General features: G+C 46.5%; 7 protein-coding genes and 1 long non-coding RNA gene across 22 annotated transcripts; 4 read left to right on the top strand and 4 right to left on the bottom strand.

Moving 5' to 3' along the window:
- Positions 1-52,124: 52,124 nt before the first annotated feature.
- SCARB2 (scavenger receptor class B member 2) lies at positions 52,125-141,496 on the top strand. Its single transcript, XM_077276119.1, has 12 exons — positions 52,125-52,469; positions 64,348-64,505; positions 75,288-75,435; positions 75,829-76,029; positions 76,825-76,916; positions 78,327-78,446; positions 80,720-80,898; positions 82,467-82,585; positions 120,693-120,766; positions 129,755-129,806; positions 134,501-134,659; positions 139,592-141,496. The coding sequence occupies exons 1-12, from the start codon at positions 52,353-52,355 to the stop codon at positions 139,631-139,633; spliced, it is 1,461 nt and encodes a 486-aa protein (XP_077132234.1). The 5' UTR covers positions 52,125-52,352; the 3' UTR covers positions 139,634-141,496.
- Positions 141,497-153,670: 12,174 nt separating this feature from the next.
- On the top strand, positions 153,671-203,254 carry COPS4 (COP9 signalosome subunit 4). Of its 2 annotated transcripts, none has more exons than XM_077276103.1 (10): positions 153,671-153,744; positions 193,951-194,030; positions 194,165-194,316; positions 194,412-194,515; positions 194,635-194,788; positions 195,202-195,352; positions 195,613-195,783; positions 196,252-196,367; positions 196,463-196,547; positions 202,909-203,254. In XM_077276103.1, coding segments are annotated over exons 1-10 (1,149 nt in total). In that variant the 5' UTR covers positions 153,671-153,742; the 3' UTR covers positions 203,043-203,254. The 2 variants fall into 2 exon arrangements, with proteins under 2 accessions (XP_077132218.1, XP_077132208.1); XM_077276093.1 differs by lacking the exon at positions 153,671-153,744 and adding an exon at positions 188,006-188,174.
- Positions 203,255-215,252: 11,998 nt separating this feature from the next.
- On the bottom strand, positions 215,253-240,764 carry COQ2 (coenzyme Q2, polyprenyltransferase). Of its 2 annotated transcripts, none has more exons than XM_077276039.1 (8): positions 240,626-240,764; positions 235,801-236,142; positions 219,290-219,456; positions 218,233-218,354; positions 217,847-217,932; positions 217,394-217,527; positions 217,085-217,273; positions 215,253-216,307 (listed from the first exon to the last, which is right to left on the bottom strand). In XM_077276039.1, exons 1-8 carry the CDS (start codon positions 240,747-240,749, stop codon positions 216,149-216,151), a joined length of 1,323 nt encoding a protein of 440 aa, XP_077132154.1. In that variant the 5' UTR covers positions 240,750-240,764; the 3' UTR covers positions 215,253-216,148. The 2 variants fall into 2 exon arrangements, with proteins under 2 accessions (XP_077132154.1, XP_077132163.1); XM_077276048.1 differs by lacking the exon at positions 240,626-240,764 and adding an exon at positions 239,899-240,159.
- A 120-nt stretch (positions 240,765-240,884) lies between these two features.
- LOC143787387 (uncharacterized) lies at positions 240,885-524,119 on the top strand. Its single transcript, XM_077276072.1, has 4 exons — positions 240,885-240,950; positions 520,598-520,704; positions 520,841-521,205; positions 522,242-524,119. Exons 2-4 carry the CDS (start codon positions 520,629-520,631, stop codon positions 522,305-522,307), a joined length of 507 nt encoding a protein of 168 aa, XP_077132187.1. The 5' UTR covers positions 240,885-240,950; positions 520,598-520,628; the 3' UTR covers positions 522,308-524,119.
- On the bottom strand, positions 246,892-548,305 carry LOC143787396 (uncharacterized). Of its 2 annotated transcripts, none has more exons than XR_013218349.1 (3): positions 548,090-548,305; positions 514,105-514,211; positions 246,892-247,897 (listed from the first exon to the last, which is right to left on the bottom strand). It is a non-coding gene; the product is annotated as an uncharacterized LOC143787396 (long non-coding RNA). The 2 variants fall into 2 exon arrangements; XR_013218351.1 differs by lacking the exon at positions 548,090-548,305 and adding an exon at positions 514,746-514,900.
- Positions 548,306-562,965: 14,660 nt separating this feature from the next.
- Positions 562,966-630,369, bottom strand: LOC143787380 (17-beta-hydroxysteroid dehydrogenase 13-like). Its single transcript, XM_077276062.1, has 7 exons — positions 630,101-630,369; positions 619,272-619,379; positions 606,196-606,327; positions 603,200-603,306; positions 596,741-596,878; positions 566,452-566,568; positions 562,966-565,307 (listed from the first exon to the last, which is right to left on the bottom strand). The coding sequence occupies exons 1-7, from the start codon at positions 630,308-630,310 to the stop codon at positions 565,217-565,219; spliced, it is 903 nt and encodes a 300-aa protein (XP_077132177.1). The 5' UTR covers positions 630,311-630,369; the 3' UTR covers positions 562,966-565,216.
- LOC143787332 (UDP-glucuronosyltransferase 2A2-like) lies at positions 566,531-878,931 on the top strand. 7 transcript variants are annotated; one of them, XM_077275991.1, is made up of 8 exons: positions 566,558-566,659; positions 768,136-768,221; positions 768,501-769,308; positions 860,667-860,815; positions 864,190-864,321; positions 867,890-867,977; positions 873,320-873,539; positions 878,232-878,931. In XM_077275991.1, the coding sequence occupies exons 3-8, from the start codon at positions 768,594-768,596 to the stop codon at positions 878,509-878,511; spliced, it is 1,584 nt and encodes a 527-aa protein (XP_077132106.1). In that variant the 5' UTR covers positions 566,558-566,659; positions 768,136-768,221; positions 768,501-768,593; the 3' UTR covers positions 878,512-878,931. The 7 variants fall into 7 exon arrangements, with proteins under 7 accessions (XP_077132113.1, XP_077132106.1, XP_077132096.1 ...); XM_077275998.1 differs by lacking the exons at positions 768,136-768,221; positions 768,501-769,308 and having other exon boundaries at positions 566,531-566,659; positions 878,232-878,926; XM_077275981.1 differs by lacking the exons at positions 566,558-566,659; positions 768,136-768,221; positions 768,501-769,308 and adding an exon at positions 845,238-845,982 and having other exon boundaries at positions 878,232-878,930.
- Positions 878,932-907,716: 28,785 nt separating this feature from the next.
- On the bottom strand, positions 907,717-1,027,379 carry YTHDC1 (YTH N6-methyladenosine RNA binding protein C1). Of its 6 annotated transcripts, none has more exons than XM_077275937.1 (17): positions 1,027,009-1,027,368; positions 1,008,497-1,008,598; positions 995,385-995,707; positions 992,606-992,945; positions 981,541-981,630; positions 981,045-981,098; positions 966,853-966,947; positions 951,124-951,232; positions 946,197-946,314; positions 939,486-939,570; positions 938,572-938,738; positions 932,699-932,781; positions 930,070-930,106; positions 929,954-929,993; positions 929,355-929,417; positions 925,180-925,314; positions 907,717-908,792 (listed from the first exon to the last, which is right to left on the bottom strand). In XM_077275937.1, the coding sequence occupies exons 1-17, from the start codon at positions 1,027,037-1,027,039 to the stop codon at positions 908,580-908,582; spliced, it is 2,085 nt and encodes a 694-aa protein (XP_077132052.1). In that variant the 5' UTR covers positions 1,027,040-1,027,368; the 3' UTR covers positions 907,717-908,579. The 6 variants fall into 6 exon arrangements, with proteins under 6 accessions (XP_077132052.1, XP_077132042.1, XP_077132059.1 ...); XM_077275927.1 differs by having other exon boundaries at positions 929,355-929,429; positions 1,027,009-1,027,365; XM_077275944.1 differs by lacking the exon at positions 981,541-981,630 and having other exon boundaries at positions 929,355-929,429; positions 1,027,009-1,027,379.
- Positions 1,027,380-1,117,517: the final 90,138 nt, after the last annotated feature.

The raw sequence follows: 1,117,517 nt of genomic DNA, 5'->3' as shown, positions 1-1,117,517 counted from the left end.
CATCTGAAGGAGGTGAGTGCTAAGCAGCTACTGATTGGCTGTAATAATCATGTAATAATGTCCTGTGTCCTGGCCCCATCCTGCAATAATATCCCCCATCTTGGACCCTTCCGGTAATAATGTCCTACATAATGTAATAGTGTCCCCCATCCTGTAATGATGTCACCTATCCTATAATAATGTCCTCCATCCTGTAATAATGTCCTTAATCCTGCAATAATATCCCCTGTCCTGACCCCAGCCTGTAATATTGTCCCTAATCCTGTAATAATATCCCATATTGTGGCCATATCCCATAATATCCTGCATCTTGTAATCTTGTAAGCCCCATCCTGTAATGATGTCCCCCCATCATGTAATAATGTTCTTGCTCTATTCTGTAATAATGCCCCCCATCTTGGACCCTTCCGGTAATAATGTCCTACATAATGTATTAATGTCCCCCATCCTGTAATGATGTCCCCTAACCTGTATTACATAGTAACATAGTTTTTAGGGTTGAAGGAAGACTTTAAGTCCATCTAGTTCAACCCATAATAATAATAATCTTTATTTTTATATAGCGCTAACATATTACGCAGCGCTTTACAGTTTGTACACATACAAAACAGAACATACAGAACCCAGGACTCCAACGCTGCAAGGCTGCTGTGCTAACCACTGCGCCACCGTGCTGCCCATAGCCTAACCTAACATTCCCTAACATGTTGATCCAGAGGAAGGCAAAAAAAAAACGTGGCAAACAGCTCCGCATTGTCCTTTGTCCTGGCCCCATCCTGTGATAATGTCACCAATCCTGTAATAATGTCACCTGTCCTAGCCACATCCCATAACATTATCCTCCATCCTGTAATAATGTCCTGGCCCCATCCTGTAATAATGTCCCCCATCTTGGACCCTTCTGGTAATGCTGTCCTACATAATGTATTAATGCCCCCCATACTGTAATGATGTCCGTTGTCCTGGCCCCATTCTGTAATAATATCCCCCATCTTAGACCCTTCTGGTAATGCTGTCCTACATAATGTATTAATGCCCCCCATACTGTAATGATGTCCTTTGTCCTGGCCCCATTCTGTAATAATGTCCCCCATCTTGGACCCTTCTGGTAATACTGTCCTACATAATGTATTAATGCCCCCCATACTGTAATGATGTCCTTTGTCCTGGCCCCATTCTGTAATAATGTCCCCCATCTTGGACCCTTCTGGTAATGCTGTCCTAAATAATGTATTAATGCCCCCCATACTGTAATGATGTCCTTTGTCCTGGCCCCATCCTGTAATAATGTCCTTAATCCTGTAATAATGTCCCCTGTCCTGGCCACATCCTATAACATTATCCTCCATCCTGTAATAATGTCCACTGTCCTGGCCACATCCCATTACATTATCCTCCATCCTGTAATAATGTCCTTTTTCTCTCAGAAGAACATTAAGAGAGTAGCAGATGAGCATCTAGTTGGCATTTGATGCAAATCACGTATAACCTAAAGAGATGAACTGGAATATAAGTTGGTGTGCGTGTAGATCGCCCCCATGGGGCCATGGGTTACTCGGTACCGGGTCCTGCGGTTCACAGGGGATGTGTTGTGGATTCTGTTTGCGGGCTCCCTCTGGTGGTTACTGCTGGTACTGGGTGACTTTGGTGGGTTGCGGCCTTTGGTTTCCATCTGTCCATCAGAGGCTGGGTGTTTCCTATTTTACCTGGCCTTTCTGTCATTTCCCTTGCCGGCTATCAATGTGTTCAGATGTGCTCTGTTTGGTTCCTGCCTACCTGCTCCCAGATCTTTCAGGATAAGCTAAGTGCTGATTTTCAGTTGTTTGGTTTTTGGTCCAGCTTGCTTAGAATGTCTCTATGCTAGCTGGTTGCTCTAGTGGACTGAGGTTCTCCCCATGTGCCATGAGTTGGCACATGGGTTCTTGTAATCTCAGGATGGTTTTTTTGATTAGGGTTTTTTGCTGACCGCTCAGTCCCCTTTTGTATCATTCTGCTTTCTAGTTTTCAGCGGGCCTCTATTTGCTAAAGCTATATACATCATCTCTATGTGTGTGCCTTCCTCTCATTTCACCGTCAATACATGTGGGGGGCAACTATACCTTTGGGGTTAATTCCTCTGGAGGCAAGTGAGGTCTTTGTTTTCTCTGCAGTACTAGTTAGCTCTTAGGCTGGTGCGTGGCGTCTAGAACCAACGTAGGCACGCTCCCTGGCTATCTCTAGTTGCGTTTGTCAGGCGTAGGGCAGCGGTCAGCCCAGGTTCCATCACCCTAGAGCTCGTCCGATATTTGTTTTACTTTGCTTTTCCTGTGCTATCCCTGGCCATTGGGGATTCATGACAGTATAGCCGGCCCACAAAGTGTTAATTGTTTGGGCTGAAGAAGGAGAAAAAGAAGTGTTCAAGGGAAATTTTTTTTTTTTTTTTTTTCCTTCAGAGTTTTGCTGCCTAGCCCTTAATTGCTTCTAGCTGCTTCTTACCTCCTCTTAACCCTTGAATGGCTCTGATCTTAGCTGTTTACCATGGATGTCCAGAGTTTGGCTTCCAGCCTGAGTAATCTCGCGGCAAAGGTTCAAAACATACAGGATTTCGTTGTTCACACTCCCATGTCTGAACCTAGAATTCCTATTCCAGAGTTTTTTTCTGGAGATAGATCTACCTTCCTGAATTTCAGGAACAATTGTAAATTGTTTCTCTCTTTGAAATCTCGCTCCTCTGGAGACCCTGCTCAATAGGTCAAGATTGTTATATCGTTCCTACGGGGCGACCCACAGAATTGGGCATTTGCATTGGCACCAGGGGATCCTGCGTTGCTCAGTGTGGATGCGTTTTTTCTGGCATTGGGATTGCTCTATGAGGAACCTAACCTAGAGATTCAGGCTGAAAAGGCTTTATTAGCCCTCTCTCAGGGGCATGATGAAGCGGAAATATATTGTCAGAAATTTCGGAAATGGTCGGTGCTTGTGCAGCGCCCCAGAGTCCTGGTCGTTGCAGTACTGTGGCTCCGCCACTATGGGGAGCCATGGTGCGTTCGATGGCACTGAAGGAGTTCATCTGATCAGGTATCACAGACACCAATACATTTCACAGCAGGGCCTCCGGGGGGAGCTAAGGGTGCTATTCATTAGGCCACTCCCCACCATAGTGGGTAAACCGGGGGTCAGGCAGGAAGTTAGATCAGAAAGCTGACTGGATTGGACGAAGCAACACTCAGTGGCAGAGGGTGTTGTGGAGGAAGAGACAGTAGGGTCTCTGCCAGGGGTGGGATCCTGGCAGAGGCTTGGCATTGGAAAGAACGTAACGGGACCGTGCCTGCTCAGAATAGCGGCGGTGCCCTAAGAAAGGACTAGAAGCGAGATAGATTGTGCTGAGTGAGAAACGAGATCAAGCAATAGGAGAATTCCAGTAGGGGTCGTGCTGTAAGACCGAAGCAACACCCTACTGAGGCGCACTACCGGTGGCCGGAACGCCGAGGGAGTAGAATAACATTCAGCTTCAAGCAATACTCCAAACAGCGGCAGGACAGTCAGTTTAAGGCGGGCTGTCTAACACATATCACCTATGAAGTCTTGGGAGGCAATTGCGGGAGAGGGGCGTCTCTAGGGTCCCGGAAGAACTCCAGGCCTACCCGACAAACGGGTGCCGTTCTAACCGTAACATCAGGGAGGGACGGACGATTAGAAGAACATCATTTAATCGAGTTGTGAGGGAACTTAAGAAACAGACACAACAGTTGTGGGGTACTTTCCGTAAGCACAGCAGGGGAGGACTACAACACATAGCGCTAAGAAGGAAGGCACCGATTTCCACCTGTGAAGAGAACTCTGGAAGTGCCATTGGACCGGCCGGACTTGCGCAGCCTGGTGAACCGTATTCTGGACTGAGGACTCAGAGATCTCCAGTAAAGAGGTAAAGAGACTGCAACCTGGTGTCCTCGTTATTTACCGCGACCTGCACCCCACAACTGCACCGTTACAACACCACTCATTGCACCGGACGTCCCCCACTGACAGACAGGGCCACGGACCGGGTCTAGCCACCGTGACAACCCCAGGACTGAGACCTAGAGGCCCGGCTCCGGGTACCCCTCGGCCCTGCGGCGGTGTGGGGGCGCTCCAAACTTGGCGTCACGAACAGGATCTACTTAAGCCTGAAGAATCAGGTCATGTGTGCCTAGAGACTGTGATTTGTTGTGCTTGGACTGTACTTTATTGAGAGGACTGTGTGTTGTGCCATTTGCCGCCAAACTCCGCCGCCATTGTAGCGCTGAGGAGAGCGCAGGAAGAGAAGAGGGGCGTGAAGGGGGCGTAGGCAAGCTGGAGAGCGCGAACAGCAATGGCCGCCCAGTCTAAGTATTTCTGTGTCCTGAGGACGTGCCCGTCAACAGCCGAGGTCCGCCTCCTGATCCTGGTCGGAGGGTGGAGACCATGGGGACGGGGCCGCCCACGAAAGAGACCGCGGGAAGAAGACACCGCAGAAGGAGCAAAGATGGCGACACCAAGAATCCCGCGGGGGACTGATCCGATTCAGCCTGAGGCTGCACCGTCTGACACAGCCTCAGATGCACCAGCGTTGTGGGGACTGACCCTCACGGAGCTACCAATGGGCCGACCCCCCTTGCCACCATCGGAGGAGTGTGTAGCCGCAGCCGAGGCCCGCCAGATAGCGCGCCGCATGGAGGTCGATGCCCACGTGCTTGCTCGGCTGGGTTGGCCCACGGAAGTCCACCTATCTCCGGTGTCCCCTGCTCCCTCCCACCCGGCCGCGGCTGAAGGTACGCTGCAGGCACCGGGCATGAAGATCCTGCCAGAGGCTGAGCACCTGCGGCGCTTGATGGCTGCATGGCGGAACCGACCACAACCGGCAGCCCAGATCGATTTAACCGCCGTTGCGGAGCCCCCCTTGTCTCATTGGGGTGTGGTGGTCTCTTTCAACCCTCAACATGGACGCGGGGTCATCCAGGAGATTGGGGAGCCGCTGCAAATCCACGTGGAACGGGAAGAAGTGGAGCCCTGCAGCGGAAGATTTCCCCGCGACCTGGAGCCAGGTGATGCGGTGACGTACACCCGATGGAGGAGGGCTACGGGAGAAGCTGGCTGGGTGGCGCGAGGTGTTCAGCGGTGCATCGCCCTTCAGGCTGCTGCTGAAGCACCGGAAGAAGGTGATCCCAAGGGAAAAGCAGCGGAGCCCGGCCCCGCGGAACCACAAGAAACCCGACCCCGCCGTGCCCCGGAGGAACGTGTGCGCCTGCCAGTAAGAAGGGCCTCCCGGCGAGGGATTTTATCACTGCTGGGACCGGAACGGCGTCCTGGCTCACCAGTGCGATCTGTTGGCCTGGTGAGGCCGGATAGGAGACCACCTTCCGCTTCACCACAGTAAGGTTTTACTGTTTCTTTTGAAAATGTAAATAGTTACTGTTCCTGATTGTTGTTGCTAAACCCGTCCAGGGTTAACTCTTTATGGATCCCTTAGTTGACCCGGGATCCTTATTGTTTGTTTTTCTACAAGTTTTGCACGAGTTTTACAAACTGAGAAATCATGAACAGTGCATGATCCAAACTTTCTTGTAAATAGTTTGCACCTTATTAAAGGCGCTTCCTACTGGTTTTATTTAAAGACTCTTTGCGAAGATACCGTTCTGGAACCTTTGCTGAACAAAGACTGGTAGGCTGAGAAGACGAGCTACCTCAGAAAGACTTGATCCTCTTTTAAAGGGGATGTCCAACAGCGTACTTACGAGAGATACTGTTTTAAGAACAGTAATGCCATGGTAATGTTGGAATGAGAAAAGTTGTATGTGTTTTAACTAGTTAAATGTGAAGAAATGCTGATGATGATGCTCTGGAAGAAATGTAACTGCTTTGCATATAGGAAAGTTATGTGTGTTCAATTTGTTTAAGATGTGAAACCTAGATAATGTTCTTTGAAAAAGAAAGATGCAGAAAGCCCGTAGGGGTAGATTTAGAGTTCTGCTTAAGTGAAAGTAAGAAAGTAATAATGAAGGTGAGGATAGAAGGTAAACCCTGAGTCCCCATAGAAAGTTAGAAATGTGTTACTAAGGACAGAAAGTGGACCCGTAGGGGTTAGTGAGTGAGTCCTAATAGGAGCCAAGTAGAGCCGGCTCCATGTTCTCTAATTGAAAGGAATGTTATGTCTATACCATGTATAGTAGAGAAAGGCAGTAGGCCCTGGCTGAACGGGGCGGTCCTGTAAAAGAAAGGAGAGGCAGTAGGTCTGGTGCCATAGGGACAGGCGGTCCTGCAGGTTCGAAGTAGGAGAATGAAAAGTTAAAATACCTTATAATGTGATTATAGGAAGGTCTTTAGCGGATTAAGAGTGTATATCCTTAAAGGCAAAGTTAAATTATTGGTTAATAATGTTTGCACTTAGTAGAATACCCGGTTGGGTAAGAAAAGCTAATTATAGCATGTTGCTATGATATTTAATTATGTTTGTAACGTTAAAGTGTCCTCACCTCCCATAAAGGGAAGCCTGTTCAAGTATACTTATTGTTTTGCACTCAACAAAATTGTATGTCTTTTTGCTAACTTGTATTGTTGTTTTCTTCCCAGTCCCGGAGTACTGTGTTTAACCAGGGGGGAGTGCAGCGCCCCAGAGTCCTGGTCGTTGCAGTACTGTGGCTCCGCCACTATGGGGAGCCATGGTGCGTTCGATGGCACTGAAGGAGTTCATCTGATCAGGTATCACAGACACCAATACATTTCACAGCAGGGCCTCCGGGGGGAGCTAAGGGTGCTATTCATTAGGCCACTCCCCACCATAGTGGGTAAACCGGGGGTCAGGCAGGAAGTTAGATCAGAAAGCTGACTGGATTGGACGAAGCAACACTCAGTGGCAGAGGGTGTTGTGGAGGAAGAGACAGTAGGGTCTCTGCCAGGGGTGGGATCCTGGCAGAGGCTTGGCATTGGAAAGAACGTAACGGGACCGTGCCTGCTCAGAATAGCGGCGGTGCCCTAAGAAAGGACTAGAAGCGAGATAGATTGTGCTGAGTGAGAAACGAGATCAAGCAATAGGAGAATTCCAGTAGGGGTCGTGCTGTAAGACCGAAGCAACACCCTACTGAGGCGCACTACCGGTGGCCGGAACGCCGAGGGAGTAGAATAACATTCAGCTTCAAGCAATACTCCAAACAGCGGCAGGACAGTCAGTTTAAGGCGGGCTGTCTAACACATATCACCTATGAAGTCTTGGGAGGCAATTGCGGGAGAGGGGCGTCTCTAGGGTCCCGGAAGAACTCCAGGCCTACCCGACAAACGGGTGCCGTTCTAACCGTAACATCAGGGAGGGACGGACGATTAGAAGAACATCATTTAATCGAGTTGTGAGGGAACTTAAGAAACAGACACAACAGTTGTGGGGTACTTTCCGTAAGCACAGCAGGGGAGGACTACAACACATAGCGCTAAGAAGGAAGGCACCGATTTCCACCTGTGAAGAGAACTCTGGAAGTGCCATTGGACCGGCCGGACTTGCGCAGCCTGGTGAACCGTATTCTGGACTGAGGACTCAGAGATCTCCAGTAAAGAGGTAAAGAGACTGCAACCTGGTGTCCTCGTTATTTACCGCGACCTGCACCCCACAACTGCACCGTTACAACACCACTCATTGCACCGGACGTCCCCCACTGACAGACAGGGCCACGGACCGGGTCTAGCCACCGTGACAACCCCAGGACTGAGACCTAGAGGCCCGGCTCCGGGTACCCCTCGGCCCTGCGGCGGTGTGGGGGCGCTCCACTTACTCAGTGGAATGAGTGCGCCCTGGCTGCAAACTTCAGAAATGGTCTTTCTGAGGCCATTAAGGATATTATGGTGGGGTTCCCTGCGCCTACAGGTCTGAATGAGTCTATGACTATGGCCATTCAGATTGATCGGCGTTTACGGGAGCGCAAACCCGTGCACCAGTTGGCGGTGTCTTCTGAACAGGCACCTGAGACTATGCAATGTGATAGAATTCAGTCCAGAAGTGAACGGCAAAATTATAGGCGGAAAAATGGTTTGTGTTTTTATTGTGGTGATTCAGCTCATGTTATATCAGCATGCTCTAAACGCACAAAAAGGGTTGATAAATCTTTTGCCATTGATACTCTGCAGTCTAAGTTCATTTTGTCTGTGACTCTGATTTTTTCACTGTCTTCCATTTCCGTCGATGCCTATGTGGATTCAGGCGCTGCCCTGAGTCTTATGGATTGGTCATTTGCTAAACGCTGCGGTTTTAGTCTAGAGCCTCTGGAAGTTCCTATTCCTCTGAAGGGAATTGATTCTACACCATTGGCTATGAATAAACCGCAGTATTGGACACAAGTGACCATGCGCATGACTCCCGTTCATCAGGAGGTGATTCGCTTCCTTGTACTGTATAATTTACATGATGTACTAGTGCTTGGTCTGCCATGGTTACAAACTCATAATCCTGTCCTGGACTGGAAAACAATGTCTGTGCTAAGCTGGGGATGTCAGGGGGTTCATTATGATGCACCTCCGATTTCTATCGCTTCATCCACTCCTTCGGAGATCCCTGCGTTTTTGTCGGATTATAGAGATGTTTTTGAGGAGCCTAAGCTCAATTCGCTCCCTCCTCATAGAGAGTGTGACTGTGCTATAGAATTGATTCCTGGCAGTAAGTTCCCTAAGGGTCGTTTATTTAATCTGTCACTGCCAGAGCATACTGCTATGCGGAATTATATTAAGGAGTCCTTGGAAAAGGGACATATTCGTCCATCTTCGTCCCCTCTGGGAGTAGGTTTTTTTTTCGTGGCAAAAAAAGATGGTTCCCTGAGGCCTTGTATAGATTATCGCCTTCTGAATAAGATTACAGTCAAATACCAGTATCCATTGCCATTATTTACTGATTTGTTTGCTCGCATTAAGGGGGCTAGGTGGTTCACTAAAATAGATCTTCGTGGTGCGTATAATCTGGTGCGGATAAAACAGGGTGATGAGTGGAAAACCGCATTTAATACACCTGAGGGCCATTTTGAGTATTTGGTAATGCCTTTTGGACTCTCCAATGCTCCGTCAGTCTTTCAGTCCTTTATGCACAATATTTTCCGTGAATATCTGGATAAGTTTATGATTGTGTATTTGGATGATATTTTGGTGTTTTCTGATGACTGGGAGTCTCATGTTCTACAGGTCAGGAAGGTGTTTCAGGTTTTGCGGGCCAATTCTCTGTTTGTGAAGGGCTCAAAGTGTCTCTTCGGAGTCCAGAAGATTTCTTCTTTGGGGTACATTTTTTCTCCTTCTACTATTGAGATGGATCCCGTTAAGGTTCAGGCTATTTGTGACTGGACACAACCTACATCTGTTAAGAGCCTTCAGAAGTTCTTGGGGTTTGCTAATTTTTATCGTCGGTTCATTGCTAATTTTTACAGTATTGTTAAACCTTTGACTGATTTGACTAAAAAGGGTGCTGATGTTGCTGATTGGTCTCCTGCGGCCGTGGAGGCCTTTCAGGAACTTAAGCGCCGGTTTTCTTCTGCTCCTGTGTTGTGTCAACCAGATGTTTCACTTCCTTTTCAGGTGGAGGTTGATGCTTCCGAGATTGGAGCGGGGGCGGTTTTGTCACAGAGAAGTTCTAATGGCTCGGTGATGAAGCCATGTGCTTTCTTCTCTAGAAAATTCTCGCCCGCCGAGCGCAATTATGATGTGGGTAATCGGGAGCTTTTGGCCATGAAGTGGGCATTTGAGGAGTGGCGTCATTGGCTTGAGGGTGCTAAACATCGCGTGGTGGTCTTGACTGATCACAAGAATCTCATTTACCTTGAGTCTGCCAGGCGTTTGAATCCTAGACAGGCTCGTTGGTCGTTATTTTTTTCTCGTTTCAATTTCGTGGTTTCATACCTGCCAGGTTCAAAGAATGTGAAGGCAGATGCTCTTTCCAGGAGTTTTGTGCCTGACTCTCCTGGAGACACTGGGCCTGCTGGTATCCTTAGGGATGGGGTAATATTGTCCGCCGTATCCCCAGGCTTGCGACGCGCATTGCAGGAGTTTCAGGTGGATAAACCGGATCGATGTCCACCAGAAAGACTGTTTGTTCCGGATGATTGGACCAGTAGAGTCATCTCCGAGGTCCATTCTTCTGTGTTGGCTGATCATCCTGGAATATTTGGTACAAGAGACTTGGTGGCCAGGTCTTTTTGGTGGCCTTCCTTATCTAGGGATGTGCGCACCTTTGTGCAGTCTTGTGAAGTGTGTGCTCGAGCTAAGCCTTGCTGTTCACGGGCTAGTGGGTTGTTGTTATCCTTGCCCATCCCGAAGAGGCCTTGGACGCACATTTCCATGGATTTTATTTCTGATCTCCCGGTTTCACAGAAAATGTCCGTTATCTGGGTTGTGTGTGACCGCTTTTCTAAGATGGTTCATTTGGTGCCCTTGCCTAAGTTGCCCTCCTCCTCTGAGTTGGTTCCTTTGTTTTTTCAGAACGTGGTTCGTTTGCATGGGATTCCGGAGAATATAGTTTCTGACAGGGGATCCCAGTTTGTGTCTAGATTTTGGCGGACGTTTTGTGCCAAGATGGGCATTGATTTGTCTTTCTCGTCTGCATTCCATCCTCAGATGAATGGCCAGACGGAGCGAACTAATCAGACCTTGGAAACTTATTTGAGGTGTTTTGTTTCTGCTGATCAGGATGACTGGGTTGCTTTTTTGCCACTGGCCGAATTTGCTCTTAATAATCGGGCTAGTTCGGCCACGTTGGTCTCTCCTTTTTTTTGTAATTCGGGGTTTCATCCTCGTTTTTCCTCTGGTCAGGTGGAGTCTTCGGATTGTCCTGGAGTGGACGTGGTGGTGGACAGGCTACATCACATTTGGAATCAGGTGGTGGACAATTTGAAGTTATCTCAGGAGAAGACTCAGCAGTTTGCTAATCGCCGTCGCCGCGTGGGTCCCCGACTTCTTGTTGGGGACTTGGTGTGGTTGTCTTCTCGTTTTGTCCCTATGAAGGTCTCTTCTCCTAAGTTCAAGCCTCGGTTCATCGGTCCTTATAGGATCTCGGAGATTCTTAACCCTGTATCTTTCCGTTTGGATCTCCCAGCATCGTTCGCTATTCATAATGTGTTCCATCGGTCGTTGTTGCGGAGGTATGAGGTGCCTGTTGTTCCTTCGGTCGAGCCTCCTGCTCCGGTGCTGGTGGAGGGAGAATTGGAGTATGTTGTTGAAAAGATCTTGGATTCTCGTGTTTCCAGACGCAAACTCCAGTATTTGGTTAAGTGGAAGGGTTATGGTCAGGAGGACAATTCCTGGGTGGTCGCCTCCGATGTTCATGCGACTGATTTGGTCTTGGATTTGCGCCTTCCATAGAGCTCACCCTGATCGCCCTGGGGGTTCTCGTGAGGGTTCGGTGACCCCTCCTCAAGGGGGGGGTACTGTTGTGGATTCTGTTTGCGGGCTCCCTCTGGTGGTTACTGCTGGTACTGGGTGACTTTGGTGGGTTGCGGCCTTTGGTTTCCATCTGTCCATCAGAGGCTGGGTGTTTCCTATTTTACCTGGCCTTTCTGTCATTTCCCTTGCCGGCTATCAATGTGTTCAGATGTGCTCTGTTTGGTTCCTGCCTACCTGCTCCCAGATCTTTCAGGATAAGCTAAGTGCTGATTTTCAGTTGTTTGGTTTTTGGTCCAGCTTGCTTAGAATGTCTCTATGCTAGCTGGTTGCTCTAGTGGACTGAGGTTCTCCCCATGTGCCATGAGTTGGCACATGGGTTCTTGTAATCTCAGGATGGTTTTTTTGATTAGGGTTTTTTGCTGACCGCTCAGTCCCCTTTTGTATCATTCTGCTTTCTAGTTTTCAGTGGGCCTCTATTTGCTAAAGCTATATACATCATCTCTATGTGTGTGCCTTCCTCTCATTTCACCGTCAATACATGTGGGGGGCAACTATACCTTTGGAGTTAATTCCTCTGGAGGCAAGTGAGGTCTTTGTTTTCTCTGCAGTACTAGTTAGCTCTTAGGCTGGTGCGTGGCGTCTAGAACCAACGTAGGCACGCTCCCTGGCTATCTCTAGTTGCGTTTGTCAGGCGTAGGGCAGCGGTCAGCCCAGGTTCCATCACCCTAGAGCTCGTCCAATATTTGTTTTACTTTGCTTTTCCTGTGCTATCCCTGGCCATTGGGGATTCATGACAGGGATGTCACGGTGGCTGACCCGGTCCGTGGCCCTGGGACGTCTGTGTAAAAGGGAAAGGTCTTTAAAGGGATAAAGTTTGTGTTCGTGACGCCACCTGTGGTATTCGGTCAGGGTGAGCGACGCTGCTTTAAGGGGTCCGCTGGGGGTGATGGCAGCTAGATGGTATACCTTCCCACAGGTGAAGTATATCCCCAGGGCTTCCCGGTGTGCAGATGGTGGATGGTGAGAGGCGCAGAGAAGAACGAGGACACAAGGTTGCAGTCTCTTTACCTTTACTGAAGACTTCAGCATCCACAGTCCAGAGCACCAGATCACAGGGCAGGCAGAGTCAGGCCGGTTTGGAGGCAAGTCCGGAGTCCCCTTTGTCCTGGTAGAAATCAGTAGCCTTCCCTTGTGCTGCAGTGTTGTAGTTCCTTACTGCCTAAGGCTTCACATAAGGTCCTCACAGATGTAATGTCTTTCTCTCTGTCCCCCATATAGGATAGGACAAACCCGTATGACTGATGGCTTGAGGCGGTTTATAGGGACTCTATCATGCCCCAGCCTCCAAGGGGTGCCACCGTGCCTCCTGGGTGTAGGGTGGACAGGTAATGTGAAATTAGCTGTCCTGCCGGTCTCTGGAGCAAAGCATAAAGGTCGTTACTCCATCGGTGTTCCAGCTACCGGGATTCTGTGCCTCAGAAGGAGGCAGCCTGTGTAGGGCTGGTCCCCTTCTAATATCCTAACCTTTGCTACGACTTCCTTCACGCTCGCTGCAATACAGTTCTAACTTCTGTGTGTCTCTTTCTAGGAGCTGCAGCTCTGAGGGCATGCACAGCTCCGTGTCCATCTCCTTCGTTCTCTGACAGGATTCCACTCCTGTCAGGGACCAACTCAATGAACTGAGCTCAGCCAGCAACTAACTAACTTTCCCTACAGGCGACCAGTTTTACCAATGTGGGGAGTGACCTAATAAATAGGAACAGGAGCTCCCCCTGGTGGCCTGGAGTGTGAAATGTGTTGCATGTTTGTGATACATGGATGCAGTTATCCTTCTTTGCCTCCAAACGTAGCATCACTCACCCCGAGAGGGAAGCAATACCACTGCGACGACCAGGACCGTGGGGCGCCGCACTCCCCCCCCCCCCCCCCCCCGTTAAATTTAGTACTCCCGGACTGGGAAAAGAAAACAACAGTTTACAGGTTAGCAAAAGACATACACATTTTTTAAATGCTAGAAAACAAATTGGTATCATACTAAAGCTTCCCTTTATGGGAGGTGAGGACACTTGAACGTTGCATAACAAAAACATATTTACATTGTGAATTCACTTTTAAACATAAAACAACTTAATGGAACACTGTACCAATTTACTAATTATAAAATACGATTACCCGAACGGGTATACCATCTTAAAACTTCAGAGTGTAAAACTTCCATTATATTCGCTATCTGTACCCAACACTGTCTAAAACAATCACGTTCTTTATTCAAATGCAGGACTTTATATCAACCCCCACAGGCTCACTATATTTTCTCTTCATTTTATTCAAGGTGCATTACCATATCAGACTATCTAACTAAAGGCTATATAAAACATTACCACTTTAAGAAAGTGCAACAAATAGACTTCCCCTTTAAGGGCGCAAACTATATCCAAGTCCTTTTCCTTTTGAGGTAGTGCAAAGTATCAATTCTCAAGTCAGTTAATAACGTTGTAACAGCCGAAACGATGCGAGGGACCCGTTATTAACCCTCGACGTTGGGCTTGGGCGGGCCACAAGGCGTGTGTCCCGACCCGGAATTCTGCCACACCAACGGGTTTTTCTTCAGGTCTCTGTAAAACAAAGCAGTTCTCACAACAAGATTAGAAACAGTCTCTTTTAGAAGCAATCTCTGTAAAAGCTTCCTTTGTAAAACCAGTAGGAAGCCCCTTTAAGAAGATGTAAATTATTTACAAGCAAGTACGGCCCTACCCACGCCGGCAAGTGGGCAGAACCAAGGTGCACCTTGTGGGTGCCAACTATGTGCAATGGAAAGTGTGTGGACCATTCACTGTCCATGATCCAAATGTCCTTTAAATAGAAGATAACTATGCAAAACACAGGATCCCTTTAACATGGGACCCCTTTGAAGAATAACCCAGGTTGGGTTTAAGTAGTAAAAAGAGTTGAATAACTATATACAGTTGTTTTCAGATTTGTGTTGTTCTCTTATAGTAGTTTGCAAGGCATCAACCGGTAACGAACACTTCCTGGCCTGGGAAGGTTTGTATCCGAGTCCTCATCTGATGCTATATCAACGTCATGGGTTTGCCTCTCATGTGTGGTTTAGTCATTAGCCGCCTGAGTACGGATGTCAGCTATAGCATTCGCCACAGCGGCAGTTTCAGTGGTGGTGATTATGCACATGGTTGTAGTAGTGTTGGTTTGAGGAGTAGCTGTTTCAGAGACTGGAGGGATAGTGCTGGTGGTCTTAGTTTTGGCACCAGGTGGCGCTACTGCAGGTGTACATCGTTTAACATTCCTGGCATACCAGCCTTTCTCGCTCCAGTGGCGGGTGTAGGTCACTTGATCCCCTCGGCACAAATCTCGGTCAGGATGTCCTTCCCGGAGATGGGATTCCACATCACGGCTGGTGACATAGACTCCTGTCTGCAGTCCCGGTTCCTGAATGAAGCCCCAACCCCTTTTCGGGTGAAAGGCTACTACTATCCCCCGCTTCGCTGGACTCCTGTTACATCGTTTGGTTTTATGGTTCTGCGCTTTACATCGGGCTTCCTGTTCCTTTCTTTCCACTGTAAGAGCAGGCATTGTCTATACTCCTCCCAGGTGAGGGCTCCGATATAGGATTCTCCCTTTTGGGACTCTCCCAGGGACCCATTGAACCTGACTCCCGTAGCATCCCAGCGGAAGATCACCCCCTCAGGGCTCATGTCCAGCGGTATGCCCACTGACGCTAGGAGCGGGAGTAGGGTCTCGTCAGTGGTGTGGGGAGTCCCTGGAGCAGGAGCAAAGATGGGGGTCCGGTCATAGTCTGGGAGAGGAACTGTCACTGGAGCAGGATCGGTCACCGGGGCAGGGTCGTATTTTGTACCTGCGTCTGATGTGGTTCCACCGATGCCGGTCCGCTCCGCTGATGAGGATGCTGGAGTCCGCTGCTGCCCGGACCACGATTCTTCCAGTGCGATCTTCCTGCACAGGGCTGACTTCCATTTCTTCACCGCGGTCAGTTCTGCGTCCAGGAGTTGGTGGCTCAGCTCCTCCACCTGTGGTTCCAAGAAGTCCGGATCCACCTGTAGCGACAAGTTCGGGTTCGCCTCCGGTCGCCTGGGATAGTCCTGGGTCACTTCGTCGTCGTTCAGGTACCCGCTGGTCGCCATCCCGGCTCCAGGATCTGCGGGCGCACATGCACGCTGCTCCTCCATTTTCTGGGGGCGGGACTCCTTCTCCTTGTTCCCGCCATTGCACATCAGGAGGCGGACCTCCCTGGCTGATGGGCACGTCCTCATCACGTAGCAGCAGTCGGAGGGGGCGTTCATTGCTTTTGGCGCCGCTTTGGTAGTCTCCTCCCATGTTGGCACGCCCTTCTTCTCCAGCGCTCCTCATGGCGCGGTAATGGCGGCGGTTTTGGCGGGAATTTTTGGCGGCAAATCACAGTTCATTAGTCACACAGTCTTTTAACACAAATCACGTTTAGGCACAGTTCTAGCACAGTCTCAGGGCGCACATGACCCGATTTTTCAGGCTTTAGTAGATCCTGTTAATGACGCCAAAGTTGGATCGCCCCCATGGGGCCGTGGGGTATTCGGTACCGGGTCCTGCGGTCCACAGGGGGATGTCACGGTGCCTGACCTGATCCGTGGCCCTGGGACGTTCGTGTAAAAGGGAAAGGTCTTTAAAGGGATAAAGTTTGTATTTGTGACACCACCTGTGGTATTAGGTCAGGGTGACAGACGCTGCTTTAAGGGGTCCGCTGGGGTGATGTTATGGCAGCTAGATGGTATACCTTCCCACAGGTGAAGTATATCCCCAGGGCTTCCCGGTTTGTAGATGGTGGATGGTGAGAGGCGCAGAGAAAAACAAGGACACAAGGTTGCAGTCTCTTTACCTTTACTGAAGACTTCAGCATCCACAGTCCAGAGCACCAGATCACAGGGCAGGCAGAGTCCGGCCGGTTTGAAGGCAAGTCCGGAGTCCCCTTTGTCCTGGTGGAAATCAGTAGCCTTCCCTTGTGCTGCAGTGTTGTAGTTCCTTACTGCCTAAGGCTTCATATAAGGTCCTCACAGATGTAATGTCTTTCTCTCTGTCCCCCATATAGGATAGGACAAACCCGTACGACTGGTGGCTTGAGGTGGTTTATAGGGACTATATCATGCCCCAGCCTCCAAGGGGTGCCACCGTGCCTCCTGGGTGTAGGGTGGACAAGTAACGTGAAATTAGCAGTCCTGCGCCGGTCTCTGGAGCAAAGCATAAAGGTCGTTACTCCATCGGTGTTCCAGCTACCGGGATTCTGTGCCTCAGAAGGAGGCAGCCTGTGTAGGGCTGGTCCCCTTCTAATATCCTAACCTTTGCTACGACTTCCTTCACGCTCACTGCAATACAGTTCTGCCTTCTGTGTGTCTCTTTCTAGGAGCTGCAGCTCTGAGGGCATGCACAGCTCCGTGTCCATCTCCTTCGTTCTCTGACAGGATCCCACTCCTGTCAGGGACCAACTCACTGAGCTGAGCTCAGCCAGCAACTAACTATCTTTCCCTACAGGCGACCAGTTTTACCAATGTGGGGAGTGACCTAATAAATAGGAGCAAGAGCTCCCCATGGTGGCCTGGAGTGTGAAATGTGTTGCATGTTTGTGATACCTGGATGCAGCTATCCTTCTTTGCCTCCAAACGTAGCATCACTCTCCCTGAGAGGAAAGCAATACCACGTGCAGCATGTAAGCGCATGTTCACGCTGGCCACTAAATAGACAAAACCCAAGAGAAAAACATAAGCAAATACCCTGCAGTAAATAGATAATTAAACAGCAACAGTGCATGAAAATAATATAGGATACTTGGTTGACATAATTTTGATCAAAAAAATATAAAAGCCACATGCTTGAGATCACTTTACCACCTGCTCACCCAAGGAATAGAGCAGAATCGTGGCAGTGTATGAATCCTTGTGAGAGTGCAAAAACCCCCTTGAGGGTATGTGCACAACACACAATGTCTATTCAGCCAAGTTCTTCTAGGCGAAGCTGCTTTAGGAAAACATAGTATTTGCCCTGAGGCAGCTTCACTGGTGGCTTTGCTGTACTCTTCATTTTATACAAGTGTGGAGAGCTGCTTTACCAAAGAATGAGTGTGTCACTTCTTCTAACCTCTTCACGTTTTCGGAACCATCAAGCAATTAAAAGAAGTAACAAAGAAAAATGTTTAGAATTGAGAGTCCTCAGTGGTTGATACCTTTTAATGGCTAACTGAAAAGATGGTAACAAATTGCAAGCTTTTGAGACTACACAGGTCTCTTTATCGGGCATAGACTAATGCAAATTCTGAAGAATCACATATTTATGCACAACATAGCACAGAAAAAAAAGAGAAAAAAAAAACGTGGATAAGACAGGTGGCATGAAGCAGAATTACCATGAGTGATAAACAGTTATGTCTAGAAATGTTGGGCCAGTTCTTAGATAAGGAATGTTTTATTGTCCTCTGATTGGGGTCTCTGTTGTGATGACCCCCTCATAGTCTGAGGGGCAAGTTCCTTAGTTGATGTAAAAAGACATAAATCCATGCGACACATTCATTCCACCACTAAGACAGTCAAAGGTCGTCATCAGTTTATATTCCCAGACTCTTCTGTCTCTCTGAGTTTTGAGTTACCTTTTAACACAAGTAATTTCATGTCCATAATGTTATGATTTGGGAGACAAAAATGTATTGCCACAGGTAGATCCATTCTTTTTTCTCTTATTGTGTGGCGGTGAGAATTCATTCTTGTTCTAAGCTTTTGCCCTGTCTCCCCCACATACAGACCCCCAGTTGGACATTTAGTACAAATAATTAGGTACACCACATTAGATGTGATGCAGCTGAAAGTACCTGGTATCTTGTAGTCCTGATGTGAATTGGGGATCTTTATCTCGTCCTTGGTCATTATAAATGGACAGGTTTTACATTTTTCCTGATTGCAGGGAAAGGTTCCTGCAGCTGTTGGAGAGGACAGGGATCTCTTGACAATGATGCTTCTTAGATTTGGGGGCTGTCTAAAACACAGTAGTGGGGGGTCTGGAAAAATGGATTGTAAGCGGGCATCCTTTTGTAGTAAAGGTTGTAATTTCCGTGCAGCTCCCCTTAGCACCTCCAGATTTGGATTGTAGGTAACTACTAGAGGTACCCGGTTATTTTCTTCTTTAGCTTTGTGTTGTGAATTTGCTTTTTGCTCCCTCTAGTGGTTACTAGTTTTTTGACTCTGGTTTTTCTGTCATTCTTTTTATCCGCACCTGGGTCGTTACTTAGGGGTGTTGCTATATAAGCTCCCTGGACCTTCAGTTCAATGCCTGGCAACGTAGTTATCAGAGCTAGTCTGCTGTGCTCTTGTCTACTGATCCTGGTTCCAGTTATATCAGCTAAGTCTGCCTTTTGCTTTTTGCTATTTGTTTTGGTTTTGTATTTTTGTCCAGCTTGTTCCAAATCTATATCCTGACCTTTGCTGGAAGCTCTAGGGGGGCTGGTGTTCTCCCCCCGGACCGTTAGACGGTTCGGGGGTTCTTGAATTTCCAGTGTGGATTTTAATAGGGTTTTTGTTGACCATATAAGTTACCTTTCTTTATTCTGCTATCAGTAAGCGGGCCTCTCTGTGCTAAACCTGGTTCATTTCTGTGTTTGTCATTTCCTCTTACCTCACCGTCATTATTTGTGGGGGGCTTCTATCCAGCTTTGGGGTCCCCTTCTCTGGAGGCAAGAAAGGTCTTTGTTTTCCTCTACTAGGGGTAGCTAGATTCTCCGGCTGGCGCGTGTCATCTAGAATCAACGTAGGAATGATCCCCGGCTACTTCTAGTGTTGGCGTTAGGAGTAGATATATGGTCAACCCAGTTACCACTGCCCTATGAGCTGGATTTTTGTATTCTGCAGATTTCCACGTTCCTCTGAGACCCTCGCCATTGGGGTCATAACAGCTTTGTAATGTAGCACGTGATTCCTTGATAATATTATTATATTAGTATCTTGTCTGCCCGACGAATCTATAAGAGCCAATGACCTGATACCAGAAAGTCCAAGAACAGGGATATTCTACATGCTTTCCAAAATCCACAAATCTGGAAATCCAGGAAGACCAATTATTTCATGTGTGGGCACCCTTACAGAGCAGGTATCTGGATGGGTAGAGGGTGTTCTTAAACCCCTGGTAAAAGATACACCCAGCTTCATTCAGGACACAACTGACCTATTGAATAAACTATCAGCAATAGGTCCTCTACCAGAAGGAACCATCCTGGCCACCATGGATGTGGAATCTTTGTACTCCAATATCCCACACCAGGATGGATTAAATGCCTGCAAATTCTTCCTGGAAAACACAGGGACTGATGCAAATTCTGTGGTGAAACTTATAAAATTCATCCTCACCCACAATTACTTTGAATTTGACAAGAAGATCTATCTACAGGAGACTGGCACAGCAATGGGAAGTAAAATGGCCCCACAGTATGCAAATCTTTTCATGGCCAAGCTTGAAAGCGACTTTTTGTCCTCATGTCCCATCAGGCCTCCGGCCTACTACCGCTACATTGATGACATTTTAATCATCTGGACGGAGTATGAGCCACAGCTAAAGACGTTCCATGAACAGTTTAATCAATTTCACCCTACCATCCAGGGACGTCGCTACCATGAGGCGACTTGATCTCTTTGCTTCAGGCGGCAGAAGAGAGGGGGCGGCAGATTCTATTGGATTTGCGCTGCCAGGTTTTTTTTGTTTTTTTTTTAATCTCCGGGTTCAAGTGCCCGCCCCCCCTCCTCCCTCCTGCCCCCTGCCCCCCTCCCTGAAGACGTAATACTCACCTTCCTCCAGCGGTGGCTGCAACTGTGTCTCTGTCTTGTCTCAGCGCCGGCAGTGCGTCCTGTCTTCAGCGGTCACATGGTACCGTCATTAAGGTCACGAATATGCGCATATTCATCACCTTAATGAGCTCTACCATGTGACCGCTGAAGACAGGAAGGAAGACGCTGCAGAGATGCCGGGAAGTTCTGCGCCGCCCGGTGAGAGGTGAGTATGACAGGGAAAAAGTATGGGGGAGCCACGCACGCAGGGGAGAAGGATGGGGAGCCATGAACGCAGGGGAGAAGGATGGGGAGCCATGAACGCAGGGGAGAAGAATGGGGGAGCCATGAACGCAGGGGAGAAGGATGGGGAGCCATAAACGCAGGGGAGAAGAATGGGGGAGCCATGAACGCAGGGGAGAAGAATGGGGGAGCCATGAACGCAGGGGAGAAGGATGGGGAGCCATGAACGCAGGGGAGAAGAATGGGGGAGCCATGAACGCAGGGGAGAAGGATGGGGGAGCCATGAATGCAGGGGAGAAGGATGGGGGAGCCATGAATGCAGGGGAGAAGGATGGGGAGCCATGAACGCAGGGGAGAAGGATTGGGAGCCATGAACGCAGGGGAGAAGAATGGGGGAGCCATGAACGCAGGGGAGAAGAATGGGGGAGCCATGAACGCAGGGGAGAAGAATGGGGGAGCCATGAATGCAGGGGAGAAGGATGGGGAGCCATGAACGCAGGGGAGAAGAATGGGGAGCCATGAACGCAGGGGAGGAGGATGGGGAGCCAAGAACGCAGGGGAGAAGGATGGGGGAGCCATGAACGCAGGGGAGAAGGATGGGGGAGCCACGCACGCAGGGAGGGAGGATGGGTGAGCCACGCACGCAGGGTGGTAGGATGGGGGAGCCACGCACACAGGGTGGGAGGATGGAGTATAAATATGGAGTATAAATACTAGGCCTTATAGGGGGGACACAGTGTGTATAGAAAGGAGAGGTCAGTGTAAAGAGCATGTACCATAAGAGGGACAGTGTGGGGGTCATATTTTGTGCAGACAATATAGTGAGGGGCAATTTTTCATTCAGGAGCATTATAATGACACTTGTATCTTTAAGGGCATCATGTGGAGACTTTCTGCAAGAGAGCGGAGAAGATGGAAGTCTGCAGAGACGGCTGTGGATGAGAAAACGCATCATGGGGTCTGGATAAGATGAAGAAAAGGAGAACGACTCCAGAGACAACGTCATCTATAAGGTACCTGGATGTAAATGTTATTTGTGATATTGACTAATTCTCATGTTTTTATTTATGTTCGGAGCATTAAAGGGAATGTCCAGGTTTGTGATGAGTCTGCAGTCATTCTTTGTGACTGCAGACTTCTGAGTTCTCACAGTGCGCCCTGCACACTGTCAGGATTCTCTCGTGCCGGCGATTTACATACATGCGGTCATGTGCTGACTAGACATGTGTGGCCTCACTCTATGAAAATGAACTGAGTGAGGCCGGCACGTCTAGTCGGAATGTGGTCAGAAGTATACAAATCACATGCTTGTGCTGACATGACCGTCCACCGGCCAGGGAGAATCCTAAAAGTGTGCAGTGCATGAGTTGTGAGAATTCAGAAGCTGCGATGTCAGGATTCAGCTCTGCAGGTTCCAGTAGTCGTCACATGGACACTTCACTCATATGTGATTTTCATACTCATGGTCCTGTGACAACGAGCTTCTCTTCTGCTTCTCTCAGTTTTTCACTGAACATTGAGAGCATTAGGGAGAGGAGCTCGTGGGTACATGACTAAGTGTGCAAATCACATATGTCCTTGGTGGGGGGGGGGAGGGGGGGCCAAAATGAATTCTTGCCCCTGGTGCGAGAAACCCTAGATACACCTCTGCTGGTATGCTACTGTGAGCGGCGATTACTGGGTTCGGTGGAGGGATGTATGTGCACAGGCAGTGAGGCAGGGACTGTGTGTGTGTGTGGGGGGGGGGGAGCGCCATTTTTCCTTTCGCCTCAGGCAGCAGAGAGGCTAGGTTCACCCCTGCTACCATCAACTTGACACTCAACTACTCCTGTACTGAAATTAACTTTTTGGACACCATCATTAAGCTGCAGAACAATAAAATAGAGACATCCCTGTATCAGAAGCCAATCGACCGTCCAACATACCTTAAATGGGAGTTTCCATCCAAAACACATAAACTCCATTGTCTACAGCCAAGCCATCAGATACAATCGTATATGTTCCAACCCAATGGATAGGGATGAACACCTTGATTGCCTCAGAAAGACCTTTTTGAATCAGGTCTACAGTCCAAGAACAATTGAAAACCAGATTACAAGAGCCACCAGAATATCAAGGAATCACCTGCTACATTACAAAACAAAATAAGAAAATAACCGGGTGCCTCTAGTGGTCACCTACAATCCAAATCTGGAGGTGCTAAGGGGAGCTGCACGGAAATTACAACCTTTACTACAAAAGGATGCCCGCTTACAATCCATTTTTCCAGACCCCCCACTACTGTGTTTTAGGCAGCCCCCAAATCTAAGAAGCATCATTGTCAAGAGCTCCCTGTCCTCTCCAACAGCTGCAGGTACCTTTCCCTGCAATCAGAAAAAATGTAAAACCTGTCCATTTATAATGACCACGGACAAGATAAAGATCCCCAATTCACATCAGGACTACAAGATACCAGGTACTTTCAGCTGCATCACATCTAATGTGGTGTACCTAATTATTTGTACTAAATGTCCAACTGGGGGTCTGTATGTGTGGGAGACAGGGCAAAAGCTTAGAACAAGAATGAATTCTCACCGCCACACAATAAGAGAAAAAAGAATGGATCTACCTGTGGCAATACATTTTTGTCTCCCAAATCATAACATTATGGACATGAAATTACTTGTGTTAAAAGGTAACTTCAAAACTCAGAGAGACAGAAGAGTCTGGGAATATAAACTGATGACGACCTCTGACTGTCTTAGTGGTGGAATGAATGTGTCGGATGGATTTATGTCTTTTTATATCAACTAAGGAACTTGCCCCTCAGACTATGAGGGGTCATCACAACAGAGACCCCAATCAGAGGACAATAAAACATTCCTTATCTAAGAACTGGCCCAACATTTCTGGACATAACTGTTTATCACTCATGGTAATTTTGCTTCATGCCACCTGTCTTATCCATGTGTGGTGCAGTGACCAATGTTGCAGCCAGGGGGCGCTGCATGTGCACCTCGGGGCGCACTTGGAGACATAATTGTGTTGAAACAACGACTGGTCATGTGATTGATGGACGGCATGTATCGCAGAGGTGGGTGGCCCTGTGATGGAAGCCTGGGTATGTTTTGCTCAAGCAGATCTACTACTGAGGGATTTGTTTACATTGGGAAGGCTTCCAGGTGATTGGAGAGATGGGTGGGTTCAGTCACCTACAAACCTGTTGTGAAATTGGATTTTGGGCTCCCCCGGTGGCCACTGGTGGAATTGAACTGGTGTGCATCATTCCCTCTGTTCACCTGTTTCCATCAGGATGTGGGAGTCGCTATTTAACCTTGCTCCTCTGTCACTTCCATGCCGGTCAACATTGTAATCAGAAGCCTTTCTGTGCATGTTCCTGCTGCTAGACAACTCCCAGCTAAGTTGGACTTTAGTCCTCGTTTGTTTTTGCATTTTGTTCCAGTTCACTGCTGTAGTTTCGTTTCTGTGTCTGGAAAGCTCTTGTGATCTGAAATTGCCACTCTGATGTTATGAGTTAATACTAGAGTCTTAAAGTAATTTCAGGATGGTATTTTGATAGGGTTTTCAGCTGACCATGAAAGTGCCCTTTCTGTCTTCCTGCTATCTAGTAAGCGGACCTCAATTTTGCTAAACCTATTTTCATACTACGTTTGTCATTTCATCTAAAATCACCGCCAATATATGTGGGGGCCTCTGTCTGCCTATCGGGGAAACTTCTCTAGAGGTGAGCCAGGACTATATTTTCCTCTGCCAGGATTAGTTAGTCCTCCGGCCGGCGCTGGGCGTCTAGGGATAAAAAACGTAGGCAACGCTACCCGGCTACTGTTAGTTGTGCGGCAGGTTTAGTTCATGGTCAGTTTAGTTTCCATCCTTCCAAGAGCTAGTACTTATGTTTGCTGGGCTATGTTCTCTTGCCATTGAGAACCATAACAGTTTGACCGGCCAAAAAAAAAAGGGTTAAATTAATTGACAGAGAAAGGAGAGAAAAGAGAAGTCTGCTGAAGATTTTTTTTTTTTTTTTTTTTTCCCCTTCCCTTCAGTTCTGAGTGTGCTTGTAATTGAATCTCTTGCAAGTCTGCCTATATTGCAGCCTTTCTCTCTCTCTCTCTCCTTCTAATCCTGGAATGGCTCTGTGTTCAGCTGTTTAAGATGGATATTCAGAGTTTAGCTGCAGGTTTGAATAATCTCACCACGAAAGTTCAAAATTTACAAGATTTTGTTGTTCATGTTCCTATATCTGAACCTAGAATTCCTTTGCCTGAATTTTTCTCGGGGAATAGATCTTGCTTTCAAAATTTCAAAAATAATTGCAAGTTGTTTTTGTCCCTGAAATCTCGCTCTGCTGCAGGATTGTGATTTCCTTGCTCCGGGGCGACCCTCAGGATTGGGCTTTTGCATTGGCTCCAGGGGATCCTGCGTTGCTCAATGTGGATGCGTTTTTTCTGGCCTTGGGGTTGCTTTATGAGGAACCTCAGTTAGAGCTTCAGGCGGAAAAGGCCTTGATGTCCCTATCTCAGGGGCAAGACGAAGCTGAAATATACTGCCAGAAATTCCGTAAATGGGCTGTGCTTACTCAGTGGAATGAGTGCGCCCTGGCGGCGAATTTCAGAGAGGGTCTCTCTGATGCCATTAAGGATGTTATGGTGGGGTTCCCTGTGCCTGCGGGTCTGAATGAGTCCATGACAATGGCTATCCAGATCGATAGGCGTCTGCGGGAGCGCAAACCTGTGCACCATTTGGCGGTGTCTACTGAGAAGACGCCAGAGAATATGCAATGTGATAGAATTCTGTCCAGAAGTGAACGGCAGAATTTAAGACGAAAAAATGGGTTGTGCTTCTATTGCGGTGATTCAACTCATGTTATATCAGCATGCTCTAAGCGTACTAAGAAGCTTGATAAGTCTGTTTCAATTGGCACTTTACAGTCTAAGTTTATTCTATCTGTGACCCTGATTTGTTCTTTATCATCTATTACCGCGGATGCCTATGTCGACTCTGGCGCCGCTTTGAGTCTTATGGATTGGTCCTTTGCCAAACGCTGTGGGTATGATTTGGAGCCTCTTGAAACTCCTATACCCCTGAAGGGGATTGACTCCACCCCATTGGCTAGTAATAAACCACAATACTGGACACAAGTAACTATGCGGATTAATCCGGATCATCAGGAGATTATTCGCTTTCTTGTGCTGTATAACCTACATGATGTGTTGGTGCTTGGATTGCCATGGCTGCAATCTCATAACCCAGTCCTTGACTGGAAAGCTATGTCTGTGTTAAGCTGGGGATGTAAGGGGAAGCATGGGGATGTACCTGTGGTTTCCATTTCATCATCTATTCCCTCTGAGATTCCTGAATTCTTGACTGAATATCGTGACGTTTTTGAAGAACCTAAGCTTGGTTCATTACCTCCGCACCGGGAGTGCGATTGTGCCATAGATTTGATTCCGGGTAGTAAATACCCTAAGGGTCGTTTATTTAATCTGTCTGTGCCTGAACATGCTGCTATGCGAGAATATATAAAGGAGTCCTTGGAAAAGGGACATATTCGTCATTCGTCATCTCCCTTAGGAGCCGGTTTTTTCTTTGTGGCTAAGAAAGATGGCTCTTTGAGACCGTGTATTGATTATCGGCTTTTGAATAAAATCACGGTTAAATATCAATATCCGTTGCCACTGCTGACTGATTTGTTTGCTCGCATAAAGGGGGCCAAGTGGTTCTCTAAGATAGATCTCCGTGGGGCGTATAATTTGGTGCGAATTAAGCAGGGGGATGAGTGGAAGACCGCATTTAATACGCCCGAGGGCCACTTTGAGTATTTGGTGATGCCTTTTGGTCTTTCAAATGCCCCTTCAGTCTTTCAGTCCTTTATGCATGACATTTTCCGTGATTATTTGGATAAATTTATGATTGTGTATCTGGATGATATTTTGATTTTTTCGGATGACTGGGACTCTCATGTCCAGCAGGTCAGGAGGGTTTTTCAGGTTTTGCGGTCTAATTCCTTGTGTGTGAAGGGTTCTAAGTGCGTTTTTGGGGTTCAAAAGATTTCCTTTTTGGGATATATTTTTTCCCCCTCTTCCATCGAGATGGATCCTGTCAAGGTTCAGGCTATTTGTGATTGGACGCAACCCTCTTCTCTTAAGAGTCTTCAGAAATTTTTGGGCTTTGCTAACTTTTATCGTCGATTTATTGCTGGTTTTTCTGATGTTGTTAAACCATTGACTGATTTGACTAAGAAGGGTGCTGATGTTGCTGATTGGTCCCCTGCTGCTGTGGAGGCCTTTCGGGAGCTTAAGCGCCGCTTTTCTTCCGCCCCTGTGTTGCGTCAGCCTGATGTTGCTCTTCCTTTTCAGGTTGAGGTCGACGCTTCTGAAATCGGAGCTGGGGCAGTTTTGTCGCAGAGAAGTTCCGATTGTTCCGTGATGAGACCTTGTGCCTTTTTCTCGCGTAAATTTTCGCCCGCCGAGCGGAATTATGATGTTGGGAATCGGGAGCTTTTGGCCATGAAGTGGGCTTTTGAGGAGTGGCGTCATTGGCTTGAGGGGGCTAGACATCAGGTGGTGGTATTGACTGACCACAAAAACCTAATTTATCTTGAGTCCGCCAGACGCCTGAATCCTAGACAGGCGCGCTGGTCGTTGTTTTTCTCTCGGTTTAATTTTGTGGTGTCCTACCTGCCGGGTTCTAAGAATGTTAAGGCGGATGCCCTTTCTAGGAGTTTTGAGCCTGACTCCCCTGGTAACTCTGAACCTACAGGTATCCTTAAGGATGGAGTGATATTGTCTGCCGTTTCTCCAGACCTGCGGCGGGCCTTGCAGGAGTTTCAGGCGGATAGACCTGATCGTTGCCCACCTGGTAGACTGTTTGTTCCTGATGATTGGACCAGTAAAGTCATTTCTGAGGTTCATTCTTCTGCGTTGACAGGTCATCCTGGAATCTTTGGTACCAGGGATTTGGTGGCAAGGTCCTTCTGGTGGCCTTCCCTGTCTCGAGATGTGCGAGGCTTTGTGCAGTCTTGTGACGTTTGTGCTCGGGCCAAGCCTTGTTGTTCTCGGGCTAGTGGATTGTTGTTGCCCTTGCCTATCCCGAAGAGGCCCTGGACGCACATCTCGATGGATTTTATTTCGGATCTTCCTGTTTCTCAGAAGATGTCTGTCATCTGGGTGGTGTGTGACCGTTTCTCTAAGATGGTCCATTTGGTTCCCCTGCCTAAGTTGCCTTCTTCTTCCGAGTTGGTTCCTCTGTTTTTTCAAAATGTGGTCCGTTTGCATGGTATTCCGGAGAATATCGTTTCTGACAGAGGAACCCAATTCGTGTCTAGATTTTGGCGAGCATTCTGTGCTAGGATGGGCATAGATTTGTCTTTCTCGTCTGCTTTCCATCCTCAGACTAATGGCCAGACCGAGCGGACTAATCAGACCTTGGAGACATATTTGAGGTGTTTTGTGTCTGCAGATCAGGATGATTGGGTTGCTTTTTTGCCTTTAGCGGAGTTTGCCCTCAATAATCGGGCCAGCTCTGCCACCTTGGTGTCTCCTTCTTTCTGTAATTCGGGGTTTCATCCTCGATTTTCTTCTGGTCAGGTGGAATCTTCGGATTGTCCTGGAGTGGATGCTGTGGTGGAGAGGTTGCATCAGATTTGGGGGCAGGTAGTGGACAATTTGAAGTTGTCCCAGGAGAAGACTCAGCTTTTTGCCAACCGCCGGCGTCGGGTTGGTCCTCGGCTTTGTGTTGGGGACTTGGTGTGGTTGTCTTCTCGTTTTGTCCCTATGAGGGTTTCTTCTCCTAAGTTTAAGCCTCGGTTCATCGGCCCGTACAAGATATTGGAGATTCTTAACCCTGTGTCCTTCCGTTTGGACCTCCCTGCATCTTTTTCTATTCATAATGTTTTTCATCGGTCATTGTTGCGCAGGTATGAGGTACCGGTTGTGCCTTCCGTTGAGCCTCCTGCTCCGGTGTTGGTTGAGGGCGAGTTGGAGTACGTTGTGGAAAAAATCTTGGACTCCCGTGTTTCCAGACGGAAACTCCAGTATCTGGTCAAATGGAAGGAGGATAATTCTTGGGTGACTGCCTCTGATGTTCATGCCTCCGATCTGGTCCGTGCCTTTCATAGGGCTCATCCTGATCGCCCTGGTGGTTCTGGTGAGGGTTCGGTGCCCCCTCCTTGAGGGGGGGGTACTGTTGTGAAATTGGATTTTGGGCTCCCCCGGTGGCCACTGGTGGAATTGAACTGGTGTGCATCATTCCCTCTGTTCACCTGTTTCCATCAGGATGTGGGAGTCGCTATTTAACCTTGCTCCTCTGTCACTTCCATGCCGGTCAACATTGTAATCAGAAGCCTTTCTGTGCATGTTCCTGCTGCTAGACAACTCCCAGCTAAGTTGGACTTTAGTCCTCGTTTGTTTTTGCATTTTGTTCCAGTTCACTGCTGTAGTTTCGTTTCTGTGTCTGGAAAGCTCTTGTGATCTGAAATTGCCACTCTGATGTTATGAGTTAATACTAGAGTCTTAAAGTAATTTCAGGATGGTATTTTGATAGGGTTTTCAGCTGACCATGAAAGTGCCCTTTCTGTCTTCCTGCTATCTAGTAAGCGGACCTCAATTTTGCTAAACCTATTTTCATACTACGTTTGTCATTTCATCTAAAATCACCGCCAATATATGTGGGGGCCTCTGTCTGCCTATCGGGGAAACTTCTCTAGAGGTGAGCCAGGACTATATTTTCCTCTGCCAGGATTAGTTAGTCCTCCGGCCGGCGCTGGGCGTCTAGGGATAAAAAACGTAGGCAACGCTACCCGGCTACTGTTAGTTGTGCGGCAGGTTTAGTTCATGGTCAGTTTAGTTTCCATCCTTCCAAGAGCTAGTACTTATGTTTGCTGGGCTATGTTCTCTTGCCATTGAGAACCATAACACAAACCCACCCAAAGAGGCATGTCTGAACACGTAAGGTGGTTTTGTGTGAAAGGACCTGTGGTGATGTCACGCTCACCTGACTGGCCATGTGACAGGTACCTGGGTGTGGTTGCACCTATGTAAAGGAGGTGTGTGTAGCACATGGAGTGAGTGCTTTTGGGAGTCTGTCAGGGTAGATACTTCCATGTGTCCCGGCTGGACACTGCAGAGTGGCCTGTGTGCTGTAGGTCCTGGATGGTCAGTGTTGGAGGCTCCTGGGAGTGGAGTCGTCCTGGAAGCACCTAGAGACCGTATACCTGGACGGTCAGTGTTGGAGGCTCCTGGGAGTGGAGTCGTCCTGGAAGCACCTGGAGACCGTAGAACTGGACGGTCAGTGTTGGAGGCTCCTGGGAGTGGAGTCGTCCTGGAAGCACCTGGAGACCGTAGACCTGGACGGTCAATGTGGTGAGGAGCATGGGACTGACGGGTAATCAGCATGAGGAGTGGAACTCCTGAAAGGTAACCCGGACAAGGAGATTATATTATACAGCAGAGAAGCCTAACGGCTGCATGAACGGACTGAGGGTCGTGATAAGTTCATGAAACATAACGCAATGGACTGTACGTCATTTGGTTTATGATGTGTAATAAACCAAAATAGACTGTTATGTGTGAGATATCGTACCTGAAGTGTTTATCCTGCTGCCTAGCGAGTATTCCCCAACACACTCTGGTAGCGTATCACCACACATGTTTTTTTTCTTTTTTTTTCTGTGCTTTGTTGTGCATAAATATGTGATTCTTGAGAATTTGTATTAGTCTATGCCTGATGAAGAGACCTGTGTAGTCTCAAAAGCTTGCAATTTGTTACCATCTTTTCAGTCAGCCATTAAAAGGTATCAACCACTGAGGACTCTCAATTCTGATCTCCTTCTCTACTCCCCTCTTATCTCCTCTTCCCACAATCGTATACAAGATTTCTCTCGCGTATCACCCCTACTCTGGAACCCTCTACCACAACACATCAGACTCTCGCCCACCATCGAAACCTTCAAAAAGAATCTGAAGACCCACCTCTTCCAACAAGCCTACAACCTGCAGTAACCACCGATCAACCAACCGCTGCACGATCAGCTCTATCCTCACCTACTGTATTCTCACCCATCCCTGGTAGATTGTGAGCCCTCGCGGGCAGGGTCCTCACTCCTCCTGTACCAGTTATGACTTGTATTGTTCAAGATTATTGTACTTGTTTTTATTATGTATACCCCTCCTCACTTGTAAAGCGCCATGGAATAAATGGCGCTATAACAATAAATAATAATAATAATTCTAAACATTTTTCTGTCTACTGGCTAACACGGTACCAAGCTATATATCTTTCCTGTATCAAGAAGTAACAAAACACTGAATATGGGCACAACAATGTAATTTCATACTGCTGTGTGTTATGTTCATTTTTGCGACGCTTTTCAGGTAGATTCCATGCAGAATCTACCTGAAAATATGTTGTGTGCTCAAAGCCTAACTTTGGTTTTGGTACCATATCTGTGTAGTTAGCTTGGTTCTGAGGGCTCCTTCTCACTTGCGTGAAATACGTCCGAATCTCGCAGGTTAAAACCTGGCACTCCAGAGCAGTGCGTGCGGCCGCACAGCAATACATGGATGCACGCTCCGCTCCCAAGTGCCGGCGGCAGAGTCGGGTGTTACCATGCAAGACTCGGACGTATTTCACGCAAGTGAGAAGGAGCCCTAATAGAATTTCTGCGTAGTTAGTATCAGATCTGTGACGATGTTTCTGTATGTGGTCTGATGTACTGAGCCCACTCAATGTGAATTTCATACTGTAAAAGCAATAGGGTTAGGCCAGCGTCACACTAAGGGAAATACGGTCCGTTTTTTACAGGCGTAATACCAGAAAAGTTCCTGAACAGTGATCCGTATTCAATGTGAGGATGCAATTTTTTTCCCAAAAATTATCCGTGTGTCATCCGTATGGCATCCGTACGGCGAGATTTTCTCGCCGGCTTGCAAAATGGACATAGAATGGATCCATGGGCTCAAATATTCATGAAAACCTATATACAGCCTATATGTCAGGGAGAAACATATATATATATATATATATATATATATATATATTTAATACAAAGCTAGATAGCAGAAAAGCCCGTAATTCAATTGCCGGCTTTTGCTATCTCCTTATCAAACCCGACAGGATATGAGACATGGTTTACATACAGTAAACCATTTTATATCCCTTATATTTTTACATATTCCTCACTACTAATGTTAGAAGTGTCTGTGTGCAAAATTTGGAAGCTCTAGGTGTTAAATTAAAAGGTTAAATCACGGAAAAATCTGGCGTGGGCTCCCGCGCAATTTTTTCCTCCAGAGTGGGAAAGCCAGTGACTGAGGGCAGATCTTAATTTCCTAGAGAGGGACCATGGTTATTGGTCCCCTCTGGCTAAAAACATCTGCCCCCAGCCACCCCAGAAAAGGCACATCTGTAAGATGCGCCTATTCCGGCACTTAGCCACTCTCTTTCCACTCCCCTGTAGCGGTGGGATATGGGGTAATAAGGGGTTAATGTGACCTTGCTAATGTAAGGTGACATTAAGCCTGGTTAATAATGGATAGGTGTCAATAAGACACCTATCCATTATTAATCCAATATTAATAAAGGGTTAAAAAAACACACATTAGGAAAAAAGTATTTTAATGAAATAAATACACATGGTGTTGTAATAGCTTTATTTGTTATGATCTGGTGGCCTAGGAGCGGCATGAGACGTACTCTGGAGAATGTGGTAACTGTACTGACCGCAGACCCTGGACTTAACACCGCAACTAGAAGTAGCCGTGGGATGTACCTACCAATCCTACACACCTTGACACAGCCGGAGGACTAATTAACCCTATAGATAGAAAAGGGAAAACTATCTTGCCTCAGAGAAAATTCCCAAAGGATAGGCAGCCCCCCACAAATATTGACTGTGAGAGGAGAGGAAAAAACATACACAGGCTGAAAACAGAATTTAGCAAAGGAGGCCAATCTAGCTAAAATAGGAAAGATAGGACAGAGAACTATGCGGTCAGTATTAAAATACTATGAAATGTCCACCACAGATAATACAAAAACTCCACATCTAACTAAAGACATGGAGGGTAAATCTGCCTCTCCAGAGATTCCAGCTTGGCTGCATAAATCCTTACACAGATAAAGCTGGACAAGAAAAAACATGCAATGCACTGAACAATGAGGCCCACAACATGTGGGCAGAGAAACAAGCAGAACTTATCTTGTAGAAATGAACTGCAAGCAGGAGCGACCAGGAAGGGATGTGAATCCTCCAGAAACAATGAACAACTGGCACTCACTAAAGGGTGAAGCCAGACTAAATAGCCCCGTCCGAAGTGGACGCACCTGATGACTGCTGTGAAGGACAAACAGCAGCACTACCACTTATAACCACCGGAGGGAGCCCAAGAGCAGAACCCACAACAGAATTCACAACATTTATTATACACTCAATCCAAATGAAGACCCTTGTCTTCTGAAAAAGTTAAAATAAAAAAACAACAATATCCCATACCTGTCCGCCGTGCAGTCATGTTAAAATCCGTCTGAAGGGGTTAAATAATTTTACAACCAGGAGCCTGCTAATGCAGCTGCCCCTGGCTGTAGAAACTGGGGAATGAATGGAATGCAGGGGAACGTAGCTACCTAGACTTGCGGTGCTGCGCCCCCTGGTGGCATAAACTCATATGAACTCTAGTGTGAGAAAATATTCTGAAAAATTCCCACGCTAGAGTTCATACGAGTTTATGCCACCAGGGGGAGCAGCACCGCAAGTCACCGAAGCTGCATGTCATTCATTCCCCAGTTTTTACAGCCAGGGGCAGCTGCATTAGCAGGCTCCTGGTTGTAAAATTATTTAACCCCTTCAGATGGATTTACGTCATGGGACATGACTGTACGGCAGACAGGTATGTTATATTGTTGTTTTTTTATTTTAACTTTTTTTCAGACGACAAGGATCGTCATTTGGATTATAATAATGCTATTACAACACCATGTGTATTTATTTCATTAAAATACTTTCCATTATTAACCAAGCTTAATGTCACCTTACAATAGGTGACATTAACCCTTTATTGCCCCATATCCCACCGCTACTCAGGAGTGGGAAGAGAGAGGCTAAGTGCCAGAATAGGCGCATCTTACAGATGTGCCTTTTCTGGGGTGGCTGGGGGCAGATGTTTTTAGCCAGGGGGAACCAATATCCATGGTCCCTCTTTAGGCTATTAATATCTGCTGTTGTGGATTCTGTTTTTGGGCTCCCTCTGGTGGTTACAACTGGTACTGGGTGACTTTGGTGGGTTGCGGTCTCTGGTTTCCACCTGTCCATCAGAGGCTGGGTGTTTCCTATTTAACCTGGCTTTCCTGTCATTCCCTTGCCGGCTATCAATGTATCAGTGTGTCTCTGTTACCTTTGCTACCTGCTCCTAGGCCTTCAAGACAAGCTAAGTCTGGATTTCCCTGTTTCATGTTTGCTTTCATGTTTTTAGTCCAGCTTGCAGATATGTAATTCTCTGCTGCTGGTTGCTCTAGTGGGCTGAAATTACCACTCATGTACCATGAGTTGGCACATGAGTTCAAGTAATTTCAGGATGGTATTTTGAAGGGTTTTAAGCTGACCGCGCAGTTCACCTTTTGTATCCTCTGCTATCTAGCTTAAGCGGGCCTCATTTTGCTGATTCTGTTTTCATAACTACGTTTGTGCCTTCCTCTCATTTCACCGTCATTATATGTGGGGGGCTGCTATTTCTGTGGGAATATTTCTCTGGAGGCAAGATAGGTCTGTGATTCTTCTGATAGGGGTAGCTAGATCTCCGGCTGGCGCGAGACGTCTAGAGTCCCCCCAGGAACGTTCCCCGGCTGCTGTTAGTTGAGTGTTGAGGTTCAGGATCGCGGTCAGCTCAGGTTCCATCACCCTAGAGCTCGTCCTGTTTTTGCCCGTGTTATGTGTTTAATTCCCTGCCATTGGGAACATGACAATCTGCCCTCAGTCACTGGCTTTCCCACTCTGGTGGAGAAAATTGCACGGGAGCCCACGCCCATTTTTCCGTAATTTAACCCTTTAATTTAACACCTAGAGCTCCCAAACTTTGCACACACAAACTACTAACATTAGTAGTGAGCAATATGTAAAAAATAAGGGATATGAAATGGTTTACTGTATGTAAACCATGTCTCATATCCTGTCGGGTTTGATAAGGAGATAGCAAAAGCCGGCAATTGAATTACCGGCTTTTCTGTTATCTATCTCTGCATTAAATATAAATATATACAGGTCCTTCTCAAAAAATTAGCATATAGTGTTAAATTTCATTATTTACCATAATGTAATGATTAACAATTAAACTTTCATATATTATAGATTCATTATCCACCAACTGAAATTTGTCAGGTCTTTTATTGTTTTAATACTGATGATTTTGGCATACAACTCCTGATAACCCAAAAAACCTGTCTCAATAAATTAGCATATTTCACCCGTCCAATCAAATAAAAGTGTTTTTTAATAACAAACAAAAAAAACATCAAATAATAATGTTCAGTTATGCACTCAATACTTGGTCGGGAATCCTTTGGCAGAAATTACTGCTTCAATGCGGCGTGGCATGGAGGCAATCAGCCTGTGACACTGCTGAGATGTTATGGAGGCCCAGGATGCTTCAATAGCGGCCTTAAGCTCATCCAGAGTGTTGGGTCTTGCGTCTCTCAACTTTCTCTTCACAATATCCCACAGATTCTCTATGGGGTTCAGGTCAGGAGAGTTGGCAGGCCAATTGAGCACAGTAATACCATGGTCAGTAAACCATTTACCAGTGGTTTTGGCACTGTGAGCAGGTGCCAGGTCGTGCTGAAAAATGAAATCTTCATCTCCATAAAGCATTTCAGCCGATGGAAGCATGAAGTGCTCCAAAATCTCCTGATAGCTAGCTGCATTGACCCTGCCCTTGATGAAACACAGTGGACCAACACCAGCAGCTGACATGGCACCCCACACCATCACTGACTGTGGGTACTTGACACTGGACTTCAGGCATTTTGGCATTTCCTTCTCCCCAGTCTTCCTCCAGACTCTGGCACCTTGATTTCCGAATGACATGCAAAATTTGCTTTCATCAGAAAAAAGTACTTGGGACCACTTAGCAACAGTCCAGTGCTGCTTCTCTGTAGCCCAGGTCAGGCGCTTCTGCCGCTGTTTATGGTTCAAAAGTGGCTTTACCTGGGGAATGCGGCACCTGTAGCCCATTTCCTCCACACCAGACTCAGTCCACTGCTTCCTCAGGTTCCCCAAGGTCTGGAATCGGTCCTTCTCCACAATCTTCCTCAGGGTCCGGTCACCTCTTCTCGTTGTACAGCGTTTTCTGCCACATTGTTTCCTTCCAACAGACTTACCATTGAGGTGCCTTGATACAGCACTCTGGGAACAGCCTATTTGTTGAGAAATTTCTTTCTGGGTCTTACCCTCTTGCTTGAGGGTGTCAATGATGGCCTTCTTGACATCTGTCAGGTCGCTAGTCTTACCCATGATGGGGGTTTTGAGTAATGAACCAGGCAGGGAGTTTTTAAAAGCCTCAGGTATCTTTTGCATGTGTTTAGAGTTAATTAGTTGATTCAGAAGATTAGGGTAATAGGTCGTTTAGAGAACCTTTTCTTGATATGCTAATTTATTGAGACAGGTTTTTTGGGTTATCAGGAGTTGTATGCCAAAATCATCAGTATTAAAACAATAAAAGACCTGACAAATTTCAGTTGGTGGATAATGAATCTATAATATATGAAAGTTTAATTGTAATCATTACATTATGGTAAATAATGAAATTTAACACTATATGCTAATTTTTTGAGAAGGACCTGTATATATATATACACTCACCGGCCACTTTATTAGGTACACCATGCTAGTAACGGGTTGGACCCCCTTTTGCCTTCCGAACTGCCTCAATTCTTCGTGGCATAGATTCAACAAGGTGCTGGAAGCATTCCTCAGAGATTTTGGTCCATATTGACATGATGGCATCACACAGTTGCCGCAGATTTGTCGGCTGCACATCCCAAAGATGCTCCATACAAGGCAGGATGGATCCATGCTTTCATGTTGTTTACGCCAAATTCTGACCCTACCATCCGAATGTCGCAGCAGAAATCGAGACTCATCAGACCAAGCAACGTTTTTCCAATCTTCTACTGTCCAATTTCGATGAGCTTGTACAAATTGTAGCCTCAGTTTCCTGTTCTTAGCTGAAAGGAGTGGTACCCGGTGTGGTCTTCTGCTGCTGTAGCCCTTCTGCCTCAAAGTTCGACGCACTGTGCGTTCAGAGATGCTCTTAGGCCTACCTTGGTTGTAACGGGTGGCGATTTGAGTCACTGTTGCCTTTCTATCAGCTCGAACCAGTCTGCCCATTCTCCTCTGACCTCAACAAGGCATTTCCGCCCACAGAACTGCCGCTCACTGGATTTTTTTTCTTTTTCGGACCATTCTCTGTAAACCCTAGAGATGGTTGTGCGTGAAAATCCCAGTAGATCAGCAGTTTCTGAAATACTCAGACCAGCCTTTCTGGCACCAACAACCATGCCACGTTCAAAGGCGCTCAAATCACCTTTCTTCCCCATACTGATGCTCGGTTTGAACTGCAGGAGATTGTCTTGACCATGTCTACATGCCTAAATGCACTGAGTTGCCGCCATGTGATTGGCTGATTAGAAATTAAGTGTTAACAAGAAGTTGGACAGGTGTACCTAATAAAGTGGCCGGTGAGTATATATATATATATATATATATATATATATATATATATATACAGTGGGGCAAAAAAGTATTTAGTCAGTCAGCAATAGTGCAGGTTCCACCACTTAAAAAGATGAGAGGCGTCTGTAATTTACATCATAGGTAGACCTCAACTATGGGAGACAAACTGAGAAAAAAAAATCCAGAAAATCACATTGTCTGTTTTTTTATCATTTTATTTGCATATTATGGTGGAAAATAAGTATTTGGTCAGAAACAAACAATCAAGATTTCTGGCTCTCACAGACCTGTAACTTCTTCTTTAAGAGTCTCCTCTTTCCTCCACTCATTACCTGTAGTAATGGCACCTGTTTAAACTTGTTATCAGTATAAAAAGACACCTGTGCACACCCTCAAACAGTCTGACTCCAAACTCCACTATGGTGAAGACCAAACAGCTGTCAAAGGACACCAGAAACAAAATTGTAGCCCTGCACCAGGCTGGGAAGACTGAATCTGCAATAGCCAACCAGCTTGGAGTGAAGAAATCAACAGTGGGAGCAATAATTAGAAAATGGAAGACATACAAGACCACTGATAATCTCCCTCGATCTGGGGCTCCACGCAAAATCCCACCCTGTGGGGTCAGAATGATCACAAGAACGGTGAGCAAAAATCCCAGAACCACGCGGGGGGACCTAGTGAATGAACTGCAGAGAGCTGGGACCAATGTAACAAGGCCTACCATAAGTAACACACTACGCCACCATGGACTCAGATCCTGCAGTGCCAGACGTGTCCCACTGCTTAAGCCAGTACATGTCCGGGCCCGTCTGAAGTTTGCTAGAGAGCATTTGGATGATCCAGAGGAGTTTTGGGAGAATGTCCTATGGTCTGATGAAACCAAACTGGAACTGTTTGGTAGAAACACAACTTGTCGTGTTTGGAGGAAAAAGAATACTGAGTTGCATCCATCAAACACCATACCTACTGTAAAGCATGGTGGTGGAAACATCATGCTTTGGGGCTGTTTCTCTGCAAAGGGGCCAGGACGACTGATCCGGGTACATGAAAGAATGAATGGGGCCATGTATCGTGAGATTTTGAGTGCAAACCTCCTTCCATCAGCAAGGGCATTGAAGATGAAACGTGGCTGGGTCTTTCAACATGACAATGATCCAAAGCACACCACCAGGACAACAAAGGAGTGGCTTCGTAAGAAGCATTTCAAGGTCCTGGAGTGGCCTAGCCAGTCTCCAGATCTCAACCTTATAGAAAACCTTTGGAGGGAGTTGAAAGTCCGTGTTGCCAAGCGAAAAGCCAAAAACATCACTGCTCTAGAGGAGAGCTGCATGGAGGAATGGGCCAACATACCAACAACAGTGTGTGGCAACCTTGTGAAGACTTACAGAAACTGTTTGACCTCTGTCATTGCCAACAAAGGATAGATTACAAAGTATTGAGATGAAATTTTGTTTCTGACCAAATACTTATTTTCCACCATAATATGAAAATAAAATTATAAAAAAACAGACAATGTGATTTTCTGGATTTTTTTTCTCAGTTTGTCTCCCATAGTTGAGGTCTACCTATGATGTAAATTACAGACGCCTCTCATCTTTTTAAGTGGTGGAACTTGCACTATTGCTGACTGACTAAATACTTTTTTGCCCCACTGTATATATATATACACACACACACACACTATGTGTAGACATTTATTTTATCTATTCTATTCTAACCTGTCAGTGTGATTTTACTGTACACCGCACTGAATTACCGGCTTTTCTATAGAACACGGGTGCGTATTTCTTGCAAGTCACACGCATGGTCTGTGTGTAATCCGTATTTTTCTCACCCCAATAGATTTTCATTGGCGGATTTTTTGCACAATACGCTGACAAACGCAGCATGCTGCGATTTTCTCAGCCTATAATATACAAAATCCCAAAATCATATCGACAGTCTGGGTGAGAGCACATAAAAATAATGAGCCCCCAGACAAATTATATCTGCTCCATAGAATATATATAGAACAAGGAGAACAAGGAGCATACAATATAGATATATATAAACAAAATCTTTATTAATACAAATATTAAAATTACTATCAGTAGTACGTTGTAGTATCTCTATTCCAATACAAAACAGAAGGAGAAGCTACCACCCTAATACACCCCAACAGTACTGAATAATTGCCCCAAGGGGGAAAAAGGCACAGCACAGTCCCCACATAAGGTATAGGATGAGTAAGCCCATGTAACGGAAATATATCCAGGAATCAAATACACGTGTACCCGCATAAAGGGAAGTCCTTTAGCGGTCTATGACATCCTAACAGTAAAAAAAGGGGCTTACCAAAGAGAGGGGTGAAGAGGAGAGGTGCAGCCGGAGAAAAATCTGCTACAAATACTCAGCGTATGCACATATTTTCAAGGCACTGTTGTAGGATATCCCAGGGCTATGGGCTTCTTCCCTATCCCTAAGGCAAGGGGCACCCTAGCTATCCTTGTTCCCTGGATTACTTCTGATGGTGAAGACACCACAGCCATGTGCCTTGCTGAGTTCCTAAATCAGGCCTTATCTGTCCCCCACCCAGGGAAGTGGGGGGTTGTAGTGTATAAGAATACACAAACCAGATTAGCAAGTGAAGATGTACAGGGCTAAATGAAAATGTCAACCATACAAATATGCATTTACAAACAACAGAGTGTAACACCAGGAAGCAAAGGAAGGAAAAAAGCAAACAGGAGAAGATGAAAATATGCACACAGACAAATAACCAGGCAACAGTCTTCCGAGTACCGCTCCAATCGCCTCCTCAAGCAACCAATACCTTCAACTCCAGAACCAGGCAGTATGAAACTAAGTCTGTCAATCCCTGATTGCGAGAGGTAAGTATATATAGTAGAGGGGAGTGGCCAACACTGATCAGCTGAGACCATCAAAGCAGGAGAGCTCCAGCAGTTCTCAACTGAACAGATTAACCCATGCACTGCTAGCAGAAACCTGTACTTTTTAACATGATGGTGATGTGCTTCTAATCAGCACAGGAGTATGTGAAATAATACACCGTGGTCTTCTGGCCCCTCTCTGTCACGGTAAATCTGTGACACATACCCTAAAAGGGGCATACCTGTGCACATTGGGGGCATCCAAGTCGAAACTTACACTGTTATTCTCCCAACACTAATGTTGGCAATGATTAGATCTGTAAGGCAGTGGCATTCACGACAGTGCTGTAATGAGGCAGTGATGCAGGTTAGTTCAACTTCAACTTTATATTTGGCAACTTATATAAATATCTCAAATGCTATCCTCTGGTTCGCAGCCGGATCGTCTGTAACAGTCCATATCAAACTGTTGCTGTGGGCGAATGTACCACTGTATTACTTGTAGGTGCGTCCGTGGCTTTGCGTTCTCTGTCTCTGGCCCATATTCAGTTTCACACATTCCTGTCCTGCACAGAGCTCCTGCTCTGATGCTTGCAAACCAACACTTACACCCCCAAAACTTAACTGAAAGTTTAAATGAGAATCGTGGACATGGGCCCCTCCCAAGACCCGGAGTGGAGAAAGATCTATCCCACTACCTTTCTACAGATCGCTACAAAAATAAAAGCCCATGTCAGGTTTTCCTAAATGTGACTTGGTCAAACAGCTTTACTAAGTCCAGACTCTCTTTTATTTTGAATAAGTAAAAACAGCTATGGCTGTAATTACAATGCTCTCCAGCGGGGTTAGTATGTTTCTATGCAAATCCTGGGGGGCACATAATGACCCTTGTATATGATTCCCCTCGCTGCTCACATACCCCCTACCCCCCTGTTCAAACTTGGGGGACTGAACACCTGTTACTATACAGGGTGCCCATGACAGGGCATCCGCATTTACTTGCGCCTTCCCATCTCGATGTTCCACGGAGAAACTTAAGTTTTTCAATTACAGAAACCAAGCAAAACTGTCACCCGAGTACAGCGCATGTACCTCTTTCCATCTAGCAACACAATAAGAAGGATAAATTCATACAGCTTCTAGTAATGTTGAAGCAGTGCTCTGTGCACACAGGCCACTTCAATACCATTGGTGGTGCATGCGCATACATGTCTTCAACCGTAGCAATGCTAGAAGATTGACTCACATGCACTAAGCATCTATTACTTTAGACCAGCGCATGCGCAATATGAGTCTCTAATCTTGAAGACCTCTGACTTCTGGTCTGCACGGTGATGGCGCATGCGCACTCTGCTTGCCGAGTTACTGTATATGCGCCATATCTCTGGCATCTATTAGTAGCCTTCTGACTTCCGACAGACGAGAGCCATACTCCGAACGCTGACCACGCACACCTCCTGCCAAATGGTAAATATTCGCCGACATTACCTACGATATATAAACATATGTGGAACAACCCTTTGTGACACTTACCCCTGAGGGAGACACTTTATGTCGATACGCGCGGAGTTCCACTCCCTCCATTGATTGTACTTGCGTGCAGAGGGGCATCTACTTGCCGAGTGCTAAGTATTTTGCATCTATTCTTTGACTTGTTACTTTATCAGCTATTATTCATGTTGTTTTTTGACTTATGCATAGACTGTTGCTTCAATAATTCTTTGCATTGATGTATGTCTGGAAGACATTGTGCATTTAACACAATGCACATATGGAATATTTCCCCCCATCCCTTTTCTTTCTTTACATCTGATTCTGCTAAGAATCCTACTTAGATGATATACCACTCAGCACTATTACCCTTTTGTGTCATTGTTTACATATTTTGCCCCTACCTCATATGCCCCACAATCCTGTTTGGGACCATGGTAACTATATCATAGGTTGTCTTGACTTGTTCTTGATAGCCATGTTTGGCTTTTTTAAATATTTTTAATTTGTTTGTTTTTTTTATATGTTATTCATCATGCTTTAATAAAACGTATAATATTTTGGTGATCCCTGTTTCTGCATGCCTCTTGTCCTTGTTTTTCCACCTAATGATGCCAAGGAACACTCGTAACTGTTTTGTAACAAGAGGCCAGGGCCAGTTTTGAATGGCCTTGATTTTGTTTATCTGGGGCTTGAGAACTCCCTTGGCCAATGACGTACCCCAAGTACCGGGCTTCCTCGAGATATATTGTACATGTTTTTTAGTTCGCGATCAAGTCAGCTGCTCGGAGCAAATCCACTACCGTTGGCACATGGGATAAGTGGGTAAGCTAAGCTAAGGTAACATGGCGTTTGCCTCATGTAACCCAAAAGGCAAGACGACCCTTCAGTGTTATGAAGGCGGTCTTTTCTTTTGCAGGATCAGATCAAGCACCATGAAGTACTGGGCCTGCCCCAGTCTCTCAATCAGCTCATCCACCCAGGACATTGGATAAAGGTCAAATTTTGACACTTCATTCAATTTCTGGAAATCGTTACAAAATCATCCAGCTTTGGAATCAGTACAATGGGACTAGCCTACTCACTCCTGGACTCCTCAATAATTCCTAGCTGGAGCATTTGTTTAACCTCAGCCATGATGACTTGCCTCTGATACACAATATGGTTTAATTTGCGCCCTTACCCGAGGATCGGTGACAATATCATGGTGGATCACGGATGTACAGCCCGGCAATTCTGAGAATACGTCCGTATTCTGCTGCAATCATTTCCGAGCCTCCTGCCGCTGCTGTTCAGAGAGAGTGTCGCTTATCTTTACCTCGATCACGGCCTCCTTTCAGGCAGGTGGCGAAGGGTCCACAGTCGATACAACTGGAGTCGCGCGTGTAACCATACATTCCTGGTCCTACACCTTTAACAGATTGACATGATATAGTTGCTCAGGTTTCCTCTTCCCAGGCTGATATATCCTGTAATTAACTTCCCCAACCTTTTCCCGGATTTCATATAGCCATTGCCACTGGCCATGGAGCTTACTTTCTGTGGTGGGCATTAAACCTAATACCCTATACCCTTTTTTAAAGGACCTGTCTGTGGCCTTTCTATTGTACACTCGGCTCTGTGCTTCCTGGTCATCCACTAGATGTTCATTTACAATCGGCATCACAGCCATGATCCGGTCCTACATACTCACCACGTGCTCTATTGCGCTTTTATGAGTAGCAGGCTCCCGTTTTCACTTCTCTTTGGCTATGTCCAGCAGGCCCCTGGGATGTCTACCGTATAATAGTTTGAATGGAGAGAAATGAGTTGAGAACTGTGGTACCTCTAGGACAGCAAATATTAAATAGGGCGGTAACATATACCAATCGTTCCCATCTTTGGAGACCACTTTTCTTTGGCATAGATTTAACGGTCTTGTTAAAGGGGTTGTCCACTACTTTCAATTAACCCCCCTATGTATCCCCCCGGGGCCCCTGATGATTTGTGTAAATACCTTCTTTAGCCGTTTTCGCCTGTGAGCGGCGCTATGCTGGTGCCTGAGTCCGGGTCACGTGACCCCCAGGCTTCAGCCGCCGCTCATTTCCGCCGACGTCACGTCAATTTCCAGACTCTGGAAATTGATGTGACGTCAGTAGCAGGCGTGTCCCCAGGCTCCACAGACAACAGTCACTCAAAGAGTGACTGGGCTGTGGGCGGGGCTGAGGCTGCCTGCGGGGCCGTGCTGGGGGCGGGCGGGGCTAGGCAGGGATGTGCGGGCGGGCGCCGGTGCTGTGCGGTCCCGAGCGCCGGTGCTGTGCGGTCCCGGTCCCCGGCGCTGTGCGGTCCCGGTCCCCGGCGCTGTGCGGTCCCGGGCGCCGGTGCTGTGCGGTCCCGGTCCCCGGCGATGTGCGGACCGGTATGTGCTGGGGGGTGGTGTGTGTGTGTGTGTGTGTCTGTCTCTGTGTGCAGGCATCGTCCGATGGGACAACAAGTCCCATCGGGCTCTGCCTGCTACAGTGGCAGTGAGTGACACATTAGCCAATGATGGGACAGTAGTAGTCCCATCATCCGGCTAATGTGTTGAATGTAAAAAAAAAAAAAAAAAAATACACATATACAATACATACATACATACATACAACACACGACATGCGACGACACTCACCATGCGACGCCATGGGGCGACATGCACCATGCGGCGACATGCACCATGCAACGACACGCAACATGCGCCGGCATGCGACATGTACCATGCAATGACATGCGCCATGCGACGACATGGGACGACATGCGCCATGCGATGACATGCGCCATGCGACAACATGCGACATGCGACGACATGCGCCATGCAACGACACTCACCATGCGGCAACATGCGCCATACGACGGCATGCGACATGTACCATGCGACGACATGGGACGACATGCAGCATGCGATGACATGCGCCATGCAACAACATGTGACATGCAGCATGCGACGACATGCACCATGCGACGACATGCGCCATGCGACGACATGCGCCATGCGACGACATGCGGCATGCGACGACATGCGCATACAGTACATACATACAGAACATACATACATACATACATACATATAGACATACAGTACATTAAACATAGATTACATACTCACCATCACTTGTCACTTTGATCCCCGAAGCCATTGTCATCTGTAAAAAATATTAAAATAATAAACAAACACTATACTCCCTGATCTGCAGAAATCCAATTAAAACGAGTGTCCCTCGACGATCTCCCGTGGAGAACAGGAGCATCAGCTGATGCAACCACTCTCCAGGGGCTCCAGGAAGACAATGAGGGGAGGAAGGTATCCTTCCACAATGTATTCCCCACAATGTATTCCTACGCCCCTGTGAGAAAATAGTCCCTAGTCTCACTTTATGGCATTGCTGTATGAGAAAGTTCCCACGCAGCTTTTTGCCATAAAGTGAGACCAGTGAACTTTAGTAACCTCAGTGATACACTGCAGGAGCCATTGCCTCCTGTCAGAGTGTCACTGAGGGTCCTATAGAGCGGTGACATCAACCCTAACCCTAACCGTAAACGTGACAGAAATACGTTGCACTTACATCCGTGGCACTGAAATACGTGGCACTGAAATATGTGGCACTTACATAGGTGGCACTTATATACGTGGTACTTAAATACGTGGCACTTACATACGTGGCACTTACATACGTGGCACGTTGCACTTACATACATGGCACTTACATACGTGGCACTTACATACGTGGCACTTATATACGTGGCACTGAAATACGTGGCACTGAAATACGTGGCACTGAAATATCGTGGCACTATGTCAGAAAATGTTCATTAAACGGTTAGGGGTGAGGTTAGGGGTAGGGTTAGGGTTTGGATCCCTTTATCACCCTGATGGTGGTGGGTGGTGTTTCAGTGTTTTTTTCTGTTTTTTTCTATAAAAACGCATGCGTTTTTAACGCAAACAAACGCATGTGCTTAAAAACGCATGCGTTTACATAGTCAGCAATGCATTTTTTTGCCGCAAATAAACGCATGCGTTTTTTTGCGGCAACAAAACTATGAAACTGAGCTGTGAAATGATGAATCCGGCCTTGGAATCCCTTTTTTTCATGCATGTTTCCATTCAAATCATGCACATTTTCCGTTTATTTACTTATTTCCAAAAACGGCATTAAAACCGCGCATAAACCGCACCAAAAACTGCATCAAAACTGCACCAAAAACTGCATCAAAACGTGGTGCAGTTTTGGTGCAGTTTGCAGTTTTGGTGCGGTATTGATGCAGTTTTTGGTGCGGTTTTGATGCAGTTCTTGGTGCGGTTTTGATGCAGTTCTTAGTGTGGTTTTGGTGTGCTTTTGATGGAGTTTTTGGTGCGATTTTGGTGCGGTTTTTGCGCAGTTTTGATGCAGTTTTTGGTGCAGTGTTGATGCAATTATGGTGCGGTTTTGATGCGATTTTTTTCAGTTTTGATGCATTTTTTATGCAGTTTTTTGCATGGTTTTGATGCATTTTTTAATTCGCTTTTGTTGCGGTTTTTGCGCGGTTTTTAGGCGTTTTGGTGCGTTTTTGAAAGGTAAATAAAGATGTATTATTGAACAAAAAAAAAGATTTGTGATGTCATTATTGTCCAACCTCCTCTTTTACATTTGTCCAACCCACACTCCTTTAAACACACAGATAGATGATAGATGAAATGGATAGACAGATCTACATATAGATAGATCTATAGATGCATACATCTATCTATTCATATATCTATCTGTAGATGTGTCTGGATAGATATCTATTGATAGATGTATGGATAGCGTAGGGTGTGTGTGTCCACTGTCCGGATTACATCCGAATGAGCTGCAGATTGTATGCTGCGTACTTGTAGTTCCATCGGATGATGCCTGCACACACACCCCAAAAGACCCCGCAGCACACATCCGAACAGCCCGCAGACCCCGCCCGCCCACACATAGACGCACACCGTCACCGCCCACACACTTCCATCCTCCCGAGCTGCTGTGTTTCTCGGACCCACATCCGCAGCAAAACTGCAGATCTTTTTTACATCTGCGGTTTTGCGGCGGATGTGCCCGACTCAATGAAAGTCTAAGGCCATGTTCACACTTTGCGTTTTTTACCGCAGATCCGCGGCGATTTTGATGCTGCGGGTCTGCAGCAGTTTCCATTGCGTTTACATTAACATATAAACCCTATGGAAACCGCAAACCACTGTGCACATGCTGCGGGAAAAACCGCGCAGAAACGCAGCGGTTTAAAACCCGCAGCATGTCACTTCTTTGTGCAGAATCGCAGCGATTCTGCACCCATAGGAATGCATTGAACCGCTTACTTCCCGCATGGGGCTATGCCCATGATGCGGGAAGTAAGCGGATAATGTGCGGTTGCTACCCGGGGTGGAGGAGAGGAGACTCTCCTACAGGCCCTGGAAGCATAAATAGTGTAAAAAAAAAGAATTAAAATAAAAAATGATGCTATACTCACCTCTCAGCGCTCCACGCGGCCGTCCGGTATCAGGGTTGGTGTGCGAGCAGGACCTGTGGTGACGTCGCGGTCACATGACCGTGATGACGCCTGGGTCACATGACCGTGACGTCACGAAGGTCCTTCTCGGCACAGCATCTTTGGAACTGGACCGCCGGGTGCAGCGCCGAGGAGATCGCGACGTCAGAGGGTGAGTATAGCCAATTTTTATTATTTTTTACATTACTATTGATGCTGCATATTGCTGCATATGCAGCATCAATAGTATAGGCGGAAACCCGCAGCGGAAATAGCGGAACAAACCGCGATAAATCTGCAGGGATAACCGCAGCGGTTTTGCCCTGCAGATTTATCAATTCCGCTGCGGGAGAACCTGCAGAGCACGCCGCAGAGTGTGCACATAGCCTAAAGGTGCAGAAACGGTGCAGTTCCGCACAAAAGAAGTGACATGCTGCGAGAAAAAAAAGCTGCGTTTCGGTGCGGCTTTTTCCGCAGCATGTGCACAACAAGTCTGCGGCTCCCATTGACTTACATTGGTTGTGCACTACACTGCGGATTTGATGCAATTCAGTGCGGAAAAAAACGCTGCGGATCTGCAATCAAATCCGCAATGTGTGCACACAGCCTTAGCATTTAGGGAACCGAGCAAAAAAGCCAAGCAAAAAACAAGTGTGGGATTGCACTTTTTTTGCCATTTCATTGCACTTTGAATTTTTTTCACATTTTCTGCTACACGACAAGGTAAAACCAATGGTGTCGTTCAAAAGTAGAACTTGTCCCGCAAAAGATAAGCCCTCACATGGCCGTATTGACGGAAAAATTATGGCTCTGGATAGAAGGGGAGCGATAAACGAAAACAAAAAAGCTCCAGGGGTGAAGGGGTTTAGAAACATGGATATGGACATAGCTATGGAAATAGACATATATCTGTATGTATCTATCTATCCCATATCTATCTATCTATCTATCTATCTATTATCTATCTATCTATCTTTCCCTCTATCTATCTGTGTGTAATGGAGTGTGGGTTGGACAAATGTAAAAGAGGAGGTTGGACAGAAATGACATCACAAATCTTTCTGAAGCTAGAGGGGGGAGAGGAGGGAGGGGTTGGGTGTGTTTTGGAGAGGGTGTGCTAGGTTCAGGCTTAGTAGCAGTGCAATGCATCATGGAACTTGTAGTATTAGAGCACAATGACTCAGGAGAAAGGAAGTTGTCGATTAACCCCATGAGAGCTGAATCCAGCACTAAAGTGGGCTGCTACAGCATGATAAAAGGTAATATTGCTAAAATAAACACAGTAGATGTTTTCAGTGGCACATAATAGCAAGATTTATGAAAAAAAAAAAAAAAGGTTATAGTAGTGGACAACTTCTTTAAATCTTTCCACTAGACAATCTGTGTGTGGGTGGTACACCGACAAGCGCAATTGTTTTATTTGGAGCAGTTTACACAATTCCTTTGCAAACTTGGACATGAAAGGAGTTCCCTGATCCATAAGGGTCTCCTTAGGTAGCCCAAGACGACAGAACATGGAAAACAGCTCCCAGGCAATAAGATTAGCTGAGGTGTGACGAAACAGAATTGCCTCGGGGTAATGAGTAGCATAGCCTACTACACTAATACATGTTGGTGGCCATGGGCTGACTTTACTATGGGCACTACTAAATCCATAGCAATCCACTCGAAAAGTACCTCTATAATAGGCAGAGGAACCAATAGACTACGGAAACTTGCGGTGGGTGTGGCCCTTACAATTGATATTGATTTTTTTTTTCTTTTTCTATATATTACCTTAGGTCACTAATATATTTTGAATGGTGCACTTATAGTTATTTCTAGCCTATATGTGAGGCTCACTTTTTGCTTATATTTTTAAATAATTTTTTTGTGGTGCCTCTTGGATAAAAATGATTTTGGGGGTATTATTTTGAGTTATACCTTAAAATCGCCATTTGTAAAATTGTTCTTTTATATATACGTAAAATTTTTCATATGTATCTTGGTACATGCACACTCATATTGTGTTTTTGCCATGTTTTAGATTTTTTAGTTTCCTCCTTTTAAGTGGTTTCCATAATTTTTAACAGTACACCATGGGGATTTTATGATAGTTGATTATACGTATAGTTTTAAACGGTTTATAGATATATAATTCCGTAGGGTGTTACTGTTGTGTTTATCCAAAGTCCTGCAACTGTCCCAATTGTCTAAAACGCCCCCATTTAGGTCAATAGAGCAGTTTATCAGACGTATAAAAACACCTTCAGCCTGGGAATTCACTCTATGGCCCCTGTCACATATGTGATTTTCTCCTGGGTCCTATCTGTGTTTTCCATGGCTAGACCACATGCCTTTTATAGTCTATAAGCACATTGACACATCTTAATTGTTGCTAACCGAGCATCTTCCCCCCCCCCAAAAAAAAAAATGGAGACACGTGGATCTGATTTGTGGGTCAAAGTCACCCATTAAGTCAATAGTTCTGTGACAAATTGGACGGCAAGTTCCTTACATTAATTGAACGGCACAAACTAGGATAACTTTATTCCTTATTGTTTGCATAAGCGGAAAACAGATGGAGCACTGAAGGTAAGAAGGTGGTCTCATGGAGAAAAAATTGGGTAAAAACACTGATTTGTTTTTATCATATGCAAAAAACAAACAAACAAAAACAAAACAAAGGTGGGACTTGGAGTAAGAGGAACAGAAACTGGTCTGGGAATGCCCCTTGCTGCTGAATGAGGGCACAGCTGTGCATGACATAGTGCTGCCATTCTGACCCACCATGGGGGAAAGTGGGGGGCTTGCACTTGGGTACAGTTTAGCTTGGTGGGTTTGTGCTGGGACCCAGTGGAGGTATTCTGGCTGGTAATAGGGGGCACAGCTGTGCATGGCATAGTGCTGCCATTGTGACCCACCATGGGGGAAGGTGGGGGGCTTGCACTTGGGTACAGTTTAGCTTGGTGGGTTTGTGCTGGGACCCAGTGGAGGTATTCTGGCTGGTAATAGGGGGCACGGCTGTGCAATGACATAGTACTGCCATTCTGACCCACCACGGGGGAAGGTGGGGGGCTTGCACTTGGGTACAGTTTAGCTTGGTGGGTTTGTGCTGGGACCCAGTGGAGGTATTCTGGCTGGTAATAGGGGGCTACAGCTGTGCATGTCATAGTGCTGCCATTCTGACCCACCTTGGGGGAAGGTGGGGGGCTTGCACCTGGGTACAGTTTAGCTTGGTGGGTGGGTTTCTGCAGGGACCCTGTGGAGGTATTATGGCTGGTATTAGGGGGCACAGCTGTGAATGACATAGTGCTACCATTCTGACGGACCATGGGGGAAGGTGGGGGGCTTGCACTTGGGTACAGTTTAGCTTGGTGGGTGGGTTTGTGCTGGGACCCAGTGGAGGTATTCTGGCAGGTAATAGGAGGCACAGCTGTGCATGGCATAGTTCTGACATGCTGACCCACCATGGGGGAAGGTGGGGGGCTTGCACTTGGGTACAGTTTAGCTTGGTGGGTGGGTTTATGCTGTGACCCAGTGGAGGTATTCTGGCAGGTAATAGGAGGCACAGCTGTGCATGGCATAGTTCTGACATGCTGACCCACCATGGGGGAAGGTGGGGGGCTTGCACTTGGGTACAGTTTAGCTTGGTGGGTTTGTGCTGGGACCCAGTGGAGGTATTCTGGCTGGTAATAGGAGGCACAGCTGTGAATGACATAGTGCTGCCATTCTGACCCACCATGGGGGAAGATTAGGGGGCTTGCACTTGGGTACAGTTTAGCTTGGTGGGTTTGTGCTGGGACCCAGTGGAGGTATTCTGGCTGGTAATAGGAGGCACAGCTGTGAATGACATAGTGCTGCCATTCTGACCCACCATGGGGGAAGATTAGGGGGCTTGCACTTGGGTACAGTTTAACTTGGTGGGTTTTTGCTGGGTTCCAGTGGAGGTATTCTGACTGGTAATAGGGGGCACAGCTGTGCATGACTGTCAGGACTCTGAACATTTTTTATTACCTTTTTGTGCATTACTGCCCTTTTCCAAGATGGCGTCTTTGGTCTCATGTGCACTGTGCCTTCCTGCTATAAAACTCCACCCCAGCCTTCAGACTGTGCTAGAGTATTCTGCCTTGCATCCAGCTCCTGACCTCTGTTGACTCCCTGGCTATATACCTGCTCATGTAAACCTGTGGGGTTATCCTGCTACACTGCTCTGAGTTCCTGCTGCATACACCAGTTCCAGTAATCCTCCTTCATCTGCTGCTCATGTTTACTTCCATCTGCATTTGCTGGACATGTAAGCTGTTGCTGCTTTGCAAGAACTTGAGACTATTACCCAGGCCTCCCTGGTTGAGCTAAGATATTATTTGAACTGCCTTATAAGCATATCTATGTGTGTTGTGGACTAAGCAATGACTTATTCGTGTCAAGTATCCTCAAGAATAATTGTGCTTCATAGTCTTTCTGCGTGATTGCATTTTCCTCTGAAGTTTCCTATAGACTGCTGAGCTGCATTTGATATTTGCACCAAGTGTTGTGGACTTGAGTTTCTCTCTGCACCTGTTTGAATCACCGTGTGATAATATAGACTTTACCACTTATAAAACTGTGTCCTGTAGTTGTCTTTTTCCACGCAACGAGTCTCCTGAGTTATCCCCTATAATTATTACAATGACATAGTGCTGCCATTCTGACCCACCATGGGGAAGATGGGGGCTTGCACTTGGGTACAGTTTAGCTTGGTGGGTTTGTGCTGGGACCCAGTGGAGGTTTTCTGCAGGTAATAGGGGGCACAGCTGTGTATGACACAGTACTGCCTTTCTGACCCACCATGGGGGAAGGTGGGGGGCTTGCACTTGGGTATAGTTTAGCTTGGTGGGTGGGTTTGTGCTGGGACCTTGTGGAGGTATTCTGGCTGGTAATAGGGGGCTACAGCTGACGGGTGTGGGCATGCACCTTAGTGAGGGCACAAAGATTGGCAGTGATGGTGGGGCTGTTATTGACGCTAGAGCAAACATTGGGGGCACTGGCTGACACCAGGGTGACACTGGCTGCTTGTGGGGAGATTTCTAGTACTTCACTAGTGATCCATATCTGTCTATAGCACGAGAAAGCCCGCCAGCCCAGCTTTGTGTCGGTTGTCTAGGCTGAGTCGTCATTGTCTCGCGACATGGGGATGGGAGACACTGAGCCCTCAGGGTGGGAGACGACACTCCATGGAGCTGGAGAATGAAAACGAAGCGCCTGGCTGACCCCACGTTACACCGAGCTGGGCGGTCGCTGCTGTGTGAGGCGTCGCCAGGAGCCTGTAAACAGCAGACAGCAGCTTTCTGAGTCAGTGTTCGCGGCTCCTCTGCCATTACTGGGTATCTGTCGTGGCCGGTCCTGTGCTCTCTCGCTATGGGGCGCAGGGTCATGTACTCCTGCGGGGCCCTGTCTCTGCTGCTGCTCATCATTAGTATCGTGCTGCTGGTGGCGCACACCTTCATGGACATGGTGGAGACTGAGGTGAAGAAGGTCAGTGTCTGCGTCGTCCATGGCTCAGTGCTTTGGCCACCTATAGAATAATGGCTTTATTTCAGTTATTCTTAGTGTGCACTACAAGGTCCAGCGCTGTGTAAGCTGCTTCCCATACACATGTGCCAGTGGTAGTTGTAGAGTTGCCAGTGTCCGTCCTGGGCATTTATGCACCAAACCCCATACCATCTGCGCCCCTACTAACCTGTCCCATAAGGGCGATCAAAGAACCCAGAAGAATCCAGGTAAAATAATGAATTGGGGCCTAATATTGATGAAGTGTTCAGTGCTAGAAAAGGGAAATTAAAGGGGTGTTCCAGTTTTAGTAAGTAAGCGTAAACGAATGTAGTTTTATTTTATAGTTTCTGTAATAGTTTTTTTTTTAAACTTTCAAGATCCCTGCTTGCTGTCATTTCGGCCTCAGTCAGGCATCCAGGGGTCACATACGGTTCTATCCGTGTCCTTCACTGATAGAACACGTACCCATTATAGTCTATGGGCCTGTTCACATGTCTAAAGTTTTTTACGGATCGAGTGGTCATCAATAAAATCACTGAGATCCGTTTTTTTTTTTTTATCAGATCAAAATTATTTATAAAAATCCACGGGTTTGTGAAAATGCCATCAGTGCACTGCGCTATCTGTGATTAGCATTGTAATGAATAGGAGAAGCTTTGGCATTTTTTTTTTCAGCAGTGACGATCACTGACGAAACACTGATGGTAAAAATTTACATACTGACTGAACGGGAACCTGTCAGCAAGATTGTGCACAGTATCAGGTCGGCACCATTATACTGATTACAATGATACCTTGGGTGATGAAATCCGTCTTGTGGTTGTTGTTTAATCTTTATTTTCAGTAAAGGCCCGTCACACACAGCGACGCTGCAGCGATACAGACAACTATGCTGATCGCTGCAGCGTCGCTGTGTGGTCGCTGGGGAGCTGTCACACAGACAGCTCTCTCCAGCGACCAACGATCAGGGGAACGACTTCGGCATCGTTGAAACTGTCTTCAACGATGCCGAAGTCCCCCTGCAGCACCCGGGTAACCAGGGTAAACATCGGGTTACTAAGCGCAGGGCCGCGCTTAGTAACCCGATGTTTACCCTGGTTACCAGCGTAAATGTAAAAAAACCAAACAGTACATACTCACCATCTGATGTCCGTCAGGTCCCTTGCCGTCAGCTTCCTGCTCTGACTGAGTGCCGCCGTACAGTGAGAGCAGAACACAGCGGTGACGTCACCGCTGTGCTGTACTTTCACTTTCACTTTGCGGCGCTCAGTCAGAGCAGGAAGCAGACGGCAAGGGACCTGACAGACATCAGATGGTGAGTATGTACTGTTTGTTTTTTTTTTACATTTACGATGGTAACCAGGGTAAACATCGGGTTACTAAGCGCGGCCCTGCGCTTAGTAACCCGATGTTTACCCTGGTTACCAGTGAAGACATCACTGGATCGGTGTCACACACACCGATTCAGCGATGTCAGCGGGACCTCAACGATCAAAAAACGGCCCAGGCCATTCCGACACGACCAGCGATCTCGCAGCAGGGGCCTGGTCGCTGCTACGTGTCACACATAGCGCGATCGCTACTGAGGTCGCTGTTGCGTCACAAAACTTGTGACTCAGCAGCGATCTCGCTAGCGATCTCGCTAAGTGAGACGGGGCCTTTAATGATATGCTCGTACCCCGGGGCGGCCTATGGGGGGGGTCTTCATGCGGTGCTCGGATTAGATATTCATCTGTATGGCTTCTGACCTGACCTTCTGATCCCTCACTGACCTGCCCCCTATTTTACATACTGAATATAATATGGTTTGAAAAAAAAAAATCACATTCATCAGGCAGGCGGCACCTGTGGTGTAGCATGGTACGGGGACTAATATGCATATTTTCAGTTTATTTAGACATATACACTCACCGGCCACTTTATTAGGTACACCATGCTAGTAACGGGTTGGACCCCCTTTTGCCTTCAGAACTGCCTCAATTCTTCGTGGCATAGATTCAACAAGGTGCTGGAAGCATTCCTCAGAGATTTTGGTCCATATTGACATGATGGCATTACACAGTTGCCGCAGATTTGTCGGCTGCACATCCCAAAGATGCTCCATACAAGGCAGGATGGATCCATGCTTTCATGTTGTTTACGCCAAATTCTGACCCTACCATCCGAATGTCGCAGCAGAAATCGAGACTCATCAGACCAAGCAACGTTTTTCCAATCTTCTACTGTCCAATTTCGATGAGCTTGTACAAATTGTAGCCTCAGTTTCCTGTTCTTAGCTGAAAGGAGTGGTACCCGGTGTGGTCTTCTGCTGCTGTAGCCCATCTGCCTCAAAGTTCGACGCACTGTGCGTTCAGAGATGCTCTTAGGCCTACCTTGGTTGTAACGGGTGGCGATTTGAGTCACTGTTGCCTTTCTATCAGCTCGAACCAGTCTGCCCATTCTCCTCTGACCTCTGGCATCAACAAGGCATTTCCGCCCACAGAACTGCCGCTCACTGGATTTTTTTTCTTTTTCGGACCATTCTCTGTAAACCCTAGAGATGGTTGTGCGTGAAAATCCCAGTAGATCAGCAGTTTCTGAAATACTCAGACCAGCCCTTCTGGCACCAACAACCATGCCACGTTCAAAGGCACTCAAATCCCCTTTCTTCCCCATACTGATGCTCGGTTTGAACTGCAGGAGATTGTCTTGACCATGTCTACATGCCTAAATGCACTGAGTTGCCGCCATGTGATTGGCTGATTAGAAATTAAGTGTTAACAAGAAGTTGGACAGGTGTACCTAATAAAGTGGCCAGTGAGTGTAGTTTTGTTTGAAAAAAAAAAAAAAAACCGTAAACAAAATGCACTATATTATCTGTCGCACTCCTATAGATGCTACTGCGCAGGCTCCATCTTAATAAAGCATAATTTTTTTTGCTGACATAATGGCGTGGCCGCCGGCGCCATTTTGTTTGAAGTTTTTTTTTTTTTGTTTGTTAAACAAAACTATATGTCTAAATAAAATTAAAATAAGCATATTATCCCCCGCATTATGCTACAGCGCAGGCTGAATGTGAATTTTTTTTTTTTCAAACCACAGGCCGCCCCGGAGCACGAGAATCTCATTATCTGAAAACTCAAAATAAAGATTAAACAACAACCACAAAACGGATTTCATCAACCAAAGGATCATTGTATTCAGTATAACGGCGCCGACCAGACTCTGTAGATTACTGTGCGCAATCCTGCTGACAGGTTCCCTTTAAAGAAGTTGTCCACTACTTGAAGAACTTCTTCTCATACCTCTCGCTTTGCCCCCCAAAAATAAAGCTTCTACTCACCTCCTGGGCTAGCACCATTCCCGTGGTGTCCGTACTCCGTGTCCCGAGGCTCCCATGCTGTTATTATGACACGTGACGCCAGCGCCTAATCAGCACTCGGGTCACTGTCTCTGCCTCCTCTTGAATTGAGCAGGAAGAGGAAGCTTCCCGAACTTCCTTTTCATGTTCGATTGGGATGCCAGCGTTGATTGGGTGCAGTCATCAAGTGTCACAACAGCCGCACGCAAGCCCCGGGACCGCGAGTGCATTCACGGGAGGTGAGTATAGGATTTATTTTTAAGTAATGCACTCTACCCCATGGCCTGTTTGCATGCTCACCACGCAAGACTCCATTGCTGAACAAAAAGCATCTTCAAACTCGTTTAAAGTTTGCTCAACAACATTTAGATAAGCCTATGAAATACTGGGAGAAAATAGTCTGGTCACATGAGAACAACATTGAACTTTTTGGATGCCATAATACACATCATGTTTGGAAGCTAAACGACATTGCATATCACCCCAAAAACACTACACTAACAGTGAAGTTTGGTGGTGGGATCATGGTGTGGGGCTGTTTTTCAGCAATCGACACTGGCAGCCTTCATATGATTGAAGGAAGGATGAATGAACAATAGTGATGAGCGAATATACTCAATGCTCGGGCTTTCCCGAGCACGCTCGGGGGTCTCCCGAGTATTTGTAAGGCTATGTTCACACGCTGCGGGTTTTGCTGCGGACCCGCAGCTGTTTTGCAGCTGCGGGTCCACATCCTTTTTCCATGTAGATTACAGTACAATGTAACCTAATGGAAAACAAAACCCGCTGTGCCGACGATCCTTTTTTTCTGTGGAAAATCCGCGCGGATTTTCTGCAGAAAAAAAGAAGGACCATGTCACTTCTTGGTGCAGAATCGCAGCGATTCTGCACCCATAGGAATGCATTGAACCGCTAACTTCCCGCATGGGGCTGTGCCCACGTTGCGGGAAGTTAAGCAGATAATGTGCCGATGGTACCCGGGGTGGAGGAGAGGAGACTCTCCTCCAGGTCCTGGGAACCATATTTGGGTGTAAAAAAAAGAATAAAAATAAAAAATGATGCTATACTCACCTCTCAGCGCTGCCCGCGGCGTCCGGTCTCAGTTGCTGTGCCGAACAGGACCTGTGGTGACGTCGCGGTCACATGACCGTGATGACGCCGCGGTCACATGACCGTGACGTCACGAAGGTCCTTGTCAGCACAGCCGCGTGCAGCGCCGGGGAGATCGCGACGTCAGAGGGTGAGTATAGCCAATTTTTATTATTTTTTACATTACTATTGATGCTGCATATTGCTGCATATGCAGCATCAATAGTACAGCAGTAATCCCGCAGCGGAAACCGCGGAACAAACCGCGATAAATCTGCAGGGATAACCGCAGCGGTTTTGCCCTGCAGATTTTCAATTCCGCTGCGGGATTAACCCGCAGAGGAACCCGCAGCGTGTGAACGTGGCCTAAGTGCTCAGAGATTTAGTTTTTGTTGACGCAGCTGCATGATTTACGGCTGGTAGCCAGCTTGATTACATGTGGGGGTTGCCTGGTTGCTAGGGAATCCCCACATGTAATCAAGCTGGTTTGCAGCCGTAAATCATGCAGCTGAAGCGAAGAAAACTAAATCTCCGAGCAGTCACAAATACTTGGGAGACCACCCCGAGCGTGCTCGGGAAAACCTGAGCAGCGAGTATATTCGCGCATTACTAATGGACAAATGTATTGAAACCTCCTTGATAAAAATCTGCTTTATTATGATGACGATGAAACGAGGGTGCACATTTCAGAAAGACATTGATCACAAACACACAGCCCAGGAAACTCTCAATTGATATCAGAGAAAGAAAATAAAGCTGCTAGAGTGGCCCAGCCAATCACCTAACCTGAATCCATAAGAAAATTTATGGAAGGAACTAAAGCTCAGTTCCTAGAAGGAGCCCACGGAACCATTAGGCTGTGTGCACACGTTCTGGATTTTTCATGTTTTTTTGCGTTTTTTTTCGCTATAAAAACGTGATAAAAAACGCATACATATGCATCCCATCATTTAGAATGGATTCTGCAATTTTTGTGCATATGTTGCGTTTTTTTTGGCGAAAAACACGCATCCGTGGTAAAAAACGCAGCATGTTCATTATTTTGCAGATTTTTGGCGGATTTCCCACTATATTATTGTATTTCGAACCTCCGGAAAAATCCCCAAAAAAAACCGCATGAAAAACGCGAAAAAAACGCATGCGGATTTCTTGCAGAAAATGTCCGGTTTTGTTCAGGAAATTTCTGCAAGAAATCCTGACGTGTGCACATAGCCTTAGGATTTTAAGAGGGTTGTGTGGAAGAATGGACCAAAATTACACCTGACAATGCATGCGACTAGTTTCTCCATACAGGAGGCTTATTGTTGTGTGAAAAAGTGTTTGCGCTTTCTTTTCATGTTTGTCACACTTAATTATTTCAGATCACTAAACACATTTAAACGTTAGACAAAGATAACACAAGTAAACACAAAATCTAGTTTTTAAATGAAGTTCTTTATTATTAAGGGAAAAAGAAATCCAAACCTACAGTGCCCTGTGTGAAAAAGTGCTAGCACCATGGACTGTTTTCTATTATAAAAATGTCTTCAAGGGAACCTGGCATAATTGCAGCCAGGTATATTTTTGACTGGAATGCTTTGGCCCTTCAGAGAAAACGTGGTTTGAAGATCCACTTGGGGACCATGGGTATACATGACACTTGTCAGGTGCCGCACCCGGATAGCTACTTCCCACACTGCTCTAGTTGATTGAAAATTCTCTTTCATCTGTATATTTAATGAGAGACCTGGAACAGCATGGGGAGAAACCAAGAGGTTAGTCTCGTCTCTGCTCATGGTCCCTGGCTCACTCTTCAAACTACATCTTCGCTGAAACACCAAAGCGTTTCATAAAAAAAATATACCTGGCTACAATCGCTTAGCCAGCCTCTGATTCATGTACCTGTGGTTTGGCAGCATAAATTGAGTGAAAGGTTCCCTTTAAAGGGTTACTACTATTGCAGTTATTACTAATTGAGTCTTTCAGATTCTTTCGTCAGTATTTCACGATATGTTGGCTATGCAGTGGCTGAATGTTTGGGAATGTTTGTAGGTTAGTCCAAATAAATGCCTGCCATGTTGGGCTGTCTGGTCTGTTATAGTGCCAGGCCATATGATGGAAATCCAACATATCCCAATATAGTCAATGACATGGATCTGACACTCTTATTTTCTTTGTTCTTCTTCTATCACATATTATGACAATTAATTAAAAACAGAATCTTAGATATCGAGAGATCTAAGCAGGGTCGGACTGGCCCACCGGAGAACTGGAGGATTCTCCGGTGGGCCCAGACACTGACACCTGCTGGCATATTGGCCAGCAGCTGCCTAGGGCCCCCACTGCTCCAGGGGCCCCCCAGCCAGTGGAGTGTCGCTAATAGCAGCACGCCCAGCTGTTATGGGGCCCCTGAATCAAGAGGGGCCCTCCTGGTGCCAGAGAGCAGCAGCTGGACAGGAGCCTGTCCCTGCTGCTAAAGAAAAATGAATATTCATGCTTCCCCACGCCCCCATGGGAGTGGAGAGGCGTGAATACCATTTCACTTTAATGGCGGGCAGCGTTAGCCGCAGGCTGAGGCTACCACTGCCCGCCGCTGCTGCTGAATGGGGGGCCCCGAAGGTGGGCTCCTAATGGGCGGCGATCCTTGATTGCAATCCCTGCAGCTTGGGACCAGAGCAGAGCTGCAGGGATCCACGTCGTCCTTCCTGCCCAGCACTTCCTGTATGACTCAGCACGGCTGGATGACGTCATCATTCAGCGCGGCTGTGTCAGAGAGAAAGTTACCCGGGATGTGCTGCGGCTGCTGGGAACGTACAGAGAGGTGAGTGGGTGCTGTGTGTGTGTGCATGTGTGTACCTGCCTGTGTGTGTGCCTGCGTGTGTGCGGCTGTGTGTCTCTGCCTGCGTGTGTGTGTGCCTGCGTGTGTGCGGCTGTTTGTGTGTCTGTGTGCGTCTCTGCCTGCCTGCGTGTGTCCCTGCCTGCAGCTGTGTGTATGGGGGGAGGGAATGATGATGGTGCTGGAGGCAATGATGATGGTGGTGGGGCAATGATGATGATGGTGGGGGCAATGATGAAGATGATGCTGGAGGCAATGATTATGGTGGTGGGGGCAATGATGATGATGGTGGTGGGGGCAATGATGATGATCGTGGTGGGGGAGGCAATGATGATGGTGGTGAGGGCAATGATGGTGGTGGGGGAAGCAATGATGATGGTGGTGGGGGAGGCAATGATGATGATGGTGGTGGGGAAGCAATGATGGTAGTGGAGGCAATGATTATGGTGGTGGTGGGGGAGGCAGTGATGATGGTGGTGGGGGAAGCAATGATGGTGGGGAAGAAAGCAATGATGGCTGTGGTGTAAAGGACAAAGATGCTAGTGGTGGAAAGGACAATGGTGGTGGGGAGGAGGCAGTGATGGAGGTGGTAATGAGTACAATGGTGGAGGGGGAGAACAATGCTGATGGTGGAGGGGGCTGCATTATACCCTTTCAGGGGGGCTGCATTATACCCTATGAGGGGGCTACATTATAATTCTGTGGGGGGCTGCATTATATTCTATGAGGGGGTTACCCCAACCTCTGCTACATAATTAAGACGTGTACTACCTTATATTATACCCTGATATTAGCGTCTTTTACAACACAATTGGTGGTCTTGTATTTATTTCTATGTAGCTACATAGTGGGCCCCAAGAATGATTTTCTCTGGTGGGCCCAAGGTGCTCCAGCCCGACACTGGATTTAAGAATCAAGTGAACTGGGTACAGTTTTTTTTTTTTTTGCACGTGATTATGCGGGAGCTGTAAGCTGGTTTTCAGTTACAGCCAGACTCCCCACTGAGAAGATAGAGGTAAGGTACCTTCACACGAAACGACATCGCTAGCGATCCGTGACGTTGCAGCGTCCTGGCTAGCGATATCGTTTCGTTTGACACGCAGCAGCGATCAGGATCCTGCTGTGATGTCGCTGGTCGCTGAATAAAGTCCAGAACTTTATTTGGTCGTCCGATCGCTGTGTATCTTTGTGTTTGAAAGCAAAAGCAACGATACCAGCGATGTTTTACATTGGTAACCAGGGTAAACATCGGGTTACCAAGCGCAGGGCCGCGCTTAGTAACCCGATGTTTACCCTGGTTACCAGCGTAAAAGTAAAAAAAACAAACAGCACATACTTACATGCGTCCCCCAGCGTCTGCTTCCTGACACTTACTGAGCGCCGGCCCTAAAGTGAAAGTGAAAGCAGAGCGGTGACGTCACCGCTGTGCTGTTAGGGCCGGAGCTCAGTCAGTGTCAGGAAGCAGACGCTGGGGGACGCATGTAAGTATGTGCTGTTTGTTTTTTTTACTTTTACGCTGGTAACCAGGGTAAACATCGGGTTACTAAGCGCGGCCCTTCGCTTAGCAACCCGATGTTTACCCTGGTTACCCGGGGACCTCGGCATCGTTGGTCGCTGGAGAGCTGTCTGTGTGACAGCTCTCCAGCGATCAAACAGCGACGCTGCAGCGATCGGCATCGTTGTCGCTATTGCTGCAGCGTCGCTTCGTGTGAAGGTACCCGTAGTGTAAGGTACCTTCACACGAAACGACATCGCTAGCGATCTGTGACGTTGCAGCGTCCTGGCTAGCGATATCATTTCGTTTGACACGCAGCAGCGATCAGGATCCTGCTGTGATGTCGCTGGTCGCTGAATAAAGTCCAGAACTTTATTTGGTCGTCCGATCGCTGTGTATCGTTGTGTTTGAAAGCAAAAGCAACGATACCAGCGATGTTTTACACTGGTAACCAGGGTAAACATCGGGTTACCAAGCGCAGGGCCGCGCTTAGTAACCCGATGTTTACCCTGGTTACCAGCGTAAAAGTAAAAAAAACAAACAGCACATACTTACATGCGTCCCCCAGCGTCTGCTTCCTGACACTTACTGAGCGCCGGCCCTAAAAGTGAAAGTGAAAGCACAGCGGTGACGTCACCGCTCTGCTGTTAGGGCCAGAGCTCAGTCAGTGTCAGGAAGCAGACGCTGGGGGACGCATGTAAGTATGTGCTGTTTGTTTTTTTTACTTTTACGCTGGTAACCAGGATAAACATCGGGTTACTAAGCGCGGCCCTGCGCTTAGCAACCCGATGTTTACCCTGGTTACCCGGGGACCTCGGCATCGTTGGTCGCTGGAGAGCGGTCTGTGTGACAGCTCTCCAGCGATCAAACAGCGACGCTGCAGCGATCGGCATCGTTGTCGCTATCGCTGCAGCGTCGCTTCGTGTGAAGGTACCTTATTACCGACCATATCTTCATTCCTGGTCACTGCACAAGAGCTGTGTATACAGAAATAGGAAGAGGACTTCCTTCTACAGACCTAGCAATCATGTGATCACCGGGTGAAGGAGAGGGCAGGGGATGCTGGGTCCTAACAAATCCTGATCAGCTGTCCCTTTAACTGGGGCTATCATTAGTGCCCAGTTTACAGGAGAAATCAGATGTATAAAAAAAAAATGCCCGGATGCCCTCCAAATGTATTTGTATGTGACAAAATGCGCTATATAAATAAAAAGCAGGATAAATAAAACAAAAAGCCACTGCCAGTGCGAAGTAGCTGAAACCCTTCAAATCTTTCTCAAATTCCTCAAAAACTTGGTAGTTTCTGCTCAATTGCAGCTAAAAAAAAGCTCAGCAAAAAGACTCAGTGTTAGACTCAGTGTGCACATACCCTTAGCGACTTGAAAAGACCTTTCTAAACTTGGAGCTATTAGTCAGTTGTATCGTTGTATAACCTCTCATGCTATATACCAGGGGTGGGGAATCTTTATTCTGCCAAGGGACATTTTTATGATTTATACCATTCTTCGGGGCCTCAACAAATTGTGCTCTAACTCCACCCACAAAGTGCGTCCTGACTCTGGCACTGGCATCAAGACGTAATTTTTCATTGCACGCGCCTCAGCACTCTGTAGTTATTATTATTTATTATTATTATTCATTTTTATAGCGCCATTTATTCCATGGCGCTTTACATGTGAAATACAGGGCAAGTATAAACAAATACAATAAACATGAGCAAAAACAAGGCACATGGGTACATAAGGAGGGAGGACCCTGCCCGCGAGGGCTCACAGTCTGCAGGGGATGGATGATGATACACTAGGAGAGGGCAGAGCTGGTTGTGCAACTCACTGCATGCTTGTGCTCACAGAGCAAGAAAAAAATCAATGGGCCGGCGGCTGTCAAAATACATCCATCAGCTCACACACTGTGGTCCCCGGGAATCTGTCCAGGGGCCTGGATGAAGGGTTAGCGAGGGCAGTGAATGGCCTGCGGTCCTGGGGTTCCCAAACCCCTGCTATACATAAATGAAGACTCTAGTATCCACAAGATGTACAGGATAATGGCCCTCATAGTAAGCCCCAAAATGTATAATGGCCCCCACATTAGCCCTCAAACTGTATAATGGTTTAATGGACCCCACATTAGACCCAAAACTATATAGTGGCCCCACATTAGCTCCCAAACGGTATAACGGTCCCACACTTTATAAGGGCTCCCACAGTAATCCCTATAATGTATGAGGGCCTCCACTTTTTCAGGGTCCCCATTGTTTATGATGCCCCCTACAAGTTGAAATTAAAATACGACTCCCAACGACATGGCCCCGGCAGATCAACGAGCTGGCGCACGCACAGGATGTCAGCGTCTCAGCTTGGCTCAATGATGTCACATCGGGACTCTGACATTCTGCACATACACCACCACCTTGGCCTGTTCCGAAGACCCCAAGTTTAAAACAACCTGTGATCTAGAGAACAGAGAGTGGTAATGCAGGGAGATTGTGCCTCTCTGCTCTACCGTGGGCCTTATGGGTAGCGTAGCTTTGAGTGGTTCATCTGAGCGTGGGGTCCGGTGCAACTGCACCCTCTGCCCCCTGGTAGCGTTGGGAGTACTTTTGATAAGATATGTCACTTCTCTTCAAAGACCTGCTCCTGCAAAACTTGCTTCTGTCAACAGGCGCCATCTTATTCATTCTACGTGGGGGGGCATTGGTGATGTAGGAGATGTGAGGACCTGTTCATGGTTGCCATCTAAGAGCTTCCAGGCGACCACTGACAGACACACATAACAGTATAAAGATATAACCATAGCTAACTGTAGTCGAACCATTCCAATTTTTCTAAAGTGTTTTACCACCTTTAGTCTTATAAGATGTTGATTCTTCAGTCTTGTTTGTTCTGCCTTGTTACAGTCAATACCTAATAGCATTAAAGGGGTCATTGACCCAGCGAGGGGCTAATATTTCATAGAATATACCTGAAAGCCATAGGTCAAGGAATAACCTCAATGTACCCATAGAATAAGATCTGACACTTTGTCTCATGGTTTCACAAGTTTCAATTGCTGTACTGGTACTGCATCTAAGACTTTAGTTACATTTATGACATGTCTAGTAATTCTATAAATTTTTTTCCAGGCTACAGTTTTAAAGAATGGGACAGAGGTCTTCAATGATTGGGTCAACCCCCCACCCCCAATCTACATGCAGTTCTATTTTTTTAATGTAACTAACCCACTGGAAGTCCTAGGTGGAGAGAAGCCAGTAGTAGATGAAATTGGACCATATACTTACCGGTAAGTTAATTGAAGGGAACCTGTGGTTATTTTGGGTTACCAAAACACCTGGTCATGTAAGACAGGATCCTGCTTACCTTCCTGGCCACAAAAGGGTTTTCCATCACTTAAAATATCAAATTTTAATTTTTATGTAAATGAGGCTGCAAGGGCACTAGCTCCTAGCTAGTTCTTCCAACCTGCCCTTAGTGCGCTTGCAGTCTCATTTACCTATGGATTCAGTGTTGATGAAAGTGAGAAGATAAAGTATTTTGGTTGTACAGAATGCATACAAATAAAAAAAAAAATGAAATAAATAAATATATGTAACTAGATGGTAGCCCGATTCTAACGCATCGGGTATTCTAGAATATGTATGTAGTTTATTTATGAAGATTTTAGAATAATACATTGAATACACAGGATTCGTCCGGCAGCGACCAATTAGCAAAGCGTGGTTCAAATCCCGAGCCAATTCGCGGCCGGACTGCACCTGTCGCTGATTGTTCGCGGCCATGTAGTATATAACAGCCCACGTAGTAAATAGCACAGCCACGTAGTATATTGCACAGCCACATAGTATTTTGCACAGCAACGTAGTATTTAGCACAGCCACCTAGTATATAGCACAGCCACGTAGTATATAGCACAGCCCACGGAATATATAGCACAGCCTCGTAGTATATAGCACAGCCACGTAGTATATAGCACAGCCCACGGAGTATATAGCACAGCCCACGGAGTATATTGCACAGCCCACGCAGTATATTGCACAGCCCACGTAGTACATTGCACAGCCCACGTAGTATATTGCACAGGCCACATAGTATATTGCACAGGCCACGTAGTATATTGCACAGCCCACGTAGTACATTGCTCAGCCCACGTAGTACATTGCTCAGCCCACGTAGTACATTGCACAGCCCACGTAGTATATTGCACAGCCCACGTAGTATATTGCGCAGCCCACGTAGTATATTGCGCAGCCCACGTAGTATATTGCACAGTCCACGTATTATATTGCACAGCCCACGTAGTATATTGCACAACCCACGCAGTATATAGCAATGTGGGCATCATATCCCTGTTAAAAAAAAGAATTAAAATAAAAAATAGTTAAATACTCATCTTCCGTTGGCCCCGGACCCAGGCGAAGCGGTTACCGATGCTCCTCGCACGCTCCGGTCCCAAGAGTGCATTGCGGTCTCGCGAGATGATGACGTAGCGGTCTCGCGAGACCGCAATGCATAGAGCAGTCACCGGAGCGTCGCAAGGAGCGGGAAAGGCCGGTTCTGGATCCGAGGGGACGGTGAGTATATAACTATTTTTTATTTTTTTAATTATTTTTAACATTAGATCTTTTAACTATTGATGCAGCATAGGCAGCATCAATGGAAAAAAGTTGGTCACACAGGGTTAATAGCAGCGGTAACGGAGTGGGTTATCCGCGGCATAACGCGGTCCGTTACCGCTGCCATTAACCCTGTGTGAGCATTGACTGTAAGGGAGTATGGAGCGGGCGCCGGGCACTGACTGCGGGGAGTAAGGAGCGGCCATTTTGCCGCCGGACTGTGCCCATCGCTGATTGGTCGTGGCCGTTTTGCCACGACCAATCAGCGACTTGGATTTCCATGACAGACAGAGGCCGCGACCAATGAATATCCGTGACAGACAGACAGAAGGACAGACAGACGGAAGTGACCCTTAGACAATTATATAGCAGATAATGGACCCTTTGCTTTTTGACCCTCGAGTCTAACCTTGATGATGCTCCATTAAAGAGGTTGTCTGTGAGCGCACCAAAATAGGTCAGCATTTTTCCCAAAACAGCAATGCACAGTATATAATAACTGCATAGTTATATTACAGGATAACCATTTATCCCCACACCACATTAATACTTTTGAGTATGTACAAGTAAAGGAAGTAGTTATTCAGCGACCACTGTTGTTTGCAATGTTGGTATCATCAAAAGTGATTCAGTGTTATTACATCTGAAGTCTACATCTCTGTATATCTATGAAACCTGATTTATGCAGGTTCCTGTAAAGGGATCTACCAGCCTGTGGGTTTTATTGCACCTTTCAATATATTTATAACATTTCTGGTATTTATAATGAATATATTGCATTATGGTGACTTTGGTAAATATTGTAATGTTATTTATTGCTGTCTACTTCTCTATCCCATATCATTGTCTATAAACCTAGACCCAAAAGTCCCATGAGTATTTGGCAAGTAGGAACTTGCAGCGTATTCATTCTTTGTACACTTGCACTGCAGAACATGTGGTAACAGGCCCATGTGTCTATGACACTGATTTATTCTAATTGGCTTGATTTGTAAGAAGCCTGCTCACCTCTAATTATCTCTACAACCTGGAATTAATGTCTGTACCCATCCTTTTCTTCCGTCTTATACCTTGCCATTCTGGCTTATAGAGGACATATAGAGAATTTGCTCTGAAGAGCAAGTTCAGATGACTTTGTAGAAATTGTATGTGTATATGTATATATATATATATATATATATATATATATATATATATATAGCAATTAAATACAAAGTATCTGGTTATTAATCTATAGCGACATTCTCAGTAGTTTCCACCAGATATCATAGTAATTACATCGTAAAGAAAAAATCTGTGTAATTGGAGGCTGTATAATAATAGTACATTGATAAGAAAATAAAAAGTTTCATGCCAAGGTTATGATGCAGAAATCTCAAAGGATCCCTGTGCCACCTTTGGGCATAATAAGAATTAATTATATGTTCCTCTGTCTATATTCTCATTTTCATTACCATATATTGAGACGAGATACTCACCTACCAGAGGAAATATAAAAAAGGCCATCTGCTCTACATTCATGCCAGGGATATTGCAATTGATCCTTTAACTACCTAAAGTTGTCATTAGAATAATTGGATAATAAGTCTTTGACCCTACAGACCCCCATACCAATTAGACTGTTGCTGGCTGAACCTGCCGATATCGACTAGTTTGGGCGACACTCAAATACATACCGTACATGGGTCGCAAAAGGATTTGCTGTGACCTGCAGGAAACGGGAGACAATGGTTCCTTTCTTGCTATATCCAAATATATTTGTGACTTTCAGATACAAATACATTTTGAACACTTGAGCACTGGGACTGGGACAAAGCAGAACCCCGCCAGCTCCAGCCCCAACGTGCAGTGTCATGATGACGTCGGTTATCTGGCTAGGTAGCAACTGTCAGTGTGCCTAATGGCATAGAATACTCTGAGGCCTCAATCAGACATCTGTTTTTCACACACGTTCTATCCATGTTTTTCACAATGTGCACCCATTATAATCTATGGGGCTAGGCCATTCTCGTCTTTGTTTTGTTCATGTGTCTGCAAAAAAATGATGGAGACATGTCATTTTCGATCCGAGTCAGAAATCAAAATCACCCATATGGGTCTGAGCAGCTACATTGAATTACTGACCAAACACTGATGAAAATTGATCTGTTTTTTTTCACATACGAGAAAATAACGGAGGTCTAAGGGTACCGTCACACAGTGCCATTTTCATCGCTACGACGACACGATTCGTGACGTTGCAGCGTCGTATGATTATCGCTCCAGCGTCGTAGACTGCGGTCACACGTTGCAATACACGGCGCTGGAGCGATAATTTCATGACGTATTTGCGATGTAGAAGCCGTTGGTTACTGTGCGCACATCGTATACAACCTGTGTCACACGATGCAATCATGCCGCCACAGCGGGACACTAGACGACGAAAGAAAGTTTCAAACGATCTGCTACGACGTACGATTCTCAGCGGGGATCCGGATCGCAGTAGCGTGTCAGACACAACGATATCGTAACTATATCGCTAGAACGTCACGAATCGTGCCGTCGTAGCGATGAAAATGGCACTGTGTGACGGTACCCTAAGGCTAAGGTCCCATTTGCGATCATTGTATGTCCCACTGCATTACAGATGGTTCATAAAAGATCGTCCGTGGTAGAATTAGAAATTAATTGCAAATGTTTGCTTATCATCAATGACTACAGAGTTTTACAGTTTCATGCAACAATTGATAATAACTAAGCAATTTTAATGGGTTTCTATTAGTGATGAGCGAGTATACTCGTTGCTCGGGTTTTCCTGAGCACGCTCGGGTAGTCTCCGAGTATTTGTTAGTGCTCGGAGATTTAGTTTTCGTTGCCTCAGCTGCATGATTTACGGCTGCTGGACAGCCTGAACACGTGGGAATTCCCTAATAAACAGGCAACCCCCACATGTACTCAGCCTGTCCAGCAGCCGTAAATCATGCAGCTGCGGCAAGGAAACAAAATCTCCGAGCACTAACAAATACTCGGAGATCACCCGAGCATTCTCGGGGAAAACCCAAGCAACGAGTATATTCGCTCATCAGTAGTTTCTATAATAAAACAGAAAGTCATTAACAGCTTCTAGTCAGGTATAGATGTTCATAAAAAATGTTTAAAGTTGATAACTTGAATAGAAAATACCTTTTTATATGTTTTCCTTTGTACTCCCTTCATGTCCTAATAAAAATCATAGAATCATTAAGGGTATGTGCACACGTTCAGGAATTTTCGTGGTTTTTTTTGCTTTTTTTTTTTCGCGATAAAAACGCTATAAAAACGCATTATAAATGCATACATATGCATCCTATCATTTAGAATGCATTTCGCAATTTTTGTGCACATGATGCGTTTTTTCCGCGAAAAAACGCATCGCGGTAAAAAAATGAACATATTCATTAATTTTGCGGATTTTTCGCGTTTTTCCCCGCTATTCTATGCATTGCGAAAAAAACACGCAAAAAAACCGCGAAAAAAACGCATGCAGATTTCTGGCAGAAATGTCCGTTTTTTGTCAGGAAATTTCTGCAAGAAATCCTGACATGTGCACATACCCTAAATGTTATCGTTGGAAGGGACCTCCAGAGTCATCGTTTCCAACCCCCTGCTCAATGCAGGATTCAATAAATCATCCCAGACAGATGTCTATCCAGCCTCTGTTTGAAAACTTCCATTAAATGAAAACTCACCACCTCTCGTGGCAGCCTGTTCCATCATTGATCACCCTCACTGTCAAAAAGTTTTTTCTAATATCTAATCTGTGTCTTGTCCCTTTTAGTTTAATTTTATTGCTTCTTGTGTTTCCATGTGCAAATGAGGATAAGGATGATACCTCTACACTGACATCCCTTCAGATATTGGAAGACCGTTATTAATTCTCCTCTTAGGCTTCTTTTTTGCAACCTAAACATTCCCGGATCGTTTAACCGTTTCTTGTAGGACATACTTTGCAGTCCGCTTACATCCTGGTTGCTCTTCTCTGAACATGTTCCAGTTTTTCAATCTCTTTTAAAATGTGGTGCCCAGAAATGGGCACAGTATTCCAGATGTGACCTGACCAAGGAAGAGTAGAGGGGGGTAATTCATGTGATTCTAGACTCTATGCTTCCCTTAATACATTCTAGAACTGTGTTTGCCTTTTTTTCTGGTGCATCATACTGTTGACTCGTATGCAGGCTATGATTTATTAGAATACCTTTTTCACACATGCTGTTGCGTAGTTTTATTCCTCCCATTCTGTAAATGTAATTTATGTTTTTCCTGCCCAGATGTAAAGGGGCCAATATTGCACGCCCCACTTTTCAGTTTTTGAATTTCCACAAAAATGTAAAATAACCAATAAATTTCGTTCAACTTCACAATTGTGTTCCGCTTGTTGTTGATTCTTCACCAAAAATTTACTTTTAGTATCTTTATGTTTGAAGCATGATATGTGGGAAAAGGTTGAAAAGTTCCAGGGGGCCGAATACTTACCTAAAGCACTGTATAGTTAGGTCCAGAAGTATTTGGACAATGACTGAATCTTCGTGATTTGCGATCTACACACCACTATTTCTTATTTAAAATGAAACAGCTGTGGTGCAACTGAAGTGTAGACTTTAAAGGGAACTTGTCACCAGGTTTGGCTGACATAAGATACAGCCACTGCCTTTCAGGGCTGATATACAGCATTCTGTGATGCTGTAGACAAGATCCCGATCCGACCTGAAAGATAAGAGAAATAAGTTTTATCATACTCAACCTGGGGGGGGGGGGTTGGTGGCAGTCCGGTCCGAAGGGTGTCGCAGGTTCTGGTCTGGCGCCTCCCATCTTCTTGCAATGCTGCCCTCCTGCTTGCTTCATAGCTCCTCGACATCGTGTTCCTGCGCAGGTGTACTTATCTGCCCTATTGAGGGCAGAGGAAAGTACTGCAGTGCGCAGGTGCGGGCCTCTCTAACCCTTTCCGGCGCCTGCACACTGCAGTACTTTCCTCTGCCCTCAACAGGGCAGATAAGAACACCTGTGCAGGAGCGTGATGCTGGGGGGCCACAAAGCAACAGGAGGGTGGTGATCAGAATAAGATGGGATGTACCGGACCTGGACCTGCGTCACCCATCGGACCGGACTGCCCGCCCGGGTGAGTATAATAAAACGTATTTTTCTTATCTTTCAGGTTGGATCGGGGGCTTATCTACAGCATTATATAATACTTTTTATCAGCCCTGAAAGGCAGTGGCCGTATCTTATATTGGCCAAAACTGCTGACAGGTTCCCTTTAAAGTTAATAGAACAAAAATATCCTGTAAAACATTTATGAATTGCAACTATATTTCTTAAAAGCCTCCTCATTTCAGGGGCTCAAACAAATTAACTTTACCATGAATAAAATGTTCATTTTTAATACTTTGTAGAGAATCATTTGCAGGCAATGACTGACTGAAGTGTGGGTCTTTCTGCCTAAAGTTTTGTCTTAAGCATGTGAATGCATGCTTGATGGGGTTAAGGTTTGGTGATTGACTTAGGCTACTTTCACACACGTTTTTATAAAAACGTTGCAATGCGTCGTTCTGTGCAAAAAACACATAGACTTGTATTACCGACGCATCGCGACGTATGGACACACGCTCCATACGTCGTGCACTGGATGCGTCGGTAATTGGCGGACCGTCATCACAAAAAAAGTTCAATGTAACTTTTTTGTGCGACGGGTCCGACATTTCCGACCGCGCATTAGCGGCCGGAACTCCGCCCCCTCCTCCCCGGAAGTCATAATGGGCAGCGGATGCGTCTGAAAACTGCATCCGCTGCCCACGTTGTACAATATTTAAACAACGTCCGTCGGTACGTCGGGCCGACGGTTTGCGGAAGTGTGAAAGTAGCCTTAGCCAGCAAAAATATTCCACTTCTTTGCCTTAAAGGGAATCTGTCACCCCAAAATTGGCCTATAAGCTAAGGCCACCGGCATCAGGGGCTTATCTACAGCATTCTGGAATGCTGTAGATAAGCCCCCGATGTAACCTGCAAGATAAGAAAAAGAAGTTAGATTATACTTACCCAGGGGTGGTCCCGGTGCAGTCCGGTCCGATGGGCGTCGCGGTCCAGGTCCAGCGCCTCCCATCTTCATACGATCACTTCCTCTTCTTTTCTTCCTGCCGCTGCTCCTGCTCAGGCATATATTGTCTGCACTGTTGAGGGCAGAGCAAAGTACTGCAGTGCACAGACGCCAGGAAAGGTCAGAGAGGCCCAGCACCTGCGCACTGCAGTACTTTGCTCTGCCCTCAACAGTGCAGACAATGTATGCCTGAGCAGGAGCAGCGGCAGGAAGAAAAGAAGAGGAAGTGATCGTATGAAGATGGGAGGCGCCGGACCACGACGCCCATCAGACCGGACCGTACCGGGACCGCCTCTGGGTGAGTATAATATAACCTGTTTTTCTTATCTTTCAGGTGACATCGGGGGCTTATCTACAGAATTACAGAATGCTGTATATAAGCCCCTGATGGCGGTGGCCTTAGCTTATAGGCCAATTTTGGGGTGACAGATTCCCTTTAGGAAAAACATTTGCGTTACTTTCTCAGTATGTTTTGGGTCATTGTATTGTGAAGCACCGTCCAATCAACCTTGCTGTGTTTGGTTGACTCTTAGCAGAAAGTGTACACTATTTGTCTGTGAAGGCCTGATATTTCTCACGCTATGAGGATGACGCAGAAGGTGTCATCCACCTCCAGGACGGTGAGCACCAGTCGGGGGGAAGGGTGGGCCCAAAGCCACGCCCATCAGACCAGTTGGACCCGATTAGAATGCAGCATGGGAGAAATCAAAAAGGTTTTTCAGGGCTATACAGGAGGACTCGGGGGCTTGCCTAAGTATTTAGAGACTGCATAACAGACACTGAGTAAGATGATATTTTTAGCTGGTATGACACAAAAATGGTGACAGGTTTCCTTTAATGACCGCCTTTACCATATGTGCACCTACAGGCTAGACACCCCACATTACCCAGCCACCACTGGAAAGACCCGGCCTGCACCCTGCAAAAAAAATGATCAAAAAAGATGTAAATAATAAATGAGGTATTTGTTACTATTTTGGCCGAAATACCCTAGCTGCGTCGAGGGACGTCAGTAATAGGCTGCTATACGGACAGAGGTGCATCTCACGTAATGGTGTGAACGACACCCTATGCAGACATGTGTGCAATTGAAATAGTATTTTGCACCTGTGCTCCCCCTGATTTTATCTTGGGGGATCCGCTGCATCCTGCTTGTGCATTTGTGTCAGGACATGATATTGCAAGTATGGCTGTTTTTTCTCTCTGTAATATTGTTAATATTATTTTCCTTTTTCAGAGAATATTTTGAATTTAGAGAAGGGATTATTGTAGGACTCGCAAGGTAATGAGGGCCCTTGACGTGGGTTGTGAGCTTGGGTATTTTGGCCAAATAGTGACAAATACCTCATTATTTACATCTTTTTTGCACATTTTTTTGCAGGCTGCAGGCCGGGTCTTTCCAGTGGTGGCTGGGTAATGTGGGGAGTCTAGCCTGTGGGTGCACATTTAATATGTTTTCAGTATTTTGCACCTGTGCTGTCCTTGCTTTTTTCTTGGGGGACCTTTTTGTGCATGGACATGATATTATAAGTTTGGCTGTCTTTTCTCTCTCAGTGATATTGTTAATTTTCTTTTCCTCTTTCAGTGAATTCTTTTTAGAAAATGCAATGGAATTACAAAGAAACGTTTTGTCATTTGATTAGTGAGCAGTTTTACACTGGTTAGTAATCGGGAGCAAACAATCGTAAATGCTGTCAACGCCTCTTGTAAAAGGCCTTTAACCCAAGCTAAAAGCACTGTTCATCTAAATATCTATTTTATGTCTGCCACTTCAGTAGCCTATTATATCATTCACACATATTAACCTGCTGAGGAAGTTGTGATGAATGTACTTCCATAGTATCAAATGCCCCTTTTATGAGCAAAGCAAGAGCATACTGTACGTACCAATGCAAGTCGATGTGTTAGTTCACAACAATGCTTTTACACATGGACCTATTGTTTATTGGTTTCCTTTTACACAAGGACCAGCCTTCTGCTTTATAGTCAGACTGAAGTTTGTGATGAGGTTAGGAATCGCTCACCTCCTTGCATACATATACAATTCTTTATATATTCCTGATAATATATGTGCAAGTGAGCCTGACAAGTAAAAGATGGCGCCAGGCCACAACATGACTTATGCAATCGATTTCAGGGGATTCATCTATCAATCTACTTTTCTCTGAGGACTGCCATTGTAGGAGCAAACAACATAACAATCCAACTTGCACTTACAGCCAGAGCTGTACATAGAAACATAGAAAATAGATATTTCACTATTGTGCTAAAAAACCATTTGACCACCAGTAATCTGATTATGGTTTTCTGCACTGTACCATTGGGATCTGCCACATGAGAAACCTGTTACTGTTGTGGAGGTTCAAACCAATAGGCTGAAATTAATTCTGCCTGATATTAATATTAATATTTTAACCGTAAGAGCCCCCACACTCTCCCCATACACAGCATATGACCCCTCCATAGTCTCTGATGTCCAGCAAGAGCCCCCCCCATAGCCTCCCCATGTTCAGCAGGAGCCCCCCATATGCTCCCTATGCTCATCAGCAAATCCCCATAGCCTCTCCATGTCCAGATTGCACAGATGCCTGTCCCTTGTGTTTTTTTCCCATTTCACCCCATGGATCTCATTGAGACAAATGAATGAAACCTGTTATGCTAGTCACAACCCACGGACAGACAGTAAGTCAGCGAAGTCAGACGTTCCCAGGTCAATACCAAAAGAGCACGTAGTAAACCAAAGGAAAATACAGAGTCATAAATCAGGTCTCATTCCAGGGTCAGAATAGCAAAGAAATAGCGGATAAGCAAAGGGGCAATAACAAATGGGCAGTCACAACATGCTCCAAAGGGCAGCAGCAGAAGATCAGAAGCAAAGGGACAATAACAAACGTGTAGTCAGAACACGGTCCAAAGGTCAGCAGCAGAAAATCAGAACTTACAGCACAGGGATCAGGCGAACAGGGCTAGACAGCTCCCCAAAACAACAGGGCAATAACCAAGAATAGGGAGCACCTGTGGAAATCTCTGCACCTACCAGTCTCAGATAGGTCAACTGAGCTGTCAAAGCACTGACAGCTCAGCATTCCCCAGCACAGGTTAGGATGACAGAGCTGATAAAACCATTGGGATTAAATGCAATAACACAATCTTGGTGGCTCATTCATGCATTTGTAGAACATTCTGACGTGATGCCTGAATATCAAATATTAAACTGTAGAAATACATGTGACCCTTTTTTTTTAAAATGCAGAAGTTTTTTTATACAATGTTATGTAACACACATGTGCTCATACTAAAGTACTTATTTTAGGATTAATTAATTTTCTTTCTTTAATTATAGGGAATATCGACCTAAAGAGAATGTAGAATTTCTTAGGAATGGTACTGAAGTTTTTGCTGTTAATCCCAAGACTTACATTTTTGAACCTAACAAGTCTGTTGGGGACCCTAAAGTGGACTTAGTACGAACAATCAATATTCCTATTGTGGTAAGTCTTATTATATCACTGTTTAAGCAGAATTTTATTTTTGGTCTAAAGTAACTGTATTACAGAGGTTGTTCAGCCAACAAGTATAAATAACTTACTAATATAGTTCAACTCTACCAGGTGCCCAAATGGCAATCCCCCCAAAATGAAAGTTTTTACAGGGGTGAGGCATTTGCTCCCTTTACTTTTACCGTGTCTCCCTCAAGGTTTACTGGAGTCGTTAGTTGGACCGCCACTTCTCAAATATAGTACGGCTTTTTGTGGCTCTTAAAATGGGGATTTTTGTTGCTATTTCAACCTAATGAAGAGTTGTTTGCTTGTAGTTATTATCTTATCTCAGTTGCTTGCCAGATTAGAGCAGACTCATCGTAATTGCTTTGTTCTTTATTTCAGACCCTGTTGGAAATGACCCGAAATAATAAGTATTTTAAATATATAAAAGCAATAGTTGCTGCAGTTTTGAAGACTTACAATGAAGATATATTTCTTACTCGATCGGTGGATGACTTGCTGTGGGGTTACAAGGATCCTGTACTTTCTTTGGTGCACACTGTAGTACCGGAAATTAGTGAAATGTTTGGCCTCTTCTACAATGTAAGTTTCATAGGTGGGTGGGAAGTGTGTTCAGATGCTTTGTAAAGTAAAAAAAATCTATGAACCACATTTTTAAGAAAAGTTCTAAAGAGGTTCTACATTAATACCAACTTGTGACATGAAGCCCATGCTACACACCCACCAAGATTCTATATAGGGGGCCTATGTCTAATTAATGTGCAGTTATATGTTATCTATTGGTGCTTTGGAACAGTCATTTAAAAGCAGAGCAGATGAGAAGCTGCTGCTCCGTCGACGTGACATCTGCAGGAGTTGCCTGTGACTGACTTGTGCTTGGAGAGGTTGGCACTGGGCACAACAGGCATACCACCTGCCGGTTAGTTCTTAGGCCCATAGTAAAAAAAAAAAAAAAAGTCCTGGATTACCCCCAAATTTTGCACGTTTTGACATTTTCATCCCAGTTTCAGGCAGCTCCGCCCCCCCCCCCCCCCTGTTGAGCAGGCGTAGCATTGCCCACCCATCGTATTCTTCAAAAGCCCCAAATCAGCACTTCTGAAGCTCATAATAATAATGCGAATACAAAGATATATAATATGCAACCTTCATGAATTCAGTCCTACTTCTCCTTAAGGTCTTCTCAGTCCCCAATCATAGGCTTCCAATCATGGCATATTATGACTGAATTCATATTGCAATGGTTTTTTGTTTGTTGTTAAGGGATCCACTATTTTTAATTTTTTATACTTATGTTATACATCTAAGAAGACACTATTTCTGTGGTCTTGACTTTATAGACCTCACTTATGTCTCCGCATCACACTTCACTTTTTGCAGATGAATGCAACAAATGATGGGACATACGTGTTTCTTAGTGGATCCGAAGGATACATGGATTTTACAAAGATTGTGGAATGGAATGAAAACAGGTAGGAACAGCATGTTTTCTAAGCTCCTATAACATAATATATGTACCCGTGTAAGCGGTCATGAGGTTCATGGTTTTCATGAAGCACCCTCAGACAGTGCCCCCACTGCAAGGTAACAAGGTTGCTACATAATCATAGAGTTATACAGTCTGTACAGTTAGAGCTGTGAGTCTATGCTGCTCACTGCAGGGAAGCTTGTCATAGCTCATATATGAAAAGAGATTAAAATGATCCTGGATACCTTTCGTGAGTGTAATATGGGGAATCTGTAGGCAGGTTTGCTATGTAATCTGAGAGCAGTATAAAGTTGTGTTAGCAAGCCTGATTCCAGCAGTGTATCAGTTACTGGACTGCTTGGTGTAGTTTTGATTGAATCCATGTTTTCTCTGCTATAGATGTAGCATTGCACAGAATGCTGTATAACCCCACACACCTTTGTTTGGCAGCTTCCTGTGTACATTGTACATAATCAGCAAGCTGCCAAGTAGTGATATAGGCGGAATTATACAGATAAGCCTGACTACCTTGGACATGACACCTAGTCCTGCAGTGATAATCTCCTGCTGATAAAACACCGATTGTATTGAAAGTACATCAAGCTATTGAGCAAGTGACATATCCATGGAATCAGGCTCTCTGCTCCTTCATTGTGCTGCTCTAAGATTAAATAGCAAAAAGCTGCTGACAGATTCCCTTAAATGTTACGAGTATTGGTTACTGGGCGACTAGGCATTTATTCTGCTTACTTTAATTGTTCTTGGGATAACATTTTTCCCTAAGATGAGGAAAATTGGGTTTAGCTTCTTTTGGGATTATTTTCCCTTCATTTGAATGTACATTGCTCAATAGTAGCTTGAAGTTGGACTACATGGATTATTTTCCACCTTACTAGTTAGACTTGTGACTTTGTTGGACTGACTTGGATGGATGTTAAGGGAAATAAAATATGAGCATACTCAGAAGATCGAAGACTGTAGACTGGTACGTGAAGAACAGCACTTTATTCGGTCAGCGCATGAAGATCACAGAAATGGAAGAAAACCATCAACAGTTGTTTTACGTGACCTCACGCTTCTGGCTTGTGAAATCCTAAGATCACGCTGGTTTTCCTCCAGGTCTGTGATCCTCATGCACTGATCGATTAAAGTGCTGCTTTTCATGTAGCAGTGGTGAGTGCCGCTATCTACAATCGTCGATCTTCTGATTATGCTCCTGTATTGACTTTAAATAACTGAGCATCACAGGTTCTGATTTTCTGGATTATTTTTGCAACATTTGAAATAATTGCATGGTGGAATTACGAGTGGATGTTTTAGCAGTTCTAGCGTGGTTTGTCTCATTTCCATTATCAACAAGAAATATGATTTGTTCTCCTGTTTATATATATTTTCTCTTTTGTTTCTTAATTAGAAGTCTTTCGTGGTGGACAACAGACACGTGCAACATGATTAATGGAACAGATGGAACATCCTTTCACCCATTAATAAATAAGGATGATATAATTTACTTATTTTCATCAGATCTATGTAGGTAAGGAAAATCTTTAATATACCTGCATATTCGGAATGACTGTAAATCAATACCAACAGTCATCTGCCACCACTTGATTCCTAAACGTATGGTAAAAAGTTTTAGCTGTTGTCCGGAGAAATGCAAAAATGCTCTGCCATGTGAGTTTGCTTGTTCCCTAGAAAATTCAATTTCCAGGAAATGTCTTTTGGAGCTAAAAGGTTACTTGCAGCGTTATTTCATAGTGCAGCATACAAGTGTCATCATGGAGCCAAAGTCACAAGTATCAGAATATGAAAGAAATGTGATTGAGGAAAAAAAAAAAAAACAATCTCTTGACCATGACTTTGAATTGATTTTGAGTTTCCAAGAAGCTACAGATCTTAGATTGTCGTGCTCATGAAAGTCAGGAAATTCTAGAGTACGGTTCAACTCCCTAATCTGTGGGCAAATAGCTATTTTAATGAATGAGGCCAAAGGAGAATATTCGTACGGGTTTCAGGAAGGCACCAGCAATGAAATAACCAAGTGTTTTAAAATTCAGAAAGACATTTCTGAATACAGCATGCTAAACATATGAAGGCTGCGCCGTGTCGCCTAAGTGGTGTATTATCTTCAGTTAGTAAAGTGTGCCTCAGTGGCCTGTGCGGTCACCAGTTACTAATCCAGTATGCCATAATTGGATAGCGGTAGAACATGAGATTCCCAGTATGGATGTCCAGAAACTGTGAAATGCGAAGTGTAGGTAACTATCTAGAAAATGTAGTGGTGATCCCATAAGATTTTCAGACTTCTCTGTTTTGTCAACATGAAAAACATTTCCTTTACAAATGGTAATTTATTACACATATTATTAACTCCTTTTTTTCAGTCATTCTGAATCTAGTGTCTAGAAGGGTTGGGCAGTACCATTATGGCTTCTATTTTACTATGGATGCTGGACCTAGTTTTTTTTGTTTTCTGCTACACATTTAAAGGGAATCTGTCACCTTGAAAAATGCCATTTACCTGCAGATATGGGGTTGATCTGCAGGTAAATAGCATTACAATGCTGCTAAATCGCCATGCTGAATGCGTGGATATTGGGAAAAAATCTATTTATTGACTTCCCACAAAAGCTCACAGCTCCGCTCACTGAACTATCAGCGGCGGCTATAAGGACGCACCCACACTTTGCTTGACAGCTTGTTTTGCATAGATGCGCTGTAGAGCTGGCTGTCAATTAAAGTGCCATTGTCTGACTAGAGCCACCGCTCATAGTTAGTAGCCACCCCATACACGCCCCCATCTCTGAAAGACGGTGGCTGTCGGAAGGAAAGAAGTTAATTTTCTCCTGGCCAGATAGCATTATTTACCTGCAGATCAAACTTATATTTTCAGGCAAATAACATTTTCCAAATTGATACGTTCCCTTTAAAACAACAAGACCTTTCAGAAAAACTTTTAGATCATTGAGTGAGGTAGTAATAAGGCAAAAAATGTGACGCTAATGCATCTAGAAATACACTGAACCAATTGTGTCTTTTTACAGGAGGGAGAATGCAGAACGTCCATCCGGTAAGTATGAAAAAACCTATTTACTTAAATCCAATAAAACTATCATTGTCCAGGAAAAATGTTAAAACTGACACATTTCTTGTGAAAAAATCTTAGTATATGTTTAAGGGCATTTTTCAACAGAAACATTTCAGTTTTAACATTGTTTCAGGACATTCTTCATTTTAATGGATTCAAATAAATAGTTATTTTTATACTTACCGGATAGACGTGCCTCACTCATTCTCCCTCCGGTTACAAAGTTCTCGGCTAGCTTGGCTAGCTCCTTTTTTGCCTCTATTCCTTACATGTGTTGCCTGGAGCTCCGCTTTGCTTAATAATATAATTTATGAGTTGAACGTTTTCATGCTTTAATATACTTGTAATATATGCCGTTAACATTATTAAATGCGGGAATTTTCATTACAAGCCAAACGGGAACTATCCACATAAGTCACACACAGGATTTACCACCTTGCCCATTGCCTATACTGAATGCCTTGTATTTTGGGACTGTACAGTGTAAATAAGCCTTCTGTATCACACACCCTATGGTTACAAGGTTCTCGGCTATCTGCACGATCAGTAGCAGCTCTTTTTTTCTTGATTCCTTACAAGTGGTTTATTGTCTTTTCTACAGTCACTTTTTAGAAGAAGATCTTAAAATATAATGTGAGATTTTATCTTTGAACACATTATCATAATCTGGCATCTTCCACACAGTGCCCAATGAATTCACACAGCTCTTCTTTCACCAGGTCTATCTTTGCAGTTTATGAAGCATCTAACAGTGTAAAGGGCATTTCCGTTTTTCGTTTTACCCCACCAGCAAAGGTTTTTGCTAATGTCACTGTTAATCCAGACAATGCAGGATACTGTGTGCCAAAGGGTAATTGCCTTCCATCGGGCCTACTCAATGTCAGTGTATGCAAACAAGGTATGTAAAGTTGTTTGGTGAGCTGTCAATAGGGTTAAATTGGAACATTTTAACCATAGTCAAGTGCATGAGCAATGTTATACATCATGAAAAAGGGATGATCGGTATAATTGTCTCATTTATCTTCACCACCTTCAGTTTAAGGGCTCTTACTTATTTGCCTGAAAATCGGACTAGTGCAGTCCGATAAAAAAATTGGATTGTACTCTGACTAATGGTATTCTATCATTTCCTGCTCATCTGCAATTTTTTGTCAGCTCAGATCGGACTGAGATAAAAATCACTGCATGCCGAGAGTGGCCACGTATATTAGACGAGAATCACCAATGCGTCAATGGGTGTGAGAAAAAAAATTGCACGGTACACCGGCCATGCATGTGCCGTCTGATTTTTACGCACCTATCTCCTAGACAACCCGACATTTCATCCGCCAAGTACAGTAAATTCAATGTATGACCCGTCAAAATAGAATAGATGTATAGATAAAAAGATTCCACTAGCGTTGTGAGAAAGTTCTTATGAATGTGCCATTTCTGGGGTGGCTGAGAGCTGATATTTTTAGTCTGGGAGGGGGGCCAATATCCATAGCCCCTTCCTAGCCTATTAATATCAGCCCGCTCCTGTCTGCCTAGCCTTTGCTGGTTATTTATTTTAAGGGGGACCCTACATCATTTTTTGGTGGATCCCCCATTCTAATAACCAGTAAAGGCTAAGTATACAACAGTGAGCTGACATTAATAGCCTGGGAAGCTCCATGTTTATTGTCCCCTTCTGTCGGCTTTCCCTCAGCTGGTTATTAAAATTTCGGGGGATCCCACACCATTATTTTCTGTATTTATGAATTAAATACATGTATAGTAAGCTGCAGACACAAAGCAATAATTATATATCTCACTCACATATTTCTATCTATGTATTGAATATTTTATTAGAATAGAAAACTACTTTATCTTTAAATGACAGAAAATTCCTGTATGTAAACGTAAATGTTAAAATCGCATTGCATATGAATTGCATATGCATGTCATACCGATGCTAGGTGAGAAAAATTGCATTGTACTCTGATGACACACGTTCAATTTTTCTGGAACATCATTAGACCAATTTTATTAATGCTGATAGGTATGAGCCCATAGGCATTTCATCAGTTTAGGTATTACATTTGTATTAATATTTTAGGAGCTCCCCACTACTTTATATTTTGGAGTATAGTTATCAGTATAAGATCTTGGGAATCTGATACCCAGCACCCTTAATGATGAACTATGTCCTCCACCGGTGACCTGATGGAAACAATGTAGAGAGCAGCACCATACACTATTTGGAGACTGCTGCTGGGTACTGCAGATTTACCCCTATTTGCTCTGAAATGCCTCTCAGTGACCACTAAAAAGCGTATGAAGCTATGGTGTCCTGCTCTGTATACATTCTCTGATTTTGTTGAAAACATATTAAAAATGTCCATGTGCGAATCCAACTGTAGATGAGAAGTAAATAGCAATTGAATACCCTTAGTGGTCTGTCTTTTTGCAAACTTTTATCTGTTTTTATTCTTTTCACTTTGACAGATGCTCCTATTATATTATCCTCTCCCCATTTTTACCAAGCTGAAGAATTTGTCATTAACAGTGTAATTGGAATGAAGCCCAAGAAAGAAGATCACGAGACATTCATGGACATCAATCCGGTATGATAACAATACAAGTAATTCAGTACTAAAATGTACAGTTATTCTTGTGCAATATTTAATGATGGTCTTGCTACTAAATCATCAAACTGAAATGCAAAACATGAATAAAGTAAAATGTCAGCACTTTCTGTATTTTATGCTTTTACATGTATGCGTGTAAAGAAAACCTAGTCTTGTCATCCAAGGCAACTCATTTTTTAGCTGAGCTTTCCTTTCCGTATATTACTTTGGAAATTTTTGTGCAAAGCTACACTGTACACTCCCTGACAGAAGTTATGTCGCTTATCCATGTTATGTAAATAAAAGCTTATAACCTGACGTTAAATTCATCCATTGGTTGTATAAATTATTCTTTTGAAAGCTGAAACCCTCCAAAATGTGGTTTAGGTTAAGAAAATAAATTGGGATCAATGCAGAAATATTGATCAGAATGGTCAGATTTTGGCAAGACAAAGGTTTTGTCGCCTGGTCACATAATGCACCCAATCCTAGTTTACATCTTCACCTGTGCTCAGTAAATGAGCGGGTAATTAGTGTGTGTGTATGAAAAGAAACCCAGAACCCCAGACCTTCACTTGAACTGCAACTTGAGCTCTGACAACATGCCAAAAATCCACCCTGCGACCAAAGCCTGGATTATCAAGAGGCTGAAGACCAGATCCTCTGCAGAGGTGGCTGGCACCTTTAATGTGTCTCAGCGTCAAGTACAAAGAATTAAAAAAAGATTTGAAGAGATTGGAGATGTGTTTGACAAGCCCAGGTCCGGCAGACCCCACAAGACAACTGCTCAGGAGGAACGTTTGTTGGTTAGAAAATCCAAAGCAAGCCCCTCTTCCACTGCAGCAGAGCTCCAACAGGCCTGGTCACCTCAAGTCCCTTTGTCAACTAGAACAGTTTGTACGATTCTGTCTCGAAATCGCCTCCATGGTCGATTCAGTGGCCAGAAACCAGCACTAAACAAAAGGCAAATAAAAAACCGTGTGGCATTTGCAAAGTCCCACATCCTGCTAAACAGATGGACGCTGGAGAAGTGGCAGAAGGTGGATTGAATCTTCAGTAGAATTACACCACAGTCACCACAAATACTGCAGGAGACCTATTGGAGCCAGTATGGATCCAAAATGCACCCAGAAAACAGTTAAATTTGGAGGTGGAAAGATTATGGTCTGGGGTTAAATTCAGTATGGGGGTGTGCGAAACATTTGCAAGGTGGAAGGCAATATCAATAGCCTAAAATATCAAGAAGTATTAGCTACCTCTTATATTCCAAATCATAAAAGGGGTCAAATTCTGCAGCAGGATGGTGCCACACCTCATACATCCATCTCTACAACAAAGTTCCTCCAGGCAAAAAAGATCAAGGTGCTCAAGGATTGGCCAGCCCAGTCACCAGACATGAACATCATTGAGCATGTTTGGGTAGGATGAAAGAGGAAGCTTGGAAGACAAAATCAAAGAATCTAGATGAACTCTGGGAGGCATGTAAGATTACATTATTTGCCATTCCTGATGACTTCATTAATAAATTTGTATGAATCATTGTTGAACCGCATGGATGCAGTCCTTCAAGCTCATGGAACTCACACAAAATACTGTATTAAATATGACTCTTAGAGCACCACAACTTCATTCACCAATGTTATGCAACATATATTCGTATTTTAAGTTAATTATTTGTTTGAATATCACATTACTTTCTGTGGGCGACAAAACTTTTGTCTTGCCAAAATCTGACCATTCTGGGTCCATTAACTGATCAATATTTCTGCATTGATGCCAATTTATTTTCTTAACATAAACCACATTTCGGAGGGTTTCAGCTTTCAAAAGAATAATTTATACAACCAATGGATCAATTTAACGTCAGTTTATATGCTTTTATTTATATAACATGGATAAGCGACATAACTTCTCTCAGGGAGTGTAATTAGCTATTGTGGAAATTTTTTTTGTTAGCCAGTTTTGATAAATGAGACCTTTAGCCCTCAGTCCCTATTTCGGTCTAATAATTATTGAGCATAAATTTAGACCAATAAATAATAAAATAAAAATAATAAGGCGGTCTGTAGATGCAGTGCAACATGCTAAATGATAGGTTTGATTCACCTTGATAGACGATAGATACTTGAGGCCCGATATGTTATTTCATTTGTTCCTATTTTTTTGACTAGCTTTTCCTGTTTTAACCCCTTCCCGACATTTGACGTACTATCCCGTCGAGGTGGGGTGGGCCCGTATGACCGCCGACGGGATAGTACGTCATAGCCGATCGGCCGCGCTCACGGGGGGAGCGCGGCCGATCGCGGCCGGGTGTCGGCTGCATATCGCAGCTGACATCCGGCACTATGTGCCAGGAGCGGTCACGGACCGCCCCCGGCACATTAACCCCCGGCACACCGCGATCAAACATGATCGCGATGTGCCGGCGATGCAGGGAAGCATCGCGCAGGGAGAGGGCTCCCTGCGGGCTTCCCTGAGCCCCCCGCAGCAACGCGATGTGATCGCGTTGCTGCGAGGGTCTTACCTCCCTCCCTGCCTGCTCCAGACCCGGATCCAAGATGGCCGCGGATCCGGGTCCTGCAGGGAGGGAGGTGGCTTCACAGACGCCTGCTCAGAGCAGGCACTGTGAAGCAGCCTGTACTTCTCGCAGATCGGTGATCTGTCAGAGTGCTATGCAAACTGGCAGATCACCGATCTGTATTGTCCCCCCCTGGGGCAAAGTAAAAAAGTAAAAAAAAAAATTTCCAAATGTGTAAAAAAAAATAAAATAAAATATTCCAAAATAATGAAAAAAAATATATATATATTATTCCCATAAATACATTTCTTTATCTAAATTAAAAAAAAAAAACAATAAAAGTACACATATTTAGTATCGCCACGTCCGTAACGACCCAACCTATAAAACTGCCACACTAGTTAACCCCTTCAGTAAACACCGTAAGAAAAAAAAAAAAAAAACGAGGCAAAAAACAACGCTTTATTACCATACCGCCGAACAAAAAGTGGAATAACACGCGATCAAAAAGACTGATATAAATATCCATGGTACCGCTGAAAACGTCATCTTGTCCCGCAAAAAACAAGCCGCCATACAGCATCATCAGCAAAAAAATAAAAATGTTATAGTCCTGAGAATAAAGCGATACCAAAATAATTATTTTTTCTATAAAATAGTTTTTATCGTATAAAAGCGCCAAAACATAAAAAAAATGATATAAATGAGATATCGCTGTAATCATACTGACCCGACGAATAAAACTGCTTTATCAATTTTACCAAACCCGGAACGGTATAAACGCCTCTCCCAAAAGAAATTCATGAATAGCAGGTTTTTGGTCATTCTGCCTCACAAAAATCGGAATAAAAAGCGATCAAAAATGGTCACGTGTCCGAAAATGTTACCAATAAAAACGTCAACTCGTCCCGCAAAAAACAAGACCTCACATGACTCTGTGGAGCAAATGTGGAAAAATTATAGGTCTCAAAATGTGGAGACGCAAAAACTTTTTTGCTATAAAAAGCGTCGCTGGTTTCACACTTCCGTTTTTGTCTGCAGCGTTTTTTGCACAAAAAAACGCATGCGTTTTTTCCCTATATTTAACATTGAAAACGCATGCGGTTTTTTTGTACGCGTTTGGTCGCGTTTTCAAACGCATGCGGTTTTTTTCTGCATGCGTTCATTTTCAGAAATACAACCTGCAGTATTTTCTTGCGTTTTTAAGCACATGCGTTTGTTTGCGTTAAAAACGCATGCATTTTTATCGAAAAAAACAGAAAACACACTGAAAAGCCACCCACCACCATCAAGGTGATAAAGGGATCCAAACCCTAACCCTAACTCTACCCCTAACCTCACCCCTAACCGTTTAATGAACATTTTCTGACAGTCATAGTGCCACGTATTTCAGTGCCACGTATTTCAGTGCCACGTATTTCAGTGCCATGTATTTCAGTGCCACGTATCACGTATTTCAGTGCCACGTGTTTCAGTGCCACGTATTTCAGTGCCACGTATCACGTATTTCAGTGCCACATATTTTAGTACCACGTATTTCAGTTGCACGTATTTCAGTTGCACGTATTTCAGTGCCACGTATTTCAGTGCCACGTATCACGTGTTTCAGTGCCACGTGTTTCAGTGCCACGTATTTAAGTGCCACGTATCACATATTTCAGTGCCACGTATTTCAGTGCCACGTATTTCAGTGCCACGTATTTCAGTGCCACGTATTTCAGTGCCACGTATTTAAGTGCCACATATCACATATTTCAGTGCCACTTATTTAAGTGCCACGTATTTCAGTGCCACGTATTTCAGTGCCACGTATTTCAGTGCCACGTATTTCAGTGCCACGTATTTCAGTGCCACGTGTTTCAGTGCCACGTATTTAAGTGCCACGTATCACGTATTTCAGTGCCACGTATTTCAGTGCCACGTATTTCAGTGCCACGTATTTCAGTGCCACGTATTTCAGTGCCACGTATTTCAGTGCCACGTGTTTCAGTGCCACGTATTTAAGTGCCACGTATCACGTATTTCAGTGCCACGTATTTCAGTGCCACGTATTTCAGTGCCACGTATTTCAGTGCCACGTATTTCAGTCACGTTTAGGGTTAGGGTTAGGGGTAGGGTTAGGGTTAGGGCTAGGGTTGGAGGTAAAGTTAGGGTTGGGGCTAAAGTTAGGGTTGGGGCTAAAGTTAGGGTTAGGGTTTGGATTACATTTACGTTTGGATTAGGGTTGGGATTAGAATTATGGGTGTGTCAGGGCTAGGGGTGTGGTTAGGGTTACCGTTGGGATTAGGGTTAGGGGTGTGTTTGGGTTAGGGTTTCAGGTAGAATTGGGGGGTTTCCACTGTCCAGGCACATCAGGGGCTCTCCAAGCGCGACATGGCGTCCAATCTCAATTCCAGCCAATTCTGCGTTGAAAAAGTAAAACAGTGCTCCTTCCCTTCCGAGCTCTCCCGTGCGCCCAAAAAGGGGTTTACCCCAACATATGTGTTATCAGCGTACTCGGGACAAATTGAACAACAACTTCTGGGGTCCAAGTTCTCTTGTTATCCTTAGGAAAATAAAAATTTGGGGGGCTAAAAATCATTTTTGTGGGAAAAAAAAGATGTTTTATTTTCACGGCTCTGCATTATAAACTGTAGTGAAACACTTGGGGGTTCAAAGTTCTCACAACACATCTAGATAAGTTCCTTGGGAGGTCTAGTTTCCAATATGGGGTCACTTGTGGGGGGTTTGTACTGTTTGGGTACATCAGGGGCTCTGCAAATGCAACGTGACGCCTGCAGACCAATCCATTTAAGGCTGCATTCCAAATGGCGCTCCTTCCCTTCCGAGCTCTGTCATGCGCCCAAACAGTGGTTCCCCCCGACATATGGGGTATCAGCGTACTCAGGACAAATTGGACAACAACTTTTGGGGTCTAATTTATCCTGTTACCCTTGTGAAAATACAAAACTGGGGGCTAAAAAATCATTTTTGTGAAAAAAAAAAATAATTTTTATTTTCACGGCTTTGCGCCATAAACTTTAGTGAAACACTTGGGGGTTCAAAGTTCTCAAAACACATCTAGATAAGTTCCTTGGGAGGTCTAGTTTCCAATATGGGGTCACTTGTGGGGGGTTTGTACTGTTTGGGTACATCAGGGGCTCTGCAAATGCAACGTGACGGCTGCTGACCAATCCATTTAAGTCTGCATTCCAAATGGCGCTCCTTCCCTTCCGAGCTCTGTCATGCGCCCAAACAGTGGTTCCCCCCCACATATGGGGTATCAGCGTACTCAGGACAAATTGGAAAACAAATTTTGGGGTCCAATTTATTCTGTTACCCTTGTAAAAATACAAAGCTGGGGGCTAAAAAATCATTTTTGAGAAAAAAATAAAATTATTTTCACGGCTCTGCGTTATAATCTGTAGTGAAACACTTGGGGGTTCAAAGCTCTCAAAACACATCTAGATAAGTTCCTTAGGGGGTCTACTTTCCAAAATGGTGTCACTTGTAGGGAGTTTCAATGTTTAGGCACATCAGGGGCTCTCCAAACGCAACATGGCGTCCCATCTCAATTCCAGTCAATTTTGCATTGAAAAGTCAAATGGCGCTCCTTCCCTTCCAAGCTCTGCCATGCGCCCAAACAATGGTTTACACCCACATATGGGGTATCAGCGTACTCAGAACAAATTGCACAACATTTTTTGGGGTCCAATTTCTTCTCTTACCCTTGGGAAAATAAAAAATTGGGGGCGAAAAGATCATTTTTGTGAAAAAATATGATTTTTTATTTTTACGGCTCTGCATTATAAACTTCTGTGAAGCACTTGGTGGGTCAAAGTGCTCACCACACATCTAGATAAGTTCCTTAGGGGGTCTACTTTCCAAAATGGTGTCACTTGTAGGGAGTTTCAATGTTTAGGCACATCAGGGGCTCTCCAAACGCAACATGGCGTCCCATCTCAATTCCAGTCAATTTTGCATTGAAAAGTCAAATGGCGCTCCTTCCCTTCCAAGCTCTGCCATGCGCCCAAACAATGGTTTACACCCACATATGGGGTATCAGCGTACTCAGGACAAATTGCACAACATTTTTTGGGGTCCAATTTCTTCTCTTACCCTTGGGAAAATAAAAAATTGGGGGCGAAAAGATCATTTTTGTGAAAAAATATGATTTTTTATTTTTACGGCTCTGCATTATAAACTTCTGTGAAGCACTTGGTGGGTCAAAGTGCTCACCACACATCTAGATAAGTTCCTTAGGGGGTCTACTTTCCAAAATGGTGTCACTTGTAGGGAGTTTCAATGTTTAGGCACATCAGGGGCTCTCCAAACGCAACATGGCGTCCCATCTCAATTCCAGTCAATTTTGCATTGAAAAGTCAAATGGCGCTCCTTCCCTTCCAAGCTCTGCCATGCGCCCAAACAATGGTTTACACCCACATATGGGGTATCAGCGTACTCAGGACAAATTGCACAACATTTTTTGGGGTCCAATTTCTTCTCTTACCCTTGGGAAAATAAAAAATTGGGGGCGAAAAGATCATTTTTGTGAAAAAATATGATTTTTTATTTTTACGGCTCTGCATTATAAACTTCTGTGAAGCACTTGGTGGGTCAAAGTGCTCACCACACATCTAGATAAGTTCCTTAGGGGGTCTACTTTCCAAAATGGTGTCACTTGTAGGGAGTTTCAATGTTTAGGCACATCAGGGGCTCTCCAAACGCAACATGGCGTCCCATCTCAATTCCAGTCAATTTTGCATTGAAAAGTCAAATGGCGCTCCTTCCCTTCCAAGCTCTGCCATGCGCCCAAACAATGGTTTACACCCACATATGGGGTATCAGCGTACTCAGGACAAATTGCACAACATTTTTTGGGGTCCAATTTCTTCTCTTACCCTTGGGAAAATAAAAAATTGGGGGCGAAAAGATCATTTTTGTGAAAAAATATGATTTTTTATTTTTACGGCTCTGCATTATAAACTTCTGTGAAGCACTTGGTGGGTCAAAGTGCTCACCACACATCTAGATAAGTTCCTTAGGGGGTCTACTTTCCAAAATGGTGTCACTTGTAGGGAGTTTCAATGTTTAGGCACATCAGGGGCTCTCCAAACGCAACATGGCGTCCCATCTCAATTCCAGTCAATTTTGCATTGAAAAGTCAAATGGCGCTCCTTCCCTTCCAAGCTCTGCCATGCGCCTAAACAATGGTTTACACCCACATATGGGGTATCATCGTACTCAGGACAAATTGTACAACAACTTTGGGGGTCCATTTTCTCCTGTTACCCTTGGTAAAATAAAACAAATTGGAGCTGAAATAAATTTTGTGTGAAAAAAAGTTAAATGTTCATTTTTATTTAAACATTCCAAAAATTCCTGTGAAACACCTGAAGGGTTAATAAACTTCTTGAATGTGGTTTTGAGCACCTTGAGGGGTGCAGTTTTTAGAATGGTGTCACACTTGAGTATTTTCTATCATATAGACCCCTCAAAATGACTTCAAATGAGATGTGGTCCCTAAAAAAAAATGGTGTTGTAAAAATGAGAAATTGCTGGTCAACTTTTAACCCTTATAACTCCGTCACAAAAAAAAATTTTGGTTCCAAAATTGTACTGATGTAAAGTAGACATGTGGGAAATGTTACTTATTAAGTATTTTGCGTGACATATGTCTGTGATTTAAGGGCACAAAAATTCAAAGTTGGAAAATTGCAAAATTTTCAAAATTTTCGCCAAATTTCCATTTTTTTCACAAATAAACGCAAGTTATATCGAATAAATTTTACCTTTAACATGAAGTACAATATGTCACGAGAAAACAGTGTCAGAATCGCCAAGATCCGTCAAAGCGTTCCAGAGTTATAGCCTCATAAAGGGACAGTGGTCAGAATTGTAAAAATTGGCCCGGTCATTAACGTGCAAACCACCCTTGGGGGTGAAGGGGTTAAGGCAGTTTTTTGTTTTTCACCAACATTTTAATGTAAAGGGAGTCTGTCAGCAGGTTTGTGCTATGTAATCTGAGGACAACATGAGGTAGGGGTTAAAACTCAACGATTTATCACATGTCTGGGTATGTGGTGTTTACTTAGACTAAAGGATTAATCACCTGGTGATTAACATTGCTGTGACTATCAGGTATGCGGGCAATTGCCTGACTCTGCCCCCTTCTGTGATTAGCAGCTCACTGTCTATAGCGATGTTCACTTAGAGCCTGTTGTGGGCGGGGTTAGCTTTCTCAGCTCTGCTGCATTGCTCATTGCTAAATCTATAATCTCTGATTGTGTCAGAACAGCTGCACCCAGTAAACTAAGTGCTACATTGTTAGATTCAGGGTCTCTTTGCCTACATTCTGCTGCTCTCAGATGGGGTAGCAAAAATCTCTACAGACAGATTCCCTTTAAGAAGTCTATTTTCTAGTTGTTTGTCTGTGTTTTTTTTCTCTGTTCGTCATTTTTTGTGTAGTTTTTGTAATCTAGAAATGTACTGCCTATTCATTATTTACAACTCTTGCAAAAATGATAGAGTTACATGCAACATTTTAACCGATCATATGACTTTGTTATAAAAACGGGCAAAAAGGGTAAAAGACAAAAATGAAGAACATGTTGTTATTTTGCACAAAATTCATGAACCTGTATGCTCTATTTTGAAGAATTTGGATCCAGTTGGATGAACACATAGGTTGAGCCGCACTGCTGGAGTAAATGAATTCTTTAGAAATGATGATGAGACAAAGGTTTTTAGTCACAACGCGTTTCAATGCCGTACAGGTATTTTTTCTAGTGAGAAAAGAACATTTTAATCAAAAAACATTTTGATGGTAAATAAACCAAAAACAGGCACAATCACCTTAGCGAATGATTGCAACTGTCTTGACCCCAGAGAACATGATTCGGGTCGGTTTTTACTGACCCCGGTGTTGTGATCGCCGTTATTGACAGTATAACGGCGACTGCAAAAAAAAAAAAAAAGGCAGATTTTCCATTTAATTTTTAAATAGGGTCCCCCGATCAACCGATTGCCCCCCCGGTAACTCTGGAGTCTCTGCATTCCCCCGTGATGTCCTCTGGGCTGCCGGCAACTTCTTCCGGGAGAAAATGGCGGGTGCCCCCACCAAGATCTGCCGGGCCGGCACCCAGCAACAATAGGAAATTTTTCCTATTGTTTTGTTTTTATCACTGTGATAGACTCTAAAAAAATAGTAAATAAAAACCCCCTTTATCCCCCCTTAGGGAAAAATAGTAAAATTAAAAAAAATTATTTATTTCCATTTTTCCATTAAGGTTAGAGATGGGCTAAAGTTAGGGCTAGGGTTGGGATTACGATTACGGTTGGGATTAGGGTTAGGGGTGTGCTAGGTTAGGTTTGTGGTTAGGGTTAGGGTTGGGATTAGGGTTAGGAGTGTGTTGGGGTTAGGGTTGGAGTTAGAATTGGGGCATTTCCACTATTTAGGTACATCAGGGGGTCTCCAAACCCTACCATTGATTCCAGCCAATTTTTTTTTTTTAATTCGTTTATTAACCACAAAGTAAAAGTATACAACATACACATTTGTATTCATTGGTAATACAGTCAGTATAGAGTATGTACATTGTATGCATAACTAAATATCATAACTATGTTTAGCATATCATCAACTCCATTCAAACCGAACAAACACAACATGGAGTCAATAATTTACAGTCATTGAACCGTAACTGCAACTATATCCTATTAACTACCTTCCTGCCGCTTAATACCAACTCGCATCTATCTCTGTGTAACATCTGTAGAGAGAATGTAATACCCTGCCTCAGAGTGTTTAACTATGAATTTAAATTTATATTTATAAAGTAAGGTGAGAGGAGTTCCATCCGCTCCAGATCTTTTCAAATTTACCTGGACATCCTCTGTTTTGATATAAGGTGCGTTCATATGGAACGACTGAGTTTACCAACTCCACCCATGCCCTCAAAGAGGGGCAGGAACCCCCCCATCCATCGCATTGCTATTACCTTCCTTGCCATAAAAAGTGATTCCCGTAAAAAGATCCCAGTGTGATGTCCCCAAGTCTCCTCCTCCCACACCCCAAATAAACAAATTAATGGCTCAAGAGGAACAGAAGGAACTACTATGGACGAAAGTAATGATGTCACCTCTCTCCAATATTGAAGGATAATAGGACAATTCCATATCATGTGAATAAAATCTGCGTCTGGTGAATGACAATGCAGACATTCCGAGGAGTGGAGTCGACCCATTTTGAAAAGCCGTGTGGGGGTTAAATATGACTGGTATATTATATATAGTTGAGTCATTCTGTTGTTAATTGACGGGGATACCCCAAGTGGGGACTCTAAAATTTCCTCCCATTCTTCTTCCTGTACCTCAGGAATAAGTCTCTTCCATTTCCCCCTGATGAGGCTAATAGCGGGTCCCGTCCCCACCGATAGCATGTAGGTATATAAGGAAGAAATAAGGCCCTGGGGTCCCTGGGACTTGAGGATTCCTATTAGTGGCAAAGACGAAATTATATGGCCCACATCCACCCCCCTCATAAATGACTGGAGAGCTGACCTTAGTTGTAAAAAACGAAAAAATTGAGATCTTGGTATATCGTATTTAGTTTGTAGCTGTTCAAAGGACACAAGTCCCCTGGTCATATAAATCCCCTAACGAGGTAACACCATATAGTACCCAGAAATCAGTAGATGGGTGATCCAGCAGCGCCGGAAAATAATTATTTTTCCATAGGGGCATTTCAGCTATAATATCCGTAAAACCAACAATTTTTTTTATTTGTCTCCAAACCAGTCTTGCTAGTCGAAGCATGGGCATTGAATGAGGTGTGTTAGTCCTGTCTGATTCCAAAAAACTCAATGGGCACTCCACCCGAACAGAGTGAAGCAGATGGTGTTCAGAGTTGGGGAGACAGCCACCAGGCATCCATGTGCTTAATGTTTTAACCTGTCCGGCCAGGTAGTAGAGAAAAAAATCCGGCAACGCCGCTCCACCCCCCTGTTTAGGCCTCTGCAGAATAGACAGTCTAAGTTTGGGCCTAGATTTCCCCCATATAAAGGAAGTAATTTGAGAATTTAAATTGGCAAAGAGGGACTTAGGTATTGGCACTGCGCTATGTTGGAGGTGATAGTTAAGTTTAGGAAGTAAAATCATTTTTATTAGGTTAATACGGCCTGCAACCGATAGTGGGAGTTTGCTCCAAGACGCGAATTTGGATCTAATTAATTCTAACAGTGGGTAAATATTAAGCTGCAGATCAGAATTGCTGCTTCGGGACATATAAATACCCAAGTAATTGAAATTTGATACGACAGATAACAAGGATAGGGTTTCAAGATCTGGCATTGGGGCACAAGAGAGAGGCAACAGAGCAGATTTGTCCCAATTTATACATAAGCCGGAAAATTTACTAAAGACATCTATAGTGGCTATAACTCGTGGTAATGTTTCCTCTGTTTTATCCATAAATATCACCATGTCGTCGGCATATAGGTCGATGGTGTCCACCCGACCCGCTATATCTATGCCCTTAATATCAGGGGAGGATCTCATACATATTGCCAATGCCTCTATCGCAAGAGCAAAAAGAGCCGGCGAGAGGGGGCACGCCTGACGAGTCCCCCTGAATAACAAGAGAGGCTTAGAGATAGAATTATTTATAATTATACGTGCCTTAGGTTTCATATATAATATATTGATCCACCTTACATCCACCTTAGGAACTTATCCCCGAAGCCATATCTCTGTAAGCATGCAGACAAAAAGGGCCATTCCAGAGAATCGAACGCCTTAGCCGCATCCAGAGATGCTAATGCCCAGTTGTTATCTGGCACCAGAGAGCTATATTGAATTATAGATTGAACTCGCCTGATGTTAATAGAGGTATTTTTACCTCTAGGATTTTAGTGAAAATCTTATAATCTACATTGACCAACGATATGGGTCGATAGGAGCCACATTCCTTTCCTTCCTTTTTAAGTATGACAATATTTGCTTCATAGAAAGTTTCGGGCATACATCCTCCCTCCCATATACCCTGGAATACTTTCAATAGGAGCGACGCTAGTATATCCTTGTATCTCTTATATAACTCGACGGGGAACCCATCCGGCCCAGGAGCTTTCCCAGAGGACATATCCATTATAGCATGCTCTACCTCCTCCAACGTGAACTTAGCATCCATAAAGTCTCGTTGAGTGGAACTCAATGTGGGAAATGTGATATCTGACAAGTAATCCATACATTGCGAAACGCCAAGACCACTTTTGGAGTTATATAACGACTCATAATAATTATAAAAACATTGAAGTATTTCTTCCGTCGTGGACATTAACAAGTCATTTGGCGCGCAAATCTGCAGAATTGTATTGGACGTATTATGCTGACGCACCAAATAGGCCAGGAATTTACCGGTTTGATTTCCCAACTCAAAATATGACTGGCGTGCAAAAAACAGCTTACGCTTGGACTTGGTGTCCATATGCTGAGTATACAATCTCTGTGAGGTCAACCACTCCATTCTATTACCATTAGTTTGGTCAGACATGTACGCAGCCTCCGCATCTTTCAGTCTCTGCTCCACCCCATCATCCTCTCTCGATGTCACCCTTTTTATATATGAGATTGAGGAAGACAAACATCCTCTCAAGTATGCCTTGAGAGTGTCCCAGAATAGATTGACATTCTGGGGCTCTGGATGAGATGAAATGAAGCAGTTCAACTGATCCCCGGTTCTGTCACTATGATCCATGAGTTTCAACCAGAAGGGATTCAGTTTCCAGACCACGCCACTCCTCGGTTGCCCAAACCTGAGTTTAAGGATAATCGGGCTATGGTCCGATATCCCTCTATTGCCATGTTCCACACTATCCACCCAGGTCGCCAACCCACCAGAACTGAATATATAATCTATGCGGGACAAAGACCATTTAGTAGATGAGTGGCAGGTATATCCCTTCACCCCTGGGTGGCGTATCCGCCACAAATCCAACCACCCACTACCCTCCATAAATGACGCCAACTGAGTCGGGGCCGAGGAGGGGGGTTCCCCAGATCCCCCATCATCCAATCTCAATCTATCAAGGTTGTTATCCATAACCAAATTGAGGTCTCCCATACATATAACTTGCGCATCTGGGTAATTTAGAGCAAAGCTCATTGCCATCCGGAGAATTGAGAGATTAGCTGGGGGAGGATTGTAGATACATAGAATCACGTATTCCCTAGAATCAATTAGCGCATGCACAAAAACAAATCGACCCTCAGAATCCCTTCGGGATTCTTTAGCCTCCCATCTAACATCTTTGTGTATTAATAACGAAACTCCCCTCGAGTAGCTAGTGTGGAAAGCGTGGACATGCCATTGTACCCATGATTTCTGCACACATCGGGCTGTATCTCTGGTCAGGTGCGTCTCCGTCAAGGCTACTATATGGGGATGATAGCGCTTGATCTGCGAGAAAACCTTAATTCTCTTTCGAGGGGATTTTATACCTCGTACATTCCACGTCAAACACACCATCTCAGACCCCATACCTACTTATCCAAATATGATATGCATTATCACTCAGGCAAGAGTTAAGGATAGAACACAGAGAACGAGAATGTTGTTGGCGGCAGTTACTACATAAATAACAGATAAAACCATTAGGAAAGAAAAGATAAAACAAAAACCAAACAATATAGGAGCAACGTCCTGTGCTCCCATTATCAAAAAGACAAGGGGATACCCTCGCTGGAATCAGCGTCCGGTATTGTTGGTAATCTGGACATCTCCAGAGAGAGCTCTTTATTAAGATTCTTTTGCACAAGACGCCCCATGAGAACGCAGCCATTCAGCCACCTCCGCTGGATCCGTGAAGAACACAGAAGAGCCTTTGTGAACAACTCGGAGTCGGGCCGGGTAGATCATCGAGTAGATAATGTTTCTATCCCTGAGTTGCTTCTTGATCTCCATAAATCTGGCTCTTTGCTTTTGAAGTTCCATGGAAAAATCCGGAAAGATAGATATTACAGCATTATTAAATTTTATGGGGCTTTTTTGCCGTGCCAGTCGCAGAATAGTGTCTCTGTCCTTGCAATTAAGGATCCGTGCCAGAAAAGGTCTAGGTGGGGCCCCGGGAGGGGGGGATTTTGTGGGTACTCGGTGGGCTCTTTCCACAGCAAATGTTGAAGAAAATTCGTCTCCCAGAGCGGATTTGAGCCACCCCTCCAGAAAAGCCTCAGGTTGTTGACCCTCTGACCGTTCTGGTAGGCCAATAATTCGGATATTGTTCCGGCGCAGTCTGTTCTCCAAATCATCAGCCTTTTGTTTCCAGGCGTTGATAGAGCCAGCTACTTTTGTCAGCTTGGCCTCCATAGGTGTAATGATATCTTCAGCACGGGATACTCTCGTCTCCACCTCTGTAATGCGTCCCTTCATAGCTTGCAAATCCTGACGGAGGCGTCCCACCTCAGTGTGTACATCCTCTATTTTTTCAGTGAGAGATGCTCTAGTTAGAGAAATAGCTTGCATTAATTGGTCAGACGCTTGTTTAAGTGTCAGTTCCTCTTGGTCATTTCCCTCAGCGCCATCAGAGGGACGGTTTTTACGTTGTACTTGAGAGGGGTTATTCCTAAGGGTCCGCACATTGTCAGAGGGATCAATTGTGGCAAACTCTTTTAATTTTTCAGCTGCCCCGGATCCTTTTGTGCGTTGCATGGTTAATAAGGTCAGAGTTACAAATTATGTAGACACAGTAGGGCTGTAGGAGGATATTGTCTGTATTAAACCAAAAAGTTATAGGTAGATGTGTGGTAACTGTAGAGGCTCCACTGAGGTGCCGTGCACCAGGAAGGGCTCACTATGCCTGCAGCGGTGACAGCCAGAAGGGGGGGGTCTGAGGGCCCTCCAAAGTAATGGCGCTGGAAGGCAGAGCGTCTTATTGAAGGTGTGGGGGAGCGCAGGGCCCAATTCTTCCAGGGCACACTCCGCACGTCCCCCTAATGTGTCCAGGGTATGTGTTCACGCACTCAACCACACAGCGCTGCAGGGATGAAAAGATGGCGCCGCGTCTCCAACTGCTGGAGCGCGCGCTCAGAAGCTGGCAGCCGCTCCACACTGGCACCGTGTCCACTCGAGCCTCCCTCGTTCCCGGTGCACCGCAGGCACCCAGCACTCACCGCAAGCGTCGGCGAACACCCGAGGGTCGGGGTAAGGTTTCATCCTCAGCAGGGAGCAGCACCGCGTCTCCTCTCAATAGAGCGCGTGCTGCTGAAAATAGCCGCCTCCCCGCCGTGCTCTCATCCAAAGCTCCCTGATCTCCAGAGTCTCCCGGTCACGGCAGCTTCCCCACAGGGTCCAGCAGAGTCACCCGAGGCTAAAGGGGTCCAGCAGTGGCGAATATATCGCCGAATTTAGGCGTCTTAGGTGCAGGATATTATAAGGATTTAGAAGCTCTCCCACGATGCGTCCTCACTCCTTCACTACATAGCCACGCCCCGATTCCAGCCAATTTTGCATTCAAAAAGTCAAACGGTTCTTCCTTCCCTTCTGAGCCCTATCATGCACCCAAACAGTGGCTTTTCCCCCCATATAGGGTATCGGCGTATTCAGGAGAAATTGCACAACAAACTTTGTAGTCCTTTTTCTCTGATAACCTTGTGAAAATAAAAAAAATGGTTCCAAAGAAAATTTTTTGTGAAAAAAGTAAAATGTTCATTTTTTCCTTACACATTGCTTGATTTCTCGTGAAGCACCTGAAAGGCTAATAAACTTCTTGAATGTGGTTTTGCGCACCTTGAGGGGTGCAGTTTTTAGAATGGTGTCACTTTTGGGTATTTTCTGTTATATTGACTCCCCAAAGTCATTTCAAATGTGAGGTGGTCCCTAAAAAAAATTAGTTTTGTACATTTTGTTGGAAAAATGAGAAATTGCTGGTTAAATTTTAACCCTTATAACTTGTAAGAAAAAGAAATGTTGTTTCCAAAATTATGCTGATGTAAAGTAGACATGTGGGAAATGTTAATTATTAAGTATTTTGTGTGACAACACTCTCTGATTTAAGGGCAAAAAAATTCAAAATTTGAAAATTTCTAAATTTTCTAAATTTTCGCCATATTTCTGTTTTTTTTTTTTCATAAATAAACGCAGCTCATATCGAAGAAATTTTACCACTAACATGAAGTACAATATGTCATGAAAACACATTCTCAGAATCAGTGGGATCCGTTGAAGCACTCGAGAGTTATAACCACATAAAGTGACACTGGTCAGAATGGTAAAAATTGGCTTGGTCATTAAGTACCAAATTGTCTCTGTCACTAAGAGGTTAAATTACCCTCGATATTATATTTTCATATGTTAGTAAAAATCTTCTTAGGGATTCATCATTCATTTATTGCTCATACCTTGACAGACATAGCTACTATCTGGATGTACTTTGTTCGATTTATTTAGCAATAACGTATACTAAGTAATCACAAGACTAATGTGTCATACCTTGTGTTAGCACTTCCTTATGCTTGAACGTTCACTGTGTTTTTAGGCAACTGAAACTAATAGAGGAAATATAAAATTCTAAACTCATATCATCTATTTTAGCGTAATATGTCAGTGTGTGCTTGACATTGGCCTCATGAAAAAAAATGAGAAAGAGCGGGCATGATAAAAATAACTGTTAAGGGAGATTGTGAGCCAAAATAACAATATAAAGTCAGCACATTGCTATGTATGGGGTGCCATATTCCCCCTATAAAAAATTGCTGTCTCCAATCTGCAAAAACTGGTGTCAAATTATTTGGAATAATTAGTGTGTTTGGTGCACCCTTTGTGTGGCCAAGATGCTCAGTGCACTAATTCCACCAACTAGTTTTCCATGCCTTTCCTTCCTTACTGATGCTTGACAGCACTTGCTTGTATGAGCTTTGCAGACATTGTTTGTTTGTTCCTGAAAAGCTAGCACTGTCAATCACTAGTGAGGGAGGCGAACCATACAAAACCAATGGGCGGAATGGTACACTGAAGGCTCAAACACTGCTGAGTGCGTGAACCGAGTGTCATTATACTATGATCCGATTCTCTCGCATTTGAGAATAGGATCACACGTACGGAGAAGATGGAGAACTTAATTTCTCCATCTTCTCCATTCTGTGAGTCGGCGTATATCTAACTGCACGTGGATGACATCAGTCCAATGTTTTCTACACACCAATAGACTTGTATGGGCGTGCACCAAGTTATACGTTGGCTATTCGCTAGTGTCAGCGAGCCCTAAAGGTGTGATTTTTATATTTGCTATATTCCTGTCAGTTTTGCTTGACAGATTACTTTTCAAGAGGACCTTTCACCAAATTTTTTATGTTGAACTGGACATAAAATGCAATAGCAGCTGCAGAGAGGAATAAAACTTGTTTTTTTATTTCGCCTCTCCATTGCAGAGATATTAGCAATCAAAGCATTAGGTCCCTAACAAACTAATTTTCATTATGTCCAAGTGGGTGTTATCAGAGAATTTTCACTGAGGACGTGTACTTTTCTCACTGTATGATGTTGACCAATCATGGGCAGGCAGCAACATACAGCAGAGAAAGAACACACCCCACTATAGCTGAGAGCAGATTTATCAGTGTGTGAGATGTACTAACAGAAAGCCCTGATCTCCTGGTCTAATCTCCTGCATGATTAGAAAGTCAACTGTGCTCTACTCCCAGCTGTAACACCTTTCAAATAAGTTCCAGTGTGGGAGGGGCAGCACAACTGAGTTTAGCTGGGTCACTTTAAAAGCCCTTCGATCAGTTCTCCTACTATCAGAACACTGTCAACTCTGCTGTAGTGCCTCTACCCTCACAATGCCTGTCAGGGGGTGTGTTGTGTTCGCATCCGCCTGGCTTGTTGCAGTGAGATAAAAGCTGTCATTATGTCTCACACACAGTAGCCTGTCTGCTCTGGACAACTCTTACATGAGATGAAATGATAGCCTGCTCTGGTCTCATTGCAGAGCGGTTACAAGTTGCTGTGAGAATAACAGACATAAGTGGGATACTGATATCTTTCAGTTCTCACGGAGTGTGGAGCTACTGATGCAGGAGAAATGTATCTGTGGGTTTAGATACCTATTAAAAAGACTGGTTATATCTGATTAACAAATCAGTTGTAACATTAACTGGAGCTTTACACGTGTAGCATTGCTGTTTAGATGTAACTGGCATTCAAATTACTATGTAGCATACAGTACAGTTGAATCGAGAAGTTTACATACACTGTATATAAAAAGACACATGTGCATGTTTTTCTCAATATCCGACATGAAATCAGAATAAACCTTTTCCGATTTAGGTCAATTAGAATTCATGGGCGGACATACCGCTTTTGAACCATTGCGGATGCATCAGGGCCCAGAGGCTCCGGGGGGGCCCATGCAGGGTGGCTAATAATGAGGGCAATCTGGCCAGTTTATCCGCCCCCAAGGCTTCGGGGGTCCCCTGGCCAGATTGCTCTCATGTGGCTACCGCAATCCCTGCAGCTCCGCTGCCTGCAGCAGAAAAGGGGAGCAGAACTGCAGGGAATGGATCCGTCTCGTTCTCAATTCCTGCCTTTTCTTGCTGACTGAACGATCCTCCTCACATTGTGGGGGGCGAGGCCACAAGATCCCAGGAAATTCAGAGGCCCGTTTGTGCGGTTGCTCCCGACATATGAAGCAACGAGGATGAGACGTCTGTATAACTGGGGGGACAGAGCACAAGCTGGTGCCATATACCCGAGGGAGCAAAAGTCCCAGCATGCATGCAAGCCTGAATCTGGAGCTGTTTTGACTTACACAGCAGCTGCTGAATTACATCATCATTCTGCGCCGCGGCTGTGCGAGACAGGAAGCTGCCGGCGATGGTGAGGTGTGTCCGTGTGTGTATGCTGAGAGGTGAATGGTGCTGTGTGTGTGTGTATGCAGAAAGGTGAATGGTGCTGTGTGTGTGTGTATACAGGGAGGTGAATGGTGCTGTGTGCGTTCGTGTGTGTATGCAGAAAGGTGAATGGTGCTGTGTGTGTATACAGGGAGGTGAATGGTGCTGTGTGCGTTCGTGTGTGTATGCTGAGAGGTGAATGGTGCTGTGTGCGTGTATGCAGAGAGGTGAATGGTGCTGTGTGTGTATGCAAAGAGGTGAATGGTGGTGTGTGTGTAGAGAGGTGAATGGTGCTGTGTGTGTATGTAGAGAAGTGAATGGTGCTGTGTGTGTCTGTGTGTGTAGGTGGAGGAGAAGGCAACGATGGGGGTGATGGGACGGAAGGCAATGATTGGGTTGACAGAGGGGGCAATGATGGGGCAGAAAGCATTGATTGGGTATGTATAACACAGTCCCTGTGTGTGTGTGTGTTTATACAGTTATATGAAAAAGTTTGGGCGCCCCTATTAATCCTAAGCTTAATGTTTTATAAAAATTGCTTTTTTTGCAACAGCTATTTCAGTTTCATATATCTAATAACTGTTGGACACAGTAATGTTTCTGCCTTGAAATGAGGTTTATTGTACTAACAGAAAATGTGCAATCTGCATTCAAACAAAATTTGACAGGTGCATAAGTATGGGCACCTCACCAGAAAAGTGACATTAATATTTAGTAGATCCTCCTTTTGCAAAAATAACAGCCTCTAGTTGCTTCCTGTAGCTTTTAATGAGTTCCTGGATCCTGGATGAAGGTATTTTTGACCATTCCTCTTTACAAAACAATTCCAGTTCAGTTAAGTTTGATGGTCGCCGAGCATGGACAGCCCTCTTCAAATGATCCCACAGATGTTCAATAATATTCAGGTCTGGGGACTGGGATGGCCATTCCAGGACAATGTAATTGTTCCTCTACATGAATGCCTGAGTAGATTTGGAGCGGTGTTTTGGATCATTGTCTTGCTGAAAGATCCATCCCCTGCGTAACTTCAACTTTGTCACTGATTCGTGAACATTATTGTCAAGAATCAACTTTAACAAGATTCCCGGTGTCGGCATTGGCCACACAGCCCCAAAGCATGATGAAACCTCCACCAAATTTTACTGTGGATAGCAAGTATTTTTCTTGAAATGCTGTTTTTTTTTGCCGCTAAGCATAATGCCTTTTTGTATGACCAAACAACTCAATCTTGGTTTCATCAGTCCACAGGACCTTCTTCCAAAAAGAAATTGGCTTCTCCAAATGTGCTTTTGCATATCTCAGCCGACTCTGTTTGTGGCGTGCTTGCAGAAACGGCTTATTTCGCATCACTCTCCCATACAGCTTCTCCTTGTGCAAAGTGCGCTGTATAGTTGACCGATGCACAGTGACACCATCTGCAGCAAGTTGATGCTGCAGCTCTCTGGAGGTGGTCTGAGGATTGTCCTTGACTGATCTCACCATTCTTCTTCTCTGCCTTTCTGATGTTTTTCTTGGCCTGCCACTTCTGGCCTTAACAAGAACTGTACCTGTGTTCTTCCATTTCCTTACTATGTTCCTCACAGTGGAAATTGGCAGGTTAAATCTCTGAGACAGCTTTTTGTATCCTTCCCCTGAACAACTATGTTGAATAATCTTTGCTTTCAGATCATTTGACAGTTGTTTTGAGGAGCCCATGATGCCACTCTTCAGAGGAGATTCAAACAGGAGAACAACTTGCAAGTGGCCACTTTAAGTAGCTTTTCTCATGATTGCATACACCTGGCAATGAAGTTCAAAGCTCAATGAGGTTAAAAAAAACAAAAAAGGGCTTTAGTAAGTCAGTAAAAAGTAGTTAGGAGTATTTAAAACAAGAAAATTATAAGGGTGCCCTTACTTATGCACCTGTCAAATTTTGTTTGAATGCAGATTGCACATTTTCTGTTAGTACAATAAACCTCATTTCAAGGCAGAAACATTACTGTGTCCAACAGATATTAGATATATGAAACTGAAATAGCTGTTGCAAAAAAAACAATTTTTATAATACATTAAGCTTAAGATTAATAGGGGTGCCAAAACTTTTTCATATAACTGTATATATAGATATAGATCTTTGTCGCCTTAAAAGGAGGGGGGCCCAGACACATTTCCTCCACAGGGGCCTCAAGCTGTCTGTGTCCGCCCCTGCCACAATTATTAATATTTTCCAAATGCCAGAATAATGAGAGAGAGAAAATGTTTTAAGGCATTTTTATCACTTACTGCAAAGTCGAAAGTTTGCAAACATTTCATTAGTATTTGGTACCATTGCCCTTAAGCTGAATGACTTGGGTCAAACGTTTGGGATATCCTTCCATGAGCTTCTCACAATAGTTGGTCGGAATTTGGGCCCATTCTTGCTGACAAAACTGGTGTAACTGATCTAGGTTTGTAGGTCGCCTTGCTTGCACCTGCCTTTTCAGTTTTGCCCATAACTTTTCAGTAGGATTGAGATCAGGGCTTTGTGATGGTCAGTCCAAAACATTGACTTTGTTATCCTTAAGCCACTTTGTTACCATTTTGGCAGTATGCTTCGGGTCATTGTCCATTTGGAAGACCCATTTCCACCCAAGCTTTAACTTCCTGGCTGATATCTTGAGATGTTGCTTCAGTATTGCCACATAATCTTATTTTCTTATTATGCCATTTATTTTGTGAAGTGCACCAGTCCCTCCTGCTGCAAAAGTGCCCCATAACATGTTGCTGCCACCTCCGTGTTTCACAGTTGGGATGGTGTTCTTAGGCTTCCAAGCTTCTCCCTTTTTCCCCCAAATGTAACGATGGTCATTATGCCCAAAAAGTTAAATTTTAGTTTCATCAGACCACACGAAATGTGCCAAAAATTAAGGTCTTTGTTCCTGTGTGCATTTGCAAACATTAATATGACTTTTTATGTTTCTTTTGGAGCAATGGCTCTTTCCTGGCAGAGTGGCCTTTCAGCCCAGGTTGATGCAGTACTTGTTTCACTGTGGATATTGACACAATCTTACCAGCTTCTGCCATCATCTTCACAAGGTATTTTGCTTTTGTTCTTGGGTTGATACGCACATGTCGGACCAAAGCACGTTCATCTCTAGGACACAGAACCAATCTCCTTCCCGAGCGGTATGATGGCTGGACATTCCCATCTTGTTAGCACTTGCATATAATTGTTTGTACAATTGAACGAGGCGAGGCGCCTTCAGGTACAGTATCTTGAAATTGTACCCAAAGATGAGCCAGACTTGTGCAAGTCCACAATTCTCTTCCTGATATCTTGGCTGATTTCTTGAAAGTTTACCATGATGCTACACAAAGAAGCAGTGTGTTTCAGGTGTTCTTTAAAATACATCCACAGGTGTGTCTCTAATTAACTCAAATGTTGCCAAAAAAAATCCATCAGATGCTTCCAAACACAGGACATTATCATATGGGCAGTCCAGAATTGTTTAAAAAGCATAGTGATCTTAATTTATGTAAACTTTTGACTTTGCAGTAAGTAATAAAAATGCCTTAAAACATTCTCTCTTTCTCTCTCTCACTCTATTCTGGCATTTGGCAAATATTAATAATTATGGTAATCCTAATTGACCTCAAATGGGAAAGGTTTATTCAGATTTCATGTCAGATATTGAGAAAAACATGCATATGTGTCTTTTTATATAGTGTATGCAAACTTCTGGTTTCAACTGTATACTGGAATGAGATTCTTCTGATATCGTCCTATTGCTTAACATTCCCAGACCTTTTATTATTTCCTGTGTATAACCAGAGGTCAAGCTGCATTTACACGGCAAGATAATTGTGAACGAGTATTATGAAAAACGCTTGTTTATTATCTTGCAGTGTAAACAGGTTGCTAATTACTCAATGAACAAGCAAAATGCTTTTTGACCGGGCAAAATAATCGTTTCCGCAGCATAAAAGATCATCATTCTCTGCGGGGAATCATCCTGTGTAAACAGGACTCTCACTGACAAGAACAATGGCAGCCTATGTGCACTGAACGATCTAATATAGATAGCTCACTGTGCATTCTTCACTTTGGTCTGTCTGTGTAAACAGGCATTCAAATGGCCACTTCTGAGTAAAAGCTTGCTAATCGCTGGTCCTATTGTCCGACTGTTCAGTATGCGTAAACTGACCCTTAAGGTACCGTCGCACTCAGCAACTTTGCAAAGAGAACGACAACAATCTGTGATGTTGCAGCGTCCTGGATAGCGATCTCGTTGTGTTTGACACGCAGCAGCGATCTGGATCCCCCTGTACCATCGCTGGTCGGAGCTAGAAGTCCAGAACTTTATTTCGTCGCCAGGTCGGCGTGTATCGTCATGTTTGACATCAAAAGCAACGACGCCAGCAACGAGCATAGGGGGCATCGCAGCGTCTCCTTCTAGCCAGTCGGTACACTCCGGCTGTTTGACATGGAGCTAACAACCAGCGAGAACGAGAAGTGAGTCGCCGTTACGTCACTGGATCGCTCCTGCATCGTTCTGGAGTTGCTGTGTTTGACGTCTCTACAGCGACCTAAACAGCGACCTAAACGTCGCTGAGTGTGACGGTACCTTTACTGTCTTATCATTATTATCTAACGACCAAGCCAATTTTTACAATTCTGACCACTGTCACTTTATGAGGTTATAGCTCTGGAATACTTCAACGGATCCTACTGATTCTGAGGTAATAAATAACATTTCCCACAGGTCCACTTTACATCAGCAGAATTTTGGAAACATATTTTTTTTTTGTTAGGACGTTATAAGGGTTAAAAGTTGACTAGCGATTTCTCATTTTTCCAGCAAAATTTACAAATCCATATTTTTAGGGACCACCTCACATTTGACGTGAGTTTGGGGGTCAATATAACAGAAAATACTCAAAAGTGACACCATTCTGAAAACTGCACCCCCTGAAGGTGCGCAAAACCACATTCAAAACGTTTATTAACCCTTCAGGTGCTTTACGAGAACTAAAGCAATGTGGAAAGAAAAAATGAACACAAGTCAAAACACGAGACCCGGGCAGTTTCCGGGAGCCAGTGCTGGACCAGGGAAGGGTGAAGACCTGCTTTATTTGTTATTTTAGAGCGATTGGGGACCAATTTCCTGAAAGTAAAATATCCCTTTGCTTTTGCCTACTGCTTGCCTTAATACATAAAGCTTTTGTATCTAGAAACACTCATTTATATACAAATGCTAGACATTCATATTCATGACCTCTTTGTTAGGACCTGCTGATGTCACAATGCTTCCTTGTAGTTTGTAATTAAATGCTCTCTGTCATCTACAACATTTGCACTTTAACCAGCATTGACATTGCAACAGTGTGAGCAAGAAATGAACTTTTACCAGTCATCAGGTTATCAGGATGTGAACTGTCTCACATGGCCTCTTTCAGTTCCTTAAAAGCGGATCTAATCCTGACAACGTAGTTTCATAACTCTTAAGAATATTCAATCAAGCTTAACATTGTTTATGAGCAATATACAGTACATCAATGCTGGTCAATAGTACTGTATCTATACTGTGACTACTTAATTTTATGACTCAATGATTTGTAGTGGTCTTCTATAAATATAAACATAATATCATATATAGAAAAATATCATATGAATTGTATCATAGAAAAGAAAAAATATATTAAAATGACAACACAGAGACTTATATACTAACCCTGAAAGCAGCTGTGACATGATCTGGAAGTTATGTATGATTGAGTGCTGGATTGCCTGGTCATAACTAAATTATTATAACAGTGTGAAGAATATGGGGGGATTTAAGTCATGCCCATCATCTGCATCATATCAAACTACAGTCCTCCTTCAGCATGTGTAGCTGTAATAGGACACCTGGCTCAGCAGGTGGTCCAGCCTTTTCAGCTGCAAATTGAAAACTCACACCGCCACCAGCTTAGCTAGTATCCACAGGGTGTCATCCTGTGTAACTGCTTCATTCAGTCAGATATAAATTTCATAAAAGAGACCACTGTATGGGGTAACGATCTAGCAGGGTTTACCGGAGGCGTGGGCCATCTCACTTGTAGGGGGTTGTGGAGACATCATATAGTGTGGGGGGTCATCTTACTTTCTGGGGAGCATGATACTGTATGGGAGGTTGTGGAAACATGGTTTGTTTGGGGAGCTATGAAGGCCAACATATTGTGTATTTGGCATAGCACTATTAATCTCTATTTTTTTATTGCAAAAAAAATGAATAATTAAAATAATATAGCATATGGTTTAAAAAGATGACCAAAAGATGTCCTAGTAATGTGCAAAAAACATGTTAGAGCATTAGGTTATAATTATCCAGGATAAGTATTCTACCCTGTGATCTACCATTTACAGTAAGTCAAAAAATTGTATATAGTCCATACGGTAAATGTATATGTATAGGAACACCTTCAGCATGGCAAGCAAGTCACCTACACATACACATATATTTGGGGCTGTGTGGGTCATCATACTGTGTAGTGGGACTGGCATCATACTGGGGTGTGTGAGCGTCATACTGTTTTGGGGGGCACTGAGGACCTCAATGTGTGTGTGGAGGAACTGAGGGGGCATAATACTGTGGTCTGTGTGTCACTGTGGGCCTCAATGTGTATTTGTGAACTGTGGATACATCATACTGTTTGGTGGGCACTATAGGTCCATCATACCGTGCTGAGGGTGTTTTAGCAACATCACACTGTGTTAGGACGGGTTCACATTAGCGTTTCTGTGCGCAGCATATGATCCGCATCGATCCGCATGCATCCTGCGTACATATCTTTAACATGGTGTACGTAGGGACGTGCGTTAGCATGCATCGTTTCGCGGTGTGCGGCGATGTCTGGCGAACGCAACATATTGCATTTTTTGAGGCGTCAAATATTGCACAATCATGCGCATGCGGATGAGTGTGTCAAAAAATGCATTACTGTCTGTGGGAACGCATCGGTACACAAGGACATGTGTACGCATGCGTACTTTAGACTGTGCATGTCCAGGAAATTATGTCACCACCTCCACCATGCACATAAAAAACGCAAACGCATGCCAAAACACATTTAAACACATGCACACGCAGCGGGGTTTTTTTTGCGTCATGCGTAAAATGATGCGGAGGCGTAAGCATGCGTGTGCACATGCAGATGATACACTGCGCACAGAAACGCTAATGTGAACCTAGCCTTATGGTGTCATCACATTGTGTGTGTGTGTGTGTGTGTGTGTGTGGATTCCCTGTGAGTCACCATACTGTTTGTTGGATGCTTTTTTGTTGGCATCATGTTCTCAGGTCTATAAAAAGGGTTTTGTGATTGGTGAGAACACTTTGGGGCTTCAATAGAAGTAAAATGACTGGTTAAGTGTTGCAATACTTGTCCCTCTATCTGTCTTTAAAAGTTTGGAGGAATGCCTTTCTATGACTTTGCCTATACATCGTGACTGCTAAAAATTTTTTAGGGGGAGCAAGGAGGCCTAATTAGGACTATGACTATCGCTTTAGGACCCCATATTATTTTATGTATGCTCCTGTTTGACAAGGCAGAATTGGCCCTCTCCTGGATTAGCTCATGCCTCACCAACAAAATATTTAGTGTCTCCCATTTACACACTAGCTCCTCATCTGTTGGTGTCTCTCAATGCCCTGTCTATGGACTGCTGTTATGATCCTAGTGGCTGAGGATCACAAATCTAACCAGCTAAGTAGAAGAAAATAGGACGAGCTCTGGGGATGTGGTAACTGGACTGACCGCAAACCTGATCCTAACCGCAAACACTATAGGCAGCCGTGGAACGTTTCCTGAAATCCTAGACGTCTCTTCACGGTCTGAGAAACTGACTACCCCTAAAGAGAAAGTAAAGACCTCACTTGCCTCAGAGAAATAACCCCAGAGATATAGAAGCCCCCCACAAATAATAACGGTGAGTTAAGAGGAAAAGACAAACGCAGAGATGAAACAGGTTAAGCAAATGAGGCCCGCTAACACTAGATAGCAGAAAATAGCAAAAGATCTGTGCGGTCAGTAAAAAACCCTATGCAAATATATCCACGCAGAGAATGCGAGAACCCCCACACCAACTAACGATGTGGGGGGAGCAACTCAGCACCCCAGAGCACCAGCAAGCTGGGAAATCACATATTAGCAAGCTGGACAAAACTCATCATATACTAGGAAACATCTTGAACACAGATGAGCAAAAATAAGCAAACAAAACTTAGCTTCTCTTGGAGAGACTGATAACGGATGTAGACAGGAGCAATCAGAATAGCACTGAATACAACGACAACAGGCAAGGAATGAAGGACCAGCTGGATTAAATAGGAAACCTAACTAGCAGATGACGAGACAGCTGATCCCAGCCAGAAACCTGCAAAATAACAAAAAGAGCCACCAGGGGGAGCCCAAAGAGAGAACTCACACAGTACCACTCACGACCACAGGAGGGAGCCCGGAAACAGAGTTCACAACAGTACCCCCCCCTTGAGGAGGGGTCACCGAACCCTCACCAGAACCCCCAGGGCGATCAGGGTGAGCCACATGGAAGGCACGAACCAAATCGGCCGCATGAACATCAGAGGCGACAACCCAGGAATTATCCTCCTGACCATAGCCCTTCCACTTAACCAAATACTGAAGCCTCCGTCTTGAAATACGAGAATCCAAGATCTTCTCCACCACGTATTCCAATTCTCCCTCAACCAGCACCGGAGCAGGAGGCTCAACAGAAGGAACCACAGGCACCACATACCTCCGCAACAAAGACCTATGGAACACATTATGGATGGTAAACGATGCCGGGAGGGCCAAACTAAATGACACGGGGTTGAGGATTTCCAAAATTTTATAAGGACCGATAAAACGAGGTTTAAACTTAGGAGAAGAAACCTTCATAGGAACATAACGAGAAGACAACCACACCAAATCCCCCACACGAAGTCGGGGACCCACACAGCGACGACGGTTAGCAAAGCGCTGAGCCTTCTCTTGTGACAACGTCAAATTGTCCACCACATGGTTCCAAATCTGCTGCAACCTATCCACCACAGAATCCACCCCAGGACAGTCAGAAGACTCAACCTGACCCGAGGAAAAACGAAGATGAAAACCAGAATTACAAAAAAAAGGCGAAACCAAAGTAGCCGAACTAGCCCGATTATTAAGGGCAAACTCGGCCAATGGCAAAAAAGTCACCCAATCATCCTGGTCAGCAGAAACAAAACATCTCAAATAAGTTTCCAAGGTCTGGTTAGTTCGCTCGGTTTGGCCATTCGTCTGAGGATGGAAGGCCGACGAAAAAGACAAATCAATGCCCATCTTAGCACAAAAGGACTGCCAAAATCTGGACACAAACTGGGATCCTCTGTCAGACACAATGTTTTCAGGGATGCCGTGCAGACGAACCACATTCTGAAAAAATAACGGAACCAAATCGGAGGAAGAAGGCAACTTAGGCAAGGGCACCAAATGGACCATTTTAGAAAAACGATCACAAACCACCCAGATGACAGACATTCTCTGAGAGACCGGAAGATCCGAAATAAAATCCATGGAAATATGCGTCCAAGGCCTCTTAGGAACCGGCAAAGGCAAAAGCAAACCACTGGCACGAGAACAGCAAGGCTTAGCCCGAGCACAAATCCCACAGGACTGCACAAAGGAACGCACATCCCGCGACAAGGAAGGCCACCAGAAGGATCTAGCCACCAAATCTCTGGTACCAAAAATCCCAGGATGACCCGCCAACACTGAAGAATGGACCTCGGAAATAACTCTGCTGGTCCATCTATCTGGGACAAACAGTCTCTCTGATGGACAACGGTCAGGTCTATCCGCCTGAAATTCCTGTAACACCCGTCGCAAATCTGGGGAAATGGCAGACAAAATTACCCCCTCTTTGAGGATACCAGCCGGCTCAGAAACTCCAGGGGAGTCAGGCACAAAACTCCTAGAAAGAGCATCAGCCTTCACGTTCTTCGAACCAGGAAGGTACGAGACCACGAAATCGAAACGTGAGAAAAACAACGACCAACGAGCCTGTCTAGGAATCAACCGCTTGGCCGACTCAAGATAAATCAAATTTTTATGATCAGTCAAGACCACCACACGATGCTTAGCTCCCTCTAGCCAGTGTCGCCACTCCTCAAATGCCCACTTCATTGCCAACAACTCCCGATTACCAACATCATAATTTCGCTCAGCCGGCGAAAATTTTCTTGAAAAGAAGGCACATGGCTTCATCACAGAGCAATCAGAGCTTCTCTGTGACAAAACAGCCCCTGCTCCAATTTCAGAAGCATCAACCTCGACCTGGAAGGGAAGAGAGACATCTGGCTGACATAAAACTGGAGCCGAAGAAAACCGGCGCTTCAGCTCCTGAAAGGCCTCAACCGCCGCAGGAGACCAGTTAGTCACATCAGAACCCTTCTTGGTCAAATCCGTCAAAGGTTTAACCACACCAGAAAAATTTGCAATGAAGCGACGGTAAAAATTAGCAAAACCCAAGAACTTCTGAAGACTCTTAACCGATGTAGGTTGAGTCCAATCATGAATAGCCTGGACCTTGACTGGGTCCATCTCAATAGAAGAAGGAGAAAAAATAAAGCCCAAAAAGGACACTTTCTGGACTCCGAAGAGACATTTGGAACCCTTCACAAACAAGGCATTGGCACGCAGGACCTGAAATACCATCCTGACCTTCTTCACATGGGATTCCCAATCATCTGAAAAGACCAAAATATCATCCAGATACACAATCATAAATTTATCCAGATATTCTCGGAAGATATCGTGCATGAAGGACTGAAACACAGAAGGGGCATTAGAAAGTCCAAAAGGCATCACCAAGTACTCAAAATGGCCTTCGGGCGTATTAAATGCTGTTTTCCATTCATCGCCCTGTTTTATACGCACAAGATTATACGCACCGCGAAGATCTATCTTGGTGAACCAACTAGACCCCCTAATCCGAGCAAACAGATCAGACAACAATGGCAAGGGATACTGGAATTTGACCGTGATTTTATTTAGAAGGCGATAATCTATACAGGGTCTCAACAAACCATCCTTCTTGGCCACAAAAAAGAATCCCGCACCAAGAGGGGACGAGGAGGGGCGAATATGTCCCTTCTCCAAAGACTCTTTTACATAGCTCCGCATAGCGGCATGCTCTGGTACAGACAAATTAAACAGTCGTCCCTTAGGGAACTTACTACCAGGAATCAAATTTATAGCACAATCACAATCCCTATGAGGAGGTAGGGCACTGGATTTGGGCTCATCAAATACATCCTGGTAGTCCGACAAAAACTCAGGGACTTCAGAAGGAGTAGAGGAAGCAATTGATACCAAGGGAGCATCGCCATGAATTCCCTGGCAACCCCAACTCAACACAGACATAGCTTTCCAATCCAGGACTGGATTATGAGCCTGCAACCATGGCAGACCCAACACGACAACGTCATGCAAATTATATAACACAAGAAAGCGAATCACCTCCTGATGTACAGGAGTCATGCACATGGTCACTTGGGTCCAGTACTGAGGTTTATTCTTGGCCAATGGCGTAGCATCAATTCCCTTCAATGGAATAGGGAACTGTAATGGCTCAAGGATAAAACCACAGCTTGGCAAATGACAAATCCATCAGATTCAGGGCGGCACCTGAATCTACAAAAGCCATAACTGAGTAGGATGACAGAGAGCAAATCAAAGTAACAGACAAAATGAATTTAGGCTGTACAGTACCAATGGTGACAGATCTAGCGAAGTTTTTTGTGCGTTTAGAGCATGCTGAGATAACATGAGCTGAATCACCACAGTAAAAGCACAACCCATTCTGACGTCTATGATTTTGCCGTTCAATTCTGGTCAGAATCCTATCACATTGCATAGACTCAGGTTTCTGTTCAGAAAACACCGCCAGATGGTGCGCAGGTTTGCGCTCCCGCAAACGCCGATCAATCTGAATAGCCAAAGCCATTGACTCATTCGGACTCGCAGGCGTGGGGAACCCCACCATAACATTCTTAATGGCTTCAGAAAGACCTTCTCTGAAATTTGCAGCCAGGGCACACTCATTCCATTGAGTAAGCACCGACCATTTCTGAAATTTTTGACAATACACCTCAGCTTCATCCTGGCCCTGAGAGAGAGCCAGCAAGGCCTTTTCTGCCTGGTTCTCAAGATTAGGTTCCTCATAAAGCAATCCAAGCGCCAGAAAAAACGCATCCACATTCAGCAATGCAGGATCTCCTGGCGCCAGGGAGAAAGCCCAATCTTGAGGGTCGCCACGTAACAGGGAGATAACAATTCTAACTTGCTGAGCGGAATCACCAGAGGAACGAGGTCTCAAAGAAAGAAATAATTTACAATTATTCTTAAAATTCAGAAACCTAGATCTATCTCCAGAAAAAAACTCAGGAATAGGTACTTTTGGCTCAGACATAGGACTGTGAACAACAAAATCCTGAATGCTTTGCACCCTTGCAGCAAGATGATCCACACTAGAAGTCAGACTCTGAATATCCATGTCTGCAGCTGAACTCAAAGCCACCCAGAGATTAAGGGGAGGAGAGAAGCAGGACACACTGCAGAGCAGAAAAAAAAAATTGAACTCAGGATTTCTCTTATCCCACTTTTGCGATGCATTTAACACTTTTGGCCTGTTGTACTGTTATGATCCTAGTGGCTGAGGATCACAAATCTAACCAGCTAAGTAGAAGAAAATAGGACGAGCTCTCGGTTGATGTGGTAACTGGACTGACCGCAAACCTGATCCTAACCGCAAACACTATAGGCAGCCGTGGAACGTTTCCTGAAATCCTAGACGTCTCTTCACGGCCTGAGAAACTGACTACCCCTAAAGAGAAAGTAAAGACCTCACTTGCCTCAGAGAAATAACCCCAGAGATATAGAAGCCCCCCACAAATAATAACGGTGAGTTAAGAGGAAAAGACAAACGCAGAGATGAAACAGGTTAAGCAACTGAGGCCCGCTAACGCTAGATAGCAGAAAATAGCAAGGGATCTGTGCGGTCAGTAAAAAACCCTATGCAAAAATATCCACGCAGAGAATGCGAGAACCCCCACACCAACTAACGATGTGGGGGGAGCAACTCAGCACCCCAGAGCACCAGCAAGCTGGGAAATCACATATTAGCAAGCTGGACAAAACTCATCATATACTAGGAAACATCTTGAACACAGATGAGCAAAAATAAGCAAACAAAACTTAGCTTCTCTTGGAGAGACTGATAACGGATGTAGACAGGAGCAATCAGAATAGCACTGAATACAACGACAACAGGCAAGGAATGAAGGACCAGCTGGATTAAATAGGAAACCTAACTAGCAGATGACGAGACAGCTGATCCCAGCCAGAAACCTGCAAAATAACAAAAAGAGCCACCAGGGGGAGCCCAAAGAGAGAACTCACACAGTACCACTCACGACCACAGGAGGGAGCCCGGAAACAGAGTTCACAACAGACTGCTACTTTTGTATTTCTATAACTGTCCTGGAATGTGGCACAAAGAATCCTAGGGCTTTCAGTATTATCTTTACACTAATGGCACTTAAAGGGAATCTGTCACCCTCAAAATCAACGGTGAGCTAAGCCCACCGGCATCAGGGGCTTATCTACAGCATTCTGGAATGCCCCCGATGTATCCTGAAAGATGAGAAAAAGAGGTTAGATTATACTCACCCAGGGGCGTTCCTGCTGCTGGTTCGGTTCCGGCACCTCCTATCTTCATCAGATGACGTCCTCTTCTTGTCTTCAGGCTGCGGCTCCGGTGCTGGGCCTCTCTGACCTTTCCCGGCGCCTGCGCACTGCAGTACTTTGCTCTGCCCTCAACAGGGCAGACAAAGTACGCCTGCGCTGGAGCCACAGCGTGAAGACAAGAAGATGACGTCATCTGATGAAGATAGGAGGCGCTGGACCCGAACCAGCAGCAGGACCGCCCCTGGGTGAGTATAATCTAACCTCTTTTTCTCATCTTTCAGGTTACATCGGGGGCTTCACTACAGCATTACAGAATGCTGTAGATAAGCCCCTGATGCCGGTGGGCTTACCACACCCTCGATTTTGGGCCTTCTTTGGCCCATATGGCACTTCTCCCATTACATTAACATTTGTTGAAATCATTAAAACTCATATTTGTCACCTGCACAGATTTTGTGTCAATAAATTCTTTTAGCAAGTTGTTTTGGATAGAGATCGTTTCATTTTTAACTCACTTTCTAGTGGGTCAGAAATCTACATATACCAGGTTGACTGTGCCTTAACCTGATAATGAGTCCAAAAAAGAGCACCTATTTCCGCACACCTGTTTCAGGTATCCAAACCGCTATTAGGCATCCCTGCCGGGGCTCATGGGTGCCAACCCAGTGAAAAAACATCACAAGTGTACATGCATGAGGAAGAAAATGAGGGTGGCACTCACCGTCCCATAAAATCCACTTTATTACAGGGACCTCTATGGTTGTCAGTGCCGGATTGCTGTGAGCGCCACCCAGTGGTCGGCGCTCATAGCAAGTCAGCAGTTCTACTAGATAGAGGCGATCTGACCATCGCTTCCATGTAGCATAGCCGATCGGGCTATGGGAGCTTCTAGTCTCCTATGGAGACTATTGAAGCATGCCAAAAGTTAAAAAAATATATGTTTTTAAAAATATTAAAAAAAAAATAAAAAATATAAAAGTTCAAATCATCTTCCTTTCGCCAAATTGAAAAAAAAAGAATAAAAATTAAATCAAACATACACATATTTGGTATTGCCACGTTCAGAATCGCCCAATCTATCAACAAAAAAAAGGATTAACCTGATCGCTAAACGGCGTAGCGAGAAAAAAAAGAAAAACGCCAACATTACTTTTTTTGGTCACCATGACATTGCATTAAAATGCAATAACGGCCGGTCAAAAGATCGTATCTGCACTAAAATGGTATCATTAAAAACGTCAGCGCAGCGCGCAAAAAATAAGCCCTCATCCGACCCCAGATCATGAAAAATGGATACTCTACAGGTATCGGAAAATTGCGCAATTTTAATAGCAAAGTTTGGAATTTTTTTTACCACTTAGATAAAAAATAACCTAGACATGTTTGGTGTCTATGAACTTGTAAGGACGTGGAGAATCACAATGGCTGTTTTAGTATTTAGTGAACCTAGTAAAAAAAAAAAATAAAAATGTGGGATTTCACTTTTTTTGCAATTTCACCGCACTTGGAATTTTTTTCCCGTTTTCTAGTACACGACATGGTAAACCCAATGGTGTAGTTCAAAAGTCAAAAAAGAAGAGAATGTCCAGCTTCACCGAATCCGTAAAAAAGAGTTTTCTTTATTCACAAACTTTAAAGGGCCACTGTCACCCCCCTCCAGCCGTTATAAACTAAAAGAGCCACCTTGTGCAGCAGTAATGCTGCATTCTAACAAGGTGGCTCTTTTAGTTTTAGGTTCAAGTATACCCCAAATAAAGCGTTTTTATACTTAGCCACAATTCCTGTCTCTAGCCAGGGAGGCGGGTCCTCACTCCCCAGCTTGGCCAGCTCCTCTGCCGTCACTCCAATCTTCCTGCGCTTTCGGCGCCGCCCCCTCAGCGCTGTTATCGTTTCAAAACCAGCGCCTGTGCTGTGTACTGGTGTCCTGCGCAGACACAGTAAGCTCTGGCCGTCTGATGTCCCAGCCAGGCTTGCACACTGCGCATAATGCATAACACACTTCTTTTTTGGATTCTATACGCCTGGATACAGCGGGTCCGTGCTCCCGAAGATTGGTTTAAGCATCACGGGTGAGCTGGTTTATATTCCTTCTTTCAAAGTTCAAAAGTACAACTCGTCCCACAAAAAACAAGCCCTCACATGGCCAGATTGATGGAAAAAAAAAATTATGGCTCTGGGAGGAAGGGGAGCGAAAAACGAAAACGCAAAACCGAATAAAGCTCTGGGGGTGAAGAAGTTACATTTATTTTATTAGGGTTTTATGTGATACACCAACACAAACTAACAAGTATTTATGAATTGTATAAGAAATGACACATGATTTTCTAATCATTTTAAAAATATAAATCTGAAAATTGTGACATGCATTTGTATTCAGCCCCCTGTAGTTTGATACCATTAAATAAAATCCTTCGTGACCAATTGCCTCTAGAAGTCACATAAATACTAAATTGAGTCCATCTGTGTGTAATTTATTCTCAGTATAACTACAGCTGTTCTGTGAAGGCCTCAGAGGTTCGTTTGAGAACATTAAGGATCAAGCAGTATGATGAAAACCAAGGAACACACCAGACAGGTCAGGGATAAAGTTGTGGGGAAGAGTGAATAGCGTTCAGTTATATAAAAAAAAAAGTAGACCATTAAAAGCGTTCAAGGAAACAGCGTAGGATATCAGCACATTACTTACAAATTTATATGTACCCCAAAACAGTGCTAAGGAATAACACAATTCGTTCCTTGTAAGAGAAAGCTGACTGCTGAAAATGTGAAGTCCAAAAATGGCTGGTTTTTAACCCCTACCCGACCGGGTGATTTTCCGTTTTTGCACTTTCATTCTTTCTTTATCTTTTCCAAGATCCATAACTTTTATTTTTCCATTGACATATTCGTGTCATGCTTGTTTTTTAATGGGATAGGTTGCACTTTTGAACATTACCATCCATTTTATCACGTGATATACTGGAAAGAGTGAAAAAAAATCCAAGTTCTAGTGCAATTAGAGAAATACCAAACATGCAGAGTTTTTTTTTGGAGTGGTGAAAACAACTTCAGAAATTTATAAAGAAAAAAAGATTTGTTCATGTCTCTTTTCCAGGAGCCGTAACGTTTTTAGTTTTTGGGTAATGGAGCTGTGTGAGAGCTTTCTTTTTGCACCCTCAGCTGAAGTTTTTGTTGATACTATTTTGGAGTAGATACAATATTTTGATCGCCTCTTATTGCATTTTTTTACGTTGTTGTGGCGGCTTAAAAGTCTCAGTTTTGGCGTTTTGATTTTTTTTCTTCTAACACTATTTAACAATTGGTTAATTGATTTTATATTTTGATAGATTGGACTTTAAGGAATGTAACAATAACACACGTATTTTTAAAAAATGTTATAGTTCTTCATTTTTAATGGGGTAAACGAGGGTGATTTCAACTTTTATATTTTTTAAACTTTTTTTATATTTTTTTTTATTGTATTGGAGTTCCCTTAGGGGTCCTGAACCTGCGATCATCCGATCTCTTGTACTATATACAGCAATACCATAGTATTACTGTATATAGTAAAAATCACTGTCTCTTATGAACGCCAGCCACAAGCTGGCTTTATCATGAGTTAGTCATGAGAGACTTGGGTCTTTAGCACACCATTTCTGTCACGGCAACCCTTTGTTGGAAAGGTGCCAACAATTTTGTCCTGCTCATTTTTTTTTGGGGGGGGGGTTGTTTGAAATTTTGTTCAATTTGCCTTTCTTCTCTGTTTTTTTGTGTTGTTCCAACACACATAAACAAAATAAAATGTGTAGAACAAAACATTTAATTGCAATAATTTTCTGTAAGAAATACTATTTTCTGGAACAATTTCAAGGATGCCAAAGCTTTTGGCCATAACTGTAAGGCTGCCGTCCCACTAGCAGTATTTGGTCAGTATTTTACATCAGTATTTGTAAGCCAAAACCAGGAGTGGGTGATAAATACAGAAGTGGTGCATATGTTTCTATTATACTTTTCCTCTAATCGTTCCACTCCTGGTTTTGGCTTACAAATACTGATGTAAAATACTGACCAAATACTGCTAGTGTGACAGCAGCCTAAGGGTACGTTTTCTATTGAAACAAACAAATGCAAACCAACAGCTTTTCCTCCTGAGCACCATACACATGCATGGTTAGACTGGAATAGGTCACTGCCAGATGCGCCTGGTAATGGTCCCAACAGGGTGGCGTCAGCCAAATCTAGCTCAATGTAAATGGGAACTTTTGGTACTGGCCCCAAGATCTGCTATTGGCAGGTTGCATCAGAACACACAATGTACTATAATGTTTATTGTCAGGATTCTATGGTAGGATTTGCGCAGGAGCCTCGGGGATTAATGCTGGTGGCCTCCCTTTGGATAGGGGAGGGCTTTTTAAAGCCGCTGGAGGCTTGCATCCTTGTCAGTTATACTTCTGCCCTCGGCTGAGTTAAGTGACCCCTGTACGCTTGTGACTTGTGAGATTGCATCCCGTTTTGACCCGGCCTGTCCCCCACGTCGCACTTGCCTGTTGGTTAGGTTCTGTCTGTGGATTATCTAGTTCTCTGACCCCGGCTTGGTTTCTGACTTCTCTTTCATTTGTTCCCTCGGCTCTGGTTATACCTGCTCGGTTTCCTGACACCCACTTGTACCGGGTTATTGTTCTGTTTACACGTTTGTCGGCGCCCCAGCCGGTCCCCTCCGGTAGTACCCTCGGTGCTCCACTGATCGTCCCGGCCCCTCCTCTAGTGATCATATGACACAGGTTCTGTGCGCCTGCGACCGTGCTGTTCTGTGTCTACAGGTGCTGTCTACCCGTCTCGTTCTGCGCGGGACGCGTGTCCAGACCTTGACAGGTCGGTCACGGGGTCCCTGACATTTATATTCTTTGGTGTACTCACTGCAACAAAGTCTGATAGGTCAAGCAAACTCTATAACATCCTAAAATACACATAATATTTAACATTTTTGTCAGTAACCGTATTCCACCTTCTTTTCAGCTCACAGGGATGTTAATTCAAGCTGCCAAGCGCATGCAGGTCAACGTCTATGTAAGGAAGATTCCTGAGTATGCGTAAGTATCACTGTAGATTTATGTTTGACATGTACAAATATAAGAAATATAAATGTGTCAATCAGTGGCAACTGAAATCTTTATGTCTGGGCAACTCTGATCTACAAGGTCACCATCAGTAGTGTAGGCCTCAGCACGTAGATTGGATACATGCACTGTTTGTTGCATTGAGTTAGGCTACTTTCACACTTGTGTTTGTAGCAGCTGCGGACTTCCTCCGTGAAGCCCCGCCCTCCGCCACTAGCTCCGCCTATTTCTGCATGTGGCCGGCATGCGGCCTGTGTACCTATATTTAACATTAGGTACGCAGGTCGTGCCGCAGTATGCGGATGCTGCCGCATGCGTCGTTTTGACGATGTGGAAAAAAAAAAATTGCTACAAGCTGCGTCCTACGCTGGTCTCCGCATCGTCAAAACGACGCATGCGGAAGCATCCGCATACTGCGGCATGACCTACCTAATGTTAAATATAGGTACAAAGGCCGCATGCAGAAGTAGGCGGAGATAGCGGCCGAGGGCGGGGCTTCACGGAGGAAGTCCGCAGCTGCTACAAGCGCAAGTGTGAAAGTAGCCTTAGAGTAAGGAGGCTTATATAGAATTGCTGCCCAAGAGGACCGGTCTCAGAAGACTGCCAACTAATGTCTATAATACATTAGTTGTGTGAACTCAAACTAAATATTGAACATGTTTTTGTTATACCATATCTGGAACCACCAAAATGAAGGAACTTTACAAAAAGGCCAAGGTACGGTATATATTTTTATAAAAGATATATAAAGTTTATTGAAAACATTTAAACAACATATGAAAAAGAGAGCACTACAGGTTTCAGAAACAAAGTGGGTACACCCAGGTGGTAAAGAAACATGAGCATGTACTTAAAATATATTTTAATCACATATTTACATAATGTCCTTAAAATATAGGTAATATTCTCAGAGAGAGGGGTTATGGTAATGAATGAATGGGTAGAAAAAAGTGCAAAAAATGCAATTGATATTACCAATCTAAGTATAGCAATAAAATAGCCACATAATGTGAAAAGTGCTAGACAATAAATCTAGGTGTGCTCATAGAAGGCTGACAGGGTTTATAAAATTGAAAGAGGCAAATTTTGCATAGGTATGCAAACATGCAATAAAAGAGTATATAGTAAGAGGTACTGTACCTCAGAGATGGAGACTGGGGACCCACCACACCCTGGTGATTGGGTGTGGTGGGTCCCCAGTCTCCATCTCTGAGGCACAGTACCTATTACTATGTCCTCTTCTATTGCATGTTTGCATACCTATGTGTGTGTTAAGCTGACATCATCTCTTGGTATTATTCCATCACAAACACGGCAACTTTGCCTCTTACAATTTTACAAGCAAGGACCAGTAGAAGTGAATATGCTGGACAGCGCATGGATTGGCAGAGATGGAGATCCTTGAAGACATGTTGAACAGCGGGACTGAAGATCTGGACTGGTCACTGGTGCATTAAAATTACAAAGCTGAGTGTGTGGACAGCACTCAGGAGAGCCAAAACACAGGACATAGGCAGGTACCTTTGTACAGCAGAACCGAAGGTGTGATCAGCACCATGGAGCAGCGGGGCAATGTACGTAATTAGGCACCTTGGTACAGCAGAGCCTAGTATGCGGATAGCACCTTAGAGCAGTTGAGCTGTGTAGGCAGGCAGCTCAATGCCGGAGAGACGAGTGTGCGGACACTATCTTGGAACAGCCAAGCCAAGTGGACAGGCAGGTCTGCTGATGCGTTTGCAGTGCGATGATGCGATTTTCTCGCACCATATGACATCTGTATGACATGCGTATGGCTTTACATTTCTCACTGCTTTTCCCCATTGAATTTAATGGCTCAATGGGCTGAAATGAGGAAAATGTGTGCTTATTTCTCACAAGTCACACTGATGGTCCGTGTGGTGTTTTTCTCGCACCCATAGACTTGCATTGGCGATATAAGGGTACAATCACATGATGCTGTGATTTCACTCACACGCTGAATACGCCTGAGAAAAAAAAACGGTGATGTGAGTTGTCCCATAGATTAACACTGATCCGAGTGCTATTCAATGTTTTCTCACATAGCACTCGTCCGTATTCTACGGTAGTTTGACCCTGGCCATAGTCCAGCAATAGGAGTGCTGGGTTAGTAAAATGATGTGGTACTGATTATATGCACTTGTAGCAGCAGTTGTCTGAGCGAGCTTAAGAGGTCTACAGAGATTAAATCAGAAAGGTGTGTAATGTTACCAAGATAACCTGACATAAATAGGAGCAGAAAGCGGAGAAAATCTGTGGACCTGCTCTGGAGCCAAGAAAGATGAGAAACGGCTTTATTATGGATATTTCAGGTTATTTTTCCTTAAAAAAAAATTGTTTTTTTTTCTAATCTCATACACTTGCTGCATAGGAGGTAAAATAGCATAGATTCTCGTCTGTGAATTTGCCTTAACCAATCGTATCCATCTCTTATTTTTAGCACATTGTTAATCCATTTTAACCAGAGCAGGCATATTTAACAGTATTGGTTGTAACGGATACATTGCATTGCATAACAGATTAAATAGAGTGTATTTCTCCACAAATCAGTAATGTAGATAGAGAACTCAACCTAATGGGGGCCCATGTACAGTACTTAGCTGTGGACGATTGTATAGTTTGGCAGCAAGCCATCTCTCCCAACTCGTCCATACTCAGAAGCATGTGATAAAGGGAAGGGTGCACTCAAGCCGTATGTAGAAAATAGTTTACGGCGTGCAGAGCCAAGTCCAATATTGTATGACCTGAATTAAACTAAGAAAAAGAATGGACTACAACACGGCTCGCACAACCATATGTAATGTGAAAATACGAAAAATGTTTATTCAAAACACCACAACACAGCATAAAAACATTAAAAACACAGTATCCTGTATAAATCACCCACATATATAAATATATAAATCAGTAAGATGAAACCTGATACCTGTACCATAAATATGATGCAACGGACTTAATCAGAAATAACGTAATACCTCAAAAAACATGACAGCTGAGTCAAGAAACCCCTTAAACATACTCATTCAGAACTTCCCTGCAATAGAGTCTGGATGAATAAATAAACGTCAATGAGGTAAAGGCCTACATAGACCTAAAGGATGACATGACATGACATAGTCAGTCAGTGTAGCTGAATAGCAAGGGAGCTGGGCCGTCGCCCAAATCTAAACCAACCGTCAAGTCCTATAAGAAAATCAGATGTCCGACATGTGGATACAGGGAAACCGGGTGATAAAAAGACACCCCACGCGTATCGCCGCCGCAGCGGCTTCGTCAGGGGAAGTGAGTGTAGTAGCGATGAGAATAAGCATATATATTTACCAATCATCATCCGGAGTGCATTCAGCTGGACAGTCGCCAAGCAGGAAACGGAAGTAAGGAGGCACGCATCGGTCGCAAGGAGGGAAGGAGAGAACCGGAAGTATACAAGGTCTCCATGGAGATAAGCGGCGTCTGCGCAAAGCCGACTCAATGCTGAGTCGCATTGCGCAAGCGTCCAAGAATGAATACCCGGACAAAGGGGAATAGATCGGCCGGAACACATACGGGGGAGGAGAGAAAGAAGAAAAACCAAGGCAGATAGAGGAAGGGCCGTAACAGCTATCTAGCTGAAACGAAAGTAATCTGGCGACACAGCCAGTGGGATACCTGAGGAATAAAATCAGTTTAAACAGGAGGAACATCATACCTATAACATGTACATCTATATAAGTGGCAGCCTGTGGGAATAGTTAAACAGTATATATAACAAATAAAGCAAATGGAAATGTCCAGGTATATTGTAGACACAGATCCACGGCAATATGAAATTGCCATAAAAAATGTGTGTAAGTGTGAAAAAACCAGCTTGACACATTTCACATGTATATATGTCTATCATCACACCCACAAAATAACTTGACATAAATGATATATAATAATCCCCTGTTACCCCCACTGAAAATAGTCCAAAATCTCAAAAGATATTACACGGATAGTCCATCAATGCTATCCCAAAAAGGAACTCTACATCAACTCATTCATGCTCCAGAATGATATCAGAGAAAGCCCAAGGCATGTAGTCCATGTCAACCAGGTACCGGTCCGATTTCACATATGTGACGTCACGATATAGAGGGTTCATTCCGGTCCAAAGATGAGGAGGTAGTTTGCTGCATATTCCATAGTATTACCCCCCGTTCCAGGATACAAACATATAGTCCGATGGTAGTCTATCAAGTCCCCAGATGATGCAGAAGTAACTGGAAAAGACAGTCTGGGCAAGTTGCATCAGCCTAAAGATAGAATGTAAAAAGTTGTCACAGATAGAACATATATTGGCAAAGTACTATGAATCAACAACCGAGGAATCCTGTAAAAAGAAGCTCCTCGTTGAGTCCAAAAGGGGCCACGGTTTGTAATAAAAAAATCCACCTGGATTCTACTTGCAAGAGATTCCTGTGTTTATCTCCTCCCCTCTCGTTACGGGTGATCTTCTGTAAACCAACCACCCGCAAATTCGCAGAGGAACCACCATGATGTTCCAAAAAATGTTCAGACACTGGAGTAAGGGCCTTTCCTTTCCTTAAGTCCGAAGCCGCTAAATGTATTGTGGACAGATGTTTCTGAACCCGTTTCCTGAGTTCTTGCGACGTCTGTCCAACGTATATCATCTTGCATGGACAAATAAGGGCATAGATGACATCCCTGGACTTACAATTGATATAGGCCCTCAGGGGGTGCCTACTCAACCGAGTAGGATGGATGAAAAAGTCCCGTGTTACTGCCATGTGAGGACAGACATTGCAGTCCCCACATGGAAACGAACCCCTGAGGACAATACCTCTATTGAGTCTCATCGTGGGTCTATTGAAATGACTCCTAGTGAGTAGGTCCCTTAAGTTTGGAGCACGCCTTGCTTACATAAGGGGTCGTTCACTGGTAATCTCTGCTGTTTGTGAATCTACTCGTAGAATCTGCCAATGTTTGGCTAGGATGTCACTAACCTGTGTCCAACTGCTGTTGAAGTCAGTAATGAATCTGGTTCGTGTCTCCTGACACCGTTGTCTGGGGGTCAAGAGAGATTCCTGATCCTGACCTCTTGCTCTTTGATAGGCCATGGATATAACACGTTTTGGATATCCCCTCTGCTGGAAGCGGTCCGTTAGGTCCCGAGCCTGAATCGAAAAATCGGAATTGCGAGTGCAGTTACGCCTAACACGTAGGAACTGTCCTGTGGGGACACCCACCTTGGTATGCCAGGGATGAAAGCTTGTAAATGCCAATAACGAGTTTGTTGCAGTTGGCTTGCGATATAGGCTTGTTGCCAAGCCATTCCCCTGGGAAAAGATCTTCAAGTCCAAGAAGGTGATCTCACTAGTGGAAAAGGAATGTGTAAGGTAGATGTTATAAGGATTAGAATTAAGATGGTTAAAGAAGTCCACGCAATCTTCTACAGTGCCCTTCCACAGGATAAAAACATCATCTATGAAGCGAAACCAGGCGTGTACGTGGGTCGCGAATGCAGGTAACGGGTAAACATGAATCTCTTCCCACCAGCCTAAAAAAATATTCGCATAAGCTGGTGCGCATTTCGCGCCCATCGCCATGCCTGATCGCTGCAGATAGTAAACCCTGTCAAAAAGAAAGAAGTTGTGATGGAGAATAAAAGACAACAAATCGAGTAGAAAGGAGTCATGGCCTCTATCCATAGAGCTGTTTTTATTCAGGAAATATGCAACCGCCTCCGTCCCCTCTTTATGGCCAATGTTGGAATAAAGCGACTCAACATCACATGTCACTAGCAGATATTTTTCTGGGAGATCGATCTGTCTACAGATGTCAATGAAATGTGAGGAGTCGCGAACAAAAGAAGGAAGGGACGAGGCAATAGGTTGAAGGAAAAAGTCCAAATACTCACACGCCTTTTCACACATGCTGCCTATACTGGAGACAATGGGTCTACCAGGAGGTCTATTCCTATCCTTGTGGATTTTCGGCAACATGTAGAAAGTAGCCGTGATCGGATTAGCTACCCACAGATACTGTTTCTCCTGTTGAGTGATGATAGAAAATTGTAGAGCCCTGCAAAGAAGTTGTTCATATTTGGAGAGAAAAAGAGATGTGGGGTCAGACGGGAGTCTTTGGTAATATTGGGTGTTATTAAGCTGTCTTTTGGCCTCGGCTTCATATAATTGCACCGACCATAGCACCACATTACCCCCTTTGTCTGCCTCCTTGATAATAAAATCTCCGTTCTCCCGTAGAGCTGTTAAAGCTCGTTGTTCTTCCATATTCAGGTTAGGCGGGCCACTTACCCTGGTAGGCATAGAGAGGATATCTCGCTTGACCACTTCAAAGAATATCTTTATGGCCGGTACCAGGGAAAAGGACGGTGTTTTGGACGATTTATTCCTATACGGAAACCTTCTTCTGCTTGAACCAGATTCATTCTCCTCCAACAATTCTAATAGATCCTGGAAAACACGACGTTCATCCATCGGTATAGTTAGTAGGACATCGGGCCTCCTGTACATGACCTGAAAGGTAAGTTTTCTGCAAAATAAATACAGGTCTTTAATAAGAGTAAATTTGTCCACTGAATGTGTGGGGACAAAAGAAAGACCTCTCTGAAGGACCGATAATTCGGTCGGTGTAAGGTTATAGTCAGAAAGATTGATTACCTGTAATGCCATGGAACTGGTGTCCTGAGTCGAGGTTCCTTGATAGGAAGCCCCCAATTCCTCTATTTCCGCCTGGTTGGATAATTGTGTCGGAAGGGAGATGTATGGCCCCTGTGCCGTGTCAGTTTTCTCCTTACGTTGTTTACGCTTCCTCCCTCGTCGGGTCCGTGGTCCACCTCGCTTCCGGTGGACGACAAAAAATCACTAGAATAGCCATCTCCATGCGAGGAGGCAGTGGCCAAAGGTGGAACATAATCCCTGGAAGCCCTAGGACGACGGGCATTGCCCGTATGTCTCCATTTATAAGCCATTTTTTGCTCAAAGTCAGACTTATCACGTTGAAATTTCTTGCATGTACGTTGAGTAACCTCAGTCTCATAATACTCAGAAGCACTCACTTTGCAGAGTTTTCTTGTGTTCTATATGAGAGAGCAGCTGCCACACTACTCTGGCTTATATGCCAAAGAACAAAAGGATCAGCAGTCCAAAATCATATCACCTGTTGAGGGACAGTTGGGAGGCCCCATAGACATTAGACTGTGTGTTGAGCACCCAGATTTCAGTGGGTTCAGCCAACCTTAGTCTAATTGGTATGTGGGCCTTTAATAGAACCTGTTAACAGTATTACTCCTCTCCCTCATATTTATATATATCTCTTGCAATGACAAGCCCAGCCCTACTTTTAAAGGGAATCTGTCACCTCATTTTTCACATATAAGATGCGGCCACCGCCATTTGGGGCTTATCTACAGTATTCTGTAATGCTGTAGATAAGCCCCCGATGTAACCTGAAAGATAAGAAAAACAGGTTAGATTATACTCACTCAGGGGCGGTCCGGTGCGGTTCGGGTCCGATGGGCATCACAGGTCCGGGTCCAGCACCTCCCGTCTTCATGCGTTGACGTCATCCTCTTTGCTTCTGTTGCGGCTCCTGCGCAGGTGTACTGATTTGCCCTGTTCAGGGCAGCGTAAAGTACTGCAGTGCGCAGGCGCTGGGCCTCTCTGACCTTTCCCGGCACCTGCGCACGGCAGTACTTAGCCCTCAACAGGGCAGAGAATTACGCCTGCGCAGGAGCCGCGACCGAAGAAAGGAAGAGGACGTCATCGCATGAAGATGGGAGGCGCCGGACCCAGACCTGCGAAGCCCATCAGACCGTACTGCACCGGACCGCCCCGCAGGTGAGTATAATCTAACTTGTTTTTCTTACCTTTCAGGTTACATGAGGGGCTTATCTACAGCATTACAGAATGCTATAAATAAGCCCCAAACGGCAGTGGCCGCAACTTATATGTGAAAAATTAGGTGACAGATTCCCTTTAAATTAACCAGTCTTCTCCTAATTTTCATTTAATTCTTTATGCAAATGAGGCTGAAGTGCTCTTGGCGTGTGGAAGTTCCTGCTCTCCAGACCTTTATTCCCCACCCAGCGCAGCCTTCTCCTACTTGACAGAGCAGAGCACTGAATAAAGTCAGAGTGACAGAGGAGTGGGAAGAGCTACACCGTTCCAAAAGCACTTCAGTCTCATTTGCCTATATTTTAAACACAGAATTCTTGGTAAAGATTTCTTGGCTGGGTAAAGGCATTGATGGAATTGTCTTTGAAAGAGCTACATGTACTTATAAATAATTTGGAGGGTGAAATTCTGCTGACAGATTCCCTTTAAGGCCACATGCACACAGTCAGTATTTGGTCAGTATTTTCCCTCAGTATCTGAAAGCCAAAACCAGGAGTGGAACAATCAGAGGAAAAGTATAATAGAAACATGTCACCACTTCTGTATTTATCACCCACTCCTGGTTTTAGCTTACAAATCCGGAAGTAAAAAACTCACAAAATACTCAACGTGTGAACGTGGTCTAAGAGCAGTAGGCATAGGATTGTTGTAGTGGTTGTTCTGGAGATAAAACATTTTAGGGCTTGTTTCCACTTGCGAGAATCACATCCGTGTCTCGCATGTGGAAACCAAGCTCTGGCGCCGGCAGTTTGGAGCGGAGTGTGCAGCTCCATGTGTTCCTATGCGGCCGCACGCTCCGCTCTGGACTACCGGCGCCACAACTTGGTTTCCACATGCGAGACATGGATGTGTTTCTCGCAAGTGGAAACAAGCCCTTAGAGGGGTTTCTCAATGGTAAAAGTGATGGGAAATATTGACGTAAGCATTCTATTCTACTAACGCCATTACCATAATCACAGCCAATCATTCATGTTCCTTCACGTCTACATTTATAAGACAATTTTTTTTGTTCTTGAAGATACTAATTTTTTTCTTTTTTTTTCAGAATTACTCAGCAAATACAAACTCTCTATTTTCCAGTAATGTATCTTAATGAGGTAAGAACGTTTGATCACTCAAAAGGCTCATAGACTATTAGGAGCCATATGTACAGTGGTTGCACTAAATTTATTATGCTATGTTGATCAATTTGATCCAATTTTGCACCATTTTCCACAACCGTAATTGATGCATCCTGTGGCACTATTAATGTTTTTCCACCAATTTCATTACACAGTGAAGCTTCTTTTTTTATCACACAATGCATTATTCATAATTAATTTTAAGTGACATTCAGGTACTTAAAAATTGCTGCGTCCTGGGCTGGACGGACTAGAAAATCAGGATCAGCAAGCCTAAACCAGCTCTGTTGTCTTATCAAGCAGATAAAGCAGCTTGCAAAATAAGTCCTACACGTCTAGCCACTAAGTAAACACAATTATTCCCTGGATATCAGGTGAACCTCAAACATAAAATGGCCTGTAATATCACGTGTCTTCCCAAAGCTGGGAGACATACATGAAAATTCTACATCTGTGTTAGGCCGGGATCACACATGCGAGAAATACGTCCGAGTCTCGCATGTTAATACCCGGCATTGCCACCTTCACTCAGGAGCGGAGTGTGTGGCTCCATGTATTGCTCCATGCATTTACGTGCTCTAAGCTGAGTGCGTATGTCATCCGTAGGCAGGGTGTGGCTGCGTATTTTGCGGATGTAAACCTCCGTGTGTAATCCGTATGGCATCGGTACAGTGAGAATTTCTCGCCGGCTTGCAAAATTCGACATAAAATGGATCCATGGGCTCAAATATTCGTGAAATCATATATACAGTCTATATATATATATATATATGTATGTATATGTATGTATATATAGCGTGAGAATTTTTCTGAATATTTTCACACATTAGAGTTCATATGAGTTTATGCCAGCAGGGGGCGTATCACCCAAAGTCTACGATGCTACGTTCCCCTGCATTCCATTTCACAGCTTCATTAGCAAGCTCCTGGTTGTACATTTATTTAACCCCTTCAGATGGATTTACAGCGTGGGACATGACTGGTTGCCGGAAAGGTATGGCATATTGTTGCTATTTTTTTTACAGATCGAGGGTCTTCAGGTGGATTATGCGTACAATAAAGATTTTAAAACCCCATGTGTGTATTTAATTAAAATACTTTATTAATAATGTGTGTGTATTATTAACCCTTTACTACGATTGGATAATAACAAGGTGACATTAACCCTTCATTCCCCATATCCCACCGCTACTCAGGAGTGGGAAGAGAGTGGCCAAGTGCCAGAATAGGCGCATCTTCCAGATGTGTCTTGGCTGGGGGCAGATGTTTTTAGCCAGGGGGGGGCCAATAACCATGGACCCTCTCTAGGCTATTAATACAGTCATATGAAAAAGTTTGGGCACCCCTATTAATCTTAAGCTTAATGTTTTATAAAAATTGTTTTTCTTGCAACAGTTATTTCAGTTTCATATATCTAATAACTGTTGGACACAGTAATGTTTCTGCCTTGAAATGAGGTTTATTGTACTAACAGAAAATGTGCAATCTGCATTCAAACAAAATTTGACAGGTGCATAAGTATGGGCACCCTTATCATTTTCTTGTTTTAAATACTCCTACCTACTTTTTACTGACTTACTAAAGCACTTTTTTTGGTTTTGTAACCTCATTGAGCTTTGAACTTCATAGCCAGGTGTATGCAATCATGAGAAAAGCTACTTAAAGTGGCCACTTGCAAGTTGTTCTCCTGTTTGAATCTCCTCCGAAGAGTGGCATCATGGGCTCCTCAAAACAACTGTCAAATGATCTGAAAACAAAGATTATTCAACATAGTTGTTCAGGGGAAGGATACAAAAAGCTGTCTCAGAGATTTAACCTGTCAATTTCCACTGTGAGGAACATAGTAAGGAAATGGAAGAACACAGGTACAGTTCTTGTTAAGGCCAGAAGTGGCAGGCCAAGAAAAACATCAGAAAGTTGATGCTGCAGATCTCTGGAGGTGGCCTGAGGATTGTCCTTGACTGATCTCACCATTCTTCTTCTCTGCCTTTCTGATGTTTTTCTTGGCCTGCCACTTCTGGCCTTAACAAGAACTGTACCTGTGTTCTTCCATTTCCTTACTATGTTCCTCACAGTGGAAATTGACAGGTTAAACCTCTGAGACAGCTTTTTGTATCCTTCCCCTGAACAACTATGTTGAATAATCTTTGCTTTCAGATCATTTGACAGTTGTTTTGAGGAGCCCATGATGCCACTCTTTGGAGGAGATTCAAACAGGAGAACAACTTGCAAGTGGCCACTTTAAGTAGCTTTTCTCATGATTGCATACACCTAGCTTTGAAGTTCAAAGCTCAATGAGGTTACAAAACCAAAAAAAGTGCTTTAGTAAGTCAGTAAAAAGTAGGTAGGAGTATTTAAAGCAAGAAAATGATAAGGGTGCCCATACTTATGCACCTGTCAAATTTTGTTTGAATGCAGATTGCACATTTTCTGTTAGTACAATAAACCTCATTTCAAGGCAGAAACATTACTGTGTCCAACAGTTATTAGATATATGAAACTGAAATAGCTGTTGCAAAAAAAACAATTTTTATAAAACATTAAGCTTAAGATTAATAGGGGTGCCCAAACTTTTTCATATGACTGTATCTGCCCTCAGTCACTGGCTTTCCCACTCTGACGGAGAAAATTGCACGGGAGCCCACGTCAGTTTTTTCCGTGATTTAACCCTTTATTTTAACACCTAGAGCCCCCAAATTTTGCACGCAGACACTTGTAACATTAATAGTGAGGAATATGTAAAAAAATAAGGGATATGAAATGGTTTACTGTATGTAAACCATGTCTCATATCCTGTCGGGTTTGATAAGGAGATAGCAAAAGCCGACAATTAAATTACCAGCTTTAAGGGTATGTGCACACGTCAGGATTTTATGCGGAAATTTCCTGAACAAAACTGGAGATTTTCTGCATAAAATCCGCACGCAGTTTTGTTGCGTTTTTTGCGCTGATTTTTCGCGTTTTTTTCCGGAGCTTCCCAATTCAATGACATAGTGGGAAATCCGCAAAATTAATGAACATGCTGCGTATTTTTCCGCATGCGTTTTTTTTGCGGAAAAATCTGCAACATGTGCTCAAAAATTGCGGAATGCATTGGAAATGATGGGATGCAAAATGTATGCCTTTTTGCCGCGGAATACCGCCGAAAAAACGCGCAAAAAATAATCCGGAATGTGTGCACATACCCTTAAGCTATCTAGCGCTTTATATATATATATATATATATATATATATATATATATATATATATATATATATATATATATATATATATATATATATATATATATATATATATATATATATACTATATACCGTATGTTCTCACAAATATTTGAGCCCATAGATCCATGCTATGTCCATTTTGCAAGCCGGCGAGAAAATCTCGCCATACGGATAACACACGGATAATTTTTAGAAAAAAAATCGCATCATCGCGTTGAACGGATCACTGTTCGGGAACTTTTCTGCGTATTACGCCTGTAAAAAACGGACCGTATTTTCCTACGCTAAGTGTGACGCCGGCCTTAGACGAAGCACAAATATATTCTGCACCCAAAAATGCTGCAAAAATGCAGTAAAAATACTGAATGCAGTAAGTTTTTACTGCCAAGAGAGTAGGTTATGGCTCAAGATAAAAATAAGGCAAAAACACTGCATGTGAACATAGCCTTTACACTGACACTGCAAGATAATCGTTAAAGGAATGTTCTTAAAAATGATCGTTTCACTATAATTTTGCCCTGTTGAAAGGCTGACAATCACCTGATAAATGAGCAAAATAGTCTTTCATTAAGTGAAATAATAGTTTATGCAGCAAAAAAAAAAAAATTGTTCTTGGCGGTGCATCGTCCTGTGTAAACAGTGCTCCCCTTTTTTTATAGTAAAGTTTAGAGCTTTAGGGTATGTTCCTACAATGAGTTTGTGGTGAGTTTTTGATGTTGAAGCATTTCTGTACCTACTAAGTAACTTACATTTTTTTAATGTGTTTTTCAGTGCGTTTTCATAACATGCATTTATATCGTGTTTTTGACGTCAATTTTTTTGTTTCTTATTGCTAGATGATATTTTAAACAAAGCTACTTTGATTTTGATAATGCCTGGTACTTAGCTTTGACAAAACTATATTGGTACAGTCATGTGTGTATTTCTTGTGTGTCTGCTTCAAAAACACACTAAAAAACATGTGTTTTTTACTGGCGGATTTTCTGCATCTGATGCGAGTCTGTGGGAAAAACCCGCATATAAAATTCTGCACACTTGCAAGAAAAATTGACGTGTTGTGGATTTGAAACACGCAACGCAGCTCAGTTTACACAGTGTGAAAAAAAGCACAGTGGGCATGAGATTTCTATAAATCCCATCCAATTTGCTGGAACTATAAAACGCTGCATTTCAAACACAATGAAAATACCCATCGTCAAAAACTTCCAAAAAAGTGGAACTGTGTGCCCACACAGCATAAAAAAAGCAATTAAAAAGCACGTAAAAGCACACACACACACTAAAAAATGCAATGGAAAAGCACAATCTAATTTACCTAATAGGTGCAGAAATGCTGCAGAAATTCTCCCAACATCAGAAAACCACCAAATACTCATCGTGGGAACATAGCCATAACTAAAGAAATTTGTTTTTCTCATTATAATCCACATAAATTTTCTCCCCAGAGTGTCCTCATTGATGACCAGTCTGCTGGAAAAATAAGGTCCGCTCTTCTGGAAGCCAGAGTGGTAGCTAATGTTCCTTTCATCGTCATGGCGTTTGGGATTATATTTGGCATTATATTTGTTGTACTTTCTTGTCGTCAATCAAGAACAAGGGAAGAGGTATGTAACATTCTAAGTCTACATGGAATGCAAGGAGTTGTCCAGAACATAAATACATTTTGTGAGGGGTTGTAACATGCTGAACCATAACAGTATGCAATATACCGTATATACTCGAGTATAAGCCGACCCGGGTATAAGCCGAGGCACCTAATTTTATTACAAAAAACTGGGAAAACTTATTGACTCGAGTACAAGCCTGGTATGCATTGTTCCCTCATCCCCATCCTGGTATGCACGGCCTCATCCCTATCGTTGTATGCATTTCACCTAATCCCTATCCTTGTATGCATGGCTTCTCATCCTTATCCTTGTATGCATGGCTCCACATCCCTATCCTGGTATGCATGGCTCCTCATCCCTATTTTTGTATGATTGGCCCCCATCCCTATCCTTGTATGCATGGCCCCATTCCTATCCTTGTATGCATGGCCCCATTCCTATCCTTGTATGCATGGCTCCTCATCCCTATCCTGGTATGCATGGCTCCTCATCCCTATTTTTGTATGATTGGCCCCCATCCCTATCCTTGTATGCATGGCCCCATTCCTATCCTTGTATGCATGGCCCCATTCCTATCCTTGTATGCATGGCTCCTCATCCCTATCCTGGTATGCATGGCTCCTCATCCCTATTTTGGTATGATTGGCCCCCATCCCTATCCTTGTATGCATAGCCCCATCCCTATCCTTGTATGCATGCCCCCATCAAAAAACATAAAAGAAATAAACCATTATACTTACCTTCCTGCGCTCCCTCGCAGCGTCTTGTTCTGGTGCCAGCAGCTGCTTTATTCCTGTAAGCAGTGCATGGCAGGGACGTTATGTGCTGCTCACAAACAGAGCACAGCTGCCAGAATACTCACCGCTTCCTACGCCGGTACTATGTGCATGGAGGGCAGTGAGTATTCATTGCTATTAAATAGCGCACACAGTGTCAGTCGCTGGGTGGTCACGTGTGCCCGCTACTTAAGAGAAATGAATATTCACCTCTCTCCATGCCCATGGGATTGGAGAGAGTTGAACATTCATTTCTCTTAAGTAGCGGGGACACGTGACCGCCCGGCAGCTGCAGGAGCCAGCTGCTGCGGCTGACACTGTGCGCGATTTCTCTTTAGCAGCGGGCACAGGCTTTAGCCGCAGCAGCCGGCTCCTGCCTCCTGTGACCTGCTGCTGCTCCCCCTCCATCTTGTGGACACCTCACTAGAGTATAAGCTGAGGGGGGCGTTTTCAACACCAAAAAATGTGCTGAAAAACTCGGCTTATACTTGAGTATATACGGTACTTACTGATAGAATTCTACTTTTTCACATTCTTGGCTTGAGACCATTGAGAGAAGCGAGAAAGCGGTTGTTAAGTGATTGCAAGTCTGCAGCTCACATATGAGCAGTCATGTGTCTTATGCTTTGTGTATGAAACAGTGGCATCCTAGCAGTGAGTATATTACACTCTGTTAACATTTAGCTTGTTACAGTCCCTTAGAAGTGTTCTACACATCTCAGACAACTCCTAACGGAAGCAGTCATAAGAAAGTGACCTATTGTTTAAATTCATGTTTTATGTTACATGTATATTTTAAAAAATGATTCTTTTTCATATCATGATCTTCGTTCAGTTCCATATAAACTCTTTATGTTTGCAGATGATCCTGTTCTTTTATTCACCTCAACCCAAACTTCCCTCCTTGCCTTGTTACAGACCCTGTGTAATTTTGAATTATTTTGTGGTCTAGAGGTCAAGGAATCAAAATCTAAGGCTCTCAACATTTCTCTTTCCACCTCTATAATAGCACAATTAGAAAATGACTTTTCTGTCCAGTGGACCACTAACCAACTCGATTACCTCGGTGTGAAGCTGACCAGCAAGCTCAAATCCTCTCTTTACTGCTAACTACCCCTAAGTGCTGTGTAAACTTCGCTCTTTACAAATGTGGAGCAAATCACAACTCTACTTTCTGTACACACTCTTAAAATGACTCTACTCCTCAAATTACTTTACCTATTCCATGTTATAACAGCTTCTGTTCCATCTCACTACCTTATCAACCGCCGATACGCCTTTTAATTCCTCAGCACCAGAAAATCTCCGGGGTCTCGGAGGGTAGCCGTGAACCCTGAAAACATGACTTGGGGAGGTTTTTACTATCCCCAGTTTTGTGATTGCCGTTATTCACCGAATGACGGCGATCACAAAAAAAAGTCAGATTTCCCATTAATTTCTCTCTCCTCTGATATGATCTAGCATACCAGAGGAGAGAGAAATGGGTTCCACCGAGCCCCCTCCCCTAGTACTTCCGCCATCCCCGGACCCTACTGCTCCCTACCCCGGCCCTCCACGTCTTCTTCCTGGAAGAAAATGGGCCCATGCGCAGTTCGCCTGCCTAGATGTGCCAGCAGGTACCCGGCAACAATAGGAGATTTTTCGTATTGGTTCATTTTGATCACTGTGATAGACCCTATGCACAAGCTTCAATAAAAATGATAGGGTTGGGATCCGACCATTGTTGCTAATGTACATGTGTTATTTCCTGAAATAAAGGCAATATAAAAAGCCCCAGTGGCCAGGGTGAAAATTGCAAGTTTTCTAGTTTTTTATTTTTAATACAGATTGTGGTATGTAAGAAACAAAATTGTTACCAAAAATTTAAAAAATACTGTATATATTTGATGCAAAAACCTTATTTAATCAATAGGTCATTATCTGATGATAGCCTCACTTTAACTGATCAACATTTTTACATTTGTTAAAGAGTATCTCTTGTTTATGAGGAAATCACATTGCGTAATTCAAAGTAGAAATATAACGGGTTTTGATGTTTTATTAAATGCACATCTACTGGTTCAAGCATCCTATTTACCTTTTACCAGTGTTGATTGCTTGGCTTTTTTCTACATGTATTGCTTTAGGGCATAGCTATAAGCATTAGTTACAATGTCAGCTTGGTTGACACAAGTAAGGTGCTCAAATGAATAGGAAGCGGATCTGCAGTACCCTTCTACAACCACTATAGTTTTGACAAAGCTGCTTTGTTCTGGAATCATCCGAGAACAGCTGATTGGCGGGGATGCCAAGTCTCGCACCCCCACTGATCAGCTATTAAAGGCCTATCATAGGTATAGGCCATCAATGAAAAAAGAAGTGGTCTTCCTCTTTAATTTATCTGGCTTTTTAGAAGAAACAGTTTGAAGATCTGGGGACCATAGACAGAACCTGACTAGTCCGATGATTTTCCTGGCTTGCTTCTCCCCTCTCAGCTCTGGTTATTATTATTATTATTATTATTTATTGTTATAGCGCCATTTATTCCATGGCGCTTTACAAGTGAGGAGGGGTATACATAATAAGAACAAGTACAATAATTTTAAACAATACAAGTCATAACTGGTACAGGAGGAGTGAGGACCCTGCCCGCGAAGGCTCACAATCTACAAGGGATGGGTGAGAATACAGTAGGTGAGGATAGAGCTGGTCATGCAGCGGTTTGGTTGATCGGTGGTTACTGTAGGTTGTAGGCTTGTCGGAAGAGGTGGGTCTTCAGGTTCTTTTTGAAGGTTTCGATGGTAGGCGAGAGTCTGATGTGTTGTGGTAGAGGGTTCCAGAGTAGGGGTGATACGCGAGAGAAATCTTGTATACGATTGTGGGAAGAGGAGATAAGAGGGGAGTAGAGAAGGAGATCTTGTGAGGATCGGAGGTTGCGTGTAGGTAAGTACCGGGAGACGAGGTCACAGATGTATGGAGGAGACAGGTTGTGGATGGCTTTGTATGTCATGGTTAGGGTTTTGTACTGGAGTCTCTGGGCAATGAGGAGCCAGTGAAGGGATTGACAGAGGGGAGAGGCCGGAGAATAGCGGGGGGACAGGTGGATTAGTCAGGCAGCAGAGTTTAGAATAGATTGGAGGGGTGCGAGAGTGTTCGAGGGGAGGCCACAGAGCAGGAGGTTGCAGTAGTCAAGGCGAGAGATGATGAGGGCATGGACTAGGGTTTTTGCAGATTCTTGGTTGAGGAATGAACGGATTCGTGAAATATTTTTGAGTTGAATTCGGCAAGAAGTGGAAAGGGCTTGGATATGTGGTTTGAAGGAGAGATCAGCGTCAAGGATTACCCCGAGGCAGCGAGCTTGTGGGACTGGGGAGAGTGGGCAGCCATTTACTGTAATGGTTAGGTTCGTTGGGGGGGTCGCGTGAGATGGTGGAAAGATGATGAATTCTGTTTTGTCCATGTTAAGTTTGAGAAATCTAGCGGAGAAGAAGGATGAAATAGTGGACAGACATTGAGGGATTCTGGTTAGTAGGGAGGTGATATCTGGTCCAGAGATGTAGATCTGTGTGTCATCAGCATAGAGGTGATACTGAAAGCCATGAGATTCTATGAGCTGTCCCAGGCCAAAGGTGTAAATGGAGAAGAGCAGGGGCCCAAGGACTGAACCTTGTGGGACTCTGACAGATAGGGGGCGAGGTGAGGAGGTGGTGTGTGAGTGGGAGACGCTGAATGTCCGGTCTGTTAGGTATGAGGAGATCCAGGATAGGGCCAAGTCTGTGATGCCAAGGGGTGAGAGGGTCTGTAATAATAGGGAATGGTCCACTGTGTCAAAGGCAGCCGACAGGTTGAGGAGGAGGAGAACAGAGTAGTGTCGCTTGCTCTTGGCGGTTAAGAGGTCATTGGTGACCTTAGTTAGGGCAGTTTCAGTGGAATGGTGTGACCAGAAGCCAGATTGATTGATTGATTGATAAATGTATCCCGCTGTATGTACATGGGAGAGACCTGACAATCACCTGGAGGGTTGTGGGAAGAAGCCAGTCTGGTACGGCGTTTAGTAGTAGGTAGCAGATTTATTCCGATATTTATTAAATTATTAGTTTCATCTTAGCATTTACTTATTCTATTAACCTTATGAATATAACTATATAACTGTAATCATGTCTCTTTTATTTAGGGCACGGAAGATGAGAGAGGACCACTTATAAGAACATCCTAATTAGTCCAAAAGTACTATATAATTAACTATGCAAACTTATTGATGTCCATCCGGACTAGAAGATGAAGATTTAGCAAGGGGCTTAGACACGGCTCCCCCACGTTCCTGAGCAATGTTTGTTGGAGCATTTGGCCACATTAACCCTTACAGTTAATTATCAGCGAACTGTCCCTCTATGACACTGCTATGGAATACTAAGCACAAATTAACATACGTGTTTATTAAGCACTGATCTGATTAATTTACATAGTGCAATTCTTTTTGTTTAGTGTGATGTAATTAACAATTCACCATCATGAAAAACTGATGAAATCATGGTGTAATTCATGACATTTGCTTTTGTTCTATTTCACTGTATACCGTTTGTCACAAAGTATGGCTACAGATTTGGCGCACTGCATGCAGGATTTGACTACAATATTCACTTAATAGGTAACATGAGAAACTGATAATCTGCAAATCACTGACATTTATGTTCTCTTACCCTCACAAAAAACTCTCTAAGTGCCAGCCATTGGGTGTCTCCTTTATGTCAAACTTGCTGTCAAAGGTAATCTGTCTCTTTTATCAGAGAGAGACAAAGACGATTTAAAGGAAGTTATGGCGGATTTTTGTCTCTCCTGCTCATCAAACTTCATGACATAATGAAAGACAGGCTTTCAGTTGAAGACAGTCAATCCACTGGACAGTGGCAGGAGCAGGACAGGCTGGAGAAAAAAGGGAAGGACAGTTCAGTTCCTATAGTGCTGGCAGAATGTACGCTTAAAATACTGTAAGTATGAAAATTGGGACAGTTCTTGTACATATTAGACTGGTTTGTGCACCAAAATAAGTTTTAACTTGTTGAGAAATGCCAGATCATGCTTTAATTTCAGCTTTAGGTGAAAGAGTAGGTACCCTGTAAGTCATCAATAGCCTAATATTTTGACACTGTGGTAAGAGGATCAACTGGCAGAATATTAACATAGCAAATCTCATTGTACTAAAAACTAGTTGATCAGACACTATCCCGTTTTGTTTTGATGTTCTGGATTACATAGTCGGTACATTTCTTTCCTTCAGCATAATACTGGTACTTACAGAACTTTTTTGAGGATGCAAAAGCCACTAGAAACCTATGTACTCTGGATACCCGAGCCTGTGAGATTCGTTGTACTAATAGTTTTACCAAACACTTCGTTCTTCCACCGTCAAATCCAAGTGTTATGTTATATTGGAATGTGTCTCACAGGATCTAGCCAGTCATGAGTGCGTTGGCCATTAATGGACAAGCAGTACGTGAAAATTTTTTATCAAATTACTATTGGAAATCCTCCCCTGTATGGACTGGACAGGAATTTTATTTCTTGCTTATAACAGAAATATGCCAAAAGTGAGGCAAGCATATAATAAACAGTCTTCTCTGGGCCAGAAACAGTTAATGAAGCACTCCAAGTTTTTTTTTTTTTTACTTTTCCGTATTTTCCACTAAATTCCTATACTTTTGTATCGCAGTATATAGTTAAGTATATTGACCTTTTGTGAAGCTCAGCTAGTTCTGATTGTGGTTAGCAACAGGTGCTGGCTGCTTAACACAGCTCATAGCCACCATGTATGGGGTGAGTTCAGATCCCGCGGCAGCTCCATACTCCCTCAACTGACATGCGTCAACATGAGGGGTGGATATCGGGAAGGGGTTAAACAGGAAAATATGTTTTTAACAGGTTTTACTTTTTTAATTTGAAGTTTAGTAACAAAAAGGAAAAATGAAAAGCAAGATCAATAAAGCCAAAAGGAATACAAGTTTGACAATATTCCACATTTGAAGTTGTACAAACATTGACAATAAAGGCATATTATAATAAAGATTTATGTTAAATCAGATCTCAAAGTCCATGTGGAATTTGTGCTCAGCACTGCCTTAACTCAAATATATATTCATTTAGAAATATTTCCTATAGATTTCATACATGCAGTGTTGGAAATATATATTTGATCCGTTGCTGATTTTGTAACTTTGCTCACTGACAAAGATATGAACAGTCGATAATTTTAAGGGTAGGTTAATTTTAACATTGAGAGATAGAATATCAAAAATAAAATCCAGAAAATCACATTGTATAAATTATATAAATGTATTTGCATTTTACAGTGAGAAATACGCATTTGATCCCTCTGGCAAACAAGACTTCATACTTGGTGGCAAAACCCTTGATGGCAAGCACATCAGTCAGACGGTTTTTGTAGTTGATGATGAGGTTTGCGCACATGTCAGGAGGAATTTTGGTCCACTCCTCTTTGCAGATCATCTCTAAATCATTAAGATTTTGAGGCTGTTGCTTGGCAACTCTGATCTTCTACTCCCTCAATAAGTTTTCTCTGGGATTGAGACTGGCTAGGCTACTCCATGACCTTAATGTGCTTCTTCTTGAGCCACTCCTTTGTTGCCTTGGCTGTATGTTTTGGGCCTTGTCTTGCTGGAAGACCCAGCCACAATCCATTTTTAATGTCCTGGTAGAGGGAAGAAGGTTGTCACTCAGGATTTTATGGAACATGGCTCCATCCATTCTCCCATTGATGCAGTGAAGTTGTCCTGTGCCCTTAGCAGAGAACCACCCCCAACACATAATATTTCCACCTCCATGCTTGACAGTGGAGATGCTGCCCATGACCCAAAGAACACCATTTCTCTTCCTCCAAGCACGGCGAGTTGAGTTAATGCCAAAGACCTAACTTTTTGTCTCATCTGACCACAGCACCTTCTCCCAATCAGTCACAGAATCATGAATCTTCTTAAGCAGGGAGACCTTGTGGGCACTGCAGGATTTTAAACCTTTACGGCATAATGTGTTAGCAATGGTTTTCCTGGCGACTGTGGTCCAGCTGACTTGAGATCATTAACAAGTTCCCCCGTGTAGTTTAGGCTGATCTCTCACCTTCCTCATGATCAAGGATACCCCACGAGGTGAGATTTTGCATGATGCCCCAGATCGATGTCGATTGACAGTCATTTTGTATTTCTTCCATTTTCTTACTATTGCACCAACAGTTGTATCCTTCTCAACCAACGTCTTACTTATGGTTTTGTAGCCCATTCCAGCTTTGTGCAGGTCTATGATCTTGTCCCTGACATCCTTATAAAGCTCTTTGGTCTTGGCCATGTTGTAGAGGTTAGAGTGTGACTGATTAATTGAATCTGTGGACAGGATTCTTTTATAAAGGTGACTGTGTAAGACAGCTGTCCTTAATGCAGGTAACGGTTTGATTAGGAGCGTCTAACGTCTGTAGGAGCCAGAACTCTTAATGGTTGGTAGGGGATCAAATACTTATTTATCACTGCAAAATGCAAATAAATGTATATAATTTATACAATGTGATTTTCTGGATTTTACTTTTGATATTCTATCTCTCAATGTTAAAATTAACCTAACATTAAAATTATAGACTGTTTATCTTTGTCAGTGGGCAAACTTACAAAATCAGCAAGGAATCAAATAATTATTTCCCCCACTGTATAGCCATCCACACTGCTAAAAATATAAGTGATGTATTCTACTGTCACTGTACCCATAGCCGTGGTTCTGTTTGAGAGCCAATCTGACCAAATCTTGTTGAAGTTTTGAGAGGATTTGCAGTTGATATACAGGGTTTTGTAGTTGGAGACATTGGAGTACACTAATTGAAACTACTGTTCCAGGGAGGGAAAACCGGTGGATTTCCATCCCATTGTCATAATCGTAAGGGTACAAAAACGAGAAATCTAAAAAAAGGCTTTTATAGGCTAATTCTTTTAAAAGCACCCAATAGGCCCACCTGAGGAAATAAGACCTATGGAAATTCAAAGTGCAAAATAAAAAGGCAAGAACTGAAGACCTAATGTTCAGTGTGACAGCTAAAGTATAGGTCGTGTTAAGACATGATCAAAGACTTTAATTTGGCAGGAGTGCAGCAACTTATGTTGGACTTCTCTGGCACCAACTACTGAGCTTAAACCGTAAGATACTCCCTATCATCAGAGAGTTTGGGGATATCATCTTCCCACTTGCAATAGGCCTTCTCTTAAGGTACCGTCACACTAAGCGACGCTGCAGCGATAGCGACAGCGATGCCGATCGCTGCAGCGTCGCTGTTTGGTCGCTGGAGAGCTGTCACACAGACCGCTCTCCAGCGACCAACGATGCCGAGGCCCCCGGGTAACCAGGGTAAACATCGGGTTGCTAAGCGCAGGGCCGCGCTTAGTAACCCGATGTTTACCCTGGTTACCAGCGTAAAAGTTAAAAAAACAAACAGTACATACTCACCAGCGCGTCCCCCAGCCTCTGCTTCCTGACGCTGACTGAGCTCCGGCCCTAACAGCACAGCGGTGACGTCACCGCTGTGCTTTCACTTTCAGTTTAGGGCCGGCGATCAGTAAGAGTCAGGAAGCAGAGGCTGGGGGACGTGCAGGTGAGCATGTACTGTTTGTTTTTTTACATTTTACGCTGGTAACCAGGGTAAACATCGGGTTACTAAGCGCGGCCCTGCGCTTAGTAACCCGATGTTTACCCTGGTTACCAGTGTAAAATATCGCTGGTATGGTTGCTTTTGCTGTCAAACACGGCGATACACGGCGACCTAGCGACCAAATAATGTGCAGACCTTCTAGCAGCGACCAGCAATTTCACAGCGGGATTCTGATCGCTGCTGCGTGTCAAATACAGCGATATCGCTCCCTAGGACGCTGCAACGTCACGGATCGCTGGCGACGTTGCTTAGTGTGACGGTACCTTTACAGTCTTGGGCCACTAGACTGAATGAAAGCACTGACCAAGAATGTGGCTGCGCAAACAATCCACTCACTAGTCTCTACTTCTCACATTTCATGGATCAATTCTACTGAATGACAGCAAGTTTTTTTTGTTGATCCCAAAAGGAGACTGGTCCGCCAACCCTCTATATAGTGGTCAGTTAATAGGTTTTGATATCCTAAGTAGGAGCAATAGAAAACACAGATGGGTATGGGATTTAGTTTTGTTTTTTACCTAGCTGAACATGTGTATCAAAACTGCCTCAGAAAGAAGGTTCTAGGGCTACCATCCTCATATATTCTTCATAATATGATCACCATTATTTTTCCACAGTGCATATATCATATCTATATCATTATTAGTGCTAAAATGAAGAAATAAGGCAAACTACTCTAAACATTCAGTATTGCACAGTGTTATGTTTACAAACTCACCTATTCATTCTCAGTGTCTTAACACAATTGTAGTTGATATGTAAAAATATGAATTTTCCAACAAAGATCTGGTCTTCAAATGTGATTTGAATAAAAGGGAAATTGTTTAGAATAAAGGTTACAGTCAAAAAGGGATAATGATAAGATATAATGGATATGAGAGACAGATCTGACCTGCTGCAAAATGGTGCAGTATTTAAAGGGAACCTGTCAGCAGGACTGGGCAGAGTAACCTACAGACAGTGTCAGGTCGGCGACGTTATACTGATTACAATGATAGCTTGGTTGATTAAATCCGTCTGGTGGTTGTTTAATCTTCATTTTCAGTTTTGAGTTAATGATATGCTCACGCTCCGGGGCGGCCTGTGGGGAGGATCTTCATGTGGTGCTCTGATTAGGTGTTCATCAGTATGGCTTCTGACGGTCACTGAACCCTCACTGACCTGCCCCCTAGTTTACATACTGAATACATATACATATTGAAGAAAAAAAAAAATCTGCTTGAAAGTGCCAGCTGTGGGCCCTGCGCTGCAGCATCATCGCATGTTTAGTGTGTAGTTACTACTTGTGGTTGAGCGTTTCCTGAGGAGTATAACAAAAAACAATTTTAAAAATGCCCGCCACGCCTGCTCAGTAGCAGCTATTGGTGTACATAGCTGCGATCCGATAGCTGCTATTGCGCATGCACCGGCGGCACCATCTTGCTAGAGAAGGAAAAAAAAAATGTGCTCCAAGATGGCGCCGCCTGTGCAGTAGCAGCTCTCGGCGATCGCCGAAAACTGCTACTGCGAAGGCGCGGACGACGCCATCTTGGAGAAGGACATTAATTTTTTCTTCTCTAGCAACATGGTGCTGTATGCGCAATAGCAGCTATTGGATCTCTATACACACCGATAGCTGCTACTGTGCAGGCGCCGCGTGCTCCAGTTTCAAATTGACTTTTTTTTCCTCACTCAAATAAGCAAATGGGATTAAGTGCACAGTACACATGCGATTATGCAGCAGTGCAGGGGCCACTGTTGGCACCTGCCTGCAGAAGCGTTTTTTTTTATTCAGTATGTGCTGGTATTCATTATGTAAACTAGGGGGCAGATCAGTGAGGGATTAGTGACCTGTCAGAAGCCACACAGATGAATATCTAATCAGAGCACCACATGAAGACACCCCTCCCCCCAACAGGCCGCCCCGGAGTATGGGAATCTCATTAACTCAAAACTGAAAATGAAGATTAAACAACAGCCACAAGACTTATTTTATCAACCAAGGTATCATTGTAATCAGTATAACGGCGCCGACCTGACACTGTGTGTAGGTTACTGTGCACAATCCTACTGACAGGTTCCCTTTAAGTCATGGAGTTTCTACTTATGCCCAGATCAAAGAATGCAAAACATCAGTAATGATTAAAGAGCGCATAAGCAAAACATGAACAATTAATTTTCAAGGATAATTATGTTGCAAAAGCCTTTGCTGCATCCTGTTTTTATGAAAATATCTTATATACAGAACAGCATCTTGCAGAACATTGTAACAATAATTGCAGGCCTAGCCTTGTTTTCCTATACCTGAAAGAAAACCTGATTTTGTGTAGCTGATATATTGCAAGTAAAATAACAAATTGGCAAATTATGGATTATAATAGCTGTATTGAATATTTTCTTTATTTTAATGCAACTTCTCAATGTAAAGCACCTGAAATAATCACAATAATACAAAAACACTGTCTGATGTAGACTTGGTTTATACAACAAATCTCATTGAAATCGTAACATTTCTAATGCAAATAAAGAGGATTTTTACTGTTTGTGGTTAAAATTATTTTTCTAAACCTCGCTAAAGAGTAGGTTATAGTGGCTCTATATAACCTCCATCCCCTGATAACACCTGTATGGTGAAACATGTTGGGGAGGCTAATGGTTCTCTTTTAATTACATAGCCAATGGCAGGATCTAATTAATACATATAGATAGGAATTAGAATATACTGTGGTGGTCCAATGCCCCACAGCTTACGGACATAGGCAATGATCAATTACCTTCCTATACTTGGGGTTTAATACTTTGGGGAAATCCCTATAAAAGATAAGCTATTCCCTTTACCTATCCATCGCACTCTGTTTTTATTATTAATAATTATCTGAATTATTAATTGATAGAATAAAAGTAAATTTTTAATTTAAGTCTTTAGTTAGAGGTTCTTTTTTACTTTGGCAATTTGTAATTGAATAATGTATTACCTCTTTGCTGACTGAGACAGTACCTAGTTTTTGTCTGAATTAGTAGGTTAGGATCACATGTTGTAACGAATGGAAGCGGAGGCACAGGTGTTGCAGTGCACATTCGTTAATTTCAATTTCTGTGGAACCGCAGGGCCAAAACCGAGATAACTGCAGGGGGCGTAACTATGCAAACCTCAGACACCCGTAGTAAAACCCCTTGTACGGGGTCAAAAAGGAATGCCCAGGGACGCAGGTGCTACCTACAGACAAAGCCCGGTTAATGTGGAAGCTGGCCCAACGGTGCAGATATTCAGGCAGGGATAACAGATTGAGTAGTAGTCGGATTACTGAAGGAGTAAGCGAGGGACGGAGCTGGCTCAGGCTATACTGTCATGGACCTGGGTCCAGATACGTAGAACGGCTGGACCGGGAACCAGTAGTAGAGGCAGCACAGGTATAGTCCCAGGTTCCGAGTATGGAATCACCAGAAGTCTGAGGAGACAAACAGTATTAGCTGGATACAAGGAGAACACAGGCAAGGCACAGCAGAGCTCAGAGCAAACTGAACACTAAACTGGAAATTAGCAACCGGAAACACTTGTTGCTCCGGCACCCTCCTAATGGCAGAGGAGCCAGAAGTAACACACAGCATAACATGATTGGTTAATAGCATATTTTTAAAAAATGCGCGCTGTCTCTTTAAGAGACCGAGAGCGCGCGCCCTCAGCACCATATCCGGGGAAGTGCTGACTGCGCCAGGAAGCCGGAGGAAGACCAGAGACCGTCGCAGAGCGGCGGGGAGCAGAGAGAGAGCAGGGGCCTTACGAGGACCCCGTGGAGGTACGGGTGCAGGCACGGGCGTAACACATGTACAGTAGTTCTTGTAGCTCCATAGTCTAGGGTTACATAAACGTATGTTCTCTCGTAAGAGAGAATCAGGCTGATTATGCTAATGACACTCAACTCAAACTCTGTCAGAGTCTGACCCGAGTGTCAGCTTTCTGTGATCTGATTCTCTCGAAAGAATCGCTGCACAGTTACAGAGAAGATGGAGAACTTCTCCATTGTCTCTATGCACATACAGTGGGGAAAAAAGTATTTAGTCAGCCACCAATTGTGCAAGTTCTCCCACTTAAAAAGATGAGAGAGGCCTATAATTGACATAATAGGTAGACCACAACTATAAGAGTCAAAATGAGAAAAATCCAGAAAATAACTTTGTCTGATTTGGCAAAATTTATTTTGCAAATTATGGTGGAAAATAATGTACTAGTTACTACAATGGCAGTTTGCAATTTTCACTCCGCAACATCCACAGATGCTCGCTTCTGGAAAACACCCATGAAGTCAAAATCGTCAATATACCTGTAAGTTAATTCTCAAAGGGGTATAATTTCCAAAATGGGGTCACTTGAGGGTGAATTCTACTTTTCTAGCACTTAGGGGCTCTGTATATGGAGTCCGCAAACTATTCTAGAAAAACCTGCGCTCCACGAGGCAAATAGTGCTCCGTCCCTCCAGAGTCTCCCCGTCTGGCTAAGCAGTACTTATACAGCCACATATAGGGTATTTCTACATTCACAGGAATTGTGGGACAAATTTTGGTGCCATTTTTACCCATTTCCCAGTATGAAAATTTAAAATTTGGGGCTAACACACAATCTTGGTGGTAAAAATGTAAATTATTTTTTCTTCACTTCCCAACGGTAAAAATTCTGTGACACACATGTATCAATATAATCACTGCACCCCTAAATTAATTGAGAGGTGTAGTTTGCAAAATGGGGTCACTTCAGGGGGGAAGTCTGCTGTTCTGGCACCCCAGAACCTCTGCCAATGTGACATGGCACCCTCAAACTACTGCACTGTAATATGGTGCTCCTTCCTTTCTGAGCTTTGCACTGTACCTCAAAAGTAGTTTTCAAGCACATATGGGGTATCGGTGAGTTCAGGAGAAATTGCACAACAAATTTTGGGATCCATTTTCTTCTTTTACTCTTTAAAATGTAAAATTTGGAGCTAAAAATACATTTTTGTGGAAAAAAATGTTTTTCTTTTATTTTCACAGATTAACGTTATAAAATTCTGTGAAGCACCTAGGCTTTGAAGGTGCTCACCACACTTCTAGATAAGTTCCCTGAGGGATCTAGTTTCCAAAATGATGTCACTTGGTGAGGGGGGTTCCACTGTTTAGGCACATCAGGGGTTCTCCAAATGCGACATGGCGTCCGCTAATTATTCCAGCAAGTTTTTAATTCAAAAAGTCAAATGGCGCTCCTTCCCTTCCAAGCTCTGTCGTAGTAGTTTTTCTCCATATATTGGGTATTGGCATACTCCGAAGAAATTGCACAACAAATTGTATGGTGCAATTTCTTCTGTTACCCTTACACTGTGTGCACAATTATTAGGCAAGTTGTATTTTAGAGGATTATTTTTACTATGTTCTCAATCAACCCAAAAGACTCATAAGTATCAAAGCTTAATATTTTTAGAAGTTGGAGTGGGTTTTTTTAGATTTGGCTATCTTAGGAGGATATCCGTTTGTGCAGGTAACTATTACTGTGCAGAATTATTAGGCAACTTAATAAAAATCAAATATATTCCCATCTCACTTGTTTATTTTCACCAGGTAAACCAATGTAACTGCACAAAATTTAGAAATAAACATTTCTGACATGCAAAAACAAAACCCCCCAAAATTAGTGACCAATATAGCCATCTTTCTTTATGATGACACTCAACAGCCTTCCATCCATAGATTGTCAGTTGCTTGATCTGATGGCCCGAGATTCCCCCTGTGCAGAGGCGGGAACTCGACCCCTAACAAGGTGTGTCAAAACTTTTGGTCTGTACTGTATGTAAGGCAAAATAATTAACCTCAGACCAAAATGTTCCTCCACCACGTGGGCTATGTTCACACGCAGCATTTTTGATGCATTTTTCAACTTTAACATTGCTTTCAACCAATACAAATGCATTCACTGGGAAATGTCATTGTAACATTTAACAACCCTAGCTGGCCATGTGGTGTGTGACACATAAGGAGACACATCTTTTTTCATTTCTGAAGGCGGGACTCTTAAAGTGACAAAGCCTATTTTTAGAGGGGCATCAGGCTGCATTAATATTCTTAAAGGGCCATTATTAAACAGTGGGTCTCCTATCCTGTTATTGCCTATGCAGTACCCCTTTCACGAGAGATACAGGAGGGCCTCCTGAAAAAAGTTGCATTGAATGCAAGGCCTGCCCTGCTATCAAGTCATATGCACCCCAATATGCTTTTGAACCCAGGTACTGGATGGGCACAGGAAAACCCACTTCACATTCAGTTGGTCCTGCCATACTGTTTCCTTATTCATTGAATGTAAGGGCCGCCTTGAACCAAATTTGCACGCAACAGAATCCATCCTTGGAAGAATCATGGAGGAGGGCCTCATATAAAAAAATTTCCCATTACAAAGGAGTGGGTCTTCTACGCTCGTAATGCCCATACATTAAGTTCATGGGCTGACAAACATTTCCCCATTTGGGGTACATTTAAAAAAAATATTTTATGGGGATCATAGACACCTTTTCCCAAAAATTGACTGGCTGTAGCAGAAAGCAACACGTAAAACCTGATGATCTAGTGTTGGAGAATGATGAGACGTTGCGGAAGGCCTCATTAAAAACTAGGCCCAATTTAAAGGAGCAGGTCTCGTAGACTTGTAATGCCCATACACGAAGTGCATGGGCTGACCAACATTCCCCCATGGGGGTATATTTTTTAAAACTATTTTATGGGCATCATAGACACCCTTGCCAAAAATTGGACTGGCTGTAGCATCACAGACCCCGATAACCCTGGTGATCTAGTGGCGGAGAAGGAGGAGACATAATGATAAATCATACTGAAATTAAACAAAGATAAAGGATATGAATCCACCTATGAAAGAAAATACCAAAAGGGAGGGGTGAACACAGGTTCATAGATATGAAACCGGAATGTGTCCAACAAGATATGTTGGTCCCTAGCAACAGCTCAGAGACAGGTATATAAATAAAAATAGATCGTGAGCCTTCGCGGGCAGGGTCCACTCTCCTCCTGTACCAGTTATGACTTGTATTGTTTAAGATTATTGTACTTGTTTTTATTATGTATACCCCTCCTCACATGTAAAGCGCCATGGAATAAATAGCGCTATAACAATAAATAATAATAATTAAAAATAATAATAATAATAATATAATAGTATTTAAAGAAAAAGTTATATTGGAGAGGTGTACACTAGGTCATAAGATGATGGTCCAGAGATAGGAAAAATGGAAAATATAAGAATATATGGGAAGAATATATGTACATCTAATTTTTATGACATTTCCCCCTGGAGGAGTAACAATTTTTTTTATTTCAAATTATTAACGGGCATTTTAAAAACACCCTTGTATAAAAATTGAATGGCTGTAGCGGCATACAACACGTTCACCATGGTGTTCTAGTGGCGGCGAATGATGATATGTGGAGGAAGGCATTATTAAAAACTAGGCCCAATGTTAAGTAGCGGGTCTCCTAGACTTGTAATGTCCATACACTTAGTGCATGGGCTGACAAATATTTCCCCATGGGGGGTGCAATTTTAAAAAAATATTTATGGGTATCATAGACACCCTTGCCCAAAAATTGAATGGCTGTAGAAGCATACAACAAGTTAACCTTGGTGATTTAGTGGCGGAGAATGAGGAGACATAAGATAAATCATACTGAAATCAAACATAAATAAAAAATGTGAATCCACCTATGAAAGAAAATAACAAAAGGGAGGGGCAAACACAGGTTCAAAAATATGAAGCCAGAATGTGTCCAACGAGATATGTTTGTCCCTATCAGAGACAGGGATATAAATTAAAATATAATATAATAGTATTTCAATATTTTTCTATTGTAGAGGTATACACTAGCTCATTAGAGGATGGTCCAAAGCTCTGAAAAATGGAAAATATAAGAATGAATGAGAAGAATACAGTACAGTACAGACCAAAACTTTGGACACACCTTCTCATTTAAAGATTTTTCTGTATTTTCATGACTATGAAAAATTGTACATTCACACTGAAGGTATCAAAACTATGAATTAACACATGTGGAATTATATACTTAACAAAAAAGTGTGAAACAACTGAAATTATGTCTTATATTCTAGGTTCTTCACCTTTTGCTTTGATGACTGCTTTGCACACTCTTGGCATTCTCTTGATGAGCTTCAAGAGGTAGTCACCGGAAATGGTTTTCAATTCACAGGTGTGCCCTGTCAGGTTTGATAAGCGGGATTTCTTGCCTTATAAATGGGGTTGGGACCATCAGTTGTGTTGTGCAGAAGTCTGGTGGATACACAGCTGATAGTCCTACTGAATAGACTGTAGATAGGAAAAATGGAAAATATAGGAATAAATGGAAAGAATATACGTACATCTCAATTTTATGACATTTTCCCCTGGGGGAGTAACAATTTTTTTGGTTTCAAATTATTAACGGGCATCTTAAAAACACCCTGTTAGGGTTGGCGGAACGCACCGAATGTATATATTAGAAGTAGTAGGTACGTTCGCAACCTGGGGTCCACCATGCAGGAGAGAACCTGCTGCTAGCAAAAGGCCGCACTATATGGCGGTATAAACGAACTCTGTTACTTCACAGATTCCAAAGAAAAGAGAACGCTGTGCCCTGTTAACCTCACAGGGGAACACAGCTACCTAATAGAGCCGATAGTGGTCAATACTGAGTAGACGACAAAGCTCTCTCCAGAATCGAGACCCAAACTGAGGACCTTGGTCACTGACAATTTTGTCCGGCATACCGTTTAGGCGAAAGATATGTTTGATAAACAACGCTGCCAGAGCCCGTGCAGAAGGTAGCCGTGGAAGAGGCACCAAGTGTACCATTTTGGAAAAATGGTCGGTGATCACCCAAATAATGGTGCAGCTACGAGACTTGAGTAAGCCCACCACAAAATCCTTCCCGACCATCTCCCAGGGCCTATCCGCCACCGGCAGGGGGTAAAGCAACCCAGCTGGCTGTTGACGAGGAGACTTGTTCTTGGTGCAGGAGACACACGCCCGAACATAGTCTGCGACGTCACGGGCCATATGCGGCCACCTGTATGTCCTCGCCAGTAGCTCAGACGTCCTTTTGGACCTAAAATGTTCACCCACCTGTGTAGTATGATATATATATATCTTAAATGATTTCAACACTCCAATTAATTAATACGTATGATAGAGATATTGATTGCCTTTATAATATACAGTATATATATATATATATATATATATATATATATATATATATATATATATTTTTATTATTTTTTTTTTCCCCAATGGAGTCCACAGAAGGTTACATGTCAATTGTCCAGAATGTAAATGACCAGTGATTTACACTTATCTTCAAAGATGAGAACCTAAGGAATATCATGTAAATGCTAATTAGACAGAAACTTGTTAAGCCCTGAGGGATGACAGGTGGTATTCTTATCTATTTGGCCTGAAGGCTTCAGTACACATACCATGATATGAATCAAAAGCCTTCATATAAGATTCAATGGTCAGTTTTAACATATAAATGAAAGTATTGCCTGAGACTGGGGACACAGAGAGACACAGATGGAAGAGAAAGGACACTGAGAGAGAGGGCTGATTGACTCCTACCATTTCAATGTAATGTATTGATTATGTGCTATTTTGAGTGACTGTTTATATTTATTATCTTTTATTAAGTAAATTAATTTTAGTTTATTCAATTTTCATGTGAGCATTTATTCATCACAATTCTTTGAACCTTAACAAAACAAGTGGTGTCAGAAAGTGGGAATTGTGTCTTGAATAAAAATGTTTGCAAATTTGAATAAGTTTGTTAAGAATAGGAAAGCAATTGACAGTAGTGTCAGATCCTTACCGGAATGGGTGTTGTCAGGAACGTGGACCCCAATGGCACAGGAATGTAATACCGTATATACTTGAGTATAAGACGACCCGTGTATAAGCTGACCCCCCTAATTTTGCCACAGAAAACTGGGAAAACTTAATGACTCGAGTATAAGCTTAGGGTGGGAAATGCAGCAGCTACCGGTAAATGTCAAAAGTAAAAATAGATACCAATAAAAGTAAAATTAATTGAGACATCAGTAGGTTAAGTGTTTTTGAATATCCATATTGAATCAGGAGCCCCATATAATGCTCCATACAGTTCATGATGGCCCCATAAGATGCTCCATATTAAAATATGCCCCATATAATCCTGCATAAAGGTTAATAATGGCCACATAAGATGCTCCATAGACACATTTGCCCAATATAATGCTGCACAAATATTGATTATGGCCCCATAAGATGCTCCATAAAGATATTTGCCCCATATAGTGCTGCACAAACGTTGATTATGGCCCCATACAGACACTTGCCCCATATAAACACCTGCCCCATATAGTGCACAAACGTTATGGCCCCATATAGTGCTGCACAAACGTTATGGCCCCATATAGTGCTGTACAAACGTTATGGCCCCATATAGTGCTGCACAAACATTATGGCCCCATATAGTGCTGTATAAACGTTATGGCCCCATATAGTGCTGCACAAACATTATGGCCCCATATAGTGCTGCACAAACGTTATGGCTCCATATAGTGCTGCACAAACATGGCCCCCATATAGTGCTGCACAAACGTTATGTGTTGTGAATTCGGCTTTTTGGCTCCCTCCGGTGGTTGTGGATGGTAGTGCAGTGGTCCCTGGCCTGCAGCTCTGGTCAGGTGAATCTACTGATTGCAGTTCTGAGTGGGCTATTTAGGCTTGCAGGATTCATTAGTCCTTGCCAGTTGTCCATTGTTTTTGGAGGTTTAGTCCTTGCCTGGTTCCTTCTGCCTTACTGCCAAATCTGCAAGATAAGTGTCTGGTTTCTTTGTGCACCCATGCTGGGTGCTTAATTATACAGTACTATTCATTGTTTTTTTGTCCAGCTTTGATTGTGTCAGTGTATTCACAGTCTTGTTGGATTCTCAGGAGAGGCAGATGTACATTCCATGACTTTAGTTAGTTTGTGGAACTTCTTGTACTTTCTGCTGTGGGTATTTTTTGAAGTGTGTTAATACTGACCGCTTAGTATTCTGTCCTATCTTTCCCTGTTTAGTTAAGAGTGGCCTCTTTTGCTGAAATCTGTTTTCTACCTGTGTGTGTCGTTCCTCTCCTATTCACAGTCAATATTTGTGGGGGGCTGCCTATCCTTTGGGGTTCTGCTCTGAGGCAAGCTAGCGTTCCCATTTCCATCTATAGGGGTATGTAGTCCTCCGGCTGTGTCGAGGTGTCTAGGTTGTGATAGGTACACCCAACGGCTACTTCTAGTTGCGGTGTTAAGCTCAGGGTTTGCGGTCAGTACAGATTCCACGTCTCCTGAGAAGGTTTCATGCAGCTCCAAGGTCACCAGATCATAACAGTTATGGCTCCATATAGTGCTGCACAAATATTATGGCCCCCATATAGTGCTGCACAGACGTTATGGCCCCATGTAGTGCTGCACAAACATTATGGCCCCAATATAGTGCTGCACAAACGTTATGGCCCCCATATAGTGCTGCACAAACGTTATGGCCCCATAGATGCTCCATACAGACAATTGCCCCATTTGCTGTTGCTGCGATAAAAAAATAAAAAATCACATACTCACTTCTACGTCGCTCAGGCCCCCGGCACTTTCAATATTCACCTGCTCCATGTTCCGGCGCCGCTCCATCTTCAGTGTCTCCTGCACTGACGGTCAGGCAGAGGGGGCGCATTAACCACGTCACCGCACCCTCTGACCTGAGCGTCACTGCTGAAGATCGAGCGGCGGCGGAACGAGGAGCAGGTGAATATCGTGCAGCGCTCCCCCTCCCCGTTATACTCACCTGCTCCTGGCACTGTGAAGTCCCTGGCTTCCCTGCAGCTTCTTCCTGTAGTGAGCGGTCACCGTTACCGCTCATTACAGTAATGAATATGCGGCTCCACCTCTATGGGAGGTGGAGCTGCATATTCATTACTGTAATGAGTGGTACCATGTGACCGCTCACTACAGGAAGAAGCTGCCGGCGCCCAGAGAACCAGGGACGTGCAGGGACCGCACCAGGAGCAGGTGAGTATAATTAGACAGCCCCCGTGCCCCCTCCCCTGCCGACCCCTCGAGTATATGACTCGAGTATAAGCCAAGGGTGGGACTTTCAGCCCAAAAAAATGGGCTGACAATCTTGGCTTATACTCAAGTATATACTGTAAGTATATGGAGGGACAGCGTTTAGCAAATCCCCAGGATGAGGCTGCCAAATTTGATATCTCAAGGTATGATGCAAAGGAGCAAAAAACAGCAGCGACCATTGGATGGGTCTGTGTCCAGGCACTGCAAAGTTTGCAGGAGGAGATTGATAACCTGCGTTTAGAACTGCATACAGCTGTAGAGCAAAGGATCAGCTTGCAATCAGCTTTGAGAGATCAAGTGAAACAGCATGATAAAATCCAAAAGAGTTTTGAAGAATATGTGATACAAAATAAGAATAAGCGCAGGAGGAGACAGCAGCCAGTGTCAGATAGTCATACTGCACATGTTAGAACCATGATTGCACATGAGAAATGGTCAGATTTGTTAGAATGTGGTGACTTGGAAAATGAGGTAGAATTGCATGCCAGACCTATTGTAGTAACAAAGACCAAGCGAGAAGTCACTCAGCGTAGGGGATTTAGGATGGATCCAGGAGATGCCATGACAGAGGAAACTAGAAATTATGCAGTAGGGGAACTAACAGAATTAGCAACCAGGTACAGACAGCAAGCAGGAGAGAATTTATTAACATGGATTCTCAGGTTATGGGATTTTGGAGCCGATATGATAATCTTGAACCGTCTTGAGGGCATAGGAATTGCTAGTATTTGTATTGATCCCATGGTGCGTTTAAAAATGAGACGTGCAAGGGACACTGCAGAGAATTTTTCCCTATTGCATTTGGTGAGGGATTCTGTGGCACAAGTATATGATTCTCCTATTGAATTAATACCACAAATACGATGGGAGTCTCTTGCAGATGCAGTTCAGGGACTGAGAGAAATCGCATGTATAGGTGGTATAACTCGCAATCCTTTGCCAGATATGAATGATCACTTTGCTGTTGTTGAGGATTGGAAGGGGCCAGATGCTGCAGTGATGACAGTAATGATGAAAAATAAATTCATAGAAGGTGCTCCAGCTGCTTACAAATCCCCATTATTCACCATGTTCAGTGCGCTCATGGGAAACTCCACTAATGTATATACAGCATGCAGTTTGATCTCTGTTATCTGCTCTAGAGAAAGCAAAAGTGTCAAGAAATTACACAGTAGACAGAGTAGATCAAGAGAGAAGAAAAGGCGATAATTCCCAAGTTAGAAAAAGCAGATAGGAGCTGTTTTGTGACCTGATAGCTAATGGAGTTCCATTTCAGGACATAGATGGCATTTCTACATGTAACCTGTTCAGAAGATGGCAAGATTTGAGCAGAAAAGGCACATTGAAAAACGGCAGGCCCAGGAGGGTGGCGACAAATTAAATAGGAGGTTGGAAGGATACAGGTGGGACACCTGATAACAAAGTCCCTACTGCACCCGCCCCTTTGACTCCTCCAATACCATGCCTGTATTCCCACATGGACTAACTAGATAAAAGTTGTGGAACATTCCATGAGAATTGTGATTGAACAGTTTTGCCATATTTTTTGTGATGTCTAATGATTTGTTTTTGTTTTAATAGTTTATGCTGATAATAGTTAATAGTTTATTATGGTAAAAATTCCCTCTGCTTGCTGTCTCCTGCAATATATTTAAATGGTTCAACTTCCCACCTCTGATTGCTGTCTCATCTGCTGCAATAGACTCTTATGGTAAAAATTCCCTCTGCTTGCTGTCTCCTGCAATATATTCAAATGGTTCAACTTCCCACCTCTGATTGCTGTCTCATCTGCTGCAATAGACTCTTATGGTAAAAATTCCTTCTGCTTGCTGTCTGCTGTCTGTCATCTGCCACTCTACCATCTAGCAACATATTTTAATGTGCCTGCTTAATGATTGGTATAATTCATTTGTTGCATTGTACATTTTACTCACTGTTTGCTGTATACCCATGACTGTGGTCACTCTAGATATTATCTTGTTGAAGGTGTTATAGCATGTAGATGTTGCCAGCCACAATGTGTTTGATCATTTAATCACCCCCTGGTGTGCTGGCCCCAGCTGCCAAATTATCCCCAACCAGTTGCCCACAATCCATCTCTTCTGACCCAGCATTCTGGACTATAAATTCAGAAACATCCTTAGGGGTGCACGCATGTGGGGGTGCACGCAAGCATCCCGAAGCAAAGCGTCACGAAGATAAGCGTTGTGATACAGCAGTTATTCCATGGCAGTTACGAAGATAAGCATCGTGATACAGCAGTTATTCCATGGCAGTTACGAAGATAAGCGTCATGATACAGCAGTTATTCCATGGCAGTTACGAAGATAAGCGTCGTGATACAGCAGTTATTCCATGGCAGTTACGAAGATAAGCGTCATGATACAGCAGTTATTCCATGGCAGTTAGTCAGGGCAGGAGTCAGGTAACCCACACTCTGCTCTCCCTTCTATCCATGTGCTTTATTCCTATCCTCCTATGTTCCCTTGCAATCCACATTCACCGCCCAATCCCCCCTCCATCACGAATCATACACATCAGCTCCTCTCTCCTTCCCTCTCCCATGTACAACTCCCATGCACTTCTCACCTTCCTGAAAAACCTCAGGCCATCTTGCCCAAACACACTGCACAAAATACTTCATACAATTCCAAAAACTACTTGCTCTTTATCTTCCTACTCCTACTGACTTCAGGAGACATCTCTCCCAATCCTGGTCCACCATCCCCCAACCTCAACCCCTACCCAACCTCACATCGAAACCTTAATAATCTTACTAATATTATTCGCACTCCTTAATCTCCTTTTAATTGTGCCCTTTGGAATCCATGGTCTGTATGTAACAAGCTTACTTTCCTACACAATTACTTTCTGAAGTCTCTTAATCTGTTGGCCCTCACGGAAACCTGGAATCAGGATTCCGACACTGTCTCTCCTGCTGCCATTTCCCATGGTGGCTTACAATTCTCACATTTCCCGAGACCCACAAACAGACATGGTGGTGGAGTCGGCATACTCTTGTCCCCACAATGCACTTTCCAGGTCATCCCCCCAGCTCCATCACTCTCATTCCCTTCTTTTGAGGTCCACACAATCAGGCTCTTTCGTCCCCTTTCCCTCAGAGTAGCGGTCATATACCGGCCCCCAGGCTCACCCACCCACTTCCTGGACCATTTCTCTGCCTGGCTGCCGCACTTCATGTCCTCAGAACTCCCAACCCTTATCCTGGGAGACTTCAACATCCCCATAAACAGCCCAACTTCTACATCTGCATCCCAGCTTCTATCACTAACCACTTCCCTAGGCTTCTCACAGCTCTCAACCTCTGAAACACACAAAGACGGTAACACGCTTGACCTGGTCTTCGTCCGCCTCTGTTCAATCTCCTACCTAGATAACTCACCGCTTCCCCTCTCTGACCACAACATTCTTTCCTTCACACTCACAATTCCTCACCCACCCCAGCACCCTCCTACCTACCACACATTCAGAAATCTACATGCTATCAACCCTCACACACTTTCAGACTCCCTACACTCATCATTGTCCCCAATCTCCTCTTTTTCCTGTCCTGATCTGGCTGTACATCACTACAATGACACTCTTAGAAGCACCCTGGACCAAGTAGCGCCCTGTTGTGAACTCCGTTTTCAGTGGTCACAGATGGTATTGTGTGACTTTGGTTTTTTGGCTCCCCCTGGTGGTTTGGTTTATTATCCTGCGGGTCTGGCTGGATCAGCTGCCTCGTTATTCACCAGGGAGGTTCCTATTTAGCTCTGCTTCACTTTCACTTGTTGCCGGCTGTCAATGTATTCAGTGCTATTCTGATTACTCCTGATTATCTCGTTTTCTGCCTCTTCAGGATAAGCTAAGTTCTGTTTGAATATTTTTTGCTCATCTGCCTGCAATATGATTTCTGTGTAAGATGAGTCTAGTCCAGCTTGCTAATATGTGATTTCTTGTTGCTGGTAAGCTCTGGGGTACGGAGTTGCTTCCCCCGCACCGTTAGTTGGTGCGGGGGCTCGAGCAATCTCTGCGTGGATATTTTGAATAGGGTTTTTTTATTGACCGCACAGTTTCCTTCCTATTTTTCTGCTATCTAGTATTAGCGGGCCTCATTTGCTAAATCTGATTTCATCTCTGTGTTTGTGCTTTCCCCTTAACTCACCGTTAATATTTGTGGGGGGCTATTCTATATCTTTGGGGTCATTCCACTGAGGCAAGAGAGGACTTTCTTTCCCTCCAGGAATAGTCAGTTTCTCAGGCCGTGAAGAGACGTCTAGGATTTTCAGGTAACGTTCCACGGCTACTTATAGTTGTTTGCGCATAGGATCAGGTTGCGGTCAATCTAGTTACCACCTCCCCAGAGCTAGTCGTCTGTTCAGTTACTTAGCTAGTTCGTCCTGCGATCCTTGCCACTAGGATCATAACAGCGCCCCTCACCCTCAGAACCTCCAAGCACAGAGTAAAACAGCCCTGGCTCACATCACAAACCCGATTTCTCCAGCGATGCTCTAGGAGTACTGAACGCTTATGGAGGAAAACTCGCACACCAGAAGACTTCCTACACTTCAAATTTATGTTAAAAACCTATAACTTTGCCCTTCACCTCGCCAAACAGACCTACTTCACCACTCTGATTTCCTCACTATCCAACAACCCCAAGAAACTTTTTGACACCTTTCACTCTCTCATCAGGCCAAAAGCACAAGCCCCTATCACAGACATTTGTGCTGATGACTTGGGCTCCCACTTTATAGAGAAAATAGATAACATCCGTCAGGAAATCCACTCCCAGACACCAAGTGCAGCAACTCCCATCCCTCGCTGCATTTCCCCTGGCTCACTCTCCACATTCGATCCCATCACAGAACAAAAAGTCTCCAAGCTCCTCTCTTCTTCTCGTCCGACTACATGAACTACCGACTCCATTCCCTCACATCTCCTCCAGTCTCTCTCTCCAGCCGTCACAACTCACCTAACTACAATCTTTAATCTCTCCCTCACCTCTGGCATTTTCCCCTCCTCCTTCAAACACTCTATTATTACTCCATTACTAAAGAAACCCTCCCTCGACCCATCCTGCACAAACAACTACAGACCAGTCTCCAATCTCCCCTTCATCTCTAAACTCTTGGAGTGCCTGATCTACTCCCGCCTTACCCGTTACCTCTCCACTCATTCCCTCCTAGACCCTTCACAGTCTGGTTTCCGCCCCCTACATTCGACAGAAACGGCACTCATCAAAGTGACCAACGATATTCTGACAGCAAAACAGAACGGTGACCACTCTCTGCTCATTCTTCTCGACCTTTCTGCAGCTTTCGACACTGTTGACCACCCTCTCCTACTCTCTAGGCTCCAGTCACTAGGCATTAAGGACACTGCTCTCTCCTGGTTCTCCTCCTATCTTTCTGACCGCTCCTTCAGTGTTCTGTTCTCTGGCTCCACTTCATCTCCTCTTACACCTAAAGAACAACTCTAGAATCCGTCCTTTTCTCACCATGGAAACAAAAACCCTCACTGTCGCCTTGATCCACTCCCACCTGGACTACTGCAATGCTCTACTAATTGGCCTCTTCCTTACTCGACTTTCCCCTCTCCAGTCTATCCTTAATGCAGCAGCCAGGGTTGTCCATCTAGCTAATCGTTACTTGGATGCGTCCGCTCTTCGCCAGTCGTTACACTGGCTGCCAATTCATTAAATAATCCAACTCAAAGTACTTGTTCTCACCCACAAAGCTCTCCACAGTGCGGCACCCCCTTACATCTCCTCCCTCATTTCTGTCTATTGGCCTAACCGACCTCTGCGCTCTGCAAATGACTTTCGACTAACCTCTGCACTAATCTATACCTCCCACTCCCGACTCCAAGACTTCTCCCGTGCTGCGCCAATCCTCTGGAATGCTCTACCCCAAGATATTAGGACTATCCACAATTTACATAGTTTTAGGCGCTCCCTCAAAACACATTTGTTCAGAGCAGCCTTTCACGTTCCCTAATCAAAGTCATTTTATCATACCTCCCAACTTTTGACGATGGGAATGAGGGATAAAGTCAGCGGCGTGCAACACGGCAAATTTTAGGCCACACCTCTGACCACACCCAATCGTATCTAATCACACCCATATCCATGTCCCAATCACACCCATTTAGCACTGCTGATCACACTGTTTCATAAAGAATAATTATAAACAAAAAAATATGGCCACACAGTGCCCCATACTGTATAATGGCCACACATGATGCTCAATACTGTATAAAGGCCACACAGTGCTCCATACTGTATAATGGCCACACATGATGCTCCATACTGTATAATGGCCCCACATGATGCTCCATACTGTATAATGACCGCACATGATGCTCCATACTGTATAATGGCCACACATGATGCTCCATATTGTATAATGACCACACATGATGCTCCATACTGTATAATGACTGCACATGATGCTCCATACTGTATATTGGCTGCACATGATGCTCCATACTGTATAATGATCACACATGATGCTCCATACTGTATAATTACCGCACATGATGCTCCATACTGTATAGTGACCACACATGATGCTCCATACTGTATAATGACCGCACATGATGCTCCATACTGTATAGTGACCACACATGATGCTCCATACTGTATAATGACCGCACATGATGCTCCATACTGTATATTGGCTGCACATGATGCTCCATACTGTATAATGGCCACACATGATGCTCCATACTGTATATTGGCTGCACATGATGCTCCATACTGTATATTGGCTGCACATGCTGCTCCATACTGTATATTGGCTGCACATGATGCTCCATACTGTATAATGACCACACATGATGCTCCATACTGTATATTGGCTGCACATGATGCTCCATACTGTATATTGGCTGCACATGATGCTCCATACTGTATATTGGCTGCACATGATGCTCCATACTGTATAATGACCGCACATGCTGCTCCATACTGTATATTGGCTGCACATGATGCTCCATACTGTATAATGACCACACATGATGCTCCATACTGTATATTGGCTGCACATGATGCTCCATACTGTATATTGGCTGCACATGATGCTCCATACTGTATAATGACCGCACATGCTGCTCCATACTGTATATTGGCTGCACATGATGCTCCATACTGTATAATGACCACACATGATGCTCCATACTGTATATTGGCCGCACATGATACTTTGTACCGTATAATGGCCACACATAGCTACTCCTACACATGCGGCTGTGCTCCGTACACTTTGCACACACGGCTCCGCTCCATGCACCTCATACACACACGGCTTCGCTCCGTACACCTCGTACACACACGGCTCCACTCCGTACACCTCGTACACATTTAGCTCCGCTCCATACACCTCGTACACATTCAGCTCCGCTCCATACACCTCGTACACATTTAGCTCCGCTCCATACACCTTGTACACGTTTAGCTCTGCTCCATACACCTTATACACACACGGCTCCACTTCAAACACCTCATACACACACGGCTCCGCTCCATACACCTCATACACACACACGGCTCCGCTCTGTACACCTCGTACACATTCAGCTCCGCTCCATACACCTCGTACACATTCAGCTCCGCTCCATACACCTTATACACACACGGCTCCGCTTCAAACACCTCATACACACACGGCTCTGCTCCATACACCTCGTACACATTTAGCTTCGCTCCATACACCTCATACACACGGCTCCGCTCCATACACCTCATACACACACGGTTCTGCTCCGTACACCTCGTACACATTTAGCTCCGCTCTATACACGTCATACACACGGCTCCGCTCCATACAGCTCGTACACATTTAGCTCCGCTCCATACACCTCGTACACATTCAGCTTCGCTCCATACACCTCGTACACACACGGCTCCGCTCCATACACCTCATACACACACGGCACCGCTCTGTACACCTTGTACACATTCAGCTCCGCTCTGTTGTGAATTCCGTTCTTGGACTCCCTCCGGTGGTTGTAAATGGCACTTTTGTGAATTCTGCCCTTGGGCTCCCTCCTGTGGTTTTAAGTGGAACTGCTGCTCCTTGGGTTTTGCATTAGCAGCTGCTTCCACTGATCGTCTCTCCTGGTTCTGCTATTTAGCCTGGCTCTGGTCTTCAGTCAGTGCCAGCTGTCAATGTTTCTTGGTTGGATTCAGATCTCTCCTTGGATTTCTCTTATGGCCTGTCCATTTCAGCAAAAGATAAGTCCTTGCTTGTTCTTTTGGTTGTCCATTTGCTGTGGACTTAATCGCTCAGCTCATGTTATGTTTTTTCTTGTCCAGCTTGTCAGTATGATATGTTCAGCCTAGCTGGAAGCTCTGGGGAAGCAGATTTGCCCTCCACACTGTGGGTCGGTGTGGAGATTATTTTTGTAAACTCTGTGTGGACTTTTAGTTTTTAATACTGACCGCACAGTATCCTTTCCTGTTCTGTCTATCTAGATTAGTAGTGGCCTCCTTTGCTAAAATCTGTTTTCATTTCAGTGTATGTAATTTCCCTCTCCACTCACATCTGTTTTCATTTCTGTGTATGTCATTTCCCTCTCCACTCACAGTCTATATTTGTGGGGGGGCTATCTTTCCTTTTGGGGATTTTCTCTGAGGCAAGATAGCTTTCTGTTTCCATCTTTAGGGGTAGTTAGTTCTCAGGCTGTGACGAGGTGTCTAGGGAGTGACAGGAACATCCCACGGCTACTTCTAGTGTTGGTGTTAGGATCAGGAACTGCGGTCAGTACAGATACCACCTCCTCAGAGCTCGTCCCATGTTGCTCCTTAACCACCAGGTCATAACAGTACAGCTGGCCAACAATGTGTTGAATGCATCTCAAAAGAGGGGAAAAAAAAGTTCTGAGCCATTTTTGTATTTTTTTTTTCTGCAGCCTGTTTTGTCTTTTTTTTCCCCTTAATCTTTGGGTGGTTCAGGATTTTGGCGCTGATGTGGAGGTTCAGGGTTTGTTCTCTCGTGTAGATCAACTAGCTGCAAGGGTACAGAGTATCCAAGATTATGTTGTTCAGACTTCGGCTTTAGAGCCTAGAATTCCTACTCCTGATTTGTTTTTTGGGGATAGATCTAAATTTTTGAACTTTAAAAATAACTGCAGATTGTTTTTTGCTTTGAGACCCCGTTCCTCTGGTGACCCCATTCAGCAGGTGAAGATTGTCATTTCTCTGCTGCGTGGAGACCCTCAGGACTGGGCATTCTCCCTTGAGTCAGGGAATCCTGCATTGCTTGATGTAGACGCATTTTTTCAAGCGCTCGGATTGCTGTATGACGAACCAAATTCTGTGGATCAGGCAGAAAAAACCTTGCTGGCACTGTGTCAGGGTCAGGAAGCGGCAGAAGTATACTGCCAGAAATGTAGAAAGTGGTCTGTACTCACTAAATGGAATGAGTATGCCCTGGCAGCAATTTTCAGAAAGGGTCTTTCTGAAACCCTTAAAGATGTTATGGTGGGGTTTCCCACGCCTGCTGGTTTGAATGAGTCAATGTCTCTAGCCATTCAGATTGATCGGCGCCTGCGCGAGCGCAAGGTTGTGCACCATATGGCAGTGTCCTCTGAGCAGAGTCCTGAGCCTATGCAATGTGATAGGATTTTGACTAGAGCAGAAAGGCAGGAATTCAGACGTCAGAATGGGCTGTGTTTTTACTGTGGTGATTCTGCTCATGTTATTTCTGATTGCCCTAAGCGTACTAAGAGGGTCGCTAGGTTTGTCACCATTAGTACTGTACAGCCTAAATTTCTTTTGTCTGTTACCCTGATTTGCTCATTATCGTCCTTTTCTGTTATGGCATTTGTGGATTCAGGCGCTGCCCTGAACTTAATGGACTTAGAGTTCGCCAGATGCTGTGGTTTTTCCTTGCAGCCTTTGCAGAGCCCTATTCCCTTAAGGGGGATTGATGCCACACCATTGGCCAAGAATAAACCTCAGTACTGGACACAGTTGACCATGTACATGGCTCCAGCACATCAGGAAGATTGTCGTTTTCTGGTGTTGCATAATTTGCATGATGTTGTGCTGGGTTTTCCATGGTTACAGGTACATAATCCGGTGCTGGATTGGAAATCTATGTCTGTGACTAGTTGGGGTTGTCAAGGGATACATAGTGATGTTCCTTTAATGTCAATTTCCTCTTCCCCCTCTTCTGAAGTTCCTGAGTTTTTGTCGGATTTCAAGGATGTATTTGATGAGCCCAAACCCAGTTCCCTTCCTCCTCATAGGGACTGCTGTTGTGAATTAGACCTTTTGGCTCCCTCTTGTGGTTACTAGTGATATGACTCTGGGATTGTTTTTCCTCAGTTTGGCACCCACCTGGGTCGTTAGCCCAGGGGTGTTGCTATATAAACTTCCTGGATCCTTAGTCCAGTGCCTGGCATCGTTGTAATCAGATCCTTTCTGTTTGCTCCTGTCTGCTGTCCTGGTTCGTGCAAAATTAAGCTAAGTCCTGCTTCTTTGTTTTTTGGTTATTGCTTTGCTCTTATTTTTGTCCAGCTTGTACTAAATGTGATTCCTGACTTTGCTGGAAGCTCTAGGGGGGCTGGTGTTCTCCCCCCGGGCCGTTAGATGGTTCGGGGGTTCTTGAATATCCAGCGTGGATATTTTGATAGGGTTTTTGCTGACCATATAAGTCATCTTACTATATTCTGCTATTAGCTAGTGGGCCTCTCTTTGCTAAATACCTAGCTCATTCTTACGTTTGTCTTTTCCTCTTACCTCACCGTTATTATTTGTTGGGGGCTTGTATCCAACTTTTGGGGTCTTTTCTCTGGAGGCAAGAAAGGTCTTTCTTTTCCCTTCTAGGGTTAGTTAGTTCTCCGGCTGGCGCGAGACGTCTAGAACCAACGTAGGCATGTTCCCCGGCTGCTGCTATTTGTGGTGCTAGGATTAGATATATGGTCAGCTCAGTTACCACTGCCCTATGAGCTGTTTTTTTGTGTTTGCAGACTTAGTAATTATTTCTGAGACCCTCTGCCATTGGGGTCATAACAGTATGCCAGGCCAACATTGAATGTTTAATGCATTGCAGAAGTGGGATTATAAGAAAGGAAATTCTGAGTTTTTTTTTTTTTTTTTCCTCTCTTCCTCCCCTTTACCTCTGAGTGGCTTGTGCTTGCTGCAGACATGAATGTCCAGACCTTGATTACAAGTGTAGACCAGCTTGCTGCTCGTGTGCAGGGCATACAAGATTTTGTTACCAGTAGTCCAATGTCTGAACCTAAAATACCTATTCCTGAACTGTTTTCTGGAGACCGATTTAAGTTTAGGAATTTCAGGAATAATTGTAAATTGTTTCTATCTCTGAGACCCCGTTCATCTGGAGATTCAGCTCAGCAAGTTAAAATTGTTATCTCTTTTTTACGGGGCGACCCTCGGGATTGGGCTTTCTCGCTAGCGCCAGGAGATCCGGCATTGGCAAATATTGATGCGTTTTTTCTGGCGCTCGGATTGCTTTACGAGGAACCCAATCTTGAAGTTCAGGCAGAAAAAGCCTTGCTGGCTATTTCTCAGGGCCAGGATGAAGCTGAAGTGTTTTGCCAAAAATTTCGGAAATGGTCCGTGCTTACTCAGTGGAATGAGTGTGCTCTGGCCGCAAATTTCAGAAATGGCCTTTCTGAAGCCATTAAGAATGTGATGGTGGGTTTCCCCATTCCTACAAGTCTGAATGATTCCATGGCGCTGGCTATTCAAATTGACCGGCGTTTGCGGGAGCGCAAAACCGCTAATCCTCTGGTGGTGTTGTCTGAACAAACACCTGATTTAATGCAATGTGATAGAATTCAGACTAGAAATGAGCGGAAAAATCATAGACGTCAGAATGGGTTGTGTTTTTACTGTGGTGATTCTACACATGTTATATCAGCATGCTCTAAACGCCTAACAAGGGTTGTTAGTCCTGTCGCCATTGGTAATTTGCAACCTAAATTTATTTTGTCTGTGACTTTAATTTGCTCATTGTCTTCGTACCCTGTTATGGCGTTTGTGGATTCAGGTGCTACCCTGAGTCTTATGGATCTGTCATTTGCCAAGCGCTGTGGTTTTGTTCTTGAACCGTTGGTAAATCCTATTCCTCTTAGAGGTATTGATGCTACGCCATTGGCGGAAAATAAACCGCAGTTTTGGACGCAGGTAACCATGTGCATGACTCCTGAACATCGGGAGGTGATCCGTTTTCTTGTTCTGCATAAAATGCATGATTTGGTCGTTTTGGGTCTGCCATGGTTACAGACTCACAATCCAGTCTTGGATTGGAAGGCAATGTCTGTGTCAAGTTGGGGCTGTCAGGGAATTCATGGTGATTCCCCCCCGGTGTCTATTGCTTCCTCTACTCCTTCGGAAGTTCCTGAGTATTTGTCTGATTATCAGGATGTATTCAGCGAGTCCAGGTCCAGTGCTCTGCCTCCTCATAGGGACTGTGACTGCGCCATAGATTTGATTCCAGGTAGTAAATTTCCTAAGGGAAGACTATTTAATCTGTCTGTACCTGAGCATGCCGCAATGCATTCGTATATCAAGGAGTCTCTGGAGAAGGGGCATATCCGTCCATCCTCTTCCCCTCTTGGTGCGGGATTCTTTTTTGTGGCCAAGAAGGACGGATCTTTGAGACCTTGTATTGACTATCGGCTTCTGAATAAAATCACTGTTAAATTTCAGTATCCTTTGCCTCTATTGTCAGACTTGTTTGCCCGGATTAAAGGTGCCAAGTGGTTCACCAAGATAGATCTTCGTGGTGCGTACAACCTTGTGCGCATTAAGCAAGGAGATGAATGGAAGACAGCATTTAATACGCCCGAAGGTCATTTTGAGTACTTGGTGATGCCTTTTGGGCTCTCTAATGCTCCCTCAGTGTTTCAGTCCTTTATGCATGATATTTTCCGGAAGTATCTGGATAAATTTATGATTGTTTATCTGGATGATATTCTGGTTTTCTCTGAAGATTGGGACTCACATGTGGAGCAGGTCAGGATGGTGTTTCAGGTTTTGCGTGAGAATGCTTTGTTTGCTAAGGGCTCAAAGTGTCTCTTGGGAGTACAGAAGGTTCCCTTTTTGGGGTTTATTTTTTCCCCTTCTGCTGTGGAGATGGACCCAGTCAAGGTCCGAGCTATTCATGATTGGACTCAACCCACGTCAGTTAAGAGTCTTCAGAAGTTCTTGGGTTTTGCTAACTTCTACCGTCGTTTTATCGCTAATTTTTCTAGCGTTGTTAAACCTTTGACGGATATGACCAAGAAAGGTTCTGATGTTGCTAACTGGGCTCCTGCAGCCGTGGAGGCGTTCCAAGAGTTGAAGCGCCGGTTTACTTCGGCGCCTGTTTTGTGCCAGCCTGATGTCTCACTTCCCTTTCAGGTCGAAGTGGATGCTTCTGAGATTGGGGCAGGGGCCGTTTTGTCGCAGAGAGGCCCTGGTTGCTCGGTAATGAGACCATGTGCTTTCTTCTCTAGGAAGTTTTCGCCTGCTGAGCGGAATTATGATGTTGGCAATCGGGAGTTGCTGGCCATGAAGTGGGCATTTGAGGAGTGGCGTCATTGGCTCGAGGGTGCTAAGCATCGTGTGGTGGTCTTGACTGATCACAAAAATTTGATGTATCTCGAGTCTGCTAAACGCCTGAATCCTAGACAGGCCCGCTGGTCATTGTTTTTCTCCCGTTTTGACTTTGTGGTCTCGTATTTGCCAGGTTCAAAGAATGTGAAGGCTGATGCTCTTTCAAGGAGCTTTGTGCCTGACTCTCCTGGAGTCGCAGAACCAGTTGGTATTCTTAAAGAGGGAGTTATCTTGTCGGCCATTTCTCCTGATTTGCGACGTGTGTTGCAGAGATTTCAGGCTGGTAGACCTGACTCTTGTCCACCTGACAGACTGTTTGTTCCTGATAAGTGGACCAGCAGAGTCATTTCCGAGGTTCATTCCTCGGTGTTGGCAGGGCATCCGGGAATTTTTGGCACCAGAGATCTGGTGGCTAGGTCCTTTTGGTGGCCTTCCTTGTCACGGGATGTGCGGTCATTTGTGCAGTCCTGTGGGACTTGTGCTCGAGCTAAGCCTTGCTGTTCTCGTGCCAGCGGGTTGCTCTTGCCCTTGCCTGTCCCGAAGAGGCCTTGGACACACATTTCCATGGATTTCATTTCAGATCTCCCGGTGTCTCAGGGCATGTCTGTCATCTGGGTGGTATGTGATCGCTTTTCTAAAATGGTCCATTTGGTGCCTTTGCCTAAGCTGCCTTCCTCTTCCGATTTGGTTCCTGTGTTCTTTCAGAATGTGGTTCGTTTACACGGCATTCCTGAGAATATTGTGTCTGACAGAGGATCCCAGTTTGTTTCCAGGTTCTGGCGATCCTTTTGTGCTAGGATGGGCATTGATTTGTCGTTTTCGTCTGCCTTTCATCCTCAGACTAATGGACAAACGGAGCGAACTAATCAGACTCTGGAGGCTTATTTGAGGTGTTTTGTTTCGGCAGATCAGGATGATTGGGTGACCTTCTTGCCGTTGGCTGAGTTTGCCCTTAATAATCGGGCTAGTTCCGCTACTTTGGTTTCGCCATTTTTCTGCAACTCTGGTTTCCATTCTCGTTTTTCCTCGGGACATGTGGAGCCTTCTGACTGTCCTGGGGTAGATTCTGTGGTGGATAGGTTGCAGCAGATCTGGAATCATGTGGTGGACAACTTAAAGTTGTCACAGGAGAAGGCTCAGCGTTTTGCCAACTGCCGCCGCGGTGTGGGTCCCCGACTTCGTGTTGGGGATTTGGTATGGCTGTCTTCTCGATTTGTTCCTATGAAGGTCTCCTCTCCTAAATTTAAGCCTCGCTTCATCGGTCCTTACAAGATATTGGAAATCCTTAATCCTGTGTCCTTTCGCTTGGATCTTCCGGTGTCGTTTGCCATTCACAACGTGTTCCATAGGTCTTTGTTGCGGCGGTACGTTGTACCTGTGGTTCCTTCTGTTGAGCCTCCTGCTCCGGTGTTGGTTGAGGGCGAGTTGGAGTACGTGGTGGAGAAGATCTTGGATTCTCGTCTCTCCAGACGGAGGCTTCAGTATCTGGTCAAGTGGAAGGGCTATGGTCAGGAGGATAATTCCTGGGTGGTTGCTTCTGATGTGCATGCGGCCGATTTAGTTCGTGCCTTTCACGCTGCTCATCCTGATCGCCCTGGTGGTCTTGGTGAGGGTTCGGTGACCCCTCCTTAAGGGGGGGTACTGTTGTGAATTAGACCTTTTGGCACCCTCTTGTGGTTACTAGTGATATGACTCTGGGATTGTCTTTCCTCAGTTTGGCACCCACCTGGGTCGTTAGCCCAGGGGTGTTGCTATATAAACTTCCTGGATCCTTAGTCCAGTGCCTGGCATCGTTGTAATCAGATCCTTTCTGTTTGCTCCTGTCTGCTGTCCTGGTTCGTGCAAAATTAAGCTAAGTCCTGCTTCTTTGTTTTTTGGTTATTGCTTTGCTCTTATTTTTGTCCAGCTTGTACTAAATGTGATTCCTGACTTTGCTGGAAGCTCTAGGGGGGCTGGTGTTCTCCCCCCGGGCCGTTAGACGGTTCGGGGGTTCTTGAATATCCAGCGTGGATATTTTGATAGGGTTTTTGCTGACCATATAAGTCATCTTACTATATTCTGCTATTAGCTAGTGGGCCTCTCTTTGCTAAATACCTAGCTCATTCTTACGTTTGTCTTTTCCTCTTACCTCACCGTTATTATTTGTTGGGGGCTTGTATCCAACTTTTGGGGTCTTTTCTCTGGAGGCAAGAAAGGTCTTTCTTTTCCCTTCTAGGGTTAGTTAGTTCTCCGGCTGGCGCGAGACGTCTAGAACCAACGTAGGCACGTTCCCCGGCTGCTGCTATTTGTGGTGCTAGGATTAGATATATGGTCAGCTCAGTTACCACTGCCCTATGAGCTGGTTTTTTGTGTTTGCAGACTTAGTAATTATTTCTGAGACCCTCTGCCATTGGGGTCATAACAGACTGCGATTGTGCTATTAACTTGATTCCTGGCTGTAAGTTCCCTAAGGGCCGACTTTTCAATCTGTCTGTGCCAGAGCATGCCGCCATGCGGAGTTATGTTAAGGAGTCTTTGGAGAAAGGGCATATTCGCCCGTCTTCGTCACCGTTGGGAGCGGGATTCTTTTTTGTTGCCAAGAAGGATGGCTCCTTGAGACGCTGTATTGATTATCGCCTTCTCAATAAGATCACGGTCAAATTCCAATACCCTTTGCCTTTGCTTTCTGATTTGTTTGCTCGGATTAAGGGGGCTAGTTGGTTTACTAAGATTGACCTTCGAGGGGCGTATAATCTTGTTCGTATTAAACAGGGTGACAAATGGAAAACAGCATTTAATACGCCCGAAGGCCATTTTGAATACCTTGTGATGCCATTCGGGCTCTCTAATGCTCCATCTGTGTTTCAGTCCTTTATGCATGATATCTTCCAGAATTATCTCGATAAATTCATGATTGTATATTTGGATGATATTTTGATTTTTTCTGATGATTGGGAGTCTCATGTGAAACAGGTCAGGATGGTATTTCAGATCCTTCGTGCAAATGCTTTGTTTGTGAAGGGGTCTAAGTGCCTTTTTGGAGTTCAGAAGGTTTCTTTTTTGGGTTTCATTTTTTCTCCCTCGGCTATAGAAATGGATCCTGTTAAGGTCCAGGCCATTCATGATTGGATTCAACCCACATCTGTGAAGAGTCTTCAGAAATTTTTGGGCTTTGCTAATTTTTATCGCCGTTTCATTGCTAACTTTTCCGGTGTGGTTAAGCCCCTGACCGATTGGACGAAGAAAGGCGCTGATGTGATGAATTGGTCCTCTGCGGCTGTTGAAGCCTTTCAGGAGCTTAAACGTCGATTTACTTCTGCCCCTGTGTTTCGTCAGCCGGATGTTTCTCTTCCTTTTCAGGTTGAGGTTGACGCTTCTGAGATTGGGGCAGGGGCCGTTTTGTCTCAGAGAAGTTCTGATGGTTCTTTGATGAAACCGTGTGCCTTCTTCTCCAGAAAGTTTTCGCCTGCGGAGCGTAATTATGATGTCGGCAATCGGGAGTTGTTGGCTATGAAGTGGGCATTCGAGGAGTGGCGACATTGGCTTGAGGGAGCCAAGCATCGCGTTGTGGTCTTGACCGATCATAAGAATCTGATTTACCTCGAGTCTGCCAAGCGGTTGAATCCTAGACAAGCTCGATGGTCCCTGTTTTTCTCCCGTTTTGATTTTGTGGTGTCGTATCTTCCGGGATCTAGGAATGTGAAGGCTGATGCCCTCTCTAGGAGTTTTTTGCCTGATTCTCCGGGAGTCCTTGAGCCGGTTGATATTCTTAAGGAGGGAGTGGTTCTTTCTGCCATCTCTCCTGATTTACGGCGGGTGCTTCGGGAGTTTCAGGCTGATAAACCTGACCGCTGTCCAGTGGGGAAACTGTTTGTTCCTGATAGATGGACTAGTAAGGTAATTTCTGAGGTTCATTGTTCGGTGTTGGCCGGTCATCCTGGGATTTTTGGTACCAGAGATTTGGTTGCCAGGTCCTTTTGGTGGCCTTCCTTGTCGAGGGATGTGCGTTCTTTTGTGCAGTCCTGTGGGACTTGTGCCCGGGCCAAGCCTTGCTGTTCCCGTGCTAGTGGGTTGCTTTTGCCTTTGCCGGTCCCTGAGAGGCCCTGGACGCATATTTCCATGGATTTTATTTTGGATCTTCCTGTTTCCCAGAAGATGTCTGTTATTTGGGTGGTTTGTGACCGGTTTTCTAAGATGGTCCATTTGGTACCTTTGCCTAAGTTGCCTTCCTCCTCTGATTTGGTTCCATTGTTCTTTCAGAATGTGGTTCATTTGCATGGCATTCCGGAGAATATTGTGTCTGACAGAGGTTCCCAGTTTGTTTCTAGGTTTTGGCGGTCCTTTTGTGCTAGAATGGGCATTGATTTGTCTTTTTCTTCAGCATTTCATCCTCAGACAAATGGCCAAACTGAGCGAACCAATCAGACCTTGGAAACCTATTTGAGATGCTTTGTGTCTGCTGATCAGGATGATTGGGTGACCTTTTTGCCGTTGGCCGAGTTTGCCCTTAATAATCGGGCTAGTTCGGCTACTTTGGTTTCGCCTTTTTTTTGTAATTTTGGTTTTCATCCTCGTTTTTCTTCAGGGCAGGTTGAGCCTTCTGACTGTCCTGGTGTGGATTCTATGGTGGACAGGTTACAGCAGATTTGGACTCATGTGGTGGACAATTTGACATTGTCTCAGGAAAAAGCTCAACGTTTTGCTAACCGTCGTCGGTGTGTTGGTCCCCGGCTTCGTGTTGGGGATTTAGTCTGGTTATCTTCTCTTCATGTTCCTATGAAGGTTTCCTCCCCTAAGTTCAAGCCTCGCTTTATTGGTCCTTATAAGATTTCTGAGATTATCAATCCGGTGTCTTTTCGTTTGGCCCTTCCAGCTTCTTTTTCCATCCATAATGTTTTCCATAGATCTTTGTTGCGGAGGTGTATGTGGTGCCCGTGGTTCCCTCTGTTGATCCTCCTGCTCCGGTGTTGGTTGAGGGGGAGTTGGAATATGTGGTGGAGAAGATTTTGGATTCTCGTTTTTCGAGGCGGAAGCTTCAGTATCTGGCCAAGTGGAAGGGTTATGGCCAGGAGGATAATTCTTGGGTTGTTGCCTCCGATGTCCATGCTGCCGATTTGGTTCGTGCTTTTCACTTGGCTCACCCTGATCGGCCTGGGGGCTCTGGTGAGGGTTCGGTGACCCCTCCTCAAGGGGGGGTACTGTTGTGAATTCCGTTTTTGGACTCCCTCCGGTGGTTGTAAATGGCACTTTTGTGAATTCTGCCCTTGGGCTCCCTCCTGTGGTTTTAAGTGGAACTGCTGCTCCTTGGGTTTTGCATTAGCAGCTGCTTCCACTGATCGTCTCTCCTGGTTCTGCTATTTAGCCTGGCTCTGGTCTTCAGTCAGTGCCAGCTGTCAATGTTTCTTGGTTGGATTCAGATCTCTCCTTGGATTTCTCTTATGGCCTGTCCATTTCAGCAAAAGATAAGTCCTTGCTTGTTCTTTTGGTTGTCCATTTGCTGTGGACTTAATCGCTCAGCTCATGTTATGTTTTTTCTTGTCCAGCTTGTCAGTATGATATGTTCAGCCTAGCTGGAAGCTCTGGGGAAGCAGATTTGCCCTCCACACCGTGAGTCGGTGTGGAGATTATTTTTGTAAACTCTGTGTGAACTTTTAGTTTTTAATACTGACCGCACAGTATCCTTTCCTGTTCTGTCTATCTAGATTAGTAGTGGCCTCCTTTGCTAAAATCTGTTTTCATTTCTGTGTATGTCATTTCCCTCTCCACTCACAGTCTATATTTGTGGGGGGCTATCTTTCCTTTTGGGGATTTTCTCTGAGGCAAGATAGCTTTCTGTTTCCATCTTTAGGGGTAGTTAGTTCTCAGGCTGTGACGAGGTGTCTAGGGAGTGACAGGAACATCCCACGGCTACTTCTAGTGTTGGTGTTAGGATCAGGAACTGCGGTCAGTACAGATACCACCTCCTCAGAGCTCGTCCCATGTTGCTCCTTAACCACCAGGTCATAACACCGCTCCATACACCTTGTACACATTCAGCTCCGCTCCATACACCTCGTACACATTCAGCTCCACTCCGTACACCTCATACACACATTGCTCCGCTCCATACACCTCACACACACGGCTCTGCTCCATACACCTCATACACACACGGCTCCGCTCCATACACCTCGTACACATTTAGCTCCGCTCCATACACCTCATACACACACGGCTCAGCTCCATACACCTCATATACACACGGCTCCGCTCTATACACCTCATACACACAAGGCTCCGCTCCATACACTTCATACACATTTATGTTGTGATTCGGTTATTTGGCTCCCCCAGTGGTCGCTTGTGGTACTGGTGTCTTGTGAGCTTTTCACCTGTTTCTATCAGGATGTGGGAGTTTCCTATTTAGCCTTGTTCCTCAGTCATTCCAATGCCGGCCATCAATGTAACCAGAGTCTTTCTGTTGCATGTACCTGCTCCCAGTCTGCTGACCAGCTAAGTTGGACATTTCTGTCCTTAGTCTATTTTTGTATGTTTTGTCCAATTTGCAGTTATGTGATTCTCTGCAGCTGGAAGCTCTTGTGGGCTGAAATTGCCACTCCGGTGCCATGAGTTGGCACATGAGTTTAAGGTAATTTCAGGATGGTTTTTGATAGGGTTTTGTAGCTGACTGCGAAGTCCACTATTGTATCCTTCTGCTATCTAGTTAGTGGGCCTTGCTGTGCTAAATCTGTTTTCATACTACGTTTGTCTTTTCACCTTAACTCACCGTTATTATATGTGGGGGGCTACTATCTCCTGTGGGGAATTTTCCTCTGGAGGCAAGCCAGGACTGTGTTTCATCTATTAGGGGTAGTTAGTCCTCCGGCTGGTGCGAGACGTCTAGCGAAAACGTAGGCACGTTCCCTGGCTACTATTAGTTGTGTGTATAGGTTTAGCATCGCGGTCAGCTCTAGTTTCCATCACCCGAGAGCTTGTCCGTTTTTCTATGTTTCTGATGTTCCCCTGCCATTGGGAATCATAACAGTATGGCCGGCCCACATGTTTAATCTATGGGCTGAAGCAGGAGAGAAAAAGGAACTGTGTGTTTTGTTTTGTTTTTTTTCTCTGAAGTTGCACTCCAGCTCTAATTGCAGTCTCCTGCTTTCCTCTCCTCTTAACCCCTGAATGGCTCAGATTTTATCTGTTGAAATATGGATCTCCAGAGTCTGGCTACAAATTTGAATAATCTTGCTGCTAAAGTTCAGAATATACAAGATTTTGTTATACATGCTCCTCGGTCTGAACCTAAAATTCCTTTACCAGAGTTTTTCTCCGGAGATCGATCTTGTTTTCTGAATTTTAAATACAATTGTAAATTGTTTCTTTCTCTGAGATCTCACTCTGCTGGAGATCCTGCACAGCAGGTTAAAATAGTGATTTCATTATTGCGGGGTGACCCTCAAAATTGGGCATTTTCATTGGCGCCAGGGGATCCTGCGTTGCTCAATGTGGATGCGTTTTTTCTGGCCTTAGGGTTGCTTTATGAGGAACCTAATTTAGAGATACAGGCTGAAAAGGCCTTGATAGCCCTCTCTCAGGGGCAAGATGAAGCCGAAATATATTGCCAAAAATTTTGAAAATGGTCTGTGCTTACTCAGTGGAATGAGTGTGCTCTGGCGGCAAATTTCAGAGAAGGTCTCTCTGATGCCGTAAAAGACGTCATGGTGGGGTTTCCTACGCCTACGGGTCTGAATGAGTCCATGACAATGGCTATTCAGATTGATCGGCGTTTACGGGAACGCAAACCTGTGCACCATTTGGCGGTGTCTTCTGAGAGGGTACCAGAGAGTATGCAATGTGATAGTTTTCTGTCCAGAAGCGAACGACAGAATTATAGGCGCAAAAATAAGTTGTGCTTCTATTGTGGGAATTCAACTCATGTTATATCAGCTCAAAACGAACAAACAAAGTTGCTAAATCCTCTGCTATTGGCACTTTGCAGTCCAAGTTTATTTTGTCTGTGACTTTAATTTGTTCGTTATCTTCTATTGTCGCGGATGCTTATGTGGATTCTGGTGCCGCTTTGAGTCTTATGGATTGGTCCTTTGCCAGGCGCTGTGGGTTTGATCTAGAGCCTCTGGAAGTCCCTATACCTTTAAAGGGTATTGATTCTACACCATTGGCTAGTAATAAACCACAATACTGGACACAAGTGACTATGCGTATGACTCCAGACCATCAGGAGGTGATTCGCTTCCTTGTGTTGTTTAATCTACATGATGTATTAGTGCTGGGATTGCCATGGTTGCAAACCCATAACCCAGTCCTTGACTGGAAAACAATGTCTGTACTAAGCTGGGAATGTCAGGGAAATCATGGGGGCGCACCTTTGGTTTCCATTGCTTCATCTATTCCCTCTGAGATCCCGGCTTTTTTGTCTGATTATTGTGATGTTTTTGAGGAGTCTACTCTTAATTCTCTTCTGCCCCTGTGTTGCGCCAGCCTGATGTTTCACTTCCTTTTCAGGTGGAAGTTGATGCTTCCGAGATTGGAGCGGGGGCGGTTTTGTCACAGAAAAGTTCAGATGGTTCAGTGATGAGACCTTGTGCGTTCTTTTCTCGAAAATTTTCGCCCGCCGAGCGAAACTATGATGTTGGTAATCGGGAGCTTTTGGCGATGAAATGGGCATTCGAGGAGTGGCGTCATTGGCTTGAGGGTGCTAGACATCGGGTGGTGGTCTTGACTGATCACAAGAATTTGATTTATCTTGAGTCGGCCAGACGTCTGAATCATAGACAGGCGCGCTGGTCGTTGTTTTTCTCTCAGTTTAATTTTGTGGTCTCGTATCTGCCAGGTTCTAAAAATGTGAAGGCTGATGCCCTTTCTAGGAGTTTTGAACCTGATTTCCCTGGTGATTCCAAACCTATGGGTATCCTTAAGGATGGGGTGATATTGTCTGCTGTCTCCCCTGACCTGCGACGTGCTTTACAAGAGTTTCAGGCGGATCGGCCTGATCGTTGTCCGCCTGGTAGATTGTTTGTGCCGGATGAGTGGACCAGTAGAGTCATCTCGGAGGTTCATTCTTCTGCGTTGGCAGGTCATCCGGGAATTTTTGGTACCAGGGATTTGGTGGCTAGGTCCTTCTGGTGGCCTTCCCTGTCTCGGGACGTGCGTACTTTTGTGCAGTCTTGTGATGTTTGTGCTCGGGCCAAGCCTTGTTGTTCTCGGGCTAGTGGATTGTTGTTGTCCTTGCCTATTCCTAAGAGGCCTTGGACACACATCTCTATGGATTTTATTTCTGATCTCCCTGTTTCTCAGAAAATGTCTGTCATCTGGGTGGTGTGTGACCGTTTTTCTAAGATGGTTCATTTGGTACCTTTGCCCAAGTTGCCTTCCTCATCTGAGTTGGTGCCTCTGTTTTTTCAGAATGTGGTTCGGCTGCATGGTATCCCGGAGAATATAGTTTCTGACAGGGGATCTCAGTTTGTGTCCAGATTTTGGCGGGCGTTTTGTGCCAGGATGGGCATTGATTTGTCTTTTTCGTCTGCATTTCATCCTCAGACGAATGGCCAGACGGAGCGTACTAATCAGACCTTGGAGACTTATTTGAGGTGTTTTGTGTCTGCTGATCAGGATGACTGGGTCACCTTTTTGCCGTTGGCAGAGTTTGCCCTTAATAATCGGGCCAGTTCTGCCACTTTGGTTTCCCCTTTCTTTTGCAATTCGGGGTTCCATCCTCGTTTTTCATCTGGTCAGGTGGAATCTTCGGATTGTCCTGGAGTGGATACTATGGTGGACAGGTTGCATCGTATTTGGGGTCAGGTGGTGGACAATTTAAAGTTGTCCCAGGAGAGGACTCAGCATTTTGCTAATCGCCATCGTCGTGTTGGTCCTCGTCTTCGTGTTGGGGACTTGGTGTGGTTGTCTTCCCGTTTTGTCCCTATGAGGGTCTCTTCTCCTAAGTTTAAGCCTCGGTTCATCGGTCCTTATAGGATTTTGGAAATTCTTAACCCTGTGTCTTTTCATTTGGACCTCCCAGCATCCTTTGCTATCCATAATGTTTTCCATCGGTCGTTATTGCGGAGGTATGAGGTGCCAGTTGTGCCTTCTGTTGAGCCTCCTGCTCCTGTGCTGGTTGAGGGTGAATTGGAGTACGTGGTGGAGAAAATCTTGGACTCCCGTGTTTCCAGACGGAGACTTCAATATCTGGTTAAGTGGAAGGGCTATGGTCAGGAGGATAATTCTTGGGTTTCAGCTTCAGATGTTCATGCCTCTGATTTGGTCCGTGCCTTTCATAGGGCTCATCCAGATCGCCCTGGTGGTTCTTGTGAGGGTTCGGTGCCCCCTCCTTAAGGGGGGGGTACTGTTGTGATTCGGTTATTTGGCTCCCCCAGTGGTCGCTTGTGGTACTGGTGTCTTGTGAGCTTTTCACCTGTTTCTATCAGGATGTGGGAGTTTCCTATTTAGCCTTGTTCCTCAGTCATTCCAATGCCGGCCATCAATGTAACCAGAGTCTTTCTGTTGCATGTACCTGCTCCCAGTCTGCTGACCAGCTAAGTTGGACATTTCTGTCCTTAGTCTATTTTTGTATGTTTTGTCCAGTTTGCAGTTATGTGATTCTCTGCAGCTGGAAGCTGTTGGCTGAAATTGCCACTCTGGTGCCATGAGTTGGCACATGAGTTTAAGGTAATTTCAGGATGGTTTTTGATAGGGTTTTGTAGCTGACTGCGAAGTCCACTATTGTATCCTTCTGCTATCTAGTTAGTGGGCCTCGCTGTGCTAAATCTGTTTTCATACTACGTTTGTCTTTTCACCTTAACTCACCGTTATTATATGTGGGGGGCTACTATCTCCTGTGGGGAATTGTCCTCTGGAGGCAAGCCAGGACTGTGTTTCATCTATTAGGGGTAGTTAGTCCTCCGGCTGGTGCGAGACGTCTAGCGAAAACGTAGGCACGTTCCCTGGCTACTATTAGTTGTGTGTATAGGTTTAGCATCGCGGTCAGCTCTAGTTTCCATCACCCGAGAGCTTGTCCGTTTTTCTATGTTTCTGATGTTCCCCTGCCATTGGGAATCATAACACATTTAGCTCCACTCCATACACCTCGTACACATTCAGCTCCGCTCCATACACCTCATACACACACGGCTCCGCTCCATACACCTCATACACAGACATGGCTCTGCTACATCCACACTGTACACCTCCTGACCCCACACAAGGCAGCTTACTTACCTCATCCAGCAGCACCATGTGGCAAGGTAGCAACCAGCACAGCCGAGTCCTGCAATCCACGGCGGTCCCGATCATGTGACCCCTGACTCCTCCTCTCCTGTGACCTCATCACAGGTCCTGTGCGCACAGAGCAGCCAATATGTGGTGTAAGGCTCTGCGGGTGGAGGGATGACCTGCTGAAAGGGATGACTGGCTGATACGTACTGCACTGCATAGGAAGGGGAAGGGGCATGGCTTAACACAAGGGGGCGTGTCGGCTGCTTCTCCTGCTGTCTGCGGGAAGCAGAGTGTCCTGTGCCGGAGTGCGGGGCAAAGGCTCAAAACCGGGACAGTCCCGCAGAATGAGGGACAGTTGGGAGCTATGATTTTATGTTTATATTTGTGTGTAGCCCATTCACTATCTCCATCTATCCCCCACCCCCTGAAGATGGCTGGACCATTGTAAATCATTGTAAATACACACCTGTACTTTGTATCTCCCCCACCTCATTGTAGATTGTAAGCTCTCACGAGCATCTTATTTTGCTTTAATTATTGCATTGCTAACGTTATTACTTATGACTGTTGTGTTTGAAACTGTTAAGCTGTAAAGCGCTGCGGAATATGTTGGCGCTATATAAATAAAGATTATTATTATTATGCGAAGAGAAATATCCTGTGAGCATATTATGACATATGCGCTGGCTGATATGATGAATTGGGTTTGGAGTAAATTTCAGACAATGAATTTAGTGATATGACTTATAATATTATGGGGGGTCGACTGAAGTAATAGATGACTTGAAGACTTATTTGTTACATGTTTGTCACTGTATGTTGTTTGTACAAACCCCTGTATTTGTCATGGATATCCTATGTTTAAATTGGTTCATAGCCAAAGAGAAAATCCGGTTCCCTGAAAAATGCCCACAGGAAAATTGCCCACATGAAAAATGCCCACAGAAAAAAGATGAGAGCAGACTAGATCTATCTATTGCTGAGAATGACAGACTGCTACAAACCACAGATCTTCATCATGTTTGCAGTTTTGCACTAGGTCAGCTGTAAATCACAAGTTGTTCACATATCATGTGAACATCCTCACCTTTCCCCTCAAATATCATAGATCTGAAACTTTGTGATGCTGCATTTGGCAATTTTCCATGTGGGCAATTTTCCATGTGGGCAATTTTTCGTGTGGGCAATTGTCCATGTGGGCAATTTTCCGTGTGGAGAATTTTCCGTTTGGGCAATTTACCATGTGGGTAATTTTTCATGTGGGCAATTTTCCGTGTGGAGAATTTTCCATGTGGGCAATTTTCCGTGAGGGCAATTTTCCCGTGTGGGCAAATTTCCGTGTGGGCTATTATCCTTGTGGGCAAATTTCCAGTGGGCAATTTTCCTGTGGGTATTTTCCCTGTGGGCATTTTTCTGGTCACCATCCATATGACATGCATATTGCTTTACCTTTCGCTATGCTTTTCCCCATTGAATTTAATGTCTCAATGGGCTGAAATGAGGAAAATGTGTGCGTATTTGTTGCAAGCTAGACTAATGGTCCATGTGGTGTCAGAATTTTTTTTTAGGCTTGCATTAGCGAGTCTCGGGCGATATGCGCTTACAATCGCAGCATGTTGCAATTTTACACACACGTCGAATACGGCTGAGAAAAAATACGATGATGGGAGCTGCCCCATAGATTAACACTGGTCCGAGTGCTATGTGATGTTTTCTCGCATAGCACTCGTCCGTATTCTGTGGTAGTGTGTCTCTGGCCTATAGCTGGATCTCACAGGCCACCGTACCCTGGGGTCATTACATGACCTCTGGGTACCATGGTAACCATCGGCACCTGCAATTCTCATTGTGGTGGTCCTATGCTTACCAAGGGGATCTTGTAACCCCCTTGTAACCAATTAAATACCTCTGTTGTGATTGACAGCGGTACTTACAGGGTTAATCGGCCCCAAAACTGGCCAGGGCTGATACCGCAGGGTGTCAGCTGTCATGTCATGTCATGTGGGAATTTCAGCTGTGGGGCAGCTCTATACTCTTATTCCTCAGCACTGTTAAAAAGCAGCACTGAGGAATAAGGCCACTTGACAGCCACCGTTAAAAGGCGTATTGGCGGTCGTATTTTTGTGTGTGTGTATTGTGCTTTGGTGGGGATGGGGGTGTTGCCCCCTGCAGGCTGTGCACCATTATCTCCAAACCTGTCCCAGCTGGGCTTTAATTAGCGCTATGCCTGGTTCCCTTCTCTTTCCCAGTGCATTAGAGGCCTTTCTGGGCACATGGATAGGTGAGTCACTAGTGTAAGGCTCCATCTATATGAGCCCACCTTTGCGTGGCTGAATGGTTTTTTACGCTTTTTGATCTCAAAGATTTTATCCAAGTACATTTATGTTTTATACATGTATAAAAATACTGGAAATCATGTTTGCGTTAATCGCAGTGTGGTGGTGCACAGTGTGTGTATATGTTTCATTCAGTCAATTATACTATATACTGTAATATATTGTAAAAATCACCTATGGAGTACAGCCTATGAGTGAGCGTTACAGGAGACCAAGATGGTGGCAATGGGAGCCTTTAGCAGATCTCCAGCTGCCATGGTAACCTATCGGCACCCTGTGATCATGTTGCGGAGGACTGATGGAAACCAGAGGGTGTGCAGCACTGACGTTATTTAAATGACACTGTCTAGTATCTAAATGGTTAATGAACCGCTCCAGCGTTTTTTTATTTCAGTGCTGGAGTGGTCCCACTAATGTAAGTTTCCTGACCCCAATATTATACTTACCAGCCGCTGTTCTTGGTAACAGTCCTGATCCGCCAGCTTGTGACAGTAACCTCTCACTGATCAGAAGTCAGCGGTAACGGTCACAAGCTCTGTGTAGTCTATGGGAGCCTCGTTCAGGCCTCATAGACTTACATTGAGTAGTGACTTGAGGATTGCCCAGGAAACACTGTAGCAGGTAACAACCTGCAGAAAAGACCGGAGCAATGCTGAAAATCGATAAAGATGGCAGCTGTAAGGTATAATACTAGGGGCAGGAAACTGACATTTCCAGTGGTGAAATAAAAAAAAAAAAAAAAGACAGCGGTGCTACAACAGCCACGGCTGGAGCTCAGCTGTTAGACAAAGAAGCCGGCTGTGTAATCAAGCTGTATCAGCAGTGTGTGGAAGGAGCGCCGTACCGTACCATACCGTACCGCAGCCCCTACACCCACACTCCAGTGCACGACATACCGCTCTGTCACCAATATGAGGTTAGTGGGACCTCACACCCAGCACCCCACTGGTCAGCTGTTATCTGCTCCAGCAGCGGCCGGATGTAGACAGAGGGGAATAGAGTAGCCCCCCTATGTTAGTGGCCATTACTGCTACATATCTCACTTTATTGTGAATACATATATTTCACCTTTCCGAAATGTTAACAAATCTAGGGATAGTGCAACAACTGGTGACATCCATGTCTTGGGGACCAGTGCAAGGAGGAGAGGTGTAAGGCCTGACATGGGGGTCTGTGACGTCACGTGTGCTGCTAAGGGGCATCAAAGGTGAATGGTTATTATATTAGTATGTGCATTCTGAGTAGGCATTGTATGGTGATATGATTTCTTGAGCACTTATGTATTACAGTATGATGCTAGTGACCCTGTCACCTCTCCTGACATAATTGTGTACTCCGTAATACATTGTGGCAACATTACTTAGGACTTTCCATTGTGTACCGTTCCTCTTAGGCTACTTTCACACTAGCGTCGTGCACTGCACGTCGCTATGTGTCATTTTGTAGAAAAAAACGTATCCTGCAAACGTGCTTGCAGGATGCGTTTTTTCTCCATTGACTTGCATTAGCGACGCATTGCCACACATCGCAACCGTCGTGCGACGGTTGCGTCGTGTTGCGTCGGACCGTCGCCACCAAAAAACGTTGCTTGTAACATTTTTCGGTGCGTCGTTCCCATCTTTTCCGACCGCGCATGTGCGGCCAGAACTCTGCCCCCGCCTCCCCGCACCTCACAATGGGGCAGTGGATGCGTTTAAAAACAGCATCTGCTGCCCCCGTTGTGCGGTGCATTCACTGCTTGCGTCGGTACGTCGCAATGACGCAATTCGTCGTGCGTCGTCCGACGCTAGTGTGAAAGTAGCCTTATTACTCCTACTTGATATGTCACCAGGATGCAGGGGTGGGAGGTAGGAAGGTTCTAGTCAATGCTGACTCTGTGGAGACACAACCCCTTTGACAGCGATAATAGCAAAAATTGAGACGAGCGGATTTTCAGTCTGAGTGTAATCTGATAAAACATCAGCTCGCACTCGGACCAATATTATTCTAAGGGGCCCTGCACATGTCAGATTTTTTTTTTCCTTGGACTGAGGACAAAAAAAATCACTGATGTTCGAGTTTGATCTGATATTCGGATCACACTCGGCCATAAAAGTCAATGACTCCATGCAACCATCGGATGGCATCTGAGTGCAGTCCGATTTCCACACAATGGCGAAATTTTGTCCTCGATCTTCTAATCAGAGAGAATCCGATCAGAATGTGATTAAAATAATTGACCTGATTCTCTCGGATGGGCGAATACACGGTCGTCTGCCTAACAGTTTGTTCACACATTGCTAGGAGGGATGAGAGGGAGGGTACAAGACACGAAGAAAGAGGACACAGACTTGTTGTTCCATTCAACTACTTATTGGAACGGACCTGTCATGAGCGGCAACAAGCCCTCTTTAAATGTAGGTCAAAATCCAGCTTCCAATCTCTTTAGATGGGGAAACAGACAAAGTTTTCTTTGTGCCATCACCCCCAGCAAACATATGTGTCCTCTGATTGATGTATTATCGAAAAGGAGGGAATATTTTTTATTTTTTTTCTAAAGAAAGCAGCTTCACATCTAATGTAAAATGCCGGTTGACAAAGGAAGAGGAAGGTGAGCTGGCAGTTATGTGCCCTGGGTGTCCACTGCCCCGTACACCTGTTGCCCGCTCCGCCGTACTCCTGTTGCCCGCCCCCCCCCCCCCCCGTACTCCTGTTGAACGCCCCCCCCCCCCCCCCGCCGTACTCCTGTTGCCCGCCCCCCCCCCGCCGTACTCCTGTTGCCCGCCCCCCCCCTGCCGTACTCCTGTTGCCCGCCCCCCCCCCCGTACTCCTGTTGCCCGCCCCCCCCCCCCGTCGTACTCCTGTTGCCCGCCCCCCCGCCGTACACCTGTTGCCCGCCCCCCGCCGTACACCTGTTGCCCCCCCCCCGCCGTACACCTGTTGCCCGCCCCCCGCCGTACTCCTGTTGCCCCCCCCCCCCCGCCGTACACCTGTTGCCCCCCCCCGCCGTACACCTGTTGCCTGCTCCGCCGTACACATTTTGCCGGCTTCGCCGTACTCCTGTTGCCCGCCCCCCCCTCCGTACTCCTGTTGCCCGCCCCCCCCTCCGTACTCCTGTTGCCCGCCCCCCCCTCCGTACTCCTGTTGCCCGCCCCCCGCCGTACTCCTGTTGCCCGCCCCCCGCCGTACTCCTGTTGCCCGCCCCCCCCTCCGTACTCCTGTTGCCCGCCCCCCCCTCCGTACTCCTGTTGCCCGCCCCCCCCCGCCGTACTCCTGTTGCCCGCCCCCCCCTCCGTACTCCTGTTGCCCGCCCCCCCTCCGTACTCCTGTTGCCCGCCCCCCGCCGTACTCCTGTTGCCCGCCCCCCGCCGTACACCTGTTGCCCGCCCCCCCCTCCGTACTCCTGTTGCCCGCCCCCCGCCGTACTCCTGTTGCCCGCCCCCCGCCGTACACCTGTTGCCCGCCCCCCCCTCCGTACTCCTGTTGCCCGCCCCCCCCTCCGTACTCCTGTTGCCCGCCCCCCGCCGTACACCTGTTGCCCGCCCCCCCTCCGTACTCCTGTTGCCCGCCCCCCCCTCCGTACTCCTGTTGCCCGCCCCCCCCTCCGTACTCCTGTTGCCCGCCCCCCCCCGCCGTACTCCTGTTGCCCGCCCCCCCCTCCGTACTCCTGTTGCCCGCCCCCCCCTCCGTACTCCTGTTGCCCGCCCCCCGCCGTACTCCTGTTGCCCGCCCCCCGCCGTACACCTGTTGCCCGCCCCCCCCTCCGTACTCCTGTTGCCCCCCCCCCCGCCGTACACCTGTTGCCCGCCCCCCGCCGTACACCTGTTGCCCGCCCCCCCCGCCGTACACCTGTTGCCCGCCCCCCGCCGTACACCTGTTGCCCGCCCCCCCCTCCGTACTCCTGTTGCCCGCCCCCCCCTCCGTACTCCTGTTGCCCGCCCCCCCCGCCGTACTCCTGTTGCCCGCCCCCGCCGTACTCCTGTTGCCCGCCCCCCCCTCCGTACTCCTGTTGCCCGCCCCCCCCGCCGTACTCCTGTTGCCCGCCCCCCGCCGTACACCTGTTGCCCGCCCCCCCCTCCGTACTCCTGTTGCCCGCCTCCCCGCCGTACACCTGTTGCCCGCCCCCCGCCGTACACCTGTTGCCCGCCCCCCGCCGTACTCCTGTTGCCCGCCCCCCGCCGTACTCCTGTTGCCCGCCTCCCCGCCGTACTCCTGTTGCCCGCTGCACCGTTATGATTCCCATTATACAGGGTTTCTGGCTCATCTGCAGGATGTCCTGGAAACGTGGCGTATCCCACCATAAGGACTCGCATCTCCCGGGGCTCAGTTGTGCCGCTGTCAGCGGAGAGTTGTTCGGTGGAGACCATTTTCCAAGAAACTCTCCAGTGCCAGCGGCACAAGAAGCAGCGTTGTTTCTTGAGATGGCGGCACATTTAAGTGATGGGGATAAATAACCTTTTAATGGGGAGAGCATGTCACCATTTTGTTTGTCTGATGGGAGCTGACATTACTCCGCGTTGCACGTCTGGCGAGATTTTGTCCCGAGTTTTGCCGTGCGGTTCTCTATTTACTGCCCAGCGTTTTCTACTGTAAGTGTAATTCCATAAGCGTCCAGCAGAGGCAGACTGTCGCACGGCTATTCCTGACTGAACTCGGAGGCGTCCGTAGCTCTGACAGACGGCATCTCCGAGCGGCCGGAAAGCAGTAGGCGGTGTGTCGCTGGCTCATGACGTCATGGGCAGATCAAGCGGCTAAGAAGCATCAAGATGGCGGCTTCTGTCCGACAGGATCTCACTCAGCTTATGAGCTCCAGCGGTTCTCACAAGGACCTGGCTGGGAAGTGAGTGCATAATGTGTGTTCCTGTGTGCAGGGAAGGGGTCGTGAGGCATCGGTGGGCTTGTGTCTCCAGGGAAGAGGGATGTGAGGAATCAGTGGGCTCATGTCTGCCAGGCAGGGGGATGTGAGGCATCGGTGGTGTTGTGTCTCCAGGGAGGGGGATGTGAGGAATCGGTGGGCTTGTGTCTCCAGGGAGGGGGATGTGAGGCATCGGTGGGCTTGTGTCTCCAGGGAGGGGGATGTGAGGCATCGGTGGGCTCGTGTCTCCAGGGAGGGGGATGTAAGGCATTAGTGGGCTCGTGTCTGCCAGGGAAGAGGGATGTGAGGCATCGGTGGGCTCGTGTCTGCCAGGGAAGAGGGATGTGAGGCATCGGTGGGCTCATGTCTGCCAGGCAGGGGGATGTGAGGCATCGGTGGGCTTGTGTCTCCAGGGAGGGGGATGTGAGGAATCGGTGGGCTTGTGTCTCCAGGGAGGAGGATGTGAGGCATCGGTGGGCTTGTGTCTCCAGGGAGGGGGATGTGAGGCATCGGTGGGCTTGTGTCTCCAGGGAGGGGGATGTGAGGCATCGGTGGGCTCGTGTCTCCAGGGAGGGGGATGTAAGGCATTAGTGGGCTCGTGTCTGCCAGGGAAGAGGGATGTGAGGCATCGGTGGGCTCATGTCTGCCAGGGAGGGGGATGTGAGGCATCGGTGGGCTCGTGTCTCCAGGGAGGGGGCGTGAGGCATCGGTGGGCTCGTTTCTGCCACGGAGGGGGGCGTGAGGCATCGGTGGGCTCGTGTCTCCAGGGAGGGGGCGTGAGGCATCGGTGGGCTCGTTTCTGCCAGGGAGGGGGGCGTGAGGCATCGGTGGGCTCGTGTCTCCAGGGAGGGGGCGTGAGGCATCGGTGGGCTCGTTTCTGCCAGGGAGGAGGGCGTGAGGCATTGGTGGGCTCGTGTCTCCAGGGAGGGGGCGTGAGGCATCGGTGGGCTCGTTTCTGCCAGGGAGGAGGGCGTGAGGCATCGGTGGGCTCGTGTCTCCAGGAAGGGGGATGTGAGGCATTGGTGGGCTCGTGTCTCCAGGGAGGGGGCTTGAGGCATCGGTGAGCTCATGTGTGCAGGGAAGGGGACGTGAGGCATCGGCGGGCTTGTTTTTGCCAGGGAGGGGGACGTGAGGCATCGGAGGGCTCGTGTCTCCAGTTTCGCTTAGTAGGCTGTGTTATTGTTTATTTACAATGAAGGTTTTATCACCTGGAGATTCACTGCTGGACTACAGGGCACACGCCTTTTAGTCCGACCACCTCCCTTCTGTGATAAGCAGCTCACTGTCAATAGACAATATACACAGAAAGCCTGGTGTGGGTGAGGGGGAAGCTTTCTGAGCTCTGCTACATCTAAGGGCTTGTTTCCATTTGCGAGAAACACGTCCGTATCTCGCATGTGGAAACCAAGCTCTGGTGCCGGCACTTAGGAGCGGAGCGTGCAGCTCCATGTGTTCCTATGCAGCCGCACGCTCCGCTCCGGAGTGCCGGCACCAGAGCTTGGTTTCTACATGCGAGACACGGACGTGTTTCTCGCAAGTGAAAACAAGCCCTTACAACTGAAATTGTATCACAAGTGCTGATACATCGCTGGAATCAGGGCAACATAATGTAGGGGCAGAGGCCCTAAGATAAGGTAGCAAAACCTGGGGACAGATTCCCTTTAAAACAGAAATGGTCGCTTATATTTCTTTGTTTTATGGCATTCGTTTTTTTTGGTTTTTTTTACAAACCTAATACTCTAAAATGGCACACGCGGTAATGAATATGAAATAAAATCTGAAATGATTTCTATTTCTGTTTTAATCTGTTTTGAGACTCTGTAGTACAAAGAGATACCCCTTATGCTAAAATGGAGCAGAATTTGTGCAAAAATAACTGGCTTAGGCTACGTTCACATTTGCGTTGTTGTGTGCTGCGTCGGCGACGCAACGCACACCGCATGCGTTCATTTTTTTAGCGCAAAAAAAAAGCAACATGCAGCGTCCTCTGCGCCCTGACGCTTGCGCCAAAAAAACGCATGCGTCACAAAACGCAACACAACGCATGTCCATGCGCCCCCCATGTTAAATATAGGGACGCATGCGTCGCCACGGCTGCACCCGACGCAACGCAAATGTGAACGTAGCCTTACATAAACTCACTTTAGGGTGTGACTGGACTATATTTATGCAAAAATTTATGTCAGCCTGTAACATCTGAAACCCACCCCCACACTATACACACTGACACACAGGCAACAAATAAAAAGTGGTTTATAAATGACCCAAACTAACAAAAAAAATATTACCTTTTATATACTCGAGTATAAGCCGACCTGAATATAATCCGAGAACACTAATTTTGCCACACAAAAACTGGGAAAACTTAATGACTCGAGTATAAGCCTAGGGTGGAAAATGCAGCAGCTACCGGTAAATTTCAAAAATAAAAATAGATACCAATAAAAGTAAAATTAATTGAGACATCAGTAGGTTAAAGGGAATCTATCACGCCACAAATCGTATATGAGCTAAGGCCACCGGCATCAGGGGCTTATCTACAGCATTCTGTAATGCATTCTGTAATGCTGTAGATAAGCCCCCGATGTAACCTGAAAGATGAGAAAAAGAGGTTATATTATACTGACCCAGGGCGGTCCCGCTGCGGTCCGGGTCCAGTTCCTCCTATCTTCATACGATGATATCCTCTTTTCTTCCTGCCACGGCTCCTGCGCAGGCGTACTTTGCTCTGTTGAGGGCAGAGCAAAGTATTGCAGTGCGCAGGCACCAGGCCTCTCTGACCTTTCCTGGCGACTGCGCAATGCAGTACTTTGCTCTGCCCTCAACAGAGCAAAGTACGCCTGCGCAGGAGCCGCGGCAGAAAGACAAGACGAGGACGTCATCGTATGAAGATAAGGAGGCCCCGGACCGCCCCTGGGTGAGTATAATCTAACCTATTTTTCTTACCGTTCAGGTTACATCAGGGACTTATCTACAGCATTACAGAATGTTGTAGATAAGCCCCTGATGCCGGTTGCCTTATCTCATATACGATTTTTGGGGTGATAGATTCCCTTTAAGTGTTTTTGAATATTCATATTGAATCAGGAGCCCCATATAATGCTCCATACAGTTCATGATGGACCCCATAAGATGCTCCATAATAAAATATGCCCAATATAATGCTGCACAAAGGTTGATTGACCCCATAAGATGCGTCATAGAAACATTTGCCCCATACAATGCTGCATAATGGTTGATTATGGCCCCATAAGATGCTCTATAGAAAATGTGCCCCATGTAATGCTGCACAAAGGTTGATTATGGCCCCATAAGATGCTCCATAGAAACATTTGCCCCATGTGCTGTTGCTGCAATTAAAAAAAAAAAAAAAAAAAAGACATACTCGCCTCTCGTCGCTCAGGCCCCCGGCACTTGCGATAGTCACAGTCTCTCTGCAGTGACTGTTCAGGCAGAGGGCGCACACTTAACACGTCATCACGCCCTCTGACCTGAATGTCACAGCCAGAGGACGCGGAAGACGGAGCGGCGCGCGGCGGTGGAACGGGACAGGTGAATATCGCATGGCTCACCCTCCCAGCGCAGTCCCTGCTTCTCCGATGTAAAATGACGCCGGCAGCCTGTTCCTGTGTTCAGCGGACACATGGTACCGCTCATTAAAGTAATGAATATGCGGTTCCACCCCTATGGGAGCGGAGTAGCGTCCTTATTCGTTACTTTAATGAGCGGTACCATGTGACCGCTGAACACAGGAAGAGCTGCGGGCGCCGGAGACCATAGGACATGCAGAGACGCACCGGGAGGAGATGAGTATGTCACTCCCCCTCCCCCGCTGATCCCCTGGGACAATGACTCGAGTATAAGCGGAGAGGGGCACTTTCAGCCTAAAACAATGGGCTGAAAGTCTCTGCTTATACTCGAGTATATACGGTAAGGCATAAATAAACAACAAAAACTAGACAAAAAAAGCTGTAAATGTAACAATGAAAAGTGCCCAACATGTAGTCAGTGTTAAAAGGGTTGTCTGGAACCAACATATTGGTGATCAGTCATTATTGTCACAGTCCTAAACCCATCAGCTGGTTTGTGCGCTGGCTGTGACCGGATATATGCAATGTACATAGCAGGACACCACAACCGCTGCAATAAATGAAGTAATACAGCCCTGAAGGAAGGGTCTCTGCCACTACCTGCCATGGTGATAAATCCCCTCGTAAAGAAGGCGGCATATGGGCAGGAAGTGTAATGGTGAAACAAACCCTGATCTGTCCTGTAGTCCCAGCGCTGCTTGTGTGTTCTTGACCTATTAGTTTTTGTAAGTAATTCCTACATTACAAGAAAGGGAGGTCCAGCACTCTTCTGAAGATAAGAGATATACGGCTTTATTGTCCACAAATGAAAATCCAACTCACACCAGCAAGCGATTCATCTGATGCGCTTATATTCTTAATCACAGGTGCTATGATTAAAACCACTTGTTCGAAACGCGTTGGTGAATCACTTGCTGGTGTGGGCTGGATTGTAATTTGTGGGCATGTGCTGGATCTCCCTTTCTTGTGCCACATGTTCTATAGAATGCTGCATCTTATCCGTACACTTGCTGCTTTTTCTCCTGATTAATTTCTTCATCAGTTTGGTCTTCCCTTTATTATATAAGGCATATCATTTACATGAAAGGGTGGTGTAGAACAGAGGGACAGCCGGACCACCACAAACGTAGTTCATTACAAACATAGTATAGCAGTGGAGGATATAGTACATAACCGTGTGAGGAGCGGAGGGACAAGCACTTTACAATAGAGACTAATATCTAACCAGCTCACCCTTAGAGATGTATCCAGGTATATTCCGGCGGTGTGGAAGCAAGGAATCCTGCCACTGCTGGCCATCTGAATGTGCAAAGAGAAAACAATCCAGCTTCCAGTCCAAAATTTATAGAAAAAAAAAATGAATGTCCTTTATTGCAAAACTCGTTTTGAACACAAGCTACTTTTCCAGACCAAGTGTAAGAATGCAGCTTCCCTTCAAAACGTGTTTGGTGTTCCAACTGGTGCTGATAAAAAGTGCTCGTTACTCAAGTTTGCCTAGGGTGAGCGAGTGACATGGAGGGATCGCCTGATACATGGGCAATCCCCGCATCAAACAGCCACAAAACGGGAACTCGAGCACCCTAAGCAAAATCTAGTAACGAGCACTTGCACTCATCGCTAGTTCTAACATGTTTTCCCCCATACTTTTTAACTGTTTCAATAAAGGACATGTAATTCATATGAATTTTGGACTGAAAGGTGGATTGTTTTCTCTTTGCACAACACTTTACAATGCTGAATCCAAGGGTCGCCAAAATGGTGACGTCGTACACTCATCACATTGGGTTGTACATAGACCGGTATACATGATATAGGGCCACAAAATTAATAAAGGATGTTTATAGGCCTCAGAACTGAATTAAATGTAATGTTATCTGCAAAGAAAAGTCTGCTACATATTGAGGACTGCCCTGTTTCCCATTGAATACAGTGGACTCTTTCTACTCCACCCTACAGCTCCAGACCCCAAATGCCCGAGTACTGTACAGTGGTGACACTGCACATGACATGGCTCTTTCTAGTCTGCTGCGCTGCTAATATAGAAATTCGGAAAGTTACCAGGAGCCCAGGAATGTGTTTGTCCTCATGTTCGCTGGTGTTTCTCAGAGATGATCCAATAACTTCTGGATGTGTGGGAGTATTAAATACAGTTATTCTTTCTCATTTTTCAGGTACCGTCAGATTTTGGAGAAAGCCCTTCAGCTGCTTGGTGCAGAGCAGCTTGAAGCTCTCAAAGCCTTTGTTGAAGCAAGTAAGTTATGGTGTAAAATTACACATTGTAATTTTACAATGAAAAGTGACTGTGCATAAGCCCACCATAAGCAGATGAAACAAATTACTCCCAATGTTTTGATTCCTGATAATGAGCTCTTATCCTGTTTCCAGTGGTGAACGAGAATGTCAGTCTAGTGATTTCTCGCCAACTGCTCACAGACTTCTGCTCACATCTTCCAAGTCTGCCGGATGGTATTGCCAAGGAAATATATCATTTCACACTCGAGAAGATTCAGCCGCGAGTCATTTCTTTCGAAGAACAGGTAAGAAGCCGGACCACATATTCTGAATTGTAAAATTGCCTACATGGTGGGCATCTGATGTGGAAGGTAAGACTCGCCACAATTCTTACCTTCAGGTCGCATCCATTAGACAGCATCTGGCGTCTATTTATGAAAAAGAAGAAGACTGGAGAAACGCAGCACAAGTGCTTGTTGGGATCCCATTGGAAACAGGACAGAAGTGAGATTATCGGCTTATATATGTACCCTGTCTAAATGTCTTGTTTTTCTCGGTTGATCTTGGACAGTCTCCCCATCCCTTCCCTTGTAATAACTGTATAACTGTGTCTCCTCCTCAAGACAGTACAATGTTGACTACAAACTGGAAACCTACCTGAAGATTGCCCGGCTGTACCTGGAGGATGATGACCCAGTACAGGCTGAGGCATACATAAACCGGGCGTCCTTGCTGCAGAACGAGTCCACTAATGAGCAGCTACAAATCCATTACAAGGTAATGTAGCACAATGTGCTGTATGAAGTTCTGGTGCAACCACATTGCACTTGGGAAACATTTCTCTTTAGGCACAAGCCACGTTCACATTATGCTAGGATAGAGTATTTGATATTTACCTGCACTACTTGGTCATAAATATATATAAGATCTTGGAAAATCGTTACTCTGTATTCACTTGTGTCTGACTGTAATGCTTTAAATATGGAATATTCAGCATGTGTGAATGGCTTTCTAGAAAACACATTTCATTTGCATCGTTCCGTGGTTTATTTTTGAGTTTTGGACAAACTCAATTTAATTTTTGCAACAAATGCGCAACATTTAAGCAGCTCCTTCCCGATTTGTGGAAAGATATGAACATTTTCTTTTTGCCTACAGAACTGTGTAGTCAATACGTTTCTCTTGCCTAGGTATGCTATGCCCGGGTCCTAGACTACAGGAGGAAGTTCATAGAAGCTGCACAGAGGTACAACGAACTGTCCTACAAAACCATCGTGCACGAAACGGAGCGGATGGAAGCACTTAAGCATGCCCTGCACTGCACTATCCTCGCTTCTGCAGGTAAGGCATACAAAAATGAAAAAAGTCTCCTGTTTTTACATGGTTGCCTATCTATTTAAATAGCGTAGGTGACACTGGACTGCAGTGATGTGGATTTGCCATCTGCCCCCATTCCCTGCTCATGATACCAATGAACTTTAGACAACCCCTTTTAACTTTGAAATATTTATTAGACCAGCATTTTGATGTATTTATTTTCTAGTCACCTGGATAATGGCGACTGTTTTGTACAGAAGTTTATGGTGTCATATTATTCATAGGACAGCAACGTTCACGCATGTTGGCAACACTGTTTAAAGATGAGCGGTGCCAACAGCTTTCTGCCTATGGCATTCTGGAGAAGATGTACCTTGACCGGATCATCCGGGGAAACCAGCTGCAAGAATTTGCCGCTATGCTCATGCCACATCAGAAAGCAACTACTGGTGATGGTAAGATACGCAGCGAGGATCAGAGAGTACTGCGCCCGAGCATTCACAGTGATATTGTGCTGATTCTGGGTAATGTCGGCACTTACTAAATCAGGAATAAATGTGATAAGGGCACTGTTCTAAGCTATGGGGTAAAATACAGCCACAATGTGGAAATAGAGAGCTAGGCCCTGATTCATCATAGCAATTTAGCCAGAATTCTGGTTGCTTTGGAAAGTTGGAAAATATTTGCGCAAAAAAAGTTGCGACTTTTGTTTTTTCACGCCAGTCTCTCCCAGCTCTGCCAAAATAGGCAGAACTGGTGAAGGACCAATGTTATTGAAGTTGGCAACGGAGTGTTGTTTTCTTGTGTGATTGTGTCTTATGAATGGTAAATTGTGTCAACATGATGCAGTTATGTACAATCCATATGTATAAAACAAAACATGCTTAACTCCCATATATCATTTGCTTTTGTTTCCTACTAAGGCTCAAGTATCCTGGATAGAGCGGTCATAGAACATAATTTGCTGTCCGCAAGCAAACTGTACAACAATATCACATTTGAGGAGCTTGGAGCATTGCTAGAAATTCCTGCTGCCAAGGTGAGTGTCCACTTTCTGGCTTATGAGTTTCTGTTCCGATATCCTGTAAGTGTAAGCGCCAACCTGCGTGCCATGCAATGTGATCTGTGTTACAGGCGGAGAAGATCGCATCTCAGATGATCACAGAAGGCAGAATGAACGGATTCATTGATCAGATTGATGGCATTGTTCACTTTGAGAGTAAGTTACTTGGCTTATGTACTGACTAATGAAGCCTATAGCCTAGAGAAAAGCTATACAAACATTGCCACGCCATTATGTTATTTTTAAAATCTCACATTTACCCAAAAGCTAGATTGTGGCTCAGTCCGTCTTGAACTCCATTTGTTTGTGACTTTTCCTGCACACTGACCTAATGGCATACTATTAATCCTTGTGCCGCTTCACAATCAGTATTATCAGGACAGCTGCTACTTGGCTACATTCCTGCAGTAAGTGCTGGTATCTGATAAACGCCACGTTCACACATTCAGTATTTAGTCAGTATTTTACCTCATTGTTAAGGTACCTTCACACGAAGCGACGCTGCAGCGATAGCGACAACGATGCCGATCGCTGCAGCGTCGCTGTTTGATCGCTGGAGAGCTGTCACACATACCGCTCTTCAGCGACCAACGATGCCGAGGCCCCCGGGTAACCAGGGTAAACATCGGGTTGCTAAGCGCAGGGCCGCGCTTAGTAACCCGATGTTTACCCTGGTTACCAGCGTAAAAGTAAAAAAAACAAACAGTACATACTCACCTGCGCGTCCCCCAGCGTCTGCTTCCTGACACTGACTGAGCTCCGGCCCTAACAGCAGAGCGGTGACGTCACCGCTGTGCTTTCACTTTCACTTTAGGGCCGGCGCTCAGTCAGTGTCAGGAAGCAGAGGCTGGGGGACGCGCAGGTGAGCATGTACTGTTTTTTTTTTTTACTTTTACGCTGGTAACCAGGGTAAACATCGGGTTACTAAGCGCGGCCCTGCGCTTGGTAACCCGATGTTTACCCTGGTTACCAGTGTAAAACATCGCTGGTATCGTTGCTTTTGCTTTCAAACACAACGATACACAGCGATCGGACGACCAAATAAAGTTCTGGACTTTATTCAGCGACCAGCGACATCACAGCAGGATCCTGATCGCTGCTGCGTGTCAAACGAAACGATATCGCTAGCGAGGACGCTGCAACGTCACGGATCGCTAGCGATGTCGTTTCGTGTGAAGGTACCTTTAGCCAAAACGAGGAGTGGAACAATCAGAGGAAAAGTCTTAAGAGAAGCAAATCACCACTTTTGCATCTTTCGCAATCTCCTGGTTTTGGCTAACAAATACTTTTGTTAGATACTGGCCAAAAAAAGAACAAGGCCAAACTCCGATTCCAGCATTTAACGGGTATATCCAGGACTTGGTGCTTAGGTACAGTTTGTTTGTTTGTTTTTTTTTCCACAAACCGACAGGTAGTTGCTACTTACCTGCCTGTTGTGCTCGGCGCTGTTTTTCGCTGGCACAGAGCGGTCACAGACTACGCCTGCCAACAATTCAGGTAAAAGTGCAAATCACTCACTTGTCCAGCTCATGCAAATATTGAATGGAGTAGATGAAAATGGAATAAAAATCTTGTCCACTATTAGGGTATGTTTCCACGTTCGGGAAACGCTGCGTTTTTGACGCTGCGTTTTTCTGCAGCGTCAAAAACGCAGCGTCCAGATGTTACAGCATAGTGGATGGGATTTTATGAAATCCAGACTCCACTATGCGTTAAACGCATGCGTTTTTGCCGCGAAAACGCATGCGTGGTGCGTTTTTTCGAAACGCAGCATGTTGCTACTATGAGCAAAACACGCAGGCACACCGCAGGTGACCTGCCAGTGACCTCAGGTGCAGTTTTGGTCAGGATCTTACCTGCATAAAATCCTGACCAAAGCCTGAAGCAAAACTGAACGTGGAAACATACCCTTAGTGCATCATAAAAACAAGCTGACGCGTTTCAGGCAGTACTGCCCTTAGTCATAGCATAATAAAAACACATTACAACACAATATATGAAAACACATAACAAAAGGCTATAACCAATTACAATACATGCTAATTAACCATATATCAAACACCTGAGTACCCATTGGACAAAGACACACACCCCGCCCAACCTGAGTGTTATACAAATGGTATAGCCACTAAGTCTATATACAATATTGCAAATACAAATTATAAGAATACAATACCCTTCGCGAATATACGTAAATACATGTAAATACATAAAATACCCCCACATATATACATAAACCACAGATCTTTATTATATTTATACATGAGAACATCACTTAATAAAAATACATCAGATCTGTTTTATAATTCATTCCTTTGGGGAAACCAGTATCTAATTTTAAGATCCAAGCTGCCTCTCTGGCTCGTAGAGTAGATCCTGTATCCCCTCCTCTGACTGCCCCCTTTACTTGTTCAGTGGCAGTTACTCTCATGGAAGTCATGTCACCAGCTTGAGCCTCATTGAAGTGTCTGAAAAAGAGCGTTTATCATTGCTATTACCTGTAGCGGCTCCTGATACATGTTCTTTCATTCTCTGCTTTAATTTACGTGTGGTCGATCCCACATATTGCACATTACATGCCTGACAAGAAACCAAATATATTACAGATCTGGAATTACAACTAGCAACAAATGTGATAGTATAATCAGGCTGTGCATCTTTTGCTCTAAATTTGGTGTTTTTTTTTTGCATATATTGACACAATCCACATCTACTCAGTCCGCATTTGTAGTTACCTGTACTTTCTAACCACTTTTTTCTGAAGTATTTGATCCTACATATAAACTGGGTGACAACATGTTGGCTAAAGTCTTGGATTTTTTGGCTACAAATCGCACTCCATTATCTAAAACGGTGTTAGTTTTTTTTTTATCCTGCCTCAAAACTGGAAGATGCCATTTTATTATATTGACTTTTTGTGGATATTCAATGGAAAATGGTGTAGAAAAACTACTTGTGATTGAGAATCACATGTACTGCGATCCATTAAACATTGTTCTCTGTTTCTACTGCATGCTATATTTCTGGCCCCTTCACACATGCCTGGGAACAACCTGGCTGCTTGAAACTCCTTGTAGTTACTTTGCACTCCTGATTTCAACATCATTAGAACAAGCACACCTCGCCCTAAAAAATTCTCCTATGGGCAAATTCTTTATAGTGTACAGGGTGTGCACTGGATGCATGCAAAACTCCATTACCCATAGTTGGCGTACGGTATAATCTGCTACAGATTTTACCACTGTCCACTTGTCCTTCAACAAATACATCCAGAAAACGAGAACTTTGGTCCTTGTATTCTAAAACAAACTGCAAATTCCCATCATTACAATTCAAAAATTGAAAAAAACACTTGGTCATCTCCTGCCATTTCTTTTTCGATAATAAAAATCAAATCATCAATGTAGCGTCCTGTCCATACAATCCTGCCATAATATGGATTTGATTTTGAAAACAAATAACATATCATGTAAATATTTGCCAAAGAAGGGGAGCATTTGCCCCCCATCGGGCAAATGCTCCCCTTCTTTGGGGGGGGAGCATTTGCCCCTCATCGGGCAACCTTTAACCTGTTTATAGTATTTTTTATTGAATAAAAAATAACTATGGGATAGTAAAAAGGACATCACATTCACAATCTTGACTCATCTGGCACCATAGCGTACATTTTCATCACCCTGAATACAGCCGATAATGTTTCCTGATGAAGGACAAGATTTTTATTCCATTTTCATCTCCTCCATTAAATATTTGCATGAGCTGGACAAGTGAACATTTTTACCTGGGAGTTGGCCATCAGGAACTTGGTGGTGATCCGTGCTCTGCACATGTCTATTGAGAATTGGACTCTAATATGTCTGGTTGGGTGAGCTGATGAAACTTTAGTATCAACAATTCTGGTGCCTCTGCTGACATTACGTTGACAGAGCAGCAGCTTCTTTTCCACCCTAGTCTGTTGACGGGGCGTGACAACCGATGTCATTCTCATTGACAGTGGGCTCCTCCAGTTAGGCAGTGGGAACCTGGCTGTCACTCAGAATGACGTTGAAAATCCTGCCCTGTCAAGAGTTGAGTTTAAGAGAATGTGGCGCTCTGTTGACGTGACGTCAGCAGAGGCAGCTGAATCGCTGGCAGGAGCAGTCTGTGACGACTCTGTGCTGGTGAAGACTGGCGCTGGGTGCAACAGGTAAGTAAGTAGCCACTACCTGCCTGTTGGTGCTAAGGCACATTTATTTTTCACAAAGTCTCGGACATCCCCTTTAATGCTCTTGGTGTCGCAAGAAAGCTAGATTGTTACACTGTACTATAGGGCGATCCCTGTATTGTGTTGTTGTGGCAGACTTCACTATAAAAACAGGCTGGGACCAAATAAAGGTTTCCAGGGCTGTCTCCAGTAGAGGCATAAATACACACGTGGTCAAAGTTGTTGGTACCTCTTGTTTAATGACAGAAAAACCCATAATGGTCTCAGAAATAACTTGAATCTGACAAAAGTAATAATAAATAAAAGATCTATGAAAATGAATGTCAGACATTGCTTTTCCACCATGCTACCACACATGAGAAAAATATTAACCCAATAAAATTCCTATTTATATTGTTAAAAAAACCTTTATATAAAAATAACACTATCGCAACATATTTCCAATCCCTATATTTACCTATAGATATATACATTTTAGCCCCTTCCAGACACGGGCTCATGTACGATTTGGCCTCTGGAGCATAGTCCACACCATACACTGCGGGTGACTGCTGTTATACAGCCAGTGTCAACCTTTACTAGCGTGATTAGCGGTATCCCCGATTTAATGCCTTTGTCAATCTCTGGCAACAGCATTTACATGTTGCAATCCAGGGAGGGGCAGGTGTCCATAGCGTCAACAGGTTGTCATGAGGCTTCCATAAAAGCTTATATTGAAATTTAGAATACACATACGGCAGAAATTAAAAAAAAATATATATATATATATATAAGCTGTTTTTCAGTCACTGCAATTCTCTAAAAATACAATAAAAAGCAATTGACAACTGCACAATATAAGCACTTACAAAACTACATCAAAGGAAAAATAAAGTTGCATCTTGGAAATTGACAAACTTATTATTTTTTTTAAAGTTCAGAATTCTTTACTCTGTCGCCTCATTGGGGGACACAGGACCATGGGTGTTATGCTGCTGTCCACTAGGAGGCGACACTATGCATAATCTGAAAAAGATTAACCGTGGCTCCTCTGCAGTATACACCCCTGGACGGCGTCAGCCTTCTCCAGTTTTTGCTTAGTGTCGCATAGGAGGCACACCTAAAACATTTTTTTTTACTCCGTTTTTTTCCGACGGGATTACAGATGAAGAAAAGTGGGTCTCCTGTGAGACTCCCGGCATGGCTCCTTCCTCGGCCCCCTATTACGGGGTCCCCAGTTGAAGTGGAGATGGCTATTCCCCATGTCGCTCCTTCCCCAGTCCCTTGGGTGCTGGTTCGAACTCGAGACCCCCCTCCTTCCCCAATTCCTTTTGGTTTCTGGGTTGAGGTCGAGGTGAGGATAAAGGCCCCTGAAGGTGACAACAGCACCCTCCCTATCCCCCTCTGGGAGTATTAGGTTGAGACACCTCAGGTAGGGCCTGTACAGGCAGCATTCTACAGCTCCCAGCAATGGGCCAGCACACTGCGCCTGCATCCAGGGACCCCAGCCCAGCTGCGGGCTCCTGTTGGGGCCGGGGGGAGTGCAGGCAGGCATGGCACAATACAGACACAGGGCTCCTTGCACCCCTGTCTCTGCGGCAGCACCAGCTCTCTACTGCATCAGGGGGACCCCTCACAGGGCCCCCCTTCTGCTTATAGCCCCACCGCTATCCTGCCTTTAAATCCGGGGGGGTCCGGTTCAGATCCGACCCCTTCCCGATTGTTCGCGCAGGCCTGGAGCCCTTCTGGGCATCAGGCATCTAATTTAGGCCCCGGCTTTGGCCTAGCTGAAGCTGCCGCCTCCTCTCCGTCCCCCGGCCCGCCCCCCGGATGACAAATATGACACTCTACAGTGTCATAGAGGGGGCGGATCGAGACAGAAAGGGCGCGTTTTTACACAGCTTTGCCGCCTTTTTCCACTTTTCACTTGGAATTTTTCTTTGCCTTTTTTCAGTGTATAATATAGTAAAATGAATCATTCATCCAAAACTTCATTTCCTCCTTCCTTTCCCCCTCCCCCCCCCCCCCCCAAACGAAAAACAAAAAAAAACCACATCAACGAAAAAAAAGCTGTAGGGAATAAAATAATGGGCCCCAAATTTTGGAACTTCTCATCCTTAGGGGGGCTTTGCTTATTTCTGTGTAGCATCATACTGTAGGGAGAGGCAGAGTGGGAAGCTGTAAATTAGTTTACGGCTCACAGCCACCGAATGGCTGGTTTTCTTCAACTTTCTGCTAGAGTATAAAATCTATAATTGTAATCTTCAACTACTGATCTTTACATAGCACTTTGTTGAAATGTACTTTTGACCTATTTTTTCACTGTGTCCCCAGCTCGGGAAGCTTTACCTACGTGGGACAAACAGATCCAGTCATTATGTTTCCAAGTCAATAACCTTCTAGAAAAGATCAGTCAGACGGCACCGGAGTGGACCGCACAGGCCATGGAGGCTCAGATGGCGCAGTGAACCCCATGTTTCTCCTCCCCCCTTAGGATTATACAGTAAACCTTGTCAGGCTATGTGAGAACAATGCACTTGGAGGACTTTTGTTAGAATTTTCATTTTTCTTCAACTATTGAATGTCACTGAAGGTTAGACCACAATTCTCGGACGCATGTGTGATAAAAGGCAGCCGTGCTTGTGGCATGCACATGAAATAAAGGTCATTTGTTTGTCTACCCTTCCTTCTGCTTTTATTTTATTTAAGATACTGCTTCTGAAACATACATCTTAAAGGGATTCTGTCAGCAAGTTTTTGCTAAATAATCAGAGCAGGATGGGATAAGGTAGGAGCAGAGAGCCTGATTCCAGGGACAACACTTATTAGGTTGTGTTGTATTTAAACTACAATCATTGTTTTATCAGCAGGAGATTCACTACAGGACTAGGTTTCAGGTGCACCTCAGTCCAGCAAATCTGTGTAACCCGCCTCCACCACTGATCAGCAGCTTGCACAATGTACACAGAAGGCAATCGGGGGGTAAGAAACTGAGAAAACAGTAATTCTATCAAAACTACACCAAGCAGTCCAGTAATTGATCCATCACTGTAATCAGATTCCCTGCCCCTACATCATCCTGTTTTCAGATTACATAGGAAAAAAACTGCTGAAAGATTCACTTTAACCCATTCTCGACATATGATGTACATTTGTTATATTGTGTACCTGACTTTGTGGGCTCAACCTGCGGCTGTTAACCTGTTAAATGCTGTCAATTTCTGACAGGCATTTAACATACGCTGACAGGGCTGAAGACCTCTCTCCTCTCACTCAATTGCCCCATTAAAAATAATACAAAAGCATAACTGATATCAGTAAACAGCATGAAAAAACAAAACACCAGAATTACAGGGGGGTTCTGCAGTCGCAGCATTGCAATGAGAGGCAATCAAAAGGTCTCATCTGAATCCCCAAAATTTAAACCGTTATGGGTCACAGGGAAATGGCGACACAAGCAAATTTTTTTCACAATTTTAAAATTGTGGAATTGCAGGGTTTTTTTTTTTTTTTTGCAATTTCAAAGCACTTTGATCTTTTTCCTCACTTTTCAGTGCATCACATGATAAAATGAATGTCATTCAAACGTACAACTTTTCGTCTAAAACACAAACCCTCACAAGGCCATGTGGACAGAAAAATAAATAAGTTATGGCTCTTATAAGGGGGGGGGGGGGAATGGAATATTGCCCTGCCATGAAGGATTATTGGGTATGGGGCCATAATGTGGAGCATGTTAGTCCTTTGATGCTCCACTCTGCAACCTGAGGCATACTTTGAGAAGGGTTTCAGAAGTGATGGTGGTCCCCTATTCTTTGCTGTCTCGAACACCTGTAGACTTCAGTGAAGGGAGAATAACCCCTTGATTTTTGTTTGCAATATCTTGGTGCGCAGAACTGGGGACAGGAGACCCCAGCTTTTTAGCTGAACAGGTATCATGTACACTTTATAGGCTTGTGTGTTAAAGTCCAAGCTATTTATCTGGGTCCAGCTGTTCCAAGTGTATGTGTCATGCAAATCAAGATGGGAGAATGCATTGACTGCAGGATCAGGTAAAGCAGCGGTTGTATACTGTAACCATGGAGACAAATACGTCTGCATAGGATCTGTAAACACTAAATGAGAAGTCATATTTAAGCAAATTAATTAGAAAATTTGTTGTATTTTTCATTTTGGTTCATTGGAACAATCATTCATAAAGTGGTTGTGAAGGTGATCCTTTCAGACATTTCCAGTAATTTTAATCTGTGAATGGCACTTTTATTCTTATTGATGGAACTATGTTTTTTGTGAGCACAAAATAATAATTAGACATTTATTCCATGGCGCTTTACATGTGAAAAGGGGCAAATATAGACAAATACAATAAACATGAGCAAAAAACAAGGCACTAACAGGTACAGAAGGAGGGATGACCCTGCCCGCAGAGGATGGGTGAAGATACACTAGGAGATGGTAGAGCTGGTTGTACGGTGGTTCTGTAAGTTGAGGATCACTGCAGGCTTGTCGAAAGTGGTGAGTCTTCAGGTTCTTTTGAAGCTTTCTATGGTAGGCGAGAGTCTGATGTGTTGGGGTAGAGAGTTCCAGAGTATGGGGGAAACACGGGAGAAGTCTTGGATGCGGTTGTGAGGAGAGATGAGAGGGGAGTAGAGAAGGAGATCTTGAGAGGATCGAAGGTTGCGTGTGGGTAAGTACCGGGAGACCATGTCGCAGATGTATGGAGGAGACAGGTTGTAGATGGCTTTGCATGTCAAAGTAAGGGTTTTGAACTAGTCTCTGGACGATAGGAAGCCAGTGAAGGGCTTGGCATAGGGGAGAGGCTGGGGAATAGCGGGGAGACAGGTAGATTAGTCGGGCAGCAGAGTGTAGGATGGATTGTAGTGGTGCCGGACTGCTAGAGGGGAGGCCAGAGAGTAGGCGGTTGCAGTAGTCAAGGCGGGAGATAAGGGCGTGCACTAAAGTTTCGTGGTCAAGGAATGCGCGGATCCGGGAAATATTTTTGAGTTTGAGACTGCAGGAGGAGGCAAGGGCTTGGATATGTGGTTTGAAAGAGAGGGCAGAGTCGAGGATCACCATCCCCCCCCCCCCCCCCCAAGGCACCGAGAATGCAGGACTGGGGAAAGTGAGCAGCCATTGACACTGATGGATAGGTCTGGTGGAGTGGTAGAGTGAGATGAAGGTAAGAAGATGAATTCTGTTTTGTCCATGTTCAGTTTTAGAAAGCGAGCAGAAAAGAAGGCTAAGATAGCAGACATAGTGTGGGATTTTGGTGAGTAAAGAGGTGAGGTCAGGTAGATCTGCGTGTCATCGGCGTAGAGATGATACTGCATACCGTGGGATTCTACGAGCTGTCCCAGGCCCAAGATGGAGAAGAGTAGGGGTCCTAGAACAGAGCCTTGAGGAACACTGACAGACAAGGGGTGAAGTGAGGAGGTGGTGGAGAGGGAGACACTGAATGTTTGGTCTGTTAAATATGACGAGATCCAGGATAGGGCCAAGTCTGTGATGCCAAGAGATGAGCGGATCTGTAGCAGAAGGGAGTGGTCCACAGTGTCAAAGGCAGAAAACCGGTCCAGGAGAAGGAGGACAGAGTAGTGTTGCTTGCTCTTGGCAGTTAGTAGGTCATTGGTGACTTTAGTTAGGGCAGTTTCAGTTGAGTAATGGGGTCGGAAGCCAGATTATAACCGGTCAAAGAGGGAGCAGGAGGAGAGGTGGGAGGACAGTTCAAGATGGACATGCTGTTCCAGTAGTTTTTGAGGCATAAGGGAGAAGAGATATCGGACGATAGGTAGACACAGAGGATGGGTCGAGGGAGGGCTTTGTGAGGATGGGTGTGATCTTGGAATGTTTGAAGGATGAGGGGAAGATGCCTGTTGTGAGTGAGAGGTTCAAGAGGTGTGTTAGGGTAGGGATGAAGACCGTGGCAAGGTTAGGGACGGGAGTGGGTCAAGAGTGCAAGTGGTGAGGTGTGATCTTGACGGGAGGGTGGAGAGCTGATCTGTCATGGTGGAGAAGCTGGTTTTGGAGGAACAGGGTTGAGCAGCTAAGAGGGGCGCTGTGGGCCAAAGCTTCGTCTGATCGTATTGATCTTGTTTAAAGAAAGAGGCAAAGTTTTCAGCAGAAATGAGAGGGGAGGGATGAGGTGCAGGGGGATGGAGTAGCGCATTGAAAGTGTTGAAAAGCTGTTTAGGGTTGTAAGACAGGGAGGATATGAGAAGTTTGTTTTGCAGCAGTGAGCGTGGACTTGAAGCTGGCGAGGGACTGCTTGTATGCAGTGAAGTGGTCTGCAGAGCGGGATCGCTTCCGTCTCCGCTCAGCGACCCTGGAAGCCCGTCTCAGTTCTTTGGTCAGGCTGGTCAGCCAGGGCCGCCTGTTGGATGAGTGAGTTTGTGGAGTGGGAGTTGCACACTAGGAGAGGAGAGGGAATAGAATGTCAGTAGGTTGTGGTCATATTTGAAAAAACTGACCGTCACATCCATACATAGACTAAGTGTGAACAGGTGCTGAACCTAGAGTAACCAACTCATATACAGTCAAGTAAAAAAGGCAGCACACTGCAGCGCTAAGACATGCAAACATGAAACATGAAAACTGAACTGCAATACTGCACTAGAAATATGAAAAATGAGAGCGTTTAGCGCATAAAAATGGCCAATTTTATGTGTACCTGATAGCCCCTTTACGGCATCTCTCTTATATCAGGTCCTACGCTTGCCTACCTCGCTGAGAATAAACGTCTCCATGTGAATGGGTACCTGTGAAAAACCTCTTCCTAGACTCATATTCTCTCTCTCTGTGGAGGGGTACTGGACCTGCTGTAATTAAAACACCTGAGGCTAGGAGGCGGAGTGCTCAGTCAGAAGGCTAAATAATATATTTGAAAAAACTGACCGTCACATCCATACATAGACTAAGTGTGAACAGGTGCTGAACCTAGAGTAACCAACTCATATACAGTCAAGTAAAAAAGGCAGCACACTGCAGCGCTAAGACATGCAAACATGAAACATGAAAACTGAACTGCAATACTGCACTAGAAATATGAAAAATGAGAGCGTTTAGCGCATAAAAATGGCCAATTTTATGTGTACCTGATAGCCCCTTTACGGCATCTCTCTTATATCAGGTCCTACGCTTGCCTACCTCGCTGAGAATAAACGTCTCCATGTGAATGGGTACCTGTGAAAAACCTCTTCCTAGACTCATATTCTCTCTCTCTGTGGAGGGGTACTGGACCTGCTGTAATTAAAACACCTGAGGCTAGGAGGCGGAGTGCTCAGTCAGAAGGCTAAATAATATATTTGAAAAAACTGACCGTCACATCCATACATAGACTAAGTGTGAACAGGTGCTGAACCTAGAGTAACCAACTCATATACAGTCAAGTAAAAAAGGCAGCACACTGCAGCGCTAAGACATGCAAACATGAAACATGAAAACTGAACTGCAATACTGCACTAGAAATATGAAAAATGAGAGCGTTTAGCGCATAAAAATGGCCAATTTTATGTGTACCTGATAGCCCCTTTACGGCATCTCTCTTATATCAGGTCCTACGCTTGCCTACCTCGCTGAGAATAAACGTCTCCATGTGAATGGGTACCTGTGAAAAACCTCTTCCTAGACTCATATTCTCTCTCTCTGTGGAGGGGTACTGGACCTGCTGTAATTAAAACACCTGAGGCTAGGAGGCGGAGTGCTCAGTCAGAAGGCTAAATAATATATTTGAAAAAACTGACCGTCACATCCATACATAGACTAAGTGTGAACAGGTGCTGAACCTAGAGTAACCAACTCATATACAGTCAAGTAAAAAAGGCAGCACACTGCAGCGCTAAGACATGCAAACATGAAACATGAAAACTGAACTGCAATACTGCACTAGAAATATGAAAAATGAGAGCGTTTAGCGCATAAAAATGGCCAATTTTATGTGTACCTGATAGCCCCTTTACGGCATCTCTCTTATATCAGGTCCTACGCTTGCCTACCTCGCTGAGAATAAACGTCTCCATGTGAATGGGTACCTGTGAAAAACCTCTTCCTAGACTCATATTCTCTCTCTCTGTGGAGGGGTACTGGACCTGCTGTAATTAAAACACCTGAGGCTAGGAGGCGGAGTGCTCAGTCAGAAGGCTAAATAATATATTTGAAAAAACTGACCGTCACATCCATACATAGACTAAGTGTGAACAGGTGCTGAACCTAGAGTAACCAACTCATATACAGTCAAGTAAAAAAGGCAGCACACTGCAGCGCTAAGACATGCAAACATGAAACATGAAAACTGAACTGCAATACTGCACTAGAAATATGAAAAATGAGAGCGTTTAGCGCATAAAAATGGCCAATTTTATGTGTACCTGATAGCCCCTTTACGGCATCTCTCTTATATCAGGTCCTACGCTTGCCTACCTCGCTGAGAATAAACGTCTCCATGTGAATGGGTACCTGTGAAAAACCTCTTCCTAGACTCATATTCTCTCTCTCTGTGGAGGGGTACTGGACCTGCTGTAATTAAAACACCTGAGGCTAGGAGGCGGAGTGCTCAGTCAGAAGGCTAAATAATATATTTGAAAAAACTGACCGTCACATCCATACATAGACTAAGTGTGAACAGGTGCTGAACCTAGAGTAACCAACTCATATACAGTCAAGTAAAAAAGGCAGCACACTGCAGCGCTAAGACATGCAAACATGAAACATGAAAACTGAACTGCAATACTGCACTAGAAATATGAAAAATGAGAGCGTTTAGCGCATAAAAATGGCCAATTTTATGTGTACCTGATAGCCCCTTTACGGCATCTCTCTTATATCAGGTCCTACGCTTGCCTACCTCGCTGAGAATAAACGTCTCCATGTGAATGGGTACCTGTGAAAAACCTCTTCCTAGACTCATATTCTCTCTCTCTGTGGAGGGGTACTGGACCTGCTGTAATTAAAACACCTGAGGCTAGGAGGCGGAGTGCTCAGTCAGAAGGCTAAATAATATATTTGAAAAAACTGACCGTCACATCCATACATAGACTAAGTGTGAACAGGTGCTGAACCTAGAGTAACCAACTCATATACAGTCAAGTAAAAAAGGCAGCACACTGCAGCGCTAAGACATGCAAACATGAAACATGAAAACTGAACTGCAATACTGCACTAGAAATATGAAAAATGAGAGCGTTTAGCGCATAAAAATGGCCAATTTTATGTGTACCTGATAGCCCCTTTACGGCATCTCTCTTATATCAGGTCCTACGCTTGCCTACCTCGCTGAGAATAAACGTCTCCATGTGAATGGGTACCTGTGAAAAACCTCTTCCTAGACTCATATTCTCTCTCTCTGTGGAGGGGTACTGGACCTGCTGTAATTAAAACACCTGAGGCTAGGAGGCGGAGTGCTCAGTCAGAAGGCTAAATAATATATTTGAAAAAACTGACCGTCACATCCATACATAGACTAAGTGTGAACAGGTGCTGAACCTAGAGTAACCAACTCATATACAGTCAAGTAAAAAAGGCAGCACACTGCAGCGCTAAGACATGCAAACATGAAACATGAAAACTGAACTGCAATACTGCACTAGAAATATGAAAAATGAGAGCGTTTAGCGCATAAAAATGGCCAATTTTATGTGTACCTGATAGCCCCTTTACGGCATCTCTCTTATATCAGGTCCTACGCTTGCCTACCTCGCTGAGAATAAACGTCTCCATGTGAATGGGTACCTGTGAAAAACCTCTTCCTAGACTCATATTCTCTCTCTCTGTGGAGGGGTACTGGACCTGCTGTAATTAAAACACCTGAGGCTAGGAGGCGGAGTGCTCAGTCAGAAGGCTAAATAATATATTTGAAAAAACTGACCGTCACATCCATACATAGACTAAGTGTGAACAGGTGCTGAACCTAGAGTAACCAACTCATATACAGTCAAGTAAAAAAGGCAGCACACTGCAGCGCTAAGACATGCAAACATGAAACATGAAAACTGAACTGCAATACTGCACTAGAAATATGAAAAATGAGAGCGTTTAGCGCATAAAAATGGCCAATTTTATGTGTACCTGATAGCCCCTTTACGGCATCTCTCTTATATCAGGTCCTACGCTTGCCTACCTCGCTGAGAATAAACGTCTCCATGTGAATGGGTACCTGTGAAAAACCTCTTCCTAGACTCATATTCTCTCTCTCTGTGGAGGGGTACTGGACCTGCTGTAATTAAAACACCTGAGGCTAGGAGGCGGAGTGCTCAGTCAGAAGGCTAAATAATATATTTGAAAAAACTGACCGTCACATCCATACATAGACTAAGTGTGAACAGGTGCTGAACCTAGAGTAACCAACTCATATACAGTCAAGTAAAAAAGGCAGCACACTGCAGCGCTAAGACATGCAAACATGAAACATGAAAACTGAACTGCAATACTGCACTAGAAATATGAAAAATGAGAGCGTTTAGCGCATAAAAATGGCCAATTTTATGTGTACCTGATAGCCCCTTTACGGCATCTCTCTTATATCAGGTCCTACGCTTGCCTACCTCGCTGAGAATAAACGTCTCCATGTGAATGGGTACCTGTGAAAAACCTCTTCCTAGACTCATATTCTCTCTCTCTGTGGAGGGGTACTGGACCTGCTGTAATTAAAACACCTGAGGCTAGGAGGCGGAGTGCTCAGTCAGAAGGCTAAATAATATATTTGAAAAAACTGACCGTCACATCCATACATAGACTAAGTGTGAACAGGTGCTGAACCTAGAGTAACCAACTCATATACAGTCAAGTAAAAAAGGCAGCACACTGCAGCGCTAAGACATGCAAACATGAAACATGAAAACTGAACTGCAATACTGCACTAGAAATATGAAAAATGAGAGCGTTTAGCGCATAAAAATGGCCAATTTTATGTGTACCTGATAGCCCCTTTACGGCATCTCTCTTATATCAGGTCCTACGCTTGCCTACCTCGCTGAGAATAAACGTCTCCATGTGAATGGGTACCTGTGAAAAACCTCTTCCTAGACTCATATTCTCTCTCTCTGTGGAGGGGTACTGGACCTGCTGTAATTAAAACACCTGAGGCTAGGAGGCGGAGTGCTCAGTCAGAAGGCTAAATAATATATTTGAAAAAACTGACCGTCACATCCATACATAGACTAAGTGTGAACAGGTGCTGAACCTAGAGTAACCAACTCATATACAGTCAAGTAAAAAAGGCAGCACACTGCAGCGCTAAGACATGCAAACATGAAACATGAAAACTGAACTGCAATACTGCACTAGAAATATGAAAAATGAGAGCGTTTAGCGCATAAAAATGGCCAATTTTATGTGTACCTGATAGCCCCTTTACGGCATCTCTCTTATATCAGGTCCTACGCTTGCCTACCTCGCTGAGAATAAACGTCTCCATGTGAATGGGTACCTGTGAAAAACCTCTTCCTAGACTCATATTCTCTCTCTCTGTGGAGGGGTACTGGACCTGCTGTAATTAAAACACCTGAGGCTAGGAGGCGGAGTGCTCAGTCAGAAGGCTAAATAATATATTTGAAAAAACTGACCGTCACATCCATACATAGACTAAGTGTGAACAGGTGCTGAACCTAGAGTAACCAACTCATATACAGTCAAGTAAAAAAGGCAGCACACTGCAGCGCTAAGACATGCAAACATGAAACATGAAAACTGAACTGCAATACTGCACTAGAAATATGAAAAATGAGAGCGTTTAGCGCATAAAAATGGCCAATTTTATGTGTACCTGATAGCCCCTTTACGGCATCTCTCTTATATCAGGTCCTACGCTTGCCTACCTCGCTGAGAATAAACGTCTCCATGTGAATGGGTACCTGTGAAAAACCTCTTCCTAGACTCATATTCTCTCTCTCTGTGGAGGGGTACTGGACCTGCTGTAATTAAAACACCTGAGGCTAGGAGGCGGAGTGCTCAGTCAGAAGGCTAAATAATATATTTGAAAAAACTGACCGTCACATCCATACATAGACTAAGTGTGAACAGGTGCTGAACCTAGAGTAACCAACTCATATACAGTCAAGTAAAAGTAGGTTGTGGTCAGACGGGGGAGAGGTGAGATTAGTAAGGGAGTAGAGGCGGGTGAAGAATGAGGTCCAGTGAGTGGCCTCAGAGGACCATTGAGTGAGGCTGGAGGAGGCAGTGAGCAATAAAAGTTGAGGCAGCTGAGGTGGAAGTATCAATGGGGATATTGAAGTCACCCATGACGATAGTGGGGATGTCAGCAGAGAGGAAATGAAGTAGCCAGGTGGTTGAAGTGGTCAAGAAAGGTGGAGATGGCTAGTTCTGGGGGGCGGTAGAGGACAGCTAGCTGGAGGTTGGAGGGGGAATAGATGCGGACGGAGTGCACCTTAAATGAGGGAAGAGTAGAGGAGGGTGGTAGCGGGATTGGAGTAAAGGAGCAGGTGTCTGACAAAAGCAAGCCAACTCCTCCACCACGTTTGTTGCTGGGGCGAGGGGTGTGAGAGAGGTGGAATCCACCATAGGAAAGCGCAGCTGGAGAGGCTGAGTCAGAGGGGGTGAGCCAGGTTTCAGTGATGCCAAGGAAGGAGAGTTTGTTGGTGATGAAGAGGTCATGGATAAATGGCAGTTTGTTGCAGACAGAGCGTGCGTTCCATAGTGCTCCAGGTATGGGGAGTGGGGGCTGGATGAATGGGTATGAGGTTATCATGGTTGGGAAAACGTGTAGAGGATCGTGGCAGTGGGTTAGAAAGGAGTGTGAGGAGGGCCAGGATTTGGGGATACGTCACCAGTGATGAGGAGTAGCAGACAGAGCGTTAGAAGGTGGGAGCAGGATAGGGCATGATGCGGCCGTGTGTGTCTGGAGAAAAAGAATTGTATGTGGAGGAACAGTTCTGAGGAGAAGGTGAGATGGCTGGGGAGGATGGAGGGTGAAGTTACTAGTTCCTTACTAGGTGGGGGGTTTACAGGAGATTGTAAGAAGGAAAGTAGTATGTGGGTGAAAGAAAAAAAGAAACCGAAACATTGTAGTGGTTTGATATTCTGTTATCTACCAGTCCAATTCAGTCTAATTCAAAGAAATTAGAAATATGTAATTTGAAAGATACATGGATCAGACTCCTGGATCTGAATATATCTGCTACTAAGAGGACTCCGCTGTGAGTGGATGTGGGGAGGTTTGGCCAGAACACATGTTCAGAGTTAAACAAAAGGTCATAAAAGGGGGGGAAGGGGTTAGACTGACCGAGGTATGCATGGAAAACACCAGAGAAGTGAAATAATCAAAGGCAACTTAATATTTGTTTTATTTAAAAATAACTTGTGCATCATATAATACTTCCATTTGTCACACACTGTCATTCATTGGTTCCAAGATTTAATTCTGTATTGTTGAACTGCATTCAGCTTACGACTGATAACATGGCGTGTGGTGGTCACTATGAAGATAAGGATCTAGAGCAGAGGTGCACATCCTGCGGCCAAGGACCCACATGCAGCCAGCAATGCCCTTCTGTGTGGCCCTGAACCATCTGCATAGTGTATGGTCACATGCATTTTCCATGTCATGGAGAGGACCAGTGGTGCGTAGCACTGTAGGGACGGGTAACTGAATGGTTTGCTATTTGCCATTTCTGGGCAGCCATATTTTGGCAGAGGGTAAGTCCTGACTCCCATAGAACAAGGAGTAGAGGTGATGTGACCATGCATGATAGGCTACGGGAGAAGGGAAACTCGTTGTTTCAGGATATGTCATATACTACAATGTGGAAAACGGAACACATGGCCTCTTCCTTTGTGGAGTGCAAACCCCATGAGAAGGGTATGGCTATCTTCCTGATGGATAGGAGACCCATTGTAGAACCAATTTAGATATTTAGGGCACATACTTTCAATATGCAGTAAATGTTTCAGAATGTAATGATTTGGTAACATTGTGACAGATGGGGTTGGTTTGATCTAACAATGTGGCCCTCAGACCTAAGAAAGTTGTGATTTAGATAGATATGATAATGATCCAGAAAATGACTGACGTCTTATGAAAAGACTTGAGACCAAGTAATGATCTTTTCATGAATGGAACTATCTGCACAAACATCTGGTGATTAGAATATGAAGCATATCTTTACGTCGCGGTCTTTCATATAGCACATTTTATTAAATCTCCCACTGTATCACTGGTCCACAGACTGGTAATGCTTTAAAATAAACATTAGAACATTAGTCAGCAATAGAGTGGAACAAAAAGATTTACAGAACACTAGTGTGACTGTCACAGAGTACCAACATGGATGCCGGACTAGGGTGCTGTGAATTTGTTTTTTTGCGCAACTCTAGTCGGTGGTCTCATATCTACATTAGCATCACCTCTGAGACCAGTGATTGGCTGCAGTAGTCAAGTGCTGTAGATCCTGTAAACTCCACTTCTGCTTTTGATCCAACATAAATAAAAAGCTTCCTACCATCTGTCAATGATGCGTTTGCAGCGACCCATATGTCTGGCTCAATTTATACTCAGCCAGCTGCTTTTTTTACCTGGCTGATGCAGATACTGTGAAGGGGTCTGGCTTAGTTGACAAATTGAGCCAGACTGCCAGCTACCTACAAAGCATGTCACTTATGGAGGGTGGGGGAGCTCGCAGCATGGTGGGAACTGGAGCTGATTGGATGACAAGTCCGAAATCAAGACCGTATTCAGGATTAAAGTACACTAGAAAATTTTAATAAGTTACATTTGGACAATAAATTTAAAGAAAAGTGATGCACAGTATTTAGGACGTTCGTCATGGTTTAGCTGCAGGTCCCAAGTGTACAGTTGAGCACTGAATTACTTGTACCACATTCATGGCTGGAGCATTAGAATATTTTTTTCTGCTGTGGTAGTTTGATTCCAAAATATCAAAATGCCAACCGTACGTCTAGGTGATAACATTTCTATTTTTTTCCTTAATATTCTTGAAAATTTTTGGTTTGTCTCGCCATATTCAGATAACCATAACTTTTCCAACAACTGTGCTGGCTAAGAGTTTGTTTGTGATGGAGTAGGTATTATTGATTACATAATTACAGAATGGGAAACTGGTGGTCTAAACTTTTTAAGTTTTTACATTTTTATCTCCCTGCTAGGGAATAGTAACTAGTGATCACTTGTACAATACACTGAAATACTTCTGTATTGTATTTTGTTATTTTACCAATCTTGTATGAATCCTTATCATATCGAACACATGGCCTTGAGTTAGCCCCAGGGCCGTAGAGTTGGTAAGCCAAACCTCCGACTCCTCGATTTTCATGATACCGACTCCACCAAAATGGGCTCCGACTTCAACTCCACCGCCCTGGTTAGCCCCCCAGCTGGTATGATAACCCTTTGGTACCTTGCAATTACCCTACTTGATGATGGGGGTTAGAAGAATGCCTACCCACCTCTTAGATGCTGCGATCGCTATTGACCATGCCATCTAAATAGTTATACTGCTGCGATCGGAGATGGCTGTAACCATCCCAGTTAGGAGCGGGAGTCAGCTGTATAATTCGGCTGGCGCCCACTATTTATGGAGTGAACTTGGCTCCTGTGCTCACATTTTGCTTATGAGCTCTGGGTCAATAAATCTTTTACTTCATTTGTTTCTTTTGATTTCCACAAATTGCCCAACACAATGCCTAGGAACAGTAAAAACCCTACTGTCCGATTAGCTGTAAACTTCTTCCAGCAGTCAGCTGCATTATTGATATCCAAGGTATAAATCTAGAAAAGAGAGCAGACGAGAGAGTTACTCCGGATGGATTGCAATAATAGTGTTGGCCATAAGCGTTCGATTTTTGTATTATTTCATTAGAATTTACAAAAAATGTTATATGTATAAGAGCAGACAAATCTTCACCTGAAAGCTAAAATGAACGATCCCACACCATGAGATTCACTTACATAAAAAAAAAAAACTATACAAGTTTGGTTTTGCGATTTTCATACTGAATTGGAAAAATCCTATTTCTAGGTGATTTTTAGTGCACAATAAAATCTATAAAAACAAAACCCCCAAAACAATGGCAGAATTGCATTTTCTTCACAACGCTTGGGATTATTTTTTAATTTTTAAGTACATTAAATATTGTCATTCAAAACTACAGCTTTTCTCACAAAAAACAAGCCCTCGTGCCATTATGTCGATTAAAAAAAAAATGATGGCTTTTCTGAAAAGAGAAGGAGGAAAAACGCAAAAGTGAAATTTGCCCACAGCGGGAAGGGGTTAAGCGACTTTCTAAATAGTCATACAGCATCTTTCCACTAACTCTCTGACATGGAAAATCTGTCAGTGCTCTGTCTCAGGCTCTGTCGACTGGTGCTTTTGGCTTTTCTGTGCAAGATAGAAGTTGGGAGGATAAGGAGGTAGGGGGGAAAGCATTCAAGGTATTAGGGAGGGCGACTCACTCAGGCTGTAGCTTGTGCGGCCATTGGCTAGCTATCTTGACAGCATACATTTAAATGATCTATTCAGACTTTTTTTTTACTGTCAATAGGTACCTGGTGGACGAGGTGCCCCCCGATGAGTGCAAGAGCTGCATAATAGGGCAGAGTCTGGTCACAGCTGAGTCCGGTTAGTGTCAGTCCGGAAAGCATGGCCACACTGAAGCCACTGAGCCAAGGCTTTGTCTGCTCATTAAAGCGTAGCGCTGTCGACTTCACCCCCACCAACAGATCATCTGCTTTGTCCTAAGTATAGAAAAAGAGAATTTGTGATGCATTATCAGCCAGAAAAAAAAAATGGCCTCAAGATTCGGTAGTATTTATTACAACTATATGCGGTATGAATCTTTACTATACTATATATACCTGATGAGCGTAGATGGTATCATATATTAGCGTCCACATAACTCCCGAAGCATACAAGGGGAGGCAAACCGACCAATCACAGGATCCTTTAACAGCAGCCCAGCCTAATAGGGCTCCCCAGTTAAATGTCAGTCCTGTGTATTAGACATTGTAACTAGAGATGAATACATTCACATATTGGTAGGCGTAGAATTATCAATGACGATCATTATATCAGGACATTACTAGACCGGGAGTACAAGTTTGCTCATTAAACCTCTTCTCTGTAATGTATGCAAGCAGGAAAAACTGATGTTTGCCAAGGGGGTTACAGGGAAAAAATGTTTTTTTGGTTCTTTTCTTTCCCGCCAATGTTAATTATAGGCTGTATCTGGTATTGCAGATAAGGTCTTTTCACCTAATCAATGAAATATGGATGATTTTAAGTCAAAATAACAATTATTTGTAAATTACCTAATACAAGCTGGGGCCAGTAAGTAATCCGCTTCATTAATGGATAGGTGAGTACCAGCAACAAAGAGGCAGCTCCTAAAGCAATACTAAAGAAAATGTTACATAGTAAATAACGTGTATCCCCGGTAGTGCTCGCCATTTCTTATTCATGGCCATGTACTGATACCATATATCAGTGTGTTACTTTAGTCCTACATTTAATCTTACTAATATTACATAAGAAGAAACTGCTTTTTTCCAGCATTCTCTATGGGATATGCTTGTATTACAATTGTTGAGTAGCACTGGATGTTTAGGTGGGGATCAGCAGGCGTGCAAAACACTCTATGAAAGTTACCTTACAAGCCCCTATAAGTAAAAATCCAAAAAATAAATGAAATAATTACCTGTAATTATTAAGACATAGGAGCACACCCAATGCCAGACTAAGCTGTCCTCCTAGGAAAACCAAAGACTGAAAACGGGTGATGTCACCTGCAGCGATAGGGCGATTAGCTGTTCTTGCCACCTTGGAAAAGAAAAATGGCGATATATAAGAAGTCAAAAGAAAAGTATGCTATGAGGATAGGCCAAAGATATAATCTGTATGGAGGTCTGAGGACTCTGGGTCAAGTAAAGGCCCCCCACACACATTAATTTAAGCCAAAACTGCTGATTCGACAGGTTTGGGCGACGCTAATCTGTATGGGAGCACCGGAAAACTGATTATCGGGGCACATGTTAATCAGACATGTTTGATTTAAGACTTCTGATCGCTGTTCTCCCAGAGATAAGCCATTGCCAGACATGTCTTGCGACTGTTTTCTCAGAGCACGGGAGCTCTCGGCTGAATCAGCAGTCCTGAGAATGGGAGAGCAAACTGACAGCCATCTTATATGTATGGCCGGCTTCAGCAGGTCTTGGTGGTATTGGAATTCTACATGGAGTATAACAATGAGGGTTTTTTCCCACTGTCTACACTTGCATATTTATGGTGGTCAGCAGAAATGGTTATACTGTCTATGGCTGTAGCCACATTTATGGCCAATTTGTCAAATGGAAATGGAGCACCTTTATCCATACGTGTCCTCATGGCCACCATGAGAATGACGTGTCTGACATCTCTCCAGCGCCATAGCAGACCGGGAAGTGGTGGAGTGATTTCGATATTCTACTATATATCAACGCCTGACATATAGTGCTCATCTTTGATGAGTTTAGGGTTCAGATAATTGCCATCTATTGAAGTTTAAAGGTAACCTGTCTTAAGCAAAAACACTTTATTTGCAGATATAGGGTTAATCTGCAGTAAATAGCGTTAAACTGCTGCCTGTTCGCCTTACTGAAAGAACAGCTACCAGAAGGAAGTGAACATATAACCTCGCTTACAGTCTTAGGGATTACAGTCGCTGTGTATTGACCGTTTGCCTTGCAGCGTGCATGAATACATTTTTTCTATTATACCTTTTTATCAAAGTCTTTATCCCACATATCGTTAATCGTACATCCAGCACCACGCATTAGTACTGCACCAGTGCCAAATAGAGCAAGCATATAGAAATCTGGGAGGCAGCCAGGCTGGGCTGCAAGGGCTATACTCCAAGTGCACGGCAGGTATAACAACCAGGTTCCTACAAAGCAGAAAAAATAATAATGAAGGAACGTTATAAAGAGTGCATACCAAACTATACAACAGTACAATATTATACAGTGGCCTGCGAAAGTACTCACCCCTTCCCACCCTGGGCATTTTTAATGCTTTTCTTCCTCATAACCTGGAATTTTTTTTGAGGGTTGACATCAGTTCATGTAAAGAACAGGCTTACAACTGTGAGCACTGGGATTTTTTCTATTGATCAGTGTCAAGATATCGCAGCCCGGTAAGGTCACACAGAACCACCCACTGTGATCTTTGTGTCAACAGCTCTCTGCTGCCCCCGGACAATTACTCGATTGATGATTAAAGGAGGAGTCTGCAGGATGTTTCCACTAATAGGCAGGTTACTGGGGAACTAACAGTGAGCGTATGGTATATACACCTCCAATTCCAACGCATGGAATATATAGTTGTGCTCAAAAGTTTACTACATACCCTGGCAGAATTTTTGCTTTCTTGGCCTTTTTTCAGAGAATGATAACACCAAAACTTTTTCTCCACTCATGTTTAGTGGTTGGGTGAAGCCATTTATTGTCATACTACTGTGTTTTCTATTTTTAAATCATAATGACAACCCAAAACATTCAAATGACCCTGATCAAAAGTTCACACACCCTGGTGATTTTGGCCTGATAAAATGCACAGAAGTTGACACAAATGGGTTTGAATGGCTACTAAAGGTAACATACTCACATGTGATCTGTTTGCTTGTAATCAGTGTGAGCATAAAAGCTGACTGAGTTTCTGGGTTCCAGACAGACTCTTGCATCTTTCATCCAGCCACTGATGTTTCTGGATTGTGAGTCATGGGGAAAGCAAAAGAATTGTCAATGGATCTACTGTATAAAACAGGAAAGGGATACAAAAAGATATCAAAGGAATTGATAATGCCAGTCAGCAGCATTCAAATTGTGATTAACAAATAGAAAATCGGGGACTCTGTAAAAACAAAACCACGGTCACGTAGACCAACAAGAATGTCCTCCACAACTGCCAGGAAAATTATTCTGGATGCAAAGAAAACCCTCTAAATAACATCAGGTGAAATACAGGACTTTCTGAAAACTAATGGCGTTGTTGTTTCAAGATGCACAATAAGGAGGCACTTGAAGAAAAATGGGCTGCATGGTATGGTCGAGTCGCACGACGAAAGACATTACTGCGCAAATGCCACAAAGTATCTCACCTACAATACACAAAACAGCACAGATACAAGCCTCAAAACTTCTGGAACAAGGTAATCTGGAGTTATGAGACCAAAATTGAACTTTTTGGCCATAACCATAAACGTTACACTTGGAGAGAGGTCAACAAGGCCTATGATGAAAAAAACACCATTCCTATTGTAAAGCATGGAGGTGGATAGCTGATGTTTTGGGGATATGTGAGCTACAAAGGCACAGGAAACTTGGTCAAAGTTGAAAGAAAGATGAATGCAGCATGTTGTCAGCAAATACTGGAGGCAAATTTGCACTCATCAGCCTGGAAGCTGCGCATGGGACGTACTTGGACATTCCAACATGATTATCCAAAACACAAGGCCAAGTCAAGTTGTCATTGGCTACTGTTGTGATCCGCTTTTTGGGCTCCCCTAGTGGTGGCTGGTGGTACTGGAGACTTGTGTGTTCTTTTCTGCCTCAGCTCACCTGCTTCCATCAGTTTTGGGAGTTCCCTATTTAGCCTTGCTCTCCAGTCACTTCCTTGCCGGTCATCATTGTAACCTGAGTCTTTCAGTTGCATGTTCCTGCTACCAGTTTGCTGATCAGCTAAGTGGACTCTTGTCCTTTTTGTTTTGTATTTTTTGTCCAGTTTACAGTTTGTCATTTCCTGTTACTGGAAGCTCTTGTGGACTGAAATTGCCACTCCTGTGTCATGAGTTGACACAGGAGTCTTAAAGTAATTTCAGGATGGGTTTTTGAAAGGGTTTTTCAGCTGACCGTGAAGTCCTCTTTTGTATCCTTCCTCTATCTAGTAAGTGGACCTCGCTTTGCTAAATCTACCTTCATACTGTGTATGTCTTTTCCTCTGAACTCACCGTTAATATATGTGGGGGCTACTATCATCTTTGGGGAATTTCACTAGAGGTAAGCCAGGTCTGTTCCTTCCTCTTCCAGGCGTAGTTAGTTCTCCGGCTGGCGCATGGCATCTAGGCAGCCGTAGGAATGCTTCCTGGCTACTGTTAGTTGTGTGGTAGATTTAGGTCACGGTCAGCTTGAGTTTCCATCACCCGAGGGCTAGTCTGTTATTTTGTGTTTCTGATGTTCCCATGCCATTGGGGAATCATGACAGTATGACCGGCCACTGTTAAAGTAATTGGCAGAAGAAAGGAGAGTAAAAGAAGTCTGTAGATTTTTTTTTTTTTTTTCCTCACATGTTTGCTACTTAGTTGGCTCAGTTGTATTTCTGCTCTATTTACAGCCTTGCCTTTCTCTCCTTCTAATCCTTGAATGGCTCTGATCTCTCCGGTTTAAGGATGGACTCTCAGAGTTTGGCTGCAGGTTTAAATAATCTTGCTACGAAGGTTCAGAATTTACAAGATTATGTTATACGTACCCCTATTTCTGAACCTAAGATTCCTACACCAGAGGTATTTTCAGGAGATAGATCTCGGTTTCAGAATTTCAAATGTAATTGTAAATTATTCCTTTCTCTCAGACCTCACTCCTCTGGAGATCCTGTTCAGCAGGTTAAGATTGTGATTTCTTTCCTGCGAGGTGACCCTCAAAATTGGGCATTTTCATTGACACCAGGGGATCCTGCGTTGCTCAATGTGGATGCGTTTTTTCTGGCTTTAGGGTTGCTGTATGAGGAACCTAATTTGGAGATTCAAGCTGAAAAAGCTTTAATAGCCCTGTCTCAAGGGCAAGATGAAGCTGAGATATACCGCCAAAAATTTCATAAATGGTCTGTGCTTACTCAGTGGAATGAGTGTGCCCTAGCGGCAATTTTCAGAGAAGGCCTTTCTGATGCCGTTAAGGATGTCATGGTGGGGTTTCCTACGCCCACAGGTCTGAATGAGTCCATCACAATGGCGATTCAGATTGATCGGCGTTTGCGGGAGCGCAAACCCGTGCACCATTTGGCGGTATCTTCTGAAGGGACGCCAGAGAAAATGCAATGTGACAGAATTCTGTCAAGAAGCGAGCGGCAGAATTATAGGCGCAAAAATGGCTTGTGCTTCTACTGTGGTGATTCCGCGCATGTTATATCAGCATGCTCTAAACGTACTAGGAAGGTTGACAAGTCTGTTTCTATTGGCACTTTACAGTCTAAATTTCTTCTGTCTGTAACTCTGATTTGTTCATTATCAGCTATTACCGTGGATGCCTATGTGGACTCTGGCGCCGCTCTGAGTCTCATGGATTGGTCCTTCGCCAGGCGCTGTGGGTTTGATTTGGAGCCTCTGGAAGTTCCTATACCTCTGAAGGGTATTGATTCTACACCTCTGGCTTGTAATAGACCACAGTTCTGGACGCAAGTGACTATGCGTATGACTCCAGACCATCAGGAGATGATTCGCTTCCTCGTGTTGCATAATTTACATGATGTGTTAGTGCTTGGATTACCATGGTTGCAATCTCATAACCCAGTACTGGACTGGAAAACTATGTCTGTGTTAAGCTGGGGATGTCGGGGGGCTCATGGGGACATACCTTTGGTTTCTATCTCGTCATCTATTCCCTCTGAGGTTCCGGCATTTTTGTCGGATTTTGGGGATATTTTTGAAGAGCCTAAAATTGGTTCTCTCCCTCCCCACAGAGAGTGTGATTGCGCCATAGATCTGATTCCAGGCAGTAAATTTCCAAAGGGTCGTTTGTTTAACCTATCTGTACCTGAGCATGCTGCCATGCGAGAGTATGTTAAGGAGTCCCTGGAAAAGGGACATATTCGTCCTTCTTCATCACCTTTAGGAGCTGGGTTTTTCTTTGTCTCTAAAAAGGATGGCTCGCTGAGGCCTTGTATTGATTATCGACTCCTGAATAAAATTACTGTCAAATATCAGTATCCGTTGCTTACTGATTTGTTTGCTCGCATAAGGGGGGCTAAGTGGTTCTCCAAGATTGATCTCCGTGGGGCGTATAATTTGGTGCGAATTAAGCAAGGGGATGAGTGGAAAACCGCATTTAATACGCCTGAGGGCCACTTTGAGTATTTAGTAATGCCTTTCGGCCTTTCTAATGCACCTTCAGTTTTTCAGTCCTTTATGCATGATATTTTCCGTGAATATCTGGATAAATTTATGATTGTGTATTTGGACGATATTTTGATTTTTTCTGAGGACTGGGAGTCTCATGTTCAGCAGGTCAGGAGGGTTTTTCAGGTCTTGCGGGAGAATTCTCTGTGTGTAAAGGGTTCTAAGTGTGTTTTTGGGGTTCAAAAGATTTCCTTTTTAGGGTACATTTTTTCCCCTTCTTCTGTTGAGATGGACCCTGTCAAGGTTCGGGCTATTTGTGACTGGACGCAGCCTACTTCTCTAAAGGGTCTTCAGAAGTTCTTGGGCTTTGCTAATTTTTATCGTCGATTTATAACTGGTTTTTCTGGTGTTGCTAAGCCTCTTACTGATTTGACTAAGAAGGGTGCTGATGTTGCCAATTGGTCCTCTGCCGCTGTGGAGGCCTTTCGGGAACTTAAGCGCCGCTTTTCGTCTGCCCCTGTGTTGCGCCAGCCTGATGTCTCTCTCCCCTTTCAGGTTGAGGTCGATGCTTCCGAGATCGGAGCGGGGGCGGTTTTGTCGCAGAAAAGTTCCGATTGCTCAGTGATGAGACCTTGTGCGTTCTTTTCTCGAAAATTTTCTGCCGCCGAAAGAAATTATAATGTCGGTAATCGGGAGCTTTTGGCCATGAAGTGGGCATTTGAGGAGTGGCGTCATTGGCTTGAGGGTGCTAGACATCAGGTGGTGGTTTTGACTGATCACAAGAATCTGATTTATCTTGAGTCTGCCAGGCGCCTGAATCCTAGACAGGCGCGCTGGTCGTTGTTTTTCTCTCGGTTTAATTTTGTGGTCTCATATCTACCAGGTTCTAAGAATGTGAAGGCAGATGCCCTTTCTAGGAGTTTTGAGCCTGATTCCCCTGGTGATTCGGAACCTACAGGTATCCTTAAGGATGGGGTGATATTATCCGCTATTTCCCCAGATCTGCGACGTGCTTTGCAAGAGTTTCAGGCGGATAGACCTGATCGCTGCCCACCTGGTAGATTGTTTGTTCCTGATGATTGGACCAGTAGAGTCATCTCGGAGGTTCATTCTTCTACGCTGGCGGGTCATCCTGGAATTTTTGGTACCAGGGATTTGGTGGCTAGATCCTTCTGGTGGCCATCTCTGTCTCGAGATGTGCGTGTTTTTGTGCAGTCTTGTGATGTGTGTGCTCGGGCCAAGCCTTGTTGTTCTAGGGCTAGCGGGTTGTTGTTGCCCTTGCCTATTCCGAAGAGGCCTTGAACGCACATCTCGATGGACTTTATTTCTGATCTTCCTGTCTCTCAGAGGATGTCTGTTATCTGGGTGGTGTGTGACCGTTTTTCTAAGATGGTTCATTTGGTGCCATTGCCGAAGTTGCCTTCCTCGTCTGAGTTGGTTCCTTTGTTTTTTCAAAATGTGGTTCGCTTGCATGGTATTCCTGAAAATATCGTTTCTGATAGGGGTACCCAGTTCGTTTCTAGATTTTGGCGGGCATTCTGTGCCAGGTTGGGCATTGATTTGTCTTTTTCGTCTGCCTTCCATCCTCAGACTAATGGCCAGACGGAGCGAACTAATCAGACTTTGGAGACGTATTTGAGGTGTTTTGTGTCTGCGGATCAGGATGATTGGGTTGCCTTTTTGCCGTTGGCGGAGTTTGCTCTTAATAATCGGGCTAGTTCGGCCACTTTGGTTTGCCCTTTCTTTTGCAATTCGGGGTTTCATCCCCGTTTTTCTTCTGGTCAGGCGGAGTCTTCGGATTGTCCTGGAGTAGATGCTGTGGTGGATCGGTTGTATCGGATTTGGGAACAAGTGGTGGACAATTTGAATTTGTCCCAGGAGAGGACTCAGCGGTTTGCTAACCGCCAGCGTCGGGTTGGTCCTCGCCTTCGTGTTGGGGACTTGGTGTGGTTGTCTTCCCGTTTTGTCCCAATGAGAGTTTCTTCTCCTAAATTTAAGCCTCGGTTCATCGGTCCCTATAGGATTTTGGAGATTATTAACCCTGTTTCCTTTCGTTTGGACCTCCCGGCATCTTTCGCTATCCATAATGTGTTCCATCGGTCGTTGTTGCGGAGATACGAGGTGCCGGTGGTTCCTTCTGCTGAGCCTCCTGCTCCTGTGCTGGTTGAGGGTGAATTGGAGTACGTTATAGAGAAGATCTTGGACTCCCGTATTTCCAGGCGGAGACTCCAGTATCTGGTTAAATGGAAGGGCTATGGTCAGGAAGATAATTCTTGGGTAACTGCCTCTGATGTTCATGCCTCGGATTTGGTTTGTGCCTTTCATAGGGCTCATCCAGGTCGCCCTGGCGGTTCTTGTGAGGGTTCGGTGCCCCCTCCTTAAGGGGGGGTACTGTTGTGATCCGCTTTTTGGGCTCCCCTAGTGGTGGCTGGTGGTACTGGAGACTTGTGTGTTCTTTTCTGCCTCAGCTCACCTGCTTCCATCAGTTTTGGGAGTTCCCATATTTAGCCTTGCTCTCCAGTCACTTCCTTGCCGGTCATCATTGTAACCTGAGTCTTTCAGTTGCATGTTCCTGCTACCAGTTTGCTGATCAGCTAAGTGGACTCTTGTCCTTTTTGTTTTGTATTTTTTGTCCAGTTTACAGTTTGTCATTTCCTGTTACTGGAAGCTCTTGTGGACTGAAATTGCCACTCCTGTGGCATGAGTTGACACAGGAGTCTTAAAGTAAATTCAGGATGGGTTTTTGAAAGGGTTTTTCAGCTGACCGTGAAGTCCTCTTTTGTATCCTTCCTCTATCTAGTAAGTGGACCTCGCTTTGCTAAATCTACCTTCATACTGTGTATGTCTTTTCCTCTGAACTCACCGTTAATATATGTGGGGGCTACTATCATCTTTGGGGAATTTCACTAGAGGTAAGCCAGGTCTGTTCCTTCCTCTTCCAGGCGTAGTTAGTTCTCCGGCTGGCGCATGGCATCTAGGCAGCCGTAGGAATGCTTCCTGGCTACTGTTAGTTGTGTGGTAGATTTAGGTCACGGTCAGCTTGAGTTTCCATCACCCGAGGGCTAGTCTGTTATTTTGTGTTTCTGATGTTCCCATGCCATTGGGGAATCATGACAGGCTACAGAACCAAGTGAAGGTTCTGGAGTGGCCATCTCAGTCTCCTGACTTCAATATCATTGAGCCACTCTGGGGAGATCTCAAGCGCGCAGTTCATGCTAGACAACCCCCGAATTTATAGGAACTGGAGGCTTTTTGCCAAGAAGAGTGGGCACCTTTACTATTTGAGAAAATAAAGAACCTCATCCACAACTACCACAAAAGACTTCAAGCTGTCATTGATGTTAAAGGGGGCAATACACTGTATTAAGAAATGGGGTATGTGAACTTTTGATCAGGGTCATTTGGATGTTTTGGGTTGTCATTATGATTTAAAAAAAGAAAACACAGTAGTTTGACAATAAATGGCTTCATCCAACCAGTAACCATGAGTGGAGAAAAAGTTTTGGTGTTATCATTCATATTCTCCGAAAAAAGGCCAAGAAAGCAAAAATTCTGTGGGGGCATGTAAACTTTTGAGCTGTATATATATATGCCTCCGATACTGTCACTGCGAACTCCACAGTACCCCAAAAAAGAATATTAGCTGCCACCAGTCGGGTAAATGTTATATTGACTGGATGCCTGGTAGGTAGTGTATGGCTTCAAGGCACAGTTTACAGAACAAAAGTAGCAGAACTATTACATTTTATATTTAATCCAAACAATAGGCAGTGTTTCTAAAAAATACGTACAAAAGATTTTACAATCGGAACAAACAATACAGCATATACAATTACAGAAAATAAAAAGGATTAACAAAATACTTACTAAACTGATCACAGAGATGATTCAGCTAGCGAACAGAAACCAATTGAAAACGTCTGGTTAATGGGATCAGGCCTACACTAACGTATTTTTCTCAGCATTGAACAAAGATAAGAATTTGTCTTGTCCTTGTATCAGTATCTGAGTTACACCCACACACCTCCCCGTGATTACCTCATGTTGGCCGGGTTGTTCTGAGTACCTCAGGATTTTATGAAATTCTTAACTTATGGCATAACTTCACTCCTGATGTTCGCAGAAGTTCGAGATCGCCGCCATATTTTTCATCCGGATATTACCTTTACCCAGCGATTAAACATGACATGGCTGTTATCAGTTATCTGGCCACTATAGATTTGGGGCTTAGAGGCAGGGGTTACAGTTATGAAAAAACATGCATCTTCTTCCCTGATTAGCTGTGAAGCTGAAAGTGTATGGCTATCATAATCGGATTTATACCAGACACAATATTCATAATTTTCTGCTGATGCCCAGACGTCTGGCAAAGAAGTTTGGATGCAAGGAATGTGCACCTGTGAAGATCAATAGCTATCTCAAAATGGTGTCAGATATTTGCTTCAATCCTCTCAAAACTTAAACGGCACCTGTCACCAGGTTTGGCCAATAACTGATATGGCCATCACCTTTCAGGGCTGATATACAGCATTCTATAATGCTGTATATCTGCCCCCAACCAAACCTGTAAGAGAAGAAAAATAACTTATACTCACCTGCGGGGCGGTTCAGTCCGATGGGCGTCACTGGTCTTAGTCCGATGCCTCCCTTCTTCTTGCGATACCGTCCTCCTGCTTGCTTTGTGTGGATGACGTGTCTTCTTGGCACTGCGCTCCTGGGCAGGCGTATTTCTCTACCCTGTTGAGTGCACTGCGTAGGTGCTAGGAAAGGTCAAAGAACCCCGGCGCATGTGCACTGCAGTACTTTGCTCTGCCCTTGACAGGGCAGAGAAATACGCCAGCGCAAGAGCGCTGTGCCGAGGAGACTGTGTGGATGACGAAGGGTCGTATCACTCACACGAAGCAAGCAGGAGGATAGGGATCATAAGAAGATGGGAGGCGCCGGACCAAGACCAGCGACACCCATCAGACCGAACCGCCCTGCAGTTGAGTATAATAAAAGTTATTTTTCTTCTTTTTCCCGTCTTAAGGGGGACCTGTCATGTCATTTTTAGAATCTAAACTGTCCCCAAAGCGTTTTTAGTGATGCAATGTGCGTCACTAACACGTTTTTTCCATTAAAAATGGCTTTGCAATTGTGTGCAAAAAGCCCTTCATATACACTGCTCAAAAAAATAAAGGGAACACTTAACCCCTTAAGCCCCAAGGGTGGTTTGCACGTTAATGACCGGGCCAATTTTTACAATTCTGACCACTGTCCCTTTATGAGGTTATAACTCTGGAACGCTTCAACGGATCTTGGCGAATCTGACATTGTTTTCTCGTGACATATTGTACTTCATGATAGTGGTAAAATTTCTTTGATATAACTTGCGTTTATTTGTGAAAAAAAACGGAAATTTGGCAAAAATTTTGCAATTTTCCAACTTTGAATTTTTATGCCCTTAAATCACAGAGATATGTCACACAAAATAATTAATAAGTAACATTTCCCACATGTCTACTTTTCATCAGCACAATTTTGGAACCAAATTTTTTTTTTGTTAGGGAGTTATAAGAGAAAACAGTTGACCAGCAATTTCTCATTTTTACAACACCAATATTTTTTAGGGACCACATCACATTTGAAGTCATTTTGAGGGGTCTATATGATAGAAAATAACCAAGTGTGATACCATTCTAAAAACTGCACCCCTCAAAGTGCTCAAAACCACATTCAAGAAGTTTATTAACCCTTCAGGTGTTTTACAGGAATTTTTGGAATGTTTAAAAAAAAAAAAATGAACATTTAACTTTTTTTCACAAAAAATTTCCTTCAGCTCCAATTTGTTTTATTTTACCAAGGGTAACAGGAGAAAATGGACCCCAAAAGTTGTTGTACAACTTGTCCTGAGTACGCTGATACCTTATATGTGGGGGTAAACCACTGTTTGGGTGCATGGCAGAGCTCGGAAGGGAAGGAGCGCCGTTTGACTTTTCAATGCAAAATTGACTGGAATTGAGATGGGACGCCATGTTGCGTTTGGAGAGCCCCTGATGTGCCTAAACATTGAAACCCCCCACAAGTGACACCATTTTTGAAAGTAGACCCCTAAGGAACTTATCTAGATGTGTGGTGAGCACTTTGACCCACCAAGTGCTTCACAAAAGTTTATAATGCAGAGCCGTCAAAATAAAAAATCATATTTTTTCACAAATATGATCTTTTCGCCCCCAATTTTTTATTTTCCCAAGGGTAAGAGAAGAAACTGGACACCAAAAGTTGTTGTGCCATTTGTCCTGAGTATGCCGATACCCTATATGTGGGGGTAAACCACTGTTTGGGCGCATGGCAGAGCTCGGAAGGGAAGGAGCGCCATTTGACTTTTCAATGCAAAATTGACTGGTATTGAGATGGGGACACCATGTCACGTTTCGAGAGCCCCTGATGTGCCTAAACATTGAAACCCCCCACAAGTGACACCATTTTGGAAAGTAGACCCCCTAAGGAACTTATCTAGATGTGTTTTGACAGCTTTGAACCCCCAAGTGTTTCACTACAGTTTATAACGCAGAGCCGTGAAAATAAAAATTCTTTTTTTTTTTTTTTCACAAAAATTCTTTTTTTAGACCCCAGTTTTGTATTTTCCCAAGGGTAACAGGAGAAATTCGACCCCAAAAGTTATTATTCAATTTGTCCTGAGTACGCTAATACCCCATATGCGGGGGGAACCACCGTTTGGGCGCATGGCAGAGCTCGGAAGGGAAGGAGCGCCATTTGGAATGCAGACTTAGATGGATTGGTCTGCAGGCGTCACGTTGCATTTGCAGAGCCGCTGATGCACCTAAACAGTTGAAACCCCCCACAAGTGACACAATTTTGGAAACTAGACCCCCCAAGGAACTTATCTAGATGTGTTGTGAAAACTTTGAACCCCCAAGTGTTTCACTACAGTTTATAACACAGAGCCGTGAAAATAAAAATTAATTTTCTACCCACAAAAATGTTTTTTAGCCCCCGAAATTTTTATTTTCCCAAGGGTAACAAGAGAAATTGGACCCCAATAGTTGTTGTCCAATTTGTCCTGAGTAAGCTGATACCCCATATGTTGGGGTAAACTCCTGTTTCGTCGCACGGGAGAGCTCGGAAGGGAAGGAGCATGTTTTACTTTTTCAACGCAGAATTGGCTGGAATTGAGATTGGACACCATGTCGCGTTTGGAGAGCCCTGATGTGCCTAAACAGTGGAAACCCCCAATTCTAACTGAAACCCTATCCCAAACACACCCCTAAACCTAATCCCAACCATAACCCTAACCACACCCCTAACCCTGACACACCCCTAACCCTAATCCCAACCGTAAATGTAATCCAAACCCTAACCCTAACTTTAGCCCCAACCCTAACTTTAGTCACAACCCTAACCCTGACTTTAGCCCCAATCCTAACTGTAGCCCTAACCCTAACTTTAGCCCCAGCCCTAACTGTAGCCCTAACCCTAGCCCTAATGGAAAATGGAAATAAATACATTTTTTTATTTTTCCCTAACTAAGGGGGTGATGAAGGGGGGTTTGATTTACTTTAATAGCGGTTTTTTTAGCGGATTTTTATGATTGACAGCTGTCACACACTAAAAGACGCTTTTTATTGCAAAAAATATTTTTTGCGTTACCACATTTTGAGAGCTTTAATTTTTCCATATTTTGGTCCACAGAGTCATGTGAGGTCTTGTTTTTTGCGGGACGAGTTGACGTTTTTATTGGTATCATTTTTGGGCACGTGACATTTTTTAATCACTTTTTATTCCGATTTTTGTGAGGCAGAATGACCAAAAACCAGCTATTAATGAATTTCTTTTGGGGGGGCGTTTATACAGTTCCACGTTTGGTAAAATGGATAAAGCAGTTTTATTCTTCGGGTCAGTACGATTACAGCGATACCTCATTTACACAATTTTTTTATGTTTTTGCGCTTTTATACGATAAAAACTATTTTATAGAAAAAATAACTAGTTTTGCATCTCTTTATTCTGAGGACTATAACTTTTTTATTTTTTTGCTGATGATGCTGCGTGGCGGCTCGTTTTTTGCGGGACAAGATGACATTTTCAGCGGTACCATGGTTATTTATATCCGTCTTTTTGATCACGTGTTATTCCACTTTTTGTTCGGCGGTATGATAATAAAGCATTGTTTTTTGCCTCGTTTTTTTTTTTTTTACGGTGTTCACTGAAGGGGTTAACTAGTGGGACAGTTTTATAGGTCGGGTCGTTACGGACGCGGCGATACTAAATATGTGTACCTTTACTGTTTTTTTTATTATTTAGATAAAGAAATGTATTTATGGGAACAATATATATATATATTTTTTCTTTATTTAGGAATTTTTTTTTATTTTTATTTTTTACACATTTAAAATTTTTTTTTTTTTTTTTACTTTGTCCCAGGGGGAACATCACTGTATAGTGACAGATCGCTGATCTGACACTTTGCAGAGCACTGTGTCAGATCAGCGATCTGACGTGTCCTGCTCCTGGCTTACCAGCGCCTGCTCTGAGCAGGCACTTGGTAAGCCTCCTCCCTGCAGGACCTGGAAGTAGCCCTGCGGCCATTTTGGATCCGGGGCTTGCAGGGAGGAGACGCTCAGTACAAGGTGAGCACATCGCCTTGTACCGATCGTCTCAGGGAAGCACGCAGGGAGCCCCCTCCCTGCGTGATGCTTCCCTGTACTGCCGGAACACTGCGATCACGTTTGATCGCAGTGTGCCGGGGGTTAATGTGCCGGGAGCGGTCCGTGACCGCTCCTGGCACATAGTGCCGGATGTCAGCTGAGATAGTCAGCCGACACCCGGCCGCGCTCCCCTCGTGAGAGCAGCCGATCGCATATGACGTACTATCCCGTCACTGGGAATTAAGTCCCAGGTCACCTTGACGGGATAGTACGTCATATGGGATTAAGGGGTTAAACACAATGTAATTCCAAGTCAATCACACTTCTGTGAAATCAATCTGTCCAGTTATGAAGCAACACCGATTGTGAATCAATTTCTCCTGCCCTGCTGTGATGTAAATGGGACCGACAACATGTAGAAATGACTTTCAATTAGCAAGACAATCCCTATAAAGAAGTGGTTCTGAAGGTGGTGACCACAGACCATTTCTCTGTTCTCATCCTTTTTGGCTGTTGTTTTGGTCATTTTTGCATTTTGTTATTGCCCTCTCCCCTACAGTAGCATGAGGCGGTGTCTACAAACCTCAGAAGTTACTCAGGTAGTGCAGCTCATCCAGGATGGCACATCAATGCAAGCTGTAGCAAGAAGGGTAGCTGTGTCTGTCAGCTTCACACTGAGGATGTGACAGAGTCTGGAGATGCCGTGGAGAACGTTCTGCTGCCTGCAACATCCTCCAGCATGACCGATTTGGCATTGGGTCTGAAATAGTGTGGGGAGGCATTTCTTTGGAGGGCCACACGGCCTTCCATGTGCTAGCCAGAGCTACCCTGACTGCCATTAGACACTGGAATGAGATCATCAGAACCATTGTGAGACCATATGCATGTGCAGTGGCTCCTGGATTCCTTCTGATGCAAGACAATGCTAAGCCTCAAGTGACTGAAGTGTGTCAGCAGTTCCTACATGAAGAAGGCATTGATATTATGGACTGGCCCGTCCGTTCCCCAGACCTGAACCTGAATCGAGCACATCTGGGACATCATTTCTCGTTCCATCCACCAACGCCATGTTACACCACAAAGTGTCCAGGAGTAGTTGACTGATACTTTAATCTAGGTCTGTGAGGAGATCCCTCAGAACATCCACGCCTCATCAGGAGCATGCATAGGCGTTGAAGGGAGTTCATACAGGCACGTGGAGGCCACACAAACTATTGAGCATCATTTTCTTGTCTTGGGGCATTTCCAATTAAGTTGGATCAGCCTGTTATTTGATTTTCCACTTTAATTTTGAGGATCATTCCAATTCAAGACCTCCATGGGATATTCATTTTGATTCACATAGATCATTTTTAGGTTTTATTGTTCTCTATGCATTCCACTTTGTAATGAATAAAGATTTGCAACTGAAATATTTAATTCAATAATATCTAGGATGTGGTATTTTTGTGTTCCCTTTATTTTTTTCAGCAGTGTAGTTAGATCGTAGATGCGTATTTAGTCATAGGTGTGTGCTTCATTTTGTTCAGTCATGGTTGTTGCCGCCCACGTAATTTGAATGATGTTCCCAGGGTTGCACTGATGTCACTGGAATACGTGCCAATGTTTAGTTATTTGATCCCATAAATGCAATTTATGCCTATATTTTTCTCACTTTACTTCCTCAACTTAGACTATTTAGTGCTGATGCATCACACACAAATCGGATTCCAAAAATATTTACAAACAGGTTGTAATGTAACAAAATAGGTTACAAGCCAAGGGGCTGTATGTCCATAAGAAAATTCAGTCTTTCAGTTCCTTTTTCTCCAATATTTGAAAATCGAAAAGAGCTATAGCAGCCACTGACAGCGAGACTGTAAGCAAAACCAGAAAACCTTATCAAAGAATATGGTTTGTGTGTCTTCCCTCTTTGACTCCTTCGACATTGTGAACCCGATAGTACCTAGGAGGATTTCTGTCCAAGTGCTGACCACCAGTGCCATCTACAGTGCCGATTACAGGCTCCCACAATTTGCTTACACTGACCGAACATGTGAAGCTTATGGACACGTCAGATAAAATTTCTACAAATCACTGCAATCAAATCATAAACTATACTGGGATTTTGAGCAACGGAGAACCCTCATACTCATTAATGAGGCCAAACCTGCCTATGCATTTAGAGGCTTCCTCAGTCACCCCAGATAAATAATTTCCAGGGAGAGAAGGGCTGGATTTGATGAATCTGAATGTCTGCTCTATTTGTTCCCTTCAATACACGCAAGGCGATCAGTGCTTGTTCATGTGTATGAGGGGTTGGTTACCGTATAAGACGCACTTTTTCTTCCCAAAATGTGGTGGAAAATGGGGGTGCGTCTTATAGGCCGGATGTATGGGCTCTGGCTGTGGTGGGGAGGTGTGGTAGCGGTTTCGGCAGAGCATCGGGTCACAGGAAGCTGGAGCAAGCGGCTCCAGCTAACTCCTGTGCCTGCTGCTAAAGAGCAATGAATATGCACTGCATTCCATGCCCATGGGCGTGGAGGGCAATGCATATTCATTTTTCTGGCATCCTGGTATAAATGGCCCCCATCCCGTTCCTGGTATGCATGGCCCAATCAGGAAAGATTAAAAACAAAACCAATACACTCACCTACATGGCGCTCCCTCGCAGCGTCCTGCTCTGGTGCCAGCAGCTGCTTAATGCTTGTAAGCAGGCATGTCAGGGGCATCATACGTGCTCACAAGCAGAGCACAGCTGCCAGAATACTCAGAGCACAGCTGCCAGGGACCATTCATTGCAGAGAGCAGTGAGTATCCATTTCTCTTCAGTAGTGCGCAGTGTCAGCCAGCGGCTTCCTGCTGCGGCCGGTGGTCACGTGTGCTGATACTTAAGAGAAATGAATATTCTGAATATTCATTTCTCTTAAGTATCAGCACACGTGACTGCCGGCCGCAGCAAGAAGGCTCCGTCTGACACTGCGTGCTACTGAAGAGAAATGGATACTCACCGCTCTCTGTGATGAATGGTCCCCGTGAGTATTCTGGCAGCTATTGGCACCGGAACAGGACACTGTGAGGGAGCGCCGTGTAGGTGAGTGTAATGGTATGGTTTTTTTAAAAATCTTTCCTGATGGGGCCATGCATTCCAGGTACGGGATGGGGCCAATTATAAAAGAAAAAGGATGGGGCCATTTATACCAGGAACAGGATGGGGCCATTTATACCAGAAAGAAGATGGGGCTAATCATACCAGGACAGTGATGGGGCCAATCATACCAGGATAAGGATGGGGCCATGCATACCAGGATAGGGATGAGGGGCCATGTGTATCAGAATGGGGATGAGGGGACCATATATACCAGGATAGGGGATATTACAGTACAGAATCGACCATTGTTTTTGCTTCATTTTTTTTCCTAATTTCCTCCTCTAAAACCTAGGTGCGTCTTATGGTCCAAAAAATACGGTAAGTTGTAAACCTCTAAAAACTATACCCTGTGAGGAAAGGTTTGAGATATGTGTGATATTGATGTGCTGTAAGAGGTCTTCTTACCAATAGGTTTATCCAGTCTCATAAGTCGTAGGTAAGGCTGGACTTTACTTGGCATACCTTCAACCATTCCAGCGGCAGAAAACCTCGGCCTTGTCCAAATATTAAGTGTGGTTTTCAGACGAGTACTCTGACTAACCATGGGGCACAAACATTTTGGATAAATGCTGGATGCATTGTTTGTGTGCTGCCATTTGGATTTCAGAAATGTCTTCTTGTTGTAGTCATCTTTCCAGTAGCGAGACGCCATAGTAGTAGACAAGTTACGGGTACATGCGCTGTACACAGCTCTGTGGATAGGCACACATATCCGAGTCATCTTAAGTGACAAGGCCATCAGTTCTCCTAGGAAGTCAAAGGATAAGGTTATTACTATGGTCACCTCTTCTTTGTATGCAGTGCATCACACTATGTGTGATTGATCCATTCACAACACAAGCCCACATACAACCACAGATCTGCCCTAAACATCCCCTCCACCACTCTTCCTACCTCTCACACTCTTAGAGGACAGGAATATGGCTGAATTATAACAAGTATATTATGGCCATGAAAGCCAGATCAAAATGAATAAAACCCAGGGATTTAGCCAGATCATTTTTTATTTCAACACTTACCATATGAGATAAATATGATTTTTTATTAGTTTGGACGGTTATGCTAGCAGCAATACCACTTAGATTACAATTATATCTTGAGAAAAGGGGATGATATGAATTTGTATTTTGATTTTTTTAACATTTTTTTTTTATTGAACCTCTCTTGGAGACTTCACCACTTGTACAATACACTGCAATGCTGTAATGCTGCAGCGTATTGTGAAATCGGAGGCCGAGTTCACATTAATGTATGAGTCCACAGCGTGGTGCTGCGGACTTCTTTCCTTAAGCTCTGCCTACTTCTGCATGCACCCTGCGTACCTATCTTTAACATTGTGTACGCAGGGACATGCGTTGTATGCAGATGCGTCTGCGTGCGTCGTTTTAAAGTGTCCTCCGAACGCAACTTGTTGCATTTTCTTGCGTTCGGCGGGCACGTCAAATCAACGCACGCGGACGCATCTGCATACAGCGCATGTCCCTGCGTACCCAATGTTAAAGATAGACACGCAGGACGCATGCAGAAGTAGGCGGAGCTTAAGAAAAGAAGTCCCCAGCACCACGCTGCGGACTGATACGCTAATGTGAACCTAGCCTTAGCCTTCACAGGTATGAAAACATGGCAGACACAGGGGCCTTCAGTAGCTACCCGGCTGCCACAACAACACTAATAGTACCCCGTAATCTTGTTTTGTGAGGGCTTGAGGGGTGTCAGAAAGGTCACCTTCCCCCCATTTCCAAACTCTTATCTGCTGCTTTCAAAAGGTTAAACTGCAGAATTTAGACTCGGGTGCTAGTTGTATAAAACGCACAGTATCCCCACTGCATGGAGCCGGCTACATGTATTGTGCATGTCACAAGTCACAGTGAGCCCCGACACTTGCCAGGTGCTGGCGGCAGCCCTGCCACTTGTTCTATTGACACCATGATTAAGGCACTTTGCTGAAACGCGTCGGTTTCTATACATGCCATCCTCCGAGGTGGCCAGTTTTTATATTTCTTATGTTGAGATAATAAAAGGCAATTTTTTTTATTCCAGCCAGATCGTCAATTTATACTGTGGGTATTTGCAGCTGGAGGACCTGGACTGGGACGACTCCGTGTGGCTTCACCTGATACAGCAAGGTGCTTCTGGATGTGGTGAGCGGACTTCCATTCCCTTTCCCTTCTTTGGGTTATTGAACTGAACTTAGATCACCTTAGGTCCTAAGGGGGAATAATGTGGTGAGGGTAAATGAATGCAAGCCGGATGTGACAACATAGTCATTTTTCCACAGCAAATCTGTAGGAAAATCTCCAGAGGAAAACTCAAATTTCCAACAGTTTCCGAACAGAAAAAGAATGAACAGAAAAAAGCAATGGATTTTTGCTTAGGATCAGGTAATCTGCAGCAAAATCCACAAGAATACATATTGTCAGAGAAAATCTGCGACTCATCTGACAATATGGTGCCGTAAGGAATCATCAAAGACACAGTCATGATAAGTGTGCTCCCTCCCTGCAGTCCAGGGTTAATGATGGGACATTATAGATGTGCTCACCACCTGCAGTACAGGGTTAATGATAGGAAATCACAGATGAGCTCCCTCCCTGCAGTACAGGGTTAATGATAGGAAATCACAGATGAGCTCCCTCCCTGCAGTACTGGGTTAATGATAGGAAATCACAGATGAGCTCCCTCCCTGCAGTACTGGGTTAATGATGGGACATTATAGATGTGCTCCCTCCCTGCAGTAGAGGGTTAATGATGGGACATTATAGATGTGCTCCCTCCCTGCAGTACAGGGTTAATGATGGGACGTTATAGATGTGCTCCCTCCCTGCAGTACAGGGTTAATGATGGGACGTTATAGATGTGCTCCCTCCCTGCAGTACAGGGTTAATGATGGGACATTATAGATGTGCTCCCTCCCTGCAGTACAGGGTTAATGATGGGACATTATAGATGTGCTCCCTCCCTGCAGTACAGGGTTAATGATAGGACATTATAGATGTGCTCCCTCCCTGCAGTACAGGGTTAATGATGGGACATTATAGATGAGCTCCCTCCCTGCAGTACAGGGTTAATGATGGGACATTATAGATGTACTCCCTCCCTGCAGTACAGGGTTAATGATGGGACATTATAGATGTACTCCCTCCCTGCAGTACAGGGTTAATGATGGGACATTATAGATGTGCTCCCTCCCTGCAGTACAGGGTTAATGATAGGACATTATAGCTGTGCACCCTCCCTGCAGTACAGGGTTAATGATAGGACATTATAGCTGTGCTCCCTCCCTGCAGTACAGGGTTAATGATAGGACATTATAGCTGTGCTCCCTCCCTGCAGTACAGGGTTAATGATAGGACATTATAGCTGTGCTCCCTCCCTGCAGTACAGGGTTAATGATAGGACATTATAGCTGTGCTCCCTCCCTGCAGTACAGGGTTAATGATAGGACATTATAGCTGTGCTCCCTCCCTGCAGTACAGGGTTAATGATGGGACATTATAGCTGTGCTCCCTCCCTGCAGTACAGGGTTAATGATGGGACATTATAGATGTGCTCCCTCCCTGCAGTACAGGGTTAATGCTCCCTCTCATTTGTTGCGCTTTAAAGGGAACCTGTCACCACGTTTTTGGAAGATGGGATAAAAATAGCGTTAAATAGGGGCAGAGGTGGGCGTTACATTAGTGTGTTTGTTATGCGTTTATTACCCACCTAAGTTGCCGAAATACCTTTGCAAAGTCTCCGTTTTCGCCTGTCAATCAGGCTGGTCTGGTCAAAAGGGCGGTGTCTTCCCCCAGATTTTGCGTAGTTTTCCGTTGGTGGCGTAGTGGTGTGCGCATGCCCAAGGTCCCGAATCCTCTGCCAGGGGATTTAAAAGAGCGCGCTGTTCGTTTTCCTTGGTGATCGGTGGGCGCGGCCATCTTCCTTTGGCCGCGCGTGCGCAGAAGCGGCGCTCTGCTGGCCGCGGCTTCAGGAAAATGGCCGCCGCGATATCCATCTGCGCACGCGCGGCATCCCGCGGCCATTTTCCTGAAGCCGCGGCCAGCAGAGCGCCGCTTCTGCGCACGCGCGGCCAAAGGAAGATGGCCGCGCCCACCGATCACCAATGAAAACGAACAGCGCGCTCTTTTAAATCCCCTGGCAGAGGATTCGGGACCTTGGGCATGCGCACACCACTACGCCACCAACGGAAAACTACGCCAAATCTAAGGGAAGACAACACGCCCTTTTGACCAGACCAGCCTGATTGACAGGCGAAAACGGAGACTTTGCAAAGGTATTTCGGCAACTTAGGTGGGTAATAAACGCATAACAAACACACTAATGTAACGCCCACCTCTGCCCCTATTTAACGCTATTTTTATCCCATCTTCCAAAAACGTGGTGACAGGTTCCCTTTAAGCTTCTGCTGCAGTCTAAACTACAAGAACCAAACGTCAGACAGGCGCAGGCTCTCATGGCATGCTGGGAGTTATAGTCCCTAGACCGAGTAGTATATAGAAAACTCACAGCAGCGCGTCCGCGATCTACACGTCATCATAGAGGAAGGCGGCAATGCCCGGACTGCGGAACGTGGGCGATTCTGCAATTACCGAGAGTGCCGGACGACTCCGGGCCCGTGATGATGACGTCACGGCCCTCAGAGAGCGAAGCATGCCGGGACTTGTAGTTTGCGTACTATGGCAGCTACCGTCCTGTGCTCACCGGAGCTGCCAGCCAGGGGCGCTAACTACAAAGAGAAGCGCAGTTCGGCGTCTGTATCCCGCGTTCCCCACACGTGGGCGCCCCATTCCGGGCCTTACATAGGCGCCTACTACCGGTAATATTACATTTGCTGGGAATGGTCGTGGGTTTTGATAACTATCTTGCTACATCTACTATATAATTGTCTAAGGGTACTTCCGTCTGTCCTTCTGTCTGTCACCGTTATTCGTTCGCTGATTGGTCTCGGCAGCTGCCTGTCATGGCTGCCGCGACCAATCAGCGACGCGCACAGTCCAGAAAAAAATGGCCGCTTACTTCCGCACTCACTGCCGGCGCCCGCATACACCGCTCACACAGGGTTAATGCCGGCGGTAACGGACCGCGTTATGCCGCGGGTAACGCACTCCGTTACCGCTGCTATTAACCCTGTGTGTCCCCAACTTTGTACTATTGACGCTTCCTATGCGGCATCAATAGTACAAAATGTAATGTTAAAAATAATAAATAAAAAAAAAAAACCTGCTATACTCACCCTCCGCCGCCTTTCTCGCTCCTCGCCACGCTCCCCGGACCGCTCCATTACAAGCGTCAGCTTGCGGTGAGTTCCCGTCCCAGGGCTGGTGTGCGGCAAGGACCTGCCGTGACGTCACGATCATGTGACCGCGACGTCTTCATAGGTCCTGCTCCCACCAGCCCTGGCACTTGCAATGGAACTCGGCTTCAGGAAAATGGCCGCCGCGATCTCGATCTGCGCACGCGCAGCATCCAGCGGCCATTTTTCTGAAGCCGACCACTACCATCTGCACAGGATCCCAGGAAGAGAAGAGGCAGGACGCAGAGGAGCAGCGACAAGAATGGTGAGTATGATACACTACAAGGGGTCCTCGGATCGTTAGGTGAGTATGTTTATTTTTTTTTTTTTGGCCCTATACGTGCCTCGGTAATATACTACGTCACTGGGCAATATCCTACGTGGCTCTGCTGTATACTACGTGGCTGGGCAATATACTACGTGGCTGGGCAATATAATACGTGGCTGGGCAATATACTACAAAGCTGTGCAATATATACTATGTGGCTCTGTGCAATATACTACGTAGCTGCGCAATATCCTACGTCGCTGTGCTGTATACTGTGTAGCTGGGCAATATACTACGTCGCTGGGCAATATACTACGTAACTGGGGAATATACTACGTCGCTGGGCAATATACTACGTGACTGGGCAATATACTACGGCACTGAGCAATATACTACGTAAATGGGCAATATACTACGTGGACATGCATACTCTAGAATACCCGATGCGTTAGAATCGGGCCACCATCTAGTTCAGATATATTCAGGGATGGAGGGGGCGGCGGTTTATGTCCTCTGTCCTTAATTCCTTCTCAGGTCCTGCGAGGGCCCTTATCAGATATTTAATATTACAGTCATGAAGCACCAATATACTCTGTATAACTGAGTGGTAAGTACCAACTCTCTCTAGGCACTCCTCGGGTGCCCTTCTGGGACTACTCCAAACCAATACATAGACAAAAACACGGAGGAAAAAAGTCCACTTCAACATATTTAGAAAACAATATACAAAAGATTTATTAAGTAATCAATACAAATACAAATATGTAAAATACAAAACATGGGTGTATTGTTAATACCGCCATATAGCAGAAGACACATAGGAGGAAATGTGGCAATGACCAAGTCAGGGGGGGAGTTCACATATACACCTTTTGGGTGGCAGCGTCAGCTCAGAAAGTAAAGAGAATGTACGACCAAATACAATCACTACGTCTAACTCACATGGCACAAGTAGCCCAAAGTGCAAAGGTCATATCTTCATAAGCACATATAATTGCTGCTTACCCATTATGGATCAGGTGTGTTCTCCCCACCTCACTCGGTCCCCCCGGACGCGCGTTTCGCGTGGCTTTTTCAACAGGGTGTATCCATAGTGTGTCTCATTGTGTTTAAATATCATAGACCCGGAAGTAGAATCGGTGACGCCGGCGCATGCGCAGTAGCGTCCAGAGTGCATCGTTCAATAGGGCCATCACAGTGGGGAGTGTATGAGGTATGAGGTGGAGCTCCGCCTCTCATACACTCCCCACTGTGATGGCCCTATTGAACGATGCACTCTGGACGCTACTGCGCATGCGCCGGCGTCACCGATTCTACTTCCGGGTCTATGATATTTAAACACAATGAGACACACTATGGATACACCCTGTTGAAAAAGCCACGCGAAACGCGCGTCCGGGGGGACCGAGTGAGGTGGGGAGAACACACCTGATCCATAATGGGTAAGCAGCAATTATATGTGCTTATGAAGATATGACCTTTGCACTTTGGGCTACTTGTGCCATGTGAGTTAGACGTAGTGATTGTATTTGGTCGTACATTCTCTTTACTTTCTGAGCTGACGCTGCCACCCAAAAGGTGTATATGTGAACTCCCCCCCTGACTTGGTCATTGCCACATTTCCTCCTATGTGTCTTCTGCTATATGGCGGTATTAACAATACACCCATGTTTTGTATTTTACATATTTGTATTTGTATTGATTACTTAATAAATCTTTTGTATATTGTTTTCTAAATATGTTGAAGTGGACTTTTTTCATGAGGGCCCTTATCAGACCTGGTTCAGCAGAGGTGATGTTGGTCAGTAGGGTGTTGGTGCTGCTGCCTGTGTGCGAATGCTAAAATACCAAGGGGAGGTTTAAAGGGAACCTGTCAGCAGTTATTTGCCTTATAAACCTTGCCCATCACCTTTAAGATAATGGAGGAACCTCATTTACATCCCCTTCATATCTTCTGCCCTGCACACCTCCCAAAAAGTGTGTTGTACATGCCCCGTGCTGCATGGAAATTGTGTGATGAGCGGCGCCCCGGTCCCTAAAGACGCCGCCTCTTCTCCCTGGACATAAGCGGATGACATCGCTACGTCACCGGTACAATGCTCAGAGCCTCTGCCTGCGTCAGCCCCATTTGCAAGTCTCCAGCTCCCTGGGGTTCAGTAGGGCATAGTGAGGCTGTGCAGGGCTCTGAATCCACTCCGCAGGGGCGGGACGCTGAGCACTGTGTGGATGACAGAGACGTCCTTCACTTCCATCCAGATACAAGAGGCGGCATTAAACCATACAATTAACATATTATACCACACTGATATGTAATGAACAGCAGAACAGCAGGAAGTGACCAGAGACAAAGGAAAGTGAATAAAATGTATATCTTTTATTTATTACAATATAAAAACCATGACAGAATATAATGTAAAAAGGCAGGGGAATAAAGGATAATCTCCAAGAAAAAAATGAGGGAGGTGACAACACGTGGAAAAGGAACCTGCACCAAAATGAAGAAAATTGGGAGGAAAATAATAAGTGTCATAAAATATATGACAGGCAAATGGCTATGGAATGACAAATGTCCCAAAAAGGATATGAAGAAAGAATGATAAGCCTTATGCATCCAGAATAATAACACCTTATTGGTAGAATGTGTAAGATCCAATTATATCAACAGCCAGAGGAGATATGGGGACTAGTAAAAATCCATATGTAGCCTAATTGACATTCTCCTGGATCAAAAAGTGTCCATGCAGCAAACATGTATACACAAAGACCCTCTGTCACTATAGAATGCTATGGTACCAAAATGTTACCTGCTCGGGGTGTGAAGTTGCTGCCTGGTGGTGCTTCAGTTCATACTCGAGCACAACATATTTACATTTAACAAGGAAGTATATTTGCAAACACAAGGTACAGCCATGGGGGCTTCATGCGCCCCTATGCTAACCTTTTCCTTGGGGCCTGGGAAAGGGATATTTTCCAGGATGACACTTTTAGTGAAATCAAGTGGGTACCGGGGTGGATGCGGTACATTGACGACTTGTGGTTCATATGGGAGGGCTCTGAGGATAATCCACACATCTTGATGGATAAATTGAACAATAATACCCTCAACATCAAATTGACGTATAAATTTGGTAGAAATTTGGATTTCCTGGATCTCAGAATTGATGTGTCTCATGAAGGGGAGGTTCATACGGATTTATATAGAAAACTAACAGCTACTAATTCCATGCTGCATACTACATCCTCACACTTGCCATCAACTATAAAAGGCATTCCTACGGGCCAATTTTTGAGGGCAAAAAGGATCTGCTCAAACAATAGTTCTTTTGAAAATCAGGCAGCAGATCTGGCACAAAGATTCATGAGTAGAGGCTACAGCAAGCGCTGTATCAAACGTGGGTACAAGCGAGCAAAAAAAGTTTCAAGGGAGCAACTGGTACCATATATCCGTCTCCGAAAATCCCTGCACAATCCGATGGACAGGTAAGATTCATCTTCACCTTTAACAGCCAATGGGAGGATTTAAAAGGACTCCTAAAGAAACATTGGCACATTTTATTGACAGATCCATCCCTCCACAAAATTTTGCCGGCTTATCCTCCAATGGTAGCCAAAAGAAGCCGAAATTTGGGAGATATGCTTGTACACAGTCACTATGACCCCATACCCAATTTACAGAGTAAACCATTACGTCATGGCTTCTTCCACTGCGGCCTTTGTAAGGCCTGTGGGAATTTGAGAAAATCATACGCCTTTACCGATAGTAATGGATCCAAATCCTATACCATTAGGAAATACCTTACTTGTTCATCTAAGGGAGTGATTTACCACACAACATGCCCTTGTACTTTGACTTACATTGGTCTGACTACACGCGAGTTGAAAATTCGGGTAAGGGAACATATTAGGGATATTGAAAAGTCTAAAACAGTTGATGATCCCTCTCTTCTCAAAACCCTACCGTGACATTTTAAAATACATCATAATTCAAATCCAAGTAGTCTTGTTTTCATGGCCATTGATCAAATTTCTTTGGGCATTCGTGGCAGTGATTTGGGTAAAATCTTGGCCCAGTTAGAGAGCAGGTGGATCTATAGGCTAAATACAATGACTCCTAATGGTCTTAACGAGAGTCTGGGCTTTATTTCTTTTTTGTAGGCTGTGTCCACCGGGTCTTGGTTTTACGGTTTTTATAATTGTTTTTAATTGTTTTTATCCTCCCTTCTTTCCCCACTTACTTACCTGTGTGCTATGCAATAACTTATGATCTACTTTATTGCTTCATCTCTTGGACATCTTATGTGAGTATGGCGTTTTTCCTGTTCTGATGACGTTTGCCTTATGGCGGTCCCCCATTGTGGCTTTCCCTTGGACTTTTTGGACTCGTTTGAAATTTACTGTGATGTCATGAAGGTTTTGGCTGCAGCAGTCTTCATACTGTGGTGCTTATCTGGAACCCGGTGATTCCTGAGAAGACAAAAGAGCTTAAAGACTTTCTTCTTTATATTAATTAAGACTTCTTTTAAGATTCCTATGGGACCTGTTGTTATTATTATGATTTTTTTCCCCTTCCCTTCGCCCCCACCCCCCTTATACACAATGTTTTGCACTTAATGTATATCATATTTATTGTGTTCTAGTTGTATTTCATAACGTGATATTTTGACAACTTTTCGCATTTTTAGCATTTCACGTATGTAACATGCTTTTATCATGCTTATTAATCATTCTATTATGATTAATCTTTTACACCTCTAACCTTATGGGGCTATTCCCAAATATTATATATTTACATTGTCACCGTCAACAAGTCCAAATACAAGGGGTGCAGAGGAGTAGTAATGCAACATGAAAAACAAAAAGAAGAAAAAAAGAGACCACTCCAAACAGTACCACACACCTTCTAATGATATAAACATGAAAAGGCAAACTTTTATTGATGCAACAGTTTAAAAACATCTAAAAAAATCCCCACCAAAACCCAGAAGATCCCGCCAAATGTAACAGAGGTCATAACATGCACGTCAATAATAAACATATAATAATGTAATAGAGTATAGTGCAAGATACAAATATATCACATGACCTCTTTAATAACCTGAATGGCTAGTCCCTACCCCAAGGGTAAGAAAAATGACACAAGTATATATAAGAAATAGTAAATGCCCGTCTGGTTAATAGAAAACATACCACAACAACCAGTGCCATAAAGTGAACTATTGTACCTGTGTATCAGAAAAAACGTCAGGGTGCATAAAAAAAAGCAGAGGCGATGGCACAATTGAGTATAAGTATAGACAAAACAACCACACTACAACGGCAACATCCGTGGACCTAAGCCCAATGATATGCAGAGGAGCGTAGTGTCATAGTTTTTGAGCACAGGCAGAGCCTAAGTAGGGCATAGATGGAAACCTGAGTCCAACAAGTGTGGAGCCCAAACCAGAGACAGGCGGCCACCAGGGACGAGAGGAGGCAAGGATCAGCGTGGGGACGAACCCTACGCGTGTCGCCGTTACCAGGACGGTTTCATCAGGGGAAGGTAATGAGGGAGCAATCAATAACGGTTTAAATACCTTGCGGTATGGTCAGATCAGCGCGTGGGGTGCATGAGAGGCCGGAACCGGAAGTGACACATGAAGGGCAAAAGAGAACAGGCAGGCGTCCCTGCCAGTAGTACATAATGCGCACGCGCCAGAAATGTTCAGCGCGGCGCATGATGAACATGGGAGGAAAAAAGGAAAGGAGGGCCAAACAGGAATGGCAGAGTAATAAGAACATAAAACAAGGCAAAATATAGATGAGATGGATAATTAAGGACAAATAACATGTATAGAACAGGACATCCGACGTACATATAAAGACACACATATAGACAAAAATAATAAAGAATAATGAACCGTAAATAAATGATGAAATAAATGAAAACGGAATGGGAACAGTATATAACAAAAAACCGTAAAGATAATAATTGTAATTATTTTTGGTGTTGTTTATTGATATCTTTTTAATGCACTTGCATAAAGACAGACCTGAAAGAGGAAAACCAATTAAAGAGGAACCATGTACAGCAGCATATTCTTTTAAAGTCACACACTATATTTATTAAGAGTGTGAGACAGATAAAAGACAAGACAATTCCGCATTTGTATGATGCATAACTAAGAAAAGGGGATCAAAAAGTGCAGGAGAAATGCCAGATGGAAACTTGGCCCACAAAAGGGGATGGCGAGGACCCATGTGATCAGGCTCCCCGAGGTGAATAGACGGGACCCCAAAGGGTATTTGTAGCAAAAGGACTGATCAGTCGGCTTAGATGACCACGCACAAAAAAGCGGGGCATAAAAAAGGGGGGCAACAGGCATATGAGATATGTAAGGCCCCAAGGTACAGGACAGATATGAAGTAATCTTGAGGATGCCTTAACGGTTTTAACACATGGACCACTCAAAAATTGAACTGAGTTGGCAAGTGATACAAAAACCCCATAGCATGTACGTATGAAAGAGAAATTGCGTTACCGATAAAGGTACATTAACAAGGGGGGGAAAAAAAAAAGGGACATATACGAGAGCTACAGACTGTAAAGCCTATTAAAGAACCACTGTATCTAGGGAGCATACGAATGTAAAATGATTGAAAGCATACATATAATGCCCAGTTGGAGTAATAAGTCCTTATAAGTGTAGACATATCCCATGTTCTGCTTCCCAAGGAGCGTAAAAAAATACTGCGAAAAACGTATAGATCTATGAGTCACAGTTTCTTCCCCACAACAAAAAAGGGGGTGTTCACGCTTTTCTCCATTCCTTGGACGTCTTCGCTCCATTAAGAAGCTATATTCAGAGGTCACGATTTCTCAAAAGTGTCCATATATTTATTCATTTCTCAATGTCTTCACTCCATTTGAGGGCCAAAGATAGATCAGAGTGAGTCTTAAGAACAACCTGAAAGAACACGTAAGAGGTGTTATCAACCAATAATTTAACCAAGAAAACCTGTGAAAAGAAGATCTTCATTTATGCCACATGGAGCTGTGGAGTGCACCAAATAAATCCATCGGGCTTCTATTTGTAAAAGCTTGTTCTCCAATGATCCACCTCTACCCGAACCCTTCACCTGTTCAAGGCCCACTATCCTGGTGTCTGAACAGTGTCGGACTGGAGCACCTTGGGCCCACCAGAGAAAATAATCACCATCATTGCTTCCCCCACCACCACCATAATCATTGCCTCCACTACCACCATCATTGCTTCCCCCACCACCATCATTATCATCATTGCCCCACCACCATCATCATTGCCTCCACCACCATCATCATCATCGCCCCCACCACCATCATCATTGCCTACAGCACCATCATCATCATTGCCCCCACCATCATCATCATTGTCCCCACCACCATCATCATTGCCTCCAGCACCATCATCATTGCCTCCCCCCACACGCACAGCTGCAGGCAGGGACACACACGCAGGCAGGCAGAGTCGCACACACAGACACACAAACAGCCGCACACACGCAGGCACACACACACACGCAGGCAGAGACACACACACACACAGCCACACACATGCAGGCACACACACATGCAGATACACACACACACACAGCACCCACTCACCTCTCCGCACGTTCCCAGCAGCCGCAGCACATCCCGGCAACTTTCTCTCTGACACAGCCGCGCTGAATGATGATATCATCCAGCCGTGCTGAGTCATACAGGAAGTGCCGGGCAGGAAGGAGGACGGCGTGGATCCCTGCAGCTCCGCTCTGGTCCCAAGCTGCAGGGATCACAATCAAGGATCGCCGCCCGTTAGAGGCCCACCTTCGGGGCCCCCCATTCAGCAGCAGCAGCGGGCAGTGTTAGCCTCAGCCTGCGGCTAACGCTGCCCGCCATTAAAGTGAAATGGTATTCACGCCACTACACGCCCATGGGGGCGTGTGGAAGCGTGAATATTCATTTCTCTTTAGCAGCGGGGACAGGCTCCTGTCCAGCTGCTGCTCTCTGGCACCAGGAGGGCCCCCCTTGATTCAGGGGCCCCATAACAGCTGGGCGTGCTGCTATTAGCGACACTCCACTGGCTGGGGGGCCCCTGGAGCAGTGGGGGCCCTAGGCAGCTGCTGGCCAATATGCCAGCAGGTGTCAGTGCCTGGGCCCACCGGAGAATCCTCCGGTTCTCCGGTGGGCCAGTCCGACCCTGCTCCCACAGCATTTTAAAAGCCAGCACTACTATCCGTTCACATCTACGGCCCCCCAGGAAGAAGAGATAGCGAAACACGCGTCAGGGTTTTTCCCTCCTAAGCGCCTTCATTTTCACAGCTACTGGCAGCACTTCTTTTGGTAACCCCTTTGCTGTGACCCTGTTGTTACAATGGTCTCTATGCGCTTTCAAGCACTTGCACCTTAATATATTTACTTTGTTGGGCATATCTGTCTCTTATCTTTCCATGTGCAATATAATATTTTAAAACTTACTACCCGGGTTGTGTATGAGTTCACACTCAACACGTATTCACATAGACTTTGCAATAGTGTGCTGCCAACACACTCATATATCTATATGCTTCTGTATATACACTGTATCTGTGTTGAAAGTAATCTTTCCACTGGGTTGACATTATAAAATCATTCACAGTATTTGGTTACAATTTTTTTTCCTTCTAAAATGTGCGTATTTATCTGCTTCACTTGATTTTTAATTGGCTGCTTGGAGGTCACTCTGCTTAGGGTTCTTCACCCTTCCTGCTGTATTATGTACATATTTTTTCTCTAGAATCTGTTTTTGACTTATATTAGAAAAAGTTTCATTTTATCTTGGGTTGTGCACTTCCCTTCTTTTCGGTATAACATCGTCAAAAGTGCGCACGCGCCGGGCATAGACACGGCATGCGCTGACTGATGCGCCATTTTATTCAACTGTCAAATAAATTGCACCATTGAATTAACTTTATTCACCCCGTCAGCATTCGGTTTGAGTCATGGAGGCGGGGGCGCCGCAGCTTCTGTCACTGCTCTGAATATACAGAGCGGCCCCCGGCCCTGACTGACACTGGCTCTACATTGAGGCCTGCTGTCAGTACAGGTGCCGGGCAGCATAATAACGCTATTACCTGCAGACTAACTGCATGTCTGCAGGTTTAGGACGTTATTTCTGGTGACAGGTTCCCTTTAGTTTTGTAGTACTTTACTGCCATATAATGGGGCCAGAGTCAGTGTGTGCGCATACCGCGATCTCCGGAGCCATTTATTGAAGACACTATAGGAATTCGCACACCACATACACTCTCCTCCTTGGTGCTTGTCCTGTCTGGTCTGAAAGGTGACTGGCGGCTGGGAGGTGCAGTACCCACAGTCCTGGTGTCTCACCAGCAGCGCAGCAGACCCCGGTGTCCTCATCCCCACCGGTGAAGCCGCTGCCGCAGTCAATATAATGGAGATGGCCCCGATCACATCAGACAGCGCCGCCCCTCCTCTCCAATAAAATAGCGTCAAAGTGCGGTATGCGCATGCTCTGACTGTGGCGCCGGAGGCTTCTGAGAGAAGGACACGTCTCCAGCTATATTATAGATATGTGCATATACACACAGGCATGACCGAACGTGTTGGCGCACTTTAAATTGTTCCAGGAAATGAAATATTTCTCCCATAAAATGGTTGCAGTTACACTTGTTTTGTTCTACATATATTTCTTACCATTGTGTGGCACTTTCCAAAATTGTGGATAAACAAGTTTGTTTCAAGCACGTGATGCTCGTTCAGGTGACAGGTGTGGGCATTGAACCCACAACCCCATGTCTGTGCCCATCACTAAGTGGCGTTCCCTTCTCTGAGATGGCTGGAGATGCAGCATTCTACAGCCAGCCAATCACAGCGCTTGTTCATGAATATATGCAAATGAGCTCATGGGAAAAACAACCGACTTCTCAACGAATTTCTCCTAAATATTCAGCAGGGGCGGTCATTTTCTCAGCAGGGGCGGTCATTTTCTCAGCAGGTCACTGTTGATTTTTTTTTTTTTTTTAAAGTCTCCATAAGGTAAAAGTCTGTGCCATGACTGGCATATAAATAGAGAGGAAGTATGTATATATAACTGTGTGCGGTGGGACCAGGGATCATGGAGTGTCATGGCATCTATGAAGTGGAGTTAGGTGGAGATGGAGGTGTCATGTCATATATGAACTACACGATGAGGTAGTGTCATATATAGGCTACATGATGTTAGGTGGACACTGGACATGCTGAGATCATGGTAGTTACGTGAAGTGGTCTCCCCACCGCGCATACCTTTTTCCTACAAGTTTGGAGCTTAGTGATGGTCGCAGTGCTGGGTTCAATGCCCACACCTGCCACCTGAACGTGCTTCAATCAAATTTGTTTATCCACAATTTTGAAAAGTGCCACACAATGGTAAAAAATATATGTAGAAGAAAGCAAGTGTAATTGCAATAATTTTATGGGAGAAATATTTCATTTCCTGGAAAAATGTAAAGTGTGCCACCACGTTCTGTCATGACTACAGTATATATATATATTGTGAGGCTGTGGCCTCTGATACAGCTAGGGGGCGCTGTTTGTTCTCCCCAGAATGTGCATGCAGACGGATGAAGTCCATAGGTGTGCATGAGAGTCACGGATTTCCAGGTCAGGTGTCTGGCCAGGTCAGGTCAGGTGTGCGAGGTGCACGTCAGTGTCAGACTGGTGTGTGCTGGTCTGCAGAGTGCATGGAGGCCAGCAGAGCCAGCACCCAGGGCCAGTGTCGAACTGGAGCACCTTGGGCCCACCAGAGAAAATAATTGTGTTGTAAAAGACGCTAATATCAGGGTATAATATAAGGTAGTACACGTCTTAATTATGTAGCAGGGGTTGGGGTAACCCCCTCATAAAATATAATGTAGCCCCCTCATAGAATATAATGTAGCCTCCCACAGAATATAATGCAGCCCCCCACAGAATTATAATGTAGCCCCCTCATAGGGTATAATGCAGCCCCCCTGAAAGGGTATAATGCAGCCCCCTCCACCATCACCATTGTTCTCTCCCTCCACCATTGTACTCATTACCACCTCCATCATTGCCTCCTCCCCACCACCATTGTCCTTTCCACCACTACCATCTTTGTCCTTTACACCACAACCATCATTGCTTTATTCCCCACCACCATCATTGCTTCCCCCACCACCATCATCACTGCCTCCCCCACCACCACCATAATCATTGCCTCCACTACCACCATCATTGCTTCCCCCACCACCATCATTATCATCATTGCCCCACCACCATCATCATTGCCTCCACCACCATCATCATCATTGTCCCCACCACCATCATCATTGCCTCCAGCACCATCATCATTGCCTCCCCCCACACACACAGCTGCAGGCAGGGACACACACGCAGGCAGGCAGAGACGCACACACAGACACACAAACAGCCGCACACACGCAGGCACACACACACGCAGGCAGAGACACACACACACACAGCCACACACATGCAGGCACACACACATGCAGATACACACACACACACAGCACCCACTCACCTCTCCGCACGTTCCCAGCAGCCGCAGCACATCCCGGCAACTTTCTCTCTGACACAGCCGCGCTGAATGATGATATCATCCAGCCGTGCTGAGTCATACAGGAAGTGCCGGGCAGGAAGGAGGACGGCGTGGATCCCTGCAGCTCCGCTCTGGTCCCAAGCTGCAGGGATCACAATCAAGGATCGCCGCCCGTTAGAGGCCCACCTTCGGGGCCCCCCATTCAGCAGCAGCGGGCAGTGTTAGCCTCAGCCTGCGGCTAACGCTGCCCGCCATTAAAGTGAAATGGTATTCACGCCACTACACGCCCATGGGGGCGTGTGGAAGCGTGAATATTCATTTCTCTTTAGCAGCGGGGACAGGCTCCTGTCCAGCTGCTGCTCTCTGGCACCAGGAGGGCCCCCCTTGATTCAGGGGCCCCATAACAGCTGGGCGTGCTGCTATTAGCGACACTCCACTGGCTGGGGGGCCCCTGGAGCAGTGGGGGCCCTAGGCAGCTGCTGGCCAATATGCCAGCAGGTGTCAGTGCCTGGGCCCACCGGAGAATCCTCCGGTTCTCCGGTGGGCCAGTCCGACCCTGCTCCCACAGCATTTTAAAAGCCAGCACTACTATCCGTTCACATCTACGGCCCCCCAGGAAGAAGAGATAGCGAAACACGCGTCAGGGTTTTTCCCTCCTAAGCGCCTTCATTTTCACAGCTACTGGCAGCACTTCTTTTGGTAACCCCTTTGCTGTGACCCTGTTGTTACAATGGTCTCTATGCGCTTTCAAGCACTTGCACCTTAATATATTTACTTTGTTGGGCATATCTGTCTCTTATCTTTCCATGTGCAATATAATATTTTAAAACTTACTGCCCGGGTTGTGTATGAGTTCACACTCAACACGTATTCACATAGACTTTGCAATAGTGTGCTGCCAACACACTCATATATCTATATGCTTCTGTATACACTGTATCTGTGTTGAAAGTAATCTTTCCACTGGGTTGACATTATAAAATCATTCACAGTATTTGGTTACAATTTTTTTTCCTTCTAAAATGTGCGTATTTATCTGCTTCACTTGATTTTTAATTGGCTGCTTGGAGGTCACTCTGCTTAGGGTTCTTCACCCTTCCTGCTGTATTATGTACATATTTTTTCTCTAGAATCTGTTTTTGACTTATATTAGAAAAAGTTTCATTTTATCTTGGGTTGTGCACTTCCCTTCTTTTCGGTATAACATCGTCAAAAGTGCGCACGCGCCGGGCATAGACACGGCATGCGCTGACTGATGCGCCATTTTATTCAACTGTCAAATAAATTGCACCATTGAATTAACTTTATTCACCCCGTCAGCATTCGGTTTGAGTCATGGAGGCGGGGGCGCCGCAGCTTCTGTCACTGCTCTGAATATACAGAGCGGCCCCCGGCCCTGACTGACACTGGCTCTACATTGAGGCCTGCTGTCAGTACAGGTGCCGGGCAGCATAATAACGCTATTACCTGCAGACTAACTGCATGTCTGCAGGTTTAGGACGTTATTTCTGGTGACAGGTTCCCTTTAGTTTTGTAGTACTTTACTGCCATATAATGGGGCCAGAGTCAGTGTGTGCGCATACCGCGATCTCCGGAGCCATTTATTGAAGACACTATAGGAATTCGCACACCACATACACTCTCCTCCTTGGTGCTTGTCCTGTCTGGTCTGAAAGGTGACTGGCGGCTGGGAGGTGCAGTACCCGCAGTCCTGGTGTCTCACCAGCAGCGCAGCAGACCCCGGTGTCCTCATCCCCACCGGTGAAGCCGCTGCCGCAGTCAATATAATGGAGATGGCCCCGATCACATCAGACAGCGCCGCCCCTCCTCTCCAATAAAATAGCGTCAAAGTGCGGTATGCGCATGCTCTGACTGTGGCGCCGGAGGCTTCTGAGAGAAGGACACGTCTCCAGCTATATTATAGATATGTGCATATACACACAGGCATGACCGAACGTGTTGGCGCACTTTAAATTGTTCCAGGAAATGAAATATTTCTCCCATAAAATGGTTGCAGTTACACTTGTTTTGTTCTACATATATTTCTTACCATTGTGTGGCACTTTCCAAAATTGTGGATAAACAAGTTTGTTTCAAGCACGTGATGCTCGTTCAGGTGACAGGTGTGGGCATTGAACCCACAACCCCATGTCTGTGCCCATCACTAAGTGGCGTTCCCTTCTCTGAGATGGCTGGAGATGCAGCATTCTACAGCCAGCCAATCACAGCGCTTGTTCATGAATATATGCAAATGAGCTCATGGGAAAAACAACCGACTTCTCAACGAATTTCTCCTAAATATTCAGCAGGGGCGGTCATTTTCTCAGCAGGGGCGGTCATTTTCTCAGCAGGTCACTGTTGATTTTTTTTTTTTTTTTTAAAGTCTCCATAAGGTAAAAGTCTGTGCCATGACTGGCATATAAATAGAGAGGAAGTATGTATATATAACTGTGTGCGGTGGGACCAGGGATCATGGAGTGTCATGGCATCTATGAAGTGGAGTTAGGTGGAGATGGAGGTGTCATGTCATATATGAACTACACGATGAGGTAGTGTCATATATAGGCTACATGATGTTAGGTGGACACTGGACATGCTGAGATCATGGTAGTTACGTGAAGTGGTCTCCCCACCGCGCATACCTTTTTCCTACAAGTTTGGAGCTTAGTGATGGTCGCAGTGCTGGGTTCAATGCCCACACCTGCCACCTGAACGTGCTTCAATCAAATTTGTTTATCCACAATTTTGAAAAGTGCCACACAATGGTAAAAAATATATGTAGAAGAAAGCAAGTGTAATTGCAATAATTTTATGGGAGAAATATTTCATTTCCTGGAAAAATGTAAAGTGTGCCACCACGTTCTGTCATGACTACAGTATATATATATATTGTGAGGCTGTGGCCTCTGATACAGCTAGGGGGCGCTGTTTGTTCTCCCCAGAATGTGCATGCAGACGGATGAAGTCCATAGGTGTGCATGAGAGTCACGGATTTCCAGGTCAGGTGTCTGGCCAGGTCAGGTCAGGTGTGCGAGGTGCACGTCAGTGTCAGACTGGTGTGTGCTGGTCTGCAGAGTGCATGGAGGCCAGCAGAGCCAGCACCCAGGGCCAGTGTCGAACTGGAGCACCTTGGGCCCACCAGAGAAAATAATTGTGTTGTAAAAGACGCTAATATCAGGGTATAATATAAGGTAGTACACGTCTTAATTATGTAGCAGGGGTTGGGGTAACCCCCTCATAAAATATAATGTAGCCCCCTCATAGAATATAATGTAGCCTCCCACAGAATATAATGCAGCCCCCCACAGAATTATAATGTAGCCCCCTCATAGGGTATAATGCAGCCCCCCTGAAAGGGTATAATGCAGCCCCCTCCACCATCACCATTGTTCTCTCCCTCCACCATTGTACTCATTACCACCTCCATCATTGCCTCCTCCCCACCACCATTGTCCTTTCCACCACTACCATCTTTGTCCTTTACACCACAACCATCATTGCTTTATTCCCCACCACCATCATTGCTTCCCCCACCACCATCATCACTGCCTCCCCCACCACCACCATAATCATTGCCTCCACTACCACCATCATTGCTTCCCCCACCACCATCATTATCATCATTGCCCCACCACCATCATCATTGCCTCCACCACCATCATCATCATTGTCCCCACCACCATCATCATTGCCTCCAGCACCATCATCATTGCCTCCCCCCACACACACAGCTGCAGGCAGGGACACACACGCAGGCAGGCAGAGACGCACACACAGACACACAAACAGCCGCACACACGCAGGCACACACACACGCAGGCAGAGACACACACACACACAGCCACACACATGCAGGCACACACACATGCAGATACACACACACACACAGCACCCACTCACCTCTCCGCACGTTCCCAGCAGCCGCAGCACATCCCGGCAACTTTCTCTCTGACACAGCCGCGCTGAATGATGATATCATCCAGCCGTGCTGAGTCATACAGGAAGTGCCGGGCAGGAAGGAGGACGGCGTGGATCCCTGCAGCTCCGCTCTGGTCCCAAGCTGCAGGGATCACAATCAAGGATCGCCGCCCGTTAGAGGCCCACCTTCGGGGCCCCCCATTCAGCAGCAGCAGCGGGCAGTGTTAGCCTCAGCCTGCGGCTAACGCTGCCCGCCATTAAAGTGAAATGGTATTCACGCCACTACACGCCCATGGGGGCGTGTGGAAGCGTGAATATTCATTTCTCTTTAGCAGCGGGGACAGGCTCCTGTCCAGCTGCTGCTCTCTGGCACCAGGAGGGCCCCCCTTGATTCAGGGGCCCCATAACAGCTGGGCGTGCTGCTATTAGCGACACTCCACTGGCTGGGGGGCCCCTGGAGCAGTGGGGGCCCTAGGCAGCTGCTGGCCAATATGCCAGCAGGTGTCAGTGCCTGGGCCCACCGGAGAATCCTCCGGTTCTCCGGTGGGCCAGTCCGACCCTGCTCCCACAGCATTTTAAAAGCCAGCACTACTATCCGTTCACATCTACGGCCCCCCAGGAAGAAGAGATAGCGAAACACGCGTCAGGGTTTTTCCCTCCTAAGCGCCTTCATTTTCACAGCTACTGGCAGCACTTCTTTTGGTAACCCCTTTGCTGTGACCCTGTTGTTACAATGGTCTCTATGCGCTTTCAAGCACTTGCACCTTAATATATTTACTTTGTTGGGCATATCTGTCTCTTATCTTTCCATGTGCAATATAATATTTTAAAACTTACTGCCCGGGTTGTGTATGAGTTCACACTCAACACGTATTCACATAGACTTTGCAATAGTGTGCTGCCAACACACTCATATATCTATATGCTTCTGTATACACTGTATCTGTGTTGAAAGTAATCTTTCCACTGGGTTGACATTATAAAATCATTCACAGTATTTGGTTACAATTTTTTTTCCTTCTAAAATGTGCGTATTTATCTGCTTCACTTGATTTTTAATTGGCTGCTTGGAGGTCACTCTGCTTAGGGTTCTTCACCCTTCCTGCTGTATTATGTACATATTTTTTCTCTAGAATCTGTTTTTGACTTATATTAGAAAAAGTTTCATTTTATCTTGGGTTGTGCACTTCCCTTCTTTTCGGTATAACATCGTCAAAAGTGCGCACGCGCCGGGCATAGACACGGCATGCGCTGACTGATGCGCCATTTTATTCAACTGTCAAATAAATTGCACCATTGAATTAACTTTATTCACCCCGTCAGCATTCGGTTTGAGTCATGGAGGCGGGGGCGCCGCAGCTTCTGTCACTGCTCTGAATATACAGAGCGGCCCCCGGCCCTGACTGACACTGGCTCTACATTGAGGCCTGCTGTCAGTACAGGTGCCGGGCAGCATAATAACGCTATTACCTGCAGACTAACTGCATGTCTGCAGGTTTAGGACGTTATTTCTGGTGACAGGTTCCCTTTAGTTTTGTAGTACTTTACTGCCATATAATGGGGCCAGAGTCAGTGTGTGCGCATACCGCGATCTCCGGAGCCATTTATTGAAGACACTATAGGAATTCGCACACCACATACACTCTCCTCCTTGGTGCTTGTCCTGTCTGGTCTGAAAGGTGACTGGCGGCTGGGAGGTGCAGTACCCGCAGTCCTGGTGTCTCACCAGCAGCGCAGCAGACCCCGGTGTCCTCATCCCCACCGGTGAAGCCGCTGCCGCAGTCAATATAATGGAGATGGCCCCGATCACATCAGACAGCGCCGCCCCTCCTCTCCAATAAAATAGCGTCAAAGTGCGGTATGTGCATGCTCTGACTGTGGCGCCGGAGGCTTCTGAGAGAAGGACACGTCTCCAGCTATATTATAGATATGTGCATATACACACAGGCATGACCGAACGTGTTGGCGCACTTTAAATTGTTCCAGGAAATGAAATATTTCTCCCATAAAATGGTTGCAGTTACACTTGTTTTGTTCTACATATATTTCTTACCATTGTGTGGCACTTTCCAAAATTGTGGATAAACAAGTTTGTTTCAAGCACGTGATGCTCGTTCAGGTGACAGGTGTGGGCATTGAACCCACAACCCCATGTCTGTGCCCATCACTAAGTGGCGTTCCCTTCTCTGAGATGGCTGGAGATGCAGCATTCTACAGCCAGCCAATCACAGCGCTTGTTCATGAATATATGCAAATGAGCTCATGGGAAAAACAACCGACTTCTCAACGAATTTCTCCTAAATATTCAGCAGGGGCGGTCATTTTCTCAGCAGGGGCGGTCATTTTCTCAGCAGGTCACTGTTGATTTTTTTTTTTTTTTAAAGTCTCCATAAGGTAAAAGTCTGTGCCATGACTGGCATATAAATAGAGAGGAAGTATGTATATATAACTGTGTGCGGTGGGACCAGGGATCATGGAGTGTCATGGCATCTATGAAGTGGAGTTAGGTGGAGATGGAGGTGTCATGTCATATATGAACTACACGATGAGGTAGTGTCATATATAGGCTACATGATGTTAGGTGGACACTGGACATGCTGAGATCATGGTAGTTACGTGAAGTGGTCTCCCCACCGCGCATACCTTTTTCCTACAAGTTTGGAGCTTAGTGATGGTCGCAGTGCTGGGTTCAATGCCCACACCTGCCACCTGAACGTGCTTCAATCAAATTTGTTTATCCACAATTTTGAAAAGTGCCACACAATGGTAAAAAATATATGTAGAAGAAAGCAAGTGTAATTGCAATAATTTTATGGGAGAAATATTTCATTTCCTGGAAAAATGTAAAGTGTGCCACCACGTTCTGTCATGACTACAGTATATATATATATTGTGAGGCTGTGGCCTCTGATACAGCTAGGGGGCGCTGTTTGTTCTCCCCAGAATGTGCATGCAGACGGATGAAGTCCATAGGTGTGCATGAGAGTCACGGATTTCCAGGTCAGGTGTCTGGCCAGGTCAGGTCAGGTGTGCGAGGTGCACGTCAGTGTCAGACTGGTGTGTGCTGGTCTGCAGAGTGCATGGAGGCCAGCAGAGCCAGCACCCAGGGCCAGTGTCGAACTGGAGCACCTTGGGCCCACCAGAGAAAATAATTGTGTTGTAAAAGACGCTAATATCAGGGTATAATATAAGGTAGTACACGTCTTAATTATGTAGCAGGGGTTGGGGTAACCCCCTCATAAAATATAATGTAGCCCCCTCATAGAATATAATGTAGCCTCCCACAGAATATAATGCAGCCCCCCACAGAATTATAATGTAGCCCCCTCATAGGGTATAATGCAGCCCCCCTGAAAGGGTATAATGCAGCCCCCTCCACCATCACCATTGTTCTCTCCCTCCACCATTGTACTCATTACCACCTCCATCATTGCCTCCTCCCCACCACCATTGTCCTTTCCACCACTACCATCTTTGTCCTTTACACCACAACCATCATTGCTTTATTCCCCACCACCATCATTGCTTCCCCCACCACCATCATCACTGCCTCCCCCACCACCACCATAATCATTGCCTCCACTACCACCATCATTGCTTCCCCCACCACCATCATTATCATCATTGCCCCACCACCATCATCATTGCCTCCACCACCATCATCATCATTGTCCCCACCACCATCATCATTGCCTCCAGCACCATCATCATTGCCTCCCCCCACACACACAGCTGCAGGCAGGGACACACACGCAGGCAGGCAGAGACGCACACACAGACACACAAACAGCCGCACACACGCAGGCACACACACACGCAGGCAGAGACACACACACACACAGCCACACACATGCAGGCACACACACATGCAGATACACACACACACACAGCACCCACTCACCTCTCCGCACGTTCCCAGCAGCCGCAGCACATCCCGGCAACTTTCTCTCTGACACAGCCGCGCTGAATGATGATATCATCCAGCCGTGCTGAGTCATACAGGAAGTGCCGGGCAGGAAGGAGGACGGCGTGGATCCCTGCAGCTCCGCTCTGGTCCCAAGCTGCAGGGATCACAATCAAGGATCGCCGCCCGTTAGAGGCCCACCTTCAGGGCCCCCCATTCAGCAGCAGCAGCGGGCAGTGTTAGCCTCAGCCTGCGGCTAACGCTGCCCGCCATTAAAGTGAAATGGTATTCACGCCACTACACGCCCATGGGGGCGTGTGGAAGCGTGAATATTCATTTCTCTTTAGCAGCGGGGACAGGCTCCTGTCCAGCTGCTGCTCTCTGGCACCAGGAGGGCCCCCCTTGATTCAGGGGCCCCATAACAGCTGGGCGTGCTGCTATTAGCGACACTCCACTGGCTGGGGGGCCCCTGGAGCAGTGGGGGCCCTAGGCAGCTGCTGGCCAATATGCCAGCAGGTGTCAGTGCCTGGGCCCACCGGAGAATCCTCCGGTTCTCCGGTGGGCCAGTCCGACCCTGCTCCCACAGCATTTTAAAAGCCAGCACTACTATCCGTTCACATCTACGGCCCCCCAGGAAGAAGAGATAGCGAAACACGCGTCAGGGTTTTTCCCTCCTAAGCGCCTTCATTTTCACAGCTACTGGCAGCACTTCTTTTGGTAACCCCTTTGCTGTGACCCTGTTGTTACAATGGTCTCTATGCGCTTTCAAGCACTTGCACCTTAATATATTTACTTTGTTGGGCATATCTGTCTCTTATCTTTCCATGTGCAATATAATATTTTAAAACTTACTGCCCGGGTTGTGTATGAGTTCACACTCAACACGTATTCACATAGACTTTGCAATAGTGTGCTGCCAACACACTCATATATCTATATGCTTCTGTATACACTGTATCTGTGTTGAAAGTAATCTTTCCACTGGGTTGACATTATAAAATCATTCACAGTATTTGGTTACAATTTTTTTTCCTTCTAAAATGTGCGTATTTATCTGCTTCACTTGATTTTTAATTGGCTGCTTGGAGGTCACTCTGCTTAGGGTTCTTCACCCTTCCTGCTGTATTATGTACATATTTTTTCTCTAGAATCTGTTTTTGACTTATATTAGAAAAAGTTTCATTTTATCTTGGGTTGTGCACTTCCCTTCTTTTCGGTATAACATCGTCAAAAGTGCGCACGCGCCGGGCATAGACACGGCATGCGCTGACTGATGCGCCATTTTATTCAACTGTCAAATAAATTGCACCATTGAATTAACTTTATTCACCCCGTCAGCATTCGGTTTGAGTCATGGAGGCGGGGGCGCCGCAGCTTCTGTCACTGCTCTGAATATACAGAGCGGCCCCCGGCCCTGACTGACACTGGCTCTACATTGAGGCCTGCTGTCAGTACAGGTGCCGGGCAGCATAATAACGCTATTACCTGCAGACTAACTGCATGTCTGCAGGTTTAGGACGTTATTTCTGGTGACAGGTTCCCTTTAGTTTTGTAGTACTTTACTGCCATATAATGGGGCCAGAGTCAGTGTGTGCGCATACCGCGATCTCCGGAGCCATTTATTGAAGACACTATAGGAATTCGCACACCACATACACTCTCCTCCTTGGTGCTTGTCCTGTCTGGTCTGAAAGGTGACTGGCGGCTGGGAGGTGCAGTACCCGCAGTCCTGGTGTCTCACCAGCAGCGCAGCAGACCCCGGTGTCCTCATCCCCACCGGTGAAGCCGCTGCCGCAGTCAATATAATGGAGATGGCCCCGATCACATCAGACAGCGCCGCCCCTCCTCTCCAATAAAATAGCGTCAAAGTGCGGTATGCGCATGCTCTGACTGTGGCGCCGGAGGCTTCTGAGAGAAGGACACGTCTCCAGCTATATTATAGATATGTGCATATACACACAGGCATGACCGAACGTGTTGGCGCACTTTAAATTGTTCCAGGAAATGAAATATTTCTCCCATAAAATGGTTGCAGTTACACTTGTTTTGTTCTACATATATTTCTTACCATTGTGTGGCACTTTCCAAAATTGTGGATAAACAAGTTTGTTTCAAGCACGTGATGCTCGTTCAGGTGACAGGTGTGGGCATTGAACCCACAACCCCATGTCTGTGCCCATCACTAAGTGGCGTTCCCTTCTCTGAGATGGCTGGAGATGCAGCATTCTACAGCCAGCCAATCACAGCGCTTGTTCATGAATATATGCAAATGAGCTCATGGGAAAAACAACCGACTTCTCAACGAATTTCTCCTAAATATTCAGCAGGGGCGGTCATTTTCTCAGCAGGGGCGGTCATTTTCTCAGCAGGTCACTGTTGATTTTTTTTTTTTTTTTTAAAGTCTCCATAAGGTAAAAGTCTGTGCCATGACTGGCATATAAATAGAGAGGAAGTATGTATATATAACTGTGTGCGGTGGGACCAGGGATCATGGAGTGTCATGGCATCTATGAAGTGGAGTTAGGTGGAGATGGAGGTGTCATGTCATATATGAACTACACGATGAGGTAGTGTCATATATAGGCTACATGATGTTAGGTGGACACTGGACATGCTGAGATCATGGTAGTTACGTGAAGTGGTCTCCCCACCGCGCATACCTTTTTCCTACAAGTTTGGAGCTTAGTGATGGTCGCAGTGCTGGGTTCAATGCCCACACCTGCCACCTGAACGTGCTTCAATCAAATTTGTTTATCCACAATTTTGAAAAGTGCCACACAATGGTAAAAAATATATGTAGAAGAAAGCAAGTGTAATTGCAATAATTTTATGGGAGAAATATTTCATTTCCTGGAAAAATGTAAAGTGTGCCACCACGTTCTGTCATGACTACAGTATATATATATATTGTGAGGCTGTGGCCTCTGATACAGCTAGGGGGCGCTGTTTGTTCTCCCCAGAATGTGCATGCAGACGGATGAAGTCCATAGGTGTGCATGAGAGTCACGGATTTCCAGGTCAGGTGTCTGGCCAGGTCAGGTCAGGTGTGCGAGGTGCACGTCAGTGTCAGACTGGTGTGTGCTGGTCTGCAGAGTGCATGGAGGCCAGCAGAGCCAGCACCCAGGGCCAGTGTCGAACTGGAGCACCTTGGGCCCACCAGAGAAAATAATTGTGTTGTAAAAGACGCTAATATCAGGGTATAATATAAGGTAGTACACGTCTTAATTATGTAGCAGGGGTTGGGGTAACCCCCTCATAAAATATAATGTAGCCCCCTCATAGAATATAATGTAGCCTCCCACAGAATATAATGCAGCCCCCCACAGAATTATAATGTAGCCCCCTCATAGGGTATAATGCAGCCCCCCTGAAAGGGTATAATGCAGCCCCCTCCACCATCACCATTGTTCTCTCCCTCCACCATTGTACTCATTACCACCTCCATCATTGCCTCCTCCCCACCACCATTGTCCTTTCCACCACTACCATCTTTGTCCTTTACACCACAACCATCATTGCTTTATTCCCCACCACCATCATTGCTTCCCCCACCACCATCATCACTGCCTCCCCCACCACCACCATAATCATTGCCTCCACTACCACCATCATTGCTTCCCCCACCACCATCATTATCATCATTGCCCCACCACCATCATCATTGCCTCCACCACCATCATCATCATTGTCCCCACCACCATCATCATTGCCTCCAGCACCATCATCATTGCCTCCCCCCACACACACAGCTGCAGGCAGGGACACACACGCAGGCAGGCAGAGACGCACACACAGACACACAAACAGCCGCACACACGCAGGCACACACACACGCAGGCAGAGACACACACACACACAGCCACACACATGCAGGCACACACACATGCAGATACACACACACACACAGCACCCACTCACCTCTCCGCACGTTCCCAGCAGCCGCAGCACATCCCGGCAACTTTCTCTCTGACACAGCCGCGCTGAATGATGATATCATCCAGCCGTGCTGAGTCATACAGGAAGTGCCGGGCAGGAAGGAGGACGGCGTGGATCCCTGCAGCTCCGCTCTGGTCCCAAGCTGCAGGGATCACAATCAAGGATCGCCGCCCGTTAGAGGCCCACCTTCGGGGCCCCCCATTCAGCAGCAGCAGCGGGCAGTGTTAGCCTCAGCCTGCGGCTAACGCTGCCCGCCATTAAAGTGAAATGGTATTCACGCCACTACACGCCCATGGGGGCGTGTGGAAGCGTGAATATTCATTTCTCTTTAGCAGCGGGGACAGGCTCCTGTCCAGCTGCTGCTCTCTGGCACCAGGAGGGCCCCCCTTGATTCAGGGGCCCCATAACAGCTGGGCGTGCTGCTATTAGCGACACTCCACTGGCTGGGGGGCCCCTGGAGCAGTGGGGGCCCTAGGCAGCTGCTGGCCAATATGCCAGCAGGTGTCAGTGCCTGGGCCCACCGGAGAATCCTCCGGTTCTCCGGTGGGCCAGTCCGACCCTGCTCCCACAGCATTTTAAAAGCCAGCACTACTATCCGTTCACATCTACGGCCCCCCAGGAAGAAGAGATAGCGAAACACGCGTCAGGGTTTTTCCCTCCTAAGCGCCTTCATTTTCACAGCTACTGGCAGCACTTCTTTTGGTAACCCCTTTGCTGTGACCCTGTTGTTACAATGGTCTCTATGCGCTTTCAAGCACTTGCACCTTAATATATTTACTTTGTTGGGCATATCTGTCTCTTATCTTTCCATGTGCAATATAATATTTTAAAACTTACTGCCCGGGTTGTGTATGAGTTCACACTCAACACGTATTCACATAGACTTTGCAATAGTGTGCTGCCAACACACTCATATATCTATATGCTTCTGTATACACTGTATCTGTGTTGAAAGTAATCTTTCCACTGGGTTGACATTATAAAATCATTCACAGTATTTGGTTACAATTTTTTTTCCTTCTAAAATGTGCGTATTTATCTGCTTCACTTGATTTTTAATTGGCTGCTTGGAGGTCACTCTGCTTAGGGTTCTTCACCCTTCCTGCTGTATTATGTACATATTTTTTCTCTAGAATCTGTTTTTGACTTATATTAGAAAAAGTTTCATTTTATCTTGGGTTGTGCACTTCCCTTCTTTTCGGTATAACATCGTCAAAAGTGCGCACGCGCCGGGCATAGACACGGCATGCGCTGACTGATGCGCCATTTTATTCAACTGTCAAATAAATTGCACCATTGAATTAACTTTATTCACCCCGTCAGCATTCGGTTTGAGTCATGGAGGCGGGGGCGCCGCAGCTTCTGTCACTGCTCTGAATATACAGAGCGGCCCCCGGCCCTGACTGACACTGGCTCTACATTGAGGCCTGCTGTCAGTACAGGTGCCGGGCAGCATAATAACGCTATTACCTGCAGACTAACTGCATGTCTGCAGGTTTAGGACGTTATTTCTGGTGACAGGTTCCCTTTAGTTTTGTAGTACTTTACTGCCATATAATGGGGCCAGAGTCAGTGTGTGCGCATACCGCGATCTCCGGAGCCATTTATTGAAGACACTATAGGAATTCGCACACCACATACACTCTCCTCCTTGGTGCTTGTCCTGTCTGGTCTGAAAGGTGACTGGCGGCTGGGAGGTGCAGTACCCGCAGTCCTGGTGTCTCACCAGCAGCGCAGCAGACCCCGGTGTCCTCATCCCCACCGGTGAAGCCGCTGCCGCAGTCAATATAATGGAGATGGCCCCGATCACATCAGACAGCGCCGCCCCTCCTCTCCAATAAAATAGCGTCAAAGTGCGGTATGCGCATGCTCTGACTGTGGCGCCGGAGGCTTCTGAGAGAAGGACACGTCTCCAGCTATATTATAGATATGTGCATATACACACAGGCATGACCGAACGTGTTGGCGCACTTTAAATTGTTCCAGGAAATGAAATATTTCTCCCATAAAATGGTTGCAGTTACACTTGTTTTGTTCTACATATATTTCTTACCATTGTGTGGCACTTTCCAAAATTGTGGATAAACAAGTTTGTTTCAAGCACGTGATGCTCGTTCAGGTGACAGGTGTGGGCATTGAACCCACAACCCCATGTCTGTGCCCATCACTAAGTGGCGTTCCCTTCTCTGAGATGGCTGGAGATGCAGCATTCTACAGCCAGCCAATCACAGCGCTTGTTCATGAATATATGCAAATGAGCTCATGGGAAAAACAACCGACTTCTCAACGAATTTCTCCTAAATATTCAGCAGGGGCGGTCATTTTCTCAGCAGGGGCGGTCATTTTCTCAGCAGGTCACTGTTGATTTTTTTTTTTTTTTTTAAAGTCTCCATAAGGTAAAAGTCTGTGCCATGACTGGCATATAAATAGAGAGGAAGTATGTATATATAACTGTGTGCGGTGGGACCAGGGATCATGGAGTGTCATGGCATCTATGAAGTGGAGTTAGGTGGAGATGGAGGTGTCATGTCATATATGAACTACACGATGAGGTAGTGTCATATATAGGCTACATGATGTTAGGTGGACACTGGACATGCTGAGATCATGGTAGTTACGTGAAGTGGTCTCCCCACCGCGCATACCTTTTTCCTACAAGTTTGGAGCTTAGTGATGGTCGCAGTGCTGGGTTCAATGCCCACACCTGCCACCTGAACGTGCTTCAATCAAATTTGTTTATCCACAATTTTGAAAAGTGCCACACAATGGTAAAAAATATATGTAGAAGAAAGCAAGTGTAATTGCAATAATTTTATGGGAGAAATATTTCATTTCCTGGAAAAATGTAAAGTGTGCCACCACGTTCTGTCATGACTACAGTATATATATATATTGTGAGGCTGTGGCCTCTGATACAGCTAGGGGGCGCTGTTTGTTCTCCCCAGAATGTGCATGCAGACGGATGAAGTCCATAGGTGTGCATGAGAGTCACGGATTTCCAGGTCAGGTGTCTGGCCAGGTCAGGTCAGGTGTGCGAGGTGCACGTCAGTGTCAGACTGGTGTGTGCTGGTCTGCAGAGTGCATGGAGGCCAGCAGAGCCAGCACCCAGGGCCAGTGTCGAACTGGAGCACCTTGGGCCCACCAGAGAAAATAATTGTGTTGTAAAAGACGCTAATATCAGGGTATAATATAAGGTAGTACACGTCTTAATTATGTAGCAGGGGTTGGGGTAACCCCCTCATAAAATATAATGTAGCCCCCTCATAGAATATAATGTAGCCTCCCACAGAATATAATGCAGCCCCCCACAGAATTATAATGTAGCCCCCTCATAGGGTATAATGCAGCCCCCCTGAAAGGGTATAATGCAGCCCCCTCCACCATCACCATTGTTCTCTCCCTCCACCATTGTACTCATTACCACCTCCATCATTGCCTCCTCCCCACCACCATTGTCCTTTCCACCACTACCATCTTTGTCCTTTACACCACAACCATCATTGCTTTATTCCCCACCACCATCATTGCTTCCCCCACCACCATCATCACTGCCTCCCCCACCACCACCATAATCATTGCCTCCACTACCACCATCATTGCTTCCCCCACCACCATCATTATCATCATTGCCCCACCACCATCATCATTGCCTCCACCACCATCATCATCATTGTCCCCACCACCATCATCATTGCCTCCAGCACCATCATCATTGCCTCCCCCCACACACACAGCTGCAGGCAGGGACACACACGCAGGCAGGCAGAGACGCACACACAGACACACAAACAGCCGCACACACGCAGGCACACACACACGCAGGCAGAGACACACACACACACAGCCACACACATGCAGGCACACACACATGCAGATACACACACACACACAGCACCCACTCACCTCTCCGCACGTTCCCAGCAGCCGCAGCACATCCCGGCAACTTTCTCTCTGACACAGCCGCGCTGAATGATGATATCATCCAGCCGTGCTGAGTCATACAGGAAGTGCCGGGCAGGAAGGAGGACGGCGTGGATCCCTGCAGCTCCGCTCTGGTCCCAAGCTGCAGGGATCACAATCAAGGATCGCCGCCCGTTAGAGGCCCACCTTCGGGGCCCCCCATTCAGCAGCAGCAGCGGGCAGTGTTAGCCTCAGCCTGCGGCTAACGCTGCCCGCCATTAAAGTGAAATGGTATTCACGCCACTACACGCCCATGGGGGCGTGTGGAAGCGTGAATATTCATTTCTCTTTAGCAGCGGGGACAGGCTCCTGTCCAGCTGCTGCTCTCTGGCACCAGGAGGGCCCCCCTTGATTCAGGGGCCCCATAACAGCTGGGCGTGCTGCTATTAGCGACACTCCACTGGCTGGGGGGCCCCTGGAGCAGTGGGGGCCCTAGGCAGCTGCTGGCCAATATGCCAGCAGGTGTCAGTGCCTGGGCCCACCGGAGAATCCTCCGGTTCTCCGGTGGGCCAGTCCGACCCTGCTCCCACAGCATTTTAAAAGCCAGCACTACTATCCGTTCACATCTACGGCCCCCCAGGAAGAAGAGATAGCGAAACACGCGTCAGGGTTTTTCCCTCCTAAGCGCCTTCATTTTCACAGCTACTGGCAGCACTTCTTTTGGTAACCCCTTTGCTGTGACCCTGTTGTTACAATGGTCTCTATGCGCTTTCAAGCACTTGCACCTTAATATATTTACTTTGTTGGGCATATCTGTCTCTTATCTTTCCATGTGCAATATAATATTTTAAAACTTACTGCCCGGGTTGTGTATGAGTTCACACTCAACACGTATTCACATAGACTTTGCAATAGTGTGCTGCCAACACACTCATATATCTATATGCTTCTGTATACACTGTATCTGTGTTGAAAGTAATCTTTCCACTGGGTTGACATTATAAAATCATTCACAGTATTTGGTTACAATTTTTTTTCCTTCTAAAATGTGCGTATTTATCTGCTTCACTTGATTTTTAATTGGCTGCTTGGAGGTCACTCTGCTTAGGGTTCTTCACCCTTCCTGCTGTATTATGTACATATTTTTTCTCTAGAATCTGTTTTTGACTTATATTAGAAAAAGTTTCATTTTATCTTGGGTTGTGCACTTCCCTTCTTTTCGGTATAACATCGTCAAAAGTGCGCACGCGCCGGGCATAGACACGGCATGCGCTGACTGATGCGCCATTTTATTCAACTGTCAAATAAATTGCACCATTGAATTAACTTTATTCACCCCGTCAGCATTCGGTTTGAGTCATGGAGGCGGGGGCGCCGCAGCTTCTGTCACTGCTCTGAATATACAGAGCGGCCCCCGGCCCTGACTGACACTGGCTCTACATTGAGGCCTGCTGTCAGTACAGGTGCCGGGCAGCATAATAACGCTATTACCTGCAGACTAACTGCATGTCTGCAGGTTTAGGACGTTATTTCTGGTGACAGGTTCCCTTTAGTTTTGTAGTACTTTACTGCCATATAATGGGGCCAGAGTCAGTGTGTGCGCATACCGCGATCTCCGGAGCCATTTATTGAAGACACTATAGGAATTCGCACACCACATACACTCTCCTCCTTGGTGCTTGTCCTGTCTGGTCTGAAAGGTGACTGGCGGCTGGGAGGTGCAGTACCCGCAGTCCTGGTGTCTCACCAGCAGCGCAGCAGACCCCGGTGTCCTCATCCCCACCGGTGAAGCCGCTGCCGCAGTCAATATAATGGAGATGGCCCCGATCACATCAGACAGCGCCGCCCCTCCTCTCCAATAAAATAGCGTCAAAGTGCGGTATGCGCATGCTCTGACTGTGGCGCCGGAGGCTTCTGAGAGAAGGACACGTCTCCAGCTATATTATAGATATGTGCATATACACACAGGCATGACCGAACGTGTTGGCGCACTTTAAATTGTTCCAGGAAATGAAATATTTCTCCCATAAAATGGTTGCAGTTACACTTGTTTTGTTCTACATATATTTCTTACCATTGTGTGGCACTTTCCAAAATTGTGGATAAACAAGTTTGTTTCAAGCACGTGATGCTCGTTCAGGTGACAGGTGTGGGCATTGAACCCACAACCCCATGTCTGTGCCCATCACTAAGTGGCGTTCCCTTCTCTGAGATGGCTGGAGATGCAGCATTCTACAGCCAGCCAATCACAGCGCTTGTTCATGAATATATGCAAATGAGCTCATGGGAAAAACAACCGACTTCTCAACGAATTTCTCCTAAATATTCAGCAGGGGCGGTCATTTTCTCAGCAGGGGCGGTCATTTTCTCAGCAGGTCACTGTTGATTTTTTTTTTTTTTTTTAAAGTCTCCATAAGGTAAAAGTCTGTGCCATGACTGGCATATAAATAGAGAGGAAGTATGTATATATAACTGTGTGCGGTGGGACCAGGGATCATGGAGTGTCATGGCATCTATGAAGTGGAGTTAGGTGGAGATGGAGGTGTCATGTCATATATGAACTACACGATGAGGTAGTGTCATATATAGGCTACATGATGTTAGGTGGACACTGGACATGCTGAGATCATGGTAGTTACGTGAAGTGGTCTCCCCACCGCGCATACCTTTTTCCTACAAGTTTGGAGCTTAGTGATGGTCGCAGTGCTGGGTTCAATGCCCACACCTGCCACCTGAACGTGCTTCAATCAAATTTGTTTATCCACAATTTTGAAAAGTGCCACACAATGGTAAAAAATATATGTAGAAGAAAGCAAGTGTAATTGCAATAATTTTATGGGAGAAATATTTCATTTCCTGGAAAAATGTAAAGTGTGCCACCACGTTCTGTCATGACTACAGTATATATATATATTGTGAGGCTGTGGCCTCTGATACAGCTAGGGGGCGCTGTTTGTTCTCCCCAGAATGTGCATGCAGACGGATGAAGTCCATAGGTGTGCATGAGAGTCACGGATTTCCAGGTCAGGTGTCTGGCCAGGTCAGGTCAGGTGTGCGAGGTGCACGTCAGTGTCAGACTGGTGTGTGCTGGTCTGCAGAGTGCATGGAGGCCAGCAGAGCCAGCACCCAGGGCCAGTGTCGAACTGGAGCACCTTGGGCCCACCAGAGAAAATAATTGTGTTGTAAAAGACGCTAATATCAGGGTATAATATAAGGTAGTACACGTCTTAATTATGTAGCAGGGGTTGGGGTAACCCCCTCATAAAATATAATGTAGCCCCCTCATAGAATATAATGTAGCCTCCCACAGAATATAATGCAGCCCCCCACAGAATTATAATGTAGCCCCCTCATAGGGTATAATGCAGCCCCCCTGAAAGGGTATAATGCAGCCCCCTCCACCATCACCATTGTTCTCTCCCTCCACCATTGTACTCATTACCACCTCCATCATTGCCTCCTCCCCACCACCATTGTCCTTTCCACCACTACCATCTTTGTCCTTTACACCACAACCATCATTGCTTTATTCCCCACCACCATCATTGCTTCCCCCACCACCATCATCACTGCCTCCCCCACCACCACCATAATCATTGCCTCCACTACCACCATCATTGCTTCCCCCACCACCATCATTATCATCATTGCCCCACCACCATCATCATTGCCTCCACCACCATCATCATCATTGTCCCCACCACCATCATCATTGCCTCCAGCACCATCATCATTGCCTCCCCCCACACACACAGCTGCAGGCAGGGACACACACGCAGGCAGGCAGAGACGCACACACAGACACACAAACAGCCGCACACACGCAGGCACACACACACGCAGGCAGAGACACACACACACACAGCCACACACATGCAGGCACACACACATGCAGATACACACACACACACAGCACCCACTCACCTCTCCGCACGTTCCCAGCAGCCGCAGCACATCCCGGCAACTTTCTCTCTGACACAGCCGCGCTGAATGATGATATCATCCAGCCGTGCTGAGTCATACAGGAAGTGCCGGGCAGGAAGGAGGACGGCGTGGATCCCTGCAGCTCCGCTCTGGTCCCAAGCTGCAGGGATCACAATCAAGGATCGCCGCCCGTTAGAGGCCCACCTTCGGGGCCCCCCATTCAGCAGCAGCAGCGGGCAGTGTTAGCCTCAGCCTGCGGCTAACGCTGCCCGCCATTAAAGTGAAATGGTATTCACGCCACTACACGCCCATGGGGGCGTGTGGAAGCGTGAATATTCATTTCTCTTTAGCAGCGGGGACAGGCTCCTGTCCAGCTGCTGCTCTCTGGCACCAGGAGGGCCCCCCTTGATTCAGGGGCCCCATAACAGCTGGGCGTGCTGCTATTAGCGACACTCCACTGGCTGGGGGGCCCCTGGAGCAGTGGGGGCCCTAGGCAGCTGCTGGCCAATATGCCAGCAGGTGTCAGTGCCTGGGCCCACCGGAGAATCCTCCGGTTCTCCGGTGGGCCAGTCCGACCCTGCTCCCACAGCATTTTAAAAGCCAGCACTACTATCCGTTCACATCTACGGCCCCCCAGGAAGAAGAGATAGCGAAACACGCGTCAGGGTTTTTCCCTCCTAAGCGCCTTCATTTTCACAGCTACTGGCAGCACTTCTTTTGGTAACCCCTTTGCTGTGACCCTGTTGTTACAATGGTCTCTATGCGCTTTCAAGCACTTGCACCTTAATATATTTACTTTGTTGGGCATATCTGTCTCTTATCTTTCCATGTGCAATATAATATTTTAAAACTTACTGCCCGGGTTGTGTATGAGTTCACACTCAACACGTATTCACATAGACTTTGCAATAGTGTGCTGCCAACACACTCATATATCTATATGCTTCTGTATACACTGTATCTGTGTTGAAAGTAATCTTTCCACTGGGTTGACATTATAAAATCATTCACAGTATTTGGTTACAATTTTTTTTCCTTCTAAAATGTGCGTATTTATCTGCTTCACTTGATTTTTAATTGGCTGCTTGGAGGTCACTCTGCTTAGGGTTCTTCACCCTTCCTGCTGTATTATGTACATATTTTTTCTCTAGAATCTGTTTTTGACTTATATTAGAAAAAGTTTCATTTTATCTTGGGTTGTGCACTTCCCTTCTTTTCGGTATAACATCGTCAAAAGTGCGCACGCGCCGGGCATAGACACGGCATGCGCTGACTGATGCGCCATTTTATTCAACTGTCAAATAAATTGCACCATTGAATTAACTTTATTCACCCCGTCAGCATTCGGTTTGAGTCATGGAGGCGGGGGCGCCGCAGCTTCTGTCACTGCTCTGAATATACAGAGCGGCCCCCGGCCCTGACTGACACTGGCTCTACATTGAGGCCTGCTGTCAGTACAGGTGCCGGGCAGCATAATAACGCTATTACCTGCAGACTAACTGCATGTCTGCAGGTTTAGGACGTTATTTCTGGTGACAGGTTCCCTTTAGTTTTGTAGTACTTTACTGCCATATAATGGGGCCAGAGTCAGTGTGTGCGCATACCGCGATCTCCGGAGCCATTTATTGAAGACACTATAGGAATTCGCACACCACATACACTCTCCTCCTTGGTGCTTGTCCTGTCTGGTCTGAAAGGTGACTGGCGGCTGGGAGGTGCAGTACCCGCAGTCCTGGTGTCTCACCAGCAGCGCAGCAGACCCCGGTGTCCTCATCCCCACCGGTGAAGCCGCTGCCGCAGTCAATATAATGGAGATGGCCCCGATCACATCAGACAGCGCCGCCCCTCCTCTCCAATAAAATAGCGTCAAAGTGCGGTATGCGCATGCTCTGACTGTGGCGCCGGAGGCTTCTGAGAGAAGGACACGTCTCCAGCTATATTATAGATATGTGCATATACACACAGGCATGACCGAACGTGTTGGCGCACTTTAAATTGTTCCAGGAAATGAAATATTTCTCCCATAAAATGGTTGCAGTTACACTTGTTTTGTTCTACATATATTTCTTACCATTGTGTGGCACTTTCCAAAATTGTGGATAAACAAGTTTGTTTCAAGCACGTGATGCTCGTTCAGGTGACAGGTGTGGGCATTGAACCCACAACCCCATGTCTGTGCCCATCACTAAGTGGCGTTCCCTTCTCTGAGATGGCTGGAGATGCAGCATTCTACAGCCAGCCAATCACAGCGCTTGTTCATGAATATATGCAAATGAGCTCATGGGAAAAACAACCGACTTCTCAACGAATTTCTCCTAAATATTCAGCAGGGGCGGTCATTTTCTCAGCAGGGGCGGTCATTTTCTCAGCAGGTCACTGTTGATTTTTTTTTTTTTTTTAAAGTCTCCATAAGGTAAAAGTCTGTGCCATGACTGGCATATAAATAGAGAGGAAGTATGTATATATAACTGTGTGCGGTGGGACCAGGGATCATGGAGTGTCATGGCATCTATGAAGTGGAGTTAGGTGGAGATGGAGGTGTCATGTCATATATGAACTACACGATGAGGTAGTGTCATATATAGGCTACATGATGTTAGGTGGACACTGGACATGCTGAGATCATGGTAGTTACGTGAAGTGGTCTCCCCACCGCGCATACCTTTTTCCTACAAGTTTGGAGCTTAGTGATGGTCGCAGTGCTGGGTTCAATGCCCACACCTGCCACCTGAACGTGCTTCAATCAAATTTGTTTATCCACAATTTTGAAAAGTGCCACACAATGGTAAAAAATATATGTAGAAGAAAGCAAGTGTAATTGCAATAATTTTATGGGAGAAATATTTCATTTCCTGGAAAAATGTAAAGTGTGCCACCACGTTCTGTCATGACTACAGTATATATATATATTGTGAGGCTGTGGCCTCTGATACAGCTAGGGGGCGCTGTTTGTTCTCCCCAGAATGTGCATGCAGACGGATGAAGTCCATAGGTGTGCATGAGAGTCACGGATTTCCAGGTCAGGTGTCTGGCCAGGTCAGGTCAGGTGTGCGAGGTGCACGTCAGTGTCAGACTGGTGTGTGCTGGTCTGCAGAGTGCATGGAGGCCAGCAGAGCCAGCACCCAGGGCCAGTGTCGAACTGGAGCACCTTGGGCCCACCAGAGAAAATAATTGTGTTGTAAAAGACGCTAATATCAGGGTATAATATAAGGTAGTACACGTCTTAATTATGTAGCAGGGGTTGGGGTAACCCCCTCATAAAATATAATGTAGCCCCCTCATAGAATATAATGTAGCCTCCCACAGAATATAATGCAGCCCCCCACAGAATTATAATGTAGCCCCCTCATAGGGTATAATGCAGCCCCCCTGAAAGGGTATAATGCAGCCCCCTCCACCATCACCATTGTTCTCTCCCTCCACCATTGTACTCATTACCACCTCCATCATTGCCTCCTCCCCACCACCATTGTCCTTTCCACCACTACCATCTTTGTCCTTTACACCACAACCATCATTGCTTTATTCCCCACCACCATCATTGCTTCCCCCACCACCATCATCACTGCCTCCCCCACCACCACCATAATCATTGCCTCCACTACCACCATCATTGCTTCCCCCACCACCATCATTATCATCATTGCCCCACCACCATCATCATTGCCTCCACCACCATCATCATCATTGTCCCCACCACCATCATCATTGCCTCCAGCACCATCATCATTGCCTCCCCCCACACACACAGCTGCAGGCAGGGACACACACGCAGGCAGGCAGAGACGCACACACAGACACACAAACAGCCGCACACACGCAGGCACACACACACGCAGGCAGAGACACACACACACACAGCCACACACATGCAGGCACACACACATGCAGATACACACACACACACAGCACCCACTCACCTCTCCGCACGTTCCCAGCAGCCGCAGCACATCCCGGCAACTTTCTCTCTGACACAGCCGCGCTGAATGATGATATCATCCAGCCGTGCTGAGTCATACAGGAAGTGCCGGGCAGGAAGGAGGACGGCGTGGATCCCTGCAGCTCCGCTCTGGTCCCAAGCTGCAGGGATCACAATCAAGGATCGCCGCCCGTTAGAGGCCCACCTTCGGGGCCCCCCATTCAGCAGCAGCAGCGGGCAGTGTTAGCCTCAGCCTGCGGCTAACGCTGCCCGCCATTAAAGTGAAATGGTATTCACGCCACTACACGCCCATGGGGGCGTGTGGAAGCGTGAATATTCATTTCTCTTTAGCAGCGGGGACAGGCTCCTGTCCAGCTGCTGCTCTCTGGCACCAGGAGGGCCCCCCTTGATTCAGGGGCCCCATAACAGCTGGGCGTGCTGCTATTAGCGACACTCCACTGGCTGGGGGGCCCCTGGAGCAGTGGGGGCCCTAGGCAGCTGCTGGCCAATATGCCAGCAGGTGTCAGTGCCTGGGCCCACCGGAGAATCCTCCGGTTCTCCGGTGGGCCAGTCCGACCCTGCTCCCACAGCATTTTAAAAGCCAGCACTACTATCCGTTCACATCTACGGCCCCCCAGGAAGAAGAGATAGCGAAACACGCGTCAGGGTTTTTCCCTCCTAAGCGCCTTCATTTTCACAGCTACTGGCAGCACTTCTTTTGGTAACCCCTTTGCTGTGACCCTGTTGTTACAATGGTCTCTATGCGCTTTCAAGCACTTGCACCTTAATATATTTACTTTGTTGGGCATATCTGTCTCTTATCTTTCCATGTGCAATATAATATTTTAAAACTTACTGCCCGGGTTGTGTATGAGTTCACACTCAACACGTATTCACATAGACTTTGCAATAGTGTGCTGCCAACACACTCATATATCTATATGCTTCTGTATACACTGTATCTGTGTTGAAAGTAATCTTTCCACTGGGTTGACATTATAAAATCATTCACAGTATTTGGTTACAATTTTTTTTCCTTCTAAAATGTGCGTATTTATCTGCTTCACTTGATTTTTAATTGGCTGCTTGGAGGTCACTCTGCTTAGGGTTCTTCACCCTTCCTGCTGTATTATGTACATATTTTTTCTCTAGAATCTGTTTTTGACTTATATTAGAAAAAGTTTCATTTTATCTTGGGTTGTGCACTTCCCTTCTTTTCGGTATAACATCGTCAAAAGTGCGCACGCGCCGGGCATAGACACGGCATGCGCTGACTGATGCGCCATTTTATTCAACTGTCAAATAAATTGCACCATTGAATTAACTTTATTCACCCCGTCAGCATTCGGTTTGAGTCATGGAGGCGGGGGCGCCGCAGCTTCTGTCACTGCTCTGAATATACAGAGCGGCCCCCGGCCCTGACTGACACTGGCTCTACATTGAGGCCTGCTGTCAGTACAGGTGCCGGGCAGCATAATAACGCTATTACCTGCAGACTAACTGCATGTCTGCAGGTTTAGGACGTTATTTCTGGTGACAGGTTCCCTTTAGTTTTGTAGTACTTTACTGCCATATAATGGGGCCAGAGTCAGTGTGTGCGCATACCGCGATCTCCGGAGCCATTTATTGAAGACACTATAGGAATTCGCACACCACATACACTCTCCTCCTTGGTGCTTGTCCTGTCTGGTCTGAAAGGTGACTGGCGGCTGGGAGGTGCAGTACCCACAGTCCTGGTGTCTCACCAGCAGCGCAGCAGACCCCGGTGTCCTCATCCCCACCGGTGAAGCCGCTGCCGCAGTCAATATAATGGAGATGGCCCCGATCACATCAGACAGCGCCGCCCCTCCTCTCCAATAAAATAGCGTCAAAGTGCGGTATGCGCATGCTCTGACTGTGGCGCCGGAGGCTTCTGAGAGAAGGACACGTCTCCAGCTATATTATAGATATGTGCATATACACACAGGCATGACCGAACGTGTTGGCGCACTTTAAATTGTTCCAGGAAATGAAATATTTCTCCCATAAAATGGTTGCAGTTACACTTGTTTTGTTCTACATATATTTCTTACCATTGTGTGGCACTTTCCAAAATTGTGGATAAACAAGTTTGTTTCAAGCACGTGATGCTCGTTCAGGTGACAGGTGTGGGCATTGAACCCACAACCCCATGTCTGTGCCCATCACTAAGTGGCGTTCCCTTCTCTGAGATGGCTGGAGATGCAGCATTCTACAGCCAGCCAATCACAGCGCTTGTTCATGAATATATGTGTTGGAGACAACATGGACAATGCACGTATCATAGAAATCACTGAGATATATTCAATTTATGAGTGCTGAATATTTCCAGGACTGAGATAAACCAGCTACAAGGCTGTAAACCTATTCAGGCCTGTGTTCTTTTGTGTGATGTCCTTTGTTGTAGTGATAAGACAGAGGTGCATCTACATACTAAATGAATATTGGCCCTCCAACCTAATGGAGGATATAGGTGCACACTGTGGAAGTCTTGATTGAATGGCCTCTCCTGTTTGAGACCTATCATTATCTACATATGTACACAACTCCTGTGGGTTTCCATTGTAAGCCAGTGGTCCTGAGATAGACATCCTGTCTTCGGCCTATGGATATGTATATTGATACACAATGCCTGTGGCGTTTGGGTGACAAACCATTGTTCTTTGAATAGACATCTTGGAGCCATCCCAAATGGGGTTGAACTGTCCTAAACAAGAACTTTCTTCCCAAGTACGAGGATGCCATCTGCAGGAAGGTGATGACTACTGCAACCAATGACAGTGTTCACATTGCCAGAAGATGATTGGACATTTGCCACAGAAGATACCGGAAGCAAGGGTGGAGTCATGGCTTGTATGTGGGTGTGGATGTGTATTGGTTTAATATATATGTAAGGATCAGTTATGCATCCTCACTTTCCCACATCCCAATTTCCTCTACCCTCTCCCATTACCTTTTCCCTTTAATTTACCCTTGTCCCTTAGTTAGACTTCCCTTATGTATGTCATTGTAAATACCTTGTTTGTAATAAACCCCCTTTTAAAGATCCAGTAGTTCTTGTTAATTAGTATTAACTGGCACCCCAAAGCTCAGCAGATTCTACAATATGCAAATGAGCTCATGGGAAAAACAACCGACTTCTCAACGAATTTCTCCTAAATATTCAGCAGGGGCGGTCATTTTCTCAGCAGGGGCGGTCATTTTCTCAGCAGGTCACTGTTGATTTTTTTTTTTTTTTAAAGTCTCCATAAGGTAAAAGTCTGTGCCATGACTGGCATATAAATAGAGAGGAAGTATGTATATATAACTGTGTGCGGTGGGACCAGGGATCATGGAGTGTCATGGCATCTATGAAGTGGAGTTAGGTGGAGATGGAGGTGTCATGTCATATATGAACTACACGATGAGGTAGTGTCATATATAGGCTACATGATGTTAGGTGGACACTGGACATGCTGAGATCATGGTAGTTACGTGAAGTGGTCTCCCCACCGCGCATACCTTTTTCCTACAAGTTTGGAGCTTAGTGATGGTCGCAGTGCTGGGTTCAATGCCCACACCTGCCACCTGAACGTGCTTCAATCAAATTTGTTTATCCACAATTTTGAAAAGTGCCACACAATGGTAAAAAATATATGTAGAAGAAAGCAAGTGTAATTGCAATAATTTTATGGGAGAAATATTTCATTTCCTGGAAAAATGTAAAGTGTGCCACCACGTTCTGTCATGACTACAGTATATATATATATTGTGAGGCTGTGGCCTCTGATACAGCTAGGGGGCGCTGTTTGTTCTCCCCAGAATGTGCATGCAGACGGATGAAGTCCATAGGTGTGCATGAGAGTCACGGATTTCCAGGTCAGGTGTCTGGCCAGGTCAGGTCAGGTGTGCGAGGTGCACGTCAGTGTCAGACTGGTGTGTGCTGGTCTGCAGAGTGCATGGAGGCCAGCAGAGCCAGCACCCAGGGCCAGTGTCGAACTGGAGCACCTTGGGCCCACCAGAGAAAATAATTGTGTTGTAAAAGACGCTAATATCAGGGTATAATATAAGGTAGTACACGTCTTAATTATGTAGCAGGGGTTGGGGTAACCCCCTCATAAAATATAATGTAGCCCCCTCATAGAATATAATGTAGCCTCCCACAGAATATAATGCAGCCCCCCACAGAATTATAATGTAGCCCCCTCATAGGGTATAATGCAGCCCCCCTGAAAGGGTATAATGCAGCCCCCTCCACCATCACCATTGTTCTCTCCCTCCACCATTGTACTCATTACCACCTCCATCATTGCCTCCTCCCCACCACCATTGTCCTTTCCACCACTACCATCTTTGTCCTTTACACCACAACCATCATTGCTTTATTCCCCACCACCATCATTGCTTCCCCCACCACCATCATCACTGCCTCCCCCACCACCACCATAATCATTGCCTCCACTACCACCATCATTGCTTCCCCCACCACCATCATTATCATCATTGCCCCACCACCATCATCATTGCCTCCACCACCATCATCATCATTGTCCCCACCACCATCATCATTGCCTCCAGCACCATCATCATTGCCTCCCCCCACACACACAGCTGCAGGCAGGGACACACACGCAGGCAGGCAGAGACGCACACACAGACACACAAACAGCCGCACACACGCAGGCACACACACACGCAGGCAGAGACACACACACACACAGCCACACACATGCAGGCACACACACATGCAGATACACACACACACACAGCACCCACTCACCTCTCCGCACGTTCCCAGCAGCCGCAGCACATCCCGGCAACTTTCTCTCTGACACAGCCGCGCTGAATGATGATATCATCCAGCCGTGCTGAGTCATACAGGAAGTGCCGGGCAGGAAGGAGGACGGCGTGGATCCCTGCAGCTCCGCTCTGGTCCCAAGCTGCAGGGATCACAATCAAGGATCGCCGCCCGTTAGAGGCCCACCTTCGGGGCCCCCCATTCAGCAGCAGCAGCGGGCAGTGTTAGCCTCAGCCTGCGGCTAACGCTGCCCGCCATTAAAGTGAAATGGTATTCACGCCACTACACGCCCATGGGGGCGTGTGGAAGCGTGAATATTCATTTCTCTTTAGCAGCGGGGACAGGCTCCTGTCCAGCTGCTGCTCTCTGGCACCAGGAGGGCCCCCCTTGATTCAGGGGCCCCATAACAGCTGGGCGTGCTGCTATTAGCGACACTCCACTGGCTGGGGGGCCCCTGGAGCAGTGGGGGCCCTAGGCAGCTGCTGGCCAATATGCCAGCAGGTGTCAGTGCCTGGGCCCACCGGAGAATCCTCCGGTTCTCCGGTGGGCCAGTCTGACCCTGCTCCCACAGCATTTTAAAAGCCAGCACTACTATCCGTTCACATCTACGGCCCCCCAGGAAGAAGAGATAGCGAAACACGCGTCAGGGTTTTTCCCTCCTAAGCGCCTTCATTTTCACAGCTACTGGCAGCACTTCTTTTGGTAACCCCTTTGCTGTGACCCTGTTGTTACAATGGTCTCTATGCGCTTTCAAGCACTTGCACCTTAATATATTTACTTTGTTGGGCATATCTGTCTCTTATCTTTCCATGTGCAATATAATATTTTAAAACTTACTGCCCGGGTTGTGTATGAGTTCACACTCAACACGTATTCACATAGACTTTGCAATAGTGTGCTGCCAACACACTCATATATCTATATGCTTCTGTATACACTGTATCTGTGTTGAAAGTAATCTTTCCACTGGGTTGACATTATAAAATCATTCACAGTATTTGGTTACAATTTTTTTTCCTTCTAAAATGTGCGTATTTATCTGCTTCACTTGATTTTTAATTGGCTGCTTGGAGGTCACTCTGCTTAGGGTTCTTCACCCTTCCTGCTGTATTATGTACATATTTTTTCTCTAGAATCTGTTTTTGACTTATATTAGAAAAAGTTTCATTTTATCTTGGGTTGTGCACTTCCCTTCTTTTCGGTATAACATCGTCAAAAGTGCGCACGCGCCGGGCATAGACACGGCATGCGCTGACTGATGCGCCATTTTATTCAACTGTCAAATAAATTGCACCATTGAATTAACTTTATTCACCCCGTCAGCATTCGGTTTGAGTCATGGAGGCGGGGGCGCCGCAGCTTCTGTCACTGCTCTGAATATACAGAGCGGCCCCCGGCCCTGACTGACACTGGCTCTACATTGAGGCCTGCTGTCAGTACAGGTGCCGGGCAGCATAATAACGCTATTACCTGCAGACTAACTGCATGTCTGCAGGTTTAGGACGTTATTTCTGGTGACAGGTTCCCTTTAGTTTTGTAGTACTTTACTGCCATATAATGGGGCCAGAGTCAGTGTGTGCGCATACCGCGATCTCCGGAGCCATTTATTGAAGACACTATAGGAATTCGCACACCACATACACTCTCCTCCTTGGTGCTTGTCCTGTCTGGTCTGAAAGGTGACTGGCGGCTGGGAGGTGCAGTACCCACAGTCCTGGTGTCTCACCAGCAGCGCAGCAGACCCCGGTGTCCTCATCCCCACCGGTGAAGCCGCTGCCGCAGTCAATATAATGGAGATGGCCCCGATCACATCAGACAGCGCCGCCCCTCCTCTCCAATAAAATAGCGTCAAAGTGCGGTATGCGCATGCTCTGACTGTGGCGCCGGAGGCTTCTGAGAGAAGGACACGTCTCCAGCTATATTATAGATATGTGCATATACACACAGGCATGACCGAACGTGTTGGCGCACTTTAAATTGTTCCAGGAAATGAAATATTTCTCCCATAAAATGGTTGCAGTTACACTTGTTTTGTTCTACATATATTTCTTACCATTGTGTGGCACTTTCCAAAATTGTGGATAAACAAGTTTGTTTCAAGCACGTGATGCTCGTTCAGGTGACAGGTGTGGGCATTGAACCCACAACCCCATGTCTGTGCCCATCACTAAGTGGCGTTCCCTTCTCTGAGATGGCTGGAGATGCAGCATTCTACAGCCAGCCAATCACAGCGCTTGTTCATGAATATATGCAAATGAGCTCATGGGAAAAACAACCGACTTCTCAACGAATTTCTCCTAAATATTCAGCAGGGGCGGTCATTTTCTCAGCAGGGGCGGTCATTTTCTCAGCAGGTCACTGTTGATTTTTTTTTTTTTTTTAAAGTCTCCATAAGGTAAAAGTCTGTGCCATGACTGGCATATAAATAGAGAGGAAGTATGTATATATAACTGTGTGCGGTGGGACCAGGGATCATGGAGTGTCATGGCATCTATGAAGTGGAGTTAGGTGGAGATGGAGGTGTCATGTCATATATGAACTACACGATGAGGTAGTGTCATATATAGGCTACATGATGTTAGGTGGACACTGGACATGCTGAGATCATGGTAGTTACGTGAAGTGGTCTCCCCACCGCGCATACCTTTTTCCTACAAGTTTGGAGCTTAGTGATGGTCGCAGTGCTGGGTTCAATGCCCACACCTGCCACCTGAACGTGCTTCAATCAAATTTGTTTATCCACAATTTTGAAAAGTGCCACACAATGGTAAAAAATATATGTAGAAGAAAGCAAGTGTAATTGCAATAATTTTATGGGAGAAATATTTCATTTCCTGGAAAAATGTAAAGTGTGCCACCACGTTCTGTCATGACTACAGTATATATATATATTGTGAGGCTGTGGCCTCTGATACAGCTAGGGGGTGCTGTTTGTTCTCCCCAGAATGTGCATGCAGACGGATGAAGTCCATAGGTGTGCATGAGAGTCACGGATTTCCAGGTCAGGTGTCTGGCCAGGTCAGGTCAGGTGTGCGAGGTGCACGTCAGTGTCAGACTGGTGTGTGCTGGTCTGCAGAGTGCATGGAGGCCAGCAGAGCCAGCACCCAGGGCCAGTGTCGAACTGGAGCACCTTGGGCCCACCAGAGAAAATAATTGTGTTGTAAAAGACGCTAATATCAGGGTATAATATAAGGTAGTACACGTCTTAATTATGTAGCAGGGGTTGGGGTAACCCCCTCATAAAATATAATGTAGCCCCCTCATAGAATATAATGTAGCCTCCCACAGAATATAATGCAGCCCCCCACAGAATTATAATGTAGCCCCCTCATAGGGTATAATGCAGCCCCCCTGAAAGGGTATAATGCAGCCCCCTCCACCATCACCATTGTTCTCTCCCTCCACCATTGTACTCATTACCACCTCCATCATTGCCTCCTCCCCACCACCATTGTCCTTTCCACCACTACCATCTTTGTCCTTTACACCACAACCATCATTGCTTTATTCCCCACCACCATCATTGCTTCCCCCACCACCATCATCACTGCCTCCCCCACCACCACCATAATCATTGCCTCCACTACCACCATCATTGCTTCCCCCACCACCATCATTATCATCATTGCCCCACCACCATCATCATTGCCTCCACCACCATCATCATCATTGTCCCCACCACCATCATCATTGCCTCCAGCACCATCATCATTGCCTCCCCCCACACACACAGCTGCAGGCAGGGACACACACGCAGGCAGGCAGAGACGCACACACAGACACACAAACAGCCGCACACACGCAGGCACACACACACGCAGGCAGAGACACACACACACACAGCCACACACATGCAGGCACACACACATGCAGATACACACACACACACAGCACCCACTCACCTCTCCGCACGTTCCCAGCAGCCGCAGCACATCCCGGCAACTTTCTCTCTGACACAGCCGCGCTGAATGATGATATCATCCAGCCGTGCTGAGTCATACAGGAAGTGCCGGGCAGGAAGGAGGACGGCGTGGATCCCTGCAGCTCCGCTCTGGTCCCAAGCTGCAGGGATCACAATCAAGGATCGCCGCCCGTTAGAGGCCCACCTTCGGGGCCCCCCATTCAGCAGCAGCAGCGGGCAGTGTTAGCCTCAGCCTGCGGCTAACGCTGCCCGCCATTAAAGTGAAATGGTATTCACGCCACTACACGCCCATGGGGGCGTGTGGAAGCGTGAATATTCATTTCTCTTTAGCAGCGGGGACAGGCTCCTGTCCAGCTGCTGCTCTCTGGCACCAGGAGGGCCCCCCTTGATTCAGGGGCCCCATAACAGCTGGGCGTGCTGCTATTAGCGACACTCCACTGGCTGGGGGGCCCCTGGAGCAGTGGGGGCCCTAGGCAGCTGCTGGCCAATATGCCAGCAGGTGTCAGTGCCTGGGCCCACCGGAGAATCCTCCGGTTCTCCGGTGGGCCAGTCCGACCCTGCTCCCACAGCATTTTAAAAGCCAGCACTACTATCCGTTCACATCTACGGCCCCCCAGGAAGAAGAGATAGCGAAACACGCGTCAGGGTTTTTCCCTCCTAAGCGCCTTCATTTTCACAGCTACTGGCAGCACTTCTTTTGGTAACCCCTTTGCTGTGACCCTGTTGTTACAATGGTCTCTATGCGCTTTCAAGCACTTGCACCTTAATATATTTACTTTGTTGGGCATATCTGTCTCTTATCTTTCCATGTGCAATATAATATTTTAAAACTTACTGCCCGGGTTGTGTATGAGTTCACACTCAACACGTATTCACATAGACTTTGCAATAGTGTGCTGCCAACACACTCATATATCTATATGCTTCTGTATACACTGTATCTGTGTTGAAAGTAATCTTTCCACTGGGTTGACATTATAAAATCATTCACAGTATTTGGTTACAATTTTTTTTCCTTCTAAAATGTGCGTATTTATCTGCTTCACTTGATTTTTAATTGGCTGCTTGGAGGTCACTCTGCTTAGGGTTCTTCACCCTTCCTGCTGTATTATGTACATATTTTTTCTCTAGAATCTGTTTTTGACTTATATTAGAAAAAGTTTCATTTTATCTTGGGTTGTGCACTTCCCTTCTTTTCGGTATAACATCGTCAAAAGTGCGCACGCGCCGGGCATAGACACGGCATGCGCTGACTGATGCGCCATTTTATTCAACTGTCAAATAAATTGCACCATTGAATTAACTTTATTCACCCCGTCAGCATTCGGTTTGAGTCATGGAGGCGGGGGCGCCGCAGCTTCTGTCACTGCTCTGAATATACAGAGCGGCCCCCGGCCCTGACTGACACTGGCTCTACATTGAGGCCTGCTGTCAGTACAGGTGCCGGGCAGCATAATAACGCTATTACCTGCAGACTAACTGCATGTCTGCAGGTTTAGGACGTTATTTCTGGTGACAGGTTCCCTTTAGTTTTGTAGTACTTTACTGCCATATAATGGGGCCAGAGTCAGTGTGTGCGCATACCGCGATCTCCGGAGCCATTTATTGAAGACACTATAGGAATTCGCACACCACATACACTCTCCTCCTTGGTGCTTGTCCTGTCTGGTCTGAAAGGTGACTGGCGGCTGGGAGGTGCAGTACCCGCAGTCCTGGTGTCTCACCAGCAGCGCAGCAGACCCCGGTGTCCTCATCCCCACCGGTGAAGCCGCTGCCGCAGTCAATATAATGGAGATGGCCCCGATCACATCAGACAGCGCCGCCCCTCCTCTCCAATAAAATAGCGTCAAAGTGCGGTATGCGCATGCTCTGACTGTGGCGCCGGAGGCTTCTGAGAGAAGGACACGTCTCCAGCTATATTATAGATATGTGCATATACACACAGGCATGACCGAACGTGTTGGCGCACTTTAAATTGTTCCAGGAAATGAAATATTTCTCCCATAAAATGGTTGCAGTTACACTTGTTTTGTTCTACATATATTTCTTACCATTGTGTGGCACTTTCCAAAATTGTGGATAAACAAGTTTGTTTCAAGCACGTGATGCTCGTTCAGGTGACAGGTGTGGGCATTGAACCCACAACCCCATGTCTGTGCCCATCACTAAGTGGCGTTCCCTTCTCTGAGATGGCTGGAGATGCAGCATTCTACAGCCAGCCAATCACAGCGCTTGTTCATGAATATATGCAAATGAGCTCATGGGAAAAACAACCGACTTCTCAACGAATTTCTCCTAAATATTCAGCAGGGGCGGTCATTTTCTCAGCAGGGGCGGTCATTTTCTCAGCAGGTCACTGTTGATTTTTTTTTTTTTTTTAAAGTCTCCATAAGGTAAAAGTCTGTGCCATGACTGGCATATAAATAGAGAGGAAGTATGTATATATAACTGTGTGCGGTGGGACCAGGGATCATGGAGTGTCATGGCATCTATGAAGTGGAGTTAGGTGGAGATGGAGGTGTCATGTCATATATGAACTACACGATGAGGTAGTGTCATATATAGGCTACATGATGTTAGGTGGACACTGGACATGCTGAGATCATGGTAGTTACGTGAAGTGGTCTCCCCACCGCGCATACCTTTTTCCTACAAGTTTGGAGCTTAGTGATGGTCGCAGTGCTGGGTTCAATGCCCACACCTGCCACCTGAACGTGCTTCAATCAAATTTGTTTATCCACAATTTTGAAAAGTGCCACACAATGGTAAAAAATATATGTAGAAGAAAGCAAGTGTAATTGCAATAATTTTATGGGAGAAATATTTCATTTCCTGGAAAAATGTAAAGTGTGCCACCACGTTCTGTCATGACTACAGTATATATATATATTGTGAGGCTGTGGCCTCTGATACAGCTAGGGGGCGCTGTTTGTTCTCCCCAGAATGTGCATGCAGACGGATGAAGTCCATAGGTGTGCATGAGAGTCACGGATTTCCAGGTCAGGTGTCTGGCCAGGTCAGGTCAGGTGTGCGAGGTGCACGTCAGTGTCAGACTGGTGTGTGCTGGTCTGCAGAGTGCATGGAGGCCAGCAGAGCCAGCACCCAGGGCCAGTGTCGAACTGGAGCACCTTGGGCCCACCAGAGAAAATAATTGTGTTGTAAAAGACGCTAATATCAGGGTATAATATAAGGTAGTACACGTCTTAATTATGTAGCAGGGGTTGGGGTAACCCCCTCATAAAATATAATGTAGCCCCCTCATAGAATATAATGTAGCCTCCCACAGAATATAATGCAGCCCCCCACAGAATTATAATGTAGCCCCCTCATAGGGTATAATGCAGCCCCCCTGAAAGGGTATAATGCAGCCCCCTCCACCATCACCATTGTTCTCTCCCTCCACCATTGTACTCATTACCACCTCCATCATTGCCTCCTCCCCACCACCATTGTCCTTTCCACCACTACCATCTTTGTCCTTTACACCACAACCATCATTGCTTTATTCCCCACCACCATCATTGCTTCCCCCACCACCATCATCACTGCCTCCCCCACCACCACCATAATCATTGCCTCCACTACCACCATCATTGCTTCCCCCACCACCATCATTATCATCATTGCCCCACCACCATCATCATTGCCTCCACCACCATCATCATCATTGTCCCCACCACCATCATCATTGCCTCCAGCACCATCATCATTGCCTCCCCCCACACACACAGCTGCAGGCAGGGACACACACGCAGGCAGGCAGAGACGCACACACAGACACACAAACAGCCGCACACACGCAGGCACACACACACGCAGGCAGAGACACACACACAGCCACACACATGCAGGCACACACACATGCAGATACACACACACACACAGCACCCACTCACCTCTCCGCACGTTCCCAGCAGCCGCAGCACATCCCGGCAACTTTCTCTCTGACACAGCCGCGCTGAATGATGATATCATCCAGCCGTGCTGAGTCATACAGGAAGTGCCGGGCAGGAAGGAGGACGGCGTGGATCCCTGCAGCTCCGCTCTGGTCCCAAGCTGCAGGGATCACAATCAAGGATCGCCGCCCGTTAGAGGCCCACCTTCGGGGCCCCCCATTCAGCAGCAGCAGCGGGCAGTGTTAGCCTCAGCCTGCGGCTAACGCTGCCCGCCATTAAAGTGAAATGGTATTCACGCCACTACACGCCCATGGGGGCGTGTGGAAGCGTGAATATTCATTTCTCTTTAGCAGCGGGGACAGGCTCCTGTCCAGCTGCTGCTCTCTGGCACCAGGAGGGCCCCCCTTGATTCAGGGGCCCCATAACAGCTGGGCGTGCTGCTATTAGCGACACTCCACTGGCTGGGGGGCCCCTGGAGCAGTGGGGGCCCTAGGCAGCTGCTGGCCAATATGCCAGCAGGTGTCAGTGCCTGGGCCCACCGGAGAATCCTCCGGTTCTCCGGTGGGCCAGTCCGACCCTGCTCCCACAGCATTTTAAAAGCCAGCACTACTATCCGTTCACATCTACGGCCCCCCAGGAAGAAGAGATAGCGAAACACGCGTCAGGGTTTTTCCCTCCTAAGCGCCTTCATTTTCACAGCTACTGGCAGCACTTCTTTTGGTAACCCCTTTGCTGTGACCCTGTTGTTACAATGGTCTCTATGCGCTTTCAAGCACTTGCACCTTAATATATTTACTTTGTTGGGCATATCTGTCTCTTATCTTTCCATGTGCAATATAATATTTTAAAACTTACTGCCCGGGTTGTGTATGAGTTCACACTCAACACGTATTCACATAGACTTTGCAATAGTGTGCTGCCAACACACTCATATATCTATATGCTTCTGTATACACTGTATCTGTGTTGAAAGTAATCTTTCCACTGGGTTGACATTATAAAATCATTCACAGTATTTGGTTACAATTTTTTTTCCTTCTAAAATGTGCGTATTTATCTGCTTCACTTGATTTTTAATTGGCTGCTTGGAGGTCACTCTGCTTAGGGTTCTTCACCCTTCCTGCTGTATTATGTACATATTTTTTCTCTAGAATCTGTTTTTGACTTATATTAGAAAAAGTTTCATTTTATCTTGGGTTGTGCACTTCCCTTCTTTTCGGTATAACATCGTCAAAAGTGCGCACGCGCCGGGCATAGACACGGCATGCGCTGACTGATGCGCCATTTTATTCAACTGTCAAATAAATTGCACCATTGAATTAACTTTATTCACCCCGTCAGCATTCGGTTTGAGTCATGGAGGCGGGGGCGCCGCAGCTTCTGTCACTGCTCTGAATATACAGAGCGGCCCCCGGCCCTGACTGACACTGGCTCTACATTGAGGCCTGCTGTCAGTACAGGTGCCGGGCAGCATAATAACGCTATTACCTGCAGACTAACTGCATGTCTGCAGGTTTAGGACGTTATTTCTGGTGACAGGTTCCCTTTAGTTTTGTAGTACTTTACTGCCATATAATGGGGCCAGAGTCAGTGTGTGCGCATACCGCGATCTCCGGAGCCATTTATTGAAGACACTATAGGAATTCGCACACCACATACACTCTCCTCCTTGGTGCTTGTCCTGTCTGGTCTGAAAGGTGACTGGCGGCTGGGAGGTGCAGTACCCACAGTCCTGGTGTCTCACCAGCAGCGCAGCAGACCCCGGTGTCCTCATCCCCACCGGTGAAGCCGCTGCCGCAGTCAATATAATGGAGATGGCCCCGATCACATCAGACAGCGCCGCCCCTCCTCTCCAATAAAATAGCGTCAAAGTGCGGTATGCGCATGCTCTGACTGTGGCGCCGGAGGCTTCTGAGAGAAGGACACGTCTCCAGCTATATTATAGATATGTGCATATACACACAGGCATGACCGAACGTGTTGGCGCACTTTAAATTGTTCCAGGAAATGAAATATTTCTCCCATAAAATGGTTGCAGTTACACTTGTTTTGTTCTACATATATTTCTTACCATTGTGTGGCACTTTCCAAAATTGTGGATAAACAAGTTTGTTTCAAGCACGTGATGCTCGTTCAGGTGACAGGTGTGGGCATTGAACCCACAACCCCATGTCTGTGCCCATCACTAAGTGGCGTTCCCTTCTCTGAGATGGCTGGAGATGCAGCATTCTACAGCCAGCCAATCACAGCGCTTGTTCATGAATATATGTGTTGGAGACAACATGGACAATGCACGTATCATAGAAATCACTGAGATATATTCAATTTATGAGTGCTGAATATTTCCAGGACTGAGATAAACCAGCTACAAGGCTGTAAACCTATTCAGGCCTGTGTTCTTTTGTGTGATGTCCTTTGTTGTAGTGATAAGACAGAGGTGCATCTACATACTAAATGAATATTGGCCCTCCAACCTAATGGAGGATATAGGTGCACACTGTGGAAGTCTTGATTGAATGGCCTCTCCTGTTTGAGACCTATCATTATCTACATATGTACACAACTCCTGTGGGTTTCCATTGTAAGCCAGTGGTCCTGAGATAGACATCCTGTCTTCGGCCTATGGATATGTATATTGATACACAATGCCTGTGGCGTTTGGGTGACAAACCATTGTTCTTTGAATAGACATCTTGGAGCCATCCCAAATGGGGTTGAACTGTCCTAAACAAGAACTTTCTTCCCAAGTACGAGGATGCCATCTGCAGGAAGGTGATGACTACTGCAACCAATGACAGTGTTCACATTGCCAGAAGATGATTGGACATTTGCCACAGAAGATACCGGAAGCAAGGGTGGAGTCATGGCTTGTATGTGGGTGTGGATGTGTATTGGTTTAATATATATGTAAGGATCAGTTATGCATCCTCACTTTCCCACATCCCAATTTCCTCTACCCTCTCCCATTACCTTTTCCCTTTAATTTACCCTTGTCCCTTAGTTAGACTTCCCTTATGTATGTCATTGTAAATACCTTGTTTGTAATAAACCCCCTTTTAAAGATCCAGTAGTTCTTGTTAATTAGTATTAACTGGCACCCCAAAGCTCAGCAGATTCTACAATATGCAAATGAGCTCATGGGAAAAACAACCGACTTCTCAACGAATTTCTCCTAAATATTCAGCAGGGGCGGTCATTTTCTCAGCAGGGGCGGTCATTTTCTCAGCAGGTCACTGTTGATTTTTTTTTTTTTTTAAAGTCTCCATAAGGTAAAAGTCTGTGCCATGACTGGCATATAAATAGAGAGGAAGTATGTATATATAACTGTGTGCGGTGGGACCAGGGATCATGGAGTGTCATGGCATCTATGAAGTGGAGTTAGGTGGAGATGGAGGTGTCATGTCATATATGAACTACACGATGAGGTAGTGTCATATATAGGCTACATGATGTTAGGTGGACACTGGACATGCTGAGATCATGGTAGTTACGTGAAGTGGTCTCCCCACCGCGCATACCTTTTTCCTACAAGTTTGGAGCTTAGTGATGGTCGCAGTGCTGGGTTCAATGCCCACACCTGCCACCTGAACGTGCTTCAATCAAATTTGTTTATCCACAATTTTGAAAAGTGCCACACAATGGTAAAAAATATATGTAGAAGAAAGCAAGTGTAATTGCAATAATTTTATGGGAGAAATATTTCATTTCCTGGAAAAATGTAAAGTGTGCCACCACGTTCTGTCATGACTACAGTATATATATATATTGTGAGGCTGTGGCCTCTGATACAGCTAGGGGGCGCTGTTTGTTCTCCCCAGAATGTGCATGCAGACGGATGAAGTCCATAGGTGTGCATGAGAGTCACGGATTTCCAGGTCAGGTGTCTGGCCAGGTCAGGTCAGGTGTGCGAGGTGCACGTCAGTGTCAGACTGGTGTGTGCTGGTCTGCAGAGTGCATGGAGGCCAGCAGAGCCAGCACCCAGGGCCAGTGTCGAACTGGAGCACCTTGGGCCCACCAGAGAAAATAATTGTGTTGTAAAAGACGCTAATATCAGGGTATAATATAAGGTAGTACACGTCTTAATTATGTAGCAGGGGTTGGGGTAACCCCCTCATAAAATATAATGTAGCCCCCTCATAGAATATAATGTAGCCTCCCACAGAATATAATGCAGCCCCCCACAGAATTATAATGTAGCCCCCTCATAGGGTATAATGCAGCCCCCCTGAAAGGGTATAATGCAGCCCCCTCCACCATCACCATTGTTCTCTCCCTCCACCATTGTACTCATTACCACCTCCATCATTGCCTCCTCCCCACCACCATTGTCCTTTCCACCACTACCATCTTTGTCCTTTACACCACAACCATCATTGCTTTATTCCCCACCACCATCATTGCTTCCCCCACCACCATCATCACTGCCTCCCCCACCACCACCATAATCATTGCCTCCACTACCACCATCATTGCTTCCCCCACCACCATCATTATCATCATTGCCCCACCACCATCATCATTGCCTCCACCACCATCATCATCATTGTCCCCACCACCATCATCATTGCCTCCAGCACCATCATCATTGCCTCCCCCCACACACACAGCTGCAGGCAGGGACACACACGCAGGCAGGCAGAGACGCACACACAGACACACAAACAGCCGCACACACGCAGGCACACACACACGCAGGCAGAGACACACACACACACAGCCACACACATGCAGGCACACACACATGCAGATACACACACACACACAGCACCCACTCACCTCTCCGCACGTTCCCAGCAGCCGCAGCACATCCCGGCAACTTTCTCTCTGACACAGCCGCGCTGAATGATGATATCATCCAGCCGTGCTGAGTCATACAGGAAGTGCCGGGCAGGAAGGAGGACGGCGTGGATCCCTGCAGCTCCGCTCTGGTCCCAAGCTGCAGGGATCACAATCAAGGATCGCCGCCCGTTAGAGGCCCACCTTCGGGGCCCCCCATTCAGCAGCAGCAGCGGGCAGTGTTAGCCTCAGCCTGCGGCTAACGCTGCCCGCCATTAAAGTGAAATGGTATTCACGCCACTACACGCCCATGGGGGCGTGTGGAAGCGTGAATATTCATTTCTCTTTAGCAGCGGGGACAGGCTCCTGTCCAGCTGCTGCTCTCTGGCACCAGGAGGGCCCCCCTTGATTCAGGGGCCCCATAACAGCTGGGCGTGCTGCTATTAGCGACACTCCACTGGCTGGGGGGCCCCTGGAGCAGTGGGGGCCCTAGGCAGCTGCTGGCCAATATGCCAGCAGGTGTCAGTGCCTGGGCCCACCGGAGAATCCTCCGGTTCTCCGGTGGGCCAGTCTGACCCTGCTCCCACAGCATTTTAAAAGCCAGCACTACTATCCGTTCACATCTACGGCCCCCCAGGAAGAAGAGATAGCGAAACACGCGTCAGGGTTTTTCCCTCCTAAGCGCCTTCATTTTCACAGCTACTGGCAGCACTTCTTTTGGTAACCCCTTTGCTGTGACCCTGTTGTTACAATGGTCTCTATGCGCTTTCAAGCACTTGCACCTTAATATATTTACTTTGTTGGGCATATCTGTCTCTTATCTTTCCATGTGCAATATAATATTTTAAAACTTACTGCCCGGGTTGTGTATGAGTTCACACTCAACACGTATTCACATAGACTTTGCAATAGTGTGCTGCCAACACACTCATATATCTATATGCTTCTGTATACACTGTATCTGTGTTGAAAGTAATCTTTCCACTGGGTTGACATTATAAAATCATTCACAGTATTTGGTTACAATTTTTTTTCCTTCTAAAATGTGCGTATTTATCTGCTTCACTTGATTTTTAATTGGCTGCTTGGAGGTCACTCTGCTTAGGGTTCTTCACCCTTCCTGCTGTATTATGTACATATTTTTTCTCTAGAATCTGTTTTTGACTTATATTAGAAAAAGTTTCATTTTATCTTGGGTTGTGCACTTCCCTTCTTTTCGGTATAACATCGTCAAAAGTGCGCACGCGCCGGGCATAGACACGGCATGCGCTGACTGATGCGCCATTTTATTCAACTGTCAAATAAATTGCACCATTGAATTAACTTTATTCACCCCGTCAGCATTCGGTTTGAGTCATGGAGGCGGGGGCGCCGCAGCTTCTGTCACTGCTCTGAATATACAGAGCGGCCCCCGGCCCTGACTGACACTGGCTCTACATTGAGGCCTGCTGTCAGTACAGGTGCCGGGCAGCATAATAACGCTATTACCTGCAGACTAACTGCATGTCTGCAGGTTTAGGACGTTATTTCTGGTGACAGGTTCCCTTTAGTTTTGTAGTACTTTACTGCCATATAATGGGGCCAGAGTCAGTGTGTGCGCATACCGCGATCTCCGGAGCCATTTATTGAAGACACTATAGGAATTCGCACACCACATACACTCTCCTCCTTGGTGCTTGTCCTGTCTGGTCTGAAAGGTGACTGGCGGCTGGGAGGTGCAGTACCCACAGTCCTGGTGTCTCACCAGCAGCGCAGCAGACCCCGGTGTCCTCATCCCCACCGGTGAAGCCGCTGCCGCAGTCAATATAATGGAGATGGCCCCGATCACATCAGACAGCGCCGCCCCTCCTCTCCAATAAAATAGCGTCAAAGTGCGGTATGCGCATGCTCTGACTGTGGCGCCGGAGGCTTCTGAGAGAAGGACACGTCTCCAGCTATATTATAGATATGTGCATATACACACAGGCATGACCGAACGTGTTGGCGCACTTTAAATTGTTCCAGGAAATGAAATATTTCTCCCATAAAATGGTTGCAGTTACACTTGTTTTGTTCTACATATATTTCTTACCATTGTGTGGCACTTTCCAAAATTGTGGATAAACAAGTTTGTTTCAAGCACGTGATGCTCGTTCAGGTGACAGGTGTGGGCATTGAACCCACAACCCCATGTCTGTGCCCATCACTAAGTGGCGTTCCCTTCTCTGAGATGGCTGGAGATGCAGCATTCTACAGCCAGCCAATCACAGCGCTTGTTCATGAATATATGTGTTGGAGACAACATGGACAATGCACGTATCATAGAAATCACTGAGATATATTCAATTTATGAGTGCTGAATATTTCCAGGACTGAGATAAACCAGCTACAAGGCTGTAAACCTATTCAGGCCTGTGTTCTTTTGTGTGATGTCCTTTGTTGTAGTGATAAGACAGAGGTGCATCTACATACTAAATGAATATTGGCCCTCCAACCTAATGGAGGATATAGGTGCACACTGTGGAAGTCTTGATTGAATGGCCTCTCCTGTTTGAGACCTATCATTATCTACATATGTACACAACTCCTGTGGGTTTCCATTGTAAGCCAGTGGTCCTGAGATAGACATCCTGTCTTCGGCCTATGGATATGTATATTGATACACAATGCCTGTGGCGTTTGGGTGACAAACCATTGTTCTTTGAATAGACATCTTGGAGCCATCCCAAATGGGGTTGAACTGTCCTAAACAAGAACTTTCTTCCCAAGTACGAGGATGCCATCTGCAGGAAGGTGATGACTACTGCAACCAATGACAGTGTTCACATTGCCAGAAGATGATTGGACATTTGCCACAGAAGATACCGGAAGCAAGGGTGGAGTCATGGCTTGTATGTGGGTGTGGATGTGTATTGGTTTAATATATATGTAAGGATCAGTTATGCATCCTCACTTTCCCACATCCCAATTTCCTCTACCCTCTCCCATTACCTTTTCCCTTTAATTTACCCTTGTCCCTTAGTTAGACTTCCCTTATGTATGTCATTGTAAATACCTTGTTTGTAATAAACCCCCTTTTAAAGATCCAGTAGTTCTTGTTAATTAGTATTAACTGGCACCCCAAAGCTCAGCAGATTCTACAATATGCAAATGAGCTCATGGGAAAAACAACCGACTTCTCAACGAATTTCTCCTAAATATTCAGCAGGGGCGGTCATTTTCTCAGCAGGGGCGGTCATTTTCTCAGCAGGTCACTGTTGATTTTTTTTTTTTTTTAAAGTCTCCATAAGGTAAAAGTCTGTGCCATGACTGGCATATAAATAGAGAGGAAGTATGTATATATAACTGTGTGCGGTGGGACCAGGGATCATGGAGTGTCATGGCATCTATGAAGTGGAGTTAGGTGGAGATGGAGGTGTCATGTCATATATGAACTACACGATGAGGTAGTGTCATATATAGGCTACATGATGTTAGGTGGACACTGGACATGCTGAGATCATGGTAGTTACGTGAAGTGGTCTCCCCACCGCGCATACCTTTTTCCTACAAGTTTGGAGCTTAGTGATGGTCGCAGTGCTGGGTTCAATGCCCACACCTGCCACCTGAACGTGCTTCAATCAAATTTGTTTATCCACAATTTTGAAAAGTGCCACACAATGGTAAAAAATATATGTAGAAGAAAGCAAGTGTAATTGCAATAATTTTATGGGAGAAATATTTCATTTCCTGGAAAAATGTAAAGTGTGCCACCACGTTCTGTCATGACTACAGTATATATATATATTGTGAGGCTGTGGCCTCTGATACAGCTAGGGGGCGCTGTTTGTTCTCCCCAGAATGTGCATGCAGACGGATGAAGTCCATAGGTGTGCATGAGAGTCACGGATTTCCAGGTCAGGTGTCTGGCCAGGTCAGGTCAGGTGTGCGAGGTGCACGTCAGTGTCAGACTGGTGTGTGCTGGTCTGCAGAGTGCATGGAGGCCAGCAGAGCCAGCACCCAGGGCCAGTGTCGAACTGGAGCACCTTGGGCCCACCAGAGAAAATAATTGTGTTGTAAAAGACGCTAATATCAGGGTATAATATAAGGTAGTACACGTCTTAATTATGTAGCAGGGGTTGGGGTAACCCCCTCATAAAATATAATGTAGCCCCCTCATAGAATATAATGTAGCCTCCCACAGAATATAATGCAGCCCCCCACAGAATTATAATGTAGCCCCCTCATAGGGTATAATGCAGCCCCCCTGAAAGGGTATAATGCAGCCCCCTCCACCATCACCATTGTTCTCTCCCTCCACCATTGTACTCATTACCACCTCCATCATTGCCTCCTCCCCACCACCATTGTCCTTTCCACCACTACCATCTTTGTCCTTTACACCACAACCATCATTGCTTTATTCCCCACCACCATCATTGCTTCCCCCACCACCATCATCACTGCCTCCCCCACCACCACCATAATCATTGCCTCCACTACCACCATCATTGCTTCCCCCACCACCATCATTATCATCATTGCCCCACCACCATCATCATTGCCTCCACCACCATCATCATCATTGTCCCCACCACCATCATCATTGCCTCCAGCACCATCATCATTGCCTCCCCCCACACACACAGCTGCAGGCAGGGACACACACGCAGGCAGGCAGAGACGCACACACAGACACACAAACAGCCGCACACACGCAGGCACACACACACGCAGGCAGAGACACACACACAGCCACACACATGCAGGCACACACACATGCAGATACACACACACACACAGCACCCACTCACCTCTCCGCACGTTCCCAGCAGCCGCAGCACATCCCGGCAACTTTCTCTCTGACACAGCCGCGCTGAATGATGATATCATCCAGCCGTGCTGAGTCATACAGGAAGTGCCGGGCAGGAAGGAGGACGGCGTGGATCCCTGCAGCTCCGCTCTGGTCCCAAGCTGCAGGGATCACAATCAAGGATCGCCGCCCGTTAGAGGCCCACCTTCGGGGCCCCCCATTCAGCAGCAGCAGCGGGCAGTGTTAGCCTCAGCCTGCGGCTAACGCTGCCCGCCATTAAAGTGAAATGGTATTCACGCCACTACACGCCCATGGGGGCGTGTGGAAGCGTGAATATTCATTTCTCTTTAGCAGCGGGGACAGGCTCCTGTCCAGCTGCTGCTCTCTGGCACCAGGAGGGCCCCCCTTGATTCAGGGGCCCCATAACAGCTGGGCGTGCTGCTATTAGCGACACTCCACTGGCTGGGGGGCCCCTGGAGCAGTGGGGGCCCTAGGCAGCTGCTGGCCAATATGCCAGCAGGTGTCAGTGCCTGGGCCCACCGGAGAATCCTCCGGTTCTCCGGTGGGCCAGTCCGACCCTGCTCCCACAGCATTTTAAAAGCCAGCACTACTATCCGTTCACATCTACGGCCCCCCAGGAAGAAGAGATAGCGAAACACGCGTCAGGGTTTTTCCCTCCTAAGCGCCTTCATTTTCACAGCTACTGGCAGCACTTCTTTTGGTAACCCCTTTGCTGTGACCCTGTTGTTACAATGGTCTCTATGCGCTTTCAAGCACTTGCACCTTAATATATTTACTTTGTTGGGCATATCTGTCTCTTATCTTTCCATGTGCAATATAATATTTTAAAACTTACTGCCCGGGTTGTGTATGAGTTCACACTCAACACGTATTCACATAGACTTTGCAATAGTGTGCTGCCAACACACTCATATATCTATATGCTTCTGTATACACTGTATCTGTGTTGAAAGTAATCTTTCCACTGGGTTGACATTATAAAATCATTCACAGTATTTGGTTACAATTTTTTTTCCTTCTAAAATGTGCGTATTTATCTGCTTCACTTGATTTTTAATTGGCTGCTTGGAGGTCACTCTGCTTAGGGTTCTTCACCCTTCCTGCTGTATTATGTACATATTTTTTCTCTAGAATCTGTTTTTGACTTATATTAGAAAAAGTTTCATTTTATCTTGGGTTGTGCACTTCCCTTCTTTTCGGTATAACATCGTCAAAAGTGCGCACGCGCCGGGCATAGACACGGCATGCGCTGACTGATGCGCCATTTTATTCAACTGTCAAATAAATTGCACCATTGAATTAACTTTATTCACCCCGTCAGCATTCGGTTTGAGTCATGGAGGCGGGGGCGCCGCAGCTTCTGTCACTGCTCTGAATATACAGAGCGGCCCCCGGCCCTGACTGACACTGGCTCTACATTGAGGCCTGCTGTCAGTACAGGTGCCGGGCAGCATAATAACGCTATTACCTGCAGACTAACTGCATGTCTGCAGGTTTAGGACGTTATTTCTGGTGACAGGTTCCCTTTAGTTTTGTAGTACTTTACTGCCATATAATGGGGCCAGAGTCAGTGTGTGCGCATACCGCGATCTCCGGAGCCATTTATTGAAGACACTATAGGAATTCGCACACCACATACACTCTCCTCCTTGGTGCTTGTCCTGTCTGGTCTGAAAGGTGACTGGCGGCTGGGAGGTGCAGTACCCACAGTCCTGGTGTCTCACCAGCAGCGCAGCAGACCCCGGTGTCCTCATCCCCACCGGTGAAGCCGCTGCCGCAGTCAATATAATGGAGATGGCCCCGATCACATCAGACAGCGCCGCCCCTCCTCTCCAATAAAATAGCGTCAAAGTGCGGTATGCGCATGCTCTGACTGTGGCGCCGGAGGCTTCTGAGAGAAGGACACGTCTCCAGCTATATTATAGATATGTGCATATACACACAGGCATGACCGAACGTGTTGGCGCACTTTAAATTGTTCCAGGAAATGAAATATTTCTCCCATAAAATGGTTGCAGTTACACTTGTTTTGTTCTACATATATTTCTTACCATTGTGTGGCACTTTCCAAAATTGTGGATAAACAAGTTTGTTTCAAGCACGTGATGCTCGTTCAGGTGACAGGTGTGGGCATTGAACCCACAACCCCATGTCTGTGCCCATCACTAAGTGGCGTTCCCTTCTCTGAGATGGCTGGAGATGCAGCATTCTACAGCCAGCCAATCACAGCGCTTGTTCATGAATATATGTGTTGGAGACAACATGGACAATGCACGTATCATAGAAATCACTGAGATATATTCAATTTATGAGTGCTGAATATTTCCAGGACTGAGATAAACCAGCTACAAGGCTGTAAACCTATTCAGGCCTGTGTTCTTTTGTGTGATGTCCTTTGTTGTAGTGATAAGACAGAGGTGCATCTACATACTAAATGAATATTGGCCCTCCAACCTAATGGAGGATATAGGTGCACACTGTGGAAGTCTTGATTGAATGGCCTCTCCTGTTTGAGACCTATCATTATCTACATATGTACACAACTCCTGTGGGTTTCCATTGTAAGCCAGTGGTCCTGAGATAGACATCCTGTCTTCGGCCTATGGATATGTATATTGATACACAATGCCTGTGGCGTTTGGGTGACAAACCATTGTTCTTTGAATAGACATCTTGGAGCCATCCCAAATGGGGTTGAACTGTCCTAAACAAGAACTTTCTTCCCAAGTACGAGGATGCCATCTGCAGGAAGGTGATGACTACTGCAACCAATGACAGTGTTCACATTGCCAGAAGATGATTGGACATTTGCCACAGAAGATACCGGAAGCAAGGGTGGAGTCATGGCTTGTATGTGGGTGTGGATGTGTATTGGTTTAATATATATGTAAGGATCAGTTATGCATCCTCACTTTCCCACATCCCAATTTCCTCTACCCTCTCCCATTACCTTTTCCCTTTAATTTACCCTTGTCCCTTAGTTAGACTTCCCTTATGTATGTCATTGTAAATACCTTGTTTGTAATAAACCCCCTTTTAAAGATCCAGTAGTTCTTGTTAATTAGTATTAACTGGCACCCCAAAGCTCAGCAGATTCTACAATATGCAAATGAGCTCATGGGAAAAACAACCGACTTCTCAACGAATTTCTCCTAAATATTCAGCAGGGGCGGTCATTTTCTCAGCAGGGGCGGTCATTTTCTCAGCAGGTCACTGTTGATTTTTTTTTTTTTTTAAAGTCTCCATAAGGTAAAAGTCTGTGCCATGACTGGCATATAAATAGAGAGGAAGTATGTATATATAACTGTGTGCGGTGGGACCAGGGATCATGGAGTGTCATGGCATCTATGAAGTGGAGTTAGGTGGAGATGGAGGTGTCATGTCATATATGAACTACACGATGAGGTAGTGTCATATATAGGCTACATGATGTTAGGTGGACACTGGACATGCTGAGATCATGGTAGTTACGTGAAGTGGTCTCCCCACCGCGCATACCTTTTTCCTACAAGTTTGGAGCTTAGTGATGGTCGCAGTGCTGGGTTCAATGCCCACACCTGCCACCTGAACGTGCTTCAATCAAATTTGTTTATCCACAATTTTGAAAAGTGCCACACAATGGTAAAAAATATATGTAGAAGAAAGCAAGTGTAATTGCAATAATTTTATGGGAGAAATATTTCATTTCCTGGAAAAATGTAAAGTGTGCCACCACGTTCTGTCATGACTACAGTATATATATATATTGTGAGGCTGTGGCCTCTGATACAGCTAGGGGGCGCTGTTTGTTCTCCCCAGAATGTGCATGCAGACGGATGAAGTCCATAGGTGTGCATGAGAGTCACGGATTTCCAGGTCAGGTGTCTGGCCAGGTCAGGTCAGGTGTGCGAGGTGCACGTCAGTGTCAGACTGGTGTGTGCTGGTCTGCAGAGTGCATGGAGGCCAGCAGAGCCAGCACCCAGGGCCAGTGTCGAACTGGAGCACCTTGGGCCCACCAGAGAAAATAATTGTGTTGTAAAAGACGCTAATATCAGGGTATAATATAAGGTAGTACACGTCTTAATTATGTAGCAGGGGTTGGGGTAACCCCCTCATAAAATATAATGTAGCCCCCTCATAGAATATAATGTAGCCTCCCACAGAATATAATGCAGCCCCCCACAGAATTATAATGTAGCCCCCTCATAGGGTATAATGCAGCCCCCCTGAAAGGGTATAATGCAGCCCCCTCCACCATCACCATTGTTCTCTCCCTCCACCATTGTACTCATTACCACCTCCATCATTGCCTCCTCCCCACCACCATTGTCCTTTCCACCACTACCATCTTTGTCCTTTACACCACAACCATCATTGCTTTATTCCCCACCACCATCATTGCTTCCCCCACCACCATCATCACTGCCTCCCCCACCACCACCATAATCATTGCCTCCACTACCACCATCATTGCTTCCCCCACCACCATCATTATCATCATTGCCCCACCACCATCATCATTGCCTCCACCACCATCATCATCATTGTCCCCACCACCATCATCATTGCCTCCAGCACCATCATCATTGCCTCCCCCCACACACACAGCTGCAGGCAGGGACACACACGCAGGCAGGCAGAGACGCACACACAGACACACAAACAGCCGCACACACGCAGGCACACACACACGCAGGCAGAGACACACACACACACAGCCACACACATGCAGGCACACACACATGCAGATACACACACACACACAGCACCCACTCACCTCTCCGCACGTTCCCAGCAGCCGCAGCACATCCCGGCAACTTTCTCTCTGACACAGCCGCGCTGAATGATGATATCATCCAGCCGTGCTGAGTCATACAGGAAGTGCCGGGCAGGAAGGAGGACGGCGTGGATCCCTGCAGCTCCGCTCTGGTCCCAAGCTGCAGGGATCACAATCAAGGATCGCCGCCCGTTAGAGGCCCACCTTCGGGGCCCCCCATTCAGCAGCAGCAGCGGGCAGTGTTAGCCTCAGCCTGCGGCTAACGCTGCCCGCCATTAAAGTGAAATGGTATTCACGCCACTACACGCCCATGGGGGCGTGTGGAAGCGTGAATATTCATTTCTCTTTAGCAGCGGGGACAGGCTCCTGTCCAGCTGCTGCTCTCTGGCACCAGGAGGGCCCCCCTTGATTCAGGGGCCCCATAACAGCTGGGCGTGCTGCTATTAGCGACACTCCACTGGCTGGGGGGCCCCTGGAGCAGTGGGGGCCCTAGGCAGCTGCTGGCCAATATGCCAGCAGGTGTCAGTGCCTGGGCCCACCGGAGAATCCTCCGGTTCTCCGGTGGGCCAGTCTGACCCTGCTCCCACAGCATTTTAAAAGCCAGCACTACTATCCGTTCACATCTACGGCCCCCCAGGAAGAAGAGATAGCGAAACACGCGTCAGGGTTTTTCCCTCCTAAGCGCCTTCATTTTCACAGCTACTGGCAGCACTTCTTTTGGTAACCCCTTTGCTGTGACCCTGTTGTTACAATGGTCTCTATGCGCTTTCAAGCACTTGCACCTTAATATATTTACTTTGTTGGGCATATCTGTCTCTTATCTTTCCATGTGCAATATAATATTTTAAAACTTACTGCCCGGGTTGTGTATGAGTTCACACTCAACACGTATTCACATAGACTTTGCAATAGTGTGCTGCCAACACACTCATATATCTATATGCTTCTGTATACACTGTATCTGTGTTGAAAGTAATCTTTCCACTGGGTTGACATTATAAAATCATTCACAGTATTTGGTTACAATTTTTTTTCCTTCTAAAATGTGCGTATTTATCTGCTTCACTTGATTTTTAATTGGCTGCTTGGAGGTCACTCTGCTTAGGGTTCTTCACCCTTCCTGCTGTATTATGTACATATTTTTTCTCTAGAATCTGTTTTTGACTTATATTAGAAAAAGTTTCATTTTATCTTGGGTTGTGCACTTCCCTTCTTTTCGGTATAACATCGTCAAAAGTGCGCACGCGCCGGGCATAGACACGGCATGCGCTGACTGATGCGCCATTTTATTCAACTGTCAAATAAATTGCACCATTGAATTAACTTTATTCACCCCGTCAGCATTCGGTTTGAGTCATGGAGGCGGGGGCGCCGCAGCTTCTGTCACTGCTCTGAATATACAGAGCGGCCCCCGGCCCTGACTGACACTGGCTCTACATTGAGGCCTGCTGTCAGTACAGGTGCCGGGCAGCATAATAACGCTATTACCTGCAGACTAACTGCATGTCTGCAGGTTTAGGACGTTATTTCTGGTGACAGGTTCCCTTTAGTTTTGTAGTACTTTACTGCCATATAATGGGGCCAGAGTCAGTGTGTGCGCATACCGCGATCTCCGGAGCCATTTATTGAAGACACTATAGGAATTCGCACACCACATACACTCTCCTCCTTGGTGCTTGTCCTGTCTGGTCTGAAAGGTGACTGGCGGCTGGGAGGTGCAGTACCCACAGTCCTGGTGTCTCACCAGCAGCGCAGCAGACCCCGGTGTCCTCATCCCCACCGGTGAAGCCGCTGCCGCAGTCAATATAATGGAGATGGCCCCGATCACATCAGACAGCGCCGCCCCTCCTCTCCAATAAAATAGCGTCAAAGTGCGGTATGCGCATGCTCTGACTGTGGCGCCGGAGGCTTCTGAGAGAAGGACACGTCTCCAGCTATATTATAGATATGTGCATATACACACAGGCATGACCGAACGTGTTGGCGCACTTTAAATTGTTCCAGGAAATGAAATATTTCTCCCATAAAATGGTTGCAGTTACACTTGTTTTGTTCTACATATATTTCTTACCATTGTGTGGCACTTTCCAAAATTGTGGATAAACAAGTTTGTTTCAAGCACGTGATGCTCGTTCAGGTGACAGGTGTGGGCATTGAACCCACAACCCCATGTCTGTGCCCATCACTAAGTGGCGTTCCCTTCTCTGAGATGGCTGGAGATGCAGCATTCTACAGCCAGCCAATCACAGCGCTTGTTCATGAATATATGCAAATGAGCTCATGGGAAAAACAACCGACTTCTCAACGAATTTCTCCTAAATATTCAGCAGGGGCGGTCATTTTCTCAGCAGGGGCGGTCATTTTCTCAGCAGGTCACTGTTGATTTTTTTTTTTTTTTTAAAGTCTCCATAAGGTAAAAGTCTGTGCCATGACTGGCATATAAATAGAGAGGAAGTATGTATATATAACTGTGTGCGGTGGGACCAGGGATCATGGAGTGTCATGGCATCTATGAAGTGGAGTTAGGTGGAGATGGAGGTGTCATGTCATATATGAACTACACGATGAGGTAGTGTCATATATAGGCTACATGATGTTAGGTGGACACTGGACATGCTGAGATCATGGTAGTTACGTGAAGTGGTCTCCCCACCGCGCATACCTTTTTCCTACAAGTTTGGAGCTTAGTGATGGTCGCAGTGCTGGGTTCAATGCCCACACCTGCCACCTGAACGTGCTTCAATCAAATTTGTTTATCCACAATTTTGAAAAGTGCCACACAATGGTAAAAAATATATGTAGAAGAAAGCAAGTGTAATTGCAATAATTTTATGGGAGAAATATTTCATTTCCTGGAAAAATGTAAAGTGTGCCACCACGTTCTGTCATGACTACAGTATATATATATATTGTGAGGCTGTGGCCTCTGATACAGCTAGGGGGCGCTGTTTGTTCTCCCCAGAATGTGCATGCAGACGGATGAAGTCCATAGGTGTGCATGAGAGTCACGGATTTCCAGGTCAGGTGTCTGGCCAGGTCAGGTCAGGTGTGCGAGGTGCACGTCAGTGTCAGACTGGTGTGTGCTGGTCTGCAGAGTGCATGGAGGCCAGCAGAGCCAGCACCCAGGGCCAGTGTCGAACTGGAGCACCTTGGGCCCACCAGAGAAAATAATTGTGTTGTAAAAGACGCTAATATCAGGGTATAATATAAGGTAGTACACGTCTTAATTATGTAGCAGGGGTTGGGGTAACCCCCTCATAAAATATAATGTAGCCCCCTCATAGAATATAATGTAGCCTCCCACAGAATATAATGCAGCCCCCCACAGAATTATAATGTAGCCCCCTCATAGGGTATAATGCAGCCCCCCTGAAAGGGTATAATGCAGCCCCCTCCACCATCACCATTGTTCTCTCCCTCCACCATTGTACTCATTACCACCTCCATCATTGCCTCCTCCCCACCACCATTGTCCTTTCCACCACTACCATCTTTGTCCTTTACACCACAACCATCATTGCTTTATTCCCCACCACCATCATTGCTTCCCCCACCACCATCATCACTGCCTCCCCCACCACCACCATAATCATTGCCTCCACTACCACCATCATTGCTTCCCCCACCACCATCATTATCATCATTGCCCCACCACCATCATCATTGCCTCCACCACCATCATCATCATTGTCCCCACCACCATCATCATTGCCTCCAGCACCATCATCATTGCCTCCCCCCACACACACAGCTGCAGGCAGGGACACACACGCAGGCAGGCAGAGACGCACACACAGACACACAAACAGCCGCACACACGCAGGCACACACACACGCAGGCAGAGACACACACACACACAGCCACACACATGCAGGCACACACACATGCAGATACACACACACACACAGCACCCACTCACCTCTCCGCACGTTCCCAGCAGCCGCAGCACATCCCGGCAACTTTCTCTCTGACACAGCCGCGCTGAATGATGATATCATCCAGCCGTGCTGAGTCATACAGGAAGTGCCGGGCAGGAAGGAGGACGGCGTGGATCCCTGCAGCTCCGCTCTGGTCCCAAGCTGCAGGGATCACAATCAAGGATCGCCGCCCGTTAGAGGCCCACCTTCGGGGCCCCCCATTCAGCAGCAGCAGCGGGCAGTGTTAGCCTCAGCCTGCGGCTAACGCTGCCCGCCATTAAAGTGAAATGGTATTCACGCCACTACACGCCCATGGGGGCGTGTGGAAGCGTGAATATTCATTTCTCTTTAGCAGCGGGGACAGGCTCCTGTCCAGCTGCTGCTCTCTGGCACCAGGAGGGCCCCCCTTGATTCAGGGGCCCCATAACAGCTGGGCGTGCTGCTATTAGCGACACTCCACTGGCTGGGGGGCCCCTGGAGCAGTGGGGGCCCTAGGCAGCTGCTGGCCAATATGCCAGCAGGTGTCAGTGCCTGGGCCCACCGGAGAATCCTCCGGTTCTCCGGTGGGCCAGTCCGACCCTGCTCCCACAGCATTTTAAAAGCCAGCACTACTATCCGTTCACATCTACGGCCCCCCAGGAAGAAGAGATAGCGAAACACGCGTCAGGGTTTTTCCCTCCTAAGCGCCTTCATTTTCACAGCTACTGGCAGCACTTCTTTTGGTAACCCCTTTGCTGTGACCCTGTTGTTACAATGGTCTCTATGCGCTTTCAAGCACTTGCACCTTAATATATTTACTTTGTTGGGCATATCTGTCTCTTATCTTTCCATGTGCAATATAATATTTTAAAACTTACTGCCCGGGTTGTGTATGAGTTCACACTCAACACGTATTCACATAGACTTTGCAATAGTGTGCTGCCAACACACTCATATATCTATATGCTTCTGTATACACTGTATCTGTGTTGAAAGTAATCTTTCCACTGGGTTGACATTATAAAATCATTCACAGTATTTGGTTACAATTTTTTTTCCTTCTAAAATGTGCGTATTTATCTGCTTCACTTGATTTTTAATTGGCTGCTTGGAGGTCACTCTGCTTAGGGTTCTTCACCCTTCCTGCTGTATTATGTACATATTTTTTCTCTAGAATCTGTTTTTGACTTATATTAGAAAAAGTTTCATTTTATCTTGGGTTGTGCACTTCCCTTCTTTTCGGTATAACATCGTCAAAAGTGCGCACGCGCCGGGCATAGACACGGCATGCGCTGACTGATGCGCCATTTTATTCAACTGTCAAATAAATTGCACCATTGAATTAACTTTATTCACCCCGTCAGCATTCGGTTTGAGTCATGGAGGCGGGGGCGCCGCAGCTTCTGTCACTGCTCTGAATATACAGAGCGGCCCCCGGCCCTGACTGACACTGGCTCTACATTGAGGCCTGCTGTCAGTACAGGTGCCGGGCAGCATAATAACGCTATTACCTGCAGACTAACTGCATGTCTGCAGGTTTAGGACGTTATTTCTGGTGACAGGTTCCCTTTAGTTTTGTAGTACTTTACTGCCATATAATGGGGCCAGAGTCAGTGTGTGCGCATACCGCGATCTCCGGAGCCATTTATTGAAGACACTATAGGAATTCGCACACCACATACACTCTCCTCCTTGGTGCTTGTCCTGTCTGGTCTGAAAGGTGACTGGCGGCTGGGAGGTGCAGTACCCACAGTCCTGGTGTCTCACCAGCAGCGCAGCAGACCCCGGTGTCCTCATCCCCACCGGTGAAGCCGCTGCCGCAGTCAATATAATGGAGATGGCCCCGATCACATCAGACAGCGCCGCCCCTCCTCTCCAATAAAATAGCGTCAAAGTGCGGTATGCGCATGCTCTGACTGTGGCGCCGGAGGCTTCTGAGAGAAGGACACGTCTCCAGCTATATTATAGATATGTGCATATACACACAGGCATGACCGAACGTGTTGGCGCACTTTAAATTGTTCCAGGAAATGAAATATTTCTCCCATAAAATGGTTGCAGTTACACTTGTTTTGTTCTACATATATTTCTTACCATTGTGTGGCACTTTCCAAAATTGTGGATAAACAAGTTTGTTTCAAGCACGTGATGCTCGTTCAGGTGACAGGTGTGGGCATTGAACCCACAACCCCATGTCTGTGCCCATCACTAAGTGGCGTTCCCTTCTCTGAGATGGCTGGAGATGCAGCATTCTACAGCCAGCCAATCACAGCGCTTGTTCATGAATATATGCAAATGAGCTCATGGGAAAAACAACCGACTTCTCAACGAATTTCTCCTAAATATTCAGCAGGGGCGGTCATTTTCTCAGCAGGGGCGGTCATTTTCTCAGCAGGTCACTGTTGATTTTTTTTTCTTTTTTTAAAGTCTCCATAAGGTAAAAGTCTGTGCCATGACTGGCATATAAATAGAGAGGAAGTATGTATATATAACTGTGTGCGGTGGGACCAGGGATCATGGAGTGTCATGGCATCTATGAAGTGGAGTTAGGTGGAGATGGAGGTGTCATGTCATATATGAACTACACGATGAGGTAGTGTCATATATAGGCTACATGATGTTAGGTGGACACTGGACATGCTGAGATCATGGTAGTTACGTGAAGTGGTCTCCCCACCGCGCATACCTTTTTCCTACAAGTTTGGAGCTTAGTGATGGTCGCAGTGCTGGGTTCAATGCCCACACCTGCCACCTGAACGTGCTTCAATCAAATTTGTTTATCCACAATTTTGAAAAGTGCCACACAATGGTAAAAAATATATGTAGAAGAAAGCAAGTGTAATTGCAATAATTTTATGGGAGAAATATTTCATTTCCTGGAAAAATGTAAAGTGTGCCACCACGTTCTGTCATGACTACAGTATATATATATATTGTGAGGCTGTGGCCTCTGATACAGCTAGGGGGCGCTGTTTGTTCTCCCCAGAATGTGCATGCAGACGGATGAAGTCCATAGGTGTGCATGAGAGTCACGGATTTCCAGGTCAGGTGTCTGGCCAGGTCAGGTCAGGTGTGCGAGGTGCACGTCAGTGTCAGACTGGTGTGTGCTGGTCTGCAGAGTGCATGGAGGCCAGCAGAGCCAGCACCCAGGGCCAGTGTCGAACTGGAGCACCTTGGGCCCACCAGAGAAAATAATTGTGTTGTAAAAGACGCTAATATCAGGGTATAATATAAGGTAGTACACGTCTTAATTATGTAGCAGGGGTTGGGGTAACCCCCTCATAAAATATAATGTAGCCCCCTCATAGAATATAATGTAGCCTCCCACAGAATATAATGCAGCCCCCCACAGAATTATAATGTAGCCCCCTCATAGGGTATAATGCAGCCCCCCTGAAAGGGTATAATGCAGCCCCCTCCACCATCACCATTGTTCTCTCCCTCCACCATTGTACTCATTACCACCTCCATCATTGCCTCCTCCCCACCACCATTGTCCTTTCCACCACTACCATCTTTGTCCTTTACACCACAACCATCATTGCTTTATTCCCCACCACCATCATTGCTTCCCCCACCACCATCATCACTGCCTCCCCCACCACCACCATAATCATTGCCTCCACTACCACCATCATTGCTTCCCCCACCACCATCATTATCATCATTGCCCCACCACCATCATCATTGCCTCCACCACCATCATCATCATTGTCCCCACCACCATCATCATTGCCTCCAGCACCATCATCATTGCCTCCCCCCACACACACAGCTGCAGGCAGGGACACACACGCAGGCAGGCAGAGACGCACACACAGACACACAAACAGCCGCACACACGCAGGCACACACACACGCAGGCAGAGACACACACACACACAGCCACACACATGCAGGCACACACACATGCAGATACACACACACACACAGCACCCACTCACCTCTCCGCACGTTCCCAGCAGCCGCAGCACATCCCGGCAACTTTCTCTCTGACACAGCCGCGCTGAATGATGATATCATCCAGCCGTGCTGAGTCATACAGGAAGTGCCGGGCAGGAAGGAGGACGGCGTGGATCCCTGCAGCTCCGCTCTGGTCCCAAGCTGCAGGGATCACAATCAAGGATCGCCGCCCGTTAGAGGCCCACCTTCGGGGCCCCCCATTCAGCAGCAGCAGCGGGCAGTGTTAGCCTCAGCCTGCGGCTAACGCTGCCCGCCATTAAAGTGAAATGGTATTCACGCCACTACACGCCCATGGGGGCGTGTGGAAGCGTGAATATTCATTTCTCTTTAGCAGCGGGGACAGGCTCCTGTCCAGCTGCTGCTCTCTGGCACCAGGAGGGCCCCCCTTGATTCAGGGGCCCCATAACAGCTGGGCGTGCTGCTATTAGCGACACTCCACTGGCTGGGGGGCCCCTGGAGCAGTGGGGGCCCTAGGCAGCTGCTGGCCAATATGCCAGCAGGTGTCAGTGCCTGGGCCCACCGGAGAATCCTCCGGTTCTCCGGTGGGCCAGTCCGACCCTGCTCCCACAGCATTTTAAAAGCCAGCACTACTATCCGTTCACATCTACGGCCCCCCAGGAAGAAGAGATAGCGAAACACGCGTCAGGGTTTTTCCCTCCTAAGCGCCTTCATTTTCACAGCTACTGGCAGCACTTCTTTTGGTAACCCCTTTGCTGTGACCCTGTTGTTACAATGGTCTCTATGCGCTTTCAAGCACTTGCACCTTAATATATTTACTTTGTTGGGCATATCTGTCTCTTATCTTTCCATGTGCAATATAATATTTTAAAACTTACTGCCCGGGTTGTGTATGAGTTCACACTCAACACGTATTCACATAGACTTTGCAATAGTGTGCTGCCAACACACTCATATATCTATATGCTTCTGTATACACTGTATCTGTGTTGAAAGTAATCTTTCCACTGGGTTGACATTATAAAATCATTCACAGTATTTGGTTACAATTTTTTTTCCTTCTAAAATGTGCGTATTTATCTGCTTCACTTGATTTTTAATTGGCTGCTTGGAGGTCACTCTGCTTAGGGTTCTTCACCCTTCCTGCTGTATTATGTACATATTTTTTCTCTAGAATCTGTTTTTGACTTATATTAGAAAAAGTTTCATTTTATCTTGGGTTGTGCACTTCCCTTCTTTTCGGTATAACATCGTCAAAAGTGCGCACGCGCCGGGCATAGACACGGCATGCGCTGACTGATGCGCCATTTTATTCAACTGTCAAATAAATTGCACCATTGAATTAACTTTATTCACCCCGTCAGCATTCGGTTTGAGTCATGGAGGCGGGGGCGCCGCAGCTTCTGTCACTGCTCTGAATATACAGAGCGGCCCCCGGCCCTGACTGACACTGGCTCTACATTGAGGCCTGCTGTCAGTACAGGTGCCGGGCAGCATAATAACGCTATTACCTGCAGACTAACTGCATGTCTGCAGGTTTAGGACGTTATTTCTGGTGACAGGTTCCCTTTAGTTTTGTAGTACTTTACTGCCATATAATGGGGCCAGAGTCAGTGTGTGCGCATACCGCGATCTCCGGAGCCATTTATTGAAGACACTATAGGAATTCGCACACCACATACACTCTCCTCCTTGGTGCTTGTCCTGTCTGGTCTGAAAGGTGACTGGCGGCTGGGAGGTGCAGTACCCACAGTCCTGGTGTCTCACCAGCAGCGCAGCAGACCCCGGTGTCCTCATCCCCACCGGTGAAGCCGCTGCCGCAGTCAATATAATGGAGATGGCCCCGATCACATCAGACAGCGCCGCCCCTCCTCTCCAATAAAATAGCGTCAAAGTGCGGTATGCGCATGCTCTGACTGTGGCGCCGGAGGCTTCTGAGAGAAGGACACGTCTCCAGCTATATTATAGATATGTGCATATACACACAGGCATGACCGAACGTGTTGGCGCACTTTAAATTGTTCCAGGAAATGAAATATTTCTCCCATAAAATGGTTGCAGTTACACTTGTTTTGTTCTACATATATTTCTTACCATTGTGTGGCACTTTCCAAAATTGTGGATAAACAAGTTTGTTTCAAGCACGTGATGCTCGTTCAGGTGACAGGTGTGGGCATTGAACCCACAACCCCATGTCTGTGCCCATCACTAAGTGGCGTTCCCTTCTCTGAGATGGCTGGAGATGCAGCATTCTACAGCCAGCCAATCACAGCGCTTGTTCATGAATATATGTGTTGGAGACAACATGGACAATGCACGTATCATAGAAATCACTGAGATATATTCAATTTATGAGTGCTGAATATTTCCAGGACTGAGATAAACCAGCTACAAGGCTGTAAACCTATTCAGGCCTGTGTTCTTTTGTGTGATGTCCTTTGTTGTAGTGATAAGACAGAGGTGCATCTACATACTAAATGAATATTGGCCCTCCAACCTAATGGAGGATATAGGTGCACACTGTGGAAGTCTTGATTGAATGGCCTCTCCTGTTTGAGACCTATCATTATCTACATATGTACACAACTCCTGTGGGTTTCCATTGTAAGCCAGTGGTCCTGAGATAGACATCCTGTCTTCGGCCTATGGATATGTATATTGATACACAATGCCTGTGGCGTTTGGGTGACAAACCATTGTTCTTTGAATAGACATCTTGGAGCCATCCCAAATGGGGTTGAACTGTCCTAAACAAGAACTTTCTTCCCAAGTACGAGGATGCCATCTGCAGGAAGGTGATGACTACTGCAACCAATGACAGTGTTCACATTGCCAGAAGATGATTGGACATTTGCCACAGAAGATACCGGAAGCAAGGGTGGAGTCATGGCTTGTATGTGGGTGTGGATGTGTATTGGTTTAATATATATGTAAGGATCAGTTATGCATCCTCACTTTCCCACATCCCAATTTCCTCTACCCTCTCCCATTACCTTTTCCCTTTAATTTACCCTTGTCCCTTAGTTAGACTTCCCTTATGTATGTCATTGTAAATACCTTGTTTGTAATAAACCCCCTTTTAAAGATCCAGTAGTTCTTGTTAATTAGTATTAACTGGCACCCCAAAGCTCAGCAGATTCTACAATATGCAAATGAGCTCATGGGAAAAACAACCGACTTCTCAACGAATTTCTCCTAAATATTCAGCAGGGGCGGTCATTTTCTCAGCAGGGGCGGTCATTTTCTCAGCAGGTCACTGTTGATTTTTTTTTTTTTTTAAAGTCTCCATAAGGTAAAAGTCTGTGCCATGACTGGCATATAAATAGAGAGGAAGTATGTATATATAACTGTGTGCGGTGGGACCAGGGATCATGGAGTGTCATGGCATCTATGAAGTGGAGTTAGGTGGAGATGGAGGTGTCATGTCATATATGAACTACACGATGAGGTAGTGTCATATATAGGCTACATGATGTTAGGTGGACACTGGACATGCTGAGATCATGGTAGTTACGTGAAGTGGTCTCCCCACCGCGCATACCTTTTTCCTACAAGTTTGGAGCTTAGTGATGGTCGCAGTGCTGGGTTCAATGCCCACACCTGCCACCTGAACGTGCTTCAATCAAATTTGTTTATCCACAATTTTGAAAAGTGCCACACAATGGTAAAAAATATATGTAGAAGAAAGCAAGTGTAATTGCAATAATTTTATGGGAGAAATATTTCATTTCCTGGAAAAATGTAAAGTGTGCCACCACGTTCTGTCATGACTACAGTATATATATATATTGTGAGGCTGTGGCCTCTGATACAGCTAGGGGGCGCTGTTTGTTCTCCCCAGAATGTGCATGCAGACGGATGAAGTCCATAGGTGTGCATGAGAGTCACGGATTTCCAGGTCAGGTGTCTGGCCAGGTCAGGTCAGGTGTGCGAGGTGCACGTCAGTGTCAGACTGGTGTGTGCTGGTCTGCAGAGTGCATGGAGGCCAGCAGAGCCAGCACCCAGGGCCAGTGTCGAACTGGAGCACCTTGGGCCCACCAGAGAAAATAATTGTGTTGTAAAAGACGCTAATATCAGGGTATAATATAAGGTAGTACACGTCTTAATTATGTAGCAGGGGTTGGGGTAACCCCCTCATAAAATATAATGTAGCCCCCTCATAGAATATAATGTAGCCTCCCACAGAATATAATGCAGCCCCCCACAGAATTATAATGTAGCCCCCTCATAGGGTATAATGCAGCCCCCCTGAAAGGGTATAATGCAGCCCCCTCCACCATCACCATTGTTCTCTCCCTCCACCATTGTACTCATTACCACCTCCATCATTGCCTCCTCCCCACCACCATTGTCCTTTCCACCACTACCATCTTTGTCCTTTACACCACAACCATCATTGCTTTATTCCCCACCACCATCATTGCTTCCCCCACCACCATCATCACTGCCTCCCCCACCACCACCATAATCATTGCCTCCACTACCACCATCATTGCTTCCCCCACCACCATCATTATCATCATTGCCCCACCACCATCATCATTGCCTCCACCACCATCATCATCATTGTCCCCACCACCATCATCATTGCCTCCAGCACCATCATCATTGCCTCCCCCCACACACACAGCTGCAGGCAGGGACACACACGCAGGCAGGCAGAGACGCACACACAGACACACAAACAGCCGCACACACGCAGGCACACACACACGCAGGCAGAGACACACACACACACAGCCACACACATGCAGGCACACACACATGCAGATACACACACACACACAGCACCCACTCACCTCTCCGCACGTTCCCAGCAGCCGCAGCACATCCCGGCAACTTTCTCTCTGACACAGCCGCGCTGAATGATGATATCATCCAGCCGTGCTGAGTCATACAGGAAGTGCCGGGCAGGAAGGAGGACGGCGTGGATCCCTGCAGCTCCGCTCTGGTCCCAAGCTGCAGGGATCACAATCAAGGATCGCCGCCCGTTAGAGGCCCACCTTCGGGGCCCCCCATTCAGCAGCAGCAGCGGGCAGTGTTAGCCTCAGCCTGCGGCTAACGCTGCCCGCCATTAAAGTGAAATGGTATTCACGCCACTACACGCCCATGGGGGCGTGTGGAAGCGTGAATATTCATTTCTCTTTAGCAGCGGGGACAGGCTCCTGTCCAGCTGCTGCTCTCTGGCACCAGGAGGGCCCCCCTTGATTCAGGGGCCCCATAACAGCTGGGCGTGCTGCTATTAGCGACACTCCACTGGCTGGGGGGCCCCTGGAGCAGTGGGGGCCCTAGGCAGCTGCTGGCCAATATGCCAGCAGGTGTCAGTGCCTGGGCCCACCGGAGAATCCTCCGGTTCTCCGGTGGGCCAGTCTGACCCTGCTCCCACAGCATTTTAAAAGCCAGCACTACTATCCGTTCACATCTACGGCCCCCCAGGAAGAAGAGATAGCGAAACACGCGTCAGGGTTTTTCCCTCCTAAGCGCCTTCATTTTCACAGCTACTGGCAGCACTTCTTTTGGTAACCCCTTTGCTGTGACCCTGTTGTTACAATGGTCTCTATGCGCTTTCAAGCACTTGCACCTTAATATATTTACTTTGTTGGGCATATCTGTCTCTTATCTTTCCATGTGCAATATAATATTTTAAAACTTACTGCCCGGGTTGTGTATGAGTTCACACTCAACACGTATTCACATAGACTTTGCAATAGTGTGCTGCCAACACACTCATATATCTATATGCTTCTGTATACACTGTATCTGTGTTGAAAGTAATCTTTCCACTGGGTTGACATTATAAAATCATTCACAGTATTTGGTTACAATTTTTTTTCCTTCTAAAATGTGCGTATTTATCTGCTTCACTTGATTTTTAATTGGCTGCTTGGAGGTCACTCTGCTTAGGGTTCTTCACCCTTCCTGCTGTATTATGTACATATTTTTTCTCTAGAATCTGTTTTTGACTTATATTAGAAAAAGTTTCATTTTATCTTGGGTTGTGCACTTCCCTTCTTTTCGGTATAACATCGTCAAAAGTGCGCACGCGCCGGGCATAGACACGGCATGCGCTGACTGATGCGCCATTTTATTCAACTGTCAAATAAATTGCACCATTGAATTAACTTTATTCACCCCGTCAGCATTCGGTTTGAGTCATGGAGGCGGGGGCGCCGCAGCTTCTGTCACTGCTCTGAATATACAGAGCGGCCCCCGGCCCTGACTGACACTGGCTCTACATTGAGGCCTGCTGTCAGTACAGGTGCCGGGCAGCATAATAACGCTATTACCTGCAGACTAACTGCATGTCTGCAGGTTTAGGACGTTATTTCTGGTGACAGGTTCCCTTTAGTTTTGTAGTACTTTACTGCCATATAATGGGGCCAGAGTCAGTGTGTGCGCATACCGCGATCTCCGGAGCCATTTATTGAAGACACTATAGGAATTCGCACACCACATACACTCTCCTCCTTGGTGCTTGTCCTGTCTGGTCTGAAAGGTGACTGGCGGCTGGGAGGTGCAGTACCCACAGTCCTGGTGTCTCACCAGCAGCGCAGCAGACCCCGGTGTCCTCATCCCCACCGGTGAAGCCGCTGCCGCAGTCAATATAATGGAGATGGCCCCGATCACATCAGACAGCGCCGCCCCTCCTCTCCAATAAAATAGCGTCAAAGTGCGGTATGCGCATGCTCTGACTGTGGCGCCGGAGGCTTCTGAGAGAAGGACACGTCTCCAGCTATATTATAGATATGTGCATATACACACAGGCATGACCGAACGTGTTGGCGCACTTTAAATTGTTCCAGGAAATGAAATATTTCTCCCATAAAATGGTTGCAGTTACACTTGTTTTGTTCTACATATATTTCTTACCATTGTGTGGCACTTTCCAAAATTGTGGATAAACAAGTTTGTTTCAAGCACGTGATGCTCGTTCAGGTGACAGGTGTGGGCATTGAACCCACAACCCCATGTCTGTGCCCATCACTAAGTGGCGTTCCCTTCTCTGAGATGGCTGGAGATGCAGCATTCTACAGCCAGCCAATCACAGCGCTTGTTCATGAATATATGCAAATGAGCTCATGGGAAAAACAACCGACTTCTCAACGAATTTCTCCTAAATATTCAGCAGGGGCGGTCATTTTCTCAGCAGGGGCGGTCATTTTCTCAGCAGGTCACTGTTGATTTTTTTTTTTTTTTTAAAGTCTCCATAAGGTAAAAGTCTGTGCCATGACTGGCATATAAATAGAGAGGAAGTATGTATATATAACTGTGTGCGGTGGGACCAGGGATCATGGAGTGTCATGGCATCTATGAAGTGGAGTTAGGTGGAGATGGAGGTGTCATGTCATATATGAACTACACGATGAGGTAGTGTCATATATAGGCTACATGATGTTAGGTGGACACTGGACATGCTGAGATCATGGTAGTTACGTGAAGTGGTCTCCCCACCGCGCATACCTTTTTCCTACAAGTTTGGAGCTTAGTGATGGTCGCAGTGCTGGGTTCAATGCCCACACCTGCCACCTGAACGTGCTTCAATCAAATTTGTTTATCCACAATTTTGAAAAGTGCCACACAATGGTAAAAAATATATGTAGAAGAAAGCAAGTGTAATTGCAATAATTTTATGGGAGAAATATTTCATTTCCTGGAAAAATGTAAAGTGTGCCACCACGTTCTGTCATGACTACAGTATATATATATATTGTGAGGCTGTGGCCTCTGATACAGCTAGGGGGCGCTGTTTGTTCTCCCCAGAATGTGCATGCAGACGGATGAAGTCCATAGGTGTGCATGAGAGTCACGGATTTCCAGGTCAGGTGTCTGGCCAGGTCAGGTCAGGTGTGCGAGGTGCACGTCAGTGTCAGACTGGTGTGTGCTGGTCTGCAGAGTGCATGGAGGCCAGCAGAGCCAGCACCCAGGGCCAGTGTCGAACTGGAGCACCTTGGGCCCACCAGAGAAAATAATTGTGTTGTAAAAGACGCTAATATCAGGGTATAATATAAGGTAGTACACGTCTTAATTATGTAGCAGGGGTTGGGGTAACCCCCTCATAAAATATAATGTAGCCCCCTCATAGAATATAATGTAGCCTCCCACAGAATATAATGCAGCCCCCCACAGAATTATAATGTAGCCCCCTCATAGGGTATAATGCAGCCCCCCTGAAAGGGTATAATGCAGCCCCCTCCACCATCACCATTGTTCTCTCCCTCCACCATTGTACTCATTACCACCTCCATCATTGCCTCCTCCCCACCACCATTGTCCTTTCCACCACTACCATCTTTGTCCTTTACACCACAACCATCATTGCTTTATTCCCCACCACCATCATTGCTTCCCCCACCACCATCATCACTGCCTCCCCCACCACCACCATAATCATTGCCTCCACTACCACCATCATTGCTTCCCCCACCACCATCATTATCATCATTGCCCCACCACCATCATCATTGCCTCCACCACCATCATCATCATTGTCCCCACCACCATCATCATTGCCTCCAGCACCATCATCATTGCCTCCCCCCACACACACAGCTGCAGGCAGGGACACACACGCAGGCAGGCAGAGACGCACACACAGACACACAAACAGCCGCACACACGCAGGCACACACACACGCAGGCAGAGACACACACACACACAGCCACACACATGCAGGCACACACACATGCAGATACACACACACACACAGCACCCACTCACCTCTCCGCACGTTCCCAGCAGCCGCAGCACATCCCGGCAACTTTCTCTCTGACACAGCCGCGCTGAATGATGATATCATCCAGCCGTGCTGAGTCATACAGGAAGTGCCGGGCAGGAAGGAGGACGGCGTGGATCCCTGCAGCTCCGCTCTGGTCCCAAGCTGCAGGGATCACAATCAAGGATCGCCGCCCGTTAGAGGCCCACCTTCGGGGCCCCCCATTCAGCAGCAGCAGCGGGCAGTGTTAGCCTCAGCCTGCGGCTAACGCTGCCCGCCATTAAAGTGAAATGGTATTCACGCCACTACACGCCCATGGGGGCGTGTGGAAGCGTGAATATTCATTTCTCTTTAGCAGCGGGGACAGGCTCCTGTCCAGCTGCTGCTCTCTGGCACCAGGAGGGCCCCCCTTGATTCAGGGGCCCCATAACAGCTGGGCGTGCTGCTATTAGCGACACTCCACTGGCTGGGGGGCCCCTGGAGCAGTGGGGGCCCTAGGCAGCTGCTGGCCAATATGCCAGCAGGTGTCAGTGCCTGGGCCCACCGGAGAATCCTCCGGTTCTCCGGTGGGCCAGTCCGACCCTGCTCCCACAGCATTTTAAAAGCCAGCACTACTATCCGTTCACATCTACGGCCCCCCAGGAAGAAGAGATAGCGAAACACGCGTCAGGGTTTTTCCCTCCTAAGCGCCTTCATTTTCACAGCTACTGGCAGCACTTCTTTTGGTAACCCCTTTGCTGTGACCCTGTTGTTACAATGGTCTCTATGCGCTTTCAAGCACTTGCACCTTAATATATTTACTTTGTTGGGCATATCTGTCTCTTATCTTTCCATGTGCAATATAATATTTTAAAACTTACTGCCCGGGTTGTGTATGAGTTCACACTCAACACGTATTCACATAGACTTTGCAATAGTGTGCTGCCAACACACTCATATATCTATATGCTTCTGTATACACTGTATCTGTGTTGAAAGTAATCTTTCCACTGGGTTGACATTATAAAATCATTCACAGTATTTGGTTACAATTTTTTTTCCTTCTAAAATGTGCGTATTTATCTGCTTCACTTGATTTTTAATTGGCTGCTTGGAGGTCACTCTGCTTAGGGTTCTTCACCCTTCCTGCTGTATTATGTACATATTTTTTCTCTAGAATCTGTTTTTGACTTATATTAGAAAAAGTTTCATTTTATCTTGGGTTGTGCACTTCCCTTCTTTTCGGTATAACATCGTCAAAAGTGCGCACGCGCCGGGCATAGACACGGCATGCGCTGACTGATGCGCCATTTTATTCAACTGTCAAATAAATTGCACCATTGAATTAACTTTATTCACCCCGTCAGCATTCGGTTTGAGTCATGGAGGCGGGGGCGCCGCAGCTTCTGTCACTGCTCTGAATATACAGAGCGGCCCCCGGCCCTGACTGACACTGGCTCTACATTGAGGCCTGCTGTCAGTACAGGTGCCGGGCAGCATAATAACGCTATTACCTGCAGACTAACTGCATGTCTGCAGGTTTAGGACGTTATTTCTGGTGACAGGTTCCCTTTAGTTTTGTAGTACTTTACTGCCATATAATGGGGCCAGAGTCAGTGTGTGCGCATACCGCGATCTCCGGAGCCATTTATTGAAGACACTATAGGAATTCGCACACCACATACACTCTCCTCCTTGGTGCTTGTCCTGTCTGGTCTGAAAGGTGACTGGCGGCTGGGAGGTGCAGTACCCACAGTCCTGGTGTCTCACCAGCAGCGCAGCAGACCCCGGTGTCCTCATCCCCACCGGTGAAGCCGCTGCCGCAGTCAATATAATGGAGATGGCCCCGATCACATCAGACAGCGCCGCCCCTCCTCTCCAATAAAATAGCGTCAAAGTGCGGTATGCGCATGCTCTGACTGTGGCGCCGGAGGCTTCTGAGAGAAGGACACGTCTCCAGCTATATTATAGATATGTGCATATACACACAGGCATGACCGAACGTGTTGGCGCACTTTAAATTGTTCCAGGAAATGAAATATTTCTCCCATAAAATGGTTGCAGTTACACTTGTTTTGTTCTACATATATTTCTTACCATTGTGTGGCACTTTCCAAAATTGTGGATAAACAAGTTTGTTTCAAGCACGTGATGCTCGTTCAGGTGACAGGTGTGGGCATTGAACCCACAACCCCATGTCTGTGCCCATCACTAAGTGGCGTTCCCTTCTCTGAGATGGCTGGAGATGCAGCATTCTACAGCCAGCCAATCACAGCGCTTGTTCATGAATATATGCAAATGAGCTCATGGGAAAAACAACCGACTTCTCAACGAATTTCTCCTAAATATTCAGCAGGGGCGGTCATTTTCTCAGCAGGGGCGGTCATTTTCTCAGCAGGTCACTGTTGATTTTTTTTTTTTTTTAAAGTCTCCATAAGGTAAAAGTCTGTGCCATGACTGGCATATAAATAGAGAGGAAGTATGTATATATAACTGTGTGCGGTGGGACCAGGGATCATGGAGTGTCATGGCATCTATGAAGTGGAGTTAGGTGGAGATGGAGGTGTCATGTCATATATGAACTACACGATGAGGTAGTGTCATATATAGGCTACATGATGTTAGGTGGACACTGGACATGCTGAGATCATGGTAGTTACGTGAAGTGGTCTCCCCACCGCGCATACCTTTTTCCTACAAGTTTGGAGCTTAGTGATGGTCGCAGTGCTGGGTTCAATGCCCACACCTGCCACCTGAACGTGCTTCAATCAAATTTGTTTATCCACAATTTTGAAAAGTGCCACACAATGGTAAAAAATATATGTAGAAGAAAGCAAGTGTAATTGCAATAATTTTATGGGAGAAATATTTCATTTCCTGGAAAAATGTAAAGTGTGCCACCACGTTCTGTCATGACTACAGTATATATATATATTGTGAGGCTGTGGCCTCTGATACAGCTAGGGGGCGCTGTTTGTTCTCCCCAGAATGTGCATGCAGACGGATGAAGTCCATAGGTGTGCATGAGAGTCACGGATTTCCAGGTCAGGTGTCTGGCCAGGTCAGGTCAGGTGTGCGAGGTGCACGTCAGTGTCAGACTGGTGTGTGCTGGTCTGCAGAGTGCATGGAGGCCAGCAGAGCCAGCACCCAGGGCCAGTGTCGAACTGGAGCACCTTGGGCCCACCAGAGAAAATAATTGTGTTGTAAAAGACGCTAATATCAGGGTATAATATAAGGTAGTACACGTCTTAATTATGTAGCAGGGGTTGGGGTAACCCCCTCATAAAATATAATGTAGCCCCCTCATAGAATATAATGTAGCCTCCCACAGAATATAATGCAGCCCCCCACAGAATTATAATGTAGCCCCCTCATAGGGTATAATGCAGCCCCCCTGAAAGGGTATAATGCAGCCCCCTCCACCATCACCATTGTTCTCTCCCTCCACCATTGTACTCATTACCACCTCCATCATTGCCTCCTCCCCACCACCATTGTCCTTTCCACCACTACCATCTTTGTCCTTTACACCACAACCATCATTGCTTTATTCCCCACCACCATCATTGCTTCCCCCACCACCATCATCACTGCCTCCCCCACCACCACCATAATCATTGCCTCCACTACCACCATCATTGCTTCCCCCACCACCATCATTATCATCATTGCCCCACCACCATCATCATTGCCTCCACCACCATCATCATCATTGTCCCCACCACCATCATCATTGCCTCCAGCACCATCATCATTGCCTCCCCCCACACACACAGCTGCAGGCAGGGACACACACGCAGGCAGGCAGAGACGCACACACAGACACACAAACAGCCGCACACACGCAGGCACACACACACGCAGGCAGAGACACACACACACACAGCCACACACATGCAGGCACACACACATGCAGATACACACACACACACAGCACCCACTCACCTCTCCGCACGTTCCCAGCAGCCGCAGCACATCCCGGCAACTTTCTCTCTGACACAGCCGCGCTGAATGATGATATCATCCAGCCGTGCTGAGTCATACAGGAAGTGCCGGGCAGGAAGGAGGACGGCGTGGATCCCTGCAGCTCCGCTCTGGTCCCAAGCTGCAGGGATCACAATCAAGGATCGCCGCCCGTTAGAGGCCCACCTTCGGGGCCCCCCATTCAGCAGCAGCAGCGGGCAGTGTTAGCCTCAGCCTGCGGCTAACGCTGCCCGCCATTAAAGTGAAATGGTATTCACGCCACTACACGCCCATGGGGGCGTGTGGAAGCGTGAATATTCATTTCTCTTTAGCAGCGGGGACAGGCTCCTGTCCAGCTGCTGCTCTCTGGCACCAGGAGGGCCCCCCTTGATTCAGGGGCCCCATAACAGCTGGGCGTGCTGCTATTAGCGACACTCCACTGGCTGGGGGGCCCCTGGAGCAGTGGGGGCCCTAGGCAGCTGCTGGCCAATATGCCAGCAGGTGTCAGTGCCTGGGCCCACCGGAGAATCCTCCGGTTCTCCGGTGGGCCAGTCCGACCCTGCTCCCACAGCATTTTAAAAGCCAGCACTACTATCCGTTCACATCTACGGCCCCCCAGGAAGAAGAGATAGCGAAACACGCGTCAGGGTTTTTCCCTCCTAAGCGCCTTCATTTTCACAGCTACTGGCAGCACTTCTTTTGGTAACCCCTTTGCTGTGACCCTGTTGTTACAATGGTCTCTATGCGCTTTCAAGCACTTGCACCTTAATATATTTACTTTGTTGGGCATATCTGTCTCTTATCTTTCCATGTGCAATATAATATTTTAAAACTTACTGCCCGGGTTGTGTATGAGTTCACACTCAACACGTATTCACATAGACTTTGCAATAGTGTGCTGCCAACACACTCATATATCTATATGCTTCTGTATACACTGTATCTGTGTTGAAAGTAATCTTTCCACTGGGTTGACATTATAAAATCATTCACAGTATTTGGTTACAATTTTTTTTCCTTCTAAAATGTGCGTATTTATCTGCTTCACTTGATTTTTAATTGGCTGCTTGGAGGTCACTCTGCTTAGGGTTCTTCACCCTTCCTGCTGTATTATGTACATATTTTTTCTCTAGAATCTGTTTTTGACTTATATTAGAAAAAGTTTCATTTTATCTTGGGTTGTGCACTTCCCTTCTTTTCGGTATAACATCGTCAAAAGTGCGCACGCGCCGGGCATAGACACGGCATGCGCTGACTGATGCGCCATTTTATTCAACTGTCAAATAAATTGCACCATTGAATTAACTTTATTCACCCCGTCAGCATTCGGTTTGAGTCATGGAGGCGGGGGCGCCGCAGCTTCTGTCACTGCTCTGAATATACAGAGCGGCCCCCGGCCCTGACTGACACTGGCTCTACATTGAGGCCTGCTGTCAGTACAGGTGCCGGGCAGCATAATAACGCTATTACCTGCAGACTAACTGCATGTCTGCAGGTTTAGGACGTTATTTCTGGTGACAGGTTCCCTTTAGTTTTGTAGTACTTTACTGCCATATAATGGGGCCAGAGTCAGTGTGTGCGCATACCGCGATCTCCGGAGCCATTTATTGAAGACACTATAGGAATTCGCACACCACATACACTCTCCTCCTTGGTGCTTGTCCTGTCTGGTCTGAAAGGTGACTGGCGGCTGGGAGGTGCAGTACCCACAGTCCTGGTGTCTCACCAGCAGCGCAGCAGACCCCGGTGTCCTCATCCCCACCGGTGAAGCCGCTGCCGCAGTCAATATAATGGAGATGGCCCCGATCACATCAGACAGCGCCGCCCCTCCTCTCCAATAAAATAGCGTCAAAGTGCGGTATGCGCATGCTCTGACTGTGGCGCCGGAGGCTTCTGAGAGAAGGACACGTCTCCAGCTATATTATAGATATGTGCATATACACACAGGCATGACCGAACGTGTTGGCGCACTTTAAATTGTTCCAGGAAATGAAATATTTCTCCCATAAAATGGTTGCAGTTACACTTGTTTTGTTCTACATATATTTCTTACCATTGTGTGGCACTTTCCAAAATTGTGGATAAACAAGTTTGTTTCAAGCACGTGATGCTCGTTCAGGTGACAGGTGTGGGCATTGAACCCACAACCCCATGTCTGTGCCCATCACTAAGTGGCGTTCCCTTCTCTGAGATGGCTGGAGATGCAGCATTCTACAGCCAGCCAATCACAGCGCTTGTTCATGAATATATGCAAATGAGCTCATGGGAAAAACAACCGACTTCTCAACGAATTTCTCCTAAATATTCAGCAGGGGCGGTCATTTTCTCAGCAGGGGCGGTCATTTTCTCAGCAGGTCACTGTTGATTTTTTTTTTTTTTAAAGTCTCCATAAGGTAAAAGTCTGTGCCATGACTGGCATATAAATAGAGAGGAAGTATGTATATATAACTGTGTGCGGTGGGACCAGGGATCATGGAGTGTCATGGCATCTATGAAGTGGAGTTAGGTGGAGATGGAGGTGTCATGTCATATATGAACTACACGATGAGGTAGTGTCATATATAGGCTACATGATGTTAGGTGGACACTGGACATGCTGAGATCATGGTAGTTACGTGAAGTGGTCTCCCCACCGCGCATACCTTTTTCCTACAAGTTTGGAGCTTAGTGATGGTCGCAGTGCTGGGTTCAATGCCCACACCTGCCACCTGAACGTGCTTCAATCAAATTTGTTTATCCACAATTTTGAAAAGTGCCACACAATGGTAAAAAATATATGTAGAAGAAAGCAAGTGTAATTGCAATAATTTTATGGGAGAAATATTTCATTTCCTGGAAAAATGTAAAGTGTGCCACCACGTTCTGTCATGACTACAGTATATATATATATTGTGAGGCTGTGGCCTCTGATACAGCTAGGGGGCGCTGTTTGTTCTCCCCAGAATGTGCATGCAGACGGATGAAGTCCATAGGTGTGCATGAGAGTCACGGATTTCCAGGTCAGGTGTCTGGCCAGGTCAGGTCAGGTGTGCGAGGTGCACGTCAGTGTCAGACTGGTGTGTGCTGGTCTGCAGAGTGCATGGAGGCCAGCAGAGCCAGCACCCAGGGCCAGTGTCGAACTGGAGCACCTTGGGCCCACCAGAGAAAATAATTGTGTTGTAAAAGACGCTAATATCAGGGTATAATATAAGGTAGTACACGTCTTAATTATGTAGCAGGGGTTGGGGTAACCCCCTCATAAAATATAATGTAGCCCCCTCATAGAATATAATGTAGCCTCCCACAGAATATAATGCAGCCCCCCACAGAATTATAATGTAGCCCCCTCATAGGGTATAATGCAGCCCCCCTGAAAGGGTATAATGCAGCCCCCTCCACCATCACCATTGTTCTCTCCCTCCACCATTGTACTCATTACCACCTCCATCATTGCCTCCTCCCCACCACCATTGTCCTTTCCACCACTACCATCTTTGTCCTTTACACCACAACCATCATTGCTTTATTCCCCACCACCATCATTGCTTCCCCCACCACCATCATCACTGCCTCCCCCACCACCACCATAATCATTGCCTCCACTACCACCATCATTGCTTCCCCCACCACCATCATTATCATCATTGCCCCACCACCATCATCATTGCCTCCACCACCATCATCATCATTGTCCCCACCACCATCATCATTGCCTCCAGCACCATCATCATTGCCTCCCCCCACACACACAGCTGCAGGCAGGGACACACACGCAGGCAGGCAGAGACGCACACACAGACACACAAACAGCCGCACACACGCAGGCACACACACACGCAGGCAGAGACACACACACACACAGCCACACACATGCAGGCACACACACATGCAGATACACACACACACACAGCACCCACTCACCTCTCCGCACGTTCCCAGCAGCCGCAGCACATCCCGGCAACTTTCTCTCTGACACAGCCGCGCTGAATGATGATATCATCCAGCCGTGCTGAGTCATACAGGAAGTGCCGGGCAGGAAGGAGGACGGCGTGGATCCCTGCAGCTCCGCTCTGGTCCCAAGCTGCAGGGATCACAATCAAGGATCGCCGCCCGTTAGAGGCCCACCTTCGGGGCCCCCCATTCAGCAGCAGCAGCGGGCAGTGTTAGCCTCAGCCTGCGGCTAACGCTGCCCGCCATTAAAGTGAAATGGTATTCACGCCACTACACGCCCATGGGGGCGTGTGGAAGCGTGAATATTCATTTCTCTTTAGCAGCGGGGACAGGCTCCTGTCCAGCTGCTGCTCTCTGGCACCAGGAGGGCCCCCCTTGATTCAGGGGCCCCATAACAGCTGGGCGTGCTGCTATTAGCGACACTCCACTGGCTGGGGGGCCCCTGGAGCAGTGGGGGCCCTAGGCAGCTGCTGGCCAATATGCCAGCAGGTGTCAGTGCCTGGGCCCACCGGAGAATCCTCCGGTTCTCCGGTGGGCCAGTCCGACCCTGCTCCCACAGCATTTTAAAAGCCAGCACTACTATCCGTTCACATCTACGGCCCCCCAGGAAGAAGAGATAGCGAAACACGCGTCAGGGTTTTTCCCTCCTAAGCGCCTTCATTTTCACAGCTACTGGCAGCACTTCTTTTGGTAACCCCTTTGCTGTGACCCTGTTGTTACAATGGTCTCTATGCGCTTTCAAGCACTTGCACCTTAATATATTTACTTTGTTGGGCATATCTGTCTCTTATCTTTCCATGTGCAATATAATATTTTAAAACTTACTGCCCGGGTTGTGTATGAGTTCACACTCAACACGTATTCACATAGACTTTGCAATAGTGTGCTGCCAACACACTCATATATCTATATGCTTCTGTATACACTGTATCTGTGTTGAAAGTAATCTTTCCACTGGGTTGACATTATAAAATCATTCACAGTATTTGGTTACAATTTTTTTTCCTTCTAAAATGTGCGTATTTATCTGCTTCACTTGATTTTTAATTGGCTGCTTGGAGGTCACTCTGCTTAGGGTTCTTCACCCTTCCTGCTGTATTATGTACATATTTTTTCTCTAGAATCTGTTTTTGACTTATATTAGAAAAAGTTTCATTTTATCTTGGGTTGTGCACTTCCCTTCTTTTCGGTATAACATCGTCAAAAGTGCGCACGCGCCGGGCATAGACACGGCATGCGCTGACTGATGCGCCATTTTATTCAACTGTCAAATAAATTGCACCATTGAATTAACTTTATTCACCCCGTCAGCATTCGGTTTGAGTCATGGAGGCGGGGGCGCCGCAGCTTCTGTCACTGCTCTGAATATACAGAGCGGCCCCCGGCCCTGACTGACACTGGCTCTACATTGAGGCCTGCTGTCAGTACAGGTGCCGGGCAGCATAATAACGCTATTACCTGCAGACTAACTGCATGTCTGCAGGTTTAGGACGTTATTTCTGGTGACAGGTTCCCTTTAGTTTTGTAGTACTTTACTGCCATATAATGGGGCCAGAGTCAGTGTGTGCGCATACCGCGATCTCCGGAGCCATTTATTGAAGACACTATAGGAATTCGCACACCACATACACTCTCCTCCTTGGTGCTTGTCCTGTCTGGTCTGAAAGGTGACTGGCGGCTGGGAGGTGCAGTACCCACAGTCCTGGTGTCTCACCAGCAGCGCAGCAGACCCCGGTGTCCTCATCCCCACCGGTGAAGCCGCTGCCGCAGTCAATATAATGGAGATGGCCCCGATCACATCAGACAGCGCCGCCCCTCCTCTCCAATAAAATAGCGTCAAAGTGCGGTATGCGCATGCTCTGACTGTGGCGCCGGAGGCTTCTGAGAGAAGGACACGTCTCCAGCTATATTATAGATATGTGCATATACACACAGGCATGACCGAACGTGTTGGCGCACTTTAAATTGTTCCAGGAAATGAAATATTTCTCCCATAAAATGGTTGCAGTTACACTTGTTTTGTTCTACATATATTTCTTACCATTGTGTGGCACTTTCCAAAATTGTGGATAAACAAGTTTGTTTCAAGCACGTGATGCTCGTTCAGGTGACAGGTGTGGGCATTGAACCCACAACCCCATGTCTGTGCCCATCACTAAGTGGCGTTCCCTTCTCTGAGATGGCTGGAGATGCAGCATTCTACAGCCAGCCAATCACAGCGCTTGTTCATGAATATATGCAAATGAGCTCATGGGAAAAACAACCGACTTCTCAACGAATTTCTCCTAAATATTCAGCAGGGGCGGTCATTTTCTCAGCAGGGGCGGTCATTTTCTCAGCAGGTCACTGTTGATTTTTTTTTTTTTTTTAAAGTCTCCATAAGGTAAAAGTCTGTGCCATGACTGGCATATAAATAGAGAGGAAGTATGTATATATAACTGTGTGCGGTGGGACCAGGGATCATGGAGTGTCATGGCATCTATGAAGTGGAGTTAGGTGGAGATGGAGGTGTCATGTCATATATGAACTACACGATGAGGTAGTGTCATATATAGGCTACATGATGTTAGGTGGACACTGGACATGCTGAGATCATGGTAGTTACGTGAAGTGGTCTCCCCACCGCGCATACCTTTTTCCTACAAGTTTGGAGCTTAGTGATGGTCGCAGTGCTGGGTTCAATGCCCACACCTGCCACCTGAACGTGCTTCAATCAAATTTGTTTATCCACAATTTTGAAAAGTGCCACACAATGGTAAAAAATATATGTAGAAGAAAGCAAGTGTAATTGCAATAATTTTATGGGAGAAATATTTCATTTCCTGGAAAAATGTAAAGTGTGCCACCACGTTCTGTCATGACTACAGTATATATATATATTGTGAGGCTGTGGCCTCTGATACAGCTAGGGGGCGCTGTTTGTTCTCCCCAGAATGTGCATGCAGACGGATGAAGTCCATAGGTGTGCATGAGAGTCACGGATTTCCAGGTCAGGTGTCTGGCCAGGTCAGGTCAGGTGTGCGAGGTGCACGTCAGTGTCAGACTGGTGTGTGCTGGTCTGCAGAGTGCATGGAGGCCAGCAGAGCCAGCACCCAGGGCCAGTGTCGAACTGGAGCACCTTGGGCCCACCAGAGAAAATAATTGTGTTGTAAAAGACGCTAATATCAGGGTATAATATAAGGTAGTACACGTCTTAATTATGTAGCAGGGGTTGGGGTAACCCCCTCATAAAATATAATGTAGCCCCCTCATAGAATATAATGTAGCCTCCCACAGAATATAATGCAGCCCCCCACAGAATTATAATGTAGCCCCCTCATAGGGTATAATGCAGCCCCCCTGAAAGGGTATAATGCAGCCCCCTCCACCATCACCATTGTTCTCTCCCTCCACCATTGTACTCATTACCACCTCCATCATTGCCTCCTCCCCACCACCATTGTCCTTTCCACCACTACCATCTTTGTCCTTTACACCACAACCATCATTGCTTTATTCCCCACCACCATCATTGCTTCCCCCACCACCATCATCACTGCCTCCCCCACCACCACCATAATCATTGCCTCCACTACCACCATCATTGCTTCCCCCACCACCATCATTATCATCATTGCCCCACCACCATCATCATTGCCTCCACCACCATCATCATCATTGTCCCCACCACCATCATCATTGCCTCCAGCACCATCATCATTGCCTCCCCCCACACACACAGCTGCAGGCAGGGACACACACGCAGGCAGGCAGAGACGCACACACAGACACACAAACAGCCGCACACACGCAGGCACACACACACGCAGGCAGAGACACACACACACACAGCCACACACATGCAGGCACACACACATGCAGATACACACACACACACAGCACCCACTCACCTCTCCGCACGTTCCCAGCAGCCGCAGCACATCCCGGCAACTTTCTCTCTGACACAGCCGCGCTGAATGATGATATCATCCAGCCGTGCTGAGTCATACAGGAAGTGCCGGGCAGGAAGGAGGACGGCGTGGATCCCTGCAGCTCCGCTCTGGTCCCAAGCTGCAGGGATCACAATCAAGGATCGCCGCCCGTTAGAGGCCCACCTTCGGGGCCCCCCATTCAGCAGCAGCAGCGGGCAGTGTTAGCCTCAGCCTGCGGCTAACGCTGCCCGCCATTAAAGTGAAATGGTATTCACGCCACTACACGCCCATGGGGGCGTGTGGAAGCGTGAATATTCATTTCTCTTTAGCAGCGGGGACAGGCTCCTGTCCAGCTGCTGCTCTCTGGCACCAGGAGGGCCCCCCTTGATTCAGGGGCCCCATAACAGCTGGGCGTGCTGCTATTAGCGACACTCCACTGGCTGGGGGGCCCCTGGAGCAGTGGGGGCCCTAGGCAGCTGCTGGCCAATATGCCAGCAGGTGTCAGTGCCTGGGCCCACCGGAGAATCCTCCGGTTCTCCGGTGGGCCAGTCCGACCCTGCTCCCACAGCATTTTAAAAGCCAGCACTACTATCCGTTCACATCTACGGCCCCCCAGGAAGAAGAGATAGCGAAACACGCGTCAGGGTTTTTCCCTCCTAAGCGCCTTCATTTTCACAGCTACTGGCAGCACTTCTTTTGGTAACCCCTTTGCTGTGACCCTGTTGTTACAATGGTCTCTATGCGCTTTCAAGCACTTGCACCTTAATATATTTACTTTGTTGGGCATATCTGTCTCTTATCTTTCCATGTGCAATATAATATTTTAAAACTTACTGCCCGGGTTGTGTATGAGTTCACACTCAACACGTATTCACATAGACTTTGCAATAGTGTGCTGCCAACACACTCATATATCTATATGCTTCTGTATACACTGTATCTGTGTTGAAAGTAATCTTTCCACTGGGTTGACATTATAAAATCATTCACAGTATTTGGTTACAATTTTTTTTCCTTCTAAAATGTGCGTATTTATCTGCTTCACTTGATTTTTAATTGGCTGCTTGGAGGTCACTCTGCTTAGGGTTCTTCACCCTTCCTGCTGTATTATGTACATATTTTTTCTCTAGAATCTGTTTTTGACTTATATTAGAAAAAGTTTCATTTTATCTTGGGTTGTGCACTTCCCTTCTTTTCGGTATAACATCGTCAAAAGTGCGCACGCGCCGGGCATAGACACGGCATGCGCTGACTGATGCGCCATTTTATTCAACTGTCAAATAAATTGCACCATTGAATTAACTTTATTCACCCCGTCAGCATTCGGTTTGAGTCATGGAGGCGGGGGCGCCGCAGCTTCTGTCACTGCTCTGAATATACAGAGCGGCCCCCGGCCCTGACTGACACTGGCTCTACATTGAGGCCTGCTGTCAGTACAGGTGCCGGGCAGCATAATAACGCTATTACCTGCAGACTAACTGCATGTCTGCAGGTTTAGGACGTTATTTCTGGTGACAGGTTCCCTTTAGTTTTGTAGTACTTTACTGCCATATAATGGGGCCAGAGTCAGTGTGTGCGCATACCGCGATCTCCGGAGCCATTTATTGAAGACACTATAGGAATTCGCACACCACATACACTCTCCTCCTTGGTGCTTGTCCTGTCTGGTCTGAAAGGTGACTGGCGGCTGGGAGGTGCAGTACCCACAGTCCTGGTGTCTCACCAGCAGCGCAGCAGACCCCGGTGTCCTCATCCCCACCGGTGAAGCCGCTGCCGCAGTCAATATAATGGAGATGGCCCCGATCACATCAGACAGCGCCGCCCCTCCTCTCCAATAAAATAGCGTCAAAGTGCGGTATGCGCATGCTCTGACTGTGGCGCCGGAGGCTTCTGAGAGAAGGACACGTCTCCAGCTATATTATAGATATGTGCATATACACACAGGCATGACCGAACGTGTTGGCGCACTTTAAATTGTTCCAGGAAATGAAATATTTCTCCCATAAAATGGTTGCAGTTACACTTGTTTTGTTCTACATATATTTCTTACCATTGTGTGGCACTTTCCAAAATTGTGGATAAACAAGTTTGTTTCAAGCACGTGATGCTCGTTCAGGTGACAGGTGTGGGCATTGAACCCACAACCCCATGTCTGTGCCCATCACTAAGTGGCGTTCCCTTCTCTGAGATGGCTGGAGATGCAGCATTCTACAGCCAGCCAATCACAGCGCTTGTTCATGAATATATGCAAATGAGCTCATGGGAAAAACAACCGACTTCTCAACGAATTTCTCCTAAATATTCAGCAGGGGCGGTCATTTTCTCAGCAGGGGCGGTCATTTTCTCAGCAGGTCACTGTTGATTTTTTTTTTTTTTTTAAAGTCTCCATAAGGTAAAAGTCTGTGCCATGACTGGCATATAAATAGAGAGGAAGTATGTATATATAACTGTGTGCGGTGGGACCAGGGATCATGGAGTGTCATGGCATCTATGAAGTGGAGTTAGGTGGAGATGGAGGTGTCATGTCATATATGAACTACACGATGAGGTAGTGTCATATATAGGCTACATGATGTTAGGTGGACACTGGACATGCTGAGATCATGGTAGTTACGTGAAGTGGTCTCCCCACCGCGCATACCTTTTTCCTACAAGTTTGGAGCTTAGTGATGGTCGCAGTGCTGGGTTCAATGCCCACACCTGCCACCTGAACGTGCTTCAATCAAATTTGTTTATCCACAATTTTGAAAAGTGCCACACAATGGTAAAAAATATATGTAGAAGAAAGCAAGTGTAATTGCAATAATTTTATGGGAGAAATATTTCATTTCCTGGAAAAATGTAAAGTGTGCCACCACGTTCTGTCATGACTACAGTATATATATATATTGTGAGGCTGTGGCCTCTGATACAGCTAGGGGGCGCTGTTTGTTCTCCCCAGAATGTGCATGCAGACGGATGAAGTCCATAGGTGTGCATGAGAGTCACGGATTTCCAGGTCAGGTGTCTGGCCAGGTCAGGTCAGGTGTGCGAGGTGCACGTCAGTGTCAGACTGGTGTGTGCTGGTCTGCAGAGTGCATGGAGGCCAGCAGAGCCAGCACCCAGGGCCAGTGTCGAACTGGAGCACCTTGGGCCCACCAGAGAAAATAATTGTGTTGTAAAAGACGCTAATATCAGGGTATAATATAAGGTAGTACACGTCTTAATTATGTAGCAGGGGTTGGGGTAACCCCCTCATAAAATATAATGTAGCCCCCTCATAGAATATAATGTAGCCTCCCACAGAATATAATGCAGCCCCCCACAGAATTATAATGTAGCCCCCTCATAGGGTATAATGCAGCCCCCCTGAAAGGGTATAATGCAGCCCCCTCCACCATCACCATTGTTCTCTCCCTCCACCATTGTACTCATTACCACCTCCATCATTGCCTCCTCCCCACCACCATTGTCCTTTCCACCACTACCATCTTTGTCCTTTACACCACAACCATCATTGCTTTATTCCCCACCACCATCATTGCTTCCCCCACCACCATCATCACTGCCTCCCCCACCACCACCATAATCATTGCCTCCACTACCACCATCATTGCTTCCCCCACCACCATCATTATCATCATTGCCCCACCACCATCATCATTGCCTCCACCACCATCATCATCATTGTCCCCACCACCATCATCATTGCCTCCAGCACCATCATCATTGCCTCCCCCCACACACACAGCTGCAGGCAGGGACACACACGCAGGCAGGCAGAGACGCACACACAGACACACAAACAGCCGCACACACGCAGGCACACACACACGCAGGCAGAGACACACACACACACAGCCACACACATGCAGGCACACACACATGCAGATACACACACACACACAGCACCCACTCACCTCTCCGCACGTTCCCAGCAGCCGCAGCACATCCCGGCAACTTTCTCTCTGACACAGCCGCGCTGAATGATGATATCATCCAGCCGTGCTGAGTCATACAGGAAGTGCCGGGCAGGAAGGAGGACGGCGTGGATCCCTGCAGCTCCGCTCTGGTCCCAAGCTGCAGGGATCACAATCAAGGATCGCCGCCCGTTAGAGGCCCACCTTCGGGGCCCCCCATTCAGCAGCAGCAGCGGGCAGTGTTAGCCTCAGCCTGCGGCTAACGCTGCCCGCCATTAAAGTGAAATGGTATTCACGCCACTACACGCCCATGGGGGCGTGTGGAAGCGTGAATATTCATTTCTCTTTAGCAGCGGGGACAGGCTCCTGTCCAGCTGCTGCTCTCTGGCACCAGGAGGGCCCCCCTTGATTCAGGGGCCCCATAACAGCTGGGCGTGCTGCTATTAGCGACACTCCACTGGCTGGGGGGCCCCTGGAGCAGTGGGGGCCCTAGGCAGCTGCTGGCCAATATGCCAGCAGGTGTCAGTGCCTGGGCCCACCGGAGAATCCTCCGGTTCTCCGGTGGGCCAGTCCGACCCTGCTCCCACAGCATTTTAAAAGCCAGCACTACTATCCGTTCACATCTACGGCCCCCCAGGAAGAAGAGATAGCGAAACACGCGTCAGGGTTTTTCCCTCCTAAGCGCCTTCATTTTCACAGCTACTGGCAGCACTTCTTTTGGTAACCCCTTTGCTGTGACCCTGTTGTTACAATGGTCTCTATGCGCTTTCAAGCACTTGCACCTTAATATATTTACTTTGTTGGGCATATCTGTCTCTTATCTTTCCATGTGCAATATAATATTTTAAAACTTACTGCCCGGGTTGTGTATGAGTTCACACTCAACACGTATTCACATAGACTTTGCAATAGTGTGCTGCCAACACACTCATATATCTATATGCTTCTGTATACACTGTATCTGTGTTGAAAGTAATCTTTCCACTGGGTTGACATTATAAAATCATTCACAGTATTTGGTTACAATTTTTTTTCCTTCTAAAATGTGCGTATTTATCTGCTTCACTTGATTTTTAATTGGCTGCTTGGAGGTCACTCTGCTTAGGGTTCTTCACCCTTCCTGCTGTATTATGTACATATTTTTTCTCTAGAATCTGTTTTTGACTTATATTAGAAAAAGTTTCATTTTATCTTGGGTTGTGCACTTCCCTTCTTTTCGGTATAACATCGTCAAAAGTGCGCACGCGCCGGGCATAGACACGGCATGCGCTGACTGATGCGCCATTTTATTCAACTGTCAAATAAATTGCACCATTGAATTAACTTTATTCACCCCGTCAGCATTCGGTTTGAGTCATGGAGGCGGGGGCGCCGCAGCTTCTGTCACTGCTCTGAATATACAGAGCGGCCCCCGGCCCTGACTGACACTGGCTCTACATTGAGGCCTGCTGTCAGTACAGGTGCCGGGCAGCATAATAACGCTATTACCTGCAGACTAACTGCATGTCTGCAGGTTTAGGACGTTATTTCTGGTGACAGGTTCCCTTTAGTTTTGTAGTACTTTACTGCCATATAATGGGGCCAGAGTCAGTGTGTGCGCATACCGCGATCTCCGGAGCCATTTATTGAAGACACTATAGGAATTCGCACACCACATACACTCTCCTCCTTGGTGCTTGTCCTGTCTGGTCTGAAAGGTGACTGGCGGCTGGGAGGTGCAGTACCCGCAGTCCTGGTGTCTCACCAGCAGCGCAGCAGACCCCGGTGTCCTCATCCCCACCGGTGAAGCCGCTGCCGCAGTCAATATAATGGAGATGGCCCCGATCACATCAGACAGCGCCGCCCCTCCTCTCCAATAAAATAGCGTCAAAGTGCGGTATGCGCATGCTCTGACTGTGGCGCCGGAGGCTTCTGAGAGAAGGACACGTCTCCAGCTATATTATAGATATGTGCATATACACACAGGCATGACCGAACGTGTTGGCGCACTTTAAATTGTTCCAGGAAATGAAATATTTCTCCCATAAAATGGTTGCAGTTACACTTGTTTTGTTCTACATATATTTCTTACCATTGTGTGGCACTTTCCAAAATTGTGGATAAACAAGTTTGTTTCAAGCACGTGATGCTCGTTCAGGTGACAGGTGTGGGCATTGAACCCACAACCCCATGTCTGTGCCCATCACTAAGTGGCGTTCCCTTCTCTGAGATGGCTGGAGATGCAGCATTCTACAGCCAGCCAATCACAGCGCTTGTTCATGAATATATGCAAATGAGCTCATGGGAAAAACAACCGACTTCTCAACGAATTTCTCCTAAATATTCAGCAGGGGCGGTCATTTTCTCAGCAGGGGCGGTCATTTTCTCAGCAGGTCACTGTTGATTTTTTTTTTTTTTTTTAAAGTCTCCATAAGGTAAAAGTCTGTGCCATGACTGGCATATAAATAGAGAGGAAGTATGTATATATAACTGTGTGCGGTGGGACCAGGGATCATGGAGTGTCATGGCATCTATGAAGTGGAGTTAGGTGGAGATGGAGGTGTCATGTCATATATGAACTACACGATGAGGTAGTGTCATATATAGGCTACATGATGTTAGGTGGACACTGGACATGCTGAGATCATGGTAGTTACGTGAAGTGGTCTCCCCACCGCGCATACCTTTTTCCTACAAGTTTGGAGCTTAGTGATGGTCGCAGTGCTGGGTTCAATGCCCACACCTGCCACCTGAACGTGCTTCAATCAAATTTGTTTATCCACAATTTTGAAAAGTGCCACACAATGGTAAAAAATATATGTAGAAGAAAGCAAGTGTAATTGCAATAATTTTATGGGAGAAATATTTCATTTCCTGGAAAAATGTAAAGTGTGCCACCACGTTCTGTCATGACTACAGTATATATATATATTGTGAGGCTGTGGCCTCTGATACAGCTAGGGGGCGCTGTTTGTTCTCCCCAGAATGTGCATGCAGACGGATGAAGTCCATAGGTGTGCATGAGAGTCACGGATTTCCAGGTCAGGTGTCTGGCCAGGTCAGGTCAGGTGTGCGAGGTGCACGTCAGTGTCAGACTGGTGTGTGCTGGTCTGCAGAGTGCATGGAGGCCAGCAGAGCCAGCACCCAGGGCCAGTGTCGAACTGGAGCACCTTGGGCCCACCAGAGAAAATAATTGTGTTGTAAAAGACGCTAATATCAGGGTATAATATAAGGTAGTACACGTCTTAATTATGTAGCAGGGGTTGGGGTAACCCCCTCATAAAATATAATGTAGCCCCCTCATAGAATATAATGTAGCCTCCCACAGAATATAATGCAGCCCCCCACAGAATTATAATGTAGCCCCCTCATAGGGTATAATGCAGCCCCCCTGAAAGGGTATAATGCAGCCCCCTCCACCATCACCATTGTTCTCTCCCTCCACCATTGTACTCATTACCACCTCCATCATTGCCTCCTCCCCACCACCATTGTCCTTTCCACCACTACCATCTTTGTCCTTTACACCACAACCATCATTGCTTTATTCCCCACCACCATCATTGCTTCCCCCACCACCATCATCACTGCCTCCCCCACCACCACCATAATCATTGCCTCCACTACCACCATCATTGCTTCCCCCACCACCATCATTATCATCATTGCCCCACCACCATCATCATTGCCTCCACCACCATCATCATCATTGTCCCCACCACCATCATCATTGCCTCCAGCACCATCATCATTGCCTCCCCCCACACACACAGCTGCAGGCAGGGACACACACGCAGGCAGGCAGAGACGCACACACAGACACACAAACAGCCGCACACACGCAGGCACACACACACGCAGGCAGAGACACACACACACACAGCCACACACATGCAGGCACACACACATGCAGATACACACACACACACAGCACCCACTCACCTCTCCGCACGTTCCCAGCAGCCGCAGCACATCCCGGCAACTTTCTCTCTGACACAGCCGCGCTGAATGATGATATCATCCAGCCGTGCTGAGTCATACAGGAAGTGCCGGGCAGGAAGGAGGACGGCGTGGATCCCTGCAGCTCCGCTCTGGTCCCAAGCTGCAGGGATCACAATCAAGGATCGCCGCCCGTTAGAGGCCCACCTTCGGGGCCCCCCATTCAGCAGCAGCAGCGGGCAGTGTTAGCCTCAGCCTGCGGCTAACGCTGCCCGCCATTAAAGTGAAATGGTATTCACGCCACTACACGCCCATGGGGGCGTGTGGAAGCGTGAATATTCATTTCTCTTTAGCAGCGGGGACAGGCTCCTGTCCAGCTGCTGCTCTCTGGCACCAGGAGGGCCCCCCTTGATTCAGGGGCCCCATAACAGCTGGGCGTGCTGCTATTAGCGACACTCCACTGGCTGGGGGGCCCCTGGAGCAGTGGGGGCCCTAGGCAGCTGCTGGCCAATATGCCAGCAGGTGTCAGTGCCTGGGCCCACCGGAGAATCCTCCGGTTCTCCGGTGGGCCAGTCCGACCCTGCTCCCACAGCATTTTAAAAGCCAGCACTACTATCCGTTCACATCTACGGCCCCCCAGGAAGAAGAGATAGCGAAACACGCGTCAGGGTTTTTCCCTCCTAAGCGCCTTCATTTTCACAGCTACTGGCAGCACTTCTTTTGGTAACCCCTTTGCTGTGACCCTGTTGTTACAATGGTCTCTATGCGCTTTCAAGCACTTGCACCTTAATATATTTACTTTGTTGGGCATATCTGTCTCTTATCTTTCCATGTGCAATATAATATTTTAAAACTTACTGCCCGGGTTGTGTATGAGTTCACACTCAACACGTATTCACATAGACTTTGCAATAGTGTGCTGCCAACACACTCATATATCTATATGCTTCTGTATACACTGTATCTGTGTTGAAAGTAATCTTTCCACTGGGTTGACATTATAAAATCATTCACAGTATTTGGTTACAATTTTTTTTCCTTCTAAAATGTGCGTATTTATCTGCTTCACTTGATTTTTAATTGGCTGCTTGGAGGTCACTCTGCTTAGGGTTCTTCACCCTTCCTGCTGTATTATGTACATATTTTTTCTCTAGAATCTGTTTTTGACTTATATTAGAAAAAGTTTCATTTTATCTTGGGTTGTGCACTTCCCTTCTTTTCGGTATAACATCGTCAAAAGTGCGCACGCGCCGGGCATAGACACGGCATGCGCTGACTGATGCGCCATTTTATTCAACTGTCAAATAAATTGCACCATTGAATTAACTTTATTCACCCCGTCAGCATTCGGTTTGAGTCATGGAGGCGGGGGCGCCGCAGCTTCTGTCACTGCTCTGAATATACAGAGCGGCCCCCGGCCCTGACTGACACTGGCTCTACATTGAGGCCTGCTGTCAGTACAGGTGCCGGGCAGCATAATAACGCTATTACCTGCAGACTAACTGCATGTCTGCAGGTTTAGGACGTTATTTCTGGTGACAGGTTCCCTTTAGTTTTGTAGTACTTTACTGCCATATAATGGGGCCAGAGTCAGTGTGTGCGCATACCGCGATCTCCGGAGCCATTTATTGAAGACACTATAGGAATTCGCACACCACATACACTCTCCTCCTTGGTGCTTGTCCTGTCTGGTCTGAAAGGTGACTGGCGGCTGGGAGGTGCAGTACCCGCAGTCCTGGTGTCTCACCAGCAGCGCAGCAGACCCCGGTGTCCTCATCCCCACCGGTGAAGCCGCTGCCGCAGTCAATATAATGGAGATGGCCCCGATCACATCAGACAGCGCCGCCCCTCCTCTCCAATAAAATAGCGTCAAAGTGCGGTATGCGCATGCTCTGACTGTGGCGCCGGAGGCTTCTGAGAGAAGGACACGTCTCCAGCTATATTATAGATATGTGCATATACACACAGGCATGACCGAACGTGTTGGCGCACTTTAAATTGTTCCAGGAAATGAAATATTTCTCCCATAAAATGGTTGCAGTTACACTTGTTTTGTTCTACATATATTTCTTACCATTGTGTGGCACTTTCCAAAATTGTGGATAAACAAGTTTGTTTCAAGCACGTGATGCTCGTTCAGGTGACAGGTGTGGGCATTGAACCCACAACCCCATGTCTGTGCCCATCACTAAGTGGCGTTCCCTTCTCTGAGATGGCTGGAGATGCAGCATTCTACAGCCAGCCAATCACAGCGCTTGTTCATGAATATATGCAAATGAGCTCATGGGAAAAACAACCGACTTCTCAACGAATTTCTCCTAAATATTCAGCAGGGGCGGTCATTTTCTCAGCAGGGGCGGTCATTTTCTCAGCAGGTCACTGTTGATTTTTTTTTTTTTTTTTAAAGTCTCCATAAGGTAAAAGTCTGTGCCATGACTGGCATATAAATAGAGAGGAAGTATGTATATATAACTGTGTGCGGTGGGACCAGGGATCATGGAGTGTCATGGCATCTATGAAGTGGAGTTAGGTGGAGATGGAGGTGTCATGTCATATATGAACTACACGATGAGGTAGTGTCATATATAGGCTACATGATGTTAGGTGGACACTGGACATGCTGAGATCATGGTAGTTACGTGAAGTGGTCTCCCCACCGCGCATACCTTTTTCCTACAAGTTTGGAGCTTAGTGATGGTCGCAGTGCTGGGTTCAATGCCCACACCTGCCACCTGAACGTGCTTCAATCAAATTTGTTTATCCACAATTTTGAAAAGTGCCACACAATGGTAAAAAATATATGTAGAAGAAAGCAAGTGTAATTGCAATAATTTTATGGGAGAAATATTTCATTTCCTGGAAAAATGTAAAGTGTGCCACCACGTTCTGTCATGACTACAGTATATATATATATTGTGAGGCTGTGGCCTCTGATACAGCTAGGGGGCGCTGTTTGTTCTCCCCAGAATGTGCATGCAGACGGATGAAGTCCATAGGTGTGCATGAGAGTCACGGATTTCCAGGTCAGGTGTCTGGCCAGGTCAGGTCAGGTGTGCGAGGTGCACGTCAGTGTCAGACTGGTGTGTGCTGGTCTGCAGAGTGCATGGAGGCCAGCAGAGCCAGCACCCAGGGCCAGTGTCGAACTGGAGCACCTTGGGCCCACCAGAGAAAATAATTGTGTTGTAAAAGACGCTAATATCAGGGTATAATATAAGGTAGTACACGTCTTAATTATGTAGCAGGGGTTGGGGTAACCCCCTCATAAAATATAATGTAGCCCCCTCATAGAATATAATGTAGCCTCCCACAGAATATAATGCAGCCCCCCACAGAATTATAATGTAGCCCCCTCATAGGGTATAATGCAGCCCCCCTGAAAGGGTATAATGCAGCCCCCTCCACCATCACCATTGTTCTCTCCCTCCACCATTGTACTCATTACCACCTCCATCATTGCCTCCTCCCCACCACCATTGTCCTTTCCACCACTACCATCTTTGTCCTTTACACCACAACCATCATTGCTTTATTCCCCACCACCATCATTGCTTCCCCCACCACCATCATCACTGCCTCCCCCACCACCACCATAATCATTGCCTCCACTACCACCATCATTGCTTCCCCCACCACCATCATTATCATCATTGCCCCACCACCATCATCATTGCCTCCACCACCATCATCATCATTGTCCCCACCACCATCATCATTGCCTCCAGCACCATCATCATTGCCTCCCCCCACACACACAGCTGCAGGCAGGGACACACACGCAGGCAGGCAGAGACGCACACACAGACACACAAACAGCCGCACACACGCAGGCACACACACACGCAGGCAGAGACACACACACACACAGCCACACACATGCAGGCACACACACATGCAGATACACACACACACACAGCACCCACTCACCTCTCCGCACGTTCCCAGCAGCCGCAGCACATCCCGGCAACTTTCTCTCTGACACAGCCGCGCTGAATGATGATATCATCCAGCCGTGCTGAGTCATACAGGAAGTGCCGGGCAGGAAGGAGGACGGCGTGGATCCCTGCAGCTCCGCTCTGGTCCCAAGCTGCAGGGATCACAATCAAGGATCGCCGCCCGTTAGAGGCCCACCTTCGGGGCCCCCCATTCAGCAGCAGCAGCGGGCAGTGTTAGCCTCAGCCTGCGGCTAACGCTGCCCGCCATTAAAGTGAAATGGTATTCACGCCACTACACGCCCATGGGGGCGTGTGGAAGCGTGAATATTCATTTCTCTTTAGCAGCGGGGACAGGCTCCTGTCCAGCTGCTGCTCTCTGGCACCAGGAGGGCCCCCCTTGATTCAGGGGCCCCATAACAGCTGGGCGTGCTGCTATTAGCGACACTCCACTGGCTGGGGGGCCCCTGGAGCAGTGGGGGCCCTAGGCAGCTGCTGGCCAATATGCCAGCAGGTGTCAGTGCCTGGGCCCACCGGAGAATCCTCCGGTTCTCCGGTGGGCCAGTCCGACCCTGCTCCCACAGCATTTTAAAAGCCAGCACTACTATCCGTTCACATCTACGGCCCCCCAGGAAGAAGAGATAGCGAAACACGCGTCAGGGTTTTTCCCTCCTAAGCGCCTTCATTTTCACAGCTACTGGCAGCACTTCTTTTGGTAACCCCTTTGCTGTGACCCTGTTGTTACAATGGTCTCTATGCGCTTTCAAGCACTTGCACCTTAATATATTTACTTTGTTGGGCATATCTGTCTCTTATCTTTCCATGTGCAATATAATATTTTAAAACTTACTGCCCGGGTTGTGTATGAGTTCACACTCAACACGTATTCACATAGACTTTGCAATAGTGTGCTGCCAACACACTCATATATCTATATGCTTCTGTATACACTGTATCTGTGTTGAAAGTAATCTTTCCACTGGGTTGACATTATAAAATCATTCACAGTATTTGGTTACAATTTTTTTTCCTTCTAAAATGTGCGTATTTATCTGCTTCACTTGATTTTTAATTGGCTGCTTGGAGGTCACTCTGCTTAGGGTTCTTCACCCTTCCTGCTGTATTATGTACATATTTTTTCTCTAGAATCTGTTTTTGACTTATATTAGAAAAAGTTTCATTTTATCTTGGGTTGTGCACTTCCCTTCTTTTCGGTATAACATCGTCAAAAGTGCGCACGCGCCGGGCATAGACACGGCATGCGCTGACTGATGCGCCATTTTATTCAACTGTCAAATAAATTGCACCATTGAATTAACTTTATTCACCCCGTCAGCATTCGGTTTGAGTCATGGAGGCGGGGGCGCCGCAGCTTCTGTCACTGCTCTGAATATACAGAGCGGCCCCCGGCCCTGACTGACACTGGCTCTACATTGAGGCCTGCTGTCAGTACAGGTGCCGGGCAGCATAATAACGCTATTACCTGCAGACTAACTGCATGTCTGCAGGTTTAGGACGTTATTTCTGGTGACAGGTTCCCTTTAGTTTTGTAGTACTTTACTGCCATATAATGGGGCCAGAGTCAGTGTGTGCGCATACCGCGATCTCCGGAGCCATTTATTGAAGACACTATAGGAATTCGCACACCACATACACTCTCCTCCTTGGTGCTTGTCCTGTCTGGTCTGAAAGGTGACTGGCGGCTGGGAGGTGCAGTACCCGCAGTCCTGGTGTCTCACCAGCAGCGCAGCAGACCCCGGTGTCCTCATCCCCACCGGTGAAGCCGCTGCCGCAGTCAATATAATGGAGATGGCCCCGATCACATCAGACAGCGCCGCCCCTCCTCTCCAATAAAATAGCGTCAAAGTGCGGTATGCGCATGCTCTGACTGTGGCGCCGGAGGCTTCTGAGAGAAGGACACGTCTCCAGCTATATTATAGATATGTGCATATACACACAGGCATGACCGAACGTGTTGGCGCACTTTAAATTGTTCCAGGAAATGAAATATTTCTCCCATAAAATGGTTGCAGTTACACTTGTTTTGTTCTACATATATTTCTTACCATTGTGTGGCACTTTCCAAAATTGTGGATAAACAAGTTTGTTTCAAGCACGTGATGCTCGTTCAGGTGACAGGTGTGGGCATTGAACCCACAACCCCATGTCTGTGCCCATCACTAAGTGGCGTTCCCTTCTCTGAGATTGCTGGAGATGCAGCATTCTACAGCCAGCCAATCACAGCGCTTGTTCATGAATATATGCAAATGAGCTCATGGGAAAAACAACCGACTTCTCAACGAATTTCTCCTAAATATTCAGCAGGGGCGGTCATTTTCTCAGCAGGGGCGGTCATTTTCTCAGCAGGTCACTGTTGATTTTTTTTTTTTTTTTTAAAGTCTCCATAAGGTAAAAGTCTGTGCCATGACTGGCATATAAATAGAGAGGAAGTATGTATATATAACTGTGTGCGGTGGGACCAGGGATCATGGAGTGTCATGGCATCTATGAAGTGGAGTTAGGTGGAGATGGAGGTGTCATGTCATATATGAACTACACGATGAGGTAGTGTCATATATAGGCTACATGATGTTAGGTGGACACTGGACATGCTGAGATCATGGTAGTTACGTGAAGTGGTCTCCCCACCGCGCATACCTTTTTCCTACAAGTTTGGAGCTTAGTGATGGTCGCAGTGCTGGGTTCAATGCCCACACCTGCCACCTGAACGTGCTTCAATCAAATTTGTTTATCCACAATTTTGAAAAGTGCCACACAATGGTAAAAAATATATGTAGAAGAAAGCAAGTGTAATTGCAATAATTTTATGGGAGAAATATTTCATTTCCTGGAAAAATGTAAAGTGTGCCACCACGTTCTGTCATGACTACAGTATATATATATATTGTGAGGCTGTGGCCTCTGATACAGCTAGGGGGCGCTGTTTGTTCTCCCCAGAATGTGCATGCAGACGGATGAAGTCCATAGGTGTGCATGAGAGTCACGGATTTCCAGGTCAGGTGTCTGGCCAGGTCAGGTCAGGTGTGCGAGGTGCACGTCAGTGTCAGACTGGTGTGTGCTGGTCTGCAGAGTGCATGGAGGCCAGCAGAGCCAGCACCCAGGGCCAGTGTCGAACTGGAGCACCTTGGGCCCACCAGAGAAAATAATTGTGTTGTAAAAGACGCTAATATCAGGGTATAATATAAGGTAGTACACGTCTTAATTATGTAGCAGGGGTTGGGGTAACCCCCTCATAAAATATAATGTAGCCCCCTCATAGAATATAATGTAGCCTCCCACAGAATATAATGCAGCCCCCCACAGAATTATAATGTAGCCCCCTCATAGGGTATAATGCAGCCCCCCTGAAAGGGTATAATGCAGCCCCCTCCACCATCACCATTGTTCTCTCCCTCCACCATTGTACTCATTACCACCTCCATCATTGCCTCCTCCCCACCACCATTGTCCTTTCCACCACTACCATCTTTGTCCTTTACACCACAACCATCATTGCTTTATTCCCCACCACCATCATTGCTTCCCCCACCACCATCATCACTGCCTCCCCCACCACCACCATAATCATTGCCTCCACTACCACCATCATTGCTTCCCCCACCACCATCATTATCATCATTGCCCCACCACCATCATCATTGCCTCCACCACCATCATCATCATTGTCCCCACCACCATCATCATTGCCTCCAGCACCATCATCATTGCCTCCCCCCACACACACAGCTGCAGGCAGGGACACACACGCAGGCAGGCAGAGACGCACACACAGACACACAAACAGCCGCACACACGCAGGCACACACACACGCAGGCAGAGACACACACACACACAGCCACACACATGCAGGCACACACACATGCAGATACACACACACACACAGCACCCACTCACCTCTCCGCACGTTCCCAGCAGCCGCAGCACATCCCGGCAACTTTCTCTCTGACACAGCCGCGCTGAATGATGATATCATCCAGCCGTGCTGAGTCATACAGGAAGTGCCGGGCAGGAAGGAGGACGGCGTGGATCCCTGCAGCTCCGCTCTGGTCCCAAGCTGCAGGGATCACAATCAAGGATCGCCGCCCGTTAGAGGCCCACCTTCGGGGCCCCCCATTCAGCAGCAGCAGCGGGCAGTGTTAGCCTCAGCCTGCGGCTAACGCTGCCCGCCATTAAAGTGAAATGGTATTCACGCCACTACACGCCCATGGGGGCGTGTGGAAGCGTGAATATTCATTTCTCTTTAGCAGCGGGGACAGGCTCCTGTCCAGCTGCTGCTCTCTGGCACCAGGAGGGCCCCCCTTGATTCAGGGGCCCCATAACAGCTGGGCGTGCTGCTATTAGCGACACTCCACTGGCTGGGGGGCCCCTGGAGCAGTGGGGGCCCTAGGCAGCTGCTGGCCAATATGCCAGCAGGTGTCAGTGCCTGGGCCCACCGGAGAATCCTCCGGTTCTCCGGTGGGCCAGTCCGACCCTGCTCCCACAGCATTTTAAAAGCCAGCACTACTATCCGTTCACATCTACGGCCCCCCAGGAAGAAGAGATAGCGAAACACGCGTCAGGGTTTTTCCCTCCTAAGCGCCTTCATTTTCACAGCTACTGGCAGCACTTCTTTTGGTAACCCCTTTGCTGTGACCCTGTTGTTACAATGGTCTCTATGCGCTTTCAAGCACTTGCACCTTAATATATTTACTTTGTTGGGCATATCTGTCTCTTATCTTTCCATGTGCAATATAATATTTTAAAACTTACTGCCCGGGTTGTGTATGAGTTCACACTCAACACGTATTCACATAGACTTTGCAATAGTGTGCTGCCAACACACTCATATATCTATATGCTTCTGTATACACTGTATCTGTGTTGAAAGTAATCTTTCCACTGGGTTGACATTATAAAATCATTCACAGTATTTGGTTACAATTTTTTTTCCTTCTAAAATGTGCGTATTTATCTGCTTCACTTGATTTTTAATTGGCTGCTTGGAGGTCACTCTGCTTAGGGTTCTTCACCCTTCCTGCTGTATTATGTACATATTTTTTCTCTAGAATCTGTTTTTGACTTATATTAGAAAAAGTTTCATTTTATCTTGGGTTGTGCACTTCCCTTCTTTTCGGTATAACATCGTCAAAAGTGCGCACGCGCCGGGCATAGACACGGCATGCGCTGACTGATGCGCCATTTTATTCAACTGTCAAATAAATTGCACCATTGAATTAACTTTATTCACCCCGTCAGCATTCGGTTTGAGTCATGGAGGCGGGGGCGCCGCAGCTTCTGTCACTGCTCTGAATATACAGAGCGGCCCCCGGCCCTGACTGACACTGGCTCTACATTGAGGCCTGCTGTCAGTACAGGTGCCGGGCAGCATAATAACGCTATTACCTGCAGACTAACTGCATGTCTGCAGGTTTAGGACGTTATTTCTGGTGACAGGTTCCCTTTAGTTTTGTAGTACTTTACTGCCATATAATGGGGCCAGAGTCAGTGTGTGCGCATACCGCGATCTCCGGAGCCATTTATTGAAGACACTATAGGAATTCGCACACCACATACACTCTCCTCCTTGGTGCTTGTCCTGTCTGGTCTGAAAGGTGACTGGCGGCTGGGAGGTGCAGTACCCGCAGTCCTGGTGTCTCACCAGCAGCGCAGCAGACCCCGGTGTCCTCATCCCCACCGGTGAAGCCGCTGCCGCAGTCAATATAATGGAGATGGCCCCGATCACATCAGACAGCGCCGCCCCTCCTCTCCAATAAAATAGCGTCAAAGTGCGGTATGCGCATGCTCTGACTGTGGCGCCGGAGGCTTCTGAGAGAAGGACACGTCTCCAGCTATATTATAGATATGTGCATATACACACAGGCATGACCGAACGTGTTGGCGCACTTTAAATTGTTCCAGGAAATGAAATATTTCTCCCATAAAATGGTTGCAGTTACACTTGTTTTGTTCTACATATATTTCTTACCATTGTGTGGCACTTTCCAAAATTGTGGATAAACAAGTTTGTTTCAAGCACGTGATGCTCGTTCAGGTGACAGGTGTGGGCATTGAACCCACAACCCCATGTCTGTGCCCATCACTAAGTGGCGTTCCCTTCTCTGAGATTGCTGGAGATGCAGCATTCTACAGCCAGCCAATCACAGCGCTTGTTCATGAATATATGCAAATGAGCTCATGGGAAAAACAACCGACTTCTCAACGAATTTCTCCTAAATATTCAGCAGGGGCGGTCATTTTCTCAGCAGGGGCGGTCATTTTCTCAGCAGGTCACTGTTGATTTTTTTTTTTTTTTTTAAAGTCTCCATAAGGTAAAAGTCTGTGCCATGACTGGCATATAAATAGAGAGGAAGTATGTATATATAACTGTGTGCGGTGGGACCAGGGATCATGGAGTGTCATGGCATCTATGAAGTGGAGTTAGGTGGAGATGGAGGTGTCATGTCATATATGAACTACACGATGAGGTAGTGTCATATATAGGCTACATGATGTTAGGTGGACACTGGACATGCTGAGATCATGGTAGTTACGTGAAGTGGTCTCCCCACCGCGCATACCTTTTTCCTACAAGTTTGGAGCTTAGTGATGGTCGCAGTGCTGGGTTCAATGCCCACACCTGCCACCTGAACGTGCTTCAATCAAATTTGTTTATCCACAATTTTGAAAAGTGCCACACAATGGTAAAAAATATATGTAGAAGAAAGCAAGTGTAATTGCAATAATTTTATGGGAGAAATATTTCATTTCCTGGAAAAATGTAAAGTGTGCCACCACGTTCTGTCATGACTACAGTATATATATATATTGTGAGGCTGTGGCCTCTGATACAGCTAGGGGGCGCTGTTTGTTCTCCCCAGAATGTGCATGCAGACGGATGAAGTCCATAGGTGTGCATGAGAGTCACGGATTTCCAGGTCAGGTGTCTGGCCAGGTCAGGTCAGGTGTGCGAGGTGCACGTCAGTGTCAGACTGGTGTGTGCTGGTCTGCAGAGTGCATGGAGGCCAGCAGAGCCAGCACCCAGGGCCAGTGTCGAACTGGAGCACCTTGGGCCCACCAGAGAAAATAATTGTGTTGTAAAAGACGCTAATATCAGGGTATAATATAAGGTAGTACACGTCTTAATTATGTAGCAGGGGTTGGGGTAACCCCCTCATAAAATATAATGTAGCCCCCTCATAGAATATAATGTAGCCTCCCACAGAATATAATGCAGCCCCCCACAGAATTATAATGTAGCCCCCTCATAGGGTATAATGCAGCCCCCCTGAAAGGGTATAATGCAGCCCCCTCCACCATCACCATTGTTCTCTCCCTCCACCATTGTACTCATTACCACCTCCATCATTGCCTCCTCCCCACCACCATTGTCCTTTCCACCACTACCATCTTTGTCCTTTACACCACAACCATCATTGCTTTATTCCCCACCACCATCATTGCTTCCCCCACCACCATCATCACTGCCTCCCCCACCACCACCATAATCATTGCCTCCACTACCACCATCATTGCTTCCCCCACCACCATCATTATCATCATTGCCCCACCACCATCATCATTGCCTCCACCACCATCATCATCATTGTCCCCACCACCATCATCATTGCCTCCAGCACCATCATCATTGCCTCCCCCCACACACACAGCTGCAGGCAGGGACACACACGCAGGCAGGCAGAGACGCACACACAGACACACAAACAGCCGCACACACGCAGGCACACACACACGCAGGCAGAGACACACACACACACAGCCACACACATGCAGGCACACACACATGCAGATACACACACACACACAGCACCCACTCACCTCTCCGCACGTTCCCAGCAGCCGCAGCACATCCCGGCAACTTTCTCTCTGACACAGCCGCGCTGAATGATGATATCATCCAGCCGTGCTGAGTCATACAGGAAGTGCCGGGCAGGAAGGAGGACGGCGTGGATCCCTGCAGCTCCGCTCTGGTCCCAAGCTGCAGGGATCACAATCAAGGATCGCCGCCCGTTAGAGGCCCACCTTCGGGGCCCCCCATTCAGCAGCAGCAGCGGGCAGTGTTAGCCTCAGCCTGCGGCTAACGCTGCCCGCCATTAAAGTGAAATGGTATTCACGCCACTACACGCCCATGGGGGCGTGTGGAAGCGTGAATATTCATTTCTCTTTAGCAGCGGGGACAGGCTCCTGTCCAGCTGCTGCTCTCTGGCACCAGGAGGGCCCCCCTTGATTCAGGGGCCCCATAACAGCTGGGCGTGCTGCTATTAGCGACACTCCACTGGCTGGGGGGCCCCTGGAGCAGTGGGGGCCCTAGGCAGCTGCTGGCCAATATGCCAGCAGGTGTCAGTGCCTGGGCCCACCGGAGAATCCTCCGGTTCTCCGGTGGGCCAGTCCGACCCTGCTCCCACAGCATTTTAAAAGCCAGCACTACTATCCGTTCACATCTACGGCCCCCCAGGAAGAAGAGATAGCGAAACACGCGTCAGGGTTTTTCCCTCCTAAGCGCCTTCATTTTCACAGCTACTGGCAGCACTTCTTTTGGTAACCCCTTTGCTGTGACCCTGTTGTTACAATGGTCTCTATGCGCTTTCAAGCACTTGCACCTTAATATATTTACTTTGTTGGGCATATCTGTCTCTTATCTTTCCATGTGCAATATAATATTTTAAAACTTACTGCCCGGGTTGTGTATGAGTTCACACTCAACACGTATTCACATAGACTTTGCAATAGTGTGCTGCCAACACACTCATATATCTATATGCTTCTGTATACACTGTATCTGTGTTGAAAGTAATCTTTCCACTGGGTTGACATTATAAAATCATTCACAGTATTTGGTTACAATTTTTTTTCCTTCTAAAATGTGCGTATTTATCTGCTTCACTTGATTTTTAATTGGCTGCTTGGAGGTCACTCTGCTTAGGGTTCTTCACCCTTCCTGCTGTATTATGTACATATTTTTTCTCTAGAATCTGTTTTTGACTTATATTAGAAAAAGTTTCATTTTATCTTGGGTTGTGCACTTCCCTTCTTTTCGGTATAACATCGTCAAAAGTGCGCACGCGCCGGGCATAGACACGGCATGCGCTGACTGATGCGCCATTTTATTCAACTGTCAAATAAATTGCACCATTGAATTAACTTTATTCACCCCGTCAGCATTCGGTTTGAGTCATGGAGGCGGGGGCGCCGCAGCTTCTGTCACTGCTCTGAATATACAGAGCGGCCCCCGGCCCTGACTGACACTGGCTCTACATTGAGGCCTGCTGTCAGTACAGGTGCCGGGCAGCATAATAACGCTATTACCTGCAGACTAACTGCATGTCTGCAGGTTTAGGACGTTATTTCTGGTGACAGGTTCCCTTTAGTTTTGTAGTACTTTACTGCCATATAATGGGGCCAGAGTCAGTGTGTGCGCATACCGCGATCTCCGGAGCCATTTATTGAAGACACTATAGGAATTCGCACACCACATACACTCTCCTCCTTGGTGCTTGTCCTGTCTGGTCTGAAAGGTGACTGGCGGCTGGGAGGTGCAGTACCCGCAGTCCTGGTGTCTCACCAGCAGCGCAGCAGACCCCGGTGTCCTCATCCCCACCGGTGAAGCCGCTGCCGCAGTCAATATAATGGAGATGGCCCCGATCACATCAGACAGCGCCGCCCCTCCTCTCCAATAAAATAGCGTCAAAGTGCGGTATGCGCATGCTCTGACTGTGGCGCCGGAGGCTTCTGAGAGAAGGACACGTCTCCAGCTATATTATAGATATGTGCATATACACACAGGCATGACCGAACGTGTTGGCGCACTTTAAATTGTTCCAGGAAATGAAATATTTCTCCCATAAAATGGTTGCAGTTACACTTGTTTTGTTCTACATATATTTCTTACCATTGTGTGGCACTTTCCAAAATTGTGGATAAACAAGTTTGTTTCAAGCACGTGATGCTCGTTCAGGTGACAGGTGTGGGCATTGAACCCACAACCCCATGTCTGTGCCCATCACTAAGTGGCGTTCCCTTCTCTGAGATGGCTGGAGATGCAGCATTCTACAGCCAGCCAATCACAGCGCTTGTTCATGAATATATGCAAATGAGCTCATGGGAAAAACAACCGACTTCTCAACGAATTTCTCCTAAATATTCAGCAGGGGCGGTCATTTTCTCAGCAGGGGCGGTCATTTTCTCAGCAGGTCACTGTTGATTTTTTTTTTTTTTTTAAAGTCTCCATAAGGTAAAAGTCTGTGCCATGACTGGCATATAAATAGAGAGGAAGTATGTATATATAACTGTGTGCGGTGGGACCAGGGATCATGGAGTGTCATGGCATCTATGAAGTGGAGTTAGGTGGAGATGGAGGTGTCATGTCATATATGAACTACACGATGAGGTAGTGTCATATATAGGCTACATGATGTTAGGTGGACACTGGACATGCTGAGATCATGGTAGTTACGTGAAGTGGTCTCCCCACCGCGCATACCTTTTTCCTACAAGTTTGGAGCTTAGTGATGGTCGCAGTGCTGGGTTCAATGCCCACACCTGCCACCTGAACGTGCTTCAATCAAATTTGTTTATCCACAATTTTGAAAAGTGCCACACAATGGTAAAAAATATATGTAGAAGAAAGCAAGTGTAATTGCAATAATTTTATGGGAGAAATATTTCATTTCCTGGAAAAATGTAAAGTGTGCCACCACGTTCTGTCATGACTACAGTATATATATATATTGTGAGGCTGTGGCCTCTGATACAGCTAGGGGGCGCTGTTTGTTCTCCCCAGAATGTGCATGCAGACGGATGAAGTCCATAGGTGTGCATGAGAGTCACGGATTTCCAGGTCAGGTGTCTGGCCAGGTCAGGTCAGGTGTGCGAGGTGCACGTCAGTGTCAGACTGGTGTGTGCTGGTCTGCAGAGTGCATGGAGGCCAGCAGAGCCAGCACCCAGGGCCAGTGTCGAACTGGAGCACCTTGGGCCCACCAGAGAAAATAATTGTGTTGTAAAAGACGCTAATATCAGGGTATAATATAAGGTAGTACACGTCTTAATTATGTAGCAGGGGTTGGGGTAACCCCCTCATAAAATATAATGTAGCCCCCTCATAGAATATAATGTAGCCTCCCACAGAATATAATGCAGCCCCCCACAGAATTATAATGTAGCCCCCTCATAGGGTATAATGCAGCCCCCCTGAAAGGGTATAATGCAGCCCCCTCCACCATCACCATTGTTCTCTCCCTCCACCATTGTACTCATTACCACCTCCATCATTGCCTCCTCCCCACCACCATTGTCCTTTCCACCACTACCATCTTTGTCCTTTACACCACAACCATCATTGCTTTATTCCCCACCACCATCATTGCTTCCCCCACCACCATCATCACTGCCTCCCCCACCACCACCATAATCATTGCCTCCACTACCACCATCATTGCTTCCCCCACCACCATCATTATCATCATTGCCCCACCACCATCATCATTGCCTCCACCACCATCATCATCATTGTCCCCACCACCATCATCATTGCCTCCAGCACCATCATCATTGCCTCCCCCCACACACACAGCTGCAGGCAGGGACACACACGCAGGCAGGCAGAGACGCACACACAGACACACAAACAGCCGCACACACGCAGGCACACACACACGCAGGCAGAGACACACACACACACAGCCACACACATGCAGGCACACACACATGCAGATACACACACACACACAGCACCCACTCACCTCTCCGCACGTTCCCAGCAGCCGCAGCACATCCCGGCAACTTTCTCTCTGACACAGCCGCGCTGAATGATGATATCATCCAGCCGTGCTGAGTCATACAGGAAGTGCCGGGCAGGAAGGAGGACGGCGTGGATCCCTGCAGCTCCGCTCTGGTCCCAAGCTGCAGGGATCACAATCAAGGATCGCCGCCCGTTAGAGGCCCACCTTCGGGGCCCCCCATTCAGCAGCAGCAGCGGGCAGTGTTAGCCTCAGCCTGCGGCTAACGCTGCCCGCCATTAAAGTGAAATGGTATTCACGCCACTACACGCCCATGGGGGCGTGTGGAAGCGTGAATATTCATTTCTCTTTAGCAGCGGGGACAGGCTCCTGTCCAGCTGCTGCTCTCTGGCACCAGGAGGGCCCCCCTTGATTCAGGGGCCCCATAACAGCTGGGCGTGCTGCTATTAGCGACACTCCACTGGCTGGGGGGCCCCTGGAGCAGTGGGGGCCCTAGGCAGCTGCTGGCCAATATGCCAGCAGGTGTCAGTGCCTGGGCCCACCGGAGAATCCTCCGGTTCTCCGGTGGGCCAGTCCGACCCTGCTCCCACAGCATTTTAAAAGCCAGCACTACTATCCGTTCACATCTACGGCCCCCCAGGAAGAAGAGATAGCGAAACACGCGTCAGGGTTTTTCCCTCCTAAGCGCCTTCATTTTCACAGCTACTGGCAGCACTTCTTTTGGTAACCCCTTTGCTGTGACCCTGTTGTTACAATGGTCTCTATGCGCTTTCAAGCACTTGCACCTTAATATATTTACTTTGTTGGGCATATCTGTCTCTTATCTTTCCATGTGCAATATAATATTTTAAAACTTACTGCCCGGGTTGTGTATGAGTTCACACTCAACACGTATTCACATAGACTTTGCAATAGTGTGCTGCCAACACACTCATATATCTATATGCTTCTGTATACACTGTATCTGTGTTGAAAGTAATCTTTCCACTGGGTTGACATTATAAAATCATTCACAGTATTTGGTTACAATTTTTTTTCCTTCTAAAATGTGCGTATTTATCTGCTTCACTTGATTTTTAATTGGCTGCTTGGAGGTCACTCTGCTTAGGGTTCTTCACCCTTCCTGCTGTATTATGTACATATTTTTTCTCTAGAATCTGTTTTTGACTTATATTAGAAAAAGTTTCATTTTATCTTGGGTTGTGCACTTCCCTTCTTTTCGGTATAACATCGTCAAAAGTGCGCACGCGCCGGGCATAGACACGGCATGCGCTGACTGATGCGCCATTTTATTCAACTGTCAAATAAATTGCACCATTGAATTAACTTTATTCACCCCGTCAGCATTCGGTTTGAGTCATGGAGGCGGGGGCGCCGCAGCTTCTGTCACTGCTCTGAATATACAGAGCGGCCCCCGGCCCTGACTGACACTGGCTCTACATTGAGGCCTGCTGTCAGTACAGGTGCCGGGCAGCATAATAACGCTATTACCTGCAGACTAACTGCATGTCTGCAGGTTTAGGACGTTATTTCTGGTGACAGGTTCCCTTTAGTTTTGTAGTACTTTACTGCCATATAATGGGGCCAGAGTCAGTGTGTGCGCATACCGCGATCTCCGGAGCCATTTATTGAAGACACTATAGGAATTCGCACACCACATACACTCTCCTCCTTGGTGCTTGTCCTGTCTGGTCTGAAAGGTGACTGGCGGCTGGGAGGTGCAGTACCCACAGTCCTGGTGTCTCACCAGCAGCGCAGCAGACCCCGGTGTCCTCATCCCCACCGGTGAAGCCGCTGCCGCAGTCAATATAATGGAGATGGCCCCGATCACATCAGACAGCGCCGCCCCTCCTCTCCAATAAAATAGCGTCAAAGTGCGGTATGCGCATGCTCTGACTGTGGCGCCGGAGGCTTCTGAGAGAAGGACACGTCTCCAGCTATATTATAGATATGTGCATATACACACAGGCATGACCGAACGTGTTGGCGCACTTTAAATTGTTCCAGGAAATGAAATATTTCTCCCATAAAATGGTTGCAGTTACACTTGTTTTGTTCTACATATATTTCTTACCATTGTGTGGCACTTTCCAAAATTGTGGATAAACAAGTTTGTTTCAAGCACGTGATGCTCGTTCAGGTGACAGGTGTGGGCATTGAACCCACAACCCCATGTCTGTGCCCATCACTAAGTGGCGTTCCCTTCTCTGAGATGGCTGGAGATGCAGCATTCTACAGCCAGCCAATCACAGCGCTTGTTCATGAATATATGTGTTGGAGACAACATGGACAATGCACGTATCATAGAAATCACTGAGATATATTCAATTTATGAGTGCTGAATATTTCCAGGACTGAGATAAACCAGCTACAAGGCTGTAAACCTATTCAGGCCTGTGTTCTTTTGTGTGATGTCCTTTGTTGTAGTGATAAGACAGAGGTGCATCTACATACTAAATGAATATTGGCCCTCCAACCTAATGGAGGATATAGGTGCACACTGTGGAAGTCTTGATTGAATGGCCTCTCCTGTTTGAGACCTATCATTATCTACATATGTACACAACTCCTGTGGGTTTCCATTGTAAGCCAGTGGTCCTGAGATAGACATCCTGTCTTCGGCCTATGGATATGTATATTGATACACAATGCCTGTGGCGTTTGGGTGACAAACCATTGTTCTTTGAATAGACATCTTGGAGCCATCCCAAATGGGGTTGAACTGTCCTAAACAAGAACTTTCTTCCCAAGTACGAGGATGCCATCTGCAGGAAGGTGATGACTACTGCAACCAATGACAGTGTTCACATTGCCAGAAGATGATTGGACATTTGCCACAGAAGATACCGGAAGCAAGGGTGGAGTCATGGCTTGTATGTGGGTGTGGATGTGTATTGGTTTAATATATATGTAAGGATCAGTTATGCATCCTCACTTTCCCACATCCCAATTTCCTCTACCCTCTCCCATTACCTTTTCCCTTTAATTTACCCTTGTCCCTTAGTTAGACTTCCCTTATGTATGTCATTGTAAATACCTTGTTTGTAATAAACCCCCTTTTAAAGATCCAGTAGTTCTTGTTAATTAGTATTAACTGGCACCCCAAAGCTCAGCAGATTCTACAATATGCAAATGAGCTCATGGGAAAAACAACCGACTTCTCAACGAATTTCTCCTAAATATTCAGCAGGGGCGGTCATTTTCTCAGCAGGGGCGGTCATTTTCTCAGCAGGTCACTGTTGATTTTTTTTTTTTTTTAAAGTCTCCATAAGGTAAAAGTCTGTGCCATGACTGGCATATAAATAGAGAGGAAGTATGTATATATAACTGTGTGCGGTGGGACCAGGGATCATGGAGTGTCATGGCATCTATGAAGTGGAGTTAGGTGGAGATGGAGGTGTCATGTCATATATGAACTACACGATGAGGTAGTGTCATATATAGGCTACATGATGTTAGGTGGACACTGGACATGCTGAGATCATGGTAGTTACGTGAAGTGGTCTCCCCACCGCGCATACCTTTTTCCTACAAGTTTGGAGCTTAGTGATGGTCGCAGTGCTGGGTTCAATGCCCACACCTGCCACCTGAACGTGCTTCAATCAAATTTGTTTATCCACAATTTTGAAAAGTGCCACACAATGGTAAAAAATATATGTAGAAGAAAGCAAGTGTAATTGCAATAATTTTATGGGAGAAATATTTCATTTCCTGGAAAAATGTAAAGTGTGCCACCACGTTCTGTCATGACTACAGTATATATATATATTGTGAGGCTGTGGCCTCTGATACAGCTAGGGGGCGCTGTTTGTTCTCCCCAGAATGTGCATGCAGACGGATGAAGTCCATAGGTGTGCATGAGAGTCACGGATTTCCAGGTCAGGTGTCTGGCCAGGTCAGGTCAGGTGTGCGAGGTGCACGTCAGTGTCAGACTGGTGTGTGCTGGTCTGCAGAGTGCATGGAGGCCAGCAGAGCCAGCACCCAGGGCCAGTGTCGAACTGGAGCACCTTGGGCCCACCAGAGAAAATAATTGTGTTGTAAAAGACGCTAATATCAGGGTATAATATAAGGTAGTACACGTCTTAATTATGTAGCAGGGGTTGGGGTAACCCCCTCATAAAATATAATGTAGCCCCCTCATAGAATATAATGTAGCCTCCCACAGAATATAATGCAGCCCCCCACAGAATTATAATGTAGCCCCCTCATAGGGTATAATGCAGCCCCCCTGAAAGGGTATAATGCAGCCCCCTCCACCATCACCATTGTTCTCTCCCTCCACCATTGTACTCATTACCACCTCCATCATTGCCTCCTCCCCACCACCATTGTCCTTTCCACCACTACCATCTTTGTCCTTTACACCACAACCATCATTGCTTTATTCCCCACCACCATCATTGCTTCCCCCACCACCATCATCACTGCCTCCCCCACCACCACCATAATCATTGCCTCCACTACCACCATCATTGCTTCCCCCACCACCATCATTATCATCATTGCCCCACCACCATCATCATTGCCTCCACCACCATCATCATCATTGTCCCCACCACCATCATCATTGCCTCCAGCACCATCATCATTGCCTCCCCCCACACACACAGCTGCAGGCAGGGACACACACGCAGGCAGGCAGAGACGCACACACAGACACACAAACAGCCGCACACACGCAGGCACACACACACGCAGGCAGAGACACACACACACACAGCCACACACATGCAGGCACACACACATGCAGATACACACACACACACAGCACCCACTCACCTCTCCGCACGTTCCCAGCAGCCGCAGCACATCCCGGCAACTTTCTCTCTGACACAGCCGCGCTGAATGATGATATCATCCAGCCGTGCTGAGTCATACAGGAAGTGCCGGGCAGGAAGGAGGACGGCGTGGATCCCTGCAGCTCCGCTCTGGTCCCAAGCTGCAGGGATCACAATCAAGGATCGCCGCCCGTTAGAGGCCCACCTTCGGGGCCCCCCATTCAGCAGCAGCAGCGGGCAGTGTTAGCCTCAGCCTGCGGCTAACGCTGCCCGCCATTAAAGTGAAATGGTATTCACGCCACTACACGCCCATGGGGGCGTGTGGAAGCGTGAATATTCATTTCTCTTTAGCAGCGGGGACAGGCTCCTGTCCAGCTGCTGCTCTCTGGCACCAGGAGGGCCCCCCTTGATTCAGGGGCCCCATAACAGCTGGGCGTGCTGCTATTAGCGACACTCCACTGGCTGGGGGGCCCCTGGAGCAGTGGGGGCCCTAGGCAGCTGCTGGCCAATATGCCAGCAGGTGTCAGTGCCTGGGCCCACCGGAGAATCCTCCGGTTCTCCGGTGGGCCAGTCTGACCCTGCTCCCACAGCATTTTAAAAGCCAGCACTACTATCCGTTCACATCTACGGCCCCCCAGGAAGAAGAGATAGCGAAACACGCGTCAGGGTTTTTCCCTCCTAAGCGCCTTCATTTTCACAGCTACTGGCAGCACTTCTTTTGGTAACCCCTTTGCTGTGACCCTGTTGTTACAATGGTCTCTATGCGCTTTCAAGCACTTGCACCTTAATATATTTACTTTGTTGGGCATATCTGTCTCTTATCTTTCCATGTGCAATATAATATTTTAAAACTTACTGCCCGGGTTGTGTATGAGTTCACACTCAACACGTATTCACATAGACTTTGCAATAGTGTGCTGCCAACACACTCATATATCTATATGCTTCTGTATACACTGTATCTGTGTTGAAAGTAATCTTTCCACTGGGTTGACATTATAAAATCATTCACAGTATTTGGTTACAATTTTTTTTCCTTCTAAAATGTGCGTATTTATCTGCTTCACTTGATTTTTAATTGGCTGCTTGGAGGTCACTCTGCTTAGGGTTCTTCACCCTTCCTGCTGTATTATGTACATATTTTTTCTCTAGAATCTGTTTTTGACTTATATTAGAAAAAGTTTCATTTTATCTTGGGTTGTGCACTTCCCTTCTTTTCGGTATAACATCGTCAAAAGTGCGCACGCGCCGGGCATAGACACGGCATGCGCTGACTGATGCGCCATTTTATTCAACTGTCAAATAAATTGCACCATTGAATTAACTTTATTCACCCCGTCAGCATTCGGTTTGAGTCATGGAGGCGGGGGCGCCGCAGCTTCTGTCACTGCTCTGAATATACAGAGCGGCCCCCGGCCCTGACTGACACTGGCTCTACATTGAGGCCTGCTGTCAGTACAGGTGCCGGGCAGCATAATAACGCTATTACCTGCAGACTAACTGCATGTCTGCAGGTTTAGGACGTTATTTCTGGTGACAGGTTCCCTTTAGTTTTGTAGTACTTTACTGCCATATAATGGGGCCAGAGTCAGTGTGTGCGCATACCGCGATCTCCGGAGCCATTTATTGAAGACACTATAGGAATTCGCACACCACATACACTCTCCTCCTTGGTGCTTGTCCTGTCTGGTCTGAAAGGTGACTGGCGGCTGGGAGGTGCAGTACCCACAGTCCTGGTGTCTCACCAGCAGCGCAGCAGACCCCGGTGTCCTCATCCCCACCGGTGAAGCCGCTGCCGCAGTCAATATAATGGAGATGGCCCCGATCACATCAGACAGCGCCGCCCCTCCTCTCCAATAAAATAGCGTCAAAGTGCGGTATGCGCATGCTCTGACTGTGGCGCCGGAGGCTTCTGAGAGAAGGACACGTCTCCAGCTATATTATAGATATGTGCATATACACACAGGCATGACCGAACGTGTTGGCGCACTTTAAATTGTTCCAGGAAATGAAATATTTCTCCCATAAAATGGTTGCAGTTACACTTGTTTTGTTCTACATATATTTCTTACCATTGTGTGGCACTTTCCAAAATTGTGGATAAACAAGTTTGTTTCAAGCACGTGATGCTCGTTCAGGTGACAGGTGTGGGCATTGAACCCACAACCCCATGTCTGTGCCCATCACTAAGTGGCGTTCCCTTCTCTGAGATGGCTGGAGATGCAGCATTCTACAGCCAGCCAATCACAGCGCTTGTTCATGAATATATGCAAATGAGCTCATGGGAAAAACAACCGACTTCTCAACGAATTTCTCCTAAATATTCAGCAGGGGCGGTCATTTTCTCAGCAGGGGCGGTCATTTTCTCAGCAGGTCACTGTTGATTTTTTTTTTTTTTTTAAAGTCTCCATAAGGTAAAAGTCTGTGCCATGACTGGCATATAAATAGAGAGGAAGTATGTATATATAACTGTGTGCGGTGGGACCAGGGATCATGGAGTGTCATGGCATCTATGAAGTGGAGTTAGGTGGAGATGGAGGTGTCATGTCATATATGAACTACACGATGAGGTAGTGTCATATATAGGCTACATGATGTTAGGTGGACACTGGACATGCTGAGATCATGGTAGTTACGTGAAGTGGTCTCCCCACCGCGCATACCTTTTTCCTACAAGTTTGGAGCTTAGTGATGGTCGCAGTGCTGGGTTCAATGCCCACACCTGCCACCTGAACGTGCTTCAATCAAATTTGTTTATCCACAATTTTGAAAAGTGCCACACAATGGTAAAAAATATATGTAGAAGAAAGCAAGTGTAATTGCAATAATTTTATGGGAGAAATATTTCATTTCCTGGAAAAATGTAAAGTGTGCCACCACGTTCTGTCATGACTACAGTATATATATATATTGTGAGGCTGTGGCCTCTGATACAGCTAGGGGGCGCTGTTTGTTCTCCCCAGAATGTGCATGCAGACGGATGAAGTCCATAGGTGTGCATGAGAGTCACGGATTTCCAGGTCAGGTGTCTGGCCAGGTCAGGTCAGGTGTGCGAGGTGCACGTCAGTGTCAGACTGGTGTGTGCTGGTCTGCAGAGTGCATGGAGGCCAGCAGAGCCAGCACCCAGGGCCAGTGTCGAACTGGAGCACCTTGGGCCCACCAGAGAAAATAATTGTGTTGTAAAAGACGCTAATATCAGGGTATAATATAAGGTAGTACACGTCTTAATTATGTAGCAGGGGTTGGGGTAACCCCCTCATAAAATATAATGTAGCCCCCTCATAGAATATAATGTAGCCTCCCACAGAATATAATGCAGCCCCCCACAGAATTATAATGTAGCCCCCTCATAGGGTATAATGCAGCCCCCCTGAAAGGGTATAATGCAGCCCCCTCCACCATCACCATTGTTCTCTCCCTCCACCATTGTACTCATTACCACCTCCATCATTGCCTCCTCCCCACCACCATTGTCCTTTCCACCACTACCATCTTTGTCCTTTACACCACAACCATCATTGCTTTATTCCCCACCACCATCATTGCTTCCCCCACCACCATCATCACTGCCTCCCCCACCACCACCATAATCATTGCCTCCACTACCACCATCATTGCTTCCCCCACCACCATCATTATCATCATTGCCCCACCACCATCATCATTGCCTCCACCACCATCATCATCATTGTCCCCACCACCATCATCATTGCCTCCAGCACCATCATCATTGCCTCCCCCCACACACACAGCTGCAGGCAGGGACACACACGCAGGCAGGCAGAGACGCACACACAGACACACAAACAGCCGCACACACGCAGGCACACACACACGCAGGCAGAGACACACACACACACAGCCACACACATGCAGGCACACACACATGCAGATACACACACACACACAGCACCCACTCACCTCTCCGCACGTTCCCAGCAGCCGCAGCACATCCCGGCAACTTTCTCTCTGACACAGCCGCGCTGAATGATGATATCATCCAGCCGTGCTGAGTCATACAGGAAGTGCCGGGCAGGAAGGAGGACGGCGTGGATCCCTGCAGCTCCGCTCTGGTCCCAAGCTGCAGGGATCACAATCAAGGATCGCCGCCCGTTAGAGGCCCACCTTCGGGGCCCCCCATTCAGCAGCAGCAGCGGGCAGTGTTAGCCTCAGCCTGCGGCTAACGCTGCCCGCCATTAAAGTGAAATGGTATTCACGCCACTACACGCCCATGGGGGCGTGTGGAAGCGTGAATATTCATTTCTCTTTAGCAGCGGGGACAGGCTCCTGTCCAGCTGCTGCTCTCTGGCACCAGGAGGGCCCCCCTTGATTCAGGGGCCCCATAACAGCTGGGCGTGCTGCTATTAGCGACACTCCACTGGCTGGGGGGCCCCTGGAGCAGTGGGGGCCCTAGGCAGCTGCTGGCCAATATGCCAGCAGGTGTCAGTGCCTGGGCCCACCGGAGAATCCTCCGGTTCTCCGGTGGGCCAGTCCGACCCTGCTCCCACAGCATTTTAAAAGCCAGCACTACTATCCGTTCACATCTACGGCCCCCCAGGAAGAAGAGATAGCGAAACACGCGTCAGGGTTTTTCCCTCCTAAGCGCCTTCATTTTCACAGCTACTGGCAGCACTTCTTTTGGTAACCCCTTTGCTGTGACCCTGTTGTTACAATGGTCTCTATGCGCTTTCAAGCACTTGCACCTTAATATATTTACTTTGTTGGGCATATCTGTCTCTTATCTTTCCATGTGCAATATAATATTTTAAAACTTACTGCCCGGGTTGTGTATGAGTTCACACTCAACACGTATTCACATAGACTTTGCAATAGTGTGCTGCCAACACACTCATATATCTATATGCTTCTGTATACACTGTATCTGTGTTGAAAGTAATCTTTCCACTGGGTTGACATTATAAAATCATTCACAGTATTTGGTTACAATTTTTTTTCCTTCTAAAATGTGCGTATTTATCTGCTTCACTTGATTTTTAATTGGCTGCTTGGAGGTCACTCTGCTTAGGGTTCTTCACCCTTCCTGCTGTATTATGTACATATTTTTTCTCTAGAATCTGTTTTTGACTTATATTAGAAAAAGTTTCATTTTATCTTGGGTTGTGCACTTCCCTTCTTTTCGGTATAACATCGTCAAAAGTGCGCACGCGCCGGGCATAGACACGGCATGCGCTGACTGATGCGCCATTTTATTCAACTGTCAAATAAATTGCACCATTGAATTAACTTTATTCACCCCGTCAGCATTCGGTTTGAGTCATGGAGGCGGGGGCGCCGCAGCTTCTGTCACTGCTCTGAATATACAGAGCGGCCCCCGGCCCTGACTGACACTGGCTCTACATTGAGGCCTGCTGTCAGTACAGGTGCCGGGCAGCATAATAACGCTATTACCTGCAGACTAACTGCATGTCTGCAGGTTTAGGACGTTATTTCTGGTGACAGGTTCCCTTTAGTTTTGTAGTACTTTACTGCCATATAATGGGGCCAGAGTCAGTGTGTGCGCATACCGCGATCTCCGGAGCCATTTATTGAAGACACTATAGGAATTCGCACACCACATACACTCTCCTCCTTGGTGCTTGTCCTGTCTGGTCTGAAAGGTGACTGGCGGCTGGGAGGTGCAGTACCCGCAGTCCTGGTGTCTCACCAGCAGCGCAGCAGACCCCGGTGTCCTCATCCCCACCGGTGAAGCCGCTGCCGCAGTCAATATAATGGAGATGGCCCCGATCACATCAGACAGCGCCGCCCCTCCTCTCCAATAAAATAGCGTCAAAGTGCGGTATGCGCATGCTCTGACTGTGGCGCCGGAGGCTTCTGAGAGAAGGACACGTCTCCAGCTATATTATAGATATGTGCATATACACACAGGCATGACCGAACGTGTTGGCGCACTTTAAATTGTTCCAGGAAATGAAATATTTCTCCCATAAAATGGTTGCAGTTACACTTGTTTTGTTCTACATATATTTCTTACCATTGTGTGGCACTTTCCAAAATTGTGGATAAACAAGTTTGTTTCAAGCACGTGATGCTCGTTCAGGTGACAGGTGTGGGCATTGAACCCACAACCCCATGTCTGTGCCCATCACTAAGTGGCGTTCCCTTCTCTGAGATGGCTGGAGATGCAGCATTCTACAGCCAGCCAATCACAGCGCTTGTTCATGAATATATGCAAATGAGCTCATGGGAAAAACAACCGACTTCTCAACGAATTTCTCCTAAATATTCAGCAGGGGCGGTCATTTTCTCAGCAGGGGCGGTCATTTTCTCAGCAGGTCACTGTTGATTTTTTTTTTTTTTTTTAAAGTCTCCATAAGGTAAAAGTCTGTGCCATGACTGGCATATAAATAGAGAGGAAGTATGTATATATAACTGTGTGCGGTGGGACCAGGGATCATGGAGTGTCATGGCATCTATGAAGTGGAGTTAGGTGGAGATGGAGGTGTCATGTCATATATGAACTACACGATGAGGTAGTGTCATATATAGGCTACATGATGTTAGGTGGACACTGGACATGCTGAGATCATGGTAGTTACGTGAAGTGGTCTCCCCACCGCGCATACCTTTTTCCTACAAGTTTGGAGCTTAGTGATGGTCGCAGTGCTGGGTTCAATGCCCACACCTGCCACCTGAACGTGCTTCAATCAAATTTGTTTATCCACAATTTTGAAAAGTGCCACACAATGGTAAAAAATATATGTAGAAGAAAGCAAGTGTAATTGCAATAATTTTATGGGAGAAATATTTCATTTCCTGGAAAAATGTAAAGTGTGCCACCACGTTCTGTCATGACTACAGTATATATATATATTGTGAGGCTGTGGCCTCTGATACAGCTAGGGGGCGCTGTTTGTTCTCCCCAGAATGTGCATGCAGACGGATGAAGTCCATAGGTGTGCATGAGAGTCACGGATTTCCAGGTCAGGTGTCTGGCCAGGTCAGGTCAGGTGTGCGAGGTGCACGTCAGTGTCAGACTGGTGTGTGCTGGTCTGCAGAGTGCATGGAGGCCAGCAGAGCCAGCACCCAGGGCCAGTGTCGAACTGGAGCACCTTGGGCCCACCAGAGAAAATAATTGTGTTGTAAAAGACGCTAATATCAGGGTATAATATAAGGTAGTACACGTCTTAATTATGTAGCAGGGGTTGGGGTAACCCCCTCATAAAATATAATGTAGCCCCCTCATAGAATATAATGTAGCCTCCCACAGAATATAATGCAGCCCCCCACAGAATTATAATGTAGCCCCCTCATAGGGTATAATGCAGCCCCCCTGAAAGGGTATAATGCAGCCCCCTCCACCATCACCATTGTTCTCTCCCTCCACCATTGTACTCATTACCACCTCCATCATTGCCTCCTCCCCACCACCATTGTCCTTTCCACCACTACCATCTTTGTCCTTTACACCACAACCATCATTGCTTTATTCCCCACCACCATCATTGCTTCCCCCACCACCATCATCACTGCCTCCCCCACCACCACCATAATCATTGCCTCCACTACCACCATCATTGCTTCCCCCACCACCATCATTATCATCATTGCCCCACCACCATCATCATTGCCTCCACCACCATCATCATCATTGTCCCCACCACCATCATCATTGCCTCCAGCACCATCATCATTGCCTCCCCCCACACACACAGCTGCAGGCAGGGACACACACGCAGGCAGGCAGAGACGCACACACAGACACACAAACAGCCGCACACACGCAGGCACACACACACGCAGGCAGAGACACACACACACACAGCCACACACATGCAGGCACACACACATGCAGATACACACACACACACAGCACCCACTCACCTCTCCGCACGTTCCCAGCAGCCGCACACATCCCGGCAACTTTCTCTCTGACACAGCCGCGCTGAATGATGATATCATCCAGCCGTGCTGAGTCATACAGGAAGTGCCGGGCAGGAAGGAGGACGGCGTGGATCCCTGCAGCTCCGCTCTGGTCCCAAGCTGCAGGGATCACAATCAAGGATCGCCGCCCGTTAGAGGCCCACCTTCGGGGCCCCCCATTCAGCAGCAGCAGCGGGCAGTGTTAGCCTCAGCCTGCGGCTAACGCTGCCCGCCATTAAAGTGAAATGGTATTCACGCCACTACACGCCCATGGGGGCGTGTGGAAGCGTGAATATTCATTTCTCTTTAGCAGCGGGGACAGGCTCCTGTCCAGCTGCTGCTCTCTGGCACCAGGAGGGCCCCCCTTGATTCAGGGGCCCCATAACAGCTGGGCGTGCTGCTATTAGCGACACTCCACTGGCTGGGGGGCCCCTGGAGCAGTGGGGGCCCTAGGCAGCTGCTGGCCAATATGCCAGCAGGTGTCAGTGCCTGGGCCCACCGGAGAATCCTCCGGTTCTCCGGTGGGCCAGTCCGACCCTGCTCCCACAGCATTTTAAAAGCCAGCACTACTATCCGTTCACATCTACGGCCCCCCAGGAAGAAGAGATAGCGAAACACGCGTCAGGGTTTTTCCCTCCTAAGCGCCTTCATTTTCACAGCTACTGGCAGCACTTCTTTTGGTAACCCCTTTGCTGTGACCCTGTTGTTACAATGGTCTCTATGCGCTTTCAAGCACTTGCACCTTAATATATTTACTTTGTTGGGCATATCTGTCTCTTATCTTTCCATGTGCAATATAATATTTTAAAACTTACTGCCCGGGTTGTGTATGAGTTCACACTCAACACGTATTCACATAGACTTTGCAATAGTGTGCTGCCAACACACTCATATATCTATATGCTTCTGTATACACTGTATCTGTGTTGAAAGTAATCTTTCCACTGGGTTGACATTATAAAATCATTCACAGTATTTGGTTACAATTTTTTTTCCTTCTAAAATGTGCGTATTTATCTGCTTCACTTGATTTTTAATTGGCTGCTTGGAGGTCACTCTGCTTAGGGTTCTTCACCCTTCCTGCTGTATTATGTACATATTTTTTCTCTAGAATCTGTTTTTGACTTATATTAGAAAAAGTTTCATTTTATCTTGGGTTGTGCACTTCCCTTCTTTTCGGTATAACATCGTCAAAAGTGCGCACGCGCCGGGCATAGACACGGCATGCGCTGACTGATGCGCCATTTTATTCAACTGTCAAATAAATTGCACCATTGAATTAACTTTATTCACCCCGTCAGCATTCGGTTTGAGTCATGGAGGCGGGGGCGCCGCAGCTTCTGTCACTGCTCTGAATATACAGAGCGGCCCCCGGCCCTGACTGACACTGGCTCTACATTGAGGCCTGCTGTCAGTACAGGTGCCGGGCAGCATAATAACGCTATTACCTGCAGACTAACTGCATGTCTGCAGGTTTAGGACGTTATTTCTGGTGACAGGTTCCCTTTAGTTTTGTAGTACTTTACTGCCATATAATGGGGCCAGAGTCAGTGTGTGCGCATACCGCGATCTCCGGAGCCATTTATTGAAGACACTATAGGAATTCGCACACCACATACACTCTCCTCCTTGGTGCTTGTCCTGTCTGGTCTGAAAGGTGACTGGCGGCTGGGAGGTGCAGTACCCACAGTCCTGGTGTCTCACCAGCAGCGCAGCAGACCCCGGTGTCCTCATCCCCACCGGTGAAGCCGCTGCCGCAGTCAATATAATGGAGATGGCCCCGATCACATCAGACAGCGCCGCCCCTCCTCTCCAATAAAATAGCGTCAAAGTGCGGTATGCGCATGCTCTGACTGTGGCGCCGGAGGCTTCTGAGAGAAGGACACGTCTCCAGCTATATTATAGATATGTGCATATACACACAGGCATGACCGAACGTGTTGGCGCACTTTAAATTGTTCCAGGAAATGAAATATTTCTCCCATAAAATGGTTGCAGTTACACTTGTTTTGTTCTACATATATTTCTTACCATTGTGTGGCACTTTCCAAAATTGTGGATAAACAAGTTTGTTTCAAGCACGTGATGCTCGTTCAGGTGACAGGTGTGGGCATTGAACCCACAACCCCATGTCTGTGCCCATCACTAAGTGGCGTTCCCTTCTCTGAGATGGCTGGAGATGCAGCATTCTACAGCCAGCCAATCACAGCGCTTGTTCATGAATATATGCAAATGAGCTCATGGGAAAAACAACCGACTTCTCAACGAATTTCTCCTAAATATTCAGCAGGGGCGGTCATTTTCTCAGCAGGGGCGGTCATTTTCTCAGCAGGTCACTGTTGATTTTTTTTTTTTTTTTAAAGTCTCCATAAGGTAAAAGTCTGTGCCATGACTGGCATATAAATAGAGAGGAAGTATGTATATATAACTGTGTGCGGTGGGACCAGGGATCATGGAGTGTCATGGCATCTATGAAGTGGAGTTAGGTGGAGATGGAGGTGTCATGTCATATATGAACTACACGATGAGGTAGTGTCATATATAGGCTACATGATGTTAGGTGGACACTGGACATGCTGAGATCATGGTAGTTACGTGAAGTGGTCTCCCCACCGCGCATACCTTTTTCCTACAAGTTTGGAGCTTAGTGATGGTCGCAGTGCTGGGTTCAATGCCCACACCTGCCACCTGAACGTGCTTCAATCAAATTTGTTTATCCACAATTTTGAAAAGTGCCACACAATGGTAAAAAATATATGTAGAAGAAAGCAAGTGTAATTGCAATAATTTTATGGGAGAAATATTTCATTTCCTGGAAAAATGTAAAGTGTGCCACCACGTTCTGTCATGACTACAGTATATATATATATTGTGAGGCTGTGGCCTCTGATACAGCTAGGGGGCGCTGTTTGTTCTCCCCAGAATGTGCATGCAGACGGATGAAGTCCATAGGTGTGCATGAGAGTCACGGATTTCCAGGTCAGGTGTCTGGCCAGGTCAGGTCAGGTGTGCGAGGTGCACGTCAGTGTCAGACTGGTGTGTGCTGGTCTGCAGAGTGCATGGAGGCCAGCAGAGCCAGCACCCAGGGCCAGTGTCGAACTGGAGCACCTTGGGCCCACCAGAGAAAATAATTGTGTTGTAAAAGACGCTAATATCAGGGTATAATATAAGGTAGTACACGTCTTAATTATGTAGCAGGGGTTGGGGTAACCCCCTCATAAAATATAATGTAGCCCCCTCATAGAATATAATGTAGCCTCCCACAGAATATAATGCAGCCCCCCACAGAATTATAATGTAGCCCCCTCATAGGGTATAATGCAGCCCCCCTGAAAGGGTATAATGCAGCCCCCTCCACCATCACCATTGTTCTCTCCCTCCACCATTGTACTCATTACCACCTCCATCATTGCCTCCTCCCCACCACCATTGTCCTTTCCACCACTACCATCTTTGTCCTTTACACCACAACCATCATTGCTTTATTCCCCACCACCATCATTGCTTCCCCCACCACCATCATCACTGCCTCCCCCACCACCACCATAATCATTGCCTCCACTACCACCATCATTGCTTCCCCCACCACCATCATTATCATCATTGCCCCACCACCATCATCATTGCCTCCACCACCATCATCATCATTGTCCCCACCACCATCATCATTGCCTCCAGCACCATCATCATTGCCTCCCCCCACACACACAGCTGCAGGCAGGGACACACACGCAGGCAGGCAGAGACGCACACACAGACACACAAACAGCCGCACACACGCAGGCACACACACACGCAGGCAGAGACACACACACACACAGCCACACACATGCAGGCACACACACATGCAGATACACACACACACACAGCACCCACTCACCTCTCCGCACGTTCCCAGCAGCCGCAGCACATCCCGGCAACTTTCTCTCTGACACAGCCGCGCTGAATGATGATATCATCCAGCCGTGCTGAGTCATACAGGAAGTGCCGGGCAGGAAGGAGGACGGCGTGGATCCCTGCAGCTCCGCTCTGGTCCCAAGCTGCAGGGATCACAATCAAGGATCGCCGCCCGTTAGAGGCCCACCTTCGGGGCCCCCCATTCAGCAGCAGCAGCGGGCAGTGTTAGCCTCAGCCTGCGGCTAACGCTGCCCGCCATTAAAGTGAAATGGTATTCACGCCACTACACGCCCATGGGGGCGTGTGGAAGCGTGAATATTCATTTCTCTTTAGCAGCGGGGACAGGCTCCTGTCCAGCTGCTGCTCTCTGGCACCAGGAGGGCCCCCCTTGATTCAGGGGCCCCATAACAGCTGGGCGTGCTGCTATTAGCGACACTCCACTGGCTGGGGGGCCCCTGGAGCAGTGGGGGCCCTAGGCAGCTGCTGGCCAATATGCCAGCAGGTGTCAGTGCCTGGGCCCACCGGAGAATCCTCCGGTTCTCCGGTGGGCCAGTCCGACCCTGCTCCCACAGCATTTTAAAAGCCAGCACTACTATCCGTTCACATCTACGGCCCCCCAGGAAGAAGAGATAGCGAAACACGCGTCAGGGTTTTTCCCTCCTAAGCGCCTTCATTTTCACAGCTACTGGCAGCACTTCTTTTGGTAACCCCTTTGCTGTGACCCTGTTGTTACAATGGTCTCTATGCGCTTTCAAGCACTTGCACCTTAATATATTTACTTTGTTGGGCATATCTGTCTCTTATCTTTCCATGTGCAATATAATATTTTAAAACTTACTGCCCGGGTTGTGTATGAGTTCACACTCAACACGTATTCACATAGACTTTGCAATAGTGTGCTGCCAACACACTCATATATCTATATGCTTCTGTATACACTGTATCTGTGTTGAAAGTAATCTTTCCACTGGGTTGACATTATAAAATCATTCACAGTATTTGGTTACAATTTTTTTTCCTTCTAAAATGTGCGTATTTATCTGCTTCACTTGATTTTTAATTGGCTGCTTGGAGGTCACTCTGCTTAGGGTTCTTCACCCTTCCTGCTGTATTATGTACATATTTTTTCTCTAGAATCTGTTTTTGACTTATATTAGAAAAAGTTTCATTTTATCTTGGGTTGTGCACTTCCCTTCTTTTCGGTATAACATCGTCAAAAGTGCGCACGCGCCGGGCATAGACACGGCATGCGCTGACTGATGCGCCATTTTATTCAACTGTCAAATAAATTGCACCATTGAATTAACTTTATTCACCCCGTCAGCATTCGGTTTGAGTCATGGAGGCGGGGGCGCCGCAGCTTCTGTCACTGCTCTGAATATACAGAGCGGCCCCCGGCCCTGACTGACACTGGCTCTACATTGAGGCCTGCTGTCAGTACAGGTGCCGGGCAGCATAATAACGCTATTACCTGCAGACTAACTGCATGTCTGCAGGTTTAGGACGTTATTTCTGGTGACAGGTTCCCTTTAGTTTTGTAGTACTTTACTGCCATATAATGGGGCCAGAGTCAGTGTGTGCGCATACCGCGATCTCCGGAGCCATTTATTGAAGACACTATAGGAATTCGCACACCACATACACTCTCCTCCTTGGTGCTTGTCCTGTCTGGTCTGAAAGGTGACTGGCGGCTGGGAGGTGCAGTACCCGCAGTCCTGGTGTCTCACCAGCAGCGCAGCAGACCCCGGTGTCCTCATCCCCACCGGTGAAGCCGCTGCCGCAGTCAATATAATGGAGATGGCCCCGATCACATCAGACAGCGCCGCCCCTCCTCTCCAATAAAATAGCGTCAAAGTGCGGTATGCGCATGCTCTGACTGTGGCGCCGGAGGCTTCTGAGAGAAGGACACGTCTCCAGCTATATTATAGATATGTGCATATACACACAGGCATGACCGAACGTGTTGGCGCACTTTAAATTGTTCCAGGAAATGAAATATTTCTCCCATAAAATGGTTGCAGTTACACTTGTTTTGTTCTACATATATTTCTTACCATTGTGTGGCACTTTCCAAAATTGTGGATAAACAAGTTTGTTTCAAGCACGTGATGCTCGTTCAGGTGACAGGTGTGGGCATTGAACCCACAACCCCATGTCTGTGCCCATCACTAAGTGGCGTTCCCTTCTCTGAGATGGCTGGAGATGCAGCATTCTACAGCCAGCCAATCACAGCGCTTGTTCATGAATATATGCAAATGAGCTCATGGGAAAAACAACCGACTTCTCAACGAATTTCTCCTAAATATTCAGCAGGGGCGGTCATTTTCTCAGCAGGGGCGGTCATTTTCTCAGCAGGTCACTGTTGATTTTTTTTTTTTTTTTTAAAGTCTCCATAAGGTAAAAGTCTGTGCCATGACTGGCATATAAATAGAGAGGAAGTATGTATATATAACTGTGTGCGGTGGGACCAGGGATCATGGAGTGTCATGGCATCTATGAAGTGGAGTTAGGTGGAGATGGAGGTGTCATGTCATATATGAACTACACGATGAGGTAGTGTCATATATAGGCTACATGATGTTAGGTGGACACTGGACATGCTGAGATCATGGTAGTTACGTGAAGTGGTCTCCCCACCGCGCATACCTTTTTCCTACAAGTTTGGAGCTTAGTGATGGTCGCAGTGCTGGGTTCAATGCCCACACCTGCCACCTGAACGTGCTTCAATCAAATTTGTTTATCCACAATTTTGAAAAGTGCCACACAATGGTAAAAAATATATGTAGAAGAAAGCAAGTGTAATTGCAATAATTTTATGGGAGAAATATTTCATTTCCTGGAAAAATGTAAAGTGTGCCACCACGTTCTGTCATGACTACAGTATATATATATATTGTGAGGCTGTGGCCTCTGATACAGCTAGGGGGCGCTGTTTGTTCTCCCCAGAATGTGCATGCAGACGGATGAAGTCCATAGGTGTGCATGAGAGTCACGGATTTCCAGGTCAGGTGTCTGGCCAGGTCAGGTCAGGTGTGCGAGGTGCACGTCAGTGTCAGACTGGTGTGTGCTGGTCTGCAGAGTGCATGGAGGCCAGCAGAGCCAGCACCCAGGGCCAGTGTCGAACTGGAGCACCTTGGGCCCACCAGAGAAAATAATTGTGTTGTAAAAGACGCTAATATCAGGGTATAATATAAGGTAGTACACGTCTTAATTATGTAGCAGGGGTTGGGGTAACCCCCTCATAAAATATAATGTAGCCCCCTCATAGAATATAATGTAGCCTCCCACAGAATATAATGCAGCCCCCCACAGAATTATAATGTAGCCCCCTCATAGGGTATAATGCAGCCCCCCTGAAAGGGTATAATGCAGCCCCCTCCACCATCACCATTGTTCTCTCCCTCCACCATTGTACTCATTACCACCTCCATCATTGCCTCCTCCCCACCACCATTGTCCTTTCCACCACTACCATCTTTGTCCTTTACACCACAACCATCATTGCTTTATTCCCCACCACCATCATTGCTTCCCCCACCACCATCATCACTGCCTCCCCCACCACCACCATAATCATTGCCTCCACTACCACCATCATTGCTTCCCCCACCACCATCATTATCATCATTGCCCCACCACCATCATCATTGCCTCCACCACCATCATCATCATTGTCCCCACCACCATCATCATTGCCTCCAGCACCATCATCATTGCCTCCCCCCACACACACAGCTGCAGGCAGGGACACACACGCAGGCAGGCAGAGACGCACACACAGACACACAAACAGCCGCACACACGCAGGCACACACACACGCAGGCAGAGACACACACACACACAGCCACACACATGCAGGCACACACACATGCAGATACACACACACACACAGCACCCACTCACCTCTCCGCACGTTCCCAGCAGCCGCAGCACATCCCGGCAACTTTCTCTCTGACACAGCCGCGCTGAATGATGATATCATCCAGCCGTGCTGAGTCATACAGGAAGTGCCGGGCAGGAAGGAGGACGGCGTGGATCCCTGCAGCTCCGCTCTGGTCCCAAGCTGCAGGGATCACAATCAAGGATCGCCGCCCGTTAGAGGCCCACCTTCGGGGCCCCCCATTCAGCAGCAGCAGCGGGCAGTGTTAGCCTCAGCCTGCGGCTAACGCTGCCCGCCATTAAAGTGAAATGGTATTCACGCCACTACACGCCCATGGGGGCGTGTGGAAGCGTGAATATTCATTTCTCTTTAGCAGCGGGGACAGGCTCCTGTCCAGCTGCTGCTCTCTGGCACCAGGAGGGCCCCCCTTGATTCAGGGGCCCCATAACAGCTGGGCGTGCTGCTATTAGCGACACTCCACTGGCTGGGGGGCCCCTGGAGCAGTGGGGGCCCTAGGCAGCTGCTGGCCAATATGCCAGCAGGTGTCAGTGCCTGGGCCCACCGGAGAATCCTCCGGTTCTCCGGTGGGCCAGTCCGACCCTGCTCCCACAGCATTTTAAAAGCCAGCACTACTATCCGTTCACATCTACGGCCCCCCAGGAAGAAGAGATAGCGAAACACGCGTCAGGGTTTTTCCCTCCTAAGCGCCTTCATTTTCACAGCTACTGGCAGCACTTCTTTTGGTAACCCCTTTGCTGTGACCCTGTTGTTACAATGGTCTCTATGCGCTTTCAAGCACTTGCACCTTAATATATTTACTTTGTTGGGCATATCTGTCTCTTATCTTTCCATGTGCAATATAATATTTTAAAACTTACTGCCCGGGTTGTGTATGAGTTCACACTCAACACGTATTCACATAGACTTTGCAATAGTGTGCTGCCAACACACTCATATATCTATATGCTTCTGTATACACTGTATCTGTGTTGAAAGTAATCTTTCCACTGGGTTGACATTATAAAATCATTCACAGTATTTGGTTACAATTTTTTTTCCTTCTAAAATGTGCGTATTTATCTGCTTCACTTGATTTTTAATTGGCTGCTTGGAGGTCACTCTGCTTAGGGTTCTTCACCCTTCCTGCTGTATTATGTACATATTTTTTCTCTAGAATCTGTTTTTGACTTATATTAGAAAAAGTTTCATTTTATCTTGGGTTGTGCACTTCCCTTCTTTTCGGTATAACATCGTCAAAAGTGCGCACGCGCCGGGCATAGACACGGCATGCGCTGACTGATGCGCCATTTTATTCAACTGTCAAATAAATTGCGCCATTGAATTAACTTTATTCACCCCGTCAGCATTCGGTTTGAGTCATGGAGGCGGGGGCGCCGCAGCTTCTGTCACTGCTCTGAATATACAGAGCGGCCCCCGGCCCTGACTGACACTGGCTCTACATTGAGGCCTGCTGTCAGTACAGGTGCCGGGCAGCATAATAACGCTATTACCTGCAGACTAACTGCATGTCTGCAGGTTTAGGACGTTATTTCTGGTGACAGGTTCCCTTTAGTTTTGTAGTACTTTACTGCCATATAATGGGGCCAGAGTCAGTGTGTGCGCATACCGCGATCTCCGGAGCCATTTATTGAAGACACTATAGGAATTCGCACACCACATACACTCTCCTCCTTGGTGCTTGTCCTGTCTGGTCTGAAAGGTGACTGGCGGCTGGGAGGTGCAGTACCCGCAGTCCTGGTGTCTCACCAGCAGCGCAGCAGACCCCGGTGTCCTCATCCCCACCGGTGAAGCCGCTGCCGCAGTCAATATAATGGAGATGGCCCCGATCACATCAGACAGCGCCGCCCCTCCTCTCCAATAAAATAGCGTCAAAGTGCGGTATGCGCATGCTCTGACTGTGGCGCCGGAGGCTTCTGAGAGAAGGACACGTCTCCAGCTATATTATAGATATGTGCATATACACACAGGCATGACCGAACGTGTTGGCGCACTTTAAATTGTTCCAGGAAATGAAATATTTCTCCCATAAAATGGTTGCAGTTACACTTGTTTTGTTCTACATATATTTCTTACCATTGTGTGGCACTTTCCAAAATTGTGGATAAACAAGTTTGTTTCAAGCACGTGATGCTCGTTCAGGTGACAGGTGTGGGCATTGAACCCACAACCCCATGTCTGTGCCCATCACTAAGTGGCGTTCCCTTCTCTGAGATGGCTGGAGATGCAGCATTCTACAGCCAGCCAATCACAGCGCTTGTTCATGAATATATGCAAATGAGCTCATGGGAAAAACAACCGACTTCTCAACGAATTTCTCCTAAATATTCAGCAGGGGCGGTCATTTTCTCAGCAGGGGCGGTCATTTTCTCAGCAGGTCACTGTTGATTTTTTTTTTTTTTTTAAAGTCTCCATAAGGTAAAAGTCTGTGCCATGACTGGCATATAAATAGAGAGGAAGTATGTATATATAACTGTGTGCGGTGGGACCAGGGATCATGGAGTGTCATGGCATCTATGAAGTGGAGTTAGGTGGAGATGGAGGTGTCATGTCATATATGAACTACACGATGAGGTAGTGTCATATATAGGCTACATGATGTTAGGTGGACACTGGACATGCTGAGATCATGGTAGTTACGTGAAGTGGTCTCCCCACCGCGCATACCTTTTTCCTACAAGTTTGGAGCTTAGTGATGGTCGCAGTGCTGGGTTCAATGCCCACACCTGCCACCTGAACGTGCTTCAATCAAATTTGTTTATCCACAATTTTGAAAAGTGCCACACAATGGTAAAAAATATATGTAGAAGAAAGCAAGTGTAATTGCAATAATTTTATGGGAGAAATATTTCATTTCCTGGAAAAATGTAAAGTGTGCCACCACGTTCTGTCATGACTACAGTATATATATATATTGTGAGGCTGTGGCCTCTGATACAGCTAGGGGGCGCTGTTTGTTCTCCCCAGAATGTGCATGCAGACGGATGAAGTCCATAGGTGTGCATGAGAGTCACGGATTTCCAGGTCAGGTGTCTGGCCAGGTCAGGTCAGGTGTGCGAGGTGCACGTCAGTGTCAGACTGGTGTGTGCTGGTCTGCAGAGTGCATGGAGGCCAGCAGAGCCAGCACCCAGGGCCAGTGTCGAACTGGAGCACCTTGGGCCCACCAGAGAAAATAATTGTGTTGTAAAAGACGCTAATATCAGGGTATAATATAAGGTAGTACACGTCTTAATTATGTAGCAGGGGTTGGGGTAACCCCCTCATAAAATATAATGTAGCCCCCTCATAGAATATAATGTAGCCTCCCACAGAATATAATGCAGCCCCCCACAGAATTATAATGTAGCCCCCTCATAGGGTATAATGCAGCCCCCCTGAAAGGGTATAATGCAGCCCCCTCCACCATCACCATTGTTCTCTCCCTCCACCATTGTACTCATTACCACCTCCATCATTGCCTCCTCCCCACCACCATTGTCCTTTCCACCACTACCATCTTTGTCCTTTACACCACAACCATCATTGCTTTATTCCCCACCACCATCATTGCTTCCCCCACCACCATCATCACTGCCTCCCCCACCACCACCATAATCATTGCCTCCACTACCACCATCATTGCTTCCCCCACCACCATCATTATCATCATTGCCCCACCACCATCATCATTGCCTCCACCACCATCATCATCATTGTCCCCACCACCATCATCATTGCCTCCAGCACCATCATCATTGCCTCCCCCCACACACACAGCTGCAGGCAGGGACACACACGCAGGCAGGCAGAGACGCACACACAGACACACAAACAGCCGCACACACGCAGGCACACACACACGCAGGCAGAGACACACACACACACAGCCACACACATGCAGGCACACACACATGCAGATACACACACACACACAGCACCCACTCACCTCTCCGCACGTTCCCAGCAGCCGCAGCACATCCCGGCAACTTTCTCTCTGACACAGCCGCGCTGAATGATGATATCATCCAGCCGTGCTGAGTCATACAGGAAGTGCCGGGCAGGAAGGAGGACGGCGTGGATCCCTGCAGCTCCGCTCTGGTCCCAAGCTGCAGGGATCACAATCAAGGATCGCCGCCCGTTAGAGGCCCACCTTCGGGGCCCCCCATTCAGCAGCAGCAGCGGGCAGTGTTAGCCTCAGCCTGCGGCTAACGCTGCCCGCCATTAAAGTGAAATGGTATTCACGCCACTACACGCCCATGGGGGCGTGTGGAAGCGTGAATATTCATTTCTCTTTAGCAGCGGGGACAGGCTCCTGTCCAGCTGCTGCTCTCTGGCACCAGGAGGGCCCCCCTTGATTCAGGGGCCCCATAACAGCTGGGCGTGCTGCTATTAGCGACACTCCACTGGCTGGGGGGCCCCTGGAGCAGTGGGGGCCCTAGGCAGCTGCTGGCCAATATGCCAGCAGGTGTCAGTGCCTGGGCCCACCGGAGAATCCTCCGGTTCTCCGGAGGGCCAGTCCGACCCTGCTCCCACAGCATTTTAAAAGCCAGCACTACTATCCGTTCACATCTACGGCCCCCCAGGAAGAAGAGATAGCGAAACACGCGTCAGGGTTTTTCCCTCCTAAGCGCCTTCATTTTCACAGCTACTGGCAGCACTTCTTTTGGTAACCCCTTTGCTGTGACCCTGTTGTTACAATGGTCTCTATGCGCTTTCAAGCACTTGCACCTTAATATATTTACTTTGTTGGGCATATCTGTCTCTTATCTTTCCATGTGCAATATAATATTTTAAAACTTACTGCCCGGGTTGTGTATGAGTTCACACTCAACACGTATTCACATAGACTTTGCAATAGTGTGCTGCCAACACACTCATATATCTATATGCTTCTGTATACACTGTATCTGTGTTGAAAGTAATCTTTCCACTGGGTTGACATTATAAAATCATTCACAGTATTTGGTTACAATTTTTTTTCCTTCTAAAATGTGCGTATTTATCTGCTTCACTTGATTTTTAATTGGCTGCTTGGAGGTCACTCTGCTTAGGGTTCTTCACCCTTCCTGCTGTATTATGTACATATTTTTTCTCTAGAATCTGTTTTTGACTTATATTAGAAAAAGTTTCATTTTATCTTGGGTTGTGCACTTCCCTTCTTTTCGGTATAACATCGTCAAAAGTGCGCACGCGCCGGGCATAGACACGGCATGCGCTGACTGATGCGCCATTTTATTCAACTGTCAAATAAATTGCGCCATTGAATTAACTTTATTCACCCCGTCAGCATTCGGTTTGAGTCATGGAGGCGGGGGCGCCGCAGCTTCTGTCACTGCTCTGAATATACAGAGCGGCCCCCGGCCCTGACTGACACTGGCTCTACATTGAGGCCTGCTGTCAGTACAGGTGCCGGGCAGCATAATAACGCTATTACCTGCAGACTAACTGCATGTCTGCAGGTTTAGGACGTTATTTCTGGTGACAGGTTCCCTTTAGTTTTGTAGTACTTTACTGCCATATAATGGGGCCAGAGTCAGTGTGTGCGCATACCGCGATCTCCGGAGCCATTTATTGAAGACACTATAGGAATTCGCACACCACATACACTCTCCTCCTTGGTGCTTGTCCTGTCTGGTCTGAAAGGTGACTGGCGGCTGGGAGGTGCAGTACCCGCAGTCCTGGTGTCTCACCAGCAGCGCAGCAGACCCCGGTGTCCTCATCCCCACCGGTGAAGCCGCTGCCGCAGTCAATATAATGGAGATGGCCCCGATCACATCAGACAGCGCCGCCCCTCCTCTCCAATAAAATAGCGTCAAAGTGCGGTATGCGCATGCTCTGACTGTGGCGCCGGAGGCTTCTGAGAGAAGGACACGTCTCCAGCTATATTATAGATATGTGCATATACACACAGGCATGACCGAACGTGTTGGCGCACTTTAAATTGTTCCAGGAAATGAAATATTTCTCCCATAAAATGGTTGCAGTTACACTTGTTTTGTTCTACATATATTTCTTACCATTGTGTGGCACTTTCCAAAATTGTGGATAAACAAGTTTGTTTCAAGCACGTGATGCTCGTTCAGGTGACAGGTGTGGGCATTGAACCCACAACCCCATGTCTGTGCCCATCACTAAGTGGCGTTCCCTTCTCTGAGATGGCTGGAGATGCAGCATTCTACAGCCAGCCAATCACAGCGCTTGTTCATGAATATATGCAAATGAGCTCATGGGAAAAACAACCGACTTCTCAACGAATTTCTCCTAAATATTCAGCAGGGGCGGTCATTTTCTCAGCAGGGGCGGTCATTTTCTCAGCAGGTCACTGTTGATTTTTTTTTTTTTTTAAAGTCTCCATAAGGTAAAAGTCTGTGCCATGACTGGCATATAAATAGAGAGGAAGTATGTATATATAACTGTGTGCGGTGGGACCAGGGATCATGGAGTGTCATGGCATCTATGAAGTGGAGTTAGGTGGAGATGGAGGTGTCATGTCATATATGAACTACACGATGAGGTAGTGTCATATATAGGCTACATGATGTTAGGTGGACACTGGACATGCTGAGATCATGGTAGTTACGTGAAGTGGTCTCCCCACCGCGCATACCTTTTTCCTACAAGTTTGGAGCTTAGTGATGGTCGCAGTGCTGGGTTCAATGCCCACACCTGCCACCTGAACGTGCTTCAATCAAATTTGTTTATCCACAATTTTGAAAAGTGCCACACAATGGTAAAAAATATATGTAGAAGAAAGCAAGTGTAATTGCAATAATTTTATGGGAGAAATATTTCATTTCCTGGAAAAATGTAAAGTGTGCCACCACGTTCTGTCATGACTACAGTATATATATATATTGTGAGGCTGTGGCCTCTGATACAGCTAGGGGGCGCTGTTTGTTCTCCCCAGAATGTGCATGCAGACGGATGAAGTCCATAGGTGTGCATGAGAGTCACGGATTTCCAGGTCAGGTGTCTGGCCAGGTCAGGTCAGGTGTGCGAGGTGCACGTCAGTGTCAGACTGGTGTGTGCTGGTCTGCAGAGTGCATGGAGGCCAGCAGAGCCAGCACCCAGGGCCAGTGTCGAACTGGAGCACCTTGGGCCCACCAGAGAAAATAATTGTGTTGTAAAAGACGCTAATATCAGGGTATAATATAAGGTAGTACACGTCTTAATTATGTAGCAGGGGTTGGGGTAACCCCCTCATAAAATATAATGTAGCCCCCTCATAGAATATAATGTAGCCTCCCACAGAATATAATGCAGCCCCCCACAGAATTATAATGTAGCCCCCTCATAGGGTATAATGCAGCCCCCCTGAAAGGGTATAATGCAGCCCCCTCCACCATCACCATTGTTCTCTCCCTCCACCATTGTACTCATTACCACCTCCATCATTGCCTCCTCCCCACCACCATTGTCCTTTCCACCACTACCATCTTTGTCCTTTACACCACAACCATCATTGCTTTATTCCCCACCACCATCATTGCTTCCCCCACCACCATCATCACTGCCTCCCCCACCACCACCATAATCATTGCCTCCACTACCACCATCATTGCTTCCCCCACCACCATCATTATCATCATTGCCCCACCACCATCATCATTGCCTCCACCACCATCATCATCATTGTCCCCACCACCATCATCATTGCCTCCAGCACCATCATCATTGCCTCCCCCCACACACACAGCTGCAGGCAGGGACACACACGCAGGCAGGCAGAGACGCACACACAGACACACAAACAGCCGCACACACGCAGGCACACACACACGCAGGCAGAGACACACACACACACAGCCACACACATGCAGGCACACACACATGCAGATACACACACACACACAGCACCCACTCACCTCTCCGCACGTTCCCAGCAGCCGCAGCACATCCCGGCAACTTTCTCTCTGACACAGCCGCGCTGAATGATGATATCATCCAGCCGTGCTGAGTCATACAGGAAGTGCCGGGCAGGAAGGAGGACGGCGTGGATCCCTGCAGCTCCGCTCTGGTCCCAAGCTGCAGGGATCACAATCAAGGATCGCCGCCCGTTAGAGGCCCACCTTCGGGGCCCCCCATTCAGCAGCAGCAGCGGGCAGTGTTAGCCTCAGCCTGCGGCTAACGCTGCCCGCCATTAAAGTGAAATGGTATTCACGCCACTACACGCCCATGGGGGCGTGTGGAAGCGTGAATATTCATTTCTCTTTAGCAGCGGGGACAGGCTCCTGTCCAGCTGCTGCTCTCTGGCACCAGGAGGGCCCCCCTTGATTCAGGGGCCCCATAACAGCTGGGCGTGCTGCTATTAGCGACACTCCACTGGCTGGGGGGCCCCTGGAGCAGTGGGGGCCCTAGGCAGCTGCTGGCCAATATGCCAGCAGGTGTCAGTGCCTGGGCCCACCGGAGAATCCTCCGGTTCTCCGGAGGGCCAGTCCGACCCTGCTCCCACAGCATTTTAAAAGCCAGCACTACTATCCGTTCACATCTACGGCCCCCCAGGAAGAAGAGATAGCGAAACACGCGTCAGGGTTTTTCCCTCCTAAGCGCCTTCATTTTCACAGCTACTGGCAGCACTTCTTTTGGTAACCCCTTTGCTGTGACCCTGTTGTTACAATGGTCTCTATGCGCTTTCAAGCACTTGCACCTTAATATATTTACTTTGTTGGGCATATCTGTCTCTTATCTTTCCATGTGCAATATAATATTTTAAAACTTACTGCCCGGGTTGTGTATGAGTTCACACTCAACACGTATTCACATAGACTTTGCAATAGTGTGCTGCCAACACACTCATATATCTATATGCTTCTGTATACACTGTATCTGTGTTGAAAGTAATCTTTCCACTGGGTTGACATTATAAAATCATTCACAGTATTTGGTTACAATTTTTTTTCCTTCTAAAATGTGCGTATTTATCTGCTTCACTTGATTTTTAATTGGCTGCTTGGAGGTCACTCTGCTTAGGGTTCTTCACCCTTCCTGCTGTATTATGTACATATTTTTTCTCTAGAATCTGTTTTTGACTTATATTAGAAAAAGTTTCATTTTATCTTGGGTTGTGCACTTCCCTTCTTTTCGGTATAACATCGTCAAAAGTGCGCACGCGCCGGGCATAGACACGGCATGCGCTGACTGATGCGCCATTTTATTCAACTGTCAAATAAATTGCGCCATTGAATTAACTTTATTCACCCCGTCAGCATTCGGTTTGAGTCATGGAGGCGGGGGCGCCGCAGCTTCTGTCACTGCTCTGAATATACAGAGCGGCCCCCGGCCCTGACTGACACTGGCTCTACATTGAGGCCTGCTGTCAGTACAGGTGCCGGGCAGCATAATAACGCTATTACCTGCAGACTAACTGCATGTCTGCAGGTTTAGGACGTTATTTCTGGTGACAGGTTCCCTTTAGTTTTGTAGTACTTTACTGCCATATAATGGGGCCAGAGTCAGTGTGTGCGCATACCGCGATCTCCGGAGCCATTTATTGAAGACACTATAGGAATTCGCACACCACATACACTCTCCTCCTTGGTGCTTGTCCTGTCTGGTCTGAAAGGTGACTGGCGGCTGGGAGGTGCAGTACCCGCAGTCCTGGTGTCTCACCAGCAGCGCAGCAGACCCCGGTGTCCTCATCCCCACCGGTGAAGCCGCTGCCGCAGTCAATATAATGGAGATGGCCCCGATCACATCAGACAGCGCCGCCCCTCCTCTCCAATAAAATAGCGTCAAAGTGCGGTATGCGCATGCTCTGACTGTGGCGCCGGAGGCTTCTGAGAGAAGGACACGTCTCCAGCTATATTATAGATATGTGCATATACACACAGGCATGACCGAACGTGTTGGCGCACTTTAAATTGTTCCAGGAAATGAAATATTTCTCCCATAAAATGGTTGCAGTTACACTTGTTTTGTTCTACATATATTTCTTACCATTGTGTGGCACTTTCCAAAATTGTGGATAAACAAGTTTGTTTCAAGCACGTGATGCTCGTTCAGGTGACAGGTGTGGGCATTGAACCCACAACCCCATGTCTGTGCCCATCACTAAGTGGCGTTCCCTTCTCTGAGATGGCTGGAGATGCAGCATTCTACAGCCAGCCAATCACAGCGCTTGTTCATGAATATATGCAAATGAGCTCATGGGAAAAACAACCGACTTCTCAACGAATTTCTCCTAAATATTCAGCAGGGGCGGTCATTTTCTCAGCAGGGGCGGTCATTTTCTCAGCAGGTCACTGTTGATTTTTTTTTTTTTTTAAAGTCTCCATAAGGTAAAAGTCTGTGCCATGACTGGCATATAAATAGAGAGGAAGTATGTATATATAACTGTGTGCGGTGGGACCAGGGATCATGGAGTGTCATGGCATCTATGAAGTGGAGTTAGGTGGAGATGGAGGTGTCATGTCATATATGAACTACACGATGAGGTAGTGTCATATATAGGCTACATGATGTTAGGTGGACACTGGACATGCTGAGATCATGGTAGTTACGTGAAGTGGTCTCCCCACCGCGCATACCTTTTTCCTACAAGTTTGGAGCTTAGTGATGGTCGCAGTGCTGGGTTCAATGCCCACACCTGCCACCTGAACGTGCTTCAATCAAATTTGTTTATCCACAATTTTGAAAAGTGCCACACAATGGTAAAAAATATATGTAGAAGAAAGCAAGTGTAATTGCAATAATTTTATGGGAGAAATATTTCATTTCCTGGAAAAATGTAAAGTGTGCCACCACGTTCTGTCATGACTACAGTATATATATATATTGTGAGGCTGTGGCCTCTGATACAGCTAGGGGGCGCTGTTTGTTCTCCCCAGAATGTGCATGCAGACGGATGAAGTCCATAGGTGTGCATGAGAGTCACGGATTTCCAGGTCAGGTGTCTGGCCAGGTCAGGTCAGGTGTGCGAGGTGCACGTCAGTGTCAGACTGGTGTGTGCTGGTCTGCAGAGTGCATGGAGGCCAGCAGAGCCAGCACCCAGGGCCAGTGTCGAACTGGAGCACCTTGGGCCCACCAGAGAAAATAATTGTGTTGTAAAAGACGCTAATATCAGGGTATAATATAAGGTAGTACACGTCTTAATTATGTAGCAGGGGTTGGGGTAACCCCCTCATAAAATATAATGTAGCCCCCTCATAGAATATAATGTAGCCTCCCACAGAATATAATGCAGCCCCCCACAGAATTATAATGTAGCCCCCTCATAGGGTATAATGCAGCCCCCCTGAAAGGGTATAATGCAGCCCCCTCCACCATCACCATTGTTCTCTCCCTCCACCATTGTACTCATTACCACCTCCATCATTGCCTCCTCCCCACCACCATTGTCCTTTCCACCACTACCATCTTTGTCCTTTACACCACAACCATCATTGCTTTATTCCCCACCACCATCATTGCTTCCCCCACCACCATCATCACTGCCTCCCCCACCACCACCATAATCATTGCCTCCACTACCACCATCATTGCTTCCCCCACCACCATCATTATCATCATTGCCCCACCACCATCATCATTGCCTCCACCACCATCATCATCATTGTCCCCACCACCATCATCATTGCCTCCAGCACCATCATCATTGCCTCCCCCCACACACACAGCTGCAGGCAGGGACACACACGCAGGCAGGCAGAGACGCACACACAGACACACAAACAGCCGCACACACGCAGGCACACACACACGCAGGCAGAGACACACACACACACAGCCACACACATGCAGGCACACACACATGCAGATACACACACACACACAGCACCCACTCACCTCTCCGCACGTTCCCAGCAGCCGCAGCACATCCCGGCAACTTTCTCTCTGACACAGCCGCGCTGAATGATGATATCATCCAGCCGTGCTGAGTCATACAGGAAGTGCCGGGCAGGAAGGAGGACGGCGTGGATCCCTGCAGCTCCGCTCTGGTCCCAAGCTGCAGGGATCACAATCAAGGATCGCCGCCCGTTAGAGGCCCACCTTCGGGGCCCCCCATTCAGCAGCAGCAGCGGGCAGTGTTAGCCTCAGCCTGCGGCTAACGCTGCCCGCCATTAAAGTGAAATGGTATTCACGCCACTACACGCCCATGGGGGCGTGTGGAAGCGTGAATATTCATTTCTCTTTAGCAGCGGGGACAGGCTCCTGTCCAGCTGCTGCTCTCTGGCACCAGGAGGGCCCCCCTTGATTCAGGGGCCCCATAACAGCTGGGCGTGCTGCTATTAGCGACACTCCACTGGCTGGGGGGCCCCTGGAGCAGTGGGGGCCCTAGGCAGCTGCTGGCCAATATGCCAGCAGGTGTCAGTGCCTGGGCCCACCGGAGAATCCTCCGGTTCTCCGGTGGGCCAGTCCGACCCTGCTCCCACAGCATTTTAAAAGCCAGCACTACTATCCGTTCACATCTACGGCCCCCCAGGAAGAAGAGATAGCGAAACACGCGTCAGGGTTTTTCCCTCCTAAGCGCCTTCATTTTCACAGCTACTGGCAGCACTTCTTTTGGTAACCCCTTTGCTGTGACCCTGTTGTTACAATGGTCTCTATGCGCTTTCAAGCACTTGCACCTTAATATATTTACTTTGTTGGGCATATCTGTCTCTTATCTTTCCATGTGCAATATAATATTTTAAAACTTACTGCCCGGGTTGTGTATGAGTTCACACTCAACACGTATTCACATAGACTTTGCAATAGTGTGCTGCCAACACACTCATATATCTATATGCTTCTGTATACACTGTATCTGTGTTGAAAGTAATCTTTCCACTGGGTTGACATTATAAAATCATTCACAGTATTTGGTTACAATTTTTTTTCCTTCTAAAATGTGCGTATTTATCTGCTTCACTTGATTTTTAATTGGCTGCTTGGAGGTCACTCTGCTTAGGGTTCTTCACCCTTCCTGCTGTATTATGTACATATTTTTTCTCTAGAATCTGTTTTTGACTTATATTAGAAAAAGTTTCATTTTATCTTGGGTTGTGCACTTCCCTTCTTTTCGGTATAACATCGTCAAAAGTGCGCACGCGCCGGGCATAGACACGGCATGCGCTGACTGATGCGCCATTTTATTCAACTGTCAAATAAATTGCACCATTGAATTAACTTTATTCACCCCGTCAGCATTCGGTTTGAGTCATGGAGGCGGGGGCGCCGCAGCTTCTGTCACTGCTCTGAATATACAGAGCGGCCCCCGGCCCTGACTGACACTGGCTCTACATTGAGGCCTGCTGTCAGTACAGGTGCCGGGCAGCATAATAACGCTATTACCTGCAGACTAACTGCATGTCTGCAGGTTTAGGACGTTATTTCTGGTGACAGGTTCCCTTTAGTTTTGTAGTACTTTACTGCCATATAATGGGGCCAGAGTCAGTGTGTGCGCATACCGCGATCTCCGGAGCCATTTATTGAAGACACTATAGGAATTCGCACACCACATACACTCTCCTCCTTGGTGCTTGTCCTGTCTGGTCTGAAAGGTGACTGGCGGCTGGGAGGTGCAGTACCCGCAGTCCTGGTGTCTCACCAGCAGCGCAGCAGACCCCGGTGTCCTCATCCCCACCGGTGAAGCCGCTGCCGCAGTCAATATAATGGAGATGGCCCCGATCACATCAGACAGCGCCGCCCCTCCTCTCCAATAAAATAGCGTCAAAGTGCGGTATGCGCATGCTCTGACTGTGGCGCCGGAGGCTTCTGAGAGAAGGACACGTCTCCAGCTATATTATAGATATGTGCATATACACACAGGCATGACCGAACGTGTTGGCGCACTTTAAATTGTTCCAGGAAATGAAATATTTCTCCCATAAAATGGTTGCAGTTACACTTGTTTTGTTCTACATATATTTCTTACCATTGTGTGGCACTTTCCAAAATTGTGGATAAACAAGTTTGTTTCAAGCACGTGATGCTCGTTCAGGTGACAGGTGTGGGCATTGAACCCACAACCCCATGTCTGTGCCCATCACTAAGTGGCGTTCCCTTCTCTGAGATGGCTGGAGATGCAGCATTCTACAGCCAGCCAATCACAGCGCTTGTTCATGAATATATGCAAATGAGCTCATGGGAAAAACAACCGACTTCTCAACGAATTTCTCCTAAATATTCAGCAGGGGCGGTCATTTTCTCAGCAGGGGCGGTCATTTTCTCAGCAGGTCACTGTTGATTTTTTTTTTTTTTTTAAAGTCTCCATAAGGTAAAAGTCTGTGCCATGACTGGCATATAAATAGAGAGGAAGTATGTATATATAACTGTGTGCGGTGGGACCAGGGATCATGGAGTGTCATGGCATCTATGAAGTGGAGTTAGGTGGAGATGGAGGTGTCATGTCATATATGAACTACACGATGAGGTAGTGTCATATATAGGCTACATGATGTTAGGTGGACACTGGACATGCTGAGATCATGGTAGTTACGTGAAGTGGTCTCCCCACCGCGCATACCTTTTTCCTACAAGTTTGGAGCTTAGTGATGGTCGCAGTGCTGGGTTCAATGCCCACACCTGCCACCTGAACGTGCTTCAATCAAATTTGTTTATCCACAATTTTGAAAAGTGCCACACAATGGTAAAAAATATATGTAGAAGAAAGCAAGTGTAATTGCAATAATTTTATGGGAGAAATATTTCATTTCCTGGAAAAATGTAAAGTGTGCCACCACGTTCTGTCATGACTACAGTATATATATATATTGTGAGGCTGTGGCCTCTGATACAGCTAGGGGGCGCTGTTTGTTCTCCCCAGAATGTGCATGCAGACGGATGAAGTCCATAGGTGTGCATGAGAGTCACGGATTTCCAGGTCAGGTGTCTGGCCAGGTCAGGTCAGGTGTGCGAGGTGCACGTCAGTGTCAGACTGGTGTGTGCTGGTCTGCAGAGTGCATGGAGGCCAGCAGAGCCAGCACCCAGGGCCAGTGTCGAACTGGAGCACCTTGGGCCCACCAGAGAAAATAATTGTGTTGTAAAAGACGCTAATATCAGGGTATAATATAAGGTAGTACACGTCTTAATTATGTAGCAGGGGTTGGGGTAACCCCCTCATAAAATATAATGTAGCCCCCTCATAGAATATAATGTAGCCTCCCACAGAATATAATGCAGCCCCCCACAGAATTATAATGTAGCCCCCTCATAGGGTATAATGCAGCCCCCCTGAAAGGGTATAATGCAGCCCCCTCCACCATCACCATTGTTCTCTCCCTCCACCATTGTACTCATTACCACCTCCATCATTGCCTCCTCCCCACCACCATTGTCCTTTCCACCACTACCATCTTTGTCCTTTACACCACAACCATCATTGCTTTATTCCCCACCACCATCATTGCTTCCCCCACCACCATCATCACTGCCTCCCCCACCACCACCATAATCATTGCCTCCACTACCACCATCATTGCTTCCCCCACCACCATCATTATCATCATTGCCCCACCACCATCATCATTGCCTCCACCACCATCATCATCATTGTCCCCACCACCATCATCATTGCCTCCAGCACCATCATCATTGCCTCCCCCCACACACACAGCTGCAGGCAGGGACACACACGCAGGCAGGCAGAGACGCACACACAGACACACAAACAGCCGCACACACGCAGGCACACACACACGCAGGCAGAGACACACACACACACAGCCACACACATGCAGGCACACACACATGCAGATACACACACACACACAGCACCCACTCACCTCTCCGCACGTTCCCAGCAGCCGCAGCACATCCCGGCAACTTTCTCTCTGACACAGCCGCGCTGAATGATGATATCATCCAGCCGTGCTGAGTCATACAGGAAGTGCCGGGCAGGAAGGAGGACGGCGTGGATCCCTGCAGCTCCGCTCTGGTCCCAAGCTGCAGGGATCACAATCAAGGATCGCCGCCCGTTAGAGGCCCACCTTCGGGGCCCCCCATTCAGCAGCAGCAGCGGGCAGTGTTAGCCTCAGCCTGCGGCTAACGCTGCCCGCCATTAAAGTGAAATGGTATTCACGCCACTACACGCCCATGGGGGCGTGTGGAAGCGTGAATATTCATTTCTCTTTAGCAGCGGGGACAGGCTCCTGTCCAGCTGCTGCTCTCTGGCACCAGGAGGGCCCCCCTTGATTCAGGGGCCCCATAACAGCTGGGCGTGCTGCTATTAGCGACACTCCACTGGCTGGGGGGCCCCTGGAGCAGTGGGGGCCCTAGGCAGCTGCTGGCCAATATGCCAGCAGGTGTCAGTGCCTGGGCCCACCGGAGAATCCTCCGGTTCTCCGGTGGGCCAGTCCGACCCTGCTCCCACAGCATTTTAAAAGCCAGCACTACTATCCGTTCACATCTACGGCCCCCCAGGAAGAAGAGATAGCGAAACACGCGTCAGGGTTTTTCCCTCCTAAGCGCCTTCATTTTCACAGCTACTGGCAGCACTTCTTTTGGTAACCCCTTTGCTGTGACCCTGTTGTTACAATGGTCTCTATGCGCTTTCAAGCACTTGCACCTTAATATATTTACTTTGTTGGGCATATCTGTCTCTTATCTTTCCATGTGCAATATAATATTTTAAAACTTACTGCCCGGGTTGTGTATGAGTTCACACTCAACACGTATTCACATAGACTTTGCAATAGTGTGCTGCCAACACACTCATATATCTATATGCTTCTGTATACACTGTATCTGTGTTGAAAGTAATCTTTCCACTGGGTTGACATTATAAAATCATTCACAGTATTTGGTTACAATTTTTTTTCCTTCTAAAATGTGCGTATTTATCTGCTTCACTTGATTTTTAATTGGCTGCTTGGAGGTCACTCTGCTTAGGGTTCTTCACCCTTCCTGCTGTATTATGTACATATTTTTTCTCTAGAATCTGTTTTTGACTTATATTAGAAAAAGTTTCATTTTATCTTGGGTTGTGCACTTCCCTTCTTTTCGGTATAACATCGTCAAAAGTGCGCACGCGCCGGGCATAGACACGGCATGCGCTGACTGATGCGCCATTTTATTCAACTGTCAAATAAATTGCGCCATTGAATTAACTTTATTCACCCCGTCAGCATTCGGTTTGAGTCATGGAGGCGGGGGCGCCGCAGCTTCTGTCACTGCTCTGAATATACAGAGCGGCCCCCGGCCCTGACTGACACTGGCTCTACATTGAGGCCTGCTGTCAGTACAGGTGCCGGGCAGCATAATAACGCTATTACCTGCAGACTAACTGCATGTCTGCAGGTTTAGGACGTTATTTCTGGTGACAGGTTCCCTTTAGTTTTGTAGTACTTTACTGCCATATAATGGGGCCAGAGTCAGTGTGTGCGCATACCGCGATCTCCGGAGCCATTTATTGAAGACACTATAGGAATTCGCACACCACATACACTCTCCTCCTTGGTGCTTGTCCTGTCTGGTCTGAAAGGTGACTGGCGGCTGGGAGGTGCAGTACCCGCAGTCCTGGTGTCTCACCAGCAGCGCAGCAGACCCCGGTGTCCTCATCCCCACCGGTGAAGCCGCTGCCGCAGTCAATATAATGGAGATGGCCCCGATCACATCAGACAGCGCCGCCCCTCCTCTCCAATAAAATAGCGTCAAAGTGCGGTATGCGCATGCTCTGACTGTGGCGCCGGAGGCTTCTGAGAGAAGGACACGTCTCCAGCTATATTATAGATATGTGCATATACACACAGGCATGACCGAACGTGTTGGCGCACTTTAAATTGTTCCAGGAAATGAAATATTTCTCCCATAAAATGGTTGCAGTTACACTTGTTTTGTTCTACATATATTTCTTACCATTGTGTGGCACTTTCCAAAATTGTGGATAAACAAGTTTGTTTCAAGCACGTGATGCTCGTTCAGGTGACAGGTGTGGGCATTGAACCCACAACCCCATGTCTGTGCCCATCACTAAGTGGCGTTCCCTTCTCTGAGATGGCTGGAGATGCAGCATTCTACAGCCAGCCAATCACAGCGCTTGTTCATGAATATATGCAAATGAGCTCATGGGAAAAACAACCGACTTCTCAACGAATTTCTCCTAAATATTCAGCAGGGGCGGTCATTTTCTCAGCAGGGGCGGTCATTTTCTCAGCAGGTCACTGTTGATTTTTTTTTTTTTTTTAAAGTCTCCATAAGGTAAAAGTCTGTGCCATGACTGGCATATAAATAGAGAGGAAGTATGTATATATAACTGTGTGCGGTGGGACCAGGGATCATGGAGTGTCATGGCATCTATGAAGTGGAGTTAGGTGGAGATGGAGGTGTCATGTCATATATGAACTACACGATGAGGTAGTGTCATATATAGGCTACATGATGTTAGGTGGACACTGGACATGCTGAGATCATGGTAGTTACGTGAAGTGGTCTCCCCACCGCGCATACCTTTTTCCTACAAGTTTGGAGCTTAGTGATGGTCGCAGTGCTGGGTTCAATGCCCACACCTGCCACCTGAACGTGCTTCAATCAAATTTGTTTATCCACAATTTTGAAAAGTGCCACACAATGGTAAAAAATATATGTAGAAGAAAGCAAGTGTAATTGCAATAATTTTATGGGAGAAATATTTCATTTCCTGGAAAAATGTAAAGTGTGCCACCACGTTCTGTCATGACTACAGTATATATATATATTGTGAGGCTGTGGCCTCTGATACAGCTAGGGGGCGCTGTTTGTTCTCCCCAGAATGTGCATGCAGACGGATGAAGTCCATAGGTGTGCATGAGAGTCACGGATTTCCAGGTCAGGTGTCTGGCCAGGTCAGGTCAGGTGTGCGAGGTGCACGTCAGTGTCAGACTGGTGTGTGCTGGTCTGCAGAGTGCATGGAGGCCAGCAGAGCCAGCACCCAGGGCCAGTGTCGAACTGGAGCACCTTGGGCCCACCAGAGAAAATAATTGTGTTGTAAAAGACGCTAATATCAGGGTATAATATAAGGTAGTACACGTCTTAATTATGTAGCAGGGGTTGGGGTAACCCCCTCATAAAATATAATGTAGCCCCCTCATAGAATATAATGTAGCCTCCCACAGAATATAATGCAGCCCCCCACAGAATTATAATGTAGCCCCCTCATAGGGTATAATGCAGCCCCCCTGAAAGGGTATAATGCAGCCCCCTCCACCATCACCATTGTTCTCTCCCTCCACCATTGTACTCATTACCACCTCCATCATTGCCTCCTCCCCACCACCATTGTCCTTTCCACCACTACCATCTTTGTCCTTTACACCACAACCATCATTGCTTTATTCCCCACCACCATCATTGCTTCCCCCACCACCATCATCACTGCCTCCCCCACCACCACCATAATCATTGCCTCCACTACCACCATCATTGCTTCCCCCACCACCATCATTATCATCATTGCCCCACCACCATCATCATTGCCTCCACCACCATCATCATCATTGTCCCCACCACCATCATCATTGCCTCCAGCACCATCATCATTGCCTCCCCCCACACACACAGCTGCAGGCAGGGACACACACGCAGGCAGGCAGAGACGCACACACAGACACACAAACAGCCGCACACACGCAGGCACACACACACGCAGGCAGAGACACACACACACACAGCCACACACATGCAGGCACACACACATGCAGATACACACACACACACAGCACCCACTCACCTCTCCGCACGTTCCCAGCAGCCGCAGCACATCCCGGCAACTTTCTCTCTGACACAGCCGCGCTGAATGATGATATCATCCAGCCGTGCTGAGTCATACAGGAAGTGCCGGGCAGGAAGGAGGACGGCGTGGATCCCTGCAGCTCCGCTCTGGTCCCAAGCTGCAGGGATCACAATCAAGGATCGCCGCCCGTTAGAGGCCCACCTTCGGGGCCCCCCATTCAGCAGCAGCAGCGGGCAGTGTTAGCCTCAGCCTGCGGCTAACGCTGCCCGCCATTAAAGTGAAATGGTATTCACGCCACTACACGCCCATGGGGGCGTGTGGAAGCATGAATATTCATTTCTCTTTAGCAGCGGGGACAGGCTCCTGTCCAGCTGCTGCTCTCTGGCACCAGGAGGGCCCCCCTTGATTCAGGGGCCCCATAACAGCTGGGCGTGCTGCTATTAGCGACACTCCACTGGCTGGGGGGCCCCTGGAGCAGTGGGGGCCCTAGGCAGCTGCTGGCCAATATGCCAGCAGGTGTCAGTGCCTGGGCCCACCGGAGAATCCTCCGGTTCTCCGGAGGGCCAGTCCGACCCTGCTCCCACAGCATTTTAAAAGCCAGCACTACTATCCGTTCACATCTACGGCCCCCCAGGAAGAAGAGATAGCGAAACACGCGTCAGGGTTTTTCCCTCCTAAGCGCCTTCATTTTCACAGCTACTGGCAGCACTTCTTTTGGTAACCCCTTTGCTGTGACCCTGTTGTTACAATGGTCTCTATGCGCTTTCAAGCACTTGCACCTTAATATATTTACTTTGTTGGGCATATCTGTCTCTTATCTTTCCATGTGCAATATAATATTTTAAAACTTACTGCCCGGGTTGTGTATGAGTTCACACTCAACACGTATTCACATAGACTTTGCAATAGTGTGCTGCCAACACACTCATATATCTATATGCTTCTGTATACACTGTATCTGTGTTGAAAGTAATCTTTCCACTGGGTTGACATTATAAAATCATTCACAGTATTTGGTTACAATTTTTTTTCCTTCTAAAATGTGCGTATTTATCTGCTTCACTTGATTTTTAATTGGCTGCTTGGAGGTCACTCTGCTTAGGGTTCTTCACCCTTCCTGCTGTATTATGTACATATTTTTTCTCTAGAATCTGTTTTTGACTTATATTAGAAAAAGTTTCATTTTATCTTGGGTTGTGCACTTCCCTTCTTTTCGGTATAACATCGTCAAAAGTGCGCACGCGCCGGGCATAGACACGGCATGCGCTGACTGATGCGCCATTTTATTCAACTGTCAAATAAATTGCGCCATTGAATTAACTTTATTCACCCCGTCAGCATTCGGTTTGAGTCATGGAGGCGGGGGCGCCGCAGCTTCTGTCACTGCTCTGAATATACAGAGCGGCCCCCGGCCCTGACTGACACTGGCTCTACATTGAGGCCTGCTGTCAGTACAGGTGCCGGGCAGCATAATAACGCTATTACCTGCAGACTAACTGCATGTCTGCAGGTTTAGGACGTTATTTCTGGTGACAGGTTCCCTTTAGTTTTGTAGTACTTTACTGCCATATAATGGGGCCAGAGTCAGTGTGTGCGCATACCGCGATCTCCGGAGCCATTTATTGAAGACACTATAGGAATTCGCACACCACATACACTCTCCTCCTTGGTGCTTGTCCTGTCTGGTCTGAAAGGTGACTGGCGGCTGGGAGGTGCAGTACCCGCAGTCCTGGTGTCTCACCAGCAGCGCAGCAGACCCCGGTGTCCTCATCCCCACCGGTGAAGCCGCTGCCGCAGTCAATATAATGGAGATGGCCCCGATCACATCAGACAGCGCCGCCCCTCCTCTCCAATAAAATAGCGTCAAAGTGCGGTATGCGCATGCTCTGACTGTGGCGCCGGAGGCTTCTGAGAGAAGGACACGTCTCCAGCTATATTATAGATATGTGCATATACACACAGGCATGACCGAACGTGTTGGCGCACTTTAAATTGTTCCAGGAAATGAAATATTTCTCCCATAAAATGGTTGCAGTTACACTTGTTTTGTTCTACATATATTTCTTACCATTGTGTGGCACTTTCCAAAATTGTGGATAAACAAGTTTGTTTCAAGCACGTGATGCTCGTTCAGGTGACAGGTGTGGGCATTGAACCCACAACCCCATGTCTGTGCCCATCACTAAGTGGCGTTCCCTTCTCTGAGATGGCTGGAGATGCAGCATTCTACAGCCAGCCAATCACAGCGCTTGTTCATGAATATATGCAAATGAGCTCATGGGAAAAACAACCGACTTCTCAACGAATTTCTCCTAAATATTCAGCAGGGGCGGTCATTTTCTCAGCAGGGGCGGTCATTTTCTCAGCAGGTCACTGTTGATTTTTTTTTTTTTTTAAAGTCTCCATAAGGTAAAAGTCTGTGCCATGACTGGCATATAAATAGAGAGGAAGTATGTATATATAACTGTGTGCGGTGGGACCAGGGATCATGGAGTGTCATGGCATCTATGAAGTGGAGTTAGGTGGAGATGGAGGTGTCATGTCATATATGAACTACACGATGAGGTAGTGTCATATATAGGCTACATGATGTTAGGTGGACACTGGACATGCTGAGATCATGGTAGTTACGTGAAGTGGTCTCCCCACCGCGCATACCTTTTTCCTACAAGTTTGGAGCTTAGTGATGGTCGCAGTGCTGGGTTCAATGCCCACACCTGCCACCTGAACGTGCTTCAATCAAATTTGTTTATCCACAATTTTGAAAAGTGCCACACAATGGTAAAAAATATATGTAGAAGAAAGCAAGTGTAATTGCAATAATTTTATGGGAGAAATATTTCATTTCCTGGAAAAATGTAAAGTGTGCCACCACGTTCTGTCATGACTACAGTATATATATATATTGTGAGGCTGTGGCCTCTGATACAGCTAGGGGGCGCTGTTTGTTCTCCCCAGAATGTGCATGCAGACGGATGAAGTCCATAGGTGTGCATGAGAGTCACGGATTTCCAGGTCAGGTGTCTGGCCAGGTCAGGTCAGGTGTGCGAGGTGCACGTCAGTGTCAGACTGGTGTGTGCTGGTCTGCAGAGTGCATGGAGGCCAGCAGAGCCAGCACCCAGGGCCAGTGTCGAACTGGAGCACCTTGGGCCCACCAGAGAAAATAATTGTGTTGTAAAAGACGCTAATATCAGGGTATAATATAAGGTAGTACACGTCTTAATTATGTAGCAGGGGTTGGGGTAACCCCCTCATAAAATATAATGTAGCCCCCTCATAGAATATAATGTAGCCTCCCACAGAATATAATGCAGCCCCCCACAGAATTATAATGTAGCCCCCTCATAGGGTATAATGCAGCCCCCCTGAAAGGGTATAATGCAGCCCCCTCCACCATCACCATTGTTCTCTCCCTCCACCATTGTACTCATTACCACCTCCATCATTGCCTCCTCCCCACCACCATTGTCCTTTCCACCACTACCATCTTTGTCCTTTACACCACAACCATCATTGCTTTATTCCCCACCACCATCATTGCTTCCCCCACCACCATCATCACTGCCTCCCCCACCACCACCATAATCATTGCCTCCACTACCACCATCATTGCTTCCCCCACCACCATCATTATCATCATTGCCCCACCACCATCATCATTGCCTCCACCACCATCATCATCATTGTCCCCACCACCATCATCATTGCCTCCAGCACCATCATCATTGCCTCCCCCCACACACACAGCTGCAGGCAGGGACACACACGCAGGCAGGCAGAGACGCACACACAGACACACAAACAGCCGCACACACGCAGGCACACACACACGCAGGCAGAGACACACACACACACAGCCACACACATGCAGGCACACACACATGCAGATACACACACACACACAGCACCCACTCACCTCTCCGCACGTTCCCAGCAGCCGCAGCACATCCCGGCAACTTTCTCTCTGACACAGCCGCGCTGAATGATGATATCATCCAGCCGTGCTGAGTCATACAGGAAGTGCCGGGCAGGAAGGAGGACGGCGTGGATCCCTGCAGCTCCGCTCTGGTCCCAAGCTGCAGGGATCACAATCAAGGATCGCCGCCCGTTAGAGGCCCACCTTCGGGGCCCCCCATTCAGCAGCAGCAGCGGGCAGTGTTAGCCTCAGCCTGCGGCTAACGCTGCCCGCCATTAAAGTGAAATGGTATTCACGCCACTACACGCCCATGGGGGCGTGTGGAAGCGTGAATATTCATTTCTCTTTAGCAGCGGGGACAGGCTCCTGTCCAGCTGCTGCTCTCTGGCACCAGGAGGGCCCCCCTTGATTCAGGGGCCCCATAACAGCTGGGCGTGCTGCTATTAGCGACACTCCACTGGCTGGGGGGCCCCTGGAGCAGTGGGGGCCCTAGGCAGCTGCTGGCCAATATGCCAGCAGGTGTCAGTGCCTGGGCCCACCGGAGAATCCTCCGGTTCTCCGGTGGGCCAGTCCGACCCTGCTCCCACAGCATTTTAAAAGCCAGCACTACTATCCGTTCACATCTACGGCCCCCCAGGAAGAAGAGATAGCGAAACACGCGTCAGGGTTTTTCCCTCCTAAGCGCCTTCATTTTCACAGCTACTGGCAGCACTTCTTTTGGTAACCCCTTTGCTGTGACCCTGTTGTTACAATGGTCTCTATGCGCTTTCAAGCACTTGCACCTTAATATATTTACTTTGTTGGGCATATCTGTCTCTTATCTTTCCATGTGCAATATAATATTTTAAAACTTACTGCCCGGGTTGTGTATGAGTTCACACTCAACACGTATTCACATAGACTTTGCAATAGTGTGCTGCCAACACACTCATATATCTATATGCTTCTGTATACACTGTATCTGTGTTGAAAGTAATCTTTCCACTGGGTTGACATTATAAAATCATTCACAGTATTTGGTTACAATTTTTTTTCCTTCTAAAATGTGCGTATTTATCTGCTTCACTTGATTTTTAATTGGCTGCTTGGAGGTCACTCTGCTTAGGGTTCTTCACCCTTCCTGCTGTATTATGTACATATTTTTTCTCTAGAATCTGTTTTTGACTTATATTAGAAAAAGTTTCATTTTATCTTGGGTTGTGCACTTCCCTTCTTTTCGGTATAACATCGTCAAAAGTGCGCACGCGCCGGGCATAGACACGGCATGCGCTGACTGATGCGCCATTTTATTCAACTGTCAAATAAATTGCACCATTGAATTAACTTTATTCACCCCGTCAGCATTCGGTTTGAGTCATGGAGGCGGGGGCGCCGCAGCTTCTGTCACTGCTCTGAATATACAGAGCGGCCCCCGGCCCTGACTGACACTGGCTCTACATTGAGGCCTGCTGTCAGTACAGGTGCCGGGCAGCATAATAACGCTATTACCTGCAGACTAACTGCATGTCTGCAGGTTTAGGACGTTATTTCTGGTGACAGGTTCCCTTTAGTTTTGTAGTACTTTACTGCCATATAATGGGGCCAGAGTCAGTGTGTGCGCATACCGCGATCTCCGGAGCCATTTATTGAAGACACTATAGGAATTCGCACACCACATACACTCTCCTCCTTGGTGCTTGTCCTGTCTGGTCTGAAAGGTGACTGGCGGCTGGGAGGTGCAGTACCCGCAGTCCTGGTGTCTCACCAGCAGCGCAGCAGACCCCGGTGTCCTCATCCCCACCGGTGAAGCCGCTGCCGCAGTCAATATAATGGAGATGGCCCCGATCACATCAGACAGCGCCGCCCCTCCTCTCCAATAAAATAGCGTCAAAGTGCGGTATGCGCATGCTCTGACTGTGGCGCCGGAGGCTTCTGAGAGAAGGACACGTCTCCAGCTATATTATAGATATGTGCATATACACACAGGCATGACCGAACGTGTTGGCGCACTTTAAATTGTTCCAGGAAATGAAATATTTCTCCCATAAAATGGTTGCAGTTACACTTGTTTTGTTCTACATATATTTCTTACCATTGTGTGGCACTTTCCAAAATTGTGGATAAACAAGTTTGTTTCAAGCACGTGATGCTCGTTCAGGTGACAGGTGTGGGCATTGAACCCACAACCCCATGTCTGTGCCCATCACTAAGTGGCGTTCCCTTCTCTGAGATGGCTGGAGATGCAGCATTCTACAGCCAGCCAATCACAGCGCTTGTTCATGAATATATGCAAATGAGCTCATGGGAAAAACAACCGACTTCTCAACGAATTTCTCCTAAATATTCAGCAGGGGCGGTCATTTTCTCAGCAGGGGCGGTCATTTTCTCAGCAGGTCACTGTTGATTTTTTTTTTTTTTTTTAAAGTCTCCATAAGGTAAAAGTCTGTGCCATGACTGGCATATAAATAGAGAGGAAGTATGTATATATAACTGTGTGCGGTGGGACCAGGGATCATGGAGTGTCATGGCATCTATGAAGTGGAGTTAGGTGGAGATGGAGGTGTCATGTCATATATGAACTACACGATGAGGTAGTGTCATATATAGGCTACATGATGTTAGGTGGACACTGGACATGCTGAGATCATGGTAGTTACGTGAAGTGGTCTCCCCACCGCGCATACCTTTTTCCTACAAGTTTGGAGCTTAGTGATGGTCGCAGTGCTGGGTTCAATGCCCACACCTGCCACCTGAACGTGCTTCAATCAAATTTGTTTATCCACAATTTTGAAAAGTGCCACACAATGGTAAAAAATATATGTAGAAGAAAGCAAGTGTAATTGCAATAATTTTATGGGAGAAATATTTCATTTCCTGGAAAAATGTAAAGTGTGCCACCACGTTCTGTCATGACTACAGTATATATATATATTGTGAGGCTGTGGCCTCTGATACAGCTAGGGGGCGCTGTTTGTTCTCCCCAGAATGTGCATGCAGACGGATGAAGTCCATAGGTGTGCATGAGAGTCACGGATTTCCAGGTCAGGTGTCTGGCCAGGTCAGGTCAGGTGTGCGAGGTGCACGTCAGTGTCAGACTGGTGTGTGCTGGTCTGCAGAGTGCATGGAGGCCAGCAGAGCCAGCACCCAGGGCCAGTGTCGAACTGGAGCACCTTGGGCCCACCAGAGAAAATAATTGTGTTGTAAAAGACGCTAATATCAGGGTATAATATAAGGTAGTACACGTCTTAATTATGTAGCAGGGGTTGGGGTAACCCCCTCATAAAATATAATGTAGCCCCCTCATAGAATATAATGTAGCCTCCCACAGAATATAATGCAGCCCCCCACAGAATTATAATGTAGCCCCCTCATAGGGTATAATGCAGCCCCCCTGAAAGGGTATAATGCAGCCCCCTCCACCATCACCATTGTTCTCTCCCTCCACCATTGTACTCATTACCACCTCCATCATTGCCTCCTCCCCACCACCATTGTCCTTTCCACCACTACCATCTTTGTCCTTTACACCACAACCATCATTGCTTTATTCCCCACCACCATCATTGCTTCCCCCACCACCATCATCACTGCCTCCCCCACCACCACCATAATCATTGCCTCCACTACCACCATCATTGCTTCCCCCACCACCATCATTATCATCATTGCCCCACCACCATCATCATTGCCTCCACCACCATCATCATCATTGTCCCCACCACCATCATCATTGCCTCCAGCACCATCATCATTGCCTCCCCCCACACACACAGCTGCAGGCAGGGACACACACGCAGGCAGGCAGAGACGCACACACAGACACACAAACAGCCGCACACACGCAGGCACACACACACGCAGGCAGAGACACACACACACACAGCCACACACATGCAGGCACACACACATGCAGATACACACACACACACAGCACCCACTCACCTCTCCGCACGTTCCCAGCAGCCGCAGCACATCCCGGCAACTTTCTCTCTGACACAGCCGCGCTGAATGATGATATCATCCAGCCGTGCTGAGTCATACAGGAAGTGCCGGGCAGGAAGGAGGACGGCGTGGATCCCTGCAGCTCCGCTCTGGTCCCAAGCTGCAGGGATCACAATCAAGGATCGCCGCCCGTTAGAGGCCCACCTTCGGGGCCCCCCATTCAGCAGCAGCAGCGGGCAGTGTTAGCCTCAGCCTGCGGCTAACGCTGCCCGCCATTAAAGTGAAATGGTATTCACGCCACTACACGCCCATGGGGGCGTGTGGAAGCGTGAATATTCATTTCTCTTTAGCAGCGGGGACAGGCTCCTGTCCAGCTGCTGCTCTCTGGCACCAGGAGGGCCCCCCTTGATTCAGGGGCCCCATAACAGCTGGGCGTGCTGCTATTAGCGACACTCCACTGGCTGGGGGGCCCCTGGAGCAGTGGGGGCCCTAGGCAGCTGCTGGCCAATATGCCAGCAGGTGTCAGTGCCTGGGCCCACCGGAGAATCCTCCGGTTCTCCGGTGGGCCAGTCCGACCCTGCTCCCACAGCATTTTAAAAGCCAGCACTACTATCCGTTCACATCTACGGCCCCCCAGGAAGAAGAGATAGCGAAACACGCGTCAGGGTTTTTCCCTCCTAAGCGCCTTCATTTTCACAGCTACTGGCAGCACTTCTTTTGGTAACCCCTTTGCTGTGACCCTGTTGTTACAATGGTCTCTATGCGCTTTCAAGCACTTGCACCTTAATATATTTACTTTGTTGGGCATATCTGTCTCTTATCTTTCCATGTGCAATATAATATTTTAAAACTTACTGCCCGGGTTGTGTATGAGTTCACACTCAACACGTATTCACATAGACTTTGCAATAGTGTGCTGCCAACACACTCATATATCTATATGCTTCTGTATACACTGTATCTGTGTTGAAAGTAATCTTTCCACTGGGTTGACATTATAAAATCATTCACAGTATTTGGTTACAATTTTTTTTCCTTCTAAAATGTGCGTATTTATCTGCTTCACTTGATTTTTAATTGGCTGCTTGGAGGTCACTCTGCTTAGGGTTCTTCACCCTTCCTGCTGTATTATGTACATATTTTTTCTCTAGAATCTGTTTTTGACTTATATTAGAAAAAGTTTCATTTTATCTTGGGTTGTGCACTTCCCTTCTTTTCGGTATAACATCGTCAAAAGTGCGCACGCGCCGGGCATAGACACGGCATGCGCTGACTGATGCGCCATTTTATTCAACTGTCAAATAAATTGCACCATTGAATTAACTTTATTCACCCCGTCAGCATTCGGTTTGAGTCATGGAGGCGGGGGCGCCGCAGCTTCTGTCACTGCTCTGAATATACAGAGCGGCCCCCGGCCCTGACTGACACTGGCTCTACATTGAGGCCTGCTGTCAGTACAGGTGCCGGGCAGCATAATAACGCTATTACCTGCAGACTAACTGCATGTCTGCAGGTTTAGGACGTTATTTCTGGTGACAGGTTCCCTTTAGTTTTGTAGTACTTTACTGCCATATAATGGGGCCAGAGTCAGTGTGTGCGCATACCGCGATCTCCGGAGCCATTTATTGAAGACACTATAGGAATTCGCACACCACATACACTCTCCTCCTTGGTGCTTGTCCTGTCTGGTCTGAAAGGTGACTGGCGGCTGGGAGGTGCAGTACCCGCAGTCCTGGTGTCTCACCAGCAGCGCAGCAGACCCCGGTGTCCTCATCCCCACCGGTGAAGCCGCTGCCGCAGTCAATATAATGGAGATGGCCCCGATCACATCAGACAGCGCCGCCCCTCCTCTCCAATAAAATAGCGTCAAAGTGCGGTATGCGCATGCTCTGACTGTGGCGCCGGAGGCTTCTGAGAGAAGGACACGTCTCCAGCTATATTATAGATATGTGCATATACACACAGGCATGACCGAACGTGTTGGCGCACTTTAAATTGTTCCAGGAAATGAAATATTTCTCCCATAAAATGGTTGCAGTTACACTTGTTTTGTTCTACATATATTTCTTACCATTGTGTGGCACTTTCCAAAATTGTGGATAAACAAGTTTGTTTCAAGCACGTGATGCTCGTTCAGGTGACAGGTGTGGGCATTGAACCCACAACCCCATGTCTGTGCCCATCACTAAGTGGCGTTCCCTTCTCTGAGATGGCTGGAGATGCAGCATTCTACAGCCAGCCAATCACAGCGCTTGTTCATGAATATATGCAAATGAGCTCATGGGAAAAACAACCGACTTCTCAACGAATTTCTCCTAAATATTCAGCAGGGGCGGTCATTTTCTCAGCAGGGGCGGTCATTTTCTCAGCAGGTCACTGTTGATTTTTTTTTTTTTTTAAAGTCTCCATAAGGTAAAAGTCTGTGCCATGACTGGCATATAAATAGAGAGGAAGTATGTATATATAACTGTGTGCGGTGGGACCAGGGATCATGGAGTGTCATGGCATCTATGAAGTGGAGTTAGGTGGAGATGGAGGTGTCATGTCATATATGAACTACACGATGAGGTAGTGTCATATATAGGCTACATGATGTTAGGTGGACACTGGACATGCTGAGATCATGGTAGTTACGTGAAGTGGTCTCCCCACCGCGCATACCTTTTTCCTACAAGTTTGGAGCTTAGTGATGGTCGCAGTGCTGGGTTCAATGCCCACACCTGCCACCTGAACGTGCTTCAATCAAATTTGTTTATCCACAATTTTGAAAAGTGCCACACAATGGTAAAAAATATATGTAGAAGAAAGCAAGTGTAATTGCAATAATTTTATGGGAGAAATATTTCATTTCCTGGAAAAATGTAAAGTGTGCCACCACGTTCTGTCATGACTACAGTATATATATATATTGTGAGGCTGTGGCCTCTGATACAGCTAGGGGGCGCTGTTTGTTCTCCCCAGAATGTGCATGCAGACGGATGAAGTCCATAGGTGTGCATGAGAGTCACGGATTTCCAGGTCAGGTGTCTGGCCAGGTCAGGTCAGGTGTGCGAGGTGCACGTCAGTGTCAGACTGGTGTGTGCTGGTCTGCAGAGTGCATGGAGGCCAGCAGAGCCAGCACCCAGGGCCAGTGTCGAACTGGAGCACCTTGGGCCCACCAGAGAAAATAATTGTGTTGTAAAAGACGCTAATATCAGGGTATAATATAAGGTAGTACACGTCTTAATTATGTAGCAGGGGTTGGGGTAACCCCCTCATAAAATATAATGTAGCCCCCTCATAGAATATAATGTAGCCTCCCACAGAATATAATGCAGCCCCCCACAGAATTATAATGTAGCCCCCTCATAGGGTATAATGCAGCCCCCCTGAAAGGGTATAATGCAGCCCCCTCCACCATCACCATTGTTCTCTCCCTCCACCATTGTACTCATTACCACCTCCATCATTGCCTCCTCCCCACCACCATTGTCCTTTCCACCACTACCATCTTTGTCCTTTACACCACAACCATCATTGCTTTATTCCCCACCACCATCATTGCTTCCCCCACCACCATCATCACTGCCTCCCCCACCACCACCATAATCATTGCCTCCACTACCACCATCATTGCTTCCCCCACCACCATCATTATCATCATTGCCCCACCACCATCATCATTGCCTCCACCACCATCATCATCATTGTCCCCACCACCATCATCATTGCCTCCAGCACCATCATCATTGCCTCCCCCCACACACACAGCTGCAGGCAGGGACACACACGCAGGCAGGCAGAGACGCACACACAGACACACAAACAGCCGCACACACGCAGGCACACACACACGCAGGCAGAGACACACACACACACAGCCACACACATGCAGGCACACACACATGCAGATACACACACACACACAGCACCCACTCACCTCTCCGCACGTTCCCAGCAGCCGCAGCACATCCCGGCAACTTTCTCTCTGACACAGCCGCGCTGAATGATGATATCATCCAGCCGTGCTGAGTCATACAGGAAGTGCCGGGCAGGAAGGAGGACGGCGTGGATCCCTGCAGCTCCGCTCTGGTCCCAAGCTGCAGGGATCACAATCAAGGATCGCCGCCCGTTAGAGGCCCACCTTCGGGGCCCCCCATTCAGCAGCAGCAGCGGGCAGTGTTAGCCTCAGCCTGCGGCTAACGCTGCCCGCCATTAAAGTGAAATGGTATTCACGCCACTACACGCCCATGGGGGCGTGTGGAAGCGTGAATATTCATTTCTCTTTAGCAGCGGGGACAGGCTCCTGTCCAGCTGCTGCTCTCTGGCACCAGGAGGGCCCCCCTTGATTCAGGGGCCCCATAACAGCTGGGCGTGCTGCTATTAGCGACACTCCACTGGCTGGGGGGCCCCTGGAGCAGTGGGGGCCCTAGGCAGCTGCTGGCCAATATGCCAGCAGGTGTCAGTGCCTGGGCCCACCGGAGAATCCTCCGGTTCTCCGGTGGGCCAGTCCGACCCTGCTCCCACAGCATTTTAAAAGCCAGCACTACTATCCGTTCACATCTACGGCCCCCCAGGAAGAAGAGATAGCGAAACACGCGTCAGGGTTTTTCCCTCCTAAGCGCCTTCATTTTCACAGCTACTGGCAGCACTTCTTTTGGTAACCCCTTTGCTGTGACCCTGTTGTTACAATGGTCTCTATGCGCTTTCAAGCACTTGCACCTTAATATATTTACTTTGTTGGGCATATCTGTCTCTTATCTTTCCATGTGCAATATAATATTTTAAAACTTACTGCCCGGGTTGTGTATGAGTTCACACTCAACACGTATTCACATAGACTTTGCAATAGTGTGCTGCCAACACACTCATATATCTATATGCTTCTGTATACACTGTATCTGTGTTGAAAGTAATCTTTCCACTGGGTTGACATTATAAAATCATTCACAGTATTTGGTTACAATTTTTTTTCCTTCTAAAATGTGCGTATTTATCTGCTTCACTTGATTTTTAATTGGCTGCTTGGAGGTCACTCTGCTTAGGGTTCTTCACCCTTCCTGCTGTATTATGTACATATTTTTTCTCTAGAATCTGTTTTTGACTTATATTAGAAAAAGTTTCATTTTATCTTGGGTTGTGCACTTCCCTTCTTTTCGGTATAACATCGTCAAAAGTGCGCACGCGCCGGGCATAGACACGGCATGCGCTGACTGATGCGCCATTTTATTCAACTGTCAAATAAATTGCACCATTGAATTAACTTTATTCACCCCGTCAGCATTCGGTTTGAGTCATGGAGGCGGGGGCGCCGCAGCTTCTGTCACTGCTCTGAATATACAGAGCGGCCCCCGGCCCTGACTGACACTGGCTCTACATTGAGGCCTGCTGTCAGTACAGGTGCCGGGCAGCATAATAACGCTATTACCTGCAGACTAACTGCATGTCTGCAGGTTTAGGACGTTATTTCTGGTGACAGGTTCCCTTTAGTTTTGTAGTACTTTACTGCCATATAATGGGGCCAGAGTCAGTGTGTGCGCATACCGCGATCTCCGGAGCCATTTATTGAAGACACTATAGGAATTCGCACACCACATACACTCTCCTCCTTGGTGCTTGTCCTGTCTGGTCTGAAAGGTGACTGGCGGCTGGGAGGTGCAGTACCCGCAGTCCTGGTGTCTCACCAGCAGCGCAGCAGACCCCGGTGTCCTCATCCCCACCGGTGAAGCCGCTGCCGCAGTCAATATAATGGAGATGGCCCCGATCACATCAGACAGCGCCGCCCCTCCTCTCCAATAAAATAGCGTCAAAGTGCGGTATGCGCATGCTCTGACTGTGGCGCCGGAGGCTTCTGAGAGAAGGACACGTCTCCAGCTATATTATAGATATGTGCATATACACACAGGCATGACCGAACGTGTTGGCGCACTTTAAATTGTTCCAGGAAATGAAATATTTCTCCCATAAAATGGTTGCAGTTACACTTGTTTTGTTCTACATATATTTCTTACCATTGTGTGGCACTTTCCAAAATTGTGGATAAACAAGTTTGTTTCAAGCACGTGATGCTCGTTCAGGTGACAGGTGTGGGCATTGAACCCACAACCCCATGTCTGTGCCCATCACTAAGTGGCGTTCCCTTCTCTGAGATGGCTGGAGATGCAGCATTCTACAGCCAGCCAATCACAGCGCTTGTTCATGAATATATGCAAATGAGCTCATGGGAAAAACAACCGACTTCTCAACGAATTTCTCCTAAATATTCAGCAGGGGCGGTCATTTTCTCAGCAGGGGCGGTCATTTTCTCAGCAGGTCACTGTTGATTTTTTTTTTTTTTTAAAGTCTCCATAAGGTAAAAGTCTGTGCCATGACTGGCATATAAATAGAGAGGAAGTATGTATATATAACTGTGTGCGGTGGGACCAGGGATCATGGAGTGTCATGGCATCTATGAAGTGGAGTTAGGTGGAGATGGAGGTGTCATGTCATATATGAACTACACGATGAGGTAGTGTCATATATAGGCTACATGATGTTAGGTGGACACTGGACATACTGAGATCATGGTAGTTACGTGAAGTGGTCTCCCCACCGCGCATACCTTTTTCCTACAAGTTTGGAGCTTAGTGATGGTCGCAGTGCTGGGTTCAATGCCCACACCTGCCACCTGAACGTGCTTCAATCAAATTTGTTTATCCACAATTTTGAAAAGTGCCACACAATGGTAAAAAATATATGTAGAAGAAAGCAAGTGTAATTGCAATAATTTTATGGGAGAAATATTTCATTTCCTGGAAAAATGTAAAGTGTGCCACCACGTTCTGTCATGACTACAGTATATATATATATTGTGAGGCTGTGGCCTCTGATACAGCTAGGGGGCGCTGTTTGTTCTCCCCAGAATGTGCATGCAGACGGATGAAGTCCATAGGTGTGCATGAGAGTCACGGATTTCCAGGTCAGGTGTCTGGCCAGGTCAGGTCAGGTGTGCGAGGTGCACGTCAGTGTCAGACTGGTGTGTGCTGGTCTGCAGAGTGCATGGAGGCCAGCAGAGCCAGCACCCAGGGCCAGTGTCGAACTGGAGCACCTTGGGCCCACCAGAGAAAATAATTGTGTTGTAAAAGACGCTAATATCAGGGTATAATATAAGGTAGTACACGTCTTAATTATGTAGCAGGGGTTGGGGTAACCCCCTCATAAAATATAATGTAGCCCCCTCATAGAATATAATGTAGCCTCCCACAGAATATAATGCAGCCCCCCACAGAATTATAATGTAGCCCCCTCATAGGGTATAATGCAGCCCCCCTGAAAGGGTATAATGCAGCCCCCTCCACCATCACCATTGTTCTCTCCCTCCACCATTGTACTCATTACCACCTCCATCATTGCCTCCTCCCCACCACCATTGTCCTTTCCACCACTACCATCTTTGTCCTTTACACCACAACCATCATTGCTTTATTCCCCACCACCATCATTGCTTCCCCCACCACCATCATCACTGCCTCCCCCACCACCACCATAATCATTGCCTCCACTACCACCATCATTGCTTCCCCCACCACCATCATTATCATCATTGCCCCACCACCATCATCATTGCCTCCACCACCATCATCATCATTGTCCCCACCACCATCATCATTGCCTCCAGCACCATCATCATTGCCTCCCCCCACACACACAGCTGCAGGCAGGGACACACACGCAGGCAGGCAGAGACGCACACACAGACACACAAACAGCCGCACACACGCAGGCACACACACACGCAGGCAGAGACACACACACACACAGCCACACACATGCAGGCACACACACATGCAGATACACACACACACACAGCACCCACTCACCTCTCCGCACGTTCCCAGCAGCCGCAGCACATCCCGGCAACTTTCTCTCTGACACAGCCGCGCTGAATGATGATATCATCCAGCCGTGCTGAGTCATACAGGAAGTGCCGGGCAGGAAGGAGGACGGCGTGGATCCCTGCAGCTCCGCTCTGGTCCCAAGCTGCAGGGATCACAATCAAGGATCGCCGCCCGTTAGAGGCCCACCTTCGGGGCCCCCCATTCAGCAGCAGCAGCGGGCAGTGTTAGCCTCAGCCTGCGGCTAACGCTGCCCGCCATTAAAGTGAAATGGTATTCACGCCACTACACGCCCATGGGGGCGTGTGGAAGCGTGAATATTCATTTCTCTTTAGCAGCGGGGACAGGCTCCTGTCCAGCTGCTGCTCTCTGGCACCAGGAGGGCCCCCCTTGATTCAGGGGCCCCATAACAGCTGGGCGTGCTGCTATTAGCGACACTCCACTGGCTGGGGGGCCCCTGGAGCAGTGGGGGCCCTAGGCAGCTGCTGGCCAATATGCCAGCAGGTGTCAGTGCCTGGGCCCACCGGAGAATCCTCCGGTTCTCCGGTGGGCCAGTCCGACCCTGCTCCCACAGCATTTTAAAAGCCAGCACTACTATCCGTTCACATCTACGGCCCCCCAGGAAGAAGAGATAGCGAAACACGCGTCAGGGTTTTTCCCTCCTAAGCGCCTTCATTTTCACAGCTACTGGCAGCACTTCTTTTGGTAACCCCTTTGCTGTGACCCTGTTGTTACAATGGTCTCTATGCGCTTTCAAGCACTTGCACCTTAATATATTTACTTTGTTGGGCATATCTGTCTCTTATCTTTCCATGTGCAATATAATATTTTAAAACTTACTACCCGGGTTGTGTATGAGTTCACACTCAACACGTATTCACATAGACTTTGCAATAGTGTGCTGCCAACACACTCATATATCTATATGCTTCTGTATACACTGTATCTGTGTTGAAAGTAATCTTTCCACTGGGTTGACATTATAAAATCATTCACAGTATTTGGTTACAATTTTTTTTCCTTCTAAAATGTGCGTATTTATCTGCTTCACTTGATTTTTAATTGGCTGCTTGGAGGTCACTCTGCTTAGGGTTCTTCACCCTTCCTGCTGTATTATGTACATATTTTTTCTCTAGAATCTGTTTTTGACTTATATTAGAAAAAGTTTCATTTTATCTTGGGTTGTGCACTTCCCTTCTTTTCGGTATAACATCGTCAAAAGTGCGCACGCGCCGGGCATAGACACGGCATGCGCTGACTGATGCGCCATTTTATTCAACTGTCAAATAAATTGCACCATTGAATTAACTTTATTCACCCCGTCAGCATTCGGTTTGAGTCATGGAGGCGGGGGCGCCGCAGCTTCTGTCACTGCTCTGAATATACAGAGCGGCCCCCGGCCCTGACTGACACTGGCTCTACATTGAGGCCTGCTGTCAGTACAGGTGCCGGGCAGCATAATAACGCTATTACCTGCAGACTAACTGCATGTCTGCAGGTTTAGGACGTTATTTCTGGTGACAGGTTCCCTTTAGTTTTGTAGTACTTTACTGCCATATAATGGGGCCAGAGTCAGTGTGTGCGCATACCGCGATCTCCGGAGCCATTTATTGAAGACACTATAGGAATTCGCACACCACATACACTCTCCTCCTTGGTGCTTGTCCTGTCTGGTCTGAAAGGTGACTGGCGGCTGGGAGGTGCAGTACCCGCAGTCCTGGTGTCTCACCAGCAGCGCAGCAGACCCCGGTGTCCTCATCCCCACCGGTGAAGCCGCTGCCGCAGTCAATATAATGGAGATGGCCCCGATCACATCAGACAGCGCCGCCCCTCCTCTCCAATAAAATAGCGTCAAAGTGCGGTATGCGCATGCTCTGACTGTGGCGCCGGAGGCTTCTGAGAGAAGGACACGTCTCCAGCTATATTATAGATATGTGCATATACACACAGGCATGACCGAACGTGTTGGCGCACTTTAAATTGTTCCAGGAAATGAAATATTTCTCCCATAAAATGGTTGCAGTTACACTTGTTTTGTTCTACATATATTTCTTACCATTGTGTGGCACTTTCCAAAATTGTGGATAAACAAGTTTGTTTCAAGCACGTGATGCTCGTTCAGGTGACAGGTGTGGGCATTGAACCCACAACCCCATGTCTGTGCCCATCACTAAGTGGCGTTCCCTTCTCTGAGATGGCTGGAGATGCAGCATTCTACAGCCAGCCAATCACAGCGCTTGTTCATGAATATATGCAAATGAGCTCATGGGAAAAACAACCGACTTCTCAACGAATTTCTCCTAAATATTCAGCAGGGGCGGTCATTTTCTCAGCAGGGGCGGTCATTTTCTCAGCAGGTCACTGTTGATTTTTTTTTTTTTTTTTAAAGTCTCCATAAGGTAAAAGTCTGTGCCATGACTGGCATATAAATAGAGAGGAAGTATGTATATATAACTGTGTGCGGTGGGACCAGGGATCATGGAGTGTCATGGCATCTATGAAGTGGAGTTAGGTGGAGATGGAGGTGTCATGTCATATATGAACTACACGATGAGGTAGTGTCATATATAGGCTACATGATGTTAGGTGGACACTGGACATGCTGAGATCATGGTAGTTACGTGAAGTGGTCTCCCCACCGCGCATACCTTTTTCCTACAAGTTTGGAGCTTAGTGATGGTCGCAGTGCTGGGTTCAATGCCCACACCTGCCACCTGAACGTGCTTCAATCAAATTTGTTTATCCACAATTTTGAAAAGTGCCACACAATGGTAAAAAATATATGTAGAAGAAAGCAAGTGTAATTGCAATAATTTTATGGGAGAAATATTTCATTTCCTGGAAAAATGTAAAGTGTGCCACCACGTTCTGTCATGACTACAGTATATATATATATTGTGAGGCTGTGGCCTCTGATACAGCTAGGGGGCGCTGTTTGTTCTCCCCAGAATGTGCATGCAGACGGATGAAGTCCATAGGTGTGCATGAGAGTCACGGATTTCCAGGTCAGGTGTCTGGCCAGGTCAGGTCAGGTGTGCGAGGTGCACGTCAGTGTCAGACTGGTGTGTGCTGGTCTGCAGAGTGCATGGAGGCCAGCAGAGCCAGCACCCAGGGCCAGTGTCGAACTGGAGCACCTTGGGCCCACCAGAGAAAATAATTGTGTTGTAAAAGACGCTAATATCAGGGTATAATATAAGGTAGTACACGTCTTAATTATGTAGCAGGGGTTGGGGTAACCCCCTCATAAAATATAATGTAGCCCCCTCATAGAATATAATGTAGCCTCCCACAGAATATAATGCAGCCCCCCACAGAATTATAATGTAGCCCCCTCATAGGGTATAATGCAGCCCCCCTGAAAGGGTATAATGCAGCCCCCTCCACCATCACCATTGTTCTCTCCCTCCACCATTGTACTCATTACCACCTCCATCATTGCCTCCTCCCCACCACCATTGTCCTTTCCACCACTACCATCTTTGTCCTTTACACCACAACCATCATTGCTTTATTCCCCACCACCATCATTGCTTCCCCCACCACCATCATCACTGCCTCCCCCACCACCACCATAATCATTGCCTCCACTACCACCATCATTGCTTCCCCCACCACCATCATTATCATCATTGCCCCACCACCATCATCATTGCCTCCACCACCATCATCATCATTGTCCCCACCACCATCATCATTGCCTCCAGCACCATCATCATTGCCTCCCCCCACACACACAGCTGCAGGCAGGGACACACACGCAGGCAGGCAGAGACGCACACACAGACACACAAACAGCCGCACACACGCAGGCACACACACACGCAGGCAGAGACACACACACACACAGCCACACACATGCAGGCACACACACATGCAGATACACACACACACACAGCACCCACTCACCTCTCCGCACGTTCCCAGCAGCCGCAGCACATCCCGGCAACTTTCTCTCTGACACAGCCGCGCTGAATGATGATATCATCCAGCCGTGCTGAGTCATACAGGAAGTGCCGGGCAGGAAGGAGGACGGCGTGGATCCCTGCAGCTCCGCTCTGGTCCCAAGCTGCAGGGATCACAATCAAGGATCGCCGCCCGTTAGAGGCCCACCTTCGGGGCCCCCCATTCAGCAGCAGCAGCGGGCAGTGTTAGCCTCAGCCTGCGGCTAACGCTGCCCGCCATTAAAGTGAAATGGTATTCACGCCACTACACGCCCATGGGGGCGTGTGGAAGCGTGAATATTCATTTCTCTTTAGCAGCGGGGACAGGCTCCTGTCCAGCTGCTGCTCTCTGGCACCAGGAGGGCCCCCCTTGATTCAGGGGCCCCATAACAGCTGGGCGTGCTGCTATTAGCGACACTCCACTGGCTGGGGGGCCCCTGGAGCAGTGGGGGCCCTAGGCAGCTGCTGGCCAATATGCCAGCAGGTGTCAGTGCCTGGGCCCACCGGAGAATCCTCCGGTTCTCCGGTGGGCCAGTCCGACCCTGCTCCCACAGCATTTTAAAAGCCAGCACTACTATCCGTTCACATCTACGGCCCCCCAGGAAGAAGAGATAGCGAAACACGCGTCAGGGTTTTTCCCTCCTAAGCGCCTTCATTTTCACAGCTACTGGCAGCACTTCTTTTGGTAACCCCTTTGCTGTGACCCTGTTGTTACAATGGTCTCTATGCGCTTTCAAGCACTTGCACCTTAATATATTTACTTTGTTGGGCATATCTGTCTCTTATCTTTCCATGTGCAATATAATATTTTAAAACTTACTACCCGGGTTGTGTATGAGTTCACACTCAACACGTATTCACATAGACTTTGCAATAGTGTGCTGCCAACACACTCATATATCTATATGCTTCTGTATACACTGTATCTGTGTTGAAAGTAATCTTTCCACTGGGTTGACATTATAAAATCATTCACAGTATTTGGTTACAATTTTTTTTCCTTCTAAAATGTGCGTATTTATCTGCTTCACTTGATTTTTAATTGGCTGCTTGGAGGTCACTCTGCTTAGGGTTCTTCACCCTTCCTGCTGTATTATGTACATATTTTTTCTCTAGAATCTGTTTTTGACTTATATTAGAAAAAGTTTCATTTTATCTTGGGTTGTGCACTTCCCTTCTTTTCGGTATAATATCGTCAAAAGTGCGCACGCGCCGGGCATAGACACGGCATGCGCTGACTGATGCGCCATTTTATTCAACTGTCAAATAAATTGCACCATTGAATTAACTTTATTCACCCCGTCAGCATTCGGTTTGAGTCATGGAGGCGGGGGCGCCGCAGCTTCTGTCACTGCTCTGAATATACAGAGCGGCCCCCGGCCCTGACTGACACTGGCTCTACATTGAGGCCTGCTGTCAGTACAGGTGCCGGGCAGCATAATAACGCTATTACCTGCAGACTAACTGCATGTCTGCAGGTTTAGGACGTTATTTCTGGTGACAGGTTCCCTTTAGTTTTGTAGTACTTTACTGCCATATAATGGGGCCAGAGTCAGTGTGTGCGCATACCGCGATCTCCGGAGCCATTTATTGAAGACACTATAGGAATTCGCACACCACATACACTCTCCTCCTTGGTGCTTGTCCTGTCTGGTCTGAAAGGTGACTGGCGGCTGGGAGGTGCAGTACCCACAGTCCTGGTGTCTCACCAGCAGCGCAGCAGACCCCGGTGTCCTCATCCCCACCGGTGAAGCCGCTGCCGCAGTCAATATAATGGAGATGGCCCCGATCACATCAGACAGCGCCGCCCCTCCTCTCCAATAAAATAGCGTCAAAGTGCGGTATGCGCATGCTCTGACTGTGGCGCCGGAGGCTTCTGAGAGAAGGACACGTCTCCAGCTATATTATAGATATGTGCATATACACACAGGCATGACCGAACGTGTTGGCGCACTTTAAATTGTTCCAGGAAATGAAATATTTCTCCCATAAAATGGTTGCAGTTACACTTGTTTTGTTCTACATATATTTCTTACCATTGTGTGGCACTTTCCAAAATTGTGGATAAACAAGTTTGTTTCAAGCACGTGATGCTCGTTCAGGTGACAGGTGTGGGCATTGAACCCACAACCCCATGTCTGTGCCCATCACTAAGTGGCGTTCCCTTCTCTGAGATGGCTGGAGATGCAGCATTCTACAGCCAGCCAATCACAGCGCTTGTTCATGAATATATGCAAATGAGCTCATGGGAAAAACAACCGACTTCTCAACGAATTTCTCCTAAATATTCAGCAGGGGCGGTCATTTTCTCAGCAGGGGCGGTCATTTTCTCAGCAGGTCACTGTTGATTTTTTTTTTTGATTTTTTTTTAAAGTCTCCATAAGGTAAAAGTCTGTGCCATGACTGGCATATAAATAGAGAGGAAGTATGTATATATAACTGTGTGCGGTGGGACCAGGGATCATGGAGTGTCATGGCATCTATGAAGCTGCACCTTGTTAGGTGGAGATGGAGGTGTCATGTCATATATGAACTACACGATGAGGTAGTGTCATATATAGGCTACATGATGTTAGGTGGACACTGGACATGCTGAGATCATGGTAGTTACGTGAAGTGGTCTCCCCACCGCGCATACCTTTTTCCTACAAGTTTGGAGCTTAGTGATGGTCGCAGTGCTGGGTTCAATGCCCACACCTGCCACCTGAACGTGCTTCAATCAAATTTGTTTATCCACAATTTTGAAAAGTGCCACACAATGGTAAAAAATATATGTAGAAGAAAGCAAGTGTAATTGCAATAATTTTATGGGAGAAATATTTCATTTCCTGGAAAAATGTAAAGTGTGCCACCACGTTCTGTCATGACTACAGTATATATATATATTGTGAGGCTGTGGCCTCTGATACAGCTAGGGGGCGCTGTTTGTTCTCCCCAGAATGTGCATGCAGACGGATGAAGTCCATAGGTGTGCATGAGAGTCACGGATTTCCAGGTCAGGTGTCTGGCCAGGTCAGGTCAGGTGTGCGAGGTGCACGTCAGTGTCAGACTGGTGTGTGCTGGTCTGCAGAGTGCATGGAGGCCAGCAGAGCCAGCACCCAGGGCCAGTGTCGAACTGGAGCACCTTGGGCCCACCAGAGAAAATAATTGTGTTGTAAAAGACGCTAATATCAGGGTATAATATAAGGTAGTACACGTCTTAATTATGTAGCAGGGGTTGGGGTAACCCCCTCATAAAATATAATGTAGCCCCCTCATAGAATATAATGTAGCCTCCCACAGAATATAATGCAGCCCCCCACAGAATTATAATGTAGCCCCCTCATAGGGTATAATGCAGCCCCCCTGAAAGGGTATAATGCAGCCCCCTCCACCATCACCATTGTTCTCTCCCTCCACCATTGTACTCATTACCACCTCTGTCATGATCTCTGCAGGCAGAGATCATAGCAAGCCTATAGAGGGACAAGCTCTCGGAAGATGGAACTATACTGACCATGAACTAAGCCTGCCGCGCAACTAGAAATAGCCAGGTAGCATTTCCTATTTATCGCTAGATGCCCAGCTCTGGCCTAAGACCTAAATAGCTAGCAGAGGGAAATATAAGACCTGGCTCACCTCTAGAGAAATATTCCAAAGAAGACAATAGCCCCCCACATATAATGACGGTGAGTTCAGATGAAACAACAAACGCAGCAGGAAAATAGTCTTAGCAAATTTGAGGTCCGCTTACTAGATAGCAGAAGACAGATAGTATACTTTCATGGTCAGCAGAAAAACACTAACAAAACACCATCCAGAGATTACCTTAAACTCTGGCATTAACTCATAACGCCAGAGTAGCAATCCCTGATCAACGAGAGCTTTCCAGACACAGTAACAAAACTTCAGCTGTGAACTGGAACAAATAGGCAAAACAAAACATGGACAAAAGTCCAACTTATCTAGTAGTAGTCTAGAAGCAGGAACAAGCACTGAGAGGCATCAGATAACATTGTTGACCGGCAAGAAACCACCAGAGAAATGAGCTTAAATAGCGACACCCACTACTGATGGAACCAGGTGAAACAGGAAAGAGGATGACAAGTCCAATTCCACAAGCGGCCACCGGGGGAGCCCAGAATCCAAATTCACAACAGTACCCCCCCCTCAAGGAGGGGGCACCGAACCCTCACCAGATCCACCAGGGCGACCAGGATGAGCCCTATGGAAGGCACGAACAAGATCAGAAGCATGAACATCAGATGCATTGACCCAAGAATTATCCTCCTGGCCGTAACCCTTCCAGTTGACCAGATACTGGAGTCTCCGTCTGGAAACACGAGAGTCCAAAATTTTCTCCACAACGTACTCCAACTCACCCTCAACCAACACCGGAGCAGGAGGCTCAACTGAAGGTACCACAGGTACCTCATACCTGCGCAATAACGACCGATGAAAAACGTTATGAATGGAAAAGGACGCAGGGAGGTCCAAACGGAAAGAAACAGGATTAAGAATCTCCAATATTCTATAAGGGCCGATGAACCGAGGTTTAAACTTAGGAGAAGAGACCCTCATAGGGACAAAACGAGAAGACAACCACACCAAATCTCCAACACAAAGCCGAGAACCAACACGACGATGACGGTTGGCAAAACGCTGAGTCTTCTCCTGGGACAACTTCAAATTGTCCATAACCTGCCCCCAGATGTGATGCAATCTCTCCACCACCGCATCCACTCCAGGACAATCCGAGGATTCCACCTGACCGGAGGAAAATCGAGGGTGAAACCCCGAATTACAGAAAAACGGGGACACCAAGGTGGAAGAGCTGGCCCGATTATTGAGGGCGAACTCTGCCAATGGCAAAAAAGCAACCCAATCATCCTGGTCAGCAGAGACAAAACACCTCAGATATGTCTCCAGGGTCTGATTAGTCCGCTCGGTCTGGCCATTAGTCTGAGGGTGAAAAGCAGATGAAAAAGACAAATCTATGCCCATCCTAGCACAGAATGCCCGCCAAAATCTAGACACAAACTGGGTACCTCTGTCAGAAACAATATTCTCAGGAATACCGTGCAATCGGACAACATTCTGAAAAAACAGAGGAACCAACTCAGAAGAAGAAGGCAACTTGGGCAGAGGAACCAAATGGACCATTTTAGAGAAACGGTCACAGACCACCCAGATGACAGACATCTTCTGGGAAACAGGCAGATCTGAAATAAAATCCATCGAGATGTGTGTCCAAGGCCTCTTAGGAATAGGCAAGGGCAACAGCAGTCCGCTAGCCCGAGAACTACAAGACTTGGCCCGAGCACAAACGTCACATGACTGCACAAAGACTCGCACATCTCGTGACAGGGAAGGCCACCAGAAGGATCTTGCCACCAAATCCCTGGTACCAAAAATTCCGGGATGACCTGCCAATGCAGAAGAATGTACCTCAGAGATGACTCTGCTGGTCCAATCATCCGGAACAAACAGTCTATCAGGCGGACAACGATCCGGTCTATCCGCCTGAAACTCTTGCAAGGACCGCCGCAGATCAGGAGAAACGGCCGACAAAATTACTCCCTCCCTAAGGATACCTGTGGGTTCAGAATTACCAGGAGAGTCCGGGTCAAAACTCCTAGAAAGGGCATCTGCCTTAACATTCTTAGAACCCGGTAGGTATGACACCACAAAATTAAAGCGAGAAAAAAATAAAGACCAGCGCGCCTGTCTAGGATTCAGGCGTCTGGCAGTCTCAAGATAAATCAAATTTTTGTGGTCAGTCAATACCACCACCTGATGCCTAGCCCCCTCGAGCCAATGGCGCCACTCCTCAAACGCCCACTTCATGGCCAAAAGCTCCCGATTCCCAACATCATAATTCCGCTCTGCGGGCGAAAATTTGCGAGAAAAGAAGGCACAAGGCCTAATGACGGAGCAGTCGGAACCTTTCTGCGACAACACTGCCCCAGCTCCGATCTCCGAAGCGTCAACCTCAACCTGAAAAGGCAGATTCACATCAGGCTGACGCAACACAGGGGCAGAGGCAAAACGGCGCTTAAGCTCCTGAAAGGCCTCTACAGCATGAGGGGACCAATTAGCAACATCAGCGCCTTGTCTGGTCAAATCAGTCAGTGGTTTAACGACATCCGAAAAACCAGCAATAAATCGGCGGTAAAAGTTGGCAAAGCCCAAAAATCTCTGAAGACCCTTAAGAGAGGAGGGCTGAGTCCAGTCACAAATAGCTTGCACCTTGACGGGATCCATCTCAATGGAAGAGGGAGAAAAAATATACCCCAAAAAGGAAATTTTCTGGACCCCAAAAACGCACTTAGACCCCTTCACACATAAAGAATTAGACCGCAGAACCTGAAAAACTCTCCTGACCTGCTGGACATGAGAGTCCCAGTCATCAGAAAAAATCAGAATATCATCCAGATATATTATCATAAATTTATCCAGAAAATCGCGGAAAATATCATGCATAAAAGACTGGAAAACTGAAGGGGCATTAGAAAGACCAAAAGGCATGACCAAATACTCAAAGTGGCCCTCGGGCGTATTAAATGCGGTCTTCCACTCATCCCCCTGCCTGATCCGCACCAAATTATACGCCCCACGAAGATCAATTTTAGAGAACCACTTAGCACCCTCTATACGAGCAAACAAATCAGTAAGCAATGGCAATGGGTATTGATACTTAACAGTGATCTTATTCAGAAGCCGATAATCAATACATGGTCTCAAAGAGCCGTCTTTTTTTGAGACAAAGAAAAACCCAGCTCCCAAGGGAGAAGAAGATGGACGAATATGTCCCTTTTCCAAAGACTCCTTTATATATTCCCGCATAGCAGCATGTTCCGGCACAGACAGATTAAACAAACGACCCTTGGGATATTTACAACCCGGTATCAAATCTATGGCACAATCGCACTCACGGTGCGGAGGTAACGACCCAAGCTTGGGTTCGTCAAAGACATCTTGATAATCAGAGAGGAACTCAGGGACTTCAGAGGGAATGGACGACGAAATAGAAACCAAAGGTAAGTCCCCATGAATACCCTTACATCCCCAGCTCAACACAGACATTGCTCTCCAGTCCAAGACTGGGTTGTGAGACTGCAACCATGGCAATCCCAGTACCAAATCGTCATGTAAATTATACAGCACCAGGAAACGAATAATCTCCTGGTGATCCGGATTGATACGCATGGTTACTTGTGTCCAGTATTGTGGTTTATTATTAGCCAATGGGGTGGAGTCAATCCCCTTCAGAGGAATAAGAGTCTCCAAAGGCTCTAAATCAAAACCACAACGATTGGCAAAGGACCAATCCATTAGACTCAGAGCGGCGCCAGAGTCAACATAGGCGTCCGTGGCAATGGATGACAAAGAGCAAATCAGGGTTACAGACAAAATAAACTTAGACTGAATGGTGCCAATGGAAACAGACTTATCAAGCTTCTTTGTACGCCTAGAGCATGCTGATATAACATGAGTAGAATCCCCACAATAGAAACACAATCCATTCTTCCGTCTAAAATTCTGTCGCTCGCTCCTGGACAGAATTCTATCACACTGCATACTTTCTGGCGTCTTTTCCATAGACACCGCCAGATGGTGCACCGGTTTGCGCTCCCGCAGACGCCTATCAATCTGAATAGCCATTGTCATGGACTCATTCAGACCTGCAGGCACAGGGAACCCCACCATAACATCCTTAACGGCATCAGAGAGACCTTCTCTGAAAGTTGCCGCCAAGGCGCACTCATTCCACTGAGTAAGCACAGACCATTTACGGAATTTTTGGCAGAAAACTTCAGCTTCGTCTTGACCCTGAGATAGTGCCATCAAAGTTTTTTCTGCCTGAAGTTCCAAATGAGGTTCCTCATAAAGCAAGCCCAAGGCCAGAAAAAACGCATCCACATCGCGTAACGCAGGATCCCCTGCTGGCAATGAGAAGGCCCAATCTTGAGGGTCACCCCTGAGCAAGGAAATCACAATCCTAACCTGCTGAGCAGGGTCTCCAGCTGAACGAGACTTCAGGGACAAATAAAGCTTACAATTATTTCGGAAATTCTGGAAGCTAGCTCTATTCCCTGTGAAGAACTCCGGCAAAGGAATTCTCGGCTCAGATACCGGAGCATGTACCACAAAATCTTGTAAATTTTGTACTTTCGTGATGAGATTATTCAAACCCGCAGTTACACTCTGGAGATCCATTATTGTCAGGTGCACACAGAGCCATACAGAGATTAGGAGGAGAGAGAGAAAAAAGACTGCAGCAAGGCAGACTGGAGGAAAAAAAAAAAAAAAATTCCAGCAGACTTCTTATAACTCTCCTTTCTCAACCTGGGTCTTTAACACTTTATTGGCCGGTCAAACTGTCATGATCTCTGCAGGCAGAGATCATAGCAAGCCTATAGAGGGACAAGCTCTCGGAAGATGGAACTATACTGACCATGAACTAAGCCTGCCGCGCAACTAGAAATAGCCAGGTAGCATTTCCTATTTATCGCTAGATGCCCAGCTCTGGCCTAAGACCTAAATAGCTAGCAGAGGGAAATATAAGACCTGGCTCACCTCTAGAGAAATATTCCAAAGAAGACAATAGCCCCCCACATATAATGACGGTGAGTTCAGATGAAACAACAAACGCAGCAGGAAAATAGTCTTAGCAAATTTGAGGTCCGCTTACTAGATAGCAGAAGACAGATAGTATACTTTCATGGTCAGCAGAAAAACACTAACAAAACACCATCCAGAGATTACCTTAAACTCTGGCATTAACTCATAACGCCAGAGTAGCAATCCCTGATCAACGAGAGCTTTCCAGACACAGTAACAAAACTTCAGCTGTGAACTGGAACAAATAGGCAAAACAAAACATGGACAAAAGTCCAACTTATCTAGTAGTAGTCTAGAAGCAGGAACAAGCACTGAGAGGCATCAGATAACATTGTTGACCGGCAAGAAACCACCAGAGAAATGAGCTTAAATAGCGACACCCACTACTGATGGAACCAGGTGAAACAGGAAAGAGGATGACAAGTCCAATTCCACAAGCGGCCACCGGGGGAGCCCAGAATCCAAATTCACAACACACCTCCATCATTGCCTCCTCCCCACCACCATTGTCCTTTCCACCACTACCATCTTTGTCCTTTACACCACAACCATCATTGCTTTATTCCCCACCACCATCATTGCTTCCCCCACCACCATCATCACTGCCTCCCCCACCACCACCATAATCATTGCCTCCACTACCACCATCATTGCTTCCCCCACCACCATCATTATCATCATTGCCCCACCACCATCATCATTGCCTCCACCACCATCATCATCATTGTCCCCACCACCATCATCATTGCCTCCAGCACCATCATCATTGCCTCCCCCCACACACACAGCTGCAGGCAGGGACACACACGCAGGCAGGCAGAGACGCACACACAGACACACAAACAGCCGCACACACGCAGGCACACACACACACACGCAGGCAGAGACACACACACAGCTACACACATGCAGGCACACACACATGCAGATACACACACACACACAGCACCCACTCACCTCTCCGCACGTTCCCAGCAGCCGCAGCACATCCTGGCAACTTTCTCTCTGACACAGCCGCGCTGAATGATGATATCATCCAGCCGTGCTGAGTCATACAGGAAGTGCCGGGCAGGAAGGAGGACGGCGTGGATCCCTGCAGCTCCGCTCTGGTCCCAAGCTGCAGGGATCACAATCAAGGATCGCCGCCCGTTAGAGGCCCACCTTCGGGGCCCCCCATTCAGCAGCAGCAGCGGGCAGTGTTAGCCTCAGCCTGCGGCTAACGCTGCCCGCCATTAAAGTGAAATGGTATTCACGCCACTACACGCCCATGGGGGCGTGTGGAAGCGTGAATATTCATTTCTCTTTAGCAGCGGGGACAGGCTCCTGTCCAGCTGCTGCTCTCTGGCACCAGGAGGGCCCCCCTTGATTCAGGGGCCCCATAACAGCTGGGCGTGCTGCTATTAGCGACACTCCACTGGCTGGGGGGCCCCTGGAGCAGTGGGGGCCCTAGGCAGCTGCTGGCCAATATGCCAGCAGGTGTCAGTGCCTGGGCCCACCGGAGAATCCTCCGGTTCTCCGGTGGGCCAGTCCGACCCTGCTCCCACAGCATTTTAAAAGCCAGCACTACTATCCGTTCACATCTACGGCCCCCCAGGAAGAAGAGATAGCGAAACACGCGTCAGGGTTTTTCCCTCCTAAGCGCCTTCATTTTCACAGCTACTGGCAGCACTTCTTTTGGTAACCCCTTTGCTGTGACCCTGTTGTTACAATGGTCTCTATGCGCTTTCAAGCACTTGCACCTTAATATATTTACTTTGTTGGGCATATCTGTCTCTTATCTTTCCATGTGCAATATAATATTTTAAAACTTACTACCCGGGTTGTGTATGAGTTCACACTCAACACGTATTCACATAGACTTTGCAATAGTGTGCTGCCAACACACTCATATATCTATATGCTTCTGTATACACTGTATCTGTGTTGAAAGTAATCTTTCCACTGGGTTGACATTATAAAATCATTCACAGTATTTGGTTACAATTTTTTTTCCTTCTAAAATGTGCGTATTTATCTGCTTCACTTGATTTTTAATTGGCTGCTTGGAGGTCACTCTGCTTAGGGTTCTTCACCCTTCCTGCTGTATTATGTACATATTTTTTCTCTAGAATCTGTTTTTGACTTATATTAGAAAAAGTTTCATTTTATCTTGGGTTGTGCACTTCCCTTCTTTTCGGTATAACATCGTCAAAAGTGCGCACGCGCCGGGCATAGACACGGCATGCGCTGACTGATGCGCCATTTTATTCAACTGTCAAATAAATTGCACCATTGAATTAACTTTATTCACCCCGTCAGCATTCGGTTTGAGTCATGGAGGCGGGGGCGCCGCAGCTTCTGTCACTGCTCTGAATATACAGAGCGGCCCCCGGCCCTGACTGACACTGGCTCTACATTGAGGCCTGCTGTCAGTACAGGTGCCGGGCAGCATAATAACGCTATTACCTGCAGACTAACTGCATGTCTGCAGGTTTAGGACGTTATTTCTGGTGACAGGTTCCCTTTAGTTTTGTAGTACTTTACTGCCATATAATGGGGCCAGAGTCAGTGTGTGCGCATACCGCGATCTCCGGAGCCATTTATTGAAGACACTATAGGAATTCGCACACCACATACACTCTCCTCCTTGGTGCTTGTCCTGTCTGGTCTGAAAGGTGACTGGCGGCTGGGAGGTGCAGTACCCGCAGTCCTGGTGTCTCACCAGCAGCGCAGCAGACCCCGGTGTCCTCATCCCCACCGGTGAAGCCGCTGCCGCAGTCAATATAATGGAGATGGCCCCGATCACATCAGACAGCGCCGCCCCTCCTCTCCAATAAAATAGCGTCAAAGTGCGGTATGCGCATGCTCTGACTGTGGCGCCGGAGGCTTCTGAGAGAAGGACACGTCTCCAGCTATATTATAGATATGTGCATATACACACAGGCATGACCGAACGTGTTGGCGCACTTTAAATTGTTCCAGGAAATGAAATATTTCTCCCATAAAATGGTTGCAGTTACACTTGTTTTGTTCTACATATATTTCTTACCATTGTGTGGCACTTTCCAAAATTGTGGATAAACAAGTTTGTTTCAAGCACGTGATGCTCGTTCAGGTGACAGGTGTGGGCATTGAACCCACAACCCCATGTCTGTGCCCATCACTAAGTGGCGTTCCCTTCTCTGAGATGGCTGGAGATGCAGCATTCTACAGCCAGCCAATCACAGCGCTTGTTCATGAATATATGCAAATGAGCTCATGGGAAAAACAACCGACTTCTCAACGAATTTCTCCTAAATATTCAGCAGGGGCGGTCATTTTCTCAGCAGGGGCGGTCATTTTCTCAGCAGGTCACTGTTGATTTTTTTTTTTTTTAAAGTCTCCATAAGGTAAAAGTCTGTGCCATGACTGGCATATAAATAGAGAGGAAGTATGTATATATAACTGTGTGCGGTGGGACCAGGGATCATGGAGTGTCATGGCATCTATGAAGTGGAGTTAGGTGGAGATGGAGGTGTCATGTCATATATGAACTACACGATGAGGTAGTGTCATATATAGGCTACATGATGTTAGGTGGACACTGGACATGCTGAGATCATGGTAGTTACGTGAAGTGGTCTCCCCACCGCGCATACCTTTTTCCTACAAGTTTGGAGCTTAGTGATGGTCGCAGTGCTGGGTTCAATGCCCACACCTGCCACCTGAACGTGCTTCAATCAAATTTGTTTATCCACAATTTTGAAAAGTGCCACACAATGGTAAAAAATATATGTAGAAGAAAGCAAGTGTAATTGCAATAATTTTATGGGAGAAATATTTCATTTCCTGGAAAAATGTAAAGTGTGCCACCACGTTCTGTCATGACTACAGTATATATATATATTGTGAGGCTGTGGCCTCTGATACAGCTAGGGGGCGCTGTTTGTTCTCCCCAGAATGTGCATGCAGACGGATGAAGTCCATAGGTGTGCATGAGAGTCACGGATTTCCAGGTCAGGTGTCTGGCCAGGTCAGGTCAGGTGTGCGAGGTGCACGTCAGTGTCAGACTGGTGTGTGCTGGTCTGCAGAGTGCATGGAGGCCAGCAGAGCCAGCACCCAGGGCCAGTGTCGAACTGGAGCACCTTGGGCCCACCAGAGAAAATAATTGTGTTGTAAAAGACGCTAATATCAGGGTATAATATAAGGTAGTACACGTCTTAATTATGTAGCAGGGGTTGGGGTAACCCCCTCATAAAATATAATGTAGCCCCCTCATAGAATATAATGTAGCCTCCCACAGAATATAATGCAGCCCCCCACAGAATTATAATGTAGCCCCCTCATAGGGTATAATGCAGCCCCCCTGAAAGGGTATAATGCAGCCCCCTCCACCATCACCATTGTTCTCTCCCTCCACCATTGTACTCATTACCACCTCCATCATTGCCTCCTCCCCACCACCATTGTCCTTTCCACCACTACCATCTTTGTCCTTTACACCACAACCATCATTGCTTTATTCCCCACCACCATCATTGCTTCCCCCACCACCATCATCACTGCCTCCCCCACCACCACCATAATCATTGCCTCCACTACCACCATCATTGCTTCCCCCACCACCATCATTATCATCATTGCCCCACCACCATCATCATTGCCTCCACCACCATCATCATCATTGTCCCCACCACCATCATCATTGCCTCCAGCACCATCATCATTGCCTCCCCCCACACACACAGCTGCAGGCAGGGACACACACGCAGGCAGGCAGAGACGCACACACAGACACACAAACAGCCGCACACACGCAGGCACACACACACGCAGGCAGAGACACACACACACACAGCCACACACATGCAGGCACACACACATGCAGATACACACACACACACAGCACCCACTCACCTCTCCGCACGTTCCCAGCAGCCGCAGCACATCCCGGCAACTTTCTCTCTGACACAGCCGCGCTGAATGATGATATCATCCAGCCGTGCTGAGTCATACAGGAAGTGCCGGGCAGGAAGGAGGACGGCGTGGATCCCTGCAGCTCCGCTCTGGTCCCAAGCTGCAGGGATCACAATCAAGGATCGCCGCCCGTTAGAGGCCCACCTTCGGGGCCCCCCATTCAGCAGCAGCAGCGGGCAGTGTTAGCCTCAGCCTGCGGCTAACGCTGCCCGCCATTAAAGTGAAATGGTATTCACGCCACTACACGCCCATGGGGGCGTGTGGAAGCGTGAATATTCATTTCTCTTTAGCAGCGGGGACAGGCTCCTGTCCAGCTGCTGCTCTCTGGCACCAGGAGGGCCCCCCTTGATTCAGGGGCCCCATAACAGCTGGGCGTGCTGCTATTAGCGACACTCCACTGGCTGGGGGGCCCCTGGAGCAGTGGGGGCCCTAGGCAGCTGCTGGCCAATATGCCAGCAGGTGTCAGTGCCTGGGCCCACCGGAGAATCCTCCGGTTCTCCGGTGGGCCAGTCCGACCCTGCTCCCACAGCATTTTAAAAGCCAGCACTACTATCCGTTCACATCTACGGCCCCCCAGGAAGAAGAGATAGCGAAACACGCGTCAGGGTTTTTCCCTCCTAAGCGCCTTCATTTTCACAGCTACTGGCAGCACTTCTTTTGGTAACCCCTTTGCTGTGACCCTGTTGTTACAATGGTCTCTATGCGCTTTCAAGCACTTGCACCTTAATATATTTACTTTGTTGGGCATATCTGTCTCTTATCTTTCCATGTGCAATATAATATTTTAAAACTTACTACCCGGGTTGTGTATGAGTTCACACTCAACACGTATTCACATAGACTTTGCAATAGTGTGCTGCCAACACACTCATATATCTATATGCTTCTGTATACACTGTATCTGTGTTGAAAGTAATCTTTCCACTGGGTTGACATTATAAAATCATTCACAGTATTTGGTTACAATTTTTTTTCCTTCTAAAATGTGCGTATTTATCTGCTTCACTTGATTTTTAATTGGCTGCTTGGAGGTCACTCTGCTTAGGGTTCTTCACCCTTCCTGCTGTATTATGTACATATTTTTTCTCTAGAATCTGTTTTTGACTTATATTAGAAAAAGTTTCATTTTATCTTGGGTTGTGCACTTCCCTTCTTTTCGGTATAATATCGTCAAAAGTGCGCACGCGCCGGGCATAGACACGGCATGCGCTGACTGATGCGCCATTTTATTCAACTGTCAAATAAATTGCACCATTGAATTAACTTTATTCACCCCGTCAGCATTCGGTTTGAGTCATGGAGGCGGGGGCGCCGCAGCTTCTGTCACTGCTCTGAATATACAGAGCGGCCCCCGGCCCTGACTGACACTGGCTCTACATTGAGGCCTGCTGTCAGTACAGGTGCCGGGCAGCATAATAACGCTATTACCTGCAGACTAACTGCATGTCTGCAGGTTTAGGACGTTATTTCTGGTGACAGGTTCCCTTTAGTTTTGTAGTACTTTACTGCCATATAATGGGGCCAGAGTCAGTGTGTGCGCATACCGCGATCTCCGGAGCCATTTATTGAAGACACTATAGGAATTCGCACACCACATACACTCTCCTCCTTGGTGCTTGTCCTGTCTGGTCTGAAAGGTGACTGGCGGCTGGGAGGTGCAGTACCCACAGTCCTGGTGTCTCACCAGCAGCGCAGCAGACCCCGGTGTCCTCATCCCCACCGGTGAAGCCGCTGCCGCAGTCAATATAATGGAGATGGCCCCGATCACATCAGACAGCGCCGCCCCTCCTCTCCAATAAAATAGCGTCAAAGTGCGGTATGCGCATGCTCTGACTGTGGCGCCGGAGGCTTCTGAGAGAAGGACACGTCTCCAGCTATATTATAGATATGTGCATATACACACAGGCATGACCGAACGTGTTGGCGCACTTTAAATTGTTCCAGGAAATGAAATATTTCTCCCATAAAATGGTTGCAGTTACACTTGTTTTGTTCTACATATATTTCTTACCATTGTGTGGCACTTTCCAAAATTGTGGATAAACAAGTTTGTTTCAAGCACGTGATGCTCGTTCAGGTGACAGGTGTGGGCATTGAACCCACAACCCCATGTCTGTGCCCATCACTAAGTGGCGTTCCCTTCTCTGAGATGGCTGGAGATGCAGCATTCTACAGCCAGCCAATCACAGCGCTTGTTCATGAATATATGCAAATGAGCTCATGGGAAAAACAACCGACTTCTCAACGAATTTCTCCTAAATATTCAGCAGGGGCGGTCATTTTCTCAGCAGGGGCGGTCATTTTCTCAGCAGGTCACTGTTGATTTTTTTTTTTTTTAAAGTCTCCATAAGGTAAAAGTCTGTGCCATGACTGGCATATAAATAGAGAGGAAGTATGTATATATAACTGTGTGCGGTGGGACCAGGGATCATGGAGTGTCATGGCATCTATGAAGTGGAGTTAGGTGGAGATGGAGGTGTCATGTCATATATGAACTACACGATGAGGTAGTGTCATATATAGGCTACATGATGTTAGGTGGACACTGGACATGCTGAGATCATGGTAGTTACGTGAAGTGGTCTCCCCACCGCGCATACCTTTTTCCTACAAGTTTGGAGCTTAGTGATGGTCGCAGTGCTGGGTTCAATGCCCACACCTGCCACCTGAACGTGCTTCAATCAAATTTGTTTATCCACAATTTTGAAAAGTGCCACACAATGGTAAAAAATATATGTAGAAGAAAGCAAGTGTAATTGCAATAATTTTATGGGAGAAATATTTCATTTCCTGGAAAAATGTAAAGTGTGCCACCACGTTCTGTCATGACTACAGTATATATATATATTGTGAGGCTGTGGCCTCTGATACAGCTAGGGGGCGCTGTTTGTTCTCCCCAGAATGTGCATGCAGACGGATGAAGTCCATAGGTGTGCATGAGAGTCACGGATTTCCAGGTCAGGTGTCTGGCCAGGTCAGGTCAGGTGTGCGAGGTGCACGTCAGTGTCAGACTGGTGTGTGCTGGTCTGCAGAGTGCATGGAGGCCAGCAGAGCCAGCACCCAGGGCCAGTGTCGAACTGGAGCACCTTGGGCCCACCAGAGAAAATAATTGTGTTGTAAAAGACGCTAATATCAGGGTATAATATAAGGTAGTACACGTCTTAATTATGTAGCAGGGGTTGGGGTAACCCCCTCATAAAATATAATGTAGCCCCCTCATAGAATATAATGTAGCCTCCCACAGAATATAATGCAGCCCCCCACAGAATTATAATGTAGCCCCCTCATAGGGTATAATGCAGCCCCCCTGAAAGGGTATAATGCAGCCCCCTCCACCATCACCATTGTTCTCTCCCTCCACCATTGTACTCATTACCACCTCCATCATTGCCTCCTCCCCACCACCATTGTCCTTTCCACCACTACCATCTTTGTCCTTTACACCACAACCATCATTGCTTTATTCCCCACCACCATCATTGCTTCCCCCACCACCATCATCACTGCCTCCCCCACCACCACCATAATCATTGCCTCCACTACCACCATCATTGCTTCCCCCACCACCATCATTATCATCATTGCCCCACCACCATCATCATTGCCTCCACCACCATCATCATCATTGTCCCCACCACCATCATCATTGCCTCCAGCACCATCATCATTGCCTCCCCCCACACACACAGCTGCAGGCAGGGACACACACGCAGGCAGGCAGAGACGCACACACAGACACACAAACAGCCGCACACACGCAGGCACACACACACGCAGGCAGAGACACACACACACACAGCCACACACATGCAGGCACACACACATGCAGATACACACACACACACAGCACCCACTCACCTCTCCGCACGTTCCCAGCAGCCGCAGCACATCCCGGCAACTTTCTCTCTGACACAGCCGCGCTGAATGATGATATCATCCAGCCGTGCTGAGTCATACAGGAAGTGCCGGGCAGGAAGGAGGACGGCGTGGATCCCTGCAGCTCCGCTCTGGTCCCAAGCTGCAGGGATCACAATCAAGGATCGCCGCCCGTTAGAGGCCCACCTTCGGGGCCCCCCATTCAGCAGCAGCAGCGGGCAGTGTTAGCCTCAGCCTGCGGCTAACGCTGCCCGCCATTAAAGTGAAATGGTATTCACGCCACTACACGCCCATGGGGGCGTGTGGAAGCGTGAATATTCATTTCTCTTTAGCAGCGGGGACAGGCTCCTGTCCAGCTGCTGCTCTCTGGCACCAGGAGGGCCCCCCTTGATTCAGGGGCCCCATAACAGCTGGGCGTGCTGCTATTAGCGACACTCCACTGGCTGGGGGGCCCCTGGAGCAGTGGGGGCCCTAGGCAGCTGCTGGCCAATATGCCAGCAGGTGTCAGTGCCTGGGCCCACCGGAGAATCCTCCGGTTCTCCGGTGGGCCAGTCCGACCCTGCTCCCACAGCATTTTAAAAGCCAGCACTACTATCCGTTCACATCTACGGCCCCCCAGGAAGAAGAGATAGCGAAACACGCGTCAGGGTTTTTCCCTCCTAAGCGCCTTCATTTTCACAGCTACTGGCAGCACTTCTTTTGGTAACCCCTTTGCTGTGACCCTGTTGTTACAATGGTCTCTATGCGCTTTCAAGCACTTGCACCTTAATATATTTACTTTGTTGGGCATATCTGTCTCTTATCTTTCCATGTGCAATATAATATTTTAAAACTTACTACCCGGGTTGTGTATGAGTTCACACTCAACACGTATTCACATAGACTTTGCAATAGTGTGCTGCCAACACACTCATATATCTATATGCTTCTGTATACACTGTATCTGTGTTGAAAGTAATCTTTCCACTGGGTTGACATTATAAAATCATTCACAGTATTTGGTTACAATTTTTTTTCCTTCTAAAATGTGCGTATTTATCTGCTTCACTTGATTTTTAATTGGCTGCTTGGAGGTCACTCTGCTTAGGGTTCTTCACCCTTCCTGCTGTATTATGTACATATTTTTTCTCTAGAATCTGTTTTTGACTTATATTAGAAAAAGTTTCATTTTATCTTGGGTTGTGCACTTCCCTTCTTTTCGGTATAATATCGTCAAAAGTGCGCACGCGCCGGGCATAGACACGGCATGCGCTGACTGATGCGCCATTTTATTCAACTGTCAAATAAATTGCACCATTGAATTAACTTTATTCACCCCGTCAGCATTCGGTTTGAGTCATGGAGGCGGGGGCGCCGCAGCTTCTGTCACTGCTCTGAATATACAGAGCGGCCCCCGGCCCTGACTGACACTGGCTCTACATTGAGGCCTGCTGTCAGTACAGGTGCCGGGCAGCATAATAACGCTATTACCTGCAGACTAACTGCATGTCTGCAGGTTTAGGACGTTATTTCTGGTGACAGGTTCCCTTTAGTTTTGTAGTACTTTACTGCCATATAATGGGGCCAGAGTCAGTGTGTGCGCATACCGCGATCTCCGGAGCCATTTATTGAAGACACTATAGGAATTCGCACACCACATACACTCTCCTCCTTGGTGCTTGTCCTGTCTGGTCTGAAAGGTGACTGGCGGCTGGGAGGTGCAGTACCCACAGTCCTGGTGTCTCACCAGCAGCGCAGCAGACCCCGGTGTCCTCATCCCCACCGGTGAAGCCGCTGCCGCAGTCAATATAATGGAGATGGCCCCGATCACATCAGACAGCGCCGCCCCTCCTCTCCAATAAAATAGCGTCAAAGTGCGGTATGCGCATGCTCTGACTGTGGCGCCGGAGGCTTCTGAGAGAAGGACACGTCTCCAGCTATATTATAGATATGTGCATATACACACAGGCATGACCGAACGTGTTGGCGCACTTTAAATTGTTCCAGGAAATGAAATATTTCTCCCATAAAATGGTTGCAGTTACACTTGTTTTGTTCTACATATATTTCTTACCATTGTGTGGCACTTTCCAAAATTGTGGATAAACAAGTTTGTTTCAAGCACGTGATGCTCGTTCAGGTGACAGGTGTGGGCATTGAACCCACAACCCCATGTCTGTGCCCATCACTAAGTGGCGTTCCCTTCTCTGAGATGGCTGGAGATGCAGCATTCTACAGCCAGCCAATCACAGCGCTTGTTCATGAATATATGCAAATGAGCTCATGGGAAAAACAACCGACTTCTCAACGAATTTCTCCTAAATATTCAGCAGGGGCGGTCATTTTCTCAGCAGGGGCGGTCATTTTCTCAGCAGGTCACTGTTGATTTTTTTTTTTGATTTTTTTTTAAAGTCTCCATAAGGTAAAAGTCTGTGCCATGACTGGCATATAAATAGAGAGGAAGTATGTATATATAACTGTGTGCGGTGGGACCAGGGATCATGGAGTGTCATGGCATCTATGAAGCTGCACCTTGTTAGGTGGAGATGGAGGTGTCATGTCATATATGAACTACACGATGAGGTAGTGTCATATATAGGCTACATGATGTTAGGTGGACACTGGACATGCTGAGATCATGGTAGTTACGTGAAGTGGTCTCCCCACTGCGCATACCTTTTTCCTACAAGTTTGGAGCTTAGTGATGGTCGCAGTGCTGGGTTCAATGCCCACACCTGCCACCTGAACGTGCTTCAATCAAATTTGTTTATCCACAATTTTGAAAAGTGCCACACAATGGTAAAAAATATATGTAGAAGAAAGCAAGTGTAATTGCAATAATTTTATGGGAGAAATATTTCATTTCCTGGAAAAATGTAAAGTGTGCCACCACGTTCTGTCATGACTACAGTATATATATATATTGTGAGGCTGTGGCCTCTGATACAGCTAGGGGGCGCTGTTTGTTCTCCCCAGAATGTGCATGCAGACGGATGAAGTCCATAGGTGTGCATGAGAGTCACGGATTTCCAGGTCAGGTGTCTGGCCAGGTCAGGTCAGGTGTGCGAGGTGCACGTCAGTGTCAGACTGGTGTGTGCTGGTCTGCAGAGTGCATGGAGGCCAGCAGAGCCAGCACCCAGGGCCAGTGTCGAACTGGAGCACCTTGGGCCCACCAGAGAAAATAATTGTGTTGTAAAAGACGCTAATATCAGGGTATAATATAAGGTAGTACACGTCTTAATTATGTAGCAGGGGTTGGGGTAACCCCCTCATAAAATATAATGTAGCCCCCTCATAGAATATAATGTAGCCTCCCACAGAATATAATGCAGCCCCCCACAGAATTATAATGTAGCCCCCTCATAGGGTATAATGCAGCCCCCCTGAAAGGGTATAATGCAGCCCCCTCCACCATCACCATTGTTCTCTCCCTCCACCATTGTACTCATTACCACCTCCATCATTGCCTCCTCCCCACCACCATTGTCCTTTCCACCACTACCATCTTTGTCCTTTACACCACAACCATCATTGCTTTATTCCCCACCACCATCATTGCTTCCCCCACCACCATCATCACTGCCTCCCCCACCACCACCATAATCATTGCCTCCACTACCACCATCATTGCTTCCCCCACCACCATCATTATCATCATTGCCCCACCACCATCATCATTGCCTCCACCACCATCATCATCATTGTCCCCACCACCATCATCATTGCCTCCAGCACCATCATCATTGCCTCCCCCCACACACACAGCTGCAGGCAGGGACACACACGCAGACAGGCAGAGACGCACACACAGACACACAAACAGCCGCACACACGCAGGCACACACACACGCAGGCAGAGACACACACACACACAGCCACACACATGCAGGCACACACACATGCAGATACACACACACACACAGCACCCACTCACCTCTCCGCACGTTCCCAGCAGCCGCAGCACATCCCGGCAACTTTCTCTCTGACACAGCCGCGCTGAATGATGATATCATCCAGCCGTGCTGAGTCATACAGGAAGTGCCGGGCAGGAAGGAGGACGGCGTGGATCCCTGCAGCTCCGCTCTGGTCCCAAGCTGCAGGGATCACAATCAAGGATCGCCGCCCGTTAGAGGCCCACCTTCGGGGCCCCCCATTCAGCAGCAGCAGCGGGCAGTGTTAGCCTCAGCCTGCGGCTAACGCTGCCCGCCATTAAAGTGAAATGGTATTCACGCCACTACACGCCCATGGGGGCATGTGGAAGCGTGAATATTCATTTCTCTTTAGCAGCGGGGACAGGCTCCTGTCCAGCTGCTGCTCTCTGGCACCAGGAGGGCCCCCCTTGATTCAGGGGCCCCATAACAGCTGGGCGTGCTGCTATTAGCGACACTCCACTGGCTGGGGGGCCCCTGGAGCAGTGGGGGCCCTAGGCAGCTGCTGGCCAATATGCCAGCAGGTGTCAGTGCCTGGGCCCACCGGAGAATCCTCCGGTTCTCCGGTGGGCCAGTCCGACCCTGCTCCAACAGCATTTTAAAAGCCAGCACTACTATCCGTTCACATCTACGGCCCCCCAGGAAGAAGAGATAGCGAAACACGCGTCAGGGTTTTTCCCTCCTAAGCGCCTTCATTTTCACAGCTACTGGCAGCACTTCTTTTGGTAACCCCTTTGCTGTGACCCTGTTGTTACAATGGTCTCTATGCGCTTTCAAGCACTTGCACCTTAATATATTTACTTTGTTGGGCATATCTGTCTCTTATCTTTCCATGTGCAATATAATATTTTAAAACTTACTGCCCGGGTTGTGTATGAGTTCACACTCAACACGTATTCACATAGACTTTGCAATAGTGTGCTGCCAACACACTCATATATCTATATGCTTCTGTATACACTGTATCTGTGTTGAAAGTAATCTTTCCACTGGGTTGACATTATAAAATCATTCACAGTATTTGGTTACAATTTTTTTTCCTTCTAAAATGTGCGTATTTATCTGCTTCACTTGATTTTTAATTGGCTACTTGGAGGTCACTCTGCTTAGGGTTCTTCACCCTTCCTGCTGTATTATGTACATATTTTTTCTCTAGAATCTGTTTTTGACTTATATTAGAAAAAGTTTCATTTTATCTTGGGTTGTGCACTTCCCTTCTTTTCGGTATAACATCGTCAAAAGTGCGCACGCGCCGGGCATAGACACGGCATGCGCTGACTGATGCGCCATTTTATTCAACTGTCAAATAAATTGCACCATTGAATTAACTTTATTCACCCCGTCAGCATTCGGTTTGAGTCATGGAGGCGGGGGCGCCGCAGCTTCTGTCACTGCTCTGAATATACAGAGCGGCCCCCGGCCCTGACTGACACTGGCTCTACATTGAGGCCTGCTGTCAGTACAGGTGCCGGGCAGCATAATAACGCTATTACCTGCAGACTAACTGCATGTCTGCAGGTTTAGGACGTTATTTCTGGTGACAGGTTCCCTTTAGTTTTGTAGTACTTTACTGCCATATAATGGGGCCAGAGTCAGTGTGTGCGCATACCGCGATCTCCGGAGCCATTTATTGAAGACACTATAGGAATTCGCACACCACATACACTCTCCTCCTTGGTGCTTGTCCTGTCTGGTCTGAAAGGTGACTGGCGGCTGGGAGGTGCAGTACCCACAGTCCTGGTGTCTCACCAGCAGCGCAGCAGACCCCGGTGTCCTCATCCCCACCGGTGAAGCCGCTGCCGCAGTCAATATAATGGAGATGGCCCCGATCACATCAGACAGCGCCGCCCCTCCTCTCCAATAAAATAGCGTCAAAGTGCGGTATGCGCATGCTCTGACTGTGGCGCCGGAGGCTTCTGAGAGAAGGACACGTCTCCAGCTATATTATAGATATGTGCATATACACACAGGCATGACCGAACGTGTTGGCGCACTTTAAATTGTTCCAGGAAATGAAATATTTCTCCCATAAAATGGTTGCAGTTACACTTGTTTTGTTCTACATATATTTCTTACCATTGTGTGGCACTTTCCAAAATTGTGGATAAACAAGTTTGTTTCAAGCACGTGATGCTCGTTCAGGTGACAGGTGTGGGCATTGAACCCACAACCCCATGTCTGTGCCCATCACTAAGTGGCGTTCCCTTCTCTGAGATGGCTGGAGATGCAGCATTCTACAGCCAGCCAATCACAGCGCTTGTTCATGAATATATGCAAATGAGCTCATGGGAAAAACAACCGACTTCTCAACGAATTTCTCCTAAATATTCAGCAGGGGAGGTCATTTTCTCAGCAGGGGCGGTCATTTTCTCAGCAGGTCACTGTTGATTTTTTTTTTTTTTAAAGTCTCCATAAGGTAAAAGTCTGTGCCATGACTGGCATATAAATAGAGAGGAAGTATGTATATATAACTGTGTGCGGTGGGACCAGGGATCATGGAGTGTCATGGCATCTATGAAGTGGAGTTAGGTGGAGATGGAGGTGTCATGTCATATATGAACTACACGATGAGGTAGTGTCATATATAGGCTACATGATGTTAGGTGGACACTGGACATGCTGAGATCATGGTAGTTACGTGAAGTGGTCTCCCCACCGCGCATACCTTTTTCCTACAAGTTTGGAGCTTAGTGATGGTCGCAGTGCTGGGTTCAATGCCCACACCTGCCACCTGAACGTGCTTCAATCAAATTTGTTTATCCACAATTTTGAAAAGTGCCACACAATGGTAAAAAATATATGTAGAAGAAAGCAAGTGTAATTGCAATAATTTTATGGGAGAAATATTTCATTTCCTGGAAAAATGTAAAGTGTGCCACCACGTTCTGTCATGACTACAGTATATATATATATTGTGAGGCTGTGGCCTCTGATACAGCTAGGGGGCGCTGTTTGTTCTCCCCAGAATGTGCATGCAGACGGATGAAGTCCATAGGTGTGCATGAGAGTCACGGATTTCCAGGTCAGGTGTCTGGCCAGGTCAGGTCAGGTGTGCGAGGTGCACGTCAGTGTCAGACTGGTGTGTGCTGGTCTGCAGAGTGCATGGAGGCCAGCAGAGCCAGCACCCAGGGCCAGTGTCGAACTGGAGCACCTTGGGCCCACCAGAGAAAATAATTGTGTTGTAAAAGACGCTAATATCAGGGTATAATATAAGGTAGTACACGTCTTAATTATGTAGCAGGGGTTGGGGTAACCCCCTCATAAAATATAATGTAGCCCCCTCATAGAATATAATGTAGCCTCCCACAGAATATAATGCAGCCCCCCACAGAATTATAATGTAGCCCCCTCATAGGGTATAATGCAGCCCCCCTGAAAGGGTATAATGCAGCCCCCTCCACCATCACCATTGTTCTCTCCCTCCACCATTGTACTCATTACCACCTCCATCATTGCCTCCTCCCCACCACCATTGTCCTTTCCACCACTACCATCTTTGTCCTTTACACCACAACCATCATTGCTTTATTCCCCACCACCATCATTGCTTCCCCCACCACCATCATCACTGCCTCCCCCACCACCACCATAATCATTGCCTCCACTACCACCATCATTGCTTCCCCCACCACCATCATTATCATCATTGCCCCACCACCATCATCATTGCCTCCACCACCATCATCATCATTGTCCCCACCACCATCATCATTGCCTCCAGCACCATCATCATTGCCTCCCCCCACACACACAGCTGCAGGCAGGGACACACACGCAGGCAGGCAGAGACGCACACACAGACACACAAACAGCCGCACACACGCAGGCACACACACACGCAGGCAGAGACACACACACACACAGCCACACACATGCAGGCACACACACATGCAGATACACACACACACACAGCACCCACTCACCTCTCCGCACGTTCCCAGCAGCCGCAGCACATCCCGGCAACTTTCTCTCTGACACAGCCGCGCTGAATGATGATATCATCCAGCCGTGCTGAGTCATACAGGAAGTGCCGGGCAGGAAGGAGGACGGCGTGGATCCCTGCAGCTCCGCTCTGGTCCCAAGCTGCAGGGATCACAATCAAGGATCGCCGCCCGTTAGAGGCCCACCTTCGGGGCCCCCCATTCAGCAGCAGCAGCGGGCAGTGTTAGCCTCAGCCTGCGGCTAACGCTGCCCGCCATTAAAGTGAAATGGTATTCACGCCACTACACGCCCATGGGGGCGTGTGGAAGCGTGAATATTCATTTCTCTTTAGCAGCGGGGACAGGCTCCTGTCCAGCTGCTGCTCTCTGGCACCAGGAGGGCCCCCCTTGATTCAGGGGCCCCATAACAGCTGGGCGTGCTGCTATTAGCGACACTCCACTGGCTGGGGGGCCCCTGGAGCAGTGGGGGCCCTAGGCAGCTGCTGGCCAATATGCCAGCAGGTGTCAGTGCCTGGGCCCACCGGAGAATCCTCCGGTTCTCCGGTGGGCCAGTCCGACCCTGCTCCCACAGCATTTTAAAAGCCAGCACTACTATCCGTTCACATCTACGGCCCCCCAGGAAGAAGAGATAGCGAAACACGCGTCAGGGTTTTTCCCTCCTAAGCGCCTTCATTTTCACAGCTACTGGCAGCACTTCTTTTGGTAACCCCTTTGCTGTGACCCTGTTGTTACAATGGTCTCTATGCGCTTTCAAGCACTTGCACCTTAATATATTTACTTTGTTGGGCATATCTGTCTCTTATCTTTCCATGTGCAATATAATATTTTAAAACTTACTACCCGGGTTGTGTATGAGTTCACACTCAACACGTATTCACATAGACTTTGCAATAGTGTGCTGCCAACACACTCATATATCTATATGCTTCTGTATACACTGTATCTGTGTTGAAAGTAATCTTTCCACTGGGTTGACATTATAAAATCATTCACAGTATTTGGTTACAATTTTTTTTCCTTCTAAAATGTGCGTATTTATCTGCTTCACTTGATTTTTAATTGGCTGCTTGGAGGTCACTCTGCTTAGGGTTCTTCACCCTTCCTGCTGTATTATGTACATATTTTTTCTCTAGAATCTGTTTTTGACTTATATTAGAAAAAGTTTCATTTTATCTTGGGTTGTGCACTTCCCTTCTTTTCGGTATAATATCGTCAAAAGTGCGCACGCGCCGGGCATAGACACGGCATGCGCTGACTGATGCGCCATTTTATTCAACTGTCAAATAAATTGCACCATTGAATTAACTTTATTCACCCCGTCAGCATTCGGTTTGAGTCATGGAGGCGGGGGCGCCGCAGCTTCTGTCACTGCTCTGAATATACAGAGCGGCCCCCGGCCCTGACTGACACTGGCTCTACATTGAGGCCTGCTGTCAGTACAGGTGCCGGGCAGCATAATAACGCTATTACCTGCAGACTAACTGCATGTCTGCAGGTTTAGGACGTTATTTCTGGTGACAGGTTCCCTTTAGTTTTGTAGTACTTTACTGCCATATAATGGGGCCAGAGTCAGTGTGTGCGCATACCGCGATCTCCGGAGCCATTTATTGAAGACACTATAGGAATTCGCACACCACATACACTCTCCTCCTTGGTGCTTGTCCTGTCTGGTCTGAAAGGTGACTGGCGGCTGGGAGGTGCAGTACCCACAGTCCTGGTGTCTCACCAGCAGCGCAGCAGACCCCGGTGTCCTCATCCCCACCGGTGAAGCCGCTGCCGCAGTCAATATAATGGAGATGGCCCCGATCACATCAGACAGCGCCGCCCCTCCTCTCCAATAAAATAGCGTCAAAGTGCGGTATGCGCATGCTCTGACTGTGGCGCCGGAGGCTTCTGAGAGAAGGACACGTCTCCAGCTATATTATAGATATGTGCATATACACACAGGCATGACCGAACGTGTTGGCGCACTTTAAATTGTTCCAGGAAATGAAATATTTCTCCCATAAAATGGTTGCAGTTACACTTGTTTTGTTCTACATATATTTCTTACCATTGTGTGGCACTTTCCAAAATTGTGGATAAACAAGTTTGTTTCAAGCACGTGATGCTCGTTCAGGTGACAGGTGTGGGCATTGAACCCACAACCCCATGTCTGTGCCCATCACTAAGTGGCGTTCCCTTCTCTGAGATGGCTGGAGATGCAGCATTCTACAGCCAGCCAATCACAGCGCTTGTTCATGAATATATGCAAATGAGCTCATGGGAAAAACAACCGACTTCTCAACGAATTTCTCCTAAATATTCAGCAGGGGCGGTCATTTTCTCAGCAGGGGCGGTCATTTTCTCAGCAGGTCACTGTTGATTTTTTTTTTTTTTAAAGTCTCCATAAGGTAAAAGTCTGTGCCATGACTGGCATATAAATAGAGAGGAAGTATGTATATATAACTGTGTGCGGTGGGACCAGGGATCATGGAGTGTCATGGCATCTATGAAGTGGAGTTAGGTGGAGATGGAGGTGTCATGTCATATATGAACTACACGATGAGGTAGTGTCATATATAGGCTACATGATGTTAGGTGGACACTGGACATGCTGAGATCATGGTAGTTACGTGAAGTGGTCTCCCCACCGCGCATACCTTTTTCCTACAAGTTTGGAGCTTAGTGATGGTCGCAGTGCTGGGTTCAATGCCCACACCTGCCACCTGAACGTGCTTCAATCAAATTTGTTTATCCACAATTTTGAAAAGTGCCACACAATGGTAAAAAATATATGTAGAAGAAAGCAAGTGTAATTGCAATAATTTTATGGGAGAAATATTTCATTTCCTGGAAAAATGTAAAGTGTGCCACCACGTTCTGTCATGACTACAGTATATATATATATTGTGAGGCTGTGGCCTCTGATACAGCTAGGGGGCGCTGTTTGTTCTCCCCAGAATGTGCATGCAGACGGATGAAGTCCATAGGTGTGCATGAGAGTCACGGATTTCCAGGTCAGGTGTCTGGCCAGGTCAGGTCAGGTGTGCGAGGTGCACGTCAGTGTCAGACTGGTGTGTGCTGGTCTGCAGAGTGCATGGAGGCCAGCAGAGCCAGCACCCAGGGCCAGTGTCGAACTGGAGCACCTTGGGCCCACCAGAGAAAATAATTGTGTTGTAAAAGACGCTAATATCAGGGTATAATATAAGGTAGTACACGTCTTAATTATGTAGCAGGGGTTGGGGTAACCCCCTCATAAAATATAATGTAGCCCCCTCATAGAATATAATGTAGCCTCCCACAGAATATAATGCAGCCCCCCACAGAATTATAATGTAGCCCCCTCATAGGGTATAATGCAGCCCCCCTGAAAGGGTATAATGCAGCCCCCTCCACCATCACCATTGTTCTCTCCCTCCACCATTGTACTCATTACCACCTCCATCATTGCCTCCTCCCCACCACCATTGTCCTTTCCACCACTACCATCTTTGTCCTTTACACCACAACCATCATTGCTTTATTCCCCACCACCATCATTGCTTCCCCCACCACCATCATCACTGCCTCCCCCACCACCACCATAATCATTGCCTCCACTACCACCATCATTGCTTCCCCCACCACCATCATTATCATCATTGCCCCACCACCATCATCATTGCCTCCACCACCATCATCATCATTGTCCCCACCACCATCATCATTGCCTCCAGCACCATCATCATTGCCTCCCCCCACACACACAGCTGCAGGCAGGGACACACACGCAGGCAGGCAGAGACGCACACACAGACACACAAACAGCCGCACACACGCAGGCACACACACACGCAGGCAGAGACACACACACACACAGCCACACACATGCAGGCACACACACATGCAGATACACACACACACACAGCACCCACTCACCTCTCCGCACGTTCCCAGCAGCCGCAGCACATCCCGGCAACTTTCTCTCTGACACAGCCGCGCTGAATGATGATATCATCCAGCCGTGCTGAGTCATACAGGAAGTGCCGGGCAGGAAGGAGGACGGCGTGGATCCCTGCAGCTCCGCTCTGGTCCCAAGCTGCAGGGATCACAATCAAGGATCGCCGCCCGTTAGAGGCCCACCTTCGGGGCCCCCCATTCAGCAGCAGCAGCGGGCAGTGTTAGCCTCAGCCTGCGGCTAACGCTGCCCGCCATTAAAGTGAAATGGTATTCACGCCACTACACGCCCATGGGGGCGTGTGGAAGCGTGAATATTCATTTCTCTTTAGCAGCGGGGACAGGCTCCTGTCCAGCTGCTGCTCTCTGGCACCAGGAGGGCCCCCCTTGATTCAGGGGCCCCATAACAGCTGGGCGTGCTGCTATTAGCGACACTCCACTGGCTGGGGGGCCCCTGGAGCAGTGGGGGCCCTAGGCAGCTGCTGGCCAATATGCCAGCAGGTGTCAGTGCCTGGGCCCACCGGAGAATCCTCCGGTTCTCCGGTGGGCCAGTCCGACCCTGCTCCCACAGCATTTTAAAAGCCAGCACTACTATCCGTTCACATCTACGGCCCCCCAGGAAGAAGAGATAGCGAAACACGCGTCAGGGTTTTTCCCTCCTAAGCGCCTTCATTTTCACAGCTACTGGCAGCACTTCTTTTGGTAACCCCTTTGCTGTGACCCTGTTGTTACAATGGTCTCTATGCGCTTTCAAGCACTTGCACCTTAATATATTTACTTTGTTGGGCATATCTGTCTCTTATCTTTCCATGTGCAATATAATATTTTAAAACTTACTACCCGGGTTGTGTATGAGTTCACACTCAACACGTATTCACATAGACTTTGCAATAGTGTGCTGCCAACACACTCATATATCTATATGCTTCTGTATACACTGTATCTGTGTTGAAAGTAATCTTTCCACTGGGTTGACATTATAAAATCATTCACAGTATTTGGTTACAATTTTTTTTCCTTCTAAAATGTGCGTATTTATCTGCTTCACTTGATTTTTAATTGGCTGCTTGGAGGTCACTCTGCTTAGGGTTCTTCACCCTTCCTGCTGTATTATGTACATATTTTTTCTCTAGAATCTGTTTTTGACTTATATTAGAAAAAGTTTCATTTTATCTTGGGTTGTGCACTTCCCTTCTTTTCGGTATAATATCGTCAAAAGTGCGCACGCGCCGGGCATAGACACGGCATGCGCTGACTGATGCGCCATTTTATTCAACTGTCAAATAAATTGCACCATTGAATTAACTTTATTCACCCCGTCAGCATTCGGTTTGAGTCATGGAGGCGGGGGCGCCGCAGCTTCTGTCACTGCTCTGAATATACAGAGCGGCCCCCGGCCCTGACTGACACTGGCTCTACATTGAGGCCTGCTGTCAGTACAGGTGCCGGGCAGCATAATAACGCTATTACCTGCAGACTAACTGCATGTCTGCAGGTTTAGGACGTTATTTCTGGTGACAGGTTCCCTTTAGTTTTGTAGTACTTTACTGCCATATAATGGGGCCAGAGTCAGTGTGTGCGCATACCGCGATCTCCGGAGCCATTTATTGAAGACACTATAGGAATTCGCACACCACATACACTCTCCTCCTTGGTGCTTGTCCTGTCTGGTCTGAAAGGTGACTGGCGGCTGGGAGGTGCAGTACCCACAGTCCTGGTGTCTCACCAGCAGCGCAGCAGACCCCGGTGTCCTCATCCCCACCGGTGAAGCCGCTGCCGCAGTCAATATAATGGAGATGGCCCCGATCACATCAGACAGCGCCGCCCCTCCTCTCCAATAAAATAGCGTCAAAGTGCGGTATGCGCATGCTCTGACTGTGGCGCCGGAGGCTTCTGAGAGAAGGACACGTCTCCAGCTATATTATAGATATGTGCATATACACACAGGCATGACCGAACGTGTTGGCGCACTTTAAATTGTTCCAGGAAATGAAATATTTCTCCCATAAAATGGTTGCAGTTACACTTGTTTTGTTCTACATATATTTCTTACCATTGTGTGGCACTTTCCAAAATTGTGGATAAACAAGTTTGTTTCAAGCACGTGATGCTCGTTCAGGTGACAGGTGTGGGCATTGAACCCACAACCCCATGTCTGTGCCCATCACTAAGTGGCGTTCCCTTCTCTGAGATGGCTGGAGATGCAGCATTCTACAGCCAGCCAATCACAGCGCTTGTTCATGAATATATGCAAATGAGCTCATGGGAAAAACAACCGACTTCTCAACGAATTTCTCCTAAATATTCAGCAGGGGCGGTCATTTTCTCAGCAGGGGCGGTCATTTTCTCAGCAGGTCACTGTTGATTTTTTTTTTTGATTTTTTTTTAAAGTCTCCATAAGGTAAAAGTCTGTGCCATGACTGGCATATAAATAGAGAGGAAGTATGTATATATAACTGTGTGCGGTGGGACCAGGGATCATGGAGTGTCATGGCATCTATGAAGCTGCACCTTGTTAGGTGGAGATGGAGGTGTCATGTCATATATGAACTACACGATGAGGTAGTGTCATATATAGGCTACATGATGTTAGGTGGACACTGGACATGCTGAGATCATGGTAGTTACGTGAAGTGGTCTCCCCACCGCGCATACCTTTTTCCTACAAGTTTGGAGCTTAGTGATGGTCGCAGTGCTGGGTTCAATGCCCACACCTGCCACCTGAACGTGCTTCAATCAAATTTGTTTATCCACAATTTTGAAAAGTGCCACACAATGGTAAAAAATATATGTAGAAGAAAGCAAGTGTAATTGCAATAATTTTATGGGAGAAATATTTCATTTCCTGGAAAAATGTAAAGTGTGCCACCACGTTCTGTCATGACTACAGTATATATATATATTGTGAGGCTGTGGCCTCTGATACAGCTAGGGGGCGCTGTTTGTTCTCCCCAGAATGTGCATGCAGACGGATGAAGTCCATAGGTGTGCATGAGAGTCACGGATTTCCAGGTCAGGTGTCTGGCCAGGTCAGGTCAGGTGTGCGAGGTGCACGTCAGTGTCAGACTGGTGTGTGCTGGTCTGCAGAGTGCATGGAGGCCAGCAGAGCCAGCACCCAGGGCCAGTGTCGAACTGGAGCACCTTGGGCCCACCAGAGAAAATAATTGTGTTGTAAAAGACGCTAATATCAGGGTATAATATAAGGTAGTACACGTCTTAATTATGTAGCAGGGGTTGGGGTAACCCCCTCATAAAATATAATGTAGCCCCCTCATAGAATATAATGTAGCCTCCCACAGAATATAATGCAGCCCCCCACAGAATTATAATGTAGCCCCCTCATAGGGTATAATGCAGCCCCCCTGAAAGGGTATAATGCAGCCCCCTCCACCATCACCATTGTTCTCTCCCTCCACCATTGTACTCATTACCACCTCCATCATTGCCTCCTCCCCACCACCATTGTCCTTTCCACCACTACCATCTTTGTCCTTTACACCACAACCATCATTGCTTTATTCCCCACCACCATCATTGCTTCCCCCACCACCATCATCACTGCCTCCCCCACCACCACCATAATCATTGCCTCCACTACCACCATCATTGCTTCCCCCACCACCATCATTATCATCATTGCCCCACCACCATCATCATTGCCTCCACCACCATCATCATCATTGTCCCCACCACCATCATCATTGCCTCCAGCACCATCATCATTGCCTCCCCCCACACACACAGCTGCAGGCAGGGACACACACGCAGACAGGCAGAGACGCACACACAGACACACAAACAGCCGCACACACGCAGGCACACACACACGCAGGCAGAGACACACACACACACAGCCACACACATGCAGGCACACACACATGCAGATACACACACACACACAGCACCCACTCACCTCTCCGCACGTTCCCAGCAGCCGCAGCACATCCCGGCAACTTTCTCTCTGACACAGCCGCGCTGAATGATGATATCATCCAGCCGTGCTGAGTCATACAGGAAGTGCCGGGCAGGAAGGAGGACGGCGTGGATCCCTGCAGCTCCGCTCTGGTCCCAAGCTGCAGGGATCACAATCAAGGATCGCCGCCCGTTAGAGGCCCACCTTCGGGGCCCCCCATTCAGCAGCAGCAGCGGGCAGTGTTAGCCTCAGCCTGCGGCTAACGCTGCCCGCCATTAAAGTGAAATGGTATTCACGCCACTACACGCCCATGGGGGCATGTGGAAGCGTGAATATTCATTTCTCTTTAGCAGCGGGGACAGGCTCCTGTCCAGCTGCTGCTCTCTGGCACCAGGAGGGCCCCCCTTGATTCAGGGGCCCCATAACAGCTGGGCGTGCTGCTATTAGCGACACTCCACTGGCTGGGGGGCCCCTGGAGCAGTGGGGGCCCTAGGCAGCTGCTGGCCAATATGCCAGCAGGTGTCAGTGCCTGGGCCCACCGGAGAATCCTCCGGTTCTCCGGTGGGCCAGTCCGACCCTGCTCCAACAGCATTTTAAAAGCCAGCACTACTATCCGTTCACATCTACGGCCCCCCAGGAAGAAGAGATAGCGAAACACGCGTCAGGGTTTTTCCCTCCTAAGCGCCTTCATTTTCACAGCTACTGGCAGCACTTCTTTTGGTAACCCCTTTGCTGTGACCCTGTTGTTACAATGGTCTCTATGCGCTTTCAAGCACTTGCACCTTAATATATTTACTTTGTTGGGCATATCTGTCTCTTATCTTTCCATGTGCAATATAATATTTTAAAACTTACTGCCCGGGTTGTGTATGAGTTCACACTCAACACGTATTCACATAGACTTTGCAATAGTGTGCTGCCAACACACTCATATATCTATATGCTTCTGTATACACTGTATCTGTGTTGAAAGTAATCTTTCCACTGGGTTGACATTATAAAATCATTCACAGTATTTGGTTACAATTTTTTTTCCTTCTAAAATGTGCGTATTTATCTGCTTCACTTGATTTTTAATTGGCTACTTGGAGGTCACTCTGCTTAGGGTTCTTCACCCTTCCTGCTGTATTATGTACATATTTTTTCTCTAGAATCTGTTTTTGACTTATATTAGAAAAAGTTTCATTTTATCTTGGGTTGTGCACTTCCCTTCTTTTCGGTATAACATCGTCAAAAGTGCGCACGCGCCGGGCATAGACACGGCATGCGCTGACTGATGCGCCATTTTATTCAACTGTCAAATAAATTGCACCATTGAATTAACTTTATTCACCCCGTCAGCATTCGGTTTGAGTCATGGAGGCGGGGGCGCCGCAGCTTCTGTCACTGCTCTGAATATACAGAGCGGCCCCCGGCCCTGACTGACACTGGCTCTACATTGAGGCCTGCTGTCAGTACAGGTGCCGGGCAGCATAATAACGCTATTACCTGCAGACTAACTGCATGTCTGCAGGTTTAGGACGTTATTTCTGGTGACAGGTTCCCTTTAGTTTTGTAGTACTTTACTGCCATATAATGGGGCCAGAGTCAGTGTGTGCGCATACCGCGATCTCCGGAGCCATTTATTGAAGACACTATAGGAATTCGCACACCACATACACTCTCCTCCTTGGTGCTTGTCCTGTCTGGTCTGAAAGGTGACTGGCGGCTGGGAGGTGCAGTACCCACAGTCCTGGTGTCTCACCAGCAGCGCAGCAGACCCCGGTGTCCTCATCCCCACCGGTGAAGCCGCTGCCGCAGTCAATATAATGGAGATGGCCCCGATCACATCAGACAGCGCCGCCCCTCCTCTCCAATAAAATAGCGTCAAAGTGCGGTATGCGCATGCTCTGACTGTGGCGCCGGAGGCTTCTGAGAGAAGGACACGTCTCCAGCTATATTATAGATATGTGCATATACACACAGGCATGACCGAACGTGTTGGCGCACTTTAAATTGTTCCAGGAAATGAAATATTTCTCCCATAAAATGGTTGCAGTTACACTTGTTTTGTTCTACATATATTTCTTACCATTGTGTGGCACTTTCCAAAATTGTGGATAAACAAGTTTGTTTCAAGCACGTGATGCTCGTTCAGGTGACAGGTGTGGGCATTGAACCCACAACCCCATGTCTGTGCCCATCACTAAGTGGCGTTCCCTTCTCTGAGATGGCTGGAGATGCAGCATTCTACAGCCAGCCAATCACAGCGCTTGTTCATGAATATATGCAAATGAGCTCATGGGAAAAACAACCGACTTCTCAACGAATTTCTCCTAAATATTCAGCAGGGGAGGTCATTTTCTCAGCAGGGGCGGTCATTTTCTCAGCAGGTCACTGTTGATTTTTTTTTTTTTTAAAGTCTCCATAAGGTAAAAGTCTGTGCCATGACTGGCATATAAATAGAGAGGAAGTATGTATATATAACTGTGTGCGGTGGGACCAGGGATCATGGAGTGTCATGGCATCTATGAAGTGGAGTTAGGTGGAGATGGAGGTGTCATGTCATATATGAACTACACGATGAGGTAGTGTCATATATAGGCTACATGATGTTAGGTGGACACTGGACATGCTGAGATCATGGTAGTTACGTGAAGTGGTCTCCCCACCGCGCATACCTTTTTCCTACAAGTTTGGAGCTTAGTGATGGTCGCAGTGCTGGGTTCAATGCCCACACCTGCCACCTGAACGTGCTTCAATCAAATTTGTTTATCCACAATTTTGAAAAGTGCCACACAATGGTAAAAAATATATGTAGAAGAAAGCAAGTGTAATTGCAATAATTTTATGGGAGAAATATTTCATTTCCTGGAAAAATGTAAAGTGTGCCACCACGTTCTCCCCAGAATGTGCATGCAGACGGATGAAGTCCATAGGTGTGCATGAGAGTCACGGATTTCCAGGTCAGGTGTCTGGCCAGGTCAGGTCAGGTGTGCGAGGTGCACGTCAGTGTCAGACTGGTGTGTGCTGGTCTGCAGAGTGCATGGAGGCCAGCAGAGCCAGCACCCAGGGCCAGTGTCGAACTGGAGCACCTTGGGCCCACCAGAGAAAATAATTGTGTTGTAAAAGACGCTAATATCAGGGTATAATATAAGGTAGTACACGTCTTAATTATGTAGCAGGGGTTGGGGTAACCCCCTCATAAAATATAATGTAGCCCCCTCATAGAATATAATGTAGCCTCCCACAGAATATAATGCAGCCCCCCACAGAATTATAATGTAGCCCCCTCATAGGGTATAATGCAGCCCCCCTGAAAGGGTATAATGCAGCCCCCTCCACCATCACCATTGTTCTCTCCCTCCACCATTGTACTCATTACCACCTCCATCATTGCCTCCTCCCCACCACCATTGTCCTTTCCACCACTACCATCTTTGTCCTTTACACCACAACCATCATTGCTTTATTCCCCACCACCATCATTGCTTCCCCCACCACCATCATCACTGCCTCCCCCACCACCACCATAATCATTGCCTCCACTACCACCATCATTGCTTCCCCCACCACCATCATTATCATCATTGCCCCACCACCATCATCATTGCCTCCACCACCATCATCATCATTGTCCCCACCACCATCATCATTGCCTCCAGCACCATCATCATTGCCTCCCCCCACACACACAGCTGCAGGCAGGGACACACACGCAGGCAGGCAGAGACGCACACACAGACACACAAACAGCCGCACACACGCAGGCACACACACACGCAGGCAGAGACACACACACACACAGCCACACACATGCAGGCACACACACATGCAGATACACACACACACACAGCACCCACTCACCTCTCCGCACGTTCCCAGCAGCCGCAGCACATCCCGGCAACTTTCTCTCTGACACAGCCGCGCTGAATGATGATATCATCCAGCCGTGCTGAGTCATACAGGAAGTGCCGGGCAGGAAGGAGGACGGCGTGGATCCCTGCAGCTCCGCTCTGGTCCCAAGCTGCAGGGATCACAATCAAGGATCGCCGCCCGTTAGAGGCCCACCTTCGGGGCCCCCCATTCAGCAGCAGCAGCGGGCAGTGTTAGCCTCAGCCTGCGGCTAACGCTGCCCGCCATTAAAGTGAAATGGTATTCACGCCACTACACGCCCATGGGGGCATGTGGAAGCGTGAATATTCATTTCTCTTTAGCAGCGGGGACAGGCTCCTGTCCAGCTGCTGCTCTCTGGCACCAGGAGGGCCCCCCTTGATTCAGGGGCCCCATAACAGCTGGGCGTGCTGCTATTAGCGACACTCCACTGGCTGGGGGGCCCCTGGAGCAGTGGGGGCCCTAGGCAGCTGCTGGCCAATATGCCAGCAGGTGTCAGTGCCTGGGCCCACCGGAGAATCCTCCGGTTCTCCGGTGGGCCAGTCCGACCCTGCTCCAACAGCATTTTAAAAGCCAGCACTACTATCCGTTCACATCTACGGCCCCCCAGGAAGAAGAGATAGCGAAACACGCGTCAGGGTTTTTCCCTCCTAAGCGCCTTCATTTTCACAGCTACTGGCAGCACTTCTTTTGGTAACCCCTTTGCTGTGACCCTGTTGTTACAATGGTCTCTATGCGCTTTCAAGCACTTGCACCTTAATATATTTACTTTGTTGGGCATATCTGTCTCTTATCTTTCCATGTGCAATATAATATTTTAAAACTTACTGCCCGGGTTGTGTATGAGTTCACACTCAACACGTATTCACATAGACTTTGCAATAGTGTGCTGCCAACACACTCATATATCTATATGCTTCTGTATACACTGTATCTGTGTTGAAAGTAATCTTTCCACTGGGTTGACATTATAAAATCATTCACAGTATTTGGTTACAATTTTTTTTCCTTCTAAAATGTGCGTATTTATCTGCTTCACTTGATTTTTAATTGGCTACTTGGAGGTCACTCTGCTTAGGGTTCTTCACCCTTCCTGCTGTATTATGTACATATTTTTTCTCTAGAATCTGTTTTTGACTTATATTAGAAAAAGTTTCATTTTATCTTGGGTTGTGCACTTCCCTTCTTTTCGGTATAACATCGTCAAAAGTGCGCACGCGCCGGGCATAGACACGGCATGCGCTGACTGATGCGCCATTTTATTCAACTGTCAAATAAATTGCACCATTGAATTAACTTTATTCACCCCGTCAGCATTCGGTTTGAGTCATGGAGGCGGGGGCGCCGCAGCTTCTGTCACTGCTCTGAATATACAGAGCGGCCCCCGGCCCTGACTGACACTGGCTCTACATTGAGGCCTGCTGTCAGTACAGGTGCCGGGCAGCATAATAACGCTATTACCTGCAGACTAACTGCATGTCTGCAGGTTTAGGACGTTATTTCTGGTGACAGGTTCCCTTTAGTTTTGTAGTACTTTACTGCCATATAATGGGGCCAGAGTCAGTGTGTGCGCATACCGCGATCTCCGGAGCCATTTATTGAAGACACTATAGGAATTCGCACACCACATACACTCTCCTCCTTGGTGCTTGTCCTGTCTGGTCTGAAAGGTGACTGGCGGCTGGGAGGTGCAGTACCCACAGTCCTGGTGTCTCACCAGCAGCGCAGCAGACCCCGGTGTCCTCATCCCCACCGGTGAAGCCGCTGCCGCAGTCAATATAATGGAGATGGCCCCGATCACATCAGACAGCGCCGCCCCTCCTCTCCAATAAAATAGCGTCAAAGTGCGGTATGCGCATGCTCTGACTGTGGCGCCGGAGGCTTCTGAGAGAAGGACACGTCTCCAGCTATATTATAGATATGTGCATATACACACAGGCATGACCGAACGTGTTGGCGCACTTTAAATTGTTCCAGGAAATGAAATATTTCTCCCATAAAATGGTTGCAGTTACACTTGTTTTGTTCTACATATATTTCTTACCATTGTGTGGCACTTTCCAAAATTGTGGATAAACAAGTTTGTTTCAAGCACGTGATGCTCGTTCAGGTGACAGGTGTGGGCATTGAACCCACAACCCCATGTCTGTGCCCATCACTAAGTGGCGTTCCCTTCTCTGAGATGGCTGGAGATGCAGCATTCTACAGCCAGCCAATCACAGCGCTTGTTCATGAATATATGCAAATGAGCTCATGGGAAAAACAACCGACTTCTCAACGAATTTCTCCTAAATATTCAGCAGGGGAGGTCATTTTCTCAGCAGGGGCGGTCATTTTCTCAGCAGGTCACTGTTGATTTTTTTTTTTTTTAAAGTCTCCATAAGGTAAAAGTCTGTGCCATGACTGGCATATAAATAGAGAGGAAGTATGTATATATAACTGTGTGCGGTGGGACCAGGGATCATGGAGTGTCATGGCATCTATGAAGTGGAGTTAGGTGGAGATGGAGGTGTCATGTCATATATGAACTACACGATGAGGTAGTGTCATATATAGGCTACATGATGTTAGGTGGACACTGGACATGCTGAGATCATGGTAGTTACGTGAAGTGGTCTCCCCACCGCGCATACCTTTTTCCTACAAGTTTGGAGCTTAGTGATGGTCGCAGTGCTGGGTTCAATGCCCACACCTGCCACCTGAACGTGCTTCAATCAAATTTGTTTATCCACAATTTTGAAAAGTGCCACACAATGGTAAAAAATATATGTAGAAGAAAGCAAGTGTAATTGCAATAATTTTATGGGAGAAATATTTCATTTCCTGGAAAAATGTAAAGTGTGCCACCACGTTCTGTCATGACTACAGTATATATATATATTGTGAGGCTGTGGCCTCTGATACAGCTAGGGGGCGCTGTTTGTTCTCCCCAGAATGTGCATGCAGACGGATGAAGTCCATAGGTGTGCATGAGAGTCACGGATTTCCAGGTCAGGTGTCTGGCCAGGTCAGGTCAGGTGTGCGAGGTGCACGTCAGTGTCAGACTGGTGTGTGCTGGTCTGCAGAGTGCATGGAGGCCAGCAGAGCCAGCACCCAGGGCCAGTGTCGAACTGGAGCACCTTGGGCCCACCAGAGAAAATAATTGTGTTGTAAAAGACGCTAATATCAGGGTATAATATAAGGTAGTACACGTCTTAATTATGTAGCAGGGGTTGGGGTAACCCCCTCATAAAATATAATGTAGCCCCCTCATAGAATATAATGTAGCCTCCCACAGAATATAATGCAGCCCCCCACAGAATTATAATGTAGCCCCCTCATAGGGTATAATGCAGCCCCCCTGAAAGGGTATAATGCAGCCCCCTCCACCATCACCATTGTTCTCTCCCTCCACCATTGTACTCATTACCACCTCCATCATTGCCTCCTCCCCACCACCATTGTCCTTTCCACCACTACCATCTTTGTCCTTTACACCACAACCATCATTGCTTTATTCCCCACCACCATCATTGCTTCCCCCACCACCATCATCACTGCCTCCCCCACCACCACCATAATCATTGCCTCCACTACCACCATCATTGCTTCCCCCACCACCATCATTATCATCATTGCCCCACCACCATCATCATTGCCTCCACCACCATCATCATCATTGTCCCCACCACCATCATCATTGCCTCCAGCACCATCATCATTGCCTCCCCCCACACACACAGCTGCAGGCAGGGACACACACGCAGGCAGGCAGAGACGCACACACAGACACACAAACAGCCGCACACACGCAGGCACACACACACGCAGGCAGAGACACACACACACACAGCCACACACATGCAGGCACACACACATGCAGATACACACACACACACAGCACCCACTCACCTCTCCGCACGTTCCCAGCAGCCGCAGCACATCCCGGCAACTTTCTCTCTGACACAGCCGCGCTGAATGATGATATCATCCAGCCGTGCTGAGTCATACAGGAAGTGCCGGGCAGGAATGAGGACGGCGTGGATCCCTGCAGCTCCGCTCTGGTCCCAAGCTGCAGGGATCACAATCAAGGATCGCCGCCCGTTAGAGGCCCACCTTCGGGGCCCCCCATTCAGCAGCAGCAGCGGGCAGTGTTAGCCTCAGCCTGCGGCTAACGCTGCCCGCCATTAAAGTGAAATGGTATTCACGCCACTACACGCCCATGGGGGCGTGTGGAAGCGTGAATATTCATTTCTCTTTAGCAGCGGGGACAGGCTCCTGTCCAGCTGCTGCTCTCTGGCACCAGGAGGGCCCCCCTTGATTCAGGGGCCCCATAACAGCTGGGCGTGCTGCTATTAGCGACACTCCACTGGCTGGGGGGCCCCTGGAGCAGTGGGGGCCCTAGGCAGCTGCTGGCCAATATGCCAGCAGGTGTCAGTGCCTGGGCCCACCGGAGAATCCTCCGGTTCTCCGGTGGGCCAGTCCGACCCTGCTCCCACAGCATTTTAAAAGCCAGCACTACTATCCGTTCACATCTACGGCCCCCCAGGAAGAAGAGATAGCGAAACACGCGTCAGGGTTTTTCCCTCCTAAGCGCCTTCATTTTCACAGCTACTGGCAGCACTTCTTTTGGTAACCCCTTTGCTGTGACCCTGTTGTTACAATGGTCTCTATGCGCTTTCAAGCACTTGCACCTTAATATATTTACTTTGTTGGGCATATCTGTCTCTTATCTTTCCATGTGCAATATAATATTTTAAAACTTACTGCCCGGGTTGTGTATGAGTTCACACTCAACACGTATTCACATAGACTTTGCAATAGTGTGCTGCCAACACACTCATATATCTATATGCTTCTGTATACACTGTATCTGTGTTGAAAGTAATCTTTCCACTGGGTTGACATTATAAAATCATTCACAGTATTTGGTTACAATTTTTTTTCCTTCTAAAATGTGCGTATTTATCTGCTTCACTTGATTTTTAATTGGCTGCTTGGAGGTCACTCTGCTTAGGGTTCTTCACCCTTCCTGCTGTATTATGTACATATTTTTTCTCTAGAATCTGTTTTTGACTTATATTAGAAAAAGTTTCATTTTATCTTGGGTTGTGCACTTCCCTTCTTTTCGGTATAACATCGTCAAAAGTGCGCACGCGCCGGGCATAGACACGGCATGCGCTGACTGATGCGCCATTTTATTCAACTGTCAAATAAATTGCACCATTGAATTAACTTTATTCACCCCGTCAGCATTCGGTTTGAGTCATGGAGGCGGGGGCGCCGCAGCTTCTGTCACTGCTCTGAATATACAGAGCGGCCCCCGGCCCTGACTGACACTGGCTCTACATTGAGGCCTGCTGTCAGTACAGGTGCCGGGCAGCATAATAACGCTATAACCTGCAGACTAACTGCATGTCTGCAGGTTTAGGACGTTATTTCTGGTGACAGGTTCCCTTTAGTTTTGTAGTACTTTACTGCCATATAATGGGGCCAGAGTCAGTGTGTGCGCATACCGCGATCTCCGGAGCCATTTATTGAAGACACTATAGGAATTCGCACACCACATACACTCTCCTCCTTGGTGCTTGTCCTGTCTGGTCTGAAAGGTGACTGGCGGCTGGGAGGTGCAGTACCCACAGTCCTGGTGTCTCACCAGCAGCGCAGCAGACCCCGGTGTCCTCATCCCCACCGGTGAAGCCGCTGCCGCAGTCAATATAATGGAGATGGCCCCGATCACATCAGACAGCGCCGCCCCTCCTCTCCAATAAAATAGCGTCAAAGTGCGGTATGCGCATGCTCTGACTGTGGCGCCGGAGGCTTCTGAGAGAAGGACACGTCTCCAGCTATATTATAGATATGTGCATATACACACAGGCATGACCGAACGTGTTGGCGCACTTTAAATTGTTCCAGGAAATGAAATATTTCTCCCATAAAATGGTTGCAGTTACACTTGTTTTGTTCTACATATATTTCTTACCATTGTGTGGCACTTTCCAAAATTGTGGATAAACAAGTTTGTTTCAAGCACGTGATGCTCGTTCAGGTGACAGGTGTGGGCATTGAACCCACAACCCCATGTCTGTGCCCATCACTAAGTGGCGTTCCCTTCTCTGAGATGGCTGGAGATGCAGCATTCTACAGCCAGCCAATCACAGCGCTTGTTCATGAATATATGCAAATGAGCTCATGGGAAAAACAACCGACTTCTCAACGAATTTCTCCTAAATATTCAGCAGGGGCGGTCATTTTCTCAGCAGGGGCGGTCATTTTCTCAGCAGGTCACTGTTGATTTTTTTTTTTTTTTAAAGTCTCCATAAGGTAAAAGTCTGTGCCATGACTGGCATATAAATAGAGAGGAAGTATGTATATATAACTGTGTGCGGTGGGACCAGGGATCATGGAGTGTCATGGCATCTATGAAGTGGAGTTAGGTGGAGATGGAGGTGTCATGTCATATATGAACTACACGATGAGGTAGTGTCATATATAGGCTACATGATGTTAGGTGGACACTGGACATGCTGAGATCATGGTAGTTACGTGAAGTGGTCTCCCCACCGCGCATACCTTTTTCCTACAAGTTTGGAGCTTAGTGATGGTCGCAGTGCTGGGTTCAATGCCCACACCTGCCACCTGAACGTGCTTCAATCAAATTTGTTTATCCACAATTTTGAAAAGTGCCACACAATGGTAAAAAATATATGTAGAAGAAAGCAAGTGTAATTGCAATAATTTTATGGGAGAAATATTTCATTTCCTGGAAAAATGTAAAGTGTGCCACCACGTTCTGTCATGACTACAGTATATATATATATTGTGAGGCTGTGGCCTCTGATACAGCTAGGGGGCGCTGTTTGTTCTCCCCAGAATGTGCATGCAGACGGATGAAGTCCATAGGTGTGCATGAGAGTCACGGATTTCCAGGTCAGGTGTCTGGCCAGGTCAGGTCAGGTGTGCGAGGTGCACGTCAGTGTCAGACTGGTGTGTGCTGGTCTGCAGAGTGCATGGAGGCCAGCAGAGCCAGCACCCAGGGCCAGTGTCGAACTGGAGCACCTTGGGCCCACCAGAGAAAATAATTGTGTTGTAAAAGACGCTAATATCAGGGTATAATATAAGGTAGTACACGTCTTAATTATGTAGCAGGGGTTGGGGTAACCCCCTCATAAAATATAATGTAGCCCCCTCATAGAATATAATGTAGCCTCCCACAGAATATAATGCAGCCCCCCACAGAATTATAATGTAGCCCCCTCATAGGGTATAATGCAGCCCCCCTGAAAGGGTATAATGCAGCCCCCTCCACCATCACCATTGTTCTCTCCCTCCACCATTGTACTCATTACCACCTCCATCATTGCCTCCTCCCCACCACCATTGTCCTTTCCACCACTACCATCTTTGTCCTTTACACCACAACCATCATTGCTTTATTCCCCACCACCATCATTGCTTCCCCCACCACCATCATCACTGCCTCCCCCACCACCACCATAATCATTGCCTCCACTACCACCATCATTGCTTCCCCCACCACCATCATTATCATCATTGCCCCACCACCATCATCATTGCCTCCACCACCATCATCATCATTGTCCCCACCACCATCATCATTGCCTCCAGCACCATCATCATTGCCTCCCCCCACACACACAGCTGCAGGCAGGGACACACACGCAGACAGGCAGAGACGCACACACAGACACACAAACAGCCGCACACACGCAGGCACACACACACGCAGGCAGAGACACACACACACACAGCCACACACATGCAGGCACACACACATGCAGATACACACACACACACAGCACCCACTCACCTCTCCGCACGTTCCCAGCAGCCGCAGCACATCCCGGCAACTTTCTCTCTGACACAGCCGCGCTGAATGATGATATCATCCAGCCGTGCTGAGTCATACAGGAAGTGCCGGGCAGGAAGGAGGACGGCGTGGATCCCTGCAGCTCCGCTCTGGTCCCAAGCTGCAGGGATCACAATCAAGGATCGCCGCCCGTTAGAGGCCCACCTTCGGGGCCCCCCATTCAGCAGCAGCAGCGGGCAGTGTTAGCCTCAGCCTGCGGCTAACGCTGCCCGCCATTAAAGTGAAATGGTATTCACGCCACTACACGCCCATGGGGGCGTGTGGAAGCGTGAATATTCATTTCTCTTTAGCAGCGGGGACAGGCTCCTGTCCAGCTGCTGCTCTCTGGCACCAGGAGGGCCCCCCTTGATTCAGGGGCCCCATAACAGCTGGGCGTGCTGCTATTAGCGACACTCCACTGGCTGGGGGGCCCCTGGAGCAGTGGGGGCCCTAGGCAGCTGCTGGCCAATATGCCAGCAGGTGTCAGTGCCTGGGCCCACCGGAGAATCCTCCGGTTCTCCGGTGGGCCAGTCCGACCCTGCTCCCACAGCATTTTAAAAGCCAGCACTACTATCCGTTCACATCTACGGCCCCCCAGGAAGAAGAGATAGCGAAACACGCGTCAGGGTTTTTCCCTCCTAAGCGCCTTCATTTTCACAGCTACTGGCAGCACTTCTTTTGGTAACCCCTTTGCTGTGACCCTGTTGTTACAATGGTCTCTATGCGCTTTCAAGCACTTGCACCTTAATATATTTACTTTGTTGGGCATATCTGTCTCTTATCTTTCCATGTGCAATATAATATTTTAAAACTTACTGCCCGGGTTGTGTATGAGTTCACACTCAACACGTATTCACATAGACTTTGCAATAGTGTGCTGCCAACACACTCATATATCTATATGCTTCTGTATACACTGTATCTGTGTTGAAAGTAATCTTTCCACTGGGTTGACATTATAAAATCATTCACAGTATTTGGTTACAATTTTTTTTCCTTCTAAAATGTGCGTATTTATCTGCTTCACTTGATTTTTAATTGGCTGCTTGGAGGTCACTCTGCTTAGGGTTCTTCACCCTTCCTGCTGTATTATGTACATATTTTTTCTCTAGAATCTGTTTTTGACTTATATTAGAAAAAGTTTCATTTTATCTTGGGTTGTGCACTTCCCTTCTTTTCGGTATAACATCGTCAAAAGTGCGCACGCGCCGGGCATAGACACGGCATGCGCTGACTGATGCGCCATTTTATTCAACTGTCAAATAAATTGCACCATTGAATTAACTTTATTCACCCCGTCAGCATTCGGTTTGAGTCATGGAGGCGGGGGCGCCGCAGCTTCTGTCACTGCTCTGAATATACAGAGCGGCCCCCGGCCCTGACTGACACTGGCTCTACATTGAGGCCTGCTGTCAGTACAGGTGCCGGGCAGCATAATAACGCTATTACCTGCAGACTAACTGCATGTCTGCAGGTTTAGGACGTTATTTCTGGTGACAGGTTCCCTTTAGTTTTGTAGTACTTTACTGCCATATAATGGGGCCAGAGTCAGTGTGTGCGCATACCGCGATCTCCGGAGCCATTTATTGAAGACACTATAGGAATTCGCACACCACATACACTCTCCTCCTTGGTGCTTGTCCTGTCTGGTCTGAAAGGTGACTGGCGGCTGGGAGGTGCAGTACCCGCAGTCCTGGTGTCTCACCAGCAGCGCAGCAGACCCCGGTGTCCTCATCCCCACCGGTGAAGCCGCTGCCGCAGTCAATATAATGGAGATGGCCCCGATCACATCAGACAGCGCCGCCCCTCCTCTCCAATAAAATAGCGTCAAAGTGCGGTATGCGCATGCTCTGACTGTGGCGCCGGAGGCTTCTGAGAGAAGGACACGTCTCCAGCTATATTATAGATATGTGCATATACACACAGGCATGACCGAACGTGTTGGCGCACTTTAAATTGTTCCAGGAAATGAAATATTTCTCCCATAAAATGGTTGCAGTTACACTTGTTTTGTTCTACATATATTTCTTACCATTGTGTGGCACTTTCCAAAATTGTGGATAAACAAGTTTGTTTCAAGCACGTGATGCTCGTTCAGGTGACAGGTGTGGGCATTGAACCCACAACCCCATGTCTGTGCCCATCACTAAGTGGCGTTCCCTTCTCTGAGATGGCTGGAGATGCAGCATTCTACAGCCAGCCAATCACAGCGCTTGTTCATGAATATATGCAAATGAGCTCATGGGAAAAACAACCGACTTCTCAACGAATTTCTCCTAAATATTCAGCAGGGGCGGTCATTTTCTCAGCAGGGGCGGTCATTTTCTCAGCAGGTCACTGTTGATTTTTTTTTTTTTTAAAGTCTCCATAAGGTAAAAGTCTGTGCCATGACTGGCATATAAATAGAGAGGAAGTATGTATATATAACTGTGTGCGGTGGGACCAGGGATCATGGAGTGTCATGGCATCTATGAAGTGGAGTTAGGTGGAGATGGAGGTGTCATGTCATATATGAACTACACGATGAGGTAGTGTCATATATAGGCTACATGATGTTAGGTGGACACTGGACATGCTGAGATCATGGTAGTTACGTGAAGTGGTCTCCCCACCGCGCATACCTTTTTCCTACAAGTTTGGAGCTTAGTGATGGTCGCAGTGCTGGGTTCAATGCCCACACCTGCCACCTGAGCGTGCTTCAATCAAATTTGTTTATCCACAATTTTGAAAAGTGCCACACAATGGTAAAAAATATATGTAGAAGAAAGCAAGTGTAATTGCAATAATTTTATGGGAGAAATATTTCATTTCCTGGAAAAATGTAAAGTGTGCCACCACGTTCTGTCATGACTACAGTATATATATATATATTGTGAGGCTGTGGCCTCTGATACAGCTAGGGGGCGCTGTTTGTTCTCCCCAGAATGTGCATGCAGACGGATGAAGTCCATAGGTGTGCATGAGAGTCACGGATTTCCAGGTCAGGTGTCTGGTCAGGTCAGGTCAGGTGTGCGAGGTGCACGTCAGTGTCAGACTGGTGTGTGCTGGTCTGCAGAGTGCATGGAGGCCAGCAGAGCCAGCACCCAGGGCCAGTGTCGAACTGGAGCACCTTGGGCCCACCAGAGAAAATAATTGTGTTGTAAAAGACGCTAATATCAGGGTATAATATAAGGTAGTACACGTCTTAATTATGTAGCAGGGGTTGGGGTAACCCCCTCATAAAATATAATGTAGCCCCCTCATAGAATATAATGTAGCCTCCCACAGAATATAATGCAGCCCCCCACAGAATTATAATGTAGCCCCCTCATAGGGTATAATGCAGCCCCCCTGAAAGGGTATAATGCAGCCCCCTCCACCATCACCATTGTTCTCTCCCTCCACCATTGTACTCATTACCACCTCCATCATTGCCTCCTCCCCACCACCATTGTCCTTTCCACCACTACCATCTTTGTCCTTTACACCACAACCATCATTGCTTTATTCCCCACCACCATCATTGCTTCCCCCACCACCATCATCACTGCCTCCCCCACCACCACCATAATCATTGCCTCCACTACCACCATCATTGCTTCCCCCACCACCATCATTATCATCATTGCCCCACCACCATCATCATTGCCTCCACCACCATCATCATCATTGTCCCCACCACCATCATCATTGCCTCCAGCACCATCATCATTGCCTCCCCCCACACACACAGCTGCAGGCAGGGACACACACGCAGGCAGGCAGAGACGCACACACAGACACACAAACAGCCGCACACACGCAGGCACACACACACGCAGGCAGAGACACACACACACACACAGCCACACACATGCAGGCACACACACATGCAGATACACACACACACACAGCACCCACTCACCTCTCCGCACGTTCCCAGCAGCCGCAGCACATCCCGGCAACTTTCTCTCTGACACAGCCGCGCTGAATGATGATATCATCCAGCCGTGCTGAGTCATACAGGAAGTGCCGGGCAGGAAGGAGGACGGCGTGGATCCCTGCAGCTCCGCTCTGGTCCCAAGCTGCAGGGATCACAATCAAGGATCGCCGCCCGTTAGAGGCCCACCTTCGGGGCCCCCCATTCAGCAGCAGCAGCGGGCAGTGTTAGCCTCAGCCTGCGGCTAACGCTGCCCGCCATTAAAGTGAAATGGTATTCACGCCACTACACGCCCATGGGGGCGTGTGGAAGCGTGAATATTCATTTCTCTTTAGCAGCGGGGACAGGCTCCTGTCCAGCTGCTGCTCTCTGGCACCAGGAGGGCCCCCCTTGATTCAGGGGCCCCATAACAGCTGGGCGTGCTGCTATTAGCGACACTCCACTGGCTGGGGGGCCCCTGGAGCAGTGGGGGCCCTAGGCAGCTGCTGGCCAATATGCCAGCAGGTGTCAGTGCCTGGGCCCACCGGAGAATCCTCCGGTTCTCCGGTGGGCCAGTCCGACCCTGCTCCCACAGCATTTTAAAAGCCAGCACTACTATCCGTTCACATCTACGGCCCCCCAGGAAGAAGAGATAGCGAAACACGCGTCAGGGTTTTTCCCTCCTAAGCGCCTTCATTTTCACAGCTACTGGCAGCACTTCTTTTGGTAACCCCTTTGCTGTGACCCTGTTGTTACAATGGTCTCTATGCGCTTTCAAGCACTTGCACCTTAATATATTTACTTTGTTGGGCATATCTGTCTCTTATCTTTCCATGTGCAATATAATATTTTAAAACTTACTGCCCGGGTTGTGTATGAGTTCACACTCAACACGTATTCACATAGACTTTGCAATAGTGTGCTGCCAACACACTCATATATCTATATGCTTCTGTATACACTGTATCTGTGTTGAAAGTAATCTTTCCACTGGGTTGACATTATAAAATCATTCACAGTATTTGGTTACAATTTTTTTTCCTTCTAAAATGTGCGTATTTATCTGCTTCACTTGATTTTTAATTGGCTGCTTGGAGGTCACTCTGCTTAGGGTTCTTCACCCTTCCTGCTGTATTATGTACATATTTTTTCTCTAGAATCTGTTTTTGACTTATATTAGAAAAAGTTTCATTTTATCTTGGGTTGTGCACTTCCCTTCTTTTCGGTATAACATCGTCAAAAGTGCGCACGCGCCGGGCATAGACACGGCATGCGCTGACTGATGCGCCATTTTATTCAACTGTCAAATAAATTGCACCATTGAATTAACTTTATTCACCCCGTCAGCATTCGGTTTGAGTCATGGAGGCGGGGGCGCCGCAGCTTCTGTCACTGCTCTGAATATACAGAGCGGCCCCCGGCCCTGACTGACACTGGCTCTACATTGAGGCCTGCTGTCAGTACAGGTGCCGGGCAGCATAATAACGCTATTACCTGCAGACTAACTGCATGTCTGCAGGTTTAGGACGTTATTTCTGGTGACAGGTTCCCTTTAGTTTTGTAGTACTTTACTGCCATATAATGGGGCCAGAGTCAGTGTGTGCGCATACCGCGATCTCCGGAGCCATTTATTGAAGACACTATAGGAATTCGCACACCACATACACTCTCCTCCTTGGTGCTTGTCCTGTCTGGTCTGAAAGGTGACTGGCGGCTGGGAGGTGCAGTACCCGCAGTCCTGGTGTCTCACCAGCAGCGCAGCAGACCCCGGTGTCCTCATCCCCACCGGTGAAGCCGCTGCCGCAGTCAATATAATGGAGATGGCCCCGATCACATCAGACAGCGCCGCCCCTCCTCTCCAATAAAATAGCGTCAAAGTGCGGTATGCGCATGCTCTGACTGTGGCGCCGGAGGCTTCTGAGAGAAGGACACGTCTCCAGCTATATTATAGATATGTGCATATACACACAGGCATGACCGAACGTGTTGGCGCACTTTAAATTGTTCCAGGAAATGAAATATTTCTCCCATAAAATGGTTGCAGTTACACTTGTTTTGTTCTACATATATTTCTTACCATTGTGTGGCACTTTCCAAAATTGTGGATAAACAAGTTTGTTTCAAGCACGTGATGCTCGTTCAGGTGACAGGTGTGGGCATTGAACCCACAACCCCATGTCTGTGCCCATCACTAAGTGGCGTTCCCTTCTCTGAGATGGCTGGAGATGCAGCATTCTACAGCCAGCCAATCACAGCGCTTGTTCATGAATATATGCAAATGAGCTCATGGGAAAAACAACCGACTTCTCAACGAATTTCTCCTAAATATTCAGCAGGGGCGGTCATTTTCTCAGCAGGGGCGGTCATTTTCTCAGCAGGTCACTGTTGATTTTTTTTTTTTTTAAAGTCTCCATAAGGTAAAAGTCTGTGCCATGACTGGCATATAAATAGAGAGGAAGTATGTATATATAACTGTGTGCGGTGGGACCAGGGATCATGGAGTGTCATGGCATCTATGAAGTGGAGTTAGGTGGAGATGGAGGTGTCATGTCATATATGAACTACACGATGAGGTAGTGTCATATATAGGCTACATGATGTTAGGTGGACACTGGACATGCTGAGATCATGGTAGTTACGTGAAGTGGTCTCCCCACCGCGCATACCTTTTTCCTACAAGTTTGGAGCTTAGTGATGGTCGCAGTGCTGGGTTCAATGCCCACACCTGCCACCTGAGCGTGCTTCAATCAAATTTGTTTATCCACAATTTTGAAAAGTGCCACACAATGGTAAAAAATATATGTAGAAGAAAGCAAGTGTAATTGCAATAATTTTATGGGAGAAATATTTCATTTCCTGGAAAAATGTAAAGTGTGCCACCACGTTCTGTCATGACTACAGTATATATATATATATTGTGAGGCTGTGGCCTCTGATACAGCTAGGGGGCGCTGTTTGTTCTCCCCAGAATGTGCATGCAGACGGATGAAGTCCATAGGTGTGCATGAGAGTCACGGATTTCCAGGTCAGGTGTCTGGTCAGGTCAGGTCAGGTGTGCGAGGTGCACGTCAGTGTCAGACTGGTGTGTGCTGGTCTGCAGAGTGCATGGAGGCCAGCAGAGCCAGCACCCAGGGCCAGTGTCGAACTGGAGCACCTTGGGCCCACCAGAGAAAATAATTGTGTTGTAAAAGACGCTAATATCAGGGTATAATATAAGGTAGTACACGTCTTAATTATGTAGCAGGGGTTGGGGTAACCCCCTCATAAAATATAATGTAGCCCCCTCATAGAATATAATGTAGCCTCCCACAGAATATAATGCAGCCCCCCACAGAATTATAATGTAGCCCCCTCATAGGGTATAATGCAGCCCCCCTGAAAGGGTATAATGCAGCCCCCTCCACCATCACCATTGTTCTCTCCCTCCACCATTGTACTCATTACCACCTCCATCATTGCCTCCTCCCCACCACCATTGTCCTTTCCACCACTACCATCTTTGTCCTTTACACCACAACCATCATTGCTTTATTCCCCACCACCATCATTGCTTCCCCCACCACCATCATCACTGCCTCCCCCACCACCACCATAATCATTGCCTCCACTACCACCATCATTGCTTCCCCCACCACCATCATTATCATCATTGCCCCACCACCATCATCATTGCCTCCACCACCATCATCATCATTGTCCCCACCACCATCATCATTGCCTCCAGCACCATCATCATTGCCTCCCCCCACACACACAGCTGCAGGCAGGGACACACACGCAGGCAGGCAGAGACGCACACACAGACACACAAACAGCCGCACACACGCAGGCACACACACACGCAGGCAGAGACACACACACACACACAGCCACACACATGCAGGCACACACACATGCAGATACACACACACACACAGCACCCACTCACCTCTCCGCACGTTCCCAGCAGCCGCAGCACATCCCGGCAACTTTCTCTCTGACACAGCCGCGCTGAATGATGATATCATCCAGCCGTGCTGAGTCATACAGGAAGTGCCGGGCAGGAAGGAGGACGGCGTGGATCCCTGCAGCTCCGCTCTGGTCCCAAGCTGCAGGGATCACAATCAAGGATCGCCGCCCGTTAGAGGCCCACCTTCGGGGCCCCCCATTCAGCAGCAGCAGCGGGCAGTGTTAGCCTCAGCCTGCGGCTAACGCTGCCCGCCATTAAAGTGAAATGGTATTCACGCCACTACACGCCCATGGGGGCGTGTGGAAGCGTGAATATTCATTTCTCTTTAGCAGCGGGGACAGGCTCCTGTCCAGCTGCTGCTCTCTGGCACCAGGAGGGCCCCCCTTGATTCAGGGGCCCCATAACAGCTGGGCGTGCTGCTATTAGCGACACTCCACTGGCTGGGGGGCCCCTGGAGCAGTGGGGGCCCTAGGCAGCTGCTGGCCAATATGCCAGCAGGTGTCAGTGCCTGGGCCCACCGGAGAATCCTCCGGTTCTCCGGTGGGCCAGTCCGACCCTGCTCCCACAGCATTTTAAAAGCCAGCACTACTATCCGTTCACATCTACGGCCCCCCAGGAAGAAGAGATAGCGAAACACGCGTCAGGGTTTTTCCCTCCTAAGCGCCTTCATTTTCACAGCTACTGGCAGCACTTCTTTTGGTAACCCCTTTGCTGTGACCCTGTTGTTACAATGGTCTCTATGCGCTTTCAAGCACTTGCACCTTAATATATTTACTTTGTTGGGCATATCTGTCTCTTATCTTTCCATGTGCAATATAATATTTTAAAACTTACTGCCCGGGTTGTGTATGAGTTCACACTCAACACGTATTCACATAGACTTTGCAATAGTGTGCTGCCAACACACTCATATATCTATATGCTTCTGTATACACTGTATCTGTGTTGAAAGTAATCTTTCCACTGGGTTGACATTATAAAATCATTCACAGTATTTGGTTACAATTTTTTTTCCTTCTAAAATGTGCGTATTTATCTGCTTCACTTGATTTTTAATTGGCTGCTTGGAGGTCACTCTGCTTAGGGTTCTTCACCCTTCCTGCTGTATTATGTACATATTTTTTCTCTAGAATCTGTTTTTGACTTATATTAGAAAAAGTTTCATTTTATCTTGGGTTGTGCACTTCCCTTCTTTTCGGTATAACATCGTCAAAAGTGCGCACGCGCCGGGCATAGACACGGCATGCGCTGACTGATGCGCCATTTTATTCAACTGTCAAATAAATTGCACCATTGAATTAACTTTATTCACCCCGTCAGCATTCGGTTTGAGTCATGGAGGCGGGGGCGCCGCAGCTTCTGTCACTGCTCTGAATATACAGAGCGGCCCCCGGCCCTGACTGACACTGGCTCTACATTGAGGCCTGCTGTCAGTACAGGTGCCGGGCAGCATAATAACGCTATTACCTGCAGACTAACTGCATGTCTGCAGGTTTAGGACGTTATTTCTGGTGACAGGTTCCCTTTAGTTTTGTAGTACTTTACTGCCATATAATGGGGCCAGAGTCAGTGTGTGCGCATACCGCGATCTCCGGAGCCATTTATTGAAGACACTATAGGAATTCGCACACCACATACACTCTCCTCCTTGGTGCTTGTCCTGTCTGGTCTGAAAGGTGACTGGCGGCTGGGAGGTGCAGTACCCACAGTCCTGGTGTCTCACCAGCAGCGCAGCAGACCCCGGTGTCCTCATCCCCACCGGTGAAGCCGCTGCCGCAGTCAATATAATGGAGATGGCCCCGATCACATCAGACAGCGCCGCCCCTCCTCTCCAATAAAATAGCGTCAAAGTGCGGTATGCGCATGCTCTGACTGTGGCGCCGGAGGCTTCTGAGAGAAGGACACGTCTCCAGCTATATTATAGATATGTGCATATACACACAGGCATGACCGAACGTGTTGGCGCACTTTAAATTGTTCCAGGAAATGAAATATTTCTCCCATAAAATGGTTGCAGTTACACTTGTTTTGTTCTACATATATTTCTTACCATTGTGTGGCACTTTCCAAAATTGTGGATAAACAAGTTTGTTTCAAGCACGTGATGCTCGTTCAGGTGACAGGTGTGGGCATTGAACCCACAACCCCATGTCTGTGCCCATCACTAAGTGGCGTTCCCTTCTCTGAGATGGCTGGAGATGCAGCATTCTACAGCCAGCCAATCACAGCGCTTGTTCATGAATATATGCAAATGAGCTCATGGGAAAAACAACCGACTTCTCAACGAATTTCTCCTAAATATTCAGCAGGGGCGGTCATTTTCTCAGCAGGGGCGGTCATTTTCTCAGCAGGTCACTGTTGATTTTTTTTTTTTTTTAAAGTCTCCATAAGGTAAAAGTCTGTGCCATGACTGGCATATAAATAGAGAGGAAGTATGTATATATAACTGTGTGCGGTGGGACCAGGGATCATGGAGTGTCATGGCATCTATGAAGTGGAGTTAGGTGGAGATGGAGGTGTCATGTCATATATGAACTACACGATGAGGTAGTGTCATATATAGGCTACATGATGTTAGGTGGACACTGGACATGCTGAGATCATGGTAGTTACGTGAAGTGGTCTCCCCACCGCGCATACCTTTTTCCTACAAGTTTGGAGCTTAGTGATGGTCGCAGTGCTGGGTTCAATGCCCACACCTGCCACCTGAACGTGCTTCAATCAAATTTGTTTATCCACAATTTTGAAAAGTGCCACACAATGGTAAAAAATATATGTAGAAGAAAGCAAGTGTAATTGCAATAATTTTATGGGAGAAATATTTCATTTCCTGGAAAAATGTAAAGTGTGCCACCACGTTCTGTCATGACTACAGTATATATATATATTGTGAGGCTGTGGCCTCTGATACAGCTAGGGGGCGCTGTTTGTTCTCCCCAGAATGTGCATGCAGACGGATGAAGTCCATAGGTGTGCATGAGAGTCACGGATTTCCAGGTCAGGTGTCTGGCCAGGTCAGGTCAGGTGTGCGAGGTGCACGTCAGTGTCAGACTGGTGTGTGCTGGTCTGCAGAGTGCATGGAGGCCAGCAGAGCCAGCACCCAGGGCCAGTGTCGAACTGGAGCACCTTGGGCCCACCAGAGAAAATAATTGTGTTGTAAAAGACGCTAATATCAGGGTATAATATAAGGTAGTACACGTCTTAATTATGTAGCAGGGGTTGGGGTAACCCCCTCATAAAATATAATGTAGCCCCCTCATAGAATATAATGTAGCCTCCCACAGAATATAATGCAGCCCCCCACAGAATTATAATGTAGCCCCCTCATAGGGTATAATGCAGCCCCCCTGAAAGGGTATAATGCAGCCCCCTCCACCATCACCATTGTTCTCTCCCTCCACCATTGTACTCATTACCACCTCCATCATTGCCTCCTCCCCACCACCATTGTCCTTTCCACCACTACCATCTTTGTCCTTTACACCACAACCATCATTGCTTTATTCCCCACCACCATCATTGCTTCCCCCACCACCATCATCACTGCCTCCCCCACCACCACCATAATCATTGCCTCCACTACCACCATCATTGCTTCCCCCACCACCATCATTATCATCATTGCCCCACCACCATCATCATTGCCTCCACCACCATCATCATCATTGTCCCCACCACCATCATCATTGCCTCCAGCACCATCATCATTGCCTCCCCCCACACACACAGCTGCAGGCAGGGACACACACGCAGACAGGCAGAGACGCACACACAGACACACAAACAGCCGCACACACGCAGGCACACACACACGCAGGCAGAGACACACACACACACAGCCACACACATGCAGGCACACACACATGCAGATACACACACACACACAGCACCCACTCACCTCTCCGCACGTTCCCAGCAGCCGCAGCACATCCCGGCAACTTTCTCTCTGACACAGCCGCGCTGAATGATGATATCATCCAGCCGTGCTGAGTCATACAGGAAGTGCCGGGCAGGAAGGAGGACGGCGTGGATCCCTGCAGCTCCGCTCTGGTCCCAAGCTGCAGGGATCACAATCAAGGATCGCCGCCCGTTAGAGGCCCACCTTCGGGGCCCCCCATTCAGCAGCAGCAGCGGGCAGTGTTAGCCTCAGCCTGCGGCTAACGCTGCCCGCCATTAAAGTGAAATGGTATTCACGCCACTACACGCCCATGGGGGCGTGTGGAAGCGTGAATATTCATTTCTCTTTAGCAGCGGGGACAGGCTCCTGTCCAGCTGCTGCTCTCTGGCACCAGGAGGGCCCCCCTTGATTCAGGGGCCCCATAACAGCTGGGCGTGCTGCTATTAGCGACACTCCACTGGCTGGGGGGCCCCTGGAGCAGTGGGGGCCCTAGGCAGCTGCTGGCCAATATGCCAGCAGGTGTCAGTGCCTGGGCCCACCGGAGAATCCTCCGGTTCTCCGGTGGGCCAGTCCGACCCTGCTCCCACAGCATTTTAAAAGCCAGCACTACTATCCGTTCACATCTACGGCCCCCCAGGAAGAAGAGATAGCGAAACACGCGTCAGGGTTTTTCCCTCCTAAGCGCCTTCATTTTCACAGCTACTGGCAGCACTTCTTTTGGTAACCCCTTTGCTGTGACCCTGTTGTTACAATGGTCTCTATGCGCTTTCAAGCACTTGCACCTTAATATATTTACTTTGTTGGGCATATCTGTCTCTTATCTTTCCATGTGCAATATAATATTTTAAAACTTACTGCCCGGGTTGTGTATGAGTTCACACTCAACACGTATTCACATAGACTTTGCAATAGTGTGCTGCCAACACACTCATATATCTATATGCTTCTGTATACACTGTATCTGTGTTGAAAGTAATCTTTCCACTGGGTTGACATTATAAAATCATTCACAGTATTTGGTTACAATTTTTTTTCCTTCTAAAATGTGCGTATTTATCTGCTTCACTTGATTTTTAATTGGCTGCTTGGAGGTCACTCTGCTTAGGGTTCTTCACCCTTCCTGCTGTATTATGTACATATTTTTTCTCTAGAATCTGTTTTTGACTTATATTAGAAAAAGTTTCATTTTATCTTGGGTTGTGCACTTCCCTTCTTTTCGGTATAACATCGTCAAAAGTGCGCACGCGCCGGGCATAGACACGGCATGCGCTGACTGATGCGCCATTTTATTCAACTGTCAAATAAATTGCACCATTGAATTAACTTTATTCACCCCGTCAGCATTCGGTTTGAGTCATGGAGGCGGGGGCGCCGCAGCTTCTGTCACTGCTCTGAATATACAGAGCGGCCCCCGGCCCTGACTGACACTGGCTCTACATTGAGGCCTGCTGTCAGTACAGGTGCCGGGCAGCATAATAACGCTATTACCTGCAGACTAACTGCATGTCTGCAGGTTTAGGACGTTATTTCTGGTGACAGGTTCCCTTTAGTTTTGTAGTACTTTACTGCCATATAATGGGGCCAGAGTCAGTGTGTGCGCATACCGCGATCTCCGGAGCCATTTATTGAAGACACTATAGGAATTCGCACACCACATACACTCTCCTCCTTGGTGCTTGTCCTGTCTGGTCTGAAAGGTGACTGGCGGCTGGGAGGTGCAGTACCCGCAGTCCTGGTGTCTCACCAGCAGCGCAGCAGACCCCGGTGTCCTCATCCCCACCGGTGAAGCCGCTGCCGCAGTCAATATAATGGAGATGGCCCCGATCACATCAGACAGCGCCGCCCCTCCTCTCCAATAAAATAGCGTCAAAGTGCGGTATGCGCATGCTCTGACTGTGGCGCCGGAGGCTTCTGAGAGAAGGACACGTCTCCAGCTATATTATAGATATGTGCATATACACACAGGCATGACCGAACGTGTTGGCGCACTTTAAATTGTTCCAGGAAATGAAATATTTCTCCCATAAAATGGTTGCAGTTACACTTGTTTTGTTCTACATATATTTCTTACCATTGTGTGGCACTTTCCAAAATTGTGGATAAACAAGTTTGTTTCAAGCACGTGATGCTCGTTCAGGTGACAGGTGTGGGCATTGAACCCACAACCCCATGTCTGTGCCCATCACTAAGTGGCGTTCCCTTCTCTGAGATGGCTGGAGATGCAGCATTCTACAGCCAGCCAATCACAGCGCTTGTTCATGAATATATGCAAATGAGCTCATGGGAAAAACAACCGACTTCTCAACGAATTTCTCCTAAATATTCAGCAGGGGCGGTCATTTTCTCAGCAGGGGCGGTCATTTTCTCAGCAGGTCACTGTTGATTTTTTTTTTTTTTAAAGTCTCCATAAGGTAAAAGTCTGTGCCATGACTGGCATATAAATAGAGAGGAAGTATGTATATATAACTGTGTGCGGTGGGACCAGGGATCATGGAGTGTCATGGCATCTATGAAGTGGAGTTAGGTGGAGATGGAGGTGTCATGTCATATATGAACTACACGATGAGGTAGTGTCATATATAGGCTACATGATGTTAGGTGGACACTGGACATGCTGAGATCATGGTAGTTACGTGAAGTGGTCTCCCCACCGCGCATACCTTTTTCCTACAAGTTTGGAGCTTAGTGATGGTCGCAGTGCTGGGTTCAATGCCCACACCTGCCACCTGAGCGTGCTTCAATCAAATTTGTTTATCCACAATTTTGAAAAGTGCCACACAATGGTAAAAAATATATGTAGAAGAAAGCAAGTGTAATTGCAATAATTTTATGGGAGAAATATTTCATTTCCTGGAAAAATGTAAAGTGTGCCACCACGTTCTGTCATGACTACAGTATATATATATATATTGTGAGGCTGTGGCCTCTGATACAGCTAGGGGGCGCTGTTTGTTCTCCCCAGAATGTGCATGCAGACGGATGAAGTCCATAGGTGTGCATGAGAGTCACGGATTTCCAGGTCAGGTGTCTGGCCAGGTCAGGTCAGGTGTGCGAGGTGCACGTCAGTGTCAGACTGGTGTGTGCTGGTCTGCAGAGTGCATGGAGGCCAGCAGAGCCAGCACCCAGGGCCAGTGTCGAACTGGAGCACCTTGGGCCCACCAGAGAAAATAATTGTGTTGTAAAAGACGCTAATATCAGGGTATAATATAAGGTAGTACACGTCTTAATTATGTAGCAGGGGTTGGGGTAACCCCCTCATAAAATATAATGTAGCCCCCTCATAGAATATAATGTAGCCTCCCACAGAATATAATGCAGCCCCCCACAGAATTATAATGTAGCCCCCTCATAGGGTATAATGCAGCCCCCCTGAAAGGGTATAATGCAGCCCCCTCCACCATCACCATTGTTCTCTCCCTCCACCATTGTACTCATTACCACCTCCATCATTGCCTCCTCCCCACCACCATTGTCCTTTCCACCACTACCATCTTTGTCCTTTACACCACAACCATCATTGCTTTATTCCCCACCACCATCATTGCTTCCCCCACCACCATCATCACTGCCTCCCCCACCACCACCATAATCATTGCCTCCACTACCACCATCATTGCTTCCCCCACCACCATCATTATCATCATTGCCCCACCACCATCATCATTGCCTCCACCACCATCATCATCATTGTCCCCACCACCATCATCATTGCCTCCAGCACCATCATCATTGCCTCCCCCCACACACACAGCTGCAGGCAGGGACACACACGCAGGCAGGCAGAGACGCACACACAGACACACAAACAGCCGCACACACGCAGGCACACACACACGCAGGCAGAGACACACACACACACAGCCACACACATGCAGGCACACACACATGCAGATACACACACACACACAGCACCCACTCACCTCTCCGCACGTTCCCAGCAGCCGCAGCACATCCCGGCAACTTTCTCTCTGACACAGCCGCGCTGAATGATGATATCATCCAGCCGTGCTGAGTCATACAGGAAGTGCCGGGCAGGAAGGAGGACGGCGTGGATCCCTGCAGCTCCGCTCTGGTCCCAAGCTGCAGGGATCACAATCAAGGATCGCCGCCCGTTAGAGGCCCACCTTCGGGGCCCCCCATTCAGCAGCAGCAGCGGGCAGTGTTAGCCTCAGCCTGCGGCTAACGCTGCCCGCCATTAAAGTGAAATGGTATTCACGCCACTACACGCCCATGGGGGCGTGTGGAAGCGTGAATATTCATTTCTCTTTAGCAGCGGGGACAGGCTCCTGTCCAGCTGCTGCTCTCTGGCACCAGGAGGGCCCCCCTTGATTCAGGGGCCCCATAACAGCTGGGCGTGCTGCTATTAGCGACACTCCACTGGCTGGGGGGCCCCTGGAGCAGTGGGGGCCCTAGGCAGCTGCTGGCCAATATGCCAGCAGGTGTCAGTGCCTGGGCCCACCGGAGAATCCTCCGGTTCTCCGGTGGGCCAGTCCGACCCTGCTCCCACAGCATTTTAAAAGCCAGCACTACTATCCGTTCACATCTACGGCCCCCCAGGAAGAAGAGATAGCGAAACACGCGTCAGGGTTTTTCCCTCCTAAGCGCCTTCATTTTCACAGCTACTGGCAGCACTTCTTTTGGTAACCCCTTTGCTGTGACCCTGTTGTTACAATGGTCTCTATGCGCTTTCAAGCACTTGCACCTTAATATATTTACTTTGTTGGGCATATCTGTCTCTTATCTTTCCATGTGCAATATAATATTTTAAAACTTACTGCCCGGGTTGTGTATGAGTTCACACTCAACACGTATTCACATAGACTTTGCAATAGTGTGCTGCCAACACACTCATATATCTATATGCTTCTGTATACACTGTATCTGTGTTGAAAGTAATCTTTCCACTGGGTTGACATTATAAAATCATTCACAGTATTTGGTTACAATTTTTTTTCCTTCTAAAATGTGCGTATTTATCTGCTTCACTTGATTTTTAATTGGCTGCTTGGAGGTCACTCTGCTTAGGGTTCTTCACCCTTCCTGCTGTATTATGTACATATTTTTTCTCTAGAATCTGTTTTTGACTTATATTAGAAAAAGTTTCATTTTATCTTGGGTTGTGCACTTCCCTTCTTTTCGGTATAACATCGTCAAAAGTGCGCACGCGCCGGGCATAGACACGGCATGCGCTGACTGATGCGCCATTTTATTCAACTGTCAAATAAATTGCACCATTGAATTAACTTTATTCACCCCGTCAGCATTCGGTTTGAGTCATGGAGGCGGGGGCGCCGCAGCTTCTGTCACTGCTCTGAATATACAGAGCGGCCCCCGGCCCTGACTGACACTGGCTCTACATTGAGGCCTGCTGTCAGTACAGGTGCCGGGCAGCATAATAACGCTATTACCTGCAGACTAACTGCATGTCTGCAGGTTTAGGACGTTATTTCTGGTGACAGGTTCCCTTTAGTTTTGTAGTACTTTACTGCCATATAATGGGGCCAGAGTCAGTGTGTGCGCATACCGCGATCTCCGGAGCCATTTATTGAAGACACTATAGGAATTCGCACACCACATACACTCTCCTCCTTGGTGCTTGTCCTGTCTGGTCTGAAAGGTGACTGGCGGCTGGGAGGTGCAGTACCCACAGTCCTGGTGTCTCACCAGCAGCGCAGCAGACCCCGGTGTCCTCATCCCCACCGGTGAAGCCGCTGCCGCAGTCAATATAATGGAGATGGCCCCGATCACATCAGACAGCGCCGCCCCTCCTCTCCAATAAAATAGCGTCAAAGTGCGGTATGCGCATGCTCTGACTGTGGCGCCGGAGGCTTCTGAGAGAAGGACACGTCTCCAGCTATATTATAGATATGTGCATATACACACAGGCATGACCGAACGTGTTGGCGCACTTTAAATTGTTCCAGGAAATGAAATATTTCTCCCATAAAATGGTTGCAGTTACACTTGTTTTGTTCTACATATATTTCTTACCATTGTGTGGCACTTTCCAAAATTGTGGATAAACAAGTTTGTTTCAAGCACGTGATGCTCGTTCAGGTGACAGGTGTGGGCATTGAACCCACAACCCCATGTCTGTGCCCATCACTAAGTGGCGTTCCCTTCTCTGAGATGGCTGGAGATGCAGCATTCTACAGCCAGCCAATCACAGCGCTTGTTCATGAATATATGCAAATGAGCTCATGGGAAAAACAACCGACTTCTCAACGAATTTCTCCTAAATATTCAGCAGGGGCGGTCATTTTCTCAGCAGGGGCGGTCATTTTCTCAGCAGGTCACTGTTGATTTTTTTTTTTTTTTAAAGTCTCCATAAGGTAAAAGTCTGTGCCATGACTGGCATATAAATAGAGAGGAAGTATGTATATATAACTGTGTGCGGTGGGACCAGGGATCATGGAGTGTCATGGCATCTATGAAGTGGAGTTAGGTGGAGATGGAGGTGTCATGTCATATATGAACTACACGATGAGGTAGTGTCATATATAGGCTACATGATGTTAGGTGGACACTGGACATGCTGAGATCATGGTAGTTACGTGAAGTGGTCTCCCCACCGCGCATACCTTTTTCCTACAAGTTTGGAGCTTAGTGATGGTCGCAGTGCTGGGTTCAGTGCCCACACCTGCCACCTGAACGTGCTTCAATCAAATTTGTTTATCCACAATTTTGAAAAGTGCCACACAATGGTAAAAAATATATGTAGAAGAAAGCAAGTGTAATTGCAATAATTTTATGGGAGAAATATTTCATTTCCTGGAAAAATGTAAAGTGTGCCACCACGTTCTGTCATGACTACAGTATATATATATATTGTGAGGCTGTGGCCTCTGATACAGCTAGGGGGCGCTGTTTGTTCTCCCCAGAATGTGCATGCAGACGGATGAAGTCCATAGGTGTGCATGAGAGTCACGGATTTCCAGGTCAGGTGTCTGGCCAGGTCAGGTCAGGTGTGCGAGGTGCACGTCAGTGTCAGACTGGTGTGTGCTGGTCTGCAGAGTGCATGGAGGCCAGCAGAGCCAGCACCCAGGGCCAGTGTCGAACTGGAGCACCTTGGGCCCACCAGAGAAAATAATTGTGTTGTAAAAGACGCTAATATCAGGGTATAATATAAGGTAGTACACGTCTTAATTATGTAGCAGGGGTTGGGGTAACCCCCTCATAAAATATAATGTAGCCCCCTCATAGAATATAATGTAGCCTCCCACAGAATATAATGCAGCCCCCCACAGAATTATAATGTAGCCCCCTCATAGGGTATAATGCAGCCCCCCTGAAAGGGTATAATGCAGCCCCCTCCACCATCACCATTGTTCTCTCCCTCCACCATTGTACTCATTACCACCTCCATCATTGCCTCCTCCCCACCACCATTGTCCTTTCCACCACTACCATCTTTGTCCTTTACACCACAACCATCATTGCTTTATTCCCCACCACCATCATTGCTTCCCCCACCACCATCATCACTGCCTCCCCCACCACCACCATAATCATTGCCTCCACTACCACCATCATTGCTTCCCCCACCACCATCATTATCATCATTGCCCCACCACCATCATCATTGCCTCCACCACCATCATCATCATTGTCCCCACCACCATCATCATTGCCTCCAGCACCATCATCATTGCCTCCCCCCACACACACAGCTGCAGGCAGGGACACACACGCAGACAGGCAGAGACGCACACACAGACACACAAACAGCCGCACACACGCAGGCACACACACACGCAGGCAGAGACACACACACACACAGCCACACACATGCAGGCACACACACATGCAGATACACACACACACACAGCACCCACTCACCTCTCCGCACGTTCCCAGCAGCCGCAGCACATCCCGGCAACTTTCTCTCTGACACAGCCGCGCTGAATGATGATATCATCCAGCCGTGCTGAGTCATACAGGAAGTGCCGGGCAGGAAGGAGGACGGCGTGGATCCCTGCAGCTCCGCTCTGGTCCCAAGCTGCAGGGATCACAATCAAGGATCGCCGCCCGTTAGAGGCCCACCTTCGGGGCCCCCCATTCAGCAGCAGCAGCGGGCAGTGTTAGCCTCAGCCTGCGGCTAACGCTGCCCGCCATTAAAGTGAAATGGTATTCACGCCACTACACGCCCATGGGGGCGTGTGGAAGCGTGAATATTCATTTCTCTTTAGCAGCGGGGACAGGCTCCTGTCCAGCTGCTGCTCTCTGGCACCAGGAGGGCCCCCCTTGATTCAGGGGCCCCATAACAGCTGGGCGTGCTGCTATTAGCGACACTCCACTGGCTGGGGGGCCCCTGGAGCAGTGGGGGCCCTAGGCAGCTGCTGGCCAATATGCCAGCAGGTGTCAGTGCCTGGGCCCACCGGAGAATCCTCCGGTTCTCCGGTGGGCCAGTCCGACCCTGCTCCCACAGCATTTTAAAAGCCAGCACTACTATCCGTTCACATCTACGGCCCCCCAGGAAGAAGAGATAGCGAAACACGCGTCAGGGTTTTTCCCTCCTAAGCGCCTTCATTTTCACAGCTACTGGCAGCACTTCTTTTGGTAACCCCTTTGCTGTGACCCTGTTGTTACAATGGTCTCTATGCGCTTTCAAGCACTTGCACCTTAATATATTTACTTTGTTGGGCATATCTGTCTCTTATCTTTCCATGTGCAATATAATATTTTAAAACTTACTGCCCGGGTTGTGTATGAGTTCACACTCAACACGTATTCACATAGACTTTGCAATAGTGTGCTGCCAACACACTCATATATCTATATGCTTCTGTATACACTGTATCTGTGTTGAAAGTAATCTTTCCACTGGGTTGACATTATAAAATCATTCACAGTATTTGGTTACAATTTTTTTTCCTTCTAAAATGTGCGTATTTATCTGCTTCACTTGATTTTTAATTGGCTGCTTGGAGGTCACTCTGCTTAGGGTTCTTCACCCTTCCTGCTGTATTATGTACATATTTTTTCTCTAGAATCTGTTTTTGACTTATATTAGAAAAAGTTTCATTTTATCTTGGGTTGTGCACTTCCCTTCTTTTCGGTATAACATCGTCAAAAGTGCGCACGCGCCGGGCATAGACACGGCATGCGCTGACTGATGCGCCATTTTATTCAACTGTCAAATAAATTGCACCATTGAATTAACTTTATTCACCCCGTCAGCATTCGGTTTGAGTCATGGAGGCGGGGGCGCCGCAGCTTCTGTCACTGCTCTGAATATACAGAGCGGCCCCCGGCCCTGACTGACACTGGCTCTACATTGAGGCCTGCTGTCAGTACAGGTGCCGGGCAGCATAATAACGCTATTACCTGCAGACTAACTGCATGTCTGCAGGTTTAGGACGTTATTTCTGGTGACAGGTTCCCTTTAGTTTTGTAGTACTTTACTGCCATATAATGGGGCCAGAGTCAGTGTGTGCGCATACCGCGATCTCCGGAGCCATTTATTGAAGACACTATAGGAATTCGCACACCACATACACTCTCCTCCTTGGTGCTTGTCCTGTCTGGTCTGAAAGGTGACTGGCGGCTGGGAGGTGCAGTACCCGCAGTCCTGGTGTCTCACCAGCAGCGCAGCAGACCCCGGTGTCCTCATCCCCACCGGTGAAGCCGCTGCCGCAGTCAATATAATGGAGATGGCCCCGATCACATCAGACAGCGCCGCCCCTCCTCTCCAATAAAATAGCGTCAAAGTGCGGTATGCGCATGCTCTGACTGTGGCGCCGGAGGCTTCTGAGAGAAGGACACGTCTCCAGCTATATTATAGATATGTGCATATACACACAGGCATGACCGAACGTGTTGGCGCACTTTAAATTGTTCCAGGAAATGAAATATTTCTCCCATAAAATGGTTGCAGTTACACTTGTTTTGTTCTACATATATTTCTTACCATTGTGTGGCACTTTCCAAAATTGTGGATAAACAAGTTTGTTTCAAGCACGTGATGCTCGTTCAGGTGACAGGTGTGGGCATTGAACCCACAACCCCATGTCTGTGCCCATCACTAAGTGGCGTTCCCTTCTCTGAGATGGCTGGAGATGCAGCATTCTACAGCCAGCCAATCACAGCGCTTGTTCATGAATATATGCAAATGAGCTCATGGGAAAAACAACCGACTTCTCAACGAATTTCTCCTAAATATTCAGCAGGGGCGGTCATTTTCTCAGCAGGGGCGGTCATTTTCTCAGCAGGTCACTGTTGATTTTTTTTTTTTTTAAAGTCTCCATAAGGTAAAAGTCTGTGCCATGACTGGCATATAAATAGAGAGGAAGTATGTATATATAACTGTGTGCGGTGGGACCAGGGATCATGGAGTGTCATGGCATCTATGAAGTGGAGTTAGGTGGAGATGGAGGTGTCATGTCATATATGAACTACACGATGAGGTAGTGTCATATATAGGCTACATGATGTTAGGTGGACACTGGACATGCTGAGATCATGGTAGTTACGTGAAGTGGTCTCCCCACCGCGCATACCTTTTTCCTACAAGTTTGGAGCTTAGTGATGGTCGCAGTGCTGGGTTCAATGCCCACACCTGCCACCTGAGCGTGCTTCAATCAAATTTGTTTATCCACAATTTTGAAAAGTGCCACACAATGGTAAAAAATATATGTAGAAGAAAGCAAGTGTAATTGCAATAATTTTATGGGAGAAATATTTCATTTCCTGGAAAAATGTAAAGTGTGCCACCACGTTCTGTCATGACTACAGTATATATATATATATTGTGAGGCTGTGGCCTCTGATACAGCTAGGGGGCGCTGTTTGTTCTCCCCAGAATGTGCATGCAGACGGATGAAGTCCATAGGTGTGCATGAGAGTCACGGATTTCCAGGTCAGGTGTCTGGCCAGGTCAGGTCAGGTGTGCGAGGTGCACGTCAGTGTCAGACTGGTGTGTGCTGGTCTGCAGAGTGCATGGAGGCCAGCAGAGCCAGCACCCAGGGCCAGTGTCGAACTGGAGCACCTTGGGCCCACCAGAGAAAATAATTGTGTTGTAAAAGACGCTAATATCAGGGTATAATATAAGGTAGTACACGTCTTAATTATGTAGCAGGGGTTGGGGTAACCCCCTCATAAAATATAATGTAGCCCCCTCATAGAATATAATGTAGCCTCCCACAGAATATAATGCAGCCCCCCACAGAATTATAATGTAGCCCCCTCATAGGGTATAATGCAGCCCCCCTGAAAGGGTATAATGCAGCCCCCTCCACCATCACCATTGTTCTCTCCCTCCACCATTGTACTCATTACCACCTCCATCATTGCCTCCTCCCCACCACCATTGTCCTTTCCACCACTACCATCTTTGTCCTTTACACCACAACCATCATTGCTTTATTCCCCACCACCATCATTGCTTCCCCCACCACCATCATCACTGCCTCCCCCACCACCACCATAATCATTGCCTCCACTACCACCATCATTGCTTCCCCCACCACCATCATTATCATCATTGCCCCACCACCATCATCATTGCCTCCACCACCATCATCATCATTGTCCCCACCACCATCATCATTGCCTCCAGCACCATCATCATTGCCTCCCCCCACACACACAGCTGCAGGCAGGGACACACACGCAGGCAGGCAGAGACGCACACACAGACACACAAACAGCCGCACACACGCAGGCACACACACACGCAGGCAGAGACACACACACACACAGCCACACACATGCAGGCACACACACATGCAGATACACACACACACACAGCACCCACTCACCTCTCCGCACGTTCCCAGCAGCCGCAGCACATCCCGGCAACTTTCTCTCTGACACAGCCGCGCTGAATGATGATATCATCCAGCCGCGCTGAGTCATACAGGAAGTGCCGGGCAGGAAGGAGGACGGCGTGGATCCCTGCAGCTCCGCTCTGGTCCCAAGCTGCAGGGATCACAATCAAGGATCGCCGCCCGTTAGAGGCCCACCTTCGGGGCCCCCCATTCAGCAGCAGCAGCGGGCAGTGTTAGCCTCAGCCTGCGGCTAACGCTGCCCGCCATTAAAGTGAAATGGTATTCACGCCACTACACGCCCATGGGGGCGTGTGGAAGCGTGAATATTCATTTCTCTTTAGCAGCGGGGACAGGCTCCTGTCCAGCTGCTGCTCTCTGGCACCAGGAGGGCCCCCCTTGATTCAGGGGCCCCATAACAGCTGGGCGTGCTGCTATTAGCGACACTCCACTGGCTGGGGGGCCCCTGGAGCAGTGGGGGCCCTAGGCAGCTGCTGGCCAATATGCCAGCAGGTGTCAGTGCCTGGGCCCACCGGAGAATCCTCCGGTTCTCCGGTGGGCCAGTCCGACCCTGCTCCCACAGCATTTTAAAAGCCAGCACTACTATCCGTTCACATCTACGGCCCCCCAGGAAGAAGAGATAGCGAAACACGCGTCAGGGTTTTTCCCTCCTAAGCGCCTTCATTTTCACAGCTACTGGCAGCACTTCTTTTGGTAACCCCTTTGCTGTGACCCTGTTGTTACAATGGTCTCTATGCGCTTTCAAGCACTTGCACCTTAATATATTTACTTTGTTGGGCATATCTGTCTCTTATCTTTCCATGTGCAATATAATATTTTAAAACTTACTGCCCGGGTTGTGTATGAGTTCACACTCAACACGTATTCACATAGACTTTGCAATAGTGTGCTGCCAACACACTCATATATCTATATGCTTCTGTATACACTGTATCTGTGTTGAAAGTAATCTTTCCACTGGGTTGACATTATAAAATCATTCACAGTATTTGGTTACAATTTTTTTTCCTTCTAAAATGTGCGTATTTATCTGCTTCACTTGATTTTTAATTGGCTGCTTGGAGGTCACTCTGCTTAGGGTTCTTCACCCTTCCTGCTGTATTATGTACATATTTTTTCTCTAGAATCTGTTTTTGACTTATATTAGAAAAAGTTTCATTTTATCTTGGGTTGTGCACTTCCCTTCTTTTCGGTATAACATCGTCAAAAGTGCGCACGCGCCGGGCATAGACACGGCATGCGCTGACTGATGCGCCATTTTATTCAACTGTCAAATAAATTGCACCATTGAATTAACTTTATTCACCCCGTCAGCATTCGGTTTGAGTCATGGAGGCGGGGGCGCCGCAGCTTCTGTCACTGCTCTGAATATACAGAGCGGCCCCCGGCCCTGACTGACACTGGCTCTACATTGAGGCCTGCTGTCAGTACAGGTGCCGGGCAGCATAATAACGCTATTACCTGCAGACTAACTGCATGTCTGCAGGTTTAGGACGTTATTTCTGGTGACAGGTTCCCTTTAGTTTTGTAGTACTTTACTGCCATATAATGGGGCCAGAGTCAGTGTGTGCGCATACCGCGATCTCCGGAGCCATTTATTGAAGACACTATAGGAATTCGCACACCACATACACTCTCCTCCTTGGTGCTTGTCCTGTCTGGTCTGAAAGGTGACTGGCGGCTGGGAGGTGCAGTACCCACAGTCCTGGTGTCTCACCAGCAGCGCAGCAGACCCCGGTGTCCTCATCCCCACCGGTGAAGCCGCTGCCGCAGTCAATATAATGGAGATGGCCCCGATCACATCAGACAGCGCCGCCCCTCCTCTCCAATAAAATAGCGTCAAAGTGCGGTATGCGCATGCTCTGACTGTGGCGCCGGAGGCTTCTGAGAGAAGGACACGTCTCCAGCTATATTATAGATATGTGCATATACACACAGGCATGACCGAACGTGTTGGCGCACTTTAAATTGTTCCAGGAAATGAAATATTTCTCCCATAAAATGGTTGCAGTTACACTTGTTTTGTTCTACATATATTTCTTACCATTGTGTGGCACTTTCCAAAATTGTGGATAAACAAGTTTGTTTCAAGCACGTGATGCTCGTTCAGGTGACAGGTGTGGGCATTGAACCCACAACCCCATGTCTGTGCCCATCACTAAGTGGCGTTCCCTTCTCTGAGATGGCTGGAGATGCAGCATTCTACAGCCAGCCAATCACAGCGCTTGTTCATGAATATATGCAAATGAGCTCATGGGAAAAACAACCGACTTCTCAACGAATTTCTCCTAAATATTCAGCAGGGGCGGTCATTTTCTCAGCAGGGGCGGTCATTTTCTCAGCAGGTCACTGTTGATTTTTTTTTTTTTTAAAGTCTCCATAAGGTAAAAGTCTGTGCCATGACTGGCATATAAATAGAGAGGAAGTATGTATATATAACTGTGTGCGGTGGGACCAGGGATCATGGAGTGTCATGGCATCTATGAAGTGGAGTTAGGTGGAGATGGAGGTGTCATGTCATATATGAACTACACGATGAGGTAGTGTCATATATAGGCTACATGATGTTAGGTGGACACTGGACATGCTGAGATCATGGTAGTTACGTGAAGTGGTCTCCCCACCGCGCATACCTTTTTCCTACAAGTTTGGAGCTTAGTGATGGTCGCAGTGCTGGGTTCAATGCCCACACCTGCCACCTGAACGTGCTTCAATCAAATTTGTTTATCCACAATTTTGAAAAGTGCCACACAATGGTAAAAAATATATGTAGAAGAAAGCAAGTGTAATTGCAATAATTTTATGGGAGAAATATTTCATTTCCTGGAAAAATGTAAAGTGTGCCACCACGTTCTGTCATGACTACAGTATATATATATATTGTGAGGCTGTGGCCTCTGATACAGCTAGGGGGCGCTGTTTGTTCTCCCCAGAATGTGCATGCAGACGGATGAAGTCCATAGGTGTGCATGAGAGTCACGGATTTCCAGGTCAGGTGTCTGGCCAGGTCAGGTCAGGTGTGCGAGGTGCACGTCAGTGTCAGACTGGTGTGTGCTGGTCTGCAGAGTGCATGGAGGCCAGCAGAGCCAGCACCCAGGGCCAGTGTCGAACTGGAGCACCTTGGGCCCACCAGAGAAAATAATTGTGTTGTAAAAGACGCTAATATCAGGGTATAATATAAGGTAGTACACGTCTTAATTATGTAGCAGGGGTTGGGGTAACCCCCTCATAAAATATAATGTAGCCCCCTCATAGAATATAATGTAGCCTCCCACAGAATATAATGCAGCCCCCCACAGAATTATAATGTAGCCCCCTCATAGGGTATAATGCAGCCCCCCTGAAAGGGTATAATGCAGCCCCCTCCACCATCACCATTGTTCTCTCCCTCCACCATTGTACTCATTACCACCTCCATCATTGCCTCCTCCCCACCACCATTGTCCTTTCCACCACTACCATCTTTGTCCTTTACACCACAACCATCATTGCTTTATTCCCCACCACCATCATTGCTTCCCCCACCACCATCATCACTGCCTCCCCCACCACCACCATAATCATTGCCTCCACTACCACCATCATTGCTTCCCCCACCACCATCATTATCATCATTGCCCCACCACCATCATCATTGCCTCCACCACCATCATCATCATTGTCCCCACCACCATCATCATTGCCTCCAGCACCATCATCATTGCCTCCCCCCACACACACAGCTGCAGGCAGGGACACACACGCAGGCAGGCAGAGACGCACACACAGACACACAAACAGCCGCACACACGCAGGCACACACACACGCAGGCAGAGACACACACACACACAGCCACACACATGCAGGCACACACACATGCAGATACACACACACACACAGCACCCACTCACCTCTCCGCACGTTCCCAGCAGCCGCAGCACATCCCGGCAACTTTCTCTCTGACACAGCCGCGCTGAATGATGATATCATCCAGCCGTGCTGAGTCATACAGGAAGTGCCGGGCAGGAAGGAGGACGGCGTGGATCCCTGCAGCTCCGCTCTGGTCCCAAGCTGCAGGGATCACAATCAAGGATCGCCGCCCGTTAGAGGCCCACCTTCGGGGCCCCCCATTCAGCAGCAGCAGCGGGCAGTGTTAGCCTCAGCCTGCGGCTAACGCTGCCCGCCATTAAAGTGAAATGGTATTCACGCCACTACACGCCCATGGGGGCGTGTGGAAGCGTGAATATTCATTTCTCTTTAGCAGCGGGGACAGGCTCCTGTCCAGCTGCTGCTCTCTGGCACCAGGAGGGCCCCCCTTGATTCAGGGGCCCCATAACAGCTGGGCGTGCTGCTATTAGCGACACTCCACTGGCTGGGGGGCCCCTGGAGCAGTGGGGGCCCTAGGCAGCTGCTGGCCAATATGCCAGCAGGTGTCAGTGCCTGGGCCCACCGGAGAATCCTCCGGTTCTCCGGTGGGCCAGTCCGACCCTGCTCCCACAGCATTTTAAAAGCCAGCACTACTATCCGTTCACATCTACGGCCCCCCAGGAAGAAGAGATAGCGAAACACGCGTCAGGGTTTTTCCCTCCTAAGCGCCTTCATTTTCACAGCTACTGGCAGCACTTCTTTTGGTAACCCCTTTGCTGTGACCCTGTTGTTACAATGGTCTCTATGCGCTTTCAAGCACTTGCACCTTAATATATTTACTTTGTTGGGCATATCTGTCTCTTATCTTTCCATGTGCAATATAATATTTTAAAACTTACTGCCCGGGTTGTGTATGAGTTCACACTCAACACGTATTCACATAGACTTTGCAATAGTGTGCTGCCAACACACTCATATATCTATATGCTTCTGTATACACTGTATCTGTGTTGAAAGTAATCTTTCCACTGGGTTGACATTATAAAATCATTCACAGTATTTGGTTACAATTTTTTTTCCTTCTAAAATGTGCGTATTTATCTGCTTCACTTGATTTTTAATTGGCTGCTTGGAGGTCACTCTGCTTAGGGTTCTTCACCCTTCCTGCTGTATTATGTACATATTTTTTCTCTAGAATCTGTTTTTGACTTATATTAGAAAAAGTTTCATTTTATCTTGGGTTGTGCACTTCCCTTCTTTTCGGTATAACATCGTCAAAAGTGCGCACGCGCCGGGCATAGACACGGCATGCGCTGACTGATGCGCCATTTTATTCAACTGTCAAATAAATTGCACCATTGAATTAACTTTATTCACCCCGTCAGCATTCGGTTTGAGTCATGGAGGCGGGGGCGCCGCAGCTTCTGTCACTGCTCTGAATATACAGAGCGGCCCCCGGCCCTGACTGACACTGGCTCTACATTGAGGCCTGCTGTCAGTACAGGTGCCGGGCAGCATAATAACGCTATTACCTGCAGACTAACTGCATGTCTGCAGGTTTAGGACGTTATTTCTGGTGACAGGTTCCCTTTAGTTTTGTAGTACTTTACTGCCATATAATGGGGCCAGAGTCAGTGTGTGCGCATACCGCGATCTCCGGAGCCATTTATTGAAGACACTATAGGAATTCGCACACCACATACACTCTCCTCCTTGGTGCTTGTCCTGTCTGGTCTGAAAGGTGACTGGCGGCTGGGAGGTGCAGTACCCACAGTCCTGGTGTCTCACCAGCAGCGCAGCAGACCCCGGTGTCCTCATCCCCACCGGTGAAGCCGCTGCCGCAGTCAATATAATGGAGATGGCCCCGATCACATCAGACAGCGCCGCCCCTCCTCTCCAATAAAATAGCGTCAAAGTGCGGTATGCGCATGCTCTGACTGTGGCGCCGGAGGCTTCTGAGAGAAGGACACGTCTCCAGCTATATTATAGATATGTGCATATACACACAGGCATGACCGAACGTGTTGGCGCACTTTAAATTGTTCCAGGAAATGAAATATTTCTCCCATAAAATGGTTGCAGTTACACTTGTTTTGTTCTACATATATTTCTTACCATTGTGTGGCACTTTCCAAAATTGTGGATAAACAAGTTTGTTTCAAGCACGTGATGCTCGTTCAGGTGACAGGTGTGGGCATTGAACCCACAACCCCATGTCTGTGCCCATCACTAAGTGGCGTTCCCTTCTCTGAGATGGCTGGAGATGCAGCATTCTACAGCCAGCCAATCACAGCGCTTGTTCATGAATATATGCAAATGAGCTCATGGGAAAAACAACCGACTTCTCAACGAATTTCTCCTAAATATTCAGCAGGGGCGGTCATTTTCTCAGCAGGTCACTGTTGATTTTTTTTCTTTTTTTAAAGTCTCCATAAGGTAAAAGTCTGTGCCATGACTGGCATATAAATAGAGAGGAAGTATGTATATATAACTGTGTGCGGTGGGACCAGGGATCATGGAGTGTCATGGCATCTATGAAGTGGAGTTAGGTGGAGATGGAGGTGTCATGTCATATATGAACTACACGATGAGGTAGTGTCATATATAGGCTACATGATGTTAGGTGGACACTGGACATGCTGAGATCATGGTAGTTACGTGAAGTGGTCTCCCCACCGCGCATACCTTTTTCCTACAAGTTTGGAGCTTAGTGATGGTCGCAGTGCTGGGTTCAATGCCCACACCTGCCACCTGAACGTGCTTCAATCAAATTTGTTTATCCACAATTTTGAAAAGTGCCACACAATGGTAAAAAATATATGTAGAAGAAAGCAAGTGTAATTGCAATAATTTTATGGGAGAAATATTTCATTTCCTGGAAAAATGTAAAGTGTGCCACCACGTTCTGTCATGACTACAGTATATATATATATTGTGAGGCTGTGGCCTCTGATACAGCTAGGGGGCGCTGTTTGTTCTCCCCAGAATGTGCATGCAGACGGATGAAGTCCATAGGTGTGCATGAGAGTCACGGATTTCCAGGTCAGGTGTCTGGCCAGGTCAGGTCAGGTGTGCGAGGTGCACGTCAGTGTCAGACTGGTGTGTGCTGGTCTGCAGAGTGCATGGAGGCCAGCAGAGCCAGCACCCAGGGCCAGTGTCGAACTGGAGCACCTTGGGCCCACCAGAGAAAATAATTGTGTTGTAAAAGACGCTAATATCAGGGTATAATATAAGGTAGTACACGTCTTAATTATGTAGCAGGGGTTGGGGTAACCCCCTCATAAAATATAATGTAGCCCCCTCATAGAATATAATGTAGCCTCCTACAGAATATAATGCAGCCCCCCACAGAATTATAATGTAGCCCCCTCATAGGGTATAATGCAGCCCCCCTGAAAGGGTATAATGCAGCCCCCTCCACCATCACCATTGTTCTCTCCCTCCACCATTGTACTCATTACCACCTCCATCATTGCCTCCTCCCCACCACCATTGTCCTTTCCACCACTACCATCTTTGTCCTTTACACCACAACCATCATTGCTTTATTCCCCACCACCATCATTGCTTCCCCCACCACCATCATCACTGCCTCCCCCACCACCACCATAATCATTGCCTCCACTACCACCATCATTGCTTCCCCCACCACCATCATTATCATCATTGCCCCACCACCATCATCATTGCCTCCACCACCATCATCATCATTGTCCCCACCACCATCATCATTGCCTCCAGCACCATCATCATTGCCTCCCCCCACACACACAGCTGCAGGCAGGGACACACACGCAGGCAGGCAGAGACGCACACACAGACACACAAACAGCCGCACACACGCAGGCACACACACACGCAGGCAGAGACACACACACACACAGCCACACACATGCAGGCACACACACATGCAGATACACACACACACACAGCACCCACTCACCTCTCCGCACGTTCCCAGCAGCCGCAGCACATCCCGGCAACTTTCTCTCTGACACAGCCGCGCTGAATGATGATATCATCCAGCCGTGCTGAGTCATACAGGAAGTGCCGGGCAGGAAGGAGGACGGCGTGGATCCCTGCAGCTCCGCTCTGGTCCCAAGCTGCAGGGATCACAATCAAGGATCGCCGCCCGTTAGAGGCCCACCTTCGGGGCCCCCCATTCAGCAGCAGCAGCGGGCAGTGTTAGCCTCAGCCTGCGGCTAACGCTGCCCGCCATTAAAGTGAAATGGTATTCACGCCACTACACGCCCATGGGGGCGTGTGGAAGCGTGAATATTCATTTCTCTTTAGCAGCGGGGACAGGCTCCTGTCCAGCTGCTGCTCTCTGGCACCAGGAGGGCCCCCCTTGATTCAGGGGCCCCATAACAGCTGGGCGTGCTGCTATTAGCGACACTCCACTGGCTGGGGGGCCCCTGGAGCAGTGGGGGCCCTAGGCAGCTGCTGGCCAATATGCCAGCAGGTGTCAGTGCCTGGGCCCACCGGAGAATCCTCCGGTTCTCCGGTGGGCCAGTCCGACCCTGCTCCCACAGCATTTTAAAAGCCAGCACTACTATCCGTTCACATCTACGGCCCCCCAGGAAGAAGAGATAGCGAAACACGCGTCAGGGTTTTTCCCTCCTAAGCGCCTTCATTTTCACAGCTACTGGCAGCACTTCTTTTGGTAACCCCTTTGCTGTGACCCTGTTGTTACAATGGTCTCTATGCGCTTTCAAGCACTTGCACCTTAATATATTTACTTTGTTGGGCATATCTGTCTCTTATCTTTCCATGTGCAATATAATATTTTAAAACTTACTGCCCGGGTTGTGTATGAGTTCACACTCAACACGTATTCACATAGACTTTGCAATAGTGTGCTGCCAACACACTCATATATCTATATGCTTCTGTATACACTGTATCTGTGTTGAAAGTAATCTTTCCACTGGGTTGACATTATAAAATCATTCACAGTATTTGGTTACAATTTTTTTTCCTTCTAAAATGTGCGTATTTATCTGCTTCACTTGATTTTTAATTGGCTGCTTGGAGGTCACTCTGCTTAGGGTTCTTCACCCTTCCTGCTGTATTATGTACATATTTTTTCTCTAGAATCTGTTTTTGACTTATATTAGAAAAAGTTTCATTTTATCTTGGGTTGTGCACTTCCCTTCTTTTCGGTATAACATCGTCAAAAGTGCGCACGCGCCGGGCATAGACACGGCATGCGCTGACTGATGCGCCATTTTATTCAACTGTCAAATAAATTGCACCATTGAATTAACTTTATTCACCCCGTCAGCATTCGGTTTGAGTCATGGAGGCGGGGGCGCCGCAGCTTCTGTCACTGCTCTGAATATACAGAGCGGCCCCCGGCCCTGACTGACACTGGCTCTACATTGAGGCCTGCTGTCAGTACAGGTGCCGGGCAGCATAATAACGCTATTACCTGCAGACTAACTGCATGTCTGCAGGTTTAGGACGTTATTTCTGGTGACAGGTTCCCTTTAGTTTTGTAGTACTTTACTGCCATATAATGGGGCCAGAGTCAGTGTGTGCGCATACCGCGATCTCCGGAGCCATTTATTGAAGACACTATAGGAATTCGCACACCACATACACTCTCCTCCTTGGTGCTTGTCCTGTCTGGTCTGAAAGGTGACTGGCGGCTGGGAGGTGCAGTACCCACAGTCCTGGTGTCTCACCAGCAGCGCAGCAGACCCCGGTGTCCTCATCCCCACCGGTGAAGCCGCTGCCGCAGTCAATATAATGGAGATGGCCCCGATCACATCAGACAGCGCCGCCCCTCCTCTCCAATAAAATAGCGTCAAAGTGCGGTATGCGCATGCTCTGACTGTGGCGCCGGAGGCTTCTGAGAGAAGGACACGTCTCCAGCTATATTATAGATATGTGCATATACACACAGGCATGACCGAACGTGTTGGCGCACTTTAAATTGTTCCAGGAAATGAAATATTTCTCCCATAAAATGGTTGCAGTTACACTTGTTTTGTTCTACATATATTTCTTACCATTGTGTGGCACTTTCCAAAATTGTGGATAAACAAGTTTGTTTCAAGCACGTGATGCTCGTTCAGGTGACAGGTGTGGGCATTGAACCCACAACCCCATGTCTGTGCCCATCACTAAGTGGCGTTCCCTTCTCTGAGATGGCTGGAGATGCAGCATTCTACAGCCAGCCAATCACAGCGCTTGTTCATGAATATATGCAAATGAGCTCATGGGAAAAACAACCGACTTCTCAACGAATTTCTCCTAAATATTCAGCAGGGGCGGTCATTTTCTCAGCAGGGGCGGTCATTTTCTCAGCAGGTCACTGTTGATTTTTTTTTTTTTTTAAAGTCTCCATAAGGTAAAAGTCTGTGCCATGACTGGCATATAAATAGAGAGGAAGTATGTATATATAACTGTGTGCGGTGGGACCAGGGATCATGGAGTGTCATGGCATCTATGAAGTGGAGTTAGGTGGAGATGGAGGTGTCATGTCATATATGAACTACACGATGAGGTAGTGTCATATATAGGCTACATGATGTTAGGTGGACACTGGACATGCTGAGATCATGGTAGTTACGTGAAGTGGTCTCCCCACCGCGCATACCTTTTTCCTACAAGTTTGGAGCTTAGTGATGGTCGCAGTGCTGGGTTCAATGCCCACACCTGCCACCTGAACGTGCTTCAATCAAATTTGTTTATCCACAATTTTGAAAAGTGCCACACAATGGTAAAAAATATATGTAGAAGAAAGCAAGTGTAATTGCAATAATTTTATGGGAGAAATATTTCATTTCCTGGAAAAATGTAAAGTGTGCCACCACGTTCTGTCATGACTACAGTATATATATATATTGTGAGGCTGTGGCCTCTGATACAGCTAGGGGGCGCTGTTTGTTCTCCCCAGAATGTGCATGCAGACGGATGAAGTCCATAGGTGTGCATGAGAGTCACGGATTTCCAGGTCAGGTGTCTGGCCAGGTCAGGTCAGGTGTGCGAGGTGCACGTCAGTGTCAGACTGGTGTGTGCTGGTCTGCAGAGTGCATGGAGGCCAGCAGAGCCAGCACCCAGGGCCAGTGTCGAACTGGAGCACCTTGGGCCCACCAGAGAAAATAATTGTGTTGTAAAAGACGCTAATATCAGGGTATAATATAAGGTAGTACACGTCTTAATTATGTAGCAGGGGTTGGGGTAACCCCCTCATAAAATATAATGTAGCCCCCTCATAGAATATAATGTAGCCTCCTACAGAATATAATGCAGCCCCCCACAGAATTATAATGTAGCCCCCTCATAGGGTATAATGCAGCCCCCCTGAAAGGGTATAATGCAGCCCCCTCCACCATCACCATTGTTCTCTCCCTCCACCATTGTACTCATTACCACCTCCATCATTGCCTCCTCCCCACCACCATTGTCCTTTCCACCACTACCATCTTTGTCCTTTACACCACAACCATCATTGCTTTATTCCCCACCACCATCATTGCTTCCCCCACCACCATCATCACTGCCTCCCCCACCACCACCATAATCATTGCCTCCACTGCCACCATCATTGCTTCCCCCACCACCATCATTATCATCATTGCCCCACCACCATCATCATTGCCTCCACCACCATCATCATCATTGTCCCCACCACCATCATCATTGCCTCCAGCACCATCATCATTGCCTCCCCCCACACACACAGCTGCAGGCAGGGACACACACGCAGGCAGGCAGAGACGCACACACAGACACACAAACAGCCGCACACACGCAGGCACACACACACGCAGGCAGAGACACACACACACACAGCCACACACATGCAGGCACACACACATGCAGATACACACACACACACAGCACCCACTCACCTCTCCGCACGTTCCCAGCAGCCGCAGCACATCCCGGCAACTTTCTCTCTGACACAGCCGCGCTGAATGATGATATCATCCAGCCGTGCTGAGTCATACAGGAAGTGCCGGGCAGGAAGGAGGACGGCGTGGATCCCTGCAGCTCCGCTCTGGTCCCAAGCTGCAGGGATCACAATCAAGGATCGCCGCCCGTTAGAGGCCCACCTTCGGGGCCCCCCATTCAGCAGCAGCAGCGGGCAGTGTTAGCCTCAGCCTGCGGCTAACGCTGCCCGCCATTAAAGTGAAATGGTATTCACGCCACTACACGCCCATGGGGGCGTGTGGAAGCGTGAATATTCATTTCTCTTTAGCAGCGGGGACAGGCTCCTGTCCAGCTGCTGCTCTCTGGCACCAGGAGGGCCCCCCTTGATTCAGGGGCCCCATAACAGCTGGGCGTGCTGCTATTAGCGACACTCCACTGGCTGGGGGGCCCCTGGAGCAGTGGGGGCCCTAGGCAGCTGCTGGCCAATATGCCAGCAGGTGTCAGTGCCTGGGCCCACCGGAGAATCCTCCGGTTCTCCGGTGGGCCAGTCCGACCCTGCTCCCACAGCATTTTAAAAGCCAGCACTACTATCCGTTCACATCTACGGCCCCCCAGGAAGAAGAGATAGCGAAACACGCGTCAGGGTTTTTCCCTCCTAAGCGCCTTCATTTTCACAGCTACTGGCAGCACTTCTTTTGGTAACCCCTTTGCTGTGACCCTGTTGTTACAATGGTCTCTATGCGCTTTCAAGCACTTGCACCTTAATATATTTACTTTGTTGGGCATATCTGTCTCTTATCTTTCCATGTGCAATATAATATTTTAAAACTTACTGCCCGGGTTGTGTATGAGTTCACACTCAACACGTATTCACATAGACTTTGCAATAGTGTGCTGCCAACACACTCATATATCTATATGCTTCTGTATACACTGTATCTGTGTTGAAAGTAATCTTTCCACTGGGTTGACATTATAAAATCATTCACAGTATTTGGTTACAATTTTTTTTCCTTCTAAAATGTGCGTATTTATCTGCTTCACTTGATTTTTAATTGGCTGCTTGGAGGTCACTCTGCTTAGGGTTCTTCACCCTTCCTGCTGTATTATGTACATATTTTTTCTCTAGAATCTGTTTTTGACTTATATTAGAAAAAGTTTCATTTTATCTTGGGTTGTGCACTTCCCTTCTTTTCGGTATAACATCGTCAAAAGTGCGCACGCGCCGGGCATAGACACGGCATGCGCTGACTGATGCGCCATTTTATTCAACTGTCAAATAAATTGCACCATTGAATTAACTTTATTCACCCCGTCAGCATTCGGTTTGAGTCATGGAGGCGGGGGCGCCGCAGCTTCTGTCACTGCTCTGAATATACAGAGCGGCCCCCGGCCCTGACTGACACTGGCTCTACATTGAGGCCTGCTGTCAGTACAGGTGCCGGGCAGCATAATAACGCTATTACCTGCAGACTAACTGCATGTCTGCAGGTTTAGGACGTTATTTCTGGTGACAGGTTCCCTTTAGTTTTGTAGTACTTTACTGCCATATAATGGGGCCAGAGTCAGTGTGTGCGCATACCGCGATCTCCGGAGCCATTTATTGAAGACACTATAGGAATTCGCACACCACATACACTCTCCTCCTTGGTGCTTGTCCTGTCTGGTCTGAAAGGTGACTGGCGGCTGGGAGGTGCAGTACCCACAGTCCTGGTGTCTCACCAGCAGCGCAGCAGACCCCGGTGTCCTCATCCCCACCGGTGAAGCCGCTGCCGCAGTCAATATAATGGAGATGGCCCCGATCACATCAGACAGCGCCGCCCCTCCTCTCCAATAAAATAGCGTCAAAGTGCGGTATGCGCATGCTCTGACTGTGGCGCCGGAGGCTTCTGAGAGAAGGACACGTCTCCAGCTATATTATAGATATGTGCATATACACACAGGCATGACCGAACGTGTTGGCGCACTTTAAATTGTTCCAGGAAATGAAATATTTCTCCCATAAAATGGTTGCAGTTACACTTGTTTTGTTCTACATATATTTCTTACCATTGTGTGGCACTTTCCAAAATTGTGGATAAACAAGTTTGTTTCAAGCACGTGATGCTCGTTCAGGTGACAGGTGTGGGCATTGAACCCACAACCCCATGTCTGTGCCCATCACTAAGTGGCGTTCCCTTCTCTGAGATGGCTGGAGATGCAGCATTCTACAGCCAGCCAATCACAGCGCTTGTTCATGAATATATGCAAATGAGCTCATGGGAAAAACAACCGACTTCTCAACGAATTTCTCCTAAATATTCAGCAGGGGCGGTCATTTTCTCAGCAGGGGCGGTCATTTTCTCAGCAGGTCACTGTTGATTTTTTTTTTTTTTTAAAGTCTCCATAAGGTAAAAGTCTGTGCCATGACTGGCATATAAATAGAGAGGAAGTATGTATATATAACTGTGTGCGGTGGGACCAGGGATCATGGAGTGTCATGGCATCTATGAAGTGGAGTTAGGTGGAGATGGAGGTGTCATGTCATATATGAACTACACGATGAGGTAGTGTCATATATAGGCTACATGATGTTAGGTGGACACTGGACATGCTGAGATCATGGTAGTTACGTGAAGTGGTCTCCCCACCGCGCATACCTTTTTCCTACAAGTTTGGAGCTTAGTGATGGTCGCAGTGCTGGGTTCAATGCCCACACCTGCCACCTGAACGTGCTTCAATCAAATTTGTTTATCCACAATTTTGAAAAGTGCCACACAATGGTAAAAAATATATGTAGAAGAAAGCAAGTGTAATTGCAATAATTTTATGGGAGAAATATTTCATTTCCTGGAAAAATGTAAAGTGTGCCACCACGTTCTGTCATGACTACAGTATATATATATATTGTGAGGCTGTGGCCTCTGATACAGCTAGGGGGCGCTGTTTGTTCTCCCCAGAATGTGCATGCAGACGGATGAAGTCCATAGGTGTGCATGAGAGTCACGGATTTCCAGGTCAGGTGTCTGGCCAGGTCAGGTCAGGTGTGCGAGGTGCACGTCAGTGTCAGACTGGTGTGTGCTGGTCTGCAGAGTGCATGGAGGCCAGCAGAGCCAGCACCCAGGGCCAGTGTCGAACTGGAGCACCTTGGGCCCACCAGAGAAAATAATTGTGTTGTAAAAGACGCTAATATCAGGGTATAATATAAGGTAGTACACGTCTTAATTATGTAGCAGGGGTTGGGGTAACCCCCTCATAAAATATAATGTAGCCCCCTCATAGAATATAATGTAGCCTCCCACAGAATATAATGCAGCCCCCCACAGAATTATAATGTAGCCCCCTCATAGGGTATAATGCAGCCCCCCTGAAAGGGTATAATGCAGCCCCCTCCACCATCACCATTGTTCTCTCCCTCCACCATTGTACTCATTACCACCTCCATCATTGCCTCCTCCCCACCACCATTGTCCTTTCCACCACTACCATCTTTGTCCTTTACACCACAACCATCATTGCTTTATTCCCCACCACCATCATTGCTTCCCCCACCACCATCATCACTGCCTCCCCCACCACCACCATAATCATTGCCTCCACTACCACCATCATTGCTTCCCCCACCACCATCATTATCATCATTGCCCCACCACCATCATCATTGCCTCCACCACCATCATCATCATTGTCCCCACCACCATCATCATTGCCTCCAGCACCATCATCATTGCCTCCCCCCACACACACAGCTGCAGGCAGGGACACACACGCAGGCAGGCAGAGACGCACACACAGACACACAAACAGCCGCACACACGCAGGCACACACACACGCAGGCAGAGACACACACACACACAGCCACACACATGCAGGCACACACACATGCAGATACACACACACACACAGCACCCACTCACCTCTCCGCACGTTCCCAGCAGCCGCAGCACATCCCGGCAACTTTCTCTCTGACACAGCCGCGCTGAATGATGATATCATCCAGCCGTGCTGAGTCATACAGGAAGTGCCGGGCAGGAAGGAGGACGGCGTGGATCCCTGCAGCTCCGCTCTGGTCCCAAGCTGCAGGGATCACAATCAAGGATCGCCGCCCGTTAGAGGCCCACCTTCGGGGCCCCCCATTCAGCAGCAGCAGCGGGCAGTGTTAGCCTCAGCCTGCGGCTAACGCTGCCCGCCATTAAAGTGAAATGGTATTCACGCCACTACACGCCCATGGGGGCGTGTGGAAGCGTGAATATTCATTTCTCTTTAGCAGCGGGGACAGGCTCCTGTCCAGCTGCTGCTCTCTGGCACCAGGAGGGCCCCCCTTGATTCAGGGGCCCCATAACAGCTGGGCGTGCTGCTATTAGCGACACTCCACTGGCTGGGGGGCCCCTGGAGCAGTGGGGGCCCTAGGCAGCTGCTGGCCAATATGCCAGCAGGTGTCAGTGCCTGGGCCCACCGGAGAATCCTCCGGTTCTCCGGTGGGCCAGTCCGACCCTGCTCCCACAGCATTTTAAAAGCCAGCACTACTATCCGTTCACATCTACGGCCCCCCAGGAAGAAGAGATAGCGAAACACGCGTCAGGGTTTTTCCCTCCTAAGCGCCTTCATTTTCACAGCTACTGGCAGCACTTCTTTTGGTAACCCCTTTGCTGTGACCCTGTTGTTACAATGGTCTCTATGCGCTTTCAAGCACTTGCACCTTAATATATTTACTTTGTTGGGCATATCTGTCTCTTATCTTTCCATGTGCAATATAATATTTTAAAACTTACTGCCCGGGTTGTGTATGAGTTCACACTCAACACGTATTCACATAGACTTTGCAATAGTGTGCTGCCAACACACTCATATATCTATATGCTTCTGTATACACTGTATCTGTGTTGAAAGTAATCTTTCCACTGGGTTGACATTATAAAATCATTCACAGTATTTGGTTACAATTTTTTTTCCTTCTAAAATGTGCGTATTTATCTGCTTCACTTGATTTTTAATTGGCTGCTTGGAGGTCACTCTGCTTAGGGTTCTTCACCCTTCCTGCTGTATTATGTACATATTTTTTCTCTAGAATCTGTTTTTGACTTATATTAGAAAAAGTTTCATTTTATCTTGGGTTGTGCACTTCCCTTCTTTTCGGTATAACATCGTCAAAAGTGCGCACGCGCCGGGCATAGACACGGCATGCGCTGACTGATGCGCCATTTTATTCAACTGTCAAATAAATTGCACCATTGAATTAACTTTATTCACCCCGTCAGCATTCGGTTTGAGTCATGGAGGCGGGGGCGCCGCAGCTTCTGTCACTGCTCTGAATATACAGAGCGGCCCCCGGCCCTGACTGACACTGGCTCTACATTGAGGCCTGCTGTCAGTACAGGTGCCGGGCAGCATAATAACGCTATTACCTGCAGACTAACTGCATGTCTGCAGGTTTAGGACGTTATTTCTGGTGACAGGTTCCCTTTAGTTTTGTAGTACTTTACTGCCATATAATGGGGCCAGAGTCAGTGTGTGCGCATACCGCGATCTCCGGAGCCATTTATTGAAGACACTATAGGAATTCGCACACCACATACACTCTCCTCCTTGGTGCTTGTCCTGTCTGGTCTGAAAGGTGACTGGCGGCTGGGAGGTGCAGTACCCACAGTCCTGGTGTCTCACCAGCAGCGCAGCAGACCCCGGTGTCCTCATCCCCACCGGTGAAGCCGCTGCCGCAGTCAATATAATGGAGATGGCCCCGATCACATCAGACAGCGCCGCCCCTCCTCTCCAATAAAATAGCGTCAAAGTGCGGTATGCGCATGCTCTGACTGTGGCGCCGGAGGCTTCTGAGAGAAGGACACGTCTCCAGCTATATTATAGATATGTGCATATACACACAGGCATGACCGAACGTGTTGGCGCACTTTAAATTGTTCCAGGAAATGAAATATTTCTCCCATAAAATGGTTGCAGTTACACTTGTTTTGTTCTACATATATTTCTTACCATTGTGTGGCACTTTCCAAAATTGTGGATAAACAAGTTTGTTTCAAGCACGTGATGCTCGTTCAGGTGACAGGTGTGGGCATTGAACCCACAACCCCATGTCTGTGCCCATCACTAAGTGGCGTTCCCTTCTCTGAGATGGCTGGAGATGCAGCATTCTACAGCCAGCCAATCACAGCGCTTGTTCATGAATATATGCAAATGAGCTCATGGGAAAAACAACCGACTTCTCAACGAATTTCTCCTAAATATTCAGCAGGGGCGGTCATTTTCTCAGCAGGGGCGGTCATTTTCTCAGCAGGTCACTGTTGATTTTTTTTTTTTTTTAAAGTCTCCATAAGGTAAAAGTCTGTGCCATGACTGGCATATAAATAGAGAGGAAGTATGTATATATAACTGTGTGCGGTGGGACCAGGGATCATGGAGTGTCATGGCATCTATGAAGTGGAGTTAGGTGGAGATGGAGGTGTCATGTCATATATGAACTACACGATGAGGTAGTGTCATATATAGGCTACATGATGTTAGGTGGACACTGGACATGCTGAGATCATGGTAGTTACGTGAAGTGGTCTCCCCACCGCGCATACCTTTTTCCTACAAGTTTGGAGCTTAGTGATGGTCGCAGTGCTGGGTTCAATGCCCACACCTGCCACCTGAACGTGCTTCAATCAAATTTGTTTATCCACAATTTTGAAAAGTGCCACACAATGGTAAAAAATATATGTAGAAGAAAGCAAGTGTAATTGCAATAATTTTATGGGAGAAATATTTCATTTCCTGGAAAAATGTAAAGTGTGCCACCACGTTCTGTCATGACTACAGTATATATATATATTGTGAGGCTGTGGCCTCTGATACAGCTAGGGGGCGCTGTTTGTTCTCCCCAGAATGTGCATGCAGACGGATGAAGTCCATAGGTGTGCATGAGAGTCACGGATTTCCAGGTCAGGTGTCTGGCCAGGTCAGGTCAGGTGTGCGAGGTGCACGTCAGTGTCAGACTGGTGTGTGCTGGTCTGCAGAGTGCATGGAGGCCAGCAGAGCCAGCACCCAGGGCCAGTGTCGAACTGGAGCACCTTGGGCCCACCAGAGAAAATAATTGTGTTGTAAAAGACGCTAATATCAGGGTATAATATAAGGTAGTACACGTCTTAATTATGTAGCAGGGGTTGGGGTAACCCCCTCATAAAATATAATGTAGCCCCCTCATAGAATATAATGTAGCCTCCCACAGAATATAATGCAGCCCCCCACAGAATTATAATGTAGCCCCCTCATAGGGTATAATGCAGCCCCCCTGAAAGGGTATAATGCAGCCCCCTCCACCATCACCATTGTTCTCTCCCTCCACCATTGTACTCATTACCACCTCCATCATTGCCTCCTCCCCACCACCATTGTCCTTTCCACCACTACCATCTTTGTCCTTTACACCACAACCATCATTGCTTTATTCCCCACCACCATCATTGCTTCCCCCACCACCATCATCACTGCCTCCCCCACCACCACCATAATCATTGCCTCCACTACCACCATCATTGCTTCCCCCACCACCATCATTATCATCATTGCCCCACCACCATCATCATTGCCTCCACCACCATCATCATCATTGTCCCCACCACCATCATCATTGCCTCCAGCACCATCATCATTGCCTCCCCCCACACACACAGCTGCAGGCAGGGACACACACGCAGGCAGGCAGAGACGCACACACAGACACACAAACAGCCGCACACACGCAGGCACACACACACGCAGGCAGAGACACACACACACACAGCCACACACATGCAGGCACACACACATGCAGATACACACACACACACAGCACCCACTCACCTCTCCGCACGTTCCCAGCAGCCGCAGCACATCCCGGCAACTTTCTCTCTGACACAGCCGCGCTGAATGATGATATCATCCAGCCGTGCTGAGTCATACAGGAAGTGCCGGGCAGGAAGGAGGACGGCGTGGATCCCTGCAGCTCCGCTCTGGTCCCAAGCTGCAGGGATCACAATCAAGGATCGCCGCCCGTTAGAGGCCCACCTTCGGGGCCCCCCATTCAGCAGCAGCAGCGGGCAGTGTTAGCCTCAGCCTGCGGCTAACGCTGCCCGCCATTAAAGTGAAATGGTATTCACGCCACTACACGCCCATGGGGGCGTGTGGAAGCGTGAATATTCATTTCTCTTTAGCAGCGGGGACAGGCTCCTGTCCAGCTGCTGCTCTCTGGCACCAGGAGGGCCCCCCTTGATTCAGGGGCCCCATAACAGCTGGGCGTGCTGCTATTAGCGACACTCCACTGGCTGGGGGGCCCCTGGAGCAGTGGGGGCCCTAGGCAGCTGCTGGCCAATATGCCAGCAGGTGTCAGTGCCTGGGCCCACCGGAGAATCCTCCGGTTCTCCGGTGGGCCAGTCCGACCCTGCTCCCACAGCATTTTAAAAGCCAGCACTACTATCCGTTCACATCTACGGCCCCCCAGGAAGAAGAGATAGCGAAACACGCGTCAGGGTTTTTCCCTCCTAAGCGCCTTCATTTTCACAGCTACTGGCAGCACTTCTTTTGGTAACCCCTTTGCTGTGACCCTGTTGTTACAATGGTCTCTATGCGCTTTCAAGCACTTGCACCTTAATATATTTACTTTGTTGGGCATATCTGTCTCTTATCTTTCCATGTGCAATATAATATTTTAAAACTTACTGCCCGGGTTGTGTATGAGTTCACACTCAACACGTATTCACATAGACTTTGCAATAGTGTGCTGCCAACACACTCATATATCTATATGCTTCTGTATACACTGTATCTGTGTTGAAAGTAATCTTTCCACTGGGTTGACATTATAAAATCATTCACAGTATTTGGTTACAATTTTTTTTCCTTCTAAAATGTGCGTATTTATCTGCTTCACTTGATTTTTAATTGGCTGCTTGGAGGTCACTCTGCTTAGGGTTCTTCACCCTTCCTGCTGTATTATGTACATATTTTTTCTCTAGAATCTGTTTTTGACTTATATTAGAAAAAGTTTCATTTTATCTTGGGTTGTGCACTTCCCTTCTTTTCGGTATAACATCGTCAAAAGTGCGCACGCGCCGGGCATAGACACGGCATGCGCTGACTGATGCGCCATTTTATTCAACTGTCAAATAAATTGCACCATTGAATTAACTTTATTCACCCCGTCAGCATTCGGTTTGAGTCATGGAGGCGGGGGCGCCGCAGCTTCTGTCACTGCTCTGAATATACAGAGCGGCCCCCGGCCCTGACTGACACTGGCTCTACATTGAGGCCTGCTGTCAGTACAGGTGCCGGGCAGCATAATAACGCTATTACCTGCAGACTAACTGCATGTCTGCAGGTTTAGGACGTTATTTCTGGTGACAGGTTCCCTTTAGTTTTGTAGTACTTTACTGCCATATAATGGGGCCAGAGTCAGTGTGTGCGCATACCGCGATCTCCGGAGCCATTTATTGAAGACACTATAGGAATTCGCACACCACATACACTCTCCTCCTTGGTGCTTGTCCTGTCTGGTCTGAAAGGTGACTGGCGGCTGGGAGGTGCAGTACCCACAGTCCTGGTGTCTCACCAGCAGCGCAGCAGACCCCGGTGTCCTCATCCCCACCGGTGAAGCCGCTGCCGCAGTCAATATAATGGAGATGGCCCCGATCACATCAGACAGCGCCGCCCCTCCTCTCCAATAAAATAGCGTCAAAGTGCGGTATGCGCATGCTCTGACTGTGGCGCCGGAGGCTTCTGAGAGAAGGACACGTCTCCAGCTATATTATAGATATGTGCATATACACACAGGCATGACCGAACGTGTTGGCGCACTTTAAATTGTTCCAGGAAATGAAATATTTCTCCCATAAAATGGTTGCAGTTACACTTGTTTTGTTCTACATATATTTCTTACCATTGTGTGGCACTTTCCAAAATTGTGGATAAACAAGTTTGTTTCAAGCACGTGATGCTCGTTCAGGTGACAGGTGTGGGCATTGAACCCACAACCCCATGTCTGTGCCCATCACTAAGTGGCGTTCCCTTCTCTGAGATGGCTGGAGATGCAGCATTCTACAGCCAGCCAATCACAGCGCTTGTTCATGAATATATGCAAATGAGCTCATGGGAAAAACAACCGACTTCTCAACGAATTTCTCCTAAATATTCAGCAGGGGCGGTCATTTTCTCAGCAGGGGCGGTCATTTTCTCAGCAGGTCACTGTTGATTTTTTTTTTTTTTTAAAGTCTCCATAAGGTAAAAGTCTGTGCCATGACTGGCATATAAATAGAGAGGAAGTATGTATATATAACTGTGTGCGGTGGGACCAGGGATCATGGAGTGTCATGGCATCTATGAAGTGGAGTTAGGTGGAGATGGAGGTGTCATGTCATATATGAACTACACGATGAGGTAGTGTCATATATAGGCTACATGATGTTAGGTGGACACTGGACATGCTGAGATCATGGTAGTTACGTGAAGTGGTCTCCCCACCGCGCATACCTTTTTCCTACAAGTTTGGAGCTTAGTGATGGTCGCAGTGCTGGGTTCAATGCCCACACCTGCCACCTGAACGTGCTTCAATCAAATTTGTTTATCCACAATTTTGAAAAGTGCCACACAATGGTAAAAAATATATGTAGAAGAAAGCAAGTGTAATTGCAATAATTTTATGGGAGAAATATTTCATTTCCTGGAAAAATGTAAAGTGTGCCACCACGTTCTGTCATGACTACAGTATATATATATATTGTGAGGCTGTGGCCTCTGATACAGCTAGGGGGCGCTGTTTGTTCTCCCCAGAATGTGCATGCAGACGGATGAAGTCCATAGGTGTGCATGAGAGTCACGGATTTCCAGGTCAGGTGTCTGGCCAGGTCAGGTCAGGTGTGCGAGGTGCACGTCAGTGTCAGACTGGTGTGTGCTGGTCTGCAGAGTGCATGGAGGCCAGCAGAGCCAGCACCCAGGGCCAGTGTCGAACTGGAGCACCTTGGGCCCACCAGAGAAAATAATTGTGTTGTAAAAGACGCTAATATCAGGGTATAATATAAGGTAGTACACGTCTTAATTATGTAGCAGGGGTTGGGGTAACCCCCTCATAAAATATAATGTAGCCCCCTCATAGAATATAATGTAGCCTCCCACAGAATATAATGCAGCCCCCCACAGAATTATAATGTAGCCCCCTCATAGGGTATAATGCAGCCCCCCTGAAAGGGTATAATGCAGCCCCCTCCACCATCACCATTGTTCTCTCCCTCCACCATTGTACTCATTACCACCTCCATCATTGCCTCCTCCCCACCACCATTGTCCTTTCCACCACTACCATCTTTGTCCTTTACACCACAACCATCATTGCTTTATTCCCCACCACCATCATTGCTTCCCCCACCACCATCATCACTGCCTCCCCCACCACCACCATAATCATTGCCTCCACTACCACCATCATTGCTTCCCCCACCACCATCATTATCATCATTGCCCCACCACCATCATCATTGCCTCCACCACCATCATCATCATTGTCCCCACCACCATCATCATTGCCTCCAGCACCATCATCATTGCCTCCCCCCACACACACAGCTGCAGGCAGGGACACACACGCAGGCAGGCAGAGACGCACACACAGACACACAAACAGCCGCACACACGCAGGCACACACACACGCAGGCAGAGACACACACACACACAGCCACACACATGCAGGCACACACACATGCAGATACACACACACACACAGCACCCACTCACCTCTCCGCACGTTCCCAGCAGCCGCAGCACATCCCGGCAACTTTCTCTCTGACACAGCCGCGCTGAATGATGATATCATCCAGCCGTGCTGAGTCATACAGGAAGTGCCGGGCAGGAAGGAGGACGGCGTGGATCCCTGCAGCTCCGCTCTGGTCCCAAGCTGCAGGGATCACAATCAAGGATCAACGCCCGTTAGAGGCCCACCTTCGGGGCCCCCCATTCAGCAGCAGCAGCGGGCAGTGTTAGCCTCAGCCTGCGGCTAACGCTGCCCGCCATTAAAGTGAAATGGTATTCACGCCACTACACGCCCATGGGGGCGTGTGGAAGCGTGAATATTCATTTCTCTTTAGCAGCGGGGACAGGCTCCTGTCCAGCTGCTGCTCTCTGGCACCAGGAGGGCCCCCCTTGATTCAGGGGCCCCATAACAGCTGGGCGTGCTGCTATTAGCGACACTCCACTGGCTGGGGGGCCCCTGGAGCAGTGGGGGCCCTAGGCAGCTGCTGGCCAATATGCCAGCAGGTGTCAGTGCCTGGGCCCACCGGAGAATCCTCCGGTTCTCCGGTGGGCCAGTCCGACCCTGCTCCCACAGCATTTTAAAAGCCAGCACTACTATCCGTTCACATCTACGGCCCCCCAGGAAGAAGAGATAGCGAAACACGCGTCAGGGTTTTTCCCTCCTAAGCGCCTTCATTTTCACAGCTACTGGCAGCACTTCTTTTGGTAACCCCTTTGCTGTGACCCTGTTGTTACAATGGTCTCTATGCGCTTTCAAGCACTTGCACCTTAATATATTTACTTTGTTGGGCATATCTGTCTCTTATCTTTCCATGTGCAATATAATATTTTAAAACTTACTACCCGGGTTGTGTATGAGTTCACACTCAACACGTATTCACATAGACTTTGCAATAGTGTGCTGCCAACACACTCATATATCTATATGCTTCTGTATACACTGTATCTGTGTTGAAAGTAATCTTTCCACTGGGTTGACATTATAAAATCATTCACAGTATTTGGTTACAATTTTTTTTCCTTCTAAAATGTGCGTATTTATCTGCTTCACTTGATTTTTAATTGGCTGCTTGGAGGTCACTCTGCTTAGGGTTCTTCACCCTTCCTGCTGTATTATGTACATATTTTTTCTCTAGAATCTGTTTTTGACTTCTATTAGAAAAAGTTTCATTTTATCTTGGGTTGTGCACTTCCCTTCTTTTCGGTATAACATCGTCAAAAGTGCGCACGCGCCGGGCATAGACACGGCATGCGCTGACTGATGCGCCATTTTATTCAACTGTCAAATAAATTGCACCATTGAATTAACTTTATTCACCCCGTCAGCATTCGGTTTGAGTCATGGAGGCGGGGGCGCCGCAGCTTCTGTCACTGCTCTGAATATACAGAGCGGCCCCCGGCCCTGACTGACACTGGCTCTACATTGAGGCCTGCTGTCAGTACAGGTGCCGGGCAGCATAATAACGCTATTACCTGCAGACTAACTGCATGTCTGCAGGTTTAGGACGTTATTTCTGGTGACAGGTTCCCTTTAGTTTTGTAGTACTTTACTGCCATATAATGGGGCCAGAGTCAGTGTGTGCGCATACCGCGATCTCCGGAGCCATTTATTGAAGACACTATAGGAATTCGCACACCACATACACTCTCCTCCTTGGTGCTTGTCCTGTCTGGTCTGAAAGGTGACTGGCGGCTGGGAGGTGCAGTACCCACAGTCCTGGTGTCTCACCAGCAGCGCAGCAGACCCCGGTGTCCTCATCCCCACCGGTGAAGCCGCTGCCGCAGTCAATATAATGGAGATGGCCCCGATCACATCAGACAGCGCCGCCCCTCCTCTCCAATAAAATAGCGTCAAAGTGCGGTATGCGCATGCTCTGACTGTGGCGCCGGAGGCTTCTGAGAGAAGGACACGTCTCCAGCTATATTATAGATATGTGCATATACACACAGGCATGACCGAACGTGTTGGCGCACTTTAAATTGTTCCAGGAAATGAAATATTTCTCCCATAAAATGGTTGCAGTTACACTTGTTTTGTTCTACATATATTTCTTACCATTGTGTGGCACTTTCCAAAATTGTGGATAAACAAGTTTGTTTCAAGCACGTGATGCTCGTTCAGGTGACAGGTGTGGGCATTGAACCCACAACCCCATGTCTGTGCCCATCACTAAGTGGCGTTCCCTTCTCTGAGATGGCTGGAGATGCAGCATTCTACAGCCAGCCAATCACAGCGCTTGTTCATGAATATATGCAAATGAGCTCATGGGAAAAACAACCGACTTCTCAACGAATTTCTCCTAAATATTCAGCAGGGGCGGTCATTTTCTCAGCAGGGGCGGTCATTTTCTCAGCAGGTCACTTGATTTTTTTTTTTTTTTTAAAGTCTCCATAAGGTAAAAGTCTGTGCCATGACTGGCATATAAATAGAGAGGAAGTATATATATATAACTGTGTGCGGTGGGACCAGGGATCATGGAGTGTCATGGCATCTATGAAGCTGCACCTTGTTAGGTGGAGATGGAGGTGTCATGTCATATATGAACTACACGATGAGGTAGTGTCATATATAGGCTACATGATGTTAGGTGGACACTGGACATGCTGAGATCATGGTAGTTACGTGAAGTGGTCTCCCCACCGCGCATACCTTTTTCCTACAAGTTTGGAGCTTAGTGATGGTCGCAGTGCTGGGTTCAATGCCCACACCTGCCACCTGAACGTGCTTCAATCAAATTTGTTTATCCACAATTTTGAAAAGTGCCACACAATGGTAAAAAATATATGTAGAAGAAAGCAAGTGTAATTGCAATAATTTTATGGGAGAAATATTTCATTTCCTGGAAAAATGTAAAGTGTGCCACCACGTTCTGTCATGACTACAGTATATATATATATTGTGAGGCTGTGGCCTCTGATACAGCTAGGGGGCGCTGTTTGTTCTCCCCAGAATGTGCATGCAGACGGATGAAGTCCATAGGTGTGCATGAGAGTCACGGATTTCCAGGTCAGGTGTCTGGCCAGGTCAGGTCGGGTGTGCGAGGTGCACGTCAGTGTCAGACTGGTGTGTGCTGGTCTGCAGAGTGCATGGAGGCCAGCAGAGCCAGCACCCAGGGCCAGTGTCGAACTGGAGCACCTTGGGCCCACCAGAGAAAATAATTGTGTTGTAAAAGACGCTAATATCAGGGTATAATATAAGGTAGTACACGTCTTAATTATGTAGCAGGGGTTGGGGTAACCCCCTCATAAAATATAATGTAGCCCCCTCATAGAATATAATGTAGCCTCCCACAGAATATAATGCAGCCCCCCACAGAATTATAATGTAGCCCCCTCATAGGGTATAATGCAGCCCCCCTGAAAGGGTATAATGCAGCCCCCTCCACCATCACCATTGTTTTCTCCCTCCACCATTGTACTCATTACCACCTCCATCATTGCCTCCTCCCCACCACCATTGTCCTTTCCACCACTACCATCTTTGTCCTTTACACCACAACCATCATTGCTTTATTCCCCACCACCATCATTGCTTCCCCCACCACCATCATCACTGCCTCCCCCACCACCACCATAATCATTGCCTCCACTACCACCATCATTGCTTCCCCCACCACCATCATTATCATCATTGCCCCACCACCATCATCATTGCCTCCACCACCATCATCATCATTGTCCCCACCACCATCATCATTGCCTCCAGCACCATCATCATTGCCTCCCCCCACACACACAGCTGCAGGCAGGGACACACACGCAGGCAGGCAGAGACGCACACACAGACACACAAACAGCCGCACACACGCAGGCACACACACACACACGCAGGCAGAGACACACACACACACAGCCACACACATGCAGGCACACACACATGCAGATACACACACACACAGCACCCACTCACCTCTCCGCACGTTCCCAGCAGCCGCAGCACATCCCGGCAACTTTCTCTCTGACACAGCCGCGCTGAATGATGATATCATCCAGCCGTGCTGAGTCATACAGGAAGTTCCGGGCAGGAAGGAGGACGGCGTGGATCCCTGCAGCTCCGCTCTGGTCCCAAGCTGCAGGGATCACAATCAAGGATCGCCGACGTTAGAGGCCCACCTTCGGGGCCCCCCATTCAGCAGCAGCAGCGGGCAGTGTTAGCCTCAGCCTGCGGCTAACGCTGCCCGCCATTAAAGTGAAATGGTATTCACGCCACTACACGCCCATGGGGGGCGTGTGGAAGCGTGAATATTCATTTCTCTTTAGCAGCGGGGACAGGCTCCTGTCCAGCTGCTGCTCTCTGGCACCAGGAGGGCCCCCCTTGATTCAGGGGCCCCATAACAGCTGGGCGTGCTGCTATTAGCGACACTCCACTGGCTGGGGGGCCCCTGGAGCAGTGGGGGCCCTAGGCAGCTGCTGGCCAATATGCCAGCAGGTGTCAGTGCCTGGGCCCACCGGAGAATCCTCCGGTTCTCCGGTGGGCCAGTCCGACCCTGCTCCCACAGCATTTTAAAAGCCAGCACTACTATCCGTTCACATCTACGGCCCCCCAGGAAGAAGAGATAGCGAAACACGCGTCAGGGTTTTTCCCTCCTAAGCGCCTTCATTTTCACAGCTACTGGCAGCACTTCTTTTGGTAACCCCTTTGCTGTGACCCTGTTGTTACAATGGTCTCTATGCGCTTTCAAGCACTTGCACCTTAATATATTTACTTTGTTGGGCATATCTGTCTCTTATCTTTCCATGTGCAATATAATATTTTAAAACTTACTACCCGGGTTGTGTATGAGTTCACACTCAACACGTATTCACATAGACTTTGCAATAGTGTGCTGCCAACACACTCATATATCTATATGCTTCTGTATACACTGTATCTGTGTTGAAAGTAATCTTTCCACTGGGTTGACATTATAAAATCATTCACAGTATTTGGTTACAATTTTTTTTCCTTCTAAAATGTGCGTATTTATCTGCTTCACTTGATTTTTAATTGGCTGCTTGGAGGTCACTCTGCTTAGGGTTCTTCACCCTTCCTGCTGTATTATGTACATATTTTTTCTCTAGAATCTGTTTTTGACTTATATTAGAAAAAGTTTCATTTTATCTTGGGTTGTGCACTTCCCTTCTTTTCGGTATAACATCGTCAAAAGTGCGCACGCGCCGGGCATAGACACGGCATGCGCTGACTGATGCGCCATTTTATTCAACTGTCAAATAAATTGCACCATTGAATTAACTTTATTCACCCCGTCAGCATTCGGTTTGAGTCATGGAGGCGGGGGCGCCGCAGCTTCTGTCACTGCTCTGAATATACAGAGCGGCCCCCGGCCCTGACTGACACTGGCTCTACATTGAGGCCTGCTGTCAGTACAGGTGCCGGGCAGCATAATAACGCTATTACCTGCAGACTAACTGCATGTCTGCAGGTTTAGGACGTTATTTCTGGTGACAGGTTCCCTTTAGTTTTGAAGTACTTTACTTCCATATAATGGACATCACAGAAATATGAACAGTGATATCTGCTCTGCGGATGAAGAAGGAGAGACGCTGAGGAATCTGGAAGCACTATTAGAGGAAAATTCTTCGGAGGTGAGCAATTTCCCCCACGGTTTATTTAACAAGAGTAAAAAATTCCCTCCCATCAGTACGGTGTCAGCCATTGAGGTTTTCACTAAGGTTGTCACCTCTGAAATAGAGACACTCCAAAAACCCCCACCCTGGGTATCCAACATAAATAAAGAGGAAAGATTGGCCTTATCTCAGCTACAGTCCGTGTCTGACGTGGTTTTTAAACCCGCAGACAAGGGTGGGAATCTAGTAATATGGCCAACTACATTATATGAGAAGCAAGCTCTAAGACTTCTAAACGAACCGGGATGTTACAAAAAATTGCCTGCGAATCCACTTCCAAACTTTCACAGCAAATTAATCGAAATTGTTAATCAGGCCTTTGATCAGGGAATTATCCCTAAAAAAATGCTGGAACACATAAAAAATCTCCATCCCAAGCTGCCAACTCTGTACTTGGTCCCCAAAATACATAAAAATCCACTAGATCCACCGGGAAGGCCTATTATATCAGGTAATGAGGGTTTATGTGAAATAATCTGCAACTTCATCGATCACTATCTCAAACCTCTGGTGATAACACTCCCCTCTCACATACAGGACACCACAGCGGCATTACAGAGACTCAATCATTTATTCCTTGAGGACCACATGTTGATGGTAACAGCGGACGTGGAGTCCTTATACACTTCAATCCGCCACAGTGATGGTCTAAAGGCTGTATCTGGATATCTCCAGATGAGTAATCTAGAACCCTCCACAGTAAATCTCATTCTCGTTCTATTAGAGTTTGTCCTTAATCACAACGCATTCACCTTCAACAACAAGATGTACCTACAAACCCAGGGTGCTGTGATGGGGGCCTCTTGTGCCCCCTCGTATGCCAATTTGTTCTTAGGGGCATGGGAGAGGACTATCTTCCAAGGTGATGAAATCAGTGAGATCGACAACATCCAAGGATGGATGCGTTACATAGATGACGTTTGGTTCATCTGGGAAGGTACTGTGGACAATTTACATATTCTGATGGACAAATTAAATCATAACAACCAGAATATAAGGCTAACTTATAAATTTGGGAGGGAACTAGAATTTTTAGATTTAAAAATTTCAACCATGCCAAATGGCACCATTACTACTGATTTGTATAGGAAGCCAACTTCCACTAATTCTTTATTGCATGCCACTTCCTCCCACCATCCAGCAACCATTAAGGGTATCCCCACTGGCCAGTTTCTAAGGGCCAAGAGGATCTGTTCCCAAAACAGTGATTTTGAAAAGCAGGCCCTCGATTTAACTGATAGATTTAGAAACAGGGGATACAGCAAACGTTCCATAAGACAGGGCTATAAAAAAGCCAAAAAAGCCCCAAGGGAACAACTCCTGTATTCGGGATTTAAAGATACCAGCTCTCAAGATAGCCAAGTGAGGTTTATTTCAACCTATCATAATCAGTGGATGGACATAAAGAATATTTTTAAAAAACATTGGCACATACTAATGACTGACCCTGTCCTAAAAAAATGCCTCCTGATATAGCCCTCCTTGGTGGCTAAAAGAAGCCGTAATCTTAAAGACATGCTGGTCCATAGCCATTATAATTCCATCCCTAATTCACCATGTCCAACCACATTACAAGGCTTCTTTCCCTGCGGGCTATGCAAAGCATGTGGGAATTTAAAAAAAGCAAAAAAATTCTCAAATTCTGATGGATCTAAAACCTATACCATCAGAAAATATTTAACGTGCTCTTCCCATGGAGTGATATATCATGCCACCTGCCCCTGCAACCTGATATACGTGGGCCTAACAACAAGGGAATTCAAAATTAGAGTTAGGGAACATATCAGGGACATAGAAAAATCCAAAACGGTTGATGATATCTCATTACTTAAAACCCTACCTCGACATTTCAAACTACATCATAATTCCCAACCTAGGGGCCTAACGTTCAAAGCCATAGATCAAGTGGATTTGGGAATAAGAGAGGGAGATCTGGGAAAGGCACTTGCACAACAGGAAAGCAGATGGATTTATCGTCTCAACACCATCACGCCCAGTGGCCTTAATGAGAACCATGGTTTTGCCTCCTTCTTATAACTTGGTCTCGGTGCTATTCTTGACTGCATGAACCACTATTCGTGTCGTTACGAGGTTTTTAATTGGTATCTAGGTTTTAACTTTTTTCCTCACTTCCCCATTCCTTCATTTATACTATGTCCTTTGCTTAGCAACGCTCTCGTATATATTTTAACTGTATCATTTTACCTACCTTAGGTATTATATATGTCCTGGTCTCCTGGGGGACGATCGCCTCTGGTTTCTTATCCTTTATCATTTGGCGGCTGAATTCGGATGTCCATCTTCGGAGGAAAAGAGCTGAAAACAGTGTAATTGTGAACATTTTAGTAATCTGGACTATATATTGATTACCTGTACATATTGCACTATCCTGTCTACTTTAAGGATGGGTTTCTTACTCATGTTTTTCATTTATGCTATAATAGCCCTGGTGGCACTATTTGTATTAGGACTGTGTTTACTGTCTTATTGATAATGGCCCTACTATTTATGACTGCCATTTTTCCACTTATGTGCCTTCAATAAGCTTGTTTTACTTCATTGCACGAAGCACTTTATTATCTCCCAAAAATCCCTTCATTCTCCCTTTTCACTTTATTATCTTACTGTCATAAGACATCCACACCAGTAGATCCTATCCTCTGTTTACACTTCCTTTAAGAGGTCATCTTAATATTTAATATTTAATATTTTCCTAGATTACGGTATAACTAGCACTCTGGGTCCCTATTTACTTTTTTGACCTCTTTCACTGTCCAGCTTAGTATTGTAGTTGGCACTTTTTCTTCACATTAACCAAACACATGCTTTATTCTTCATGAACCTATATACCTGTTCATCATAACCTCAGTTATGTTCCTTATTATCTAAGATGAATTGGCACTCCACATACTTCATACACAACTTCACTCTCTTCCTCTCCCTCCTCTTGGTCTTTTTCCTGCTTGCAGCCGCTGTTGCTTCTTTTGAAGTGTGAAGGGGGCCAGTACATCTCTCCAAGCGTGGGTGCGCATGTGCACGGTCTTGTAGCTGGACTTACGGTCGGCGTCATCATGATGATGTGCGGCTTTCTTAACCGTTCATCACCAGACGCGAGATCAGAAGTCTCCTTTATTTCAGAGCACCCTACCGTCCTCATGCGCCGCCATCCGCGCTGTATACACACTCCCTGTAACATCTGACACACTCACTTATTCCATGCATGGGGCTAATCCATTCTGCCCCCTCCTGCACGTCAGACCCGGCGTCCCAGACATATAAATCCACACTAACACCTAGACTCCATTGCCCCTCTTGTTTGAAGAAGCCGAAAGGCAAAACAGCGCTTGTCAGGCACAGGAGGTGACCTGCCTTCCCACGTTCATCTCTACCCGTCCCCACTCATCTCCAGGTAAATACCTCATGGCTTTGTGATTCATTTCTCTCGGTCCTTTTTTTTTTTTTTTTTTTTTTTCTTTCTGTGCAGTCTGCCTCAAGAAGTTAAGTTTCCTTACGTGGTATTACACTGCCATCTAGTGGCCATTTCTTTAACTACAGTACCTTACCTTACTGTTATTTTCTCTCCTGCTTAGCAGCAATTACTATTTCCACCTTTGTGCCACTATAGAATCTATCACCAAAGCCATATTTGATGTGAGGGCGTTGCCATGTATATATTTATACCTTTGATTGCCTATCTTTAGTTATACCCTTCAATCAGATATAAGACTGTCATGCGGTTCTTCTAAAGAGACATTTGCCGTCCATCCACATTGTCAGCCTTTTCTTTCCTGCTTCCTATAGGGATACTAACTTAAGTTCAGCAACAGCAGATACATGTATATCTATATATAAAAAACATATTGCCATCTGGGCTTGTGGGTCACCCCGTTTCTGTTTTGGAGGTCCAATTTCTTCCATCATCCTGTCTTTTAAATATTTGTAATTTTTAAAATAATATGTCAATAAAGATATTTTTACTTTTATTCACCAATGTGTCACTTCATACCTTGTTAGGTAATTTTTGTCAGCAGTAATAATTGAAGTGCTAAAGCGCTGCCTATTCTAAACCCCTCCTTTTCGGATCATGGGATTAATATTCCATATAATGGGGCCAGAGTCAGTGTGTGCGCATACCGCGATCTCCGGAGCCATTTATTGAAGACACTATAGGAATTCGCACACCACATACACTCTCCTTCTTGGTGCTTGTCCTGTCTGGTCTGAAAGGTGACTGGCGGCTGGGAGGTGCAGTACCCGCAGTCCTGGTGTCTCACCAGCAGCGCAGCAGACCCCGGTGTCCTCATCCCCACCGGTGAAGCCGCTGCCGCAGTCAATATAATGGAGATGGCCCCGATCACATCAGACAGCGCCGCCCCTCCTCTCCAATAAAATAGCTTCAAAGTGCGGTATGCGCATGCTCTGACTGTGGCGCCGGAGGCTTCTGAGAGAAGGACACGTCTCCAGCTATATTATAGATATGTGCATATACACACAGGCATGACCGAACGTGTTGGCGCACTTTAAATTGTTCCAGGAAATGAAATATTTCTCCCATAAAATGGTTGCAGTTACACTTGTTTTGTTCTACATATATTTCTTACCATTGTGTGGCACTTTCCAAAATTGTGGATAAACAAGTTTGTTTCAAGCACGTGATGCTCGTTCAGGTGACAGGTGTGGGCATTGAACCCACAACCCCATGTCTGTGCCCATCACTAAGTGGCGTTCCCTTCTCTGAGATGGCTGGAGATGCAGCATTCTACAGCCAGCCAATCACAGCGCTTGTTCATGAATATATGCAAATGAGCTCATGGGAAAAACAACCGACTTCTCAACGAATTTCTCCTAAATATTCAGCAGGGGCGGTCATTTTCTCAGCAAGTCACTGTTGATTTTTATTTTTTTTTTTAAAGTCTCCATAAGGTAAAAGTCTGTGCCATGACTGGCATATAAATAGCGAGGAAGTATGTATATATGACTGTGTGCGGTGGGACCAGGGATCATGCGAGTGTCATGGCATCTATGAAGCTGCACCTTGTTAGGTGGAGATGGAGGTGTCATGTCATATATGAACTACACGATGAGGTAGTGTCATATATAGGCTACATGATGTTAGGTGGACACTGGACATGCTGAGATCATGGAAGTTACATGAAGTGGTCTCCCCACCGCACATACCTTTTTCCTACAAGTTTGGAGCTTAGTGATGGTCGCAGTGCTGGGTTCAATGCCCACACCTGCCACCTGAACGTGCTTCAATCAAATTTGTTTATCCACAATTTTGAAAAGTGCCACACAATGGTAAAAAATATATGTAGAAGAAAGCAAGTGTAATTGCAATAATTTTATGGGAGAAATATTTCATTTCCTGGAAAAATTTAAAGTGTGCCACCACGTTCTGTCATGACTACAATACGTAGGGACAATAATAAAATAAAGAAAATATTTTTTTTTTCCACTAGTGTTAGAACTAGGGTTGGGGGTAGGGTTAGGGTTAGAACTAGTGTTAGCGTTAGAATTAGGCTATGTGCACACGGTGCGGATTTGGCTGCGGATCCGCAGCGGATTGGCCGCTGCGGATTTGTAGCAGTGTTCCATCAGGTTTACAGTACCATCCGCTGTGCCCATGGTGCGGAAAATACAGCGCGGAAATGCTGCGTTGTATTTTCCACAGCATGTTAATTCTTTGTGCAGATTCCGCAGCGTTTTACACCTGTTCCTCAATAGGAATCTGCAGGTGAAATCTGCATAAAAAAACACTAGAAATCCGCAGGTAAAACGCAGTGCCTTTTACCTTCGGATTTTTCAAAAATGGTGCGGAAAAATCTCACACGAATCCGCAACGTGGGCACATAGCCTTAGGGTTGGAGTTAGAGTTAGGGTTGGAATTAGGGCTAGGGTTGGAAATAGGGTTAAGAATAGGCTTGTCGTTAGGGTTATGGTTAGGGGTGTGTTGGGGTTAAAGTTGTGGTTAGGGTTAGGGTTGGGATTAGAGTTGGGATTAGGGTTGTGGTTAGGAGTGTGTTGGGGTTAGGGTTGTGATTAGGGTTATGGCTAGAGTTGGGATTAGGGTTAGGGGTGTGTTGGGGTTAGTGTTGGAGTTAGAATTGAGGGGTTTCCACTGTTTAGGCACATCAGGCGTCTCCAAACACAACATGGCGCCACCACTGATTCCAGCCAATCTTGCGTTCAAAAAGTCAAATGGTGCTCCCTCCCTTCCGAGCCGTGACGTGCGCCCAAACAGTGGTTTACCCCCACATATGGGGTACCAGCATACTCAGGACTAACTGGGCAACAATTATTGGGGTCCAATTTCTCCTGTTACCCTTGCGAAAATAAAAAATTGCTCGCTAATACATAATTTTTGAGGAAAGAAAAATGATTTTTTATTTTCACGGCTCTGCGTTGTAAACTTCTGTGAAGCACTTGGGGGTTCAAAGTGCTCACCACATATCTAGGTAAGTTCCTTGGGGGGTCTAGTTTCCAAAATGGGGTCACTTGTGGGGGAGCTCCAATGTTTAGGCACACAGGGGCTCTCCAAACGCAACATGGTGTCCGCTAAAGATTGGAGCCAATTTTTCATTCAAAAAGTCAAATGGCGCTCCTTCCCTTCCGAGCCCTGCCGTGCGCCCAAACAGTGGTTTATCCCCACATATGAGGTATCTGCGTACTCAGGACAAATTGGACAACAATGTTCGTGGTCAAGTTTCTCCTTTTACCCTTGGGAAAATAAAAAAAATTGTTGCTAAAAGATCATTTTTGTGACTATAAAAAGTTAACTGTTCATTTTTTCCTTCCATGTTGCTTCTGCTGCTGGGAAACACCTGAAGGGTTAATAAACTTCTTGAATGTGGTTTTGAGCACCTTGAGGGGTGCAGTTTTTAGAATGGTGTCACTTTTGGGTATTTTCAGCCATATAGAACCCTCAAACTGACTTCAAATGTGAGGTGGTCCCTAAAAAAAATGGTTTTGTAAATTTTGTTGTAAAAATGAGAAATCACTGGTCAAATTTTAACCCTTGTAACTTCCTAGCAAAAAAAAAATTGTTTCCAAAATTGTGCTGATGTAAAGTAGACATGTGGGAAATGTTATTTATTAACTATTTTGTGTCACATAACTCTCTGGTTTAACAGAATAAAAATTCAAAATGTGAAAATTGTGAAATTTTCAACATTTTCGCCAAATTTCCATTTTTTTCACAAACTCAGAAATTATCGAACTAAATTTACCACTAACATGAAGCCCAATATGTCACGAAAAAACAACTCAGGATCGCTTCAACGGATCCTAGCGTTTCTGAGACTATTACCTCATAAAGGGACACTGGTCAGAATTGCAAAAAACGGCCAGGTCATTAAGGTCAAAATAGGCTGGGTCATGAAGGGGTTGTTCGAATAAAGTGACTCAACGTGACATGTCACCTGGAGAGAGAGAGAGTGATCCCCTGCAGAGATGTAATGAAATGTGATGAATCTCTAGTATATGAAGGAAATTCTAGTACCAGGGGTTGTAAGAAAAAATCGATATATGTGCAAGCTTTTTCACATAGACTCCCTATGCTGGAAACAATAGGATGTCCAGGTGGTCTGTGGACATCCTTGTGTATTTTGGGTAACATATAAAAAGTTGAAATCACGTTCTCCCTTGTTGATAATGCCCAGATCAAAAGCTCTATCAATAAGCGTTCTCAATTTAGTTGCATATACACCAGTGGGGTCCGATGGAAGTCTACGGTAAAACCTAGAGTTGTCCAGTTGTCTATGTGCTTCTTCCAAATAGAGATCGTGGGGCCAGAGAATGATATTACCCCCCCCCCCCCCTTGTCCGCTTGACGTATGATAAACTCACTGTTTTCAAGTGAGAGAGCGCATGTTTCTCCAGCGATGTAAAAAATTAGCTGCAATCGGGATCTTGGTAGGCAATGCCTCAATATCCCTCTTGGCCACAGCAAAAAAGATTTTTACCGCTGGGACAACGGAGAAGGGTGGTGAAACACGAGATTTGTTTCTGTGTGGGAATTTGGATTTACCTGAGGCTTCATCACCTTCACGTAGCAGGTCCATGAGATCCTGGAAGACTCTTTGCTCCATCTGATCAAATAAAGGGGTGAACTGTGGTCTGTTATGAAGAGCTTGCAAGACGATTTTTCTACAGAACAAAAACAGATCTTTTATTAAGATGAATTTATCCATCTGTTGGACTGGCGAAAATGTGAGGCCCTTGGAAAGAACAGAGATCTCCTGTGGCGAAAAGACATAGCTGGAAAGGTTTATTATTTGAAGAGTATCCCCCTGGTTACACTCACCAACACAATCAGACGTTGAAGGAATCACTTGCGGAATTGTCTCCGTGGATTGCGGCGTGGTGGTCTGTAATTGTGACTTCTGGTGACCTGAACATATGGCCCTCCATGGCAATTCCGCAAGTGATTCCTTCAACGTCTGATTGTGTTGGTGAGTGTAACCAGGGGGATACTCTTCAAATTTCATTACATCTCTGCAGGGGATCACTCTCTCTCTCCAGGTGATATTATGGTGACATGTGACGTTGAGTCACTTTATTCGAACATTAATCATGACCATGGCCTACAAAGCGGTATTGTTCTTTTTAGATCTTCAACAGAATTCAGACAGGATGCACGATTCCTTTATTGTGGACCTCCTTGACTACATTCTTAAACACAACTTCTTTTTATTTGATAGGACTTTTTTCCTTCAAGTCTCTGGCGTGTCCATGTGCTCTGGCGAACCTTTTTTTAGGGTGGTGGGAATCCACCATGGTCTACAATTCTGTGTGGTACAAATCCAAGGTAAGATGTTGGCTCAGGTATATTGACGATGTCTATTTCATTTGGTCGGGATCTCAGGATGAAGTTGGGACCTTTATTAACTCTCTTAATGACAACTCACTTAACATCTTCCTGACCTCTTTGTGTTCTTCCTCAGTGTGCTTTCTGGATCTCAACGTTGTGTGCCAGGATGGTGTGCTTTCTACCTGCCTATACCGCAAGCCCACTGCTACAAACAATTTATTAGAATACCGCAGTTTCCATCCACCGCACACGAAGAGGGGTATTCCTGTCAGTCAATTTTTGCGGGCCAGGAGAAATTGCACGCTGGACGGAGATTTCCGCAAAGAAGCTCAGGATCTGACCTTGAGATTTAAGAGGAGAGCTTATCCGAATAAGTGCATCTCACAAGCATACCAGCGGGCTAGGCTTCAATCACAAGCTTCTCTTTTGGAGCCCACAAAGAAACTTCCTGACAAAACTGTCCGCTTCATCACGGGATACAATACCCACTGGTCCCAGGTAAGACATGTCTTACAAAAGCATTGGGGGATTCTTACCACAGATGCAGTAACATCACGGATTGTTAGGCTAGGTTCACATTGCGTTAGGGCAATCGGTTTAGCGCCAACGCTAGCGGATTGCGCTAACGCAATGTTTATTTAGGGGTCGCGCTAACGTCCCCGCTCTCGCAGATCCCCAATCTGCGAGAGCGGGGAACGGACCTCGGGCACGCCGCGGACGCTGCAAGCTACATAAGAACGGCACATTGCTAGCGCGAGCCGAAAAAGGCACGCGCTAGCGATGCGCTACAGGGAAACTTCACATTGCTGTCAATGGGTGCGCTAACGGACCCGTTGCATGGCGTTAATTGCGACATTTTCGCCGTGCAACGCTGTCCGTTAGCGTGCACACATTAACGCAATGTGAACCTAGCCTTAGTGAGCGACCGCTTATGACTGCCAGGACAGTGCCCAATTTGAGACATCCTTACCAGAAGCCACTATACCAGGCCTACCACAAGATTGAACTGCGGTATTTCACTTAAAGGTTCTTTTCCCTGCGGTGATTGTAACGTTTGTCAGTACATGCATCCCGTTAGGGATACATTTTGTAATCCCACTGACCAGAATGAATATGGTCTGAAGACCTACATTAATTGTAAGTCCACAAATGTAGTTTACGCAATCATCTGTCCTTGTCCACTTGTATATGTGGGACAGACATCCCAAGAGTTATGCCGACGCATTCAAAAACATTTTTCCACTATTAACACTGCACTGGCTGACTCTCGGAGGGGAAAAGATCTTACCACGGTGGCATCCCACTATCTATCACAACATGCGGGTAGATGTTCAGACACCAGGATAGTGGGCCTTGAACAGGTGAAGGGTTCGGGTAGAGGTGGATCATTGGAGAACAAGCTTTTACAAATAGAAGCCCGATGGATTTATTTGGTGCACTCCACAGCTCCATGTGGCATAAATTAAGATCTTCTTTTCACGGGTTTTCTTGGTTAAATTATTGGTTGATAACACCTCTTATGTGTTCCTTTCAGGTTGTTCTTAAGACTCACTCTGATCTATCTTTGGCCCTCAAATGGAGTGAAGACATTGAGAAATGAATAAATATATGGACACTTTTGAGAAATCGTGACCTCTGAATATAGCTTCTTAATGGAGCGAAGACGTCCAAGGAATGGAGAAAAGCGTGAACACCCCCTTTTTTGTTGTGGGGAAGAAACTGTGACTCATGGATCTATACGTTTTTCGCAGTATTTTTTTACGCTCCTTGGGAAGCAGAACATGGGATATGTCTACACTTATAAGGACGTATTACTCCAACTGGGCATTATATGTATGCTTTCAATCATTTTAGATTCGTATGCTCCCTTGATACAGTGGTTCTTTAATAGGCTTTACAGTCTGTAGCTCTCGTATGTCCCTTTTTTTTTTCCCCCCCTTGTTAATGTACCTTTATCGGTATCGCAATTTCTCTTTCATACGTACATGCTATGGGGTTTTTGTATCACTGGCCAACTCAGTTCAATTTTTGAGTGGTCCATGTGTTAAAACCGTTAAGGCATCCTCAAGATTACTTCATGTCTGTCCTGTACCTTGGGGCCTTACATATCTCATATGCCTGTTGCCCCCCTTTTTTATGCCCCGCTTTTTTGTGCGTGGTCATCTAAGCCGACTGATCAGTCCTTTTGCTACAAATACCCTTTGGGGTCCCGTCTATTCACCTCAGGGAGCCTGATCACATGGGTCCTCGCCATCCCCTTTTGTGGGCCAAGTTTCCATCTGGCATTTCTCCTGCACTTTTTGATCCCCTTTTCTTAGTTATGCATCATACAAATGCGGAATTGTCTTGTCTTTTATCTGTCTCACGCTCTTAATAAATATAGTGTGTGACTTTAAAAGAATATTCTGCTGTACATGGTTCCTCTTTAATTGGTTTTCCTCTTACAGGTCTGTCTTTATGCAAGTGCATTAAAAACATATCAATAAACAACACCAAAAATAATTACAATTATTATCTTTACGGTTTTTTGTTATATACTGTTCCCATTCCGTTTTTGTTTTCATTTATTTCATCATTTATTTACGGTTCATTATTCTTTATTATTTTTGTCTATATGTGTGTCTTTATATGTACGTCGGATGTCCTGTTCTATACATGTTATTTGTCCTTAATTATCCATCTCATCTGTATTTTGCCTTGTTTTATGTTCTTATTACTCTGTCATTCCTGTTTGGCCCTCCTTTCCTTTTTTCCTCCCATGTTCATCATGCGCCGCTCTGAACACTTCTGGCGCGTGCGCATTATGTACTACTGGCAGGGACGCCTGCCTGTTCTCTTTTGCCCTTCATGTGTCACTTCCGGTTCCGGCCTCTCATGCACCCCGCGCGCTGATCTGACCATACGGCAAGGTATTTAAACCGTTATTGATTGCTCCCTCATTACCTTCCCCTGATGAAGCCGTCCTGGTAACGGCGACACGCGTAGGGTTCGTCCCCACGCTGATCCTTGCCTCCTCTCCTCCCTGGTGGCCGCCTGTCTCTGGTTTGGGCTCCACACTTGTTGGACTCAGGTTTCCATCTATGCCCTACTTAGGCTCTGCCTGTGCTCAAAAACTATGACACTACGCTCCTCTGCATATCATTGGGCTTAGGTCCACGGATGTTGCCGTTGTAGTGTGGTTGTTTTGTCTATACTTATACTCAATTGTGCCATCGCCTCTGCTTTTTTTTTATGCACCCTGACGTTTTTTTCTGATACACAGGTACAATAGTTCACTTTATGGCACTGGTTGTTGTGGTATGTTTTCTATTAACCAGACGGGCATTTACTATTTCTTATATATACTTGAGTCATTTTTCTTACCCTTGGGGTAGGGACTAGCCATTCAGGTTAGTTTCAACCTGGCGGGTTTCCATTTAATATCACCACGTATTCATTATTATTCCGTCGGGCATCTGCGTTGGGATTAAAACTCGGCAGTCCATTGGCTACATCTTAATGTTTTTAATTATGGCGGCTCATGCGCCCTATTTAGCATCTCTCTCCCCAGTATGTCATCTTCTTAAACTCCAGCGAATTTTCACTCTTGTCCGTTTTCCTGACGTCCTTGCGAATGCGCTGGGTCATTCTCCCCTGACTTCCTGGAGCGCTCCCCACGTGACCCCTGTGCGTTCCACTGCGTGTCACTCGAGCGCTGCCCCGGAAGTCCCTTTAGCAAGGAGGATGTACTTCCGGCTTCATGTGCAATCATGGACGCCCGGACAGTCGACACTCCAACACGCCACCAGCCCCACTTAGCTTTTGGCACTCAGGTATTTATACCTCTTATACCTTAATTCCCCCACGCCCCCTTGGAAGAAGCATTCACTGCGAAACGGCGTTCGTTGGGCGCAGGGTAGGACACATCACTTCTTTCTGACCACACCACCAGGCAGCAACTTCACACCCCGAGCAGGTAACATTTTGGTACCATGGCATTCTATAGTGACTGAGGGTCTTTGTGTATACATGTTTGCTGCATGGACACTTTTTGATCCTGGAGAATGTCAATTAGGCCACATATGGATTTTTACTGGTCCCCATATCTCCTCTGGCTGTTGATATAATTTGATCTTACACATTCTACCAATAAGGAGGTATTATTCTGGATGCATTAGGGTTATCATTCTTTCTTCATATCCTTTTTGGGACATTTGTCATTCCATAGCCATTTGCCTGTCATATATTTTATGACACTTACTATTTTCCTCCCAATTTTCTTCATTTTGGTGCAGGTTCCTTTCCCACGTGTTGTCTCCTCCCTCGTTTTTTTTCTTGTTCATTACATATCAGTGTGGTATATAATTAGTTAATTGAAGTGCATTTTGGCCCCAGGCACCCATCTATCTACTTTCAGTTCTCAGATACTCTGCTATATTGGTTACATTTACACCAGGACCATGTATACTTTTGGGGGCTCAAAGGTCTTTTTGGCTCATATGTAACGAGAAGCCACGAGACCTCTAGAGAACTCGCACAGGATGGGCCATTAATGAGGAGAGACTGCCATCTGCTGGCCAGCCGAAATCAAGCAGAATCAAAGTACGCTGGACGATTTGCAGGGGGAGCGACCTCGTGTGCAGGACTGGATCAGGTGACCCACAGTAGGACTTCCTTGATAAAAAAAAGCCCTGCGCTCCCAGCCACGAGGAGACTTGGCGCCAGAGAAGAGCGCGGAGCAGACGTGCTCCAGAGACACTGCGTGACCAACGTGGCATGCCTCACCAGGAAGTCTGTGCCACTCTGGTGTCGGTCACCGCCTGGCAAGGTCCGGATTCCCCGGAAGATATCCCCAAGTACCGCTTACGCTGGTGAGAGCCAGGATCTGCGCCCTTCACTTGTCAAGCACTGAGGCCCAGTTCTCTCTGCCCCGAGCATAAATGACTTCCCCCAATGGTCAACCCAGGAATAGCTGTGCGGAGACTGCGACAAGAGAGGCACGTCTGCGATAGAGGAGGAACAGTGCGAGTGAGCAGGGCCGTCACTTCCAGCTATCCCCTAGGAGAACAGGTTGGGAGGGTGACGGTTGTGCGTGGGAGTCTCTACGAGCTTTGATAGATGACATCAGGTAGAGATATTGTAGCGGGGGTCACCGGGTTAATAAATAACATTTCCCACACGTCTGCTTTACATCAGCACCATTTTTGAAACATAATTTTTTTTTTTGTTAGGAAGTTATAAGGGTTAAATGTTGACCAGCGATTTCTCATTTTTCCAACAAAACCATTTATTTTAGGGACCATCTCACATTTGAGGTGACTTTGAGGGGTCTGTATGTTAGAAAATACCCAAAAGTGACACCGTTCTAAAAACTGCACCCCTCAAGGTGCTCGAAACCACATTCAAGAAGTTTATTAACCCTTCAGGTGCTTCACAGGAGTTGAAGCATTGTGGAAAGAAAAAATGAACATTTAACTTTTTGTCACATAAAGTTTACTTCAGACATAATTTTTTTTATTTTTTCAAGGGTATCAAAAGAAAATGAACCACAAAATTTCCTGTGCAATTTCTCCTGAGAACGCCGATACCCCGTATGTGGAGGAAGACCACTGACGTTTTAAATGTAAAATTTGCTGTAATAATTAGTGGACGCCATGTCGTGTTTTGAGAGCCCCTGATGTGCCTGAACAGTGGAAACCCCCAGACAAGTGATACCATTTTGGAAACTAGACCCCTCATGGAATGTATCTAGATGTGTGGTGAAGCACCATGTGCTTTACAAAAGTTTGTAACAGAGCTAAAATGAAAAAAAAAAAAAAAACTTTTTCCAGCAAAATTTTTATTTTAGCCTCAAATTTTTAATTTTCTCAAGGGTAACAGGAGAAAATGGACCCCAGAATGTGCTGTGCAATTTCACCTGAGTACGCCGATACCCCATATGTGGGTGAAAACTACTTTTGAGGCACAGTGCAAAGCTCAAAAGGTTAGGAGCGCCATATTATAGTCCAGACCTTACTATTATGGTTTGCGGGTGCCATGACCCACTAGGAGAGCCCCTGAGGTGCCAGAACAGTAGAACGCCCTATAGTGACCCCATTTTAAAAACTACACCTCTCAATAAATTATTCTAGGGGTGTAATGATCATATGGATGCCAAGGATGTGTCACAGAATGTTATACCATTGGGCAGTGATTAATAATTACACTTTTTGCCACAAAAATTTTGTATTAGCCCCAGATTTAACATTTTCACACAAGAAGTGAGTAAAATTGTCACCAGAATTTGTCCCCCAATTCTTGCTGAATATAGAAATACCCCATACGTGGCTGTACAGTGCTGCTTAGCCATACGGAGAGACTCGGGAGAGACAGAGTGCTATTTGCCTCCTGGAGCACAAATTTTCCAAGAATAGTTTGTGGACTCCATATATAGTGCCCCTAATTTCTAGAAGAGCAGAATTCCCCCTCAAGTGTGCCCGTTTTGGAAATTATAACCCTTTGGGAATTTATCTACACCCGACCATGATGGACTTTGTCCATCACTGGACATTAAGGGGTTAAATAGTGAACAACTTTCTTGTTTATTCTAAACCTGTTGTTATTCCTTCTACTGTTAAAATTGCATAGCTACTAGCACTAATTCTTTAAAAGTTACTACTGTATATAAATAGCATTATATCAACCCTTGGCTGTTTCCGCCTCGTGACCTCTGCTCGTTGCATCCGGACACCTGCATTACACATATAAGGAAACCTATACTATCCGAGACCTGTGAGAGTTGGGTGCCCTGTTGTAAATTTTGCACTGGGGCCCATGAGCCCAGGGCCGGTGTCAGCACCCGGCACACCCGGGCAAGTGCCAGGGCCCTGGCGAGACGGGGGGCCCATTTAAGGTAGTAACTGTACGGTACTATACTACACTGATGCGCTCCTGGGGGGGCCCCCGCAGCCGGACTACATCCGGCTCAGCTGTGCTGTGTGTATTAGTATTATATCATGATCAACTCCGTGATCTCCGTCTCCCAGCCATGACTCGGAGGCGGAGCCATCCCCGGCAGCAGGTGCAGCACAGAGCTCTCTGTGACTGAGTTTCACTGTGCAGCTACTGGAATACTCACCTCACCGTCACCATGGATACGAAGAGTCACTTCCAGGTCAGCTCAGAGATCATCCATGTCCACGGTCTAGCGCCAAGCAGAAAGACGACGACGAGCAGTCAGTGAACGGTGCACCCGGGCCATCCCTGTGTCCACAACGGGGGCGACGGCGTGATGGCGAAAGCAGTGAGTCTTCCTTCCAAGTTTCAGGCTGTTCCCAACTCCCAAAGCATTGCGGGGGGATGCAGCCTGGGACAAGGTGCGACTGTACGGGGCCACCACAGACCTACAGTATGGCATCTGAGTGATGCTGGGTGTGGGTGGGACTTATAGACTATATACTACATGGCTGGCCGTGCTATATACTACGTGGTCTGCCTGTGTTATACACTATGTGGGCTGTTTTATATACTATGTCACTGGGCTGTGCTATATACTACTTGGCTGTGTTATATACTACGTGGGCTGTTATATACTATGTGGGCTGTTATATACTATGTGGGCTGTTATATACTACGTGGGCTGTTATATACTACTTGTGCTGTGTTATATACTACATGGGCTGTGTTATATACTACGTGGCTGTGTTATATACTACGTGGCTGTGTTATATACTACGTGGCTGTGTTATATACTACGTGGGCTGTGTTATATGCTATGTGGGCTGTGCAATATACTACGTGGGCTGTGTTATATGCTACATGTCTGTGCTATATGCTACGTGGGCTGTTATATACTATGTGGGCTGTGTTATATGCTACGTGGCTGTGCTATACAGTTAGGTCCATATATATTTGGACAAATACAACATTTTTCTAATTTTGGGTTTAGACATTACCACAATGAATTTTAAACAAAACAATTCAGATGCAGTTGAAGTTCAGACTTTCAGCTTTCATTTGAGGGTATCCACATTAAAATTGGATGAAGAGTTTAGGAGTTTCAGCTCCTTAACATGTGCCACCCTGTTTTTAAAGGGACCAAAAGTAATTGGACAACTGACTCCAAGGCTATTTCATGGACAGGTGTGGGCAATCCCTTCGTTATGTCATTCTCAATTAAGCAGATAAAAGGCCTGGAGTTGATTTGAGGTGTGGTGCTTGCATTTGGAAGGTTTTGCTGTGAAGTATACATGTGGTCAAAGGAGCTCTCCATGCAGGTGAAACAAGCCATCCTTAAGCTGCGAAAACAGAAAAAACAAATCCGAGAAATTGCTACAATATTAGGAGTCAAAAAATCTACAGTTTGGTACATCCTGAGAAAGAAAGAAAGCACTGGTGAACTCATCAATGCAAAAAGACCTGGGCGCCCATTGAAGACAACAGTGGTGGATGATTGCAGAATAATCCCCATGGTGAAGAGAAACCCCTTCACAACAGCCAACCAAGTGAACAACACTCTCCAGGAGGTAGGCGTATCAATATCCAAATCTTCCATGAAGAGAAGACTGCACGAAAGTAAATACAGAGGGTTCACTGCACGGTGCAAGCCACTAATAAGCATCAAGAATAAAAAGGCTAGACTGGACTTTGCTAAAAAACATCTAAAAAAGCCAGCACAGTTCTGGAAGAACATTCTTTGGACAGATGAAACCAAGATCAACACCTCTACCAGAATGATGGAAAGAGAAAAGTATGGCGAAGGCGTGGTACAGCTCATGATCCAAAGCATACCACATCATCTGTAAAACACGGCGGAGGCAGTGTGATGGCTTGGGCATGCATGGCTGCCAGTGGCACTGGGTCACTAGTGTTTATTGATGATGTGATACAGGACAGAAGCAGCCGAATGAATTCTGAGGTATTCAGAGCCGCCATACTGTGTGCTCAGATCCAGCCAAATGCAGCCAAACTGATTGGTCGTCGTTTCATACTACAGATGGACAATGGCCCAAAACATAAAGCCAAAGCAACCAAGGAGTTTATTAAAGCAAAGAAGTGGAAAATTCTTGAATGGCCAAGTCAGTAACCTGATCTCAACACAATTGAGCATGCATTTCACTTGTTAAAGACTAAACTTCAGACAGAAAGGCCCACAAACAAACAGCAACTGAAAACCACCGCAGTGAAGGCCTGGCAGAGCATCAAAAAGGAGGAAACACAGCGTCTGGTGATGTCCATGAGTTCAAGACTTCAGGCAGTCATTGCCAACAAAGGGTTTTCAACCAAGTACTAGAAATGAACATTTTATTTAAAATTATTGAATCTGTCCAACTACTTCTGGTCCCTTTAAAAACAGGGTGGCACATGTTAAGGAGCTGAAACTCCTAAACCCTTCATCCAATTTTAATGTGGATACCCTCAAATGAAAGCTGAAAGTCTGAACTTCGACTGCATCTGAATTGTTTTGTTTAAAATTAATTGTGGTAATGTCTATAACCAAAATTGGAAAAATGTTGTCTCTGTCCAAATATATATGGACCTAACTGTATTTCTCTGCTGTATCTGTGCATCATGAATCGTGGTATGTGTTAAAGGGGGGGCCCACTGAGACTCTTTCGCCTGGGGCCCTCAAAAACCTGCAGCCAGCCCTGCATGAGCCTCACATTATCCCCCTGCCTAGAAGCTGTATAGTTCTCTGTTAGTTTGGACATTATTTCTGTATAGCGTCAGACTAAAGGGGTTTATTTGGGACTCTTTCGTTTTTTCTAATGGATCTAAGAATTCTTAGTTTCTACCTACCTGCCTGTTGTGTTTGGTGCCGATTTTTTTTTGGTGCAGAGCGATCACTGACCACTCCTGACGGTGATTTTGTGGATTCCGCTGACATTGTGTCGACAAAGCAGTGACTTTTTTTCCAATCTGCTCTGTTGATGGGGCGTGACTGCCAAAATAATGCTGACTGACAGCTGGCCCACTGCTGACTAACTGCAGGGAGCCAGCTGGCAATCGGCATGACAACAGTTATACCTCGACAGAGCAACTGGAAGAGCAAGAGCTGCTCTGATGGCATGAAGCAGCAGAATCACCTGCAGGAGCGGTCCGTGACCTCTCTAAGCAACTACCTGCCTATCAGTTCTTAATCCCATAAGAAAAATAAGATAGTCCAGGATAATCCCTTTAAAGTTGGTGAAGGAACCAAAGCAAAATAAACAGATTGGTTTGTATTACCAGGATCTAATATAACCTAATATAATGTATATGGAGGCAGAAACCGAGTGTAACATTTGCTTGATTTTTTTAATTGTGCAGGCAGAAGTACGGAACTCTAACTACAGTAATGTATAGCGGGTGTTAAAATCATTTTTTCAAGCTGGTGTTGTAAAGTATTCTAATTTACTGAAATAATGACTTTTGGGTTTTCATTGGCTGTAAGCCATAATCATCAACATTAACAGAAATAAATGTAGCACCCCAGGGTCCTGGTCGTCACAGTAGCATTGCTTTCCTCACGGGGAGAGTGATGTTACGTTTGGAAGCGATGAAGGATATAATTTATCAGGTAACCACCATACACACAATATGTTCACACTCCAAGCCACAAGGGGGAGCTTTTGATCCTATTTACTAGGTGACTCCCCTATATATATTGTGGTTTGGAGGGAAAGAGAAATTAGATTGTCAGAGAGACAGGAGAGAGCAGACCGACCTAGAGGATCAGAAGGTCTGAAGGGGCCGTGTAGTCTGAAGCACTACAGCTCCTGGAAAGACATACAGAAAGCCGAACATTGTTCAGTGAGCATGAAGGAGAGCGAAGCAAAGGAGAGTAATATCAGGGGAGACCAGCTAAGAGCAGGCTGCCTCCCTCTGAGGCGCAGCGAGCCGGTAGCCGGACCACCGAGGTTGTAAGGCCCTCTACGACTTACATCAGAGACCGGCAGGACAGCCGAACTGCAAGTTACCTGTCCGCCTTAATACCCAGGAGGCACGGTGACACATATAGAGCCCGGGGCGTGCTAGAGTCCCTGTAAAAAGGCTCAAGTCACCAGTCATACGGGTTATGTCCTATCCTATATGGGGGACAGAGAGAAGAACTGTGAGTACCTTATCTGAAGCCATAGGCAGTAAGGGACTACAACACCACTGCGCGAGAGGAAGGCTTTCAACTCCACCTGGTAAAGAGGACTCTGGATTCACTTCCAAGCCGGCCGGACCCTGCCTACCCTGTGATCTGGTGCCCTGGACTGTGGCTGCTGAAGCTTCCAGTAAATAAGGTAAAGAGACTGCAAACCTGTGTCCTCATTCTTTACTGCGCCATTCACCATCTTCCATCTACACACTGGGAGCCCTGGGGATACACTTCACCTGTGGGAAGTTATACCATCTAGCTGCCATAACATCACCCCAGAGAACCCCTTAAAGCAGCGTCGGTCCCCACTGACCGAACACCACAGGTGGAGTCACGAACATAAACTTTATTCAATCATCCCTTTTACATGGGAGCCCAGGGCCACGGACCGGGTCGCCGCCATCACATGTCCCCTTAAGTACTGGACCGGGTACCGAGTACCCCACGGCCCTGGCGGGCGACTCATCTACACTTGAAATAGATCACTCTGTTTGCAATGACCCTATATAATATATGAGTTTCACGTTTTCTATTGAAGAACTGAAATAAATTAACTTTGTGATGATATTCTAATTTTGTGAGATGCACCTGTATCAGTCTAATATGCTCTGCAGATTATACTGCATGTTCATGGTGATAAGTTCCCTTTAACCCCTTCCCGACCTTTGACGCATACGCTGCGTCATGAAAGTCGGTGCCAATCCGACCTATGACGCAGCGTATGCGTCATGGAATGATCGCGTCCCTGCAGATCGGGTGAAGGGGTTAACTCCCATTTTACCCGATCTGCAGAGACAGGGGGAGTGGTGCTTCAGCCCAGGGGGGGTGGCTTCACCCCCCCGTGGCTACAATCGCTCTGATTGGCTGTTGAAAGTGAAACTTCCAATCAGAGCGATTTGTAATATTTCACCTAAAAAAATGGTGAAATATTACAATCCAGCCATGGCCGATGCTGCAATATCATCGGCCATGGCTGGAAATACTTAAGTATTAACCTTAGGGTTAGGGTTGGAATTAGAGTTAGGGTTGGAATTAGAGTTAGGGTACCGTCTCACAGTGGCACTTTGATCGCTACGACGGTACGATCCGTGACGTTCCAGCGATATCCATACGATATCGCTGTGTCTGACACGCAGCAGCGATCAGGGACCCTGCTGAGAATCGTACGTCGTAGTAGATCGTTTGGAACTTTCTTTCGTCGCTGGATCTCCCGCTGTCATCGCTGGATCGTTGTGACAGCGATCCAGCGATGCGTTCGCTTGTAACCAGGGTAAACATCGGGTTACTAAGCGCAGGGCCGCGCTTAGTAACCCGATGTTTACCGTGGTTACCAGCGTAAAAGTAAAAAAAATAAAACCGTACATACTCACATTTCGGTGTCCTTCAGGTCCCTTGCCGTCTGCTTCCCGCTCTGACTGTCTGCCGGCCGGAAAGTGAGAGCACAGCACAGCAGTGACGTCACCGCTGCGCTCTGCTCTCACTGTACGGCGGCACTCAGTCAGAGCGGGAAGCAGACGGCAAGGGACCTGAAGGACACCGAAATGTGAGTATGTACGTTTTTTTTTTTTTTTACTTTTACGCTGGTAACCACGGTAAACATCGGGTTACTAAGCGCGGCCCTGCGCTTAGTAACCCGATGTTTACCCTGGTTACCCGGGACCTTGGCATCGTTGGTCGCTGGAGAGCGGTCTGTGTGACAGCTCCCCAGCGACCACACAACGACTTTCCAACGATCACGGCCAGGTCGTATCGCTGGTCGTGAACGTTGGTAAATCGTTATGTGAGATGGTACCCTTAGGGTTGCAATTAGGGCTAGGGTTGGAAATAGGGTTAAGATTAGGCTTGTGGTTAGGGTTAAGGATAGGGTTAGGGTTGTGTTGGGGTTACAGTTGTGGGTAGGGTTGGGATTAGGGTTAGGATTAGGGTTAGGGTTGGATTTAGGGTTACGGGTGTGTTGGGGTTAGGGTTGTGGTTAGGGGTGTGTTGGGGTTAGGGTTGTGATTAGGGTTATGGCTACAGTTGGGATTAGGGTTAGGGGTGTGTTGGGGTTAGTGTTGAAGTTAGAATTGAGGGGTTTCCACTGTTTAGGCACATCAGGGGTCTCCAAACGCAACATGGCGCCACCATTGATTCCAGCCAATCTTGCGTTCAAAAAGTCAAATGGTGCGCCCTCCCTTCCAAGCCCCGACGTGCGCCCAAACAGTGGTTTACCCCCACATATGGGATACCAGCGTACTCAGGACAAACTGGGCAACAACTATTGGGGTCCAATTTCTCCTGTTACCCTTGCAAAAATAAAAAATTACTTGCTAAAACATAATTTTTGAGGAAAGAACAATTATTTTTTATTTTCATGGCTCTACGTTATAAACTTATGTGAAGCACTTGGGGGTTGAACTTGCTCACCACACATCTAGATAAGATCCTTTTGGGGTCTAGTTTCCAAAATGGGGTCACATAGGGGGGGTTTCTACTGTTTAGGCACATCAGGGGCTCTGCAAATGCAACGTGACGCCCGCAGACCATTCCATCAAAGTCTGCATTTCAAATGTCACTACTTCCCTTCCAAGCCCTGACGTGCGCCCAAACAGTGGTTTACCCCCACATATGGGGTACCAGCATACTCACAACAAACTGGGCAACAAATATTGGGGTCCAATTTCTCCTGCTACCCTTGTGAAAAAAAAAATTGCTTGCTAAAACATCTTTTTTGAGGACAGAAAAATGATTTTTAATTTTCACGGCTCTGCGTTGTAAACTTCTGTGAAGCACTTGGGGGTTGAACTTGCTCACCACACATCTAGATAAGTTCTTTGGGGGGTCTAGTTTCCAAAATGGGGTCACTTGTGGGGGAGCTCCAATGTTTAGGCACACAGGGCCTCTCCAAACCTGACATGGTGTCCGCTAACTATGGAGATAATTTTTCATTCAAAAAGTCAAATGGCGCTCCTTCCCTTCCGAGCCTTACCATGTGCCCAAACAGTAGTTTACCCCCACATATGAGGTATTGGCTTACTCAGGAGAAATTGCCCAACCAATTTTAGGATCCATTTTATCCTTATGCCCATGTGAAAATGAAAAAATTGAGGCTAAAAGAAATTTTGTGTGAAAAAAAAGTACTTTTTCATTTTTACGGATTAATTTGTGAAGCACCTGGGGGTTTAAAGTGCTCACTATGCTTCTAGATAAGTTCCTTGGGGGGTCTAGTTTCCAAAATGGGGTCACTTGTGGGGGAGCTCCAATGTTTAGGCACACGGGGGCTCTCCAAACGCGACATGGTGTCCGCTAAAGATTGGAGCCAATTTTTCATTCAAAAAGTCAAATGGCGCTCCTTCCCTTCCGAGCCCTGCCGTGCGCCCAAACAGTGGTTTACCCCCACATATGAGGTATCAGCGTACTCAGGACAAATTGGACAACAACATTCGTGGTCCAGTTTCTCCTTTTACCCTTGGGAAAATAAAAAAATTGTTGCGAAAAGATCATTTTTGTGACTAAAAAGTTAAATGTTAATTTTTCCCCTCCATGTTGCTTCTGCTGCTGTGAAGCACCTGAAGGGTTAATAAACTTCTTGAATGTGGGTTTGAGCACCTTGAGGGGTGCAGTTTTTAGAATGGTGTCACTTTTGGGTATTTTCAGCCATATAGAACCCTCAAACTGACTTCAAATGTGAGGTGGTCCCTAAAAAAAATGGTTTTGTAAATTTTGTTGTAAAAATGAGATCACTGGTCAAATTTTAACCCTTATAACTTCCTAGCAAAAAAAAAATGTGTTTCCAAAATTGTGCTGATGTAAAGTAGACATGTGGGAAATGTTATTTATTAACTATTTTGTGTCACATAACTCTCTGGTTTAACAGAATAAAAATTCAAAATGTGAAAATTGCGAAATTTTCAAAATTTTCGCCAAATTTCCGTTTTTTTCACAAATAAACTCAGAAATTATCGACCTAAATTTACCACTAACATGAAGCCCAATATGTCACGAAAAAACAATCTCAGAACCGCAAGGATCCGTTGAAGCGTTCCTGAGTTATTACCTCATAAAGGGACACTGGTCAGAATTGCAAAAAATGGCAAGGTCATTAAGGCCAAAATAGGCTGGGTCATGAAGGGGTTAAGGGAAATCTCTAGCCATCATCGCAAATTATGGGTCATTAATAAACGGGTTGTCCACTGCTTTGCTATTACTGACCTCTCTTTTAGATAGGTCATCAATATTTGATCAGCAAGAATCTGAAATCATACAACGCTGCTGATGAGCTACTATTAGCTCTGGTGCCAGGCATATGTAAATAATATACAGGGAGGAACGGCACAGCTTTGTACACTGAGCAACAATGTATGGAGCTGTACTGTTACCGCTCTGTACACTGAGCAACTATGGAGCTGTACTAGTAAAGAAAAACACGGCACTCAGTAGAAACAGTGCTTTTGGTGCTCAAGTCAGGTATCCAACCTGTAGAAATATAATAATAAACTTGGCACTCAGTATGTAGAGAATTCAGAGCTTCCTTTGTATTTGTGCATCCAGACAAAAAATTATGAAACTTTTCAGGCCGTCACAGGACCTTCATCAGACAACTCTTTAACATGAACTAGATGTGAATGAATGCTCAATATGAGCAAGTGGGCATCCAGGATATAGAACCTGCTGCAGCAGTTGTGTGCTGTGAGACTGTTAGGCACCAACCAGGAGAGACCGCATCTGGTCAAGAGCAAATTAATTGTGGGAGAACAGCGCTGTGTGTCCGGGTCCGAGTGGGTAGAGCGCGCTCCTGCTGCACGGCTGTTCTAGCTCTGTACACTGAGGAACTGTGGAGATGTACTGTTCAAGCTCTGTATACTGAGAGGTAATGTATGGAGCTGTGCTGTTCCATCTGTATACACTGAGCGACAATGTATGGAGCTGTACTGTTCCAGCTCTGTACACTGAGCAACTATGGAGCTGTACTGTTCAAGCTCTGTATACTGAGAGGCAATGTATGGAGCTGTACGTTTCCAGCTCTGTAGACTGAGTGGCAATATATGGAGCTGTACTGTTCCAGCTCTGTACTCTGAGCGACAATGTATGGAGCTGTACTGTTCCAGCTCTGTACTCTGAGGGACAATGTACGGAACTGTACTGTTCCAGCTTTGTATACTGAGTGGCAATGTATGGAGCTGTACTGTTCCAGTTCTGTACACTGAGCGACAATGTATGGAGCTGTACTGGTCCACCTCAGTACTCCGAGCGACAATGTATGGAGCTGTACTTTATTCGGACTCCCATGACAGCACCACGAGAGAGGGGATCCGCCCCTTTAGGAACAGGAAACCCACAGATACAAAAGGGCGGCACCTCTCCCACACATCAGTTGGTTTCCTGTTCCTAATGGGACGGGATCCTGCAGAACTTACAAAAGGATCCCAGGCCGGCCGGCCGACTCAGGTAGCGAGGGGGTCTCCTACCTCGGCCGGTGCGGAGTTCCTGGATGATGTCACGATGGTCCGGGCAGGGCTGCATGTCAGTGGCATTCCAGCAGGGAGCGGTCGCCGGTGGTGTCCTGTCTCCAAGCCAGCGCTAGGTAAGTATGTCCCCTGGGTCTCCTCCTTCTCGGGTGGCTGGGGTCTCTGTAGGCAGCGGCGCTTGGGGGATGCCACCCGGGGTGCTGCGGCTCTGTCCGGCGTCCCTCGCCGCTCTGTGCGCTGATAGGAAGCGCCGGGAGCCGGGGTGACGTCGGGGGAGGAGTCGGCAGTCACTTCCGGGTTTCCGGGGTCCTGCGCATGCGCAGTGTATCCCAAGATGGCGGCGCCCACCGGTATAGCGTCGCTGGCGTTCTGAGCCCCAGGGACAACCGCCTGCACCTGGGGGAGGCCGGAAAAATCAATCAGGGGAGCGCTAGGCACAGCTGCTGACCGGAGGAGGGGTTATTAAAAGAACTCCGGATCGTGGTTCCTTGCTTCTGGCCTCATATTGTTTGGAGATGGAGGACGAGCACGAGCACGTGCAGCTACAGGAAGAGGTATCCCAGAAGCCTAAAGGGAAGGATCGCGACAAAAGGAGTAGTGAGTCTGGCCACAAAAGCTCCGCCAGGCAGGGGTCTGGAGCATCAGCCAGGAGAAATCCCCCTCGTATTCCGGTACTTTTCTTTGGGCAGCGCTGGTAAGTGATCTTCGTGAAAGTTCACCCAGTGACATGATTCCCCTCATATGTTCTATTATAGGGGAAGAAATGTGCCGGGAAGGCGAAACACAGGGAATGTGGTATCTGCGGGGTTCCCCTACCTGATTCGTGCCCTAAAAAATTATGTGGCCCTTGTATCCAGCAGACGGTGAGGTCTCAGGAAAAGGGAGGGGATAAGAGCATTATATCTACAGGGATTAGATTGCTTTACTTACCCCCTCAGGTAGCAGAGGAATCCCTTACTATGACCACCGGCTTGAAAGAGATGATCAGAATGGAGGTCAGACAATCCTTAAAGTCTTTCTCAAGGAGGAAGCTCTAAATCTAAAGCTCCATTACTCTCCGATTCTTCAGTAGAGGAGGATAAGGAGGAAGTTTTCTCCGGTTCAGCTGCATCGTCCTCTTCCTCGGATGAGGACACCGCCCGCTTCTGTCTACCCCTTGATCGAGTGGATAAGCTGGTTAAAGCGGTCAGAGGAACGATGGGCATAACAGAATCGAGACCCCAACTTTCCAAGGAGGAAATTATGTTTAGTGGGTTGGAGCAGAAAAAACGTAGGATCTTTCCGCTCAATGAGAAAATCCAGGATCTTATCAAAAGAGAGTGGAAAAAACCCGATAGAAAGGGTTCCTTACCTCCAGCGCAGAAGCGCAGATATCCATTTGATGATCCAGCAGTCACCAGTTGGGAAAAAGCCCCTAAGCTGGATGCGGCGATTGCCAAGGTGGCAAAACGGGCATCTCTCCCCTTTGAGGACATGGGGACCCTTAAAGACCCCCTTGATAGAAAAGCGGACACCTTTCTAAAGAGTACCTGGGAGATGGCAGCCGGTTCCCTAAGGCCTGCGGTGGCTTCAACCTGTACAGCCAGATCAATGATGGTCTGGCTGGATCAGTTAGAGACCCAGTTGAAAGAAGGTGCATCTAGGGATTCTATTCTGACTGCCTTACCTATGATTCAAGAAGCAGCTGCCTTCTTATCAGATGCATCCATTGACTCCGTTAAAATGGCCGCTAGAGCAGCAGGTCTCTCGAATGCAGCTAGGAGGGCTCTATGGCTGAAATGTTGGCCAGGTGATATTCAAACAAGATCGAAACTTTGTGCCATTCCATGTGAAGGGGAGTATCTATTCGGGCCCACCCTGGATGAACTCCTAGAAAAAGCGGGGGATGACAAAAAGAAATTCCCTAATCTGCTGGGGTCCTATCGTCGTCCCTTTAATAAGAGAAGGTTTGGTCGCGGAGGAAAGCGTACCTTTTCACCTTCAAGGGATCGGTCTAGATGGGAAGACAGACGTAGACGAGGTACGGGATATATGTTCCGTCGTTCCTCAAAAGAAAGGAAGAAAGAGGACAAATGACTAGGAACCCCGGGGGAGGGGTAGACTATTACATTTCGGTTCGAAATGGGCAGAGATCACGAATAGTGTCTGGGTACAAGATACTATTTCTCGGGGTCTTACACTTGAGTTTTGCCATACCCCACGGGATAAATTTATGTTAACTCCCTTGCGTTCTAATCCCCTAGAACAATCTGCGCTAGAAGAAGAGGTGCGGTCTCTTTGCGCTAAGAATGTACTTACACTGGTTCCAGAGTCTGATAGAGGGAAAGGATTTTATTCTCCCTTGTTTCTTATACAGAAACCTGATAAGACGTATAGAACCATCATAAATCTCAGGCATCTTAATAGCTATCTGGTTAAGCATACTTTTAAGATGGAGTCTATCACCTCAACAATAAAAATACTGTTTAAAAACTGCTTTATGGTGGTAGTCGATTTAAAGGATGCCTATTACCATGTACCTATTCATGTGGATTTTCAGCAGTACTTGAGAGTAGCAGTATTAATGGGAGGAGTGATTAATCATTTTCAGTACAGAGCTCTTCCTTTCGGTATAACATCAGCCCCTAGAGTATTCACAAAAATAGTGGCGGAAGTGATGGCTCACCTGCGGGAATCTAATATTCTTATTGTCCCATACCTCGACGATTTCCTCATAGTAGGGAACTCTGTAGAACACTGTTTGTCCCAATTAGAACTAACTAAGGTTAAGCTAGAACGCCTGGGCTGGATAATTAATTTTGAAAAATCTCGGTTACAGCCTCAAAAAATTCAGAAGTTCCTAGGTTTATTATTAGATTCAACTACGCAACAGTGTTATCTTCCGGAAAATAAACTAGACCAGATTCAATATCAGGTATTTAAAGCAATTAATACACCCTCTATGACCCTTCGGCAAGCTATGTCCCTACTGGGATCCCTCACATCCTGCATTCCAGCGGTAAGGTGGGCACATTATCATGCTAGATCCCTCCAGAAAGAAGTTTTGATTAAGGACAGGATCTTGAGGGGTGTATTAGAGGAAAAGATAACTTTAGAACCAGCGACTCTTGAATCCCTAAATTGGTGGTTGGATAGGGATAACTTGTCGGCAGGCGTTCCCTGGATGATAGATGTATCCCGGGTTATAACTACGGATGCTAGCTCCTCAGGTTTGGGGGGCTCACATGAATGACATTGTAGTTCAAGGCCAATGGGAGCCATATTCAACATTTTCATCCAAACAGAGAGAATTATTGGCAATCGAATTGTCAGTTAAAAAACTCCTCATGTATCTGCAGGGCCACCACGTCAGGATCCTCTCGGACAACCGGGTGGCAGTCTCCTATATAAATCATCAAGGAGGTACACACTCCGAGACTCTGATGCAGATCACAGATCGTCTCCTCCGGATGGCAGAAGAGAATTTACAATCTTTAACTGCTCTACACATCACAGGAAAAGACAATATAAAAGCGGACTTTCTCAGCCGCAATGTTCTAAAACAAGGAGAATGGTCTCTAAATGGAGACATCTTCAACCAGATTGTCAGCTTATGGGGTCATCCAGTGGTGGACCTATTTGCCACGAAGGAAAACAAAAAAGTAAAAAACTTTTGTTCCCTAAATCCCAGGGAAAATCCACTGGCAGTGGATGCATTCCTCATAAAATGGGATTTTTCTCTGGCTTACGCCTTCCCACCACTGAACCTGTTACCTCTAGTGGTGAGGAAAATCAGAGAAGATTGTGCGAGACTCATTCTGATTGCTCCCTTCTGGCCCAGGAGAACTTGGTTTTCATGGCTCAGGACGATGTCGGTGGACGATCCCTGGGTGCTTCCAGATATCCCAAATTTACTCTCCCAGGGGCCGATATTCCATCCACAAGTGAAGGGACTTCATTTGACGGCTTGGTGTTTGAGCGGTCATTGTTAGAAAATAAAGGCTTCTCTCCTAAATTAGTTGATACCCTTTTGAAAAGTAGAAAGCCAATAACAACAAGAATCTACTCCAGAACCTGGAGAAAGTTCCTAACTTCTTCAGAATTTAACATTAATGATGGGGTACCAATACGTCAAATATTGGAATTTCTGCAAAGGGGGTTAGAGTTAAAACTCTCCACAAGCACATTGAGAGTACAAGTTTCAGCACTTGGGGCCCTGTTCTCATGTAATATTGCGGGCAACTACTGGGTGTCGAGATTTATTAAGGCGGTCGGTAGAATTAGACCACTTTATAGAAACAAAATGGTACCATGGGATTTAAATCTTGTCCTTTCTTCTTTGACAAGGCCCCCTTTTGAGCCGTTGAATGAAGCCTCAGTCAGGATGTTGTCTCTCAAAACAGCTTTCCTAACAGCTATAACATCAGCTCGCAGAATAGGAGACATCCAGGCGCTCTCTAGACTTCCCCCGTATGCAGAATTTCTCCAGGATAGTTATCCTTAGACCGGACCCAGCCTACTTACCAAAGGTAGTATCCCAGTTTCACAGATCGCAGGAGATAGTTTTACCTTCATTTATCCCTAATCCTTCTAACCCTAAAGAAAGTGAGCTCCATACCTTAGATGTCAGGAGATGCCTTCTTCAATATATCTCGGTCACTAATGATTGGAAAAAGGATAATGCACTATTCCTGTCCTTCCAAGGTCCGAGGAAAGGAGCTAGAGCTTCAAAATACATACTAGCTAAATGGATTAGGGAGGCTATCTCTCTTGCTTACACGACAGGTGGGGGTCCAGCTCCGCAGAATCTGAGGGCACATTCCACCCGAGCCATGGCGTCATCCTGGGCAGAAAGGTCTGGAGTGTCGGTCGACCAGATATGTAAGGCGGCCACATGGTCATCCCCTTCCACCTTTTTTAAACACTATAGGTTGGACTTGGGGTTCTCCTCAGATCTCACATTCGGGTTAAGGGTGCTGCAGGCTGTGGTCCCTCCCTAAAATGGCTTACATCTCTGTAAATCTCTCGTGGTGCTGTCATGGGAGTCCGAATAAAGCATTAAGCTACTTACGGGTAGCGGCATTTTTCGGAGGCCCATGACAGCACCCTTAGTTCCCTCCCTTTTTCACATGGGGGTTGCACATCCTGGGGTTATAAATAACTAAATAATTTAAAGAAGAAAAGTTTTCTTCTCACGTGTGTTACCTCAATTGTTACTTTATTAAAAAGTCATTATGTTTAAATTGTTTGTAATATTGTATTTGCTTGTCATTAACCGCGGTGGTCCTCTCAGGCTCTGTAATCCAACTGATGCGTGGGAGAGGTGCCGCCCTTTTGTATCTGTGGGTTTCCTGTTCCTAAAGGGGCGGATCCCCTCTCTCGTGGTGCTGTCATGGGCCTCCGAAAAATGCCGCTACCCGTAAGTAGCTTAATGCTGTTCCAGCTCTGTACTCTGAGCGACAATGTATGGAGCTGTACTGTTCCAGCTTTGTACACTGAGTGGCAATGTGGAAATGTATGGAGCTGTACTGTTCCAGCTCTGTACTCTGAGCGACAATGTATGGAGCTGTACTGTTCCAGCTTTGTACACTGAGTGACAATGTATGGAGCTGTACTGTTCCAGCTCTGTACTCTGAGCGACAATGTATGAGTGGCAATGTATGGAGCTGTACTTTTCCAGCTCTGTACTCCGAGCGACAATGTATGGAGCTGTACTGTTCCAGCTCTGCACACTGATCGACAATGTATGTGTACAAAGCTGGAACAGTACAGCTCCATACTATATTCTATGACATAGTATGGAGCTGTACGTTTCCAGCTCTGTACTCCGAGCGACAATGTATGGAGCTGTACTGTTCCAGCTCTGCACACTGATCGACAATGTATGTGTACAAAGCTGGAACAGTACAGCTCCATACTATATTCTATGACATAGTATGGAGCTGTACGTTTCCAGCTCTGTACTCCGAGCGACAATGTATGGAGCTGTACTGTTCCGGCTCTGTACTCTGAGCGACAATGTATGGAGCTGTACTGTTCCAGCTCTGCACACTGATCGACAATGTATGTGTACAAAGCTGGAACAGTACAGCTCCATACTATATTCTATGACATAGTATGGAGCTGTACGTTTCCAGCTCTGTACTCCGAGCGACAATGTATGGAGCTGTACTGTTCCGGCTCTGTACTCTGAGCGACAATGTATGGAGCTGTACTGTTCCAGCTCTGCACACTGATCGACAATGTATGTGTACAAAGCTGGAACAGTACAGCTCCATACTATATTCTATGACATAGTATGGAGCTGTACGTTTCCAGCTCTGTACTCCGAGCGACAATGTATGGAGCTGTACTGTTCCGGCTCTGTACTCTGAGCGACAATGTATGGAGCTGTACTGTTCCAGCTCTGCACACTGATCGACAATGTATGTGTACAAAGCTGGAACAGTACAGCTCCATACTATATTCTATGACATAGTATGGAGCTGTACGTTTCCAGCTCTGTACTCCGAGCGACAATGTATGGAGCTGTACTGTTCCGGCTCTGTACTCTGAGCGACAATGTATGGAGCTGTACTGTTCCAGCTTTGCACACTGAGTGGCAATGTATGGAGCTGTACTGTTCCAGCTCTGTACACTGAGCGACAATGTATGTGTACAAAGCTGGAACAGTACAGCTCCATACTATATTCTATGATATAGTATGGAGCTGTAAGTTTCCAGCTCTGTAAACTGAGTGGCATTATATGGAGCTGTACTGTTCCGGCTTTGTACACTGAGTGACAATGTATGGAGCTGTACTGTTCCAGCTCTGTACTCCGAGTGACAATGTATGGAGCTGTACTGTTCCAGCTTTGTACACTGAGTGGCAATGTATGGAGCTGTACTGTTCCAACTCAGTACTCCGAGCGGCAATGTATGGAGCTGTACTGTTCCAGCTCTGTACTCTGAGCGACAATGTATGAAGCTGTACTGTTCCAGCTTTGTACACTGAGTGGCAATGTATGGAGCTGTACTGTTCCAACTCAGTACTCCGAGCGGCAATGTTTGGAGCTGTACTGTTCCAGCTCTGTACTCTGAGCGACAATGTATGAAGCTGTACTGTTCCAGCTTTGTACACTGAGTGGCAATGTATGGAGCTGTACTGGTCCACCTCAGTACTCCGAGCGACAATGTATGGAGCTGTACTGTTCCAGCTCTGTACTCTGAGCGACAATGTATGGAGCTGAACTGTTCCGGCTTTGTACACTGAGTGACAATGTATGGAGCTGTACTGTTCCAGCTCTGTACTCTGAGCGACAATGTATGAGTGACAATGTATGGAGCTGTACTTTTCCAGCTCTGTACTCCGAGCGACAATGTATGGAGCTGTACTGTTCCAGCTTTGTACACTGAGTGGCAATGTATGGAGCTGTACTGTTCCAACTCAGTACTCCGAGCGGCAATGTATGGAGCTGTACTGTTCCAACTCAGTACTCCGAGCGGCAATGTATGGAGCTGTACTGTTCCAGCTCTGTACTCTGAGCGACAATGTATGAAGCTGTACTGTTCCAGCTTTGTACACTGAGTGGCAATGTATGGAGCTGTACTGGTCCACCTCAGTACTCCGAGCGACAATGTATGGAGCTGTACTGTTCCAGCTCTGTACTCTGAGCGACAATGTATGGAGCTGAACTGTTCCAGCTTTGTACACTGAGTGACAATGTACGCAGCTGTGCTATTCCAGCTCTGTACAAAAATTCAATTCATCGGAGAATCCAAAGAACAAAAAAGGATTTCTTTGCACATCATAGCTCAACGTAATGGAAATAATATGCACCCCTTCTGAGGAAGAGATTCTCGAAACGCGTCTCAAGGGGTAAACTGGAGCTGCCTGGACCATGGTTAATTATTCGCACCCTCTAGCTTGTGTATATATACTCTATATATCTGTTTGTGTTATTATGCACTTGCTATTATTTCCATTACCTTGAGCTATGGTGTATAAAGAAATCTTTTTGTTCTTTGGATTCTCCAATGAATTTAATTTTTTGCACTTATGATAGTCTTTTTTATACCTTTTGTGTATACTCTTTAAGGAGTTTCCTAAAACAAAAACCCAGCAAAGTCCAGTCTGTTTACTTATGTCCTTGCTTACATCTAGCTATTTGCACCTTGCACCTGATCCCTCCTTATTTAAGCGTATTCACTTTTATACATTTACTCAGGGTTCATCATTGCAAGCTGCCGTATTTTCCATACATAATTTTGGACTTAATTTATTTATCTGCATAGTGTTGGCTTGTTTCCATTTTTGTTCTGTTCGTTTGCATCTCCTTTTTTGCAAAAATTTTACTCATGTGTTTCAATAAAATTTACTTTTTATATAAAATTCGATTGGAGGACTAATTCTTTGTATAGGTTCTTTCTGATGTCACGGTACTCCGTGTTAACTTTGTAGGGCACTTTTGTGTTCTAAGTAAAAAAAGTGAAAAAAATTGCAGTCATAATTTTTAAAAATCACAATAAATAAAGAACAAATATATGAAAAAGATATTAAATATATAAATTTGTGTGTGTGTGTATACAGGGCCGGCTCCAGGTTTTAGAGGGCCCCGGGCAAAAGAGTCTCAGTGGGCCCCCTCTTTAACACATAGCATGATTCATGATGCACAGATACAGCAGAGAAGTATAGCATAGCCACATAGCATATAACACAGCCCACGTAGCATATAGCACAGCCACGTAGTGGATAACACAGCCCACGCAGTATATAACACAGCCCACGTAGCGTATAGCACAGCCATGTAGTATATAACACAGCCACGTAGTATATTGCACAGCCCACATAGCATATAACACAGCCATGTAGTATATTGCACAGCCCACGTAGTATATTGACCAGCCACGTAGTATATTGGCCAGCCACGTAGTATATTGGCCAGCCACGTAGTATATTGGCCAGCCACGTAGTATATTGGCCAGCCACGTAGTATATTGCCCAGCCACGTAGTATATTGCCCACCCACGTAGTAAATTGCCCAGTGACGGAGTATACAGCACAGAGTCACGTAGTATACAGACTTAAAATAAAAAATAAACATATACTCACCCTCCGATGAAGTTCTGGCCCTGTACCGCACGCGGCAGCTTCCGGTCCCAGGGCTGGTATGAGCGCAGGACCTGTGATGACGTTGCGGTCACATGACCGTGACGTCGTGGCAGGTCCTTCTCGCATACCATCCTTGGCACCGGAAGCTGCTGCTTGCATGGAGCGGTCACTGGAGTGTTGCGAGGAGCGGGAAAGGCGACGGATGGTGAGTATAGCAGGTTTTTTGTTTTTTTATTATTTTTAACATGACATATTTTTACTATTGATGCTGCATAGGCAGCATCAATAGTAAATAGTTGGGGACACACAGGGTTAATAGCAGCAGTAACGGAGTGCGTTACACCGCGGCCCGTTTACCGCTGCCATTAACCCTGTGTGAGTGGTGACTGGAGGGGATTATGGAGCGGGCACTGATTGTGGGGAGGAAGGAGTGGGCGCCGGGCACTGACTGCAGGGGAGGGACTAATCGGACTGTGCCCGTCGCTGATTGGTTGCGGCAGCCATGACAGGCAGCTGCCGAGACCAATCAGCAACGACAGAGGCCGCGACCAATGAATATCCGTGACAGAAAGAAAGACAGAAGGACAGACAGAAAGACGGAAGTGTGACCCTTAGACAATTATATAGTGTGTGTGTATATATATATATATATATTACACTAGATGGTGGCCCGATTCTAACGCATCGGGTATTCTAGAGTATGCATGTCCATGTAGTATATTGCCCAGCGACGTAGTATATTGCCCAGCGACGTAGTATATTGCCCAGCTACATAGTACACAGCACAGCGACGTAGAATATTGCGCAGCTACGTAGTATATTGCACAGAGCCACATAGTATATTGCACAGCTTTGTAGTATATTGCCCAGCCTTGTAGTATATTGCCCAGCCACGTAGTATATTGCCCAGCCACGTAGTATATTGCCCAGCCTTGTAGTATACAGCAGAGCCACGTAGGATATTGCCCAGTGACGTAGTATATTACCGAGGCACGTATAGGGCCAAAAAATAAAAAATAAACATACTCACCTAACGATCCGAGGGCCCCTTGTAGTGTATCATACTCACCATTCTTGTCGCTGCTCCTCTGCGTCCTGCCTCTTCTCTTCCTGGGATCCTGTGCAGATGGTAGTGGTCGGCTTCAGAAAAATGGCCGCTGGATGCTGCGTGTGTGCAGATCGAGATCGCGGCGGCCATTTTCCTGAAGCCGAGTTCCATTGCAAGTGCCAGGGCTGGTGGGAGCAGGACCTAAGAAGACGTCGCGGTCACATGACCGTGACGTCACGGCAGGTCCTTGCCGCACACCAGCCCTGGGACGGGACCGGACCGCAAGCTGACGCTTGTAATGGAGCGGTCCGGGGAGTGTGGCGAGGAGCGAGAAAGGCGGCGGTCGCGGAGGGTGAGTATAGCAGTTTTTTTTTTTTTATTTATTATTTTTAACATTACATTTTGTACTATTGATGCCGCATAGGCAGCATCAATAGTACAAAGTTGGGGACACACAGGGTTAATAGCAGCGGTAACGGAGTGCGTTACCCGCGGCATAACGCGGTCCGTTACTGCCGGCATTAACCCTGTGTGAGCGGTGTATGCGGGCGCCGGCAGTGAGTGCGGGGAGTAAGCGGCCATTTTTTTCTGGACTGTGCGCGTCGCTGATTGGTCGCGGCAGCCATGACAGGCAGCTGCCGAGACCAATCAGCGAACGGATAATGGTGACAGACAGGACAGACGGAAGTACCCTTAGACAATTATATATATAGATATATGTGTAAACTTCTCACCTGTGTCTTGCCTCTCTGTTGTGTTTTCTGTCTCTCTTCTTACATCTTTTCTGTCTCCCACTCTGATTTTTATATTTCCTTAATCCTTTCTGCCTTCTTCTCCCTGCTTGTCTGTGGCTCCACCCCCGACATTTAGTCCCGCCCCTCCATGGCTCTTCACAGTGTGAGAGCTGTGACGCTGCTGGAGGGGAGGGATCCGATGCTTCTGCTGCTGACTGCAGGTGCGGTGAGTAGTGTCACAGCGTGTGTGACTGTGTGCCCCTGCTACACTGCAGCCAGCGACTCTCTGCACGGCCGCGCGCACTGCCAGCGCTCTGCTCCAGTCCTCACTCTGCAGAGAGGAAGGAGCAGAGAATGAGTGCGCGCAGATGCGCTAATACCCGGTGTTCCAGCACGCCGGCTGTACCAGGAGTCGAGTGCAGAAGTGAGGGGCCGCTCGGGCCCCTCTCTGCTCACCGGGCGGGCACCATACGCCAGTAAGGGTAGGGCTGTAATGCCCTGATGGAGGCCCTGCAGGGGGGGATAAAGTCCGGCTTCGGGGCCCCCCCAGGAGCGCATGATGCGCATTAGTGTCGGCAGCAGTGTCTTACCGTTATGGGCCCCCTCCGTCTCGTCAGGGCCCCGGCACTTGCCCGGGTACGCCGGGTGCTGACGCCGGCCCTGTGTGTGTGTGTGTGTGTGTGTGTGTGTGTGTGTGTGTGTGTGTGTGTGTGTGTGTGTGTGTGTGTGTGTGTGTGTGTGTGTGTGTGTGTGTGTGTGTGTGTGTGTGTGTGTGTGTGTGTGTGTATATAATGTAAAAGTGCACATATTTGCCGGAAAGGTCCGATCTATAAAACTGTCACACTATTTAACCCCTTCAGTGAACACTGTAAGAAAATAAATATTGTCCACAAAAAATAAGCTGCTGTACAGCTTCCTCAGTGGAGAAATAAAGAAGTTATAGCTCTCAGAATATAGCGATACAAAAACAATTGTTTTTTCTTTAAAATAGTTGTTATGTAAAAGCCGCAAAACATTAAAAAATGCTAAAAATATGGTATCACTGTAATTGTACTGACGCAAAGAATATAGCTGCCTTATCACTTTTACCGCATGACGAATGGCATAAAAAGAACAGCAAAAAAATCCTAATTCCTGAACTGCTGTTTTTCGTTTATTCTGACTCCCAAAAATTAAATAGACAGCGATCAAAAATTATATGCCAGAAAATGGTACTAATAAAACCATCAACTGATCCAGCAAAAAAACAAGCCCTCAAATGATTCTGTCAGCTGAAATATGGAAAAATTATAGCTCTCAAAATATGGCAATGTAAAAACTTTTTTTTGCAAAAAAATGCTTTTTAGTGTATAACAGGAGCCAATCATAAACAGTGATATAAAAAATCTGACATCGCTGTAATAGCACCGACTCAAAGAATAAAGTCATTTAATCACTTATACCGCACGAGGAACGGCATAAAAAATAAATAAAAACAATTCTTCACCTGATGTTGATTTGTTCATTTTGCCTCACAAAGATCGCAGTAAAGGCCCCGTCTCACATAGCGAGATCGCTAGCGAGATCGCTGCTGAGTCACAAGTTTTGTGACGCAACAGCGACCTCAGTAGCGATCTCGCTATGTGTGACACGTACCAGCGATCAGGCCCCTGCTGCGAGATCGCTGGTCGTGTCGGAATGGCCTGGACCTTTTTTTGGTCGTTGAGGTCCCGCTGACATCGCTGAATCGGTGTGTGTGACACGGATTCAGCGATGTCTTCACTGGTAACCAGGGTAAACATCGGGTTACTAAGCACAGGGCCGCGCTTAGTAACCCGATGTTTACCCTGGTTACCAGCGTAAATGTAAAAAAAAAAAAACAGTACATACTCACCATCTGATGCCCGTCAGGTCTGCTTCCTGCTCTGACTGCCGCCGTAAAGTGAGAGCACAGCAGTGACGTCACCGCTGCGCTCTGCTCTCACTGTACGGCGGCTCAGTCAGAGCAGGAAGCAGACGGCGAGGGACCTGACGGACATCAGATAGTGAGTATGTAGTGTTTGTTTTTTTTGGTAACCAGGGTAAACATCGGGTTACTAAGCGCGGCCCTGCGCTTAGTAACCCGATGTTTACCCTGGTTATCTGGGTGCTGCAGGGGGACTTCGGCATCGTTGAAGACAGTTTCAACGATGCCGAAGTCGTTCCCCTGATCGTTGGTCGCTGGAGAGAGCTGTCTGTGTGACAGCTCCCCAGCGACCACACAGCGACTTACCAACGATCACGGCCAGGTCGTATCGCTGGTCGTGATCGTTGGTAAATCGCTATGTGAGACGGGGCCTTTAGGCTCGGCTCACATTTATCCTTAGCTCTATGCTGAGCGCTTACATGAAATGCATGATTAAGATGGAACCCCTGGTGGAAGATGCCCTATGATAAGGCAGATGGGGACATTGTGGATTCTGTCTGGCCTGTGATCTGGCTGTATCCATCTTTTAAGTGTGCCTAAAAGTGCTGTCAGCCACAGTTTTGTGCTCCTCTGAAAAGAATGACAATGCTGAACAGAGGCCAGACAGTCCAGAGTAACTCTGCTATCTCATTATAGTGAATGGATCCTTTGGAGGTTTTATCTGAGTCATGAGAATTAGATAGAAACTCCGATGTAAGTGCTCAGCATAGAAAACAGGATAAATGTGATCCAAAATGTTATGTAATATGTTCCCAATAAAAGCTTTGAGGCAGTCCACCAAAAAAAGCAAGTCCCCACTCAGGTTTGTCATCTGTCAATGTAAAGGGGCTTCCACATTACTGGCAGCACAAAGGCTCTGGAAAACCGCTATGCCTGCTCATCCCCCAAAAGAAATCCAGTAATTCTGCGCAAATTCAAATGCCGCCTCCCTGCTGAGCCCCAGAGTGTGCCTAAACCACATTTAGCGTGCACATGTTTGGCATTTCTGTAGTGCTGAAGCCCACCAAATTTACAGTGTTCGTGTCTGCAGAAGTACGAGCTGGACATAAGATACTAGGCACTACAATGTACTGGTCACTAAAACATCAGATATTCAATTTTCACTCAGCAACATCTACTTCTGCTTGTTTCTGGAAAACACCCGTGGAGTCAAAATCGTCACTATACCTGTAAATGCCTGGTGGTATAATTTCCAACATGCGGTCACTTGAGTGGAGATTCTGCTCTTCTGGCACTTAAGGGCTCTGTAGATGGAGTCTGCAAACTATTCTACGATAATTAGTTGTCGAAGTATCAAATAGCGCTCCTTCCCTCCCGAGTCTCGCCATATGGCTAAGCAGTAAAGTACAGACACATATGGGGTATGTCCACGTTCAGCAGAAATTGTGGGAAACATTTTGGTGCCATATTTACACATTTCCCAATTTGAAAATGTAAAATTAGGGGCTAAAACAAATTTTTGTGGTAAAAATGTAATTATTTGCTCTTCACTGCCCAATGGTATAAAAATCTGTGACATACCAGTGGTGTCAATATGATCACTGCACCCCTAGATAAATTAATTGAGAGATCTAGTTTGTAAAATGTGGGGGTCACTTATGGGGGGAGATTCTGATGTTCTGGTACCTCAGGCGCTCTTCCAGTGGGTCATGGCACCCACAATCCATAACAGCAAAATCTGCACTATAATATGGTGCTCCTTCCCTTCTGAACTTTCTACTGTGCCTGAAAAGTATTTCCTGATTGCATGTAGGGTATTGGTGCACTCTAGAGAAACTGCACAACAAACTGTGAGGTCCATTTTTTTTCTTACTAACCCTTATAAAAATTTAATACTAGGGGCTAAAACAACATTTTAGTGCTAAAAATGTAATTTATTCTTTCTTCACTGCCGATTGGTATAAAATTCTGTGAGGCACACGTGGTGTCAATATACTCTTTACATCTCTAGATGAATTCATTTAGAGGTGTAGTTTGTAAAGTAGGGCCACTTATGGAGGGTTCTACTGTCCTGGCACCGCAGGGGCTCTGCCAATATGACATGGCACCCTCAAACCATTCCAGCAAAATCTGAACTCCAATATGGCGCTTCTTCCCTTCTGAGCTTTGCACTGTGCCTCAAAAGTAGTTTTTGACCACATATGAGATATCGGCGTATTCAGGAGAAATTTCACAACAAATTTTGGGGTCCATTTTCTCTTGTGTAACAAATTTTATCAATCCATTTCTCGTTATCCCTTTTGAAAATTAAAAACTTGGGACTAAAGCAACATTTTAGTGGAAAAAATGGTAATATTCCATTTACTCAGCCTAATGTTATACAATTCTGTGAATCACCTGAAGGTTAGAAAATGCTCAGTAGACCACTAAATGAATTTCTTAAGAGGTGCAGTTTCCAAAATGGAGTCACTTGTGGGGGTTTCTGCTGTTTTGGCATGGCATGGGCTCTTCAAATGTGATATGGCATCCACAATCTATTCCAGCCAAAATTGCGCTCCTGAATTCATTTGGCGCTCTTTCCCTTCCAAGCTCTGCCATACGTTCAAACAGTAGTTTTCCACCACATATGGGGTATCGGTGTATTCAGGAGAAATTGTGAAACACATTTTATGGTTCTTTTTCTTATTTTACCCTTGTAAAAATTAAAAAAAATGACAACCAGCAATTTTGCAGGACAAATGTATTTTTTTTAGTTTTCATGGCTCAATGTTATAAAATTCTGTGAAGCACCTGTGGGATCAAGATGCTCACCATGCCTTTAAATAAATTCCTTGAGAGGTGTAGTTTCCAAAATGGTGTGACTTGTGAGGTGTTTCCACTGGTTATGCACATCAGCAGGTCTACAAACGCGACATGGTGTCCTATATCTATTTCAGCCAATCTTGCACTCCAAAAGTCGAATGATGCTCCTTACCTTCCAAGCCCTTCTGTGCAACCAATCAGTTGTTTTCCACCTTATATGGGGTATTGGTGCACTTTGGAGAAATTGCACAACAAATTGTATGGTCCAGTTTCTCCTATTACCTAATATCGGCTTCTTATATAAACTCCTTCATTTTTGATACTCGCTACCCCCTGACGAAGGATTTTATATCCAAAATGCACGTCGGGATGTGCGCATTGCCTGGGCAGAGTGGCATCTATAAGGTACAGACCCTCCTAATATTATCTCTCGTTGCTGGCACTCTGCAATTTTTGCACATTGCACACTATTGCCGTATATGTGGGTTGATTTATTTCTTGCTGCTGGCACATTGCACTTTTTATATTTTGCACACTGTTACCCTATGCAGGGGTACTTTGTGACTTATCTAATCACGTTTTTCATCAATTTATATTTACACCTTGCATGAAGTGACCTTATGGGTAGCTTTTTGTTTGCTTGATCACAGTTTGCACTGATGTGCTCTGTGAGATACATGATCCCTTTGCCGATTTAGAGGTCAATATGATTATTTATATTGGAGGTCTATTTGATAGTTATATATAGATATCCGTATATACTCTTTTTAATATACCTTCTGGGTGCCCCTCACTCCTATCTAGGCTTGATTTTAGATATATATTTTTGCTATTTATAATATTTTGTCCAATTTATGTGCACACTGTATGTTACATTTTGATTGTTGCAAATAAAGTATATGAGATTTTATATTCTTGCTAAGTAATTTCTTGGGTTGGCTTCCATGAATCTGGTGATGTCATGTCGGACGCTGTTCAGACCAGGTCGTTCGACAGACAGCGGTAATTCTGCTTTTGACCACTATTTGCTCATTGGCGTCGGCTAGATTTTATCTAGCTGTTCCGGGGTTAATTTACCTGATCCTCGGATTGGAAGCTGGGCCATGCCCATTGCCTTTAAATAGTTCTCCTGATCATTGGGAGTCGCCGATTATAGCTTCTGTCTTGTGCGTTGTTATCTCGGTCTGGAGTGGAGAGCTGGTTGTTGGAGATTCGTTGCTGGTGGTGTAGTTTCCTTTGTCTTATTTACTCCTTCCTATATTTGTATTTATTTTGCCCTGCACATTTATAGTGTATTCCTGAGTGACTGCGGCGTGGTGTATATTTTCCTTTATCCTTGTCTGTGCTAACTGTGGGTATTGGTGTATTACCTCTTCACTGGGTGGTGGGCGGAGGTTTCAGCCTAGGGCTGAGCTCAGGAGACAGGGTGAGGTTCGAGGCCTGGACATGCACACCATCAGTGTAAACTCCAGGTAGACGGTCAGTCAGGATTTCCCTAGTCTGAGGGAAATTGCAGGGGCCCGGGTTATTAGCTCTCGCTCACCTAGTCTCCCTGTGACATTATAATCGGCCCAACAACAACAACAACAAAAAAAAAAGGGTCTCTTTTTTGTGTGTTTTGTCATGGATCCCATGACTTCCATAACCCGTCAGTTGGAGGCGCTGTCCCTACAGGTCACTGAGTTGAGGGGGCAGTACAGCAACAGGGACTAGCAGTATCTAATGTGCAAGCTGGAGCGACAGGAGGAATTGCTGAGCCTAAATTCCCTTTGCCTGAAAAATTTGCTGGGGAACGCAGTAAATTTGTTTCTTTTCGTGAAGCTAGCAAACTATATTTCCATATGCACCCGATCTCCTCGGGTAATGAGGCTCAGCGTGTGGGCCTGGTGTTGTCATTGTTAAGCGGGGATCCCCAAGCATGGGTGTTTTCCTTGCCATCTGATTCTGCTGCATTTGACTCTGTGGAGAGTTTTTTTTCCTCTCTTGGAAAAATCTACGATGAACCTGACAGAATGGCTCTAGCAGAATCTAAGATACGCACTATTCGCCAGGGGGAGCGAGTTGCAGAGGATTACTGTTCTGAATTTCGTCGCTGGGCGATCGATACACAATGGAATGATCCAGCATTGCGGAGTCAGTTTATTCATGGGGTTTCTGGAAGGGTTAAAAAAGCCCTTCTGATGTACGAGACTCCTGCTTCTCTAGATTCCGCTATGAGTCTGGTTGTCCGCATTGATCGCCGTTTGCGTCAGGGGGTGCATGAGACACCGCCTATGGGAGAGGGTTTAGGTTCACGTGAGGTTGCTGCAGGTGAGCCCACGGAGCCTATGCAAATCGTAGGGGTGTCACATGTGAAGCGTCGAGCCCCTGAGCTCAGGAAGCAGGGAGCCTGTTTTTACTGTGGTAAAACTGGTCATTTTATTAACATCTGTCCTCTGCTGTCTAAGAAAAACGCAACGGCGGAAAACTTCTAAGCTCAGAGGGTGTGGAGGAGACCAATCTGAGCTTATGTATATCCTCCATGGTGGTTTCGCAATGCATGCTCCCTGCTAAGGTTTTTATCGCTGGCAGTGAGCTGCCAATTACTGCTTTTGTGGATAGTGGTTCAGCCACAAATCTCATTGATGAGGAGTTTGTGTGCTCAGCAGGTTTTAGGATTGAAAAACTGTCTCATCCTATCCGTATGGTCACCATCAATGCTGCTCCTCTCTCTCAGGGGGAGATTACTGAATTTGTGGCTGAGGTGAAACTCCACATTGGGGTTCTACATTCCGAGCAGGTTACATGTAAGGTGCTCAGGTATCTTCCTGCTCAGGTGGTTTTGGGTTTTCCTTGGTTGTCTATGCACAACCCGGTAATTGACTGGAAAACTCAGGACATAATTCAGTGGAGCGAGTTCTGCCAGGAGAATTGCCTGGCCACATGTCTGACAGCGGTGACTTCAAGCGTTCCGGAGTCACTTCTGGATTTTGTGGATGTGTTCTCTGAGAAGGGTTGTTCAGAGTTGCCGCCACATCGTCCCTATGACTGTTCTATCAGGTTTAAACCAGGGGCCAAGTTGCCTAAAGCAAGGATGTTTAACATCTCCGGTCCGGAGAGACAAGCGTTAAAAGATTATATTGCTGAAAGCTTGAGCAAAGGGCACATCAGGCCGTCATCCTCGCCGGTGGCAGCAGGGTTCTTCTTCGTGAAGAAGAAAGATGGCGGATTACGCCCGTGTTTGGATTTCAGGGAGTTGAACCAGATTATGGTTTGTGATCCATACCCTATGCCACTGATACCAGATTTGTTCAACCAGGTGGCAGGTGCTAAGTGGTTTACCAAGCTTGACCTCAGGGGGGTGTACAACCTCATAAGAGTCCGTCAAGGTGATGAGTGGAAGACGGCTTTTAATACCCCTGAGGGTCATTTTGAAAATTTGGTGATGCCTTTTGGGTTGACTAACACAACTGCAGTGTTCCAACATTTCATCAATGATGTGTTCTCGCATGTTTTGGGGAAATTCGTTATCGTGTACCTAGATGACATCCTCATATATTCTTGCGACCGTGATGCTCATTTAAATCATGTCAGGCAGGTGTTACAGCTTCTCAGAGAGAATAAGCTGTATGCTAAACTTGAGAAATGTGTATTTTCAGTTCGAGTTGCCTTTCTTGGGTTATATTGTGTCTGCTTCTGGTTTTAAAATGGACGCCGCTAAGGTGCAAGCGGTACTGCATTGGGAACATCCTGATAACCTGAAAGCACTTCAGCGGTTCCTTGGGTTTTCTAACTACTATACGAAATTTATCAAGGATTTTTCCATCATTGCTAAACCGCTAACTGACATGACTAAAAAGGGTACCAATTTCTCCGTTTGGCCTGAGGCTGCTGTGCGAGCATTTGAATTTCTTAAGAACAGTTTTGTTTCAGCCCCCATTCTTGTGCAGCCAGACGTATCAAAACCCTTTGTTGTGGAAGTCGATGCGTCTGAGGTTGGTGTGGGGGCGGTACTATCTCAAGGCTCATCTTTGAGTGGTCTGCGTCTGTGCGCCTATTTCTCCAAGAAACTGTCGTCCGCCGAACGTAACTACGATATCGGCAACAGGGAGTTGTTGGCAATCAAGTTGGCCTTTGAGGAATGGCGACACTTCTTGGAGGGGTCAGTACATCAGGTTACTGTTATTACCGATCATAAGAATCTTCTGTATTTAGAGTCAGCCAAGTGTCTGTCCCACAGGCAGGCTCGCTGGGCATTGTTTTTCACGCGGTTCAATTTTGTTGTCACTTACAGACCGGGGTCTAAAAACACTAAGGCGGATGCTCTGTCCAGGTGTTTTCTGGAGGGTGAACCTCAGGAAGATCCAGTACCCATCCTCCAAAAGGGTGTTGTGGTTTCGGCTCTCACTACCGAGGTTGAGGCTGAGATTGCCGAGGCTCAGGAGGAGGTACCATCTGAGCTTCCCATCAACAAATCTTTTGTACCGCTTCATCTCCGCTTAAAGGTTTTGGCGGAGCATCATGATGCTGTCCTGGCTGGCCACCCAGGGGTTAGAGGTACCATGGAGTTGGTGTCACGTCGGTTTTGGTGGCCCAAGATCTGACAGGACGTGGTCTCATACGTGTCAGCTTGTACCACGTGCGCTAGGGCTAAGACGCCCCGCTCCCATCCTGTTGGCACACTACTTCCTCTTGAGGTACCTAGTAAGCCATGGACAGAAATCTCCATGGATTTCATCACTGATTTGCCCTCATCAGCTGGGACACGGTCATCTTGGTGATTGTTGATCGGTTTTCTAAAATGTCGCACTTTGTGTCTTTGCCTTTGTTGCCTAACGCTAAGACTCTGGCTCAGGTATTTGTGCAGGAGGTGGTCAGACTTCATGGGGTTCCGTCTGACATCGTGTCTCATAGGGGGTCTCAGTTTGTGGCAAAATTTTGGAAAGCATTTTGCTCACGGCTGGGGATCAAGTTGTCTCATTCTTCGGCGTTCCATCCTCAGTCAAATGGTCAGACTGAGCGTATGAACCAAAATTTGGAACAGTACCTACACTGCTTTGTCTCTGATAACCAGGAGGAGTGGTCTACCTTTCTTCCTTTGGCTGAGTTTGCCATCAATAATCACCGCCAGGAGTCGTCTGGGGAGTCTCCGTTTTTTTGTGTTTACGGGCTACATCCTCAATTTTGTACCTTGAGTCAGAGGGGTTCTTCCGGAGGAGGATCAGTTAGGAGCACAATTGTCATCAGTCTGGAGGAGAGTTAAACAGCGCCTGTTGAGTGTGGGTGCTAGGTACAAACGTGTGGCTGACAGTAGGCGTGTGCCAGGTCCGGACCTGAGTGTGGATGACTGGGTGTGGTTATCCACAAAAAACATAAGACTCAAAATACCGTCCCTTAAATTGGGTCCACGGTTTATTGGTCCATTTAGGGTCACCGCCGTCATTAACCCAGTAGCGTACCGATTGGAGCTCCCTACGGTGTATAAGATACACAACGTGTTCCACAGGTCTCTTCTAAAGAAGGTGGTGGGTTCTGTGGACGCGGTGCCTATGCCACCTCCCATCTTGGTGGATGGTAATTTGGAGTTTGAAGTCTCCAAGGTGGTTGACTCTCGTGTAGTGCGTCGCACTTTACAGTACTTGGTACACTGGCGTGGTTATGGGCCTGAGGAGAGGTCCTGGGTACCAGCCTCGGATATTCATGCGGATCGGCTGGTCAGGTTTTTTCATCGTCGCCATCCAGACAAGCCGGGTCCTATAAGCCGTGAGGGCCCTGGGGTCCCTCGTAGAAGGCGGGGTACTGTCATGTCGGACGCTGTTCAGACCAGGTCGTTCGACAGACGGCGGTAGTTCCGCTTTTGACCACTATTTGCTCATTGGCGTCGGCTAGATTTTATCTAGCTGTTCCGGGGTTAATTTACCTGATCCTCGGATTGGAAGCTGGGCCATGCCCATTGCCTTTAAATAGTTCTCCTGATCATTGGGCGTCGCCGATTATAGCTTCTGTCTTGTGCGTTGTTATCTCGGTCTGGAGTGGAGAGCTGGTGGTTGGAGATTCGTTGCTGGTGGTGTAGTTTCCTTTGTCTTATTTACTCCTTCCTATATTTGTATTTATTTTGCCCTGCACATTTATAGTGTATTCCTGAGTGACTGCGGCGTGGTGTATATTTTCCTTTATCCTTGTCTGTGCTAACTGTGGGTATTGGTGTATTACCTCTTCACTGGGTGGTGGGCGGAGGTTTCAGCCTAGGGTTGAAACAGGAGACAGGGTGAGGTTCAAGGCCTGGACATGCACACCATCAGTGTAAACTCCAGGTAGAGGGTCAGTCAGGATTTCCCTAGTCTGAGGGAAATTGCAGGGGCCTGGGTTATTAGCTCTCGCTCACCTAGTCTCCCCGTGACAGGTGATTGGTGTACACTATTACCATTGTGAAAAGCACATTTGTGTGAGAAAAATTAAAATGTTAATTTTTACCTCCCACATTGTTTTAATTCTTATGAAGCACCTAAAGGGTTAATAAGCTTCTTGAATGTGGTTTTGAGAACTTTGAAAGGTAAAGTTTTTAAAATAGAGTAATTTTTGGGTATTTTCTGTCATGTAGGCTTCTCAAAGTCACTTTAACCACTGCTGTGGTTCCTACAAAAAAAAATTTTGAAATTGTGTTGGAAAAATGAAAAATTGCTAATAAACTTTTAACCCTTCTAATTTTGTAACAAAAAATACGTTTAAAAAATGATGCTAATGTAAAGTAGATGTGGTAAATGTTATTTATTAACTATTTTGCTTGGTATACCTATCTGGTTTAAGGGCATAAAAATTCAAAGTTTGAAAAAATGTTCACTTTTTTTGTGAAATTTTCAATATTTTCACAAACGCAAATCATATTGACCAAAATGTACCTCTAACATGCAATAAAATTAGCATTTTATTGCATGAAATAAACATTTGATACAATTCCTACAATTGAAAAACAGAACTTAATATTTGGTACAGGAATCTTTATTACAGAGATCCCTCCAAAGATTTTCTTTTGGGTTCAGGTTTGGAGACTGGCTAAGCTACTGCAGGACCTTGAAATACTTCTTATGGAGCCACTCCTTAGTTGCCCTGGCTGTATGTTTTGGGTCTTGGTAATGCTGGAAGACCCAGCCACCACCCATCTTCAATGCGCTTGGGAGGGAAGGACGTTGCTGACCCCTTCCATCTTCCCATCAATAGAGTGCAATCGTCCTGTTCCCTTTGCAGAAAAGCACTCCCAAAGATTGATTGTTCCCCACCATGCTTCACAGTTGGGACGGTGTTCTTGGGGTTGCACTCATTCTTCTTATTCCTCCAAACATGGGGCGTGGAGTTGACACCAAAAAGTTCTATTTTGGTCTCATCTGACCACATGACTTTCTCCCATGCCTCCTTTGTATAATGCAGATGGTTATTAGTGAACTTCAAACAGGCCTGGACATATGCTAGCGTGAGCAGGGGGACTTTGTATGCCCTGCATGATTTTATTTCATGACGGCATAGTGTGTTACTAACTGTAATGTTTGAGACTGTGGTCCCAGCTCTCTTCAGGTCGTTGACCAGGTCCTCCAGTGTAGGTCAGGAATCAGCCCAGTACTATCTCAGAATCATCCTTACCCCACTAGGCAAGATCTTGCGTGGAGCCCTAGACTGAGGAAGATTGACAGTCATCTTGTGTTTCTTCCATTTTCTAATAATTATGCCAAAAGTTGTTGCCTTCTCACCAATCTGCTTGCCCATTGTTCTGTAGCCCATCCCAGCCTTGTCTACGTCTACAATTTTGCCCCTGGTGTCCTTAGACAGGTCTTTGATCTTGGCCATGGTGGAGAGGTTTAAGTGTGATTGATTGTGTGGACAAGTGTCTTTTATACAGGTAATGAGTTCAAACAGGTGCAATTAATGCAGGTTATGAGTACAGAGTAGGAGAGCTTCTTAAAGAGAAGCTAACAGGTCTGTGAGAGCCAGAATTCTTGCTGGTTGTTGGTGATCAAATACTTATTTCATGCAATAAAATGCTATTTAATTATTTAAAAATCTTACAATGTGATTTTCTGGATTTTCTTTTTTATAGATTCTGTCTATCACTGTTGAAGTGTACCTACGATAAAGATTACAGACCTCTCCATTCTTTATAGGTGGGAAAACTCACAGTTGAAGTGTACCTACGATAAAGATTACAGACCTCTCCATTCTTTATAGGTGGGAAAACTTGCAAAATCGGCAGTGTATCAAATACTAATTTTCCCCACTGTATACATGGATAATGCATTATACTGTAGTTTGGATTCACAGTTCGGATTTATCTGTGAAAAGCTTTTCATGAACCAAAGGGGGGAGGGTTGGTCCCTTGAGGTGTGGTGGGGATTCTGAGTTAATGGGAGGAGGAGTTCAGTTTTATTAACAGTGGTATGTACATCAATATTATTTTAGTGATTAAGGAATATATTACAAATGTAAATTTTGCACTGTTATGATCTTTGTACTGTCAGTTGCTTCAATAAGTTTACTTGATTAAAAAAAACCAACATGAAGTGCAATGTGTCATAAAAAATCATTCTCAGAATCACTGGGATCCGTTTAAGCGTTCCAGAGTTATTACCTCATAAAGTAACACTGGTCAGAATTGTAAAATATGTCCTGGTCAGGAAGGTGAAAACAGGCTTGGGGTGAAGAGGTTAATGTATCAGGCACTTTTTACTCCACCATGCAGATGAACAATGCTGAATTGGTGCATGGGTGCTGAGTTCCACTAGGGTAGGCTTGAGAGTCCCTATTATAACTACCGTATATGCTCGAGTATATGCCCAGTTTTTCAGCACTTTTTTTATGCTAAAAAAGCTACCCCCCTCATCTTATACTCAAATCAGGGTCCCAGAAGACGGAGGGGAAGCGGCAGCGGCAGAGCAGCGGGTCACCGGAAGAAGGAGCCAGCTGCTGCAGCTAACACCTGTACCCGCTGCTAAAGAGAAATGAATATTCACTGTGATCGCAGTGAATATTCATTTTTCTTTAATAGCGGTCACAGTAGTCGCAGCAGCCAGCTTCCTACAGCGTCCGGGCGGTCACGTGTGCCCGCAACTTAAGGGAATGAATATTCACTGCTCTCCACTCCCATAGGTGTGGAGAGCAGTGAATATTCATTCCCTTTAGTAGTGGGCAAACGTGATCGCCCGGCCGCTGCAGCAAGTCAGCGGCTGAGGTTACTGTGCCACTATTAATGAGCAATGAATATTCACTGCTCTCCACACACATACTCCCAGCATGGAGAGCAGTGAGTATTCTGGCAGCTGTCCTCTACTTGTAGGCAGTGCATGATGTCATTGCCCTGCTCTGCTTACAAGCATAAATCAGCTGCTGGCATCGGAGCAAGATGCTGCGAGGGAGCGCAGGAAGGTAAGTAGGATGGTTTATTTTTTTATGTCTTTGTGATGGAGCACCTACATACCAGGATAAGGATAAGGTGGCCATGCATACCAGGATAGAGATATGGGGGCTATGCATACAAAGATGGGGATGAGGAGGTCATACAAGGATGGGGATGAGTGGGCCATGCATACCAGGATAGGGATGAGAAGACCATGCATGCCAGGATGGGGATGAGGGGGTCATGCATACCAGGATGGGCATGAGGGGGCCATGCATACCAGGATAGGGATGAGGGGACCATGCATACAAGGATGGGGATGAGGGGGCCATGCATACCAGAATAGGGATGAGGGGGTCATGCATAAAAGGATGGGGCTGAGGGAACCATGCATACAAAAATGGGGATGAGGGGGGCTATGCATACCAGGATATAGGGATGAGGAGGCAATGCATACCAGGATAGGGATGAGGAGGCCATGCATACCAGGATAGGGATGAGGGGGCTATGCATACCAGGCTTATACTCGAGTTTTCCCATTTTTTTGTGGTAAAATTAGGTGCTTCGGCTTATATTTGGGTCGGCTTTTACTCGAGTATATACGGTAATTAATAAAGTGCACTTTTAATTGCGTAACTCCTGGTTGCTGATAAAATCAAGTAAGGCCATGTCCTCAAATTCCAGTTTTGCTTTCTTTTATATCAGTGACCATGATCATGATCCAGGGACACCCCATAGAGTGACAAGGTCACGGTAACCAGATGGTGAGAGAACAATTCTTCTATATTTCTTATCCTTGTATTGCAACCATAGAACACACTATTTCCAGTCATTTTCAAAACATCTTTATTATTCATAATTCTATCCCACCTCAATAAAAGCATTAAAAAAAGATTATAAAAAGCCCAAAACACCAAAAATGCAGAAACTGCAAGCATAGCACATTATATCAGTATGACAATGCACCACAATTGAAATCCTGCTTTCGAAAGTCGGGAAAAATACAATCTCATACATATTCTAGTATGTCCACACTGTCCCAATCCCACTCCACCTCATGCCAAGCTTTCATTACAACAGGCAGTTTTGGTAACTAACTTAATAAAACCATAGATATGGACACGATGGACACTTACATGAAGCTACTTACGAAACAATGACATTTTAAATTGCATAATTGCCACGTTCAACAAACCTGAATGAAGGTGGTTGTGGGTGTAAACTGCATGACGTGTTTGACAATTTGTTTGGTGCTCACCTTTAATAATAATATGGATAGGGGAGTAGATATTTTCTAATTCATTTAAATTTTTTTGTGTTTATGGGAAGCATATGTCACAAGTATAAAATTTGTTCTCCATTCCCAAGGTGAAAAATGTCCAGAATTATTCATCAGCTAATGAGTTAAATCATACCTATCTTTTCAGAATAAACTGTCATATGTATGAGGATTAACACTATTTCAGGCCATTATATGATTTGGGTTTTTTTTGCATTTTTTCTCTTTGTAGACTCTATCTCTAACGTACAGCACTCTCTAAGCTGATGAGTGGAAACTAGCAGCTATGATGTCTCCCATAAAAAAACATACAGAATCAGAGGGAGTGCATCTTTTACCTCTTTATCTCACATGTAGCAGCAACAGTATGGAAGACAATATACAGCAGTACTGAGCTGTGTGGCTGTGGATCCAGCACTGAAATGAAATACATTTACTATAAGCTGTAGCAGGACCTGTGTCTGTCTGCTTGTCTCTCACTTTGCTGAGTGTTCCTAACTCCTCTTACCCCTCGCCTCTCAGTAGGGTATAATTGGAGCTGTAATCTGATACCTCACTGGGCTGGAAGTCAGTCTTGGTTAATACAAGTTTGGTCAAAGTATAGATTTTAGCTTTCTTTTTCTTTTAGAGTGGATGATGACTTCAAGGGGGAGGGAGGGGCTCATAAGTGTAGAAAAATGCTGATTTCTCTGATAAGATACGAGTATATTATAGAGTTTATTTTATACCCTTGTACTTGTGATGTATGCAAATGTTATTGAAACAACAGTCACATTTAAATAGTAGGTTATTTTCTGGTAATATTTTTTCTTGATAGAAGATTTCAGTCCTATAGAGTTGAGGAAATAAGTATTTGATCCCTTGCCGAGTTTGTCCACTGACAAAGACATGAACAGTCTATAATTTTAAAGGTAGGTTTATTTTAACATTGAGAGATAGAATATCAAAAATAAAATCCAGAAAATCACATTGTATAAATTGTCAGGGACAAGATCATAGATCTGCACAAAGCTGGAATGGGCTACAGAACCATAAGTAAGACGCTGGGTGAGAAAGAGACAACTGTTGGTGCAATAGTAAGAAAATGGAAGAAATACAAAATGCTTGTCAATCTACATCGATCGGGGGCATCATGCAAAATCTCACCTCGTAGTGTATCCTTGATTATGAGGAAGGTGAGAGATCATAAAAATGGGTCGTGGCTGGATCTTCCAGTAAGACAATGACCCAAAACATACAGCCAAGGCAACAAAGGAGTTGCTCAAAAAGAAGCACATTAAGGTCATGCAGTGGCCTAGCCAGTCTCCAGACCACAATCCCATAGAAAACTTACAGAGGGAGTTGAAGCTCTAAGTTGTCAAGCGACAGTCTCAAAATCTTAATGATTTAGAGATAATCTGAAAAGAGGAGTGGACCAAAATTTCTCCTGACATGTGCGCAAACCTCAGTATCAACTACAAAAAACTTCTGACTGCTGTGCTTGCCAACACGGGTTTTGTCACCAAGTATTAAGTCTTGTTTGACAGAGGGATCAAATACTTATTTCTCACTTCAAAATGCAAATAAATTTATATAATTTATACAATGTGATTTTCTGGATTTTATTTTTGATATTCTATCTCTCAATGTTAAAATTAACCTACCCTTAAAATTATAGACTGTTCATGTCTTTGTCAGTGGGCAAACTTACAAAATCAGCAAGGGATCAAATAATTCTTTCCCCCACTGTAAATGTTATCACCTGATCCCTAATTAGGTTACAATTAAGTAAACAGTCAAATACTGCAATTTTATCTGAGTCTACTTGTCTTTGTCAACGCTCCGTACTTTAGCTTCAAACTGTACTCTTTGGAACGCACTCAAAGCCTTCAAGGCACGTTCTGGTAGGAACCTGTAAGAAAAGGAAGCAGATATATATATTATTTTAAGACTACAAGATGCCCCCAGCAGAAGCCAATGGCGAAACGCACGTCGGGGTGAGGTGGATGCTGCTTACATCCTGCATCACTTGATTGCTCCTCAGACATCTCACTCATCTGTATTTTCCTCTTGTCTGATTTCCTGCATTGCCCATACATATGTATTGTGTACATGAATTATTTTACTTACCACAGTCCCCTTGTAGTGTTCTATTACCCACATTAGGATTATCAACTTATGTTATGTATTACTACTGAGTTATGCTATAGGGTCCTTTTCCACCAGACCCTAAACCATTGATATTCTGTCTGTATTCCAGTGAGAACAGTTACTAGCTGCCAGTATATACCTCCATATTGGGAGTTTTATTAATCTTCCAATTTTACGATATTGTTCACATCTGTTGTTTAGTTTCACATTGCGCTATGTAGCTGGTTTCTATATATGCTGACCTGGTTAAGTACCCTTTTCTACTATTGTTTTTTGCTTAATGTTGGATACCCCATGTGAATAGAAGTACCTTACTGGGCACTCTCTTTCAATATTTATTTGTTTTATTCTATTTTCTAATAAATAATTTATGGGCTTTAATGAAATGGTTCTCTTCTTTAGGCCGGGGTCACACTTGCAAGTGCAATGTGAGAAACTCGCACGGGTCTCTCACATCAATACCCGGCACTGCCGCCGGCACTCAGGACCGGAGTGTGCAGCTGTATGTAGCTGAACACTCTGGTCCCAAGTGCCGGCGGCAGTGCCGGGTATTGATGCGAGAGACTCGTGCGAGTTTCTCACATTGCACTCACAAGTGTGACCCCGGCCTTACTCTGGATCTTTATGGTATGGGCAGAGTATGTGTTTATAATATTGTTTTAAGTGCCATAGGTACACTTTGGGACATTTTTTGATATTAAAGAATCATAACACTACATTGCATATTAGATTACGGTATTATAAGTGGCAGATCCATGTAAAGATACCTTTCTCATGAATCTCTGGTTATCATCCTACAACCTGTCAGGTCATAGATGCCACCTTTTTCATGGTAAAAAAAAATCAGTAATATAGTTTCACTTCTGAACACAACTACCATTAATGGAATTTTATCTGATACTTACAGGTCCAGCACTCCAATCAGTGACATAAAAGATGGGATATAAATCATCTTCTTATTAATTAAAATACCATCCACCAATGTCTTTGCTACATCTACAGGCAATAGCACGGGAGCAAATCTGAAAATAAATGGAATGTTTTATCTGAGAGAGCTAAGAAGGTCTGATAAAACAAGTCCTGCAAAAAGAATAAATGCATTTCTTCCTTTAGGTGAGTCCAGATATGCTATAAGTAATCTACAGTGGTGTATATTAAGATATTAAAATATTCTGCATGTCTTCATATCTGCTGCACATGGATGGGGATGTGATAATCCTATTGTCATGTATTGTACTGTGCCAAAAATCTGCAACAAATCCTCCATGTCTGACAAGGTCGTAGTCTACAGCATCACTCCGGATAAATAATAATTTACAGTATATAATGTATTCTTCTTAATAATGTCAGTCATTTTGGAGTTGGCTTTGGTCAGTGAGTATGGATACAAGACACACAGGAACCTAGCTGTCCTCTCTGTTCTATATCCACCAATTGACTGCCATTTGATTCATGATGCCCAAACCAGAAGGTAACTTCTGATGTGGTCACTGCTCTTTTTGTGATCACCATTTAATCACTCCATTGATACAAATGGGATCAGCCACACATAAAATAAGACAGTTCATTTCAGGTATAACATGATCTGTCATGTTACACAAATTTTTGACCTCTGTAGCTTTTATTGTATTGGGAAAACAATTACCGTATTTTCCGGTGTATAAGACGACTGGGCGTATAAGACGATCCCCCAACTTTACCAGTTAAAATATAAAATCTTCTTAAAAGTCGGGGGTCTTCTTATACACCATATGTCGTCTTATAGGGCCGGTGAATATGTGCCTTTTGGGGGGGGAAGAGTGGTCCTGATGACAACGAGGGGGCGTCTCACAGGAAAGTGAGTATCCCCCATTACCTCATCGTAGCGCTGCAGCGTGTGGTCTCTGCTGGGAGCGGCGGCTGCTGTGCTGTGGGGCGGCGGCTCCTCTTCTGCAGTGTGGGGCCTCTGTGCTGTGGGGCGGCGGCGGCGTATCTTCATGCAGTCAGGGCTCCTCCGGCATCTCCTTAAAGCCCGGAGGCCCCGCTGGCAGCTCGGTACAATGCGGTGGCCTCCGGGAAAATGGCCGCTGCTCAGATTCAGATCTCGTCCCGAAATCTCGGGAGACGAGATCTGAATCTGAGCAGCGGCCATTTTCCCGGAGGCAGCTCAATAGGTGCGATGCGGTGGCCTCCGGGCAAATGGCCGCTGGGGGCGGCGCATGCTCAGATTCAGATCTCGTCCCGAGATCTCGGGACACGAGATCTGAATCTGAGCAGCGGCCATTTTCCCGGAGGCCACCGCATTGTACCGATGGAGCTGCCAGCGGGGCCTCCGGGCTTTAAGGAGATGCCGGAGGAGCCCCGACTGCATGAAGATACGCCGCCGCCCCACAGTACAGAGGCCCCACACTGCAGAAGAGGACCCGCCGCCCCACAGCACAGCAGCCGCCGCTCCCAGCAGAGACCCCACGCTGCAGCGCTACGATGAGGTAATGGGGGATACTCACTTTCCTGTGAGACGCCCCTCGTCGTCATCAGGACCACTCCCCGCCCCCACCCACCATATACACAGGCGATACCCGGCGTATAAGACGACCTCCGACTTTTAAGAAGATTTTCAGGGGTTAAAAAGTCGTCTTATACGCCGGAAAATACGGTAGATTTCTTTTTGAATGTCTTAGAGAACATTATCGGTCCATTGGTACAAGCATGGGTGGAACATGTCTGATAAAACGTATGCAGGAGATAAATTGCAGCCATGTTTACTGGATTTGGGTATGTTCCACTCCCATCACAAGGAGATGATAGACACAAGCTCTTATTTGAAAAAGAAGCCAGGCAGATAATTAACCCCTTATTGACCAGGCCAAATTTTGGAAATTTGACAAGTGTCCCTTCGTGTGGCAACAACTCTGGAACACTTAGGGTATGTGTCCACGTTCAGGATTGCATCAGGATTTGGTCAGGATTTTCCATCAGTATTTGTAAGCCAAAACCAGGAGAGGAACACTTAGAGGAAAAGTATAATAGAAACATATGCCCAACTTCTGCATTTATCACCCACTCCTGGTTTTGGCTTACAAATACTGATGGAAAATCCTGACCAAATCCTGATGCAATCCTGAACGTGGACACATACCCTTAAATGTATCCAGTGATGTTGAAACTGATTTTTCGAGACACACTGTACTTTATGTTATTGGTAAATTTAGGTTGATATGATTTGCATTTATTTGTGAAAATATCTACATTTTGGTGAATATGTTGAAAAATTCGCAATTTTCAAACTTTCAATTTTTATATCCTTACACCAGTTAGTCATGCTGTATAAAATAATTAATTCATAACATTTCCCATGTGTCTACTTTACATCTGCATCATTTTTCAAACGTCATCTTGTTCTGTTGGGATTTTAAAAGGGTTAAAAGTTTAGCAGCAATTTTCAGTTGTTTTCTTTTTCCAAGACATATACAAAACCGATTTCTTTAGAAACATATTCAAATTTAAATGGACTTTGAGAAGCCTATATATTGAACATGACCCAAAAGTGATACCATCTTAAAAACTGCACAGTGGAATGAAAAAAAAAAATTGTAATTTTAACTCTAAAATGTTGCTTTAGCCCCAATTTTTTTTACCTTTTACAAGGAATAGCACAAGAAAATGGACTCCCAAAATGTATTACCTAGTTTCTCCTGAGCGCACCGATAGGCCACGTGGTCAGAAACCTCTGTTTGGACAAACAGATGGGCTTGGAAGGGGAGTAGCACCATTTGAATTATAGAACACATATTTGGATGAAATACAATGCCTACAAGTAGTATTCAACCCCCTGCAGATTTAGCAGGTTTAATAAGATGCAAATAAGTTAGAGCCTTCAAACTTCAAACAAGAGCAGGATTTATTAACAGATGCATAAATCTTACAAACCAAAAAGTTTTGTTGCTCAGATAATTTTTATAAATTTTAAACATAAAAGTGTGGGTCAATTATTATTCAACCCCTAGGTTTAATATTTTGTGGAATAACCTTTGTTTGCAATTACAGCTAATAACCGTCTTTTATAAGACCTGATCAGGCCGGCACAGGTCTCTGGAGTTATCTTGGCCCACTCCTCCATGCAGATCTTCTCCAAGTTATCTAGGTTCTTTGAGTGTCTCATGTGGACTTTAATCTTGAGCTCCTTCCACAAGTTTTCAATTGGGTTAAGGTCAGGAGACTGACTAGGCCACTGCAACACCTTGATTTTTTGCCTCTTGAACCAGGCCTTGGTTTTCTTGGCTGTGTGCTTTGGGTCGTTGTCTTGTTGGAAGATGAAATGACGACCCATCTTAAGATCCTTGATGGAGGAGCGGAGGTTCTTGGCCAAAATCTCCAGGTAGGCCGTGCTATCCATCTTCCCATGGATGCGGACCAGATGGCCAGGCCCCTTGGCTGAGAAACAGCCCCACAGCATGATGCTGCCACCACCATGCTTGACTGTAGGGATGGTATTCTTGGGGTCGTATGCAGTGCCATCCAGTCTCCAAATGTCACGTGTGTGGTTGGCACCAAAGATCTCGATCTTGGTCTCATCAGACCAGAGAACCTTGAACCAGTCAGTCTCAGAGTCCTCCAAGTGATCATGAGCAAACTGTAGACGAGCCTTGACATGACGCTTTGAAAGTAAAGGTACCTTACGGGCTCGTCTGGAACGGAGACCATTGCTGTGGAGTACGTTACTTATGGTATTGACTGAAACCAATGTCCCCACTGCCATGAGATCTTCCTGGAGCTCCTTCCTTGTTGTCCTTGGGTTAGCCTTGACTCTTCGGACAAGCCTGGCCTCGGCACGGGAGGAAACTTTCAAAGGCTGTCCAGGCCGTGGAAGGCTAACAGTAGTTCCATAAGCCTTCCACTTCCGGGTGATGCTCCCAACAGTGGAGACAGGTAGGCCCAACTCCTTGGAAAGGGTTTTGTACCCCTTGCCAGCCTTGTGACCCTCCACGATCTTGTCTCTGATGGCCTTGGAATGCTCCTTTGTCTTTCCCATGTTGACCATGTATGAGTGCTGTTCACAAGTTTGGGGAGGGTCTTAAATAGTCAGAAAAGGCTGGAAAAAGAGATAATTAATCCAAACATGTGAAGCTCATTGTTCTTTGTGCCTGAACTACTTCTTAATACTTTAGGGGAACCAAACAGAATTCTGGTGGGTTGAGGGGTTGAATAATAAATGACCCTCTGAAAAAACTTTTCACAATTTAAAAAAAATAAACAAAGAAATGACAACATTCTTTTTTGCTGCAGTGCATTTCACACTTCCAGGCTGATCTACAGTCCAAATGTCACAATGCCAAGTTAATTCCAAACGTGTAAACCTGCTAAATCTGCAGGGGGTTGAATACTACTTGTAGGCACTGTATATAGCGGGCACTATGTCGCATTTGCAGTGCCTTTAAGGTGCATAAACCGTAGAAACCACAAAAAATTACACCATTTTGTAAACTACACCCCTCAAGGACTTTACGCAAGGGTATAGTGAGCATTTTTAACCCACATGCACTAATATTTTAATTTTTTTTCTTTACAAAAATATTGCTTCATCCCCAAATTTTTCACTTCTACGAGAGGAAACACAAAAAAGGGACCCCACAGATATGTATTCACCATCTTTTGGGCACGTGATGATACCCCACAAAGTCAATGCAGGGCTCGAAAGGGAAAAAGCAACATTTGGTATTTGGAATGTAAACTTGGCTGGAATAGATTGCAGACACCATGTCACATTTGCAGAGCCCCTGATGTACCAAAACAGCAGAAACCCATAAAATTGACCATATTTTGTAAACTAGGCCCATCAAGCAATAAATCTAGGACTATGTTGAGAATGTTGAACCCATAGATGCGTGACAGAACTTTTTACAATGTAGGTGTGAAAGCGAAAATTTACTTTTTTTTCCACTAAAATGTTGTTTTAGCCCCAAATTTGTCGTTTTCACAATGGATAATAGGAGAATATGGATCCCTTAGTGTGTTAAGCAATTTCTCTCTAACTTGATGCTACACCTTATCTGGTCAAAAACTGCTGTTTGGGCACATGACAGGCTATTTGATTTTTGGGGCGGAAAATTTGTCTGGGATAGATTATGAATGCTGTGACAGAGTCACTGGTGTAGTGATGGAGGGGAGATACGTGTCACTGCGAATGATGTAAAACCAGAATCGTTTCCTTCAGCACACTATGTGTTGGGTCAGTTTATTGAAAGTTATATTATGGCCTGGTTTTAGTGGACATTCATAGAGCGGGAGGAAGAATATCCACGCATCGGATTAACCATATTAGGGCTTGTCTTTTGCTGGATGGTTTGGTGTTTTAATTTATACAATTTTTTTACATAGTTTTATTCAATTTTTGTGTGTTAGTATGATGAAAAAGCCACTTATTTTGGTGTGCTTGTTATTTTTTTTTACAATGTTTGCCATATGGAATAAATAATATGTCAGATTTGTAGATCGGGTCTTCCCGGATGCAGTGATACCAATTATGCGTACTTGTTTATTTTTGTTTTATCACTAAGGCTGCGTTTTTAGTAGCGAATGGGTTTTTCGTGATTTTTGTGCGTTTTGTTTTTTTACATTTTTACATATTTTAATTAACTTTCGTTTTACTTTTTAAATTAGTTCTACTGTGGGACATGAATATTTTTCACTTTGATCGTTGGTCTCATGCATGGCAGTACTCGTGTACTGCAGTGCTGGAGATGTGTCAATGACTCAGTGACATAGCCTGTTAGGCTACTTTCACACATCAGTTTTTTGCCATCAGGCTCAATCCGGTTAATTTTTTAAAAAACGGATCCGTCGCAAATCATGGAAAACTGATGCGACGGATCCGTTTTTTAGCGGGATCCAGCTAGCTGATCCAGGGAGGAGAGAGAGAGAGTGACTCCAGAATGGAAAACGCATGCTTAGTTTAAAAAAACGGAATCCGTCGCCAGATTCCATCATTTGACGGATCCGGCGCCATTGGGTTCCATTATAACTAACGAGTTTTTTCGACGGACACAAAAAACGTTCCTATGTCTGTTTTCTCCAGCCTCTGGAAAAACAATTTTCGACGGATCCGGTGATGAAACGTGAGACAATCCGTTCCAATCCGTCACTAATACAAGTCTATGAGAAAAAAACAGATCCGGTGGCAACTTTTGCCGGATCCATTTTTTTCAAAATTCGCCAGATTGTGCCTGCCGTCAAAAAACTGATGTGTAAAAGTAGCCTTAGACTCTTCTTATAGCTGAGTGTAACAAGCCACCAAACACTGGGGTCATTAGATGACCTCAGGGTACCATGGCAATGATTGACACCCATGATTACAATTGTGGTCAATCCTGTCAAAGGGGATCTTTTAACCTCCTTTTAAAGTGAACCTGTCAGCAGGATTGTTCACAGTAACCTGCACACAGTGTCAGGATGGTGATGTTATGCTGATTAAAATGATACCTTGGTTGATGAAATCCGTCTTGTGGTTGTTATTTAATCTGTATTTGCAGTTTGCAGTTAATGAGATTCTCATGAGTCAGAGCAGCCTGTGTGGCGTTCTTTTTGCGGTGCTCTGCTTACATATTCATCCTTATGGGTTTATGACAGGTCAATGATCCCTCACTGACCTGCCTCCTATTTTACATAATGCATGTAATAGTGTTGGTTTTGAAAAAAAAAATTAACTTTAGCAAAATGGCACCAATAGCAGGGCATGCGCAGTAGCCTCTACCGATTGACAAAAGATGCTACTGACAAGCGCCGCCGCCACCGCCATTTTGCTACAGCCAAATTTTTTTTCCTCCAACAAAATGGCGCAGATGGGGGCACTAGCGTAGTAACATCTATCAGCTAGGGATAGATGCTACTGTGCATGCGCCGCCATTGGCGCCATATTGCTACAGCCAAATTTTTTTCCTCCAACAAAATGACACCAATGGTGGCGCCTGCGCAGAAGTATCTATCGGCAAGCGATAGATGCTACTTACTGTGCATGCTCCGCCTACACCATTTTGCTGCAGCCAAAAAATTTTTCCTGCAACAAAATGGCGCTAGTGGCGGCGCTTGCGCAGTTGTTGTGAATTCCGTTCTTGGGCTCCCTCCTGTGGTTGTGAATGGTACTTTTGGGAATTCTGCCCTTGGGCTCCCTCTGGTGGTTTCAAGTGGAACTGCTGCTCCTTGGGTTTAGCGTTAGCAGCTGCCTTCACTGATCGTCTCTCCTGGCTTGCTATTTAACCTGGCTCTGGTCTTTAGTCAATGCCAGCTGTCAATGTTTCTGGGTTGGATTCAGATCTCTCCTTGGATTTCTCTTATGGCCTGTCCATTTCAGCAAAAGATAAGTTTTTGCTAGTTCTTTCGTTGTCCATTTGCTGTGGACTTTATTGCTCAGCTTATGTTAGGTTTTTTTCTTGTCCAGCTTGCCAGCATGATATATTCAGTCTAGCTGGAAGCTCTGGGGAAGCAGATTTGCCCTCCACACCGTGAGTCGGTGTGGAGATTATTTTTGTAAACTCTGCGTGGACTTTTAGTTTTTAATACTGACCGCACAGTATCCTTTTCTATTCTGTCTATCTAGGTTAGTATTGGCCTCCTTTGCTAAAATCTGTTTTCATTTCTGTGTATGTCATTTCCCTCTCCACTCACAGTCAATATTTGTGGGGGGCTTTCTTTCCTTTTGGGGTTTTCTCTGAGGCAAGATAGCTTTCCGTTTCCATCTTTAGGGGTAGTTAGTTCTCAGGCTGTGACGAGGTGTCTAGGGAGTGACAGGAACATCCCACGGCTATTTCTAGTGTTGGTGTTAGGATTAGAAACTGCGGTCAGTACAGATACCACCTCCTCAGAGCTCGTCCCATGTGGCTCCTTAACCACCAGGTCATAACAGTGTTGCTCCTTAACCACCAGGTCATAACAGTACAGCTGGCCGGTAATGTGTTGAATGCATCTCAAAAGAGGGAAAAGAAAAGTTCTGAGCCATTTTTTTTTTCTTCTGTGCAGTTTGTTTTGTCTTTTTTTTTCCCCTTAATCTCTGGGTGGTTCAGGATTCTGGTGCTGACATGGAGGTTCAAGGTTTGTTCTCTCGTGTGGATCAACTCGCTGCAAGGGTACAGAGTATCCAAGATTATGTTGTTCAGACCCCGGTTTTAGAGCCTAGAATTCCTATTCCTGATATGTTTTTTGGGGATAGATCCAAATTTTTGAACTTTAAAAATAACTGCAGATTGTTTTTTGCTTTGAGACCCCGTTCCTCTGGTGACCCCATTCAGCAGGTGATGATTGTCATTTCTCTGCTACGTGGAGACCCGCAGGACTGGGCATTCTCCCTTGAGTCAGGGAATCCTGCATTGCTCAATGTAGACGCATTTTGTCAAGCGCTCGGATTGCTGTATGACGAACCTAATTCTGTGGATCAGGCTGAAAAAACCTTGCTGGCTCTGTGTCAGGGTCAGAAAGCGGCAGAAGTATACTGCCAGAGATTTAGAAAGTGGTCTGTGCTCACAAAATGGAATGAGTATGCCCTGGCAGCAATTTTCAGAAAGGGTCTTTCTGAAGCCCTTAAAGATGTTATGGTGGGGTTCCCCACGCCTGCTGGTTTGAACGAATAAATGTCTTTGGCCATTCAGATTGATCGGCGCCTGCGCGAGCGCAAGGTGGTGCACCATATGGCGGTGTCCTCTGGGCAGAGTCCTGAGCCTATGCAATGTGATAGGATTTTGACTAAAGCAGAATGGCAGGAATTCAGACGTCAGAATGGGCTGTGTTTTTACTGTGGTGATTCTGTTCATGCTATTTCTGATTGCCCTAAGCGTACTAAGAGGGTCGCTAGGTCTGTTGCCATTAGTACTGTACAGCCTAAATTTCTCTTGTCTGTTACCCTGATTTGCTCATTATCATCCTTTTCTGTTATGGCATTTGTGGATTCAGGCGCTGCCCTGAACTTAATGGACTTAGAGTTCGCCAAACACTGTGGTTTTTCCTTGGAGCCTTTGCAGAGCCCTATTCCCTTAAGGGGGATTGATGCTATGCCATTGGCCAAGAATAAATCTCAGTACTTGACACAGTTGACCATGTACATGGCTCCAGCACATCAGGAAGATTGTCGCTTTTTGGTGTTGCATAATTTGCATGATGTTGTTGTGCTGGGTTTTCCATGGTTACAGGTACATAATCCAGTGCTGGATTGGAAATCTATGTCGGTGACTAGTTGGGGTTGCCAAGGGATACATAGTGATGTACCTTTGATGTCAATTTTCTCTTCCCCCTCTTCTGAGGTTCCTGAGTTTTTGTCGGACTTCCAGGATATATTTGATGAGCCCAAGTCCAGCTCCCTTCCTCCTCATAGGGACTGTGATTGTGCTATTAACTTGATTCCTGGCTGTAAGTTTCCTAAGGGCCGACTTTTCAATCTGTCTGTGCCAGAGCATGCCGCTATGCGGAGTTATGTTAAGGAGTCTTTGGAGAAGGGGCATATCCGCCCGTCTTCGTCACCGTTGGGAGCGGGATTCTTTTTTGTTGCCAAGAAGGATGGCTCCTTGAGACCCTGTATAGATTATCGCCTTCTCAATAAGATCACGGTCAAATTCCAGTACCCTTTACCTTTGCTTTCTGATTTGTTTGCTCGGATTAAGGGGGCTAGTTGGTTTACTAAGATTGACCTTCGAGGGGCGTATAATCTTGTTCGTATTAAACAGGGTGACGAATGGAAAACAGCATTTAACACGCCCGAAGGCCATTTTGAATACCTTGTGATGCCATTCGGGCTCTCTAATGCTCCATCTGTGTTTCAGTCCTTCATGCATGATATCTTCCGGAATTATCTTGATAAATTCATGATTGTATATTTGGATGATATTTTGGTTTTCTTGCGATGATTGGGAGTGTCATGTGAAGCAGGTCAGGATGGTATTTCAGATCCTTCGTGCTAATGCGTTGTTTGTGAAGGGGTCTAAGTGCCTTTTTGGAGTTCAGAAGGTTTCTTTTTTGGGTTTAATTTTTTCTCCCTCGGCTATTGAAATGGATCCTGTTAAGGTCCAGGCCATTCATGATTGGACTCAACCCACATCTGTGAAGAGCCTTCAGAAATTTGTGGGCTTTGCTAATTTTTATCGCCACTTTATTGCTAACTTTTCCAGTGTGGTTAAGCCCCTTACCGATTTGACGAAGAAGGGCGCTGATGTGATGAATTGGTCCTCTGCGGCTGTTGAGGCCTTTCAGGAGCTTAAACGTCGTTTTACTTCTGCCCCTGTGTTGCGTCAGCCAGATGTTTCTCTCCCTTTTCAGGTTGAGGTTGACGCTTCTGAGATTGGGGCAGGGGCTGTTTTGTCTCAGAGAAGTTCTGATGGCTCTTTGATGAAACCGTGTGCCTTCTTCTCCAGAAAGTTTTCGCCTGCTGAGCGTAATTATGATGTCGGCAATCGGGAGTTGTTGGCTATGAAGTGGGCATTCGAGGAGTGGCGACATTGGCTTGAGGGAGCCAAGCATCGCATTGTGGTCTTGACCGATCATAAGAATCTGATTTACCTTGAGTCTGCCAAGCGGTTGAATCCTAGACAAGCTCGATGGTCTCTGTTTTTCTCCCGTTTTGATTTTGTGGTCTCGTATCTTCCGGGATCTAAGAATGTGAAGGCTGATGCCCTTTCTTGGAGATTTTTGCCTGATTCTCCGGGAGTCCTTGAGCCGGTTGGTATTCTCAAGGAGGGGGTGATTCTTTCTGCCATCTCCCCTGATTTACGGCGGGTGCTTCGGGAGTTTCAGGCTGATAAACCTGACCGCTGTCCAGTGGGGAAACTGTTTGTTCCTGATAGATGGACTAGTAAGGTAATTTCTGAGGTGCATTGTTCAGTATTGGCTGGTCATCCTGGGATTTTTGGTACCAGAGATTTGGTTGCTAGGTCCTTTTGGTGGCCTTCCTTGTTGCGGGATGTGCGTTTTTTGTGCAGTCCTGTGGGACTTGTGCCCGGGCTAAGCCTTGCTGTTCTCGTGCTAGTGGGTTGCTTTTGCCTTTGCCGGTCCCTGAGAGGCCCTGGACGCATATTTCCATGGATTTTATTTCGGATCTTCCTGTTTCCCAGAAGATGTCTGTCATCTGGGTGGTTTGTGATCGGTTTTCTAAGATGGTCCATTTGGTACCTTTGCCTAAGTTGCCTTCCTCTGATTTGGTTCCATTATTTTTTCATTATGTGGTTCGTTTGCATGGCATTCCGGAGAATATTGTGTCTGACAGAGGTTCCCAGTTTGTTTCTAGGTTTTGGCGGTCCTTTTGTGCTAGAATGGGCATTGATTTGTCTTTTTCTTCAGCATTTCATCCTCAGACAAATGGGCCAAACTGAGCGAACCAATCAGACCTTGGAAACCTATTTGAGATGCTTTGTGTCTGCTGATCAGGATGATTGGGTGACCTTCTTGCCGTTGGCCGAGTTTGCCCTTAATAATTGGGCTAGTTCGGCTACCTTGGTTTCGTCTTTTTTTTGTAACTTTGGTTTTCATCCTCGTTTTTCTTCGGGGCAGGTTGAGCCTTCTGACTGTCCTGGTGTAGATTCTGTGGTGGACAGGTTACAGCAAATTTGGACTCAGGTGGTGGACAATTTGACGTTGTCTCAGGAAAAGGCTCAACGCTTTGCTAACCATCGTCGGTGTGTTGGTCCCCGGCTTCGTGTTGGGGATTTAGTTTGGTTATCTTCTCGTCATGTTCCTATGAAGGTTTCTTCCCCTAAGTTCAAGCCTCGCTTTATTGGTTTTTATAAGATTTCTGAAATTATCAATCCGGTATCTTTTCGTTTGGCCCTTCCAGCTTCTTTTTCCATCCATAATGTTTTCCATAGATCTTTGTTGCGGAGATATGTGGTGCCCATGGTTCCCTCTGTTGATCCTCCTGCTCCGGTGTTGGTTGAGGGGGAGTTGGAATATGTGGTGGAGAAGATTTTGGATTCTCGTTTTTCGAGGCGGAAGCTTCAGTATCTGGTCAAGTGGAAGGGTTATGGCCAGGAGGATAATTCTTGGGTTGTTGCCTCCGATGTCCATGCTGCCGATTTGGTTCGTGCTTTTCACTTGGCTCGTCCTGATCGGCCTGGGGGCTCTGGTGAGGGTTCGGTGACCCCTCTTCAAGGGGGGGGTACTGTTGTGAATTCCGTTCTTGGGCTCCCTCCTGTGGTTGTGAATGGTACTTTTGTGAATTCTGCCCTTGGCCTCCCTCTGGTGGTTTCAAGTGGAACTGCTGCTCCTTGGGTTTAGCATTAGCAGCTGCCTTCACTGATCGTCTCTCCTGGCTTGCTATTTAACCTGGCTCTGGTCTTTAGTCAATGCCAGCTGTCAATGTTTCTGGGTTGGATTCAGATCTCTCCTTGGATTTCTCTTATGGCCTGTCCATTTCAGCAAAAGATAAGTTTTTGCTAGTTCTTTCATTGTCCATTTGCTGTGGACTTTATTGCTCAGCTTATGTTAGGTTTTTTCTTGTCCAGCTTGTCAGCATGATATATTCAGTCTAGCTGGAAGCTCTGGGGAAGCAGATTTGCCCTCCACACCGTGAGTCGGTGTGGAGATTATTTTTGTAAACTCTGCGTGGACTTTTAGTTTTTAATACTGACCGCACAGTATCGTTTTCTATTCTGTCTATCTAGATTAGTATTGGCCTCCTTTGCTAAAATCTGTTTTCATTTCTGTGTATGTCATTTCCCTCTCCACTCACAGTCAATATTTGTGGGGGGCTATCTTTCCTTTTGGGGTTTTCTCTGAGGCAAGATAGCTTTCCGTTTCCATCTTTAGGGGTAGTTAGTTCTCAGGCTGTGACGAGGTGTCTAGGGAGTGACAGGAACATCCCACGTCTATTTCTAGTGTTGGTGTTAGGATTAGGAACTGCGGTCAGTACAGATACCACCTCCTCAGAGCTCGTCCCATGTGGCTCCTTAACTACCAGGTCATAACAGTGTTGCTCCTTAACCAACAGGTCATAACACGCAGTATCATCTATCGGCAAGCTATATATGCTACTGAACATGCACCACCACCGGCGCCATTTTGCTAAAATTAATGCATTATGTAAAATAAGAAGACGGTCACTGAAGGATCAGTGACCTTTCATAAGCTTATAAGGATGAATATGTCAGCAGAGCACCACATAAAGACCCCCACAGGCCGCCCCAGAGAACGAGAATCTGAACGAGAACGAGAACTGAAAACTACAAATCACCTATGGGAATTTCGGCAATATTTACTTATTCCTGATCGCCATTTTATAGTTCCTCCCTTGTCAGATTAAATAAAGCTTGTCAAGAAAAAAGGTACACAGGTTAAACATAAGATTACATAAATAAATGCATACGTATAAATGGTATGTGACCAAAAACATACTTTTTTGAATAAAATTATTAAGAAGAAAACTGTGAAAATATAAAATGGACCATATTAAGTAAAGCAGCTACAAAATTGAATTTCCCTATGTGTGATCATTTGTGATAGTGTGAGAACGTTACAAGGGTGTACTAATATTCTGAGCTACTACAGAAGTAGTTGATAGATTTATAATTTGCACGGAATCTGAAATGGAACAAGTGGCGCTAACCAACGCTGTATAGTATCTGGCCTAAATGAGACGAGAGAAAATGCAGGTGCATGTCGAAACGTGATTTTGTAGAAACACTTGCTGAACTTGAAGTACGGCTTTTTAGACTATTAACTACTCAAAATATTATGTATAATGCAACAGTGTGCCGCAATTATAGGGACCTTTTTCCTATAGAGTGATGACACAGTCTATTTAGCAGCTTGGAAGCAAGCCAATATGGAGCATGCCATGAATGTATCTCATATTACAGCACAGTGATCAAGAAGAGTGCACTAATGTTATCACTGAACTCTGTAAAGCACGAATTGAATTACAAACCCATCTCACTGAGCAATATATGCAGCTTTTCAATAAAAACAAGTGTAAAGAAAATAAGTTCCGGTACAAGTCAATTTTAAACGTGTAAAAAAAGATAATTTTCTTTGGTAAATACATGATTCTGATTCTGAATATACAGTACAGACCAAAAGTTTGGACACACCTTCTCATTTAAAGATTTTTCTGTATTTTCATGACTATGAAAATTGTAAATGCACACTGAAGGCATCAAAACTATGAATTAACACATGTGGAATAAACTTGTGTGAAACAACTGAAAATATGTCTTATATTCTAGGATCTTCAAAGTAGCCACCTTTTGCTTTGACTGCTTTGCACACTCTTGGCATTCTCTTGATGAGCTTCAAGAGGTAGTCACCGGAAATGGTTTTCACTTCACAGGTGTGCCCTGATTATATATACTTTTTACTTTTCCTAAAAACTATTATATTTAAAAAATTGTGCTGATATAAAGTAGACATGTGGTACATTTTATTTATTAACTAAAATGTGTGCTATAACTCTCTGGTTTAAAGGGAACCTGTCCCCCCCCCCTTCCCCAGGGCATATTAAAGTAAAATAATAATAATCTTTATTTATATAGCGCCAACATATTCCGCAGCACTTTACAGTTTAACAGTTTCAAACAATCATAGGTAACAATGTTAGCAATACAATAATAAAGCAAAATAAAACGACCCTGTTCGTGAGAGCTTACAATCTACAATGACGTGGGGGAGATACAAAGTACAGGTGTGTATTTACAATGATGTATTTACAATGATGGTCCAGCTATCTTCAGGGGGTGGGGGATAGATGGAGAGAGTGAAAGGGCTACACACACACAAACATAAAATGACCTTGATTAGTTGATGTGGTAGGCAGCTCTGAACAAATGTGTTTTGAGGGAGCGCCTAAAACTATGCAAGTTGTGGATGGTCCTAATATCTTGTGGTAGAGCATTCCAGAGGATTGGCGCAGCACGGGAGAAGTCTTGGAGTCGGGAGTGGGATGTACGGATTAGAGCAGAGGTTAGTCGAAAGTCATTTGCAGAGCGCAGCGGTCGGCTAGGCCGATAGACCGAAATGAGGGAAGAGATGTATGGGGGTGCCGCACTGTGGACAGCTTTGTGGGTGAGAACAAGAACTTTGAATTGTATCCTGTAATGAATGGGCAGCCAGTGTAATGACTGGCGAAGAGCGGATGCATCTTAGTAACGATTAGCCAGATGGACAACTCTGGCTGCTGCATTAAGGATGGACTGGAGAGGGGAAAGTCGAGTAAGGGGGAGGCCAATTAATAGAGCATTGCAGTAGTCAAGGCAGGAGTGGATCAGGGCGACAGTGAGGGTTTTTGTTGTCTCCATGGTAAGAAAAGGGCGGATTCTAGAGATGTTCTTTAGGTGTAAGCGGCACGAGCGGGCAAGAGATTGTATATGGGATGTGAAGGAGAGATCGGAGTCAAACAAAACACCCAGACAGCGCGCCTGCTGCCGGGGTATTATGGTGCCACCCACGGAGAGGGAAATGTCAGATTTAGGGAGGTTAGTAGATGGCGGGAGCAGAAGAAGTTCAGTTTTGGAGAGGTTGAGTTTCAGATAGAGAGCGGACATGATGTTGGAGACTGCGGACAGACAGTCAGTGGCGTTCTGTAGTACAGTGGGGGTGAGGTCAGGGGATGACGTGTATAGTTGTGTGTCATCAGCATAAAGATGGTACTGAAAGCCAAATCTGCTGATGGTCTGTCCAATTGGGGCTGTGTAGAGGGAGAAGAGATGGGGGCCAAGGACTGAGCCCTGGGGTACCCCGACAGTGAGAGGAAGAGGAGATGAAGTGGAACCAGAGACCAGAACACTGAAGGAGCGGTCAGAAAGATAGGAGAAGAACCAGGAGAGAGCAGTGTTTTTAATGCCTAGTGACTGGAGCCTAGAGAGTAGGAGAGGGTGGTCAACAGTGTCAAAAGCTGCAGAAAGGTCAAGAAGAATGAGCAGAGAGTGGTCACCATTACATTTTGCTGTCAGAAGGTCATTGGTCACCTTGATGAGTGCAGTTTATGTCAAATGTAGGGGGCGGAAACCGGACTGTGAAGGGTCTAGGAGGGAATGAGTGGAGAGGTAACGGGTAAGGCGGGAGTAGATCAGGCGCTCCAAGAGTTTAGAGATGAAGGGGAGATTGGAGACCGGTCTGTAGTTGTTTGTGCAGGATGGGTCGAGGGTGGGTTTTTTTAGTAATAGAGTAATGATAGAATGTTTGAAGGAGAAGGGGAAAATGCCAGAGGAGAGGGAGAGATTAAAGATTGTGGTTAGGTGAGTTGTGACAACTGGAGAGAGAGACTGGAGGAGGTGTGAGGGAATGGGGTCGGTAGTGCATTTAGTCAGACGAGAAGAGGAGAGGAGCTTGGAGACTTCTTCTTCTGTGATGGGATCGAATGTGGAGAGTGAGCCAGGGGAGATTGTTATGATCCGGTGACTTTGGAGCAGCATGAAACTTTCTCTGGAGTAGGTGGAAACTGTACTGACCGCAGATCCTGAACTAACACCGCAACTAGAAGTAGCCGTGGGGTGTGCCTAACAAACCCTAGACACCTCGACACAGCCGGAGAACTAAATACCCCTATAGATGGAAATAGGAATACTACCTTGCCTCAGAGCAGAAACCCCAAAGGATAGGCAGCCCCCCACAAATATTGACTGTGAATAGGAGAGAAAAGACACACGCAGGCAGAAAACAGAATTCAGCAAAAGAGGCCACTCTAGCTAAATAGGGAAAGATAGGACAGAATACTAAGCGGTCAGTATTAAAACCCTTCCAAAAATATCCACAGCAGAAAATACTTAAAAGTTCCACAATCTAACTAAAGACATGGAATGTATATCTGCAACTCCTCAACCTGAAATGGAAGAGAAACATCCGGTTGGCGCAACACCGGAGCAGAAGTAAATCGACATTTAAGCTCCTGAAAGGCAGAAACCGCCACAGAGGACCAATTCGCCACATCAGCGCCTTTCTTCGTCAAATCGGTCAAGGGTTTAACCATGCTGGAAAAGTTAGCAATGAAACGGCGATAAAAATTTGCAAAACCCAAAAATTTCTGAAGGCTCTTTACGGACGTGGGTTAAATCCAATCATGAATGGCCTGAACCTTAACCGGATCCATCTCAATAGATGAAGGAGAAAAAATAAAACCCAAAAAAGAAACCTTTTGTACCCCAAAGAGACACTTAGACCCCTTCACAAACAAAGCATTGTCACGAAGGATCTGAAATACCATCCTGACCTGTTCCACATGAGACTCCCAATCATCAGAAAAAAATCAAAATATCGTCCAGATATACAATCAAGAATTTATCAATATAAGTCCGGAAGATATCATGCATGAAAGATTGAAAAACAGATGGAGCATTAGTGAGCCCGAACGGCATCACAAGGTATTCAAAATGGCCTTCGGGCGTATTGAACGCAGTTTTCCATTCATCACCCTGCTTAATACGAACAAGATTATACGCCCCCCGAAAGTCAATCTTCGTAAACCAACTAGCCCGCTTAATCCTAGCAAACAAATCGGAAAGCAAAGGTAAAGGGTATTGAAACTTGACCGTGATCTTATTCAAGAGGTGATAATCAATACAGGGTCTCAAGGAGCCATCCTTCTTAGCAACAAAAAAAATCCCGCTCCCATCGGTGAAGAAGATGGCCGAATATGCCCTTTCTCCAAAGACTCCTTAACATAACTCCGCATAGCGGTATGTTCAGGCACAGACAGGTTGAAGAGTCGGCCCTTAGGAAACTTACAGCCTGGAATCAAATCAATTGCACAATCACAGTCCCTGTGCGGTGGAAGAGAACTGGACTTGGGCTCATCAAATACATCCTGAAAATCAAACAAAAACTCTGGAATTTCAGAAGAGGAAGAAGAGGAGATGGACATTAAAGGAACATCATTATGAACCTCCTGACAACCCCAACTAGTCACAGACATAGACTTCCAATCCAACACAGGATTATGTACCTGCAACCACGGAAAACCCAGCACAATAGCATCATGTAAATTATGTAACACCAGAAATCGACAATCTTCCTGATGGGCTGGCGCCATGCGCATGGTCACCTGTGTCCAAAACTGAGGCTTATTTTTAGCCAAAGGTGTAGCATCAATGCCCCTTAAAGGAATAAGGTTCTGCAAGGGCTGCAAGGGAAAACTGTTATGATCCTAGTGGCAAGGATCGCAAGTCGGACTAGCTAAGTAACTAAACAGACTACAAACTCTGGGGAAGTGGTAACTGAATTGACCGCAACCTGATCCTATCCGCACACAACTATAGGTAGCCGTGGAACGTTACCTGAAAATCCTAGACGTCTCTTCACGGCCTGAGAAACTGACTATTCCTAGAGGGAACGAAAGTCCTCACTTGCCTCAGTGAAATGACCCCCAAAGATATAGAATAGCCCCCCACAAATATTAACGGTGAGTTAAGGGGAAAGCACAAACGCAGAGATGAAATTAGATTTAGCAAATGAGGCCCGCTAACACTAGATAGCAGAAAATAGAAAGGGAACTGTGCGGTCAATTAAAAACCCTATTCAAAATATCCACGCAGAGATTGCTCGAGCCCCCGCACCAACTAACAGTGCGGGGGAAGCAACTCTGTACCCCAGAGCTTACCAGCAGCAAGAAATCACATATTAGCAAGCTGGACTAAACTCATCATACACAGAAATCATATTGCAGACTGATGAGCAAAAAATAATTAAACAGAACTTAGCTTCTCCTGAAGAGACTGAAACCGAAGATAATCAGGAGTAATCAGAATAGCACTGAATACATTGACAGCCGGCAACAAGTAGAAGTGAAACAGAGCTAAATAGGAAACTCCCAAGTGAATAACGAGGCAGCTGATCCAGCCACAGACCCGCAGGATAACAAACAAAGCCACCAGGGGGAGCCCAAAACAAAAGTCACACAATACCACCTGTGACCACAAGAGGGAGCCTGAAAACAGAGTTCACAACAGTACCCCCCCCTTGAGGAGGGGTCACCGAACCCTCATCAAAACCCCCAGGGCGATCAGGGTGAGCCACATGGAAGGCACGAACCAAATCGGCCGCATGAACATCAGAGGCGACAACCCAGGAATTATCCTCCTGACCATAGCCCTTCCACTTAACCAAATACTGAAGCCTCCGTCTAGAAATACGAGAATCCAAGATCTTCTCCACCACGTATTCCAATTCTCCCTCAACCAGCACAGGGGCAGGAGGCTCAACCGGAGGAACCACAGGCACCACATACCTCCGCAACAACGACCGATGGAACACATTATGAATAGCAAACGATGCTGGGAGGTCCAAACGAAATGACACAGGGTTAAGGACCTCCAAAATCTTATAAGGACCGATAAACCGAGGCTTGAACTTAGGAGAGGAGACCTTCATAGGAACAAAGCGAGAAGACAACCACACCAAGTCCCCAACGCGAAGTCGGGGACCCACACAGCGACGGCGGTTGGCAAAGCGCTGAGCCTTCTCTTGTGACAGCTTTAAATTGTCCACCACATGATTCCAAATCTGATGCAACCTATCCACCACAACATCCACTCCAGGAAAGTCAGAAGGCTCCACCTGACCCGAGGAAAAACGAGGATGAAACCCCGAATTACAAAAAAAAGGAGAAACCAAAGTAGCAGAACTAGCCCGATTATTAAGGGCAAACGCGGCCAATGGCAAAAAAGTCACCCAGTCGTCCTGATCAGCAGAAACAAAACATCTTAAATAGGTTTCCAAGGTCTGATTAGTTCGCTCGGTTTGGCCATTCGTCTGAGGATGGAAGGCCGACGAAAAAGACAAATCAATGCCCATCTTAGCACAAAAGGTCCGCCAAAATCTAGACACAAACTGGGATCCTCTGTCGGAAACAATATTTTCAGGGATCCCGTGCAAACGAACCACATTTTGAAAAAACAGTGGAACCAACTCGGAGGAGGAAGGCAACTTAGGCAAGGGCACCAAATGGACCATCTTAGAAAAATGATCACACACCACCCAGATGACAGACATTCTCTGAGAGACAGGGAGATCTGAAATAAAATCCATGGAAATGTGCGTCCAAGGCCTCTTCGGGACAGGCAAAGGTAACAGCAAACCACTGGCACGAGAACAGCAAGGCTTAGCCCGAGCACAAATTCCACAAGACTGCACAAAGGAACACACATCCCGCGACAAGGAAGGCCACCAAAAGGACCTGGCCACCAAATCTCTGGTACCAAATATTCCAGGATGGCCCGCCAACACCGAAGAATGAACCTCGGAAATAACTCTACTGGTCCATCTATCCGGGACAAACAGTCTCTCTGGTGGACAACGGTCAGGTCTATCCGCCTGAAACTCCTGCAGCACTCGTCGCAAATCTGGGGAGATGGCAGACAAAATCACCCCTTCTCTAAGGATACCAGCCGGCTCTGAATCTCCAGGAGAGTCAGGCACAAAACTCCTAGAAAGAGCATCAGCCTTTACATTCTTCGAACCAGGCAGGTACGAGACCACGAAATCAAAACGAGAGAAAAACAACGACCAACGAGCCTGTCTAGGATTCAGCCGCTTGGCCGACTCGAGATAAATCAGATTCTTGTGATCAGTCAAGACCACCACACGATGCTTAGCTCCCTCGAGCCAATGTCGCCACTCCTCAAATGCCCACTTCATAGCCAACAACTCCCGATTACCGACATCATAATTCCGCTCGGCAGGCGAAAACTTTCTTGAAAAGAAAGCACATGGCTTCATCACAGAGCCATCGGAGCTTCTCTGCGACAAAACAGCCCCCGCTCCAATCTCTGAAGCATCAACCTCGACCTGGAAAGGAAGAGAGACATCTGGCTGACATAAGACCGGAGCCGAAGAAAACCGGCGCTTCAGCTCCCGAAAGGCCTCCACAGCCGCAGGAGACCAATTAGTAACATCAGAACCTTTCTTGGTCAAATCCGTCAAAGGCTTAACAACACCAGAAAAATTAGCGATGAAGCGACGGTAAAAATTAGCAAAACCCAAGAACTTCTGAAGACTCTTAACAGATGTAGGCTGCGTCCAGTCATGAATAGCCTGAACCTTGACTGGGTCCATCTCAATAGTAGAAGGAGAAAAAATGAAACCCAAAAAATAAACCTTCTGGACTCCAAAAAGACATTTTGAGCCCTTCACAAATAAAGCATTGGCACGCAGGACCTGAAACACCATCCTGACCTGCTTAACATGGGACTCCCAATCATCAGAAAAAAACAGAATATCATCCAGATACACAATCATAAATTTATCCAGATATTCGCGGAAGATGTCGTGCATAAAGGACTGAAAGACAGAAGGAGCGTTAGAAAGTCCAAAAGGCATCACCAAGTACTCAAAATGGCCTTCGGGCGTATTAAATGCAGTTTTCCATTCATCACCCTGCTTAATACGCACAAGGTTATACGCACCACGAAGATCTATCTTGGTGAACCAACTAGACCCCTTAATGCGAGCAAACAGATCAGATAACAATGGCAAAGGATACTGAAATTTGACCGTGATTTTATTTAGAAGGCGATAATCAATACAAGGTCTCAGGGAACCATCCTTCTTAGCCACAAAAAAGAACCCCGCACCAAGAGGGGAGGAGGAGGGGCGAATAAGTCCTTTCTCCAAAGACTCCTTTATATAACTCCGCATGGCAGCATGCTCCGGCACTGACAAATTGAAGCTGTCACAAGAGAAGGCTCAGCGCTTTGCCAACCGCTGTCGCTGTGTGGATCCCCGACTTCGCGTTGGGGACTTGGTGTGGTTGTCTTCAGCTTTGTTCCTATGAAGGTCTCCTCTCCTAAGTTCAAGCCTCGGTTTATCGGTCCTTATAAGATTTTGGAGGTCCTTAACCCTGTGTCATTTCGTTTGGACCTCCCAGCATCGTTTGCTATTCATAATGTGTTCCATCGGTCGTTGTTGCGGAGGTATGTGGTGCCTGTGGTTCCTCCGGTTGAGCCTCCTGCCCCTGTGCTGGTTGAGGGAGAATTGGAATACGTGGTGGAGAAGATCTTGGATTCTCGTATTTCTAGACGGAGGCTTCAGTATTTGGTTAAGTGGAAGGGCTATGGTCAGGAGGATAATTCCTGGGTTGTTGCCTCTGATGTTCATGCGGCCGATTTGGTTCGTGCCTTCCATGTGGCTCACCCTGATCGCCCTGGGGGTTTTCATGAGGGTTCGGTGACCCCTCCTCAAGGGGGGGGGTACTGTTGTGAACTCTGTTTTCAGGCTCCCTCTTGTGGTCACAGGTGGTATTGTGTGACTTTTGTTGTTGATGACAGGGAACAAATCAGGGTAACAGACAAAATGAACTTAGGCTGTAAAGTACCGATGGTGACAGATTTATCAACCTTTTTTTTGCGCTTAGAGCATGCTGAGATAACATGAGCTGAGTCACCACAGTAAAAGCACAACCCATTTTGCCGTCTATAATTTTGCCGTTCACTTCTGGTCAGAATTCTATCACATTGCATAGACTCAGGTGTCTGTTCAGAAGACACCGCCAAATGGTGCGCAGGTTTGCGCTCCCGCAAACGCCAATCAATCTGAATGGCCAGAGTCATTGACTCATTCTGACCTGCAGGCGTAGGGAACCCCACCATGACATTCTTAATGGCTTCAGAAAGACCTTTTCTGAAATTTGCAGCCAGGGCACACTCATTCCACTGAGTAAGCACCGACCATTTCCGAAATTTCTGGCAGTACACCTCTGCTTCATCTTGCCCCTGAGAGAGGGCCAACAATGCTTTTTCAGCCTGGTTCTCAAGATTAGGTTCCTCATAGAGCAATCCAAGGGCCAGAAAAAACGCATCCACACTAAGCAATGCAGGATCCCCTGGCACCAATGCGAAGGCCGAATCTTGAGGGTCACCACGCAAGAAAGAAATAATTTTAACTTGCTGAACGGAATCACCAGAGGAACGAGGTTTCAAAGAAAGAAACAATTTACAATTGTTCCTAAAATTCAGGAACCTAGATCTATCTCCAGAAAACAACTCCGGAATAGGTATTCTAGGCTCTGACATAGGACTGTGAACAACAAAATCCTGAATACTTTGTACCCTTGCAGCAAGATGATCTACACTGGAGGCCAAACTCTGAATATCCATATCAGCAGCTGAATTCAGAGCCACACCAAGATTAAGAGGAGGAGAGAAGCTAGACACACGGCAGCAAAAAAAAAAAAAAAAAATTTCTCAAGGCTTCTTTTCTCCTGCTTCTGCCATGCAATTAACACTTTACTGGCCGGCTGTACTGTTATGATCCTAGTGGCAAGGATCGCAAGTCGGACTAGCTAAGTAACTAAACAGACTACAAACTCTGGGGAAGTGGTAACTGAATTGACCGCAACCTGATCCTATCCGCACACAACTATAGGTAGCCGTGGAACGTTACCTGAAAATCCTAGACGTCTCTTCACGGCCTGAGAAACTGACTATTCCTAGAGGGAACGAAAGTCCTCACTTGCCTCAGTGAAATGACCCCCAAAGATATAGAATAGCCCCCCACAAATATTAACGGTGAGTTAAGGGGAAAGCACAAACGCAGAGATGAAATTAGATTTAGCAAATGAGGCCCGCTAACACTAGATAGCAGAAAATAGAAAGGGAACTGTGCGGTCAATTAAAAACCCTATTCAAAATATCCACGCAGAGATTGCTCGAGCCCCCGCACCAACTAACGGTGCGGGGGAAGCAACTCTGTACCCCAGAGCTTACCAGCAGCAAGAAATCACATATTAGCAAGCTGGACTAAACTCATCATACACAGAAATCATATTGCAGACTGATGAGCAAAAAATAATTAAACAGAACTTAGCTTCTCCTGAAGAGACTGAAACCGAAGATAATCAGGAGTAATCAGAATAGCACTGAATACATTGACAGCCGGCAACAAGTAGAAGTGAAACAGAGCTAAATAGGAAACTCCCAAGTGAATAACGAGGCAGCTGATCCAGCCACAGACCCACAGGATAACAAACAAAGCCACCAGGGGGAGCCCAAAACAAAAGTCACACAATACCACCTGTGACCACAAGAGGGAGCCTGAAAACAGAGTTCACAACAGAAAACCACAACGCCTGGCAAACTCAAAGTCCATTAAGTTCAAAGTGGCGCCTGAATCCACAAACGCGATGACAGAAAATGATGACAATGAGCAGATCAAGGATACAGATAACCGAAATTTAGGTTGTACAGTACTGATGGTAAATGAACTAGCGATCCTCTTTGTCCGCTTAGGGCAGACTGAAATGACATGAGAAGCGTCGCCACAATAATAACACAACCTATTCTGACGTCTGAATCCTTGTCGTTCTGTTCTAGACAGAATCCTATCACACTGCATTGGCTCAGGACTCTGCTCTGAGGACAAAGCCACAGCGCGCACAGTTCTGCGCTCCCGCAAGCGCCGATCAATCTGAATGGCCAGAGACATAGAATCACTCAGACCGACAGGCGTGGGAAACCCCACCATAACATCTTTAACGGATTCAGAAAGACCCTTTCTGAAAATTGCCGCCAAAGCATCATCATTCCATTTAGTCAACACAGACCATTTTCGAAATTTCTGACAATACAATTCTGCCGCCTCTTGACCCTGAGACAGGACCAACAAGGTCTTCTCCGCTTGATCCACAGAATTAGGTTCATCATATAATAGTCCTAAGGCCTGAAAAAAGGAATCTACATTAAGCAAAGCCGGATTCCCAGATTCCAGGGAAAATGCCCAATCCTGTGGATCGCCACACAGCAGGGAAATGACAATTTTAACCTGCTGAATGGAATCACCAGAGGATCGAGGTCTCAAAGCAAAAAACAGTTTACAGTTGTTTTTAAAACTCAAAAATTTGGACCTGTCACCAAAAAACAAATCAGGAGTAGGAATCTTCGGCTCTAAAACAGGAGTCTGAACAATATAATCAGAAATTCCCTGTACCCTAGCAGCAAGCTGGTCTACACGAGAAGCTAATTCCTGAACATCCATGCTAACACAAGACTCCTCAGCCACCCAGAGAATAAGAGGGAAGCAAAGCAAACTGCAGAAAAAAAAAGACTCAACACCTTTCTTCCCTTCTTCTGAGATGCATTTAACTCATTGTTAGCCCAGTTGTACTGTTATCATCCGGTAACTTTGGAGCAGCATGAAACTTTCTCTGGAGTAGGTGGAAACTGTACTGACCGCAAACCCTGAACTAACACCGCAACTAGAAGTAGCCGTGGGGTGTACCTAACAAACCCTAGACACCTCGACACAGCCGGAGAACTAAATACCCCTATAGATGGAAATAGGAATACTACCTTGCCTCAGAGCAGAAACCCCAAAGGATAGGCAGCCCCCCACAAATATTGACTGTGAATAGGAGAGGAAAGACACACGAAGGCAGAAAGCAGAATTCAGAAAAAGAGGCCACTCTAGCTAAATAGGGAAAGATAGGACAGAATACTAAGCGGTCAGTATTAAAACCCTTCCAAAAATATCCACAGCAGAAAATACAAAAAGTTCCACAATCTAACTAAAGACATGGAATGTATATCTGCAACTCCTGAGAATCCAACAAGACTGAGAAAATACTGACACAATCTAAGCTGGACAAAAAATGAATAGCACTGAATTATTGAGCACACAGCATGTGTGCCACAGAAACAAAACCAGACACTTATCTTTGCTGATTTGGCAGCAAGGCAGAGGAACCAAACAAAGACCAACACCTCCCAACAACCATGGACAACTGGCAAGGACTAATGAATCCTGCACGCCTAAATACCCCAGTCAGAACTGCAATCAGCAGATACACCTGACTAGGACTGCAACCCAGGGACAACTGCATTACCACCTGCAACCACCGGAGGGAGCCCAAAAGCAGAATTCACAACAGGAGATGCAGGGAGGGATGGGAGTCATTGCACTTGGTGTCTGGGAGCGGATTTCCTGACGGATATTGTCTATTTTCTCTATAAAGTGGGAGGCCAGGTCATCAGCACAAATGTCTGTGATAGAATCTTGTGCTTTTGGCCCGAGGAGGGAATGAAAGGTGTTAAAAAGTTTCTTGGGGTTGCTGGATAGTGAGGAGATCAGGGTGGTGTAGTAGGTCTGTTTGGCGAGGTGAAGGGCAGAGTTATAGGTTCTTAACATAAATTTGAAGTGGATGAAGTCTTCTGGTGTGCGAGTTTTCTTCCATAAGCGTACCGAGAGCATCGCTGGAGAAATCGGGTTTGCGATGTGAGCCAGGGCTGTTTCACTCTGTGTTTGGAGGTTCTGAGGGTGAGGGGAGCTACTTGTTCAAGGGTGCTTCTAAGAGTGTCGTTGTAGTGATGTACAGCCAGATCAGGACATGAAAAAGAAGAGATTGGGGACAATGATGAGTGTAGGGAGTCTGAAAGTGTATGAGGGTTAATGGCATGTAGATTTCTCAATGTGTTGTAGGTAGGAGAGTGCTGGGGTGGGGGAGGAATTTTGAGTGTGAAGGATAGAATGTTGTGGTCAGAGAGGGGAAGCGGTGAGTTATCTAGGTAGGAGATTGAACAGAGCCGGACAAAGACCAGGTCCAGGGTATTACCGTCTTTGTGTGTTTCAGAGGTTGAGAGCTGTGAGAGGCCCAGAGAAGTGGTTAGTGATAGAAGCTGGGATGCAGATGTGGAAGTGGGGCTGTTAATGGGGAGTTTGAAGTCTCCCAGGATAAGGGTTGGAAGTTCTGAGGACATGAAGTGCGGCAGCCAGGCTGAGAAGTGGTCCAGGAAGTGGGTGGGTGAACCTGGGGGCCGGTAAATGACCGCTACTCTGAGGGAGAGGGGACGAAAGAGCCTGATGGTGTGGACCTCAAAAGAAGGGAATGAGAGTGATGGAACTGGGGGTATAATCTGGAATGTGCATTGTGGGGACAGGAGTATGCTGACTCCACAACCAGGTCTGTTTGTGAGTCTCGGAAAATGGGAGAATTGTAAGCCACCATGAGAAATGGCAGTGGGGGAAACAGTGTCAGAGTCCTGGATCCAGGTTTCAGTGAGGGCCAACAGATTCAGAGAGTTGTTCACAAAGTAGTTGTGCAGGAAAGGAAGCTTGTTACATACAGACCGTGGATTCCAAAGGGCACAATTGAAAGATAGAGGAGAGGAAGTGCAAGTAATATTAATAAGGTTAGTATGGTTTTGATATGAGGTAGGGTAGCGGTTGAAGTTGGGGGATGGGGGACCTGGGTTGGGGGAGATGTCCCCCGAAATTAGTAGGAGTAAGAATATAAAAAGCAAGTAGTTTTTGGAAGTGTATGAAGTTTTTTTGTGCGGTGTGTTTGGGCAAGATGGGCTGAGATTTTCCAGGAAGGTGAGAAGTGCATGGGAGCTGTACATGGGAGAGGGAAGGAGAGAGGAGCTGATGTATATGAGTCGTGGTGGAGGGGGGATTGGGCGGTGAAAGTGGATTGCAAGAGAACATAGAAGGATAGGAATAAAGCACATGGATAGAAGGCAGAGCAGAGTGTGGGTTACCTGACTCCTGCCCTGACTAACTGCCATGGAATAACTGCTGTATCACGACGCTTATCTTTGTGACGCTTTGCTTCTGGGATGCTTGCGTGCACCCCCACTTGCGTGCATCCCTAAGGATGGTTCTTAATTTATAGTCCAGACTGCTGGGTCAGAAGAGATGGATTGTGGGACCCGGGTGGGGATAATTTGGCAGCTGGGGCCAGCACACCAGGGGGTGGTTAAATGATCAAACACATTGTGGCTGGCAACATGCTATAACACCTTCACCTGATAGTATCTAGAGTGGCCACAGTAATGGATATACATCAAACAGTGAGAAAATCGTACAATGCAACAAATGAAATATACCAATCATTAAGCGGGCACATTAAAATATGTTGCTAGATGGTAGAGTGGCAGATGACAGACAGCAGACAGCAAGCAGATGAAGTGTATACCATTAGTCTATAGCAGCAGATGAGACAGCAATCAGAGGTAGGAAGTTGCACCATTTGAATATGTTGCAGGAGACAGCAAGCAGAGGGACTTTATACCATTAGAGTCTATAGCAGCAGATGAGACAGCAATCAGAGGTAGGAAGTTGCACTATATGAATATGTTGCAGGAGACAGCAAGCAGAGGGACTATATACCTGTATGAAGAGAGAAGATGGTTGTTAGTTCTGTGCCATGGAATAACTGCTGTATCACGACGCTTATCTTCGTGACGCTTTCCTTCTGGGACGCTTGCGTGCACCCCCACTTGCGTAGATACCTTCAGCAGCACTCTGGGAAGGTGGCTCTTGTGTTTATTATCCCTAGGAATGCTGAAATATTGACTTTTATAAATTTTCCGCCATACCTCTATTGAGTCAGGGAGGTATGATTTCTCCCCCTGACTCAACCGTCTCCCAACCATCCATCATCCAGCTCTGTCCTCCGTGCACCACCTCCTCTCTTTCTCGTGACGTTACCGGCGCCTGCGCTCTGCAATCAGTTTTCGGGCATGCGCTGTGCGCGCTGCCCCTGAACTTACATCAGGTGCCTGTGCCTGCGTGTAGCGGAGGCCCCAGATCCCGCCCTGCAGTGTGTTATGATGTATTCACACTGCGGGGCTGGGAAATATGGCGCCTGTGCAGTGGAGCGGGTCACCGTGCTCAATTCAAGATGTCTCACGAGATTTGTGAAGTCTCTCGAGACTTTGGCTCTTCTATCGAGGAGCATGGTGACCCGCTCCACTACACAGGCGCCAGATTCCCGGCCCCGCAGTGTGAATACATCATAACACACTGCCAGGCACCTGATGTAAGTTCACAGGCAGCGCGCACGGCGCATGCCCGGGAACTGATTGCAGAGTGCAGGCACCAATGATGTCATAAGAAAGAGAAGAGGCGGCGCACGGAGGACAAATCTAGATGATGGACGGCTGTGAGGCGGTTGAGTCCGGGTGAGAACATATACCACTCTGACTCAATAGAGGTATGGCGGGAAATTTATAAAAGTAATTTTTTCAGCGTTCCTAGGGACAATAAACATAAGAGCCACCTTCACAGAATGCAGCCTTAGTGCTGCTGAAGGTGGCTATTTTAATGTAATAGGCCCTGGGGGGGTGGGGAGGTGACAGGTTTCGTTTAAGGGCATAAGAATTAAAAGTTTAAAAATTGCAACATTTTCAAAATTTCCGCCAAATTTCCAATATTTTCACAAATAAATAGTTTTCACAAGTCATATAGAACAAAGTTTACCACTATCATAAAGTACAATATGTCACAATAAAACAAACAATCACTGGGATCCGTTGAAGCGTTCCAGAGTTGTTACCACATAAAGTGACAGTGGTCTGAATTGTAAAATTTGGTCTGGTCATGAAGATGAAGGGGTTAAGTATGAAGGGGTTAAGTATGCTTTTACAACCTTCCTGCTATTCTGTATTCATATTATTACTGGTTTCTTTGTTTCTCCATATTTTGTTACATATACAATTATTTATCAAATTGGGTAATTAAATCAACCACAACATCATGGAAATCAGTACATTCTCAAAATGAGGCTAGCTATTTCATGATGTTTAGTGTTTCCGGCTTGTTAAAGCATCAGCTAACATGAAAAGGACATAGCCGGTTCCACGCTGCCTGATTGTGCCTCCCTGGACAATTGCTGTTTTACCTTTTCTTGAGTAGCAAATAAGGTAGATTTTACTTAATGGCAAGTGTCTATATTCTTGATTATTGCTTGGATTTATCCTCTCTCCTCTACTTGCCCTGAGTCTGCTTGTCTGTCGAGACGGATTTGTTACCTTGGTTACTTTTGTTGTTTTGCTCTCGTAATGACTCAGATGTGGACTGAGCCTAAAGCTGGCCATATACATCAGATGTCTGCCGGCTGAACAACGCTTTAGCCAGCAGCCATCTTACCCGACTCTCCTATACAAGGCAGCGCTCGCTCGGCCGAGCGCTCCTGTGTTCTGTATGAGGAAGACACCTAGTGACACATCGTCCGGCAGCTTATATCAGGGAGAACAATCCAATTGACAGTCCAAAATCGGACATGTCCGATTGACATCTCCTCTTACCATCATCATACATATCAGACCATTGGCTGAACCTGTCATTACCAGCTGCTTCAGCCAACATGAATATGATGTGAATGGGGGACTTTATTAGGCCATTTGAGTCATGTATCAAGTCATGCAGCTATTCATCATTTGAGTCACGTGGCATATGTGGATCTTATTCACTTCTGTTGTCTTTTTTCATACGCCTTGTAAAATAATAATAATTGTGCATGTTGAGAATTAAGAACATTCATGTTTTTACCTTGTACTTGGATTTTTAACAAAGCCAGTATCTACAAAAACAGGACACAGACATGATGTTTTTATCCCTGACATCTTTAGTGCAGCAAGCTCGGCGGTCAAAGCTTTATGGTATCCGACTGCAGCAAACTTGGTAGAGCTGAAATGAGATTATACATTTCACATCATCATTCATATTACTAAAGCAAAAACATATATATGGCTAATAAAATTCAATATTTGTAAGTAGTGATCGCTAATGATAATGGTGTGGATGACTGGAATTTAGTGCAGATGTGTGCATAATTTTTTCTTTGTGAAAAGTATCTTAGGCCTCTTTCACACATCCATGTCTCTGGAACGTGTGATGACAGTTTTCACACCTACCGGAGACACTTACACACGTAGACCCATTATAATCTATGGCTCTGTGCACATGTCAGTGTTTTCCTTGGACCATATGTCAGTGTTTTTCCACCATGTCACTGAGCTCACCTCAGTTCTGCGGGTGATCTGAGGTGAACTCACTGAGCTGAACTGCGGTAAACTTAGTGACTTTTTCCCACGGTGTTGAGGTCACCGCAGTTCAGCCTGGCTGGGAATGCAGCTTCAGTGACCAGTGGTAACCTTGATGATGTCACCACCGGTCGCATATTGGCACCGACCAGGTTGAAAACTGTTTATCCCCCAGACATGGATTACGGTGTGGGATTAAATGATGGACAGGTGAGGGATATTGCTTTTTTATTTTTTTTTAATTACAGGAGACGAGGGATTCAGTGGAATTAGGTGTTCGGTGAGTATAATGGTGTTTGTTATTTTTAAATAAAAATGGAAAAGTGTGTTTTGTTTTATTTCAAATAAATTACTTACTATACTGGCTGTGTCTTTTTTTTTTTACCATATAACTATAGGATTAGTAATGGATAGGGTGTCTTATAGACACCTCTCCATTAGTAATCCATAGGCTTGATGTCACTAAACAATACAAAGGTGACATCAACCCCACAAATATTACAGCACTTGCCACAGCTACAGGGCAAGAGCCGGTAGCTCTTGCCCTGAATTGCCAGAATTAGTGCATCTAACAGCTGTGCCTTTTCTGGGTGGCTGCCGGCTGCTATTTTTAGGCTTGGGGTCCATATCCATGACCCCTTACCAGCCTAAGAATAACAGACCTCAGCTGTCAGCTTTAGCTTGGCTGGTTGTCAAAAATAGGGGGGGACCCCACACCGTTTTTTAAAAATATTTATTTAAATAATTAAAAAAACAGCATGGGGACCCTCTATTCTTGATAATTAGTCTTGCTGAAGCTGACAGCTGAGGGTTACAGCCCCCCCTAGCTGAGAGTTCTGCCTGGCTGGTTATAGAAAATACAGGGGAACCCACAATTTTTTATTTATTTATAGCGCAGGCGGCATGTAAATACATCCTTCAGCTGCTCCTGCTCTCACTGGTATTAGAGGCAGCAGGTGTAGGCTGATGGGAGTTATAATCCCATCAGCCGCTGCCTGCTCTCATTGTTCTCACTTGAATATATCTCTCATCATTCTGGGAATGATGTGAGCCATCTTCAGCTCCCGGCACCTGGGAACAGTGTTAACTGTACTGCTGCTTCTCAGGTGCCAGTATGTGTGGTACTGTTGCACCACATGGGCAGAACACGATTGCCACACACATGTGCTGCAAATGTTACACACACGAACACCGATATCTCTGGTACCGTTTTTTTCTGGTACCGGAAAAAAATGGATGTGTGAAACTTGCCTTAAAGGGATTTTCCAAATAAAGTTATCTGCCATATTTTTTTCTGATTTTCCGCTGCAGAAACTTAGTTTTTGAGGACTTTTGAGAATTTGATGAGGATTTGGAGAATATCTGTTCACTTTCTGCTTATTTTCTATTTTAAAAACTCTCAGAAAAACGTGTACTCATAGTCTTAGAAAAAAAGGTGTTTTTTTTCTTTTTCCAGAAGCAGCGCAACTCTTTGGCCGGCGTCAGACTAGCGAGTTTTACGGAGGTATGAGAGGTGCAGAAAATACGGATTGCATACGGTACAATGATTCTCTATGGCCCAGCTCCTATCTGCCGTATTTTACTGATCCGTATTATACGGTCTTGTACGGCCGTAGAAAATCGCAGCATGCTGCGTTTGTCACCGTATTGCGCAAAAAAATTGCCAATGAAAGTCTATGGGGGCGAGAAAAATACGGATTACACATGGACCATGCGTGTGACTTGCGAGAAATACGCACCGGTGTTATAGAGAAAAGCCGGCAATACAGTGCGGTGTACAGTAAAATCACACTGACAGAATAGAATAGGTAGAATAAATGTGTACACATAGAATAGGTATATATATAAAATTCCCAGGCTCGAGTTCATATGAGGACATCCAGCAGAGGGGGCATCACCGCGACTCAAGGTAACTACAGGACATTCCACTGCTTTCCATTCATTCCCTGGGGTTTTACAGCCACGAGCACTGCATTAGCAGAGTTCCTGGGTGTAAAATGATTTAACCCCTTCAGATGGATTTACATCGTGGGACGTGACCTGAACAACGGAAGTTATGGGATATTTGTTGTGAATTCTGCTCTTGGGCTCCCTCCGGTGGTTATAAGTGATAGCGCTGCTGTCTTTGGATCGCAGCATTCATCAGGTGTGTCCACTTAGTGCAATCCTGACTGGGCTATTTAGTATCACCCTTTAGTCAGTGCCAGTTGTCCATTGTTCCTGGAGGATTCACATCCCTGTCTGGTCTCTCCTGCTTTGCTGTTCATTTCAACAAAGATAAGTTCTGGCTTTGTTTTTTGCAGTCCACATGCTGTGGGCCTTATAGTTCAGTTCATTTCCATGTTTTGTCTTGTCCAGCTTGGTCTGTATAAGGATTTGTTCAGCCAAGCTGGTATCTCTGGAGATGCAGATATACCCTCCATATCTTTAGTTTGTATTTTCTGTGGTGGATATTTTCTAGTGTTTTAATACTGACCGCATAGTACTCTGTCCTATCCTTTCTATTTAGCTAGAGCGGCCTCCTTTGCTAAATCCTGATTTCAGTCTGCGTATGTTATTTCCCTCTCCTCTCACAGTGAATATTTGTGGGGGGCTGTCTATCCTTTGGGGATTTTCTCTGAGGCAAGATAGTTTTCCCGTTTCTATCTCTAGGGGTATTTAGTCCTCCGGCTGTGTCGAGATGTCTAGGGAGTGTTAGGTACATTCCACGGCTACTTCTAGTTGCTGTGTTAAGCTCAGGGTCTTCGGTCAGTACAGGTACCACCTTCTCCAGAGTACGTCTCATGCTGCTCCTAGGCCACCAGATCATAACAGATATTGTTGTTTTTTTATTTTTCTTTTTTTACAGAACGAGGGTCTTCAGGTGGATTAAGAGTCTAATAAAATATTAAAACACCCTGTGTCTTAATTTCATTGAAGTACTTTGTAATAATGTGTGTGTGTTTTATTAACCATTTCGTACTATTAGATTAATAATGGATAGGTGTCATAATTGACGCCTCTCCAGGGCCGGCGTTAGGGGCAGGCAGACTAGGCAGCTGCCTGGGGCCCCCGCTGCCCTAGGGGCCCCCAGCCAGGGGCAGACATACTGTTGATGGCACTTCTCCAGGGCCCAGAGGTGGAGGGGGGCCCCTGCAGGCAGGCCCGGTATCATGCAGGGTCGGGCCCCTCTCACTCCCTCCTGTAATCATGGAACACCGAGTGTCGGGGAGAGAGCGGGGCGCGAAGTGCAGGAGATCAAAAAGGGGGCGTGTCATGCAGGGAGAGACGCTGGCCAATGAACGCTTTCCTTACCTCACAGTGACCAGACTGAGGAGAGCGCTCACTGGCTGCCGTCTGTCCCCCTGCATGGAGCGTCCCAATCGTGAGTGCTCACCTACAGTCAGGGGCCCCACAGCACAGCACATAGAGCCATCATGGAGGAAGAGCAGGACTTACAGGGGGTCTTCTGCTCCCTCCACTGTTCTGTTCAGAGCAGGCTGCAGCGTCTCCTCACAGAGAAGAGATGGGGGAGGAGGCTCACTGCAGGGACAGCACGGCAGCAAAATGTATGCTGTGAAGTGACCTGAAAAGTAATGTGCAGTTATAGTGCTCTTTATAACTTATCTCTTTATAATTTTAGTCATGGAACTTTTTGAATTTGAGTCTTTTCCTCCCTTACTGGGAATTTATCATCAGGTGCTGTCTGCTCTGTGCCCCATCCCCCACAGTGGGGTCTGCAGCCTTCTCCAGCTGAACTGACCTGCAGGGCTCATCTGATCACCTATACAAGATTAGTATGTATGTATGTATATGCTTGTATATGTATGTGTGCATCTGTGTGTATCTATGTGTATGTTTCTATCTGTGTGTGTGTATCTGTGTATGTACAGTATATGTGTGTATGTATGGTATAGTTGTATGGCTGTGTGTGTATGCATGTACAGTATGTGTGTATCTGTGTATGTGAAATAAATTTGTATGGATATATGGTATATATGTATGTTTATGTGCATGTACATACAGTATATGTGTATGTATATGTGTGTACGGTATGTGTATATACTGTATGTGTGTATGTACGGTACGTGTATGTGTATCTATGTTCGGTATATGTGTGTGTATGCATGTACGGTATATGTATGTATGTACGGTATGTGCATTTGGGTGTATTATATGTATGTACGGTATGTGTGTACTATATGTATATAACTATCTGTGTATGTACGGTATATGTGTGTGTATCTGTGTGTATGTACGGTATATGTGTGTACGGCATTTGTGTGAATGTACGGTATATGCATGTGTGCATGTACGGTATGTGTATGTATGATGGTATATGTATGTGTATCTGTGTGTATGTATGGTATATGTATGTGTTTGCAATATACTGTATTTGTATGTGTATCTGTGTACGTACGGTGTATGTATGTGTATTTGTGTGTATGTATGGTATATGTATGTACGGTATGTGTATACTATCTGTGTATATAACTGTATGTGTGTATGCATGTAAGGTGTATGTCTGTGTATGTACGGTATGTGTATCTGTGTGTATGTACGGTGTATGTATGTACAGTATATGCCGGAACAAAAATCATTGTTCTCATCAGCACATCGCCCAGTTAAAACTGCAGATATTCTGCTAAGATGATACTGTATGGGGACAGATTGATTTACTAGTGATCATTCTGTCCCCAGCCAGTGTAAAGAGGCTGGAAACAAGTGGCGAATGACTTCAATATTGTTGATCACGCTCGTTTAGTGGCCTGAAATCAGCGCATGTAGCTACAACCAAAATGTTTCTGTTGGTGCAATATGTTAGCATTTGGGGCCCCATTTTAAACTTTTGCCTAGGGCCCCACTTTGCCTAAAACCGGCCCTGCGCCTCTCCATTATTAATCTGGCTTAATGTCACCTTACAATAGCAAGGTGACATTAACCCTTCATTACCCCATATCCCACCGCTACATGGGAATGGGAAGAGAGTGGCCAAGTGCCAGAATAAGCGCATCTTCCAGATGTGCCTTTTCTGGGGTGGCTGGGGGCAGATGTTTTTAGCCAGGGGGGGCCAATAACCATGGACCCTCTCTAGGCTATTAATATCTGCCCTCAGTCACTGGCTTTACCATTCTGGCGGAGAAAATCGCGCGGGAGCCCACGCCATTTTTTTACGCGATTTAACCCTTTAATTTAATAGCTATAGGGCCCAAATTTTGCACATACACACTACTAACATTAGTAGTGTGGAATATGCAAAAAAAAAAAAAAAAAAAGGATATGAGATGGTTACTGTATGTAAACCATGTTTCATATCCTGTCGGGTTTGGGAAGGAGATAGCAAAAGCCGGCAATTGAATTACCGGCTTTTCTGTTATCTATCTCTGTATTAAATATAAATATATATATATATATGTGGCTCAATTACATATATATATATATATATATATATATATATATATATACTGTATATATGTTTTAACGAACATTTGAGCACATAAATCCATTAGATGTCGGTTTTGCAAGCCTGTGAGAAAATCTCGCAGTACGGATGCCATACGGATTACATACGGAGGATGACATGGGCAAAATACGCTGCCACACCCTGCCTACGGATGACATACGGATCACTATTTTGGGAACATTTCTGCGTATTACGGCCGTAAAAAACGGACCGTATTTTCATACGCTGAGTGTGACGCCGGCCTTATTCTTAGGCTATATCTGGTATTGTAGCTCTAATGAAAGTGCCACTGTTTCTGGAATAAATTACCTTTTTTTCTAACCTCTCCTACTATGCATACCCTTCCATACCACATTGATGTATCATCACATGCATTATATAGTTCTATTTAAAGAATTCACCTAGTAGTTTTCATTATAACTGCAAAATGTACAAGTATGTTATGGTTGTTTGGTTTACAGTACCTTGTGGTTTTGTAGCATTGAACATTGATAATTGTGAGAAAACATTATAAAATCATACCAATAGTCCACCAAAAATGGAACCCCGAGAAGTCCAGCTGATGAAGCAATAGTCACAATGTGCCCATGATTTTTCCTCATCATTGATGGCAGGAATGCTCGTGTGGTCTAGAGTTAAAAAAAAGAGAGTACAAACCAATAGCAAACATTGACACTGCCAAGCCTTGTCCTACAGATGTAGATACACTCTTGCTTGCTATTTGCCTAAATGTGATAACAAGTAGTCTTTGGCAAATAGCTCATGTACGCAAAAGAGCACTTCACAGTTGAGCAATGTGTGGTGCAAAGATTACATTAAGTTACCCTGGTATGGTATTTGCTCTTAAGGTACCTTCACATGGAGCGACGCTGCAGCGATAGCGACAACGATGCCGATCGCTGCAGCATCGCTGTTAGGTCGCTGGAGAGCTGTCACACAGACAGCTCCAGCGACCAACGATGCCGAGGTCCCTGGGTAACCAGGGTAAATATCGGGTTGCTAAGCGCAGGGCCGCGCTTAGTAACCCGATGTTTACCCTGGTTACCAGCGTAAAATGTAAAAAAAACAAACAGTACATACTTACATGCGTCCCCCGGCGTCCGCTTCCTGCACTGTGTGAGCGCCGGCAGTAGCAGGGCACTGCGGTGACGTCACCGCTGTGCTGTGCTTTCACTTTCACTTTGCGGCGCTCAGTCAGTGTGGGAAGCGGACGCCGGGGGACGCATGTAAGTATGTACTGTTTGTTTTTTTTACATTTTACGCTGGTAACCAGGGTAAACATCGGGTTACTAAGCGCGGCCCTGCGCTTAGTAACCCGATGTTTACCCTGGTTACCAGTGTAAAATATCGCTGGTATCGTTGCTTTTGCTGTCAAACACAACGATACACGGCGATCTGACGACCAAATAAAGTTCTGAACTTTATTCAGCGACCAGCGACATCACAGCAGGATCCTGATCGCTGCTGCGTGTCAAACTAAACGATATCGCTAGCCAGGACGCTGCAACGTCACGGATCGCTAGCGATATCGTTACAAAGTCGTTTCGTGTGAAGGTACCTTTACATATATTTGATCTTTGTCAATGGGCATTTTTTAAAAGTTCAATTACAATGTGTGATGCATAGTGTTAAACATTTGTCAGCAGGGAACACTTGTGTCAGCCAATGGTTGATTTGTAGCCTTTTTACACAGGCCCTTCAGATGCTCACTGAATGATCTGCAGTTGATTGATCAGTGTGCATAGGCTGCCATTGGTCTCAGCAGCAGAGGTCCTGTCTACACGATGATCTCTTATGCAAACCAAAACGCTTCTCCATCATGTTGTAAGGGTGTGTCCGGGTCAAGTTATGCCCTGCATCCCTTCCTAGTAAAATGGGTACGTTTTACATGTAAGATGGTGTGTTATGTGATAATGCTTTATTGTGTAATGTATAGTTATGTATCTTTATGGAACTAAGGATAGAGATAGGAAATTATAGCACAAGTGTAGGATTTAACTAGCGTAATAGCAACGGGTAGTATACGGTTTAGTATAGTGGGGGCACTGTAGATTAGGAAATTAGATAAGTTCAGAATAGAAATAGTTAACAAAATAGGGGATTTCCAAGTTGGAAGGGGTAGGAGTAGTGATAGTTGAGACACTTCCTAGATTAGTCAGTTAGACCGGGATCACATATGCGAGAAATACGGCTGAGTCTCGCATGCTAATACCCGGCATTGCCGCCGTCACTCAGGAGCGGAGCGTGCGGCTCCATGTATTGCTCCGCTCATGAGTGACGGTGGCAATGCCGGGTATTAACATGCGAGACTCGGCCGTATTTCTTGCATGTGTGATCCCGGCCTTAGAGAGCTGGATGAAGTTTGGTGAGGTTGTTTCAGAAACTGGTTCAAGGACAGACCAGCAGTTCAGAGGGTTGGAAGTCACCCAGGTACGAGGAAACAGGAGCAGCATGAAAATGGCAGCAACTGGGTTCAGTGGTATATTCTGTGACATCCGAGACCTACGGTTTGGAAAGTGTTTAGAAGAGCCATCCTTTATTTCACCCTCAAAGGGGAAAACAAGTGGGGACCCCCAAGCAAGAACCATTCTGGCTAGTCGAGAAGCTGCGGTACCGGATGATATGTATCAGGAACAAAGATTGCCAGGAGAGCAAGGGAGAGCACAGCTGGAAGGATCTGTGATCAGTAAGAATTTTTGTGCGGTGTCTGTGACTGAACTGAACCTCTTGAGTAAAGTTGAGTTGTTAAAAATGGACTCAGAATCTGTCAGTCAGTGTGGGTGACATCTGGAACCGGGACCGTGCAACCTGAGGAGAACTCCAATCCAAAAGTGAATGACTTGCATTACACACAAATCACACAACAGATGGGACTTTGTTTTGTTTGCGGGGTGCCAGGGTGTGCTGAAACAGCAGCCCCTTGCCATTGCTACCACCCTGGCCACCTCACAGTGCGATGGGCAGCATGCTTAGACTGCACGATTATTGTGTTCTTAGGAATGCTCATTCTCAATAATAATACAGTATAAATGGCCCCTTATGCAGAACTGGACTAGCCCTCAATGGAACAGATGAATCTCCTGGTGGGTCCCTGTGCAGAAGTGGACACCCACCCCTCTATTTGAGTAGCAGATGGTACAATATACTTGATTCCCTCTGTACAGACCAGGGCAGCATCTTATCATTCATGTAAAAATTGTCCTAGATTATTATATATAGAAGCACAGGTAAATTTGTTACTAAGGAGAATGTAATATTTGCATGTAGATGAACAGTGGTCTCCAAGAATCAGTGTTACTGATCGGCCCCTGGCAAACTAGTCTGATACCGCCTTTATAGGTTTTTTGCTAATTACTAGAATTTGTCACATGCAGGAAAAGTTGCTGGTTGGCTGTGATCTAAAACAGTATATATTGTTAATACTGTGTTGCCTTGAATTATGTAACTATATATAATATATAAGACATTTAAAAGTGACATAGTCCAGTTCTAAACAAACAACTACCAGTTATACTTACCCAAAAGTGAGCAAGCACATTCACTTCAAATATTTTCTGGATCTGACTATCCTCTAGAGACAGAAGGTCCGCACAGAACACAACACCAGCATTATTTACGAGGATATTAACATCTCCCACTTCTTCTTTTACCTAGAAGAGAGAATAGGGGAATATTAAGAGTTGGATACATAGATTTTCAGTCTTAATATTTGCGATTGAAAAATCCAATATATATTACAATAGCAGCATTGTGAAGAAAATTATTTATAAAAATTTAACCTATATGCTGAGAAAATCTGCAGTGGAAACTGAGCAGTGCTGCAGATATAACATTCGCTGCATATCAGTTTATGCTGAGTTTTTAATGCTGCGTAACATGCAAGTAACCTATATTATTTAATGAGTGTACAAATGCTGCAGAAAATCTGCAACATCAAAAACTGGCCAAAAGCTCATTGTGGGAACGTATCCTTTAGGGGAACCTGCCAAGACCAGCGATGCCCAATGACAGCCCCATAGGTGAGTATAATAAAAGGTCTTTTTTAGCCTTGCAGGGTGAATTGGAGGCATATGTGCAGTATTATAGAACGCTGTATATCAGGGCTGAAAGGTGGTGGCCGTAGGTTATGTCGGAAAAAAACTGGTGACAGGTTCCCTTTAAGGCCCACAGACACATTATATAAGAGTTGGCTGAACCAACCAATTTCGATGGGACCAGCCAATTATCTTTTTGTATTCAGTGAAAACAGATTTCAACCTTAACTGAGATAGTAGATGACAGTTGGTGATTTTTAAATTCTATGGAGAAGGGGAGGAGCTAGAGACAGACACAGACATTGTGCTTCAAATTCCAATGAAACAAGTTATATTTCTCCATAGAACTTGATGAGCACCAACTGTCATCTCTTATTTCAAAACTGGGAGCATGTGTGTTTGTTGAAAACAGATTTTACCTGTGAATGGATAATTTTAAGATTGAATGATGAGTCCAGAAAGAATCACTTTTCTCTAATAAGATATATTACTAAGTTTCTTATTTTCAAGTGCACTATTGATCTATTTAAAAAAACAACAAACTAAAATGACGGTTACTCTTTAAGGCTGGGTTCACATGTAAGTGTAGTGTGGCAAAACTGCGCGTTTCACAGCACAATTTCAACACAATCAAGTAAATCGTGTTTCACCTGTTACGCAGCACACTACTATTTTTAAATGAAATCACTGGCAGTAATATCACCATAAATTAGTAAATTAGATTCAGTGTGACTGTGTGCTTTTTCCTCAAACAGTGATATTTTTGCCCTAGGGCAATGCCTAGTATTTTATCTCAAACTCACATTTTTATATATAATTTCTTCAATATTGAAACTTTTATTCTTTCAGAAATATTACAGGGCACTTACAGGGTTAAGGAAGAGCAGAGTCCTATTGTCATTGGTAGTGCAGCTTATTGATAAAGAATATTATATACACTGTGACACCGATTCAACAAGACCGGCGATTTTCTCTTTCGTGGTTGAGTCAGACACTCATGATTCATGAAGAGTGTCATACCAGAAATATTACTCCAGTCTAAGATTCTGGCATAAGGAACATCACAGATCATCATGAATTAGACTAGCTGTGGTGTCATGCCCCCTTACATACGCCGGTCAAGTCCAATCTCCACCTAGCTCCACCCATTTTCACTTAGCTGGGATAAACTGGAGCCAAAAGTCTAAAAATTTTTGCGCAGCTCCAAGTTGCGTCAGCATTTTTCTATTTTTCAAAGCAATTTAGACCAGCATTCTGGCAAAACTGTTAAAATGAAATAGGACCTTAGTGCAAAATTATTAGGTGAGTATTTTAAATCTGAATGCTTATTGGATGAAGCGGATCAGGTGATGTGTATTGGTGTAATAGGGAGAGAATTATTATGCAGCTTGTTTTCCTCAGGTAAAAGGAGCCAAAAAAAATTGAAATTACACTGAAAAGTCAAAAATTGTTAACTATCTTACAGAGGGATGCAGCGCTTTTGAAATTGCTAAACTATTGGTGCCTGATCATACAACCATCACAAGTTTTGTTGCTAATAATCCACAGAAAAAAAACATGTTGAGAAAAATTGACTGGTTTCTCAAAGGTTTTATGGACTAAGGAGATGAGTGTCTCTTGACCGACCAGATGGATGGGCCCATGGCTGGATCAGTAACGAGCACAGACTACTTTGACCCAAATGCCAAGGTGGAGCTGCTATGGACTGGTATTATTAAAAATGAGCTAGTTGGACCATTTCATGATTTTTAAGCAGGACAAAGCTCTACCACATGCATTGAAGTACTCCACTGCTTGGCTAGCCAGTAAAGGCTTTAAAGATTAAAGAGTAATAACATAATGGCCCAATAATGGCCCCTTCCTCACTTGACCTAAATCCTAATGAGAACTTGTGGGTCCACTTAACTTTTTCCTGTTGCAGTCTTCTCACGGATCTCATCGGCTTGACCGTCGATGGCAGTCTCATAGGATTGGAACAGAGTGGACTAGGATTTGACTCTTGAGCTTTACTGACATGGAGCATGAATCCTAGTCCCAACTAGAGCAGACAGAATTTGTCATCCTCCTGTGCGGAATTCAGGCCCTGCCAGGCAATTTAGGACACCTTGATGTCGTTGACTTTCTGCTGAAGCCTGTTACACTGGCCTCAGCGACATGTCTGGAGTGCGCCTGCTCCACTCACTTTTCTGGCACCAAATCTGCCTGTGGTTTGGTGCGCAGGGCTTTTATATAAAGGAAGTCCTTCCTGTGGGTCAAGTCCAGTACACAAAGTCGCTCCCCCTGCAAATCTTCCAGCACAATTTGCCTCTGCTTGATTTTACCTGGCCAGGAGATGGCAGTCTCTCCTCATTAATGGCACATCCTGTAAGGGCTCTGCAGGGATTTCACTGCTTCTTATTACAATGACAAACCATCAGCACCCTGTGATCTCGACACGGATGCACCAGTGGGCGGGTGGAATGATGTGCCCCCTGCTGAATTGTGTTAAATGCTGCTGTCAGAGACTGACAGTGAGATTTAACAAGTTAACAGTTGCGGACCAAGCTCCACTCTACCCGCGGCTGTTGGAGGCACAGGTTGGCTGATTAAATCAGCCATTCTCTGCCAGTAAACATACGGGTTCCGCGTTTGAGCCCGCATCAAAGTTAGGGAGCTGGCATGTGACGTACCAGTACATCATATGTCAGTAAGTGGTTACATTTTTGTAGTGACTGACAGCACTGTAGTTGTTCAATAATATAATGAATAATCAAAAAAACAAATTGCTTAATAACTGTGCACACAGTGTATACTTTGCAATTCATATACATTGGAGTATCATGATCACTGCTCATTGTGTGCCATGGCAAGTAATTGGATGATCGTGTAAGTTGTGGTCAAGTGGTAGATGAAATGAGGGTGATATTGTTCCCCCCAAAATGTTACAAAACAAATTCCTGATGCAAGTACGCTTTTTATTATCAAACAAGGCCTAATCCTTGGCAGTGATGATTCTCTCAGAGATACAAGCTTGGGGGTTACACATGAACCTTGGCACAACTTTTAAATGGTTACGTTCATAAAAGTGGGCACAAGGAACTGTGCTCCTCAGTGAGGCACCTTTAGTCGATCAGCCTTTTTGAGGAGCCACTACTACTGCTGGTGATCAATATGAATACTAGAATGGTTGCACAAGCTACATACAATCACTCTCTAGTTCCTTCATCACTCGCATTAGGTTTATGGTCATCTGTGTGGTGTCACTCTACTACTAGGGTTAGGGCAGAGACAGACTGCCGTATTTCTCGTGCGAGAATCTCATCGCACTGCATGGACTGGCCCGACACCTCTCCTGACCTGAGCAAGACAGCGTGAAGGATTACTATGCAGCTGTCAAGCTCAAGTCAGGAGAGCCGACAGCCAACATGAGGTTTACGATGCGATTCTCACGCGAGAAATAGGGCAGTCTGTCTCTGCCCATACACAGTCTTTCTGCTGTATCCTGTTGGGCCTACCTTACCTCATATGACCCTGCACAGACAGTACTCACTTTTCTTCAGCTGTTTAATTTATTATGGCTATGTTCTTACTCAATTATGCAAATTCTTATTGCCTCTATATTCAGCTTTGCTGTGAGGTGTCACACCCAGGATCTGGCTCCCTGAGGCCCTTTTGTGGCTAAGGCTACATTCACATTTGCGTTGTGTGGCGCAGCGTCGGCGACGCAATGCAAAACGCATGCAAAAACGCATGCAAAACGCAGCTTTTTGTGACACATGCGTCCAATTTTGGCATGATTTTCGGACCCCAAAAAATGCACCATGCAGCGTCCTGTGCACCCTAACGCTTGCGCCAAAAAAGATGCATGCGTCACAAAACGCAAGACAACGCATGTCCATGCGCCCCCATGTTAAATATAGGGTCGCATGACGCATGCGCCGCTATGCGTCCCTGAACCTGCGCCCGACGCAACGCAAATGTGAACGTAGCCTAAGAGAGCTTTCCGGAATGTCTGCAGGTGTCTTCCACAGTTCCACATCACTATATATGCTGCTTGTAGGTAGGATAATGGCAACATATAGCATAATAATTCATTTAAAAACTATCCGGGTAACTGCACACTGGTCTAATCTCATACCCTTAACGACCAGAGGTATTTCAGTTTTTGCTTTTTGCTCTCCTTCTTCCCAGAGCCATAACTTTTTTATTTTTCGGTCAATATGGCCATGTGAGGGCTATGTGTTGGTTTTAACATATCATGTACTGGAAAACGAGAACAAAATTAGAAGTGTGGTCAAATTGCAAAGACAGTGCAATTCCACATTTTTCTTTTTTTTTTCTTTTTACCATGTTCTCCAGGCCATTACAAGTTCATAGACACCAAATGTGTATAGGTTCTTTTTATCTAAGTGGTGAAAAAAAATTCCGAAGTTTGTAAAAAAAAGTGCCATTTTCTGATACTTGTAGTGTTTCCATTTTTCGTGATCTGGGGATGGGTTAGGGCTTATTTTTTGCGTGCCGAGATGACGTTTTTAATGATACTGTATTGGTGCAGATACTGCAGATATTTTTATATTGATAGATCGGGCGATTCTCAACTCGGCGATACCAAATATGTGTATATTTATAGTTATCATATGAACTCGAGCGTGGGAACTTTTCCCAGGCTCGAGTTCAAATGAGGACATCCAGCAGGGGGCGCATCACCACGAATCAAGGTAACTACAGGACATTCCCCTGCACTCCATTAATTCACAACATTTTACAGACAGGAGCGGGTGCATTAGCACAGCTCCTGGCTGTAAAATGATTTAACTCCTTCAGATGGATTTACATCGTTGGACTGACAGAATGACGGAAGGTATGGAATATTGTTGTTTGTTTTTTTTTACTTTATTTCAGGTGACAAGGGTCCTCAGGTGGATTACCAGTATAATAAAATATTAAAACACCCTGTGTCTTTATTTCATTAAAATACTTTTAAATAATGTGTGTGTGTTTTATTAACCATTTCGTACTATTGGATTAATAATGGGTAGGTGTCATAATTGACGCCTCTCCATTATTAATCTGGCTTAATGTCACCTTACAATAGCATGGTGACATTAACCCTTCATTACCCCATATCCCACCGCTACACGGGTATGGGAAGAGCGAGGCCAAGTGCCAGAATAGGCGCATCTTCCAGATGTGCCTTTTCTGGGGTGGCTGGGGGCAGATGTTTTTAGCCGGGGGGGCCAATAACCATGGACCCTCTCTAGGCTATTAATATCTGCCGACAGTCACTGGCTTTACCACTCTGGCAGAGAAAATTGCGCGAGAGCCCACGCCAATTTTTTCCGCGATTTAACCCTTTATTTTACAAGCTACAGCGCCCAAATTTTGCACATACACACTACTAACATTAGTAGTGTGGGATGTGCAAAAAAAAGGGATATGAGATGGTTTAGTGTATGTAAACCATGTCTCATATCCTGTCGGGTTTGTGAAGGAGAAATGAAAAGCCGGCAATTGAATTACCGGCTTTTAGGATATCTTGCGCTGAATTAAATATGAATACAGTACATATATATATATATATATATATATATATATATATACACATACTGTATATATGTTTTAACGAACGTTTGAGCCGAAAAATCCATTAGATGTCGGTTTTGCAAGCCTGCGAGAAAATATCGCAGTGCGGATGCCATACGGATTACATACGGAGGATGCCATGCGCAAAATACGCTGCCACACCCTGCCTACGGATGACATACGGATCACTATTTTGGGAACATTTCTGCGTATTACGGCCGTAAAATACGGACCGTATTTTCATACGCTGAGTGTGACGCGGGCCTTAGACATTAGATTGTAAAATAAAGTGTTAGCAGAAGAACAAGGCCAGAGGGCTGAAGGGCACAAGAATTACGAACTGTTTGGCAGTATGAGAACGTCGGCAACTGTCTTTAGCGGTTATTCCTATAACAGAATGAACTAGGCACTTAGAAGCGTGCGTTATTCACTTCCTACAATGGGAAGCCGGACGGGATGACGTGTGAGAAAGACGGGATGGGTCTTATGGAAACTGCGAAGCCGGATGGAGTATCCTGGGCGGCCAAGGGAGCTATTTAGCGAAGGGATAACGCAGGCGGAACAAACAGACAATGTGGAAACGTACTGTGCTGTAAGATCAATTGAACTCAAGATGCTAAGTAAAGTTGAGCTATTTGTTAAAAAGCGAGTGTCCCCTGATTTTTGTTGTGGATGTTCCTGGATTCGAGAGCCTGGAGACAGCAGAACAATCGGGCACTGTTTATTTGTAGGGTGCCAGGGTGTGGAAACACAGCAATCCCTCACCAATGACTGTCGCCCTGAACACCTTACAACTAGGCATAGTGGGCAGGATCAAGAATCCTCATGTAAAGAAAATGGAGGAATCCCTGAAGCGGTAAAGATAGCAGCCGTTAGAAGTCCCAACATTGCAGATGATGTTGTGAAGGCTGGAGGAAGCTCCACCCATCATGGGCATCCTTACAGCAATATAGCCCGAAAATTTGTCTGGCCTGGGCAGTGGTCTGTGCCCATATGTTGGACCATTGTGAGTGGTGCCCATGGCTAAGAAAGAAGAAACCCTGCCCATTGCTGCAAGTCTCTGAAGAATGGACCGGAAATTGGAAAGAATGGGCGGAGTTTCTGGAAGTGACCCAACCCAGGGACTGGCAGGGTCTGGAAGAAGAACCCCTTGTGCTGAGCAGCTTAGCGCAATTACAGGAGAAGACGGCAAACAACATGCAGTGCACAAGCATGTCCTTCTGCAGCGGCATGGCACACCAGGAGTGGGCACAGCGACTTGAAGGACTCCTTCCAAGAACCCCATCAGTAGGTTCCTTTGACGCGGCCAGGGGCGGTCGTGGCTGTGGAGCCAAATCGGGGCGGCCGAAGTGAGCAGCCACAAGCGGTGAGTCCACATCAGTCCCCAAGCCCAAAGCCCCTGCCTTGCCATGTATGTGGAGATGGTCTTGGGACCAACCCTAGAGGAGGTGAGATGGGTAGCAGGGGTGATATAAGAGAAAAAGCGGTAGGAGAAATTAATCCCGGTGGAGTTGCAGCATCTTGGGGGAGGAGCAATGGCCAGCTGGATGAAGTGCAGCCGTGTTCAACATTTTAATATGGCTTGAGGCTCATCAGGGAGATAGGGACTGACAACAGAGTCTAAGTGAATGCCAGGTCCATCCGGTTTTAGCGGCTACGGGAGTGGGATCTTTATTAACCCCTTAACTCCCGGGAAATTTTCTGTTTTTGAGTTTTCGTTTTTTGCTCCCCTTCTTCCCAGAGCCATAACTTTTTTATTTTTCTGTCAATATGGCCATGTAAGGGCTTGTTTTTTGCAGGACAAGTTGTACTTTTGAACGACACCATTGCTTTTAGCATATCCTGTACTGGAAAATTGGAAAAAATTTCAAAAAAATGCATTGAAATTGCAAACAAAGTGCAATTCCACAGTTTTTTTTTTTTTTTACCATGTTCACTAAATACTAAAACTGACCTGCCATTTTGATTCTCCAGGTTATTACAAGTTCACAGTTCACAGTTATTTAAGTGGTAAAAAAAATCTAAAATTTGTTTATAAAAAAAAAAAGTGTAATTTTCTGAGACCTGTAGCATCTCCATTTTTCGTGATCTGGGTCTGGGTGAATGCTTATTTTTTGTGCGCTGAGCTGATGTTTTAATTGTTTAGTATTTAGTGGTTAGTGTAGATACAATGTTTTGATTGCCCATTATTGCATGTTATTGAAATGTAGCGGTGACCAAAAAAATGTAATTCTGGCATTTTAATTTTTTTTCTCTTTACACCGTTTAGTGATCAGGTTAATTCTTTTCTTATATTGACAGATCGGGCAATTCAGAATGCGGTGATACCAAATATGTGTATATTTGATTTTTGTTATTTTATTTTGAATTTGGCGAAAGGTGGGAAATTTGAACTTTTAGACTAGAAGTTGCAATATTTTCATCGCTTCTGCTACACACAGGCGACAATCAGAGGTCATGCTGACCCATCGGTGACCCACGATCATGTGACGGGTCACCGATGGGTGGAGCTAGTGACGCCCTTCCTTTTAAGTGCAAGTTAAATGCCGCTGTCACAGATTGACAGTGGCATTTAACTAGTTAACTGCCGTGGGTGGATCGAGATTCCACACGTGGTTGTTTTGCGGGCACATGTCAGCTGTCATGTGCCCGGAAAGGTGTGGGCTCAGCGCCGGAGCCTGCACCAAACAGGGGAAATCCGACATGTGCGCATTATTATGGCACATGTCGGAAAGGGGTTAAAGAAGATGGGCCTAGGCAGTGGCGGTCACTCTGATCTCACTAGAGGAGGATCATTGAGTGGCAGAGGTACAGGAGACTGCATCACCACAGGCGGAGACCACCTCTCAAGTGAGGGTCACTACCCCTAGGTCCCAAGCAAGCGGCAGCAGCAAACCCTAGCAGGAGTCATACTAAGCGGCAGAGTTCAACACTCCCAGGAGAGGGAGTGAGGAGTCAAAGTCCAGCGACTCCTCTATGGGCACCTATAATCTGCCAGGTCCCAGAAGTGGCCATTTACTTTGGCCATGAATTTAAAGATAACCTGAATGCGGCCGCTTTAAAGTAAAAATAGCATCCAGAAGGCAGCGTGCTAGTTGCACAAATTCGTGACTGTTCTGCTATCCTGAGGGCAGGAAGCCCAAAAATGTGCTGGAAGCCACAGGGACTGGCTAGAATAGCCGAAGGTTCTTTTCCTTGCAGTGTGTTGTTTTTCCCCTTAATCCAAGTTCTTTTGCGTATGTTTGCATACCGTCTGCTGAACTGCAGAGATGTGAACACTTAAAGGGCCAGAAACCCTGGTAGCCCTATGGACTGTGTGTAACTGCCACATGGACTCTGTTCCATTGTCCTCATGGACTCTGCCTAATATTTACCATGAACTTTTCCCCAGGGACTGCTGGGTAGCACTGCATTTGTTAAAGCTATAGCATAGGACATACTGATTAAGTTTGAAAGGGGAAAGATTCAGTTGTGGGCATAGAAGAAGGAAGGATTTGACCCAGCACAGCCATCCAGGTAAAAATAAGTACTTATTGGTACATGTTAACAAGCAAGATAAAGGAAACCCGATGCGTTTCTGGCTCGGTAGTAGAGCCCTTAGTCATAGGATGTTACAAAAAAGGATGTTCCGTATCTCTCAGTTGTGGGCATACTAGATATAGGCAGTAGGAAGTAAATTGCACTGGTTATGATACAGTTAAATGTTTGGAATCAACCACAGCATGGGAAGCGGCAGGGTCAGTTAATAAGGGGAGCACTTACTGGTTTAAGTGAGACAGATGAGCATTAGAGATTAGACTGCAAAATAAAGTGTTAGAAGGAGTTCAAAGCCAGAGGTCTGGAGTGCACGAGAAATATAAACTGTTTGGCTGTATGAGAATGTCGGCAACTGTCTTCAGCAGACATTCCTGTAACGCCCGAAGCCTACAGCCCGATCTAGGCACTGAGAAGCGTGCCTTATGCTCTTCCTACAAAACATGTGATGAAGACGGAACTGGTCTTATGGAAACTGCAAAGCCATTTGGAGTATCCTGGGCTCGAAGGGATAGCTTAGACGGAACAAAGACACTGTGGAAAAATACTGTGCTGTAACATCAATTGATCTCAAGATACTAAGTAAAGTTGAACTGTTTGTGGATGGGATTAAGAGTAAAATGGCAGTCGTTGCTGATGACAACACACTATGTAGGATACTAAAATCTGATGTTGCATGCACGCCTCTCATGATATGAGGGCGATACAAAGGAAACATGGGTTGTGGTTGGAATCCTGAGGAAATCGTACTCAGGGCAACCATTAATTATAATTTTTTTACAGTAGAGGGGAGGTAAATGTTTACAGGCACACAGCTATGACACAGTTCTGAGCTGAAGTTGATCACAGGGGTTTTAGTGATGCTTGTTTTCATCACAGAATCGCTTCTCTTCATGCAATGCTTCATAAACATATATGAAAGTCTCTTTACAGATAACTTCACTTCACACACAGAGTCTTAAACTAAGCAAAACTGTACCTTGCTAATGCAGTGAGGTGGAGGGAAGGGAATGAGTCCGGTGATTTAGCTCTCTCACTTCTAACTAGATGTAATAAAGATGATCCTGGCTGTCCTGATTGCTTCTATGATTATAGCAATCACTTCCCAGGAAGAACTGGTCTATACAGCTTGTCTGATTTTAGTCTGACAGGAGACTCTCTAAGGGTACCGTCACACATTGAAATTTCCATCGCTACGACGTTACGATTCGTGACGTTCTAGCGATATCGTTACGATATCGCAGTGTCTGACACGCAGCAGCGATCAGGGATCCTGCTGAGAATCGTACGTCGTAGCAGATCGTATGGAACTTTCTTTCGTCGCTTGATCACCCGCTGACATCGCTGGATCGTTGTGTGTGACAGCGATCCAGCGATGTCTTCGCTTGTAACCAGGGTAAACATCGGGTAACTAAGCGCAGGGCCGCACTTAGTAACCCGATGTTTACCGTGGTTACCAGCGTAAACGTAAAAAAACAAACCGTACATGCTCACCCGTCGGTGTCCTTCAGGTCCCTTGCCGTCTGCTTCCTGCTCTGAGTGCCGGCCGGAAAGTGAGAGCAGATCACAGCAGTGCTGCGATCTGCTCTCACTGTACGGCTGCACTCAGAGCAGGAAGCAGACGGCAAGGGACCTGAAGGACACCGACGGGTGAGTATGTACTGTTTGTTTTTTTACGTTTACGCTGGTAACCAGGGTAAACATCGGGTTACTAAGCGCGGCCCTGCGCTTAGTTACCCGATGTTTACCCTGGTTACCCGGGGACTTCGGCATCGCTCCAGCGCCGTGATTGCAACGTGTGACCGCAGTCTACGACGCTGGAGCGATGATTATACGACGCTGCGACGTCACGAATCGTGCCGTCGCAGCGATGAAAATTTCAATGTGTGACGGTACCCTAACACACACCTTACTCGTGGATTTCCAGGACACAATAACAACTTTCCAAATAGTCAGTTTAATTGAAGGCTCTGGTGGATGCCTGATTACTGGGGTCCTGTCATTACATCAGTCCTATGTAATTTCAGTCAAGTTTTTGAACTAATAAAACAATTTTATATACAGATATAGATAGATAGAAGATAGATAGATAGATGATAATAACAAATTTCTCACGCTGCGAACGGTGACACCAGTAAGGTTACCGCAGTTCATCGTATTTGAACTGTGATAACTTTACTTGCATCAGCACTCGTTGCAGCAGCTAAATTCAGACGCTACTGTCATTGTGATCTGGCTGCCGTGCTGAGCGGTCACAGATGTCACCGCTCAGCTCTGCATCCGGATGTAGAAGAGTCGGGGATCATCGTGGGGTAGATTTACAGTGGACCCCTTTGGATTATTTTATTTTCTTAAACGTAATAAATGGGTAAAAGAGGATTGGAAGTGTTTTTAACAATTAAAAAAAAATTTCTGTGTGTGTGTTTATTGCTTTTGACTGCAGGGTTAGTAATGGGGGTTTATGACAAGACGCCTCTACACTACTAACCCCTGGGCTTGATGTCAGCTGACCTCAAAACCATTACCCTGTTTTCCAAAGCTCCAGTGCAAGTGGGAAGAGCCAAGGCTAAGTGCCAGAATTGGTGCATCTAATGGTTGCGCCATTTTTGGGGAGGCTGAGGACTGGTGTTATTAGTCTGGTAGGGGACCAATATCCATGGCCCCTTCACAGCCTATTAATATCAGCATGCAGCTGTCTGCTTAGCTTTTGTTAGTTATTAAAAATAGTGGAGACTCCATGTTATTTTTTTGGGGGGTCCCTTCCTTTTTAATAGCCAGTACATGCTATGAAGACAGCTGCGAGCTGATATTAATAGCCTGGGAAGATCCATGGATATTGGTCCCTTCCAAGAATAATAATACCAGCTCACATCTGTCTGCTTTTTCCCTCAGCTGGGTTTTAAAACTAAGGGGGAACCAATGCCATTTTTTCTTTATTTTTTTTTTTATTGATTAGCTAAATACCGTACATGTACAGTGAACTACACATACACTGCACTAACTGTGAATATACTTTTCTCGGCTGATGAAAGGTATGTTTGTTGTGAAATGGGTGCGTAAATGTCGGATGGCACACGTATGGTCTGTGTGCCATGCAATTTTTTTTCTTACACCCATTGACTTGCATTGATGAGTCTCGGCTGTTTTATGCTGCCATATGCAGCATGCTGCAAATTATTTCTCTTCATATTCCAGGTGAGGGAAAAATTGCAGATGAACACTGCATAACTGAATAACATTTTTGTGAGTGCAATTCAATTTTTTTTTCTCTAATGGAGGGTCATATCATGGAGAGGTGTAGGAACAAAGGGAATACAATGTCAGTTTCAGGAGAACAGCGGCATTTACACCAGGTAAAATATTGCATATTTATAACAAATTACAGTGCCCATTTAAAAAGATGAAAATACTTCACTCAGTGACCATCATGAGTAAATAGTATTTAAGTGTGGGAACTTTTTCACCTTTTCAGCAGCTTCACCGATGTCCTCACGTTTGCTGCAGTCCACCAGATATGTGTATACTTTGGCTCCAAGATTTCTGCATTGTTCAGCAGTTTCCTCAACGCCATTCTGTCAAGAAAAGAATTCACAATACTCATTAGCAAATACTAACAAGATGATTATGTGTTGTATGCATTAATGACATACTCCAGCATTCAGGTATACTTGCATTGAAAAGATTGGCATTTCAGGCTGAATTCTGTGTTTCTCAAGATCTGCCAAAGCTATCTGACATTTGGGTTGAGCTACTTTGGTAGTGAGTGGCAGTGAACTACACTGAACATTATTTCTGCAATGCAAGAAATCTGAAAGATGTAGCATTTATATATACTGTATATATTTGGTCTTTCTGCTTTCCCGAAAACGGTTGTATGTTTGAATAACAACCATGAGGGTGGTGCAGTGAACTAATTTGTCTACTGAGTATTGGCCTCTGGACTTTTTATCAGTAATTTGTCTGATTAACTTTAGTTAACGTACATGTTTGTCTTTGAGTGTTGTGTCACTATATATTTTTTTAAATGGTGTAAAATAAATGTTATGTTAGTCTAAGTGAGCACCTGGTTCTTGTTGTTTGGTGATCAGATCCATAAACAGCACACACAGAACGACACTTGTTCATGGCACCGGTTTTTCCTCCTCATTTTTCCTAAACATGTATGAAACAGATGAAATATTCTTTAATACAACTAATCTGGTTTGTGTAAACCTACCCTAAGAGTGCCGATAATTGGCCATTGTCAACAAGATGTGAATCAACTAATGAAAGGGTCACGGACTATTCCTGACGGTGATTCAGCTGCTTGTCACGGGGTTACCGCGATGGAGAGAAGACAGAAGACTGCAGCGTCTGGTTGCTCCTACTCTGGTGCTGAGAAGAAGCACTTTTCCGTCTTATTAAACGTGTTATTTCTTCTGGCAGAACAGGGGTTAATCGGCCATGTTGGAAATCCCTGGCTCGGTTAGCCACTCTTTTTCCCTTTATAATCTGGGCTCTATTACTAATCCACGTCAGAGTTAGTTTTATGCTGCATGGCTACAGAAGGGAGAACAGTTGGTATGAGAAGGAGTGCTGGAGGAGTTATAAGCGACTGTTGTTTGGTTTGTACGCTTGGTAATTCCTTATCCTTCCCTATTTTGGTTTCTTCCCCTTCCTGCACACCCCAGTGGATTCATCTGTTATATGTGAGTGAAAATTTTGTGTGTGTGGAGTTTTCAGTTACCCCTTGTCTTTGTTGCCCTGTTTGTCGGGTTGGTGTAGTGCAGTGCACAGTAGTGCCATCTCTTCCCTGGGTGGGGGAAGGGAACAGATGGAGGGCTAACTTAGGAGATAAGGCAACGGCAGAGGCCTTGGCTTCTTTGCCATCTGAAGTGTCCCAGGGAACAGGGCGAGATATGGAACGCCCTAGTGTTAGGGCCAGAAAAGGAGCCCCTGGTCCCGGGTCACCCGACAGCTGTGTCGTAACACTGCCTCTGATGATGACCCATTGACAGAGTGGTGGTTTCTTTTCCGACCTGCTGTGTTGACGGGTCATGACTTTCAACGTCATTCTAATTGACAGTCGACTCCCCCTGTTAGGCAGCAGGGATTCGGCTGTCAATCAGAATGACGTTGGCAGTCCCGTCCTGTCAACAGAGCAGAGTGGAAAATAATCCACCACACTGTCAATCTGACATCAGCAGAGGCAGCTGAATTGCCAGCATGAGCAGTATGTGACCGCTCTCTGCAGGCATAGAACGGCGTCGGGCATAACAGGCAGATAGGTAGCAACCACCTGCCTGTTAGTGCTTAGGCACTTTTTAGAAATCAAATGGTAAGACTCTAGAGTCGAAAAGCTCAAATAGAGTCTGTTCTTATCTGATAATCAAGTGGTTTAAAATATTATAGGTATGCCCACCTGATGGGGTTTTGACAGTCACAACTCTTATAGAAGCATGACAACAGCAGGTCCACCAATGAGATACAATGCAATAAATGAGGAATACGGTGGATCAGAGTCCGCGCTGCCCATGGTTCAAAGGTACAATCAAACACAAAGGTGAAGCATGAATGCGGTTTATTGCGTTAAACCTTGAAAAATGTTGATAAAAAACACATTCATGCTTCACCTTTGTGTGTGATCGTACCTTTGAACCTTGGGCAGCGCAGGCTTTGAACCATTATATTCCTCATTTATTGCATAGGCACTTTTTCTGTTTCTTAGAAAGTCATGGATCTTTCTTCTGTATAATATAAATTAAAATGCAGCATTTGCCTAATATAGTATGATTATCAGCAGTACCCACAACTTTACTTAAGGGAGTGTTTGAAGACTAGAGCAAGGAAGATTGGAGAGCTCAAATTCCCACTGATTGACCTTTCATCTGGATTTGTTACATTATAACAAGCTCTGGCTGTTTTGCAATAACTTGTAGTCTAGAGTCCATTCAGTGTCTATGAACTGCCATAACCAGCAGCCTGTTCAAGGATCTTTATGAACCCGCTGTTTATTTAAGTATGGTACCTGCAGTTTTTCAAACGCATAGTTGCTCTTTGAATGATGCAGTGTGTATAGTTATGGTATGTTGCTGAGACCTTGACATACGAGTGGCAAGTTGTCGAGTAGGTTTGGATATCTTGTGACTTAGGTGATAAATTTATGGGTCAGAAACATTTTAGTTATGTTGCAAAGTAGCTTTAGTGTCTGTCAGAGGCCATTAGCTAAAAAAGGCTACACCTTGACAGACTTAACACTAACAACTTCATCTGGCAGATACCAGATGAACCCCGTCCTTCACTCTTTAACCACTGTACAGGGATCTGGTCTTCCAATGGAACCCAATGAGTGCTTCCAAGGAGGGACTGCTGTCCAGAGGCAAGAGAAGGCTAGCTACCTCGGTCAGAAACAGGAGTGACAAGACAAGGACAGAAACAGAAATCAGAAACCATAGACAGAGGGATAACCAGGGTCAGACGCCAGGTAATCGGTCAGAGGGTAGTCAAACTAGCAGAGGTCAGATTAGGGGGGATAAAAGAATAAGACAAGGTCATGGTGCAAGACGGGTCAATCACAGGGATCCACAAACAAGAAAACAACAGAGTTCAGGAAGCTTTGAGGCACAATACCTGGCAACCGAAGTAGGAAGCTGTGAGTTTATATAGGGTGTGGTACCATCCCATATGTCACAGCAATGAGATGATTACACTTGATCTGCAGCACACCCTGACTGAGTGGAACCACAGGTCTCAGTTAAACTAATCTCTGACTAGACAGCGACTGGACTACTGGCTACCACATCTTCTGTAGCACTAGCGCCACTCGCAGGGTGAAAACGGCGGCACCTGTGACCAAGGCAAATGTAGTTAGAGCAGATTTGGGTAGAAATGCGACAGTAGCATCTCCTTATTGCAAACTAAGTAGATTGGGCATTTCCGTAATCTCATATAATAAACTACTATAATGAAGATGCGCCAATGCACATTACAAACATGTGCTGCATGGGTTAGCGGCCCACTCAAAGTTCTTTCACGATTCTCTATCTCCTGTTTTATACCCGTAGCTATGCCTCTCCCGTACTTTATACTCTCTTGCCACAAGCTTTTGTCTAGAGATGTTTAGCTGACTACATTTTTTTTAATGCAGCAATAAAAATAAGTTAGAAATAAAGTCCAGAAAATATACTTGACACTCACCATATAATATTCATAATGCTTTTCATTCCATATTAAAAAATTCCATGATTATCAGAGCAATGCAGCTTCGGGCTCCTTCTCACAGAATCAGCACTACGCCGGTTTCGCATCCCATATGATGCTTCTTCAGGCACCTCCTGAGTGGGATGTGAAACGGTGACACTGCTGACTTTGTGATAAACAGCCCAAGTCTTTTAATATGGAAGAAAAATCAATATGAAAATTATGGTGAGTGCTGTGTACATTTTCTGGACTTTATTTCTATATTTTATGGTTATCTATTCTGGCTATTTGTGGATACTGAGCACCATCAGGTCAGACTTGGTGCGTTTCATTCTGCTGTGATATTGTGAGGTATGGTTGCCAAACATGGAATTTTTGTGAGTAGAAAAACTTATATTAACTTATGCCAGCCCTGCAGAGGCCAAAATAACACTTTTTTGGCCTATTTCTGGTAAATAAAGGCCTAGCGATACTTTTGACTTATATGATAAAAGTAGGACTCAAAGGCCAAAGGCAAATTGAAAAATGCCTAATCTATATGGCAACCTACTATGATAAAATAATATAAAGCAATGTATTGAAAACAAGAATGTCCTATGAAGATTTTGTCAAATTATACAGCCTCTTTGATTTTCACAGACAAAAAGAAAAAATATATAATTTTAATATGGGGTGTGTTCTGTTCACAAAAGTATTGCAAAACTCATATGTGATCTTGGCACAAGCACCTGACAAAAATAAGTTATTGTCATATGAAATAGAGCACAGTAGTAAATGGAAGATGTAAGATGTACAGCTATGAAATGAAGGACTCCTCAGGGTCTTGGCTAAGTTTATGAGCTTTTCCAGAGATTAAAATGTAAGCTCTTAAAAACATTAAGAAGTGACAAGCCACTGAAATCAGCGTGTCGGTCACTACTGTGGGCTGCTTTTCGCCCTGCTGGTCAGGGAAGGAGCAGAGGCTCTGCACTAGTACAGTAGTTGAAAAGATTTTTTCTGCAGGGAAGTAAAAGGGGATTGTATTGTCAGCTGCAAGAGGGTGCTGGAGACTGATTCTCCCATTCGAACGGAGTACCCGTAGAACCAATGTGGGAATATGTAGTGGGGTAACGTTTGTGGTAGCAGAGGTTGCAAGTTGCGACCACGAAGGGGCCTGAAGGGCAAGTGCACACTCCTGGATACCTGGGCAAACCTCCATTTTCGACTGTATTTGCATATTCAGGACACTCGTATAGTTGAAAACTATGGTAAAACCAGCCTTCTGGCTATTACATTAGTTAACACATGATGCTTCTATGCTGCTCCTTTAGTCTCACAGGAACAGCATGAGGGCAGGCTGTGTAGTCTGGAGGACAAAGTGATGTAGCCAAGAGGGAGAGCGCTAAAGAGGTCGAGGGCTCTATAATGGCTGCTACTGTTTAAGAGCAGTGAAGAAAAGAGGGCCAATTTTGCAGTTACTTTCAGCCAAAATAGAATGACAACTGCCGCTACTAGAGAGTTCACAAAGTGAGCCTTCATTGGTACCGATGGGCTGCATTCACACACTGCGTCTGCACACTGGCGGCAATACATGTAAAATGATGAAACTGTATACACTCACGTTTACCCCAGGCCCCTCTGGCACCGCGTCCCTGTTTCCCCTTGCTTGTCTTCAGTTTACCTCAGCAGCAGACTACACAGCCAGTTTACCCCATGTCTCTGATGCAGCCACTGTACAGCATGAGCCCTCTCAGGCCAGCGATTGGCTGCAGCAGTGATGTTGGGTTTACTGGCTGTGAAGTCTTTGGCTGAGTTAACAGAAAACAAGCAAGGGGAGACAGGGACGCAGTGTTGGGCTGGGGGAAAAGGTCGAGCATATATTATTTGATACACAGTATATTGCTGCTTTTGTGCAGTTTTTTGTTATTGTCCTGGACAACCTCTTTAAACATCTGGTCATATTAACCCCTTCCTACACTGTGATACATTCAATTATGGTGCTAGGGGGTATTCCGTGTCTCTGCACTCAATACTCCACAACTTGGACAAATAAATAAAAATTAGTTGCAGAGCTATACCATTGGTCTTATATATATATATATATATATATATATATATATATATATATATATATATATATATATATATATATACTATATATACAGTACAGACCAAAAGTTTGGACACACCTTCTCATTTAAGGATTGTTCTGTATTTTCATGACTATAAAAAATTGTACATTCACACTGAAGTCATCAAAACTATGAATTAACACATGTGCATTATATACTTAACAAAAAAGTGTGAAACAACTGAAATTATGTCTTATATTCTAGGTTCTTCAAAGTAGCCACCTTTTGCTTTGATAACTGCTTTGCACACTCTTGGCATTCTTTAAGAGGTAGTCACCGGAAATGGTCTTCCAACAATCTTGAAGGAGTTCCCAGAGATGCTTAGCACTTGTTGTCCCTTTTGCCTTCACTCTGCAGTCCAGCTCACCCCAAACCATCTCGATTGGGTTCAGGTCTGGTGACTGTGGAGGCCAGGTCATCTGGCGTAGCACCCCATCACTCTCCTTCTTGGTCAAATAGCCCTTACACAGCCTGGAGGTGTGTTTGGGGTCATTGTCCTGTTGAAAAATAAATGATGGTCCAACTAAACGCAAACCGGATGGAATAGCATGCCGCTACAAGATGCTGTGGTAGCCATGCTGGTTCAGTATGCCTTCAATTTTGAATAAATCCCCAACAGTGTCACCAGCAAAGCGCCCCCACACCATCATACCTCCTCCTCCATGCTTCACGGTGGGAACCAGGCATGTAGAGTCCATCCATTCACCTTTTTCTGCATCGCACAAAGACACGGTGGTTGGAACCAAAGATCTCAAATTTGGACTCATCAGACCAAAGCACAGATTTCCACTGTCCAATGTCCATTCCTTGTGTTCTTTAGCCCAAACAAGTCTCTTCTGCTTGTTGCCTGTCCTTAGCAATGGTTTCCTAGCAGCTATTTTACCATGAAGGCTGCACAAAGTCTCCTCTTAACAGTTGTTGTAGAGATGTGTCTGCTGCTAGAACTCTGTGTGGCATTGACCTGGTCTCTATTCTAAGCTGCTGTTAACCTGCGATTTCTGAGGCTGGTGACTCAGATAAACTTATCCTCAGAAGCAGAGGTGACTCTTGGTCTTCCTTTCCTGGGGCAGTCCTCATGTGAGCCAGTTTCTTTGTAGCACTTGATGGCTTTTGCCACTGCACTTGGGGACACTTTCAAAGTTTTCCCAATTTTTCGGACTGACTGACCTTCATTTCTTAAAGTAATGATGGCCACTCGTTTTTCTTTACTTAGCTGCTTTTTTCTTGCCATAATACAAATTCTAGCAGTCTATTCAGTAGGACTATCAGCTGTGTATCCACCAGACTTCTGCACAACACAACTGATGGTCCCAACACCATTTATAAGGCAAGAAGTCCCACTAATTAAACCTGACAGGGCACACCTGTGAAGTGAAAACCATTCCCGGTGACTACCTCTTGAAGCTCATCAAGAGAATGCCAAGAGTGTGCAAAGCAGTCATCAAAGCATAAGGTGGCTACTTTGAAGAACCTAGAATATAAGACATAATTTCAGTTGTTTCACACTTTTTTGTTAAGTATATAATTCCACATGTGGTAATTCATAGTTTTGATGCCTTCAGTGTGAATGTACAATTTTCATAGTCATGAAAATACAGAAAAATCTTTAAATGAAAAGGTGTGTCCAAACTTATGGTCTGTACTGTATATATATATATATATATATATATATATATATATATATATATATATATATATATATATATATATATATATATATACACACACACTACATTATATATACACTCACTGGCCACTTTATTAGGTACACCTGTCCAACTTCTTGTTAACACTTAATTTCTAATCAGCCAATCACATGGCGGCAACTCAGTGCATTTAGGCATGTAGACATGGTCAAGACAATCTCCTGCAGTTCAAACCGAGCATCAGTATGGGGAAGAAAGGTGATTTGAGTGCCTTTGAACGTGGCATGGTTGTTGGTGCCAGAAGGGCTGGTCTGAGTATTTCAGAAACTGCTGATCTACTGGGATTTTCACGCACAACCATCTCTAGGGTTTACAGAGAATGGTCCGAAAAAGAAAAAAAATCCAGTGAGCGGCAGTTCTGTGGGCGGAAATGCCTTGTTGATGCCAGAGGTCAGAGGAGAATGGGCAGACTGGTTCGAGCTGATAGAAAGGCAACAGTGACTCAAATCACCACCCGCTACAACCAAGGTAGGCCTAAGAGCATCTCTGAACGCACAGTGCGTCGAACTTTGAGGCAGATGGGCTACAGCAGCAGAAGACCACACCGGGTACCACTCCTTTCAGCTAAGAACAGGAAACTGAGGCTACAATTTGTACAAGCTCATCGAAATTGGACAGTAGAAGATTGGAAAAACGTTGCTTGGTCTGATGAGTCTCGATTTCTGCTGCGACATTCGGATGGTAGGGTCAGAATTTGGCGTAAACAACATGAAAGCATGGATCCATCCTGCCTTGTATGGAGCATCTTTGGGATGTGCAGCCGACAAATCTGCGGCAACTGTGTGATGCCATCATGTCAATATGGACCAAAATCTCTGAGGAATGCTTCCAGCACCTTGTTGAATCTATGCCACGAAGAATTGAGGCAGTTCTGAAGGCAAAAGGGGGTCCAACCCGTTACTAGCATGGTGTACCTAATAAAGTGGCCGGTGAGTGTATATATATATATATATATACAGTTAGGTCCATATATATTTGGACAGAGACATCATTTTTCTAATTTTGGTCATAGACATTACCACAATGAATTTGAAACAAAACAATTCAGATGCAGTTGAAGTTCAGACTTTCAGCTTTCATTTGAGGGTATCCACATTAAAATTGGATGAAGGGTTTAGGAGTTTCAGCTCCTTAACATGTGCCACCCTGTTTTTAAAGGGACCAGAAGTAATTGGACAGATTCAATAATTTTAAATAAAATGTTCATTTTTAGTACTTGGTTGAAAACCCTTTGTTGGCAATGACTGCCTGATGTCTAGAACTCATGGACATCACCAGACGCTGTGTTTCCTCCTTTTTGATGCTCTGCCAGGCCTTCACTGCAGTGGTTTTCAGTTGCTGTTTGTTTGTGGGCCTTTCTGTCTGAAGTTTAGTCTTTAACAAGTAAAACGCATGCTCAATTGGGTTGAGAACAGGTGACTGACTTGGCCATTCAAGAACATTCCACTTCTTTGCTTTAATAAACTCCTGGGTTGCTTTGGCTTTGTTTTGGGTCATTGTCCATCTGTAGTATGAAATGATGACCAATCAGTTTGGCTGCATTTGGCTGGATCTGAGCACACAGTGTGGCTCTGAATACCTCAGAATTCATTCGGCTGCTTCTGTCCTGTGTCACATCATCAATAAACACTAGTGACCCAGTGCCACTGGCAGCCATGCATGCCCAAGCCATCACACTGCCTCCGCCGTGTTTTACAGATGATGTGGTATGCTTTGGATCATGAGCTGTACCACACCTTTGCCATACTTTTCTCTTTCCATCATTCTGGTAGAGGTTGATCTGGGTTTCATCTGTCCAATGAATGTTCTTCCAGAACTGTTCTGGCTTTTTTAGATGTTTTTTAGCAAAGTCCAGTCTAGCCTTTTTATTCTTGATGCTTATGAGTGGCTTGCACCGTGCAGTGAGCCCTCTGTATTTACTTTGATGCAGTCTTCTCTTTATGGTAGATTTGGATATTGATACGCCTACCTCCTGGAGAGTGTTGTTCACTTGGTTGGCTGTTGTGAAGAGGTTTCTCTTCACCATGGAGATTATTCTGCGATCACCCACCACTGTTGTCTTCCGTGGGCACCCAGGTGTTTTGCATTGATGAGTTCACCAGTGCTTTCTTTCTTTCTCAGGATGTACCAAACTGTAGATTTTGCCACTCCTAATATTGTAGCAATTTCTCGGATGGGTTTTTTCTGTTTTCGCAGCTTAAGGATGGCTTGTTTCACCTGCATGGAGAGCTCCTTTGACCGCATGTTTACTTCACAGCAAAACCTTCCAAATGCAAGCACCACACCTCAAATCATCTCCAGGCCTTTTATCTGCTTAATTGAGAATGACATAACAAAGGGATTGCCCACACCTGTCCATGAAATAGCCTTGGAGTCAATTGTCCAATTACTTTTGGTCCCTTTAAAAACAGGGTGGCACATGTTAAGGAGCTGAAACTCCTAAACCTTTCATCCAATTTTAATGCGGATACCCTCAAATGAAAGCTGAAAGTCTGAACTTCAACTGCATCTGAATGGTTTTGTATAAAATTCATTGTGGTAATGTCTATAACCAAAATTAGAAAAATATTGTGTCTGTCCAAATATATATGGACCTAACTGTATATTAATCTATATGCACATATTACGTGCCTATATTATAGCACCATACAGCCCCTTACAGACATTGTCTTCGCTATCCCCACTGGAGATCACAGTCTAAACTCCCCATCATTAAATCTTTGGAGTGCGGGGGAAGAAAACTAATTACACACACACACACCCACACACACACACACACACACCCTGGTCTATCACTATATGATCTTGGCTTTGTGCTAATCAGTATGATGGTAATATACCATGATATGGTGGCGATATTATTCGTCCATTATATAACAGTATCCAAGCCACAACCTGGTGGGGAGGGAAGTCCCCAAGCTTAAAATGTGCCCTGGGGTCCATAGGACTGTGATTATGCCCCCTAGGCACTGTATCCACATGGAAGCAACTAATGATGGAAATAATTTATTTTTAATTACTGAAACAATGTAAATTACTTTAAAGCAGTTTTTTAAAGCCTTATGTAGTGTTTGATGTGAAAATGACTAATGAGAAGACCCCTTTACCTGGCTGAATCTCTGTATTTGTGTGCAGCCTCACATACCCTTGTAGAGTTACCCATATAACCATAGTGATGAAGGCACAGAACAATAGTAACTCAGTTACATGAAATCTTACATGGTCGCTGTATATCATAAAGCCTCACTCGGATTTACAGTGACAGCATCGTAAATGAAACCTCTGCTGGTAACTCACCTTATTAATATCCCATAACACCAGGACACTGTGCAGTTTTGCAAACTCTGTAGCAGTGATCTTTCCTATGCCATGACCAGCACCGGTGATCAGTACGATTTCTCCACTGACTGATTTTCTTTTTGCAGGAAGGAATAGCATGACCATAGCCTCCAGGTAGGAGTAGGCGATGGTGAGCAGCAGCAGAAGGATTTCCAAAACAATATTCATTGTCCTCTGTGAAGAAAAAGCTGTTCTCTCTAATATGTAGAAGGGAGAACTCAGCCAGTAAGCAGACGTCATAGTTCTGAGGCTTGCCAATCTCCAGTTAACTCATTCAAAGCCTTATCGAAGCTACAAATGACTTATTCTTTATGAATAATGTGTCTTTTGTCGCTTGAGAGCTAAGCCTATTTTCAAAGATTTTTTCAGTTTTCTTTTGCAATCATTGCTTTTTTTAGATTGACTTTATTGTATGAATCACTGTTTTTTTGCGGAACAAGTTGTTGTTCTGTTCTGTGATATTCATATTTTGTTGTGCCTCTTGTATATATGTGAGTCACCCCGCCTGGGCCGTGGGGTACTTGGTATCGGGTCCTGAGTTCCCAGGGGGATGTCACGGTGGCGATCCGGTCCGTGGCCCTGGGCGCCAATGTAAAAGGGAAAGATCTTTAAAGGGAATAAAGTTTATGTTCGTGACGCCACCTGTGGTATTCGGTCAGTGGGGACCGACGCTGCTTTAAAGGGGTCCTCTGGGGTGATGTTATGGCAGCTAGATGGTATAACTTCCCACAGGTGAAATATATCCCCAGGGCTCCCGATATGTAGATGGAAGATGGTGAATGGCGCAGTAAAGAAAGAGGACGCAGGCTTGCAGTCTCTGTACCTTGTTTACTGAAGACTTCAGGCAGCCACAGTCCAGGGCACCAGATCACAGGGCAGGCAGGGTCCGGCCGGCTTGGAATCGATTCCAGAGTCCCCTTTACCAGATGGAGTTAAAAGCCTTCCTTTAGCGTGGTGGTGTTGTAGTCCCTTACTGCCTATGGCTTCAGATAAGGTCCTCATGGATCTCTCTCTGTCCCCCGTATAGGATAGGACAATACCTGCATGACCGGTAACTCGAGCCTGTTTATAGGGACTCTAGCATGTCCCGGCTCTGTTACTATGTCTCAGGTGTGTGTGGCGGACAGGTAACTTGCAGTTCAGCTGTCCTGCCGGTCTCTGATGTAAGTCGTGGAGTCCCTTACAGTCCTCGGTGTTCCTGCTACCGGTGTCTGCACCTGAGAAGGAGGCAGCCTGATCTTAGCTGGTCTCCCCTGATGTTACTCTTCTGTGCTTCGCTCTCCTGCACACTCACTGAAAAATGTTCGGCTTTCTGTATGTCTCTTCCTCCAGGGGCTGCAGTAATTCAGACTACAGGCCCCTTCAGACCTTCTGACACTCTAGGTCGGTCTGCTCTCTCCTCTGTCTCACAGTCTGAACTGAAACTGAACTCTTTCCCTCCAGATCAGGATGTATTTATAGGGGAGTTCACCCTAAACTAGGCTTAGAGCTCCCCCTTCTGGTCTGGAGTGTGAACATGTTGTATGCATTGTGGTTACCTGATAAAAGATATTCCTTCATCGCTTCCAAACGTAACATCACTCTCCCCGTGAGGAAAGCAATGCTACTGTGACGACCAGGACCCTGGGGCGCCACACTCCCCCCCCCCCCCCCATTAAATCCAGTACTCCCAGACTGGGAAAAGAAAACAACAGTTACAGGTTAAATAGTGCAAACATTTTGAAAAACATTTTTGAAAAACACATTGGAACAATTATAAAACTTTGGCTTCCCTTTATGGGAGGTATATTTGGCTTGAACGCTGCAAAAACAAATTTATAAAAGTACATCTGGTTTTATGCCAGGGTGTCTTTGTTTATAATTTAAAGTACCGATGCGAGGGACCCGTCATAAACCCCCAATGTAGTTCTTGAGTGAGCTACAAGGCGTATCCAGACCCAGGGTTCACCACACCAGACGGTTTTGCTTCGGGTCTGTGAAGAAACAAACAAGGCCCTACCCATGCCGGCAAGTGGGTAGAACCAGGGTGCACCTTGAGGGTGCCAACTATGTACAAATACAGTTTTTGGGTAATTCACTGTCCATTACCCTATTGTCCATTTTAAACCTGTAACAAATGTAAGTAAGCAATTTAAACAGGTAACAGCCATTATTGACATTTTTAATCCCTGTAACGAGCTGGGATTTGACCTTTGGTACTACGAGTAGACCTATGCAATTCCTGATCTAACATATCTGCTGTTACTGTAGTGGACCCACTAGTGTGTGTACTTCTTGTAGGCTTGCGTTGTATTTGCAAAATGGGCAAGTGTCTGCATCTTCTCAGATTCACCATAGGTCTGACAGATTCACCAATAACAGAGGGTGGATTCTCTGGTTCCACTGCTGGGGTGACGTTTGCTGCTGGAGCCTGCTGGTGTAAAGTCTTTTTTGGTTCAGGATGATCTGGAATCACATTTTGTTCTGGTATTTCCAGCTGGGGAAAATTCAAGACAGGTATCACTATGGCCTGATGCACTTGAGTCCAAGACTGGGGAAAATCTCCAAGAACAGTGTGAATTTTCTTCTCTTCTTCTTCCATGGGTGGAGAGATTCCTGTGTCTGTTTCTTTGTTCCTCAGTTTATCAGGGCATACTTTGAGATGGTCTCTGGATACTGCAGTTAAAGTTTCTCCTCCATCTTTACTGATAAGGCAGACTTTCGTGTTGTCGAAGTTTGAAGGTAGGATAGTATACGGATCTGCTTCCCACTGGTCGTCAAGTTTGTGCAGTCTTCTTTTACGTTTTAGCACTTGTTCACCTGGTGACAAGGGAGTTGCAGGGGCTCATAGGTTATAGTCTCTCTCTTGTTTCTGTCTCGCCTGTGATAGACTTCTTTCAACGCACTCTTGTACTTGGCGGTACCTTTGTTGTCTCTCGGTATCCCAATCTGCATCAGAGGTATTTTCTGGGGTTAGGACTCGTATGTCTAGATCAACAGGTAGTTCGCTGGATCTTCCTCTCATCAGGTATGCTGGAGTACAGTTGGTGGAATACATTGGAATGTGGTTGTACAAGTCTACTAAGTCTGGTAACTTTTCTGGCCATAAGTTTCTTTCATGTAAAGGCAAGGTCTTCAGTAAGTCAATCACTACTTGGTTCATCTTTTCACACATTCCATTGGTGTGTGGGTGGTAAAGTGTGGTTCTGATCTTTTTACATTTGTAGAGGTTGCAGAATTCTTGAAACACTTCCACTTCGAAGGCTGGTCTTTGATCAGTAAGTACCTTCTCAGGATATCCATGTGGCCTACAGAAGTGCTGTTGGAAGGCTCTGGCTGCCGTCTTTGCTGTCTGGTCCTTGACAGGTACGACTACCAGGAATCTGGAGTAGTGATCCACAATAGTCAAAGCGTAGATATAGCCTGACCGGCTTGGGGTTAGCTTCATGTGGTCTAAGGCCACTAGTTCAAGTGGCTGTTTGATGACTACGGGATGTAGGGGAGCCCTCTGGCTCTCACGGTCCTTTCTGCGCAAGCTACATGGGCCACACTCTCAGCACCACTTTTCGATGGTTTTCCTCATGCCAATCCAGTAGAACCTTCCACGAAGTAGGATCTCTAACTTCTTCCATCTGAAGTGTCCTGCTCCATCGTGATATGCTTCTAGAACCATTGGCACATCTTGTCTTGGAACCACTATCTGCCAGACCAGCTCGTGAGTGCGTGGGTCAATACTCCTCCGACACAGCTTACCATCGTACATAAAAAGTTTGCCTTTTTCTTTCCACAGCTGTTGAGTCTCTTGTGGAGCATCTGGACCAGGGTGCGACTTGGCTTGCGTCAGCAGCTCCTTGATCAGACGGACCGTGGGGTCACTGTCCTGTGTTTCTGCCCACCCATGGTGGGGCAATGGGTTCAGCGTGGCTTCTTGCTTGTTCCTGTTCCTCACATGATGGGAATACTGAGTCGCCTTGGGGTGATGGAAAGCTGGCAACTCTATTTCTTCAAGTGTTTCTGAGTCTTCTCCCATCTCTGGCAAATTGGGCTTCCTGGACAAGGCATCAGTATTTGCATTCTTGTGCCCCGCACGGTACTTGATGGTGAACTCATAATTAGACAACCGAGTCATCCATCGCTGCTCCAAAGCACCTAGTTTTGCTGTCTCCAGGTGTGTCAGCGGATTGTTATCCGGGAAGACGGTGAACCTTGCCGAGGCCAAGTAGTGCTTGAACCTCTCTGTCACCGCCCAGACGATAGCAGGGAACTCTAGCTTAAAGGAACCGTAGTTCTCAGGGTTCCTTTCGGTGAGGCGAAGTTTCCTGCTGGAGTAGGCATACCCTTTCTTTGCCTTTCTGTACCTGGGACAACACGGCTCCCAGTCCCATGTTGCTGGTGTCCGTGTACAGCACAAACGGTTGGTCATATTCAGGGTAAGCCAGTAGGGTTGAGCGAAACGGATCGGACAAATTCAAAAATCGCCGACTTTTGGCAAAGTCGGGTTTCGTGAAACCCGACCCGATCCTAGTGTGGGATCGGCCATGAAGTCGGCGATCTTCGCGCCAAAGTCGCGTTTCGTATGACGCGTTCAACGCCATTTCTCAGCCAATGAAGGAGGACGCAGAGTGTGGGAAGCGTGATGACATAGGTCTCGGTCCCCACCATCTTAGAGAAGGGCCTGACAGTGATTGGCTTGCTTTCTGCGGCGTCACAGGGGCTATAAAGGGGCGTGCACGCCGACCGCCATCTTACTTCTGCCGATCTCAGCATAGGGAGAGGTTGCTGCAGCTTCGTCAGAAGAAGGGATATAGTTAGGGAGGGAAGATTAACCCCCAAACCGCTTGTGCTGTAGCGATTTCCACTGTCCAACACCACCTTTTTTTGCAGGGACAGTGGAGGCCATTTTTTTGTGCATCAGCTCTGTAGCTTATTAGGCTGCCTTATAAGGCTCCCTGATAGCTGCATTGCTGTTTGCACGCTGCTGTGCAAACTAACTGCTTTTATAAAAGCAAAAATCCTGTTGCTCCTTTCTGCAGTTATCTTGTTTATTTGTCCACACTTTTGTGTGCAGCAGTCCTTTTTGTTGCTACCATACTTGTCCTGAGATCATTGTAGGTAAATTGAAATTGTACTACAGTCCTTGGATTTTTTCAGATACCTTCTAGCCACTTTCTGCCACTTACATTGTGTTGTGTTACACACTGGGCCGGAGTTGTGGTGCAGTCTCCCCCCAAAAAGAGGGTGTTTCAAATTGTCACAAAGTGGATATACGTCAGTTCTGTTAGTTTGTTGTATATCAGCCAGCCACGTTCTGTCACTTACATTGTGTTGTGTTATACACTGGGCCTGAGTTGTGGTGCAGTCTCCCCCCCAAAAAAGGGTGTTTCAAATTGTCACAAAGTGGATATACGTCAGTTCTGTTAGTTTGTCGTATGTCAGCCAGCCACGTTCTGCCACTTACATTGTGTTGTGTTATACACTGGGTGTCAGGACTCTGAACATTTTTTATTACCTTTTGTGCATTACTGCCCTTTTCCAAGATGGCGTCTTTGGTCTCATGTGCACTGTGTCTTCCTGCTATAAAACTCCACCCCAGCCTTCAGTCTGTGCTAGAGTATTCTGCCTTGCATCCAGCTCCTGACCTTGGTGACTCCCTGGCTATGTACCTGCTACTGTGAACCTGTGTGGTGATCCTGCTACTCTGCTCTGAGTTCCTGCTGCATACACCAGTTTCCAGTAATCCTCCTTCATCTGCTGCTCGTGTTTACTTCCATCTGCATTTGCTGGACATGTAAGCTGTTGCTGCTCTGCAAAAACCTGAGACTATTTCCCAGGCCTCCCTGGTTGAGCTAAGATATTATTTGAACTACCTTATAAGCATATCTATCTGTGTTTGGACTAAAACAAGGACTTATTCGTGTCAAGTATCCTCAAGAATAATTGTGCTTCATAGACTTTCTGCGTGATTGCATTTTTCCTCTGAAGTTTCCTACAGACTGCTAAGCTGCGTTTAATATTTACACCAAGTGTTGTGGACTTGAGTTTCTCTCTGCACCTGTTTGAATCACCGTGTGATAATATAGACTTTACCACTTATAAAACTGTGTCCTGTAGTTGTCTTGTTCCATGCAAAGAGTCTCCTGAGTTATCCCCTATAATTATTACACTGGGCCTGAGTTTTGGTTCAGTCTCCCCAAAATAAAAAGGGAGATTTAAATTCTCAACAAGTTTATATACACCTTCTACCTTATTTTACAGTACCATATAACGGTTGTTATTTTGGTTACATTTTCCCAAAAATGAGGAAGTCTGGTGGAAGAGGCCATGGGCAGTCGTTGCCAGCTGGTACTGATGATGGTGGTGGTGGAGCATCTGGTGGTAGTGGGAAAAGCAAAATAGCACCTAAGGCTGGAAGTGTTGAGCCAGCATCATCGTCTGGCTACACAATGCCTTGAAGGCTCCCTTATCTTGGTGTAGGAAAACCGACTTTTAACCCCTTCCCGACCTGTAACACAGCGTATGCGTCATGAAAGTCGGTGCCAATCCGACCTGTGACGCATATGCTGTGTCACAGAATGATCGCGTCCCTGCAGATCGGGTGAAGGGGTTAACTCCCATTTTACCCGATCTGCAGAGACAGGGGGAGTGGTACTTCAGCCCAGGGGGGGGTGGCTTCACCCCCCCGTGGCTACGATCGCTCTGATTGGCTGTTGAAAGTGAAACTGCCAATCAGAGCGATTTGTAATATTTCACCTATGAAAATGGTGAAATATTACAATCCAGCCATGGCCGATGCTGCAATAGCATCTGCCATGGCTGGAGACCCCGATCTGCCCCCACCCCACCCCACCGATCGCCTCCCCAGTCGTCCTTTTTGCCCCGATCTCCGTTCCGCTCCCCACCTCCCTCCTGTCGGCTCCCCCGGTCCTCCTGTCCGCTCCCCAGGTCCTCCGATCCCCCCCCCCCCCCGTGTTCCGGTCCCACCCCCCCATACTTACCTAGCTCCGATGTCCCTCCCGGTATCCGGCCGTCTGCTTCATGGGCGCCGCCATCTTGGAAAATGGCGGGCGCATGCGCAGTGCGCCCGCCGAATCTGCCAGCCGGCAGATTCGTTCCTGCACATTTTGATCGCTGTGATAAGTTCTATCACAGCGATCAAAATAAAAAAAATAGTAAATAAATCACCCCCTTTATCACCCCCATAGGTAGGGACAATAATAAAATACAGAAAATATAATTATTTTTGTTTTTCCATTAGGGGTAGGGTTAGGGGTAGGGTTAGGGGTAGGGTTGCACTTAGGGTTGCACTTAGGGTTGCACTTAGGGTTGCACTTAGGGCTAGGGTTGCACTTAGGGTTGCACTTAGGGTTGCACTTAGGGCTAGGGTTGCACTTAGGGTTGCACTTAGGGCTAGGGTTGCACTTAGGGTTGCACTTAGGGCTAGGGTTGCACTTAGGGTTGCACTTAGGGCTAGGGTTGCACTTAGGGTTGCACTTAGGGCTAGGGTTGCACTTAGGGTTGCACTTAGGGTTGCACTTAGGGTTGCACTTAGGGCTAGGGTTGCACTTAGGGTTGCACTTAGGGTTGCACTTAGGGCTAGGGTTGCACTTAGGGCTAGGGTTGCACTTAGGGCTAGGGTTAGAATTAGGGTTAGGGTTGGAATTAGGGTTAGAATTAGGCTATGTGCACACGGTGCGGATTTGGCTGCGGATCCACAGCGGATTGGTCGCTGCGGATTCGTATCAGTTTTCCATCACGTTTACAGTACCACGTAAACCTATGGAAAACCAAATCCGCTGTGCCCATGGTGCGGAAAATACAGCGCGGAAACGCTGCGTTGTATTTTCCGCAGCATGTCAATTCTTTGTGCAATTCCGCAGCGTTTTACACCTGCTCCATAATAGGAATCCGCAAGTGAAATCCACACAAAAAACACTGGAAATCCGCGGTAAATCCGCAGGTAAAGCGCAGTGCGTTTTACCTGCAGATTTTTCAAAAACTGCGGAAAAATCCACACAAATCCGCAACGTGAGCACATAGCCTTAGGGTTGGAATTAGGGGTAAGACTAGGGTTAGGGGTGTGTTGGGGTTACGGTTGTGGTTAGGGTTGGGATTAGAGTTAGGGGTGTGTTGGGGTTAGTGTTGGAGTTAGAATTGAGGGGTTTCCACTTTTTAGGCACATCAGGGGGTCTCCAAACGCGCCACGGCGCCACCATTGATTCCAGCCAATCTTGCGTTGAAAAAGTAAAATGGTGCTCTCTCCCTTCCGAGCCCCGATGTGTGCCCAAACAGTGCTTTACCCCCACATATGGGGTACCAGCGTACTCAGGAGAAACTGATCAACAACTTTTGGGGTCCAATTTCTCCTGTAACCCTTTGGGAAAATAAAAAATTGCGGGCTAAAAAATTATTTTTGAGGAAAGAAAAATGATTTTTTATTTTCACGGCTCTGCGTTATAAACTTCTGTGAAGCACTTGGGGGTTCAAAGTGCTCACCACACATCTAGATAAGTTCCCTTGGGGGTTTAGTTTCCAAAATGGGGTCACTTGTGGGGGGTTTCTACTGTTTAGGCACATCAGGGGCTCTGCAAACGCAACGTGATGCCCGCAGAGCATTCCATCAAAGTCTGCATTTCAAAACATCACTACTTCACTTCCAAGCCCCGGCATGTGCCCAAACAATGGTTTACCCCCACATATGGGGTATCAGCATACTCAGGAGAAACTGGACAACAACTCTTGGGGTCAAATTTCTCCTGTTACCCTTGGGAAAATAAAAAAATCAGGGCTAAAAAAAAATTTTTGAGGAAAGAAAACGTATTTATTATTTTCACGGCTCTGCGTTATAAACTTCTGTGAAGCACTTAGGGGTTCAAAGTGCTCACCACACATCTAGAGAAGTTCATTTGGGGGTCTAGTTTCCAAAATGGGGTCACTTGTGGGGGGTTTCTACTGTTTAGGCACATCAGGGGCTCTGCAAACGCAACGTGACGCCCGCAGAGCATTCCATCAACGTCTGCATTTCAAAACATCACTACTTCCCTTCCGAACCCCGACGTGTGCCCAAACAGTGGTTTACCCCCACATATGGGGTATCAGCGTACTCGGGAGAAACTGGACAACAACTATTAGGGTCAAATTTCCCCTGTTACCCTTGGGAAAATAAAAAATTCAGGGCTAAAAAAAATTTTTTGAGAAAAGAAAAATTATTTTTTATTTTCATGGCTCTGCGTTATAAACTTCTGTGAAGCACTTGGGGGTTCAAAGTGCTCACCACACATCTAGATTAGTTCCTTGGGAGGTTTAGTTTCCAAAATGGGGTAACTTATGGGGAAGCTCCAATGTTTAGGCACACAGGGGCTCTCCAAACGCGACATATGTCCGCTAATGATTGGAGCTAATTTTCCATTCAAGAAGACAAATGGCGTGCCTTCCCTTCCAAGCCCTGCCGTGCACCCAAACAGTGGTTTACCCCCACATATGGGGTATCATCGTACTCAGGACAAACTGGACAACAACATTTGAGGTCCAATTTCTCCTGTTACCCTTGGGAAAATAAAAAATTCTGGGCTAAAAATCATTTTTGAGGAAAGAAAAATTATTTTTTATTTTCACGGCTCTGCGTTATAAACTTCTGTGAAGCACTTGTTGGTTTAAAGTGCTCAATATGCATCTAGATAAGTTCCTTGGGGGGTCTAGTTTCCAAAATGGGGTCACTTGTGGGGGAGCTCCAATGTTTAGGCACACAGGGGCTCTCCAAACGCGACATGGTGTCCGCTAACGATGGAGATAATTTTTTCATTCAAAAAGTCAAATGGCGCTCCTTCCCTTCCGAGACTTACCATGTGCCCAAACAGTGGTTTACCCCCACATGTGAGGTATCAGTGTACTCAGGAGAAATTGCCCAACAAATTTTAGGATCCATTTTATCCTGTTGCCCATGTGAAAATTAAAAAATTGAGGCTAAAATAATTTTTTTGTGAAAAAAAAAGTACTTTTTCATTTTTAGGGATCAATTTGTGAAGCACCTGGGGGTTTAAAGTGCTCACTATGCATCTAGATAAGTTCCTTGGGGCGTCTAGTTTCCAAAATGGGGTCACTTGTGGGGGAGCTCCAATGTTTAGGCACACGGGGGCTCTCCAAACGCGACATGGTGTCCGCTAAAGATTGGAGCCAATTTTTCATTCAAAAAGTCAAATGGCGCTCCTTCCCTTCCGAGTTCTGCCGTGCGCCCAAACAGTGGTTTACCCCCATATATGAGGTATCAGCGTACTCAGAACAAATTGGACAACAACTTTCGTGGTCCAGTTTCTCCTTTTACCCTTGGGAAAATAAAAAAATTGTTGCTAAAAGATCATTTTTGTGACTAAAAAGTTAAATGTTCATTTTTTCCTTCCATGTTGCTTCTGCTGCTGTGAAACACCTGAAGGGTTAATAAACTTCTTGAATGTGGTTTTGAGCACCTTGAGGGGTGCAGTTTTTAGAATGGTGTCACTTTTGGGTATTTTCAGCCATATAGAACCCTCAAATTGACTTCAAATGTGAGGTGGTCCCTAAAAAAAATGGTTTTGTAAATTTTGTTGTAAAAATGAGAAATCACTGGTCAAATTTTAACCCTTATAACTTCCTAGCAAAAAAAAATGTTTCCAAAATTGTGCTGATGTAAAGTAGACATGTGGGAAATGTTATTTATTAACTATTTTGTGTCACATAACTCTCTGGTTTAACAGAATAAAAATTCAAAATGTGAAAATTGCAAAATTTTCGAAATTTTCGCCAAGTTTCCATTTTTTTCACAAATAAACGCAGAAATTATCGACCTAAATTTACCACTAACATGAAGCCCAATATGTCACGAAAAAACAGTCTCAGAATCGCTAGGATCCGTTGAAGCGTTCCCGAGTTATTACCTCATAAAGGGACACTGGTCAGAATTGCAAAAAACGGCAAGGTCATTAAGGCCAAAATAGGCTGGGTCATGAAGGGGTTAAAGCTGGAGCAGCAGGAAAAAGTTTTGGCTTTCCTTGCTGACTCAGCCTGTAGCTCTTTCGCCTCCTCTTCAGAAAGTTCAAAATATAAAAGCAGCGAGTCATCAGTGGATGCTCCCGGTCAGGAACAAGACGTTTCCTTGTGTCCTTCACCCAAACCAAAAGTGAAGGATGCGTTACCACAGGTTACTCCATGGAGCTCTTTACACATACCATGCCTGGGTTAGACAGGGAAATTGTTAATTGCCCATTACAAGATGAATCGGACATGGAGTGCACTGATGCACAGCCACAGCTAGATTATTACGCTGTTCCATTGACTCAGATCACTACGTTGCCCTCGCAGTGTACTGAGCCAGAATCTGACCCTGATGAGACCTGGTGCCCCGTCCCCGTCTGAGTATCTGGATGTGTCTGACGAATAGATCTGTCAGCCCCCACCAATAACTAACGTATGCTGTATACTATTTCTTCTATCATGACTGTGGCACTTGCCCAATACCTTGTATATTGGAATGATTATACATTACATGTGGCCTGATTTATTGTTATGGCAGGTTTGTTTGGGCAGTCCGGTCCTCTTTATGGGCCAGTGTAGCACATATGTATTCCCCTGTTTTGTATCTTTTTGTACCTGCTCATATCGGTTTTATTGCTATTTAATAAAATTTGGATTTTTTATGGGACTATATGGCTGCTTGTTCGCTCTTTTTTGCAAAGACAGCAGGTAGAACTGACTGGTGGAGAAATTGGCTGTGTCACTGTGAGTGATTCAATCCCCATTGCAATACCCCCCAGGAGCGAAATGTTAATATGGTGTCGGGCAGCAATAGGCCTCAGAGGTAAAGACTATCAAGCCCTGGTAGAACCTGTGTATTCAGATAGTAGGCCCACCCTCCTGACAGCCAGAGGGGTGGTTGAAGTCCGCAAGGGAAGAGTGCCAGTACGTGTCCTTAACTGTGGAGAGGAAGAGGTCCACCTAACCAAATATGCCACACTTGCCAAATTGTTTGCTGTTGATAATAATGTGATACAGGCACCAGAACCCTTGGTCCCGTCCAACCAGGCGGAGGGCAATGGCCCTGCAGGCAAATGGAAGATTGGTGTCAGAAATTACACGTGGGCACTGACTCTACCCCATCACACCAAAAACAAGGGGCTTACAGAGTGGTTCATGAGTATGAGCGAGTATTCAGCAAGCACCCTCTAGATTTTGGGCAGGTAAAAGGGATTCAACATCATATCCCCACGGGAAATCATCCACCCATTAAAGAGAGATACCGTCCTGTACCCCCAGCTCATTATCAATGTGCCAAAGACATGTTGCGAGAGATGAAGGAGGCTGGGGTAGTTAGAGACAGTTGTAGCCCCTGGGCAGCTCCATTAGTCCTCATCAGGAAAAAGGATGGCACGATGAGGATGTGTGTTGATTATAGGCAGATAAACCGCATTACACACAAAGATGCATACCCACTGCCCAGAATAGAAGAGTCCTTAGCTGCTTTAAAATCTGCTAACTACTTCTCTACCTTGGATCTCACCAGTGGGTACTGGCAGGTTCCCGTAGCAGAAGCGGACAAGGAAAAGACGGCCTTCACCACACCGATGGGTCTATGTGAATTCAATTACATGCCATTCAGACTGTGCAAGGCCCCAGGAACGTTCCAGAGGATGATGGAGTGCTGCCTTGGACACAAGAATTTCGAAACCGTTCTGCTGTACGTGGATGATGTCATCGTCTTCTCCAAAACCTATGAGGACCACCTGAAGCACCTGGCAGAGGTGTTCGAAGCTCTGTCCAACTTTGGCCTGAAGGTAAAACCGTCCAAATGTCATCTATTAAAGCCCAAAGTGCAGTACCTGGGCCATGTGGTGAGTGCCGAAGGAGTGGCCCCAGACCCTGACAAGGTCACTGTGATCAGAGACTGGCCGAAGCCCAGCAACCTCCATGAAGTCCGGCAGTTCCTTGGGTTGGTAGGCTACTACAGAAGATTCATCAAAGACTTCACCAAGAAAGCTGTTATGGTTCTCAATGGCAAGAGAACATAGCCCAGCAAACATAAGTACTAGCTCTTGGAAGGATGGAAACTAAACTGACCATGAACTAAACCTGCCGCATAACTAACAGTAGCCGGGTAGCGTTGCCTACGTTTTTATCCCTAGACGCCCAGCGCCGGCCGGAGGACTAACTAATCCTGGCAGAGGAAAATATAGTCCTGGCTCACCTCTAGAGAAATTTCCCCGATAGGCAGACAGAGGCCCCCACATATATTGGCGGTGATTTTAGATGAAATGACAAACGTAGTATGAAAATAGGTTTAGCAAAATTGAGGTCCGCTTACTAGATAGCAGGAAGACAGAAAGGGCACTTTCATGGTCAGCTGAAAACCCTATCAAAATACCATCCTGAAATTACTTTAAGACTCTAGTATTAACTCATAACATCAGAGTGGCAATTTCAGATCACAAGAGCTTTCCAGACACAGAAACGAAACTACAGCTGTGAACTGGAACAAAATGCAAAAACAAATGAGGACTAAAGTCCAACTTAGCTGGGAGTTGTCTAGCAGCAGGAACATGCACAGAAAGGCTTCTGATTACAATGTTGACCGGCATGGAAGTGACAGAGGAGCAAGGTTAAATAGCGACTCCCACATCCTGATGGAAACAGGTGAACAGAGGGGATGATGCACACCAGTTCAATTCCACCAGTGGCCACCGGGGGAGCCCAAAATCCAATTTCACAACAGTACCCCCCCCTCAAGGAGGGGGCACCGAACCCTCACCAGAACCACCAGGGCGATCAGGATGAGCCCTATGAAAGGCACGGACCAGATCGGAGGCATGAACATCAGAGGCAGTCACCCAAGAATTATCCTCCTGACCGTATCCCTTCCATTTGACCAGATACTGGAGTTTCCGTCTGGAAACACGGGAGTCCAAGATTTTTTCCACAACGTACTCCAACTCGCCCTCAACCAACACCGGAGCAGGAGGCTCAACGGAAGGCACAACCGGTACCTCATACCTGCGCAACAATGACCGATGAAAAACATTATGAATAGAAAAAGATGCAGGGAGGTCCAAACGGAAGGACACAGGGTTAAGAATCTCCAATATCCTGTACGGGCCGATGAACCGAGGCTTAAACTTAGGAGAAGAAACCCTCATAGGGACAAAACGAGAAGACAACCACACCAAGTCCCCAAAACAAAGCCGAGGACCAACCCGACGCCGGCGGTTGGCAAAAAGCTGAGTCTTCTCCTGGGACAACTTCAAATTGTCCACCACCTGCCCCCAAATCTGATGCAACCTCTCCACCACAGCATCCACTCCAGGACAATCCGAAGATTCCACCTGACCAGAAGAAAATCGAGGATGAAACCCCGAATTACAGAAAAAAGGAGACACCAAGGTGGCAGAGCTGGCCCGATTATTGAGGGCAAACTCCGCTAAAGGCAAAAAAGCAACCCAATCATCCTGATCTGCAGACACAAAACACCTCAAATATGTCTCCAAGGTCTGATTCGTCCGCTCGGTCTGGCCATTTGTCTGAGGATGGAAAGCAGACGAGAAAGACAAATCTATGCCCATCCTAGCACAGAATGCTCGCCAAAATCTAGACACGAATTGGGTTCCTCTGTCAGAAACGATATTCTCCGGAATACCATGCAAACGGACCACATTTTGAAAAAACAGAGGAACCAACTCGGAAGAAGAAGGCAACTTAGGCAGGGGAACCAAATGGACCATCTTAGAGAAACGGTCACACACCACCCAGATGACAGACATCTTCTGAGAAACAGGAAGATCCGAAATAAAATCCATCGAGATGTGCGTCCAGGGCCTCTTCGGGATAGGCAAGGGCAACAACAATCCACTAGCCCGAGAACAACAAGGCTTGGCCCGAGCACAAACGTCACAAGACTGCACAAAGCCTCGCACATCTCGAGACAGGGAAGGCCACCAGAAGGACCTTGCCACCAAATCCCTGGTACCAAAGATTCCAGGATGACCTGTCAACGCAGAAGAATGAACCTCAGAAATGACTTTACTGGTCCAATCATCAGGAACAAACAGTCTACCAGGTGGGCAACGATCAGGTCTATCCGCCTGAAACTCCTGCAAGGCCCGCCGCAGGTCTGGAGAAACGGCAGACAATATCACTCCATCCTTAAGGATACCTGTAGGTTCAGAGTTACCAGGGGAGTCAGGCTCAAAACTCCTAGAAAGGGCATCCGCCTTAACATTCTTAGAACCCGGCAGGTAGGACACCACAAAATTAAACCGAGAGAAAAACAACGACCAGCGCGCCTGTCTAGGATTCAGGCGTCTGGCGGACTCAAGATAAATTAGATTTTTGTGGTCAGTCAATACCACCACCTGATGTCTAGCCCCCTCAAGCCAATGACGCCACTCCTCAAAAGCCCACTTCATGGCCAAAAGCTCCCGATTCCCAACATCATAATTCCGCTCGGCGGGCGAAAATTTACGCGAGAAAAAGGCACAAGGTCTCATCACGGAACAATCGGTACTTCTCTGCGACAAAACTGCCCCAGCTCCGATTTCAGAAGCGTCGACCTCAACCTGAAAAGGAAGAGCAACATCAGGCTGACGCAACACAGGAGCGGAAGAAAAGCGGCGCTTAAGCTCCCGAAAGGCCTCCACAGCAGCAGGGGACCAATCAGCAACATCAGCACCCTTCTTAGTCAAATCAGTCAATGGTTTAACAACATCAGAAAAACCAGCAATAAATCGACGATAAAAGTTAGCAAAGCCCAAAAATTTCTGAAGACTCTTAAGAGAAGAGGGTTGCGTCCAATCACAAATAGCCTGAACCTTGACAGGATCCATCTCGATGGAAGAGGGGGAAAAAATATATCCCAAAAAGGAAATCTTTTGAACCCCAAAAACGCACTTAGAACCCTTCACACACAAGGAATTAGACCGCAAAACCTGAAAAACCCTCCTGACCTGCTGGACATGAGAGTCCCAGTCATCCGAAAAAATCAAAATATCATCCAGATACACAATCATAAATTTATCCAAATAATCACGGAAAATGTCATGCATAAAGGACTGAAAGACTGAAGGGGCATTTGAAAGACCAAAAGGCATCACCAAATACTCAAAGTGGCCCTCGGGCGTATTAAATGCGGTCTTCCACTCATCCCCCTGCTTAATTCGCACCAAATTATACGCCCCACGGAGATCTATCTTAGAGAACCACTTGGCCCCCTTTATGCGAGCAAACAAATCAGTCAGCAGTGGCAACGGATATTGATATTTAACCGTGATTTTATTCAAAAGCCGATAATCAATACACGGTCTCAAAGAGCCATCTTTCTTAGCCACAAAGAAAAAACCGGCTCCTAAGGGAGATGACGAAGGACGAATATGTCCCTTTTCCAAGGACTCCTTTATATATTCTCGCATAGCAGCATGTTCAGGCACAGACAGATTAAATAAACGACCCTTAGGGTATTTACTACCCGGAATCAAATCTATGGCACAATCGCACTCCCGGTGCGGAGGTAATGAACCAAGCTTAGGTTCTTCAAAAACGTCACGATATTCAGTCAAGAATTCAGGAATCTCAGAGGGAATAGATGATGAAATGGAAACCATAGGTACGTCCCCATGCGTCCCCTTACATCCCCAGCTTAACACAGACATAGCTTTCCAGTCAAGGACTGGGTTATGAGATTGCAGCCATGGCAATCCAAGCACCAACACATCATGTAGGTTATACAGCACAAGAAAGCGAATAATCTCCTGATGATCCGGATTAATCCGCATAGTTACTTGTGTCCAGTATTGTGGTTTATTACTAGCCAATGGGGTGGAGTCAATCCCCTTCAGGGGTATAGGAGTTTCAAGAGGCTCCAAATCATACCCACAGCGTTTGGCAAAGGACCAATCCATAAGACTCAAAGCGGCGCCAGAGTCAACATAGGCATCCGCGGTAATAGATGATAAAGAACAAATCAGGGTCACAGATAGAATAAACTTAGACTGTAAAGTGCCAATTGAAACAGACTTATCAAGCTTCTTAGTACGCTTAGAGCATGCTGATATAACATGAGTTGAATCACCGCAATAGAAGCACAACCCATTTTTTCGTCTTAAATTCTGCCGTTCACTTCTGGACAGAATTCTATCACATTGCATATTCTCTGGCGTCTTCTCAGTAGACACCGCCAAATGGTGCACAGGTTTGCGCTCCCGCAGACGCCTATCGATCTGGATAGCCATTGTCATGGACTCATTCAGACCCGCAGGCACAGGGAACCCCACCATAACATCCTTAATGGCATCAGAGAGACCCTCTCTGAAATTCGCCGCCAGGGCGCACTCATTCCACTGAGTAAGCACAGCCCATTTACGGAATTTCTGGCAGTATATTTCAGCTTCGTCTTGCCCCTGAGATAGGGACATCAAGGCCTTTTCCGCCTGAAGCTCTAACTGAGGTTCCTCATAAAGCAACCCCAAGGCCAGAAAAAACGCATCCACATTGAGCAACGCAGGATCCCCTGGAGCCAATGCAAAAGCCCAATCCTGAGGGTCGCCCCGGAGCAAGGAAATCACAATCCTGACCTGCTGAGCAGGATCTCCAGCAGAGCGAGATTTCAGGGACAAAAACAACTTGCAATTATTTTTGAAATTTTGAAAGCAAGATCTATTCCCCGAGAAAAATTCAGGCAAAGGAATTCTAGGTTCAGATATAGGAACATGAACAACAAAATCTTGTAAATTTTGAACTTTCGTGGTGAGATTATTCAAACCTGCAGCTAAACTCTGAATATCCATTTTAAACAGGTGAACACAGAGCCATTCCAGGATTAGAAGGAGAGAGAGAGAGAGAAAGGCTGCAATATAGGCAGACTTGCAAGAGATTCAATTACAAGCACACTCAGAACTGAAGGGAAGGGAAAAAAAAAAAATCTTCAGCAGACTTCTCTTTTCTCTCCTTTCTCTGTCAATTAATTTAACCCTTTTTGGCCGGTCAAACTGTTATGGTTCTCAATGGCAAGAGAACATAGCCCAGCAAACATAAGTACTAGCTCTTGGAAGGATGGAAACTAAACTGACCATGAACTAAACCTGCCGCACAACTAACAGTAGCCGGGTAGCGTTGCCTACGTTTTTATCCCTAGACGCCCAGCGCCGGCCGGAGGACTAACTAATCCTGGCAGAGGAAAATATAGTCCTGGCTCACCTCTAGAGAAATTTCCCCGATAGGCAGACAGAGGCCCCCACATATATTGGCGGTGATTTTAGATGAAATGACAAACGTAGTATGAAAATAGGTTTAGCAAAATTGAGGTCCGCTTACTAGATAGCAGGAAGACAGAAAGGGCACTTTCATGGTCAGCTGAAAACCCTATCAAAATACCATCCTGAAATTACTTTAAGACTCTAGTATTAACTCATAACATCAGAGTGGCAATTTCAGATCACAAGAGCTTTCCAGACACAGAAACGAAACTACAGCTGTGAACTGGAACAAAATGCAAAAACAAACAAGGACTAAAGTCCAACTTAGCTGGGAGTTGTCTAGCAGCAGGAACATGCACAGAAAGGCTTCTGATTACAATGTTGACCGGCATGGAAGTGACAGAGGAGCAAGGTTAAATAGCGACTCCCACATCCTGATGGAAACAGGTGAACAGAGGGGATGATGCACACCAGTTCAATTCCACCAGTGGCCACCGGGGGAGCCCAAAATCCAATTTCACAACAGAAAGCTGCGCCATTGCAAGACCTGTTAGTGGGCCAATCCAAGAAAACCAAGGGTAAGAATACCCCATTTGACTGGAAAGACGGACTGGAGGGATCCTTCACTTGTTTGAAGTTGGCGCTGACGGGGGAAGAGGTACTGGCCTACCCTGAATATGATCAACCGTTTGTGCTGTATACGGATGCCAGCAACATGGGACTGGGAGCCATGTTGTCCCAGGTCCAGAAAGGCAAAGAGAGGGTAATTGCTTACGCCAGCAGGAAACTTTGTCCCACCGAAAGGAACCCTGACAACTACAGTTCCTTCAAGCTGGAGTTCCTCGCCATTGTTTGGGCAGTGACGGAGAGGTTCAAGCAATACCTGGCCTCAGCAAAATTCACCATCTTCACGGAAAACAATCCACTGACATACTTGGACATGGCGAAACTTGGTGCCCTGGAGCAGCGGTGGATGGCCCGGTTGTCCAATTATGATTTCACCATCAAGTACCGGGCAGGGCACAAGAATGCGAATGCCGATGCATTGTCCAGGATGCCCAACTTGCCAGAAACGGGAGAGGACTCAGAAGCACTCGAGGAAATAGAGTTGCCAGCTTTCCATCGCCCCAAGGCCACTCAGTATTCCCATCATGTGAGGAACGGGCGCAGGAACAAGCAGGACGCCACGCTGAATCCCCTGCCTCACCATGGATGGGCAGAGACTCAGGACAGTGACCCCGCGGTCTGTCGGGTGAAAGAGCTCCTGACGCAGGCAAGATCACACCCTGGCCCGGAGGATCCACAGGAGACGCATTAGCTGTGGAAGGGGAGAGGCAAGCTGTTTATTTACGATGGTAAGCTGTGCCGGAGAAGCATCGATCCACGCACCCATGAGTTGGTATGGCAGATAGTAGTCCCAAAGCTAGATGCACCAATGGTTCTGGAAGCGTATCACGATGGAGCAGGACACTTTGGATGGAGGAAGTTGGAGAGTCTGCTTCGTGGAAAGTTCTACTGGATTGGCATGAAGAAAGCCATCGAAAAATGGTGCCGAGAGTGTGGACCATGTAGCCTATGCAGGAAGGACCATGACAGCCAAAGGGCTCCACTCCAGCCCATCATCACCAGACGACCGCTTGAACTGGTCACGCTAGATCATGTGAAGCTAACACCCAGCCAGTCAGGCTATGTCTACGCCTTCACCATCGTGGACCACTACTCTAGATTTCTGGTAGTTGTGCCTGTCAAAGATCTGACAGCAAGGACAGCAGCCAAAGCCTTCCAGCAGTACTTCTGCAGACCGCACAGGTACCCGGAAAAGGTACTGACTGACCAAGGGCCAGCCTTTGAAGCAGAAGTGTTCCAGGAATTCTGCAACTTATACGGGTGTAAAAAGATCAGAACGACACCGTACCACTCCCAAAGCAATGGGATGTGTGAAAAGATGAACCAAGTGGTAATTGACTTACTGAAGACTTTGCCTGTGGAGGAACGGAACTTATGGCCAGCAAAGTTGCCCGACTTGGTAGACATGTACAACCACATCCCAGTGAATTCCACCAATTGTACCCCAGCATACCTGATGAGAGGAAGATCCAGCAAGTTACCTGTTGATCTAGACATGGGGGTCCTAACCCCAGAAGATACCTCGCCAGATGCAGATTGGGATACAGAAAGGCAGCAAAGGTACCGCAAAGTACAGGAATGCGTGGAAAGAAGTCTAGCCCAAGCCAGACAAAAACAAGAAAGGGACTACAACCAGCATGCTCCTGCAATTCCCTTGTCGCCAGGTGAACAAGTACTCAAACGGAAGAGGAGACTGCACAAAATTGACGACCAATGGGAAGCGGAACCATATACCATCCTGCCATCTGACTTTGACAATACAAAGGTCTGTCTCATCAGCAAAGATGGAGGAGAAACTTCGACAGCAATATCCAGAGACCACCTCAAAATATGCCCTGATAAGTTGAGAGATAGAGAAACAGATCCAGGAACATCTCCACCCGAAGAAGAGGAGAAGATGATACACACTGTTCTTGGCGATTTTCCCCAGTCGTGGACTCAAATAAATCAGGCCATCGTGGTACCTGCTTTAACGTTTCGTCAGCCGAAGCTGCCGGAACCAAATGTGATGCCAGATCATCTGGAACTAAAGGAGACTCTGCACCAACAGATTCCCATAGCTGACGCGATCCCAGCTGTAACTCAACCACAGCAGACTCCAACAGAGGATGCCATGCCAACAGTTGAATTGGCAAGTCCTCTCTCTGCTGTCGGTGAATCTGCCATGCCCACAATTAGTAGCAGCAGTCCTGTGAGCTCCAGCATGCCAGTGCTACCTAGACTCACTAGATGTGTAGCCAGAAGACAGTGCACTACACCAGCGATAGCAAGCATAGCGGACTCTGTTAGGCCCCTAGCAACTCCTGCATTGCGGAGGTCTACACGTAGCACTAAAAATCAGACCCCAATTCGCTACAAAACTTGGAAATATTAACGGGTTCTGCTGTTTGGTTGAAAATGTTGGTATATATATATATCTTTGTTACAGATTTAAAATGGACAATGGAGTAATGGACAGTGAATTGCTCCAAAACTTTCATTATACTTTTAAAAGGGATCCCTTTGTTTACCTGGGATCCCTGCTGTTTCAAGTTTGCACTCACTGAACTGGGAGTCATGAACTGTGCATGACCGAGACTTTCGCAACGTTCAAATGTCCTCACCTCCCATAAAGGGAAGCACTACTTTTGTATAAGTTGTTCATAGCATTTCAAAATTGTATGTGTTTTGCTAATATGTATTGTTGTTCTTCTTTTCCCAGTCCCGGAGTACTGGATTTAACAGGGGGGAGTGCGGTGCCCCAGTGTCCTGGTTGTCGCAGTGATGTCATTATTCTTTCAGGGGAGAAGTGATGTCATGTCTGAAGGCAATGAAAGACAACCACATTCAGGTATTCCACATATGCAACATGTTCACACTCCAGACCAGAAGGGGGAGCTCTAAGCCTGTTTAGGGTGAACTCCCCTATTTTACATCCTGATCTGGAGGAAAAGGAGTTCAGTTCCTGTCAGGCAGCCAGGACGAGAGGAGCTCTGCTGGCCTGAAGCGCTGCAACTCCTGGGAAAAGACACTGAAAGGTGGACATACAGCAGAGTGTGCAGGAAAGCAGAGCACAGGAGAGGGATATCAGAGGGAGATCAGCTAGGAACAAGCTGCTCCTTTCTGAGGCACAGAAGCCGGTAGCCAGGAACACCGAGGGAGCAACTGTCTCTAAGCCTTGCTCCAGAGACCGGCAGGACAGTCAATTCCAAGTTGGCTGCCCGACCTTAATACCTAAGAAGACTCAGTGGCAACTGTAGGGGCCGGGACGTCTCTAGGGTCCCTATAAACAAGCCTCAGGCCATTAGTCATACGGATTTGTCCTATCCACACCATCTGGGGGACAGAGAGGAAGAAATAACATCTAGAGCATCTACAAGAGTTGTGAGGACCTAACCGAGAAGCTCAGCAGGGAGGTACTACAACACCCAGGCGCTAGTAGGAAGGCTACTGATTTCCACCTGGATAAGGGGACTCTGGAATTGCCTTCTGACCGACCGGACTCTGCCTGCCCTGTCATCTGGCGCTCCAGGCTGAGGATACCATCTGAAGTCTTCAGTAAACAAGGTAAAAGACTGCAAACCTGTCTCCTCGTTCTTTATTGCACCTTGCCCATATATAAACTCTTTTACTGGACGCCCCTGAGGGCCACGGACCGGGTTACCACAGTGACGTCCCCCGAACCGCAGGACCCGGTACCGAGTACCCCATTGCCCTACTCTGGGGGCGATCCACAAAAGTGTCTCTGCCGGTGGGAGGCGCCACCCGCCGTCAAACACACCGCCGTACTATGACGGGCACTGTGCCAGTGCCAATGCCAATGAGCGGGCCCCCACTGCTTGCTCAGGATCACAGCAATTGCAAAGTTGAAATACTTACCTCTCCCTGCTCCACCGCCGTGACGTATTCCGCATTTCCTGGGCCCACGAAAAACTTGAGCCAGCCCTACCCCCCCACAACTTTAGCCAAATGACCCCCAGTTTTCAATGCCTAACTATTATTATAAAGTAAATTAAGATTGACAAGCTTCAGTAATAAGAATTGATGTTTTTGGCATTAAAATGGGCACTGTAGGTGTTTTCCTGTCCTCCACTCACTGCCGATTTTGATTCCCCATTGACTTGCATTGGGTTTCGTGTTTCAGTCGGCCCCCAGCTTTACGCAATAATCGGCCGATTTCACCTGACCTGACTTTTGACAAAGTCGGGTTTCGCAAAACTCTATAAGCCAGTACTTCATCTTCTGTGAGAGCCAACTTCAATCGAGTGAAAGATCTCTCCAGCCTATCGTCCCAGTCAAATGGGGTATTCTTACCCTTGGTCTTCTTAGATTGGCCCACTAACAGGTCTTGTAGTGGTGCGGCTATCTTGGTGAAGTCTTTGATAAATCTTCTGTAGTAGCCTACCAACCAGAGGACTGGCGGACTTCATGGAGGTCGCTGGGCTTCGGCCAGTCTCTGATCACGGTGACCTTGTCAGGATCTGGTGCCACTCCTTCGGCGCTCACCACATGGCCCAGGTACTGCACTTTGGGTTTCAACAGGTGACATTTAGATGGTTTTACCTTTAAGCCAAAATTGGACAGAGCTTCGAACACCTCGGCTAGGTGCATCAGGTGGTCCTCATAAGTCTTGGAGAAGACGATGACATCGTCCAGGTACAGCAAGATGGTTTCGAAGTTCTTGTGCCCGAGACAGCACTCCATCATCCTCTGAAACGTTCCTGGGGCGTTGCACAATCCGAACGGCATGTAATTGAATTCGCAGAGACTAGTGTTGAGCATTCCGATACCGCAAGTATCAGGTATCGGACGATACTTGCGGGTATCGGAATTCCGATACCGAGATCCAATACTTTTGTGGTATCGGGAATCGGTATCGGGATTAATATCAATGTGTAAAAGAAATTATTAAAATAAAAAATAGGGATATACTCACCTCTCCGACACAGCCTGGACTTTACCGCCGTAACCGGGAGCCGTTGTACCTAAAAATGCGCGCTTGAAGGGCCTTAGATGAGGTCACGGCGCTCTGATTGGTCCGTAGCGGTCGCGTGACCGCTACGGACCAATCACAAAGCAGTGACGTCACCTAAGGTCTTTCAAGCGCTTGAAAGACCTTAGGTGACGTTACTGCTTTGTGATTGGTCGCGTAGCGGTCACGCGACCGCTATGCGACCAATCAGAAGCTGCGGATGTCTTCTAAGGTATTTCAAGCGCTTGAAAGACCTTAGGTGACGTCACGGCTTTGTGATTGGTCGCGTAGCGGTCACGCGACCGCTATGGACCAATCAGAGCGCCGTGACCTCATCTAAGGCCCTTCAAGCGCGCATTCTTAGGTACAACGGCTCCCGGTTACGGCGGTAAAGTCCAGGCTGCATCGGAGGGTGAGTATATCCCTATTTTTTATTTTAATTCTTTCTTTTACACATTGATATGGATTCCAGGGCCTGAAGGAGAGTTTCCTCTCCTTCAGACCCTGGGAACCATCAGGGATACCGTCCGATACTTGAGTCCCATTGACTTGTATTGGTATCGGGTATCGGTATCGGATTAGATCCGATACTTTGCCGGTATCGGCCGATACTTTCCGATACCGATACTTTCAAGTATCGGACGGTATCGCTCAACACTAGCAGAGACCCATCGGTGTGGTGAAGGCCGTCTTTTCCTTATCCGCCTCTGCTACCGGAACCTGCCAGTACCCACTGGTGAGATCCAAGGTAGAGAAGTAGTTAGCAGATTTTAAAGCAGCTAATGACTCTTCTATTCTAGGCAATGGGTATGCATCTTTGTGTGTAATGCGGTTTACCTGCCTATAATCTACACACATTCTCATGATGCCGTCCTTTTACCTGACGAGGACTAATGGAGCTGCCCAGGGGCTACAACTATCTCTGATTACCCCAGCCTCTTTCATCTCTCGTAACATGTGGAGCGGCCCCCAGACGCAGGGCAGCGGGGTACTCGGTACCGGGTCTCTCTCTCTCTCGGTTCTGGGGATGTCACGGTGGCCTGACCCGGTCCGTGGCCCTGCTAAGGGGCGCCCAATTAAAGATGTAGGTGACGGTGTAGGTCGCAGTAAATGATGAGGACACAGGGTTGCAGTCTCTTTACCTCTTTACTGAAGGCTTCGGCATCCGCAATCCAGAGCACTGTTAACAGGGCTGGCTGAGACAGGCCGGTCCGAAGGCACATCCAGAGTTCCCTTTGCAGGTGGAAATCAGTGCCTACCTACTAGCGCCTGGGTGTTGTAGTACTTCCCTGCTGAGCACCACGGGATAGTCCTCCCAACTGTCGTGTATGTGCAGCGCCCCAGAGTCCTGGTCGTTGCAGTACTGTGGCTCCGCCACTATGGGGAGCTATGGTACGTCTGATTGCACTAAAGGAGTTTCTCTGACCAGGTAACACCTCACTACACTTCACACTCCGGCCACCAGGGGGGTGGTCCTATCTAGTAGGCCACTCCTCACACTCTGGTAAAACTGGGGGTTGGACAGGAAGACAGGGAGAAGTAGCTGGGAAGAGATAGTGAGAGGACCTGTCAGGGATGGGATCCTGGCAGACTCCTCAGAGCAGAACTAACCAGTGCACAACGGGAATACAGTAAAGAGGAATTAGGACCAGAAGGAGTCGTGCTGTTAGACCGAGGCAACATCCTTCTGAGGCGCAAACAGTCGGTGGCCGGAACGCCGAGCAAGTAAGAGACTCTAAGTACTACTGCAAACCACGGCAGGGCAGCCAATTATAGGTTGGCTGTCTCACACAAATCACCTAAGCAGACATCGGAGGCAGCTGTGGGAGAGGGGCGACTCTAGGGTCCCGGAAGAACTCCAGGCCTACCCCGTCATATGGGTGCGTCCTACCATATCATCTGGGGGACGGAGAGAACGAACATCAGAGACAGACAGATTCAGTTGTGAGGACTATCCCGGGAGCTCAGCAGGGAAGGACTACAACACCCAGCGCTAGAAGGTAGACACTGATTCCCACCTGTAAAGAGAACTCCTGATATGCCTTTGGACCGGCCGGTCTCTGACAGCCCGGTGGACAGCGCTCTGGACTGAGGTCTCTACACCCTTCAGTAAAGAGGTAAAGAGACTGCAACCTGGTGTCCTCGTTATTTACTGCACCGCACCATCTACATCCGTCACATCATTTACCGCGCGCCCCTCGGCAGGGTCACGGACTGGGCCTAGCCACCGTGACAACCCCAGAGCAGAGACTCAGAGGCCCGGTACCGGGTACCCCTCGGCCCTGCGGCAGTGGGGGCGCTACAACTTGGCGTCACGAACAGGATCTACTTAAGCCTGAAGAATCAGGTCATGTGTGCCTTGGAACTGTGATTTACTGAGCTTGGACTGTACTTTATTGCAAAGACTGTGCCGCGCTATTTGCCGCCAAAATCTGCCGCCATTACAGCGCTGAAGAGAGTGCAGGAAGAGAAGAGGGGCGTGGAGTAGGCGTAGACCAGCCAAAAGAAGCGCGGAACGGAAAACGCAGTAAGGCACCAATCCCGGAAGAGGAACTCCGACCTCCAGCAGGTTAGTGGGAGGAAGGGACAGCCATGTCCGAGTCGGGAGGAGAGGAGATGGCGGCCGCAGCCGCGGACGCAGGGGCAGCTCCGGTCCCCGCAGCGAGTGAAGTCGCGGCCCTAATACCACCACCGGTTGCCACAGAACCCGCTGTTCCCCGCAGCCAGTCGGACACTGCCGCTAACACAAAAGCCATAATGCCCTTCTCCATGCCGTACCTGCCCGGAGCGGCCTGGCTCCCACGATACTCCGGGGAGTCGCATACATTCACTGACTTTAAGGAAGGGCTCTGCAGCCTGCTCGAGTTCTATCCCCTGACAGAGCCGCAGAAGGTTCATATGATAACCGGCCAACTCTTTGGGGCGGCTCTGAGAGAATTGAAGTCTTGGCCCGCCGAGGATAAGGGAACTGCACAGCAGATTTTTGCAAAGCTTAAAGCCACCTTCGATACTCGCACTGCTACAGAGATTAAACTGACTTTCTATGGATGCAAACAGAGACCGCAGGATAGCTTACGGGACTATGCCCTTAATCTCCAGGAGGCGATGCGGGCCATTAAGCAGAGTGACCCCGGCAGCATGCAGGATGAGGATAAACTCCTGAAGGAGCGGTTCATTGAGGGGCTCCTGTGCAGTCACCAGCGGGGCCAATTGCACTTCCTGGCCATGCAAAATCCAGACTTGACTTTTGCGCAATTCAAAGATAAGGCTATCCAGGCATTGCAGGAGCGACAGCTCAGCCGCGCAATACCACCCAGGCGCCCCGCTCTCACATACCACCAGGAGGTGGCATCGGATACCCCAGTTGCCGCGGAGGCCGACGCCAGGAGCTTCGAGGACGACTCCCCTGCAGGACTTCGCCTCCAGATGCAAGAGCTAACCAAGAGCGTTGCTGCCCTAGCCCGGACGGTGCAGTCCCTACAGGAGGCCCCCAAAGAAAAGATCCAGCTAGCCTCCGGACCAGAAGAAGTCCCCTGGACGCGACAGAAGAGCACCCCACCGACCAGAGGTCGGGACAGCGATCGCTTCCATCAGGACGGACGACCCATCTGCCGCCGATGTCACCAGGTGGGCCACCTTGCAAGGTACTGTCCTTTAAACGAGCAACCCCTGGGGCAAAGGGCCAACCCCCAGGAGTAGGACGGTCAGGCCCGCAGCATTGGAGAACCAAGTATATTGGAGGACGACCAGTTCTCCCTGCAGTGATTGATGGAATCCCCTTGAACGCTTTGCTGGACACCGGTTCTCAGGTGACGACTATACCTCACGTGCTTTATAAACGGTATTGGGAGGACGCTGATATTACTCGTGGCCCTGACGATGATTTCACCATAATAGCCAGTAATGGTCAGCCGTTGCCACAAGTGGGGTATAAGGAGGTCACCATCAAGGTGGGGCGGGTGGAATTGAAAGCCCAAGGGATTGTGATTGTTGATATTGATCGTCGAGAATGTAATCCCATGATGACTCTTGGTACTAATGTTATAGAAAATTGTCTTGCAGAAGTTATTGTTTTGTTGCAACAGGTGGCGGAAACCGCTGGCCACAGCGAGCAACGTGCCCTGCAGAAGGAAATCAGAGCTCTGATGCAGAGACAGCAGGTAGAGCTGACTGGTGGTGAGATTGGTCGTGTCACTGTGAGTGATTCAAACCCCATCGCGATACCCCCCAGGAGTGAGATGTTAATATGGTGTCGGGCAGCCATAGGCCTCAGGGGTAAGGACTACCAGGCCTTGGTAGAACCCGTATATTCAGACAATAGGCCTACTGTTCTGACAGCCCGGGGGGTGGTCGACGTCCGCCAGGGGAGAGTGCCCGTACGTGTCCTCAATTGTGGGGAGGAAGAGGTTCACCTCACCAAGTATACCACGCTCACCAAACTGTTCACTGTCAATAATAGTGTGATACAGACACCTGAACCCTTGGTCCCGTCAAACGTGGCGGAGAACAAAGGTTCTGCAGAGCACTCGAAAGACTGGTGTCGGGAATTGCATGTGGGCACTGACTCTACCCCATCCCATCAAAAACAGGGGGCCTACAGGGTGGTACACGAGTACGAGCAGGTATTCAGCAAACACCCCTTAGATTTTGGGCAGGTGAAAGGGATCCAACATCATATCCCCACGGGAGATCACCGACCCATAAAAGAGAGATATCGCCCTGTACCCCCAGCTCATTATCAGTGTGCCAAGGACATGTTGCGGGAAATGAAGGAGGCTGGGGTGGTGAGAGACAGCTGTAGCCCCTGGGCAGCTCCGTTAGTCCTTGTTAAAAAGAAAGATGGTACCATGAGGATGTGTGTTGATTACAGGCAGTTGAATCGCATTACACATAAGGACACATACCCACTGCCCAGGATAGAGGAGTCTCTGGCTGCCTTAAAATCTGCTAACTACTTCTCTACCTTAGATCTCACCAGTGGGTACTGGCAGGTTCCTGTAGCGGAGGCGGACAAAGAGAAGACGGCCTTCACGACACCAATGGGTCTCTGCGAGTTCAACTACATGCCCTTCGGATTGTGCAATGCTCCCGGGACGTTCCAGAGGATGATGGAGTGCTGCCTAGGACACATGAACTTTGAAACTGTGCTGCTGTATTTGGATGATGTCATTGTCTTCTCTAAGACCTACGAAGACCATCTGAAGCACCTGGCCGAGGTATTTGAAGCCCTGTCCAATTTCGGCTTAAAGGTGAAACCGTCCAAGTGTCATCTGCTGAAACCTAAAGTGCAGTACCTGGGCCATGTGGTGAGCGCTGAAGGAGTGGCCCCAGACCCCGACAAGGTCACAGTGATCAAGGACTGGCCAAGGCCCAGTGACCTCCACGAAGTCCGGCAGTTCCTCGGGCTGGTAGGCTATTACCGAAGGTTCATTAAGGACTTCACCAAGAAGGCCGCACCCTTGCAAAACCTGTTGGTGGGCCAACCAAAGAAGACCAAGGGGAGGAACACCCCCTTTGATTGGAACAAGGAGCTGGAGGAATCCTTCACCTGTTTGAAGTCGGCACTGATGGGAGAAGAGGTACTGGCTTACCCCGAATACGACTAACCGTTTGTGCTGTACACAGATGCCAGTAATGTGGGATTAGGAGCCGTGCTGTCTCAGGTCCAGAAAGGCAAAGAAAGGGTGATCGCTTACGCCAGCAGGAAACTCCGTCCCACGGAAAGGAACCCTGACAACTACAGTTCCTTTAAGCTGAAATTCCTTGCCATTGTCTGGGCAGTGACAGAGAGGTTCAAACACTACCTGGCCTCCGCGAAATTCACCATCTTCACGGACAACAATCCGCTAACGCATCTGGATACTGCCAAACTCGGGGCTTTGGAACAGCGATGGATGGCCCGGCTGTCCAACTACGATTACACCATCAAGTACCGGGCAGGACACGAGAATGCCAATGCCGATGCCTTGTCCCGAATGCCCAATTTGCCAGAAGCGGGGGAAGACCCGGAGGCACTTGAAGAGGTGGAGCTGCCTGCATTCCATCGCCCCAAAGCCACTCAGAGCTCTCATCATGTGAAGAACAGGCACAAGAACCAACCGGATGCCACGCTGAATCCCCTGCCCCATCACGGGTGGGCGGAAACCCAGGATGGTGACCCCGCGGTCCGTCGGGTGAAAGAGCTCTTGACGCAGGCAGGGTTGCACCCTGGCCCAGATGACCCACAAGAGACCCAACAGCTGTGGAAGGGGAGAGGCAAACTGTTTATCCATGATGGCAAGTTGTGCAGGAGGAGCATCGACCCACGTACTCATGAATTGGTGTGGCAGATAGTGGTGCCAAGGCGAGATGCGCCCATGGTTCTGGGAGCCTACCATGATGGAGCCGGACACTTCGGATGGAGGAAGCTAGAAAGGCTACTCCGAGGGAGGTTCTATTGGATTGGCATGAAGAGAACCATTGAGAAGTGGTGTCGGGAGTGTGGTCCATGTAGTCTGCGCAGGAAGGACCGTGACAGTCAACGGGCTCCCCTGCGGCCTATCATCACCAAACGGCCGCTCGAACTGGTCGCGCTGGATCATGTGAAGCTGACACCTAGCCGGTCGGGCTATATCTACGCCCTTACCATCGTGGACCACTACTCCAGGTTTTTGGTGGTTGTACCTGTCAAGGATCTAACGGCCAGGACTGCCGCCAGGGCCTTCCAGCAGCACTTTTGTAGGCCCCATGGCTACCCAGAGAAGGTACTGACCGATCAGGGACCTGCATTCAAAGCAGAAGTATTCCAAGAATTCTGCCAACTGTACGGGTGTAAGAAGATCAGAACCACACCGTACCACCCTCAAACCAACGGGATGTGCGAGAAGATGAACCAAGTGGTAATCGATTTATTGAAGACCTTGCCTGTGGAGGAACGGAACCTGTGGCCGATAAAGTTGCCTGACTTGGTGGATATGTACAATCACATCCCAGTAAATTCCACCAACTGTACTCCAGCGTACCTGATGCGAGGAAGATCTAGTCAGTTACCCGTTGATCTGGACATGGGGGTCCTAGTACCCGAAGATACCTCGCCGGATGCAGATTGGGATGCAGAAAGGCAGCGAAGGTACCGCGAAGTACAGGAATGTGTAGAAAGAAGTCTCGCCCAGGCTAGGCAGAAACAAGAAAGGGACTACAACCAACACGCTCCTGCGATTCCCCTGTCACCTGGTGAGCAAGTACTTAAACGAAAGAGGAGATTACACAAGCTCGATGACCAATGGGAAGCAGAACCGTATACCAACCTGCCATCCGACTTCGACAACACGAAGGTCTGTCTCATCAGCAAGGACAGAGGGGAGACCTCGACAGCGGTATCCAGGGATCACCTTAAGGTCTGCCCCGATAAGTTGAGAGAGAGGGACACGGCCCCAGAAATCTCCCCGCCGGTGGAAAAGGAGAAGATGATCCATACCGTCCTTGGTGACTTTCCCCAGTCCTGGACTCAGATAAATCAAGCCATTGTGGTACCTGTTCTAATGTTTCAACAGCCGGACCCACCAGAAACAATGGTGGTACCAGATCATCCGGTCCCGCAACCTCAACAAGCCTTACCTGAAGATGCCATGCCAATCGTTGAAGCGGCAAACCCTCCCTCTGCTATCGGTGAATCTGCTGTACCCACTGTTGATAGCAGCAGCTCTGAGAGCCCCAACCTGCCAGTGCTACCCAGACTCACTAGAAGTGTAGCTAGAAGACAGTGCACTACACCAGCGGTAGCAAGCATAGCGGGCCCTGTTAGGCCAATAGCAACCCCTGCGCTGCGAAGGTCCACACGCAGCACTCAAAATCAAACTCCCCTCCGCTACAAAACTTGGAGGTATTAGTAAGGGCTGCTATTTAGTTGAGAATGTTTGTGTGTATATCTTTTGTTACAGGTTTTAAAATGGACAATAGAGTAATGGACGGTGAATTGCTCAAAAACTTTCAAAAAGGGGGACCCCTTTGTTTACCCGGGGTCCCCGCTGTTTCAACCACTGAACTGAGAGTCATAAACTGTGCATGACCTAACTTTCGCAACGTTCAAGAGTTCTCACCTCCCATAAAGGGAAGCACTGTTATGTTTAATTGTTATGCTATTTCAAAAATTTTGTGTGTTTCCTGTTAACATGTATTGTTGTTCTTGTTTTCCCAGTCCGGGATACTGGATTTAACCGGAGGGGAGTGCAGCGCCCCAGAGTCCTGGTCGTTGCAGTACTGTGGCTCCGCCACTATGGGGAGCTATGGTACGTCTGATTGCACTAAAGGAGTTTCTCTGACCAGGTAACACCTCACTACACGTCACACTCCGGCCACCAGGGGGGGTGGTCCTATCTAGTAGGCCACTCCTCACACACTGGTAAAACTGGGGGTTGGACAGGAAGACAGGGAGAAGTAGCTGGGAAGAGATAGTGAGAGGACCTGTCAGGGATGGGATCCTGGCAGACTCCTCAGAGCAGAACTAACCAGTGCACAACGGGAATACAGTAAAGAGGAATTAGGACCAGAAGGAGTCGTGCTGTTAGACCGAGGCAACATCCTTCTGAGGCGCAAACAGTCGGTGGCCGGAACGCCGAGCAAGTAAGAGACTCTAAGTACTACTGCAAACCACGGCAGGGCAGCCAATTATAGGTTGGCTGTCTCACACAAATCACCTAAGCAGACATCGGAGGCAGCTGTGGGAGAGGGGCGACTCTAGGGTCCCGGAAGAACTCCAGGCCTACCCCGTCATACGGGTGCGTCCTACCATATCATCTGGGGGACGGAGAGAACGAACATCAGAGACAGACAGATTCAGTTGTGAGGACTATCCCGGGAGCTCAGCAGGGAAGGACTACAACACCCAGCGCTAGAAGGTAGACACTGATTCCCACCTGTAAAGAGAACTCCTGATATGCCTTTGGACCGGCCGGTCTCTGACAGCCCGGTGGACAGCGCTCTGGACTGAGGTCTCTACACCCTTCAGTAAAGAGGTAAAGAGACTGCAACCTGGTGTCCTCGTTATTTACTGCACCGCACCATCTACATCCGTCACATCATTTACCGCGCGCCCCTCGGCAGGGTCACGGACTGGGCCTAGCCACCGTGACAACCCCAGAGCAGAGACTCAGAGGCCCGGTACCGGGTACCCCTCGGCCCTGCGGCAGTGGGGGCGCTACAACTGTTTCTGTTCTTTCTCTCCGTCCCCCAGATGATATGGATAGGACGCACCCATATGACGGGGTAGGCCTGGAGTTATTTTATAGGGACCCTAGAGACGCCCCTCTCCCACAATTGCCTCCGTTGTCTTCATTAGGTGATTAAGGTGAGGCAGCCAACCTAAAATTAACTGCCCTGCCGTTGGTTTGAAGTAATGCGTAGAGCCCAATACTTCCTCGGCATTCCGGCCACCGGCTACGCGCCTCAGTAGGATGTTGCCGATCTCGGGGCACGACTCCTACTGGTTCTATCTCCTTTGTGCTGTGATCTCGTTTCTCACTTCTCCGCAATATACTTCGCTTTTGTCCTTTCTTAAGATGCCGCCGCAATGAAGTGCAGGCGCGGCTCCGTAACGATCTGTCCTTTCGCTAGGCCTCTGTCAGGATCCCACCCCTGACAGGGACCCCCCTGGATCTTCCCAAGCAACGCTCTTCTCTCACTAGATGTTACCTGGGCAAAACCCAGTCAGCTTCTCTCTAACTTCCTATCCAACCCCCAGTTTTACCAGAGTGTGAGGAGTGGCCTAATACATAGAACCCTTTGCTCCCCCTGGTGGCCAGAGTGTGAAGTGTAATGTGTGACTGTGATACCTGGTCAGGTGAACTCCTTTAGTGCAATCAGACGTAACATCACTCCCCTTAGTGGCAGAGCGACATTACTGCAACGACTAGGACTCTGGAGCGCTGCACATGTCTTTGGCACACGGATAATAAGCTGGAGCTACAGGCCGGTATCTCTCCTTAATGGGCGGATGATCTCCCATGGGGATATGATGTTGAATCCCTTTTACCTGCCCAAAATCTAGTGGGTGTTTGCTGAATACCCGCTCATACTCATGGACCACCCGGTAAGCTCCTTGGTTCTGATGTGAAGGTGTAGACTCAGTGCCCATGTGTAATTTCTGACACCAATCCTCCATTTGTCCTGCAGAGCAATTGTCCTCTGCTTGGTTGGATGGGACCAAGGGTTCTGTTGCCTGTATTACATTATTATCAACAGTAAACAGTTTGGCAATTGTGGCATATTTGGTTAGGTGGACCTCCTTCTCTCCACAGTTAAGGACAAGTACTGGCACCCTCCTCTTGCGGACTTCAACCACCCCTATGGCTGTCAGAATTGTGGGCCTACTATCTGAATACACAGGTTCTACTAGGGCCTGGCAGTCTTTATCTCTGAGGCCTATTGCTGCCCGACACCATATTAACATTTTACTCCTGGGGGTATTGCAATGGGGATCGAATCACTCACTGTGGCATGGCCAATTTCTCCACCAGACAGTTATACCTGCTGTCTCTGCACCAGAGCTCTGATTTCTTTCTGCAGTACATGTTGTTCACCGGAACCAGCAGTTTCGGCCACATGTTGTAATAAGACAATAACCTCTGCAAGACAATTTTCTATGACATTAGCACCAATGGTCATCATGGGGTTACGTTCACGTCGGTCAATATCAACAATCACCATTCCTTAGGCCTTCAATTCTACCCGCCCCACCTTAATGGTGACCTCTTAATGGTACCCCACCTGTGTCAACGGCTGACCGTTACTGGCTACTATTGTCAAATCATCATCTGGGCGACTATTAATGTCTGTGTCAGCCCAGTACCGTTTATATAGAAAGTAAGGCATAGTTGTCACCTGAGAACCGGTGTCCAACAAAGCATTCATCGGGATGTCGTCGATCACAATGGGAATGACGTACTTGTCTCTCTAGTTTTGTGGGCCAGGTCATCCTATTCCTGGGGGTTGGCCCACTGCCCTAGGAGTCGCTTGTTTAAATGACAGTACCTTGCAATGTGTCCTGCCTGGTCGCAGCGGCGGCAGATGGGTCTTCCGTCCTGATGATAGTGATCGTCGTCTCTTCCTCTGGTCAGCAGGATCCTCTTCTGTCATCGCCACGGGACGTCCTCTGGTCTGGAAGCCAGCTTGATCTTTTCTTTCGGCGACTCCAGCAGGGACTGCACGGTTTTAGCTAGTGCAGCTACACTTTTAGTCAGTTCCTGGACCTGGAGGCCTAGTCCTGTGGGAGAATCATCATCCAGGATCTGTGCGTCGGCCTCAACTGGGACCTGATGATATGATGCCACCTCTTGGTGGTCCATGAGAGCTGGACGCCTATGGAGCACTGTGCGGCTGGGCTGAGGTTCGTGCAGCACCCGGATGGCTCTGTCCTTAAATTGCGCAAAGTCCAGGTCAGGGTTTTGCAAGGCCAGAATGCGCAGCTGTGTCCTGTGCTTGCTGGACAGGAGACCCTCAATGAACTGTTCCTTTAAGAGTTTGTCTCCATCCTGCACGCTGTTAGTGTCAACCTGTCTGACAGCCCGCAGTGCTTCCTGGAGATTAAGGGCATAGTCCCGTATGCTATCCTGTGCTCTCTGCTTGCACCCAAAGAACTTCATTTTGATTTCTGCAGCGGTGCAGGAGTCAAAGGTGGTCTTAAGTTTAGCAAATATCTGCTGCACAGTTCCTTTTTCCATATTTGGCCAGGATTTCACTTCTCTTATCAATTGTCCAATTAAGATGCTGACCTTTTGATGCTCGGTCAGGGGATATACCTCAAATACACTGCAAAGTCATTCCCTACAGTCACTTAATGTATGGGACTCCCCGGAATACTGTGTAAGCCAGGCCGCTCTAGGATTATAGGGCCTGTTGGTAGAAGCTGCGGGGCCTGGTGGCAAAATGAGGCCTGCAGGTGCGTCTGCGGCGGGGCCCGGGGGTGCCAGGAGTCTGGCGGCTGCGTCCACCCCGAGGTCTTGGGGCATCACAGGGGCTGGGGCTGCGTCCCCTGCCATTTCTCCCCCCTGGTCTAACATAGCTTCTCCCCCTTGCTAACCTTATAGGGGCTGGCGTCTCTCCTTCGGAGTTTGCCGCGGTTCCTCCGGTGCGTCGCTTGGCACTTTGCAGCGTCCTCACTTCTGGCTCCACTGTACGGCGTCTCCACTTCCAGCGTTCCTCTATAGGTGCGGCACCCGTTTCCTTCTTCGCGCTCTTTCCGGCTGGGTCCACCCACGCCCACGTGGTGCGGCAATGGAGGCAGTTTTGGCGACAATTCACAATGCACAGTCTCTCAATAAATCACAGTTTAGGCACCGTCTCTTAGGCGCACATGACCCGATTTGCTGGGTCAGTCCATCCTGTTCGTGACGCCAAGATGAGTCGCCCCGCCTGGGCCATGGGGTACTCGGTACCGGGTCCTGAGTTCACAGGGGGATGTCATGGTGGCGACCCGGTCCGAGGCCCTGGGCGCCCATGTAAAAGGGAAAGGTCTTTAAAGGGAATAAAGTTTATGCTCGTGACGCCACCTGTGGTATTCGGTCAGTGGGGACCGACGCTGCTTTAAAGGGGCCTCTGGGGTGATGTTATGGCAGCTAGATGGTATAACTTCCCACAGGTGAAGTATATCCCCAGCTCTCCCGATGTGTAGATGGAAGATGGTGAATGGTGCAGTAAAGAACGAGGACACAGGTTTGCAGTCTCTTTACCTTGTTTACTGAAGACTTCAGGCAGCCACAGTCCAGGGCACCAGATCACAGGGCAGGCAGGGTCCGGCCAGTGTGGAAGCGAATCCAGAGTCCCCTTTACCAGATGGATTTAAAAGCCTTCCTCTAACGCAGTGGTGTTGTAGTCCCTTGCTGCCTATGGCTTCAGATAAGATCCTCACGTATGTGCTCTCTCTGTCCCCCGTATCTGTCCCCCGTATAGGATAGGACAATACCTGCGTGACAGGTAACTCGAACCTGTTTATAGGGACTCTAGCACGCCCCGGCTCTGTGTTACTGTGTCTCAGGTGTGTGTGGCGGACAGGTAACTTGCAGTTCAGCTGTCCTGCCAGTCTCTGATGTAAGCCGTGGAGTCCCTTACAGTCCTCAGTGTTTCGGCTACCGCTGTCTGCACCTCAGAAGGAGGCAGCCTGATCTTAGCTGGTCTCCCCTGATGGTACTCTCCTGCACACTCACTGAACAATGTTCGGCTTTCTGTATGTCTCTTCCTCCAGGGGCTGCAGTACTTCAGACTACAGGCCCCTTCAGACCTTCTGACACTCTAGGTCGGTCTGCTCTCTCCTCTGTCTCTCACAGTCTGAACTGAAACTGAACTCTTTCCCTCCAGATCAGGATGTATTTATAGGGGAGTTCACCCTAAACTAGGCTTAGAGCTCCCCCTTCTGGTCTGGAGTGTGAACATGTTGTATGCATTGTGGATACCTGATTAAAGATATTCCTTCATCGCTTCCAAACGTAACATCACTCTCCCCTTGAGGAAAGCAATGCTACTGTGACAACCAGCACCTTGGGGCGCCACATATGCTCATCATATATGATGCCATGTTCAATAGTTATTAATTGTTGAGATAAAGGGAACGGGATCTGTCATCCCATTAGCGCTCTCATGATGTGATCGCTGGGTGCTGATGGATTGTCATGGCAGCTGTGCTCTTGGAAAAATAACCTAAATGCATGTGCTCATGTCATCTTTTTCAGATGGATTCGGTCTGGAATTGTGCCCTATTAAATTAACATAATGCTCAGCAATGTCAAAACTATATTGCTGCGCACATGCTCTATGTTTTGTTACATCTTTTAACTGATTCAGGATTCGGAAACATGCTCAGAAGTGACATGCTCTTTCTTCCTACCGGAAGCCCCCAACTCCCTATACTTGAGAGCAGTGGCGTAACTACAAAGTTATGGGCCCCGGTGCGAACTTTTAAAGGGCCCCCCCCCCCAAAACCTCCCCCATTTGAGCCTTAACTCTATTGAAACTGTATGACCAAGCCAAGGTACATTCCTCAATCTCCATAATGTTAAAATAGACACCAATAAAAGTAAAATTAATTGAGACATCAGTAGGTTAAGTGTTTTTGAATATCCATATTGAATCAGGAGCCCCATATAATGCTCCATACAGCTCATGATGGGCCCATAAGTTGCTCCATATTAAAATATGCCCCATATAATGCTGCATAAAGGTTAATAATGGCCCCATAAGATGCTCCATAGACACATTTGCCCAATATAATGCTGCAGAAACGTTGATTATGGCCCCATAAGATGCTCCATACGGACACTTGCCCCATATAGTGCTGCACAAATATTATGGCCCCATAGATGCTCCATACAGACACTTGCCCCATTATAGTGCTGCACAAATGTTATGGCCCCCATATAGTGCTGCACAAACGTTATGGCCCCATATAGTGCTGCACAAACGTTATGGCCCCATATAGTGCTGTACAAACGTTATGGCCCCCATATAGTGCTGCACAAACATTATGGCCCCCATATAGTGCTGCACAAACATTATGGCCCCCATATAGTGCTGCACAAACATTATGGCCCCCATATAGTGCTGCACAAACATTATGGCCCCCATATAATGCTGCACAAACGTTATGGCCCCATACAGACATTTGTCCCATTTGCTGTTGCTGCGATAAAAAAAAAAAAACACATACTCACCTCTCCGTCGCTCAGGCCCCCGGCACTTTCAATATTCACCGCTCCTCGTTCCAGCCGCCGCTGGCCGCTACATCTTCCGCCTCCTCCGCACTGACGCTCAGGCAGAGGCGTGCACTAACTACGTCACCGCGCCCTCTGACCTCAGCGTCACAGCAGAAGACAGAGCGGCGGCTGGAATGAGGAGAGGTGAATATCGCGCAGTGCTGCACTCCCCTCCCCATTATACTCACCTGCTCCTGGCGCGGTGCAGTCCCTGCTTCCCCGGCACTGCTGCTTCTTCCTGTACTGAGCGGTCACCGTTACCGCTCATTACAGTAATGAATATGCGGCTCCAACCCAATGGGAGGTGGAGCCGCATATTCAGTACTGTAATGAGCGGTACCATGTGACCGCTCAGTACAGGAAGAAGCCGGGGCGCCGGGCAGCCAGGGACCTGCAGGGAACGGGCCAGGAGTAGGTGAGTATAATTAGACAGCCCCCCGCTCCCTGGCCCTGCCAACCCCCCCCCTTGGACCGCCGCATCATCAGGCGGCCCGCTGTCGGCTGCGCCCTCGGATACGTCACTGCTCTGACCTGCCGGGCCCCTGACCCACCGGGCCCGGTCGCAATGGCGACCGCTGCGACCGTGGTAGTTACGCCCCTGCTTGAGAGTATATTGACAAAGCTGCCGGCATCAGAGCTGCAACAAGTACGATGGCAAAGCCACTGGCGAAGTTGCCTCAGGAAAGTAATCACCAGCACTGAAGCAATCAAATGGTAAAATCAAATGATCAAAGTCCGATATTTGGCCTTAAAAAAATGTAACAAAAAAGTTCAATTAAATGTTACCTAGTTAGTATAATTGAAAAAGTTGAAAAAGACACATGGTTCACCAAAGGAATGGGAAAGGATAAAGAAAAGATGTATAGGTACATTCATAATGCAGGAACCAATCTGTCCTGAAAGAGCAAGTTTTTTCCTCCTGATCCCAAACTTACTGTTCCGCTTCTTCTGTCATCTGTGTGCACTTGTGCGGGATGTTTTGCCGTCTGTGCTGACAATAAAAAAAGGACATGTCAAGTGTGTTTTGCACATGGATACAAGGTCCGTGGAAACACATTGACGTGCACAGACCCATTCATTTGAATGGGTCAACGTGTGTAAGTGTCTTCGGTACCTGTGAAAACTATCACCACATGTATCAGAAACATGGACATGTGAAAGAGGCCTTATAATACTGGAAAGTTTGCAGGCATTTAAATATATATCTAATTTATAAATATGCAAGGCATGCGGTAAGGGAGGGCTAAGTGGGCGAGGGCTGATGGTACACGTAGAGGCCGAGGCCATAAACCAGGTGAAACTGTTCCTGCTGCGGGAGCACAACGAACACGCTAATCCATGAGACCTAGCTTCCTGTCCCATTTTGTATGGGGGCACAGGACACCACTCTTGAAACCAGAACAGTGCGAACAGGTGGTTGGTTGGATGGCAGATAATACTTCCAGTCTGTTTCCTGCATCATCCGGTCTTCCACACGGTCCAGTCTCCAACCATGGTGAATCCAAGGAGACAAGTGATTCCACACTTGGACACTCCGAGGAGCTCTTTACATTTCTATTTATTGATTCCCCAGAGCACCCACACTTGTTAAGTTCCCAGGCTAAGGATTATGTGTTCACCAGTTTGGAGCTTTTTTTAACCCCTTTCCAACCTTGGACGTATCCATACGTCCCTGTGACCAGGGTCTATCTGACTTGGGATGTATGGATACGTCTCGGTGATGTTGCGCGCACGCAATCGTCGTCGGGTGTCAGCTGATTCTGATAGCTGATACCTGACACTAAGTGCCAGGAGCGGTCCTGCACCGCTCCCGGCACTTTAACCCCCTAAATGCTGCGATCAAATGCAAGGGAAGACCTCCACTTTGCCTTTGGATCGGAGACTTTGCAACGTTATCGTGGGGTCCCGATTGTTGCCATGGTGACCTGATGTTGCATGATCAGCAACTTTATCTGTCCGTGCAGCGCTGACAGTTTGCATAGCATAGATATTTTGCTGCATCTCCATGCTATACAAGCAATTAGCCTGCAAAAATGAATGTCCCATAGTGGGACAAAGTAAAAAAGTTTAAAAAAGTTAGAAAAAAGTAATAAAAAAATTGTAAAAATAAACAAAAACTAATATAAAAAAATCTAAATATATTGTACCCATGAATGAATATTTTTATGAAAAAACATAAAATGTTTATTGAAAAAAAAACAAAAAAACAATTAAAGTCCATATATTTGGTATCACCGAGTCTGGAAGACCTGACCTATGAAACTGCTCACTAGTTAACCCCTTTACTGAATACTATAAAAAAAAGCAAAACCAATGCCTTATCATCATACTGCCAAACAAAAAGTGAAATGAAATGCGACCAAAAAGATTAATATAAATAAACATGGTACCGCTGAAAACGTCATCTTGTCCCTCAAACAACAAGCCATCATACAGCTCTCTCAGAGGAAAAATAAAAAAGCTATAGCTCTCAGATGCAAAAAAAATAATTATTTTTTTCTATAAAATAGTTTTTATTGTGTAAAAGCGCCAAAACATAAAAAAATGATGTAACTGTGGTATTGCTGTAATCGCAGCGACCCGAAGAATAAAGTCACCTAATCACTTATACGTCACGAGTAACGGAATAAGAAATAAATAAAGCCAATTCTTCACCTGTTTTGTTTATTCTGCCTCCCAAAGATTGCAGTAAGGCTAGGCGCACATTTATCCTGCGCTCTGCAGACAAAACCCCCGGCGGGAGATTCCCTGTAAGGCAGATGGAGGCACTGTGGACAACATAGGACCTGTGATCTGACGGTGTCCGTCTTTTTAGGATTGCATAAAAGCAGGGTCGGGATCAGCACCCAGTGTGCCAGGGCCCTGATCAGGCAGGGGGCCCACTCGGTGTTAAGGACACCGGTGTGCTATGGGAGCTTGGTGCCTGTGCCAGTGCTGGCTTCCGTGAATTGGCCTCCCCGCTTGCTCAGGGGCCGGCACTTGCGATACTTACCTCTCCCCGCTCCACCGCTGGGCGTCTTCTTCATCTTCTGACTGTGATATTCAGGTCAGAGGGCACGATGATGTCGCATCTGTGCATCCTCTGCATGAGCAGTCACAGTGCAGAGAGCCAGAAGATGCCGACCCTGAGGAGTCTGGAGCAGAGCAGAGCAGCAGCCAGCGATGACAGGTGAGTATTTTATTTATTTCATTTGATATGGGCTCATCATACACTGGAGCATTCATTATATATGGAGCATTATATGGGCTCATGGAATATAAAGCATGAGCGGCACTAGGCGGTATAGCTACAGATGGTTCAGTGGCAGACATGAGATCCTAATTAGGACTGGTATAGCACGTGTAGATTCAGCAGTGCACGGGTGGTGCTCGACACAAAGTCACACTTGAATACCAATAGAAGAAAAATAGATGTGGCACGCCACTCACCCAGATTTTGCTGCAATTCAGTGTCTTTTATTCATATTACAATGAAGCAGACATGATACGGAGAGGCGGCTGGTGAGGGTTACGGTGCGAGGAGTAAGGCGAGGACGACGGCCGTTTCGTTTCCACGGGTCCAGGTGCACAATAAAAAACGTCATATCCTTTATAGGGAGCTAGACAACTTAATGTGAACATGTGAATAATTAAAAAACCTTACTGGTTATGTGCATCAAACAACGTTAATAAGCACAACTAGAATCAAGCATTAAACATCACTTGTTATTAATAAATTAACTCTATAGATTTACAAGACTTACAAGAAAATTGTCATATCCAGTTTATCATTGAGTCCGATGGGACTCAAAGCAGAGGGCAAACTCAATACAAAAGTACATAAAAAACCCACCGCGACAAACAATCTATTACATTTCAATAGCGCCCACCCACTCCACACAAAAAATAGCATACCCTATAGCCAGATGGTATAGAAAAATTAACAACAATGAGGCGACATTCAAAGAACAAATTGCAGAATTAAAGACTAATTTCCTAAATAGAAATTATCCACCCAGTATTCTGTCATTAGCTGAACATAAAGTAGGGAAGCTCACACAAAAAGATCTACTAAAAAGTCGCAAGAAGTCTGTACGGTCCCAGTCACATGATAAAGATAATAAAAAATTTGTATTCACGTTTACACATAGCCCGAAGGATAAAGAAATTTATGCGGCTATAAACAAAAACTGGCACGTGCTGCAAAGTGACAGGGAATTATCAGCATTGACTGTGAATCACCCAAGATTCGCGTACAAACGTACGAAGAACCTGGGTGATTTACTAGTTAAAAACCGCCTTCTACCGATGGAGGATAATAATTGGTTAAAGAAACTCCAGCCTACGGGCAATCACAGACGCGGAAACTGCAGCTTTTGTCATCTTAGACTTTTAGAAAACCCTATTCGTATAGGACCTGTCCATCATACAGTCAGACATTTTATTACATGTAAAACCCAGTATGTAGTTTATCTGATTATCTGTCCATGCCAATTTTTCTATATCGGCAAGACGATACGCCCGTTGGTTACAAGATTCAGAGAACATTTCAATTCAATATTATCCGGGAAAGGCCGCCCCCGTTTTATTAAACATATGCGAGAGCAGCATAATGCAAACCCAAATGTATTACAGTTTGCAGGTTTAGAAGTAGTAAAAAATCACGGCGGTGATCGCAAGAAAATTCTACTTCAACGGGAGGCAAGATGGATTATGGAGACCAATGCGCAAGGTCCCATCGGACTCAATGATAAACTGGATATGACAATTTTCTTGTAAGTCTTGTAAATCTATAGAGTTAATTTATTAATAACAAGTGATGTTTAATGCTTGATTCTAGTTGTGCTTATTAACGTTGTTTGATGCACATAACCAGTAAGGTTTTTTAATTATTCACATGTTCACATTAAGTTGTCTAGCTCCCTATAAAGGATATGACGTTTTTAATTGTGCACCTGGACCGGTGCAAGCGCACAAGCGTGAAACGGCCGTCGTCCTCTCCTTACTCCCCGCACCGTAACCCTCACCAGCCGCCTCTCCCTATCATGTCTGCTTCATTGTAATATGAATAAAAGACACTGAATTGCAGCAAAATCTGGGTGAGTGCCACATCTATTTTTCTTCTATTGGTATTATATGGGCTCATTATATGGGCACATCATGCTGTAAAGCAGGTAAAAGGATGCAGTAACACAGGGACGCAGAGCAGGGGTTAACTATTATTTAATTAATCAGCAGTAATGAACACAAGGAGACAACAGGGAGATAACAGGGAGGGGGAAAACAGGTTAAACAGTGTACTGGTGATTTGACTCAACAGTCTCTTTATCAAATTCAACTTATCATGGCTCTGCTGTCCTTTTCTCACTTGCAGTCCGATGGGTGATGATATGCTGGCGGATGCCGGAGCTGTGTCTTCAGGCTTCCCCGCCTAACACACGGTCCACTTCTGGCAGCAGCAGGCAGTCACCGGTTTTGCCCGCTGAGCCCCTAGTCAATTGAACTGCAGAACCAACGAATGAAGCTCTGCACAAGTCTCTACTCAGCATGTGCTTTCCTGTGCATCCGCCAATACCTGGATGCCCGAACTGCAATGCTGCACTTGCCACCCGACTCTCAGCACACACGCTGGTACCTGGATGGTTCTGCTCGGCACGTGTCACTCTTTGCTCTGGGCTGGGAGCCTTTCCCAACAAACTCCTGCTCAGCGTACTCTGACCTGCATGCTCAGCGGCGCTCCCCGGGTCCTTACTGCTACCGACCCTTATCGCTGCCACGCGGCCCATCACTGCTCATGGCTTGGCACAGGTCCTCACTCAGCCCTCCGGTGGGAAGCCCCTCTCTGTTCCTGCGCAAACCTCCTTATACTATCCTGACTCACCAAGCCCCCTCTTTGGAGATTATGGGTCTCCTCCATCCTCAATTTCCTTCCCCCCTGCAACAGGAGGCACGGCCTCTGCAGTTCCAGACTCAGTGCTTCAGCAGCACTTGCAGCCTTGTTCTCTCCTCTACACCCCCACTCTCTTTTAGCTCCCCATTCCACGGGCGAGAGCTCTTTGTGCCCCTTTATGTTCTTCGGAGGTGGGCCAGATGCCCACAGTTTTCGCACCCATGTCTGCCTCTCTTGCACTACATTCTGCCAAAGAAAATCGTTCTGCACATATCGCATGTGTGGGACACCAGCGGGGACACTGAGTACTTTGAGGTACCTTTTGAATTTTCTTGTCAGGAGAACTCGGAACTTCAGGTACCTCATGCAGAATGGCTCTCCTCGATGGGATTCAATGCCCTCCTCCACTAAGTCATCTGACTGCGCTCTAGGTGTGAGCCCTACCTCCACTGCTTCACTGGGGCTACCGTCATCATCAACTTCTTTGGTGCACACCAGCTCCACACAATTCACTTCCATGCTCCTGAGTAATGCAGAGATCCCGCTGCAGGCATACAACGCCTTCTCCCTCACTTCTCGTTGTCCAGCGCCATGGCTCCGCCCTGCTCTGGGTGAGGCTCCCCTCTGCTCACCTTTCCATTCCTTCCAGGTCTCCATCCATCCTCTATGGTCACTCTGCAGTGGGTGGACCTTCTCCCTCCACTCTGTTCCTCGGTGGTGGATTTTTCTGTCCAAGGACCATCTCATCCAGGTACAGCATTCTTTCCATTGGGCATGACCAATGGTGAAGTAGGCGAATCTTCGTCGTTGGCTGGCTCGTGTAGGGCAACTCCTTGACATGAGTCCCATTTTTCCACAAGTCCAACACTCACTTCTGAGCCTGTCTGGTGGGTGCTTCATTCTGTATCGCTGTCCACTGGGAAATACATACCCTCTCTGCAATCGTTCTTCATCCCAGGATATAGGATTAGATTCTAAGGTTGCTGCTGGAGCTTATCTTACGCTCCGTATTTCTCCTCTAATTTCTCTTATCTCCTGCCAACTATGCCAATTCTGTAAGGCAGCCAGGGTGGTAGTCGTGGCAGTGGGTTTCCCTGTTCCCACGCCTTGGAAAGGTGCGGGGTACGCCATCTCAGCTTCTCCCACCCCGGTCTTAGACCCTGGGATACTGTTTAAGGATGATCTTGTCCCACTGGTGCTCGTTGACCCTATTCTCAGCCGGGGCCCCTTACTGTTTCCACAGCTTTATCCCGACGGCATATAGTACTCTGCTCACACGTCCTGCCCTTGGGCAGGCTGCCTGGGCATCTGTGTCCAAGGACTGCTTCCTGCCGACTACACCAAATGTAAAGCAGGTAAAAGGATGCAGTAAGGGTACCGTCACACAGTGCCATTTTCATCGCTACGACGGCACGATTCGTGACGTTCTAGCGATATCGTTACGATATCGTTGTGTCTGACATGCTACTGCGATCCGGATCCCCGCTGAGAATCGTACGTCGTAGCAGATCGTTTGAAACTTTCTTTCGTCGTCTAGTGTCCCGCTGTGGCGGCATGATTGCATCGTGTGACACAGGTTGTATACGATGTGCGCACAGTAACCAACGGCTTCTACATCGCAAATACGTCATGAAATTATCGCTCCAGCGCCGTGTATTGCAACGTGTGACCGCAGTATACGACGCTGGAGCGATAATCATACGACGCTGCAACGTCACGAATCGTGCCGTCGTAGCGATGAAAATGGCACTGTGTGACGGTACCCTTACACAGAGGCATGGAGCAGGGGTTAACTATTGTTTACTTAATCAGCAGTAAAGAACTCCTCACAGGAGACAACAGGGAGATAACAGGGAGGGGGAAAACAGGTTAAACAGTTAGGGTATGTGCACACGTTCAGGTTTTTTTGCTTTTTTTTCGTGTTTTTTCACAATAAAAATGCTATAACAACTCATTAAAAATGCATACATTATGCATCCTATCATTTAGAATGCGTTCTGCATGTTTTGTGCACATGGTGCAATTTTTTCCGCGAAAAAAACCGCATTGTGGTAAAAAAAAGCAGCATGTTCATTAATTTTGCGGATATTCTGCGTTTTTCCCGCTTTCTATGCATTGGGAAAAAACGCAAAAAAATGCACAAAAAAAGGGTCAAGAATGCGTCAAAAACGCGAAAAAAAAAGCGAAAAAACCACATTCGGATTTCTGGCAGAAATGTCCGTTTTTTTGTCAGGAAAATTTCTGCAAGAAATCCTGACGTGTGCACATACCCTAAAGGTATGTGCACACGTTCAGTTTTTTCGCGTTTTTTCGTGATAGAAACTCTATAAAAACTCATTAAAAACTCATACATTATGCATCCTATCATTTAGAATGCATTCTGCATGTTTTGTGCACATGGTGCTTTTTTTCCGCAAAAAAAAACGCATCGCGGTAAAAAAAGCAGCATGTTCATTAATTTTGCGGATTTTCCGCGTTTTTTCCCGCAATTCTATGCATTTGGAAAAAAACGCACAAAAATGTAATGCAACAGTCTTTTTATCAGATTCAACTTATCGTGGCTCAGCTGTCCTTTCCTCGCTTGCAATCCGATGGGTGATGGCATGCCGACGGATGACGATGCTGCATCTTCAGGCTTCCCCGCCTATCACACGGTCTTTACTCAACGTGTGCTTTCCTGTGCATCTGCCAGTACCTGGATGCCCGCACCACATTGCTGCACTTGGCGCCAGACTCTCAGCACAACTGCTGGTACCTGGATGTCCGCACCCTAATGCTCTGCTCGGCGTGCATCTCTCTTTGCTCTACGGCCGGGAGCCTTTCCCAACAAACTCACGCTCAGCGTGCTCTGACCTGCACGCTCGGCGACGCTCCCCATTTTTCATTTTTTCATTTTGATTTTTTCAGATTTTATATATATACTGTAATTTATTTTATTGTATTTATTTATTTTTTTAACTCATTTTTTCATTCATTTTTGCATTTTCAATATATATATTTCTTCATTTATTGAGTTATTATTTTTCATATACACTTAGACTGCTATTCATAATCGAGATAACTTTCATTTCATGTTTCAATCTATTTGTCTATTGTTATTCACTATGAGCCCTATAACTAAGCTAGCTTTCTCATTCAGTTTTACCATTGTACTACTTCTGACTCCGCTAGGCTTTTCTTTCCTTTTCTGTTCATTTCAACTGTACCATTCTATAGGCATTCCCTCCTCAGCTGTGACTCTCTACAGTTTATTCTTGTTTTATCTAGGCTCCCAGGAGCTGCGCATGCGCACTTGCTTGCGGTTTATTTTTTATTATTGTGCCTGTACGCTGGTCTTCCTGACCGGGGCATGCTCGCAGTATCTAGTGTGGGCAGAGGCGTTTGCCAACACTTTATCTTCTTATGACGCTACTTCCATTTCCGGACTGGTGCTTCGGCGTACACCAGCGCTCACTTACCACCAATTATACAGGTATTTAAACTGATATTGACCACATTTCTTCACTTCCCCTGAAGAAGCCGTTCCCTGACATGGCGATACGCGTGGGGCTTGTCTGTTTCTCCCCCTCTTGATGTCCCATGGCCTGGACCACATCGCATGTTGCTTGGTCTGTTCACTTGCATTTTGCTCCCTGCGGGGTGCTCAGCCCTGGGAATTGTACCATAGTGGATCGCCCCCAGGCGCAGGGCAGTGGGGTACTCGGTACCGGGTCCCTCTGTCTCGGTTCTGGGGATATCACGGTGCCGACCCGGTCCGTGGCCCTGCTAAGGGGCGCCCAATTAAAGGGTAGTTTGTCAAGTGTTCGTGACGCCACCTGTGGTATTCGGTCAGGGTGACCGACGCTGCTAGGGGTCCGCTGGGGTGATGGAACGGCAGCTAGATGTTATACCTTCCCACAGGTGAAGTATGTCCCCAGGGCTTCCCTTGATGAGTAGGTGGTAATGGTGGATGTTGTAAGGCGCGATGAATAACGAGGACACAAAGGTTGCAGTCTCTTTACCTTTTACTGAAGACTTCAGCGTCCGCAGTCCAGAGCACTGTTCACAGGGGTGGCTGAGTCTGGCCGGTCCGAAGGCACATCCAGAGTTCCCTTTGCAAGTGGAAATCAGTAGCCTTCCTACTAGCGCCTGTGTGTTGTAGTACCTCCCTGCTGAGCACCACGGGATAGTCCTCACAACTGTCGTGTATGTTTCTGATGTTCTCTCTCCGTCCCCCAGATGGCATGGCTAGGACGACCCGTATGACGGGGTAGGCCTGGAGCTATTTTATAGGGACCCTAGTTACGCTCCACTCCCACAATTTGCCTCCGTTGTCTTCATTAGGTATTAAGGTTGGGCAGCCAACTTGGAATTAACTGTCCTGCCGTTGTTTGAAGTAATGCGTAGAGCCTATTACTCCCTCGGTGTTCTGGCCACCGGCCACTCGCCTCGGAAGGATGTTGCCGGTCTTAAGGCAAGACTCCTCCCGGTATTATCTCCTTCTGCTGTGATCTCATTTCTCACTTCTCCACAATATACTTCGCTTCTTGTCCTTTCTTAGGATGCTGCCGCAATGAGGTGCAGGCGCAGCTCCGTAACGTTCTATCTCTCGCTAAGTCTCTGTCAGGATCCCACCCCTGACAGGGACCTCTGTCTACAGCTCCGATGTTCCTCCTTCTCCCTCTGTCTGCCTGACAGGTCTTCTCTGGGTCTCACCCAGGCAGCTTTCTGACTAACTCCCTATCCAACCCCCAGTTTTACCCGAGTGTGAGGAGTGGCCTAATAGATAGAACCTTTTGCTCCCCCTGGTGGCCGGAGTGTGAAGTGTAGTGTGTGACTGTGATACCTGGTCAGGTGAACTCCTTTAGTACCATCAGACGTACCATCACTCCCCCTGGTGGAAGAGCGACAATACTGCAACGACCAGGACTCTGGGGCGCTGCACCAGCTCTTACAACATAGCACTTTATTTATGACATTGTGGATGTGATTTAGTGGTGTTTGGGCCACGGATCGAAGGAGTCATTTCTCACCGGTTTGACGGTTGACTGTTTCCCTGAGATTCCTGCTTCTTTAGCCTACGCTACACCTGTCCAGGGGATGCAGGATTCAATCGTCTACAGAGTCATGGCTATTGATTTCTGGACTTTATCATTTGGCTGCTATGTTCATTGTAGGGCTGTGTTCTATCTACAGGAGACATATACATTTTCATTGTTGCATATTTTGTATCTTTTGCTATTGTTTGTATCTACAGGATATGGGGAGACTCACATATGTTTTTAATGATGTTTTAATTGTTCATGTGTGTCAATAAAGCTACTTATTTTTATACTTATAGTGGTTGTGCATATCATACAGTGGTTCTTTTTTCTCGGTTGTATGCACATGTGTTGCCACTGATATTGCACCCATGTGATTATCATTATTTCATTGTAGTGCGCCTTGTGCACATTCCTCCCTTTAACAAACTCGCGCTCGGTGTGCTCTGACCTGCACGCTCGGCGACGCTCCCCAGGTCCTTACCGCCTCGACCCTTATTACTGCCACGCGGCCTATCGCTGCTCACGGCACAGGTCCTCTCTCACTCAGCCATCCGGCTCTGTTCCCGCACAAACTTCCTTATACTATCCTGACTCACCAAACCCACTCTCTGCAGGTCATGGGTCTCCTCCATCCTCAATTTCCTTCCCCCCTGCAACAGGAGGCATGGCCTCGGCAGTTCCGGACTCAGTGCTTCAGCAGCACTTGCAGCCTGGTTCTCTCCTCTACAATACACTGGAACATCATATTTGGGGCCCATCATATACTGGAGCATTATATTGGGCCCATTATATATGGAGCATCATATAGGACCCATTATATATGCAATATTATATGGGGCCCATTATATATGCAACATTATATGGGGTTCATCATATACTGTATGGAACATTATATGGGATCCATTATGTATGAAGCAATATATGGGGCTCATTATACTGTATGGAGCATTATATGGGGCTCATTATACTGTATGGAGCAATATATGGGGCTCATTATACTATGTGGTGCCCATAATACAGTATGGAGGACTTTACTGTCTGGTTTCTGAGCTATTGTAGAATTTGCAATAGATGTCACTCATGTAATGTAAAACATACCGTAAGTGAAATAATGTGCATCATGAATCATGGTATGTGATAAACGGCCCACTGACACTTTTTCACCTGGGCTCATGAAAACCTGGAGCCTGTCCTGCATAAAAGTGCAGTCTGCCACAGCTTTCTGCACTTCTGAAAAGAAGGACAACACCGAAAAGAGGCCAAGAGGAGTCCAGAAGTCTGCTGTCTCTATAGTGAATGGATCCCTCGGGTGTTTCATCTGAATCACGTCACTTGGAGATTTAGATGGAAACCCCAAAGTAAGCGCTCCGAGTAGAGCATGTAAATGTGATCCCAAACGTTATGTAACATGTTCCCAGTAAAAGCTTCAAATCAATCCCCAAATAAGCAAGTCCCACTAAGGGTACCGTCTCACAGTGGCACTTTGGTCGCTACGACGGCACGATCTGTGACGTTCCAGCGATATACTTACGATCTCGGTGTGTCTGACACGCTACTGCGATCAGGGACCCCGCTGAGAATCGTATGTCGTAGCAGATCGTTTGAAACTTTATTTCGTCGCTGGATCACCCGCTGTCATCGCTGGATCGGTGTGTGTGACACCGATCCAGCGATGTATTCGCTTGTAACCAGGGTAAACATCGGGTTACTAAGTGCAGGGCCGCGCTTAGTAACCCGATGTTTACCCTAGTTACCATTGTAAATGTAAAAAAAAAACACTACATACTCACCTTCTGATCTCTGTCACGCACCCCCCCCCCCGGCGGCTTCCCTGCACTGACTGTGAGCGCCGGCTGTAAAGTAAAAGCAGAGCACAGCGGTGACGTCACCGCTGTGCTGTGCTGTGCTTTACGGCCGGCACAGACACAGTCAGTGCGGGAAGCTGACGGCGAGGGACGTAGCAGACACCGGAATGTGAGTATGTAGTGTTTTTGTTTTTTACATTTACAATGGTAACCAGGGTAAACCATATGTCTAAGCAGTACTGTACAGCCACATATGGGGTATTGCAACGTTCAGTAGAAATTGTGGGACAAATTATGGTGCCACTTTTACCCACTTCTTTTGTGAAAATTTTAAATCTGTGGCTAAAACAAAATTTTGGTGGTAAAAATGTAAGTTTTTTTTTTCACTGCCCAATGGTATAAAATTCTGTGACACACCCGTGGTGTCAATATGACCACTGCACCCCTAGCTAAATTCGATGAGAGGTATAGATTGTAAAATGGGGTCACTTTTTGGGGGGTTCTGCTGTTCTGGCAACTCAGGGGCACTCCCAGTGGGTCATGGCATCCGCAAACCATAACAGTAAAATCTGCACTATAGTATGGCATTCCTTCCTTTCTGAGCTTTGCACTGTGCCTGACAAATTTTCCTGATCCCGTGTAGGGTATTGGTGCACTCAGGAAAAAATGGACCTCAGTTTGTTACAAAAAATTTTCCTACTAGCCCTTAGAAAAATTAAAAACTTGAGGCTAAAACAACATTTAGTGGTAAAAATGTAATTTATTCTTTCTTCACCAATTAATTGTATAAAATTCTGTGAGGCACATGTGGTGTCAATATGATCACCGCACCTCTAGATGAATTCATTGGGGAGTGTAGTTTGTAAAATGAGTACACATATGGGGGTTTCTCTTGTTCTGGCACCTCAGGGGCTCTGCTAATGTGACATAGCACCCTCAAACTATTCCAGCAAAATCTAAACTCCAATATTGCGCCTCTTACTTTCTGAGCTTTGCACTGTGCCTCAAAAGTAGTATTCACATATTTAGCATCTATGCACTCAGAAGAAATTGCGCAACAAATTGTATAGTGCAATTTCTCCTGTTACCCTTGTAAAAATAAAACATTGGGGCTAAAATTACATTTTTGTGTGGAAAATGTGATTATTATATTTCACGGCTCAACAATATAAACATCCGTGAAGCACCTGGGGGTTCAAGGTGCTCACTGCACATCTAAATACATTCATTGAGGGGTCTAGTTTGCAAAATTAGGTCACTTGTGGGGGTTTCCACTGTTTTGGCACATCAGGGGCTCTCTAAATGAGAGATGGCGTCCGCTAATGATTTCAGGAAATTTACATTCAAAAAGTCAAATGACGCTCCTTCCCTTCCGAGCTCTGCCATGCGCCCAAACAGTAGTTTTCTCCCTCATATGGGATGTCAGTGTACTCAGGAGAAATTACACAACAAATTGTATGGTGCAATTTTTCCTGTTACCCTTATGAGAATGCAAAATTTGGGTCTAAAATAACATTTTTGTGGGGAAAATGGGATTTTTTATTTTCATGACTCAATGTTTTAAACTTGTGTGAAGCATCTGAGGGTTCAATGTGCTCACAACACATCTAGATCAGTTTCCTGAGGGGCCTAGTTTCCCATATGGTGTCACTTGTGGGCGATTTTCACTGTTTAGGTGTGATGGAAATATATAAAATATATAGATTCACTTGCCTATATACATTATACTAACAGCTAATATATACATTATAATTCATTGCTTAAAATGGCCGCCGCAGACCAGACAATGCCTTAGGACTTTCCAGAGATGAAGAGGAACTCAAGATGTCTAAACTTTGGCCTGTTTACAGAAAAAGCGACAGTTATACGTTAATTGCTTAATCAGCCTGTTGCTATGCCTTAACCACAATATTTTATATATTTAGATAACCAATAACAGAGAAGTTTGACCACATGATCGTTAATTAACATCCCCTTCTATATGCAACTATAAAAATATATGTTACGATAATAAAGCAAAAGTATTGAGAGAATGTTATTTTGTCACCTTGATGTGCAGTGTCATTCTTCAGAGCTCGAATACTTGGCACAATTGGGAACGGACGCAGCACACATGGGGATAAATTTATCCAAATTTCTTTTACAAGGCATATCAGGGGTTCTCCAAAGGCGACATGGCGTCCGCTAATTGTTCCAGCAAATTTTGCATTTAGAAAGTCAAATGGCGCTCCTTCCCTTCTGAGGGGTATTGTCATGCTTAGGAAAATTTGCACAACAGACTTTGTGGTCCATTTTCCTGTTACCTTTGTGAAAATAAAAAAATTGGGTCTAAAGTGATTTTTTGGGAAAAAAGTTAAATGTTCAGTTTTTTACTCATTCCAAAAATTCATGTGAAGCACTTGAAGGGTTAATAAACTTATTGAATGTCATTTTGAGCACCTTGAGGGGTGCAGTTTTTAGAATGCTGTCATTTTTGGGTACTTTCTGTTATATTAGACTCCTCAAAGTCACATCAAATGTCAGGTGGTCCCTAAAAAAATGGTTTTGTAAATTTTGTTGGAAAGATGAGAAATTGCTGGTCAACTTTAAACCCTATACCTTCCTAACAAAAAAAAAATGTTTAAAAAATTGTTCTGATGTAAAATAGACATGTGGGAAATGTTAATTATTAACTATTTTGTGTGACATATCTCTCTGATTTAAGGGTAGAAGAATTCAAAGTTTGAAAAAAATTGCTTAATTTTCCAAATTTTCACAAAATTTCCCTTTTTTTCCACAAATAAATGCAAGTTATATCGAAGTAATGTTACCACTATCATGAAATGCAATATGTCAGAATCAGTTGGAACCGTTGAATCGATCCAGAGTTATTATCACATAAAGTGACAGGGGTCAGAATTGGAAAAACTAGCTTGGTGCAAACCACCTTGGAGGGGGAAAGGGGTTAACTAAGTGCAGACGATAATAGAATGGTCATTTGTAATCTATGCATTACCAAGATCAGCAGGGGCCAGACCCAGGGCTGGAACAAGGTGTTTTGGTGTCCTAAGCAGATGAAGTCAATGGTGCCTTCCCTCGATGAACACTCAGCCCCCAAGGAAAGGAATGGGTCAGAGACTAAGCTAGCAGGACCCCTAATGCACCCCTCCTTCTCCGATGGTTCAGGTAATAAACTAACGTCCACGTACACTAAAATTAATATTTTTTTCACCCAAAAAATACCAGCAAAAGTAAAATACTGGTGTCACGTTCTTATACTGATTGTGGTTCTAGTGACATTCTTGCAGTGATGGTTGTTCTGGTGCTTTATTCATCACCAGAACCATCATCAGTACATAAATATTAAACCAAAATCACCAACAGTACATAAATAGAACACCAAGAAATCATGTAAAGACACACTAGCTGTGTCTCCAGAGGGAAGGCCTAGGGGGCGCTGCACAAGGAACGTAGTCCAGCCAGCAGGCGCATGGACACCTCGATGTGCGATGTGCACTGGAGCAGGACCTGGTGGGACACGTGACTGCCGAGGAAGCAGCCGAGGGGGTGGAGCCAACCCACGCGAGCGGATGGGAGACGGCTGTCAAAGATGTGCCGGGGAAGTAGTCAGGAGACCCGAGGTCAGAAGCCGGAGAGACATGTAAAAGCTGAAGGACGGGACAGGAGAATGGTGGGGGACAAGCCGAGGTCAGAAGCCAGATGGAAACGCGGGATCCAGAGAGTATCCAGTCGGGTTAACTATTACACACACACTTTACCCTTAAGCGTTATTTGTCTAATTCCCACTTTTTTTCTCCTGGCCGGTTTGAACACGCCCCTTTTAAACTCCGCTCCATAATGGGAGCGATATCACCGGTGTTCCTGGATCTAGTACGCATGCCATATTTGTATCCGCTCTGTGTCTTCCGGACCCGCTCACTAGGTTATGCGAGCGTTCCACGCTTGCGTTCCAGATGCGGAGGACCGGAAGTCACATTGTAGGAGCGGCTTGCCTAGTAACGCATGCGCCGTTTAGGATCCAGGACGCGGATGCCGCCATCAGCTGTTAGGAGTGGGCGGTTTTAATTTATACCATATAAAGGGAGCTCAATCTAGACACAGCACACTTGCCCCCATATGGAAGAAGCCTGGTAGGCGATACGGCGCTGTCGGGGTGGCAGCACGGGCACGATACACAGCTTTACAGCATTCATGTAAGTGTTAATCATCCAGCTGGCCACTTGTCCTTTATATTTTTTTTAGTGGTATACATGTGCCTATAGTGCACTGATGCACACATAGCATTACTAGGATTGCACTTCAGGAATATCTATATATAGTTATATGTACTGTGACTATTAGGCCTTCATATGGCTATATGTCTTTGCACTTTTTGCACTTTACTGATAATTTTATTTATGGGTTCAATGAATGGTTGTTCCCCTTTGGCATTTTTGTAATTTTCTATATAAATGGTGGCCTTTTGGCACCTTGTTTGCACCTTGTTTGTTTGGCATAAAACATATACGTCTACATCATGAGAATAAAATTAAAATTAAATGTAATACACCGCACACTCTGAGGGTATCATTTGAAAACAAATTTTTGAATTTATTGAAGTGCTATAGATTTATTATTCAACAGTGCAAAGTGCGACCAGAAGTCAAACTGACAACGTTTCGACTCCTCCCGAGTCTTTATCAAGTGGTCGCTGAAAAGAACAGAACAAATATAAACAACTGTACAACAAAAGTATACATACAAAGAACATTGTGTTCAAAATCGTAGCACACAAAACCCGAAGGAGAGAAAGAACAAAAACATATATATACATAACATAGCATATTACAGGTATTACATCCTGTCACGGGTGAGAAGAATCCCCCCTAGTTGTAGGTGAAAGCAGCATTCCGCGTGGTTTGGAGGTGATCTCATAAAGTTCAAAGGACGGTAGGTACGAGAAGATACCGAAGTGAAGTTTACCTTAGCAAGGTGAATAGTGGTATAGCATAAATAGTATCCTTGTAGTATATAGAATATCTATAAAGAATAAAGAATGTTAGTAGGGACCGTAGATGAAAAACAACCTAAATCCAAATATTAGGAAAGTTTACCTTACATAATATTTTGTTAAATAATAGGCGGGTGGCCTTTCTTTGTGGTACCGCAGGTATAATCTGTTAGGAATATATAGGATATGGATGTATGATAAAACAAGACACATGGAGGGTCAAATGTAGTAATGGGGTCGCTGTACCTGTCAGAGCTGGAGAGAGTACTAAATGGTATACTAGTGGCCCAGAACCAATAGTCCTGTTGTGCCGCAAGAAGGAACCTATTAAGGATGCACCAGATTAGGGGGGGATAGGGGTTGTTGCCGATATAGCAGTATAATAGGCAATCTTGTGTGGTATTACCTGGCAAAATCTGTAGATAATGAGAAAATTGGCCTCGTAGGGAATGTTCATCACCAGGTGGGTCTGTTGTAACGCAGGTATACTCTGTTATGGATGCACCGGGTTAAAACGTGTATACATAGTAGAAAGATAAAAGTAGGGAGCGGTTGTAAAGGATATTACCTTGCGCTGCTGTTAATATGGGACTATTGTTAAATTTCTCTGGCAATATAGGTAAATAGGTAGCATTAGCTACGATAGGGCTGTAGGTGGATGACCTCTGCAACGAGATGTACAGTGCAAGTCAGAAACCCAGGTGCTATCAGGTTAAAGTAAATACGGATGGTGCATAGGGAAAGGCATTATGAGACATTACCTCACGATGTGGCTGGTAAGAGACTCCACCCGAGAGTTATCTGGCGGTAACAGGGGGTAAATTGCGCAGGTCGCAAAAGGGCTGAAGGTAGAGGGCCTCTGTAGGGAGATACATGATATGAACCGGAATCCTGGATGATACCAGGATCATATGCGATATAGGACAGAAGCCTTCTGTCCTATATCGCATATGATCCTGGTATTATCCAGGATTCCGGTTCATATCATGTATCTCCCTACAGAGGCCCTCTACCTTCAGCCCTTTTGCGACCTGCGCAATTTACCCCCTGTTACCGCCAGATAACTCTCGGGTGGAGTCTCCTACCAGCCACATCGTGAGGTAATGTCTCATAATGCCTTTCCCTATGCACTATCCGTATTTACTTTAACCTGATAGCACCTGGGTTTCTGACTTGCACTGTACATCTCGTTGCAGAGGTCATCCACCTACAGCCCTATCGTAGCTAATGCTACCTATTTACCTATATTGCCAGAGAAATTTAACAATAGTCCCATATTAACAGCAGCGCAAGGTAATATCCTTTACAACCGCTCCCTACTTTTATCTTTCTACTATGTATACACGTTTTAACCCGGTGCATCCATAACAGAGTATACCTGCGTTACAACAGACCCACCTGGTGATGAACATTCCCTACGAGGCCAATTTTCTCATTATCTACAGATTTTGCCAGGTAATACCACACAAGATTGCCTATTATACTGCTATATCGGCAACAACCCTTATCCCCCCTAATCTGGTGCATCCTTAATAGGTTCCTTCTTGCGGCACAACAGGACTATTGGTTCTGGGCCACTAGTATACCATTTAGTACTCTCTCCAGCTCTGACAGGTACAACGACCTCATTACTACATTTGACCCTCCATGTGTCTTGTTTTATCATACATCCATATGCTATATATTCCTAACAGATTATACCTGCGGTCAGGGCCGTATTTAGAGTTTATGCCGCCCTAGGCACTTTTAGTGCTGCCTCCCCCATTGGTGAGTATGACTAATTCAGACACTATTGGCAGTCACTTAGGCTACGTTCACATTAGCGTTTGGCTAATGTGCGTCGGGTTTGCGTCGGCGACGCAGCGGCGACGCATGCGTCATGCGCCCCCTATACTTAACATGGGGGACGCATGCGTTTTTTTTTTGTTGCGTTGTGCCACACATGCGTCTTTTTTGCCGCAAGCGTCGGACCAAGAAAACGCAACAAGTTGCATTTTTCTTGCGTCCGATTTTCGGCAAAAACCGACGCATGCGTCGCAAAACGCAGCGTTTTTGCGTGCGTTTTGCCGCGTTTTTGCGTGCGTTGTGCGTTGCGTCGCCGACGCAGCGGCGCACAACGCTAGTGTGAACGTAGCCTCAGGCTACTTTCACATCAGCGATTTTTGCCATTTGCAGCAGATCCGGAAGTTTTTCCACATCTGCCGCGTAACGGATCACTTACATCAGCACTGCGTTCGGCCTCATTCATTCCCTATGGGACTTGCGGACATGTGCGGCACTTGCGGTTTTTCCATGATCCAGCAAATGCGGTACTTCCAGCAAGAGAAAAAAAAACGCTGCTAGCGCTGTCTTTTTGTCTCACTGCAAGAGCCGCACATGTCCGCATGTCCCATAGGGAATGAATGAGGCTGAATCTATGTATATGCCCATGTAGCTCTTTCAAAATATTCCAGCAATATTTTTACATGTCCAGTCCATTCATCTGAAATTGGTTTGCATACATGTGCAAATGAGGGAGTAGATTTGTTACTCCAGCTATATACCCGCTCAGTGCCACCTCTTCCTGATCGACATACAGCTCTTTTTCCAGAAGGAAACACAGCATAGAGGCCATCAGTGAAGCAAAAGGAGGTGGCACTCTGTGGGAAATAGAGCTGGAGTGATAGAGGGTTAAGATCCACCATAGTGGTTAGGCATTATTTATATATCAATTGAAATGCTGATTTGGCCCATTATACTGATTACAATGATACCTGGTGATGAAATCCGTCTTGTGGTTGTTTAACTCAAAACTGAAGATAAAGATTACTGATATGCTCCTGCTCTGTGGTGGCTTCATGTGGCGCTCTGATTAGCTATTCAACTGTATGGCTTCTGACAGGTCACTGAATATTTTATATATTAATTTAATTCTTTTATCTGGCATAAATTTGTAATATATATATATATCTCAAAATGGCGATCCAATAGATGCTACTGCGCCAGCACACCATTTTGCTAGAGAGAAAAAAAAATCCTCCATCAAGATGGCGCCGTCTGCGTAGTAGCATCTATTGCATCGTCGATAGCTGCTACTGGGCAGGTGTCGCCCTTTGTATACAGATTTTATACCAACAAATAAAAGAATTAAATTCACATTATACATGCAATCATGCTGCAGTGCAGGCGCCTGCCTGCTGAAGGTGATTTATTTTAATCTTGCAATATATATAATTTCAGGATGTAAACTAGGGGGCAGGTCAGTGAGGGATCAGTGATCTGTCAGAAGCCATACTGATGAATACATAAGCAGAGCACCACATGAAAACCCCCCCCCCACAGGCCGCCCCGGAGCACGGGAATCTCATTAACTGAAAATAAAGATTAAACAACAACCACAAGACGAATTTCATCAACCAAGCTGTCATTTTAATCAGTATAACTGTGCCGACCAGACACTGTCTGTAGGTTACTGAGCACAATCCTGCTGACAGGTTCCCTTTAACCCCTTACTGCCAGCTGATGGAATAGTACGTCAGCTGGCAGTATCCCCCTTTTTGAGGTGGGCTCTGGCAGTGAGCCCACCTCAAAGCCGAGACATGTCAGCTGTTTAAACAGCTGACATGTGCCTACATTAGGTGTAAGCAGAACCACGATCCGCCCGTGCCTATTAACTAGTTAAATCCCGCTGTCAGACGCTGACATCAGGCATTTAACTAGAGCTTCCGTCGCGCGGACGGAAATACGCGCATCTCTGACCCCCGTCACATGAGCGGGGGATCAATGCTGCGTTTCCATAACAACCTGAGGTCTCCTCGAGACCGCTATGGTTGTTGATGCTGGATTGCTATGAGCGCCTCCCTGTGGTCGGTGCTCATAGCAATGCTGTAGTTCTACTACATAGGAGCGATCTATGCATCACCTGTATATAGCAGAGGCGATCACACTATGCCAGCTTCTAATCTCCTATGGAGGCTACTGAAGCATGCCAAAAGTTAAAAAAAAAAAAAAAAGTGTTTAAAAAAAAAAAATAAAGTTTAAATCACCCCCTTTTTGCTCAAATAAAAAAAAAATCAAACCTGCACATATTTGGTATCGCTGTGTTCAGAATCGCCCGATCTATCAATAAAACAAAAAAAAGATATAATCTGATCTCTAAACAGCGTAGCGGAAAAAAAATAAAAACGCCAGAATTACTATTTTTGGTCGCCGCAACATTACATTAAAATGCAATAACAGGCGATCAAAAAAACATATCTGCACAAATGTGGTATCATTAAAAACGTGAGCTCGGCGCACAAAAAATAAGCCCTCACCCAACCCAAGATCATGAAAAATGGAGCCGCTACGGAAGGCGCCATTTTTTTTTTGTTTTAGCAAACTTTGGAATTTTTTTTTCACCAAGTAGATAAAAGAGAAGCTATATATGTTTGGTGTCTATGAACTCATAATGACCTGGGAATCATAATGACAGGTCAGTTTTAGCATTTAGTGAACCTAGCAAAACAGCCAAAAACAAGTGTGGGATTACACTTTTTTTTTTAAATTTCACTGCTCTTGGAATTGAATTTTTTTCCTGATTTCGAGTACACGACTTTGGAAAACCAATGATGTCGCTCAAATGTGCAACTTGTCTTGCAAAAAATAAGCCCTCACATGGTCGTATTGACGGAAAAATAAAAAAGTTATGGCTCTGGGAAGAAGGGGAGTGGAAAACTAAAACTAAAAAAAGCTCCTGTCAAGAAGGGGTTAATATAATCAAACAAGTCCCATTTTATTGATAAAGGAGATTCTTAGACTTGTAGTTCCACTAACTGCTGAGCCCTGTCCACTTTTAGAGAGGGGAGTTGAGGCACATCAGAGGCGGATAGCTGCACATAACTGTAAGGCTTCTTTCACACTAGCGTCAGGCTCGGCCCGTCGCCGTGCGTCGGGCCGAGGTTCCCGACGCTAGCGTTGTCTCCGCCGCACAACGGGGGCAGCGGATGCATTTTTCCAGCGCATCCGCTGCCCCATTGTGAGGTGCGGGGAGGTGGGGGCGGAGTTCCGGCCGCGCATGCGCGGTCGGAAAAAGCGGACCGTCGTGAGCAAAAAACGTTACATGTAGCGTTTTTTGCTCCCGACGGTCCGCCACTGCACGACGCATTCGTTGCACGACGGGTGCGACGTGTGGCAATCCGTCACAATGCGTCGCTTCATGTTAATCAATGGCGAAAAAACGCATCCTGCAAACACTTTTGCAGGATGCGTTTTTTCGGCAAAACGATGCATTGTGACGGAATGCAGTTAACGCTAGTGTGAAAGTAGCCTAAGCCATCAGATGTAGCAGAGCTGAAGCGGTCATGCTGCCCTGTATGTGCTGGGTATTAGACCAGCAGCCCCCAGGGTTATGCCAGAACATCGCAGAGGAACATGATGTGACATTAGTACAAGACATAATTTGAGCAAAGTCGCTTAATGCCCAATAAATGTGGTATAACCCCTTTTAAGAAATCACAATACGATTTCCCCAGATAACACACGACTCCTTCAGCACTGCTACATCCATACTCACGCGGCTGCTGTCCGGTCTCATAGTAACAATTTTGCACAATTCTTGACACCTGGAGATCAGTCATATTGTGCACTAATTCTGTGTATTTAGAAAGAACATTAGCTTCTCACTAGATTTCTAATGCACAAAGCAGATTTGCACCATCCACTAAGCTTCAGCCCTGCAGTGTGTGCTGGGACCTGTAGTTCCACTCAAGCTGCACAGCTATAAGCTTGCTAGCAACCCTTGCCCCAGAGACTGGATATCCCACCTGCAGCTTCTAATGCTCAAAGCACAAAGTCTGTGTCCCGTTCTCAGTGCTATAAGTAAAACAAGTTCTGCAGTTCGACCCCCTTCCCCCACACAGGCTGCAGCGGACTGAGGCGTCAGACCGGACACAGCACTGACCTGCTGGAGGACACTGTGACTTGGCAGAGCAGGGAGCCTGGCCGCATCTGCACCGGAGCAGCTCCTGCTAGGTATTGACGATAACTTAGGAACCACGTGACCCAGGCAGGTCCCTGCAACATTGGGGTCTGCAGTGTATAGCACAAGTGTATAGCCGGCGCCCGAGACCCCCTCCCCCCGCAGCAGCCGGGACTGAGGTGGGTGGGCGGGGCGACCCCCGCACTTTAAAAAAAAAAATATTTTTTTTGTTTTTGTTTTTTTAAACCTTGCTCAGATGCCGCCCCCTGCATTGTCCCCGCCCTAGGCACGTGCCCTCAAGTGCCTAGTGGCAAATACGGCCCTGCCTGCGGTACCACAAAGAAAGGCCACCCGCCTATTATTTAACAAAATATTATGTAAGGTAAACTTTCCTAATATTTGGATTTAGGTTGTTTTTCATCTACGGTCCCTACTAACATTCTTTATTCTTTATAGATATTCTATATACTACAAGGATACTATTTATGCTATACCACTATTCACCTTGCTAAGGTAAACTTCACTTCGGTATCTTCTCGTACCTACCGTCCTTTGAACTTTATGAGATCACCTCCAAACCACGCGGAATGCTGCTTTCACCTACAACTAGGGGGGATTCTTCTCACCCGTGACAGGATGTAATACCTGTAATATGCTATGTTATGTATATATATGTTTTTGTTCTTTCTCTCCTTCGGGTTTTGTGTGCTACGATTTTGAACACAATGTTCTTTGTATGTATACTTTTGTTGTACAGTTGTTTATATTTGTTCTGTTCTTTTCAGCGACCACTTGATAAAGACTCGGGAGGAGTCGAAACGTTGTCAGTTTGACTTCTGGTCGCACTTTGCACTGTTGAATAATAAATCTATAGCACTTCAATAAATTCAAAAATTTGTTTTCAAATGATACCCTCAGAGTGTGCGGTGTATTAAATTTAATTTTAGTGTATTAGGATACTTCAATCCTCTACACCTGCACCTCGCCTTACCTAAACCCTAGTGCACACCAATTTTTTCTCCATTTACATCATGAGAATAGTAGGCCATTTTCAATTAATGTTCTATAAAATTCTGTGTATATTCATTACTGCCCTGTAGCTGCCTTTTTGTTTTTAAATTGAGAATTTTCTTGTTCAGTATAGTTGTTGTGGTCATACCATTTTAACATTGTTTCAATAAAATATTATATATTTTATTTTCTTTTTATGCCTCTATTTTTCCCTGGTATTCAATGGGAATTGTGTATTATTCAATGTTTTTTTGAGGCTTCATTATTTGATTAAGGATACGTGTTATACATAATCATGTAAAGACACACTAGCTGTGTCTCCAGAGGGAAGGCCTAGGGGGCGCTGCACAAGGAACGTAGTCCAGCCAGGAGGCGCATGGACACCGCGATGTGCGATGTGCACTGGAGCAGGACCTGGTGGGACACATGACTGCCGAGGAAGCAGCCGGGGGTGGAGCCAGGGGTGGATTAAGGGTAGCCAGGGCCCCGGGCTGTTCAGACACTGTGGGCCCCCCTCCCCGATCATGTGACGGGGGTCATGTGACGGGGGTCATGTGATACCCGAACCAGATTATTCCAGAAAAATGGCCGGGCCCTACTCTACTGTAACCTATTAAATATTTGTTAAAATCTGCAATACAATTTAGGTATATTTTGACCAATAATATCACATACAAGGAACAAATACCACCGCGCCATGTCAAGACCACATATTACCACCACTTGGTGACCAAATAGCACAGTCAAGGGACAAATACCACAACACCATTTCCAGACCGCATATTACCACCACATAGTGACTGAATACTACAATACTGATCAGTAATTAAAAAAAAAAAAAAAAAAACCCACAATACTATCACCATAAGTGCCAGTATTCACAGGAGATCTGTACTTAGTATGCAGTGTGTGTGTAGAGGTAATACAGAGATCACTGGTGACATTATACACAGGAGCGCTGTATATAATGTATAGGTAATACAGTGATCACTGGTGACATTGTACACAGGACCTCTGTATATAGTATACAGTGTATAGTGTCAGTGTATAGGTAACACTGACTCACCACTGACGTCTCTAGGTGAAGTACTTCATCTTTCATCCAGCACAGACCGCCATCATTTCTTCCAGCCAGGACTCGTTTCTGCAGGAAATAACACAGTTATCTCGAGCTCTGCTTGCAGAACACATTACTTAATTTTTCACAACTTCTACATTACACCACATGGAGAAAAAAAGGCGATATAGTGTCACTCTGCACAGTAACAGGACCGCCCCCCCATTTAAAACAGTATACTCAAAAAATAAAATAAATACATCACTGCAGTAATAATATCCCTTAATTAGCCCTTATGGTAATAATATTCCCCACCCTGGCCCCGTGTGTCTCATTCCTGGCTCCAGCCATATGTTCTCCCATCCTGCACTCATGAGTATCCATTCTACACCATATGATCTCCCCATCCTGCCCCATCTGTCTCCATCGTATCCATTCTGCCCCATGATCCAATCCTGCCCCATGTCTTTCATTCTGCCCCGTGTCTCCAATCATGCCCTGTGTCTACATTCTGTCCATGCCTCCAGTCCTGCCCCCGGTGTGTCCAGCAATCTGCCCCAGTGTGTCCAGCACATTACCCCCAGTGTGTCCAGCATATTACCCCCAGTGTGTCCAGCAATCTGCCCCAGTATGTCCAGCATATTGCCCCAGTGTCCAGCAATCTGCCCCAGTGTGTCCAGCATTGCCCCCAGACAGTGTCTCCAGCAATCTGCCCCAGTGTCTGACTCCAGCATATTGCCCCCAGTGTGTCCAGCATTGCCCCCAGACAGTGTGTCCAGCAATCTGCCCCAGTATGTCCAGCATTGCCCCAGTGTGTCCAGCATATTACCACCAGTGTGTCCAGCAATCTGCTCCAGTATGTCCAATTGTCCAGCATTGCCCACAGTGTGTCCAGCATTGCCCCAGTGTCTCCAGTATTGCCCCAGTGTCACCAGCATTGCCCCAGTGTCTCCAGCATTGCCCCCAGACAGTGTGTTCAACAATATGCCCCAGTATGTCCAGCATATTGCCCCAGAGTATCCAGCATTGCCCCCAGTGTGTCCAGCAATCTGCCCCAGTGTCTCCAGCATATTACCCCCAGTATGTCCAGCAATCTGCCCCAGTATGTCCAGCATTGCCGTCAGTGTGTCCAGCAATCTGCCCCAGTGTCTCCAGCATTGCTCCAGTGTCTCCAGCATTGCCCCAGTGTCTCCAGCAAACATCTGCCACAGTGTGTCCAGCAGTCTGCCCCAGTGTGTCCTCCAGCATTGCCCCAGTGTGTCCAGCAGTCTGCCCCAGTGTCTCCAGCATTGCCCCAGTGTCTCCAGCAATCTGCCCCAGTGTGTCCTCCAGCATTGCCCCAGTGTGTCCTCCAGCATTGCCCCAGTGTCTCCAGCATTGCCCCAGTGTCTCCAGCAATCTGCCCCAGTGTGTCCTCCAGCATTGCCCCAGTGTGTCCAGCAATCTGCCCCAGTGTCTCCAGCATTGCCCCAGTATCTCCAGCATTGCCCCAGTGTCTCCAGCATTGCCCCAGTGTCTCCAGCAATCATCTGCCCCAGTGTGTCCTCCAGCATTGCCCCCAGTGTGTCCAGCAATCTGCCCCAGTGTTTCCAGCATTGCCCCAGTGTCTCCAGCAATCTGCTCCAGTGTCTCCAGCATTGCCCCAGTGTCTCCAGCAATCTGCCCCAGTGTGTCCTCCAGCATTGCCCCAGTGTGTCCAGCAATCTGCCCCAGTGTCTCCAGCATTGCCCCCAGTGTGTCCAGCAATCTGCCCCAGTGTCTCCAGCATTGCTCCAGTGTCTCCAGCATTGCCCCAGTGTCTCCATCAATCTGCCCCCGTGTGTCCTCCAGCATTGCCCCAGTGTGTCCAGCAATCTGCCCCAGTGTCTCCAGCAATCTGCCCCAGTGTTTCCAGCATTGCCTCAGTGTCTCCAGCATTGCCCCAGTGTCTCCAGCAATCTGCCCCAGTGTCTCCAGCATTGCCCCAGTGTGTCCAGCAATCTGCCCCAGTGTCTCCAGCATTGCCCCAGTGTCTCCAGCAATCTGCCCCAGTGTGTCCTCCAGCATTGCCCCAGTGTGTCCAGCAATCTGCCCCAGTGTCTCCAGCATTGCCCCAGTGTCTCCAGCAATCTGCTCCAGTGTCTCCAGCATTGCCCCAGTGTCTCCAGCATTGCCTCAGTGTCTCCAGCATTGCCCCAGTGTGTCCTCCAGCATTGCCCCCAGTGTGTCCACCGTTAGCTTATCAAAAAAACAAAACAAAAAAAACAGAGTCTCCTCACCTGACCAGCGCTCCAGGCGGCGCGCCGAGCTCCCTCCAGCAGCGCACACTCGCCGGCGACTGACAATGATGTCAGACGCCGGCCATGTGTGCTCTGCGGCCGACTTCAGCTGCCACCCTCCAATTGGCTGGCGGCTGTTGTTAAGTATTGACGTGCAGGCGCGAGCCCGCACGTCAATAGGAAACCGCCGCAGCTCCGGAAGGGGCCCGGTGAGCAGATGAGAAGGGGCCCGATGCAGGCCCCCTCTCTCTGCCCACCGGGTCCGGGGGCACATAAATGCCGGCGGGCATTCACAGTCACACTCGGGCGGATTATCAGAGGGTCAATCTGTGCGGTAGCCCAGGGCCCCCCCACACCACTGGGCCCTGGGCTACCGCCCATATTGACCCTCTGATAATCCGCCCCTGGGTGGAGCCAACCCACGCGAGCGGATGGGAGACGGCTGTCAAAGATGTGCCGGGGACGTAGTCAGGAGAGCCGAGGTCAGAAGCCGGAGAGACATGTAAAAGCTGAAGGACGGGACAGGAGAATGGTGGGGGACAAGCCGAGGTCAGAAGCCAGATTGAAACGCGGGATCCAGAGAGTAAGACGGGGAGAGGTCAGAGACAAAGCCGAGGATCAGGACCAGAGATTTCAGAGTAGTGCCGAATCAGAAGGCAGAAGCAGAATCAGGAACTAGCCGAGTCATACACGGGTAAACACACACACAGAGGAACAACTATATTAAACAGAGAAACCTAGGTCAGCTGCTGAGTAACGGAAGTATCACTGACTCAGAGCATGGCAAGCAGCAGGTCTAAATAGCCCTCCTTGAACCAAAGAGAGGCCATACAAAGTTAACCCCAACCAAAGCAGGACAGGAGAAAAAACCCCATCCTAAATCATGACAATACCCCGCTCTCAATGGGGGGCCAACAGTCCCTCAGGCTTCTCAGGATACCTGGCATGAAATGACCAGACCAGAGGATCAGCATATACAGAATGAGCTGGAACCCACGACCGATCATCCGGACCATACCCCTCCAATGCACAAGGTACTGTAAGGTACGACGAACCCACCGAGAATCCACGATGCACCCCACCTCATACTCCATGTGACCATCCACCAAGACCGGGGCAGCAGAAGTCAAAGAGTCCTCCTCAACTGCCCCCAATGATTTCAGAAGGGTCCTATGGAAAACATTGGGGATCTTGAAGGAGGGTGGAAGACGCAACCTACAAGCCACAGGATTAATGACCTCAGTGATTTCATACGGGCCAATAAACTTAGGCCCCAATTTTGCTCAAGTTTGATGTTCCAAGTGGACAACCACACCTCCCCAACCCGGAACACTGGTCCAGTAGCCCGCCTCTTATCCGCAAAAAACTTATATTTTCTCTGAGCTTTCCCAATATTTCTCTGGACCTCCTGCCACAACTCCCACAAGCGCTGCACCGCCCCATCTACCCCAGGGCACCTGGAGTCCAAACGCCTGAACTCCCCGAAATACAGACTAAAACCATAGTTTGCCAAGAAAGGGGACATACCAGTGGACTGACTTACATGGTTGTTGAACGCAAACTCAGCCAAAGGCAAGGCATCACACCAATCATCCTGTCTAGCAGTGGACAAACAACATAGAATTTGTTCCAAAAATTGATTAGTTTGCTCCATCTGACCATTAGTCTCCGGATGGTATGCGGAAAATAAGGACAAGGTAATACCCAACCTTTTACAGAATGCCTTCCAGAACTTGGAGACAAATTGTACACCCCGGTCAGACACCACATTTAACGGCACACCATGCAAACAAACCACATGCTGCACAAACAACCTGGACAAAGTTTCAGCAGAGGGTAAGGCAGTCAAAGGTGCAAAATGAGCCTGCTTAGTAAACCTGTCCACCACCACCCATACCACCATATTACCCCTGGATGGAGGAAGATTGGTGATAAAATCCATGGACAGGTGGGTCCATGGTCTATTAGGAATTGATAAAGGCACCAACTCCCTGGCTGGATGGTTATGGAGCTCTTAGCACGTGCACAAACCCCGCAAGTAGACACACACACAAATTTTCCAACATCAGTAGAAAGCGAGAGCCACCAAAAAACCCTCGCAACGGCCCCCCGAGTAGCCGAGATCCCAGGATGTCCACTCAAGGCTGACTCGTGGAACTCGCGGAGGAGCCTGAGATGAAAATGTATGGGAACAAACAGTTTACCATCAGGCTTAGACCTAGGTGCTATCGACTGAGCATCTAGAATCTCCCATTCCAATTCAGATGAAATATCAGCCATTACTACCCCAGGTTGAAGAATGGAGGATGGAGGCTCGGGGGACACCGGATCCAAGCTCCGAGACAAAGCATCGGCCTTAACATTCTTAGATCCCGGACGAAACGTGATCGAAAACTGAAACCGGGAAAAAAAGCGACCACCTGGCCTGCCTTGGGGTTAACCTCTTGGCAGATTCAATGTAAGCCAGGTTCTTATGATCAGTCACCATGGTAATGGGATGAACTGCACCCTCCTCAGGGTCACCTCCGAATCCTCCAAGAAAAGCAAAATATCATCAGCATATAAGGCCACTTTTTCCTCCTTCATTCCATAAACAAAACCCTTTACCTCTTGTGCTCCTCGTATTTTAGCCGCCAAAGGCTCTATAGCCAGAGCGAAAAGCAATGGGGACAGCGGACACCCTTGTCTCATACCTCTGAACAATGAAAAGGCCTTTGACAATTTGTTGTTTACTCTGATTTTCGCCATTGGAGCGGAGTATAAGGGTACTGTCACACTCTGCAACTTTCCAACGATCACGACCAGCGATACGACCTGGCCGTGATCGTTGGAAAGTCGTTGTGTGGTCGCTGGAGAGCTGTCACACAGACCGCTCTCCAGCGACCAACGATGCCGAAGGCCCCGGGTAACCAGGGTAAACATCGGGTTACTAAGCGCAGGGCCGCGCTTAGTAACCCGATGTTTACCCTGGTTACCATCGTAAAAGTAAAAAAAAAAAAACAGTACATACTCACATTCTGGTGTCCGTCAGGTCCCTTGCAGTCTGCTTCCCGCTCTGACTGAGTGCCGCCGTAAAGTGAAAGCAGATCACAGCGGTGACGTCACCGCTGTGCTCTGCTCTTACATTCCGGCCGGAATGTGAGTATGTACGTTTTTTTTTTTTTTACTTTTTACGATGGTAACCAGGGTAAACATCGGGTTACTAAGCGCGGCCCTGCGCTTAGTAACCCCATGTTTACCCTGGTTACAAGCGAACGCATCGTTGGATCGGTGTCACACCGATCCAACGATGACAGCGGGAGATCCAGCAACGAAAGAAAGTTCCAAACGATCTGCTACGACGTACGATTCTCAGCAGGGTCCCTGATCGCTGCTGCGTGTCAGACACAGCGATATCGTATGGATATCGCTGGAACGTCACGGATCGTACCGTCGTAGCGACAAAAGTGCCACTGTGTGACAGTACCCTAACAGCCTCACCCAAGAGATATATTTAGACCCAAACCCCAGGCGTTCCTGCACTGACCACAAGTAAATCCACTCTACACAGTCAAAGGCTTTATGGGCATACAAAGACACCACTACTCTTTTACCAGCATTATCAGCTGGAATTTGCATATTTAAATATAGCCTCCTTAAATTGATTGCCGTAGATTTATTAGGCATAAAGCCAGCTTGATCCGGATGAATCACCTTGTCAATCACATGGGTCAGTCTGTTCGCCAAGGCTTTTGCCAAAATCTTTATATCTGCCGTTAAAAGTGAAATTGGTCTATAAGACTCTGGCAGCTGTGGATCTTTTCTGCTTTAGGGATGACCACAACAATGTCCTCTCTCATAGATGGAGGCAGCTCTCCTCTCTCCGACGACTCATTAAAAACCCATTCCAATTTGGTTATTAATTCTGCATTAAGAATTTTATAAACCTCCGCCGGAATGCCGTCTGCCCCCGGAGCCCTGCCCCCCGCCACATCTGCCAGAGCCACCTTCAATTCTTCCTCTCCAAGTGGCTTATCCATCTACTCACTATCTTCCTTGCTTAAGCTGGGTAAATTAACCTCTTCCATATATTTATCTATCTCTTCTTTTCCCTTTTGTACCCTAGAGGAATATAGCTCACTATAACATTTCCGGAAGACTTCTAAAATTTGTTCCCCCTGAGTCACCACACTACCCCCCTCCGATTTTATGGCATACACATGAGAAGAATGCCGCTGCGCAGATGCCACCACTGATAGCAAATGCCCCACTTTCTCCCCCTCTGCATAAAATGTCTCCTTTTGAAATGCTCGCAACCTCTCTGCCTTACGCATATGCAGTTGATTTACCTCCGCCTGCACCGCCTTCATCCTGTTTTGCGTATCCCTTGTGCATTGGGTGCCTAGCGCTACCTCAGCTGCCCTCAACTCCTCCATCACCTCTTTATCTTTGTTTTTGGACCTATTCTTGTGCCTTGAAATGTCTCGAAATAAAATCCCTCTCAGGTACGCCTTCATAGTATCCCAAACTATATGACTATCTGCACTCCCTTCATTTATCCTAAAAGATTCCGCTAGTTCCTCCCCAATCTTTTCCATGTCCAAAAGCTGTAGCCAGAAAGGGTGAATTTTCCATCCCATCCCAACCCCGCTCCCCCGATCTACCAAATGTAATGACACCAATATCGGATTATGATCCGATAGAACCCTGGGCAAGTACCCCACCTCCTGCACTAAATCATCCATCCCTTCATTCCCCAAAGCTACATCAATACCGAATAGCATGAGTAAATACTTTTATCTACATTACGTACCCTCCATAAATCTATCCATCCTATTTCCCTTAGATAATTACCAAAAACCAAAAAGCATCACATTCCCTTCCCCTCTCAGCAAATCATGTCTACCCTTATCCCAATATTCGTTAGCTATGTTATTCACATCTCCCATTATAAGCAAAGGAATTCCCACCCATCTGCCTGATATTTCCAGAATCTCCTGTAACTTTTTCATAGAATACGGCGGAGGAATATATAAAGACACTATACACATTAATCTATTAAACAACTTACATACTATAAACACATATTGACCATCTTTGTCTATTATAACCTCTATCTCTTCAAACAGAACACTTGTATGTACCAGTATTGACACACCTCTGGCGTAAGTTGAGAACGTCGAGTGATACGCCTTTCTCACCCATCTCTTCTGCAACATGTCCACTTTTTCCTCCACCAGGTGAGTTTCCTGAAGGCATATAACTGAGGGTCTCTGTTTCAACAAATATTGGAATATTGCTGCGCGCTTAGTAGCATTTGCAAGGCCCTTGACGTTCCAACTTAAAAGTTTAATTTCACCTCCCATTATGATTAATAAAGGCAAAAATTTGAGTCATCCCCGCTATGGCCTCTAAGCCACCCCCCTCCTCATCCCTCTCCCCCCCACCAATACTACTTTTCCCATCTCTAAATCCCCACTAAAGCAACGCCCTGGCTTCTTACCCACCCCCCTGCAAGAACTTTATTAACTCTTTAAATTTAAGATCAAACTTACTCTCTCTATCCGATATCTGGGAACGCTGTTTTACAGCCTTCAAATACAACTGCTTCCCTCCTATACCTCTCCCACCCACCAATATCAAATTAAAATGTCCGTTGCGCCGCCGAACACAACCAACCCAGAACAATTGCATAACAAGTCATATCAAAAATATCCCATGGCAATCAATTTTAGAAAACAACTTAATAACATTCAGGGATTATTAACTGTCCCAAGAACACTTAAAACCAGCATCAATGGGTCCGCTCCGTTCCAATGTGCTTAGCATTAAGATCCATCCATTGTGTCGCCTCCTCCGGATTTTGAAAAAAATGCACCCGGTCCAAAGCCACCACCCTGAGTTTAGCCCAAATATATCATTGAATAGCTCAAGCCCAAGTTTCGCAGTCTCCTCTTGACCTCTCCAAACTTCATCCTAAGCTTTTGGACCACTTCAGAATAGTCAGGGTAAATGGAGATCCGGTTCCCATCAATAGTTAGACCATCACAATTCCTGGCCTTCCTCAACAGGATATCAGGGTCACGATAGTTCAGAATTTTGGCCAGAATAGCTCTCGGAGCCGATCCCGGAGGTAGAGATCTAGTAGGAACCCGCTGTGCTCTTTCCACCACAAATAATTTGGTGAGACTATCACCTCCAACAGTATTTTTCAGCCATGACTCAATGTACTCAGTGGGATTACTCCCTTCCACTTTTTCTGGCACACCAATTATTCTTAAATTATTCCTACGGGAACGGTTTTCCAGATCATCAGTCTTAAACTCCAACTCTGCAATCCGCTGGATGTACTTTTTTTTCCCCTTTTTAACAGTTCATTAGTGTGATCTTCAACACTCCCCGCACGCTCCTCCTCCACCTCCACTCTCTTCTCAAATTTGCGCATAGCGGAGTTAAGAGACACCATCTCTCCCTTTAAGTCATCCACTCGCAAGTTCAGAGCGGCAAGAGAAGATTTACAGTACATCACCACTGAGAATATGTCTTTTTGCTTCGGTTCCTCCATTTCAGCCAACTCCACATTCACAGACATGTCAGCTTGTGAGGCCAGTTCAGAAGGTGAGGTGGCTCCCTTCTCAAGACCTGTATCAACTCTCATTGGGGACCCCTGCTCCACCATACTGCTCTGTGCTCCGTCACCTCCATCCAACAAGTCCCCAGAGTCACTTATTCCTCCAGATCCCTCACCTTCAGCCTTCGAGCACAGTTTGTCAGCCTCCTCCAACCTTGCAAATCTCTCCAGCTTGGCAATCACCTTCAGCTTCTTGTGGTATGCGGCGCTTGCCTTTGCCGCCTCCTCTGCAGACTCGGCGCCATCTTGGATCCGCGAGCTTCCCGCCATTGCTGGCTCTTTCTGCTTCCTGTGCATCATTCCCGGGCCTGGATGACTCTCCACCGGTCACCGCTTATTCCCCTTGGCTCAGCGGGTCTCCAGGCACTCCTAGGCACTTTATAGGTGTTCGGTGGCGCCTCCAAAATGTGTTATTACGGTAGGTGCAGCGGGAGAGATCCGGCGCACGTCCTCTCACATCGCACGCTAGGCCACGCCCCCCTGGGAGAACTTCTTGGAAAAGAAGGCACAAGGTCTCAAATTGGTCAAAGCGGTGGGCCCCTGTGACAACACTGCCCCCACCACCACCTCCGAAGCGTCAACCTCCACAATGAAAGGCTTGGACGGATCTGGTTGAACCAGAACTGGAGCGGACATTCTTCTTTAATGACAGAAATGATGCTACGGCTGACGTTGACCAATTTTTTACATTAGCCCCCTTTTGTCTCAGATTAGTGAGGGGTTTGACCACCTGTGAAAACCCCTTGATAAACCTTCGATAATAATTAGTGAATCCCAAGAAGCGCTACAAATCCTTCAAATCTTGAGGCTGAACCCAATCAATGATGGCCTGAACCTTCTTGGGATCTATGTGAAACCCCTCCCCCGACACAATGAGCCCCAAAAAAGACAGTTCATGAACAAAAAAATGAACATTTCCCCAACTTAGCGAACAGTTGATTCTCCCTAAACCTCTGGAGAACCATACTTAAATGACCAAAATGAGTTTGTTTATCAGATGAATAAATCAGAATATCATCTAGATATATAACTACAAAGCGTCCAATAAGGTCGGAAAACACAAAATTGATGAAATTCTGAAAAACTGCTGGGGCATTTGTCAAACCAAAAGGCATAGTTAGATTTTTGAACAATCCCTTGGATGTGAGAAGCGCAGTCTTCCACTCATCCCCCTCTCATACCCGAATCACGTTATAGACCCCCCGCAAATCCAGTTTCGAAAACCATTTGGCCCCAGACAATTGGTTACACAAATCAGGAATAAGAGGAAGCGGGTATGTGTTTTTGACAGTGATCTTATTAAGTTCCTGAAAGACGAGGCAAGGGCGAATAGCACCGTATTTATTTATTTTTTTTATAAAAAAAGAACCTGGCTGCCACAGGAGAAACGGAAGGGTGAATATGCCCCTTATGGAGACTCTCAGAAATATACTCCTTCATGGCTACCCACTCAGGACCCGAAAGATTGAATAGACGGGCCTTGGGCATTTTGGCCCCCGGAATCAGGTCAATAGCGCAATCAAAAGTGCGGTGTGGTGGCAAAACCTCAGCCTCACTTTCGGAGAACACATCTTCGAAATCGAGAGTTAATAGCCACCACTTTCATAGAAGCAGTTAACCTAATTGTCCCTATCTTACAATGAGTCACCAATTTCGAGTCAATGAGATTCACAGTTGACCCATAATCCACAAAAGCTGTAGCGGGAAATAGACAGTTATCCACACCAAGTTAAACCTGCAGCAGCAATTTACAAGCTGAGGAAAAATGTACCTGAGGGTCTGTGTAACCTCCTCGACAGTTACCCAGACCTAGGCATTTCCCGACACCTTGGAAGACAGGGGGCAGGAAAGGCAGTCCTTTCTCCAATGTCCCGGGGACCCACAGTAGAAGCAGAGCTTGTTCTCCTTGTGATGTCTTCTCTCTCTCCTTTACAGAAAGAGCTCCCACTGGAAATAAAGGGGCCTCCCATTGCACCACTCCCCTCTCTCGAAGTCTGCAGTCCATGCGGATGGCCTGTGTCATGGCCTCCTCCAGAGAGTCGGGTGGTGGATGTAGAGCCAGTGCGTCCTTTAAATGTTTGGACAACCCTCTGTGGAACAACCCCCTGAGAGCCGAGTCATTCCAAGACACCTCTGAGGCCCAGCGCCTATATTCAGAACAATACCACTCAGCTGAGTGCTTTCCCTGGGAGAGACTCATAAACATGTCCTCAGCTGATCTCACATGATCACCGCGACGTGTGATGTGCAGTGGAGCAGTACCTGACATGTGACTGCCGAGGAAGCAGCCGGGGGGAGGAGCCAACCCACATGAGCAGACGGGAGATGGCTGGCAATGATGTGACGGGGATGTAGTCAGGAGAGCCAAGGTCAGAAGCCGGAGAGACGTGTAAGAGCCGAAGGACAGGAGAATGGTGGGGGACAAGCCAAGGTCAGAAGCCAGACGGAAAAGCGGGATCCAGAGGGTAAGGCGGTGGGAGGTCAGAGACAAAGCCAACGATCAGGACCAGAGAGTTCAGAGTAGTACCGAATCAGAAGGCAGAAGCAGAATCAGGGACTAGCTGAGTCATACACGGGTAAGCACATACACAGAGGATCAACAATATCAAACAGAGAAACCTGGGCCACACAATACTCCATACTGTATAATGACCACATATGATGCTCAATACTGTATAAAGGCCACACAGTGCTCAATACTGTATAATGGCCCCACAGTGCTCCGTACTGTATAATGGCCCCACATGATGCTCAATACTGTATAATGGCCGCACAGTGCTCCATACTGTATAATGGCCCCACATGATGCTCAATACTGTATAACGGCCACACAGTGCTCCATACTGTATGATGGCCACACATGATGCTCAATCCTGTATAATGGCCACAGTGCTCCATACTGTATAATGGCCACACAGTGCTCCATACTGTATAATGGCCCCACATAATGCTTAATACTGTATAATGGCCACACAGTGCTCCATACTGTATAATGGCCACACAGTGCTCCATACTGTATAATGGCCCCACATAATGCTCAATACTGTATAATGGCCACACCATGCTCCATACTGTATAATGGCCACACATGATGCTCCATACTGTATAATGGCCCCACATGATTCTCAATACTGTATAATGGCCACATCGTGCTCCATACTGTATAATGGCCACACATGAGGCTCCATACCGTATAATGGCCCCACATGATGCTCAATACTGTATAATGGCCACACAATGCTCCATACTGTATAGTGGCCCCACATGATGCTGCATACAGTATAATGGCCTCACATGATGCTCAATACTGTATAATGGCCACACATCAAGGTGCCAGTGTACAGTCAGGGCTGTAGATGTGTCCCAGCAGCTCTGCTTACAATGCAGGCAAAGATTTCACCACCTGTCGCTGTCCACACTGCTTCCTCACAGATCCTACAATTTGCAATGTAGCCCAGCTCTGCGAACTCTGCATGCACTCAGACAACACCACTATCTACTGGCTCCACTCCATAACTGCTGTAATATATAAAGGATACATTATTATTATTAATTATTATATGGATTTAGTCCATGGCGCTTTATATGTGAGGAGGGGTATACATAGTAAAATCAATTACAATAATCTTAAACAATTCAATTCACGCTGGTACAGTAGGAGAGAGGACCCTGCCCGCAAGGGCTCACAATTTACAAGGGATGGGTGAGGATACAGTAGATGAGGGTAGAGCTGGTTGTGAAGCGGTTTGGTCGATTGGTGGTTACTGCAGGTTGTAGGCTTGTCAGAAGAGATAAGTCTTCAGGTTCTTTTTGAAGGTTTCGATGGTAGGCGAGAGTCTTATATGTTGTGGTAGAGAGTTCCAGAGTAGGGGTGATGCGCGAGAGAAATCTTGTATGCGATTGTGGGAAGAGGAGATAAGAGGGGAGTATAGAAGGAGATCTTATGAGGATCAGAGGTTGCGTGCAGGTAAGTACCGGGACACAAAGTCACAGATGTATGGAGGAGACAGGTTGTGGATAGTGTTGAGCATTCCGATACCGCAAGTATCGGGTATTGGCCGATATTCGCGGTATCGGAATTCCGATACCGAGTTCCAATACTTTCAGTGTATCGGAAACCGGAATCAGAAATTCCCATCATGCAAACTCCCGTTTTTTTATTAATCAGCCAATGAGGAATGATTTGAAGTGTGGGCACATCCTGTTCTGCATGGTGGGCACGTAACTACTGGCATGGCTGTGATTGGCTGCTGAAATGATGTCACAACGCCCTTTAACCCCTTCACCCCCAAGGGTGGTTTGCACGTTATGGACCGGGCCAATTTTTACAATTCTGACCACTGTCCCTTTATGAGGTTATAACTCTGGAACGCTTCAACGGATCCTGGTGATTCTGACATTGTTTTCTCGTGACATATTGTACTTCATGATAGTGGTAAAAATTCTGTGATAGTACCTGCGTTTATTTGTGAAAAAAACGGAAATTTGGCGAAAATTTTGAAAATTTCGCAATTTTCCAACTTTGAATTTTTATGCAATTAAATCACAGAGATATGTCACACAAAATACTTAATAAGTAACATTTCCCACATGTCTACTTTACATCAGCACAATTTTGGAACCAAAATTTTTTTTTGTTAGGGAGTTATAAGGGTTAAAATTTGACCAGCAATTTCTCATTTTTACAACACCATTTTTTTTTAGGGACCACATCTCATTTGAAGTCATTTTGAGGGGTCTATATGATAGAAAATACCCAAGTGTGACACCATTCTAAAAACTGCACCCCTCAAGGTGCTCAAAACCATATTCAAGAAGTTTATTAACCCTTCTGGTGCTTCACAGGAATTTTTGGAATGTTTAAATAAAAATGAACATTTAACTTTTTTTCACAAAAAATTTACTTCAGCTCCAATTTGTTTTATTTTACCAAGGGTAACAGGAGAAAATGGACCCCAAAAGTTGTTGTACAATTTGTCCTGAGTACGCCGATACCCCATATGTGGGGGTAAACCACTGTTTGGGCGCATGACAGAGCTCAGAAGCGAAGGAGCGCCATTTGACTTTTCAATGCAAAATTGACTGGAATTGAGATGGGACGCCATGTTGCGTTTGGGGAGCCCCTGATGTGCCTAAACATTGAAACCCCCCACAAGTGACACCATTTTGGAAAGTAGACCCCCTAAGGAACTTATCTAGAGGTGTGGTGAGCACTTTGACCCACCAAGTGCTTCACAGAAGTTTATAATGCAGAACCGTAAAAATAAAAAATCATATTTTTTCACAAAAATTATCTTTTCACCCCCAATTTTTTATTTTGCCAAGGGTAAGAGAAGAAATTGGACCCCAAAAGTTGTTGTACAATTTGTCCTGAGTACGCTGATACCCCATATGTGGGGGTAAACCACTGTTTGGGCGCATGGGAGACCTCGGAAGGGAAGGAGCGCCGTTTGACTTTTCAATGCAAAATTGACAGGAATTGAGATGGGACGCCATGTTGCGTTTGGAGAGCCACTGATGTGCCTAAACATTGAAACCCCCCACAAGTGACACCATTTTGGAAAGTAGACCCCCTAAGGAACTTATCTATATGTGTTTTGAGCGCTTTGACCCACCAAGGGCTTCACAGAAGTTTATAATGCAGAGCCGTAAAAATAAAACAAAAATTTTTTCCCACAAAAATTATTTTTTTAGCCCCCAGTTTTGTATTTTCCCGAGGGTAGCAGGAGAAATTGGACCCCAAAATTTGTTGTCCAAGTTGTCCTGAGTGCGATGATACACCATATGTGGGGAGAACCACTGTTTGGGCGCATGGGAGGGCTCGGAAAGGAAGGAGCGTCATTTGGAATGCAGACTTAGATGGAATGGTCTGCAGGTGTCACATTGCGTTTGCAGAGCCCCTAATGTACCTAAACAGTAGAAACCCCCCACAAGTGACACCATTTTGGAAAGTAGACCCCCTAAGGAACTTATCTAGATGTGTGGTGAGCGCTTTGACCCACCAAGGGATTCACAGAAGTTTATAATGCAGAGCCGTAAAAATAAAACAAAAATTTTTTCCCACAAAAATTATTTTTTAGCCCCCAGTTTTGTATTTTCCCGAGGGTAACAGGAGAAATTGGACCCCAAAAGTTGTTGTCCAATTTGTCCTGAGTGCGCTGATACCCCATATGTGGGGGGGAACCACCGTTTGGACGCATGGAAGGGCTCGGAAGGGAAGGAGCGCCATTTGGAATGCAGACTTAGATGGAATGGTCTGCAGGCGTCACATTGCGTTTGCAGAGCCCCTAATGTACCTAAACAGTAGAAGCCCCGCACAAGTGACCCCATTTTGGAAACTAGACCCCCCAAGGAACTTATCTAGATGTGTTGTAAAAACTTTGAACCCCCAAGTGTTTCACTACAGTTTATAACGCAGAGCCGTGAAAATAAAAAATGTTTTTTTTTTCCCCCACAAAAATTATTTTTTAGCCCCGTTTTGTATTTTCCCAGGGGTAACAGGAGAAATTGGACCCAAAGGTTGTTGTCCTATTTGTCCTGAGTACGCTGATACCCCATATGTTGGGGTAAACCCCTGTTTGGGCACACGGGAGAGCTCGGAAGGGAAGGAGCACTGTTTTACTTTTTCAACGCAGAATTGGCTGGAATTGAGATCGGACGCCATGTCGCGTTTGGAGAGCCCCTGATGTGCCGAAACAGTGGAAAACCCCCAATTATAACTGAAACCCTAATCCAAACACACCCCTAACCCTAATCCCAACAGTAACCCTAACCACACCTCTAACCTTGACACACCCCTAACCCTAATCCCAACCCTATTCCCAACCGTAAATGTAATCTAAACCCTAACCGTAACTTTAGCCCCAACCCTAACCCTAACTTTAGCCCCAACCCTAACTGTAGCCTTAACCCTAGCCCCAACCCTTGCCCTAACCCTAGCCCTAATGGGAAAATGGAAATAAATACATTTTTTTTTATTTTTCCCTAACTAAGGGGGTGATGAAGGGGGGTTTGATTTACTTTTATAGCGAGTTTTTTAGCGGATTTTTATGATTGGCAGCCGTCACACACTGAAAGACGCTTTTTATTGCAAAAAATATTTTTTGCGTTACCACATTTTGAGAGCTATAAATTTTCCATATTTTTGTCCACAGAGTCATGTTAGGTCTTGTTTTTTGCGGGACGAGTTGACGTTTTTATTGGTAACATTTTTGGGCACGTCACATTTTTTGATCGCTTTTTATTCCGATTTTTGTGAGGCAGAATGACCAAAAACCAGCTATTCATGAATTTCTTTTGGGGGAGGCGTTTATACCGTTCCGCGTTTGGTAAAATTGATAAAGCAGTTTTATTCTTCGGGTCAGTACGATTACAGCGATACCTCATTTATATTATTTTTTTATGTTTTGGCGCTTTTATACGATAAAAACTATTTTATGGAAAAAATAATTATTTTTGCATCGCTTTATTCTCAGGACTATAACTTTTTTATTTTTTTGCTGATCATGCTGTATGGTGGCTCGTTATTTGCGGGACAAGATGACGCTTTCAGTGGTACCATGGTTATTTATATCTGTCTTTTTGATCGCGTGTTATTCCACTTTTTGTTCGGCGGTATGATAATAAAGCGTTGTTTTTTGCCTCGTTTTTTTTTTTTTTTTCTTACGGTGTTTACTGAAGGGGTTAACTAGTGGGCCAGTTTTATAGGTCGGGTCGTTACGGACGCGGCGATACTAAATATGTGTACTTTTATTGTTTTTTTTATTATTTAGATAAAGAAATGTATTTATGGGAATAATATATTTTTTTTCTCATTATTTTGGAATATTTTTTTTAATTTTTTTTTACACATTTGGAATTTTTTTTTTTTACTTTTTTACTTTGCCCCAGGGGGGGACAATACAGATCGGTGATCTGCCAGTTTGCATAGCACTCTGACAGATCACCGATCTGAGAGAAGTGCAGGCTGCTTCACAGTGCCTGCTCTGAGCAGGCTTCTGTGAAGCCACCTCCCTCCCTGCAGGACCCGGATCCGCGGCCATCTTGGATCCGGGTCTGGAGCAGGCAGGGAGGGAGGTAAGACCCTCGCAGCAACGCGATCACATCGCGTTGCTGCGGGGGGCTCAGGGAAGCCCGCAGGGAGCCCCCTCCCTGCGCGATGCTTCCCTGCACCGCCGGCACATCGCGATCATGTTTGATCGCGGTGTGCCGGGGGTTAATGTGCCGGGAGCGGTCCGTGACCGCTCCTGGCACATAGTGCCGGATGTCAGCTGCGATAGTCAGCTGACACCCGGCCGCGATCGGCCACGCTCCCCCCGTGAGCGCGGCCGATCGTGCTGGACGTACTATTCCGTCCTTGGGAAGTAGGGCCCACCCCACATGGACGGAATAGTACGTCTAATGACAGAAAGGGGTTAAAAGTCGCCGCTGCCATTTTGTGCTCACTCTGCTGTGAATTCAGTCAGGGACAGGACGCTGTGTTCTGACTGAGGGCCAGTTTAGAGATTGCGATTTGCTTCATTGTGCTTAATCCAGGCTAAATCAGCAACCGCTGTGTGTTCACCTTGCTTTTGCCTTGCAGCGCTGTTCACAGCTGTCTGCAAGGTCTGTGTGTGAGTGCAGCTCACTCTGCTGTCTGTCCATAGCCACAGCCGGTTTTGGTCAGCTCAGGGTGCTTCACTGCCTCATACTGCTAAATCCTTTTTTTTTTGCAATTAGTGCAGCCTGCTGCACATTTTTTCAAATATATCCTATATTAGTGGCTTTCCATCTGTATCCTGCTAGATTGTGGAAAATCACTATATAGGATTAGATAGAGTAGCTTTGTTTGGCCTTGCAGTGCCGTTCGCGGCTGTCTGCACGGTCTGTGTGAGTGCAGCTCACTCTGCAGTCTGTCCGCAGCCACAGCCGGTTGTGTTCAGCTCAGAGTGCGTCACTGCCTCATACTGCTAAATCCTTTTTTTTTTTTTTTTTGCAATTAGTGCAGCCAGCTGCACCTTTTTTCAATAATATCCTATTAGTGTCTTTCCATACGTATCCCGCTAGATTGTGGAAAAACACTATATAGGATTAGATAGAGGAGCTTTGTTTGGCCTTGCAGCGCCGTTCGCAGCTGTCTGCACGGTCTGTGTGAGTGCAGCTCACTCTGCAGTCTGTCCGCAGCCACAGCCGGTTGTGTTCAGCTCAGAGTGCGTCACTGCCTCATACTGCTAAATCCTTTTTTTTTTTTTTTGCAATTAGTGCAGCCAGCTGCACCTTTTTTCAATAATATCCTATTAGTGTCTTTCCATACGTATCCCGCTAGATTGTGGAAAAACACTATATAGGATTAGATAGAGGAGCTTTTCTTGGCCTTGCAGCGCCGTTCACGGCTGTCTGCACAGTCTGTGTGTGAGTACTGCACTCACTTTGTAGTGTCTGTTCTGCGAAACAAACCCAAAGTTCACCAAACACTCCACTTTACTGTTGTGTAGGCCACATAAGCTCATAATAAAGTCTAGTCCACACTCCATAAAATAAGTGTTTCTTATACCTGTTAGCAACTGTTCAGGAATGAGCACACTAAGCCGTTAGTACTTTTCTGCCTATCTTTATCACTCAGTCTATCACGATGAAGAAGGCAGGGAGTAAGGCACGTGGGCGTGGGTGTGGAGCAGGGAGAGGACGTGGGGATTCTGCGCCAGCTGCGGGCACCGGTGACTCATCATCCCCCAGTTTCAGCAGGGAGCAGACCTTCATGCGCAGCTTTGTCAGAGCTCGCTGTACCCCGCTGCTGCGGAACGAACAAATTGAAGCCGTTGTCGGATGGATAGCAGCTAACGCATTGACTTCAATTAGTGCCACATCCTCTCAGGCACAGAGCACTGAAGAGCAACCATCTGTCTCTTCACCACCTGCCAAATTGCCCAGGCAGTCAGAGAGCGCAGGACAGGAGCCATCTCTACTTCTGTTCTCTGAATCTCTTGGCTTGGAAACAGGGGGCCAGCCAAGCAGCATTAGAGAATCAGAAGAAAAGGCTGTATGCAGTGATGCCCAACAGCTTTGTCTCTCTGAATCAGAAGAGGTGGGTGGGACAGTGCCTCCGGTTACAACTACTCAGTACGCATCAGATGATGAGACTCAGGTGCCAGTTTCTGGTGCGTACTGTGCTGCCGAGACTACCCAGGAGAAGCAGTTGGTGGCAGAGGGTAGCGTAGATGATGAGGTCCTCGACCCATCATGGCGTGAGGAACAGGAAGGTGGTGGGAGCACCTCTGAGGAAGAGATTCCCCGAACGGCTGGGAGAGGAAGGCGGAAGACTGCGGCGCCTGGAGCCTCCACTTCGGCACCCGTTAGGAGCATGCCTCTTCCAAAAGCCAAAGCGGGCGCTCCCAAGAGTTGCAGTGCCTGGTCCTTTTTTGACACCGTTGCAGATGACATTTGCTTTGTCAAATGCAAGCTGTGTAGTTGTAGCGCCCCCACTGCAGCAGGGCCGAGGGGTACCCAGTACCGGGCCTCTGAGTCTCTGTTCTGGGGTTGTCACGGTGGCTAGACCCGGCCCGTGACCCTGCTAAGGGGCGTACAATGAAGGTGGAGGTATGGTGATGATGTTATGATGTGGTGCAGGTCGCAGTAAATAACGAGGACACCAGGTTGCAGTCTCTTTACCTCTTTACTGAAGGCTTCAGGATTCTCAGTCCGGAATACGGTTAACCAGGCTGCGCAAGTCTGGCCGGTCCGATGGCACCTCCAGAGTTCCCTTTGCAGGTGGAAATCTGTGCCTACCTTCTAGCGCTTGTGTGTTGTGGTCCTCCCCTGCTGTGCTTACATGATAGTCCCCACAACTGTTGTGTCTGTTTCTGAAGTTCCCTCACAACTCGATTTTGATGTTCTTCTTCGTCCCCCAGATGATATGGCTAGGACGCACCCGTATGACGGGTAGGCTCGGAGCTCTTCCTGGACCCTAGTGTCGCCCCTCTCCCATTGTTGCCCCCTATGTCTTCTTAGGTGATTTGGGTGAGACAGCCCGCCTATAACTGACTGTCCTGCCGTAGGTTTGAAGTAATGCTTGGAGTCTAATACTTCCTCGGCGTTCCGGCCACCGGCTACGCGCCTCAGTAGGATGTTGCCTCGTCTTACAGCACGACTCCTACTGGTGTTTCTCCTTGTTGCGTTGATCTCGTTTCTCACTCAGCACAATAAACCTCGCTTCTTGTCCTTTCTTGGGGTACCGCCGCCATGAAGTGCAGGCGCGGTCCCATACGTCTCTCTGTTCGCTAGGCCTCTATCAGGATTCCACCCCTGACAGGGACCCCCCTGAATCTTCCCCTGCAACACCCTCTGCCACAGGATGTTGCCTGGTTCCAACCCAGTCAGCTTCTAAATAACTTCCTATCCAACCCCCAGTTTTACCAGATTGTGAGGAGTGGCCTAATACATAGCACCCTTAGCTCCCCCTGGAGGCCAGACTGTGAAGTGTATTGGTGTCTGTGATACCTGGTCAGGTGAACTCCTTCAGTGCCATCAAACGTACCATAGCCCCCCTTAGCAACGGAGCATCAGTACTGCAACAACCAGGACTCAGGGGCGCTGCACTGTCAGAAAATCAAACGAGGTAGAAATGTCAGCAACCTCAATACTTCAAACATGTGGAAACATGTGCGGACCAAGCATGTGGTGGAGTTACAAAAACACACTGAAGACCTAGGCCAACCTACAGCGGCACCTACCACCTCTTCAGCTCGTGTTGTTGCCCCTTCCTCCAGCTCACACACTGCTGGTTCGGCTTCCTCACAGGATCGCCATGGAAGAACCTCTGGCACTGTTGTCCAGAGACCCAGTGTAATTCCACCCACAGCACCACATTCCCAGTCATCCTCACACTCCCTGCCCAGTCTACAGCCATCAGTAGCACAGGTATGGGAGAAAAGGCGGGCATTCTCAGCAAACCACCCACGAGCACAGGCTCTGAATGCAGGCATTGCCAAACTTCTGTCACTGGAAATGCTCTCATTCAGGCTGGTGGAGACTGACAGCTTCCATAACTTGGTGGCATTGGCAGTCCAACAATACAATGTGCCCAGCTGCTTTTATTTCAGCAGGCAAGCCGTCCCTGCTCTGCAAAAGCATGTGGAGGCAAACATCAAACATGCGCTACTAAACACCGTTAGTAGCAAGGTCCACCTCACCACCGATGCGTGGACCAGTCACCATGGACAGGGACGATACCTTTCCCTCACTGCCCATTGGGTCAATGTTGTGGAGCCGGGTACAGACATGGCGAGTGGCGCTGTACGTGTACTGCCAACGCCAAGGATTGCAGGAATCCAGTCTGTGCACATTGACTCAGCCTCATACTCCAGTTCCTCAGAATCATCGCTGCAGGAGCCGTCACGGTCTACCTCCACCTTGACCCGTGAACACTTACCTGTTACAACCGATATGAGCACAGCTGTGGCCAAACGTCAACAGGCCGTACTTAAATTAATTTCTTTGGGGAATCGAAGCCACACAGCGCAGGAGCTCTGGAATGCCATCAATTCTGAGAGCGACAAGTGGTTTGCGCCAGCGAATCTCCAGACAGGCATGGTAGTGTGTGACAATGGCCGAAATCTGGTGGCAGCTCTGGCCCTTGGCAACCTCACTCACATCCCATGTCTGGCACATGTGCTCAATTTGGTTGTGCAGAGTTTTCTGAGGGACTATCCGGATCTTGATGCACTGCTGCACAAGGTCCGCCTTGAGTGTGCTCACTTGCGGCGTTCCAGCATGGCCAGATCGCGCATTGCAAGTCTGCAGCGCCGATTCCGTCTTCCGGAACATCGCATCATATGTGACCTCCCCACCAGGTGGAATTTCACGTTACATATGTTGGAGCGGTTGTGTGAGCAGCAGCCAGCAGTAATGGAGTACCAGCTGCATCAGGCGCAAAAAAGTCGCAGTGCGCGCCGTTCAGACTTCACAACCACTGAGTGGGCCACTATGAAGGACATCTGCCAGATCTTGCGGGCCTTTGATGAATCCACGCGGATGGCGAGTGCAGATGATGCACTAGTCAGCATGACTGTCCCCCTTATCTGCCTGCTTGAAATAACCCTGCAAGCGCTAAGGGATGAGGTGGTGGAAGAGGTTGAGGATGAGGAGTCAGAAATGCCATCGGCTTCTGGACAGTCTGCGCGACGTGGTTCCTCACAAAGGAATAAGCAGGGGACCTTTTGTGAGGAGGATGAGGAGGAGTCAATGGAGGAGGAAGACATCTTTCCAGAGGAGGGAGTTACACAAATCTCCAGTAGTCAGTATGTAGAGCGAGGGTGGGGTGTTGCAGAGCAGGCAGACATCACGCCTCAAGCAGGGTGCAGCGTTTCTTGGCCAGTTGACAGTCTGCAGCACATGGTTGAGTTCATGCTGCAGTGCCTGAGAAACGACCGCCGCATCGCCCACATTCTTACCACGGCTGATTATTGGGTGTACACCCTCCTCGACCCACGCTACAGGGACAATTTGCAGACCCTCATACCACCATTGCAGCCGGAGCGTAAAATGCGGCTGTACCAAGACACACTGGTGCAGTCCATCATCTTCTCCAGTCCAATCGAGAGAAGTGCTGCGCCTGCTACTGCTAGTGCTTTACAAAGCAGCTCTGTGCGTAGAGGCAGTGGAGGAATCTCTGCACAAAGAGGTAGCAGAAGCAGTGGCCCAGCACAAGCCAAGACCAGTCTGATCCAACAGTGGCAAAGTTTTGTGTGCCCGCCACAAATGTCTACACCATCACTGACGGTGACGGATCCAGTCAGCAGGAGGCCACGTTTCCATCAGATGGTGACAGACTACATGTCTTGCACTCTCAGCGTACTCCCAGACGGCTCTTCCCCCTTCAAGTTTTGGGTCTCTAAGCTGGATACATGGCCAGAGCTTAGCCAGTATGCATTGGAGGTGCTGGCTTGCCCTGCTGCCAGTGTATTATCGGAACGCGTCTTTAGTGCTGCAGGTGGTGTACTAACAGACCGTCACATGCGACTATCATCCGATAACGTTGACCGGCTTACTTTTTTGAAAATGAACAAGGCCTGGATCTCACAGGAATTTGCCCCTCCTCTTATCGATTAAATAATTGGTTGCCAACAGTATCCGGGTCTCCAGCTGTGTTCATGTTTCAACCACCTGAACTTTAATCCCTGGGCTCCAACACCGCTAGTTGCTGCCCAGAAGTGCCGGCTGCACAGAAAACACATGACCCAGTGTTATTGGGTTTCAGTAACGTCCGCTGATCCCCTGCTGTGTATCCGGCAACGTGTCCAGCGACTGCCACGCTGGCACTACAACAGCAATTAAAGGGAACCTGTCCCCCCCAGGCGTCTGTAACTGAAACAGCCACCTTGTGTAGCACAAATGCTGCACAAGGAACAGGTGGCTCCTTTAGTTCTGCTTCTTGCACACGCTGCACTTAACACTTATAAAATATGTGTCCCCTCATACCGTGAAACCGTCCCGTAGGTGGGACTTTCCTTTGCTATGAGACGTAGCACAGCCGGCATTCATACCCCCATGGTGCCGAGCGCCACCTCCTCAGTGTTGTTTGCATCTGTCCCGGAGCCTGCGCTGTTATGTTTAACCTTGGGCATGCACAGTTAGCGCAGCCCATCTTCTGACATCATTTGATGTCATGCTGACTGTGCCTGTGCAGGCGCGCTGCCAGAGGTCACGCCCCACAGTGTCTTCTGATTTTGTCACACTGTGGGGCTGGGATTCCTGGGCATGCACAGTGCATATCTTCGCCTCTCCCTCTTCTCCCTCCGCCTTCTACAGACAGTGTGGCATCAGCTGATCCCAATTCACATGCCACGGCCATGACGCCATACACTCTGAAGAAGGCGAATGGAGAGTAGTGAGAGGCGAAGATATGCACTGCGCATGCCCAGGAATCCTAGCCCTGCAGTGGGACTAAATCAGAAGACACTGCGAGGCGGTTTCTCGGGCGGTGCAGCCGCACAGGCACAGTTACTATGACACCAAATGATGTTAGAAGACGGGCAGCGCTAACTGCGCATGGCCAAGGTTTAACATAACAGCGCGGACTCCGTGACAGATTCAAGCAACGCTGATGAGGCGGCGCCCGGCATCATGGGGGTGTGAATGCCGGCTGTGCTGCGTCTCATCACAACGGAAAGTAACACCTGTGGGACGGTATCACGGTATCAGGGGACACATTTTGTAAGTGTTTAGTTCACCGTGTGCAAGGACCATAATTAAAAGAACAACCTTGTCCTTGTGCACCATTAGTGCTGCACAAGTTGGCTCTTTCAGTTGCTAACGCATGGGGGGGGGTTAAAGGTTCACTTTCAACTTGATCCAATTAGGCCTCGGCCTACACTCAGCTCCTCCTGCTGTCCCTGGGCTCTAACACCGCTAGTTAGTGCCTGGAAGTGCTGGCTGCACAGTTAACACTTGCTGCCATGTTATTGGGTTTCAGTAAAGTCAGCTGATTCCCAGCTGTGTATCTGGCAAAACCTATCTGCTCCTCCTGCTGTCCCTGGGCTCTAACACCGTCAGTTGGTGCCTGGAAGTGCTGTCCGCACAGTCAACAGTCGCTCCTCTGTTATTGGGGTTCAGTAACGTCAGCTGTTCCCCAGCTGTGTGTGCGGCAATACCTCAAATCTGCTCCTCCTGCTGTCCCTGGGCTCTAACACCGCTAGTTGGTGCCTGGAAGTGCTGGCTGCACAGTTAACACTTGCTGCCGTGTTATTGGGGTTCAGTAACGTCAGCTGATTCCCAGCTGTGTATCTGGCAAAACCTATCTGCTCCTCCTGCTGTCCATGGGCTCTAACACCATCAGTTGGTGCCTGGAAGTGCTGTCCGCACAGTCAACAGTCGCTCCTCTGTTATTGGGGTTCAGTAACGTCAGCTGTTCCCCAGCTGTGTGTGCGGCAATATCTCAAATCTGCTCCTCCTGCTGTCCCTGGGCTCTAACACCGCTAGTTGGTGCCTGGAAGTGCTGGCTGCACAGTTAACACTTGCTGCCGTGTTATTGGGTTTCAGTAACGTCAGCTGATTCCCAGCTGTGTATCTGGCAAAACCTATCTGCTCCTCCTGCTGTCCCTGGGCTCTAACACCATCAGTTGGTGCCTGGAAGTGCTGTCCACACAGTCAAGTCGCTCCTCTGTTATTGGGGTTTAGTAACGTCAGCTGTTCCCCAGCTGTGTGTGCGGCAATACCTCAAATCTGCTCCTCCTGCTGTCCCTGGGCTCTAACACCGTCAGTTGGTGCCTGGAAGTGCTGTCCGCACAGTCAACAGTCGCTCCTCTGTTATTGGGGTTCAGTAACGTCAGCTGTTCCCCTGCTGTGTAGCCGGCAACGTGTCCACCAAAAGCCACGCTGGCACACTAACAGACATTCAAATGCCTCCAGTGCAGGCTTCGGCCTACACACTGCTCCTCCTGCTGTCCCTGGGCTCCAACACCGCTGAAGTGCTGTTTGCACAGAGCCAAACACCTCGCCAATGTGTTAGTGGGGTTCAGTAACGCCAGCTGCTCCCCTGCTGTGTATCCGGCAACGTGTCATGCGACCGCCACGCTGGCACAACTACTGAAATTTAAGGGAACCTGTCCCCCCCCCAGGCGTTTGTTACTGAAAGAGCCACCTTGTGCAGCAGTAATGCTGCACAAGGAAAAGGTGCCTCTTTTCGTTGTGCTCCTTGCACGCGCTGAACCTAACACTTATGAAATGTGTCCCCTCACACCGTTAAACCGTCCCCTAGGTAGTACTTTCCTTTGTAATGTGACGCAGCACAGCCGTCATTCCTACCCCCTTGGCGCCGTGCACCGCCTCCTCAGCGTTGTTTGATTCTGTGACGGAGCCTGCGCTGTTATGTTATCCCTTGGCCAGGCGCACTTAGCGCTGCCCGTCTCCTGACATCATTTGGTGTCAGGCTGGCCGCGCCTATGCGGCCGCGCTGCCCGAGATCACGCCTCGCAGTGTCGTCTAATGTAATCCCACTGCGGGCCTGGGATCCATGGGCATGCGCAGTTTATATCCTCGCCTCTCACTCCCCTCCCTCCAGCTTCTTCAGACTGTGCGGCGGCAGCTGATCCCTAATAGCATGCCATGGCCGTGACGCCGCACAGTCTGAAGAAGCCGGAGGGAGGGGAGTGAGAGGCGAGGATATGCACTGCGCATGCCCATGGATCCCAGGCCCGCAGTGGGATTACATTAGACGACACTGCGAGGTGTGATCTCGGGCAGCGCGGCCACACAGGCGCAGCCAGCCTGACACCAAATGATGTCGGAAGACGGGCAACGCTAAGTGCGCCTGGCCAAGGGATAACATAACAGCGCAGGCTCCGTGACAGAATCAAACAACGCTGAGGAGGTGGCGCACGGCGCCAAGGGGGTAGGAATGACGGCTGTGCTGCGTCACATTACAAAGGAAAGTCCCACCTCCGGGACGGTTTTACGGTGTGAGGGGACACATTTCATAAGTGTCTAGTTCAGCGTTTGCAAGGAGCATAATTAAAAGAGCCACCTTTTCCTTGTGCAGCATTACTGCTGCACAAGATGGCTCTTCCAGTTACTAACGCCTGAGGGGGTTCAAGGGTTCCTTTTCAACTTGCTCCAGTGCAGGCTTCGGCCTACACTCTGCTCCTCCTGCTGACCCTGGGCTCTAACACCGCCAGTTGGTGCCCAGAAGTGCTGGCTGCACAGAGAAAAACACCCGTCAATGTGTCAGTGGGGTTCAGTAACGCCAGCTGTTCCCCTGCTGTGTAGCAGGCAATGTGTCCTGCAAACGCCACGCAGACACAAAGCTGCCTCCAGTGCAGGCTTCGGCCTACACTCTGCTCCTCCTGCTGTCCCTGGGCTTCAACACCGCCAGTTGGTGCCCAGAAGTGCTGGCTGCACAGAGAAAAACACCCGTCAATGTGTCAGTGGGGTTCAGTAACGGCAGCTGTTCCCCTGCTGTGTAGCCGGCAACGTGTCCTGCAAACGCCATGCTGACACAAAGCTGCCTCCCCTGCAGGCTTCAGCCTACACTCTGCTCCTCTGCTCCTCCAGCTGTCCATGGGCTTCAACACCTCCAGTTGGTGCCCAGAAGTGCTAGCTGCACAGAGAAAAACACCCGTCAATGTGTCAGTGGGGTTCAGTAACGCCAGCTGTTCCCCTGCTGTGTAGCCAGCAACGTGTCCTGCAAACGCCACGCAGACACTAAGCTGCCTCCCGTGCAGGCTTCGGCCTACACTCTGCTCCCCCTGCTGAGCCTTTGCTCCAACACCGCTAGTTGGGGCTCTAGGATGACAATCTTGAATAGGTCCCCATCCTGGTTCCAGTACCGTCAGCTGGTTCCGGGCAGAGCCTTTGGCTTAGGTGCCTCCTTCTGGGTATCCGAGTTCCACCAACGTCAGGTGGTCCTTGGTAGTGCTTTCAGGCACGGGTACCTCCTGCTTAGTAACCGGGTTCCAGTAACGTCAGCTGGTCCTCGGTAGTTCCATTGGCTCTTGTACCTTCAGCTACCCATCCGGGTTCCAGTTCCGTCAGCTGGTTCTTGGCAGTGTCTTTTGCTCTTGTACCTTCTGCTCCCCATCCTGGTTCCAGTACCGTCAACTGGTTCTGGGCAGACCCTTTGGCTTAGGTGCCTCCTTCTGGGTATCTAAGTTTCACCAACGTCAGGTGGTCCTTGGTAGTGCTTTCTGGCATGGGTACCTCCTGCTTAGTAACCGGGTTCCAGTAACGTCAGCTGGTCCTCGGTAGTTCCATTGGCTCTTGGACCTTCGGCTACCCATCCGGGTTCCAGTACCGTCAGCTGGTTCTCGGCAGTGTCTTTTGCTCTTGTACCTTCTGCTCCCCATCCTGGTTCCAGTACCATTAGCTGGTTCTGGGCAGAGCCTTTGGCTTAGGTGCCTCCTTCTGGGTATCCGAGTTCCACCATAGTCAGGTGGTCCTTGGTAGTGCTTTCTGGCACGGGTACCTCCTGCTTAGTAACCGGGTTCCAGTAACGTCAGCTGGTCCTCGGTAGTTCCATTGGCTCTTGGACCTTCGGCTACCCATCAGAGTTCCAGTTCCATCAGCTGGTTCTCGGCATTTTCTCAGCCTTCTTGTACCTTCTGCTACATTTCCAAGTTCAAGACCCTAAAGACGACGACCCTGAAGACCACCCCTAAGATGACGACGACACCAGAGATGACAACCCCTGAGATGACGACCCTGGAGACGACAACCCTGAAGACCACCCCGATGACGACGACGACCCTGGAGATGATGACCCTGGAGACGACGACCCGGAAGACCGAGAAGCAGAAGAACAAGAAGCTGCAGAACAAAGAGCAGAAGAACATTAAGCATGAGACTAAAAATCTGAGCAAAAGATATTATCTAAATTATAAGCAGAAGACGACTAAGTAGTGTATGGGGATGAGTCCGTTCCTCCTCGTGGTGCCCCTGGATAAAGGCTGCTGCTGCAGGCCAAACTGAACGCGGACAAATCCTGTTGTAACTCTTTTGTGACAGGCAGAACGGAAGGTGCAATTTTCAAACTTTTATAGATAACAACTACAGGAATGCATGTCACAAATAAGAATATGATGAAGAAGTAGAATATGAAGAAGAATAATAGTTTAATAAAAAGAATATGAAGAATGTAACAAAAAAAATAATAGGTAGAAGATGAAGAAGAAGATGAATAAGGTGAAGAAGAAGTTGATGTCAAAGATGCTGCTGCTGAGGGTGATGAAGAAGAAAGTGTGGGAGAAGTAAAAAAGAAGGTGAAGGGCATTGAAGTAGTGAAACATCAATATCTGACAAAATAAAAAAAATCTTAACATAGTCAATATCTTTGTAACTCCGAACGTCTTAAAAAAATAATTAAAATTCCTGCTATTCTATTTGATTGGGCTAAACCTATATGCCTTTAATGTCTCCGCCACCTCCCCCAATACATCCTACATTATTCTTAGTTGTTTTCCTTCATGTAGAATGAACCTACAAGGAAATAAAGGGTTTATTTTAATTCCGATGTTTTGCTCCCATTGACTTGCATTGGTATCGGGTATCGGTATCGGCGAGATCTGATATTTTGCCGATATCGGCCGATCCAATCCGATACCGATACTTTCGAATATCGGAAGGTATCGCTCAACACTAGTTGTGGATGGCTTTGTATGTCATGGTTAGGTTTTTGTACTGGAGTCTCTTGGCAATGGGGAGCCAGTGAAGGGATTGACAGAGGGGAGAGGTCAGGGAATAGCGGGGGGACAGGTGGATTAGTCGGGCAGCAGAGTTTAGAATAGATTGGAGGGGTGCAAGAGTGTTCAAGGGGAGGCCACAGAGCAGGAGGTTGCAGTAGTCAAGGCGGGAGATGATGTGGTCATGGACTAGGGTTTTTGCAGATTCTTGGTTTAGGAATGTACGGATTCATTAAATATTTTTGAGTTTAAGTCGGCAGGATGTGGAAAGGGCTTAAATATGTGGTTTGAAGGAGAGATCAGTGTCAAGGATTACCCCGAGGCAGCGAGTTTGTGGGACTGGGGACAGTGGGCAGCCGTTTACTGTAATGGATAGGTCCGTTGGGGGGGTCGCGTGAGATGGGGGAAAGATGATGAATTTTGTTTTGTCCATGTTAAGTTTTATAAATCTAGAGGAGAAGAAGGATGAAATAGCGGACAGGGATTCTGGTTAGCAGGGTGGTGATATCCAGTCCAGAGATATAGATCTGTGTGTCATCAGCATAGAGGTGATACTGAAAGCCGTGAGATTCTATGAGCTGTCACAGGCCAAAGGTGTAAATGGAGAAGAGCAGGGGCCCTGCGACTGAACCTTGTGGGACTCCAACAGATAGGGGGCGAGGTGAGAAGGTGGTGTTTGAGTGGGAGATGCTGAATGTCCCGTCTGTTAGGTATGACGAGATCCAGGATATGGCGAAGTCTGTGATGCCAAGGGATGAGAGGGTCTGTTATAATAGGGAATGGTCCACTGTGTCAAAGGCAGCGGACAGGTCCAAGAGGAGGACAGAGTAATGTTGCTTGCTCTTGGCAGTTAATAGGTCATTGGTGACCTTAGGTAGGGCAGTTTCAGTGGAGTGGTGTGACCGGAAGACAGATTGTAAGCAGTTGAAGAGGGAGCAGAAAGAGAGATGGGAGGACAGTTCAAGATGGCTTGTTGTTCCAGTAGTTTTGAGGCAGAGGGGAGAAGTGAGATAGGGCGATAGCTAGATACAGAGGATGGGTCAAGAGAGGGCTTTTTGAGGATAGGTGTGATTGAGTCATGTTTAAAGCTTGAGGGGAAAACACCAGTTGTTAGTGATAGGTTGACGAGATGGGTTAGGGTTGAGATGAACACTGTGACGAGGTGTAGGATGAAGTGGGACGGGACCGGGTCAAGTGCACAGGTGGTGAGATGCGATGAGAGTAGAGTGGAGAGTCGATCTTCTGTAATGGTGGCGAAGTTGGTTTTGGAGGTGGAGGGCTGGGCAGTTGGGAGGAAGGGCTCTGGGGATTGTCGACCAAAACTGTCTCTGATGCTATCAATCTTCTGCTTGAAAAATGAGGCAAAGTCTTCAGCTGAGATGAGAGGGGAGGGAGGAGGTGCTGGGGACGGAGGAGAGAATTGAAGGTGTGGAATAACTGTTTAGGGTTGTGAGACAGGGAAGATATGAGAGATGAGAAGTAGGTTTGTTTAGCTGTGGCGAGTGTGGCCTTGAAAGTAGTGAGGGACTGTTTGAATGCGATGAAGTGCTCTTTGGAGTGGGATCTTTTCCATCTCCGCTCAGCAGCTCTGGAAGCTCACCTCAATTCTTTGGTCATATACATATATATACTGCGCCTATGACTAACAGGCTGCACTGGATTGCTCTAACACACACACACACACACGTACACGTCCTCTCTCCCTCTCTGAACCACCGAAGAAGATACGGATGGAGCATGGCCTAATACAAGGGGGCGTGTTGGCTGCTTCTCCTGCTGGCTGTGTGGGAGAAGCAGAGTTCCGTGCGGGACTGCGGGGCACAGCCTCAAAATTGGGACAGTCCCGCAGTATGAGGGACGGTTGGGAGCTATGCATTATGCTTCTGTTCCCCTGTGTCAACTGCACCTCCTCCCATGCCATATGCCATGTGAGGAGTGAGAGGATCCAGAGGGAGATGCAGGCACCATTTTAACTGAAAGCAGGCTTTCCTCTGAAAAAGAAGTTCTCCAATCTTGGTGGGGATCCACGTTTCTGGGTACCCCTTTCCTGGTCATCATACGCCCAGAGCCTTCAGACACCTGCAGCCTGTGTTATGGAGGTAAGGATTCTGGCTGGAAGCTGCTGTGTGCCGATGTTAGGTCTCTGGAGTTATGCGACTGCTGCCATCTGCTTGCAGGCCATGCCCCCCAGTGCATAGGCTTTATGAGTGAAGGAGTCCCACTACCTAACAATTTTCGCACAATGTGTATGAGGCCCTCCTTTATGTCTAATACACTCTTCCTTCTAATTTTTGGCAGTTCTTGCATTGTCCACATAGGCTTTGTGAGTTTCTGAGTCCCTCATTCAGTAATTAAATAGGATGTGTCTGACCATGTCACGCACACCACATGGCCAGATAAGGTAGTAAAATTACATTTATCAGTGACTATCGGTGTGCGTAGTTTCACTTCTTCCTCTACTATTTCATCTACTGTAGTCATAGCGAAGGGGAAATACAGTGAGAGATGGCCTTGCTATTAAGGGGTGGATAAGGCGTTTTTTTTCTCTTTTTAATTTTGCCTCATATACAAGTCATTATACAGGGAATAATGTTTCCTAACCTTTTTTCCTGTAAAATCCAATTTGTCTTTGGTTTAGTATGTTTTATTGTCAGTCTGTAAAAGTGGAGTAGTACTCTGACAGCATTGTTCCCAGCAGTGACCTGGGAGTCAGAGATACATCCAGGCATCTTCCCCATGCTGTTCCCATTCCATTTGAGTGCTATCTCCATCCATTTTAGGGTCTTTCGGAAAAATGGTCACTTTTACCACTGACTTCCATTATACAGGGTGGACCATGTATATGGATACACCTAAATAAAATGGGAATGGTTGGTGATATCAACTTCCTGTTTGTGGCACATTAGTATATGGGAGGGGGGAAACTTTTCAAGATGGGTGGTGACCATGGCTGCCATTTTGAAGTCGGCCATTTTGTATCCAACTTTATTTTTTTCCAATGGGAAGAGGGTCATATGACACATCAAACTTATTGAGAATTTTACAAGGAAAACAATGGTGTGCTTGGTTTTAAGGTAACTTTATTCTTTCATGAGTTATTTACAAGTTTCTCTTTGTTTACAGCCATTGACATGTTGCAGAGGTTAACACGTGAGGAGCGAATAGAAATTGTATTGATGTCTGGTGAACGCAGTACCCGGGTCATTGCAGCAGATTTCAACGCAAGAAAACTGTCACCATTCCCATGTTATTTAGGTGTATCCATATAAATGGCCCACCCAAAAAAGTTTGCCTCATCACTGAACATAATGTTCTGTGTAAAGGGTCCTGTTCAAATTTTTGTTTTGCCCATTCTGCAAATTCTGCGCGCCGATCTGGGTGATCCTCGTTGAGATTCTGCAGCAGCTGGATTTTGTAAGAGTGCCATTTGTGAGTAGCTTATATACGCTGAAGGGATGTTCGACTGATGCCAGATCGACGCGCTGAATTTGCAGAATGGGCAAAACAAAAATTTGAACAGGACCCTCAGTTTAAACAAAACATTATGGTATAATGTCCCCCATCCTGATATAATGTCCCCATCCTGGTATAATGTTCTCATTCTGGTATAATATCCCTCATCCTGGTCCCACAATTCTGGGATAAAGTCCCGCAGGCTGGTATAATATCTCCAATTCTGGCATAATGTTCGTCATCTTGGTATAATATCCCTAATTCTGCTGTTATGTCCCCCATCCTGGTATAATGTCCCCGTTGTGGTATAATGGCATCCATGCTGGTATAATATCCCCAACTCTGAGATAATGTCCCCCAATTCTTCTATAATGACCCCAATTCTGGTATAATACCCTCATCCTGCTATAATGTCCCCCATCCTGGCATAATGTCCCGCATGCTGTTATAATATCCCCAATTCTGGTATAATGTTCCCCATGCTGGTATAATGTCCCCCAATTCTGATTATAATGTCCTCAATTCTGATATAATGCCCCTAGTCTGGTATAATGTCCCCAATTCTGGTAAAATGTGCCCCATCCTTGGCCTCTCCGTTCTTGCCCGCACATTTTAAAAAGAAACAAACGATTCTGCTCCACTCCCACGTCGCGTGGCGTCCTCTTCTGTAGTCAGAGCAGGAACCGGCAGCTAACTTCGGTGCGCTGGTACCAGGAGTGCATGACATCATTGCCATGGACTGTGTGTCACTGGCAAGCCAACATCTGCTGCTGGCCTCTGATTGGCCGGCTGCATATAATGCAGGGCAGGGACCCAACTGGTCTCTGTGCCACTATACATTTCACCTGAATGTGCGTCTGCTCCAGGGCATTCTTTCTAAGAACTGGTGCCTAGAACTGAAGTGCATATTGCTAATAAGGCTCCACTAATGCTTTGTAAAGTGGTAATATTTCAACCCTATTTCGCAAGTCCATGTCTCTTTAAATTCATGATCTGTCCTGCTGGATTTAGAAGTCACTGATTGACATTGTATGATTTTAGACTGTAATATGTACACATTTTCCCAGATTCTTCTCTTCAAGTGACTTTCTTAGATGTACTCTGTCTATGATCAAGAATTATGGCAAAACACACAACAATGGCCATTTGACATTACGAAATTATCTATCACATACAAAAGAATATACAAAAAAAACCTTGACATATTTGGTATTTGGTGAACACTGTACAAAATGCCACATCTTCTGTCTTTTGCTTATTGCGCTTCCCAAAATAAACAGAATAAAAAAGTAATAATATTGTGTCAATGTCTTAAATTCAAGGCTAAGGCTATGTGCCCACGTTGCAGAAATGCTGCGGAAATGTCTCCTCTCCTCCAGACCCTGGGTACCATCCGCACATGAAGCGCTCACTTTACGCATAGTGGACATAGCCACATGCGTAAAGTGAGCGGTTTCAATGCAATCCTATGGCGGTGGAATCGTTGCGATTCCGCAGAAATAATGAACATGCTGTGGTTTTTGCCGCTATGCGATTCCGCCGCAGGAAAATCCACAGCATGGGCACAGCAACTGTGAAATCCCATAGGATTGCATGGGAATGCGGTTAAGCGTTTTTTAAGTGTTTCCGCTGGAGCAAAAACCTGGCAGAAGCGCATAAAAAACGCAACGTGGGCACACAGCCTAAAGGTAAGTGCCAACGATTAGGAATAGCAGCGGTTTGGCTGCATAGTGCTGCTACTTCCGGATTGTGGGCACATATAGCCTTTCAACGCGTTTTTTTATTTTTTAAAGTGAACCTGTTTGTGAATTAGTGCTGCAGGAATCACATGCAGCGAGAAACATGGACAGGTTTCTTTACTAAAGACTTTTGCTTTATTCTGATACATTTTGGAATTTCAGAGGAAACATAGTTTGAAAATAAAAAGGAATGGGAAGAACAGTTATCCGGGCAGGTCCCGAATGGATTCTCTCTGCCCGACTTAGCTGCTTCATTAATACAGTCAGTTTTGGTCTTTATGGTAAAGGAAGTTGTATAAAAACAGACTACTGTCATGCTCACAAGTGACACACATGGTTCATGGACCCACTGTGCCAGGGGGCAGGGCTTGCCTTGGAGGAGCGTAACTAAACAGCTACCTGGTTTTCACTGGAGCTCCTGATGGTGGATTCAGGTTCGAGCTGCAGGTAGCCACAGATACAACTCCTAGGCAGTCCCCAGTACTGCCGCTGCTGACCCCAAAGGGGCAGGTATGCTTAAACGGACTGAAATCGGAGTCACAGGCAAGGGTGGATTTGGAGCCTGTTCAGATAGGCGTGGCTTCAGGATTGATGTACATTGCAGTATATGTGAGTCGCCCGCTTGAGCAGTGGAGTACTCATTACCGGGTCCGGTCACACTTAAAGGGGATGTCACGGTGGCTGCAACGCGGTCCGTGGCCCTGGGTACTCAAATAAAAGGGGAAAGGTCTTTAAGGCTATTTTGAAATAAAGTTTATTCGTGACTCCACCTGTGGTTCTCGGTCAGAGGGGACTGACGCTGCTTATAGGGGTCCTCTGGGGTGATGTTGCAGCAAGATGGTGATGCTTCCTACAGGTGAAGCGGGGTCCTCAGGGCTCCCAAGGTGTATGGGCAAGGATGTTGTATGCCGGCAAATAAATGGAGTACACAAAGTTGTAAAGTCTTTACCTGGTTTACTGTCAGTAGCAGTCCACAGTCCAGGGTACCAGGAACAGGTGATGGTATGGCCCAGCCGGCCTGGAGGCAATAGTGAATCCCTCTCCCAGGTGAGGTCCATAAGCCTTCCTACTTGCGCTAGTATGCGAGGTCCCTTCTGCCTGTAGCTGCTGGCAAAGTCCTCTCTCTCCTGTCCTGGGACAGTTACCTGTATGGTGAGCAACTTGAGCCTTTTTATAGGGTCTCTATCATGACCCGGGCTCTTCAGGTGCTGCTTCACCTTCAGGTGTGGTGTGGGCAAATCACATACAGTTCTATGCCCTGTGTGTCCTGGAGTACGCCACAGCCTCGGGCTCCCGGTGCCCGGCTCCTGCGCTTCGGCTCTGAGGGTGCCAGATCACAGTTTCCCTCTGAGCCCCTTTCCTTCTCCACTCTGCTCCTTTCCTCAATACCTCCACCACTTTCAACCCCTCAGGTTCACTGCCTTCCCGGAAGCTGCAGCTCAGTCCTAGCTGCACGGCTCCACTGTCTGCTCTCAGTTTCAGACTTCCTTCTCTCTTCCGTGTCCCTGACCATCTGCCTAACTCCTTCTCCAGACCAGAACACTTAAAGTCGGGAAGCTCCCCTGAATCCGGGTCCTGAGCTCCCTCTTCTGGCCTGGATTCGGAATGTGTTGAATGTGGGTGCGTTACCTGGTAAAGAGAATCCTTCCTGCCTCCAAGCATGATATCGCCCTCCCCGAAAGGAAGGCAACATCACTGTAACAACCGCTTACCTGGGGTGTTACATATGCACTATATTAAAGATCTGAAATAGGACTGTATATATGGGCCCAAAAACACAGCAACAGATCAGTAAAGAAAATCACAGATAGCAGCGACACAATTCAAGGCAGTAAAGTTAGCAAGCAATCTTTCCAGAACTTCCAAAACCTTTTAATTTGCTGAGGTTGACCATTCCAAATATATTAGATGCTTCACTGCACCCTTTTCATTGCAGGTTTAGCAAGCTGACTTAGCTCATTAAAGTCTCCACCCCTCACCTTAGGGGATAAATGCAAGTCCCAACTTGGGTTTTGTATGTTTTGCATCTGGTCCTATTTATTTAAAAGAAGGTTTCACCATGATGCCTGTTAAATAGCATCAGACACACCTAATTTCACAGTGTAGTCTAAGAGTTCCTTGCACATTTATTCTTGAATTTTTAGTTATCTGTGTATTTAGCAATTTCTTAAGAGAAAGAGCCATTGGTTAGTTAAAAAAAAAAAAATTAAGTATATGTAGAAATCTAAAAGCGATTGACTAAAAAATACATCAAATCCACCACACATCACTTGAAAAAGAGTTGATACTTCCCAATGCATGAGTAGTAAATTACGAGTTCAAGGGGTGGCATGTCTGGAAGTTGAAGTGAGCAACTTCTGTGAGTACCTCATAAATCTATTGAAATCCTCAGTAGTGGCACTTTTTTCCCAAGGAACAAAACTCATAACCCACCTATCCTCACTGAGAGAAACTCAGCAAGCCTACTTGAGGCTAGATCTGACCCACCTCAGAGCGTGGCCTACTAAGCCGAATAAAACTGTGGACTTGCTTGGCTGGTCCAGAGAGGACTCGATTCTGTAAATTGTCTTCCACACATTGCTGTGTTCACCAGACCTGCACTCTGGGCCCCAGTGCCAGCAGACACCGCTCACCCTGGACAGAGAAAACACTCCATCTACACAAGGGGTTCCAGAACCGACGCCTGAAATGTAGAGGACTATACAACTGACGTGCCCTATCCCCAGGGCCGTATTTAGAGTTTCTGCTGCCCTAGGCACTTTTAGTGCTGTCTTCCCTATTGGTGAGCATGACACTATCGGCAGTAACTTTTGGCAAAAATCCCTGATGTGAAAATAGCCTTTTGCAGCAGATCCGGCAGTTTTTCTGCATCTGCCGCGTAACAGATCACTTACGGCAACACTGCGTTTGGCCTCATTCATTCCCTATGGGATTTGTGGACATTCGCGGCACTTGCTGTGATCTGGCAAATGCAGTGCCATACCTCCCAACTTTTAAAGGAGGTGTAAGAGGGATAAAGTTTGCGGCCAAGCCTCTGACCACACCCATTTCACAAATAGTCACACCCATATCCACGTCCCAAGCACAGCCATTTAGCACTGCTGATCACACTGTTTCACAAACAATAATTATAAACAAAAAAAATATGGCCACACAGTGCTCCATACTGTATAATGGCCACACATGATGCTCCATACTGTATAATGGCCACACATGATGCTCCATACTGTATAATGGTCACACATGATGCTCCATACTGTATAATGCCACACATGATGGTCCATACTGTATAATGGTCACACATGATGCTCCATACTGTATAATGCCACACATGATGCTCCATACTGTATAATGGCCCCACATGATGCTCCATACTGTATAATGGCCACACATGATGCTCCATACTGTATAATGGCCACACATGATGCTCCATACTGTATAATGGCCACACAGTGCTCCATACTATATAATGGCCACACAGTGCTCCATACTGTATAAAGGCAACACATGATGCTCCATACTGTATAATGGGCCCACATGATGCTCCATACTGTATAATGGCCCCACATGATGCTCCATACTGTATAATGGCCCCACATGATGCTCCATACTGTATAATGGTCTCACATGATGCTCCATACTGTATAATGGTCACACATGATGCTCCATACTGTATAATGGCTCTACATGATGCTCCATACTGTATAATGGCCACACATGATGCTCAATAATGTATACTGGCCACACATGATGCTCCATGCATACTGTATAATGGTATGCATGGCTCATCAGCTCCCCGCTCCCATTATGCATGGCTCATCTCTCCCGACTCCCCCGTCCTGTATGCATGGCTCATCTCCCCCCTCCTGTATGCATGGGTGGCTCATCTCCCCCCTGTATGCGTGGCTCATCTCCCCCTCCCTGTATGCATGGGTGGCTCAGTCATCTCCCCCCCTCCCTGTATGCGTGGCTCATCTCCCCCTCCCTGTATGCATGGGTGGCTCGTCATCTCCCCTCCCTGTATGCATGGCTCATCTCCCCCTCCCTGTATGCATGGGTGGCTCTGTCTCATCTCCCATCCCCCCTGTATGCGTGGCTCATCTCCCCCTCCCTGTATGCATGGGTGGCACGTCATCTCCTCCCCCCCTGTATGCGTGGCTCATCTCCCCCTCCCTGTATGCATGGGTGGCTCTGGCTCATCTCCCATCCCCCCCTGTATGCGTGGCTCATCTCCCCCTCCCTGTATACAAGGGTGGCATGTCATCTCCCCTCCCTGTATGCGTGGCTCATCTTCCCCTCCTTGTATGTATGGGTGGCTCTGGCTCATCTCCCATCCCTCCCCTGTATGCGTGGCTCATCTCCCCCTCCCTGTATGCATGGGTGGCTCATCTCCCCCTCCCTGTATGCATGGAAGGGTCATCTCCCCCCCCTCCCTGTATGCGTGGCTCATCTCCCCCTCCCTGTATGCATGGGTGGCTCATCTCCCCCCCCCTCCCTGTATGCGTGGCTCATTTCCCCCTCCCTGTATGCATGGGTGGCTCATCTTCCCCCCCTGTATGCGTGGTTCATCTCCCCCTCCCTGTATGCATGGGTGGCTCTGGCTCATCTCCCATCCCCCCCTGTATGCATGGCTCATGGCTCGTGATCTCTCCACCCTGGCCCCCTCCATGCATGGCTCATCGGCTCCCCACTGCTCCCATCTTGCATGGATCGCCTCCCCATCCACGGTCCTCCTTCATCCTCCCCCCGTCCTCCCTGGCTGTCATCATACTCACCGCGCAGAACGGAATCCTCCATCTCTGTCCTGGCGCAGCACCCTTGTCCTGTGTGAATGGTCAGGTGGTACCGCTCATTAAGGCCATGAATATGCGTCCGTGACCGCTCACACAGGACGAGCTGCAGTCGCTGAGACCAGACCAGGGCATCGCTGGAGTAGGTGAGTATGATTCATACTGATGTCTTCAAGGGGGGCAAGGAGGCAGGCAAGTGGACGGGGGGGTTAAGGTGACCCCGGCTCGGACTTTATAAAAAAAAAAAACCCTGCTCAGGTGCCGCCCTCCCCTCATCGTCCCGCCCTAGGCACGTGCCCTCAAGTGCCTAGTGGCAAATACGGTCCTGCCTATCCCCATCTCTGACTGCCGCTCCGTGTACCTTGCCTGGGACTTGCTTTGAACAAGTTCATGGAACGGAAGCTGGTGTCTGAAACCCTTGTGGATGGGAAAGGTACCTGCAAGGGTACCCTTTGGGCAAAGGTACACTTTGGGAACCCTTGTGGACGTCACGTCAGAGAAAGGTACCTACGTCAGGGCAGTGCAGGCTAATAGAGGGCCTGTAGGAATTAGTAGGAGACTTGTCATCACACTGTTTTCAAGTTCTTGGCAGTTGTGGTTGTTAGGATCAGGTGGAAAATAGAGATCCTTTCCAGCCTGCCATCCACTGACATCAGACTGCATTTTCTTAATCTAGATGGGTTTCCACATTGGACCTGTGTTCAACCTATAAATATTTAGTGTTTTGCTGCCCTCTAGAGGCATGCCTGTACTAAAGGCAGACTGAAGAGTCTGATCTCCTACATCTCTTCAGTTGCAATATACTTATACGGTATTTAATAATAATAATAATAATAATTTTATTTACATAGCGCCAACATATTCCGCAGCGCTTTACAAATTATAGAGGGGATTTGTACAGACAATAGACTTTACAGCGTAACAAAAACACAGTTCAAAATAGATACCAAGAGGAGTGAGGGCCCTGCTCGCAAGCTTACAATCTATAGGAAAAAAGGGAGACACGAGAGGTGGATGTTAACAATTGCTTTCGTTGTTCGGACCAGCCATAGTGTAAGGTTCGGGTGTTCATGTAAAGCTGCATGAACCAGTTAACAGCCTAAGTATGTAGCAGTACAGACACAGAGGGCTATTAACTGCATGAAGTGTATGAGAACATGATGTGAGGAACTTGATTATGGTTTTTTTTTTTTGTTTGTTTGAATAGGCCACACAGGGATAGTTAGGTTAATGCGTTGAGGCGGTAGGCCAGTCTGAACAAATGCATTTTTAGGGCACGCTTAAAACTGTGGGGATTGGGGATTAATCGCATTAACCTGGGTAGTGCATTCCAAAGAATCGGCACAGCATGTGTAAAGTCTTGGAGACGGGAGTGGGAGGTTCTGATTATTGACGATGCTAACCTCAGGTCATGAGCAGAACGGAGAGCACGGGTAGGGTGGTAGACTGAGACCAGGGAGGAGATGTAGGGTGGTGCTGAGCCATGGAGTGCTTTGTGGATGAGGGTAATAGTTTTGTGCTGGATTCTGGAGTGGATGGGTAACCAGTGTAATGACTGGCACAAAGTAGAGGCATCAGTGTAACGATTGGTGAGGAATATAATCCTGGCAGCAGCATTCAGGACAGATTGGAGCGGGGAGAGTTTGTAAGAGGGAGGCAGATTAAGAGAGAGTTACAATAGTCAAGACAAGAATGAATGAGTGAAACAGTAAGAGTTTTTGCAGTGTCGAAAGTAAGAAAAGGGCGAATTCTAGAAATGTTTTTGAGATGCAGATAAGAAGAGCGAGCCAATGATTGGATGTGGGGGGTGAAGGAATGCTCGGAATCAAGGATGACCCCAAGGCAGCTGGCATGTTGCTTGGGAGTAATGGTGGAACCACACACGGAGATGGCAATGTTAGGCAAAGGTAGGTTAGTAGAGAAACGTATTAGCAAGGTAGAACAGTAGTTAAATAAAAGATAACTTTTAATTCAATCCATTAAAAAAGCCCTCAGGCTCAAAAGACAAAAAAATAAACACCAAAAAAGCATAACCCACAATGTGCAAATACTGCAAAAAACGCTCCAAAGCGCTACAAAACTCTAAAATGGTGAACAACCATATACCTTTTCTCCTGGGAGCTCAAACCATACAAAATAATACCTTTAGGTATTTTTTCTACTTTCAATAGCCTGTATTTATCATGAGCTTTACTGGCAGGCCAGAAACAAACCAATAGCAATTACTGCTTATAAAAAGGAACGATCTCACCCGAGATGTGTGTCTTTTACTTCACAGCCTGTAGTGGAATGCCGATGCCCGTGTGTATGAGGAGGCCCTCTGCGTGCCCATTCATAGCCTCATTCCTCCGGGTTTCATTCAGACAGTCATCATATCCTCCCTTATTATGAATTTCTCCCGACGCGTTTCTTGTGGCCCGGTCATCAGGGGAGAGGCCACTTTCATAAAATAAGGTGTGTGCCGTCCATCCAGCGACACACGACTCCCTCCTGAGTGTCGCTGGATGGACGGCACGGGAAGGTGAGAGGAGGAGGAACCAGCAAAAGATACATTAAAAGAGCGATCAGAGAGATAGGAGGAGAACCAGGAGAGAACAGTGTCCTTGAGGCCGATGGAGTGGAGCATAGTGAGGAGGAGCTGATGATCCACAGTATCGAATGCTGCGGAGAGATCCAAGAGAATTAGCATGGAGTAGTGACCATTAGATTTAGCTGTTAGTAGGTCATTAGAGACTTTAGTGTGGGCAGTTTCAGTAGAGTGTAAAGAGTGGAAACAGATTGAAGAGGGTCGAGAAGAGAGTTATCTGAGAGATAGCGGATAAGACGGGAGTGGACCAGGCATTCGAGGAGTTTAGAGATGAAGGGAAGATTAGAGACAGGTCTATAATTAGTGGCACAGTTTTGATCGAGGGATGGTTTTTAAGTAATAGATGTATGATGGCATGCTTAAATGAGGAGGGAAAAATACCGGAAGAGAGAGAGAGGTTGAATATTTTTGTTAGGTGAGAGATGACAGCCGGGGAAAGGGACTGGAGGAGATGTGACGGACTGGGGTCACTGGTGCAAGTGGTCGGGCGAGAAGATGCAAGGAGCCTCATTACTTCTTCTTCTGTGACTGGTTAAAAGTCAGAGAGTGAAATAGATGCAGTGGGGGAGGGAGGACAGTGCATGGTATGAAGGGATTGGGAGATAATTTCCTGTCGAATGTGGTCAATTTTTTCTTTGAAGTAATTGGCCAGATCGTCAGTGCGGGGATCTGTGATTGGGGCCTGCACTCTTGGGTTGAGTAGGGACTGGAAAGTGTCAAAGAAACGTTTAGGGTTATTGGACAGTGAGGTGATGAGGGTGTTAAAATAGGTTTGTTTGGAGAGGTGAAGGGCAGAGTTGTATGTTTTATGCATGTGGAGCACCCCTTGGGGCCATGGGGTACTCGGTACCGAGTCCTTCGGTTCACAGGGGATGTCACGGTGGCTCACCTGGTCTGTGGCCCTGGGACGTCCGTGTAAAAGGGAAAGGTCTTTAAAGGGGAAATGTTCGTGACGCCACCTGTGGTATTTGGTCAGGGTGACCGACGCTGCTTTAAGGGGTCCGCTGGGGTGATGTTATGGCAGCTAGATGTTATACCTTCCCACAGGTGAAGTGTATCCCCAGGGCTTCCCGGTGTGTAGATGGTGGATGGTGAGAGGCGCAGTGAAGAACGAGGACACAAGGTTTCAGTCTCTTTACCTTTACTGAGGACTTCAGCATCCACAGTCCAGGGCACCAGATCACAGGGGAGGCAGAGTCCGGCCGGTTTGGAGTCAAGTCCAGAGTCCCCTTTTCCAGGTGGAAATCAGTAGCCTTCCTCTAGCGCTGCAGTGTTGTAGTTCCTTACTGCCTAAGGTTTCACATAAGGTCCTCACAGATGTAATGTCTCTCTCTCTGTCCCCCATATAGGATAGGACAAACCCATATGACTGGTGGCTTGAGGCGGTTTATAGGGACTCTATCATGCCCCAGCCTCTAAGGGGTGCCACTGTGCCTCCTGGGTGTAGGGCGGACAGGTAACATGAAATTAGCTGTCCTGCCGGTCTCTGGAGCAAGGCATAAAGGTCGTTACTCCCTCGGTGTTCCGGCTACCAGGCTTCTGCGCCTCAGAAGGAGGCAGCCTGTGTAGGGGTGGTCCCCTTCTGGTATCCACTCCTTTGCTACGACTTCTTTCACCCTCTCTGCAATACAGTTCTCTTTCTAGGAGCTGCAGCTCTCAGGGCATGCACGGCTCCGTGTACCTTCTCCTTCGTTCTCTGATAGGATCCCACCCCTGTCAGGGACCATCTACCTGAGCGAAGCTCAGCCAGCAACTAACTAACTTTCCCTACAGCAACCAGTTTTACCAATGTGGGGAGTGACCTAATAAATAGGAGCAAGAGCTCCCCCTGGTGGCCTGGAGTGTGAAATGTGTTGCATGTTTGTGATACCTGGATGCAGTTGTCCTTCTTTGCCTCCAAACGTAACATCACTCTCGCCTAGAGGAAAATGACATTACTGCAATGACCAGGACCCTGGGGCGCTGCACATGAACTTATAATGGATGAAATCTTTGGGTAGATTAGATTTTCTCCACAGTCGTTCGGCGCACCTGGAGCACCGCAGTAGGAAACGTGTTTTCAGTGTGTGCCATGGTTGTCGCCGTCTGTGCTGAGTTATCCTATGTATAGGAGGTGCAATTTCATCCAGGGCACTTTGCAGGGTTTCATAGTAATGCTTCAGTGCAGAATCAGGACATGAGATGGAGGAGATAGGGGCCAATGATGACTGCAAGTTCTTCATAAGTTTCTGGGTGTTAATGGCCTGTATCCAGGGCTGCTGAGCAGAGATGGAAAAGATCCCACTCCAACGACCACTTTATCGCATTCAAACAGTCCCTCACTACTTTCAAGACCACACTTGCCACAGCTAAACAAACCTACTTCTAATCTCTCATATCCTCCCTGTCTGACAACCCTAAACAGTTATTCAACACCTTCAATTCTCTCCTCCGTCCCCCAGCACCTCCTCCCTCCCCACTTATCTCCGCTGAAGACTTTGCCTCATTCTTCAAGCAGAAGATTGATAGCATCAGAGACAGTTTTGGTCAACAAGCCCTAGAGCCATTCCTCCTGACTTCCCTGCCCTCCACCTCCAAAACCAACTTCTCCACCATTAGGCTAAGTTCACACGTAGCAGAATTGCCGTGGAAATTTCCGCGGCAATTCTGCACCTCCTGCCGCGGGTATATCGCATGCAGAATTAGCATGCATATACCAGCAGAAAACTAGCGTTTTGCAAGCATAATTAGCTTGCAGAATGCTAGCGTTTTCCAAGCGATCTGTAGCATCGCTTGGAAAACTGACAGGTTGGTCACACTTGTCAAACATAGTGTTTGACAAGTGTGACCAACTTTTTACTATAGATGCAGCCTATGCAGCATCTATAGTAAAAGGTAGAATGTAAAAAATAATAAAAAAAATAAAAAAAAGGTTATACTCACCTGCAGACCTCAGCGGCTTCCGTTCCTAATGCTGTGTGTTCAGGACCTTCCATTGACGTAGCGGTCACGTGACCGCGGGTCATGTGACCGTGACGTCATCGCAGGTCCTTCACACACACCTCGGAAGCCTCTGAGAAGGTCGGGCCGCCAGAGGGTGAGTATATCGCTATTTTTTATTTTAATTCTTTATTTTTTACCATTTATATGGTGCCCAGTCCGTGAAGGAGAGTCTTCTCTCCTCCACCCTGGGTACCAACTGCACATGATCTGCTTGCTTCCCGCATGGTGTGCACAGCCCCGTGCGGGAAGTAAGCAGATCAATGCACTCCTATGTGTGCAGAATCGCCGTGATTCCGCAATTTTAATGAACATGCTGCGTTTTTTTCTGGATTGCGATTCCGCTCAGGAAAAAAATGCAGCATGTGCACAAAAAATGCGGATTGCATTCTGTTACATAGGATGCTTAATGTTAGCGTTTTTTTCGCGGTTTTATAGCGTTTTTATAGCGAAAAACCGCGAAAAAAACGCAAAAAATCTGCTACGTGTGCACACAGCCTTACAGAAGATCAACTCTCCACTCTACTCTCAAGATCGCATCTCACCACCTGTGCGCTTGACCCGCTCCCATCCCACCTCATCCCAAACCTCACCACAGTCTTCATCCCAACCCTAACCCATCTCTTCAACCTATCACTAACAACTGGTATTTTCCCCTCAAGCTTTAAACATGCCTCCATCACACCTATCCTCAAAAAGCCCTCTCTTGACCCATCCTCTGTATCTAGCTATCGCCCTATATCACTTCTCCCTTATGCCTCCAAACTACTGGAACAACACGTCTACCTTGAACTGTCCTCCCATCTCTCTTCTTGCTCCCTCTTTGACTGCTTACAATCTGGCTTCCGGTCACACCATTCCACTGAAACTGCCCTAACTAAGGTCACCAACGACCTCTTAACCGCCAAGAGCAAGCGACACTACTCTGTTCTCCTCCTCCTCGACCTGTCGGCTGCCTTTGACACAGTGGACCATTCCCTATTATTACAGATCCTCTCATCCCTTGGCATCACAGACTTGGCCCTATCCTGGATCTCATCATACCTAACAGACCGGACATTCAGCGTCTCCCACTCACACACCACCTCCTCACCTCGCCCCCTATCTGTCGGAGTCCCACAAGGTTCAGTTCTTGGGCCCCTTCTCTTCTCCATTTACACTTTTGGCCTGGGACAGCTCATAGAATCTTATGGCTTTCAGTATCACCTCTATGCTGATGACATACAGATCTACATCTCTGGACGATATATCACCTCCCTACTAACCAGAATCCCTCAATGTCTGTCCACTATTTCTTCCTTCTTCTCCGCTAGATTTCTGAAACTTAACATGGACAAAACAGAACTCATCATCTTTCCCCCATCTCACGCGACCCCCCCAACGAACCTAACCATTACAGGAAATGGCTGCCCACTCTCCCCAGTCCCACAAGCTCGCTGCCTCGGGGTAATCCTTGACGCTGATCTCTCCTTCAAACCACATATCCAAGCCCTTTCCACTTCCTGCCGACTTCAACTCAAAAATATTTCACAAATCCGTTCATTCCTCAACCAAGAATCTGCAAAAACCCTAGTCCATGCCCTCATCATCTCTTGCCTTGACTACTGCAACCTCCTGCTCTGTGGCCTCCCCTCGAACACTCTCGCACCCCTCCAATCTATTCTAAACTCTGCTGCCAGACTAATCCACCTGTCCCCCCGCTATTCCCCTGCCTCTCCCCTCTGTCAATCCCTTCACTGGCTCCCCATTGCCCAGAGACTCCAGTACAAAATCCTAACCATGACGTACAAAGCCATCCACAACCTATCTCCTCCATACATCTGTGACCTCGTCTCCCGGTACTTACCTACACGCAACCTCCGATCCTCACAAGATCTCCTTCTCTACTCCCCTCTTATCTCCTCTTCCCACAATCGCATACAAGATTTCTCTCGCGTATCACCCCTACTCTGGAACCCTCTACCACAACACATCAGACTCTCGCCTACCATCTAAATCTTCAAAAAGAACCTGAAGACCCACCACTTCCGACAAGCCTACAACCTGCAGTAACCACCGATCAACCAAACCGCTGTATGACCAGCTCTATCCTCACCTACTGTATCCTCACCCATCCCTTGTAGATTGTGAGCCTTTGCGGGCAGGGTCCTCTCTCCTCCTGTACCAGTTATGACTTGTACTGTTTAAGATTATTGTACTTGTTTTTATTATGTATACCCGTCCTCACATGTAAAGCGCCATGGAATAAATGGCGCTATAACAATAAATAATAATAATAATAATCTATATATATAATTGTCTAAGGGGTACTTCCGTCTGTCTGTCCCGGATATTCATTGGTCGCAGCCTCTGTCTGTCATGGAATCCAAGTGGCTGATTGGTCGCGCCAGCTGCCTGTCATGGCTGCCGCGACCAGTCATCAGTGACAGCCACAGTCCGATTAGTCCCTCCCCTACTCCCCTGCAGTCACTGCCCGGCGCCCGCTCCATAATCCCCTTCCCCTCCAGTCACCGCTCACACAGGGTTAATGGCAGCGGTAACGGGCTGCGGTGTAACGCACTCCATTACCGCTGCTATTAACCCTGTGTGTCCCCAACTATTTACTATTGACGCTGCCTATGCAGAATCAATAGTAAAAATATGTCATGTTAAAAATAATAAAAAAAAACAAAACCTACTATACTCACCATCCGCTAGCGACCCTACGGTGACCGCTCCATGCAAGCGGCAGGTTCCGGTCCCAGGATGGTATGCCCGAAGGACCTTCCATCACGTCACGGTCATGTGACCGCGACGTGATCACAGGCCCTGCGAGAAGGACCTTCCATGACGTCGCTGTCACATGACCGTGACGTCATGGAAGGTCCTTCTTGCAGTGCCTGTGATCACGTCGCGGTCACATGACCGTGACGTCATGGAAGGTCCTTCTGGCATACCATCCTGGAACCAGAAGCTGCCGCCTGCGGTCGTCATGGTCATGTGACCGCGACGTCATCAGAGGTCCTGCGCGCCTGCGCGAGAAGGACCTCTCATGACGTCACGGTCATGTGACCGCGACGTCATCACACCCTGGGACTGGAAGCTGACGCCTGCACCGCACACAGGGCCAGGACTTCAACGGGCCTTCGGAGGGTGAGTATATGTTTACTTTTTATTTTAACTCTGTATACTACGTGACTCTGTGCTGTATACTCCGTCGCTGTGCAATATACTACGTGGCTGGGCAATATACTATGTACGTGGCTGGCCAATATACTACGTGGCTGGGCAATATACTACGTACGTGGCTGGCCAATATACTACGTGACTGGGAAATATACTACATCACTGGGCAATATACTACGTGGCTGGGCAAAATACTACATCACTGGGCAATATACTACGTGGCTGGGCAATATACTACAGCACTGGGCAATATACTATCTCACTGGGCAATATACTACATCACTGGGCAATATACTACGTGACTGGGCAATATACTACGTGGCTGGGCAATATACTACATCACTGGGCAATATACTACGTGGCTGGGCAATATACTACGTCACTGGGCAATATACTACATGACTGGGCAATATACTACATGACTGGGCAATATACTACGTGACTGGGCAATATACTACATCACTGGGCAATATACTACGTGGCTGGGAAATATACTACGTAACTGGCCAATATACTACATCACTGGGCAATATACTACGTCACTGGGCAATATACTACGTGACTGGGCAATATACTACGTGACTGGGCAATATACTACGTGACTGGGCAATATACTACGTGGCTGGGCAATATACTACATCACTGGGCAATATACTACGTGGCTGGGCAAAATACTACATCACTGGGCAATATACTACGTGGCTGGGCAATATACTACAGCACTGGGCAATATACTATCTCACTGGGCAATATACTACATCACTGGGCAATATACTACGTGACTGGGCAATATACTACGTGGCTGGGCAATATACTACATCACTGGGCAATATACTACGTGGCTGGGCAATATACTACGTCACTGGGCAATATACTACATGACTGGGCAATATACTACATGACTGGGCAATATACTACGTGACTGGGCAATATACTACGTCACTGGGCAATATACTACATGACTGGGCAATATACTACATGACTGGGCAATATACTACGTGACTGGGCAATATACTACATCACTGGGCAATATACTACGTGGCTGGGAAATATACTACGTAACTGGCCAATATACTACATCACTGGGCAATATACTACGTCACTGGGCAATATACTACGTGACTGGGCAATATACTACGTGACTGGGCAATATACTACGTGACTGGGCAATATACTACGTGGCTGGGCAATATACTACATCACTGGGCAATATACTACGTGGATGGGCAATATACTACGTCACTGGGCAATATACTACATGACTGGGCAATATACTACGTGACTGGGCAATATACTACATCACTGGGCAATATACTACGTGGCTGGGAAATATACTACGTAACTGGCCAATATACTACATCACTGGGCAATATACTACGTCACTGGGCAATATACTACATGACTGGGCAATATACTACGTGACTGGGCAATATACTACATCACTGAGCAATATACTACATGGCTGGGCAATATACTACATCACTGGGCAATATACTACGTCACTGGGCAATATACTACGTGGCTGGGCAATGTACTACGTGGCTGGGCAATATACTACGTGGCTGGGCAATATACTACGTCACTGGGCAATATACTACGTGACTGGGCAATATACTACGTGGCTGGGCAATATACTACGTCACTGGGCAATATACTATGTGACTGGGCAATATACTAAGTGACTGGGCAATATACTACATCACTGGGCAATATACTACGTGGCTGGGAAATATACTACGTAACTGGCCAATATACTACATCACTGGGCAATATACTACGTCACTGGGCAATATACTACGTGACTGGGCAATATACTATGTGACTGGGCAATATACTATGTGACTGGGCAATATACTACATCACTGAGCAATATACTACATGGCTGGGCAATATACTACATCACTGGGCAATATACTACGTCACTGGGCAATATACTACGTGGCTGGGCAATACACTACGTCACTGGGCAATATACTACGTGGCTGGGCAATATACTACGTGACTGGGCAATATACTACGTGACTGGGCAATATAGGGCAATATACTACATCACTGGGCAATATACTACGTGGCTGGTCAATATACTACATCTCTGGGCAATATACTACGTCACTGGGCAATATACTACATCACTGGGCAATATACTATGTGACTAGGCAATATACTACGTGACTGGGCAATATACTACATGACTGGGCAATATACTACGTGACTGGGCAATATACTACGTGACTGGGCAATATACTACGTGACTGGGCAATATACTACGTGACTGGGCAATATACTACATCACTGGGCAATATACTACATGGCTGGGCAATATACTACATCACTGGGCAATATACTACGTCACTGGGCAATATACTACGTGGCTGGGCAATATACTATTAGTATTAGTATTAGGGGGCAGTATTATCTACTATATAATTGTCTAAGGGTCACTTCCGTCTTTCTGTCTGTCTGTCTGTCCTTCTGTCTGTCACGGATATTCATTGGTCGCGGCCTCTGTCAGTCATGGAAATCCAAGTCGCTGATTGGTCATGGCAAAACAGCCTCGACCAATCAGCGACGGGCACAGTCCGGAAGAAAATGGCCTCCTTCCTCCCCGCAGTCAGTGCCCGCTCCGTACTTCCCTCCGGTCACAGTGCCCGCTCCGTACTCCCCTCCGGTCACAGCGCCCGCTCCGTACTCCCCTCTGGTCACAGCGCCCGCTCCGTACTCCCCTCCGGTCACAGCGCCCGAGCGCAATGTACTGCGTGGGCTGTGCTATACACTACGCATACATATTCTAGAATACCCGATGCGTTAGAATCGGGCCACCATCTAGTGTTTCTATAAGTGTGGAAAATGGGGGTGACCTGAGCGGGATGGCAGTTCTTGATAGAGAAAGAAAGGAGGTTGTGGTCAGAGAGCGGGAGAGGGGAGTTTGTGAAATCATCCACTGAGCAAAATCGGGAGAAGACCAAGTCGAGGGAGCTTCCATCTTCATGCGTTGGAGAGTTAGTATGCTGCGAGAGGCCGAAAGAGGAGGTTAGAGATAAAAGGTGAGAAGCAAATGGGGAGAGGGGGAAAAGCAATGGGGATGTTGAAATCACCCATGATGAGGGTGGGGATGTCACAGGAAAGAAAGTGAGGAAGCCAGGTGGCAAAGTGATCCAGGAACTGATGAGAGGGGCCGGGAGGACGATACACCACCGCCACTCGCATGGAGAAGGGGATGTAGAGTCTGACAGCATGGACTTCAAAGGAAGGGAAGACAAGTGAGGGTACTTGGGGGATAACCTGGAAGGTACATTTGGGTGATAGGAGCAGACCAACTCCTCCACCTGCTGTGTTGTCCAATCTTGGGGTATGTGAAAAGTGTAGTCCACCATATGAAAGAGCAGCAGTGGTGTCTGACTGCTGGATCCAGGTTTCAGTGAGAGCCAGGAGGTTAAGAGAATCAGAAAGGAAGAAGTCATGGATGAAGGGGAGTTTATTACACACAGAACGAGAATTCCAAAGGGCACAATGTCTCCAGTATTCTGGGAAAACCTCATCGTTTCTTCATTTAAACCTACAAAGAGCTTAGCTCTAATTTTTCAGGACCTTTGCTTTTAGTCTGCTGTAAAAACTCAGCCAGTAAATGCTGACATTCACTATTTGCAGGAAACCAGAGTCTCCACATCCTCGAGTCTCAAATTGTTGAGTCCGCATTTCCCATTGTTCTACCCAACAAATTCAAATGAAAAATGCAGAAGGGTCTTCATATCCTTTGTAAAAAAAATCTGCTCACTATTTGTACACTAGAAATAGCAGACCCGACCAACCGATAACTACTCTTGCAGGGAACAATTTTTGATGTTCAAATAACAATAGTCTTACATTATGCTCTCAACCAATGCCTGATTCATTTTTTATCTAATTTCTTAACATCAGTTGCGCGCAGCAGAATAATTTTTTCTTGCTACTTAGACTGCTTTAACTGCTTTTTACTATTTTTGGTTCATTTGTACATTTTTCTTTTTCGGATTTTAGCCTGCTTTATGTAGGGCCATCCGATCACCCATAAGATCTCATCCTGACACAGATCTGTCATTGATCTCTTCCCTTTTACAGTACGTTGACATTACAGATTGTTGGAGAGAACTACTGTCACGGAGTTACCTGTTATGGACCTGGTGGTTAGGTGCACCAGGAATGACCTGATAGTTAAACACGGAATCAGGACGAGCTCTGGGGAAATGGGAACTCTGCTGACCGCAAACCCTACTCCTATCAACACAACTAGAAACAGCCGTGGAGCGTGCCTGACTCTGCCTAGACGCCTCTTCACAGCCTAAGAGCTAACTACCCCTAAAGAAAGGAAACAAAGCCTTACTTGCCTCAGAGAAATTTCCCCAAAGGTAAAAGCAGCCCCCCCACAAGTATTGACTGTGAGATAAGAGGAAATCACAAACACAGGATGAAATAGGTTTTAGCAAAGAGAGGCCAGTCTAACTAAACAGATTGAGGATAGAAAAGGGATCTTTGCGGTCAACACAAAAAGCTACAAAAACCACGCAGAGTGTGCAAAAAATACCCCCGCACCGACTCACGATGCGGTGGTGCCACTCAGCACCCCCAGAGCTTCCAGCTAGCCAGGTAGTTTCATGATAGCAAGCTGGACTAGAACTTAGCAAGAAAAACCATATGTAACAAATGAACAAGCAGGAACTTCGCTTGTGCTGGAGTAGACAGGTCCTCAGAAAGATCCAGGAGAGATCTGAACCAGTACTAGAACATTGACAGCTGGCATGGAGTAACGATCTGAGTGGAGTTAAATAGAGAATCAGCCTAGCCCCAAACGAGGGCAGCTGGAGAAGGAATCTCAGAACCAGCAGCTCCACTCACAGCCACCAGAGGGAGTCCACAGACAGAACTCACCGAAGTACCATTCATGACCACAGGAGGGAGTTCGAGAACAGAATTCACAACAGTACCCCCCCCTTGAGGAGGGGTCACCGAACCCTCACCAGAGCCCCCAGGCCGATCAGGACGAGCCAAATGAAAGGCACGAACCAAATCGGCAGCATGGACATCAGAGGCAACAACCCAGGAATTATCCTCCTGACCATAGCCCTTCCATTTGACCAAGTACTGAAGTTTTCGTCTCGAAATACGAGAATCCAAAATCTTCTCCACCACATACTCCAACTCCCCCTCGACCAACACCGGAGCAGGAGGATCAACGGAGGGAACCATAGGCGCCACATATCTCTGCAGCAACAACCTATGGAACACATTATGGATGGCAAAAGAAGCAGGAAGGGCGAAACGAAATGATACAGGATTAAGAATTTCAGAAATCTTATAAGGACCAATGAAACGAGGCTTAAACTTAGGAGAAGAAACCTTCATAGGAACATAACGAGATGATAACCAAACCAAATCCCCAACACGAAGTCGGGGACCAACACGGCGACGGCGGTTAGCGAAACGTTGAGCCTTCTCTTGGGACAAGGTCAAATTGTCCACCACATGAGTCCAAATCTGTTGCAACCTGTCCACCACAGAATCCACACCAGGACAGTCCGAAGGCTCAACCTGCCCTGAAGAAAAACGAGGATGAAAACCAAAATTACAAAAAAAAGGCGAAACCAAAGTAGCCGAACTGGCTCGATTATTAAGGGCGAACTCAGCTAATGGCAAGAAGGTCACCCAATCATCCTGATCCGCAGAAACAAAGCATCTCAGATAAGTTTCCAAAGTCTGATTGGTTCGTTCGGTTTGGCCATTTGTCTGAGGATGGAAAGCCGAAGAAAAAGACAAATCAATGCCCATCTTAGCACAAAAGGACCGCCGGAACCTTGAAACAAACTGGGAACCTCTGTCAGACACGATGTTCTCCGGAATGCCATGCAAACGAACCACATGTTGGAAAAATAATGGAACCAAATCAGAGGAAGAAGGCAATTTAGGCAAGGGTACCAAATGGACCATTTTAGAGAAGCGACCGCAAACCACCCAGATGACTGACATCCTTTGAGAAACAGGAAGATCTGAAATAAAATCCATGGAAACATGCGTCCAAGGCCTTTTCGGGACCGGCAAGGGCAAAAGTAACCCACTGGCACGAGAACAGCAGGGCTTAGCCCGAGCACAAGTCCCACAAGACTGCACAAAAGAACGCACATCCCGCGACAAAGAAGGCCACCAAAAGGACCTAGCCACCAAATCTCTGGTACCAAAAATCCCAGGATGACCAGCCAACACCGAACAATGAACCTCAGAGATAACTCTATTAGTCCATCTATCAGGGACAAACAGTTTCTCCGCTGGACAACGGTCAGGTCTATCAGCCTGGAACTCCTGCAGCACCCGCCGCAAATCAGGGGAGATGGCAGACAGAACTACCCCCTCTCTGAGAATACCAGCCGGCTCAGGAACCCCAGGAGAATCAGGCACAAAACTCCTTGAAAGGGCATCAGCCTTCACATTCTTAGAACCCGGAAGGTACGAAACCACAAAATTGAAACGGGAGAAAAACAGCGACCAACGAGCCTGTCTAGGATTCAACCGCTTGGCAGACTCGAGATAAATCAGATTCTTGTGATCTGTCAAGACCACCACGCGATGCTTGGCTCCTTCAAGCCAATGTCGCCACTCCTCGAATGCCCACTTCATAGCCAACAACTCCCGATTGCCAACATCATAATTACGCTCAGCAGGCGAAAACTTTCTCGAAAAGAAAGCGCATGGCTTCATTTTAGAGCAATCAGAACTTCTCTGAGACAAAACAGCCCCTGCTCCAATTTCAGAAGCATCAACCTCGACCTGAAAAGGGAGCGAAACATCTAGCTGACACAACACAGGAGCCGAAGAGAAACGACGTTTCAACTCCTGAAAAGCCTCAACGGCCGCAGAGGACCAATTCACCACATCAGCATCCTTCTTGGTCAAATCAGTCAATGGTTTAACAACACTAGAAAAATTAGCGATGAAGCGACGGTAAAAATTGGCAAAGCCCAGAAATTTCTGAAGGCTCTTCACAGATGTAGGCCGAGTCCAATCATAAATAGCTTGGACTTTAACAGGATCCATCTCGATAGTAGAAGGGGAAAAAATGAAGCGCAGAAAGGAAACCTTCTGAACTCCAAAGAGACACTTAGATCCCTTTACAAACAAGGAATTAGCACGAAGGACCTGGAACACCATTCTGACCTGCTTCACATGGGACTCCCAATCATCCGAAAAGACCAAAATATCATCCAAATATACGATCATGAATCTATCCAGATACTTTCGGAAGATGTCATGCATAAAGGACTGAAACACAGAGGGAGCATTAGAAAGGCCGAATGGCATCACCAGGTACTCAAAATGGCCCTCGGGCGTATTAAATGCTGTTTTCCATTCATCACCCTGTTTAATACGCACGAGATTATACGCCCCTCGAAGGTCTATCTTGGTGAACCAACTAGCCCCCTTGATCCGAGCAAATAAATCAGACAGTAGAGGCAAAGGGTACTGAAATTTGACCGTGATTTTATTAAGAAGGCGGTAATCTATACAAGGTCTCAGAGAACCATCCTTCTTGGCCACAAAAAAGAACCCTGCTCCCAATGGTGATGATGACGGGCGAATATGCCCTTTCTCCAAGGACTCCTTTATATAACTCCGCATAGCGGCGTGTTCTGGCACAGACAAATTGAAAAGTCGTCCCTTAGGGAACTTGCTACCAGGAATCAAATTAATAGCACAATCACAATCCCTATGAGGAGGTGGGGTACTAGACTTGGGCTCATCAAATACATCCCGGTAATCCGACAAAAACTCAGGGACTTCAGAAGGAGTGGAGGAAGAAATTGACAATAATGAAACATCCCCATGTACCCCTTGACACCCCCAACTGGACACCGACATTGATTTCCAATCCAATACTGGATTATGGACCTGCAGCCATGGCAAACCCAACACGACCACATCATGCAGATTATGCAACACCAAAAAGCGAATATCCTCCTGATGCGCAGGAGCCATGCACATAGTCAACTGGGTCCAGTACTGAGGCTTATTCTTGGCCAAAGGCGTAGCATCAATTCCCCTCAAAGGAATGGGATGCTGCAAGGGCTCCAAGAAAAAACCACAGCGCCTGGCAAACTCCAAGTCCATCAAATTCAGGGCAGCGCCTGAATCCACAAATGCCATAACAGAATAGGATGACAAAGAGCAAATCAGAGTAACGGACAGAAGAAATTTAGGCTGTATAGTACCAATGGTGACGGACCTAGCGAACTGCTTAGTGCGCTTAGGACAATCAGAGATAGCATGAGTGGAGTCACCACAGTAAAAACACAGCCCCTTCTGACTTCTATGTTCTTGCCGTTCAGTTCTGGTCAAAGTCCTATCACATTGCATAGGCTCAGGCCTCTGCTCAGAGGATACCGCCAAATGGTGCACAGTTTTGCGCTCACGTAAGCGCCGATCGATCTGTATGGCCAAGGACATTGACTCATTCAGACCAGCAGGCGTGGGGAACCCCACCATAACATCCTTAAGGGCTTCAGAAAGACCCTTTCTGAATATTGCTGCCAGGGCACACTCATTCCACTGAGTAAGCACAGACCACTTTCTGAACTTCTGGCAATATACCTCCGCTTCATCCTGACCCTGACACAAAGCCAGCAAAATTTTCTCTGCCTGATCCACAGAATTCGGTTCATCATAAAGCAAACCCAGCGCCAGAAAAAACGCATCTACATTACGCAATGCAGGATCTCCTGGCGCCAGGGCGAATGCCCAGTCTTGAGGGTCGCCACGCAACAAAGAAATAATGATTCTTACTTGCTGAATAGGGTCACCAGAAGAGCGGGGTTTCAGAGCAAGAAACAGTTTACAATTGTTTTTGAAATTCTGAAATTTAGATCTATCCCCAGAAAACAAATCAGGAATTGGAATTCTAGGCTTCAACATAGGATTCTGAACTACATAATCTTGAATGTTTTGTACCCTTGCAGTGAGTTGATCTACGCTAGAGGACAAACCGTGAATATCCATATCCACACCTAAGTTCTGAACCACCCAGAGTTTAAGGGGAAAAGAAAGGCAAAACACACTGCAGAGAAAAAAAAATGGTCTCAGAACTTCTCTTTTCCCTCTATTGAGATGCATTAACACTTTGTGGGCCAGCTGTACTGTTATGGACCTGGTGGTTAGGTGCACCAGGAATGACCTGATAGTTAAACACGGAATCAGGACGAGCTCTGGGGAAATGGGAACTCTGCTGACCGCAAACCCTACTCCTATCAACACAACTAGAAACAGCCGTGGAGCGTGCCTGACTCTGCCTAGACGCCTCTTCACAGCCTAAGAGCTAACTACCCCTAAAGAAAGGAAACAAAGCCTTACTTGCCTCAGAGAAATTTCCCCAAAGGTAAAAGCAGCCCCCCCACAAGTATTGACTGTGAGATAAGAGGAAATCACAAACACAGGATGAAATAGGTTTTAGCAAAGAGAGGCCAGTCTAACTAAACAGATTGAGGATAGAAAAGTGATCTTTGCGGTCAACACAAAAAGCTACAAAAACCACGCAGAGTGTGCAAAAAATACCCCCACACCGACTCACGATGCGGTGGTGCCACTCAGCACCCCCAGAGCTTCCAGCTAGCCAGGTAGTTTCATGATAGCAAGCTGGACTAGAACTTAGCAAGAAAAACCATATGTAACAAATGAACAAGCAGGAACTTAGCTTGTGCTGGAGTAGACAGGTCCTCAGAAAGATCCAGGAGAGATCTGAACCAGTACTAGAACATTGACAGCTGGCATGGAGTAACGATCTGAGTGGAGTTAAATAGAGAATCAGCCTAGCCCCAAACGAGGGCAGCTGGAGAAGGAATCTCAGAACCAGCAGCTCCACTCACAGCCACCAGAGGGAGTCCACAGACAGAACTCACCGAAGTACCATTCATGACCACAGGAGGGAGTTTGAGAATGGAATTCACAACAGTTACCACGACAGAGCAGTACCAGAAGACCCCAGCATCTGATGGCTCCTTCTTCACTGCTGAGAAGAAACACTTCTCCCGAGTATTAAATGTGTTTGTTTTCTTCCAGCAGGACAGGGGTTAATCGAGTGCCGTAACTATAAACTTCGGGGCCCCGGGGCAAAACTTCATAGTGGGGCCCCTCAACATTTCAATCACTAGAGGTTGGGCAGAACGTGGTGAAGCCTGCTACGCATTGTTGTATACAACACACAGGCTTCACCACGTTCCGCAAGACCTTTAATAGATTTTGTTTATGATGCAAGTTTTAGAAGTTAACCCCTTCCCGACCTGTGACGCCACATCGGGGTCATGAAAGTCGGTGCCAATCCGACCTGTGACGCCTATGTGGTGTCATGGAGGGATCGCGTCCCTGCAGATCGGGTGAAAGGGTTAACTCCAATTTCACCCGATCTGCAGGGACAGGGGGAGTGGTACTTCAGCCCGAGGGGGGGGTGGCATCACCCCCATGTGGCTACGATCACTCTGATTGGCTGTTGAAAGTGAAACAGCCAATCAGAGCGATTTGTAATATTTCACCTACGAAAATGGTGAAATATTACAATCCAGCCATGGCCGATGCTGCAATATCATCGGCCATGGCTGGAAACCCTGATCTGCCTCCCCCCACCGCCACCGATCACCTCCCCAGTCCTCCGTCCTGTGCTCCGCTCCCCTCCGTCCGCCTGTCCGCTCCCCCTTCCTCCTGTCTGCTCCCCCGTGCTCCAATCCCACCCCCGTGCTCCGATCCTCCCCTCATACTTACCGAGCCTCCCAGTGTCCGTCCGTCTGCTCCATGGGCGCCGCCATCTTCCAAAATGGCGGGCGCATGCGCAGTGCGCCCGCCGAATCTGCCGGCTGGCAGATTTGTTCCAGGTACATTTTGATCACTGTGATAAAACCTATAACAGTGATCAAAATAAAAAAAATAGTACATGAACCCCCCCTTTATCACCCCCATAGGTAGGGACAATAATAAAAATAAAGAAAATATATTTACTTTTATTTTTCCACTAGGGTTAGAGTTAGAACTAGGGTTAGTGTTGTGAATTCCGTTCTCGGACTCCCTCCTGTGGTCATGAATGGTACTTTGGTTAGTTCTGCTCTTGGACTCCCTCTGGTGGCTTTGAGCGGAACTGCTGGTCACTGAGGTTGGCTTTGTCAGCTGCTCTCGTTTATTGCTGCTGACTTCCCTATTTAACTCCACTCAGATCGTTACTTCATGCCATGTTCAGTATTGGTTCAGATCTCTCTTGGACTTCTCTGAGGACCTGTCTACTCCAGCAGAAGCTAAGTCTTTGCTAGTTCATTTTTTGTTACTGCTTCCTGAATATATTTCTTAGTACTGCTATTTCTAGTCCAGCTTGCTATCATGATATTCCCTTGCTAGCTGGAAGCTCTGGGGTGCAGAGTGGCACCTCCACACCGTGAGTCGGTGTGGGGAGTCTTTTTGCTTACTCTGCGTGGTTTTTTGTAGTCTTTTGTGCTGACCGCATAGATCCCTTTTCTATCCTCTGACTAAATTAGTGAAGTCTGGCCTCCTTTGCTAAAACCTGTTTCATTCCTGTGTTTGTGACTTTCCTCTTAACTCACAGTCAATATATGTGGGGGGCTGCCTTTACCTTTGGGGAATTTCTCTGAGGCAAGGTTAGGCTTCTATTTCTATCTTTAGGGGTAGTTAGCTCTTAGGCTGTGAAGAGGTGTCTAGGGAGAGTTAGGTACGCTCCACGGCTATTTCTAGTGTGTGTGATAGGAGTAGTGTTTGCGGTCAGCAGAGTTCCCACTTTCCCAGAGCTTGTTCCGATTTCTAGTTTACTCATCAGGTCATTCCGGGTGCTCCTCACCACCAGGTCTATAACAGGTTAGGGTTAGGTCTAGGGTTAGAATTAGGGCTAGAATTAGGGTTAGGGCTAGAGTTAGGGCTAGGGTTAGGGCTAGGGTTAGGGTTAGAATTAGGCTATGTGCACACGGTGCAGATTTGGCTGCGGATCCATAGCAGATTGGCCGCTGCGGATTCGTAGCAGTTTTCCATCAGGTTTACAGTACCATGTAAACCTATGGAAAACCAAATCCGCTGTGCCCATGGTGCGGAAAAAACCGCGCGGCAGCGCTGCATTGTATTTTCCGCAGCATGTCAATTCTTTGTGCGGATTCCGCAGAGTTTTACACCTGTTCCTCAATAGGAATCCGCAGGTGAAATCTGCACAAAAAACACTGGAAATCCGCGGTAAATCCGCAGGTAAAATGCAGTGCATTTTTCAAAAATGGTGCGGAAAAATCTCACACGAATCCGCAATGTGGGCACATAGACTTAGGGATAGGGTTGGAATTAGAGTTAGGGTTGGAATTAGGGCTAGGGTTGGAAATAGGGTTAAGACTAGGCTTGTGGTTAGGGTTATGGTTAGGGTTAGGGGTGTGTTGGGGTTAGGGTTGTGATTAGGGTTGGGATTAGGGTTAGGGTTGGGATTAGGGTTAGGGGTGTGTCGGGGTTAGGGTTGTGGTTAGGGGTGTGTTGGGGTTAGGGTTGTGATTAGGGTTATGGCTAGAGTTGGGATTAGGGTTAGGGGTGTGTTGGGGTTAGTGTTGGAGTTAGAATTGAGGGGTTTCCACTGTTTAGGCACATCAGGGGTCTCCAAACACAACATGGCGCCACCATTGATTCCAGCCAATCTTGCGTTCAAAAAGTCAAATGGTGCTCCCTCCCTTCCGAGCCCTGACGTGCGCTCAAACAGTGGTTTACCCCCACATATGGGGTACCAGCATACTCAGGACAAACTGGGCAACAACTATTGGGGTCCAATTTCTCCTGTTACCCTTGCAAAAAAAAAAATTGCTTGCTAAAACATAATTTTTGAGGAAAGAAAAATGATTTTTTATTTTCACGGCTCTGCGTTACAAACTTCTGTGAAGCACTTGGGGGTTCAAAGTGCTCACCATACATCTGGATAAGTTTCGTGGGGGGTCTAGTTTCCAAAATGAGGTCACTTGTGGGGGATTTCTACTGTTGAGGCAGATCAGGGGCTCTGCAAACGCAACGTGATGCCCGCAGACCATTCCATCAAAGTCTGCATTTCTAAACGTCACTACTTCCTTTCCGAGCCCCGACGTGTGCCCAAGCAGTGGTTTACCCCCACATATGGGGTATCAGCGTACTCAGGATAAACTGGGCAGCAACTATTGGGGTCCAATTTCTCCTGTTACCCTTGTGAAAATATAAAATTGCTTGCTAAAACATAATTTTTGAGGAAACAAAAATTATTTTTTATTTTTATGGCTCTGCGTTGTAAACTTCTGTGAAGCACTTGAGGGTTCAAAGTGCTCACTGCACATCTAGATAAGTTCCTTGGGGGGTCTAGTTTCCAAAATGGGGTCACTTGTGGGGGGTTTCTACTGTTTAGGCACATCAGGGGCTCTGCAAACGTAACATGATGCCCGCAGACCATTCCATCAAAGTCTGCATTCCAAAACGTCACTACTTCCCTTCTGAGCCCCGACGTGTGCCCAAGCAGTGGTTCCCCCCACATATGGGGTATTAGCGTACTCAGGACAAATGGGACAACAACTTTTGGGGTCCAATTTCTCCTGTTACTCTTGTGAAAATAAAAAATTGAGGGCTAAAAAATAATTTTTGAGGAAAGAAAAATGATTTTTTATTTTCACGGCTCTGCGTTATAAACTTCTGTGAAGCACTTGGGGGTTTAAAGTGGTCACCGCACATCTAGATTAGTTCCATGGGAGGTCTAGTTTCCAAAATGGGGTCACATGTGGGGGAGCTCCAATGTTTAGGCACACAGGGGCTCTCCAAACACGACATGGTGTCCGCCAACGATTGGAGCTAATTTTTCATTCAAAAAGTCAAATTGCGCTCCTTCCCTTCCGAGCCCTGCCGTGTGCCCAAACAGTGGTTTACCCCCACATGTGAGGTATCAGTGTACTCAGGAGAAATTGCCCAATAAATTTTAGGATCCATTTTATCATGTTGCCCATATGGAAATGAACAAATTGAGGCTAAAAGAATTTTTTTGTGAAAAAAAAAGTACTTTTTCATTTTTACGGATCAATTTGTGAAGCACCTGGGGGTTCAAAGTGCTCACTATGCATCTAGATAAGCTCCTTGGGGGGGTATAGTTTCCAAAATGGGGTCACTTGTGGGGGAGCTCCAATGGTTAGGCACACAGGGACTCTCCAAACGCGACATGGTGTCTGCTAAAGATTGGCCTTTGATACTTGGCCTTTGATTGTATCCCAAAAGGTTTAATTATACATAAAACACTAACAGGCGATATAGGGGATGAGGATACGCTAAAAGAATGGGACCAATTATTAAAAGCATTTTCCAAACAAGCAATAGCATTTATTATTAATAAACGAAGGGATCAACTAATGGCCAGTAAAAATGAAATATCTAAATTATTTAAGGAAATTGATCCATATAAGAACCACCCCGAGATTGGAAAGCTCTCAAATAGCATAAAAAATCGTGTACACAATAAGGAAAAGGAAATAATAGAAAAAAAGAAGCGGAAATTCGGGCGTGACTCGGTTCCACCTTTTGAATTCCGACAACAAAGAAGTGAACCTGAACTAGTGACCATTGATCAAATCGAAAACAGCAGTTTTTCTACGGACATTTCAGAAGAGATTTTTTCCATACATCTGACACCAGATGCTAATAATGAATGCCAGGCATCAGAGATCAGTATCACGCCGGCTCCAGTGGAGCACAGAGAAGTTTTTGTAACAATTGAAAATACAAACACAAATATGGAAATAATCCCCACCCCAACTTTAACCCAGAACCGGTTTGAAGTATTAGACACAATAGTGGAACAATCATCAAATAGGGAAACAGTAGAGCCCCGGACTAGTACGATAGCCAAATCCTACAGTGGCCAAAAATTTATCAACAAAAATCGAGCAGAAGGGCGTAAAAATACCTATCCGGTTTTTCAGTTAAGTCAAAAAGGAAACGCTACCGAGGCTGTAGGGGTGGGAAATTCACCCAAAAAAAGAAGACCCCTAAGGAAATAAATAATGAAAATCAAAAAATCTTTAACCTTAGTACATATACATTAAAGGATAATGAAACAACACTACTACAAAAAGGACTCAAATTTGCACCCGCAGCAAGTTTTAATAAATTTCAGGCGTTCATAGGGGTTAAACAATTTATGCGTAAACTGGCCATACAGAAACATTTTATAAAGAAAAACCCAAATCCATATATGAAAACCAATATAGTAGCTGAACCACATGAGATACAATCCAATGGTTTTACCAACCTAAGAGCCAAGTCGAAATTTAATCCACTAAATGAATACTCGGAATCACTTGAGGCATTTCAAAGGAACGTGATATCTGATATAAAGAAAGTTAGTGAGAAAAAATGCTCAAAAATCAGATATAATCTCACAAAAAAAGAAAGAGATGCCATCCGTGCATTACAACAAAGGGAAGATTTAATCATACGCCCCGCAGACAAAGGGGGGGGGGTATTGTGATTCTTGATCAATCACAATACGAGAGAGAGGCGCAACGCCTTCTAGGAGACACAAGAACTTATATGAAACTACAGAGTGACCCCTCGGCCCAATTCACGGATGATCTGAGAAGCCTACTAACCAGAGGTCTGAATGGTGGATTCATTAATAAACAAGAATACGAATATATATATACACCATACCCGAGGTTGTCAGTTTTTTACCATCTTCCCAAGATCCACAAGGACTTGAAATATCCACCAGGCCGTCCAATTATCTCAGGGATAGGGAACTTAACATCCAACCTGTCACACTATGTGGACTGTTTCCTACAACAAATAGTGCCTTCACTGCCTGCTTATCTAAAGGACACGAAACATATTTTACAAATACTGGATAAGTTCCAATGGCAAAATCATTATGTTTTAGGGACTCTAGACATTACGTCACTTTACACGGTGATACAACATGACAAAGGGACGGAAGCAATGGGACACTTTCTTAATAAATCACAAGTTTTATCACCAGAGAAGGTTAATTTTATTAAAGAATGTGCTAATTTTATTCTCACTCATAATTTTTTTAAACACGAGAAGGACTACTATACCCAGCAATGGGGTACAGCCATGGGGACCAGATTCGCGTCCAGCTACGCAAACCTCTATGTGGGTAGATGGGAGGAGCTCCACATCTACCAGGAGGGGGTGCTGCGCGCGGGTCTGGCCCTGTGGCTACGTTTTATAGATGATATTTTCTTTATCTGGGAAGGAGGGGAGGATGATTTGAAAGCATTTTTAAAGGATTTGAATAAAAATGAATTTTATTTACAGTTTACTGCACATACATGTAACAACAATGTACAATTTTTAGACCTCAATATTTCAATTAGTAAAGGTAAATTACAGACCTGCACGTATAGGAAACCTACTGACTCTAACAGCTTCATTTCTATGGAAAGCTGCCATCTACCAAGGTGGTTACTAAATGTCCCCCGCAGTCAACTTATAAGATCAAATCGAAACTGCACCAATGTTAAGGATTACGAGAGGGAGGCGGATGGACTTATTAATAAATTCTTAAACAAAGGGTATGATAAGGAATCCCTACTTGCAGCAAAGGAAGAAGTGAAGGCAATCCCCAGACTAAAACTCCTGGGTGAAAAAAATGACGACGAAGACTGCGAGAATAATAATAAAAAAGTAGGAAAGGATGGGGCCTGTTTATCGGACCAACATGCCCAAATCGCAATACCAATTATCACACAGTATAATTCTAACATGCATATACTGAGGAAAATTGTAAATAGGCATTGGAGCCTCCTGAAGGAGGGTAAAACGATAGGGGACCTATTACCGAACTGTCCGCGGTTCGTATTTAGGAAAGCACGCAATTTGGGTTTAATTATTGCCCCTACGGTACGCAATCCTAACCCCATAGCCAATACAAAAGGCCCATTTAAGCAAATAATTAATGGTTTCTTCCCCTGTCAAAAATGCAAAATGTGCAAAACTCTGAAACCAACAAAACAAAAATGTGTGATAGCAAGAAACGGTAAAGAAATTCCTATCACAGATTTTATTACATGCAATACGCATGGAGTCATTTATGTCATAGAATGCCCATGTGGTAAACAATACGTTGGGCGTACAAAACGTCCCCTATATAAAAGAATCAATGAACATCTCAGGAATATACGTAACAAGTATGACGCACATCCACTATCAAAACATTTTTTCATTCACCATAAAGGATCTGCACAGGGTACTAAAGTGGCAGGAATAAAAGTGGTCCAACAAGATTGGCGAAATGGGGACTTTATAAAACAGATGTCCCGGGAAGAAACCAGACATATTTTCGAACTTGATACCTTGAAGCCAAGGGGCCAAAATAATGAGGTAGAACTATTTGCGTTTAATTGAGCGTATGGATAAGGATGCCATGAGTATATAAAAAGGCAAGACGCGCAGGGGGAGCCAACCCTGAGGAAGGAAACCGCAGCATTTCCGAAACGCGTTGGTTTTTTGGCTCCCACAGCGCTCCGTATCACCGCCAGGGGCACCACGTGATCAGCGATCACGTGACCCGAACATTACTGCAGGTCCTGCGAAGCACCGTACGAGATCTTTCAAGCACAGGCCGCGCAAGCGTTCGTCACCGGCCGGGACGGCGCCTGCATAAGCCGCCTGAGAAGTACTAAGAACAGCATCAATCCAGTTAAGTAAAAACTGTTTCATCCACTCAAACCACTATTGCTAAGGACATATGGACACTGTCTTTCTTTTCCTTCCATAGACGTCCACACCACAGGTATTTGGGCTCCGCATTTTAGCTTGTCAGGTGGAGAAGCACATACCTTACAAATTGAGTAACACACTCGCAGGGTGTCAGTTTTTAAGTTTTCAAGTTTTTAAGTTTTATGATCTAGCACACACGGATTGCTACCAGTCATATCTAGAGCACATATATATTATATCCTACATGACAGATCGTTACTTATGAACCAATCAGGTGATGTATGAGTGACCAAATACTTGTGACTCTGTTTTAAATTTCCTATTGCTTCCCATTCTAGTCCCTTCTTACGATCAGAACCTGATCCGTTATACATGCTCACCAAACAGTCCCTTTCTACGATCAAAATCTGATTTGCTACATACGCTCACCAAGCAGGTAAAATTCCTATTGTGAATGCCGATCAATGCACCTTAAGTTTAGCGCAGGTAGAAATATTGTTACAATATTTTTATATCCTATTTTTTTTCCTTTTCTCCTTTTGTGTGGTAAGGAGCAATACCCGCAGCTATCTATACCCATCCCACGAGCGCCGCTATTTTATGCAAAATCTCCTTTTTGAGGATTGGATCAGTAAATAAAACACTCCAGTGTTTTTCTACGATTTATCGAAACTGATGCCACTTATTGTGATAGGTAGTGATCATTCTAACCTGATCTGAGTCCACTTTTTTGGTAGTGGTTGGCCTAGTTGACCCATACAGTAAATCAGCCCTAGATTTCCTAATTGCCTTCACATACCCCCTTCTGATGCTTCTCCTGCTATAACCTCTCTCTTGGAAGCGTTCAGCAAGGTCCCTAGACTGTTCCAAAAAGTCCTCAGGCTTAGTGCATATCCTTTTTGCTCTTAGAAATTGCCCTACGGGAATACCCCTAATTGTGGCCTGTGGATGGGACGACGTTGCATGTAAGAATGAATTGGAGGCAGTAGGCTTCCTATATAGATTGGTGTAGAGGTTGCCTTTTTCATCCGTACTGATAGTAAGATCAAGGAAATCCACCTCTCTACCACATTTGAAAGTAAGACATTAACATCATTGTCATTTAATCGATTCATAAATAAACCCAAATCCTCAACGGAGCCGTCCCAAATGAACCAAATGTCATCTATATACCTCATCCAACCAGAAACCTGGTTGGATTGAGGTATCGGTTCACAGACACATATCTCTCGTTCCCAAGCCCCGAGAAATAAATTGGCATACGAGGGGGCACAACTGGCCCCCATCGCCGTACCCTGGAGCTGCAAATAGGTACTGTTTTTAAAAATGAAAATATTGTGCGTTAATGCGTATTCCAGTAACTGCATCAGCAATTGAACCATATCTTTATCCATGTTGCTGGAATTTAAAAACCAGCTTGTCGCCCGGAGACCATCCCTATGACGGATGGAGGTGTAGAGAGCCTCTACGTCTGCGGTTACCATAACCGCAGCGTTAGTCAACTGGATACCATCAATCCTGCGTAACGCTGAATTAGTGTCCTGTATATAAGAGGGTAATTCACTCACCAAAGGTTTCAGATAGTGGTCAATGACTCTGGTGACCACCTCACATAAACTTCCGTTGCCGGAAATTATAGGTCTCCCCGGAGGATCCATGGGGTCCTTATGAACCTTTGGAATCAAATACAGGGTTGGGAGTCGTGGATGCATATCTTTGATGACATCCAGAAATTTTTTGGGGATGGTTCCATTGGCAAAGGCATCTTCCAAGATTTTGACCAGTTCACTCTGAAAGGAATGCATAGGGTTATGTTGTGAACTCTGTTTTTGGGCTCCCTCTTGTGGTCACGAGTGGTACTGTGTGAGTGCTGTCTTTGGGCTCCCTCTGGTGGCTCTTTGTGTCATTCTGCAGGTCTGAGGCTGGATCAGCTGTCTCGTTATCTGTTAGCTGGTTTCCTATTTAGCTCACCTGGACTTTCAGTGTTTGCCTGCTGTCGATGTATTCAGTGCTATTCTGATTCCTCCTGTCTACATCCGTTATCAGTCTCTCCAAGAGAAGCTAAGTTTTCTGTTTGGTTATTTTTTGCTCATCAGTGTTCAATATGTTTTTTGGTTATTTACTTGTCCTTGTCCAGCTTGCTAATATGTGATTTCCTTGCTTGCTGGTAGCTCTAGGGGGCTGAGTTTCTCCCCTCACACCGTTAGTTGGTGTGGGGGTTCTTGAATTCTCAGCGTGGATATTTTGTATAGGGTTTTTTACTGACCGCACAGTTCCCTGCCTGTCTTCTGCTATCTAGTATTAGTGGGCCTCATTTGCTGAATCTGTTTTCATTTCTACGTTTTGTATTTTCCCCTTACCTCACCGTTATTATTTGTTGGGGGCTTCCTATATCTTTGGGGTCATTTCTCTGAGGCAAGTGAGGTCTTATTTTCTCTATAGGGATAGCAAGTTTCTCAGGCTGCGTCGAGACGTCCAGGAATTTAGGCACGTTCACCGGCTACCTTTAGTGTGTTTGTTAGGTTCAGGTTGCGGTCAGTCCAGTTACCACCTCCCTAGAGCTCGTTCTATGTTCAGTAACTTAGCTAGTCCATTCTGTGATCCTCAGCCACTAAGGATCATAACAGGGTTACTGATCAGTTTGCGGAAACATTCTCTGTCGTTCAATAATTTCATTGCCTGTTTCTCATACATTGTGTTAGGCCAAATCACTATGTTCCCGCCCTTGTCCGAGGGTTTGAAGACCACATCGGTAAGATTAGTCAAGGTGTCAATTGCCTCTCTCTCAGCTTTGCCACAGTTGGAGCCACCATAACCTTGTTGGCACAGTTTCTCAATTTCTGTGGTCACTAATCTAGTGAAAACATCAATGGCAGGGCACAAACTGAGTAGTTTGCACAGGTTGGGCATAGATATCGATGGTGCAGGAAATGTGAGAAGTCAAATGTGTTGTAATCTCTGCAGAGATTCTGGCTGGAGAAGCCGACATGTAGGTCTGGGCCAGATGCAAAAGAATAGAAAAGTGGACGACTACATAAGAAGGAACATCAGCTATAAGTCACCATCTATAACTGTACTGTGCTCACTTATATGGTCTGCAGGATTGGTATCTACCACGATATCGTCTCCATATAGGAATATCAGTGTTCGTTTCTGTATATAGATGTATTTTCAGTCACAGTGCGGTCATTTGCTGATGTTCCCCTATACTCACAAATAGGGTGCACCACGTTGCTGTAGTCAGGATTACCTGGTTAGGCTAGTTTCACATTTGCGTTTAAAAATGCAGCATTTTAAACGCAAACGCAGGTGGTGAAAAAACGCATGTAAATGCGTGCAAATGTTGTGTTTTTTAGACGCATGCGTTTTTGCATGCGGTAAAAAAACGCGGCGTTTTGTCGCGTTTACATGCGTTTTTTCCTGCGTTTGCGTTTTTGAAACACATACTGAGAAGTGTGTGACAGCTGTCAATCATCAAAATTAGGGTTGAGCGAAACAGATCGGCCAATTTCAAAAGTCGCCGACTTTTGGCAAAGTCGGGTTTCGTTTTATATATATATATATATATATATATATATATATATATATATATATATATCATTGAGACACACATATATATATATATATATATATATATATATATATATATATAATGTGTTCCAAATTATTATGCAAATAATATTTCCTCATATTTTCTCTAAATTACCTATCTGAATTGCAGTCATTGTTATTTTCCAGTCATCTACTATTCTAGTATAATTGCAATGTTTTGGAACAAACTGCCTATGAAAACAGTATCTTTAAAAAAAAAAAAACACTCAAAATGCATGTTCCAAATTATTATGCACAGCAGAGTTTTCAACCTTTTTTATTTTATTTTGAACCAAAAAATGGTCAATTGTGAATTTATAAGCATTATCAGCTTATTACAAAATGAAATCAACCAGTTTTCAAGTGAAAACTTTATTCTAGGTGATGTTACATTTGCACATAGGACCCCTTGTTCAAAAGAAGCTTCTGAACTCTCTTGTCCATTGAATTTGTCAGTTTTTGGATGGTTTCTGCTTCAATCGTTTTGCATGTGTACAGAAAACCCTCCCAGAGCTGTTGCTTAGATGTGAACTGCCTCCCGCCATCATAGATACTCCTTTTGATGATGCTCCAGAGGTTCTCAATGGGGTTGAGGTCAGGGGAAGATGGTGGCCACACCATAAGTTTGTCCTCTTTTATGCCCATAGCAGCCAGAGATGCAGATGTGTTTTTTGCAGCATGAGACGGTGCATTATCATGCATGAAAATGATCTTGCTGCGGAAAGCACAGTTCTTCTTCTTGAACCATGGCAGGAAGTGTTTTTAGAAACTCCACATAGATTACGGAGTTCATCTTTACCCCTTCAGGGATCATAAAGGGGCCGACAATCTCTCTCCCCATGATTCCAGCCCAAAACATTACTCCACCTCCTCCTTGTTGGCGCCTTAGCCATGTTTTCATGGGGTGTCCATCAACCAGCCATCCTCCACTCCATCCATCTGGACCATCGAGCGTTGCACGGCACTCATCGGTGAACAAAACAGTTTGGAAGTCAGTCTTCATGTATCGTTTGGCCCACTGGAGCTGTTTCTGCTTGTGCAGTGGATAGAGGTGGTCGACAGGATGGCTTACGCACCTCTGAAGGACCCTGCATCTTGTTGTTCTGGGGACGTTGGAGGCACCAGCAGCTTCAAAAACTTGTCTGCTGCTATGACAAGGCATTTTTGCAGCTGCTCTTTTAACCTTACGCAATTGCCTGTTGGAAAGGGTCCTCAATTTTTCCTTACCAGCACGCACACGTGTGTGCTGGGAATCAGCTACATACTTCTTGATTGTGCGATGATCACGATGAAGTGTCTTGGCAATGTTGATTGTAGTCATGCCTTGACCTAAATACTCCACAATTTGTTGCTTTTCAGCAGCCGACACATCCATTTTCTTTCCCATTTTGGCCAAAAATGTAGGCTGCTTAATAATGTGGAACAGCCTTCTTAAGTAGTCTTGCCTTTATTTGGACACACCTGCCAAACTAATTTGCACAGGTATCTGCAATTGCTTTCAGTGATATAAAGAGCCCTGACACACATCAACATCAATGAGTTTAAATGACAAACAAAAAAATTCTAACCTTATCACTCCTAAACTCTTTGTGCATAATAATTTGGAACACAGTGTATATATATATATTTATATTTACTTCAGCGCGATATAGCAGAAAAGCCGATTGCCGGCTTTTCATTTCTCCTGCCTAAACCCGACATGATATGAGACATGGTTTACATACAGTAAACCATGTCTTATCCCCCTTTTTTTTGCATATTCCACACTACTAATGTTAGTAGTGTGTATGTGCAAAATTTCGGCGCTGTAGCTATTAATTTTAAGGGTTAAATCGCGGAAAACATTGGCGTGGGCTCCCGCGCAATTTTCTCCGCCAGAGTGGTAAAGCCAGTGACTGAGGGCAGATATTAATAGCCTGGAGAGGGTCCACGGTTATTGGCCCCCCCCCTGGCTAAAAACATCTGCCCCCAGCCACCCCAGAAAAGGCACTGGCTTTACCACTCTGGTGGAGAAAATTGCGCGGGAGCCAATTTTTTCCGCGATTTAACCCTTAAAATTAATAGCTACAGCGCCGAAATTTTGCACATACACACTACTAACATTAGTAGTGTGGAATATGCAAAAAAAAGGGGGATATGACATGGTTTACTGTATGTAAACCATGTCTCATATCATGTCGGGTTTAGGCAGGAGAAATGAAAAGCCGGCAATTGATTTACCAGCTTTAGGGTTAGAGGTAGGGTTAGGGTTAGGGTTTGGATCCCTTTATCACCTTGATGGTGGGGGGTGGCTTATCAGTGTGTATTTTTGTTTTTTTTCTATAAAAACGCATGCGTTTTTAACGCAAACAAACGCATGTGCTTAAAAACGCATGCGTTTACATAGACAGCAATACGTTTTTTTGCCACAAAAAAATGCATGCGTTTTTTTGCGGCAAAAAAAGACTCTAGAAATTACTACATGTTGCATTTCCGCAACAAAACACAAGCATGGAAAAAACGCATGCGTTGTCAAATGCGGCAAAACGCATGCAAAAAAAGCATGCGTTTTTAATGTTAAGTATAGGAAAAAAAACGCATGCGTTTTTTTGCGGTAAAACGCAGCGTGAAAAAACGCAAATGTGAAACCAGCCTTAGTGCTCCACGCAGATTTTTTGTCCCCCCCCCCCCAAGCTGAATCCCTAGCTACACCTCTGTAAAGCGAACTTGGGTAACGCAGCAGGACAATGACACAAAACACACCAAAAAGTCCACCTCTGAATGGTTTAAGAAAAACAGAATTAAAGGGAACCTGTCACCCCCAAAATCGAAGATGAGGTAAGCCCACCGGCATCAGGGGCTTATCTACAGCATTCTGTAATGCTGTAGATAAGCCCCCGATATAACCTGAAAGATGAGAAAAAGAGGTTAGATTATATTCACCCGGGGCATTCTCGCTGCGGTCCGGTCCGATGGGCGTCGTTGTCCGGTCCGGGGCCTCCTATCTTCATAGGATGACGTCCTCTTCTTGTCTTCATGCTGCGGCTCCGGCGCAGGCATACTTTGTCTGAGGGCAGAGCAAAGCACTGCAGTGCGCATGCGCCGGACCTCTCTGACCTTTCCTGGGCCTGCGCACTGCAGTACTTTGCTCTGCCCTAAACAGGGCAGACAAAGTACGCCTGCGCCGGAGCCGCAGCGTGAAGACAAGAAGAGAATGTCATCCTATGAAGATAGGAGGCCCCGGACCGGACCGCGATGCCTATCGGACCGGACCACAGCGGTAACGCCCCAGGGTGAGTATAATCTAACCTCTTTTTCTCATCTTTCAGGATACATCGGGGGCTTATCTACCGCATTACAGAATGCTGTAGATAAGCCCTTGATGCTGGTGGGCTTAGCTCATCTACGATTTTGGGGGTGACAGGTTCCCCTTAAGACTTTGGAGTGGCCTAGTCAAAGTGCTTACCTTAGTCCAATTGACATGCTGTGGTATTGTAAGGAGAATGACCGGACCGTGGGTAACTGCATGCCAAGTCCGGAACTGTTGAGGCTGCATCCCCTGTTCCCGGGGGGAAGTCTGAGTGAGCCAGACCTTCCCCTATTGCCTGGGGGAAGCCCTAGAGAAGCGGACCTTCCTGCAGACCGAGGAGGGCAAGGCGAAACAGGAGGAAAGCGAATGCAGCGGGGGATAAAAGCAGAAGGCACGTGCTGCAAAGGAGTTTGGCGCCCCAACGGAGTGCAGCACGCAGAGCAGTGAGAGGCGAGCTCTGCTCCCCTTGCCCCCACCAGAGAGTACCAGTGCTGCGACGGGGCACAGAGAGCGGGCCCCCATCGCCTGCAGAGCCGTGCACACAAAGAAGAGCAGAGCCGTGCACACAGAGCAGTGCCATGCACACAGAGCAGAGAGAAGGGCCAGGTGTGCTGTAGAAGCCAGAGAGGGGAGCACTAGCGTCACTCAGGTCAGCATCAGCCGTCGCCCACAACCAGCAGCGGGGACCAGAGAGGGAGAGACGTGCAGTGTGTGCCCGGGAATCACTGTGGTCTGTACTTCTATTCACCATATCTTTTTGACATTTATACCGTTAATCCCTTGTTTAACCCTTTACCTCCCTGCATGGAGTATTCCCCTGTAAAATAAAACTGTTAACCCTTGCTCTGCTTCCTGCCCGTCACTGCATCCCACGTTGCTGCAATTCTTACAGCAAGACCTTAAAAATGTGGTTTATGCTCGGAAACAATTCTGCAAACATGAGTGGGCCAAACGACCTCCAAAGCATTGTAAAATACTCATTGCCAGGGGGACAAACACTTTTTCACACAACTGTAGATACAAGACATAAAACTGAATCTTGACCTCAATTGCAGAAACGTCAAGCACGCAGATATGTTCAGATCTGCTGCATCATCCCATTCTCTTACTACCAAGGACATGAGTGACCACTTGAGAGAGAATGCAAAAACAGGTTAGATTATCACTAAAATACTTATATTAAATAGAAAATAAACTAGTAATTTGATTAGTTTCTATAGACTATTGTGGTTGAAGCTTGAGGAATGCCCATTCTTGCAATACAAACAATTCAGACATCTGTGAAATCCTGATTATGTCACAATTGTGAAGTGATTATTGCAGACAATAAGATTTATAGTTCTTTTAGTACATAATATTTAATACATTACATTTAGTGAGTAAAATGATACCTTTTCTGTTTACTTATTTTTTTTGCAATCTTAAGTTTACAGATTTGGGGGAGGAACAAGACAGGGTAGAAAAAGGTAAAAATATCTTTCCTATTTATTTAGTGTTGTCTTGTGATAAGGAAAAGATTCTCGCAGGTGCCTGAAACACACTACAGATTTATCACTTGCATAAAAAGCAGACACTAAAGGTATGGGAACAATTTTCTCTCTCACATCTATCTGTCTATCTATCTATCTATCTATCTATCTATCTATCTATCTATCTATCTATCTATCTATCTATCTATCCTATATGTAGCATCTATCTCCATCTATCTCTCCATCTATATCTAGCTTTCTTTCTTTCCATCCATCCATCCATCTATCATCTATCTCTCTTATCTATCTATTATCTATCTATGTATTTATTATCTATCTATTCTATTTATTGATATGTGTCTGTCTATCCATCATATTTATTTTTTTAGGTTTACCAGACTGAGCAGCATTTTCTATATATTTTTTTTGGCTGGAGTTCACAGTTTCCTAATACATTCAGGAGTCTTAATATTGTGGTAACAATGAATTTAGTAGCACAATTTCTGATCACCCACATGTTTCTTGCCGGGACCGTATTCTGCGGAAACATTTTGATATGGCCAACTGAAGCCAGTCACTGGTTAAACGTCAAAATTATAATTGAAGAGTTAATAAATAGAAACCATACTGTGACTGTATTGATATCTACAGGCGCAGCTTACATTGATGCAAATGATAACTCTTCGTCAGTGAATTATGAGAGCTATAAAGTCCCCTATGATAAGAGTAAAATACTATCAATAATTGATGACTTTGTGAAGCTTTGGATGTATGAAAATGCAAACATGAGCTTTTTTCAGTTCTACGAGCGTTTCAGCAGTCTTGTGAGTCAACTCAATCTGATGATTAAGGAAAACTGTAATTCTGTACTTAAAGACCAAGACTTAATGGCAAAACTTAAGTCAAGGCAATACAATATCGTGTTAACTGACCCAGTCACCATGTGCGGAGACCTCATAGCAGTGACCTTGGGAATACCATTCATCTTTACACTGAGGTTCACACCTGCCTCAGCAGCAGAAAGACATTGTGGAAAATTGCCATCAGTTCCATCATACACCCCAGCGTTCTTGTCAGAACTGACTGACAGAATGCATTTTTCAGAACGGATATTCAATATCATCTCCTACATGGTCCAAGACTACATATTCTACTCCCTGTGGGGTGAATGGGATTCATACTACAGTGAAATTTTAGGTAAGACGTCTTAAAGTGACCTATTTTATATAAGATATTACTGTTACAACATGTCAGTGACATGTCATCAATGTATGAAATGCACTTTATCAGATAGAAAATCACTGTAAGGTTGCTATATTAATAATGAACATAAAAAATGATATTTAATGAAGGCCTCAATAGGTGACATCTACTAACATGTCACAGTAAGATGTCAGAAGATGTATAAATAGCACCTGTCACCAGGTCAAAAGTGTCCAGTTTTTGCTCTTATTTTATTCCCGCCAATCTCCTAACTTTTCTGTTTTTGTATTTTTTAAATCCACCATACGGTTCCAGAGATATGAGCCTTTTAATTTATTGCAAATTTTTATGGTCTTTACCGAGTGGGAGTGGCTCAGAAGGTAATAAAGCAGAGCACCGTAAACACACTCCCTTAGAGAATTCTATGATCCACATCCAATTGGTAAAGAACATCAAATTTCATACCAAATAAAAAAGCTCATATATATGGAACCGAATGTAGATTTTAAAAATACTAACAGAGGGTGGAGATGCCAAGTGAAGGGTGCATAAGTGGTGTCACTCCCTGTAAAGGATCCATCTTCAAGGCTTTGTAGTAACTCTACCAGGAGTCACTGTCCCAGGAAAAATTCCAGGACAACCATATCTTTAGAGTTTCCCTGAAAGACAGGTCTTGCTTGTGTAAGCAGGTGGTCAAATGCATCAGGCAGAGGAACACAAGGCGGGAGCAATCAACGAGCTATTTCCTCAGATACGGCAGGAAATTTGCAATATTTGTTACAAAAGGTAACGAGATTCAACAAGTAAATTATACAATACAGAACATACAATGATCTATAAAATTCACTTTACATGTTAGGGAAGCTTCTTGAGGATTATACTTCTGTCTCTCTAGTAGTGGTAAATATACGTTCTGGTGCGAGCTACTGTACAAACTATTCCAGTCACAATGGCCCTAACGGGAGCCTCTGCTTCTTCTTGAAAGGCCGTAAATTCTCCTGACAAAGTCTATCAAAGCACGTTGGGCATCCTTCACTTCGATTGACCTCCATCCTTTCCCTACCCAGGCCAACCCCTGTACCGTACGTCGCTGCAAGTGTCCTTCTCTAGGCAGTGTCTCCTCACAAATCTTTGATGCTTGACCGTTGTCGGATGTCTTCCAGGTTTGAGGGAAAGAGGGCTGGGCTCTGGCTCTTGACTGGTGTAGTCGGGACTCTGGGTCTTGACTGGCGCAGATCGGATCCTCGGGTCTTGACCGGTGTAGTCAGGTGTGTTTCTGGACAGCAGCCTGCTGGCACCTGCTCCTCGTCTTGTCCTGTCACTCTGGCTGCAGCATCTCCTCCTGAGCGCATCTGGACCACTCATCCATTGGTGCCAAAACCCGTTCTGGTTTGGTGCACAGTCCCTTTATATTCAGGAACTTCGTCATCAATGTCACCCAACTAGGTGTGACATTCAAACTCGTCCCCCCTGCAACACTTCCTGTTTTGGTTAGTTCTGCATGGTCTCGTCTGAACAGTAACCAATGATACACAAAGGGTTTTTCAGGAGTATTGTCACCTCTTACATTCATCCACCCTTTTAGCTCGCCAGTTTTCGGGAGAGTGCGATCTCTGAGGATCTGGAGTTTTCTAAAGGGTAGCCCCTAGTGTTGAGCAATACCTTCCGATATGCAAAGGTATCGGTATCGGATTGGATCGGCCGATACGGCAAAATATCGGATCTCGCCGATACCGATACCCGATACCAATGCATATCAATGGGACACAAAATATCGTAATGGTTCCCAGGGTCTGAAGGAGAGGAAAGTCTCCTTCAGGCCCTGGGATCCATATTCATGTATAAAATAAAGAATAAAAAAAAAATATTGATATACTCACCCCTCCGGCGGCCCCTGCTCATAGCGGTGCCTCCGTTCTTAAGAATGCAGAGTTAAAGGGAACCTGTCACCCCGTTTTTTGAAGATGAGATAAAAATAGCGTTAAATAGGGGCAGAGCTGGGCGTTACATTAGTGTCTTTTGTGTGCCTTTATTACACACCTATGCTGCCGAAATACCTTTGTAAAGTCGCCGTTTTGGGCTGTCACTCACGCTGGTCTGGGATGCGAACTCGGCTTCAGAAAAATGGCCGCCGCGATCTCCATCTGCGCACGCGCGGCATCCCGTGGCCATTTTCCATGAAGCCCCGGGCAGCAGAGCGCTCCATCTGCGCACGCATGGTCACAGGAAGATGGCCGCGCCCACAGATAAACCGCTCAATAGCGCAGAACGCGCTCTTTTTCATCACCAAATGCAGTGGATTCGCCTGTTGGGCATGCGCACACCACTACGCCACCAACGGAATGATGAGCAGTGTCATGATTCTCAATGGCGAGAGAACATAGCCCAGCATATATAAGAACTAGCTCTTGGAAGATGGAATCTAAACTGACCATGAACTAAACCTGCCGCACAATTAACAGTGGCCGGGTAGCGTGCCTACGTTTTATCCCTAGACGCCCAGCGCCAGCCGGAGGACTAACTAATCCTAGCAGAGGAAAATACAGTCCTGGCTCACCTCTAGAGAAATTTCCCCAAAAGGCAGACAGAGGCCCCCACATATATTGGCGGTGATTTTAGATGAAATGACAAACGTAGTATGAAAATAGGTTTAGCAAAATCGAGGTCCGCTTACTAGATAGCAGGAAGACAGAAAGGGCACTTTCATGGTCAGCTGAAAACCCTATCAAAACACCATCCAGAAATTACTTTAAGACTCTAGTATTAACTCATAACACCAGAGTGGCAATTTCAGATCACAAGAGCTTTCCAGACACAGTAACGAAACAGCAGCTGTGAACTGGAACAAAATGCAAAAACAAACAAGGACGAAAGTCCAACTTAGCTGGGAGTTGTCTAGTAGCAGGAACATGCAAAGAAAGGCTTCTGATTACATTGTTGACCGGCATGAAACTGACAGAGGAGCAAGGTTATATAGAGACTCCCACATCCTGATGGGAACAGGTGAACAGAGAGGATGATGCACACAAGTTCAATTCCACCAGTGGCCACCGGGGGAGCCCAGAATCCAATTTCACAACAGTACCCCCCCCTCAAGGAGGGGGCACCGAACCCTCACCAGAACCACCAGGGTGATCAGGATGAGCCCTATGAAAGGCACGGACAAGATCGGAGGCATGAACATCAGAGGCAGTCACCCAAGAATTATCCTCCTGACCGTATCCCTTCCATTTGACCAGATACTGGAGTTTCCGTCTGGAAACACGGGAGTCTAAGATCTTTTCCACAACGTACTCCAACTCACCCTCAACCAACACCGGAGCAGGAGGCTCAACGGAAGGCACAACCGGTACCTCATACCTGCGCAATAATGACCGATGAAAAACATTATGAATAGAAAAAGATGCAGGGAGGTCCAAACGGAAGGACACAGGGTTAAGAATCTCCAATATCTTGTACGGGCCGATGAACCGAGGCTTAAACTTAGGAGAAGAAACCCTCATAGGGACAAAACGAGAAGACAACCACACCAAGTCCCCAACACAAAGCCGAGGACCAACACGACGACGGCGGTTGGCAAAAAGCTGAGTCTTCTCCTGGGACAACTTCAAATTGTCCACTACCTGCCCCCAAATCTGATGCAACCTCTCCACCACAGCATCCACTCCAGGACAATCCGAAGATTCCACCTGACCGGAGGAAAATCGAGGATGAAACCCTGAATTACAGAAAAACGGGGACACCAAGGTGGCAGAGCTGGCCCGATTATTGAGGGCGAACTCCGCCAATGGCAAAAAAGCAACCCAATCATCCTGATCCGCAGACACAAAACACCTCAAATATGTCTCCAAGGTCTGATTAGTCCGCTCGGTCTGGCCATTAGTCTGAGGATGGAAAGCAGACGAAAAAGACAAATCTATGCCCATCCTAGCACAGAATGCCCGCCAAAATCTAGACACGAATTGGGTCCCTCTGTCAGAAACGATATTCTCCGGAATACCATGCAAACGAACAACATTTTGAAAAAACAGAGGAACCAACTCAGAAGAAGAAGGCAACTTAGGCAAGGGAACCAAATGGACCATCTTAGAGAAACGGTCACACACCACCCAGATGACAGACATCTTCTGAGAAACAGGCAGATCCGAAATAAAATCCATCGAGATGTGCGTCCAAGGCCTCTTCGGAATAGGCAAGGGCAACAACAATCCACTAGCCCGAGAACAACAAGGCTTGGCCCGAGCACAAACGTCACAAGACTGCACAAAGCCTCGCACATCTCGTGACAGGGAAGGCCACCAGAAGGACCTTGCCACCAAATCCCTGGTACCAAAGATTCCAGGATGACCTGCCAACGCAGAAGAATGAACCTCAGAGATGACTCTACTGGTCCAATCATCAGGAACAAACAGTCTACCAGGTGGGCAACGATCCGGTCTATCCGCCTGAAACTCCTGCAAGGCCCGCCGCAGGTCTGGAGAAACGGCAGACAATATCACTCCATCCTTAAGGATACCTGTGGGCTCAGAATTACCAGGGGAGTCAGGCTCAAAACTCCTAGAAAGGGCATCCGCCTTAACATTCTTAGAACCCGGTAGGTATGACACCACAAAATTAAACCGAGAGAAAAACAACGACCAGCGCGCCTGTCTAGGATTCAGGCGCCTGGCAGACTCAAGGTAAATTAAATTTTTGTGGTCAGTCAATACCACCACCTGATGTCTGGCCCCCTCAAGCCAGTGACGCCACTCCTCAAAAGCCCACTTCATGGCCAAAAGCTCCCGATTCCCAATATCATAATTCCGCTCGGTGGGCGAAAATTTACGGGAAAAAAAAGCACAAGGTCTCATCACGGGGCAGTCGGAACTTCTCTGCGACAACACCGCCCCAGCTCCGATTTCAGAAGCGTCGACCTCAACCTGAAAAGGAAGAGCAACATCAGGCTGACGCAACACAGGGGCGGAAGAAAAGCGGCGCTTAAGCTCCCGAAAGGCCTCCACAGCATCAGGGGACCAATCAGCAACATCAGCACCCTTCTTAGTCAAATCACTCAATGGTTTAACAACATCAGAAAAACCAGCAATAAATCGACGATAAAAGTTAGCAAAGCCCAAAAATTTCTGAAGACTCTTAAGAGAAGAGGGTTGCGTCCAATCACAAATAGCCTGAACCTTGACAGGATCCATCTCGATGGAAGAGGGGGAAAAAATGTATCCCAAGAAGGAAATCTTTTGAACCCCAAAAACGCACTTAGAACCCTTCACACACAAGGAATTAGACCGCAAAACCTGAAAAACCCTCCTGACCTGCTGGACATGAGAGTCCCAGTCATCCGAAAAAATCAGAATATCATCCAGATACACAATCATAAATTTATCCAAATAATCGCGGAAAATGTCATGCATAAAGGACTGGAAGACTGAAGGGGCATTTGAAAGACCAAAAGGCATCACCAAATACTCAAAGTGGCCCTCGGGCGTATTAAATGCGGTTTTCCACTCATCCCCCTGCTTGATTCGCACCAAATTATACGCCCCACGGAGATCAATCTTAGAGAACCACTTGGCCCCCTTTATACGAGCAAACAAATCAGTCAGCAGTGGTAACGGATATTGATATTTAACCGTGATTTTATTCAAAAGCCGATAATCAATACACGGCCTCAAAGAGCCATCTTTCTTAGACACAAAGAAAAAACCGGCTCCTAAGGGAGATGACGAAGGACGAATATGTCCCTTTTCCAAGGACTCCTTTATATATTCTCGCATAGCAGCGTGTTCAGGCACAGACAGATTAAATAAACGACCCTTAGGGTATTTACTACCCGGGATCAAATCTATGGCACAATCGCACTCCCGGTGCGGAGGTAGTGAACCAAGCTTGGGTTCTTCAAAAACGTCACGATAGTCAGACAAGAATTCAGGAATCTCAGAGGGAATAGATGATGAAATGGAAACCAAAGGTACGTCCCCATGAGTCCCTTTACATCCCCAGCTTAACACAGACATAGCTTTCCAGTCGAGGACTGGGTTATGAGATTGCAGCCATGGCAATCCTAGCACCAAAACATCATGTAGATTATACAGCACCAGAAAGCGAATAATCTCCTGGTGATCCGGATTAATACGCATAGTTACTTGTGTCCAGTATTGTGGTTTATTACTAGCCAATGGGGTGGAGTCAATCCCCTTCAGAGGTATAGGAGCTTCCAAAGGCTCCAAATCATACCCACAGCGTTTGGCAAAGGACCAATCCATAAGACTCAAAGCGGCGCCAGAGTCGACATAGGCGTCCGCGGTAATAGATGATAAAGAACAAATCAGGGTCACAGATAGAATAAACTTAGACTGTAAAGTGCTAATTGAAACAGACTTGTCAAGCTTCTTAGTACGCTTAGAGCATGCTGATATAACATGAGTTGAATCACCACAATAGAAGCACAACCCATTTTTTCGTCTAAAATTCTGCCGCTCGCTTCTGGACAGAATTCTATCACATTGCATATTTTCTGGCGTCTTCTCAGTAGACACCGCCAAATGGTGCACAGGTTTGCGCTCCCGCAGACGCCTATCGATCTGAATAGCCATTGTCATGGACTCATTCAGACCCGCAGGCACAGGGAACCCCACCATAACATCCTTAATGGCATCAGAGAGACCTTCTCTGAAAATCGCCGCCAGGGCGCACTCATTCCACTGAGTAAGCACAGACCATTTACGGAATTTTTGGCAGTATATTTCAGCTTCATCTTGCCCCTGAGATAGGGACATCAAAGCTTTTTCCGCCTGAAGCTCTAAATGAGGTTCCTCATAAAGCAACCCCAAGGCCAGAAAAAACGCATCCACATTGAGCAACGCAGGATCCCCTGGTGTCAATGCAAAAGCCCAATCTTGAGGGTCGCCCCGGAGCAAGGAAATTACAATCCTGACCTGCTGTGCAGGATCTCCGGCAGAGCGAGACTTCAGGGACAAAAACAATTTGCAATTATTTTTAAAATTTTGAAAGCAAGATCTATTCCCTGAAAAAAATTCAGGCAAAGGAATTCTAGGTTCAGACATAGGTGCATGAACAACAAAATCTTGCAAATTTTGTACCTTCGTGGCGAGATTATTCAAACCTGTAGCTACACTCTGAAGATCCATTTCAAACAGGTGAACACAGAGCCATTCAAGGATTAGAAGGAGAGAAAGAGAGGAAGGCTGCAGTATAGGCAGACTAGCAAGTGATTCAATTATGAGCACACTCAGAACTAGAGAAAAAAAAAAAAAAAATTTCAGCAGACTTCTTTTTTCTCTCCTTTCTCAGCCAATAATTTAACCCTTTTTGGCCGGTCAAACTGTCATGATTCTCAATGGCGAGAGAACATAGCCCAGCATATATAAGAACTAGCTCTTGGAAGATGGAATCTAAACTGACCATGAACTAAACCTGCCGCACAATTAACAGTGGCCGGGTAGCGTGCCTACGTTTTATCCCTAGACGCCCAGCGCCAGCCGGAGGACTAACTAATCCTAGCAGAGGAAAATACAGTCCTGGCTCACCTCTAGAGAAATTTCCCCAAAAGGCAGACAGAGGCCCCCACATATATTGGCGGTGATTTTAGATGAAATGACAAACGTAGTATGAAAATAGGTTTAGCAAAATCGAGGTCCGCTTACTAGATAGCAGGAAGACAGAAAGGGCACTTTCATGGTCAGCTGAAAACCCTATCAAAACACCATCCAGAAATTACTTTAAGACTCTAGTATTAACTCATAACACCAGAGTGGCAATTTCAGATCACAAGAGCTTTCCAGACACAGTAACGAAACAGCAGCTGTGAACTGGAACAAAATGCAAAAACAAACAAGGACGAAAGTCCAACTTAGCTGGGAGTTGTCTAGTAGCAGGAACATGCAAAGAAAGGCTTCTGATTACATTGTTGACCGGCATGAAACTGACAGAGGAGCAAGGTTATATAGAGACTCCCACATCCTGATGGGAACAGGTGAACAGAGAGGATGATGCACACAAGTTCAATTCCACCAGTGGCCACCGGGGGAGCCCAGAATCCAATTTCACAACAGAGCAGGATCTGGGGGAGAAACAGCGTTGTCACCACGCCCATATGACCAGACCAGTGTGAGTGACAGCCCAAAACGGCGACTTTACAAAGGTATTTCGGCAGCATAGGTGGGTAATAAAGGCACACAAAAGACACTAATGTAACGCCCAGCTCTGCCCCTATGTAACGCTATTTTTATCTCATCTTCAAAAAACGGGGTGACAGGTTCCCTTTAAGGACCTTCGATGACGTCGCGGCTTGTGATTGGTCGCGTGACCGCTCATGTGACCGCTCACGCGACCAATCACAAGCCGCGATGTCATCGCAGGTCCTAAACTCACTGCATTCTTAGGAACGGAGGCTGCCGGTTACACCGCTAAGGTCCAGGGTCCGCCGGAGGGGTGAGTATATCCATATTTTTTATTTTAATTCTTTATTTTTTACATGGATATGGATCCCAGGGCCTGAAGGAGAGTCTCCTCTCCTCCAGACCCTGGGAACCATACACTGGGAACTTCCGATTCCGATTTCCGATATCACAAAAATATCGGAACTCGGTATCGGAATTCCGATACAGCAAATATCGGCCGATACCCGATACTTGCGGTATCGGAATGCTCAACACCAGCCCCATTTCGGCCAACAGTTGAGCACACTCCTGGGTTTGCTGCATCTGTTCCCAAATGAATTCCTCTTGTGTTTATCAGTTGGGGGGGGGGATGCCAGCATTGGCGCATTCGGTCCTTCAAGTTTTCATTCTGCGGAGGTGCTTCTGGAGCTTTTGGAGCTCCAGTCACCTGGGACTGTAGGTTGTCTCTTGGTTCATTCCCTGTCCCCTTCTAGAGCAGTATCGGTAACTCCAGTGGTCCTAAAGGCACAGTAATCATCTCCAAAGGCTTCTTTTTGGGTAGCATCAGGTGGTTCCTCTGGGAACCTCATTTCAGTAGACCTCTACGCTTCAGAAGAACAGGGCTGGAGCATATTTTGGTGTAATATTCTAAGTGGTGCTCTTTCGTCAGCCTCAGGCCGAACCTCACAGACCTGAGGCTGAGGAATATCCTGGTGAGTCTTCCTTATTGCTGGACTGGCACTGCTTCCCATTGGTGATCCAGTTTATTCTTGGTTCGCTTGGCCCGCACTAGCACATGGTACCCTGACTGGAGCTGTTCGCCCTCTCTAAACTTCTGCTCGACCAAACACCTCACTGTCTTGAGTTGGTTTCGGTGTTCTCAAACCCAGGTACTCAGACTACTACCCTGACAGGGGACTTCCAGATCAAGCTCCAGCTCAGTAATCTCCCATCCTCTCCCGCCGAACAGCATTATAAACAGCGTGTAGCTGGTAGTCACGTGATCTCAATTATTGTAGACTCACACCACCTTGGAAATGAATTCAGGCCACTTCATCTTCTTGTCTTCTTCTAAGGTTCATAACATTTGTAACAATGTGCGATTGAGGCGTTAGCAGGACCTGTTCCCTTGTGGGTGATATCATGTGGTTGGAGATTTAGCAATTCCATAGAGATGGTGCAGCTCTTCCATTATTCTTCCTTGGCAGGAGACCCCTTGGTCTGAATGAATCTTTTTCGGGCATCCATATATGCAAATCATGTCCCAGCAGATGGCTCTAGCCACTGCTTCTGCTGTCTGGTCCCGAGTCGGGGACCTACTGCTTTGGGGATCTACTTTGGTGAAGTACCAATCTTCACCAAGCAATATTCATATCCATTGTGAGTCTTCCCGATCATCAGATAGTAATGCGGAAGTTCGGAAGGTTTGCATAGGAGCTCTCTGTTCTGAGGGTTTGTTCAGCTCTCACTGGTGACATTTTTGGCAGGCTTCTTCGATCATCTGTAAATACAACAGCCGCTGCAACCATCACCAAAGTGGGTACCTCTCTGGTGAGCTTCTTTAGATAACTGCACTACCAACCTCTCTGGGGCCACCAGTTGCCAGGTTACATCAAATTCTGCTGGATCCTTTGATATAATAATTCATCTCTCATGATGAGTCTTTCCCACTGGCCCAAGATCTGCAGGGTGCTTGCTGGTAGAGTGGTCCTTCCTTCTGGTTGGGTCTCTATCCTAGGTTGACCCATTTTCTCAGCTCCGCTAATTCGGGGTTGGGCTGCTGTAGGTGTACCCACTTGTCTCTTGTGTGGCCCTGGATCAGTCTGGACTCTTGTGCCGCTATTACAGCCACGGCAAACTGCTTGAAGTCTGGAATCTCGCTACTTTCAAGTTCTTCATCCTCATCTCCCTTTGGCCCCGCTTGAGTGACTCAGTACAGAGCATCCACATGCGTGTTTTGAGATTTACACCAGTCACTAACAGATCTTATATCGATACTTGGATATTCTTGAGACCCATCTTTGCTCCAGTGTGCCCAGTTTTGCATTTTCCAGATGGGCCAAGGGATTATTATCTATTCGCACATGTATCTCCGACCCCAACAAGTATTCCAAAAATGTTTTGGTCATAGTCCACATCAGCACCAGCAACTCCAGCTTAAATGACCTGTAGTTCTCAGGGTCCTTTTCGATCTCTCTCAGCAACCGGCTGGCATAGACAATTATCCTTTCTCTTCCTTACTGCACTTGAGCCATACAGGCTTCCATCAGTGTACAGCACAAAGGGCTGAGAGAAATTAGCCTAGGCTAAAATGGGAGCATCTGTCAATGCCATCTTCAATGCCTGAAAAGCTTCCTCTTGCCTAGGATCCCACTGATTTGGCTGAATTACTCCCCCTGCAGTCCCTCTTAGCAACTTGTTGAACAGTGCTGCTATCTTAGCAAAGTATTTGATAAATCTGCGGTACTATCCAGCTAACCACAGGAACGCATTCAGTTCTCTAAAATTGGTAGGAGTGGGCCACTTTAACACTGCACCCAGACTCTGGCGCTGGAAACAGTGTGCTCCAGATATTCAATCTCCCTTTTAAATATGTGACACTTCCGGGGTTTGTCCTTGAATCCGTGCCTCTAAATCCACTCCAACATCTGTTCCAACCAGATGAGATGGTTTTCGAATGTAGGCAAGTAGATTATGATGTCATAAAGATATTTCAGGGTCACGTCGAATTTCAAATCCTTCAGATATCTTTCCATCAGCTGCTGGAACGTCCCTGGTGTATTTATCAGCCGAAAGGCATTCTGTTAAATTCAAATAGGCACATAGGGAGGACGAAGGCAGTCTTTGGCTGGTCCTTTGCAAGCACTGGAACCTGCCAGTAGCCACTGGCTAAATCAAGGGAGAAGTACTTGGCCTTTCCCAAAGCATACAGGGATTCCTAGATCCTGGATAAGAGGTAGGAGTACTGCACGGTGCAAGCATTCAGCCATCGACAGTCTACACAGAACTTCAGCATACCATCTTTTTCCTGAACTAACACAATAGGTGCAGCCCAGGGGCTTTAGCTTTTGCATATCACTCATCACATCACGTAGCATGTGCGACAGCAGTTCTTTCACTTATTTGTACATATGAGGTGCTATTTGCCAATACCTCTCTCAAATGGAGGCAATGGTCCACATGGGAATCTTGTGCTTTATGACATGGGTGCATCTGAAGTGAACACTCCTTGGTATTGCTGCAACAGCTTTTCAACCTGCCCTACTTGTTTCGGGGAGAATTCAGTGAGATTGGCCTCCATTTGTTCTAAGAGGTGGTGACCAGCTCGTGGCTCGCCTCCATCCTTTTGACTATCGAATGACACTAACAAGGTCCACAGGTCTCCCCTCACAGGCATTAATTCTATAGCATCAGCCCTGGTGAGATTTTCCTGCATCATGTAAACTTGTTCCACTTCTGGCAAGGAAGTAAAATGCAGGCTTGTCCCACTTAAATTTATGCAACGCACGGATACGCGTGCCTGACAAATGGTGGCTAGGGTGCTAGCAACCAATAGTCCAGAAAATGCTTTGACACCCTCTATAGGTTCATTTTGGACATCCACTCCTTCTCACACATGGGCCAGCACTGGCATGGTGAGTACAATCTATCCTGCAGGTAAAGACACTGTAACTTCCTAAGGTATGTGGCAGGTCGGCTCACTCAGCTGCTCCCCAAGGTAGACACAGGGACAATTGGTATTAAAGTCTCTGAGTGGTTTATTGCTTGATAAACCTCAAAGCAAAGTAATAACACAAAAACAGCTTTTCTGGAACAAATGAAAATAAAAAGTCTATACAAACAGTCCTTCCCAGAATGGCTCCAGTCCTCTGAAATAAAACACACTTCAAATCCGTCTGGAGCTTGCGTCTGGAGACTTCCTTCCTCCAAGCATGCAACCGAGAAAAAAACACAGTAGCTGGACAATTAACTGTCAACCACACCCTTGAGATGGCTATATGGTGAGTAGGCATCAGCCCAATTCTTACCTATTCACCTTAAACCCAGACCCCTGCAATGACTGGTTTAACCCCTTCAGGACATAGGATGCTGGAGAGAAACTTATGGGTTTCAGATCACGAAAGAAAGCAACCTTCCTGATACATATCTCCCCTCACACACAGTGCCAGTGACCCTGTCACAGGAATCAACATTTTGCCGAGGTGCTGGGGGGCAACGAGTAACTTCTGAATCTGCAGGACCTGCAACACTTTCTTGCTTGTTTGGTCATAAGTGGCATGGGTGCAACTGTTTTTGTCTGGACCATCAGCCAGGATCTGCCCTACTTCCTTCAACATATTCATACCCAGGACCATGATGGATCCCCATCTGGGGCCTTTTATTAACAAAATCCCGTTGTCCATTAAACTCAGCCCAGGTAATAGACTACCTCAGAAACAATATCTTTGGAGTTTTCGTCTCTCCTCTCTGGGGTTCGGAACCCCAACGAATGCCCCCTTCTGCTTCCCGGTTTGGACATTCTCACGATATGTGTCCCTTTCCACTGCAGGTCCAGCATTCCAACACGCATTCCACTGATAGGCGGGGGGTGTGTCATGGTGGGACTCGTGGGATGCAGCTTTCCCGCTCTGACCTTTCTTAGTATCAGGCCGTGAGGACAGGTGTGGCAACATTAGTGGGGGTCCCCTTGATATTATGCAATTCGCCTCAGATATCCCATCTTTCTTGGCGTATCTCTCGGGCCCAATCATTCTCTCTATTTATTGGCCCAGAGGTGGCCACTTCATGGCTTCGTACTGTACCCATCAAGACAGCAGCTTCTCTTTCTAGGACTTGGGCCTCTGCTCCAACTTCCAACTTCGTATTGGCGTTTACAGTAGGAGAAAGTGCTCCTTTATGGCCGTGCTTAGGTAAGAGTCCCTCAGTCCAACAGTGAGTTGATCATGCAGCACTTCATCTAGCGGCCCAAGCCCTCTGTACCCATCTTGTGCCTTCTTAGTGATATGGGCTGTCACTTCATGCAGTGTTTACGTACTGAGCTACAGTCTTGCCCTCCTCTTGGACCTGCCGGAACAAATTCATACTTACGGGTCTAAGTCTGTGGAATTACCGTGCATGTCTACAGTGTCACGGTCTCTTGGCTGGCGGTACATGACTGTCTGTCAGGCATCTCCATCCAGGAATAAAAGGGCTAACTCTGCTTGTATGGTGGGGATAAGGGGGTATATGTGCAGCATGCTTACCAGTCTCTCTACCCAATCCCACAGTGATACATTACTTCCCGTGAACTTCGGAAGGTTACTGAACATAGCCCCCAGGGGTATATTTTCCCTGACAGCCTCGGGCATGGACTGATCCGCTATCTCTGCAGTAGAATGCTGCATCATGCTGACTATACCAAATGTAAGCATGCGGTCGAATGCAACAGGCAGAGGGAATAATCAACGAGCGTTTTATTTCCTCAGATAGGCAGGAAATTTGCAATAGTTATAACAACAGTTAATGAAATGCGACATTCCTCAGTGAAGAACAGCAGCGCCATCTTAGTGGAGACAATTTTTTTTTCTCTAGCAAGAATGCGGCGCCGGCGCCTGCGCAGTAGCTGCTATCGGATTGCAGATAGCTGCTACTGCGCAGGCACGGCCGGCCCCATTTTCAAACTGATTTTTTGTTTTTATGAATTTATGGATAACATGAAAAAAAAGTATTACATACACATTATATATGCGAATATGCTGCAGCGCAGGCGCCACCTCTGGCGCCTGCCTGTAGAAGGCGATTTTTTTTCTAAGATATATAATATTCAATGTGTAAACTAGGGGGCAGGTCACTGAGGGATCAGTGACCTGTCAGAAGTCATACTGGTGAATGCCTAATCAGAGCATCACATGAAGACCCCCCACACAGGCCGCCCTGAAGCATAAGAATATTATTAATTCAAAACTAAAAATACAGATTAAACAACAACCACAAGACAGATTTCAGCAACCAAGGTACAATTTTAATCAGTACAAGGGCCCCAACTTGACACTGTTAGTAGGTTACTGTGCACAATCCTGCTGACAGGTTCCATTTAAAGAATTTATTTAATTCCACTGCATTTTGAGTGCCAGGTCTCTCAATTATTTGGGAAACTTGCAATAGTCTTAACAACAGTTCACTAGGTGCAACAAGTAAATTATACAATACAGAGCATACAATGAGTCTTTAAAGTTCACTTTACACATTAGGGAAGCTTCTTGAGGATTATACTTCTGTCTCCCTAATAGGGGTCAATACAGGTTCCGAGGGGAGGTACTGTACTCCTGAACTATTGTTCTCCTGACAAAGTCTATCAAAACACGTTGGGCCTCCTTCACTTCAATTCACCCCGACCCTGTCCATTGTGCCCGCCAGGCCAACCCCTGTACCATACGTCGGTGCTGGAAGTGACGGCCTGGCTCACTCGCATCTCATGTTCACCACAAGCTTTCTACTCTAGGCAGTGTCTCCTCACAGATATTCGGTGCTTGACCGACGTCGTTTTTTTTTCCAGGTTCGAGGGAAAGGTGGCTGGGCTCTGGCTCTTGACCGGTATCATATGGACTCTGGTTCTTGAATGGCACAGGTCTGGGTTTTGGATCTTGACTGGTGAAGTTCTCTAGGTGGTGTCTAGTCACGGCTCTTCGGTGCTTGACCGATGTTGGGTGTCTTAAGGTTTGAGGGAAGGAGGACGTAGTGGGGACTCTGGGTCTTGACTGGCGCTGATTTTATCCTAGGGTCTTGATCAGCATAGTCGGGACTCTGGATCTCACTTGGTGCCGCTGGGGTCCTGTGTGTAACCAGACAGCAGCCTGCTTGTACCCACTCATCATCCGGGCCTGTCACTCCGGCTGCTGCATCTCCTCCTGAGCATGTCTGGACTGCTCTCTCCTTTGCCACCAAAACCCACTTACGTTTGGTCCGCAGACCCTTTATATTCAGGAACACAGTAATCAATGGCACCTGACTAGGTGTTACATTCAAACTCACCCCCCCCCTGCAACTCTTCCTGTTCCAGTTAGTTCCATATGGTCTCATCTGAATAGTAGGTGGCAACCTTCTCGCACCAATGATACACAGCGCCGGGGTTTTTTATGAGTACAGTATTCTTATCTCCTCTAATACTTGTAATAACCCGAATCCTGGACACTTTATTTTTTCTTTCCTTACATATAATTCAGCCACCTCTATGGACACTTGTCAGGACCATACAGTTTCACAACTTGCAAGCATCATTCAAACATCAGCTTGTGAAGCTCTAGGAAGTGACTCACTTCCCAGAGGGTTTCACAAGCTGATGTTTGATCAATTGACCAAATTCCCTGCTTTTGACTTTAATCTCTCTTTTTTAACTTTACTTTGCTTAGAAAGTGCAATCTTCTCTCCTTTTTCCTTTACAAGAATTCCACTATTGCGATAAAATACAAAAAGAGGAATACTCAGGACAACAACGGGAATAAAAAGCTGGCCACTTTTGACCTGGTGACAGGTCTTTAAATAGTAATTCCCCAATATAAAGTGGGTATGGAAATTATTCAGGCCCCTTTAAATTTTTCACACTTTGTTTCATTGCAGGCGTTAGGTAAATTTAAAAAAGTTAATTTTTTTCTCTTTTTTTCTCATTAATGTACACTCTGCACCCCATCTTGACTGAAAAAAGAGAAAGTATGCAGACCCTTTGCTCAGACACTTATATTTAAGTCACATGCTGTCCATTTCCTTGTGATCCTCCTTGAGATGGTTCTACTCCTTCATTGGAGTCCAGCTGTGTTAAACTCAACTGATAGGACTTGATGTGGAAAGGCACACACCTGTCTATATAAGACCTCACAGCTCACAGTGCATGTCAGACCAAATGAGAATCATGAAGTGAAAGGAACTGGCCAAGGAGCTCAGAGACAGAATTGTGGCAAGTCACAGATCTGGCCAAGGTTACAACAGAATTTCTGCAGTACTCAAGGTTCCTAAGAGCACAGTGGCCTCCATAATTCTTAAATGGAAGAAGTTTGGGACTACCAAACGACTTCCTAGACCTGGCTGTCCAGCCAAACTGAGCAATCATGGGAGAAGAGCCTTGGTGAGAGAGGTAAAGAAGAACCCCAATATCACTGTGGCTGAGCTCCAGAGATACAGTAGATTCAGTCAAGATGGGGTGCAGAGTGTACATTAATGAGAAAAAAAAGAACTTTTTTGAATTTACCAAATGGCTGCAATGAAACAAAGCGTGAAAAATGTAAAGGGGTCTAAATGCTTTCCGTTCCCACTGTATATAAAAAACTTTTACAAAGACCATTTTCAGACATGTCCGATTTGCTGGAACTTTAGATAATGATGAGGTTTTTTTTAAATGTAGATTTAATGCCAAATTTTGAAAAATTCTCTGCTAATCTGCACATTGTTTTCCCTACATATTGACTTATTTACCGGCTTTCTATGAAATGTATTTTTTTAGATTAAAAAAAGAATAATAATATATTTTAGATATTTTAATCTCTTAAATGGCACCTGTCATCTCAACAAACTTTCAAACCAAAGAGATAATGCATGACATTTATTGATTGTGGTAGTAGGTCATTTCAACTCTTTATCGATTTATAGCTAGTACAGACATTCAGTTGCACCTGTGGCTCTTCGTGTACACTGAGCACTGCCAAAGTAGGACATGCTGTAGTTCTCCAAAGCTAGAGATTGTTGTTTAGTGAAATAATGCCTAAATGTGTTTTCCTCGAAAACATGAACAGATGATAGTTGCAACAAAGTGTGTGGATCGCCCCCCAAGGGCAGTGGGGTACTCGGTACCAGGTCCTTCGGTTCACAGGGGGATGTCACGGTGGCTGACCCAGTCCGCGGCCCTGGGACGTCCATGTAAAAGGGAAAGGTCTTTAAAGGGGAAATGTTTGTGACGTCACCTGTGGTATTCAGTCAGTGTGACCGACGCTGCTTTAAGGGGTCCGCTGGGGTGATGTTATGGCAGCTAGATGGTATACCTTCCCGCAGGTGAAGTATATCCCCAGGGCTTCCCATTGTGTAGATGGTGGATGGTGAGAGGCTCAGTGAAGAACGAGGACACAAGGTTGCAGTCTCTTTACCTTTACTGAAGACTTCAGCATCCACGGTCCAGATCACAGGCCACAGGGCAGGCAGAGTCCGGCCGGTTTGGAGGCAAGTCCAGTGTTCCCTTATCCAGGTGTAAATCAGTAACCTTCCTTTGCGCTGCGGTGGTGTAGTCCCTTACTGCCTATGGTTTCACATAAGGGTCTCACAGATGCGATGTTTCACTCTCTCTGTCCCTATCTATTAAAACGAGCCATATTGTCTCATAGAATCCATATTGTCCACAAAACACATAACAGACAACATACAAATACTCTCTGGTGCTTCAATCATGCACCATAAACTCCAGCATAATACACCTTTTTTTCATGGGATCTCACACCACAAAAAAGATGCTTCTAAAAGTAGCCTATATATTATATTATTCAGAATATGCCACTTATGTTACCTCTAGGTTACAGGAACAATCTCACCCAAATACAGGTCCCTTGTTTCGCAGCTTAAAACGCGATGAGTTGTGATGCTTTTACACAAGGGGGGGCTCTCCACGTGCCCTTTCAAAACCTCCTTGCTCTAGATTTCATCCAACCATCGTTGCGGCCTCCTTCATAATAGGAGAACCTATTATGAAGGAGGACGCAACGATGGTTGGATGAAATCTAGAGCAAGGAGGTTTTGAAAGGGCACGTGGAGAGCCCCCCTTGTGTAAAAGCATCACAACTCATCGCGTTTTAAGCTGCGAAACAAGGGACCTGTATTTGGGTGAGATTGTTCCTGTAACCTAGCGGCTAACATAAGTGGCATATTCTGAATAATATAATATATAGGCTACTTTTAGAAGCATCTTTTTTGTGGTGTGAGATCCCATGAAAAAAAAAGGTGTATTATGCTGGAGTTTATGGTGCATGATTGAAGCACCAGAGAGTATTTGTATGTTGTCTGTTATGTGTTTTGTGGACAATATGGATTTTATGAGACAATATGGCTCGTTTTAATAGATAAGATTAAAAGTTATATTTTATTTTATTTATTTAACTACAGCCCTACCTTGCTAAATATTTTGATTTTTTAGCTGATTGGTGGTACTAGATTACTTAACTCTCTCTGTCCCCCATATAGGATAGGACAATACCCGTATGACTGGTGACTTGAGCCTGTTTATAGGGTCTCTTAGATAACCCGGCTCTGTAGGTGTCACCGTGCCTCCTGGGTGTAAGCACTGGCGTAGCTAGAGCTTTTGCCGCCCGGGGCTGTTCCCGAGTTTGGCGCCCCCCCCATTGCCGTCACTCAATGCCGGGCACCGCCCCCTCAGCGCTGTTTACCCATGAAATCCGGTGCCTGCGTTGTGTATCGCTGTTTGGTGCAGGCGCAGAGAGCTCTGGCCGTCTGACGTCACAGCCAGGCTTGCAGACTGCGCCTGTGCGGCCACCCACCTTGGTAATCCCAGCCCCGCAGTGTGTTATGCATTATGCAGAGTGCGGGGCTGGGATTCACAAGCAGGGCGGCCGCACAGGCGCAGTGTCCAGCATTGCCCCAGTGTGTCCAGCATTGCCCCAGTGTGTCCAGCAATCTGCCCCAGTGTGTCCAGCAATCTGCCCCAGTGACCAGCATTGCCCCCAGTGTCCAGCATTGCCCCCAGTGTCCAGCAATCTGCCCCAGTGTCCAGCATTGCCCCCAGTGTGTCCGGCAATCTGCCCCCAGTGTGTCCGGAAATCTGCCCCCAGTGTGTCCGGAAATCTGCCCCCAGTGTGTCCAGCAATCTGCCCCCAGTGTGTCCAGCAATCTGCCCCCAGTGTGTCCAGCAATCTGCCCCCAGTGTGTCCAGCAATCTGCTCCCAGTGTGTCCAGCAATCTGCCCCCAGTGTGTCCAGCAATCTGCCCCCAGTGTGTCCAGCAATCTGCCCCCAGTGTGTCCAGCAATCTGCCCCCAGTGTGTCCAGCAATCTGCCCCCAGTGTGTCCAGCAATCTGCCCCCAGTGTGTCCAGCATATTGCCCCCAGACAGTGTGTCCAGCATATTGCCCCCAGACAGTGTGTCCAGCATATTGCCCCCAGTGTGTCCAGCATATTGCCCCCAGACAGTGTGTCCAGCATATTGCCCCCAGTGTGTCCAGCATATTGCCCCCAGTCTGTCTGTCCAGCATATTGCCCCCAGACAGTGTGTCCAGCATATTGCCCCCAGTCTGTCTGAGTCAGACATAAAGAAAAAAAAAAAAAAAGTAAAATCCTCACCTCTCCCGTTCCCAGCGCAGGTCCCGTGCACTCAGCGTCTCTCCGGCTCTTCAACGCTCAGGACAGAGAGGCTGAGCGCGCAGTGATGACGTCATCGCACCCTCTGCCCTGAGATGTCGCAGAGTCAGAGGGCGCCGAAGACGCTGCAGCTGCCGCAGGAACCAGGAGAGGTGAGTATTAGAATGGGGGACCCAATGCCAGCGCTGGTATCGGGGGGGGGGGGGGCTCTGGTCGTGGCGGCGGTCGGCGCCGCCCGAAGATTTAAAGGGCCCGCGTCTCTCTTTTTTTTTTTTTTTTTTCTTCCTCCTCCTCCTCTCTGGGTCGGAGCCGCCCCCGGCATTGTGCCGCCCGGGGCGGCCCGCCCCCCCGCACCCCCCTTCCTTCGCCACTGGGTGTAAGTGCGGACAGGTATCCTGCAATTAGCTGTCCTGCCGGTCTCTGAAATGAGGCGTAGAGGTCCTTACTCCCTCAGTGTACCGGCTACCGGGATGTTGCGCCTCAGAAGGAGACAGCTTGAGCGGGGCTGGTCCCCTTCTGGTATCCTCTCCTTTGTTTCGACTTCCTTCACGCTTGCTGCAATACAGTTCTGCTTTTCAATGTCTCTTTCTGGGAGCTGCAGCTCTGAGGGCATGCACAGCTCCTTTAACCTCCCATCCTCCTCAGAATCTGGTCTGGAACTAACTGAGCTAAGCTCAGCCAGCAAGTAACTAACTTTCCCTACAGACTGCCAGTTATATATATATATATATACACAGTTATATGAAAAAGTTTGGGCACCCCTATTAATCTTAAGCTTAATGTTTTATAAAAATTTTTTTTTTTGCAACAGCTATTTCAGTTTCATATATCTAATAACTGTTGGACACAGTAATGTTTCTGCCTTGAAATGAGGTTTATTGTACTAACAGAAAATGTGCAATCTGCATTCAAACAAAATTTGACAGGTGCATAAGTATGGGCACCTCACCAGAAAAGTGACATTAATATTTAGTAGATCCTCCTTTTGCCTCTAGTCACTTCCTGTAGCTTTTTATGAGTTCCTGGATCCTGGATGAAGGTATTTTTGACCATTCCTCTTTACAAAACAATTCCAGTTCAGTTAAGTTTGATGGTCGCCGAGCATGGACAGCCCTCTTCAAATGATCCCACAGATGTTCAATGATATTCAGGTCTGGGGACTGGGATGGTCATTCCAGAACAGTGTAATTGTTCCTCTGCATGAATGCCTGAATAGATTTGGAGCGGTGTTTTGGATCATTGTCTTGCTGAAAGATCCATCCCCTGCGTAACTTCAACTTTGTCACTGATTCATGAACATTATTGTCAAGAATCTGCTGATGCTGAGAGGAATCCATGCATCCCTCAAGTTTAACAAGATTCCCGGTGCCGGCATTGGCCACACAGCCCCAAAGCATGATAGAACCTCCACCAAATTTTACTGTGGGTAGCAAGTGTTTTTCTTGGAATGCTGTGTTTTTTTTGCCGCCATGCATAACGCCTTTTTGTATGACCAAACAACTCAATCTTGGTTTCATCAGTCCACAGGACCTTCTTCCAAAAAGAAATTGGCTTCTCCAAATGTGCTTTTGCATACCTCAGCCGACTCTGTTTGTGGCGTGCTTGCAGAAACGTCTTCTTTCACATCACTCTCCCATACAGCTTCTCCTTGTGCAAAGTGCGTTGTATAGTTGACCGATGCACAGTGATACCATCTGCAGCAAGTTGATGCTGCAGCTCTCTGGAAGATTGTCCTTGACTGATCTCACCATTCTTCTTCTCTGCCTTTCTGATGTTTTTCTTGGCCTGACACTTCTGGCCTTAACAAGAACTGTACCGGTGTTCTTCTATTTCCTTACTATGTTCCTCACAGTGGAAATTGACAGGTTAAATCTCTGAGACAGCTTTTTGTATCCTTCCCCTGAACAACTATGTTGAATAATCTTTGTTTTCAGATCATTTGACAGTTGTTTTGAGGAGCCCATGATGCCACTCTTCAGAGGAGATTCAAACAGGAGAACAACTTGCAAGTGGCCACTTTAAGTAGCTTTTCTCATGATTGCATACACCTGGCTATGAAGTTCAAAGCTCAATGAGGTTACAAAACCAAAAAAAGTGCTTTAGTAAGTCAGTAAAAAGTAGGTAGGAGTATTTAAAACAAGAAAATGATAAGGGTGCCCATACTTATGCACTTGTCAAATTTTGTTTGAATGCAGATTGCACATTTTCTGTTAGTACAATAAACCTCATTTCAAGGCAGAAACATTACTGTGTCCAACAGTTATTAGATATATGAAACTGAAATAGCTGTTGCAAAAATTTTTTTTTTATAAAACATTAAGCTTAAGATTAATAGGGGTGCCCAAACTTTTTCATATAACTGTATATATATATATATATATATATATGGGGAGTGACCTAATAAATAGGGTCAGGAGCTCCCCCTGGTGGCCTGGAGTGTGAAATGTGTTGCATGTTTGTGATACCTGGATGCAGTTATCCTTCTTTGCCTCCAAATGTAGCATCACTCTCCCCGAGAGGAAAGCAATACCACTGCGACGACCAGGACCCTGGGGCGCCGCTTGTGCAGATCGCAAACACAACACATTTTGGGGCTCCAAAGAGGCCCTTTTATCAATAGGCAGAGACAAGCTAAAACGGTAAATCTCCAGGGTTTAGATTCCTGGAGGAGGTGGCAAAAGAAGTCTATGGAGGTGGAGGATGGGTGTGGAGAAAGACATATGCTCATTAGTAAGTTATTTATCTTAATCCAGAGCTGGATGCACAGTTACACTTCAGTAGTGCTGTATAATGTCCTTCATTTCGCTTCTACTTTTGAACAGAAAAACAGATATAGAGCCCACAGGGAGGAAAACTAGTAAAAAATGCTAGACGGCCAGGAATAGTGGTATCCCTAATATACACACAAGTGATAGATTGTAAGCTTGCGAGCAGCAGGGCCCTCATTCCTCCTGGTATCTGTTTTGAACTGTGATTTCTGTTATGCTGTAATGTCTGTTGTCTGTATAAGTCCCCTCTATAAGTTGTAAAGCGCTGCGGAATATGTTGGCGCTATATAAATAAAATTATTATTATTATTATTATTATTATAGATTATTATTAATAGTTACCTGAAACTACAGGTGTGAATTAATAAATAGGGATGTTGGAATAATAGACACATACAATATACCGCTCTGGCAAAAATTAAGAGACCACTGCAAAACTTTCAGTTTGTCTGATTTTTCTCTTTATTTGAGTAAAATATAAATTGTTCTTTTAGTCTATAAACTTCTGACAACATGTCAGAATTTCCAAGCAATACATTTTGTACTTTTTTTTTTCTGAAAAGGAGAAATGGTCAAAATAAAAAAACAGTACTTTCAGACCTCAAATAATGGAAATATAACAAGTTAATAATCATTTAGAAACAACAATACTAATGTTTTAACTCAGGAAGAGTTCAGAAATCAATATTTTGTGGAATAACCATGATTTTTAATCACAGCTTTCTTGCATCTTGGCATGCTTTCCACCAGCCTTTCACAGTGCTTCTGGCGTAAAAATTTAACCAGTTCTTCTTTGTTTGATGGCTTGTGACCATCCATCATCCTCTTGATTACATTCCAGAGGTTTTCAATGGGGTTCAGGTCTGGAGATTGGGCTGCCCATGACAGGGTTTGATGTGATACAATTGAGAGAATAGAAATTGGGTTGTGCAATAACACTAAATCTATTTTAGCTTGTACACACATGAACTGGATAGCATATAATTACATTACGCAAGTAACTATAATATATTTAATATGTTTAAGCTGTTAATACTTAGCAGAGTTCTCCATAAAAACCTTTCAAAAGGCATTTGTAGGAGTGTGTTGTGAATAATACATTTCTACGGTGTCATCTTAAATTTCATATTGAACAAGATTCTCAGAATTAATTTTCAGGTTATCTGCTCTTGTGTAATGAGTATGATATTTGTGGTATTGAAATGGTTTACTGATCAGAACTACTAGGGTAACCTATTGCCAGCCACCTCATATGGCTTGTCAACTTGTGTAAGAATCATTGCAAAGAGTACCCAGATATGAGTACCCAGATACAAGTGCTGAAAAGTATGTTATATGTTTGCTAAAACATTTCCATACAGCGGTCTAAATAACAAAACTGTACAGTACCTGTCACGACTCTGTTGTCGGGTGTCTCGGGACCAGTGGCTCCTTCTTTGTCCCTAAAGCTAGCCCTAGCTTGCCCTGTTCCCCGGATTACTTCTGATGTTGAAGAAGCTGTGGCCATTCACCTTGCCTTAGTTACTGAATCTGCCCTCAGTCTGTACCCTTCCCCCATCCAGGGAAGAGGGGAGTAGTAGTGTACCGTAATACACCAACCAGACTAACTAGGTAATACAAATAGGGATAAAAGGAATGTACCAAGCATACAAATATACTCACACAAACAACAGAGGTATACACTGGGGAGTAGAGGATGGGATAAAACCAAAGTAGGAGAAGGAGGGGAGTGGAAGATGGGGTAAAACCAAAAGTAGGAGAAGGAGGGGAATTATCACACACTCAATACCTAGCAACAGTCTCAGATAAGGCTACTTTCACACTAGCGTCGTGCACTGCACGTCGCTATGCGTCGTTTTGTAGAAAAACGCATCCTGCAAAAGTGCTTGCAGGATGCGTTATTTCTCCATAGACTTGCATTAGCGACGCAGTGCGACGCATTGCCACACGTCGCAACCATCGTGCGAAGGTTGCGTCGTGTTGCGTCGGACCGTCGCCACCAAAAAAGTTACATGTAACGTTTTTTGGTGCGTCGTGACCGTCTTTTCCGCCCCCGCCTCCCCGCACATCACAATGGGGCAGCGTTGTGCGGCGCTTTCACTGCGTGCGTCGTTACGTCGCAACGACGCAATTCGTCGTGCATCGTACGACACTAGTGTGAAAGTAGCCTAAATCTACCAAACATCTTCTCAAACATGAACCACCAACCACCATCTATTAACCATTCAGCATATGCTATCTCTGTCAATGAGAGCTAGCCAGAGCCCAGATTATATAGGAGATGGGAGTGACTAACAGTGAACAGCTGGGAGCCTTAATGCAGGAAAGATCTCAAGAGCTCTCAACTGAGCAGATTAACCATTGCACTGCAAAAATAAACCTGCAACATTTATTATGAAGTTAAAGTGCTTCTAAACAGTGCAGGAGCAGGAGAAATCAGACACCACGGTCTTATAGCTCCTCTCCATGACAGTACTACTAGGTAGGTAAAGAACAAATATAAGGTATGGGCACTCTGCATCATTTTGAGATTTTCCAGGTGAAATCTCAGATGTCTTTTTCCTTATACTGTATGTATAAGAGACCAGGCAGCTTCCTAGTGAAAGCCGCTTGAAAAAACAGTATGTCATTTCTTTTAACCTCTCCTGGGTTTTCAAACCCTGAAGCAGTTAAAGCAAGTGATATTAGATAAAACATGTGTATAGTAATGTAATTTTGACATTGCTGTGCACTCAGTGGTGTAGCGCTAATTGCGGCAGACCACGTGGACCCTATGGCATCCACTTTCAATTGTATCGGCATCCTGGATGCCGATACAGTTGAAAGCAATGATGGAAGAGGGAGTTGCCAGTCAGCTCTCTCCTCCATCATTCTCCCTGTGGGTTTGTGCTCTGATGTCTCAGCACAGTGGGCTAGGTGATGTCACTAGATCGCTTTCACTCGACAAAGCAGTGCAAAGCTTCGATGAGAGGTATTTTTTGTAAATCAATTGGGGCCATTATACTGTTTGGAGAGGTGTCTAAGGGCCACTACACTGTTTGCAGGGCTGTGTGGGGGTACTAAAAGAATTTGCTAGGTTCTGTAGGGGCTATTATACAATTTACAGGGCTATATGCGGGCCATGATATAGTTTGCAGGGTTATATAGGGTTAATAGGGAGCCCTAAACAGTTTTCAGGACTTTGTGGGGCCACTAAACAGTTTGTAGGGTTGTGTGGCGGCCCTAAAACAGCTTGCAGGTCTCTGTGAGGGCCTTAAAACAGTTTACAGGGCTGTGTAGGTGCCCAGCAATAGGATTTAAAAAACTGATATCCCGCTGTATAGCTGTTCCCTATAAAATTTATGCTACATGCACTCAAATATCCCCAAAAAACATTATGCAAAAAACAGTATACTGTAGATCAAGTGTAAAGAAACACCTGTATTGAACAGTGAAGAAATAAAAGACAAATGGTAATAGCAAGTTAGATTAGCAGCAATATGAGTCCATTATAGTATAGTAGATTATTTGGGTAAATAATCCACATGATTACATGCAGGGTTGGACTGAGTGGTCTGAGGACCACAGGGAGAATGGATTGTAGGGGCCCACTCTACAGCAATATGCAAATATCTGTTAGCCGTTATCCCCGATATAGTGGAGCGTCGACTGTAAAACACAGGTGGCTCCTGCACTTCTACTGTGCGCCACCATAATAGGTGATGTGATGTACAATTACGGTAGTTTGCATTAATAGTTCTTTGATTAAAGCAAGTTATCATCGATCCACGGGTTAGGTAGGTGATAACTTATTGTTCGGTGGAATCCAACCATTGGAAACCGAAATAATTGGTAGAATGGGGAAGTTTTATCCCGTCAGGGCACTTTTATCCCCATTTTATCCCTATTTTAAATTGGAATGGCAGATGGGATTCATTCATCCTCTCTGCACATTCTCCAAGATCGATGAAGGTCCCAATAGTCGGACCCCCACCAATCAATAACTTATTATCACTTATCTTTGGCCAAGTCCACACATTGAGTATCTGGTCAGTATTAGTGATGAGCGAATATACTCGTTGCTCGGGTTTTCCCGAGCACGCTCGGGTGATCTCTGAGTATTTGTTAGTGTTTGGAGATTTAGTTTTCGTTGATTCATCTGCTTGATTTACAGCTACTAGCCAGTCTAAGTACATGTGGGGGTTGCCTGGTTGCTAGGGAATCCCCATATGTAATCAAGCTGTCTAGTAGTCACAAATAGTGTTGAGCGATACCGTCCGATACTTGAAAGTATCGGTATCGGAAAGTATCGGCCGATACCGGCAAAGTATCGGATCTAATCCGATACCGATACCCGATACCAATACAAGTCAATGGGACTCAAGTATCGGACGGTATCCCTGATGGTTCCCAGGGTCTGAAGGAGAGGAAACTCTCCTTCAGGCCCTGGGATCCATATTAATGTGTAAAAGAAAGAATTAAAATAAAAAATATTGCTATACTCACCTCTCCGACGCAGCCTGGACCTCACCGAGGGAACCGGCAGGGTTCTTTGCTTAAAATGCGCGCGTTTACTTCCTTCCGTGACGTCACGGCTTGTGATCGGTCGCGTGCCGCCCATGTGGCCGCGACGCGACCAATCACAGCAAGCCGTGACGTAATTTTCAGGTCCTCAATGCCTAATTCTAGGCATTCAGGATTTAAAAATTACGATCCGGCTTGTGATTGGTCGCGTCGCGGTCACATGGGCGAAGCGACCAATCACAAGCCGTGACGTCACGGGAGGCAGGAAACGCGCGCATTTTAAAATTACGTCACGGCTTGTGATTGGTTGCGTGCCGCCCATGTGGCCGCGACGCGACCAATCACAGCAAGCCGTGACGTAATTTCAGGTCCTGTATGCCTAATTCTGGACCGTATTTTTCGCTTTGTAAGACGCTCCGGATTATAAGACGCACCCCAAATTTTGAGGAGAAAAATAGGAAAAAACTTTTTTTAATAAATTGAGGGGGCTTCTTATAATCCATGCGTCTTATTGCTTACCAGGGGTTGTGGCTGCGGTGGATCAGGGTCCCAGGGTCGTTGCTGGAGGCAGGAGTGGAGCATTGCTGCAGGCTGGGATGATGGGGTCTGCAGGGGGGCTTCGGTGCTGCATGGGGGCTGCTGTGCTGCAGGCTGGGATGAGGGGTGCTGCAGGGGGCTCTGGTGCTGCAGGGGGCTCTGGTGCTGCAGGGGGCTCTGGTATTACAGGGGGCTGTGGTGCTGCAGGGCTGTCTCCAGGGCTGTCTCCGGTGCTGCGGGGGGCTCTGGCAACATTTTGTGAAAGACCAGAGCCCCCCGGCAGTTCGTCCATGCGTTCCTGTATGACTGACTCCGGGAAAATGGCCGCCGGAATCTCGAGAGATGAGATCTCAGTGCTGAAATCTCATCTCCCGAGATTCCGGCGGCCATTTTCCAGGAGTCAGTCATACTAGAACGCATGGACGAACTGCCGGGGGGCTCTGGTCTTTCACAAAATGTCGCCAGAGCCCCCCGCAGCACCGGAGCCTCCAGCATCACCCGGGGCAGCAGCGGACAACCCCGGCAGTGGCGGCGGGTGACAGCGGCGGCGGGCGGTAGCAGCGGCGGACACCCCCTCATCCCAGCCTGTAATGGTAAGCGGTATATCCGCTTTGTTAGACGCACCCACATTTCCCCCCCAAATTTGGGGGAAATAAAGTGCGTCTTACAAAGCGTAAAATACGGTATATTATTATGATAAATCTTGCGGTCGTGTATCATATTTTAGATTCTATGTTTAGAATGGATATAGAACATGTTTGTTATTTTTTCTACCTATGTTAATCAGTATTTGTAAGCCAAAACCAGAAGTGGAACAATCTGAGGAAAAGTATAATAGAAACACGTCATCACTTCTGTATTTATCACCCACTCCTGGTTTTGACTTACAAATACTGAGACAAAATGCTGACCAAATACTGAATGTGTGATCATGGCCTTAGAATAGGTTCTTACTTGTTTTCACTGTAGAACACCTGTAAGTACATATTTGCTACTGTGTAATAGTTACAGGACAGGGAGAGGTTAAACATCCAAGTATTTAATCTCTATTGGAAATCCAGACTCTTCCCCTTATTGATATCAGAGAGAACAAGTGATCTCCATACACACCACAATCCACTATACTAAGACCAATAATACCACATACAAGGAACAAATTCCGCCACACCATGACCAGACTACTTATTATTAGTGATGAGCGAATATACTCGTTACTCGAGATTTCCCGAGCACACTCGGGTGACCTCCGAGTATTTTTTAGTGCTCAGAGATTTAGTTTTTATTGCCGCAGCTGAATGATTTACATCTGTTAGCCAGCATAAGTACATGTGGGGATTCCCTAGCAACCAGGCAACCCCAACATGTACTTATGCTGGCTAACAGATGTAAATCATTCAGCTGCGGCAATAAAAACTAAATCTCTGAGCACTAAAAATGGAAAAATCTCGAGTAACAAGTAAACTCGCTCATCACTACATATTATCACCAAACAGTGACCAAATAATACCCCATATAAGGGATAAATACCATCACACCATGACCAGATCACATATTATCACCGCATAGTGACATAATAATACCACATACAAGTAACAAATACCACCACACCATGACCAGATCACGTATTACCACTACATAGTGACCGAATAACACCACATGCAATGAATAAATACCACCACACCATGAGCAGATCACATTTTACCACCACATAGTGACCGAATAATGCCACATACAGGGGACAAATACCACCACACCATGAGCAGACCACATAGTGACTGAATAATACCACATACAGGGGATAAATACAGTCACACCATGACCAGACCACATATTACCACCACATAGTGACTGAATACCACAATACTGATATTAATAAAAAAACAATACTAATAGCACTAATAATACTGGTGACATTATACATAGGAGCATTGTATATAGTTTCCTGTTGTGAATTCTGCTCTTGGGTTCCCTCCGGTGTTTGTTGGTAGTAATGCAGTTGTCCCTGGGTTGCAATCCTGGGCAGGTGTCCCTGCTGATTGCAGCTCTGACTGGGATATTTAGATGTGCAGGATTCATTAGCCCTTGCCAGTTGCCCATTGTTCTTGGAGGTTTTGCATCTCTGTGTGGTTCCTACAGCCCTGCTGCCAAATCAGCAAAGATAAGTGTCTGGTTTTGTTTCTACAGCACACATGCTGTGTGCTTTACAATTCAGTACTATTCAATGTTTTTTCTTGTCCAGCTTAGACTGTGTTTGGATATTTGCAGATATACATTCCATGTCTTTAGTTAGATGGTGGAATTTTTCTATTATCTGCTGTGGATATTTTTAGGGTTTTAATACTGACCGCTTAGTATTCTGTCCTATCCTTTCCTATTTAGCTAGCGTGGCCTCTTTTGCTAAATCCTGATTTCTGCCTGCGTGTGTCTTCCCTCTAATACTCACAGTCAATATTTGTGGGGGGCTGCCTATCCTTTGGGGTTCTGCTCTGAGGCAAGATAGAATTCCCATTTCCATCTATAGGGGTATTTAGTCCTCCGGCTGTGTCGAGGTGTCTAGGATGTGTTAGGTACACCCCACGGCTACTTCTAGTTGCGGTGACAGTTTAGGGTTTGCGGTCAGTACAGGTTCCACCTACTCCTGAGAAAGTCTCATGCGGCTCCAAGGTCACCGGATCATAACAGTACAACTGGCCTACAATGAGTTAAATGCATCTCAGAAGAAGGGAAGAAAGAGCCATTTTTTTTTCTGTAGCCTGCTTTGTCTTTTCTTCCCTTTTTTTCTCTGGGTGGCTGAGGAGTCTTGTGCTAGCATGGATGTTCAGGGATTAGCTTCAAGTGTAGACCAGCTTGCTGCTAGGGTACAGGGTATTTCTGATTATATTGTTCAGATTCCAGTTTTAGAACCTAAGATTCCTACTCCTGATTTGTTTTTTGGGGACAGGTCCAAATTTTTGAGTTTTAAAAACAACTGTAAACTGTTTTTTGCTCTGAGACCTCGATCCTCTGGTGATTCCATTCAGCAGGTTAAAATTGTCATCTCCCTGCTGCGTGGTGATCCTCAGGATTGGGCATTTTCCCTGGAATCTGGGAATCCGGCCTTGCTTAATGTAGATGCCTTTTTTCAGGCTTTAGGATTATTATATGATGAACCAAATTCTGTGGATCAAGCGGAGAAGACCTTGTTGGTCCTGTCTCAGGGTCAAGAAGCGGCAGAATTGTATTGTCAGAAATTTAGAAAATGGTCTGTGTTGACTAAATGGAATGATTATGCTTTGGTGGCAATTTTCAGAAAGGGTCTTTCTGAATCCGTTAAAGATGTTATGGTGGGGTTTCCCACGCCTTTCGGTCTGAGTGATTCTATGTCTCTGGCCATTCAAATTGATCGGCGTTTGCGGGAGCGCAGAACTGTGCGCGCTGTGGCGTCGTCCTCAGAGCAGATGCCTGAGTCAATGCAGTGTGATAGGATTCTGTCTAGAACGGAACAACAGGGATTCAGACGTCAGAATAGGTTGTGTTTTTATTGTGGCGATGCTTCTCATGTCATTTCAGTCTGCCCTAAGCGTACAAAGAGGATCGCTAGTTCATTTACCATCAGTACTGTACAACCTAAATTTTTATTATCTGTGTCCTTGATCTGCTCATTATCATCATTTTCTGTCATGGCGTTTGTGGATTCAGGCGCCGCCTTGAACTTAATAGACTTTGAGTTTGCCAGGCGTTGTGGTTTTCCCTTGCAGTCTTTGCAGAACCCTATTCCTTTAAGGGGCATTGATGCTACACCTTTGGCTAAAAATAAGCCCCAGTTCTGGACACAGGTGACCATGTGCATGGCGCCAGCCCATCAGGAAGATTGTCGATTTCTGGTGTTGCATAATTTACATGATGCTGGGTTTTCCGTGGTTGCAGGCACATAATCCTGTGTTGGATTGGAAGTTTATGTCTGTGACTAGTTGGGGATGTCAGGGGGTTCATAATGATGTTCCTTTGATGTCAATCTCCTCTTCTTCCACTTCTGAAATTCCAGAGTTTTTGTCTGATTTTCAGGATGTATTCGATGAGCCCAAGTCCAGTTCCCTTCCACCGCATAGGGACTGTGATTGTGCAATTGACTTGATTCCAGGCTGTAAGTTTCCTAAGGGCCGACTTTTCAACCTGTCTATGCCTGAACATACCGCCATGCGGAGTTATGTTAAGGAGTCTTTGGAGAAAGGACATATTCGGCCATCTTCTTCACCGTTGGGAGCAGGATTTTTTTTTGTTGCTAAGAAGGATGGCTCCTTGAGACCCTGTATTGATTATTGCCTCTTGAATAAGATCACGGTCAAGTTTCAATACCCTTTACCTCTGCTTTCCGATTTGTTTGCTAGGATTAAGGGGGCTAGTTGGTTTACTAAGATTGACCTTCGGGGGGCATATAATCTTGTTCGTATTAAGCAGGGTAATGAATGGAAAACTGCGTTTAATACGCCCGAAGGCCATTTTGAATACCTTGTGATGCCATTCGGGCTCTCTAATGCTCCATCTGTTTTTCAGTCCTTCATGCACGATATCTTCCGGACTTATCTTGATAAATTCATGATTGTATATTTGGATGACATTTTAATTTTTTACGATGATTGGGAGTCTCATGTGAAACAGGTCAGGATGGTATTTCAGATCCTTCGTGATAATGCTTTGTTTGTGAAGGGGTCTAAGTGTCTCTTTGGAGTGCAGAAGGTTTCTTATTTGGGCTTTATTTTTTCTCCCTCATCTATAGAGATGGATCCGGTTAAGGTTCAGACCATTCATGATTGGATTCAACCCACATCTGTGAAGAGCCTTCAGAAATTTTTGGGCTTTGCTAATTTTTATCGCCGTTTCATTGCTAACTTCTCCAGTGTGGTTAAACCCTTGACCGATTTGACGAAGAAAGGCGCTGATGTGACGAATTGGTCCTTTGCGGCTGTCTCTGCCTTTCAGGAGCTTAAACGCCGATTTACTTCTGCCCCGGTGTTGCGTCAACCAGATGTTTCTCTTCCGTTTCAGGTTGAGGTTGACGCTTCTGAGATTGGGGCAGGGGCCGTTTTGTCTCAGAGGGATCCTGTTGGTTCCTTGATGAAACCGTGTGCCTTCTTTTCCCGTAAGTTTTCGCCCGCTGAACACAATTATGATGTCGGCAATCGGGAGTTGTTGGCTATGAAGTGGGCGTTTGAGGAGTGGCGACATTGGCTCGAGGGAGCTAAGCACCGTATTGTGGTCTTGACCGATCATAAAAATCTGATTTACCTCGAGTCTGCCAGGCGGCTGAATCCTAGACAGGCTCGATGGTCCTTGTTTTTTTCCCGTTTTGATTTCGTGGTCTCGTATCTTCCGGGTTCTAAGAATATTAAGGCTGATGCCCTCTCTAGGAGTTTTTTGCCTGATTCTCCTGAGGTCCTTGAACCGGTTGGCATTCTGAAAGAAGGGGTGGTCCTTTCTGCCATTTCCCCTGATTTACGACGGGTTCTTCAGGAATTTCAGGCTGACAAACCTGACCGCTGTCCAGTGGGGAAACTGTTTGTTCCTGATAGATGGACTAGTAGAGTGATTTCTGAGGTTCATTGTTCTGTGTTGGCTGGCCATCCTGGTATTTTTGGTACCAGAGATTTGGTTGGTAGGTCCTTTTGGTGGCCTTCTTTGTCACGTGATGTGCGTTCTTTTGTGCAGTCCTGTGGGACTTGTGCGCGGGCCAAGCCTTGTTGTTCCCGTGCTAGTGGGTTGCTTTTGCCTTTGCCGGTCCCTGAGAGGCCCTGGACGCATATTTCTATGGATTTTATTTCTGATCTTCCGGTTTCCCAGAAGATGTCTGTCATCTGGGTTGTTTGTGACCGGTTCTCTAAGATGGTCCATTTGGTGCCTTTGCCTAAATTGCCTTCCTCTTCTGATTTGGTTCCGTTGTTTTTTCAGCATGTGGTTCGTTTGCATGGTATTCCGGAGAATATTGTGTCCGACAGAGGGTCCCAGTTTGTTTCTCGGTTTTGGCGGGCCTTTTGTGCTAAGCTGGGAATTGATTTGTCTTTTTCTTCCGCATTTCATCCTCAGACAAATGGCCAGACCGAGCGAACTTTAGACTTTAGACTTTAGAAACTTATCTGAGATGCTTTGTGTCTGCTGATCAGGATGATTGGGTGGCTTTCTTGCCATTGGCCAGGTTTGCCCTTAATAATCGGGCTAGTTCGGCTACCTTGGCTTCGCGCTTCTTTTGTAATTTTGGTTTTCATCCTCGTTTTTCTTCGGGGCAGGTTGAGCCTTCTGACTGTCCTGGTGTGGATTCTGTGGTTGACAGGTTGCAGCAGATTTGGGCTCATGTGGTGGACAATTTGGTATTGTCTCAGGAGGAGGCTCAACGTTTTGCTAACCGTCGTCGGTGTGTTGGTTCCCGGCTTCGGGTTGGGGATCTGGTCTGGTTGTCTTCCCGACATGTTCCTATGAAGGTTTCTTCCCCTAAGTTTAAGCCTCGCTTTATTGGTCCTTATAGGATTTCTGAGAATATTAATCCGGTGTCTTTTCGATTGGCCCTTCCGGCTTCTTTTGCTATCCATAATGTCTTCCATAGATCTTTATTGCGGAAATATGTGGTGCCCGTTGTTCCCTCTGTTGATCCTCCGGCCCCTGTGTTGGTTGATGGGGAGTTGGAGTATGTGGTTGAGAAGATTTTGGATTCTCGCTTTTCAAGGCAGAGGCTTCAGTACCTTGTTAAATGGAAGGGTTATGGCCAGGAGGATAATTCTTGGGTTTTTGCCTCTGATGTCCATGCTGCTGATTTGGTCCGTGCCTTTCATCTGGCTCGTCCTGATCGGCCTGGGGGCTCTGGTGAGGGTTCGGTGACCCCTCTTCAAGGGGGGGGTACTGTTGTGAATTCTGCTCTTGGGTTCCCTCCGGTGGTTGTTGGTAGTAATGCAGTTGTCCCTGGGTTGCAATCCTGGGCAGGTGTCCCTGCTGATTGCAGCTCTGACTGGGATATTTAGGTGTGCAGGATTCATTAGCCCTTGCCAGTTGCCCATTGTTCTTGGAGGTTTTGCATCTCTGTCTCGTTCCTCCAGCCCTGCTGCCAAATCAGCAAAGATAAGTGTCTGGTTTTGTTTCTACAGCACGCATGCTGTGTGCTTTACAATTCAGTACTATTCAATGTTTTTTCTTGTCCAGCTTAGACTGTGTTTGGATATTTCAGTCAAGTTGGATTCTCAGGAGATGCAGATATACATTCCATGTCTTTAGTTAGATGGTGGAATTTTTGTATTATCTGCTGTGGATATTTTTAGGGTTTTAATACTGACCGCTTAGTATTCTGTCCTATCCTTTCCTATTTAGCTAGCGTGGCCTCTTTTGCTAAATCCTGATTTCTGCCTGCGTGTGTCTTCCCTCTAATACTCACAGTCAATATTTGTGGGGGGCTGCCTATCCTTTGGGGTTCTGCTCTGAGGCAAGATAGAATTCCCATTTCCATCTATAGGGGTATTTAGTCCTCCGGCTGTGTCGAGGTGTCTAGGATGTGTTAGGTACACCCCACGGCTACTTCTAGTTGCGGTGACAGTTTAGGGTTTGCGGTCAGTGCAGGTTCCACCTACTCCTGAGAAAGTCTCATGCGGCTCCAAGGTCACCGGATCATAACAGTTTCCGTGTACAGGTAATACAGTGATCATCACTTTGTAACATCATTTATTTTATTTTTGTTAGCCATTAAAAGGTATCAAAACTACAAGATTGTCCTGTTTTTCACACTGAGAGCATTATTTTTTCAATTGGCTAGCACGGTACCAAACCCCTTTTTTTCTTTTAACCCTTTCATGGCCTTGGGATTTTCAGTTTTTCCGTGTTCGTTTTTTGCTCCCCTCCTTCCCAGAGCCATAACTTTTTTATTTTCCATTAATATGGCCATGTGAGGGCTCATTTTTTGCGAAACAAGTTGTACTTTTAAACAACATCATTGGTTTTAGCATGTGGTGTACTAGAAAACAGGGAAAAAATTCCAAGTGCGGTAAAATTGCAAAAACAGTGCAGTCCCACACTTGTTTTTTGTTTGGCTTTTTTACTAGGTTCACTAAATGCTAAAACTGACCTGCCATTATGATTCTCCAAGTCATTACGAGTTCATAGACACCAATCATGTCTAGATTCTCTTTTATGTAAGTGGTGAAAAAAAATTCCAAACTTTGCTAAAAAAAAAACCATTTGCGCCATTTTCCGATACCCGTAGCGTCTCCATTTTTCATGATCTGGGGTCGGTTGAGGGCTTATTTTTTGCGTACCGAGCTGGCGTTTTTAATGATACTATTTTGGTGCAGATACGTTTTTTTGATCGCCCGATATTGCATTTTAATGCAATGTCACGGCGACAAAAAAAAAGTAATTCTGGTGTTTCGAATTTTTTTCTCGCTAGGCTGTTTAGCGATTAGGCTAATCCTTTTTTTTATTGATAGATCAGGCGATTCTGAACTCGGTGATACCAAATATGTGTAGGTTTGATTTTATTGATTTATTTTGATTGGGGCGAAAGGGGGGTGATTTAAACTTTTATATATATATTTTTTTTTTTACTTTTTCCAAGCTTCAATAGCCTCCATGGGAGGCTAAAAGCTTGCACCACTGGATCGGCTCTGCTACACAGCAGCGATCATCAGATCGCTGCTATGTAGCTTAATAACAGACGTGCCAAGAGCGCCGACCACAGGGTGGCGCTCACAGCTAGCCGGGATCAGTATCCATAGAGGTCTCAAGGACCTCTATGGTTACCATTCTGATGCATCGCTGACCAACCGATCATGTGACGGGGGTCAGCGATGCGCTCACTTCCGTCCGGATGGCCGGAAGCGCCGGTTAAATGCCGCTGTCAGCGTTTGACAGCGGCATTTAACTAGTTAATAACAGCGGGTGAATCGTGATTTCACCCGCCACTATTGCGGGCACGTGTCAGCTGTTCAAAACAGCTGTCATGTCCTGGCTTTGATGCAGGCTCACCGCCGGAGCCCTGCATCAAAGCGGGGGGATCTGTCCTCAGACGTACTATCCCGTCCGAGGTCAGAAAGGGGTTAATTAAGTGATCACCAGTAACATTATACATAGGTGCTCTGCATATAGTGTTAGTGTACAGGTAATACAGTGATCACCAGTGACATTTCAGTTTGTACAGAACTCCTGTGTATATAGTATACAGGTAATACAGTGAATGCCATTATACACATGAGCTCTGTATATAGTGTACAGATAATACAGTTACCACTGGTGACATTATACACAGGAGCTCTATATAATATACAGCGTATGGTGTAAGTGTACAAGTACCACACTGACTCACCTGTGACATCTGAAGTTGAAGTCATTCATCTTCGCTTTTCTTCTTCATCCAGTGCCGACCGCCATCACTTCTTCCAGCCAGGACTTATCTCTGCAGAAAATAAGACACAGCTACCTATAGCTGCTTGCTTCCACAGCACATTTCCCACTTTTCACTGACTTCTACACTATGTCAGATAAAGAAAAAAGCAACTCAGTGCCGCCCTGCACAGTAACAGGGCTCCCCTTTTGATCCCCCATTGGAAGACAGTATCCTCAAAAGTAAATTAAATTACAGCAGTAATGATGTTCCCTGATTGGTCTGCACAGTAATTATGTCCCACTTGCCACAATAAACCAATAATATATGTTCCTCATCCTGACTTCCATACTGTCATTATTTCACCCCTTTATTTAACAAGGTCTCAGATCCTGGGCCCCTTTTTTTGTCACCATCCTGGGCCCCTTTATTTACTGTCCCCATCTTAGACCTCTATGTTGCCACCATCTAGGACCCCAATATCCACTTTAATAAGATTCCCATGCCGGGCCACTTACAGTAACAATGTCCCCATCCTGGGGCCCTTTATTCAATGTCCCTGTCCTAGGCCCCTATGTAATCCAGTCCTGGGCCCCTATGTCCACTTTAATAATGTCCCCATCCTGGGCCTCTATGTCAGCTCCTATGTCCACTACCCTGACCAATCACACAGGGGGAAAAAAAGATTCTTTTCAACTTCCTGCGCTCCCTGGCATTCTCTTGTGGCTTCATATTCGGTGTGGTCATTAAAATGGCCACCAACTGCAACTGTGACAGGGCGCTCTGATGACATCACTTAGCAGTAACATCGAAAGGCCGCCGGCTTATCAAAGGCTGCAGGTGTTAGCGTACGGCCTCTGATAGCAGTGACATTAAATTTCCGTCGGCCTATGTGACATTGGCACGCTGCCTGTAAGGCTGCCATCACACTATCAGTATTTGGTCAGTATTTTACATCAGTATTTGTAAGCCAAAACCAGGAGTGGGTGATAAATACAGAAGTGGTGCATATGTTTCTATTATACTTTTCCTCTAATTGTTCCACTCCTGGTTTTGGCTTACAAATGTTGATGTAAAATACTGACCAAATACAGCTAGTGTGACGGCAGCCTAACAGGGCAGAGCGCCGTGTCACAGTTGCAGCTTGCATTCATTTTGATTTGCGGCGCCGCCAGGGACGGTTCCAGGTTTTTGTGGGCCCCAGGAGAAAGAGTCTCAGCCCTTTTAACACATACCACGATTACTGATGCACAGATAACAAATATAGGTATAGTACAATGCCAAAGATTTTACTTACTTCTTACATTACATGAGTGATATCTATTGCAAATTCTACAATAGCTCTGAAACCGACGAATCGTCACAGCACATAGAGTGACTGCAGACATATCATTTTAGTCCTCCATTCAATATTATGGGCACCACAAAGTGCTCCATACAGTATTTGAGCACCACATAGTTATCCATACAGTATTATAGGCCCCATTTATTCCTCCATACAGTATTATGGGTCCAGTATAGTCCTCCATACAGTATTATGGGCCCCTTATAGTCCTCCATCCAGTATTATGGATCCAATATAGTCCTCCATATAGAATTATGGGCATCACATAGTCCTTCATACAGTATTATGGGCACTATATACTGCTCCACAGTATATAATGTGCCCAATATAATGCTCCATACAGTATATAATAGGCCCCATATAATGCTCCATATAGTATGTAATGGGCCTCATATAATGCTTCATACAGTATAATGTGCCCCGTATATTGCTTCTTACAGTATATAATGGCTGCATATTTTGCTCCATACAGTATATAATGGCCTAATATATTGTTCCATACAGTATAATGGGTCTCATATAATGCTCCATACAGTATATAATAAGCATATAATGCTCCATACAGTATATAATAAGCCCTATATAATGCTCCATACAGTATAATTGTCACCATATATTGCTCCATACAGGATAATGGGCTCCATACAGTATAATGGGCCCCATGTAATGCTCCATGCACTATAATGTGCCCATATAATGCCCCATATAGTATAATGGGTCCATTATAATGCTCCATACTGTATATAACAGGCCCGATTTAATGCTCCACACAGTATATAATAAGCCCCATATATTGCTCCACACAGTATATAATTGACCCCATATAATGCTCCATACAGCATAATGGGCCCCATATCATGCTCCATACAGTATATAATGGGCCTGATTTAGTGCTCCACACAGTATATAATGGGCCTCATACAATGCTCCATACAGTATAATAGGCCCCATGTAATGCTCCATACAGTATAATGGGCCCCATATAATGCTCCATACATTATATAATTGGACCCATATAATGCTCCACACAGTATATAACGGTCCCCATATGTTGCCCCATACAGTACATAATTAGCCCCATATAATACTCCATACAGTATAATGGGTCCCATATAATGCTCCATACAGTATAATTGGTTCCATGTAATGCTTCATACAGTATATAATGTGCCCCATATATTGCATCATACAGTATAATGGGCCTCATATAATGCTCCATACAGTATAATGGCCCCATAAAATGCTGAATACAGTATAATTGGCCCCATATATTGCTCCATACAGTATAATCGGTCTCATATAATGCTCAATACAGTACATAATTGGCCCCATATAATGCTCCATACAGTATAATGGGCCCCATATAATGCTCCATACAGTATAATGGGCACCATATAATGCTCAATACAGTATAATGGTTACCATATAATGCTCTATACAGGATATAATGTGCCCCGTATATTGCTCAATATAATATAATGGACCCCGTATAAGCATACAGAATAATGCATCCCATATAATGATCCACACAGTATTTAATTGGCCCCATATAATGCTCCATACAGTATAATGGGCACCATATATTGCTTCATATCTTATATACTGGCCATATATATTGCTCCATATAGTATACAATGGCCCCATGCATTGCTGTATACAGTAGAATGTGACAATATATATACTGTATATAATGCTATATATAGTATAACGCGCCCCATATACTACTCCATACAGTATATAACGGTCCCATATATTGCTCGATACAGAATAAAGAAACCCATATAATGCTCCATACAGTATGATGGGCCCCATATAATGCTCCTTATAGTATATAATGAGCCCCATATAATGCTACACACAGTATATAATGCCCCCATATAATTCTCCATACAGTATAATAGGCACCATATATTGCTCTATACAGTACAATGGGCTCCATATAATGCACCATACAGTATAATGGGTCCAATATAATGTTCCATAAAGTATATAATGGGCCCCATATATTGCTCTATACAATATATAATGGGCTCTATATAATGCTCCATACAGTATAATTGTCCCCATATATTGCTCCATACAGTATAACGAGTCCCATATAATGCTCCATAACATTATATAATGGGCCCCAGATAATGCTTCATATAGTATAATGGGCCCACATAATGCTCCATACAGTATATAATCGGCCCCTTATAATGCTCCATACAGTATAATGGGTCCAATATAATGCTCCACACAGTATAATGGGTCCCATATAATGCTCCGTACAGTATATGATGTGCCCCATATATTGATCCACACAGTATAGTGGGCCCCATATAATGCACCATACAGTATAATGGGCCCCCATATAATGCTCCGTATAGTTTAATGTGCCCCATACATTACTCCATACAGTACAGTGGTCCCAATATAATGCTCCATGTAGTATAATGTGCCCCATATTTTGCTCCATACAGTATATAATATACCCCATGTGTTACTCTAAACAGTATAATGGTTCCCATATAATGCTCTATACAGTATATAATGTGCCCCATACAATGCTCCATACAGTATATATGGGCCCTATATAATGCTTCATACAGTATATAATGGTCCCCATATAATGCTCCATACTTTATATAATGGGCCCCATATAATGCTTCATACAGTATAATGGGTTCACATAATGCTCCATACAGTATATAATCGGCCCCATATAATGCTCCATGTGGTATATAATTGGCCCCATATACTGCTTCATACAGTAAAATGGTCCCCATAAAATGCTCGATTCAGTACGTAATGGCCCCATATAGTATCCCATAGAGTATAATGGCCCCATATAATGCTGCATACATAAAAAAAAATCAAATACTCACCTCTCCCATTCCCGCCATAGGTCTGATATTCTCAGCGCCTTTTGTTTATCTGCAGTGCTCAAGACAGAGGGCGCGCTGTAGTGATGTCATCGCGCCCTCTGCCTTGAGACGTCAGAGGGCGCTGAAGACACTGCAGCTGTTGGGAAGTAGTAGAGGTAAGTATTTGAGGGGGGAGCCCGCCAACTCATGGGTCCCATAGCGTGTATTCCTCCAGGGCCCCAGCACTTGCCTGGGTGGTCACACTGGCCCTGGTCATGGTAGTGATTCAGGTCTGCGCGCATCCCTGTCTCCTGCGCATTTAAACAGCCCATGCCATTAAAAACTTTTTGTTTCTTCCTTCCTCTCTGGGCCCACCGGGCATTTCACCTGTACCCCACTAGGCCAGTCCGACCCTGATTACATTTGAGTGAATAGTATTCTGATACACATAGACTGTCAAAAATATAAACTTATTAAAACGTATTATAAGAACCAGTGATTGGTCAGACGTGTGGTTTTATAAGGTCCCACTCACCATATACATGGTGATAACAAGTTTTGTTGTCTGAAGTTCTAAAAATTCTTCCAGGCAATGAGAAATAGGCAGTAGTAGAACGTCTGAGGGTTGCCAGAGCATGGAGAGGACAGCGTGCAGAAGCACGATGCAGTAACTAGGGAGCCCCGGCTGGTGTGGTCCCTGGTGACGGAAGCAAGACACTGAGCCGCAGCGAAATGTGACATCACACAGTCTTTTAGGTACAGAAGATGGCACTTCTTATCTTTACACGTTTTGGAGACTCCGGTCTCCTTCGTCAGAAGAAACTATAATCACGCTGATCCAACAGGCTATGAGTACCTTCAGAGATCCTAATTGCTTGGCAGTTACCTCCTTCGCCCTAATAGGCATTCCTTGAAATGAATAACACCTGCCAGTCTTCCGTTTACGTGACTGCAGCATTGACCTCCTATAAATACTACGAGACTGCTGCAATCAATCACAGACCTCAACAGTCCTGTGACTCTTTAAGTCAGAAATTAACAGCAGCATGCAGTGATCATGTCATTAGAGTAAGCTCTGCATAAGCTATGGTGCAAAGCCACAATCATGCAAAATCATCTCTACCATTCTGGAGTAATAAACTAAAGGAAAACCAAATATAGGGGTGCCAGAGATGACTTGGTGAGTGCACGCAGGAAAGCATTGCAAGGCTGTAGCTATGGAAGGCGGCCAAGGTGGTAGTCGTGGCAACTGGCTGTTCTGGTCCCACACCCTGGCGCCCCACAGATAAAATACAGTGACCCTTCAGCTGCATGTGCAGTGTGCGCAGCAGCACACTCACGATTATTGTCAGAGGCCTCTCGGCTGCTGTCATGTCAGCTCCACATTCATGAGCTCCGCAAATTACTTCAGAGACGGGATCTTTTTACAAGAGCTTAACTTTACTAAATAGCAGTGTATTCATCACACGGGCAGCACAATTCCCACAGAGCCACGTATTCTGCTCTTTCCCTGCTTTCCGGGCAGACTCGGAAAAGACTCTCTCTTTTCTTCTGGTATTCACTGCCATACTTCTAGAGAAAGAGAAACTCTGTACTATCCATGCTTCCCTCGTCACCAGCTTTACTGATCAAAAAATACATGCAGAAAAATTTCTTGCCTTCTAGATGTATGAAACGCATAAAGTTTTGATTTGGAGGATAAAAAGCACACTGAGGAGTCTCTCTTAAAATGTCACATATGTACATACATTGTGATATTATAGGACAAGAGACCCTTGGCAAAAAGTTCAGTTGTCTAACTTTGACATTGTACTCTGAGGCCTTGTGTGTCCATGTGGGGAGCTACGTGCTCAGATGCTACACATTCCTTTTATACATACTGTCAGATTTTCCCAAGGTTTTGTGCTTGAGAGACTACTAGGTAAAGTGCCGTCACCTGTTTCTTATGTATCTGCAGTTGCGTCTGAATTCACAGAGCAAATGTATTTTTCAGAAAAGTTTAAAAATATATTGTTGTATCTTGTAAAAGATCTATTGAAGTTACTGGTTTGAAAGCAATTGGACAATTATTACACTAGCATACAGGGTGAATTCCAAAAACACACAAGGAATTCTTAAATCTAACCAAAAAGCAATAATATTTCATTATTAAGCACTTCACCCCGAAGCCTGTTTTCACCTTCCTGACCGGGCCAAATTTTAGAATTCTGACCAGTGTCACTTTATGAGGTCATAACTCTGGAACGCTTCAACGGATCCTGCTGATTCTGAGACTGTTTTCTCGTGACATACTGTACTTCATGACAGTGGTAAAATTTGTCCGATATGACTTGCATTTATTTGTGAAAATATGGGAAATTTTGAAAGTTTAGCAATTTTCAAACTTTTCATTTTACATTCTTAAATCAGAGAGTCATGTCACATAAAATAGTTAATAAACAACATTTACCACGTCTACTTTACATCAGCCAAATTTTTTAAACATAATTTTTTTCTTAAGAAGTTTTTACAACAAAATTTACAAAACCATTTTTTAGGGACCACATAACATTTGAAGTGACTTTGAGTCTCCTATATGACAGAAAATACCCAAAAGTGACCTCATTCTAAAAATTTCACCCCTCAAGATGTACAAAACCACATTCAAGAAGATTATTAACCCTTCAGGTGCTTCACAGGAGTTAATGGAATGTGGAAGGAAAACATGTACATTTAAATTTTTTTCACCAAAAATTTTACTTTAGATACTTTTTTTAACAGGAAAAAATGAAGCACAAAATTTGTTGTGTAATTTCTCTCGAGCATGCAAATACCCCATATGTGGGGTAAAACCACTATTTGAGCACACGACAGAGCTCAGTTGCACGACAGAGCTCAGTTGGGAAGGAGTGCCATTTGCCTTTTTGGATATAAAAGTTGCTGGAATAATTAGCAGATGCCATCTCGCATTTGGAGAGACCCTGATGTACCTAAACGGTGAAAACTGCTCACAAGTGACACTATATTGGAAACTAGACCCCTCAGGGAACTTAGATGTAGATGTGTGGTGAGCACCTTGAACGCTCAGGTGCTTCACAGAAGTTTATAACTTTAAGCCGTAAAAAAGAAAAATCACATTTTTCCAACAAAAATATTTTTAAGCCCTACATTTTGCATTTTAAAAATTGTAATAGTAGAAATTGCACCATAGAACTTGTTATGCAATTCCTCCTGTGTCCGTCGATACCCCATATGTAAAGGAAAACTACTGTTTTGGCGCACGGCTGTGCTCGGAAGGGAAGGCATGTCATTTCACTTTTTGAATGCAAAATTTGCTGGAATCATTAGCGGATACCAAGTCACATTTGGAGAGCCCCTGATGTGCCTAAAGAGCGGGAAACCCCCCACAAGTGATGCCATTTTGGAAACTAGACACCTCAGGGAACTTATCTAGATGTATGGTGAGCACCTTGAACCCCCACGTGCTTCACAGAAGTTTATGAGGTTGAGCCGTAAAAATAAAAAATAACACTTTTCCCACAAAAATGATCTCTTAGCCCCAAATTTTTATCTTTTTACAAGGGTAAAAGGAGAAAATCGACCCCAAGATCTGTTTCGGAATGAAAACTTTGATGGAATAGTCTGCGGGCATCATGTCGCATTTGGAGAGCCCCTGGTATGCCTAAACAGTGGAAATGCCCCACAAGTGACCCAATTTTGGAAACTAAACCGCCCAAGGAAGTTATCTAAATGTGTGGTGAGCACCTCAAACCCCCAGGTGCTTCACAGAAAATTATAATGTTGACTTGTGAAAATAAAAAATAACAAATTTTCCACTAAATTTATCTTTTAGCCCCAAATTTTTGAAATTTCACAATGGTAACAGGAGAAAACGAACCCCAAAATTTGCTGTGCGATTTCTCTTGTGTGCGCTGATACCCCATATGTGGAGGAAAATTACTGTTTGAGTACATGGCAGGACTCGCAAAAGGAAGGAGTGACGTTTGAAATACAGAATTTCATGATATAGTCTGAGGTCATCATGTCACATTTGGAGAGTCCCTGATGTGCCTTAAACAGTGGAAACCTCCCACATTTAACCCTATATCTAGTGTTTTCCTTGTATGCACATTTGATAATGTGGTGAGATGCGTAAGTTGTGTAGAGAGCATCAGGCTGGCATATGTGAGTAGTGTAGAATGCATCAAATTGACATGCATGAGTAGTGTACAGTGCATCATCAGGTTGCGTAGTGTGCATCCGGTTGGCTTATTTGAGTTGTGTAGAGTGCATCAGGTTGACTTACATGAGTTGAGTAGAGTGCCTCAGGTTGGTTTATGTGAGCAGTGTAGAGTGCATCAGGTTGGCATATGCGTCCTGTAGACTGCATCATGTTGCCATATGAGTTCTGTAGAGTGAATCAGGTTGGCATACGTGAGTAGTGTAGAGTGCATCAGGTTGGCATATGTGAGTTGTGTAAGTCAGAAATAAAGGTATTAGTCCATGGATGAGTGGTTGACTATGATGCAGCCTTTCATACACAGACCAGGGTAGTCAGGGCAGGTGTCACACTGATAAATGGTGTCCTTTTGTGGCGCCCCTGGGGTCCAGTCACCACAGAGTACTGCACCTCATCCAGAGGTGTGGTATTCCGCTCTCAGGTAAGTAGGGGGCAAGGCACAGAACCCTACACCTGCATCCAACATTAGACAATTCAGTCAGGGCAACTGGGCGTACCCGAAGGGAGGATGGCCTCATCCCAGGCTGGATAGGAAAGGGTGTTGGAGGACTGGGTGGGGTAGGTAGAGTAGGGGAGGAGCATATTAAGCAAGAATATCAGGAAATATCTAGAAAGTTAGTTAGTTGGTGAGAGGAGTGGAGCTGAGCAGATATGAGGGTCTGCAGCTCCTGTCAGACAGACAGACTGAAACAGACAGAAAGGAGTTCCCAGAGAGAGGGAGCTGAAGGAAAGTGAAGCTAAAGAAAGAAGAGAAGGAAGGGGTCCCAGAGGAACGGGTAGTGAGAAGTCCACCCATGGGGCTCGCATTCACGCTGATCATAGTCAGGTGGAGGGACCAGGTTGCAGTCAGGGGACCGGCCCCATTCTAGTGGAGAAACTAAGGACTCAGCTAGCTAACTGGAGGCTGTGGCTTTTGCAAGAAGCACAGCCACATCTGCACGCACTCGCTGAAAAGACAGCCATATAGGATCCAGGGGGATTTAGTGCACACCGCCAGACAAGATCCTCGGCTGCTGGCTAGGGACACTGAGTGACAGGTGCAGGGCAGGAGAGGCGAAGCCAGTGCAAAAGAGACGGCCAGGAAAGGACACATGAAAGAGGGTTCTGGAAAGTAAAACCAAATTGCTTGAGATCTGGCTTGACCCCTTACTCGGAGGAAACAACACCCCGGCTGGGGCAACTAAGAACTGTGAGTAAAGCTTTGGAAACTGCACCTTGCTGTGTCCTCACTCTTATTTAGTGCGCCATCCACCCTGCACTACAACTACCACAATTGCCAACACCGCCATATTACAACCTGAGTGCCCTGGGACTAAAGCTCTACCTGTGGAGATCTGTACTAACTCTGCTGCATCACCATGAGCCCCAGCGGTCTCTTTAAGCAGCGTCGGTTAACACCTTTATTGCCGAGTACCACAGGTGGCGTCACGAACAATTATCCCATACATTTTATTCCCCTTTGATTGGACGTCCAGAGCCACGGACTGGGTCACTACTGCCATGACACGTCCCCTTTAAGAACCGCAGGCCTGGTGCCGAGTATCCCCATGGCTCTGGCGGGCGCTCCACTTTCGTATACCCATTTTGTAACACACTTTGCACCTTTTTAGTGACCTTCCTCTCTTTGCAGTTTGAGGGGCCTCAAGGGGGAAATGTTGCCCTGGTAACACAGATACCTTCTGGGCCTACTGGGGCCCACTTCTTCCTGTCTGTCAAACTGAGGGAAGGTCCTGGTCTGGCCTGCACAACATGATAGCATGAAAGAGTTATACATTGCCATATGTACGATGTGCATGGCCAGCTTCTTGTACCACACCTTGGCCTTTCTCATGGCGCTGTGCTGCTGGAGGATTTGATCAGAGAGATCAACTCCCCCCATATTCTTGTTGTACCCAAGGACAATCTGGCTTGGTGACCTGTGTAGCATTGGGGGTGCTGCCATCCCCATGTATGGTGATCAAGAAAAGGACATCCCTCTTGTCCTTGAATTTGACCACCAGCATGTTTTTGCTACAATGGGCTCTACACTCACCCTTTCTGAGCTGCTGCCCAATTAGCGTCCTAGGGAGGCCTCTCTGATTTTTGCGTACCACATGCTGCGGTAGCTCGCGCAGAAAGGTACTTGAAGAGTAGGATTCTGGTATTACGGTAAATACATAGAGGTGATAACATTGATTCAGCAGTGGGTGCACTAATTCCCACACAATTTTCTCACTCACTCTCAGCACAGGGGAGCATTCATGGGGGTTGAATCCAAGTGTCCTTCCCCTCATTAACACTAAACTTGTGGGTGTACCCTGAGGTACCCTGGCACATTTTGTAAAGTTTAATCCCTTCACCCAGGGGCGGACACAGACTACAGAGGGCCCCTGTGCAAGAAATCTTCCTGGGCCCACCCATACCGCAACAAAGTTATGTAAACATATAGGTTGTAATATTTATGCAACATGCAGCCATTACTCACATTGTGATCTCTCCCCCATACACCCTACTTTCGCTGTACATGCACAGTGCATGTTGTGAAGGGGTTAAGGGTTGTAGCAAAGGTCACTCAAATAATCGCATATTTGGTCAGTATGAGACCAAATATACGATGAGTTCAACAGACAGAAAACTGACCTAATTATAACCAGTGCACCAGATTACATGAGCGATCTTTCATACAACTTATGGTCTAATTGAAAGAGATCGCAGCGGACAAAGACCAGGCTGGTGCATGCCAATAGCAGGCCACTGTGCACATAATTTGAGGATATGTCACCTTCCTTAGGTCATCAGCATTAGTGATGAGCGAACGTGCTCATATAAGGCATTATATGTAGTGATGAGTGAGTATACTCGTTGCTCGGGGTTTCCAGAGCACGCTCGGGTGATCTCCGAGTATTTGTTAGTGCTCGGAGATTTAGTGTCAGGACTCTGAACATTTTTTTATTACCTTTTTGTGCATTACTGCCCTTTTCCAAGATGGCGTCTTTGGTCTCATGTGCAGTGTCTTCCTGCTATAAAACTAAACCCCAGCCTTCAGTCTGTGCTAGAGTATTCTGCCTTGCATCCAGCTCCTGACCTCTGGTGACTCCCTGGCTATATACCTGCTCCTGTGAACCTGTGGGGTTATCCTGCTACTCTGCTCTGAGTTCCTGCTGCATACACCAGTTCCAGTAATCCTCCTTCATCTGCTGCTTGTGTTTACTGCCATCTGCATTTGCTGGACATGTAAGCTGTTTCTGCTCTGCAAGAACCTGAGACTATTACCCAGACCTCCCTGGTTGAGCTAAGATATTATTTGAACTGCCTTATAAGCATATCTATCTGTGTTTTGGACTAAGCAAGGACTTATTCGTGTCAAGTATCCTCAAGAATAATTGTGCTTCATAGACTTTCTGCGTGATTGCATTTTCCTATGAAGTTTCCTATAGACTGCTGAGCTGCATTTGATATTTGCACCAAGTGTTGTGGACTTGAGTTTCTCTCTGCACCTGTTTGAATCACCGTGTGATAATATAGACTTTACCACTTATAAAACTGTGTCCTGTAGTTGTCTTGTTCCATGCCAAGAGTCTCCTGAGTTATCCCCTATAATTATTACATTTAGTTTTCCTCTCCTCAGCTGCATGATTTATGGCTGCTAGACAGGCTGAATACCTGTGGGGATTCCCTAACAAACAGGCATTCCTCACATGTATTCAGCCTGTCTAGCACCCGTAAATCATGCAGCTGCGGCAAGGAAAACTAAATCTCCGAGCACTAACAAATACTCGGAGACCACCAGAGCGTGTTCTGGAAAACCCGAGCAAGGAGTATACTGGATCATCACTAATTACCTGAGCACGCTTGTGTGCTGAGTGTTTTTGGCATGCTCCAATAATATTTTCGACTCCCCACCGCTTTATGTCTCATGACTGTTCAACAGCTGCAACACATGCATGGATATCCTGTTTGTTAGGCTATCCCCATGTGTTGCGGCTGTCAAATAGCCACGAATCATGCAGCAGCATGGACTCGAACATTATTACAGAACGCTGAAGATGCTCTATTAGCACTTGAGCATGTTTAGATAGTGCCTTATCCGTACATGCTCGCTCATGACCAGTAACCACTACTCCCAACATGGTTTATATATAAATTGTTGTTTCTTTATTTTTCAAAAACAATACAGTATGCTTACAAAATGTCCACAAGGCAGCACAGATCCTGTCAGCCGTGTCCACACTCGTCCTCTGCAGCAAATTCCCGCTCTAAGCTGCAACTCCAGTGCACAGAAGACACTTGCAGATCATCCCGTCAGCCAATCACAGATGTGCTTGTAAGGCAAAGTCTGTGATTGGCTGAGAGGTAACGATGCACAAATGTCACTGTGTGCACTCCATTTAACCTTAGACTTGTAACAGGGGGCGCTCTGTAGATCTATGTCCCATCCCCCTATATAGTGCATTGATCATTTTAATACGTTTATTCTTGACGGGCCCTACCTAGACCAGTGATTCCTCCCCTCACCCCCTCCTATTTTCGGGTATATCCAGGACCCAGTGCCGCGGATCACTGAGGGTCTGGGAGTGGGAAGAGTGTAAACGCGCACAGCAGCAGCAGTGAGTCACAAGCAGAGCAAGCTTCAGTGACTCACTGAGACTCCCTCCCCCTCCCTCTCCATCATGCCTCTCTTCCTGTTCCAGCGTCTGCCGCCCATCACCTCACCGCAGACCGCACCAGTGACAGCCTGCTGGACAACAGCATAAATAGTATGCTAACTAGTGATGAGCGAGTGTACTCGTTGCTCAGGCTTTCCCGAGCACGCTCGGGTGACCTCCGAGTATTTAGGACTGCTCGGAGATTTAGTTTTCATTGCGGCAGCTGAATGATTTACAGCTACTAGCCAGGCTGAGTACATGTGGGGGTTGCCTGGTTGCTAGGGCCCGCTCTGGGCCCCAGTGCAGTTGCACTGGTATGCCTGCCCATGCCTTCACCCCCAAGTCTGTTTTCACCTTAATGACCAGACCAAAAATTTACAATTCTGACCAGTGTCACTTTATGTGGTAATAACTCTGGAACGCTTAAACAGATCCCATTGATCCTGAGAATGTTTTTTTCATGACATATTGTACCTAATAATAGTTGTAAAATTTGTTTGATATGACTTGCATTTATGTGTGCAAAAACCTGAAATTTGGCAACAATTATATAAATTTGGTAGTTTTCAAAATTTAAATTTTTATGATCTTAAACCAGAGAGTTACAGTTGAAACTAGATGTTTACATACACTATAAAAAAATACACACATGCATGTTTTTCTCAATATCTGACATGAAATCAGATGATTTTAGGTCAATTAGGATTACCATAATTATTAATATTTGTCAAATGCCAGAATAATGAGAGAAATAAAATGTTTAAAGGCATTTTTACTACTTACTGCAAAGTCAAAAGTTTACATACATTTCATTAGTATTTGGTACCATTGCCCTTAAACTGAATGACTTGTGTCAAACATTTCGGATATCCTTCCATAGGCTTCTCACAATAGTTGGTCGGAATTTGGGCCCATTCCTCCTGACAAAACTGGTATAACTGATCCAGGTTTGTAGGTTGCCTTGCTTGCACCTGCCTTTTCAGCTTTGCCCATAAATTTTCTATAGGCTTGATATCGGGGCTTTGTGATAGTTTCACCAGACCACAGGACATGTCTCCAAAAATTATGGTATTTGTTCTTGTTCTCATTTGCAAACATTAATCTGTCTTTTTATGTTTCTTTTGGAGTAATGGCTTCTTCCTGGCAGAGTGGCCTTTCAACCCATCTTGATACAGTACTCGTTTCACTGTGCATATTAACATCATCTTACCAGCTTTTGCCATCATCTTCACAAGGTCTTTTGCTTTTGTCCTTGGGTTGATATGCACATGTCGGGCCAAAGCATGTTCATCTTTGGGACACAGAACCCGTCTGATTCCTGAGTGGTATGATCAGGACCACCATCAGGGCATTACTGCCCTTATTGGCGTATCGGGCCCCTTTTCTGCTCACTGGGCCCCAGCTGCATTATTCTGCCAGCTCAGTAACTGCCCGTGCGTCCACAGATGCACGGGCAGTTAAAATTTGTTGCCGTGCGGGAGAGTCCTCCTACATGGCAACAGTTAACAGGCTGGCAGCGGGCACATCGCCGGCGTATGACACTGGAATGAAGGTCCGCACCTCTGCTGAATCGTAGAGGAGGACACCTCTGAATCTTGGCCAGGTAAGGAGAAACGTTTTTATTTTTTTGTAAAGCTGCAGTATGGGGATGCATTATACACTATGGTGGTGCATTATACACTAAGGGGTTGCATTATACTCCCGTGGGGCTGCATTATATACTATGGGGGTGCTTTATACTACTATGGGGCTGCATTATACTATGGGGGTGCATTATACTCCTATGGGGCTATATTATAATCTATGGGGATGCATTATGCTGCTACGGGGGTGCATTATACTATGGGGTGCATAATACTGCTATGAGGCTGCATTATTTTGTGGGGGTGCATTATACTACTATGGAGCTGCATTATACACTATGGAGGTGCATTATACTACTATGGGGCTACATTATACACTATGGGGGTGAATTATACCACTATGGGCCTGCATTATACTATGGGGGTGCATTATACACTATGGAGGTGCATTATACTACTATGGGGCTGCATTATACACTATGGGGGTGCATTATACCACTATGGGCCTGCATTATACTATGGGGGAGCATTATACTACTATGGGGTTGCATTATACTATGGGGGTGCATTATACTGTTATGGAGCTGCATTACACTATAGGGGTACATTATGCTGCTATGGGGTTGCACTATACTACTATGTGGCTGCATTATACTATAGGGGTGCATTATGCTGCTATGGGGCTGCATTATACTACTATGGGGCTGCATTATACTATGAGGTGCATTATACTGCTATGGGGCTGCATTATACTATGGGCTGCAATATACTGCTATGGGGCTGCATTATACTACTATGGGGGTGCATTAAACCACTATGGGGTGCATTATACTAATATGGGGTGCATTATACTACTATGGGGCTGCATTATACTAAGCAAGGCATTATACCCCTATTGGGGTGCATTATATCACTATGGGGTGCATTATACCACTATGGGGGTGCATTATATTATGGGATACATTATACAACTATGGGGGTGCATTATACTGCTATGGGGCTGCATTATACTATGGGGGTGCATTATACTGCTATGGGGCTGCATTACACCACTATAGGGGTGCATTATATTATGGGGTGCATTACACTACTATGGGGTGCATTATACTACTATGGGGTGCATTATACTGCTATGGAGCTGGATTATACTACGTGATGCATTACACCCCTATAGGGGTGCATTATACCACTATGGGGGTGCATTATATTATGGGTTCATTATACTACTATGGGGCTGCATTATACTATGGGTTGCATTATACCACCATGGGGGTGCATTATATTATTGAGTATTTTATGCTACTATGGGGCTGCATTAGACTATGAGGTGCATTATACTGCTATGGGGCTGCATTATACTATGGGGTTGCATTATACTGCTATGATGGTGCATTACATGTTGGGGCTGTATTATACTATGGGGGTGCAATATACTACTATGAGGGTGAATTATACTACTATGGGGTGCATTATACTACTATGGGGCTGCATTATACTACTATGGGGTGCATATACTACTATGGGGCTGCATTAAACTATGGGGGTGCATTAAACCTCTATAGGGGTGCATTATACCCTATGGGGTGCATTTTACCACTATGGGGGTGAACTATATTATTGGGTGCATTATAATACTATGGGGCTGCATTATACTATGGGGAAGCATTATACCACTATGGAGGTGCATTATACCAATATTGGGCTGCATTATACTGCTATGGGGCTGCATTATACTATGCAATGCATTATACCCCTATGGGGGTGCATTATAGCACTATGGGGGTGCATTATACTACTATGTGGCTGCATTATACTCTGGGATGCATTATACCACTATGGGGGTGCATTTTATTATGGGGTATATTATACTACTATGGGGCTGCATTATACTATGAGGTGCATCATACTGCTATGGGGCTGCATTATAAAATGGGGGTGCATTATACTGCTATGATGCTGCATTACATTATGGGGCTGTATTATACTATGGGGGTGCATTATACTACTATGAAGGTGCATTATGCCACTAAGGGGTGCATTATACTACTATGGGCAAGCAATGTACTACTATGGGGGTGCATTATACCGCTATGAGGGTGCATTATACCGCTATGGGGTGCATTATACTACTATGGGGCTGCATTATACTACTATGGGATGCATTATACTACTATGGGACTGCTTTATACTATGAGGGTGCATTAAACCTCAATAGGGGTGCATTATACCCCTATGGGGGTACATTTTACCACTATGGGGGTGCATTATATTATGGGGTGCATTGTACTACTATGGGGTTGCATCATACTATGGGGTGCATTATACCACTACGGGGCTGCATTATATAATGGGGGAGCATTATACCGATATAGGGGTACATTATACCGATATGGGGCTGCATTATACTGCTATGGGGCTGCATTATACTACTATATATGACTATGGGATGTGTTATACTTTTATGGATGACTATGGGGCAATATGGAGAGACATGGGGGCAGTATGGAGAGATATGAGACAGAATGGGTGGACACATGAGGTCCAGAATAGGTGGATACATGGGGTTCAGAATGTGGGATATTATTACTATAGGGGCTAATTAAAGGATATTATTTTTGAGGATACAATTTTCAATGTGGGGGAGGACAGGTCCTGTTACTGTGCAAGGCTTCTTTCTTTATCTGGCGTTGTACAGAGGTTGGGGAAAAATTGGGGAATGTGCTCTAGATAACTGTGTTATTTTCTGCAGAGACGAGTCCTGGCTGGAAGAAGTAATGGCGGTCTGAACCAGAGGTGTATCTAGGGTTTCTGGCACCCGGGGCAAGAATTCATAATTCATTTTGGCGCCCCCCCCCTCCCGTATGCGATTTTCACACTTAGTCATGTACCCACGAGCTCCTCTCCCTAATGCTCTCAATGTTCAGTGAAAAATTGAGGGAAGCAGAAGAGAAGCTCGTTGTCACAGGACCACAAGTATGAAAGTCGCATATGAGTGAAGTGTCCATGTGACGACTACTGGAACCTCCAGAGCTGAATCCTGACATCGCAGCTTCTGAATTCTCACAACTAATGCACTGCACACTTTTAGGATTCTCCCTTGCCAGTGGACGGTCATGTCAGCACAAGCATGTGATTTGTACACTTCTGACCATATTTCGACTTGACGTGCCCGGCCTCGCTTAGTTCATTTTCATTGAGTGAGGCCACACATGTCTAGTCAGCACGTGACCGCATGTATCTAAATCACCAGCACGAGAGAATCCTGACAGCGTGCAGGGCGCACTGTGAGAAGTCAGAAGTCTGCAAGTCACAAAGAATGACTGCAGACTTATCACAAACCTGGACATCCCCTTTAATGCTCCTAACATAAATAAAAACATGAGAGTTAGTCAGTATCCCAAATAACATTTACATCGAGGTACCTTATAGATAACGTTGTCTCTGGAGTCGTTCTCCTTCATTTCTTCATCTTGTCCAGATCCCATGATGAGTTTTCTCATCCACAGCCGTCTCTGCAGACTTCCATCTTCTCCGCTCTTTTGCAGAAAATCTCCACATGATGCTCTTAAAGATACAAGTGTCATTAAAATGCTCCTGAATAAAAAATTGCCCCTCACTATATTGTCTGCATAAAACATGACCCCCACACTGTCCCTCTTATGGTACATGCTCTTTACCCGGACCTCCCCTTTCCATACCGACCCCCTCTTCACACTGTCCTCTCACACTGTGTCCCCCCCTATAGGGCCCAGTATTTATACTGTACTCTCTCATCACACTCCCCCTCCTTGGTACATAGCTCCCAACCGTCCCTCATTGTGCGGGATTGTCCCGGTTTTGATGGTTTTCCCCGCTGTCCCGCACGGGACACGAGTTCCCCGCAGACAACAGAAGCAGCCGTCACACGCCCCCTTGTGTTAGGCCACGCCCCTTCCCCAGGTTCCTGACTGAGCAGTCTTCCAGTGCCCCCCCGGGGCCGGTCACTTAGCAGCGATTCGGGCTGCTGGTGGCCGGCGCTGTTCTCTATGTCCCGGCCAGCTGCATCATCCCAGTGGAGCAGACACGCCCCCTGCTCCCTGTGTGCGGCCTCCTGAAGAGGGAACATGGCTGCATCTACCTGCAGGAGAGGATCTGGTGGACGGCTCAGACATCAGTGAGTATTCAGCTCTCTGTGTGGTGAGGAGATGGACGCTGCTGCTCACCTCCCGATAAGTCCAGGGCCGTGTGTGCCTCTATAGTATTAGCGGCCGCTCTGCTGATGCTCACAGATTTATTGCAGGAGTCTGAACTTTCACGGTCACCCTGTCAGTGCCAGGTCATCGGCTCCAGGGTCACCAGACTGCAGGAAAGTTCAGTCTCCTGCAATAAATCTCCCTATACTGATAATAGTGACCAGAGACTGTCTGCAGAATCCAGCACTGGAGTGATCACGACTGAACCTGGTGACTGGACATCACATGCTATATACATGGCCCCGTATATATACAGTGCATGTATGGCCAGGGCCAGGTGCAGGATTGATCATCCAGTGTATATAATATTGTGTATCTGTGCCCATAGTATACAACTATCAAGGGCCTGGAGCACTCTGAGCTACAAAATGGGTCGCCCGCCCCTCAAATCCTCTGCACAGGCCTTCATGCGCACTCTCTCTGTCCCCACGCTGACCAAGGCCATGGCGGCCCACATGAGCGAGGCCCTCGTTCGTGCTTGTGCGTGTAGCTGCGGCCTTTGTCAGTGAGGTAAAACAGGAAAGCGCACGCACCTGGGCCTGTGCAGAAGTTTGAAAAGGCCGCCACTGCGTGCACAGACGCCCGCGCCTCACTGTGTCTGACGCTGGCCAGGACCAGTGTAAGGCTACTTTCACACTAGTGTTAACTGCATTCCGTCACAATGCGTCGTTTTGCCGAAAAAACGCATCCTGCAAAAGTGTTTGCAGGATGCGTTTTTTCACCATTGATTAACATTAAGCGACGCATTGTGACGGATTGCCACATGTCGCACCCGTCGTGCGACGGATGCGTCGTGCAGTGGCGGACCGTCGGGAGCAAAAAACGCTACATGTAACGTTTTTTGCTCACGACGGTCCGCTTTTTCCGACCACGCATGCGCGACCGGAACTCCGCCCCCACCTCCCCGCGCTTCCCCGCACCTCACAATGGGGCAGCGGATGCGCTGGAAAAATGCATCCGCTGCCCCCGTTGTGCGGCGGAGACAACGCTAGCGTCGGGAACGTTGGCCCGACTCACTGCGACGGGCCGAGCCCGACGCTAGTGTGAAAGAAGCCTAAGAGAACAGCGCTCTCCTCACCAATCCCCGGCCGGCATCCGCTCCATGTCCATTATATAGGTGATACTGCAACTGATGTGTATATACATTATATAGGTGATACTGCTGTGTATATACGGTATATATATATATATATATATATATATATATATATATATACTGCAATCACAGTATCACCTATATATTGTATATGCAGCATTTGCAGTTTGACCTGTCTAATGTATATTGACTGTTGTATATACAGTATATAAGTGATACTGCGATTATATACCGCAGTAGCAGTATCACCCATATAATGCATGTACAGCAGTCTATATACATTATATAGCTGAAACTGCGACTACGGTATGTACGTTATATAGGTTATACCACTGTGTAATATACTGCGTCTGCTGTTTATAGCCCATATAGGCCAGCCGCAGTGTATATGTATGTATGTGTATATACACACACACACACACACACACACACACACATTCTGTGGCTGGCCTATATGGGCTATACACAGCGGACGCAGTATATTACACACAGTGGTATAACGTACATACCGCAGTCTCACCTATATAATGTATGTGTGAGTGTATGAGTATGTGTGTCTATGTATGTGTGTGTGTGTATATTATACGCATACATACACACACACACCACTCTGATTAATCGTGAAAAAAGTGTGGACTCTTTATTGGCCCAAATGGCAATGTTTCGGATCAATAACAGAGCATTTCTCTGATATGGAACTGAAATGTTGCCACATGGGCCAATAAAGCGTCCACTGCTTTAAGGGAGTGTCTCCCACTAGGACAACCTCATCTCATCTCAGCTGCTTGATCCAGGACTTCCTCTTCATGTTCAGTTTGTCTGAAGGCAGAGACAGTGACACCAGCGCTGATTGGCGCCGGGCATCACTTGTCACAACACATCACAGCCACTGTGGGAACGGCGCTGGCACAGGAGGCAAGTATAGGCTTTATAATTTTATCAGGGCCGAACATTTAGGGGTTGTCCTAGTAGCGAACAACCCCTCAAAGATTTGGTGCTGCTCAGTTATGATATATATATATATATATATATATATATATATATATATATATATATATATAGCCTGCGTGGTGTAAATCTAAGTATCTGTATATATACACTGCACAGTACCACTCCTCCTGTATATATACGCAGCACAGTACCCCTCCTCCTGTATATATACACTGCACAGTACCCCTCCTCCTGTATATATACACTGCACAGTACTGCTCCTCCTGTATATATACACTGCACAGTACCACTCCTCCTGTATATATACACTGCACAGTACCACTCCTCCTCTCCTGTATATATACACTGCACAGTACCACTCCTCCTGTATAGGAGCCGTGTGTGTGCGAGGTGTATGGAGCGGAGCCGTGTGTGTACAGTGTGGATGTAGCAGAGCCGTGTGTGTACGAGGTGTATGGAGTGGAGCCGTGTGTGTCTGAGGTGTATGGAGCGGAGCCGTGTGTGCAAAGTGTACGGAGCGCAGCCTCGTGTGTAGTAGTAGCTATGTGTGGCCATTATATGGTACGAAGTATCATGTGCGGCCAATATACAGTATGGAGCATCATGTGCGGCCAATATACAGTATGGAGCATCATGTGCGGTCGTTACACAGTATGGAGCATCATGTGCAGCCATTATACAGTATGGAGCATGATCCAGGACTTCCCCTTCATGTTCAGTTTGTCTGAAGGCAGAGACAGTGACACCAGCGCTGATTGGCGCCGGGCATCACTTGTCACAACACATCACAGCCACTGTGGGAACAACGCTGGCACAGGAGGCAAGTATAGGCTTTATAATTTTATCAGGGCCGAACATTTAGGGGTTGCCCTAGTAGCGAACAACCCCTCAAAGATTTGGTGCTGCTCAGTTATGATATATATATATATATATATATATATATATATATATATATATATATAGCCTGCGTGGTGTAAATCTAAGTATCTGTATATATACACTGCACAGTACCACTCCTCCTGTATATATACGCAGCACAGTACCCCTCCTCCTGTATATATACACTGCACAGTACCCCTCCTCCTGTATATATACACTGCACAGTACCGCTCCTCCTGTATATATACACTGCACAGTACCACTCCTCCTGTATATATACACTGCACAGTACCACTCCTCCTGTATATATACACTGCACAGTACCGCTCCTCCTGTATATATACACTGCACAGTACCACTCCTCCTCTCCTGTAATATATACACTGCACAGTACCACTCCTCCTGTATAGGAGCCGTGTGTGTGCGAGGTGTATGGAGCGGAGCCGTGTGTGTACAGTGTGGATGTAGCAGTGCCGTGTGTGTACGAGGTGTATGGAGTGGAGCCGTGTGTGTATGAGGTGTATGGAGCAGAGCCGTGTGTGCAAAGTGTACGGAGCGCAGCCTCGTGTGTAGGAGTAGCTATGTGTGGCCATTATATGGTACGAAGTATCATGTGCGGCCAATATACAGTATGGAGCATCATGTGCGGCCAATATACAGTATGGAGCATCATGTGCGGTCATTACACAGTATGGAGCATCATGTGCAGCCATTATACAGTATGGAGCATCATGTGCGGTCATTATACTGTATGGAGCATCATGTGTGGTCATTATACAGTATGGAGCATCATGCGCGGTCATTATACAGTATGGAGCATCATGTGCGGTCATTATACAGTATGGAGCGTCATGTGCGGTCATTATACAGTATGGAGCATCATGTGTGGCCATTATACAGTATGGAGCATCATGTGTGGCCATTATACAGTATGGAGCATCATGTGTGGCCATTATACAGTATGAAGCACTGTGTGGCCATATTTTTTTGTTTATAATTATTGTATATGAAACAGTGGTATCAGCAGTGCTAAATGGGTGTGGTTGGGACGTGGATATGGGTGTGACTAATTATGAATGGGTGTGGTCAGAGGCGTGGCCTAAAATTTGCCGCGGCGCGTTGCTTTGTCCCTCTTTCCCATCTTTAAAAGTTGGGAGGTATGTTGGTATACTGTATATATATATATATATATATATATCCCACCATCCCCACTCACATTAAATTCCCCCCACCCCCACTCACATTAAATCCCCCCACAATATATCCCCCCCATCCCCACTCACATTAAATCCCCCCACAATATATCCCCCCCATTCCCACTCACATTAAATCCCCCCCCTGCACCTTCGGTGTCTTCAGCTCCACAGGAGCACTTACCACCGATCTGCATCTCTCCTGCTCTGCCTTTGAGTCTGCTCTGCCGCCCAGGTGAGTGATGTCGGCGGCGTGATCACATGACCTGATCATGCTGCTGGCGTCACTCTGACCCGGCAGTCAGAGCTTCATTTGTACTCGCATCTCAGATGCAGTACAATTGAACACTGGGAGCCGGCGTGCCGCAGCTTCTCTGTGCCGGCTGTCAGCTTGACAGTCGGCAGAGAGAACAGCTGACTCCCAGTGCGGGGGGCGGCAGAATGCAGCCGCCGGGGGAGACACTGCGGACCGCCGCTTTTGGCAGCCCGACTGCGACCCCCTGCCAGCTGTGCCCGGGGCACATGCCCCGGCTGCCCCCCCCAGATACGCCACTGGTCTGAACTAGATGAAGAAGAAAAGCGAAGATGAAGGACTTCAACTAGAGACGTCACTGGTGAGTCAGTGTGTTACCTGTACACTTACACTATATACTGTATACTATATACAGAGCTCCTGTGTATAATGTCACTAGTGATCATGGTATTACCTGTATACTGACACTAAAATACAGAGCTCCTGTGAGTAATGTCACTGGGGATCCCTGTATTACCTGTACACTGACACTATATTCAGAGCTCCTATATATAAAGTCACTGGTGATCACTGATGTGCCTAAACAATGGAAACCCCCCCCCCCCATTTTGGAAACTAGACTCCTCAGGGAATTCATCTAGACATGTGGTGAGCACATTGAATCCCCCGCTGCTTTGCAGAATTTTACAACTTTGATCTGTGAAAATGAAAAAAAAATCTTTCCTATAAAAATGTTTTTTAGACCCAAATTTTCACAAGGATAGCAGGAGAAAATTGGAACCAAAATATGTTTTGCAATTTTTCCTGAGTACACCGATACCCCATTTGTGGTCGAAAACTACTTTTAAGGCACAGTGCAAAGCTCAGAAGGGAAGAAGCTCCAAATTTGAGTTCAGACTTTGCTCGCATGGTTTGAGGGTGCCATGTCATATTGGCAGAGCCCCTGAGGTGCCAGAACAGCAGAAACCCCCCATATGTGAGCTAATTTTACAAACTATACCCCCAATGACTTCATCAAGGGGTGCAGTGATTATATTGACACCACATGTGCCTCACAGAATTTTATACCATTGGGAGGTGAAGAAAGACTAATTACATTTTTTCCACTAAAATGTTGTTTTTGCCCCAAGTTTTCAATTTTTCCAAGGGCTAATAGCAAAAATTGGACCTCAGTTTGGACCTTTCTCCTGAGAGCCATATTATAGTGCATATTGTACTGTTATGGTTTGCGGGTGTCATGACCCACTGGGAGAGCTCCTGAGGTGCCAGAACAGCAGAACCCCTCATAAGTGACCCCATTTTGCAAACTACACCTCTTGATGAATTCATCTAGGAGTACAGTGAACATATTGACACCACAGGTGTGTCACAGAATTTTATACCATTGGGCAGTATAGGGAAAATAATTACATTTTTACCACCAAAATTTTATTTCAGCCCCAGATTTTACATTTTCACACAGGAAAGTGGGTAAAAACGGCACAAAAATATGTCCCACAATTTCTGCTGAAAGTGGAAATATTCCATATTCCATATGTTGCTGTAGAGTACTGCTTAGCCATAAGGGGAGACTCGGGAGGGACAGAGTGCTCCTGGAGCACAGATTTTACTAAAATAATTTGTGGACTCCATATACAGAGCCCCTAAGTGATAGAAGAGCAGAATCCCCCCTCAAGTGACTCCATTTGGGAAATTATACCATTTTGGGAAGTTATTTACAGATGTAGTGACAATTTTGACTCCGTGGGCGTTTTCCAGAAACAAGCAGCAGTGGATGTTGCTGAGTGAAAATTGCAAACTGCCATTGTAGTGTCGAGTATGTTGCAGTGCCCAGTATGTTGCAGTGCCCAGTATGTTGCAGTGCCCAGTATGTTGCAGTGCCCAGTATGTTGCAGTGCCCAGTACGTTGCAGTGCCCAGTACGTTGCAGTGCCCAGTACGTTGTAGTGCCCAGTATGTTGCAGTGCCCAGTATGTTGCAGTGCCCAGTATGTTGCAGTGCCCAGTATGTTGCAGTGCCCAGTACGTTGCAGTGCCCAGTATGTTGCAGTGCCCAGTATGTTGCAGTGCCCAGTACGTTGCAGTGCCCAGTACGTTGTAGTGCCCAGTACGTTGTAGTGCCCAGTACGTTGTAGTGCACAGTTCATGTTTCTGGAGACATGGACCAGTAAATTAGGCTTGCTCTCATGGCTACAGAAATGCCAAACATGTGAACGCTAAATGTGGTTTAGGTGCACTGTGGCTCAGAAGGGAGGGGGGATATTTTGATTTGAAAGTGCAGAATTTGCTGAATTTCTTTTGGGGGTGAGGAGCCATTTAGCTTTTACAGAATTTTTGTGCTACCTGTAACATGGAATCCCCCTGTATTTCCATTGACAGATGACGGACTTGAGTGTGCACTTGCTTTTTTTGTGGATTGATTTGAAGCTTTTGTTAGGAATATTTTACATAACATTTGGGATTGCATTTATCCTGCGCTCTACGCTGAGCATTTTCTTTGAGGTTTCCATCTAAATCTGCGAGTGACGTGATTCAGATAAAACCCACAAAGCATCCATTCACTATAATGAGGCAGCAGGGTTACTCTGGGCTCTGTCTGGCCTCTGTTCAGTGGTGTGATTTTAAGAAGTGCACAAATTGTGGCGCACCGCACTTTTAATCATGCCTTTAAGGATGTACATCGCTGGTTCATAGGACAAACGGTGTCCATTGTGCCTCCATCTGCCTCATTATAGGGAATCATCGGCAGGGAGTTCCACCTGAATCACGCATTTCAGAGATTTACACAGAAACCAGGGTGTAAGCATTCGGTGAAGAGCGCAGGATAAAAGTGAGCCAAGCCTTAGGCCAGAGTCACACTAGAGAGGAATACGGATGAGGGAGAGGCGCAAAAACAACGCATTGCACACGGACCAATGTTTCTCTATGAGGCAGCTCCCATCAGCTGTATATTTCTCAGCCATATTTTAGGGGCTCAGAAAATCTGCCAATGAAAGTCTATAGGGGCAAGAAAAATACGGATTACACATGCGTGTGACTTGCAAGAAATACGCACCGGTGTTCTATAGAAAAGCCGGTAATTCAGTGTGGTGTACAGTAAAATCACGTTGACAGGTTAGAATAGAATAGCAGCTAAAATAAATGTGTACACATAGAATAGGTGTATATATATATATATATATATATATATATATATATATATATATACAGTACAGAGCAAAAGTTTGGACACACCTTCTCATTTAAAGATTTTTCTGTATTTTCATGACTATGAAAATTGTACATTCACACTGAAGGCATCAAAACTATGAATTAACACATGTGGAATTAGGATACTTTCACACTAGCGTTTTCCTGATCTGCAGCAGGCTGCGGACTTCCTCCGTGAAGCCCCGCCCTCGGCCGCACCTCCGCCGCTAGCTCCGCCTACTTCTGCATGCGGCCCGCATGCGACCTCCGTACCTATCTTTAACATTAGGTACGCAGGTCGTGCCGCTGTATGCGGATGCTGCCACATGCGTCGTTTTGACGATGCGGCGACCAGCGTAGGACGCAGCCTGTAGCATTTTTTTTTTCCCCATCGTCAAAACGACGCATGCGGCAGCATCTGCATACAGCCGCACGACCTGCGTACCTAATGTTAGATAGGTACGGAGGTCGCATGCGGGCCGCATGCAGAAGTAGGCGGAGCTAGCGACGGAGGTGCGGCCGAGGGCAGGGCTTCACGGAAGAAGTCCGCAGCCTGCCGCAGATCAGGTAAACGCTAGTGTGAAAGTAGCCTTATATACTTAACAAAAAAGTGTGAAACAACTGAAATTATGCTTTATATTCTAGGTTCTTAAAAGTAGCCACCTTTTGCTTTGATGACTGCTTTGCACACTCTTGGCATTCTCTTGATGAGCTTCAAGAGGTAGTCACCGGGAATGGTCTTCAAACATTCTTGAAGGAGTTCCCAGAGATGCTTAGCACTTGTTGGCCCTTTTGCCTTCACTCTGCGGTCCAGCTCACCCCAAACCATCTCGATTGGGTTCAGCTCTGGTGACTGTGGAGGCCAGGTCATCTGGCGTAGCACCCCATCACTCTCCTTCTTGGTCAAATAGCCCTTACACAGCCTGGAGGTGTGATTGGGGTCATTGTCCTGTTGAAAAATAAATGATGGTCCAACTAAGCGCAAACCGGATGGAATAGCATGCCGCTGCAAGATGCTGTGGTAGCCATGCTGATTCAGTCTGCCTTCAATTTGGAATAAATTCCCAACAGTGTCACCATCAAAGCACCCCCACACCATCACACCTCCTCCTCCATGCTTCACAGTGGGAACCAGGCATGTAGAGTCCATCCGTTCACCTTTTCTGTGTCGCACAAAGACACGGTGGTTGGAACCAAAGGTCTCAAATTTGGACTCATCAGACCAAAGCACAGATTTCCACTGGTCTAATGTCCATTCCTTGTATTCTTTAGCCCAAACAAGTCTCTTCTGCTTGTTGCCTGTCCTTAGCAGTGGTTTCCTAGCATCTATTTTACCATGAAGGCCTGCTGCACAAAGTCTCCTCTTAACACATGTTGTAGAGATGTGTCTACTGCTAGAACTCTGTGTGGCATTGACCTGGTCTCTAATCTGAGCTGCTGCTAACCTATGATTTCTGAGGCTGGTGACTTGGATAAACTTATCCTCAGAAGCAGAGGTGACTCTTGGTCTTCCTTTCCTGGGGCGGTCCTCATGTGAGCCAGTTTCTTTGTAGCGCTTGATGGTTTTTGCCACTGCACTTGGGGACACTTTCAAAGTTTTCCCAATTTTTCAGACTGACTGACCTTCATTTCTTAAAGTAATGATGGCCACTCATTTTTCTTTACTTAGCTGCTTTTTTCTTGCCATAATACAAATTCTAACAGTCTATTCAGTAGGACTATCAGCTGTGTATCCACCAGACTTCTGCACAACACAACTGATGGTCCCAACCCCATTTATAAGGCAAGAAATTCCACTTATTAAACCTGACAGGGCACACCTGTGAAGTGAAAACCATTCCCGGTGACTGAGTTGCCCCGTCAGGGCCGTGGGGTACTCGGTACTGGGTTCGGTGTTTCACAGGGGATGTCACAGTGGCGACCCGGTCCGTGGTCCAGGGCGCCCATGTTAAAGGGAAAGGTCTTTAAAGGGAATAAAGTTTATGTTCGTGACCCCACCTGTGGTATTCGGTCAGTGGAGACCGACGCTGCTTTAGGGGGTCCTCTGGGGTGATGTTATGGCAGCTAGATGGTATAACTTCCCACAGGTGAAGTATATCCCCAGGGCTCTTGGTGTGTAGATGGAAGATGGTGAATGGTGCAGTAAAGAATGAGAACACAGGTTTGCAGTCTCTTTGCCTTTTTTACTGATGACTTCAGGTAGCCACAGTCCAGGGCACCAGATCACAGGGCAGGCAGGGTCTGGCCGATTTGCAAGCGAAATAGCTATTAGCAGGTTTTTGGCGCTGTTCACATTCCCTTCTGTGCAGGGATGATTTTTAAGGATATGGATCAATAAAGGATTTTTAATCGGAAAGGAGCTGGAACAATCTTCACATTTCTTACGTCTTCAGCTGTTGCTACGTCTGGGACAGGACGGGTTCACGTGCTCCTGTGGTCTGTTGGAGAGCTGACTGGGCCCTTGGCCCCCGCATTTTTCTATTGAAACCAGAGTCCCCCTTTTCCAGGTGGAGGTAAAAGCCTTCCTATAGTGCTGTGGTGTTGTTGTTCTTTTCACATAAGGTCCTCACAGATGTTCTCTCTCTGTCCCCCACATAGGAAAGGACATAACCCGTATGACTTGTGACTTGAGGTGGTTTATAGGGACTCTAGCATGCCCCAGCCTCTAAGGGTGTCACGGTGCCTCCTGGCTATTAAAGCGGACAGGTAACATGCAGTTCAGCTGTACTGTTGGTCTCTGATGTAAGTCGTAGAGGGCTTTACAACCTCGGTGTTCCGGCTACCGGTCTCTGCCCCTCAGAAGGAGGCAGCTTTCTCTTAGCTGGTCTCCCCTGATGTCACTCTCCTGTGCTTCGCTCTCCTGCACGCTCACTTAACAATGTTCAGCTTTCTGTGTCTCTGTCCAGGAGCTGTGGTACTTCAGACCACATGGCCCCTTCAGACGTTCTGACCCTTTAGGTCCATCTGCTCTCTTCTGTCTCTCTGACAATCTGATCTCTCTTTCCCTCCAAACCACAATGTATATAGGGGAGTCACCTAGTAAATAGGATCAAAAGCTCCCCCTTGTGGCCTGGAGTGTGAACATGTTGTGTGAATTGTGATTACCTGGTGAGGGTTATCTTTCATAGCCTCAAAATGTAACATCGCTCAGGACCCTGGGGTGCCACACTTCCCCCCCCCCCCCCCGTTATATCCAGTACTCCTGGATTTTAGCAAAAGACATACAATTTTTGAAATGCTATAAAACATGTAAAACAAATTAATAATAACTTGAACGTTACAAAAACATATGTACATTGTAGGCCTACTTTTAAGAATAGAACAATTTAATAGAACAGTACAATAATTAACTAACTATGAAAAGCTATTACCCGCTACGGCTATACTATCTTAAGGCTTGAAAGTGCAAAACAAGCATCTTCTTTATTCAAAGTGCAGAACTTTTCTAGCAATGGAGACTACCCCTACGGGTATGCTACATCAAGTCAATCTGATTCAAAAGTGCAACATTAGCCATTTTCATTACTTCCTGCACATAACACTATCTAACTTCAAGTCTCAATTTTATTTTTATTCAATATATTAACTCACTAATATACTAACTTGCTGGCATATAAAGTACATTTCTATCTAACACTAGATATTGGTTCAGAAAAGTGCATCAAGTCAAAATTCCCTTTAAGGGTGCAAAACAACTTTCAAGTCTTTTAATACTGAGGTAGTGCAATTTAATACTCAAGTCAATCAATACTTTAGAACAGCAGCAACGATGCGAGGGACCCGTCATGAACCCCCAAAGTAGGCTTGGGTGGGCTACAAGGCGTGTATCCAGACCTGGAATCCTGCCGCGCCAAACGGGTTTTTCTTCAGGTCTCTGTAAAACAAAGTGACTTTCACAGCAAGGTTAGAAGTAGTATCTTTAAAAGCTTCTTTGTAAAACCAGTAGTAAGCACCTTTAAGAAGGTGCAAACTATTTACAAATGGAAAGTTCCTGATCATGCACAGTTCATGATTCACAGTTCTGTAAATGATCAAACTTGACGATGAACGGAAAACGATTGCCTGGCCAGGTAAAACAAAACTTTGAAACTGTAGCAGTCATTTTAAACTTCCAGCAATAATGGGTTAACTTCCAACTATGTACAGTCATATTCCTTCTTTCTATTTACTTTGGCTGTTTCCAAGGTAATACTTGACGCTGGATACTTCCTGGTCTGGGAAGGTCTTGAGCCAAAATTACCCCTGGTAACAAATAAATGTCATGGGTCTTGAATTCATGCACCGTCAGGTCATGTCCTGCAATGGGAGTCTGCGTAATCTGAGTGCATGTGATGGTTGGCATAGTGGCTACTGCGGTCTCAGTAGTGGTGATGGTACACACCGTCGTTTTAGTGTTTGTGCAAGCAGGGGTGACAATGGGAGTGGTGGTGGCGGTAGCTATTTTGGCGCTAGGTAGCGCTGCTAGTCTCTTCAGCTTAGTCGGCTTTGGGGCAGTGTCTCCGCATTTGTGCACATTCAGAGCATACCACCCTTTATCACCTAGGTGCCTAGTGCAAGTTACGCGGTCACTGGGGTAAAGATCTCTGTCTGGGTGTCCTTCCCATAGGTGATACTCCACGTTCCTCCTGTTCACAAAGATTTCCGCGTATAACCCTGGCTCCTTAATGAATCCCCAGCCCTTCTTCAATCTGCAGGCTGCCACTGTGCCCTGCCTCAGCGGGGCCTGGTTGGTATGGCGGTCCTTGCGGGCCTGGGCCTTGGCACATAAGTCCCTCTGGTCAAAGGCTTTGTGCCGGACCTGGTATTCCTCCTCCTTAGCCTCCCATTTGCGGGCGAGTTGCTGCTGGTACTCGTCCCAGCTGAGGACTTCCAGAGTCTCTCCTTCTTCCTTAGTTGTCCAGGGGAACCCCATAAGGTCTGATCCAGGATTCACCCAGCAGTGAACAGTTTTCTCCGCATAAATTTCACCCAGCAAGGTGGTAGGCTGGATCGGGCCTTCATAAGCGTTCCATCCTCGTGACCTGGTCCCATTCCCCTAGGATCTGGAGTCGGGCAGACCCATAACAGGGTGGTGCAGCTACGGGGCCCACTAAGAGGTCTTCGGCTACCGGGCAGGGTTGTGATTCCTACCTTCCGCAGCATCTCCGGTGCCAGGCTCCTCCGCTGGTGTCAGGGGCTGTTGGACGGGATGCGGCTCCTGCTGGCGCCGTCTTGCACATGGTTTCCCTGTCCAGCTGCATCTGCAGGAGCTGGTCGATTTAACTCCTCCACTCCAGTCTGCAAGAGTCCATGGACAGCCGCTGCGGGCTCACCGCGGCTTCCTCCCAGGTTGCTGGTGTAAGAGGGTGAACTGTAGTCCCACTGAGAGGGCACTAGGACCCTGTGGTTTTTGCCTGCTGCAGCAAAGGACAGACACTGCCAGGCCCCCGGAGACTATGTGTGCTGGTGGGTGGGGTCTGGTGTCGGTTGTGTAAAGTGTTAGATAAGGAAGTGAGAGCAGAGAAGAAAAGGCGGGAAAGGAGAAGGAAGCAGCAGTGATATAGAAAGAGACTGTGTGAATTTGCTGCCAGTGTGTTGGAGAAAAGCTTCTAGAGGAATCAACTCTGTGAGAGACTTGTTTTGTTGCTAACGTTTTTCTGGAAACAGTTAACCTTTTATTTTGGAGAACTGAGACTTTACTGAAAACCCAGTACGTATTTGAGAGTCTGTGGAGTCCCTGTGCATTGAGTTGAGAAACAAGTTTGGACAGACTGCTGATATAAAGACGGACGGATTGTTGTAAGAGCATTTCTAGGAACTACAGGAGTAGAGACAACTTATTTAGGCCACTAAACTAAGTCCCCGGCGTTTGGGCTCGGCATCGGCCAACAAGACGGAGAAGCGTGCTGTAACTTATTGGCGCCGAAGACTTGGACTGCTGCAGCCTGTGTGGAATCCTGCCTGAGAGAAGACTCATCTTAGGTTAACGGTACCATAGTCATAGATACCCGGGTATCCCTTTGCAGAGTGTTTAATCGTTACTTTAGAGGTGTAACGCCTATTAGATGTATGTAAGTTATACTCAGTGTGTCATTCCAGGGGCTCCTCTTGATAACACTACATTCAATTTACGCTTGTTCTTGTATTGAGTTGTTCTGTGAGGTAAATTGATTATTAGCCGGTTGGAGTATACAGTTCTCAGGAGACCTTGGAGTGGCACAGTGATTTCAGCTGCTGCTGAATTAGTGTATCTTTTGGGTGCATCTGCCTGAGTATTCCTCATATTACCTTACTTATTCTGCCTTTGAGTAAACCACTGTTGGAGATTTCTGCCTTGGTCTTGGTTTGTGACTCACTGGATCTTATTCGGACCTCTGGTCATTACACTGGGGGAGTCCTCTGCTTCCACCCCACGCTCTGGTTTCGGGCTGCTGGTCATGGCGCCCTCCAAGTGGCTCTCTACGTCCAGGTCTCTTTCCTGCTCTCTCCTTCGGGGGCGGAACCTCTTTTCTCTTCCACCATTTAAGATCAGGAGGCGGATCTCTGTTGCTGATGGACATGTCCGCATGGTACAGTAATACTTGGATTGGGCGGCCATTATTTTCGCGCTCCTCAGCTAGTCCCCACCCACGATGGCACACTTGTCTTTTTCAGCGTTTGTTTTGGCACGATAATGGCGGCAGCAATGGCGGCAATTTTGGCGGTATTTCACAGTACACAGTCTCAATAAATCACAGTTTAGGCACAGTCTCTAAGGCGCACATGACCCGATTTGCTGAGTCAGTTGATCCTGTTCGTGACGGCAAGAATGAGTCGCCCCGCCAGGACCTTGGGGTACTCGGTACCGGGACCAGTGTTTCACAGGGGGATGTCAAGGTGGCAACCCAGTCTGTGGCCCAGGGTGCCCATGTAAAAGGGGAAGGTCTTTAAAGGGAATAAAGTTTATGTTTGTGACGCCACCTGTGGTATTCGGTCAGTGGGGACACACATATATATATTTCGTTCAACTTCACAACTGTGTTTCACTTGTTGCTGATTCTTCACCAAAAATTTACATTTGGTATCTTTATGTTTGAAGCATGATATGTGGGAAAAGGTTGAAAAGTTCCAGGGGCCGAATACCGTACTTTCACAAGGCACTGTATTTATACTGCAAATGTCAGGAAGGGGTTAATCTCTGTATTGTCCAGCCATATATACAGTGAATATACATTTATTCAGGAACAAAGATAACACATTTCTTGCACCGAGGCCCCAAGCTGTCAGTGTCCGCCCCTGCGGAGAACTATAGCTTTTATATTTCTCCCTTGGTGGAGAAGTACAGGTGCTTCTCACAAAATTAGAATATCATGAAAAGTCATTACAAACAGAGTGATCTATTTCACGTATTTATTTCTGTTAATGATTATGGCTTACAGCCAATGAAAACCCAAAAGTCATTATCTCAGTAAATTAGAATAATTAACAAAAACATCTGCAAAGGCTTCCTGAGAATTTAAAAAGGTCCCTTAGTCTGTTTCAATCTACAATCATGGGAAAGACTGCTGACTTGACAGATGTCCAGAAGGCAGTCATTGACACACTCCACAAGGAAGGAAAGCCACAAAAGGCATTGCTAAATAAGCTGGCTGTTCACAGAGTGCTGTAACCAAGCATATTAATGAAAAAGTGAATGGAAGGAAAAAGTGCGGTAGAAAAAAGGTGCACAAGCAACCGGTGTAACGGCAGCCTTGAAAGGATTATTAAGAAAAGGCCATTCAAAAATTTGGGGGGATTCACAAGAAGTGGACTGCTGCTGGGGTCATTGCTTCAAGAGCCACCACACACAGACTTAATCAGGGCTACAAGTGTCACATTACTTGTGTCAAGCCACTCATGACTAATAGACAATGCTAGAAGCGTCTTACCTGGGCCAAGGAGAAAAAGAACTGGACTGTTGCTCAGGGGTCCAAGGTGTTGTTTTCAGATGAAAGTAAATTTTGCATTTCATTTGGAAATCAAGGTCGCAGTGTCTAGAGGAAGAGTGGAGAGGCACACAACCCAAGATGCTTTAGGTCTAATGTGACGTTTCTACAATCAGTGATGGTTTGGGGAGCCATGTCATCTGCTGGTGTAGGTCCACTGTGTTTTATCAAGACCAAAGTCAGCGCGGCCGTCTACCAGGAAATTTTAGAGCACTTCATGCTTCCCTCTGTCGACAAGCTTTTTGGAGTTGGAAATTTCATTCTCTAGCAGGACTCGGCACCTGTCCACACTACCAAAAGTACCAATACCTGGTTTAAAAACAACAGTTTCACTGTGCTTGTTTGGAAAGCAAACCCGCCTGACCCTAACCCCATAGAGAATCTATGGAAGATGAGAGACACCAGACCCCAAAATACAGATGACCTGAATGCTGCTATCAAAGCAACCTGGGCTTCCATAACACCTCAGCAGTGTGACAGGTTGATCGCCTCCATGCCATGCCGCATTGATGCAGTAATTAATGCCAAAGGAGCCCCAACCAAGTATTAAGTGCAAATTACTGAATATACATTTCAGTAGGCCAACATTTTGGATTTTAAAATCATTTTTTCAAGCTGGTGTTATAAAGTATTCTAATTTACTGAGATAATGATGTTTGAGTTTTCATTGGCTGTAAGCCATAATCATCAACCTTAACAGAAATAAACACTTGAAATACATCACTCTTTGTAATGACTCTACCTAATATATGAGTTTCACTTTTTGTATTGAAGAACTGAAATAAATTAACTTTTTGATGATATTCTAATTTTGTGAGATGCACATGTATTCATATACTGTACATGCATACACACACATACATACACACATATGCAAACACACAGATACATACACATACATACACAGATGTACACACATATAGATACACGCAGATACACACACATAGATACACATATATATATATATACTGTACATATATACACACACATACAAACACACATGCTAATTTATGACGTCAGGTAATCAGATGAGCCGTGGAGAAGGTCGGCCTCATAGTTAAGAGATCAGCTGGAGAAGGCTACAGATCCCACTGTGGGGGATGGGGACACAGCAGAGAGGAATGATATCAGCTCCCTGCTGCTGTCATGCTGTCCCATGCAGTGAGCCCTTCTCTCCTGACCTCTTCTTTGTGAGGAGACACTGCTGAGAATGGAACAGTGGAGGGAGCAGAATACCCGCAGTAAGTCCTGCTCTTCCTCCACTATTGTCCCCAGTGTGCTGAGTCCCCTGACTACAGGTGAGTACTCATCATTGGGATGTGCCATGCAGGAGGGCAGAGACAACAGCCAGTGAGCATTCTCAATAGTCTGTTGGGGAAAGCGTTCATTAGCCAGCGTCTCTCTCCCTGCATGACACACTCCCTTTTTGAGCTCCTGCACTCAGCGCACCGCTCTCTCCCGTAATCTTGATTCAGTGGTCTCATAGCAACTGCATAGTCTGCCGCTAATGGGCAGTAGGCCCCTATCTGCAAGGGTCCCCTCCACCTTCAGGCCCCGATGCAGTTGCATCGGCTGCACCATCGGTATGTCTGCCCCTGGCTCTCAGAATATAACTAACCATTCAGGCGGGTCCCCAGCAGCTTCTCCCCTCCAGCTGATAGTGATTGACAATTCTGCATGTAGGCAGAGACTTGCCAGTTTCTGTCAGCAGTCGGGAAGAAGTCGCTGGGGACCACCCTGTATAACTAGTTAATAGCACATCTCGATTCCTAGAGACTTTATAAGTATGTCTTTCTCTGAAACACCGCAACATTTCAGAGACAAACATACATGGCTGTGATCGTACAGACAGTGACTGATACATGCTGTCTATCTTTTGGGCAACATGTATCAGCTGACAGGTTTCCTTTAATCCCTTTCTAACTTTAAAGGTATGGTTATGTCTAAAGTTGGCTCCTCCTGTTTGTTGCGGGCTTCGGCGATGAGCCCGCAACTTTTCTGGCACATGTCAGCTGATTTGAACAGCTGACATACTGTATGTCCCTAACAGCCGCAGGTGGAATCGTGATCTACCCAAGATGCGAACCTTATATAGCTGCAGCAAGTACAAGACCTTCCTAGAAGGACCAATGAGAGGCTGCCACAGAGCCTGAGCACCTTCAGGACCTTCCTGGAGAACCAATGGGCTTTGCTGCAGTATCCAAGCATGTGACCCTCGATCTCCAATGAGAGATCTTACCCTGGGCATGCTCAGAAGGAGAAAAGCAGGACTTAGTCCCAAAAGCGTCTGCTCGCCGCTGCCCAGCACTGGCTTCAATGGCAGAAGCTGGAAAAGTAGCAGTAACCCTTTGCACAGAGTCAGACTGAGCGAGACGCTGGGACCGACGTCTCCGCTGAGCAGGCTCCACTGCGGCAGGAGAAGAATTGGGAGACCGTAGTGGAGATGGCCCTTGATTCCCCCTGTGCAGAGGTGGGAACTCGACCTCTAACAATATCTATATATATAAGAGGCATCGTGATTACTCGCTAATCCCGCCCCCTGCACAGTAGCTCCGCCCCCCACCACATCACCACACATAATCCTGCCCCCTACCCCATTACCACACACAATCCCGCCCCCACCACATCACCACACATAATCTCCCCCATCCCATTAGCACACACAATCCCGCCCCCCACCACATTACCACACACAATCCTGCCCCCCACCACATTACCACACACAATCCCGCCCCCCACCACATTACCACATACAATCCTGCCCCCCACCACATCACCACACACAATCCCGCCCCCACATCACCACACATAATCTCCCCCCACCTCATTACCACACACAATCCTGCCCCCCCACCACATTACCACACACAATCCCGCCCCCCACCACATTACCACACACAATCCTGCCACATTACCACACATTTTTCCTCCCCCCACCACATTACCACACATAATCTCCCCCCACCCCATTACCACACACAATCCCACCCCCCACCACATTACCACACACAATCCCGCCCGCCCACCACATTACCACACATAATCCCGCTTCATTACCACACGAGGCTGCATCCCCACACATTACCACACGAGGCTGCATCCCCACACATTACCACACGAGGCTCCGTCTTCACACATTAACACATGAGGCTGCATCCCCACACATTACCACACGAGGCTCTGTTCCCCCATATTACCACATGAGGCTCCGTCCCCACACATTACCACATGCAGCACTTCCTTTCTATGTAATTCAGCCAAGGTAAACGTACATTTAATTGCATCCGCATTCTCCCAAACAAAATGAGCCAAGAAGAGTCGCCAGGTCCATCTCACAGGCCGCAGGAAAATCCAGACAACGATGCAGTAGCTGATCGACTAAATCGTAGGATTGGTTATCAACAACGAACACCTGAGCAGATTGATAAGGACAGAGAGAGATATTATTGTTATTAACTTCATTTTAAGTTAATTTACCACCTGCGTAAGCGCTATTGAATGTTGTCATTATTTACTTTAGTTTAATCACCAGCAGCGTTAATTAGATAGCAATGAGCGTGCCGAGCGTTAGCTGGCTGGAAACAGCTAGTGATAATAATATGAGTTAATAAACCCTCATTCACACACTGAGGTCAACTCTTGCTGACGGTGGGATGGCTTTTATGCTATTTTTGATCAAAAGCAGTGTTCCTAAGACCCCTGTGTTATTTAAGTGCAGGTTTGCTGTCTACTTATTTGGTTACAGCAGGGTGTATGTACATTTTGCTTCTTGTAGGTTTTGTATGCTTTATGGACAAAGTGAACATGCGTTTATGTGCTGCATGTATACCAACTTAAACCAAGCTCTATTTTTGTGTGTTTTTTTTAAATATATTTAAATATTATATAAAGGTTACATTTTATTTGTAAACAGTATCCCTCTATTCTTTTTATATATAACATACCATATATACTTTGACTGAACCACTACTATGGTATAAAAATCTATATTCGACAGTGACTAAGAATATATGAGTGATCATTGCCTAAAAACAGCAATTATTCACAAATACGGTATGTCTTTTTGGCATCGTCTCCAAACTCTTCACTGTCTATAAGGCTAGGTTCACATTGCGTTAGGGCAATCCGTTTAGCGCTAGCGGATTGCGCTAACGCAATGTTTATTTAGGGGCCGCGTTCAGGGGTCGCGGTAAAGTCCCCGCTCTCGCAGATCCCCGATCTGCGAGAACGGGGAACGGACCTCGGGCGCGCCGCGGACGCTGCAAGCAGCGTCCGAGGCGCGTCACAGGAGAACGGCTAGTGAAGCGCTGCAGGCGAAATTTACATTGCTGTCAATGGGTGCGCTAACGGACCCGTTGCACGGCGTTAATTGCGACATTTTCGCCGTGCAACGCTGTCCGTTAGCGATCACCCACTAACGCAATGTGAACCTAGCCTAAGGGACACAGCTGCCAGGATTAGCTGAATCACACCCATTCCAGGGAGTGAGTTGTTCTATTTGCTCCAAAAAATAGAAAAAACAAGGAATGTTTATTTCTTTACAAGCCAAAATTTGCATGAAAAGAAACATTGTATGAAGGGGAAGAGACATACGAAACATGGCTGCTATTGCTGAAATCCGTGCGTGGGTCTGAAGATCACTTTTTTTTCCCTCTAGTAGTGACATGAACTTTTAGCCACTCCTGTGAAGGTTGTACTTTTTGGACTGCTTCTGATACCTTACCTCACACTGAATCATCAAAATGTGCCGTACTGATGTCTTTCTCTTGCTGCTGTCGGTATGTTTCCTTAGCACAGTTTCTGCTGGAAAAATTTTAGTTTGGCCAACAGAAGGAAGTCATTTTTTAAACATGAAAATAATTCTTGAGGAACTAGCACAAAAAGGGCACAATGTTACAGTGTTAGCTCACTCGGCCATTATGATTAAGGACACTGACAATATTTCACCTTTGAAATATGAAATTTTCCCTGTTCCATTCACGAAAGAGAAGAGTGAATCCTTTTTGGACGAATTTTTAACTTTTTGGATTTATGATGTGCCAAAAATGTCTTATTGGAAGTTTTATGAAGAGGTTATGAAGTTCTCAAAAGAACAGCAAAGAGTGGGAGAACACATATGTAATGGTGTAGTGAAGAATGACTCGCTGCTAAGAAAGCTGAAAGAGGAGATGTTTGATGTTTTGGTTTCAGATCCACTGACTCCATGTGGGGAACTAATTGCTGAGCTTCTTGGGGTGCCATTTGCCTACTCCTTTAGGTTTTCGATGGGGAACTCAATGGAAAGACTATGTGGACAACTTCCAGCTCCATTTTCCTATGTTCCAGGCTCTATGGTGGAGCTTACTGACAAAATGTCTTTTGCAGAAAGACTAAAAAATATAAACTTTTACTTATTTCAAGATATCTTATTTCATTTTCTCTTCGCATCACAATGGGATGGATACTTCAGTGAGGCATTAGGTAAGAATGACTGGGGATAATGGGATGTCTGCATCAATGTCATTTAGAGTTTTGTTCACACTGTTCTCCAGATCACATGTAAGGTTTACAAAACATACAGTACATGCTACATATATACACCTGTACATGCTAGATGGATAGAAGGACAACTGAATCCAGGTATCACAAACATGCAACACATTTCACACTCCAGGCTACCAGGGGGAGCTCTGCTCCTATTCATTAGGGCACTCCTCACACTTAGGTAAAACTGGTTGCCTGGGGAGGAAGTTAGTTGCTGGCTGAGCTTCGCTCAGGTAGTTGGTCCCTGGCGGGGGTGGGATCCTGTCAGAGATCGAGGAAGAAGGACACGAAGCTGTGCATGCCCTGAGAGCTGCAGCTTCTAGAAAAAGACACTGAAGGAGAACTGTATTGCAGAGAGGGTGAAAGAAGTCGTAGCAAAGGAGTGGATTCCAGGAGGGGATCAGCCCTACACAGGCTGCCTCCTTCTGAGGCGCAGGATCACTGTAGCCAGAACACCAAGGGAGCAGCGATCCTTTATGCCTTGCTCCAGAGACCGGCAGGACAGCTAATTTCACATTACCTGCCCGCCCTATACCCAGGAGGCAAGGTGGCACCCCTTAGAGGCTGGGGCATGATAGAGTCCCTATAAACCGCCTCAAGCCACCAGTCACAAGGGTTTATCCTATCCATCTGGGGGACAGAGAGAGAGAGACATAACATCTATAACATCTGTGAGGACCTTATGAGAGGCTTAGCAGTAAGGAACTACAACACCGCAGCGCTAGAGGAAGGCTACTGATTTCCACCTGGACAAGGGGACTCTGGACTTGCCTCCAAACCGGCCGGACTCTGTCTGTCCTGTGATCCGGGGCTCTGGACTGTGGATGCTGAAGTCTTCAGTAAAGGTAAAGAGTCTGCAACCTTGTGTCCTCATTCTTCACTGCGCCTCTCACCATCCACCATCTACACACTGGGGACATACTTCACCTGTGGGAAGGTATACCATCTAGCTGCCATAACATCACTCCAGCGGACCCCTTAAAGCAGCGTCGGTCACCCTGACCGAATACCACAGGTGTCGTCACGAACATATCCCTTTAAAGACCTTTCCCTTTTACACGGACTTCCCAGGGCCACGGACTGGATCAGCCACCGTGGCATCCCCCTGTGAACCAAAGGATCCGGTACCGAGTACCCCACTGCCCTTGGGGGCGCTCCACATGGCTCCCCAGTCCCTGTCCTCGTGTGCATGGCTCCCCAGTCCCTGTCCTCGTGTGCATGGCTTCCCAGTCCCTGTCCTCGTGTGCATGGCTTCCCAGTCCCTGTCCTGGTGTGCATGGCTCCCCAGTCCCTGTCCTTGTGTGCATGGCTCCCAAGTCTCTGTCCTCGTGTGCATGGCTCCCCAGTCCCTGTCCTCGTGTGCATGGCTCCTTATCCCTTATCACTATGTATGATTCCTGTGAAAAAAAAACAAAGAGCAAAAAAAAGAAAACATCCTATTTACCTGCCTGCGCTCCCTCGGTGGCACTTCATCTTGTTCCGGCTTCCAGCAGCTCTTCCTGCCGAACGATCATGTGGCCCCACTCATTAAGGTAATGAATATACGCACCATGCCTATTGGAGTGGAGAGGCGTGCATATTCATTGCCTTAATGAGCGGTGCCACTTGATCACTCGGCAGGGCTCTGCGCTGCACCCACAGTTCATGTATTGCCTATATTTCCAAGCCTTCCTTTGTGTTTGCTTTTTTTAGCACTGTGCATTACCACTTGCCTCTATATAAACCTGTTATTATACAGTCACTTCGCACTTTAATAATTTTGATTAAACTTACTTGTTTTATTTATCTGCACTTTGCAGCTATTAAAATTGTTCTTTGGATGGGTTATTTAGCCCCTATGAAGCACTATCGATATATAACCGTTCTGTCCAATTTTAGTGTTATTGAGTACCGTTAACATTGTGTGTTTTATTATATTCCTTGATGTTTAACTTATATTAAGCACTAGACACTTTAGTGGGGTATATTTTTATGACTGGTTAATAAATTATAGTTGCACTTTTCAATAGAGGTATTAAATTATTGTTATGCACTTTTGGCACTATGCAGTAATTACTTTGATGTAGCATTTTATGTGCTATTATATGAACAATATGATCATGAACAGGTTGGCTAATAAATTAATTCAGGTGGTCAAAATCATTTTGAGTAATGGCTATTCAGCTAATATATTTTCCCAGGAATACCTTTAACACTAATCACAATTTTTGATTTGGTGATAACCTTATTTATATTTAATTTTTGATTAGAGTGCAATACCACTGTGCGTGCTGCTATTTTGTGTTTGAATCCCTTGTATTTTAAGTGTATTGTAATATAATTGTGTAATAAAATATGTTGAAGTTTTTCTGTATTTTGGCATGTGCTTCCATTGTTTTGTAGGTATTAATTAATTGGAAGTGCCAGTATTCTAGGCCGGTTTATTGGTTAGTTATATAAACTTTCTCAGTAAGTGGGTAGAATTCAAGAATTTATTTGAAAGCAATAGTGATAGTGAGAGTGACCTTAAACCTTCCAAAGTCCTTCAATTATCCGTTTAGCTACTGATAACCTAGTTGCTAAATGAGGACCCTTCACAAAAGTGCCAGCAGAGATAGCTTGTGTAAGAAGAAATTTCTGCAACATCAGCACATTACTGATGTTACCAGTTGTGCAAGGAATTGATTTTTATTCACCATGTTCTTAAATGGAATTTGCCAGAATAATCCACCTCCCTAAAATATTTATATGGCCATGTCTCTCTATGAAAGATGATGTCATCTATACCTTTGCTAATGCAATCTGTTGCTCCCAGGGCTGAAAAAGTGCTCTATTTTAATCCATATTTAAATGAGGCATAAGTGCTCTGGGAGTGTTAGAGCACTTCCCAAGCCTCTGACTCCCCAGTTGTATTACCTGTGCAACTCCACCTTGCTCTGTTTCACTGACACCGACATAAACAGGTAAGTGGCAGTATATCGCCAAATCCACATAAGTTGCTATTAGTCCAGAAAGACAAAATTACTCAAATTTACACTGAGTATTCAAATACAAATACAGCATATGAGAATGGTCAACCAACTTACTATGGGCGGTCTGCATCTCAGACAGGATCCACATATAAATAGTTGTTTCCAAGGATGGTCCAATAGTCTAAAACCATACTGCTGGGACTCATCCAGTTAAAAAATTGAGGTCTAGGGACAGCCCCATTATGCCCTAAACACGCTAAAAATCCCTAGTCTCTAAAGACTCCCATCCTAAAAGGGCAGTCCACTACTCTCCTTATGTAGACAACTCTACAAATGCCCTGTGTACCTCTCAACGCGTTTCCTCCTTACAGGAACATCAGGGGATGGCAAGGCACACATATGTCAATACACGGGCTCTGGTACCATATACCCAGTTTTATATCTAGCAAAAAGCAATTAATGGTTTTTAACAATATTATTAGTTATGTTTTAGTAACAGTCACCATTTTCAGATTTATTATTTAATATAGTGATCTGAGTAGGAATTTGTGGTGGATTGAAACCTGAACGTTTCTGATCCACGTTTTGCTGTACTTATGCTCATTACTTAGTGTATCAAGCACCTCCTCTTCCTAGGACCTTATCCAGACGTCCATGTTTCCCGTAGCAACATACCTGTCAGAGGCCTAATGCCCAGTCAAATCAGCTCTCCTGCTTTGCACTCATAAGGTGAAAATACTCCGAAACACGTGTCTACAATTGCAGTTTCAGATTTGGTGTTTTGTCCTTTCTCATGTGATGAAGCACTTTAGTGGCTCAACATTGACTTCTATATCCAATAAATGGCACTGGAGTTCGAATCCATTTTCTTCCTGAAGAATCTATTTGCATATTAAATAAAGAACACAGTGAGGAGCATTTATTCTTTGTTTGAGGGGGCACAAAGGGGGATATCACTACTGTAATATATTTTATTTTTGATGACACTATTACTGTGGGTGTATCAGGGCAGCAATATGTAGTTTGTGTATAAGTGGGTTAGAAGCGATCAACCATAGATATCTGTGTGTTACATTCTGCAGAGATGATTCCTAGCTGCTGGAAGAAATCATGGCGGTCTGCGCTGGATGAAGAAGAATAGAGAAAATGAATGCCTTTTATTAAATATATCACTGCATGTATCTGTGCACATGTATGGTCTGCAGAGCACCTGTGTGCAACTAATATGGGATTAGTATAGTATTAATAGCAATAAAAGGAAAAATCATCTCACTTACGGAAAGGATTCCCAATGTGCAGATAAAGCTTTGTTGTACTACAAGAGATCACATGTAAAGAAAATGTAGAAATCTAGCAATGGGTCCTTAAAATAACATGTTTATTGAAGATCCATTAAAAATCCAATGTGGAAGAGCTTACGCGTTTCTGACATAATGTCCTTAATTATTGCATCCGATGATTAAGGACGTTGTGTCAGAAGCTCGTATGCTATTCCACATTGGATTTTTAATGGATCTTCAATAAACATGTTATTTTAAAGGACCCCTTTAATGGACTTTTATGTTTTCCATAATATTGGTATTAGTTACAGTGTTTTTTGTTAACGATCAGTATAGTTTTCTTATTCAGTCATCATTGTGTATGTTGATAATATACGATCATAATGTGGTGGTATTATTTATACCTTGTATAGTCGTATTATTGGTAATGTTGGTCTTGGTAGCGTGGGTTTTGTTCAGTAACAAGATAGTCACAGAACATAGTAATAGTACATTGATGATAATATTATTATTATTATTTATTATTATAGTGCCATTTATTCCATGGCGCTTTACATGTGAGGAGGGGTATACATAATGAAAACAAGTACAATAATCTTGAACAATACAAGTCACAACTGGTACAGGAGGAGAGAGGACCCTGCCCGCGAGGGCTCACAATCTACAAGGGATGGGTGAGAATACAGTAGGTGAGGATAGAGCTGGTCATGCAGTGGTTTGGTTGATTGGTGGTTATTGCAGGTTGTAGGCTTGTCGGAAGAGGTGGGTCTTCAGGTTCTTTTTGAAGGATATGATATTATTTAGAAGTATTACTGAGAAAATGATCTTGTTGCTGCGTTTACTGAGAGATTAATATATTTGCATTTATTTATTTTACTGGAGCGAACATAAAATCTTGCAATGCCACTGTTGCTCACCCATCTGAGCAGTATGCTGGTGGGGTTCCCTAGATAAAGTGTTGCCCTGATTCCCATTGGACTCTAGTTATGCCAAAGGTAAAGACAGTACAGCAGTCACTTTGTCTTGTTGAAGAATAGGGCAATATCAAGGTTTCTTATAGTCTCTAGATATACAGTTAGGTCCATATATATTTGGACAGAGACAACATTTTTCTCATTTTGGTTATAGACATTACCACAATTTAATTTTAAACAAAACAATTCAGATGCAGTTGAAGTTCAGACTTTTAGCTTTCATTTGAGGGTATCCATATTAAAATTGGATGAAGAGTTTAGGAGTTTCAGCTCCTTAACCTGTGCCACCCTGTTTTTTAAAGGGACCAAAAGTAATTGGACAATTGACTCCAAGGCTATTTCATGGACAGGTGTGGGCAATCCCTTCATTATGTCATTCTCAACTAAGCAGATAAAAGGCCTGGAGTTGATTTGAGGTGTGGTGCTTGCATTTGGAAGGTTTTCCTATGAAGTAAACATGCGGTCAAAAGTGCTCTCCATGAAGGTGAAACAAGCCATTCTTAAGCTGTGAAAACAGAGAAAAAACCCATCCGAGAAATTGCTACAATATTAGGAGTGGCAAAATGTACAGTTTGGTACATCCTGAGAAGGAAAGAAAGCACTGGTGATCTCATCAATGCAAAAAGACCTGGGCGCCCACGGAAGACAACAGTGGTGGATGATCGCAGAATAATCTCCATGGTGAAGAGAAACCCCTTCACAACAGCCAACCAAGTGACCAACACTCTCCCGGAGGTCGGCGTATCAATATCCAAATCTATCATAAAAAGAAGACTGCGTGAAAGTAAATACAGAGGGTTCACTGCACGGTGCAAGCCACTCATAAGTGTCAAGAATAAAAAGGCTAGACTGGACTTTGCTAAAAAACATCTAAAAAAGCCAGCACAGTTCAGAAAGAACATTCTTTGGACAGATGAAACCAAGATCAACCTCTACCAGAATGATGGAAAGAGAAAAGTATGGTGAAGGCTTGGTACAGCTCATGATCCAAAGCATACCACATCATCTGTAAAACACGGCGGAGGCAGTGTGATGGCTTGGGCATGCATGGCTGCCAGTGGCACTGGGTCACTAGTGTTTATTGATGATGTGACACAGGACAAAAGCAGCCGAATGAATTCTGAGGTATTCTGAGCCATACTGTGTGCTCAGATCCAGCCAAATGCTGCAAAACTGATTGGTCGTCGTTTCATACTACAGATGGACAATGACCCAAAACATGAAGCCAAAGCAACCCAGGAGTCTATTAAAGCAAAGAAGTGGAATATTCTTGAATGGCCAAGTCAGTCACCTGATCTCAACCCAATTGAGCATGCATTTCACTTGTTAAAGACTAAACTTCAGACAGAAAGGCCCACAAACAAACAGCAACTGAAAACCACCGCAGTGAAGGCCTGGCAGAGCATCAAAAAGGAGGAAACACAGCGTCTGGTGATGTCCATGAGTTCAAGACTTCAGGCAGTCATTGCCAACAAAGGGTTTTCAACCAAGTACTAGAAATGAACATTTTATTTAAAATTATTGAATCTGTCCAATTACTTTTGGTCCCTTTAAAAACAGGGTGGCACATGTTAAGGAGCTGAAACTCCTAAACCCTTCATCCAATTTTAATGTGGATACCCTCAAATGAAAGCTGAAAGTCTGAACTTCATCTGCATCTGAATTGTTTTGTTTAAAATTCATTGTGGTAATGTCTATAACCAAAATGAGAAAAATGTTGTCTCTGTCCAAATATATATGGACCTAACTGTATATTTAAGTCTTGATAACTATGGCATCCAGCATCTTTGTCTCTGCTCCTGTCCCATACACTCACTCTTGCCACTCTGTAGTTCTTTGTTCATGGGCCAGTTCACCTCCCAAAGCACTTTTCTAAACTAGGGCTCATTTCCCTGATACTTCCCTTTCTGAGTCTCTTTCTGCTAACAAGTCAAAATTTGGCCATTGTCTGATTCTCCCCTCCGTAGGCTGCAGACTTGGCTATGTCTCTGCACTATAACAAGATCACAGCCAAGGAATACGGACTTCTTCCATGTCCGGTCCATATCAATTTTCCTGGTGGTCTTCACGGATGATATGGCTCACTCTGCTGCGCTTTCTAGATGTACAGAACTTTAGTACTGTGGAAAGTGCTACCATAATAGCTCCATTCTTCCTCCGGCTGCAGCAGGAATTGAAGAGTACAATGGGGAAAAAAGTATTTAGTCAGCCACCAAATGTGCAAGTTCTCCCACTTAAAAAGATGAGAGGCCTGTAATTGACATCACAGGTTGACCACAACTTTGAGAGTCAAAATTGAGAAAACAAATCCAGAAAATCACCTTGTCTAATTCGGCAAGATTTATATTTCAAATTATGGTGGAAAATAAGTACCGTATATACTCATGTATAAGCCGAGAAAAATGCCCCCCCACGGCTTATACACGAATCAGAGTCCAGAAAGCCGGCGGGGGAGGGGAAGCGGTGAGCCGGCAGCTGTAGCACAGTGACAAGCCGCTGGCTTCCAGAAGACATCAATACTCACCCTCCGTCGCTGCATCTTTGTCCCTGCATTTCTGTCCTGGCGCCGGCAGCTCTTTCCTGTTCCTGTGCTCAGCGGTCAGGTGGTACCATTCATTAAGGTAATGAATATGCACGCGACTCCACTCCCATAGGCGTGGAGCGCATATTCACGACCTTAATGAGCGGTACCATCTGACCGCTCAGCAAAGGAAGAAGCTGCCATGCCGGCACAATGGAGATGCAGGGACGTTCAGCAATGGAGCGAGGAGGGTGAGTGTGATGGGGGAGGACAGAGGAGGATGAGTGTTGTGAATTCCGTTCTCGGGCTCCCTCCTGTGGTCGTGAATGGTACTTTGGTGAGTTCTGTCCTTGGGACACCCTCTGGTGGCTTTGAGTGGAACTGCTGATCTTTGAGGTTGGCTTTCTCAGCTGCCCTCGTTTATTGCTTCTGCTCGCTTCCCTATTTAACTCTGCCCAGGTCGTTAGTCCATGCCAGCTGTCAATGTCTCAGTACTGGTTCAGATCTCTCTTGGAATTCTCAGATGACCTGACTACTCCAGCAGAAGCTAAGTCCTTGCTAATCATTTGCTGTTCATTGGTTTTTTGAATATATTTTTCAGTACATGTTATGTTTCAGTCCAGCCTGCTATTATGATATTTCCTTGCTAGCTGGAAGCTCTGGGGGTGCAGAGCTGCACCTCCACACCGTGAGTCGGTGTGGAGGTCTTTTTGCACACTCTGCGTGGTTTTTGTAGTTTTTTATACTGACCGCATAGTTCCCTTTCCTATCCTCTGTCTTTCTAGAGAAGATTCGGCCTCCTTTGCTAAAATCTGTTTCATTCCTGTGTTTGTCACTTCCCTCTTAACTCACAGTTAATATTTGTGGGGGGCTACCTTTACTTTGGGGAATTTCTCTGAGGCAAGGTAGGCTATTATTTCTATCTTTAGGGGTAGTAAGCTCTTAGGCTGTGAAGAGGCGTCTAGGGAGAGTTAGGTATGCTCCACGGCTATTTCTAGTGTGTGTGATAGGATTAGGGATTGCGGTCAGTAGAGTTACCACTCCCTCAGAGCTTGTCCCAGGTTTTCTGTTTTAACCATCAGGTCACTTCGGGTGCTCCTAACCACCAGGTCATAACAGCTGAGGTAGCCAAGCTGAGCCATGCATACAAGGGGGAGGACGTGGAGGACGGAGGAGCCCAGTCATGCATACAAGATGGGATGGGGGAGCCATGCATGCAAGATGGTACAAGGGAGCCATGCATACAAGGTGGGATGGAGGGGCATGCATACAAAGATGAGACAGGGGAGCCGAGACATGCATACAAGATCGGACGAGGGGGAGCTATGCATACAACGAGAGGACAAGGGGAGCCATGCATGCAACAGGGGGAGCCACACAGAGCAGGATAGGATGGGGGAACCATGCATACCACAATAGGGATGAGGGGACAATACATACCCGGCTTATACTCGAGTCAATAAGCTTACCCAGTTTTCCGTGGCAAAATTAGGTGCCTCGGCTTATACTCGGGTCGGCTTATACTTGTATACAGTATTTGGTCATTAACAAAAGTTCATCTCAATATTTTGTTATATATCCTTTGTTGACAATGACAGAGATAGCTTTTGTTACGGTGGTCCCAGCTCTATGCAGGTCCCCTCATGTGGCTCTGGGATTTTTGCTCACTGTTCTTGTGATCATTTTGATCCCACGGGGTGAGATCTTGTGTGGAGCCCCAGATCGAGGGAGATTATCAGTGGTCTTGTATGTCTTCCATTTTCTTATTATTGCTCCCACAGTTGATTTCATCACACCAAGCTGCTTGCCTATTGCAGATTCAGTGTTCCCAGCCTGGTACAGGGCTACAATTTTGTTTCTGGTGTTCTTCGACAGCTCTTTGCTCTTCACCATAGTGGAGTTTGGAGTGTGACTGTTTGAGGTTGTGGACAGGTATCTTTTTTACTGATAAAAATTCAAACAGGTGCCATTACTACAGGTAATGAGTGGAGGACAGAGGAGCCTCTTAAAAAAGAAGTTACAGGTTTGTGAGAGCCAGAAATCTTGCATGTTTTAGGTGACCAAATACTTATTTTCCACCATAATATGCAAAATAAATCTTGCCAAATCAGACAAGGTGATTTTCTGGATTTGTTTTCTCATTTTGACTTTCATAGTTGTGGTCTACCTATGATGTCAATTACAGGCCTCTCTCATCTTTTTGGGTGGGAGAACTTGCACAATTGGTGGCTGACTAAATACTTTTTTCCCCAATATAGATTGAAAATAGTGGACTTGGATCCCTTGTTTAAGCCACTGAAATGTAAAAAATGAGTTGGGCTGTAGGTGGAGTATCATAAGCAGGAAGTCTGGAAGGAATTGTATCGCAGAGACCAGGGAAGTCTATGCCGCTGTGTAACTTCCTGATATACACAGGTGGACAAAGTGCACAGTGATCTCAGACACGTGTTTGCCCTTAAACTGGACTCGGATTTCAGCTTGCTCTTGGCAGGTATTGTACTACTACTGCATATTAGCTTTTTAGCACAGCTTCCCCAGAAAAAATTCTAGCATGGCCAACAGATGGTAGTTTTATGAATCTAAACAACATCATAGAGAAACTTGTGCACAAGGGCCATGAGGTTACTGTGCTGGTTCATTCGGCAAACATGATCATGGACACTAATGCAACACCCACTTTGAAGCTTGAAGTTTTTCCAGTTTCATTTGAGAAAGAAAGAAATGAAGAGCTTCTGGAGGAATTTCTGCACATATGGATCTATGACTTGCCTAATATGTCATACTGGGAATCCTTTACACGCATATATAAGGGAATAGTGGACTTGGTGGAGGTAGAACGGCTGGTGTGTGATGGTATTATAAAGAACAAGGTATTACTGAATAGACTAAAGGAGGAGAAGTTTGACATCCTGGTTGCTGACCCCTTGGCTCCCTGCCTGCCTAAATATATATATAGTATATAAGAAAAAGGACAAGTAACAGCACAAATAAAAAAGAGGAAGGGTGTGAAGCCTCGCAGGCACATACCAGTTCTTGCATATAGAATCAAAAAAGCAGTTGGGGCAGCACACCAAACTGTAGTAAGTAATAAAGTGCTCTTCAATAGCCAATGCGGCGCCATTTCGGTCCCAAGTGTGGACCTTTCTCAAGCTGCTTGAGAAAGGTCCACACTTGGCAGCTTGAGAAAGGTCCACACTTGGGACCGAAATGGCGCCGCATTGGCTATTGAAGAGCACTTTATTACTACAGTTTGGTGTGCTGCCTCAACTCCTTTTTTGATTTTACATATATATATGCAGCGTTTTTTTATATCTGCAGCATGTCATTTCTTTCAGCGTTTCTGCAGCATTTTTTCACTCATAGAAATTAATAAGAAAGTATAAAAAAGCGCAAAAAACGGCAACAAATGTTTTTGCATAAAAAAAGTTTTGATCAGTTTTTTTCAACCTCTGAACTCCAGAGAACATGATGTGTATGTCTTGTAATGAAACAAGTAGGACAGTGAAGGCTTTAGCAGTGACGGACCTCACCTGTGTGCTAATCAAATATTGGAGTAATCACAACACATGGCAGCAAAATCAAAGAGACAGATATTGTAGCTAGATAGATGTTGACCTGTACATGCCTTTTCTAACATATGCTCCTGAGCAATCAATATGTTAAGAGCTATATTCTCTGTTCAAAGTCTCTATCTCCTTTGATTCTGATAATTACTTCTCTGGGAAAAAGGTCCAGCATGTCAGCATTGTCATAAGGCGAAAAATTAATGTTTAACCCCTTTACCCCCGGAGCTTTTTTCGTTTTTTCATTTTAGTTTTTCATTCCCTTTCTTTCCAGAGCCATAACTTTTTTATTTTTGTCAATATGGCCATGTGAGGGCTTATTTTTTGCGGGACGAGTTGTACTTTTGAACAATACCATTGGATTTACCATGTCGTGTAACCGAAAATGGGAAAAAAAATTCCAAGTGCGATGAAATTGCCAAGAAAGTGCAATCCCACGCTGTTTTTTTGTTTGGCTTTTTTGCTAGGTTCACTAAATGCTAAAACTGACCTGCCAGTATGATTCTCCAGGTCATTGCAAGTTCATAGACACCAAACATGTCTAGGTTCTCTTTTATCTAAGTGGTAAAAAAAAATCCAAAGTTTGTTAAAAAAAAAAAAAATTGTTCAATTTTCCAATACTGGTAGCGTCTCCATTTTTCGTGATCTGGGGTCAGGTGAGGGCTTATTTTTTGCGTGCTGAGCTGACGTTTTTAATGACACCATTTTTGTGCAGATACGTTCTTTTGATCGCCCGTTATTGTTTTTAATGCAATGTCGCGGCAACCAAAAAAACGTAATTTTGTCGTTTTGATTTTTTTTCTCACTACGCTGTTTAGCGATCAGGTTAATCCTTTTTTTATTGATAGATCGGGCGATTCTGAACTCGGCAATTCCAAATATGTGTAGGTTTGATTTTTTTATTGTTTTGTTTTGATTGGGGCGAAAGGGCGGTGATTTTATCTTTTATATATATATTTTTTTTTTATATTTTTAAACACTTTTTTTATTTTGGCATGCTTCAATAGCCTTCACAGGAGGCTAGAAGCATCCACTACTCGATCGCCTCTGCTACATAGAGGTGATGCACAGATCACCTCTATGCAGCAGAATTACAGTCTTGCTATGAGTGCCGACCACAGGGTGGCGCTCATAGCAATCTGCCATCAACAACCATAGAGGTCTCGAGGAGACCTCTGGTTGTGATGGCAACGCACCGATGACCCCCGATCACGTGATGGGGGTCAGCGGTGCGAGTACTTCCGGCCGCGTGGCCGGCAGTGCTTGTTAAATGCGTCTGTCAGAGTTTGACAGCAGCATTTAACTAGTTAATGAGCGCGGGCGGATCGCGATTCCACTCGCACCCATTGCGCGCACATGTCAGCTGTACAAAACAGCTGACATGTTGCAGCTTTGAGGCGGGCTCACCGCCGGAGCCCACCTCAAAGCGGGGGATACTGCCAGCTGATGTACTATTCCGTCAGCTGGCAGAAAGGGGTTAAGATTAAAGGAAATCTGTCAGTAGGTTTTTGCTTTGCAATGTGAGGACAGCATGAGGTAGGGGTTAAAACACAGATTTCAAGGATGTCAGGCTGTGTGCTGTTTTTGTTGTTTACTTATTCTGAAGGTTTTATCACCTTCTCATTGTCTGTAGGACTCTGTCCCCTCCTGTGATAAACAGCTTACTGTCTATAGTTATGTACACTGAGAGCCTGGTGTGGGTGGAGTTATCTGCTACATTGCTAAATCTAAGAACTCTGATTGTGTCAGAACTACAGAACCCAGTATACTAAGTGACACATTGATGGAATCAGATTCTCTTTGCCTAGATCATGTTGCTCTCAGATGAGGTAGCAAAAACTGGTGACAAATTCCCTTTAAGTTCTACATTAGCATTCATATTAGTATCTTATGTCCATAACAAACTATTATTGACAATTTATTTTGATTAGTTTGTCCTGCATTAGTGTGGTCTATAACCCAAGCACCAGAGGAAAGATGCTTTACGCGGAAATCTTGAAATGCTACCTAAAGAAACCCATATATGTTAGACTAATCTTGGCCAATATCGACATTTTCAACAGTCTAATGTGTATGGGGCTCCGACCAACTGATTTTAGGGAAGAAGTTGTTCGGGCATGTCAGAATTCGGACTGCTGATTGAATTGAGGAGAAAAGCTGCTGACTGACCTGCCAGCCAGCTATATTTCTCATAGAGAACACAGGAGCACTTAGCCGATAGAGCGCCCCCTGGTGTATGGAAGAATTGGCTTAGATGGGGAGCTGCAAAATCATTGTTTGTCCATCTAATATGTATGGCGACTCTAAGTGAGTGAGTAAAAACACGTTTTCATCTTTTAAAAGCAGATAAGTTGTTTTAATATTTCATCCTTTGAAAAGCAATTCCTACTACTTACATCACCCATGCACATTGGATTAAAGTTGATGAAAATAAATGATTTCAAGCAAAACAAATATTCGTCGTTAAATCTGAAGATTAACAATCGTTTTAATTGACCAGTCACAGACCAGCAACATTTGAGTTTAAATTGTCGGTGTGTGGGTGTGTGGGTTTTCTTTTTGTTAAATGTGGGATGAAAGATTTTTCATTTCATTTCAAGAAAGATCATTTGTCCATGAGGGATCATTCATTGGGAGAATAGTCTCAAGAAATAAATAGGTCCAGAATTGGAGTGAAAACCAGCAAGTAATATTTAATCAGGACATAATCTGCACTACTGGACCTTTTTCCATCTTGAGGATTCAGTTCATCTAGCCCAGTGATGGGCAACCTTTTGAGCTTGGTGTGTCAAAATTCGCCAAAAAAACTAGCATAAATACTCCCATCTGCCGCTCTTGCTCTCACTGTTATTAGCGGCTGCAGGTGTGGGATGATGGGATCAGTAGTCCCATCAGCTGACACCAGTGACCGGAGGTAAACTTTATACCTCCAATCACAGCTGAGCACTCACGCTATCTTTTAACAGCGCTGGAACCACGGCTTCCTGACCTGTGTGTGAAGAAGCTGCTAAGCATATGGTGGACCGTCATTTGCTGTATCTGTTCAAAGAATATTCCCAGATTGATCCTTAATCCTCTGGTGTCATAGAACATGTGTTGCCATGTTGATCTACTATAATAGGCAATATGAACTAAAATATGTATGGCTGTGTCAGCATTACGATCATTCTTTTAATGATAGATCAAGTAGCTACATTCTTTACACATTCCATTAAGTATGGGGACTTTTAGTCTAAACAAGTTATAGATAAAATGCTCTATAGAATCAGTATTATTAAAGTCTGTATTCCTATAATTATGTAATACATGTCGTCACTATTTTGCTTTTTTAGGTCGGCCAACAACATTATGTGAAATAATGGGGAAAGCTGAAATTTGGCTCATTCGGACATATTGGGATTTTGAATATCCCCGACCACTTCTGCCTAACTTTGAGTTTGTAGGGGGCCTTCACTGTAAACCAGCAAAGCCTCTGCCGGAGGTAAGTGCAACGTTGACTTTTCTTATGCACAAATGAGACACCTGTTCATATCTGATTGTTTGTTAAATTTAGAATATACGCCAAGAAAAACTCCCTACAGACACATTAAAGGGAACGTGTCAAGTAAAATAACCTGCAGGTTAATAGTGTTCTGACACCGCACGAAGCCGGCACTGCTGCTGGGAGATAATGAACTTTATTCCTCCTGGCAGGCTCTCTCTTTCTGTCACAGGGGTGGTGCTGGAGTGGCTCGAGTCACAGCTCAGTGAATAGCGAGTGGTGGCTGCGGCGCTCCATTCATGCCTTAGTTCTGGGATTCGATTTGCCAACTTGTTGATCTGTGGCAATTCCCCTGTCTGCTGATCTATTGCCTTTTCTTCGCTGTCCAACTGCTGATGATTCCAATTTTATTTGTTTCCATTTGTTGGTTTGCTCCTCTCCAGGTGTTTTTCATTTTCCCATTTTGGTCTGACCGATCAAATTCTTGGTTGGATTTTATAAGTTCATCCTTCACTGCACTTCCTTGATGGCTATTCTTCTTAGTGGACTTGGATGTAGGAGTTCCATCCCTTCCGCTACGGGGTTTACCTTACATGGTAAACACCAGTTGAATTCCCGAAAGAATGGGAAACCATTCAAGTGTGGTTTCACTCTTATATTGTTGGGGTTTTTTCACGTAAGAGAAACATTGACCAAATTCTGATAAAACTCTGATGAAACTAAAACTGAAGGCACTGCTGAACCTTGGTAAATTTTTTCACATGTGATAAAAACTGACATGTGAATGAAGTCTTTACAGTATTGCTTTAGTTGTGACAATCAGACTGCATGTAGTGACATCTTAAATCTCAGTGGGTTTTATGCTATGTTGCTGTCATGATCTCATTAGCAAATGGATGCTGCAGGATGATAAACAAGACCTCTGGACAAGGTTAAAACTCATTTAGGCACCTGTTGTTTTCTCCTTTAAAAAAAAAATGTACCAATTTTTATCAGTGTGCTAGATCAGATTACCATCAATGTTTGGACAGTTTGTCTGTTTTAACCACCAGTAATTTGATAAAAGGTGACTTTTATTATAACGAATTATTATCTATATAAGTTGATCATACCTAAAAACACAGATGTGGGTATATATTATTTACTCTTGTATCGGGTAATGATGATTAAAGGGGATATCCGGGACCTAAAAAAAGAATAAAAAAATGTCTAAGCACTAACAGGCAGGTAGTTGCTACCTACCTGACTGCTGTGCCTGCTTTCTCCGCCGGCACAGAGTGGTCACAGACTTTCACTGACATCATGTCAACATAGCGCCAGTTTCTTTTCCTGTTAACAGGGTGAGACTACTAGTGTCATGGTGACTGACGGCCGACTCCACGCTGCCTAATTGGGGGGAGCCGGCTGTCAATCAGCATGACACCAGTAGTCCCACCCTGTCAACAGAAAGAGAAACTCCTATTCTGTTGACAGGGAGCAGCTGAATCTCCAACAGGAATGGTTAATGACTGGTACCGGGAACAACAGAACGGGAGTTACCCCTCTGTTAGCAAATACATGAATGTTAGTACTTTGCCACATTTTTTTTTAAACTTCTTGACATCCCCTTTAATGGTGATAATTTGTAGCCTCAATCCCCTGATAATGCCTTTTAGGTGAAACATGTTAGAGAAGTTATGAGCTATTTATTTTTATCACAAGTTTGGCTATTTACTTAAGTCAGTATATTATTCAATATTAACATGGACTACAGCCATGATAGAGTTAGAGATAGTGTTGAGCATTCCGATACCGCAAGTATCGGGTATCGGCCGATATTTGCTGTATCGGAATTCCGATACCGAGTTCCGATATTTTTGTGATATCGGAAATCGGAATCGGAAGTTCCCAGTGTATGGTTCCCAGGGTCTGGAGGAGAGGAAACTCTCCTTCAGACCCTGGGATCCATATTCATGTAAAAAATAAAGAATAAAAATAAAAAATATGGATATACTCACCCCTCCGGCGGACCCTGGACCTTAGCGATGTAACCGGCAGCCTCCGTTCCTAAGAATGCAGTGAGTGTAGGACCTGCGATGACGTCGCGGCTTGTGATTGGTCGCGTGAGCGGTCACATGAGCGGTCACGCGACCAATCACAAGCCGCGACGTCATCGAAGGTCCTTCACTCTGCATTCTTAGGAACAGAGGCTGCCGGTTACATCGCTAAGGTCCAGGGTCCGCCGGAGGGGTAAGTATATCCATATTTTTTATTTTTATTCTTTATTTTTTACATGAATATGGATCCCAGGGCCTGAAGGAGAGTTTCCTCTCCTTCAGACCCTGGGAACCATCCAGGATACCTTCCGATATTTGTGTCCCATTGACTTGTATTGGTATCGGGTATCGGTGAGATCCGATATTTTGCCGGTATCGGCCGATCCAATCCGATACCGATACTTTCGAATATCGGAAGGTATCGCTCAACACTAGTTACAGATACTGAAATAATCCTGTAGAATGTAAGCTCGCAAGGGCAGGGTCCTCGCCCCTCTGTATCAGCCTGTAATTGTTAGTTTGCTTACTGTAAGTGATATCTGTAATTTGTATGTAACCCCTTCTCATGTACAGCACCATGGAATCAATGGTGCTATATAAGTAATAATAATAATAATTAACATTGATATGTTTGCACTGGTAGATAAGTAGTAGGTTTCAGATTAATAGGGCACTACCTCATACCAGAATAAATAATATATACCCACATTTGTGTTTTTAATAGTTAGGATCAACTTCTATAGATATTAATTGGATATTATAAATGTCAAGTTTTATCAGCAATTGCTATATGTTTTTCCCCCCTTGGGCAATTTGTAACGGGAATTTATTCACTTCTACATACGGTAGTTTATTTAACACAATTGGTAGTTCATATATTGTTCTTGCACATTGACTGTACTTGTTCTGTGTCGGTTCCTAAAGCCAATATTAGCCTCACAGATTGCAAAGAAAAGTCTGAGGACAACTTTCTAACATACAATGCATTTGTCTAGCAAGACGGCAGGGGAAGGGGTGAAACGAGCTCTGTTAAGTCTTATAAAGAGATTGTTCCCCCAGCTTCTGAAATATCGGCGCTACTAGAGAACAATTCCTATACAGGAAGTAAGGAGGAACATAATACGTGACACCCGTCAATCTCCACCACAGTCACTGTAGAATAAGACACACAGTAGAAAATTGCAATATCGTAATTATGGCTTAGTCTCCGCTATGTTGTAAAAGATAAATATCTTTTTCTACTGCTTAGATTAAAAGGGTGTTTATCTAATAACGCAGACAATGAACATCATTTAAAGGAATATATAATAATAACTTAATGCATTTTCTTCATTGAAGGATATGGAAAAGATTGCAGAAAGCTCAGGAGAACATGGTATTGTTGTATTCTCACTTGGCTCTATGGTGAAAAACCTGACAGATGAAAGAAGTAATGTGATTGCCTCTGCTCTGAGCCAGCTGCCACAAAAGGTAATAATCAATAGTCCTAGTAGAATGGAGCGCCCCCACGCAAGGGCAATGGGGTACTCGATACCGGGTCCTTCAGTTCCCGATGGGGATGTCACGGTGGCCCGACCCGGCCCGTGGCCCTTTGAGGGGTATCCAATAAAAAGGAAAGTTTGTATAATTAATGTTCGTGACGCCACCTGTGGTATTCGGTCAGGGTGACCGACGCTGCTTAGGGGTCCACTGGGGTGATGTTATGGCAGCTAGATGGTATACCTTCCCACAGGTGAACTGTATCCCCAGGGCTTCCCAGAGTGTATATGGTGGATGGTGCGAGGCGCAGTGAATAACGAGGACACAAGGTTGCAGTCTCTTTACCTTTTACTGAAGGCTTCAGTGTCCACAGTCCCGAGCACCGGAACACAGGGTAGGCAGAGTCCGGCCGGTCTGAAGGCAAATCCAGAGTCTCCTTGTCCAGGTGGAATGCAATAGTCTTCCTATGCGCACAGTAACACAGTAGGTCCTCACTTGCTTAAGCTCTAATAAGGTCCTCACTGTTATTACTCTTCTCTCTCTGTTCCCCGTGGTCGGATAGAATAAAACCCGTATGACTGATGACCTGAGGCTTGTTTATAGGGACCCTAGAGATGCCCCAACCCCCACAAGTTGCCACCTGTCTTCTTAGGTATTAAGGTCAGGCAGCCAACTTGGAATTGACTGTCCTGCCAGTCTCTGAAGCAATGGCGTAGAGCACTTTACTCCCTCGGTGTTCTGGCTACCAGAACACGCACCAGAAGGATGCAGTTCTTCTCGTCTACTATCCTTTCTGGTATCCACTTGTTGCTATGCCTTCGTTTCTCACTCACTACAACACGCTTCCTTTCAATGTCTCTTTCTTTGGATGCTGCTGCACGTGGGGCAGGCGCAGCTCCATGGACCCTCGTCCTCCTCAGACCTCAGTCTGGATCTGACCGCAGATCACTCCAGCCAGCTCGGTCTGGAGACCTTTCTCTCTCAGTCTCCAGCCAGGAACTCTCCAACTTTCTAACCAACCCACCAGTTTTACCTATCTGTGAGGAGTGGCCTAATAGATAGAACCTTTGCTCCCCCTGGTGGACTGGAGTGTGAAGTGTGTGGTGTGTTTGTGATACCTGGACAGTAGATCTCCTTTATTGCCTCCAGACGTAATATCACTCCCCCTGGTGGAGCAATAACATTACTGCAGCAACCAGGACTCTGGGGCGCTGCAAGGACCCATAAATGTCACTAAAATGACACTGCTGTCACTAGGGCACTTCAGTTGCAATCAAAATTATTCAACTCCTCTGCAAATTTGGTTTATTTACACCCTTTCTGCTGTTTGCAATAAACAAATGAAACAAAAACAAAGTAAAAAGCACCATACAACTAATATAGCAAAAGTTTCTCCAAATTCATCACAAAATGCCACTTTCACTGACTTCAGTCTGAGAATTATTCAGCCTCTACAAAACAAGAGTCCTTAGTACTTAGAGCTCCTTTGGCTGTTATGATCTGCTGCCAACATGATGCATGGTAAGGCACCAGCTTCTGGCAGCATTTCTGATGAATTTTAGGTGATTGGCAATGGCCTCCAGCTTACAAATATTTGTGTGTTTGCATGCTGGATTCCTTCGGATGTCATCAAAGATATAGATTTCTAAGGGTTAAAATCAGCCAACCATGACAGCCAGTCAAGAATCTTTCTGGACTTCTGATGGAGTTTGAGATAATTTTTCTCTTGTAAAGTTCAATGACACCCAAGCTTCATCTTCCACACAGAAGGCATGATGTTTTCCTCCAGGATTTAAGGTAGTTAATTTGATCCAACTGGTCCTCCACACACTGTGGTTTCCAGTGCCAAAGGAAGCCTGGAGCATCACTGAGTTTCCACCATGTTTCACTGTAGGCAGGGTGTTCTTTCCAGCATATGCTCCATTTTCCCTCCTCCAGACATATCAATTATCCACAGTCCTGAAAACTTTTAATTTTGTTTCACTGCTCCACAAAGCAGGATGCCAAAACTTCTACAGTTTATTTATATGGTTTTGAGCAAATTGGAGTAGACTACTTGTGCATTTGGGTCAGTAGAATTGTAATGTCAAAGAAACAAATTTAAATGCATAAAGACATCTCCGGAGAGGGGACATATCACCAACACATTGAACATATGGGATTAATTATAACTAGGGAAGTGAGAAACTAATTATAACTGCGAAAGTGAGAGCGCGTTGACATTTCAACCTACATTGAAGTAAGGAACCTTCTGCAGTGACCAGGTAATTACAAGAGGAGTACATATTGTTAGTGAACCTAATTTACAATGTGTGTTAGATAATTTTGATTGCTAATATACAATCAAGGCCGAAGGTGTTGGCACCTTTGAAATTGTTCCACAAAATTAAGAATTTCTCCCAGAAAATTATTGCAATTACACGTTTTTTTATGCACATGTTTATTTCCTTTGTATGTATTGGAACAGCACAAAAAAACTGATGAAAAAATGGCAAATCGGGCATAATTTCACATAGAATCCCAAAAATAGGTTGGACAAAATTGTTGCCACACTCTACTTAGTATTTGGTTGCACACCCTTTGCAATAAATAACTGTAATCAACTGCTTCCTATAATCATCAGGAAGCTTCTCACAACTCTCAACTTGATTTTTTTGACCACTCTTTTTTTGCAAATTGTTTCAGATCTCTCATATTCGAAGGGTGACTTTTCACCAAAGCAATTTTAAGATCTCTCCACAGGTGATCAATGAGATTTAGATCTGAACTAATTGCTAGCCATTTCAGAACTCTCCAGCCTTTTGTTTCAGTCCATTCCTGGCTAGTTCTTGAAGTATTTTTGGGGTCATTGTCCTGCTGGAAGATCCATGACCTAGGATGCAAAAGCAGCTTTCTGCCTCTGGGCACTACATTGCAACCCAGAAACCTTTAATAATCTTCAGATTTCATGATGCCTTGCACACAGTCAAGGCACCCAATGACAGAGGCAGCAAAGCAACCCCAAAACATCTTTGAACATCCACCATACTTGACTGTAGGTCTTTGTAGGCCTCATTCCGTTTTCGGTAAACAGTAAAATTATGTGTTTTACCAAAAAGTTCTATCTTGATCTCACCTGTCCTCAAAACACTTTCCCTGAAATATATTGGTTCACTCATGTACATTTTTCAAACTGCAGTCTAGCTTTGGGGTCCTCTTGGGTCTATGGAAATCATAGGATTGATAGACAGATTAATAATAGTAATAAGCAAATGATGAAAAATGGATATGGACAGAGATGCTGCAGGCCATAATAGCATATTTAGGCCATACAGGCTGCTGACAAAAACATTCCGCACTGTGGGTATATTAAAACTTCTGGTGGACACACTTTTTTTTTACCAGTACTTTACTTAGAATGTCGCTATATGCACAGTCACTGATGTGCAGGTTTGAACTTATTACCGTATATCAGTTCATTTGTGACTGCGGTGCAAGAAATAATGCCTGACCCACTTATGATTTTTCACACTGTGCATATATGTACCTAGCTAGTAATTGTTATTGCTAATTTACACAGGTAATCTGGAGATACAGTGGCAACAGACCAGTTACATTAGGGGAGAACACAGTGTTGTATGACTGGATACCACAGAATGATCTCTTGGGTAAGTCTTAAAGAGGTTGTCTGACCCTGAAATACAAGATGTTTTTTTAAGCTAAAGTGTGCTGTATTGTGATATACAACACCCCAGTACATTTTGTATGTTGCTTCTGCCATTTGTTCCTCATGAATTTCACTTCATTCCTTGCACCCACTTTGTTTACCTGTGGCTCTACCAAACTTGACAGCTCCCGATGCTTTATTATCAAACCTCACAGCAACAGCTGGCACCACCCGGCCTCTGTCCAGAACAGCACTCTGGACACTCATTGGTTATCTGTAATATGCTCCTGTCACCACATCACATCCACAGTGGTGATAGAGCTTCACATGTCTCCATATCACATCCACAGAGGTGTTAGAGCATCACATGTCTCCATATCACATCCACAGTGGTGACAGGCCATCACATATCCCCACATCACATCCACAGTGGTGATAGAGCTTCACATATTCCCACATCACATCCACAGTGGTGATAGAGCTTCACATGTTCCCACATTATCCCTGACATAGGAGTACTGTGAGGTGAAGAGTCTATAGCGGAGTACATCAACATATATATCACATTAAATAAATCAGCTGCTGCAAAACCTCAGTCTACAGATATGTGTATATATATATATATACCACATACTACATCTCAGCTGTTGCAGAACTTCAGTCTATAGTGATGTATATGTCTACTAGTGTTGAGCGAACGTGCTCGGATAATGTCTTATTTGAGCACGCTTGGGTGTTATCTGAGCATGTTTGGATTTTATCTGAGCATCTGGGCGTTCTCGTACATTATCTACGAGTCTCTTTGGCAGCGTGATTTGCAGCTGTTAGGCAGGTTTCACAGTTGCGTTGGGCAGAGCTGCGGAGGGCTGCGTAGTTCCTCTGCTAAGCCCCGCCCACTGCTGCACCTCTTCCATTCAGCTCCGCCTACATCGGCATGCGTCCTGTGTACCTATCTTTAACATTGGGTATGCAGGCCATGCGAATGTATGCGGATGCCTCAAGCATGCATCTTTTTGACGCTGCCCCGACCGCAACAAAATGCGACATGTTGCGTATGACACAGTTCAGCACAGCGTCAAAACAATGCATGCGGAGGCATCCGCTTGCATGGCCTGCGTACCCAATGTTAAAGATAGGTATGCAGGACACATGCCGACGTAGGCAAAGCTGAAGGAAGAGGTGCGGCAGTGGGCGGAGCTTAATGGAGGAACTGCGCAGCCTCAGCACATGTGGGGATTGCCTGTTTGTTACGTAATCCTCACATGTGTTGAGGCTAACAGCCACACTTCATGCAGCCGCAGAAACTCAAATATAATGTACAAGCATGCCCAGATGCTTGGATAACACCCGAGAATGCTTGGATAAGATGTTATTCGAGCATGTTCGCTCATCACTAATATCTACATATATACCACAAAAGACACCTCAGCTGCTGCAGAACCTCAGTCTATAGTCACATGTGTATGGATGAGTCTGTGGATGGATGACGGAGGGAGGGATGGATGAGGGAGTGAGGGAGGGATGGATGAATGGATGAGGGAGGAATGGATAGCTGGATGGACGAGAGAGGGATCAATGTTTAATGGGTGGATGAGGGATGGATCAATGGATGAGAGAGGGATTGATGGATAAGGTGTAAGAGGAAGAACAAGATCGGGTATACCTTTCTCACACCGGTTCCGGATCTACCGTGACTGTCACCAATGTTGCGGGGGGGGAAGACATTCAGACAAGGACCGCCCTTGCATGTGACTGCGGTAGGCGGGGCCATGTTGAAAAGCGCTGCATGCAGGAAAAGAGACAGAGTCTAGGTGGGAAAGCTAAGCGGGCAGTTTGGTGCAGTGTCGGCTGTGAAAGCAGAGCATCCGTTGAGCGCAGGCTGACTTGAAAGATCCCCTGCGTACTGGCTCACTGTAGGTGGACGACAGACTGTCGCTTCTCTGCCAGGAGGTGGCTCACAGTTGAAACCAGAGACTGTAACTTGCGCACAAGTATCCAAGTATCTGTATACACCGCGGAGCAAAGCCTTGTTCCGGCGGTTCGTCGTACTCGACTAAGCACAGTGTTTGGCGTTCATGAGAGCAGGAACTCCCCGCACCTTCCAAAGACTATTCACCCACTCCATGGATTAGGACTCCGTCCTCTACAGACACCTCCGAGACGTCACATGCCGCTGTTGTCGGTGCCACCGTTGGAGACCGAGACGCTGTAATCAAGAAGATTACAGAAAGAAAAAGGAGGTAGCGGGCACCGCACAAATATATAAAACCAGGGATCAACCATATGCATATAAAAAGATTAAAACATAAACAAGAAAAAAGATATGCATAACAATGGGATCAACCATAGCTAATACATTTTATTACATGTATCAATACATAAAGGCAAGAAGAAACACATGATTTAAAAACATTTAAAAGCCCACATGGCAAAACAACATTGAACTCAGTCCTCCCCAAGTAGTAAAAATTCATTGACAATAATTCAAAAATTGCACATGCACTGGATCATGGGTGCAGGTATTAATATCCCTGATCAGGTGTAAAATACCACTCACAAACCCTAATAGTATGCAGTTCCAATATGCTGCCAGCTAGACCTGTGGATACCAAACAATAATAAATACTAGTTAACACAAGAAATGTACTAGACATATTGACCACAGTATCTATTCAATGTTTAAGCATGTCCGTGATGGCCCTAACCATCCTAAAGGTATATACCTGTTGCCGATTAAGAGGTCTCCTCACTGAGAAGGGAGGGGGAATAACCCAGAAGATCCAGATGGTCATGGAGGAATCAATGAGCCATTGCTAAGCAGGGTGGATTGATTTAAATCACGCCGATTTAAATCATGATTTAAATCACGATTTAAATCAAAAGATTTTTTTCTATTTAAATCGGATCGATTTAAATCATGATTTTAATCATGATTTAAATCACTGATTTAAATCAAAAGGTTTTTTTAATATAAATCACGATTAAAATGAGAAGTGAGAGCAGTGCGCATGTGCGCCCATAGTTACACGGACGAAACTAGGGGCAACGATCTAACGCCAGGGTGAGGGGGGGACCCCAAAGTAAGTAAAAATCTTTTTTGTTTTACTATATGGCAATAGGTAGGTGTTTAAAAGCAGCATGTCTTAATTGTATAAACTATTAATAGCCTCCACATTTTGTTCATACTGCCCCTTCTAGCTTGGTTTCACTTTTGGTTTAGTTTCTTTTTCCATTCAGTTGACATGCCCAAACTTGTTGGATAGTCAGCATCCTACAGAAACCTCTGGAAGAGCATGGCATTGTGAATGTTACACATATACAGCCTTTATTCTACTGAGTTAAACAACTCAGCTTTATCTCATGATGGAAGAACCTTTGGATGGTAAAATATTTTCCTCAAAAAGCAGTTTATTGAAAAAAATCCGATTTAAATCAAAAAAATCCGATTTAAATGAAAAAAAAATCCGATTTTTTTGATTTTTTTAAAACAACATTGATTTTTATCCACCCTGTTGCTAAGTGCAGCCCCTGGGGGTCTCAGCCTAGCTGGCAGCAGTTTTAATGCCTTCAGTGTGAATGTACAATTTTCATAGTCATGAAAATACAGAAAAATCTTTAAATGAGGTGTGTCCAAACTTTTGGTCTGTACTGTATATGGGTGCGTGCGATCCAAATTCAGCATGCAATCAAAGCATGCGATTTTTTTTTCCTGTTCAATCATGATTCGATTGGAGCAGGAAAAAACACAATTCATAAGAAAACAATAGGATTAGATTGATATGAATGCAATCCAATTCTTAATCGTATTGCATTCGTCCAATTTAATGGCAAGTGGGAGGGAGACCTTAGTGTGATACATAGGACACCATGCAGGATGCTAACAGGGAGTATATTACAAACTGTCAGCATTCTGCATCCTAGGTACACGCACAAATTATACAGAAAGCCTGAACTCCCCTTTAAAAACACATGTTACCAAGGTATTAAATGAGGATCAATCAATCAAATGATTGGGCTGATAGTTTTCCAAGTTTTTTTATTTTAGCATTATTCTTTAAATAGTATTATTTAACAAACAGAAGAAAACAAACAGAAGAAACAAACAGTTCATATAGCACTGCAAATCTGCCCGCTCAGGTCAGTGTCTTAGCAAATACACACTGGAGGCCTCCATGCCTCCAGCCACAGACTATGTGCCAAACAACAGCCTCCATTATATAGGCTATAACCACACCCAGAGGCGAGGTATGTAGGTGGCCAGACCCGCCCATCTCTCACAGCTACCCACAACCCGGTCCCAGGTGCACCAAACAAACCTCTTAGTGATTGCGTGCACTAAAGAAACTACTCTGGGTTACATCACAGAGAGCAGCTATCTCTGTGACACTTACCTCCCATCGAGTACGCGGCCACTAGTCTCCTTACAATACATACACCATTACTTTCCACTTCCCTGAATGGATGAGGGGGACAGATATAAGGGCTGATTCATGAGTTCAGCAAGGTATGTTGCCAAGGCGTCTTCACCATCAGAAGTGGAAAAAGTGATCCAGGGAGCAGGTCTACCTAGGGCACCCCTAGCATTAGGGACAGGGAAGAAGCCCCTGGCCCTGGGTATTCTGACGACAGAGTTGTGTCATTTTGTCAGCTAGCTCCCATAGCCAAGCAATCACACACTGCCCACATGACATTAGTAGACTTAAAGCCCCCATACATTTCAATAGTACCATCTAGCTAATGTGTACGAGAGCCTCCTGACTCTTCTCCAATGGGTGATGTTGATATGAGATGGATCAGGTAGTTGGAATGTTGTCATATGATCTTTTTTGTTTTTTGGGGGGGAGAATGACATGAACATTTAACTGAACAGAGCAGTAATTTGTACCAGTGAGTCCAGATAGATCGTTGTCCGTCAAATGCATGCTTGACCAACAGCTATCTTGTGTGTATTGTTAGTTTTAGGTTCCTATTTTCCAAGCCAGGTATCAAAGATTTATCAAGCAGAGGAGGGTGATCTACAGTAAATTTAATAGTGAAATGCATACATTTATTGTTTTAGCTCTTTTGATCTTGTGGAATAGCCACTTAGAGGTGGTGAAATAGTTGTTGGCTGAACAAGCACACTATTACATGTATATGGGAGGCTTTACATTTTGTAAATCATAGTTTCTGGTTTAATAGTTATGTGTCTCCATAGTAATCCTTTATTACGTTTTATGTAGTATATCATATGTGTAGAAAATATAGTTCCCTTGAATATTACTACTATATAATCACCAATTAATTGCTCTAACAATCATATACTATTGAAACAGTATCACCATTTAAAATGTCCTTTTTTAGGTCATCCAAAGACCAAAGCATTTATTACTCATGGAGGAACTAATGGAATTTATGAAGCCATCTATCATGGAGTCCCTATGGTGGGAATTCCACTATTTGCCGATCAGCCAGATAATATTATTCATATGAAGACCAAAGGCATGGCTGTGATGCTAGACATCAACAAGATGCAGAGTCAAGACTTAGTGGATGCAGTTAACACTGTTATTAATGACCCGAGGTAAGAGTTTTATTAGAAAGTATTAGATTAAAATATTCTGAAAAAATATGATTCATTAAACATACTAGCATGAGTAAACCAATTAAGATTTAAGTCATAGGACCACAGTCACAGAAATAAGATCTATCCCGAAAATAACCCTAGCATGATTTTACAGGATTTTTGCAGTATGCTTAAAATATAAGCCCTACTCCAAAAATAAACCCTCAGGACCGGTGTTGTGTGCGAGAAAACTGGTCAATTTCCCAGGGACCAAAAAAGAAAAGAATGTCCAGCTTCACCGAATCCGTAAAAAAGAGTTTTCTTTATTCACAAACTTTTAGGGTATGTGCACACGTCCGGATTTCTTGCAGAAATTTCCTGAAGAAAACCGGAAATTTTCTGCAAGAAATCCGCATTTTTTTTTTGCGTTTTTTTTAGCATTCTGCAAGCGTAATTAGCTTGCAGAATGCTAAAGTTTTCCAAGCGATCTGTAGCATTGCTTGGAAAACTGACTGACAGGTTGGTCACACTTGTCAAACATAGCGTTTGACAAGTGTGACCAACTTTTTACTATAGATGCTGCTTTTGCAGCATCTATAGTAAAAGATAGAATGTTTAAAAATAATAAAAAAAATAAAAAAAATGCTTATACTCACCCGCAGACAGCTGATCTCCTCACCGGCGTCCGTTCCGTATAGATGGTGTGTGCGCGCAGGACCTTCCATGACGTCGCGGTCACGTGAGCGGTCACATGACCGGTCTCGACCAATCACAAGACGGCGACATCATCGGCAGGTCCTTCACCGCACACCAGCTACAGGAACCGAAGCGGCAGCATGCAGCTGAGAGGCGGGAAGACATCGAAGGTGAGTATAGGACTATTTTTTATTTTAATTCTTATTTTTTGACCAATATGGTGCCCAGTCCGTGGAGGAGTCTCCTCTCCTCCACCCTGGGTACCAACCGCACATAATCTGCTTACTTCCCGCATGGTGGACACAGCCCCGTGCAGGAAGTAAGCAGATCAATGGACTCCTAGGTGTGCGGAATCCCCTGCAATTCCGCATTTTAATGAACATGTTGCTTTTTTTTCCGCAATGCGATTTTTTCGCGGAAAAAAAGGCTACATTTGCACAAAAAATGCGGAATACACTGAAAATAATGGGAGGCATATGTTAGCGTTTTTGTCGCGTTTTTATCACGTTTTTATAGCGAAAAAACGCAAAAAACCCCGCGAAAAATACTGAACGTGTGCACATGGCCTTAAGCATAGAGGATACAGACTTCAGCACAAGCCATATGGGTAAGAATCTCAATGCGTTTCTGGAGACTAAGCTCCCTTAATCATGACATTCCAAAAGACTGTACTAATCCCTGCCCGCAATGATCTGATAACATCATGCAGCCTAACTTACCGTAACTTCTTGTGTTCTCTTTTGTTTTTTTCCTGAAGCATACCATCATATCTTATAATAGTTGTTGGTTCTTTCTTCTTTTTTGTTAATAAACAAACCTCACTAATAAGCTTGGCATATGGCAAAATAAATAATAACAATTGTCATTTTAGTGCCATAAGCACATTTGTTGCGTTTTTTGCCTGCAATTGTAATTACTCATGAATATTTTGCTTTTTGGTACTGGGTGTTCCCTTTTTTTGCAATTTATACTTGTTGTTGTCATGTTCAATGTTCAAAGTATTTAGTTATTAATAACTGTAGCTATAATTGTTCAATTCTTAATAATAATTTTTATTTATGTATCTTTTATATAGATTTCATTGTATAAATCTTTTTAATCTGTATAATCATTGGTAATATTTTTGCTTTGTTATATATGTATATTGTTCAAATTGATTACCATGCTATGAACTTTTTATGTCTGTTCATCTTACGCCCACTTTTCAAATTAATTATGTTAATCATTTACCCCACCGGTATGTTTTCCGGTTTAGGGCTATTTAAGTGGGACACATGGGTCTTTTGGAATGTCATGATTAGGGGAGCTTAGTCTCCAGAAACGCGTTGAGATTCTTACCCATATGGCTTGTGCTGAAGTCTGTATCCTCCATGTTTAAAGTTTGTGAATAAAGAAAACTCTTTTTTACGGACTCGGTGAAGCTGGACATTCTTTTCTTTTTTGGACTCTATACGCCTGAACACAGCGGGTCCGTGCTCCCGAGGATTGGTTTATGCATCACGGGTGAGCTGGTTTATATTCCCAATTTCCCAGGGACCCCAACATTTCTATTCTGAAATAAACACTACTTTAAGGACCTTTGGCAACATCACAGACATGTAACTGCAGCGCCCCAGAGTCCTGGTCATTGCAGTAATGTTATTCTTCCACCAGGGGGAGTGATATTACGTCTGAAGGCAATAAAGGAGATCTTCTGTCCAGGTATCACAACCACACACAACACAGTTCACACTCCAGCCACCAGGGGGAGCAAAGGTTCTATTTACTAGGCCACTCCTCACAGTTAGGTAAAACTGGTAGTTGGAGGGAAAGTTAGAGAGTTCCTGGCTGGGGACCGAGACGGAAAGGTCGAGCTGGCTGGAGTGATCTCCAGTCAGATCCAGACTGCGGTCTGAGGAGGACGAGGGTCCACAGAGCTGCGCCTGCCCCACGTGCGGCAGCATCCTAAGAAAGAGATATAGAAGAGAAGTGTATTGCAGTGAGTGAGAAACGAAGGCATAGCAACAAGTGGATACCAGAGAGGAGAGTGGCCGAGAGAAGCTGCATCCTTCTGGTGCGCGATCCGGTAGCCGGAATACCGAGGGAGTAAGTGCTCTATGCCTTGCTTCAGAGACCGGCAGGGCAGGTGATTCCAAGTTGCCTGTCCACCCTTTATACACAGGAGGCAAGGTGGCAACCTTAAAGAGGCCGGGGCGTGCTAGAGTCCCTAACCAAAGTCTCAAGTCACTGGTCATACGTGTTTTGTTCTATCCGACCACGGGGAACAGTGAGAGGAGTAATAACGGTAAGGACCTTATTGGAGCTTATGCAAGTAAGGACCTACTGTGTTACTGTGCGCATAGGAAGGCTATTGAATTCCACCTGGACAAGGAGACTCTGGATTTGCCTTCGGACCGGCCGGACTCTGCCTGCCCTGTGGTCCGTACCCTGGACTGTGGACACTGAAGCCTTCAGTAAAGGTAAAGAGACTGCAACCTTGTGTCCTCGTTCTTCACTGCGCCTCACACCATTCACCATCTACACTCTGGGGAGCCCTGGGGACATACTTCACCTTTGGGAAGGTATACCATCAAGCTGCCATAACATCACCCCAGCGGACCCCTAAGCAGCGTCGGTCACCCTGAACGAATACCACAGGTGGCGTCACGAACACTTCCCCTTTAAAGACCTTTCCCATAAGAACTATTCCTTTTACTGGACACCCCTGAGGGCCACGGATCGGGTCAACCACTGTGACATCCCCACTGAGAACCGAAGGGCCCGGCCCCGAGTACCCCACGGTCCTATGGGGGCGCTCCATAACCATGGTGTAACCAAATGAGGTTTAACTGCAGAAAACTAGAGGAACTAAAGAGGAAACTGGCTGGTGCAGTGTGTGTATTTACAAGTGTTTGTGCAGCGTGTGTGTGTATACATGTGTATGTGCAGTGTGTGTGTGATGACATAATTATATTTGAATACATTCAGTTTTTTTGTTCATGAAGAAGTGTGGATTGTTGTTCATGGAAAAAAATAAGACATCTCCTAAAAATAAATCCTAACCCATCTATCTGAACAAAAAATAATACAAGACCTGTTTTATTTTCGGTGAAACACTGTAGTGGGGTAATTAGGGTCAAACCTCAATCTTGAAAAAAATTTGTTCTTCACCTTGAAATCTGCTCAAGAAGGTTTGCAATATGGGTTATAGGTAATGTAACAGGCTAGACAGCATCAATAAGCATAGTCAAAGAAACAGGTTGAGTCCGGACTAAGTTAATGACCATTGATTTTGCCATATACAGGCCAATTGGCAGTCATATAATGACCTTTTTTGACATGCCAACCATTAATTCCGTGAACATAGAACAATTGGTAACATACATTTTCTGTGCCCATCTCCTATTTACACAGGGTGGTGTGTGCCAATACAATTTTAATGCCAGCATGAACAATCCAATCACCTGATGAGCGAGCGTTCTGACCGTTTGTTGGGTGATTGACAGCATGTTAACACGAGCTGAATCAGACAAATGAGCTTTCTAAGGAAAGCTTGTTCTCGATTACAGACTTGTCCAAATGGTCTTATAAGAACTAAAAGAACCTTATTGCTTAGGAAAGGCTGTGAAATCAGAGGCAAGTATATTATTCCAAAATCAGAGGCAATAGGCAAGACTAAAAATATTAGCGATTAGATTTACAGTATGTCTATAAAGGATTTGTCTGACTTGCAGAGCTTTTTATAAGAAAGTGGTTAAAGATGTTGAGATCATTGGGACAATTAAAACAATACTTGCGTAGGTATATAATGGAGGTGATTTATGCAATATAAATGTTACACAGTGTTAAAGGTTTTTTCTTAGTCTGGAAGAAATTACTGAATGGAAAAAATGGTATAAGGTAACAAAAAAAATATACTCCAGAAAATCCACTGCCACTCTAGTAGTTTCTATTGGTATTTGTTTACCGTGATGTTTTGTAACGGAAAAGGAGCCAAAAAAAACTTAACTCTTTTTCCAACATTTTATCTTTTAGTTATAAAGAAAATGCCATGCGGATATCACAAATACATCATGACCAGCCACTTAAACCACTAGATAGAGCTGTTTTTTGGATAGAATTTGTTATGCGTCACAAAGGAGCAAAGCATTTGCGTCCAGCTTCTCATGAACTAACCTGGTACCAGTACCACCTCCTGGATGTCATCGGTTTCCTACTTATCTGCCTTTTCGTTATGCTCTACGTTACAATGAAAATATTCTCAATTTGCTGCAGAAAATGCCGTCCTGCCAGGAGGAAACAGAAAAAACATTAGCAATATTCATTTTGCTGTGCCGGTTATTGGTGCCAGTTATGTGTACAATCATTTCTCTTTTAAAGCAATGCTACCAAAATCAACTCTCCAGAGGCTACAGTGTCCCTATGAGATTCATGACATTACATGCTGTTAACAAATTGACAATTTATCTCATTTTATTAGTTACAGTTTGATGTCAGAACTTGCAGATTTGCTGTTGTAAATTTTCAGTAGTGCTAAAAACTTATATTAAAAGATTAGGAAATTACGGCAATCTTTGGTGGTTTTAGAATTAAGAAGATGCAAACAAATAGGACAGTAGGAAACACCATTTTAACTGTTCTCCACTTATCGCAACCATTGTACTATGATTTTAACTTCAAATAACTATATTGAAGAAACAATAAAAGCAAAGACGCATAGTACACTTCCTTTGTTATCAGGAGCTATAACTGAATAAGATATCAAATTACTGAATTTAAAGCTAGGGTCAGACGTCCGTAGATTCCCTCATCCGAGATAATTGGACCAATTATGCAAATACCACTCTTATCAAACTCAAATGAGAGTGTTGGAGCACACTGTGAGGAGAAGATGGAAAACAAAATGTCTCATCTTCTGCTTTCAGTCAGATTGCGGAAATGTCATGTAAGTGCAGTCCGATTATTTCCGTGCACTTATTGACGTGCGTAGCTCAGACATTCTGCGATTTTCTCCTAAGACCGGCTTGGTCCAAGGAAGAAATCGGACATGTGTACGGCCCCATTGAATAATATTGGTCCGAGTGCGATCCAATGTTTTGTTAGATCGCACTCCGAACAAAAATACAGTCGTACTTCCTACACAGTTCTAAGTTAATATATAATCTCTGAAGGCCGCCATACACATTAAAGTCATCTGAGCCTTTCAATTTCAGCAGGAGGGGCAAAAATTTTAATGTTTATGGGGGTCTCCCGCTTGTCAACCCCTGACAATTGATGACAGGGGGAACAAAGATCCGGCCATTGGAATTTCAACAGCTGATTGTTTTGTTCATTGGGAAGATAGCCGCTGCCAGAGGAGTCTGGCAGCATTTTTTTTCATAAAGACCACAGGAACACTCAGTTGAGGCAATCGTTTATGTGTAAGGATGAATCGAATAGATAAATGTTTGTTAAATGATCAGTCGGCCAATGCTATCCTAATGTATATTACAGTCCTTCTTTCCCAAGCAAACTTCATACACAGAAGAGGCACAATCCTACCATGTGTCGGTATTCCCTTCAGCTCTAGCTCCAGATGATTCCAGCACCATGTATGCAGACCCCAACTTGCCTCTCTCTTATCTACACACATCGTAGCTGGTCACTCACTAACTCCAGCACCCAAGACTTTGCTTCATTTAGCAGACTGACACACCTAGTGAACACAGGCCCTGGTTCTTAGTTAAAGCTAGTAAGGTGCATTTATCCAAGACCTGCAGTGTGAGGGTAGGTGCACACAGTCAGTAATCGGCAGCGCTTTGGACGCATCACAAGTCCGCTGCATCCAAAGCGCTGCCGGCTTTTGAACACAGATGATTCTGCATGTGTTCTTTGAACCATGTGGAATCACCACGTCCAACATTGTATGCGTGTGATTTATCTCGTGGAGACTCGCATTTCCGCAAGATACATTGACATGCTGCAGTCTGGAAAGACGCGCCACATGTCCTTCTCCGCAGGTGAGCCACGGGCGTCGGTGCACACATAGTGGACATGGGATTTCTTGAAATCTCATCCACTATGCTATAACATCTGGACGCTGAGGGTTGGACGCTGTGGATGTACGCAGCATCCAACCCGCAGCATTCACTGATCATGTACATATACCCTTAGGGTTTAACGCTAACCTACCTAGCTTTGCTATTGTCGTTATAACGATTTGCCAGACTATTATACAGAGTGTTTAGCCAATGACTATCTTCATGGTAATAAAATATAGTTCACATCTTATAATGTGCAATGAATGCACTTCAACAATAGCACAACATATGGGTAAAAAAGTGCATTTAACATAATTAATTTGCAGTGTGTGCAAGAAGTGTGTGCAAGAGTAAAACAGAAGTACACATATATTTTACCTTTATGTATGAAAGGCTTGTTAATGGAGGTGAGCGAATATTTCAATGTACAGTTCGGATTACGATCACTGAATTTGCAATATTCGCCGATTAATTTGTCGAATATTCGCCAAACATAACCGAACACCATGTCAGTGTAGGCAAAAACAAACGCATGCACACAACAACCTTATAACATCCCCAAATGCCGCCAAAACACATCAAATGAGGGACAGACACCAGGAAAGTGGCCTTAATTCACCCACAGTACAAATTGTAGCATGGCACTGCAGCAATCAGTCAGGCATGAGGTATCGGGTTCTGGGACAGCATTTACAGCTTTCAATTGAATGTCAGAGTAAGGCTATGTGCACACATTGCGGATTTGCCCGTGGATCTGCAGCAGTTTTCCATGCGTTTTACAGTAGCATGTTAACCTATGGAAAACTAAATCCGCTTTGCACATGCTGCGGAAAATACCGCACGGATTCACAGGGTTGTTTTTCCCGCAGCATGTCAATTCTTTTGGCGGATCTACAGCATTTATGCATCCATAGACTTGCATTGAGTCAGGCACATTCGCAACAAAACCGCAGATGTTAAAAAGATCTGCGGTTTAGCTGTGGGTGAAACGCTGCTGATTGGGAGGAGGGAGTGTGTGGGCAGAGTGTGGGCGGTGACTGTGTGCATGTATGTGTGTGTGTGTGCGGGCAGGGTCTGCGGGCTGTCCATGGGTCTGCGCGGGGTCTGCCAGGGCGTCTGCGGGGCTGTGCAGGGGGTCTTTGGGGGGTTGTGTGTGTGCAGGCATTGTCCAATGGGACTACAAGTCCCATCGGGCTATGCCTGCTAGAGTGACAGATTGACACATTAGCCAATGATGGGACAGTAGTAGTCCCATCATCCGAGATAATGTGTTGAATGTAAAAAAAAAACAAAAACACATACACTCATATACAGTACATACAACATACAGTACATACAGTACATAAAACATACAACATACAGTACAAACAACATACAACATACAGTACATACAGTACATACCACATACAACATACAGAACATAAAACATACAGAACATAAAACATACAACATACAGTACATACAGTACAAACATACAGTACATACAACATACAGTATATACAGTACATACACAACATACAAAATACAGTAAATTCAGTACATACAGTATAAACAACATACAGTACATACAGTGCAAACAACATACAGTAGATACAACATACAGTACATACAACACATAACATACAGTACATACAACAGAGTGCATACTCACCTATCACCTTGATCCCAAAGCCCTCAATCACCTGTAAAAATCTTAAAATAATAAGCCAATATACTCCCTGTGTCCGCTGTAATCCAATTAATACGAGTGTCCCATGATGATCTCCCATGGAGAGCTGCCACATCAGCTGATGCGACCACTCTCCAGAGGCTCCGGTGATACAATGACGGAAGGTATCCTTCCGCACTGTATCTCTCCACTGTGAGTATAGTTCATACTCTCACTTGCGGCACTGCTGTGTGGGAAAATTCCCACGCAGCATTGCCATAAAGTGAGAGCAATGAACTCAGGTAACCTCTTCAGTGATGCACTGCAGGAGCCATTGTCTCCTGTCAGTGTGTCACTGGAGGCCCTATAGAGCGCTGACATCACCCGATATCACTGTTCTATAGGGGAGATCGTCGGGGGACACTCGTTATTAATTGGATTACGATGGACAGGGAGTATACGGTTGGTTTATTTTTTATTTTTTGCAGGTGATCGAGGGCGTCGCAGGAATTAGGCATGCTTGTAAGTGTGGTGAAATTAAGAAATTAAAATACTTTTTTTCTGGCTGTGTCTTTTTTTTAACTCTTTAGGAGTATTAGGAGTAATAATGGATAGGCGTCTTATTGACGCCTCTCCATTACTAACCGTACTTAATGTCACCTTACAATAAAAAGGCGACATTAACCCCTTATTACCCCATATGCCACCACTATAGTGCAGTGGGAAGAGAGGGGCTAAGTGCCGGAATTGGCCATTTCTGGGGCAGCTGGGGGCTGGTATTTATAGCCGGGGGGGGGGGGGGGCAAATATGCATGGCCCCTCTCTACGCTATGAATATCAGCCCGCAGCTGTCTGCATAGCCTTTCTGGCTATAAAATATAGGGCAACCCCACGTCATTTTTTTGGGGGGGTCCCCCTATTTTAATAGCCAGTAAAGGCTATTCAGACAGCTGCGGGCTGATATTCATAGCCTGGGAAGGGGCTATGGGTATTACCCCCTTCCCAGGCTACAAACATATGGCCCCCGGCTTTCCCCCTCTGGCGCAGAAAATTTCGCGGCAGCCCACGCCATTTTCTCCCTTTTTTTTTTTAAATTAAACATATTGTTCATTAATAAACATCGGCCTTGCTATTATATATCTATGGATTGATGTAGATAGATATATGGATAGTTAGATAGATATATGGATGGATAGATAGATAGATAGATAGATCCATATATCTATATCTATCCATAGATATAAGAGGAAGAAAATTAGAGCAGCACAAAGAAAGAGTCCGGGAGCAGAGCCCCCAGGGAAATACCAAACCTCAATTATAAAAATCCCGAAAAATTGGAGGCAGCACACCGTTTGTAGTGAAAAGGCGCTATTTAATCAGCCCAGAAGGTGACGTTTCGGTCCCTTCTATCAATCTCATTCCTTCTATCTATCTATCTATCCATCTCATTCCTTCTATCTATCTATCCCATATCTATCTATCGATAGATAGAAGGAATGAGATAGATGATAGATAGATATGAGATAGATAAATGATAGATAGATATGAGAGATATATAGATAGATACTGTAGATATGAGATAGATAAATAGATAGATATGAGATAGATAGATAGATATGAGATAGATATGAGATAGATAGATATGAGATAGATAGATAGATATGAGATAGATAGGTAGATAGATAGATAGATAGATATGAGATAGATACTGTAGATATGAGATAGATATGAGAGAGATAGATAGAAGATGAGCTAGATGAGATAGATAGATAGAAGATATGAGATAGATAGATAGATAGATATGAGATAGATACTGTAGATATGAGATAGATATGAGAGAGATAGATAGAAGATATGAGCTAGATGAGATAGATAGATAGAAGATATGAGATAGATAGATATGAGATTGATAGATATGAGATAGATAGAAGATATGAGATAGATATGAGATAGATAGATAGAAGATATGAGATAGATAGATATGAGCTAGATAGATATGAGATTGATAGATATGAGATAGATATGAGATAGATATGAGATAGATAGAAGATATGAGATAGATATGAGATAGATGGATAGAAGATATGATATAGATAGAAGATATGAGATAGATAGATGATAGATAGATAGAAGGAATGAGATAGATAGATGATAGATAGATAGATCTACAGATAGAAGGAAAGAGATAGATAGATCTATAGATAGATAATATCTATCGATCCATGTATAGATCTATCTATCGATCTATCTATCCATCTCATTCCTTCTATCTATCTATAGATCTATCTATCATCTATCTCATTCCTTCTATCATCTATCTATCTATCTATCTATCTATCTATCTATCTATCTATCTATCTATCTGTGTGTGTAATGGAGCGTGGGTTGGGCAAATGTAAAAGAGGAGGTTGGACAAGGAATGACATCACAAACTTTTTTTTTGTTCAATAACACTGGTCAACAGCATTTTTGGTGCCAAAGATATTTCATCGAATTTAGGGTATTTTTGGGGTGCTGATTCTGAATATGTCATCAGTTTTGCCAGATTGGCTCAAGTTTTTGAGATTTTTGGTATCTTATTTATAGCACTTGTTGGTAAATGCGACGCATCATCTCATTAATTTCTTTGGATTAGTACTTGAACTGAGCAGTTCTCAATATAGTTTTGTGTTAATTAGTGTTCTAAAAGTTTGTTCATAGCTTGATTTTTGCACTAACTTTATGTTGTTGTCTGTTTTCCAGTGAAAAGCATGAACTCATCAAGAAGAAGTTGTCTTAACGATCCAGACTCATTCTGTTACATTTGTGGTGAATACACACTGCCAAAACATAGAAGAAACATAACAGACTTCGTAAAAAAAGTGTATTTTGCCTATTTTGGGGTTATGCTTGGGGACCAAGACAAGTTTTGGGCACCACACAGTGTGCAAAGCATGTATCGAATTATTACGAAAATGGAGCAAAGGACAAAGAAAAAGCTTCAAATTTGGTGTTCCAATGGTGTGGAGAGAGCCAAAAAATCATCATGATGACTGTTATTTCTGTGCAGTGCAAGTGCAAGGATTCAATAAGCATAAGAAACGAAAATGGGAGTAACATGGAATCTGCAAGAAGGCCTGTCCCTCATTGTGAAGATGTGCCTGTACCTGTGTTTACCATAAATAACAGTCATCATGATGATTTTTTGGCTCTCTCCACACCATTGGAACACCAAATTTGAAGCTTTTTCTTTGTCCTTTGCTCCATTTTCGTAATAATTCGATACATGCTTTGCACACTATGTGTGGTGCCCAAAACTTGTCTTGGTCCCCAAGCATAACCCCAAAATAGGCAAAATACACTTTTTTTACGAAGTCTGTTATGTTTCTTCTATGTTTTGGCAGTGTGTATTCACCACAAATATAACAGAATGAGTCTGGATCGTTAAGACAACTTCTTCTTGATGAGTTCATGCTTTTCACTGGAAAACAGACAACAACATAAAGTTAGTGCAAAAATCAAGCTATGAACAAACTTTTAGAACACTAATTAACACAAAACTATATTGAGAACTGCTCAGTTCAAGTACTAATCCAAAGAAATTAATGAGATGATGCGTCGCATTTACCAACAAGTGCTATAAATAAGATACCAAAAATCTCAAAAACTTGAGCCAATCTGGCAAAACTGATGACATATTCAGAATCAGCACCCCAAAAATACCCCAAATTCATTAAAATATTTTGGACACCAGAAAAAAAATTTTTTTTTGTTGACCTGTGTAATAGATCTTTATTAAGCTTTCAAAAACGCATACAAATCGGCATTAAAAAAGAACCAAAAATGCATTAAACCGCTCAAAAATTGCATCAAAAGCACACCTGCGTTTTCTGCCAAGAGATGCAGATTCAGTGAGGAAAAATCCGCAGGCAAATCTGCAACATGTGCACATAGCCTTAGATGAGGTCGGTGAGGGATCGGTGTAGACGCCTTTGCTGGGAGCCCTGATACCGCATGCAACCCCTCTACCTGCTTTCATGCTGAGCCACACAAATATCAGTTTTGTAGACTACCATTGTCATAAAAATTTAAGGATAGTAACACAGGTGGTTGATTCCAAGGAAGTGGGGGCCTGACAGTCTCGGAGGCCTCCTGCTATAGGCAACACGTATGAAGGAGACCCAACCAGGAGTGCTCACATTTCCAAAAACTATTGGCAGACACCACCAAAGTGGCATCAATTTCTCCACAGTAGAAATAGTATAATAGGAACCGACAGGTCTTCCACTACGCCTAATCCAGCAGATGGACACACAACCAGGAGTGTTCACATTTCCAAAAATTATTGGCAGACAATACCAAAGTGGCATCAATTTCACCACAGTAGAAATAGTATAACAGGGACTGACAGGTCTTCCACTAGACCCAATCAAGCAGATGGACACCCAACCACGAGTGTTCACATTTCCAAAAATTATTGGCAGACAATACCAAAGAGGCATCAATTTCACCACAGTAGAAACAGTATAACAGGGACCGACAGGTCTTCCACTATGCCCAACCCAGCAGATGGACACTCAACCAGGAGTGTTCACATTTAAACAAATAAGGGCCTTACACCACAGAGGTTTTTTGGAAAAAATGTGGTCAATTTAAGGAGCGCTATGGCTATAGAGCACACTGCAATGGATTAGTGGTAAACAAACCTTTTATTAAACCACTACGCGCTTTGGCAGCGTACTGCTACCTTCCTCAGGTGGATTTAGAAAACCACCTGAGGAAGGTAGCAGTTAGCTGCCGAAACGCGTAGTGGTTTAATAAAAGGTTTATTTACCACTAATCCATTGCAGAGTGCTCTATAGCCATAGCGCTCCTTAAATTGACCACATTTTTTCCAAAAAACATTGATATTCCCCTTGAGGAATTGTGGCTGGAGCAGCTTGGGGCTGTAGAGTTCATCTCCAGGCAACAGGACCTGAAGTGACGTCACATTCTGTGAACTGGCATCATGCGACTGGATCTTGTGACCACACCAGGAAGCACAGGAGCGGATCCGGAATAACAGAGCAGGAGTGCACGGAGACGTCCGCTACCGGAATTGTGCAGGGGTGCACAACCCTTCCAGGTGAGAGGTTAAACCCTCCACCTTTCATTGAAACATCCCAATTAAACCACCTGGTGCTTCTCATGCTGCGCTCTTCCATGTTTATTGTCTTACACCACAGAAGTGGCATAAATTTAGCAAGAGTAGAAATAGTATAATACACTACACCCAATCTGGCAGATGGACACCCAACCAGGAGTGTTCACATTTCCAAAAATTACTGGGTAGCACCCCAAAAAGTGGCATCAATTTCACCACAATAGAAATAGTACAATAGGCACCGACAGGTCTTCCACAACACCCAATTCAGCAGCTGGACACCCAAGCAGGAGTGTTCACATTTCCAACAATTATTGGCAGATACCACAAAAGTGGCATAAATTTCACCACTGTATAGATAGTATAATAGGGATTGACAGCTCTTCTATGACGCCCAACCCAGCAGATGGACACCCAACCAGGAGTGTTCACGTTTAAACAAATAAGGGCCTTACACCACAGAAGTGGCATAAATTTCACAAGAGTCGAAATAGTATACGTAATAGGGACCGACAGGTCTTCCACTACACCCAATCCAGCAGGTGCACACCCAAGCTGTAGTTTTCACATTTTAAAAATTGAGGGCCCTATACCACCGAAGTGGAATAACTGTCACGAGAACAGAAATAGAATAATTGGGACTGACACGTCTTCCACTACAGCTAAGCCAACAGATGTAGACCATGACTGTTCACATTTCCACAAATTTGTCACATCAGCAGTAGCCACTAGTGTTGAGCGACTTTTACTTTTTTAGGATTGAGTCGGGCTTCGCGAAACCCGACTTTGTCAAAAGTCGGGTAGGGTGAAATCGGCCGATTATTGCGAAAAGTCGGGGGTCGACCGAAACACGAAACCCAATGCAAGTCAATGGGGAAGCAAAGTCGGCATTGAGTGGAGGACAGGAAAACACCTACAGTGCCCATTTTAATGCCAAAAACATCAATTCTTGTTACTTAAGCTTGTCAATCTTAATTTACCTTATAATAATAGGCATTGAAAATTGGGGATCATTTGGCTAAAGTTGTGGGGGGGGGGTAGGGCTGGCTCAAGTTTTTCGTGGGCCCAGGAAACGCGGACTACGTCACAGCGGTGGAGCAGGGAGAGGTAAGTATTTCAACTTTGCAAGTGCTGTGATCCTGAGCAAGCAGGGGGGGCACACTCGTTCGCATTGGCACTGGCACACTGCCCCTCAAAGTACGACGGTGTTTGATGGCGGGAGCGCTTCCCACCGGCAGAGACACTTTTGCGTACAATGAGGGGCCCTGTGCCAGTGACGTCGCCAACGAGTATGCCCCCCCACCTGATGAAGGAACCTGCACTGTCATCTGCACCTTCCTCTTTGTCCCCGTGTAAGGTGGTATAGTATGCGGGAAGGGGAACCAGACTTTCAGCAGGGTCAGATACTGGCTGTGTAGAGTGCAAGGGGAATGTAGTGGTCTGGGTCAATGTACCAGCAGACTCATCTAGCAGTGGCTGGGCAATGGGCAGGATGAGAAGGAAACACAGTTAGTAGGCCCAAATAATAAAGTAGGCTAAATGCAATTCAAATGAAGACACAAAAGAGCACAGTGAGGTCAAAAATACTCTGTTGTAAAAAAAAATCACAGGAATCAGCAAGTGCTAGTCAAAAGATGTAAAGAAAACAGGGTATTTAGTTGATACTTTTTTTGCAAAAAAATGTATACTAAGCTGCTCCACCAAATCGTCAAGGTATACCCTTATAGAGCAGTCCTAACTAATGTATAGAATCCCTATCTGATGTATTTAAAACCTGACCATCTGTATAGTACCTGTATAAGCAGGGTTCAGAGAAGGACTATCCATGTGGACATGCAGGATGGAACAGCTTAAATGCAATGTATTTTTGACCTCACTGTGCTCTTTTGTGTCTTCAAGTTTTCTGGTGGTGTGAACAGGTTCCTACAGACTTGTTCAATGTGCAAGTGGCCCATGTGTTTCTGGTTCTATAATTGTTCTCTTGTTTCTACAAGACTGGGGAGTCCACCACTCCTCTGTGGGTCATTTGCATTTAAGCTGTTCCATCCTGCATGTCCACATGGATAGTCCTTCTCTGAACCCTGCTTATACAGGTACTATACAGATGGTCAGGTTTTAAATACATCAGATAGGGATTCTATACATTAGTTAGGACTGCTCTATAAGGGTATACCTTGACGATTTGGTGGAGCAGCTTAGTATACATTTTTTTGCAAAAAAAGTATCAACTAAATACCCTGTTTTCTTTACATCTTTTGACTAGCACTTGCTGATTACTGTGATTTTTTTTTTTACAACAGAGTATTTTTGACCTCACTGTGCTCTTTTGTGTCTTCAAGTTTTCTGGTGGTGTGAACAGGTTCCTACAGACTTGTTCAATGTGCAAGTGGCCCATGTGTTTCTGGTTCTCTAAATGCAATTCAAATGTGGTAACAGGACTAAACAGGCGGCATTGCTTTGTTCAGTGGAGGACAACTGTAATGAGTGGCAGACACAGTTAGTAGGCCCAAATAATAAAGTGGGCCAAATAAAGTTCAAAATTGGTAACAGGAGTAATCAGGCGGCACTGTTTTGTTCAGTGGAGGAGAGCAACAAGCAGCGGCAGACACCGTTAGTAGGCCCAACCAAACAAGTAGGCCAAATGCAGTTTAATATGTTATACAGGCCGAAAGCCTGAAGATTGAAGCTCAGCTTTGATCAGTGGAGGAGAACACCAAGGAGCGGCAGACACCGTTAGTAGGGCCCAACCAAACTAGTAGGCCAAATGCAGTTTCACATTCTAAATACAGGCCGAAAGCCTGAAGATTGAAGCTCAGCTTTGATCAGTGGAGAACACCAAGGAGCGGCAGACACCGTTAGTAGGGCCCAACCAAACTAGTAGGCCAAATGCAGTTTCATATTCTAAATACAGGCCGAAAGCCTGAAGATTGAAGCTCAGCTTTGATCAGTGGAGGAGAACACCAAGGAGCGGCAGACACCGTTAGTACACCCAACCAAACTAGTAGGCCAAATGCAGTTTCATATTCTATATACAGGCCGAAAGCCTGAAGATTGAAGCTCAGCTTTGATCAGTGGAGGAGAACACCAAGGAGCGGCAGACACCGATAGTAAGGCCCAACCAAACTAGTAGGCCAAATGCAGTTTCATATTCTAAATACAGGCCGAAAGCCTCAAGATTGAAGCTCAGCTTTGATTAGTGGAGGAGAACAACAAGAAGCAGCAGACACCGTTAGTAGGGCCTAATCAAACTAGTAGGCCAAATGCAGTTTAATATGTTATACAGGCCGAAAGCCTGAAGATTGAAGCTCAGCTTTGATCAGTGGAGGAGAACACCAAGGAGCGGCAGACTGTTGTAAATTCTGTTCTCGAGCTCCCTCCTGTGGTTATGAATGGTACTTCGGCGAGTTCTGTTCATAGACTCCCTCTGGTGGCTGTGAGTGGAGCTGCTGGTTCTGAGATTCCTTCTCCAGCTGATCTCGTTCAGGTCTTGGCTGGCTGCTCTATTTAACTCCACTCAGATCGTTACTTGATGCCAGCTGTCAATGTCTTAGTACTGGTTCAGTTCTCTTGGATCTTTCAGATGACCTGTCTACTTCAGCAAAAGCTAAGTCCCTGCTAGCTTATTTGTTACCACTGTGTTTTTGTCCAGCTTGCTATTATCATTTTATCTTGTTAGCTGGAAGCTCTGGGATGCAGAGTGGCACCACCGCGCCGTGAGTCAGTGCGGTGGTTTCTTTTGCACACTCTGCGTGGTTTTTTGTTAGTTTTTTATGCTGACCGCAAAGATACCTTTTCTATCCTCAGTCTGTTTAGTTCAGTCTGGCCTCCTATGCTGAAACCTATTTCATTCCTGTGTTTGTGACTTCCATCTTAACTCACAGTCAATATATGTGGGGGCTGCCTATTTCTTTGGGGAATTTCTCTGAGGCAAGGTAGGCTGTATTTTCTATCTTTAGGGGTAGTTAGCTCTTAGGCTGTGAAGAGGCATCTACGCAGAGTCAGGAACACTCCACGGCTATTTCTAGTAGTTGTGATAGGATTAGGGGTTGCGGTCAGCAGAGCTCCCACTTCCCAGAGCTCGTCCTGTATTGCTAGTTTGCTCTTCTGGTCATTTCTAGTGCTCCTAACCACCAGCCCAACATAACAGTACAGCTGGCCCGTAAAGTGTTAATGCATCTCAATAGAGGGATAAGAGAAGTTCTGAGACCATTTTTTTTTTCTCTGCAGTGTGTTTTGTATTTCTTTTCCCCTTAACCTCTGGGTGGTTCAGGACACAGGTGTAGATATGGACATTCAAGGTCTGTCCTCTTGTGTGGATCAACTCACTGCAAGGGTACAAAGCATTCAAGATTATGTAGTTCAGAACCCGATGTTAGAACCCAGAATTCCAATTCCTGATTTGTTTTCTGGGGATAGATCTAAGTTCCTGAATTTCAAAAATAATTGTAGACTTTTTTGCTTTGAAACCCCGCTCCTCTGGTGACCCCATTCAGCAAGTAAAAATCATTATTTCTTTGCTACGTGGCGACCCTCAAGACTGGGCATTTTCCCTTGCGCCAGGAGATCCTGCATTGCGTAATGTAGATGCGTTTTTTCTGGCGCTTGGATTGCTTTATGATGAACCAGATTCAGTGGATCAGGCAGAGAAAATTTTGCTGGCTTTGTGTCAGGGTCAGGATGAAGCGGAGGTATATTGTCAGAAGTTCAGAAAGTGGTCTGTGCTTACTCAGTGGAATGAGTGTGCCCTGGCGGCAATTTTCAGAAAGGGTCTTTCTGAAGCCCTTAAGGATGTTATGGCGGGATTCCCCACGCCTGCTGGTCTGAATTAGTCTATGTCTTTGGCCATTCAGATCGATCGACGCTTACGTGAGCGCAAAAATGTGCACCATTTGGCGGTGTTTCCTGAGCAAAAGCCTGAGCCTATGCAATGTGATAGGACCTTGACTAGAGCTGAACGGCAAGAATACAGACGTCAGAATGGGCTGTGTTTTTACTGTGGTGACTCCACTCATGCTATCTCTGATTGTCCTAAGCGCACTAAACGGTTCGCTAGGTCTGCCACCATTGGTACGGTACAGCCAAAATGTATTTTGTCCGTTACTCTGATTTGCTCTTTGTCGTCCTATTCTGTTATGGCATTTGTGGATTCAGGCGCTGCCTTGAATTTGGTGGACTTGGAGTTTGCCAGGCGCTGTGGTTTTTTCTTGGAGCCCTTGCAGTATCCTATTCCATTGAGAGGAATTGATGCTACGCCTTTGGCCAAGAATTAGCCTCAGTACTGGACTCAATTGACCATGTGCATGGCCCCTGCACATTGGGAGGATGTTCGCTTTTTGGTGTTGCATAATCTGCATGATGTGGTCGTTTTGGGGTTGCCATGGCTACAGGTCCATAATCCTGTATTGGATTGGAAATCAATGTCTGTATCCAGTTGGGGTTGTCAAGGGGTACATGGGGATGGATGTCCCATTGTTGTCTATTTCGTCCTCCCATCCTTCTGAAGTCCCTGAGTTCTTGTCAGGTTACCGGGATGTATTTGATGAGCCCAAATCCAGTGCCCTACCTCCTCATAGGGATTGCGATTGTGCTATTAATTTGATTCCTGGTAGCAAGTTTCCGAAGGGCCGACTGTTCAATTTATCTGTGCCAGAACACGCTGCAATGCGGAGTTATATAAAGGAGTCCTTGGAGAAAGGGCATATTCGCCCGTCGTCGTCACCGTTGGGAGCAGGGTTCTTTTTTGTGGCCAAGAAGGATGGTTCTCTGAGACCGTGTATAGATTACCGCCTTCTTAATAAAATCACCGTCAAATTTCAGTACCCTTTGCCGCTACTGTCTGATTTGTTTGCTCGGATTAAGGGAGCTAGCTGGTTCACCAAGATAGATCTTCGAGGGGCGTATAATCTTGTGCGTATTAAACAGGGCGACAAATGGAAAACAGCATTTAATACGCCCGAGGGCCATTTTGAGTACTTGGTGATGCCATTCGGGCTTTCTAATGCTCCATCTGTGTTTCAGTCCTTTATGCATGACATCTTCCGAAAGTACCTGGATAGATTCATGATTGTATATTTGGATGATATTTTGGTCTTTTCGGACGATTGGGAGTCTCATGTGAAGCAGGTCAGAATGGTGTTCCAGGTCCTTCGTGCTCATTCCTTGTTTGTGAAGGGGTCTAAATGTCTCTTTGGAGTTCAGAAGGTTTCATTTTTGGGCTTCATTTTTTCCCCTTCTACTATCGAGATGGACCCTGTTAAAGTTCAGGCCATTTATGATTGGACTCAGCCTACTTCTGTGAAGAGCCTTCAGAAATTTCTGGGCTTTGCTAATTTTTACCGTCGCTTCATCGCTAATTTTTCTAGTGTTGTTAAACCATTGAATGATTTAACCAAGAAAGGTGCTGATGTGGTCAATTGGTCCTCTGCGGCCGTTGAGGCTTTTCAGGAGCTGAAGCGTCGTTTTTCTTCTGCCCCTGTGTTGTGTCAGCCAGATGTTTCGCTCCCGTTTCAGTCGAGGTGGATGCTTCTGAGTTTGGAGCAGGGGCTGTTTTGTCTCAAAGAGGTTCTGATGGCTCTGTGATGAAACCATGTGCTTTCTTTTCTAGAAAGTTTTCGCCTGCTGAGCGCAATTATGATGTGGGTAATCGAGAGTTGTTGGCTATGAAGTGGGCGTTTGAGGAGTGGCGACATTGGCTTGAAGGAGCCAAACATCGCGTGGTGGTCTTGACGGATCACAAGAATCTGACTTATCTCGAGTCTGCCAAGCGGTTGAATCCTAGACAGGCTCGATGGTCGCTGTTTTTCTCCCGCTTCAATTTTGTGGTTTCGTACTTTCCGGGTTCTAAGAATGTGAAGGCTGATGCCCTTTCAAGGAGTTTTGTGCCCGATTCTCCGGGAGTTCCTGAGCCGGCTGGTATTCTCAAAGAGGGGGTCATTTTGTCTGCCATCTCTTCTGATTTGCGGCGGGTGCTGCAGAAGTTTCAGGCTGATAGACCTGACCGTTGCCCAGCGGAGAAGCTGTTTGTCCCTGATAGATGGACTAGTAGAGTTATCTCTGAGGTTCATTGTTCGGTGTTGGCTGGTCATCCTGGAATCTTTGGTACCAGGGATTTGGTGGCTAGATCCTTTTGGTGGCCTTGTCACGAGATGTGCGTTCTTTTGTGCAGTCCTGTGGGACTTGTGCTCGGGCTAAGCCCTGCTGTTCTCGTGCCAGTGGGTTGCTTTTGCCCTTGCCGGTCCCGAAAAGGCCCTGGACGCATATTTCCATGGATTTTATTTCAGATCTCCCTGTCTCTCAGAGGATGTCAGTTATCTGGGTGGTTTGTGATCGCTTCTCTAAGATGGTCCATTTGGTACCTTTGCCTAAATTGCCTTCCTCCTCTGATTTGGTTTCATTGTTTTTCCAGCATGTGGTTCGTTTACATGCCATTCTGGAGAACATCGTGTCGGACAGAGGTTCCCAGTTTGTTTCAAGATTTTGGCGGTCCTTTTGTGCTAAGATGGGCATTGATTTGTCTTTTTCTTCAGCTTTCCATCCTCAGACAAATGGCCAAACCGAACGAACCAATCAGACTTTGGAAACATATCTGAGATGCTTTGTTTCTGCTGATCAGGATGATTGGGTGTCTTTCTTGCCTTTGGCTGAGTTCGCCCTTAATAATCGGGCCAGCTCGGCCACTTTGGTGTCGCCTTTTTTCTGTAATTCTGGTTTCCACCCTCGTTTTTCTTCAGGGCAGGTTGAGCCTTCGGACTGTCCTGGTGTGGATTCTATGGTGGACAGGTTGCAGCAAATTTGGACTCACGTAGTGGACAATTTGACATTGTCCCAGGAGAAGGCTCAACGTTTCGCTAACCGCCGTCGCTGTGTTGGTCCCCGACTTCGTGTTGGGGATTTGGTTTGGTTGTCGTCTCGTTCTGTTCCTATCAAGGTTTCGTCTCCTAAGTTTAAGCCTCGTTTCATTGGTCCTTATAAGATTTCTGAAATTATTAATCCTGTGTCATTTCGTTTGGACCTTCCAGCTTCTTTCGCCATCCATAATGTGTTCCATAGGTCGTTGTTGCGGAGATATGTGGCTCCTATGGTTCCCTCCGTTGATCCTCCTGCCCCGGTGTTGGTTGGGGGGAGTTGGAGTATGTGGTGAAGATTTTGGATTCTCGTATTTCGAGACGGAAACTTCAGTACCTAGTCAAGTGGAAAGGTGGTTGCCTCTGATGTTCATGCTGCCGATCTTGTTCGTGCCTTTCATTTGGCTCGTCCGGAGCGGCCTGGAGGCTCTGGTGAGGGTTCGGTGACCCCTCCTCAAGGGGGGGGTACTGTTGTGAATTCTGTTCTCGAGCTCCCTCCTGTGGTTATGAATGGTACTTCGGTGAGTTCTGTTCATGGACTCCATCTGGTGGCTGTGAGTGGAGCTGCCGGTTCTGAGATTCCTTCTCCAGCTGATCTCGTTCAGGCCTTGGCTGGCTGCTCTATTTAACTCCACTCAGATCTTTACTTGATGCCAGCTGTCAATGTCCTAGTACTGGTTCAGTTCTCTTGGATCTTTCAGATGACCTGTCTAATTCAGCAAAAGCTAAGTCCCTGCTAGCTTATTTGTTACCACTGTGTTTTTGTCCAGCTTGCTATTATGATTTAATCTTGTTAGCTGGAAGCTCTGGGATGCAGAGTGGCACCACTGCGCCGTGAGTCGGTGCGGTGGTTTCTTTTGCACACTCTGCGTGGTTTTTTGTTAGTTTTTTATGCTGACCGCAAAGATACCTTTTCTATCCTCAGTCTGTTAAGTCTGGCCTCCTATGCTGAAACCTATTTCATTCCTGTGTTCGTGACTTCCATCTCAACTCACAGTTAATATATGTGGGGGCTGCCTATTTCTTTGGGCAATTTCTCTGAGGCAAGGTAGGCTGTATTTTCTATCTTTAGGGGTAGTTAGCTCTTAGGCTGTGAAGAGGCGTCTAGGCAGTCAGGAACGCTCCATGGCTATTTCTAGTTGTTGTGATAGGATTAGGGGTTGCGGTCAGCAGAGCTCCCACTTCTGAGAGCTCGTCCTGTATTGCTAGTTTGCTCATCTGGTCATTTCTAGTGCTCCTAACCACCAGCCCAACATAACAGGGAATATAGGAATATGGAGGTAGGCATCCTTGATGTCTATCGAAGCCAGATATTCCCCTCTTTCCATTGAGGAAATGACTGACCGAAGCGATTCCATCCTGAAGTGCCGTACCTTTACGCACTTGTTTAGGAGCTTCAAGTCCAAGATGGGGCGCACTTTTCCGTCCTTCTTTGGTACGACGAAGAGGTTTGAGTAAAAACCTCTGAACCTCTCGTGTTCCGGAACCGGAACAATGACCCCACTCTGGCGGAGGGACTGAATGGCGCAAAGAAGGGCACGAGACTGAGCCCCCGAACTGGGGAGGCGAGAAGGAAAAAAACGAGCTGGAGGGGAGGTAGAGAACTCTATTTTGTAGCCAGACGACACCAGATCCCTGACCCATTCGTCGTGGATGACGGAGAGCCAGGCTTGCTGAAAAAGAAGTAGACGTCCGCCTACTTTGGTGGTGTCGACTGGAAAAGTTCCCGAGTCATTGCGAAGGGAATCTGGCAGGTCTGGACCCTCTGGTCCTGGGTTGCCTAGGCTTGCCTCGCCAGGACTGGTTTGGCCTGAAAGAGGGGCGAACGTCTCTGTCTGAGCGAGCGGGTCGGTCCGATCTGGAAGAGGCGGCAGGATTGGACCAGGCTGACTGCTACGAAAGGGCCGAAAACGAAAATATGGTTGGCGCTGGAAAGCAGCCTTGGGCCTCTGTTGGGGAAGGAACTTGCTCTTTCCCCCGTAGCATCCGAAATAAGCTGGTCTAACTTTTCTCCAAAAAGACGCCCGCTCTGAAAAGGAAGGGAAACCAGAGACTTTTTAGAGGAGGAATCTGCACGCCACTCTCTGAGCCAAATTGTTCTTCTGATGGTGATGGCGTTTGAAGCCGCCGTAGCTGCACAAGTCGCTGCATCGAGGGATGCGTACATCACGTAATCACCAGCCATGGCAATCTGCTTGGCAAGGTCCGCTTTTGCTAGAGCATCTGCCCAGGAAACCATCGCCTTGGCCACCCAAGCCGCGGCGAAGGAGGGAAATAGAGAAGAACCAGAGGCTTCGTAAACAGAGTGAGCTAGGGAATCTAGCTGACGTTCCGTGGGGTCCTTAATTGAAGCGCCATCTGGAACGGATAAGAGTTTTTGAAGCTAGGCGCGAAACCGGAGGATCTACTAATGGGGATTCCGTCCAGTCTTTAACAAGATCTGCGGAAAAGGGATACTTCGATTCCAGGGCCTTTTTGCCCGTGAAACGCTTATCCGGACGCTCCCTATGTCGCCTGACTATATCCAGGAAATCTGGGTGAGAGGCGAATGTCTTATGGGAACGCTTGGCTCTAGTAAAGGAGACAGAGTAGTCCGGAGTCAAGTTAGGGTCGTCGTCCACTTTGAGGGTGTGATTGACTGCCTCAATGAGAGAGTCAACTGTAGATCTAAACTCCGGAGCATCCGGGTCTAAGGATGCATCAGACTCATACCGAGTCGTGAACGCTACGAGCCCCTAGAGAGGGTGAGCGAGAGGTAAAGCTGCCAGAACCTGATTGGTGAGGAGAGCGCTCAGGAGAGGAAGTGCGGATCCGTTTTCTGGATGACCGTGCCTCTTTCCGGAGAGAGCGGCCCCTGCTGGCCGACGATTCCCCTGTTACAGAGGGATCTCTTAAACCATGAAAAGGATTACCCCGCTCCCCAGAGGGGTTCTGAATGGATTTGATGGCATTGGCTAAAAAATCCACGGACTGAGATAGTGAAGCGACCCACGTAGGGGGACTAGCTACCCCGGGGTCGGTGGCGGTGGAGGGCTCCTGGGCACTTGGGGCATCGCAGGCTGAGCAGAGGGGGGAAGGCTGAGGGAGTGGAGCCTGGCAGGTGGTACACGCAGAAAAAAAGGTAGTATGCACCTTTGAGGCGGCTTTAGATCTTGTCTGGGACATGATGTACCCTAATGTAAGATAGACCACAGGGTCTATAACTAAGGAAGCGAGGGCGTACTGCAGGGGAGAACCTGACGTGGTCTCCTTACCCGAGGTCCTGTGTCCCGTAACGAGGGAGAGTCGGCAGTAGCTGGTGACGGTCGGCGAACAAAACGCTGCACGTGCAGGAAGCTGCGGCTGGAACGCTGGAGCTGCGGCGTGCAGAGGAGAATCCAAGATGGCCGCCGAGATTAGAGGGGAGATCTCACAGCCGGTGAGAAGCGCCAGGACCGGCGCCGCAGGATGATGCGAAAAGGGGGGCTGAGCCTATCGGGATGCGGCCTGTGCTAGGCCGAAGCCGGGGGCTAAATTTGCGGCTTCGGCCCGGCGCGCAGCCGCTGGACGCCGGAGGCTAGGTGGCCCAGGGAAAAACGTGCCGCCGGTAAAAAGGAGCCCTCCGGACCGCAAAGCGGCCGACCCCCCCCCCCGAGGCACTTACCCCGAAAGGAGGGAGAACGTGAGTTGTTGCCCACAGGAACCTGTCAGGATCTCAAGAATGGGACGGTGCAGGGAATGGGGAGCCTCCATCCACCATCCCCTGAAAAGGGGGGTGAAGAGGAACCGTCCGCCTCCTGTTATCATCTGCTCTTTTTCAGTGGTGATGCAGTGGGGGCTGCACGGACGCCACGGTGAAAGAATGCCTCTGTACAGCCGAGGGCGAAACCTGGTGGGCAGGGCAATGAAAGGCCTGGCTACAGAAGAGGATACTGGAGGTAAAAACACCAGTGCTCGTCTGAGAGTCGGGGGGAGATCGGTGCCCTTGAAGGGGCCCGTCGCCCAAAAGGGAAAGCTCAGGCAGTGGCATCCCACGTCGCAGGAGAGGATACGGAGAGGTGAAACTCCCGTGCTCGCCTGTTGTTGGTTCGGGGGAGATCGGAACATGAAAGAATCTGTCGCCCCCTTCGTCCGGAATAGAAAGGTTAAAAATTCCAGTGTGCCTCCTACGGACACTAAGCTTGAACTGGGTCTCTGGAAGCCAGCATGAGGGTGTATACTGCAGGGGAGGAGCTAACCTTTTTTTTGTCTCAGCTTAGTGTCAGCCTCCTAGTGACAGCAGCATAACACCCATGGTCCTGTGTCCCCCAATGTGGCGATGGAGAAAAAAAGGTTGTTATACCGAAATGTCTGTAACATAAAAATATATGAATAACTGGAAATTACTAACAACTATATACCTGAGGATTACCTAGATTTTCAAAATTCTAACTAAAGTACTTTTACAGAAAATAGAAAACAAGTAACCTGGCAGGCCTGTGAGGCCCCAGGTATGCGTTCTAGGGTTAACCAGCCTAGGTGATTTTATAACTCATTGTTTGCAAATTTGGCAGATCATGTGTTGGGTCATCCTTTGTGGTCTCAGTGGCTTAGGATACAGTGCTTGTTGTAGCTGCATCACTCCAGGTCTGTGCGGTGCAGAAAACCGCAACGTAACCTGCTCATATTACTCTTCACCACCTCCTCTGCTGAGCTACTCCGCTGCATGCCTCTGGAGTCACACCAAGTGGGATCTACAACCTCATCATTATCCTCTATGTTTTCCCCACTCCTTGCCCTGACAGTAACCCTCCTCTTCCTGCCCTGACAGCACAGTACGCGTGCACCTCAGGTACCTGAGTCTCATCAGGATCACCTCCACCCCCTGGGGTTAATTCTGGTGATGAAGCTCTGGATTCTGTTTGTACCCTACTTTGTCCTGCCCCGTATCCAACAAGAAAAAGTTATGGGCATCAGTGCAGATGCTTTCCTCTGGATTCTATGAATCTTTGGAGCAGACTCTTAATGCCCATGGAATAGAATGTGTGAACAGCTCTGCTGCCTCGCCCATCTGTGGTTCACCAGTCAGTTCTCTAGTTGGAGGGCTATGACGCAGGGGTAAACGAGCGTAATTGGGGTACCACATCTGAGGAGTGTACTGTGTGTGATGTTAAGGTGGAAATGAGTAGAGAGGACTTGATGCAGCGCTTGCCATTCACTGGAGCACATGCTGTTTCTGGCCCTCATCTACAAGACATACTGCTGGGCGCTGCCGAAGAAAGGGATGAGATGGTGTTTGTTCAGTAGTGCTTTCAGTAGAGAATTCAGTAACATTACCAACATAACCTCATTCCCATTCATGTGGGATGTACCCTTCCCCTTTTTTAACCAGCTGTTTCACAACTGTAGGCCCAGACATGTCAGTCAACTGTCACTATATTAGCAATCTAATTAGCAATTAGTATTTCTTTGCTGGCGTAGTGTGCCTGCATCACAATATTAGCCCAAACAATCTGGATTACGAAATGTGGCCTGCTGCATGCACAACATTAGCCCAAACGATTTTGATTAGGAAATGTGGCCTGGTGACTCCACACCAATACTAGCCCAAACGATTTTATTTAAGAAATGTGGCCTCCTGACTTTAACACAGTATTAGCCTTAACGATTTTGATTAGGATATGTGGCCTAGTGACTAAAGATGAGCGAATTTCATCATAAAACAATCGTCAAACAAATTCGGCACGAATATGGCACATTCGGAATCATGATCGGAAACCTGAGCAAAATTTTATAAAATTGGTAAAATCTGTACCATTTGGTAAAAGTGTAGGGAAATATTTGCTTTGCCACAAAAATATTTTCGGCACTTTAGCAACGATAATGGTGGTGTATCATGAGCATTTGGCACGTTTGATGAGGTGGGTTGCAGAGCTCAGAGGTGCGGCATTCTTGGAAGTACAGCAGTCTTTCCCCCCCCCTAACTTTGTGTGTGCACTATGCGGCTAACCAATCAGGGTGCAGGAAACACCCACGATGTCCTGACACCACAGCTTGTGTCAATGACTGTTGAAATCACATGTCCCTCTCCATATAGAGGACATCTTGTTTTAGCACCATTTTGACACTAACGGCGCAGAGAGGCTGCTCCTGATGCTGCCACTGTTACTAGAAAGATTTCAGCTATTTAGTTATACGGTTGTATATCAGTCAGATAGTATAGCTAGATAGTGTCCAATGTGGCTGTAAAATTTACCTTCCAGAATTTTCTTTTTTTTGTGGCATTACAGAGGTTCTCAGACAAAGCCAGCAGGGCACATGTCCAACAAGCGTGTTGTGCACATCTTTTATAGTGCTGCATGCATGAGTACAGCATTCTAAATATTATTTCAATAGGTAAATGTGAAAAAGCCTGCTATATCCCACATTTTAGCCAGTTAGATATATGGTTGTATATCAGTCACACACTGTAGGTAGCTAGTGTCCAGTGTGGCTGTTAAATTTACCTTCCAGCACTTTTTTTTTTGGTCATATGAAGGTGCACAAACAAATCCAGCAGGGCACATGTGCACTGCTTTTATTGTGATCGATGTACGAGTGTCGCATTCTAATTCACATGTATCTAGTGAAAAAATATTAAACAGCCTACTGTGTCCCACCTTGTAATTTAATGCTGTGGTGAAATAAAACTGTCTGCAGAGCTAAGGCACATTAACCCCTTTCTGCCATCGGATGTACGAACCCCCACTTTGATGCGGGCTCCGGTGGTGAGCCCGCATCAAAGCCAGGACATGTCAGCTTTTTTGAAGAGTCAATATGTGCCCGCAATATGCACAGACGGAATCACGATCCACCCGCACCTATTAACTAGTTAAATGCCGCTGTCAAACTGACAGTGGCATTTAACAAGCGCTTCCGGCCGGAAATGCGCGCACCGGAGACCCCGTTACATGATCGGGGGTCATCAGTGCATTGGCATAACAAGCAGAGGTCTCCTGCGGAGCTCTATGGTTGTTGATGCCGGACTGCTATGAACACCACCCTGTGGTAGGCGCTCATAGCAATGCTGTAATTACACTACATGGATATGAGCAGAGGCAATCGAGTTATGGCAGCTTCTAGCCTCCCATGGAGGCTACTGAAGCAAGCCAAAATAAAAAAAAATGTTTCTAAAAATATGAAAAAAAAAAAAGTTTAAATCACCCACTTTCCGCCCCATTCAAAATAAGAAAAAAAAAATGAAACCTACACATAATTGGTATGTCAGAATCGCCCGATCAATAAAAGAAAGGATTAACCGGATTGCTAAACAGCGCAATGAGAAAAAGAAAGTCAAAGCCAGAATTACTTTTTTGATCGCTGCAACATTGCATTAAAATGCAGTAACGGGCGATCAAAAGAACGTATCTGCACTAACATGGTATAATTAAAAACATCAGCACGGCACACAAAAAATAAGCCCTCACCCAACCCCAGAACAAAAAATGGAGACACTACGGGTAACGGAAAATTGCGCAGCTTTTTTTTCTTTCGCAAAAGTTTGGAATTTTTTTTCACCACTTAGATAAAAAAAAGAACGTAGACATATTTTGTGTGTATTAACTCGTAATGACATGGAGAATCAAAACGGCAGTTCAGTTTTAGCATTTAGTGAACCTAGCAAAAAAGCCAAACAAAATAATTTTGGGATTGCACTCACCATGCAATTTCACCACACTTTTTTTTTTCCCATTTTCTAGTACACTGCATGGTAAAACCAATGGTGTCGTTCAAAAGTACAATTTGTCCCGCTAAAAGTAAGCACTCACATGGCCATATTGAAGGAAAAATAAAAAAGTTATGGCTCTGGGAAGGAGGGAAGTGAAAAACGAAAAACGCTCCGGTCATTAAGGGTTAAAAAGTTATAATTCTTTCTGTTGCTAAATGTGAAACAGCCTGCTGTATCCCACATAGTTATTTTGTGGCGGTGATATGAACCTGTCTGCAGACCTAAGGCATATTTAAAAAGAATTCAGTTGCAAAAAGTTAGACAAATCGCTGTATCACACTTGGTCATTTGTTTGGGTTGAAATTAAGCTGTAGAGGCCTGATCCAGAGACCAAAAATTCTTCCGTTATTAACTTCAAACAATAAGGGACCTGACTTGAAAAATAGATTGTAGCATCTAGTTATAGAGGCCTGATACGTAGGCCACAAATTCTTGTTATTAATGTCATACAGTAGGGGACCTGTCTTGAAAAATAGTTTGTAGCATCTAGTTTGCTATAGAGGCCTGTTTCTTGGTCCCAAAACATTTTTTTTATGTGACTAACATGATACAGCATGCCATATTTCAACTTTGAATTTACTGTCGATGAAATTCAGCTGTTTGCAGAGGCGGTGCAGAGTTTAAAATCTAAATTTTTGGTTGCTAATACTGTGCTCCTACCACACTGAGCAACATGACTAGGAAAAAGCGAGACCATGGAGAAAGCGGAATTAGGCTTGGTGTTCAAGGTGTACATGGGTAGGTGGTAATGTTTGTGAAAACACTAGTGAAAAAACGTCACGTCCTATGCAAAGACAACTGACAATTTATATTACTGGACAGGCTACACCTCTACCTTTCTTTGACAGGTGCGAAGAAGTACGCCTTGTCGATGATGCCCAGAAAGAGCATGTACTCATGTGGATGGCAAGTGCAGCTTCAAGTGGCCTTTCCTCTTCCTCCACCCCAACATCACACCCATTACAGTCCAGTGATGTGGCACCCAAATTCCCCTTGCTTCCCCCCGCGTCCCAACTAGCCAAACATTCAACTGACTTTACCAAACCACAGATGGGCGAGTCTGAAAAGCTGCTCACACATTCTATGCCATGTTCATCAGAAGTGTACGCAAAAGCTTCGCAGAGTCAAGAGGAGGAAATCTGCACCAATGCCCAAAATTTTTTAAGCTTGGATCCAGGGCATGAAGAACTACATTCCAAACAGCATCCTGACCTTTGTCATCAGACATTAACCCCTGGGGGGGAGAGGTGATCCTGATGAGATTCATATCTGAGGCTCACGTGGACTGTACTGTGCTGTCAGAGCAATAAGTAGAGGGTGACTGCAAATGCGAGGAATGTGATAACACAGAGGATGATGATGTGTTAAATCCCAGTTGGCATGAACAGAGGCACACAGCTGAGTAGGTCATCTGAGGAGAAAGATGAGGTCACGTTGCGCCATACGTTGAAGACACGTAGTGATGCAGCCACGACGAGCGATGCATCCTCAGCCACAACTGTGCCTCTAACCAGGCAGCTCGCAGGGGTGGCAAGGGTTGCCTAGCCTGGGCCTTTTTTGACATTGCAAAGGATGAGCCAACTCACCTAATCTGCCAAGTTTGCAAAAAAACAAACTTGAGTCGAGGTAAAAAGTGCAATAATGACTACATGTATGAACCTTCACATGCACAAACAACATGCTTTACTGTGGACCAGCGGACTTCAACAACCATCAGCCGCCCCATCAATTGCATCTGCCGCTTTTTCCTCCTCCACTGATACCGTGCCAACTATTGAGATGCAGGTCTTTGACTGCAGAACCTCGGGTTCTTTACCAGATCCAGTCATGCTGACTGAGAGGCCGCCTTCAGCTGTAACAGAAGTGGACATGCCTCCTGTTTTTGACCAATCTCAGAACAATCACACCACAAGTTTCTCAATCCACAGTAACATCTCTGCCTGCTCCTCTCTCACGGTTCAGCAGTTTGTCCTGTTCACCGTACTCCGCCCTCTCACAGCACTGCAGCCAACCCACAGTTCCACAGTTGTGGTCAGGGAAAAGATCGTTTCTTTCTACGCATGACAAAGCTAAGAGGTTGAACTCCACCATCTCCAATTTGTTGGCCACAGAAATGCTGCCTTTCCGCCTCGTAGATACAGACAGTTTCCGAAAGCTGATGGCTGTCGCAGTCCCCCAGTACCAATTATCTAGTTGCCATTTCTTTTCTAAGAAAACTGTGCCTGTGCTACACCAGCATGTCACAGACATCACCAGTTCCTTGACAAAATCTGTCTGCCAGGGTGCATTTCACCAGACACTTGGACAAGTAAGCATGGCCAAGGGCGTTAGATCTCGCTGACTGGGCGACTCTGGTGGCTGTGGGGACAGGCGCTGCTCCACAAGTCTTGGAATTCCCACTTCTTGCAGGACAAACCTCTACATTTAACACTTTCTCCACTGCTTCTGCCTCCTCTAGGGCCTGCACCTGCACTCTGGCAGTCTTAAAATTGATATGCCTTGGAGATCGCAGTCATACAGCTGAAGAGTTGTGGACAGCTCTCCAGGCAGAATTTGATTAATTGCTTTCTCCGATAACGGTGCGGACCTAGTGTGGGCCTACGGCAAGGCAAGCTCAGCGCTTTATCAGCCACTATCCTGGCTTGGGTGAGCTGCTCCAAAAAGCACATAAGCTGTGTGCTCATTTCTGCTGTTTGCACCCCTCTGCTCATTGACTTTCATCGATACACAGGTCTTTGTCCATGCCAGTTAACAGGTTGATATGCGATGTGCCAACACTCTGGAATTCCACTCTGCACAAGTTGCAGCGACTGTGGCAGCAGCAACAAGCTCTGAAGCAGTGTGTCATGTTGTATAGCCTGGGCCAACATAGTACATTTACAAAGTGGGCAGATTAAGGACCTCTGCACGAAATGGCTAAGATGGTTAGCGCCGACACTGCAGTCATCAGAATCACTATTCCGGTCATTTATATGCTGGAGCAGACTTTGAATAGCCTGTAGGAGGAGATGGTGGTCCCAGAAGAAAAGGAGGAAGCAGAGGAGGATGCAGAAGGGATAACATTGTCTCTAAATTCAAGATTGTTGTCACAGGCGGTTGCCAAGGTAGGGTGGATTACTGCGATTGAGGGTGGCTGGTGATAAAACTTATCGACGGTGCAAGATCCGAGGAACAAATGGAGGAGGAAGAAGTGATGGGCGAGCAACTGAGATGAAGATAATCCTCCCCTCTCTGTTCGTGGTTGGCGGGAGGGGACTGAGGAACCAAGCCTCATTGTTACCCAGCCACCAACAGAGCATGGATGTGGACCTCATGGTAGAGCCCGACATATGAGTGCCTTCTTGCTGCACTATCTGCAACATGATCCCCGGTATAGTTATGATTAGGAATAATGCTGACTACAGGGTTGCCACTTTATTAGATCCACGTAATAAAATCAAATTTTGCCAGATTATTGCCGCTCTAGAAAGGGACCCGCGAATGCTGGAGTATCGAAACACGCTTTTACACAACTTTAAGAGAGCTTTTCCCCAAGACAGCAGTGAAGCACAGTTCACATCGCAGCTGTAGACTTACAACCTCCGGCACGTCAATTCATCAACTCCAAAACATTAGCAGCAGCAGTGGTGGTGGAAGAATCAATTTCTGTGAGTCCTTTGACACTTTTTTTTTTTCAGACCAACTCATGCAGCAGCACAACAGAGTCCAAGTCTTAGGCTACATGCACACGTTCAGGATTGTTTACAGAATAAACCGGACTTTTTCTGCAGGAAATCCATTAGCGTTTTATGCGCTTTTTTCCCCCGGTGCTTCCCAATGCAATAATATAGAAAAATTATCTGCAAAAAATCTGCAAAATTAATGAACACGCTGCGTTTACAGCAATGCGTTTTTTTCGCGAAAAAAAAACGCAGCATGTGCACAAAAATTGCGGAATGCATTAAAAATTATGGGATGCTTATGTGAGCTTTTTTTTTAACAGTTTTTTTCCATGGAAAACAGCTGAAAAATGCAAAAAAAAAAACCCTCTAAAAATTCTGAACATGTGCACATAGCCTTACACGTGGTGAATGGATGGTGCATAGAACCAAATATGAATACCATCAGGGAGGGTTTGGACCCTTTCAGCTCGCCTAACACGCATGGGATTTTATCGTGCCTGGCAGCCAACGTAGTCTATGAATGTGTCTTCAGCGCTGCTGGTGGTGTCCTGATGGATAATCGCAGCCGACTGTGCCCTGAAAGTGTAGACCGCTTAACTTTCAGTATGTTGAACATGTCAGGGATCTCCAAGGACTTTTGCACCGCAATCGCAGACTGTACAGACTAGGCGATATTGCATTTTTAGTGTGATGAATTAATGTCACGTAATTGCTTTTTTTCTTGATCTTTCTTGGACCTCAAGCACCCTAGGCCCCTTCAGTAATCATTGATCACATATGGACTCCACCCATCGAAAATCATCCTGTTATTCCAGAGTTCATGGGCAGCTCAGGAATCCAATTTGACGTTCTAGGCCTCACTGAAATTGACAAATTTGTACGCCCATCAATTTTTCACCCAAAATCCCACGTCATCGCGCGACAGACTGATTACTGTAAATGCAGCAGAAATTACATTTGTGCATAGGAGCACAGTGGGGAAAAAAAAAAAAAAAAGATTCGGCAATACTGGAATACTGCTATACTTTACAGCACACCATTATTACGTACGGCCATGAAATTGGCACGATCCAAAAAAGTTTGCATTATGCAATATAGATTGTGTCCTGGATTATAATACGTTCATACGGGGGAGGTTCCTTCATTTTCAGGAGTTAGTTATCAAGGCCCTAATGTTTGGCACTGAGAAAGAAGAGGGTCCCATTAAGACTGAAGCAGATGGTGCCCATATTGTACCAGGGCAACATTTCCACGGTGAGTTACCCCAAACAGAGGTAGAGAAGATCACAAAAAAGGTGCAGATTATGCTCCAAGAGGGAAATACGAAAGGACACAATTTACCATTGTGAAACTTGCAGAGAAACTTGGCCTTTGCTTCTCAAGCAACATAATCCATTTACAAATGAATTATGTTGTTGACAAGCACGATAAATGTTAATAAATCTGGAGCAGTGATGGAGAGTTGCCGTGCTTGCAATTACAGAGATTAAAACGTTCATAAATTTCCACAGTGGTTTTATTATAAAAATGGCACAGAATTATGGTATAAGACTACACAAAAAGATACATTGTAGCAGAGAACATTAGCTGAATCGCCGCTATCAATTGGCTTAAGAAACCACTGCAGTAACAAATTAAATTACAAGTAATCAAATTCAAAATAACATAAGCTAACATCGTCATACTAGCTAGCACACAAGGTTATGTTACTCCCAGTTAAGAGCCTGTAATTCAGACATTTAAGGTGGAGCCCAAATCAAAAATGAACAAACCACATATTTTAAACATAAAATATTTAAAAAATATTGCTTTCATCATTGCCAAATTGGATGAAGTGGGAAACAAGCTGGTCATTCACAACATATTCATACAGAAAATTCTAACCTTCAAAAAAATTGCATACTTGATAGCAGCATTATTATTTTTTTTCACAGAATAAACCGCAGCTACATTTACAGGAGAGTAGGGAGGATTTAAATAAAAAAAAATACGCCCACAAATGGCAGTTCTTCAAACTTGGCCTTAAGCATAGCATGCACATTTTACTGCCTATGGTGTCGCCCCTCGATCAAAAAGATTTCAGAAGGTAACTTACTCTTTCACTTCCATACGGTTAGTTTTAAAATGTTTTAGGCTCTCTATATTGTATCAAAAGTGCACCATCTAGGCCATTTCAACAGGTCTTCAATTATTACAGTACGTGCACAAAAGGATCAAAACATAAAAGCTTATCATTTTACTTTCTTTTTAGGTTTTAGATAAACTGCATGAACAGAAATTTTTTTTCTTTGTAAACACATGAAGGACGAGTAGAATCTAAAGCAAACATCCATGTGCACATAATCAATGCTGGCCAATGATTTATCTTCTATATCTCCCACGATCTCCTCTGTCTCTGTCCCGTAATCTTTCCCTGTCCCGATCCCTGTCCCGGTCACGACCTCTATCACGTCTGTTGTCTCTTGGTCGTTCTCTTTCACGTTCTCTCTCCCTCTCTCTGGGGCGGCTTCTTCTGCTACTGACAACAGCTTGTGTGCGTCTTAGAAAGTCATCCACCCTCATATCGTAGTCATGCTGCAAATGGGAAAAAAACACATTTTTGGAGATATACATCTTAGCATGACCCTAGACACCTTCAGCTTAAATTTAGCCTGGTTCATATACCACCAGAAAGTCGTGGGCTGCATAATAAATCAGGAATTGAAATTAAGTTCCATTTAAATGTTTGTTTTAAGTTTTCTTTTTCATAGCAATCTGTATTAAAAATATACACTCCGGTTCCAGACAATTTTGTGTTTTCCATGAAACCAGACGTTTGCAGCTAGAATACAAATTTACCACATTAACAATGTATACTACCGTTCCAAAGTTTAGGGTCACTTAGAAATTTCCTTAATTTTTGAAAGAAAAAGCAGTTTTCTCAAATGAAGCCAACATTAAACGATTCAGAAATGCACTCTATTCATTGTTAATGTGGTAAATGACTATTCTAGCTGCAAACGTCTGGTTTGTAACGCAATATCTTCATAGGTGTATAGAGGTCCATTTCCAACAACCATCACTCCAGTGTTCTTAAGGGTACTTTGTGCTTGCTAACTGTGTAAGAAGGCTAATGGATGGTTAGAATACCCTTGAAAACCCTTGTGCAAGTATGTTAGCACAGCTGTAAACAGTTTGGCGGATTAGAGAACCTATAAACCTGACCTTTCTTTGAGCTAGTTGAGAATCTGGAGCATTACATTTGTTGGTTCTATTAAACTCTCAAAATGGCCAGAAGAAAAGAACTTTCATGTGAAACTCGACAGTCTATTCTTGTTCTTAGAAATGAAGGCTATTCCATGTGATAAACTGCAAAGAAACTGAAGATTTCTTACAATGGTGTGTACTACTCCCTTCAGAAGAGAGCACAAACAGGCTCTAACCAGAGAAGAAAGAAGTGGGAGGCCCGGCTGCACAACTGAGCAACAAGACAAGTACATTAGAGTCGGTAGTTTGAGAAATCGACACCTCACAGGTCCTCAACTAGCAGCTTCATTAAGTAGTACACGCAAAACGCCAGTGTCAACGTCTACAGTGAAGAGGTGACTCCGGGATGCTGGCCCTTCAGGGCAGAGTGGAAAAAAAAAAAAGCCATATCAGACTGGCTAATAAAAGGAAAAGATTAATATGGGCAAAAGAACACAGACATTGGACAGAGGAAGATTGGAAAAAAAATGTTTTGGACAGACGAATCCAAGTTTGAGGTGTTTGGATCACACAGATGAACATATGTGAGATGCAGAACTGAAAAGATGCTGGAAGAGTGCCTGACGCTATCTGTCAAGCATGGTGGAGGCAATGTGATGGTCTGGGGTTGTTTTGGTGCTGGTAAAGTGGGAGATTTGTACAAGGTAAAAGATATTGAATAAGGAAGGCTATCACTTCATTTTGCAACGCAATGCAATACCCTGTGGACTGCGCTTGATTGGAGCCAATTTCATCCTACAACAGGACAATGACCCAAAGCACACCTTCAAATTATGCAAGAACTATTTAGGGAAGAAGCAGGCAGTTGGTATTCTATCTGTAATGGAGTGGCCAGCGCAGTCACCAGATCTCAACCCCATTGAGCTGTTGTGGGAGCAGCTTGACTGTATGGTATGCAAAAAGTGTCCATCAAGCCAAACCAACTTGTGGTAGAGGCTTCTGGAAGCATGGGGTGAAATTTCTCCAGATTACCTCAGCAAATGGAACTGCTAGAATGCCAAAGGTCTGCAACGCTGTAATTGCTGCAAATGGAGCATTCTTTGACAAAAGCAAAGTTTGAATGAGAAAATTATTTCAAATAAAAATCTTTTTTCGAAACTTGTCAATGTCTGGACTAGATTTTCAATTCATTTGGCAACTCAGTTGATTAATAAAAGCATGAGTTTTCATGGAAAACAAAATTATCTGGCTGACCCTAAACTTTGGAACCGTAGTGTATAGAGTGTGTTTCTAAATCATTTAATGTTAGCTTCATTGGAAAAAACTGTGCTTTTCTTTAAAAAATAAGGAAATTTCTAAGTGACCCTAAACTTTGGAACAGTAGCGTGTAGAGCAGAGGTGTCAAACTGCATTCCTCGAGGGCCGCCAACAGGTCATGTTTTCAGGATTTCCTTGTATTGCACAGGTGATAATTTAATCACCTGCACAGAATGATTCCAGCACCTTGTGGAATGCTAAGGAAATCCTGTTGGCGGACCTCGAGGAATGCAGTTTGACACCTCTGGTGTAGAGATATATAGATAGATAGATATATCTATCTATAGATATATCTATCTATAGATATATCTATCTATATCTATCTATATATAGTGCCTTGTGAAAGTATTCGGCCCCCTGGAACTTTTCAACCTTCCCACATATCATGCTTCAAACAAAGATATCAAATGTAAATTTTTGGTGAAGAATCAACAAGTGGAACACAATTGTGAAGTTGAGCGAAATTTATTGGTTATTTTAAATTTTTGTGGAAATTCAAAAACTGAAAAGTGGGGCGTGCAATATTATTCAGCCCCTTTACTTTCAGTGCAGCAAACTCACTCCAGAAGTTCATTGTGGATCTCTGAATGATCCAATGTTGTCCTAAATGCCTAATGATGATAAATATAATCCACCTGTGTGTAATCAAGTCTCCGTATAAATGTACCTGCTCTGTGATGGTCTCAGGGTTCTGTTTGAAGCACAGAGAGCATCATGAAGACCAAGGAACACAACAGGCTGGTCCGTGACACTGTTGTGGAGAAGTTTAACACCATAGTGACATAGCCAAATTTTAAAAATCCGACCAGCGTCAATTTATGTGATAACTCTGGAATGCTTCAATAAATTCCAGTGATTTTGAGATTGTTTTTTCGTGACACATTGTACTTTATGATGGTAAATTTAAGTTGATATATGTTGTGTTTTTTTATAAAAAATATCAGAAATTTGACAAAAATGTAAAAAAAAAAAAAAAATTAAAATGATTATCCATTTAATCCAGATAGTCATACCATAGCCAAACATTAATAAACAACATTTCCCTCATGTCTACTTTACATCAGCACCATGTGTAAAATGTTATTTTATTTTGTTAGCATTTAAGGAGGTTTAAAAATGTAGCAGTATATTTTAATTTTTTTCATGGAAATTTACAACGTTATTATTTTTTTTAGGGACCTATCCAGGATTGAAGTGACTTTAGGGGTCCTATATATTGGAAAAACCCCAAAAGTGATAGCATTTTAAAAACAGCACCCCTCAACATATTAAAATTTTCCATCAAGTAGTTTATTAACCCTTCGGGTGATTTTCAGGAATTAAAGCAAAGTGACATGACAGGAATGAAAAAGTGTATTTTTACCACCTAAATGTTGCTGACTTTTGAACTGACCACTGGTACCTGGAGACTAAGGCCGCTATTTGGTCGTGAATTGCCATGACAAACACCGGGACACCACAATCATGATCTCAGGGTGCCGATGGGGATAAAGAGAGAGAAGCCACACTTTTAAACATTTATATGATATAGTCATTATTGACAGCAGCATCTAAGGGGTTAAACAGATATGGACAGTGACAACACTGACAGTGGCTGAGGCAGCAAGTTGTCAGCTATAGTGTCCAACAGATTGCTGCTGGATTGTCCCCTGTGTGGGGAGGCTATTATCTTATATCTCAGGTCAGTTAACCCCTTTCTGACATTGGACGTACGATGTGAGGTGGGCCCGTATGACCACCGACGGGATAGTACGTCCAGAGCGATTGGCGGCGCTCACGGGGGGAGCGCGGCCGATCGCGGCCGGGTGTCAGCTGATTATCACAGCTGACATCCGTTACTATGTGCCAGGAACGGTCACGGACCGCCCCCGGCACATTAACCCCCGGCACACCGCGATCAAACAAGATCGTGGTGTGCCGGCGGTATAGGGAAGCACCGCGCAGGGAGGGGGCTCCCTGCGGGCTTCCCTGAGACCCCCGGAGCAACGCGATGTGATCGCGTTGCTGCGAGGGTCTCTTACCTCCTCCTCCTTGCAGGCCCGGATCCAAGATGGCCGCGGCATCCAGGTCCTGCAGGGAGGTGGCTTCACTGCGCCTGTTCAGAGCAGGCGCCAGGAAGCATAGAAAAAGTGCACGTCAGATCGGTGATCTGACACCGTGCACAGCAAAGTGTCAGATCACCGATCTTACACTATAACATGATGCTCCCCCCTGGGGCAATGTTATAGTGTAAAAAAAAAATATATTGGGGCAATGTTATAGTGTAAAAAAAATGTAAAAAAAAATTCCAAAAAATAAAAATAATATATTGTTCCTATAAATACATTTCTTAATCTAAATATATAAAAAAACAAACAATAAAAGTACACATATTTAGTATCGCCGCGTCCGTAACAACCCCACCTATAAAACTATATCACTAGTTAACCCCTTCAGTGAACACCGTAAAAAAAAAAAAAACGAGGCAAAAAACAACGCTTTATTCTCATACCGCCAAACAAAAAGTGGAATACCATGCGATCAAAAACACGAATACAAATAACCATGGTACCGCTGAAAACGTCATCTCGTGCCGCAAAAAACAAGCCGCCATACAGCATCATCAGCAAAAAAATAAAAAAGTTATAGTCCTCAGAATAAAGCGATGCAAAAATAATTATTTTTTCTATAAAATAGTTTTTATCGTATAAAAGCGCCAAAACATAAAAAAATGATACAAATGAGGTATCGCTGTAATCGTACTGACCCAAAGAATAAAACTGCTTTATCAATTTTACCAAACGCGGAACGGTATAAATGCCTCCCCCAAAAGAAATTCATGAATAGCTGGTTTTTGGTCATTCTGCCTCACAAAAATCGGAATAAAAAGCGATCAAAAAATGTCACGTGCCCGAAAATGTTACCAATAAAAATGTCAACTCGTCCCGCAAAAAACAAGACCTCACATGACTGTGGACTCAAATATGGAAAAATTATAGCTCAAAATGTGGTAACGCAAAAAATATTTTTTGCAATAAAAAGCGTCTTTTCATCACCCCCTTAGTTAGGGAAAAATTAAAAAATAAAAAAAAAGTATTTATTTCCATTTTCCCATTAGGGTTAGGGTTGGGGCTAGGGTTAAGGCTACAGTTAGGGTTGGGGCTAAAGTTAGGGTTGGGGCTAAAGTTAGGGTTTGCATTACATTTACGGTTGGGAATAGGGTTGGGATTAGGCTTAGGGGTGTGTCTGGGATAGAGGTGTGGTTCGGGTTACCGTTGGGATTAGGGTTAGGTATGTGTTTGGATTAGGGTTTCAGTTATACTTGGGGGGTTTCCACTGTTTAGGCACATCAGGGGCTCTCCAAACGCGACATGGCGTCCGATCTCAATTCCAGCCAATTCTGCATTGAAAAAGTAAAACAGTGCTCCCTCCTTTCCAAGCTCTCTCGTGTGCCCAAACAGGGGTTTTCCCCAACATATGGGGTATCAGCGTACTCAAAACAAATTGGACAACAACTTTTGGGGTCCAATTTCTCCTGTTACCCTTGGGAAAATACAAAACTGGGGGCTAAAAAATAATTTTTGTGGGAAAAAAAAGGATTTTTTATTTTCACGGCTCTGCGTTATAAACTGTAGTGAAACACTTGGGGGTTCAAAGTTCTCACAACACATCTAGATAAGTTCCTTGGGGGGTCTAGTTTCCAATATGGGGTCACTTGTCGGGGGTTTCTACTGTTTAGGTACATTAGGGGCTCTGCAAATGCAATGTGACGCCTGCAGACCAATCCATCTAAGTCTGCATTCCAAATGATGCTCCTTCCCTTCCAAGCTCTGCCATGCGCTCAAATGGTGGTCCCCCCCCCCCCCCACATATCGGGTATCAGCGTACTCAGGACAAATTGGACAACAACATTTGGGGTCCAATTTCTCCTGTTACACTTGGAAAAATACAAAACTGGGGGCTAAAAAATAATTTTTGTGGGAAAAATGTGTTTTATTTTTACGGCTCTGCATTATAAACTTCTGTGAAGCCTTTGGTGGGTCTAAGTGCTCACCACACATCTAGATAAGTTCCTTAGGGGGTCTACTTTCCAAAATGGTGTCACTTGTGGGGGGTTTCTACTGTTTAGGTACATTAGGGGCTCTGCAAACGCAATGTGACTCCTGCAGACCATTCCATCTAAGTCTGCATTCCAAATGGCGCTCCTTCCCTTCCGAGCCCTCCCATGCGCCCAAACGGTGGTTCCCCCCACATATGGGGTATCAAAGAACTCAGGACAAATTGGACAACAACTTTTGGGGTCCAATTTCTTCTCTTACCCTTGGGAAAATAAAAAATTGGGGGCGAAAAGATAATTTTTGTGAAAAAATATGATTTTTTATTTTTACGGTTCTGCATTATAATCTTTTGTGAAGCACTTGGTGGGTCAAAGTGCTCACCACACCTCTAGATAAGTTCCTTAGGGGGTCTACTTTCCAAAATGGTGTCACTTGTGGGGGGTTTCAATGTTTAGGCACATCAGTGGCTCTCCAAGCGCAACATGGCGTCCCATCTCAATTCCAGTCAATTTTGCATTGAAAAGTCAAACGGCGCTCCTTCCCTTCCGAGCTCTCCCATGCGCCCAAACAGTGGTTTACCCCCACATATGGGGTATCGGCGTACTCAGGACAAATTGTACAACAACTTTTGGGGTCCATTTTCTCCTGTTACCCTTGGTAAAATAAAACAAATTGGAGCCGAAGTAAATTTTTTGTGAAAAAAAGTTAAATGTTCATTTTTATTTAAACATTCCAAAGATTCCTGTGAAACACCTGAAGGGTTAATAAACTTCTTGAATGTGGTTTTGAGCACCTTGAAGGGTGCAGTTTTTAGAATGGTGTCACACTTGGGTATTTTCTATCATATAGACCCCTCAAAATGACTTCAAATGAGATGTGGTCCCTAAAAAAAAATGGTGTTGTAAAAATGAGAAATTGCTGGTCAACTTTTAACCCTTATAACTCCCTAACAAAAAAAAATATTGGTTCCAAAATTGTGCTGATGTAAAGTAGACATGTGGGAAATGTTACTTATTAAGTATTTTGTGTGACATATCTCTGTGATTTAATTGCATAAAAATACAAAGTTGGAAAATTGCGAAATTTTCAAAATTTTCACCAAATTTCCATTTTTTTCACAAATAAACGCATGTAATATCAAAGAAATTTTACCACTATCATGAAGTACAATATGTCACAAGAAAATGTCAGAATCACTGGGATCCGTTGAAGCGTTCCAGAGTTATAACCTCATAAAGGGACAGTGGTCAGAATTGTAAAAATTGGCCCGGTCATTAACGTGCAAACCACCCTTGGGGGTGAAGGGGTTAAAAGACGTATCGGCGGTCATTAAGGGGTTAAAGCCGGATTTGGATACAACATGATATCCAAAACTTTAAACATCCCAAGGAGCACTGTGCAAGCGATCATATTGAAATGGAAGGAGTATCATACTGCAAATCTACCAAGACCCGGCCGTCCCTCTAAACTTTCATCCCAAACAAGGAGAAGACTGATCAGAGATGCAGCCACGAGGCCCATCATCACTCTGGATGAACTGTAGAGATCTACAGCTGAGGTGGGACAGTCTGTCCATAGGACAACAATCAGTCGTACACAGCACAAATCTGGCCTTTATGGAAGAGCGGCAAGAAGAAAGCCATTTCCCTTCCATAAAAAGTGTTGTTTAAAGTTTGCAACAAGCCACCTGGGAGACACACCAAACATGGAAGAAGGTGCTCTGGTCAGATGAAACCAAAATCAAACTTTTTGGCAACAATGCCAAACGTTATGTTTGGCGTAAAGGCAACACAGCTCATCACCCTCAACACACCATCCCCTTTGTCAAACATGGTGGTGGCAGCATCATGGTTTGGGCCTGCTTTTCTTCAGCAGGGACAGGGAAGATGGTTAAAATTGATGGTAAGATGGATGGAGCCAAATACAGGACCATTCTTGAAGAAAACCTGTTGGAGTCTGCAAAAGACCTGAAACTGGGACGGAGATTTGTCTTCCAACAAGACAATGATCCCATACAAAGCAAAATCAACAATGGAATGGTTCACAAATAAACGTATCCAGGTGTTAGAATGGCCAAGTCAAAGTCCAGACCTCAATACAATCGAGAATCTGTAGAAAGAGCTGAAAGAGGGATTTTTGGTTCTTACCGTAAAATCTCTTTCTTGGAGCCTTCATTGGGGGACACAGGTAACCATGGGTGTATGCTGCTGTCACTAGGAGGCTGACACTATGCAAATAAAGAAGTAACTCCTCCCCGGCAGTATACACCCTCCGACAGGCACCAGGCAACTCAGTTGGTGCAAAAGCAGTAGTAGGAACAGGTAATATAAAACTCAACCTATGTACCAACCCACAACAATGGCACGTTAGCCAACACGGTACAACTTCAAGGGAGGGTGCTGTGTCCCCCAATGAAGGCTCCAAGAAAGAGATTTTACGGTAAGAACCAAAAATCCCTCTTTCTTTCTCGCTTCATTGGGGGACACAGGTAACCATGGGACGTCCCAAAGCAGTCCCTAGGGCGGGTATTCTGCAGAAAAAGAGGAGTCAGGTTGGCCGGTGAGAAACCGCCGCCTGCAGTATCCTCCTACCCAGGCTCGCGTCCGCGGAAGCCTGAGTATGCACCCCGTAGAATTTGACAAAGGTGTGCATGGAAGACCACGTAGCGGCCTTGCAAACCTGCGAGGCCGAAGCTTGGTGACGAACTGCCCAGGAAGCTCCCACTGCCCGGGTAGAGTGAGCCTTCACCCCCGAAGGAGGCTGTTTGTCTTGGACGCGGTATGCCTCCAAAACCGCTGAACGGATCCAACGAGCAATCGTGGACTTGGAGGCAGGAAGACCCTTTCGACGCCCATCCGAGACGACGAACAGAGGATCGGCCTGACGAAAAGAGGCAGTTCTGGCGATGTAAATCCGGATAGCCCTGACCACATCCAGCTTGTGAAGGGATTTCTCCAATGGATGAACCGGGGAAGGGCAAAAGGACGGGAGGACAATGTCCTCGTTGATATGAAAAGATGAGACAACTTTCGGTAAGAAGGAAGGAACCGGACGAAGAACCACCTTGTCTTGATGCAGGACCAGAAAGGGAGAACGACAGGATAAAGCCGCCCGCTCTGAAACCCTGCTAATGGAGGTGATGGCGATCAAAAAGGCTACCTTCCAGGATAGAAGCGAGAAGGAAACATCCTGAAGCGGTACAAAGGGCGGCCGCTGCAGGGCATCTAAGACGAGGTTGAGATCCCAAGGCTCAACAGGAGACCGGTAAGGGGGAGCTATATGAGCGACCCCCTGGATGAAGGTCCTCACCTGAGGCAGGGAAGCCAGGTCTCTTTGGAAAAGAATTGATAGAGCGGAGATCTGACCCTTCAAGGTGCTAAGGGAAAGACCCGAATCTAGGCCCGTTTGAAGAAAGCTGAGAAAGGAAGGAAGGGAAAAGGCCATAGGAAACAGATTGTTATCCTGACACCACCGGAAAAAGGCCTTCCAACATCTGTGGTAGACACGCGATGAGGCCGGTTTTCTCGCTCTTATCATAGTCTGGATGACGCTATGAGAAAAACCCGCGTTCTTCAGGACCGCGGCCTCAACGGCCATACCGTTAAATTCAGCGACCTAGAATTCGGGTGGGAGAGAGGCCCCTGTGAAAGAAGGTCCGGAAGATCCGGAAGTCTCCACGGAACATCCGATAACATGTTTATCAGCTCTGCGTACCAGGCTCTGCGAGGCCAATTTGGAGCTACCAAGAGTACGGGGACCCCTTCCGACTTGATCTTCTTTACGACCCTTGGGATCAGAGGGAGAGGCGGGAACAGATAGGGCATCCGGAACTGGGCCCAAGAGATCACGAGAGCGTCGCATCCGACGGCCATCGGGTCCCGAGACCTGGCGACGTACTGGGGAACTTTGTGGTCGACGTCCGGAACGCCCCACCACTGGCAAATCTGGCTGAAGATTGCTGGAAGAAGAGACCACTCGCCCGCCACGATGCCCTGGCGACTTAGAAAGTCGGCCTCCCAATTGTCCACCCCTGGGATGTGGACGGCTGACAGAGAGGGAACATGACCCTCCGCCCAGCGGAAAATTTTTGCTACTTCCGCCATGACTTGACTGCTGTGAGTTCCCCCTTGGTGATTTATGTATGCCACGGCCGTGGCGTTGTCCGACTGAATGCGGACCGGCTTTCCCGAAAGGAGAGACTCCCAGCGGATGAGGGCTAGAAAGATGGCTCTGATTTCCAAGAGGTTGATCGAGAGGCACGCCTCTTGAGCAGTCCAGCGGCCCTGGGCTGTGAGGTGGAGAAAGACCGCTCCCCAACCTTGGAGACTGGCGTCGGTGGTAATCACCTGCCAGTGGGGGGGTAAAAATGACCTCCCACGCAGAATGGAGGTGGACAGCGTCCACCAAGAGAGAGACTGTCTCGCCCTGGGGGAGAGGCGAAACGGACGGTCCAGGAAAAGCGGGTTCCTGTCCCAGGCAGACAGAAGAGCCAGCTGGAGGGGACGAGAGCGGAACTGAGCATAGGGGACCGCTTCCATAGAAGCGACCATTCTCCCCAGAACTCTCATGGCTAGACGAAGGGACAGAGGACTCGGACCCTTTAGCGCTCTGACACCCCGACGAAGAGAAAGAAACTTCTCCTTGGGAAGGAAGACCTGAGCCCGAAAGGCATCGAATTCCATGCCTAGGAACTCCAGCCGTTGGGTTGGAATCAAGGAAGACTTCTGGTAGTTGATCAACCAGCCTAGGCGAACTAAGGTGTCCAGAGTAAGATGGAGGCTCTGGCTGCAATCCCCCTGGGATGAGCCCTTGATCAATAGGTCGTCGAGGTATGGGATTACCAGAATCCCTTTTGAACGCAGGATGGCCATGACAGCTGCCATGACCTTCGTAAAGACCCTGGGAGCAGATGCCAGCCCGAAGGGGAGGGCAGTGAACTGGTAATGATGTTCCCTGATCGCGAATCGGAGGAACCTCTGATGCTGCACGCAAATAGGAATGTGAAGGTACGCATCCCGAATGTCCACTGAGCACAGAAACTCTCCCGGCTCCATGGACGCGATCACCGAGCGCAGAGATTCCATTTTGAAGTGTTGAATCCGAAGGTGGCGGTTCAATCGTTTGAGATCCAGAATCGGACGGAGAGAGCCGTCCTTTTTTGGAACCACGAACAGGTTTGAATAAAACCCGGAAAACCGGTGACGAAAAGGCACCGGCACTACGACTCCCGAGGCGAGGAGCGAATCGACGGCTTGGAGAAGCCCTGGGAGATGAGAGGGCTTTTTGGGAGGACGAGAGAGCATGAAACGTCTTCCTGGGGGCGAAGAAAATTCTATTTTGTAGCCTGATGTGACGATCTCCCTGACCCAGGCGTCGTCGACTACTGAAAGCCAAACCTCTGAGAATAGAAGAAGGCGGCCTCCCACCCTGGAAGGAGTTCCAGGTGGGGGCGACCCGTCATTTATTAGAAAACCTGCGGCCCCGAGATCCCGATGGTTTTGCGGGGTGGCTCTTGGCTCTCCAGCGTGGCGGAGGCCTGAAAGAAGGTTTTCTTCGGTCCCCTTGTGAGGAGGAACGGTCCTGGACGGGGTTTCCCGAAGAGGCAAAAGACCGAAAGGGACGAAAGGACTGGGGACCCCTCCTGTTGAAGGGACGTTTAGGCTTGGACTGGGGTAAGGAGGTACTCTTACCGCCAGTAGCGTCCGAGATCATTTGATCTAGCTGCGAGCCGAAGAGTCTGGAGCCCTGGAAGGGCAGACCCGTGAGCGATTTCTTAGATGCGAGGTCAGCGTTCCACGCCTTTAACCAAAGAATCCGGCGAATGGCGACAATGTTGCCATTAGCCCTGGTAGAGCAGGCCGCTGCATCAAGGGAGGCATTCATCAGGTATTTTCCTGCCAGTGAAATCTGATCCGCTAATTCAGACAGTTCTTCAGCAGGAGCAGAGGCCGAAATGCCCCTGCGCAGGGTCTTGGCCCAGGCTGATACAGCCTTGGCTACCCATGATGAGGCGAAAATAGGGCAAAGGGAGGCTCCGGAGGCCTCAAATGCTGATTTTGCTAGCGCCTCGATTTGTCTGTCCGAGGGGTCCTTAAGGGAAGCCGCGTCCGGAATAGACAGAACTGTCTGTGAGGATAGCCTGGACACAGGCGGGTCGACCTTAGGAGACTCGGACCACTTAGGGACCAGGTCGGAGTGAAAAGGGTATAACACATCAAGCAGTTTCCTGCCTGGGAAACGCTTGCCAGGGTTTTTCCAGTGAGTGTGTGATTAGGGAAAACCCTAGAGGGACGTTCAATCCGTTTAAAAGCAACGGAGACGTCCTGAGAGCTTGCCTCATCCTCCTTAAGATCAAGCGTCTGAACGATAGCTGAAATAAGGCTATCAACCATGTCTTGTGTTCCGGAAGTCTGATCTGCATCCGAGTCAGATTCCGACTGAGAAGTGACATCAGACCCGAGGTCCGCCTGTGAGGAAGGGGAACGGGCAGATAGGTGAATCCCGATGTGGTCCGGTGAACTGGAGAAGGATCTAGATAAGGTCCGTTTTCTGTCTCTTTTGTCCGGTCTGCCTCTGTGAGAGTCTAGGACAGGTGCGGGCGAATCGCCGTGAGAGGCGTTCGTGGCACTGGTGGCATTAGAGAGAAGCGGGATGCGTTCAAGTGCCTGGACCAGGGACTGAGAAACCTTAGTCAGGTCGGACACAGATTGAGACATAGCAACAGCCCACTCCGGGGGAGGGGGGTGCACTCATCCCGGGACCCTGAAGCTTCCAGGGGAGCTGACATGGTGGCAGGAACGCAGGACGGGCAGAAAGGAGATGGCTGACCTGAAACCCACTTTTTCTTACAGTGAGCGCAGGCGTAATGGATGGCCGTAGGGGCAAAGGCCGGGGTGGGGTCGGACATAGGTGGATATTACCTTGCCAGAGAATACTGCCAGGTGGAGTAGGAGGTAGCGCTGAGCCTGGTGAAAGACAGCGGTAACCGCAGGTGCCTGTGTTCCCCCGAGAAATCCTGTGTCCCACGCGATGAGCAGACGCTGACACGCTGACAGGGAGCAGGAAGCAGGAGAAAAGAGCGCGGAGAAAGTGCGACGCTGTGGGCGTGCACAGGACCGAAGGGGGGAAAGAAAGGAACGCCCCCTGTAAAACTGAAAGCAATCCGGCCGCTATACCGTCGACCGCCACAAGAGGGCGCTCAAGCGGCAAGAAAAGGAAAAGCAGGGAGACGCTGCACATCCCGGCCGCACTAATTCCGGCCACCACCAGAGGGCGCTCAAGCGCTAAGAAAGGGATAAACAGTGAGGCAGAGAGAAATGGCGGGCGAACGAGCCTGCAAGTTTGAATAAGGAGGGAAAAGATGCCAGCCTTCCTGCTCTCATTCCTACGTGGTCTCAACGGCCGAATATGCAGCCCACTTCCCTTTCAGATGCTCCCCTATGGTAAGAGGAGATCGCCGCTGGGCAGGGTATTGGTGGGGGTGGGGATGGGGGGTTTGTTGATTGAAGATTCCCTACCTGCAGATGAGGAATCATCAGGATCCCTGGTAGATAGAGGGTCCTGGAAGTAGTCCTCCTTCCCGCGCCACGACTCTCCGGCGCAGAAGACGGCGTCGACCCCTGAACAGGGGGAGAGGGTCACTGGATGTGACCGCCGTCTTCCTCTCAGCCCGCTCCGAGGAGAGGGATGAGGAGGGGAAACGGGCAGGACTGGCCACCGAAGAAAGGGTCACCCTGAACACCCGAATGGGTGACAGGGGACAAAGTCCTGCCCAGCGGGTCCGAGAGGGTGCGATGTGGGTGATACCACACTGCTCTCTCGGTCGCTCAAAGTGGGGAAGACAGGGTGAGAAAACTGCACCCTGTTACCCTGAAGAAAGTATCTGAAAAAGAAAGGGGAAATTATTAAAAACAAACAACAAATCCCTGTAAAAGAAATGCGGATCTGGTGTTAGATCCAGGTCCGCCTCCTACAGACACTAAGCAAAAACTGAGTTGCCTGGTGCCTGTCGGAGGGTGTATACTGCCGGGGAGGAGTTACTTCTTCTTTATTTGCATAGTGTCAGCCTCCTAGTGACAGCAGCATACACCCATGGTTACCTGTGTCCCCCAATGAAGCGAGAAAGAAAACTGCTGTTCATAAACGATCTCCATCAAACCTCACTGAGCTTGATCTGTTTGCCAAGGAAGAATGGGCAATAATTTCAGTCTCTCGATGTACAAAACTGATAGAGACATACCCTAAGTGACTTGCAGCTGTAATCGCAGCAAAAGGTGGCGCAACAAAGTATTAAGTTAAAGGGGCTGAATAATATTGCACGTCCCACTTTTCAGTTTTTAAATTTCCACAAAAAAAATTTAAATAACCAATACATTTCGTTCAACTTCACAATTGTGTTCCGCTTGTTGCTGATTCTTCACCAAAAATTTACATATGGCATCTTTATGTTTGAAGCATGATATGTGGGAAAAGGTTGAAAAGTTCCAGGGGGGCCGAATACTTTCACAAGGCACTGTATGTGTGTACCGTATATACTCAAGGACAAGCCGAGAATTTCAGCCCATTTTTTTAGGCTGAAATTGCCCCTCTCTGCTTATACTCGGAGTCATTCCCAGGAGTCGGCAGGGGAGGGGGGAGCGGCAGCTGTCTAATCATACTCACCTGCTCCCGATGCGGTCCCTGCTTCTCCGGGTACCGGCAGCTTCTTCCAGCGTTGAGCAGTCACATGGTACCGCTCATTACAGTAATGAATATGGACCTGACTCCACTCCCATAAGGGTGGAGCAGCGTATTCATTACTGTATTGAGCGGTACCATGTGACCGCTCAATACAGGAAGAAGCTGCCGGCGCCCGGAGAAGCAGGGACCGCGCCAGGAGCAGGTGAGTATAACGGGGGCATATTCACCTGTCCCCCGTTCCAAAGTCGGCGCCGCTTCGTCTTCGGCGTCCTCTGCACTGACACTCAGGTCAGAGGGCGCGATGACGCGATTAGTATGCGCCCGCCCTCTGCCTGAACAGTCAGTGCAGAGGACGCGGAAGACACAGCGGTGGAACGTTGGACAGGTGAATATAGCAAGTGCCGGGGGCCTGAGCGACGAGAGGAGTATGTGATTTTTTTTTGATCACAGCAACAGCATATGGAGCATTATATGGGGGCAAATATCTGTATGGAGCATCTTATGGGGCCATGTGCAGCATTATATGGGGGCAAATATCTGTATGGAGCCTCTTATGGGGCCATGTGCAGCATTATATGGGGGCAAATATCTCTATGGAGCATCTTATGGGGCCATAATCAGCATTTGTGCAGCATTATACGGGGCAAATGTGTCTATGGAGCATCTTATGGGGTCATAATCAGCATTTGTGCAGCATTATAAGGGGCAAATGTGTCTATGGAGCATCTTATGGGGCCATACTCCGCATTCGTGCAGCATTATATGGGGCAAATGTCTGTATGGAGCATCCTATGGGGCCATAATCAGCATTTGTGCAGCATTATACGGGGCAAATGTGTCTATGGAGCATCTTATGAGGCCATACTCAGCATTCGTGCAGCATTATATGGGGCAAATGTCTGTATGGAGCATCTTATAGGGCCATAATCAGCATTTGTGCAGCACTGTATGGGGCAAATGTCTCTATGGAACATCTTGTGGGGTCTTAATCAACATTTGTGCAGCATTATATGGGGCATATTTTAATATGGAGCATCTTATGGGGCCCATCAAACTGTATGGAGCATTATATGGGGCATATTTTGTATGGTGCATTATATGGGGCTCCTTATTCAATATGGATATTCAAAAACAACCTACTGATGTCTCAAATTTACTCTTATTGGTACATATTTTTATTTTTGACATTTACCGGTAGCTGCTGCATTTTCCACCCTAGGCTTATACTCGAGTCATTAAGTTTTCCCAGTTTTTGGTGGCAAAATTAGGGGGGGTCGGCTTATACTCGAGTATATACGGTATATATAAAGTTAGATATCTGTAATATAATATATAGTGAAATTTCCACACTGGCCAATGGGGCCATTTTAGACTCTTACTGTAGCCTTCTGGAGGAAGAATTTTCAGCAGTCTCAGAGGCCAGTTTTCACTGACCAGTAACACCTTCATACACAACTGATAACACAGAATCCAACATTCACAAAGCTTCCCCTGCCTTCACAATGATCTTTGCACAAACTCTTAGATGCTTTAATGCAAAGAGATGAGGCCAGAGTCAGTCTATTGCTGCTAATGTACATGTGAATTTATTGAAAGAACAGGAATTTATTGAAAGAACAGGAAGTTTCTAGAACAACTCTAAAGGCCAGTGTGAGAACTGCAAGAGTTCAATTTTATTTCATTGAAGTCCATTGATATCAAAACATAATATAGAGTATGGAAAAATATACATCATAACTTACAACCCGTTTATCCCGGTAACGTGCATCATGCTGAACTGGATGGTGACCTGAAAACTGTGGATGTGCTTGAGGAGGGGGAGCATGATGTTGATAATACGGGTGATGTGGAGGTTGCTCCATTGCAGGATATTGAGGCTGAAGAGGAAAGAGGAAGGGAGCATTTATGACAAATCCTAGATGCATTCACAGAAATACTGTATACAGAAAAAATAATTCTCCAATAAAATGAGACAATTTCAAAAGTAACAAAAACATTCTGCAGGTACATTACATGAACAGAAGAATCGTGACATGCCTCAATTATTGAACTCAGTTCTTTCATTCCCATTACCACAGCTATGTAAAATCCAGTACCTAACAGCCATGTAATTTGCTCTTACTAACATTTGTGAAATAATGGCTCAATCTAAAGAGCTCACTGATCTTCAGAGTGGTATTGTAATATGATGGCACTACTGTACAAATCAGTACATTAAATTTTTTCCCTTCTACATGTCTCACGATCAACTGGATATTATTGAAAATTAGAAGTTCTTTTCAACCACAGCAACAGTCACATACTGTGTAACACTGCAGAGCACATGGCATTTTTAATGTATTCTAATACTCTGCTGACTAACTGCAGAGTTCCAACTTCCTCTTGAGGCTATGTGCACACGGTGCGGATTTTGCAGCGGATCCGCAGCGGTTTTGATGCTGCAGATCTGCAGCTGTTTTCCATGCGTTGTACAGTACCATGTAAACCTATGGAAAACAAAAACCGCAGTGCACATGCTGCGGAAAAAAAACGCGCGGAAACGCCGTGGTTTACATTCCGCAGCATGTCAATTCTTTGTGCGGATTCCGCAGCGGTTTACACCTGCTCCATAATAGGAATCCGCAAGTGTAAAACCGCAGGTGGAACCCGCACAAAAACTGCGGTAAATCCGCGGTAATTCCACAGTGCGGTTTACCTGCAGATTTACAAAAACAGGTGCGAAAAAATCCGCAGACACCCACCTACGTGTGCACATACCCCAAAAGGGAATGTGTCAGTAGGATCTGCAATTCTAAGCCATCTATATGAACATCTATATGTAAATGAGCTGTTAAGTTATCTGGGCAGAACACAAGTCTCCCCAAGATTCTGCTTTTAGAGCTTGTTTTAAAAGAAAGGAGGTGTTACTGATGGGAAACATGTGCGGATACTGTAATGTAATGAAAGAAGAGGAATCTAGTCTCCTGCTCTCACTGCAGAGCTGTGTATGATATCTAACACTATACAGCAGAGGGGAAGCTAGCATTACAAACATCTGCAGATTTAGTTTACCTCTCATAGTGCTGCCAGTAATTCTGTACTATGACTCCACCCACATTGGCTGCCTGTTAGATGGTAGCTGAAGTGCTAGTGTTGTCAGCTCTGCTGCAGAGCTGTGCCTCATCACAACTATGAGAAGAGAGCTACAACTGGAAAGGCGTTTGTTAGGAATCAAAGTTTAGGTCTGCTGTACTGTATCTCTCTATATATATATCTCTATCTATCTAATATATATATATATATATATATATATATATATATATATATATATATATATATATATATATATATATATATATATATATATACACACATATATATATATACACATATCTCTATCTATATATACACACACCTCATATATGTATATATACATATATATATATATATATATACACATATCTCTATCTATATATACACACCTCTCTATATATCTATATCTCTATATACACACATCTCTCTCATATGTATATATATATACATACATACATATATATACACATACATACATATATACATACATATTATATATATACACATATATATATATATATATATATATATATACATACATACACATATATAATATATATATATGTACACACACACAATCTCTCTCTATATCTACCGTATATACTCGAGTATAAGCCGAGATTTTCAGCCCACTTGTACTCAAGTCATACCCAGGGGTCGGCAGGGGAGGGGGAGAGGAGCTGTGTAATGATACTCACCTGCTCCTGGCGTGGTCCCTGCATGTCTTTTCCCCGGCGCCCCACCTTCTTCCTGTATTGAGCGGTCTCATGGTACCACTCATTACAGTAATGAATATGGACCCCACTCAATACAGGAAGAAGCTGTCGGCGCCGGGGAACAGACGTGCAGCGACGGCGCCAGGAGCAGGTGAGTATAACGGGGGCAGTGCGCGATATTCACCTGCTCCTCGTTCCACCGCTGTGTCTTCCCGTCCTCTGCAGTGATGCGCAGGTCAGAGGACGCGATGACGCAATTAGTGCATGCCGCCCTCTGCCTGAATGTCAGTGCAGAGGACGGGAAGACAGCGGCAGTCAGCAATGGAACGGGAAAGGTGAGTATAGCAAGTGCTGGGGGCCTGAGGTGAGTATGTGATTTTTTTTAATCGCAGCAACAGCATATGAGGCAAATTTCTGTATGGAGCATCTTATGGGGCCATGTGCAGCGTTACATGGGGCAATTATCTGTATGGAGCATCTTATGGGGCCATGTGCAGCGTTACATGGGGCAATTATCTGTATGGAGCATCTTATGGGGCCATGTGCAGCGTTATATGCGGCAAATATCTGTATGAGGCCATGTGCAGCGTTATATAGGGCAAATATCTGTATGGGGCCATGTGCAGCATTATATGGGGCAAATATCTGTATGGGGCCATGTGCAGCATCATATGGGGCCAATATCTGTATGGAGCATCTTATGGAGCCATGTGCAGCATTATATGGGGCAAATATCTGTATGGAGCATCTTATGGAGCTATGTGCAGCATTATATGGGGCAAATATCTGTATGGGGCCATGTGCAGCATTATATGGGGCAAATATCTCTATGGAGCATCTTATGGGGCCATAATCAACATTTGTGGAGCATTATACGGGGCAAATGTGTCTATGGAGCGTCTTATGGGGCCATAATCAGCATTTGTGCAGCATTGTATGGGGCAAATGTCTGTATGGAGCATCTTATGGGGTCATAATCAACATTTGTGCAGTATTATATGGGGCATATTTTAATATGGAGCATCTTATGGGGCCATCATGAACTGTATGGAGCATTATATGGGGCTCCTGATTCAATATGAATATTCAAAAACACTTAAACTACTGATGTCTCAAGTAATTTTACTTTTACTGGTATCTATTTTTATTTTTGAAATTTACCAGTAGCTGCTGCATTTTCCACCCTAGGCTTATACTTGAGTCATTAAGTTTTCCCAGTTTTTTGTGGCAAAATTAGGGGGGGGGGGGGTCGGCTTATACTCGAGTATATAAGGTCTCTCTCTCTCTCTCTCTATATATATATATATATATATATATATATATATATATATATATATATATATATATATATATATATATATATATATCTATATATCTATATACACACACACACACCTCTCTCTCTCTACATATATATATATATATATATATATATATATATATATATATATATATATATATATATATATATATATATATATATACACACATATTCTCTCTCTCTATATTTATATCATAGTGCTGCCAGTAATTCTGTACTATGACTCCACCCACATTGGCTCTCTCTGTGTTTTATTTGGGTTTAGTAAATGTCCTAAGCACATTGGCTGTTCCAGTCTGGCCCGTCAACAAACAGCTCAAGGGCAGAACACACTGGCTCCCAGGCTGCCCTACACCACACAGCATCCTGATTTCACTGCTATCTGCATCCTCACGAGTATAATGATGGCGGAGGGAGCCGACACCTCCCTCCACCATTCAGTATGTGCAAAAAACAATAGACAAAGACATCACTATATCACATCTGCTGTGCAGAATGTCAGTGCACACAGCAAAGACTGGAGCAGAGAGCTGGGGGAACGAGAAAAAGGTGTGTGCACGTGGGTGCGCGAATGTGCGTGAGGGCCCCTACAGTTTATGAAGGGGGAGAAAGGGTGTTTGCCTACTTAAGTCTGCTCAATATTAAGCGTTACAATTATTAATATAAATTCTATGCAATTATTAACATTGAGCAGAATCAAATTCGAGTCTACTGGTTCGGACTTTCACAACTAATGGTCTCTCACGTGGCTGCTCGTGAAAATTAACTGCCCACCCCTACGCCAATGTAACAAGATTACAATACAAACCATTCCCTGCCATGGTGGAGGTGGCCCCATATTATGGAACTCTCTCACATAGTCGTTGTATGACTGGGGAAAAACCAAAAAAAAAAAAAAAAACACAACATTTTACTTGATATGACTAAGAACAGCCTTTGAACTAAGATACTACAATGCAATTATTCCAATGCAATACAATTATTTAGAAATCTAGCACGCATACAAAATTAAAGGGGTAGTCTCATGTTATTTAATTGCGCTATTAGACAGAATAAAAAATAAGATCACAGCCCATTGATTTCTATACAGCCGTTATCCCTCACCTTTATCCAGATCCTAACCAAGTGGTTCATCAGTCCTGGCACAGGCAACTTCCAGAACAAATCTCCTAATCATAGCTCTCAGTTTTCTGGGAAAAGTGCTTGAAATTCACCAGAAAGGTCATTCAATGAGGAATGCCTCACCCCAAGCAGCCAGGAAGTAAGAAGACTACAGAATTGTAAGCTACTCAAGAGACAACTTGACAATACCCCTTAAATAATAAGACTAGATATTTTTTATGTTGACATTGAATAGCAAAAAATGTTCATATTGGGAGAAAGAAAAACCCACAAAACTTCACTTACTCCATTTAAAAATACATCTCTGCGAACTCCAGTAAATCTCCTGCGGAAAAATAGAAGAAGAATAAGACCTAAATATCACATGGATAGAAAACTGAATAAAAAAGGTATTTATTTACCTGTCCACTTCTTGGAAGCGAGGATCCTTGACAAACCCTGAGTACACAGAAATGTACCATGTAATTAGGTTTTACTGCTACAAAAGTTTGGTCAATAAGATTATACTGCATAATACATTCCATATTCAGGAATCTGAAATCTCTTCGAGAACACATAAGATAAACGGGGAATTTCCATTTACAAGATCCTATCCCAATATGCAGTAGATGTAATAATATTAGCAAACAGCTCCAATTAGAGATGTAGTATTGTTTTTCAGATTTGCCATGTCGTTTACCTCATATAGGCCATTGCAGCAGCTTAGGTATCTGTAGTTATGACCACTAAGACCTGTCTGTCACTATATGAGTGGTCATAACCATGCTATATTTCTAATTGGAGGTAAATGCTAATAATATTACACCTACTACATATTGGTAATTGGTATAGGATCTTGAAGATGGGAATACCCCTTTAAGCTATATGTAGCATACTCAGGAGTTGAGTTGAGCCCACACCATACCCAGAAGATACCAGCTGTGATACAGAGCCAGCATCTGACTGCAAAGGCCGGAGGTCGTGACAATCACTGCCCATTAACATTTTAAATCCTGCTGCCAATTACAGACAAATGATAGTAAGGACCCAATGGGTTATCATGGCAGCATTCATCAGGCCCCTGTAACTGGCATCTTCTCAAGCTGAGCTGCATAGGAGAACCGTGATTTCACTATAAACTGCAAAACTGTGGTGTTGCATTATATTGTACAGGCAAACTATCCCAGATTCAAGTCCCCTAATGGGACTAGAAAGTAAACTTTTAAAAATTTAATTTAAAACATCTGTTATAGCTACATCTGTTAAAGTCCAATCTTTTCTACATAAAATTTTCAATCCTACATTAAAAAGGGTAAAAAAAATATGCAAGAATGTTTTGGTTGCTGCACTCACAATAAAAAGAAAAAATTAAAAATGTTGCATGTATGCCAAAATAGTATCAATAAAAATTTTATTTCTTTCCCCAGGTATGACTCTTGGAAGAAGTGGAGTAAAAAAATGAAAGTGCAGAAATGGAAGATTAAGGTGAAGGGATACACTGCATCTTGATGGTAAAGGGCAAAAGAATAAAGTACTGGATTTTAAATTGTGGTAGTTTATATGTGAAGTAGATGCACAATACAGTATAAGCCATAGCCTTAGAACACATTGGTGGGCCAATCATGTTGTGATCTGTTCACAGGTTGGGTGATAAGCCTCTGATGGTTGCAGGAAATCAGAACTCTGGATGGAGTGCAGTTCAGCACTGTACGCTGCTATCCATGACCATCACTCCATTCAAGCACTGGATATGCCAGAGCATATTTTAAGAGGAATCCGTCACCAGGTTTCTGCTACCTAATCTGAGAGCAGCATGATGTAGTGCCAGAGATCCAGATTCCAGCTATGAATCACTTACTTGGCTGATTAGTGTAGTTTTCATAAAATCACTGTCAGCAGCGAGAGATAACTCTAGGACTATAAAACCTGCTGCCATGTAATCCAACTAAGCCACCACCAGTGATTGGCAGCTTTATGCATATTGCACACAGCTGCCAATCAGTGGTGTGGACAGGATTATACAGAGCTCAGAATTCAGAGAACTTCTAGATCTGCATAAGATAAAACGCTTTTTTTTTTCCTACATCATCCTGCTCTCAAACTGATTAGCAAATACCTGATGACAGAATCCCTTTAAAAGCGGCCGTCAGTGATTGCCTCCAACAATCTGTCAATTTCTAACAGTAGCATTTAAAGGGATTGTCTGATCCAAATCGATAAGCCCGCAGTCACTCGGTCAGTATTCCTTTTACGGTGCGCATTGTATGGTAAAAATGACATACCATCATAAAAGAAAAAAAAAACAATCATGAAGACGTCTGTTGCCATTGCCAAGAGAACGGTAACATTTTTGCTTTTACGCCTTTTAAAGACTTCTACTATATGGGTTAATTAGTTTTAGGCTTTGATAGACTGGACTTTTACAGACATAAAGGGGTATTCCTATCTCCAAGATCCTTTCCCAATATGTATTAGTTGCAATAATAATAATATTAGCAAATACCTCCAATTAGAAATTTAGTAGTTTTTCTGATTCGCAATGTCTCTTTCCTCATGTGCAGGCATTGACCTTAGGTATCCATTATTACAACCTCTAGCAAACAGCCAATTGTCACTATCAGTGGACGTTACCATGGATACCTGAGGTCCTGCAATGTCTGCACATGAGGAAAGACATAGCGAATCAGTAAAACTATACTACATTTCTAATTTGAGGAATTTGCTAATATTATTATACCCAATACATATTGGGATAGGTTCTTGGAGATGGGAATACTCATTTAAGTCATGCAGTGAATATAGTGCATGTAGGTGGCCTCACATCTAAGCCACTATCTTTATTCCCCTGTATGGGAGTTATGGATAGCAGTGACAAAAGAGATTGCATCTAGCAAACATTCATAGCGTAGTCCTAAGGTCTGCAGCAATGTATCCATTCCTCAGTTAGAGGGCTGAGGGGGAAAAAAAAAAGCAAGCAATCCCTTATGTGAGCAGAAATTGTTTTGATGGAAGCTTGTCTCAGAGGAGTTTAGAGTAGCAACACATATTAACCTTGTCGCTGGTGAAACTCGGGGGGATAGTCAACTCTCGGTTTCTTTCGGTTGTTATGAATATCATAATCTTCTGGCCGACGCCTATATAAATTAAATGTAAGAATTAAACAGAAAACTTGGTGACATTTCTTTTCTTAGTACATACCTGAAGAGAGGCAGTCTGAAATGAAATAAAAAAAAAAAAAAAAAAAAGCCTGACATTTTTTAGAATTAAACACAGGCAATAGCAATGATCACTGTGCTTCATGCTCACACAACTAACCGCGCAACACCCGGCAATCGTAAGCAATTGTACCTAACAATACAGGCAGAAGTGTCATACTCCTTTGTATATAATAAAGCTTATCATACAGACAAAATGCAATCCTAAAATCATTGTGCGCTGCCCTATAATGTATATGTATAATTATATAATGTGACATGAGCATTACATACAGAAGGGAATATGTCAAGGCATCTTGCTCTCGATTCTATAAGCAGCCGAATTCCTCCTTGTGTCAAGATCTTAAAGGGAATCTGTCAGGTGACTTTTTTCATCGCAGACTAAGGTTGGAGTCATGAGAGAATTGCAGCACAGGTGCAGAGGAGACCGAGAAAGTAATTTCCCCCATCACCTGCAGGAATCGCACTGCACTCAGGTGACATCCGAGTGCAGGGCGATGATTTGCACGCACCCATAGACTTGTATGGGTGCGTGCAATCAGATTCTCGCAGCCATTAACAACATGCTGTGATAGTTTTTGCATGCAAAATAGCAGATGTGCACTGCCCCATAGTTTAAGATTGGACAAGTGCAATCGGCCCAATTTATTCGCTCATGTGTGCGAGTATAAAGAGTATCCTGGAATAGGGCTTGGGCTGCCCTTTCAGAATATGTAGTGTTTATTGCCGTTCCTTGTCCTGTTGTCTTGCTGTAAGCTCCAGACAATTCACAATCATGCATCTGCTACTTTAGGGTATGTAAATCAAAAGTAAATATGCACCCTTACCCACACCCATAATACCACTTCGCACCCTCTGCTTCAGCGTCAGTGATAGTTAGGGTGCAGCATTACTCGCGAAGATAGCATGGCAATCCTTGGACTGGCCAGCGGCTTTACAGACCTGAGTGTATAGCTGCATAGTAATACATCACGCCCAAGTGAGGAGAGGTCCCGGGCCAGTCTGTGCACTGCGATGCCATCCTCATGCGAGTGATACGCCAGTCTGACTGCACACTATACCCGACGCAGAGTGCTGGGAGGGATTATGGGTGGGACTAGGGGTGAATATTTACTTTTAATTTACATATGCTTTGACTAGCCGGCGTGCAACTGATCTGGTCAGAGCTTACAGCAAGAAAACGGGACAAGGCAGCCATAAACTTTAGATATTCTGAAAGGGCTGCCCAAGCGCTATTTCTGCAAACTACTAGTCTGCTATGGGGGGACCACCTGACAAATTCCCTTCAAGGGAACACGTCTCCGTGAAAATGCAGTCCAATCTGCAGGCACAATGTTATAGAGCAGTGGGAGCAGAGCATACTGTACAGTTTTGTGAGAAAACATTCAGAATAACTTTTCATTAGTTAAACCTCTGCCCTTTCTGGGATCTTCAGTCCAGTGGGCGGTGTCATCCGTGACTGTTTTCTTTGTATAACAGTACATACAAAGATGGCAGTCACTTATAGGACTGTCCACTAGGTCAAAAAAACCAGAAAAAGCAGAGGATTAAATGTATGAAACAGATTTTCTCACAAAACTATATTCTCAATCCACTTATCTCTTCCTGCTTTATAACATGGTATTGGCAGATTGGACTGCATTTACATAGTGACAGGTTAACTTTAAAAGACCAATCTACTTTTCTGACAAGTCTGGACTAAAATACTTGCTTTCCCCATAAAACAACAATCCTGGATCATAGCAATATAGATTGTGCAGCTATTGCTCCTACAAATAAAGGAATATACAGACAGTGGGAACAATAACACGGCTGACAACATCCAACCAATGCTTATTAACAAGAGAAATGGTAACAGCTTGCTGTCACAATGCCTTCTTCACTCATTTCCAGGAGTAATAAACAGGGACATAATGCATCGTTCCAAGACACTGTGACCCAGAACTTGTTATACATAGGGAATAGCAGTACTTACTGAAATAAATGTCAGGAGAGGGGACAAGTCACCCTATAGAGCAGGGGTGAGGAATCTTTTTTTCTGCCAAGGGCCATTTGGATATTTATACCATCCTTCGGGGGCCGTACTAACTCCGCCCACAAAGTACCTCCTGACTCAGGTTTCAGGACGTAATCTTTCATTGCATGCCCTTCAATGTTCATTAGTGAACACTGCATGTGTGTGTGCTAACAGAGCAAGAAGAAATTAATGAGCTTGTGGCAATCAAAATACACCTCCCTGCCCAAGAATGTGGTCCTTGAGAATCTGCCCAGGGGCCTGATAAAAGGTCTTCGAGGGCCGGGAATGGCCCTGGGGCCTGAGGTTCCCCACCCCTGCTATAGAGGGTATGAGGGTCTACAACAAACTATATAGCTGCTTCTTTGGAAAAACAATATATACCATAGTTCAGTTCTATGGGGTATAATGTCATTGGAGTCAAAGAGGAGGAGACATTACTGTAATAGGTGAAATATTAACCCCTTCTCAACCGGGTGATTTTTTCCACTTTTGCTTCCCCTTGTTTCAAGAGCTAGAACTTTATTTTTATCTTTCAGTTGACATAGCCATATACGGGCCATTTTTTGTGGGAGGAGTTGTAGTTTTGAATGACCAGTTCATTTTACCATAAATAGTACTGATTTAAAAAATAAAAAAAAATTATAATCAGCTCACGCTCCAGGGAGGAAAATTCAGTGTGAAGTCCACTTGTATTCACATAGGAACCCTGGTAGACCTTGTTTGGGCACGGTGTGGTGCAAGTAGTTTAGGAACACACCAAGCTGGTATCCAGGTCAGAAATGGAAAAAGGGTCCATGAGGACTGGGTCCTAGCACCAATGGAAAAATATTAAAACACAAAACTTTTACGGTATGTGCACACGTTCAGGTTTTTTCGCTTTTTTTTTTTAGATAAAAACGCTATAAAAACTCATTAAAAACGCATACATTATGCATCCTATCATTTAGAATGCATTCTGCATGTTTTGAGCACATGGTGCGTTTTTTTCCCGCGAAAAAAACGCATCGCGGTAAAAAAAGCAGCATGTTCATTAATTTTGCGGATTTTCCGCGTTTTTCCCGCAATTATATGCATTTGGGGAAAAAAGCACAAAAAACGCGTCAAAAACGCATGAAAAAATGCATGCGGCAGAAATGTCCGGTTTTTGTCAGGAAAATTTCTGCAAGAAATCCTGACGTGTGCACATACCCTTACTGTGCAATTAAAAACATGGTAAAAAAAAAAAATAAGGATCCATAAGCTTAAGTAATGAGATCTAGAGATGTTGGCTATGAGTCTTGTTGAATAAAATGTAGCTTTTATTGAGCCAATTAAAACAAAAATTAGACCATGAATAAGACGCAAGTTGAAACGTGTAGGTCTTAAATAACAGTACCTAACGTATAATTGTGTCACTATGTGCTCAGATGTGGGTTATACTTGTTTTTCATTTAAAATGGCTCAATAAAAGCTACACTTTATTCAACAAAGACTCAGCCTACATCGCTGGCTCACATTACCTTTTTGTTAGTCTGACCTGATCCATAAAAGGCTGATTCACACTAGGAACTATATACCCGCAACAGGTGGATCACATTTTTTACTTATTCATAGCCTCATATCTTTCTATTCATAGCCTCATATCTTTCTATAACCGCTATATACAAGTGTTGCTAACCCAAAACGCATACGTTTATGGATCCTTAATCTTTTTTATCTTTATAATTTTTCATTGCACAGTAAAAGTTATGCTTTACCATTTTCCCATTGATGCTGGAGCCCAGTCCTCATGGACCCTTCTTCCACAGCTAGAATCTGTGGGGTACGTTGTGGATCACTGAAGGGGACCTGCCACAAGACACACATGTTGGGAAGGGGTTAATCAGGAAGTTGTTTGGGCCAATAATTCTCTGTCTCTTGCCATGTATACTAAGCGTTTTATTAAGAATAAAACTACATTGAACATATACTATACTATTACTAGACCATGTAAACTAGTGTTCAGTCCAGTGCAGAATTCATGAGTTAGCCAAGCTAACAAAATTCAATTTCTCTATCAATCTGTCGTTTTTGACTTTCAAAAATACAGTTCGGAGTAAATGGAAAACCTATAGAATCATTTGTACATAAAACACAAATTAGGGCTAAAAACCTTTTGAAAGCAATGATTTCTAAACCGCACAGGTAAATCACCATGAAGTGTGCCCAACACCGTATTCTCGTATATTTTACACTTGTAAATGACTCACTACTATATTATCAGGTGAAACACTACACTCTGAGCAAGAAGCACAGCAGATGCACATAAAGCAAAAATAAAATAGTATAAAAAATAAAAGCTGGTGTAAAGAGGGAACATACCGCATTCTTGTAGAGTGCATTTATGACCGGTATAAAATATAGCAACAGTTCATACAGAAGTCCACTAAGGATTTAAGTTGTAAGCCGCACATATACAAGGCGGACCTGAGGTGTACTGGTGCTGTTACAACATATATTGCAGTCCATTGCAAAAGTGAAGTAAAAAAGAAAAAAAAAAATCACATGTATGCACTTTAGTGTAATGGTAACCTCGGCTTACAACTTCTTTGTGCTCAGTCCATATAAAGCAGAAACGGGAGGAAAAAAAAAAAAGTAAAAAAGTAAAAGAAATGAAACAGGGGCTGTCAGGTTTCCTCCTACCTAATCGGTGGTGTCCTTTTAGGTTGAAAGAAACAGGGAAGTGGAGCTGGCTCTCCTACCTACCACCGTTATGCCCACAGTAAACCAACACATCCAGTCTTTAGGAGAAACCTGTTAGCTTTTTTTATGCAATTAGCCTATATAGGGGAAAAGGGATTGGCTGAAGGGCTTTTTAAGCATCAGTTCTTTGAAAGCCTTCTCCAATTCTGAAACCATGTTACACCCTCTTTTCCTGGTACAGGTTGTTAAGTTCATAAAGCAGTGGGGAAATAACCATGTCGATCCACTAAATATTTATAGTCCACAGGTACTGCCAGCATCTGGAAGGGATGTACAGACACAGCAACAGCCACACTTTCTGGTTTGTTGCCGGGTCTCCAAGTGCAACTTGCTCTCCTTTCCACAGAACCTAAACCGGTTTCAGGAGCTCAGCAAGATGTATTCACTGTGGGATTATTTATAGATCACAATCTGCTTCTAAAACACATCATGGTGAAGCCATATGGAAATAGTCCCAACAAGGCTCCTCTTGACAACAACATTTTTTTAAAGCTTTATCTCCCCATAGGGAGGTGGCATCTTCTGCAACACCATTATTGATCCTTTATAAAAGTCCCATATCTGACAGGGGATATCCTTGGTTATACCTGAAAGAAAAGGCTTTTACAAGAAATTAACATACTTTTTTGGGTAAGATTTAATTCCTCAAACTTTATTCTACCTATGCATTCAGGAGGGTTGTGGCTGTTTTTTTTTTACTCTGGATTTGAAATCTCTAGACTATTCTAGTCTAAAATATTAGCTCTTCCCTGACAGATCTTGACAAATCAGAATGAAACACGAGTGGGTAGAATGGATTGGGCAGGAGGAATGGGGCCAAAATGAAATCCTCAAAGAAGCCACAAACTCTTCCATGCAGCTTGATGTGAGGATTTTTTGCTCTTCATCACTGGCACCGACATGTGTGCTGTGTTGTCCGTCATGTTACTCCAGCACAAGTGCCTACTATCAGTCCAAAGAACGTTTCTAACCTTCCCACTTCTCGTGTTGCTTCACGGCGTGTGGGACGTCCTCGCGATCTGGGCTGAGAATGCATTCTTCTCTTGTGCCTCATTTTGTGAATGACTTGATACAAGTCAATGCTTTCATCCGTTGGAAACAAAAGGCAAAGCTGGGTTCCACAATCTGGTTCAATTTCCTGGAAATAGCCAACAGTTATTAACATATTAAATTAAAAAAAATAAAAAATAAAAAAAATAAAATGAAAAAAATAAAAAATTGGGGTGGGGGGGCTTTACCTTCAACACAAGAGAATTTAATTCACTCTGGCATAATAAACTCTTTAGATTTTCCACAAAAATAAGACAAGCTTCACAACGGAGCACCCACAAAACCTACCAGTTATCTCCGATACCTGGTGTCAGTACAATAAGAAACTAGTCAATGGCTAATACACCTGTATGTCAGAATGCATGAACCACCCCCCTAATATACACATCCATAAAAAATATTTTCCCTTGTTCATTTGTACGTGTGTGTGTGTATGTGTGTGTGTGTGTGTGCGAGTGAGAGAGAGTGTGTGTGTGTGTGTGTGTGCGCGTGCGAGAGAGAGTGTGTGTGTGCGCGTGCGAGAGAGAGAGAGAGAGAGAGAGAGAGAGAGAGAGAGAGAGAGAGAGAGAGAGAGAGAGAGAGAGAGAGAGAGAGAGAGAGAGAGAGAGTGTGTGTGTGTGTGTGTGTGTGTGTGTGTGTGTGTGTGTGTGTGTGTGTGTGAGAGAGAGAGAGAGAGAGAGAGAGAGTGTGTGTGTGTGTGTCTATCTCTCACACACACAAATGATCGTGGGAAAGTTTTAGTTTTTTTGGGGTACACTCTCCATATTTGCTATCAGAATGACACAGGTTCAATCTGTCGGTCAAAAAAGGAATTATTCTAGAGAGGTTAACTAACCTGACCATCTCGACCAATCTTCACTGGCTTGTGTTCATTCCATTGGTTGGCTAAATGGGCAGACTTTGTAAATGGCAATTCTCTCCTAATCAGTGAAAAGGTGGAGAAGCAAAAAGAAAACAAGAAAATGAGTTTATGGTATTTAAATTAGACTTCATTCAGACATTGCTTTTTTTCTTTTTCACATCAGAGTTTTAGATTGGTTTTTTTTTATCAGCATTTCAATGATTTTCTCCAATGGAAAATTTCTAAAATAAATTGCAAAGCTTCTCCTACCCATTGCAGTAGTAGAAATGGACACAGAATGTGTGCTGTCATAATTTCACGGACTCTTATAACATGTATGGGCGATTTCGATCTGTGACTCGGGGGGGGGGGGACGACACAAAAAAACAAAAAGTCCACACTGTTGGAAAAAAAGTGGACACGTGAACGGTGTCAGACTAGAATGACTCACATTGTATCCGTTAACAGTACCGATACAACGTGTATGTGAAAAACATGTCTGAGTGAAGTCTAAATAAAACTGACACCCATTTTACTAGTTTCATATTTTATATATCCCATTTAACTACATAAACATACAAATTTGTTGTCCTAACAAAAAGGAGATTTTTGTGTACTCACCGTAAAATCTTTTTCTCCGAGTCAATCATTGGGGGACACAGGACGAATGGGTGTTATGCTGCTGCCACTAGGAGGACACTAAGTTAAACACACACAAAAGATTAACTCCTCCCCTGCAGTATACACCCACGGGCTGGACAATCCAGAGCCAGTTCGGTAACAAAGCAGTAGGAGTAAACCAGTTAAAAACAGTAAACATGTTATAGTCAAAACACGGACTGAAGAGAATAACCGAGCCAACTAGGCTAACAGGGAGGGTGCTGTGTCCCCCAATGATTGACTCGGAGAAAAAGATTTTACGGTGAGTACACAAAAATCTCCTTTTCTCCTACGTATCATTGGGGGACACAGGACGAATGGGACGTCCCAAAGCAGTCCCTGGGAGGGTAACAAGAAGTTATAAATGCTGTGCGTGCCTACGAGCTACAGATGAGACACTGCCGCTTGTAGGATTCGCCTACCGACGGACGCGTCTGCCGAAGCCTGAGAGTGCACATGGTAGTGCTTCGTGAATGTATGCAAGCTGGACCATGTAGCAGCCTTGCAGACCTGTGCAGCCGATGCCTGGTGCCGGATGGCCCAGGACGCGCCGACTGACCGGGTAGAATGAGCCTTGATCCCCGGAGGTGCGGCGTGACCCTTGACACGGTAGGACTCTTGGATGGCGGAACGAATCCACTTGGCAATGGAGGCCTTGGAAGCGGGCAGACCCTTCCGTGGCCCCTCCGGAAGAACGAACAAGGCGTCTGACCTACGGAGAGACGCCGTTCTGGAGACGTAACGTTTGAGACCCCTCACTAAGTCCAGAGTGTGGAGAGCCCTTTCCGTGCGGTGGGAAGGAGCAGGGCACAGTGAGGGAAGGACAATTTCTTCATTAAGATGGAAAGAGGAAACGACCTTCGGAAGAAAAGTCGGACATGTCCGCAGAACTACCTTGTCCTGGTGGAAAACGAGGAAAGGTGGTTGGCACGACAGAGCTGCCAGCTCAGAGACACGTCTAATAGACGTGACAGCCACGAGGAAGGCGACCTTCCACGACAAGAACAGCAAGGGCACCTCATGCAAGGGCTCAAAGGGGGGCTCTTGAAGAGCACAGAGGACCAGATTCAGGTCCCATGGTTCCAAGGGCATTTTGTAAGGCGGAACCATATGAGAAACTCCCTGGATGAAGGTTTTGACTTGCAGTCTGTTTGCAATCCTTCTCTGGAAAAGAACCGAGAGAGCAGAAATTTGGCCCTTAAGAGAGCTGAGGGCAAGGCCCAAGTCTACGCCTGATTGAAGGAATTCCAAAATGTGAGGAATAGAAAAACGGAGGGGAGAACGTCTCCGATCCCTGCACCAGGCGAAGTATGCCTTCCAGGCGCGGTGGTAGATGCGCATGGAAGAAGGCTTGCGTGCGCGGAGCATGGTAGATATAACCGTCTGGGGCAGCCCCTTCTGCCTCAGTACCCAGGACTCAACGGCCACGCCGTTAAACACAGGACCTCTGAGTTCGGGTGGTAAATGGGCCCTTGAGACAGGAGGTCTGCGCGGCTCGGCAGCCTCCAAGGTACGTCTGAGACCAATTGTACCATCTCGGCGTACCATGTCCTGCGTGGCCAGTCTGGAGCGATGAGAATTACTGGAATCCGTTCTGCCTTGATCTTCCTGATCACCTTCGCCAGAAGGGGAATTGGAGGAAAGATGTATGGGAGTCTGAAACCCTGCCATGAGAGGACGAGAGCGTCGGCTCCGAGGGCTGAGGGGTCATGAGACCTGGCCACGAAAACGGGAACCTGGCAATTGAGGCGAGATGCCATTAGATCCACGTCCGGAGTCCCCCATCGAGAACATATCTGGTGAAAGACTGCGGGATGGAGAGACCACTCTCCAGGATCGAGACTGTGGCGACTGAGAAAGTCCGCTTCCCAGTTTTCCACGCCTGGGATGTAAACTGCTGAGAGTATGGAGTGGTTGGTCTCGGCCCAGCGGAGAATGAGCGTTACCTCGGCCATGGCCGCTTTGCTGCGAGTGCCCCCTTGGCGGTTGATATAGGCTACCGCAGTGGCGTTGTCGGACTGGACTCTGACCGCGCGGCCGGAAAGGAACGGATGAAACTGGCGGAGAGCCAGTCTGATTGCCCGAATCTCTAAGATGTTGATGGGCAGCTGGGATTCCTGCAGGGACCAGCGACCCTGAGTCGAGTGGCGTTGGAACACTGCACCCCAGCCGAAGAGACTGGCGTCCGTTGTGACAACCAGCCAGTGCACCGGAAGGAAAGACTTCCCCCGAGTCAGGGAGGACCTCTTGGTCCACCACCTGAGAGACTGCCTGATTGGGCGAGAGAGCAGGAGACGGCGGTCGAGCGAGGCGGGATTCCTGTCCCATACTGCTAGAAGGGCGTGCTGTAGGGGACGGAGGTGAAAAACAGCAAAAGGCACTGCCTCCATCGCCGCCACCATCCTGCCGAGTACCCTCATGGAGAAGCGTAGGGAGTGAGGGCGAGGTTGGATAAGCTTTCGGACTTCTCTCTGTAGAGTGGAAACCTTTTCCGGAGGTAGTAGTACTAGACCCTGAGAGGAGTCTAGGATCATTCCCAGGTAGGATATGGATTGAGCCGGGACTAGGGAAGATTTTTTGAAGTTGATTTTCCAACCCAGGCGCAAAAAGGTATTTATGGTGACGTCTACTGCTTCTGAGCAGGATCGAAAAGAGGAGCCCTTTATCAGGATGTCGTCCAAGTAGGGCAACACCACTATGCCTCGAGCATGGAGAATGGCCACGGCAGCTGCCATGACCTTGGTAAACACCCGAGGAGCGGTGGCCAGCCCGAAGGGTAGGGCGACAAACTGAAAATGGTGCCCCTGGACCGCGAAGCGGAGGAAGCGCTGATGAGACGGTAGGATGGGAATGTGCAGGTAAGCGTCTTGAACATCTAGAGATGCAAGGAACTCGCCCTCTTCCAGAGAGGCAATTACCGAGCGGAGAGACTCCATGCGGAATTGACGTACGCGAACGTACTTGTTGAGAAGCTTGAGGTCTAATATTGGACGTACTGATCCGTCCTTCTTTGGTACGATGAAAAGATTGGAATAGAAACCTTGGTACCTCTCGTTCTGAGGTACCGGGATGATGACCCCGTCTTCCCATAGCGACTTTATGGCCTGGAAATACTGACGGACCCTTGCTCTGGGAGGAGGGGACTGGAAGAAACGAGATGGGGGAAGAGAGACAAACTCTATCTTGTAACCGAAGGACACTAGGTCGCGGACCCATCGGTCGGGAACTACCGAGAGCCACGCGTCCCGAAAAAAGAGTAGGCGGCCGCCAACTCTGTCGGTGTCCCTCGGCATTTGCCAAAAGTCATTGAGGTGGAGACCTGTTAGGTCTGGGCCCTCGGGATCCCTGTTGTCTGGGTCTGCCTCTCCAGGAGGGAGAAGGTTTGTAAGACGGCTGGGAGGCTCTGTCCTTGCGCTGACCTCTCCCGACGCCGGGTGGCACGGAGGAGGGATTGGACCAATTGGAGCTAAAACGGAAATATCGGCCTCGGCCCTGTTGGTTGCGAAAGGGCCGAAAAGTTCGTTGCTGGGGAAGGAATTTGCTCTTTCCTCCTGTGGAGTCTGCGATTATTTTGTCTAGTTTGTCCCCAAAAAGGCGTTCGCCCTGGTATGGAAGAGACGTGAGGGATTTTTTGGAGCCCGAGTCCGCCTTCCAGTCCCTGAGCCAAAGGGATCTGCGGATCGTGACAGCATTGGCCGCTGCCTGTGAGGCACAGTTGGCCGCGTCTAAGGATGCGGAAACTACGAAGTCCCCCGCTCTGGCAATCTGAGTGGTCAGGTGTGAAATTTCGGGGGGTAAGTCGGCACGAAGTGCTGTAGAGGTTAAAGACTCGGCCCAATGGGTCATGGCTTTTGCAACCCACGTGACGGCAAAAGAAGGAAAGAGAGATGCCGAGGAGGCTTCAAAGGCCGAACGAGCCATCTGTTCAATTTGTCTATCAGTGGGATGCTTGATGGACGCACCCTCGGAGGAAGATAGAACCGCCTTGGTGGCTAGCCGCGACACTGGCGGGTCCACGGAGGGTGACTGAGACCACTCCTTAGCTAGGTCCTGAGCAAACGGATACTTCAATTGCATAGCCTTCTGACCTGAGAAACGTTTATCCGGACGGACTCTATGGAGATCGACAATGTCCTTGAATTGAGGGTGCGTAGGAAAAAATTTATGAGCCTTTGTGGTTCGCCCGAATGACACGGGATGAACCGCCTTGGACGGGGTTTCCTCCTCTAACTGTAGCGTCTGACTTACAGAGTCTATGAGAGAATCTAGGGTCTCTTGATCGTGATGATACTCTGGGGAACAGGACGCGTTTGATGCGTCGTCCAGGAAGGATTCCCTGCTATGAGTCGGGGATGAGTGGCGAGAGACATCGCTCTCTGAGCCGGAGGGCTGATCACGGACCGGAGATATTACCCTGGACCTTTTAGATGAGTGAGGGCTTCTGGAAGCGGTACGGCCTCTAGGCCGAGAGGGGTTCTTAGACCGCGTTACATCATCCGTGGAAGTGCCCTGGGTAAGGGACGGCTCACGGAGGGACTGTATCGTCCATTTCAAGGATGCCACAGATCGAGCAAGGGAGGACGCCCATGCGGGGGTACTAGGCTCGCTACATTCCGGGACAGAGGCCGGAGTATCCTGTGCCGCAGACATTTCGCAGGCGGTGCACAGCGGAGCAGTGTGACCTCGGGGCAGAGATACCTTGCAGGAGGTGCACACAGCAAAAATAACAGAGTGGGTCTTTCCAGTCCGTTTTTGCTTAGACTGTGACATGTTTGTGATTAAGTGAGCGTACTGGCAGGGGGGGAGACAATCCTAATGAGTGCGTCTCACCAAAGTGTCTGCGGTGGCCTGGCAGGTAGATCCTGAAGTCCTGTGCGCTGCGGAGCTGCAGAGCCACCAGCGTACTTCCCGGTCCAAGATGGCCGCCGAGATGTGAGAAGGGCGCTTCTCGGGAACGAGAAGCGCCCAGGGAGGGGGCGTGTCATGGGCGGGCGTTGGCGTGCATGTAGGCGGGCGCTGGAGTCCGGCCCGGGCCGGGTTGCCAATGCACCAACGGAGCGCCGGATTGCCCGCCGAGCCCCCTCAGAAGTACAGCGCTGCCCCGCGGCTGCAGATCCGCATTAGTAAAGAGAGAAAGGAGCCCCCCTCCTGTCAGCTCGTCGGTCCCCGCACTTACCCTGTGCGATGGAACCGATGCTCCATCCACCTTCACCTTGGTAGGGAGAGGGTGGAGAGCCTCTGCCGCCGTGCGTCATCCGCTATATTCAGTGGTGATGCAGTGGGCGGCTGCACGGACGCCATGTCAATCTGTCCGGCTGTGCCCTGGCTCCAGGAAACTTAGGTGGATGATTAGTCCCCGTGGTCGCCTGAGAGGGAGGGAGGGAGATCGGAACGCTAAGGAACCATCGCCACACTGAAAAGTGAGCCAGGGCTGGCATCCATCGTCGCGGGAAAGGATACAGGAGGAACGCTCCATGTACTTGCCCGTTGTTGGTGCGGGAGAGATCAGAGCTGAAAATTTGCCTGTCGCTCCCTTCTCTCCGTTAAATCCAAAAATTGGTGGGGTCCAGAGGACCCAAGTGCCTCCTGAGACACTAAGTAAGAACTGGCTCTGGATTGTCCAGCCCGTGGGTGTATACTGCAGGGGAGGAGTTAATCTTTTGTGTGTGTTTAACTTAGTGTCCTCCTAGTGGCAGCAGCATAACACCCATTCGTCCTGTGTCCCCCAATGATACGTAGGAGAAATAATTGTAAAATTCCAATGAGAAAGTTTTCAATTTTCCATCACACAGAATTACCAAATTGCCTGGGTTAAGGATCAGATAGTGCAAGCTTAGGAGGTCACTAGATATATGGATCATACATTCACTGTAGAAGGTCAAATGTTTACTTTCATCTGTTTTAGAAATAGCAAATTCTGAATATTTGTTTTATGTGCATCATTTCTCTTTCTATTTTATTGGTTGAACAGGATGGAAAAGAACCTAAAATCTTATTTTCAGTACAATTCACACATCATACAGAAAATACAGTATCTGAGCATACCTGCAAATCCAGTCTATCTTGAAAACGCCACCAAGCATTTTTGCATTCATCCCTGCAGGAAGAACCCAGTGTATTGGTGATCCGCCATGGTGAGATTCAGAAGACAACCGGGCAAACCCTGGGGAAAGTGAGGAAAAATTGAATGTCTTCATTTATCATTTCATAACTTCAAAGTCTCTGCAGACACCTCATGGATACTTTACAGTCTGTCCATAAAAACTAAATAGATCTTGACTCCTCTCTGTTCAGTATCTCTCACAAACTATGGGGATTGCCACGCTAATTGAATGGTCATCTTTAATCCTTTTTCTGGCATGCCAAGTAGGAGAGCAGAAGACCCCCTTTGAAGACAATAGTGGAAGTTTCAGGAGTGGAACCCCCACTTATTAGATTATCGATATACCGTATTTTTCAGACTATAAGGCGAACCACAAATTTTTAGAAGAAAAATAGAGGAAAAAAAAAATGAATGCCCCAAATGAGGTCCGTCTTACAGTCCGAATTATTCAGCTTACCTGGGGGAGGGGGTAGGATGTGATAGGGAGCACTGGTGGAGCGGGTTCACAGGAGGTGTGGGTTCACAGGAGGTGTTCGGTGGTATGGCTCATCCCAGGCTGGTGCAGCATGTTCGGTGGTGCGGGGGCTCCGCCATTTTGTGAAAGCCCCCACACATCAATCCCTGGCAGTTTCCCAGATGATCGGTAGTGCGGGGGAAATCCCAGAGCCCCCACACATCCATCCCAGGCTGGTGCGCGTACTTTTCTAGATGCTCGGTGGTGCAAGATCTCATTCTGCGCATTTGCCGCCTCCAGCGGCCATTCTCATGGAGACCAACTCATTACAGCAATGGAAGCGTGGGAGCTCAGGCCTTTCACAAAATGTCGGTCGGAGCCCTCACACCATCGAGAATCTACAAAAGTGCACGCACCAGCCTGGGATGGATGCGTGGGGGCTCTGGGATTTCCACAAATGCAGGCGGAGGCCCCGTACCACCAATCATCTGCGAAACTGCCGCGCATCAGCCTGGGATGTGCCTCCTGGTAAGTAATCCTGCCTGTAAGACGCACCCCCATTTTCCTAAAAAAAAAATTGGGGGGGGGGGGGGGGGGGGGGCCTAAGTGCATCTTATAGTACGATAAAAAAAGGTATATACTTCAGCTGAGAATACCCCTTCAGATTTGACTTGGCCTTGACACCTAGGTCTAAATCAGAGCTGCAAAAATGTCTGGTCTAACAGCAAAGTGCTGCATCCTTACATAGCTTTCTGCTGCCACAGCCAAATAGCAGAGGTACTAATGTATATCTTAACCCTTTTCTGACATCTAACGTACTATCCCGTCGAAGTGACCTGGGCCTGTATGACTATCGACGGGATAGTATGTCATATGCGATCAGCTGCGCTCACGGGGGGAGTGCGGCTGGGTGTCAGCCAATTATCCCAACTGACATCCGGCACTATGTGCCAGGAGTGGTCACGGACCACTCCCGGCACTTTAACTCCCAGAACACTGCGATCAAACATGATCGCAGTGTTCTGGTGGCATAGGGAAGCATCGCGCAGGGAGGGGGGGCTCCTGGGGGAAGAAGCGGAACGCGAAACGCGCGTCGGGGACCCACGCTGCCTAATTAGGTTGTATGCCCTCTTACATTCACACTTATGTTTATTTAGACTGTTCTCCCATTATTGCTGGTGCCGGTAACACTGCCATATTATATGCATATGTTTTTATTGTCCGATATATGCTATATTCCATTCAGCACGGTGCACTTTTTCCTTTGCTGTCATAATTGCATCATATATGGGACGTAACAACGTCTACCACCTTATTAATATATTGAGGCATCTCTGCCCTGTTAATATTATATTTATATTTGTATTATATGTGAGGGATTGCTAATCTAGCACTATGCACTTTAATATATGCCATCAGTCTTGGTAAACAGTTTACTTTATGTATATATTATGGCAAATGCATATTCTGACAGTTTTTTCAGGCCTGAGAGATTGTTAATTAGCACTATGCACCTTAATATGTGCCACCTGGTTTGGTAAATAGCCTATTCTCTATATATATGCTACGGCAATTATTTTGACAGTTTTTTTAGGCTTATTAACCTCATATCCCTTATATCCTTACGATATTGGCCTCACTGGGGCAGTAGACCAGGATCAGTTACATTAGGTAAAGGTAAATTAGTGGGGCATGATTTGCATCTAAAGGAGCTTTCTTTGCCCTTATGATATGTAGCTATATGGATGGCAATCTCTTGATGGGAGAGTCAAGATATGCGGGGGTGTACTACCTAATAGGGCAGTTATATTGTGCACTTGTATCTTCATTTTTAAATGTATGTGTTAAAAAAAACTTTTTAAACATGTTTTGAATAAAGCATTTATCTTTTTACATAGTGGCATTTGCTTCCGTTTTGTTCAGGTTGGATTGTGTAAAACAATAAAAGTACGCATATCTAGTATCGCCGCGCGTCCGTAACGACTCGACCTATAAAACTAGTTAACCCCTTCAGTAAACACCGTAAAAAATAAAACGGCAAAAAACAATGCTTTATCATACCACACAACAAAAAGTGGAATAACACGCGATCAAAAAGACAGATATAAATAACCATGGTACCGCTTAAAATGTCATCTTGGCCAGCAAAAAAACGAGCTGTCAATGCCGAAAAAAAAATAAAAAAAGTTATAGCCCTCAGAATAAAGCGATGCAATAATAATTTTTATATAAAATAGTTTGTTGTATAAAAGCGTCAAAACATTAAAAAAATGATATAAATGAGGTATCGCTGTAATCATACTGACCCGAAGAATAAAACTGCTTTATCAATTTTACCAAACGCGGAATGGTATAAACACCCCCCCCCCCCAAAAGAAATTCATGAATTGCTGTTTTTTGCTCATTCTGCCTAATAAAAATCTGAATAAAAAGCGATCAAAAAAGGTCATGTGCGCAAAAATGGTACCAATAAAAAAGTCAACGCGTCCCGCAAAAAACAAGACCTCACATAACTCTGTGGACCAAAATATGGAAAAATTATAGCTCTCAATGTGGGGACACAAAATCTATTTTTTGCAATAAAAAGCATCTTTTAGTGTGTGACAGCTGCCAAACACAAAAACCTGCTATAAATAGTAATTATTTCCATTTTTCCATTAGGATTAGGGTATGGATTACGTTTACGGTTAGGTTAGGGGTGTGTCAGGGTTACGGATGTGGTTAGAGTTAGGGGTTTCCACTGTTTAGGCACATCAGGGGCTCTGCAAACAACTTGACGTCTGATCTCAATTCCATCCAATTCTGCGTTGAAAAAGTAAAAACGGTGCTCCTTCCCTTCCGAGCACTGCCGTGTACCCAAACAGTGGTTTACCCCCACATATGGGGTATCAGCGTACTCAGGAGAAATTGGACCCCAAAAGTTGTTGTCCAATTTGTCCTGTTACCCTTGGGAAAATACAAAACTGGGGGCTAAAAGATCATTTTTGTGGGAAAAAATGATTTTTCAATTTTCACAGCTATTTTATAAACTTTAGTGAAACAATTGGGGGTTCAAAGTGCACACCACACAACTAGATAAGCTCCTTAGGTGGTCTAGTTTTCAAAATGGGGTCACTTGTGTGGGGTCTCTATTGTTTAGGCACATCAGGGGCTCTCCAAACACGACATGGCATCTGATCTCAATTCCAGCCAATTCTGCATGGAAAAAGTCATACAGTGCTCCTTCCCTTCCGAGCTCTGCCATGCGCTCAAACAGTAGTTTACTCCCACATATGGGGTATCAGCGTACTCAAGACAAATTGGACAACAACTTTTGTGGTCAATTTCTCATGTTACCCTTGGGAAAATAAAAATTTGGGGACTAAAAAAAATCATTTTTGAGGGAAAAAATGTTTGTTTTTTTTATTTTCACAGCTCTGCGTTATAAACAGATATAAACAAATTGCACAACAACTTTTGGGGTCTGATTTCTCCTATGACCCTTGGTAAAATAAAACAAATTGGATCTGAAGTAATTTTTTTGTGAAAAAAAGTTAATGTTCATTTTTTAAAAACATTCCAAAAATTCCTGTGAAGCACCTGAAAGGTGTCACTTTTTGGTATTTTCTATCATATAGACCCCTCAAAGAGACTTCAAATGTGATGTAGTCCCTAAAAAAAATGGTGTTGTAAAAATGAGAAATCGCTGGTCAACTTTTAACCCTTATAACTCCCTAACAAAAAAAAAAAGTTGGTTCCAAAATTGTGCTGATTTAAAGCTGATTTTAGACATGTGGGAAATGTTACTTATTCAAGTATTTTGTGTAACATATCTCTGTGATTTAAGGGCATGAAAATTCAAAGTAGGAAAATTATCCACATTTTCGCCAAATTTCCGTTTTTTACCCACAAATACACAAATAAACGCAAGTAATATCCAAAAATTTTACCACTATCATGAAGTACAATCTGTCATGATAAAACAATGTAAGAATCACCGGGCTCCGTTGAATTGTTCCAGAGTTAGAACCTCAAAGGGACAGTGGTCAGAATTGTAAAAATTGGCCCGGTCATTAATGTGCAAACCACCCTTGGGGGTAAAAGGGGTTAAAATATGCTCTAAAAAGAAAATGACAAAATATCCATTTCGTTCCTCTTAGTGAAACAGTTAACCCATCTTTTTACTGAAACAGCGGAGACATCTCGATCAGTCCCATTGACTTAAGAGAGGGTCTAGTGCTCCCCCCCCCACAATCAATGAGTGTTCCAGCAACATTTGTACCATAGGGAGTGGGAAGGTAACAAACATAACATTGGAGAAATCATCAAGCTATGCCAATCCTCACATGGATAAATCCAATTTAAACCAATTTCTGCTGAAAAGTATTATAAAGGAAGTACTCTGACTACTTTTTAAAGTCACCCTGAAGTCTTACCTTGAAATTTTCCACTTTCTCTGACAGAAAACACCAATATTACACTTCTAGCAGCCTTGAATGCCGCATTCAGCTTTTTTTCGTTGACTGGCAATGTGGACCAAACACCCTGCGTTAAAATGAAAATCAAAATGCTGATTTGTGATGCTTTTAAAAGCACTAAAATGAAACAGGATAAAATATATAGATATATATATAGAATATATATATATATATATATATATATATATATATATATATATATATATATATATATATATATTTTACACACCATATACATACAGTCATGGCCAAAAGTATTCACACCCCTGCAATTCTGTCAGATAATACTCAGTTTCTTCCGGAAAATGATTGTAAACACAAATTCTTTGGTATTACCTTCATTTAATTTGTCTTAAATGAAAAAAACACAAAAAGAATTGTCCTAGAGCCAAATTGGATATAATTCCACACCAAACATAAAAAAGGGGGTGGACAAAAGTATTGGCACTGTTCAAAAATTTATGTGATGCTTCTCTAATTTGCGTAATTAACAGCACCTGTAACTTACCTGTGGCACCTAACAGGTGTTGGCAATAACTAAATCACACTTGCAGCCAGTTGACATGGATTAAAGATGACTCATCCTCTGTCCTTGTGTGCACCACATTGAGCATGGAGAAAAGAAAGAAGACCAAAGAACTGTCTGAGGACTTGAGAAACCAAGTTGTGAGGAAGCATGAGCAATCTCAAGGCTACAAGTCCATCTCCAAAGACCTGAATGTTCCTGTGTCTACCGTGCGCAGTGTCATCAAGAAGTTTAAAGCCCATGGCACTGTGGCTAACCTCCCTAGATGTGGACGGAAAAGAAAAATTGACAAGAGATTTCAACGCAAGATTGTGCGGATGTTGGATAAAGAACCTCGACTAACATCCAAACAAGTTCAAGCTGCCCTGCAGTCCGAGGGTACAACAGTGTCAACCCCTACTATCCGTCGGCGTCTGAATGAAAAGGGACTGTATGGTCGGAGACCCAGGAAGACCCCACTTCTTACACCGAGACATAAAAAAGCCAGGCTGGAGTTTGCCAAAACTTACCTGAAAAAGCCTAAAACGTTTTGGAAGAATGTTCTCTGGTCAGATGAGACAAAAGTAGAGCTTTTTGGGCAAAGGCATCAACAGAGTTTACAGGAGAAAAAAAGGCATTCAAAGAAAAGAACACGATCCCTACAGTCAAACATGGCGGAGGTTCCCTGATGTTTTGGGGTTGCTTTGCTGCCTCTGGCACTGGACTGCTTGACCGTGTGCATGGCATTATGAAGTCTGAAGACTACCAACAAATTTTGCAGCATAATGTAGGGCCCAGTGTGAGAAAGCTGGGTCTCCCTCAGAGGTCATGGGTCTTCCAGCAGGACAATGACCCAAAACACACTTCAAAAAGCGCTAGAAAATGGTTTGAGAGAAAGCACTGGAGACTTCTATGGTGGCCAGCAATGAGTCCAGACCTGAATCCCATAGAACACCTGTGGAGAGATCTAAAAATGGCAGTTTGGAGAAGGCACCCTTCAAATATCAGGGACCTGGAGCAGTTTGCTAAAGAAGAATGGTCTAAAATTCCAGCAGAGCATTGTAAGAAACTCATTGATGGTTACCGGAAGCGGTTGGTCGCAGATATTTTGGCTAAAGGTTGTGCAACCAAGTATTAGGCTGAGGGTGCCAATACTTTTGTCTGGCCCATTTTTGGAGTTTTGTGTGAAATGATCAATGTTTCGCTTTTTGCTTCATTCTCTTTTGTGTTTTTTTATTTAAGACAAATTTTAATGAAGATAATACCAAAGAATTTGTGTTTGCAATCATTTTCAGGAAGAAACTGAGTATTATCTGACAGAATTGCAGGGGTGTCAATACTTTTGGCCATGACTGTACATACACAACAATATCAGATGCACACGGCATGGGGAAAAAAACACTTCAGTGCTCCATGCCCTCCTGCTGGCCTGTCACAATACAAACCACATACATTACTAAATACAGTACATCCTACACCTGATGAGGCTGGTGTCCGTACTTGGAAAAATCCATGACAGGAATGGTTACATAATCTTGATATTAAAATACACCCAGCTATAGTTAGAACTCGCAAGTATTAAATCTCCTGCTACCCAGCCTAACAACTCAACTGAAGCACAACTTGGTTGTGTAAGATATCAGCAGACTAAAGGATTCTAAAGAACTGTTAAAGGGAATCTGCCCCCCCACCAGGTGGTTTATATGATTTATCAATATGGGCATACAGGTAATAGAAATTTTACACTAGTCCTACCTGTATGCCTCTATATTAATGGTCTTGTTGCTGAGAAACACCAAGGTTACTTACCGGTAGCCTGTTTTTCCGAAGCCCATGACAGCACACCTGAGAGAGGGGATCCGCCCAGTCAGGACAGGAAACCTACTGAAATAAAAGGGCGGTACCTCTCCCTTGCTTCAGTTGGTTTTCAGAGCATGAGAGGCCCCCTTGGTTAGTACACATGGCAATCTACCACCACATTATAATAACAAAAAAAACACCCAATTAAAAGTGCGCACCAAAGGGTGAAAAAGAAGGGAGGGAATATACAGGTGCTGCCATGGGCTCCGGAAAAAACGGCTACCGGTAAGTAACCTTGGTGTTTTCCCGTCTCCCATGAAAGCACACCTGAGAGATTTTTGGAGAAAGGAACACCTTAGGGAGGGACCACTGCTGGCAGCACCCTTCTACCAAAGGTAAGGTCAGTAGAGGAAGATAAATTAAGTCGGTAGTGTTTAAAGAAGGTAGACGGTGAGGGCCAGGTAGCGGCCTTACATATCTGATCAATCGATACCTCTGCTTTTTCAGCCCAGGAAGTAGCCACGGCCCTGGTGGAGTGAGCCTTGATGCCTTCAGGGATCGGAACGCCACATGCAGCATAGGATAAGCTAATGGCCTCCCTAATCCACCTGGCAATAGTACCTTTGGACACCCCATGACTTTTCCTGCTACCCTGGAAAGCTACAAATAGAGACTGATCTTTCCTCCACTGACTGGTTAAGGATATGTACTGTAACATAGACCTCCTTACATCAAGAGTATGAAACCTTTCCTCACCTGGATTTCTAGGATTAACACAAAATGAGGGTAATACAATCTCCTGACTCCTATGAAATTTAAGAACTACCTTAGGGAGATAAGCCGGATCTGGTCTTAGAACCACCCTGTCGTCATATATCTGTGTGTATGGAGGACAAACGGACATGGCTTGCAAGTCACTCACCCTACGTGCGGATGTTAAAGCTACCAATAGCACTGTTTTTAGAGTGAGAAATTTTACCGATAACTCTTGCAAAGGCTCAAAAGGACTTTTAGTTAGAGCATCTAAAACCAGATTCAAATCCCAGGGAGGAATTTTCTGAATTACTACAGGTCTAGACCTACTACATGATTTAATGAAACGGGCTACCCACTTATTGGAGGCTAAATTACAATGATATAAAGCTCCTAACGCTGACACTTGAACCTTAAGCGTATTGGTTGCCAACCCTAGTTGTAAGCCTGCTTGTAGAAACTCTAAAATAGCACCCACAGGAGCCTCATCCGACAAAGGTTGTCCTAAAAACTCTAGAAACCTCTTCCATGTCCTACCATAAATTCTCGATGTAATCGGCTTCCTACTTCTCAACAGGGTGGAGACTAGCCTTGGCGAGAATCCCTGTCGGCTTAGTAATGCCCTCTCAAATTCCAGGCTGCCAGATGGAAGCCCTTCACTTGAGAGTGGCATACTGGTCCCTGGGTAAGCAGGTCCGGAACCTCTGGTAGGATCCATGGATTGGTTACCGACATTTGTCTTAGGAGAGAAAACCATGGTCTTTTCGGCCAAAATGGAGCAATCAGAATCACTCTTGCCTGCTCCATTCTGATCTTCCTTACTACTACCGGAATTAATGCTATCGATGGAAACACGTAAGCGAGGCTGAATTTCCACGGTATTTGAAGGGCATCTACTGCAACCGGGTTCCCCCTCGGGTCTAACGAGCAGAACCTCTCCACCTTCCTGTTGTGAAGAATGGCAAATAAGTCTATTACCGGTTTGCCCCAGGCCTGTACTATCTGATGGAATACCCTGGGACTCAGCGATCATTCTCCCTGTCTTAGCTTTTTGCGACTTAAGTAGTCCGCTTTCATGTTTTTGACCCCCTTTATGTGCAGAGCTGTGAGGGACAGTAGGTGAGATTCTGCTAACTGAAGAAGCACAGATGTTGCCCCCATAAGTGAAAGGGACCTTGTTCCCCCGATGGTTGATATAGGCTACTACTGCGTAATTGTCGTACATGACTCTGGTATGACGACCCTGAAGGATAGGAAGGAAATGTCTTACTGCCCTTTCTACAGCCCATAACTCTTTTACATTGGATGTCTGATGTGTTTCTGTATGGGACCAGGATCCCTGTATCGAAAGGGTCCCTAGATGTGCACCCCATCCTGTACCACTTGCGTCCGTTGTGATCACATCTTCTATCGGAGTTAGCCACTGAACCCCTGAGCTCAAGTGATCCCTTTCTGACCACCAGATTAGGGAATCTCTGATGCCTACTGAAAGGTGAACTTTTCCCTCCAAACACCCTTCTAACAATCTTTGTGTTGACAGGACCTCCCACTGTAATTGCCTCAGGTGAAACTGTGCCCATTTTACAGCGGGAATACAGGATGTTAGTGACCCCAGCAGGGACATCGCCTTCCTCAGTGTCATTACAGGCTGATGTATCGCCAATTCCACAAGACTTTGTATTTTGGATACCTTGCTCTCCGGCAGGAGACAGAGTTGGCGCGCGGAGTCCAGAACCAACCCCAGGAAGGGCTGAACTTTCTCTGGTGTTAATCTCGACTTGGCTACATTTATTTCCCAACCTAACACTGCTAGGGTCGTAGTCACCTCTTCTATTTGTGCAAGACAGTGATCCACTGATCTGCCTATTACAAGGAAGTCGTCTAGGTACGGAACTAGGACTATGTCCCGGGAACCGAGGAAGGACATGACCTCTGACATTAATTTTGTAAATATTCTTGGCGCTCTCGATAGACCAAATGGAAGGGCAGCATACTGGTAGTGTTTGAGTTGCCCTTGGACAAACACTGCTACCCTCAGAAATTTTTGATAGTCCCGATGAATTGGGACATGGTAGTAAGCGTCTTTTAAGTCTATAGCTGCCATGAAGCAGTCCGGGAACAGCATCTTTATTGCGGAGTTTACCGACTCCATCTTGAAGGAGTAATTTATTACTGACCGATTGAGTTTTCTTAAGTTGACAATAGTCCGTAGTGAGCCATCTGGTTTTCGTATCAAAAAGAGGGGAATAAAAACCTTCTCCCTCCTCTTCCCTTGTAACTTCTACTACGACCCGTTTTAGAACTAGCCCCAATACCTCTGTTTCCAGAGCTAGCTGTTCCTCCGGAAGTTTTCTGTGTGGTGTCAACACAAAAGTCTGTCGGGGTGGATGAATAAATTCTATTTTTAGTCAGTCGCTGAGGACACTTAACGCCCAATGGCTGGGGGAAATACTTATCCAGGCGTGAAGAAAAAAAAAAGAGCCTTCCGCTACTTCTGGCTTGGCGTCATTGGGAGGGCTTTTTTGCTGATGTGGAGGGTCCCTTAAACATGTACCCAGATCCTTTTCTATCTCTATAGTCCCAGTTCCTTCTATCTCCCAGAGGGCGACCTCTATTAAATTTTCCCCTCCGAAAATAAGGCCTTCAGATATCCACCAGAAAGCGAGGAAAACCTTTTTTCTTGTTGCCTGCTTTTTCTAAAATGTCCTCCAGCTTCTGACCAAAGAGGAATTTGCCGTCGCACGGAATGGAACAAAGTCTATTTTTTTAGGGCAAGTCCCCTGGGCACCCCTTTAACCACAAGGCACGTATTGCTGCGTTAGACAATCCCGCTGCCCTAGCTGCTAGTCTTACAGAGTCTGCTGAGGAATCTGCTATGAAAGCTGCCGCTCCTTGTGCCATTGCCATATTGGCTAGGACCTCTTCTCTCGGCACTTTAGATTTCAACTAATCCTCTATTTGTTGCAGCCAGACAATAAGGGAGCGGGCAACACATGTTCCGGCTATTGCCAGTTTTAGACCTCCTGCGGCTGCCTCCCAGGTATGTTTCAAAAAAGCATCCGCTTTTTTGTCTAAAGGGTCTCTTAGGACGCCAGAATCCTCTAAGGGTAGGGATGACTTTTTAGATGACCTAGCCACCGCACCATCAATCTTAGAGGCTTTATCCCATACTTCTGAATCCTTTTACTCAAAAGGATAACGTCTCTTTGAAGCTGAGGGAAGGCTACCAGACTTCTCAGGTTTATTCCATTCTTTTTCTATAAGGACTTTTACTTTAGTATTAACTGGGAAGGTACGCTTCCTCTTCTCCTCCAAACCACCAAACATAACGTCCTCTACCGATCTAGACGCTTTCTCATCCTTAAGGCCCATTGTAGCCCTAACTGATTTCACCAGTTTATCTGTGTTCTCAGTTAGAAAGCATGGTCGACCCCCAACATCGCTATCTGAAGAGGAGCCAGAGAACACAGAAGAGGATGAAAAGGGAGTCAGAGGTTCCTCTTGATATTCCTCGTCAGACTGAGAGGCACCAGAATCCGAAACAGTCTCTAGGGTTTTGCTACTTTTCTTTTTAAGGACTGATTTTAAAGACCCTTTAACCTCTGCCCTAATCATGGCCGAGGCTAGAGGCAAAGCCAGGGGATTCAGCCTGAATAGTCTTTTGGATACAGTCCGCACAGAGGCTTTTCTGCCATTGGACTGCTAGCGGGGCTTTACAGAGGGCACATTCTTTGTTCTTTGACTTGCATCTAGCCTTCCTCGGCGCCTGACAAGTAAGCAGAGAAATGTAGCCCGTTACCACCAATGTGACATTCACAAAGATCACTCACCACCCGCTGACACTCAAGGGTACCGGATTTTGAGGCCGATCTGGAGTACGGACAACGTCCCTCCTAGAAGCTGAGGAGTCCTGCGACTTTCGATCCGGATGACTGCCGCTTCTCCTCTTAGTATGCTGGTGAGCAGACATAGCACCTGGTAAGATCTCTTGCTGCTGCTGCTGTAGCAATGGCTGTTGTGGGTGCTGCTCCATACAATTCTCCATAGTGGAGCTCTGCAGATGTGAGCACTTCCACTGTTAACTCACCAACTTTTGAAGGGTGATCCACTCTGCTCACCGCCTCATCCGGTTCAGGAATTGCTCCTCCCCCGCCTCTGTGCCCACCAGGAGACCGCCAGAAGATCCCTGTGACCCGGCCAGCGTTAGTCTATGGGCGCCGCCATCTTGGATCCGGCGCGCAGCACTGACGTCACGCGGGCACGCACATTCCCAGCGTGCCCTGTACGCAACGCCTGCCGCGCACCCGGAAGCTAGGCCCAGGGCCGAAGGCAGCAGCAGAGGGGGCAGAGAGCGGCGTGGCAGCCGCAGAAGAGCCACAGGACTCCGGACTGCACTGACCCGATGCCCGCACGTGCGCAAAGGCCCCAGGACCTGCTAACGCCGCTTCCACAGCCTGAAGGCCGGCATACACGCTCTCTGCCTGTTCTTCCAGTGCCGGGACAGGAGTGAGTGAGTCTTCAAAACCGCCGTGATTCCAGAACTAGGGCTCCCATCAGGACAAGAAACCCACTGAAGCGAGGGACAGGTACCGCCCTTTGATTTCAGTAGGTTTCCTGTCCTGACTGGGCGGATACCCCTCTCTCAGGTGTGCGGTCATGGGAGACGGGAAAAGGAGATTTTTGTTTACTTACCGTAAAATCTTTTTCTCCGAGCCAATCATTGGGGGACTCAGACCGTGGGGTGTTATGCTGCTTGCCACTAGGAGGACACTAAGTGATACAAAGAAAGTTAGCTCCTCCCCTGCAGTATACACCCTCCTGCTGGCCCTCAGCTAACCAGTTCGGTGCAAAAAGCAGTAGGAGATCAGTAACAACATATTAGCTTACAGCATGTCATATCATATATGAGAGTATAGCATATTGGATTGTAAAAACAAGCATAAGCCAATACTAGGGTGGGAGCTGTGTCCCCCAATGATTGGCTCGGAGAAAAAGATTTTACGGTAAGTAAACAAAAATCTCCTTTTCTCCTACGCCTCATTGGGGGACACAGACCGTGGGACGTACCAAAGCAGTCCCTGGGTGGGGACAACATCAGATCAGGCTCTGTGTAACCGCTACTTACAAGTGCGCCACCGCGGCCTGCAGAGTCCGCCTGCCCAGAGTCACATCTGTGGAAGTCTGGGAATTATAATGCTTCAAGAATGCATGCGGACTGGACGAATCCGCAAACGTGCAGGCGTGTCTTGTTGACGCCTGGTGCCTGGAACCCACGATAGACGGGGAGATAGGCTGTCATCTAACACGGAAGGACTACTGGATGGTGAAAGAATACACCAGGCTAAATGGCCGATGGAGACGGCCAAACCCTTCCTGTAAAAGTCAGGAAGCCTTCCTCTTACCGGTAGGAAACCCAAGATACAGTGTCCAACCTTCGGAAGGACGCCGTCCTCAAGACATACCTACTCAGAGCACTTGCTCTGTCCGGAATATGGGGACCTCATTCCATTTTGTGGAGTGGTGCCAAAAGAGATGAGGGAGGAACTATGCCCTCATGACAGTAGTAATACAATACCACCTTGGTAACTAGGGACAGGGAAGGCTTGAGGACAACCTTGCCTTGAAGGAAATAAAAGAAAAAAGACTGAAAAAGACCCGTTAGCACCGAAGACTCGTCAGGATGAGGATATAGCCGAGAGAAAAGGGGGCAACCTTCCCTAATAGAATAGATCTCAATGATCTAACGGTATGCAATAGGGAAGAATTACATGTGAAAAACATCCTGCGAGGTGGTCCCTACTTGCAGTTTTGTTGCAGAAATACAGAAAGCTACCAGCTCCGCAAGTGAACTGACGTGGTCAGTACGGATGTCCGAGGATCACTGGGGCCCTTTCTGCTTCTGAAAAGTTTTCGGAAGTGGAAACTGGTACCACGGAATAACCGGAGCATGCAGTGCGAAGGCTCCTGGATCTCGAGGCCGAACAACCAACTCCAGTACGCCGGCGATCAGTCAGGACGCTATCCGAGCTACAACTGTAGAGCTCCAGTGAAGGCGGGTCTGATGGAATACTTCCGGTGAAGTTCCCACTCACTTGAGGGGAAACCCTGATGACTAAATATGTTCGCAGCCCAGAGTTCTACTTCTGGGATATGAACTGCCAATATCACCGAGTGATAGATCTCGGCCCATGTGAGGTACTTTTGCCATGGTGCTTGAACGTGGGTACTCGCTAGATGATTGACGTATGACACAGCCGTGGCGTTGTCCAATTGAATTCGGATGGGTTGACCCGCCATAAGGAGTGGACCTACTATAGGACTACCCTTGAGATCTCCAGAGCAATGATCGGGAGAAGAGGACTGGCATTGGAAGTTACTAGTAACCATGGAACCGGGAGAAAAAACTCCGGATGAAGAAGGAACTCAGACTATCGTCTGAAAGGCTTGCTGAAAACTAACGGAGCAAAGGAAACTGTTTCCATTGTCGTCTCCGTTTTGGGTTTTTTTTTTTTTTTTTTTGGAACCCTCCCAGCAAATCGAATGAAATGAGGGGATGAGTGAGCAAGAGCGCGAGCTCCCGTTGAAAAACCATGACCTTGTCCGGAGGGAGATTTACCACCCTTCTGGAGGAATACTGGATCATCCTCAAAAAGGATATCTGCTGGGCTGGAAATGAGGAGTTGTCTAAGTCTAGCCACCAGCCCAGGTGAGAGGGTATCGCAAGAGATATAGACGACTTAGCGTAGTCCTGCAAGGGTGGGTAAACAGTCGGTCAAACAGGATAGGACGACCACGCCTCTAGGTGCAAGATGACAGCCACCATGACCCTTGCGAACACCCTGGATGCGGTAGCAAGGCCGAAGAACAAGGTCGTGACTTAAATGCTATTCACGAATGGAAAAGCAAAGGAATTTTTGAAGAGGTTAGGCATCCCGAATGTCGATGGATGCCCGAAACTGCACCTTTTTTGTTGAAGTAATGGCTGAGCGGATGAGACTCCATTCGAAGAAGAAGAAGAACCTTGTGAAAAGATTGTTAGAAGTTTGAGGTCCGGAATCGGTCCTACTTATCGTTCCACCTTTTAGTAACCAAGATCCCTTAGATCTAGACTGTCCTGGACAACCCTTTCACTGTTGGTCGGGGCTGCGGAAACGTACGATTGTTCGTTAGTCTCCCGCTCAAGAATATGATTGACCAGCTGAACTGTCTTCAGGAAAGGGATACTGGTGTGAATCAAAGTAGTTAAGGGCTCTAAGCAGGAGACCGTTGCTCTAGCATCCATGCGGCGGATAGGGAGGTTAAAGGGCTGGACCCGTAGTTGCCAAACGGAACAAACCAGATGTGCTATTTGACAGATCGTGGCATTTTTAATTAAGGACATATCGGGCAGGGATACTGGTAGGTAACCCACAGGAGATTGTACCCGGTTAATCTGCCGAGTGGCAGAATGCGCCGCTGCTTCCAGCAGGTCATTGCAGAGTTAAAAATTAGGAGCCTCGATCCACCATCCTCTTAACAAGGAAGTGGAGAGGGAAATTCGCCTACTTGCATCTTCTGTTAAATAGTGGTGATGCAGAGGGGGGTGCTCAGACGCCCGAAAAAAAGGATGCCTCTGTACATCCACAGAGTGCAGGTCTCCGGGTGGACAGGACAGGCTGTCTGGCGTTAGGCCTGGACCTTCGAGTGCCCGTCTGTTGATGGTGTGGGGAGACCGGCGCCCTTTAAAGTGCCTGTCGCCCTTAAAAATCAGACCAGGCATAGCGTCCCGCGTAGAGGCTTCTGTCCAGTGAATATCCGGACTGGATGGCAAAAGCTCTACGAGGGAGTTTAGGCTGAGGGAACTAGTTACACTGGGATAAACTGGGCTCGGCGGCAGAGGGCTCCTCAATTATGACCAGTTTCGGATTGATCATGGTGCCCTCAAGACCAGGGAATACTGGTCGTGTGCCGTTAAGACCAGGGAAAACTGGTCGTGTGCCTTTAAGACCAGGGAAAACTGGTCGTGTGCCTTTAAGACCAGGGAATACTGGTCGTGTGCCTTTAAGACCAGGGAATACTGGTCGTGTGCCTTTAAGACCAGGGAATACTGGTCGTGTGCCTTTAAGACCAGGGAATACTGGTCGTGTGCCTTTAAGACCAGGGAATACTGGTCGTGTGCCTTTAAGACCAGGGATTACTGGTCGTGTGGCTTTAAGACCAGAGAATGCTGGTCGTGTGCCTTTAAGACCAGGGAATACTGGTAGTGCGCCATTAAGACCAGGGAAAACTGGACGTGTGCCTTTAAAACCCGGGAATTCTGGTCACGCGCCCTTAAGACCAGGGAATACTGGTCACGTGCCTTTAAGACCAGGGAATACTGGTCACGTGCCTTTAAGACCAGGGGATACTGGTCACGTACCCTTAAGATCAGGGAATACTGGTCACGAGCCTTTAAGACCAGGAAATACTGGTCACGTGCCTTTAAGACCAGGGAATACTGGTCACGGGCCTTTAAGACCAGAGAATACTGGTCGTGTGACTTTAAGACCGGGAATACTGGTCATGCGGGTTTAGGTAAAATCTCGCAGCGAGCGAGAAGCGCCAATTTAGGGGACGGAGCTACAGGCACGACGTGGGCGGAGCCTCGAAACTTCCATGATAGGCCCCAGCCGGGGCGTAAATTTCTGCAGCCGGCGTCAGCGTAAGAGTTAGGGGTGGTCACACGTTGCTCGAGAAAATTGAGCGCTTCCGCGTCAGGCGCTAAGCGCCAGGAAAAAAGGCTAAGCCGCCTTGAGGCGACACAGTGCGCTTCTGGAGGTGCGGACTACACATCGGCCGAAGCCGGGAGCTAAATTTGTTAGCCGGCTGGAGCGTTACCTCAGGGAGGTGGTCACAGGGAAGTCTGAGACTGCCTGTCAATATCCCGCTGCAGAAGCCCATTGCTGGCAGGATCCACTTACCAACGGTGCGCGTCCCGGCATGGAGCCGCCGCGGATGTCGGGTATTGCAGCGTGGACGGTGCAGGGGTAGAGAGATAAACCTCAATCCATCATCCCTTTGTTAGGGAGGTGGAGAGGAACCGTCCGCCTCCTTGTCCGCTTTCACAGTGGTGGAGGCTGCCCGGACCATGGAGGGGGGCTTCTTCCACGAAGTTCAGCCCATCGGGACCATGAAAGCACCTCCGCTCCTGAAAGGTATTTCACTGCGGCCTAGTCCGGCTGCAAAAGCCGGGGACTAAATTTATGGAGCCTGCCGGTGGAGCGCGTCGGCGGGCCGCGCGCCGAATGATTGCCGCTGGCGTACCGGCCAGTGGCACCCCCAAGACCGCATCTTCCAGTCAGGCAGCGTGAGGAAGCATGGCCCCCGAGATCTGCAGGGCGCCTCTCGTCCCAGACGAGAAGCGCCGATATAGGGGGCGGAGTTACGGCCGTGGGAGGGATCTGCCCACTGCGGCCTACTCCAGCTGAAAAGCCAGGTACTAAATTTCCAGCCTGCCTGGGGATGCGCGGCGGCCACACGGAGCGACGCTAACCGGCGCAGTTCCCGATCGCCGGCGCCTGTCCCCAGGGGCTCTGCCGAAAGTACCGCCGGCGCCTACCCTATAGAGGCCACTGCGGCCTACTCCGGCTGAAAAGCCGGGGACTAAATTTCCGGTCTGCCCGGCGGTGTGAGGTGGCGCGGCCGCAAAGCGATCCGGAGCGCAGGAGGGGAACTCCTGATGTACTCACAGTCCGGTAATGCAGGTCCCCCTGTCCCTGCGCGCTCCATCCTCATCTGCAATCCCTTTGGGCTCTAGCCGCAAGTATGCAACGCCATGTGATGTGGGCCTTGTATGTCGGGCCACCGGAGTGGAACATTAGAGCAGGCTCTATGTGCTCGCCGTCTTGCAGGGGGAAGGGAAATCGGGACCAAAGATGGAAACCCGTTGCCCGAGTAAAATTTGGCGTGCTCCCGCGTCGCAGGAGAGGGACGGGGAGGTATACTCGCCGTGCTCGCCTGTTGCTGGTTCGGGGGAGAGCGGGTCCCATAAAAAAGGATCCGTCGCCCCCTTCACTCCGTTGAATAAAAAATAAAAAATTTACAGAAAAATAAAAATTAAAATTAAAATAAGAAAGTTGGGGTCTGAAAACAGACCCAAGTGCCTCCTACAGACACTAAGCAAGAACTGGTTAGCTGAGGGCCAGCAGGAGGGTGTATACTGCAGGGGAGGAGCTAACTTTCTTTGTATCACTTAGTGTCCTCCTAGTGGCAAGCAGCATAACACCCCACGGTCTGTGTCCCCCAATGAGGCGTAGGAGAAAATGTTATATTCTTTCTTCAAGGCTCCGGGGCTTGTGGTTCCTAGAAGAAATCCCTGCCTCCTCTCCTCATTGTAATACTTACCCCCTCCCATCAGCAACAGTTATGGCCCCAGAATCCTGCGCACTGCACTCCATCAGAAATACATACCTCATTCTCCTTTCTGTGGGCACTGCATTAGGGATCGTCTGCGCAGGCGAGTCACTGTGACCTCCGATGTGCACGCCGATAATATGTTCTCCCCATTTCCTCCCTGCACAGTCATCACTAGGAACCAATAAGTAGGCAGGGAGTAAGTGGGGAGAGCACCTTATGGGCACGCACACCCAACGTCACTGGAGCGGAAGTCGCCGATGCAGAAGATCCCTGAATGCAGGCACCGTACGCCCCGAATAAAGAAAGAATATAACTAGTGATGAGCGAATATACTCGTTGCTCGGGTTTTCCCGAACACGCTCGGGTGTCCTCCGAGTATTCGTTAGCATTCGGAGATTTAGTTTTCATCACCTCAGCTGAATGATTTACAGCTATTAGCCAGCTTGATTACATGTGGGAATTCGCTAGCAACCAGGCAACCCCCACACATACTCCGCCTGGCTAACAGCTGTAAATCATTCAGCTGCGGCGATGAAAACTAAGGCTATGTGCACACGTAGGGAGGGTCCTCTGCGGGTTCTCCCGCAGCGGATTTGATAAATCTGCAGGGCAAAACTGCTGCGGTTATCCCTGCAGATTTATCGCGGTTTGTTTTGCGGTTTCCGCTGCGGGTTTACTCCTACTATTGATGCTGCATATGCAGCAATATGTAGCATCAATAGTAATGTTAAAAATAATTTTAAAAAATGGTTATACTCACCCTCTGACGTCCCGATCTCCTCGGCGCTGCACGCGGCGGTCCGGTTCCAAAGATGCTGTGCGAGAAGGACCTTCGTGACGTCACGGTCATGTGACAGCGACTTCATCGCAGGCCCTGCTCGCACAGCAACCCTGAGACCGGACGGCCGCGTGCAGCGCTGAGGGGTGAGTATATCATTATTTTTTATTTAATTTAATTTAATTTTTTTTACACAAATATGGTTCCCAGGGCCTGGAGGAGAGTCTCCTCTCCTCCACCCCGGGTACCACCTGCACATGATCCGCTTACTTCCCGCATCGTGGGCATAGCCACATGCGGGTAGTAAGCGGATCAATGCATTCCTATGTGTGCAGAATCGCCGCGATTCTGCACAAAAGTGACATGCTGCGGAATGTAAACCGCTGCGTTTCTGCGCGTTTTTTCCCGCAGCATGTGCACAGCGGATTGCGGTTTCCATAGGTTTACATGTAACTGTAAACTCAATGGAAACTGCTGCGGACTCGCAGCTGCAGAAACGCTGCGGTTCCGCTGTAAAAACCGCAACGTGTGCACATAGCCTTAATCTCCGAACACTAACAAATAGAGGTCACCCAAGCGTGCTCTGGAAAACCCGAGCAACGAGTACACTCGCTCATCACTAAATATAACATTTCTCAGCAACAAGACCAATATTATGAGCATTCAGGTAGGACTAGTCTAACATTTCTATTACCTGTATGACCATATAATTAGGTCACATGTCCCAGGGGGAGGGGTTGACAGATTCCCTTTAATTAGGTTAAGTGGACAGAGATTGAGACTAAACTTCCAAAAATTATTAAACAGCAATAATGACATGGATATTCAAGGTAAGAAAGTGCACCAGCCTGATCAGGTTTAAGATATTTTGTAACTTATGTAGTTTGTATTGTAAAACCTTGTAGACAAAGCCACTTTAAAGCCAGCGACCACTGTAAGGGTGCCAATTGAGCCACAAAGGATTTTAAAAAGGTCCGTATTGCCCTTTTCCTCATGTTATCAGCTTCAGCTGTGGCGTCAGTATGCGTAGCATATGACCACTGTAGATGTGGTGATGGGGCTGCAGGACTTTTCACATATTACAGAAATGGCTTATTTTTCTACTGTAAACCCCATTTATTATTATTATTATTATTTATTGTTATAGCGCCATTTATTCCATGGCGCTTTACATGTGAGGAGGGGTATACATAATAAAAACAAGTACAATAATCTTAAACAATACAAGTCATAACTGGTACAGGAAGAGTGAGGACCCTGCCCGCGAAGGCTCACAATCTACAAGGGATGGGTGAGAATACAGTAGGTAATTTGACACAAATTAACATTTTTGCTAAGTTAAAGGTGGTGAACCCAAAGAAGAGGTTTCCACCTGTCAACTACCTATAGGTACCGCACAAATCAATGGGAACTAGACAGGGAATGTTCACTGCACATATTGCCTTATACATGAACTTTTAAAAGAAATACAATTTACCTTTGCTTTAGCCAATGAGACATTTTCATGATTGTTGCTTTTAATGAGGAAAAATCGGGCATCCTGGAGAATGTATCTAATTTTATTTATTCGTTCTGCAAAACAAAAATCAGAATTCAACCTATTAGGTTTAATACTATAGGTTATTCCAGAGCCTGAGGGATGGGGCACACAACAGCATTCCAGTTTCTGGCCATTTCAGATTTGATATACACGGACATTAAGATGCAGACAATTCATTCATAAGCCATGTTGAAGTATAAACTTCTGGGGCACAAAAGTGTATTGATTGGGCTCCATTAATTTGACAAAGGCTAAATTTAAAAAAAACAAACAAAAAAAAACAAAACACACTATTCGGCTATGTGCACACGATGCGGATTTACTGCGAAAACGTAGCGGATTGGAAGAAGGAGCATGTCACTTCTTTTGTGCGGATCTGCAGCATTTTCTGCACCCTTCCATTATAGAAATCCGCAGGGGTAAAAAAACACATGAAATCCGCAGCAAATCTGCAACAAAACGCATCAAATCTGCACCTGCGTTTTCTGCCAGGAGATGCAGATTTTGTGCAGAAAATTCTGCACCCAAATCTGCAACGTGTGCACATAGCCTTAGAGGATGCGCACTAGTTAGTATTTTCCGCATTTTTTTCGTGTCTCTTTCAGTGCAGTTTTGATACAAAAACTGAAGCATTTACAAGTATTAGAGTTTCATGCACACCTTTTTTATTGCTTTTTGAAACAGTTTCAAATCTGCAGCATGTGAACTCCCTCAGCATTTTTTCACTTATTTCAACCCCTTCATGACCTTGGGATTATCCGTGTTCATTTTTCGCTCCCCTCCTTCCCAGAGCCATAACTTTTTTATTTTTCTGTCAATATGGCCATGTGAGGGCTTATTTTTTTGCGGGACGAGTTGTACTTTTGAACGACATCATTGGTTTTACCATGTCGTGTACCAGAAAATGGGGAAAAAAATTCCAAGTGCGGTGAAATTGCAAAAAAAGTGCAATCCCATGCTTTTTTGTTTGGCTTTTTTTGCTAGGTTCACCAAATGCTAAAACTGACCTGCCATTTTGATTCTCCAGGTCATTACGAGTTCATAGACACCAAACATGTCTAGGTTATTTTTTATCTAAGTGGTGAAAAAAAAAAATTCCAAACTTTGCTAAAAATAATAATAATAAATAATGGGCCATTTTCCGATACCCGTAGCGTATATATTTTGTGATCTGGGGTCGGTGAGGGCTTATTTTTTGTGTGCCAAGCTGACGTTTTTAGTGATACCATTTTGGTGCAGATACGTTCTTTTGATCACCCGTTATTACATTTTAATGCAATGTCGCGGCGACCAAAAAAACCCATAATTCGGGAGTTTCTAATTTTTTTCTCGCTACGCCGTTTAGCGATCAGGTTAATTTTTTTTTTTTATAGATTGGGTGATTCTGAACGCGGCGATACCAAATATGTGTATATTTGATTTTATTTTTATTGTTTTATTTTGAATGGGGCGAAAAGGGGGTGATTTAAACTTATATAAATTTTTATTATTTATTTCATATTTTTTTTAAAACATTTTTTTTTCTTTTGCCATGCTTCCAATAGCCATGGGAGGCTAGAAGCTGGCACAACTCGATCGACTCTGCTACAGAGGCGAAGCATAGATCGCCTGTCTATAGTAGAATTACAGGCTTGCTATGTGCGCCGACCACAGGGTGGCGCTCACAGCAAGCCGGCATCAGCAACCATAGAGGTCTCAAGGAGACCTCTGGTTACTATGCCGACGCATCACTGACCCCCGATCATGTGACAGGGGTCGGCGATGAGCACATTTCCGGCAGGATGTCCAAAAGCGGTAGTTAAATGTCAGCGTTTGACAGCGGCATTTAACTAGTTAATAGCGGCGGATGGATCGCGATTCCACGCACATGTCAGCTGTACAAAATAGCTGACATGTCGCGGCTTTGATGCGGGCTCACCGCCGGAGCCCACATCAGAGCAGGGGTCCTGACCTCGGACGTACTATCACGTCCGAGGTCAGAAAGGGGTTAATGTGGGAAAAAAATTAACATTTTATTCTGCACTTTGATGCCAAAATTTCAGTATTTGCAAATACTGTACTTAACGTGTGCACATAGCCTTTGTCAGGCTAGAATATTTTTTTTAAAAGAAAAAACAAAACCCCACTATTGAACGATTACTACACTGTCATTTCATCCAATAAAAGTTACACCACATGTTATACATCAGGAGCTTTGGTCAACAGTGACATCGGTTAGAGGTACTCATTTAAAGGGAACCTGTCACCAGAAAAAAAACGCTATTAACCTGCAGATATGGGGTTAATCTGCAGGTTAATAGAGCTATTAACCTGCCCGACGCCCGCACTTAGCCGAACGCTGAGGGGAGAAAATTAACTTTACTTCTTCCCCCACCATGGGTTTGGATTTCAGTCACTGGCTCTGAGTATATAGAGCGGTGGCTGTAAGGCTGTGTGCACACGTTCAGGATTTTTCGCTATAAAAATGCTTTTAAAAACACATACATATGCATACGTATGCACCCCATCATTTATAATGCATTCCGCAATTTTTGTGCATATGTTGCATTTTTTTCCCCAAAAAAAACCCATTGCGGTAAAAAATGCAGAATGTTCATTAATTTTGCGGATTTCCCACTATATTATTGCATTGGGAACCTCCGGAAAAAAACGCAAAAGACGCGCAAAAAATGCATGCGGATTTTTTGCAGAAAATGTCCGGTTTTGTTCAGGAAATTTCTGCAAGAAATCCTGATGTGTGCACATAGCCTAATTGTGGCTTCAGCACTGACTGACATCGAGCTTCAACGCAGAGCGACGACTGAAAACTGACTGCCGTCCCCGACTGAAAACGAATGCTGTCAGGGAGAATCATTTACCCAATATCTGCATGTTAATAGCTTTCTGAGAAGCTAACATGCAGATATTGGCAAAAAGTAACCATTTAGCGAGATGTGAACATGGACTTCTCAACTTCAATTAAAGGGGTCCACTACTAAGACAACCCCTTTTTGATCTAATTATTTGCCCCGATAAAATAAAAAGCTTATACTCCCCTCCCGACACGCCGGTCCAGCGGTGTCGGCACTCGCGGTTCTGGGGCTCTCATGCAGTTGTATAACACGTGGTGCATGGCACCCAATCAGCACTGGTGTCACTGTCCCATGGTGTCACTGTCCCATGGTGTCACTCTCCTCACCTTCAGACATTTTGAACATGAAGAGAAAGTCAGATCAGCTGCAGACTTGACTTCCTCTTCCTGTGATTGTTCAAAATGTCCGAAGGTGGGAGAGTGACACCAGCGCTGACTAGGCGCAAGGCTTGCGTGTCACAACAACCACACGAGAGCCCCGGGACCATGAGTGCTTACAACTGTTGGAACGACGCTGGCACAGGAGGTGAGCATAAGCTTTTCTTTATTTTATCTGGGCCAAACATTTGGATCAAGGAGGAGTTGTCCTAGTAGTGGACAACCCCTTTAAGTTCTATTTTTTTTAATGCACAACAATTTTCTAAACCATTATAAAACACTATCATTTACTCATTCATTTGAAAAGAAGAAGAATTTCAATTAAAAACACTTAATCTAATGTATTCGAAAATACAAACAAAATGAAAAATCAGGGTTTCTCACAAAAGCTGCATACAAAAAGACATCACACTGGGTTTAGTATTACCGGCCCTTATTTTTTAAAAAATATTCTTTTAAAAGAGAATCTGTCACCTTGAAAACAGCTATTTGCTCAAAGTTAGAGTGTTCATCTGCAGGTAAATTTCATTACAATGCTGTGTGGCTTCAAATTAACTTATTTCCACTCAGCAGCTGTCAGCATTCATGCCTTGCATGCAGCATCTCTAGCCATGGCGGACTATACTTTGAGCTGCAAGCACTAGTAGGCCTTTGGCAGCTCTGACGACTACCTGTGACGAGCAAGAGGTCATAGTGCTGGTGTGTGCTTACAATACAGTAAGGGTTGCGGTGAGCAGTGACTAACCACTACATGCCCGATAACCAGCTGATCCAGGGAGAATTTAAGTTAACCTTTTCTCAGCAGCCACACTTCTCTGTAGGGTAGACTGGCACCATCGTAACACGATTTACATGCAGATTAATTCCATGTTTTGAGGTAATTAGCGTTTTTCCAAGGTGACAGGTTCCCTTTAAAATTATTTTACTCTTGAGGCAGTAGACACAATATGTTAAAGGGAAGGTGCCGCATTTTATTTTTTGTATTAAAAATGATTGTTATTTTTAATATAAATTTAAATTTTTTAACTTTAACATTTTTTAAATTATTTTCTTTTTCAGCCACTGGGTGCCGCCATTTTGCTTTGCAGGAGTGTAAGTGTAGCTGCACGACACTTACACTCTGCAAATACGGCAGCCCTGGGCATAGACATCTGCGGTCGGCGTCCGACCGTATAGTTTACACTGAGCTGCTCCCCGCTGTGATCTGGCCACGCCCCCCGAGCCGTCCACATCACAGCAGAGGCAGGAGATCAGCGCCATCTTCCTGGAGCTCACAGTGCATCTGTGAGCTCAAGTTTCTAATCCTCTCCTGTGCGATACTGTCTGCTGAGCCATGTATCTAATCCTACCCTGTGTGATACGGTCTGCTGAGCCATGCATCTAATCCTATCCTGTGATACTGACTGCTGAGCCATGCATCTAATCCTATCCTGTGTGATACTGAGCTGTGTAACTACTCCTCTCCTGTGTGATACTGTCTGCCGAGCCATGCATCTAATCCTACCCTGTGTGATATTGTGCTGAGACGTGTATCTAATCCTACCCTGTGTGATACTGTGCTGTATCTAATCCTCTCCTGTGTGATGCTGTCTGCTGAGCCATGTATCTAAACCTCTCCTGTGTGATGCTGTCTGCTGAGCCATGTATCTAATCGAACCCTGTGTGATACTGCGCTGAGACGTGTATCTAATCCTCTCCTGTGTGATGCTGTCTGCTGAGCCATGTATCTAATCCTATCCTGTGTGATACTGTGCTGAGCTTGTATCTAATCCTACCCTGTGTGATACTGTGCTGAGATGTGTATCTAATCCTCTCCTGTGGGATACTGTGTGCCGAGCCGTGTATCTAATCCTATTTTGTGTGTTACTGTATGATGAGCTGTGTATCTAATTCTACCCTGTGTTATACTGTGCTGAGACGTGTATCTAATCCTCTCCTGTGTGATGCTGTCTGCTGAGCCATGTATCTAATCCTCTCCTGTGTGATGCTGTCTGCTGAGCCATGTATCTAATCCTACCCTGTGTGATACTGTGCTGAGACGTGTATCTAATCCTATCCTGTGTGATACTGTGCTGAAATGTGTATCTAATCATCTCCTGTGATGCGGTCTGCTGAGCCATGTATCTAATCCTACCCTGTGTGATACTGTGCTGAGATGTGTATCTAATCCTCTCCTGTAGGATACTGTGTGCTGAGCCGTGTATCTAATCCTATTCTGTGTGTTACTGTATGATGAGCCGTGTATCTAATCCTCCCCTGTGTTATACTGTGCTGAGATGTGTATCTAATCCTCTCCTGTAGGATACTGTGTGCTGAGCCGTGTATCTAATCCTATTCTGTGTGTTACTGTATGATGAGCCGTGTATCTAATCCTCCCCTGTGTTATACTGTGCTGAGATGTGTATCTAATCCTCTCCTGTAGGATACTGTGTGCTGAGCCGTGTATCTAATCCTATTCTGTGTGTTACTGTATGATGAGCCGTGTATCTAATCCTCCCCTGTGTTATACTGTGCTGAGATGTGTATCTAATCCTCCCCTGTGTGATATTGACTGCTGAGCTGTTAATCTAATGCTATCCTTTGTGATACGGACGGCTGAGCCATGTATCTAATCCTATCCTGTATGATACTGACTGCTAAGCTGTGTATCTAATCCTCTCCTATGCACTCCTCTCCCCCGTTATGTGTGATCTATATGGCGGTATTATGTGTGAAGTATATGGCGGCATTGTGTGTGAAGTATATGGCGGCATTGTGTGTGAAGTATATGGCGGCATTGTGTGTGAAGTATATGGCGGCATTATGTGTGAAGTATATGGCGGCATTATGTGTGAAGTATATGGCGGCATTATGTGTGAAGTACATGGCGGCATTATGTGTGAAGTATATGGCGGCATTATGTGTGAAGTATATGGCGGCATTATGTGTGAAGTATATGGCGGCATTATGTGTGCTCTGTATGGTGGTACGTGTGCTCTGTATGGCGGTATTATGTGAGAACACTGGCGGTATTATGTGAGATCTATATGGCGGTAATATGTATGCTCTATATGGCGGTATGTGTGCTCTATATGGCGGTATTATGTGAGATCTATGATGTCGGTATTATGTGAGAACACTATGGCGTCTTTATTTGCAATCTATATGATGGTATTATGTGAGAACTATAGGACAGTATTATGTGTTATATATATCAGGGCTGTGGAGTCGGTAAGCCACAGTTGCGACTCCGACTCCTGGATTTTATCAGGTTCCGACTCCTTCATAAATGGCCAATTCGTAACAATAAATTTACTGTTGTAAATTATTAACATCGTGCTTATTCAGTTTCTCACCATCACATAAGTAATCAGACCACTTAGAGCAAAAACTATATTAGAATACAATTAGAATATAGCAAATAACTTTTATAAACTTTTCTAAACTCTTGTAAGTAAATATGCAATAAACACTGTTATGCAGTTAATAAGAAGAAATCTATAAATTTGTCCTCAGAAAAAGTATTGCCTCTGTCAGATCCTCCTTCATGGATGCCCTCAAATCTGATCTAATTATTTTGAGAGCAGAGAACAACCTCTCTACACTAACTTGGGTTGGTGGCAAAGCAGTAACCACTCGGGCAACATCTCTGACAATGTCAGGATACAGAGGAATCGCTTGTTGCACTGTTATTTTTGATGAACGGTCAAATTTCTCAATTTCTTTTAGTGCACATGAAAAATTCTGCTGAAATGTACTGGCTGTGTTCTTTGATGGGGATGACTCTTCTATGCGGGAACACTTTGCACGGTCCTTGTGATCCAAATATTTTTCCAAATTAAATTCTTCATCAGTTGATGAGGGTGAAGATGTGGCAGGACGACCAAATTCTTCTTGTTCCTCCTGACTGTTCTGCAACCCTTTCATCCTTACTGCTATTTCAAACAGAGCTTCTTTTCCTTTAGTTAGCTGTTGATCATCTAGAAGAATCCGATGCATTGGGTCTACATAAACAGCTGCCAAAAGAATGTTATTTTGTAATAGTAGCTCCTCTCTCCGTTTCATTGATGTAGCAATACCACTTGCAATTAACCCTCCTCTTTGGGACAGGCGAAACATCAGGTTCTTCCACTCCTATAAGAAAATACCTGGAGTTAAGTCCTCTGCTTGTAATTTTTTAGTCACTGTAAATGGGTGCTCTAGCAATTTTTCCAGCTCAGTCACCTGATTCCACTGACTTTCATTTAGCGTCAGTTGAGGGTTAGCCATGTCAACAAGAAAGGTTTTCAGTTCAACCAAGCGCTGAATCATTAAGTACTGCCCCATCGTGTGGCTTGATCAATAATTGCCCCTTTTCCAGCACATCTCTTCAAAATTGAGTCAACTTTAGGGGTTCTGGCAACAGTAGCCAATTTTCTCACCTTGCCAATCACTGCAGCAGCATGTCCTTCTTGAAGACTGTCTCTTATAGCCAGCTGTAGCGTATGCACAACACAGCGCATGTGATGAATGAAAGAACGTATTGACAGTTTCTACAAGATAATCTAAACTATCATGTTGCTGTTCATCTGAAGCAACTTCAGTTTGCTCCTCAGTTACAATACTGTGTTCCTCTATTTCAAACATTTCTGTGTCTGTGGACCCAGAATGTTCTTCTAGCTGCTGGTCACCATCATTACTCTCATTCATTAGCTTAATAGTACTTATCATATTTGAAGCATTGTCAGTTTCGACAGAAAGAACTTGCTCTTTTTAAGTTCATAGTCTTGCAGAACCTTTTCCACCAAGACCTGGAGAAACTCGCTGGTGTGATGAGCTTTGGTGTCTTTTACTGCCAATGTCTTGGTAACACTTTCATTTTTGTCACAAACAAATCAGACATTGATGGCAAAATAGTTCACTCTGATGTGTGCAGGCATCCATTTTAAGAAACAGAAAGTGTCCCTTGAGAGTTTTTTTTAAGTTCTTCCTTTTGTTTAAAAGCTTCTTCGATTACTAATTTTCTAATACTCTCTCTCTCTCTCCAGAGAAACACCAAGCTTGCGGGCCATTTCCCCATTCAGACACATAAAAGCTGGTCGTAAAAATAATGAAATAGGCACACTATCCTTTACAACAAGCTCTATGATCTGTTTTTTAAATGTATCTACTGTCATTGTCACAGTAACTTTGTCACTGACAAAATATCTTGCAACTGATGGCTGCAAAGTTCTCTGCTCCTTTGTTTGGCTGGAAGAGCTGGGCACTGGTTCATTGGTTTGGATGCAGTCTTTCTCATCCACTGCTTTCAGTACTTCTGGATGAAAGCGCTGTAAATGTCTCTTTAGATTAGAAGCTCTGGTAGGACCATTTTTATCTTTGCCTGAATATGCACTGATCTTGGCTTCACAGCATTTGTTTTCGTCTGGATCATTTGTCATACACTGACAAACAATGTTTTCTATCTTGAGTGATGGTGAAATGTTCAAATACAGCTGATTTAATGTGATGCTTTTTTGCCATTCTCAGGTTTTTAATTCTGCAATCACAATCCAAATGACAATTGTTTTTCCTAAAAACAATTGTACAAAATTATTGCCAGGTCGTACAACTGATATAGTGGTCAGTAATACTGTTATTCCTCATGTACTCACAGTTAACTGATGCAAAGTTTGTTGAAAGGATAATACTTCTTACAGTCTTCCTCTTCTGAGTAGCAGCTGTGAGATGCTTGGAAGACGCACACCTAGTAAACATCTAGTCTAGAGGAGGAGCTTTACTACTAAGAATTTGCAACACATTTTCACTTTCAGTTTCATACATTGTAAGTAGGGGGGTTGGGGCAGCATGAGGTGAACAGTGACACACAAGAAGTAAAGGCCCCGTCTCACATAGCGAGATCGCTAGCGAGATCGCTGCTGAGTCACAAGTTTTGTGACGCAACAGCGACCTCAGTAGCGATCTCGCTATGTGTGACACGTACCAGCGATCAGGCCCCTGCTGCGAGATCGCTGGTCGTGTCGGAACGGCCTGGGCCGTTTTTTGATCGTTGAGGTCCCGCTGACATCGCTGAATCGGTGTGTGTGACACCGATCCAGCGATGTCTTCACTGGTAACCAGGGTAAACATCGGGTTACTAAGCGCAGGGCCGCGCTTAGTAACCCGATGTTTACCCTGGTTACCAGCGTAAATGTAAAAAAAAAAAAAAAAACAGTACATACTCACCATCTGATGTCCGTCAGGTCCCTTGCCGTTTGCTTCCCACACTGACTGAGCGCCGCAAAGTGAAAGTGAAAGTACAGCACAGCGGTGACGTCACCGCTGCGCTCTGCTCTCACTGTACGGCTGCACTCAGTCAGAGCAGGAAGCAGATGGCAAGGGACCTGACGGACATCAGATGGTGAGTATGTACTGTTTGTTTTTTTTGGTAACCAGGGTAAACATCGGGTTACTAAGCGCGGCCCTGCGCTTAGTAACCCGATGTTTACCCTGGTTACCCGGGTGCTGCAGGGGGACTTCGGCATCGTTGAAGACAGTTTCAACGATGCCGAAGTCGTTCCCCTGATCGTTGGTCGCTGGAGAGAGCTGTCTGTGTGACAGCTCCCCAGCGACCACACAGCGACGCTGCAGCGATCAGCATCGTTGTCTGTATCGCTGCAGCGTCGCTGTGTGTGTGTGACGGGGCCTTAAGAAATGTCTCTATCTCCAGCAGAACTGCTTATCACTGTTGTTCATAGTTTGATAGAACATATATATTTTTGAGTAACATTTATAAAATTCATATGAAAGTTCAATTATGAAATATTAACACTTTTTTTTTTTTAAAGCTGGAGTCGGTACATTTCTACCGACTCCAACCAAAACTAACGCCGACTCCACAACGCCGACTCCACAACGCCGACTCCACAGCCCTGATATATATGGCGGTATTATGTGAGAACACTATGGCAGTATTATCTTCAGAAAGGGGACCCATTCTAGGGTTGTTCTGGTTGAGCACCTGCACACAGGTCTGCTGTAAGTCTACGTTCACATTTGCGGTCTTCGCCGCAGCGTCGGGCGCCGCAGCATGCGTCATGCGCCCCTATATTTAACATGGGGGCGCATGGACATGCGTCGCACTTGCGTTTTGCGCCGCATGCGTCCCTGCGGCGCCCACGTCTGGGCGCAGAGGACGCAGCAAGTTGCATTTTTGCTGCGTCCAAAATCAATGAAAAAAAGGACGCATGCTGCGCAAAACGCAGCGTTGTGCATGCGTTTTGCTGCGTTTTTGTTTGCGTTGTGCGTTGCGGCGCCGACGCTGCGGCGCACAACGCAAATGTGAACGTAGCCTTATAGAGGGGGCAGCATGACCTCCAGTTAGGTGCCTTCAGGGGAGGGCTGGTGAGGCAGCTGAAGAGAGGGGTCTCATTTTTGTCGTTACTATATGGCTACATTTCCTTCCCAGCGTCACCCCGTACTTCGCCTGTCGCCTCGCTTTCACACATTGCCAGGACAGGATGGAGAATACAGGATCTGAGGAGGGGAATGGGGTCTTTGCATGCAAAGTCTGGATCAGAACAGGCCATCAATCCACAGAAATGTTTCCTGGATTTCTGAGGAGACTGTCCATCCATGTGTATAAAAGACAGCGCTCTATGTACAATCCCTGGCTGCTCCGCGCACTGAACATGGTGCTTTCATACACCAGCACACTGCTCTCCTGAAATACTCTGTGCTGCTGTCACCCTGCTCCCTCCACCACATATCTCCCAGAATCCTTGCTGCCTGCCATCCTCGGTGACTGTCTACTTGTCAGTATAACTCTGTAGTCACCAACAAAATGGCTGCTCACTGGGTTCCTGAATATCATCCTCTCTTATCCCTTAGCAAACACCCAGAAGGGGAGGAGAGGAGTGACATCACACACGTCAGCAGACTCCGCCCATAATTACTGCAGTGCTGTAATGTGAGCTAGTTGTACACTAGGTTTTTGTCAAATTTCATTAGCTGCTCCCCTAGTGTTTAAAAGTGGAAATGCCAAACCTTTTAAAATTATTTTTCATATTTTACTAAATTATAAACAAATGATAATATTTTTAAAGAAAATTTAAACATTAATTCTTTACATTTTTTCAATCGCTGGAAAAAAGTTTTTTTTTATGGCACCTTCCCTTTAAGAGAACTGCCTTTGGAGAGGTTTTCTATCAGAATACTATGGTTGTTCCTCATTCACATGGAATATATTGTCAGTCAGACATTTCTGTGAAAAGTCTACCACATGTAAATAGAAACTTAAAAAGGTGGGTGCAATCAGAGAAAAATCATGTTTTGGCTGAAAACAAGTTCATGATCTCGCATGGTAATCACAGCTGGAACAAAAAAACTTACATGAAATGAAAGACTAGTTATATCACTGATAAAAAGGGTGTTTCAAAGGGAACAAGGCATACTCTGCTCCATGGTATGCTTGGTATAAAGAAGCAGAATTATACAGACAGCACGGTGGCAGCCTGGTGGCTCAGTGGTTAGCACTGAAGCCTTGCAGCGCTGGGGTCCTGGGTTCAAATCCCATCAAGACCAACATCTGCAAGGAGTTTGCATGTTCTCCCCGTGTTTGCATGGGTTTCCTCCGCGTTCTCTGGTTTCCTCCCACATTCCAAAGACATACTGATAGGGAATCTAGATTGTGATCCCCATCGGGGACAGCGATGATAATGTGTGCAAACTGTAAAGCGCTACGGAATATGTTAGCGCTATATAAAGATTATTATTATTACAGAGATTTGTAGGAAAAGATTCAGTATAGCTATTGTTCTATTCATTGCAATCCCTGGTGTAATGCGCATGTATCCAGTGGGCGGTCCTCGTCAGTGACTGGCAGCTAGCTCCATATGCACATGCATCCAGTGGGCGGTCCTCGTCAGTGATTGGCAGCTAGCTCCACATGCATCAAGAGGGCGGTCCTCGTCAGTGATTGGCAGCTAGCTCCACATGCATACAGTGGGTGGTCCTCGTCAGTGATTGCCAGCTAACTCCACATGCATCAAGAGGGCGGTCCCTGTCAGTGATTGGCAGCTAGCTCCACATGCACATGAATCCAGTGGGCGGTCCTCGTCAGTGATTGGCAGCTAGCTCCACATGCATACAGTGGGCGGTCCTCGTCAGTGATTGGCAGCTGGCTCCACATGCATACAGTGGGCGGTCCTCGTCAGTGATTGGCAGCTGGCTCCACATGCATACAGTGGGCGGTCCTCGTCAGTGATTGGCAGTTAGCTCTGCATGAACAGTCATTGAGAGAAAACAATCACTGGGAAGGACAGCACACTGGACTCACACAGAAACAAGTGATTTCAATAAATAAAATGCTGAAACTTTTCCACCAAAAATGGATAACAATATGATTAGATCCTCCTGCTTTATAATATCCTGCCTGAAGCTCAGATACCATTTATCAACGTGACAGGCTCCCTCTAATCCTCCTTCAAAGGAAATCTGTCATCAAGTCTTATATAATCAGTTGCTGAGAATGTACAGTGCAGATGCCATACTGTAAAGGCCCCGTCACACATAGCGAGATCGCTAGCGAGATCGCTGCTGAGTCACAAGTTTTGTGACGCAACAGCGACCTCAGTAGCGATCTCGCTATGTGTGACACGTACCAGCGATCAGGCCCCTGCTGCGAGATCGCTGGTCGTGTCGGAATGGCCTGGACCTTTTTTTGGTCGTTGAGGTCCCGCTGACATCGCTGAATCGGTGTGTGTGACACCGATCCAGCGATGTCTTCACTGGTAACCAGGGTAAACATCGGGTTACTAAGCGCAGGGCCACGCTTAGTAACCCGATGTTTACCCTGGTTACCAGCGTAAATGTAAAAAAAAAAAAAAACAGTACATACTCACCATCTGATGTCCGTCAGGTCCCTTGCCGTCTGCTTCCTGCTCTGACTGAGTGCCGCTGTACAGTGAGAGCACAGCACAGCAGTGACGTCACCGCTGCGCTCTGCTCTCACTGTACGGCCGGCGCGCACAGTCAGAGCAGGAAGCAGACGGCAAGGGACCTGACGGACATCAGATGGTGAGTATGTACTGTTTGTTATTTTTGGTAACCAGGGTAAACATCGGGTTACTAAGCGCGGCCCTGCGCTTAGTAACCCGATGTTTACCCTGGTTACCCGGGTGCTGCAGGGGGACTTCGGCATCGTTGAAGACAGTTTCAACGATGCCGAAGTCGTTCCCCTGATCGTTGGTCGCTGGAGAGAGCTGTCTGTGTGACAGCTCCCAAGCGACCACACAACGACTTACCAACGATCACGGCCAGGTCGTATCGCTGGTCGTGATCGTTGGTAAATCGCTATGTGTGACGGGGCCTTAAGTCTGCAATTTATTGTACAAGCAAATGGGGACATGACTATAGGTCCAAATGCTCAATTCTAAGCAAATGTATCACATCATCAGCAGTGACTGCATCTGCTCCCATTGGAAAGGGAAAATTGTTCTCCCCTAGGATAACTTTTTTCTTAATTTGTTGGTATGGAAAAGGGTCTTGCCGACAATGAAAATGTTCTTGTATATACACTACACATTTCAGGATTGATAATCTTCTTAGCAAAAGTAGAGATTTCAGAGATCTCACTGTCATGGAAGCTACTCTCCTGTCAATGCTACACGGGAATGGTTTTACGATGCTGTAAGTTTGTATATACTTTTACCTCCCAGAAAATATATTTAAAACATGCAGAACAACTAAAGATTACAGGGAAATAAATTGAAATTTGTTCAAACATTGTATTTTAAATTTTGTTAGGGGCAGCTCTTTCAGTGGAGATAACTGCAATTAGTAATTATAGCTGAGGTTATCCATCTACAATTTAATATTCAGGCAAATTGAAATCTTCCATTGAGTATAACATTGACAAGCCATTGAGGGAAAAAAATTAGAAAGGGAAAAATTGAAAGGATACCTTTTCGAACATCGCGAACAGAGGAGGACAATTTTTCATGCTTCTTTTCTGAACCTGCATTTAGTCAAAGTACATGTATTCAGATTGTGCCTTCAGACAAAAAATACATTTTCAAGACAGCTGTTTTCAAATAGTACAAAAAGATTGACAGAATTTATTTTTTCTTGCAAAATCCATATGTACATGTTTGACCATAGGAATGTTCAATCTGTTTAAAGTTCTTGCTGCAAATTTACAGTGTCTTAATATATTTTTCCCTGTCTTTTTTTTTTTTTTTTTTTTTTACTATTAGGAGTGAATTTCAGCTAAATACCATAGACGAACAAAATCAGACAAGTGAAACTTCCCATCCCTAGCAAAATGATTAAAGGCCATTCAAAACCCACTCACCTTCCCACTAAAGATTTCTCATGCCAACAATTGGCTTTATTATTTCCTTTTTATAGCAATGTAGTGTGGAAGAAATCAGAAAAATGATCTGAGAAAGAGATAATACCTGCATAAGAGTCTGATGCAGAACTTCCACTTCTATCAAACACAATTGGAGAAATACCTCTAGCCCTTTTCCTTTCCTTCTTTTTCTGATCTAGAAAATATGTGAAAAGATAATGTAAGCATGGCAGCGATCTAACTGCTCCAATAGCCATGCTCCAATCTTACAGGTATTCTAGCAGAATGGCACCCTACAAAACTAAAGATCAGCTACATAAGAACAACAGAGCAATCTATTCTTATTTCAAGGGATATGATGAAGAAAACAAGCAGGGAGCCTTTAGCGCCACATGAAGTGGGAGAACCTATCATTCATTACAGCAATAAACCACTAACTCTCAAAAACATTCAGCAGGATGCTTTAACGAGAACAGAATAGCCCTCTATGGGTCAGAGTATGAATCCAAAACTTAAGGCCAACCTTACAAGCTTTTCACTAAGGACGTCCACTGACCTTAATTGATTCAGTCTCAATTCTTGAAAGTAAAGCTCTGGCCTAAAATGGTCATGGACTAGTATATTCAACATTTCTTTCCCTGTTCCACAATACTAAAGTGAATGGCAGCGTCTATTACTTAACAATACCACAATTATACCATAAAGAAAAGTGCTAAAATGACATTTAGGCATTCTCTCAGGAAGTGACTGTCACAATCTTATCCTGTGTCCCAAACAATGATATTACAATTGTATAACATTCTGCACAATATTTTCTGAATATAACCAATAAAGTGATCCTCTGAGATCTATTGTGCTTGGACAAGCTGTTTTAGAATAATGGTTATTGCCAGCTCATCAATTTAAGGGTATTTCTATGTACTGGCCACAGAAGTTGGAAACCTCGGAAATAACACAGTGGACTGTGCTAGACAATTTGTTACTCCATTTCACTTCAGCAGGACATATGCAAACAGTGTAGCACAGCCGGCTCAGATGTTTCCACAGCTTTGCCCGCACTTACCACACAAGGCATGACGTAAAAACAACTCCCAAAAAACAATGTCAGAATTGTGGGATGTTTTTTTTTGCGCATGGATCCATATAAGTATAATGAACTCTGCAAATTCATTTTTTACTGACAAGAATGTCTACTGCCATGACCCCTACGATTTTAAGGGTAATATTTCAAACTCACTTTTGCCCTTTTTTTTTTCTCATTACGCTGAAAACTTATGGTTAATTACATTTGCCATTTCAAAATGTGGTTAGTTAACCAAGAGCTCAATGATTGTATGGGCACATTATTTATTGCAAAAAACAATCTGCTGCACCTACAAGTCTCGCGCAAACGGCTCTATGTACAATTCTCCATCATACAGGGTCAGTGGCAAACACATTAAGGCTATATGCACACGTTTACGATTTTTCGGCAAGTTTTCTGCGGAAAAAAACACTAAAACGCATACATAAGCATACCATCATTTTTAATGCATTTCGCAATTTTTGTGCACATGCTGCGTTTTTTCTGCAAAAAAACCGCATTGCGGTAAAAAACGCAGCATGTTCATTAATTTTGCGGATTTTTCACGTTTTTGCCACTATATTATAGCATTGGGAAGCTCCTGAAGGGTTAATAAACTACCTGACAGCAGTTTTCAATATGTCAGGGGGTGCTGTTTTAAAAATTGTATAACTTTTAGGGGTTTCCCAATATATGGGACCCCTAAAGGAACTTCAAAAATGGATAAGTCCCTAAAAAAAATAAATTTTGTAAATTTCCTTGAAAAATATGAAAAATTGCAGCTACATTTTTAAACCTCCTAAAATGCTAACAAAATAAAAGAACATTTTACAAATGGTGCTGATGTAAAGCAGACATGTGGGAAATGTTATTTATTAATGATTTTCTGTGATATGACTATCTGAATTAAAGGGATAATCATTCAAAGCTTGAAAATTGCTAATTTTTAAAAGTTTCTCATATTTCTGATATTTTTCATAAATAAACACAAAACATATCAACCTAAATTTACAATAATCATAGAGTATAATGTGTCATGGAAAAACAATCTCAAAATCACTGGGATTTGTTGAAGTGTTCCAGAGTTATTATCACATAAAGTGACACTGGTCAGATTTTAAAAAATTGGTTCCGTCACTAAGGGGTTAAAAAAAAACCAAAAAACCAAGATATATACAGTATGTGTGTGTGTGTGTGTGTGTGTGCCTTAGAGGTGCTTGGCCAATCGCAACTATAACCATTTACTATAATTTACCCCTAATGTACATAATTTTATTTATATAGCGCCAACATATTCTGCAGCGCTTTACATTACAGAAGGGATTTGTGCAGACAATAGACTTTACAGCGTAACAATAATCATAGTTCAAAACAGATACCAAAAGGAGTGAGGGCCCTGCTCACAAGCTTACAAACTATGAGGAAAAAGGGAGACACGAGAGGTGGAACATAAATTAGAGAGAAGACTCTACGTGGCTCAAAGTGGTTGTAGATATCAGTTGCCTCTTATGATGTATTAAACGCCAATTTTAAAGTGTTTCACCCTTAGTTTTGGCGAAATTTAACGAGTTCAGGAAGCAGCAAAAAGGGAACCTGTCAGGTGTGGGCGAAGTCTGATCTAAGGACAGCTTAGACTATAGAAGTAGAAGCTGAGGAGAATGATCTAAAGCTTTATGAGAAATGATTCAGAATAACTTGCATTTTAGTCACTGAAATCCCTGAGGCTTGTTGCATATGAGTCCAGTGAGTGATCCAGTCATTGATAATGAATAAAAAGGCAAGTTTTACGGAAACTTAAAAAAAAAAAAAAAACCTGCACATCAATCTGAACAGCTCCCCCTGGCCCATACGATCCAGCCTGCAGATCAGACACCTTTTCCAACAGTACAGGTTCCCTTTAACCCCTTTCTGTCATTAGACGTACTATTCCGTCCATGTGGGGTGGGCCCTACTTCCCAAGGACGGAATAGTACGTCCAGCACGATCGGCCGCGCTCACGGGGGGAGCGCGGCCGATCGCGGCCGGGTGTCAGCTGACTATCGCAGCTGACATCCGGCACTATGTGCCAGGAGCGGTCACAGACCGCTCCCGGCACATTAACCCCCGGCACACCGCGATCAAACATGATCGCGATGTGCCGGCGGTGCAGGGAAGCATCGCGCAGGGAGGGGGCTCCCTGCGGGCTTCCCTGAGCCCCCCGCAGCAACGCGATGTGATCGCGTTGCTGCGAGGGTCTTACCTCCCTCCCTGCCTGCTCCAGACCCGGATCCAAGATGGCCGCGGATCCGGGTCCTGCAGGGAGGGAGGTGGCTTCACAGAAGCCTGCTCAGAGCAGGCACTGTGAAGCAGCCTGCACTTCTCGCAGATCGGTGATCTGTCAGAGTGCTATGCAAACTGGCAGATCACCGATCTGTATTGTCCCCCCCTGGGGCAAAGTAAAAAAAAAAATTTTCCAAATGTGTAAAAAAAAAATAAAAAAAAAATTCCAAAATAATGAAAAAAAAAAAATATTATTCCCATAAATACATTTCTTTATCTAAATAATAATAAAAAACAATAAAAGTACACATATTTAGTATTGCCGCGTCCGTAACGACCCGACCTATAAAACTGGCCCACTAGTTAACCCCTTCAGTAAACACCGTAAGAAAAAAAAAAAAAAAAAACGAGGCAAAAAACAACGCTTTATTATCATACCGCCGAACAAAAAGTGGAATAACACGCGATCAAAAAGACAGATATAAATAACCATGGTACCGCTGAAAGCGTCATCTTGTCCCACAAATAACGAGCCACCATACAGCATGATTAGCAAAAAAATAAAAAAGTTATAGTCCTGAGAATAAAGCGATGCAAAAATAATTATTTTTTCCATAAAATAGTTTTTATCGTATAAAAGCGCCAAAACATTAAAAAATAATATAAATGAGGTATCGCTGTAATCGTACTGACCCGAAGAATAAAACTGCTTTATCAATTTTACCAAACGCGGAACGGTATAAACGCCTCCCCTAAAAGAAATTCATGAATAGCTGGTTTTTGGTCATTCTGCCTCACAAAAATCGGAATAAAAAGCGATCAAAAAATGTGACGTGCCCAAAAATGTTACCAATAAAAACGTCAACTCGTCCCGCAAAAAACAAGACCTCACATGACTCTGTGGACCAAAATATGGAAAATTTATAGCTTTCAAAATGTGGTAACGCAAAAAATATTTTTTGCAATAAAAAGCGTCTTTCAGTGTGTGACGGCTGGCAATCATAAAAATCCGCTAAAAAATTCGCTATAAAAGTAAATCAAACCCCCCTTCATCACCCCCTTAGTTAGGGAAAAATAAAAAAAATGTATTTATTTCCATTTTCCCATTAGGGCTAGGGTTAAGGCTACAGTTAGGGTTGGGGCTAAAGTTAGGGTTGGGGCTAAAGTTACGGTTAGGGTTTAGATTACATTTACGGTTGGGAATAGGGTTGGGATTAGGGTTAGGGGTGTGTCAAGGTTAGAGGTGTGGTTAGGGTTACTGTTGGGATTAGGGTTAGGGGTGTGTTTGGATTAGGGTTTCAGTTATAATTGGGGGTTTTCCACTGTTTCGGCACATCAGGGGCTCTCCAAACGCGACATGGCGTCCGATCTCAATTCCAGCCAATTCTGCGTTGAAAAAGTAAAACAGTGCTCCTTCCCTTCCGAGCTCTCCCGTGTGCCCAAACAGGGGTTTACCCCAACATATGGGGTATCAGCGTACTCAGGACAAATAGGACAACAACCTTTGGGGTCCAATTTCTCCTGTTACCCCTGGAAAAATACAAAACAAGGCTAAAAAATAATTTTTGTGGGGGAAAAAAAAAAGATTTTTTATTTTCACGGCTCTGTGTTATAAACTGTAGTGAAACACTTGGGGGTTCAAAGTTCTTACAACACATCTAGATAAGTTCCTTGGGGGGTCTAGTTTCCAAAATGGGGTCACTTGTGCGGGGCTTCTACTGTTTAGGTACATTAGGGGCTCTGCAAACGCACTGTGACGCCTGCAGACCATTCCATCTAAGTCTGCATTCCAAATGGCGCTCCTTCCCTTCCAAGCCCTTCCATGCGTCCAAACGGTGGTTCCCCCCCACATATGGGGTATCAGCGCATTTAGGACAAATTGGACAACAACTTTTGGGGTCCAATTTCTCCTGTTACCCTCGGGAAAATACAAAACTGGGGGCTAAAAAATAATTTTTGTGGGAAAAAATTTTTGTTTTATTTTTACGGCTCTGCATTATAAACTTCTGTGAAGCCCTTGGTGGGTCAAAGTGCTCACCACACATCTAGATAAGTTCCTTAGGGGGTCTACTTTCCAACATGGTGTCACTTGTGGGGGGTTTCTACTGTTTAGGTACATTAGGGGCTCTGCAAACGCAATGAGACGCCTGCAGACCATTCCATCTAAGTCTGCATTCCAAATGGCGCTCCTTCCTTTCCGAGCCCTCCCATGCGCCCAAACAGTGGTTCTCCCCACATATGGTGTATCATCGCACTCAGGACAACTTGGACAACAAATTTTGGGGTCCAATTTCTCCTGCTACCCTCGGGAAAATACAAAACTGGGGGCTAAAAAAATAATTTTTGTGGGAAAAAATTTTTGTTTTATTTTTACGGCTCTGCATTATAAACTTCTGTGAAGCCCTTGGTGGGTCAAAGCGCTCAAAACACATATAGATAAGTTCCTTAGGGGGTCTACTTTCCAAAATGGTGTCACTTGTGGGGGGGGGGGTTCAATGTTTAGGCACATCAGGGGCTCCCCAAACGCAACATGGCGTCCCATCTCAATTCCAGTCAATTTTGCATTGAAAAGTCAAATGGCGCTCCTTCGCTTCCGAGCTCTGTCATGCGCCCAAACAGTGGTTTACCCCCACATATGGGGTATCGGCGTACTCAGGACAAATTGTACAACAACTTTTGGGGTCCATTTTCTCCTGTTACCCTTGGTAAAATAAAACAAATTGGAGCTGAAGTAAATTTTTTGTGAAAAAAAGTTAAATGTTCATTTTTATTTAAACATTCCAAAAATTCCTGTGAAGCACCAGAAGGGTTAATAAACTTCTTGAATATGGTTTTGAGCACCTTGAGGGGTGCAGTTTTTAGAATGGTGTCACACTTTGGTATTTTCTATCATATAGACCCCTCAAAATGACTTCAAATGAGATGTGGTCCCTAAAAAAAAATGGTGTTGTAAAAATGAGAAATTGCTGGTCAACTTTTAACCCTTATAACTCCCTAACAAAAAAAAATTTTGGTTCCAAAATTGTGCTGATGTAAAGTAGACATGTGGGAAATGTTACTTATTAAGTATTTTGTGTGACATATCTCTGTGATTTAATTGCATAAAAATTCAAAGTTGGAAAATTGCGAAATTTTCAAAATTTTCGCCAAATTTCCATTTTTTTCACAAATAAACGCAGGTACTATCACAGAATTTTTACCACTATCATGAAGTACAATATGTCACGAGAAAACAATGTCAGAATCACCAGGATCCGTTGAAGCGTTCCAGAGTTATAACCTCATAAAGGGACAGTGGTCAGAATTGTAAAAATTGGCCCGGTCCATAACGTGCAAACCACCCTTGGGGGTGAAGGGGTTAAAAAGACTTTAAACAAGTAAAACAATTACAGCTACATAATGTCAGAAAAACTACTACATTCGGATATAAATGAAAGAAGTAATTCCCTTAGGTGCTGGAACAGCTGAAAGAACAATGTATTTTTTCTGCAAAAGACAAAATCTTCCCCTCATGTATGGAGGATATATGTGTGTGTGTGTATATATATGTATATATATATATATATGTATACTAGCTGTACTACCCGGCTTCGCCCGGGTTAATGACTGCTGTTAGCAAAATAGAATGTGTTAACAAAAATTTATTCTGCACACAAAAACCACAAAACAAATAGATAGAAATGTAATTATTAAAAGGCAAAAACTAAGCAAATAGAAGCATTTCACAACATATATTAGCTTTGTTATACTGAGAATGTCTTTGTTGCCTATATTAACCAATCAGAGCTCAGGTTAATTAACTGTAGCAAAATAGAAGCTGAGCTGTGATTGGTTGCTATTGGCAGCCTGATAAATCCCCAGCCAACAGGAAGCCCTCCCCCCTGGCAGTATATATTAGCTCACACATACACATAATAGACAGGTCATGTGACTGACAGCTGCCGTATTTCCTATATGGTACATTTGTTGCTCTTGTAGTTTGCTTATTAATCAGATTTTTATTTTTGAAGGACAATACCAGACTTGTGTGTGTTTTAGGGCGAGTTTTATGTGTCAAGTTGTGTGTGTTGAGTTGCGTGTGGCGACATGCATGTAGCGACTTTTGTGAGATGAGTTTTGTGTGGCGACATGCGTGTAGCAACATTTTGTGTGTTGAGTTGCATGTGACAGGTTAGTGTAGCAAGTTGTGTGCAGCAAGATTTGTGCATGGCGAGTTTTGCGCGTGGCGAGTTTTATGTGTGGTGCATTTTGAGTATGTGCAAGTTTTGTGTGAGGCAACTTTTGCATGTGGTGCAACTTTTGTACATGTGGCAATTTTTCTGTGTGTGCAAGTTTTGCATGAGGTGAGTTTTCCATGAGGTGAGTTTTGCACGTGTGGCGAGTTTTGCGTGAGCCTAGTTTTGCATATGGCGAGTTTTGCATGTAGCGAGTTTTGAGTGGTGACTTTTGTGTTTCGACTTTTATGTGGCGAGGTTGGTGTGTGTGTGTGGTGAAATGTGTGCTGAGGGTGGTATATGTGTTCAAGCACGTGGTAGTGTGTGGCGCATTTTGTGTTTGTGTTCATATCCCCGTGTGTGGTGAGTATCCCATGTCGGGGCCCCACCTTAGCAACTGTACGGTATATACTCTTTGTCGCCATCGCTCTCATTCTTTAAGTCCTCATTGTTCACATCTGGCAGCTGTCAATTTTCCTCCAACACTTTTCCCTTCACTTTTTCCCCATTATGTAGATAGGAGCAAAATTGTTTGGTGAATTGGAACGCGCGGGGTTAAAATTTCACCTCACAACATAGCCTATGACGCTCTCGGGGTCCAGACGTGTGACTGTGCAAAATTTTGTGGCTGTAGCTGCGACGGTACAGATGCCAATCCCGGACATACACACATACATACATACACACATTCAGCTTTATATATTAGATATACCTGTATGTAATCTCCTGTATATAGTATATACCTGTGTGTCATCTCACCTATATATAGTATATATCTGTGTGTCATCTCCTGTATATAGTATATACCTGTATGTCATCTCCTCCTATACATAGCATATACCTGTGTCATCTCCTCCTGTATATACTATATACCTGTAGGTAATCTGCTCCTGTATATAGTATATACCTGTGTGTCATCTCCTCCTGTATATAGTATATACCTGTATGTCATCTCCTCCTGTATGTAGTATGTACCTGTATGTCATCTCCTCCTCTATATAGTATATACCTGTGTGTCATCTCTCCTGTATATAGTATATATCTGTGTGTCATCTCCTCCTGTATATAGTATATACCTGTGTGTCATCTCCCCTGTAAATAGTATATACCTGTGTGTCATCTCCTGTATATAGTATATAGCTGTATGCCATCTCCTCCTGTATTAGCCCTCGTTCACACGTTATTTGGTCAGTATTTTTACCTCAGTATTTGTAAGCTAAAATGGCAGCCTGATAAATCCCCAGCCAACAGTAAGCCCACCCCCTGGCAGTATATATTAGCTCACACATACACATAATAGACTGGTCATGTGACTGACAGCTGCCGGATTCCTATATGGTACATTTGTTGCTCTTGTAGTTTGTCTGCTTATTAATCAGATTTTTATTTTTGAAGGATACCAGACTTGTGTGTGTTTTAGGGCGAGTTTCGTGTGTCAAGTTGTGTGTGTTGAGTTGCGTGTGGCGACATGCATGTAGGGACTTTTGTGAGATGAGTTTTGTGTGGCGACATGCGTGTAGCAACTTTTTGTGTGTCGAGTTGCATGTGACAGGTTAGTGTAGCAAGTTGTGTGCAGCAAGTTTTGCGCATGGCGAGTTTTGCGCGTGGCGAGTTTTATGTGTGGTGCCTTTTGAGTATGTGCAAGTTTTGTGTGAGGCAACTTTTGCATGTGTTGCAACTTTTGTGCATGTGGCAATTTTTCTGCGTGTGGCAATTTTTCTGCGTGTGCAAGTTTTGCGTGTGGCGAGTTTTGCACGTGTGGCGAGTTTTGCATGTGGAGAGTTTTGCGCGTGGCGAGTTTTGAGCGGCGACTTTTGTGTTTCTACTTTTATGTGGCGAGGTTGGTGTATGTGTGGTGAAATGTGCACTGAGGGTGGTATATGTGTTCGAGCACGTGGTAGTGTGTGGCGCATTTTGTGTGTGTGTTCATATCCCCGTGGTGGTGTGATTATCCCATGTTGGGGCCCCACCTTAGCAACTGTACAGTATATACTCTTTGGTGCCATCGCTGTCATTCTTTAAGTCCCCCTTGTTCACATCTGGCAGCTGTTAATTTGCCTCCAACACTTTTCCTTTCATTTTTTCCCCATTATGTAGATAGGGGCAAAATTGTTTGGTGACTTGGAAAGCGCGGGGTTAAAATTTCACCTCACAATATAGCTTTGACGCTCTCAGGGTCCAGACGTGTGACTGTGCAAAATTTTGTGCCTGTAGCTGCGACGCCTCCAACACTTTTCCTTTCACTTTTTCCCCATTATGTAGATAGGGGCAAAATTGTTTGGTGAATTGGAAAGCGCGGGGTTAAAATTTCACCTCACAACATAGCCTATGACGCTCTCGGGGTCCAGACGTGTGACTGTGCAAAATTTTGTGGCTGTAGCTGCTACGGTTCAGATGCCAATCCCGGACATACATACATACATACATACATACACACACACACACATTCAGCTTTATATATTAGATATGTGTATGTGTGTATGTGTGTATGTGTGTGTGTGTGTGTGTGTGTGTGTGTGTGTGTGTGTGTGTGTGTGTGTGTGTGTGTGTGTGTGTGTGTGTGTGTGTATGTATGTATGTATGTATGTATGTATATATATATATATATATATATATATATATATATATATATATATATATATATATATATATATAGTTACAAAACAACAAAACAAAAGGCCCGGAATCCAACAAACTAGGCAAATAAATAAATGGACACTGCCATCTCCAAGAAACAAGGTTTGAAATATTTCCCAATAGTGTTATGTGAGGTATTAGAGATAAAGTGTGACAAGTTTGCCACAGAGCCCCTATATGATAGGATAGTGCCAAATACTATATTAATTCTAACAATACACTAATGAAACGGTCGTAACCTAGGTCGTGTTTAAAGGGAACCTGTCACCCCCAAAATCTAAGGTGAGCTAAGCCCACCAGCATCAGGGGCTTATCTACAGCATTCTAAAATGCTGTAGATAAGCCCCCCCGATGTATCCTAAAAGATGAGATAAAGAAGTTAGATTATACTCACCCAGGGGCGGTCCCGGTCCGGTCCGATGGGCGTCGCGGTCCGGTCCCTCCTATCTTCAAGCTGCGGCTCCGGCGTACTTTGTCTGCCCTGTTGAGGGCAGAGAAAAGTACTGCAGTGCGCAGGCGCTGGGCCTCTCTGACCTTTCCCAGCGCCTGTGCACTGCAGTACTTTGCAGACAGTACGCCTGCGCCGGAGCATGAATACAAGAGGACGTCATCGTAAGAAGATGGGAGGCCCCGGACCAGACTGCAACGCCGATCGTATCGGGACCGCTCCTGGGTGAGTATAGTCTAACCTCTTTTTCTTTCAGGATACATTGGGGCTTATCTACAGCATTACAGAATGCAGTAAATAAGCCCCTGATGCTGGTGGGCTTAGCTCACCTTCGATTTTGGGGGTGACAGGTTCCCTTTAAAATAATCCCGTATTCCCTGTTAATGGCAGCTTCAAAAGAAAAGGTCATTCACAATGAAAGGTTAGTAAAAATAGACAGCTGATATACTTAATGAAAATATTCTTTTAAACCATGGATATATATCTAACAGCAAATGCTATCTCAAAATGAAAAATAGCGACAGGAATGCCACATTAAGTTTAAACTTACCTGAAATGTCTGAGCCAGACCCAGAACGAATTGAGTCAGAGAATGAAGCGGAATCAGATTCGGAGTCACTAGCTTCACTACGAGTATCATAATCATTTCCTTCTCGCTGGTCACGCTCACGCCCTTCTTGACCATACGCCTCTTCCTCCTCCCCCTCCTCTTCGGCTTCTTCTCCCTCGTCCTCCTCTTCCATGCCTTCTTCGTTTTCACTGTTTGCTTGATCTTCATCAGATGATTCACTACCACTACCACTATCCCCATCTGACCCATAATCTTCAGAGTTGCCATCAGACGAGCGACTTGACCGGCTTTGCCTTCGGTTTGAATCATTCCTTAGTTTCTAGCAAAAAGGATAAAAAAAATTTTGTTTTTTTAAAAACGGAATGGATTAAAAATTCTTTAGTTATGAGGGTTTAATACATGACATCTCTATTAACCCCTTCATGACTCTGGGTATTTTCGTTTTTCGCTCCCCTCCTTCCCAGAAACATAACTTTTTTATTTTTCCATCAATATGGCCATGTGAGGGCTTATTTTTTGTGGGACGAGTTGTACTTTTGAACGACATCATTTGTTTTAGCATGTCATGTACTAGAAAACAGGAAAAAAAATTGCAAGTGCGGTGAATTTGCATAAAAAGTACAATCCCACACTTGTTTTTTGTTTGGCTTTTTTGCTAAGTTCACTAATTACTAAAACTGACCTGCCATTATGATTCTCCACGTCATTACGAGTTCATAGACACCAAACATGTCTAGGTTATTTTTTATCTAAGTGGTGAAAAAAAATTCTATATATATATATATATATATATATATATATATATATATATATATATATATATATATATATATATATATATATATATATATATATATATATATATATATACACACACAAATATAATATATATATATATATATATAATAATAATATATAATTATAATATATATATAATTATAATATATAATTATAATATATATATATATAATTATAATATATATAATTATAATATATATATATATAATTATAATATATATATATATAATTATAATATATATAATTATAATATATATATATAATTATAATATATATAATTATAATATATATATATATAATTATAATATATATAATTATAATATATATATATATTTATAATAAAATATATATATATATATATTTATATTTATAATAAAATATATATATACATATATATATTTATAATAAAATATATATATATATATATATATATATATATATATATATATATATATATATATATATATATATACACACACACACATATATACACACACACACACATATACACATACACATATATATACACTCACATATATATAAAAAATTGCGCCATTTTTCGATGCCCGTAGCGTCTCCATTTTTCATGAATCCGGGGTTGGTTGAGGGCTTATTTCTTTGCGCGCCAAGCTGACGTTTTTAATGATACCATTTTGGTGCAGAAACGTTCTTTTGATCACCCGTATTTACATTTTACATTTTAATGCAATGTCGTGGTGACCAAAAAAACCTAATTCTGAAGTTTCTAATTTTTTTTCTTGCTACGCCGTTTAGCGATCAGGTTAATTTTTTTTTATATTGATAGATCGGGCGATTCCGAACCATTTGATTTTATTGCTTTCTTTTGTATGGGGCAAAAGGTGGGTGATTTAAACTTTTATATTTTTTTTTAAACTTTTTTTTTTTTTTTTTAAACTTTTGCCATGCTTCAATAGCTTCCATGGGAGGCTAGAGGCTGGCACAACTGGATCGCCTCTGCTACATAGAGGCGAAGCATAGATCACCTCTATGTAGCAGAATTACAGCATTGCTAAGAGCGCCGACCACAGGGTGGCGCTCATATCAATCCGGCATCAACAACCATAGAGGTCTCAAGACCTCTGGTTGTTATGCGACACATCGCTGACCCCCGATCATGTGACGGGGGTCAGCGATGACCGCATTTCCGGCCGGATGCGGTAGTTAGATGCCATAGCGTCTGACAGTGGCATTTAACTAGTTAATAGCGGCAGGTGAATCGCGATTCCACCCGTCACTATTGCGGGCACATGTCAGCTGTTTAAAACAGCTGACATGTCCTGGCTTTGATGCGAGCTCACCGCGGGAGCCCGCATCAAAGCAGGGGATCTGACCTCGGACGCACAATCCCGCCCGAGATCAGAAAGGGGTTAAAAGAAATATAGAGGCCAACACTAGATGCTAACACTTGGGACTATTATCTAAACGAAAACTTCTTTCCTTACAGACTGAAAGCACATATCACATATGCCAGGTATTGTTTGCTAAGGGTCCAGTTTTAAGTGCTACTGCTTGTATCTTCTCACACTAAACTAAGCCAGGGCTCAACTAATCAATGTAGTTCGATTTAGATAGCAACTAAAATTAGTTACCAATGACTAATTTGTTGGGTTACATTTAATGTGGTACTGGTCTGCAGACCAGTTAGAAAGTTAAGTAGGCTCATGTTGCCCACAAGTAATGTTCACATGATAAGCACGAAACAACTACAATAAGGCCTAGGGCAGCTGTGGAAAGAGTGGTTGCTAATGGTAGACATCATAGCGTCTACATGTTAAAAGCCCTGACTTCTACACATATGCAGAAGTGCTCAAATCATGAAGGAGAGACTGGCACTAACTCTGGAGAGAAAAAAAAATCATCAAGTAAAATGTCTAGATGTATAATTGTTTCAGTAAAAGACCCCATTCAGTTATGACATCCAAGCAATTTAAGCCGATACCTCGGGAGCCACTTCTGGAGTATTGGATTTGGGTCTTCTCTCAGATTCCCTCTTCCTTGAGCTCACTTTGTCTTGAGAACCTTTAAAACCATCCCGGGAGGTACTACTAGATGAATGTATTCTTCGGTCACCCTCAGGTCTTCTGTTCCTGTCGTGTCTCTGGAAATCATCACTCTTATAATCAGACGCCTGCTTTCCTTTGGAGCTGACAACCCTTCTTGCACTTCCAGACAGCCTTTGAGGTGGAGGCCTTGCTAAATGAGGGGACGGTTTTTGCCTCTTTGGTTCAGACATTTCAACTCTATCACTTTTTCTTTTTGACCCTTTAGGAGGGGGGAAAAAAAAACAATTTTCCATTAAGAATATGATTACCAAAATTCTAAATTAAAAGAATATATTTATAGCATTAATTTATACAGAAACGATGCTCCAGAATAGGATACATTTCAGCCCTACTAAAAACCATAGCTATAATGTTGCTTTGTTTCTTTTCACTTGAGATACTTAACTATAGTCACATAAAACAGAACAAAATTGTATACTACTTAAGCAACAAGCGAGGTCTATTTACACTGGACAATTAAAAGGCTTAATTTGCTTCCTGAATGGTTGTTAAGGAGGACCTTTCACCAGTTTTAGAATGTTAAACTGGACAACTAAAGGGATAATGGCTGCAGAGTCGAATAAAATTCCCTTTTTTTTTTTTAATTTAGTTTCTCATCTCTGTTGTAGCAACAGTAGATGGAACATTTTAGATTCCAATTTCCCCTTCAAGCAAGACTGCATTGGAAGAGAGTCCCTGGGGGTACGAACTTTTTTTTTTTTTTTTTTTTAAATTGCCCATCATGAGTAGGCAGCAAAATGCAAAGGTGACAAGAACACCCACCCCCTCGAAAAGACCAGAGTTTCTCCTGTGAGACATAATGACACAGCCATGCTCCCCTCCATGATTTCAGCACCTATGGTTTGGAGTACAGCAGAACTATCTCTTTACAAACATCTCAAGGCACTGTCAGCTCTGGACTAGAGCAGTTTGTAATGAATTATCTCTGTTGTACTCTGTACAGTAGATGTACTGTATATATCACAGTTGGCTCCAAGTCATTACGTCTCACAGGAGAAAACCTGCTCTAACTTTCTCTAGGGGCATAATCCCCCCCCCCCCCGCATGACATCTCCTGCTTATGAATGGGTAGTGTCATGCAGATAAAAAAAATAAATAAAGCACATGACTCTAGTAAAGCTAAGAGTAGTTTCTCCTGTTATGGGGAAAAAAAAGCAGGAAAAACCATGCCCAAAGACGAATTTCTGGTAATGCCCCTTGGTTAAGGGGAAATTAGAATCTGAAGTTTAAAAACCAATGTCTCCACAATGGTGCTGAAAAATGTAAACTACCGTATATACTCGAGTATAAGCCGACCCGAGTATAAGCCGACCCCCCTAATTTTGCCACAAAAAACTGGGAAAACTTATTGACTCGAGTATAAGCCTAGGGTGGAAAATGCAGCAGCTACCGGTGAATTTCAAAAATAAAAATAGATGCTCCATACCATTCATTATTGCCCCATAGATGCTCCATATAAAGCTGTGCCATATATAATGCTCCATACCATTGATTATTGCCCCATATATTATCCATATATAGCTGTGCCATATACAATGCTCTGCACCGTTCATTATGGCCCTATAGATGCTCCATATAAAGCTGTGCCATATATGCTCTGCACTGTTCATTATTGCCCCATAGATGCTCCTTATAAAGCTGTGCCATATATGCTTTGCACCGTTCATTGCCCCATAGATGCTCCTTATAAATCTGTGCCCTATATGCTCTGCACCGTTCAGTTTGGCCCCATAGATGCTCCTTATATAGCTGTGCCCTATATGCTCTGCACCGTTCAGTTTGGCCCCAGATGCTCCTTATATAGCTGTGCCCTATATGCTCTGCACCGTTCAGTTTGGCCCCATAGATGCTCATTATAAATCTGTGCCATATATGCTCTGCACCGTTCAGTTTGGCCCCATAGATGCTCATTATAAATCTGTGCCCTATACGGGTCCTTCTCAAAAAATTAGCATATAGTGTTAAATTTCATTATTTACCATAATGTAATGATTACAATTAAACTTTCATATATTATAGATTCATTATCCACCAACTGAAATTTGTCAGGTCTTTTATTGTTTTAATACTGATGATTTTGGCATACAACTCCTGATAACCCAAAAAACCTGTCTCAATAAATTAGCATATCAAGAAAAGGTTCTCTAAACGACCTATTACCCTAATCTTCTGAATCAACTAATTAACTCTAAACACATGCAAAAGATACCTGAGGCTTTTAAAAACTCCCTGCCTGGTTCATTACTCAAAACCCCCATCATGGGTAAGACTAGCGACCTGACAGATGTCAAGAAGGCCATCATTGACACCCTCAAGCAAGAGGGTAAGACCCAGAAAGAAATTTCTCAACAAATAGGCTGTTCCCAGAGTGCTGTATCAAGGCACCTCAATGGTAAGTCTGTTGGAAGGAAACAATGTGGCAGAAAACGCTGTACAACGAGAAGAGGTGACCGGACCCTGAGGAAGATTGTGGAGAAGGACCGATTCCAGACCTTGGGGAACCTGAGGAAGCAGTGGACTGAGTCTGGTGTGGAAACATCCAGAGCCACCGTGCACAGGCGTGTGCAGGAAATGGGCTACAGGTGCCGCATTCCCCAGGTAAAGCCACTTTTGAACCATAAACAGCGGCAGAAGCGCCTGACCTGGGCTACAGAGAAGCAGCACTGGACTGTTGCTAAGTGGTCCCAAGTACTTTTTTCTGATGAAAGCAAATTTTGCATGTCATTCGGAAATCAAGGTGCCAGAGTCTGGAGGAAGACTGGGGAGAAGGAAATGCCAAAATGCCTGAAGTCCAGTGTCAAGTACCCGCAGTCAGTAATGGTGTGGGGTGCCATGTCAGCTGCTGGTGTTGGTCCACTGTGTTTCATCAAGGGCAGGGTCAATGCAGCTAGCTATCAGGAGATTTTGGAGCACTTCATGCTTCCATCGGCTGAAATGCTTTATGGAGATGAAGATTTCATTTTTCAGCACGACCTGGCACCTGCTCACAGTGCCAAAACCACTGGTAAATGGTTTACTGACCATGGTATTACTGTGCTCAATTGGCCTGCCAACTCTCCTGACCTGAACCCCATAGAGAATCTGTGGGATATTGTGAAGAGAAAGTTGAGAGACGCAAGACCCAACACTCTGGATGAGCTTAAGGCCGCTATTGAAGCATCCTGGGCCTCCATAACATCTCAGCAGTGTCACAGGCTGATTGCCTCCATGCCACGCCGCATTGAAGCAGTCATTTCTGCCAAAGGCTTCCCGACCAAGTATTGAGTGCATAACTGAACATTATTATTTGATGGTTTTTTTGTTTGGTATTAAAAAACACTTTTATTTGATTGGTCGGGTGAAATATGCAAATTTATTGAGACAGGTTTTTTGGGTTATCAGGAGTTGTATGCCAAAATCATCAGTATTAAAACAATAAAAGACCTGACAAATTTCAGTTGGTGGATAATGAATCTATAATATATGAAAGTTTAATTGTAATCATTACATTATGGTAAATAATGAAATTTAACACTATATGCTAATTTTTTGAGAAGGACCTGTATGCTCTGCACCGTTCAGTTTGGCCCCATAGATGCTCATTATAAATCTGTGCCATATATGCTCTGCACCGTTCAGTTTGGCCCTATAGATGCTCCTTATAAAGCTGTGCCATATATGCTCTGCACCGTTCAGTTTGGCCCCATAGATCCTCCTTATATAGCTGTGCCATATATGCTCTGCACCGTTCAGTTTGGCCCCATAGATGCTCCTTATATAGCTGTGCCATATATGCTCTGCACCGTTCAGTTTGGCCCCATAGATGCTCCTTATATAGCTGTGCCCTATATGCTCTGCACTGTTCAGTTTGGCCCCATAGATGCTCATTATAAAGCTGTGCCATATATGCTCTGCACCGTTCAGTTTGGCCCCATAGATGCTCATTAAATAGCTGTGCCCTATATGCTCTGCACTGTTCAGTTTGGCCCCATAGATGCTCCTTATAAAGCTGCCCCATATGGAATGCTCTGCAGCGTTCAGTTTGGCCCCATAGATGCTCCACATAAATCTGTGCCATATATAACGCTGCTGCTGCTGCAATAAAAATAATAAAACACATACTCACCTTTCTTGCTTGCAGCTCCCCAGCGTCCGGTCCCGGCGTCTCTCCGCACTGACTGATCAGGCAGAGGGCGGCGCGCACACTATATGCGTCATCGCGCCCTCTGACCTGCACAGTGAGAGCGGAGAGACGCCGGGAAGATGGAGCGGCGTGTGGATTGTGGACAGGTGAATATGCGATACTTACCTGCTCCCGGCGTCCCGCTCCTTCCCCCGGACAGCTGGTCTCCGGTGCCGCAGCTCTTCCTCTGTCAGCGGTCACCGGCACCGCGCTGATTAGAGAAATGAATAGGCGGCTCCGCCCCTATGGGAGTGGAGTCCATATTCATTTCTCTAATGAGTGGTCCCACGTGACCGCTGTACAGGGAAGAGCTGTGGCACCCGGAGACCGTGTGACGGGCAGGGGAGCGTCAGGATCGCCGGGACTAGGTAAGTATGCCTCAGCGCCCTCTCCCCCTCACCCGCCGACCCTGCCACAGACCGTGACTCGAGTATAAGCCGAGAGGGGCACTTTCAGCCCAAAAATTTGGGCTGAAAATCTCGGCTTATACTCGAGTATATACGGTACTTCTTATTTAGCTTGTAAGTCACTATTTCAAGATGTGGCCAGTTTAACATTCTAAAACTGAAAGGTCCCCTTTAATATTGATATCAGAAAACTATAGTTGACAGTGTGAAAATAAAAACATTTACAACGCCTTGCATATACCAAATACAAGAGCAGTTACCAAGCTGATTAAACTGGTAGAAAACATCTATTAGGGTAGGGGCTCAATACTATTTTTCACACTCTGGATTGATACAATTTTTTTTTCAATATAAAATAAACAAGGCTTCAGACATTTAACTCCACCTCCAAAGCCTGTTTTCACCTTCATGACTAGGCCAAATTTTAGCATTCTGACCAGTGTCACTTTATGAGGTTATAACTCTGGAACGCTTCAACGGATCCCTGCGATACTGACATTGTTTTATTGTGACATATTGTACTTCATGATTGTGGTAAAATTTCTTCGATATCACTTACGTTTATTTGTGTGTGTGTGTGTGTGGGGGGGGGGAACTAAAATTTGGATAACATTTTGAACATTTTGCACGTTCAAAATTGTACTTTTTTAGGACTTTAAACTACTTTACAATCTGCACAAAGTTAATTTTTTTTTTTTTTTAGTAAGTTAGAAAGGTTAAAAAGTTGACCAGCAATTTCTCATTTTTCCAATAAAGTTTACAAAACCATTTTTTTTAGGGACCACATCACATTTGAAGTGACTGAGGGTCCAGATATGACTAAAAATACCCAAAAGTGACACCATTCTAAAAAATGCACCCCTCAAAGTGCTGAAAACCACATTTAAGAAGCTTATTAAATATTCAGGTGCTTCACAGGAATTTTGGAAGGAATTTTGGAAGGAAAAATGTGGAAGGAAAAAAAAAAAGGGATTTTTGTGTACTCACCGTAAAATCTTTTTCTCCGAGCCATTCATTGGGGGACACAGACCGTGACCGTGGGGTGTATCCCGCTGCCACTAGGAGGCTGACACTAAGGCTACTTTCACACTAGTCCGTCGGTACGGGCAGACGCAAACCGTCGGCCCGACGGACAATGTGTTAATCACAACGTGGGCAGCGGATGCAGTCTTACGACGCATCCGCTGCTCAGTGTGATGAGCGGGAAGGAGGGGGCGGAGTTCCGGAAAAAGCGGAACCTACGGACCAAAAAAACGTTACATGTAACTTTTTTTTGTGCCGACGGTCCGCCAAAACATGACGCATCCGGCGCATGACGGATGCGACGTGTGGCACTCTGTCGCAATGTATAAGTCTATGGAGAAAGAACGCATCCTGTGGGCAACTTTGCAGGATGCGTTTTTTTTTCAATAACATATGAGCTTACAGCATGTCATTATATATGAGAGTATAGCATATCAGATTATAAAACAAGCATAAGCTAATACCAGGGTGGGAGCTGTGTCCCCCAATGAATGGCTCAGAGAAAAGGATTTTACGGTGAGTACACAAAAATCCCTATTTCTCCTTCGCCACATTGGGGGACACAGACCGTGGGACGTCCCAAAGCAGTCCCTGGGTGAGGACAACATCAGATCAGGCCCTATGTAACCGCTACTTACAAATGCGCCACCGCGGCCTGCAGAGTCCGCCTGCCCAGACTCCCATCTGTGGAAGTGTGGGAATTATAGTGCTTTAAGAATGCATGCGGACAGGACGAAACCGCATGCTTGCAGGCGTGCCTTGTCGACACCTGGTGCCTAGAACCCACAATAGACAGGGAGATAGGCTGACATCTAACACGGAAGGACTCCTGGATGGTGAAAGGAATCCACCAGGCTAACATGGCCGATGAAACAGCTAAATCCTTCCTGTAAACGTCAGGAAGCCTTCCTCTTACCGTCAGGAAGCCCAAGATACAGTGTCCAACCTTCGGAAGGACGCCATCCTCGAGACGTACGTACTCAGAGCACTCACTTCGTCCGGAATATGGGGAACTCATTCCATTTTGTGGACTGGTGCCGAAAGAGATGAGGGAAGAACTATGCCCTCATAACAGTGGTAATACAATACCACCTTGGTAACAAGGGACAGGGATGGCCTGAGGACAACCTTGCCTTGAAGGAAATAAGGGAAAAAAGTCTGAAGGACCGAGCAGCTAGCACCGAAGACTCGTCAGGATGAGAAAAAAGGGCGACCTTCCCTGATAGTAAAGTCTGTCCGGATTAAAAAAGGAGTCTACTGTAGGACTCCTAGGACCATTAAGGTCCCAATGATCTACCGGTATGCGATAGGGAAGAACGTGTGAAAAACTCCCTGCGAGAAAGTCCCTACTTGCAGTTTTGTTGCAGAAATGCGGAAAGCTACCAGCTCCGCAAGCAAAAAACTGACGTGTTAACTGCGGATTTCCGAGGATCACTGGGGCCCTTTCTGCTTCCGAAAAGCTTTCGGAAGTAGTGGAAGGGGGGTTATGGAAACTGGTACCACGGAAGAACCAGAGCATGCAGTGCGATGGCTCTTGGATCTCGAGGCCGAACCACGAACTCGAGTACATCCGAACTACAACTGGAGAGCTCCAGTGAAGGCAGATCTGATGGAAGACTTCCGGGTGAAGTTCCCACTCACTTGAGGGGAAACCCTGACGGCTGAATATGTTCGCCGCCCAGAGTTCTACTCCTGGGATATGTACTGCCGAGATCACCTAATGATAGATCTCGGCCCATCAGAGAATGTGAGGTACCTCAGCCATGGCGCCTGACCGTGGGTACCTGCTAGATAATTGACGTATGGCACAGCCGTGGCATTGTCCAATTGAATTCAGATGGGTTGATCCGCCAGAAGGCAGTGGACCTACTGTAGGACTACCGTTCGGATCTCCAGAGCAATGATCGGGAGAAGAGGACTGGCATTGGTAGTTACTAATAATCATTGAACCGGGGGAAAGGCCCTGGATGAAGAAGGAGTTCAGACTATCATCTGAAAGTCTGTTTGACTTGCTGAAAACGAGCGGAGCAAAAGGAAACTGCTTCCATTGTCATCACCATTTTTCTTCAAAACCCTCCCAGCAAATCGAATGAAATGAGGGGATGATTGATCAAGTGCGCGAGCTCCCTGTTGAAGGGCCATGACCTTGTCTGGAGGGAGAATTACCATCCTTCTGAAAGTGTACCGGATCATCCTCAAAAGGGATATCTGCTGGGCTGGAAATGAGGAGAACTTGTCTAAGTTTAGCTGCCAGCCCAGGTGAGAGGGTATCACAAGTGATATAGACTACATAGCGTAGTCCTGGAAGGGCGGCTAGACAGTCGGCCAAACAGGGCAGGACGACCACGCCTCTAGGGCACAAGAGGAACATGACAGCCGCCATGAGCCTTACGAACACTCTGGGTGTGTTAGCAAGGCCGAAGGACAAGGTCGGGACTTAAAAATGCTGCTCACAAATGGAAAAGCAAAGGAATTTTTGAAGAGGGTAAAGCACCAGGAATGTCGATGGATGCCAGAAACTCCACCTTTTTCTGTTGAAGTAATGGCTGACCGGAGGAACTCCAATCGAAGAAAGAGAACCTTGTGAAAGGTTGTTAGAAGTTTGAGGTCCAGGATCGGTCTTACTTTTCGTTCCCCTTTTTGGAACCAAGATCCCTTAGATCTAGACTGTCCTGGACAACCCTTCCACTGTTGGTCGGGGCTGTAGGAACGTACGATCCTTTGTAAAGTCTCCCGCTCAAAAGCTTTGATTGGCCAGTTGTACTGTCTTCAGGAAAAGGTTACTGGTGTGCAACAAAGTAGTTAAGGTCTCCAGCCAGGTGACCATTGCTGTAGCAATCCATGCGGCGGCTAGGGAGGGTAGAGCGCTGGACCCGAAGCCGAAAAACGGAACAAACCAGATTTGCTATCTGACGACACATCGGACAGAGATACTGGTAGGTATACCACAGGAGATTCTACCTGGTTAATCTGCCAAGTGGCAGAATGCGCGGCTGCATCCAGCAGGTCATAGTCTCTTGCCATCGCCGCTCTCTTTTGACGGTGCAGAGATAAAAATTGGGAACCTTCGATCCACCATCCTCTTAACAGGGAAGTGGAGAGGGATCATCCGCCTTCTTGAATCTTCTTTTAAATAGTGGTGATGCAGAGGGGGGGGGGGGGTGCTCAGATGCCCGAAAAGGGTGCTTCTGTACATCCACAGAATTCAGGTCTCCAGGTGGACAGGACAAGTTGTCTGGCGTTAGGCCTGGATGCTGAAGAGGTTACATGGAGGCGACACTCCGTGTGATTGTCTGTTGATGGTGTGGGGAGATCGGTGCCCCTTAAAAGGACTCGTCGCCCTTAAAAATCAGACCAGGCATGCCATCCCAAGTAGAGGCTTCTGTCCAGTGAATCGTGGACTGGATGGCAAATGCTCTACGAGGGAGTTTAGTCTCCTTATGAGAGACACTGCGTAGTCTAGAGCAGGACCGGAGTCCTCGTCATTGTACAGAGATTGGTTGATGATATAAATAGTAGAGTTCATCCTTTAGTGAAGCTTTGGCAAGTCCAGGTCCAAGGCAATATCCGATCCATGCTCAGCTCAGCAAATCCTTGGAGAGAGATCATGAAATGAAAACTTCCGTTTTCTAGATGCCTGAACGTTTCTAGAATACTCGCGGCCCCTGCTAGCCGACGGATCCCACGTAGGAGAGGGACCATGTATATCGGTCCTGCGAGCACTCCGAGTCACGGAGGAATCACGGAGGGATTCAATCTCTTGGTCAGAGAAACCATGGGTTGCGGTAGTGACGAAGTCCACTGAGGGAACTAGGTACACTGGGATAAACTTGGATCAGCGGCGGAGGGCTCCTGAGCTCATTTATGACCGGCTTCAGATTGGTCATGTGCCTTTAAGACCAGGGAATACTGGTCGTGTGCCTTTAAGACCAGGGATACTGGTCATGTTGCAGAGTCGTTATGCCCCTTTAATACAAAGTCGTCGCCCCTGTGTGAGCCGGCCGGGTGGACCAAGATGGCCACTGGGAGTGGCAGAGGTGATAAAATCTCGAAGAGAGCGAGAAGCGCAAATACGGGGGGCGGAGCCACAGGCATGACATGGGCGGAGCCTCGAGACTTCCATGAATAGGCCCAAGCCGGGGCCTAAATTTCTGCAGGCGGCGGGAGCGATACCAGCAGTAGAAGTGAGGGGCGTTGCAGTGGCCGAGAAAATTGAGCGCTTCCGTGCCAGGCGAGAAGCGCCAGAAAAGCGGGCAGAGCCGCCTTAGGGCGCCATAGTGCGCTTCCGTGGTGCGGCCTACACATCGGCCGAAGCCGGGGGCTAAATTTTTGCAGCCGGCTGGAGCGTTACCTCAGGGAGGTGGGCCACAGGGAAGTCTGAGACTGCCTGTGAGCATGAATATCCCGCTGCAGAGGCCCATCGCTGACAGGATCCACTCACCATCGATGCGTGTCCCAGCATGGAGCCGCCGCGGATGTCGGGTATTGCAACGTGGACGGTGCAGGGATAGAGGGCCAAACCTCAATCCATCATTCCTTTGTTAGGGAGGTGGAGAGGAACCGTCCGCCTCCTTGTGCCATCTGCTTTCACAGTGGTGGGACAGTGGGGGCTGCTCGGACGCCATAGAGAGGCGCCTCTGTACATCCACGGAGTTCAGCCCCCGGGTAGACAGGTACAGTTGTCCGGCATTAGGCCTGGCTCCAGGAGAGCATACATGGAGGCGACACTCCATGTGGTCGCCTGCTGCTGGTGTGGGGAGATCGGGACCGTGAAGGAACCGTCACCCCTGAAGTGAGCTCAGGCATGGCTTCCCACGTCGCAGGAGAGGGTACTTGCATGTTGATGATTCAGGGGAGATCGGAACCTTGAAAGGATCCGTCGCCCCCTTCACTCCGTTAATTAAAAATAAAAATTTACAGAAAAGTAAAAATAAAATAAAAACGTTGGGGTCTGAACCAGACCCTGTGTGCCTTGTACAGACACTAAGCAAGAACTGGTTAGCTGAGAGCCAGCAGGAGGGTGGATACTGCAGGGGAGGAGCTAACTTTGTATCACTTAGTGTCAGCCTCCTAGTGGCAGCGGCATACACCCCACGGTCACAGTCTGTGTCCGTGTCCCCCAATGTGGCGAAGGAGAAAATGAACATTTTACTTTTTTCAGAAAAACTTTACTTTAGACCCAATTTTTTCCCCCACAATGTTAACAGAAAAAAATGGACCCCAAAATTTTGTTGTGCAATTTCCCTTGAGCACACCAATACCCTTATGTAAAGAGAAAACAACTGTTTGGCAGCACAATTTGACTTTCTGAACATAAAATTGGCTGGTATCGAGAGCTGATGCTATGTCCCATTTGGAGAGCCCCTGATGTGCCTTAACAGTAAAAAAAAAAACCACAATTGACCCCATTTTGGAAACTAGACCCCTCAAGAAATTTATCTAGATGTGTGGTGAGCACCTTGAAACCTCATGTGCTTTACAGAATTTTTCATTTTAGCAAAAATAGGAGAAAATGAACCTCAACATTTGTTGTGCAAATTCTCCCAAGTATACAGATACCCCGATATGTGGGGAAATACTACTTTTGACGTAAAGTGCAAAGCTCAGAAAGGAAGAAGCTCCATATTTGAGTTCAGATTTTGCTAGCATGGTTTGAAGGTGCTATCATGTCACATTGGCAGAGACCCTGATGTGCCAGCAGAAGACCCACGCCCTCCATATGTGACCTCATTTTACAAACTACACCTTTCCTCCCCCAATGAATTAATCTAGGGATGCACTGATCATATTTTCACATGTACTTCACAGAATTTTATACCATTGGGCGGTGAAGAAAGAATACATTTCATTTTCAAAATCAGTAAAATGTCGTTTTAGCCCCAAGTTTTTAGGTTTTCTGAGGGTTAATAGGAAGAAAAATGAACCTCAAGTTTGTAAAAATTTCTCCTGAGTGCGCCAATACCCTACATGTAATCGGGAAATACTTTTCAGGCACAATGCAAAGCTCAAAAGGGAAGGCGCCTCCCGAAGCAGTGCGAAACGTGCGTCGAGGCAGAGGGATGCCCAGGATTATCCACATGCACACCAATGGAAATGTATGCCCTATTATTGCTACATTATGTACACCTGATGTGTCAGTAAATACTATTCCATACACTTCACAGAAACCACATTCAAATTGTGAATACCTTTTTGAATGTTATCCCCTGTTGACTATACAGGATATGCATTGTATACAGCCCATGTCAGCACAGGCTTAATGTCTCAGTGACAGCTACTTCATTACTTTGTCTTCACTAATTGCTGCTTCAATTGGTCACATTTTCTGACACTACCAGTCTTGTGATTATATCTTTTGCACTTTATGTCCTTTTCTCGGGACACTTATTTACATACACTGTTTATAATTTGGGCCATGCTATTTTTAGCCAGTGCTATGTGGTATTCCATTGTATAAGTGTCCATTTTAATGACCTAGCATCTTACTCAATTGTTTTATATGATTGTATCAATAAAAAATAATTTAAGTACCACCTTTTGGTCACCACGGCATTTTACTTTATGGGTTACCAATTCTGTGATTAAAGGGAATCTGTCACCCCAAAATTTGCCTATAAGCTGCGGCCACTGCCATCAGGGGCTTTTCTACAGCATTCTGTAATGCTGTAGATAAGCCCCCCGATGTCACCTGAAAGATAAGAAAAACAAGTTATATTATACTCACCCAGGGGCGGTCCAGGTCCAGCGCCTCCCATCTTTGCACGATGTCGTCCTCTTCTTTGCTTCCTGCCGCTGCTCCTTCGCAGGCGTACTTTGTCTGCCATGTTGAGGGCAGAGCAAAGTACTGCAGTGCGCAGGCGCCGGGAAAGGTCAGAGACAACAGCGCCTGCGCACTGCAGTACTTTTCTCTGCCCTCAACAGGGCAGATAAAGTACGCCTGCGAAGGAGCCGCGGCAGGAAGCAAGGAAGAGGACGTCATCGCATGAAGATGGGAGGCGCTGGACCCAGACCACAGGTGACATCGGGGGCTTATCTACAGCATTACAGAATACTGTAGATAAGCCCCTGATGCCAGTTGCTGCAGCTCATAGCTGAATTTTGGGGTAACAGATTCCCTTTTATTTCACCAAAACATTTGCTTTTTGGAGCATTTTTTCACTTTTTATTGCTTTCAATAAGTGAAAATCTACAAAAACACAAGGGTGTGAATGACATTTCTGGTATTGTAAAAAAGCAGCTTTTAATTTGCATTAAAAACACTGCATGTGAACACAGGTTTACACAATTTCCTGCAGATTTGACCATGGATTTTATCTATTAAAACACTAAGTGCTGGAATTCACTGCATTTTGCTGCAGACTCAATATATTTTTGCAGGAAACAGTAAATAGTTTACCTTTTTTCTCATTCACATCCTGCTCACTTTCAGGGTTATACAATTCATCATCTTGATCTGGAGCCTCAGTTAAAATGTCATCCAAAACATTAACTTCCCCATCTGAGGAGGGAGAGAAAAAAAAAATATATTAAAGAGTAAAACACTAGACACCTTTTGAACTGTTCGTTTAAAAAAAATGCTTTATTGAAATTAGAAGGGCTCAAGTCGCATACTAGTTCTTTTTTTTATCCATAGATGTTACTATGTGTCACATTTTCAGTTGCTGGATTTTGGAACTCTGGGATAGGTTCTTGAACATATGTCACACATGCAGTCACTGCCATGCTTAAAGGGAACTTGTCCCCCTCCCCCCCAGGGCATTTTTAAGTAAAAGAGCCACCTTCAGCAGCACTAAGGCTGCATTCTGTGAAGGTGGCTCTTATGTTTCTGATCCCTAGTAACACTGAAATATTTACTTTTATAAATTGCGCCCCATACCTGTATTGAGTCCCAGAGGTATGGTGTCTCCCGTTTCCGCCGCCTCCCAGCCATCCATCATCCCAATCTCTTGCGTCTGTGTGCTGCCTCCTGTGTTGCTGTTACATGCCAGGCGCCTGCCCCCATCTCCCTCCTCCTCTTTCCTCCCTCGGCAGCATCTGATGAGCTGACCTGCCAGTGAATTGTGTGTTCCTCAGCACATCAGATGCTGCCGAGGGAGGAAAGAGGAGGAGGGAGATGGGGGCAGGCGCCGGGCATGCAACAGCAACACCTGAGGCAGCGCACAGAGTTTGGGATGCTGGACGGCTGGGAGGCGGCGGAAACAGGGGGAGACACCATACCTCTGGGACTCAATACAGGTATGGGGCGCAATTTATAAAAGTCAATGTTTCAGTGTTACTAGGGATCAGAAACATAAGAGCCACCTTCACACAATGCAGCCTTAGTGCTGCTGAAGGTGGCTTTTACTTAAAAACGCCCGGGGGGTGTGTGGGGTGTGATAAGTTCCCTTTAAAAGCAAGCGGAGGTGGGCAATTAATTTTCCCAAGGGGCCACATGAGAGACCATGATTGTTGTGGAGGGCCGAACTAATAGCTTGAAATTAATTCTACTCAATATTAATTTATTAATAGTATCACTTAACATTGAGCATAATTAAGTATGCTGACACCCCCTATATATCTTTGAACCCCCCTCCAGAGCCCCTTATATACAGCATGAGCCCCACACAGCCTCCCCATGTACGACATGAGCCCCACACAGCCTCCCCATGTACGGCATGAGCCCCAAACAGCCTCCCCATATATAGCATGAGCCCCACACAGCCTCCCCATAATAATAATAATAATAATCTTTATTTATATAGCGCCAACATAGTCCGCAGCGCTTTACAGTTTAAGTTTCAAACACAACAGTCATAGGTAACAATGTTAACAATACAGTAATAAAGCAAAATAAGACGACCCTGCTCGTGAGAGCTTACAATCTACAAATGCACTGCATGAGCCCCAGTTTCCCCATATACTGCATGAGGCCCCAACACAGCCTCCCTATAAACTGCATGAGGACCCCACAGCTTCCCCATATACTGATTGAGCCCCATGCAGCCTCCCCATATATTGCATGACCGTATACAGCCTTTCCATAGCCTCACCATGTGCAGCATGTCACCCCCATAGCCTCCCCGTGTGCAGCATGTCACCCCCATAGCCTCCCCGTGTGCAGCATGTCACCCCCATAGCCTCCCCGCGTGCAGCATGACACCCCCATAGAATCCCCATGTTCATACACAAAAAGAAAAAAAACAAAAAAACACCACATACTCACCTTGGTCCCGTTCCCGGCCGCCCTGGTTCTGTTGCTGTATCCAATGCTCTGACTCTCTGGCGATACACAGCTGACACGATGACATGACATCATCGCGTCAGCTGTTTCACAAGCTGATTCATGGAGAAAGTGGCTGGAGGCCCCTCCTCCACCAATGCCGACTTCGGGAGACAGCGAATGAGCAGGCGCGTACGGTGCGGCCCGCGGACCTCAGGTTTTCAGTCCCACGGCTGTCTCGGTCCGCAGACTGGACTGAGACAGCCAGAGGGCCGGATGTAGCCCACGAGCCGCACTTTGCCTGGGTCTGCTTAAAAGAAATCTGCCACCACCAGGTTATCCAATCAGAGCAGCACCAAGTAGAAACAGAGACCCGGATTCCAGCTTAGGCTACTTTCACACTAGCGTCGGGAACAACCCGTCGCTGTGCGTCGGGTCGACGTTCCCGACGCTAGCGTGGTCTCCGCCGCACAACGGGGGCAGCGGATGCATTTTTCCCACGCATCCGCTGCCCCATTGTGAGGTGCGGGGAAGTGCGGGGAGGTGGGGGCGGAGTTCCGGCCGCGCATGCGCGGTCGGAAAAAGCGGACCGTCGGGAGCAAAAAACGTTACATGTAACGTTTTTTTCTCCCGACGGTCCGCTACCACACGCCCAAGCGTCGCAAAACGGACGCAACGTTTGGCAATGCGTCGCAAATGCGTCGCTAATGTTAGTCTATGACGAAAAAACGTATCCAGCAAGAACTTTTGCTGGATGCGTATTTTCGGCAAAACGACGCATTTGCGACGTATTGCAGTTAACGCTAGTGTGAAAGTAGCCTTAGGCTACTTTCACACATCAGGTTTTTTCCATCAGGCACAATCCGTACTTTATCTACCCTCTTGTGGGCAACGTAAAGTAGTGCAGTGGCAGGCGCCGGGCCTCTCTGACCTTTCCCGGCGCCTGCGCACTGCAGTACTTTGCTCTGCCCTCAACAGGGCAGACAAAGTACGCCTGCGCAGGAGCCGCGTCAGGAAGACAAGAGGAGGACGTTGTCATCGTATGAAGCTAGGAGGCGCCGGACCCGGACCGCGACGCCCATCGGACCCGGACCGCAGCGGGGCCGCCCCTGGGTGAGTATAATATAACCTGTTTTTCTTAGGCTAGGGTCACATTGCGTTAGGGCAGTCCGTTTAGCGCATAGCGCTACGAACTGCGCTAACGCAATGTCCCAAATGGGATCGCGTTAGCGCTAGCGAGGAGCGCTAGCGTCACTCAAATGACGGCACATCGCTAGCGCACGCCCAATGTGGGCGTGCGCTAGGGATGCGTTCGCCATTACAGGCAATGGCGGCGTTAACGGACTACGTTACACCGCGTTATGCCGCGGTGTAACGTAGTCCGTTAAACGCGGTCACATAATGCAATGTGACCCTAGCCTTACCTTCCAGGTTACATCGGGGGCTTATCTACAACATTACAGAATAAGCCCCTGATGCCGGTGGCCTTAGCTCACATACGATTTTTGCGGTGACAGATTCCCTTTAATGTGCACTACCGAGTGCCAGGTTAGGCTACTTTCACACTTGCGTCGTTTGGCCTCCATCGCAATGTGTCGTTTTGGGAAAAAAACGCATCCTGCAAATGTGCCCGCAGGATGCGTTTTTCCCCATAGACTTGAATTGCCGACGGATCGCGACGTATGGCCATAAGTCGCGTCCGTCGTGCACTGGACGCATCGTGTTTTGGCGGACCGTTGTCACGAAAAAACATTCAAGGGAACGTTTTTTTCGTACGTCGCATCCTTCATTTCCTACCGCGCATGCGCGGCCGGAACTCTGCCCCCTCCTCCCCGGGACTTTAGAATGGGCAGCGGATGCGTTGAAAAACTGCATCCGCTGCCCACGTTGTGCCGAATTTTCACAACGTCCGTCAGTACGTAGCGCCGACGCTTAGCGACTGCCGCAAGTGTGAAAGAAGCCTAAGGGTACCGTCACACAGTGGCATTTTCATCGCTACGACGGCACGATTCGTGACGTTCTAGCGATATAGTTACGATCTCGCAGTGTCTGACACGCAGCAGCGATCAGGGACCCTGCTGAGAATCGTACGTCGTAGCAGATCGTTTGAAACTTTCTTTCATCGCTGGATCTCCCGCTGTCATCGCTGGATCGTTGTGTGTGACAGCGATCCAGCGATGCGTTCGCTGGTAACCAGGGTAAACATCGGGTTACTAAGCGCAGGGCGGCGCTTAGTAACCCGATGTTTACCGTGGTTACCAGCGTAAAAGTAAAAAAAAACAAACCGTACATACTCACCATCTGATGTCCTTCAGGTCCCTTGCCGTCTGCTTCCCGCTCTGACTGACTGCCGGCCGGAAAGTGAGAGCAGATCACAGCGGTGACGTCACCGCTGCACTCTGCTCTCACTGTACGGCGGCACTCAGTCAGAGCGGGAAGCAGACGGCAAGGGACCTGAAGGACATCAGATGGTGAGTATGTACGGTTTGTTTTTTTTTACTTTTACGCTGTTAACCACGGTAAACATCGGGTTACTAAGCGCGGCCCTGCGCTTAGTAACCCGATGTTTACCCTGTTACCAGCGAACCTCGGCATCGTTGGTCGCTGGAGAGCGGTCTGTGTGACAGCTCCCCAGCGACCACACAACGACTTACCAACGATCACGGCCAGGTCGTATCGCAGGTCGTGATCGTTGGTAAATCGTATAGTGAGACGGTACCCTAAGGCACACCAACATTTGGTTTCCTTTTATCACCATCAGTTAACATTATATAACTCTGCCCATACAACATTCACTCAAAAGCCACAGCTCTACAAGGGTCACTAAGACCACAAGCTTTACCTCATACAATGCACATGCCTCAGTTTTATCAGTGTCATACAAAGCAATGACAAAGGAGGTAAACAACGCTGCTCCCACTCATCACATACAGAGGACCAGACCTGCTTTTCTCATATTAACCACATAAAAAAGTGCAACTGTTCCTAATACATTAACACAACTAAATGAGACATTACAGCATTTTAACGGTTTTATTTCGTTGTAATCTGTATTTTTGGAATGCCAACCATATTGGTTGTCACTGTAGTACGTGGAAAGAAATCCTATCATTGATGACCCTTTACACTGGCAAGCCACTAGAATGGTAAAACCACTTTATTGTTATAGTATATTATTAAACATATGCATCTATTTAGACCCAGCCTCATAAGGTCTAAACTGACAAGTCTGCGGTCACTGATTGCAGATTTATGAACACACCCCCACCCCAAGCAGAGGATTCGCTAGTTTCTGAGCAAGGACCAGCGGGTACGTATGCATTATGCATATTCCTGGCCAGAGCCCGTCTAGTAGGCACGACCACTGGATAGCTGTGTCTCTAGATGTGGAGCAGCCTACTCAATACAAATGTATGGCGCGAGGCCGCACCCACTTACAGTGAGTGAACTGGGGGGGGTGGGGTGGGGGGGATTCCTAAGTCTGCAGTTACAGAGAGTAAGGGTATGTGCACACCCTGCGGTTTCGCAGAGCCTAATATCCCAGTAAATTATAGTGGGTCAGTCAGCTTGAGTTTCTCTTTTGCTTACTTCTCACTTGCTTATGAAAGGCAACAGAAACCTGGCAGAACTGAAGCAAAATGGTAGGTCGAACAGATACCAAGAGAACAGAAGGATATTTATGTTGCCAGAGTTTGCATGAAGCTGTAACCAGCAGGAATCCTTAATTTCATCTACTATATGATCTAGCAATCATGAGAGTACAATATATTCATGTCCTCTAAATATGAAAAATATTTACGACGAAAGCCCTATTTGGAGGGCGATACGCGTTGGGTCGTGTCGCTTGGTCCGTGTTAGCGTGCACACGGGGACTGTGTCCCTGGCTACTCCCCTGGGTAATATTATATATCTCTTACTTTAGTCATGGGTGATTTTATCTGCTTATACACTGCGTATTTTGTGCGGTGATTCATCTTTGCGGTGCACTTTTCACCGTTTATGCCCAGGTGGCTCATTATTGAGGGCTACAGTCAGGGCTATTCTCTGCCTCGGTTGGATATCTCGCCATTGTATTTATGGCTGGGGGCGATCTATAGGTGCTAAGGCCATAAAATACACATTTTGTCCTTTAGTCCCATGAGCCAGGGGGTAGGTATATATCAGTGTTGTTGTGCAGGCTTGCTTTTGTTTATTTAAATACTCCAAATATTATATGTTACCATCTGTATATGGACCAAGTTTTCTTGTGTATTGTTTTTAATTATGTTTTAATATTTTTTGTGTGGTGTGCCAATAAATTCTTGTTTCTACATTTGCTTCATTATTGTTTATATGTCCGTGGTTTGCATAGTATAGTGGCTTTCTTTTTCTTTTTTCTTGCTACTTGATTATTGCCACTTTTTGCACCCCGGTTGAGGTTCATTTATTTATTATAGTAGTGCGCTCGGTTTTTTTGTTTCTCTTACTGTGATCTGATTGATGGTCATCTGATAGTCATCATCGTGAATTTTTGTCCGCGTTGCAAAAGGGAACAGCAGGTTGATCGCTCCCCCCCCCCCATTCATTTCCTATAGGGTTCCTGGAAAAAATGCCAAGAGCAGCTCAACAGCCCCATAGGGAATGAATGGCACAGAGGTCACACTTGCAGACAGCTGTAACAGAGAGATAACCGTTTTACTAAATGTAATTTTTCTTTTTCACCACACTTACTCTCGCCATGCTCATACGCCTTCACAGTTGTTGCTCCACTAATCCTCACATTCCTTCGCTATCCCCAAACCCCGACAACCTATAACCAAATAATAATCTCTCCTTCCCTCTTACCTCCCCACCTGACCTCCTCTACCAACCGCTCCTCAACCTCAGATCTCTGCGACTAAAACATAAAACAAGCCGGCCACTCCCCTCCTTCCACCTGCTCTCCCCTCTCTCTGCCTCTCCTCACTGCTGATGACATATCTCCCAACACTGGATACCCACAGAAAGTACCGTATTTTCCGGCATATAAGATGACTGGGCGTATAAGACGACCCCCCAACTTTTCCAGTTAAAATATAAAATCTTCTTAAGAGTCGGGGGTCTTCTTATACGCCATATGTCGTCTTATAGGGCCGGTGACTAATGTGCCTTTTGGGGGGGAGTGGTCCTGATGACGAAGAGGGGGCATCTCACAGGAAAGTGTGAGTGGAGTATCCCCCATTACCTCATTGTAGCTGCAGTGTGGGGTGCTGGGGAGCGGCGGCGGCCACCGCCCCACAGCACAGCACCCATGCGGCACAAAGAGGAGCAGCAGCTGTCGCCTCTCCCCAGCACAGAGACCCCATGCTGCAGCTACAATGAGGTAATGGGGGATACTCCACTCACACTTTCCTGTGAGACGCCCCCTCTTCGTCATCGGGACCACTCCCCCCCACCCACCATATACACATTGGTGTCTGCACTCGGCGTACAAGACGGCACCCGGCGTATAAGACGACCCCCGACTTTTAAGAAGATTTTCAGGGGTTAAAAAGTAGTCTTATACGCCAGAAAATACAGTACCTCCCATTAATTCCCCCTCCTATTGCTCCCAACTAGTGATGAGCGCATATACTCGTTACTCAAGATTTCCCGAGTATGCTCGGGGGTCCTCTGAGTATTTTTTAGTGCTCGGAGTTTTAGTTTTTCTTGCGATTTACATCTGTTAGCCAGCATAAGTACATGTGGGGATTCCCTAGCAACCAGGCAACCCCCACATGTACTTCATCTTTTCGACTTGCACAGTGGTCCTCCTCAGCCACCCACACAGACATACATTACACCTGGTCTTCACCCGACTCTGCTCCCTAACTTCACAAGCTCCCAGCTCCATTTATCTGACCACCATCTACTCATGTTCTCTTCACTCTCCTCCTCACCTGTCACCCATATGCAAGAACTAGCTCACCTCCACAGAAACCTCGCACATCTAGACACACACACACACACTCTCTGACTCTATTCTACCACTAGAAGTACAATTATTAATGTGCACTCTTGCACTCTGTCCTGGTAGTTGAGGTGCCAGTGTAACGGCTGCAGAGCCCCTGTTGATAGAGAATCAACAGGTTCACCGCACACTCTTGAGATTTAGGGTGAAAATAAACTTTATTACAATCCATTTAGCAAAAGCAGTGGCATAAGGAAGCAAAGCAAGTGATCACATATAGTGACCTATATTCACAGACATTTCGAACCTTCCCCGATCCTATTCATTGAGTCGCTGAAGGAGAAGCAGCAACATGTGTGTTTAAAGTGTAACACATAAAACAACCGTTTATGGGAAGGAAAATATCGGGGTAGATAAAATAATAAATCTATTCTACCACTGCGATCCATATCCTCACTCCACAACACAGACATTGCCACTACTTTCAACAATGCAACAGCTATTGACTCGGTCGTGCTTCTCATGCATAGCAGAGTGCAACAAATCAATAGACAATCCTGGCACAGTAACATCACTAAAAAGCTTTGGCAAGTATCCAGAATTGCAGAGCAGTGTTGGACGAAAACGCATTCTAAAGACGACTTCACTGCATTCAAGCAAGCAACAGTCGCATTCAAATCAGCCCTCATCTCTGCTAAACAGGTCTACTTGGCAAAATAGAGGATTTTGTGGATTTAGTCCATGCTGCCGATAATGATAAAAAGTCAAGGTGTTCAAATAAACAAAAGTGGTTTAATTCAACGCGTTTAAAGATTCAAATGACCTCTTCCTCAGGACATAACCTTGTGGAATCCACATTAACCATAGCCTTGTCAATCCCATACTTAGTTGTTTTTTTTACAATAAGGATAGTATGAGATACTTTATCAAATGCTTTGCTGAAGTCGAGATATACTATATCTACTACATTTCCCTGATCCACCCAGTCAGTGATTCCATCATAGAAGGAAAGTGGATTAGTCTGGCATGACTTGTTTGCTACAAACCCATGATCGCTCTGATTACTGTATTCTTAACTAAGTATTTACATACATGCTGTTTAAAAATTTGCTCAAATATCTTTAATAATATTTTATTTACATAGCGCCAACAGATTCCGCAGCGCTTTACAAAGGGGATTTGTACAAACAATAGACATTACAGCGTAACAAAAACACAGTTCAAAATAGATACCAAGAAGATTGTGAGCAGGGCCCTCACTCCATCTTTCCTGGTATAGAAGGCTCACTGGCCTGTAATTTCCTGGCTCCATCTTAATTCCTGTTTTGAAGATGGGCACATACCATACCTTGAGTCAGGGAGGTATATTTTCTCCCCAACTCAACCGCCTCTCAGCCGTTGATCATCCTTCGTCTTGCCTCCGGGCGCCACCTCCTCTCTTTCTCGTGACGTCACCGGCGCCTGCGCTCTGCAATCAGTTCTCGGGAATGCGCCATGCGTGCTGCCCCGGAACTTACATCAGGTGATGTAAGTAGATCGCGCCTGCGTGTAGTGGAGGCCCCAGATCCCGCGCCCGATGTGTGATATTATGTATTCACACTGCAGGGCACACAAGATTTCGGCACTTCTGTCGAGGAGCACAGTGACCCGCTCCACTGCGCAGGCGCCAGATTCCCACCCCTAAAGTGTGAATCATAACACAGCGGGGCGGGATCTGGGGCCTCCGCTACACGCAGGCGCAATATCCTTACATCACCTGATCTAATTCCAGGGCAGTGCGCGCAAGGCGCATGCCCAAGTACTGATTGCAGGCGCCGGTGACGTCACGATTAAGAGAAGAGGCGGCGCCCGGAGGTAAGACAGGGGATGATGGACGGCTGCGAGGCGGGCGAGTCAGGGGGAGAACATATACCTCTCTGACTCAATAGCGGTATGGCGGGAAATTTATAAATGTCAATATTTCAGCGTTCCTAGGGATAATAAACATAAGAGCCACCTTCACAGAATGCAGCTTTAGTGCTGCTGAAGGTGGCTATTTTACCTTAATAGGTCCTGGGGGGGTGACAGGTTCCCTTTAAATATATCCATGTGACGGGTGACACAAGCTCCTCCACATACACCTGCAGGGTGCCATCATTACACCAGCCATCTATCTATATAATCGTCTAAGGGGTACTTCCGTCTGTTTGTCTGTCTAACGGAAACCCCACATCGCTGATTGGTCGCGGCCGGCAGAAACGTCAATCCAGAAACGTCAGTGGCTGGATGAAAGATGCAAGAGTCTGTCAGCGACAGGCTTAGTCCAGCCGCGAATTGGCCCCTCCCTACTCTCCTCCAGTCAGTACCCCCTCCCTACTCCCCTCCAGTCAGCGCCAGTGTGTCGCCCCACCCCGGACCAACTTTTTACTATTGATGCTGCCTATGCAGCATCAATAGTAAAAAGAGATGTTAAAAATAATTTAAAAAAAAATAAAAAATTGTGCTATTCTCACCTTCTGCCATCCACCGATGCGCGCGATGCTGCCGCCAGCTTCCGTTCCCAGTGATGCTTTACGAAATTACCCAGCTGACTTAGCGGTCGAGACCGCTAAGTCATCTGGGTAATTTTGCAATGCATCACTGGGAACGGAAGCTGGCGGCAGCATCGCACGCATCAGCACAGCTTCGCTGGACGCCGGAGGGTGCGTAAGTATCTTTTTTTTTTTTAACCCCTTCACCCCCAAGGGTGGTTTGCACGTTAATGACCGGGCCAATTTTTACAATTCTGACCACTGTCCCTTTATGAGGCTATAACTCTGGAACGCTTTGACGGATCTTGGCGATTCTGACATTGTTTTCTCGTGACATATTGTACTTCATGTTAGTGGTAAAATTTATTCGATATAACTTGCGTTTATTTGTGAAAAAAATGGAAATTTGGCGAAAATTATGAAAATTTTGCAATTTTCCAACTTTGAATTTTTATGCCCTTAAATCACAGACATATGTCACGCAAAATACTTAATAAGTAACATTTCCCACATGTCTACTTTACATCAGTACAATTTTGGAACCAAAATTTTTTTTTGTGACGGAGTTATAAGGGTTAAAAGTTGACCAGCAATTTCTCATTTTTACAACACCATTTTTTTTTAGGGACCACATCTCATTTGAAGTCATTTTGAGGGGTCTATGATAGAAAATACCCAAGTGTGACACCATTCTAAAAACTGCACCCCTCAAGGTGCTCAAAACCACATTCAAGAAGTTTATTAACCCTTCAGGTGTTTCACAGGAATTTTTGGAATGTTTAAATAAAAATGAACATTTAACTTTTTTTCACACAAAATTTATTTCAGCTCCAATTTGTTTTATTTTACCAAGGGTAACAGGAGAAAATGGACCCCCAAAGTTGTTGTATAATTTGTCCTGAGTACGCTGATACCCCATATGTGGGGGTAAACCATTGTTTGGGCGCATGGCAGAGCTTGGAAGGGAAGGAGCGCCATTTGACTTTTCAATGCAAAATTGACTGGAATTGAGATGGGACGCCATGTTGCGTTTGGAGAGCCCCTGATGTGCCTAAACATTGAAACTCCCTACAAGTGACACCATTTTGGAAAGTAGACCCCCTAAGGAACTTATCTAGATGTGTGGTGAGCACTTTGACCCACCAAGTGCTTCACAGAAGTTTATAATGCAGAGCCGTAAAAATAAAAAATCATATTTTTTCACAAAAATGATCTTTTCGCCCCCAATTTTTTATTTTCCCAAGGGTAAGAGAAGAAATTGGACCGCAAAAAATGTTGTGCAATTTGTCCTGAGTACGCTGATACCCCATATGTGGGTGTAAACCATTGTTTTGGCGCATGGCAGAGCTTGGAAGGGAAGGAGCGCCATTTGACTTTTCAATGCAAAATTGACTGGAATTGAGATGGGACGCCATGTTGCGTTTGGAGAGCCCCTGATGTGCCTAAACATTGAAACTCCCTACAAGTGACACCATTTTGGAAAGTAGACCCCCTAAGGAACTTATCTAGATGTGTGGTGAGCACTTTGACCCACCAAGTGCTTCACAGAAGTTTATAATGCAGAGCCGTAAAAATAAAAAATCATATTTTTTCACAAAAATGATCTTTTCGCCCCCAATTTTTTATTTTCCCAAGGGTAAGAGAAGAAATTGGACCCCAAAAAATGTTGTGCAATTTGTCCTGAGTACGCTGATACCCCATATGTGGGTGTAAACCATTGTTTGGGCGCATGGCAGAGCTTGGAAGGGAAGGAGCGCCATTTGACTTTTCAATGCAAAATTGACTGGAATTGAGATGGGACGCCATGTTGCGTTTGGAGAGCTCCTGATGTGCCTAAACATTGAAACTCCCTACAAGTGACACCATTTTGGAAAGTAGACCCCCTAAGGAACTTATCTAGATGTGTGGTGAGCACTTTGACCCACCAAGTGCTTCACAGAAGTTTATAATGCAGAGCCGTAAAAATAAAAAATCATATTTTTTCACACAAATGATCTTTTCGCCCCCAATTTTTTATTTTCCCAAGGGTAAGAGAAGAAATTGGACCCCAAAAAATGTTGTGCAATTTGTCCTGAGTACGCTGATACCCCATATGTGGGTGTAAACCATTGTTTTGGCGCATGGCAGAGCTTGGAAGGGAAGGAGCGCCATTTGACTTTTCAATGCAAAATTGACTGGAATTGAGATGGGACGCCATGTTGCGTTTGGAGAGCCCCTGATGTGCCTAAACATTGAAACTCCCTACAAGTGACACCATTTTGGAAAGTAGACCCCCTAAGGAACTTATCTAGATGTGTTTTGAGAGCTTTGAACCCCCAAGTGTTTCACTACAGATTATAACGCAGAGCCGTGAAAATAATTTTTTTTTTTTTTTCTCAAAAATGATTTTTTTAGCCCCCAGCTTTGTATTTTTACAAGGGTAACAGAATAAATTGGACCCCAAAATTTGTTTTCCAATTTGTCCTGAGTACGCTGATACCCCATATGTGGGGGGGAACCACTGTTTGGGCGCATGACAGAGCTCGGAAGGGAAGGAGCGCCATTTGGAATGCAGACTTAAATGGATTGGTCAGCAGCCGTCACGTTGCATTTGCAGAGCCCCTGATGTACCCAAACAGTACAAACCCCCCACAAGTGACCCCATATTGGAAACTAGACCTCCCAAGGAACTTATCTAGATGTGTTTTGAGAACTTTGAACCCCCAAGTGTTTCACTAAAGTTTATAGCGCAAATCCGTGAAAATAAAAATTCTTTTTTTTTTTCACAAAAATGATTTTTTAGCCCCCAGTTTTGTATTTTCACAAGGGTAACAGGATAAATTGGACCCCAAAAGTTGTTGTCCAATTTGTCCTGAGTACGCTGATACCCCATATGTGGGGGGGAACCACTGTTTGGGTGCATGACAGAGCTCGGAAGGGAAGGAGCACCATTTGGAATGCAGCCTTAAATGGATTGGTCTGCAGGCGTCACGTTGCATTTGCAGAGCCCCTGATGTACCCAAACAGTACAAACCCCCCACAAGTGACCCCATATTGGAAACTAGACCTCCCAAGGAACTTATCTAGATGTGTTGTGAGAACTTTGAACCCCCAAGTGTTTCACTACAGTTTATAACGCAGAGCCGTGAAAATAAAACATCTTTTTTTTCCCACAAAAATGATTTTTAGCCCCCCAAATTTTTATTTTCCTAAGGATAACAAGAGAGCTTGGACCCCAGAAGTTGTTGTTCAATTTGTCCCGAGTACGCTGATAACACATATGTTGGGGTAAACCCCTTTTTGGGCGCACGGGAGAGCTCGGAAGGGAAGGAGCACTGTTTTACTTTTTCAACGCAGAATTGGCTGGAATTGAGATTGGACGCCATGTCGCGCTTGGAGAGCCCCTGATGTGCCTGGACAGTGGAAACTCCCCAATTCTACCTGAAACCCTAACCCAAACACACCCCTAACCCTAATCCCAACGGTAACCCTAACCACACCCCTAGCCCTGACACACCCATAATTCTAATCCCAACCCTAATCCAAACGTAAATGTAATCCAAACCCTAACCCTAACTTTAGCCCCAACCTTAACTTTAGCCCCAACCCTAACTTTAGCCCCAACCCTAACTTTAGCCCCAACCCTAACTTTAGCCCCAACCCTAACTTTAGCCCCAACCCTAACTTTAGCCCCAACCCTAACTTTAGCCCCAACCCTAACTTTAGCCCCAACCCTAACTTTAGCCCCAACCCTAACTTTAGCCCCAACCCTAACTTTAGCCCCAACCCTAACTTTAGCCCCAACCCTAACTTTAGCCCCAACCCTAACTTTAGCCCCAACCCTAACTTTAGCCCCAACCCTAACTTTACCTCCAACCCTAGCCCTAACCCTAACCCTACCCCTAACCCTAAACGTGACTGAAATACGTGGCACTGAAATACGTGGCACTGAAATACGTGGCACTGAAATACGTGGCACTGAAATACGTGGCACTGAAATACGTGGCACTGAAATACGTGGCACTGAAATACGTGGCACTGAAATACGTGGCACTGAAATACGTGGCACTGAAATACGTGGCACTGAAATACGTGGCACTGAAATACGTGGCACTGAAATACGTGGCACTGAAATACGTGGCACTGAAATACGTGGCACTGAAATACGTGGCACTGAAATACGTGGCACTTAAATACGTGGCACTTAAATACGTGGCACTTAAATACGTGGCACTTAAATACGTGGCACTTAAATACGTGGCACTTAAATACGTGGCACTTAAATACGTGGCACTTAAATACGTGGCACTTAAATACGTGGCACTTAAATACGTGGCACTTAAATACGTGGCACTTAAATACGTGGCACTTAAATACGTGGCACTGAAATACGTGGCACTGAAATACGTGGCACTGAAATACGTGGCACTGAAATATGTGATACGTGGCACTGAAATACGTGGCACTGAAATACGTGGCACTGAAATACGTGGCACTGAAATACGTGGCACTGAAATACGTGGCACTGAAATACGTGGCACTGAAATACGTGGCACTGAAATACGTGGCACTGAAATACGTGGCACTGAAATACGTGGCACTGAAATACGTGGCACTGAAATACGTGGCACTGAAATACGTGGCACTGAAATACGTGGCACTGAAATACGTGGCACTGAAATACGTGGCACTGAAATACGTGGCACTGAAATACGTGGCACTGAAATACGTGGCACTGAAATACGTGGCACTGAAATACGTGGCACTGAAATACGTGGCACTGAAATACGTGGCACTGAAATACGTGGCACTGAAATACGTGGCACTGAAATACGTGGCACTGAAATACGTGGCACTGAAATACGTGGCACTGAAATATGTGATACGTGGCACTTAAATACGTGGCACTGAAACACGTGGCACTGAAACACGTGGCACTGAAACACGTGGCACTGAAATACGTGATACGTGGCACTGAAATACGTGGCACTGAAATACGTGGCACTGAAATATGTGATACGTGGCACTTAAATACGTGGCACTGAAATACGTGGCACTGAAATACGTGGCACTGAAATACGTGGCACTGAAATACGTGGCACTGAAATACGTGGCACTGAAATACGTGGCACTGAAATATGTGATACGTGGCACTTAAATACGTGGCACTGAAACACGTGGCACTGAAATACGTGATACATGGCACTGAAATACGTGGCACTGAAATACGTGGCACTGAAATACGTGGCACTGAAATATGTGATACGTGGCACTGAAATACGTGGCACTGAAATACGTGGCACTGAAATACGTGGCACTGAAATACGTGGCACTGAAATACGTGGCACTGAAATATGTGATACGTGGCACTTAAATACGTGGCACTGAAACACGTGGCACTGAAATACGTGATACATGGCACTGAAATACGTGGCACTGAAATACGTGGCACTGAAATACGTGGCACTGAAATATGTGATACGTGGCACTTAAATACGTGGCACTGAAATACGTGGCACTGAAATACGTGGCACTGAAATACGTGGCACTGAAATATGTGATACGTGGCACTTAAATACGTGGCACTGAAACACGTGGCACTGAAATACGTGATACATGGCACTGAAATACGTGGCACTGAAATACGTGGCACTGAAATACGTGGCACTGAAACACGTGGCACTGAAACACGTGGCACTGAAACACGTGCAACTGAAATACGTGGTACTAAAATATGTGGCACTGAAATACGTGATACGTGGCACTGAAATACGTGGCACTGAAACACGTGGCACTGAAATATGTGATACGTTGCCCTGAAATACATGGCACTGAAATACGTGGCACTGAAATACGTAGCACTGAAATACGTGGCACTGAAATACGTGGCACTGAAATACGTGGCACTGAAATACGTGGCACTGAAATACGTGGCACTGAAATACGTGGCACTGAAATACGTGGCACTGAAATACGTGGCACTGAAATACGTGGCACTGAAATACGTGGCACTGAAATACGTGGCACTGAAATACGTGGCACTGAAATACGTGGCACTGAAATACGTGGCACTGAAATACGTGGCACTATGACTGTCAGAAAATGTTCATTAAACGGTTAGGGGTGAGGTTAGGGGTAGAGTTAGGGTTTGGATCCCTTTATCACAATGATAGTGGTGGGTGGCTTTTCAGTGTGTTTTCTGTTTTTTTTTCGATAAAAATGCATGCGTTTTTAACGCAAACAAACGCATGTGCTTAAAAACGCAAGAAAATACTGCAGGTTGTATTTCTGAAAATTAACGCATGCAGAAAAAAACCGCATGCGTTTGAAAACGCGACCAAACGTGTACAAAAAAAACGCATGCGTTTTCAATGTTAAATATAGGGAAAAAACGCATGCGTTTTTTTGTGCAAAAAACGCTGCAGACAAAAACGCAAGTGTGAAACCAGCGACGCTTTTTATAGCAAAAAAGTTTTTGCGTCTCCACATTTTGAGAGCTATAATTTTTCCACATTTTGCTCCACAGAGTCATGTGAGGTCTTGTTTTTTGCGGGACGAGTTGACGTTTTTATTGGTAACATTTTCGGACACGTGACCGTTTTTGATCGCTTTTTATTCCGATTTTTGTGAGGCAGAATGACCAAAAACCAGCAATTCCTGAATTTCTTTTGGGAGAGGCGTTTATACCGTTCCGCGTTTGGTAAAATTGATAAAGCAGTTTTATTCTTCGGGTCAGTACGATTACAGCGATATCTCATTTATATCATTTTTTTATGTTTTGGCGCTTTTATACGATAAAAACTATTTTATAGAAAAAATAATTATTTTGGTATCGCTTTATTCTCAGGACTATAACTTTTTTATTTTTTTGCTGATGATGCTGTGTGGCGGCTTGTTTTTTGCAGGACAAGATGACGTTTTCAGTGGTACCATGGTTATTTATATATGTCTTTTTGATCGCGTGTTATTCCACTTTTTGTTCGGCGGTATGGTAATAAAGCGTTGTTTTTTGCCTCGTTTTTTTTTTTTTTTCTTACGGTGTTTACTGAAGGGGTTAACTAGTGGGGCAGTTTTATAGGTGGGGTCGTTACGGACGCGGCGATACTAAACATGTGTACTTTTATTGTTTTTTTTTTTTATTTAGATAAAGAAATGTATTTATGGGAATAATATTTTTTTTTTTTTTTTCATTATTTTGGAATATTTTTTTTAATTTTTTTTACACATTTGGAAATTTTTTTTTTTACTTTTTTACTTTGCCCCAGGGGGGGACAATACAGATCGGTGATCTGTCAGTTTGCATAGCACTCTGACAGATCACCGATCTGCGAGAGGTGCAGGCTGCTTCACAGTGCCTGCTCTGAGCAGGCGTCTGTGAAGCCACCTCCCTCCCTGCAGGACCCGGATCCGCGGCCATCTTGGATCCGGGTCTGGAGCAGGCAGGGAGGGAGGTAAGACCCTCGCAGCAACGCGATCACATCGCGTTGCTGCGGGGGGCTCAGGGAAGCCCGCAGGGAGCCCCCTCCCTGCGCGATGCTTCCCTGCACCGCCGGCACATCGCGATCATGTTTGATCGCGGTGTGCCGGGGGTTAATGTGCCGGGAGCGGTCCGTGACCGCTCCTGGCACATAGTGCCGGATGTCAGCTGCGATATGCAGCCGACACCCGGCCGCAATCGGCCGCGCTCCCCCCGTGAGCGCGGCCGATCGGCTATGACGTACTATCCCGTCGGCGGTCATGGGGGCCCACCCCACCTCGACGGGATAGTACGTCGGATGTCAGGAAGGGGTTAAACAGGGATATGGTGCACACACTGCTACACGCTACGTGGGCTGTGCTACGCGCTATGTGAGCTGTGCTACGCGCTGTGAGCTGTGCTACGCGGGCTGTGCTACGCGCTACGTGGGCTGTGCTACGCGCTACGTGGTCTGCGCTACGTGGGCTGCGCTACGCGGGCTGCGCTACGTGGGCTGCGCTACGCGGGCTGCGCTACGCGGGCTGCGCTACGCGGGCTGCGCTACGTGGGCTGCGCTGCGCTACGTGGGCTGCGCTACGTGGGCTGCGCTACGTGGGCTGCGCTACGCGCTACGTGGGCTGCGCTACGCGGGCTGTGCTATATACTATGTGGCTGTGCTAAGCGCAACATGCATAGTCTAGAATACCTGATGCGTTAAGAGTCAGGACACCATCTAGTATAATATATATATATATATATATATATGTGATGGGTGACGCACGAGCTCCCCAGACACCCGCAGCGTGGGCGCCTCATCACACCAGCCATGGAGCCCGGCTCTGCCCGCACCGCTCACCTTTGCTCTGCTCTCCCCTCTCAGCCTCCATTCTTCGCCCGGATCTCCTCCTTCTCCGCAGCCGCCCCCGCCTGCCTCGGTGGTGGGCCTCTTTGGAGTCTTGGCCGCTGGCGGATGTCACAGTGTCCCCCCCGCCCCGCCGGGCGCCCCGCTCTCCTGCCGTGGCGAAGCAGATCCCGTGGGGGAGCAACCCGTCCTAAGGACCAGCGGGAGATAAAGAACCTTGGCGTAGCAGGTCCTGTGGAACCTCCAACGTGCAGCGCCGGCCTCTACAGCTCGGGCCAGCAGGGTCTTTCTTCTCCTCACTCCGTTCTACGCACAAAATGGCGGCTCAGAGCTGTACCCTCCTGCGACAACAACACCCACCTCCCAGCATACACCGGGAACATTGCCTAAAGTGTGACGTCATCACGCCCCGCCTTTTGGCGCGTGTGTGTGCGGGCACCCGGGTTGATGCTTCTTCTGACTGAATATGGCTACCGCCCTCACTGCGCTGCAGAGCAAACTACTGGGTGGCAAAACCGTACTGATTTATTAAAGGAAATGTTCCTAAATCCCTTTAAACTGGCTGTGGACCATTGGACAGCCCTAGCGTCACAAATTCAGGGTCACATAGACCACACTGTAGCCTCACCTCCCGCAGCCGCATAGTTCCATGTCTGTTCTACTATTCCCAGAGGGTGATGTTGTGTCAGATGATCCCTGCAGCCAATCAGTGGCAACTGACTGGCTGCAGCCTTTACTATTACACTAGCTGTTTCCAGCCAGCTAGGCTTCTTTCACACTTCAGTTGTTTGGCGTCAGTCACTTCCGACATAGTGACGGATCCGTCACAATTGTTGAGAAAACGGTTCCAACGGATCCGTTTTTTTTACGGATCCGTTACTTGGGGGGTTGTCTGGGAAAAGTATCTACTTTTTGGAGCATGCGCAATTGAAAAAGCGGATTGGGGCGACGGATCCGCCGAAATGACGGTCGCGACGGATCCGTCGCCCATAGGCGGCCATTCTATGGAATGACGGACGCGACGGATTCGCCGCGAACCGTCATTTCAGCGTTGACAAAAATCGTTTCAATGTCCGTCTATGGCTACTTTCACGGGCCGACGTTCCCGAAGCTAGCGTTGTCTCCGCCGCACAACGGGGGCAGCGGATGCATTTTTCCAGTGCATCCGCTGCCCCATTGTGAGGTGCGGGGAGGTGGGGGTGGAGTTCCGGCTACGCTTGCGCGGTCGGAAAAGACGTTTACGACGGAGCAAAAAACGTTGCAAGCAACGTTTTTTGCTCCCGACGGTCCGCCACTGCACGACGCATCCGTCGCACGACGGGTGCGACGTGTGGCAATCCGTCACAATGCGTCGCTTAATGTTAATCAATGGTGAAAAAACGCATCCTGCAAACACTTTTGCAGGATGCGTTTTTTCGGCAAAACGACGCATTGTGACGGAATGCAGTTAACGCTAGTGTGAAAGTAGCCTATGTCTAGACAACGTCCGCCAAATTTCGACGGATCTGTCGCATGACGGATGGAACGGACGACCATCCGTCACAATCCGTCGCTAATGCAAGTCTATGGGAAAATAACGGATCCGCCAAAATAAAATGACGGATCCGTTATTTGAGGAAACTGGCGGTTTTAGACTGACGCCAAACAACTGAAGTGTGAAAGAGGCCTAACGCTCGGCACGCTCATTGCTATCTAATTAACGCTGCTGGTGATTAAACTAAAGTAAATAATTACAACATTCAATAGCGCTTACGCAGGTGGTAAATTAACTTAAAATGAAGTTAATAACAATAATAATCATTAAAAATCTGAATTATAGAACTAATACATTTTATTCACAGTGTAAAATCAAAAACTGGATTCAGTAAGATGTGCGTTTTTTATTCATTCAAGCATCTAAACAAATTTCATAACGAAACATAAATAAAGTTAAAATTTCGGGGACGGTGCCTCGTGTGGTAATGTGTGGGGACGGAGCCTCGTGTGGAAATGTGGGGGGCGGGATTATGTGGTAATGTGGTGGGGGCGGGATTATGTGTGGTGATGTGGTGGGGGGCGGGATTATGTGGTAATGTGGTGGGGGCGGGATTATGTGTGGTGATGTGGTGGGGGGCGGGATTATGTGTGGTAATGTGGTGGGGGGCGGGATTATGTGTGGTAATGGGCGGGATTATGTGTGGTAATGTGGTGGGGGGCGGGATTATTTGTGATAATGTGGTGGGGGCGGGATTATCTGTGGTAATGTAGTGGGGGGGCGGGATTATCTGTGGTAATGTGGTGGGGGGGCGAGATTATTTATGGTAATGTTGTGGAGGGAGGGATTATCTGTGGTAATGTGGGGGGATTATGTGTGGTAATGTGGTGGGGAGGCAGGATTATGTGTGGTAATGTGGTGGGGGGCGGGATTATGTGTGGTAATGTGGTGGGGGGCGGGATTACATGTGGGGGGCGGGATTATGTGTGGTGATGTGGTTGGGGTGGGATTATGTGTGGTGATGTGGTTGGGGGCAGGATTATGTGCGGTGATGTGGTTGGGGCGGGATTATGTGTGGTGATGTGGTGGGGGGGCGGGATTATGAGTGGTAATGTGGTGGGGGGGCGGGATTATGTGTGGTAATGTGGTGGGGGGGCGGGATTATCTGTGGTGATGTGGGGGCGGGATTATGTGTGGTGATGTGGTTGGAGCGGGATTATGTGTGGTGATGTGGTGGGGGTGTGGGATTATATGTGGTAATGTAGTGGGGGGCGGGATTATGTGTGGTAATGTAGTGGGGGGCAGGATTATGTGTGGTGATTTGGTGGGGGGCGGGATTATGTGTGGTAATGTGGTGGGGGGCGGGATTATGTGTGGTAATGTGGGGGGCTGGATTATATGTAGTAATGTGGTGGGGGTGGGATTATGTGTGGTAATGTGGGGGGCGGGATTATATGTGGTGATGTGGTGGGGGGCGGGATTATGTGTGGTGATGTGGTGGGGGTGGGATTATGTGTGGTAATGGGGTGGGGGGCGGAATTATGTGTAGAGATGTGGGGGCAGGATTATGTGTGGTGGTGGGGGTGGGATTATGTGTGGTAATGGGGTGGGGGGCGGGATTATGCTTGGTGATGTGTTGGGGGTGGGATTATGTGTGGTGATGTAGTGGGGGGACGGGATGTGTGTGGTGATGTGGTGGGGCGAGATTGTGTGTGGTGATGTGGTGGGGGTGAGATTGTGTGTGGTGATGTGGTGGGGGGCGGGATTGTGTGTGGTGATGTGGTGGGGGGCGGGTTTGTGTGTGGTGATGTGGTGGGGGGCGGGATTATGTGTGGTAATGGGGTGGGGGGGCGGGATTATGCTTGGTGATGTGTTGGGGGTGGGATTATGTGTGGTGATGTAGTGGGGGGACGGGATGTGTGTGGTGATGTGGTGGGGGGTGAGATTGTGTGTGGTGATGTGGTGGGGCGAGATTGTGTGTGGTGATGTGGTGGGGGTGAGATTGTGTGTGGTGATGTGGTGGGGGGCGGGATTGTGTGTGGTGATGTGGTGGGGGGCGAGATTGTGTGTGGTGATGTGGTGGGGGATGGGATTGTGTGTGGTGATGTGGGGGGCGGGATTGTGTGTGGTGATGTGGTGGGGGCGGGATTATGTGTGGTAATGTGGTGGGGCAGGATTATCTGTGGTAACGTGGGGGGCGGGATTATGTGTGGTGATGTGGTGGGGGGCGGGATTATGTGTGGTGATGTGGTGGGGGGCGGGATTATGTGTGGTAATGTGGTGGGGGGTGGGATTATGCGTGGTGATGTGGTGGGGGGCGGGATTGTGTGTGGTGATGTAGTGGGGGGCGGGATTGTGTGTGGTGATGTGGTGGGGGCGAGATTGTGTGTGGTGATGTGGTGGGGGCGAGATTGTGTGTTGTAATGTGGTGGGGGTGAGATTGTGTGTGGTGATGTGGTGGGGGGCGGGATTGTGTGTGGTGATGTGGTGGGGGCGAGATTGTGTGTGGTGATGTGGTGGGGGCGGGATTTTGGGTGGTGTTGCGGTGGGTGGCGGGATTGTGTGTGTGGTGATGTGGTGGGGGGCGGGATTATGTGTGTTAATGGGGTGGGGGGCGGGATTATGCGTGGTGATGTAGTGGGGGGGCGGGATGTGTGTGGTGATGTGGTGGGGGCGGGAATGTGTGTGGTGATGTGGGGGAGAGATTGTGTGTGGTATTGTGGTGGGGGCGGGATTGTGTCATGTCGGACGCTGTTCAGACCAGGTCGTCCAACAGACAGCGGTAATTCCGCTTTTGACCACTATTTGCTCATTGGCGTCTGCTAGATTTTATCTAGCTGTTCCGGGGTTAATTTACCTAATCCTTGGATTGGAAGCTGGGCCATGCCCACTGCCTTTAAATAGTTCTCCTGATCTTTGGGCGTCGCCGATTATAGCTTCTGTCTTGTGCGTTGTTATCTCGGTCTGGTGAGGAGAGCTGGTGGTTGGAGATTCGTTGCTGGTGGTGTATTTTCCTTTGTCTTATTTACTCCTTCCTATATTTGTATTTATTTTGCCCTGCACATTTATAGTGTATTCCTGAGTGACTGCGGCGTGGTGTTTATTTTCCTTTATCCTTGTCTGTGCTAACTGTGGGTATTGGGGAATAACATCTTCACTGGGTGGTGGGCGGAGGTTTCAGTCTAGGGCTGAGCTCAGGAGATAGGGTGAGGTTCGAGGCCTGGACATGCACACCTTTAGTGTAAACTCCAGGTAGAGGGTCAGTCAGGATTTCCCTAGTCTGAGGGAAACTGCAGGGGCCCGGGTTATTAGCTCTCGCTCACCCAGTCTCTCCCTGACATTATAATCGGCCCAACAACACAAAAAAAAAAAAAGGGGGTTTCTTTTTTTGTGTTTTGTCATGGATCCCATGACTTCCATAACCCGCCAGTTGGAGGCACTGTCCCTACAGGTCACGGAGTTAAGGGGGGCAGTACAGCAACATGGACTAGCAGTGTCTAATGTGCAAGCTGGAGTGACAGGAAGAGTTGCTGAGCCTAAATTTCCTTTGCCTGAAAAATTTGCTGGGGAACGCAGTAAATTTGTTTCTTTTCGTGAAGCTTGCAAACTATATTTCCGTATGCGCCCGATATCTTCAGGTAATGAGGTAGAGGGTCAGTCAGGATTTCCCTAGTCTGAGGGAAACTGCAGGGGCCCGGGTTATTAGCTCTCGCTCACCCAGTCTCTCCCTGACATTATAATCGGCCCAACAACACAAAAAAAAAAAGGGGGTTTCTTTTTTTGTGTTTTGTCATGGATCCCATGACTTCCATAACCCGCCAGTTGGAGGCACTGTCCCTACAGGTCACGGAGTTAAGGGGGGCAGTACAGCAACATGGACTAGCAGTGTCTAATGTGCAAGCTGGAGTGACAGGAAGAGTTGCTGAGCCTAAATTTCCTTTGCCTGAAAAATTTGCTGGGGAACGCAGTAAATTTGTTTCTTTTCGTGAAGCTTGCAAACTATATTTCCGTATGCGCCCGATATCTTCAGGTAATGAGGATCAGCGTGTGGGCCTGGTGTTGTCATTGTTGAGTGGGGATCCCCAAGCATGGGCGTTTTCTTTGCCATCTGATTCTGCTGCATTTGACTCTGTGGAGAGTTTTTTTTCCTGTCTTGGGAAAATCTACGATGAACCTGACAAAATGGCTCTAGCAGAATCTAAGATACGCTCTATTCGCCAGGGGGAGCGAATTGCAGAGGATTACTGTTCTGAATTTCGTCGCTGGGCGATCGATACACAATGGAATGATCCAGCATTGCGGAGTCAGTTTATACATGGGATTTCAGGAAGGGTTAAAAAAGCCCTTCTGATGTACAAGACTCCTGCTTCTCTAGATTCCGCCATGAGTCTGGTTGTCCGCATTGATCGCCGTTTGCATCAGGGGGAGCATGTGACACCGCCTATGGGAGAGGGTTTAGGTTCACGTGAGGTTGCTGCAGGTGAGCCCACGGAGCCTATGCAAATCGCAGGGGTGTCACATGTGAAGCGTCCAGTCCCTGAGCTCAGGAAGCATGGAGCCTGTTTTTACTGTGGTAAAACGGGTCATTTTATTAACATCTGTCCTCTGCTGCCTAAGAAAAACGCAACTGCGGAAAACTTCTAAGCTCAGAGGGTGTGGAGGAGACCAGTCTGAGCTTATGTATATCCTCCATGGTGGTTTCTCAGTGCATGCTGCCTGCTAAGGTTTTTGTTGCTGGCGGTGAGCTGCCAATTACTGTTTTTGTGGATAGTGGTTCAGCCACAAATCTCATTGATGAGGAGTTTGCGCACACAGCAGGTTTTAGGATTGAAAAACTGTCTCATCCTATCCGCGTGGTCACCATCAATGCAGCTCCTCTCTCTCAGGGGGAGATTACTGAATTTGTGGCTGAGGTGAAACTCCACATTGGAGTTCTACATTCCGAGCGGGTTACATGTAAGGTGCTCAGGAATCTTCCTGCTCAGGTGGTTTTGGGTTTTCCTTGGTTGTCTATGCACAACCCGGTAATTGACTGGAAAACTCAGGACATAATTCGGTGGAGCGAGTTCTGCCAGGAGAATTGCCTGGCCACATGTGTGGCTGCAGTGACTTCAAGCGTTCCGGAGTCACTTCAGGATTTTGTGGATGTGTTCTCTGAGAAGGGTTGTTCAGAGTTGCCGCCACATCGTCCTTATGACTGTTCTATCAGGTTTAAACCAGGGACCAAATTGCCTAAAGCAAGGATGTTTAACATCTCCGGTCCGGAGAGACAAGCGTTAAAAGATTACATTGCTGAAAGCTTGAGCAAAGGGCACATCAGGCCGTCATCCTCGCTGGTGGCAGCAGGGTTCTTCTTCGTGAAGAAGAAAGATGGCAGATTATGCCCGTGTTTGGATTTCAGGGAGTTGAACCAGATTACGGTTCGTGATCCATACCCTATGCCTCTGATACCAGATTTGTTCAACCAGGTGGCTGGTGCTAAGTGGTTTACCAAGCTTGACCTCAGGGGGGCGTACAACCTCACAAGAGTCCGTCAAGGTGATGAGTGGAAGACGGCTTTTAATACCCCTGTGTTGTGGATTCTGTTTGTGGGCTCCCTCTGGTGGTTACTGCTGGTACTGGGTGACTTTGGTGGGTTGCGGCCTTTGGTTTCCACCTGTCCATCAGAGGCTGGGTGTTTCCTATTTTACCTGGCCTTTCTGTCATTCCCTTGCCGGCTATCAATGTATTCAGATGTGCTCTGTTTGGTTCCTGCCTACCTGCTCCCAGATCTTTCAGGATAAGCTAAGTGCTGATTTTCAGTTGTTTGGTTTTTTGTCCAGCTTGCTTATTATGTCTCTATGCTAGCTGGTAGCTCTAGTGGACTGAGGTTCTCCCCATGTGCCATGAGTTGGCACATGGGTTCTTGTAATCTCAGGATGGTTTTTTGATTAGGGTTTTTTGCTGACCGCTCAGACCCCTTTTGTATCGTTCTGCTTTCTAGTTTACAGCGGGCCTCAATTTGCTGAACCTATATATATCATCTCTATGTGTGTGCCTTCCTCTCATTTCACCGTCAATACATGTGGGGGGCAACTATACCTTTTGGGGTTCATTCCTCTGGAGGCAAGTGAGGTCTTATTTTCTCTGCAGTACTAGTTACCTCTTAGGCTGGTGCGTGGCGTCTAGAACCAACGTAGGCACGGTCCCTGGCTATCTCTAGTTGCGTTTGTCAGGCGTAGGGCAGCGGTCAGCCCAGGTTCCATCACCCTAGAGCTCGTCCGATATTTTGTATTACTTTGCTTGTCCCTTGCTATCCCTAGCCATTGGGATTCATGACAGTATAGCCGGCCCACAAAGTGTTAATTGTTTGGGCTGAAGCAGGAGAAAAAGAAGTGTTTAAGGGAAATTTTTTTTTTTTTTTTTTTTTTTCCTTCAGAGTTTTGCTGCCTAGCCCTTAATTGCTGTCTAGCTGCTTCTTACCTCCTCTTAACCCTTGAATGGCTCTGATATTAGCTGTTTAACATGGATGTCCAGAGTTTGGCTTCCAGCCTGAGTAATCTCGCGGCAAAAGTTCAAAACATACAGGATTTTGTTGTTCACACTCCCATGTCTGAACCTAGAATTCCTATTCCAGAGTTCTTTTCTGGAGATAGATCTACCTTCCTGAATTTCAGGAACAATTGTAAATTGTTTCTTTCTTTAAAATCTCGCTCCTCTGGAGACCCTGCTCAACAGGTCAAGATTGTAATATCTTTCCTGCGGGGCGACCCTCAGAATTGGGCATTTGCATTGGCACCAGGGGATCCTGCATTGCTCAATGTGGATGCGTTTTTTCTGGCATTGGGATTGCTCTATGAGGAACCCAACCTGGAGATTCAGGCTGAAAAGGCTTTATTAGCCCTCTCTCAGGGGCATGATGAAGCGGAAATATATTGTCAAAAATTTCGGAAATGGTCGGTGCTTACTCAGTGGAATGAGTGCGCCCTGGCTGCTAACTTCAGAAATGGTCTTTCCGAGGCCATTAAGGATATTATGGTGGGGTTCCCTACGCCTACAGGTCTGAATGAGTCGATGGCTATGGCCATTCAGATTGATCGGCGTTTACGGGAGCGCAAACCCGTGCACCAGTTGGCGGTGTCTTCTGAACAGGCACCTGAGACTATGCAATGTGATAGAATTCAGTCCAGAAGTGAACGGCAAAATTATAGGCGGAAAAATGGATTGTGTTTTTATTGTGGTGATTCAGCTCATGTTATATCAGCATGCTCTAAACGCACTAAAAGGGTTGATAAATCTTTTGCCATTGGTACTCTGCAGCCTAAGTTCATTTTGTCTGTGACTCTGATTTTTTCACTGTCTTCCATTTCCGTCGATGCCTATGTGGATTCAGGCGCTGCCCTGAGTCTTATGGATTGGTCATTTGCTAAACGCTGCGGTTTTAGTCTGGAGCCTCTGGAAGTTCCTATCCCTCTGAAGGGAATTGACTCTACACCATTGGCTATGAATAAGCCGCAGTATTGGACACAAGTGACCATGCGCATGACTCCCGTTCATCAGGAGGTGATTCGCTTCCTTGTACTGTATAATTTACATGATGTACTAGTGCTTGGTCTGCCATGGTTACAAACTCATAATCCTGTCCTGGACTGGAAAACAATGTCTGTGTTAAGCTGGGGATGTCAGGGGGTTCATGATTATGCACCTCCGATTTCAATCGCTTCATCTACTCCTTCTGAGATCCCTGCGTTTTTGTCTGACTATAGGGATGTTTTTGAGGAGCCTAAGCTCAATTCGCTCCCTCCTCATAGAGATTGTGACTGTGCTATAGAATTGATTCCTGGCAGTAAGTTCCCTAAGGGTCGTTTATTTAATCTGTCACTGCCAGAGCATACTGCTATGCGGAATTATATTAAGGAGTCCTTGGAAAAGGGACATATTCGTCCATCTTCGTCCCCTCTGGGAGCAGGTTTTTTTTTCGTGGCAAAAAAAGATGGTTCCCTGAGGCCTTGTATAGATTATCGCCTTCTGAATAAGATTACAGTCAAATATCAGTATCCACTGCCATTATTGACTGATTTGTTTGCTCGCATTAAGGGGGCTAGGTGGTTCACTAAGATAGATCTTCGCGGTGCGTATAATCTGGTGCGGATAAAACAGGGTGACGAGTGGAAAACCGCATTTAATACGCCTGAGGGCCATTTTGAGTATTTGGTAATGCCTTTTGGACTCTCCAATGCTCCGTCAGTCTTTCAGTCCTTTATGCACAATATTTTCCGTGAATATCTGGATAAGTTTATGATTGTGTATTTGGATGATATTTTGGTGTTTTCTGATGACTGGGAGTCTCATGTTTTACAGGTCAGGAAGGTGTTTCAGGTTCTGCGGGCCAATTCTCTGTTTGTGAAGGGCTCAAAGTGTCTCTTCGGAGTCCAGAAGATTTCTTTTTTGGGGTACATTTTTTCTCCTTCTACTATTGAGATGGATCCCGTCAAGGTTCAGGCGATTTGTGACTGGACACAACCTACATCTGTTAAGAGCCTTCAGAAGTTCTTGGGGTTTGCTAATTTTTATCGTCGGTTCATTGCTAATTTTTCCAGTATTGTTAAACCTTTGACTGATTTGACTAAAAAGGGTGCTGATGTTGCTGATTGGTCTCCTGCGGCCGTGGAGGCCTTTCAGGAACTTAAGCGCCGGTTTTCTTCTGCTCCTGTGTTGTGTCAACCAGATGTTTCACTTCCTTTTCAGGTTGAGGTTGATGCTTCCGAGATTGGAGCGGGGGCGGTTTTGTCACAGAGAAGTTCTAATGGCTCGGTGATGAAGCCATGTGCATTCTTCTCTAGAAAATTCTCGCCCGCCGAGCGCAATTATGATGTGGGTAATCGGGAGCTTTTGGCCATGAAGTGGGCATTTGAGGAGTGGCGTCATTGGCTTGAGGGTGCTAAACATCGTGTGGTGGTCTTGACTGATCACAAGAATCTCATTTACCTTGAGTCTGCCAGGCGTTTGAATCCTAGACAGGCTCGTTGGTCGTTGTTTTTTTCTCGTTTCAATTTCGTGGTTTCATACCTGCCAGGTTCAAAGAATGTGAAGGCAGATGCTCTTTCCAGGAGTTTTGTGCCTGACTCTCCTGGAGACTCTGGGCCTACTGGTATCCTTAGGGATGGGGTAATATTGTCCGCCGTATCCCCAGACATGCGACGTGCATTGCAGGAGTTTCAGGTGGATAAACCGGATCGTTGTCCACCAGAAAGACTGTTTGTTCCAGATGATTGGACCAGTAGAGTCATCTCCGAGGTCCATTCTTCTGTGTTGGCTGGTCATCCTGGAATATTTGGTACTAGAGACTTGGTGGCCAGGTCTTTTTGGTGGCCTTCCTTGTCTAGGGATGTGCGTACCTTTGTGCAGTCTTGTGAAGTGTGTGCTCGAGCTAAGCCTTGCTGTTCTCGGGCCAGTGGGTTGTTGTTATCCTTGCCCATCCTGAAGAGGCCTTGGACGCACATTTCCATGGATTTTATTTCTGATCTCCCGGTTTCACAGAAAATGTCCGTTATCTGGGTGGTGTGTGACCGCTTTTCTAAGATGGTTCATTTGGTGCCCTTGCCTAAGTTGCCTTCCTCCTCTGAGTTGGTCCCTTTATTTTTTCAGAACGTGGTTCGTTTGCATGGGATTCCGGAGAATATCGTTTCTGACAGGGGATCCCAGTTTGTGTCTAGATTTTGGCGGACGTTTTGTGCCAAGATGGGCATTGATTTGTCTTTCTCGTCTGCATTCCATCCTCAGACGAATGGCCAGACGGAGCGAACTAATCAGACCTTGGAAACTTATTTGAGGTGTTTGGTTCTGCTGATCAAGATGACTGGGTTGCTTTTTTGCCGCTGGCCGAATTTGCTCTTAATAATCGGGCTAGTTCTGCCACGTTGGTCTCTCCTTTTTTTTGTAATTCGGGGTTTCATCCTCGTTTTTCCTCTGGTCAGGTGGAGTCTTCGGATTGTCCTGGAGTGGACGTGGTGGTGGACAGGCTACATCAGATTTGGAATCAGGTGGTGGACAATTTGAAGTTATCTCAGGAGAAGACTCAGCAGTTTGCTAATCGCCGTCGCCGCGTGGGTCCCCGACTTCTTGTTGGGGATTTGGTGTGGTTGTCTTCTCGTTTTGTCCCTATGAAGGTCTCTTCTCCTAAGTTCAAGCCTCGGTTCATCGGTCCTTATAGGATCTCGGAGATTCTTAACCCTGTATCTTTTCGTTTGGATCTTCCAGCATCGTTTGCTATTCATAATGTGTTCCATCGGTCGTTGTTGCGGAGGTATGAGGTGCCCGTTGTTCCTTCGGTTGAGCCTCCTGCTCCGGTGCTGGTGGAGGGAGAATTGGAGTATGTTGTTGAGAAGATCTTGGATTCTCGTGTTTCCAGACGCAAACTCCAGTATTTGGTTAAGTGGAAGGGTTATGGTCAGGAGGATAATTCCTGGGTGGTCGCCTCCGATGTTCATGCGACTGATTTGGTCCGCGCCTTCCATAGAGCTCACCCTGATCGCCCTGGGGGTTCTCGTGAGGGTTCGGTGACCCCTCCTCAAGGGGGGGGTACTGTTGTGGATTCTGTTTGTGGGCTCCCTCTGGTGGTTACTGCTGGTACTGGGTGACTTTGGTGGGTTGCGGCCTTTGGTTTCCACCTGTCCACCAGAGGCTGGGTGTTTCCTATTTTACCTGGCCTTTCTGTCATTCCCTTGCCGGCTATCAATGTATTCAGATGTGCTCTGTTTGGTTCCTGCCTACCTGCTCCCAGATCTTTCAGGATAAGCTAAGTGCTGATTTTCAGTTGTTTGGTTTTTTGTCCAGCTTGCTTATTATGTCTCTATGCTAGCTGGTAGCTCTAGTGGACTGAGGTTCTCCCCATGTGCCATGAGTTGGCACATGGGTTCTTGTAATCTCAGGATGGTTTTTTGATTAGGGTTTTTTGCTGACCGCTCAGACCCCTTTTGTATCGTTCTGCTTTCTAGTTTACAGCGGGCCTCAATTTGCTGAACCTATATATATCATCTCTATGTGTGTGCCTTCCTCTCATTTCACCGTCAATACATGTGGGGGGCAACTATACCTTTTGGGGTTCATTCCTCTGGAGGCAAGTGAGGTCTTATTTTCTCTGCAGTACTAGTTAGCTCTTAGGCTGGTGCGTGGCATCTAGAACCAACGTAGGCACGCTCCCTGGCTATCTCTAGTTGCGTTTGTCAGGCGTAGGGCAGCGGTCAGCCCAGGTTCCATCACCCTAGAGCTCGTCCGATATTTTGTATTACTTTGCTTGTCCCTTGCTATCCCTAGCCATTGGGATTCATGACACCCTGAGGGTCATTTTGAAAATTTGGTGATGCCGTTTGGGTTGACTAACGCACCTGCAGTGTTCCAACATTTCATCAATGATGTGTTCTCGCATGTTTTGGGGAAATTCGTTATCGTGTAGATGACATTCTCATATATTCTTGCGACCGTGATACTCATTTAGATCATGTCAGGCAGGTGTTACAGCTTCTCAGAGAGAATAAGCTGTATGCTAAACTTGAAAAATGTGTATTTTCTGTTGAGTTGCCTTTCTTGGGTTATATTGTGTCTGCTTCTGGTTTTAAAATGGACGCCGCTAAGGTGCAGGCGGTGCTGCGTTGGGAACGTCCTGATAACCTGAAAGCAGTTCAGCGGTTCCTTGGGTTTTCTAACTACTATAGGAAATTTATCAAGGATTTTTCCAGGACGTCCCCCTGACAGCACTCTGGAGGACGTCCTCCTCCTCCTTGCAGGGACAGGAAACAACACGAGAGGTTAAAAGGTCCCACTCCGCCCCCTTTCCTTTAGTGTTTTTCCTGTCCCTGCATGGAGGGACACACGAGAGATCAAGCTTACCGGACCGGAGGGCTCAGGGGGATCGTGCGGCTGGTCCAATATCCTTCCCCCTCGTCGATAGCCCAGGGCACATACTTCCCGGGTGGGAGTCCCTGTGCCCAGAGACCAGTCGAGCGGACGCACTCCTGGGTGAGCCGCTTCCTCCCAGGGGGAGGCTCTCGGCTAAGGCGCCAGGAAGGACAAGAGGCGCCGGCGCCAGGAAGGAGAAAGGGCGCAGAGGTCCGCATGCTCTAATACGAGCATGCAGGGATGACAGAACCTCCCGGCTTCAGCGTGCGTTCCACTGCGTGGAACGCGTAAGTAAGTGATATATCGTCACTTCCGGTGACGTCAGCGGCGTCATTTCCGGCGGATTCGGCAGCAGAGTATGCGTTCCACAGTGTGGAACGCTGAGACATCTATAAAGAAGCGCCGGATATGGGAATGGGCATCCAGCGTTCTACACGGTGAGAGCTAGTTTGATCCAGGACGCACATTCACAAGTTACAGGCCGGAAAGGAGGTCTGCAATGCCAGAGACAAAGGATAAGTGCAGCAGTGCTGCTAAATCCCTATATATATCTAGCAGGAGATGTTCTATTTATACGGTATATTTATATTTAAACAGAGGATATGGATCCCAGGAGTGAGGAGACTGGGGTAAGTGCGCATAGCGCATATTACCTTTCCCACTTATTCCTAAGTCACTAAGATGTACTCACTCTTATACTTAGGATAAGGAGGCTGAACAGACATCCCTGCCAGTGGCAAAAAAGTCAGGCAAGGCACTGACAAAGTCCAGACGATGCTCCATATGTAATGCAAAGTTACCGGAAGCACATAAAAAGGAGTTATGCGGATCCTGCATCTCTAGAGTTGTAAGGGAAGAACAACCATCATTATTATCCGAAATGAGATCTTTAATTCGGGAAGAAGTACAGAATTCATTAGCTACCATGCGGTACCCCTCCAGCCCAGGTCGGGGTCGCAAAAGACCACGGATGGACCTGGACCAGGATGATGTTGAAGTTTCATCTAAGGAAGAATCAGACGGTAGAAGCTCGGATCAAGAAGAAGGAGAACTACCACTAGAAGAACAGGATCAAGGAAGAAAATTTCTATTTCCTGTAGAAGAGACAGAAGATTTAGTGCAAGCTGTGAGGAATACAATGCAGATGAAAGAAGAGCCGCGGCCGAAGTCCAGACAAGATTTGATGTTTGGAGGGCTTACATCACAAAGACAGACGGTATTCCGTGTAAGCGATCACCTCAGACAGATGATATTGCAAGAATGGAAGGATGCAGAACGTAGACTGATAGTGTCTCGAGAATTTAAAAGTCGTCTACCATTTGATCCGGAGGATATCAAGACATGGGAGGAAATTCCGAAAGTCGACGTACCTATAGCCAAAGTTACTAAAAAAACGGCTATTCCATTTGAGGACTCATCTAGCCTCAGAGACGCTATGGACCGCAAAGCAGATATTCTGTTGCGCCGTTCTTGGGAAACGTCGGCAGCTCTGATAAAGGCTAACATTGCAGCCACGTCAGTAGCGAGATCAATGTATTTGTGGATGGGGCAGTTAGAGGAACATTTGGTGAATAAAACCCCGCGAGCTGATATAATTTCCTCCTTACCCATCATAAAGTCTGCCACAGCCTTTATGGCAGACACGTCAGCAGAATCCGTGAGATTTGCAGCCAGGAATAGTTCATTATCCAATGCGACTCGTAGGGCTATATGGCTTAAATCTTGGTCAGGAGATAATGCATCTAAAAATAAATTATGTGCTATTCCCTTTTCAGGATCCAAGGTATTTGGACAGGCATTAGACGACATTCTAGAATCCGCATCAGACAATAAAAAAGGTTTTCCTGAGGAAAAAACGAAAAAATTTCAGCCATTTCGGAAAAGACCCCCACCTCGAAGTTCCTATAGAGGCAAACAGCCTGACTATAGAGAACAGTGGAGATCCAGCAGAGGTACCTATAGAGGAGCCTATTCTCAGAACCGAAGGGGAAGAAATTCCCTTTTTGGGTCAAGTCCTAGATCTAGGAGACAATGACGCCATAGGTATAGGGGGCAGACTCAGTCTGTTTCTGAACAACTGGAAAAAAATCACAAAAAATGCGTATGTCCTCAACATAATTTCAGAAGGTTACAAGATAGAGCTCGTATCCCCAGCACCACAGAAGTGTATCCCACCTACCAGTGTGGTGGAAAATTCACCAATATTCACAGACCTTCTGAAGTTGTTCAGTTCTCAGGTTATAGTGCGGGTTCCCACAACAGAAAGAGCCAGAGGTCACTACTCTTCACTATTTTCAATTCCAAAGCCATCAGGGGAAACACGCACAATAATAAACCTAAAACCCTTAAACGTCTATGTAAGATACAAAAGATTCAGAATGGAATCAATAAAAACAACTGTCCACCTCATAGACAAAGATGCGGTAATGTGTACACTCTACCTAAAAAGCGCGTATCATCAGGTTCCAATCCATGCAACATCTCAGGAGCTTCTGAGGTTTTCTGTAAAAATTCCGGACCAAACCTGCCACATCCAATTTCAGTGTCTCCCGTTCAGCCTGGCCTCAGCACCAAGGATATTTACAAAACTGGTAGCAGAGGTGCTGGCATACTTAAGAAACGAAGGGATTACAATAATTCCTTATTTGGACGATTTTCTGCTGGTAGCCAGAACAAAAAACGTCTTAATCCTACACAGGGATCGAGCCATTTCAGTCCTAGAACATCTAGGTTGGGTCGTAAATCAAAAGAAATCACACATAAAACCCGAATCTCGGAAGGTATTTCTGGGAGTTCTTCTAGATGCCACCTCAAGACAATCCTTTTTGCCAAGAGAAAAGCAGGTGTCAATGAGAACGTTGATCATGGAATTTCTAAAGCATCGGATTACTATAAGATCGGCCATGAAGATCTTGGGAACATGACGGCCTGTATCACTTGCGTAAGATGGGCACAGGCTCACTCAAGATTACTACAGGATCAGGTTCTCTCGACATGGGATCGACGTCAGTCAGAATAATCCATTTATCAAAGGCAGTAAAAAAGTCATTACAGTGGTGGACACAATACAGCAACCTAAGAGTGGGTGTTCCATGGACCTTGACCCCTTGTGTGGTAATTACTACAGACGCCAGTCAGTGGGGTTGGGGAGCCCATCTAGAAGGATCATTCATCCAAGGCAGGTGGCCAGAAGATATCAGTCAAAGATCTTCAAACTACAGAGAGCTTTACGCTGTTTGGGAAGCTCTAAGAAGGAATCACTCTCGCTTGAAGAACAAACATGTGAAGATCCTAACGGACAACATGACAGCGGTATCCTTCATAAGACATCAAGGAGGTCCCAGACACAAACCACTTCAGGAGTTGGCACGAAGAATATTTTTTTGGGCAGAGAACACAGTCCTGTCAATCACAGCAGTCCACTTAGAGGGATCTCAAAACGTCCTGGCCGATTATTTGAGCAGAAAAGAAATCTGTCCGACAGAATGGGAGTTAAATCAAGAAATCTTTCACCAATTATGTCATCATTGGGGGACTCCCAAGATAGATCTATTCGCTACAAGAAAAAATTCGAAGGTGGCCAGATTCTATTCCCTCAACCCTACGGACATGCCGGAAGCAGTCGACGCCTTGAGTCAAACATGGGTCGAACCACTCTCTTATGCATTTCCTCCAATAGCACTCATTCCGAGAGTACTCAGGAAAATTCAGGAAGACCAAGCAACAGTTCTGATGGTTGTGCCATTCTGGCCAAGAAGGAGCTGGTTTCCGTTGTTAGGAGCTATGACAACAGACAGTCCAATCAGACTTCCCCTATGGAAGGACATCATTCATCAAGGGCCTGTGTTACATCAAAACCCGGAACGATTACATCTTTCAGCGTGGATCCTGAGAGGGACATCTTGAAATCGCAGGGGCTATCTGATGAAGTCATCTCAACAATCCAGGCTAGTCGTAAGCCAGTAACTTCAGCTATTTACTACAAGATTTGGAAAAAATTCTGTATGAAAGGTGGCAGGGCGGCCGTGATGTCGGAAAACCCGGATGTCCCCAGAGTTCTGGATTTTCTCCAATCCGGATTCAATATGGGGCTGAGACCTAGTACCCTTAAGGTGCAGATTTCAGCTCTTAGCACATTCCTGGATTATCCGTTGGCCTCTCACCCTTGGATAATTAGATTCGTAAAAGCCATCCAGAGATTACGTCCCACGTTTAGACAATTAACTCCACTTGGGATTTAAATTTAGTGCTCAGAGCCCTATGTAAAGACCCTTATATCCTTAAAGGTGACATGCCCATTGCAATACGAACTTGGAAAAAAGCTTTTTTGGTAGCAATTACAACGGCCAAAAGAGTGGGGGAGATACAAGCCCTGTCAATTAGGGATCCGTACCTCCAGGTTCGTGAGGATCATATAATCTTAAAACTAGATCCATCAATTATTCCCAAAGTGGCTTCAGTACAAAACAGAAATCAGGAAATAATTCTACCCTCCTTTTCCAATAAACCCTCTAATACAAAAGAACAATCTTTACATTCTCTTGATGTCAGACAGGCAGTGCTAGACTATTTAGAGGCCACTAGTACTTGGAGAAAAGATCCCAATCTATTTATCCTTTTTGGAGGTAAAAATAGGGGTAAGAAAGCATCCAAAACCTCTATAGCCAGATGGATCACTACAGTAATCTCAAAAGCCTATGCGTCAGAAGGGGTAGATTGTCCTGTGGGAATTAAAGCCCATTCCACTCGAGCCATTTCAGCATCATGGGCTGAACGGGCAGGGACATCATTAGAACAGATCTGTAAAGCCGCAACCTGGGCCAGCGTGAACACATTCTGTAAACACTACAAACTAGACGTGTTAGCAACCCAACAAATGTCATTTGGGAGAAAGGTTCTCCAGGCAGTTGTCCCACCCTAAAGGAGTTTTCTTTGGTATTCTCCAGAGTGCTGTCAGGGGGACGTCCTGGAAAATGGGTATTATACCTACCGATAATTCGGTTTCCAGGAGTCCATCCTGACAGCACCGTTACTTCCCCCCCTATGTATACTATGTCATATGCTATAAATATGATTTGGTTAATAAAATTCAAATGGTATCTATCCATGATGTGGTACTTGTCAAAACACTAAAGGAAAGGTGGCGGAGTGGGACCTTTTAACCTCTCGTGTTGTTTCCTGTCCCTGCAAGGAGGAGGAGGACGTCCTCCAGAGTGCTGTCAGGATGGACTCCTGGAAACCGAATTATCGGTAGGTATAATACCCATTTTCCATCATTGCTAAACCGCTAACTGACATGACTAAAAAGGGTACCAATTTCTCCGTTTGGCCTGAGGCTGCTGTGCGCGCATTTGAATTTCTTAAGAACAGTTTTGTTTCAGCCCCCATTCTTGTGCAGCCAGACGTATCAAAACCTTTTGTTGTGGAAGTCGATGCGTCTGAGGTAGGTGTGGGGGCGGTACTATCTCAAGGCTCATCTTTGAGTAGTTTACGTCCGTGCGCCTATTTCTCCAAGAAACTGTTGTCCGCCGAACGTAATTACGATATTGGCAACAGGGAGTTGTTGGCAATTAAGTTGGCCTTTGAGGAATGGTGACACTTCTTGGAGGGTCGGTACATCAGGTAACTATTACCGATCATAAGAATCTGCTGTATTTGGAGTCTGCCAAGCGTCTGTCCCCCAGGCAGGCTCGCTGGGCATTGTTTTTCATGCGGTTCAATTTTGTGGTCACTTACAGACCGGGGTCTAAAAACTAAGGCGGATGCTCTGTCCAGGTGTTTTCCGGGGGGAGAACCTCGGGAAGATCCAGTACCCATCCTCCAAAAGGGTGTTGTGGTTTCGGCTCTCACTACCGAGGTTGAGGCTGAGATTGCCGAGGCTCAGGAGGAGGTACCATCTGAGCTTACCGTCAACAAATCTTTTGTACCGCTTCATCTCCGCCTAAAGGTTTTGGCGGAGCATCATGATGCTGTCCTGGCTGGTCACCCAGGGGTTAGAGGTACCTTGGAGTTGGTGTCACGTCGGTTTTGGTGGCCCAAGATCCGACAGGACGTGGTCTCATACGTGTCAGCTTGTACCACGTGCACTAGGGCTGTCGGGGTCGTAACGACAATATACCCTCATTCACCAGTCATTCCAAATTAAACTATAAGCATGTGGTACCGGGTAAGAATGAGTCAGACAGGTAGCTGGTTCAATCTCAGTGCATGCTCATGCATCCACACACATGTGTGTAACGGTCACAGCAACTGACTTTCATTTTAGAATACACAATACTATATTGAGTGTTAGGGGAAGGCGTGCATTAGGCGGGGTTTAAGCTAGCATTCAGTCTTTCTGATTTGTTCTGACATCTGGTGGATCCTCCTTTTCTTCACATTCCTTAAGTTTCGATTTCAAAAGAAATGAAACTTAACCCTTCAAACTCTAACCTAAAGTGAAGAATGAACACTGGCAGCCATCTTTAATACAGTTACATTTGCATTAGCAAGGGAAAACTTATTGTTTCACAGTATAAGATATATAAAAGTACAAAAGGTATATAAGAAAGTATATTTTCACCTTGACAATCCCCCCTAAACACTAAGTTTTTCCCTTAAAGAAGGATCCTTCGAGACTGTCCATGTGATGGGAAAAGGGGAGGTGGATTTCTTCATCCAGACACCTCAGAAACTCTCCCCTAGTGAGAGGCCTCCAGGCAGCTGAACCCTTCACTAACCTCACATGGAGTTCTCCCACTGTCCCTAAACTAAATCTCTTGGCATCATCTGAGAATGGGGGGTTTTGTCTATTCTCTTGAGAGGAATATACTTCGGGATCTCCCCTGGATCAGTACCATTGTACACTGGTGGATCTATTTCTTGATTGAGGAAGGCGCCAGTCGGAGTTGCTTTGGCAATAACCTTTTTATACAAGGGAATAACACAACAGAGGATTATCGATTCAATTATAAGGAGGGCAATTAGTACTAAACAAACTTATTGAAGGAATCCCTTGATCCCACCTAACCAATTGGAGAAGAAAGATGTGTCCACTCCAGCATACATGACACGTCGTCTTATTGTCCTAATTTGTTCAACTTCTTTAGAAACCTTCAGGTCTTTCGGATCTACATTTCGCCATTCAGGTCTGGCTGTCTATATTTTGTCCGTCTCGTAAGTCTTTGGTCATACCGTCAATGAATGTATTTACCAATACTCTAACATCAAGTGGGTTTATGGGACTGTACTCCATATCTTCCCATTTCAGCTGTAACCGTCCAAAGTATAGCTCTACACTCTCTCCTTTGTCACATCTGTAGAAAATCTTAATTTGCGTCCTAGCACGTCACCTGTTTTTGTGCTCACTAACTACCTAGGCCTGCCCAGGTGCACTTATACGTCCATCATATGATCATTATTTGTCTGTAAAATGAGAAAGGTTGGTTCTCAGGGTCAGCCAATTGTTTTGCGTAGCTAGCTAGTCAGAGGGCCTCCAGGGATAATACTCCTGTATCTGTCTTACCCTACCTGATGTGGTTGGTCCTCTGGTGGTGGGGAGTGACATGACATGCTGGTCTACAGCTCCTTCCCAAAAGGATTACTGTCAGCCTACTCCTAAAAGTTAATGTCCCCACTATCCGCCAACCACAATCCTGTGTCAGCTTCTTATGTCACTACATGTGATCTTGTCTGGACAGGATTCAGTGTAATTCTCTTAGGTCGGGTTGCAGCACTGGTCATACAAGTGTTAGGGCCCAAGTCCTCAACTATATCCTGAAAGGCATCACAGCTATAATTAACAAATCTTTGTTCTCTGTAATATATATATTATTGATCCATTCAACATTTTTATTAATCTGCACCTATGGGATTATAGAAACAATGCCGGCATAAATCTGGTTCTGGGCTTTAAACTGGTCAGGCACCCCCCTTGGCACTCCAATGGCATCAATATATATACTAGTGGATCTTCTTCATAACTCATGTGGAGCTGATCGAGACTTCTCTTTCTGGTAGGTTCATCAGGTATCTTTGGATCCCAAGGTAAAATCTTGAACTGCATGGCTAGTTTAACTAGGGTGCATTGACCTATCCAGGCATTAGGCAACCTGGGACGGAGCTTACCATCTCCACATAACCAATAAATATCGTACATATATTGTGTATGTTTAATTAGCAAGTCAGTATCTAAGGAACTGTTCTCCTTGCAGAAACCTGTCTCGGAGATTTCTACTGGTATACCTGTGGTGTCGTGGGAATTATAGCAGGTGTAATTGTCAGCTAATACGGTTACTTCTCCTGGGACCTTTAGTCTGGGTTCCTTATGAATTAGTGGGACATAATCTGGGCAGTCAGTGGACTTCAGACCTTTCAACAGATTCATGACACAGGCAGTGGTGTTGTCATCAGGGAAAAGCAATGCATGTGTGTATAGGTGTGTATTCGCAGCAGCACAAGCAATACATCCTACAGAGATATTCTGGATTCTTACATTGTATCTCACCCATTCTAACCATAGGTTTTTCCTTGGAGCTGTTTGTGTTTCTATGGAGAAAACCTCTTGCCAACTGAGACCTGGAATGGGTATCACTTCATTAACTACATTTTGCAAACGCTCACCTGGGCCTGCTTTAACTATACTGGTAACAGGGGTCTTGGTTGGTCTGAAACTAATATCCTGGAGCTGTATATGGCCTAAATACCCATGGTATCCACTACTAAATACATAATTATAATGCCTTCCCAGTACAAACGTCTGCAGATCAGCAGATTGGGGGTTTTCAAGATTCAGGAGGAGGGGGTGACAGCTTCTACCCCATTTACAGCCCCTAAGTGGTTGCAGAAGGGCTGTTTGGTTTACCCAGAGAATAGTGGGACCAGAATTCTTATTTACAATAGGGGCCGAAGAGGTAGGGGCGAGGATGGCCCCCAGTCCCAAGGTCAAAAACAACAGCAACATTTCCCTTCAGTCACTACTGTGACTAAACACTGGTTCGGTCTCTTTTACAGTGTGAGGCGTGGATCCAGGTGCTCTGAAAACAAAGCTAGAGGAAGGCATTCTGTCCATGGTTTACCAGTCTCTGCCATTGCCTTCTGGATTTTAGACTTAAAAGTTCCATTTAGTCTCTCCACTCTTCCACTGCTCTGCGGATGGTACGGAGTATGCAATGCTTGACTTACCCCCAGTGCTGCCATTACCTCTGACATGATCTCTCCAGTAAAATGGGAACTCCGATCGCTTTCAATGACTTCAGGAACTCCATACCTGCATATGATTTCAGCCATCAGTTTCTTCGCCGTTGTCTTAGCCGTAGCTTTGGCAACTGGGTAGGCTTCTGGCCAACCTGAAAATAAATCAATGCAGACCAACACATACTCATACGTCCCTACCCTGGGTAACTGAATATAATCAATCTGCAGTCTCTGGAATTGGTTAAAGGGCCGGGGAGTGTGCTTGGATGGGGTTTTCACTGTCCTACTCTGATTATGTGTGGCACATATCATGCAGCTCTGTACCTGCCTTTCTGCGCAGGTGGAAAACCCCGGGGGCAATCCATTGTTTCTGTAGGGTGTCACACATGGCCGTCTTCGAGTGGTGCACATTCCCGTGCAGAACCTGTGCCATCATTGGGTACAGTAACTGTGGTAGGCAGACCTTTTCACCCCTCCCCCATAGTCCAGTGACGGTATCAGAGCAAGCCCCTATCTTTTGCCACCTATTTTTCTCCTCCTTACTTGCCTGTTCTTGTAACCGGGCTAAGATGTCTTTCAACACAAGTGGAGATGGTGGGGTGTCTAGGTGATGTACTTGAGAGGCTACATGAGTGCTTGCTGCTTTCTTGGCAGCCTGGTCTGCCAGTGCGTTACCCTTTGTCCGTCCATCAGTGCCTTTGGTATGTGCCTTTACTTTTATGATGCCTGCTTGGGTGGTAAACTGTAGTGCATTCATAAGTTGCTGGACTGCCTCAGCATATTTAAAGGGGTGGCCATTTGCTGTCAGGAAAGCCCTGGCTCTTCAGATAGGCCCATAACCGTGTGCAATGCCAAAAGCGTACCTAGAATCAGTGTAGATATTTACAGTCTTACCTTCTGCTAGTTTGCACGCTTCTATGAGCGCCTTGAGCTCTGCTTCTTGTGCAGACATATGAGCTGGCATTGACTCTGCCTTGATTACCTCATGTTCTGAGACCACAGCATATCTGGTACAGTAGCGTCCTTGGTCATCTTGGTGATGGGATCCATCTACAAAAAGCTCAAAATCAGCATTAGAATAGGCACACTAGAGACCAGCCGTTTCCTGAGACATCAATTCTAGACAATCATGTGGTTTGGAAACCTAATCTTGTTCCTCTGGATCCATTCTAGAAAGAAAAAGAGTGTCCTTGCTCATGTCACCTACTCCTCCCCCCTTTGGATCCAGGGGAACTAGGAGAAAAGTAGCGGGGTTCAGGACAGTGCACCTTTTCAAAGTCACATTAGTAGGCATGAGAATAGCACACCAAAGTCGCAGCTGTCCAGCCATGGACATGTGGCTAGGTTGTACCTGGTTAAGGATACTATATACATCGTGTGGGGTGTGGACCATCAGTGGGTAATACAACACAGTCCAAACACAGGAGGAACTTCCTCTTGCCACCGTATCCAGGTGGCCACTGTAATAAGCAACAGATCTCTGTTTGTTTCCATGAAGCTGAGTCAGCACACCTGTAGCATGTCCTGCATAGGTGAACTCTGTCTGCAAGGCAGTCTGCAATACTGTACAGCAGTGCTCGGGTGTCTTGTAATCATATACGGGGCCTGCAGTGTGTAACACTATATCACAGGGCAAATTCCCTCTTTGGGTGGACATAGCGTCTCCTGGATGCAAGGGGCCATAAGCGGCAAGGTAGGCCTGACACTCTTGGGCTATGGCTGGGCTTCCCTTTTCTAGCTATCTGTTGGGCCAAACAACCTCTATGTGACAGGGTAGAGTTAGCTGGGTTCACTATGGCTCCTATCTGGTGGGTAATTATGTCCCCATACCCTACTGAGAAAAGAACCTGGGAGCCCTGAGGTGTGATGTAATAGCGTGAATGACAGGGGAACCAAACTTCAGATTCCTGGAAAGTCTGGCCTTGTAAGTGTGAAGGTTTCACGGGAAGAGGAGATGTAGGGGCCTTTCCGGGCTGGGAGGTCTGCCATTTACACCGATTAAAACAAACTCTTAATCTGAAAATTGACATAACGTAGCTAGGGAGGGACCATATTATCCAACAGGGAGCCCCCCTTCCCTCTAGCCCACAGCACCGAGGGGAGAAATTTCAAGCAGGTCGCGCAGGGATTCACTCACCCCCTCCCATCTAGTAACACGGAGATAAGAAAAATCACTGCATTCCACAGCGCACAAGGGAGAATACAAAAGCCCAGCTCTTTGCCCCCCTTTCTCTAAGTTCGTAGCACAGATGAGGAAAGAGGAGAAATCTCACAGCGGTCCGCTCCCTCCTCCCCTACACTACACAGCACTGATAAAAGTTCCGTATCTTCTACAAAGTAACAAATTGCAGCAGTTTTCAGACTTAATTTCTACAAAACTTTCCTATGATCCTCCGTGGTCTGGGCGGAGCCCCAAGGACGGCCCGTACACGCACACGCGGCAGGTCTCCACCCAGGTTGGATTCTGCACAACACAAACAGGACACACCTACGCTTCTGGAAAGCTCATCCCGCTGCCATTACAGGGCGATGGCTGGGACTGCATTCTCATCACCAGTGGCACGGCGGCCATTTTACAATCTGTAAAATCACAGTTCAAAGGCATTTTATAAACAAACACGGGTTCTACATTGTCTGATCCTCCCTCTCCATCAACCTATTTTCATCCTTCATTCTTCAAGCTTTGCGCAACTCGCAGATGAGCTTGCGCTTGTTCTAACAATCCTTTATCTTTCAACATGCCCCTTTTATTTTCTATGAGATTGGGCCACATAGCCGGCTGCAATCTCCCTGACGAGGGCAATCCTACATGCTTATACAATCTCTCAACATTCCTGACTGCCTTCTTTCCCTCCCGTGACTCTACTATTGCCTTGACTTCCACAGCATCCTCATCTAACTTGTGGGGCACAGACTTCTTCTGCTTTAAGAGACGTAGCATGACTCTTACAGAATACTATGGTTTTCTGCAGTAAACCACTGGCAGCGATATCAACACTTTGTTCTACAGTACGGAGCCTCACGTTCCACGTACTAGGAAAAGAGCCTCACGCTCAATGTTTCCTGTCTGTCCCTAACCTGAACAACAGTGATTACAGACTATCCTGCCACGATATTCTAAACCGTTGGGAGGCAGCCTCCTAATGAGACCCCTCCACAAAAATATAGGTGGTCCCCTCTCGGAACGTCTTAAGTTACCTATCTGGACAGGTGGTCCCCTCTCGGAACGCCTTAGTTACCTGTCAGCACAGGTGGTCCCCTCTCGGAACGTCTTAGTTACCTATCTGGACAGGTGGTCCCCTCTCGGAACGCCTTAGTTACCTGTCAGCACAATATCACAGAGGCTGCGTCTCCTATCCCTTTCTCTAAGCTGCCCCACAATCTACAACTAGCTCAATCTTTCACTCCACTTCACTACTAGACAATAGTCACGGGTAGGGTGGTTGAACGGAGTACAATGACCGGTGGAGGAGGTGTGGTGTACATGAGGACGCGCCGGATGCGACGTCTCTCAGTTGCTGGTTCAGAGCGTGGCACAGGATCGCGCTCAGTCTCACCACTCGACCGGTCACCTCTCGGACCCAAGGAGACCACAGACAAACCAATAACGGCTGAGACACTGTGATGCTGTACAAGGAAAATAACGTGGAGTGGACCCTCTGGACCGCGACGACGAACCCCTCACGGACGAGCTGACCTGGTGGACCGCCCCCTATACAGGGAGAGTTAGGGGCAGGCCCGCGAGGGACTATCGCCACGGAAGCTGGAAGGCTACACAAAAAGAAGGAGTAGGGCAAAAGGAAAACCAGGAGGGAACCGAAGGTAGTAGGTAGAGACCAGGGAGAGAGAGAGAGGGCAGGAATACGGAGAGGCTGTACTGTAAGGTAAGAGACTGAAGGTACGGGGAACAATACAGAAGCCTGGATTACAAGGATAAAGGACAAAACGGGAAGGTAAGGCAGAGAAGTAGATATGCCACCGAGGCAGAGGCACAAGATCAGGGAGAGCGAGGGACCAGGAGCACATGTGAAAACACAAATGATCTACTGGCACAGAGGAAAGGGAGAGAGCAGCTTACATACCGGCGTGAGGAGGAGCTTCCGGGTGACGATCCTCCAGGGGCATAGAGGGGAGAGGAAGGAGCGCCGGCAGAGAAGATCAATGGTGCGCATGCGCAGAGAAGAAACGAGTGTGCGCGCGCGACCGACGGGCAGGAACGGCTGGGAGCGAGCGCAGGAAAGAGGACATAGCAGGAGAGGAGGCGTGCCGGGACGCCGAAGGCAGGTGAGTATGGAGAGACGGCAATAGCGGGGTAACTGGCGGTGACACCGGCATGACAGTACCCCCGTCCTTACGTCCTCCTCCCTTCTTGAGGCTGGAAAGAAACCTGGCTAAAATGCGAGGAGCCTGAATGTTCTCCTGAGGCTCCCAGGACCTCTCCTCAGGACCGAAACCCTTCCAGTCCACTAGAAACAAAGTTTTACCCCTACGTCTCTTCATAGCCAAAATATCTTTTACCTCGAAGACGTTATCCGTAGATACAGGGGTAGGAGAAGACAAGGTCGAGGCATGAAATTGATTAAAAACTACAGGTTTGAGGAGGGAGATATGAAAGGAATTGGGAATACGAAGAGAGGGAGGCAACTTTAGTTTGTAAGAGACATCATTAATACGAGCCAGAACCTCAAAGGGACCAATGTAGCGAGGACCCAATTTGTACGAAGGGATTTTAAGGCGGATAAATTTTGACGAGAGCCAGACCTTATCCCCAGGAAGAAATCTAGGAGAATCAAGGCGTCGTTTATCTGCATGTCTCTTCATCCTAAGCTGAGCTGATTCGAGAGCGGACTTGGTATCCTGCCAGATCCTGGAGAATTCCCTAGACAGAAGATCTGCCGCAGGCACAGAAGAGACAGGAGGAACCGGTAGAGGAAGACCAGGATGTTGTCCGTACACAATGAAAAAAGGAGTCTTGGTAGAAGCCTCGCTGGTGTGATTATTATAGGAAAATTCGGCCCAAGGTAATAAGTCAGTCCAGTCATTTTGATGGGCGTTAGTGAAGTGCCGAAGATAAGTCACTAGAATTTGGTTAGTACGTTCTACTTGACCGTTGGACTGAGGATGATAGGCCGAAGAAAAGTCTAGCGAGATATTCATGGACTTGCAGAGAGACCTCCAGAACCGGGCGGTGAACTGAACTCCACGATCAGAGACGATATGCTGAGGCAGACCATGAATGCGGAAGATATGCTGAACAAAAATCTTCGCCAACACCGGAGCCGAAGGTAGACCAGTGAGGGGGATGAAATGAGCCATCTTGGAAAAGCGATCCACGACCACGAGGATGACGGAGCAACCGGAAGAACTGGGAAGATCAGTGATAAAATCTACTGCAATATGTTGCCACGGAGAAGAAGGCACAGGAAGAGGATGCAGAAGACCAGAAGGCAGGTGTCTTGGTACCTTGTTCTTAGCACATGTAGGACAAGATTCAACAAATCCTTGGACATCCTTAGAGAGGGTTGGCCACCAGTAATAGCGGGATAAGAGATTGAAGGTCTTCTTGACACCGACGTGGCCCGCAAGTTTAGAGGCATGACCCCAAGATAGAACATGTCTTCTGTTCCTGTCCGAGACAAAGGTCTTACCCGGCGGTAATGAGGACAAAGCGACCGGAGCAACCGTGATGATACTGGTCGGCTCAATGACGTGCGTGGTCTCCTCCATAGTATCCACCGGCGAGAAAGATCTGGATAGAGCGTCGGCCTTGACATTTCTCTCTCCTGGCAGAAAGCGAAGTTCGAAATCGAACCGAGCGAAGAACAATGCCCACCTGGCCTGTCGAGGGTTTAACCGGTGTGCCGAACGGATGTAGGCCAAATTCTTGTGGTCCGTATAAATTACAAAGGAATGTAGAGCTCCCTCCAGCAGATACCTCCATTCCTCCAATGCCAGCTTGATGGCCAGAAGTTCTCTGTCGCCTACGGAATAATTCCTTTCAGAAGACGAGAAGATTTTCGAGAAGAAACCGCAAGGCACAAGATGACCAGAAGAGGACTTCTGAGAGAGCACAGCTCCCGCTCCGATAGCAGAGGCGTCGACCTCAAGGAAGAAGGGTTTGCTAGCTTCTGGGCGATGAAGTACAGGAGCCGAAGCGAAAGCTTCTTTGAGCGAGAGGAAAGCCTGTTCAGCCTCAGTTGGCCAATGATGAGGATCAGCACCCTTCTTAGTCAGAGAGGAGATAGGAGCAGTCAGGGAGGAGAAGTGAGTAATGAACTGCCGATAGTAGTTCGCGAATCCAAGAAAACGCTGGATTGCTTTCACTCCGAGTGGACAAGGCCAATTGAGCATGGCAGAGAGTTTATCAGGATCCATACGCAGCCCGGAGTCAGAGATGATGAAACCCAAGAACGGCAGAGAGGATTGTTCGAAGGCACATTTTTCAAGCTTAGCGTACAGACGATTCTCTCTAAGACGTAGAAGAACTTGCTTGACATCCCTACGATGAGAAAGTAAATCCGGAGAAAACACTAGAATGTCGTCCAAATATACCACCACGCAGGTGTAAAGGAGATCCCGAAAAACATCGTTCACCAACTCTTGAAAGACTGCAGGAGCATTACATAGGCCAAAAGGCATTACCAAATACTCATAATGGCCATCACGAGTGTTAAAAGCCGTCTTCCATTCATCTCCCGCGCGGATTCGGACCAAATTATAAGCGCCTCTGAGATCCAGTTTAGTGAAGACGCGAGCTCCCCGAAGGCGGTCGAAGAGTTCCGGGATAAGAGGAAGAGGATACTTATTTTTAATTGTGATGTTATTGAGGCCACGATAATCAATACAGGGTCGAAGGGAACCATCCTTTTTCTTAACAAAAAAGAAGCCCGCCCCCGCAGGTGAGGAAGACTTTCGAATGAAGCCTCTGGCCAGATTTTCCTGGACATACTCGGACATAGCTAAAGTCTCGGAGGGCGACAGAGGATAAATACGACCTCTGGGAGGAGTGGAACCAGGGACCAGGTCAATCGGGCAGTCATAGGGACGATGCGGTGGTAACACCTCAGCCTCTTTCTTGTCGAAGACGTCCGAAAATGAAGAATAGGCCGAGGGCAGGTTCACCAGTCCTGGAGCAGAAGGAGAAGTACAAGTAGGCTTGACGGGAAGAAGACATCTGTTCAGGCAAGACAATCCCCAGGAAAGAACGTCTCCAGACCGCCAATTGAGAGTTGGTTCATGATTCCTTAGCCAAGGAAGTCCTAAAAGAAACGGATGGGACAAAGAGGGTAGAACATAAAACGCCAGCTTCTCATGATGAAGAGCTCCAATTTGAATTTCAAGTTCCTCGGTGACTAAAGTAATAGACTCCCGCAAAGGCTGACCATCGACAGAAGCTATTTGTCTAGGGATCTCCAAGGACCTGACAGGTATTCCAAGTCTCCTAACCGTGTCAAGTTGAACAAAATTCTCAGCCGCTCCAGAATCTATGTAAGCCTCCAGAGAGAAGCGACTAGAGCCTAAATGCAAAATAACAGACAAAACTAAAGGGGGAGAGGAATCAGAACTACCTAGGAAGACCTCCCTTACCTGTCCTAGGCGGAGGCGTTTCCCGGCTTCAGAGGGCAGGAATGCAGCAGATGGGAGGCACTGCCGCAATAGAAGCATAAACCCTGTGCGAGTCTCTCCTTGCGACGAAGTTCAGCGGACTTAAGACGATCCACCTGCATGGGCTCGGGAGATGAAGAGGAGATTGTAGTGGTTAGAGGAAAAGGCGTACCCCGGGTAGCAGAGACCGGACGAGGAGACCTTCTCTCTCTGACAGTCTCCCGAGAGCGCTCTTGGAACCGCAAATCAATGCGAGTGGCCAAAAAAATAAGATCATCCAAAGTAGTAGGGGTATCACGCCCCGCCAGTTCATCTTTAATTCGAGAAGCTAGACCTCGCCAAAAGGCCCCTACCAAAGCTTCATTGTTCCACCCTAAATCAGAGGATAGCGTCCGGAAGCGGATGGCGTACTGAGCCACAGTAAGGGTACCCTGGTGAAGGTTGAACAGAGACTCTGTGGTAGAAACCAAACGACCGGGTTCATCAAATACCTTGCGAAAGGTATCTAAAAAAAGACTGAGTTGGGAAACCACCGGGTCATCCCTCTCCCAGAGGGGGTTTACCCAAGCCAAAGCCTCGCCCTCAAGATGAGAAACGACAAATGCCACCTTTGCTCGATCTGTCGGGTAAAGCAGCGGAGACAACTTAAAATGTAATTGACATTGATTAAGGAACCCACGACAAAATTTAGGGTCACCGCTATAGCGGGGGGGTCTGGCCAGACGAGGCGAAGGCTGTGGAGCGGAGACCTGGGTCGGAGCCGAAGCGGCACCCTGAAGGGAGAGAAGTCGATTATCGACTGAGGCCATGAAATTTAGAATATGAGCCTGAGTGTCCCGTTGTTGGCTAAGCTCCTGCTGCAGGGAAGTGAGCTGAGCGGAGATAGAAGGATCAGAGGACTGTAAGGCCGCGACACGAGACTCCATATTTTTTAAAAAGGACATGATCCTAGTCTGGTTCTCCCGTAAAAAAAGTAGCTCCTTTTGGGTAGTGGAGACACCAGCGGGGTCCATGGCCAGTAGATACTGTGATGCTGTACAAGGAAAATAACGTGGAGTGGACCCTCTGGACCGCGACGACGAACCCCGCACGGACGAGCTGACCTGGTGGACCGCCCCCTATACAGGGAGAGTTAGGGGCAGGCCCGCGAGGGACTATCGCCACGGAAGCTGGAAGGCTACACAAAAAGAAGGAGTAGGGCAAAAGGAAAACCAGGAGGGAACCGAAGGTAGTAGGTAGAGACCAGGGAGAGAGAGAGAGGGCAGGAATACGGAGAGGCTGTACTGTAAGGTAAGAGACTGAAGGTACGGGGAACAATACAGAAGCCTGGATTACAAGGATAAAGGACAAAACGGGAAGGTAAGGCAGAGAAGTAGATATGCCACCGAGGCAGAGGCACAAGATCAGGGAGAGCGAGGGACCAGGAGCACATGTGAAAACACAAATGATCTACTGGCACAGAGGAAAGGGAGAGAGCAGCTTACATACCGGCGTGAGGAGGAGCTTCCGGGTGACGATCCTCTAGGGGCATAGAGGGGAGAGGAAGGAGCGCCGGCAGAGAAGATCAATGGTGCGCACGCGCAGAGAAGAAACGAGTGTGCGCGCGCGACCGACGGGCAGGAACGGCTGGGAGCGAGCGCAGGAAAGAGGACATAGCAGGAGAGGAGGCGTGCCGGGACGCCGAAGGCAGGTGAGTATGGAGAGACGGCAATAGCGGGGTAACTGGCGGTGACACCGGCATGACAGACACTAGCAAGTGTGACATATACAGTGTACATGATCGCCACTTACCGTGTGCGGAGGGTGATCAGTCCTCGAGGTCAGCCACTACGGGTGTCATCCACGGACATCCAGGCATGGGTCCAGAGGGTCTCGGATCGCTGTCCACGCCCCCCGTTGGGCTCCAAATTGTCGGGGTCATAACGACAATATACCCTCATTCACCAGTCATTCCAAATTAAACTATAAGCATGTGGTACCGGGTAAGAATGAGTCAGACAGGTAGCTGGTTCAATCTCAGTGCATGCTCGTGCATCCACACACATGTGTGTAACGGTCACAGCAACTGACTTTTATTTTAGAATACACAATACTATATTGAGTGTTAGGGGAAGGCGTGCATTAGGCGGGGTTTAAGCTAGCATTCAGTCTTTCTGATTTGTTCTTACATCTTCTGGTGGATCCTCCTTTTCTTCACATTCCTTAAGTTTCGATTTCAAAAGAAATGAAACTTAACCCTTCAAACTCTAACCTAAAGTGAAGAATGAACACTGGCAGCCATCTTTAATACAGTTACATTTGCATTAGCAAGGGAAAACTTATTGTTTCACAGTATAAGATATATAAAAGTACAAAAGGTATATAAGAAAGTATATTTTCACCTTGACAGGGCTAAGACGCCTCGCTCCCGTCCTGTTGGCACACTACTTCCTCTTGAGGTACCTAGTAAGCCATGGACGGAAATCTCCATGGATTTCATCACTGATTTGCCCTCATCAGCTGGAAACACGGTCATCTTGGTGATTGTTGATCGCTTTTCTAAAATGTCGCACTTTGTGTCTTTGCCTGCGTTGCCTAACGCTAAGACTCTGGCCCAAGTATTTGTGCAGGAGGTGGTCAAACTTCATGGGGTTCTGTCTGACATCGTGTCTGATAGGGGGTCTCAGTTTGTGGCAAAATTTTGGAGAGCATTTTGCTCACGGCTGGGAATCAAGTTATCTCATTCTTCGGCGTTTCATCCTCAGTCAAATGGTCAGACTGAGCGTATGAACCAAAATTTGGAACAGTACTTACGCTGCTTTGTCTCTGATAACCAGGAGGAGTGGTCTACCTTTCTTCCTTTGGCTGAGTTTGCCATCAATAATCACCGCCAGGAGTCGTCTGGGGAGTCTCCGTTTTTTTGTGTTTACGGGCTACATCCTCAATTTTGTACCTTGAGTCAGAGGGGCTCTTCCGGCGTTCCGGAGGAGGACCAGTTAGGAACACAATTGTCATCAGTCTGGAGGAGAGTTAAACAGCGCCTGTTGAGTGTGGGTGCTAGGTACAAACGTGTGGCTGACAGTAGGTGTGTGCCAGGTCCGGACCTGAGTGTGGATGACTGGGTGTGGTTATCCACAAAAAACATAAGACTCAAAATACCATCCCTTAAATTGGGTCCACGGTTTATTGGTCCATTTAGGGTCACCGCCGTCATTAACCCAGTAGCGTACCGATTGGAGCTCCCTACGGTGTATAAGGTACACAACGTGTTCCACAGGTCTCTTCTAAAGAAGGTGGTGGGTTCTGTGGACGCGGCGCCTATGCCACCTCCAGTCTTGGTGGATGGTAATTTGGAGTTTGAAGTCTCCAAGGTGGTTGACTCTCGTGTAGTGCGTCGCACTTTACAGTACTTGGTACAATGGCGTGGTTATGGGCCTGAGGAGAGGTCCTGGGTACCAGCCTCGGACGTTCATGCTGACCGGCTGGTCAGGTTGTTTCACCGCCGTCATCCGGACAAGCCGGGTCCTATTAGCCGTGAGGGCCCTGGGGTCCCTCATAGAAGGCGGGGTACTGTCATGTCGGACGCTGTTCAGACCAGGTCGTCCGACAGACAGCGGTAATTCCGCTTTTAACCACTATTTGCTCATTGGCGTCTGCTAGATTTTCTCTACCTGTTCCGGGGTTAATTTACCTAATCCTTGGATTGGAAGCTGGGCCATGCCCACTGCCTTTAAATAGTTCTCCTGATCTTTGGGCGTCGCCGATTATAGCTTCTGTCTTGTGCGTTATCTCGGTCTGGTGAGGAGAGCTGGTGGTTGGAGATTCGTTGCTGGTGGTGTATTTTCCTTTGTCTTATTTACTCCTTCCTATATTTGTATTTATTTTGCCCTGCACATTTATAGTGTATTCCTGAGTGACTGCGGCGTGGTGTATATTTTCCTTCATCCTTGTCTGTGCTAACTGTGGGTATTGGGGAATAACATCTTCACTGGGTGGTGGGCGGAGGTTTCAGCCTAGGGCTGAGCTCAGGAGACAGGGTGAGGTTCGAGGCCTGGACATGCACACCTTCAGTGTAAACTCCAGGTAGAGGGTCAGTCAGGATTTCCCTAGTCTGAGGGAAACTGCAGGGGCCCGGGTTATTAGCTCTCGCTCACCCAGTCTCTCTCTGACAGATTGTATGTGGTGGGGCGGGATTGTGTGTGGTGATGTGGTGGGGGGCGGGATTGTGTGTGGTGATGTAGTGGGGGGGCGGGATTGTGTGTGGTGATGTGGTGGGGGCGAGATTGTGTGTGATGATGTGGTAGGGGGCGGGATTGTATGTGGTGATGTGGTGGGGGGCGGGATTGTGTGTGGTGATGTGGGGGGCGGGACTGTGTTTGGTGATGTGGTGCGGATTGCGTGTGGTAATGTGGTGGGGGCGAGATTGTGTGTGGTAATGTGGTGGGGCGGAATTGCGTGTGGTGTTGCGGTGGGGGCGGGATTGTGTGTGGTGATGTGGTGGGGGGCGGGATTATGTGTGTTAATGGGGTGGGGGCGGGATTATGCGTGGTGATGTAGTAGGGGGGCGGGATGTGTGTGGTGATGTGGGGGGCGGGATTGTGTGTGGTGATTTGGTGGGGGCGGGAATGTGTGTGGTGATGTGGGGGAGAGATTGTGTGTGGTATTGTGGTGGGGGCGGGATTGTATGTGGTGGGGGCGAGATTGTGTGTGGTAATGTGGTGGGGGCGAGATTGTGTGTGGTAATGTGGTGGGGGCGGGATTGTGTGTGGTAATGTGCGGATTGCGTTTGGTAATGTGGTGGGGGGGCGGGATTGTGTGTGGTAATGTGGTGGGGGCGGGATTGTGTGTGGTAATGTAGGGGCGAGATTGTGTGGTAATGTGGTGGGGGTGGGACTGTGTGTGGTAATGTGGTGGGGGGCGGGATTGTGTGTGGTAATGGGGTGGGGGGCGGGATTCTGTGTGGTGGGGGTGGGATTGTGTGTGGTGGGGGTGGGATTGTGTGTGGTAATGTGGTGGGGGCGTGATTGTGTGTGGTGATGTGGTGCGGATTGCGTGTGGTAATGTGGTGGGGGCGAGATTGTGTGTGGTAAGGTGGTGGGGGCGGGATTGCGTGTGGTAATGTGGTGGGGGCGGGATTGTGTGTGGTGATGTGGTAGGGGGGATTGTGTGTGGTGATGTGGGGGCGAGATTGTGTGTGGTAATGTGGTGGGGCGGGATTGAGTGTGGTAATGTGGTGGGGGCGGGATTGTGTGTGGTAATGTGGTGGGGCGGGATTGTGTGTGGTGAGTTGGTGGGGGCGAGATTGCGTGTGGTGATGTGGTGCGGATTGTGTGTGGTGATGTGGTGGGGGGGATTGTGTGTGGTGATGTGGTGCGGATTGCGTGTGGTAATGTAGGGGGGCAGGATTGTGTGTGGTAATGTGGTGGGGGTGAGATTGTGTGGTAATGTGGTGGGGGCGGGATTGTGTGTGGTAAGGTGGTGGGGGGGTGGGATTGTGTCTGGTAATGGGGTGGGATTGTGTGTGGTAATGTGGTGGGGGCGGGATTGTGTGTGGTGATGTGGTGCAGATTGCGTGTGGTAATGTGGGGGCAAGATTGTGTGTGGTAATGTGGTGGGGCGGGATTGTGTGTGGTGATGTGGTAGGGGGATTGTGTGTGGTGATGTGGTGGGGGCGAGATTGTGTGTGGTAATGTGGTGGGGGCGGGATTTTCATGCGGGATTTTCATGCGGCGTGTCTTTTCAGAACGCAGCATGTCTGTTTACAATGCGGCGATGCTCCGTCGCCGCGCCGTAAATTTACCATAGACTATCATTAGATGCGGTAAAACCACATCTAATGATTAGTCACATGCGTAGAAACTGTGTAAACGCAGCTTACTATGCATGTCTGCCGGCTCACCTGTCCCACCACCGGAAGTCACTCGTCCACTGCAGTTCTCGCGATAACTTATCTTATCGCGAGAACTGCCGTGCACGTGACCGGGACTTATCTCCGGTCACTAGTCTGGTTCTCACAAACAGCTGATCAGCTGATTGTGAGAACGCTGTAGTGTAGGTGATCGCTGGAGAGTTATCTCCGGCGAGCATCTACAGGCTCTGCTACATCTGGATGTCAGGCATCCAGATGTCGCAGAGCCGTACTCGTCTAGACTGTGTGCACACACAACATGCGCCATGCACCATGTACATACAACTGCGGCTTCGGGCTGGTATTAAGGTACACAACGTGTTCCACAGGTCTCTTCTAAAGAAGGTGGTGGGTTCTGTGGACGCGGTGCCTATGCCACCTCCAGTCTTGGTGGATGGTAATTTGGAGTTTGAAGTCTCCAAGGTGGTTGACTCTCGTGTAGTGCGTCGCACTTTCCAGTACTTGGTACATTGGCGTGGTTATGGGCCTGAGGAGAGGTCCTGGGTACCAGCCTCGGACGTTCATGCTGACCGGCTGGTCAGGTTGTTTCACCGCCGTCATCCGGACAAGCCGGGTCCTATTAGCCGTGAGGGCCCTGGGGTCCCTCGTAGAAGGCGGGGTACTGTCATGTCGGACGCTGTTCAGACCAGGTCGTCCAACAGACAGCGGTAATTCCGCTTTTAACCACTATTTGCTCATTGGCGTCTGCTAGATTTTATCTAGCTGTTCCGGGGTTAATTTACCTAATCCTTGGATTGGAAGCTGGGCCATGCCCACTGCCTTTAAATAGTTCTCCTGATCTTTGGGCGTCGCCGATTATAGCTTCTGTCTTGTGCGTTGTTATCTCGGTCTGGTGAGGAGAGCTGGTGGTTAGAGATTCGTTGCTGGTGGTGTATTTTCCTTTGTTTTATTTACTCCTTCCTATATTTGTATTTATTTTGCCCTGCACATTTATAGTGTATTCCTGAGTGACTGCGGCGTGGTGTTTATTTTCCTTTATCCTTGTCTGTGCTAACTGTGGGTATTGGGGAATAACATCTTCACTGGGTGGTGGGCGGAGGTTTCAGCCTAGGGCTGAGCTCAGGAGACAGGGTGAGGTTCGAGGCCTGGACATGCACACCTTCAGTGTAAACTCCAGGTAGAGGGTCAGTCAGTATTTCCCTAGTCTGAGGGAAACTGCAGGGGCCCGGGTTATTAGCTCTCGCTCACCCAGTCTCTCCCTGACAGATTGTATGTGGTGGGGCGGGATTGTGTGTGGTGATGTGGTGGGGGGGCGGGATTATGCGTGGTAATGGGGTAGGGGGTGGGATTATGCGTGGTAATGTGGTGGGGGGCGGGATTGTGTGTGGTGATGTAGTGTGGGGGCGGGATTGTGTGTGGTGATGTGGTGGGGGCGAGATTGTGTGTGATGATGTGGTAGGGGGCGGGATTGTATGTGGTGATGTGGTGGGGGGCGGGATTGTGTGTGGTGATGTGGGGGGCGGGACTGTGTGTGGTGATGTGGTGCGGATTGCGTGTGGTAATGTGGTGGGGGCGAGATTGTGTGTGGTAATGTGGTGGGGGCGGGATTGCGTGTGGTGTTGCGGTGGGGGGCGAGATTGTGTGTGGTATTGTGGTGGGGGCGGGATTGTATGTGGTGGGGGCGAGATTGTGTGTGGTAATGTGGTGGGGTGGAATTGTGTGTGGTAATGTGGTGGGGGCGAGATTGTGTGTGGTAATGTGGTGGGGGCGGGATTGTGTGTGGTAATGGGCGGATTGCGTTTGGTAATGTGGTGGGGGGGCGGGATTGTGTGTGGTAATGTAGGGGCGAGATTGTGTGGTAATGTGGTGGGGGTGGGATTGTGTGTGGTAATGTGGTGGGGGCGGGATTGTGTGTGGTAATGGGGTGGGGGGCGGGATTCTGTGTGGTGGGGGTGGGATTGTGTGTGGTAATGTGGTGGGGGCGGGATTGTGTGTGGTAATGTGGTGGGGTGGAATTGTGTGTGGTAATGTGGTGGGGGCGAGATTGTGTGTGGTAATGTGGTGGGGGCGGGATTGTGTGTGGTAATGGGCGGATTGCGTTTGGTAATGTGGTGGGGGGGCGGGATTGTGTGTGGTAATGTAGGGGCGAGATTGTGTGGTAATGTGGTGGGGGTGGGACTGTGTGTGGTAATGTGGTGGGGGCGGGATTGTGTGTGGTAATGGGGTGGGGGGCGGGATTCTGTGTGGTGGGGGTGGGATTGTGTGTGGTAATGTGGTGGGGGCGGGATTGTGTGTGGTGATGTGGTGCGGATTGCGTGTGGTAATGTGGTGGGGGCGAGATTGTGTGTGGTAAGGTGGTGGGGGCGGGATTGCGTGTGGTAATGTGGTGGGGGCGGGATTGTGTGTGGTGATGTGGTAGGGGGGATTGTGTGTGGTGATGTGGGGGCGAGATTGTGTGTGGTAATGTGGTGGGGGCGGGATTGAGTGTGGTAATGTGGTGGGGTCGGGATTGTGTGTGGTAATGTGGTGGGGCGGGATTGTGTGTGGTGATGTGGTGGGGGCGAGATTGCGTGTGGTGATGTGGTGCGGATTGTGTGTGGTGATGTGGGGGGGATTGTGTGTGGTGATGTGGTGCGGATTGCGTGTGGTAATGTAGGGGGGCAGGATTGTGTGTGGTAATGTGGTGGGGGTGAGATTGTGTGGTAATGTGGTGGGGGCGGGATTGTGTGTGGTAATGTGGTGGAGGGGGTGGGATTGTGTCTGGTAATGGGGTGGGGGGCGGGATTCAGTGTGGTGGGGGTGGGATTGTGTGTGGTAATGTGGTGGGGGCGGGATTGTGTGTGGTGATGTGGTGCGGATTGCCTGTGGTAATGTGGGGGCAAGATTGTGTGTGGTAATGTGGTGGGGCCGGATTGTGTGTGGTGATGTGGTAGGGGGGATTGTGTGTGGTGATGTGGTGGGGGCGAGATTGTGTGTGGTAATGTGGTGGGGGCGGGATTTTCATGCGGGATTTTCATGCGGCGCGTCTTTTCAGAACGCAGCATGTCTGTTTACAATGCGGCGATGCTCCGTCGCCGCGCCGTAAATTTACCATAGACTATCATTAGATGCGGTAAAACCGCATCTAATGATTAGTCACATGCGTAGAAACTGTTTAAACGCAGCTTACTACGCATGTCTGCCGGCTCACCTGTCCCGCCACCGGAAGTCCCTCGTCCACTGCAGTTCTCGCGATAACTTATCTTATCGCGAGAACTGCCGTGCACGTGACCGGGACTTATCTCCGGTCACTAGTCTGGTTCTCACAAACAGCTGATCAGCTGATTGTGAGAACGCTGTAGTGTAGGTGATCGCTGGAGAGTTATCTCCGGCGAGCATCTACAGGCTCTGCTACATCTGGATGTCAGGCATCCAGATGTCGCAGAGCCGTACTCGTCTAGACTGTGTGCACACACAACATGCGCCATGCACCATGTACATACAACTGCGGCTTCGGGCTGGTATTTGTAGCCGGAGGGGGCCAATATCCATGGCACCTCTCTAGGCCATGAATATCAGCCTGCAGCTGTCTGCGTAGCCTTCCTGGCTGTAAAATATAGGGGGACCCCTCGTCATTTTTTGGGGGGTCCCCTTAATTTAACAGCCAGTAAAGGCTACGCAGACAGCTGCGGGCTGATATTCATGGCCTAGAGAGAGGCCATGGCTATTACCCCCTTCCCAGGCTACAAATATTTGCCCCCAGCCATCAGCTTTCCCCCTCTGGCGCCCCACGCCATTTTGTTTCCCGTTTTTTTTTTTCAATGAAACGTTCATTCATAAACATCGGCCTTGCTTTTACATATCTACTAGATGGTGGCCCGATTCTAATGCATTGGGTATTCTAGAATATGTATGTATGTATGTACGTCGCGCTGTGAGTGGGGGTTAAATTCAGCGCCAATATCGCTGATTGGTTGCGGCCGGCCGCGTAGTAAATAGCACAGCCACGTAGTATATAGCAGCGACGTAGTATATAGCACAGCCACGTAGTATATAGCACAGCCACGTAGTATAGAGCACAGCGATGTAGTATATAGCACAGCTCACGTAGTATATAACACAGCCCACGTACTATATAGCACAGCCCACGCAGTAGATAGCACAGCCACATAGTATATAGCAGCCACGTAGTATATAGCAGCCACGTACTATATAACACAGCCCACGTAGTATATAACACAGCCCACGTAGTATATAACACAGGCCACGTAGTATATAGCACAGCCCACACAGTATATAACACAGCCCACATAGTACATAACACAGCCCACGTAGTATACAGCAGTGTGGGACCATATCCCTGTGAAAAAAAGAATAAAAATAAAAAATAGTTATATACTCACCTTCCGTCGTCCACCGAAGCTGTCCCGCTCCTTGCGATGCGGCCGGCAGCTTCCGTTCCCAGAGATGCATTACGAAATTACCCAGATGACTTAGCGGTCTTAGCCACCGCTCTCTCTTGGAAAATCTCCACTTCTCACCTATCACACATTAACAGTTCCCATCACCAGATCACACATATAGCCGGCAGCTTTTGTTTTGGCCAATTGATTTTTTAAGCCACCAAAATGACAAGGTAGACACTTTTGGCCAGGCCCTACTCTACTGTAACCTATTAAATATTTGTTAAAATATGCAATACAATTTAGGTATATTTTTATTTATTTTTCAATTTTTAAAATGACCTTTAATACCACATACAAGGAGCAAATACCACAGCACCATGACCAGACACCATATTATCACCACAGTGACCTATAATACTATCTACAAGGCACAAATACCGCCACACCATGACCAGATGACATATTACCACCACAGTGATCGAATAATATCAAATACAAGGAACAAATACCACAACATCATGAGCAGACCACATATTACCACCACATAGTGACTGAATACTACAATACTGATCAATAATAAAAAAAAAACACAATACTATCACCATAAGTGCCATTATACACAGGAGATCTGTACTTAGTATGCAGTGTCTGTGTACAGGTAATACAGTGATCACCAGTGACATTATACACAGGAGCTCTGTATATAGTGTACAGGTAATACAGTGATCACCAGTGACATTATACACAGGAGCTCTGTATATAGTGTATAGGTAATACAGTGATCACTGGTGACATTATACACAGGACCTCTGTATATAGTATACAGTGTATAGTGTCAGTGTATAGGTAACACACTGACTCACCAGTGACGCCTCTAGGTGAAGTCCTTCATCTTTCATCCCGCACAGACCGCCATCACTTCATCCAGCCAGGACTTGTCTCTGCAGGAAATAACACAGTTATCTCGAGTTCCACTTGCAGAACACATTACTTAATTTTCCCAACTTCTACATTACACCACATGAAGAAGGCGACATAGTATCACTCTACACAGTAATAGGACCGCCCCTCCATTTAAAACAGTGTACTCAAAAAATAAAATAAATACATCACTGCAGTAATAATATCCCTTAATTAGCCCCTATGGTAATAATATTCGCCATCCTAGCCCCCGTGTGTCTCATTCCTGGCGTCAGCCATATATTCTCCCATCCTGCCCTAATGAGTATCCATCCTGCCCCATATGATCTCCCCATCCTGCCCCATCTGTCTCCCTCGTATGCATCCTGCCCCATCCGTCTCCAATCCTGCTTCCAGTGTCTCCAATCATGCCCATATCACCATTCTGCCCCGTCTCCAATCATGCCCCCTGTGTCTCCAGTCATGCCCCAGTGTCTCCAGTCATGCCCCAGTGTGTCCAGCGTTCTGCCCCAGTGTGTCCAGCGTTCTGCCCCAGTGTGTCCAGCGTTCTGCCCCAGTGTGTCCAGCGTTCTGCCCCAGTGTGTCTGCAGCGCCCTAGAGTCCTGGTCGTTGCAGTACTGTGGCTCCGCCGCTAAGGGGGGCTATGGTACGTCTGATGGCACTGAAAGAGTTCATCTGACCAGGTATCACATACACCAATACATTTCACAGTCGGGCCTCCAGGGGGAGCTAAGGGTGCTATTTATTAGGCCACTCCTCACCGTGTGGGTAAACTGGGGGTCAGGCAGGAAGTTAGACAGAAAGCTGACTGGGTTGGAACCAGGCAACACCTTGTGGCAGAGGGTGTTGTGGGGGAAGATTCGGTAGGGTCCCTGTCAAATTTGGGACCCTGACAGAGGCCTGGCTACAAGAAAGAACGTCACGGGACCGTGCCTGCTCAGCATAGCGGCGGTGCCCTAAGAAAGGAACAGAAGCGAGATATATTGTGCTGAGTGAGAAACGAGATCAAAGCAAGAGGAGAAATACCAGTAGGAGTCGTGCTGTAAGACCGAGGCAACATCCTACTGAGGCGCACAACCGGCGGCCGGAACGCCGAGGAAGTATTTATATATCTAGCTCCAAGCAATACTTCAAACCAACGGCAGGACAGTCAGTCTCAGGCGGGCTGTCTCACATACATCACCTATGAAGACATGGGGGGGCGCACTAGGAGAGGGGCGACTCTAGGGTCCCGGAAGAGCTCCGAGCCTACTCGTCATACGGGTGCCGTCCTAACCAGAACATCAGGGAGGGACGGAGGAGAAGAACATCATCCGAACGAGTTGTGAGGGAACATCAGAAACAGACACAACAGTTGTGGGGTACTATCCCGTAAGCACAGCAGGGGAGGACCACAACACATAGCGCTAGCGGGAAGGCACAGATTTCCACCTGCAAAGAGAACTCTGGAGGTGCCATTGGGCCGGCCGGACTTGCGTAGCCAGGTGAACCGTATTCCGGACTGAGGACCCAGAGATCTTCAGTAAAGAGGTAAAGAGACTGCAACCTGGTGTCCTCGTTATTTACTGCACCGCACCACCACCACCATCTACATCTATCAGATACTGTGTGCCCTTCGGCAGGGTCACGGACCGGGGCCTCGCCACCGTGACAACCCCAGAGCAGAGACTCAGAGGCCCGGTACCGGGTACCCCTCGGCCCTGCGGCAGTGGGGGCGCTACAACTTGGCGTCACGAACAGGATTTACTTAAGCCTGAAGAATCAGGTCATGTGTGCCTTGGAACTGTGATTCACTGTGCTTGGACTGTACTTTATTGCAAAGACTGTGTGTTGCCATTTCCCGCCAAAAGTCGCCGCCATTGCAGTGTCACAGGGAGCGCAGAGGAAGAAGAAGGGCGTGCCATGGGAGGAGACTACCAAAGCGGCGCCAGGAGTGGCGACCGCCCCCTCCGACTCCTGCTGCGAGAGGACGACCTACCCAGCAGCAGAGGAGAACCGCCCCCTGACTTGCAACGGCGGGAACGAGGTGAAGAAGGAGCCCGACCTCGGAGACATGGCGGAGCTAGGCGCATGCGTTGCCGCCGAATGCCCGACAGCGACGACGAGCAGCAGGTGCCCGAGCAACAGCGAGGTGATCCCGGCCTGCCCTTACCCATCAGAGACCGACTCGCGTCCACCGTCAGTGGAGGAGCCGAGCCTACCTATCCCAGCCACGGAACCATGGAGGGCGGAGCCACATCAAGAGGTGACTCCGGAGGAGCCGCGGTCCGGGCTGCAGCCGATTCCAGTGTCCTCGTCAACAGAACAGATCGACATCGGTGGAATCACATCAGGCGCAGGTATGGACGGCACCCCTACTCCCCCGGCCGATTCTGCTCTTCCGACCGATCCGGCTCCCCTGACCGATCCCGCTCCGGTGACCGCTCCTCACCCCAGCAACAATAACCGTTTCCTCTCAGTGGAGCGGGTAGTCCTCACCCCCGACGCGATGGGGAAGCTAGTGCCTCCGCTACCAACCAAGATGGGAGAACCCATAGACGTGGGCCCGGACGGGGTGATCCTCCGGTGGGACACCCCCTGGAACGAGCCGTATGGAGCTCCGGGGGAGAGCCTCACCCTTGCGGTACTTACCTGGGAACAGTATAAGCAATGTCTAATCCAACACTGGAAAGATCGAGACGAGACTGAACAACATGATACACAACGTAGAAAGTCTGCGCACGGCAGGAAAGACGTGGTAAAGCGGGGAACTGTGCTGGCCTACCACCCGAAGAGGGGATGGGGCTCCATACAGGAACCGGGACTACCAACTGATGTCTTTGTTACTAGTTACAACGTGAAAACCCCCTGCTGCAGTCGAGATGGTGACCCATTACAAAGGGGGGATCAGGTGACCTACACCCGTCATCGGAATGCACAAGGATGGTGCGCCCGGAACGTTCGACGGTGTGAGCCTGAGAGAGCGCCACCTGTTGCCCCGATCATGACTGATCCCGATTTGCCAGATCTTGTTACTATCACCACCGTATGCCTTGTAGCGGCTACTGAACTTGCGAGCAGGATTAGCCTTCAAATCCAGACACCGGCTGATCTGATGGCATCTGAGAGACCAACTACCAAGCACAGGTGCTGCATCGGCCGGGGATCAAAAACCACCTTCGGCATCAAAAGAGTAAGATCTTAAAACTCTGAAAATGTACATAGTTCTTCTAACTGTTTGTTTCCGGTTATGTTGCTGCTAAACCTGTCCAGGGTTAACTCTTAAAGGGATCCCTTTGTTGACCCGGGATCCCTATTGTTTCTGTTGTTTGGTTTTGTTTTTCTACCTTTTCGTTCCATTATCAAGAACTGCTGGGATCATGAACAGTGCATGATACGAACTGCTTGTAAATAGTTTGCACCTTCTTAAAGGTGCTCCCTACTGGTTTTACTTAAAGAAAGACTCTTTGCGAAGATACCGCACCGGAGCCTTTGCTGAGTACAGACTGGTAGCTTGAGAAGATGTGCTACCTCATAGAGACTTGATCCCCTCTTAAAGGGGATGTTCACGTATTGCGCTGATGAACCGCATTGCCTTAAGACAGTTGGGTGGCAATAATGTCTTGAAAAGAGAAAGTAATAATGCTGATATGTAAGAGTTAAATGTAACTAACTAGTTAATTGTAAGAAAGGTTCAATAATGTTGAAAGAAAAATGAGAACAGAAAGTGAACCCGTATGGGGTTAATCAGTGAGTCCTCTTAGGAGTCATGTAGGGATGGCTCAGTGATTTCAAACTGAAAGTAAATGTTATGTTCTATACTGTGTATAGTAGTGGAAGGACAGTAGGCCCGGGCTGAAAAGGGCGGTCCTGTAAAGAAAGGAGAGGCAGTAGGTCTGGAGCCGTTAGGACAGGCGGTCCTGCAGAAATAAAGTAGGAGAATGTAGCACAGTTGCTTAAGCCTTATAATGTGTTATAAGAAGGTCTTTAGTGGATTTAGAGTGTACATCCTTAAAGGCAATGTTAAATTATTGTTCAACAATTTTGCACTTAGTAGAATACCCGGTTGGGTAAAGGAAAGTTAGTTATAGCATGTTGCTATAATATTTGACCATGTTTTGTAACGTTCAAGTGCCCTCACCTCCCATAAAGGGAAGCCTGTTCAAGTATGCTTATTGTTATTGCACTCACAAAAATTGTATGTCTTTTTGCTGACATGTATTGTTGTTTTCTTCCCAGTCCCGGAGTACTGGATTTAACCGGGGGGGAGTGCAGCGCCCCAGAGTCCTGGTCGTTGCAGTACTGTGGCTCCGCCGCTAAGGGGGGCTATGGTACGTCTGATGGCACTGAAAGAGTTCATCTGACCAGGTATCACATACACCAATACATTTCACAGTCGGGCCTCCAGGGGGAGCTAAGGGTGCTATTTATTAGGCCACTCCTCACCGTGTGGGTAAACTGGGGGTCAGGCAGGAAGTTAGACAGAAAGCTGACTGGGTTGGAACCAGGCAACACCTTGTGGCAGAGGGTGTTGTGGGGGAAGATTCGGTAGGGTCCCTGTCAGGTTTGGGACCCTGACAGAGGCCTGGCTACAAGAAAGAACGTCACGGGACCGTGCCTGCTCAGCATAGCGGCGGTGCCCTAAGAAAGGAACAGAAGCGAGATATATTGTGCTGAGTGAGAAACGAGATCAAAGCAAGAGGAGAAATACCAGTAGGAGTCGTGCTGTAAGACCGAGGCAACATCCTACTGAGGCGCACAACCGGCGGCCGGAACGCCGAGGAAGTATTTATATATCTAGCTCCAAGCAATACTTCAAACCAACGGCAGGACAGTCAGTCTCAGGCGGGCTGTCTCACATACATCACCTATGAAGACATGGGGGGGCGCACTAGGAGAGGGGCGACTCTAGGGTCCCGGAAGAGCTCCGAGCCTACTCGTCATACGGGTGCCGTCCTAACCAGAACATCAGGGAGGGACGGAGGAGAAGAACATCATCCGAACGAGTTGTGAGGGAACATCAGAAACAGACACAACAGTTGTGGGGTACTATCCCGTAAGCACAGCAGGGGAGGACCACAACACATAGCGCTAGCGGGAAGGCACAGATTTCCACCTGCAAAGAGAACTCTGGAGGTGCCATTGGGCCGGCTGGACTTGCGTAGCCTGGTGAACCGTATTCCAGACTGAGGACCCAGAGATCTTCAGTAAAGAGGTAAAGAGACTGCAACCTGGTGTCCTCGTTATTTACTGCACCGCACCACCACCACCATCTACATCTATCAGATACTGTGCGCCCTTCGGCAGGGTCACGGACCGGGGCCTCGCCACCGTGACAACCCCAGAGCAGAGACTCAGAGGCCCGGTACTGGGTACCCCTCGGCCCTGCGGCAGTGGGGGCGCTACATGTCCAGCGTTCTGCCCTGGGCCCCCCGGATCGCCGTTCAAAATAATAAAAAAAAAAAAACAAGTTCTGCTTACCTGCCGCGCTCCTGCTCTCTCCACGCAGCTGAAGCGTGCACTCGCCGGCGACTGACAATGACGTCAGACGCCGGCGACATGCACTCTGCGGCTGACGTCAGCTGCCAGCCTCAGATTGGCTGGCGGCTGTTAACTATTGACGTGCGGGCGCGGGCCCGCACGTCAATAGCGTTAAACAGCTGCAGCGCCGGCCGCCGCTAAGGGCCCGGTTCAGCCTGCGGCTGCCGGTAGGGGCCCGGTGAGCAGATGAGAGCCCCCTCTGCCCACCGGGCCCCATACGCCAGTCACGGCTGTAATGCCCTGATGGCGGCCCTGCTGCCAGCAGCCTGAGAGTTGCGATGTGGGTGATACCACACTGCTCGCTCAGCCGCCCATCCTGGGAAGGCAGGGTGACAAAAATACCCTGTTTCCCTAACGCTGTATCTGAAAAAACAAAGGAGAGAGTTACTAAACACAAACAATACCTGTAAAGGAAAAAATGATTAGCTACGGATCTGGGGAGATCCAGGTCCGCCTCCTACAGACACTAGGCACAAATTGAGGTACTTGGTGCCTGTCAGTGGGTGTATACTGCCAGGGAGGAGCTATCCTTTTTGCATAGTGTCAGCCTCCTAGCAGCAGCAGCATACACCCATGGTTGTCTGTGTCCCCCAATGAAGCGAGAAAGAAATATATATTTTTCTTCTTTCCCCTTTGCAATAATTCCAGTGAACCACACGAAGGGTGATGTGAAGTTGTATCATGTGACCCCTGAAGCCAGGGGGTCACCAGCCAATGGTGACTCATCTGTTTTTATACCCCAAATAATGATTTTTAAGGGGGAAGAATTACATTGTTGTAAAGACTTGTACAATATAAAGTAAAAAGTGTGTTACAATCTCTAACAATGTGTGTGTAAAACATTATATAGAATATTCAAGGCTTGAATGTAATGATTGAGAAAATACATTTACGGTGTTTTAAAAACATTTTTTTTAATGTGACACAAACCCAAAAAAATCACAACTGCACCTGACATAACAATGTTGCCATGGAGTAACTCCCTCCGGTAACAAAAAACTCACAGACTCTGAGTCCTCAAAAGGCGCATCTATTTGGCTGCGATTGTCACGGACACTCGGACGACTGTCGGCTGACTCGCACCCATATAAGTCTATGGGTACGAGTGAGACAGCGCACATCACTTGGATATCATCCGAGTGATGTGCGCTATAAGCGGACCTCAGCAATGGAGGAGATGGAGAAATTCATTTCTCTGCCTCCTCCGCAGCTGTTCTCCGATCCGCTCTGTGCGAGAGGCTCGGAGCACAGACGCATGACACTCGGCTCCTGCTCACAGCAGAGCTGGAGCCGAGTGGCATTAGCATATCGCATCTAATACGCTAGTGTGACCCTAAGGGTACGTGTCCACGGTCAATAAACGCTGCTTGTTTGACGCTGCGCAGAGCTGCAGCGTCAAACACACAGCGTCCAGATGTTCCAGCATAGTGGAGGGGATTTTATGAAATCCCGTGTCCACTATGCGTGGAAACACGCATCCGACTTCCCTGCGACTCCGGACATGCTGCGCATCTTTTCAGATCGCAGCATGTCCGTGCTACCCACGGCGACGCTGCGTCGCCGCAAGTAATATCACAGGGCGCTATGCGAGGGTGCGATGATCCCGGATGTGTACAGTTAACACATCCGGCATCATCGCGTCCCAGAAAGGGGGCGGGGCTTAGCGCCGAGCGGCTTCGCCGCTCCGGCGATACCGCCGGCCATCCTGAACATGGACACGTACCCTGAGGGCTCATTTCCACATGCGAGGCACACGTCCGTATCTCGCATGTGGAAACCAAGCTGTGGAGCCGGCACTCCAGAGCGGAGCGTGCGGCCGCATAGGAACACATGGAGCTGCACAGTTCCGCTCCAAAGTGCCGGCGCCAGAGCTTGGTTTCCACATGCGAGATACGGACGTGTGCCTCGCATGTGGAAATGAGCCCTTAGGTATGTGCTCAGCTTAGAGTGCAAGATACATGTGATCCAAAATGTTATGTAAAATGTTCCCAACAAAAGTTTCAAATTAATCCACAAAAAAAAAAGTCCTCACTCAGGTCTGTCATCTGTTAACGAAAATATAGGGGCTTCAACGTTATTGGTAGTACAAAGGCTCTGGAAAGTGGCCCCAGGCCCCCAAAAGAAATTCAGCAAATTCTGAGCTCCCAAATCCAAATGCCCCCCTCTCTTCTGAGCCCCAGCGTGACTAACCACATTTAGCATCCACATGTTTGGCATTTTTATAGCGATGAGAGCCAGCGTAATTTATAGATGCAGGTCTCCAGAATCATGAGCTGGGCACTACAATGTACTGGGCACAACAAAGGCAGTTTGCAAATTTCACTCAGCAACATCCACTTCTGCTTGTTTCTGGAACACACTCATAGAGTCAAAATCGTCACTATACGGGTAAGTTCACACAGGGCGTTTTTGCTGCTTTTTTTATGCTAATTTTCAGCTGCTTTTTACAATACCAGCAAAGCCTATGAGATTTCAGAAATCTCAGCAACACACATTGGCTTTTTGTTTCAGTATTTTGTGCTTTGCTGCGTTTTTTGGACATAGAGCATGTCACTTCTTTTAGGCTAAGTGCACACGTTGAAAACAACGATTAGGAGGTTCAGTAGAATTAACCCCTAGCTCCAATGAAGAGATCCACAAGAAACCAAATAAAATCAATTATTTATTTAGCCAAATTTATAAAACCATATCAATGGAACATACAAAACAAAGAAATACCCAAGGGGCCAGAAAAATACCCTTCAAATACATGTATACCATCAGAAAAAAGTACTAAAACAGCCCACATGATTAAAACATTGTGGAATATTATAGAACACGCCCCCGGAAGAAGCTACGGGCGAAACGCGCGTCGGGGCGACAGGGGAACGCCGGACTACCCGATACCACAGAATACACGTGTTTATAGCGGTGAGACAATTTATATTCTGTAACCCTTATATCTGTCTACTTAATACAATATAGCACGGATTCTTTTGTTAGGTACCTTATAATTAAATATTGCTAGTAGACATTCATTGGGCTGATTGAGTCATATACCGTGTTCTATAATATTCCACAATGTTTTAATCATGTGGGCTGTTTTAGTACTTTTTTCTGATGGTATACATGTATTTGAAGGGTATTTTTCTGGCCCCTTGGGTATTTCTTTGTTTTGTATGTTCCATTGATATGGTTTTATAAATTTGGCTAAATAAATATTTGATTTTATTTGGTTTCTTGTGGATCTCTTCATTGGAGCTAGGGGTTAATTCTACTGAACCTCCTAATCGTTGTTTTCTATGCTTGGAAGTGCCATATAATACATTTGGACATAGTTGTTGAATTATTAAGTGCACACGTTGCAGAATTTCCGCGGAAATTTCCATGGCAATTCTGCAACTCCTGCCGCGGGTATATCGCATGCGGAATTGGCATGCGTATTCCTGCTAAAAACTAGCGTTTTGCAAGCGTAATTAGCTTGCAGAATGCTAGCGTTTTCCAAGCGATCTGTAGCATTGCTTGGAAAACTGATTGACAGGTTGGTCACACTTGTCAAACATAGTGTTTGACAAGCGTGACTGCAGCGCCCCAGAGTCCTGGTCATTGCAGTATTGTCGCTCTTCCTCCAGGGGGAGTGATGGTACGTCTGATGGTACTAAAGGAGTTCACCTGACCAGGTATCACAGTCACACACTACACTTCACACTCCGGCCACCAGGGGGAGCAAAAGGTTCTATCTATTAGGCCACTCCTCACACTCGGGTAAAACTGGGGGTTGGATAGGAAGTTAGAGAGAAGCTACCTGGGTTTGACCCAGAGAAGACCTGTCAGGCAGAGAGAGAGAAGGAGGAACATCGGAGCTGTAGACAGAGGTCCCTGTCAGGGGTGGGATCCTGACAGAGACATAGCAAGAGATAGATCGTTAAGGAGCTGCGCCTGCACCTCATTGCGGCAGCATCCTAAGAAAGGACAAGAAGCGAAGTATATTGTGGAGAAGTGAGAAACGAGATCACAGCACAAGGAGATAACACCAGGAGGAGTCCTGCCTTAAGATCGGCAACATCCTTCTGAGGCGCGTAGCCGGTGGCCGGAACACCGAGGAAGTAATTGGCTCTACGCATTACTTTGAAACACGGCAGGACAGTTCAATTCCAAGTTGGCTTCCCGACCTTAATACCTAATGAAGACAACGGAGGAAAATTGTGGGAGAGGGGCGTCTCTAGGGTCCCTATAAAATAGCTCCAGGCCTACCCCGTCATACGGGTCGTCCTAGCCATACCATCTGGGGGACAGAGAGAGAACATCAGAAATATACACGAGAGTTGTGAGGACTATCCCGTGGTGCTCAGCAGGGAGGTACTACAACACACAGGAAGGCTACTGATTTCCGCCTGCAAAGGGAACTCTGGATGTGCCTTCAGACTGGCCGGACTCAGCCAGCCCTGTGAACAGTGCTCTGGACTGTGGACGCTGAAGTCTTCAGTAAAAGGTAAAGAGACTGCAACCTCGTTATTCATCGCGCCTTATAACATCCACCATTACTACCTACTCTTCAAGGGAAGCCCTGGGGACATACTTCACCTGTGGGAAAGTATAACATCTAGCTGCCATTCCATCACCCAAGCGGACTCCTAGCAGCGTCGGTCACCTTGACCGAACACCACAGGTGGCGTCACGAACACTTGACAAACTACACCTTTGATTGGGCGCCCCTTAGCAAGGCCACGGACCGGGTCGGGCCACCGTGACATCCCCAGAACCGAGACAGAGGGATTCGGTGCTGAGTACCCCACTGCCCTGCGCCTGGGGGCGATCCATAACCAACTTTTTACTATTGCTGCTGCCTATGCAGCATCAATAGTAAAAGATAGAATGTTACAAATAATTTTTAAAAAATGGTTATACTCACCTTCTGATGGCCCCGGATCTCCTCAGCGGCTTCCGTTCCTATAGATGCTGTGTGTGAAGGACCTGCGATGACGTCACTGTCACGTCATCACAGGTCCTTCACACACAGCATCCCTGGGAACGGAAGCGGCCGCGTGCACCGCTGAGAGGCGGGAAGACTCCGGGGCTGTCAGAAGGTGAGTATATCACTATTTTTTATTTTAATTCTTTTTTTTTAACAATTTTATGGTGCCCAGTCCGTGGAGGAAAGTCTCCTCTCCTCCACCCTGGGTACCAACCGCACATGATCTGCTTACTTCCCACATGGTGGGCATAGCCCCATGCGGGAAGTAAGCAGATCAACGCATTCCTAGGTGTGCGGAATCCCCGCGATTCCGCAAATTTAATGAACATGCTGCGTTTTTTTTCTGGAATGCGATTCCGCTCAGGAAAACAACGCAGCATGTGCACAAAAAATGCGGATTGCATTCTATTAAATAGGATGCTTAATATGAGCGTTTTTTTCGCGGTTTTATAGCGTTTTTATAGCGAAAAACCGTGAAAAAACGTGAAAAATCTGCTACGTGTGCACACAGCCTTAGCGTTTCTGCTGCGTTTTTTCACCCATTGACTTGAATGGGTGTTGAAAAAAATGCAGCAAAAACGCAGGTATCATTATTTGCTGCGTTTTTGCTGCTGAAAATCCACGGACATTAGCATGGGCAGAGAAAAAAACACGTACCAAAAAAACGCATAAAAACGCACCAAAAACCGCACCTAAACCTGCGTTTTTGACGCAGCTTCTTTCTTGCCAAGATAATCAGGTTTTGCTGCAGGAAAAAAAAGCAGCAAAAACATCCTGTGTGAACTTACCCTACCTGTGAATAAATTGCCAAAGGGGTATAATTTCCAAAATGGGGTCACTTGAGGGGGGAGTGTGCCCTTCTAGCACTGTACATTGAGTCTGCAAACTATTCTAGGAAAATCACTCTAGGAGGAAAATAGCACCTCAATTCCCTCATGAGTCTCGCCGTATGGCTCAGCCGAACTGTATCATCAAAACATCATTTGGCTACTTTCACACATCAGGTGTTTTTCAGGCACAATCCAGCTAATGTTCCAAAAAATGGATCCGTTGCAAATAGTGAAAAAACTGATGCAATGAATCCACTGGCGTAGCTAGAGCTTTTGCCGCCCGGGGCTGATTCCGAGTTTGGCGCCCCCCCCATTGCCGTCACTCAACGCCGGGCACCGCCCCCTCAGCACTGTTTACCCATGAAATCCGGTGCCTGCGCTGTGTATCGCTGTTTGGTGCAGGCGCAGAGAGCTCTGGCCGTCTGACGTCACAGCCAGGCTTGCAGACTGCGCCTGTGCGGCCACCCACCTTGGTAATCCCAGCCCCACAGTGTGTTATGCATTATGCAGAGTGCGGGGCTGGGATTCACAAGCAGGGCGGCCGCACAGGCGCAGTCCCCAGCATTGCCCCAGTGTGTCCAGCATTGCCTTAGTGTGTCCAGCAATCTGCCCCAGTGTCCAGCATTGCCCCCAGTGTCCAGAATTGCCCCCAGTGTGTCCAGCAATCTGCCCCAGTGTCCAGCATTGCCCCCAGTGTGTCCAGCAATCTGCCCCAGTGTCCAGCATTGCCCCCAGTGTGTCCAGCAATCTGTCCCAGTGTCCAGCATTGCCCCCAGTGTGTCCAGCAATCTGCCCCAGTGTCCAGCATTGCCCCCAGTGTGTCCAGCATTGCCCCCAGTGTGTCCAGCAATCTGCCCCCAGTGCGTCCAGCAATCTGCCCCCAGTGCGTCCAGCAATCTGCCCCCAGTGCTTCCAGCAATCTGCCCCCAGTGCTTCCAGCTATCTGCCCCCAGTGCGTCCAGCAATCTGCCCCCAGTGCGTCCAGCAATCTGCCCCAGCGTCCAGCAATCTGCCCCAGTGTCCAGCATTGCCCCAAGTGTCCAGCATTGCCCCCAGTGTGTCCAGCAATCTGCCCCAGTGTCCAGCATTGCCCCCAGTGTGTCCAGCAATCTGCCCCAGTGTCCACCATTGCCCCCAGTGTGTCCAGCATTGCCCCCAGTGTGTCCAGCAATCTGCCCAGTGTGTCCAGCATTGCCCCCAGTGTGTCCAGCAATCTGCCCCAGTGTCGAGCATTGCCCCAGTCTCCAGCATTGCCCCCAGTGTGTCCAGCAATCTGCCCCAGTGTCCAGCATTGCCCCCAGTGTGTCCAGCAATCTGCCCCAGTGTCCAGCATTGCCCCCAGTGTGTCCAGCAATCTGCCCGTGTCCAGCATTGCCCCCAGTGTCCAGAATTGCCCCCAGTGTCCAGCATTGCCCCCAGTGTCCAGCATTGCCCCCAGTGTGTCCAGCAATCTGCCCCAGTGTCCAGCATTGCCCCCAGTGTCCAGCATTGCCCCCAGTGTGTCCAGCAATCTGCCCCAGTGTCCAGCATTGCCCCCAGTGTGTCCAGCAATCTGCCCCAGTGTCCAGCATTGCCCCCAGTGTGTCCAGCAATCTGCCCCAATGTCCAGCATTGCCCCCAGTGTGTCGAGCAATCTGCCCCAGTGTCCAGCATTGCCCCCAGTGTGTCCAGCATTGCCCCCAGTGTGTCCAGCATCGCCCCCAGTGCGTCCAGCATCGCCCCCAGTGCGTCCAGCAATCTGCCCCCAGTGTGTCTCCAGCGTATTGCCCCCAGTCTGTCTCCAGCATATTGCCCCCAGTCTGTCTCCAGCATATTGCCCCCAGTCTGTCTCCAGCATATTGCCCCCAGTCTGTCTCCAGCATATTGCCCCCAGTGTGTCTCCAGCATATTGCCCCCAGTCTGTCTCCAGCATATTGCCCCCAGTCTGTCTCCAGCATATTGCCCCCAGTCTGTCTCCAGCATATTGCCCCCAGTCTGTCTCCAGCATATTGCCCCCAGTCTGTCTCCAGCATATTGCCCCCAGTCTGTCTGAGTCAGACATAAAGAAAAAAAAAAAAAGAGTAAAATCCTCACCTCTCCCGTTCCCAGCGCAGGTCCCGTGCACTCAGCGTCTCTCCGGCTCTGCAACGCTCAGGACAGAGAGGCTGAGCGCGCAGTGATGACGTCATCGCACCCTCTGCCCTGAGACGTCACAGAGTCAGAGGGCGCCGAAGACGCTGCAGCTGCCGCAGGAACCAGGAGAGGTGAGTATTAAAGGGGGGCCCAATGCCAGCGCTGGCACCGGGAGGGGGGGGGGCCTGGTCGTGGAGGCGGTCGGCGCTGCCCGAAGATTTAAAGGGCCCGCGTCTCTCTTTTTTTTTTTTTTTTTTCTTCCTCCTCCTCTCTGGGTCGGAGCCGCCCCCGGCATTGTGCCGCCCGGGGCGGCCCGCCCCCCCTGCACCCCCCTTCCTACGCCACTGAATGAATCAGTTTTTCTGCCGGATCCGGTTTTCTGTTTTTTTAACATGGATTTACAATGGAAAAAAGGAGAGAGAGAGAGGGAGAAAGAGAGATAGATTGATTCTACATCCACCGGAAACGACTATTACGATGGATCTGGAAAAAACGGATGAAACGTCTGGCCATCAGGCACAATCCGGTGCTAATACAACTCTATGAGAAAAAAACTGATCCGGCGTGAAAAAAAAACTGATCCGTTTTTTTCAAAACTTGCCGGATTGTGCCAGAAACAAAAAACCTGATGTGTGAAAGTAGCCTTAGTGGTAAAAATATAATTAGTCTTTCTTCTCTGTCCAATGGTATAAAATTCTGTGAGGCACTTGTGGTGTCAATATGATCACTGCACCCCTAGATGGCGCTTCTTCCCTTCTGAGCTTTGCACTGTGTCAAAAGTAGTTTTCCTCACAAACAGGGCCGTATTTGAGTTTATGCTGCCCTAGGCACTTTCAGTGCTGCCTCCCCCATTGGTGAGTATGACTAAGGCTGGGTTCACACTGCGTTACAGCAGCCCGTTCAACACATACGTTAAACGGGCTGCTGTAACGCAAGTGCCGACTTGGCACCATCGCTAGCGCAGATAGAGCATCTGCTAGCTCTATCTGCGCTAGCAGTGACGGACCCGGAAACGCTGCAGCCCGCGTCTCAGGGTCCGTCACTCAATGACGGCGCATCCCTAGCGCACGCCCATTGTGGGCGTGCGCTAGTGATGCGTCCGACATAAGAATTAATGGCAGCTGTTAAGGACTACATTACATCGCGTTTATGCCGCGGTGTAACGTAGTCCGTCTAACGGACAGGTTCAACGCAGTGTGAACCCAGCCTAAGGCTGCCGTCACACTAGCAGTATTTGGTCAGTATTTTACCTCAGTATTTGTAAGCCAAAACCAGGAGTGGGTGATAAATGCAGAAGTGGTGCATATGTTTCTATTATACTTTTCCTCTAATTGTTCTACTCCTGGTTTTGGCTTACAAATACTAATGTAAAATACTGACCAAACACTGCTAGTGTGACGGCAGCCTAAGGCCTCTTTCACACTTCCGTCGGCCCGCCGTACCGACGGACGTTGTGCTAAATTTAGCACATGGGCAGCGGATGCAGTCTTACGATGCATCCGCTGCCCAGTGTGATGAGCGGGGAGGAGGGGGCAGAACCGACGGACAAGAAAACATTACATTGAACTTTTTTTGTGCGTCGCGGCCGTCAAAACATGACGCATCCGTCACATGACGGATGCGACGTGTGGCCATACATCGCAATGTGTCGCAAATGCAAGTCTATGGAGAAAAAACGCATCCTGCGGGCAACTTTGCAGGATGCGTTTTTTCTCCAAAACGACGCATTGCGACGTACGCCATAAGACGGAAGTGTGAAAGTACCCTAAGGGTATGTGCACACGTCCGAATTTTATGCAGAAATTTCCTGAACAAATCCGGAGATTTTCTGCAGAAAATCCGCATGCGTTTTTCTCGCGTTTTACTCACGTTTTTTTGTGCGGATTTTTCAAGTTTTTTCCAATGCTTCCCAATGCATTAAATAGCAGGAAATCTGAGATAATTCCGCAAAATTATTGAACATGCTGCGTATTTTTCCGCGATGCGTTTTTATCTCAGAAAAAAAGCAACATGTGCACAAAAATTGCGGAATACATTCAAAATGATGGGATGCTTAATGTATGCATTTTTTAAGCGTTTTTGCCACGGAAAATTGCTGAAAAAACGTGCGAAAAATCCGGAACGTGTGCACATGCCCTAATGCAGACACTGTCGACAGTGACTTGGGCTACTTTCACATCAGAGATTGAAATCTCTTCAATTCAGCAGCCTCCTCTCTCCTCACCTCAGCAGCCTCCATTTTCCTCACTTCAGCAGCCTCCCCTCTCCTCACTTCAGTAGCCTCCCCTCTCCTCACTTTAGCAGCCTCCGGTCTCCTCACCTCAGCAGCCTCCCGTCTCCTCACTTCAGCAGCCTCCCTTCTCCTCACCTCAGCAGCCTCCCTACTCTTCACTTCAGTAGCCTCACCTCACTTCAGCAGCCTCCTGTTTTCTCACCTCAGCAGCCTCCCATCTCCTCACTTCAGTAGCCTCACCTCACTTCAGCAGCCTCCTGTTTTCTCACCTCAGCTGCCTACCCTCTCCTCACTTCAGCAGCCTCACCTCACTTCAGCAGCCTCCCGTTTCCTCACCTCAGCAGCCTCCCCTCTCCTCACTTCAGCAGCCTCCCTTCACCACACTTCAGCAGCTTCCCATCTCCTCACTTCTGTAGCATCCACTCCTCACTTCAGCAGCCTCCTCTCTCACTCTCCTCACTTCAGCAGCCTCCCCTCTCTTCACCTCAGCAGCCTCCCCTCTCCTCACTTCAGCAGCCTCTCCTCTCCTCACATCAGCAGCCTCTCCTCACTTCAGCAGCCTCCCCTCTCCACACCTCTGCAGCCTCCCCACTCCTCACTTCAGTAGCCTCGCCTCACCTTAGCAGTCTCTCCTCACTTCAGCAGCCTCCCCTCTGCTCACCTCAGCAGTGTCTCCTCTCCTCATTTCAGCAGCCTCCTCTCTCCTCACTTCAGCAGCCTCCCCTCTCATCACCTCAGCAACCTCTCACTTCCTTCAGCAGCCTCCCCTCTCCTCACCTCAGCAGCCTCCGCTCTCCTCACTTCAGTAGCCTCCCCTCTCCTCACCTCAGCAGCCTCACCTCAGTTCAGCAGCCTCCCCTCTTCTCACCTCAGCAGCCTCCCCTCACCTCAGCAGTGTCCCCTCTCCTCACTTCAGCAGCCTCTTCTCTTCTCACCTCAGCAGCCTCCCCTCACATCAGCAGCCTCCCCTCTCCTCACTTCAGTAGCCTCCACTCTTTTCACTTCAGCAGCCACCCCTCTCCTCACCTCAGCAGCCTCCCCTCTCCTCACTTCAGCAGCTTCCCCTCTCCTCACCTCAGCAGCCTCTCCTCACCTCAGAAGCCTCCCCTCTCCTCACCTCAGCAGCCTCCCCTCTCCTCACTTCAGTAGCCTCCCCTCACTTCAGCAGCCTCCCCTCTCCTCACTTCAGCAGCCTCCCCTCTCCTCACCTCAGCAGCCTCCCCTCACCTCAGCAGTGTCGCCTCTCCTCACTTAAGCAGCCTCCCCTCTCCTCACCTCAGCAGCCTCCCCTCTACTCACTTCAGCAACCTCCCTTCACCACACTTCAGCAGCTTCCCCTCTCCTCACTTCTGTAGCCTCCACTCTCCTCACTTCAGCAACCTCCGCTCTCACTCTCCTCACTTCAACAGCCTCCCCTCTCCTCACCTCAGCAGCCTCTCCTCACTTCAGCAGCCTCCCCTCTCCTCACCTCAGCAGCCTCCCCTCAACTCACTTCAGTAGCATCGCCTCACCTTAGCAGTCTCTCCTCACTTCAGCAGCCTCCCCTCTCCTCACCTCAGCAGTGTCTCCTCTCCTCATTTCAGCATTTCAACCTCTCACTTCCTTCAGCAGCCACCCATCTCCTCACCTCAGCAGCCTCCCTTTTCCTCACTTCAGCAGCCTCCCCTCTCCTCACTTCAGTAGCCTCCCCTCTCCTCACTTTAGCAGCCTCCGGTCTCCTCACCTCAGCAGCCTCCCGTCTCCTCACTTTAGCAGCCTCCCTTCTCCTCACCTCAGCAGCCTCCCGTCTCCTCACTTTAGCAGCCTCCCTTCTCCTCACCTCAGCAGCCTCCCTACTCTTCACTTCAGTAGCCTCACCTCACATCAGCAGCCTCCCGTTTCTTCACCTCAGCAGCCTACCCTCTCCTCACTTCAGCAGCCTCACCTCACTTCAGCAGCCTCCTGTTTCCTCACCTCAGCAGCCTCCCATATCCTCACTTCAGTAGCCTCACCTCACTTCAGCAGCCTCCTGTTTTCTCACCTCAGCAGCCTACCCTCTCCTCACTTCAGCAGCCTCACCTCACTTCAGCAGCCTCCCGTTTCCTCACCTCAGCAGCCTCCCCTCTCCTCACTTCAGCAGCCTCCCTTCACCACACTTCAGCAGCCTCCCATCTCCTCACTTCTGTAGCATCCACTCCTCACTTCAGCAGCCTCCTCTCTCTCTCCTCACTTCAGCAGCCTCCCCTCTCTTCACCTCAGCAGCCTCCCCTCTCCTCACTTCAGCAGCCTCTCCTCTCCTCACCTCAGCAGCCTCTCCTCATTTCAGCAGCCTCCCCTCTCCACACCTCTGCAGCCTCCCCACTCCTCACTTCAGTAGCCTCGCCTCACCTTAGCAGTCTCTCCTCACCTCAGCAGTGTCTCCTCTCCTCATTTCAGCAGCCTCCCTTCTCCTCACTTCAGCAGCCTCCCCTCTCATCACCTCAGCAACCTCTCACTTCCTTCAGCAGCCTCCCCTCTCCTCACCTCAGCAGCCTCCGCTCTCCTCACTTCAGTAGCCTCCCCTCTCCTCACCTCAGCAGCCTCACCTCAGTTTAGCACCCTCCCCTCTTCTCACCTCAGCAGCCTCCCCTCACCTCAGCAGTGTCCCATCTCCTCACTTCAGCAGCCTCTTCTCTTCTCACCTCAGCAGCCTCCCCTCACCACAGCAGCCTCCCCTCTCCTCACTTCAGTAGCCTCCACTCTTTTCACTTCAGCAGCCACCCCTATCCTCACCTCAGCAGCCTCCCCTCTCCTCACTTCAGCAGCTTCCCCTCTCCTCACCTCAGCAGCCTCTCCTCACCTCAGAAGCCTCCCCTCTCCTCACCTTAGCAGCCTCCCCTGTCCTCACTTCAGTAGCCTCCCCTCACCTCAGCAGCCTCCCATCTCCTCACTTCAGCAGCCTCCCCTCTCCTCACCTCAGCAGCCTCCCCTCACCTCAGCAGTGTCGCCTCTCCTCACTTAAGCAGCCTCCCCTCTCCTCACCTCAGCAGCCTCCCCTCTACTCACTTCAGCAGCCTCCCTTCACCACACTTCAGCAGCTTCCCCTCTCCTCACTTCTGTAGCCTCCACTCTCCTCACTTCAGCAACCTCCGCTCTCACTCTCTTCACTTCAGCAGCCTCCCCTCTCCTCACCTCAGCAGCCTCTCCTCACTTCAGCAGCCTCCCCTCTCCTCACTTCAGTAGCCTCCCCTCTCATCACCTCAGCAGCCTCCCCTCTCATCACCTCAGCAACCTCTCACTTCAGCAGCCTCCCCTCTCCTCACCTCAGCAGCCTCCCCTCTCCTCACCTCGGCAGCCTCACCTCACTTCAGGAGCCTCCCCTCTTCTTACCTCAGCAGCCTCCCCTCACCTCAGCAGTGTCCCCTGTCCTCACTTCAGCAGCCTCCCCTCTTCTCACCTCAGCAGCCTCCCCTCACCTCCGCAGCCTCCCCTCTCCTCACCTCAGCAACCTCTCACTTCAGCAGCCTCCCCTCTCCTCACCTCAGCAGCCTCCCCTCTCCTCACCTCGGCAGCCTCACCTCACTTCAGGAGCCTCCCCTCTTCTTACCTCAGCAACCTCACCTCAGCAGTGTCCCCTCTCCTCACCTCAGCAGCCTCCCCTCTCCTCACTTCAGTAGCCTCACCTCATCAGACTCTCCTCACTTCAGCAGCCTCCCCTCTCATCACCTCAGGAACCTCTCACTTCAGCAGCGTCCCCTCTCCTCACTTCAGCAGCCTCCCCTCACCTCAGCAGCCTCTCCTCTCCTCACCACAGCAGCCTCCCCTCACCTCAGCAGCCTCTCCTCTCCTCACCTCAGCAACCTCTCACTTCAGCAGCCTCCCCTCTCCTCACCTCAGCAGCCTCTCCTCTCCTCACCTCAGCAGCCTCTCCTCATTTCAGCAGCCTCCCCTCTCCACACCTCTGCAGCCTCCCCACTCCTCACTTCAGTAGCCTCGCCTCACCTTAGCAGTCTCTCCTCACTTCAGCAGCCTCCCCTCTCCTCACCTCAGCAGTGTCTCGTCTCCTCATTTCAGCAGCCTCCCTTCTCCTCACTTCAGCAGCCTCCCCTCTCATCACCTCAGCAACCTCTCACTTCCTTCAGCAGCCTCCCCTCTCCTCACCTCAGCAGCCTCTCCTCACTTCAGCAGCCTCCCCTCTCCACACCTCTGCAGCCTCCCCACTCCTCACTTCAGTAGCCTCGCCTCACCTTAGCAGTCTCTCCTCACTTCAGCAGCCTCCCCTCTGCTCACCTCAGCAGTGTCTCCTCTCCTCATTTCAGCAGCCTCCTCTCTCCTCACTTCAGCAGCCTCCCCTCTCATCACCTCAGCAACCTCTCACTTCCTTCAGCAGCCTCCCCTCTCCTCACCTCAGCAGCCTCCGCTCTCCCCACTTCAGTAGCCTCCCCTCTCCTCACCTCAGCAGCCTCACCTCAGTTCAGCAGCCTCCCCTCTTCTCACCTCAGCAGCCTCCCCTCACCTCAGCAGTGTCCCCTCTCCTCACTTCAGCAGCCTCTTCTCTTCTCACCTCAGCAGCCTCCCCTCACATCAGCAGCCTCCCCTCTCCTCACTTCAGTAGCCTCCACTCTTTTCACTTCAGCAGCCACCCCTCTCCTCACCTCAGCAGCCTCCCCTCTCCTCACTTCAGCAGCTTCCCCTCTCCACACCTCAGCAGCCTCTCCTCACCTCAGAAGCCTCCCCTCTCCTCACCTCAGCAGCCTCCCCTCTCCTCACTTCAGTAGCCTCCCCTCACTTCAGCAGCCTCCCCTCTCCTCACTTTAGCAGCCTCCCCTCTCCTCACCTCAGCAGCCTCCCCTCACCTCAGCAGTGTCGCCTCTCCTCACTTAAGCAGCCTCCCCTCTCCTCACCTCAGCAGCCTCCCCTCTACTCACTTCAGCAACCTCCCTTCACCACACTTCAGCAGCTTCCCCTCTCCTCACTTCTGTAGCCTCCACTCTCCTCACTTCAGCAACCTCCGCTCTCACTCTCCTCACTTCAACAGCCTCCCCTCTCCTCACCTCAGCAGCCTCTCCTCACTTCAGCAGCCTCCCCTCTCCTCACCTCAGCAGCCTCCCCTCAACTCACTTCAGTAGCATCGCCTCACCTTAGCAGTCTCTCCTCACTTCAGCAGCCTCCCCTCTCCTCACCTCAGCAGTGTCTCCTCTCCTCATTTCAGCATTTCAACCTCTCACTTCCTTCAGCAGCCTCCCATCTCCTCACCTCAGCAGCCTCCCTTTTCCTCACTTCAGCAGCCTCCCCTCTCCTCACTTCAGTAGCCTCCCCTCTCCTCACTTTAGCAGCCTCCGGTCTCCTCACCTCAGCAGCCTCCCGTCTCCTCACTTTAGCAGCCTCCCTTCTCCTCACCTCAGCAGCCTCCCGTCTCCTCACTTTAGCAGCCTCCCTTCTCCTCACCTCAGCAGCCTCCCTACTCTTCACTTCAGTAGCCTCACCTCACATCAGCAGCCTCCCGTTTCTTCACCTCAGCAGCCTACTCTCTCCTCACTTCAGCAGCCTCACCTCACTTCAGCAGCCTCCTGTTTCCTCACCTCAGCAGCCTCCCATCTCCTCACTTCAGTAGCCTCACCTCACTTCAGCAGCCTCCTGTTTTCTCACCTCAGCAGCCTACCCTCTCCTCACTTCAGCAGCCTCACCTCACTTCAGCAGCCTCCCGTTTCCTCACCTCAGCAGCCTCCCCTCTCCTCACTTCAGCAGCCTCCCTTCACCACACTTCAGCAGCCTCCCATCTCCTCACTTCTGTAGCATCCACTCCTCACTTCAGCAGCCTCCTCTCTCTCTCCTCACTTCAGCAGCCTCCCCTCTCTTCACCTCAGCAGCCTCCCCTATCCTCACTTCAGCAGCCTCCCCTCTCCTCACCTCAGCAGCCTCTCCTCACTTCAGCAGCCTCCCCTCTCCACACCTCTGCAGCCTCCCCACTCCTCACTTCAGTAGCCTCGCCTCACCTTAGCAGTCTCTCCTCACTTCAGCAGCCTCCCCTCTCCTCAACTCAGCAGCCTCCCCTCACCTCAGCAGTGTCGCCTCTCCTCACTTAAGCAGCCTCCCCTCTCCTCACCTCAGCAGCCTCCCCTCTACTCACTTCAGCAGCCTCCCTTCACCACACTTCAGCAGCTTCCCCTCTCCTCACTTCTGTAGCCTCCACTCTCCTCACTTCAGCAACCTCCGCTCTCACTCTCTTCACTTCAGCAGCCTCCCCTCTCCTCACCTCAGCAGCCTCTCCTCACTTCAGCAGCCTCCCCTCTCCTCACTTCAGTAGCCTCCCCTCTCATCACCTCAGCAGCCTCCCCTCTCATCACCTCAGCAACCTCTCACTTCAGCAGCCTCCCCTCTCCTCACCTCAGCAGCCTCCCCTCTCCTCACCTCGGCAGCCTCACCTCACTTCAGGAGCCTCCCCTCTTCTTACCTCAGCAACCTCACCTCAGCAGTGTCCCCTCTCCTCACCTCAGCAGCCTCCCCTCTCCTCACTTCAGTAGCCTCACCTCATCAGACTCTCCTCACTTCAGCAGCCTCCCCTCTCATCACCTCAGGAACCTCTCACTTCAGCAGCCTCCCCTCTCCTCACTTCAGCAGCCTCCCCTCACCTCAGCAGCCTCTCCTCTCCTCACCACAGCAGCCTCCCCTCACCTCAGCAGCCTCTCCTCTCCTCACCTCAGCAACCTCTCACTTCAGCAGCCTCCCCTCTCCTCACCTCAGCAGCCTCTCCTCTCCTCACCTCAGCAGCCTCTCCTCATTTCAGCAGCCTCCCCTCTCCACACCTCTGCAGCCTCCCCACTCCTCACTTCAGTAGCCTCGCCTCACCTTAGCAGTCTCTCCTCACTTCAGCAGCCTCCCCTCTCCTCACCTCAGCAGTGTCTCCTCTCCTCATTTCAGCAGCCTCCCTTCTCCTCACTTCAGCAGCCTCCCCTCTCATCACCTCAGCAACCTCTCACTTCCTTCAGCAGCCTCCCCTCTCCTCACCTCAGCAGCCTCTCCTCACTTCAGCAGCCTCCCCTCTCCACACCTCTGCAGCCTCCCCACTCCTCACTTCAGTAGCCTCGCCTCACCTTAGCAGTCTCTCCTCACTTCAGCAGCCTCCCCTCTGCTCACCTCAGCAGTGTCTCCTCTCCTCATTTCAGCAGCCTCCTCTCTCCTCACTTCAGCAGCCTACCCTCTCATCACCTCAGCAACCTCTCACTTCCTTCAGCAGCCTCCCCTCTCCTCACCTCAGCAGCCTCCGCTCTCCTCACTTCAGTAGCCTCCCCTCTCCTCACCTCAGCAGCCTCACCTCAGTTCAGCAGCCTCCCCTCTTCTCACCTCAGCAGCCTCCCCTCACCTCAGCAGTGTCCCCTCTCCTCACTTCAGCAGCCTCTTCTCTTCTCACCTCAGCAGCCTCCCCTCACATCAGCAGCCTCCCCTCTCCTCACTTCAGTAGCCTCCACTCTTTTCACTTCAGCAGCCACCCCTCTCCTCACCTCAGCAGCCTCCCCTCTCCTCACTTCAGCAGCTTCCCCTCTCCTCACCTCAGCAGCCTCTCCTCACCTCAGAAGCCTCCCCTCTCCTCACCTCAGCAGCCTCCCCTCTCCTCACTTCAGTAGCCTCCCCTCACTTCAGCAGCCTCCCCTCTCCTCACTTTAGCAGCCTCCCCTCTCCTCACCTCAGCAGCCTCCCCTCACCTCAGCAGTGTCGCCTCTCCTCACTTAAGCAGCCTCCCCTCTCCTCACCTCAGCAGCCTCCCCTCTACTCACTTCAGCAACCTCCCTTCACCACACTTCAGCAGCTTCCCCTCTCCTCACTTCTGTAGCCTCCACTCTCCTCACTTCAGCAACCTCCGCTCTCACTCTCCTCACTTCAACAGCCTCCCCTCTCCTCACCTCAGCAGCCTCTCCTCACTTCAGCAGCCTCCCCTCTCCTCACCTCAGCAGCCTCCCCTCAACTCACTTCAGTAGCATCGCCTCACCTTAGCAGTCTCTCCTCACTTCAGCAGCCTCCCCTCTCCTCACCTCAGCAGTGTCTCCTCTCCTCATTTCAGCATTTCAACCTCTCACTTCCTTCAGCAGCCTCCCATCTCCTCACCTCAGCAGCCTCCCTTTTCCTCACTTCAGCAGCCTCCCCTCTCCTCACTTCAGTAGCCTCCCCTCTCCTCACTTTAGCAGCCTCCGGTCTCCTCACCTCAGCAGCCTCCCGTCTCCTCACTTTAGCAGCCTCCCGTCTCCTCACTTTAGCAGCCTCCCTTCTCCTCACCTCAGCAGCCTCCCTACTCTTCACTTCAGTAGCCTCACCTCACATCAGCAGCCTCCTGTTTCCTCACCTCAGCAGCCTCCCATCTCCTCACTTCAGTAGCCTCACCTCACTTCAGCAGCCTCCTGTTTTCTCACCTCAGCAGCCTACCCTCTCCTCACTTCAGCAGCCTCACCTCACTTCAGCAGCCTCCCGTTTCCTCACCTCAGCAGCCTCCCCTCTCCTCACTTCAGCAGCCTCCCTTCACCACACTTCAGCAGCCTCTCATCTCCTCACTTCTGTAGCATCCACTCCTCACTTCAGCAGCCTCCTCTCTCTCTCCTCACTTCAGCAGCCTCCCCTCTCTTCACCTCAGCAGCCTCCCCTCTCCTCACTTCAGCAGCCTCCCCTCTCCTCACCTCAGCAGCCTCTCCTCACTTCAGCAGCCTCCCCTCTCCACACCTCTGCAGCCTCCCCACTCCTCACTTCAGTAGCCTCGCCTCACCTTAGCAGTCTCTCCTCACTTCAGCAGCCTCCCCTCTGCTCACCTCAGCAGTGTCTCCTCTCCTCATTTCAGCAGCCTCCTCTCTCCTCACTTCAGCAGCCTCCCCTCTCATCACCTCAGCAACCTCTCACTTCCTTCAGCAGCCTCCCCTCTCCTCACCTCAGCAGCCTCCGCTCTCCTCACTTCAGTAGCCTCCCCTCTCCTCACCTCAGCAGCCTCACCTCAGTTCAGCAGCCTCCCCTCTTCTCACCTCAGCAGCCTCCCCTCACCTCAGCAGTGTCCCCTCTCCTCACTTCAGCAGCCTCTTCTCTTCTCACCTCAGCAGCCTCCCCTCACATCAGCAGCCTCCCCTCTCCTCACTTCAGTAGCCTCCACTCTTTTCACTTCAGCAGCCACCCCTCTCCTCACCTCAGCAGCCTCCCCTCTCCTCACTTCAGCAGCTTCCCCTCTCCTCACCTCAGCAGCCTCTCCTCACCTCAGAAGCCTCCCCTCTCCTCACCTCAGCAGCCTCCCCTCTCCTCACTTCAGTAGCCTCCCCTCACTTCAGCAGCCTCCCCTCTCCTCACTTTAGCAGCCTCCCCTCTCCTCACCTCAGCAGCCTCCCCTCACCTCAGCAGTGTCGCCTCTCCTCACTTAAGCAGCCTCCCCTCTCCTCACCTCAGCAGCCTCCCCTCTACTCACTTCAGCAACCTCCCTTCACCACACTTCAGCAGCTTCCCCTCTCCTCACTTCTGTAGCCTCCACTCTCCTCACTTCAGCAACCTCTGCTCTCACTCTCCTCACTTCAACAGCCTCCCCTCTCCTCACCTCAGCAGCCTCTCCTCACTTCAGCAGCCTCCCCTCTCCTCACCTCAGCAGCCTCCCCTCAACTCACTTCAGTAGCATCGCCTCACCTTAGCAGTCTCTCCTCACTTCAGCAGCCTCCCCTCTCCTCACCTCAGCAGTGTCTCCTCTCCTCATTTCAGCATTTCAACCTCTCACTTCCTTCAGCAGCCTCCCATCTCCTCACCTCAGCAGCCTCCCTTTTCCTCACTTCAGCAGCCTCCCCTCTCCTCACTTCAGTAGCCTCCCCTCTCCTCGCTTTAGCAGCCTCCGGTCTCCTCACCTCAGCAGCCTCCCGTCTCCTCACTTTAGCAGCCTCCCTTCTCCTCACCTCAGCAGCCTCCCGTCTCCTCACTTTAGCAGCCTCCCTTCTCCTCACCTCAGCAGCCTCCCTACTCTTCACTTCAGTAGCCTCACCTCACATCAGCAGCCTCCCGTTTCTTCACCTCAGCAGCCTACCCTCTCCTCACTTCAGCAGCCTCACCTCACTTCAGCAGCCTCCTGTTTCCTCACCTCAGCAGCCTCCCATCTCCTCACTTCAGTAGCCTCACCTCACTTCAGCAGCCTCCTGTTTTCTCACCTCAGCAGCCTACCCTCTCCTCACTTCAGCAGCCTCACCTCACTTCAGCAGCCTCCCGTTTCCTCACCTCAGCAGCCTCCCCTCTCCTCACTTCAGCAGCCTCCCTTCACCACACTTCAGCAGCCTCCCATCTCCTCACTTCTGTAGCATCCACTCCTCACTTCAGCAGCCTCCTCTCTCTCTCCTCACTTCAGCAACCTCCCCTCTCTTCACCTCAGCAGCCTCCCCTCTCCTCACTTCAGCAGCCTCTCCTCTCCTCACCTCAGCAGCCTCTCCTCATTTCAGCAGCCTCCCCTCTCCACACCTCTGCAGCCTCCCCACTCCTCACTTCAGTAGCCTCGCCTCACCTTAGCAGTCTCTCCTCACTTCAGCAGCCTCCCCTCTCCTCACCTCAGCAGTGTCTCCTCTCCTCATTTCAGCAGCCTCCCTTCTCCTCACTTCAGCAGCCTCCCCTCTCATCACCTCAGCAACCTCTCACTTCCTTCAGCAGCCTCCCCTCTCCTCACCTCAGCAGCCTCCGCTCTCCTCACTTCAGTAGCCTCCCCTCTCCTCACCTCAGCAGCCTCACCTCAGTTTAGCACCCTCCCCTCTTCTCACCTCAGCAGCCTCCCCTCACCTCAGCAGTGTCCCCTCTCCTCACTTCAGCAGCCTCTTCTCTTCTCACCTCAGCAGCCTCCCCTCACCACAGCAGCCTCCCCTCTCCTCACTTCAGTAGCCTCCACTCTTTTCACTTCAGCAGCCACCCCTATCCTCACCTCAGCAGCCTCCCCTCTCCTCACTTCAGCAGCTTCCCCTCTCCTCACCTCAGCAGCCTCTCCTCACCTCAGAAGCCTCCCCTCTCCTCACCTTAGCAGCCTCCCCTGTCCTCACTTCAGTAGCCTCCCCTCACCTCAGCAGCCTCCCATCTCCTCACTTCAGCAGCCTCCCCTCTCCTCACCTCAGCAGCCTCCCCTCACCTCAGCAGTGTCGCCTCTCCTCACTTAAGCAGCCTCCCCTCTCCTCACCTCAGCATCCTCCCCTCTACTCACTTCAGCAGCCTCCCTTCACCACACTTCAGCAGCTTCCCCTCTCCTCACTTCTGTAGCCTCCACTCTCCTCACTTCAGCAACCTCCGCTCTCACTCTCCTCACTTCAGCAGCCTCCCCTCTCCTCACTTCAGTAGCCTCCCCTCTCATCACCTCAGCAGCCTCCCCTCTCATCACCTCAGCAACCTCTCACTTCAGCAGCCTCCCATCTCCTCACCTCAGCAGCCTCCCCTCTCCTCACCTCGGCAGCCTCACCTCACTTCAGGAGCCTCCCCTCTTCTTACCTCAGCAGCCTCCCCTCACCTCAGCAGTGTCCCCTGTCCTCACTTCAGCAGCCTCCCCTCTTCTCACCTCAGCAGCCTCCCCTCACCTCAGCAGCCTCCCCTCTCCTCACCTCAGCAACCTCTCACTTCAGCAGCCTCCCCTCTCCTCACCTCAGCAGCCTCCCCTCTCCTCACCTCGGCAGCCTCACCTCAATTCAGGAGCCTCCCCTCTTCTTACCTCAGCAACCTCACCTCAGCAGTGTCCCCTCTCCTCACCTCAGCAGCCTCCCCTCTCCTCACTTCAGTAGCCTCACCTCATCAGACTCTCCTCACTTCAGCAGCCTCCCCTCTCATCACCTCAGGAACCTCTCACTTCAGCAGCCTCCCCTCTCCTCACTTCAGCAGCCTCCCCTCACCTCAGCAGCCTCTCCTCTCCTCACCACAGCAGCCTCCCCTCACCTCAGCAGCCTCTCCTCACCTCAGCAACCTCTCACTTCAGCAGCCTCCCCTCTCCTCACCTCAGCAGCCTCTCCTCTCCTCACCTCAGCAGCCTCTCCTCATTTCAGCAGCCTCCCCTCTCCACACCTCTGCAGCCTCCCCACTCCTCACTTCAGTAGCCTCGCCTCACCTTAGCAGTCTCTCCTCACTTCAGCAGCCTCCCCTCTCCTCACCTCAGCAGTGTCTCCTCTCCTTATTTCAGCAGCCTCCCTTCTCCTCACTTCAGCAGCCTCCCCTCTCATCACCTCAGCAACCTCTCACTTCCTTCAGCAGCCTCCCCTCTCCTCACCTCAGCAGCCTCCGCTCTCCTCACTTCAGTAGCCTCCCCTCTCCTCACCTCAGCAGCCTCACCTCAGTTTAGCAGCCTCCCCTCTTCTCACCTCAGCAGCCTCTCCTCACCTCAGCAGTGTCCCCTCTCCTCCCTTCAGCAGCCTCTTCTCTTCTCACCTCAGCAGCCTCCCCTCACCACAGCAGCCTCCCCTCTCCTCACTTCAGTAGCCTCCACTCTTTTCACTTCAGCAGCCACCCCTATCCTCACCTCAGCAGCCTCCCCTCTCCTCACTTCAGCAGCTTCCCCTCTCCTCACCTCAGCAGCCTCTCCTCACCTCAGAAGCCTCCCCTCTCCTCACCTTAGCAGCCTCCCCTGTCCTCACTTCAGTAGCCTCCCCTCACCTCAGCAGCCTCCCATCTCCTCACTTCAGCAGCCTCCCCTCTCCTCACCTCAGCAGCCTCCCCTCACCTCAGCAGTGTCGCCTCTCCTCACTTAAGCAGCCTCCCCTCTCCTCACCTCAGCAGCCTCCCCTCTACTCACTTCAGCAGCCTCCCTTCACCACACTTCAGCAGCTTCCCCTCTCCTCACTTCTGTAGCCTCCACTCTCCTCACTTCAGCAACCTCCGCTCTCACTCTCCTCACTTCAGCAGCCTCCCCTCTCCTCACCTCAGCAGCCTCTCCTCACTTCAGCAGCCTCCCCTCTCCTCACTTCAGTAGCCTCCCCTCTCATCACCTCAGCAGCCTCCCCTCTCATCACCTCAGCAACCTCTCACTTCAGCAGCCTCCCCTCTCCTCACCTCAGCAGCCTCCCCTCTCCTCACCTCGGCAGCCTCACCTCACTTCAGGAGCCTCCCCTCTTCTTACCTCAGCAGCCTCCCCTCACCTCAGCAGTGTCCCCTGTCCTCACTTCAGCAGCCTCCCCTCTTCTCACCTCAGCAGCCTCCCCTCACCTCAGCAGCGTCCCCTCTCCTCACCTCAGCAACCTCTCACTTCAGCAGCCTCCCCTCTCCTCACCTCGGCAGCCTCACCTCACTTCAGGAGCCTCCCCTCTTCTTACCTCAGCAACCTCACCTCAGCAGTGTCCCCTCTCCTCACCTCAGCAGCCTCCCCTCTCCTCACTTCAGTAGCCTCACCTCATCAGACTCTCCTCACTTCAGCAGCCTCCCCTCTCATCACCTCAGGAACCTCTCACTTCAGCAGCCTCCCCTCTCCTCACTTCAGCAGCCTCCCCTCACCTCAGCAGCCTCTCCTCTCCTCACCACAGCAGCCTCCCCTCACCTCAGCAGCCTCTCCTCTCCTCACCTCAGCAACCTCTCACTTCAGCAGCCTCCCCTCTCCTCACCTCAGCAGCCTCCCCTCTCCTCACTTCAGTAGCCTCCCCTCTCCTCAACTCAGCAGCCTTACTTCACTTCAGCAGCTTCCACTCTTCTCACCTCAGAAGCCTCCCCTCACCTCAGCAGTGTCCCCTTTCCTCACTTCAGCAGCCTCCCCTCTCCTCACTTCAGCAGCCTGCCCTCTCCTCACCTCGGCAGCCTCTCAATTCAGCAGCCTACCCTCTCCTCACTTCAGCAGCCTCCCCTCTCCTCACCTCAGCAGCCTCCCATCTCCTCACTTCAGCAGTCTCCCATATCCTTACTTCAGCAGCCTCCCCTCTCCTCACTTCAGCAGCCTCCCCTCTCCCCACTTTAGCAGCCTGCTCTCTCCTCACCTCAGCAGCCTCTCCTCACTTCAGCAGCCTCCCCTCTCCTCACCTCAGCAGCCTCCCCTCTACTCACTTCAGCAGCCTCCCCACTCTTCACCTCAGCAGCCTCTCCTCACTTCAGCAGCCTCCCCTCTCCTCACCTCAGCAGCCTCCCCTCTCCTCACTTCAGTAGCCTCCCCTCACCTCATCAGTCTCTCCTCACTTCAGCAGCCTCCCCTCTCCTCACCTCAGCAGTGTCCCCTCTCCTCACTTCAGCAGGCTCCCCTCTCCTCACCTCAGCAGCCTCCCCTCTCATCACCTCAGCAACCTCTCACTTCAGCAGCCTCCCCTCTCCTCACTTCTGCAGCCTCCCCTCTTCTCACTTCAGCAGCCTCCCCTCACCTCAGCAGTGTCCTCTCTCCTCTCTTCAGCAGCCTCCCCTCTTCTCAACTCAGCAACCTCTCACTTCAGCAGCCTCCCCTCTCCTCACCTCAGCAGCCTCCCCACTCCTCACTTCAGTAGCCTCCCCTCACCTCATCAGTCTCTCCTCACTTCAGCAGCCTCCCCTCTCCTCACTTCAGCAGGCTCCCCTCTCCTCACTTCAGCAGGCTCCCCTCTCCTCACCTCAGCAGCCTCCCCTCTCATCACCTCAGCAACCTCTCACTTCAGCAGCCACCCCTCTCCTCACTTCTGCAACCTCCCCTCTTCTCACCTCAGCAGCCTCCCCTCACCTCAGCAGTGTCCTCTCTCCTCTCTTCAGCAGCCTCCCCTCTTCTCAACTCAGCAGCCTCCCCTCTCCTTACTTCAGCAGCCTCCCCTCTCCTCACCTCAGCAGCCTCCCATCTCCTCACTTCAGCAGTCTCCCATATCCTTACTTCAGCAGCCTCCCCTCTCCTCACTTCAGCAGTCTCCCCTCTCCACACTTTAGCAGCCTCCTCTCTCCTCACCTCAGCAGCCTCTCCTCACTTCAGCAGCCTCCCCTCTCCTCACTTTAGCAGCCTCCCCTCTCCTCACTTCAGCAGCCTCCCCTCTCCTCACTTCAGCAGCCTCCCCTCCTCACGTCAGCAGCCTCCCCTCTCCTCACTTCAGCAGCCTCCCCTCTCCTCACCTCAGCAGCCTCCCCTCTCCTCACTTCAGTAGCCTCCTCTCTCCTCATCTCAGCAGCCTCTTCTCACTTCACCAGCCTTCCCTCTCCTCACCTCAGTAGCCTCCCCTCTCCTCACTTTAGCAGCCTCCCCTCTCCTCACTTCAGCAGCCTCCCCTCTCCTCACCTCAGCAGCCTCCCCTCTCCTCACCTCAGCAGCCTCTCCTCTCCTCACCTCAGCAGCCTCTCCTCTCCTCACCTCAGCAGCCTCCCCTCACCTCAGCAGTGTCCCCTCTCCTCACTTCAGCAGCCTCCCCTTTTCTCACCTCAGCCACCTCCCCTCTCCTCACCTCAGCAGCCTCCTCTCTCCTCACTTCAGCAGCCTCCCCTCTCCTCACCTCAGCAGCCTCTCTTCACCTCATCAGCCTCCCCTCTCCTCACTTCATCAGCCTCCCCACTCCTCACCTCAGCAACCTCCCATCTCCTTACTTCAGCAGCCTCCCATCTCCTCACTTCAACAGCCTCCTCTCTACTCACCTCAGCAGCCACTTCTCACTTCAGCAGCCTCCCCTCTCCCACCTCAGCCACCTCCCCTCTCCTCACCTCAGCAGCCTCCTCTTTCCTCACTTCAGCAGCCTCCCCTCTCCTCACCTCAGCAACCTTTCCTCACTTCAGCAGCCTCCCCTCACCTCAGCAGCCTCCCCTCTCCTCACCTCAGCAGCCTCTCCTCACTTCAGCAGCCTCCCCTCTCCTTACCTCAGCAGCCTCCCCTCACCTCACTTCATCAGCCGCCCCTCTCCTCACCTCAGCAGCCTCTCTTCACCTCAGCAGCCTCCCATCTCCTCACTTCATCAGCCTCCCCTCTCCTCACTTCATCAGCCTCCCCTCTCCTCACCTCAGCAGCCTCTCCTCTCCTCACCTCAGCAGCCTCCCCTCTCCTCTCTTCACCAGCCTCCCCTCTCCTCACCTCAGCAGCCTCCCCTCACCTCAGCAGTATCCCCTTTCCTCACTTCAGCAGCCTCCCCGCTCCTCACCTCAGCAGCCTTCCTTCTCACTTCAGCAGCCTCCCCCTTCCTCACCTCAGCAGCCCCCCCTCACCTCAGCAGTGTCCCCTCTCCTCACTTCAGCAGCCTCACCGTTACTCACCTTAGCAGGCACCCCTCTCCTCACTTCAGCAGCCTCCCCTCTCCTCACCTCAGCAGCCTCTCCTCACTCCAGCAGCCTCCCCTCTCCTCACCTTAGCAGCCTCCCCTCTCCACACTCAGATCAGCAGATTCCCATCTCCTCCCTCACCTCACTCTCCTCTGCAGCCTCCTCCGAGTCCTCACACACTGCCCGCCTCCTCTGCCTGCTCATCGCCGACTTCAGTATCTCCTCTCTCCCACAAACATGACATGCTGCTCTGCTCCGGAATGAAGAAGAGTGCGCAGCGTGTCACATGACCAGCGTTAGGACCATGATGTACTTCGGCCTGCTGCTGCTTAAAGGTACAGCACCCATTTCTTGTCACTCGATGCACTAACAACACTGTAGATGTATCTTTAAATCACCGCCGTGTTGTTATGTATCTGGCTTGCAGCGGCCATGAACTATTGCGCCTGGGGCCCGACCAGCAGTAGCAAGAGAGGAGGGCCCGGCCTGCCAGCGCATCCTTTTTGCTACTGTTCATCTGGCCCCATACTACTCTATTAATGTACTGATGGCGGCCCTGCCAACAGCAGCCGGAAGACTGAGGTGGATGGGCGGGCCAACCTCGGACTAAAAAAAAAAAACCTTGCTCAGTTGCCGCCCCCAGCATCCTGGCTCCCTAGGCACATGTCCTCAAGTGCCTAGTGGCAAATATGGCCCTGCTCATAAATGGATTTCTTTGTACTCAGGAGAAATTGCACAATACATTTTGGGGTCCATTTTCTCCTGCTATAATTGAGAAAATGAAATAATATGAGGCTAAAACTTTTTTTTCAATTTCACAGATCAACAGATTGTAAAATTCTGTGAAGCACCTGTGGATTCAAGGTACTCATCACATGATAAATTCCTTGATGAGTCTAGTTTCCAAAATGGGGTCATTTGTGTGTGGGGGGGTTCCCACTGTTTAGTCACATCAGGGACTCTCCAAATGTGACATGGCGTCCTCTAATGATTCCAACCAATTTTGTGTTCAAAAACTCAAACGTTGCTCCTTCCCTTCTGGGTCCTGCCATGCTCCCAAACAGCATTTTTCAAAAACACACATACCATAAAGTTACAGCCTTCCCAAAACCTGTACTAGCAGGATGCAGCAGGCCCCCGCTGATAAAGGCTAAGAGCAGCACAGGTGCAAACTACTGATAAAAAAAGCCACCCACACACCTAACAAATTATGGAGGGGTTGGCTGCCTAGTAGAACAATTGCACGCAAATAGGGCTTGAATAGAATGCCAGTCACAAAGGTATACTGTATATGGTGCAAAGTGTCTGGCTAAAAGTCTATTGATGATGCCCATAGTATTAGCAGGCTGGCTGCCCAGCACTATATATATGCACCCCACAGGGACAGACACCCAAGTACACCAAGCCAGCAAAAAGGGGCCTAGCTGCATCCTGCAAAAAATAAAAAGTGTAATAAAAGATGAAAAAATTAATGCATATGATAAATACATTAAATGAGGTATTGGTTAATATTTTGGCCAAAATAGATAAGCTCATAATCCAATCTCAAGGGTCCTCATGCTTGCGAGTCCTACCACTAATTTCAAAAACAGCTAACATAGGAAAATTAAAAAAAAACACATACCATAAAGATACAGTCTTCCCAAATCCTGTACCATGACAAATGCACTAGCAGGATGCAGCAGGCCCCCACTGATAAAGACTACGAGCAGCATAAGTGCAAATTATGGATAAAAACAGCCTAAGGCCGGTTTCACACGTCAGTGGCTCCGGTACGTGTGGTGACAGTTTTCTCACGTACCGGAGACACTGACTCACGTAGACACATTAAAATCAATGTGTCTCTGCACATGTCAGCCTGTTTTCACGGACCGTGTGTCTGTTTGAAAAACACGGAGAAATGTCAGTGTTCGTGGGAGCGCACGTATCACACGGACCCATTAAAGTCAATGGGTCCGTGTAAAACACCTACCGCACACGGATGCTGTCCATGTGCCGTCCGTGTGCCGTGCAGGAGACAGCGCTACAGTAAGCGCTGTCCCCCCAGCTTGTGGTGCTGAAGCCTCCATTCATTTCTTCTCTCCAGCAGCGTTCGCTGGAGAGAAGATATGAAAAATCTTTTTTTGTGTGTTTTAAATAAAGATCCCTGTCACCACCCCCTTCCCACCCCCTGTGCGCCCGCCCGCTGGAAATAAAATACTCACCCGGCTTCCTCGCTTCTTCTTCTCAGCGCCGCAGCTTGTCCTGTATGAGCGGTCACGTGGTACCGCTCATTACAGTGGTGGAGCCGCATATTAATCACTGTAATGTGCGGTACCACGTGACCGCTCATACAGGAAGAAGCTGCGGCGCTGAGAGGAAGCAGCGAGGGAGCCGGGTGAGTATTTTATTTCCAGCGGGCGGGCGCACAGGGGGTGGGAGGGGGGTAGTAACAGGGATCTTTATTTGAAACACACAAAAAAAAAAAAAAAATGATTTTTCATATCTTCTCTCCAGCAAATGCTGCTGGAGAGAAGAAATGAATGGCGGCTTCAGTGCAGCACCCCAGAGTCCTGGTTGTTGCAGTACTGTGGCTCCGCCACTATGGGGAGCTATGGTACGTCTGATTGCACTAAGGAGTTTCTCTGACCAGGTACACTCACACCACACTTCACACTCCGGCCACCAGGGGGGGTGGTCCTATCTAGTAGGCCACTCCTCACAACTCTGGTAAAACTGGGGGTTGGACAGGAAGACAGGGAGAAGTAGCTGGGAAGAGCTAGTGAGAGGACCTGTCAGGGATGGGATCCTGGCAGACTCCTCAGAGCAGAACAAACCAGTGAACAACAGGAATACAGTAAAGAGGAATTAGAACCAGAAGGAGTCGTGCTGTTAGACCGAGGCAACATCCTTCTGAGGCGCAAACAGTCGGTGGCCGGAACGCCGAGCAAGTAAGAGACTTTAAGTACTACTGCAAACCACGGCCGGACAGCTAATTACAGGTTGGCTGTCTCACTTAACACCTAAGCAGACAACGGAGGCAGCTGTGGGAGAGGGGCGACTCTAGGGTCCCGGAAGAACTCCAGGCCTACCCCGTCATACGGGTGCGTCCTACCATATCATCTGGGGGACGGAGAAAACGAACATCAGAGACAGACAGAAACAGTTGTGAGGACTATCCCGGGAGCTCAGCAGGGAAGAACTACAACACTCAGCGCTAGAAGGTAGACACTGATTCCCACCTGTAAAGAGAACTCCTGATGTGCCTTTGGACCGGCCGGTCTCTGACAACCCAGTTAACAGCGCTCTGGACTGAGGTCTCCAAAACCTTCAGTAAAGAGGTAAAGAGACTGCAACCTGGTGTCCTCATTATTTACCGCGACCTGCACCCCACAACTGCACCGTTACAACACCACTTATTGCACCGGACGTCCCCCACTGACAGACAGGGCCACGGACTGGGTCTAGCCACCGTGACAACCCCAGAACTGAGACTCAGAGGCCCGGCTCCGGGTACCCCTCGGCCCTGCGGCGGTGTGGGGGCGCTCCAACTTGGCGTCACGAACAGGATCTACTTAAGCCTGAAGAATCAGGTCATGTGTGCCTTGGAACTGTGATTTATTGCACTTGAATTGTACTTTATTGAAAAGACTGTGTATTGCCATTTACCGCCAAAATTCGCCATTGCCGCGCACGGAGGGAGGAGCCTTAGCTACGTGGGCGGAATCAGCCAAAAGAAGCGCGGAACGGAAAGCGCGGTAAGGCGCCAATCCCGGAAGAGGAACTCCGACCTCCAGCAGGTTCGTGGGAGGAAGGGACAGCCATGTCTGAGTCGGGAGGAGAGGAGGTGGCGGTCGCAGCCGCGGACGCAGGGGCAGCTCCGGTCCCCGCAGCGGAAGGAGCCGCGGCCCTAATACCACCACCGGTAGCCGCAGAACCCGCTGTTCCTCCCAGCCAGCCGGACGCTGCCGCTAACACAAAAGCCATAATGCCCTTCTCTATGCCGTACCTGCCCGGAGCGGCTTGGCTTCCGCGATACTCTGGGGAGTCGCATACGTTCACTGACTTTAAAGAGGGGCTCTGCAGCCTGCTCGAGTTCTATCCCCTAAACGAGCCTCAGAAGGTCCATATGATAACCGGCCAACTCTTTGGGGCGGCTCTGAGAGAATTGAAATCCTGGCCCGCTGAGGATAAAGAAACTGCACAACAGATTTTTGCCAAGCTTAAAGCCACCTTTGATACTCGCACTGCTACAGAAATTAAACTGACTTTTTATGGATGCAAACAAAGGCCACAGGATAGCTTACGGGACTATGCCCTTAATCTCCAGGAAGCGATGCGGGCCATTAAGCAGAGTGACCCCGGCAGCATGCAGGATGAGGATAAAATCCTGAAGGAGCGGTTCATTGAGGGGCTCCTGTGCAGTCACCAGCGGGGCCAATTGCACTTCCTGGCCATGCAAAATCCAGACTTGACTTTTGCGCAGTTTAAAGATAAAGCTATCCAGGCATTGCAGGAGCGACAGCCCAGCCGCGCAGTACCACCCAGGCGCCCCGCTCTCACATACCACCAGGAGGTGGCATCGGATACCCCAGTTGCCGCGGAGGCCGACGCCCAGAGCTTCGAGGACGACTCCCCTGCAGGACTCCGTCTCCAGATGCAAGAGCTAACCAAGAGCGTTGCTGCCCTGGCCCGGACGGTGCAGTCCCTACAGGAGGCCCCCAAAGAGAAGATCCAGTTGGCTTCCAGCCCAGAGGATGTCCCTTGGATGCGACAGAGGAGGACTCCGCCGACCAGGAGCCGGCCCGACGATCGCTTCCACCAGGATGGACGACCCATCTGCCGCCGCTGTCACCAGGTGGGCCATCTTGCAAGGTACTGTCCTTTAAACGAGCAACCCCTGGGGCAAAGGGCCAACCCCCAGGAGTAGGACGGTCAGGCCTGCAGCATTGGAGAACCAAGTATATTGGAGGACGACCAGTTCTCCCTGTAGTGATTGATGGAATCCCCTTGAATGCTTTGCTGGACACCGGTTCTCAGGTGACGACTATACCTTACGTGCTCTACAAACGGTATTGGGAGGACGCTGATATTACTCGTGGCCCTGACGATGATTTCACCATAATCGCCAGTAATGGTCAGCCGTTGCCACAAGTGGGGTATAAGGAGGTCACCATCAAAGTGGGGCGGGTGGAATTGAAAGCCCAAGGGATTGTGATTGTAGATATTGATCGTCGAGAATGTAATCCCATGATGACTCTTGGTACTAATGTTATAGAAAATTGTCTTGCAGAAGTGATTGTTTTGTTGCAACAGGTGGCAGAAACCGCTGGCCACAGTGAGCAACGTGCCCTGCAGAAGGAAATCAGAGCTCTGATGCAGAGACAGCAGGTAGAGCTGACTGGTGGTGAGATTGGTCGTGTCACTGTGAGTGATTCAAACCCCATCGCGATACCCCCCAAGAGTGAAATGTTAATATGGTGTCGAGCAGCCATAGGCCTCAGGGGTAAGGACTACCAGGCCTTGGTAGAACCCGTATATTCAGACAATAGGCCTACTGTTCTGACAGCCCGGGGGGTGGTCGACGTCCGACAGGGGAGAGTGCCCGTACGTGTCCTCAATTGTGGGGAGGAAGAGGTCCACCTAACCAAGTATACCACGCTCGCCAAACTGTTCACTGTCAATAATAGTGTAATACAGACACCTGAACCCTTGGTCCCGTCAAACGTGGCGGAGAACAAAGGTTCTGCAGAGCACTCGAAAGACTGGTGTCGGGAATTGCATGTGGGCACTGACTCTACCCCATCTCATCAAATACAGGGGGCTTACAGGGTGGGACACGAGTACGAGCAGGTATTCAGCAAACACCCCTCAGATTTTGGGCAGGTGAAAGGGATCCAACATCACATCCCCACGGGAGATCACCGACCCATAAAAGAGAGATATCGTCCTGTACCCCCAGCTCATTACCAGTGTGCCAAGGACATGTTGCGGGAAATGAAGGAGGCTGGGGTGGTGAGAGACAGCTGTAGCCCCTGGGCAGCTCCGTTAGTCCTTGTTAAAAAGAAAGATGGTACAATGAGGATGTGTGTTGATTATAGGCAGTTGAATCGCATTACACATAAGGACGCATACCCACTGCCCAGGATAGAGGAGTCTCTGGCTGCCTTAAAATCTGCTAACTACTTCTCTACCTTAGATCTCACCAGTGGGTACTGGCAGGTTCCTGTAGCGGAGGCGGACAAAGAGAAGACGGCCTTCACGACGCCAATGGGTCTCTGTGAGTTCAACTACATGCCCTTCGGATTGTGCAATGCTCCCAGAACGTTCCAGAGGATGATGGAGTGCTGCCTGGGACATCTGAACTTTGAAACCGTGCTGCTATATCTGGATGACGTCATAGTCTTCTCTAAAACCTACGAAGACCATCTGAAGCACCTGGCCGAGGTGTTTGAAGCCTTGTCCAACTTCGGCCTAAAAGTGAAACCGTCCAAGTGTCATCTGCTGAAACCTAAAGTGCAGTACCTGGGCCATGTGGTGAGCGCTGAAGGAGTGGCCCCAGACCCCGACAAGGTCACAGTGATCAAGGACTGGCCAAAGCCCAGTGACCTCCACGAAGTCCGGCAGTTCCTCGGGCTGGTAGGCTATTACCGGAGGTTCATTAAAGACTTCACCAAGAAGGCCGCACCCTTGCAAAACCTGTTGGTGGGCCAACCAAAGAAGACCAAGGGGAAGAACACCCCCTTTGACTGGAACGGGGAGCTGGAGGAATCCTTCACCTGCTTGAAGTCGGCGCTGACGGGAGAAGAGGTACTGGCTTACCCCGAATACGACCAACCGTTTGTGCTGTACACAGATGCCAGTAATGTGGGACTAGGAGCCGTGCTGTCTCAAGTCCAGAAAGGCAAAGAAAGAGTGATCGCTTACGCCAGCAGGAAACTCCGTCCCACGGAAAGGAACCCTGACAACTACAGTTCCTTCAAACTGGAATTCCTTGCCCTTGTCTGGGCAGTGACAGAGAGGTTTAAGCACTACCTGGCCTCCGCGAAATTCACCGTCTTCACGGACAACAATCCGCTAACGCATCTGGGTACTGCTAAACTCGGGGCTTTGGAGCAGCGGTGGATGGCCCGGCTGTCCAACTATGATTTCACCATCAAATATCGGGCAGGACACCAGAATGCCAATGCCGATGCTCTGTCCCGAACGCCCAATTTACCAGAAGTGGGAGAAGACCCGGAGGCACTTGAAGAGGTGGAGCTGCCTGCCTTCCATCGCCCCAAAGCCACTCAGAACTCTCACCATGTGAAGAACAGGCACAAGAACCAACCGGATGCCACGCCGAATCCCCTGCCCCACCATGGATGGGCAGAAACCCAGGATAGTGACCCCGCGGTCCGTCAGGTGAAGGAACTCTTGACGCAGGCTGGGTTGCACCCTGGCCCAGATGATCCACAAGAAACCCAACAGCTGTGGAAGGGGAGAAGCAAACTGTTTATCCATGATGGCAAGTTGTGCAGGAGGAGCATCGACCCACGTACTCATGAATTGGTGTGGCAGATAGTGGTGCCAAGGCGAGATGCGCCCATGGTTCTGGGAGCCTACCATGATGGAGCCGGACACTTCGGATGGAGGAAGCTGGAGAAGCTGCTCCGAGGGAGGTTCTATTGGCTTGGCATGAAGAGAACCATTGAGAAGTGGTGTCGGGAGTGTGGTCCATGTAGTCTGCGCAGGAAGGACCGTGACAGTCAACGGGCTCCCCTGCGGCCTATCACCACCAAACGGCCGCTCGAACTGGTCGCGCTGGATCATGTGAAGCTGACACCTAGCCGGTCGGGCTATATCTACGCCCTTACCATCGTGGACCACTACTCCAGGTTTTTGGTGGTTGTGCCTGTCAAGGATCTAACAGCTAGGACTGCCGCCAGGGCCTTCCAGCAGCACTTTTGTAGGCCCCATGGCTACCCAGAGAAAGTACTGACCGATCAGGGGCCTGCATTCGAAGCGGAAGTGTTCCAAGAATTCTGCCAGTTGTACGGGTGTAAGAAGATCAGAACTACACCGTACCACCCTCAAACCAACGGGATGTGCGAGAAGATGAACCAGGTAGTAATCGATTTATTGAAGACCTTGCCTGTGGAGGAACGGAACCTGTGGCCGACAAAGTTGCCTGACTTGGTGGACATGTACAACCACATCCCAGTAAGTTCCACCAACTGTACTCCAGCGTACCTGATGCGAGGAAGGTCTAGTCGGTTACCCGTTGATCTGGACATGGGGGTCCTAGTACCCGAAGATACCTCGCCGGATGCAGATTGGGATGCAGAAAGGCAGCGAAGGTACCGCGAAGTACAGGAGTGTGTAGAGAGAAGTCTCGCCCAGGCTAGGCAGAAGCAAGAAAGGGACTACAACCAACACGCTCCTGCGATTCCCCTGTCACCTGGTGAGCAAGTACTTAAACGAAAGAGGAGATTACACAAGCTCGATGACCAATGGGAAGCAGAACCGTATACCATCCTGCCATCCGACTTCGACAACACAAAGGTCTGTCTCATCAGCAAGGACAGAGGGGAGACCTCGACAGCGGTATCCAGGGATCACCTTAAGGTCTGCCCCGATAAGTTAAAAGAGAGGGGCACGGCCCCAGAAATCTCCCCGCCGGTGGAAAAGGAGAAGATGTTCCATACTGTCCTTGGTGACTTTCCCCAGTCCTGGACTCAGATAAACCAAGCCGTCGTGGTACCTGTCATAATGTTTCAACAGCCGGACCCGCCAGAAACGATGGTGGTACCAGATCATCTGGCCCCGCTACCTCAACAAGCCTTACCTGATGAAGCCATGCCAACCATTGAGCCGGCAAATCCTCCCTCTGCTATCAGTGAATCTGCTGTACCCACTGTTGATAACCGCAGCTCTGAGAGCCCCAACCTGCCAGTGCTACCCAGACTCACTAGAAGTGTAGTTAGAAGACAGTGCACTACACCAGCGGTAGCAAGCATAGCGGGCCCTGTTAGGCCAATAGCAACCCCTGCGCTGCGAAGGTCCACACGCAGCACTCAAAATCAAACTCCCCTCCGCTACAAAACTTGGAGGTATTGATAAGGGCTGCTATTTAATTGAAAATGTTTGTATGCATATCTTTTTGTTACAGGTTTTAAATGGACACTAGAGTAATGGACGGTGAATTGCTCAAAAACTTTCATAAGGGGGACCCCTTTGTTTACCCGGGGTCCCCGCTGTTTCAACCACTGAACTGAGAGTCATAAACTGTGCATGACCTAACTTTTGCAACGTTCAAGAATCCTCACCTCCCGTAAAGGGAAGCATTGTTATGTTCAATTGTTATGCTATTTCAAAAATTTGTGTGTTTCCTGTTAACATGTATTATTGTTCTTGTTTTCCCAGTCCCGGAGTACTGGATTTAACCGGGGGGGAGTGCAGCACCCCAGAGTCCTGGTGTTGTGAAATTGGATTCTGGGCTCCCCCGGTGGCCACTTGTGGAATTGAACTTGTGTGCATCATCCCCTCTGTTCACCTGCTCCTATCAGGATGTGGGAGTCGCTATATAACCTTGCTCCTCTGTCAGTTTCATGCCGGTCAACAATGTAATCAGAAGCCTTTCTGTGCATGTTCCTGCTACCAGACAACTCCCAGCTAAGTTGGACTTTTGTCCTTGTGTGTTTTTGCATTTTGTTCCTGTTCACAGCTGCTGTTTCGTTACTGTGTCTGGAAAGCTCTTGTGATCGGAAATTGCCACTCTGGTGTTATGAGTTAATGCTAGAGTCTTAAAGTAATTTCTGGATGGTGTTTTGATAGGGTTTTCTGCTGACCATGAAAGTGCCCTTTCTGTCTTCCTGCTATCTAGTAAGCGGACCTCGATTTTGCTAAACCTATTTTCATACTACGTTTGTCATTTCATCTAAAATCACCGCCAATATATGTGGGGGCCTCTGTCTGCCTTTTGGGGAAATTTCTCTAGCCCCTTCATGACCCAGCCTATTTTGGCCTTAATGACCTTGCCGTTTTTTGAAATTCTGACCAGTGTCCCTTTATGAGGTAATAACTCAGGAACGCTTCAACGGATCCTAGCGATTCTGAGATTGTTTTTTCGTGACATATTGGGCTTCATGTTAGTGGTAAATTTAGGTCGATAATTTCTGAGTTTATTTGTGAAAAAAACGGAAATTTGGCAAAAAATTTGAAAATTTCGCAATTTTCACATTTTGAATTTTTATTCTGTTAAACCAGAGAGTTATGTGACACAAAATAGTTAATAAATAACGTTTCCCACATGTCTACTTTACATCAGCACAATTTTGGAAACAATTTTTTTTTTTGCTAGGAAGTTATAAGGGTTAAAATGTGACCAGTGATTTCTCATTTTTACAACAAAATTTACAAAACCATTTTTTTTAGGGACCACCTCACATTTGAAGTCATTTTGAGGGTTCTATATGGCTGAAAATACCCAAAAGTGACACCATTCTAAAAACTGCACCCCTCAAGGTGCTCAAAACCACATTCAAGAAGTTTATTAACCCTTCAGGTGTTTCACAGCAGCAGAAGCAACATGGAAGTAAAAAATGAACATTTAACTTTTTAGTCACAAAAATGATCTTTTAGCAACAATTTTTTTATTTTCCCAGCGGTAAAAGGAGAAACTGGACCACGAACGTTGTTGTCCAATTTGTCCTGAGTACGCTGATACCTCATATGTGGGAGTAAACCACTGTTTGGGCGCACGGCAGGGCTTGGAAGGGAAGGAGCGCCATTTGACTTTTTGAATGAAAAATTGGCTCCAATCTTTAGCGGACACCATGTCATGTTTGGAGAGCCCCCGTGTGCCTAAACATTGGAGCTCCCCCACAAGTGACCCCATTTTGGAAACTAGACCCCCCAAGGAACTTATCTAGAAGCATAGTGAGCACTTTAAACCCCCAGGTGCTTCACAAATTGATCCGTAAAAATGAAAAAGTACTTTTTTTTTCACAAAAAAATTATTTTAGCCTCAATTTTTTCATTTTCACATGGGCAACAGGATAAAATGGATCCTAAATTTTGTTGGGCAATTTCTCCTGAGTACACAAATACCTCACATGTGGGGGTAAACCACTGTTTGGGCACATGGTAAGGCTCGGAAGGGAAGGAGCGCCATTTGACTTTTTGAATGAAAAATTATCTCCATCGTTAGCGGACACCATGTCGCGTTTGGAAAGCCCCTGTGTGCCTAAACATTGGAGCTCCTCCACAAGTGACCCCATTTTGGAAACTAGACCCCCCAAGGAACTCATCTAGAGGCATAGTGAGCACTTTAAACCCCCAGGTGCTTCACAAATTGATCCGCAAAAATGAAAAAGTACTTTTTTTTCACACAAAATTTCTTTTAGCCTCAATTCTTTCATTTTCACATGGGCAACAGGATAAAATGGATCCTAAAATTTGTTGGGCAATTTCTCCTGAGTATGCCGATACCTCATATGTGGGGGTAAACCACTGTTTGGGTGCATGGCAAGGCTCGGAAGGGGAGGCGTGCCATTTGACTTTTTGAATGGAAAATTAGCTCCAATCGTTAGCGGACACCATGTCGCGTTTGGAGAGCCCCTGTGTGCCTAAACATTGGAGCTCCCCTACAAGTGACCCCATTTTGGAAACTAGACCCCCCAAGGAACTTATCTAGATGCATAGTGAGCACTTAGAACCCCCAGGTGCTTCACAGAAGTTTATAACGCAGAGCCGTGAAAATAAAAAAATAATTTTTCTTTCCTCAAAAATGATTTTTAGCCCAGAATTTTTTATTTTCCCAAGGGTAATAGGAGAAATTGGACCCCAAATTTTGTTGTCCAGTTTGTCCTGAGTACGGTGATACCCCATATGTGGGGGTAAACCACTGTTTGGGCGCACGGCAGGGCTCGGAAGGGAAGGCACGCCATTTGGCTTTTTGAATGGAAAATTAGCTCCAATCATTAGCGGACACCATGTCGCGTTTGGAGAGCCCCTGTGTGCCTAAACATTGGAGCTCCCGCACAAGTGACCCCATTTTGGAAACTAGACCTCCCAAGGAACTAATCTAGATGTGTGGTGAGCACTTTGAACCCCCAAGTGCTTCACAGAAGTTTATAACGCAGAGCCGTGAAAATAAAAAATGTGTTTCCTTTCCTCAAAAATATTTTTTAGCCCAGAATTTTTTTATTTTTGCAAGAGTAACAGGAGAAATTGGACCCCAAAAGTTGTTGACCAGTTTCTCCTGAGTACGCTGATACCCCATATGTGGGGGTAAACCACTGTTTTGGCACACGTCGGAGTTCGGAAGGGAAGTAGTGACGTTTTGAAATGCAGACTTTGATGGAATGCTCTGCGGGCATCAGGTTGCGTTTGCAGAGCCCCTGATGTGCCTAAACAGTAGGAACTCCCCACAAGTGACTCCATTTTGGAAACTAGACCCCCAAGGGAACTTATCTAGATGTGTGGTGAGCACTTTGAACCCCCAAATGCTTCACAGAAGTTTATAACGCAGAGCCGTGAAAATAATAAATGTGTTTCCTTTCCTCAAAAATATTTTTTTAGCCCAGAATTTTTTATTTTTGCAAGACTAACAGGAGAAATTGGACCCCAAAAGTTGTTGTCCAGTTTCTCCTGAGTACGCTGATACCCCATATGTGGGGGTAAACCACTGTTTGGGCGCACGTCAGGGCTCGGAAGGGAAGTAGTGACATTTGAAATGCAGACTTTGATGGAATGGTCTGCGGGCGTCACATTGCATTTGCAGAGCCCCTGATGTGCCTAAACAGTAGAAACACCCCACAAGTGACCCCATTTTGGAAACTAGACCCCCGAAGGAACTTATCTAGATGTGTGGTGAGCACGTTCAACCCCCAAGTGCTTCACAGAAGTTTACAACGCAGAGCCGTGAAAATAAAAAATCATTTTTCTTTCCTCAAAAAAGATGTTTTAGCAAGCAATTTTTTATTTTCACAAGGGTAACAGGAGAATTTGGACCCCAATATTTGTTGCCCAGTTTGTTGTGAGTATGCTGATACCCCATATGTGGGGGTAAACCACTGTTTGGGCGCACGTCAGGGCTCGGAAGGGAAGTAGTGACATTTGAAATGCAGACTTTGATGGAATGGTCTGCGGGCGTCACATTGCATTTGCAGAGCCCCTGATGTGCCTAAACAGTAGAAACACCCCACAAGTGACCCCATTTTGGAAACTAGACCCCCGAAGGAACTTATCTAGATGTGTGGTGAGCACTTTCAACCCCCAAGTGCTTCACAGAAGTTTATAACGCAGAGCCGTGAAAATAAAAAATAATTGTTCTTTCCTCAAAAATTATGTTTTAGCAAGTAATTTTTTATTTTTGCAAGGGTAACAGGAGAAATTGGACCCCAACAGTTGTTGCCCAGTTTGTCCTGAGTACGCTGGTACCCCAAATGTGGGGGTAAACCACTGTTTGGGCGCACGTCGGGGCTTGGAAGGGAGGGAGCACCATTTGACTTTTTGAATGCAAGATTGGCTGGAATCAATGGTGGCGCCATGTTGCGTTTGGAGACCCCTGATGTGCCTAAACAGTGGAAACCCCTCAATTCTAACTTCAACACTAACCCCAACACACCCCTAATCCTAATCCCAACTGTAGCCATAACCCTAATCACAAACCTAACCCCAACACACCCCTAACCACAACCCTAACCGCAACACACCCGTAACCCTAATTCCAACCCTAATCCTAACCCTAATCCCAACCGTAGCCCTAATCCCAACCCTAACCACAACTGTAACCCCAACACACCCCTAACCCTATCCGTAACCCTAACCACAAGCCTAATCTTAACCCTATTTCAAACCCTAGCCCTAATTCCAACCCTAACTCTAATTCCAACCCTAACCCTAAGGCTATGTGCCCACGTTGCGAATTCGTGTGAGATTTTTCCGCACGATTTTTGAAAAATCTGCAGGTAAAAGGCACTGCGTTTTACCTGCGGATTTACAGCAGATTTCCAGTGTTTTTTTGTGCGGATTTCACCTGCGGATTCCTATTGAGGAACAGGTGTAAAACGTTGCGGAATCCGCACAAAGAATTGACATGCTGCGGAAAATACAACGCAGCGTTTCTGCACGGAATTTTCCGCACCATGGGCACAGCGGATTTGGTTTTCCTTAGGTGTACATGGTACTGTAAACCTGATGGAAAACTGCTTCGAATTCGCAGCGGCCAATCCGCTGCGGATCCGCGGCCAATCCGCTGCGGATCCGCGGCCAATCCGCTGCGGATCCGCGGCCAATCCGCTGCGGATCCGCTGCCAATCCGCTGCGGATCCGCTGCCAATCCGCTGCGGATCCGCTGCCAATCTGCTGCGGATCCGCTGCCGATCCGCGGCCCATCCGCTGCGGATCCGCTGCCGATCCGCTGCGGATCCGCTGCCGATCCGCTGCCGATCCGCTGCGGATCCGCGGCCGATCCGCTGCGGATCCGCTGCCCATCCGCTGCCGATCCGCTGCGGATCCGCGGCCGATCCGCTGCGGATCCGCTGCCCATCCGCTGCCGATCCGCTGCGGATCCGCGGCCGATCCGCTGCGGATCCGCTGCGGATCCGCTGCCCATCCGCTGCGGATCCGCTGCCAATCCGCTGCGGATCCGCGGCCGATCCGCTGCGGATCCGCGTCCGATCCGCGTCCGATCCGCGTCCGATCCGCTGCCGATCCGCTGCGGATCCGCGGCCGATCCGCTGCGGATCCACGGCCGATCCGCTCTGTGTGCACATGCCATAACCCTACCCCTAATTACCCTACCCGTAACCCTAACCCTACCCCTAACCCTACCCCTAGTTCTAACCCTAGTTCTAATCCTAACCCTAGAGGAAAAAAAAAAAAAAAAAAAATTCTTTATTTTATTATTGTCCCTATGGGGGTGATAAAGGGGGGGGGGGGTTATTTATTATTTTTTTATTTTGATCGCTGTGATAGAACCTACCACAGCGATCAAAATGTACCTGTAAGGAATCTGCCGACTGGCAGATTCGGCGGGCGCACTGAGCATGCGCCCGCCATTTTCCAACATGGCGGCGCCCAGCGAGGAGACGGACGGACACCGGGAGGATCGGTAAGTATGAAGGGGTGGTGGGGGGGTGGATCGGAGCACGGGGGGGGGGAACGGAGCACAGGGGGGGTGGGTCTGGGCAAGGAGGGAGCGGACAGGAGGACGGGGGAGCCGGCAGGCGGACGGAGGGGACCGGACCCCATAACAGAGGACGGGGGGGGCGATCGGTGGGCGTGGGGGGGGGTACTTCAGTATTTCCAGCCATGGCCGATGATATTGCAGCATCGGCCATGGCTGGATTGTAATATTTCACCATTTTTTTAGGTGAAATATTACAAATCGCTCTGATTGGCAGTTTCACTTTCAACAGCCAATCAGAGCGATCGTAGCCACGGGGGGGTGAAGCCACCCCCCCTGGGCTGAAGTACCACTCCCCCTCTCCCTGCAGATCGGGTAAAATAGGAGTTAACCCCTTCACCCGATCTGCAGGGACGCGATCATTCCATGACGCCACATAGGCGTCATGGGTCGGATTGGCACGGGTTTTCATGACGCCTACGTGGCGTCATGGGTCGGGAAGGGGCTAGAGGTGAGCCAGGACTGTCTTTTCCTCTGCTAGGATTAGGTAGTTCTCCGGCTGGCGCTGGGCATCTAGGGATAAAAAAACGTAGGCATGCTACCCGGCCACTTCTAGTTGTGCGGCAGGTTTAGTTCATGGTCAGTATAGTTTCCATCTTCCAAGAGCTAGTTCTCATGTATGCTGGGCTATGTTCTCTCGCCATTGAGAATCATGACACCTGGTTGTTGCAGTACTGTGGCTCCGCCACTATGGGGAGCTATGGTACGTCTGATTGCACTAAGGAGTTTCTCTGACCAGGTACACTCACACCACACTTCACACTCCGGCCACCAGGGGGGTGGTCCTATCTAGTAGGCCACTCCTCACAACTCTGGTAAAACTGGGGGTTGGACAGGAAGACAGGGAGAAGTAGCTGGGAAGAGCTAGTGAGAGGACCTGTCAGGGATGGGATCCTGGCAGACTCCTCAGAGCAGAACAAACCAGTGAACAACGGGAATACAGTAAAGAGGAATTAGAACCAGAAGGAGTCGTGCTGTTAGACCGAGGCAACATCCTTCTGAGGCGCAAACAGTCGGTGGCCGGAATGCCGAGCAAGTAAGAGACTTAAGTACTACTGCAAACCACGGCCGGACAGCTAATTACAGGTTGGCTGTCTCACTTAACACCTAAGCAGACAACGGAGGCAGCTGTGGGAGAGGGGCGACTCTAGGGTCCCGGAAGAACTCCAGGCCTACCCCGTCATACGGGTGCGTCCTACCATATCATCTGGGGGACGGAGAAAACGAACATCAGAGACAGACAGAAACAGTTGTGAGGACTATCCCGGGAGCTCAGCAGGGAAGAACTACAACACTCAGCGCTAGAAGGTAGACACTGATTCCCACCTGTAAAGAGAACTCCTGATGTGCCTTTGGACCGGCCGGTCTCTGACAACCCAGTTAACAGCGCTCTGGACTGAGGTCTCCAAAACCTTCAGTAAAGAGGTAAAGAGACTGCAACCTGGTGTCCTGTCATGAATCCCAATGGCTAGGGATAGCACAGGACAAGCAAAGTACAAATATATTACGGACGAGCTCTAGGGTGATGGAACCTGGGCTGACCGCTGCCCTACGCCTGACAAACGCAACTAGAGATAGCCAGGGAGCGTGCCTACGTTGGTTCTAGACGCCACGCACCAGCCTAAGAGCTAACTAGCACTGCAGAGAAAATAAAGACCTCACTTGCCTCCAGCGGAATGAACCCCAAAAGATATAGTTGCCCCCCACATGTATTGACGGTGAAATGAGAGGAAGGCACACACATAGAGATGATATATATAGTTTTAGCAAATTGAGGCCCGCTGTAAACTAGAAAGCAGAACGATACAAAAGGGGACTGAGCGGTCAGCAAAAAACCCTAATCAAAAAAACCATCCTGAGATTACAAGAACCCATGTGCCAACTCATGGCACATGGGGAGAACCTCAGTCCACTAGAGCTACCAGCTAGCATAGAGACATAATAAGCAAGCTGGACAAAAAACCAAACAACTGAAAATCAGCACTTAGCTTATCCTGAAAGATCTGGGAGCAGGTAGGCAGGAACCAAACAGAGCACATCTGAATACATTGATAGCCGGCAAGGGAAATGACAGAAAGGCCAGGTAAAATAGGAAACACCCAGCCACAGATGGACAGGTGGAAACCAAAGGCCGCAACCCACCAAAGTCACCCAGTACCAGCAGTAACCACCAGAGGGAGCCCACAAACAGAATCCACAACAGTGTCCTCATTATTTACCGCGACCTGCACCCCACAACTGCACCGTTACAACACCACTTATTGCACCGGACGTCCCCCACTGACAGACAGGGCCACGGACCGGGTCTAGCCACCGTGACAACCCCAGAA

Source organism: Ranitomeya variabilis, chromosome 1 (genome assembly GCF_051348905.1).
Source record: "Ranitomeya variabilis isolate aRanVar5 chromosome 1, aRanVar5.hap1, whole genome shotgun sequence".
Taxonomy (NCBI): domain Eukaryota; kingdom Metazoa; phylum Chordata; class Amphibia; order Anura; family Dendrobatidae; genus Ranitomeya; species Ranitomeya variabilis.
Note: the sequence above shows the minus strand (reverse complement) of the source record. Positions and strands in the feature narration are given on the sequence as shown.

Coding starts and splice junctions, on each gene's coding strand:
- LOC143787332 (XM_077275981.1), top strand. CDS start 845,265: ATGTGCCGTACTGATGTCTTTCTCTTGCTGCTGTCGGTATGTTTCCTT. Junction 845,983..860,666: donor ATACTTCAGTGAGGCATTAG/GTAAGAATGACT, acceptor TTGCTTTTTTAG/GTCGGCCAACAACATTATGT. Junction 867,978..873,319: donor ACCACAGAATGATCTCTTGG/GTAAGTCTTAAA, acceptor GTCCTTTTTTAG/GTCATCCAAAGACCAAAGCA.
- LOC143787387 (XM_077276072.1), top strand. CDS start 520,629: ATGTGCTCTGGCGAACCTTTTTTTAGGGTGGTGGGAATCCACCATGGT. Junction 520,705..520,840: donor CTGTGTGGTACAAATCCAAG/GTAAGATGTTGG, acceptor GTTCTTCCTCAG/TGTGCTTTCTGGATCTCAAC. Junction 521,206..522,241: donor ACAATACCCACTGGTCCCAG/GTAAGACATGTC, acceptor TGTTCCTTTCAG/GTTGTTCTTAAGACTCACTC.
- COQ2 (XM_077276039.1), bottom strand. CDS start 240,749: ATGATCGTGACGTCACGGCAGGTCCTTGCCGCACACCAGCCCTGGGAC. Junction 236,143..240,625: donor AGCGAGAAAGGCGGCGGAGG/GTGAGTATAGCA, acceptor TTGACTTCCTAG/GAGAACTGATGGCCTTGTCA. Junction 217,274..217,393: donor ATACCATCTACGCTCATCAG/GTATATATAGTA, acceptor TTCTATACTTAG/GACAAAGCAGATGATCTGTT.
- SCARB2 (XM_077276119.1), top strand. CDS start 52,353: ATGGGGCGCAGGGTCATGTACTCCTGCGGGGCCCTGTCTCTGCTGCTG. Junction 75,436..75,828: donor CAATCAATATTCCTATTGTG/GTAAGTCTTATT, acceptor TCTTTATTTCAG/ACCCTGTTGGAAATGACCCG. Junction 120,767..129,754: donor AGGAAGATTCCTGAGTATGC/GTAAGTATCACT, acceptor TTTTTTTTTCAG/AATTACTCAGCAAATACAAA.
- COPS4 (XM_077276093.1), top strand. CDS start 188,101: ATGGCGGCTTCTGTCCGACAGGATCTCACTCAGCTTATGAGCTCCAGC. Junction 188,175..193,950: donor CACAAGGACCTGGCTGGGAA/GTGAGTGCATAA, acceptor CTCATTTTTCAG/GTACCGTCAGATTTTGGAGA. Junction 196,368..196,462: donor TAGAAATTCCTGCTGCCAAG/GTGAGTGTCCAC, acceptor TCTGTGTTACAG/GCGGAGAAGATCGCATCTCA.
- YTHDC1 (XM_077275927.1), bottom strand. CDS start 1,027,039: ATGGAGGCTGAGAGGGGAGAGCAGAGCAAAG. Junction 981,099..981,540: donor TGCATCAGACTCTTATGCAG/GTATTATCTCTT, acceptor GACTAAATGCAG/GTTCAGAAAAGAAGCATGAA. Junction 929,994..930,069: donor CGCTTCCAAGAAGTGGACAG/GTAAATAAATAC, acceptor ATTTTTCCGCAG/GAGATTTACTGGAGTTCGCA.
- LOC143787380 (XM_077276062.1), bottom strand. CDS start 630,310: ATGAATATTGTTTTGGAAATCCTTCTGCTGCTGCTCACCATCGCCTAC. Junction 596,879..603,199: donor CCATTTTTGGTGGACTATTG/GTATGATTTTAT, acceptor ATCTCATTTCAG/CTCTACCAAGTTTGCTGCAG. Junction 566,569..596,740: donor GTTAAAAATCCAAGTACAAG/GTAAAAACATGA, acceptor ATTTATTTTCAG/ATTTGCTCCCGTGCTATTGC.